Source organism: Leptodactylus fuscus, chromosome 2 (assembly GCF_031893055.1).
Source record: "Leptodactylus fuscus isolate aLepFus1 chromosome 2, aLepFus1.hap2, whole genome shotgun sequence".
In the NCBI taxonomy this organism is placed as follows: Eukaryota; Metazoa; Chordata; class Amphibia; order Anura; family Leptodactylidae; genus Leptodactylus; species Leptodactylus fuscus.
The window spans coordinates 190595210-191651328 of NC_134266.1; the positions used below are offsets into that span (position 1 = coordinate 190595210).

General features: G+C 41.6%; 4 protein-coding genes and 1 non-coding gene across 15 annotated transcripts; all 5 read right to left on the reverse strand.

Moving 5' to 3' along the window:
• Positions 1 to 37824: 37824 nt before the first annotated feature.
• On the reverse strand, positions 37825 to 60399 carry RAP2A (RAP2A, member of RAS oncogene family). Its single transcript, XM_075265301.1, has 2 exons — positions 59884 to 60399; positions 37825 to 39847 (listed from the first exon to the last, which is right to left on the reverse strand). The coding sequence occupies exons 1-2, from the start codon at positions 60195 to 60197 to the stop codon at positions 39610 to 39612; spliced, it is 552 nt and encodes a 183-aa protein (XP_075121402.1). The 5' UTR covers positions 60198 to 60399; the 3' UTR covers positions 37825 to 39609.
• Positions 60400 to 114861: 54462 nt separating this feature from the next.
• MBNL2 (muscleblind like splicing regulator 2) lies at positions 114862 to 250887 on the reverse strand. 11 transcript variants are annotated; one of them, XM_075265350.1, is made up of 10 exons: positions 250744 to 250887; positions 182127 to 182407; positions 181686 to 182013; positions 153135 to 153299; positions 145961 to 146161; positions 145174 to 145437; positions 136001 to 136054; positions 135216 to 135369; positions 128133 to 128168; positions 114862 to 119127 (listed from the first exon to the last, which is right to left on the reverse strand). In XM_075265350.1, the coding sequence occupies exons 3-10, from the start codon at positions 181857 to 181859 to the stop codon at positions 119000 to 119002; spliced, it is 1176 nt and encodes a 391-aa protein (XP_075121451.1). In that variant the 5' UTR covers positions 181860 to 182013; positions 182127 to 182407; positions 250744 to 250887; the 3' UTR covers positions 114862 to 118999. The 11 variants fall into 11 exon arrangements, with proteins under 11 accessions (XP_075121451.1, XP_075121452.1, XP_075121457.1 ...); XM_075265351.1 differs by adding an exon at positions 126993 to 127087 and having other exon boundaries at positions 181686 to 182407; XM_075265356.1 differs by lacking the exon at positions 136001 to 136054 and adding an exon at positions 126993 to 127087 and having other exon boundaries at positions 181686 to 182407.
• Positions 250888 to 335778: 84891 nt separating this feature from the next.
• On the reverse strand, positions 335779 to 339347 carry OXGR1 (oxoglutarate receptor 1). Its single transcript, XM_075265363.1, has 2 exons — positions 339300 to 339347; positions 335779 to 336838 (listed from the first exon to the last, which is right to left on the reverse strand). The coding sequence occupies exon 2, from the start codon at positions 336835 to 336837 to the stop codon at positions 335779 to 335781; it is 1059 nt and encodes a 352-aa protein (XP_075121464.1). The 5' UTR covers position 336838; positions 339300 to 339347.
• Positions 339348 to 421362: 82015 nt separating this feature from the next.
• Positions 421363 to 944151, reverse strand: HS6ST3 (heparan sulfate 6-O-sulfotransferase 3). The gene is made up of 2 exons (XM_075265347.1): positions 943254 to 944151; positions 421363 to 422568 (listed from the first exon to the last, which is right to left on the reverse strand). The coding sequence occupies exons 1-2, from the start codon at positions 943811 to 943813 to the stop codon at positions 421860 to 421862; spliced, it is 1269 nt and encodes a 422-aa protein (XP_075121448.1). The 5' UTR covers positions 943814 to 944151; the 3' UTR covers positions 421363 to 421859.
• LOC142196368 (U6 spliceosomal RNA) lies at positions 617239 to 617340 on the reverse strand. Its single transcript, XR_012715207.1, has one exon. It is a non-coding gene; the product is annotated as a U6 spliceosomal RNA (small nuclear RNA).
• Positions 944152 to 1056119: the final 111968 nt, after the last annotated feature.

Below are 1056119 nucleotides of genomic sequence, written 5' to 3' on the forward strand. Positions count from 1 at the left end.
GCATAGACAGCCCACTCTCAAATGATCTGAAAACAAAGATTGTTCAACATAGTTGTTCAGGGGAAGGATACAAAAAGTTGTCTCAGAGATTTAACCTGTCCATTTCCACTGTGAGGAACATAGTGAGGAAATGGAAGACCACAGGGACAGTTCTTGTTAAGCCCAGAAGTGGCAGGCCAAGAAAAATATCAGAAAGGCAGAGAAGAATGGTGAGAACAGTCAAGGACAATCCACAGACCACCTCCAAAGAGCTGCAGCATCATCTTGCTGCAGATGGTGTCACTGTGCATCGGTCAACAATACAGCGCACTTTGCACAAGGAGAAGCTGTATGGGAGAGTGATGAGAAAGAAGCCGTTTCTGCAAGCACGCCACAAACAGAGTCGCCTGAGGTATGCAAAAGCACATTTGGACAAGCCAGCTTCATTTTGGAAGAAGGTCCTGTGGACTGATGAAACAAAGATTGAGTCGTTTGGTCATACAAAAAGGTGTTATGTATGGCGTCCAAAAAATAACAGCATTCCAAGAAAAACACTTGCTACCCACTGCAAAATTTGGTGGAGGTTCCATCATGCTTTGGGGCTTTGTGGCCAATGCCGGCACCGGGAATCTTGTTAAAGTTGAGGGTCGCATGGATTCCACTCAGTATCAGCAGATTCTTGAGAATAATGTTCAAGAATCAGTGACAAAGTTGAAGTTACTCCGGGGATGGATATTTCAGCATGACAATGATCCAAAACACCGCTCCAATTGACTCAGGCATTCATGCAGAGGAACAATTACAATGTTCTGGAATGGCCATCCCAGTCCCCAGACCTGAATATCATTGAACATCTGTGGGATGATTTGAAGCGGGCTGTCCATGCTCGGTGACCATCAAACTTAACTGAACTTGAATTGTTTCGAAAGAGGAATGGTCCAAAATCCCTTCATCCAGGATCCAGGAACTGATTAAAAGCTACAGGAAGCGACTAGAGGCTGTTATCTTTGCAAAAGGAGGATCTACTAAATATTAATGCCACTTTTCTGTTGAGGTGCCCATACTTTTGCACCAGTCAAATTTTGGTTTAATGCATATTGCACATTTTCTGTTAGTACAATAAACCTCATTTCAATCCAGAAATATTACTGTGTCCATCAGTTATTAGATATATCAAACTGAAATGGCTGCTGCAAACACCAAAATATTTAGAACTAAAAATGATTAAGATTAATAGGGGTGCCCAAATTTTTTCATAGGACTGTATATCCTAAAATACAGGGGAGGGGCAGTGGGGAAGTTGACAGGCTGCAGGGATAGGAGCATAAACAGATCCTCCTCCTAACTATGGACGAATCCTCTGACCCTAATTAGGCCACTTATTGACAACACAACCTAGTTGCTGTCCAGTGTCCAGACTGTGGATGGTATCAAAAAATGGCACCAAACACCTGTACCACACACACAAAACAAGGTTTCCATTTTGCCTGTCCTGTAGAACAAAATATATTGATCGGTTCTTCAGTGCTACGTGATAGTGATTATGTGTCAATTATTCCATTGTATTTTAGTACACAGTTTGCTGTGCAGTCTTAAAAAAAAAAAGAAAAAAATATATTTATATTGTAGCTGTATGTGGTGTGCGGAACATATTTTTAGTACATTTGTGAATGACAGCCAAATATTCTTTGGCTTTTGTTTCAACCTTTTTTTCAGAGGACAAGCTCTTGCCGATGTTGATAGCTGTGGTATACAGTATATAGCCATTTACTAAAATCAAAAAAGTTCATTTTATTTATTATATTAATGTACACTCAGCCCCCCATCATGACAGAAAAAAACAGAAATGTAGATATTTTTACAAATTTATTAAAAAATAAAAACTGAAATATCACAATGTCATAAGTATTCAGCCCCTTTGCTGTGACACTCATATATAACTCACATGGTGTCCATTTCCTTCTGATCCTCCTTGAGATGGTTCTACTTCTTCTTCATTGGAGTCCATCTGTGTTTAATTAAACTGATTGGACTTGATTAGGAAAGGCACACACCTGTCTATATACAGTAAGACCTCATAGCTCACAGTGCATGTCAGAGCAAATGAGAATCATGAGGTCAAAGGAACTTTCCAAGGAGCTCAGAGACAGAACTGTGGCAAGGCAAAGATCTGGCCAAGGTTACAAAAGAATTTCTGTAGCACTCAAGATCCCTAAGAGCACAGTGGTCTCCATAATCCTTAAATGGAAGAAGTTTGGGACAACCAGAACACTTACTAGATCTGGCCGTCTAGCCAAACTGAGCAATTGTGGGAGAAGAGTCTCGGTGAAAGAGGTAAAGAAAACCCAAAGATCATTGTGGCTGAACTCCAGAGATGCAGTAGGGCGATGGGTGAAAGCTCCACAAGGTCAACTTTCACTGCAGTCCTCCATCAGTCGGGGCTTTGTGGCAGAGTGGCCCGAAGGAAGCCTCTCCTCAGTGCAACACATATGAAAACCCGCATAGAGTTTGCCAAAAAAAACCACATGAAGGACTCCCAGATTATGAGAAATAAGATTCTCTGGTCTGATGATACGAAGATTGAACTTTTTCGTGTTAATTCTAAGCGGTATATGTGGAGAAAGCCAGGCACTGCTCATCACCTGTCCAATACAATTCCAACAGTGAGACATGGTGGTGGCAGCATCATGCTATGGCACAGGACGACTGGTTGCAATTGAAGGAAAGATGAATGCGGCCAAGTACAGAGATATCCTGAAAGAAAACCTCTTCTAGAGTGCTCTGAACCTAAGCCTGGGCCGAAGGTTCACCTTCCAACAAGACAATGACCCTAAGCACACAGCTAAAATAACAAAGGAGTGGCTTCAGAACAACCCTATGACCATTCTTGACTGGCCCAGCCAGAGCCCTGACCTCAACCCAATTGAGCATCTCTGGAGAGACCTGAAAATGGCTGTCCACCAACGTCCACCATCCATCCAGCCTGACAGAAGTGGAGAGGATCTAGCTCAAAAGGGTGCAAATACTGAGCAAAGGGTCTGAATACTTATGACCATGTGATATTTCAGATTTTCTTATTTAATAAATTTGCAAAAATATCTACATTTCTGTTATTTTTCTGTCAATATGGGGTGCTGAGTGTACATTAATGAGAAATAAAATAAACTTTTTTGATTTTAGCAACTGGTTGCAATGAAACAAAGAGTGAAAAATTTAAAAGATGTCTGAATACTTTCCGTCCACACTGTACAAGTATGGGAGAGGGGACTCTTCATACATGTTGGTCAGATTTGTGGAGGAGGGGGTTTTGCTACGTTGGAGATTCTTTATGGATTGTTATTGTTGGGGAAGGGGAAATATTTACAAATATATATTTTTGGCAGAGAAGCACTTGAGGACTTTTTGGCGCTGGACAACTTAATGTCGTCAATAAATAGGTAAAAGTTTCCAATTGTTCCCAATTTTTCCTTATAAAGTAATAAAGCATATGCTAGCATAGCTCAAATTCCTGTGCATGATTTCGGTGTTTTGTAGGCCAAAGGTATAAATAGGCTTTTAGCTTATGAAAGAGCATGAAACCATAGGTTCCATCTGTATTCATGTCCTGAGCACATGGATACAGTTGAAAGTAGTACTCTGCTATAGATCTAGGGCAACCGTCCAAAATTGAATAATCCAGCATCAAAATTCCTTCGATAAAACTTAGTTTTTATTTGTGAAAGAACATATCACGTTCCATAAAATTCAATGAGACTTGATCGATGGCAGAGTAGAAAAACAAAAAACGTCTGGCGACGCGTTTCGGGGCGTTAACGCTGCCCCTTCCTCATAGCAGAAAAACAAAAAACGTCTGGCGACGCGTTTCGGGGCGTTAACGCTGCCCCTTCCTTATAGCAGAAAAACAAAAAACGTCTGGCGACGCGTTTCGGGGCATTAACGCTGCCCCTTCCTCATAGCCTGACTATGAGGAAGGGGCAGCGTTAACACCCCGAAACGCGTCGCCAGACGTTTTTTGTTTTTCTACTCTGCCTTTGATCAAGTCTCATTGAATTTTATGGAACGTGATATGTAGAGATGAGCGAACAGTGTTCTATCGAACTCATGTTCGATCGGATATTAGGCTGTTCGGCATGTTCGAATCGAATCGAACACCGCGTGGTAAAGTGCGCCATTACTCGATTCCCCTCCCACCTTCCCTGGCGCCTTTTTTGCTCCAATAACAGCGCAGGGTAGGTGGGACAGGAACTACGACACCGGTGACGTTGAGAAAAGTAGGCAAAACCCATTGGCTGCCGAAAACATGTGACCTCTAATTTAAAAGAACAGCGCCGCCCAGGTTCGCGTCATTCTGAGCTTGCAATTCACCGAGGACGGAGGTTTCCGTCCAGCTAGCTAGGGCTTAGAGTCTGGGTAGGCAGGGACAGGCTAGGATAGGAAGGAGAAGACAACCAACAGCTCTTATAAGAGCTAAATTCCAGGGAGAAGCTTGTCAGTGTAACGTGGCACTGACGGGCTCAATCGCCGCAACCCAGCTTTCCCAGGATCCTGAATGGAATACACTGTCAGTGTATTCCCGTATACCCGATATATACCCCGATACCCGTTCCAACGGTGTGCCCCCCCACCTTCACCCCAGAAATACCCTGCAAGTCCCCTAGCAATAGAATTGGGGCTATATACACCCACAATTTTTACTACTGGTATACAGTGCCATTGTCTGACTGGGAATTCAAAGAATATATTGGGGTTATAAATACCCTCATTTCTTGCTACTGCCATATAGTGCCAGTGTCTGACTGGGAATTCAAAGACTATATTGGGGTTACGTGCACCCACAATTTTTACTACTGGTATACAGTGCCATTGTCTGACTGGGAATTCAAAGAATATATTGGGAATACAAATACCCTCATTTCTTGCTACTGCCATATAGTGCCAGTTTCTGACTGGTAATTCAAAGAATATATTGGGGTTACGTGCACCCACAATTTTTACTACTGGTATACAGTGCCATTGTCTGACTGGGAATTCAAAGAATATATTGGGAATACAAATACCCTCATTTCTTGCTACTGCCATATAGTGCCAGTGTCTGACTGGGAATTCAAAGAATATATTGTGGTTACGTGCACCCACAATTTTTACTACTGGTATACAGTGCCATTGTCTGACTGGGAATTCAAAGAATATATTGGGAATACAAATACCCTCATTTCTTGCTACTGCCATATAGTGCCAGTGTCTGACTGGGAATTCAAAGAATATATTGGGGTTACGTGCACCCACAATTTTTACTACTGGTATACAGTGCCATTGTCTGACTGGGAATTCAAAGAATATATTGGGGTTATAAATACCCTCATTTCTTGCTACTGCCATATAGTGCCAGTTTCTGACTGGTAATTCAAAGAATATATTGGGGTTACGTGCACCCACAATTTTTACTACTGGTATACAGTGCCATTGTCTGACTGGGAATTCAAAGAATATATTGGGAATACAAATACCCTCATTTCTTGCTACTGCCATATAGTGCCAGTGTCTGACTGGGAATTCAAAGAATATATTGGGGTTACGTGCACCCACAATTTTTACTACTGGTATACAGTGCCATTGTCTGACTGGGAATTCAAAGAATATATTGGGGTTATAAATACCCTCATTTCTTGCTACTGCCATATAGTGCCAGTTTCTGACTGGTAATTCAAAGAATATATTGTGGTTACGTGCACCCACAATTTTTACTACTGGTATACAGTGCCATTGTCTGACTGGGAATTCAAAGAATATATTGGGAATACAAATACCCTCATTTCTTGCTACTGCCATATAGTGCCAGTGTCTGACTGGGAATTCAAAGAATATATTGGGATTACGTGCACCCACAATTTTTACTACTGGTATACAGTGCCATTGTCTGACTGGGAATTCAAAGAATATATTGGGAATACAAATACCCTCATTTCTTGCTACTGCCATATAGTGCCAGTTTCTGACTGGTAATTCAAAGAATATATTGTGGTTACGTGCACCCACAATTTTTACTACTGGTATACAGTGCCATTGTCTGACTGGGAATTCAAAGAATATATTGAGAATACAAATACCCTCATTTCTTGCTACTGCCATATAGTGCCAGTGTCTGACTGGGAATTCAAAGAATATATTGGGGTTACGTGCACCCACAATTTTTACTACTGGTATACAGTGCCATTGTCTGACTGGGAATTCAAAGAATATATTGGGAATACAAATACCCTCATTTCTTGCTACTGCCATATAGTGCCAGTGTCTGACTGGGAATTCAAAGAATATATTGGGGTTACGTGCACCCACAATTTTTACTACTGGTATACAGTGCCATTGTCTGACTAGGAATTCAAAGAATATATTGGGGTTATAAATACCCTCATTTCTTGCTACTGCCATATAGTGCCAGTTTCTGACTGGTAATTCAAAGAATATATTGGGGTTACGTGCACCCACAATTTTTACTACTGGTATACAGTGCCATTGTCTGACTGGGAATTCAAAGAATATATTGGGAATACAAATACCCTCGTTTCTTGCTACTGCCATATAGTGCCAGTTTCTGACTGGTAATTCAAAGAATATATTGGGGTTACGTGCACCCACAATTTTTACTACTGGTATACAGTGCCATTGTCTGACTGGGAATTCAAAGAATATATTGGGAATACAAATACCCTCATTTCTTGCTACTGCCATATAGTGCCAGTTTCTGACTGGTAATTCAAAGAATATATTGTGGTTACGTGCACCCACAATTTTTACTACTGGTATACAGTGCCATTGTCTGACTGGGAATTCAAAGAATATATTGGGAATACAAATACCCTCATTTCTTGCTACTGCCATATAGTGCCAGTGTCTGACTGGGAATTCAAAGAATATATTGGGATTACGTGCACCCACAATTTTTACTACTGGTATACAGTGCCATTGTCTGACTGGGAATTCAAAGAATATATTGGGAATACAAATACCCTCATTTCTTGCTACTGCCATATAGTGCCAGTTTCTGACTGGTAATTCAAAGAATATATTGGGGTTACGTGCACCCACAATTTTTACTACTGGTATACAGTGCCATTGTCTGACTGGGAATTCAAAGAATATATTGGGAATACAAATACCCTCATTTCTTGCTACTGCCATATATTGCCAGTGTCTGACTGGGAATTCAAAGAATATATTGGGGTTACGTGCACCCACAATTTTTACTACTGGTATACAGTGCCAATTTCTAACTAGGAATTCAAAATGCGCAAGGCTCCCGGAAAGGGACGTGGACGAGGCCGTGGGCGAGGTCGGGGGAATGGTTCTGGGGAGCAAGGTAGCAGTGAAGCCACAGGGCGTCCCGTGCCTACTCCTGTGGGGCAGCAAGCATTGCGCCACTCCACAGTGCCAGGGTTGCTTGCCACATTAACTAAACTGCAGGGTACAAACCTTAGTAGGCCCGAGAACCAGGAACAGGTCTTGCAATGGCTGTCAGAGAACGCTTACAGCACATTGTCCAGCAGCCAGTCAGACTCTTGCCTCCTCTCCTCCTATTACCCAACAGTCTTGTCTTCCTTCCTCCCAAAATTCCGAAGCTTTACAGAACAATAACCCAAACTGTCCCTGCTCCCCAGAGCTGTTCTCCGCTCCTTTCATTGTCCCTCAACCTGCCTCTCCACGTCACGATTCCACGAACCTAACAGAGGAGCATCTGTGTCCAGATGCTCAAACACTAGAGTCTCCTCCATCTCCGTTCGATTTGGTGGTGGATGACCAGCAACCCACCCTCATCGACGATGATGTGACGCAGTTGCCGTCAGGGCATCCAGTTGACCGGCGCATTGTGCGGGAGGAGGAGATGAGACAGGAGTTGGAAGAGGAAGTGGTGGATGATGAGGACACTGACCCGACCTGGACAGGGGGGATGTCAAGCGGGGAAAGTAGTGTGGATGTTGAGGCAGGTGCAGCACCAAAAAGGGTAGCTAGAGGCAGAGGCAGAGGTCAGCAGCTTAGGCGAAGCCAGGCCACACCCGGAATCTCCCAAGATGTTCCAGTTCGTACCCAGCCCCGAAAAACTCCCACCTCGAGGGCACGTTTCTCGAAGGTGTGGAGTTTTTTCAAGGAATGCGCCGAGGACAGATATAGTGTTGTCTGCACAATTTGCCTCTCGAAATTGATTAGGGGCTCTGAGAAGAGCAACCTGTCCACCACTTCAATGCGCCGTCATTTGGAATCCAAGCACTGGAATCAGTGGCAGGCAGCAACGGCAGGACAAAGGCCGCCTGCCGTTCACGCCACTGCCACTGCCTCTGCCACTGCCTCTGCCTCTGCCACTGCCACTGCTGACTGTGCTGGCGATGCACTCCAGAGGACGAGCCAGGACACCACTTCATCTGCCTCCGCCACTTTGTTGACTTCTACCTCATCCTCCCCTGGTCCTGTCTTATCTCCTTCTCCTGCACCATCAAAGGCACCATCAGGCGTTTCTTTACAACAACCCACCATCTCTCAGACATTGGAGCAGCGGCAGAAATACACTGCTAACCACCCACACGCGCAAGCCTTGAACGCCAACATCGCTAAACTGCTGGCCCAGGAGATGTTGGCGTTCCGGCTTGTTGAAACTCCCGCCTTCCTGGACCTGATGGCAACTGCGGCACCTCGCTATGCCGTCCCTAGCCGTCACTACTTCTCCCGGTGTGCCGTCCCCGCCTTGCACCAGCACGTGTCACTCAACATCAGGCGGGCCCTTAGTTCCGCGCTTTGCACAAAGGTCCACTTGACCACCGACGCGTGGACAAGTGCATGCGGACAGGGACGCTACATTTCACTGACGGCACACTGGGTGAATGTAGTTGAGGCTGGGACTGCTTCCCAAACTGGCCCGGTGTACCTCGTCTCCCCGCCTAACATTCCTGGCAGGGACACGAGAAGAACACCCCCCTCCTCCTCCTCCTCTACCGCCTCCTCCTCCGCCACCGCCTCCTCCTCCGCCACCGCCTCCTCCTCCGCTGTTAGATTGACCCCAGCTACGAGTTGGAAACGTTGCAGCACTGGCGTTGGTAGACGTCAGCAGGCTGTGCTGAAGCTGATCAGCTTGGGGGACAGACAGCACACTGCCTCCGAGGTGAGGGATGCCCTCCTCGATGAGACGGCAATATGGTTTGAGCCGCTGCACCTGGGCCCAGGCATGGTCGTTTGTGATAACGGCCGGAACCTGGTAGCAGCTCTGGAGCTTGCCGGACTCCAACATGTTCCATGCCTGGCCCACGTCTTCAACCTAGTGGTGCAACGTTTCCTAAAGAGCTACCCCAATGTTCCAGAGCTACTGGTGAAAGTGCGGCGCATGTGCGCCCACTTTCGCAAGTCGACAGTAGCCGCTGCTAGCTTAAAATCTCTCCAGCAACGCCTGCATGTGCCACAACACCGGCTTTTGTGCGACGTCCCCACACGCTGGAACTCAACGTTTCAGATGTTGAATAGAGTGGTTGAGCAGCAGAGACCTTTGATGGAATACCAGCTACAAAACCCTAGGGTGCCACAAAGTCAGCTGCCTCAGTTTCACATCCATGAGTGGCCATGGATGAGAGACCTTTGTGACATCCTACGGGTCTTTGAGGAGTCCACAAGGAGGGTGAGCTCTGAGGATGCGATGGTGAGCCTTACAATCCCGCTCTTGTGTGTTCTGAGAGAATCCCTGATTGACATCAGGGATAACTCAGATCACACAGAGGAGTTAGGGATAGCATCCGATCCGTCACAGCTGGAGAGTAGGTCCACACATCTGTCCGCTTCACTGCGTTTAATGGAGGAGGAGGAGGAGGAGGAGGAGGAGGAGGAAGAAGAGTTGTCCGATGATGTGATGGTGATACAGGAGGCTTCCGGGCAACTTCGAATCGTCCCATTGTTGCAGCGCGGATGGGTAGACATGGAGGATGAGGAGGAAATGGAGATTGAACTTTCCGGTGGGGCCAGAGGAGTCATGCCAACTAACACTGTGGCAGACATGGCTGAGTTCATGTTGGGGTGCTTTACAACCGACAAGCGTATTGTCAAAATCATGGAGGACAACCAGTACTGGATCTTTGCTATCCTTGACCCCCGGTATAAAAACAACATCTCGTCTTTTATTCCGGTAGAGGGGAGGGCCAATCGCATCAATGCTTGCCACAGGCAATTGGTGCAGAATATGATGGAGATGTTTCCAGCATGTGACGTTGGCGGCAGGGAGGGCAGTTCCTCCAGTAGGCAACCAAGTTCTCACCGGTCCACACAAACGAGGGGCACACTGTCTAAGGTCTGGGACACCTTGATGGCACCCCCTCGCCAAAGTGCCGCCACGGAGGGTCCTAGTGTCACCAGGCGTGAGAAGTATAGGCGCATGTTGCGGGAATACCTTTCCGACCACAGCCCTGTCCTCTCCGACCCCTCTGCGCCCTACACGTATTGGGTGTCGAAGTTGGACCTGTGGCTTGAACTTGCCCTATATGCCTTGGAGGTGCTGTCCTGTCCTGCCGCCAGCGTCCTATCTGAGAGGGTGTTCAGTGCAGCCGGTGGCATCATCACTGACAAGCGCACCCGTCTGTCAGCTGAGAGTGCCGACCGGCTCACTTTGATAAAAATGAACCACCACTGGGTAGAGCCGTCATTTTTGTGCCCACCTGTGTAAAGCACCCCAACATGAAACTCCATGTCTGTACTCAACCTCTCCAATTCCTCCGCATCCTCATACTCATCCACCATAAGCGTTGCACAATTCTGCTAATACTAGGCTCCCTCCACCCTGATTTCCCCCAACTCTGCTGGTTAGAGGCTCCCTCCACCCTGATTTCCACCAACTCTGCTGGTTAGAGGCTCCCTCCACCCTGATTTCCACCAACTCTGCTGGTTAGAGGCTCCCTCCACCATGAATTTGCCCAAACTGGGCTGTTTAGAGGCTCCCTCCACCATGAATTGGTCCAAACTGGGGTTTTTAGAGGCTCCCTCCACCATGAATTGGTCCAAACTGGGCTGTTTAGCGGCTCCCTCCACCATTAATTGGTCCAAACTTGGCTGTTTAGAGGCTCCCTCCACCATTAATTGGTCCAAACTGGGCTGGTTAGAGGCTCCCTCCACCATGAATTTGCCCAAACTGGGCTGTTTAGAGGCTCCCTCCACCATGAATTTGCCCAAACTGGGCTGGTTAGAGGCTCCCTCCACCATGAATTGGTCCAAACTGGGGTTTTTAGAGGCTCCCTCCACCATGAATTGGTCCAAACTTGGCTGTTTAGAGGCTCCCTCCACCATTAATTGGTCCAAACTGGGCTGGTTAGAGGCTCCCTCCACCATGAATTGGTCCAAACTGGGTTTTTTAGAGGCTCCCTCCACCATGAATTGGTCCAAACTGGGGTTTTTAGAGGCTCCCTCCACCATGAATTGGTCCAAACTGGGCTGTTTAGCGGCTCCCTCCACCATTAATTGGTCCAAACTGGGCTGGTTAGAGGCTCCCTCCACCATGAATGTGCCCAAACTGGGCTGTTTAGAGGCTCCCTCCACCATGAATTTGCCCAAACTGGGCTGGTTAGAGGCTCCCTCCACCATGAATTGGTCCAAACTGGGGTTTTTAGAGGCTCCCTCCACCATGAATTGGTCCAAACTTGGCTGTTTAGAGGCTCCCTCCACCATTAATTGGTCCAAACTGGGCTGGTTAGAGGCTCCCTCCACCATGAATCGGTCCAAACTGGGTTTTTTAGAGGCTCCCTCCACCATGAATTGGTCCAAACTGGGGTTTTTAGAGGCTCCCTCCACCATGAATTGGTCCAAACTGGGCTGTTTAGCGGCTCCCTCCACCATTAATTGGTCCAAACTGGGCTGGTTAGAGGCTCCCTCCACCATGAATGTGCCCAAACTGGGCTGTTTAGAGGCTCCCTCCACCATGAATTTGCCCAAACTGGGCTGGTTAGAGGCTCCCTCCACCATGAATTGGTCCAAACTGGGGTTTTTAGAGGCTCCCTCCACCATGAATTGGTCCAAACTTGGCTGTTTAGAGGCTCCCTCCACCATTAATTGGTCCAAACTGGGCTGGTTAGAGGCTCCCTCCACCATGAATTTGCCCAAACTGGGCTGGTTAGAGGCTCCCTCCACCATGAATTGGTCCAAACTGGGGTTTTTAGAGGCTCCCTCCACCATGAATTGGTCCAAACTTGGCTGTTTAGAGGCTCCCTCCACCATTAATTGGTCCAAACTGGGCTGTTTAGAGGCTCCCTCCACCATTAATTGGTCCAAACTGGGCTGGTTAGAGGCTCCCTCCACCATGAATTTGCCCAAACTGGGCTGTTTAGAGGCTCCCTCCACCATGAATTGGTCCAAACTGGGCTGGTTAGAGGCTCCCTCCACCATGAATTTCCCAAAACTTGGCTGTTTAGAGGCTCCCTCCACCATGAATTGGTCCAAACTGGGCTGGTTAGAGGCTCCCTCCACCATGAATTTGCCCAAACTGGGCTGTTTAGAGGCTCCCTCCACCATGAATTGGTCCAAACTGGGTTTTTTAGAGGCTCCCTCCACCATGAATTGGTCCAAACTGGGCTGTTTAGAGGCTCCCTCCACCATGAATTTGCCCAAACTGGGCTGGTTAGAGGCTCCCTCCACCATGAATTTGCCCAAACTGGGCTGGTTAGAGGCTCCCTCCACCATGAATTGGTCCAAACTGGGTTTTTTAGAGGCTCCCTCCACCATGAATTTGCCCAAACTGGGCTGGTTAGAGGCTCCCTCCACCATGAATTGGTCCAAACTGGGCTGTTTAGAGGCTCCCTCCACCATGAATTTGCCCAAACTGGGCTGGTTAGAGGCTCCCTCCACCATGAATTGGTCCAAACTGGGGTTTTTAGAGGCTCCCTCCACCATGAATTGGTCCAAACTTGGCTGTTTAGAGGCTCCCTCCACCATTAATTGGTCCAAACTGGGCTGGTTAGAGGCTCCCTCCACCATGAATCGGTCCAAACTGGGTTTTTTAGAGGCTCCCTCCACCATGAATTGGTCCAAACTGGGGTTTTTAGAGGCTCCCTCCACCATGAATTGGTCCAAACTGGGCTGTTTAGCGGCTCCCTCCACCATTAATTGGTCCAAACTGGGCTGGTTAGAGGCTCCCTCCACCATGAATGTGCCCAAACTGGGCTGTTTAGAGGCTCCCTCCACCATGAATTTGCCCAAACTGGGCTGGTTAGAGGCTCCCTCCACCATGAATTGGTCCAAACTGGGGTTTTTAGAGGCTCCCTCCACCATGAATTGGTCCAAACTTGGCTGTTTAGAGGCTCCCTCCACCATTAATTGGTCCAAACTGGGCTGGTTAGAGGCTCCCTCCACCATGAATTTGCCCAAACTGGGCTGGTTAGAGGCTCCCTCCACCATGAATTGGTCCAAACTGGGGTTTTTAGAGGCTCCCTCCACCATGAATTGGTCCAAACTTGGCTGTTTAGAGGCTCCCTCCACCATTAATTGGTCCAAACTGGGCTGGTTAGAGGCTCCCTCCACCATGAATTGGTCCAAACTGGGTTTTTTAGAGGCTCCCTCCACCATGAATTTGCCCAAACTGGGCTGTTTAGAGGCTCCCTCCACCATGAATTGGTCCAAACTGGGCTGGTTAGAGGCTCCCTCCACCATGAATTTCCCAAAACTTGGCTGTTTAGAGGCTCCCTCCACCATGAATTGGTCCAAACTGGGCTGGTTAGAGGCTCCCTCCACCATGAATTTGCCCAAACTGGGCTGTTTAGAGGCTCCCTCCACCATGAATTGGTCCAAACTGGGTTTTTTAGAGGCTCCCTCCACCATGAATTGGTCCAAACTGGGCTGGTTAGAGGCTCTCTCCACCATGAATTTGCCCAAACTGGGCTGGTTAGAGGCTCCCTCCACCATGAATTGGTCCAAACTGGGCTGGTTAGAGGCTCCCTCCACCATGAATTTGCCCAAACTGGGCTGTTTAGAGGCTCCCTCCACCATGAATTGGTCCAAACTGGGTTTTTTAGAGGCTCCCTCCACCATGAATTGGTCCAAACTGGGCTGTTTAGAGGCTCCCTCCACCATGAATTTGCCCAAACTGGGCTGGTTAGAGGCTCCCTCCACCATTAATTGGTCCAAACTGGGCTGGTTAGAGGCTCCCTCCACCATGAATTTGCCCAAACTGGGCTGTTTAGAGGCTCCCTCCACCATGAATTTGCCCAAACTGGGCTGTTTAGAGGCTCCCTCCACCATGAATTTGCCCAAACTGGACTGGTTAGAGGCTCCCTCCACCATGAATTGGTCCAAACTGGGTTTTTTAGAGGCTCCCTCCACCATGAATTTGCCCAAACTGGGCTGGTTAGAGGCTCCCTCCACCATGAATTGGTCCAAACTGGGTTTTTTAGAGGCTCCCTCCACCATGAATTTGCCCAAACTGGGCTGGTTAGAGGCTCCCTCCACCATGAATTGGTCCAAACTGGGTTTTTTAGAGGCTCCCTCCACCATGAATTTGCCCACACTGGGCTGGTTAGAGGCTCCCTCCACCATGAATTGGTCCAAACTGGGGTTTTTAGAGGCTCCCTCCACCATGAATTTGCCCAAACTCTGCTGGTTAGAGGCTCAATCCACCCTGATTTTCAAAACAAATGTTGGTGCCAACCTCAACTTACTACAAGGGCCAAATTCACTGCTGGTGACAAGCTCTCCTCACTGCAAGTGCCAAATACACGTTTCAAGGTGTTTTCCTACTGTCAGAGAGGTGGTATCGAGTGTGTAAAGTGTGTAGTTGTTAGGCTGTGATGTTGGGGTAATAGAGGGTCTTTGGTGTGTTAGATGCCCCCAGACATGCTTCCCCTGCTGTCCCAGTGTCATTCCAGAGGTGTTGGCATCATTTCCTGGGGTGTCATAGTGGACTTGGTGACCCTCCAGACACGGATTTGGGTTTCCCCCTTAACGAGTATCTGTTCCCCATAGACTATAATGGGGTTCGAAACCCGTTCGAACACACGAACATTGAGCGGCTGTTCGAATCGAATTTCGAACCTCGAACATTTTAGTGTTCGCTCATCTCTAGTGATATGTTCTTTCACAAATAGAAGCTAAGTTTTATTGAAGGAATTTTGATGCTGGATTATTCAATTTTGGACGGTTGCATTTTGTACCTCGGGCTGAGAGGCTGAATTTCCGTGCATCTTCCTGACTTTTACCAAAGGCATCCTATTGAGGTTATTCACCCTTAACACCATCGGATACAATTACTGAGGGACACGTGAGTGAGCTGACAATTTTTCATTCAAGTTTAACATAGATCTAGGGCACCAGGCTAAATATCAAGTATCCCACACCCCTACGGGACCCGTTCAGAATTTTACCTTGGGCCTAGTATTTCTAATTATGCCCCTGTATAAGAGGAATAATTGCTAATATGTTCAATTTGACTTCAACTAAATGACTTCAGCATAAAACTCTTTAGCTAGTTCAGCTTTAACAATCCAGTCCAGAAGTAGATGAAACCTTTGTGTGGCAAATCAATGAGACATTTAATTATATTTAAAGGAGTTGTCCAGGAAAAAAATAATATGTTTTAAATAGGCCGGGGGAAGTGGAAAAAATAAAATAAATCCTAGGCACCTTTCCCTGAAGCTCCAGTGCATCCCAGCGCGGTTAAGTCCTGCCGTTCATTGTTGTCTTCCGGCGGAAGTCCCTGATGCACATGACCACTGAGACAAATCAGCGGCCTCAGCGAAGGGCATGTGACGTCACTATCTGTGACTCCCCAGGGTCTCTTCCTGAGTCTGCTGCTTGGGATCCAAAATGTCAAAGCCGGTGAGCAATTTCACTTTGAGAAGACAGCCCAGCAGAAGGACCGTGCTGAGAGGACACCGAAGCAGCGGAGACAGGTGAGTTCACAGACCTATTTTTTTTAAAAAAAAAAAAAATATTTTGCCCACACAAGTTCTTTAAGGAATGCTTTAAGAAAATGAAAAACAAAATGGTTATTCATGTTGCTGCCACCAGATGGTGCATTTGGTACACGGGTGTACAGGTTGTTACTGTGCTTCACATCTTTGCTGTATGTCCCTATGTGATTGTGTCTGATTTCTAAGATATTATTTATTTATATAAATACCCATCATACATATAAACACTAGTAACAATGTATGTTTTATAGAATTACATAGAAGTAGGTTTGTATATGAGTGATAGAAGAGGGATGCAGATCTAAAATGGAAATGTTTCTTCTAGGCTGAGAGTCCTGATGCAAAGGCTCCTTCCAGGTGTGAAGGCTCTTTTTAATACGAGAACATTGGCTCCTCATAGAGCCTTTAAAGGGATTCTACCATTAAAAACTTTTTTTTTGTAGATAAGACGTCGGAATAGCTTTTTGAAAGGCTATTCGTCTCATACCTTTAGATGTGATCTCCGCCGCACCGTTCATTAGAAATACTGGTATGCAAATTAGTTCTCTCGCAGCGATGGGGGGCCCCCACTGCTGCTCGAAAACAGGCTCCAGTGACCAGTAGAGCCGACTGCGCATGTGCGCAATTTCGGCGTCGGAACTATGGCCACGGGCATACGCAGTCGGCTCTACTAGCCAACTGCACAGGCGTCGGAGGTGATGCCGAAGAAAGACGAAGAAAGAAGGGGAGGATCCAGCAGAAGATAGAGGTGTCGCTGGGGCGTGTTTTCGAGCAGCAGTGGGGACGTCCCCATCGCATTTCCAGCAAGCACAGGTCCTGCAAGCTTTCCCCGCTCTTATTGCAGTTACAACAGTTTGTCTGTGATAAGATCGGGGGTAGCAGGGGTAGCTGTCACCGGGCCCCTAATGTCCCGGGCCCTGTGGCAGCTGCCTCTGCTGCTATGGTGGTAGTTACTCCACTGGTGCTGAGGGAGGTACACATTAAAGACAATCTGTCAGTAAGGGTGTAATGGTTGTGGTTACATGGGATGTGGCTGGTCCTGGAGGTGAAGGAGGCCTTACAGTATAGAGCACCTTACATCTTCACTGGTATCCTGACTGTCCACTGATCCACAACCCATTGTTGTGCTTGTGAATTAAACTTCAGCCACTATACAGCAAATCAGCCTTTGAGATCTAGGGTATAACCCTCCTGCTGGATCATGGAAGTGATGGGCCTCTCCTCCCATAACAGGCCTTTAGATTCAGACTGGTACAAAGGTACACATTGGTACAAAAGTGGCACAAAATGACCTGTTTTGGAAAATAAAACCTCATTTGTTACTCTCAATGCTCCAAAAGAGTAATGGTTATCTTATGCACTTTATTTGAGATATATGTTATCTATATACATGCTAATAAATATATGCTACTTGGACTGTATTCTACAGGCCTGAGAGAAGTAAACAGTTGATGTAGACAGTGTATGAGGCGTGCTTGTTCAAGATGCATATATTACTATGCTAAATACACAGAGATATAACTGCTGACGTATTTGGCAGCCTCTTTAATTTGCCATCTGTAGGGACTAAACCTGCAGTTCACAGGTAAATGTACACAGGGCCGCCATCAGGAATTTTGGGGCCCCATACAGCCTAAGTGTCTGCCCCCCCCCCCCCGCCGCCATTTTAAAACTACTTTAATTTGCGACATACCCATTCTGTATTACATTTCCCTTTATTTAGCAGCATTACAAGGCTTAATCAGATTCTATTTGCAGGTATAATCTGCTACGTGTGACCGCGCCTATAGTGAGCCAACACCATTTATAAGAGCTCTCGTAATAAATCCTCAGGGCTTTTTCACATTGCGTTTTTGGCCTCCCTTGCCGGGATACGTTGGTAACCAGTCAGAATCAGCTGTCAACTTATCCCTGCATGAAGAACTGGCCATTAAAAAAAGGGGGGGCCTGCAGTTCTCCGTTCAGGGATAAGTGGGGAGCTGATTGTGACTGGTTACCAACGTATCCCGGCAAGGGAGGCCAAAAACGCAATGTGAACACTCCTTTATATTGAAAGTCCCACCCCCAAACAGGTTGCTATGCTAGTAACATAGCAGCCTACATCATTATTAATACAAAGCACATATAGCTTTGGAGCTATTGTGTGCTTTGTAGTTCTCCAGCTAAAAACTTATATATTATATATTATTGCCCCAGACGTTCCCTCTCCGCAGTGCCGCACACCCGATGTCCCAACAATCCCCCCCCCCCTTCTAACATCTTTCCACTGCCCCCTGTACCCATACCTCCCAACTTTTGAAGAACCAAAGTTCGGCAAATTTAGCCCCACCCACTGTTATGTTGACTCCACCCATTCTCATTAATTTTTCATGTGCCCGCACACTGTATAATCCTCCTACAGTCACCCGTACATTATATGTCCCCCCTCTATCTCTCCCCCAGCTTCATATACACCCTTCATCTGCACCCAGTTTCATGTCTCCCACCCAATCTCTGCCCCCAGATTCATGTCCGCCCATCCATTTCTGCCACCAGTTTCATGTCCCCCCCTCTATCTCTGCCCCCAGTTTCATGTCCCCTCCATCTCTGTCCTGTTTCATGTCCCCCATCTCTACCCCCAGATTCATGCCCTCCATCTCTGCCCCCAGATTCATGTCCCCTCCATCTCTGCCCCCATATTCATGTCCCCTCCATCTCTGCCCCCATATTCATGTCCCCTCCATCTCTGCCCCCATATTCATGTCCCCTCCATCTCTGCCCCCAGATTCATGTCCCCCATCTCTACCCCCAGATTCATGCCCTCCATCTCTGCCCCCAGATTCATGTCCCCTCCATCTCTGCCCCCATATTCATGTCCCCTCCATCTCTGCCCCCATATTCATGTCCCCTCCATCTCTGCCCCCATATTCATGTCCCTCCATCTCTGCCCCCATTGTCATGCCGTCCTCTCCATCTCTGCCCCCATATTCATGTCCCCTCCATCTCTGCCCCCATATTCATGTCCCCTCCATCTCTGCCCCCATATTCATGTCCCCTCCATCTCTGCCCCCATTGTCATGCCGTCCTCTCCATCTCTGCCCCCATTGTCATGCCGTCCTCTCTCTGCCCCCAGTTTCACGTTCCACATTACACTGACTGACTTACCTTCTCCTTCGTTCCCTCGCAGCTCTCTGCGCGCCTGTCTCTCACTGGCGCACAGTTATAGACGCGATGTGACGTCATCACATCGCGTCTACAAGCCAGTAGCGGAGGCAGCGAAGCGAGGAGCTGACACAGGTCAGCTCCTCGCTTCAGCCGCATATGTGAGAGCGAGAGAGGCGCACAGCGGCGAAGCAAGGAGCTGACCTGTGTCAGCTCCTCGCTTCGCCGCCGGCTACTGGCTTGTAGACGCGATGGCTGAAGCGAGGAGATGACCTGTGTCAGCTCCTTGCTTCGCTGCTACCGCCGGCTACTGGCTTTTAGACGCGATGTGATCACATCGCGTCTACAAGCTAGTAGCAGCGGCGGCAGCGAAGCGAGGAGCTGACACAGGTCAGCTCCTCGCTTCAGCCGCATATGTGTCAGCGAGAGAGGCACGCAGCGGTGAAGCGAGGAGCTGACACAGCTCCTTGCTTCAGCCGCGTATGTCTTCAACTCAGATCTGCGTCCTCTGGATGCAGATCTGAGTTGAAATAGGACATACACAATGACTGCTACGGGCGCCAGGGAGCCGGCACACGGTGGCGGGCCAAAACCGGGCCCCCCCCATTTTTCAATTTGGCCGGGCCCCTGACGCCAGTACCAGTAGTACTGCCCTATCGGCGGCCCTGAATGTACACATGATATGCCACACCTCTGCCGCTCAAGCCCACATTTAATCCTGCCCAATCCCACCCTGTTCCTTTGTATCTCCAGTGTAATGCCTCTTTAGTTACCCACACAGTATAATGTCCCCACGGTGGTCATCACACAGTATAATGTACCACATAATATAATGTGGCCCTAATGTCTCCATGCAGTAGAACGTCCCCTTTGAGGCCTCCGCACAGTAGAACACCCCTCTTATGGCCTGTATATTATAATGCAAAAAATATATATATATATTTACCTTGGCCCACTCCTGCTGGGATCCACTTTGGTCTCTGGTGCGAAAAGCATTGGAGCAGCAGCCATGATGTATTGACAAAACATGAAAAGTAGGACTATTCTGTGGAATCTGGGACAGTTGTGATTTATACATCAGTGTACAGGGGAGGGGCATAATATTTTTGGGTACAGTGCACAGGGGAGGGAGGAGGGGTGCACTGGTCCAACGATATTTGGCTTGGGTGAACAAGCTTGCTATTGTAATAGTGTACCCCTTCTTTCTTTGGAAATTTCCTATATTCTTTTTTCCCCTTTGCCAAATGCCTGGGTCCAGTTTGACAAGCCCCATGTTCTTTAGATTGTCAGCACAACAAAATGAAGAAATCTTCTAACAGAAATGTAATGTCTACAACAGTATCATCCTTGGTAATAAAAAAGGGACTTGTTCTTTGTGTGATTGGAATTTTTTTTGACACTACTGTGCAGTTCATAAATATTATTATAATCATTACTTTTATATTAGGAGATATAGGCTATACTACATGATCATTTTAAATACTTCCTACTCTTTGCCACCAGAGGGAGCAAGCCTTGAAAATGTGTTTCAGGAAATCAACCTGTAACATGGTTGTTGTTTGTGACATCACAGTTCATCTCCTCTGTGGCTGAGTGCCCAAGCAGAGGGCATGTGTTAGTGAATCACATTGTGCCAGGGGCGTAGCTTGAGGGGGTGCAGAGGGTGCAGTGGCACTGGGGCTGAAGAGCCTTAGGGGGTCCATACAGCGCTCACTCTGACACATGTTTACGTGTCAGAATGAGCGGAGCGTTACTCCGTGTGAAAGCAGCCTAACAATGCTGAGCAGAATCTAGCTCCTAAATCTCCTATACCCTGGGTATTTGCTGTGCAGAGTCACATGCACAAATGCTTTCATATACATACCTCCCAACTTGGCAAATTTAGCTCCACAGACTTCTAAATTGACTCCAACCATTCCCATCTGTTTCTCTTTGTGCTCCCCACACTGTATAATGCTCCTACAGTCACCCTAATATTATATGCCCCCACATTATAATGTTCTCCTCAAATTGACCCGATAGTATAAAGTCTCACCCACAGTTTATTGTCCCCTTCCAGCTGCCTTGGTTTAAACTGAGGGCAACTAGAGGGGGGCATTAAACTGGGGCAGCTGGAGAGGGACATTAAATTGTTGGGTTAGCTGGTAGGGGGCATTATACTGGGGCAACTGGAGGGAGGACATTAAACTGGGGGCAACTAGAGGGGGACATTAATGTCCCCTCCATCTGCCCCCACAATTTAATGTCCCTCTTCATCTGCCCCCGCAGTTTAATGTTCCTCTTTATGTGCTAAAGTTTAACATAAAAAAAGCAATGATACTCACCTATCCTCACTCCCCTGATACTCTGTCTGCAGACTCTTGTCCTCGACTGTTCAGGGAGCGGCAGGTGCGGTGTGAGTAACGTCAACATATCCAATCTTCTGTAAAACATTTTCATTTTGTCAGGTTCTTGTACTGTATCCTTAACAACAGACTCCACAATTAATGCATAAGCCTATTGTAGTCTGTTGCCAAGGAGAAATCAATATATTCATATATTTCAGACAAGAAATTTCAGCAAGACTAAACCTATACTTTAGACTAGGACCTGTCTATATTTAGCCCCAAAACTGATTTTAAGAGGACCTTTCATTACTTTACCAACTCCAGCTATTTGACAGAATCCATGCTTCTGATTTTGGCATGCTTAGATTTTTTTTTCTCGCTTCCATAGTGTAGTACAGTTAGCACTTAATATTTCCAGTAGTCTTTCCACTGTCAGGTGAACAGCCCCAGACTTTCTTCTCCAGGCCAGGATTACCCACCTGACAGTAAAAAGCCTAATTAGGATATTGGGTGCTAAAACTAACAGAAATAATTGATGGGGAATGGTGGGGTCTGTAGAAGAAAATCCAACTTCTGCCGAATCAGTGTAGTGGCACCAATTGAAAGATGCAAACAACTGAAGTTGGTGGAGATGGTGATAAGTTATCTTTTATTGAAAAACTGACCACAATTTTTGTCTCTATTTTTGTCCCTAATTTGCTGTCATGATAGACCCAGTTATTTCAGAATCCTCATAATCAATCCCAGAAAATTATTGTAATTACACGGTTTTTTTTATACACATGTTTATTACCCTTGTGTGTATTGGAACAATACAAAAAAAACCTGAGATTAAAAGGCAAATTGGACATAATTTCACACAAAACTCCAAAATGGGCCGGACAAAATTGTGGGTAAATGACTTTGTTTCAAGCTTGTCATACTCCTTCAAGCTCACCTGTAGCAAGTAACAGGTGTGGGCAATATAAAAATCACACTTGAAATCAGATAAAAAGAAGAAAAGTTGACTGAATCTTTGCATTGTGTGTCTGTGTGTGTCACACTAAGCATGGAGAACAGAAAGAGGAGAAGAGAACTGTCTAAGGATTCAAGAACCAAAGTTCTAGAAAAACATCAGCAATCTTAAGGATACAAGTCCATCTTCTTAATGTTCCTTTGTCCACAGTGCGCAACATAATCAAGAACTCACCACACTGTAGCTAATCTCACTGGACGTGGACGAAAGAGAAAAATTGATGAAAGGTTGTAACGCAGGATAGTCTGGATGGTGGATAAGCAACTCCAATCAAGTTGCAAAGAAATTCAAATTGTCCTGCAGGCTCAGGGTGCATCAGTGTCAGCACAAACTATCTGTCTACATTTGAATTAAATGAAATGCTATGGCAGGAGACCCAGGAATACATCACTGCTGACCCAGAGACATAAAAAAATTGGACTGCAGTTTGTCAAAATGTACGTGAATAAACCAAAATCCTTCTGGAAAAATATCTTGTGGACAGATGAGACCAAGAAAAGGCTTTTTGGTAAAGCACATCTTTCTACTGTTTACCAAAAATGGAATGAGGCCTATACATAAAAGAACACAATAACCAACAGTCAAAGATATTTTGGGATTGTCTTGCTGCCTCCTGCATTTGGTGCCTTGACTGTGTGTAATGGAGCTTTGACATCATGAAATTTGAAGATTACCAAAGGATTTTGGTTCGCAATGTAGGGCCTATTGTTAGAAAGATGGGTTTGCATCCTAGGTCATTGGTCTTCCAGCAGAACAATGACCCCAAACATACTGTACTTCAAAAAGCATCCAGAAATGGATGAAAACAAACCCCTGGAGAGTTCTGAAGTGTCCAGCATTGATCCAGGCCAGTGTTTTTTGTGCAGTCACTCTCTCCCAGACTTATGTTTTTACACGTCTTCTTGAAATAAAGGACTGATTTTATGAAAAATGTTTGGGTGAGTGCCCCCTGTTCATAATATTTCTCTGTATTGACACAATATGAAATTATCGCACTCACCCAAAAATCCCTCCATAGAGTTGTGCCTCCCTACCCCTCTTCCCTGGTAACTTGTCTACCACCCTAACTGTCTTCTACGTTCTGCTAATGACTTTAGACTTGTATCCTCTGTTATCTGAACATCCCACTCCCACTCTGTTTCTTGAGCTGCATTGGTGCTCTGGAACACTTTACCCTGAACAATCAGATTAACCCCCAACTATAGCAGCTTCAAAATTGCCCTAAAACGACATTTTTTAGGCAGGCTTATCACATGACCTGATCACATGACCCTTCCACACACTACACTGACATTTCTTATCCTAAGCTATCCTTCCTACTCTATTCCTCAAAACCTGACCCCTTCCATCTAGACTTTACTCTTTTCATGTACCCTCTGATTTGTTAAGATCTATATAAATAAAGTTATTGTTATTATAACTGGTTGCCATCTATATCAGTATCAGTTTTTCCATTTTTTCCCATTTTTTCCATGATATGCAAGAATAAACATGGCATGTATCTAATTCATAATACACATAAATGCTATTTTTGGGGATTCCATTAAGAGATTGACCTACTTTAGAGGTCCAATAGAATTATAGATAAACATGCATGTTCTGTTTGTATACTGTTTTCAAATTACATGGATTGGGTCTATATATCAAAGAAAACCTTTCATCACTTGGGGCACATGCGGTTTTATATACCGCTAGAAAGCCAACAGTGCACTGAATTCAGCGTACTGTCGGCTTTCTCAATCTGTGCCCCAGGTGAAGAGCTATTGGTGTCGGTACTGTAGCTCTACACCGTCAGAAGGGCGTTCCTGACAGTCAGTCAGGAACGTCCCCCAGTACTTGTCTATGGACGAGCACTATCAGGAAGGGAGGGGGGTGTTCCTCCCCGCTTTCACAGTACAGTGCTATAGGCGCTGCTGTGAGGAAGGATGTTCCTGACTGTTTGTCAGGTATGCCCTTCTGACGGTGAAGAGCTACGGTACCGATACCGAAGGCTCTTCACTGGAGGCACAGATCGTGAAAGCCGACAGTACGCTGAATTCAGCGCACTGTTGGCTTTCTAGCGGTATATAAAACCGCATGTGCCCCAAGTGATGAAAGGTCCTCTTTAAGAACCATGTATCATTTGGAATGGTGAGAATTTACTGTTCTACGGTTTCTTTTTTTGGCAAATTAACTCTTTATGACATACCAGTTCATAGTAGTTTTATAAATATAAAGTGTGACCTAGTTTATCCTCTAGGATCTTGCAAGCTGTAAAATATTTTGTTGAAGCCAAGTCCTTCTTTGTATTGTTGTGATAGATCTGTGATAGCTTTCAAGAAGAATCTCTGGAAAAGAACTTTAATCTCCATGGTGATTCATAGACATTCAAGAAATTCAATGGATGGATTCAATGTATTTCTACTAAATAATACCGTGCTTGTATGTGATTATGGGAAGGTGGTGCATTCGATGAAACAATGGAGAATAATTGAATAGTGCATTCAGCCTTATTACCTGCATTCAGTCACCACTTCTTTCATTGTGTCAGGGATTATATTCTAAAGAGATAATATTATATATTATACGTCTGCTGAAAAAATAATTCACCAAATTCACAGACAATTTACTTACATTTATCTTATACGAAAAAAAAATGATGGCCCGTTTGCGTGGGAGCCAGATATGGAGCAGTTTATCAGGGATTAAATAGATCTTTTTATGCATTACATCAGAACCCCCTTGACTTTTTTGCGTGAGAAAAACGAAGGGTTGAAAAACCTCTCAAAGATATAAAAAAGGGGGTTGCGTAGCAACTGAAAGCGTATATCTATGATTTAGTTGTCATGCTTTGTTCCTAAAGTTCCACACTGTGAAAATATAGATGTGAAACCCTTTTATTGATGCATTTTGTATTATATATCACCAAATGTATGGAAAATGTTTGAGAGCTCAAAACACTTGCACAGTTGTAGCCGCTGCAAAGAGAAATACCATTTTGCTTCTATTTTACATGATGTGTTCGGTACATTTTCAGTGCTGGCCTCTTTTTATTACTTGTATTCCTGCTCTAAGATGTCAGGAAGGTTATTATTAGGCAATGAAATAAATATCTACCAAACTTTATTATCCAAATACTTTTCCAATATGTTGTTTTATTTATGTATATATAAATGTTTCTTCATGTATTTTATAAATTATTATTATTATATGATCATGGGGTGCTGTAAAATATAAGACAAATGTTAATAGTGAATGACTTTAAAAAAAAAAAAAATTATATACAGTACAGACTAAAAGTTTGGACACACCTTCTCATTCAAAGTGTTTTCTGTATTTCCATGACTATGAAAATTGTAGATTCACACTGAAGGCATCAAAACTATGAATTAACACATGTGGAATTATATACTTAACAAAAAAGTGTGAAACAACTGAAAATATGGCATTGTCTTGGTGAGCTTCAAGAGGTAGTCACCTGAAATGGTCTTCCAACAGTCTTGAAGGAGTTCCCAGAGATGCTTAGCACTTGTTGGCCCTTTTGCCTTCACTCTGCGGTCCAGCTCACCCCCAAACCATCTCGATTGGGTTCAGATCTGGTGACTGAAGGCCAGGTCATTTGGCGTAGCACCCCATCACTCTCCTTCTTGGTCAAATAGCCCTTACACAGCCTGGAGATGTGTTTGGGGTCATTGCCGTGTTGAAAAAAAAATGATGGTCCAACTAAACGCAAACCGGGTGGAATAGCATGCCGCTGCAAGATGCTGTGGTAGCCATGCTGGTTCAGTATGTCTTCAATTTTGAATAAATCGTCAATTTTGAATAAATGTCCATTCCTTGTGTTCTTTAGCCCAAACAAGTCGCTTCTGCTTGTTGCCTGTCCTTAGCAGTGGTTTTCTAGCAGCTATTTTACCATGAAGGCCTGCTGCACAAAGTCTCCTCTTAACAGTTGTTTAAGAGATGTGTCTGCTGCTAGAACTCTGTGTGGCATTGACCTGGTCTCTAATCTGAGCAGCTGTTAACCTGTAATTTCTGAGGCTGGTGGCTTGTATAAACTCATCCTCTGCAGCAGAGGTGACTCTTGGTCTTCCTTTCCTGGGGCGGTCCTCATGTGAGCCAGTTTCTTTGTAGCACTTGATGGTTTTTGCAACTGCACTTGGGGACACTTTCAAAGGTTTCCCGATTTTTCGGACTGACCGACCTTCATTTCTTAAAGTAATGATGGCCACTTCTTGTTCTTTTCTTAGCTGTTTTTTTCTTGCCATAATACAAATTCTAACAGTCTATTCAGTAGGACTATCAGCTGTGTATCCACCTGACTTCTGCACAACACAACTGATGGTCCCAACCCCATTTATAAGGCAAGAAATCCCACTTATTAAACCTGACAGGGCACACCTGTGAAGTGAAAACCATTTCCGGTGACTACCTCTTGAAGCTCATTAAGAGAATGCCAAGAGTGTGCAAAGCAGGAATCAAAGCAAAAGGTGGCTACTTTGAAGAACCTAGCATATAAGACATATTTTCAGTTGTTTCACACTTTTTTGTTAAGTATATAATTCCACATGTGTCAGTTCATAGTTTTGATGCCTTCAGTGTGAATCTACAATTTTCATAGTCATGAAAATACAGAAAACTCTTTGAATGAGAAGATGTGTCCAATCTTTTGGTCTGTACTGTAGATCTATTTTGTATCAAACTCTACTCACATTAGAATGACATGTATTACAATAGGGTGGAACAAAATCTAGTAACCATAACAACTAGAAATTCTAGAGTTCACTGACTGACCCTCATTCATTGAAGATAGGTGCTTCCATGCAGAGCCAAACACATGAAGCTGTATGCAGTTACTAGTTATCTTCCACATCTCTGTAGGAAGAGAAGTCTGTAGTTAGAGACCACTGTTGTCTGCAGTCAGTGACGTAACTAGGAATGGTAGAGCTCCAAGGTGAACATTTGACATGCCCCCCCCCCCAAAGCGCAATGCTGCACCCAATATTATGCCTCATAGTGGCCCCTGCACCCAGTATTATGCCCCATAGTGGCCCCTGCACCCAGTATTATGCCCCATAGTGGCCCCTGCACACTGTATTATGCCCCATAGTGGCCCCTACACACAGCATCATGCCCCATAGTGGCCCCTGCACACAGTATTATGCCCCATAGTGGCCCCTACACCCAGTATTATGCCCCATAGTGGCCCCTGCACCCAGTATTATGCCCCATAGTGGCCCCTGCCCACTGTATTATGCCCCATAGTGGCCCCTGCACACTGTATTATGCCCCATAGTGGCCCCTACACACAGCATCATGCCCCATAGTGGCCCCTGCACACAGTATTATGCCCCATAGTGGCCCCTGCACACAGTATTATGCCCCATAGTGGCCCCTGCACATACAGCATTATACCCCATAGTGCCCCCTGCACACAGTATTATGCCCCATAGTGGCCCCTGCACACTGTATTATGCCCCATAGTGGCCCCTGCACACTGTATTATGCCCCATAGTGGCCCCTGCACACTGTATTATGCCCCATAGTGGCCCCTGCACACGCAGTATTATGCCCCATAATGGCCCCTGCACACAGTCTTATACCCCATAGTGGCCTGTTCATCTATGAATACTGCTGTGCACACAAAATTTATTTTGTGGCTTGTGTTTGTGGCTTTTGTTTGTGGCTATTTTGAAGGCTTGCACACAGGCTTGTCACTTTGTTTTTTGTTAGGGAAATCAAGTGTGGTTTATCTGTATTAATATGTTACAATGTAGATATGATTTCTTAATTAAGGTGTGAATTTGTGCAAGATTTATTATGCACTTGTTAATTTTTAGTAAATTAAGTGCATAGAAATACACCTCAGAAACAAGTGATGCAGAGCTACAAAGGGGCAAAAAGAAGCAAATAACAAATTCCTCCTACTTCCTATATACCAAAAGATTTGTGATGACATGCCTTTTCCATACCCCACACCCAAGATTATGACATAAATATATGTCAAATGCTAGGAAGGGGTTAAAAAAGCACTTCTGTACACAACTAAGATGTCACGTGGCTCTTCTAATTACATGTAGGGAAAGTGGCAGTGGATAGTTTCTTAGCAAAGTAACTTTCCTATGTACATATTCATTGTGCACAGAAGTGCCTAGTAAAAAGGACTAGAGATGAGCGAACAGTGTTCTATCGAACACATGTTCGATCGGATATCAGGGTGTTCGCCATGTTCGAATCGAATCGAACACCGCGTGGTAAAGTGCGCCAAAATTCGATTCCCCTCCCACCTTCCCTGGCGCCTTTTTTGCACCAATAACAGCGCAGGGGAGGTGGGACAGGAACTACGACACCGGGGGCATTGAAAAAAATTGGAAAAAGTCATTGGCTGCCGAAATCAGGTGACCTCCATTTTAGACGAATAGTGGATTTCAAATCCGGGTCATATGAGAATGTGAACTTTGTGACTATGAGACAGGGATAGCTGTACAGGCAGGGATAGCTAGGGATAACCTTTATTTAGGGGGGAATGTTATTAAAAATAACTTTTTGGGGCTCTATCGGGTGTGTAATTATGATTTTTGTGAGATAAACTTTTTCCCATAGGGATGCATTGGCCAGCGCTGATTGGCCGAATTCCGTACTCTGGCCAATCAGTGCTGGCCAATGCATTCTATTAGCTTGATGAAGCAGAGTGTGCACAAGGGTTCAAGCGCACCCTCGGCTCTGATGTAGCAGAGCCGAGGCTGCACAAGGGTTCAAGCGCACCCTCGGCTCTGATGTAGGACCCTTGTGCACCCTCGGCTCTGCTACATCAGAGCCGAGGGTGCGCTTGAACCCTTGTGCACACTCTGCTTCATCAAGCTAATAGAATGCATTGGCCAGCGCTGATTGGCCAATGCATTCTATTAGCCCGATGAAGTAGAGCTGAATGTGTGTGCTAAGCACACACATTCAGCTCTACTTCATCGGGCTAATAGAATGCATTGGCCAGCGCTGATTGGCCAGAGTACGGAATTCGGCCAATCAGCGCTGGCTCTGCTGGAGGAGGCGGAGTCTAAGATCGCTCCACACCAGTCTCCATTCAGGTCCGACCTTAGACTCCGCCTCCTCCAGCAGAGCCAGCGCTGATTGGCCGAATTCCGTACTCTGGCCAATCAGCACTGGCTAATGCATTGTATTGGCGTGATGAAGCAGTGCTGAATGTGTGTGCTTAGCACACACATTCAGCTCTACTTCATTGGGCTAATAGAATGCATTGGCCAATCAGCGCTGGCCAATGCATTCTATTAGCGTGAACTGAGTTTGCACAGGGGTTCTAGTGCACCCTCGGCTCTGCTACATCAGATTGCTACATCTGATGTAGCAGTGCCGAGTGTGCATCAGATGTGTAGTTGAGCAAAACTGACTCAGCACTGCTAAGTCTCTGCATTCGCATAGGAATGCATTGGCCAGCCTTCGGCCAATCAGCGCTGGCTCTGCCGGAGGAGGCGGAGTCTAAGGTCGGACCTGAATGGAGACTGGTGTGGAGCGATCTTAGACTCCGCCTCCTCCAGCAGAGCCAGCGCTGATTGGTCGAGTTCCGTACTCTGGCCAATCAGCACTGGCCAATGCATTTCTATGGGGAAAAGTTAGCTTGCGAAAATCGCAAACTGACAGGGATTTCCATGAAATAAAGTGACTTTTATGCCCCCAGACATGCTTCCCCTGCTGTCCCAGTGTCATTCCAGGGTGTTGGTATCATTTCCTGGGGTGTCATAGTGGACTTGGTGACCCTCCAGACACGAATTTGGGTTTCCCCCTTAACGAGTTTATGTTCCCCATAGACTATAATGGGGTTCGAAACCCATTCGAACACTCGAACAGTGAGCGGCTGTTCGAATCGAATTTCGAACCTCGAACATTTTAGTGTTCGCTCATCTCTAAAAAGGACATTTCACCAGCTGTAACAACTCCAGGTCTTTGCATCTATTAAATGGACACTGCTCCTCTGATTTCTTTAGCCCCACCATTCCTGAGCAACTGGTGCTCTTAGTTTAGGTGTTTGATGTGCTCATTAGGCTCTCTACTGGCAGGAGGGTGATCCTGGGCCAAAGCAAACAAGGGGGTATATACAGACCTCTGAGACTGTTCATCTCGAATTGAAGTGAATAGGAGCACTGACCACCACCAATCTCACCAACATGCAGCCTGGCTGTGCTCCGGTCAAGTGTGGAACAAGAGAGAAAGGTCCTGCAGTCTTCTCTTTGTGGGAAAATCCCTTTAAATTAAAAGGCAGCAGTGGGACTGTATGAAGTCAGATAAATGACACGTTGGAGAAATATGAAAGGACTATGGACTTGTTACTCTAGGCAGCGGTAAGCACACCACTGCTGCTGAGGGGGTTTTATTTTCCTCTTTTATTCTTGAAACTCTTTTACTTTAAATGTCAATAGAATATACATTATTTCTACAACTACTGCACTTCTGTACCCGGCCTTTTGTTTGTTTTTTTGGAAGGGGGTCAAAACTAGGAGCAGACCCTGAGTCCTTAGAAAGCGGTTATATAGATTGTCTTTATCTGAGGGGTTGGGCCTACCTGGCCTCTAATTAATGTTGTTCTCATTAATTCCATGTGCTGGTTATTATTTATCGTACATTCCTACTAAATTCTGAAAGCTATAATAAAGGATTAATATCTGTATATTTGGAATATTAGAATCGTTCTACTTGCTGTATTGAAGTAAAATACTATATGGACTAAGCACTAATTATTCCCTAATTAATAATCTCATTTCTGCTCTCGAGCCACTGAATCCCTAATAGTAATACAGCTTAGGTAATAGGGAAAGGTATATGCAGAAGCAATAAATATAGGCTTATACATTATCAATTGCCATTTTCCCAGATTTTCTATATTTGAGAAACTGAAAAGCAGGCAGAGAACTGTAAGAGATTTCTAATGCTTGTTCCTGTGTGTGGGTGTATAGCTGCTTCTCCCATTGACAGATTGCACAGCTTTTACAGATATTCCAGCCAAGTTTCCAATTTGTAATAATTAATTTGGGGATACATTTATAATTAGCACCTTCTTTTCTGAAGACGTCTTTTCATATGATATATATATTGTCTTCTGTTAACACTTTAGGAAAATCTTCCTGGTCAAACGTTGCAGAGGCGCTTTGGATTTCCCACTGATGTCCATTCCCCAATATAAGGAATAACGGTGAACAGCGGCAATAATGAGGAGTGGATGATATGAGTCAGACTTCCATAATGATGCAGTGTTTCCTAGCAACAAAGTGGACCACTTCAGGTTTTATGTTTAAAACATTCTGACATATGATGGATTGAAATAGTTTCTTTGCTTTCTCTCACCATATAATCATGTTCTTTCTAATTAGAACCCATTTGTCATAATGTTCTGCTGCTCAGCGCCTCTATGCTATAATATTCTATAATGGTACAATTTATTCCATTTTTTCTCACCGCGTCATCACATTCCTATTAAAGTGAAATAACAAATGTCAGGTCTTTGGAGATTATTATTTTATCAATCTGTCGATATGGACTCAATAAAGAAATGGGCTCTGCTCATCACAGTTAGAAAGATTACCGCCATGCGATGCAGACATAGATATATGCAGAGGCGTATCCTCCATGAAACAATGGCCTCAGACAGCATAATAATGGCATAAACCGCTGTATAATAAGCTGCCACCTGTTGTATTATTGCAATAATTGACCATCTACGCTCCTGTCTGGCCTCTGCTGACACCTCTAGGCAATACTGCACTTACATCATGATGCTGAAGAACGTCAGAGCATTACGTCCAACGTCCTGATGTTCTTCGGCATCTGGTACAACGCGCCACACTGGAGGTAGCAGCGAATACAGCCCAGTCAGGAGCATGGATGGGAGAGTAAATTATTGGCGCAACCTATTGAAATAATACAATAGGGAGTGGCCTAACATATCAGAACGAAGGGGGTTATATCATGTGGGTGGGGGGTGAAGGGAAGGGGGTAACAGGCAGCAAAGTGTCTAGGTTCATCCCTGGATATATGATCTGTAGAACAGCTATAGTTCACATTTCCTATCACAATCTATCACAATAGAGATTACCAGTATTTAAATTGCCCAAATTGTAAAATTTAGGCCTTATCCTAGGGCCACCCCTAAATTGTCCATTGACTGCCCAGGCAAATGTTAAAATCTTAAAGGGATTCTACCATCAAAATCAATTTTTTTTCTCGTTGACATGTAGGAATAGCCTTAGGAAAGGCTATTCTGTGGCCACAAGAAAAGTGGCCGCTTACACAGTAAGTAAGCGGCCATTTTCTTGTGGCCTGTGGGCATGCGCAGTCGGCTCTGCCCTAGGCCCAAAGCGTAGAAGTTTGGCCGCCCGCACCGGAAGAAGACACGTGAAGAGGCCGTTCCTGAAGAAGATGGAGGCGGCGCTGCAGAGTTCTCTCACAGCATTGGGGACGCCTCCAGTGCTGTTTGAGCGCTGGGGCCCACCCCCAGTGCTGCGAGAGAACTCATTTGCATACCAACAAAAAACAGGATTTATACCGAACAGCAGTGCGGAGAAGACATCTAAAGGTAGGAGAAGAATAGCCTTTCTTAAGGCTATTCCTACGTGTCAATGAGAAAAAATTAGATTTTAATGGTAGAATCCCTTTAAATACGAATACTATAAGACACAATCTTGTTCAGCTGCATTCACACAGGGTTTTTTGGTCAGGAAACTGACACAAATTCCTCCTTCTAAAAACGCCTCACCATAGGACTGTATGGTGAGGCGTTTTTTTGGAGGAGGAATTTGACTCAGTTTCCTGACCAAAGAACTCTGTGTGAATGCTAGGGCTGATATTTTACTCACTCAATTCTATTCATGTAAAGGCTGGCCTTCAAGGTGACTCTCTGAAGCCAAACTTGACAAGAGCAGGAAACGGTGAGTTAAAGGGGGTTTTCTGGGCAAAAAAATGTTTTTTTTAAATGTCTGTTAGTGCTACTAATGGATTAATAAATGCACTCAAATACATTGACATATTTTGAGTGATTTTTGGGTGTCTCTGGGAGCTCCTTGTATCTCCTGAATTTGTTTACAAGGTTCAGCTTCCTGCTATGTGACCTTGCACACTAACCCCTCTCATCTTACTCCCACCTCGTTCCTCCCTCCCTCCCATACGCCTCTCCCCGTCTCTCTAGCTATTCTGCCCTTCCCTACCTACTCAGCTCAACCCTATTATATACTTACCTTCCACGCTTCTTCCTGTGGGATGGCCCTCCATCTCTACTTATTCTGCAGGCATGCCCTCTTCTCCAGTGCTGCTCTGTTTTCTGCAGCGATAATCCACCTTTACTGTGCAAGCGTGGAAACTGCGCAGTAGAAGTGGATTATTGGCAGCAGTGCGCAGAGCAGCGGTTGGAGAAGAGGGCGCGCCTTCTGAATCCATAAAGAGGAGCCATCCCGCATGAAGAAGCGTGCAAAGAAAGTATTATGGGGTGGAGTAGTAGTGACAATCCGTTTCCGGAAACGGGGATACGGATCACCACCAAATAATCAGCAAATGTCCCTGGGCGGTCATATGGGTAACTATACATTTTTTATTAATTGTTATTTAGAAAGTAGGAGGGGGAGGGTGTTTAGATTAGTGTATTTCCAATTATCCTGGACCACTTCTTTAAATATTGGCCACTATCTGCAGGAATAAGCAATAGTTATTGGGGATTTAAAAACAAAACCCAAAACAAAACAGGAAGGCTGTTAATTGATTCATTGCCTCATTCTGTGCAATGTCAAACTCCTATCTTGAAGCATAGCAGTGTTAAAAGAGCTACCAGAGAGATTTGGATGCATTGCCGGCGCTTACATACCTGTGTTCTTCCATGATTTCATTTCTATAGCACCTGCTCATCTCAGATTTCTCGGCAGCCTCAGGTTTACCCCTGAAACTTTGTGAATCTTTTTAATTTTGCAGAAGACGTTGATCATGGCACACTGGCTCTCCACATCTTTGAATACCTGAGACTAACTTTTAACTTCCCGGGTCATGTACATTACCAATAACTCCAAATTTGGGAGCTTTGCACGATACATGTTCAGTACCCTAACCTACCTTGAACACATATCTTGAACACAACACAGGGTCTGATCTTCACTATTTAACAGATTCTAATTGCCCTCCTCTCCTCACCATTCATACATGGCAAAATGGGAGGCCTGAGTGGGTAGAGAACTTCCTATGACAGTGTGGTCCCATTTAATCCTTAAGTACTATCATGGTGTCTATCATGATATGTGTATGATAGTGGTGTATGATAGACACCATCATAGTACTTAAGGGTTAAGGAACAGAACCTCTAAAAACTCCATCTGCACTCAATCCATTTCTCCAGACTGCTCCTTCATCAGTTAACATGTTGCAGTTGTCTCATAGGCATCACAGGAGACAAGTGTAAATCACTCTCATAACAAGAATTACACTGAGGTATTCAACATTCATCAGAAGGAATACTATACAGAACCACCTCGACAAATTTTAAGCTATTTTGGAACTCTGAGACCTGAACTCAAACACAAATAGGATTTCCAGACCCATTGCCGCTCTTCCAACTTATACATAAGGGTGCATTCACACTAAGTATATGCTGAGCTGATTCTGAACGTAAAATATGTTCAGAATCAGCGCATACAAAGCAGATCCCATTCATTTCAATGGGAGCCGGCATACGAGCGCTCCCCCATTGAAATGAATGGGCTGCTTTTTACCTTATTGGTTTCAATGTGATACGCTCGTTTGCCGGCTCCCATTCAAATGAATGGGATCTGCTTTGTATGCACTGATTCTGAACGTGTTTTACGTTCAGAATCAGCTCAGCGTATACTTAGTGTGAATGCACCCTACGTTTTTGGGTTTTTTTCCCGCTCCAAACCTGTGTAACGCAAGATACATTTACTGTGCATATTATTTGATCTGCATTATTATAGATTTCTCGCAACCATAATATATACTTGCCCATAGTAAAGGCAATGTCTGTATCTACTGAGCTACTTCATAGTGTCCTGTCCATCAGTCAAAACCCGCCCACCAGCTTGTTGAAAAATACAGGAAGTGAAAAGAAGACAGTCAGCTGGCAAAACTTGTGAGGGCCAGTGCACACAGTTTTTTGGCACTGATTTTGATGGTAAATACGCCTCAAGAACTCTATTGAGAGACTTTTTTTTGGAGGCTGATTTTGAGGTGGATTCAGCTCCAAAAAACTCCGTGTGCACTGACCCTGACAGAGTGCGATGAGAAAACCCCTTATGTTATGAAGTTCTCCATCACTTTTTCACTTTGAGATATATATTTTAATAAAAAATAGCTCCTTTGTTCACAGTGTAACAGCTGTAGTTATTTGTATGCCTTTTCCTCTACCCTCCTTTCTACATAGACTAATATGTTAAAAATAATTGTAATAAATAATACCCTATACATGGAGGAAACTATTCTTAACACCTTCCCACCTTTTGCATCCCCCCCCCCATCTCGCAAACCCCATAACTTTATTTATCCGTTCACTTAGAAGTATGGGGGCTTAATCTTTGCAGGACAAGTTATACTTTGTACCTGTATCATTCATTATTCTATATGTTGTACTAGGAAGCTGGAAAGAAAAAAACAAAAATCAGAATGTGGTGGAATTGGAGAAAAATGCATTTTGGTGACCTTCTTACAGGATTCATTTTTATGGCATTCATTGTGCAGCCAAAATGACATGTCACCTGTATTCAGTGGGTCGGTATATTACCAGGATGCCATTTTTTTGGCATTATAGCTTTATTTACATCTTAACCCCTTTAAAAAAAAAAAAAAATCCTGAAGTTTTTAGTTGATCACTATCATTCAAATTTTTATGATGCAAACCAGCAAATAAACGAGTCCTCTACATTTTCCACTCTCAAAATCTGCTGTTTCACACGGCAAAAAACACTGAGGCCGGAGGGAAAAATACATTTTACAGTACCTGCAAAGTGGATGGGATTAGTCACATTGTAGGAAAAAAAAAAAAAATCTTCAGTGGAAAAGCTGCAATTTAAAAAACAAACAAAAAAAACCACTTGCATTATAGAAAATCGCAACTGGCCAATTATATCTGTAGAAATTCTGACAATGTCCACAGAGGATAACTGAAAAATGTACCGTATTTTTCGGACTATAAGACGCACCGGAACATAAGACGCACTAGATTAGACTAAGGTTTTAGAGGAGGAAAATAGGGAAAAAAAAAATTAAGGAAAAAAAATTGGTGAAATATTTAATAACCTAATAATATAATATTTCACCAATGTAAATAGAACCGGGGGCTTTCGGACACAGGGATACCAAATGTGTATGTGTTTCACAGTAATGTTTTTGTTTTATATGTATTCTAGGGATATGGGGGTGATTTGAACATATCTATCTAATCTATCTATCTATCTATCCTCATCCATGGATGGAAAGAGACACCCTGCAGTGAAGCTATGCAAGAAGAGAAAAAGGGGCGGGCCAGACGGGTGAAGGAGGTGTGGTTTTCTAAGCAAACTTGAAAACACGCCTCTTTCACCCATCTGGCTCGTCCCTCCTTCACTGCCTCTCAGATCTGGCTCTTGCAATGAAGCCACACAGGCAGGGAAGTAGGGGCGGGCCAGACGGGTGAAGGAGGCGTGGTTTCGAGCTTGCCGAGAAAACCAAGCCTCCTCCTCCCGTTTGGCCCGCCCCTCCTTCCCTGTCTGTGTGGCTTCATTGCAAGAGCCAGATCTGAGAGGCAGTGAAGGAGGGGCGGGCCAGACGGGAGAAGGAGGCGTGGTTTTCTCGGCAAGCTTGAAACCACGCTTCCTTCACTTGTCTGGCTCGCCCCTACTTCCCTGCCTCTCATATCTCGCTCCTGCAAACACGCGACACAGACAGGGAAGGAGGGGCAGAGCAGGCAGGCACCGTGCTGCTCTCCGTGCTGCTCCTCATAGACAGGACACAGACGCTGCACACGCTGCATTCGGACTATAAGACGCACACACATTTTCCTCCCATATTGGGAGGAAAAAAAGTGCGTCTTATAGTCCGAAAAATACGGTATTTTTTTGGCTGCGTCCATCTACATGGGGCCATAGCCTTTTAAGTTCATAGTTTTTTGTGGGGGACCGTGAGGCACAACTCCCATTAACTTGAATAGGAGTCACGCAGAGTGGGAAGAAGGGTTTTGCAAGGTGGAATCTACCTGAAGATAGGTCATGTCTGGTCATGACTCTTGCTGAAATGAACAGAGTTGGGAAGTTTTTCTGCATCGTGTATCCTTAGCCCGAAAACAATTTCTTTGCCACTGTAGTTCCTACAGCTTCATTTAGCCCAAGTACTGCCCATATCCCAAGTGACATATTGGACGCAGGTTAGCGCACTAAAGCTCCGAGTAGTAAAATATACACCGCAAAGATTTTGATGTTTTGCAATAACATATTAGTATTTATTTTTATGTTTGTCAAACTTTGAAAATAAAAAATATAATTAAATGGAACGAAAACAAAACTAAGTTAAATATAGTTTATTTCTTGCCAGTTGTTGAAAAATGTGTGCTGCAAAAACCAGTAACAACTGCTCCTCAAATGAGTTTATGGAAAGCATTTCGATCACTTGTAGAGAGATTTACCAAATGAAAGCATCTTACAGGCAAACTAGGATATTAAAAATGCACAACCGCATTTCAAGGTGCATGGCAATCTTGAAGATTTTGTTTCCTAGGCCAGAATTAAAAAATAAAAAATGCATCTTTGAAGAAAAAAACCCGAAACCTTCATGGAGTAGTGTTCCTGCGACTACAAAGTAGTGCTTCAAAAGGACATATTTATGGGAGTGTCAACCATGTGTGCAAAATACAATGTTTGACAGTAATTTCTTTACTTGGAACAAAATACAATGACTGTAGCTTTGATAACAGTGCATTCGCTTCATTTCACTCCACTGAACTAAAGTAAAGGGTTAAATGAGGAATTTGATTGGGCGTGGTTGAGGCGGAGCAGAAACGTGAAATATGGAAGAAAACGTCTTGCACATAAGGTAAACGCAACATGACTAAATGTGCTAAATTTTGTTACACCCCGATGTCCTCATTCAAAAGCAGCTAATAAAAAAAAAAAAAAAAAAAAAAATCTGTGTAAGTGACATAACACATTCTATTCTGAGCCACAAAGAAGCACTTGTCTGGGATAGTTCAGTGTACACATCTTACACTGTGGAGCAAATACAATGAACCTCAGCTCAAATACAATAATTGTAAACCAGCATACAAATGTACGGCACATTCACACGGCTTCTCACTTGCTCAAAAGAAACGAAAACTAGTCTACCGATATTAGAAGATGCAAGGTTTGAGCAGAGTATGGCTGCTTCTTTTTTTCCATGACCATATGCAATATTGATTTTCTGACGTCAAATTGGAAATCCGTTAAATTTTTTGTTTCTGACAAGATTAAGCAGGTAATTTGCATTTGTGTGCAGTCGCCCATGCAAATAATAAATACTCAAGTCCAATCCAAATGAAACGTCGCAACTTCAGCACCTTGTCACATCAACATTCACTTCACAATAGCCTGTCAGCATCAAGTTAAAAAAAAAAAAAATTCCTTATATTCACTTTCAGTCAAATTGTTACGCTAGACAGAAACAAGCCAACAACATAGTAAAAACCATGTCAGAGTACTAAGGTCCGTAATCACTGGGAAGCATACCGAAAATAAATCATTGCTCCCTCAACTGGATGCAACATGGCTTAATTTCCCAAAACAAGACTATCCCATCTCCAAAGTCTTCATCTTCTTTATCCAGTTGCTTCCTCGTCCATTTAGTAGATGGGGGGTTTCAGAGTGGTTTTCAAAAAACACAATGGGATGTCAAGTCAGCTTTGAAAGTGTAGGTGCCCTTTGCTGTCCAGTTCAGGAAGAATACCTGCAGTGGTCGAGGTCGCTGCTTCATGTAGGGTCTTCTTATCGGAGGAGTCTTTCTGCAATCTAGGTCTTTATTTAATGTGGCCGAACAAGAGTGCCATGTCAGCTGTACAAACCAATGCCACAGATTACTTCTCAAGTAAAATTTAGACTACAGATCAAGATAGGTTAATCAGATAGTAAGGTTTCAGATGCAGTCCTCTCGCAATGCTTTTCTTTGGGTAAACACGTGAGAAAAAAAAAATTAAAACTTTTTTTTTTTAAACCTTTGCAGCTAAAATAGTCATGTCTACCTAAATTACATAAAACCGCTATTGTATATTGCACGCAGAACAGCAAGGGTCATCCTTATCAGGCTGGGCTGCATAGTTCATTTGCCTCACGATTTCTGCAAAGAGCTCATCCACCATCGTTTTACTTTTCGCTGATGTTTCCATGAAAGGACATCCCCAGTCTTCAGCCAAGGCACGTCCTTCGTTGGAGGATACCTCACGTTCACTTTCTAGGTCAACTTTGTTGCCAACCAAGATTACTGGCACCTTCTCGTATCTGTAGGGAAAGAGCAATGAAAAAATATATTTTAGAGGAAGTTTGTGGCCAGCATGGGTGAAGATACTAATGCTACAAACCAAGTACAGGAGTCTTTTTTAACTAAATACACATAGGAATAGCCTTAAGGCTATTCTTCTCTTACCTTTATTACTCTGAGCCGTACCACCGTTCCTGAAGAATTTCATCTATCTTCCATATGTAAATGAGGTTTTAGAAAGCACTGGGGGTGTCCCCAGTGCTGCTTGAAAACTCTCCAGTGACACCTGTTTTCTCCACCTCTTCTCTTGCGCTCCCATCGGGTTTTCATCCAAAAGCACCGACTATTAGAGATGAGCGAGTACTGTTCAGATCAGCCGATCCGAACAGCACGCTCTCATAGAAATGAATGGACGTAGACGGCACGCGGGGGTTAAGCGGCCGGCCGCCGTCAAAGCGGAAGTACCAGGTGCATCCATTCATTTCTATGGAGCGTGCTGTTCAGATCGGCTGATCCGAACAGTACTCGCTCATCTCTACCGACTATGCATGTCTGCTACCCATTTTCCTGTGGCCTCTCCCATTCGGTCACAGGAAAACGGCTAGCCAGACATGCACAGTCAGCGCTTTTGGATGAAAACCCGATGGGAGCGCGAGAGAAGAGGCGAAGAAGAAGACAGAGGCGTCGCTGGAAAGTTTTCAAACGGCACAGAAAATGCCCCCAGCGCTGCGAGTAAACATTTACATAAGGAAGAAAGTTGATATTTCTCAGGAACGGCGGTGCGGATCAAAATAATAAAGGTAAGAGAAGAATAGCCTTATGGCTGTTCCTACGTGTATTTAGTTAAAAAGGGTATTCTAACGATAGAATCGCTTTAAATGACTTTTTTAATTTTTTTTTTTTATGTAGATTGTAAGCCCCATATAGGGATCACAATGTACATTTTTTTTTTTTTCCCTATCAGTATGTCTTTGAAGAATGGGAGGAAATCCACACAAACACGGGGAGAACATACAAACTCCTTGCAGATGTTGTTCCTGGCAGGATTCAACCCAGGACTCCAGCGCTGCAAGGCTGCAGTGCAAACCACTGAGCCACTGTGTTGCCCTGCTTTAAAGGATTTTTACTGCTTCTGATAGACCATGGATGTCAGCTATCTATGAAAGAGTTGGAGCAGAAATGGGGGGTTGGACTATGAGGAAAAACTGGTGTTTGGCCTACAGAATTAAAAAAAGAAAAATACAACTTTTGTCTTTAAAAAGCTGGATATTAAATCCCCATATCCCAGCTAAGTTGTGAAGGACACCATCTCTCTGCTTTCACTTCTCCCTCCCCATAAAATTATATTATACAGTGGCAGGAGGCAGCAGATTGTCAAGAAAACAGGCCATTTTCTTTAATACAGTATACTACAAAGTTCATCTTCACTTGCATTATTCAATAAATGGAAAAAAAAAAAAAAAAAAGTTTTACCCACTAAAACACTTACCGTATATACTCGAGTGTAAGCAGACTCGAGTATAAGCAGACCCGAATATAAGCCGACCCCCCTAATTTTACCACAAAAAAACTGGGAAAACTTATTGACTCGAATATAAGCCGAGGGGGGGGGGGGGGGGAATGCAGCAGCTGCTGGAAAATTTAAAAAATTAAAATGGCCGAGTTCTTGGGTGCAGTAGATACTGGGGAAGGGGAGGGGGTGTTTTGGTTGTCTGTCTGCCCCTTCCCTGAGGACTGGGTTTTTTACCCCCAGTTGGAATTCAGCCTGGCTGAATATAGTGTATCTGCAGTGCTCCTATTAACCCCTTCCCGACGGAACAGGAGCACTGCAGATCCCCTATATTCAGTAGACCGGGCACTTTCAGACACAGGGATATCTAATGTGTATGTGTGTCACAGTCATTTTCTACTTTGAGGGCAGGTTCACACTAGCGCCCAATCTCCGTTATGCATAACGGTTTCGCCATGGGCAGCAGAAGACGTTCACCAACAGACACTGAATGTCGGTTTCTGTCCTCTCCCGACAGAAAATGGAAACCTGCATAACTGAGATCAGGTGCTGGTGTGAACCCGCCTTTATATGAATTATAGGGAAAGGAGTGATTTAGAACTTTTATTTATTTTATTTTTTATTATATATATTTTTTTAAAACTTTTTTTTTTTTTTTACAATTTTTTTAGCCCCCCTTGGGGGATTTGAACCTGCAGTCATTTGATTGCAAGTCCCATAGACGGCAATACAAGTGTATTGCTGTCTATGGGAGATTCTCTACATTACTATTACGGTTGATCATAGACCAGCCGTAATAGTAATATAGCGATGACAGGCCTGGGAGCCTTCATTAGGCTCCCGGCTGTCGTCGGAACAGGTCGGCTACTGCGAGCTCGCTGCGCAGGAGCCGGCCTGCATCTTTAAAAGTATGGGGCAGGCCTAAGGGGGGAGGACATCTCCGGAGGGGGGAGGACATCTCCGGAGGGCACCTCCGCTGTAACGCTTACAGCGGAGATTCCAAAGCTTATGCCTACAATCAGAGATCGCAGGCATAAGCTTCAGCATCTCTGCTGTAAGCATTACAGCGGAGGTGCCGGTTTCTATGGCGACCGCTCTGCAGAGCGGCGCCATTACATTTACAGACCCGGCATCCAGACGGGGCGGGTGCCGGGGCCCAAAGCGTCGCCGCGCTCCTGCTAACATTAAGAGCTGCAGAAGTACTTACGGTACAGGCCAGGAAGCAGCCACACGCCGGGTGCGGGCCTGAGCTTACGTGGCCACGTCACCCGGCGTGTGATGGAGTGGTGGTGGTGAGGGGGGGGGGGGGGGGGTTAGGGTCTGCTATCCTGGCCTGCTAGCAGAAAATTACCATAATGACCCGAATATAAGCTGAGGAGCACTTTTTCAGCACAAAAACTGTGCTGAAAACCTCGGCTTATACTCGAGTATATACGGTAGTTATAAACTCTGCTTTGCCCATTGCTAACACTCAGCATATAAACAATAAGGACTAACAAACCCCTACAACTTCCATTAGCTCAGTTATCTAATGATCCGCTGCGTTGTCAATAGGGTTATGCCACCAAGAACAGAGGATAATAGTTCATTGGTGGGGACTCAGTGGTTAGTATTGGGGTCTTCTCCCTCCGTTGTGTGTTCAGCCTGACTGTAGCCAGGCTGAATGTAGGCATGTCACTTGGTGGACGGCGCTCCCATTCACTTCAATGGTAACGCCAGAAATGGCCAAGTTTTGTACAGCATCCTTACATCACCGTATTGTGACACCTGTAGCTTTTTTATATTTGCATACTTTTGAATGTGGATATAGCAAACATGTTTTTAATTACTGTATTTTTTTCTGAAGAAAACAGATTTGAATTTTTTATCATCTAATGTTACATCTCAATAGAAATCTCCCAGCTGCCATAGCAAAGGAATGGTTCTTGAAGAGGAGGAAAAAAAAACCACAAAAAAACCCTGCAAGACTGTTAGGTCCCTTCTGGGTAAAACAGCAAGACCTTGTGGCTACCAGATGGAAAGCAAAGGCCCGGCAGCCATAGCGGCCACTCAGCTCCTGAGCGACCACCATACTTAAATACCCGACCATCCACCGTACTATTACAGCGGATATCGGGAAGGGGTTTGAGAGGACATTTCTCCACTTTCAACAAGTCCAGTTCTTTACATAATTTAATAGCTGCTGCTCCTCTGATTTTCGCAGTTGGAATTCTCTGTAGCCATCACAGTTCCCAAGCAATCGGGCACAAAAACTGAAAGTGGTTTCAGGCAGGAGCGGAGAAGGAGTGCAATTCTGAGCTCTGACACTGGCTGCCTCTGAAGTTCTGAATCACACCCCCCCCCCGCCCTTCTAACATTGCAGAGCTTAAATAGCACAAAAGGCACCAAAACCAACTGCACTTATTGCTTGGTAATGGTGGGGGCTGGAGAAAAAATTAAAACTGTGCTGGAATCAGTGGAGTGGCATCTAATCAAAGATGCTGTTAGAATCATATCTTCTATCTTGTATTTGTCATCCATCTTTCTCTAGCAAAGATATGTAGTCTTGTCTCAAAAGTAATTGGTTAGACTAATTAACATGGAGATGCTATGGGCTACCAGGAAATGGAATGCTAATGAATCCTTATCTAGCTGATTGACTTCAGAGTTGCACCATTGTGTCAAGAGTGTGTAACACAGGATGTTCTATAGAAACACTGGAAGTTAGATCCAAGAAGTGACACAAAGGTCTTTGATGTGTAATTATCTTCTGAGCCTTGAGATACAGTGACTGTAGGGGGGTAGTTTCCTGTTGAAGGGTAATTAGTCAGCACTCCACAGCCAAGTACTAAAATGTTATAAGTCCAACCTGCATTTGTCTGTATAAATATTGCCTCTTCTGTAACAATAAATCAGAACTCACTTGATACACTATCAGTTGCGTGTGTGTGTGCGTGTGGCTTCTCCAGGCCCAATGGGTGGTAGCCCATCTAGGCCTGTTAATTATTAATTTGGAGCTCTGCAACATACTCTTACGAGGACAATTTAATGTCCCCAACAATGCAAAGAACTGTAATTGGTGGGGGTGGTGAAAGGTCCTCCTTTCCCCCTTTCAGACATCTGCCATACTACAGTTGTAGTACACTAACGTACAAATGTGTACAGACTTCTCAGTTATAGGGCTGCCAAGGACAATATTACAACCTGTTTTATAATAAAAAGGAATTAATATAGAAAAGTATATTACAAACAATGGTTAAATGGTTTTTGCCTGTTATATCTACGTGCTGTGACCCCCCCTCCTCATGTCCTCCAACTACATTCGGCTGTATTATTAACATCACTTCACACAGAGAACTAAATGATCCTGCAGTGTGTCTGTGTTTCTTTCTTTTTAGTTGCTATGATTCCTAGGATTTCTCTATCTGCCATGAGCTTGTATGCGTTTTTCTCTCTTGTTATATCCTACTGTACCATCTATGAAACTGTATCACTGAAATTTCCCCATTGTGGGACTATTAAAGGATTATCTTATCTTATCTCTTATCTAAACATCTAAACCCAACCGCCCCCCCCCCCCCCGACACAGTAGCAAAGAAAAAGTTACTTTAAAAGGGGTAGTCCAGGATAAATGTGTATTTTAAACATAATGACCCCCATGCCCCCCCCCCCCCAACTTTCTATATTTCTAGAAATGTGTCTTTTGCTGTAATACATGTAGGTCATGTGGCCTAAATAGGTTTACATTTTCTGCCTTTCCGCTGATGTTGCAGGGTCTCAGGCTAATCTATAGCCACATCATCAGGAGAAAGTACCCACCCCACAGCTCCATTATACTCATGTTTCTCTTGTGTATATCCAGCCCCCAGGATGGCATCACTGGTAGTCCACCTCTTAATTGTGAGTGCCAGCTGCCCACGCACGTTCAATACAATGGGTGACCGACCAACACGTCAGAAAGAGGAGGTGCCAGCGATGTGGACATCGGATTTGGAGTTGCTAGGAAGAAAAGGTAAGTGTAATGCAGCTGGGCGGGGGCTTCAAAGAGGTGGTTCTGGCCAGCACACATCACGAAGAGGAGGCGCCAGCAGAGTGGGCTGTAGAGAATTCTGCTGTCATTGTATAATTTGCGCAATCCATATTACACCATGCAGGGGCCACAGCAGAGCATAACACACCATGTGGAGAATAATACCGTGGGCCATGTCTGCACACAGGGCTGGTGAGCCCTAAGCTCTTCAGCCCGACACTGTATAAAAGAGAGAGTTGTCAAAATATTCATGTTTACGTACGTGTGTATATATTTACCAAATTAAAAAAACAAAACAAAAAACAAACAAAGCATCAAGTAGGAATTGTTGTCCCGAATCTTTCTCTGTGTGACTGTATTTATTATATATGGAAACTAGCAGGAGGACCCAGCTTCGCACGGGTATATTTCATTTTTTGTTTGTGTAGTGGCCCCAAAAGAATTGCCCAGTTTTGCACTGGTGTATTTTATATATCATTTGTGTGGGTGTCCATAGGCGTCATGTGATCGTGTGTATCTAGTTTGGATAGCAGTGAAAAACCCTGCGATCGGTTGTTATGGATACCTGGAGTAAAGCTGTGTGTATGTGACCTTGTGTAACAGTTTAATCTACAGTGCCCTTCCCCTGTAAAGCTGACATACAGCAATGAAGAAAAATGGCTAGGTTGCTATGGAAACCTGGAGTAAAGATGTGATGTGTGGTGACGTGGGTATCTAATCCTCCGGTGTGTGGTACTGTGTGCTGATGCTTGTATCTAATCCTCCAGCATGTAGTACTGTGTAGAGGTGAATATCTAATCCTCCGGCTTGTGAAACTGTGTGCAGATGCACATATCTAATCCTGCGGCGTGTGGAACTGTGTGCTGACCTGTGTATCTAATCCTCATATGCGTGCATCTCAGTTTGGACATCAGTGTTGGATTGTGTATGTGGAGTGACCATGTGTGTGGCAGATGGAATATGAGTGAAAGGGTAGAGAGATGATTACAATATTACAGCCAAAGGAAAAGGTTACCGAGTTAAGAGAGGACTAGGAGTCTAAAGATGGCTGCTGAGGGTGTAGTGTGCAGGCTAGCTAGGGAAACAAGGATGAAGAGTATAAGAGGGAGATTCAGCTCTGAGTGTAGCACAAGGAATTTTGGGAATTGTAGGAAAGGCACATAACAGATAGATGCAGATGTAAACAAATGCAGAGGATGCCAGAAGTCACTCAAAACACTGCTAAAGGTACAGTGTTGGCCAAAAGTATTGGCACCCCTGCAATTCTGTCAGATAATACTCATTTTCTTCCAGAAAATGATTGCAATCACAAATTCCTTGGTATTATCTTCATTTAATTTGCCTTCAATGGAAAACCACAAAAAGAATTGTCAAAAAGCCAAATTGGATATAATTCCACACCAAACATAAAAAAAGAGGGTGGACAAAAGTATTGGCACTGTTTGAAAAATCATGTGATGCTTCTCTAATTTGTGTAATTAACAGCACCTGTTACTTACCTGAGGCACCTAACAGGTGGTGGCAATAACAAAACCACACTTGCAGCCAGTTGAAATGGATTAAAGTTGACTCAACCTCTGTCCTGTGTCCTTGTGTGTACCACATTGAGCATGGAGAAAACAAAAAAGACCAAAGAACTGTCTGAGGACTTGAGAAGCAAAATTGTGAGGAAGCATGAGCAATCTCAAGACTACAAGTCCATCTCCAAAGACCTGAATGTTCCTGTGTCTACCGTGCGCAGTGTCATCAAGAGTTTAAAGCCCATGGCACTGTGGATAACCTCCCTAGATGTGGACGGAAAAGAAAAATTGACGAGAGATTTCAACGCAAGATTGTGCGGATGGTGGATAAAGAACCTCGACTAACATCCAAACAAGTTCAAGCTGCCCTGCAGTCCGAGGGTACAACAGTGTCAACCCGTACTATCCGTTGGCATCTGAATGAAAAGGGACTGTATGGTAGGATACCCAGGAAGCTGGAGTTTGCCAAAACTTACCTGAGAAAGCCAAAAACGTTTTGGAAGAATGTTCTCTGGTCAGATGAGACTAAAGTAGAGCTTTTTGGGAAAAGGCATCAACAGAGTTTACAGGGGGGGGGGGGGGGAGAGGCCTTCAAAGAAAAGAACACTGACCCTACAGTCAAACATGGTGGAGGTTCCCTGATGTTTTGGGGTTGCTTTGCTGCCTCTGGCACTGGACTGCTTGACCGTGTGCATGGCATTATGAAGTCTGAAGACTACCGACAAATTTTGCAGCATAATGTAGGGCCCAGTGTGAGAAAGCTGGGTCTCCCTCAGAGGTCATGGGTCTTCCAGCAGGACAATGACCCAAAACACACTTCAAAAAGCACTAGAAAATGGTTTGAGAGAAAGCACTGGAGACTTCTAAAGTGGCCAGCAATGAGTCCAGACCTGAATCCCATAGAACACCTGTGGAGAGATCTCTTGATGGCAGTTTGGAGAAGGCCCCCTTCACATCTCAGGGACCTGGAGCAGTTTGCCAAAGAAGAATGGTCTAAAATTCCAGCAGAGCATTGTAAGAAACTCATTGATGGTTACCGGAAGCGGTTGTTCGCAGTTATTTTGTCTAAAGGTTGTGCTACCAAGTATTAGACTGAGGGTGCCAATACTTTTGTCCGGCCCATTTTTGGAGTTGTGTGTAAAATGATCAATGATTTGACTTTTTTTTTTTTTTTTCATTCTCTTTTGTGTTTTTTCATTGCAAGAAAAATAAATGAAGATATTAATACCAAAGAGTTTGTGCTTGCAATCATTTCCAAAATGGCGCCCGCCGCGTGCTCCACCTACAGGGATCCAACCAACGCTGCTCCCCTGACCGCTGTGCCTCCAGGTGATTTGTCTCACTCCCTGCCCAAATTCCCTGGCCTCCAGCCCGCCTCTGCAGCAGCATGACTCCTCTCCTTCCTGCTCACCTCCGGCTCTCCATACTCCAGGTACTGGCCGCATGTTTCAGGGGACAGTCTCCCCCTCTGCCTCCATTACAGCCCTGGAAGAGGACTGGCCCTCCCTCCCTGCCTCTCCCTTGTCTGTTCAGACCCACAGGGCCCCTGGATCCATGGTGCCTCTTCACCAATGCCAGGGGGCTCCCCCTATGGGACTGTCAAACTGCTCAGACTTTCCCCTCACTGTGGGCTGCCACTGGGTCTCCCCCCTTCCTGCATCTTCTTCTGGACCCTCTATTGCTCCTCCTGAAACCTCTGCTGGATATCCTGGTGCATAGCATCGCTTACTCTTGGGGCTTCCCGTTTCGCCTGCAAGTTCGGAGGGAGGGTCATCTCTTTGCATCATCCGGATGAAGTCCCGGCCTTCATGTTGGCCCTTGGCCTCCAACCAGTGGACAATCCTAACTGGCCCACTTCTGGTGGCATCCCTGCTACTGTTTTGCCCATTGGTCGAGAAGCTCCGCCTATCTGATCTGTATATCTGGCCCTGAGCCTTCCTCACGTGCTGCTGTTATGGACTTTTCCGCTGATTGCCTTACTATTTTTTTTTTTTCTGTTTCCCCGGTTGGCTGTTTGTGCCTTGTATAGATTGTTGCCTGTATTTGCTTGGCACGGGGCCCTCGGGGGGGGGATCTGCACTGCCCTTGTTCGGCTTCTCAACCGCCGGGGTCCTCGTGTCAAGTAGTGACGCGTGTGTTTAGGTGCGTTCGTCACCTCTCCCCATCATTTCTAGGGAGGATATTCCCTCCCACACTTAGTGGTACCTGTCTGTGTTCCTTGTTCTCCCCTGTTCTTGTCCTCCCCTTTCTTCGTCTCCTCTCTCCTTTTCCTGTTGCTCCCTTGTGTTTCTCTTCTGTGTACCCTCCTTGTAGTTCGTTTCCATAAATTTTATCCTGCGGTCCCCGACCTCTGTTAGCGCTATGGAACCACAGAAGGCTCATTCTTTCATGTTTGGTGGGAATGTGGTGCGATCCAACCCTTCTGGTCCTCAGTGTTCGCTCTCTATGAGGTCTCTGGCAGCTCCCTCACCCCATCCCGCCAGTTGGCTCTCCTTTCCATCATACCAGGTAAATTGTCAAAGGTGATCTTCTGCGTCACTTTCGCACGGCCGCCAGGACTGTCATCCCCCGCCATTGCGCAGCCCCACACCTCCCTCTCTTGTGGAATGGCTTCAAGAGCTTCTCCTTATCCGTAGAATGGAGAGCCTCATTGTGAGGGATTCCCCAAAGTTTTTTTTTTTTTTTTTTTAAATGTAGATTGTGAGCCCCACATAGAGCTCACAATGTACATTTTTCCCTATCAGTATGTCTTTTTGGAATATGGGATGGAAATCCATGCAAACACGGGGAGAACATACAAACTCCTTGCAGATGGTTTTTTTGCCCTTGGTGGGATTTGAACACCAGGACCCAGCGCTGCAAGGCTGCAGTGCTAACCACTGAGCCACCGTGTGGCCCCTGGATTCTCCAAAGTTTGACGCTCTCTTGCAGCCGTGGGTGGTGTTCCAGGAGACCTCGGAATCCCCTCCCCTTCTGATCCTTGGACAGACCAGGACAATGGACAAGCCCGCACTTATGTGAAAGCAGTGCAATTGTGACTTGAATAACAATCAGCCAAAATTTTATTAGTAATCAATGCATAAGTCAAGATTGTGCTAAAGGATTCACTTTCTTGTAAGTATGCTTAAGGGGCTCTATCATTGGGAAAAGTAATTTTCAACTAATGACATCCTTGCATAGCCCTTAGAAATGCTATTCCACACCTACCTTTAGTATGCAAATTGCCTCAGTGGTTTCCGAATAAGTCAGTTTTTATTCATATGCTAATTAGACTGGGTGCATGATGCATTGTGCACCCTCTTTGCTATGGTTTCCTATGCACAGGCTGCTGCTGACTTCCTGCTTGCACACACACACAGGAGATAATAGCAGAGAGGAGGCTGCTGGAAACTTCCTGTGCTGGCTGGAAGCTAATTAGCATATGAATAAAAACAGGCTCATTCAAAAATGACAGACAATTTACATACAAAAGGCAAGTGTGGAATAGCATTTCTAAAGGCTATGCAAGGGTGTGATTAGTTAAAAATGACTTTTCCCAGTGATAGAGCCCCTTTAAGAGTTTGCTGAAATGGAAGTGCAAAATATGTAGTTTGCTCATGTATGTGTGTAAACATATCAATACATAAGAGGCTATGAATGTGTGCAAGTAAATCTGAAAAGCCACAACATAAGGGGTTATTCACATAACCGTGTCATCTGTTATACATAGTTCATACTTCTGTCACTGTTCCCGACGTCATCTCGGATATGTAAATGAAACTCATTGCATCATATTGAGCTCCCAAATGGCCATACCAAAGAGACATAAGCGTTGGTTCAGTACAGTACTGCTAGAGCTGTACAATAGCTCACTTCATCATAACTCACACAGCCACAAGTCAGTCTAGGAAATACAGACATGGTGGTGTGAACAGCCTCTAAGAGGTCTGCTGAATCCAAGAGGACGCATATCAGATGCTGCAAATTGTGCAGCTCATTGCAATCACATTGATCAAGATCAACAGCAATGCTGCTTCTAGATTAGGTATTCATTCATGTATTCATTACCAGAGTAAAAAAAATAATTTTTAGTGTGTATATAGAAATTTAAACTGTGCTGCACATAGATGATATCAGAATATGTGAACCATGTAATCATTGGATATTTTGGGATTACAATATTGGGGGGGGGGGGGGAATCAGGTGTATAATGCCCTTTGCACTGAGGGCACAATAATGCATTGTAGGGAACCACTCAGATAGATGCTCGGTAGCAGTGCAGGAAACAGGGACACAGACTGGGTTGCACACAAGTTCAGGCTTTATTCACTTGCAGTGCATTCACTGCCTTTACAAAGGCCCAAAAACAAAACCCTTCTTGGCTGAGAACTAACTAAACATAAAACTTTTCCCTGACTATACAGGAGCCTGGCTATCAGATTCCCGCCTTGGCAACAACAACGGGTGGCACAGTACCTGCTTTGTAGGTTTGGTATGGAGTGGTCAGCTCTATCAGTGTGGTGCCACACCCCTAATTCTAACACACAGACTACTATCAGGCCTTGACTACCCAGCTGACCTCCCTGTTGTGGGTTTTTACCATACACCCTTTAGCTGCCTGGATGGAACATACCTGTCCTCCCACACCACACCCTTCACTCTCTCACAGCATATACAGAATCTACTCCCTCATCCCCTCACCCCCCCTTCACACCCAAATTGCACATAAAGTAAATATAATGACTTGCACAATCACACTGCACAGGTCCTATTCTGGAGAAAAATGATGTATTTTCTTTAAATAAGTGATTTAGGTTCTTCGTGCACCAGAGGCATTACTGTTCCAGCACCACAGTTACACTACTGAAAACTTGAATATGTGCAGTACTCTACTGGGGGCCACAGTAGAGGAGACGGACCATGTACAGTGCCAGGAGATGACCATTTGAATGTTTGCCCAGTGGCAGCACACAGGCACTGTATACAGGTCTATACACTCAGTAGACCCAGAGGCTGCAGCAGCTGGTCAGTGGAGGTGCTGTACTGCCAACAATATCAACTCTTGGATAACACCTTTAACATCTGTTTGGGTTTCTCTTTATGGTCAATCTACCAATTGCAAATGGACATCAGAATAGACTTACTTGATGTCAGAATCCTGAGATGCATCGGTAGTAAACATTTCATAAGCCAGAAAGTGAACAGAGGAAAAATCTGTACAGGCGACAGGCCACAATTTCATATAAAATGAAAGGCGCTTTCTTACCATCAATAAAGCTTGTCATTATGGATGACATGTCATTATGGTCTGATCAACAAAGGCTAGCGGCAGGGCAATGGCCACAAATTTACAGGCAATTATATTACTAAGTAGTTTTCTCCTACTTGTGAGACTTCAGTGTTCTTCAATAGCAGCAAAAAGCCATTTCATCTACAGAAACTGCTAAGTGGTGCAATGACTTATTGTTCTACTGATAGAATAATACATTACCACAACCAGCAGAATTGTGAATGCAGCTCTGAACCATAATACTGGCTTTAACCAAGGACTACAGAATTCTTAGTTAAAAAAATTTACTTACCGTATATACTCAAGTATTCAAGTATAAGCCGACCCCCCTAATTTTACCACAAAAACTCGAGTATAAGCTGAGAGGGGGAAATGCAGCAGCTACTGGTAATTTTTCAAAAATTAAAATGGTCGGAGTTTTTGGGTGCAGTAGTTGCTGGGAAAGGGGAGGGGGTGTTTTGGTTGTCTGTCTGCCCCTTCCCTGAGTTTGAGGACTGGGTTTTTTTTCGATCAACTTGGAATTCAGCCTGGCTGAATATAGGGTATCTGCAGTGCTCCTATTAACCCCTTCCCGACAGAATAGGAGCACTGCAGATACCCTATATTCAGTAGACTGGGCATTTTCAGACACATGGTTACCTAATGTGTTTGTGTTTCACAGTCATTTTCTACTTTTGTGTCTATTCTAGAGAAAGGAGGGATTTACAACTATTTTTATTAAAGCTTCTTTTTTTCACTATATTATGGGAGATTCTATACATTTCTATTGCGGCTGGTCATAGACCACCCTCACCCCACCCAAAAAAAAAAATATATTTTTTTTTTTGTTTGACTCAAGTATAAACAGAGGGGGGCTTTTCCAGCACAAAAACTGTGCTTAAAAATTTGGCTTATACTCTAGAATATACGGTAAATGGCCACTAACTTTTCAAATCTTTGCATAAACTACTAGTACAAGCACTAAGCAAAAAAAACCCAAAAAACAACACTTCACTTATCAGCATACATCTGACCACAGCCAACATGTATGTAGATAAGACACAGAATCCAACCAGTAATTTTACAGCTTCTCTAGTCCTCTCTCTGTGCAATGAACCCTGCCTAGAAGTCAATAGGGTTTTCTCCAAACTATAGTGTCTACAGCCCAAGGTCCATCAACAACACAAAAAAAGGAAATCAAACAATATTTTAGTCTTAGGCCTGGTTCACATCTGGGAGTCCGCTTGGGTTCCCACAAATGGAAACCTAGACGCATAGAAAAGTGGTTATCTGGGGAAAACACGCAGACCCCATAGACTATAATGGGGTCCATTCCCCCAATGGAATCCCGTACACAGATGTGAACCAGAACTTACTAGCAAGAGTTGGAGATGCAAGATTTTGGATTTTTTTAAAAAATGGGTAGCATGGAAAATTAAAAGCATTGCAATAAATTCTTAAAGAGAACCTTTCATCAGATCGGGCACATGCAGTTTTATATACTGCTGGAAAGCTGATAATGCGCTGAATTCAGCGCAGTCGGCTTTCCCGATCTGTGCCCGGTGTAAAGCGCTATCGGTCCCGGTACCGTAGCGCTTTACAGTCAGAAGGGCGTTTCTGACACTTAGCCAGGGACGCCCTTCTGCCCAGCAGCGCCTATCGCGCTGTACAGTGTGAGCGGGGAGGAACGCCCCCTCCCTCTGTTCACACAGCTCGTCCATAGACGAGTATTATCAGGAGCAGGAGGAGGGAGTTCCTCCCCGCTCCACAGCACAGCACGATAGGCGCTGCTGGGCAGAAGGGCGTCCCTGGCTAAGTGTCAGAAACGCCCTTCTGACTGTAAAGCCCTATGGTACCGGGACCGATAGCGCTTTACACCGGGCACAGATCGGGAAAGCCGACAGTGCGCTGAAATCAGCGCACTGTCAGCTTTCCAGCAGTATATAAACTGCATGTGCCCGATCTGATGAAAGGTCCTCTTTAAGATACATATGTTTAAAACTAGGTTCACATATGAGAATCTACCGCAGATTACGTCTAAAATCAATAGAGAGAAAAAGCCCTGCAAAGAGGACTTCTCTCCACCAGTTTCAGTATAAAAAAAGGTAGAAACACAGCAGACCCCATTATAGTCTATGGAGTTTGAGCGAACCCACATTTTAAGCAGAAAAGCTCTACATCTTTCGGATTCCAAAGTGGGCACGAACACTAGTGTGAACCTAGCGTAATATTAAAAACAATAATACCCCAAGTGTCATCTCATCGTGACACTTTCCCTTTAGCTTGACTCTTAAGGAGTTAAGTTACCCTTGCAACAATCTTCACCTTGTCTTTTTTCAATGGTTTTCTAAACACACGTCCATCTTTATGAACTGCGAGATGAACGTGTGTTTATGCATTCTGTTGCTCCAGGTTGGCAGGATCCCAGGTGCCAAGGAACGAAAGATCTAGATGTAGGGAATTCAAGACTCAAAGTGTAAACCGTCCTATGCACTGGGGAACCAAACACTGAAATTAAAGGCAGTGTCACTTGTCCCAGGAACAGACAACCGTATTAGAGAGCACATCACAGTGATATGCATATTTTTATTACCTATATCACTTTTGTAGATTTGAAGAAAAGCACAACTAAAGTCTTATGCAAATGAGGCAGTTGATGCACTGTGGGCGGGCCTTCAGCCCTAGGGGCACTGCTCTGGCTACTTAGGTAGGATAGATGAAATTACAGAACTGGGGAGGGGATCCACTCTTACTGCAAGGGGAGGCACATGCAGGAGGTGGTAGGGGTCTGACTGTCAAGAGTAGTGAACTCTTCAAAATTGTTTTTCTCCAAATTTTGACTACCCCACCATATTTTTCTGTACGCCATATGAGGTCTTAATGTTTGCAGAAAAAAATTATACTTTGCAATGGTGCCAGTTAATATTGTGTACAATTTACTGGGAAGTTGGGGGGGGCAAAATCAGAATGGGGTACACTTGGAGAAAAACTGCATTTGAGTTACTTTCTTATGGGCTTTGTTTTCATGACATTTACATTGAAGCCAAAATGGCTGGTCACTTGCATTTCATGTATTGGTAATATTCCAGGGATAACAAATTTATATTAGGTTTTATTTATGTATTAACCCCTTAAAAAAACAAATCCAAAACTCGCCATATTTAAATACCAGACATGCGGCATAATACTACAGCGGATGTCAGGAAAGGGTTAAAGATGACCTGCCACCAAATACAAAATACTCTGTGCCATACGACATTTCATTGCTAGTGTGCCCCTAAACTATTTTCTGTTATTGCATTGATTCTCCAAGTGGGCGGGAACCTTTTTAGTATAGCAGAGCTAGTTTACACACAAGATTCCAGAGGCCATAACTTTTGAATAGGTAGACCGATCTAAAGAAAAGAAATAAATGCCAATTTATTCAGGGGGGGGCAGCGGCAACCACATGGATGTATGGTATTTAGCATCTTCTACTTGGTGACAGCTCCTGTATGAAGCACAAACCAGCCACTTAGACTGAAATGTATCTATGAAGTTCCACTCCTAGATAGGTGTCAGACTGACTCACTTAAAAATTTATCTCCAATTAACTATTTTTTCCCCGGGAAAATTAGTCTTTCCATTGCAGAGATGTTAATAGATTTCTCAGTATGTAAATGAGCAATCTGGAGTACCACATGAGGACTTCCCCGAACGGACTACCAAATGCATTTGCAAGCGCTGTGCAATAAAAACACATGGACCCCGTAGACTATAATAGGGTCCGTGTGCTTGCTGCGCAATCTCGGCACTGAACATGCGAAGAGGAAAGTAGATTGTGAACTACTTTCCTGTCTGCATGTTGCCTGCGGAGATCTCGCAGCAAGCACATGGACCCCATTATTGTCTACGGGGTCCGTGTGCTTTTACTGCACAGCGTTTGCAAATGCGTTTGGTAGTCCGTTCGGGGTGTCCCCATGCAGTCTCCCCCGAACAGAATACAAACGCAGATGTGAATGAGGGGTTACCCTGTAGTGAAACGCAAAATGTGTGTATAACAGCCTCATTCATCATGCCAGAAGAGGGACTGCTAGTATAATAGTTATATAAGTGCTGGGAGGCAGTGACCACTAGCAGCATAGATAACTATAATGATAGGAGTCCCTCTCCTGGCATGATGTTCAGGACTATAAATCCACCAAACACAAGGACCAAATTTCACAGGTGAAACCGTCATGTGAAGCCAAGGTTACACAGAAAGAGATTTGTGGCTGGTCTGTCAATTGGAAGGTTACCCTTGCAGTCATATGACCAGCTAGGGGGTCTGTTCAGAGCTGAATAAAATGAACGATGCACCCAATAACGGAGTGCATCATTCAGTGTACATTAGTATGCCCTGTGCTACAAGGCTGAGACATAATACATTTACCTGGTGTGGGATAGATCAATTCCCCTATAAAAGAGGCTTTTCTTGTATGTAAATACAGTCTAAGCACATAAAGAAGAGCAACTTTATAATATATGATTCATTCATTCATTCCTCTTCACTGTCAAGATCTGAATAACATTAGTAAATATGGGTTTAAATCTAGATCTTAATACCAAAGACCCCAATACGTCACAGCTGAGAATATGCTACAACTGTACCTCAGTCTAAGGTCTGAGTAGGTAGGAGACAAATAGCCTTTCTAAAGGCTATTCCGATGTGTTACCTAGAAAAAAAAAGTTTTTTAATGGTAGAATCCCTTTAAAGGGAGTGTCAGCACAAAACAAATCTAAACTAATCACAGTACCTCATAGGACTAGCAGCACAGTTTACAATGGTGGAGTTTTTATTCAGCACCACTGCTTCATCTGTTTATCCATATACATTGCTTTTCATCAATGGGCTTTTCAATCTGCTGTTCAGCTCCATCCACTAACTGTAGTGTGAATGTCTAATGATATTACCCTGAACCCCAACATGAAGGGCGCTTCAGATGGGGCAGGTGAAGCCAGCTTACTTCGCTTTTTATGAGAAGGGAAAAGGAATTTGCCATATAGAAAAGCTTTTTTTTGTTTTTTATGTTTGTAGACCAGGAGTTTCCGGACATAGGGAAGTATAATCAGTTTACTTATCTTTCTTTCAAATCTAAGGAAGGGGGAGATTATTTGAATTTTTAGTTTTTTTTAAATTGTTCTTTATTTTTTAAAACTTTTTACAATTGTTTTTCCACTATTTTACGAGCTTAAACCTGCAATCGTTTGATTGCAAGTCCCATAGACTACAATACAATAGTATTGCAGTCTACGAGATTTTCACTACATTACTATTGAGGCTGGTCATAGGAATAAACTATTGAGGCTGGTTTATTTATTTTTTAAAATGTAGATTGTGAGCCCCATATAGGGCTCACAATGTACATTTTTCCTATCAGTATGTCTTTGGAGTATGGCAGGAAATACACGCAAATACGGGGAGAAGATACAAACTCCTTGCAGATGTTGTCCTTGGCAGGATTTGAACCCAGGACTCCAGCACTACAAGGCTGCAGTGCCAACCACTGAGCCACCGTGTTGCCCCACTATTGAGGCTGGTTTATGACAGGCCTGGTAGCCTCTAGTAGGCTACCAGGTGCCATAGGAATAGAAAGGCTCCAGCAACCTAAGGCTGGGTTCACAGGTTTTTTGGACCGGATTTTGACACGTAACCTGCCTCAAAAAAATGCCTCTAATTGACTTCAATGGGAGCTGTTCACTTCCTTTTTCAGTGAGCGGTTTCTTCCGCTCATGGAAATAAGAAGCAACCTGCCCTTTCTTGCTGTGGCAGAATACACCGATACCTCCCTCCCAAACAGGCCCATTCATTTCGGCCTAATCCAGAGCACAATGCAGTGACTGGATGCCGATGTAGTCGCGGCAAGCTTTTTCTTGGACCGGACTCTGAGGCGGCCTCCACGTCAAAATCCGGTCCATAAATCTGTGTGAACCCATCCTTCATGTGTGGGAACCATCCTGCAACATGAAAGATACAGGGGTAGTGGGTTTGTATGATAGGTAGCAATGCTGCGATTAGAGTGGACCTGCAGGCATTAGATCCGGGTCTCCACTGTACACTACAGCAGAGACCTGGTAGTTATACCAGCCACTCTGCAGAAGAGCAGACACCACCTTTAAAGGCCCAACATCCACCATAATAGTACAGCAGATTTGGGAAGGGGGTAATAAAGCTATGGAGTTTGTCATGGAGTTAAAACCAATTTTTTTTCTGGAGCAAGAAAAAAAGTTATAACCTCAACTTTAAAATAAGTTTATTAAAAATATCCATTTATAACTATTAATTTTTAATATCTTCTAAGTTAGATAAATAGATTTGTTGCTTATTTACTTTCATAGGAATCCATCACTAGCTGGTTCATGAATTAGAAGAGCTTTACCGCTTCTATCTGACCAGGGCTGTCAACCATTTATGAAGGAGTCCGAGTCTCCTACTGACTCCACAGTCCTGCCGGTTAGTAATGGGCATCCTATAAACTTTGCTCAATCCACACACACACACACACACACACACACACACACACACGAAAAACCACGTCAGTGGGTTCAGATTTTCTGCATGTAAACTCTGTTCATGCGCATATATCCCTATACATGCCTTCTAGGTAGTCACAAAGTCAGTCACTCTACAAGTTTTCAGGAGCCTCAATGCGAGTCTTGTAGACTGCCAAAGAGAGACTGTCTGTCCAATGAGCATGCATGTATTGGCAAGCCCAACTGCTAGTCACATGACTGGACAGAAGACCCAAACAGATTCTATGTGAGCAAAGTAAGAGTACTACAGGACGCCCATTAATAAGAAGTGGAGTCTCTAGTAGCTGCTGACGTATTTATCCTTTAGAGGTGTAGTACGAGGTCTGTCCCGTTCAGGTGCTGGACCTTCCATTCTCCATCTGCAAACTGACCGGTAAATTATGAGGAACAGAAACCAATTGAAAGTTTCTGACCCTGCAGATGCACCCGGTTGGGGACATTATAAAGGACAGTATACTATACTTACCCACTGAGATCCTGGAGTTGTTTGGGTCTAGAAGGCTCGTATTGGTGGACACGACAATCACATAGATTAGGCACAACAGTGATCAAAGGGGCATCAAAACAGGTTAAGAGTAAGATGTCAGAAGACTACATGGCTGTGCCATCACATTTATATAGCACCAACATATTCCACAGCGCATTCCAGACATTGCCATCGCTCCCTGTCACCAGCAGAGCTCACAATCTAAATTTCTTATCAGTATGTACATGGAGGGAGCAACGCAACATACAAAATCTGAAAGAGAACGTACAAACTCTATAAGGATGTTGCCCTTGGTCAGATTTGATCCTAAAGCTGCAAGGCAACAGAGCTAACCACTAAGACCCTGTCCCCATCAGACATCCCCTGTCATGTACAGGAGACCCTTCTAATGTCAACACAGTCCTGCACCATAAACAGCAACAAAGAGCTGTGTAACCTAGAAGGGTGACCCCCACTTCCCTGCCTGCTGTAAGATTACCATGTGATGACAGGCCAGCAGATAACAGGTAGCTTCATGTGGAGGTGCTGAGGACACCGTGCCAGGATCTAGCAGACTGCAGCAGGACAAGGCAACAAAGCCTAGATCCAGAGGCCGCTGCTGTACAGCCCTGCATCTGTGGTGACAGGAGGCCCAGAGCCCACACAATAGTGCACCAACTGCAGAGCCCCCCAATACCACGCCCTGCACAATGACTGGGGACCCCTCTAGCCCTCCCCCGCCATCGCCCACCTTTTGACGCGGATGATCTGGTCTCTCATGGGCTTGATGTCCTGGAAGCTCTGCTGGTTAACCAGGCTGTAGACCAGGATGAAGCCCTGGCCGTTCTTGATGTACAGATCCCGCATAGATGCGAACTGCTCGGTACCGGCCGTGTCCAGGATCTCCAGCACGGAGGGGGACGAGTCCACCTCGATCTCCTTACGATAGAAGTCCTCAATAGTCGGGTCGTACTTCTCGATGAAAGTCCCGGTGACGAATTGCACGGTCAGAGCCGACTTGCCGACCCCGCCGCTCCCCAGGACCACCACCTTGTACTCGCGCATCGTCCCCCTCCGCTCCCCGGCGGCATGCACCGCTCCTCACACCACGCCGCTTCTCCGCCTCCTCCTCCGTCGTCGCCGCCGCCCCTCTGCAGCGGCTTCCCGAGGCATGGGAAAGAGGCCGGGCTGCTTGGCCCGGTACCCGGAGACCTGCCCCCCTCCGCCTCCTGCGCCCACTGAGCGCTGCTTATCCGCTAGCCGCCCCCGGCGTATCGCGCCGGCCTCGCACCACCCCCTCCTCCTCCTCTCTGGGCTCTCAAGCCTCGCCCCCGGAGCGTCACCTCACACCTGCCATGACTATTGGCTCCTAGGTCTATTTCCATAGCAACTGTCTATCCTCCCGAACACGGGGCGGGGCCAAGTGGCAGGACCAATCACCTCCTCCTCCTCACTGGATGATGCGTAGGGAACAAGCGGCATCCACAGCCACAGCCAATCGCTGCGTCCAGTCACTGACCATTCACCGCCAGCTCCGCCCCCTGACGACACAGCGCCGCACAGACAGGAGGAAGATGCTGTATACTGATGGGGTCACGTTATGTGCAGCAGGGCTGTAGTAGAGTGATAGGGACAGGGTGTAATGTGGCCGTGCTGTCAGAGGGGGCAGCATGACAGCAGGCACCTATATACATGACATAACGCCTATAGATGGCATACCTATAAAGCACTGTTCACATCTAGTTTTGCTGTTGGTGCCTTTGTAAATCTTTTGTTTTCGCAGTAGTCTCCATCGCTCTACTATATAGATGAAGAAAGGACACTATAGCACACAGTAATATTCATCCTTGTTTGGAGCACACCAACATATTCTGTTACACTTCATGCAGTGATCTCTGTTGTGTCTTTTACACTAGGTTCCTCCTTAGGGGCAATTGGGAGGAAACTGGCGTGCGATCTGGCACGTGTACGGTGTGTCAGAGTTTGTGCACTCAAAAAGATCCCATTGATTTCAATGAGGATTACGATCGTATACGCCGCGTAATTTTGAGGCCGCAAAATTACGTGCGCAAAATTACGCGGCGTATATGTTCGTAACTCCTATTGAAATCAATGGGATCTTTTTGAGCGCGCAAACTGCTGACATGCCGTATACGTGCCAGATAGCGCGCCAGTTTACTGCGTGTGAATTTCCCCTTAGACTATAATGGGGTTCTCTGGGTTTCGATGAAGGCAAAAATTGCGATGAGAAAAGCGCTGCTTACACGACTTTTCTCTCCGCGTTTTTTAAGCGGCTTCAGGGGCAGAAACTCCAAACGGATTTCATGCGCTGGTGTGAACTCAGCCTTACAATGACTGACATGTTACAATGCTGTATATGAAGCATCCCAGAGTGCTACTGCTTTTATTGTCTCTTTTGTCTCTGTCATATTGATATGTCCTGTGTTCTCTGTTCTGTGTACCATTAATTGTTATGTGGATATTCCATTGTTTCCCCCTGTAGTTTCCCCATGTGTTTCAAACCCTAAGGGCTAGTTCACACAGGGCAAGAGGGGGCGGATTTTGTCGGGGAATCCACCTCAAAATCCGCCCACTCACAATAGAGATCTATGTAGACCGTTAGCGATCTTTTTTCCGCTAGTGGTTTGTTCCTGATCGCGGAAAAAAAGAAGCAAGTTGCCCTTTCTTGAGGCAAACTCTGCGGCGGAAAACGCTTTGGACTAGGCCCATTCATTCAGGCCTACTCCGGAGCGGGAAGCCGCGACTGTTGGAAACCGCAACAGTCGTGGCTAGCCGCGGCAGGTGCATTTTGGTCCTGATTCTGATGCGCTTCCTGTATGAAAATCAAGACTAAGATACGTGGTCACTAGCCCGTGTGAACTTCACCTAAGGCTTGGTACAGCCCTGGCCTATCCCAGGCCACTGGGCAGGGTCTGAGGAGACTTTTGTCTCATGGACAACTGTTGAAATTCAATCTTGTGCAAGTCCAGTTCTGGACAGTGTGTAAGTAGGTTACAGAGGAGTCAGTGTAAGCCAACACTGAAATTGAGCTTAGCGGCTTTCCATTTAGCTACTAGGAGGAACCTATAGCTGAAGTCTCATCTAGAGACAGCCCTGAGTGAGGGAGTTCAGCTGTCAAGAGTATGGACTTTGTGCCAGGAGGAGCAGTGGAGTACCTCGATTGGCTCGGCACATTATCCATGGAACCAGATCCCTGTCAGAACTACCTTGCACTACTACAGCTCCCAGTATTTACTGCTGGGAGAGGCAGATGAGAGCAGTTGGAGTGGAGATTATCCTTAGAGCTTTAGCTTCTCTGGGCACCCTCCTAAAAGCCAATGCTGGGTAGTTGGACACTGGAGAACTATCACCCCCATATGGAAGCTACTTGTTACCTGTTCAGTTGCTGAGTAAAGCATTGCCATTTCAACTGCACATCTGGTTGCCTGAGTCGTTCCTGCTTTACCATGAGGGCCCTTATGACTTCCATCACACCAACTCCAAATGGAAGCACCCCGGGGGTAATATACTACCACCACCATCAGGTAGTGCAATAGGACCCCCCTAGGTTCTTTGTTGGGGAGTGTGATTGAGTGTGTTCAGCCTAGCTGGTGGCACGTCAGCCACTAGTACTCCCATTCTACAGTTCCCTCCATCTGGGTTGTGGCATATACCTCCGATAGAAGGAGATGTGAACAGATTATTGCAGATGTTGTGGTTTATTTTGAGCCAAAGCTAGAAACTAGAACATGCTAAAAAGAATGAACAATGTAATTAATTGCTACTAAGATTAATTAATATAAATATTAAGTATAATGCTTTGGAGACATGAAATGAAGAGGTAATACATATAGTTTATAGTGGAATGAACACATATACAGATATATAGTAAATACCGTCTGCTTTGTAGATGTGGAAAGAACGTGTTATATGTGTAATACATAGTGAAATAAAGACATAGTCCACATATAAAAGCATGCTGTAAATTCCCTGGACTTCCTCGGTGTGGAATAAACAGGTTATATATATATAGTTTATGGTGAAATCAATACATATAACCCATAAACGGGCATATAGTAAATTCCCGGTACTTCATAGACGTAGAATTAACAGGTTATATATGTAGGTAATAGTGAAATCAACAGATATACCAATATACAGACAAGTAGTAAATTCCCTGTGCTTCATAGACGTGGAATTAACAGGTTATATGTATAGAAAATACTGGAATCAACACATATTCCACATATAGGCATGAAGTAAATTCCCTGTGCTTGGTAGTTGTAAAATGAATAGGTTACATATTCCTCATATACAGGCATGTAGTACATTTCCTGTGCTTCATAGATGTGGAATGAACAGGTTATATATACAGTGGAATAAACACATATTCCATATACAAAGGCAAGTAGAAAATTCTCTGTACTTTTTAGATTAGAAATTGAAAGGCTGTATGTGTAGGTAATAGTGGAATGAACACATTTTCCTAATAAGCAGGCATCTAGTAAATTCCTCTGTGGTTCATAGAAGTGGAATGAACAGTTTATATGTGTACTTAACAGAGGAAACAACACATATTCCACATACAGGGGTGAGATGCAACCACTTCTCCTGGTTCTGCCAATAAGGTTGCTAAAATTACAACTGGATTGCAGAACCAGAGTGAAAAGGAACTCCAAACTGGTTCTTTAGATGGTAGAGCTGGAAGCCATGGGCATACTGCCCTACCACTTTTTTGACTTGTAGGCTGCTGGCCACATTAGGCCTGTGGTTTAGAAGCTGCAGGGATCAAGAGATAAGTATGTTAGTGTACTTACCTGTCTTCTCCCCGACCCCTCCCATTCCGCCCCTCTCCGGGTGCACATGATGTCATAGTAGTGTGCCAGAACAGGGGAATGTAGCCGGGAAGAGGCACATTATCATGTAAGGGGACATTATATTATATGGGGGCCACTATATAGACACATTGTCCTATATGGGGACCACTATATGAGGACATTACTGTTTGGTGGAACATTGTATGAGGGACAGTATACTCTGTCGGGGGGACCACTATTTGGGGGACAATATATTGTATTGGGGGCACTATATGTTGGGATAGTATACTCTCTGGGGGCCACTAAATGGGGACATTACTGCATGGGGGCCACTATATGGCTCAGTGTACTCTATGAGTGCCACTATATGTAGTCAGTATAGTGTATGGGGCCACTATATGCAGGATGCATGTTCTGCTGTTCTGCTGTTCTCTATGTTCTGTTTCACAATCAGCGCCAGCGCCAGATTCCTCCCTGATTCTGACCTCCCATTGTTTTCAAAGGCAGGCAGTGGTTGAAGTATGATGCTGAAAACGTAAGTGCCCATGCTTGATCTTGCTGCTGATTCCATGGCCGATTAAGTCACAGAGTCCACAGCACAAGACACCCCGCTAAATGGGCTCATTCATCTGAGCCTAATCAATAAGGGAAAGTTGCAGTGGAAAGCCAAAATGAAGAGGAATCTGAAGCAGTGGTCATCAAATTCCTATTCATTTTCCGCTGTATGAACCCAACATTAAAGGGGTTATCCACCTTACAAATATTGATGAACCATCTTTATGATTACATTTGCCGGAGTCTGACATCCATAACCACTGCAGTTCAGTTGCATTGCTCAGTCAATGAACAATGTGAGGCAGTTGGTTTAGGTACTGCAGCATTGCACATTGTACAGCAAGAGATCAGCTCAGCTTCTGATATGTTAACGTTACTAGTAGCTACAATGTCTCTGAAGAGCTGATCAGCAGGGCTTCTGGCTGCCGTACCACTGCAGATATAATATTGTTGGCCTATCATAAGCATAGATTTCAATATTATAAAGATGGATAACCCATATAATATATATGGAGGCATAATTTAGGTTAGGGGACTGGGAACACTCTGGGTGAAAGGAAGCAATGTAGGGGCATGGCTTTGTGTTACAGGGGGCATGGCCTGAAAACAACTGCGGCATGCCGAATCCCGCTCTTCCCTACCACCACATGTAGCCTGTTTTTGAATCATACTCCTGTCCACATATACAGTCATGTAGTGAATTCCCTGTGCTTTGTAGATGTAGAATGATCAGGTTATATATGTTGATAGTACTAGAATTAACATATATTCCACATATAGAGAGACATGTAGTAAATTACTTGTGCTTCAGTATGTAGTTTACAGAGGAATAATCACCAATTCCATATATACAGACAGATAATAAATTCCCTGTATTTCATAGATGAGATTGGAATTTTCTACATGTCTTTATTAGAGATGAGCGAACAGCAGTGGCGGATCCAGGGTTTGCGGGGCCCTGGGCCCTGGGCAATTGACTTTGGCGGGGCCCTAGCAGCAGCAAATTAGGCCCCGTCCACTTTTATGTTGACTCCGCCCATTCTCATTTATTTTTCATGTGATTCCACACAGTATAATCCTCCTACAGTCACCCGTAAATTATATGTCCCCCCTCCATCTCTCCCCATTTTCATATACACCCTTCATCTACCCCTAGTTTCATGTCCCCCCCTCTATCTCTGTCCCCAGTTTCATGCCATTCTCCCCCTTTATCTGCCCACAGTTTCATGTCCCCCCCCCCCGTCTCTGCCCCAGTGTCATGCTGTTCTCCCCCCTTCATCTGCCCCAGTGTCATGCTGTTCTCCCCCCTTCATCTGCCCCAGTGTCATACTGTTCTCTCCCCCTCCATCTGCCCCAGCGTCATACTGTTCTCACACACACTCACCTTCCCTCGTTCCCTCGCAGCTCTCTCCCTCATACACATATTGTAGGCGCGATGTGACGTCATCACATCACGACTACAAATGCCGGAGCTCAGCGTTAAAACAGGAGCTGAGCTGTGACAGCTCCTGCTTTAAACGCCTATGTATTCAGCTCATCGGCGTCCGTAGGAGGGGACATGCTGACCCAGGGCGGGCTCCAAGTTTTTATGGGCCCTTGGGCGACAGAGCCTCAGTGGGCCCCCTTGTAAAGGAGGCGGGGGGAGTCGAGACACTGTGCGTCGCAGATGAAGCGAGTGACATCATGCAGGAGTGTGGCGTCACTAACGCCATACCTCCCAATTTTTAAATTTTTTTTTTCTCATTCATTTATCATGTGCTCCCACACAGTATAATCCTCCTACAGTCACCCGTAAATTATATGCCCGGGGCCCCGGGCGGTTGCCCGGCTCGCCCGGCCCTGGATCCGCCCCTGGCGAACAGCGTTCGATCGAATTGATATTCGATCGAATATCAGGCCGTTCGAGGTGTTCGATTCCAATCGAACACCAGGTGGCAAACTCACTAAAAATTTGATTCCCCTCCCACCTTCCCTGGTGCATTTTTTGCACCAATAACAGCACAGGGGAGGTGGGACAGGAAATACGACAACGTAGGCAGTGAAAAAAAATCGGAAAAAGGAATTGGCGAACGGAAACAGATAACCTCCAATTTAGACAAATGGTGGATTTACCATTCGACTAATTTGGGACTGTGAACTATATGAATGTGAGACGGGGCAGATCTACAGGCAGGGTTAGCTAGGGATAACCTTTATTTAGGGGGGAATGTCACTCACCCAGCTCTTTGGGGCTCTATCTTGTCGGGATCCTGTCAGCTTGTGATATGCGCGAGCTGACGTTTTCCCATAGGAATGCATTGACCAGCGTTGATTGGCCGAATGCCCGTACACTGGCCAATCAACGCTGGTCAATGCATTTCTATAGCGAGATGTAGCAGAGCCGTGCGATCGGTGCCTGAACTTCCGGCGCAGGCTCGTAACTTCTAGGCGTTAGGCCTTGAGCAGAGCAGACTGTGCAGGCGCACAGGCCACAGGAAAATGGCCGCTTGCACAGTATTGTTAGCATGAACTTGGTTCCAGGTCTTGGCAAATGTGAAGCTTGGGAAGAGCAGTTGCAAACCTCTCTAGAAAATCCTTTTTTTCCAGCATATGATTCATATCTTCTTAGGGCTAGTTCACACGGGGCTAGTGACCGCGCATTTTGGTCCTGATTTTGATGCGGGAAGCAGCGTCAGATAGAACCGTCCAACAGTCGCGGCTTCCCGCTCCGGAGTAGGCCCAAATGAATGGGCCTAGTCCGGAGGGTGCTGTCGCGAGGCAGACAACGCGGCTGAATCAGCAGCAGAAACCGCCTGAAGAAAGGGAAGCTCGCTTCTTTTTTCCATGACCGGGAACAAACTGCTCACGGAAAAAAAAGGACGCTATCGGCCTACATAGACCTCTGTTGTAAGGGGGCGGATTTTGAGGTGGATTCGGCGTCAAAATCCACTCCCTCTTGCCCCGTGTGACCGAGCCCTTAAAGATCCATTGGATTGCAAAATTGACACATTTCTTAAGAAAGCTTATATATCCCAAAGGCAGCCAAAGCCGTTCCTGTGTCCAAGGCTTTGAGACTATGGTTAAGTCAGTTAAGAAGAGACATTCAAGATGGTGTTTCAAGAGGTAATAGAGCAACTTTATTTACTGAAACTTGCTCTAGACATTTGTAGACATTTCTTCTTCTTTTTTTAATCTTTAGCTGTTTATTGATTCTTTCTTTCTTAAAAGAACAAACAGAAGAGCCAAAATGGTATGGCAGAGATACATACAGGCAATGCAGTGAGACCAAGAAATTGCACAACAAATTGTGTGATGCATTTTCTCCTTTAACCCCCTCCCGACATCCACCATACTAGTACAGCAGATGTCGGGTGTTTAAGTATGGCGGCCGCCATAGCCACCAGGTGTCTACTGCTTTATACAGTAGACACCTAGCACTAATGTCTGCAATCGGTGCCTGAACTGATCGCAGGCATTAATCCTTCTGGCACTTCGGTCAAAGCTGACCCAGGTGCCATTTTACAGGCAGCGTGTGGTGTCGCCAATTTGCTGGTGATTGCCGGCACCCAGAGAATGCTCCAGGGCCGGCGTCATGTTGACATGACAGCTGGGAGCCTTGTGAAGGTTCCCAGGCCTGTCTATACTTTATTTCTATTGCAGACTACTCTACTCTCATTTCTGTTTTCTTTTCTTTCTCTTTGTACAAAGTGCTCTCAGCTGCTTAGCCCAGCAGAGGATAGAACAGTGTCTTGATCAGTGCTTCTGTTTTATCTGCATGTAAATCCAGGGATAACTGTGCATTTTCCAACAAGAACAGAGTAGCTGCTGAAAACCAAGATGTGGAGAGGAGACAGAAGGACAGGTGAAATCCTGAGATGGGAAAACCCTTTTAGGTAAATGGTTTTGGCAGCTAAAATCATAGTATAATAGGTGCTACTGTAGTCCATGTGCTGTCATCCTACTGCAGTAATTCTAATGGTAATACTATTACTGTTGTTATTACTACCAGTATGCTGGGCTTAAAGAGGTTATTCCACAGCAAATAATTTATCATTTATCTGCAGGTTGGGAGTACAACTACTGAGACTCCTTCCAATCACTAGAATAGGGGGCACAAGGGGAAGCTAAATGGATTGGTGGTTGCGTGGGTGCAGTGGCATAACTACTGGCTGCCACAGGTAGGCCATTACCGACAAATGTTACTCCAGCCAGTAACGGGCCCTATTTACTTACTGATCCTGGCAGGACCCGGGATCAGTAAGTGATGCCACAGCCCCACAAACACTATCATTATACTCGGGGGTCTTTTCATTCCCTCAATTATAATGATTGGAGGCCCGGGAGAGGTAAGAGAACATAAAAAACAGTGTTATTACCTCTCCGGGTTTCAGACAGGCATTGGGCCTATTTTTGTGGCGTCCCTGACATCACATGACCGGGGCCTGCATCCCAGGTCATGTGACATCCGAGACATCATTGAAGATGGCTGACACCAAACAGGGATAGGTAAGTAACAGTGTTTTTTATGTTGGCATCCCCCCTCAGTCTCCGATTATTATACTCTGGAGTCTGAAAAGACCCCAAAGTATAATAATTGTTCATAGGTGTCACTAGTGGGGCATAATACTGTGTGCAGGGGCCACTATGGGGCATAATACTGTGTGCAGGGGCTACTATGGGGAAATAATACTGTGTGCAGGGGCCACTATGGGGCATAATACTGTGTGGAGGGGCCACTATGGGAGATAATACTGTGTGGAGGGGCCACTATGGGAGATAATACTGTGTGCAGGGGCCACTGTGGGACAGGCTCTTCGGCGGGTGTCGGGGGGGGAGGGGGTCATGCCATTCCTAGTTATGCCACTTCATGGGTGTCCTGTTGCTTTAAGTCTACAGAGCTGAAGGAGATAGCTGAATGCAGGTTTTTATAGAAGGAGCACATACCCCCTGACAACCACTAGGCATACTTTCTGCTTTGACAGGAGCAGTCAGTCTGTGACCAGTTCTACCCAGAAAGAGGGAACTGGATGCTGTCAAGTGAAGTGAAGTGCCCCGCTACCAAATGCTTTTGTTCCAGCCCTTCTTGGCAGAAAATAATGTAGCATTTCTCTCTTTCTCTTCCTTTCCTGTTTACCTGTTATCAGTATTCCATTAGCACACAATTCAGTACATTGGAATTACATGCTGTAGTTAAACCTGACAGCTATGTCTTAATCCTATATTAAAAATAACATGGTTATTTTTATACATAAAATGCATAATAAATGTACCCATATTTAACGACATCTGCCATGTTACTGCCCATTCTCTAAATTTATTCATGTCCATCTGTAGGACATCTTGTGCAGAATGTGTAATATTACATATTATGTTGTCATTTCAAACACATAGAAAGTACTATTAACTCTAAGTTGTGCCGTTTTCTAAACCTTGATCGTGAGTCCACCTTAAGTATAAATCACCCGTGTTCTGGAAATTGCCTTTTAGTCATTATTTTACAAATGCAGCAAAACAATTTGTACTTTCCAGACCAATGGACTTAAAAATGTACAACAAGGTTTTGTCAGATGCTAATCACATGTCCGAATGGGGTTCTATTCTTTTTTTTTATATATATGTAGAGCTCTGGTTATAACTTTGCAATTATTTCTATTGTGCATCGTTTTCCTTCTGAATAGTCCTGTGTTTTTTTTTTCCAGGGACCTGTATATATGTGTTTTCACAATTTTATCCAGTCTACACAATGGGCTGCCAAGTTACAGTAACCTCAGTTTACACTGATAGACACGACAATAACAGTGTTTTGGTACAAAATTGCAGAAACTTTGTAATGTTTATTTTATTACTATTTAAAGTTGCTAATTTGCCAGAAAATAAGGTTTTAGAATAGGTTTCCTATTCTGTTATTGACATGTAATATTTATAGTATGTGGCAATGGATTTTACTGGCATGAGTTGTGTGTTTTTATTTGAGAGGTGGTTTTTTTTTAACTTAAAGGGGTATTCCCATCTCAAGGAACCTATCTAAACTGCTAAGTTATGTAAATTCAAGAGTTTTCCTAAAAATATTGTTTTGGAAATTTTGTCAAGGCATCCAGTCTGGTATCTCTCCTTATCTAGCAATATAGGACGGATGATGTGACTGACTGCTCTCTGGAGTGGGGATGGCTGAGTTCTCGGGATCAAGTTTGCTCTCAGAGCTGTTATCTCCTGCTCTTGGCTCCCAAACAAACAGGTCAACTACTTGTAGTTTGTTGATAGAGGCTCAGACAATGTTTGCTTGCAAACACAAAGGTAACATTGAGTTTACTGCAAGTTTGTTTTCTGCCCTTGCAGGATGTATGTTCATATATATTCTGTGCAAATTACTTGATCTGCATTATTATATATTTCTAGTATTCAAAATAAATAATATTTCAGTAAAAGGCAATGTCGATTTCTATTGAGGTACTTCATATGTCATTTGTCTTCACTGAAACGTCCTGTCCATCAAACAGTCAAATGAAGCCTGCTCACCAGCTTGTTGAAGAATACAGGAAGTGAAAAGAAGAAAGAGCAGGCAAACTGGGTGTTCAGTTTCATACAAACAATGTAATTGTTTGTGTAATGAAAAGTTAGATAATATACTTTTTACATCAAGTCCTCATGATTTTCTGGATTTCTGTTTGCTCTTATTCATTATGCCTACTTCCACTGGATAAAAATCAGTCCATGGTCATGTGATATACAGTCTATGGTCATGTGATGGACACACAGGTGCACAGATCATTATAGTCACAGCACGGTAATCAGACATTCACCTGGTAATGAACTGTGCACCTGTGTGTCCATCACATGACCACAGACTGTATATCACATGACCATGAACTGTACATCACATGACCCATAGAGTGATTTTTATCCATTGGACGAAAGCAGAATGAATGACAGAAAGCAGAGATCTAGAAAACAATGAGGCATTAATATAGAAAGAATATTGAAAAATTGTGGAACTTTTCATTATACAAGGATGCATACATTTTTCTCAAACTGGACAACCCCCTTAAGTTCACATATATGACCTGGTTCTACTGGTTTGAGTTCCAATGCTCTGGAGAGTATCGAATGCTCCTGGGCTCTGGACCTCCCTCCTAGACCTGTGAGATGTACTCTGCTCGTGGATGTCTGCAATTAGGTGCATCACTGCTCCCACTGTTTTGTTGCCTTCTGCGCCCCGATATCGGACTTGTGGCCCTCCGGGTGTGGAGCCCCGTAGATGGTTTGTCTTTTGTCTTTACCCTATCCACTCCCCTCCCCCCATGTTCCTTCCCTGTCCCCCCCTTTTTTTTCTTCTATCTCTTTCACTCTCCTTTCTTCCTGGTGCACCTCCTTCTTTTTTCTTGCCTACTCTCCCTTTCTTCTCCTTCCTCTCTGCCCCTCTGCACCTACCATGACTGGATCTCTCCGGGTTCCCCGGTGGTCCGGTGTTGTTGCTGTCTTTGCTTTTATTGGTATGTTCTGCTTGTACTTGCGTTTTTTGGGGTTTTTTTTGCATTTCTTTGTGTTTTTATTGGTCTGTTTCAGGCCTGTTGTATCAAAAAAAATTGAGATTGCACGTATCACATTGAAAGCAATAGGTAAAAAAGCCTCCCATTGATTTCAATGGGGAGTGTGCGTATGCACCCATAGAAATCAATGGGATCTGTTTTAACGCTACTCATTCTAAACGAGTTTACGTTCAGAATGAGCGGAGCATTTACTCCGTGTGAAGGCTCCCTAACTGATTTGCTGCGATTTTCAAAAACGCAACAGTTTTTGACATGTCTGCTGCGATTATTTTTCTGCAGTGTGTGGATGGGATTAGTCACAATCCCATCCATGTTGCAGGTATTGTAAAACTCAGCATTTATTTGGCAAATTCAGAGTGTTTACGCTACATGGGACCCCGGCCTTAAACACTCTTGCCATGCTCGCAGTTATGTTATACCTAACCACAGGCAAGGTATAATTGAACAGTGGTAAATGTAAACTATGCTGCAATACAAAAGCAGTACAGTATATTGTTTGAATGAACGAACAATCTTAATGTTCAAACCCCGAAAGGAGACTAAAAATGTATGAAAAAAAACCTTTAAAAATATTTAAAGGAATAAAAATTAAAAACATCCGCTTTTAAAAAGAAACTAATTGGTATCGGAAAACATATTGTAGTGAATGCTGTAACACAAAATTAATCACAATGCTAGAATCACACAGACTACCACCAAAATATTTCGATTGCATAGCCAACAGTGTAAATACAAAAACCATTCAATCTTAAGCCAGGTTCACATCTGCGTTAAAGTTTCCATTTGGGATGTCTGCTTGGGGACCCCCTGAATAGAAACCTATCCACATAAAAAAAGTGGTTAGCTAAGGAAACCCACAGACCCCATAGATTATAATGGGGTCAGTGTGGTTTCCGCAAGAAAAACGTGGAGAGAAAAGTACTGCTTTCAGGATTTTTCTCTCCGCATGTTTCATGTGGAAACCACATGAATCCCATTATAATCTATGGGGTCCGCAGCTTTCCCAGGTAACCGCTTTTTTATGCATATGCATTTCCATTTGGAGGGTCCCTAAGCAGATTCCCCGAAAGGAAACCCGAATGTAGATGTGAACCGGGCCTTACAAGTCCTTTTCTTACAGTTTTGTAATACGTTATACTGAAAATTCTACAACTTGTTCCACAAAAACAATTCCTCATCCAGTTATTACTAGGTTCACACTTGCATATATCTTTCAGCTCTTCTAGTAAGTTGGATGGACACTCCCAAAGCCCAAGGAACCCCATTGACTATCATGGATTTCTGCCAGTTGAATTTCCTTTTTAGGCCAGGGCCTTACGTAGCATAAATGCCGCAATTTGGTTGTGGCAGAAACTCTGCAGAAAAACACGCGGCATTTTACAGTTACTGCAAGGTGGATGGGATTCTAGGGAATCCTATCCACACATGGCAGAAAAATACGAGCAGCGAACAAGCTGAAATTTTGAAAACCGTTGCTATTTTGGAAATCAAAGCATGTCAATTATACCTACTGAAACACGGACAGTTTCCCTATAGGTATAATGGAAGCAGAACGTCTGTAGAGAAAACCCTTGCGGACTTTCTGTGAAAAGCACTGTGGGAAAAACAGTGATGCCCTGCCGATGAGGGTACTTTTTTGCTGCGTCCTGCTACATGGGGCCTTAGGTAGTTCTACAGTGTGTCACCTTCTCTGTTGTATGTTTGAGGAATCTCTTGGTGTCTAGAGGAAAATCCAATGGCATTACTGTCCATATCGTATGGACAGCATCATGTACATGAAGAATATTCTACATAGATTGATAAATAGATATACACTGTATGGAAAAAAGTATTGGGGCATACTGGTTAATCATTGAATCATTGATTCAACCGGTTGAATTATGCTTTTTGTATAAAGTAACATGTATGTGATTTCTAGTGTTGAGGTTAGGTAGGTCTAAATCATTGAATGATTGAGGCTAAGGCCCCACGTTGCGGAAACTAAGCTTTTTTTGTTGCAGATTTTGTTTGCAGATTTTGCAAATCAGACCTGATAGTCTATGAGGTCACTAGTGCAAAAACCAACTGCAGATCGTGCCTCCCTGATTATGTGCTATGAATAAGTTTAAAGGGCACTTGACCGAATATTAGAGTTGCTGCCTAGATACATAGCAGCTGATTCCTCTCTCCGGTAAAGATATTCTATTAGTCTCTACGCGTTTCGTTTCTCTCACTCATCAGGAGACTAAGCTGTACCCTGCCTATCGGGTTCTAACACCTAGATATCGGTGTGCGGTCAAAACCGCAGTTCGCGGGACTCTTGTGGTGGGTGCTGCTACTTTCATAAGGTCTGACCATATGAAAGCAACTCTAATATTTGGTCAAGTGCCCTTTAAACTTATTCATAGCATATAATCAGGGAGGCACGATCTGCAGTTGGTTTTTGCACTAGTGACCTCATAGACTATCAGGTCTGATTTGCCTGAATAGGTGTTTACTGGCTGCTTACAAATTGTAGCGGCTTGTATTTACCCCAGAGCACCAAATTTGATTGCTCACTATTTATTTCAACCAACATATGAGTGAGCAGTCATATTATACTTCTGGGGTCTTTTTTGGAAGGTGCTCACTTTCCTAGGGATTGCACAAGTCTTTTATTCATTTTAATGTATATTAATAAAGGTTACATTTTATCAAAAAAAATTTTTGGGGGGACACCCTTCTCAGTTAGTACTAAAATCAGTCACCCTCGATCCTCAAGAGCATACATTTAATTAATTAGTTAATTAATTAATTAAATATTGTGTTTCCACTTATAGATTAGAAACTGTTGAACTCTGCACCATAATAAATATACCACCTGGTCCTTCTTGGCCTAAACAAGCCAGAAATGACTTCTTATTATAAAATTTTTGCTTTTAAAAATGCAAAGCCAAAGCAAATTATATTGTACAGTTTCTATATGAATGTAGGAAGTCGATGAGCAAAATAAGATAAGATAATCCTTTAATAGTCCCACCGTGGGGAAATTCCAGTGTGTTACAGCAGCATAGTAACACAGATACCGGATAATAAACAGTAATATATTACGAAAGTGGACACATATAAGCTGAGAAAAAAAAAAAAATACTAGGAATCCATAGCAGCTAAGGAAGAAAAGAAAGAAGGAAGACTTCAGGATTATTTAGTTCTCTTTGAGGAGTGATCTTCGCTTGGTCTGATGTACATTATACAGCCTGGTTGCGGTTGGAAGGAAGGACTTGCGATAGCGCTCCTTCTCACACTTGGGGTGAAGCAGACGGTCACTCACAGTGCTGCCATGTACCGTCAAGGACTCATACATGGGGTGGGATTTATTCTCCCACATGGAGCTCACCACAGACAGTATCCTTCTGTCACCCACCACTTGTACTGGGTCCAGGGGGCTCCCCAGGACAGAGCTGGCCCTTCTAACCAGCCTGTCAAGTTTATTTCTGTCCCTGGTTGATATACTGCTCCCCCAGCAGGCTACAGCGAAAAAGATGGCTGAAGCAAGCACAGAGATGAAAAAGGCCCTAAGAAGTGGCCCCTGGACTCCAAAGGCCCTCAGCCTCCTGAGCAGGTAGAGTCTGCTGTGGCCCTTTCTGTGCAGCGCCTCCAGGTGATCAGCCCAGTCCAGTTTGTTATTGAGGAGCACGCCCAGGTACTTATAGGTCTTGACTATCTCAATGCATGTCCCTTTTTTAAAATTCAAAAAAGGGGAACAATAGAGGAATCCCATAGACACCTTGATAGTATTTATGTAAGAAAGCCTGACGATAGTATCTAAGAGTTAACATGCTACTCAGTTATAAACCACAATTATAAAACACAAGCAGTTCTTCAGCTGCTAAAAGCTTCATATAAACCCAACCTTACAGAGAAATAAAGCACTACTGGTCCAGGGACTGGATGCAGCTAAAAAAACCCATAATATAGCAGGCATGATAATAAGTTATGTATGCATCACAAAAGGCATAAGAGTAATGCATATTGAAAGTAACAGCAATGACAATAATGAATTACCTTCTGCTGAAACTATGAAGTGTAATGAAGAATAAAAACAAGGAGTCCCACATGATATGGAGGAAAGAAGGAGGGAGTAGAAGAAGGGAGAGGGACACCATGTCACCACAGCTTCAGGCCCAGGATTTTGCACAAGCACATGGTCTATCTTATCAAAGCTGCGAAATCTGTGCCTCTCATAAACTCCTACCAGGGTATCATAACTGTGTGGGTGACAGAGCCTCAGTGGCCCACTTTTGGAACAACTCATGCACACTGCAGTAAAAAAAAACCAATCGAAATTGGGTGTTTTTTGCTGAGGGAAACCTACTGGAGTGGACAGTCCACTCCATACAAATAGCTACAACCTATTAGGACATCGGAAAGTAAAGAGGAATTTGAAGCGAACATCTGCCTCGGATTCTACTTTATTTTCTGTCCCTGGCTCACTGTGCGGGGTGTCAGTATTCTGGTGCTGCTTCCCACTACTGATTAGGCCCAAACGAATGAGTCTAACACCAAATAGTGCCCCCCAAACAGTATAATATACTCTGCAGTGGCCTCCACACAGTATTATATGCTCCAGAGTGGCCCCCACACAGTATTATATGCTCCATATAATCTATCTATCTATCTACTATCTATCTATCTATCTATCTATCTATCTATCTATCTATCTTCTATCCTATCTATCTATCTATCTATCTATCTATCTATCTATCTATCATCTATCTATCTATCTATCTATCTATCTATCTATCTATCTCCTATCTGTCTGTCTATCTATCTATCTATCTATCTATCTATCTATCTATCTATCTGTATTTGCTTCTATACATGTCTACCATTGTTTAGGCCCGGTTCACATCTGCATTCAGGCTTCCGTTCGTGGAGTCTGTTTGGGACCCCCCAAACAGAAACCTATACGCATTAGAAACTGGTTACTTTCAGGGTCTCCAATTATTATACTCTGGGGTCTGAAAAGACCCCATAGTATAATAATTGTTCATGGGTGTTCATTATGGGGCATAATGGTGTATGCAGGAGCCACTATGGGGCATAATAGAGCGCGCAGGAATGCGGCGGAGGTCGGTCGGTCGGTCGAGGTCTATGTTCTGTGGGATATGTTTAAGCAAGAATAAAATAGGTAAACTGGAGGGAATTTGGGTGCCCAAGTAGGTGATATTCTGAGCCTATCATGAAGGCCCTGCATGAAGGCCATTTCCACATCCAACAGAAAAGAATTCAAGCCTTCCATTTTCATGAGATACATTTTAAAAATAGTGAGATCTCTAAATCTCTCAAATTCAAGGAAAACTGCAGGCAAAGATGAATGTGGAGACTTAACATATAGATCGAGCTCCTAGCTGTGCAAGTGAGGCATGGAGGAATCACCAAAGCACCCTATCAAATACCTTCTTGGCATTCACTGCCAAGGCACATTAGCACACCCTTATTTTGAGTGTGGAAAACAAGCGAGATAGTCAGCAGGAATAATATTGTCTAATTTAGTCGGCAGGATTTTTGAGTTTAGTGAAATATTCACAGTTAATGAGACAGATGGGTTGAAAAATTGCTACAGACTGTCGCATCTTTGTTTGCCTTGGGAAGAACCACGTGAGCCTCTAAAGACTGCCTAGTGAATGTTCAAGATGGAAAAATACTGTTAAAAGTCCTAGGCAGCAAGATGGCAAGTAGCAGTTTTTTTTTTAAATAGCCGGCTGTACATCCTTCAGGATCTGGGCTCTGTTCCCCTTTGGGGCCGGTCATCAGTAAATGACTTGTCCAGTTCATCCCTACTTGTCCTGGTGAGAACCAGCAAGGCAGTCTCCCGAACATAAGTGGAAATGTGGCTATCCAAGTCAGAATATGATAAATCTGCATAATGTCCCCATGGAGCAAAGGTCATGGGCTATACAATTCTACAGCCTTGGGGTGTATGAGCTATACCAGGGCACGTCTGCATTTAAAGGAGTGCTCATATAACTGTGACAACGCTCCATATGTCAGCAGGACGTGTGAAATCACCTCCTAGAGTTGGTCACCAACAGCGTGGCAGCCGTGGCTTCAGGTAAGTGCAGCTAATACCCTGGGATCAGAAGTTTATTCATGCATGCTATCTAGTGTACCCAAGCATTCTGCTAGCTGAATTTTGGCGGCTTGCTCTTTCTTAATCTACAAACCTTGTTGGATAAGAATACCACAGACCACACATTTTAAAGCTTCCTACAGAAGATGGGGAGAAGTGCGTTCCGAGTCATATACTGTCAGAATTTCAGTTATAGCTATTTCAATATCCCCTCTGCTTGCCACATCATTTAAAAGTCTCCTGTTAAGTTGATAAATCCACCCCCTAGGCTCCAACCCCAAAAAGTCCAACCCCAAGAGTACGGTATACATTCTATAGTGGTACTGATCCAAGCCTCAGGATGGAATGTAAGGGCTATGTTGGTTACAAGAGATAGCCTGTAATGAATTGTGTGGCCACAGCCTCTAACCATGCAGTCTGCGTTACAGACATTTGTGAAAGAATGTGTCATTCTGAGAGCTCACTGAATTATAGCATGATACTGTAATAGGATGCCATCATTGCAACAAGGTCTGTGGAGTATAGTGCATAAAAGCAGACAATACTTTACTGATTCAATGTTTGAGTGTAAAACGTCTCTGGCATTGACATCAGTGTACTGGGAGCCTCATTGAATGGGGTTTCCATAGTCAAACAGCTGCATTGTAACCTTATATCACCAAGCACACAATACAAACTGGTGTAACACACTTAAAGCATACCTCCCAACTTTCAAAGGACTCAAAGAGGGACAGAATGTGCAGCGTACGTAGCACAAAATTAGCTCCATCCTATGTCTCCCTATTCCCATCCATTTCTCTTTATGCCTCACACAGTATAATGCTCCTACAGTCACCCTAACATTATATGCCCCCACATTATAATGTTCCCCTCCAATTGGCCCCACAGTATAAAATTCCTCTCCTGGTGCACCCACAGTTTAGTATCCCCCTCCAGTTACCCTCAGTTTAATGTCCTCCTCCTGCTGCCCCACAGTTTAAGGTCTTTCTCCAGTAGCCCCCAGTTGAATGTCCAGTTGTTCCCAGTTTAATATTCCATCCAGTCATTACAATAGTTTAATGTCCCTCTCCAGTTACCCTCAGTTTAATGTCCTTATCCAGCTGCCCCCAGTTTAATGTCCTCGCCACAGTCTCTGCTCCAATGGGCTTCAGGGAGCTGCAGGCACAATGTGAGTGGGGCAGGAACCAGAATCCATCATCTCACCAAGAATATTCAAGTGTCATCACCATGTTACAGAGCACATTACAGTGATAAGCTTGATACTATTGTTATGTGTCACTTTTGTACATTTGGAAAAAACAACTTTGTATTCTTATGCAAATGACACGGTTGGTGCACTGGGGGTGGAGCTTCATCTCCCTGGAGCACTGCTATTGCAACTCAAACCATGTGATGAAAGTTGATCCTCCTACTGCTGTGACATCTGAAGAGTGCACCAAAAGCCTCATTTGCAGACATTTTTCAAAGTTATTTTTCTCCAAATCTAAACAAGTGATCTAAATAAGAAGAGTAAGCTAGGCAATGAAGGACCCAAACGACAGAGATCCGACCGTCAAAACAGCGGTAACTCGCAGACATCGGCAGACAGACAGATGTCTGCCAAATCTATACTCCATGCAGGACTTTTCACTCCGCCACTTTCTGGTGCTTTCTGCGGAGGATTCTCCAATGGCACAGATGGGAATTTAGCTGTATGTTGTTTATCTCTCAGATCAATCACACGGGCCATTAAAACAATGGTTGTTTATATGAATCTATTAATATCTATGTGGCTGTGTGCTGGTTATTAATACAAAGCCTAGCAAATATCCGTTGCAACCTGTTGTGTAATTGAACACTTTCAGGAACCGAGCAAGCAGTGCTGTTCTACACTGTTTCTGTAACTCCCATAGAGGAGAGTGTGAGAGGCAGAAACAATGTAGTACCGCTGAGCTATGCTGTTTCTTTAATTTCATAGATATGGAAACAGTGTTGCTAGAAGCTGTTTCTGCTCCCATCTTTTTGTATTGGTGTTACCAAACAGTATAGAACAGCACTGCTCAGCTGTTCCCATAGGTCTCATCCTAGGGGCCGGGACTTGAGGGTAGTTATTTCCATCTTGGCAGTGAATTGCGAAGGTGGGTTTAACCCTTTAAGGTTAATATTGCAGCCAAAATATCAAAATCAATAATGTTAAGTACCTTCCCTTAAAAGTACCATCAGTGCCATGGCCACAGGGTCCATTCACATGGAGGAAAATGGCGCTTTATTTAGTGCTGGATTTCTCTAGTGGAAAAAAAAAACTAGCAGAACCCACTGAAATCAATGGGAGGCTTTTTTTTCAGGGTGAAAATTAAGCGCCAAATAAAGCGCCATTTTCCTCCATGTGAATGGACCCTTACATAGGTTAAAGCTTATTTGTATTAATTCCAATGACCTATTTGAAGTGTTGAGCTAAACACCAGTCTGCAGTCTACTCGCCAGCCATCTTATTTCCATTGGTAGTTTATGACTGATGGGTTACAAGAGCCTTGCGCACTTCTCTCTGAAAGAATTGTCCCAAGAAGCACTTGGCACTGATTTGCTTATTACTATAGCATTCAAGGTACCTATTGAATCTGTGTGATGTGCACTATAAGGCTGTGCGGTTTGTTTAGTATGGCTCATTCTGCTGACTCACTTTAATAAGAGATTTGTTGCTAGCTAGAATCTAGCTGTGGATCTTATGGGGGGAATTTATTAAGATAGATATTCTGTACACCAGTCTTAATCAGGTCCCTGGGTGGCGGTAACTATGCCTTAATTATTAAGAGGGTTGGCTTTCTTAATAATTCAAGAACACTCCTATGCACCTGAGCATAAATCTTTGCCAGTCAGGAACTGGCATAGATTTCTGGTATGACTTATGTCAACTCTCAGGCGTGAGTTATTGTAAATTTGTTGGGTCATATTCCATAAAAAGTAGCGAGATGGGTACAGAAGTAACAAAGTTATGTATCCTTGGCAGAAGAAGGTGCAATGTACCAAAGATGTGTCCCATTTGCACCCAACTATGTCAGAAAATCTGGTTTAGATAAGTTAGTAAATTTCCCCCTATTTGTCTAAATATGCTAAGATGCACTTCTCTGATGGAAATAAATATAAAAGAACCCTACTGATACATATACACTGCAATATCCAAGACAAATCTGTAAAGAAAATAAACACATATTTCTATAAGTTATAAAAACAATAAACAAACATCGGTTGCTTTGCTCACAGTCAACACAAAACCCAGTTAACAATTATATACATACATTCACCACTAGGTGGCAGACTGAAAACAAACCGTGACAATTATATGTGTAATAATGAAATGTAGGATCAGAATTTCTCTCTCCCCCTCCCCCAATGGAGCTCTCTTGTAATCTGTGAGACATGAAATTGCCTTGAAAGTGTGAATATAAGATTCTTAAAAAGTGTGAATATTTTTCAGTTGCGCAACATCTTTTTTCTGTTCCTTCTGTCACAAATCGTGTTAGACAGCATTGACACAACCGCGCCAGATATGAATCACAATTAAAGCTCAGGTTGTGATAAATGCTGAACACAAGTATATATGGCCATTTTTTCTGCTCAGTTAAATAAACACAGACACATCTAGAACTGAGATAAACTGAGAGCTTGAGCTTCCCCCTAAGGATTACTGTTATTGTCAGGGTATAGAGAAGACGGACCTGTGGTGAATAGCTAACCTATGTGAGGTTAGCCCCTTTAAGTGATTCATGACACTGACCCTTGTGTGTGTACGTGAAATAGGAGAATAGATTGTGAAGGACAGATGTGGGCGATTATATTCTGCGTACAGCACTGCAGATGACAATGAGCAGCCATAATATTAAAGGGATTCTATCATTAGAATCCTTTTTTTCAGTACTACCTCGTCAGAATAGCTTTGAGAAAGACCATTTTTCCCCTACTTTTAGAATTCTTCTCTGCGCTGCTGTTCCGGTGAAATTCCCAGTTTTCTCTGTATGCAAATGAGTCTCCAGACAGCACAGGTAATGGTCCCCCTGTGCTCAAATAGCACAGGGGGCTCCCCCTGTGATATCTGAACACTATCCAGCAATGCCCTTCTTCTACTACAGCCATGCGTGTCCTCTTGCTTCTATTTCCGGTAAGACTACATTCACTTGTGTAACGGCCACAAGAAAATGGACAACTGTGCCGAATGCTCATGTCCGTCAGCCATTTTCCTGTGGCCTCTCCCATTCAGCCACAGGAAAATGGCTGACAGACAAGCGTAGTCGGCACTTTTGGATGAAGACACGATCGAAGCGTGAGAGAAGAGGCGGTCTGGAGAAGAAGAAGAATATATAATATATATGTCGGGTTTTGCTGTCCACTTGAAAAATCGGACATCTTTGTGAACGGACAGTTAAGGACACCCACGGACAGTAAAAGAACGCACCCGATGTCCATTTAAATCAATGCAAAATGTAAAGTAAGTAATGTAAGATTTTGCGCAGGTATTAAAATCGGACACTAGCTGTCGGACACCAACGGTAGTGTGAACCCTCCTTTAGGTGGGAGGGTGGATGGTAATTGGTACACATAAGTAATCAGTTCAGAAGGCCCTTATCAGTTCAAAGAGTGGCCTTTATGGATGCTTTGATTAGTGATGGGGCTTGTTCCTGTAGAAGGACATAAACCTATGTGACAGATTCAAGCCCCCTTGGAGTGTGTCAAAGTCATCAACTTATATTCATAAACTTTTCTGTCTTACTTGGATTTGTAGTTTCCCCTTAAAACCAAAATTTTCATGTCATTGATGATATTACGATCTTGATTGCAAAAGTGTTTTGGCACGGGGTGGTGTGAATTCATCCGCATTCTAAGTTTCTGACCAGCTTCGCCTACATACAGGCTCCCCGTGGGACATTTGATGCATAATATTAAATATACCACATTAGCTGTGGTGCAGGTGTAGGTAGCTGGGATCTTGTAGTCCATGTGTTTAAACTATGCCTGAGGAAGGAATCTGAGATATATATAAGCTTGCAATCTGACATCATTTTTAGTTAGCCATTAAAAAAGGTATCAACTACTGAAGACTCTCAATTTTTTATACTACACAGACACTCAGACAGTAGGCCAGAGAGAAAACAGACAAAGCAAAGGTTACAGGACTAAACAGACAGTAGAACTACAGGTCACAAGAGTGTCTGATCACAAGCAAATAACCAGCATTGGACTGGTGCCAGAACTCAGCTTAAAGGGGCTCTATCAGCAAAATCATGCTGATAGAGCCCCACATATGCGTGAATAGCCTTTAAAAAGGCTATTCAGGCACCACTAAAGTTATATTAAACTATCCCCTAGTTTTAAAATAATACCCTAAAAAAGAATGTGATCAACTTACCCATCGTGCACAATGGGCGCATGCGCAGTAGCCGTAGTAGAAGCAGCATGCTACTGCGCATGCGCCCAGGCCATTTTTTTTCTAGCAGTGTCAGTTCGCAAGCGCCGGAGGAAGACGGGACCCGAGAACATCGCAGGAAGAGGAGGCGTGGATGAAGAAGACGGCGGACCCTGAATGCCCGCCCACCGTGCACGATAGGTAAGTTGATCACATTCTTTTTTAGGGTATTAGTTTAATATAACTTTAGCGGTGCCTGAATAGTCTTTGTAAAGGCTATTCACGCATATGTGGGGCTCTATCAGCATGATTTTGCTAATAGAGCCCCTTTAAATAGCACAACAGAGGGTGGGGCAGAATCTCAGGGAAAACCCCTCTCAAAAAACACAGTTCAGACATAGGGAAATTAACCCTTGCCAGCCCTGACCAGCCCCCTAACACTATGTTATTTGGCAGGAAGATGTTAGCAGCAGATCTTTTAAAGGGGTTTTCCATTTTCCATTTCATAAACTAGAGGATGCAGATCAGTCCGGACGCTCAGACTTCCACTGATCAGAACTGAAAGGAGTGGTAATTTCAACAGAGGTGCAGGAGATACAATATTTAGCACTACATAGACAAGTGAGGAACAATTTTTACCTTATGCCATGTAAATTGGATATTGTAAAATAGACCCTCTACAAGCAACATATCCTTTTGCCTGTGATGTACTGTAATGTAGTTTCTGTAGATTCTCAGAATTATAGATAAATTGTTTCTCAAGAGTGACTTGTTGAAGAAGGAAACGATGATGGAGGCGTACATTGTAGGATTAAGTGCCGGAGGAATACGCTACATGAAATAGTAAATGGAATTTGAGTGACTGATAGGATGTATGAGTTATATGCCTGTGTATTGGAGGAATGTGGCCTATACAATAATAAGGAATGTATGGCTGGAGGTTATCCATGAGGCCAGATACTTCCTACTGTTAAATGTAGAGATTATCAGATTATATATAATTAGGTGTATTTGTTCATTAACCCTTTCCCAACATCCGCTGTACTATTACAGCAAATGTCGGGTCTTTAACTCTTTCCGGAATGCCTGTTTCTGTATCTTTCTTAGGGTAAGTTCACACAATGTAATGTTGAGCGTGATCTGGCACATATACACGTGCCGGCAGATGACACGCTCAAAATGCACCCATTGATTTCAATGAGAGTTAGGAGCGTATATGCCGCGTTATTTTGTGTCCGTGATTTTGCGGCTGCAAAATCACGGGCGCAAAATAACACCGCATATACACTCCTAACTCCCATTGAAATCAATGGGATCTTTTACAGTGCGCAAACTCTGATATGCCGTATACGTGCCAGATCATGCTCAACGTTACATCGTGTGAACTTACCCTTATATTGTCCACTCTTATCCCTGCAAGGATGAGTTAACTTCATCTTTTACAATTGGTTAAACTGCTACAGTGTAATATCTTATCACATAAGACAACAATAAGGAATAAACACATTCTTGCAGCAATAAGTAGCTGTACAAAATCATGTAATGTGGGGGGGAAGGGTCAGCTGTTACTATGGCCAGACATCTTATCGGGAAGGCAGGGATGGTTTATTGCTGTCCCTGCCTTTGCAATTGCTGATCGTTGAGCATATACAGCTACGGGAGCTGCCATGATGCAGAAACATTAAAAAAATTACTGGCGTCAGAATTTGGCGACTCCAAGAAAACATTTTTTTAAAGTTTGGATTTTTTTTGCAAAGTGTTAAAAAATAAATAAAACTATATAAATTTGGTATTGTCATAATCATGGTGACCCACAGAACATAGTTGACATGTCATTTTAGCTGCACATAAAAACAAGATAAAAAAATAAAAAACGCATCGAGACATTGGCAAATGTATTTTTTCTCTAATTGCACCCCATTCTGAATTTTTTTCCAGTTTCCCAGTACATCATATGGAATATTAAATAGTACCATGACAAAATACAATTTATCCTGCAAAAGTTAAGCTCTCCTACTAATCCATGAACTGAAAAAAATAAAAAAGTTATGCCTTTTGGAAAGCAGGGAGTTAAAAACAAAAATCAAAAAACTAAAAATGACTGTGGCGGAGAGGGGTTAAGGCTAAGGCCCCACGTTGCCAAAACACAGCTTTTTTTGTTGCAGATTTTGCTGCGGTTTTTTGAGCCAAAGCCAGGAGTAGATTGGTCAATAAATAGAAGTAGAAGAGCTTCCTACATACAGTATTTCCCATTCCTTTTGTAGCCATTCTTGGCTCTGGCTCAAAAAACGCAATAAAACCTGCAACAAAAAAAGCTGCGTTTCAGCAACGTGGGGCCTTAGCCTAAAGAGGATCTGTCACCACTCCTGACTTATCTGTTTTACTAAATACTTGAATTCATGAAATAATAATTCTGGATTATATTTTCTTTGAACTCTTACATCGTCCAATCAGCGCTGATGATGACAAACTATAGAGACACACGACTGCCTCAAGAAGAACGGTAACAATCAGTTGTCAATTTATTCACAGATTTCTTAAGGGGATTAAGGGGGTGTTCACACTACTGTTGGTGACTGTCAGCAGTGTCCGTAGCTATTGTCCATTACAAGATTTTGGCAATGGACGATAGCTGAATCATCAATAATCCGTTAAAATTTCCATTCATTTCAATAGGATTTTATTTTGTGTCCTTTTGCGTCCGTTTACAAACAATCTGTCAAAAGTCCGTTTTTTTCCAGCAGACAAAAAATCCTACATGCAGGACTTTTGTGTCCATTAGAAAAAATGAATGGCAAGTGTCCATTATTATTTTTAACACTGAAGGAAGCCTATGGGCAATGGACTTATAACGGACAGTAAGGCGCGGGGGGGGGGGGGGTTTCACATCTGCACTCATTGTCCAGTTTGTGCAATCCGGCCAGTTTACGTCTTCTGCCCCGCGAAACTGAACAGGAAACGGAAAACCGGCAGTCAGTTTTCAAACCCATTCACTTTCTGCCTGTCCGCGGGTAAACCATTTTTTTTAGCCAGACACAAATTCGGACATGCAGGACTTTGTGTCCAGTTAAAAAAAAAAAAACAGTCTCCCCGCAGACAGACAGAAGACGCTCACGGGTGGTCACCTTTGAAAACCCATTCAAGTGAATGGGTTTGAAAGCTGAGTGCTGGGTTTCCTGTCCAGTTTCACGGGCAGAAGACAGACACTGTCCAGATTGCACAAACTGGACAACGAGCACAGGTGTGAACCCCCTCTAACTCATAGCCATCAGTTACTGTCCGTTATTTTGTGACCATTTTTTTCTGACACTAACTAACTAACTAACTAACCATTAACTGACACTAATGATGCTAGTGTTTTTTTTCTTTAAATTGATCCATTAAATGGATCAGTTAAAGGAACAGACACGTTAACATCAGTTAGTGTCCGTTAATGTCTGTTATAATAGGTGTCCTTTTTTTTTTAATTAGTTTTTTTTTAACGGCACCTTCATAGCAGAATTTAACAGTAGTGTGAACCATGCTTTACGGAGGAACAGCACAAAATAGAGATATGGGAAAGATGACCCAGTATAATTATTACATAGAGAATACAAGTATTTACTAAAAGAGATATGTCAGCAGAGGTGACAAGTCCTCTTTAAATGCTCTGTGCTCTGCTTTAACTTAATGAGCTCTTGTACATGTGCATACATGTGCATACATGTACATGTGCTGTGATTTTAATTATCATTGTGCTATATGTTATATAGCATTTACTGGTTATATCCTATTAGCACACTATAGCAAAATGCTAGCTTACATAGCTTAAGGGGGTGTTCACACATAGGAATTTGACACTGAATTTGTGAAACAGAACCAGCGATCTATAGATTGCTTGTCTCAGAGGCTATATACTTATTGTGGCCTGCCACAGTTGATCTATAGTTAAGATAGTCATGGGAGCTTTCACAAGGCTTCAGGCAGTTATGAGCAAAAGATCAAAAGAAGTGAAATGAGTGGTGGGGAGAATAACTCCCATCCCATATATGAGTCAGTGACAGCACTAGGCAGTACTGTCAGTGACCAACTGCTTCACCCCAATTGTGAGAAGGAGCGCTATCAGAGGTCCTTCCTCCCAAATGCGGTTAGGCTCTATATTCAACATCAGGCAAAATGGAGATCACTCTGCACAGAGAACTAAAAGATCCTGAAGTCTTCTTTTTCTCTAGCTAGGCGAGAAGAGGAGCAAGAACAGGGGGACGGGACCAGCGGCAGCGCTTCTGTGCAGGTAAGTGTTATGCCCGGTTCACATATGCTGATGTGTTCCGTTCGTAAGAGTCCGCATGAGGACCCCTACGGACGGAACACAAGTGCAACTGGAGGCGCTGTGCAGTTCAAGCACACGGACCCCATTATATTCTATGGGGCCCATGCCAGCGCCGCACCTCCCATGAGGCGACCTTAAGCGACCGCTTCAGGCGGCACTATGCCAGGGCCTCGGGGAGGATGGCATTTTTGCTGACCTAAGCCAGTCCAGGACAAGCTGTCCTGGACTGGCTTAGGGTCACTGTCATTGAGTCTGCTAAAGACGCTCGCTCCGCGAGGCCCCAGCCCCCTCTGTGAGGCCCCGTCCCTTCCGCTCGGCCTTGCCCCCTCCGCTCCGCCCCCTCAGTTGCACTTGTGTTCCATCCGTAGGGGTCCTCATGCGGACTCTTACGAACGGAACACATCAGCATATGTGAACCAAGCCTTGCGCTACTAGAGATGTTAGCTAGTCTCCCATTAGAATGAATGGATGCAGTCGGCGTGCAGCGGGTTAAGCGGCCGGACGTCGGCACAGGCTGTGTGCCGGCTGCATCCATTCATTCCTATGGGACCTAGCTAACATTGTTAGCTTTTCCCACAATGCTTGGCCAGTAGCAAAGCATTGTGGGAAATAACCTCCGACCTCGATCCCGCCTAAAAAGATCGGGATCGGAATTCCTATTGCGATTGTGAAAGTTACTCGATCACTGATCGGAATCCGATCTTTTCCGATCCTGATCGCTCAACCCTAGTCAAGAGTTCATTCCAGTTATTCAATAGGTTTCCTATGACTCCCAAACATCTTGAAATCTGTCCATTCTGCTTCTGTGTTCCATCAATAAATAGTCATATCTGTAGTTACAATGGTGGTAAAGGTTAGCATAGCCATGTGTTCCCTTTTTGTGAACATTACCTTGTACATACTTTAATCAGCTTTTACATGCCAAACTCAATTAAGAATATCTGACACGCTTCAGGATTGACTGGTCAATTAGCTAACCTCTGAGCATATGGCTGCGAGATCAGTGTAATCTTTTACATTTGTAATATGCAGAATTCTGCTGGTTGACAGAAGGTGGAAACAACAATTAGTGGGCCAGCATATCCTATAGCGGCTGCGCTGCCTCTGCTGCTAATTAGTATGCGCAGAGCTCTTTGCAGTATAGGATCATTGCCAGTGTTCTTAGCTATTATCTCATCTTGCTTCATTGACACAAAAACACCAGACGTTAACTTATTGACTAAAGGGTAATGCCCTCTGCCATCCTATTTGTCTTAAAGCTTAAGACAGAATTCATGGAGTTCATGAAAAATGAGAACTTTAGAAATGAACAGTTTCACTTTACATTTGTTATTGTACAGCGCTGCGCAATATGTTGGCGCTATATAAATAAAATGTATTATTATTACTACATGCACCTTTTGTGTTTGTGTTTTGGCTTTTGCAGGCAGCAGCTAGATCTAACATTATAGCGTTTGCCTTAAATTGGCACCATATAACAAAAAATCTCATAACTTTAGGGCATACTGTGTTATTTTTTTTTTTATTATTATTCACAGCATGCCCTGTTTACGACAGAAACCCCAGGGTGGACAGCGTTGGCAGTGTGAACCTAGCCTTAGAGCTACAGGTGGACAACATAGAATAAAACAGCAAGTTATAGAAAACAGTCACTAAGAACCTAATACATACTTCAAGTTCTATTCATCACTACTTTTATCTAGTGACTTAACTGTTTTATTTATGGTCTATATATATATATATATATATATATATATATATATATTCTAATGTAAGCACTGCAGATGAAATCTTATGAGCAGTTATGCAGCTCTGAACATTGGCTCTAGTCTAGATGGCAGTGTTGTAATGCTGACACGGAAAGATCTCATAATAAGCTGTGAAAATTTCAACATTCTGCAGTGGACCTGCTCTATTTTTGGTATTGCAGCACTGGAGACATTTTCAGCTTGACAGATTTACACTGAGATGTTATTATATTCTGATCTATTTTGGATTAGAGAACAGATATTAAATATTCTACTCTTAGGGCGCTGCCATGCACTGTACTGGGTGTACTATAGTTGCAGCCAGAACCCAGGCTGTTCATGCTTTTTACTTATAAGCACAGATTCATTTCAGCAGGATATCATTACTGGCTGGGAGCTTGTACTGTTACTGCATGGCCAGCAATGATACACCAATGAGATACACCAATGAAATATTCTTCAGGTAGGCCATTAGTATTTTCAACCCAGAAAACCCATTTAACTGAAGTCAGGGTCGGATTAAGATCTTTAGAGACCCTAAACACTTATAGGACTGTATAAGATTTAGGCTGCCCCATACATATGCCATTTACAACATAAACATCAACAACAACAAAAAATATATATATAATTATTATTTTTAAATAAACCAAAATTTAGCATAAGATGGATAATAATGTTCATATCTGTGACTTTCCAGTCTTTTTTAAATTGTTGCGTGCAATAACACATCCTTCACAATGTTTCCTAGATAACAGAAGCCATCACAGGAAAATTATTGTTCCCTATCACTAGGTTCACTCTAGCATACAGGTTTCCATTCTTCGGGTCTACTTGGGGATCTGAAAAATGAAAACCCTATCTGCTTAAGGGTCCATTCACAGAGTTTTTTGGCACTGATTTTGACGCTAGCAGAAAAAGGAACCCATTGAAGTAAATGGGAGGCTTTATTTCCATGTGGTTTCTGATGCGGATTCAACTTCAAAAAATTCTGTGTGAATGGACCCGAAAAAGCAGTTAACCACGGAATTCAGCCGACCCCATAGGGTAAGTTCACATAGGGTTTTTCGGTCCGGAACCTGAGGTGGAGGCTGCCTCAGGTTCCAGACCAATATACGGGTAGCTGCGACTGGATGCCGATGCAATGCACCGGCATCCAGTCGTGCACTCCGCTCCAGATTATTTCCAAATGAATGGGCCTAGTCGAGAGGGAGTGTCTTCAGGCGGATGTCGCGAGGCGAATCCGCCTGGGAGAATGAGCATCTCGCTTCTTTTCCAGGAGCAAACGGCTCCTGGAAAAAAGATCTGACCGGCTCCCATTGATTTCAATGGGAGCTGTCTTTTTGGTCAGGATTTTGAGGCGGATACGGCCTTAAAATCCTGACCAAAAATCCCTGTGTGAATTTACCCATAGACTATAATCCAACCCTGAGACAAAAGACTACAAACAAAGTCACCTGCTGATTGGTTATTTTACTCATAGATGGATCTTATCTTAAGATATCTCATCAATATTTTTAGCCTGGAAACCTCCTTTAAAAGGTGGTGGCTGTGCTGTGACCACTAGGGAAATTTAGTTGCAACAAACCTATGTTTCTCCTTTTAATCGCAACAAGGTTTTCCAACTCTTTGCACTGAACACATAAGGAATCTCCTCTTATTTACAGGACTCCCCAAGCTCCTGCCCCAATGGTCTCAACAACACTTTTGGTCTTTCCCTGATGATCACATTGACCTTTCTTTTACCCTTTGATCACAGTACGTGCTATGGAATTGCCACTGAAGCAATTCCCTTACACTGCAAAAACTGTCAGATAACAGAGAGCAGTAGAACAAACTACTTATATCTCACACTGCCCTGTCTGATAGAGTCTAAAGTTACCCTTATCTATACTGGCACCAGCCACACAAATACCGGCTGAGCCAGTGATTACCGATATTTGCCATTTCTCCAGTCAATAGTCAATAAGTGTTTTTTTGTCAACCTTTAAGTCAAGCTAAGAGGTAAATTAAAGGAGGGAAAGAAATAGAGCAGGTAGATTAGGGTCCATTCACACGGAGGAAAATGGAGATGAATTTGGTGTGGAATTTCAGTGCTGAAAAAAGCCTCCCATTGACTTCAATGGGTTCCTTGTTCTGCTAGCAAAAAAACCCCTCTCATTGAAGTCAATGGGAGACTTTTTTTCTGCGCTGAAATTCCACACCAAATTCCTCACCATTTTCCTCCGTGTGAATGGACCCTTAGATGAGAACTGATGTACCTGGAATAGTTTTTGGAGGATGCAAAAACTAAATCCAGTTCTAAAAAGTGAGTTTATACTTTTGGTGTGGAAGATGCGAACACATTGTTCATTGTGCCAGATCACCTGTATGGAAATAGTGTGACTCTCAGTAATGTGTACATACTGTGAGCCATGCTACATATTCACTGTCTTTGTGTCAGCACTAAACATGACCTGTGCTATCTCAGTGCAGATGATCTGGGGGGTCCTGGGAGAAGATCCCCTGCATTAATCTGATGTGTATGGTCATTTTTAGCACAGAGTTGTGTAATATAGTAAATGTCTTGTAGCCTGCACCATCAGCGGCCAGGCCTGGCTTTACCCTTTGAGGAGAGAAACCTCTTAAAGTTTTATTTGCACAAAACATCCTATAACCTGTTATCCACTCAGAATAGACACTTTGTAGCACCAATGTTACCAAACAAAGAGACATATAACATGCCAGAACTCATGAAAGCAAGTTGTAGGCCAATACATTGAAATAACCTTATCATATGATCAGCTAATGTTGCCATATACAGTAGGTGCTGTTTTTGGTCCCTTTTGGTTAGTCTGTGTATGGCTAGCACCATGTGGCTTGTATCTCCTGCAGAATTTCCATAATGGACATCCCACAGTGTACCTGCCTACTGTAGAAACTAGATAGTGACAATACAAAAATGTAAGTGGAGAGATTATAAACCAGATTATTAGATTAAAAATCAAATGTGGTCTTCAGTAGAACAGGACTCACCTACATGTGCTACAGAGAATTAGATCCTCAGTGTATTAAGCTTAGTGAAAACATTTATTGCCAACCATCTCACATATTTACACAGCTATATACTGAGATATATTCAGTGGGTGTTGATAGAAAAAAATATGTCATATAAAAGAACTGCTGTTCTAATATTATTTTATGTAGACTACACACATGTTATTCATCACTTACTATCAGTGGCGTAACTACCGTGGTAGCAGTGGTAGCGGCTGCCACAGGGCCCGGGACATTAGGGGGCCCGATGACAGCCTCTACCACTGCGTTTTGGGTTTTTTTTAATAGGCCATAACGGGCCCTATTACTTACCGATCCTGGCTGGGCCAGGATCGTAAGTTTTTTATGCTTTTCTCCCCCTGGGTCTCCAATTATTATACTCTGGGGTGTGAAAAGACCCCAGAGTATAATAATTGTTTATGGGTGTCCAGAGTGGAGCATAATACTGTGTGCATAAGCCACTATGGGCTACAATACTGTGTGCAGGGGCGACTAAGGGATATAATACTGTGTGCAGGAGCCACTATGGGACATAATACTGTGTGCAGGGGCCACTAAGGGACATAATACTGTGTACAGGGGCGACTAAGGGACATAATACTGTGTGCAGGGGTCACTAAGGGACATAATACTGTGTGCAGGGGCCACTAAGGGACATAATACTGTGTGCAGGGGCCACTAAGGGACATAATACTGTGTGCAGGGGTCACTAAGGGACATAATACTGTGTGCAGGGGCCACTAAGGGACATAATACTGTGTGTAGGGGCCACTAAGGGACATAATACTGTATGCAGGGGCTACTGAGGGACATAATACTGTGTGCAGGGGCCACTAAGGGACATAATAGAGCGCGCAGGAATGCGGAGGAGGAGGTCGGTCGAGGTCTTCGGCGTTGGTGTTGGTTGGGGGAGGGGGGCATGTCAAAAGTCCGCCACAGGGCCCCGCCATTCCTAGTTACGCCACTGCTTACTATATAATAAAATATCTTATTATTTTATCAATTTATATTTTGGCCTGAGCAGAGAACACATTTGTATATTGATTCATTTCAAGTTTACTATCCTTGTGTCCGACCCTTACTATAGTTTTAAACAATCTTATAACTTTCTTGGTCCTTTATCCTTTGTTAATGTCATAGTTTTCTGTTCCTTATGTTGTATATTTAGCGTATTTAAAGTGATATACCGTAAAATACATTCTAAACTTTGGATTCTATGGATTGTTTCTTTACAGTACATGAAAGTACATATTGAAAAATTTATTACATCTGGTTTTACATCTATTATGCTAGAGTGCTAGAGGTCCGTGCGGATCGATCTCTACAGTGTGTACTTTATTATCCTCACATATATCCTTGTGAAATTTCTTTTTCTAAGCACTAAAGATAAACCTAAATCCTTTCTGGATTTCCAGGTTGCCTTCTCCTACATTTCTTATATTTGACGTATCTCCGTTGATAGATCATAGTATGTGTATAGGGAATATTTAACGTCATGTAAGGTAATAGTATATGTTTTGGCTTGAAATGTCGGGCCATTACAGCAAACATTTCAGGCACTTCAATGCAGCAGAGTCTGTTCTGATATTCCAACCCATCCCTTAAACCATTAAGTCATTAATTATAAGAAGGATTTCTGCTTTTCTTGTTAGATGTGAGGAAAAAGAGTCTTCCTTGTAATAATGTTATAAAGATCAGAGCTAGATGAGAGGAAGCGTGAAGAGTGGCTTTTAACGTCATGCATATTGCAGTTAAATAGCACTCTACATCTAATAGTTTTAAAGGGTGAGCATCATCTAATAAAAATACATTGTTGTGTACATGAAATAATAATGTGTCTAAGTGTCATGTGTGAGACAGAAAGGGTTACATTTAGGGGTTTTATTCTTGCACCTGCTATATAATAGTGCACTGTGAAATACTGTATAACACATTACTAGAGATGAGCGAACACTAAAATGTTCGAGGTTCGAAATTCGATTCGAACAGCCGCTCAATGTTCGTGTGTTCGAATGGGTTTCGAACCCCATTATAGTCTATGGGGAACAGATACTCGTTAAGGGGGAAACCCAAATCCGTGTCTGGAGGGTCACCAAGTCCACTATGACACCCCAGGAAATGATGCCAACACCTCTGGAATGACACTGGGACAGCAGGGGAAGCATGTCTGGGGGCATCTAACACACCAAAGACCCTCTATTACCCCAACATCACAGCCTAACAACTACACACTTTACACACTCAATACCACATCTCTGACAGTAGGAAAACACCTTGAAACATGTGTATTTGGCACTTGCAGTGAGGAGAGCTTGTCACCAGCAGTGAATTTGGCCCTTGTAGTAAGTTGAGGTTGGCACCAACATTTGTTTTGAAAATCAGGGTGGATTGAGCCTCTAACCAGCAGAGTTTGGGCAAATTCATGGTGGAGGGAGCCTCTAAACACCCCAGTTTGGGCAAATTCATGGTGGAGGGAGCCTCTAAAAACCCCAGTTTGGACCAATTCATGGTGGAGGGAGCCTCTAACCAGCCCAGTGTGGGCAAATTCATGGTGGAGGGAGCCTCTAAAAAACCCAGTTTGGACCAATTCATGGTGGAGGGAGCCTCTAAACACCCCAGTTTGGGCAAATTCATGGTGGAGGGAGCCTCTAAAAAACCCAGTTTGGACCAATTCATGGTGGAGGGAGCCTCTAACCAGCCCAGTTTGGGCAAATTCATGGTGGAGGGAGCCTCTAAAAAACCCAGTTTGGACCAATTCATGGTGGAGGGAGCCTCTAACCAGCCCAGTTTGGGCAAATTCATGGTGGAGGGAGCCTCTAAAAAACCCAGTTTGGACCAATTCATGGTGGAGGGAGCCTCTAACCAGCCCAGTTTGGGCAAATTCATGGTGGAGGGAGCCTCTAACCAGCCCAGTTTGGACCAATTAATGGTGGAGGGAGCCTCTAACCAGCCCAGTTTGGACCAATTAATGGTGGAGGGAGCCTCTAACCACCCCAGTTTGGACCAATTCATGGTGGAGGGAGCCTCTAAACAGCCAAGTTTGGACCAATTCATGGTGGAGGGAGCCTCTAAAAACCCCAGTTTGGACCAATTCATGGTGGAGGGAGCCTCTAACCAGCCCAGTTTGGGCAAATTCATGGTGGAGGGAGCCTCTAAACAGCCCAGTTTGGGCAAATTCATAGTGGAGGGAGCCTCTAACCAGCCCAGTTTGGACCAATTAATGGTGGAGGGAGCCGCTAAACAGCCCAGTTTGGACCAATTCATGGTGGAGGGAGCCTCTAAAAACCCCAGTTTGGACCAATTCATGGTGGAGGGAGCCTCTAAAAAACCCAGTTTGGACCAATTCATGGTGGAGGGAGCCTCTAACCAGCCCAGTTTGGACCAATTAATGGTGGAGGGAGCCTCTAAACAGCCAAGTTTGGACCAATTCATGGTGGAGGGAGCCTCTAAAAACCCCAGTTTGGACCAATTCATGGTGGAGGGAGCCTCTAACCAGCCCAGTTTGGGCAAATTCATGGTGGAGGGAGCCTCTAAACAGCCCAGTTTGGGCAAATTCATGGTGGAGGGAGCCTCTAAACAGCCCAGTTTGGGCAAATTCATGGTGGAGGGAGCCTCTAAAAACCCCAGTTTGGACCAATTCATGGTGGAGGGAGCCTCTAAAAACCCCAGTTTGGACCAATTCATGGTGGAGGGAGCCTCTAAAAAACCCAGTTTGGACCAATTCATGGTGGAGGGAGCCTCTAAACAGCCCAGTTTGGGCAAATTCATGGTGGAGGGAGCCTCTAAAAACCCCAGTTTGGACCAATTCATGGTGGAGGGAGCCTCTAAAAACCCCAGTTTGGACCAATTCATGGTGGAGGGAGCCTCTAAAAACCCCAGTTTGGACCAATTCATGGTGGAGGGAGCCTCTAAAAAACCCAGTTTGGACCAATTCATGGTGGAGGGAGCCTCTAACCAGCCCAGTTTGGACCAATTCATGGTGAAGGGAGCCTCTAAAAACCCCAGTTTGGACCAATTCATGGTGGAGGGAGCCTCTAAACAGCCCAGTTTGGACCAATTCATGGTGGAGGGAGCCTCTAAAAACCCCAATTTGGACCAATTCATGGTGGAGGGAGCCTCTAACCAGCCCAGTTTGGACCAATTCATGGTGGAGGGAGCCTCTAACCAGCCCAGTTTGGGCAAATTCATGGTGGAGGGAGCCTCTAAAAACCCCAATTTGGACCAATTCATGGTGGAGGGAGCCTCTAAACAGCCCAGTTTTGGCAAATTCATGGTGGAGGGAGCCTCTAAAAACCCCAGTTTGGACCAATTCATGGTGGAGGGAGCCTCTAACCAGCCCAGTTTGGGCAAATTCATGGTGGAGGGAGCCTCTAACCAGCAGAGTTGTGGGAAAGCAGGGTGGAGGGAGCCTCTAACCAGCAGAGTTGGTGGAAATCAGGGTGGAGGGAGCCTCTAACCAGCAGAGTTGGGGGAAATCATGTTGGAGGGAGCCTAGTATTAGCAGAATTGTGCAACGCTTATGGTGGATGAGTATGAGGATGCGGAGGAATTGGAGAGGTTGAGTACAGACATGGAGTTTCATGTTGGGGTGCTTTACACAGGTGGGCACAAAAATGAAGGCTCTATCCAGTGGTGGTTCATTTTTATCAAAGTGAGCCGGTCGGCACTCTCAGCTGACAGACGGGTGCGCTTGTCAGTGATGATGCCACCGGCTGCACTGAACACCGGCAGGACAGGACAGCACCTCCAAGGCATATAGGGCAAGTTCAAGCCACAGGTCCAACTTCGACACCCAATACGTGTAGGGCGCAGAGGGGTCGGAGAGGACAGGGCTGTGGTCGGAAAGGTATTCCCGCAACATGCGCCTATACTTCTCACGCCTGGTGACACTAGGACCCTCCGTGGCGGCACTTTGGCGAGGGGGTGCCATCAAGGTGTCCCAGACCTTAGACAGTGTGCCCCTCGTTTGTGTGGACCGGTGAGAACTTGGTTGCCTACTGGAGGAACTGCCCTCCCTGCCGCCAACGTCACATGCTGGAAACATCTCCATCATATTCTGCACCAATTGCCTGTGGCAAGCATTGATGCGATTGGCCCTCCCCTCTACCGGAATAAAAGACGAGATGTTGTTTTTATACCGGGGGTCAAGGATAGCAAAGATCCAGTACTGGTTGTCCTCCATGATTTTGACAATACGCTTGTCGGTTGTAAAGCACCCCAACATGAACTCAGCCATGTCTGCCACAGTGTTAGTTGGCATGACTCCTCTGGCCCCACCGGAAAGTTCAATCTCCATTTCCTCCTCATCCTCCATGTCTACCCATCCGCGCTGCAACAATGGGACGATTCGAAGTTGCCCGGAAGCCTCCTGTATCACCATCACATCATCGGACAACTCTTCTTCCTCCTCCTCCTCCTCCTCCATTAAACGCAGTGAAGCGGACAGATGTGTGGACCTACTCTCCAGCTGTGACGGATCGGATGCTATCCCTAACTCCTCTGTGTGATCTGAGTTATCCCTGATGTCAATCAGGGATTCTCTCAGAACACACAAGAGCGGGATTGTAAGGCTCACCATCGCATCCTCAGAGCTCACCCTCCTTGTGGACTCCTCAAAGACCCGTAGGATGTCACAAAGGTCTCTCATCCATGGCCACTCATGGATGTGAAACTGAGGCAGCTGACTTTGTGGCACCCTAGGGTTTTGTAGCTGGTATTCCATCAAAGGTCTCTGCTGCTCAACCACTCTATTCAACATCTGAAACGTTGAGTTCCAGCGTGTGGGGACGTCGCACAAAAGCCGGTGTTGTGGCACATGCAGGCGTTGCTGGAGAGATTTTAAGCTAGCTACTGTCGACTTGCGAAAGTGGGCGCACATGCGCCGCACTTTCACCAGTAGCTCTGGAACATTGGGGTAGCTGTTTAGGAAACGTTGCACCACTAGGTTGAAGACGTGGGCCAGGCATGGAACATGTTGGAGTCCGGCAAGCTCCAGAGCTGCTACCAGGTTCCGGCCGTTATCACAAACGACCATGCCTGGGCCCAGGTGCAGCGGCTCAAACCATATTGCCGTCTCATCGAGGAGGGCATCCCTCACCTCGGAGGCAGTGTGCTGTCTGTCCCCCAAGCTGATCAGCTTCAGCACAGCCTGCTGACGTCTACCAACGCCAGTGCTGCAACGTTTCCAACTCGTAGCTGGGGTCAATCTAACAGCGGAGGAGGAGGCGGTGGCGGAGGAGGAGGCGGTGGCGGAGGAGGAGGCGGTAGAGGAGGAGGAGGAGGGGGTGTTCTTCTCGTGTCCCTGCCAGGAATGTTAGGCGGGGAGACGAGGTACACCGGGCCAGTTTGGGAAGCAGTCCCAGCCTCAACTACATTCACCCAGTGTGCCGTCAGTGAAATGTAGCGTCCCTGTCCGCATGCACTTGTCCACGCGTCGGTGGTCAAGTGGACCTTTGTGCAAAGCGCGGAACTAAGGGCCCGCTTGATGTTGAGTGACACATGCTGGTGCAAGGCGGGGACGGCACACCGGGAGAAGTAGTGACGGCTAGGGACGGCATAGCGAGGTGCCGCAGTTGCCATCAGGTCCAGGAAGGCGGGAGTTTCAACAAGCCGGAACGCCAACATCTCCTGGGCCAGCAGTTTAGCGATGTTGGCGTTCAAGGCTTGCGCGTGTGGGTGGTTAGCAGTGTATTTCTGCCGCCGCTCCAATGTCTGAGAGATGGTGGGTTGTTGTAAAGAAACGCATGATGGTGCCTTTGATGGTGCAGGAGAAGGAGATAAGACAGGACCAGGGGAGGATGAGGTAGAAGTCAACAAAGTGGCGGAGGCAGATGAAGTGGTGTCCTGGCTCGTCCTCTGGAGTGCATAGCCAGCACAGTCAGCAGTGGCAGTGGCAGAGGCAGAGGCAGTGGCAGAGGCAGTGGCAGTGGCGTGAACGGCAGGCGACCTTTGTCCTGCCGTTGCTGCCTGCCACTGATTCCAGTGCTTGGATTCCAAATGACGGCGCATTGAAGTGGTGGACAGGTTGCTCTTCTCAGAGCCCCTAATCAATTTCGAGAGGCAAATTGTGCAGACAACACTATATCTGTCCTCGGCGCATTCCTTGAAAAAACTCCACACCTTCGAGAAACGTGCCCTCGAGGTGGGAGTTTTTCGGGGCTGGGTACGAACTGGAACATCTTGGGAGATTCCGGGTGTGGCCTGGCTTCGCCTAAGCTGCTGACCTCTGCCTCTGCCTCTAGCTACCCTTTTTGGTGCTGCACCTGCCTCAACATCCACACTACTTTCCCCGCTTGACATCCCCCCTGTCCAGGTCGGGTCAGTGTCCTCATCATCCACCACTTCCTCTTCCAACTCCTGTCTCATCTCCTCCTCCCGCACAATGCGCCGGTCAACTGGATGCCCTGACGGCAACTGCGTCACATCATCGTCGATGAGGGTGGGTTGCTGGTCATCCACCACCAAATCGAACGGAGATGGAGGAGACTCTAGTGTTTGAGCATCTGGACACAGATGCTCCTCTGTTAGGTTCGTGGAATCGTGACGTGGAGAGGCAGGTTGAGGGACAATGAAAGGAGCGGAGAACAGCTCTGGGGAGCAGGGACAGTTTGGGTTATTGTTCTGTAAAGCTTCGGAATTTTGGGAGGAAGGAAGACAAGACTGTTGGGTAATAGGAGGAGAGGAGGCAGAGTCTGACTGGCTGCTGGACAATGTGCTGTAAGCGTTCTCTGACAGCCATTGCAAGACCTGTTCCTGGTTCTCGGGCCTACTAAGGTTTGTACCCTGCAGTTTAGTTAATGTGGCAAGCAACCCTGGCACTGTGGAGTGGCGCAATGCTTGCTGCCCCACAGGAGTAGGCACGGGACGCCCTGTGGCTTCACTGCTACCTTGCTCCCCAGAACCATTCCCCCGACCTCGCCCACGGCCTCGTCCACGTCCCTTTCCGGGAGCCTTGCGCATTTTGAATTCCTAGTTAGAAATTGGCACTGTATACCAGTAGTAAAAATTGTGGGTGCACGTAACCCCAATATATTCTTTGAATTACCAGTCAGAAACTGGCACTATATGGCAGTAGCAAGAAATGAGGGTATTTGTATTCCCAATATATTCTTTGAATTCCCAGTCAGACAATGGCACTGTATACCAGTAGTAAAAATTGTGGGTGCACGTAACCCCAATATATTCTTTGAATTCCCAGTCAGACACTGGCACTATATGGCAGTAGCAAGAAATGAGGGTATTTGTATTCCCAATATATTCTTTGAATTCCCAGTCAGACAATGGCACTGTATACCAGTAGTAAAAATTGTGGGTGCACGTAACCCCAATATATTCTTTGAATTACCAGTCAGAAACTGGCACTATATGGCAGTAGCAAGAAATGAGGGCATTTGTATTCCCAATATATTCTTTGAATTCCCAGTCAGACAATGGCACTGTATACCAGTAGTAAAAATTGTGGGTGCACGTAACCCCAATATATTCTTTGAATTACCAGTCAGAAACTGGCACTATATGGCAGTAGCAAGAAATGAGGGTATTTGTATTCCCAATATATTCTTTGAATTCCCAGTCAGACAATGGCACTGTATACCAGTAGTAAAAATTGTGGGTGCACGTAACCCCAATATATTCTTTGAATTCCCAGTCAGACACTGGCACTATATGGCAGTAGCAAGAAATGAGGGTATTTGTATTCCCAATATATTCTTTGAATTCCCAGTCAGACAATGGCACTGTATACCAGTAGTAAAAATTGTGGGTGCACGTAACCACAATATATTCTTTGAATTACCAGTCAGAAACTGGCACTATATGGCAGTAGCAAGAAATGAGGGTATTTATAACCCCAATATATTCTTTGAATTCCCAGTCAGACAATGGCACTGTATACCAGTAGTAAAAATTGTGGGTGCACGTAACCCCAATATATTCTTTGAATTCCCAGTCAGACACTGGCACTATATGGCAGTAGCAAGAAATGAGGGTATTTGTATTCCCAATATATTCTTTGAATTCCCAGTCAGACAATGGCACTGTATACCAGTAGTAAAAATTGTGGGTGCACGTAACCCCAATATATTCTTTGAATTACCAGTCAGAAACTGGCACTATATGGCAGTAGCAAGAAATGAGGGTATTTGTATTCCCAATATATTCTTTGAATTCCCAGTCAGACAATGGCACTGTATACCAGTAGTAAAAATTGTGGGTGCACGTAACCACAATATATTCTTTGAATTACCAGTCAGAAACTGGCACTATATGGCAGTAGCAAGAAATGAGGGTATTTATAACCCCAATATATTCTTTGAATTCCCAGTCAGACAATGGCACTGTATACCAGTAGTAAAAATTGTGGGTGCACGTAACCCCAATATATTCTTTGAATTCCCAGTCAGACACTGGCACTATATGGCAGTAGCAAGAAATGAGGGTATTTGTATTCCCAATATATTCTTTGAATTCCCAGTCAGACAATGGCACTGTATACCAGTAGTAAAAATTGTGGGTGCACGTAACCCCAATATATTCTTTGAATTACCAGTCAGAAACTGGCACTATATGGCAGTAGCAAGAAATGAGGGTATTTGTATTCCCAATATATTCTTTGAATTCCCAGTCAGACAATGGCACTGTATACCAGTAGTAAAAATTGTGGGTGCACGTAACCCCAATATATTCTTTGAATTCCCAGTCAGACACTGGCACTATATGGCAGTAGCAAGAAATGAGGGTATTTGTATTCCCAATATATTCTTTGAATTCCCAGTCAGACAATGGCACTGTATACCAGTAGTAAAAATTGTGGGTGCACGTAACCCCAATATATTCTTTGAATTCCCAGTCAGACACTGGCACTATATGGCAGTAGCAAGAAATGAGGGTATTTGTATTCCCAATATATTCTTTGAATTCCCAGTCAGACAATGGCACTGTATACCAGTAGTAAAAATTGTGGGTGCACGTAACCCCAATATATTCTTTGAATTCCCAGTCAGACACTGGCACTATATGGCAGTAGCAAGAAATGAGGGTATTTGTATTCCCAATATATTCTTTGAATTCCCAGTCAGACAATGGCACTGTATACCAGTAGTAAAAATTGTGGGTGCACGTAACCCCAATATATTCTTTGAATTCCCAGTCAGACACTGGCACTATATGGCAGTAGCAAGAAATGAGGGTATTTGTATTCCCAATATATTCTTTGAATTCCCAGTCAGACAATGGCACTGTATACCAGTAGTAAAAATTGTGGGTGCACGTAACCCCAATATATTCTTTGAATTACCAGTCAGAAACTGGCACTATATGGCAGTAGCAAGAAATGAGGGTATTTGTATTCCCAATATATTCTTTGAATTCCCAGTCAGACACTGGCACTATATGGCAGTAGCAAGAAATGAGGGTATTTGTATTCCCAATATATTCTTTGAATTCCCAGTCAGACAATGGCACTGTATACCAGTAGTAAAAATTGTGGGTGCACGTAACCCCAATATATTCTTTGAATTCCCAGTCACACACTGGCACTATATGACAGTAGCAAGAAATGAGGGTATTTATAACCCCAATATATTCTTTGAATTCCCAGTCAGACAATGGCACTGTATACCAGTAGTAAAAATTGTGGGTGCACGTAACCCCAATATATTCTTTGAATTCCCAGTCAGACACTGGCACTATATAGCAGTAGCAAGAAATGAGGGTATTTGTATTCCCAATATATTCTTTGAATTCCCAGTCAGACAATGGCACTGTATACCAGTAGTAAAAATTGTGGGTGCACGTAACCACAATATATTCTTTGAATTACCAGTCAGAAACTGGCACTATATGGCAGTAGCAAGAAATGAGGGTATTTATAACCCCAATATATTCTTTGAATTCCCAGTCAGACAATGGCACTGTATACCAGTAGTAAAAATTGTGGGTGTATATAGCCCCAATTCTATTGCTAGGGGACTTGCAGGGTATTTCTGGGGTGAAGGTGGGGGGGCACACCGTTGGAACGGGTATCGGGGTATATATCGAGTATACGGGAATACACTGACAGTGTATTCCATTCAGGATCCTGGGAAAGCTGGGTTGCGGCGATTGAGCCCGTCAGTGCCACGTTACACTGACAAGCTTCTCCCTGGAATTTAGCTCTTACAAGAGCTGTTGTGGTTGTCTTCTCCTTCCTATCCTAGCCTGTCCCTGCCTACCCAGAATCTAAGCCCTAGCTAGCTCGACGGAAACCTCCGTCCTCGGTGAATTGCAAGCTCAGAATGACGCGAACCTGGGCGGCGCTGTTCTTTTAAATTAGAGGTCACATGTTTTCGGCAGCCAATGGGTTTTGCCTACTTTTCTCAACGTCACCGGTGTCGTAGTTCCTGTCCCACCTACCCTGCGCTGTTATTGGAGCAAAAAAGGCGCCAGGGAAGGTGGGAGGGGAATCGAGTAATGGCGCACTTTACCACGCGGTGTTCGATTCGATTCGAACATGCCGAACAGCCTAATATCCGATCGAACATGAGTTCGATAGAACACTGTTCGCTCATCTCTACACATTACCCAATGTAATATTTGAAAGATCAGCCTAGTTGTAAAATGTGTGCAACCTCAATGACCATATTTACCCTAAGCACCTTTCACTGCTTCCACCAACTCCAACTCTTTGCATTTAATTGGCTCCACCTCACTGATTGTGGAGAAGTTGGATTTTTTTCTCTTCATCTCCAGCCCAGGACCACCCACCTGACTTTAAAAAATCTGATTAGCATATTTGGTACCCCGACCCTGATTAGCATATTTGGTACCGCAACCCTGATTAGCATATTTGGTATCACGACTAACAGCATTTATTACTGGCGAGTAATGGCGAGTCATGCAGGAATCAGAGGAACGGTACCTATTGTATGATGCAAAGAGTTGGAGTTGGTGGAGATGGTGAGGACCTCTTTAAGGCTCTGTATAAATCATAGATATCAGTCCGTGTCCACTCACGTTACATATCATTAAAGGGGCTCTATCATTAGATTTTGGCCATTTTAGATAATCATATGCCTGAATAGCCTTTACAAAGGCTATTCAGGTGCTGCTAATCGTTTTAGAAAAGACCCCCTCATTTTTTATGATTTACCGGTAAAACGGATATGGTAATGAGTCCCTCAGTGCACCCTGTGAGTTCTGTGCCCTATCCCCCTGCGTCATACCTTCCTCACGCCCACCTCTGTTGCTTGTATTCTAAGTCCTCCTCCTCCTCCCTGCGAGTAACCGTCTCCAGTGTCTGTTCACGTTTTCTACATCTGTACGAAAGAGTGACATACGTCATCCATATTCCCCTATGAAAATTTTTAAAATAACATATACAAAATAATGGTATACATTATGCATAGTGGCCAAGTGGATGCCAAAGTGACACTCTTTTTGCATCCATTAGGTGTATGGTAGTCTATAGACCTTCTACTCTGAATGTGCAGTCTGTATGGTGAACAAAGCTTGTGGTGTGAACAAAGCCTAATAATTCAACTGCATTTTTTAGGTAATGGCAGGAATATCACACATAGAGAAACATGTAACTTCAACCATGTGTCTGCTCATCTTAAAATGTATCTCTAGGTGTCATAGGGTAGACAGAAGTGGAATACACCTATCTCATGCATTCGGGAGCAGTTGCCATGCTGGAGTCTCCTTCCAGACAAACAGAATCCAGGGGAAACACAAGGGATTCCTCCCCGGCAACCCAGAAGAAGCCAGCAGGCGACACTTGAGGTTGGCTGCAAACTACCACATTTTCCACTAAGAATTTTAGGCTAAGGCCCCACATAGCAAGCCACAGTCAAAAAACACTGCGGAAAAAACTGCGGCGGGAAACACACTGAGTTTTTTTTTCACAGTGTTTTTCACAGAAACTCCACAGAGTTTTCCTCTGCGGATTTTCTGCCACTATTATACCTATAAAGAAAACGCCAGGGTTTCCGTAGGTATAATTGACATGTGGCGATTTACAACAAGTCATAGCTCCTGTAGGGAAGGCAGGGGTGGTTTCTACGGTCTGGCACTTATTACAAATCTAATGATTTCTTTATTATGTTCAGGTTATCAGCTAGGGTTCCTACAGTCCCATGTTCCTGCATTTATTTCATAGTCGTATCCATAGCCAAACAATCAAGACAAAAGATTGTCACTACTAACATGATTAGATAAAATCTTTAAAACTTAGCAAAATTTTTAATTACTTGTATTCACAAAAATGTTCAATGTAAAGTTATGTGCAAATGTAACCCAACCCCATTAAGGCCGGGGCCCCATGTTGCTAAAACATTAGCATTTTCTGTATAAGCATTATAGAAGCAGAAAGTCTGCAGAGGAAAACTCTGATATCTGACACCCCCACTGATCAGCTGTTGGCTAGGCAACTAATATGTATAGAACGAAGCAGGAAGCTGATAGCGCCATTCCCTGTGTAGTGGGTGACCTGAGTTAGTGCAGTATAGCTTCCATTCAAGTGATTGGAGTTAATCTGCCATAACCTGGCCTTGTTACTGCACAGAGATAGGGGCTTTCTCTTTCTTGCTCAATTCTCTGCATATTAGCTGCTGTAAAAAATATGCAAATCTATTCTCCAGGATGTAATTAGGAGAACAGTGCACTCTGTACGCCGCCCTCTAGAGGGCAGCCTCCTTAACATCATGCATGACTCAGTTATAAAGTCTAATATCATGATGCGAATTTAATTGCCAAATTAGTATTTCTATCCCAAAAGGAACAAATTCCCAGCTATGGACAGCGCTGTTTCGGCCTATTGGGCCTCCTCAGCATAGCGTAGGGATACTGATTTGGCAGAGTGAGAGACTATAGACCAGGGTCACCGCATCATGATATTAGACTTTTTAACTGAGTCATGCATGATGTTAAGGATGTTGCCCTCCAGAGGGTGGTGTACAGAGTGCACTGTTCTCCTAATTACATCCTGGAGAATAGATTTGCATATTTTTTACCCAGAATCCCTAGCGGAGCAGAAATGACTTGTAAGTCTCCGTACTGCCTATGTAGGCACACACTCTCCCTGTGTACGATTAACCCCTGACCCTATTAGCTGCTGAGAACTGCTGATTCATGAGTCTGCAAATTGATGTACCATTTGTGACAGGCTATTCTCTGCTGTGACTCCTATTTCCTCATAGGTTATCTTGTGAGTAGGGCTCTCACTTCTATTGTTTAATAAGTTGATTTATTTATTACTCTGTAATGTTCGGTTTTCTCTGTATATGAACCCTACAATTTGGGAAGTTCTGTGGAATCCTTTAGCGCTATACTCATATTATTACTATAGAGCTCACGATAACTACCATGAAACGTCTGATACTGCTGCACATATTCTCTTTTTTTTTTCACATGTGGTTTATAATTCCTAATTGCTGAGGGGCCTAATACAACTTGTAACGCCGGCATTACGAGCACATCCATTGAAGTGAATGGGAAGTGTTCGGGAGCCGTCCGCAGCGCTCGCATGTACGGCTGTGAATGAGTATTTTTACAAGCGCAGAGTAACTCCGTGTGCATGCAGCCTTATTTTGTAAAAAGACTGTGTAGACTTTGAAGTTTACTGTTAAAATCTATTTTTTGTCTAATTCAGTGTTTTAATTTAAGTGATGCTTTTAAAAAAATGGTGTTTCCTATATGTTTCTGTATTATATACATATGCTATATGTGTAGTGATGTTTTATTGCGTAGTAACACTGTTGAGTTCTATAGCATATTAAATCTATTATTCTAACAGTTTAGGCCTGGATCACATCTGCGCATATGTTTCCATTTGGGGAGTCCACTTGGGGATCCCTCAAATGGACCTAATCCGCATAACAAAAGCGGTTGCCTTACAAAACTGGTGGACCTCATAGACTATAATGAGGTCCGTGTGGTTTCCGCCTGAAAGATGCAGAGAAAATTGCTGTTTGTAGATCTTTTATCTCCACATTTTTATCTGGAGAGGGGAATGGAATGGCCTGAATGCAGATGTGAACCGAGCCTTATGGAAGCTCACAAATGTTACGTGATCCTTTAGTCATTACTTAACAACATATATGTGATGAATTATTATTATCAGAGATGAGTGAATAGTATTCGATCGAGTAGGTATTCGATAGAATACTATGGTATTCGAAATACTTGTACTCGTTCGAATACTGCTCCCTATTCGCAGTAAAGGTTCGATTCAGAACCAGCGTTGATTGGCTGAATGCTGTACACTGTATAGCATTCGGCCAATCAACGCTGGTCAATGCATTCCTTTGAGAAAAAGTCAGCTCCTACATAACCGCAAGCTGCCAGCTCTCTCAACTAGCAAAGACAAGCCTGCTGCAGAACCAGCGTTGATTTGGCAAATGCTATACAGTGTATAGCATTTGGCCAATCAATGCTGGTTCTGCAGGACGAGTAAGGGCCGGTTCACATTAGCGCTTGCCTCCCGTCTGGAAGGAGTCCACAGGAGGACCCCCACCCGAATGGAATATCAGCGCAACTACAAGCGCTGTGCAGTTAAAGCACACGGACCCCATAGACTATAATGGGGTCCGTGTGCTTGCCATGCACTGCCCTCACGAATCATTCGTGTGGGCAGTCCGCTGCAAGCACACGGACCTGTTATAGTCTAAGGAGTCCGTGTGCTTTAACTGCACAGCGCTCCTCCTAAACACTCTCCTCCTGCTACTTGTGGACTTGGAGACTCTCCTTTAGTCGAATAGTGGTTCCCTTATGGGATTCGATATTTGATCGAGTAGTCGAATATTGAGGCTCTATTCGAAACGAATATCGAATCTTTCACTACTCGCTCATCTCTAGTTATTATGGGTTATGTGACTAGTTATGCTTTTTTGTTCATTGTTGTAGTTGGGAGCTCAGTCCAATGTGTGTACATCTGGCTGAGTTTGAGTGAGGCTTCTAAGTCAATTCCAATTCATAATCCATAGTTCAAAATGCAGGTGAACTTTTAAGCAGGATGTTGGGGTTCTTTTATTCCTTTGTAGCCTAGTGTGATCGATGAGTGTGGATGTAGAGCAGACCTGGGCAAAGCCCGGCCCCCGGACCACATCCGGCCCTCTGACTGATTCAGTCCGGCCCGCACAGCTTGACTAGTGGGGCGTGTCTAGGGAGGCGTGTCTAGGGGGCGTGTCTTAGTGCCGGCAGGAAGATGGAGAAATGTGGAGTGTGTCATAAGGTATTGAGAGATGTAAGGTGAGATGCAGGGTGGAGAGTGTGTATGTGTGTCTATATGTGTCTGTCTGTCTGTATGTGTGTCTATATGTGTCTGTCGGTCTGTATGTGTGTCTATATGTCTGTCTGTCTGTGTGTCTATATGTGTCTGTATGTGTGTCTATATGTGTCTGTCTGTATGTGTGTCTATGTGTCTGTCTGTGTGTCTATATGTGTGTCTACATGTGTCAGTTTGTCTGTATGTGTGTCTATATGTGTCAGTCTGTCTGTGTGTCTATATGTGTCTGTCTGTGTGTCTATATGTGTCTGTCTGTCTATATGTGTCTGTCTGTGTGTCTATATGTGTCTGTCTGTGTGTCTATATGTGTCTGTATGTCTATATGTGTCTGTGTGTCTATATGTGTCTGTCTGTGTGTCTATATGTGTCTGTCTGTCTATATGTCTGTCTGTCTATGTGTCTGTCTGTGTGTCTATATGTGTCTGTCTATATGTGTCTGTCTGTGTGTCTATATGTGTCTGTATGTGTGTCTATATGTGTCTGTCTGTATGTGTGTGTGTGTCTATATGTGTGTGTCTGTCTGTCTATATCTGTCTGTACGGCTGTGTGTGTCTCAGTAACCTAGGGGCAGAGATGGAAGGGGAATGTTATACTAGGGCAGAGATGGCAGATGGAGGGGGGGCATGAAACTGGGGGAGAGATGGAGGGGGGACATGAAATGGGACAAATAAAGGGGGATATGAAACTGAGGGAGAAATGGAGGGGGGACACGAAACTGGGGTAGATGAAGAGGGCACTTAAAATGGGGGACATTAAACTGGGGACAACTGGAGGGGGCATTAAACCGTGGAGGAAGCTGTAGGGGGACCCATCTGCCTCTAGTTGCCCCCAGTTTAATGTCACCCTCCAGCTACCCCTACGGTTTAATGTTTTCTTCCAGCTTCCCAATTTTAATGTCCCCCTCTAGTTGCCCCCAGTTTCATGTCCCACTCCAGCTGTCAATTTATTGCCCCCCTCCAACTACCCCCACTGTTTCATGTCCCCTCCAGTTTCTGCTGGTTTATACTGGGGCACCAGGAGAGGGACTTAATACTGTGGGACTTTTGGAGGAGAACGTTATAATGTGGGGGCATGTAATGTACGGGTGACTGTAGGATTATACTTTGTGGGGGCACATGGAAAGATGATTGGGAATGGGCGGAGTCAACATAGAAGTGGGTGGAGCAAAATTTGCCGTGGCACGGCCCTCTAGCATACTTTCAATTTCTTATGCGGCCCCATGGGAAAATTAATTGCCCACCCCTGATGTAGAGTCTCCCTCTAAAGGTCACATCCAGAGGCACACATGTTGGTGTGGTGAGTGGGTGTGCAGAACTCCAACAATACTCATTTGCACAAATCCCAGTCTCTAATTTTTTCATACAACCAGTTACCAGCTTTACTATTTCTGTACTTATTTCCTTTTTATTAAAGAGGGCTTGTACACATATTTCATACTATGGTCATGTTCATGTTGGTAAGAAAAGTATGATGATAACTTCCTGCAGTCTTCCACATGAAATATAAGGGAAACCTCTCAACTTATAAAGATGTATATGTCGTCTCCTGCCTGCAGCATGGAGTAAGGAACACTCACCCATATTTTAGGCAAGTATATGAGCCTCCAGAATGAAGGAAAATACGCTAGTCCTATGTATAACTGGAAATCTACTAGTGAAATGTGTGTGTCAGATGCTGAATTATACTGGCTACAAACAACTGTCGCAATTACACACTTAGCACTACACTGCGCTGAAGAGATCCAACAGATCGAAACAGCACTGTCTATAGCTGGGATTCTGTTCCTTTTGGAATAGAAATAATAGTTTGGCAATAATCCCTGCATTATGTTATTAGGCTTATTAAACGAGTCATGCATGATGTTAAGGGGGCTGCCCCTAGAGGGCAGAAAACAGAGGCACTGTTCTCCTAATTACATCCTGGAGAACAGATTTGCATATTTTTCCCACACTTACGCTAGGTTCACACCTGCGTTCTACTCTCCGTTCTGTGCTTTCCGTCTTCTGCATGCCAGAAGACGGAAAGCACAGACCGGGTCCGACCGTGAGCGGCGGTGAGCGTTTTATGCTCTCTGCTGCGAAACCGGATTTTTAAAATCCGGACACAGAGTACTGCATGTCCGACTCTGTGTCCGGATTAAGAAACCCGGTTTCGCGGCGGAGAGCGCAAAACGCTCACCGCTGCTCACGGTCGGACAGCTTTCTCACCCATTCCAATGAATGGGTGAGAAAGACTCCTGCAGGTTTCCGTATCCTGCTCTGTTTTATGCAGGAAACGGAGACTGCAGTACGGAGAGCACAACGCAGATGTGAACGAGCCCTTAGCATGTGTATGAACTGATGGATTCAAGACACCTCAAGGTTTTAGGTTTAGAGGGAATTGGTCGCCAGGTTTATTCTCAGGGTAGTATAAGGTAGTGACAGGGTACTTTATTCCAGTGCTGTCACTTGCAGTCGTTTCCAGAAAATCACTGTTTAGCAGCTGAGTGGGTGTCCTCAATGTTCATAAGCTGCTGTCTGTCACCACTTGCAGACTGACAGCTTTCTTCCAATGCAGAGTTTTAGGAGAAAACTGTCAATTACCACTGAGGAGAAGGCTGCTTCTCTGCATAGTGATCCTGTGTTCACTGCAAAACTAAGGCAGCCAAAAGAAATAGGTTTTATACTCCTGTATGTCAGAAAAGGACCTGAGTAAGGACTTATCGCCAGTAAGCAAGATATTATAGCCAAATCTTTCAGTTGGGCAACTGAGAAGGGACTATACAGTCATCTAATAGGCAGGAAAGAAAACCACAGCAGCTCAAAGCAAGACACACAAGCAGTTTTACACTACTGTTTTGTAATGAGCATTAAGCTGATCTGTGAGAGGACATGCTCTTTTATTTCTGTTTAAAACAACAGATAAAGTGGATGTTTTTAGCATTACAGTGAATGGAGAGGGTGCTCCACTTGCATCAGTCGGCAATGTAAACCTAGCCTACAAGGGACCTGCCATTTTCATTTTAACATAGCTATCTATGATGACACATAAAAATGGAATACATCAATCAGGCAGTTTTAAGGCCCAATGAGATGTTGGAAAATGAATTAAGGCGCTCTTTGGGTCCATTCACACGGAGGAATTTGGCGCTGATTCAGCACTGAAAAAAAGACTCCCATTGTGGGGGCCACACAGTGGCTCAGTGGTTAGCATTGCAGCACTGGAGTCCTGGTGTTCAAATCCCGCCAAGGGCAAAAAACCATCTGCAAGGAGCTTGTATGTTCTCCCTGTGTTTGCATGGATTTCCATCCTATATTCCAAAGACACACTGATAGGGAAAAATGTACATTGTGAGCTCTGTGTGGGGCTCACAATCTACATTTAAAAAAAAAAAAAGACTCCCATTGACTTCAATGGGTCCGTTTTCCGCGCGGAATCCATTGAAATCAATGGGAGGCTTTTTTTCATTCCGCGCCAGAATCAATGCCAAATTCCTTCATGTGAATGGACTCTTTCACTTCAGATTCCTCTTCAGCTTTCACTCACAGATCAGCTCTAGATGAATGGGACTGACCAACTGACTGTTCCACGCTGTGGGTTCTGTGGCTGATCAGCTGTGGAATCTACAGCAACATTGAGCAGGATGCTTACTTTTCATTGCCCATCTTCGATCTCTGCCTTCCATTGAAAACAATATTAGGCAGGTAGAATCCGGTGCTGATTTTGAAACAGAATTCCCCTGAAAATCAGTGCTAATTTTTTACGTGTGAACATACTCTTAATTTTGATTGTTGTGATCCTCTGACGGAGTGACAAAAAGAATTTTGTCACGGCCTCTTTAAAGAGGTTTTGCAGTAAAAAAAATGTTTGATTTTTTTAAAAGGTCTGTTAATGTTATTAATGGGTTAAAAGTGCACCCATATACTTTTAGCAGTGTTTTGAGTGATTTCTAGGTGTCTGTGGTATCTTCTGCATTAGTTTACATGTGTAGCTTCCTACCATGTAACTTCCTGTGTACCTGTCACGTTACTTCCCTGTCACTGCCCCCCCCCCCACTGTGTTACACCCCTCTTCTTGTCTCCTTAGCTAAACTACACTAAGCTATCTCATCCTAGCTATGCTAAGCTAGCTATCCTGCTAGGATAGCCCCCTCCTCCCCCAGTCCCATAGCATCTTACTTACCTAGCTTCCAATGTGGGAGTCGGCTCCTCTTCATCGTGTGCAGCCTGGAGACGCTGCGCACAGACTGAAAGTAACTTTGAGACATGCACTGTAGAGATGGATTGCCATCTCTACTTCGCAAATCTTGCACTCACCTCCAGACTGCACACGTGCTGGAAGAGAAGAAAAGAATAGGTCCCATTCTGGACACAGGAAGACACATAAGTAGAGATGAGCGAGTACTGTTTGGATCAGCCGATCCGAATACCACGCTCCATAGAAATGAATGGATGCACCTGGTACTTTCGCTTTGACAGCAACCGGCCGCTTAACGTGCCGGCTACGTCCATTCATTTCTATGTGAGCGTGCTGTTCGGATCGGCTGATCCGAACAGTACTTGCTCATCTCTACACGTAAGTATTGATGGGGGGGAGTACTGGTGACGTTCGGTTTTGGTAGCCCTGAAATGGAACATCATCGGGTTATCAGAAAGCGTCCCTGGGGTGGTCACATGACTACCCCAGGGATATAGGTAATTATATATTTATTTTAATTGATGTATAATAGAAGTTAGGTGGGGGAGGGAGTTTAGTTTATAGGTAGAATTTAATTTTATCCCGGACAACCCCTTTAAGCTCAGGGTTTATTGCTCAAACAATTTGCATGCTGCAGAAGTGGTTTCCAAAATAAATTCAATGTCACTATCCAATCAGAGTACATGGCAACCTCCAGTAGTCCTCCAATGCACATCAACAGTGGGGAAAAAAACACTAAATAGTCCTAAACTTTGCTAGTTTCTCACAGAGGCTTATGTTGAATAATAAATCTGGTTTACACTGTGGCTCTAACTTTACATCACCAATTTGTTTGCTTAATGTACTCGAAACAATGTGCATTTGGAGGCTTTTTGGTGCTCAATGTCACATCTTAAGCTGTCTCCACCACATTTCTCCTAAATTATCCCCCTTGTCATATCACCTATATAAATTACCTACAGTGATTAATAAGATTTCTTGCGCTACTTTCTCTATCCCCTTTCCCTTAAAGACTGTTAACCTTTGGGTGCAGGGTCCTCTGTCCCACAGTACTAGTTGGTCACTATGTTAGTATTGTAGCGATCCTGTGTATTCTGTATATAAACCCTCAAATGTACAGCACCATGGAATTAATGGTGCTCTAAAAATAATTAGTAATAATTTTCAATACTGTCTACCCACTGTTTAGCTACAGATGATAATTGGAGAAATTGGAAAGGTCCAGGAGGTGAAAGGCCCTTGTCTTTGTTCCAGGAGCTTTTTTGGAGATGAGCAAACAGGTTTATGTTCAGAACACCTTTAGGCCAGGGCTTCATGTTGTGGAAACTCCGCAGCAAAAAACACCGCAATTCTGGCTAATCCCATTCACACATTGCTTTAAAAAAAATTGCAGTGGAATCTGCAGTGATTTTTTTTTTGCACAATGTGTGGATGGGATTAGCCAGAATCTCATTCACTTTGCTGGTACTGTAAAACGCAGTGTTGTTTTCTGCTGTGTTCCCGCAACAGGAAAAACCCTGTGTTTCTGTAAAGTGGGACCTTAGCCTAAACCTAATTCTTTGACTACAGGGGTTTCTATGTTTGTTGACAAGAAAAGCATTAAAACAGTGATCTAGAATAAAATAAGAATTTATTATGTCTTTATACGTACCCATTTTTTTTCCGGGTGAAAAAACCTATAATATTAGAAGATCATAAGCCTAAGAATCTAATGGTACTGTTTTTTTTTTTTGTTTTTTTTTACAGTTTTCTAGACTGAATAGTGCAAATGTCAGATATTTCACTACAATATGATTGTAATCTTCATGCTGGAAAAATATGAACGAGAATAACTCCTGCACCAAAATAATTTATTAAACTTTGCAATATTTTACATCCCCATACAAAGAGAAGACCTTGAAGTAGGACAGTGCAGATGCAAAATGTTGTCTTTTCTTCTTAACTTGCGCATGTAGCAACCTCATAATGGAGCATCAGTAACTGGGGATTTTGGTGCTGGTCTTGGTTTTCACGTCTTATAAAACAGAAATGCTTTGTCTTCAACAATCCTTAAACATTTTGCCTTTAGATGTTTTTGCAGTGGTGTAAACAACTTAAAGAGCATCCGTGCTATATAGAGACACCAGAGCGAGCCAATATAATAGGCATTACTATTGCTTAGAAATGTTATATATTTATCTTCCTTATTGACTAGATTATAATTAGATGGCAGTCGGTTTCTACGCTGGGAAATGCTTTATGGTTGTTGTATAAGGCATTCAAAATATAGCTGTTTTTGGCCAGAAATAACGCCGCTCTTGTCCTTAGGTGTCTGGTATTGTAACTCAGACATGTTCAAGTGAATCTGGCAGAGCTGCAATACCACGAACAGCCAATGAACAAGAGGGTCATTGTTTTTGGTTGAATGTAGCCATGTTTTTGTAATCTCATACAACCCCTTTAAAGAGGCCTGTGGTGTCCTCTAACCCCCTTGAATATTAGATATTGTTACAGTTTATTGTCAGTAAGGGTGGGTCCACACCAGCACCCGATCTCCGTTTTGAGGTTTCCGTCTTCTGCCGACAGGAGACGGAAACCAAGCATTCAGTGTCCGCCGGTGAGCTCCCGTGAGCGTCTTCTGCTCTCCGCGGCGAAACCGTTTTTTTTAAAAACCGGACACAAAGTCCTGCATGTCCGACTTTGTGTCCAGTTAAAAAAAAAAAAAAAAAACACTTTGCAAAACCATTCAAATGAATGGGTTTGAAAATTGCCTGCTGATTTCTGTCTCCTGTCCAGTTTCTCGGGCAGAAAACGGAAACCTCAAAACGGAAATCGGGTGCTGGTGTGAACACGTCCTTACCAATATAATTGACAATGATGCTGTGGAGATCTCCCACTTGACAGTGCAGTTGTATTGGTAGCCGAAAATTAACTGTAGTGAAAACCAAAGGAAAAATAAAAACACTGGGGGTTAGAGGACATGATAGATTTTCCTTAAACAAGATTGTGATAACTGTACAAGAAGTGTTTTGTAATTTGTTTTCATCACATATTTACCTTCATCTTAAATGTTGCTATGGTATTAAAAGTAGTGGCAGATAGAATTCGGTTTTTAGATCTGTTATGGCACATTTTTATTGCATTTTCTTGTGCACCTCAAATATTCCCTTATGAGGGGATATATATATGGTCTAGTGCAAAGAAAGTCATCTATAGCAACCATGAAGCTGTTACTCCTTAAAGAGCTCCAGAACAATGCTAACTAAGATCCAATTGGCCAGACAAGCACAGCTTCTAGGAATCTAAAGAGAACCATCATGTTTGTCCTACAACTTCTTAGGGCTGATCACACTCAAATCTTTTAATCTTTACATTTTAAGTGCATTTTGGGCATTGGTTATTCAATCTGTACACCACTGAGAAAATCTAAGGAAAAAGCACATCTCTCCAGAAACATTAGATTTTCCTTAACTTTACCGTAGATTGGACAACAGTACCGTCCATAAAAGATGCTAGTGTGAGCATACCCTATTGCTGCTATCCACCGAGCTTGCTGTACTGTAACACAAGCATTACATATCTTATGCTTTGTTTAAGAGGCTACTTTAATTGTTGGACATTACAAAAACAAAAATACAAAAACACAAATAAGTCATTGAAAAGTAAATTTTCTTTAAAAAATAATAAAATATAGGTATAAGTAAAAATTTAAACACAGGCCAGCCATTTTACATCCTTACAATTTTAGACCTTACTTGTAAATTGGATGAATAAGACGCTGTAACCTAAAGGGGGTCGGTGAAGAAATTATTTTGTGTGAAAAGTTTATATTCTCAAAATGACAACTGTAAATATTTAAGTAGAACTCGATACAATTAATGTGATTTCCATCACCAGTGAATTGATTTGATACACGAGCAAGCTATAGTTCTCAATAATGGGACTATTATGAATCGTAAGATATTGGTATAGTATATTACACTTCCTCTAAAATGGTACTTCCTGTATTTTTATAAATGTGACAGGCTGTATTTGGTTAAATGGTTAAAATGCCAAGAAAAAAAACATAATGGCTGGTCACTGATCCAGAAACTAACAATAATAATAATAAAAATAATAATAATAATTATAACAAAAAATATCAGTATAGATTAGAGCTTGAATAGATCACCTTTGCCCTTGAAGACACAGTGATATAAGCAATATTAAAATACTCTCTTTCAAGTGGATTTCGATTTAGTTCTGCTGTGTAATCGGACCTGCTTCTTTAATATAAGAGCAGAAATCAAACATTGTACATATATTACAAAATAAAAAATAAAATAAAAATAAAGGCAGAATCTTCCTGATTACCAATGATAGAATTACAGCGCCTTCTTTTTTTTAAAAAAGGCTGCCCACATCAAAAAATAGCTTACATTCAACTCTTGAAATTTTTCTTAAAATACTGCAATCACTAATATTGTCTTTTTTTTTTTTTTTTTTTTACAAGAGAGAAAAATAACATATTTCTAACACTTAAGTATACTATTCAGGTATAACAGCTGTTCTGTTTTCATAACCATAATTCAGCAACAACATACTTTGTGTGACAAATGTGCAACACAGAAACATGAAGTATTTGGTACAATAGTGCTTGAAATAAACTTTAACTAAATTACATATTAATTGTACAGACATTACCATGTAAATCAACAGCCTACTGTAAAAGTAAACATCAAAAATCTGCTTTATCCATAGTTTGTTTTTTTTTTGTCTTCAATATTTCTCATATAAGCAACAACTCTTCATAACTCTTCAGACATAAAATATGCTTTAAACACAATATTATTTAATCTTGTGCTGTAATCCTGTTACAACTCTCTAAATCCAATTATAAAAAATGTATAACACTATAGACCCTGCAGTCGGCTATTTTTCTAAGACTTTTCCCCACTGCCTGCTGTCGTCGCGTGATTCAGCATTGAAGGCCTGTAATGCATTGCTCTGCAGTGTTTTGCAGGCCCCTCGAGCACTGAACAGGGTTGAAATAAAACTCTTTACTACATTTAAAAAAATGTAATATGTTCTATAGATTAGAGTCACCTTTATGTTATGACTGACTGATATATATATTTATATATATTTATATATATATACTTTTGTACATTCGATTATCTAAGAAAACTCCTCCTCCGATGCCTTGTCAACCTGTATTAACCTGGTACCCAACCTGCTATATGTTTTAACCTTGCACTTGTTGGTAACTGGGAGGTTGGCAGCCGTTGTATACTTTTTGCGTTTGTCGTACTGTGGTGAAATTTAGGCACTTCTGCAAAGTCTTGGTTAAAAAACATTATACTCTTACAATTAAAATAAAGGTATTCAAGACTTTCTTGTGTATGACAGTCATACTGTGCAAATGATCACTTTTTTTGTCCTTTTTGCTTTTTTTTTTTTTTTAAATTCACATCTATTCCAACACAAGAGTGTTTTTGTTTCTCTTTTATATACTGGGTGTGAGGCCGGTGTCTATGCTTTTAATTTGTGCTTTAAAATAAGCCTTTGTTTCCGCATTTGAGAGAGTGCTTTATCTTCTTGGTCTTCTCTACAAAGGGGAAGTTCATAAATCTCTAGAATAATGGCTAAAATAATCTCTAATGTATTACTCATATTCACAATCTAATATTTGTATATTAGCCATCGGAACACAAAAATATTGGTAAATTTTCAATGTTTCGCAACATTTACAATATACAATAAGATGAGGGGGCTTGACCCTTGGTTCTGGATGTGATAGGAGATAAGACAGTATTATCATCAAGTGGGAGCCAGGTATACAAAATATTAAAAAGTAAACTTTACCCACTAACATTACAGCTGGTATCAGGTAGTTAACTATTTTATGTTGGAATATATTACGCATACCATATATATTATCAATTTAGAATATAGCAGCACTAGCTTTCTAAGAGTTTGTACTTTGTCCATAAAGAGAACAAGATCCTTGTGTTTAGCATGCAGTTTGTGGCAACTCTATAGAGGAGGAGACTGGATAGTATGTACAATATGAATGTTTTGCTATCTTCTGTGAATCTTCTTGATGCTCCACCCCGCTCTTGGTTATTATTTCAGTATGATCTGGTAAAAGGAAGATATGATGAAAGTTAGTTCTTAAATCGTGATTTTGTCCTAAAAAAATAAATCAGTTCTCTAATCTTCCAAAGAGATAAGTTAGTAAAATTTCATGTTCATAGAATAATTTCACCTTAATTCAGAAGATTCATTTCTAGTAGCAGTACACTTACTTTTAAGGAAGAAAAGACAAGGTCACATACAATGGAAATTTCAGCTTTGTATGCTATATAGCTTTCTGGGGACATTTAACCAGCCTTTAAGACAGTGACAAGAAATATTTGCTAATGTGAACACATTTTTATGACCATGCCAAAGGTTCCACCAAAAACTGATGTTGGTCACAAGATTTCTCATGCTGCTGGTGAACTTCTTTAATACGGTTTGTCAACACTATGGTAATTGATGATTCAGACAATGGAGGTTCTTTAGAATATATTATGATGCTAATAAATGGAAAACATGAACATTCCCAGTCACATCTTAAAGCCAAACTGACTGTATAACATGAGAATAAATACACACTTTTATACAGCTTAGTAGTAGTCACATAGAGGCTATGTCAGAAGTATCACCTGCCATTTTGTCAGGCGCAATGACGCCATAATGGAAACCAAATGGACTCTATTACAGTCAATGGACTCATACGGGTGCCTTTAGTGTCCATCATATGATGGATCTGTCAGTGTTGTTTCCGTTCCACCAGAACAATGGATTAAGCATTGGAGAGATGAATTTAATAATGTAACGCATAACAATATCAATGCATACATACTTATATATTCAAAACATATTACTAATATATTGCATAACCTTGTCAATAATATTCATAGCAAGGCAAAGCAAAATAAAATTACTGGGCTGTTTAGAGGTAAATGCAAGCTAGAATTTTTTGATAAACCCTATCCATTCTCAGATGGTGTTTGCTATTTTGAGGTGTCAGTAAATATAATTATTTGGGGACATTGTGAATAAATTGCAGAGGAATAGAATGACATTTAGCCTGAGAGCTCTCAAATATGATTGAAAGGGGTTGTCCTTAATAACTAGACTCATTAACAAAGAACAAATACAATTCTGCACCCAAATAGAAATAGCAGTTTCCTGCAAAACTCAGCACGCAGTGATATCTCAGACAGATATGTAAAAGATTACAGTTGTGGTCTGCTTAGGCCCTGGGTCTTCCCACAAGTGGGTGTAAGAATGCTTTCCCCATTGCCATATAAAAAGACTCGCAGAGACCACTTTTGGGTAGTTTACCTCTTAGGGAGCGTTCACACTACCGTCGGTGTCCGACAGCTAGTGTCCGCTGCTAATGTCCGTGAAAAATCTTGCGCAGACATTAGCAGCAGACACTAGCTGTGTCCGTGACATTTTGCATTGATTTAAATGGACATTGGGTGCGTTCTTTTACTGTCCATGGGTGTCCTTAAGTGTCTGTTCCCAAAGATGTCCAACTTTTCAAGTGGACAGCAAAAACCTACATGTCGGACAGTAAAAGAACGCACCCAATGTCCATTTAAATCAAAGCAAAATGTCACGGACACAGCTAGTGTCCGATGCTAATGTCCGCACAAGATTTTTCATGGACATTAGCAACAAACACTAGCTGTCGGACACCAACGGTAATGTGAACGCCCCCTAAGTGAGAGATCACTGACTGCCAGCCTCTAAGATGCCCTCAAGGACATTTTGCCTAGCAGACAAGTTCAAAGGAGAATGGTCTTTCTGACAAACTAACTGCTTGCCATTTGGCTTTTCTAATCTAGCTGTTGGGGGGGGGGGGGGGCCTTCTCAGAAATGTGCCAAATTGAAACACTTTCTTGGCCTGTCCAGTCACCAGATTCATGCTGGCTTCACATAGATAAAAGTCATCCAAACCTAGTAATTTTCACTGGCTCGGCCAATTAATATATAGAGTCTCCCCAGAGTCAGATGTCGGGGGGGGGATATAACTTAGGCATTTTGGATTTCAAAATTATAGTTCCTTTGTTCTTGCAAGACATAAGAGCCGTCTAGCAGTGGCTTGTTTCCTACTTCACACTGAAAAAAGCATGCATGCTCCGATATGTGTGTATTGGAGTTAGGAGGAATATATGTTGGCTGAATAAATGCACAGTTGACAGCTATGTGAAGTATATGACCAGCTTTGGCTATTAGCACATGCAAATGACAATTGTTCAGTCATGGTAAAGCTACTGCTCTAGCTTTTGTACACAACACTTTCAGTCTACGTGTGCTGAAATTCATAAAGTACAATGACATGGATAAACAGTAAATAAGGGTCTTGCCTGGCAAATCACTCAGATGGAGAGGCCTTTTTCATGTGGTTATACAGCACTGTGCAAAGTTTTAGGCGTGTAAAAATGGCGTTATACAGACCAGATAATAAACTGGGAACTATCACAGTGAGTGTCCAACAATATATCAATAAAAGATAACTTCTAATAATATGCCATAGAAACATATATTCCACCCCAGTCAAAAGATAATGAAACACAACAAAAAAGATCACTTAGTTGTAGCAATAACCCTTCAGTATGGAACCAAATATTGTCCGAGACCCCATGACACAAAGCAGCCACACCACCGCAAGGTAAGGCGTAAAACAAATAAAATTAATCAAACACAAAGTAATATAACAAAAACCCCAAACACATATCATTTATCCCAAATAATAATTGCTAATTGATATGGGTGCGGGGTGTCATTTTATCACTTTGTGTTGTTTTTTGGTTTGACTTTATGGTAGTAGGCCTGCTTAGTGTACTGGGGGGGGGGTGTTTTTATTACCCTCTAACTGGGGTGGAATATATGTTTTCATAGCATATCATTATATTTTATTGATATATTGCTGGCCGCCAACTGTGTTAGGTGTGGGAAAATGCTGTAAAGTAAGAAGGCTTTCAAGAATAGAAGTGTTAAAAGTAAATTTTTGTCAATGATCAATATAAAATAAAAGATATCTAAATCAAATCAATATTTAGTGTAACCACACTTTGGACAGGAGCCAATAAAGTGATGATGTGTCCCCACATCCATCATCTGAACATCACTAAGTCTGTCTGGGATTACAGGTAGAGACAGAAGTATTTGAGCCACAGAAGATCTGGGATTCTACAAGAACAACTTCCCTGCTGAATTCCTTCAAAAACTGTGTGTTCCTACAATAGCTGATGCTGTTTCCAAGACAAAGAGTGGTCACAGCAAACACTTATGTCATTTAGATTTCTTTTGTTCATTCACTTAACTGTGCTATGTGACAAAAATTAGCTATTAACACTTCTAGAACTATACGCCTTTTACTTTGCAGCAATGTTTCCACTCCTTATAAAACATTTGCACAGTACTATATATAAAGAAGATGGCAGTCATATAGCAATGCTTACTATTATTCATACACCCATGAAGTGCAATGGGAGATTACAGTGTCTTACAAAGCGAACACAACCATAGACATCCTGTCTTCATTCAGCACATGGGAAACAATACATAATCAAATTTGTTGAGAAATGAGACTCTTGTAATGATATTTTTCTCACTTAGTAGAGAATGCAAGCACAGAAATAAAACTGCAGAATGCGTTTAAGACTAAGGGGATTGAAAGCACATATAAAGCAGAGGCTTGTTAGCAAGTATTGTAAATGAATTATGTTTTCATTGAGATATGTAGGAGACATTTAAGTTATAATTATAAAGTATAGTCTTTGTAGATAACTATACGGTACAGACATCAATATGGGTTTACAATAGAAATAGAATGTAAATACTTAGCATTGCTTAAAGAGGACCTTTCACCTCCTGGGGCACAAGCGCCTTTCCCGTACTGTGCCCCGTTGAAGAGCTATCGGTGCTATCGTAGCTCTTCAGTGTCAGAAGGGTGTTTCTGTTTTTCCTCACAGTAGCGTCTATTGCGCTGTACTGTGAGAGCGGTGAGGAACGCCGCCCTCCCCTCCATAGACGAGTACTGGGGGGTGCCTTCCTCACCACTTAGCATCATCGCTGGGCGGTAAGGAACGTCCCCTCTCACAGTACAGCGCTATAGAAGCTACTGTGAGAAAGGGCGTTCCTGACTGACTGTCAGAAACGCCCTTTTGACGGGTGAGATCTACAGTAACAGCACCGATAGCTCTTCAGCGGTGGCACAGATCCTGAAAGCCGATAGTGCGCTGAATTTAGTGCAGTGTCGGCTTTATAGAGGTGTATTACACCGCATGTGCCCCAGGATGTGAAAGGTCCTCTTTAATATCTCCATCTACCTGCATTGACGTTAGAACTCCAATCTGTTACTTACAAGTTGACTACTCTATACCATTCTTCTTATTATTATTGGACGTATGGTGACTGAACAGTGTGTTATTTCTGAGACTGTTTGGCATGTCCTAACATCTAGGGTTGTAGGATATATTACACCATGTCATGCCAGAGGTAAAAGTCAAATTCTACCCGGCTTCTTGTTGGATCTTAGGCCTACTAAACTCACATGTTCCTCCAGCCATTTGCTGGTTGTATCTATATGGAGTATGATCTGCTAGAGTGCACTGTAGGACACTACAGCACAAAATAACATGATTGAACTATATAAAAAAAACTGACTACACCTAAGAAAACAATAAACCTTTTTTTTTTTTTTTAAATGTTGACATGTGTGAGTATGAAGGAATGACATGACTACTGCCAAGCCGCTTTTTCCTTATATTTTTTAATATAGTGCCAATCCAATTTTCACCTGATCTGTCTTGACTGTCAGTATAGTTGTGAGTTAGCACATCCCTTGCAATCTGCTTACATCTGTCACCATCTTAAAGAAGACCTTTCACCACCTCCATCAAGTACAATTCTTTACATCAATTCACAGTCACAGCTCCACAAATTCCATTACAGGTGAGCGTTGTCCGGAGGGAGCAGGCAAGGGGTGTGATTGTGAACTTTGACAATGGCTACCTCTGACCGGAGCTCTGAATCACCATGCCTTTCCTGCTCTTGCCAGACACTGTCCACCCAACAGGCACCAAAACTAACTGCACTTATTGCTCAAGCACAGTGGGGGCTAAAGAAAATATGTATTTGGAATCAGCATTAACAGATGCTAACAACTGAAGTTGATGAAAGTGGTGAAGGATCCTCTTCAGGTTGTGGCCCCACGTAGTGTAAATGCATCGTTTTACAGTCCCAGCAAAGTGGATGGGATTCTAGAGAATCCTATCCACACATTGCAGAAAAATACCCGCAGCGGAAATGCTACGATTTCCAAAACCTTAGCATTTTTGGAAATCACAGAATGTCAATTCTATCTATGGGAAATGCTGGAGGTTTCTCTATAGGTATAATTAAAGCAGGAAGTCTGCAGATTTCCTGTAAAATATGCCGCAGCAAAAACCGCAGTGCACTTCTGACATAGTTTTTTCCGCCGCACTTTTTTGCTGCGGCCCACTAGGTGAGGCCTTAGACTTAAGTCAGAAAGACAACTAAGTTGATGTCAGAATAAGTTTTAGAAGTCTTAGCAGCAACACCTTTTTCTCTATCCTTTACTAGCACATTTACCATATTCACAAACAGAGAAGAGTCAAAAATTAAAGGAGTATTCCCACCTCAAGGATCCTATCTTTACTGCTAGCTCATGGAAATTCAACACTTTTCCTAGATACATTGCTTTAGCTTTCTGTTTATACACTGTTTCTTTGGTGCTTGTCCTGTGATAACAGGTCAGAGGGATGATTCACTGCCCTGGTGGTGATGGTGGTGGTGGGGGGTTTGAATTCTCTCACTAACAACTTCAGCTAATTGCAATTTGCTAGTAAAGGCTCAGATAGTCTCTGTTATCTCACTATGTAAATACAAAGATAACACTGAGTCCTTTCTCTCCTGCAGCATGTAAGTTTGTTTTTGTCTCCAACCCTGTGTAATGTAATATACCTTTACTGTGCATATTATTTCATCTGCTTTTATATTAGACTGTATCTTTATTGTTTTCTTAGCACGTAGGGAGTTAAGGTCTGTGGTGTAATGCCTCATTTTCCGGCACATCAATAAAGTGTGCAATCTACTAGGGACTTAAACTTATAGACATCATATATTTTTGACTATGAAGCATATCCTGAAAGGTTACTGAGTGGATCACTGGAGGTACACTTTAGGTACACTTTGACAGCCCATTCACATGATTGTGTTTTCTATGAGAAACACAATGCATGTGATGTCCACATTTTACAGTTCAACTGTGGCTTGTATAAACTCAACTCAGAGTATCATATAGTATAGTAATATCATAAGCTGTGAGTTCCTGAACTACTTTAGGTCTATGACACCACACTCGAAGTATTATTTGAATACGGGACAGCAGACAGAACACACAGCACTATAAATCACTATAGTGCTGTAAGTTTAGTTCAGAATAGTTGATCCAGAAATGTGGCCATCACATGGAGTGAATTCCTTGGACAAACACAGATATTTGAATGGGCCCTAAGTTCTAGAAAATTGTTTCGGAGGCATGGTGCTAAAGTATGTAATCTACTTGCCTACTATATTTTACATGGTCATTGTGGCCAAGAGGTAAGTGTGAAATGTCATTAAACTAAACTTGCAGTAATTGCTTCAAAGTTAGTCTCACACCAGACCCCAGAATATCAAACCAACACGGCCAATAGGTTGTTTTCCCCTTTGAAATTGGTGCCTCAGTTGCCAAGATATCACTGTTTTTGTCAATGTTCAAATGAGCTATTTGGAGCAATGAAGGTGTTGGTGCTTACTTCTTTGGAGTAATAGCAACACATTCATTGCTCCAAAGAGTTTGTTTGCTCAGCAATGATCTCTCAGCAATGAAGGCACCAAATCACAGGGGGAATACATATGATGGGTTCTAGTGACAGACCTTTAACTTTAAAAATTAATAACCTTGGGCAGAAACCTGCATCTGTATTCTTTCTGGAAACAAATATGCATCGTGGGGAGGTAAATCTATAACTAACTGCTTTAGATGACAACTATTCTAAAAGGTAAACAGTGAAAGGTGAGTACAGTGTATTTTGTGTTATATTAAGGTATATATTCCATTAGATGCATAGGACCAGAACCTATGCTGCCTGATTTAGTAAAGACCTTATGGATAATTGTTAAGTTTTATTAAATCACGTATAATGTATTGAATAATGTATAATGAATTTAGGGGAGTATTATAGTTTCGGTGTTAACACAACATTTAATCTGTAGTAGCCTGAGGACTAGAAAGTACAGGAATGATATTTAACTCAAATAATATAGGAACTGAGATAGCGATGTAGAAATCAGAAAAATACCCTTGTCGTGGCCCTGCAATAACATTTGACGTAGAAGAAAAAACAACTGCCCTGCTAGGTAGCAAATGCATAGAAGTATTGGCTCTTAGTGGTTTGTCTATCTCTGTGCCAATGCAACATATACGTCTAATCCTGGAACTAGCTTCATTACTACTGTATGTCTTATCTCGTCCCATAGGCATGTCATAGTAAATAGTGTGATGCTGAGGTTTATTACTGCTTTTTGGATTAAAATAGAAAATTACTGTATAATACTGTAGAGGACACTTTGCTTAACATATAGAGGGTGCAGCTTCAGACGGATTATAATGCCCCCTTATTCAGACTGTCAATAATTGCGAAACATTCAAGGAAACATAAAACAGAAAGACCAATACTTGCAAAAAATGTTAACTCTGAATAAGTGCAAACTGCTCATGAACACATTTGTAAAAAAGAAAAAAAAAAATTTAACAAAATAAAAATTTGATGGGTAGACATTTATAAAAAAAATTCTTCAAAGAATTTTTTTTAACATATTAGCACTCATTTAGAGTTTGGGATTTGTGAAAGAAAGCTTTAAAAGGAGCAAACCTGATTGGCTGTGGCTGTTGCGGCGAAGGGGACACTTGTTGCAGGAGTTGTTGCTGCAGAGACAGTGGCGGACGTAGCGCTGTGCATCATGGGTACTTTCAGGAGGGGAACCATGGAAGCAATGAACAGGAGGGTGTAGCATTATGGTAATAGAAGTGGTTTGGCATGGTGAATATCACATAGCAGCAAGCCATCATGGGTTAAACCAGCAGATGGCATGCAATCACAATGCAAAGCAAGGAAGCGTGGGAGAGAAATAAAAAAGGGAAAATAAGCTTATTACAGGTACAATTAAAGGAAGTTTGTAAAAAATATATTATCAGTGATTCCCAGAAAAAGAAGATTAAAGTTGCAGGCAGCTTAAAATTCTATATGCTGTCTAGATTAATCTCGCTTTAGAAAATAATATCCAATGAACAGTATATATTGTGTGTGCAGCTTTCTTGTTATTTGTCTAGAATGATTGCATTAGATAAAAGCTTTTGGTCTCCAGTAATAATGATGCAGCTTTAATCTATACCATAGAAACACTTCCCCCATACAGAAGACAATGTAAAATGGTAGTGCATCAATGGGACTTGACGTATGCTATATGATACACAATTGTAGATAAGTCCATACAATGACTGCACAGCATTGTCTTTTCCTGGGTTTGAGCGATTACAAGCTTGGAAATAATAGGTGATCTATTAAATCCACTCGGCCCCGAACTGTGATTGTGCTGCCTGCATGTGAACACATTATATACTGTTAGCTATCATACGTATCTTTCTGGGAAACTCTGATGAAATATTCTAAACATAGCAAAAAGGAGAAAAAAAGCACAACACTATGACACGTTAAGACACAGGTGATACTACTTACACTTCAATATTCAATATACTCAACAAACATCATAAAAGAAAATAAAAAAGCACAGTTTTTTTCTTCTCAACACAATATGCGAGAGGTAAAAGTATAAAGCCACAAAGCAATAGAAGACATATGACATATTATAGGTGATTATTACAGACTCAATATTCTAAGCATTGAGTACTATAGTGACATATAAAATAGCTGCATATATTCTAGAACATTTTAGAAAACACTGATAACCACAGAAGGAAAACTTGAGTAGCAAAAAAGTAGATAGAAACCTACCAATACTGGTAGCTGGTGTCATGCACAAAACTGACCCTGCACGGCATGCAACGAGAGGTGGAAAAATGAATAAAGGGAAAGAAACAGGTTAGGAACACAGAGTTAACATTTGGAGTGAAATTCAGGCACAGCTTTAGATCAGTAGCAGTTAGTGCAAACATCATTGACCGAGGCCATTCATGGGTTCACACCTTGCCTCATGTCACGCTTCCTGCCACAGTGATATTATCAGGAGCAACAGCACAATTCTAAGTCTCTCTACAGCCTTGAAAACATCCCTTTATATTGCAGATTTTTTTTTTCCAACTATTCCCATGACTACATAAAAATTACATTTTGTTTTTCTTTATCACAATAGCCTAGTGTTGTCTGTGCAATGTATGAAAATATATCTGCAAATATATAATGCATCAAGTAAGGCCTGGTTCACATCTGCGTTTGACATTTGGCAGTCTGCTTGGCGATCCCCCAAACGGAATGCCGAGCGCATTAAAAAGCGGTGAGCAATGAAAGCACATGGACCCCATAGACTATAATGGGGTCCGTGTGTTATCTGCATTAATCATGCAGAGAGAAAAGTAGTTCTTGAAGTACTTTTGTCTCCGCTTGACTCGTGCAGATACTGCGCAGAAAACACACGGACCCCATTATAGTCTATAGGGTCCTTGTGCTTTCATTGCTCACCACTTTTTAATGCATTCGGTATTCCGTTCAGGGTATCCCCAAGTGGACTCCCCGAATGGAATACCGAATGCAAATGTGAACCAGGCCTAAGGCTCTGTTCACACTGCTGTCCCCACTATTTGCAATCGAATTCAGTTGGCCACAATTCAGGTGGTGGCCAAAATACGGTAAAATCATTGAAGCAACAGGATACTTGTTGTCTTTTATCGGGATCTGTTATATAAAGATTATAATCCATCAGTGTTTGATTCTTTGGACCACAGAAACCATGATGTCAGAGTAAACAGAGCCTTAGGCTCTGTTCCCACGGAGTAACGCGCTGGGCATTCAGACACGTATACAAGTGTCAGAGTGTGAGCGCTTAAAACAGATCCCTTTCACTTCAATGTGTGCCGGCTTACAGGGGCTACACATTGAAATCAACGGGAGGCTTTTTAACCCACTGATTTTAATGTGTAGTGCGCGTGAGCCGGCACACATTGAAGTGAATGGGATCTGTTTTGAGCACTCACACTCTGCATGTGTATACGTTTCTGAGTGCGTGGCGCATTACTCGGTGGGAACGGAGCCTTAAACTAAAATAACCTCCTGCTAACACATGGATGATGCTACAACTGGACAAAAACCAATTATGGTTTATTTTATGCATTTTTATTAAAGCAGCCATATTACTTGATAAGGTGTAATGGGGTAGTGTGTTACAAATATCTTTGACTATAAAATATGTTTCACGTCCTATTCTTGCAGAAAAAGTACAATTGCTCATTACATCAAGACACAGGCCAGTTATCTCTATTTATCAGTATAGATATGTGAACTCGGCAGTAAGTACATGAACTAGTCTACAAGCATAAGGCTGCATTCACACAGAGTAACGCCAGGCGTCATTTGTGTGTAATTTGTGTGCCTTTTACGGCCGTCATAAAACGTTTACATAGAGTTCTATAGGAAAAGACAGCCGTCATTTACGGCCGTCATTTACGGCCGTCATTGTAATGACGGCCGTAAATGACGGGCCGTCTTTTCCTATAGAACTCTATGTAAACGATTTATGACGGCCGTAAAAGGCACACAAATTACACACAAATGACGCCTGGCGTTACTCTGTGTGAATGCAGCCTAAGGCTATATTCACACAATCGTGATTAAAATCCCCCGTGAAAATCAGATTAATCGGTCTGTTTTTCATGAATGACTTGCATTTGAGTGGGACTCGTTTTTGTGGTTCCCCCTATTCAGTGATCCATGAAAATGGGCAAAAATATGACATATCCCATACTTTATCAGACCGTTACATGGTCCATCCAACAAAATGTACGTGTGAACAGTCCCATAGGTTCTTTTGTTTTGAAATCGGCTGTATGAAGATAGCGACTTGGGCTGAGGCCAAATGTTGCAGAAGTGTGTTTTGTTGAAGATTTTACTGCATTTTTGGGGCCAAATCCATGGCTGGCTTTACAATGGGTGGAAAATATAAAGGAAGTTCTTATACTTCTCCCTTCTGTGAAACACAATCCTGGTTTTGGTTAAAATAAAAATCACAGCAAAATCTGCAACCACAAATGTAATTTTTCTGCAACGTGTAAACTCAGCCCTATGCTCCTGGTGTTTGTGTGGCTTATATCCTATAAGTATGTACTTATAGGATACTGCAAGGATTAAACTGATGAATGGCCTCAAGTGAAGGGCAGCACATAGAAAATTCACCACGTTCACAGAGGAGCTGCTAAGACATTCTTTAAATAAACAGCTGCAAGGGAACAAATTCCAGCGAGCTAAAACACCATGGCATAGCAAATCAGTCCCAGAACAGAGAACTGCTGCATGGAGGTTATGTGTAATAAGGAAGTTCCTATAGCCTAGGAAGATAAGAACTAGGTTTGGTTTTACTGGCCGGTTTATTGGTTTGGAAGGGTGCAGATTTTTCAAGAGGATTTGATAAAATAAAGTTCATTATTAAGAAAGATGAGAATAAAGTAGTTTACCAACCAGAAAAATAACAAAATGTCAGATTCTATATAATGAAGATCTGCATTTCCAAACCAAGTAGAGGAAACAGAAGACAGATAGCTTCAAGTGAAAGGAAAATAATTCTTCATATCAGATGTTTTCCCTTTGACCCATCTAACTATAAAATGGTTCTATACAAGTTTCAGACTTAGGGCTCAAACACATGGCAAACCATATACATGTTGTGTATATAGCAGTATCCTTATGGGTCTGTATTACAGAACTGTCGGTACTCTGAGAGCTGCCATATGGAGACTTGATGACGCCCCCACCACCACTAGGAGCATATAACTCAATACCTCCACAGTATGGCATTCTATGGAACATGCCATTACTTTTTTTCTCATAGATACCGGTACTTCATGAGTCAATGAAAAAAAAACTGTTACACATGGGAGGCTGACAAAGTACAGTATGGGTCCATATAATGGGATAAATCTGTACCGCACAGATCTGTAATATGTCCATGTGCATGAGCCCTTTGTGTAAGGTTATATTCTAATTGTGTCCATGCAAAAACATCATAGCATGCAACATGCAAATGTCATATAAAACTTCCTAGTCACACTGCGACTTGTCAATGCAGCTTCCTGCCATAAAGTAACACAATGGCCCAGATTTACTAATAGACAATGCAAACTTAGACAACCAGTCTGAATGTTTAGCATGTCAATTTTTTTTTCTTTTCATATAAATTGTAGTTGTTGTGTATAGTTGAAGTCACCATACTAAATCTGGACCAATGTGTGTATAAAAATCCTAATCTTGGCATGTTTCGCTGGTATAAGTATCATTAGAATGCAGAAAAGAAAAAACCTCAACAGATATATGGAGGGAAAAAGTATGTATATAATGGACTTGACCACACAACTCTTTTAAAAATGAAAATGTACTTTATTGTTGGTTTTAATTTAATATAATGTAGTATACTTTATCCTTCATCTCATTATTTTCAATATACTGTGTTCAATTTTTTTTTACAACAAAGTATATTTTATTAGGTTTGTCTATTTACGAGAGCCTTATCATCAGTGTGCCCAACCTGGATTCTGAATATTATACGTGTGCTATATTCTATACTAAGGGCTAGTTCACACGGGGGCAAGGCGGCGGATTTTGACAGCGGATTTCGCCTCAAAATCCGCCTCCATACAATGGTGGTCTATGGAGACCACTAGCGAGCTGCCTTTTCTTCAGGCGGATTCCGCGGCTCGCCGAGCCGTGGCTTCCGCCTGGCGGCAGCAACCTCTGGGGTCGGCCCATTCATTTGAGCCGACTCTGGAGGGGGAATCCGCGATTGCGACGGTCATGGCAGTTGGGTTTTGACCCGAGTGTGACGCGGCTCCAAAATCCGCCCCCCCCCCCCATGTGAACGAGCCCTTAGGAAGAAGCTACCATAACATCCACCATAGCTCGCCCTGTGCTCCAATAATTCTTCTGTACAAGTAAAACCTTCTCCATACAGTTCTAATGTGCCCAAAGTTTAGACCCCATGACCCAGATTAGCTGTGATTGAGTAAATTAGATGACTATAGAGTTTTATGGTGCTCTAAGATTAGTTCACTCAAACTATGGAACTTGGATAGTGAACAGTAAGCAGTCTATTTTATTACAGTGGTAGCATACAAGCAGGAACTCCATGCATTTCCACAATTTCCATCCAGTGAGCATTTGTCAAATGTATGAATTACTTAGGAATCACAATACACATGCTTGTTTTCCTTTAGTGTCTAAAATGTAATATCAGTTTCATAGTGAAATGCAAATAGGCCCTTCTTAAACCATGCTCACTGACTACAAAACAAGAATATATATATAGTATACTGCAGATGTATGCATCTGTATGCCTACAGAGTTCCATCCACTTACCATTGGCTTCCATTGTATAAGGGATATATATATACGAGTAGATATATGAATATATTATGTATTTAGCAGCCCATGTCCACCCTTGAACTCCATTCTGTTTTATTTTTAACTCATATAGGTGTATAGGTGAAAGGTTCTGTGCTTAAAGGGAGTCCATTAGCAGGAAACTTGATGCCAAAGCAGTCACAGTGAATTGTAGGGAACAGTATGCTGAGCACCATTATACTATAATATAGTCCAGTAGATTCATCATTTCCCATTTTTAGAAATATACAATTGGGAATCAGGTTCAATGGGATGTGCCAGAGCCTCCAAGAACTCCAGCCAGGAAATAGGACATGCATGTGTAAGGAATTCAGCAGGCAGCTTTATAGCTGTAGAACATGAAGAGCTCGAGGCTCTAGCACTTATATCTAAAAACTACTTGCATCTACTACTATCTACTGGTATGATGCTGCTCAGTATAATGTTCTCTGTAATGCACTTTATTTAAAGCAGAACTAAACATTGGGACAACTTTCGATTTTCTGTCAGTATTTTTGTCATAAAAAATTGTAATACGTTACTAACACACTGAGTCTCCTTTCTGTGAAATCCTGCATTCTCACTCTTCCCTTGCTTCTGTATTGAGATCTGTTTCTGCCTCTCACTGAATATTACTGTGCGTGCTATACGGAACTACGGAGCTTTGTAACATGTAGGGAAAATAAGGGAAGGGGAGGGTCACTTCAGTACGTGATATCTCGGACATTATAAAATGTACAAACTTACTTTTGGAGTCATATGAAAGAGGAGTTTTATCTATCAGCCAAGACTGGAATTTTTATATCATATATTATACAGATGCATATAAATATCCTAATCCTGACTGTGTTTTCAACCAGCGATATCCCAGGAAATATGAAAAATGTCACATGAAAGAAATGAGTCTTCTATTTCATGTGGCACCAAAAGCAAGTTTGTATGTTTTAGAATATCTGAGATATAACTGACTGAAGTGACCCTCCTCTCATTTTTACTATGTTACACGCACTGTACTGTACTCCAAACCCATACACCATACGCAGTATTGAAACAGCTCTCAATACAGAAACAAGGCAAAGAGTGACAAAATGCAGGATTTCACACAAAGGAACCAACATTTTTTTTTAAATAAAGTATATTACAAAATGTATTTATGACACAAATACTGCCAGAAAATGATAAATTGTCAAAGTTTAGTTACACATTAAATTTCCTTTGGACAAACTGCCTTTAACTACATTTTAGCAAATCCTTTTAGTGGTTGGACTTTATTTTTCTCATCATACACATTAGATAGCTGACATACACATTAGGCTGGTTATACACATTTAGGTTGGTCATATACTTTATATGACTGTTGTCTGACTATATCTTCTGACACCCCCACACATGCATGCTTGGCCTGGCCAAGACACATGCTCTCAATAGGAAGAGAGAAGAAAGATGCTGCTAGACACTCTGAGAGCAGCTTATTCCCCTGAGAACAGAAGGAGCGGGCAGTTATCCGCTATCTAAACCTTATATTCTACCAGCAGCTGTTAAGAGGGCCCATACAGATGAGCCGACTAAAATTGGTTGACATTTATGTAGTGTATAGCCAGTTTAAAATTCAGTTCCAACGAGTATTAAGACATATTGATAAATGGCGCATATTAGAAACTGTTGTGGTGTTAAAAGGTGGACATTTATTTTAGGATCTAGGTTATTCTGCTGTATCATGTTGTACTTGATAGCATAGGCATTACTTGACGTATACAGTGAATGTAGTTGGGGTTCATAGAGTAAACAGAGTCTAAGGCCACTTTCACATGGTCAGTATTTGGTCAGTATTTTGTACCAGTATTTGACAACCAGTGTCAGGAATGAAACCTACAGAGAGAAAGTGTAGTGGAAACTAGTGGAACTACTTCTGGTTTCAGTTTCGGGTGGCAGTATTTTGATGCAAAATACTGACCAAATATTATTGTGTGAAAGTAGCCCAAGACATGGAAAATAATTGAATGCAGCTGAGCTGGAGGATTCTTATTGCTTTCTTTAGCATTATAAAATTCTATAGCTAAGAGCTGGTTTTAGTTTGTGATTAACATAAGATAAGATAGATAGATAGATAGATAGATAGATAGATAGATAGATAGATAGACAGACAGATAGGAAAAGCCAAAGGTGTAGACAGGCTTTGAAATACAGCTGTTATCTGCACACGGTGGAACAATTTTCCAGTCACTAGAAACTAGTAAGATCATTGAGGCCTGCTACGCAATAGCCTTATGCCTCAGCGATTTCCCGGAGTGAGATGACAGACTGCATTATTATTAAGGTAGTGGTTTGACTATGCACAATTTCTATAAGATATACTTAGACTACATCGTAGAAGTATGCCTTTCCAAACAGAGTACTATATAAACATCAAAAGAAACACATTTGCTCATGGTTCATTTGCATCCTATACATTTCCTTAGACTGTATTTTCAGTACTGCAAAGACTATGAAACATACCTGCTGGAAAGAATGCCGCAGGCTGCTGCAACTGTGCACTGGCAAGGGCCTGTTGGTAGTGCAAGACACTAGGATTAAAAAGTGCGCTGGCACCATTGCTTTTTTCTAGAGCTGGTCTCTTTGGTAAAGGGTGAAGGACGCCGGGTGGAAAAGCCTGTTAACAAAGAATTAGATGACACTTGTAGAGGTCAGAACGTCTATGCAAACCTGGAAACACACATAAACAACAAATTTGGTATTGTGATAAAATTTGAAGTAAAGAAAAATTTAACTAAAATAAAGATGCCTTGCCATGCACCTTAACCCAAACTGAGGCAATGCAGAATGAGTGAGATTTGGTTATTGGTAGCAAAAGCATGGTTACCATAACATTAAGCCTGTAGTCACAAGACTACAGAAATGACATCATTTACACGAGCATTATAGCATCTGTGCAGATACGATTCTATTCTTCATTTCAGACAAAATATACTACAAGATAAGATTTACTACATTACATATAAATTTGCAATTTCCACTATTGTAATGAATGACATAGAGCATAGGTTCAGCTTTATCTTGTATACAAGTACTTCAAAATGAAGCCATGTTAGCAGTGTAACAGCAATCTTTATTTGTAACGTATGAAAAAAAAATGAAGATGGCTAATTACAACTTTGGTCATTTCCATACATTAGCTATATGCATTGGTTGTCTCAGATGATGTTAAAAAAAAGCAATAAAAAATATTAGTTGCTTCATTGAAAAAAGCTACATGCAAAGCAAAAGGTGAAAGGTCAAAGTACCAGATCTACAGTTGCTTCGAGAGGTCGCTTCATTGCTTTGGCAGTCGACTGCGTCTTTTAATAACAGGCAGCGAGCACATGATGGCAGTGGGCCAATGGGATTCAAGCGAATTAACATACAGGTAAACAGCAAGCAGAGGTGCATCATGGGAACGGCATTGCATTGTGGATAGGTGAGAAGGAAAAAAATATTCTGAATGCAATATACAACATATAAAACACTAGGCATGCACAACAACAAAAATGTTTCTTTAAAGAAATGAATATTACACCTTGAATTAGTACTAAAGCAAAATGCATCTACTGTACCTTAGTTAAAGCAGATAAGAGAGTAAAATACAGACGTTTCAGGTAAATCAAATTAATATAGCATCAGACTCCATTTAGCATTTGCAAATTAAAAGATCAATTCATAGCAAGATTAAATAGCTTCCACCATGGCAGACAAGAAGTTAGTTGCTTTTTTTTTAATATGTGCTGCCACCTGGACCGATCATTGTCATTGTATTTTACTACTCTTAAAAGTATATTGATGCCTAGTAACTTTAAAGCAAATGAAATAATAGATTATTTTTTGTGATCATTTTAAGTTCTTGTATTGCAAGATCCGTTTAACCATTGTCTATTTCAGAGATAATAATCACAGCTAATATATCATCTCACACACATATGGGATAGAAATAGAGAATCCAGCTACCTTAATGGCTGACTTATCAAAATCTTCAGGCTGCACATTAACAGTAATAATGATAATATCCTGTTAAATGCCTTGACAATGATATTGGGGTAAGACTGCAAATGTAAATAAAATATATTAAAATGAATCATAAGCCTGGGTTGCATATCCAAGTGCTTGCTGGTGCAAAAAAAAAAAAAGAGAGGCATAAAAACAATGGTGCAAATTTTGGGTTATGTATATGCTTCTAGAAAGATAGACTATTTTACATTCACTTTATCTTTTTAATCTTACCTTTTATTCTCATTCAAGGGGCCATCTAACCACAGATAACCCCTGTGAGGCTAAAACCCCACATTGCGAAAACCCAGTTTTCTGCCTCTGGGGAAATGTTGTGGAAAAAACACTGTGTTTTAGAGCACCTAGAAAGTGAATGAGGTTCTTGCTAATCCCTTCCAAAACGCCTGTGTTTGTTGAAAATCGCAGCATGTCAATTATACCAGTTATTATATGCCTTATAGGTTTAATAAGGGAAAAAAATCTGCAGAGAAAATCTCAGCAAAAATGCAATGGAAAATGCTGCGGATAAAAAAAAAACGTGATGCATTTCTGTTGCATTTTTTCCAACATGGAGTCTTAGCCTAAGGACACGGCATTTTACAGTCACAGCAAAGCGGATGGGATCCTACTGAAACCCATCCCCACTTTGCATTAAAATACGAACAGTGGACGCGCAGCGATTTACAAAACCATTGCGATTTTGGAAATCGCAGCATGTCAATTATTCCTACGGAAATACTGATGGTTCCCATATAGGTATAATTGAAGCAGAAAGTCCGCAGAAGAAAACTCTGAACTTTCTGTCAAAAGTGCTGCTGGAAAAACGCAAATTGTTGCTGTTGTGGTTTTTCCCACAGTGCTTTTTTGCTGCAGTACGCCACGCGGGGCCTTAACCTAAAATGTTTTTCACAATGGATATTTATCACCCATCTACAGCATAAATGATAAATGTCTGATGGCTGGGGCCCCACCACTGGGAATACCACGAATAAAAACAATGGTGGCTTCAAGACTCCTGTTTATCTTCACTGCACAACTGCAATGAGCAGAATTTTGTATGCAGCAGTGGTATAGTGTACAGTGTCTTGTTACAGGGGACTTGGGGCTCCATTCTACTGAGTAGAGGGGTAACCTTAGTGCTCAGACATTTATTATTTATCCTGTGAATATGTGATAAATGTCAATTATGGAAAAGTCCATTTATTATGCTAACTGCAGGGATTGATTTTGCTGAAGGAAACTGCAGTCAGTGATACATTTAGTAATACATGCTTTGTAAGCAGCTTCGCTTTCTTTCTTATGGGAAAAGAGGGTTCTGGAGAGGTCCCTAATAAAGCACAAGAGCAGGCGTTCTCCTGCTGTGTTACCCTCTTATGACAACTGCTAAACAAATACCAAAGCATAAAATAATTCTAGGAAAATACAATGTGCTGCTCAATAATTGGTATAGACCCGAATCTAAGAGCAAAGAGCTTGAGGAATGGGAATTTGAAAAAATATGTTTAAAAACAGGCCAGAGTGGACCAGTGGACCAGGCTTAAACTACAAATAAGAGATCTATGAACTAAAACAATATACTAGAATGAATGAACCCCTTTGTATCACTGTTAAGTCTGTAGCCCAGAGACTTTTATAAGTAGCAACTAAAAACTGCTTGTTAAGATACAGAAATATTGTAGCAACAGTGAGGCACACAACAGTAGTTCTGCTCATAACAGAAAGCAAAAAAATGACATAAAATGCCATAAAGTATGAGAAATACAGAGCAAAAACCAGGGTAGTCATCTATATTGTCTTCCTAAGAGAACGGTCTACAGTAAAAGAAAGTTATCACAATGTACTTCACATTGCAAATCTGGGCACACACTTCGCAGAATGGTAAATATCAGTCAATATCATTTTTGACAGTGTTCCAAATCAGTTTTGTGGACAGATATCGGAATCTGTCAACATCTACAATGCCATATTTTTGAGAAGATAGTGAACCTTACAAAAATAGCACCATGTGTGTCATAGCTTTACTCATTCAATTAAAAAAACGTAAGAACCTGTATCATTATGAATGTGCGCTATATTCTGTATTTTATTACATTACTGGGTAAAACAATGAGCTTTTCAGCAGATGTACAGTTATGGCACGGCTCCTCTATCAGGATGGAGACTTTCACTGTCTACAAGCGCGTCACTGTTGCTATAGCATTTACATTCAAGGTCTTTACAGACAATAAAGAACATGAGATTCAGAACTAAGCATTACATAGAAAGACAATAAATAACAAGGCAAAACTTATTTCATATCCTAGAATTTAATTTTATACAACAAACGGCAGAACATTAGGAGATCTTATCATGCTTTGGAAAAGGACCCTTCGCCACTTCCACCAACTCAACCTCTGCATCCTTCAGTAGCTGCTGCTCCACTGATTCTGATACAGTTGGATATTTCCTCTAGTGCCCATCATTCCTGATCACCCAATCATGTCTGTCAGTTTCAGCACCCAATATGCTAATAAAGATTTTGACTGTCAGGTGGGTGGTCCTAAGCTGGAGCACCATGTGGGGCTGCCCACTTGACAGTAGATATCCTAATTAGCCTATTGGGTGCTGAACGTAACACTGATTAGGTAGGGACTATAGAAAAAACATATCAAAAAAATTCAACAAAATGTCATTGCCACAATCATTGAAGTTGAACCTATTGAAGGATGTAAAAAGTTAGGATTGGTAAAAGTGGGTGGTCAAAGGTCCTCTTTAAGTAGTATCTTATGCTTATGTTTGGAGGAATCTGCAGAAGTGGCAATGGATTTATAGGGGTTGTCCATGATTTGAAACAACTTGTAGGGTGGCTGTAAAAAAAAAAAAAAAAAAAAAAGGCAAAGACCAATCAGTATCCTAAGTGGTCGTCGGAGAGAGGGACTGGTGACGTCACTCACATACGTCACCACCTTATTACCAACATCCACTGGGCTACTGGTTAGCCTCACTGTCACAAAAGCCCCCTGGCTGTAACAGAAGGGGACTAGGAATGGACAAGGACAGGTAAATATGTCTTTTTTCATCTTTTACAACCACCCTGACCACCCCACAGATTGCTCCAAACTCTGGACCACTCCCTAATCAAAAACTAAGAATAACCTGAACTATGTTGTACTGTAATGTCTGACCAAATATATAATATAACTGTGCAATTAATCAAATGAATTTGATTAATTCACCATTTCAAAGAATTGTGATACTGATTTTCATCAGAATCGTGAAATCGATGCTAACCCTGCACCAAAGTCTTTAATATATTCCCTGCAGGCTTTCTCCTTCCACTCACTATGATCAACAGTTTCTGACTATAGTCAATAGTTCAGTGGAAGGAAGCCTGTATGAAATATATCTCACCCCCCATGAGCTCAATTAACTTTTTAAATATTTTTAAGCAAATATTTAAGAATTCCCCATAAGCTTGAATAAAATTTAGACATTATTTTACTCTAGGTTCACACTTGCATCCGGGCTTCTGTTCTTCGGGTCCGCTTGGGGTTACCCGCGGACCCCATAGACTATCATGGGGTCTGCCGGGTTTCCGAATCAAGCGGATTTGAGGACGGAATCCCTGGACAGAATTCAAGTGCCGGTGTGAATCCAACCTTAGAATAAAATCCCCCAGCCCTAATATGTATACATCTACAGTATATTTCTGTGTATTATGCAGTCTCATGAATAAAGTGTATTGTATAATTAGCAGAGGACAACTTGTATCATCATCATCACTACAATACTAACACTACATCTGCTCAGCAGGAGAGGTAAGTAACAGTTCCAGTTCTACATCTATTAAATCACCAGGTCCAACTGAATCCATGCTCACCAGATAAGAAAGTAAAGCCTTGTTTCCCTAATATGGATTCCATTTATAATCCACCTCTTCCAGTTTTGTCTAATTTTGTTGCCTTCAATACATGACTGTTTTTTTTTGTTTTTTTTTATTAAGGATATGCACTTAACATGGTTGGACAAATAAAAGATTCTGTTTACTTCATACTATTGGTTTACCTATATTATGCCATATGTTTGCATGCTACCTCATAGGCTCCCATGATAAAATGAACCTCTCATATTGATATACTGTACAGTATACGCTGCCCTATCTGTGCCCTCTACTGCATAGTCCTATATGGTTTGGAGCTGAATTTTTTAGTTAAAAGAATAGTAAATCCTGACAGGACGCCTAGGAGAGACAGTGAGGGCCCTGACTTCACAGATCTCAGACAGGATGGCATATATCACCTGACATATGCAATGTATTGTACATTTATTCACTGAAGGGAATCTTAAAAGTGTAGTCATCTATGCTTTTCACTAAAGCACAAAAAGTATACTGTCACATAGCAGCCAAACACCTACCAATATGACAGTAAAACCTGAATTTCCCCATAAATATAATGGGGTCGATTAGGCTTATTTGTTGTGTACATTGCTTTGAAGGACTGAATAGAGCTACATACATTACTACTGTATTCTTCCCTGTAAATCTGACAGAATTTATTAAAGAGCCTGCACAAAGCCTTACAGATACATAATAAAGCATGCCACTGGACTATAATAGCACCCATTTCAATCTATATATATCCAACATTGTACATATGTAAATAGGGACGTGTTGATAAGACTAGACCAAATACATTTCCCAATAAGCCTCCTAACAGCAAGGCTTGTTCCTTTTTAGGATTTGGAGTTCATTGCTCTATTTTCTTTAATTCTTGTGGGCTTAAAATGTTCCATGTTATCCAGAAAAGAAATGTTTTCTTTAGCATGACTCAGAAACTGGCAACCGCATGAGTGGAACAGCTTTACTCCTTCATTGCTATAAGGACATGTGGTGTACTTTAGAGATCAAATCCTTTTCAAGTGTAGGAAAAAAAATAATATGGATGTGCATGAAAACAAGATTATAACACTGACTGCTGTACACCTACAGAAAAAGGGCATTCACTAGAGAAATTATCCCACCAGGTCCTGGATTACAGTAACGGTAATCTTAATACTTTATGCACCATTTAGGATTAATTGACATATGGTAATGACATAAGGATCTTAGTTTTATGCTCTTAGTTTAGGCTATTGTGTATTTACATTTTTTACTGTTCACATACAAGTAATGTGTTACTTTCCTAAACTCTCCTAATGTCCTAAATTCTCTCTTTTTACAAACATTGCTATATTAAACTAACAGTAATAGAAAGTCCACAAGCCGTAGATTTCCCTTTTCTATCTCTCTTTTGCTTGTTATCCAGAAGGGGCAAGTATGACATATTTGGACTGGCAATAATCCAGAAGAGCCTCTAAGTAATTGAAATGTAAGAAATAATGTAAGAAAATGTAAAAAGCAGCGCAGTGCTAAATGTCCACATCAGGAATGGAAGAGTTAAACTTTGCATTAACTGAGATCACAATGGTCTGTATTCATCTCCCGCACAACAATTTGTGCGGTGAATATGAGTGACAGCTTTGTGCTTATTACTTACGTACAGTAGTACTTGTTGGACTAGAATGCCGCTATTATTCACACGTGTGATTCGATATGACAAGTCGCACTTATATGTACAATCCATTGTTAGCCATTGTCTATCACTACTAACATGGACAATGGGCTTTTGTATACTAACTAAAGATATTACAATATAAGATACAATAGATCCACTGAAGTATAAGGCAGCCAATGAAGGGCTGAGAACTGAACTAACTGTTTTAATCTTGCATTGAAAAGCCAAGGTTAAGATAATTCTTACAATTAGCAATACAATTTATTGATTTATTCGCTTACCTATATAGTGCTTTACATATATATATATATATATATATATATATATATATATATGGAACCTCTGGCTTATAATGTGCATTCACAAACAAGTGTCCTGATTTACATGACTGGATGAAAAGACGTGGCCATGGACAAAGGTGGAAGATCCCCATTATAGTGTTACAGAGATATAAAAGAATTGAGCAGTCCTTTATGTTCAGTGCAGAGACAAGCATCTAGCAGAGTCTTATCTTTCATGAGAACAAAGGACAAGGCATGTTGAAATCCATCCTAGAGCCATCACCCCCACCCCGGCGTCTGCGGGAGAGTCAGGTGGCTCCCACACACATTAGTTGGATGAATGCTCTGAAATTAGCAGGTTTGGTGACTTATCAAATGTTAGCAGAAACTTTAAAACTTTTGAGAGACATCTTCACTGACTTTTAGAAGTTGTTTATAGGATGATACATCACTAGGGTAAGCCAGGCCAATAAAACTGAGGTTTTTTTTTATATAGGTAGAATAGCAATAGGGGCAATGACTTAGACATTCAGGCATCAGGAGTCTTTCTGCTGTGGGATGTTTAATATGTCCATATGTAGTGCAGGGGTCACTCACTCCAGCTACTGTGAAACGACAGCTCCCAGCATGCTCCATTCACTTCTATGAGGGCTCTAAAAAGAGCAGAGCAAGTAGACGTGCTGGGCCGAAGGTTGGCTACCACTAATGTAGTGAGTTATTAATCCAACTGTTAAGACCCTTTTACATGGGTGTTTAATAATGCCTTAGCGTAACACTTCCTAAAACACTTATGGCATATCCGCCTCTGATATATGGAGGTTACCCCCAAACATGCGGTTCACCCCTAGTCCTCGTAACAGCCAAACCAAGACTGTCAGAAAACAGCAAGTTCTCTTCCATAGAAATATATAGGAGTTACGGAAACAGCTAGATCAGAGAGCCAGCTGTTTCTGTCATACTCAAATCTGTCCACGAGCAGGAACAGGTATGGGGGTAAGCCATGAAAAAGAGTCTGGGATAGGTACAGATCCAGAGGTCTCCGACATCCCTCAGACATATCCTTTGGATAAGCTATATATGTCTTTTGTGGGTAAATTTGTTGACTTGGCTGATAAAGGGGCCTTTGTGCTCCAAAACCTCATATAATACTTTTGTGTTTTTTGTTTACACAAATGTATTTAATATCATATACTTTGTACTATAAGATTCCTATGTCATTATTAGTACAATATGCTTAGAATGTCTTTTAGTTACATTTGTAGTGTGGACAAGGAGAAATGCAGTTGTTTGTACAATTTATACAAGAATGAGAAATAGACATTAAGAGAGTATAACAATATGGGGAACATAACATAAAAAAGATCCTATGTTTGGTTAACAGAAAAAAAACTTGCTCTTCATTTTACCCATGGACATAGGATCTACTCATTTCAGGAGACCATATAAAAGGAAAAACGTAGCTAAAGCCTTTTTTGGACCTTTCACACAGTGATGTCACTGTTGCGCAGGCCATATTGGGACTGGCAGAGAGAGAAGAGGTGGATATAATATCTGACATAAACATTTTTGATTTTTGTAGTATTAAAGAGGAGCTTTCACGACCTTTAACAACTTCATCTGTTAATAGATACTGCTTCACTGATTCCGGCGCAGTTGGAATTTTTTTCCTCGTCCACTCCATTCCTGAGCAATCAATGACGTTAGCTTTTATGTCTGTTATACCTTTTACTTATCTCTACTGGGTGGTCTCAGGAAGGAACAGGCAAGGGGGCACGATCCCAAATTCCCTGACACTGTCCAATTGGTGATGGAAACTGTTGGAGTACAGAATCACGCCCCTTTGTCTGCTCTGACCCTAGCCTAACTCCATTTCAGCATCAAAACTAACAGCACAGATTGCTTAAGAATAATGTGGACAGAATGAGTGGAGAGGCATGTACTGTATCAACTGCAATGCAATGTATCCGAACGTATGTGGTATAATAAAATTTAACTTTTATTCCAATTAAAGATAAAAAGTCATATATCGACTTAGAAGATCAGCATAAAAAAGCTACGCGTTTCGGGACCATGTCCCTTCCTCATGCCATGGTGAAGGAACATGGTCCCGAAACGCGTAGCTTTTTTATGCTGATCTTCTAAGTCGATATATGACTTTTTATCTTTAATTGGAATAAAAGTTAAATTTTATTATACAACATACATTTGGATACATTGCATCGCAGTTGAAGCTGGATTTTATCTATTATATATCTACAATTGTGCCTTGGAATCCTAAAGGTTTCCGTGCTTCCTGGATTCAATACTTACACAAGTGTATACGGTGAGCTGGACTTTTTTTTTTTTTTGTCATGTACTCTATTAAGGTTGTAAAAAGCTGGACTTGGTGGAGGTGGAGAAAGATCCACTAAAAGCTGAAATAAGATTACCGTACCTTTTCTGCTGAGCAATGTATGTCTTTTTTGTGAATGTATATTTAACTTTGTGAACAGAACAATCTAATTTTGACCCTACAATACTAGCATGTATGATACAAAAGCCTACCGTTGCACATACTGTATTAAGTGGCTTGCTTCATACATAAGCATACTGAAGATGGGTGAGTACTTTCATTGCACTTACCATTACGGTTGCAGCTGCAGCAGCTGCTTGTGCTGCTACTGCAGCCTGGTTGGCTTGATGTTGTGCAGCTTTGATTTTGGCCTGCAAATGTGCAGGAGGGTGAAAATATTTGCATTTCTCCCTCATGCAGCGACCCTTAATGTAATCCATACAAACGGTTACAGTGTTATCATTTGTATCAATCATGGTGCTGTCTGCTGGGTGCGCAAAACGGCAATCAGTCTCTCCCCGTGCACAGTTTCCTCTCTGAAACTCCCTGCATACCTACATAAGACATACAAGGATACATCAATGACGGGATGCACATTTTATATAGCTGCAATAATGCATACAATGCTAGTACAACACTGAAATCCAGTCTGACATGACTTGGACACATAGCAAATTCATGGTTCGCAACAGCAGTGAAGAAAGCAATAAAAAACAATTGTAAGCTGTGTGCAGATCATTTCGCCTGTGACCCTGGACCTCAAATGTAACCAAAGGGTTATCATCAAGGCCTTCACTAAGCTACCACCTAGAAAGCAAGTATGAATTTGCTATGCAAGCATGATGTTCAATGCAACTCAGAATTTAAAAAAAAGCAAAAAAAAACCCAAACAACTACACAAGAATACAGTTTTTATCTATACCACTGTTCTGTGGAAGTAACAATGACAATCACACCTACAGGGCATCTAAACTAAATATTTTGGCAACAAGAAATGACAGTATTTAGAAAAGCCTATTGACTCATTTGTGCAGACTTGATTTACTCATGAATATTTCAGGGTTATGATAACTGTACCTCCAATTTATCTGTCCTGAGAAGTTTCTGAGTAGCAGTAGAACCGGCAACTGATACAGGTGGACTTCCGGGAACAATGACAGGTGTAGAGGGCAGTATTTCAGTCGGGACTAATCCAACACCTGGTGTCACCGGAGTAAGATATGGAGCAAAACTAATAGCTGTATTAGTTCCTAATGCTGGACCTACAGGAAAAGTGGGCTGGAAAAAAAATACATTTGAAATTGAATGAAATCATAAAAACTAGTTCATTCTGTTAAATAGACATTATTTGTGCCATACATTCACATTATGGATACAGGGACATAAATGGATCCAATGGATTGTGTTTACTATATACATATATGTATAGGGCTTATTCTTTGCGTGACAAGTTGTACTTTAATGTTGTACCATTTTAGGGCTAGTTCACACAGGGCCAAAGGGGCAGATTTTGACAGCAGAATCCACGTCATAATCCGCCCCTTTACAATGGTGGTCTATGGAGACAACTGCCGATAGCGGAAAAAAAGAAGCGAGCTGCCCTTTCTTCAGAAGGATTCTGTGACTTGCTGAGCCGCGGCTTCCGCCTGGCAGCCGCAACCTCTGGCGTCAGTCCATTCATTTGAGCCGACTCTGGGGTGGGGGAAGCTGCAACCGCGACATTGTGGCAGGCGGGTTTTGAACATATTTTGACTTGGCTCCTGGAGTCAAAATCTGGTCAAAATCCGCCCCACTGCCCCCCCCTCCCCCGTGTGAACGAGCCCTTAGAGTGCATGTGTAAAAAAACACAATTCTATTATTTTTTTACATTTTGTTTCTACAGCATTCTGCATTAAAAATGACAGGGCAACTTTGTCTGGCCGGTCATTACGATTATGGCTATACCATATTTATATTGCTACTATTATATTTTACCATGTTCACTAGTAAGACGTCATTTTCTGAAAATGATTGCTTTTTCTGGAATCTTTGTATTCTGATGCCTATAATTTTTTTTTTTTTTTACTGTTGACAGAGATATGTCAGGGCTCATTATTTGTAAGTCTTTTTAGTCTTAGTTTTTATTTGTATCAACTTTGGGTAAGTATGACTCTTTGATAACTTTATATTACAATTTTTGCGGGTAAGTGAGGTGACCAGAATACACATACAGTCCTATGAAAAAGTTTGGGCACCCCTATTAATCTTAATCATTTTTAGTTCTAAATATTTTGGTATTTGCAACAGCCATTTCAGTTTGATATATCTAGTAACTGATGGACACAGTAATATTTCAGGATTGAAATGAGGTTTATTGTACTAACAGAAAATGTGCAATATGCATTAAACCAAAATTTGACCGGTGCAAAAGTATGGGCACCTCAACAGAAAAGTGACATTAATATTTAGTAGATCCTCCTTTTGCAAAGATAACAGCCTCTAGTCGCTTCCTGTAGCTTTTAATCAGTTCCTGGATCCTGGATAAAGGTATTTTGGACAAACAATTCAAGTTCAGTTAAGTTAGATGGTCGCCGAGCATGGACTGCCCGCTTCAAATCATCCCACAGATGTTCAATGATATTCAGGTCTGGGGACTGGGATGGCCATTCCAGAACATTGTAATTGTTCCTCTGCATGAATGCCTGAGGATTTGGAGCGGTGTTTTGGATCATTGTCTTGCTGAAATATCCATCCCCGGCGTAACTTCAACTTCGTCACTGATTCTTGAACATTATTCTCAAGAATCTGCTGATACTGAGTGGAATCCATGCGACTCTCAACTTTAACAAGATTCCCGATGCCGGCATTGGCCACACAGCCCCAAAGCATGATGGAACCTCCACCAAATTTTACAGTGGGTAGCATGTGTTTTTCTTGGAATGCTGTTTCTTTTTGGACGCCATGCATAACGCCTTTTTTTATAACCAAACAACTCAATTTTTGTTTCCAAAATGAAGCTGCCTTGTCCAAATGTGCTTTTTCATACCTCAGGCAACTCTATTTGTGGCGTACGTGCAGAAACGGCTTCTTTCTCATCACTCTCCCATACAGCTTCTATTTGTGCAAAGTGCGCTGTATAGTTGACCGATGCACAGTGACACCATCTGCAGCAAGATGATGCTGCAGCTCTTTGGAGGTGGTCTGTGGATTGTCCTTGACTGTTCTCACCATTCTTCTTCTCTGCCTTTCTGATATTTTTCTTGGCCTGCCACTTCTGGGCTTAACAAGAACTGTCCCTGTGGTCTTCCATTTCCTTACTATGTTCCTCACAGTGGAAACTGACAGGTTAAATCTCTGAGACAGCTTTTTGTATCCTTCCCCTGAACAACTATGTTGAACAATCTTTGTTTTCAGATCATTTGAGAGCGGGCTGTCCATGTTCGGCGACCATCAAACTTAACTGAACTTGAATTGTTTTGTAGAAAGAAATGGTCCAAAATACCTTCATCCAGGATCCAGGAACTGATTAAAAGCTACAGGAAGCGACTAGAGGCTGTTATCTTTGCAAAAGGAGGATGTACTAAATATTAATGTCACTTTTCTGTTGAGGTGCCCATATTTTTGCACCGGTCAAATTTTGGTTTAATGCATATTGCGCATTTTCTGTTAGTACAATAAACCTCATTTCAATCCTGAAATATTACTGTGTCCATCAGTTATTAGATATATCAAACTGAAATGGCTGTTGCAAACACCAAAATATTTAGAACTAAAAATGATTAAGATTAATAGGGGTGCCCAAACTTTTTCATAGGACTGTATTTGTGAATGTCCGCTGCGGGCGAATCACAGCGTTTACGTCCCGTGGGGCCCCGGCCTTAGATTAGTAAATTGGTTGCATCCATGTAGTTGTCCATGCATGAAAAAATGCTTCCTTGTCCCTCCACAGCTGCTAATGCTGGTCCCAGACATGAGATATCTATTACAAAAAATATTTACGGCTAAGGTCCCACATAGCGATCACATTTCTTTCCTCAGCTCTTTTCATTGTGATCTAGTGGAGTTTTCCTCTGCAGACTTTCTGCACCTATTATAATAGATGGACATATACAAAAAACGCAGCTTTTCCACTGCAGATTTTTTTCCTGCAATGTGTGGATGACATTAACCAGAATCCCATCCATTTTGCTGGTATTTTCACGACATGTGGCCCGGACCTAAGGCTAAAGCTCCAACGGACGGAACCGCCGCGCTAAAGTGCTGCGGGAACAACCGCTGTGTGAACACATTGTGGTTCTTCCCGCAGCGCATTGAAACAAAATTTCACGGAGTTTCCTCCGTGGACTTTCTGTTACAATTATATCTATGGGAAAGCCGCTGGCGTCTCTGTAGATATAATTGACATGCTGCGATTTTCAAAACCGCGACAGTTTTGGAAATCGCAGCATGTCTGCACTGCGTTTTTTTTCCGCAAAGTGGGTATGGGATTTGCATGAATCCCATCCACTTTGCAAGTACTTTACAACGCCGCGAATTTCCCATGGCGTTTCCACCGCGGTTAAATTGCGGCGTTTTCGGCCCGTGGGGCCCCGGCTTTTAGTCTTGTTTGGTTGCCAGTAGATATGACCATGAATACGAGAACTTTCTATGCTCTGCCACTTGTCAGAAATCCAGCAATGATTTCTTTATTGTGATCAGGCTATCTTCTCATGCAGGAAGAAAGAAGCAGGCAAACACAGTGCATTGCATGAGAAGATTTTCTGGCCTCAATAAGAAAATCATCGATGAGTTTCTGACAGATCAAGACACAAAGCTGTTACTAGCAAGATTGTTAAAGAAAATCTTTAAAACTTTGCAAAATTTTAAATGATTTATATCTATAAAAATGTTTAACTACGGTACTTAAAGGGGTTGTCCGGAATAAATGGAAATCCCTACACTAATATAACCCCCCCAACTTTCTAAATAACATAATTAATTTAAAAAAATGGATATTTCCACATTTACAAAAATGGAACGTCAGTACTACTCCCCCCCATCCACTCCACATACTTACCTTCCAAGTTTCTTCCTGTAGGATAGCTCCATCTTCTTTTCTCACTGCCGGCTCTTGTCCCAGCACTGCTCTGCTGCCGATAATCCACTTCTACTGCACAGCTCCCATGCCTCGCCTGTGCAGTAGAGGTGGATCGTCACAACATTCCACCGCAGTGATGTGACAAGAGCGCGTGCCAGCAGTCAGAATAGAAAGATGGACCATCATGCAGGAAGAAGCCTGGAAGGAAGGAAGACAGGTAAGTTGGCTGAGTAGGTAGGGAAGGGCTAGTAGTGGGTGGGATAGCTAGAGAGACAGGGAGGGGGTGTATGGGAGGGAGAGAGGAAGGAGAAGTGAAGTGAGAGGGAGCTAGTGTGGAAGTTACATAGCATGAGGCTAAACCACATAAACAAATGCAAAAGATACCAGGAGCTCCCAGAAACACCCACAAATCACTCAAAACACTGCAAAAGGTATATGGGTGCATTTGTTAACGCATTCATTGTACTAACAGACCGTTTTTTCTTTTTTTAAAAAGTTTATTTTTGCCCTGAAAACCCCTTTAAGGGCCAACAATACCTAAATATACGTCCCACACTAAAAGGATTTAAACCATTGCATGGCGTTTTCCACCAGAGCTTCATAGCAACTGGGTCTTTGCTGTTTTATACAGCAGAGACCTGACAGCAGTAGCCAGGATTAGAGAGAACTGTAATCATGGACAATTAATGGATCTGAAGAAAAAGTGCATTTGTGCGACTTTCTTACGGGCTTCGTTTTTACAGTGTTGACTCTGCAGCCAAAATGACATGTCACCTATATTCTATGTTTTGGTACCATCCCGGAGATACAAAATTTATATGTTTTTATTTACATTGTAACTCTTTAACAAAAATCTAAAACATTGCAAAAAAAACCCCTTTTTTTCTAAAAGTCACCATATTCTGACACCTGTAACTTTTTTTTATATTTCCCTGTACTGGCATGCATAGGGCATTTTTTTGAGAGGCCAGTTGTACTTTTTACATAAACCATTTTGGGGAATGTCTATCTGTTTGATCACTTTTTATTCAAATTTTTATCAGAGGCGAAACAGTGAAAAATTGTCGGTTTAACTCTTTTGATTATTTTTCCCTGCTACAGCGTTTACTGAACAGGAAAAAACATTTTTATAGAGCGGTCATTTTTGGACACCTAATGCGTATGTGTTTCACAGTAATATTTTACTTTTATATGTATTCTAGGGAAAGGGGGTGATTTGAACTTTCTACAACTTTTTTTTTAATTACTATTTTATTATCCCCCCCCCAAGGAGCTCATTTGATTGCAAGTCCCACAGACTGCAATACAACTGCAATACACCATGCACAGTTCTATACAGAGAACTATAAAAAAAAAATTACTGGTGTCACAATATGACAATGCACATTTTTGTTTAAAGTTATTAAAACAATATACATTTTTATTTAAAAAATTATATAATTTTGGTATTGCTGTGATGGCAGTGACCTGAAGAATATATACAATGTGTTATTTTCATTGCACAGTGCACACCATTAAAACAAAACCAAAAGGAAAATTGGTCATCTGCGTTTCTTCCCCCAAATTTACCAAACTGTGAATTTTTTCAGCTTCTCATGGCGTTGTACAGAATAGTACCCTTAGAAAGTGAAAATTTTCCTGCAAAAAATAAGCCATTGTACAACTCTGTGAATGCAAAATAAAAAAATTATGGCTTTTAGACGAAAGGAAGTAAAAGACAAAAATACAAAACTGAGAGAGTTCATGGCCCTGAACCGGTTAACTTTGAAATGTTTACCAATATAAATATGATTATGTTCATAGGAAAACCCCTTAGCTAACAGGCCAACTGTGATCATGGGTTTTAGAATGGAATTGGCTTGTGAAGTTTATTCTGCAAATGTTAGAAATTGGGCTGACTGACCAGGTCTTATAAAAGAAGAATACAGTGTACTATTACATCTGCTACTGTTTGTCTGTGCATGGCTGGTTTTTGCTAGGACTCACCTGCAGGTTTCTCTGAAGTTTTAGCATGTGAATAAGAGTTATTTAGCTTTCATCTACTATTCTGCTTCTGTACTGTGGCCCTGGCTTTAAGAAGAAAAGTTCTGAAAAATAAACACTACTAGGGTTACACTCCATAAAGTTCTCTGTCTATTTCAGGATGAATGGTTTGCCTGGTCACTAAGTGAGGGTGGCTACATTTTACGTATGGAATTACTTTATATGAACTATCTGCTTAGGTTTCTTTACATTGTAATATTAGTTTTATTTTTTTAGTCTGATTTCTTCTTTAACTGATGGTGATATATTGTGCCCCAGTTGCAGGAGGAATGCAGCCTCCTAACCGGGATTGCAAAGCTGATCTGGGTCCTCTAGGACCCTGCAGCTTCTACAGCTCCCAGGCCTCTGGTGGATCATATGATCGCCAGGCTGGAGTGGAGCCGCATAATGGCGGCATGCATAGCTGTGTACATATACCATCCCTGCCTTCTCTAGTGGAGCTCCAGTTGAAGTAACATCCAGCTCCCCGGTTCTGCAGCTGCTTAACACTGCAAGTATGTACAGTTATGTATACATGTTCATGTACAGTTAGTTAAGAGTGGACTGCCTGGATGTATATGGGTGGTCCGGAACCAGTTAAAGAGGTTGTCCGGTTTCAGAAAAATATTAAGAGAAAAATTTTATTGTTTATATAATGAAAAGATCTACAATTTTCCAAGATACTTTTTGTGTCAATTCCTCATGGCTGTGTCGAGCTCTTCTTTACAGCTGGAGCTGCTGCAGACAATGCAGGTATTTTTAATATACAAACAGTAACATTTGTCTCTCAATATTTGTCTGAAACTGGACAACACCAAAAACAAAAAAGATAAAAAAAGGGACCTAAAACTTAACCTTTAATAAATAAGAGAGGATAAAATGTGGTAAATGTGTGAATAAAAACTATACACATATGCGACCAAAGTAGTGATGGATATAACTGAACAGGAAAGTACCCTTGTCTAATAGAGAAGGTGCAGTGGCTATGGTAAAAACCGAGCCTGTACCACACCTCCTGGAAACAAGTACAGAGAACCATTCACAGAACGTCCCCTCCATGTCAGAATGCTGGTAATATGTCATTATAGGACCAGTCATCATGGTGAACCCTGAGGAAAACAAATCAGGGCAAACGTTAACACACATGAGCGGGTACAGTGGAAGTGTACTTACCATTGGCTGCAGCTGTGTACCCGGGAACATGAACTGCATTTGCTGGGCAAGCATAGCCGCAGCTGTTTTCTGCTGAATAAGATTGTTCCTGCCATTAATTTCTAGCTGGGTTTTTAGGTGTGTAGGTGGATGAAGATATTTGCAGTTCTCCCTTGAGCAACGTCCCTGTAAAATGTAAAAATATTAGATTTAGTAATTTTTTTTAAAAGGCTGATAGTCATTATTATGGCATATGGGAAAGTAGGTTTACAAAGCGGTTATCACCTGTGAAATATATGTGCTACATTTTGTTATCAGTATTTTACACATAAAACAATAAATGTACAATGTATAGTCATTAGCTGTCTGTTGTAAGCCAATGTACTGATGTGGCTATGTTTACATTTGCTCTAGAGTCTATGTTTCAGTTTGAAAACGACAGATACACAATGGACCCCATTATAGTCAATGGGATCCACTGGACTCTGTGTGTTACCTGTGTCTGATGGACCAGAACAACAGAGTGATAACGCCAGTGTGAACCTAGTGTAAAGCATCTCATCTGAGGGTATACAAACAGGATAAATTAAAACGACTGAGACACAATTGTAACTTAAAGTGCCTGTGTCTTAATGAAAAAGCTTTACCAGGGCCCCCACCAAGCATGGTCCATTCAAAAAACTGGTGTCCTCCAATATGACAGGGGAACTTCATATGCCATGGCCGCTCTAATTTAGAGCTGAACTAATTTAGAGGGGTTGTCCAGTTTCAGAAAATAAATTATATTGATTGGAAATTGAAAAGTTCTTCAAGTTTACAATATGCTTTGCATCAATTCCTCATGGGTTTTTACATCTCTGCTTGCTGCATTCTTTGTTTCCTTCCAGTGGGTAACAATCAGTCCGTGGTCATGTGATACAGTCCTATGAAAAAGTTTGGGCACCCCTATTAATCTTAATCATTTTTAGTTCTAAATATTTTGGTGTTTGCAACAGCCATTTCAGTTTGATATATCTAATAACTGATGGACACAGTAATATTTCAGGATTGAAATGAGGTTTATTGTACTAACAGAAAATGCGCAATATGCATTAAACCAAAATTTGACCGGTGCAAAAATATGGGCACCCTTATCATTTTATTGATTTGAATACTCCTAACTACTTTTTACTGACTTACTGAAGCACAAAATTGGTTTTGTAACCTCAGTGAGCTTTGAACTTCATAGCCAGGTGTATCCAATCATGAGAAAAGGTATTTAAGGTGGCCAATTGCAAGTTGTTCTACTATTTGAATCTCCTCTGAAGAGTGGCATCATGGGCTACTCAAAACAACTCTCAAATGATCTGAAAACAAAGATTGTTCAACATAGTTGTTCAGCGGAAGGATACAAAAAGCTGTCTCAGAGATTTAACCTGTCAGTTTCCACTGTGAGGAACATAGTAAGGAAATGGAAGACCACAGGGACAGTTCTTGTTAAGCCCAGAAGTGGCAGGCCAAGAAAAATATCAGAAAGGCAGAGAAGAAGAATGGTGAGAACAGTCAAGGACAATCCACAGACCACCTCCAAAGAGCTGCAGCATCATCTTGCTGCAGATGGTGTCACTGTGCATCGGTCAACTATACAGCGCACTTTGCACAAATAGAAGCTGTATGGGAGAGTGATGAGAAAGAAGCCGTTTCTGCACGTACGCCACAAATAGAGTTGCCTGAGGTATGAAAAAGCACATTTGGACAAGGCAGCTTCATTTTGGAAACAAAAATTGAGTTGTTTGGTTATAAAAAAAAGGCGTTATGCATGGCGTCCAAAAAGAAACAGCATTCCAAGAAAAACACATGCTACCCACTGTAAAATTTGGTGGAGGTTCCATCATGCTTTGGGGCTGTGTGGCCAATGCCGGCATCGGGAATCTTGTTAAAGTTGAGGGTCGCATGGATTCCACTCAGTATCAGCAGATTCTTGAGAATAATGTTCAAGAATCAGTGACGAAGTTGAAGTTACGCCGGGGATGGATATTTCAGCAAGACAATGATCCAAAACACTGCTCCAAATCCTCAGGCATTCATGCAGAGGAACAATTACAATGTTCTGGAATGGTCATCCCAGTCCCCAGACCTGAATATCATTGAACATCTGTGGGATGATTTGAAGCGGGCTGTCCATGCTCGGCGACCATCTAACTTAACTGAACTTGAATTGTTTGTCCAAAATACCTTTATCCAGGATCCAGGAACTGATTAAAAGCTACAGGAAGCGACTAGAGGCTGTTATCTTTGCAAAAGGAGGATGTACTAAATATTAATGTCACTTTTCTGTTGAGGTGCCCATACTTTTGCACCAGTCAAATTTTGGTTTAATGCATATTGCGCATTTTCTGTTAGTACAATAAACCTCATTTCAATCCTGAAATATTACTGTGTCCATCAGTTATTAGATATATCAAACTGAAATGGCTGCTGCAAACACCAAAATATTTAGAACTAAAAATTATTAAGATTAATAGGGGTGCCCAAACTTTTTCATAGGACTGTATATACAGTCCATGGTCAAGTGATATATACAGTCCATGGTCATGTGATATATACAGTCCATGGTCAAGTGATATATACAGTCCATGGTCAAGTGATATATACAGTCCATGGTCATGTGAAATATACAGTCCATGGTCATGTGATATACAGTCCATGGTCATGTGATATACAGTCCGTGGTCATGTGATATATACAGTCCATGGTCAAGTGATATATACAGTCCATGGTGATGTGATATATAAAGTCCATGGTCATGTGATATACAGTCCATGGTCATGTGATATACAGTCCATGGTCATGTGATGGATACATAGGTGCACAGCTTGTTACCAGGCTTGTTACCTGTACTGTGACTGTAATGAGCTTTGCACCTATGTATCCATCACATAACCATGGGCTGATTGTTATCCACTAGAAGTAAACTATAAATAACATTTATTTGCTGGAATGGGACAACTCCTTTAAGGTCTTTGCAAGTTAGTAGTACTAAACAAAGGAAGGAACGTTACAGATTCTCTCAGACGTCACAGAGAAACATCTCTGTGTCTAATGTACTGCTTAATTTCATCTACGGGTGATCAGTTTTTTGTAGCGCTAAACTCTCAGTTCTATGCCTCATATAACAAAGTATCCTCCATTTGATTCATTTTGATGTTTGACATGATGGTACACAGAAACAAATAGGTGGGTTACTGAATGAATATTCTTGCTGTCTCTTTGATTTTCTTTGACAGTAAGTGAGGAGAACAGTTCATGGTGGTGCCATCTCAAGCATCTTTTTCATGCAGGTTCTCCAACACTTTTCCATGTGGCTTTTTGATGAAAGGCTTTGTCTATATGCCAAAATGAGGTGCTGAACAACACAACATCCTGACAGATGGCAGTGTCGGCTTTATTTCAGTATATTAACAGATCTAATGTATCAGATAGCTAAGCTTCTCATGGGCAGTCTGTTCTGCTTTATCCTTCTGAGCAAATATCTTCTGAGTCAGCTTTATGTCTGATCTGGCTGTAAGGAGAAGATGAAGAACTCTCATATTTCTCTTAAAGAATGATATACTGATTTACAGACAATAACCAGTGTAATTATAAGTCTGTGTGTCAATTAGAAATTACCTTAATGCCAAAGAGCAATAAGCATGGCTATAAATGTAGTAAATACCATATAGGGTGTGCTATAAAACTGCAGACAGTGTAAGATGGTTTTCAGTTCCAACAACTAGTACTAATAAGGACATGTATCTGTGTAGCCAAGAACTTCATTGCTTAAAATGGTTGCCAGTGCTCTATCCTCCCAAACACTGAATCACTGACTAACATGAGGATGTTTTATAACCTGATAATACAAGATGAGGAATCAGACTTCTTATTCTGTATGGCTCATCTACTGCCACTTCATAAGAAGTGAAATACAATAGTCATACGGAAACTTGCAGCACCACAGCATCTGTTTATGTTGATGTATGTAGGATGCTATAAGGGTGCAGAGAATATTCATTATATATGGAAGAAAACACATTTAGACATCAATACAGGACAGGGCTGTATACTAATAGGGTGATCACAACTATGGAAAGGCAGATACAAACGACTACTATAGCTATTCACTATGTCTAATTGATGGTTATGTATAATTTCAACCTATATAACACTGTAACTAAGTTGGTGCTGGAGTGTAGCAAAAAAAATGGATTGGCAAGGCTTTGCACAAGCCCTTAAAGTATAACTCCCATATTATTATCTTTTTTGCTATTGTGTTGGGGGTTGTATGGTGAATATTTTGTAATATACCTTATTTTATTTTTTTTTTATAGAAAACAGACTGTAACATTCTCCAGTGAAACCCTCTAACTGAGGGAAATCCGTACAGATTTGTATTGCCAATATGTACAGAACATACTTTCCCGTGCCTAGTTACAGCATTCCTAATGGGAACTTTACAACCTTTTTTATGCATTAAAAGGAAGTCAGATAGGTTAAGTATGCTACAAAAAATTTCACCACCCCCAACACAATACCAAACCGCCCCCCCAAAAAAACAACTTTATACTTTAAATGGGTCTTCTTCGCGTCTTCTTCTGGCGGTGGTTTCAAACTTTTAGGCCTCGGGCCTAGGGCAAAGTCGACTGCCCAGACGGCTGCCCAAGGCCTAGAAGTTTGAAGCCACTGCCGGGAGAAGACGCGAAGAAGACCCGTTCCTGAAAAAGATGGAGGCGGCACTGGAGAGACGCCCCCAGTGCTGTTTGAGCGCTGTGGCCCGCCCCCAGTGCTGCGAGAGAGCTCATTTGCATACCGATGAAAACCGCATTATATACTGAACAGCAGCGCGGAGAAGTCATCTAAAGGTGGAGAAGAATGGCCTTTCTTAAAGGGGTATTCCCATGTACATAATCATATCTATATTTGTAGATAATTAAAAGTTAAACATTTTTGCAAATATACGTAATTAAAAATTCTGCAAAGTTTTAAAGATTTTCTCTAGTTTTCTTAGTGGTGACAGTCTGCTGTCTTGATCGGTTGCTAATGGATACGACCACTAATGCAGAAACTTTCTATGTTCTGGGACTTGTCAGGAATCCAGCCATGATTTTCTTATCAGGCACGGACACTACATGTATCAGAAGATATCCCGGCCACAATAAGGAAATCATGGCTGATTTTCTGACTTTAGAAAGTTCCCACATTCATGGTCATATCCACTGGCAACCGATCAAGACAACAGACTGTGACCACAAGATATTTAGAGAAAATCTTTAAAACTCTGCAAAATGCTTCATCACTTATATTTGCAAAAATATTTAACTTTTAATTATCTACAAATTGAAAATTAATTATGTACATGGGAATACCCCTTTAAGGCTATTCCTACATGGTAGGCAGAAAAAATTGAGTTTTAATGATAGGATCCCTTTAAGAACGATGCTGACTACTGTGCAGTCTTGCTCTGGGTCCTGAAGGAAGCCAAAAAAACCCTGGCCCATTTATAGACAAAAGGTGGTCTGTTCCAATAGGATATGGAAGTAATAGTGGGAAAACCTCTGCTCGAAAGAGGATTGGTGAGATCAATACATGGACACCCACTGATTTCAGGGTAGATATTGTAAGGTTACTCATCAAGTAGTTTCCCCAGCAATCACAGCCGATCATAGAAGAATGCAATCTGAGACTTACCTGGGGAAAAGCTTAACAAAAATGAGCATGTATGTACAACGGGTATAACCCTAATAACTTTATTTATGGGAAAACCCGCCAGAATTATATAGCTATATAATTAGCTTGTTTTAGAAATATGATTCACATTCTCCAGGCTCCAGACTTTAAGAACACAGATGATAGAGGGATTAAGAAATGACCTTAGATCTGTGAATGCTATTTTTGTTCCTGCCAGTCCTTAAATCATTACATTCTAGAATGGCTGACCTCTAGGTTATTTAAATTTGCAACTCGCATATACAGAGTGTTCAAAACGTAAGGAAAGAAACTGACAAAATCCAAGTACTGATTCTGAAAAATGTGTGGAAATAAAATCATACTATTAAGCACATGTATGCTTAGAGACCTCGTAAGGCGACATACACATGACCATGTGCGAGGTCCACGGTGAATGCTTCCGCACTCTATTCACTGCCTTCAGTGAGCCAGGGCTGCAAAACAGACAGGAATAGGACCTCTCCTAAATGTTTTCTCAGGCTCACAGCCACACACCCAGGCGTGTGATAATACATGGCCATAGACACAAATGGATTGAATGTGCTAGCCATGAAAAAAACACAGCTATAACACTGACAATAAATAACACATAATACAGGTGTTGCCTTATATTGTAGAGAGAGGCCTTTGGGCCCGCTCAGGCTCCGAGGTCCAGTAGTGATCAATACCTCTGTGTCCCCTATAGTTATGTCCTTGTGTATGTTATGTATGTAGTATGAATTCTCTAAAATAAAATGTACAATATACAACAAAACCTCTTTAAGGCTGAAGACCCAGGTAGCGAAATGCATCTAAAAAGTCTGTGGAATAAAACACAGCGAAAACACATTGTGGTTTCTTTTTTTCAACAGTGTTTTTCATAGATTTTTTTTGCTGCATTTTACTCAGAAATGTTTATTTTTATGACGTCATCATATTCTGCAGGGCTTTAAAAACATTATCAGTCGCTCTTTCATATAGGGCTCACTATTTCATTTCCCGATCAGAAACCAGAATAGCCAGAAGAAACCCAAACAAACACAGCGATAACTTGAAAACTCTATGTAGATGTTATACTTGGCAGGATTGATACCTAGAACTTTTGGTGGTAACCACAGAGCCACCGTGCTTTTATTTCTTAATATATAGAGAAAATATTTGCAATTCAGCAGCTAAAATTAACATGCAGTTATGTTAATCACTAGAGATGAGCGAACAGTGTTCTATCGAACACATGTTTGATCGGATATCAGGGTGTTCGCCATGTTCGAATCGAATCGAACACCGCGTGGTAAAGTGCGCCAAAATTCGATTCCCCTCCCACCTTCCCTGGCGCCTTTTTTGCACCAATAACAGCGCAGGGGAGGTGGGACAGGAACTACGACACCGGGGGCATTGAAAAAAATTGGAAAAAGTCATTGGCTGCCGAAATCAGGTGACCTCCATTTTAGACGAATAGTGGATTTCAAATCCGGGTCATATGAGAATGTGAACTTTGTGACTATGAGACAGGGATAGCTGTACAGGCAGGGATAGCTAGGGATAACCTTTATTTAGGGGGGAATGTTATTAAAAATAACTTTTTGGGGCTCTATCGGGTGTGTAATTGTGATTTTTGTGAGATAAACTTTTTCCCATAGGGATGCATTGGCCAGCGCTGATTGGCCGAATTCCGTACTCTGGCCAATCAGTGCTGGCCAATGCATTCTATTAGCTTGATGAAGCAGAGTGTGCACAAGGGTTCAAGCGCACCCTCGGCTCTGATGTAGGAGAGCCGAGGGTGCACTTGAACCCTTGTGCACACTCTGCTTCATCAAGCTAATAGAATGCATTGGCCAGCGCTGATTGGCCAGCGCTAAGCACACACATTCAGCTCTACTTCATCGGGCTAATAGAATGCATTGGCCAGCGCTGATTGGCCAGAGTACGGAATTCGGCCAATCAGCGCTGGCTCTGCTGGAGGAGGCGGAGTCTAAGATCGCTCCACACCAGTCTCCATTCAGGTCCGACCTTAGACTCCGCCTCCTCCAGCAGAGCCATCGCTGATTGGCCGAATTCCGTACTCTGGCCAATCAGCACTGGCTAATGCATTGTATTGGCGTGATGAAGCAGTGCTGAATGTGTGTGCTTAGCACACACATTCAGCTCTACTTCATCGGGCTAATAGAATGCATTGGCCAATCAGCGCTGGCCAATGCATTCTATTAGCGTGAACTGAGTTTGCACAGGGGTTCTAGTGCACCCTCGGCTCTGCTACATCAGATTGCTACATCTGATGTAGCAGTGCCGAGTGTGCATCAGATGTGTAGTTGAGCAAAACTGACTCAGCACTGCTAAGTCTCTGCATTCGCATAGGAATGCATTGGCCAGCCTTCGGCCAATCAGCGCTGGCTCTGCCGGAGGAGGCGGAGTCTAAGGTCGGACCTGAATGGAGACTGACATAGAATACAAAGGATCATCCAGCAACGAGATAAGAAAGTCCAATATAAGTCTTCTTTATTTCTTGTTATCGCAATGTAAATAAAACAGCACGCAATGCACAGGAAAAGCCTGCGTCAGACAGACGCGTTTCAGATAACAATCCTTCCTCAGTGTCTGAATGGAGACTGGTGTGGAGCGATCTTAGACTCCGCCTCCTCCAGCAGAGCCAGCGCTGATTGGTCGAGTTCCGTACTCTGGCCAATCAGCACTGGCCAATGCATTTCTATGGGGAAAAGTTAGCTTGCGAAAATCGCAAACTGACAGGGATTTCCATGAAATAAAGTGACTTTTATGCCCCCAGACATGCTTCCCCTGCTGTCCCAGTGTCATTCCAGGGTGTTGGTATCATTTCCTGGGGTGTCATAGTGGACTTGGTGACCCTCCAGACACGAATTTGGGTTTCCCCCTTAACGAGTTTATGTTCCCCATAGACTATAATGGGGTTCGAAACCCATTCGAACACTCGAACAGTGAGCGGCTGTTTGAATCGAATTTCGAACCTCGAACATTTTAGTGTTCGCTCATCTCTATTAATCACGTGTGAATGAGATTTTTGATCTTTGTGTTTTTGCTCTTAATAGAAGCCCTTACATGTCACTATTATTGAGGTGAGAAGCATTTTGGACCCAATAGATTCCCTTTAATAATTCAGATTTTTCCTTAGAGACCATGCCTACTTTTATTCCTCAAATTAGACTAGTAAAAAAGCTATTTTTATTGTATATTTGTTACAGTGACGTAAACTGCTTAACAATTATTTTTTTGTTTTGCACAGGTATAGACAACATATTTAACAGAATAGCCCTAAGTACATGTGGTTCTATTTAATGATTTTTCACACAATAGAGCATAGATTGTACTTCTGAGACACCTTAGAACTGAATATTAAAGCAGTGGTGGGGATTGTTTTGTGGTCTTCAGGACCCAGAAACTTTTGTCAGTAGACAACAAACAAGAACACAAACATGAACAGAAACTGACTGAAAAGGTTAGGTGCCACTATCATATTTTAAGGCCCAATAACTACCTCGTTTTTGCAATCTGTTCAGCTTTGCTGACAAAGAGACTATATAACCCCCATATGCACTCTTCTTAACAAAGGCAATGTCAGCCAAAGGCAGGTAGTATTAAAGGGGTTTTCCGGGCAGAAAATCTTTTTTTTATAAAGATCTGTTAGTGCTACTGATGGGTTAATAAGTACACCCATATACTTTTAGCAGGGTTTGGAGTCATTTCTAGGTGTCTCTAGCAACTGCTGCATCCTCTTGTGTTTGTTTACATGGTGTTAGTTTCCTGCTGTGCAGCTACCTGTGTAAGTTGCTGCACTAACTCCCTCTCACTCAGCCCACTCCGTTACAAAACCCTTTCTCTTACTAGCCTAATCCCTCCCACCCTGCCTGTGTCACTACACCTAGCCCCTCCCACCCTTACTCTTTTGCTAAGCCTAGACCCTCCCAGTAACTGACAAGCGATTCCACCCATTACTAGCCCCTCCCACTCTCCCCATTTCCTATTCAATCTATTCCGCCCACTGCAGAAGACAGGAAACGGGTGAGGCGCCGTTCTTCAGACACAAGAAGGCTTGATAAGTATTGCAGGGGATAGGTAAGGGGGAAGAGTAATGGTGACGTTCCAATGTCCCCAGATTATCAGAAAGTGTCCCTGGAGTGGTCACATGACCACCTCAGGGATATGGGTAATTGTACATTTTTTTAATTGATATAAATTAGAAATTAGGTGTGTGGGGGGGTGAGTTTAGGAGTTAATTATGAGTTTATCCTGGACAACCCTTTAAAGGCAGGGTATCTGATGCACCTGGTCTAGGGTGTCTTTTGTCCTAGGTTTGTTCATAACCAAATATAAAAATGTTATGCAGCAGGAGCTCGGGACCCTTCAGCTACCTGCCACACCATTCACCTTGTAGGCTAATTTTAGAAAGAAACATGATCTCAATCCCCATTCTATAATTAAATCATAATCATGATAGTAAGAACAGTCTTGCCCCCATCTTATCTCCTTCAAGGAAACTGTCACATTTCAAGTCTCGCATCTCAATGGACTGCTGAGACCACCACATCCTAATATTAAATTTTATCACTTGCTGTTTACGACCTCTTTAAACTGTGTAGGGTTATCACAAATGTCAAAGACAGATGGTGTTCCTAGCACAGTGAATGTGAAGATTCACTGAACATGTTGCTTTGTGCAAGACAAGTATCATGAGTTTGAAACTAGATACATACATAAATCTATGTATGATTGTAATGTGTAGTGCCCTATTATTGTAAGAATTATTACACATATGTATTGCAATAAAAAAAACATACGGTACAGACCAATATGTACTGCTGGTTGCTATTAGCTGCTTCTGCTTGTAGCCGCAGTTTCATTCCATGTTAGGCTGCTTTCACTCAGTTATATGTTGGAGTTTTTATAATTTTTTTTAATATATGGAATAGCACAGAAGGCAGTGTTAATCTATACAGTGACCTCAAGTAAATGAAATTTATATATGATATATATATATATATACAGTCCTATGAAAAAGTTTGGGCACCCCTATTAATCTTAATCATTTTTAGTTCTAAATATTTTGGTATTTGCAACAGCCATTTCAGTTTGATATATCTAATAACTGATGGACACAGTAATATTTCAGGATTGAAATGAGGTTTATTGTACTAACAGAAAATGTGCAATATGCATTAAACCAAAATTTGACCGGTGCAAAAGTATGGGCACCTCAACAGAAAAGTGACATTAATATTTAGTAGATCCTCCTTTTGCAAAGATAACAGCCTCTAGTCGCTTCCTGTAGCTTTTAATCAGTTCCTGGATCCTGGATAAAGGTATTTTGGACAAACAATTCAAGTTCAGTTAAGTTAGATGGTCGCCGAGCATGGACAGCCCGCTTCAAATCATCCCACAGATGTTCAATGATATTCAGGTCTGGGGACTGGGATGGCCATTCCAGAACATTGTAATTGTTCCTCTGCATGAATGCCTGAGGATTTGGAGCGGTGTTTTGGATCATTGTCTTGCTGAAATATCCATCCCCGGTGTAACTTCAACTTCGTCACTGATTCTTGAACATTATTCTCAAGAATCTGCTGATACTGAGTGGAATCCATGCGACCCTCAACTTTAACAAGATTCCCGATGCCGGCATTGGCCACACAGCCCCAAAGCATGATGGAACCTCCACCAAATTTTACAGTGGGTAGCAAGTGTTTTTCTTGGAATGCTGTTTCTTTTTGGACGCCATGCATAACGCCTTTTTTTATAACCAAACAACTCAATCTTTGTTTCCAAAATGAAGTTGGCTTCTCCAAATGTGCTTTTGCATACCTCAGGCAACTCTATTTGTGGCGTACGTGCAGAAACGGCTTCTTTCTCATCACTCTCCCATACAGCTTCTCCTTGTGCAAAGTGCGCTGTATTGCTGACTGATGCACAGTGACACCATCTGCAGCAAGATGATGCTGCAGCTCTTTGGAGGTGGTCTGTGGATTGTCCTTGACTGTTCTCACCATTCTTCTTCTCTGCCTGTCTGATATTTTTCTTGGCCTGCCACTTCTGGGCTTAACAAGAACTGTCCCTGTGGTCTTCCATTTCCTTACTATGTTCCTCACAGTGGAAACTGACAGGTTAAATCTCTGAGACAACGTTTTGTATCCTTCCCCTGAACAACTATGTTGAACAATCTTTGTTTTCAGATCATTTGAGAGCGGGCTGTCCATGTTCGGCGACCATCAAACTTAACTGAACTTGAATTGTTTTGTAGAAAGAAATGGTCCAAAATACCTTCATCCAGGATCCAGGAACTGATTAAAAGCTACAGGAAGCAACTAGAGGCTGTTACTTTTGCAAAAGGAGGATGTACTAAATATTAATGTCACTTTTCTGTTGAGGTGCCCATATTTTTGCACCGGTCAAATTTTGGTTTAATGCATATTGCACATTTTCTGTTAGTACAATAAACCTCATTTCAATCCTGAAATATTACTGTGTCCATCAGTTATTAGATATATCAAACTGAAATGGCTGTTGCAAACACCAAAATATTTAGAACTAAAAATGATTAAGATTAATAGGGGTGCCCAAACTTTTTTCATAGGACTGTATATATATCTCCCCCTTTTTTTTTTAACAACATTTTGTTATGGCAAATTCTTCTTCAGGAATTGTAGCCAGATGACAAACCGAGACACCATGTCTTTTGCATTTACTTGCAGGGCCGATTAGAAGAGGATGATTTAGTTGGTCGGCTGATGTTCATTTCACCTTTAACCTCAGAGGGAAGAACAATTGGCACAGTGTTAGAATTTGGGGCTAAACAAATCCTGTGTTTTTACTGAGCACATGAGGGATTCGCCCAAAGTAAATGTATTCTGTTCAATGAGCAGTTGCAAGGTCTATGATCCCTTCTTTTTTGGTGAGGATCCTGTTATTGGCCACTCCTGTCTACAGATGTTATTGCAATGTCACAGATAAAGGGTAATCTGCCAAATGTAGCAATGGTGTATCTCCACACTTCCATTCTGATATTCACTGATAGTGAAACTGTACCAGAACTCCAAATCAGCTGGATTGTATACAAATCATCAATGGCAGTCTGGCCTCCACGACCGCCAGACCTAACCCCTGCAACTTTTTGGGGGCTACATCAACACTAATTACAAAATCTGAACAATGTGAGGCAAGGCACCACTGAAACAGTGGAGTCAATATCCATAGAAATGATGGCACGCTTCTGGACAGAACTGGATTACCACCTAGAGAACTGCTGTGCCACCAATGGAAATCACACTGAACATTTGTAGTATAGAGATAAAACTTGAATCAATAGTATTAATAGTATAATAGCGCCATTCTTTATGAATCACCCTTTTCTGTTATACAATGCGAAATCAAGGAGTTGACTTTACAGTTCAGACCTACCATATTGTTAGGTATAGCGTACCAAGGAAAACTAAGACAAGTCACATCTGTAGTCAAATATAATATTTCAAGAAACACCTATGATTAGTAAATGTGTTTCCAATGATACCGTAGAAAGCTGAGTCATATCTGGAGCTCAGTATAAAATGCTAAATAACTTCTGAAGCTAAATATACTAAAAGACATGTGATATTTCAAGTGATAAACACACCTGTACTGGCTGACACCTGTATTATTCCATTCCATCTCCTTATGGAAAAGTGTGAATACTTTCAATAACTGGTTGTTACCATTCCCTTTGTCAATATAGTGGGCAGTGTTAAATTGTGTAGGGCCCTCCCCTACGAGTCACAGCAGAGACTGTTACCATTTAGCTGTTACTTTCAAAGCTACTATGCTGGAATCTGAAGAGGACCACCCACCTGTGAGTAGGGAGATTAAGTAGTATATCAGGCACCAAAAATAACAGCACTGATTGCTCTGGAATGGTGAGGGCTAGAGAAAAGATTCCAACATACAGCCTATTAACAAAGCTAAGACCTGGAGTTGGTGGAGGTGATGAAATGTCCTCTTTAACCCTTCCACTACTCTAGTTTACTAGGGATTCAGTCATTAAATCTTTCACTAAGACCCAAAGGATGTTACTATAATCCTTTACACTAGCACTGCACTATACTGGGTTGTACCAAATAATACTTTCTTCTCAGCAGACCATCAAGTAGGTAAAATTTTGTCTTGTCAGGAGGATGTAAATTCTATTAACTGCCCTGATTATTTTCTGGATATTATAGTATAGCAATATTAATCTCGAACCTTATTGTATAAAATGTGTAGAAATCATGATACTATTTAAAGGGCTCTATCATTGGGAAAAGTCATTTTTAACTAAGCACATACATGCATAGCCTTTAGAAAGGCTATTCCACACCTACCTTTTGCATGTAAATTGCCTCAGTGGTTTTTGAATGAGCCCGCTTTTATTCATATGCTAATTAGCTTCCAGCCAACACAGGAAGTTCCCAGCAGCACTGCTCTCTGCTATTATCGCCTATCTGTGTGTGCAAACAGGAAGCAGGAAGTCATCAGCAGCAGGCTGTGCTGTATACATACATAGGAAAGAATAGGCAGAGGGTGCACAATGAGACTTTGGGGTGCACCAAGAGGCTAATTAGCATATGAATAAAAAAGGGCTCATTCAAAAAATCACTGAGGCAATTTACATACAAAAGGTATGTGTGGAATAGACTTTACAATGATAGAGCCCCTTTAATAGACTCAAACTGATCTGCTCATAGTCAGGTTACTGAGCAAAAGTGGTGTTGTTGACCTATAAAGATGTGAACATATTGATAACGGAGTCTCAATTCTATATTAAATGTCACCTGCTTAACCCAGGAAGAAGTGCAGATCCGTCTTATAGAGACTAAAATAGACTAAAATCACTGGGTCCTGATGGTATTCACCCCCAGGTTCTACAAGAATTAATCACAGTGATCTAAACTGTATCTAATATTTCAGGATTATCTAGAAACAGGGTATATTCCACAAGACTGGCTAATAACATAGTTACCAAAAAACCTCAAGTTCAAATAACCCTTCTTTCCCTGCAATACATGTAAAACTAGAAATGAATTAACAAATACACATTAGGTATCCCTGTGTTCAAAAATGGCCGGTCTACAAACTGATTAAAATATTTTTTCTGTGCGGTTAAAGCTGTAGCAGGGAAACATGGATTCAAAAGTACCGAACCGCTGCTTTTTCTCTGTTTCGCCACTGATAAAATGTAAATAAAAAGTGATCAAAGCAATACACATTCCCCAAAAAGGTATAACTAAAAAGTACACCTGGCCTAACAAAAAAGACGCCCAATGTATCCCCATACATGGAAATCTAAAAAAGTTACCTGTCAGAATATGGTGACTATTTTTTTTTTTTTGCAAAGTTTTAGATTTTTGTTAGGGGTTAAAATGTAAATAAAACTATATAAATTTGGTATCCCTGGAATCGTACCGAAATAGAATACAAGTGACTTGTCAATTTGGCTGCAGAATGAATGCCGGTAAGAAAGTCGCACTTTTTATACCAGTTCCATCCCATTCTGAATTTTTTTTCCAGTTTCCCAGTATATGGTACAGAATAATAAATGATACCATTATGAAGAGAAATTTGTCCCGCAAACATTAAGCCCTCACATGGCTCTGTGAACTGAAAGTAAAAAAGTTATGGGGTTTGGAATGAGGGGAGTCAAAAACAAAAATAAAAAAAATGCCTCTGGCAGGAAAGGGTTGATGACCTGGTAGAGGGTTTACTGAGCAGGAAGGGGGTCCATATTTGCAGATAATACTAAACTCTTCAAGGTAATGACAACTGGGAAGGAAAGCTCTCACAAACTAGGTAAATAGTAAGGGCCTATTCTCAAGTCTCAGCAGTTCAGTGGCCTGAATCTATGGGTGAAGACACCAAATGCGGCATCTGTAGTCGTCCATGCCACAAGTGTCTCCCATTACACTGGTCAATGTTTATTGAATATTACTGTTTCTCCTGGTACAAGCAATGAACACCACATCTTAAATAGGAGCACCACATTGTATATCTTCACCCCACAGGTTGCGTTCTGCTGTAATTCACCAGTGACCTCAAAAGATTCTACTTAAAGTACCGTATATACTCGAGTATAAGCCGAATTTTTCAGCCCAGTTTTTGTGCTGAAAAAGTCCCCCTCGGCTTATACTCGAGTCAGCAAAAAAAAAAAAAAAAAATTATTTTTTATTTTTTTTTTTTTTTTTAGGAGGAGGGAGTCTATGACCAGCCACAATATTAATGTATAGAATCTCCCATAAAATAGTGCAAAAGAAAAAAAAAAAATTTTTTTTAAAAACATAAAAGTTCTAAAACACTCCTTTTCCTAGAATACATACAAAAGTAGAAAATGACTGTGAGACACATACACATTAGGTCTCCCTGTGTCTGAAAGTGCCCGGTCTACTGAATATAGAGGATCTGCAGTGCTTCTGTTCCGTCGGGAAGGGGTTAATAGAAGCACTGCAGATCCCCTATATTCAGCCAGACTGAAGTGGGGGGAAGAAAAAACCCAGTCCTCAAGCTCAGGGAAGGGGCAGACAGACAACCAAAACACCCCTCCCCTTTCCCAGCAACTACTGCACCCAAAAACTCTGACCATTTTAATTTTTGAAATTTTCCAGTAGCTGCTGCATTTCCCCACCTAGGCTTATACTCGAGTCAATAAGTTTTCCCAGTTTTTTGTGGTAAAATTAGGGGGGGTCGGCTTATACTCGAGTATATACGGTAAACCCATCACCATGACATAGATAGTGGTAGCAAAATTCTCCTTGACACCAGCAAAACCTGACAAACAAAACCATTTCTCAAATTCAGTCAAATCTGTAGATGTAAAAAAATTTACATACTAAGCAAAAAAAAAAAAAAATAGATTTGCAATGTCTAAGCTTCCCAAATGTGTCTACAATGTACAGTAGAACAGTATAGAAAAGGATTATACAGTATATTAAGTGCAGTCAAGATAAAATGGCTAAGAGGACACAGATTGAAGCGTGTCCCTTTGTGCTTCATGGACTTAAAGGTTAATAACTCATTAGAGAGCGCAGTCTCATTCTTAAAACCTATTAATAAACTCCTCAGCTTATTAAACACATTCTGCATGCGCTCTCAGCTGGCATGCTTAAAAATAGGATAAACCAGCTAACTTCTTAAGAAACTTATCCTGCTAGAGAAGACAATAGGAAAGCTGTTAACATGGCTCAAAACCTTCAGCTCTGATGCAGGATTTATCCAAACACATTGAAAGGATTTAAAAGACAGGGATATACTAGACCAGACCCCAAAGGACCTACCCTCTAAATTATGTTAACGTGCCTCCAAATCTATTATCACACGCGGTGCTATTAAAAGGATAGCATGAGCACTGTGTGCGTACTCTCTAGGAACAAGGAAACTACCCCTAGGGGTTCATATACCATAAGTTCAGAGAGAATTTGGTTTAGGATCCCCCTCCAGTGTGATACTGTTCCCTTTGTCATCCACAATATAATGCCCCTAATACCCACAAACAATATAATGTCCCCACATACAATAATGTCCCATTAATGTTCCTCCCACACAGGATACTGCTCCATTAGTGTCCTTCATGCAGTAGAACACTACCTTGTGCACCACCCAGGTTAATTTACCCTTATGACTATCCATAAAGTATAATGGCTCCTCCATATTATATTGGCCCCCTTAGTGCACCACACACAGTATAATGGCTCCCTCAGTGTCCTTACATACAATATAATGTCCTGGAAGGAAATGGTGAGATGAAATCATTACTCACAGCTCTCTGTTCTTAAGTGATATCAGCACTAAAGAAGAGGAAGTGGTACGAATGTAATGTATCTCCGAAAATGTAGGTCTTTGGAGGTCCCTGGTATGCAGTGGTCAGAACCTACTAAAAGTGCTCCAAGGACGGGCAACCAGTGGTAAGGTTAAGGGTGAAAAGGGTTCAGTGAGGTGTGTGGGGAGTGAGGACTATGCCAGTCAGGTCTGATCCCGCAGAAGAGCCACTGTACAACAAATGGCCATAAAACTTCAGGTTGGATAGGAAAGGGAGGTGTCGGCATTCTGCATATGGAGCTACATAGTAAATAGTATTAGAGTTAGTTCACACGTAAATAATGTTTGGCTTATTTTGGCACCGGAAAAAAAAGCTTCCTAATTAGGAAGCTTTTTTTGGACTTGGCCAAGCTTTTTTTGGAGCTTTTTTTTTTTGTTGTAAAAACAGCTTTAAAAAAAAAAGCCAGGCTGTTTTCCCCTCCTGTAAAGTGAATGGGCTGAAAAAAAACGTGCCGCGCGTTTTGCAAAAAAGCGTGTCGCTTATTTTTGCAAAAAAAGTGCGGAAAAAAAACGCAGGGTTTTCACTTCCCATTCACTTCTATTGCTTTCTGCAGGTGGAAAATGCCTGAAGAAAGGTCATGTCGCTTCTTTTTTTTCTGCTAAAAGAAAAAAAAAAGCTAGCAGTCTACATAGACCACTATTGTAAAGGGGCTGATTTTGAAACGAAATCCGCTGTCAAAATCAGCCTCTTTGCCCCCGTGTGAACTAGCCCTTAGGCTGAGGTCACATGTTGCAGACAAATTGCATTTTTGTTGAAGATCCTGCTGTAGTTTTTTCAGCCAAAAGCAAGAGTGGAAATACAAAGGAAGCTTTTACATTTTTTCACTCTCTTCTGCTAAATCCACTTCTGTGTTTCATGTAAGAAACTGAAGCAAAATCTGCAACAAAAAGCTCAGCCTTACCGCAACAGCCTAAGGTGGCCCCAGCCTTATGGCCCCTTTACACGGAGTAAACGCGTGTGTATTTTGGCAAAATACACGTGTACAAATCAGACTCCCATTGAATTCAATGGCATTTTTGTTTACACGTGTAAAAAAACACGTCAAAGTACACATCAAAATACACGTCAAAATACACGTGTAAAATGTCATTGAATTCAATGGGAGTCTTATTTTTACACGTGTATTTTTACACGTGTATTTTGCCAAAATACACGCGCGTTTACTCTGTGTGAAGGGGCCCTTAGGTGGTTTTATTGTTATGGCAGCTTGGCATAGGTTGTGAGTAAACAGATTTGAGGTTCATCGTCACATAAACAGAATTTGGCAACTTGGCTTTCTCAGGAAGCTGCTTGTAAACTTAGTAAGTTAGAAATACTCTAAATATTCATAACATGCCAAATATGAATTAATTTGTCTTGGGACACGAGCCAATAATTATTTTAATCATTTTTTTTTATTATTTGTAGGATATTTTTCTCAAGTAGCAAACTGATGGTCAGTCCGGCGTCAGTATCCAGATCTATGTGGCGTAATTTGCCTTTCAATTAAAAGATAAAATGTAATTTTGATCTACTCTGTCTGTACCTGAGGTGATAATCCTGGGACTGTGACCTCTCCATCTGCTGAAGAGGAAATGAGGAAACTGTACCACACAAAGTACCAGGCTTACCAGCATGACGGCCCAGCAAGAACTATCTAACAACAAGCAACTTCATGTTTCCACCAAAGAAAGGAAAACATTTGTTACGATTGTACAATAAACCCCCCCAAAAAACCTGATGGTATTATAGTATGTGCACATTGGTCACATGCAGCAGCGCATAGATTATGTTCACATCAGAGCCCAGAGTCCATATAGTACGCAGTCTGTATGAACTCACAGATAAAAAAATCCTGAAAACCCAACTTTCGCTGAGAAAATAATAGATACTATTATTAATCCATTCTGGACATACAACAGACTGAACTAATAGATTAATTGATGCAGATGTGAACTTACTCTAAGGGCTAATTCACACGGCAGAAAAGTTTTCCGCCGTGTGTTTTTTTGGCGCGGCTAGCCGTTGCGGCATCCCACTCCTGATTAGGCTTGAATGAATGGCCTAAACAGGAGTTTGTCTCGAGCCACGGACGCTGTGACTCAGCTGTGGAATCCGTGGCAAGATAGGGCATGTTGCTTCTTTTTTCTGCTACTAGCTAGCGGGGAAAGAAATGAACGTCTCCCATTGAAGTCAATGGGAGCTTTTTTGCAGGCAGATTTCGAGGAGGATTCCGCGTCAAAATCCGCCTGCAAAAAATGTGTGAACATACCCTAATGCTTTTTTCATAGTACGGCTTTGGTTTATAACCAAAACTTCAAGACTTTGCCAATTCTGTCACATGATGCACACCAGAGGCTCCTGACAGACCATAGTGATTTTATAATGGGGTCCCTGAGCTTTACTGAGGTGTCCATTATTTTCATAAGAAAAACAGTGACACACGTAGCACTATATTTCCTCTCAATGTCGACATGGGCAGCAAAGGCTCCAGATGAAACTTCTGGTGTAGTTGCGAAGAAAGCCCCATCACTTCTATCAGACAAAGCCTGGAAATAAATTTTACTGCAGATTCACAAATATCAAAAGCCTTTGCTCAGGCAAATGGAAAGAAGTAGAAATAGCCCTGTAGTTGGAATATACTGTAGTTACCCAAAACTAGTGTTGCTGTATCATAAACATATCTGAACACAAACTACTATAGACTAAAGTTGGGCCAAATTGCCATTTTGTCTTCCAAAAATCTGAATAACTAAAAGGGGATCTAAAAGTAACTCACTGCCAAAACTGATATCAATCAAACCTTTATGTCACCCAAAACCCCCTCCCACAAAAAATGACATCTTACAGAGCTCATGAGATAGAAACACAAACAGGCATTTGTTTCCATTAAAGTTAGTTGAAATGTTTTTCTACGTATTAAAACATTATAAAAAATAAAAATTTGGTATCGTGTGATGATACTAACCAACAGAATATAGGAAATGTGTAGTTTAAGTATTGCTAAATACCTAATCTGAAAATGTCTAGGTTATTAAACTATAACATATTAGTCTCATACACTGAACGCCATAGCAGGGAAAAAATCAAAATGTTCGAATCGCGCATTTTTTAAATGAACTAAATTAAATAATGCACTTATAGTAATGCTTTGTCTGTATAAATAATGTCATCTTGTCATAATGTCATGTTATTTACACATTACTCTACCTTCTCAAGAATAAGGGGGTGTTCACACTACCGTTGGTGACCGTCAGCCGTGTCCGTAGCTATTGTCTATTACAAGATTTTAGCAACGGACACTAGCTGAACTGTCAGAAATCTGTTAAAATTTCCATTCATTTCAATGTGATTTTATCTTGTGTCTGTTTACAACCAAGTCCATTTTTTCCAGCGGCCAAAAAAATCCTACGTACAGGACTGTTTTGTCCATTAGAAAGAAACAGACGACAAGTATCAATTATTTTTTTAACATTGAAGTCTATGGGCAACGGACTTATAACAGACAGTAACTGATCAGTTACTGTCCTTTATGATAGGTGTTTTTTTTTTTTGGTTTTTTTTAATGGACACCTTCATAACGGAATCCAACGGTAGTGTGAACCTTTCATAATAAGAAAAGTATTTTTACTGTGCTAAAAAAAATGTGCGACGTCTGTTCTCACAGACATTAATAAAGAAAGTGACTTCAGATAGCCAGTGAAGAGGCTGCAGGATCCGAACAGTTCACATAGTATGGCTCTGTAACAGGACGGTGACTGATAAATAGGGAAGGAGACACTTAGTAAGAAGAACCCATACACTACTATGTATCCTATGTCCATCATTAAGGGGTTAAAAGATACAATTTTAAAGTGGTAATGGCATAATAAGTCACTTCGCTATGTTGTCTCACAGTAAAAATGCCATACAGAGCCTAAATAAAGCCGTAAAACTAATATGGATTTTACTTAAAGAGATGCCCAGCATCATTGCTAAACAAAGGCCTCTTGGAAGGTCGGGCATGAGGCTAAAGGGAGCAGCCATTATTGGGTTGTTTCACTGGAATCCTGTCTTAAGACGGGCTTGCACATTCCAGTGAGCGCCCTCTATTGGTTTGCAACAATGAGGCAGCAACTGTCGTCCTAATTACATCATGGAAGGCAGATTTGCATATTCTTCCCATAATGGCAATAAGTGAACAGCTTTTTTCACTGAGGATAGAGCAGAAGCTGTACTTTATTCTACTGGGCACACATGACTAAGGGCTCGTTCACATCTGTGCCCGGAACTCCGTTCTGCAGGTTTCCTGCCGGCATCTTTCAATCCAATTCATTTGAATGGGTTTGAAAAGTTTCCGGTTGTGAGCGCCGGTGAGCATTTTATGCTCTCCGCGGCAAAACCTTTTTTTTTTTCTGGACAAAGAGTCGGACATGCAGGACTCTGTGTCTGGTTTTAAAAAACCGGTTTCGCCGCGGAGAGCATAAAACGCTCACCAGCGCTCACGGCCGGATTTGGCATGACAGGTTTGGCATGACCTGATAGCGGAGTCCAGACGCTGGTGTGAACCCAGCATAACCAATATTCACTAGTATGACATGCACAAACCTATACATTTTGAATACCAAGAGGTCCTATTACAAGCAGATAATTGCAATTATTTCTGTTAGAAAACAGTTTTTTAATGACAATAAGTTACAAAGTTACTCTTAAATGTATGATATGCAGTGAAACAAATGACAGACATTTTACATTTCCATACCATGGGGTGTACTTTATTAATATATATAGCATCCTGCTGTGACATATCCTTTAAGTAGTCTGTATTTTAAAGTTGATAATCTCTTTAAATGAAGTGGGGTACATTTTCAAGGTGTTAACTAGGGAGCAGTCAATTACAGGTTAATTATTCTATGAGCGGCAGCTATTTTAGTCTGTTGTAAGTGTGTCATTGTACTAATTATTTCTCTTTGCACTTAACAGGAATTACATGCTCCTAATTAAAATCTAGAAGCATACTTTTCAGTCATTTTTTTCTTGCGATATTCTGTTTCTTTACAGGATTTTGAGTATAGCATAACATTTACCTCCATACATAATTAGACCCTTAAAATCATGTCACATTTAGAGGCACTGTACTGTTCGCCATGAAAATTGAATCAATGGTACAGAGTATCTTTTATAAAAGATTATGATTCCAAATAATACAATAAATATATAAAATGTCAACATATGTAGTACTGGAAATGCGTAGGCCAGAATTGAGAAAACTGCCTAACAGCCTAAGTATTGGCTCATATAAAGCCACCATAGCACTATTAGCATTATTTATATTAGAGTATCTTGCCTAGTACTGTAGAACACTTTTGTTTTCATTCTACAAGGGCTTGCTCTTGGTGGAACAACGGTTCCTTTGATTACTCTCCCTTCTCACAGACATTGCCTCCATTTATACCTGCCTGCAAGCCCTTCCAGCCCAAGGTATAAGGTAGTGTGGATAATACTCAGTATTTTCCCATACAACAAGGATCATCTGCTGCCCAGCATGTGAAACATAATCTCTACTGAGACAAGAAGAGAAAGCGAGAACCAGGGAACAGTGGAGATGACTAGTTTACAGAGGTATCTACACAACATTGAATATATTGCATCTCTATATTATTGGCTAATGTGGCAATTCTGACCAATATTTCTCAAGTAATTAAAATGTCCTATTCTTTTGCATTTTGTAGCCTCATTACAGTCTCAGAATTGTATTTGTTAGTATATGTGACATAAAAAGCTAAGGGAACATATGACATTTAAAAAGTTCTCTTAGGTAGAGAAAGCTGCACATGGATGTTATTTGTAGTAGGAACAGAATGAAATGTTTCTTTTAGCTTCAGTCTGTGGTTTGTATTGACATCTCCTGAATCCAGCGTTGTTTTTATGTGAACTCTCATTGCTTAGGTCCGGGATCCTAAAATGATCTGTGACATATCTTGCGAAAACAATTTTAGTCACATGTTCTTCAAAATCCTTTTTGCAGAAACACCCCTATACTTCCCATTGTGTCCTAAATGGTCACACACCTGCAGAAAATATTTGTAATATTGTCTTTTAAAGTATATGTTTGCAAAAAGCAGCAATGTGGTATGGGCTAAACCATGTAATTGGTCGGAGCACTCATCTTCGCAGTACACAGACATTATTCTAATTACTATATTTATCCCATCTATCAGTCCAGTGACACCCGTTACACATGAAAGCTACAGTACACACTGGCATAGACAGGGCCCTTATTCTTTTAGAAACTGACATATGTATACTCAGAATTTCTAATAGTATAGAAGGCTCTCGTGGCCCAGAATACACATGTAACTAAGGTGAGAATTTGTGAACCCTGTAGAATTATCATTATTGCTCTTGTTAATTATTCTGACGGGAAAGTTATTGAACGGTGTAAATTCAGATAAATGGAGTTTGATGAATCCAACATCCCACATCATTTTTCATGTTTTTATTAAACGCAATGACCCAGAAAATGTCTTTGTTAGAACAAGTAAGAACTATTATTATCATGTGAAAAGAATGGTCATTTGGATGTTTCAGTAATAAAATGCTACAGAATGGAGCCTGTTCCCAATTTTACATTTGATAATATGCTAGAACTGTACAATCCTTACTTGCATGTTCTATAGAATTTCTGAATATGTCAAAATAATGCACACAGGGGGAGCAGTATTAGCGGATTGTACAGTTCTGCCACCAAATCTTACAGTCCCCTAAAATACTGGTAGCTCAGGATTTATGCTGGCAATAAACATAAGATAAAATTCACAGGACAGTTTAGAAAAAAATGGCAAATGATTGGCCAAATCTGTCTTATTGTGCCATATACTTGTATTTTTACCTAGCCCATAGCTGAAAATTTAGAATGTCACAAATCAGTCTTCTGTCGGCCATCGCAAACAACACGGACAGGTGTCAACCAAAATTGGCCATTTCCGCTAAGGTTTATGTCATGTGCATGGCCAGCTTAACAAGCAGTGCGCGCCAGTAGCTGATCCTCTCTGCTTACATGGTTGCCCTATGTGCAGTTGCATACACACATGCAGCCGTTGCTACCACAATAAGGTCATGTATTGTCTAACTAAACAGGAGTCGACACCAGTCAACGGGCTTGAAGGAAGTCTATCACTACCCTGTTTCCCCAAAAATAAGACCCCCCCCTTCACCTCCTGGACCACCTACAACCGGCAGTCATGCCAGCGCTCCGCTAAGGAAGTGCCGGCATGACTGCCGATTGTTCCCCGCTCCAGCCGCTGCATAAGACATCCCCCGAAAATAAGACAGGTCATATATTTCGGAAGATAATTTAATATAAGAAAAGAGAGATTTTTTGCCATGAGGAAGGGACCTTCTCGGTTCCGAAACGCGTAGCAGTTACATCTATGCACTGACAATATGAACAGACGGTTCCTGTATGGGAGTTTTTTATGAATCTGAATAAAAGGTGATTTTATCCTTCGTCCGACTTTGTGCTGGATTCTTCTGTGATTGCGAATTTAATATAAGACACTGTCTTATTTTTTGGGGAAAAATGGTATGCACTATGTGAAACATGGGACTGGAATTGCAAGGGGGCTTATGGCAGGCACATTGCATCAGACAGGTACTGACGAGGGGGATGTGCTCAGCAGCACTTAGTTAGCACACTGGTGACACTTTTGTCATAAAACCGACTGTACATCCATGTAGGCTTATTTGTGTGTGTGGCAGAGAATATCAACCTTCTGCTCCCCTGAGTTATTCTGCGCAGGCTGGGTTTACATGCGCAGCTTTTCTGATGAATTTTCCAATTTTACAATCCACAGTCCATTCATTATTCTGAGTAGATATTTTCCAAGACCATGTAAATGGAGTATAACATAACTCAATTACATGCAAGGTCAGCAGATTCTGTATTAAATACCAAGAGAATCCTAAACATGTGAACTTGGGCTTTATACGCAACTACTGCATCAACATATTCTAAGAGAAGTATACTACCTATATATACCTAGGCCCTGAGGATCAGGCATCATGTACTTTACACCACCCATAGCCTTACGATTCTTGTCTCACCCCACGTGTGCCCCAAAACTAGTCCTGACAGAAAAGGCGTCACAAATACATGAAAAGTGAGAAGCAGTAATGTAAAAACACAAGATGAACATAGAATTTTCCATAATCCTCTAACAACTTCATTGATAATGTATTCATTTCAACATTACCTTTGATAAGCAATTCCACCAAGGATAATGCACATCGCTGGGCATGGCGCACACTATTATTTAGCTGTGGATGCAGTTTCAATCACATTCCATCTTCTCTACTAAGCCACAGATTACATTTCCTATAGTGAAATGTCTGTCAAATAAATCCATCAGGCGTTGTGCCAGAAAGGGCTAGAAGCTCTTATGGTACCATTTGCCTAAATCTGACCGAGTGATGTCACCTGTCAAAGCATTCACAACATCCAATAACTATTCTGTTTGTGCTGCATGTGTCCTGGACCAGTGTTCTACATATCATATCATCATGGGCCACAAAAGCAGGGATAAGTTAGGCTGCAATGTCTTCTTAAAGGATAGCATTCACCAGAAGTGTGAGAATGGGAATCCAAGCCAAGCCTTTGATTATCAGGTATCATCCGCTTGCTGATGGTTTACCTAACCCTACAGTAATGACTCTACTTTCATAATCATTGAAAATGTCATGGCATGATAATATGCATGCAGACAAGTATGTATACATGATCACACCTTCTTATGTTACCAGAAGTGGTCAAAGTACTTAGACAGCTGCTTCTATTCTAGGAAAGCCAATACAAACAGCACTGTATTTCTAACAATGTAGATAAACACAACCAAAGCAAATAATCATATGTTACATATTGTAGGTATTTTTATCTCCATTTGTATATATATATATGGAGAGTGATAAATATAACCAGTGAACCACCAGTCTTCACTGCCATACAGCTGATCTTCAGAAGCAGGATATAGTCAGGCATGATTCTATGGGAATAGGGGCTCGTATAGGTACATCTGTGCCCGTACCCCGTTCTGCAGGTTTCCATTTCCTGCACAAAACAGGGGCAAGAGACGGAAACCTGCCAGCATGTTTCAAGCCCTTTTATTTGAATGGGTTTGAAAAGTCTCCAGCCGCGTGCGCCGCTGAGCGTTTTATGCTCTTTGCGGCGAAACCGTTTTTTTTAAATCGGACACAGAGTCGGACATGCAGTACTCTGTGTCCGATTTTAAAAAAAACACTTTCGCCATGGAGCGCATAAAACGCTCACCGGCACTCACTTCCGGACTCGGCATGACAGGTTTTCGTCTTCTACATGCAGAAGACGGAAACCTGAAAACGGAGATCGAACGCTGGTACTCATTCTGTACTCATTCCAGCGTAAGGATAAGGCACCGCAAAAAAAACCCTACAGAAAAAATTCTGCCAATTCTGTGACTTTTTTCCTCCCAGATGCTTCATATCCCATTTTTCACATCCACTTAGCATATCTGTTTAAAAAACTGATCTATTGTTGTCCTGTTCTGCATGTTTTTATAACATTGTTGTCTATGTAAACAGATGACCATCCGTTCGTGTCCATTTTTTGCATCCCTTAAATCAGATGTGCTAAGCGGATGTAGTAAACGTACGTGATCTGAATAGAGTCTGAGAATGCTTGTTCCCAACTACAGCTGGCTAGTCTTCCACCATTAAACATTTACTGGCTGATCAAATCTTTTTTATGCAAGCAAGGGATTTCGGCAGGGTTTCCCTGCTGACAAATGCATAGCTGTACAGCTATGAGCAATCATATTAATACATGCAGTTTGCATTAACCCATATCATAGCCCCTTTATATGAACGGAAATACAGCTTGTTGCTGTAAGTCAGCACTCAGCTGTGCAGGAGCTCTGCCTGTGCAAATCGACTCTTATGCACCTTTTATGCAGTGGGACAACTTGTTTTTCCAATGTCAGACTATGCATAATGCCTAAGTTTACAGATGTACATTCCCTGAATGCATATCACCAGAAAAGGCTCAGCAAAGACATTGAACAAGTGAAGGATGCTGAAAACCGATAAAAGCCTACAGAGTTGTGACTGGAGCTCTAGACTGTCATGATAATGATAACTAGTAGTAGATTAGTTATCGACGATACTAGCAATGTATTTGCAAACTTTTCTTTCATGTATATGAAATCTGTGTTATCTCAAAAATTGTGTTTAAAGCAAACATATACTTTAACGTACCTCAACTCAGAAATGCAGGTTATTGGCGAAGATTATTACATAATCTCTTATCTATGTTCAATTCCATCGCTCAATCTAATTTCCCGTATAATAAGCAGGATATTGGTATCAGACTAATGATAAAACCTTGTAAAGCGGCTTCTACATTTTCCAAAGTTGCCTTCATTCTGCATCTCAGCTCCATCTTCATGAAACTCATTCATTCTTATGCAACTTTGCATGGATAAGGCCCGACGTTGCAGAAACACAACATTTTTTTGAGCCAAAGTCAGGATTGGCTTGAAAAGGAATAAAAAATATAAAGGAAGCTACATGTTTCTCTTATGTTAAATCCACTTCTGACTTTGGCTCAGAAAAACACAGCAAAATCTGCAGCAAAATAAATGCTGCATTTCCACAACGTCGACCCTTAGCCTAAAAGAGTTCACTGAAAAGTTTTTCTCCTGCCATGCTTTGCTCTCTACTCTACATAACCGCCCCTAACAGCAGCCAGCTCCACCCTCACAGATGAATGAGGAAAGATGTCATTAGGGGAGGGGGTGCTGCAGCTATTTAGAGTAGAAAGCGAAGCCCCAACTGGAGAAGAAATGCCCCTATAGCTCTTTTCAGCAGAAAGAAATGCAGAATAAGAAAGGTATTTTAGGAGCGTGTGGAAGCCGCCTTATAATTTACTATCATTATTTTGTTAGCTATTTTCCCTTTAAACATGAACATTTATGGCAATATAGTTGCGAACATTTCTCTATACACAATAATTCATTCCTTACCTTTAGGGAGTCAAAGCAGGCAATAACACGTCCATTTTCAACCTGACAACTTTTGGGGGGATGTGCAAATTTGCATTCCTCATCAGATCTAGAACATGTCCCCCTCTGGAACTGCCTGCACACTTCAAGGGTCAGCCATTTAGTGTCTCTTACAGGAGCTACATTCAAAGCCATGCTGGAGAAATAGAAAGGAAGTTGAAGTCTGTCTTGTGACGGTCAAGCTTAAGTTAGTTGGAGCCTATAGCCTTCCTCCGCAAGCTTCAGTAAAGTAAAAATATAATTGCTTCAGATGGACTGGACTGCTGAATGGAGTCCAAAACGCACAAAGCTGCATGAGAAAAGCCAATGAATCAGCATTGAGTCACACTACTTAAACCAGTTTGGCTAAAGAGACAACATACTCTGAGATGTCTACAGATGGAAATAGCAGGGTGGGCTTACTGCTTAGCTGATAGCTGCTTTCCATAAAGTCCTTCCAGTCTAAGGGTGGTCCTGTAAGGAATATAAGTCCTGTCTGAGTCACTCTTCACTGTTCCTCTCTGCTGTAGATATTCAGTCCATTTCTCGATGAGTCCTTGGCAACAACACAGTAGACATACAAGGTAACTTCAGATAAACTTCAGGGCAGGCTCTTGGGTGTTTGGCATTTAATGTGAGTCCGCTGTTGCACTCACGGGCAGAAGTGACTTTGGAAAAAGGCACTTTCCAAATAAGCAGTAAACCTAAAAGACAAACAGCACGTATACAAGATTAGCAACAACAAAAAGGCGGGATAAACTAAAACTTAGATGAAAGAGTAACCGCACCTATCCTATGAGGAACTGTCACATAAACCAACTGCATAATACAAGCCTCTGTTCTGATTATAAAAAAAAAACCACGCCAGTCTTCCCGGAGAAGATCTGCATGACAGCAGAATAACCAATGGCAGCGCATATTGCTGTAATATTCTAGGCATCCATCCAGCACATGGGAGTGACTCAGAAATGGATGAATGTTACAGACACAATAATTAGACAAGCCACTTCCAAAACAATTCACTCTAATGTGCTTAGCCTCCTAACCAATTTATTAAGACTCCCATTTCCAATTAATAGCAGATTTTAGTCCAAGAGATTATATTTTCTGTACATAAGAAGCGCTCTGCTTGCCAATATTTCTGGACTTACGTTAGCCACCGTGAAGTTGTCAAGGCGGAAAAGATTATTTTGACCATATTGCCTATAAGGAGCCCGGTATCTAGAAATGATGGATAATAACATATGTTTTACTTCCTGACATTTACCTATCCTTAAACGCCTACAAAGTCACACTGAGGAACTCTTAATAGCATTCATAGGCAGATAACAAAAACTATAAGAAATCTTTCCGATTTTGAGTTATTGCAGATAAGACTGAAGACATTTTTCTCCACACCATAGACATCGTACTAAACAATCCTATCGACGTATTCTGTAGATGGCTCCTCCATCCACATATGTGTCTCCAGGCTAGTTATTTATTTTGTTTACTTATATAGCTCTAACATATTCTGCAGCGTCTTACAGATATTGTCCCATATAGGGCTCACAGTCTAAATTCCCTATCAGTATGTTTTTGGTGTCTAGGAGGAAACTGGAGTACCCAATGACAAATATAATGTATTACAAAATATCTGATTTTCTGGAATGATATGGAAACTTTCACCACCAACTCCAAGTCATTGCATTCTTTAATAATAGTCTCCCCTCCACCATAAACTGTTATTTCCTGGGGCCCAACGCAGTGAATCCTATCCACACCTTGCAGATAAATACACGCAACAGATACGCTGCAATTTCCAAAACCATCGCCATTTTGGAAATCACAGTGTGTCAATTATACCCATGTAAACACATAGAATGGAACGTATAATGGAAGCAGAAAGTCTACAGAGCAAACCATACTGCATTGCTGCCACGACTTTTCCCACAGCAGCTTTTCCCTTGGTCTTTTGATGAGGACCGCTATGTGGGGCCTTAGCCTTTAAAAGCAACTAAAATAATAGTGCAGAAAATGAAGTACTAAAGTTAAAAACATATTTAAGAGGGAGGCGAAATCCCTTTTCTTACTTTACTATCATGGTACTGCTACTCTATGAAAGGGCTGGATAAATCCCAGGATCCAGTTCTCTAATATCACAAGAAAATATTTTTCTGTCATTGAGAGTTTAGCTTCTAGATGCAATGACCATGACTTGATCCCCAGGGTCTGAGGTTTTGCCTTTGATGTTTTTATGGATTTGCTCTACCTGGAATAATATAGCTTGTTTCACATTTGTCAGGACAAGAGGTTGCTGAAACTATTGTAGAAGTTATGAATGCTCCATACCCAGCATTTCTGAGTTAAGACCCCCCCTTTCCCAAGTTCCTGTCTGAACCTGACATGGGCTAAATAGCACCCAAGAGTTTACTCATATTATGGCAGTAGCCCTGGTTGACCACAGATCTGATGACAATAGTACCATAGGGAGCTGGTTTGCTACTGTAACACAGCTGCAAAGATCACAATGCAAAGGCTGAAATGTGCAGCAAACACCACAATGACATCCACATACAACGCAGCCAATTTCATCACAGATTTGTAGCAAAATGTTTGTACTTCTGTAAACTGCTCTATACATATTCAGTGGATAGACTGTCTTTTCCAGGCTATGTGTGGTATTGCATCTCAGTGCCATTCACATCATTGGCGAAGAGCTACAATACCATAAACAACTTGTAGACAGGTGTGGCTCTGTTTGTGGAAGAAAGCAGCCATATTGTTCTATTCCGGGACAACCCTCCCTTTCAGAGAAAAATACATGTTTACTGAAAATTGTCAGACTCATCGTAGGAAACTGTTACAAAACAGCTGAAGTTTATAAAACAGATGACAACATAAGCCGGATGAAAAAACTGCAGCATTGTATCCACTAGACCTTCTACCTTATATAAAAAGCCACAGTTACCTTGAAAGACTCCACGAAGAAGTAGAATAAGAAGAAAGAGGGGAAGCAGTTGGTATTAGTTGTGATTTGTGTTTATGAAGTGTGAGAGCGCGGTTTACGCCAGCTTTCTAGCTTTCTATGACTACCATGAGTTCTAGCCTCCCTGCAGCTCAGGCACCTAGCCATACATGGAGAACTTTTTAGCAGAGTCCAAGTAAACAAGTTAAAGCCTAAAACAAGACATGTAACGTTTGGGCCAATTTTGAATAAAAAATATTATCTAAGGTGAAATGCTGTGAGTGTGACATGAATTGCCCTTTCGTGTAGAGTTTGCAAAGTTTTTCTTTTTAAATAAGGGGGTGTTCTCACTTGTGCTCGGTGTCTGGTGTGTGCATTCCACCAGGTTTCCGTCCTGCATGTCTGACTTTGTGTCTGGCTAAAAAACCTTTTTCCCCGTGGACAGGCAGCAGGCGCACAAGGGTGGTCACTAGAGATGAGCGAACACTGTTCGGATCAGCCGTTTCGAACAGCACGCTCCCATAGAGCCGGCGGCCGGTCGCTTAACCCCCCGCGTGCCGGCTACGTCCATTCATTTCTATGGGAGCATGCTGTTCGGAATGGGTGTTCGCTCATCTCTAGTGGTCACCTTTACAAATCCACTCAAGTGAAAGTGAATGGGCTTTAAAGCTGACCACCTGGTTCCCGGAATCCGCGTCAAAATCCTGCTAAAAAAACGCCTCCCATTGAAATCAATGGGAGCTGGTCATTTCCAGCAGGAACAAACCGCTTGCGGAAAATAGAAGCGCGCTGCCATTTCTTCAGGCGGATTCCAATGTCCGCCTCGCGACGCCACCCTCCGGACTACGCCCATTCATTTGGGCCTAATCCAGAGCGGAAAGCAGCGACAGAATGTGCACACGTGGAACACCTGTGTGAACTAGCCCTAATTCTGTGGGAAAATACTTACAATAACTTGTAACTTATAAGAAATGTTAGGGTCCATTCACACGGAGTAACGTGCCGCGTGACCTGGCACGTATACGGCGTGTAAGATTTTGAGCGCCGTAAAAGCTCCCATTGATTTCAATGGGAGCCTGGATCGTATACACCACGTTATTTTGCAAAATCATGGCCGCAAAATAACGCAGCGTATACGATCCAGGCTCCCACTGAAATCAATGGAAGCTTTTACGGCGCTCAAAATCTCACACGTCGTATACGTGCCAGGTCACGCGGCACGTTACTCTGTGTGAATGGACCCTAAGAATAGTTTTATTTCATAAAGCTCACTGTCAAAAGAGAAATGTACCCATATGTAGACATAGGGCGCCACTTATTTTCCCATGTATTATGTGTATTATGCGTAAACACACAATTTTTAAGAAGACATGACATATACATGATATATACTGTTTTCTGCTTCATTTGTGGCCACTCAGTCCCCTGGGCCTCTGCTAATAATACTTTGGGGTCTGAAGGGACCCCAGAGTAAAATAGCATTTCCAGTTTGGAAACGCAACACGTTTTCAACAAATTTTTGTTGCTTTTTTCTTTGCAGCTTTTCTTCGCTTATTAAATCTATAGAAGAAACGCAAGTGTTTTCCACAGATAAAATTGTCATGCTGCGTTTTTCAATGACAAATGCATTTCTGAAAATGTAGATTTTCTGTAGCCTTTTTTTCCCTGCAATATGTGGATGGGAATAGCCAGAATCTCATCCAATTTCTGGCTTTGTAAAACACAGGGTTTTTAATGCTGTGTTTCCGCAATGTGTGGCCCTTAGGCCTTGTTCACATCTGTGTTGGTATTCTGTTCGGGGGAGTCCGCATGAGGAATACCAAACACAAGTGCAAGCGGTGTGCCAGTGAAAGCACACGGACCCCATAGACTATAATGGGGTCCGTGTGCTTGCCGCCAGATCTCCGCAGGGATCATGCGGACAAGAAAATAGTTCACAATCTACTTTCTTGTCTGCATGATTCAGGCGGGCAGCACGTGGCAAGCACACGGACCCCATTATAGTCTATGGGGTCCGTGTGCTTTTACTGCACACTGCTTGCAGTTGCGTTCGGTATTCCGTTCGGGGAATCCTCATCTGGACTCCTCCGGACGGAATACCAAGGCTGATGTGAACGAGGCTTTAATGGAGATTTTGATTTAGGTCAGAATTGCCCAGCACTAATCCATACTGAAATGCACAATAAAAGCAAATGGCCAATTCACTCTAGACAAAAATCTGTCCTTCATTATATAATACAATATAATATACACAAGGAAAAGACAATGAGGACAAGGGGAATGGAATACTGTAGATCTTTTGTTTCTATTCTTTCTCTATTAAACAGTATTTTAAAATGCCAAGATAAAAAAAGGTGCGGCCCTTTACTAAATACTTGCTGACAACATGACACATCATAGCAGCAATATATGCCTCTGGTAATACACACCTAGGACTGAGTTGTTTCCCACAAAGCAACTCCCTTAGACTTCATACACATGAAGCCTGTAGAGGCACACAGAATGCCTACAATGCCACATTATGGACATGAAGTCGGTCTATGTGCCGCCATATGTTAGGGCAAAATACCTCCAATAAGGCATTGGACAGCATTGGACACTGCCGTGTGAAGGGGCCCTTAGGCTACATGAACTATATTCTTGTGCCAGGCCCTCAGAGAGAATGGCACGGGTAGAGAAACTACCACTAAAATAATTTCTAAGCCATTTGTTGTAGGGGTTGTCAGTGGCATAGTGAGCATGACTGTTTTAGGGTCAGAGTACAATTTTGCTACTAAGAAAATCAGCTTTTAATTTGTATGAAAATGAGATGTTCTGAGGTGCGGCTGTGTCTGCCAGGGCAACTGTTTATGCCTCTGGTGGCCACCAGGACCCCTTCCCCCAACAAAGGTTGACAGATGTACATGTACAGTGATCACAGCTGAAAACGGGTGCACCAGCAGACCATTCACTGGATCCTGTGGCCCCATTTTTTCCTGCCACAAAACGATGGCTAGTGACAAAAAGTGAGCAAATGGTTGTGGCTTCCACAGTCACCAGACCTAAGGCCATATAGCACACTGGCACATTCATTTCTGTTGGGGCCACAAAACTCAGGACAGGTCTTAATCCTGTCTGGTTTCGCAGCTGTGCTTCTGCAGCCCCCATTCATTGATGACATCCGTGTGCCACCCATGCACCAGCTGTGTCATTCAATGACAGCGGCCCGCTCATGGTCGTGTGCCTTTAGCCTAATGGTGTGTGACTTTTCTCTTTGGAGTTACCTGAAGAGTAGGGTTTATAAGACTAATCCTTAGACACTGCCCATACTAAAACAGCAAACTGAAATTCATGTCCGGAATATCAAATGTGTGAAGAAGATGCTTCTGATCATGAATAAGACTTTATACCACTTTAAACCACTTCCAGCATCTTCTGCATCAGGTAAAGAGGACTTTTCACCACCTCCACCAGTTCTTAATTGTGCAGCTGGAATTTTTTTGTCTAGCCCCCACTACACTCTTTGTCTGCTCCTGCCTGACACCACCCTCCTGACAGTACATAACCTAAATAGTATATGAGGCATCAAAACTAACAGTACCTATTACTCACACATGGTGGGGGTTACAGAAAAAAATGCCAACTTTTCCAGAACCAATGGAGTGGTAGCTATTAAATTATGTAAACAAGTGGACTTGGCAGAGGTGGTGAAAGGTCCCAAGAGAACCTTTCATCACCCTCAACGAGTCTTACACAGAAATGTTTTGCAGGCAAATTCTGAAGAGGAAAAATACGCCTCTCAATTCTACCATTCATTTCAAAGGGACTCAGGGGCCGATTATTTTCCTCTAGATGATTTTTCAGCTAGAGGAATAAAGAACAGCTATAACCTATCTTCAGTCATATTCTGCCTTGTAAACCTCACCGAAATGAATGGGAGGCAGAAAAAACCCAAAACACTAGCTACACTACATTTTTCTGCCTCCCATTCGTCTCAATGGGTTTTGCAAGATGAAATATGACTGAAGATAGATCATGAATTCTTTTTTTTCCCACAAGGTTAAAAAATCATCTAGAAGAAAATATGTGCCAGACTCCCATTGAAATGCCATGAAAAGAGATCCACAAGTGGCACCCACAACAATGATGTTCAGCAAAACTTGTAGATCATTTTAGGCTCTACATCAGTGCAACAGATGACTGTTTCAATGGCATTCAGGTTCCAACACCTTGACTGCCATCCTTGTTTATAGAGCACAATTTTAGTAAGTATTTATCACATAATATCCTTACACTATGTAGTCTAGTGAAGCATACATAGAAAAGATACAAGAGCTTGAGGTAGAAGTCTAGCAGATTGAAGTAAGACGATTACTTCACTGCTAAAGCAGCAAATCTGCCATGGTGCTAAATGCTACCTAGTGCATGCATCTATACCTAGCAAACGTGTGTCTCCCAAAATGCATTAGCCCTGAAAGATGCAGCTCGTGGCCTCCAATTGATCCGTCAGTGTCTGACTGGCTATATGTAATATAAAGTTAGAAAAAGAATCAAATCAAATAATAATAATGATAACGAGAGAAAATCAAGGTATAATTTTTGGCATAACAAGTCATATCATAATAATCCTGAGCAACCACTATCCACACTCACACAATTGTTGTAGTCAAAGTAAGACATTGAAAGCCTGCCAGTGCCTCTCAGTCCAACATACAATGGGGTAGATTTAGTAATCCTTTCTAATTTTTAGACAGTGTAAATGTGCCAAATTTATCCCAGTGACTGATGCGGGACAATAAATCAGATGTATCTTTGAACTGTCTGAGCTAACTTTATACCACCTATTAGTTGGATTATACACATCAGAACTTTGACACAGACTGTCGCATTTTAACTCAAGCCCTGTTTCTAGACCCTTTTCCCCTAAGCCACTTTTGTCGATTGAGGAAAAAAAGTCTACAACACATAATAAATCTGGTGCCCAGCATATAGGTATTTTTTGGTACAAATGAAGCCCGAATTATGGTACTTTTAGCTTAATAAATATGCCCCACTGTATTCCGCCATTCACTTACAATAAGGCATTCAGTCCTCTTCTACATCACAGACCCCATAACGGAGCAATACTGTCACATGTATTGTGTGCAGTATATCACACTGTATTTCACCCAAGAAGCAGGGAATTACGTTCTCTAGTGGAGAATAGAGTCCAGGCCTATAAATAAACTGGCAAAACAGTTCTACGGCCAAATTCCTAAGCTGACACTGCTCTACATATCAGACTCAAAACACATTGGCCCACAATTTAGATGCGCCTTGAAAGTGGACAAAAATTCACGTCTACAAGCTAATTTTGGTGCACTTCTTAATCCCTGCCCCTGGCTTGCTACTATTTTAGATATTGCTGCCCGACTTACTAGAACTCATACTAAAAAACTTGCATGAGATTTGTCAACCCATACTATCCGTCGGCATCTGAATGAAAAGGAATGTATGGTAGGATCAGTCCAAAAATGTATAAATGTTTCAGCTCACCGTATGTATCCTTTGTAAACGTCTCCTGGAGAGGCTCGGCTCACAGGTGAACTTGGACCCGTAGATAAGGCACTCTATGTAAGGTAAAAGACGCCAGCTGCATCCAGGATGTAAGTAAACAATGGCCACGGTGATATTAAAACTCAACTTTTATTCACAAAGTGAAGTTAATATCACCGTGGCCATCGTTTACTTACATCCTGGATGCAGCTGGCGTCTTTTACCTTACATAGAGTGTATGGTAGGATACCCAGGAAGACTCCACTTCTTACCCAGAGACATAAAAAAGCCAGGCTGGAGTTTGCCAAAACTTACCTGAGAAAGCCAAAAACGTTTTGGAAGAATGTTCTCTGGTCAGATGAGACAAAAGTAGAGCTTTTTGGGAAAAGGCATCAACATAGAGTTTACAGGGGAAAAAAAGAGGCCTTCAAAGAAAAGAACACTGTCCCTACAGTCAAACATGGCGGAGGTTCCCTGATGTTTTGGGGTTGCTTTGCTGCCTCTGGCACTGGACTGCTTGACCGTGTGCATGGCATTATGAAGTCTGAAGACTACCAACAAATTTTACAGCATAATGTAGGGCCCAGTGTGAGAACGCTGGGTCTCCCTCAGAGGTCATGGGTCTTCCAGCAGGACAATGATCCAAAACACACTTCAAAAAGCACTAGAAAATGGTTTGAGAGAAAGCACTGGAGACTTCTAAAGTGGCCAGCAATGAGTCCAGCCCTGAATCCCATAGAACACCTGTGGAGAGATCTCACAATGGCAGTTTGGAGAAGGCCCCCTTCACATCTCAGGGACCTGGAGCAGTTTGGCAAAGAAGAATGGTCTAAAATTCCAGCAGAGCATTGTAAGAAACTCATTGATGGTTACCGGAAGCGATTGTTCGCAGTTATTGTGTCTAAAGGTTGTGGTACACAGTATTAGGCTGAGGGTGCCAATACTTTTGTCCGGCCCATTGTTGGAATTTTGTGTAAAATGATCAATGATTTGACTTTTTTTTCATCTCTTTTGTGTTTTTTCATTGCAAGCAAAATAAATGAAGATATTAATGCCAAAGAGTTTGTGCTTGCAATCATTTTCTGGAAGAAAGAGAGTATTATCTGACAGAATTGCAGGGGTGCCAATACTTTTGGCCAACACTGTAACACTTCCACAGAGACCAAAAGGGCACATTTCAGGTGAATGATTATGTTTGATAAATCCTGTGTCAGTGAAAGGCTCGAGATAAAAATGCATGAAAATGCAGTCCTATCTGCAGCATGTTATAGAGCAGGAGGAGCTGAGTAGGTTCAGGTATAGTTTTGGGGTGAAATATTGACCATAACTTGTAATGTATTTATCATAAAGAGGTTGTCCAGGATAAAAGATACTTCTACACTAAGCTAAACACCCTCCACCCACCTAACCTCTAACTTACTCAATTTAAAATATATATATATATATATATATATATATATATATATATATATATATATATATATATATTCCTAGATAACCAAGGTGGTCATGTGACCGCCTCAGGCACATTTTCAGATTTTATGGTAATATTCCTTGGCCCCGTTTCCACAGCCTGGCACTCAGGCTCTATTGCGCAGGCACCAGCAGATGTGTAGAGGAGGAGCCGGACCCGCAGAAGGAAGTGATATCATGTGCCCAGAAGATCCGGACAGGTAAGCATGATGGGGTGGGGGTTGATTAGTTAGTTAGTTAGGGCTAGTAGTGGGCGGGCTAGCCTGGGACACAGGGAATGGATGTGACGTAATGAGAGGAGGAGGGAGTGTGAGTCAGCTCTGAGTGAGGAGCAATGCATCATGGTAGCTGTATGATAAAAGAAAAGGAAGCTACACCAAGTATACAAATGCAGAGGATGCCAGGAGTTCCAAGAGAAACACAGCTATTTGGGTGCACTTATTAACCCATTATTAATGCATTAATAGCACTACACACCTTTTTAAAAAATAAATAAATAATAATAATAAGAAAAAATTATTTATTTATATAAATTTTGCCTGGAAAACGCTTTAATCTCTGTCCATTGCATTGCATTTTCAGTGTCACAGGTTCACTGTGCATATTCACTAAAGATGGGTCATGCACATCCATGGGGTACACATATCTCATGTTGCAAATCCCTAGAGTTTGCTGATTAGTAAAGGGCTGAGAATATCTTATCTCAGAATAATAGGGGTCCTTGTTCACCATTCATTGAATATGTGAACAAGTAGTCATTTCAATGTGCCAGTCAAGTAGTGCAAAATATATCAATAGACTTTGTACCAACGCAAGTGCAGGCCCCCAACTTAATTCCACCCACGTCCTTGTTATGTGATTATTATCATATACTACCATCAAGTATACATGTTCATTTGTCTACAGTTTATTACGCCATTTAAGTAACGGAGACAGTACTAAGACTAGCTTCAGGCTTTACTTACAGCATTTGACGTTTCCACATGTCAGATGTGAATGACTGCAGTGAGTTTGTACAATACTAGACTAAGGTTAATCTAGGGAATCAGGAGTAAAACAGATGGAGGTCAACTGATCAATGTATCACTATATGTATACAGTACCACCAAAAGATATGTAGTAATAATAATAACAACAATCAGAATGATCAACACCATAATAAGACATCCATCCATAAGCCCAGCACAAGTAAGATTTCATCTTCTTCACAACACTGAGAGGACTTCATCCTTTATTTCAGGAATCGATTTTAGGATTATTGCTCCTATATCAGACTACTGGAATCTGACTGTGTTTCACTACATGTATGAAATAAAAAATATAAAGGCGTACAAAATCACCTAAAATAAAACATGTGGGCCCCTTCACACGGAGTAAACGCGCGTGTATTTTGGCAAAATACACATGTAAAAAATACACGTGTAAAAATAAGACTCCCATTGACTTCAATGGCATTTTTTTTACACGTGTAAAAAAAACACGTCAAAATACACTTCAAAATACACGTCAGAATACACATCAAAATACATGTGTAAAATCACATTAAAGTCAATGGGAGTCTTATTTTTACACACGTATTTTTTACACATGTATTTTGCCAAAATACATGTGCGTTTACTCCGTGTGAAGGCGTAAGCAAAAGTGAAGTCTGTAAGTGGCTTGATAGTAAGTTCTTTAGTCAAGCACATTTGAGCTTTGTAATTTATAGACTTACGGCTTAAAGACGGCCTTTCACTACCTCTGCTAAGTTCAGCTCTTTTACATCATTTAATAGGCAATGTTTCACTGATTCGACTGCAGTTGAAATTTTTTCTGTAGCCCACAACATTCCTAAACAATTATTTCTGCAATTTTTGGTAATTGATATGCTATTTAGGCTCTAGGGTGGTGTCTAGGGCTCTCTAACCCTGTCCATCTCTAACTGGATCTCAGAATCACGCCCCCTTGTCTGTTTCTGCTTAACAGGTACAAAACGCTCACAGGCGCTCACTTTTCAAACCCATTCACTTGAAGATGGAAACCCAGCAGGATTGCCTAAACCGGGCACAGGTGCAGGCGTGAACCCGCCCTGATACTAATTTTTAGTGGATTATGATAACCTGCATAAGACCACCTTATCCACAAACACTGCAATGTGAGTAAACCAACCCAAAGGTTATTGAAAGAGGGTTAAAAGAATAAAAAGGCCCAAGATCAGGAACTGTTGGCGGTTTAGTGTATAACCCAACAGGAGGCAGTAAGATACTAGTGAGTCACTACTATAGTGGGGTGACCATCAGAATGTCACTTATGTTAGAAGGTGCACTACATTTCCAAACTCCACACAAATTCCCCTGTATTGGTACAGGCTTTTCCCAGGCACAAATATCGTACTCCTTGTTATAATGCCTTTCTTTAGGGTTTCCAATAAAATTGTGCATTCTCCCTCTGTCACACTGAAAGTGTCATAATAGGTGGGCCTGCGTCTAAGGAAAAGAGGCAGCCGTGGTCATGTCCTGTCAGCAGTGACCTGACTGGTGGCTTAATGGAAGAAAGGACAGGATAGTACAATTATTTGCTGTAGCTAAATCTAAAAAAAATTGCAGTTTGAGATTAACAGTGCACATGTATCAGAAAAAAGTGCTCTGGCTATGCCATGTGGTGATGGATCATATCTGGTAAAGTGGCCGCTGCAGGAGAAATGTGGAACAACATGATGTCTATGCGTATAAGGGACTCCAGAGGGCAAGCAACACTAATCTAGGACTAAACGAAGAGGGTTCTTTACTAAGGCATATAGAAAGTACTCGTCCTTAGGGACATCCTCTTTAGGACTGACACATTCACCTACAACCATCACACCCCGAAAATAAGACAACACAACCAGATTTACCTGAGCATAGACGGTAGACTAACTTTCTGGCACTGGCAAAACAGAGGTTCTGTGGCTTAAAAAAAGTAAGAACCTTTTTCAGGCTAAAATGAAGGATATTCTGTAAATCACTGGTGACTACAGTAATGTCACAGACAAGCACATGGACCAATGGAACTAAAGGTGGGCCATGGTATATAACGCCACATACTGTATCTCAGAGACTGGGACCAAGTTATTGTAGTAGAAAGGAACATGCAACACCACAGAATATCTCAACAACTATATATATATATATATATATATATATATATATATATATATATATATATACATATCCTTGTAATATGGTTTTATAAACCAATATAAAAAGCTATGGATGTTTCATAACCATAAAAGCAAGTAAAGTACTTGTTATTTGGAATAAATCAAATTATGATAAATGGTGTGAGAAATGCCAATAAAATAAAGCGTATACAGAAAGTAAAGAAGTCTATAAGTAGCATGTTCATGAATATTTGACAGCTTATTAGTAATTTGCTGAAAGCCTTTTATGGCACTGCATACTTTTCTTAAATTGCGGCCATACCAATTAAGACATCCACACTGCAGAGGTGCTGCAGTCAACTGCTCCCACCACTGTAAAGTGGCTCTTCATCACTGCAGTTAAGAACACACACATACACACACATATATAGATATACCGTATATATATATATATATATATATATATATATATATATACACACACACACATAGCGACAGAGAGAACAGAATATACAATTATCTGTCTTCATGAATCGCATCGTACAAAGTCACATACAATACAAGAGCGATACATCTCAGCACGGTTTTTCTAGCTTTGCAGTACAAAGTGAGTTCCATTTTTTTCAGAAGAGGTCTCTGCACTGTCCAGTACCAGCCATGGCTGCACTTGAGGCCTAGCCTGCCTGGCAGGGCTAGAGGAAGGGCAGTTCTTGTCTACTGCTCTTTATATGCCCTTTGCTACAGATACGCCAATTTCAAATAAATATTTCTTATCTTATTCTATGATTGAAATAAAGCTAGAAAGTTGATAAGGAGCTAAAATCAATAGCGTGGCTTTTCGGGGAGAGAAAAATCTGATGCCATTAATTTATTCTGCTGGCTGTGTGTTCTCATTAATATTGCATGAGCATGGCATAATTGAAGTAGGCGTTATTATCATAGCAAATCCAATATACACTTACAACCTATGGACTCTAAACACTCCAAATCAATGTAAGCAAGCTGGATTATGCAACCCCTTTACACTTTCATCTGAACCGGAGGGAAAATGAAGGCTCTCTGAAACAGACATGCACTTAGCATAAGGTGTCAGCTTGAGCTGTCAAAGCCTACCAAGTAGCGTCCCTTACAGCAAAAAATAAATCTGCAGGATGACATGTACCATGAAATGGTGTGCTAGCCATAGGTCACGCTTATTTACTGCTCCTGACTTGTGCATGCAACATACAGTATGCAGCAGACTGCAGCAAACTCTTATTACATTGAGGAGCAGTAAGAAATCCTCTTACCTTCCACAGCACTTGTTATTCCTTTACACTGTCCGTCCGCCCCTCTCTGAAACGTAGCAGCATCCTTCTCCCTACGCTAAGGAATTATTTGCAGCAGATACTGTCTTGCCCCTGTCTTGTTGGCACCCTCACAGATGCTTTGCCCTTCCAGGGGTTTCCCATCAGATGATGAAGCAGAGAGAGATGGCTTGTACAGTGTCGCTGGAAATCTGCAGCCCTTCCTTTCTATCCCTCCCAGTCTACAGGAACCAATAAGAGGCAAGTTCCTCATCCCTGGTTTCTGTGCACTGGCTCATGGATCCTGATTGACACTGCAATACAGCAGAACTAGTGTGCAAAAACAACAGTGCATCCATACTGATGAAAATGGAATTTCCTTTCCAGAATCTCAGCGTCACCCACATCAGGATCTGATGAAGGCATCTGCATCACTCTACTGCAGGGGTAAGCATAAGCAACCTTCAGCAGTCCAGCTGCTGCTGAAATACAACTCCCAGAAACCTCAGCGGCTGCTTGAAGGTGATAGGAACTGTAACTCAGCAACAGCTGCAGTGAAAAGCTTTCCTATCCTGCTGAGTAAACAGCAGTGCTTTCTGCACCACAACCAATATCACCAACATTTCACCATTCCTGCTGCAGTGACACTGCAGTCTATCTGCTTCATTCACCATCATACATTTCCTGCATTAACCCTTCCTATACATTGCTGCAATTCACAGCTATGTCGTACAGCCATTTTATCACATATCATTTTATCAAAATTCATTGCAAAACCTCCTAGGAAAACACTTTGTATACAGTCAAGTGGTCTGCTAATATAGTAACTATAGATAATACACATCACCATTTAATAACTTTGCTAAGTAATACTAACCTTTGCCCTGCACTGTAACGGTAAGTTCCCTACAGAGTAGACCTGGACTGGAAAAACACTGGAAGCCACAAATGTCTACCTTACAGTGATCAATGTAGTAATAACTAACCAACTGTTAGCTGCTTAAATGAGCAAAACCAGAAAGCAATGTAGCAACACCAGCCTAAGAAAGACAATAGCTTAAGTGACTATCACACTTTGTCATGTTAGTCCGTTGTTCTGATCTGTTATAGAATCAAAACTATGAGATGAACAATTAATAAAATAACAGATTCAGACACATCACCCCGTTTACATCTGTCACCATTCACTCTAATGTTAAAACAAACCAAACCCTTTCAACAGACCTGTTAAGGCACCCTTTTAGGAGCAGATTGCACCACTGTTACAATGGCTCCCACCATGTATTACATGGCTGTCCATGCACCTAAGTAGCCGGCATGTAGGAGAAATGACTTGCTAGTTGTGGCTTCTACATCAGCTCCATTCTGAAAAGGGCTAACTTTGATGAGGAAACCGCTTCAATTAAATTATTTCACTGTAATTGTCTTATTCAATTACCCCTCACTCATCTATATTAATTTGTAACACTTAGTCTACAGGTGTTATAACGTATCCATATGATAAGTGTTCACATTATCTCCAATGATATAACTTTTCATAAAAGAATAGTACAAGGAAATATAAGAAATGTTGTAATATAGCCTTACTAAAGAAATATGCTTCTTATCAGGCTGAGTTCCTTTTTACATAAAAGTCTATGAAGAGGGGAGGGACAGGCTCCTAGAAAAGTCACACAAATAACTACAGCTGCTACGCACTGCTACTTTGTCAGAAAAGAGGAGCTCTTCTGACTAACTTTCAAGATAAGACCTTACCATGCCACAAAACGAGGCAATAAACCTGCCGCTAGCAGCCACCTCCTTCCCCTTCATAGACTTCTGTATGTGAAATGAGTGAAGGAGGAGTGCAGCCTAATAAATGGAGAAGGAAACAGATTTCTTTAAGATATATTAATACATTTTTATATTCAGATTCACTATTCATTTATTAGAAGTTGTTTGATAATTGGAGGTACACTTTAAAAGTTCTAAAGCACCCCAAAAGTTTAAATTGATCTGCCTGTCCAGGGCAGTACATTCCTCTACCCTGTGTGTTAATAGGACAAGTGGTACACAAAAACATTCTGGTTATTGCCTAATGTTCCCTATAGAACACTTGAAGTATTCATAAGAACACGTCCCTGTTCTCCCGCCCTCCTTACACTTGAGCGATAGCAGTACCTAGCCGGAAAGGTGAGGTCATAGCCTTCTACACAGCGACTGGCTGTCACATTCACCTGCCACACCAAGCTGATGAATGTCATGTGAATGCACATGCAAACACAACAGGAGTAGAAGGGATTCAAGACAGTCAGAATGTGTCAAGTATATATATATTGAAAAGTTTGTTATATTTAAGTTTGAAGCCCAGATTTCAAGACATTAAATTGTAAAGAAAAAAATTAAACGAGTAGTAGTTCATTACAATACAATACCTTATTGGTGATACCAGGCACATAAAGATTGCTGCCCTGTACAATGCAGCATTACTGTAAGTCCCATTCCTAAGCAGTAGTGACAGGCGCTTATTTTCTGCTTTGTGTTGCCCTACAACAATGACAGCTCATTAAACTGGCTGTACAGCAAAAGCGAACCACTCTTAGACTATGTGCAAAATGTCCCTGGCTCTTTCCCCTGTACACTTCCATTAAAAAAGACTCTAATGCCAAGCCACTGATCCGCTTCTTCCAAAACACAGGAGAAACACAGACTAGAAACATAAGAGTAGAGATGGCAGAAACTGACCATGGATCTCTTCCAGAGCGCTTTTTTATTATTTTATGGGTGTTTTAAGTGATGTCCTTTTCCATAGAATAGACTTATGTCTACGCAGGCATGCTTGACAGAGTTGTCCCATTACAATCCGGGTCTTACTTTTATAAATGGCTAGTCAACCCTCTAGTTGAGAACAAGATGAACATGGAAATAGCCTAACATGGCTCATCTGGCTGTTTTGTTGCATTGAATGTCTCTCTTGATTTCTCCTGTTCTAGTTTTAGGTTTTGCTCTTTTCCAAATGTCCTCCGCTCATCGTTCATTTGTCCCTCACAGATAAAGTGATTTACTTCTGTGCTTTAGTACATGGGGGCCACAATAATGGCACAGGAGTAGCTAGCGATTTTGTATATAGTTATAAAACCTTTTCAAAAGTTTAAAGGGAATGTTCAGTTTCAGCAAATAAAGGTTATGAAAAGTTATATGATTGATTCTTTCTGTATCAATTTCTCACAGTTGTCTAGATCTCTGCTTAATTTCATTCATTGTTTACTGTCAGTGGATAAAATCAGTCCATGATCAGATGATATAGACACACATAGCAGTAAACAATAGCATTTGTTTGTGAAACTGGACAACCCCTTTAAGTCATGTTGCTTATTCTCTTCTTTCCTCCAAACTGTACATAATGTGGCAAATTTACTAATCCAGATTAAACAATTCTAAAAAGTGCCAAATTTATCAGAGTGGTTTGTTTTGGAAGATAAACCTTGCACATCTTTAGACTGTCTAGTCTAAGATTATACCACCTAGCAGCTGCTGCATCTAAAGTCACATCCCTTTCCTGATAAGCCATGCAGCTTTAAAGAGGACCTTTCGTGGATTTGGGCACATGCGGTATTATGTACTGCTGGAAAGCCGACAGTGCACTGAATTCAGCGCACTGTCGGCTTTCCCAATCTGTGCCCCGGGTGAAGAGCCCCGTAGCTCTTTACCGTCAGAAGGGCGTTTCTGACACTCCATTAGGAACATACTTCTGCACAGCAGCGCCTATAGCACTGTACAGTGCAATTGGGGAGGAACGCCCCCTGCCTCTGCTGACAGTACTCGTTCATAGACGAGCAATATCGGGAGAGGAGGGGGCGTTCCTCCTCGCTCACACAGCACAGTGCTATAGGCGCTGCTGTGCAGAAGGACGTTCCTGACAGAGCGTCAGAAACGCCCTTCTGACGATGAAGAGCTACAGTACTGGCACCGATAGCTCTTCACCCGGGGCACAGATCGGGAAAGCCGACAGTGCGCTGAATTCAGTGCACTGTCGGCTTTCCAGCAGTATATAACACCGCATGTGCCCAAAACTATGACAGGTCCTCTTTAAGGCAAGCAACACTTCTTTGTTGTCTAAAACAATCAGTAAATGTGGTGTACGGTATTGTTTTGGCACAAACCGTGAATCTCCTCTGTTACGTACTTCAAGTTTTTTTTACTCCTGCTGTGCTAAAGAACTACAGTAGCAGTGCAAATTATTGGTTTCAGCCATATACATTCTTTTTAGATGTTGATTTTGTTGTATTATTATTATTATGCCTACTTGTATAGCACCATGATATTCTGCAGAACTTTACAGACATTGTCAGTCACTGTCCCTATATAGGGCTCACAACATACATTACCTATCAGTATATCTATGGAGAGTGGGAGGAAACCGGAGTACCTGGAGAAAACCCATGTATACACAGGGAGAATATGTTGTCCTTAGCAGGATTCAAACCAAGGACTCCAGTGCTGCAAGGCTACAATGTTAAGCACTGAGCCATTGTGCTGCCCTGTTGTAAGTATATGTATATATATCTATATAGTTGCAGTATTTATCTATTTTAGTCATAACGTGCCAGTCTAGGATGACATAGTCATAGGTTATAACAATCACTGCAACTACCACAAAGCAATTTCCAAGGGATTACAAAGCAACTTTTGTCAGATTTATTATGCAGTAGCATGTAAGGTTCACTTCTGTTTGCGGCCTACATAGCAGACTCAGAGGAAGAATAGCGCTGTGGATGCCACAATGGAACCCATTGCAAGTCAATGAGATCTGTCAGATATCAGTGGAATCCCTGATGGACATGTGAACAGAACAAAATGTCATTATTTTTTATAGAGAGTTATCACCATTTTAGTAGTAGCATTTTCAAACAGTTTCTAGGAGATGCTTTGACCTGTACTGTTAGCCAAATGATATTTTTTGTAGTTCAGCCCCAGGCTTAGCCAAGTACAGAATTTAAGAGGCCTGTTCACTACCTTTACCAACATACAGTAGGTTGTTCCACTGACAGGGACATTTCTAATTAGGCTTTATACTGACAGATGGGCGGGTCCAGACTATTTGTTCGAGCCCAGGACCACCAACCGCTTTTTAATGAGTATAGGTTTCCATCCAGGGGGGATTCCCAAGCAGACCCCCCGAACAGAAACCTGAACACAGATGTGAATGGGGCCTCAGTTTTACTGAACTTAAAGTCCGTCTTCACTTCTGCAACCAACTTTTTACTGCTCCAAAGCAGAAAGAGTGAAAATTCAAGCTATTTTGCATATTATAGAGTAAATCAAAATGTTGTGTTTATAGTTCCCATAGTAACAGGAAACAAACGTGTCATTATAATGCTTTCCATCAGTCCCATAATTCTTTCTAGCAGACATGTGGTAGGTGAGCAGATGGTAGGGAGTATGAGTGCAGGATCAGGCTATACAATTATTGTTGGCAGTTACCATGGAAATGTAGAGACAAAACAGTAAGATAAGTTGTTTCTGGAATAATATAAAATGCCTGTGAAGGTGTACATAGCAATAAAATAATACAAACTCCACTGAGACCTTCCTACCCAACTCCCACTCTCCGGTATCCACCAGTTTAGGTTTAAAAGTCCCCATCTCAAAGTCCTGTAACAGGCTCTGGAGAGGTGAGACAGTGTGGGTTAGGTGCTGGGAAGGAGACGGGAGCTTCTTAAAAATGGTGGTTCTTCATTATCTGAGAACACAGGAAGCTGTGTATCTGAAGATATTGGACAGAGGTTCCAGATGCTAAACCCCCTCCCTTCCAGTGTTTTCATTTATGGTCATACCGTGTCTTACTTTAGGAATAGGGCATCTCGGAAGCTGAGGGACACAGGGGAGATGCATGGATACAAGGCCCAAAACCAGACTAGTCATACACACTTTAGTCTATAGTATACAATACAGATATTGGCCATATAGGATTTCAATGACAAAGGATGAAAGACCTTTCTGAGAAAAGTCCTTTACAGAAAAGCGTTCATGGACTTCCAATGATCGGATGGAGATTTAAGCACAGCCGACTTCTTTCCCGACCATTGCAGTGTGTCATCTCTCAACTAAAATGAAGAATTGTTTTGGATCAAACTGTCCATTTTGACTAACTTTAGATTAATGTGTGTGGCCACCCCTAAATAACAACTTAGCTTTCTACAGGAGTTGTATTATGGCTACATACAATACACCTCCTTACAGACCTGAAATACAGTCATGTGAATGAGGCCTAATAAACTCTGCAGCTTAATACCCAGGTTCTGTAGGATATAGTATAAGTATTATCAATTTACTCTTTATATTATTAGTTTAATTAAGTTGTTCATAAAGGATTCAGGAGAAACAATGGATGATTTTACTCCAAATGACCCATATGGTAAATGATCCCAGGGACCGCAGTTCTATTGACATACTACTTCTACCACTCTCTAAGCTGCAGACATTTTGGATCACACATAGATCCTTCTCTGCCCCACTAGTGCTTTTTGTGTAAACAGTTATCTCCTGGACCAAAAGGAAGCAACCCACATGTGAATAAGAAGCTCTGCTGTGTATACTGCATGTCACTCGGAATATGTCATTCTTTTCAATAAAAGAACACCTGCTGAACATCTATTAAATATACAAGCGGTCAGCAGAGGCCAGAAGAACATGACATCACTGTAAAATGTAATTCTAGTTATATTAGATAACTCTATACTAGTTGGCTCTCAACTCTTGGAGGTACTTTGAGAGGTGCTAATGTCTGCCTTTGAAAGGAATTGGATTGCCTAAGTGTCTCATCTGGAAAATATCTTACAAGAAAGATAGTTGTAGCTTAAAAGCATTACAGATGGCTCAAACAATCCTATCAAGTAAATACATCATACGTCTACCCTTTTTAAGGTGTTCTGTTGACATTTATCTTACATTAGCCCACAGCACCTTGTAGCTAAGACATGGTAGTTCCCTAGTGGCTTCACATAACCCTTATTTAATGATACTTCACAAAGACAAATAATGCACTCGAGGTAGAGGCAAATACTACTGCACTGGTATGAAGGAAAATGTGTATTTCCTACTTTACATTTGATCCCATATGAACAGCAGATTTAGCATAAAGTGTTTTAGAACGTGTTATTGTCAGAATTGTTCTACTCATCTGGTAACATGGGAAGTTGCAAGGGATTTGAGATTTAACACTTTTTACAATATTCTACAGAATGATATTTGCAGACTCTCAAACAGTTATTGGGGTCTTCAATGCAGCTCTTAGGCCCGGTTCACATCTGCATTCGGGCCACTGCATTCCCCTCTCCACATGAAAAATGTGGAGAGAAAAGTCCTGCAAGCAGCACTTTTCTCTCCGTATTTTTCGTGCGCAAACTGAGTGGAAGCATAACATAAATGAGCACACATGTATCCATGTAAACAGGCACACACACATAGATATATACCCACACATTTCATATGTTTTAGGAATGGAAAAGATGCTATATTGCTTCTGTAGCAGATAAAAAGATGGCAGCGTCTCTGCTCCGTGACAGGGAAAAACAGATAGCACTCCTCCTGTCTGGGCATTAACCTGAAGAAAGGAATATTCTTGGTGACACTACTTTCTCCTCATTGTTTCTATGTTCATCTATATATAACTCTGTTTCTTGCATTTCTTGTGTTTTGAATCATGTTAAAAAAAATGAATACAATAACATATACTATACACTAAAAAGAACTATCAGACTTCACAGAGAATTATCTGTTCCTTTTACGGTTTTACCGCTTTTCACTTAGAAAACAATGTTCTCATCTCCTGTTATGTGAGTAGAAATTGTTCAGACGTGAGGTGCTGTTTATTTCATACAGTTCAAGGAAGAATAGAAACATCTTTTCCTGAGATACAAACACATACACAAGACAGGTTTGACATTAATAACGTTCCATCTTGAACGTAATCGAGGCACATTACACGTAATGGAGTACCATGGTATACACACAACGCTGCAAAACCACAGGTAGATCCCATATAAATAATAAATCTATCATAAATCATCTAAAAGTAGACCGGACTATGAGACATCTTCTGGCCATTAGAGGATATGTTTTCATAGATGTATCCAATGGCCACGTAAAAGTACTCAATGCATGTAAACTTATGAAGGGTATCAAACTACTTTGAAATAGAACATGTCTATAGTCAGGGGGCATTCATTTACAGAATCTCCAGAAATCCTGCATAGCTACCCTCTGCCATGGCAGACCAGCTAAAAGTCATTGACTGCAGTGTTTGTCAATCCCACTTTTTGACTGGTCTGCCACCATGCCCCATATGAGGCTATGGAGTACTAAATTTACAAATTCCCATCATCTGTATCTGGCTCAGGCATAACACAGCTATACTCTATGCAAACCCAGTTACGACACGCCAGCTTTTTTTTGTTTGTTTAAGCTATGCAAGGTAATCATGAATGTAGATTTAAAACCTGTTATTGCTGATGCTATCACCCATATCTAGCACCTGTACACATGTATTAAGTATTAGTTCTGGAAAGCACAGAATAGCTAACACTAAAATGGACATTTCAGGACCTTAGACTGTGAGGATGATGTCACCACTGGTCCTGCAAACAGCTACTGGTAACACTGGGATGGTAATAGAGCCATAGTAACCTGACTGTGAGATAGTGGGGGCTCTGGGGAGCAGATTATGTGAGAGGCACAAGTTACATGGTAGCCTCAAATAGTATAGTAAGCTGTTTTTGTCAATGTGCAAATAAACTCTCTGGAGCAATAACTGCATTGCCATTTACCTCTTTGGCGCAAAGGCAACACCCTTGTTAAATATACTGTCTCAAAAAATCAATTGAAATCTATAGAAAAAGTTAAGTTATCACTCTATGCCACAATGTACTAAACTTTGTTACATCTATATGTGGTTCTCTCCACTGTACTTCATGGGGCATATGAAACACTTCAGTGTTTTGTGACTCATATTTTTCCCTTTCTCCATAGTGCCAAATGTGAGGTAACCCTGTTCTCTGGATAAGTAGTAGTTCCAGAAATGACCCCCCCACTTTTCAGACATTTATGGTATATACTAAGGTATATATTTAGGATGTGTCACTTGGAATAATGTCCTATGTACAGATAATTCATCCACTACAAACAGCGTGGACAGACTTGGGAAAGTCTACTTTTACGATGCTTCTATTAAAAGGATTATCTTATCTTATCTTTTCACATTAACCCAGTAGGAAAGGCAGATCATCTCAAATTTATTGTTACTGGTGTTTAACCTCTTCCAACTTTAGTTTAGGCAATAACATTTAACTCTTAAAAAGAATTATGCCAAAAATAATAGTGATAGAGGATAAACAGCTGATCTGTGGGGGTATGACTGCTGAGGCTCCCACTGTATTACACCTTCTGTTCATTCATCCTGAATGTAACCACTAGCTGAATGTAGGCATGCCTGTACTGGATGGGACGCATCGGTGTTCACATTCATTTCAATGGGCGCAGCCATCAGTTACAAATCAAACTTTACATTTTATTGTAATGGCAATTGATATTATACAATCCAACAATGTGGCCCTTGTACCTCAAAATGTTGTGCAGCCCTAGTTTAAGACATGAGGATGAACTTGGATTCCTTGGATAACTATCTCACTATAGAGTGCTTGAAACTTGGTTCAGCTAACCTGACAGCCTCTTTAAGGTTATAAAGACTACTTTGATACAATTTACTGAGTAACTGTTAAAGTTATTGCGAAATTGTGTTGCCTTTATTCTGCAAATAAGCAGGATTATTCAATTTTTTTTTAATTTTTTTTTTTTTTTTTTTGGGGGGGGGGAGGGGGTAAGGCGACCAAAAGTGGTGATATGGCATTTGGCTATTGACTGCAGCATGTGAGGGCTAAGCTGTGTAACACAATCAGGACGGGCTATGTATGATGCTGAATCATCCATACGCCACATTTTCCCTTCCAACTTCTACCATACATATACAATGTGAATGTTGGGAGGGGATTAATATTAGTATTTCTTATTTACATTATTATACAATAATCTGGATAAATGATTGGAAATATATTTAATTAAGTTAAAAACTCTGTAATTCATATTATACTCCCCTTACAATAGTAAACACTCATTCACTTTACTGGCTTCTTAATATCCTCTTGTAACCCTTTCCATCAGACTTTCCATCTTTTGTGTGTAAATTACGTGAATGGGTATGGGAGGCTTAAAGAACTCCTGTAAATAGCTATGGTTGCTATTTTACTTGGAATATAGTACTTGAGAATGTGCCACAAAAAATCCAGCAATTTCAAATTTTCACTGCCAGGTTTCCATGCCAGAATTGTACAAAAGAAGCTCTAGCATTTAGGATGTGTCCCTGGGAATAATGTCCTATGTACAAATTCATCCACTACAAACACTGTGGACAGACTTGGAAAAGTTTACCTTTATGATGCTTCTTACACTTTTTTTCACATTAATCCAGTAGGAAAGATGGATCATCTTAAAAGTATTATTGAAATGTACTGGTGTCTAAGTTCTTCCAACTTTAGTTTAGGCAATAACATTTAACTCTTAAATGGCTTATGCCACAAAGAATATTTATAGAGGATAAATAGCTGTTCTGTGGCAGCTTGACAGCTGAGGCTCCCACCAATCCTGTGTATTATTCCCATTGTTCATTCAGCCTGACTCAAATTGCTAGCTGAATGTAGTCGTGCCTGTACTGTATGGGAGGTATCTGTGTTCACATTACCTTTAATGGGTGCACTGAAGATAACTGGACTACAGCACTTGGCTATCGCTGGTGCTCCCCCTGAAATGAATGAGAACACACATACATCCAGTACAGCACAACACAACTACAGTCATCCGGTGGGTGCAGTCAGGCTCAATGTGCAACTATGGTTATACACCCCCATCAGGATCGATCAGATCCCCCCAGATCAGCTATGGGATAAATATTCTTCATCTACAAGTCTTTTACATCCACTGCAATCTACATCCTCGGAGGGGTTTAGCAAAGTTGTCTAAACTCTAGGATTAGGTAAAGAAGCCTGCTTTGTCGCTAAAAACAGCGGCACTCCTGCCCATTATTTGTGTTTCATATTTCAGCTCAGCTTCAATTACACAAAAGAGAGAAGCTCCAAACATCTAACAAAAATCTTTTTTTTGAGCACTACAGTTTTGCAAGACTGCCTCCATTTATACTGGCATAGGGAAAGGGGTTCAATCTGTGCTATAATATTGCTTGGAATAGCAACGGGAAGGTTAAATAGTCATGACTGGAGTCACAAGGCCAGATAAGCAGCAAATTACTTAGATAAAGGGGTACTAAGCTTTACTAAGCTAAAACCTCCAAAAAACTAGCCCACATACTGTATATCACTTTTATTATGTGTCTTAGAAACGTTTTTCTTACCGGGAAAAGGATAAGGATTATCGACAAAAGGTCCAGTCCATGATAGCTTTGGTACACTATCACACTGAGTAAGTTACCTCAAAGTCGTCAGTCCTAATAATTTATTATCCCTTCCAAAATCAGAATGGGGCAAGAACAGATTGAGTTTGGGGGATGAATAGTGTAAACATTAGATACATTTAATCTAATACATCCAAGTACCTCAGGTTATATAATACATCTAAAGCATAAGCTGCATATCTAAAAGTTTACATCACCTATTGGTTGGCCTTGTTTGTGGCAAAATTTTATACAAAAATTTTGGTACAATTTTGTGCCAAAATGTAGCCTTTCCAATCATGTCCCCGATTCATCTAAGCTATACTCCTTTCAAACTAGTTGGTAAAAAGGTCTAAAACTAAATAAAACATTCTGCGCCTGAAATGTGCCAATCTTGGTGAATTTTACATCATTACTGTAAATATTACCTGTAGCAAATGTAGAAACAAAATAACTATTTCCTAAAGCTGACAACATCAACAAGCTGCATAAAAGACAAATGCATAACTTCTTTCAGATTAATGTTGTGGTCACAAGGAGGTGACGTGTTTGATTTATAAGGGATATGTAGAACTGCTGGAAATATGATACAAGTCATGAAAACATCATGAAAGCAAACCCGAAACAATGTATATGATGGATCAGTAAAGGCTGTGAAGCCTAATATAGATGATACGCAGCTTATCCTGATAAATGACATGTATACACAGAAATATTATGGTAACTTCAAGAGATATGCCACTAGCACATGTAATGAGATTTCACTACAAGTTCATAGTAAACATACGAAACAGATTTGGGGAATTATATTACTATTTGCGGGACAGTATCACTCTGGGTTCACACCAGCGCCCGGACTCCGTTATCAGGTTTCCGTCTTCTGCATGCGAGAGACGGAAACCTGTCATGCCGAGTCCGGCCGTGTGCGTGTTTTATGCTCTCTGCGGCGAAACTGTTTTTTTTTTTAAACCGGACACATACTGCATGTCCGATTCTGTGTCCGGTTTTAAAAAAATGGTTTCGCCACGGAGAGCATAAAACGCTCACTGCCACTCACGGCTGGACACTTTTCAAACCCATTCAAATGAACGGGTTTGGAAAGATGCCTGCAGGTTTCCGTCTCTTGCTCTATTTTCTGCAGGAAACGGGAACCTGCAGAACGGAGACCGGGCGCAGATGTGAACGAGCCCTTAGTGGTGTGAGCACCCCCCCACATCATACCTTTATTCACACCCCTCCATTGCTTATGCTGGATATTCTTCCAGCCAGATCGCGCTGCTGCATTTGAATTCTCGGGCATGCGCAGTTCTGCTTCGTACAGAGCGGTACTGCGCATGTTCGAGCGCCATTTTGGTGTAGATCTCTATAGAACTAAGCATACTGAGCAGTATACTTAGTTCTATAGAGAGCTACACTAAAATGGCGCTCGGACATGCGCAGTACTGCTCTGAACGGAGCTCGGACATGCGCAGTACTGCTCTGAACGGAGCGGAACTGCGCATGCCCGAGAGTTCAAATGAAGCAGCGTGATCTGGCCAGAACATCATCCATGGAGGAGGGCAGACAGAGCACAAGCAATGGAGGGGCATGAATAAAGGTATGATGGGGGGGGGGGGTGCTCGGAGACCCTGGGGAACACCCAGGGATGCTTGGTGGGCTCATTTACATAAAGTAATTAACCAGAATTACAATGGAGCGGCGGGGAGAATAAAGAAGGTAGTAGTACAATAGCCTTATCCAGGCATGTCTTTATCTCAAAACCACTGACACCAATGATAGAATCCCTGTAAAAACTTGTAAAAGTGCTAAAAATGCAGAATACAAGTTAAATAATAGCTGGGCATAGTGCTATACCTAATTTTGATACAAATCAGCATATCCTGCAACGCCATCTGAACACTTAGGTACACTTTACGATAGAACATTGTGTATAAAATAGTGCAAATGTATGACCGTTCACACCATAAGACTTCATATTCTCTCTATGGGACAGATCAAGATGTGCCACATGTATTTATTATTATGGCACATGAAATTTCAGTCTTATTAAATTCTGTCCAAAGTATATTAAAAATTGGCAGAACATTTCATTATATAACAATTTAATTGTGTAAAATCAAAAAGCGCTTTAGTCTGACTAATTCTAATCATTTGTAAAGAAAATTAAAGTATCCAATATACACAATTGTTCTCAGCGCTTCCTTTTTTCAGTCTTCATTTTATTACAGATGTGTTTTTTCCGTATCTCCCATAAATCTTACAGCTTTAATAAAGAGGTTATGGCAAAAGAGGACCCTGGGGGTAACACGTTTGAAAGAGTGACAAGTACCATAGCAGTTCCTGTCATTTTTTGACTAGTGTCCTATACCAAAGCATGTGGAGCATAAGGTACCCCCACCCCCACCATTCAGCTGCTGTACTGCAGCTGACTAGAAAACAAGCACAGTCAGCAATCACTTTCACCATGTCTGTCTGCCTGGCTGTCACTGCAGTCTGTCACACAGGGCCATTCTATACACTGCTATTACCTTGATGACATTAGAGAATCTGTCTGTAAGCACTGCTTACGGGTAGTATACTCAGCAGGGGAAACATACCATATGTGCATGCTGTGTAACTACAGAGGATTCCAGCAAGTAAGGGGTCCCTCTCCCCTCCCATAAAAATAGCAGCCCCCCACTGTTTATTAGATTGCAGGTAAGGGAATGAATTTATACATTTTACATCTGACAATTATTGGTAGATTGTTATGGAGACATGGACTCTATTTTTGGAGAGCAAGGAGCCTGTATTCATAATTCCTCACAGTTTCCCTCTGCTGTTTATGTCCATCCCTGGGTCGATGTATTATTCACTACAATATAACAGTTTTAACTATTAAAGGGGTTACCTGGGGAATAATAAAGGTTACTAGTGCATTCCCTGCACTTAAGTTTTATTATTGATATATAACCAGGATCCCAATGAGCCCTGAATTTTACCTTTGCAGAGGGCGGCTGGGGAGGCCAGAACTCTTGCTCCTCTGTCTCTTTGGCTCCTGGTCACATGACTAGTTCCATTCTACTCAATAGACCTGCAGCCCAAGTAGAGGGGAGTTATTGACATAGTCATAGTGTCTGCTGGGGAGCCAGTGCTCATATTGCTGGCACCTCGCTACTCTCTACAAAGGTGGCTATATATTAGTAATAAAGCATACCTAGTGCAGGGAATGCACTGATAACCATTATTATCCCCTGATAATACCCATATAAGCTGTCACATGATGACATAATATCAATAACTGTAATATAAACTTTACTTACTGTGCAAGTAGTATTGTAATCTCTATAGATGCAGCAAATATGCCCTGAACTTAAAGCTCTGACAACAGGCTTCTGTCTGGTGTGAGCAGGTCACATTTCATCCTCCATGACCTTGTGACCATAAACATAGTTGGAAGTAAAAATATCACATCCTGTCACAAGAATGGCCAATATTACAGGACCAAGTCAGCTTCACCTCTACTGATTACTCTTGTATCAGCCATCACTTCCTATTTCTCATGCATAGAAGAACAGGAATCATGCAACTTGTCTTGGAATTTCAGGACAATATTATGTGTAAATAACAGGCGAGATAATAGATCTGAAACATTCTACAGACATTATTATAACAGCTGACCATACATCTATGATAGTTGTCAGCTGGATGCCAATTTGGTTGACAGTTTGTCCTTCCACTCTTCCATACACATACAGGGGCTTGGGTAATGAACTGAACCAGACAGCCGGACTCCTCAAGCATGTCACTGAAATAAGCAGAAGAGGAAGTGTACATGTGTCAAACCATGGTATAGATACTGGGACCACAAGTAGTTAAACTGGGATCTTTCTCAGGTGAAGTATATAAGTAAATTCACTTATATACCATTACCATAAAGTACATATAACATTATGTCTCGGGACAACCCCTTTAAATGTGATTTATTGTGAGTCTGAGAATTTCTGCTGAAGGGCAACTTTTGAGCTCATAAAAGTTTTGACAACAAGTAAAACACTAAATATATAAAAGTAAAGTATGACCAGAGCGCCTACGGTGCTAGTGTATAACAAACACTACTTATAACAAACAGCCTTGCCAGTCACCTTAAGAGACCTCGCACTTGATCATTCTGCTATCTATTTTAAGATGCTGCCATCAGAGGCCACGTATGTAACCTTTGTGCAGGCCATACTGTTCTTATCAATCATATAAACATTATATGATGAGGATCATACTGTGTAAATCCAGAAATTGTCATCAAATGCATACAATTACTGTTTACAGCCTTTTATCATGTAGAATAGGACATCTACCAGGAAATATATATGCAGTATATAAAATGTGCTCTCATATATGAAAAAGTTCCTCAATTTCTAGTCCAGAATGAACATTCAAAAACCAATAAACCAAACTCCCATCTAGAACACGAAGAAGAGTAAGGGAGCCTTCACACGGAGTTTACACTCCGCTCATTCTGAACGTAAACTCGTTCAGAATGAGCGGCGTTAAAACAGATCCCATTAATTTCTATGGGTGCCGGCATACGCGCGTATCACATTGAAAGCAATAGGTAAAAAAGCCTCCCATTGATTTCAATGGGTAGCGCGCATATTCCGGCACCCATAGAAATCAATGGGATCTGTTTTTACGTTGCTCACTCTGAACAAGTTTACGTTCAGAATGAGCGGAGCGCAAACTCAGTGTGAAGGCTCCCTTAGGCTGTCAATAAATGCTGCGGAATAATCATGGCAGACCCGTATTGCATTTTTTTCCGCAGCTTTTTTCATAGAAAGTCCGCAAAGTTTTCCTCTGCGGACTCTCTTTCTCTATTAGGGCCCCTTCACACAGAGTTTGCGCTCGGTGTATTCTGTACATTTTACATGTGTAATAATACACATGTAAAATGTAGTTAGCCATTGAGTTCAATGGCATGTTCGTATAATGCGCGTCTTTTTGCGCGGGGCCCTTATAACCTATGCCGAAAACACCTTTTACAAAAAGTGAAAGGTTTGAAAATTGCAGCATTTCCGCTACAGATTTTTTTTTTTCTGCAGGGTGTGGATGTGAATATCCAGAACCCCATCCACTTTGCAGGTACAGTAATGCACAGTGTTTGTTGCTGCGGCATGTCCACCGCGGCCAAAACACTGCATATTCGTAACATGGGGCCCTAGCCTAACACACACTGAGCACTTTACCAAATAAGGCCCATCACATGTGCTCTCTACATATTCTAAGATGAGGCCTTCCTTGCCGTGACCCGCTCAGAAAGAAGCGGTGGTCTCATGGTAGACAGGAGTGGCTTTACAGGAAAAAAGGCGCTCCCCTTGACACTGTGCAATGGACTCCATTGTTCACTATTTTACTATGTCTCTGGGTATGTAATTTTTGATATATGATGTTGCTGTATAACTGGCCAGTTGTCTATCTGGCTGGCTGCTATGTTCCCTGGGTGGAGTGTTATATACTTGGTCTCAGAGACTCTCTAGTATATACCTATGACTAGGAGCTGCACTGCGCTTTGCTGAGTGGGTTATTGATCTGTCTGCTCACTATGTTTAGTGAGTTATTTTTGTATGTCTCCCTGTGATTTTTTAACTATTTGGTTATCAATAAATATTTGTCATACTTTTTATATATATTTTTACATTTGTCTCATGTTTCCTTTGGTTGTTTATTCTATAGTGGGACTTAGTTTGGTATTTGGCAGGGTACGTGTTTTGGTTTTTGTTTACAGGAAAAGGGATCTGGCTTAAATGCAACAATATATGCCAAAATTTTGATCAAAACTTTGGCCATCTAATGGCTGGTATAAACTTAAGACAGTCTAATATTCACCAAATTTATATTCCAGCTTGAGCCATGTTTCAGACTACCTGCCTAACTTAGTAAATGTCGGTCACTGTGTTCTAAGAGATGAGCTGTTATTGTCCACATTAACATAGAAAATATTGCGAAAAGTTCAGGGGAATGCCTTACTAGTATAAGGGATTTGTAGAAAGTAATATACACCCCTTAAAGAAGCACTCCACATTTTTGACCCAATTATTTCTATATTGGTGATTCAGTGGTGTGCTATGTGAAAAAAAAAATTACAGTTCAAATGCTTTTGTAGAAGTCAGGTCCAGCAATGCCCCATATGATCTCAGTTCTGTCCTGCTGATTCACACTGCATTTCCAATGAACTGACGGTCAGGCCTCTCAATGCATTCCTTCAAAAGCTTCTATCTGACATACATGAGAATGGAATGGGCTGCCAGATCGGAGATCACATGGGGCAATGCCAAACCCAATATCATCCGAAAAAATATCAAGCAGGACTCTTATTTTTCCAGAATGCAACAGGCAACAAAGTCAGGGCAGTATCTGCTGCTGATTTTGGGGGGATCTGCGTGAACAGAACTTACAAATTTTGCATTGAAGTCCAGGAGCTCAAAGTCATACCTTAGGGCCTAGTTTTGTCTGACTCTGGGAACAGTCATGATATCCCTATACACATTAGACTGACTTAATTTAACACTACTATAGGGAGATGAAGAAAAGAGGATTATTCAGATTATTATGAGAAACAATCTAAAAATATTTTGGATCCTCAGGCAAAAATTGTGAAAAAACTCCAATCTCTGTCCATGGGTGAATGGAAAGCGTGATATGTAAATGAAGTAAATGAATTAGTGGGGATCACAGGGTATGTAATCCCATGGGAGTGAGCTGTTCTCATCAGGTATTTACACTGTGCAGTTACTTGAGCTGTCTGACCACAATGTATATAAGGTTTCATCAGCCCTCCCAGGAGTTGATTCAGCAGGATTATTCTGGGGTCTGGAGTGGAGATGTAGCCAAGGACAACAGACGTACCATTCCTGGACTGTCACTGCTAGACATGGATACTTTACAGTATATCTTTATCTTCCTGTCTGGTCTGTCATCTTAAATGGAGGACTACTGCAAACTGTAAATACACGCAGGCTAAACAAATAATTTGCACTTAAGATTTCAATGAACTATTAAATTAAATAAGATATATATATATATATATATATATATATATATATATATATATGTGTGTATGTGTGTGTGTGTGTGTGTGTGTGTGTGCGTGTGTGCGTGTGCTTATATAGAGATTCACTGTGTGCAGCTGCTAGTCCTGCAGTTTTAGAGACAATCTGAACCAGTCACCTAGTTACCTTTTATTAATACTTTACAACATAGGAGCACGGGTTTGAGATCTCTTGAGATTTTATAAATGAAACAGCTGCAGTGTCCCACTATTATTTTCCAAACCACTCTCACACATAATGGTATGGCACACTCTGAGTATTCAGTGTATATTAGGAAATTGTTCATAATGTATTTTGTTCTAGAGCATACAGACAATGGAGGAAAGAGGCCTCCACTTGAGATCACCCTGTATGAACCAAAGCAGACGGCCATCCATGGCCAGAATCACACATGCAGTTTTTGTGACAATTTATTTGATGAGTCGAACCAAGAAATGAATACACAAGGCAGAAGATGTGTTATCTTATATTCACTGTTTTTTTCACAACCGTTACAAGGTTGCATTCATTATAGTGTCTATGGGTGTGGACTATTCACATGACTATTGTAACAAACCATCAAAATATAGGCCGTGCTTTAATCTTGTCCATTTTCACGAATTCCCCCCTATACATTGCAGTGTATGAGGGATCCATGAAAACAGGCACCACATGGGTGCAAAACTGCCGTAAATAACGTTTTCACCCATGGTTGTCTGCATATAGGCTTGGCTTACTCTTTACATTATCCTTTTTCTTCTTGGATTCAGTTGACTTTGACTAAAAAGAACAGAAAAAACCCCCCCAAAAAACACCAACTACATGTGTGATTCCAGCCTAGCATGGATAGCCTTTATCCACATGTCCACCTTATTTATAATGTAAACCAGAACACAATACCAGATCCATATGATGGACACCAGTGATACCCTATGGACCTCAGTGATAAATTCTGGGATCCAATGGGTTTTGCTAAGGGGTCCATTGTATTGCTGGAAAAAATAGTGCAGTATGCCGACTTAAATCAGAGACAGGCTCCAAATAGAGCATCTGATGCCAATGTGAAAACAATGTTAGGGTCCATCCAGGGGAATTTGGTATGGACTTTCAGTGCTGAAAAAAAAAAGCTCCCATTCACTTCAATGGGTTTCTTTTTCTGTGAATGGACCCTAAGGGTGCATTCACACTACTGATACGCTGACTGATTCTGAATGTTAAAACACGGTCAGAATCAGCGTGTATAAAGCAGATCCCATTCATTTCAATGGGAGCCGGCATACGAGCGCTCCCCATTGAAATGAATGGGCTGCTTTTTTCTCTACGAGCGCTCCCATTGAAGTGAATGGGAAGCGCTCGCGTGTACGGCTCGGACTGAGCCAAGCGCCGGGCCCCTTCACACGGCGAGCCGTACACGCGAGCGCTTCCCATTCACTTCAATGGGAGTGCTCGTAGAGAAAAAAGCAGCCCATTCATTTCAATGGGGAGCGCTTGTATGCCGGCTCCCATTGAAATGAATGGCATCTGCTTTATATGCCGCTGATTCTGAACGTGTTTTACGTTCAGAATAAGCTGGCGATTACGTAGTGTGAATGCACCCTAAGGGTGCATGCACACTACGTAACGCCGGGCGTGTATGAGAGCCGTACACGCCGGCGTTACAGCAGACTGCCGAACACTTCCCATTCACTTCAATGGGAGCGCTCGTAACAGCGGCGTTTACGAGCGCTCCCATTGAAGTGAATGGGAAGTGTTCGGCAGCCCTGCTGTAACGCCGGCGTGTACGGCTCTCATACACGCCCTGCGTTACGTAGTGTGCATGCACCCTAATACTGCATTCTCCCTGCCATTTGATGTAAGTATTAAAAACCTGACCACCAGGGCGGCTCTCTGATTTCTATACTTTTAATATCGCTCCAAAAGTACTCATTTTAAGTCATTGACAATTGCAATGATCGTTGTAAGAATCAAGCTATGGTAACACAATATATTACGTGTTATGGGGTTAATGGCAGCATAAGTAATATTCATTCATTCAGTCATAGATTTTATGTTGATAACTAGACTGATGATCAATGAAAATAACATAGATTGTCAATAAATGTACCTACATACAGTAACATAAAGCCAGGATAGCAGTGGTATTATCAATGGCATTTACCTAGTGGTATTTAACTAATTTCTAGCTGTATTAACATCAGATTTTGCTCAGACCTCAAATGCATCATGTTAGCGGTTCCTATGACAACCCCAATCACTACTGATTCTCCCAGCAAGCTAAGCACAGGTTGGCACAAATGTTCTGCATAATGGCCTTGAAAGCAATATTCATCTTATTTGGAGCATGTTAACTGTCTTTTAGCCTCCTATAATGGAAAACAGCTGGGGCCTGCAATATAAAAAGCTCGGGTTCTGTTTCTTGACAACACAGAATTTATCGGTTGGGTCTGGTCACAGCGCTGTCAGTTACGGGCTGAGGTTTTGGTTTCTATATATAGAGCCAGAGCCACCATATCATGTTTTCCACACTCAAAATAATAGCATTTTCTTCTGCCCTATCCTGCAGCAGATTTCATTACCTGGCGAGGCAGACAATGTAATTTCGTCCTTTCCCTAACAGACAACTAACTCAAACATGGCCACAGTGAGGAAAGGTCACCAATAAATCAGTTCACAATAAGCCTCGGCTACATTAAATATGCTGCATCTGCACAGCCGCAATAGTAATATGGAGTCCTTTTGTAGGGATGCAACCTTAAAGGGGCTGTCTAATGGACATCCCCTTTCAGAATGCAACCATTCAGCTGACAGCCTTGTGTCCTGCTCCGGGCACCCGGCAAACACCTAATTTTGCCAGAGAAAGTCTGAACAACGCTCCCCTCCAGCATGTCACATGTGCCAGCCAGAACAGAGGATGCTTGTATGGAGCAGTGCTGACTGACCGCTCTTGGTGATGTCCATAGACTCGAATACTATGTGTGGACTATAAGGGCTAGTTCAAACGGGGCAAGAGGGGGCAGATTTTGGCGCGGAATTCACCTCAGGGCTCATTCACATCTGCATCCCGGGTCTCTGTTATGCAGGTTTCCTGCCCGACACTGGTCAGGAGACGGAAACCTGCAGTCATTTTTCAAACCCATTCATTTGACTGGGTTTGAAAACTGTCCGGCCGTGAGCGCCTGTGAGGGTTTTCCGCTCTCCGCAGTGAAACCATTTTTTTTTTAACCGGACACAAAGACAAACATGCAGGACTTTGTGTCCTGATGAAAAAAAAATGGTTTCGCCGTGGAGAGCACTAAACGATCACCGGCACTCACGGCCGGACACAGTCTGACAGGTTTCTGTTTTCTGTCTGCAGAAGATGGAAACCTGAAAGCGGAAATCAAGCGCTGGTGCGAACCCAGCGTTAAAATCCACCCCCTCCCAATAGAGGTCTATGTAGACCGCTAGCGATCTTTTTTCCACAAGTGGTTTGTTCCCGCTCGTGGAAAAAAGATGTGAGCTGCCCTTTCTTGAGGCGGACCCCGCGGCGGAAATCGCCGCAGCGCATCCGCGTCAAGACAATCCCTCTGGACTAGGCCAATTCATTTGGGCCTACTCCGGAGCTGGAAGCCGCGACAGGTGCATTTTGGTCCTGATTCTGAGGCACTTCCCGTGTCAAAATCAGGACCAAAATATGCAGTCACTAGCCCTGTGTGAACTAGCCCTAAGGATTGTCTCACTAAAATATCACCTTATGAAGCAGATGTCATCCTGCTGAGTAGCTCTGCCTTCTCTCACCTCCAGCAATTCGCTATTATCACAGGGGGAAGCCATGTATGTCATTACTCCTAGAGTGAAATGTGGCTTTACACGTCAGGTCAGTAGTGTCTGCGCTAGTACACTATGTTCAAGGTCAGGAAGGTGAAGTCGGACTTGCGTGTTACAATTTTGCAAAGAATGGGCACACAGTCCGAGTATTATTTGATGAAATCAGAGGCCATTATTCTTACACTGAGAACAGACTCTAGTTTCCTTACAGCTTTCAGCAGAGTTTGTCTTCTCTGGCTACACACATTTTAGCAAATTACTATCTATTACAATGATAGTGATTCTCAACAATTGAAAACATTTGCGCTCACAACTTTCTAACATGACATAAGTAAAATACACGTTGTGATTTATGGAATAATCACGTCATTGATAAATAGCTACTGTAATTATTAAAATGGCAGCTCAACTGCATAAAATCTCCTTTCTATTTGTATAAAGCTACAAGGCCACTAGGGATATATCATTATCTGATAAATCTGTAGCAAACAAAGGTGAAAACATTCATCGTGCTCGCTGTTCTTAAAGCATGATGTTCCATTTTTCTGTGGACATATTGTCACCTCTTGAAATTAGGTCACCCATGTATTCAACACAATATTAATGAGCTTTGATAAATCATCTTAGTAAAAGCCTGCCGTCCTTTAACTGTTGCTCAATACCAAAGAAAGCAGATGTCAGCTGACTATACCATAGACAGTTTTAGCGCAAAAAACAGAATAACAAACACCACAAATGACTGTTACGTCAGGAAAATGTGTTAGCTACAGCGGCATGTGCGATTGTTTCAATGTGATTGTGACTTATGTGAATCTATGTTGCTACATTATTGACATGTTAGTAAAATACTAATAGCACATTTATTAATATTGTCTGAAAACATGACAACATAAACCCAGAGGGGGCATGATAGATCTGCCGCATCTTGATAACCAGATACAGTTTCATCTCATTTGTGCCACCTCATGTTTGGCTGACTTTATGCCAGTATTTTCAGCAATGGCATAATAACTAGACCTCTATGAGCTCCCTGTTCATTGTACCTAAAAATGATGTCCATCTTTGACTTTGCAGGTCAGTTGTGCAAGACAACATGTTTTAAAGTTATATTATGCATCTAAATGAATATACTGTCATGTACAGCCCAGACCAGCAACCACAACTCCTCCATGGCTTGCAGAATACAGTCAGCCAGCTTGCATACTTCACTATAGTACATCCCTCCTGTACTTTCAGACGTGCGCTACATACATTGAGATGTTTCTTTTCTTTGCAACACACAAGCATACATACACTTACTGTACACTATATACATATGCTACACAAAGACTTTTTGCAACTACAGTACTGAGAAAGCGTTTTAGGCAGTGGAAAAGTGCTGCAAAGTAAGAATGCTTTCAGAAATAAAAGGATTAATAGATTTTTTTTGTCATTTAACATCATGAAGTGAAAAAAGGAAATCCTAATCATATCAGTGAGCATCCTTTAGAAAGGAGTAGTAAGCCACATGTATAGCGAGGCGTATCCTGTACTAGTTAGAGCTCGGACGAGCAGGAGTTTTGTTTTGCCTTTTTACCTGACGTTAAGACTGTATTTTGTTTTGGTTATTTTGTACCTGAAGTGAAGGTTTATTTATTTTGTTAATTTTTAAACAAACCTCTTTGCACTAGACATTGTGTCCCTATCTCCAACTGGTTGGGTCCGCTCCATTGCTGCTACCGAGCTACCTACCCCGCACTGTGCGATGCACGTTACACAGGTCTGTAATGGTGATCCAAAAAAATGTGAAGAAGCCTCAACTGCAATATCGTCATAAGACGCGCTGGCTCAAGTTTGCAAAAAAGTACAAAAAGTGGACAGTAGAAGATTGGGCCTGGATGCCTTTCTCGAACAGAACATTAGGGGTCATGGGTTCTAGATTTTAAGGACACATTGATCCAGGGTTTTATACAGACTGCCAGATTGGAGTCGGAAAGGAATTTTTTTCCCCTGAAATGGTGCAATTGGCATGAGCCTCATAGGGTTTTTTGCCCTCTCTGGATCAACACTGAAGGATTACAGGTTGGACTTGATGAACTGATATCTTCCTCCAACCTCATCTACTGTGTAACTATTGTGGGTAAAGCTGAGGAAAAAACTGTATTCATACCCAAGTGAATCAATCTTAATGAGGGAATGTGTAGAAGAGACCTAGGATCAGGTTTCGGTCAAGACATGCTTGAATCTGATTGAGAGCATGTCCAGAAGCCTACAGACAGTGTTGATATCCAGAAGCGAATTTACAAAATAATACAAATTTTAATTTAGATTTTTAGCAGCAAAAGAGTAAAAATGCAGTTTTATGACAAGAATCTCCATAACTAATCATATGCTAAATAATTGCAAGTCAAATTTATGTATAAGATAGCCAAGATGATTTTCTATAAAATGATGGTAGTCTCACGTTTGAAGCTGTAGTGGATGGTGAGATATGGAGCCTGAAAGTCAAAAGTTCAAAACATTGTTACCCTTTTGCTCATCAGTGTAGTATGGCGGTATACAAACTATAGGATGCCTGCATATTGACTGCAGAGATATTCTTTCCTAGAAGTAATTCTACAATTTTTTTTTACCATTTACACAATTTCTGGCAAAAAAACGATCTATATTCAGTAGGACCTCATACCATAGCAACCCATACTATATCAGAGCTCTAGAAGTACACTGTACAGTATTAAATATCCAGAGAAATCAAAAGTTGTACAGACGTGTAGTCATAAAACATTGAAATATACGGTAAATCTCAACAGAATGGAAACCCGTAGAAATTTCCCAGTCATTGTCAACAGTTTATTGTTCTTAGACGTCACCATCTCCTGAGTAATCTGACAGTATATGGTTATCGTCACACCATGTGATGTCACCACCTTTGAACCTGACCTTGATAGAAGCGATATACAGTTAAGAGAAAACTAGTAATCTGTAGAGATGAGCGAACACTAAAATGTTCGAGGTTCGAAATTCGATTCGAACAGCCGCTCACTGTTCGAGTGTTCGAATGGGTTTCGAACCCCATTATAGTCTATGGGGAACATAAACTCGTTAAGGGGGAAACCCAAATTCGTGTCTGGAGGGTCACCAAGTCCACTATGACACCCCAGGAAATGATACCAACACCCTGGAATGACACTGGGACAGCAGGGGAAGCATGTCTGGGGGCATAAAAGTCACTTTATTTCATGGAAATCCCTGTCAGTTTGCGATTTTCGCAAGCTAACTTTTCCCCATAGAAATGCATTGGCCAGTGCTGATTGGCCAGAGTACGGAACTCGACCAATCAGCGCTGGCTCTGCTGGAGGAGGCGGAGTCTAAGATAGCTCCACACCAGTCTCCATTCAGGTCCGACCTTAGACTCCGCCTCCTCCGGCAGAGCCAGCGCTGATTGGCCGAAGGCTGGCCAATGCATTCCTATGCGAATGCAGACTTAGCAGTGCTGAGTCAGTTTTGCTCAACTACACATCTGATGCACACTCGGCACTGCTACATCAGATGTAGCAATCTGATGTAGCAGAGCCGAGGGTGCACTAGAACCCCTGTGCAAACTCAGTTCACGCTAATAGAATGCATTGGCCAGCGCTGATTGGCCAATGCATTCTATTAGCCCGATGAAGTAGAGCTGAATGTGTGTGCTAAGCACACACATTCAGCACTGCTTCATCAAGCCAATACAATGCATTAGCCAGTGCTGATTGGCCAGAGTACGGAATTCGGCCAATCAGCGCTGGCTCTGCTGGAGGAGGCGGAGTCTAAGATCGCTCCACACCAGTCTCCATTCAGGTCCGACCTTAGACTCCGCCTCCTCCGGCAGAGCCAGCGCTGATTGGCCGAAGGCTGGCCAATGCATTCCTATGCGAATGCAGACTTAGCAGTGCTGAGTCAGTTTTGCTCAACTACACATCTGATGCACACTCGGCACTGCTACATCAGATGTAGCAATCTGATGTAGCAGAGCCGAGGGTGCACTAGAACCCCTGTGCAAACTCAGTTCACGCTAATAGAATGCATTGGCCAGCGCTGATTGGCCAATGCATTCTATTAGCCCGATGAAGTAGAGCTGAATGTGTGTGCTAAGCACACACATTCAGCACTGCTTCATCAAGCCAATACAATGCATTAGCCAGTGCTGATTGGCCAGAGTACGGAACTCGACCAATCAGCGCTGGCTCTGCTGGAGGAGGCGGAGTCTAAGATAGCTCCACACCAGTCTCCATTCAGGTCCGACCTTAGACTCCGCCTCCTCCGGCAGAGCCAGCGCTGATTGGCCGAAGGCTGGCCAATGCATTCCTATGCGAATGCAGACTTAGCAGTGCTGAGTCAGTTTTGCTCAACTACACATCTGATGCACACTCGGCACTGCTACATCAGATGTAGCAATCTGATGTAGCAGAGCCGAGGGTGCACTAGAACCCCTGTGCAAACTCAGTTCACGCTAATAGAATGCATTGGCCAGCGCTGATTGGCCAATGCATTCTATTAGCCCGATGAAGTAGAGCTGAATGTGTGTGCTAAGCACACACATTCAGCACTGCTTCATCAAGCCAATACAATGCATTAGCCAGTGCTGATTGGCCAGAGTACGGAATTCGGCCAATCAGCGCTGGCTCTGCTGGAGGAGGCGGAGTCTAAGATCGCTCCACACCAGTCTCCATTCAGGTCCGACCTTAGACTCCGCCTCCTCCGGCAGAGCCAGCGCTGATTGGCCGAAGGCTGGCCAATGCATTCCTATGCGAATGCAGACTTAGCAGTGCTGAGTCAGTTTTGCTCAACTACACATCTGATGCACACTCGGCACTGCTACATCAGATGTAGCAATCTGATGTAGCAGAGCCGAGGGTGCACTAGAACCCCTGTGCAAACTCAGTTCACGCTAATAGAATGCATTGGCCAGCGCTGATTGGCCAATGCATTCTATTAGCCCGATGAAGTAGAGCTGAATGTGTGTGCTAAGCACACACATTCAGCACTGCTTCATCAAGCCAATACAATGCATTAGCCAGTGCTGATTGGCCAGAGTACGGAATTCGGCCAATCAGCGCTGGCTCTGCTGGAGGAGGCGGAGTCTAAGGTCGGACCTGAATGGAGACTGGTGTGGAGCGATCTTAGACTCCGCCTCCTCCAGCAGAGCCAGCGCTGATTGGCCGAATTCCGTACTCTGGCCAATCAGCACTGGCTAATGCATTGTATTGGCGTGATGAAGCAATGCTGAATGTGTGTGCTTAGCACACACATTCAGCTCTACTTCATCGGGCTAATAGAATGCATTGGCCAGCGCTGATTGGCCGAATTCCGTACTCTGGCCAATCAGTGCTGGCCAATGCATTCTATTAGCTTGATGAAGCAGAGTGTGCACAAGGGTTCAAGCGCACCCTCGGCTCTGATGTAGCAGAGCCGAGGCTGCACAAGGGTTCAAGCGCACCCTCGGCTCTGATGTAGGAGAGCCGAGGGTGCACTTGAACCCTTGTGCAGCCTCGGCTCTGCTACATCAGAGCCGAGGGTGCGCTTGAACCCTTGTGCACACTCTGCTTCATCAAGCTAATAGAATGCATTGGCCAGCGCTGATTGGCCAATGTATTCTATTAGCCTGATGAAGTAGAGCTGAATGTGTGTGCTAAGCACACACATTCAGCTCTACTTCATCGGGCTAATAGAATGCATTGGCCAGCGCTGATTGGCCAGAGTACGGAACTCGACCAATCAGCGCTGGCTCTGCTGGAGGAGGCGGAGTCTAAGATCGCTCCACACCAGTCTCCATTCAGGTCCGACCTTAGACTCCGCCTCCTCCAGCAGAGCCAGCGCTGATTGGCCGAATTCCGTACTCTGGCCAATCAGCACTGGCTAATGCATTGTATTGGCGTGATGAAGCAGTGCTGAATGTGTGTGCTTAGCACACACATTCAGCTCTACTTCATCGGGCTAATAGAATGCATTGGCCAATCAGCGCTGGCCAATGCATTCTATTAGCGTGAACTGAGTTTGCACAGGGGTTCTAGTGCACCCTCGGCTCTGCTACATCAGATTGCTACATCTGATGTAGCAGTGCCGAGTGTGCATCAGATGTGTAGTTGAGCAAAACTGACTCAGCACTGCTAAGTCTCTGCATTCGCATAGGAATGCATTGGCCAGCCTTCGGCCAATCAGCGCTGGCTCTGCCGGAGGAGGCGGAGTCTAAGGTCGGACCTGAATGGAGACTGGTGTGGAGCGATCTTAGACTCCGCCTCCTCCAGCAGAGCCAGCGCTGATTGGTCGAGTTCCGTACTCTGGCCAATCAGCGCTGGCCAATGCATTCTATTAGCCCGATGAAGTAGAGCTGAATGTGTGTGCTTAGCACACACATTCAGCTCTACTTCATCAGGCTAATAGAATACATTGGCCAATCAGCTCTGGCCAATGCATTCTATTAGCTTGATGAAGCAGAGTGTGCACAAGGGTTCAAGCGCACCCTCGGCTCTGATGTAGCAGAGCTGAGGGTGCACAAGGGTTCAAGTGCACCCTCGGCTCTCCTACATCACAGCCGAGGGTGCGCTTGAACCCTTGTGCAGCCTCGGCTCTGCTACATCAGAGCCGAGGGTGCGCTTGAACCCTTGTGCACACTCTGCTTCATCAAGCTAATAGAATGCATTGGCCAGCACTGATTGGCCAGAGTACGGAATTCGGCCAATCAGCGCTGGCCAATGCATCCCTATGGGAAAAAGTTTATCTCACAAAAATCACAATTACACACCCGATAGAGCCCCAAAAAGTTATTTTTAATAACATTCCCCCCTAAATAAAGGTTATCCCTAGCTATCCCTGCCTGTACAGCTATCCCTGTCTCATAGTCACAAAGTTCACATTCTCATATGACCCGGATTTGAAATCCACTATTCGTCTAAAATGGAGGTCACCTGATTTCGGCAGCCAATGACTTTTTCCAATTTTTTTCAATGCCCCCAGTGTCGTAGTTCCTGTCCCACCTCCCCTGCGCTGTTATTGGTGCAAAAAAGGCGCCAGGGAAGGTGGGAGGGGAATCGAATTTTGGCGCACTTTACCACGTGGTGTTCGATTCGATTCGAACATGGCGAACACCCTGATATCCGATCGAACATGTGTTCGATAGAACACTGTTCGCTCATCTCTAGTAATCTGTATCAAAAAGTACAGTGAATATTAATTTTTCAGGTACACTTTACCACATTCCTGATTTAGATCCCCATCGCTATTCCAGTAATAAGAAATTGTTGCAAACAGTTCCAAGTCTCTTGCATTATACATTCAATAAGCTATTAGGACAGTACTGGAAGTAGCATCACGATGTTTGAGGTATTGATTCTGAGGACATAAAACTCTGCATAGATATCTCTTCTCTTTTTTGTCATTTATCTTTATTAAGTGTCTAGATAGAGCTTTCAGTTCTTGTTCATGCTTTGGTGGATAGCTTGTAAAGCAGAAAATAGGTGATCTTGATGCCAGATACCTATCCCTTTATCATCATAACACCTAGGCATGACATCTTCCCATCTAAAAAAATATGTTCAATTTTAGTAAATATATTTGTTGGAAAAGTAATAAGCATCCGCTGATTTATATATAACAGACACAATGCAAGCTGAGTAGGTCATACATGCTCACTCTGCGGTCAGTCTGCTTCATATTGTTATCTATGACTTGGATTCTGGCGTGTACTGGCACTATTTTGGCATACATTCACACATGTATCTCAATATATGTAGTATCACATGGATTGGCTTTATTTCAGATTGAGTACTAAGCAGGAAACATAGGTCCACTGCAAAATATCTATTTGTCTATCTATCTATCTATCTATCTATCTATCTATCTATCTATCAATCATCTATCTATCTATCTATCTATCTATCATCATCTATCTACGAGAGGAAGAAGAGCAGTGCATGAATGTGGTACTGAGGGCAGGGGGACAATATTACATGAGATTAAAGGGGAAAGATCAGTTGACGCACACTGCAGGGGGGTTGTAACAACATTATAGGATAGAGGAAGGAAGAGAGAAATGATGGGGTTGCAAGAACATATCAACATAATGAATGTTGGGACATGTAGTCCGTAGAGGCCCAAACTGAGTTTTGGGAATGTCCAATATTTGGAAGTGTGTTAGTTTCTGTAATTGGGAGAGCGTGGAGTATAAAGCATAGATTTGTTGGAAATTGTACATATTTTAGGGTTTATGGTTTTTATTTTTTTCGGTTGGTTCTCGAATCCCACTAATAATACCCCTCTGACATGTCTGTTTATTAAATGCTGGCATTCAGCATTAAATAATTATTCCTTCTAGAAAGTTATGATTAAGTTGACAACTGGGTGTTACCATTCCAGTTGTCTAAGGGATATGTTGCTACACAGTATGGCACTGCCAGCACAGAGAAGACTCACCCAGTAGGGACACTACCTCCTAACTGGTAACACTCAGCTGTCAGTATACTCATATAATCAAAAGGAGAATAAAAGAGAAAAAGCACAATGCAGAAATATAAGAAAAGACATGCCAGAATTGTTATGGAGAATGCAAGTATTTACTGAAACACACATGTCAAGAGATTTGACAGGTCCTTGTTTAAGGCTATGGGTACATTGGTGTATACAATACTGGGCAAATATTTTAGGCATGCGTGTAAAAAATGCTGCAAAGTAAGAATGTTTTCAAAACTAGAAGTATTACTGTTATATTTTTGCTGATTTATAAAATTAAGTGAATGAACAAAACAGAAATGTAAATCATATCAATATTTGATGTGACCATCTTTTGGAGGAAGAGTCCAGGAAGTGATGATATGGATCGCACAGAAACCTGATCTCATCATCATTAAAGAGGTTGTCCCATAACAAGGATCCTATCTATACTGCTAGTTTATGTGGATTTAAGACTTTTTCTAAATACATTGCTTTATCAAAACTGCTTTGTCTGGCCGCTATCTTTATTGTTTACATGTGTTTCTATGACCACAGGCCCCGGGCTTATCTGCTCAGTCCCCAAGTGATGTAGCTGCCTGCTCTCAGGGAGGGGAGGGAGGAGCTGAGTGCTGGAAGCAGCTCTAAGCCGTGTATGTCTCTTCCACAGGCAAGCAATGGAGCTCCTCAGATAGGGAAGGGGGGAGGTGAGAGCTCCAGGATTTCTGAGCTCTTTATCTCCTGCTCTTCAACTTATCAGTCGGTTTAATTGAATTTGGCTGATAAGGGCTGAGATAGAGAGTCCGGTACCTCTGTATGTATTACAAACTGACTCAAATCCAGCTCTGCTACATCAGCATCTACATCAGCTTCATACTGTGGTAATTCATGTACAACCAATCCCTAATTACTGACAGCAAACATAGCAGATAGCAGAGCAAGTGAAACCCCGCCCACCAATGTGCCAAGAAAACCAGGAAGTGAAGAGAACACACACAGCCTGCAGGCTGCTGAACAAGCGTGATGGGAATACCCCTTTAAGTTTATGTGGGATTTCATGAAGAGACAGAAGGATCTGAACAAGCCTACATCTACACAAGATATGCGATTAGTTCTGCAAGATGTTTTCAACAACCTCTGGTCAAGTTTCTCCAAAATCTGTGGGTAAGTGTGCGTAGAAGAATAGTTGCTGTTTTAAAAACAAAATATTGTAATATATATGTTAGAAGTGTTAATAAGTGTTTGAGGTAGGCTAGGTTCACACCTACACTTGGTCTCTGCCTGGAGATTCCATTCCCCATTCTGCTTGAAAAATGCAGAGAGAAAAGCGCTGTAAGCAGTGATTTTCTTTCTGCATTTTTCACCCTTTTCGGGCGGAAATCCAGCAAACCCCATTATAGTCTATGAGACGCACAGGTTTCTAAAGGTAACCGCTTTTTTAAGTATGAAAAGACGGTAAAAAAATTCCGCTCTTACTGGCCAAGGACCTAGGAGACGTCCAGATATAAAATTTAACTTTTATTCATAACGTATAAAACAGTTACAAAAAGTAACCATGGAGTTAATAGAGTAGAAAAGTGCTACGCGTTTCGGTACACAAGTACCTTCGTCATGGCATGGCATGCCATGACGAAGGTACTTGTGTACCGAAACGCGTAGCACTTTTCTACTCTATTAACTCCATGGTTACTTTTTGTAACTGTTTTATACGTTATGAATAAAAGTTAAATTTTATATCTGGACGTCTCCTGGGTCCTTGGCCAGTAAGAGCGGAATTTTTTTACCGTCTTTTCATATCGTTCCAACCTACCTGAGTCCGTTTGGTATTCCTGCTCCTGGATTAAAGGCTTCATTGTTATTTATATGGTGAGCTGAAAAACATACTTTTTTGTATATTTCTGCTTTTTTAAGTAGATTAGGTTTCAGTTCAGCGGAAACCCCGAACAGAAATCCGAACACACGGGTGAACCTAGCGTTACAATCTCTCTCTTTTTCAAAGTATTTTTACTTTGCAACATTCCAAACCAACCTAAAACCTTTGCACAATACGATACATTAGGAGTTTTCTTTAAGGTATACTTTGGCAGAACACAGCAGACATGTAAATTTAGCCTTTACATCCACATTATTGTTCTCTAATTGTGTACTACTGCTTGGGAAACAGACTTATAAGTTTTAACCCTAATAGCACATGTGGTCATTATGTGAAATGTGTGAAATATGCAAAGGAACTATGCTGTACAATATAAATAAACACCCCACATGGCCCTGACAGCTAATATATGTTTTCCTTGTATGACAGGTGAAGGGTGCACTGTAGGAGGACTTGGGCCAAACAGCTGACAAAGCCATGAAAGATTTCAAAGCAGATAATGGGCTTCCAATCACAAGAATATTAAGGATGTGTCTCTGTTATAGGAAACATGTAGCTAAAATGGCATGCTTGGCTAATAAAGCAAATTCTGGATGAATGCCAATATGCCCCAGGGTATTCAGAGGTTAAAGTGTATATTACAGTTTACCAAGGCGTAAACAGATGCATCATCTTTATTCTGTCCCCTGATAATGTGTGTATGCCACAGAGCACTCAGAAGGATCATAACAACACAGCACACTTGATGGCAGACAGGTTTTTAATTGCATGAAGTATGAATGTCTATCATCGGGAATCAGGGGATTTGTCTGCTCTGTACATGCCTCTTGTAATGCCTGGAACAACAGCTCTTTGCGGCTTCTTGGAGAAGTAAACAAGGAACTTGTAGAACTGATGTGAGGCACTTAGTAACAAAATATGACACTAGATTATCTACTCCCATTTCTTCCACTATTTGGAGGGTGATTATATGTCCATTTTGTACTAAATCTAGAAATGACTGGATTATATTATTGATGTGCGGAAATAGTAAACGTGATATTGATAGAGCTATAAATGTGGATCACATCTCTGTATCAAGACCAGGGCCCAAATTTCTCCATTCACTTGTAACGGACTTTCAAAAATAGTTAAGAAGGAAGCCTTTGCTATTTTCATAATCCCATACAAGTGAATAGAATTCAGTTGTGGCCACAAATGTGGTCTGAGGCAGATGCTAGTATTTAAGGCATATTCTATGGAAACAGTCATAAATGCATCCTAGAGTGTCCCAACCATATACCTAGAAACATAGGCCTGTCACCACGGCTAACATCTTGGTTTATAATTATAAACAATTGTTTCTGCCATGAAATAACAATTCTGACACAGATTTTCTTAGAACTCTGCTTTGTGCTGTTCCTCTGTTATTCCTCCTACAAATTTATGAATAAATTATCCTAGAGTGTGATGCACCCCTGCACTGCCGGACAATGTCAGCACTGGTTGGACTATGTCAGCGGGTGCAGGAACACACCCAACTGGTAATACAAAGTTTCTAAGGGTGAGTTCACAAAGGGTTTTTTGGTCAGGATTTTGAGGTAACCAGTCAGGTCTTTTTTTCCGGGAGCTGTTTGTTCCAGCTCCCGGAAAAAACAAAGTACATGCTCATTGTTCAGGCCGATTCGCGAAGACACTCCCTCCTCCCGTCTAGGCCCATTGGGCCTAATCCGGAGCAGAGTGCGTGACTGGATGTCGATGCACTGCACTGGCATTCAGTCACGGCTACCCATTTTTTGGTCCGGAACCTGAGGCAGCCTCCACCTCAGGTCTCGGACCAAAAAACCCCATCTGAACTTACCCTTAGAGAGAAAACCATTGGAAAAGCAAATCACACATTTCTTCAAAATATACTCATGAAGAAAATATGAATTTACTTAGACATATCAGAAGAACTGCCAGGTCCTTTAAATAACTTATATATTAATAAAGATAAAATTATTGACGGTAATTGTTTTTCACAATAAAATCACATACAAATAAAATAGTGATGTAGAATGCATATGGGGAATGCTTCCCTTGGCCTAAATTTACATGTTACTTCATTCTTCTTCATGTACTTGATAATCATATCTGTACCTGGTTTGTTTTACGAGGACATGGCTATGGATCACGTCTCATGTACTGTAGGTATAACTCTCCCCCTAACCTGACTCCAGCGTATTTCCTGTGTATATGGGGTGCTAGAATTTGTGGGTGAAATCAGGTAAGTTGTGTCTAAATGGCTACGAATAAGTTACCTGCTCCTTACCAGCTTCAGCTATATTATCTCCCATATTAGTCACTGCACCATTCCATCACTTCTAGAAGAAAGGAGCAATGAATTTCTGATTATTTCTGATCTCATACAATCCTGAAATTTAGAGATTATAATTGGCTGTAAATGACACAGCGGTCCAGATAAGACACTGCTATGCGTAACGATTAATAATTTGTGATATCTTAAGTGTATTCTGTATGTGGACAAAACCAGGCATTTGTAATTCTGTTTATACACAAATGATTCAGAGATTATTTATAACTAGCTTTTACCCGCGACTTCGTCCGCGGAACCTTGACTGTCTGCGTGACGCACCTGGCTGGGAGCGCAGGCTTGTTCCTTTTTGTTGTGTCCGCAGGGGGGCCTTCATACCTCCGAGGGTCCATGGACCCTCTGTGCGAACCTTGCGGCCCCCTTAAACTGTTTACCTCCTCTCCTTACTGGCGCCCGCCACCCCCCTTTCTCCCTACCCGCTTCCCCTTGTGGTCACTCCTTCCAGCTACCCCGTGCCCCTTTGCGACCCAGGAACGTGGCGACTTCCCCCCCTAACAGCATGCCCCCTTCTTCCGTGTTACCTACTCCGGGCCCTGTTACCTACCCCGTGCGGCCCACTGGAACTGTTTACCTCCTCTCCTTCCTGGCAGCCGCCACCCCCCGTTCTCCCTACCCGCTTCACCTTGTGGTCACTCCTTCCACCTACCCCGTGGCCCTTTGGCACTCCAGGAAGGTGCCCCCTTCCACCCCTAGTACCTGTGACGTGGTCCGCGGCAGGGTTCCTGGTTTGCGCGACACAGCGTCAGCGCAGGCCTAGCTGTGTCTGTTACAATTTGCATTATTGTAAATGGGACATCTTGTAGTGTCCTTTACTGTTAGTGTCTGTCCTTAATTGTCCGTTTACAAAGATTTGTGATTTTTCAAGGTGTCCTTGGCGTGGAGGGCCTGAGGAGGGTTGTTAAGGCAGTGTCCTTGCCGTGGAGGGCTTGTGGAGGTGGGTGAAGGCTCCCAGCAGCGTCGGGGAGTGTGTCGGCCTGCAGAGGCAGTGAAGTGTTAGAACAATACTGCGGAGCTGTGAGGAGAGAAGTGCGTAGCCGCTGGCGGAATGGCGACTTACCAGTCTCCTTGCCCTGGAGGGCCTGTGGAAGGGCGGGTAGGCAGTGTCCTGGGGCCGAAGGGGTGGTGGAGACTCGGGAAGGCCATGTGTTAGCCGTGGAGGGCTGGGGAGGTGCGGGAAGGCTCCCACCAGCGTTGAGGAGTGTGTCGGCCTGCAGAGGATTTTGTGTGTACAGTGTCCACAAAATGGTGGCGTGCAGAAAGACGTTGTATAGAGGGGGAAGATGTGCATGCGCGTAGCAAGAGCAAGTAGTGGGTGGAGTCGGGGAGCGTAAGATGGCTGATCCAGAGCGTTGAAGAGGTTTCCCCCTGGACGGAGATGAAGGTGAGGGTGTAAGTGGGCAAGTGTATTGACATGTTGTAGTGTGGGGTTAGGGGCTAGGCTTGAGAGGCCAATAGGGAGTGTGTGGCTTGTGTGAGTGGTCAAAAATGTGTGGGATTGTAGAGCTCATGCTGTGAGTTTGGGGTTTGGGGGTGTCCTGGGCAAAATGTATATGCGTGAGTGGAACGAAAAGTAGCCTATCGTTCAATCCTGCCTAGGAACTATGTTTTGTGAAAATTTCACGCAAATCGGTGAAGGCATTTTTGCGTGATTGAGGAACAAACATCCAAACACACAAACATCCAAACACACATACTTTCACCTTTATAATATTATTAAGATGACGGCTTTATTACATGTGGCCACAGTTATTCCATATGATCTGACAACTTTTTTTGCACACTGCCCTTCATCCTATCACATTCTTTGAATCTACATTCTGCAGATGAGATGTCAGTGTATCTTTTATGAGTCAGCTGGTAGCATTGCAATAAAAGACATCTGATTTATTAACTCTATTTTTATCTTTCATCACATCCCTCAAGCCATGTGGTCTCTTTTTCTTGAGTAGTAGGTAAGGTTTTTTATTATTATCTGTAGCAACATACAGAACCAACATTACACATGACATAGCAGAATCAGCTTTACTAAACAACACAGCCATATAGGACACTTCACAATTGGTGCCTTTTATATTCGGATATGATGTTCCAATGCGGAGAAATTGTACATTTTAGTAATAGCCAAATTAGCCCCAAGTGTTCCATGGGGTGTTTTTTTCACACTGAAGTGCCCAGGCTTTCATGTTGGGCCTTGCCATTTGCTGTATGCCTCATGTAAAAGCTCCTTGCCTTCTTGAACCCTTCCTCCCAGCCCTCAGTCCTGTCTCAAATACATTGAATACAGCATTTCCTAATTCTGCTGCATGAACTGTAAAGTTCTTATGTACACTGGTATTCACAGGCAACTCAACAGAGCATGTGTCAGGATATTACTGCATATTATCAAAAATATTACTAAATATTGCAAAAAAAATTGTCTGAATTGAAGCACTGCATCTGAGTCTAAGAAAGTCCAGTTATGTCTATGTGAAGTGCCCTATATGGATGTGTATAGTTTATGACTGATCCCTGCTAACACACTGCCTTTAATGCACTAAAGTAGAATGATCCTGTGCTCAAAACTGTCTAATCTAAACTATGAATCCATGTCATGTATACAAAAGGTGAATGTCAAATAAATATTCATGTATATGACATATAGATCCAAGCTGGAAAATGCAGGGGATATCCACAAGGACTTATGTCACCAACAGGTTAACCTGAAGCACATGCTGTAAAACTGCACCTTGATTTTTTTTTTACATTGCTTTGGGGTTTCATTTTAATTTATCTTTCAAAGTAATAATATTCACACAGTAATCACAAGTCTTCAATGGTTTCCCATATACAGGGTAACCCTAGATTCACATGAGTTTCACTCATTAAATTTGGTCCTTGTGTTCTCCGGATTTACCAACCTGAACTTCAGGCCGGGAGTGAGACAACTAGAACGATATTTATCTATGATACTAGGAGTCCTTGCCCCCTAGAGACATACTGTCTTGTACTGTAATCGGTAGGAGTCAGGGACTCCTGGCACAATATATGATGCTAGGAGTCCCACTCCCGGTATACTGTTCAGGTCGGTAAGTTCAGCGGACAAACAGAATCTAGGGTAACTTAGACAAGCACCTAACAAGAAGACACAGCAAGATACTGTATACTCCAACAGAGATGATCGGACGATTTTTTCTATAAAATCTCATATTATTTTTTTGTGCCTATTGGCAATTCACAGTTTTTAATCAGATTCAGTGATCTGGCACAGGGAGAAGTAGTGAGATATATATGATACAGGCGTCTTCATTAGAGATGAGCGAGTAGTACTCGATCGAGTAGGTATTCGATCGAATATTACGGTATTCGAAATACTCGTACTCGATCGAGTACCACTCGCTATTCGAATGTAAAAGTTCGTTGCAGAACCAGCATTGATTCTCCGAATGCTATACATTCTGCCAATCAACGCTGGTTCTTCTCCTACCTTTAGAAGTCTTCTCCGTGCAGCGTCCCCGTGGTGTCTTCCGGCTCTTCATTCATTCTGCCAGGCATCGGGCCTGGGCAGAGCCGACTGTGCATGTCAGCTTGTAGTGCAGGCATGCGCAATCGGCTCTGCCCAGGCCCGATGCCTGGCAGAGTGAATTCAGAGCCGGAAGACACCGCGGGGACACTGCACGGAGAAGACTTCTCGGAGGATCCAGCCCGACCCTCACTCGTGGACTTGGTAAGTATAATTTGATCGAACGTTGCCTACCCCTGAAACGAGCATTTTCCCCCCCATAGACTATAATAGGGTTCAATATTCGATTCGAGTAGTCGAATATTGAGGGGCTACTCGAAACGAATATCGAACCTCGAACATTTTACTGTTCGCTCATCTCTAGTCTTCATCCTACCCACTGAGTGCAGTGAAAAAACTAGTGATTTTATGATTCTAGTGAAAATCTGAATTATTTTTTTGAAATGGCGAATTAAAGGGGTTTCCCGGACACAAATTCTTTTATCAAAAAAGGTCTGTTAGTGCTATTAATGGGTTAATAAGTACACCCATATACCTTTAGCAGGGTTTTGAGTGATTTCTCTGCTTCTCTGGGAGCCCCTGACATCTTCTGCATTTGTCTCCCTAGCTAGCCTGGCCACTACTAGTCCTTCCCAAGTAACTAACTCAGCCCACCCCACCCCATAATACTTACCTGTCTTCCTGTCTGCTCCTGACTTATCTTGGAGCACTGCAAGTCTCCCACACTGCCTAGAGCCGAGACCTACATGACTTCCGGAAGTGACGTCACAGCTCAGCTCTAGACCAGAAGCAAGAGAAGATAGTAAGTATTGTGTGCCAGGCACTATTGCGTGTGTGTTGGGGGCTGGCACATAGAAGAATAAGAGAAGGAGGCCTTCCTTGGGTGACGCGTCATTCCGGTTCTAGAGGAAACGGTAAGTATAATGGGCTGGGGGAGGGGGTCCAGGCCTTTACAGCGACGTAACGGGTCAGGATACGGATTATACCAATGAACCGTTATATCAACATGACCTACATATATTACTGAAAGACTGTAGAATATGGGTAAAAAAGATATATTAGAAAGTTGGCAGAGGGAATGGGGGACTTACCCATGAATTGTCTATCCTGGACAAGCCCTTTAATTGAGTAATTTGATTAACTGCACAGCTCTACTCTTAGCTGAGAGCTATCTTTCCGGATCACCCCCATGCACATTTGGTTTGGTCACACATGCATATGCAATAAATGGGAACAGGTGAGAAATGACTTCCAGACTCCTCTCGCGGAAAACAGTATCTTGAAGCTCTACAACAAGTGCCTCTACATGTTTACCCCAGACTAATATTCCTGAGATCAACAGGAGGGTAAGTATAAACAAGAGGACTGAACAAAAATCTCAAAATGCTGTAAAAACCGCAATTCCCAAAACCCCGATGGTGGGTCGCAGTACTCAGGTGGCAGCAGAAGCTTCTCACATGTAGAGGGACTGAGGGACTTGTACAGCTTCATGATGTTCTTCTATTCAATATGGGAGCATATAAGATTGTGAGCATCACCTTTACAGCGCACTTGATGGGATCCAAGAGCAACTAATGGGTATCCCTGTGGGTATCAACTTATCACCAGGCTGTAGGGACATAGTGGAATATAGTAGTCCAGCAGGTACATATTGCTAGAAGGACTGGATTGCATATCACTCATATCCCTACGCAGTTATTCCTGATTATTGTATACTTTTGTTATATTGAGGTCACACATCGTTGAACAGAATATCTGATTCTGGGAAAGCTGAGTGAGAACGGGTATAACCAGGTCTTTTTAGACTGTGTTCACACACTCAGAGGTGTACTCCACCCCAGCATATACCTTTAATATGATTATATAATCAGTTTTGCATCTACCATTTATAATAAAAGTTATGTTTTAGTCACTCCTTCTGTGAATTTACAATGACAATATATAAATAATGTAGGATAGTTTTTTGATCTTTTAAACACTTGTTTTTTTTGTTTCATGTCATGGTGCCCCTCTCTGATACTAGTTAATGAGTCAAGGTTATCTTTCCCTATTATTTCACATGCTCCACATTCTACATTATGATATTAAAGATAACGAGAATATGTATTGAGATATGGGACTGTTCCCTCCTGCACCATTCCCTGGTGAGCTCATTACTTAACCACAATAGATCACCATGAAGCACAGGCAGAAGTACCAGAGCAGTAAATGCACAATAATAACAAGATATTGTACATCTCGGCCTGTTTATCTCACTTCCATTGTCAGGGTGTAACCTAGCTCTGCATTGTAACATCCCAATTAAAACACAAGTCTTTTCCTTATTGTTTGAAATATTTAGAACACTTCATAGTATTTCTGTAAAAACAACATATCTACTAAGGATTTACTAAGCAAACACTGTATTTTACAGGTCCTTAAAGGGAACCTGTTAGGTGAGTTTTACACACTAAACATCTAGTGTCCTAAATATGCCTATAGTGAAGGCCCTTTTATACTGGCCAACTCAGCAGGCAATAATCCAAAACAAACTCACACATTGTGCGTCTCCAAAAATGTTGCTTTTGTGGATAGCACATTGCCCTGCTTACATGGGAGATGTGCTGACAATATCTAAAACAATTTACGTTGCAGAACAGATGCGATCACCCGATCACTGAGCATCTGCTGTTTTGTCAAGTGATCTTTTCGACATTTTGGCGGGTCAATTATCGGAAACAATGGTCTCTATTAACGATTGTACTCATTATTTGGCCCAATAGGATCTTTGGCTTGACCATGAATGCACTAAATACTGAGTGTATGTGTCTCTCATTGAGTGGCTTGTCTCTCGTTTTGTTTTAAGGGGGCCTTAAACACCCTGAGGCACCAACATGGGTTGTCGGGCTTGAAGTCTGCTGAATGAGCTGACAGGGAATTTTGGGACCACCAATCCATAAGGACATGGTATAAAGTCACAGCCTCACAGCTCAACATAGATTCTTTTGTCCAGATGCTATTCAAAGGGGAGTTTCAGTAAATGTTCAACCCCTAGTCAAAAGTGCTTACTTACCTGTCTGTTTGGCTGGGGATCCTGCGGAGAGTTTCCATTTGGTTGGGTTCCGGGTCTTTCTCACCTTTGGCCTGAACACAACCACAACAACCAATCAGTGGCTGATCAGCAATGTTGTGTACAGATGGAGCATGAGCGCTCACTCAGTGTCTGCACAGACAAGCAGTAGACAAAGACCAGGGACCTGAATGGAGACTTCTGTTGGAGCCCTGGCCAAACAGACTTGTGAGTATATAGTTTTGATGCATCCCAAGGAGTTGAAGAAAATTAACTGGAACACACTTTAAAGTCTGAGGAAAACACATTTAAAAACTCTTTGCATTCTATTGCACTGTACTAGTTGTTCCTAGATTCAACTTTCAAAACCAGACTTTGTGTGCAGAAGGAACATTTCAATTGCATTCTGAGGTAGATATCAGTGTAGTGATTGGTACAGATTCCTTTCTCTAAGGCTTTTCTTGAGCTGCACCAACTCTTTGGAATGCACTTCCCTAGGTAATAAGGTTAATTCACAACATCCACAGGAAGTAACATCTAATTCTGCACTTCTTGGAGGTCTGGACAAAAAAAATCGAGCGTGTAGGCTGTGACTTTGTATTTGAACTTTAAAGGTACATTTAGGATCTCCAATAACCTTTACCAGTTCCACTATTTTTAGCTGTAGAAGTTCCTTTTTTATTTTATATCTTGAGCATAAGAATGTTCTGGTGGTTTGCTATCCCATTTAAGGTTCTCTTGAATACTCTCTCCATGCCCTATACTATTTTGGGGAAAATATGAAGCCTCACAGAGCCCTTTTCTATCATGCACTTTAACCTTTACATTTAAAATGGATGCGCTGTGACATTTGTACTTATATTACCACATTGAAAACAATAATTCACAATGCAAGGTCATCTTTGATTTAAGGATAATGTGTAAGAATGTTTTGTATTATTTCTCTAATTATAATATGGACAAGGCAATTACTTTTTTAATACGTGTATCTCATTACGAGCTAATGGCCAGTGTCCATTGAAACAACTGTTGATGCCGATCATACTCATTTGATCCCATAGCAGTAAATAGAGAGAGCCATGCATTCACAGTCAACTCTCTTCCCACTGCGGACCCTAGATGGAGGATCAGGGGACCTATGTACTCAAGACTAATTGAGATGCTGTAGATATGACATAAATATCCCAGATGGAAGCAACTTAATCCACAATGTGACCACATAACGTAGAGGCAGATGTGTGGTTTTATTCTTTTAAATGTAGCTTAAAAAAATCACTTAGAGACAGGCAATAATGTTATGAAAGCTGTGAAAATTCACAGTACACAATAGAAAGATTGATGCAGAACTGTCACAGATTTTATACTGGACTCAGGAGCTTCATGTTACACCTCTGAGCCCATAAATACTGTGACATGCACCAACTAGAGATGAGCAAATAGTATTCTAAACTATAGTTTCGAATACCTCGTTCCATAGGAATGAATGTAAGTGGCTGGCGTTTAAACCCTTGCTGTTTGGCCGCTTCCTTTCATTCCTATGGGAGTGAGGTAATTGAAACTATGTTTCGAATACTATTCGAATCAACTCTAGCACCAGCCATTTAACATTCTGGTGTGTTCCCCAAACATAACCTAACTGGATTTGTCAGCTCTCCCAAATGGGAGATCTTTTGGCACACCATACATATGGCTACCTAAGCCAAACAAGCATCTTTCAGCCATTTTTAGAATAACGGACAGATTTACTAATATTGTCTAAATTTTAGGTTAAGGCCCCACTTAGCAAGTTGTAGCTAAAAAGCGCTACAAGAAAAACTGCAGAGGAAATACACTGCGGTTTTTCTGGCTATACTTTTCATAGAAAGTCCACAGAGTTTTCTTCTGCTTCAATTATACCTATATGGAAAATGCCGGCGCTTCCATAGGTATAATTGATATGTCGCGTTTTACAAAAACAGCTTTTGAAATCGCAACATGTCCGTTGTGGATATTTGCTGCAATGTATGGGTGGGATTAGCTAGAAATCCATCTACTATGCAGGGACTTAAAACACTGCGATTTTTGATACAGTGTTTCTCCTGGGGTAAAATGGCGTAGATTACACTAAGTGGGACCCCCGGCCTTAGACTGTGTAAACTTAGACTAGACATTCTTAAACTTTAACTGTTATTTGATAAATATGGTGTAGTTTAGGATGTCTAGTATTAGTATTATTATAGTAAGTTTATACCACCTATCTGTTGGCTAGTTTGAGAAAGAATTATCTAATTTTTCTGCCAAGTCACACCCACCTGTACAGCATGTTTAACTCAAACTAGATTGTGCCAACACATAACAGAATTATCTCACAAATACAATCATTGACAAAAAACAAAACAAAGAAGGCGTTAGTGGAATTGAATGAAACTTTATGTGTTAGTATAATGATGATATAGGTGATTACAGTATAACAGTAAAAGGATACGTTTATTGGGAAAAACTATACAATTGAAAGGAGACTCCAGTACCCTGTTGGGTTACCTCTATCCTGGATACAGGATGGACATATAGGCGGTTAATTATGGTCATGGAGACACATTTGCCTACAAATGTTTCAACAAGGCCTGTAGATCCTACAACATTAAGGATCCTTGCTAAAACTGGCATTCCAGCCGGTCCCATAAATGTTCCATTGGCAATAAATCTGAGCCAAGCATGCATGTGTATGGGGGAGTTAGAGAAGACAGCGGTCATCCAACAGCCATCTTATTATTTTTTCTTTACATATATAAACATGTATCCTCATATGATCAAAGCTCACAAATTTAGGGAGAAATCTTTTATCTTGAAAAGAGTGTTTGACAGTCAGTCTATTCGGTCACCGCTGAAGTCCCCAGTGTTCACCATGAAATGAAGGAATAAAATCAATTACAAATCCAGACGGAGGGTAATTTAAGAAGAGACATAAGTACACATGTTATACAATTATGCAGCAACTTTAATGTACAGAATGACAACATCACTGAGATCAAAGCTGTTGTAAATGGAGGAAACACAGAGAGCAATTTGCTGTGACACTTTCAGAAGCAGCTAAACAGCAGCGATTATTGACTATATCCAGCTTGTCACACCACATACAGGTTTGCTTTTTCATAAAATCCATACATCCTAGTCTTTAGGCTTTTAACTGTAGAGATAAATTTATTTATCAATTTCTGCAAGACATTCATCAAGTTCAGAAAATAAAGTGAAAAGGAAAGGCTGGAGCGTGAAATCTAAGGGGAAGTCAAATATCTTGACAAGGTAGAAAGTCTGTTCAGCCTTGGAAAAATTAGGTACCAGCCCTCTGTATTCACCTGTATTGGAAATCCCGCTAACCTGAATTTCTCAGACCTGAAACTATCCTGTAACAATTGAGCACTATACAGTCTATACATCAGATATTGTCCCAAGGTATAAGGTTAACATTTCCATAGACTTCCATGATGTCTGCCAAAGAATCTTTTATGGCGATATTCGTCAGCTGTCTCTAACATTGTGTCCTCTCTACACATTCTATACGTACACGTTCTTTCATAAACCCATGGAGAAATGTATCAATCTGCCTCTGCCAGAGGATTTTCTGCCTCTGTCATACTTACGGAAACACTGGCGTTTTCCATATAGTTATAACTGACATACCGCGATTTACGTTTTTGAAATCACAGCATTTCTGTTGTGGGTGTTTTTCTGCAATGTGTGAACGGTATTAGCCATAATCCCATCCACTTTGCAGGTAATGTAAAATGCTGCATTTTCGCATTATGGGGCCCCAGCATTAGGAAGTATTTTGGACCCGATAGACTCCCCTTCTGAAAATTGTACTGTCCAGACTACCCCTTTAAATGGGCTCTATCATTGGGAAAAGTCATTTTTAACTAATTGCATCCTTGCATAGCCTTTAGAAAGGCTATTCCACACCTACCTTTATGTAAATTGCCTCAGTGGTTTCTGAATAAGTCCGTTTTTATTCATATGCTAATTAGACTGGTGCACGATGCATCGTGCACCCCCTTTGCTATTCTTTCCTAAGGGTGTATACAGAACAGGCTGCTGCTGATGATGATGATGACTCAGCTTCCTGTTTGCACACACACATACAAAATAATAGTAGAGAGGAGGCTACTGGGAACTTCCTGTGCTGGTTGGAAGCTCATTAGCATATAAATAAAAACGGACTTATTCAGAAACCACTGAGGCAATCTACATACTAAAGGTAAGTGTGGAATAGCCTTTATAAAGGCTATGCAAAGATGTGATTAGTTAAAAATCACTTTTTCCAATGATTGAGTCCCTTTAACAAGAGAGTAAGGGTCCATTCACACGGAAGAAAATGGCGCTTCATTTGGCGCTGAATTTACCACGCTGAAAAAAAAGCCTCCAATTGATTTCAATGGGTGCCGCTAGCTTTATTTTTAGTGGAACCCATTGAAATCAATGGGAGCCTTTTTTTTCAGCGCTGAAATTCCTCACCAAATTCCTCATCATTTTCTTCCAAGTGAATGGACCCAAGTGTTCTCATTTGGTATAGTATAGTATAACTTCATAGCACAGTTATTCCAGCATAGAAAGAAGTCAAAGCAGCATCTCTATATCATACATGTACACATAAGCATAGGATTGTTCTAGAAATCACAGTGGAACCTACATGGTTAAAAAGTATAAGGGTAGTTTTACACATGTTTTGTTTTACAAAATTTAGCCTTTTTTTGCAGCAAAAACTGCCTCACCCAGATGTAAATTGCAATATATCTTAGATCTGGAATTTTTTCACATTTTCTTCTTTATAGGAAGAAACGCCTAAAAAAACATGTCAAAATGTGTAACCAAAGAATGTTTCGAAAAACAGTCAAACTAATGTATGAAGCAAGACTAATGGAAAGATTCGCACCAAATCGCCCCTATCCTGGCTTTACGTTACAAATACTTAATGGGACAGATTTACTAATTCAGCGGCTCCACGTTGAGGAAAAGCTGCATGTTTTGTTGTAGATTTTGCTGCGTTGTTTTCAGCCAAAGCCAGGATTGAGCAGAAGACAAAAGTATAAATACTTTCTATATATTCCCAATTCCTTTTGAAGCCACTCTTGTCTTTGGCTCAGAAATAAAACAAAAAAACCCCAAAAAACAAAGGAACATGTGCAACAAAAAAGCAGCTTTTCTGCAACATGGGATCTTAGCCGAACAGTTAAAGCACGTGCACATAACCATGTGTATTGTTAGTGTGATAGCCCCATTTTCCATGGCTAGCACACTGACCCTTGCATTTCTATGGTCCCATACACATTACCGTGTATATTCATGGTTCCGTGTATGTAGCCGTGAGCCCAGGACAAAACTCAGGACAGGTCCTATTCCTGTTTTGTGACTCTTGCTCATTGACATCAGTGAAGGAGGCACAGACGACACATGGGTATCATGCAATGTGCTGTACGTGCCGTTTAAAGAGGACCTTTCATGGGTTTGGGCACAGACAGTTCTATACACTGCGGGAAAGCCGACAGTGCGCTGAATTCAGCGCACTGTCAGCTTTCCTGATCTGTGTCCCGGGTAAAGAACTATCGGTCCCGGTACCATAGTTCTTCACAGTCAGAAGGGTGTTCCTGACCGTCTGTACAGCGTTCCTGACATCCTTCTGTACAGCAGTGCCTATAGCGCTGTGCCGGGACCGATAGCGCTTTACCCGGAGCACAGATTGTGAAAGCCTACAGTGCTCTGAATTCAGCGTACTGTCGGCTTTCCAGCAGTATATAGAACTGCCTGTGCCCAAACCCATGAAAGGTCCTCTTTAATCATGACCCAGCGCCCAACAGTCATTTGCTTGTAGCCTCAGCGAGTGTAGGCCTGGACTAGACAGTCAAAAAATGTGGCAGACTAATCACAGTGGTTGACGCTGGATGATGAAATTGGAGCTTCTTTGGACTGTCTGGACTACGTTTATACCACCTACAATTGCATCACTACAATTCTGGTTCTAGAACACAATTTAGACAGCCCTCCTTTCCATTCACTCATTGGTCCTACTCAACCTCATCCACCATGCACCCCGTGCTGCACCTTCATCTCCTCTCCTCTTCAAACCCTTTTCCTACTAGCCGTATGTAAAACACATAATACATGTTATTAACATATTCTGGTGCTTCTAGAGTTGCTTTGTGTAAAAGAGACCTTATCCTACATCCTAATGTCTAAGAGTGTCTTATAACAGTGGTCAATTGTCTGAGCAGATTTATGATGTAAAGGTAATTTATTATATAAGGGTGTAATGAAACTTCTAAAATCCTTCTCTGACTGCTGCTCTCACCCAACTTGCATCAGCAATATGCTGAGCTGGCAGAACCAGAATTATCAGCCGACCGGACGTAATTTGGAGTGAGCACCCTGAGTGACACAAACAGAAGCACAGCACCAAAACAATCCAGCTGAGAAACTATGCTAGTTCAACATATACTGGATATAAAATAGAAAAAACAGCCAGACATTGTACCTAACGCAAATGTATTGTGAAAAGTTTATATTACACCCACCTGCTTGGTGAAAGGAAGTTACAGCACTGCAACTGGATATGTCAGAGCCTGAATGCCAAAAGTATTAAACGTCACATATTTGTGCAAATGCCAGCAATGCTTGAAACGTAGAACTGGGAATTGGTCCCTGAGCTATTAGTTTTTCTGCAGAGCTAAAAAAATAACCTTATTTAGTAAATGCAGAATAATCATAGAGGCCATTTGAGACTGAGACTGGGAGAATATGAATGCCTATATGTTTATAGCGAAGAGTGCGTAACCCGGTATTTATTATACATTTTAACAGTGTGGACAGTAGCAAACTATTACCAGCTAGGGAATGGAGACGTTTTACCCTGATAAAATGACAGAACCTGACGCACCCTACTGTGAATCTGTGGGGTCTGTCCAATGCTGTCGGCGTCCATTTAGTCTATCACAACTTGAATACTATATTTCTGCTCCTATAACAGGTCAGTCAGAAAAAAGTCAGGATACAGATGTGAACTCAAGCTAACATACTGAGAGGAAGATGAAGATGGTGCAGCAATAAAAATGTTGATATTATCTAGTTCACTTTAATATATCTTACACATTTTTTTTTTTTTTTTTATAAAGGATCCATGCTGTTCGCTAGGTATATAAAATATTCACAAACAAGGCTTGAGTCTTTTTCAGGAATGCAAACTGTGACCCTAGAAGCAGCAGGGCATAACTTACAAATGGCTGCAAGCCAACTTTTCCCAAACCAGCTCCATGCTTTTCTGCTTTTGCATACTTTAGCAAACCATCTTGTCTAACAAACTTGACAACAGATCCCTAACAACTAGTCAGTCTCAAAATGATCAGAAGTGAAAGTTAACACTTAAAGGGTTAAGAACACATTCTCTAGCATAAAGGTTTTGGGTTCCCCCAACTGGATACTCCTATGAGCCAGGGCAGAGATCTTGGAATATAGATGGATAGCTATGCTGGACTGTTACTATAAAACACTATATTTATCCTTCCTGGTTGGTAATGCTTTCTCTACCATCACGTTAGAGGCAAGACGTCATCAGATGTTCGGGCTGCACTGCTACTTATTCTAGTTTCAAACAGCAAGTATAGGCCTGGCAATTGGTGACTGAATTAACCCTCACAGTATGTTCATGTCTCCCATGTCAAAATCTTTTCCAAAACCCAGTCCAATGGAACCCCTGGCAGAAGTCCAAGGATGGGTTTTAGGTTTCTGGTGCGGATTTGCATGTGTGAATGGCCTAATATAATGGGAATGTGCCAATGGTCAGCGGAGATTCTGCCAGAGACACCAAAGAAGGCAGCAGCAGCAAGGTGCTTCTTTTCTCAGTGTGGTGGAAAGCGTCTGTCAATGCCCCTTACTGACTTCAATGATAAGCAGAATAGCCAGTTTTTGAAGAGGATTTTGAAGTGGAAAACCACTTTAAAATTATCTACAGAAGTTGCTGTGTGAACATACCCTTAGGTTCACATGGAGTTTTTGGTCAGTGTTTTGAGGCCGTATCCGCCTCAAATCAATGGGAGCTGCTCAGGTCTTTTTTCCAGGAGCCGTTTCTTCCGGCTCCCGGAAAAAAGAAACAAGATGTTCATTCTTCATTCCAAATCGCCTCGCGATTCGGCTTGAAGAAACTCCCTCCTCCAGACTAGGCCCATTCATTGGGCCTAATCCGAAACGGAGTGCGCGGCTGGATGCTGGTGCAGTGCACTGGATTTAAGTTGTAGCTACCTGGTTTTTGGATCGGAACCTGAGGCGGCCCCCACCTCAGGTTCCGATCCAAAAAAAACCCATGTGTATTTACTCTTAGGGTGCTATCACACATATCAGGAACTGCATCAGATTCCTTATGCCTGGTTCACATCTGCATTTGGTAATCCGTTCGGGGAGTCTGCATGAGAACCCCCTGAACGAACTACCAAATGCAATGGCAAGCGGTGTGCAATGAAAGCGGACATGAAAGTAGATCACAAAATACTTTTCTGTTCGCATGTTCCATGTGGAGAGCACAGGGACCACATTATAGTCTATAGGGTCCGTATGCTTTTACTGCACACCGCTTGCCAATGCGTTTGATATTCCGTTTGGGGGGTCCCCATGCAGACTCGCAGAACGGATTACCAAACGCAGATGTGAACTAACCCTTATGCAGATTTAAAGCCAGCAGAAGCTGTGGCTCATAAAGGGAGAAAAAGTATAAGGGAGCCTTCACACGGAGTTTACGCTTGCTCATTCTGAACGTAAACTCTTTCTGAGTGAGCGGCGTGAAAAACAAATCCCATTGACTTCAATGGGTGCCGGCATACGCGCGCTACCCATTGAAATCAATGGGAGGCTTTTTTACCTATTACTTTCAATGTGATACACGCGTATGCCGGGAACCCATTGAAGTCAATGGGATCTATTTTTTATGCCGCTCACTCTGAACGAGTTTACGTTCAGAATGAGCAAGCGTAAACTCCGTGTGAAGGATCCCTAAGGGTCTACCCTAAAGGAGTAAACGCGCACTCATTTTGGCAAAATACACATGTAAAGAATACACGTGTGAAAATAAGGGCCCGTTCACACGGAGTAAATGCTCGCTCATTTTGGAAAAATACACGTGTAAAAAATACATTTGTAAAAACAAGACTCCCATTGACTTTAATGTATTTTGATGTGTAATTTGACGTGGTTTTTTTTTTTACACGTGTCAATGAAGTCAATGGAAGTCTTATACTTTACACTTGTATTTTGCGAAAATACAAGCGCGTTTAATCCGTGTGAACGAGCCCTAAGACTCCCATTGATTTCAATGAGATTTTTTACACGTGTAAAAAATGCGCCAAAAAACATGTTCCTTTATGGGGGTTTTTTACACGTGTAAAAAAATTTCATTGCAGTCAATGGGAGTGTTATTTTAACACGAGTATTTTTTACATGTGTATTTTGCCAAAATAAGCACGCGATTACTCCATGTGAATGGACCCTAAGGTTGAGACCCCACATTGTGGAAACGCAGCTTTTTTTTGTTGCAGAATTTGCTGAGTTTTTTTGAGCCAAAGCCAAGAATGGCTACAAAAGGAATGGGAAATGTATAGGAAGTAGTTATTATTATTATTATTATTATTGTTTATTTATAAGTAGTTTTATAAGTAGTTATACCTCTACCTTCTGTTCAATCCGCTCCTGACTTTGACTCAAAAAAACAATGCAAAATCTGCAACAAAAAAAGTTGCGTTTCCACAACGTGGAGCCTTAAGATAAACTGCTATTCCTTCTATTCCTTCTCTTTTTTTAATCAGTTCCTGTTTCCTGATGCAGTACTTTATATGTGTAATAGGATCCTGAGGCTAAGGTCCTATGTAGCAAGTCACAACGAAAAAGTACTGTGTAAAAAAGCAGCAAAAACGCACCATGTGTTCCTCCACTGTTTTTCACAGTAAGACTTTCTGTCCCTATTAAACTTATATGGAAACCACCAGTGTTGCCGTAGGTGTAATTGACATGCTGTGATTTAGAAATTGCAGCATTTCCACTGTGGATTTTTTTCTGCAATGTGTGGATGGGATTAGCCAGAATCCCATCCACTTTGTAGGTACTGTAAAACGCCATGGGCAAATCATAGCGTTTGTACTATGTGGGGCCCCGGCCTCAAGGTTTGTTCCGATGTAGTGGCAGCCACTTGTAAACACCGCTATGGACAGGTTTATTCCACATGCTGCTGCTCCTAATTTTGAATTGGCTCTTAGGCTGGGGCCCCACGTTGAAAAAAATGCAGTGTTTTGCATTTTACATTATCTGCAAAGTAGATGGGATTCTGGCTAATCCCATCCACACATTGCAGAAAAAATCAGTAGCGAAAATGCTGCCATTTCAAAAATGCTTGTGTTTTTGTAAATTACAACATGTCAATGCGTTTCCGCTGCGGTCTTTTCCGCGGCGTTTTTTTGGCTCTGGTCTTAAAGGGGTTTTTAGGAATTGGGCAAATCACAGAGGAAGCTATATATAAAAACATACTCTCTTGCGCCGACTGATCATGAACCTCTATCTATTCAGTCTTGAGCCATCCCCTCGTCACCAGAATTTCTGTACCAAAAAAGACCTCGGAGACCAAACAGTGGCTTAGCAATCACTGAAAAGAAACCATTGACGTCTGTGAGTGACGATTGGTCTCAGCAGTCAAGTAGGCGCAAGACTGTGCAATGAGGACACGCCACAAGATCGAGCAAACAGGGCCACGTGAGCATGATTTTTTTTTTAATGGTACACCTCCACTGACCTCCTCTGAGATTTAGCAAATTCCTTGACAACCCCTTTAAGTAAGCTTTGCCCTATGAACAATCTATTTTAATTGGACATGTTGTGTACATTGGACATTATGGTACATAGAAAGGGAGTGTCCAAAGATCACGGATTTAAGGGAAGAAAATAACAAAACAACTAGGACAGACATAACCATTCCAATTCCTTATCTCTTACTACATTAAATAGTGTTAAATGCACAACAGAAAGTCTTGCATGCAGCCTCTTCACTTTTGCTTCCAACCTTCATTCATTCTTATTTGTATGCACATTGTACTGAATGCAGCATGATGTATGTGCAGAATGTAACACGCTATGTGCAAATGTGACTTCTCAACTAATCTTACCATCTGTACTGTGCCATATGAGCATCACGATTCTTCATCACTTTGTTAAAATGTTCCCTTTATACACAGGAGCCATATGAAGTCTCTGGCTGAGCTTACCATGTATTATATAAGCTTAACAATGTATGATAAAAATTAATATAGAAATAAAAATCCTACAACACAGAAAATACTAACGTTCATCTCTCAGCACAACACAGAACATGTCTCGGCCCCAGGGTTGCTGGCCTTAGCATATCTAAACCAAAGGGTTAAATATACATTGCTGGAATATTCATGTTCTCAACTACCTGTAGTGACATGTACATAATCTCCAAATATCATTTTATGCTGGAAGATCAAATATGAAGAGAATGAGTCATGAATGTCACAGATACATAAAACGTGGAAATGTCACCGTATGGCCACTTTACAGCCATGTGTCAGAAAACCAATGTGGGATGACAGTGTTTACTTGGGTGACTTTACTACTGTGCAACAAACTGGCCAGCATGGACATCTGACTGACAGCAGTGCAAGATATACACACATATATATAGTGTGTGCGCATATACACATATATAAGGATATATATATATATATATATATATATATATATATATATATATACAGTATAACAAATAGAACCAGATTATAAAATAATATATGAGACCATCTTACCGTCATAGCACAAGTACATAACAATCACTTGTAAGAGTACGCAACTATCATTAAGAAAATACTAAAATAAAATGCTGCAGTCATATAAGACTTCTATTACTCCCTATGGGGCAAAGAAATCACATGCAACCTTACGACTATTATATGTTCTCTGCAGAGAATAGCAGACATCAAAAGTGGCCATGGCTTTGTATCGCATGTAATTCTGGGTTATTGAATCCTTCATAACTATTATAATAACTTTTAATTGGTTTTAATAGATAAACAAGGTATACCAGTAAACATCCATGTCATGGTACATTAGCAGAAGCAAAGGTTAATACATGAAGTAGATTTATACATTATATACATCTATTATATTCTTTTTCAGTCCTCCGTCTTCTCCTTGATATAGATTATCAGATGCAATATTTTAATAAATAAATATTTGTCCTAATATAATCTTTCAATATATTATAATATACAATCTTTCCAGACAGTGGTACATTTATCAACAGTATCTTAAGGATATGGCGCCATGCTAGTCAGTAGTATACTTGTGAGGCCACTGCTTGTATAGCCATGTGTCACTGATGGATAAATCTGTCATACATGTGACATAAGAGGTGCACTACATATACAGAAATCTGCTGATACATGTAATATATATATGTAATATCATCTATTTAAGAATGTATTTCATTGTGATCTATACTTGTATGTTGTTTGTGCCGGATACTTGTCAAGGGCAGGATAACGTGACTAGACTGCCCAGAGGTTGTGGTGAGACAATATACAGCTGTGTCACAAGCGTCGTGTGTGACATATTCCTCAGACTTATACACATGTCACGGCCACCACAAGAAGTGAATTGTATAAAATGTATGACATCATATGTACAGACCATGGTAAAACATAAAGAACTGCCATGTACAAGAGACTTGTGGCACACAATATGGCATCCCCTCTACTTGCCTTATATTCTGTATCCAGACAACTGCATGATATAATAAGGATACATAAAAGTATACAGCACATACTATACGTGCACACATAACATACGAGAAGTGCAGGCTCCTATCCTGACCAGCAGTTACTATATCCACTCCAGTGACAGGATGGGCCCCCTCCCCCAGCACCCTGTCTGAGGAAGCAGTAACACCCAGCCAGCGAGCCTGCCGGCAGAGCACCGGGACAGGGAGCGGCTGACACATGGAAATCCCTGCTTCATACAGCAAGTCCAGGCCTGGCACACAGCGCCCCGCTCAGCAGTGCCACATCTCCTCACAAGCAGGGGCACCTGAGGCCTGGGCCCCCACCTAACCTGCCTCTTACCTTCTGGTGGATGTCTGCAGGGTGACAGCTCGGAGGGGACAGGGACAAGCCGAGGAGTGCAGCCTATGGATGTGCTGAGAGTGAGGAAGAAGGCGGATCTGGCCGTGCTGCTGTGTGTCACTGAGCCAGCACAGGGGGAGGAGAGCGGGAGGGACCAGGAAACTTGTCAACTTTCCTCCTCACTCCAGCCTGGCGAGTGACGACCTCAGCTTGTGCCATAGGCAGTGCTGCAAAACATGTCACCGGGCTGCTGCATTGCTGTCAGCTTGTACAGGTGCAGTGAGGTGTACAGTGCAGGAATACATGGAAGTGTCTGCAGGACTGTTCTGGAGAGATCTTTTATCAGGCCCACTATACAGTAAGGACTTTACAAACAAGTCCCCAACTTAGCTATAAGACTACATTCACACGAGTCAGGTGCAGAACAGCCATTAAAAATGGACATTGGCATCGGAGGGGCGCCCACTTTCACGGATCCCTCATATATTGGAGTGTAATGAGGGATTCATGAAAACAGACACAAATAGAACGTTTTTATGATGGTTCTTTTTGATGGTCATGTGAATACCACTGTCCAAATGCATTGAATGTAAAGCAGCCGTGTGAAGAACATTCTGTTACACCAATATACAGTATACAGTACAATATACGGTTGTACGAATAGTCTCAGAAACAGCTGATGACACACAGTAAACTGATATTTACACTAGGTTCACATGAGCGTTCAGATTTCCCGTGCTCAGGTCTGCATGGGGACCCAAATGACGGAGACCCTGTCCACTTAAAAAGTGGTTACATGCGGAAATCCGCGGACCCCATAGACTATGAAGGACTTTTCTCTCCACCGATCTCTCCTACAAAGACTCCAACACAAGTGTGAACCCAGCATTAGCAGCAAAACATGCAGTTAAAGGGATTCTATCATTAAAATCACATATTTTGTCGATCACACGTAGGAATAGCCTTAAGAAAAGCTATTCTTCTCCTACCTTTAGATGTCTTCTCTGCGCTGCCGTTCAGTAGAAATCCCAGTTTTCGTCTGTATGCAAATTAGTTCTCTCGCAGCACTGGGGGTGGGCCCCAGCACTCAAACAGCACTGGGGGCGTCCCCAATGCTGCGAGAGAAATCTCCAGCGCCGCCTCCATCTTCTTCAGAAACGGCCTCTCTGAGCGTCTTCTTCAGGAGCTGGGTTAAAACTTCAGAGGCCTCGGGCAGAGCTGACTTCACATGCCCACAGGCCACAAGCTATGTAAGCGGCCATTTTCTTGTGGCCTGGGGACTCCCTGAGTGCTGTTTGAGTCCTGTGGCCTGCCCATAGTGCTGTGGGAGAACTCATTTGCATGCAGACAAAAAACGGGATTTATATCGAACGGCGGCTCAGAGAAGACATCTAAAGGTAGGAGAAGAATAACCTTTCTTAAGAAAGGCTATTCTTCTCCTACCTTTAGATGTCTTCTCTGCGCTGCCGTTCAGTAGAAATCCCAGTTTTCGTCTGTATGCAAATTAGTTCTCTCGCAGCACTGGGGGTGGGCCCCAGCACTCAAACAGCACTGGGGGCGTCCCCAATGCTGCGAGAGAAATCTCCAGCGCCGCCTCCATCTTCTTCAGGAACGGCCTCTCTGAGCGTCTTCTTCAGGAGCTGGGTTAAAACTTCAGAGGCCTCGGGCAGAGCCGACTTCACATGCCCACAGGCCACAAGCTATGTAAGCGGCCATTTTCTTGTGGCCTGTGGGCATGCGCAGTCAGCTCTGCACGAGGCCTGAGGCCTAGAAGTTTGAACCCAGCTCCGGAAGAAGACGCGCAAAGAGGCCATTCCTGAAGAAGATGGAGGCGGCGCTGGAGAGTTCTCTCGCAGCATTGGGGACTCCCTGAGTGCTGTTTGAGTCCTGTGGCCTGCCCATAGTGCTGTGGGAGAACTCATTTGCATGCAGACAAAAAACGGGATTTATATCGAACGGCGGCTCAGAGAAGACATCTAAAGGTAGGAGAAGAATAACCTTTCTTAAGGCTTTTCCTACGTGTGATCGACAAAAAATGTTGAGGGGGGAGTGTAGACGTCGGCACAGGTGCCTGCAACATCGCTACGCTCCTGCCCTGCATGAAGCCAGCAGCGGCAGGAGCGATGCTGCTATTCCGGAGGGGAGGGGGGGCGGAGGAGCGGAATAGCAGCATCGCTCCTGCCCGCTGCTGGCTTCATGCAGGGCAGGAGCGTAACGATGTTGCAGGCACCTGTGCTGGCGTCTACACTCCCCGGCATCTGCCTCACAGTGGATGCCGGGTCTGTATTACATTGTGAAGGCTGTACGTCTGATGCCTAACTGCATCAGGAGCGCACACGCAGGGCCAGCGGCATAGAAGCGACGACTTCTCGCCGCTGGCTTTGCATTTGTAACCCTGCCCACCAATGACGCAACAAGGCCGGAAGAAAGAAGAATTTACAGCAGCGAAGACTGGCGAGTATGCGACGTGGGAATACCCCTTTAAGAAAGGCTATTTATCCCCTACCTTTAGATGTCTTCTAAGTGGTTGATGGGCTCAAAAATGTCATAACATTTTTACTACAATATCAATATGGCTAAAATATCACTAAGCCTATATTATACATACTACTTATATAGATATAGCACCCACAATTCACACCTACTGTATATGAGATGGTTATTACATTAGCGGACAAGCCTTACATACATTTACAGACGTCTGTAGGTATTGACTTACCAATACAGCACACATTGCATATAGAAATACCTATTACTTAGGTGGACACTATATGCAGATAATTACACAGAATATACACATACTATAAATATAATATTATATATATATATATATATATATATATATATATATATATATATAAAAAAACAAAATCACATTTCCTGGCTACAAGGCCAACAGAGAAGCCAAGATACATAAACCTTTCTATGATTTTCAACAGTTTCTATGGCAGTCTCTCCGACAGAGATTCCAGCACTGATGTGAACATAGCCTAACAGCGCCTGTTTTGGTCATCACAATAAGCACATTGATATATGTATCTTGATGGCTAATGTTGGGTTCACACCAGCGCCCGATCTCCGTTTCCAAGTTTCTTTCTTCTGTCGACAGAAGACGGAAACCTGTCAGACCGTGTCCGGCCGTGAGCGCCTGTGAGCGTTTTGTGCTCTCTGCAGCGAAACCGTTTTTTCTTAACCGGACACAAAGTCCTGCATGTCCGACTTTGTGTCCAGTTAAATAAAACTGGTTTCGCTGCAGAGAGCACAAAATGCTCACGGCCGGAAACTTTCCAAATCCATTCAAATGAATGGGTTTGAAAAATGACTGCAGGGTTCTGTCTCCTGTCCAGTTTCAGGCAGGAAATGGAAACCTACAAAACGGAGACCAGGGTGCAGATGTGAACGAGCCCTAAGTATGATACATTATTTTGTGCCTATTGGTTGTATATATTGTATCACATATGTATAAGGGTAGTGTTGTGACCATACCATGCACGCAACTTACTCGTACCATAGATAGATAGATAGATAGATAGATAGATAGATAGATAGATAGATAGATAGATAGATAGATAGACACATAGCTTTCGTAATCCACCTGCAAAGTCATACTCCAGAAAGTAATTTCCCGCCCTCTACAGAAATCATTGGCAGCAGTGTCAGAAGCATAGCAGAGCCACCCCTACCAACATACTATGGATATACACTTTGGCCATTTGAGTTTAGCATTAAGAATTAGGTCCCATCTAGCAGACCGCAGCCGAAAAATGCTGCAGGAAAACATCAGCAGAAACGCATCGCCGTTTTTCCCGCAGTACTTTTCACAAAAAGGAAATCTGTGGACTTTCAGCTTCAATTATACCTGTAGGGAAACTGCTGGTGTTTCTGAAGGTGTAACATATTTTTCTGCAATGTGTGGATGGAATTCGCTAGATAAACGTAAAGCGTAGTACGTTGCGGTTTAGGCCACGTGGGGAGCCACTATTGGATTCTGGACCTGCAATAGCAGTGGGGTGATATAATATATCCCCGTTCTATTGTTTATTCAGTGTGTTGATATGATTACTTTCATACTGAAAGCATTTTAATTTTATTGATTTTGCAAAAAAATTGTAAATCTCATGATTTTTTTTATGTCACCACAAACCAAAACTCATACAGTTTTTATTTTACCATTGATATAGCCATATTAGGGCTTGTGTTTTTTAAGGGCCAAGCTATAAGCTTGCCTCATTTGGTGGGCGGGTTTTCACATGCAACCTGCCATTTAGCTCCGCCCCCAAATTCGCGTGTAGCTTCGCCCACCCATATTGGACTATGAAGTACAGGCAGCAGCAACTCCATTCTGTGTTACATACAGAGACTGCCTGTCTCTGCCATAATGAACACAAATGAGTTAGCTAGCCTGATAACTGGGAGAACAGAAGAAATGAAAGCAGCTCCTCTCCCATATCTGCTAATAGGAAGCTAGGTCACATGGTGTAGACACAGGAATAGCTAGAAACACAGGCTCGCTCCTGTGCACTTAGCCCCTCCTCCCTCCCCCCTGAGAGCAGGCAGATATATCACTTGACTCATGAGCAGATAAGTCAGGGCTGTGTCAACAATGAATTGAATAAAGTAATATAGTGGACAAACAAAGCAGTTTTGCTGAGGCAATGTATTTAGGAAAAGTCTTACATCCACATTAACAAGCAGTAAAGATAGGATCCTTGTGATGGGACAACCCCTTTAAGTTTAACCCAAATGTATCAGACCACAAATCCATTGGCATGCATGAAAGCTGTTCTTACCTGCAAATTCTAGAGGAAGAGGATTTCTTAAGTAATGCAAGAGCAAAAACAAACAGAGTTTCCTGGTGCCGCTGCCAATCATCTGTTACTATGAGTTGCACATGACAGGAAGCAGCAGCCTAGCTGTTCCCTGCCTTGATGTCTTCTTCTACTAAGTGACAGCTCTGCCAGAATTGGGTTTATACTCCAACATTCCCTTGTCAATCCATGTCCTATTATGTGACTTGCTTCTCACCAGTACAAAAATCAGTGAGGAGTCAGAGAGGTGAGGAGATTATGGTATTGGCCATGCGAAAATGACTCCTTAGTACATAAGGCAAGCTACAAAGGCAAACCACCAGGGTAAAATACATATAGAAACATACATTTTAATTCAGGTTTTGCTATGAATAGGGAAATGGGCTGTTAACTGGTGTTTCTTAGTATTTAAACATGCAAAACAACTTTCCTTGCCCCAATAGTAATTACAATGTAAGACACTGTCCAGTCCATGACAACATTTAACTGAAAGTACACTCATTGACAAAAAAAGTAAAGAGTTGTTTGAGCCAAATGTGTAAACATAATGATGATATATGTAAGTGATTACAATAAGAGTGAAAGGATAAGTTTATTGTGGAAAACTACAATTGAAAAGAGGTTCTAACACCAGACGGGGCTCTCTCTAGCCGGGATACAAGATGACATGAGGTTGGGTATGGAGGCATACACGTTCCCTCTAGCATCCTGTGGCATGTTTTCCAACAGATCTTACTCGAACCATTGTCACATTCCAGACGGAACCTGGATTTGTCACCAAAGATGATACACTTCCAGTCCATACCAGCCCCGGTTTCATGGGGACAGGACATAAATGGCAGAATACATAATAAGCACCGTGACACCAAATCTCCTACTGCTGAGCACCTGGATTTGGTCCAGGCAGAAATAGGGGTGTGTAATGAAGGTGCTGTCTGTGTCTGGATGGTGGACAAAGCAATGGTGGGAACTGTTCCTGCTTATCAGTGGATCAAATGATCACTCTTTCTGTACCATTTGGAGTCTATTTGCCATGTGTGTGTGCCCTCACATATCCACTGCTCCCAATACCTCCTAATAGCTAGGTCAGAATGGCCTAGATAGCAGGCAATTTGTTGAAATGACCATCTTGCTACTCTTCCAATGGTGCACTTCCTCTCAAAGTCTGTTGGCGGGGCAAAATATCTTTTAGTGCATCATAGAGTCATGTCTAGCAGTCTAGCATGTCTAGCAGTTGAAAATCTCTCATCAAGAGGTACACTACCCAAAAGTAGCCTCTGACAACAGCGTAGCTATAGGGGGTGTAGAGACATCAATCACTCCTGTGCACTGGACCTGAGTCGGCCCAAAGGCCACTCAGCAATATAAAAAGACATCAATATTATCGATAGCAATAGTAAGTGGGAACCCCGCTACAAATTTTGAAGTGGGGCCCAGGTGCACATACCCTATTTAGCGGCCTAAGAAAATGACTAGAGGACATCACAGGTATTGACAACCCATGTGCTTCACTGAGGTAAGATGATTGGTCTCAAAGGTCACGTGCAGCGGGAACTTCCACCGGAAGAAAGCATCGGAGGAGCCGAACTGGACCACGCTTATTTTATTCTTTTCTATTTCTAGTTTTGCTTTTATGTCATTGTTTTTACTTCATTTTTGTAACCCCGCTCCAATGTCAACCTCCACTGTCCGCACCTTATGGCCAAAATCCTCGAAGCATGTAACCACTGAGACCAATCACTGGCATTAACGGCCTAAGAAAATGAACAGGTGATGTATTTCCTGTGAATCAATCAGTGGCCTCAGTGGTCACGTGTGGATTATGAGGGATCAAATAAAGAATAACAAACCTCTTACTAAGGAGTATAGCGGGAGATCTGACCAAGGAGGCAACTTATACCCTAATAGGCACCATTAAAGGAGTATGACTACGGAAGACATCTTAGTGTAAACAGTCACACAATACAGGTAGTTCCAATACAGTAATTCCTTTATATGATATTGTTTAAGACAGAATTGCTAGAAAAACATATCCTATTATTTTACTAAGTAGCTTCTCTTTACATTTTGAATAAATGGCACATATGTCTCAGACTATTAAATATTCCTGAATTGCATTCAAAGTTATGACTGTGTGCAGCTGGCAGCAGCATTGCTGGCACCTGGCATCCATGCACAAGCTCTGGACATCTGTCCCTCTGCCCTGAATCCCGAAGTGTACATCACTTTCCACAAGAGTTGATATACTTGACCCAATGCCATAGAGTCTCTGCCCTACCATTTTTCCTCTTCAGCCTGCGCTATTTTGTGTACAGTGACTGCAATTTTTATTGTGTGTGGGTACTGTAATGGATTGGGGTAGTCAGGGGACAATATTTTTTATGAGGTCTCTAAGTCACATTTATTACAATAGTGGGAACTATTACTATGTAGGGGTAATTATAATTCTGACACCAATATTTCTGAAGCACCGTATTTGTGGGATCTGTGCCACACAGCAGGCATCGTAATAGCGGCAACTGGTTTCCAACAGCAAGATGGAAAGTTTGTGCAGTTTGGGCAAAGGAAGAGATGGTGCTTGAAAAGCAAGGAGCCAATATTATCTGTGTTTCAAATGTTGTTGATGCATGTTGTTACTGGAGGAAGGCATAATCGAGGTCTGAGCCAGATGGAAAATAATGGGACAAGTGAAAGATTATGATCAATGGATCTTACTTTACTCTAGTCACTTATACAGTCTGCAGAGTGTCTGCATGGAACTGATATCTACCATTATATGATCACAGTATGCATGTAATATTGGTCTTTGTATAGTTTTATTGAGTAATAGCATGGTAATAAAAATCAGTCACTGTGTGGTGGTAGTCCTGGATAACCCTGGATAAGTCACTAGTAGTCACAGTAGTGGTGATGGTGTGGCAGTAGTATTGGGCTCTAGTATAGTGCAATTATTGGTAATATTCATCTTCATATAGTGTGTTTTGCTCAGTAACATTAGTAGTATTATTCCATAACTACGTAGCTATAATGTCACAGCAGGTCATTGTAAGTCAGTTTTTTTTTGGCCTTGAATAGTGGTATAGTGGTATTGTTGGGGGAACACCCCTGGGAGCACATGGTGTCGGTTCCAAATTAAAAACAAAATGGTTGCCCGTACGGGGAGAACACAAAGCCATACATAGCCAGATGTATATCTAAGTGCTCTAAAGTTTATTACATGTTACTTAGCTTTTATAGAGGAATAATGGCTGTATGCTAATTTAAGCATAACAAACTACATCACATAGAAATATGAATTATCATTGGTCAGAGTACAAATGATAAATACGTGCATAAGCAATACATGAGTTAAGACATGGTTGTCCGTGTCATCCATTTTAGTTCTAATCATGCTAGCACAGTGCTCCAAGATGGACGGCATGTCCTTGATACTTAGAACTAGTTCAGACTATTCTCATATCTGATGGACATTCTGTGTCTCGTTACGAGACATCAGAAGCTAAGTAATAGTTATGAGAAACTCAGAAACATTCCAACCTTTTTCCTAAGTATGATAAGAAAGCACAATTGTAAGTTTCTCATAGTAGCGTGAGACATCTGTGAGAGCAATATGGCATATACAGTAAGCAGACAAGATGGTGGAATGCTAGTCTCTCTCTTTACACAGATATTTGTCCCCTCACAGTATTTTTTATCTATATTGGTATTTGCATACTGTGTTTTATTCAGTAATAATATGTAATTGCAGTATGTGGGTTAAGATGTTATTTGATAACTAAATACATATATACATTTTGTGGTGGGAGGCTTTTGCCCCTGATCTTTTAAGACCCTATAGCAATGCCACAGTTAGCTGGCATAGCTTCAGCTGTCTGTATAGTCGAGTAGTTTCAACTGCTGTTTATTCAGTCACCCATACATAAGTTCTGCTTGTTCAGGAATTTTACGTAACTTTTAGATGCTTTAACTTTATGAAACAAGAAGCCCATACAATGACTGTCTTTTGATATAAATGTTCTATGGTGTCCTGGAATTATTTTTTTTTGTCTTATCCCCCCCTTCGATGTCTGCCAAACTTTTATTCGTATTTCTCTGCTGGCATTCTATTCACTCTATATACAATATGATATTCTTTCTGTGGCCATTAAAGTCAATAACTCTCTCATGCTGTGATATCTCTCTCCTAATCTACTTTTATTTGAATTTTTCACAATATGCATCATCACAATCTGTATGTTATCGGAATGCATATCAGAAGAAAAACTGGAAATTTTATGAAGGAGGTTGCCTGTAAGTTTAACTGCAGATGATGATATAATGATATAATATTGAGCAAAAAAAACAAAACATAAACAAATGAATAAAACCCACCCTTCCCCAACCATAGCCATATATTCATGTGACCACAGTGGTTAGTGGTGAGCAGCGATTGGTTTCAGTCATGTGGGTGTACAACACATCCTTGCTCAAAGAGAGTAAACAAAGTCTAGCTGGGACCACTGAAACATTGCAGCTAGAGTGGATTTGTTTTTTAATTTTATTACAGTATGTTCTATACCTACTATTGTTTAAAATCTTGGACAAAACCTTTAACTGCATGGTAATCCATGAGCGAGGATATTCGATGCATTGAGGCTGTGCAATCGTTGCCTCAATTCTTGTGCAAAGAGTAACACGAGCCTGGCTGACACACATAGTTGGGTTCCTTCTGCAACTGCAGGGAATGGATATGCCAATCAGAGTATAATAAGCATGGAAGAAAGAACGTCACACTTGGAGTGCTGGGAAATTTCATATAGTTTTATTCAAGCAGTGATGATAGAAGTAGAGTTAAACGTTTTTCGGTATAAATACCTTCTTCAGACTCAGTAATACACCTATATACACGTGGTTAGTATGAACAAACGTGTGTTGCCAATAATCATTATTGGCACCACACGTGTATTACACCAGATTAGGGCACAGTTCTCATTAGCAGCTTGTTACATTATACAGTCCTATAGTCCTAAAGTTTGGGCACCCCTATTAATCTTAATCATTTTTAGTTCTAAATATTTTGGTGTTTATAACAGCCATTTCAGTTTGATATATCTAATAACTGATGGACACAGTAATATTTCAGGATTGAAATGAGGTTTATTGTACTAACAGAAAATGTGCAATATGCATTAAACCAAAATTTGACCGGTGCAAAAGTATGGGCACCTCAACAGAAAAGTGACATTAATATTTAGTAGATCCTCCTTTTGCAAAGATAACAGCCTCTAGTCGCTTCCTGTAGCTTTTAATCAGTTCCTGGATCCTGGATAAAGGTATTTTGGACAAACAATTCAAGTTCAGTTAAGTTAGATGGTCGCCGGGCATGGACAGCCCGCTTCAAATCATCCCACAGATGTTCAATGATATTCAGGTCTGGGGACTGGGATGGCCATTCCAGAACATTGTAATTGTTCCTCTGCATGAATGCCTGAGGATTTGGAGCGGTGTTTTGGATCATTGTCTTGCTGAAATATCCATCCCCGGCGTAACTTCAACTTCGTCACTGATTCTTGAACATTATTCTCAAGAATCTGCTGATACTGAGTGGAATCCATGCGACTCTCAACTTTAACAAGATTCCCGATGCCGGCATTGGCCACACAGCCCCAAAGCATGATGGAACCTCCACCAAATTTTACAGTGGGTAGCATGTGTTTTTCTTGGAATGCTGTTTCTTTTTGGACGCCATGCATAACGCCTTTTTTTATAACCAAACAACTCAATTTTTGTTTCCAAAATGAAGCTGCCTTGTCCAAATGTGCTTTTTCATACCTCAGGCAACTCTATTTGTGGCGTACGTGCAGAAACGGCTTCTTTCTCATCACTCTCCCATACAGCTTCTATTTGTGCAAAGTGCACTGTATAGTTGACCGATGCACAGTGACACCATCTGCAGCAAGATGATGCTGCAGCTCTTTGGAGGTGGTCTGTGGATTGTCCTTGACTGTTCTCACCATTCTTCTTCTCTGCCTTTCTGATATTTTTCTTGGCCTGCCACTTCTGGGCTTAACAAGAACTGTCCCTGTGGTCTTCCATTTCCTTACTATGTTCCTCACAGTGGAAACTGACAGGTTAAATCTCTGAGACAACTTTTTGTATCCTTCCCCTGAACAACTATGTTGAACAATCTTTGTTTTCAGATCATTTGAGAGTTGTTTTGAGTAGCCCATGATGCCACTCTTCAGAGGAGATTCAAATAGGAGATCAACTTGCAATTGGCCACCTTAAATACCTTTTCTTATGATTGGATACATCTGGCTATGAAGTTCAAAGCTCACTGAGGTTACAAAACCAATTTTGTGCTTCAGTAAGTCAGTAAAAAGTAGTTAGGGGAATTCAAATCAATAAAATGATAAGGGTGCCCATACTTTTGCACCGGTCAAATTTTGGTTTAATGCATATTGCGCATTTTCTGTTAGTACAATAAACCTCATTTCAATCCTGAAATATTACTGTGTCCATCAGTTATTAGATATATCAAACTGAAATGGCTGTTGCAAACACCAAAATATTTAGAACAAAAAATGATTAAGATTAATAGGGGTGCCCAAACTTTTTCATAGGACTGTACATACTTACCATGTGATACCACCAAAACTTTAGCCATCCATGTAAGTTTACAATGAGATTGACCATTGGTTGTTCATTGCCCGCCGTTCATGCTGATTCTTACCGCTTTACATGGAGATATCCCTCTTATGTCTATTGCTTCACACATCAAGGTATACTTTGACTTTCATTTCATTTTCTCTTTGATCCCAATTTTTGTGGAGCACATATTTTTTATTGAGCACCAGTTTAAACCTTAACCTTAAACAGATATGTTTCTGTGTATTCCTGTTTTGTTCTCCCTTTTTTCTTTTTTCTTTTGTTGTTTATGCTTATCCTTTATGAAGACCATGTATATGACATATAATTTGTTTGGAAGTTCTCCAATTATGTCCCTTTATTAAGTTTGGCTTTTCTTTATTATATTTTTGCTTGTTTTGTGCACTTCATGGATTATTGATTTTATTTATTTTTTGTTGATGTAGAGTCTGAAGAAAGAACGTCACACTTGGAGTGCTGGGAAATTTCATATATTTTTATTTAAGCAGTGATGATAGAAGTAGAGTTAAAGATTTTTTGGTAGAAATACCTTCTTCAAAGTATATTAAGGGTTGGGACCCTACGTCTATACAACAAGAATCTCCGACTGCATCCCTCTATACCAGAGTATAATAAGCAGTGGCCCAGGGTAGGTAAGAAAAAACAACAAACACTTATGCTCACCTTCCCTCACTTCTTCTTGGCATTTATTACTGAGGTCTATGATTGAACACCAGCAGTCACATGGGGTGTACTGACCCTGTGTTATGACATCAGTGCGCCCCATGTGACCTCTACGGCCCAATTACAGACTTCAACAGTGACTCCTTGGGGTGTCTGATGCCAAAAGCAGCCAAAAGAGGCCTGAAAATTGCTAGAAAATTGCCCAGGAGATATGAATACAAATATTTGTTATTTTTACTCACCTATCCTGGGTCTGCCACTGTAGGCTGTGTAGTATTTTTATACTGATACAGCTGCTGATCTTTACCAGGCAACATATTGGGACTGTAGTTCAGAACTGAACAGCCTATTGTGATCCCCAGAAGTCTTCACATGACCCGGGGAATATCTAGGAAAGCCAGAGTCCTATAGCAAGCATCCACACAGTGTAATGCCCCTTTTGCTGGCTCCCATATGGTATAATTTCCCCTTTACTGATCCCCCACATTGTATATTGCCCCTTTATTGGCCCCCATACAACATATTGCCTCCTTTATTGGCCCCCATACAGTATAGTATGCCCATTGCAGGCCCACATACAGTATACTGTACCCATTACAGGCCCACATACAGTATGTTGTACCCATTACAGGCCCGTATGTAAGGAGAGGCGCCGCGGCCATGAGCAGGAGCTAGGATCAGTAAGTAAATAGGGCCCATGACCTGCTGAAGTTACTCGATGATTTTCGATGATTTCAGTGGCATGGGCCTACACAACATCTAAATGCAATGAAGAATTTCTGGTATACCTATGATGAAGTAAGATGAAAGGACGTGTCAATAGTCATAGAGGTTCACAAAAAAGTCACCTGTACAAACAGCACATTGAGGCAGTTAAGATCAACACCTCTTATCTTCATAAGAGAAATATTAAAGGTCAATATCTCCATCTGAAGAGCAAATGTATAACAGTGACATGTCTACTCACACAGGCTGAAGACCTAAGAAGGCATTTCAATTTTAGGGGTTACCCAGAGGAAGTTGTTACACACACCTTCAAAACAGCGATTACCTGCAAAAGGAGTGATCTGTTTCATCCAAAATCAAACTTGAAGTCAGGGAAATGCTTGAGGGTGATTAGAGATTACAATGATGTCATCAATTGAATGGTATAATCTGTATGGAAAATATCTGCGTCTGAGGAAAACCAAAAAACAAATTCAAACAATGTATACTCAATCATATAAATTATATTCTAGATAATAGGGATATGCCAATCTCGAGGGACATCCATTACAACTACAGAATTCTAGGGAATATGACTAATACTACCTAATCCACAATAGGGGATATGAGAAAACTCTCCTACAGAGAGTAAATGAATATTTAGAATGCAATCTGTCACCTCTCAAGATCTTAAAGGAGTTATCCTCTAAGATAAATAGCTGATCGGTGTGGGTCTGACCACTGAGACCCCCACAGCTCCTGAGAATGGAGGTGTTGTACCCCCAAAGAATATTTGAAATATTTATCCTCTATCTATGAGATTGGAAATTAATCCTTAGAAATCCTAATAAATCCTTAGAACAGGGGTGTATTTCCCTTGTTGTAAATTCAACCTGGATGGGAGACATTTTCACCCCAATTCACTTCATTGTGAGTGCTGGTGATAAAGTACAGCATTCGACTTTATCCTGTACTCACTGAAATGAATGGGAACGCAGGTGCGTCCCCTCCAGTAAGGACCACACCTACATTTAGCTGGCAACTATAGTCAAGCTAAATTCACAATGGGGGTAAAACACCCTTGTTCTCAGGATAGGGGATAAATATTCTTTGTGGCATAACATATTTAATCAAATATTGAGTCTACTGTATAGTCTTGGTAGAACTGTAATTATTGTTTGTTAGTTCATCCACCCACAGAAAGTATTAGTCATAGAACCTTTACATGTAAACTTGACGAAATCAGAACAAAATTAAATCTAATTATACCCTTTTGTTCCATATAACATACACCTAAACATTGTATTCAGAGATCCATATAACACATCTAAATATTGTATCCAAATAAGAGATCCATATAACATACACCTAAATATTGTATTCAAGCATGATAGTCGTATAACGTAAGTGAGACAATGAATGGATGTGTGTACTCTTTGCAGCTATGCTAAAAAAGAAAAAAAAAAAAAAAAAAAAAAAAAAAGAGCTACAGAAGAGATGTGTAAAGGTCTCCGAAAAAAACCCTTTGATTATTGAAGACAAAAGGCTAAGTGGGTATTTTCACTTTTAAGTAGTCCAATAGCTAATAACAAGATGTCAATGTAATAGCTCTAGCTGTGCTCACCTATTGGGGAAGGACATGTCAATCCAGCATGGAGTGATCTATCAGAAACTGCTACACAAGCAATCAAGGGCAGAATTAAAGTAGCGCTCTAGCAAAAACACAGTTGATGAGCCCTGATCTCATGATGAAATGCGTAGGTAAAGGTATTTGTAGGGATTAGTTCCTGAGATACTGGGGCCACCCTTCTTGGGACAGGTGCTTAGCTAATATATAACTGCATAATTGTGAGGGGTAGCATCTAGGATGACAAAAAAAAAGGCAAAAAGGAAACCGAGCGGCTGACTATAGTGTAAATCTGTGATGTGGTATGCAAAAATACACAATAAATAACTGAAGGAAAGCCTGTTTAGCCCCTCACCTGAAGTAGTTGTGAGTTAGTCACAACAACACAGATAGCGTAGACTGGTGAGAGGTGGCAGCAACCAATGTAAACACCTTGTCTCGGACGTCATATACCAGGAGATCCAAAAGAAAAGAAAACCAGTTGCGATCACAGGAAGAGTAAGTATGACAAATCCAAAAGACACGTAGATGGAAAACCACATCTCTTTAGTGGATAACAACAAGGCACAACGCGTTCCGAGGATTAACCTCCCTTTTATCAAGTGCAAGAAAATAACCACCAGCTTGGGTGATTCGTGGAGACTAACGTTCTCTGCGACTCACCTAGGCTAGTGGTAATTTTAAAATTTTCCGTAGATTTAATTGACATGCCGTGGTTTACAAAAACACAAGTGTTTTTTTTTATAACGCAGCATTTCCACTGCAGATTTTTTTCTGCAATGTGTGGATGGGATTACTCAGAATTCCATCCCATTTGCAGGTAATGTAAAAAACAGCATTTTTTTGCCACAGCATTTCTGCCACGGCCAAAATACTGTGGGGCCCCGGCCCTAAACCGTTTTGTTTTACAATCTTAGGCATTCATGTCTTACCATAATTGAGAATGATCATTCCTATGAATGTTTGCTGTAAATGATTTACCTGATTTTGGGGCCATCTTAATTCAAGGCATTGAAGTTGATATGTACTAGCTACTCTTTACTTTAAACAAGAGAAGGTGGAGTAGATAACACTACAGTTCATAGGAGAATAATCAATGTACAGTTCAACATGTGAACAGTCCCCTGTAGATGTACTCTAGTCTAGGCCAAGACTTGTCCTCTAGCACAATTTAGGCTGACCTCTTTTGACCTGTATACCTCTTTTCAGAGAGTGTTAGTGCAGGGAGCTATTATTATTGTGCTATGATCTTTGTCAGGTAATTACTGTAGAAGAACTGAGGTGTGAAGAAAGCAACTAGAGCGCGTATAGTAAATGAAAGAATGACTTATATTGTTGTATTGTAAGTACAGAATTTCCATAAATTCACAATTTACTCATTTATATTTACTTATCTTATGTACAAATATCCAAGTAAAAATGCCATCCAGAGATTTCCCCTAATGAAGGAATAACTAAAATACCCCTATACATTTTGACAATCCCTTACCCCTACATCAATATACTTACCTGCCTAGTTCCCTGATGTATTTATAGTAAAGTGAGAGTAATAATGAGTGGCTAATGTCACACATCCTTCCCTCCTCCGATTTTTGAACATCCTCTCAATATCAGACTACAGTCAAATGGGGTGAATTTATCAACCCATCTACTCCAGTTTTTTTTTAATACATACATGGGTGTCAATGTGGAACATCTTGGAAGCATGGCCCTTTCTTGATACGTCACATTTCCCGCTCTGGGCCTTGCTTGCTGCTTTCTGTGAATGTGGGCGGAATGGGATGAGTCAGAGTGGAGAAGCCTATGCCCTACAGATTTTTTATAACTGATGCCAAATATTCTGGTTCCTGGCTGGCACAGGTTTCCATTCTGGTGTCACAGCCTCTATATAATTTAGGTGTGTCTCAAGCCATTCAGCGGCTTTATTAAGACATGCAAGTTTTAATAATTTCTCCCCAATATATATATACTAGTAGAATACCCGCGGCTTCGTTCACGGAAATATGTTAAATTATTGGTTATGCTTAAGTAAAATTTTCAGTGTCGCACTAAGGCCGGGTTCACACGGAGTTACGTGCCGCGAGATTTGGCACGTAGACGCCGCGTGACCCTTTGCGTGCCGTACACGCTCCCATTCATTTCAATGGGAGCGGGGAGCGTATGCGCCGCGCTAGTTTGCGGCCGTGAATAAATGCACGGCCGCAAACTAGCGCGGCGCATACGCTCCCCGCTCCCATTGAAATGAATGGGAGCGTGTACGGCACGCAAAGGGTCACGCGGCGTCTACGTGCCAAATCTCGCGGCACGTAACTCCGTGTGAACCCGGCCTAAAATTGACATTTTGAGAGCGCTACAGTAAATCTTTTTTTCCCACTTTAAATTTTTATTATTTTGGCATTTTACTAATTTGTTGTAACATTGATGTGAACTTTTTTTTTCATTTCAACATTTTTATTGATTTTATATATTCAATACATTATGTAGTATAAACTATTACAACTATTTTTTTTAAACTATTTTTTTATCAAAAATTAAAATGCATGCCCCTTACACAAACATATAAAACATTTACACCAGGGGTGTAGCTACTGTGGTAGAAGCAGTAGCGGCTGTCACAGGGCCCGGGACATTAGGGGGCCCGGCGACTGCTTCTACCGCTGCAGTTTCTTTTTTTTTTATAGGCTGTTACTGGCTGGAGTTACTCCAGACGGTAACGGGCCCTATTTACCTACCGATCCTGGCAGCGGTCACTATGCGGTATAAAACTGTGTGCAGTGGCCACTATGGGGTATAATAGTGTGCGCAGGAATGTTGGCGGGTCGGTCAGGGTCTTCAGCGTGAGGGGGGGCCATGTCAAAAGTTCGCCACGGGGCCCTGCCATTCCTAGTTATGCCAAATTTTTTGGGAAAAGAAGGGTGCGTCTTATAGTCTGAAGGTGGCGCCTGGCATCCGCTGTAATAGAGAAGCGGAAGCCGGCAAGTGATAGACGCCATTACAGGTGCCGGGGCCTGAGACATCGCTGCGCTCCTCTGTCCTGCATGAAACCAGCAGCGGCAGGGGCGATGCTATTCCGCTCCTCCGTCCCCCCGCCGCTGGCTTCATGCAGGGCAGAGGATCGTAGCGATGTCTCAGGCCCCAGCGTCTATCCCTCCCCGGCATCCGCCTCTCTAGTACAGCGGATGCCGGGTCAGTATCCGTGGCCCCTTCTCCCCCGGGGCCGGTCCCCACCGGCCCCGTACCTGTAAAGTTGCAGGCCGGCTCCTGCGCGGCGATATTGCAGGAGCCGACCTGTTCGGGTGACAGCCGGGAGCCTAATGAGGCTCCCGGGTCTGTCACTGCTATATATTAGTATTGCAGCTGGGTCTATGACCAGCCGTAATACTAATAGACAGAATTTCCCATAAACGGCAATACAGTTGTATTGCCGTCTATGGGACTTGCGATCAAGTGACCGCAGGCTCAAGCCCCCGGGGGGGAATAAAATAGTAAAAAAAAAAACCTTTAAAAATATGAAATAAATAAAAGTTCTAAATCACCTCCTGTTTTTTTTTCAATACAAGGTGATCTAAGCAATCGATATCCCCCAAAATGGTATAACTAAAAAGTACAGCTGGCCCCGCAAAAAAAACGCTCTATGCATCCCCGTACAGCTGCAGGGTCACCTGTCAATGTGGCCTTGCAGCTGTTGCAAAACTACAACTCCCATATATTAAATATTTTACCAGTTTTTGCTTCAAATTTTTTTTTCCCTATTTTCCTCCTCTAAAACCTAAGTGCGTCTTATAGTCCAGTGCGTCTTATAGTCCGAAAAATACGGTAGTTCACGGACAAAAGAGTAAAATTGATTTACAGTTACACAACTACAGTATCTATTGTAGGGCTTCAGTGATGAAATCTCCCTGTATAGTAAGCAATAATGACAATCTTACTACGAAGTATTTTTCGCCTGATCAATATTGCTGCTCAGTAAGGCTGCTTGCACACCACTGTAACACTACAGTCTCCGGATTGTGGATTCTACATCTCCATATAATTCTATGGAGCCTGCAAAATTCACAGCTTTGTGCACAAAGAAGTCTATGGACCCGCAAAATCCATGACCTGGAGGCCTGTGAAAAATACACAGACATATTTTGTCAGTGTATGCATGCGTGTACATGTGTTTGATCCATGTGTATGTACGCGTGTGTGTATGCATGTGTGTATGGTCCGTGTATATGTATACGTGTGTGTGTGCACGTGCGTGTGATCCATGTGTATGTATGTGGGTGTGCATGCATGTGTGTATGGTCCATGTATATGTATACGTGTGTGTGTGCACGTGCGTGTGATCCATGTGTATGTATGTGGGTGTGCATGCATGTGTGTATGGTCCATGTATATGTATGCGTATGTATGTGTGTGTGTGATCCATGTGTATACATGCGGGGTTGCATGCACATGTGTAGTCCGTGTATATGTGTGTGCACGTGCGCACGTGTATGTATGTGTTTGCATGTGTGTGATCCATGTGTATGTATACGTGTTTGGTCAGTGTATATGTATGCGTGTGTGTGTGTGCGTGTCTGATCCATGTGTATGTATGTGGGTGTGCATGCACGTGTGTAGTTCATGTATATGTGTGTGTGCAAGCTTGTGATCCATGTGTATGTATGCGGGTGTGCATGGACGTGTGCAGTCTGTGTATATGTGTGTGTGCATGTGCGCGTGTATGTGTGTGTGTGCATGCGTGTGATCCATGTGTATGTATGCGTGTGTGCATGCATATGTGTGGTCCGTGTGTATGTATGCCTGTATGTGCACGTGTGGTCCATGTGTTTTTGCATGCACAGAGCAAGTGGCCATGCGTGCGATAGTTGTCAGTGTGTGTAGTGTGCATCCATCTGAGTGTCTTTGCGTGCGTTTGTAGTCCATGCGTGTGTGTGTGTGTGTGTGTGTGTGTGGTATTTGTGGGGTGATGCTTGTGTTGTGTGTGTCTAGTGTGGTCTGGTGTTTGTGTTGTGTGTTGTGGCATTTGTGTGATGTTGTGCTTGTGGGTTGGTGTATGTGTGATGTCTGTGTGATGTTTATATGGTGTTTGTGAAATGTTTGTGTGTTGGTGCGGCCCCTTTAGCTGCGACTCTTTGGCGCCGTCGCTATAATCCGTCCCTGTCAGTCAGAACTGTTGTTTTCCCCTCAGCACTTTCGCTTTCACTTTTCCCCATTATATGTATATGGTTAAATTTAGGGGCCCAATCTCATGACGGGGGACGCTAGCGAGATGTAACATGCACAGTATTCTGCTCCTGTGGGTGGAGAGGGGGCGTTCCAAATTTCAGCCAAATTGGGCAAGAACTGTGGATTTGTATAGAGCAGACTACTACAGAATTTGAGTTTTATATATATAGATTTTTACAATTTAGAACAAAAACAATGCATTTGCAACAATAAAATAATCCTATAATAATCCTAAATTTCCAATTACTGAATTGTATTGTGATTGCTAAGTTACACCTCTTTGTACTGTACTGTATATAGTATTTGCTGTGCAAAAGCATGTGCCATATATCTTAGAGATTGATACATTTCCTAAAAATATATTGTTTATTCAAATTATTTTTAACATTCAATTTTTTATATTTTAAAAATCAAAATAGCAATAAATACTGTATATGCATTTAATGAAAATCACTGTTAAATTTCACATACATATGTCAATTGTTGAAAGCAATGGTTGCCACCTAGCAACTGTTAGTGGGTAGCTGTAAGGCTCAGGAACTAAACAATGCAGCCATAAAACATTCCAGTGAAGCAGTGGTACACCCACACATCCTTCACTGTGCAACAACATCTCAGATGTGACCAGTGAGACAGAAAGAAATGAGGTCTGTAGTCACCGAAAATATACTCTTATAAACAGCCTGCACTTCATGAATCAATTTATACATGCGCAAATGATTTTAATAGGATGCCCTTAGTCTAGACTGCCAAATATTTTGTAATGTACAGGAATGAATAGAAAATGTCTTTGTTCAAAATCTCAGAGAAGAAAACAGTTCTCGAAATGAAAACATGTTATGCCAGTATACAAACTTGGCATGTCAACCAAGAAGGGTCAACATTTACCAAACTAAGCTGCAAAGGAGGAATTGTGCCAATAGTCCACTGGACTCCAATGTTATGACAGGATGATGGAAGATACATTATGGTGGGTTATGAAGTTCAAAATGTGTTATGTGAAAGGCCTATGGTATAACATGGCCTTTACAATAAGAACATACTGAACAGCAGTAATGATATAATTTGTGTGTTTTAGAGTCATGGCAGTGGAAAACCTCTGTGTGACACTGCATGAAGTCAGAGGTTTCTGGACAGTAGAGGGTCTATATAACTCTACGACTGTTTTGTTCTTGTGCAAAACCATAGCATGGGTTCTTGGATAACACAAAAACAGGTATTGTAAGACTAGGAAGGTGGTGAGTTTTTTTTAGTATGGTACATCATATTTTACTAAAGACATTAATTTTATGGGAAATACTGTATATCATCTGAAAAAGCATTGTCTTTGTAGCTTCATTGAAAAATCCAATTAGAAGGAGTAGGAAAGAGTCTTAGGATAGACAGTTGGCACTGTAGAACTCCTTGCTACCTACCTTGGTTGCCAGTGAATAGTGAGTAGTTGTGGGCTCGGGAAAAAAGTCTAGAAAGAATTTCTCCTTCATCAACTTCACTGTCAAGATCATTGAGATGCTTGGGTCTTCATCTGTTTCCTCCAGTAACCCTGTTGTCAGACTCATTTAGATACTTGGGTCTCCAGCTAATTCTCCATTTCAGCTAAGGGAGTAATTGGGTGTGAAGTAGTAGACAAGAAGTACTAGCTGGGGTGTTACAATTAGCGGTCTAAGGTGCTTTAGTGGGGTCTTAGGGTGCAGCATAGTTCTCTAGAATAACATGTGGAATGTTATGATCCTCAAAAAGTGGCAGGAAGCAATAGTGGCAATCCATACAAACTTGATAAACTACTTTGTTTTTGTTTGATTTTTTAATCTACATGGCTTGGTAGGTAACTGCAATTTCTAAGCCATAGGACTTGTTAGGGAACCACAACTGTAATCCACAGGGCTTAATAGGTAACAACAATTGTAATTCTCATTGTTTAGTAGATACCACCTGACATAATACAGTTCTTACATAGGGACACTGCACCTAATGGGACATGGCTCTAGTAGCTAAATAATTCTTTTAAAATAATGCAGCATGTTATACAAAATAAATACAAAAAGTACTGATCTGACGCTACCGATTCGGCACTGCCTGGTTCTTTGCCAGTCTCTACTTCTTCCTGTACTATGAGTAAATGTTCCAGTTCTGCTGTACCTCAGAAAGTAGAGACTGTAGGGCCTGGGCAGCATCAAAGCTGGAGCAGCTAGAGCTTGGTGAGGTAAGTATGCTTTTTTACTATTGTAGAGCTGTTTAAAATGTAATTTCTGGGCAGCCCGTTTAAAACACTTGCTGAAAATATGGTCTACTCTTGATCTATTGCTCAGCTTTCAAAGCTTCTTTATTAGAATGACATAAAAAGTAGACTGTAGGAGTGGAAATAATATTTTCCTCTTATTATATTATAGTCATTATTTCTTCTTCATTATATTACACAATTGCACTTAATTTTTTTTTTTCGAAAAAAGTTGTCTTTTTTATGACTCATGGTTTGTCCACAGTACAAAGGCAGTAGAGTTGACAATAGGATTACAGAACACTTACATCATACTTATACAAAGTGTTTTGTTCTCTATATAGTAAAGTCATTTTCCCCAATCTCAAATATGATCAAAAATATCTTTGAATTGTGTCTTGTATAAATTACAGATTTATTGTGGAGTGAGTCTACTGGCAAAATAAATTGCTATCCAAGATAGACAGTAAAGAAGCAGGATTAGGGTTATTATTAACACTTGACCTTTATATGTAAAACTGATGTCACTGATCAAGGTCACATTTATACTTGCATATTTTACTCAGTAAATGCATCAGCATTTGTAAATATGCAAGTGTAAATACACAAAGGCACTTATTTTCCCGACAATACAATTCAAGGGCACCATTTGATTCTGCTTATAAGGAATTATCACCGGATTTGGTTCCTGAAAGTTCTAGAACACTGACTGTACAATGATCTGCAACATACAATTCAAGGGCACCATTTGATTCTGCTTATAAGGAATTATCACCGGATTTGGTTCCTGAAAGTTCTAGAACACTGACTGCACAATGATCTGCAACAATAAAAGCAACATAAGCATTTATAGGTCCCCTTCACACGGAGTATATGCTGGCTGATTTAGAACGTGTAAACATTCCGAATCAGCAGCATTTAAAACAGGTCCCATCGCTTTCTATGGCAGCCGGCATATGTGCTGTGGACCTGTTTTAAACGCTGCTGATTCGGAACGTTTACACGTTCAAAATCAGCCAGTGTATCCTCCGTGTGAAGGGGCCCTAAGTGCATCATTCAACACAGAACAAGTACATAACAACACACAGTATAATACAGCTAGTAAACTCTGCTATGCCAAGCTTTTGGCACACTAATTTGGCTAACACTGTGTTCTTGCCACACCAACAGGTACAATCAAGACAGGGTTTTAACCCTTCAATGAACAACAACCCAACTTTTGTTTGGAAGTAACAACCGCTCACCCACTAAGAGTTAGATCATGCAAACAGAGTGCTAGAGCACATGGTCCATATAAAGAGCATATTCTCTGTTGGATCACTCATTGCAAATACTAAACTATGTCAGGAAGTACAGCAAAAACACCATAATATTTTTGAGAGCTTCTTGAAGTGGCTTTCCATGATTAAGTAGCTGCACATACTGTATGCCTAAGATTACCCTGTGCAATGCCGAGTGTTAGCTAAGACGTAGAAAAGATGCTGCCACTGAAATCTAGCAGATTGTTGAATGAATCTGGGTTTGGCCAATGCCTGAAGAACACTATCTCTTGGAATGAATAATTTGTAATCTACGTAGCATCCAATACTATAAAAACACAAAGCGAAAAAACCTTTTAAAGCATTAGTGTAGGTGAAATTGCCATGGCTATTCCAGATGATGTATAATAAATGATGCTGTGGATGCACTTTAGACCAATTGACGCAGCCACGTTGATAACGCCAGTGACAGACACACATTTATTTGGTCATAACAAGAATTTATCTTGATGTTCATAGCATCAGCAGCTGCACATTTCCTTACAGTTCTATGGTATTCATGTGGTGTCAGGATACGGAGTTGCCGCGGTCTCCTTGCTGCGCGGCGTCTCCCTGGAAGACATGTTAGAAGTTCTATTGGGTGTGCTTAGGTCATTAAGGGTTAATCTTTTCCTTGCGTTCAGTCTCCATGTCATTAGCCATCAGGTGTGTTTTTCTGCTGCTATTTAATCTCCACCCAGGCATGGATCCTTGCCAGCCATTCACTTTGTGTTTCCTGGTCCCCCTGCTCAGTCTGATTCCCTGTCTGTTTGTATTCCATATGTTTCTTGGTTTTTAGACCCGGCTTGTATTTTTGACTATCCCTTGTCTTTTGATTTGGTACCTTTTATTATATCTCCTGGCTTGACCTCTTGCTCGTCTGACCTCGCCTTCTCTTCTGTGTCTTGCTGGGACTTGTGGTCCTCCCTGGTTCCATGCTGTTTAGTCTTTTGTTTTGCATTGCATTTACACTGTGCTTTCTGTTTAGGTGTGACCCCGTGACTCCAGTCCCTAGGACTTTCAGGGCCTCCTCTCCCCTTATCCTAGCCGCCAGATAGAAGGTTAGGAGCCGTGGTAGGCGCACTTCAATTAGGAGGTGCATTGGTCTGCCTCATCTCAGATATTACAGCATACTTATAGCTGCAGGGTCTGCGACCCCTTTTGTCATTAGTTGCACAGTGTTGCTTTCCCAGCTGTGTCACTTTGCACTGCCTGACCCTGACTCCAATCCTTACATGTGGTTTACATATACAGGAAAGTCATGCTCAGTTTTTAAGAAGAAACAATAATGTAGAATATTTTGGACAAGGGGTCTGTAAACTTTTTATTTATAAGAAAAGTAACCTTTACTCATGAAATTAAAAAGTCACTTTGTTATAAACACTTTTGCTATTTTGTACCATTTTGCAGTTCTATGAATGCAGCAATGACATAGCATATACAGTGTTTTCAATGTAAATGCTAATACTATGCACAGGCAGACTCAGAGTGGTCCACAGATGAACATGTGAATTTCCCAGTGGGCTCACCCTGGCACTATTCTTCCTACAGAAATTGTACACTATATCAACAAAGCTATGAATCAGTATGACATAAAGAAAACTAAAGATTGAGAGTCTTCAGTAGTTGATACCTTTTTAATGGCTAACAAAAAAGATGACAGATTGCAAGCTTTCGAGACTACTAGATCTCTTCATCAGACATGGTATGACAATTTCTGAAGGCATGGCATATTTATACACAAAAAGGGGCACAGGAATAAAGTGTTCGGTGCGACAGGTGATGGAAAAATAACACACAAATAAATAGATAAGCTAAAAAACAAATGATCAGTTCAAAGGATGTAATAGAAACCACCCATTTTATTTTATATACTCCATATACTGTACATTGAGTGACTGAAATGACATCTAGGTGCAGACTCATCTTCTCAATCACACTTCAGGAACCCTTGCTGTTGCCTGAGTTCTGCTGGTGTGTGTGCACATATCCCAAGCTCACAGAACTAAATGGACCCTAGTTCAAGCCAAGTAGTAGACTACTGTAATGGGCCCCAGAACAGAAACAATCAGAGGGAACGGCTAGCCAGCAAACTACCACTGAAAGACAATGTATGTTAGAAATTTGCAAACAAGTGTCAGGGAATATTTGCATGTAGCTTTAGACCGGGCCCACATATTGAATTTTACTAGTGGGACCCATAGCCATGAGAGACATGCATAAATGTTTGTCTAAAAATGATTTCCTTTACGTATGTATTATTATATACATATAAAATATGTTATAGAGTTTATTTATATTTTACAGGATCAGTTGGAAGTATAAATGCATGTACGGTATATATCACTCTTAATTCTTAAACTAGCCACAGAAAATGGAAACGGATCCTTTACTCATGATTCAGAGCCCCAGACTCCAGTATGCAATATACAAAAAATATTATGAATTTACTGATTTTCTACATACGTTTAGAATCCCTATTATAATACATTTGCTTAGTGCAATTAACAAGTATTGATATATTCTATTTGCTCAAGGATATATCGAGTCAGTAGCAGTTTGATTATTTCAGCTAGAGGGAAAAAAAGACATATGGCCTATCTTCAGGCAGATTCCATTTTGAAAACTAGGGGGCAGAAAAAACGAGATACATTTTTATTCCCACGTTTTTTGATGCATTTGCAAAAGCCGCAAGCAATTTTTTAAAGGAATTTTTCAGTTTGCAATAAACTCTGTGTGAACATACTCTAAAAAAAAGGCTTTATGGTAACCAACCAGCAAAGCTTCCAAATTGAAATACAGATCCTATTGGTTGCTACATTTTGCTAGCACTGTGCAGTATTTATACAGGAGGTCCTACTGATGCATTTTGTAGTTGGTATCCTTGTTGCTATTCCTTTAAGATTAGTTACTCATCAGTTACTCATTTACACCATGTCACTAAATGTTTTAAAGTCTTATATTTATAGACGACTACATACTAATAAAGAATAGTTTTGCCCTGGAAAAGACATTATTCTATGAGTCAGTAATTGTAGATAATTGTCTGAGTAGGTCTATGTGAAATAAACCTATTCAGATGCTATTTGACTGAAAGCTAAGAACAAAGGTACAAAAGAGTGTTCATGGCATGAATAGGGCTCAGCGCATTACTCTTTGTTTATGGATTACCATATGCTAGCTTTAATTACAGAAAATTTTGCTACTTTATTGTGGAATTTCATAAGTTGTTATTTTAAAACAATACGTGGTTAAAAATTGTTGCATTATTTTCCATTGTACATATTAAAAAAAATATTCTTGACTACATTCACATTATACAGTTTTTTTAGGTTTTTTTTAATAATTTTTATTGGCATGCACATTTTTATGCCTCTGAATTCTTTGCACCTAATTTACTAAAAATGCACAATCTTGCCATAAATTTTGCACAAAAATTTATAATAGAGCTTGTGATTACAGTGCTGTTAAGTACGTTATTTTTTATGCTATCTATGTCCTGGACTGCAGTACATGGGACATTTCATAAATACAGTGAAAATGTTACTCCAGACAAACAAGCCTTGTATAAAAACCTTCAAAAAAAAAAGGTGCAAACACACGATAAATACCATGCACATCACGTCAAACGTAAAAAAGGGCAGGATTAGAAGAAAATAGGCTCAATTGGCTTGATAAATGCCCCCACTGAGTTTTAAAACTGACATTAAATAACTAGAAATATAATTTGCCTGTTGATATTTTACAAAATTGTTATTGATAGATAGCACTTCCATCTAAATGTCATATATAAAAATCAGAATAGCAATTTAACATGAGAGTAATGAGAACAAACCACACGACACCTATATAGGACATGGCAGCACAATAGCTTTTTGGTTGAAACATATACATTTTATGATCGGTTTCTCAGAATCATCACAACTTTCTTTGAGGAAAGCAGTGTAGGCAAATTATAAGCCAATAAGTCAATATAGAAAACAGAAACTAAGGTCAACAATGGTCAAAAAAGTTAGTGCTGAAGAATAGAAGTGTGATGGTAACTTTGTATAATACGGTTTTCTTCTACAGCAGTAGCGTAATTAGGAATGGTGGGGCCCCGTAGCAGACCCCAGAGTATAATAATTGGAGATCCAGAGGGATACAAACATAACAAACTACTAACTTAGTATGGATCCGCAACACTGAGGTAAGTATAAAATCTTGTTTATTCCATCAAATTAAAACAGGTCGAAGGGACCTCCAGACAAAACATAAATCCATTAAAAAGTGCAACAAAAGGAAGAAAAAGTGAGAAAAAACATAGCTCAGAGCTATGACTAAGGGGCATTAAAAAACCCCGAAACGCGTCAGACTCGCGGCATTATGTTTTTTCTCACTTTTTCTTCCTTTTGTTGCACTTTTTAATGGATTTATGTTTTGTCTGGAGGTCCCTTCGACCTGTTTTAATTTGATGGAATAAACAAGATTTTATACCTTCCTCAGTGTTGCGGATCCATACTAAGTTCGTATTGTTGCATCAACACAGCTCCGTGGAATCGGGAGAACGGGTCGTGCACCTGGGTAATGCTTCTGAGACTAAAAGAAACATTCATCTGAATGGTGAGCTTACTTCTCATATTTATATTTTGTTCATAACAAACTACTGTTACTTACCTATCTCCCGACTCTCCTGCATTCTCCGTCGCTGTCGGCCATCTTTCGGGACGTCATGTGACCGGGGCCCTGCGTCGCATATGATGGTCATATGATGTCACGCAAGTAGGCCGAAGACTGCCTGGAGCCTGGAGAGGTAAGTAACAGTTTTTTATGTTATCTTACCTCTCCCGTGCCTCCGATCGTTATGCTAGGGGGTCCGAAAAGACCCCCGCGTATAATAGTGCTTGTGGGGCCCGCGGCACACAGCATGCTTATGTAGTCCTGCTAGTGTCCGAGCATACTGCGCATGTGCTTTCTGTAAGTTCTGCCCTACACCTAGAAGAGAAGAAGCGGTTTAAAGTGGCTGGGGGAGGTGATAGACCCCCTTTAAAATATAATTTCCCATAATAAATATTGTTTATATGATATCTTTTACAAGCACATCTGAATGACACAAAATAGACCATCTATTTAATATCTACCACTAGAAAAATCAACATTCAGGGTAAGTATAATGCAGTATAAACTATACCCTTCATATCCACCAGTGAAACAGTGTGCACTTAGTGTATATTAGGAGTAAATGTGATGTATAATGTAATGCACCGTTATTAAAAGCACCAGTACAAACACTTTAGTCTGGCATGACCCAAATGTTCCCACCAGCTGCACTGTCTCACTGGGATCATTGTAATGGGTACTGAAGTAGTGTGCCTTCAGTACACCTTAAGTGCAGAGGAGAGAAATATTACAATATACTCAGTATAAACAACACCAGGGCAGTCTGTTATATCATGCACCACTCAATGCTTCCAATGCTGCATTGTCTCAGTGTGACAATCCTTCCTACTAATATTATAGATGTGAAAGTTTGTGTGTTTGGATGTTTTCTTTAGTCAGTCATGCAAAAATGACTGAATGGATTTGAATAAAAATTTGCCACAGAGATAGTTTGTAACCTGGATAAACACGTAGGCTACTTTTTATCCAGGTAAATGACATGGCTTCACAACTGTTATGAATTTATGATCATATACTATATTAAATAGCTCTTGGCAGCAGGCTGATAAAGCCAGATCTGTTATCTCTCTATGTAAACACACAGATAACCCTCAGTCCATTGTGTACCTGCTTTTGTATATTATCTGATCTGCTCCAGGCAGTGCTGACACACTGGATGGGAAAACACCTTTAATCCAAATTGGCAGTTTGCTACTTTTAAACATGCCAGGAAAAAGAAAATCTAATTTGTCGCAAAATTCTAAAACAACTATGAAGCTATGACAACAACAGCTATGAAGGTAGCCAGAAGTCAACAGAGTTCTCCTCAAGCGGAGCTGAGGGGGATCATCGACACCAACAAAACAGTCTTTGGGAGCCTTCACATGATGTAACGCTGCGCTCATTCTGATCGTAAAAACACGTTCAGAATGAGCGCGTAAAAAGCTGCTCCCATTGACTTGAATGGGAGCCAGCATACATGAAATCAATGGGAGGCTTTTTTCCCTATGCTTTCAATGTATTACGCGCATTACATCGTGTGAAGGCTCCCTTTATATGGTGTCCCAGCGAGCTGCTGAGATGCCAGAACAATCACAGGTATGGCGTGAGGAACAAGTTCAGCAGTAGGACAACTTGATAGCTGCTGAAACACCGGAACAAACAAACCATCGACGGCAGCAATTTGCTGAATATAAGCTGATCATCGATGCCAACAACATGCAAAGTCACGGGCAGAGGCTAGTAACTTATATAACAAACTGTCCCTACCTATTGATCCTTTCCCTACATGTTTCCTCATCAAGATTTATCAAGGTACTGTCACACAGTAGAATTTGGCATTGAATTGACTATAAATCAGCACCAAATTCTGCCTGAAACCAGCCTCCATTGATTTCAATGTGAAGCAGACCCTGACTTTTTCCTGTTGTTAATTTTTTCAGCTAGCGGAAAAAAAATCAGCATCATGTTTGTTCTTCAGGTGGGAGGCAGAAATTTCTGCATGGCGGGTGCGGGAATGAGGCAGAATTTGATCAAGAAGAAAAATTCTGCTTTAAATTCCACCATGTGAACATTACCTTAGGAGACCGCATATTGGGTGGGTTATACAAAACAGTTATGATACCATTGTGTTAACTGCCATAACGTTAATGTTCCCTGTACATCTTTTATGGCAGCCATATGGGCAATATGGGACATGCTCCATTCCTAAGTGCAACAAATTTAGAGCTAGGCAAGACAATTGAAGTTGGAGTTTGTCGAGGGGATCTAATCCAGAAGAAAGAAAGAAACACACACACACAGTGTGAGAAATGTACCCGTTCCACAAGATTAGCTCACATTTTGTTCTATACTGATGGATGAGGCTACCAATTTTGATGGGTCTTACATGGCAGATTGTTCTTCTAGAGAAGTAGGTAAAGGGGAATGGAGGTATTGAAACATGGGGTATTTGGACCTGCAAAATTGTATTCCAAGCTGACTACAGAAGACATAGGCATAGGGTCTACATTAGCCAAATCTTGAGAACAGGAGCCCCAATGGGCTGCACTACTGTACACTGCTATATTGCAAAGGACAATGGATTATTCTGAATAAACCTGCAAGAATAGTGAGTCAAAAGACAGGAGCCAATTACATTATTACGGATGACACAAAGAGTGAGTTTTGTTATGTAAAAGGAGGCAACGGCAATGTATAGTGTGTTAATATATAATTATGAGAAGCACTGTATTTTTAATATATAGGTTGCTAAACCATTGCATACAGATTTTATTGTCATTTCATTTAAAGCTTAGTTTCCATGGAAATGGCATTTTACATTGACAGAAATTGCTATCAAGAAAACTACAGAGAAGTCTGTATCTGCTTTTAGTAAATTATCAATCCTTTAGAAAGACTGTGGGTTGTTATAATAAAGACAAGGTATTATTCAATGTATGTAAACATTTTCCATTGCCTACATTATTTTATTATTGTATCCATCACAATTTCCTAATACACTTCTATTATCAGTTTTGCCCCTTTTATGAGTAGTAGTTAGGAGAATCTCATTCTGGGTCATACAGAAGCTTGAAGTGAAGATTTGCAAATTCTTGATTTTGAAATAAAGAAAAAAGATAGGAAAAAACATCCAGGGCAAAAAACTCTAGCCTCATAAGAAATCTACAACTATTTTTGTATGTGATGTCCTACTATTGCACAAATAATGTCTACATAATAACATACAGCTCCTAGAAAGATAGTACATATGGCTTCAAAATGTCACCGAGTACCTAGATACAATGTTGTATAGTTCCAGTATACAATAGTGCATGCACTGAACCCATATATACTAGATGAAGTGGCTATATAAACTGTACATATAGTACCCATAGGAAATAGTGCATACAATATCCCATTAGTGTCTATAATAGGGCTCTGAACCACACATTGTCCCAGTAGTCCTATGTAGTAGTCTCAAAAAGTACCTTTAACCTAAGGTTAATTCACATTGTGTTTGCAGTATACCTTTAATGGATGCCTCTGTATACCTCCACTATATACCCTATAGTGCAGTTTCCAACATAAATAACGTACAACTACTCTTAAAATATAACCTTTATTCAACCCAGTAAAAATCGTCAGGATAGACTTGATCAACATGCGTAAATATGTCAAAAGTAGTAAAAAAGTGGACAATAGGAAACAATGGCTGGTCCAAAATATCCTAGGACTCCACAGATACAAAAATGTAACCACCTCCACATGTACCTGATAATTACCCCCCTTTCTCTTAGTACATGTGGCCAGAGTAGTGTGATAATAACCACTGTATTAGGGTGTCAGAATTTGATGTACCATATTTTTCGGACTATAAGACACACTTTTTTTCCCCCAAATTTGGGGGGAAAAGAAGGGTGCGTCTTATTGTCTGAATGTGGCGCCTGGCACCCGCTGTAATAGAGAGGCGGATGCCGGCAAGGGATAGATGCAGGTGCCGGGGCCTGAGACATCGCTACGCTCCTCTGCCCTGCATGAAGCCAGCAGGGGCGATGCTATTCCGCTCCTCCGTCCCCCCGCCGCTGGCTTCATGCAGGGCAGAGGAGCGTAGCGATGTCTCAGGCCCCGGCACCTGTGATGGCGTCTATCCCTCGCCGGCATCCGCCTCTCTAGTACAGCAGATGCCAGGTCTGTAGTCTGTATTGGCGGCCCCTTCTCCCCCGGGGCCGGTCCCCAACGGCCCCATACCTGTGAAGTTGCAGGCCGGCTCCTGCGCGGCGATATCGCAGGAGCCGACCTATTCGGGTGACAGCCGGGAGCCTAATGAGGCTCCCAGGCCTGTCACGGCTATATTAGTATTGCGGCTGGGTCTATGACCAGCCGTAATACTAATATACAGAATGTCCCATAGACAGCAATACAGTTGTATTGCCGTCTATGGGACTTGCAATCAAGTGACCGCAGGTTCAAGCCCCCGGGGGGGGAATAAAATAGTAAAAAAAAAAAAAAAGCTTTAAAAATATATAATAAAAATATGAAATAAAAGTTCTAAATCACTCCTTTCCCTAGAATATATATAACAGTAGAAAAAACACTCTACATCCCCGTACAGCTGCAGGGTCACCTGTCAATGTGGCCTTGCAGCTGTTGCAAAACTACAACTCCCATATATTAAATATTTTACCATTTTTGCTTCAATTTTTTTTTCCCTATTTTCCTCCTCTAAAACCTAGGTGCGTCTTATAGTCCGAAAAATACGGTACCTCTTGATATTCCAATGAAGGCATCAGAATCTGTCAAAGTCATTAGTGATATCTCCCATATATCAATGATAGATACACAGTCCAGTCACATTAATGTGACCACCTGTCAAAATCCAGAATAACCATCTTTGGCAGAGCGGACTGCTGTGAGACGTGCAGGAAGAGAAGGGATGTTGTGATGATGTTCACTGGGATGTTGAGCCATGCCAACTCCAGTGCCAAGGCCAGCTGCGCTAGTTTACGTGGTTGAGCATCCATGGCACGAACAACCCGATCGAGGTGGACCCACAGATTCACGATTGGGTTCAAGTCTGTGGAAGTTGCTGGCCAAGGGAGTATGGTAAATTCATCCTGGTGCTCCTCGAACCACGCATGTACACTGAGAGATTTATGACATGTCGCATTGTCCTGCTGGTAGATGCCATCATCCTGAGGAAAAACAATTCGCATGTAGGGGTGAACATGGTCCGCAAGGATAGATGCATACTTGTGTTGATCCATCGAGCCTTCCACAATGATGAGTGCACCCAGATGGCTGATCACACGTTCCTTCTGCGATTGGTCATTTAAACGTTGACGTCAAAAGTAGGCGTGGCCACATTAATATGATTGGACTGTGTATATCCGCCAGTAATTTGAACAAGACGTAAGCACAACGTACACCCCAAATATATCCAACCTATCCACTTAAGTGGAGTGTGGTGGTGGTTACATTTTTGTATCTGAGGGGTCCTAGGATATTTCTGACCATTTTACCCCAGATATTCATCATTGGCCAGCCATTATTTCCTATTGCTCACTTTTTTTTTTACTATTCTTTGGCATATTTGCACATGTTGATCAAGTCTATACCGAGAATTTTTACTGCATTGAATAAAGGTTATATTTTAATAGTAATTGAGCATTATGTATGTTTAATAGTGCACTGCTAACACTTGTCTAATCTTACTATAGTGCAGTTTATACATTATTATCTGGAATGCCTCTGTGTGAAATAGCAAACTCGACTGTGCTATTCAATACAAGAGAGAAAATAGTAAATCAACGTATACTAGCCAAACAGCCAATAGGACACTATGAGTAAATGGGGACCTATAGATAAATTTTACAGAAACTTGCCATGACCATATGGCAAGGGATTGCTGAAAATACAATGTGAATATGGCCTTCCTGTAATTGCTGTGGGCTACATCAAGTCTATGAATAGAATGGCCTTGCAGATGTAGTCCTACTTGATCATCTTATTTCACTGGCTTCTCTCAAGATATAACTACAAAACTAAAGGAGTATTTCAATCTCATAAAGTGAAGGAATTCACCAAGCTAATTTGAAATTTATTTTATAACTATTTGCAAAGTTACTTATTTTATGTAATTGTAAAAGTGCAAATAAGTAAAATTAGTGGTGAGAAGGGAGAAACGTCTGCTTTATAACAGATACTCCCATAGATCCAAGTCATATAGCAGAAGTACTACATTTCATGAGCATATATAATTACTTTACAAAATAATATAGAAGGTCTAGGTTTACACAAACTGTAAATATTATAAAGGGGTATCAAGTGTCACAAAATCAAACCCATAGTCTAGCACCCTCTATGGGGATCATGAATTTAGGTCATTATGAATATCAAGAAGAAATAAATCTACATTTATCTCCATAATATGGTTGCCACTAACCTATTTCATTTAACAAAAACATATTTTTATGTAATATAAATACAGAAAAAATAACATATCCTTGTAGTTCTGAACACTTTTGTGCATGAAAGGATTAGTTATTGTTAGAAATAAAGTGCTATGAAATCAAATGGACACCGAGCTTTAAACAGTTCCAACCACTTGTTTATAGTTACATGAAACCAGACAAGGAGCTTCCCAAACAGCGAATGTACTTCTGACAACACTGTATCAACACTGTAGCTGAGCACTGTATATACAGGAAAGAAGAAAATGGGGTGAAAGTAGATCACTGCCAAAGTACTGCAAACAGACAAATGCAAGGAATGAAATGTCATCCCATCACAGCAACAGGGATTTATAATAAGTGACCTGTGGATTACTTCTAGCAGTCTTAATGTATTTTGATAAGGTAGTGGTACACTAAGTTCTGCCAACTCATGTGTGTTGGTGCAGAAATTACACTGCAGGATTTTTATTGCCTGGCTCTAACTTTAGTATATAACAAATCAGCATATCTCATACTGTCATGCTCCTGGCTTACAGTTTAGCTTCAAAATATTCTAACATACTGTAGATTAAGACATTATTAAACTTCATAGATTGTAAGCCCTTGCAGGCAGGGCTCTCTATCCCACTGTTCCAGCCAGTCATTGTTAGTATTATATCTGTTTGTATATTTTGTGTGCTATATGTAAACCCTCAAATATAAAGCACAATGGAATTAATAGTAATATATAAATAAACAATAATAATAATAATAATCTAGAATGTGCCCCTGGGAAACACTACCACTACCACCTGGTGCCCTACATGTTGCCTCCTCAACAGTTCAGCAGCCCAGGAGAAGAGTTGGGGGAACTGGTGGAGTCTTTAGCAACCATGACCATTGTCAGTACTACTACACTCAGCCTCCTGGTCTCTCCCGATGGATTACTGCACATAGACACATAAGTTAAAAAATAAAATTCTGTTTATCAGCTGTTACTACTAAAGGGAGCTGTAAGGGTCCATTCACATGGAGGGAAATGGTGAGGAATTTGGTGTGGAATTTCAGCGTAGAAAAAAAGCCTCCTATTGACTTCAATGGGTTCCTTTTTTTGGTTAGCAGAAAAAGGAACCCATTGAAGTCAATGGGAGGCTTTTTTCAGTACTGAAATTCCACACCAAATTGCTCATCATTTTCCTCAGTGTGAATGGACCCTAACAAGGCGTACCAAAAGTATAGTTTCCATTAGCAACATCCAATGTGTCACTTTATAGGTGACATCAGTATTTGGTACTAAGTCAGCAGACAGGAATTGTAGTCAGAAAGGCAAAGGCGAGATGCACACAGGCATGCCAGAGTTAGACCTGCTAGTGTTCTGTCAACATCCATGGACAAACAGTAGATAAGGACAGCTAGCATTTATGACATAACTTGCCCAAATGGGAAAACCTCTTGCCAATGAGATTTTTTCTGTTGACACCTTGAAGACACTGCAAAACATAGAAAAAAAATGTGTCCTACATTTTCCCACATTGACACTAGATATTCAGAATTACATAGTGTCCATTAAGATTAAAGGGGTATTTCGACGTCGCATACTCACCAGTCTTCACTGCTGTAAAATCTTCTTTCTTCCTGGTTTCTTGCGCCATTTGGTGGGCGGGGTTTCACATGCAACCTGTGATTTAGCTCTGCCCCCAAATTAGTGTGTAGCTCCGCCCACCGCATAGCGTGATCCTATGGGGCGGCTGAAGGGCCTGTGATGTCATCAAAAGTCCTCAAACAACACTATATGCACAATATTGGACTATGAAGTACAGGCAGGAGCAACTCCATTCTGTGTTATATACAGACACTGCCTGTCTCTGCCATAATAAACACAATTTAATTAGCTAGCCTGATAACTGGGAGAACAGAAGAAATGAGAGCAGCTGCTCGCCCCTATCTGATAGCAGGAAGCTAGGTCACATGGTGTAGACACAGGAATAGCTAGAAACACAGGCTGGCTCCCGTGCACTTAGCCCCTCCTCCCTCCCCCCTGAGAGCAGCAGATACATCACTTGACTTTTGAGCAGATAAGTCAAGGGCTGTGTCAACAATGAATTGAATAAAGTAAGATAGTGGACAAACAAAGCAGTTTTGCTGAAGCAGTGTATTTAGGAAAAGTCTTACATCCACATTAACAAGCAGTATAGATAGGATCCTTGTGATGGGACAACCCCTTTAATGTCTTCCAAATTATGCAGAGCATGTGCACATGTCCCCTGGGAGAAATGTCTCTCTTCTGTAGTCTGTATAGTAAGGTGCTAATCAGAAATAACAATCTATAGCTATAATCATATAAAGCAAATGAAGTAAAACATTTAGGCTAAGGCCCCACGTTGCAGAAACACAGCATTTTTTGTTGCAGATTTTGCTGTTTTGTTTTTTTTTTTTCAGCCAAAGCCAGAAGTGGATTGAGCGGAAGGGAGAAGTATAAGAACTTCCTATATAGTTCTCATTCCTTTTATAGCCACTCTTGGCTTTGGGTCAAAAAATCGACGCAAAATCTGCAACAAGAAAAAAGTGGGGCCTTAGTCTTAAAGGGTTATTTCAGCATGTCGATGAGAAACTTGCAGGGTCAAGAAGTTCATAGCAACAAAGCAATACTAATACTACATTCTAAGGTAATTCTTACCTTATTACACTATCACTAGAGATGAGCGAGTACTGTTCGAAACGGTAGTTTCGAATAGCACGCACCCATAGCAATGAATGGAGCCGACCAGCAGGCATACGGGATCGGCATCCTGCCGCTTAACCCCCTGCGTGCTGCATCCATTCATTCCTATGGGTGCGTGCTATTCGAAACTGCCGTTTCAAATAGTACTCGCTCATCTCTAACTATCACACTGTTGCTACCTGTGTGCTATTTTTTGCTGCGGTTTTGGAAATCACGGAATGTCAATTATGCCTGAGTAGTTGACTTATAGGGAAACTACCGGCATTTCTGTAGATATAATTGACATGCTACAATTTCCAAAACTGACACATTTTTTGACGGACTGCGTGTCCGTTGTGCATATTTTTTTGCAAGGTGTGTATGGGATTCACTAGAATCCCATCCACCCTGCAGTGACTGTAAAATGCTGCGATTTTTCCTGGGTTTTACGTAGCTTTTTTTCCCATGGGTTTTACAACATGTAGGGCCTTACTTTCTAAAAATTTAGGTGATTTATAACTAAGAAGAGAGGTGTGCATACTAAATAGATCCATTCAACCACTGAGATTTAGTAAAGTTCAACATCCACATTATTATTCCTGACTGCAGCTCATTCATTCCGGCCACCTATTAATTCTGCAGCCCCACTCTGACCATCTCACTCAATACAGCTACCTCTTTATTCTGCTGCCACACTCTGACCATTTCGCTCACTCCAGTTTTCGCTGTTTTTCTTCCACCTTACTCACCCTTCTCACTCACTCACGCTGCTTGTTTATTCTGCAGCCCCACATCTGACCATCCCACTCACTCCAGTCTTCTCAGTAATTTCTTCAGCCACACTTCAGCCACTTTTCTTCAGCCCATTCCTCACACTCCACCACTTGTTAATTCTGCAGCCCCACTCTAAGCGTCTCACTTACACTATTCTTCTCTGTTTTTCACTGGCACAATTGCCCTTCTCTCTCACTCCGGTTGCTTATTTATTCTGCAGCCCCACTCTGACCATCTCACTCACTCCAGTCTTCTCTGTTTTTCACCAGCACAATTGCCCTTCTCTCTCACTACAACTGCTTGTTTACTCTTTGGCCCAATTCTGACCCCCTCACTCCAGCTGCCTGTTTATAAAGCAAGTTATATATGCCCCTAGGAAAAGCCCAATGATATCCCTTTCTCATACCAGTTAGAGCACTGTTCCCACTGGGTGAGTCGTGTAGTCCATCTTCATTCAGGAAGCATGCTCATGTACTCTCTTTCTATCCTATAAGCATGAAAGTGGCAACCTATCAGAGCGAGCATTAGCAGTGCAGGAATAATTTCTGCTTGTAGTTAGGCTACATGCACACGGCCAAGTGTGCAGGTTAAGGTAGTGCCCGATTTATAGTGGATTGCACTTGGTTGACTTCATGATTTTAATGATTGGTTTTGATCCATTGCGCTCCAATATCAAAGAACGGAATGGAGCATCAGACCCCCATCAGAAGAACCTTGGTCTCCACGCTCAGTCGTGTGCATGAGGTCTAGGGACGCACACAGAGCAGGTGCACCTGGGAAATGTAGTTTCCCCTAGAGAAGCAGTCACGTGACCACTGTACCCTGAAAATGTAATGGAGCTAAAAGGGTGCAGATCTTAGAAGATAGCACATAGGAGGTGGTTTAAAGGGGTTTTCCCATCTCAAGGATCCTATCTATACTGGTAGCTTTATTCCCCCCATTGTTTACACTACATTGCTATAACTACAAACCTATAGAACAAGTGACATCACTTACTCACTGCTCTTGCCAGCTGGGCAAGCCGTTCAGATAATTGCAGCTATTTGATAAATCCGAGTCTGTTATCTCTCTAATTAAACACAAAGATAACACTTTGTTTGTTCTGTACAAGAATCTGCAGATTATCTGACCTGCAGAAGTGTTCTGTGTCCTGTTCAGCAGGAGGGAGGAGGAGGGAGAGAAATACAGGAAGTAAGAAGCAGACACTGCATACAGCCTGCCTGAAAGGCTGACATGGGTTACCCCCTTTAACGGAAGTTTTGTAAGGCTTCAATGTCCCAATTTTACCAATTAAAATTTTGGTAATCATGACCATTAGATCAATTATGGGAACTGGGGTTGGCATTTGATGCTCATCATATATTCACATGGTTTTCTGATGTATCACCTCTACACATTACGGAGGTAAAAAAAAAAAAACACACAAAAACTGTGTACAATTGTGCCACACAAAAATGCTACTACATACATGGCCACCCTACAAGACTTACTCTGGGCTTTGCAGTTTCTCAGTGTTTAACCCCTTCCCGACATGCGCCGTAATAGTACGGCGCATGTCGGGTCTGTAACTATGGCGACCGCCCGGGAGCCGGGCAGCCGCCATAGCCGCCGGGTGTCTACTGCTTTAAGCAGTAGACAGCCGGCTCTAATGCCTCCGATCGGTCCCCGGCATTAACCCCTCCGGCGCCGCTGTCAAAGGCGCCGGAGGCGCCATTTTCCCGGCGGCGCATGGGCGCCGCCATCTTGGCCGGGATCGCCGGCTCCTGGAGCATGCTCCAGGGCTGACGTCCCGTTGCCATGACAGCCGGGAGCCTTGTACAGGCTTGTCTGCAAATCCTTTCTTTTGCAGGCTGGTCTATGCAGCCTGCAAAAGAAAGGATGCTTTTTTGCAATGCATTGCAATGCATTAGCATTGTAATGCATTGCATTAGTGATCAGACCCCCTGGGGTTCAACACCCCTAGGGGGTCTAATAAATGCAAAAAAAAAATAAAAAAAAAAGTTAAAAAAAATATAAAAAAATATAAAAAGAATTAAAAGTTCAAATCACCCCCCTTTCCCTAGAACACATATAAAAGTAGTTAAAAACTGTGAAACATATACATGTTAGGTATCCCCGCGTCCGAAATCGCCCGCTCTACAAATCTATAAAAATATTTTTCCTGTTCGGTAAACGCTGTAGCGGGAAAAATAGTCGAAAGTGCCAAACTGCCGTTTTTTCACTGTTTTGATATCCCTGGAACCGTACCGAAACACAGAATACAGAGGACATGTCATTTTGGCTGCACAGTGAACACCGTAAAACCAAAGCCCGTAAGAAAGTCGAAGAAATGCATTTTTTCTTCAAATCCACCCCATTCTGATTTTTTTTCCTGCTTCCCAGTACATTATATAGAATAATTAATGGTAGCATCATGAAGAAAAATTTGTCCCGCAAAAATTAAGACCTCATATGGCTCTGGGAGCGGAGAAATAAAAAAGTTATGGAGGGGAGTCAAAAATGAAAAACGAAAATCAAAAAATGCCATCGGCGGGAAGGGGTTAAATGCATTTCCCATTGGCTGAATGCTATTTAGATATTTTACTTACTTATACAGCAGCAAAATATTCCACAGCGCTTTACAGATATTGTCACTCACTGTCCCAAGTAAGGCTAAAGGTCTAATTCCCTATCAGTCTGCCTTTAAAAAATTGATATTTTTGGGACCTTTTTAATTAATCTGTTTGTGAATTTTGCCTGTTTTATGTTCTATGGGATGAATATTCCAAGGTTTTAATCACATCTCTTTTCCTACAACAGGGGTCAGTAACCTCTGGCACCTGTGCTGTGGTCAGCGTCAGGTATATCTGTATGGCACTGGGCTCGCTGAGCTATGCTGCTCTAAGGGAGAAGGTAGTAACAGGGAAATAGGAGTTATCCTATTCATAGGGTATCATTTTTTTATACCTTGAAGCAAGTATATAAGTATAATGTGGCAGCAGGCAGGACAGGTGTGTATTTATGTATGTATTTATTCAACATAAAAATTGGGCTGTGTAAAGGACATTCCCCAGTGTATGTAAACCCCTCTAACTTCTCTGTTCATCTGAAAGTCAATCCTATCACCAAGAAAGGATCACATTGAAATAGAAGTTTTGCCAACTAATGTATTGGTTGGTTACTGATATGGTTTGTGTTTTATGACTTTTATGTATTTGGTCAATATCCATACAATTATTGTATGGTACACAGACTAATTTGCCATTGATTTTTTATTTTTAAATCGGCACTCCATAAATGAAAGGTGCCGACCTCTGGTCTAGAAGAAGAGATTAATTTAAAAAGGCCATAGTAAATGCTATTTGCTATGCTCTTCCTTGGAACAATTCTCAAGACCATGAGTGTTAGGACAGTGTGTAATCTGCGGCCAAGGGGAGGGGTCACAGCCCGCTCCTCTGTTGTTGTGTTTTGCCAGCTGTCACCCTTTCCTACTTGATGGCAGCCCTGCTCAGCAGGGGTTAACTTCCTTGCAGCAGCTGGGTGTGGTTGGTTGTCTGATTGACAAGGGTGTCAGCCAATGTGCGTCCTGGCGTGGGCAGCTGGGCTGGTTGGTTGGGACCGCCCTTTCCCTATTTAATGAGGCTGGTGGAACAGCCCCCTGCCCTAGCCTCATTCCAGATCCTCTTTTCAGTATTGTTGTGTGCATGGTTCCAGTGATGTTGCTTTGTAGTTGGCCTTAGTTAGAATCACACCTTAGCCTTGTTTCAGATTGCACTGGTAACACACACTGTGAATTGGTCACTGTCTAGCTCAGAGGTTCTGACTAGACTGTTATTTCTTTAGCGGCTGCTCTGAGCTGCAGAGGCTGTCTCTGTGAGTCTAACGGAGACACCCATATGGTGGAGTAGCCTGGTAGTGATGCAAACTGTCAGGCTTCATTCACACCAGTGTAGCTCTGCAGCTCAGAGCCCAGTTGTGCTCCGCAGATTATTATTTATTGTTTTTTTTAGTTAACTTGCAGACCATAACAATAAGAAAAGCCACTCCTGTGTTTGTTTACATGGAGCACATGCATAGGCGAGATAGTCATATTTGGCGTTCAGTCTATGTAAATTGGCATGAGTAGGGCTTTGTTTTTAAAGCTAAATTCTTATGCCAGTGGTGAAATCCAAGTCTATATTTTATGCAAGAGCACTTAGTAATTTATTTATACATCTATAAGCTAGTGTACCTTATAATGCAGAAATCTGTAGTCACTGGTGCCGGCTGTAAACCTTGCCAAATTATGCAGTGATACTTGGTTTCTGCTGGGTAATACGCATCTAACAGAGCTGGCATACAGTAAATCTATTCTAAAATACCTGTAAGTGATAATTAGAATGATGAGCCAAGCTAGCTGCCTGCCATTCCATAATAAACATAAGAAAAACAAAAAAAATACAAAATGGTTTTTACTATTACCTTTAAAAAAGACTTTTCAGTGTTTTTCCTATTCACTTACTACAATGATAAAGGTTACTCATGACTCAGACTTGGCTTTTCATATACTATTAGGCATTATTGTTTCTCAATGCTTTCTGCTTTATGTGTCCACGCACTAATCCTTAAACTTAAATGTGTGTTATTCTAATAAGGCTGTTGCCATAGCAAATATTCAAGCTATTCTACAAGGTGATAATTAATCTGTTTATTAAAGGTTTATGGCCAAATGTGAATCAAGGGCTTGTATTTTGGAAAACATGCAATGTAGTCTTTCAGTTGTGGGGATTTTTCTGTAATTTAGAGTTATGAAACTTAAAATTAGATATGAAAATCACATTATTTTATGGAAACAGTACATTATATGTTAACTTCTGACTTTATAGTACAATGTAAAATGTATTGGTTAATACAATGATATATACAGTGTAGAAAGCTGTTTACATTGAAGAAAACTTACATTGTTGATCGTGTATTTTGTACTCTAGCATAGATTAGGAGTGATTCTTTCAATCCTTCTGCAGGTCCCTGACATATTCAGATACACAGCTTTATAATAGGTGAGTATACACTGTCTACCAATAAATATTTGGACATCCAGGCAAATGAAGATACTTCATGTACTTCACGCCTTCCACCGTTAAATAGGAAACAGCATTGTCATTAGTCACATGCAAGGTGCCACGAAGTGCAGAGTCGTCCGATTTTGAGAAAGGGGTAATTGTGGGGTGCCAAAGAAATAGTCGATCCTTAAGGGACATAGCAAGCGAACTGAATTACCTAAAATCGACAGTGGCCTATGTGATTACGAACCGGAAGGTGAACGGTGATGGTTGGAATGTGCTCCGAGTCGGCAGACCCCCGAAACTGGGAGATAGAGACGAGTGCTGGCCAGAGAAACCGCACCCAACCGATGGCTCACATACACCAGGAGTTTCACCAGGCATCCAGGAGTATTGTGTCGCTCAATACCATCCATAAGGAAGCATCTGCTGGGCTCTACCAACTATTGGATATGAATAAATGTTGTTTTCTATTCTATCACAGGTGTTCAAATACTTATTGGTAGACAGTGTATAGCGACGCATTCTACAGTGTGAATATGCATGTTTGTCATTTTTCTTATGAAGACACTCCATACCCATATGTCTAATTATGGCATATGTCATGTCTCTTTGCTAATCATTCCTCCAGGGTACCATTAACATCTCCATCTCCTTTTTTATGTCAGGGAGCGATGGGGCTGTGAGTCGATCATGTTACTACTACTTCATTTATATGATATTTTATGCTTTCAAAAATGTATAACTTTATTGGAAAAGATAGATTACAGAGGGGGTGTCAATAGAAAGGTCATTACATAATCCAGCATATGATGGGGCCAATGGAAAATGGGGAAAAAAAAATCTGATAGATTTTTTTAAATTGAAGCTACATTCAGATGACTGAGGTGCAAAATGGCTGTGTAAAACAGACCACAAGGGCATTGGTTTTCACAGAACACCATTCATTTCAGTTTGTGGAAGGATCTGTGAAAATGGACAAAACAATGGTCATTTGACTAGCCCCATTTACTGACATTGAATTTAATGCTGCAATGTGACATCTGGTAACGGACATCACATGAGTGAATGTGGCGTAAGGCTGGGTTTGCACAACACTATTTTACTGAAGAACTGCGTCCAGTTTAGAATTGCAGTAATGAGCAGCACATGCATGTTACGTACTGTGTGTTTCACCTGTAGGATGACTGCCATTAAATTGAAACACTCTGGTTTACTAGACATGTGTTACTCTTTACTATAATTAAAAACTGCATGCAGTTCTTTAGTAAAAAATTACTGTGTAAACATAGCCTCAAGGCCTGTTACTTACGCACTACTGGTCTCAGCAAGGACCCTCTCTGGATGTGTTTTGTCTGTTATGACTACTGTAGGATGCAGAATCATTATAGCTGGTCTAGCAGAAACTCTACAACTCTGCTGTGCAGAACATTAATATACTGGTCTAAAAACCAGATAATAACAGGGGCATACAGTAGCTATATCTGGTGCAGAGATACTAGTTGTCTATGGACCAGTTGTCTATGCCTGAGGATTCCTCAAGTTCTCTTTACCACATAGGACGACACTAGTAATAGGGTATGTTCAAATGAATGAAGTTGCTGCGGATTTGGGGGCAGATTCCTTCAATTGATCCTGCTCAATATTGCCATGTATTCTGCAGGTGATTGAGCCGTATGTTCTGTGACTTGAGACTCCCTTCAGATTAGCCCTAATCTGCAGCATAAAGCTGGGGTCCTACGGGTCAGAAACGCCACAGGAAAAATCGCAGCGTTTTAAAGTACTTGTAAAGTGGATGGAATTCATGTGAAACCCATGCCCATTTTGTGGTAAAAACCGCAGCGTGGACACGCTACGGCTTCCAAAACCGGCGCTGTTTTAGAAATCACAGCATGTCAATTATATCTACGGAAACCCTGGCGGCTTTACCATAGATATAATGGTAACAGAAAGTTTGCAGAGGAAAACTCCATGAACTTGCTGTTCAAAGCGCTGCAGGAAGAACCACGATGCGTTCCTGCCGCGGTTGTTCCCACAGCACTTTAGGGCGGCATTTCTGGCCCGTGGGGCCTCAGGGTTGGTTCACATCTGCGTATGTATTCCGTCCGGTTAGAGTCCGCATGGAGACCCCCCGGACAGAATACAATAGCAATTGCAAGCGCTGTTCTGTAAAAGCACACGGACCCCATAGGCTATAATGGGGTCCGTGTGCTTACTGCGCACTGCCCGCAGGAATCATTCGTGTGGGCAGTGCGCGGCAAGCACACGAACCCCATTATAGTCTTTGGGTTCTGTGTGCTTTAACTGCACATCGCTTGCATTCCTCATTCCCCATGTTTGCCGAACAGAGCGTACTGCGCAGGCATCCGACGTCAAGCCAAAGAAGGAAGGGGAGGATGCAGAAGAAGACAGAGGCGGCGCTGGAGTCGGTTTTCGAGCAGCAATGGGGAGGCCCCCATCGCATCTCCTGCACTGGGGGACGCCCCCATCGCTGCGAGAGAACTAATTAGCATACCGGTACAAACCGGTATTTCGAATGAACGGCGTGGCGGAGAGCACTTCCAAAGGTAGGAGATGAATAGCCTTTCTAAAGGCTATTCCGACGTGTTACCTAGAAAAAAAAGTTTTTTAATGGTAGAATCCCTTTAAATAAATCAGCCATAACTTGCTATTTGTTCAACAAGATTATATGTATATGTTTTGTGTATTCGTTGACCTTTTATTACCAAAACGTGAGTTTATGGGTTTCTCCAATGTGATGACAGTGTTTGTCTTTTATTATGCTGCTATTCCTAGCAGACGGCAGGCTAGAGAGGAGAGCTTGGTGCTGTTTCCAGGAGACACAATTAATGTTAATGTACTGTATACATATTCATTGGTTGCTGAACTGCAAACAACTCATTTTCTCATCAGACGTGGCTTCCAGGTGTAGTCCATAAACACATCTCCCTGTCTCATTTTCTGAATAGGTTATCACAACACTTTTCTGCTTGGCATGGCTCTAACAATGTACTAAGTGAAAACTATAAAACATACATATGACATGTGATTAGCATGAGGCTTGGAATAAACCTCTGAAATATTCATCCTCACATTGACCATTCAGGGATGTGTTTGGAGCCCCTGTCTGCAATTCTGTCACTTCTGATGAGAATAGCGCAGCATCTGCACTACTTTTACTTCAAAGTGAAGGAAACCTCAAAGGGACTTCATAAGCAAAAAAAGTCCCTTTGGAAGCTATTTACATCTGTAATATTTGCGATTCAGTGGAGTTGTGGCTATTCATTCATTCATTCATTATAAACAGAAGTCACATTGCAGATGTGAGAAGAGCCTAAAAGTACATTTTAAAGTGAAAAATTTTCTTTCCACTCATATAAGCAGGGGCACACCTCTAATGAGGAGGAGTGAGGCGGCCACCTCAGGCGGCACTATCGGAGGGTGGCATTTTTACTATTTACAGGCCGTTCAGAAAACAAAGATGAGTAATCCTGTCCTGCTCTAGCTTAGACCTCTGCATTTTGGCCCAGGCAATGATGCTAAGATGTCACCACACCTCCTGCGCTGAGACGCAGATGTCTTAAGTGGAAGGAAGAATAGGCGGCAGCAGCTCCACCAAGGGATCGCAGGTAGGTGATGATAACTTTTTTTTTTTTTTAATAGGCCATTACCTGCTGGGAAAGGTATTCTAATGCACTCACAGACTAGGTCTCCAGTTCCTTTTGATGCAGAGGGGTCTGGCCCAATGAACACCCGACGACATATCTCAAAAAGGTACCTTCACTTTGGCAAAACCAAATCTGGCTCACTGACACACTGCATCTAGCATGGGGTCATACCACAGGATGTGTCCAGGTAACACACAAAGGCGCTACCAACATTTCACCTCCACATGATGCACCTGCAGAGTGAACAGCAATATACACTTTGTATGATCAACAGTATACAGTACAAATGAGCATGACATCAAATAGTCACTATTACTCAGGTGACGCTAATCTGTCTTGGGTAGGGACTCTGCATAAAGCCATCTTTAGTCACCTACCTAAGGTTAATTAACTAAGAACATTATCCTTCACCTCTTTATAGGTCGTAACATCAAATTAACTTTGATATCTCTGATGGAATAGAGTACCTGTGGCTGTCTATATAACAATTGACTTTCTTTGACTTTTGCCGATTTATGGGGAAATAGTGAAAATTAAAGTTAATAGGACAGATTCAGTGTCCTAGGGTCCATTCACACGGAGGAAAATGGCGCTGAATTTGGTGCTGAATTTCAGCGTTTAAAAAAAGCCTCCCATTGACTTCAATGGGTTCCTTTTTCTGAAACTGTGCTAGCAGAAAAAGGAACCAATTGAAGTCAACGGGAGGCCAACTGAAGTCAATGGGAGGCCTTTTTTTACAGTGCTGAAATTCGGCACCAAATTCAACGCCATTTTCCTCCATGTGACTGGACCCTAATAGTTAGACAGTATAGGCTTAGATTAGACAGTCCTAAAATGCACCAGATTTATCACAGTAACTGATGCTGGTTGATAAATCTTGCACACTTTTAGACTGTCTGGTATTTAACACCTATTAGAGGGCTTAGTTTTAGACAAAATAAATGCATCAAAATTTGGGTCCACTTAACAATTCCCACCTCTTTTTTCAGACAAAGCCTCCAAAAGTGTCTAAAGCATTTAATAAATGTGGTATATGGTATGTATGCCAGTCTTTTGCCACAACTTGCACCATAATTCCTGGACATTTTTATTAGTTAAGCTGCTACACTGTTTTTACGGAAAAAAGCCTCATATGACTTTTTCCTGCAGTTTGCAGAAGTCTTGTGACTATTACTCTTTGTACAAGAATTTACTCTTCAGTGCTGGAAAATTTTGATTTTAATCAGCTTATTTTCTATACATATACAGTATGTTTTCCTTTACATAACAACCATGTACCTGCTGTATGTGTAGATTGCTTGTTTGTTTACAAATGATAACCATTAGTCATACGCGCTTGAAATAACCAAGAGCACGTTTCCTTGGAGAGCATCTTGCAGATTGTTATGCTACTTGCTTATGTAATAAAACTTATCAGGGGAATAAATGGAATAATCATTCAAATTCAACAAAACAGGATTATTAACTTTGTAAAAAAAGCAATATGACTCCAAGCATAGTGAGAGAAAACATTACTGGAAAGCGTCATCTTGTTTATGCCAATTTATCTTTGACATCTTGCACTTCCACTAAGATAAGACTAGAATCCTTGCTTTATTCAACTGTTGTAAAGTTTAAAGAAAAAAGATATCTTTCAACCATATTAGCCAGGCGATATGAAATATGTAAACCGAGAGTCTTGACTTGTTGATACCTTTTAATGGCTAAATGAAAAGCCGAGGACAATTGTAAAGATTTCCAGATGTCAAGGTCTCTTGATCAGGAATAGAATAATCCACATCTGAAGAGTCCCATATCTATACACAATAGGAATAGTGTGGTATAAGAGACAAGTGATACAAAGCAGTGCGATCAATATAAGAGGATGAGTAAACAGCTAAAGCAGTAAATATTGGAACAGTTCATAGATAATGTGTGTGAATGGTTTATTATCCTCTAATAGAGATCTGGTTCATAGTTAAGGGCACGTTCCTTAAGTGATGTAGAATGATATACAGTATATCCATGCGACTTAAGTGTGTCAAAGGTTGTTTTGAGTTTAGATTTCCAGACTCTACTGTTTCTCTGAGACTTGAAGTTAACTTTATGGTTTTTGAACTTTATTTATACATGGTCCATTGACAAATTAGAAACATCAGTTTGCAATCAAAGGTTATGTAGACATGAGGGTAGAAGATAATAACAGCAGTCCAACAAGTTAAAGATAACTATGACAACATGGTATAGAACAATTGAGGTATATGACCTCTAATAATATTAACCGAAGAGTACGTTTTCATATTTGGAACATTTTATTCATTTTCACATTTAGAATGTACGAGAGAAAAGCAAAACAAAAAAAATGTCCATGAGAAGTAGAAAATCCAAGAAGAAAAGTTGTGAAAACCCAATCCAGTTTGTTGGTGAGTAATTTAATAGTGTGGGGTTAATTTAAAATCCATCCATATGTAACATCGTCTTCCATGCCACCACAGATACTATGAGTAAGGCTGAAGCACTACATTGCAGAAACACAGTATCTTATGTTGCAGATTTTGCTGCGTTTTTTTAAACCAAGCCTAGGAGTAGATTAAGCAGAGGGTAGAAGTATAGGAACATTGTATATACTTCCCACAAAGCACAACAAAATCTACAACAAAAAAGCTGGGTTTCAGCAATGTGGGGCCACAGCCTAAAAAGAGACTTTTGCTCTTTGGGCATATTGTTGATGTCAGTTTGTATAAAGTTACTTTTTAAAGGGGCTCTATCAGCAAAATTATGCTAATAGAGCCCCACATATGTGTGAATAGCCAAAGAGCAAAAGTCTCTTTTTAGGCTGTGGCCCCACATTGCGGAAACCCAGCTTTTTTGTTGTAGATTTTATTGTGCTTTGTGGGAAGTATATACAATGTTCCTATACTTCTACTCTCTGCTTAATCCACTCCTAGGCTTGCCTCTCTTCCCTCCGAAGCGCTACTGTGCAGGCTCACTCGCGAACTGCCATTAAGTAAAATGGCAAGTCAGCCTGCGCAGTAGCACTTCGGAGGGAAGCGGTACTACGCAGGTGCGGGATTTAAAGAGAAGAAGCCGGAAGACACGGAACCAGAGGGCGTTACTCCAAGAAGACAGAAGAGGCAGGCGTGCCCAAAGATGATGTTGCATCGTTTATCCCCGCCCATGGTGCACGACAGGTAAGTTTTGCATATATGTTTTAATACTTTTATTTAAAAACGGGACCGGGATTTAATGTAACATTTATGGTGCCTGAATAGCCTTTTTAAAGGCTATTCACGCATATGTGGGGCTCTATTAGCATAATTTTGCTGATAGAGCCCCTTTAATACCAATATTTTCATGTTACTCATATTGTGGTCAGAGCTCCAAAAATGTTTTGCCCCAGATAGATCTGTCCTGTGTCTGATCTGTGTCTTAGCAGCACGGTTGGTAGTTATAATTATGTAGCCCATATTTGGTGTGGTGCAGGTTAAGGTACGTGTGATTTTTTTAAATCCTGATTTGAATCACATCAGAAAAATGTATCTTGTCAGTAGCCTTTATTTATTGGCACTTTTTATATTTTTTCTGGTTTTAGGTAAACTCTCCGGTTGTTGGAGGGGGCAGTGATCTCCTAATGATGATGATCTTCAAATTAGAGGATTTCCTACAGCACATGAGTTGGGGGTCTGGAAATACATATTTTAAAAATTCCATGTTTTTTTTGTAATGGTGAATGTAAAGTCTGTAGAGTCTGTCTGTTTAGCATCTTATGGTGTGGGATGTAGATGATAACCAGAGACACTTGATTGTTTTCCAGTTTTAATTTGTACTGTATAGCTCACATCTTGGTATTCTTGTAACACTGAATATAGGTAAAAATAGTGGAGTACCGTATTAGCCAGAAAAAAAATCATGCAATATATGATACTTTTGTGTTAAAAAGGTAAAAGTATTCTAGGTATGATAACTTTATTGGCTAACTAAAATTACAAAATTCTGAATGGGAAGGAATTAGAGAAACAATGCATTTGCACCACTTTCTTCAGGATTTGTTTTAACAGCATTCACTGTGCAGCCGAAATGACATGTTCCTTCTATTCTTTGTGTTGGCACAATGACAGAGATAAAACATTTTGGCCGTGGCCCCACGGCCTGGAAACCCTGCGATATGCCCACGGCAGAAACGCCGCCGTAAAAATCGCAAGGTTTTACAGTAATTACAAAATGGATGGGACTCTTGCGAATTCCATACTCACTTTACTGTAAAAACCACAGCTGCAATTTCCAATACTGACACGGTTTTGGTAATCGCAGCATGTCAATTATATCTACGAAAATGCTGGCGGTATCCCCATTGATATAATTGTAACAGAAAGTCTGCGGAGGAAAACTCTGAACTTTCTGTTTAAAGTGCTGCGGGAAGAACCGCAATGCGTTCCTGCCGTGGTTTTCCCACAGCACTTTATAGCGGTGGGACATCCCATGGGGCCTTAGCTTTATGTAGGTTTTATCACATTTTAATACCTTTACACAGTGTTTTAACTACCGCCGTAGCAGCAGAGGCAGCTGCCACAGGGTTTGGGACAATAGGGGCCCGGCGACAGACGCTACTGCTGCGTTTTTTTTTTCTTAATAGGCCGTTACCAGCTGTAGTAACTCCAGCCGGTAACAGGCCCTATTTACTTACCGATCCTGGTAGGGCCGGGATCGGTAAGTGACACCGCGGGCCCCAGAGACACTATCATTATACTCGGGGGTCTTTTCACACCCCCAAGTATAATGATCAGAGGCCCAGGAGAGGTAAGAAACATAAAAAACAGTGTTACTTACCTCTCCAGGCTCCGGGCAGGCTTCAGGCCTAGTCGTCTGACGTCTCATGACCCCGGCCTGCGTCCCGGGTCATGTGACGTCTGACGTCATTGAAGAAGGACTACAGCGGAGGCCGACAGTGGAGGATTGCAGCAGAGCCAGGAGATAGGTGAGTAACAGTGTTTTTTTTATGTTTTTCTCCCCCTGGGTCTCCAATTATTATACTCTGGGGTCTGAAAAGGGTCCACTATGGGGTATAATTCTGTGTGTAGGGGCCACTATGGGGCATAATAGATCGCGCAGGAATGCGTAGGAGGGGGTTGGTCGAGGTCTTCAGTGTCGGTCGGGGGGGGCCATGTCAAAAATTTGACATGGGGCCCCGCCATTCCGAGTGATGCCACTGCCTTTACAAAATCAAAACTTTCAAAAAAGCAAAAAAAAATAAAAATATTTGCCATATTTTTACATCCATAACTTTTTATGTTTCCATTTACAGAGCTATATAAGGCATTTATTAATAGTCACAAAATGCAGTTTTTATTCAAACTCTTATTGTCTGATATTTTAATTTCTTTGTCACATTGGAATGTCAAATATTGTCTGCTCATGTACCCTCTGACTTGTAAAGTGCTGCTGAATTTGTTGGCATTATATAAAAAAGTTACTATTTGCCATGGACAAGCCTCAATACAGACATAGTGATGGCAGGTCTGATAGCCTTCTTAAGGCTCATGGCTGTCATGGAAACAGGAAGGCTCCCACAGTCTTGACTTGGAGCTATTTAAGTAACAAAAAATGTAGGGGCACTACGGGAGAGGAAATTTGGGGGGACATGTGGCCACATAAAGAGGGTTAATGCCTGCAATTGTAGACTGGCGGATATGGCTTGTGCTCTGCTTCTGAGCAGGCATCATATTTAAATGCCCATCATCCACTGTACTATTATAACGGATGACAAAAAGGGGTTAATGATGATTTCTTTTTTGCCTTTTAAAGATTGTATGTTGGATAACTGTCTCTTGTCTATGTCCAAGATGGTGGATTTAACGACATGTCTGAAGAACTTTATAAATTTCCAATATATCCAACTGGGCATTGCGTCCAATTGGAGGTGTCCAGTCTGACCTCTTCTTTGTCACCCAATTCCCACTCCATCTGTGCAGGTGGTTCTTTCTCCTCTGTATCACAACAATAATCTTCAGGCATAGTCTCCTGAATTAATCTTTCACATTAATCCAAACTTTGTTTTTTGTCCATGACTTTTGAAAGACAAAATGAGAATCTTCTAGAGAACATACCAAGTTCTACGTTGTTGGGTTCGTAAGCAGAGAGATTGGTAACGCATTTGGATATTTTTATTTCTGAATGTAAGTCAGGGTCAGGGTCTGGCATTGTGTAATATTAAATCCTGCAGTAAGTCCCAGTCTGAGAAATTTATTTTCTTTTTTTGAAGAATAAATATATCTACAACTTGTCGTAACATTATAGTGGCTTCTCTTTGTTTGTTTCACAATGTTTCCATCTAAATTTGACCTTTACTCTTGATGCTGTACGTTACATTCCAGTATTACATTCAGTTACTCTTTTAGTGAAATACACTTTCTGGATACAGTCATCAAAATACAGAGACAAAACTGAGACATCAGTGTACCAGAATGCAGGTGCCTGCCTGAAGCAGGGATCACACTAGCGTAGGCTATCCATTGTTGTGGTTTATTGAAGGACCAGAACAACGGGTGTACCACTGAAATAGCGGCTACATACAGATCCCAGCACATTGCCGTAAAAGCCTGACATGTGAACAATCTCTTAGACACATAAAATCTCCATTGTTTACAGTTAAGCTATCAGAACCCCAGAATAACAAAATGTGAGCTATTACAATACAAAACAAAGCTGCTGGGCCTGTGATTGGGCCTCAGTGGTCATGTGGGGCCGACAACATCATGTCATCATTGTCATTATGTCTTAATGGTGATTCCCAGGGCATGAAAATGCCTGAAGAGGACGCTGGGTGACTGCAGACGCCTAGAGAAAGTGAGTTTAACTGGGATCTGGAGGGCCCAGTCATCTCCAATTAACTGCCGGCTCCCTATCACTTCAGGTCTGGTCACTGTTGCACCCCCTGCGACTGTGAACATTATGCAATTGCTACATAAATGTGTGTACCAAGCGTCTTTACTGGGGGGTCTTTATGTAGATGAGACGGGGCAAACTCACGTTATCAAACAATATAAGAGAAGAGGACTGATCTACCTGTGCTAAAACATGTTCGTACTTCTGACTAAAACGTGACAGACATGAAAATATTTGTACTAAAAGGTCATTTCAAATTTCAGAGACATAGGAGGGTCTGAGAGTATAAACTCATCTCACCCTTCAAACAGGGTCGAATGTGTCTCGGATTAATTTTATTCTACATCAGTCAAGGAATGAAACCTCAGTAGAGATGAGCGAACAGTAAAATATTCGATATTCAATATTCGTTTCGAATAGCCCCTCAATATTCGACTATTCAAACGAATATCGAACCCCATTATAGTCTATGGGGAAAAAATGCTCGTTTCAAGGGATCCCACTCTTTGACTCAGGAGAGTCACCAAGTCCACTATCACACCCCAGGAAATGACGCCAACACCCTGGAATGCAACTGGGACAGCAGGGGAAGCATGCCTGGGGGCATCTAACATGCCCAAGTCACTGTATTACGTCGGGATCCCTGTCAGCTTGCGATATGCGCGAGCTGACTTTTTCCCATAGGAATGCATTGACCAGCGTTGATTGGCCGAATGCCATACAGAGTACAGCATTCGACCAATCAACGCTGCTTCTGCCGGAGGTTCATCTGTGAGATGTAGCAGAGCTGAGTGTGCGCTGAACCCTGCTGCACATTCAGCTATGCTGCATCAGAGATGCGCTGAACCCTGCTGCACACTCAGCTCTGCTGAAGAGATGTAGCAGAGCTGAGTGTGCACTGAACCCTGCTGCACACTCAGCTCTACTGCATCTCAGCAGAGCTGAGTGTGCAGCAGGGTTCAGCGCATCTCTGATGCAGCAAAGCTGAGTGTGCAGCAGGGTTCAGCACATCTCTGATGCAGCAGAGCTGAGTGTGCAGCAGGGTTCAGCAGTTCTCCGATGTAGCAGCGGTTCTCCGGTGTAGCAGTGCTGCCTGTGCACTCAGCTTGGCTGCATCTCCGGAGTAGCCGAGCTGAGCGCACGGCCAGCTCTGCTTCATCTCCGATGTAGCAGTGCTGGCCGTGCGCTCAGCTCGGCTGCATCTCCGGAGTAGCCAAGCTGAGCGCACAGCCAGCACAGCTACATCTCAGCATAGGAATGCATTGACCAGCGTTGATTGGCCAAATGTCATACAGAGTACAGCATTCAGCCAATCAACGCTGCTTCTGCCGGAGGAGGCGGAGTCTAAGATTGGTCCACAGCAGTCTCCATTCTGTTCTGATTTTAGACTCCGCCTCCTCACAGATGAGCCTCTGGCAGAACCAGCATTGATTGGCTGAATGCTGTACTCTGTATGGCATTCGTCCAATCAAAGCTGGTCAATGCATTCCTATGGAAAAAAGTCAGCTCGTGCACATCGCAAGCTGACAGGGATCCCAACCAGATAGAGCCCCAAAGAGCTGGGTGAGTAACATTCCCACCTAAATAAAGGTAATTCCTAGCTAACCCTGCCAGTATATCTATCCCTGTCTCACAGTCACATCTTTCACAGCCTCAAATTAACCGAATATTAAATCCACCATTCGTATAAATTGGAGGTCACCTGATTCAGCCAGCCAATTAATTTTTCCAATTTTTTTTCCAATGCCTCCGTTGTCGTAGTTCCTGTCCCACCTCCCCTGCGCAGTTATTGGTGCAAAAAAAGGGCCAAGGAAGGTGGGAGGGGATATGAATTTTTAGTGCGCTTGCCTCGTGGTATTCGATTGGAATAGAATACCTCGAACGGTCTGATATTCGATCAAATATCTATTCGATCGAACAGTGTTCACTCATCCCTAACCCTCAGACCTGGGGAAGGCATCACAACTATGGACCAGATCTCAATGAGAGGACAATAAAGTCTCCCACTCCTTATCTAGGGACTGCTGAAATATTTACTGTTTACTTCTCGCCTTGTTTTGATAGTTCTGCCTTATATCACTTGTCTCATTAAGATACACCAAATTACCTTTGAATAATGGCCCATCCCCATACTTTTCTTGAACAGAGGCACTCTGTATTTGGTAACCGCATCTGCACCATGGCATTGATAGGAATAAAACTCACATTTCATAAAAATCTATCATTGGTAAAGTTCAAGCTATTGTGTATCTCCAATACCAAATTCAATTCTAATAGTTCACATTATTTTATTGATATAAAAGGCAATGCCACCAAACCTTAATCCCATTTTCTCTCTATACACAATAAAAAGGAGCAAGAAAAGCTGAAAATTACAGTTTCAGGGCATGAAATGGATATAGACTTACATATATCCAACTGTTCTATTCTCTGAAGACAGAATAATCCACAGTCTTGATTACTGTTTGCAACAGCAACTTTAGGTGCTCAGTATATTCTTTTCTGCCTATCTTTTCCCATAGATGTATATGTTAAAGAACAATGCTGTCACTTACAACCTATTATTTTTACATTTTATACAACAACAGGACATGCAGCGGTTACTGGCTTGGCTCTTGATTATATAGTATATAGTGTACAGAGTGTCCCTGTCCTGATATCAAAATGGTACCTTGCTTGCTAAGTCTCTGCTGATGCAATGGTATAATTCAGTCTGAACAGTCAATACCTTTTGATATTCTCCTTGCAATTCCATATTTAAAAAATGTATTGATGAATCTTTCTTGTATTTTACTTCCTCATAGCTACAAATATCTGGTCATGACAATGGCTTTAATAACAGTTATCACTTAAATTAATGGAATAAAACAAAATGTACAAATCCCTCTGCTTTCACATGGATGCAAGACAGTCACATTTTAGCATCCTACTATAGACACAACAGCCAGTCTTCCTGCAGTTCAGTGGGACATCTGCATTGGCAATACAATGTAGTTTGTACTACTGAAATGTTTAAAGGGGTTTTCTGGAGATTTTTTTTTTTTTTTTAAAAAAAGGTCTGTTAGTGCTATTAATGGGAATAAAGTGCACCCATATACTTTTAGAAGTGTTTTGAGTGATTTCTAGGTGTCTGTGGTATTGTAAGGGAATTGCTAAGACATCAATTCCCAGAACTGTTAAACCCTGGGAGGGGCACAAGAGACAGTGAGCCCTAAGCTGAAGCCCCCCGCTTTCCCTTCCTATTGCCAGGCCCTATCCTAGGTAATAGGCGACAACCACGAGGACAATCCCTCCCTGAATATGTGAAACACAAAACGCAGACAAGACGAACAACAACAAAGGGAGGTCAGCTAGCCAGGGTTCGGTAACAGGAGAGCGATGCAGTGCCAAATCGGAGTCAAGAGAATAATCAATGAGAAAAGCCAAAGGTCAGGTATAATAGTATAAGCAAACAGGGACAGTAAGAGCAGGTATGCGCACGGCAATAACAAGCACTGGTGTGAATGGGAGCCAAGGCTATATAGGGAGGAAGAACCCGCCCATGGAGTTCACAGAAAGGCAGCTGTCAATCACAGGGCAAGGCCAGATTAACCACTTAATGGACAGAGGCAATCTTGGCAGAAGACGGGTGTGGTGCAAATCCAATTAAGGACTAGAGCCGTGTTCACACAGTGCAACTAAAAACTTTAAGCAGATTCTCAAACTGCACACGCCTCCTGCGCCGCAGCATGCGAGCAGAGGGTGGTGCAGTGACCCGAACAGGCAGAGATGTTACAGGTATTTTCTGATTTTTTTACCCGGTGTTAACTTCCTACTATGTAACTTCCTGTGTACTTGCCATGCTACCTCCCTGTCACTGCTCTCCCCCTCCTGTCTCACTGCTTTACAACCCCTCCCCTGTCTCCCTAGCTAAGCTATACTAAGCCATCCTGCCTACTACTAGGCTCCCCTGCTTCCCTGTCTCCTTAGCTAAGCTACACAAAGCTATCCTGCCCACTGCTAGCCATTCTCAAGTAACTAAACCACCCCTCTACACCGCATCATACTTACCTGGCTCCTCCTTTCCTCTTCACTGTGTGCAGGCTGGAGATGCTGCGCACAGATCGGAAGTACCTGTGAGGCCTGTGCAATAGAGATAGATTTCCATCTCTAATGCACATGTCTTGCAGTCACCTCCAGACTGCACTGGCACTTCAAGAGAGGAGGAGAGGAGGAGTCATCCCAGGGATACAGGAAGACATGTAAGTATTGATAAGGTTTGGGGGGAGGGAAGTACTGGTGAAGTTCCATTTCGGAAGCGGTGAAACGGAATGTCATAGGATTATCAGAAGGTGTCCCTGAGGGCATTCATATGACCATCCCAGGTATATTGGTAATTATATATATATATATATATATATATATATATATATATATATTTTTAAATACAACTAAATTAGAAGTTAGGTGAGGGCAGGGGGTTTAGTTTAGGGGAAGAATTTGAGTTTATTTCCTCCCCCCTCTTTAAAGGGGTTGTCCCATGAAAAGCATCCTATCTATACTGAAAGTTTGTGTGGATTTAAGACATTTCCTAAATAAATTGCTTTATCAAAACTGCTTTGTTTGGCCGCTATCTTAATTTATTTACTTAATTGTTGACACTGTATTTCTATGGCCACTGGGCTTATCTGCTCAGTTCCCAAGTGACGTAGTTGCCTGCACTCAGGGGGGAGGGAGGGGCTGAGTGCTGGGAGCAGCTCTGAGCTGCATATATCTGACAAGCAACAGAGATCCTCAGATAGGGGAAGGGGGAGGTGAGAACTCCGGGATTACTGTGCTGTCTATCTTCAGCTTTTCCACTTATCAGCCGGTTTAATTGAATTTGGCTGCTAAGGGCTGAGATAAGGAGTCCTTTACCTCTGTGTGTAATGCAATCTGACTCAAATCCAGCTCTGCTACATCAGCTTCTACTTCAGCTTCATACTGTGGTAATGCATTTACAACCAATCCCTCATTACTAACTGCAAACATAACAGATAGCAGAGCAAGTGAAACCCCACCCACCAATGTCCAGAAAAATCCAGGAAGTGAAGAGAGCACAGAGCCTGCAGGCTGCAGAACAAGAGTTATGGGAATACCCATTTAACCCCTTAAGGACCAGGCCATTTTTTGGTTTCGCATTTTCGTTTTTCCCTCCTCACATTTCAAGAGCCATAACTTTTTCATTTTTCAGTTTACAGAGTCACATGATGGCTTATTGTTTGCGGGACAAATTGTACTTTGTAATGGCACCATTCAGTATGCTGTACAATATACTGGGAAGCTGTAAAAAAATTCAGAATGAGGTGCAATTGGAGAAAAAATGCACTTGCGCCATTTTCTTATGGGTTTAATTTTTACAGCGTTCACTGTTTGGTACAAATGACATGTTACCTGTGTTCTACGTGTCAGTACGAACGCGGTGATACCAAATTTATATAGTATTTGAAATGTTTTGATACTTTTAAAAAAATGATAAACTTTGCAAAATAGAAAAAAAAATTTGTGTCATCATGTTCTAACACCTGTAACTTTTTCATATTTCCATGTATGGAGCTGGTTGTGGTGTCTTTTTATGCGGGACAAGATGACGTTTCTATTGATACCATTTGGGGAAAGATCTGATGGTTTGATCACTTTTTATTCAATTTTTTATAGGAGGCAAAGTGTTGAAAAAACGCTTTTTTGGCTGTTTTTATTTTTTTTGCCGCTACGCCGTTCGCAGTACGGGATAAATGTTTTAATATTCTAATAGTTCGGGTATTTTGGAGCGCGGGGATACCTAATATGTTTATGTTTAATGTTCTTTATTTACTTTTATAGCTAATCTAGGGAAAGGGGGGTGATTTGAACTTTTATATTTTTTTAATTTTTTTAATACTTTTAAAAACTTTTTTTTTTCTTCTGTTACATTTATGATCAGACCCCTTAGGTACCTTGAAACCTAGGGGGTCTGATCGCTCATACTATTCACTGCAATACTACAGTATTGCAGTGAATAGGAAAATCGCAGCACTTCTATTAGACGATGCCTCGGCCATCGTCTAATAGATCTAGTGCAGAGACAAGCCTGGAAGCCTTCAATAGGCTTTCAGCTGTCATAGCAACCGATCACCGCCCTCATGTGACGTTCAGGAGGGCGGCGATCGGCGAAACATGGCGGCGCCCATGCCGCCGGCACCGTTTACACACTGCGGTCACGTTTGGTTAAAGGGTTAACAGCAGCGATCGGCTCGGGCACCGACCGCTACTGTTAGTGGCAGGTCCTGGCTGTATGATACAGGCGGCATCTGCCCTGTATGGAGCGAGCTCAGCGTGTGAGCTCGCTCCATACATCCCCATGCGACCCATGACGTACAGTTACGTCAAGGGTCGCTAAGGGGTTAAGAGCTGTTTCATTTTGTCTAAAAATCTTACTGCAATTCATTGCTAATCTACAATTGCCCTTAAAAATCACAATAATTTAAATAACTACAGTACAATAACCTAACAATGTCCTAGTAGAGAGTAGTGAATCCTTCAATAAATATTTCAGAGTTAATGATGGTAATATTTAGAGATGAGCGAACACTAAAATGTTCGAGGTTCGAAATTTGATTCGAACAGCCGCTCACTGTTCGAGTGTTCGAACGGGTTTCGAACCCCATTATAGTCTATAGGGAACATATACTCGTTAAGGGGGAAACCCAAATCCATGTCTGGAGGGTCACCAAGTCCACTATGACACCCCAGGAAATGATGCCAACACCTCAGATGTAGCAGAGCCGAGTGTGCATCAGATGTAGCAGAGCCGAGTGTGCATCAGATGTAGCAGAGCCGAGTGTGCATCAGATGTGTAGTTGAGCAAAACTGACTCAGCACTGCTAAGTCTCTGCATTCGCATAGGAATGCATTGGCCAGCCTTCGGCCAATCAGCGCTGGCTCTGCCGGAGGAGGCGGAGTCTAAGGTCGGACCTGAATGGAGACTGGTGTGGAGCGATCTTAGACTCCGCCTCCTCCAGCAGAGCCAGCGCTGATTGGTCGAGTTCCGTACTCTGGCCAATCAGCGCTGTCCAATGCATTCCTATTGGAAAAAGTTTATGTCACAAAAATCACAATTACACACCCGATAGAGCCCCAAAAAGTTATTTTTAATAACATTCCTACCTAAATAAAGGTTATCCCTAGCTATCCCTGCCTGTACAGCTATCCCTGTCTCTTAGTCACAAAGTTCACATTCTCATATGACCCGGATTTGAAATCCACTATTCGTCTAAAATGGAGGTCACCTGATTTCGGCAGCCAATGACTTTTTCCGATTTTTTTCGATGCCTCCGGTGTCGTAGTTCCTGTCCCACCTCCCCTGCGCTGTTATTGGTGCAAAAAAAGCGCCAGGGAAGGTGGGAGGGGAATCTAATTTTTTTAGAGTTTGCCACGTGATGTTCGATTCGAATCGAACACATCGAACAGCCTGATATCCGATCGAACATGTGTTCGATAGAACACTGTTCGCTCATCTCTAGTAATATTCTTTTAAAAGCTGTTTCTTATGTAAAATAAGGAGATGGAGTGTCTTTGTTTCAGTGACTAGGAACGGTGTACAGATTTGCTCAGATGCAAAGAAATCTACCTCTATCCATATGTAAATAAGGTATGAACTGAATAATACTTTATTGTTCTATCTATGGGACTGAGCTAAAGAACAATATAACATGAACAAGAATCACTGATGTCTTTACTGTTTTGTTCAGGTGTCTTACTGTCATCTTGCGTAAATACTCCTAATAACAGTGGTAGATCTAACACAAAACCACTGAAAAACCAGTAATATACATTCACGATTGTTAGGGAGGCTGAACCTGTTTCATTATGTTGCAGAAATATTAATGCCTGTGTGACACAGTGATGGGGAAAGTCATGGAGGATCGTTATATTTCCCCTAGATGTCTCTTATATGTGTTTTGGGCTCTAAAGTTTATGGCGTCTGGAGTGGAAATTCCAGACTATTCATTAATGGTTTTTTTTTTCAAAAAGCTAAAAAGGGTCTTCAGTTGGATTAGGGACAGTTGTTGGGTCTCCAATCCCTAGTCCATGTGTGCTAGTGGGGCCATAAGCACCTGTACCATAATCATGACACAGTGGGGCAAATATATTAAGACTTAATAAACCGGACTTAATAAATGGCCTGGATGGCGCTACATCCTCTTCATAATTTTGTCAGAGGTCTCATTCTAACTCATGGCAGGAAACTGGCATGAGTTTTAGTAAATCAGCTGAGGCCTGGTTCACATCTGCATTGGTAATCCGTTTGTGGAGTCCGCATGGGAACCCCCCTGGAACGGACTACAGAAGGCATTGGTAAGCGATGTGCAGTGAAAGCACATGGACCCCATAGACTATAATGGGGTCTGTGTGCTTTCCATACGGTCTCCACATGGAACATGCGGACAGAAAATTAGTTCAGCATGTGGCCAGAAGATGAGGAAACTCACCAAGATAGGATAAGTTGCTTCTGTTTTTTCTCATCATTGTGAAAATGGGACTTAAATGAGGGAGTTTTTTTTTTTTTTTTAAATGTCCAAAATCTGTCTAAGGCTAAGGCCGCATATAACAGTCCACAGCAAAAAAAAGCACTTTTCACAGAAAGTCCACAGCATTTCCATAGATATAATTTGCTGCGATTTCCAAAACCGTTCTTGTTTTGGAAATTGTTGCATGTCAATTATACCTATGGAAACGCCAGTGGTTTCCCTATAGATATAATGGAAACAGAAGGAAATCTTGCAGTGTGACCTCTGTGCATACTTTTCTGTAAAATGCTGCAGTTTCTGCTGTGGCGTTTCCACTACGTGACTCCCATCTACACATTGCAGAAAAATATGCGCAGTGTAAATGCTACAACTGTTATGGTTTTGGAAATTGCAGCATGTCAATCATATAAATGCCGCTACGTTTTTTTCCCGCAGCACTTTTTTTTTGCTTTGGCCGGCTATGTGGGGCCTTAAAACAATCAAGAAAATTTGTGCTCAAAACCTGTAGACATTTTATATAGTGCAGTAATACATTGTAGACAGTACACAGGATTCTGTCCATTCCAGGAGGGAAGTTTTTGGTTCCAATTGGGTAATTTTACACACAACATTTTTGTTAAACACTAAATATCATGAATTTGTTAGAGCCAATGCCAGAAGTGGATGCAACAAGAAACAGTAATGCAAGTTCTTGCACTATGTGGCATTTTTCTAACATAAACAGCCTGAATGCTTTTTTTTCCTATTGAAAACTTTGGTGATTTTATTATCTTGATTGAGAAGCTACTATTCAGCTTGTACTGCAGATGCTGGTTCAGGTTATTATAAGCCCACACCCTGAGTGCATGTTAATGGATGCAATTCATTCAGTTAAAAATGGATTTTGCTACTGTCTACAGGAATCATTGTCCATTTATAAAGCAATTATTAAAAAAGCAAATATCAATTTGACTTCACACAATAATCCATATTCAGTATATTGTTTTTGTCTGGAAATCCTCTTGTAATCGAACATTTGGCAAGCGAGCAGTCAATTAAACAAAATGAATAAAAAGATGCTCATAAATTATTGGATCCAGAATGTCTAACCCTCTCTGACAATTTTATATGATGCAGCAATTTCTAGCCTCTGAATAAGAGGAGTTGCTGTTTTGGTGTTTTTTTTTAAACTTTATTTATCCATCGAAACATTACAGTAAAATTATATATTAATTTTTTTATTATTTCCAGAAACGGGGAATCGGATCGTCATCGGATAATCAGCAAATGTGGTAAATAAACATTTTTAATAAATTATTTTATTTAGAAAGTAGGAGGGGAAGGTGTTTACATTAGTGTGGGAATTTAATGTTATCCCGGACAACCCCTTCAACTGTTGTTCTTGATTGTGTATGTAAGAAACCAAACAGCCCATTGCATAGAGAAATTAACCATTTTATTTTCCTTAAATGGGCTTCCTGGGCAAAAATGAATGATGACCTGTACTAAGGTGATGCTCCAGTGCAACCAATGGCCATATACCTTTCCCAGTATCAACTTTTATAAGGAAAGGTTCACATGGCCATCAAGCAGGGACAACTTCTCTTGAGAAATAATGGCAGCTAGATATTCTCCATTGAGATTGTGCACTGCAATCAGTTAGCAAAGCTCAGTGGATTTCCCTAAGTGACAGCTAGTGCACCGCCAGTAACTTGACTAAGGGTGCATTCACACGGAGTAAACGTGGCGTTAACGCGACTGCAAACATGCACCGTCAAAATCGCGGCGCAAACGTCCCATTACTCCGTCCATTTACTCCGTGTGAATGCACCCTAAGTGGGAGTTAAAGTTGCAGACCAGCCTGTTGACTGGGTGCAGTTTGCACTGAGATGGAGGAGAAGCAGAAGTAGCCTACAATAGAAATGACGTTTTTTTTTTTTGTTATGCATTGCATCAGTGATCAGACTGAAAAAAAATATTTAAAAAATTAAAAGTTCAAATCACCCACCTTTCCTAAAAACACATATAAAAGTGCTTAAATACTGTGAAACACATACATATTAGGTATCTCTGTGTCTGAAAACACCCACTCTTAAATCTATAAAAATATTTTTCACTGTAGCGGGGAAAAAAAAAATCAAAAGTGCCAAACCGCTGTTTGTTTGTTTTTTACTGTTTTGCCTCTGATAAAAATTTGAATAAAAAGTGATCAAAGCAAAGCAATAACTCAAAATTGTATAACTAAAAAGTACACCCGGTCCTGCAAAAAAAAAAAAAAAAAAAAAAAGACGCCCTATACAACCCTGTACACGGAAGTATAAAAAAGTTACAGCTGTCAGAATATGACGACTTTAACCCCTTCCCGCCGATGGCATTTTTTGATTTTCGTTTTTGACTCCCCTCCTTCTAAACCCCATAACTTTTTTATTTCTCTGCTCCCAGAGCCATATGAGGTCTTAATTTTTGCGGGACAAATTTTTCTTCATGATGCCATCATTAATTATTCTATATAATGTACTGGGAAGCAGGAAAAAAATTCAGAATGGGGTGGATTTGAATAAAAAATGCATTTCTGCGACTTTCTTACGGGCTTTGGTTTTACGGCGTTCACTATGCAGCCAAAATGACAGGTCCCCTGTATTCTGTGTTTCGGTACGGTTCCAGGGATACCAAATTTATATGGTTTTATTTACATTTTGACCCCTTAAAAAAAATCCAAAACTGTGTTAAGAATTTTTTATCTAAAAGTCGCCATATTCCGACGGCCGTAACTTTTTTATACGTAAGTGTACGGAGATGCATACGGCGTCTTTTTTTGCGGGGCCGGGTGTACTTTTTAGTTCTACCATTTTCGGGAAATGTTATTGCTTTGATCACTTTTTATTCAAATTTTTATCAGAATCAAAACAGTGAAAAAACGTCGGTTTGGCAGTTTTAACTATTATTCCTGCTACAGCGTTTTCCGAACAGGAAAAATATTTTTATAGGTTTGTAGAGTGGGCGATTTCGGACGCGGGGATACCTAACATGTATATGTTTCACAGTTTTTAACTACTTTTATATGTGTTCTAGGGAAAGGGGGGTGATTTGAACTTTTAATACTTTTTATATTTTTATTTTATTTCTTTTTTACTTTTTTTTTTTAATTTTTTTTTCTGCATTTATTAGACCCACTAGGGGTGTTGAACCCCAGGGGGTCTGATCACTAATGCAATGCATTACAATGCTAATGCATTGCAATGCATTGCAAAAAATCATTCTTTCTTTTGCAGGCTGCATAGACCAGCCTGCAAAAGAGAGAATTTGCAGACAAGCCTGGGAGCCTTGTAAAGGCTCCCGGCTGTCATGGCAACGTGACGTCGGCCCTGGAGCATGCTCCAGGAGCCGGCGATCACAGGCAGAATGGCGGCGCCCATGTGCCGCCGGGAAAATGGTGCCTCCGGCACCTCTGACCGTGGAGCCGGAGGGGTTAATGCCTCCAATCGGTCCGGGGACCGATCAGAGGCATTAGAGCCGATTGTCTACAGTTTTGGATTTTTGATAAGGGGTTAAAATGTAAATAAAACCATATAAATTTGTTATCCTCGGAATCGTACCGAAACATAGAATACAGGTGACATGTCATTTTGGCTGCACATGAACGCCTTAAAAATGAAGCCCGTAAAACAGTCAGGACCTCACTCAATCCTCACCTCACAGTCCACACTCAAGTGGCAGGGAAAGGGAGCAGGGCAGCTGTGAACAGTCAGTGAGATCTCTCTCCCCAAACTCCTGACCCTGGGGGCTATAATCACTTATTCAGATTCCAGTGCCAACACAAACACTTTACACCTTTTTACAGACTGTAGCAGGTACTGAAAGATTTATCATTGTCACATGATACAGGCTTGCAGACTCGTGTCTTGCCATTAAAACTGTCTGCGTGGTCAAAGTGGAAAAGCGTATGTAACAGTCAGCCCCTGACAGTCGAGTGGGCCCCTTCAGGAGCATGGGCTGTATTTTGGGTGAACATATGCAAAAAACCTGCTTAAATAATGAAGGTTTTTTTTGTTTTTTGTTTTTTTTAGATTAGTGGAGGCTGCACTACTGTGTATATATGGCCCGCTATGTGAGCCTTCGCTTAAAATAATTTTTTTGTGATTAGAGAAAAATAGACTGTATATTGGATGAACAACAAAAAACGCTTATGCATAACAGAGGGGTTTTTTCAGATTTGTGCTGGCGGAATCAGCCACAAATCAGTTGTTGCTGTACTACTTAGTAGAATCAAATGTATTTCATCAATTGATGGCAGCGCTCAGTCCCCATAGAGAATACCAAATCATCATTATTTCCCTATGAAATTTCGCTCTGATTGATGGATATGTGGAGAAAGGTGTGTGCCATCCTCAATATCTTGAGAAGCAATTAAGAGCAGGCTGTTGGGAGTACAGCTGGAGCCTCCGCAATATTGTGTGGAGGAATCCAGTCTTCTCCTCTCTGCGCTCCCGAGTCCCCTGTTTCCAGGTCGCGGAAGGCGATGTGTGCTGTGTGTCTGGCGTTTTCCGACCAGTGACACTCCTGCTTGGCAGTGCCACCAAGTCCATCCGCACCATCTGGGGCTCTGGTGAACACTAGAGATGAGCGAACAGTGTTCTATCGAACACATGTTCGATCGGATATCAGGGTGTTCGCCATGTTCGAATCGAATCGAACACCACGTGGTAAAGTGCGCCAAAATTCGATTCCCCTCCCACCTTCCCTGGCGCCTTTTTTGCACCAATAACAGCGCAGGGGAGGTGGGACAGGAACTACGACACTGGGGGCATTGAAAAAAATTGGAAAAAGTCATTGGCTGCCGAAATCAGGTGACCTCCATTTTAGACGAATAGTGGATTTCAAATCCGGGTCATATGAGAATGTGAACTTTGTGACTATGAGACAGGGATAGCTGTACAGGCAGGGATAGCTAGGGATAACCTTTATTTAGGGGGGAATGTTATTAAAAATAACTTTTTGGGGCTCTATCGGGTGTGTAATTGTGATTTTTGTGAGATAAACTTTTTCCCATAGGGATGCATTGGCCAGCGCTGATTGGCCGAATTCCGTACTCTGGCCAATCAGTGCTGGCCAATGCATTCTATTAGCTTGATGAAGCAGAGTGTGCACAAGGGTTCAAGCGCACCCTCGGCTCTGATGTAGCAGAGCCGAGGCTGCACAAGGGTTCAAGCGCACCCTCGGCTCTGATGTAGGAGAGCCGAGGGTGCACTTGAACCCTTGTGCACCCTCAGCTCTGCTACATCAGAGCCGAGGGTGCGCTTGAACCCTTGTGCACACTCTGCTTCATCAAGCTAATAGAATGCATTGGCCAGCGCTGATTGGCCAATGTATTCTATTAGCCTGATGAAGTAGAGCTGAATGTGTGTGCTAAGCACACACATTCAGCTCTACTTCATCGGGCTAATAGAATGCATTGGCCAGCGCTGATTGGCCAGAGTACGGAACTCGACCAATCAGCGCTGGCTCTGCTGGAGGAGGCGGAGTCTAAGATCGCTCCACACCAGTCTCCATTCAGGTCCGACCTTAGACTCCGCCTCCTCCGGCAGAGCCAGCGCTGATTGGCCGAATTCCGTACTCTGGCCAATCAGCACTGGCTAATGCATTGTATTGGCTTGATGAAGCAGTGCTGAATGTGTGTGCTTAGCACACACATTCAGCTCTACTTCATCGGGCTAATAGAATGCATTGGCCAGCGCTGATTGGCCGAATTCCGTACTCTGGCCAATCAGCACTGGCTAATGCATTGTATTGGCTTGATGAAGCAGTGCTGAATGTGTGTGCTTAGCACACACATTCAGCTCTACTTCATCGGGCTAATAGAATGCATTGGCCAATCAGCGCTGGCCAATGCATTCTATTAGCGTGAACTGAGTTTGCACAGGGGTTCTAGTGCACCCTCGGCTCTGCTACATCAGATTGCTACATCTGATGTAGCAGTGCCGAGTGTGCATCAGATGTGTAGTTGAGCAAAACTGACTCAGCACTGCTAAGTCTGCATTCGCATAGGAATGCATTGGCCAGCCTTCGGCCAATCAGCGCTGGCTCTGCCGGAGGAGGCGGAGTCTAAGGTCGGACCTGAATGGAGACTGGTGTGGAGCGATCTTAGACTCCGCCTCCTCCAGCAGAGCCAGCGCTGATTGGCCGAATTCCGTACTCTGGCCAATCAGCACTGGCTAATGCATTGTATTGGCTTGATGAAGCAGTGCTGAATGTGTGTGCTTAGCACACACATTCAGCTCTACTTCATCGGGCTAATAGAATGCATTGGCCAATCAGCGCTGGCCAATGCATTCTATTAGCGTGAACTGAGTTTGCACAGGGGTTCTAGTGCACCCTCGGCTCTGCTACATCAGATTGCTACATCTGATGTAGCAGTGCCGAGTGTGCATCAGATGTGTAGTTGAGCAAAACTGACTCAGCACTGCTAAGTCTGCATTCGCATAGGAATGCATTGGCCAGCCTTCGGCCAATCAGCGCTGGCTCTGCCGGAGGAGGCGGAGTCTAAGGTCGGACCTGAATGGAGACTGGTGTGGAGCTATCTTAGACTCCGCCTCCTCCAGCAGAGCCAGCGCTGATTGGTCGAGTTCCGTACTCTGGCCAATCAGCACTGGCCAATGCATTTCTATGGGGAAAAGTTAGCTTGCGAAAATCGCAAACTGACAGGGATTTCCATGAAATAAAGTGACTTTTATGCCCCCAGACATGCTTCCCCTGCCGTCCCAGTGTCATTCCAGGGTGTTGGTATCATTTCCTGGGGTGTCATAGTGGACTTGGTGACCCTCCAGACACGAATTTGGGTTTCCCCCTTAACGAGTTTATGTTCCCCATAGACTATAATGGGGTTCGAAACCCATTCGAACACTCGAACAGTGAGCGGCTGTTCGAATCGAATTTCGAACCTCGAACATTTTAGTGTTCGCTCATCTCTAGTGAACACCACTGTGGGGTTGGATTTGGTTCTGTCTAGGGGGTGCTGGACACTCAGTGCCATATCTACCATTTTGAATCAGTGTGTCTAGTGCTGATTCTCTCTACTGGCTCACAACGGCAGTCACATCTCCTGGCCCTGTACCCGCCCACACTCTCCTAAGCCACAAAAAGCCCTGCCTTATCCCAGCATCAGTAACACTAGCCTAGGGAGGCGGAATGACAGAGGAGAAAACAGAGAAAAACGGCTGGGAACTCCAAGAAGTGGCAGCGGTTCTGTGCAGGTAACCGGACAGCAGGGGGGACTAAGTAGTCGGTGGGTTTTTTAATGACTACAAAGCATGGAGTCCAAAAATTGAAGCCTTCAATTTTTGGACTCTACGCTGTGTAGTGAATAGGATCGTTTTTAAAATTCGATTTTCGATCATTAAAAAATCCCATTGACTTACATTAGGATTGGAATTGGATTCGGGATCAGGTTTGGACGGAAAATGATCAGAAATCAAATTTTAAAAACCATCCTGAAATCTCAAGATCGGCTCAACCCTAGCAGCAGCAGTACAGATTTGCCCTTACTTCTATAATCCAATCTGTATTGATTTCTAGCGGTAATCTGCCTGCCTTTGTAATTGCTTTACTTCAACTAATTTCTACTAGTCCTCTAACTATTGTTTGAATTCCTATTGTTATTTCAGAACTGTGCTCTGTATGATGCAGTGAGATGAATTGTAGATGAGATGAATTTGCATGTCCATTATTACAGCAACTAAAGGCTGATTATGTTTGTAAAACCTTTTATAGTCCATATCGCATCAGCACTGTAAGGTACACCTAACACTATCTATTTGTTGAGAGCCCATTTTTGTTAGTCTGAGATGAATCACCATTTGCTCGCATTAAATAAAAACTGAACAATTTGGAATATTCGGCAACAACCCTGCTGTGACAAAGCTGTTTGCCCATCTCTTTTCAAAACCACTGACAGACTCCCTATAAGATTGCTAAACTACCAAATGAATGGGTTTGAAAAATGCCTGCAGGTTTCCGCCTCCTGCCCAGTTTTGGGCAGGAAACGGAAACTTGTATGAACGGAGAGAGGGCGCAGATGTGAACGAGCCCTAACTTTTATATGCTGAGGTCAAACGAAAAGCATGGCTCCAATATGTTGTTTTAATTGCTGCGTTATAAAAAAAAGGAACACTTGAGAAGAAAAAATAGCAGGAGGCCTTGTGTCCTTGACAATTTTTTTTTTTACATTTTTTTTGTGACACGTATTGTTCCTATCATACTGTACCCAAGGTTTCTATTAAGATGGCTACTACACAACATACCCTGTTTCCCCGAAAATAAGACATGTTCTTATAATTAATTAGCTAACGAAATATATGACCTTTCTTATTTTCGGGGGATGTTTTATGCTGCGGCTGGAGCGGGGAACAATCGGCAAACGAAGCGGGGAACAATTAGCGGAGTTCTGGCATGACTGCCGGTTGTATGTGATCCAGAAGGTGAAGGGGGGGTGTCTTATTTTTGGGGAAACAGGGTAGCAATGTTGATGTTGAATCAGAAGTAACTTAAAGGGATTGTCCCATCTCAAGGATCTTATCTATACTGTTAACTTAAGTAAATTGAAGACGTTTCCTAAACATATTTCTTTAGAAACTCTGCTTAGTTTGCCTGTAATGTGACCTTATTGCTCCCATTGTTTACACTGCTATGCTATAACCACGGACCTGTGAGATAGGACAATTGACGTAACTTACTCAGTGTTGGTAGGACAATATGTTCAGATAATTGCACTTTGCTGATAAAGCCGAGTCTGTTATCTCTCTATGTAAACACACAGACAAAACGGAGTCTGTTCTGTACAAGAATCTGCATATTATCTGATCTGCTTAAGTATTCTGTGTCCCAATCAGAAGGAGGGGGAGGGAGGAGAAATACAGGAAGTGAGAAGCAGACACTGCAGGCAGCCTGGCTGAAAGACTGAGATGGGAGAACCCCTTTAAGAAAGGTGTTTGAACAAGCAGCAATATTTCACCATAGTTTAAATTTTTTGAAAATATTTCTAAGATTTTAGGCCAAGTAAATTGGAATATAATCCATATTCAGGGTTGTGTAGAGGGCTTGCCCGCAGCTAGTAGGAAGGAGCTCTGGGACTGTCTGAACACATATTTTATTTAATTGGTGGATAGAGAATAAGAGTATTGTATAAAATATGGAAGATTCTATACAATAACTACATAGAAAAATCTTTCTAATTTTTAAATGTAATAGTTTATATTTCTATGCCCTGGGAATACTGAAATACAGTCTAATATAATGATAAATAAGCCATCAAAAATGTATAATGTTAATTCTCACAATAGTATGGAGATTTCTAACATATGGCTTCAGTAAAGCTTAGCACTGCTGCATGGATACTGTCAAAGACATCTTTTTAACACATCATTCAATCATTTATTTTTTTATTTTTTTATGGTAGTTACCTTGGCAACCTGAAGACAGATATTCCCATAGTAACAACTGTGTTGGCAACAATACATACAAGAAAGTGCTATGAACAATTCTCAAATATTAGAGGTTCTGCGGAGGGCTCAAGGCACTGAAAAGAGAATGACAAATGATTCATTTAATAAGAAATAGATAAATCTTTATGGATCCCACATGCTGGTGGCAAAACTTGACTTTACTATTATTTAGTGTTTAATTGATTCCTTCCAGCATCGCTTTTATGTTAATTAATACAATGCATTGCTGGTATTTTGGGGAAGCTTTATTTGTGTATTTTTCATGCTTGCCAGATTATTTTAATAATAATTTAGCATTTTCATTGTCTGGTATGTATACTGTTTCTAACCCATCTTAAAGCATGCCCCCCATCTGTCCTTGATTCAGTGCAACAGCCCCGGATTCCAGATGCTGCCCCTGTTGGTGGGAGGTATGTCCGTCCCCCAGTGTCTTCGGGCCTATAGGTATGATGTAGTGACGTCCCTTACATTACACCTGTTGCTCCCTGGAGGCTCTAGATGCAGAGACAGGAGAGATCAACAGGTGAAAGGGGAAAAGTGAGAGTTATTTTTTTGATCCATTATACTTTGTGAATCTGGAGAGGACTAAATATGCTGTGCGGGCACTAGGAGGGGAGTATATGTATTGTGGGGGTTACTGGAGAGGGACTTTAATCTGTGTAGGGCTGCCAGAGAGGGACATCATAATGTGGGTCATACAGTGTCATGGCCGCCATTGGGGCGTTATACTGTGTTGGAGCCCAAAAACACATTGGTGGGGATGGGTTGAGCCAAAGTTGAAGTGGGTGGAGCTGGTGGTGGGTCTTATTTTATATATATATATATATATATATATATATATATATATATATATGGCGTACCTCACATTTGGTCCCTCTTTCAGTCCTTGGGAGGTGTGCTCCAAGAATTTAACACTGATGGCCTGATACAATCTGACTAATCATCACAATGAAATGCTGTGCTTGCAGCTTCCTTTCAGTGAGTGGGACAAGTTTCAGTATCAGACACAACCAAAATTAGTGATAATCCACTGTGTCTACATTGTGCCGATTAACAGAGCTCCACCTTAGGATAAACCAAAGTACCAGAATAAGGAAATGTCCAGTCTTGAGCATTTGTTTCCTCTGTTTATATAGTATTAATAGTCATTGCACAATCAATGAGGTTTTGGAGTTAGGAGTAGAGATGAGCGAGTAGTATTCGATTGAATACCTCCCCACCATAGGTTTCCGTGTAAGCGGCTGAACACCAAGGGGTTAAACGCATTGAATATTCGATGCGCTTAACCTCTTGGTGTTCGGCCGCTTACAAGGAAACCTATGGTGGGGAGGTATTCAATCAAATAATACTCGCTAATCTCTAGTTAGGAGGCATCGATTTGCTATGTGTCAGTGGAAAAACACATAAAATAGTTTGTTCATCGAGGCCTAAATGGTTAAACAATTGGACACTAGGGACTTTGTTTTGCCTTCCTCTGGATTAGTGCTACAGAGTAAACCTGAATGTGTTACTTTGTATGTAACAAGTAGAAGGTCTTAACACATTTGTATCTAAGTTGCATAAACATTAAATTATGCTTTATTTTATTCCGCTGTGAGAACCAGTTTGATGCTGCAGAGGTGGCTTTAGTGCTTTTGGAAGAAGAATCCACTAGATACACTATTCTGCCTAATTCAGGCCTGACAGGGCACAGTGCAACATCAAATGCTAGTGTTTTGTAAAGGCTGCAGCATAACACAATGTATCAGTTTTTCTGTAATGTTATTTTATTATAAAGAATCTCATGCCTCCAGAACTGGCATACCTATTTGAGAAAGGGTTACTCTGTTGTCTGCTGTCTTTGTATACTGAAGTTTAAAGGAGGCCTTACACATCAATATTTATAAAAATGGACAATGTTAAAGGGATTACCACATCTCAAGGATCCTACCTATACTGGTAGGTTATGTAAATTGAAGACTTTTCCTAAATAGACACACAAGAATCAATAGTTTTCAGCTCACCATGTAGATTCAAATAAAATCCTCAGTCCTAGGAGACAGGAAAAACTGTGTGGATTCAAACCAATAGTAGATGCAAAACTTCAGTAAAATTCTGCTCCGACAAGGAAAGGATCCAGATTGACTTCAAGATGTATAAATAAAATGTAACTTCTATTGTTGTCCAGAAGAGATAAAAAGCTACATTGTAACTATAAAAGTTAGTTGAATCATGATAGTGCTACGCGTTTCGTTAAAAACATGTACCTTCCTCAAATATATCGCTTTAGAAATGCTGCTTTGTTTGACTTCTATATGAACTTATTCCTCCTATTTTTTACACAGCGTTGCTATAACCATGGACCTATAGGACAAGTGACGTCACTCACTGCTCTTACTGGCTGGACAATCGTTCAGCAAATTGCAGTTTTCTGATAAAGCCAAGTCTGTTATCTCTCTATGTCAACACACAGATAACACTGAGTCCTTCTCTAGAAGCATCTGCATATTGTCTGATCTGCATAAGGCTGGTCTTACACGGCCGTAATGTAAGTCCGCATATGGTCCGCAATTGAGGGTTTTCAATTGCAGACCATTTGCGGACACATTATATTCAATGTGGCCTCTTACACCACCATATATTTTATCCGTGGTGTAGCCAGGCTGAAACCGTGGTCTGCAATTTATAGAACATGTCCATAATGGCCGTGAATTGCGGCACTGCATGGACTCGCCCATAGAACTCTATGGGCAAGTGCAGCAGGACACGGATGTCTGTGGAGTCTATGTTGCCGATCAGCAACTAGTGTTGCTGATCAGCAACTTGCGAACTGTACATTCAATACGGTCGTGTAAGACCAGCCTAAGTGTTGTGAGACTTCTCTGGCCCATTTAGCAAGGGTGGAGGGGGAGGAGAAATAAAGGAAGTGAGAAGAAGAGACTGCATGCAGCCTGTTGAAACACTGAGATGGGAAAACATTTTTTAAGCAAAATGATTGCTCAGAGTTTGCTGACCCATTATAGGCTGATGTAGTCCAAAAAATGTCAGAAATGTTTAAAGGTTTTGGCCACTAGCTGCTTGCATTCTTAGAAAGATCACTTATTCTGTGGTCTGTGGTCAATGGACCAGCTTGAATGACTAGTAACAGTCAATATACACTACAATGTATACGGCTGCCATGGTGTAATGATCATTCACCAGATGATCAATGGTTGTTCAGCCATCAACCTACTAATCTATCTAAAATGTACTATCACTTTAAAAATTCCCTGTTTCAACCTGAGCCATGTTCCTGTGACTATTTATCTTACTGGCTTTGCCCGATCTGCATTCCAGATTAATTGTTTAATAGTTTATCCTTAGGATAAGCTATTAATATTTAATCAGTGGTGGTCCAGGTACCTTCTTTTAAAGATCAGGTTACATGCTTCCCATAATAGGAACTAGGGTGAGATAGAATACTCACTAGAGTCTGTAACAGCCTCTTTGTTTCAGTCTGCTTTTCTGATTCTCTGTCTTTGCTTTTCCCCCACCATTCTCCTCCATAGTCTTCTATGGGCAACTTGTAACATGGTACCAGGGAAGCCAGAGTGATTGAACGATTAGGAAAGCAGGAGGAGGAAGGAGCCTGATAAGTGGAAAAGCGTATTATTCTCTAATACATGTATGGCAAAGCACAGAGGTCTCTTCGCTTGTACTATTGATTTTTGCAAAGTTGTTTAGAACTGGATGTACATTCCGAAGGTGAACAATTCAATTTTTATTTGAAATATGTTTTTCCTAGAAAATCCTCTTTAGGTCAGTTTTATATAATATATACAGAAACCAACCATGCTTGCCATGTTACACTGTGCTATAAACAGCTGAACCAGCTACTTCCATGTCCACCATGTTCATTGCATAGTGAATAAACAATACAGAAATGAGTGTTACTACAGCATATATACATAAACTTATTATGTGACATCTTGAATGTATTAAGACATCTTGTACAGATTGTTTGTTGTCTGTCTTTGTTTGTACATTACTTTCAAATAATCTCTTTTATCCCATGCCCTTTGTTAAATAATAATGTGGGTTAGATTAAGAAACCCTAGCAACAACCAAATAAAATTAATTTGCAAGTCAGTGTGAATACATTACAGCCAGAATGTCAATGCAATGTCGATTTACTCGGAATGTCAACCATCTGCATACGAATAACAAGCATATAGTTCTAGCTAATGATGGTTTGGCAAATTTGTTGTACATTTGTAGTCCATATTAGATATTTTCTAGGGGACAAATACCACTCTGCTAGGACTTTTGTTTCCTCTTACAGGCCCCAAATTCATTTTTCACACTGATGACCTATCAGTCTATTGACATCATGTTATAGAGCAGGAAGATATCAATAGATTGCTGTATTTTGTGGGGAAAGATTCAGTATAACTTGTAACTTATTGATCTATTAATGCCAATATGACAATATCCATTATGATTGTGGGTACTTTATAATGGATACACCATAGCAGTCTCATACATATAGCAAAGCTTTTGTTGCAGCTTTTGGAATCATTGAACTATAACCCTGGCAGTTTAACCCCTTAGATGCTATGGTCTATAGTGACTGGTGAATTTAAGTGGTTTGACAGACAGAAGAGGATCCTCCTGTCAGCCCCTTGGCCCCCCTCAGCAAATGCAGGTTAATGAGAGCCTGTGATGGAAGGTCTAACCCTGGCTGCCAGGTCTGCCATCTATGGAAAATATCAGACCCGACCAGACGCAGGATCTAATAGGCTTCTTGTCAGTGTGAAAATGATTATCATATAATGTAAGAATTCACATGGTCAGACACCCTAGTGAGACTAAAAAAAATGTTTAAAAAGATTTAATAAAATGTCAAAAAATGTAAAAAATGTAAGTAATTGCAATTTTCCCCTTATAAAATTACTTAGCTTACTTTCATATGACAGTGGGTGAAAACGGCTGTGAAAGAGTCCATTTTCCATTGTAATAAAAATAGAGCACAACCTATATTTGGATGGTGACAATGGACGTTACGTTACATTACAATGGACCGTCATAATATCGCTCATGTGCATAGCCCTCATTCACATAAAGTTAAATTAATTCGGCCATTTGGCGACTGTTGGAAAAACAGCAGTCACATGATCAATTTTGGTCAAGCATGGCTGCTGTAGTAAGGTGAGCAATTGTGAATGCGGAGACCCTGCCCCAAAACTTCTGCACCCTTGGGCAGTACCATAGACCATAGTACAAATCAAATAGTGTACTGTACACGTAGTATGACAAGAAATGGTGACAGCAAAGTAAGGAAAAGTTTTTTGTGTTGGAATTTGCAATTAACTTTTCTATTTTGAAAGCACTTTCACTGCCTTAAAATTTTACATGGTTCTGTATGTGACTTATGAATCTATATTTTCAACATAGGGCAAGATATTGAAGAACTTATCTACAATGATTGCAACTAGTTAGGTTGGGATGCTTTAACCATAGGGAAATCAGTGTAACGGGCCCTATGGTAGAAGGAACCATCTTGGGACAGTGGCCCATCCACCATTTAGAGTACTGTCCCGCTGCTATGGGCAGTGAGTCTTGGCTACCCTGGTATGTCACGACTGCAACTCAGCTGCAACCACTGGATGTAGAGGAGTTAAATATAGTGATGAAGCAGGGAGCCATCCATTCCCTGCTTCACCATTCGGCTGCTGTCTCTATTTCTGGTGTTTTGGAAGCAGTAGTTGCAATGTAATAACGTCACTTAAATTATGCTTGTTGCTCCCTGATGCCTCCAGGAACAGAAATAGATGAGAATAGGGAAAGGTTAGTTTTTTTCCCCCTTTCCTTTGTTTGATATATATAAATATATATTGTGGGGGAAACTTAGTGGGGGGCGCCATGCAGGTTGAAGCATGAAACTGTGGGGACAACCAGGGGGGTGATATGAAATTGTGGGGGCATTGTACTTTTAGGCCCAAGTGTGGAACTGAATGGCCTAAGGCCCACCAGAGAAATTTGTTCTGGGAATCCACCTAACAGTTTTCTGCTAATGGCCTACACCATGCATGCAATGGAATCTTACATATATGCTGACTGGCATTACTGAGTATTCTCCCAGTATTGCTATCTCCTATAGTAATGTATGGCTCCATGTTGGTTTGGTGCTGTATGGAAAATGACACGGCCATGGGGCACTACATACATGCATGATTTTAGTAAGGGAGTTGCGATGCCGACATAGTAAACCGCTATACCTGAAACACTGGTATTTTGAGCCTCCCCCCTCCTAGTGGCCCCACATGATACATAGTACACTGCTGTGCCCCCCCCCCCAGTATTAAATTCTCCTCTGAGGCCCCATAGTGGCCCTACATGGTATATAATGTTCTATGCAGTATAATATACTCCACAGAGCCCCAACACAGTATAATGCTCCACAGTGGCTCCACACAGTATAATATGCTCCCCAGAGTTCCCGTACAGTACAATGCTCCACAATGGCCCTACACAGTATAATATGCTCCCCAGTGGCCTCCATTCAGTATAATATGTTCCCCAGAGCCTCCACCATTGTATAATGCTCCCTAGCAGGCCCAGACAATATAATATGCCCCCAATATAATTCTCCATAGTGGTTCCACAGAGTACAATATGCTCCCTAGAGCCCACCACAGTATAATGCTCCACAGTGGCTCCACACAGTATAATATGCTCCCTAGAGTTCCCGTACAGTACAATGCTCCACAATGGCCCTACACAGTATAATATGCTCCCCAGTGGCCTCCATTCAGTATAATATGTTCCCCAGAGCCTCCACCATTGTATAATGCTCCCTAGCAGGCCCAGACAATATAATATGCCCCCAATATAATTCTCCATAGTGGTTCCACAGAGTGCAATATGCTCCCTAGAGCCCACCACAGTATAATGCTCCACAGTGGCATCCTTGTGTTGCTCGTTTGTCTCATACATCACCACTGAGACTTGTGATTAGGCCTCAGTGGTCAAGTGGAGCATGCTAACATTATGATGCCAGCACACCACACCACCACCACCATAGCGTCAGCGGCGATGTGTGGAACATAACATGTCAGCCACAGACCAGAAGATTACTCCAGACTGCCGGTCCCCCAGGTGATATACCCCCAGTATAAATGTTTGTTATTATTAAATTCCTCTCTTGGGCAGGTTTCTATTGGAAAGGCTAAAGGAAAGGGGCTCGGCACGTCAAGCTAGCCCACTAGAGGATCTTACGGTGGGCCAGTCTGATACTGTGTAGGCCCACTAGGAGGAGGACTTTATACTGTGGTTGCAACTGGAGGGTGACATTATAATATAATATAATGTATGATAGTCTACTAAACTGTATGAGGATCACTAAGGGGCATTATACCATGTGGATGCTACTGAGTAGACCCACTCTCGAAACCTTTGTACTAGGTGCACCAATGTGTTAAAACTGCCCTGGACATAGGAGTTAATATTTTGTGACAATCACAACTGGGCAAAACTCTCCTGAGACTTGTATTGTACTACCACCTAGTGCTAAAATTGAGAAGTACTTCAGTAAGGTAGTTGCAAATTTTAACAAGTATTACTAGAGAGGGAAAATGTGAAAGAAAAAAACATTTAAGATAAAGGAAATATAAAGAAAACATAGCTAAAGGAGAGTCTGATAATCATAAATGCATATCTTATTGAGTTTAACACGAATGCTTATCATCAAACACATTCGGCAGGTTTCAACTCCCTTAAATACTTAGGATGATATAAATAAATTACAAGCTTCTTATTTTGAGACCTGTAAAATAAATTTTCTGACCAAACTGTTATGTGAGATGCAGTAATTTGTTACAGCCCCTATGGTCACCACACTTATTTCATGGATATTAAATCATTCTTATTATGGTTAGTGCAATCCAAGATAAATATCATATCTAAAGCAACAGTGACATCTAGGGTTTAATAATGAGTAAGGCAAATATCAACAAAATAAATCTAGAAACATGTGGTACAAATGGATAATAGTCATCATTTGGGAGTTTTTAAATATAACATGAATGCATTAAATAATATATATTTATTAGAGATGAGCGAGTACTGTTCGGATCAGCCGATCCGAACAGCATGCTCCATAGAAATGAATGGAAGCACCTGGTACTTCCGCTTTGACGGCGGCCGGCCGCTTAACCCCCCGCGTGCCGGCTACGTCCATTCATTTCTATGCGAGCGTGCTGTTCGGATTGGCTGATCCGAACAGTACTCGCTCATCTCTAATATTTATATACTTAATTTAAAGGGGTTGGCCACTTTCAGACCAATATTGAGAGACAAATGTTATGGTTTATGGTCATCACATGACCATGGACCGTAAATCACATGACCATGGTCAGACTTTTATCTCCTAGAAGTAACAGAATGAGTGACAGCAAGCCGAAATCTAGAAAACTGTGAAGAATTGATACAGAAAGTATATTGGAAAATTGTATATCTTTTTATTATACAAACCATAACATTTGTCTCTCAATATTGGTGTGAAAGTGGCCAACCCCTTTAATTTAAATACTATCAATGCAAAATCTGTAACAGGTTTCTCAGCTATGATGTCTCATTTATAGGTCTGGTCTCAGCATAGGAAGAGACACCTTAGAGTACCTGGGTCTCGGTGTGACCTAACCCTCTGCACCCCCTCAGGTTACACGCCTTTTTGTAGCTGTACTTACAGCCATCAAACTTCTACCAGCACAGGGGGTGAAAGGAGGTTAATAAATACAGATTTATCAGGTTTTTCTATAGGACTTGCGGAAACAGCAAATGCACCCCAAAGCCTCTCTACATTGGAAGCAGACATGAGTATTTTATGAGGCAAATGGTAGCTCGGAGTTCTGCTGAAGAGTTGCATTGAGGCATAGGAGCTTCAAGTTATGACTTTTGCTATTAGAGAGATTCTCAGATCAACTCACCCTCACAGATAGATAGGATTAAGTCTCTAGATCAACCAGTGGTTTCCCCTTCTCAGTCGATGCCTGTGTTGCTGACATATAGCCATTTTTTGTCACCACGCCAATGAGTGTGTTGGAGCAATGAAAACATATATTCACATGGAGAAAACATTGTTTCATTTAGGTGACCTCTATATTAAGGGCTGTGTTGATACGCTGGGTTCTGAAAACAGACTTCCTTTAAGGTATAATTGCGGCCTTCTGCAAATCAAATAAATCGAACTGTGGCTCCAATTTTATATTTGTCGTGTGTAATGTCAATATATTTTGTGGAAGTTGAGAATAAAACAAGCTAGAAGTAATTCATGGTTAATATTGAAGTAACTTATCACTTGTGCCCTTTCACTTAGCTATTCACAAATCTTCCACCTACTTGGTACACCTTATGTCAAATCCCAAGACAGTACTATTATTTTACTACTATGGATTACAAAAAACACAAACACTTGATCTAACTGGAAAGTCATATTTATTTTACATAACTGAATTCTCAACACTGTGCACAAGTTATGACATAGATACTTGTGAATTGGTAATTGAGTAGATGTTCTTTCATTGACCTTCACAGCAACAATGCTGATATCATGCTCATATTAAACCATAGTGAATCTTTTAGCCAAAAAAATGGAATACCTTTAAAGATGGCTTAAACGAGGGGACTCAAACTCGGCTGGACAATTGGGCTGCCCACAGAAAAAATTTGAAGTTGAAGAGCTACATTCCTTACAAATTCTATACAATGCAAATTTATTGTTAAATAAACCGAGCACTGATAAAAAACCTCCAACCATGTGCAGTTTAACGTCACCAAGCAGTGTCTCTGCACAGTTTAACATCCCCCAGCAGTGGCCCCATTCAGTTTAATGTCCCCCCAGTAGTAGTCCTGTACAGTTTAATGTCCCCAGTAGTAGTCCTGTACAGTTTAATGTCCCCCAGTAGTGGCCCCACACATTTTAATGCCCCCCAGCAATGGTTTTGTCCAGTTTAATGTCCCTCGGCAGTGGCTCCACACAGTTTAATGTCTCCTAGCAGTGGCCCTATATTTTACAATGCCCTCCCATCAGTGACCCCACACATTTTAATGCCCCCAGCAGTGACGCCACATAGTTTAATGTCCCTCCAGAGTGGCCCCATTCATTTTAATGTCCACCCAGAGAGGGACCACAATTCTTAATGTTCCTCCAGAGAGGCCCACACATTTTAATGTCCCCCTTAGCAGTGAGCCCAGTCATGTTCTCTTCCAGGCACACATATGTCACAGAAGTGTGCCCAGAGCAGGTAAAGTGATCGGGAGTTGGATATATAGTAATAAAAGGGGTTTCCATGTGTTATGTAATGCTGTTTTTCAAGTTACTATGTGTTTTTTTTTTTTTTTTTTTTTTTTACCATTTTCAAAATGCTTGACAGTGCATCAAAATAATATTTTTGAGGGTGAGGACACATGTAGCAGCTTTGACATGGCACCTGCTGGGCTTTCCTGCATGCTGCCTCTGCCTTCTATTACACTATTGAGTACTATGTGCCCACAGATATAAAACTATGAAAGGGTAACTGAGTTTTCATGAAAAATTTAAATATGTGCAAAGTTTTGCCTGTCAGTCTGTTTTATTACTGTAAGAGCTTTCATAATGTAGTCCTACAAGTTTTTCTGCTGCTAATATCCCCATAATGGCTGCAGCACATTTTGTATTTGTCTGAGGCTGTAGCCATGTACAATAAAGAGCAGCCTGCCCCTTCCCCTATCCATTACTGCTACTCCTAATTTCTTCATAGGTAATTCTTCCAGAACTAACTGTACAAAAGCAAACAAAAATACCAGGAGATCCAGAAACACTGGGCTGTAAATATAGGGCAAATACATGGCAAAAAAACTAAAACACAGAAAAAAAAATCTATGAGCACAGTCAGTAAACATGCTTGCTATTTGTGAATAATATCTGTAATAACACAATGAGCCAGAAGTAGATACAAGTACAAAAGTAGACTTTTCATATATTGTAAGTTATGTGATTTTCAGAATCTTCAGTCCTTTGCACAGAGCAACAGCTTACAGATGTGTGTGTATACTGTAAGGGGAATCAACTCCTCCACTCCTATCACCTTGAAGAAAGAAAAGAATTGCCCCATCCATACGCTGTAATTTTGTCTTGCTTATCTAATGTATCTATTGATATACTTCCTTGGAAACAAAGGGGTGACCTGCAAATTAGCTAGAAGGGACACCTAAAGACAGATACTTTAGGGTGCATTTTCAGGCAGAAAGCAGCCATGTTTTTAATTAAGTGCATTACATTTTGGTCAAGAATCACATGCTCTATGAAATGAGAGTAAGTTGTCTGAAAAGATAGTGACCATTTAACCAATGCAATGTAATGAAAACATCCAAAAATATAATACAGCATATTCAAATAAGATAGTCACACATTTGAATGACATCAGTTTAGGATGAATGACCTAAGATTCTTGACTTTTTTTTTACATGACTTTATTATCCATCATTGTCTCTTTTATCAATAAAGGACTTCCAATGGCAACAAACTTAAATATCTAACCTTGCTACCTGACTTGTTCTTTAGAGTAGAGTAGAATTGTTTACAACCAATGGAAAATTCAGTCATGCCTCTATGGCCTTTTTCACACAGCTGTATTTCTAAGCCAAAACCAAGAAAGGAACATCAAAATGAACAGTATAATGTAAGTGCTTACTCCTCTAATTTGGACCCAATTCTGGTTTTGGCATACAGATACTGATCTATGTAAAGTTCACAGCACAGCACTAGGTGGCCATACCTATAAGATAGACATCTCATGGCAGGGCACTGCAAAATCATGTCAATCTGAAAAGCTGGTGATCTCATGGCATATGAAGCTGGACATGTCAAGTCGAGAGGAAAGGTAAGGCAGAACATATTTGTATGCACATTATTGCACTTTGATTTGTGGTAATTTTCTAACACACAAATACAGTGAAACTCTCCAGAAAGCAACCTATCTTTTATTGAGAAGACCACCTCATTATCCAGACCACATTTTCTGTGACAGATTTTCCATATTAGCCATCTTCTTTGAGAAGACTACCTTCCTCAAAGACCACCTTTTACTGCAATGTTGGGTCTTCTCAAAGAGGGTTCACTGTATTTGTAATATGTTATAAGATGTGGTGAAGTACAGTGTTTACCCAGCAGCAAGTCTGTTTTATGGATAGACCATTGGCATGAGTAAATTATAACAGTACAGTACGTTGCACCATATAATTAACATTCGGAACAGAATATATGTCAGAGGCTACAACACATGACCTGTAATTATAGTTTATCATTCAGACCATGTTTTGTATACAGTATTTACTTACATCTTCCTTCAAGTATAAACATAGTAACATAATATTAAATGAACTGTGAATATTCATCCTATGACAAATTTCAAGGATAATTATATAACTGTCTGCTTGATCAGGATTTATCTGGATTGTTTCTTCTGCTCAGATGATACTGACGAAACTTATCAAACAGGGTTTTTTTGAATTATGATAAGCCCTATAAAAAAAAAGAGGACATCTGCTTCTAGAGACGGGTCACATTTTGATTTGTCCGACCCTGCTAAAAGTCATCCATTCATTAACAGCAGAATGTAAGAAATTAAATATGGAATCTATATAACAGATTATTCACTAGGAAAGGAGATTCACTTAAAGGGGCTCTATCAGCAAAATTATGCTGTATGAGCCCCGCATATGCGTGAATAGCCTTTAAAAGGATAGTCAGGCACCGCTAATGTTATTTCAACCCTCCCCCCCGTTTTAAAATAAAACCATAAAATCATATATGTAAATTATACTTATCGTGCACGCTGGGTGGTGATGCACGGTCTGACGTCATCTTCTGGCACATCTTCCTCTTCTTTCTTCTTTCAGTGACACCCTCCGGTCCTGACTCTTCTCCGGCTTCATTGTCCTCTTCTTCCGGCAGGATTGGTTCAAATCCGGCACGTGCGCAGTATTGCTTGCCTCAAGGACGCGAGCGTACTGCCATTGAAAAAACTGGCGCTGGAGCGTGCGCAGTAGCTCTGGAGGGAGTGCTACTGCTCACGCGCCGGATTTGAACCAATTCCGCCAGAAGAAGAGGACGATGAAGCCGTGGAAGAGCCAGGACTGGAGGCCGTCGCTGACAGAAGAGGAAGGCATGCCAGAAGATGACGTTGAAAGTGAATCACTGACCAGCGTGCACGATAAGTATAATTTACATAAATGTTTTTATGGTTTTATTTTAAAATGGGGGGGGGGGGGTTTGAAATAACATTAGCGGTGCCTGAATAGCCTTTGTAAAGGCTATTCACGCCTATGTGGGGCTCATACAGCATAATATTGCTGATAGAACCCCTTTAAAGTTTACATTTATACCAGGTCTAATGGTGTAATATATATATATATATATATATATATATATATATATATATATATATATATGTATATATATATATATATATATATATAGTTAATAATTAAATTCAAAAGTTTGACCCTAATTTTATAGAATGCTTAACGTAATTAGAAGTGTACAGATGGTGAGTCATATTTCACCTTAACGAGGTTGTCCAGGCAAAAATTTTGCTTCCCGCATCAGAATCAGGACAAAAATATGCTGTCCCGTGCCCCGTGTGAACGAGGCCCATCACAACAGTACATGGAACTATACTGTACTCATTGAATTTCTATGTAAAGCAAATTGGACAATTGAAATGTAATGTGATGCAGAAAATCATGGCATATAATATCTATTGTTTTTTATTTATGGTTGTTGTTTATAAGGATTAGATCTATAAACTGACTGAATGGCCTGCTGGAAGTTTCCCCCCACAGCAACGTAAAGTAACAAATTGCCAAATGTGTTGAGCGAAGCAATGGGTCTAGAAGCTATGTATGTGGCATGGATATGTTTTTCATATAAACAACCTACTTGATACAGCCGAGTTTCAATACGAATAGCTCTAAAAATGTGTAAGGGTAAAAAACAAGCATAAAATACTACTAACAGAATGACAACAAGGCGGCGAGCCTTTTTCTTTTGAACATCATTGGTATATGGTCCATTTGCCAGGCTGCAGTTGATGCAGGTATAGGAAAGAGTCACTACTAATAAAGGTATTGCAAATCCAAAGGAAGTGAGGACTGCATTATACCAACGTACATTATATATATCTAAAGATACTGCAAAGTCCATGCAAGCTACAGTATCTTGAATGTCTCTCATGAAGACTACCATTGGAAGGACCTCAATTAAGGCAATTATCCATACAGCAGCACAAGCTATAACTGCCCATCTTCTTTTGTGGATGGAGTGAAATTTCATGGGGTGAACAATGACAAAGTAGCGGAAGATACTGAAGCAGGTGAGGAAGAGAATGCTGCCATAAAGGTTGAAATGAAAAGCAACTCGGATGAGCTTGCACATAAAGTCTCCAAGAGTCCACTTCTCCTGATTAGCATAATTGTAAACCAAGAATGGAAGACTGCTGAGGTGCAGGAGATCTGTGATGGCCAAGTTTAGCAAGATAATGATACTGGTTCTCCATGGTCTCATCTTCATAACATACACAGAAATTGCGATAATGTTTCCTGGAAATCCAACTATAAAGATAATGCTGTACATTGTAGGAAGAAAGTATATTTTTATCAGTTTGTCTACTGATGGGTTTGTACAATTTGTTGATGCTTGTGTAGTGAAGGGCATTAAGGTTGTATTGAAGATATAGTCAGATTCATTGTTCATTGCCATCTCAGTGTATTCCGATTCATTAGTCATTAGCATTCTCAGGTATTCAGTCTCGTTAATGTCGTTCAATGCCATTCTGTTGTGAAAAACAAGTATAATGAGCAGAGTATGTATGATATATATAATTATATACATTTTTGTATGTTCACCTTTCTATCTATCTATGAAATGGAAAAAAATGGCAGCACTCCAACAATTAGAAAAAGTGTGGGTTAATTCCAAGCAGAGCGACGTTTTGGTTCTTATCAGAAACTTTTTCACATGATAGGGTGTGGGTCGGCAATGACAGAGTTCACATAGAGGGCTTCAAACTCCAAGGGTACTTTTATTCAAATGCTTCAGCACAAAAAACTCATTGAAGACTCGCCCCTTCAAGGAACAGCCTACAACCTCTAATAGCACTGCCGCTACCACATCACCATCTGAACAGCTTCTACCCTCACCTACTGTCTCTATCCCTCTTCCTTGATAGATTGTAAGACATTTCGGGCAGGGTCCTCTATCCCACTGTTCCAGTTGATCAGTTAGTTACTGTAGTATTGTACATGTGATGTGTATTTTATATAAAACTGTCAAATGTAAAGCACCATGGAATTAGTAATAATAATAATAATAATAATAATAATAATAATAATAATAATAATAATAATAATAAAAATTACAAGGCTGCAAGGCTTAAGTTTTCAAAGTGGAAATGTTTGGCCATAATGCACAGAACCACATATGTGAAAACCAAACATAGCATGTTAAAACAAACCCATGATACTGACTGTCAAGCACAGTGGTGGAGGGGGAATGATTTGGACTTGTTTTGCAGCCACAAGGCTGGGGAACCATTGGGCATTACTGAGCGTATTCCAAAGTATTCTAGAGTCAAATGTGAGACCATTCATCTAACAGTTTAAGCTTTACTGAAACTGAGTCATGCAACAGGACAATGACCCAAGTACAACCAGAACAATCTACAACAAGGAACTGCAATGACCTAGTCAAAGTCCAGACCTCAATCCAATTGAAATACCCCTAGGGGGTTTAATAAATGCAAAAAAAAAGTAAAAAAATATATAAAAATAAAAAAGTATTAAAAATGCAAATCATCCCCCTTTCCCTAAAACACATATAAAAGTACTTAAATACTGTGAAATACATACACATTAGGTATCCCTGTGTCCGAAAACGCCCGCTCTACAAATCTATAAAAATATTTTTCCCGTACAGTAAACGCCATAGCAGGAAAAAAAGTCAAAAGTGCCAAATCGCTGTTTTTTTCACTGTTTTGCCTCTGATAAAAATTGGAATAAAAAGTGATCAAAGAATAGCATTTCCCGAAAATGTTATAACTAAAAAGTACACCCGGCCCCACAAAAAATACACCCTATAAATCCCCATACACAGAACTATAAAAAAAAGTTATGGGTGTCAGAATATGGCAAAATTTATGACACAGTTTTGGATTATTGTTGAGGGGTTATAGTGTAAATAAAACCATATAAATTTGGTATCCTCAGAATTGTACCGAAACATAGAATGTAGGTGACATTTCATTTTGGCTGTACAGTGAATGCCGTGAAAACAAAGCCCATAAAAAAGTTTCACAAATGCACTTTTTCTTCAAACCCACCCCATTCTGATTTTTTTTTTCTAGCTTCCCAGTACATTATACAGAATAATTAATGGTAGCATCATGAAGAAAAATTTGTCCTGAAAACAATAAGACATCATATGGCTCTGAGAATGGAAGAAAAAAAAAGTTATGAGGTTTGGAAGGAGGGGAGTCAAAAATGAAAAACGAAAATCGAAAAATGTCCGCAGTGGGAAGGGGTTAAGAGAACTATGTATAAACGAATGCCCTCAAATGGGCTGAAGCAATGTAGCAGAGAAGAGGGGGCCAAAATTCATCCAGATTGATGTGAGAGATCGATGAAGTCAAACAGAAAACTATTTCTTCAATTTATCACTGTCAAAGGCAGCTCTACAAATAAATTCTTAGGATGTATTTAGTTTATTACATTTGGCTTTTCCATTTGTATTTTTTTCCGTAGTCTATTTTTTAAAATTGCAGTCAAAAGTAGGCATTTTGATATGCAGCTGTATATATATTGATGTATACTCTGCGTCCAGCAGGACTGTTTCACATGGTCCTGCCAAATATAAATATCAATTGTGATGAGTGAATCTAGTCTAACAATCGCTTTTATGGTTCATAGTGGGTAGAAAAAAGTTATTTTCGTCATAATGGACAGAATGTTAATATTGAATATATCAGTGCTTCAGGTTTACCCAGATCTTCCCTTTTTATTTACTATTATAATGTATTAGACAATTTTTTATTCATCACCTGTGTTTTGAGGAATAGTTTAACCCCATGTACATATTTTTTTTTTCAACCAGACAAATATGCAAAGTTTTCTAAGAGTGACAATGATCTGCAATGTGTGGATGTCTGCTATACATACAATATAACTGAATATAACTGAATATAACTGTATAAAGATATTTCCCCTTATATGAAAGATTACTATAAATGAGTACAATACCTGTCTGGAAGTGATGTCCTGATGGTTATTCTCACCCGCACATTAGGGCTATTTATCCAGTAGAAAAGTCTTGGTGGTCATTTCACTGTAATAAAGCAAATAATCACACAGAATAGAAGTAATGTATGTGCTACAAAGTCGCAACGCTCACTGCTCCATATGAAAGAACTGCTTTGGAAACTTTACTCCACCCTTTTGCAGAAATGATGTTGACATGTAAATCATGAGAGCGTAATCATTATTATGGGAATTGGATCTGTTATTACAATTCTGCAATGTGCTGCTCAGGGTTATTCTAAGAAACATGTGCCAAGAATTTATCAGTATAGCAGTGAGACTGTTCTATAAAAAAGTTCAGAGTAATAATCAATGAAGATTTATGTGATAGCATAACATAGAGAATTTCTGAAAGACACCCCAGAAGCCATCAGCAAAGGGGGACATGACTTTGGGAGGGGGAACCAATAACTCTTAGTTTCTTTTTTGTGCAGTAGTAGTGTGGATATATATAGGCTGGTTCAGCTTTAACCTTTTCCCTGTCAAGGACGTAGCTCTACATCCTCAAAGGGTGGTACTTTTGTAGCCGAGGACGTATCTGTGGTGTGGAGGGGTGACCATCGGAGGTATGGCCCCCTGGTATGGAGGGATGACCATCGGAGATATGGACTCCTGGTTTGGAAGGGTACCGATCAAAGTTATGGCCCTCTGGTGTGGAGGGGTAACCATCAGAGGTTTGTCCCCCCCTGGTGTGTAGGGATAACCCTTGGAGGTTTGGCTCCCTGGTGTGGAGGGGTAACCATTGGAGGTATAGCCCCCTGGCGTGGAGGGGTAATCTTCAGAGGTATGGACCACCTGTTTCTGGCTATCAGTTTTCACATGCCTGTACTATAAATTGAGCCTGCCAAGCTGGCAGTGGCTGGAGAGAGAGAAAAATTATTTTTTTTTTAAAAAAGGGCATGTTTTTGATAAAAAAAATCTATAGCTTCAAGGACCATTTCTGTTGACTTGTAATTTTTCTTAGTGAAGATATATGACCACTTTATATTGACCAACTCATATTTTTCTTAAGGTTGTCAATAGTGTGATACCGCCATAGCTACAGTATAGTGTCTGTCGCAGCCAGCTAGCGAATGGAGCCCAGCACTGCTTAATGTCATAGCCCCATGCTCTGAGTGCAGGAGCTATATAGTCCTGTAACTCCCTAGAGGAACGAACAGCATCAGAATGGTGTTTGCCCATGTCCAGCAAAAGAGGGAATTTTCAGCCTCAAATTTCAATCTGGGTGTCCTTGGGTCGGTGCGCATGGCTAAGGGTAAAGGTCATCAAGCGCTCTGAATTTATTGAGAAGTGACAGGAGAGGATCTCTCACTGTCTTCAGAGACTGCTGTGAATCAAGCAGATCACTGGCTTATTCTCATCATTTAATGGCTTGTTTTCCTGTTCATGTGGTGGGGACCCATCGAACAACAATGGCGAGTTATTTCTCTACAGTAAGTGCTCTTTGATTGCTGTAGTACCTGGAGAAGCTGACGCACATAAAGTACTTTTCTTTACCCTTCTTTATACTATCAGGGTCTGGGGTTGCATAGACACACAAGCCCAGTTTCTTTTAGTCCAAAACAAAGGAAAAGTTTGTCACTCAAAAAGGTAGTGCAGCAACAAAAGGAAACAATACAAAAATAAATCCCTGCCCGGCTAGGCTCTAACTAAACATAGAATAGGTTACCTCACCTAGAATAACAGAAATCCAAAAGCCAGTTGACTCACTCAGGACACAGCTCCAAAAATATGACCTCTATGTCAGCTCTCCAGGCAAACTCTGCCCAAGGTCTGCTGCTGGAGTTGCCTTCTTAAGCCTCCTAGATGAGGAGACTCTCAACAGCTGAGTTGATGCCGGATCATCCCCACTACCAAACCTACCTATCCTTCCTAAAAATCCAGCCCAGTACTGAGCATTTACCAAAATGCTCAGTAGGCCAAAGTTGTCTGCTGAGAACAAACATTCCTGGAGTTTTCTCATCTAACCCACCTGAGTAGTCTGGGTGAGATGTACACCCCCTCCATTACCTGACCAGCCATTGGTTTACAATACTTTCTATGTCTTTCCTGGCAGTATAAGTGGGGATAGGGTTGCCAATAGGGTTGAGCAATCGTGTTCGGAAAAGATCGGATCCCGATTGGCGATCGAGAAAATTTCACGATCGCGATCGGAATTACGAACACGATCTTTTTAGGTGGGATCGATATCGGTACTATTTCCCACAATGCTTTGCTTAGCCTTCACAATGAGTATACGCTCCGCTCATTCTGAGCAGAGTGTATACTCAGTGTGAAGGCTCTGCTGCGGTTCCATAGGAATGAATGGAAGCAGCCGGCACACATCCTTAACCCCCTGCGCGCCAGCTGTTTCCATTCATTCTAATGGGAGACTAAACTAACATCTCTAGTAGCTACTTACCTCCAGAGATGGCTTGTCTGCAGTGCCTGGTGTTCTTCTTCGCCTCACTGCCGCTCCACGCTGCTCTTCTCGCCTCGCTGCCGCCGCCTCCCAAGTTAGTGTTTAAAGAGCTAGGAAAGTGGGGCTTGTGGCTTAGGAGTGTGTGGGCGCACACTCTCCTAACCCGGCACACTCTCCTAACCTGGGAGGCAGGGAGCAGCGAGGTGAGAAGAGCAGCATGGAGCGGCAGCGAGGCAAAGAAGAACACCGGAGCAGCCATCTCTGCAGGTAAGTGGACACAAGGGGGGACTAAGTAGCCATAGGATTAAAAAAAAATCCTCTGGCTACTTAGTGATTCACTACACAGCGTGGATTCTAACAATTAAAGCGTTCAATTGTTAGATTCCATGCTGTATAGTGAATAGGATTGCTTTTAAAATCCGATCTCCGATTAATAAAAAAATCCCATTGACTTGCATTGGGATCGGAATTGGGATCGAGATCGGGTTCGAATAAAAAATGATTGGAAATCGGATTTTAAAATCGATCCTGAAAAGTCAAGATCGGCTCAACCCTAGTTGCCAATGAATGTAAATGTTTTTAGTGGCAGAGGTATTCCTTGAAGAGGCGTTATCTCATACATAGTATATAAATCTATATCATGTGTATACAGTTACCACCATAAGTGGGACCCCACACCACATAAGTGGGAAGTGTATACTTCTATGCATACATGGTTGGCAATTACTTGTTTGCTGTAGGCAGTATCCTCCATGTATACTGGTTTACGGTATTTTCAGTATTATAGTCTATTTCTCTTTTCTAGTTTCTAAGAACAGCCATATCACTTTAGTTGCATTTTTAGCAACATTCATAGCTTATTTGATCTGGCTTAACAATTTTCTTTATCCATCACAGTGGCTAAGGTATATAGTAGAGAAGATGGTACAGGGCTTGTAGTATAACACATTTCCAGAGGCTAGTGCATTCCTAATCAGTTTGGTGGTGGTCAGGTCCATTTAAGGTGTCAAATGGCCATATCTGTGGTGGTTGAGGAGTCAGGTTGAAGTTACAGGCAAGTTAGCAATTTGTATGTTGCACCAAGCTACTGAGGGTATTCTGTTGGAGACAACCAAGGGAAATCCCTTTGTTATAGTGTACTCTGCTTGTGGTGATTGGATGAGAGGTCAGCAGTAGTTATCTACACTAGCAGCTAAGGGTTAGTGTGGAAGTAGTGTAAGGCAACCAAAGCCACAACTTTATCCGGAGGTGGATTAGTTGTGCCAAAAAGTACTGCGCTGAATCCAACTTGTAGAAAATCACACTTTATTAGAAACACATTGACAACTTAACACACTGCAGTGCACCGGCATCCAGTCGTGCTCTCTGCTCTGGATTAGGCCCAATGAATGGGCCTAGTTGGAAGGAGGGAGTGTCTTCAGGCGGATTCACAAGGTGAAGTGGCCTGAAGAATGAGCATTGTCCGTTCTTTTTTCTGTCAGCCGGAACAAACGGCTCCTGGAAAAAAGACCTGACCGGCTCCCACTGATTTCAATGGGAGCAGTCTTTTTGGTCAGGATTGTGAGGCGAATACGACCTCAAGATTCTGACCAAAAAACCCAGTGTGCACTCAGCCTTTGTGGGAGCAGAATGCTGCATCCACATGGTGTTGATATTGAAAGAAGCCATTGTTTTATTTTGTTGTAATTCTGACAATAGTATGAGATGAGAAATTTGTGGAACACTGTGCTTGCCAGTTGAAAAGTGATAAAAATTGACTTTATAAAAAAGCCACTAAAAATGCACCCTTTATGGATGCAAATGTGACACCAAAATGGTGTTGTATTAAAAGAAGCAACAGCACAAGTTTTTTGATGTGGGAATTGTTTTTTGTATAGTTTTGTATTTTTTTCAGTGCCAACACTGTGGGTCCAACAGTGTACAATAGTAGAATGAGGAGTCCACAAGACATGTCTAGCTGCAGTAGTGATAGCTGTGGCAACATAAGTGGCAGTACAGTATGGATTAATGTGATGGCTAATGCCTCAAGAGATGATTTGGGAGTAGCGGCAGCATCAGCAGTACAGTAAGTGGAACATGATACAGGGAGACTGAATCCGCCTCAAAATCAGCCTCTAAAAAAAGCCTCCCAATAGAGTTCTGTTGGGAGGTTTTTTTGGAGGCTGATTTTAAGGTGCATTCAGCGTCAAAATCGGCGCCAAAAACTGCATGCGCACTGACCCTCACTATAGGACAGAGTATTCCCCAGGAATACTTTGTTCAAGCTAGAATACTTTGTCCAAGTTTTGTTTTACTTTATCTTATCTCCTGATAGTTGTAGCTGACTGAAGAAGTTGTAGAGAGTTCTACTCTGATCAGCATGTGGATGACAGGTGTTTGTAAAAACCAGGCTGTCCTTATCACAAGGGGAGTTAAAAGGATTTTTAGGGTAAGTTCACACGGGGTTTTCGAAAATTGAGGCGGCCAAAAACCAGGTAGCCGCTACTAAAAGCTAATGCACTGCACCAGCATCCAGCCGTGCACTCTGCTCCGGATTAGGCCCAATGAATGGGCCTAGTCCGGAGGAGGGAGTGTCTTCAGGCCGAATCGCGAGGCGACTCGCCCTGAATAATGAGCACCTCGCTTATTTTTTCTGGGAGCCGGAAGAAACGGCTCCCGGAAAAAAGATTGTAGCGGCTCCCATTGATTTCAATGGGAGCCGTCTTTTTGGTCAGGGTTTTGAAGTGATTATGGCCTCAAAACCCTGACCAAAAAACTCAGTGTGAACTTAGCCTAAGAGATTTGTTAATTGATGACTGATGACCCGACGTACGTTTCACCCCTGCTTCGTCAGGGGGCTACCAAGCAGGGGCAAAACGTACATCTAGGCTCAGAGTGCAGGTTGCAGCTGGTGGGCAAAGTTCTATATTCATGCATTACATTCCTTGCCCTATCTAAGCTGGTTCATGTGTAACACTTGCATGTGTGGTCAACAATAATGGAACGTCACACAGTAGGATGCGCCAAAAAATTCTCAGTGTTTTATTCAATACTCAAGTAGAGTGTAAGGATCCAGTTCTGTTTTTACGTTTCACCTGTCTGTGGGCAAGTCTGCCTCGTTGTAAGATGGCCGCTATAGCTTCGGTGGCCATCTTGCCTGCTCTTGAGGCTATATTAATGAATGCACCTGTGTCCCTCCCTGCTTGAGTATCAGTCAGATCTTTGTCTCGTCTGCCTCTAGCTCTCCGCCTCTATTGTGAAGAGTCCTGTGGTTCTCTTGTTCCAGAGTTCTGCCATTTCCTACCATACCTGCATCTAGATACCTGTCTTCCTCCCGGCTGTTGCTCTTCAGCTTATCCCCTCAGCTGCACATGAGCTCCCCTGATTGATTCAGTCTCTCATCAGGAAAACCTCTAGTGCTACACAACCTGCCTTTTACTACCGGCCGAACGCTACCCAGCTGTGCTGCAACTGACTGTAAGTTCGTCTCTTCTTTGCTGTAACTATTGTCTGCTGTGCATTTCCCCTATCAGCCATAGGTGTCCACAGAGCATCCACACATAGTGTAACAGGATACTCAAGCCCACAAGATGGAGGCCGCTGAGTCTGGGGACTTGGAGACCCGTATTAAGAGAATACAGCAATACACAACTTCTTTGTATACAGAGTTGCAGTCGCTAAAGTCCAAGATAAATTCTCTAGAGTTACAAGCTAACAAAAATGTGCAGGATCTTGGCAAAGCGATGCAGGACTTGCATACACGGACAACCGCGGTTGAGGCTTTGAAGTCAGCTCCCCCCGTAGTACTGAGCCCCCCAAAATTGCCACCATTTAGGTTTGGTGGAGACCGCGACAAGTACCGTGGCTTTGTAAACCAGTGTAAACTCTATTTTGATGCACATATCGGTCAATTTCCAAATGATCGCGCCAAGGTACTCTGCATCATCATGCTTCTGACACACAAGGCTCTAGCATGGGCAAACCCGCTAATTGAGACCGCTGATCCTTGTCTAGATAGTCTGACTCAGTTCCTTGATGGCATGGCCCTGATGTTTGATGATCCTAATCGTCGCGCCACTGCAGAGACCAACTTACTGGCGCTTCGACAGGGCCGACGTACGGTCACAGAGTATGCCATGGAATTTAAGAAATGGGCAGTGGACACGACTTGGAAATCTGAGGCGCAACTACCGTTGTTCAGGAGAGGATTATCCAGCGCCATTAAGGACGAACTGGCCCGTTCTGAGGCTCCCTCCAAGTTTGAAGAGTATGTACACCATTGCATACGGATTGATATCCGCTTATCCGAACGAAGACAAGAGAGATGGGCAGCGATGAATCGCAGGGACAGCCCACCAGCATTTTCTCCTGCATTTCCCAAGGAACCTTCTAATAGGCCCCCACAGGAGACTGAGCCAATGCAACTAGATGTTGTACAGAGGTCTGAGAGTAATGCTCGTAGGGAACGCCGGCTGCGTGACGGTCTATGTCTCTATTGTGGGGAGTCCGGTCATTTTCTCATAAATTGCCCGAATCGACCTCGCAGGACTGTCGCAGCCGTGGCCGAAGGAGATTTGTCTGACTGTGAATCAGAAGCCTCAGAAGCGTCACAGCCTTTGAATGCAGTTATTCAGACCCTGTCGTCGGTGGCTTCACACCTGGAGAAGAGGAAGAAGGAGACCCATTGCCTCCTGCCAATTCAGATTTGGACCAACACTCGTTGGATTTCCACCTCAGCAATGGTGGATTCCGGAGCTAGTGGCAACTTCATGGATCTGGCCTTTGCTAAAGAACATGGTATCGCAACCCAACATAGGGCCTCACCCGTGCTTATGGAGACTGTGGATGGTTCCCCCCTGGTATCGGGGCCAATAGATCAGGAAACCAGACCCCTAAGGGTATCCATGCCGCCTGATCATCAGGAAGAACTATCCTTCATGCTTATCTCCTCTCCTCATTTTCCAGTAATCCTAGGCCTCCCATGGTTGAAAAAGCAGAACCCAGCTATCAACTGGGAAACTAGAGAGTTACGCTTCCCTGCAAAGAAGAAGTCAGCCATTTGCCCGGTCACATCTGTTCCTGACAATCCTTCTAACCTTTTTTCATCAGTCTATTCTGACTTCTTGGGCGTGAGTGACAAGAAGAATGCAGATAAACTTCCACCACACCGGCCATATGACTGTCCAATTGAGCTTTTGCCCGGTGCAGCAATTCCGTTTGGCCACATCTATCCTCTAGCCGGGCCGGAGTTAAAGGCCCTCAAGGACTACGTTGATGAAAACCTGGCAAAGGGGTTTATTCGTCCTTCCTCATCTCCAGCAGGTGCTCCAATCTTTTTTGTGAAAAAGAAGGACGGGTCCCTCAGACCCTGCATAGATTATCGGGAACTCAACAAAATCACTGTTAAAAACCGTTATCCACTTCCTCTAATCCCCGAACTTCTGGAACGAGTTCGCCATGCCAAGATTTTTTCCAAATTAGATCTTCGAGGAGCATACAACTTACTGCGGATTAGAAAAGGAGACGAGTGGAAAACTGCCTTTCGGTGTCGGTACGGACACTTTGAATATCTGGTCATGCCGTTTGGTCTATGCAATGCCCCAGCTGCTTTCCAACATTTGGTTAATGACATCTTCTGGGATCTCTTGGATCAGTTCATGGTGGTGTATTTGGACGATATCCTTATTTTTTCCAGCTCTCTACAAGAACATGAGGAACATGTGAAGATTGTTCTGGACCGCCTACGAGTAAACCAACTTTACATTAAACTCGAAAAATGCGAGTTCCACAAGACTGAGATCCAGTTTTTGGGCTATGTAATCTCACAACAAGGATTGTATATGGATATCAGTAAGATCCAAGCAATCATGGATTGGCCAGTCCCGAAGAATACCCGAGAGGTACAACGTTTCATAGGCTTTGCCAACTTTTACCGGCGCTTTATTAAGCACTTCTCAGAGATTGTCAGTCCCATTACCCAACTTACCAAGAAGGGGACAGTGTTCCGTTGGACACCCCAAGCCCAGGAGGCATTTACTCGCCTTAAGTCAAGGTTCACATCCGCCCCAGTATTAATACATCCTGATCCGGAGTTGGCATTTATAATAGAGGTAGACGCTTCAGACAGTGCCGTGGGAGCTGTCTTATCTCAGAGAACAGGAGAGAAGGGTCTCTTGCACCCTTGTGCATACTTCTCCCGAAAGTTATCTTCTGCTGAGAGGAATTACGATGTCGGAAACAAGGAACTGTTGGCGATCATCTCCGCGTTCAAAGAATGGAGGCATCATTTGCAGGGGGCTTCTCAGCAGATTGTCGTACTCACCGATCACCGTAATTTGGAGTTTGTCCGATCCGCAAGATGTCTTTCTCCCCGACAGGTTCGCTGGAGCCTATTTCTAAACCAATTTAATTTTATCATCTCCTATCGACCGGGCTCCCGTAATGGCAAGGCTGACGCCCTTTCCTGGATGTTCTCTACCGAATCGGATTCGGCTCCCTCATTTGAGACTATAGTACCCGACGCCAATGTGGTGGGAGTGATACAGAATGAAGACTTAATTAACGCCTTTAAGGAAGCCTATGTCACGGATCCTCTCTTGTCCCAGCCGGCTAATGACGTTCATCTGACCTTTAAAAATGGAGTATGGTTCCAAGGCCAATGCCTCTACGTGCCTAAGTCTGCCAAACTAAGAGTACTAAGACTGAAGCATGACTCCAAGGTGGCAGGTCATAAAGGGGTGCAGAAGACTCAAGAGTTCCTCTCACGATTCTTCTGGTGGCCGGGGTATCAGAGGGATGTTAAAGACTATGTCCGTTCTTGTGTCATCTGTGCCAGATGTAAGACACCTCGGTCTGCTCCGACTGGATTGCTACAACCTCTGCCAGTGCCTTCTCGTCCATGGGGATCCATATCTATGGACTTTATTGTCGAATTACCTATCTCTAAGGGTATGAATACCATTCTAGTTGTGGTTGATCGATTAACGAAGGCTGCCCACTTTATACCTTACCCCAGACTACCAACTGCTAAAGACACTGTGGAATTAATTATTCAAAATGTCTTTCGGCTGCACGGGGTCCCCGACGAAGTCATTTCAGATCGAGGAGCGCAATTCATGGCGAGATTCTGGCAAGGATTTTGTTCAGCATTAGACATTAAAGTCCGCTTGTCCTCTGCCTACCATCCGCAGTCAAACGGCCAGACCGAGAGGACCAATCAGACTTTGGAACAGTACCTGCGTTGTTTCATCAGTCATTTGCAGGATGATTGGCTGGATCTCCTTCCTCTGGCAGAATTCTCCTATAACAATTCCCAGAGTGCTTCTACAAAGGTGTCACCCTTCTATGCCAATCTGGGGTTCCACCCCAAAGTTTTTCCCAGGCTGCCAAGTGATGTCACCATACCGGCAGTTACGGAACGTGTGGCAATCATTCAGCAAAACTTGGAAGTGTTGAAGGAAACCTTGACTGCAGCTCAGGAGAGATATAAGAGATCAGCGGATCAGTCCCGCAGACCAGAACCCATATTCAAAGTTGGAGACTTAGTCTGGCTTTCTACAAAAAATTTAAAACTGAGAGTACCCTCCCCGAAGCTGGGGCAAAGATTTGTAGGACCATTTAAGATAAGTGCCATCATCAGTGCAGTGGCCGTTAGATTAAAGCTCCCCAACACCATGAAAATCCATCCAGTATTCCATGTTTCCCTATTGAAGGCTGCTATTCCTAATCCGTTCCCGGGACGCGCTGCCCAACCACCCGATTCAGTATTGATTGATGGTGAGGAACAATTTTTGGTGGAAGAGATTCTGGATTCTAGAATCCATAGGAACCAATTACAGTATCTGGTCAAGTGGGAAGGGTACCCGCCTGAAGAAAATTCTTGGGAACCTGTTGATAATATAAATGCTCCCCGTCTGGTGTCCAGGTTCCACCGAAGACATCCCGGTAAGCCTGCCCATAGGGTGTCCAGAGGCCACTCCTAAGGTGGGGGTAGTGTAAGGATCCAGTTCTGTTTTTACGTTTCACCTGTCTGTGGGCAAGTCTGCCTCGTTGTAAGATGGCCGCTATAGCTTCGGTGGCCATCTTGCCTGCTCTTGAGGCTATATTAATGAATGCACCTGTGTCCCTCCCTGCTTGAGTATCAGTCAGATCTTTGTCTCGTCTGCCTCTAGCTCTCCGCCTCTATTGTGAAGAGTCCTGTGGTTCTCTTGTTCCAGAGTTCTGCCATTTCCTACCATACCTGCATCTAGATACCTGTCTTCCTCCCGGCTGTTGCTCTTCAGCTTATCCCCTCAGCTGCACATGAGCTCCCCCTGATTGATTCAGTCTCTCATCAGGAAAACCTCTAGTGCTACACAACCTGCCTTTTACTACCGGCCGAACGCTACCCAGCTGTGCTGCAACTGACTGTAAGTTCGTCTCTTCTTTGCTGTAACTATTGTCTGCTGTGCATTTCCCCTATCAGCCATAGGTGTCCACAGAGCATCCACACATAGTGTAACATAGAGTTAAAGTGGTGAAACGTTTTTCGGTACAGTGAAGTACCTTCATCAGACTCTACATACAAAAAAAGAAGAAAAAAATCCATACAGTGAAGTGCACAGTAATTTACACAATAAATACAAAATATACAGGAAATATATATAAAAATAGGCCTAGTTGTATGGAGGCCGGAAGTACGATAGTGGATTCCCACAAGCACAGTTCCAATGATAGTAGAAGCATGAAGATGATCAGAGAACTCATATGACAGGTTTTGAGATGAATACAATAAACTTTTTAAAAGATGGTGTCGTTGTCTAGATCTTGTATAAGATGTAAGTCAGGAAATCTGATGTTAAGTTGAGGTATAAATGCAGAAACATGAGAGACATGAAATACAAAAATACCAAGTGAATCATATAGATAGTACCTTTGTATAGCTGTAGCACAATGTATACCGTATAATAAAATGCGATAGTGTAGCCACTGGATTCTGTTGATAAATATACAGTATCAGTAAAGCATAAAAGAAACAAACTGCTAATCATGCCAAGTTTTTTTACATGCCAGTGGTATACCAATATCGATAATGCCTCTTAATGGGTGAAAAAATGGGCTCTCAGGTATATAGAGTGTTAAATCCATACACATGTGTATAGTGATATACAGTTCGTTGTATAGGGGACAGCCATCCTAATTAGCAATAGTCAGCGTAACATATAGTATGATATACCGCTCGTTGTCTAGGGGACAGCCATCCTTATCAGCAGTAGTCAGCATAACATACAGTATAACATACAGCTCGTTGTCTAGTGGACAGCCATCCTTATTAGCAATAGTCAGCATAATATACAACATAATATACAGATCGTTGTCTAGGGGACAGCCATCCTTTATAGCAATAATCAGCATTGTATATAGCTCGTTATCTAGGGGACTTACCTCCGCACGTATGCCTCGCAGGGTCCGCTGGAGTTAATCAAATTGGTGGTCAGTGGTGAAGACGCGGCACCAGGGGAAAAGCTGTAGCGCTGTTGAAAAGGGCGCGTACAGCAAGTGCCGGCATTGAGGTATAAATTGGCCGTGCGGCCAATCGGAGGAGACCCGCGGCGCACGCGTAGTGGGGTTGAATGACGTGGCCGCAAGGTCAAGAAGTCGCGCATGCCCATAATGTAGATGTATGGGGCTGTGTATGCCGTCTTAATGGCGCATGCGCGGAGCTCCGTAATTTAAAAAAATAGTAAATATAAAAAATATAAAAAAATGAAAAAATGAAAAATGAAGTAAAAAATGAAAAAACAAATATAAAAATAAAAAAATAATGCCACTAGGACCAGAATATGCCAATGAAAAAAACCAAAAAGGATACTTTGAGGTAGCGGACCCTGGAGGGTGGATTCCGGCGGGGTGTTAACGGGCCTGTATAAATAGAACAAGAACAATATGATACAATGAACGAAAGTATTGTGGTATAGACAGTATATGATTACAGTTCAAATAAACGCATTGAGGTCATAGTCACGGTTGAGGCCCCGGGGTTCTAGTGTCTGCAACCTGTGAATCCAGAAGGCTTCCCTTCTTTTGAGTATAGAAATGCGGTTGCCACCCCTTCTTGGGACCTCAATATGCTCCAACACCTGAAATCGTAACTGTGAAATATTATGTTTCATGGCATCAAAATGAGCTGGGATTGGAAGTAGTAGGTTTTTACACCTAATATTGGACTTATGTTGTTTGATGCGGTCTCGCACACGTTGGGTGGTCTCCCCAACGTATGCGAGACCGCACGGACATTTTATTAAGTAAATGACAAAGTTGGAGTCACAGGTGAAGAAATCCTTCACCGGGATTGTCTGGCCATTCTGTGGATGGTATATCCTATCTCCCTTGAGTACATTAGAACACTGGTGACAATGGAGACATGGGAACGTGCCTCTCCTAGGTGTGCTGAGGAATGTCTGTCTTGGAATTATGATATCTGAGCCTATGTCCGCCCTAATGAGTCTGTCTCTGAGGTTACATGGGCGTTTGAAACATGGTAGGAACGGCTGTGCAAATTCATTGATGTTCGGATAAGCCCGACCGAGTAATGACCAGTGTCTCCTGATTATATTGTGTACTTTATAAGAAAATGGGTGAAATTTGTGAATAAATGGAATCCTATTGCTAACTTGGCTGGGAGACTTATTTCTGGTAGGGGCTCTTGTTTCCTGTAGTGTTTTGTCGAGAAGTTTAGTGGGATAACCCCGTTGGGTAAATTTGTTCAACATTTCACAGTATCGTGTGTCCCTGACCAGGGGATCATCTACGATACGTTTCACCCTTAGTAACTGTGACTTGGGGAGGGCTCGTTTTATGGCTGGTGGGTGGCAGCTGGAATAATGGAGGAGGCTGTTACGATCCGTTGTTTTAACATAGATGTCAGATTGTAGGGTACCATTATTACAAAGAGTGACCTGCGTGTCAAGATAATTGATTGTCTTGGTGTCAAAGTTAACCGTGAACTGAAGTTCCGGCCAGACGCTATTCAGATACTGTGTAAACTCATGTAGTGTGGATGATGGTCCAGTCCAGATACAAAATATATCATCGATATATCTTTTCCACACCAGAGAAAAGTCTCTGAAGTGGCTGTGGTTATATATGAACCTCTCTTCGAAATATGCCATGTACGCGTTAGCGTACGGTGGGGCCATATTTGACCCCATAGCTGTACCCCGGCCCTGTACATAGTATTTGTCCTGGAACATGAAGAAGTTTTCTTCAAGGATGATGTGTAATAAATCAAGTACTAATTCAGTGATACCATGATCAACATTGGCTGTTTCGAGTAGCTTTCTAGTGGCTGTAATACCTTTAGAATGTTCAATGGACGTGTACAGGCTCACTACGTCCCAAGTTACAAGGAGACTATTGTGTGGTAGGTTGGAAAGACTGTGTGTCAGTTCAAGAAAAGCTGATGTGTCAAGAAGGAATGATCTAGTGTCCTTGATATGGGGTGTCAGAATCTTTTCAATAAAGATAGCCAATGGTGAGAAAATGGAATCTGTGGAGGCCACAATGGGGCGTCCAGGAGGATTGTGTAATCTTTTGTGAATCTTAGGTAATGCGTAAATAACCGGAGTGATGGGGTCAGTTTTATTGAGAAAAGTATGGGTATATGTATCAATATTATTCCTGTGAAGATGTTTGTCAAGTATGGATACAATTCTCTCCCTAATCTTAGGGGTGGGGTTATGGGGTATCGGGATATAGACATCCCTGTCACTGAGTTGTCTGTTGATTTCATCAATGTAATCTGTGCGATCCATTATCACTAGGGCACCCCCTTTATCTGCTGGTTTAATAATGATAGACTTATCATCTAACAAGGTGTTAAGGGCTTGTTTCTCACTTAAGGAGAGATTGGTGGAACAGGTGAGCTTATTGGTTTCAACCTCGACCCTAAAAGATTCGATATCCTTTTTAATGAGGGATATTACAGTCTCCACCGGAGGAGAATTTTTAGGTGGCATAAAGGAGCTTTTTTTGCTAAGTCCCAGCTGTTTGCAGCTGATCTTACTGGTAATCTGCTCAGTAGATATGAAGGAAGGATTTTTTGAAAAATGTACCTTAAGTCGTAGAGACCTATAAAGCCTCTGGAGGTCGAGGTCAAGCTCAAATAAATCGAATTTATAGGTAGGACAGAACGATAGACCCCTCTGTAGGAGGTCAAGTTGTGCTGTTGTCAGAATTTTGGAAGAAATATTAATGACAAGTGACTCTGTGCCTACCTGGGATCTTGTCGCCATAGGAATTGGGGGGGCCGTAGTCGTATGTTGTCGACCTCTCCTCCGTGGTAGTCCCCTTAATGACTGATTCATGGGGTGAGTAGAACGATCACTCCCTATACTCGAGTCAGATGAGTCAGGAGAGGTGAACCTACGTCTTTGACCTTGTTTTGTTTGTGGATAGCCTTCCTTCCACTTGTACACTCGGTCGTTTTGGTAGTCCTCTTGATCGCGTAGAAATTTTTTGCGCTTCTGTGTTTGTAGGTCCTTGCGATATTGCAATAATGTATTTTCTGTTTTTTCTTTCAAAGTGGTGAATTTTGCCTCTGAGGTAGAGGCACGTAGTTGGGATTCCGTGCTCTCAATCTGTGTACGTAATGAGGCAATATTCTTTTGAAGGAAAGTGACAGTTAACGTCATGATGTCAAACGAACATTTATTTAAGATTAATTCAAATTGGCTGCAGAATTCTTTGTCATCTTTAAAGATGGTGGGAACCACGGACATTCTGAGTCCACGTGGGATCCGTAAATTTTTGACATATTCCGCCAGCGTTACACAATGGAGTTCCATACTTATGAGCTTTTTTCGGTCCTTCTCATAATTGCGAGTTTTGGTTTCCATCGGTGCTGTGTTGAGGAAATCACGATCGTAGGTCACGCCAGCCAGTATTCCGGCGGTTTCCTCCTGGTTATAGGAAAAAACCAAGCTTTCCATGGCCTGTAGACCTCCTTTGCAATGGGTAATGCAATGGTAAGAGGGTTGCAGTAGGAGATGCGGTTTGGTGTGAGCGTAGGGTCCCAACCCTGTTTGTCATCAATAATGGAACGTCACACAGTAGGATGTGCCAAAAAATTCTCAGTGTTTTATTCAATACTCAAGTAGAGTTAAAGTGGTGAAACGTTTTTCGGTACAGTGAAGTACCTTCATCAGACTCTACATACAAAAAAAGAAGAAAAAAATCCATACAGTGAAGTGCACAGTAATTTACACAATAAATACAAAATATACAGGAAATATATACAAAAATAGGCCTAGTTGTATGGAGGCCGGAAGTACGATAGTACTTATTTGAACTGTAATCATATACTGTCTATACCACAATACTTTCGTTCATTGTATCATATTGTTCTTGTTCTATTTATACAGGCCCGTTAACACCCCGCCGGAATACACCCTCCAGGGTCCGCTACCTCAAAGTATCCCTTTTGGTTTTTTTCATTGGCATATTCTGGTCCTAGTGGCATTATTTTTTTATTTTTATATTTGTTTTTTCATTTTTTACTTCATTTTTCATTTTTTCATATTTTTTATATTTACTATTTTTTTAATCTTTATTATTTATTTCTTATTTTTTCACTCTTTTCTATTTTCACTTTCTATCCTTTTGCTTATTTTTGTTTATTTCTTCTTTATTCTTCCTTTTTCTTCCTTGATTGTTATCAGTGTTCATTTCTTCTCCATTCTATTTAGACTCTATTATCCCTAATTAGTTTTAGTTTACCTTCTTCCTCTTTCTGTCCCATTTTTGAACAGTTGGGCACAATCGTAGGTCTGCTATTTCATTTATCCACTCACCACTAGGAGATGCAACTCATTCACTTGTTTATATAGCTCCTCCGAAGCCTAAACACATCTGTTCCTTTGCCATTACGGAGCTCCGCGCATGCGCCATTAAGACGGCATACACAGCCCCATACATCTACATTATGGGCATGCGCGACTTCTTGACCTTGCGGCCACGTCATTCAACCCCACTACGCGTGCGCCGCGGGTCTCCTCCGATTGGCCGCACGGCCAATTTATACCTCAATGCCGGCACTTGCTGTACGCGCCCTTTTCAACAGCGCTACAGCTTTTCCCCTGGTGCCGCGTCTTCACCACTGACCACCAATTTGATTAACTCCAGCGGACCCTGCGAGGCATACGTGCGGAGGTAAGTCCCCTAGATAACGAGCTATATACAATGCTGATTATTGCTATAAAGGATGGCTGTCCCCTAGACAACGAGCTGTATATTATGTTGTATATTATGCTGACTATTGCTAATAAGGATGGCTGTCCACTAGACAACGAGCTGTATGTTATACTGTATGTTATGCTGACTACTGCTGATAAGGATGGCTGTCCCCTAGACAACGAGCGGTATATCATACTATATGTTACGCTGACTATTGCTAATTAGGATGGCTGTCCCCTATACAACGAACTGTATATCACTATACACATGTGTATGGATTTAACACTCTATATACCTGAGAGCCCATTTTTTCACCCATTAAGAGGCATTATCGATATTGGTATACCACTGGCATGTAAAAAAACTTGGCATGATTAGCAGTTTGTTTCTTTTATGCTTTACTGATACTGTATATTTATCAATAGAATCCAGTGGCTACACTATCGCATTTTATTATACGGTATACATTGTGCTACAGCTATACAAAGGTACTATCTATATGATTCACTTGGTATTTTTGTATTTCATGTCTCTCATGTTTCTGCATTTATACCTCAACTTAACATCAGATTTCCTGACTTACATCTTATACAAGATCTAGACAACGACACCATCTTTTAAAAAGTTTATTGTATTCATCTCAAAACCTGTCATATGAGTTCTCTGATCATCTTCATGCTTCTACTATCATTGGAACTGTGCTTGTGGGAATTCACTATCGTACTTCATACAACTAGGCCTATTTTTGTATATATTTCCTGTATATTTTGTATTTATTGTGTAAATTACTGTGCACTTCACTGTATGGATTTTTTTCTTCTTTTTTTGTATGTAGAGTCTGATGAAGGTACTTCACTGTACCGAAAAACGTTTCACCACTTTAACTCTACTTGAGTATTGAATAAAACACTGAGAATTTTTTGGCACATCCTACTGTGTGACGTTCCATTATTGATGACAAACAGGGTTGGGACCCTACGCTCACACCAAACCGCATCTCCTACTGCAACCCTCTTACCACTTGCATGTGTGGGTAACTTCACATTTATTCTGTTACCTTATATGCTCTAACTATACAATGGTGATGTGGGTATGATTTTTGCAATGTCACAAATATTTTTCAATTAGATGCCCTGGTTTTGTGATAATGTAGGCAATAGGGGCCTCTTTATATTTATATATACAGAATACAGGGCCTTTCTATACATATTATATTGTATACATATTAATTGTGGCTTTTTTAATCCCCTACACCACTATTGAGACGTCTCTCAGCAGATTATACACCAGCTGAAGCTGCTCATTCCAATGCGACCTCCACTCTTGTTGTTTGACATTGTTGCTTTTAAGTGTTTGTGTTTTCCTGATACCATCATGTTTAATATTAAAAACTGTAACGAATTATTTAGATTTAATACTGATTATTTTTATGTTATTCATACATTGATACTTAGTTGGAGCTTTGAGTTTGTGTTGGGTATCTATGTGTTTTATCTAGTATTGAGATTGCTTTGGGTTTACGGTTATTGGGAAGTTTACATGATGCAATGGTTTGTTGTACTGTAGATTACAGTTAAGGATTGAAGGCCAAATCATTGGACCCTCGCCAGTCTAACAATTTAGTAGTTTAGGGAAATGTGTTTTGTTCTGACAATATAATATTTGCATATTGTATTATAACATATCAACAGAATACTTTGCAATTATTTGTGTGAACTAAAACAAGAAATAAAGCAAACCTGCAAATAATTTTCGAACTATTACAGTTTTGTGTATACACCTACTATGCAGACTGTTGTATCTCTGTGTGTAGTCAGATCTTGTGTTTATGTTACTGCTTCTTGCTAACAAACTCCTGAGCACTGTAAAGGCATCTCTAGTGTAATGTAGGTAACATTCAGCATGTTATATGTCTTGGGAGTCATTTCAGCTATATTTGTAGTGTCCCACTTGGAGCACTACAAAAAAGTTACCATTTGCTATGTGCCTTAAATCAACATGTTTTGCAGTGTTATATATGCTATGTGCAATCTATGATTTCAATGGACTAAACCACTGCAGGAATGGTACTTAGTGATTGTATGACCCGGATGGAGGGAATTCATGGAAGGGGAGGAAACAATGAGTTTTTTTTTTTTTTTCTCTGCATTAGGAGGAAGAAGTAGGAGTTTGAAGAGAGGCAGAGCCAGAAGCCAAGCTAAACTGATAGAAGTCCAGCTAGAACAGTCTCATATCACTCACTGTGGGCCGGCTTACGCACGCTACGCATTGAAATCAATGGGTTAAAAAGCCTCCCATTGATTTCAATATGTAGCGCCCATAAGCCAGCACACATTGAAGTGCATGGGATTTGTTTTGAAAGCTCACACTCTAACATGTGTATACGTGTCTGAATGTGCGGCGCGTTACTCCATGGAAACTGAGCTTTATCTCTACATGACCATCATGGGAACTCCAATCTCAATCAGGCTCGGGGAGGCTTACAAAATCTAGGACGTGCCCAGGAGGAAAAAAGTACCATCAACATCAGGTACCATTCAGTCGCCCTCAGCACTGCAACAGCCTAGAAGAGTTGGAGAATTTTATAAGTCACCATGGCTGTTGCACATTCTACTATGCTAAGGCTCTTGGCCTCTCCCAATGGGTTGCTGCACATTTTATTAGAGAAATTAAGTCAGACAGCCATGTCAGTGGTAGAAAAGAAATCAAGGATAGACACAGGTGCCCAGCACATTGAGAAAAGAAAGGGAAGACAGAGGGCATTTCCATAAAACACCTCTATTGAGTTCAGAATCTGAGGTAAACTGACTTTAACAATGGTAGCCATTTGCTTTATGATCCAACTAATTTTTATTTCATTTCAGAAACTATGTCAAATATAGATGTTAAATATTAAAAACTAGTGCTGCAAATGCTATTGTTCCTGTGTACATTAGTTAGTATTTGTATGTTATTAGTCCACTAGATAACTGTAAAGCAGTGGTTGGTGACTTTCTGACTATAGTAAGTAGGTGACCATAATACAAGGATTTAATTGTAGCTTTTCTTTTCCAACTGTTTACATGTAAAGAGAATAGCTATTACAACATCGTACAACAACTCAGAGATATACACAGTTATACATGTAAAGAACACTATGTAATACGTGTTCTTTCCATATTCTATGACTCATATCAATAAGGTTTTGCTGATACAATTTTTAAAGCTTGCTGCAAGTTTTTGATATAGCAACATGATTTACTTGTCTGTTTTTAATGACTTAGTGTGGAGATCTTCCATAGAAGCAGGTCTACACTACTGCTAAGCTCCATTTTTAAGTCAATGTTTTCATGTAAAGTAGGGGAGGGAGTCAAACGGGAGTAGCAATATAACTGGACTTTATACAATTTTTGAAGTTTTCAATTTATTCACATATTTGGCTGAATAATGAATTTGCTGTAAATGCTTCTTCAAAATGCAAAGTGTGATGGCGATGATATCCAGATTACAATGGCAATCAGGTGGTGCTAGAACCTATAGTTCCCTCTCAAAACTGTGTACTTGCCATGTGGCAAGTACCTGTAACATCTCTGCCTGTTCAGGCCTCTGCGCCACCCTCTGCTTGTGTGCTGCGGCGCAGGAGGCGTTTGCAGTTTGATAATCTGCTTAAAGTTTTTAGTTGCACTGTGTGAACACGGCTCTAGTGTTGTAATTGGATTTGCACCACACCCGTCTTCTGCCCTTGTTCCCTCTGTCCATTCAGTGATTGACAGCTTTCCTTCCTATCAGGTTCAGGGCGGGTTCTTCCTCCCCTATTTAGTCTTGGCTCACAGTCACACTGGTGCCAGTTATTTCCCTAGCTTTCTGGTTTTTCTTGCTGTTATATTACTTGTACTCTAATCCTTGACCTCTGGCTTCCCTACTGACTATTCTTTGGACTCCGTTTTTGCACTGCATCTCTCTCCTGTTACCGAACCCTGGCTAGCTGACCTCCCTTTGTTGTTGTTCGTCTTGTCTGCGTTTTGTGTTTCACGTATTCAGGGAGGGACTGTCTTCGTGGTTGTCGCCTATTACCTAGAATAGGGTCTGGCAATAGGAAGGGAAAGCGGGGGGCTTCAGCTTAGGGCTCACTGTCCCTTGTGCCCCTCCCTCCAGGGTTCACCAGCAGCTTCTGGGGAATTATCGTCTGCCATTCCATAACAGTACCCTTCAGGGCTCGTTCACATCTGCGCCTAGTCTCCGTTCTGCAGGTTTCCGTTTCCTGCACAAAACAGAGGCAGGAGACGGAAACCTGCAGGACTGTTTCAAACCCATTCACTTGAATTCAATGTGTTACGCACGCTAAACGGAACCCATTGAAGTCAATGGGATTCTGTTTTGCAGCACTGGCTCTGACACGAGTTTACGTGTCAGAATCAGCACCGCGTTACATCGTGAGAATGGACCCGTAATGTAGGGTCCTGTATACAGTATATGAGTGGGATTGGCGATGACAGATTTCACAGGCTCAAGTAATTAAAAAACAGTTGATTTCTCAGCCAACATCATACTGGTATCTATGTTTGGCAGTCAATTGTAGTCCACACCAAAATAATATATATATATATATATATATATATATATATATATATATATATATATATGAGCGTTAGTGTTGGAGGAGAGGGCAATACCGTAGTCAAGAGCAAGCCAGTGGTCAATGCACAAGTGTTTGCAGTGTTTGCAGCAGAGAAGGACAGAGCAGCTACTGTAGATTACAGACAGAGCTCTATAGTCTCGCAAGGCTGGGTTTATATAGGAAGTTCAATAAGAGAACAGGGTGGAGCAAACCAGAGAGGCACGAACTAAAACTAGAGGTCCCAGGAACCAGGCTTCAGATCAGCACAGGAGCTGTTCAGGAGGCTGAATAGCTCAGTTGGAAGAGCTGCAGCCTGGGATACTGAAGTCCCTGGGTTCAAGTCCTGACATTGGGATTCTATTTTTTCAGTTCTCCAAGCAGACCCAAAGAACGGAAACCCAAGCACAGATGTGAACCTAGCCTCAGCAGAACGTTACATATCCTAGGTGTTTTAGGTTACACGGGAGAATCAGGATGTGCAATCTCCAAGCACTGAGCCCTACTAATTTATTCCATAGGTATTGAGCCAAACAGCTACATCTGGGTTCACCTCAGGGGAAATACTGTAGATGTACTGAGTGAGGAAACGAATGGCACGTCCAACTACCATCTTACATGTCATTCCATAAAATATTCAGCACATACAACACTGTAAAGAAAGAGTGCCTCAGCAGCTATGCTCTGCTGAAACAACACAGCTTTCTGGATTATTTGACCTCACATAGCTGAGTATCCTGGGAGAGATATCTATACAATCCCTCCAGTGCTTTACCTTACATAGAGTTATAGTACACTGTATGAGTAAATGGAAGCACTAAACATTTTGTGCCACTGTTATGTGAAGAAAGAAAAAGTAAAAATGCTTGTGTTTTGGCCAATTCAGTTTGTGCTGATTTCTTTAAAGGAGAACTTTTGACCACCATGTTATAAATCAGTGCAAACTATGCTGAGAGCAGGTTTCATAGAATGCAATGATCAGAAATAGATTTAAAAAGGTCACAAGGAGCATTCTTAGTAAGAAAGCTGGCAAGTCTGTTATAGACAAGTCTTTCAAAAAGTATGGAAATAAAGGGTAAGTTAAAGATAGTTCACTAGTTAGCAGAAGAGGTGGGAACAGGGAAGGACTTTTAAGAATCAAAGTAATTGGTACATGTCCTAGGGAAGAGCAAAAATTCCAGAAGATAGGGAAAGGTTGAGTATGTTAGTAAGATGCGGGATAAGAATGGAACAGGTCTCATTTACTAGATAAGAGGGGGTTGAATCAAGAGGGCAGGCTGTCAGATGGGAAGAGAAAAGCTGATCTTGTGCTACCTCCTCTACCGCTTGCCCAAAACAGAAAGCATATCGTGTATATGGAAGTGGGTAAGGACTGCAGGTAGAGTGTCTGTGCTTTTCTTGACTGCGTGGTAAGTCTGGATAGGTAGGAATGTTGGAGGATGATGAAATATAGGCCTAACAGTAGTGTAACTACCACGGTAGCAGTGGTAGCAGCTGCCACAGGGCCCGACACCCTAGGGAGCCTGGGCCCCCTCACTAGTTAATATGGCAAAAAAGAAATAAACAATAAATTTTACTTTTTGAGGCACAAGGCCATCCAAGATGTTGGATTCCAGGCGGTGGAGAGTCTCAACGTGCCTCCTGACAATGGGGGAGGGGCAGAGACATCGTGCAGGAAGAAGATAGTGTCGGGGGATGGAGTGAGCAGCGTTGAGTGAGTGCAGACCAGTGAGTTTAACCTATGTGTGCAGGGCAGGCTGTCAGCACACAGTACTGTGCTGGCAGCTGCCTGCTGCCTGGGGATGAAGAGGTTATTACAGTACGTAATACTGTGCTAAAGGGGCCACTATGGGGCATAATACTGTGTGCAGGGGCCACTATAGGGTATAATACTGTATACAGGAGCCACTATAGGGCATAATACTGTGCTACAGGGGCCACTATAAAGTATAATACTGTGTACAGGGGCCACTATGGGGCATAATAGTGCCTGCAGGAATGCAGTGGGAAAAGGGGCAGTTGGTCGGGGTCTTTGGAGGGGGGGCCCATGTCAAAGGTTCACCTTGGGGCCCCGCCATTCCTAGTTACACCACTGAGGCCTAAATATTGTTGTGAGCAGTTGTTTGGACTCCTTAGAGATTATGACGTTAGTAAATACAATAATGTTTTTGGACTAGAATTGTTTTATCCTTTAATGACAAGCAATGGCAAGCACTTAAAATATCAAAATGATCTGTTACCTTCAAGACATTTCTAGATCCCAAAACATATACTAAAATTAAAGATATCTGCTCGGATAATGATCTGACCTTTCCATTTTGAAAAGTTCAATCTATGAACCAGTGGGAGTTACAGTCTAACTGCCAAAGATAGCAAGTTCTTGTGAGACTTGTCTTTATAGTAATTCTTTAGAGGAACATAACAAAAGATGGGAAGATGAAAAGCTGTCACAGTATATTAATGTATGTTTTTGCTTAATTAATCTAGTAACTAATTAAATTTAATAAAGGAATTACAGGCTGTGACACCATAGAAAGTGTTACAATAAAATGATTTGCTTGTTTGAAAGCAATAACATTTCACCAGTAAATACTGATAATGGCCGAATATAAAAAGCTATTCTTGTTCTCTACAGTACAGCACTGTTTTGAGGTGTTTTTACACACTTTATTGTACTAAAAAAATCAGATTATTAAATTACTGTACATATAGACAAAACAAACAGCAGCTTTGAAATACAATATATTGGTAATAATTTGATTGTCTAGTAGGCTACATAGCATCCATTCTAGAATTCATGGCATCTATCAACAATGATCAGACTCTTCATTGTACTCATACCTGTGATCAGGAGTTGATTTTATTTCTGGACATTTAACTCACCGGATATTATATTTACAATCATGTTAAATAGCAAGCTAATTGTAGGTAACTCGATTTTGTGTGTCTCTAGGTAGTTGTGACAAAGTGGTGTAAGTACCGCCGTAGCAGCAGAGGCGGCTGCCACAGGGCCCGGGACATTAGGGGCCCGGTGACACACGCTACCGCTGCTATGATTATACTCGGGGGTCTTTTCGAACCCCCGAATATAATGATTGGCGGCCCGGGAGAGGTAAGAAACATAAAAAACACTGTTACTTACCTCTCCATGATCCGGGCAGGCTTTGGCCTAGTCATCTGACGTCTCATGACCCCGGCCTGCGTCCCGGGTCATGTGACGTCTGATGCCATTGAAGATGGACTACTTCGGAGGCCGAAAGCGTAGGAGCCGGGAGATAGGTGAGTAACAGAATTTTTTAAAATGTTTTTTCTCCCCCTGGGTCTCCGATTATTATACTCTGGAAAAGACCCCAGAGTATAATAATTGATTATGGGTGTCCACAGTGGGACATAATACTGTGTGCAGGGGCCACTATGGGGGAATAATACTGTGTGGAGGGGCCACTATGGGGGATAATATTGTGTGCAGAGGCCACTATGGGGGATAATACTGTGTGCAGGGGCCACTATGGGGGATAATACTGTGTGGAGGGGCCACTATGGGGGATAATATTGTGTGCAGAGGCCACTATGGGGGATAATACTGTGTGGAGGGTTCACTGAGGGACATAATAGTGTGTGCAGGGGCAACTAAGGGACATAATACTGTGTACAGGGGCCACTATGGGGTATAATACTGTGTGCGGGGGCCACTATGGAGCATAATATAGCGCTCAGGAATGCGTAGGAGGGGGTCAGTCGAGGTCGTCGGTGTCGGGGGGGGGCATGTCAAAAGTTCGCCACAGGGCCCCACCATTCCTAGTTACGCCACTGTTGTGACCTGCAACATGTAATACATAATTTACCTGTGGGTGAATACCTTATATCAAAGTGCTGCTGCAGAGGCCAACAAGAACACTTATAGAATGATAGCTAAGGGGGCGTTCACACTACCATTGATGTCCGACAGCAGTATCCGTAGCTACTGTCCGTTAAAGATTTTTGCAACGGACACTAGCTGTGTCCGTTACAATTTCCATTCATTTCAATGGGATTTTATCTGTTGTCCTTTAGTGTCCTTTAGTGTCCGTTTGTGTTCTTAAGTGTCCGTTTACAACCATGTCCGTTTTTTCAAGCGGACACAAAAATCCACGTTCTGTGTGGACACCAACAGTAGTGTGAACCCTACCTAAGGGTTATATACAGAACACATTGAACTGTGATGGAAAATTTGCAGACACTAAAAGTACAATGGATTGCCTGTTTGCACAATGTAGAAGTATTACTTTTGGCAAACAAAATGTTTTTCTCCACTCATTATATTGACACATTATATCACAGATTTTTTTAATAGCCTATCCATGGATTAGACTATAAGCATCTGATCATTGGGGGCCAACAACTGGCTGTTTGGGGCTGCATTTGTTCCTAGTACTATAAAGTGCACAGAGCTGAAAGCAGATGGCTCTGTATACTGCATGGTGGCCTAATGGCGTTACTTCAGTTCAGCACCCATTGACTATAGAGAGTATGGAGCCATCTTCTTCTGACTCCATACACTGTATAGCACAGAGATTCGATAGAGCCCCCATGTACTGATTTGTGCAGGGGCTCACTATCCAGCCCCCACCGATAAGATATTTATGGTCTATCCTGCACCAGGTATAATGTGCAGCAAGTGTGGATCACTATGTCACCAAACCATTTTAATTTTAAGCTACTCCATAATATATGGTCTGCAGTGTCTCACTGTCTGAAGAGGTTTCCTGGTTTTCATTTTTAACCCCTCTGTAAATAGGGATCTGGTCTTTGAGCATGCAGAACATATGCATAATGTAATCTATGCAGAAGTAAGGCGGGGGTGGGTGGGAGGGTCTTTGGCACAGGGTCAAGCAGAGATCTAGATGGGCAGAAAAGCAGCAGAACAGTAGAACTCAAGGAAGGCCACAAGATACCTTTGGAGGCTTAGGTCAGAAAACACAGCAATAAAGAAACACTAGCAGGAGAATAAATGGGAACAGACAGAAAGGTGACAGGTTCTTACAGGGCAGTGCTCTCTACATATGAGGACTGGAGCACAGTGCTCACAATCAGAAAAGCGGGACAGTAGGTAGGGATTAGGGAAGTGCAGCCAGGACTCCGCTTTATAGTGTATCTATACTCCAAAGGCACCTGGTTGTCTACAAAGGATTCCTTTAAATGTGGCAAACATAATTGTGTACTTTAACTGAATTCTTTCTAATGGAATATATAATTTAATCCTGTTCATGGTTTATTAATCCTTATATGAGAAGAGCCCAGGAAGCTCCTGTGAAATGGCCGGAGCAATGAAGTCATAGTATTCATATTGATTCAATATTCATGCACAATAGGTTATATGTAGAGTGGAGAATGTATAATAGCTCTAATGAAGCTAAGTTTCCTATAAACTCAGAGCATTTTACAAGCATGGCTTTCTTGTCATATTTAAAAGAGACCTTTCATATTATGGTAACAAAGAAAAAGCATTTCTATAAATGGTTGTCTACATGGGATATGTGATTTACTCATCTAGTCTACTAAAAGCTTCATTTTCGCTTTAAAGGGACCTGTCACATGAAAACACTATCAATCTGTAGACATCATTTTATAAAGCAGAAGGCTCTGAGCTGTTTTACATATAGTGAAATGGAAAATTATTCAATATAAGGGTGCATTCACACTGAGTAAACGCTAGCTTATTCTGAACGTAAAACACGTTCAGAATAAGCGGCGTCTAAAGCAGCTCCATTCATTTCTATGGGAGCGGGGATACGAGCGCTCCCCATAGAAATGAATGTGCTGCTTCTTTCACTCCGTGCAGTCCCATTGAAGTGAATGGGGAGTGCCGGCGTGTACGCTCCGGCATGAGCAGAGCTTGCCGTATACGCCGGCACTCCCCATTCACTTCAATGGGACTGCACGGAGTGAAAGAAGCAGCCCATTCATTTCTATGGGGAGCGCTCGTATCCCCGCTCCCATAGAAATGAATGGAGCTGCTTTAGACGCCGCTTATTCTGAACGTGTTTTACGTTCAGAATAAGCTAGCGTTTACTCAGTGTGAATGCACCCTAACCTGCCATTTATTCCCTGTTACCATGAAATCAATTTGGTGGTCCTTTAAGTGATTGACAGCTTCCCCTTTAGGACTGCACATACTGTTAACCACTGATAGGACCGCCTCCTTATCAGCATAAATAGAGCAGAAAGTTAAAAGAATAAATGACAAGTTATATTGAATCGTTTTCCAAAAAATTATATATCAATCCTCTCACCTCCCGCTGCTCTACAACATGCTGTCTGTATTTTGAACGGTATTTTTCATGGTACAGGTTCCCTATAACCCTTTCACTGCCAAGAATCTCTGGAAATTTTGCCCCTCCAGTAGCCAGAGCAATTTTCACAGTTTTGAGACGGACAAATCAAACCTAAATTGCAACATTAAAAAATCATCCAACCCCCCCATACCTATATATTTTCTTAAATTAGACACCTGCAGCATTGTTTCAATGCCACTTGGTACTGTATACGAACAGGCACCTTCATGCAATTTTGAAATTATAGTGAATGTTTTATAAAAGAAAAATGCAAATAAATGTATATTAGTTGCTAAAAGTGGAAACCAAACAATAAATTATATGCACCAAATCTCCTAAAAACAAGAATTCAACATGTGCAGAGTTCATTCATATCACTATGGCCTACACCCGCATGCACGTGTCTTCAGAAAATCACTAAAACTGGAAGGAACAAAAATCTACTTTAAAGCTGGAAATGTTAAAAAAAGTATCATCCTATAAAATGTAGGGATTATACACCGTAAAAAGCAAGTGAACCCCTGAACCCTATATATTTTTTGAAAGTAGACAACCTGAAGATTACAAATGTCTTAATGGGTCATCAATAGCCACATCCACCTTCATGCAGCTTTGTGACGAACAAAAATAATTTTTTGAAAAAAATGCACTAAAACACATATTTGCACCTAAAACTCATGTTCAATCTCAGATTCATATACAAAATACATTTAAAATAATAGCTTATGGTGTAGACAAAGTGTATATATATATATATATATATATATATATATATATATATATATATACTATATGTATATGTATACTATATGTATCGCAAACATCAACTATAACAAGAGCTCAGACTCCCAAAAACATGAATACAGAAGACAAGCAGGATTTTGCTATTATTCACTAATATGTTAAAAAACTATACTGCACCTACCAAACTGTGACTGTGACACCAAAATCTAACTTTTTTGAGATTGCATAGCATACCGTATATAAAAACACAACTTAATATTTCATATACACAAGCACCTTCATGCAACTTTGCAGGAAACAGAGATTACAAGCAAAAATTGCACACAAATTCAAATTTGTCACTAAAGTACTATCCAAAAAACTGCAATATGTGAAGATTTCATACATACCACACATGTGTATAGTTACAGGTCCAGGTGTTAAAGAAATGCCAAAATCGCAGAAATGCATGCAAATTAAATAGGACTTTACATAAAAATGTCATTTTCCATCCCCCTATAAAAATTTTAGCAAATTATACATTCAGCTATATCATATAGTGATAATCATCATTACTATTATTTTAGCATGTAACGGACATTGCTATTTTACTGTAGAAATATCAGGTATGGACAGCACAGGGATTTGGTGAAATGTAATCTTTATTCATGACTTTGTGTATGTGATATGTAAGTGTTTGGTGCGACTTACTTTTGTCACTGCGACCTGGACAATGGTAAATGTCTGGGTGACAGCACCAAAAAACTTCCTGGTTATGTTCAGAGGGTATTACATTAAAATACCCCTCAGTAGTGAAGCGTTAACATATTTTGTCAAAGTGACAGGTACCACGCCCCCTTGTTGAAACCCCGCCCCTTAGCTGCCAAAACACTTCTCGTCAATATGCCCCAACACACCCTTTCCGCCCCCTTTCCTTTGTGTTGTTACAGGTCCCCTGCCCTCCTACAACCTATATGCATAAAAAAATCGGTTACCTAAGGAAATCATAGACTATAATGGGGTCCGTGTGGTTTCTGCACAAAACATGTGGAGAGAAAAGTGCTGCTTGCATTGAGTAAAGTTAATATGGTGAACAGTGGAAAATATAAAATAGAATATCAATGGTAGATTTGCTGTTCCTGCACATTCCACTCCCTGCAAAGTGCTAATAACAGTCAATCAGTATATCTCATCCTGCAATACACAAGCCCCAATACAGCAATATGGATGGGGAATTATACAAGGCCTTAATAATAAAACAGTGTTGGCACTTAAAGAGTTAAATCCTCAGCTGTTTATGTCACCATGGTAACTGCAGCCACTTACAGCCAATAGGATTGCGGGATCTGAGTTTGAAAAATCAGTTGCCTGGTGTCAGTTCCTCCACCTCGGTGATGGAGATGGAGGTGAGCGCTCAGCGAGGTGGTAACTCTGGGGGGGAAGGGGGGCGACTTTGGTAAGAGAGCGGGGTCTAATCCTAATACTGAAGACCCTCTCATATATTACCCATATTATACATAATAGCTGGGGGGTGGGGGGTGGAGGATGGGGGGTTCACATGAGCTTCATCGTACATTTTCTGCTCATTTATCTAACAAGTACAACACATTTCTGTAATATTTCTTCCTCTGGCTGGTGGAATCAGTTTCCTCTGATCAGTTAGTTTTGTGTTGTTATAGGGCAGGCAGAACAGCGCAGTCAGCTCTGCTATTCCACATAGTTAAGAGAGCTCGACCCATAGGCTCAACAGAGATCAACAACTTGGCTGCTATATACCTGTAGTCAGTATATAGACAGCATGATTATTTTTACTTTATAGGAAATTTCAAGCTGCAATGTAAACTGCAGTATATATTAGTACAATAGTGATCTCTAGGTGATATATCCACCTGATGCATTGGAGACATCCACCAGAGGTTTATGGCAGCAATATTACCAGATGCCTCAAATGTAATGTGAACAGAGTTTAAAGGGGTTGTCCCATCACAAGGATCCTATCTATACTGCTTATTAATGTGAATGTAAGACTTTTCCTAAATACATTGCTTCAGCAAAACTGCTTTGTTTGGCCACTATCTCACTTTATTCATTTTTTTGTGGCCACAGCCCTGACCTAGCTGCTCCTGAGTCAAGTGATGTGTCTGCCTGCTCTCAGGGGGAGGGAGGAGGGGCTAAGTGCACGGGAGTGAGCCTGGAGGAGGGGGGGGTAGTTTACCCTTTGGGGGAAGGGGCCGTCAATGCAGGGTTAGACGCCAGCACAAGTGAAGTCAGCAACATCTCTATGCTTCTGCCCTGCATGAAGCCAGCAGCGGCAGAAGCGATGCTGCTATTCCGGGGAGGCGGGCGGAGGAGCGGAATAACAGCATCGCTTCTGCCGCTGCTGGCTTCATGCAGGGCAGAAGCATAGCGATGTTGCTGGCTTCACTTGTGCCGGTGTCTAACTCCCCGGCATCCGCTGTAATAGGCGGATGCTGGGGACTGTTAGACGCCGGCACAAGCACATCGCTATGCTTCTGCCCTGCATGAAGACAGCAGCGGCAGAAGCGATGCTGTTCCGCTCCAGGGTCACATATGCAAAGCCAAGCGGCGAGATGCCGCCGGCCCTGCGTGCAAGCTCATACACCAGTCTAACCTTCACAATGCGAATACAGACCCGCAGGGTGTCGGGTCTGTATTTGCATTGTGAAGGGTAGACTGGTGTATAAGCGCGCATGCAGGGCCGGCGGCATCTCGCCACTTGGCTTTGCATATGTGACCCCGCCCACCAATGATGAAACAAAGCCGGAAGACAGAAGATTTTAGAGGAACGAAGACTGGTAAGTATGCGACGTGGGAGTACCCCTTTAAGGCTATGCTCACACTACCATTGTCAATGTTTTTTGCTGCCATCCATCCGTCTGTGTCCTTTTCCACTGACTCCAATGTAAACACAATGATGGTCGCTGTCTTCTGTCATATTTCTTTACTTTTGCCATGGAGTATGCACAACTTTACTGCCATCAGAAAACTGAAAAACAGAAGAAAGCTTCCATTATGTTTATACATTGGGGTGAATATAGACAGACAGGAGGGTCCATTTACATCTGTCAATTAATGTCTGTTGTTCTCATTCTGTGATGGGATTAATTACTAATAACCTTGCTTATACTTGTAGCTCTACATCCCCCCTTCCACCATCACCCTGTCCGGTTCTCCATTTTAGCATAAATGTTGTTGGTGTCTAACTGTCTAACTTACATGGTCTTATCATTTTTTATTTTTTTTTTACAAAGGACAAAATAGAATGAAAATGGTGGTACCTCGTATGTAATGTCTATATGGGAGATCTTCATATCCATGTATACATATATGTAATGTGCATATCTTCATTGAAGGAAACTATATTAGTCATGTCTGTGAGGGGGTGTTCACACTACTGTTGGTGTCCGCTCAGCAGGGTCTGTGGCTATTGTCTGTACAAGATTTTAGCAACGGACACTTGCTGCTCCATTTGCAATTTCCATTCATTTCAATGGGATTTTATCTTGTAGCCTTTAGTGTCCGTTTGTGTCCTTAGGTGTACAACCATGTCCATTTTTTTAAGAGGACAAAAAAATCCTAAATTCAGGACTTTTCTGTCCATTTAAAAAAACGGACAGCAAGTGTTCGTTATTTTTTTTAACATTGAGGTCTATGAGCAACGGACATATAATGGACAGTAATTGATAACTATCAGTTACTGTCCGTTTGTGACCGTTATAATAGGTGTCCGTTTTTTTTTAATAATAGGAAGGCAGTGGCAACTATCAGTAGCAGTCGCCACAGTATTATTTAATCCTCTATTTTGACACAGTGATGTCACACTACAAGGATAATATTCACACCGTTAGTGTTAGAGCAGTGTTAAAACAAAAGAATCCAAAACATAGTGGACCTAAGCAGCTTCCATAGCCCTGTTCTTTGGCGTTCAATTCACATGGGCCAGTGTAATTCCTCTGTTGTGCCACTAATGATCTGTTTTTCACTGTATGCAGCAGCAGAGGTGATGTGATCGGGGCTGGGTGAAGGAGGTGGTAGGCACTGCCTGGCAATTCATTTGAATTGATGGACAGCTCCTACTAAGATTTCTGACATGTTGCTAGCATGAGCCAAGATTGCTGTATCTCAGATGTAACAGATTTACTGATCACAGTTGGATTGCTCTACCGCCTGCGATGTTGTATTGTAGCAACAGGCAATTAACTTGGATTGTCAGTTAATCGGATTGTCTTGAATTTTCACCTGAAATGCTGCGCAGCACCTGCCTCCTCCATCCCCACCAGCCCCCTATGCTGCTGTCTACAATGAAAAATCATTGGTGGCACAGTGGAGGAAGACGCTGCCTGCCATTTCTTCTGCTAAGAGTTGTGGTGTTGTGGGAATATTCCAGACTTGCTCTTACGGACTGTTCCATCTGTGTATAACCATATTTATGTATATATGTATTTAGACATATCTGTGAGCAGCAACTGATGTAACAGGTGTCTCTTTTCCCTATGTGTACTGTTGCTATAAATATATGCAATGTTCCAAATACATATATATATATATATATATATATATATATATATATATTTATGTAGTTAGATATGTCTGTATATAGTTTAACTTCTATAGCTTGTTTTGTTTTAAAACAGTTTTTATTGAGTATTTGCAGTGAATAACAAGCGGTCAAATGCAATTTTACGTGACAAACACATTACTTACTTTTTCTTTTTGTACAACAGGGTATAAGTTACACTAAAACAGGGTGACTGCCATCAGGAGTCCGGCGGGGAGGATAAAAAAGGAGGGAGAATGGTGGGAGAGGGAGAGGAGCAGAGAGTGTAAGGTAGCGAATGTAGATGGGGAGTGGCGAGGAGAGTAATGGGAGGAGAAGGGGGTGGGAACCAGGTGGGAGCAGGGAGAAGGAACAGTAGCAGGGGTATAGTATAGAGGGGGCAGTAAGGAAAAACAATAATGCAGCCTGAAGGTAGATACCTACGATTAGTACTAGTGTGGAGGGAATGTAAAGTCCATGGGTCAAATGTGAAGTTTGCTTGCTGAAGGCTATTGGAAAATTCAGTAGGATATTGAAATATATGGAGTTTGGGTATTCAACTATGTGAGTGTTCACAGGGTCCACTTTTTCAAAAAGATCAATTTTGCCATGGGATTCCAAGCTCCTCCATCCATAATATATCACTAATCTTAGAGACCCACTTGGAGAAGGAGGGAAGGGAGGAACTCTTCCAATGAGAAGGAATCAGGAGCTTGGCTGTAGTAGGTGGGTAGTGCAATCATTTTTCTGAGTTTATAGTGTTCATGGGGAAGCCATAACGGAATATGTTCAGGTGAGGAAGGGATTTGCTTGGAGCAAATTAGATTAGTGGTGTAGCATTTTGTCTCAGAAGGGTCAGATCATAGGGCATCGCCACCAGATGTATAAGAGACTACCTGCTGCTTTTTGACATCACCAGCAGTTATCTGGGATAGAGAAGTCAATGCTATGTAACCCATACAAGAGTTTTATACCACTATATGAGCAATTTGAAAGAGTTTTCCTGTGTCCAGGCACAGCGAGAGAAACTGTTAATTGGCCAGGATCCTTCTACGATCGCTAGTGGAAAAGGATAATTCTCAGGTTTAGGGTTGGCAAGTATTTATAGAGTTTGAAGCAAACTCCCTTTAGTTGTGGGTAGGTCCCTGCCAAGAATTCTAGCCAAGACAACAACTTCTTGGTCAAATGTTGTGACAGGTAGCATTCTCATGTGGTTGTGAAATCTGACTGCTGCATGAAATTTCTCAGGATCGGGCATGTTTTTTTGTAGTAACTAGGAAGTCATGGGTGGGGAGTCCCTAATGAGAAAACTTGGACAGAGACTGTTGCCATAATCTATTCCAGAAAGTAGGTTATACAAATTTCTTAGGGTTAATCATATAGGGGAGTAGGTCCAAAGGCAGGGTAGGTCATGATGTAGAAAGAAAGAAGTATGTTTTCTGGAGAGTGTGTCTGGTCGTGGTTATACCACGGAGGAGTTAGTAGTAGGGGTGGGAGTTAGGATACCTCAGAGTCATAGTTTGTCTGATAAGGAAATGAGGGAAGTTTTGAGTTGTATAGCTAGATTGTCACTGGAAAATTGTGTTAAGAGGATCCAGCACTCCAATTCATGGGTGTGTTAATAGGTGAGTAGGTCTGGGAGACCAACTACTCCATTAGTAGGTGGTCATAGAAGCTTGGTGTATTTGATCCTGTTGGTTTCTGTTGTAACAGGAAAGTAGTGAACATACACCTCTCCTTGTCAAAGAAAGATCTAGGAAGTCACACTGGGAGTGTGTATAAAAGTAGTAGGTATAAAAGCTTGGGGAGAATGTATGTTATAAGGTTAGTCAATTGTTTCTGGATGTCTTGGAGCAAGGGGTAATAATTGTATAAAAATAGGTTTGCTGGGTCTCGAGGAATATGGATGCCTAAATACTTGATGTCCATCTTGGGCGAATGGTAAGAGAAGTTTTGTTTAAAATAAGACATTGTGGATTCCTTCTCAGTGATGATCAAGATTTTTCAATTAAGTTGATTATGAAATTTGAGGCAAACCTGAAGGATGAGAATAGGTTATTGAGAAGGGATATCAAGTGTGTTTAGTTGGTTATAAGAACCAGTTATCTGTTTTGTGAGTGAAATCTCCCACTGTGATACCAGGTATCATCTGGTCCTATCTAATTTTCTGAATTAGGGTTTCCATGACCACAATAAATATAGTAGGAGAGAGGGCATCCCTGTCTTGTCCATTGCTGCTCTAAAAAGGGCAGGAAAGGGTGCACTTCACTCTGATCTGTGCTGGGGTTGCAGTATAGCGTTGTATAGCTTCAATGACGGCATCAGGAATTCTGAAATCTTTTCATTGTAGCAGAGAGAAAGGACCAGTTGACCTTGTCAAAGGCCTTCTCAGCATCAGTGCTTAATAGGGGAAGGAAGATCTTCGCTGATTTTGCTCAATCACTCTGGCTACCTCCATGTATTGTCCATTTCCTGACTATTGAATATAAATCTAGCTTGTTCTTTTGCTATAAGTGAGGGAGTAGGGGAAATAAAAGGGAAGGTCTATCGATAGGCCATGTTCTGTTGATGGAGTCATGGTTTAAGCTTTTTTCATTTTTGTAGAGTCATTGGAGACAAAAACTTGTGCAGTTTATTTCTCTTTATACAATATGTATAGTAGTAAATCTGTTCTAAATAAAGGGGAGGTCTTCTTAAAATGGTAAAATATCAGTATTTTATCTACAGTCCTAGCAGAGTTAAACCCAACCTCTGCAATTGGTTAAACCGCTGTAGAATGATCTTATCACAGAAGACAAGAAAAAACAATGTTTTTCCAATGAATTTTCATTGTTTTTTATTGTCTTCTATACGATATTACACTGCAGCAATTTAACAAATTGCAGAAGTTTGAGTTAACTCTACTACATCTGTATATGTACAGATATATATGTATAGATCTAGTCATGTATGTAAGTACTGTCCACTTGTGTAATACATTAGGTATACTCTATAGAGTATTTGTAATGTGAGTGAATGATATGTATAAATATATAGATATATATTTTTAGACATTTCTGTAAAGCCAAGTTTACGTCTGTACTGGATGTGCCCCAATGACAATGGGATTTTTTGGGCTTCGTCATTTTAAATATCAGTCAGTTCCATTGTTTTGCTCTTATACAGAACAACAGAAGCCAGGACTGATGTGAACATCCAGAATGAAAGTTGATTCCAGCCAAGTTTCGTGGAAAAATTGAAAAATTTCTTCTTTATTGATTAAAATACCATAATAAAGATGACAGCACACATCTCAAAGGAGCATGGGCGTCAGACTGACGCGTTTCGGATTAATACCTTTGTCAAAGACTTTGACAAAGGTATTAATCCGAAACGCGTCAGTCTGACGCCCATGCTCCTTTGAGATGTGTGCTGTCATCTTTATTATGGTATTTTAATCAATAAAGAAGAAATTTTTCAATTTTTCCACGAAACTTGGCTGGAATCAACTTTCATTCTGGATTTCTTCATCAAGCTCCGGGCCGAGGGAGTGTATTCCGAGCTGAGCTTCTGAATTGGGTGGAGAAAACTATTTGTTGGAGACTGATTTGATGCTGCGATTTGGCTGAGTATAAATCCTGTTCTTTCCCCATTTCCTCCATGCATACTGATGTGAACATAGCCAGTATACACAAAGGAATAATCTCTAAATAGCATATATAAGACATGTAAATAGATTTGAAATAGCGTTTAGATGTAGACATGTCAGTAAGTCCACCTTTGTATTAGGTATATATACACACACACACATATAGAGGTAGCATTTAATTCAGTGGCATGTGACGTGTTAAATGTTTGCTACATGTACATACCTGTATACATTTAAGGGTTGTCCACTTGTGTAATAGATATCTCCTTATACAATATTTGTAAGGTGTGAATGTCATTTGTAAATATGTATATATATTTGAGCAGAGGTTCCCAGTCTAAGCTATGTATATGCCCTCAAAACAATATATGGACTGGACTTGTACAGATCAGACAATCTTTTAAGGTATTTCTCCTTAGTATTAGTATTACAGTAAAACTTCTGCTCTGAGCCTTGTGTTGCTGCTCTTATAGATAATGTATATTAATTATATTATTCACAGTGATGTTATATAATATGTCATCATATTTTACATGACATTTTTGATCCCAGCGCCCACTTATTGGCCTTATTACGATGGGTCCCTACAGTAACACTTCACATATAGGAGAGGAGATCTCTATGAACTTGATCTCTGGGGTCTTGTCTGTAGCAGGGGTATAACACATAAAGTCTTAGTGTAGGGACCCATCTGAATGAGGTCGCCGTGACGTGGCAGATGGGCTCGCACAATTTATCAAATTGTGCGCTAAGAACCTCATATTCATAACAGTGATAGGCAGTGCTATATGAAAATGTAGACAAGGAAATACTATCTAAAGCTCTGCATCAGAAGTATAAACTCACTTGTTATAATTGGGTCTAGTCTCCTCTAAAATCTATTCTGGGTAGTCCTCATTTAATGTACCTGGTATTTTACTTTTCCTCCTATAGTTTACCTCTTAGCGTGATAAAATGAATATACTAGTAAGAAACATTTATCCACTAGTTAGATGGCAGGTTTTAGACTGGTTGGGGTAAACCCAATCTTATCACCCATGGTTTAGATGTTGGATAAAGCCATTTATTACATTCTTGAGATGAGTTAGCCCTTTGATTGTATAATGTAGTATTTTGATCTTATTAACTCTGTTTCACTTTATCTATCGTGTATATTATTATGTAATGTAACTCATATGCGCTACAACGCTTTGCTGAATAAACTTTTTAAAACTTTGCATTTTTTGTCTGTGCTTAATCTGTATACAGCCATTAGCTTATAAGTTGCTAGGTGGGGTTTTAGCATCTACCATAATAATGCAATGCATAGGTATCTCATAAGACATGTCCCAGCATGTGTCTACTTGCCTGGAGCTATGCAGGCGCATGCTCCTAATAAGTGATATGCGAGACGTATCATGTTCATTCTAATCGCAACACCACACCTACTTATGCACCACCCTTACACCCTGATGTAATATAGCACCACACCTAACTATACACCCCTTACACCATAATGTAATAAAGTCAACGGCTCCTGATGTTGCTAAAAAGGAGAAGGTTAGTATATTTTACAATTAGCGACGTATAATAGAATGTAATGCTGGTTTTGCTTTGGAGTAGGCAATTAAACATGATTATATGACATGATCAAACTGACATTGTATTCCAGAGACAGCCACATTCTTGAGGACATCACATTCTTTAACCTTTGCAATGTGCGCACAGAGTGGAATGTGGCGGGGGTGTTTGAGAGGGGTCATTTCCAGACATGCCTGTGTAGGGTGGGTGGGGGCTGGAGAGGGGGTTGGTGGGTTGGAGGAGGGTGGGGACCTGTCACAACACAAAGGAAAGGGGGCGGAACAGGGCGTGTTGGGGCGTATTGACGAAAAGTGTTTTGGCAGCTAAGGGGCGGGTTTCAACAAGGGGGTGTGGTACCTGTCACTTTTTTTTTTTTGGTAGAGTTGGAAGGGACCTCAATGGCCATCGGGTCCAACCCCCTGCGAGTGCAGGTTTTCTTAAATCATCCCAGCTATATGTTTATCCAGATTCCGCTTGAAGATTTCCATTGATGGAGCGCCCACCACCTCCCGTGGCAGCCTATTCCACTCTCTCACTACCCTCACTGTCAGAAAGTTTTTCCTAATGTCTAATCTGTATCTCTTTCCCTTTAGTTTCATCCCATTGCTTCTTGTACTTCCTTGTGCTAATGAGAATAGGGTAGATCCCTCTGCACTGTGACAAAAAGTGTTGACGCTTCACTACTCCCCTCTACTAAGACTCAGGAGGGAATTACATTATATCTGTATGTGACAAGCAGAAAGTTCAGTATGCTCTCTGATTGACAGGAGAGGTAGTAAAATGGACAGAAGAGCCCCTGATACCCCTCTCCTGGGGTCACATACAGGTTATGCACAGAGATGACAAGGATTCATCACCTCTGTGCAGGCTGCAGGGCTCCTCCTCCCCCCTCCCCTTCTACTACAGTTCACTTGATGCTTCCTAAGATAAAAGGGGGGGGGCACTTTAGAGTCCTGTATTTCAGGACTGGATGGACCTATCATAATGATGTTATGGAGCAAATTGTTGCTAAAAATGCTGTCGAGAATTGAGCTCTTCAATGAGATCTCAATTCCAAATAGCATTTTCAACAGTGAATCGCTCTGTAACTATAAGTGCTATCATGAAGTTCTTAGTATTATTTTAAAGATGAGATTCTCATCTTTAAAATGCATCTTAAACCATTACGTTAGCTGCATCCAGTCCTGAGATATCAGCATTAGTAGTAAGGACGTAGTAGCTACATCCTTTGCTACAGACGTGCTGCCCTGGGAGGACATAGAGCTACATCCTTGGCAAGGAAAAGGTTAAAGAAAAATGTGTTTGATCAGTGAAAATGTGTAATGACATTTCTTTGTACCAATTTTTGCTTACAAAACACTAGAAAAGCAGTATATGAACACAGAACAAAACAGAGAATACAAGAAGTGCAGGATAAAGTAACACAAGGCTTGTATTCTGTAACTATAATCCCATTTGTCAGCCTCTTAGATGTTAATCAATAGTGACCACCAGCTAAGTGCCATTGTTCTTCCTCCTGTGCCATGTGATTGTGGGGTGATAATTTAGCAGGCACAACTGTTACAAAAGGTTTACCATCTTTGTACACCTAAGCACTGTGTAGCTATAACTGACATAACACAGAAGTATTATAGGTTATTATATAAGCACTCAAACTTATGGTTAAAAATTGACATGATAGAGCCCCATCTGTACTATAAAAAAAAAAAATATTTGTCCAAAGTCTATAAAAAAATACCTAATAAAGTCTTAAGGAAATGGTCTCCATCACATATTCTGTCAAATTTCACATTGCAAAATAGCACTCCAATGGACTCCGTTATAAGTCATCCAAATGTGAACATAACCCAGTGGAGGTAAAGTAAGAACTTTATATTTTTCAAACCGTGTATCACAAATTGTGACTAGACTGAGTTGGGCAAGTTTATAATGTGATATTTATTCAGTGAATTTTTCATTGCTTTCACGTTGATTAAAACTTTGATTGTTATTAGAGATGAGCGAACACTAAAATGTTCGAGGTTCAAAATTCGATTCGAACAGCCGCTCACTGTTCGAGTGTTCGAATGGGTTTCGAACCCCATTATAGTCTATGGGGAACATAAACTCGTTAAGGGGGAAACCCAAATTCGTGTCTGGAGGGTCACCAAGTCCACTATGACACCCCAGGAAATGATACCAACACCCTGGAATGACACTGGGACAGCAGGGGAAGCATGTCTGGGGGCATAAAAGTCACTTTATTTCATGGAAATCCCTGTCAGTTTGCGATTTTCGCAAGCTAACTTTTCCCCATAGAAATGCATTGGCCAGTGCTGATTGGCCAGAGTACGGAACTCGACCAATCAGCGCTGGCTCTGCTGGAGGAGGCGGAGTCTAAGATCGCTCCACACCAGTCTCCATTCAGGTCCGACCTTAGACTCCGCCTCCTCCGGCAGAGCCAGCGCTGATTGGCCGAAGGCTGGCCAATGCATTCCTATGCGAATGCAGAAACTTAGCAGTGCTGAGTCAGTTTTGCTCAACTACACATCTGATGCACACTCGGCACTGCTACATCAGATGTAGCAATCTGATGTAGCAGAGCCGAGGGTGCACTAGAACCCCTGTGCAAACTCAGTTCACGCTAATAGAATGCATTGGCCAGCGCTGATTGGCCAATGCATTCTATTAGCCCGATGAAGTAGAGCTGAATGTGTGTGCTAAGCACACACATTCAGCTCTACTTCATCGGGCTAATAGAATGCATTGGCCAGCGCTGATTGGCCAGAGTACGGAACTCGACCAATCAGCGCTGGCTCTGCTGGAGGAGGCGGAGTCTAAGGTCGGACCTGAATGGAGACTGGTGTGGAGCGATCTTAGACTCCGCCTCCTCCAGCAGAGCCAGCGCTGATTGGTCGAGTTCCGTACTCTGGCCAATCAGCGCTGGCCAATGCATTCTATTAGCCCGATGAAGTAGAGCTGAATGTGTGTGCTTAGCACACACATTCAGCTCTACTTCATTGGGCTAATAGAATGCATTGGACAATCAGCGCTGGCCAATGCATTCTATTAGCGTGAACTGAGTTTGCACAGATTGCTACATCAGATTGCTACATCTGATGTAGCAGTGCTGAGTGTGCATCAGATGTGTAGTTGAGCAGAACTGGCTCAGCACTGCTAAGTCTCTGCATTCGCATAGGAATAGTTGAGCTAAACACACACATTCAGCACTGCTTCATCACGCCAATAGAATGCATTGGCCAGCACTGATTGGCCAGAGTACGGAATTCGGCCAATCAGCGCTGGCCAATGCATCCCTATGGGAAAAAGTTTATCTCACAAAAATCACAATTACACACCCGATAGAGCCCCAAAAAGTTATTTTTAATAACATTCCCCCCTAAATAAAGGTTATCCCTAGCTATCCCTGCCTGTACAGCTATCCCTGTCTCATAGTCACAAAGTTCACATTCTCATATGACCTGGATTTGAAATCCACTATTCGTCTAAAATGGAGGTCACCTGATTTCGGCAGCCAATGACTTTTTCCAATTTTTTTCAATGCCCCCGGTGTCGTAGTTCCTGTCCCACCTCCCCTGCGCTGTTATTGGTGCAAAAAAGGCGCCAGGGAAGGTGGGAGGGGAATCGAATTTTGGCGCACTTTACCACGCGGTGTTCGATTCGATTCGAACATGGCGAACACCCTGATATCCGATCGAACATGTGTTCGATAGAACACTGTTCGCTCATCTCTAATTGTTATAGAAACTTTCAGGATCACAACTATATTATAGTTCAGTTATGCTAGACGTTGCTACAGTCCCTTCTCTATTTTGTTGTTACATGGATGAATGCAGCATTGTTTTGGTAAGAAGGTTAACATGATGTTTAATCTTTATATTTATACATAATACATATAATAGAAAAATATGATGTGCAACTCAAGCAGATACAGAGGTTACTTTATGCATCCCGCCACACAGGGCCGCCATCAGGAATTTTGGGGCCCCATACAGCCTAAGTGTCTGGGCCCCCCCCACCATTTTAAGACTACTTCATTTTGCAACATTAAACCAGTGATTTTCAACCTTTTTTGAGCCGCGGCACACTTTTTACACTTCAAAAATCCCGGGGCACACCACCAACCAAAATGGCACAAAATGACACTAAAACAGTACATATTATACATATAGTTAATAATATAGATTCTAAATGGTTGAATCTTTGGTTGAAATAAACTGCAGCAAAATCTGCAACAAAAACGCTGCGTTTATGCAACGTGGGGCCTCAGCCTTACGCCTCCTGCATACAAGTGGCACGCATGTGGTTTTCACTGATATAAACATTAAAAATTAATTGACAGGGCCACAAATGCAGACAGATATAGGGTATATATAGGACAGATACAGGGTACGTATAGGACAGATATAGGTGATGTATAGGACAGATATAGGTGATGTATAGGACAGATATAGGACCTGCTCTATAATTTTCAGCTCTTCAATTTGGCCCAGATACACAGCCACAAAAAGAATGGCTGTATATATGGGTCCTTAGAAATGTATAGGTCTGTACTCTTATCCACAGTTGTGTATAAAAAGTTTGGTCATGTATATTACAGGTTACAGGTTTGTGTGCTTTACATAAGGGATACTGATATGTGAGACATATGGAGGTAATAATTAAGTAAATATCTTCATTATATAGTACCCCCATATGTCACACATGTTATTAACTCTTATGTGAGCCACAGGGGTTAATATGAGGGACATGATGGGGTTAATTGCTATTAATGTGAGGCACATGGAGTTACTAAAACTAAATTAATAACCCCAAATGCCTGACATTAATAAGAATAGTTACTAGAGATGAGCGAACAGTGTTCTATCGAACACATGTTCGATCGGATATCAGGGTGTTCGCCATGTTCGAATCGAATCGAACACCACGTGGTAAAGTGCGCCAAAATTCGATTCCCCTCCCACCTTCCCTGGCGCCTTTTTTGCACCAATAACAGCGCAGGGGAGGTGGGACAGGAACTACGACACCGGGGGCATTGAAAAAAATTGGAAAAAGTCATTGGCTGCCGAAATCAGGTGACCTCCATTTTAGACGAATAGTGGATTTCAAATCCGGGTCATATGAGAATGTGAACTTTGTGACTATGAGACAGGGATAGCTGTACAGGCAGGGATAGCTAGGGATAACCTTTATTTAGGGGGGAATGTTATTAAAAATAACTTTTTGGGGCTCTATCGGGTGTGTAATTGTGATTTTTGTGAGATAAACTTTTTCCCATAGGGATGCATTGGCCAGCGCTGATTGGCCGAATTCCGTACTCTGGCCAATCAGTGCTGGCCAATGCATTCTATTAGCTTGATGAAGCAGAGTGTGCACAAGGGTTCAAGCGCACCCTCGGCTCTGATGTAGCAGAGCCGAGGCTGCACAAGGGTTCAAGCGCACCCTCGGCTCTGATGTAGGAGAGCCGAGGGTGCACTTGAACCCTTGTGCACCCTCAGCTCTGCTACATCAGAGCCGAGGGTGCGCTTGAACCCTTGTGCACACTCTGCTTCATCAAGCTAATAGAATGCATTGGCCAGCGCTGATTGGCCAATGTATTCTATTAGCCTGATGAAGTAGAGCTGAATGTGTGTGCTAAGCACACACATTCAGCTCTACTTCATCGGGCTAATAGAATGCATTGGCCAGCGCTGATTGGCCAGAGTACGGAACTCGACCAATCAGCGCTGGCTCTGCTGGAGGAGGCGGAGTCTAAGATAGCTCCACACCAGTCTCCATTCAGGTCCGACCTTAGACTCCGCCTCCTCCGGCAGAGCCAGCGCTGATTGGCCGAAGGCTGGCCAATGCATTCCTATGCGAATGCAGACTTAGCAGTGCTGAGTCAGTTTTGCTCAACTACACATCTGATGCACACTCGGCACTGCTACATCAGATGTAGCAATCTGATGTAGCAGAGCCGAGGGTGCACTAGAACCCCTGTGCAAACTCAGTTCACGCTAATAGAATGCATTGGCCAGCGCTGATTGGCCAATGCATTCTATTAGCCTGATGAAGTAGAGCTGAATGTGTGTGCTAAGCACACACATTCAGAACTGCTTCATCACGCCAATACAATGCATTAGCCAGTGCTGATTGGCCAGAGTACGGAATTCGGCCAATCAGCGCTGGCTCTGCTGGAGGAGGCGGAGTCTAAGATCGCTCCACACCAGTCTCCATTCAGGTCCGACCTTAGACTCCGCCTCCTCCGGCAGAGCCAGCGCTGATTGGCCGAAGGCTGGCCAATGCATTCCTATGCGAATGCAGACTTAGCAGTGCTGAGTCAGTTTTGCTCAACTACACATCTGATGCACACTCGGCACTGCTACATCAGATGTAGCAATCTGATGTAGCAGAGCCGAGGGTGCACTAGAACCCCTGTGCAAACTCAGTTCACGCTAATAGAATGCATTGGCCAGCGCTGATTGGCCAATGCATTCTATTAGCCCGATGAATAGAGCTGAATGTGTGTGCTAAGCACACACATTCAGCACTGCTTCATCACGCCAATACAATGCATTAGCCAGTGCTGATTGGCCAGAGTACGGAATTCGGCCAATCAGCGCTGGCTCTGCTGGAGGAGGCAGAGTCTAAGATCGCTCCACACCAGTCTCCATTCAGGTCCGACCTTAGACTCCGCCTCCTCCGGCAGAGCCAGCGCTGATTGGCCGAAGGCTGGCCAATGCATTCCTATGCGAATGCAGACTTAGCAGTGCTGAGTCAGTTTTGCTCAACTACACATCTGATGCACACTCGGCACTGCTACATCAGATGTAGCAATCTGATGTAGCAGAGCCGAGGGTGCACTAGAACCCCTGTGCAAACTCAGTTCACGCTAATAGAATGCATTGGCCAGCGCTGATTGGCCAATGCATTCTATTAGCCCGATGAAGTAGAGCTGAATGTGTGTGCTAAGCACACACATTCAGCACTGCTTCATCACGCCAATACAATGCATTAGCCAGTGCTGATTGGCCAGAGTACGGAATTCGGCCAATCAGCGCTGGCTCTGCTGGAGGAGGCGGAGTCTAAGGTCGGACCTGAATGGAGACTGGTGTGGAGCGATCTTAGACTCCGCCTCCTCCAGCAGAGCCAGCGCTGATTGGCCGAATTCCGTACTCTGGCCAATCAGCGCTGGCCAATGCATTCTATTAGCTTGATGAAGCAGAGTGTGCACAAGGGTTCAAGCGCACCCTCGGCTCTGATGTAGCAGAGCTGAGGCTGCACAAGGGTTCAAGCGCACCCTCGGCTCTGATGTAGGAGAGCCGAGGGTGCACTTGAACCCTTGTGCACCCTCAGCTCTGCTACATCAGAGCCGAGGGTGCGCTTGAACCCTTGTGCACACTCTGCTTCATCAAGCTAATAGAATGCATTGGCCAGCGCTGATTGGCCAATGTATTCTATTAGCCTGATGAAGTAGAGCTGAATGTGTGTGCTAAGCACACACATTCAGCTCTACTTCATCGGGCTAATAGAATGCATTGGCCAGCGCTGATTGGCCAGAGTACGGAACTCGACCAATCAGCGCTGGCTCTGCTGGAGGAGGCGGAGTCTAAGATCGCTCCACACCAGTCTCCATTCAGGTCCGACCTTAGACTCCGCCTCCTCCAGCAGAGCCAGCGCTGATTGGCCGAATTCCGTACTCTGGCCAATCAGCACTGGCTAATGCATTGTATTGGCGTGATGAAGCAGTGCTGAATGTGTGTGCTTAGCACACACATTCAGCTCTACTTCATCGGGCTAATAGAATGCATTGGCCAATCAGCGCTGGCCAATGCATTCTATTAGCGTGAACTGAGTTTGCACAGGGGTTCTAGTGCACCCTCGGCTCTGCTACATCAGATTGCTACATCTGATGTAGCAGTGCCGAGTGTGCATCAGATGTGTAGTTGAGCAAAACTGACTCAGCACTGCTAAGTCTGCATTCGCATAGGAATGCATTGGCCAGCCTTCGGCCAATCAGCGCTGGCTCTGCCGGAGGAGGCGGAGTCTAAGGTCGGACCTGAATGGAGACTGGTGTGGAGCGATCTTAGACTCCGCCTCCTCCAGCAGAGCCAGCGCTGATTGGCCGAATTCCGTACTCTGGCCAATCAGCACTGGCTAATGCATTGTATTGGCGTGATGAAGCAGTGCTGAATGTGTGTGCTTAGCACACACATTCAGCTCTACTTCATCGGGCTAATAGAATGCATTGGCCAATCAGCGCTGGCCAATGCATTCTATTAGCGTGAACTGAGTTTGCACAGGGGTTCTAGTGCACCCTCGGCTCTGCTACATCAGATTGCTACATCTGATGTAGCAGTGCCGAGTGTGCATCAGATGTGTAGTTGAGCAAAACTGACTCAGCACTGCTAAGTCTGCATTCGCATAGGAATGCATTGGCCAGCCTTCGGCCAATCAGCGCTGGCTCTGCCGGAGGAGGCGGAGTCTAAGGTCGGACCTGAATGGAGACTGGTGTGGAGCTATCTTAGACTCCGCCTCCTCCAGCAGAGCCAGCGCTGATTGGTCGAGTTCCGTACTCTGGCCAATCAGCACTGGCCAATGCATTTCTATGGGGAAAAGTTAGCTTGCGAAAATCGCAAACTGACAGGGATTTCCATGAAATAAAGTGACTTTTATGCCCCCAGACATGCTTCCCCTGCTGTCCCAGTGTCATTCCAGGGTGTTGGTATCATTTCCTGGGGTGTCATAGTGGACTTGGTGACCCTCCAGACACGAATTTGGGTTTCCCCCTTAACGAGTTTATGTTCCCCATAGACTATAATGGGGTTCGAAACCCATTCGAACACTCGAACAGTGAGCGGCTGTTCGAATCGAATTTCGAACCTCGAACATTTTAGTGTTCGCTCATCTCTAATAGTTACTAACCTGGTGTTTTCTTTTACTTTCACTTTGTTCAGCTTCCTCTCCTCCTCTCCTATTCAGGGCTGCAGACGGCAGGAGCTCCTCACGTGTAGCAGCAGGTCCCTTATCCTGTGCAGTGAGAGGCTCATCTCGATTGGTGGGCAGGGAGAGAAGGGGGCGTGTCCTACACCTGAGCTGTAGCATAGCAGTGAAGGGACGCTCCGTCTACATTTACAAGTACACGGGGACTGGCTGCTGTGCCTGCAATGTACAGTAGGTCTCCCGTGCCAATCTTGGCACGCGTTTGGGGAACTTTCCCCGCGGCACACCCGGCACACTGACCTGGGCAGTGGGCACTGCAGGGGGCCCGATCGAAATGTCAGGACCCCGATCGGTCCCCGTCCCCCAATCCAGCCCTTGGACTGCTGGCGCCAGGGGCCGGGCCCCCCCAATTTTTCAATTTGGCCGGGCCCCTGACGCCAGTAGCGGTAGTACTGCCCTATCGGCGGCCCTGCCGCCACATGGCTAAGGCTCCATGTAGAGTCCTGCAGTAAAAAAGCACTGTGGAAAAAACTCCAGTAGCAACGGATCGTGGTTTTTCCCACAGCGCTTTTCACAAAAACCTCCTTGGACTTTCTGCTTCCATTACACCTATAGAGAAATCTGCAACAGTTTTGGAAATCGCAGCGTCTCCGTGGCACAAATTGTTCCGTAAAGTCGAGATGGGATTCATTAGAATCCCATCCACTTTACTGTGACTGTAAAACACTGCGTTTCCTTTATGTGGTGTTTCTGATGTGGGCAAACTTGGAGTTTATGCGAAGTGGGGCCCAACCTTTAAGTGATTTAAAACTTTTTTTCTGACTAATCTCATCCACACATCATATATATATATATATATATATATATATATATATATATATATATATATATATATTCTGTTGTGGAAAAACTGTTTTCAAAATGCTGTAGTTTTTGAAATTCGCAGCATGTCAATTATTACAGTGGAAACACTGGTGTTTTCTGTATAGGTATAATGGGGCAGAAAGTCTGCAGAGGAAAACTCTATGAAAATGCATGGAAAAAAAGAGAAATGAAAAAAAGACTTAAAATAATTTGCTTCTAGATATTTGAATAACTTCTGTCTCCAGTATGTTTGACAAGAATAAATAAATAATAAAGTTCTATGCCGTCGTGCTTTGTGGCTTTCTTACTATTTTTGAAGTTTTTTTTCTTAAATGTACCATGCTGTGGGTTGGAGCAGTGGGTTCTACTGTATATTAGATACCATTATATACCATATTAGATCATGACAAGCAGCATGTATTTTCTTTTTTAACGTTATAGGTGAAACTGCTTTTGCTCTGAAAGATTTCCTTCAACATGTCTTATCATTAGCCTTGTCATTGGTTCTATAACTGGAAGGCTAGTCTTGATTTAGTAAGGATCTTTTTTGCCACCTATAGTATTAATCCTCTAGCCGTCACATTAAAATTGCAAATAACTCTGGTTCATTATGTGCATTGAAAACATTTTGTGATCCATCATATTTCAGTCTCATAACAGTAACATTTTATCTTTCTCTGCATTCCCGCTTTCATTGCTTTTTACATCTTATTTCGATATAGCTTTGAATGAGACATTGTATTTGTGGGTACATAAGACTTTCATTTTGCACCATTTTGCAGTACATATAATATTTTTATCGACTTGATTTTTTGTGGAGGGTGTCTATGTGAATTTTATCAATATTTTTAGCATTTTGTTTTTAAGATGTTCACTCTGAATCAAAAAATGACATGGCAGTTTTGTCCAGCAGGTCATTACATTATGGCAATATCATATATATATATATATATATATATATATATATATATATATATATACATATATATATATATATATATATATATATATATATATATATATATATTGCTTTTATCAAGTTTTATCGCTTTTACGAATACAACTGCACTTTTTGAAAATGAATGATTTTCCTGGAGTCACCGTACTTTGACATTAATACCTTTTTTACTGTTTTGTTGACTGAGATAAGTCAGGGGTCTTTATCTATGGGGGAAGTTTCTATTTTTTATTGGTACCAATTTTTGGTATGTATCATTTTTTGATTATTTTTTTTGTTGCTGTAGTTTTGGGGAAGCGAGGAGACCAAAATACATTAATATCCACATTGCAGTATTTTTTTTTTTATTTTTGTATGCATTCAATGTACTGCATAAATAAAACAATTTTTGCATAGTGCAGACTTATAGACTGTCTACCAATAAATATTTGGACACCTTTGGACACCTTTATTCATATTCCAGTTGGTAGAGCCCAGCAGATACTTTCTTACGGATGGTATTGAGTGACACAATACTCCCCGATGGCTGATGAAACTCCGGGTGTATGTGAGCCATCGGTTGGGTGCGGTTTCTCTGGCCAGCACTCGTCGGTCTCTATATCCCATTTTTGGGGGTCTGCCGACTCGGGGCACATGCCGACAATCACTGTTCACCTTCCACTTCGTAATCACATAGGCCATTGTCGATTTTGGGTAATTCAGTTTGCTTGCTATGTCCCTTAAGGCTCGACCATTTCTGTGGTACCCCACAATTACCACTTTCTCGAAACAACTCTGCACTTCATGGCATCTTGCATGGGCTATTCTTCTTTGCATATATTATATATTTTATGATGCAGCTTCAGAACTTCTGTATACAATACACATCAGCAAATTTAGATAAAATTAAATGGAACAGCTGGATCCAGGCTTCTGAACTCCTTTATTAGATCAGGTGAAATCAGGCATAACCAGAGACAAACAAACAGCAGTGATGGGTCATTTCGCACTTACACTCTTCTACCAGCAGGAAGCCTGGATTGGAGTGCTGCTGTTCCATTTCTTTCTCTCTGGATATTGGACTGTTTGATTTCAATGTGTCCCCATACTATCTTCTACAGCATCAGCGATGTCAACTAAGTACTCCACTATTTGCCATTTATATTTAGAGTAGCTTAGACGCAGTGTGTAGTGCCCGCGATTCATTTTTCTTTTTATTGCACATCAGAAAATAATGGCATACCTCCCAACCATCCCCAATTTAGCAGGACAGTTTGGGATTCTGGCTCCTGTCCTGTTGTCCTGGTTAGCAAGAGGTATGTCTCAGTTTCAGCTCATCTGTGCCTGGAGTTGAATACAAGAATGATGAAGCAGGGAGCTTCCCACTCCCTTCTTCAAAATTTGGCTCAGGAAGTAGGAGGTGCAATGTGGTTATGTCACTTACATCACCTACAGCTCTCGGAAGCCATCAGAGTCAGAGACAGCAGACAGAACAGCAAGGAAATGGGGAAAGGGGAGTATTTGGGTTTTTTTTTTTGTTATGTGTGTTTAGTACCAGGAGAGGGAAATAATATTGTGGGAGCAACTGCAGGGGGATTTTAAACTGCGAGGGCAGCTAGAGGGGGACATTAAACTAGGGGCAACCACAGGGGACAATAAACTGGAAGCAACTGCAGGGGGACATTATACTGTGGGGATACCTGGAGGGGGACATTAAATTGGAATAGCTGGAGTGGAGATATTACAATAGGTGATTAGTTGGAGAGGGACGCTAAACTGTGAGGGTAATTGGGGAGGCACATTAAACTATGGGAGCAACTAGAGGGGTCATTAAACTTATATTGTGAACAAACCAGTAGAGAGACATTATAATGTGGGGGAATATCATGATAGGGTGACTGTAGGTCCTTATACAATGCAGAGATACAAAGAGAAATGGACAGGAATGGTCAGAGTCAAAGTGGAAGTTGAGGGGGGGGGGGGGGGCAACTCCGCTGCATTCTCTCTCCCAGTCTTTGAAATTGCTGCATTTGCACTGTGGATATTTTTTTGTAGATGAGATAAGCCAGAATCCAATCCACTTCGCAGGTTGCCCCACCCATTGCCAACATTTAACTGGCTACATACTGTATATTATGTAACTTTCCCTATTTTGTATACAGTCAGTAGAACTAATGTTCCATACAGCCCATAATAACATACTGGATAATAGTTTTCACCTGTTAAACAAGAGCAGGACCAGTTTAAACCATACATCTTATTGCCTGATATGGGCTATATCACATCTATGGCGGCTTGAACTGGACTATTACAGAATAAAAAAAAACAAACAACAAAATAAGAAAAAAATCATAACATTTAGTGAAAATGATAGTTGGCTAATTGTAGGTTTTGTTTGGTTTCATTTGAATGACAATACATTTGCCTGAAGGCACCCATGAATAAGTGAAACCTGTTTTGTAGGTTTTTATAAATCAGAGTCTACATTTACAAAGGATTGGCGTTTCCAATCGCTGGCTAGAATAAAGAATATTTAGTAACTAAACTACTGACTCCTACAGTATAAAGGCCCCCACACATGCAGATATCACATACAATACATAAAATGAACCTTACAGTGGTTGTCCGGGATAAAAACTAATCCTTTCAATAATCTAAACACCCTTCCCCACCTACTTTCTAAATTACATAATTTATCAAAAATGTATATTTCCCCATATACCTGGGGTGGTCATGTGACTGCTCTAGGGACATTTTCTGGTTATCAGGTGATGATCTGTTTCCCCATATCCAGAAACAGAACATCACTACTACTCCCTCCTCCATCCACTCCATTATACTTACCTCTCTCTTCCTCCTGCGGGACGGCTCCTTTCTCTTTACTGACTGCCAGAGCTCACAATATTCCCAGCATTGCGGGAATATGCATGTTCTGCAGCTGAAAATACACCTCTACTGCGCAGGTGTGCAAGCAATGCAGTTTGGGTGGGCTGAGTTAGTTGGGAAGGGCTAGTAGTGGGATAGCTGGAGAGATAGGGAAGGGGTGTATGGGGGGTGAGGTGAGAGGGAGCTAATGTGAAAGCTACATAGCAGAAAGCTGAACCATGTAAACAAATGAAGAATATGCCAGGAGCTCCCAGAGACACCCAGAAATCACTGAAATCACTGCTAAAGGTAATTAGGTGCATTTATTAACCCATTAATAGCACTAACAGAACTTTAAAAAAAAAGATCATAAAACCCTTGATAATTTCATGTTGTAATAGGTTTGACCTTGCAGGCTGGGTTCACATGTATAACATTTTACTCTTCTTTTCTTCATCCACTCCTAGTTTTGGTTTGAAAACTGCATGTAACAATATGAATGAGGAAACCCTTAAAGAGAACCTTTCACAATCTCCAACAGGTTCAGCTTTTTACATCACTTAATAGCTGCTGCTACTGATTCTGGCACAGTTACATTTTTTCTCTAGCCCTCTCCATTCCTAAGCAATCAATACTGTGAATTTTGGTGTCTGATATGCTGATTAGGCTCTGTATTCAAGAAGTCCATGTGAGGCAAGGGGTGTAATTCTGATCTCTGACACTGACTGCCTCTGTTTGGAGCTCTGAGTCGCCCCCCCCCCCCCCCCCCCTTCCCTTACTGACAATTCCCTTTAGACATTACAGAGTTGAAATAACACATCAGGCACCAAAAATAACTGCACTAGTTGATTAGGAGCAGTCAAGGTTACAGAGTAATTTCCAACTGGAATCATCACCTATTAACAAATGCTAAGAACTTGAATTGGCAGCATGGAGACAAATTTTTTTTTGTTTGCAAATAGACTTAGTATGGTCTTAATAAAGATTAAGGCTAACAAATGGCTTGCTGATTATGGAACAGCTCAGACCATTCTTGGTTCAGGTCATAGGTTGTACACAGTATAGCACCCACTTGTTTAGATTTTTTATAGTAGTGGTATCTTTTGGCTGTATGGTGGCTGGTTTCTACCTTTTTTGGGTATGCCTTCCACAGGTATTGTTGACCTGTTTCACCCATACTATCTTAGGGTCACTAAACTCATTCAAATCTTGATGACTAGTTTGCACTGTTACTGATGTACTCTTATCCACCATCTAGACTATCCTGTGTTGCAACATTTCATCAATTTTTCTTTTCTGTCCACATCCAGGGAGATTAGCTATAGTGCTATGGGTTGTAAACTTCTTGATTATGTTGAGCACTATGGACAAAGGAACATCAAGATTTCTCGAGATGGAATTGTAACCTTGAGATTGTTGATTGTTATTTTTCCACAATTTTGGTTCTCCAATCCTCAGACAGATCTCTACTCTTCTCTCTGTTCTCCATGCTTAGTGTGGCACACACAGACACACTGTACAGATTGAGTCAACTTTTCTCATTTTTATCTGATTTCAGATGTGATTTTTAAATTGCCCACACCTGTTACTTGCCACAGGTGAGTCTGAATGAGCATGACATCCTGGAAAAAAAGTTATTTACCCACAATTTTGAAAAGGTGCCAACAATTTTGTCTGGCCCATTTTTGGAGTTTTGTGATGTTATGCCCAATTTGTAATTTTTTCTCAGTTTTTTTGTGTTGTTCCAATACACATAAAGGGAATAAATGTGTATAAAAAAAATCTGTAATTTTCTGGGAGAAATACCTCATTTTCTGGAAAAATTTCAGGCATGTGTTGGCTGGAGAAATTAGCTTTGAACTGAGATTTGAAGAGGAGGGCAGACGGAGGAGGAAGAGTATCCAGAGGAGGAGGACAGACAGAGCACAAGCAGTGGAGGGCGGTATTAAAGGTATGACGATGGGGGGTGTTCAGAAGCCTTGGGGATCAGCCAGGGTGCTCTGTGGGGCTCATTAGAATGAAGAAATAAAGCAGTTTAAAAAGAAATGGCAGGGGCAACAGAGAAAGTAAAGGTAGTAGTAGAATAGCCTTTTAAAGGCTATTCAGACATGTGCTTAGCTCAAAAGCACTTTTTCCAATTATAGTCCCTTTATGCTGAATTAGAACTCTGCATCAAAACAGTACTTTTTACCCCCCCCCCATCCCTTATCTATACAAGGTTAGATGTAGAAAACAAAGTTAAATAAGGTGTTCCTAAAATGGTGGTTAAGCTGATGATATAGTGCTTCTAGTAGAAACTCATATACATAGTCTGAGCAATTGCTCTCCATTAAAGTTTCTGTAAACTTGCAACCGGCTACCATGGGATGCATTGTACTAAATACACTTATTTATACACAGGTGATGACTATTTTATATAGAACAGCCACGGCAATAAACTTACATTGTGTAAAATAGTTCATGTAAAATTAATGAGTCTGGCTTAAGCGGCAAATAAGGAGTAATTGTTTGTTTTCTATTTTTTTTATATATGTAAATAAAGCAGCAACATTTCCCTATAGTCAATAAAATGCTTAGCAGAAAGCTACCTATTTAATCACAGTGTAAGCAGTGCAATATGAAAATGTAATTAGATAAAGGTTACACTTACTGCATTGCTAATATTGTGGGGAAACTTTCGTGGCTATATTAGTGTTTCAAATGATTGAATTATTAATCATAAACTTCACATTGCAGACATACTGCAAATTAGTCATACTTTGTTCAGCGAGTTGTGTGCGTAGCATAGTAAGTTGTGCCTCAATACATTCCCATACAAAATAACAGGATGATAAAGCGCATTTATTTTACTAATACTTTATCACATTATAAGGAAGTTTTCCTTAAAAGTCAGATGTTAACCCTTTCAAGACTACTTTGTTTTGGGTCTTGATGTCCAAAGCAAATTGTCGTGATTTTGAATGCTGTACTGAACAATGGCTAAAATGACACTACTTTTTCTATATGTGGGGTGATACGTTTTTTCATTTTTTTTTTAAATATTCTACCCTGAAATATTTTAGTTACGCTGGGTTCACACTAGCGTTCGGGTCTCCGTTCTGTGGTTTCCGTCTTCTGCATGCAGAAGACGGAAACCTGTCAGACCGGGTCCGGCGGTAAGCGTTTTATGCTCTCCGCCGTGAAACTGTTTTTTTTAAACTGGACACAGAGTACTGCATGTCCGACTCTGTGTCCGTTTAAAAAAAAAAAACAGTTTTGCCGCGGAGAGCATAAAACGCTCACGGCGCTCACGGCCGGACATCTTTCAAACCCATTCAAATGAATGGGTATGAAAGAGTCCTGCAGGTTTCCGTCTCCTCCCTCTGTTTTGTGCAGGAAACGGAAACCTGCAGAACGGAGACCGGGCGCAGATGTGAACGAGCCCTTAGTTCAATGAATAATATTTACCCCCAAAATTAGGCATAAGGTGTATATACCATAAGAGTCATGGTTGTGCTATATCAAATAAGTAGCCCATTGATGGTAAATTCACATCTGCCATTATTTTAGTTCATTCTTCTGTTCCATTGCTGAAACAGAACATCAGACTACACAAAGTCAAAATGCATCTATTGATGGACATCAATGGATAAATAAGGAACCCCATTGTCTATTTTGGGGTCCATTGGGCATCCATTGTTTTATTACTAATTTTGTTGCACTAAAAGGTTATGCTAGCAGTACTTATTTTTATCTGTGATATTAGATTTACTCTGTGCCATTAGTTTCGAACAGAGTCTTCCAATGCAGATGTGAATATAGTCTAAACTCTCATGGGGAGATTATGGGCAGTGTGGACCTGAACAGAGAACTCCCGACACACAACCCCAGGAACATATGCAAAAACAAGGCATCATATACTGGACCAGTGGTGGCTGCTGTTACATTTGTGTTTTCTAAAGAGCTCCATGATATTTTCAATACAAGAATAATAAAAACTGAATAAAAACTTAAAGTACAACAGAAAATATAATAAACATTATGGGCACTATAAGGCTGTGTTCACATGGAGGAATTTGTCGTGGATTTGGGGACAGATTTTGACTCCAATTCTGGAGAAAATTCCTCCTGGAATTGTTTTCAATGGTAGGCAAAGATCACATCAGGACATGGAAAAAAAATAAGCGTCCTGTTCAGTCTGATTCAGCCGTGGGTTCTGCAGCTCAAGACTCCGACCTGATTAGGCCCATTCATCCGGGTCTAATCAGGAGTGGGATGCCGCAATGGAATGTAGATACACTGCATCGGCATCCCATCGCAGGTAGACCATGGCAAAAATGCTATGGCGGAAAATGAAGAGAAACTCCTCTTCATTTTCCGCGGTTTGAACATACCCTTAGAACGCCTTGGTCTATGCTTCTTACTTTTGTGATGTAGAAGATTTTGTCAGCTTGAGAATTATATCTTGCTGTATTTTAACACTTTTTGCTAATTAGTTTTATCAGTCAAACAGAAAACTATTGTGTGCTTGCTCATGTGTAAATGCGGGTTGTGCTAACATCTAAATGGAAAATATAGAAACTGCAACTATGGTAACTTCATGTGAATTAGTGTCAAAATAAGTCAAAACAAAAACAATTATGAAATAAAATAAAAAGTGATAAGAAGCAGTTTTGAGCTTTGTCTATTTCTGTGCCCCCTTGAAAAAAACGTTCTCTTAACAACTAGTTAGGTGTCTTTAGTGGGATAAAGTGGTAACACACTAAACTTAATGCAACCTGTATTTGTGAGGTGCTAGACGTAACATCTCAAGGATCATATTCAGAGTTGTAGCTGAAACTCTGTTTGCCAGATACAGGTACACTTTGTTCCTCATTGCTTACAGATGTTGCCTGGTTACAGTTCTTATGGTTTGATGCAAGGCCACAATAAAAACAATAGCAAGCAATTGGCTGATAACTGCGAGCGGTAGAAACAATTACATACAGCTATCAGCACACCTCTGCGAGCCAAGACAGACCCCCAGACGACTTCACCAGAGCTCGTTGCAAGACATGATGGACTTTCCTGAATCTGAATATCTAAATTGTCACTAAAATAAATGCACTGTAAATGCAAAACGTAAAGTAAAAGCACTGCCGCAGAAACCAACACAAGGACCAATAAAACTGAAATAGTGGTGTGGACAGAAGAAAACTTGTACATCAGGGTAAAAGCCATGAGAGACGAATAAGCAGAGACAGGAGACAGAAGTAAAATCAGAGAAACTAGGCAACAGTCAAAAACCCAGCCGAGTGCTCCATGACATGCAATGGAAGCCAAACTAGCAGTAGCAAACTAATAGTCAGCACATGTCTTTGGAAGGTGCGGTCTTATATATGTCTCTTCAGCTGCTAAATGGACCAAGAGAAGAAGCCTCTGAAACTGCAAAAGCTTCCTAGGTTGGCATGGTAATATAAAGGTGCTGAAAGCTGTATAGAGAATCCTGGCAGCAGTCCTGTTCAAAAGTCAGGATGATGACTTCTGGCAATCTACATTCTCCTTTCACTTTCTCTGCATATGGTTTGCACTGATAAGAGTAAGATAAATTTCTGTATATGTAAGTGTTGAAGATTGTGCAGCTTTTTTTTCTTTTTAACCAAACCTAATAGTGGCTATAAAAGAAATGTCAAATATCTAGGAAGCTCTTATGTTTCTTCCTTTTGCTCAATCCACTCCAGGTTTTGGCTAAAAAAAATGCAGCAAAATCTACAACAAAAAAGGGCAGCTTTTCTGCAATGTAGGGCCTTAGTCTTCAATGCATTGTCCTAGAATCAACAAGATATCACTAAGATATCAACAAGATATGTGATAAAAATAATATTGGGAGTCTCATCTCTAGGACTCCCTACTGATTGGTTTTGTGCCCCCTTTTAAATAGCAGTCAAGCTGGCTAAAAGCTGGTCCATTCAAATCTATGAGACGGAGCAAGATAGCTCATCTATATTCATGGAGCAGCAGCAGGCATGATCAACCACTACTCCATACAAATGGAACGCATGGGGATCCAAATTCTTATTGGTAGGGTTGCCAATGGTGGGACTCAGTTTAAGTTTTTGGTTCTAAATTTTTTTTAGAGCACAACAACAGGTAAAGACTGGTGATACCCAATACAATACACCATATTTCCTAGCAGGTGTTTGCCAAGCTTTGAATATGGTGCACAGTATGCTACACTACTCTACCACACAACCTTCTGAAATACTCAGTACTATATATTATCTCCAAATGTCAATGACCATTATACGTTTTATACATTTCTTAAATAACGTTTAAAGGGGTGTCCAGGTTTTGGACAGGTGAGCATAATTCTTTTATATTTTACACCACCTCTGACCTCTTCTTTGGTTTGTCCAGTTTCTGGCCATTTTTTGCTATGTCCGACTAAAAATCTTGGCTCTCTTTTCAGTAGTTGTGTGTTTCTCTTCTCTAGTTTAACATGTTGAGTGTTTAGAACCTGTTACTAGTTGGATGGAATAACATTGTCTCTATATGGTTCATGTGCTGAATCTAGTGGTATAGCACTTTATTAAATTGTATAGAGGTCATTCTTACGGCATAAAAGTGTCTGTGTGTTTCAACTGTTCTTGTTTAAATAATTTTGCGCACTTTACTTTGAGTGTATTTACTGTTCTGATGCATAAAGGCCAGCAGAGGGCAGCAATGTTCAACTTGTGTTCTGTGTTATACAGGGACTTGTAAGCCTAAGAATAATAGTAACTGCATTAGGGAGGGATGCCTGACTCAGAACTTGGACTGAATCAAGATGATGGGAATACATTATATATGAAGAATTAATATTGAGGGATTTTAAAAAATGGATTTCCTTTTAAAAAATATACTAAAGTTACTGGTCACCAGTATTTTTTCCTTTTAAAAATGGATTGAACAGAGAATTTCTCTATGTTGTGTTTATACATGGGTTAAAAGCAGTGGCGTAACTACCACCATAGCAGCAGAGGCAGCTGCCACAGGGCCCGGGACATTAGGGGCTCGGTGACAGCTGCTACCGCTGCTATCATTATTCTCGGAGGTCTTTTCGGACCCCCGAGTATAATGATCGGGGCCCCCTGTTGGTGGAATACTTTCCACCAACAGGGGGCCCCGAAGCTGCAGCAACGGCTGAAACACAGGAGCTGCAGGTCTGGCTCCTCTCAGAGCTTCCGGACGCTCCCCCTCTCTCCCCCCTCCCTTTCTCTGCCTGTCCTCTGCCCACCAATGAGAGGGCTGAGGAGAGCCCAGGAGGCGGGGCTTATCCCTGCCGAGCTGCACACAAGAGAAGAAGAAGCTGCTCCAGGAAAATGAAACTAAAGAAAGAAAACAGGTACATACTAGGGTTACTATACTTATTAATGTCAGGCATTTGGGGTGATTACTTTTGTTTTAGTAACTCCATGTGCCTCATATTAATAGCAGTTAACTCTATCATGTCCCTCACATTAACCCCTGTGTGCCTCACCATAAGGGTTACTGATATGTGAGACATATGGGGGTAATAATAATGAAGATACTTTATTATTACCTCCATGTCTCTCACATATCAGTAACTCTTATGTGAGGTACACAAGGGTTAATGTGAGGGACATGATGGGGTTAACTTCTTTAATAAGAGGCACATGGAGTTACTAAATTGTAATGCACATGACCAGATTTTTTTATCCACAGTTGTCCTGGTATAGCGATCAGCGGGTGACGTGACAGTATTTAGTCCTGTAGGGGCCACTATGGGACATAATACTGTGTGCAGTGGCCACTATGTGGCATAATACTGTATACAGGGGCCACTATGGGGCATAATACTGTGTGCAGGGGCCACTATGGGGGATAATACTGTGTGCAGTGGCCACTATGGGGCATAATACTGTGTGCAGGGGCCACTATGGGACATAATACTGTGTGCAGGGGCCACTATGGGGCATAATACTGTGTGCAGGGGCCACTATGGGGCATAATACTGTGTGCAGGGGCCACTATGGGGCATAATACTGTGTGCAGGGGCCACTATGGGGCATAATACTGTGTGTAGGGGCCACACTACTTGGTTCACACATCAGTATGCCATCCGTCCATCTGAATTCAGTTTGAGACTTTAAAACGGACTGATGCATATACAGATGATTGTATACTGACACCCCCTAGAGGACAGATAAGGGGATTAAAAGTAATAAATTGTAAACAGAGTAGAGATAAGGACATTTATTATATGTCCACGTTACTTACCTCTCCGGGATCCGATATCAATCTGAGAATGCTGCGCCCACAGGCGCCGCCCACAAGAAGTGGGTAGTAGATCTTTTGACTTGGTCATTTTATAAGTAGATTGCATGCTGAAAAAGTGTGAGCTCCCCTGGTGTAGATAATATAAATACTGGGAGGGACTACAGTCTTCCCAAGACTAAAGAATGTCTCAGATGTATATGCAGTAAAAACTAAAAAAATTGTGCTAGCTGGAGATTTTTACAAACATTTTGGAGGCCTATCCACAGGTCTTCTGTTGCTCAAATCTTTCAGTCTCTTCGTGTAATCCAAGACAGATTCAATGATATTGAAATCAGGGCTTTGTTAGGGCCATATCATCCATTACAGGATTGTTCCTTTGTCTGTATGTTTGGAGTCAGAATAAATTTGGAGTTAATCTGACACCTCTATGATGGTATTACATAATGGATACGTGCCTTTATTTCTCAGCAAAAGTTAAAAAAAATAGTTCAGCTCTGTACTGCAGTGTCTGCAGGCAATAGTAAAGCATGGTGGAGGTTCCCTGCAAGTTTGGGACTTCATTTTAGAACATGGAGTTGGGTATTTTGTCCACAATGTGGAGAAATATAGGTTGATAGTTATGTATCTGGCAATACCATCAGGGGGCGTCTTATTAGATCCAAATCTATTCTGCAGCAAGATAACAACCCCAAACATACAACCAATGTCATTAAAAAGAATCCCAGATGTCAACACTGAGTCTGTCTGGGATTACATGAAGTGACAGAAGGATTTGAGCAAGTCTATAGCCACAGATCTGTGGATAATTTTCAAAAATCTTTGGAGCAACCTCCCTGACAAGTTTTTTCAAAAACTGTGTGCAAGTATACCTAGAAGAATTGATGCTGTTTTGAAGACAGAGGATGGTCACACCAAATATTTATTTGATTTAGATTTCTCTTTTTTCTTTTCACTCTGCATTTTTCTGACAAAATAAATTATTGGCACTTCTATTTTAGAAAGTATTCTTATTTTTCAGCATTATTTCTACACCTGCCTAAATCTTTTTGCACAGTAATATACATATATATATATATATATATATATATATATAATATATGAACCCTATGAGGGATTAATATCAATTACTTTTATTTTACAGGGAAAATTCAATTTAAGGGCATTGTATCAAATTATGATCTCTTATTAATAAGATAAGGGATAACTGCATGATCAGTTGGGGGTCTGAGCACTGGAACCCCCAGCAATCCCAAGAACAAGGGTCCAATTCTCCAGTCCTGATGGAGTGGGAGGCCTAGCATGTGCCCTGACAATTCATTCATTCTCTATATCCAGTACTCTCTTAGAGGCCAAATAGAGCATCATGATGTTAGCTCAGCCTGCCGCGCCATGAGGAGGAGAGAACCGGAGCCTTATTCTTGGGATCAGGGAAAACTGAAAAATATGAGAAGACTATTAGAGATGAGCGAACAGTGTTCTATCGAACTCATGTTCGATCGGATATTAGGCTGTTCGGCATGTTCGAATCGAATCGAACACCGCGTGGTAAAGTGCGCCATTACTCGATTCCCCTCCCACCTTCCCTGGCGCCTTTTTTGCTCCAATAACAGCGCAGGGTAGGTGGGACAGGAACTACGACACCGGTGACGTTGAGAAAAGTAGGCAAAACCCATTGGCTGCCGAAAACATGTGACCTCTAATTTAAAAGAACAGCGCCGCCCAGGTTCACGTCATTCTGAGCTTGCAATTCACCGAGGACGGAGGTTTCCGTCCAGCTAGCTAGGGCTTAGATTCTGGGTAGGCAGGGACAGGCTAGGATAGGAAGGAGAAGACAACCACAACAGCTCTTGTAAGAGCTAAATTCCAGGGAGAAGCTTGTCAGTGTAACGTGGCACTGACGGGCTCAATCGCCGCAACCCAGCTTTCCCAGGATCCTGAATGGAATACACTGTCAGTGTATTCCCGTATACCCGATATATACCCCGATACCCGTTCCAACGGTGTGCCCCCCCACCTTCACCCCAGAAATACCCTGCAAGTCCCCTAGCAATAGAATTGGGGCTATATACACCCACAATTTTTACTACTGGTATACAGTGCCATTGTCTGACTGGGAATTCAAAGAATATATTGGGAATACAAATACCCTCATTTCTTGCTACTGCCATATAGTGCCAGTGTCTGACTGGGAATTCAAAGAATATATTGGGGTTACGTGCACCCACAATTTTTACTACTGGTATACAGTGCCATTGTCTGACTGGGAATTCAAAGAATATATTGGGAATACAAATACCCTCATTTCTTGCTACTGCCATATAGTGCCAGTTTCTGACTGGTAATTCAAAGAATATATTGGGGTTACGTGCACCCACAATTTTTACTACTGGTATACAGTGCCATTGTCTGACTGGGAATTCAAAGAATATATTGGGAATACAAATACCCTCATTTCTTGCTACTGCCATATAGTGCCAGTGTCTGACTGGGAATTCAAAGAATATATTGGGGTTACGTGCACCCACAATTTTTACTACTGGTATACAGTGCCATTGTCTGACTGGGAATTCAAAGAATATATTGGGAATACAAATACCCTCATTTCTTGCTACTGCCATATAGTGCCAGTGTCTGACTGGGAATTCAAAGAATATATTGGGGTTACGTGCACCCACAATTTTTACTACTGGTATACAGTGCCATTGTCTGACTGGGAATTCAAAGAATATATTGGGAATACAAATACCCTCATTTCTTGCTACTGCCATATAGTGCCAGTGTCTGACTGGGAATTCAAAGAATATATTGGGGTTACGTGCACCCACAATTTTTACTACTGGTATACAGTGCCATTGTCTGACTGGGAATTCAAAGAATATATTGGGAATACAAATACCCTCATTTCTTGCTACTGCCATATAGTGCCAGTGTCTGACTGGGAATTCAAAGAATATATTGGGGTTACGTGCACCCACAATTTTTACTACTGGTATACAGTGCCATTGTCTGACTGGGAATTCAAAGAATATATTGGGGTTATAAATACCCTCATTTCTTGCTACTGCCATATAGTGCCAGTGTCTGACTGGTAATTCAAAGAATATATTGGGGTTACGTGCACCCACAATTTTTACTACTGGTATACAGTGCCATTGTCTGACTGGGAATTCAAAGAATATATTGGGAATACAAATACCCTCATTTCTTGCTACTGCCATATAGTGCCAGTGTCTGACTGGGAATTCAAAGAATATATTGGGGTTACGTGCACCCACAATTTTTACTACTGGTATACAGTGCCATTGTCTGACTGGGAATTCAAAGAATATATTGGGAATACAAATACCCTCATTTCTTGCTACTGCCATATAGTGCCAGTTTCTGACTGGTAATTCAAAGAATATATTGGGGTTACGTGCACCCACAATTTTTACTACTGGTATACAGTGCCATTGTCTGACTGGGAATTCAAAGAGTATATTGGGAATACAAATACCCTCATTTCTTGCTACTGCCATATAGTGCCAGTGTCTGACTGGGAATTCAAAGAATATATTGGGGTTACGTGCACCCACAATTTTTACTACTGGTATACAGTGCCATTGTCTGACTGGGAATTCAAAGAATATATTGGGAATACAAATACCCTCATTTCTTGCTACTGCCATATAGTGCCAGTGTCTGACTGGGAATTCAAAGAATATATTGGGGTTACGTGCACCCACAATTTTTACTACTGGTATACAGTGCCATTGTCTGACTGGGAATTCAAAGAATATATTGGGAATACAAATACCCTCATTTCTTGCTACTGCCATATAGTGCCAGTGTCTGACTGGGAATTCAAAGAATATATTGGGGTTACGTGCACCCACAATTTTTACTACTGGTATACAGTGCCATTGTCTGACTGGGAATTCAAAGAATATATTGGGAATACAAATACCCTCATTTCTTGCTACTGCCATATAGTGCCAGTGTCTGACTGGGAATTCAAAGAATATATTGGGGTTACGTGCACCCACAATTTTTACTACTGGTATACAGTGCCATTGTCTGACTGGGAATTCAAAGAATATATTGGGAATACAAATACCCTCATTTCTTGCTACTGCCATATAGTGCCAGTGTCTGACTGGGAATTCAAAGAATATATTGGGGTTACGTGCACCCACAATTTTTACTACTGGTATACAGTGCCATTGTCTGACTGGGAATTCAAAGAATATATTGGGAATACAAATACCCTCATTTCTTGCTACTGCCATATAGTGCCAGTGTCTGACTGGTAATTCAAAGAATATATTGGGGTTACGTGCACCCACAATTTTTACTACTGGTATACAGTGCCATTGTCTGACTGGGAATTCAAAGAATATATTGGGAATACAAATACCCTCATTTCTTGCTACTGCCATATAGTGCCAGTGTCTGACTGGGAATTCAAAGAATATATTGGGGTTACGTGCACCCACAATTTTTACTACTGGTATACAGTGCCATTGTCTGACTGGGAATTCAAAGAATATATTGGGAATACAAATACCCTCATTTCTTGCTACTGCCATATAGTGCCAGTTTCTGACTGGTAATTCAAAGAATATATTGGGGTTACGTGCACCCACAATTTTTACTACTGGTATACAGTGCCATTGTCTGACTGGGAATTCAAAGAGTATATTGGGAATACAAATACCCTCATTTCTTGCTACTGCCATATAGTGCCAGTGTCTGACTGGGAATTCAAAGAATATATTGGGGTTACGTGCACCCACAATTTTTACTACTGGTATACAGTGCCATTGTCTGACTGGGAATTCAAAGAATATATTGGGGTTATAAATACCCTCATTTCTTGCTACTGCCATATAGTGCCAGTTTCTGACTGGTAATTCAAAGAATATATTGGGGTTACGTGCACCCACAATTTTTACTACTGGTATACAGTGCCATTGTCTGACTGGGAATTCAAAGAATATATTGGGAATACAAATACCCTCATTTCTTGCTACTGCCATATAGTGCCAGTGTCTGACTGGGAATTCAAAGAATATATTGGGGTTACGTGCACCCACAATTTTTACTACTGGTATACAGTGCCATTGTCTGACTGGGAATTCAAAGAATATATTGGGAATACAAATACCCTCATTTCTTGCTACTGCCAGTGTCTGACTGGGAATTCAAAGAATATATTGGGGTTACGTGCACCCACAATTTTTACTACTGGTATACAGTGCCATTGTCTGACTGGGAATTCAAAGAATATATTGGGAATACAAATACCCTCATTTCTTGCTACTGCCATATAGTGCCAGTGTCTGACTGGGAATTCAAAGAATATATTGGGGTTACGTGCACCCACAATTTTTACTACTGGTATACAGTGCCATTGTCTGACTGGGAATTCAAAGAATATATTGGGAATACAAATACCCTCATTTCTTGCTACTGCCATATAGTGCCAGTGTCTGACTGGGAATTCAAAGAATATATTGGGGTTACGTGCACCCACAATTTTTACTACTGGTATACAGTGCCATTGTCTGACTGGGAATTCAAAGAATATATTGGGAATACAAATACCCTCATTTCTTGCTACTGCCATATAGTGCCAGTGTCTGACTGGTAATTCAAAGAATATATTGGGGTTACGTGCACCCACAATTTTTACTACTGGTATACAGTGCCATTGTCTGACTGGGAATTCAAAGAATATATTGGGAATACAAATACCCTCATTTCTTGCTACTGCCATATAGTGCCAGTGTCTGACTGGGAATTCAAAGAATATATTGGGGTTACGTGCACCCACAATTTTTACTACTGGTATACAGTGCCATTGTCTGACTGGGAATTCAAAGAATATATTGGGAATACAAATACCCTCATTTCTTGCTACTGCCATATAGTGCCAGTTTCTGACTGGTAATTCAAAGAATATATTGGGGTTACGTGCACCCACAATTTTTACTACTGGTATACAGTGCCATTGTCTGACTGGGAATTCAAAGAGTATATTGGGAATACAAATACCCTCATTTCTTGCTACTGCCATATAGTGCCAGTGTCTGACTGGGAATTCAAAGAATATATTGGGGTTACGTGCACCCACAATTTTTACTACTGGTATACAGTGCCATTGTCTGACTGGGAATTCAAAGAATATATTGGGAATACAAATACCCTCATTTCTTGCTACTGCCATATAGTGCCAGTGTCTGACTGGGAATTCAAAGAATATATTGGGGTTACGTGCACCCACAATTTTTACTACTGGTATACAGTGCCATTGTCTGACTGGGAATTCAAAGAATATATTGGGAATACAAATACCCTCATTTCTTGCTACTGCCATATAGTGCCAGTGTCTGACTGGGAATTCAAAGAATATATTGGGGTTACGTGCACCCACAATTTTTACTACTGGTATACAGTGCCATTGTCTGACTGGGAATTCAAAGAATATATTGGGAATACAAATACCCTCATTTCTTGCTACTGCCATATAGTGCCAGTGTCTGACTGGGAATTCAAAGAATATATTGGGGTTACGTGCACCCACAATTTTTACTACTGGTATACAGTGCCATTGTCTGACTGGGAATTCAAAGAATATATTGGGAATACAAATACCCTCATTTCTTGCTACTGCCATATAGTGCCAGTGTCTGACTGGGAATTCAAAGAATATATTGGGGTTACGTGCACCCACAATTTTTACTACTGGTATACAGTGCCATTGTCTGACTGGGAATTCAAAGAATATATTGGGAATACAAATACCCTCATTTCTTGCTACTGCCATATAGTGCCAGTGTCTGACTGGTAATTCAAAGAATATATTGGGGTTACGTGCACCCACAATTTTTACTACTGGTATACAGTGCCATTGTCTGACTGGGAATTCAAAGAATATATTGGGAATACAAATACCCTCATTTCTTGCTACTGCCATATAGTGCCAGTGTCTGACTGGGAATTCAAAGAATATATTGGGGTTACGTGCACCCACAATTTTTACTACTGGTATACAGTGCCATTGTCTGACTGGGAATTCAAAGAATATATTGGGAATACAAATACCCTCATTTCTTGCTACTGCCATATAGTGCCAGTTTCTGACTGGTAATTCAAAGAATATATTGGGGTTACGTGCACCCACAATTTTTACTACTGGTATACAGTGCCATTGTCTGACTGGGAATTCAAAGAGTATATTGGGAATACAAATACCCTCATTTCTTGCTACTGCCATATAGTGCCAGTGTCTGACTGGGAATTCAAAGAATATATTGGGGTTACGTGCACCCACAATTTTTACTACTGGTATACAGTGCCATTGTCTGACTGGGAATTCAAAGAATATATTGGGGTTATAAATACCCTCATTTCTTGCTACTGCCATATAGTGCCAGTTTCTGACTGGTAATTCAAAGAATATATTGGGGTTACGTGCACCCACAATTTTTACTACTGGTATACAGTGCCATTGTCTGACTGGGAATTCAAAGAATATATTGGGAATACAAATACCCTCATTTCTTGCTACTGCCATATAGTGCCAGTGTCTGACTGGGAATTCAAAGAATATATTGGGGTTACGTGCACCCACAATTTTTACTACTGGTATACAGTGCCATTGTCTGACTGGGAATTCAAAGAATATATTGGGAATACAAATACCCTCATTTCTTGCTACTGCCATATAGTGCCAGTTTCTGACTGGTAATTCAAAGAATATATTGTGGTTACGTGCACCCACAATTTTTACTACTGGTATACAGTGCCATTGTCTGACTGGGAATTCAAAGAATATATTGGGAATACAAATACCCTCATTTCTTGCTACTGCCATATAGTGCCAGTGTCTGACTGGGAATTCAAAGAATATATTGGGAATACAAATACCCTCATTTCTTGCTACTGCCATATAGTGCCAGTTTCTGACTGGTAATTCAAAGAATATATTGGGGTTACGTGCACCCACAATTTTTACTACTGGTATACAGTGCCAATTTCTAACTAGGAATTCAAAATGCGCAAGGCTCCCGGAAAGGGACGTGGACGAGGCCGTGGGCGAGGTCGGGGGAATGGTTCTGGGGAGCAAGGTAGCAGTGAAGCCACAGGGCGTCCCGTGCCTACTCCTGTGGGGCAGCAAGCATTGCGCCACTCCACAGTGCCAGGGTTGCTTGCCACATTAACTAAACTGCAGGGTACAAACCTTAGTAGGCCCGAGAACCAGGAACAGGTCTTGCAATGGCTGTCAGAGAACGCTTACAGCACATTGTCCAGCAGCCAGTCAGACTCTGCCTCCTCTCCTCCTATTACCCAACAGTCTTGTCTTCCTTCCTCCCAAAATTCCGAAGCTTTACAGAACAATAACCCAAACTGTCCCTGCTCCCCAGAGCTGTTCTCCGCTCCTTTCATTGTCCCTCAACCTGCCTCTCCACGTCACGATTCCACGAACCTAACAGAGGAGCATCTGTGTCCAGATGCTCAAACACTAGAGTCTCCTCCATCTCCATTCGATTTGGTGGTGGATGACCAGCAACCCACCCTCATCGACGATGATGTGACGCAGTTGCCGTCAGGGCATCCAGTTGACCGGCGCATTGTGCGGGAGGAGGAGATGAGACAGGAGTTGGAAGAGGAAGTGGTGGATGATGAGGACACTGACCCGACCTGGACAGGGGGGATGTCAAGCGGGGAAAGTAGTGTGGATGTTGAGGCAGGTGCAGCACCAAAAAGGGTAGCTAGAGGCAGAGGCAGAGGTCAGCAGCTTAGGCGAAGCCAGGCCACACCCGGAATCTCCCAAGATGTTCCAGTTCGTACCCAGCCCCGAAAAACTCCCACCTCGAGGGCACGTTTCTCGAAGGTGTGGAGTTTTTTCAAGGAATGCGCCGAGGACAGATATAGTGTTGTCTGCACAATTTGCCTCTCGAAATTGATTAGGGGCTCTGAGAAGAGCAACCTGTCCACCACTTCAATGCGCCGTCATTTGGAATCCAAGCACTGGAATCAGTGGCAGGCAGCAACGGCAGGACAAAGGCCGCCTGCCGTTCACGCCACTGCCACTGCCTCTGCCACTGCCTCTGCCACTGCCTCTGCCACTGCTGACTGTGCTGGCGATGCACTCCAGAGGACGAGCCAGGACACCACTTCATCTGCCTCCGCCACTTTGTTGACTTCTACCTCATCCTCCCCTGGTCCTGTCTTATCTCCTTCTCCTGCACCATCAAAGGCACCATCAGGCGTTTCTTTACAACAACCCACCATCTCTCAGACATTGGAGCGGCGGCAGAAATACACTGCTAACCACCCACACGCGCAAGCCTTGAACGCCAACATCGCTAAACTGCTGGCCCAGGAGATGTTGGCGTTCCGGCTTGTTGAAACTCCCGCCTTCCTGGACCTGATGGCAACTGCGGCACCTCGCTATGCCGTCCCTAGCCGTCACTACTTCTCCCGGTGTGCCGTCCCCGCCTTGCACCAGCACGTGTCACTCAACATCAGGCGGGCCCTTAGTTCCGCGCTTTGCACAAAGGTCCACTTGACCACCGACGCGTGGACAAGTGCATGCGGACAGGGACGCTACATTTCACTGACGGCACACTGGGTGAATGTAGTTGAGGCTGGGACTGCTTCCCAAACTGGCCCGGTGTACCTCGTCTCCCCGCCTAACATTCCTGGCAGGGACACGAGAAGAACACCCCCCTCCTCCTCCTCCTCTACCGCCTCCTCCTCCGCCACCGCCTCCTCCTCCGCCACCGCCTCCTCCTCCGCTGTTAGATTGACCCCAGCTACGAGTTGGAAACGTTGCAGCACTGGCGTTGGTAGACGTCAGCAGGCTGTGCTGAAGCTGATCAGCTTGGGGGACAGACAGCACACTGCCTCCGAGGTGAGGGATGCCCTCCTCGATGAGACGGCAATATGGTTTGAGCCGCTGCACCTGGGCCCAGGCATGGTCGTTTGTGATAACGGCCGGAACCTGGTAGCAGCTCTGGAGCTTGCCGGACTCCAACATGTTCCATGCCTGGCCCACGTCTTCAACCTAGTGGTGCAACGTTTCCTAAAGAGCTACCCCAATGTTCCAGAGCTACTGGTGAAAGTGCGGCGCATGTGCGCCCACTTTCGCAAGTCGACAGTAGCCGCTGCTAGCTTAAAATCTCTCCAGCAATGCCTGCATGTGCCACAACACCGGCTTTTGTGCGACGTCCCCACACGCTGGAACTCAACTTTTCAGATGTTGAATAGAGTGGTTGAGCAGCAGAGACCTTTGATGGAATACCAGCTACAAAACCCTAGGGTGCCACAAAGTCAGCTGCCTCAGTTTCACATCCATGAGTGGCCATGGATGAGAGACCTTTGTGACATCCTACGGGTCTTTGAGGAGTCCACAAGGAGGGTGAGCTCTGAGGATGCGATGGTGAGCCTTACAATCCCGCTCTTGTGTGTTCTGAGAGAATCCCTGATTGACATCAGGGATAACTCAGATCACACAGAGGAGTTAGGGATAGCATCCGATCCGTCACAGCTGGAGAGTAGGTCCACACATCTGTCCGCTTCACTGCGTTTAATGGAGGAGGAGGAGGAGGAGGAGGAGGAAGAAGAGTTGTCCGATGATGTGATGGTGATACAGGAGGCTTCCGGGCAACTTCGAATCGTCCCATTGTTGCAGCGCGGATGGGTAGACATGGAGGATGAGGAGGAAATGGAGATTGAACTTTCCGGTGGGGCCAGAGGAGTCATGCCAACTAACACTGTGGCAGACATGGCTGAGTTCATGTTGGGGTGCTTTACAACCGACAAGCGTATTGTCAAAATCATGGAGGACAATCAGTACTGGATCTTTGCTATCCTTGACCCCCGGTATAAAAACAACATCTCGTCTTTTATTCCGGTAGAGGGGAGGGCCAATCGCATCAATGCTTGCCACAGGCAATTGGTGCAGAATATGATGGAGATGTTTCCAGCATGTGACGTTGGCGGCAGGGAGGGCAGTTCCTCCAGTAGGCAACCAAGTTCTCACCGGTCCACACAAACGAGGGGCACACTGTCTAAGGTCTGGGACACCTTGATGGCACCCCCTCGCCAAAGTGCCGCCACGGAGGGTCCTAGTGTCACCAGGCGTGAGAAGTATAGGCGCATGTTGCGGGAATACCTTTCCGACCACAGCCCTGTCCTCTCCGACCCCTCTGCGCCCTACACGTATTGGGTGTCGAAGTTGGACCTGTGGCTTGAACTTGCCCTATATGCCTTGGAGGTGCTGTCCTGTCCTGCCGCCAGCGTCCTATCTGAGAGGGTGTTCAGTGCAGCCGGTGGCATCATCACTGACAAGCGCACCCGTCTGTCAGCTGAGAGTGCCGACCGGCTCACTTTGATAAAAATGAACCACCACTGGGTAGAGCCGTCATTTTTGTGCCCACCTGTGTAAAGCACCCCAACATGAAACTCCATGTCTGTACTCAACCTCTCCAATTCCTCCGCATCCTCATACTCATCCACCATAAGCGTTGCACAATTCTGCTAATACTAGGCTCCCTCCACCCTGATTTCCCCCAACTCTGCTGGTTAGAGGCTCCCTCCACCCTGATTTCCACCAACTCTGCTGGTTAGAGGCTCCCTCCACCATGAATTGGTCCAAACTGGGCTGTTTAGCGGCTTCCTCCACCATGAATTGGTCCAAACTGGGGTTTTTAGAGGCTCCCTCCACCATGAATTGGTCCAAACTGGGGTTTTTAGAGGCTCCCTCCACCATGAATTGGTCCAAACTGGGGGTTTTTAGAGGCTCCCTCCACCATGAATTTGCCCAAACTGGGCTGTTTAGAGGCTCCCTCCACCATGAATTGGTCCAAACTGGGCTGGTTAGAGGCTCCCTCCACCATGAATTGGTCCAAACTGGGTTTTTTAGAGGCTCCCTCCACCATGAATTGGTCCAAACTTGGCTGTTTAGAGGCTCCCTCCACCATTAATTGGTCCAAACTGGGCTGGTTAGAGGCTCTCTCCACCATGAATTGGTCCAAACTGGGTTTTTTAGAGGCTCCCTCCACCATGAATTTGCCCAAACTGGGCTGGTTAGAGGCTCCCTCCACCATGAATTGGTCCAAACTGGGGTTTTTAGAGGCTCCCTCCACCATGAATTGGTCCAAACTTGGCTGTTTAGAGGCTCCCTCCACCATTAATTGGTCCAAACTGGGCTGGTTAGAGGCTCCCTCCACCATGAATTGGTCCAAACTGGGTTTTTTAGAGGCTCCCTCCACCATGAATTTGCCCAAACTGGGCTGTTTAGAGGCTCCCTCCACCATGAATTGGTCCAAACTGGGCTGTTTAGAGGCTCCCTCCACCATGAATTTGCCCAAACTGGGCTGTTTAGAGGCTCCCTCCACCATGAATTGGTCCAAACTGGGCTGTTTAGAGGCTCCCTCCACCATTAATTGGTCCAAACTGGGCTGGTTAGAGGCTCCCTCCACCATTAATTGGTCCAAACTGGGCTGGTTAGAGGCTCCCTCCACCATTAATTGGTCCAAACTGGGCTGGTTAGAGGCTCCCTCCACCATGAATTTGCCCAAACTGGGCTGTTTAGAGGCTCCCTCCACCATGAATTGGTCCAAACTGGGTTTTTTAGAGGCTCCCTCCACCATGAATTGGTCCAAACTGGGCTGTTTAGAGGCTCCCTCCACCATGAATTGGTCCAAACTGGGGTTTTTAGAGGCTCCCTCCACCATGAATTGGTCCAAACTTGGCTGTTTAGAGGCTCCCTCCACCATTAATTGGTCCAAACTGGGCTGGTTAGAGGCTCCCTCCACCATGAATTGGTCCAAACTGGGTTTTTTAGAGGCTCCCTCCACCATGAATTTGCCCAAACTGGGCTGTTTAGAGGCTCCCTCCACCATGAATTGGTCCAAACTGGGCTGTTTAGAGGCTCCCTCCACCATGAATTTGCCCAAACTGGGCTGTTTAGAGGCTCCCTCCACCATGAATTGGTCCAAACTGGGGTGGTTAGAGGCTCCCTCCACCATTAATTGGTCCAAACTGGGCTGGTTAGAGGCTCCCTCCACCATTAATTGGTCCAAACTGGGCTGGTTAGAGGCTCCCTCCACCATTAATTGGTCCAAACTGGGCTGGTTAGAGGCTCCCTCCACCATGAATTTGCCCAAACTGGGCTGTTTAGAGGCTCCCTCCACCATGAATTGTTCCAAACTGGGTTTTTTAGAGGCTCCCTCCACCATGAATTGGTCCAAACTGGGCTGTTTAGAGGCTCCCTCCACCATGAATTTGCCCAAACTGGGCTGTTTAGCGGCTCCCTCCACCATTAATTGGTCCAAACTGGGCTGGTTAGAGGCTCCCTCCACCATGAATTTGCCCAAACTGGGCTGTTTAGAGGCTCCCTCCACCATGAATTGGTCCAAACTGGGGTTTTTAGAGGCTCCCTCCACCATGAATTGGTCCAAACTTGGCTGTTTAGAGGCTCCCTCCACCATGAATTGGTCCAAACTGGGGTTTTTAGAGGCTCCCTCCACCATGAATTGGTCCAAACTTGGCTGTTTAGAGGCTCCCTCCACCATTAATTGGTCCAAACTGGGCTGGTTAGAGGCTCCCTCCACCATGAATTGGTCCAAACTGGGTTTTTTAGAGGCTCCCTCCACCATGAATTTGCCCAAACTGGGCTGTTTAGAGGCTCCCTCCACCATGAATTGGTCCAAACTGGGCTGTTTAGAGGCTCCCTCCACCATGAATTTGCCCAAACTGGGCTGTTTAGAGGCTCCCTCCACCATGAATTGGTCCAAACTGGGGTGGTTAGAGGCTCCCTCCACCATTAATTGGTCCAAACTGGGCTGGTTAGAGGCTCCCTCCACCATTAATTGGTCCAAACTGGGCTGGTTAGAGGCTCCCTCCACCATTAATTGGTCCAAACTGGGCTGGTTAGAGGCTCCCTCCACCATGAATTTGCCCAAACTGGGCTGTTTAGAGGCTCCCTCCACCATGAATTGTTCCAAACTGGGTTTTTTAGAGGCTCCCTCCACCATGAATTGGTCCAAACTGGGCTGTTTAGAGGCTCCCTCCACCATGAATTTGCCCAAACTGGGCTGTTTAGCGGCTCCCTCCACCATTAATTGGTCCAAACTGGGCTGGTTAGAGGCTCCCTCCACCATGAATTTGCCCAAACTGGGCTGTTTAGAGGCTCCCTCCACCATGAATTGGTCCAAACTGGGGTTTTTAGAGGCTCCCTCCACCATGAATTGGTCCAAACTTGGCTGTTTAGAGGCTCCCTCCACCATGAATTGGTCCAAACTGGGGTGGTTAGAGGCTCCCTCCACCATTAATTGGTCCAAACTGGGCTGGTTAGAGGCTCCCTCCACCATTAATTGGTCCAAACTGGGCTGGTTAGAGGCTCCCTCCACCATGAATTGGTCCAAACTGGGGTTTTTAGAGGCTCCCTCCACCATGAATTGGTCCAAACTTGGCTGTTTAGAGGCTCCCTCCACCATGAATTGGTCCAAACTGGGCTGTTTAGCGGCTCCCTCCACCATTAATTGGTCCAAACTGGGCTGGTTAGAGGCTCCCTCCACCATGAATTTGCCCAAACTGGGCTGGTTAGAGGCTCCCTCCACCATGAATTGGTCCAAACTGGGGTTTTTAGAGGCTCCCTCCACCATGAATTGGTCCAAACTTGGCTGTTTAGAGGCTCCCTCCACCATTAATTGGTCCAAACTGGGCTGGTTAGAGGCTCCCTCCACCATGAATTGGTCCAAACTGGGTTTTTTAGAGGCTCCCTCCACCATGAATTTGCCCAAACTGGGCTGTTTAGAGGCTCCCTCCACCATGAATTGGTCCAAACTGGGCTGGTTAGAGGCTCCCTCCACCATGAATTTCCCAAAACTTGGCTGTTTAGAGGCTCCCTCCACCATTAATTGGTCCAAACTGGGATGGTTAGAGGCTCCCTCCACCATGAATTTGCCCAAACTGGGCTGTTTAGAGGCTCCCTCCACCATGAATTGGTCCAAACTGGGTTTTTTAGAGGCTCCCTCCACCATGAATTGGTCCAAACTGGGCTGTTTAGAGGCTCCCTCCACCATGAATTTGCCCAAACTGGGCTGTTTAGCGGCTCCCTCCACCATTAATTGGTCCAAACTGGGCTGGTTAGAGGCTCCCTCCACCATGAATTTGCCCAAACTGGGCTGTTTAGAGGCTCCCTCCACCATGAATTTGCCCAAACTGGGCTGGTTAGAGGCTCCCTCCACCATGAATTGGTCCAAACTGGGGTTTTTAGAGGCTCCCTCCACCATGAATTGGTCCAAACTTGGCTGTTTAGAGGCTCCCTCCACCATGAATTGGTCCAAACTGGGGTGGTTAGAGGCTCCCTCCACCATTAATTGGTCCAAACTGGGCTGGTTAGAGGCTCCCTCCACCATTAATTGGTCCAAACTGGGCTGGTTAGAGGCTCCCTCCACCATTAATTGGTCCAAACTGGGCTGGTTAGAGGCTCCCTCCACCATTAATTGGTCCAAACTGGGCTGGTTAGAGGCTCCCTCCACCATGAATTTGCCCAAACTGGGCTGGTTAGAGGCTCCCTCCACCATGAATTTGCCCAAACTGGGCTGGTTAGAGGCTCCCTCCACCATGAATTGGTCCAAACTGGGTTTTTTAGAGGCTCCCTCCACCATGAATTTGCCCACACTGGGCTGGTTAGAGGCTCCCTCCACCATGAATTGGTCCAAACTGGGGTTTTTAGAGGCTCCCTCCACCATGAATTTGCCCAAACTGGGGTGTTTAGAGGCTCCCTCCACCATGAACTTGCCCAAACTCTGCTGGTTAGAGGCTCAATCCACCCTGATTTTCAAAACAAATGTTGGTGCCAACCTCAACTTACTACAAGGGCCAAATTCACTGCTGGTGACAAGCTCTCCTCACTGCAAGTGCCAAATACACATGTTTCAAGGTGTTTTCCTACTGTCAGAGAGGTGGTATTGAGTGTGTAAAGTGTGTAGTTGTTAGGCTGTGATGTTGGGGTAATAGAGGGTCTTTGGTGTGTTAGATGCCCCCAGACATGCTTCCCCTGCTGTCCCAGTGTCATTCCAGAGGTGTTGGCATCATTTCCTGGGGTGTCATAGTGGACTTGGTGACCCTCCAGACACGGATTTGGGTTTCCCCCTTAACGAGTATCTGTTCCCCATAGACTATAATGGGGTTCGAAACCCATTCGAACACACGAACATTGAGCGGCTGTTCGAATCGAATTTCGAACCTCGAACATTTTAGTGTTCGCTCATCTCTAAAGACTATGTGTCTTTGAGACGGGGAGAAGTACGCTGCCTAACACAGCGGAGACAAGCTTGGAGTGGTTTTACTGCCATTATGGGGAATCTGAGGAATGGTTATATCACAGGCTTTATAGATCAGGCCCTAATGAGCCACAGGGCAGACATGGCATTCCTGGATTGAAGGAAAGAATGAAAAGCCTGGTACATATATCATCAAGCGCACCCCACATGCACAGTAAACTCTCATGTAAGAGCTTTACTTCCATTTTACGTGGAAGCTGTAAATTGCAGTGTTACATAGGTAACATAGGTTTACCTCTATTCTTGTATCTCCTGAGTCCTTGCCTGTAGATACTATCAGGGGCACGCCAGATTCTGCCTGACTGAGGAAGACCATTAGGAAGTACCCCAAGGGAAGATTGCCATCCTGCAGGCCCCCTCTGCTCTGCACCAGCCCAAGAGTTGGTGGTTATTACTAGTCAATGTGACAACTCCTATTCCAGGCACTACTACTCCCAGCCACTGGAAATCCTCCAAGGGGTTTCTGCATAATGATCTGGTACTTGCTACTGAACGGTTTCTGCCTTAAACTTATCATTATGTGCTCCAGTGATGTCGGTACAGATGCGACGCTCACCAACTTAACAGATGATTATGTATTTCCCGTCATCTTTAGAAACACATCATGTAGCCCGGCTTCAGGGCAATCCAACGTGGTTGTCAAAGCTAATTAACAAGTGACAAACAATATTCTGGTGTCAGACCTATCTCGACTCACTGAGAGATAGGCTTTGTATAGTCTATATGCTAGTCAATGATGATTAGGCCTTTTACTACATTTCTAAATAAACCAATATTGCTTGTTTTTACATCCCAGTGACAGCCAAAACATGTTAATTGACTTGGCACATTGCTGTATTTCATGTCACTGACAGAGTGACATTAAAGTAATGGCCCAGAGAATCTCTTACAGCTACAAATTAAAAAGCTTTTTACATTTGGGTGGTGGGTTATGAAGCAGAAGTCTAATTGCTTGATGAGTTTATCTGATTTATTCTATTTAGTCTCCAGAAATGTGAGTGGTGAACACGCTGAATTCCATTAAAACAACCAGTTATATATGTGTTCAGTATTTCTAGCTGCACAAACATTCATAGGAATGTATATAGGAGTGATATCAAGAACCAATGTTTCCAATGTCATTATCACAAGTGAGATTGGGCACAATAGGCTGCCCTTAGGCTTAGTTCACACAGAGTTTTTCAGATCGGAACCTGAGGCCGAGGCTTCCTCAGGTTTCCGATCCATAAAACGTGTTGCGCAATGAATGGGCCTAGTCCGGAAGAGGGTGTGTCTTCAGGCCGAATCGTGAGGCGACTCGGCCTGAAGAATGAACACCTCGCTTCTTTTTTCCGGGAGCCGGAAGAAACGGCTCCCGGAAAAAGCTCCTGCGCGGCTCCCATTGATTTCTATGGGAGCCGTCTTTTTGGTCAGGGTTTTGAGGTGGATACGGCCTCAAAATCCTGACCAAAAAACTCCATGTGAACTAAGCCTTAGGGGACATTCACACGGAGTAACGTCGGGCGTGTATTACAGATTGCCGAACACTTCCCATTCACTTCAATGGGAGCGCTCATAACAGCGGCGTTTACGAGCGCTCCCATTGTAGTGAATGGGAAGTGTTCGGAAGTCTGCCATAACGCCGGCGTGTACGGCTGTGATACACGCCCGGCGTTACTCCGTGTGAATGCCCCCTTACAGAGTATTAACAAGAGCAAATGCAGAATTCTAACATATAGCAAGCATTAATTCATCTTGTACTAAAATGTCCATAGCTTTCCAATCACTTAACCCTTTAAGGATGCAGGGTAGTTTGTATGTTAAGTTGTACTTTCATTTGCATTGATTTTGGGTAACATACAATGTTTTGAGCTTTTATTAACTTTTAGAGGGGTACGTGTGAAAAAAACCCATGAGTCTATTAAAATTTTTTTGCTTTTTGTGTTCACTCTTCATTAAAAATGACATTATGATTAAGTGATACCATATTTATATTGCTTATAGCTTGTTTTACCCTCTTACAAATAAAACATCAGTGGTTTTCCTGTGGCCACTGTATTCTGACACCTAGAACTTATTTACTATTTTGTTGACGTAGGTAGGTAAGGGTTCTTTATTTACAGGGAAATTGTAACTTTTATTGGTACTAATGTTTGGTATGTATTGCTTTTGGATCACTTTTTAATGCTATTTTTTAGGGAAAGCAAGGTGACTTTTTAATGCTATTTTTGGTGGTGCAGCACATGGGGATACCTAAAATGCTTAATTATTATGTCTATATTATGTGTTTTTTTAAAATTAAAAGTGAGTTTTTAACATATTATTTGTTTGTTTCATATATTTTATATCAGAATGAGATGGCAGCCCCTTGGGGTAACCTCTGAGTGACTGTAACAAGCTGTGGGAAAGGTATGGACAGCCTCCTCACAGGATTCGGCCAAAGGAAAACAGCGCTCGCCAGTACGTGATGATAATTACTCCTTTACTTCTGGCCCACTGTGGAATGAAATTTGTCCACTTGAGAAAGGGCTTTTTAGCCAGAAACGCATTGTGTGTGTTAATAAAGGAGTAATTATCATTCTATACCGGCGGTGTTTTCCTTTGGCCGAATCCTGCGAGGAGGCTGTCCATACCTTTCCTGCATCTACAGCTGCTACCTGTGTGACCCCTACTATCAGGGAATTACAAGCTTCCAGAGTGTTGTGCCATTGCACAACCCCACCAGGTGAGGGGGCATTTGTCCCATCTATGTCTGGCCCATTGTCATATTTAATACATGAGGATCCGCTCGGTGTGGCTCTCTTTTTTGTAACAAGCTGTGCACCTGCGTGTTCATCACATGACCATGGTCTGATTTTTAACCACTGAAAGTAAATAGAATGAATGACAGCAAACAATGGTCTAGAAAACCATGAGGAAATCACACAGCAAATGTCAGGATTCTCTATCTGGCTTCTGCACCTTTGTTGTTACAATGCCATGTTGTGAAGCTTTTGCACTTTCAGAGGCTTCCTGGCTTGGTCCAGTTAGCAGCTCAGGAGGCCTATATAAGACTACGCCCTTCTGAGACATGTACCATCTAATACTTAGTTTGCTACAGCTAGTTTGGCTTTCATTGTGTGTTTACCTGTATGACTTTTGTTCTGATTCTGCTGTGATGTTCCCGGCTGGATTTTTGACTACTGGCTAGTTTCTCAGGTGTTGTTTTTATCTTTTGTCTCTGCTAATTTGTTCTATCCTGGTTTTGACCCTGCTATATGACTTCTCTTCTGCATCCACGTCAATTTATACTGTACTGGACTTTGCATTGGTTTCTGCAGCAGTGAGTTTCTTATTTGTACATTTATCTCTTTGGTGACAATTCAGATCCCCAGATCCAGCAAAGTCTAAGTCTCTTTCTGGCGAGCTCTGATGAAGATGTCTGGGGGTCTGTCTTGGTTCGCAGAAGTGTGCTAATTGTAGATAGCTGTCTCTAATGCTCGCAGTTATCAGCCAATTTCTGCTATTGCTTCTACTGTGGCGTTGCATCTAACCATAACAGCAAGTATTCGGCAAAATTGTACAGCTTTTCATTACATAAGCAATAACATTTATTTGCTGAAACTGGGCGACCCCTTTAAGCAAGCTGCACTGTGTAAAATCTAAACAATGTCTCCAATTCAGTCGTAAGAGGATATCTCTTTGTAAGTCAATGAAAGGCTTATTAACCAAGTATAGGTAATTCCTTTACTAAAAGGATATTCCCACGTCGTACATTTATGGCATATCCATACGATTTGCTATAAATGTCCAATAGAAGAAAGTTCCATTTCTGAGACCTGTACCTATTGCATCTCAAGCACAGACTTTTTCTTTCTTTTCTCTTTTCCCTTTTCCTTCCTCTCTTTTATGGAAGTTATGAGAATAGCCATACAAGCAAGATTGGTTACTCTTGGGATTTTTATAGAAGTTAATGGAGAGAACCATATATGTGCAGCCAGCAACAGTGAGATGGGGGTTAGGTGACCCCCATTCACAAGATGCAAATCCCCTTTTGAGGAAAAATTCTGAAAATTTTCAATAATTTAGTTACAATTGAGCATTTGTGACCATGGGTCATAGGAGTTCCATGTTTACTTCATTAATTGTGGAGTTACTTGCTTTCATCTGTATGACAGATCCCCTATTATCCTGTGATTCTGGTTTCAAAGAGGGATCTACAGTACAGGAGAGAAATTTCATCTTCTGGACCATCAGAGATTTAATTGATTCTGACACAAGGGTTATCTGAAGTGGTTATACAGATGTAGCAATCTTTATCATGACATATATATTACATATAACAATTCATTAAACCTTAAATTGACAGGCTGTGCCTGTTACATGGCTTCCAGGTACCAACTGCATTACAAAATAAGGATCTGGTGCAAGCTACATGCATCAGAAGATACTCTGGCTCTTGCAGTTCAACCCCTCTAATGCCATTACCAATAGCAATCAATTTAGGGGGTGAGATTGCCCCCCTTTTCAAACTTTCTGTTCCCCAGAGATGAAATTGAAGGATCCAAGGGGTTGCTTTCCCTGTAACACACACCAGGAATTAGAAATAGCAAAGCAGACCTCTATCTGGTACAAATAAGCTGTGGCCAGGAACACAGGCAGCTCCATTATAACCTGCTGCAGAGTTTCAAAGGCTTAACTTTTTCAGCTCCAAAGTGCACAGCTTAGAGGCGACAATGATACGTTTCCAAACTTAAGTTCAAGAATAGAGATGAGCGAGTAGTGTTCGATCGAGTAGGTGTTCGATCGAATACTACGGTATTCGAAATACTCGTACTCGATCGAACACTACTAGCTGTTCGAAGTTTAAGGTTCGATGCAGAACCAGCGTTGATTGGCAGAATGCTATACATTCTGCCAATCAACGCTGGTTCTTCTCTTACCTTTAGAAGTCTTCTCCGTGCAGCGTCCCCGCGGCATCCTCCGGCTGGAATTAACTCTGCCTAGGCATCCGGCCTAGGCAGAGCTGACTACGCATGCACGGGCATGCCCTCGCGTGCGCAGTCGGCTCTGCTCAGGCGTTGGGCCGGGCAGAGCTGACCGCGCATGCGCAGTCGGCTCTGCCTAGGCCCCGATGCCTAGGCAGAGTGAATTCCAATGCCGCGCCGGGAGAAGTCTTCAAGGAGAATCCAGCCCGACCGTCACTCGTGGACTTGGTAAGTATAATTTTATTGAATTTTGCATACACCTGAAACGAGCATTTTCCCCCATAGACTATAATGGGGTTCGAAATCCGTTCAAACAGTCGAACAGTGTGCAGCTGTTCGAATCGGATTTCGAACCTCGGACATTTTAGTGTTCGCTCATGTCTATTCAAGAACAAACTACTGATTGTAATAATGTTTTCTTTTGGTGAGCATCATGTTTTAGGTAGCTTGTGGATGGTATCCTGTGGTTAGGTGATCAGTATAAAATGGCTGAAGGGTTAGAAAACCCCTTTAAGGCTAAAGCCCCATGTTGCAGAAATGCAGCTTTTTTTGTTGCAGATTTTGCTGCGGTTTTTTGAGCCAAAGCCAGAAGTAGATTGAGCAGAAGGGAGAAGTCTAAGAGCTTCCTATATATTTCCCATTCCTTTTCTAGACATTCTTGGTTTTGGCTCAAAAAACCACAACAAATTCTGCAACAAAAAAAGCTGTGTTTCCATAACCGGGGCCTCAGCCTTAAGAAATCTAACTAATGTTTAAATACATCTGCCATGGTAAGGAAAACCTGTGTGCAATCTAAATATCAGTGCAACTGTGAATATTATTACTGTTATTAGGTGAAGCAACACATTTTATATGGCAAATGGCTATTAATAGACTAAATCATAAGTACTGTAAATATTTTTATTATCCATATACTTTCTTTTAATGAAACACAACATCAGTTTTCATCTTATCACACCACCTAAAAATAGTCTGAATTGTATACATTGAAAAATGTAGAGAATTTCATCTACTGCAAAGAAAGGAAACAAGCAAACAATTGGAAAGCGCACAGAAGTCCATTTGACATTTCCACAACTCTACCTGTGTGTTTTACGTTGACATTTCATGTCTGAAAAACTGTAATGGAAGATGACAACAAGACCATGTCACAAAATTAAGATATTGTAGAAGTCCAAAGAATAATCCTTATATTGAATGGTGACATCCCATAGAACAAATAAACTGACAATAAGTGCAACTCATTCGAGAAACGGCTGTAAAAGTCTTCCACCACTTCCTGTCGTAATAAATGTTTTTACGTGATTAGATTTTTTTCCTTTTTAAAAGTTCAAATTGAAAAGATTTTAAAAATTGTTGTTAACAAATACATGTCATTTTGGCTATTGTTAATATTTGAAATAAAAAGTTGGGAATGTCACCATCTTGCCACCTGACTATTATAGTCTTCAGTAGTGGCAATGTCTGTTGGTCTTTCCTCCTTGTGAGATGGGTGGGCTTTATGTTCCCTTAGAAGCCTCCTTTCCTCCTTTCTCTTCTCTCTTTTCCTCTGATGCTCTTGTTGTCGGGTATACTGGAAGCGTTGTAAAAAAAGGTCCTTAGCATATTCATATAACTGCATGTCTAAGTAATTAAGTTCTTTAATACGTTCACGTGACCATTCATCAATGTCCACATTTGAGGCCCTGGTAGTGTTAAATTGAGTGAACGGAGAAATAAATTTTAGATTGAATGTTCTCTCAAACAGATATTGTGTTTTTCTCTGAAACTCAGTCAAGCCATAAAAAGCCATGTTTTTAAGGTTATTCTTGGCACTCTGTAGAAGAATTTCATTCCTTTCACTTTCATTCATGAAAGTCAAGTTGTAACACCCAACCAGACTAAGGTCAGCGAGCATCCGGACTTGGCGGTTGTTAGCCAGGTTATAGCTGCAGTCCATGAATTCCTGTAAGGTGACTCCAGACCAGTCGTCTCCAAGATAACACGTAGGCAATTCATCTGGTGTTGGACTACGTCCATCACAGACATGGAGTGAAGCTTTCCAAGTTGCTCCTCTCTGGACATGTTTCCATTCACTCAAGTAGCGAGATACAGGATCCCTCAGCATTGTTATGTAATAGAAGTTCCTAAAAGAGACATATAAATAAATTAATAAAACGTATACATATTACACAAACAGGTGATTATACGCTACATAGCATATTACAGTACTTCAGTCGATGGAAATATTTATTCCGCAAGAAGGTAATATTTTTAAACTAGTGAAAAAAAGTTGACTACAAATTTATAAAAATGTAATTACCACGCTATGATTTTAATAAGTCCATCTGTTTCACTTACGTATGTTGGCATATACAACTACAGTTATTATGGAACTGTTTTAACTATATTTTAGTATATCAAACAATTTAGCAAATGTTCTGAATAATTTTAGCAAACCTGTTGAAAACAACTTTTTTTTTTACTAATATGTACCTTGTAAGTGAAAAATATAAAATGTATTGCTGAATTATTAAAAGTAATGAAGTTTCTGGAAATAATGAAATTATCATTGATCCTTCTTGCATAGCTAATTATATAATTCAGTTTTAACCTGTACAGCTATAACTATAAATTTATATAACTATAATATTCGTATTATGCAATATAAGCATTGTAACTAAACTTGGCCATGTACATTAGATTTTTGTTAGCCAAAATGGCCAATATCAGCGATGAATATATCTATAAATGTCAATTAATGAGATTCACACGCTGTGGAAAAAAACTGCTGCAGAAAAGGTGCATTTTGAAAAACGCAGCATGTCAATTTTAGGAGGTGTTCACATTTGCGTCTGTGTTTTCCACCTCCGGGTCTCCATCCTATTCCCCAGACAAACTGCATTTAAAACCCATTCACTTGAATAGGTTTTAAAAGCAAACCACATTGTCCTTATGCGGCCTCTCTGTGGGGAAACTGGTTTGTTTGGCCGGACACAAAGTCCTGCATGTCCGACTTTGTGTCTGGCCAAAAAAATCGGACAAAAACTGTGTGAATGAAGTGTTAGTGTGTATGTATGACCATTTCTCCTTTAACTTATATGGGACTGACAGAGCTCTGTACTCGCTCAGTCCCATTTATGTGACTGTGGTAGGAGTCATGCATGTGTACAATCCATCCCTGCAGGAGACTCATGGTCCCCCCTTCTCATGATTGATGTGCGTCTTAGGTATAGGACACCAGTTATAAATGTATTTTAAGATCAATTGGTTACCTAACATTATATATGTATAATATTCCTTCAAATCATTCTAGCCATTATTATTACTAGAAGTACAATAGTATTAGCCCCACATACACTTCATTTATATTGTTATATATACACATATATACATGCCTAGTGACTAAATGGTTGAATTATTTCTTAAAGACAATTTCAGAAGAATTTATCATATGATTTTGTTATTAAAGAAAGAGTTCAAGAAAATATTTGTAGAAGTTGTTTCTAAATGTAAGTGTAAAACATATCATTCAATTTTTTTTGCATTGGTTTATGTTTCTATTTAAGTAACCGTTGCAGAATTGTAAAAGGAACTTTGACTTTCTCCTTAAGTTGTCTAGTCACAGACAACCAGGAACCTAACCAGCGACTCCGGTACATGACTGCTCGCTGAGCTGCAAATAAGGTGTTAAATGCACAGACAAATTGGTTGCTATTGACAAGAAGGACACTTTTTCTTTGTGTATTAATACATGATGCTAGTAGTGTCTTCCCGGGGGACAATAAATATGTAAAGAATTGCTTTGCATTATGCATTTATATGTGACCCTATAAAACTGGTTTTATAACCTGCCAGCACTAGTCTGTTATAGGTTCATTTCAATTTCTGGATGCTATAGCTGATACCTTTTGGGAATAGTTTTATGTTATATATATTGTAATTTTCTGCCAAAAAGTCACATGGGAAAAGAAGAACTGAATGATCCTAGCTGATGTTAGTTGGTTAATATACAGACGGCCATTATAAGAGGCATAGTGGTGCAAACAGGAAGATATTGGTCATTTAATAAGTAAGTGAATAATTGAAATGCAGCTAAATGCATCTGTAGAATGAAGCACATAAAGCATAAGTCTCTCTGGTTCTGGATTTAATCATATACAAGCTTCAGCTAACTCTTCCCTGCACTTTCACTCCCACTAGATTAATATTATAGTAATGATTATGCCGGCCATATCGTCTTGACATTTTCAATGCAAAACAGTCCTTGCGAGAACTAACCTACAGTCATTTGCTGGTTGTTTAAAGGACCTGGCTAAATTCTGCCTGGAATCTCGACTGTTTCTACCAGTTCATCTAGAAATAATAGATAGCCAAATTAGTTATACAAGGCTGTGGCAGAAATACAAAAAATAAGAAGATAAGAGAAACAATGAAAAGTAATGCAAGAAAGTAAGAAAATAGGAAATAAAAAACCTGAGATGTGGTTTTAAGGTGAGTAATTTGCTACATGCACATGGCAGTATGACTAACCTAACAATAAAAATAGATTAAACTCATACATCAAACAACTGTAGTAGCAAACATGTGGATGTAAAACTAGACGAGAGGCAGTGCATTAAAACCTAGGGAATTAAATTAATTAATCATAGAATAACAGTGAATAATTAAACCCTGTTAAATAAACGATGTATTATAAAATCTGCATGATTGGTAGTTTTTGGGTTGTTTTGTACAAGCTAAAAGTAGAAAGGTCAGTGTTTATAGACCATCCATAACATATACCTGTATATCTAAGAAAAAAGTTCACTTGATCTATACTTTTGTGCTAATACCCAAACAAATATTTGTCTCAAGGTATAATACAAGTAAAACAACAACATACTTTTTATATCATACAGTAGAACCATAATGTACAATAGTAATTTCGTGAATGACAATTGTAACTTGCCGAGCTCTCTCCATACCTGGTGGATCCCAGTTGTATAATACAGCCAGGACTCGTAGCTAACTGCTGCAATCAGTGCCAACACAGCTGTTAACACTTTAGATGCCGTGGTCAAATGCCATGAGCACCGCCATCTTTAAAAGATCTCATTGTATCGTCATTGGAGGTCATCGATCGGTTGCCTTGACAACTGAGACAGAGTCAGCGTGTAATAGAAGGCAAAGTATTTTACTATTCACAGCAATATATTAGTATTGCCATGAATAGTATGTATGATCAGACCTCCTAGGGTTCAAGGTCTGAAAATAAAAGTAAAATAAAAAATAAAAAAGTGTTTAAAAGTATTTAAAAAAACTTCAAATCCCCTCCTTTCCTTAGATAACATATAAAATTAAATAAACAATAATAAACATAAACAATTAGGTGTCCCCATGCTCCAAAATATCTGAACTATTAAAATCTAAAAATATTTATCCCATACTTTAAACCAGGGGTGGGCAATTAATTTTCCCATGGGGCCGCATAACAAATTGAAACTATGCTAGAGGGCCGTGCCACGGCAAATTTAGCTCCACCCACTTCTATGTTGACTCCACCCATTCCCAATCATCTTTCCATGTGCCCCCACAAAGTATAATCCTCCTACAGTCACCCGTAAATTATATGCCCCCACATTATAATTTTCCCTTCCAACTGCCCCACAGTATTAGGTCCCTCTCCTGGTGCCCCAGTATAAACTGGTGGAAACTAGAGGGGACATGAAACTGGAGCAGCTGGAGGGGGACATTAAACAGTGGGGGTAGTTGGAGGGGGGCAATAAATTGACAGCTGGAGCGGGACATGAATCTGGGGGCAACTAGAGGGGGACATTAAAATCGGGAAGCAGACATTAAACCGTAGGGGTAGCTGGAGGGTGACATTAAACTGGGGGCAACTAGAGGCAGACAGGTCCCCCTACAGCTTCCTCCATGGTTTAATGTCCCCCCAGTTTAAGTGCCCTCTTCATCTACCCCCCGTTTCATGTCCCCCCTCCATTTCTCCTTCAGTTTCATATCCCCCTTTATTTTCCCCATTTCATGCCCCCCCTCCATCTCTCCCCCAGTTTCATGTCCCTCCTCCATCTGCCATCTCTGCCCTAGTATAACATTCCCCTTCCATCTCTGCCACTAGGTTGCTGAGACACACACATACAGATAGACAGACATATATAGACACACACACACATATATAGACAGACACATAGACAGACAGACAGACATAGACAGACACACATATAGACACACACACATATAGACACACACACATATAGACACACACACATATAGACAGACACACATATAGACACACACACACACACACACACTCTCTCTCTCTCCACCCTGCAGCTCACCTTACATCTCTCAGTACTTTATGACACGCTCCACATCTCCATCTTTGGCCGGCACTAAGACACGCTCCCTAGACACGCCCCCCCAGACACGCCTTCCTAGTCAAAGCTGTGCGGGCCCCACTGAATCAGTCAGAGGGCCGGATATGGCCCGGGGGCTGGACTTTGCTTTAAACGGTATAAGCGCGGAAAAATAATCAAAATGGCCAAATGGCGATTTTTTTTTCAACACTTTGCCTCCTATAAAAAATGGAACAAAAAGAGATTAAACTATCAGAACTTCCCCAAAATGGTATCAATAAAAATGCCATCTTGTCCCGCTTAAAAAGACACTGCACCCAACTCAATACACATAAATCTAGAATAGTTACAGGTGGCTGAACATGGAGACATACATTTGTTTTTCTATTTTGCAAAATTTAGAATTTTGAGGTATCACGTCATTACAAATACTATATAACTTTTGTAGTAGTTCTCTTAAGCACAGTTGTAGATCTGTATGAAGAATGGACTCTGGAAAATGATAGTTACTTTTTATTTCTTTACATCATTTCCCGCGTATTGGCAAATGTTATAGGAGTTGGAGAATCCCTTTAAAGACGACCTTTCATGTCCTCTGGGCACATATGTTGTGATACACCGCTAGAAAGCCGACAATGCGCTGAATTCAGCGCACTGTCGGCTTTCCCTTTCTGCGCCCCCGCTGACGAGCTATCACTGACGTTACCGTAGCTCTTCAGTGTCAGAAGGGCGTTTCTGCCGGTCAGGAAGGCCCGTCCTCACATTAGCATCTATTGCGCTGTACTGTGAGAGGGCGTTCCTTACTGCCCAGTGATGACGCTGAGTGGTGAGGAATGAATACTGGGAAGCGTTCCTCACCACTCAGCGTCATCATATGTACATATGTGGAACGCCTCTGAGTCAATACTCTTTCAATGAACTGAAGTAGCCTAATTTTGTCAGCAAAGTAAAACATGTTGGTTCAATTGAAATTTGGACAGCTGAGTATTTTGGGCACAACAGATCATGAGTAGCGTTTATCATCCTAGAAATCCTGACATACTATATTTGTCTGTTCTCAGATCTGTAATTTCTATGTTTGTACATGGAGCATCAATTCTGAGAAATACATAATTACATAAGTACACAACCACTGTTTTTGCCAGTCATATGCCAAGTTTTTACAGTCAGAAGGTATTTACACCATATTTTAAGTATGTAATGAAATGTTCAATAAAATCAGCAACTACTTATGCTATCAACAGGGAATTTTCCTGCACAGTAGATGGAAATGCTTTATCATACATAACAATATAATATTATGTATAATTCATATACGCATCAAACTAGCAATGTGGTTATATGCATGGAATATTTCTCTATAGATGGTGATACATTTTATCGCACTATGTGTACTAATGAACCAACAAACTATATTTACCTTCTCCTGTGCTTTTTGCCTGTGCTGATGAATGTTGTTAATTCTCCCTCTCTAGCACAACCACAGCAATCTGAGATGGCATTAAGTTGAGAAATTCCTTGGCACATTTCATTGCACTATAATGCTTTTGTTTGTGTGAACATACAGTACTCTCCAAGGAAAGGCAATCAAATTAGACTCTTATAACTTGTAATGGGGAAGCAAAGGAACAAGTTATGTCCAATTGCTAATCACCATCATTTCGGTACAAATGTCTGCTTGGTAAAAATAATTAGCCCCCTACCATGTGCAGATGTGTACTCCGCACTCACGCAAGAATATTCCTGAAACATTTTAATAAAAAATAATCCAATTACAAAGCTGTGTTTTTCAATTAAAACACTTGTTTATAAGGTGTTAATTGCTTTTGAAATATTATATTTTATTAAAATCCTGCTTCAATATGTTACATCCCCAGTGCAACATTCTCTATTTACCTCTGTTTTGTCAGGAGTTATGTTCTTCAAGCTTTTCAGTCTGCTAAAGTACAAAATATTTTTATTTAAAATATTTTGTATTAACATTTTTTTTATTTTTTATACTTTGATTTTATATTATGAAAGTAGAACATAAATTTCACCTAAACAACTGCCAAAGATTGTTGTATGTAGAGGATCTGTATTGCGTCTCTGGTTTCAACGCATTACACATTTCGATAGCATTCCAAGAGGGGTGATTGTAGTTTTAATCAGCATTTAAATGGTCAAATTGCAGATATTATTAGCACCGATTGCTGAGACGTACCTGTACTTATTTCAGTTTCAAATAGAAAATATAGGTGTGCGCCCTATAAGGGCATCATAATGGTCCGAACAATTCTGTGAATTCCACAGAATGAGTACAGCACAAGTGAGATCCTGCTGCAAAAGTGACTCTATGCAATGAAGCGGGATAAGAGCCATAATCTAGTGACTGAACAAAGTTCACAGGTGTATTGGTTGATGGAAATGAAAGTCCATTTGTCTGATAGTGCAGCATTGCATAACGTTTTATAGGCTAGCAGTATTTAATCTCCATAGACAAACTTTCAATAACTGCAGGAATCGTCATGATAAACAGTTTATTTGACACTATACTTTCCGGAATGGTGCTTTCCTAATAATACAGTTCTTATCCAGTAATTGGAACATCCTGTGGGGAGGTATAAGATTAAAAAAAGCATACTCACCTGTCCCTGGTGCTCTGTTGTCTGCTATCAGTGTTGGTTCAGTCGAGTGCTGGCACCTTGTTGTCGGAAGTCTTGAGCTCATCATGACTGCTAAAGCTAATCAGTTCCTGGAGAGGGACAGTGACGTCACACACAGTCATCTCCAATGCCTTTTCAGCAACCACTGAGTCCACTGATTGGTTTCAGTGGTCATGTGGGGGGCAAGCATCCAAGAAACTAGGTCCTGACACAAGCCTGAGTGGACTTCTGCTAGAGAACAGGGGATAGGTAAGTATGCTGGTCTCCACATGGGTTGCTCCAATTCTATTTAAATTTCCAATGAAATTTCTACAGACCTGGTAGTGTCATTATTGTGAAATATATAGTGAACAAGCAAAATAACTCTTTATTGGAAACTTTCCAGTTTAAACAACTATGTAATATAACATGCAATGAGCTGCCTGTATGGGTGTTAAACACACTGTACTTAGGTCTTGAAGATGTTAAAAAGCTGTAACTTTAAAATAAAGAATTATTCTTTGTCATTTATCTTGAAAGATGCCAAGACTTCCTACCCAAATGCACAGTGCCAAAAGTAAAATATGGTGTAGGAAGAATTATGGCTTTCACAGTTGGGTTGCGATCATGAGTGGCAGTAAAGGGATGCTACTGTACTTCCATCAGTCTATTAGACATTAGTTTCTGAAGCATTGGAATAGATAAGAGCTCTTTTGTGAAATCCTTCTCTTGTTCCATGCCCCTTAACACCATTGAACAGTTGTTCGTTTAATTGCCTACAATGAGCCAGGTCTTGTTGGTCAATGCTTCAGACTCAGCTCACTAGTTCTGGTAGTTTTGTGTTTCCATTGTTCGGAGTCCCTGCAGGCAAAAACTAAAAAGCCTTCTCAAAAAGAGATAATTCAAAATGAATATCCATTATTTTCCAATGTAATAATGGAAATGCATTTCCAAAATACTCTGATGCATGTGATATGAGAGTTACATACTTTCGACCAAATAATATATTCTGCAATTACAATATTTGAATTTTTTTTCTTTTTTTAAAAAAAAAACTCCAAAAGATTTTAATAAGAAGAGACAGTGAATATGAGAAAAACCTCAAAAAAATGTTAAACTTGTATGGCTGTGACATATTGGGTTTTTACAACAGAAAACAGCTGTGTGTGACAGAATAGTGCTCTTTTATTTATCACCTGGTATCAAGAGCTAAACACTTGGGGAAGCATAGAGAGGCTATATGAAGATTAATGATCCACCAAAGAATACCATTCTAAGATGCATCCATCTTACACCAATCAATAACAGTCTTAAAATGATCTCTCTGTGAAACACTATTCTTGTAGGCATAGCTGCCAGGCCTCCCTCTACCACGTGTCATCTTTTTACTCAATAAATCATTTCATGGGCAACAGTGGCTGATATCCCAGGAAGGACAAGTACCAGCTTATAGCAGAGCCTATAACAAAGCAGACCCAAGTGCCTTGTTGCACTGTATGGTGTCAAACTGAAGCCAACAGCCCTATGCAAATGTCAAAATATCTACGGTATCTATCTATCTATCTATCTATCTATCTATCTATCTATCTATCTATCTATCTTCTATCTAATCTATCTATCTGTCTGTCTATCTACTACCTATCGGTTATCTATCCATCTATTTAGCCTGAGCATTAAGGTGTTCAGTTTGTTAGACCAAGTGCATGATCTTTCCAAAAACAAGGTAAATATACTGTATTTAAATTACAAAGAACATATTGGTTGCTATTACCCCCAGTACACATTGTCTTCCCTACTGCCAAACTTACATGGCTTTAGGAAGCAAATGTATAGCTATTGAATGTAAACCTTGCAACTAAATCATTCAGCTATGTCAGACATTAACAACTATGAGTTTTCATGAATTGGTATCCCCACCATAGACTAAATTGTAGGGCTACAGTATTCGTAGGAGTGCCATGACCACAAAATTGTTGTCCACCCATACGTTTTTGCATTTGCCAATTGAAAGGAGAACTATAGCCGCATTCAGTGTATGCGCCTGGAGTTTATCCAGTGCGTATGTGGATTGTAGCTTGTAGAGATGAGTGAGTACTGTTCGGATCAGCCGATCCAAACAGCACGCACCATAGAAATGAATGGATGCACCTGGTACTTCCGCTTTGACGCCGGCCGGCCGCTTAACCCCCCGCGTGCCGACTACGTCCATTCATTTCTATGCGAGCGTGCTGTTCGGATCGGTTGATCCAAACAGTACTCGCTCATCTCTAGTAGCTTGCAAATACTATGGGAACAGAGCATTACTGAGGGCTTCATCCCTCATCCCTTATTCACACATCCAAGATTTAGGAGGTGTGCTGTTTATTGAAAGCACATTGTCCTATTGATTTTAAATAGTTGTGTGAATGCGTCCATGACTGATAATCCGTGATTCTGTTTTGTTTTTTTGTAAAGGACATCACATACAAAACTGTGACCTCATATACATATCTGTTTTTATTTAACACATCCAAACAGACTAAACTCTCACATTCAAATGTATGTGTCTGTGAAAAAAATGGGCCACAAATGAATGGCATCTATCTGTCCTCCATTTCATTTTTCAGAAATCAAAAATATTAATAGCGTGTGTATGAACCCTAAGACTTTCTCATTCTCTCCCACCTCTTTACTCCTCCTCCACCCCTCATGCATTTACTAAGAGACCCCCACCACCATTATCAATATGCTTACTATAGGCCCACTTTCACACATTATGCACATGTGGTGAGGGAAGAGGTCCCTCCATAAAGTAAGTGGTGGGGGAGGAAAGCCGTTAGTATATTTATGAATGGTGACATATGGGGATCCTTAGTATATTTTTGAATGATGGGGGAGGGAAGCCCTTAATATATTTGAGTGGTGGGGAGGTGGGCCATTGGTATAGTCATGAGTGGTAAGGGTAAAGGGGGCCTTGGTATATTTATGAATGAAGGAGAGGGTGCATCAGTCTCATGCGTCTACTGATAGTGGAGAAGTGTATATACTCGAGTATAAGCCGACTTTTTCAGCACATTTTTCATGCTGAAAACGCTCTCCTCGGCTTATACACTAGTCAGTGTTCACGGAGCACAGAAAACTGGAAGGACCTGGAAGGGGGAGGTCCTTTAGTGCTACTGCTCTGTGATTGGCTTGTCATGAGGTCACGTGACTGTGATATCAACAAAGGTCCTGTAGCCACTGGTATGTAACATCTGCAGATAAGGTTGAGTCTAAATCCTAGTAGCTCCGCCCACACCAGAGTCCGATTACATGGCCATGACGTCATCAGAGGTCCTTTAGCACACTAGGATTTAGCATCTACCCTGCAGATTAGTGGCCAGGATTCATTGTGTCTTATGGAAGATGTCTGTTGTATGGAGGAGAGGAAGCTACAGTAAAGTGACACACACAGGGACCTTCCTTTAGTTACTCTGCCTATTAATGTAAGGCATTTGGGGTTATTAATTTAGTTTCAGTAACTCCATGTGCCTCACATTAATAGCAGTTAACCCCATCATGTCCCTCATATTAACCCCTGTGTGCCCCATATAAGGGTTACTAATATGTTAGACACATGAGGGTAGTAATGAAGGACCTTAATTATGAAGATACCTAATTATTACCTCCATATGTCCCACATATCAGCAACTCTTATGTGAGGCACACAGGGGGTTAATGTGAGGGACATGATGGGGTTAACTGCTATTACTATGATCCCCGTGGAGTTACTAAACTGCAATGCACATGACAAGACTTTTTTTCTGCAATGGTGGATTCCCCCCCCCCTCGGCTTATACTCGAGCCAATAAGTTTTCCCATTTTTTGTGGTAAAATTAGGGGTCTCGGCATATATTCGGGTCGGTTTTATAGTCGAGTATATACGGTACTCTATAAACTATATAACAATATTAGAGTACAGGTAAAATAATTAAATAGAGTTAATTCAGCAGTTTCGTTTGGCATTGGATAAGCCCTGGTAATTTAGTAAGAAATGAACAGGGTTATAACATGTTCAGAAGAGATTACCCATTCTGGTTTCTACAGTTTGGTACTCTACCATTTTGTGTGATCTTGATACATAAAAATCGTTAGATTAAGACAGACCATGTTCCTCTAGCAGGCAATTTTCCCCACTCCTCATACTTTAGTCTCAATGAAACAGTATTGTACTTATACGGATTGCGACAGTTTAATTTGGTGAAATATTGAACGGAGTCCAACAGTGATGCAAGAAAGTGAATGAGTGGTGAAAGATTACATGTGTTCAAGATGATGCGGAATTATATGTTGTGCATATGCCAACAAATAAGATGTCAAGCTACTTTCCACCTTCAATGAACCCACTTTACAGATTCTGTCTTTATAAAGCACTCAATACTTCAATGACATTGTTCTTTTACGTCGAAAGTATTTAGCTGTAAAGAAAAAAATATTCAATAACAAAAGTTGTTTATCCTGTAATATTTTAATATGCACTTTTAATATCCACATAGTATAATGCCTCATAGCGACCCCTTCACACAGTATTATGTCCCACAGTGGACCCTCCACACAGTATTATGTCCACATTGGCCCCTCCACACAGTATTATGTCCCATAGTGGCTCCTGCAGACAGTATTATGTCCACAGTGGCCCCTCCACACAGTACTGTGTCCCACAGTGGCCCCTCCACACAGTATTATGTCCACAGTGGCCCCTCCACACAGTATTATGTCCCACAGTGGCTCCTACACGTGGTATTATGTCCTAGAGTGACCCCTGCACAAGGTATTATGTCCTAGAGTGGACAATGCACACAGTATTATGACCTACAGTGGCTCCTGCATACGGTATTATGTCATAGAGTGACCTCTGCACATGGTATTATGTCCTAGAGTGACCTCTGCAGATGGTATTATGACCCACAGTGGTCCCTATACACAGTATTATGCCCCCAAGAGCTATTATTATACTCTGGGGTCTTTTCAGGCTCCAGAATATAATGATCGGAGATCGATCATAAATAATAGTACCCCTCCTTATAAATAATATTTTCTCTGTATAAATAAAGGGAAACAATTATTTATGATGGGGGGGCTATTAGTTATAAATGGGGGCTTATATTTAAAAGGGAGAACTATAAGGTAGTACTATTATTTATAAAGAGTGGGCTATTACTGATAAGGGGGGCTATTATTTACAACAGGGAACTACTTAGAAGGGAGAACTATTAATAATAAGGGGGGCTATAATTTATAAGGAGGGACAATTCCTGATAAAGGGAACTATTTATAAGCATGGACCCTTATTTATAAAGGGGGCATTATTATTTATAAGCAAGGATTATTATTTACAAGCAGGGATGATTATTAATTAGGGTACATTATCATGTATAACAAGGAATCTTATTCCCCCTTTTAAATAATAGTCCCTGCTTATAAATAATAACCACCTTATAATTATTATTGATAACGGTGCAGTTACCTGTGAACAGGACATATTATCTAAAAGGTAGATTACTTCTTATAATTGCAGGGGCCTGGCCACTTATATTGTATGGGGCCAGTAAGAATCAATTATACATTGTGGGGCCATTTTAATTTGGGTGGGTCAGGTACGTTTAAGAGGTGGAGATGGGGGGCTGTTTGCACTGGGCCCACCAATCTTTTAAAATGGCCCTGACTAGTGCTGTTGAGTATGATGGTTGCTGGAGTAACTGAGCAAGAGAGGCATGTTTTATAACGTTCCAGATCCAAGTCACATCATCAGCCTGTAAAAGAGAGGTGTGTGCGAAATGGCCAGTTGCTGTTTGCTCTGGAACCAGTTATTCCCCTTACGTCCAACAGCTGCACAAAACATGGGGTATTCCTGCCCCTGTGTGCTGTCAGGACAGGTGGAACTTTTAATTAATCAACCTTCCCCTTTAAGAGGTCAGGGAACCCCCCCCCCCCACTGTATTAGTTATAAAGTAAAGTAAGACATTCCGAAAAAATATTCTGAACATATAGCAATAGAGCTTAAGGGATGGTAGCTTGTGCTGCTGTTTGGACTAAGGGAAAACAGATTATCTACATAATCCTCCATTCCCCTTAAGTTCAACAGCAGCACAACATATGGGGATGTATCAAGTAACCCCGTTAGGGAAGTACCTCTAAGTTTAGCTAAATGTAGGAATAGTTCCCGCCAATCTTTTTCTTTTGTTTACTGTACTATTAAAACCATGCAAGTTCCATATGGTATCATGTGGCATATTTGCCCACAGTTGTTTCAGCTTGACCTGTGGATCCAGAACCTCTCAAAGATTTCTCAAGTTGACATCTTGTAAGTGATTGAATAGCAATAAGCCTGGTAATGGGTTGAGCTAAAGAAGTGTTGGAATCTGGTGGAGACATTCCTGGGAAATCATTACTGTGTGGGCCAGCATTATCCTGCTGAAAAAATGCCATTTGGAAGCCCTGTCACGAGAGACAACACAAGTGGCCATATGATGCACATATTTCCCGGGGGATTAGTGTCCCTAGTATCAGTATTTATGTTGGCTCCCCAGAACATTAATCCAGCAGTTGTCACTCCACAACAAAGGCAGGATTGAAGAGCTTACCATAAGGACTTTATACACAAATCTAACCTTTGTCAGATCCCAAACAGAACCCAGATTCGTTACTAAAGATGATACATCATAAGTCCATAGCAGTGCAGATTTCTCGTTCATGACATCACCCCAAAAAAGGCAATGGTGGATGGATGTCAATTAGAGATGAGCGAACACTAAAATGTTTGAGGTTCGAAATCCGATTCGAACAGCCTCTCACTGTTCGACTGTTCGAACGGGTTACAAACCCCATTATAGTCTATGGGGGGAAATGCTCGTTTCAGGGGTATGCACCATTCGATCAAATTCTACTTACCAAGTCCATGAGTGAAGGTCGGGCTGGATTCTTCTCTCTGCGCAGCGTCCCCACGTCCTCTTCCGGCCTTGAATTCACTCTGCTAGGCATCAGGCCTAGGCAGAGCCAACTGCGCATGCCCACGCGGACATGCGCAGTCGGCTCTGCCCAGGCCCAATGCCTAAGCAGAGTGAATGCAGAGCTGGAAGAGGACGCGGGGACGCTGCGCAGGGAGAAGACTTCTAAAGGTAAGAGAAGAACCAGCGTTGATTGGCAATGTATAGCATTCTGCCAATCAACGCTGGTTCTGCATCGAATCTTAACTTCGAATAGCTAGTAGTAATTGATCAAGTACAAGTATTTCGAATACCGTAGTATTCGATCGAACACCTACTCACTCATCTCTAATGTCAATGTGTAATGGCCGTTATGAGGCCAAATTTACTTCTACTATGTGTCTGTGTGAAATGAAGGTGCACCTTGTGTCTAGATGGTGGACAAGGAAACTGGGAGCTGCTCATGCTTGTTGGTGGCTCAAACATTCTCTTCTACTGATGTTCTGCTCAGACTGTACAGAGACTGTACATGATGTGTTGTGCCCTCATGTAAGCCCTGCTCCTAACAGCTAGGTCAGGGTAATTCTCCTCATAGTCTGCCAGCTGGGTTATAGAGGCACGTCTAGCAGTCAATGATCATGCACTTAGTGGTACAATATGCAATAGTAGCCTCTGAGAGCCTCTTTCTTGGGCGGCGGGGCAATACTTTGTTCAGACCTATTCCTGTAATAATTTACATATCTGCCTGAAATGTAACTGCATGCCAAGTTTTTGCACAGGGTAAGAAATACTACACAATTTCATTGTTTCCCTGCACAGCAGTTCAGAGTAAATATGACAGCCCAGTCTATTCTGGGTGATTTAGAAACTGAGAAATAAGATTCATAAGAGCTAATACAGTTACTGATTATTCTTTTTCCAAGACAATGCAGGTATCATTCTGTGTGTCTATTTTCATAGGCTCGATCTATAATGAAAATGCCAGCCATTGCACTTCTTGTCTCACTAGTTATCTTAATGGGTGAATCAGGGCAGCTAGTGCTCCACTTAACCAAATTGCTTCTTTAGTGAGTTGTGGCTAGACAAGCCCTCCGACACTTGCAGGATTCAATTCCAGAAATTTTACTTGAGGTTACCACAGTCACAAAATGTTACACATCAAGTTCAATGTACTAAGTCACTACAGTTGTGGTAAACTGTTCCCATTGACGGCCTCAGAATCACGAAGTTGGCATAGATGTCAACTACAGACTTCTTCACACACAGGGTTGTACAACTAACTTTACATGGACTTGACTACTCAGATCTATCATTACATCCAATCTACTGTCTTCCAGAATGAGATTGATTCCAAAGATACCAATTGGACAATGACTCAACTAACTGGAAGATGTGGCAACTCTGCTATTTACATTGAGTTGTTCCACCCCAGTGTGAAAGAAAGTGTTCCATGGAAAGCATAATATACCGTATTTTCTGGACTATAAGGCGCACATAAAATCCTACGATTTCCTCAGAAATTGTAAGTGCGCCTTATAGTCCGGTGCGCCTTATATATGGAAGCGGCGGCACACGAGGAGTTAAACGGCGGCCGCCGGCAAAGTCTGCCTGCCGACTTCCATGCATTGCAATGGGAGCGCGCTATTCAAATAGTATTCGTTCATCTCTAACTTCAATTGTAACTTCTTACAATTGAAGTTAGAGATGCGCGAATACTATTTGAATAGCGTGCTCCCATTGCAATTTATGGAAGCAACCGCCGCCGGCAAAGTCTGCCTGCCGCTTCAAACGATTCTACCATTAAAATAAGTTCTTTCCTCTGACCACGTCGGAATAGCCTTAAAGGCTATTCGTCTCCTACCTAGCTGCGTCCTCCCCTTCTGTGTCGTCTTCTATGGGCCTCATGGATGACGCATGCGCAGTCGGCTCTGGCTGCGAGAGCCTGTTAGAGCCGACTGCGCATGCGTCATCCATGAGGCCCAAAGAAAACAACACAGAAGGGGCGGATGCAGCTCAGGAAGAAGGCGGCGCTGGCTAAAGGTAGGAGACGAATAGCCTTTAAGGCTATTCCGACGTGGTTAAGAGGACAGAACTTTTTAATGGTAGAATCCCTTTAACTCCTCATGTGCTGAGCGCTTCCATTCATTTCAATGGAAGCGTGCCATTGAAATGAATAGAAGCGGCTGGCACGTGGGGGGTTAAGCGGCCACCGGCAAAATCGGCGTGCCGCCGCTTTCCATCACATATAAGGCGCACCGGACAGCGCTGCGCCTTATAGTTCGGTGCGCCTTATAGTCCAGTGCGCCTTATATATGGACCTAGGCAGGACTATAAGGCGCTCATGGGCAATGCGCCTTATAGTCCGGTGCGCCTTATAGTCCGCAAAATACGGTATGCAACCTCCACCATTGAACCCCTTTACCTAGCGATTGGGCACTTATCCTCTCTCCAGTGGGTAGGGTATATCTGTTGAAATGTTGCACAACCCATTTCATAAAAACAAGTACCTGTGTGGAGTGCTGCTAAAACATAAAGCATGTGGTTATATTATCCAGCATAGTGGTGGCTCAGTTAACACTGGTTAAGACTGTTGCATTGCAGTGCTAGGTTCCTAGGTTCAAAACCAGCCAAGAAAAACACTTGGAGTTTTTGGAGTTTGTATGTTTGTCCTGTGTTTGCTTTGGTTTCCTCCACACTACAAAGACATACTGATTGAGAATTGTAATTGTGAGCCTAATTGGGATAGTGAGTGATGACAATGTATGTAAAGTGCTGCTGAATATACTGGTGCTATATATAATCAAAAGAAATACAGTCATGTAGTCCATTATCGCCATTCACATTGCTATATGCTCTGTAAACAGAGAACATTTCTCCTAGTGGTGCCATGAATCAGAGATCTGAGAGTAGGAACACCTAGATGAATGTCTTAAGTGACTGGGCTCCATCTAGTTGACAGATGCTCTTTAACTCAAGAACGTTCTTAAACTACTTTTTCTTTACAACAACTTAGGCAGACAGTTTTACATAATGTAATATTTCAAGTAATGTTTCTGCTGTATATCATAACAGGAACCATATCCTTATAATTATCTCAATCTTCAGCTCCCATGGCAGTAGGAAAAAAAATAAAAGTTAAAAAAAGAAAGCAATAAAAAAATATTTCACTGACCTCCAATCTTCTCCATCAAATTAATTCAAGACTAGAGATGATATAAAACAGTTTATCCCAGCTGACAGCTTCCAAATAACTTGATGGTTTTTAATTACTGGGATAATTAACCTCTGCAATATTGTTGCTTTGTTTTACATCTAAAATATCTAACATTACAAGCACCGGAACATCTACTGAAGGGAACAGAAAATGTAAGTTACTCATAAACTACCTACTGAACATGAACTACACCGTATATACTGGGATTAGTTAACAGTAGAGATGAGCGTGTAGTGAAATATTCGATATTCATTTCGAGTAGTCCCTCGATATTCGACTATTCGACCGAATATTGAATCCCATTATAGTCAATGGGGAAAAAAATGCTCATTTCAGGGGAAACCACAATTCGACTAATGAGAGTCACTAAGTCCACAATGACTCCCCAGGAAATGATGCCAACACCTCTGGAATGCAACAGGTACAGCAGGGGAAGCATGTCTGGGTGCATATAACAAGCCCAAGTGCCAGGATTACCCTACTATCACAGCCTATCAACTATTTTTTGAGGGAAGTCCTCAGTAGTTGATACTTTTTTTAATGGCTAACTTAAAAATTTTTTTGATGACATATCGAGCTTTCGAGACTCTATAGAGGTCCCTTCATCAGGATGGTATAACACAATTTCTGGAGTTAGGCATATATATATACACAGAGATGGAGTGTTAGATGCAAAATAGATGGAAAACAGAACATGTAAATAAAAAGTTTTAAAAAAACATGTATATCAGTTCACAGGAAAGTTCTCTGGGTTTATAGCTTCTTTTGATCAGTGACGTGGTGTCTAGTGGTTATAAAAGGTCATAAAACCCTGTGCCTGATTTAACCCCTTTTGGAGAGTGTTGAAGGTCAGGCACACCTGCTTGACATTGTGGCACTGCTTTCTGCCCCTCTCCAGTAGCTAATTGGATCCGCATTCGAGCTACTGCGGCCTGGATCCCCAGCTGGATTTCCATGTCCACATCCTCATCCCCTTGTGCTAATGACGAGGGGCACTTCTGGCTGCCCCTCTCCAGTAGCCAGACTGTGGACTGGATCCCCAGCTGGATTTCCACGTCCCCGCCCCTGTCCCTTGATGCTACCTGACGCATCTTTGGCAGGTTCAGTGTATGTACACTGTTCCTGCAGTGTAGCTCTGAAAAGAGCTGTTGATTGTTGATAGAGATTGTAGGAAACATAGTGCCAAAGATGGAGAGATATTTAGAGATAGTAATTTATTTATAGCATTGAAGGTTGCTAGCCATAAAAGGATTAAGGATTGGGCAGTCCCACCAGGCATGAAGGTATGTTACTTTACATCCTCTCCAACATTTATCTTAAGAAGAGGGATTTATTTTTGCAATTTTTGCAGGGGTTACATGCCATCTTCAAAATATTTTCTGGACTTAGTCTGTATGGTGCATTCCTTTTGGGGACAGTTTTGGTCCAAGTGAGAGCTTTGTGAAGGTCATCTTTAGGTCCAGTTCCCACTGTAGCATATACTTTGATTTACTTTTGTTAAGTCTGTTTAGTAGTTATTTATAGAATATAGCTACTAGAGATGAGCGAACAGTGTTCTATCGAACACATGTTCGATCGGATATCAGGGTGTTCGCCATGTTCGAATCGAATCGAACACCGCGTGGTAAAGTGCGCCAAAATTCGATTCCCCTCCCACCTTCCCTGGCGCCTTTTTTGCACCAATAACAGCGCAGGGGAGGTGGGACAGGAACTACGACACCGGGGGCATTGAAAAAAATTGGAAAAAGTCATTGGCTGCCGAAATCAGGTGACCTCCAATTTAGACGAATAGTGGATTTCAAATCCGGGTCATATGAGAATGTGAACTTTGTGACTATGAGACAGGGATAGCTGTACAGGCAGGGATAGCTAGGGATAACCTTTATTTAGGGGGGAATGTTATTAAAAATAACTTTTTGGGGCTCTATCGGGTGTGTAATTGTGATTTTTGTGAGATAAACTTTTTCCCATAGGGATGCATTGGCCAGCGCTGATTGGCCGAATTCCGTACTCTGGCCAATCAGTGCTGGCCAATGCATTCTATTAGCTTGATGAAGCAGAGTGTGCACAAGGGTTCAAGCGCACCCTCGGCTCTGATGTAGCAGAGCCGAGGCTGCACAAGGGTTCAAGCGCACCCTCGGCTCTGATGTAGGAGAGCCGAGGGTGCACTTGAACCCTTGTGCACCCTCAGCTCTGCTACATCAGAGCCGAGGGTGCGCTTGAACCCTTGTGCACACTCTGCTTCATCAAGCTAATAGAATGCATTGGCCAGCGCTGATTGGCCAATGTATTCTATTAGCCTGATGAAGTAGAGCTGAATGTGTGTGCTAAGCACACACATTCAGCTCTACTTCATCGGGCTAATAGAATGCATTGGCCAGCGCTGATTGGCCAGAGTACGGAACTCGACCAATCAGCGCTGGCTCTGCTGGAGGAGGCGGAGTCTAAGATAGCTCCACACCAGTCTCCATTCAGGTCCGACCTTAGACTCCGCCTCCTCCGGCAGAGCCAGCGCTGATTGGCCGAAGGCTGGCCAATGCATTCCTATGCGAATGCAGACTTAGCAGTGCTGAGTCAGTTTTGCTCAACTACACATCTGATGCACACTCGGCACTGCTACATCAGATGTAGCAATCTGATGTAGCAGAGCCGAGGGTGCACTAGAACCCCTGTGCAAACTCAGTTCACGCTAATAGAATGCATTGGCCAGCGCTGATTGGCCAATGCATTCTATTAGCCCGATGAAGTAGAGCTGAATGTGTGTGCTAAGCACACACATTCAGCACTGCTTCATCACGCCAATACAATGCATTAGCCAGTGCTGATTGGCCAGAGTACGGAATTCGGCCAATCAGCGCTGGCTCTGCTGGAGGAGGCGGAGTCTAAGATCGCTCCACACCAGTCTCCATTCAGGTCCGACCTTAGACTCCGCCTCCTCCGGCAGAGCCAGCGCTGATTGGCCGAAGGCTGGCCAATGCATTCCTATGCGAATGCAGACTTAGCAGTGCTGAGTCAGTTTTGCTCAACTACACATCTGATGCACACTCGGCACTGCTACATCAGATGTAGCAATCTGATGTAGCAGAGCCGAGGGTGCACTAGAACCCCTGTGCAAACTCAGTTCACGCTAATAGAATGCATTGGCCAGCGCTGATTGGCCAATGCATTCTATTAGCCCGATGAAGTAGAGCTGAATGTGTGTGCTAAGCACACACATTCAGCACTGCTTCATCACGCCAATACAATGCATTAGCCAGTGCTGATTGGCCAGAGTACGGAATTCGGCCAATCAGCGCTGGCTCTGCTGGAGGAGGCGGAGTCTAAGGTCGGACCTGAATGGAGACTGGTGTGGAGCGATCTTAGACTCCGCCTCCTCCAGCAGAGCCAGCGCTGATTGGCCGAATTCCGTACTCTGGCCAATCAGCGCTGGCCAATGCATTCTATTAGCTTGATGAAGCAGAGTGTGCACAAGGGTTGAGAATATGAGAATGTGAACTTTGTGACTATGAGACAGGGATAGCTGTACAGGCAGGGATAGCTAGGGATAACCTTTATTTAGGGGGGAATGTTATTAAAAATAACTTTTTGGGGCTCTATCGGGTGTGTAATTGTGATTTTTGTGAGATAAACTTTTTCCCATAGGGATGCATTGGCCAGCGCTGATTGGCCGAATTCCGTACTCTGGCCAATCAGTGCTGGCCAATGCATTCTATTAGCTTGATGAAGCAGAGTGTGCACAAGGGTTCAAGCGCACCCTCGGCTCTGATGTAGGAGAGCCGAGGGTGCACAAGGGTTCAAGCGCACCCTCGGCTCTGATGTAGGAGAGCCGAGGGTGCACTTGAACCCTTGTGCACCCTCGGCTCTGCTACATCAGAGCCGAGGGTGCGCTTGAACCCTTGTGCACACTCTGCTTCATCAAGCTAATAGAATGCATTGGCCAGCGCTGATTGGCCAATGCATTCTATTAGCCCGATGAAGTAGAGCTGAATGTGTGTGCTAAGCACACACATTCAGCTCTACTTCATCGGGCTAATAGAATGCATTGGCCAGCGCTGATTGGCCAGAGTACGGAATTCGGCCAATCAGCGCTGGCTCTGCTGGAGGAGGCGGAGTCTAAGATCGCTCCACACCAGTCTCCATTCAGGTCCGACCTTAGACTCCGCCTCCTCCAGCAGAGCCAGCGCTGATTGGCCGAATTCCGTACTCTGGCCAATCAGCACTGGCTAATGCATTGTATTGGCGTGATGAAGCAGTGCTGAATGTGTGTGCTTAGCACACACATTCAGCTCTACTTCATCGGGCTAATAGAATGCATTGGCCAGCGCTGATTGGCCAGAGTACGGAATTCGGCCAATCAGCGCTGGCTCTGCTGGAGGAGGCGGAGTCTAAGGTCGGACCTGAATGGAGACTGGTGTGGAGCGATCTTAGACTCCGCCTCCTCCAGCAGAGCCAGCGCTGATTGGCCGAATTCCGTACTCTGGCCAATCAGCACTGGCTAATGCATTGTATTGGCGTGATGAAGCAGTGCTGAATGTGTGTGCTTAGCACACACATTCAGCTCTACTTCATCGGGCTAATAGAATGCATTGGCCAGCGCTGATTGGCCAGAGTACGGAATTCGGCCAATCAGCGCTGGCTCTGCTGGAGGAGGCGGAGTCTAAGATCGCTCCACACCAGTCTCCATTCAGGTCCGACCTTAGACTCCGCCTCCTCCAGCAGAGCCAGCGCTGATTGGCCGAATTCCGTACTCTGGCCAATCAGCACTGGCTAATGCATTGTATTGGCGTGATGAAGCAGTGCTGAATGTGTGTGCTTAGCACACACATTCAGCTCTACTTCATCGGGCTAATAGAATGCATTGGCCAATCAGCGCTGGCCAATGCATTCTATTAGCGTGAACTGAGTTTGCACAGGGGTTCTAGTGCACCCTCGGCTCTGCTACATCAGATTGCTACATCTGATGTAGCAGTGCCGAGTGTGCATCAGATGTGTAGTTGAGCAAAACTGACTCAGCACTGCTAAGTCTCTGCATTCGCATAGGAATGCATTGGCCAGCCTTCGGCCAATCAGCGCTGGCTCTGCCGGAGGAGGCGGAGTCTAAGGTCGGACCTGAATGGAGACTGGTGTGGAGCGATCTTAGACTCCGCCTCCTCCAGCAGAGCCAGCGCTGATTGGTCGAGTTCCGTACTCTGGCCAATCAGCACTGGCCAATGCATTTCTATGGGGAAAAGTTAGCTTGCGAAAATCGCAAACTGACAGGGATTTCCATGAAATAAAGTGACTTTTATGCCCCCAGACATGCTTCCCCTGCTGTCCCAGTGTCATTCCAGGGTGTTGGTATCATTTCCTGGGGTGTCATAGTGGACTTGGTGACCCTCCAGACACGAATTTGGGTTTCCCCCTTAACGAGTTTATGTTCCCCATAGACTATAATGGGGTTCGAAACCCATTCGAACACTCGAACAGTGAGCGGCTGTTCGAATCGAATTTCGAACCTCGAACATTTTAGTGTTCGCTCATCTCTACTAATGATAACTATGAGATTATACATTAGCATATCAATGTCGACATCTATTAATAGTAAGTAATGTAATTAATAAGTGTTTCAATATAAGGTCATTATATATAAAATATAAAGTGCTAAAAAGTTATTTTCTTTTGGGAACTTTTAGCAAAGATATTAGAATATCAATGTTGACATGTGTTTCTATTGAGATTTGACGTTAATTAATAAATTTGATATTAGTTTATGAAATCACGTAGAGAAAGTTATTCCAGTTGAAAGTAAATAAACTTGTTAATAGCAAATATTTTCTTATATATTGTTATTTAATGGCAAGTTGAAACTACAGATAGTAGATGTTTGCACAATCATGTAACGTGATGTTCTTATATTAAGTGCTTTATGTATTTTTTTAATAAAAGAACTGAAGTGGAAAATACTATGACAACTTTTGTAAAACAGCTGAAATGCTTTAGAGGAAATTATTGGCAATCAAGTACTCAATCATTTTAGAAGAACCCAGTCACAGTTTATGTTTTAAAATGGTTCTGTCAAGAAAACAATCCCCTGGTTTCTACTTAAAAAGATACCTGTTAAAGCAAATGTTAAAATGTTTCAGTTCATTAAATAACATTTAAAATGTCCCAATACTGGAAATAGTTGAAATAGTGATTATTTATCATTAGGTTTTCTTAATTTTCCAAGTACATGTAACATAGCTTTATATGCAGAATGGAATGTATGCTGTATACTGTACATGGGTATATTTTCAAATGTATTTTAAAGTATCACGTTGAACTCCACAAGTTGGTAAGATCCATGGCAAATTCAATGGCAGGATCCACTGCAAATACAACAGGAGAATCCCCTGCAAATTCAATGGGAGGATCCACTGCAAATTCAATAGGAGGATCCACGACAAATTCAAAATGGCTCTCTCACCTCATGTTGACCCTAGTTATATCAAATATTCCTAGACCCCTTTCCTGCAAGAGGTTGCCCTGAAAGTACTGTAGGTCTAGTACCAGTACAGAAAATGTTTTTCTGCTGAGTTGCCCCTTCTATAGTTAGGCTGAGTTCATATGGAGTTTTTTGGACCAGATTTTGACGAAGAATTTGCCTCTAAAAAAATGCCTCAGATTGACTTCAATGGTAGCCATTCACTTCTTTTTTCTGCTAGTGTTTTTTTCCCGCTCACAGAAAAAAGAAGCAAACTCTCCTATCTTAACGCGGATTCCGTGGCTGAATCCGCCGTGGCATCCGTAGTGCAAGACTCCCTCCTGACTAGGCCCATTCATTTGGGCCTAATCCAGAATGGAATGCTGGCATTCAGTCGCAGCTAGTCGTGGGAGGCGTTTTTTGGAGAGTGGATTCTGAGGCGGCTTCCCATGTCAAGATCTGGGCCAAAAAAACGTGTGAACTCAGCCTCATATTGCAATGTTGCTATATACATTTAGGATCACTTATTTTAATTACTAATCTGAGAGTTTGGATGGAGTTTCGTTTACTGGAATAAGTAGAAGGTGCTCAATTTAATCTGCTCTTAGATTCTGAAGTATAGTAAACGTGTAGTATTCTTATTCTGCTTCACTAAGGCTCCATGCACATGAATTTCTGTAAAGACATGGGTGACACACAGATATCTACCATGTGCCATTGGTACCATTTATCACAGACCCAGAACATGTACATGTTTGCTTGAATGTAGCCTTAGAGTATATGATTTTTTATTGTCTGCCATAATGTAGATACATTGGAGCTGCAGTCTGGCCATGGTCTCTGTCTTTACAGAAATGCTCGCTCACAATATATTTCTCTCTTCTCTTTTACACTGAAAATTCTGTTCGTTTTTCATAATACCAATGTTCCTGTGATTACAGAGCTTACGGCAAGTAAATTCCCTCTAAGGACACACTAACTTGGAATTGACTAACACTTTACTTGTCTACTAGAGATGAGCGAACACTAAAATGTTCGAGGTTCGAAATTCGATTCGAACAGCCGCTCACTGTTCGAGTGTTCGAATGGGTTTCGAACCCCATTATAGTCTATGGGGAACATAAACTCGTTAAGGGGGAAACCCAAATTCGTGTCTGGAGGGTCACCAAGTCCACTATGACACCCCAGGAAATGATACCAACACCCTGGAATGACACTGGGACAGCAGGGGAAGCATGTCTGGGGGCATAAAAGTCACTTTATTTCATGGAAATCCCTGTCAGTTTGCGATTTTCGCAAGCTAACTTTTCCCCATAGAAATGCATTGGCCAGTGCTGATTGGCCAGAGTACGGAACTCGACCAATCAGCGCTGGCTCTGCTGGAGGAGGCGGAGTCTAAGATCGCTCCACACCAGTCTCCATTCAGGTCCGACCTTAGACTCCGCCTCCTCCGGCAGAGCCAGCGCTGATTGGCCGAAGGCTGGCCAATGCATTCCTATGCGAATGCAGAGACTTAGCAGTGCTGAGTCAGTTTTGCTCAACTACACATCTGATGCACACTCGGCACTGCTACATCAGATGTAGCAATCTGATGTACAGAGCCGAGGGTGCACTAGAACCCCTGTGCAAACTCAGTTCACGCTAATAGAATGCATAGGCCAGCGCTGATTGGCCAATGCATTCTATTAGCCCGATGAAGTAGAGCTGAATGTGTGTGCTAAGCACACACATTCAGCACTGCTTCATCACGCCAATACAATGCATTAGCCAGTGCTGATTGGCCAGAGTACGGAATTCGGCCAATCAGCGCTGGCTCTGCTGGAGGAGGCGGAGTCTAAGGTCGGACCTGAATGGAGACTGGTGTGGAGCGATCTTAGACTCCGCCTCCTCCAGCAGAGCCAGCGCTGATTGGCCGAATTCCGTACTCTGGCCAATCAGCGCTGGCCAATGCATTCTATTAGCCCGATGAAGTAGAGCTGAATGTGTGTGCTAAGCACACACATTCAGCACTGCTTCATCACGCCAATACAATGCATTAGCCAGTGCTGATTGGCCAGAGTACGGAATTCGGCCAATCAGCGCTGGCTCTGCTGGAGGAGGCGGAGTCTAAGGTCGGACCTGAATGGAGACTGGTGTGGAGCGATCTTAGACTCCGCCTCCTCCAGCAGAGCCAGCGCTGATTGGCCGAATTCCGTACTCTGGCCAATCAGCGCTGGCCAATGCATTCTATTAGCCCGATGAAGTAGAGCTGAATGTGTGTGCTTAGCACACACATTCAGCTCTACTTCATCGGGCTAATAGAATGCATTGGCCAATCAGCGCTGGCCAATGCATTCTATTAGCTTGATGAAGCAGAGTGTGCACAAGGGTTCAAGCGCACCCTCGGCTCTGATGTAGCAGAGCCGAGGGTGCACAAGGGTTCAAGTGCACCCTCGGCTCTCCTACATCACAGCCGAGGGTGCGCTTGAACCCTTGTGCAGCCTCGGCTCTGCTACATCAGAGCCGAGGGTGCGCTTGAACCCTTGTGCACACTCTGCTTCATCAAGCTAATAGAGTGCATTGGCCAGCGCTGATTGGCCAGAGTACGGAATTCGGCCAATCAGCGCTGGCCAATGCATCCCTATGGGAAAAAGTTTATCTCACAAAAATCACAATTACACACCCGATAGAGCCCCAAAAAGTTATTTTTAATAACATTCCCCCCTAAATAAAGGTTATCCCTAGCTATCCCTGACTGTACAGCTATCCCTGTCTCATAGTCACAAAGTTCACATTCTCATATGACCCGGATTTGAAATCCACTATTCGTCTAAAATGGAGGTCACCTGATTTCGGCAGCCAATGACTTTTTCCAATTTTTTTCAATGCCCCCGGTGTCGTAGTTCCTGTCCCACCTCCCCTGCGCTGTTATTGGTGCAAAAAAGGCGCCAGGGAAGGTGGGAGGGGAATCGAATTTTGGCGCACTTTACCACGCGGTGTTCGATTCGATTCGAACATGGCGAACACCCTGATATCCGATCGAACATGTGTTCGATAGAACACTGTTCGCTCATCTCTATTGTCTACTATCTTTTTCAACTGTAATAAACATACTCTTAGAGTATCCGTACATTAGATGTCTATATGCTGAACTTAACAATTTTGTCCACATAGGCAAACCATGTATAGGTCAGTCAAGTTCTGTTTTAATATGACTCATTATTTTCTTTTTAGGTACAAAATCAATAGGCAGAGTTGTATGGCAATGGCTTTCTTCCTATTTAGAACAATGCATTCTCGGCTTATCCATGTGTGCTTGTGTATGAAGGGATTCAAGGTAAAAAATGTAAGCTACAGACAGCTACCTTATGTCTATGGATAACCTTACACATGTTTATTAAGCATCAATTGGACAAGCGTGCCTTTAAATAGTAGTATATGGACCAACCATAACTGATACATTTTGCTGGATTTGCCTGAGTTTACCTGTGTTTTCAACCAGTATTAAGAATGGTTTATATATCAAATTATTTTGGTTCTCCTACTGTAATTTACTTAGAAAATAAGCATATGTTGCCTAAGGCTGAAATCTAATATGAACCAAAGGTAGAATTTTTGTTTTATGTTTGCAGTTGTGTAGTTTATACAAATAAGTGAACAGTAGAAAGCTATTGGAGCACATTTTATTACAATATTGAATCTCTGAATATTCAAGTGTTCAACCACAATTCTATCTCTTTGAAATGACCTTCTCAAAAGTTATACAGTTAAAATCTATTGCTGCCATATTGACTTTACGCTTCCCTAGAGGAAAGAAAAGTAGAACATTCATAATCATGCCAGGCTTTTGTTACATTGACTGAAAAAAATGCCAAGAGTATATGCAGAAAGCTTGTGAAGTAAAAAGAAGTGTACAACACTTAAAAACAGCTCTTCAGTTGAACCTATTAAATTCATATCAGGAGTAAATCAATAGTTCTTGCATGCAATAGGAGAAAAATAAAATTCACTTGCAGACTGTGAATCTGGGAAAGAATTATTATATCAAGCTGCTGTAATCAGATTTTAAGGAATATTAATGTTAAGTCAAACTGGGTACAATTCAAAGGTTTGACTCACCGAAGATCAATAAAACAGTAGGTAATAACAAATTCATATGCAGAATTTTTGTTTGACTGGGTTCTAGAGATGATGAAGAAGTCTGAAATAATTCAGGGGCAGTGTTTTATGCTATTAGTTGCCATTAAAATGGAAATTGGTTTAGTAATAGACTGTGCACATTTTACATACAATAGGCTTTCTTATGCTATCCTGTTATATAGAAAAGCTTGGCAGGCCACGTTTTGATGAAATGGGATTCCAAAAGTGGAGTTGGCCACCGACTAAAGAGTTTAGTCTGTAGGCAATTTTTTTTCCTCCTATCGGTATGTCTTTGGACTGTGCAAGGAAACCCACACAAACACAAGGAGAACATACAAACTCCTTGCAGATGTTGTCCTTGGCAGGATTCCAGCACTGCAAGGCTAACCACTGAGCCACCGTGCCGCCCTGTAGGCAATTATACTTGATATGATGATGGATTTCTTTTCAATGCAAATCGGTTTTATCATGTGTAAACTGTAAGAAGAATTTTCAACCTTTGCAATGTGCTTTGTTAGCTATGAACAACTGGAATTTTTACCGAGTACTCACATGGTCTGAATAGGATTATGCAGGCTGGTTGACTCTAATTATTTATATATATAGCAATGTCAACCCACCCAGTAGTAACTTCTTTCTCTTTAGTGTCTATACACCATCAATAACTGTAGGCTGTTATTTGTTCTGATCCCTCTATACTCAAGCATGCTTTGTGCAAAGGATTTCTGACTCTCTAATCCATATTATAATGGTGACAGGGGAATAAGCGATTGTGAGAAATATCTAGCAGCACATTATCTGATCTTCTGTGGGGAACAAAGGGTTGTTCACGTGATAATCAGACAGGACCATTGCTCTTTTTTCCCTGACATTGCAGTCAGGGGCAAGTGTGACACCCTAAAAAAACATGATAGAGTCATACAATCCAGCCAAAATTAGAGGGTTTGGTCAGTGGCATAACTAGAAGCTTTTGGGTCCTGGTACAAAAGCCCAGTTTGGGGCCCCCACAGCAATTTTCTTCCCTATTGTGCTACCACCTCCTCCTCAAAATCCGTCATTGACTATACTCTGACCAGTTGATCCATTTGGAATGAAAAAGTTAATTTTCTCTTTTCAGACAGTGGAAGGTGTAAATCTTCTCACTCCCAGTTCGCCAGAGGACAGGGGTAATACATTTTCAATGCACAAACTGCCAGTGATCAGGAGGATATAAAGAGGTGATCAAAGAAGTTTAATCAGCCTTTGTGTGGTGAGGGTGACATGTATCCAGAGGTATATGAGACCACTGGGAATCTTACGTTATGTCAGTGTTTATGGGCTCCTTAAAGCTCCAGAACCCAGGTGCGATTGCATCCTCTGCACCCCCTCAAGTGACGCCCCTGGGTTTGGTTCGTCTTTCTATATTGCGTATAGGAATCTTAAAGATAACCATTTATTTCAATAACAACGGACGCTAACAATTTTTTTTTTTTTTTGCGAGGTTTAAATATAATATTAACCCCTGAAGCACCTGTACTCAAGAATCTCTGAACAGTTGGCTGCAATATACTTCATCACTACATATTTTACTGGTAATGATGATTAGTACCATGGACAAATTGTAATCTGACACAGTGGGAATCCTCTACCACTGCCTGATAATAAAGTACCCTTGTTTTATGTTTGATCCTTCTTAAATTGTAGATGACATTTAAATATGTAGTCTTAGTTTATATTGATATATAACATTAGAGCTTTCTCTGTACTGTAAATGCAGTAGAACAGAAATCACTCAAGGGAAATAATTGTTGAACATTTCAGGAAAGATTTAAATTAAATCCACATGTAAAATTGTGAATTGTACTTACATTGTGTCACCCATATATTATGTAGCCAGGCAAGCGCTTGAAAAGACATTATTAAGTAAGAAAAACTACTAAGTAAATCCAACCAGGTGTTATTAACTTGACGTAAATATATACAAGCCAAAACTTACATTTCCAGCACATTGCGATATAAATAACTTTACCAGAAGAATTAATAGATATGTGAAAGACATTGAAATAGGAAAGGAAATTACTATACTTATGTTCAAGCCTACAATGTTCTTTCTTTAAATATTCTTTGATATTACTATAATTATTGCTGTATTTTCTTCTGCTTTACTAATATGCGGCAGGAATGAAAACATGTCTTCGAAACAGGGTCTAATTTGAATTAGAAATACATAAAATTATTTGTATTTAATAATAATACAAAAAAATACCAATGATTAATCAGTCATTAGTCATTAATAAAAGTTGCAATATACTTTAACAATGAATTTTTGCCTAAATACACTTTATTTTATTTTTTTTTTAATGTAGATTGTAAGCCCCATATAGGGATCACAATGTACATTTTTTTTCCTATCAGTATATCTTTGTAGAATGGGAGGAAATCCATGCAAACACAGGGAGAACATACAAACAAGATTTGAACTCCAGAATTCCAGCGCTGCAAGGCTGCAGTGCTAACCACTGAGCCACCGTGTCGCCCCTTGCCTAAATACACTTTCTGTCCCTTCTCTATTACCAGCTGAAATTGTTATACTACTTGGAGTATGGAGTGGCGCTCTTAGAAAAGATGGGGCTGGTGGGGCACTTGACGCAGTTATGCTTAGGGCCTTATAAAACCTAGAGCAGTGGCTCTGGTGTGATATGACATATCACAAAATTATGTTGAAATTGTTTCCTAAGAAATTGGAGTGACCAAATTTCTGCTACAAGAGTGGACACATCTTTATTTCACAATATCAAATTTTGATTGCTTTCTTGAATACCTTGCAAGTACTAGAAAGACTAGAAGATAGCAAGTATTGAATGTCAGAGGTATAAAGGATATACCACATATGCTGCTTCTGGTTTTCAGAGCCAGATCCAGGTCTGTTCCTATTCAAGTTATACAAGCTGTCCCCAGAGCTGTCTTCCCCGACTGCTATATAGTGGTGGCACCAGGGTGCTACAGCTCTACTACAGTCATGGCCAAAAGTTTTGAGAATGACACAAATATTATATTTTCACATGATCTGCTGCCCTCTGGTTTTTATGTGTGTTTGTCAGATGTTTTTATCACATACAGAAATATAATTGCAATCATATTATGAGTAACAAAAGCTTATATTGACAGTTAGAATGAGTTAATGCAGCAAGTCAATATTTGCAGTGTTGACCCTTCTTCTTCAGGACCTCTGCAATTCTCCCTGGCATGCTCTCAATCAACTTCTGGACCAAATCCTGACTGATGGCAGTCCATTCTTGCACAATCAATGCTTGCATTTTGTCAGAATTTGTAGGTTTTTGTTTGTCCACCCGTCTCTTGATGATTGACCACAAGTTCTCAATGGGATTAAGATCTGGGGAGTTTCCAGGCCATGGACCCGAAATCTCTCTGTTTTGTTCCCTGAGCCATTTAGTTATCACCTTTGCTTTATGGCAAGGTGCTCCATCATGCTGGAAAAGGCACTGTTGATCGCCAAACTGCTCTTGGACGGTTGGAAGAAGTTGATCTTGGAGAACATTCTGGTACCATTCTTTATTCATGGCTGTGTTTTTAGGCAAGACTGTGAGAGAGCCGATTCCCTTGGCTGAGAAGCAACCCCACACATGAATGGTTTCAGGATGCTTTACAGTTGGCATGAGACAAGACTGGTGGTAGCGCTCACCTCGTCTTCTCCGAATAAGCTGTTTTCCAGATGTTCCAAACAATCAAAAAGGGGATTCATCAGAGAAAATGACTTTACACCAGTCCTCAGCAGTCCACTCCCTGTACCTTTTGCAGAATATCAGTCTGTCCCTGATGTTTTTTTTGGAGAGAAGTGGCTTCTTTGCTACCCTCCTTGAGACCAGGCCTTGCTCCAAGAGTCTCCGCCTCACAGTGCGTGCAGATGCACTCACACCTGCCTGCTGCCATTCCTGAGCAAGCTCTGCACTGCTGGTAGCCCGATCCCGCAGCTGAAACACTTTTAAGATATGATCCTGGCGCTTGCTGGTCTTTCTTGGGTGCCCTGGAGCCTTTTTGCCAACAATGGAACCTCTCTCCTTGAAGTTCTTGATGATGCGATAGATTGTTGACTGAGGTGCAATCTTTCTAGCTGCAATACTCTTCCCTGTTAGGCTATTTTTGTGCAGTGCAATGATGACTACACGTGTTTCTTTAGAGATAGCCATGGTTAACAGAAGAGAAACAATGATGCCAAGCACCAGCCTCCTTTTAAAGTGTCCAATGGTGTCATTCTTACTTAATCATGACAGATTGATCTCCAGCCCTGTCCTCATCAACACCCACACCTGTGTTAATGGAGAAATCACTGAAATGATGTTAACTGGTCCTTTTAAGGCAGGGCTGCAATGATGTTGAAATGTGTTTTGGGGGATAAAGTTCATTTTCTAGGCAAATATTGACTTTGCAAGTAATTGCTGTTAAGCGGATCACTCTTTATAACATTCTGGAGTATATGCAAATTGCCATTAGAACAACTGAAGCAGTAGACTTTGTAAAAATTAATATTTGTATCATTCTCAAAACTTTTGGCCATGACTGTACTATTACTTAAGTAGGAACATAGCGGCTTCCTGATCCACCCAGTGATATAGCAGAGAGGAATTCTCATAGTTGTAAAATCAGATAAACATCTTTACTAGAGATGAGCGAGTAGTATTTGATCGAGTAGGTATTCAAACGAATACTATGGTATTCGGAATACTCATACTCTATCGAATACTACTCCTATTCGCAGTAAAGATTTGATTCAGAACCAGCATTGATTGGCCGAATGCTATACAATGTACAGCATTCGGACAATCAACGCTGGTTCTGCTGGAGGCTCGTCTGTGACGAGGTGGAGTCTAAGATCGGACCACAGCAGTCTTCATTGTGATTCATGAGGGCAGTGCGCGGCAAGCACACAGAGCCCATTATATGCTATGGAGTCTGTGTGCTTAACTGTCCAGCACTTGCAGTTGTGCTGATATTCCGTTCGGGGAGTCCTCCTGCGGACTCCTTCCGGATGGAAGGCAAGCGCTAATGTGAACGGGCCCATAGTCTATGGGGTCCGTGCGCTTTAACTGCAGTTCGCTCCTCCTAAACACTCTTCTCCTGCTATTCGTGGCGGCCTCCAGAGACACCGGGTGTCTACTATTTTATACCTTATCCCAATAGGCCATTCCTCCATTATCACTTAAATTGCTCACATTGATATCAATCATATGAAACAGACACCTTTTGGTCGGTCAGTCTCAGTGTCTGTTACTCTACACTGCTCCTCCACTATCCAATCAGCACATAAAGAGCAAGCGCATCACCCGTCATATGCCACAAGCGTTATGGCCACTGTACATCTCACAACAGCCACTCCAACAATACCTCCAGCCCACCAGTGCCAGCTATATGCATATATGAGTCTCCAATATCCAGGCACACACAGCATGAAACAGGAGGGTACTACCACATTAGAATGGATAATGTCAATATGGTAATAGGTATCGCTAATTGATATGAAGGACTACAAAATTGCAGCTCACAATCAACATACATAGATATTGCCATGATACATATACTCCAAAATGTCTTATTGAGATCGGAGGCTACCATTTTTTAAATAATAAATACATAATAAGAAAGAACAGTCCATTCAAAATAAAGTTATAACTATAAAGAGAAATAAGATAGGAAAAAATAAGTTGGGTAGGGAGTAGAGATGAGCGAACACTAAAATGTCCGAGGTTAGAAATCCGATTCGAACAGCCGCACACTGTTTGGCTGTTCGAACGGATTTTGAACCCCATCATAGTCTATGGGGGGAAATGCTCATTTCAGGGGTACGCAAAATTCGATAACATTATACTTACCAAGTCCACGAGTGATGGTCGGGCTGGATTCCCCTTGAAGTCTTCTCCTGGCGCAGCGCCCCCGTGGTGTCTTCCGGCTGGAATTCACTCTGCCTAGGCATCGGGGCCTAGGCAGAGCCGACTGCACATGCACCGTCGGCTCTGCCCGGCCCGGCACCTGAGTAGAGCTGACTGCGCATGCGAGGGCAGAGTGAATTCCAGCAGGAAGACGCTGCGCGGACGCTGCACGGAGAAGACTTCTAAAGGTAAGAGAAGAACCAGCATTGATTGGCAGAAAGTATAGCATTCTGCCAATCAACGCTGGTTCTGCATCGAACCTTAAACTTCGAACAGCTAGTAGTGTTCGATCGAGTACGAGTATCTCGAATACCGTAGTATTCGATCGAACACCTACTCGATCGAACACTACTCGCTCATCTCTAGTAGGGAGGCATACCTAGTTACTGTACACAATAAAACAGTGATAACCTGAAGAAAGGCATCATCCAAAGTATTAAATAGCATTTAATGTCAGCAAAATTCTGCAGTGTTAAAACACTAGATAAACCCTTTATAATAGAGAGTCAGTGCAAGTATCATAAGGAAAATGGAGCACACAAAATTGAATAGCTCTTTGAGGTCCAAAGGGTTAATTGATATCATATGGTAAATTCAATCCACTTCATTATATTGGAAACTCCTTTCCCTACTGCCTTCCCTTAGTGATATGTGCACCGCCGCCATGTTTAAACACCCGTAATATTGCGGCAGATGTTCGGAAGGGGTTAAATAGCCAAGGAGGATTTATTATCAAAATGTCCTTATCACTATGCAGCTAGGTCCCTCGCATCTAGATATCTTAGCAGGCTATATGTATCCCCTGATGAACCGTTTGAAATAAAGGGAGAAATAAGTTGTGACTTTGTATGTGACCTATGGATTCCCTGTACATTAAACTATGAGAAGATGCAGGACTTCCAGGACTTTACTTTTCACCAATAGATTTGCTATACATTATGTTATAAGAAGATACATGGACTCCCTGATCTGTACCCAAGGCGACTAAGATGCTAGGGTGACACCAGGGATAGGGCTTCTTGGAGACTGTTTATTTTCATCTTAAAGGGTCTGGACTCTGGGTATTAGCAAATGACTCTTTAGCACATCTGAAATGTAAGTAGGTCTGGAGCCCATTTCATTTATTTTTTTCAGTAGGATGTATTATCACTACATAGTAAACTAGCAGGACCCGGCTTTGCACGGCTATATTTCAATTTTTGTTTGTGTAGTGGCCGTATAAGAATTGCCCAGTCTTGCACTTGTGTATTTTGTATGTCGTTTGTGTGTGTGTCTCTGCCTGTGACTTCGTCTGCGTGTTGTTGGCGTCGATGGTTTGCCTTCTCCGACGTTTCGGCAGCTCTTAAGATTTCCGGCTGCTGAACTTGTTCCTCAAGCCAAGCCTGTGATTGTTCCGGAATGTCAGCAGCTCGCTGGGATGTCATATAATGAGTGTGTTGCTGGTGTTGATGATCTGCCTGCTCTCAAGCTGGTCTGCAGCTGAACTCATTCCTTGCACCGTGCTGTGATTGTTCCAGCAGCACAGCAGCTGGCTGGGACTCCATATAATGAGTGTGTTGTTGGCATGGATGATCCGCCTGCTCCGGCTTTTCGGCAGCTGTTAAGCTGGCGTGTCACTGAGCTAATTCCTCACGCTGTGCCTGTGATTGTTCCGGCATCTCATCATCTCGCTGGGACACCATATGATGAGCGTGTTATTGGCGCCATTGATCCCCGTCAGTTCCACTTGAGGAGAGCTCTGTGACTTCTGGCTACCTTCATAGCTGTCGTTTTAGAATTTTGCAACAAATTTGATTTTTCTTTTGTTTAATATTAGCAAACTGCCAATTTGGATTAAAGGTGTTTTCCTATCCAGTGTGTCAGCCTGGAGCAGATCAGATAATCTGCAAATGTGTGTACACAAACCACTGAGGGTTAGCTGTGTGTTTAGACAAACAGATAACAGCCCTGGCTTTCTCAGAAGCTGAGATAAGAGCAGTGTAATATAGCATATGAACATAAATTCATAATAGTCGTGAAGGTATGTCATTTACTGGCATAAAAAGTAGCCTATGTGTTAATCGAGGTTACATTCCATTATGTGCCAAATTTCATTAAAATCCGTTCAGCCGTTTTTGTGTGATTGAATAACAAACATCCAAACTTTCACATTTATAATATTAGTAGGATTGTATTCTGGCCTTAGGGTTATTCTTACTTTAGCAGTGATGGACTTTATTATAGGCCTCAGCATTAACATCTTCAGAAACAGCACATGACCTACTGTTCTCGGCAGTGAAGTGCCGCTTGTGAAGAGGTCACTGAGGCCTGAAATTGGTCACCTGGCACAAACATAGCATCAAAGAGATGAGTCATTTATTTTACCGAAATCCATCAGCAGCATGATGAAATATATAAAAGCACCTTGTGTCAGTACCTAGGAGGGCTGTCAGCACAGTTTACAACTATGTATATCTTATTCAGCTCCGCTGCTCCATTCTTCCTTTTATTCCTATGCAAATGAGCAGAAAAAAGCTTTAAGGGCATTGTTTTCCATCAATGGGCTTTACTATCTGCTGTTATGCTTTGCCCACTAACTGTACTTTGCATATCTGATGATGACACACTGTCCCCATCTGAAGCCAGCTTCCTTCACTTCCGGGTGCAGTGTGACATCATCAGACATGCACAGGGCTGATCTGCAGTTAGCAGCAGCAGATAGTAAATCCCTTTGATGGAAAGCAATGCCCCTAAAGACCATTGACAGAAAGCAACATCCCTAAAACCATTTTCTGCTCATTTGCATAGGAATAAAAGGACAATTTTTACAAGAATGGTGTTGTGGTCCTGATGTGCTGACTGTCCTACAAGGTGCAGTGATTAGTTCATATCTCAATTTTGACTCCCTTTAATGAAAGCTGGAACACCCCTTTAAATACTTAAAATCAAACTGACGGACTTTTACATTGGGTCTTATTGAGAGTAGGAAAATCCACACTCTACAGTACGGGAATATTTCTAGAAATCTTTTGTCCGTTACTGCCACAAACAATGCGCTAGAGATATTTAAAATTATACCAAATAAATAATTCAGTTTACTTTGTTATTAGTCGCTCAGTTTTACCAGCAGCTTGGAAGGGAAAAGTCTGGCATTTGCATTCTAGGCTTGCAATACCATATAATATTCTTAAAGCACAGCTATGGTTCTCTAGGCTCCTTCAAAGAAGTATGTAAACAACGCATTTTGCTACCGTGAAATATATTCCACATCAACCTTGCACAAGTCTAAGCAGAGTTATTATTTTTCACTTGACAAACTCCCTAAGTCATAGAAATTCCGTAATTGGGACCTGGACAGTCAACAGCGTTATCTGCACAATGCATGGTATAAATCAAAATATAACACTAACTTTACCGAGACACAGAGAACCTGGAAGGCTGAGGATTATTAGGAGCAACCAGAAGTATTAAACATTACAATGGAACAATGCACATTTTTCCTAAAGCTACTCTTCCATTTTAATTTTAAGTTCACTTGCCTTAAATGTGTCCTGTCAGCTGAGACCTTTACTTCACTTATTCCAAATGAAAGAGGCATCGCTTTATATTAGATTTTATTCATTTCACGCTGTTTCTGAGCTATTTTGAAATATGAAACCAAGCGTCAAAATCTAAGAAGGAATTTAAGTCTACCAATATGTAGCCTCTACAACATTTCCAGCCCCTAAGCGATCTGTGAATGGTAAAATGTTAGTAATAAAAATATGTATAGTGGGAACACAAAATGTGCAAACTTATATGATAATACGCTAAGCATAAGACCTCTGCCTGCTGGACAAGTAAAACTAATGTGGATATACACTCCATGGGCAAAATTATTGGGGCACCCACTTTTTACACCCATTAGGGACTTTTGGCATCCCAGTTGGTCCCCCTTTGACATTATAACAGTTTTCAGTCTTCTGTCAAGCTTTCCATAAGAGTTTGGAATGTAAGAGTTTGGCCCATTCATCCAGAAAAGCATTTGTGAGGTCAGCAATGATCTTAGATGATTCTGCGAAATCTCCATTGTAGTTTATTCCAAGGGCGTTTCATGGTATTGCGGTCATGGATCTGTGTGAGCCAGTCAAATTCTACATCACACTCCTCCAACTATATCTTTATGGATCTTGATTTGTAAGCATAGTCTTGCTGGAACACAAAGCGGCCTTCTCCAAATATGTCCCACAAAGTTGAAAGCCTATAATTAGGTCTTAAATGAAATTTTCATACCAATGACCTATTCATAGGATACGTCATCAATATGTGATCTACGGGGGTCTGTTTCCCCGGAGGCTGCTGATAGCTGGTGCAGTGGACGGGGAACGTGTGCAGGCTACTCCTATTCAAGTAATAGTAGGGGTCTTGCAATTCCCTTGAATCACCGCTAAAGCAGCGGATGGGACTGCTTCCTCACTCTCTGCAGTCTGCATATACTCCCTGTCATCTGCAACAGCTTTGATGACCAGGAGGTTGTCAGAACAGGTGATCTATGTAGGGACCCATGGATCACATACTGATGATCTATTCTGCAGGTAGGATATCAGTCTGAAAAATGCATTTGAGCCAGAAAGTCTCTTTAAGATTTCCCTGCACTGGAACTATGGGACCTAAAGCGCTGCAGGAAAAACCATTGCGGTTCTTCTCGCAGCGCTTTAAAAAGAAAGATTGCAGAGTTTACCTCCAAAGACTTTTTGTTACAATTATACTTATGGGGAAACCGCTGATGTTTCCAAAGGTATAATCAACATGCTGTGATTTCAAAAACCGCGCTGGTTTTGGAAATCGTGGCATGTCCGCACTGCAGTTTTTACTGCAAAGTGGGCATGGGATCCGCCAGAATCCCATCCACTTGGTTTGTACTGTAAAATGCAGCGATTTTTCCCACGTCATTCCTGTCACAGGGAAATCGCTGAGTTTCCGGTCCATAGGGCCACGACCTTACTGAGGTTTCTCCTCAGCAATCTGACTCACACTGAACTCAACCAAGTCTCTTCTGGATTCCAGTTTTCATGGGACAGACTACCTGTCTGTCTCCAAATGGTCTACAGTTCACCTGCTTCCTACAGGTCACCAACAACACTCTCCTGCTGTGTGTTCTCTCTCTGGAGTTGGGCCCATGTATGAGGTCTTTTTCAACCCTCTTTTTGGGTTGCTCTCCATCGCCCTCTAGGTTCACAGCATCGCAACAGAAAGCAAGCTTTATTTACAGAGCTTTAGATTGGCAGATTGATGTTACTATGCCTATACCTATACCTGGAGAATTTTTTTTTTTTTTTATTGCTAATGTACAGGAAATACTTATTTCAAGAATAAAGATTAAGAAGATCATTCATCTAAAGGAAGAAATTTATACACAGGAGGTAAATGGGTACTTATCTGCAAGTGATAATGACAATTCTCGCATTAGATGTAAATTTCAATAATGGCACATTCAGTAAATGTATACTTTTTAAGAGTATGTAATTAGATGATTGAAGTTATGTCCCACGGGAGCTAAATCTGGGAACCTAATATTCTATAAAACAATGATGGTTCATAAAATAAATGACTTTATGCAGTTTTTTTTACTTAGAAAATTCTTGCTTTATTTAAAGGTATTTTCTAAGCAAAAAAAAATAACTGATGACCTATTCTAAAGCTAGGTCACTAATATCAGATCTGTGGGGCTCTGACATCCAGCACCACCATCAAATAGCTGTTCTCAGTAGCTCATACACAGGGAATGGAACAGGAAGCAGATAGCTCTGTTTTCTGTGTAGTGGCCAGACTTAGTACTGCAGACCAGTTTCTATTCAAGATACAGTATATGCTAATAAAAGCTGGTCTAATAGCATGAACTAATAAACTGTCAGAAAATGACAGACAGTATAATACATTGCACTTCATAGGTAATGCAATACATGATTAAAACAATCAGAAGATTGCAAGTTAAAGTTCTCTTTCGGGACAAAATAGTGTTAAATAAATTAAAGTTTTAAAAACAAACAAAAATGCAAGTCAATGGGAAGCGGAAAATCCGCATGACGTTTTTTTGAGGATTTTGTCAAAAGTGCCTCAAAAAACGCCTCAGGAAACACCTCCCATTGACTTGCACTGCATTTTTCAGGCGGAAAACGCCTGAAGAACGGACATGTCACTTCTTTTTTTCCGCTAGCAGAAAATCTGCTAGTGGAAAAAAACAAACAAACAAGTTATATAGGACTGTATGGTGAGGCTTTTTTTTGGAGGAGGATTTTGAGGCGGATTCCTGACCAAATTTCTGACCAAAAAATTCTGTGTGAACACAGCCTTAGCTTGTTTTGGATGGGAGATCAGACAGTGGAAGGGGAACGCATCTACGACTGGGTTCACACTGAGTTTTTTGGCGAGGATTTTGAAGAGGAAAAAATCCACTTCAGGAATTAGGAAATTTTTTCAGGAGTGTTTTTTGAGGCGTTTTTAGTTTTTTTGTTTTTTTTTTCCTCATGCACAGTGTATTGACCTTGAAAAAACCGCTAGTGTTTTTTTGAAGCAGATTTTGCAAAAACCGCATCAAAAACCGCTAGCGGTTTTTACGCCTCCCATTGACTCTCATTGGTTTTTTCAGGCAGATCCGTCTGAATAATGTTCATGTTGATTCTTTTTTCCGCTAGCGGAAAAAAAACGCTAGCGGATTACATAGGACTCTATTGTGAGAGTCAGTGCACACAGAGTTTTTGGTGCTGATTTTGACATTGAATCCTCCTCAAAATCAGCCTCCAAAATAGCCTCCTAATAGAACTCTATTGGGAGGCTTTTTTGGAGGCTGATTTTGAGGCAGATTCAGTGTCAAAATCAGTACTAAAAAAACTCTGTGTCCACTAATCATGAAGTTTTTAGAAGCAGATTTTGACATGGATTCCGCATCAAAATCCTGCCCAAAAACTCTGTGTGAACTCAGCCTAAGCAGGGCAGATTACATAAGTTGTAGATAGGGAGGAAACCCACAAAACAGCATGAAGTGGAGGGGTCCATAAGGCCGGGTTCACACGTGAGTTTTTTCAACCGGAATTTGACGCGGAGGCTGTCTCAGATTCCAGTCCAAAAAAACGACTACCTGCAGTGCAGTGCACCAGCATCCAGTCACAGCATTCTGCTCCAGATTAGGTCCTAATGAATGGACCTAGTCGGGAGGGAGGTGTCGTGAGGCGGATGTCCGCGGCTGAATCAGCCGAGGAATCCGCCTGAAGAAAGGGCAGGTCACTTCTTTTTTCCGTGAGCGGGAACAAACCACTCGCGGAAAAAGGAAATGACCGGCTCCCATTGATTTCAAAGGATGCGCATTTCGCATCATAATCCGTACCAAAAACCTCACGTGTGAACCTGGCCTAACATGGAACATGGACTATGTATGTCTGTAGAGAGGAAGGAATAACTGTGAGAAACTGCAGGGGGAGTTATCCTGCACTCCTTAGTTTTAGCATCTATTAGGACAAGCAAGAAGTAGCAACCTACAGAGAGTTTCTATCCAGCATCCAGAATGTAAGAAACATCTAAATTTAGTGCAACTTTTTTTTTATTAACTCAATATAATTGTAAATGTACAGTATAAAAAGAAAAATATATTTTTTTTCTGTGTCAAGTGTGTCCATCACCTTCAACATAAATACAGTTCTTTGCATGAAAGTGTATTTTTTTACTCTCTCCTATTTTACATGAGCTCTTTCCAGGCAATTTATATTTTTCATAGTAAATTGATAGTAACACTGCCTGCACTGTGCAATTTATGCTCTAAATACAATGTATCACCTGGCATAACCATGGGTTGGTATAGAATTTCAGGCAGTCTGGAGTTTGATGATTTATAATTAATATGTGTATATGGTAATTATATAGTAGTAATGTACAAAGTAGGGAATGGAATAGTTATAACTACTAATGACGATCAGTAGAGCTGATGTGTGATACCAAACACAGCTGCTATACAAATAATAATATAATAATAAATTTTATTTATATAGCGCCAACATATTCCGCAGCGCTGTACAATTTGTAGGGTTCAGAAACAGACAGATACAAAACAAAGAACGTCATTTCACACAATGGGACTGAGGGCCCTGCTCACAAGAGCTTACAATCTATGAGGTAGAGAGGATGACACAAGAGGTAGGAGGGGCGGCATTGCTTATACAGTGTTCAGACAATTTTGTAATAGAGGTTGCAACCATTACACAAACAAAGCTTTATGGGGCGTCACTAGTAGTGTCCTTTAACATGTGGATAGAGCATGGACAAATATTTTAGGCTGAAAAGGCATCAAGAAGGGTTTGCATTAGGAATTGTGATAGGCCTGTCTGAAAAAATGCGTCTTTAGTTTGCGTTTGAAACTGTAGAAATTGGGAGTTAATCTGATTGTCTGGGGTAGAGCATTCCAGAGAAGTGGTGCAACTCGGGAGAAGTCTTGTATACGAGCGTGGGAGGTTCTGATAATAGAGGATGTAAGTGTTAGGTCATTGAGTGAGCGGAGAACACGGGTTGGGCGGTAGACAGAGATGAGGGAGGAAATGTAGGGAGGTGCGGCATTATGGAGAGCCTTGTGGATGAGGGTGATAACTTTATATTTTATTCTATATTGAATAGGCAGCCAATGTAGCGACTGGCACAGACCAGAGGCATCGCTGTAGCGTCTAGCCTGGTAGATGAGCCTGGCCGCTGCATTCAGAATAGATTGTAGAGGGGAGAGTTTAGTGAGGGGAAGACCGATTAGTAAGGAGTTACAGTAGTCAAGGCGAGAATGAATCAGAGAGACAATAAGTGTCTTTAGTGTATCTCTGGTAAGGAAAGGACGTATTCTGGAGATATTTTTGAGGTGGAGGTGACATGAACGTGCGAGTGATTCAATATGAGGGGTGAAAGAAAGGTCTGCGTCAAACATGACCCCGAGGCAGTGGGCCTGCTGCCTAGGAGTTATAGTAAGGCCTGAGACTGCAATGGATATATCAGGGACAGATCTGTTAGATGGTGGAAACAGTAGTAGTTCAGTCTTAGAGAGATTTAGTTTCAGATAGAGCGAGGACATGATATTAGAGACAGCAGAAAGACAGTCACTGGTGTTCTGTATGAGTACAGGGGTGATGTCACGGGAAGATGTGTATAATTGGGTGTCGTCAGCATAAAGATGGTACCTGAAGCCAAATCTGGCGATGGTTTGTCCAATGGGGGCTGTGTAGAGAGAAAAGAGCAGGGGGCCTAGGACCGAGCCCTGAGGAACCCCAACAGCAAGGGAAAGAGGGGAGGAAACAGAGCCCGCAAATGATACGCTGAAAGTGCGGTCTGAGAGATAAGAGGAGAACCAGGAGAGCGCAGTGTCATTGAGGCCGACTGAGCGGAGCATAGTGAGGAGGAGATGATGGTCAACAGTGTCAAAATCTGCAGAGAGGTCCAGAAGAATAAGAAGAGAGAAATCGCCATTGGATTTAGCCATCAGGAGATCATTGGAGACTTTTGTGAGAGCCGTTTCAGTAGAGTGAAGAGCGCGGAAACCAGATTGTAAGGGGTCAAGAAGAGAGTTAGCAGAGAGATAGCGGATTAAACGAGAATAGACCAGGCGTTCCAAGAGTGTAGAGATGAAGGGGAGGTTAGAGACGGGTCGATAGTTATCAGCACAGGACGGGTCCAAGGAGGGTTTTTTCAATAGCGGAGTTATAACAGCATGCTTGAAGGAGGATGGGAAGATTCCAGAAGAGAGAGAGAGGTTAAATATTTTAGTAAGGTGAGTGGTGACAGCAGGCGACAGAGATTGGAGAAGATGTGAGGGGAAGGGGTCACTACTGCAGGTTATAGGGCGAGATGAAGAAAGTAGCTGGGAGACTTCCTCTTCTGTAACAGGTTCAAAAGATGAGAATAGACAGTCTGAGGTGCAATTGGTGAGGGGATCATTGCTATGGTAGGTGGTGGGATCAATGCCACCTGGGGCTTGGGCAGTAATTTCCTGACGGATCTTATCAATTTTAGCATGGAAATACGTGGCCAGGTCATCAGCACTAAGGTCTGTGAATGGCGTCTGTACCTTGGGTGTGAGTAAAGAGTGAAAGGTTTCAAAAAGCCTTTTAGGGTTGCTGGAGAGAGAAGAGATGAGGGCGGTGAAATAGTCTTGTTTGGCTAGGTGAAGGGCAGAACTATATGTTTTAAGCATGAACTTGAAGTGGAGGAAATCTGCAGGTGAGCGTGATTTTCTCCAGAGACGTTCGGCACACCTAGAGCAGCGCTGAAGAAATCGTGTCTGTGGCGTGTGCCAGGGCTGCTGCCTCCTACGTGGGACGTTACGAGTGGAGGGGGGAGCAACCTCATCCAATGCATTTTTAAGGGTTTCATTAAAGTGACTGGTGGCCAGATTTGGACAGGAGATTGAGGAGATGGGGGACAGAGAGGACTGTAGAGTATCTGAGAGGTGCTTGGTGTCAATAGCACGCAAATTCCTATATGTGTGATGGGTAGGGGTATCTTGTGAAGGGGAGAGGGCACTGATGGTGAGAGACAGAAGGTTATGATCAGAGAGTGGCAGAGAAGAGTTAGAAAATGTATAAACTGTGAGGAGTCGATGGAAGACAAGATCAATCGTGTTTCCATCTACATGTGTGGCAGAAGAAGAACATTGTGAGAGACCAAGAGAAGTGGTTAATGAGAGAAACTGTGAGGCAGCTGGGGAGTGAGGGGTGTCAATAGGGATGTTAAAGTCACCCATGATGAGGGTAGGAATGTCACTGGATAAGAAGTGGGGAAGCCAAGAGGCAAAGTGGTCCAAAAATTGGTAGGGTGAGCCAGGTGGATGGTAGATCACAGCTACACGTAAGGAGAGTGGGCGGAAAAGTCTGATAGCATGGACTTCAAATGAGGAGAATGTGAGTGAGGGGACCGGAGGAATGGACTGAAAAATGCACTATGGTGACAGGAGTAAGCCTACCCCACCACCCTGCCTGTTGTCAGGCCTAGAGGTATGTGAGAATTGTAGGCCACCATGAGACAGAGCAGCAGGGGAGGCCGTATCTGACTGCTGGATCCAAGTCTCAGTAAGGCCGAGCAGGCCAAGGGATTTGCTAAGGAATAAGTCATTAATGTATTCTAGTTTGTTACACACTGAGCGGGCGTTCCAGAGAGAGCAGCTAAAAGAGACAGGGGAGGAGTGAGGGGAAGGAACACGGTAAATATTGAGGAGGTTTGTAGGCCTTCTATGTGTGCAGGAAGAAGAGTTAGTGAAGGAAGGAGGGCCGGGGTTAGGAGAGATGTCCCCAGCAGCTAGGAGGAGTAAAATGGACAGAGACAGAAGGTGGTTCAGGGATTTATGTGGGCGCTTCTGTTTGGTGTCACTGCTAAAAGAAATAAAGGGATGATTACAGAGTGTGAAAAGTGTGTGAGAGCTGTACATGGGAGAAGGAAGAAGAGAGGGACTGATATAGATGGAGTGTACTGGTGGTAGAGGTGGAGGAGAGGTCTGCAGGAAGACAATGGCTAAGATAGTAAGAGACAGTGCAGCTATAGCATACCATGTGGTAAAACTTGTTGTTTTAGGTTGAAATTTACCTGGTGGTCTGCCATGGTTAGCCTGTTTCGTGCCCTGTTTAAGTGCCATGTATAAGTGCACTTTGGTTAATCTGCACTTCGGTTAAGATGCAATTTGGTTAAGATGCATGCTGCAAATGAAATGCCCCTGCATGAAATGCTGTCCCATAAGCTACATCTACTTATATAGGAAGGCAGAGCTTCAGAACTAACACTAATTTAAGTTGTTAACTAATTAATCTACAAACTGTGACACATGAGGAGACTAGCAGTGTGGATCTAAGTAACACTTGGTCAGGATCAGCCATAAAATCAGTGAGCATCAAAAGAAATGACACTAGTACAGATAAGAACACATGGAAATGCAAATATACATCCTGGATGAAATGCTAGAATATAGTTCAGTGATCGAGCAAGGGTAGGTGAAATAGATGATCATATACCATTCAGTATTACAGCAGATGTATGAAGGTAGACAGCAAGCAAATGTGCCGAACTGTTCTTGGATAGCACCGGAGAGGCTGCAGCGATAAGGAAAGATCATCAATTAGTAAGTCTAGTTCTAGCGAATCCCATCCACACATTGCGGATAAACATGCGGTTTTGGAAATCACAGCATGTCAGTTAAACCTATAGGTTTAATGGAAACTTAAAGTTGACAGAGGAAACCTATGCAGACTTCCTGTCCAAAATGCTGCTGCAAAAAATGTGATATGTATTGTAAGCCGATGGCTGGTCAGGTAATGGAGGGGGTGTACATCTCACCCAGACTACTAAGGTGGGTGAGATGAGAAAACTCCAGGTTTGTTCTCAGCAGACAACTTTCATCTGCTGAGCATTTTGGTAAATGTTCAGTATTGGGCTGGATCTTTAGAAATGGCAGGTAGGTTGGTAGTGGTACCTGTCATTCCACCCCCCTCCAGTTCACACTTTGGGGATATTCTGGCAGCGACTCAGCTGCGGAGAGCCTGCTCATCAAGGGAGCTTAAGAAGCCAGCTCCAGCCGCAGACTTTGGGGCAGAGCTAGGCTGGAGAGCTGACAGAGAGGTCATATTTTTGGAGCTGTCCTGAGTGATTCAACTGGCTTTTGGATTTCTGTTATCAAACAACAAAATTATTGGAGTCGCTATATTCTGACACCCATAACCTTACATTTCTGTAACACCCATAACTTTATATTTCCTTCTTGACCAGTGACTCTCGCAGCTTTACTCCCCCCCCCCAAAAAAAAAAAAAAAAAAATGTTGCCAGGGGCGTAGCTATTGGGGGTGTAGAAGTGGAAATCTCTTTTGGGACCTAGACTCTCAGGAAGACCAAAACCTATCTACAACATAAGGAGATACCAGTATTATAGCACATTCATGAGCACCCTGCCACATATTTTGCATTGGGGCCCAGGAGCTTCAAATTACACCTCTGTATGTTACATGTGGATTATTGGTACACAGATGCTTCATTTTACATTTATCAACGTGACCCTCATTTGTCATGTGAGTGCCTAGATGCTAAGTCTGTCCAACTCAGCTTGTAACCTATGTATATACTGTATAGACTACACTGTACTACATAGCTTGGTCTCATCTGCAACAATAGAGACAGTGCTATTAATCCCCTCTTCCTCTTCTATATCATTAATAACTAAGTTGAATAATAGCAAATTCTATACTGAACCTTGGAATATATAACCAGATAATAAATAACCACATCATAGTTAGTACAGCATTTCATATTACATTTAGTGCATTTTCTATCAGTCTTATAAGTCCTTCCATTCCCCTACTAGTAATATGGATTATGTGCTTTTACAGAAAAATGGACTACTCCTGGTAACACCGCCTCCTTTTTCTCTCCATTTTTTGTCTGATGCTACCAATGTTGCCTATTGTAAAGAAGCACACCATCAGAAAAAAGTCATAACTTGATTGAATCAAACATAACAAGGCTTGTTTTATACATAAAACAAGTTGCGTTCTTTAGTGCCACTATTTTTGGAATGCATATTTGAATACTTAACTTTTATTAACTCTTTCTGGAGAAGATGGGAAAACTCAGGGGTTAGCACTGGTGCCTTACAGGGCAGGAGTAATGATCGAACCCTACTAAGGAATCTGCACTTGCTCCATGCACTTGGTAGTGGGGGCTCCCTTGGAACAGCAGGAAAGCCCTTCATTTGCTGTCCTGCTGTTCTGGACAGTTTGTTTGGGTGTCCTGGGAGCAAGAGGCGTGATCTGGTGACACCAATTATATTGTGCCTATTGCTCCCTGAAGACTTTGGGAGCAGTGACAGGAGAGCGGTGAAAGGCAAATATTAAGGATTTTTTAGTTTGTTTAATATATAGACTTTTTAATGGTAAAAAAGGTGTGCTGGCTTCTTAGGAGCCGGGGGGGGGGGGGGGGGGGAGAGACAGGATAAAGTGTTGTGCATGCAGGAGTTTTTTCTGTTTGATGAGCCACTGAGGGGCATTATATTGTATGGGGTCACTGGGGAGTTATTGTGTTATTGTAGTGTGTGTGTGGTCCATTAAGGGGCATTATACTATGCGTTGGACCATTGAGGGGGCATTATAATTTGTGCAGGTCAGGTATTTCTAAGTGTTGGTTATGGGGGGATATTTAAAGAGGACCTTTCATGGATTTGGGCAAATGCGGTGTTATACACAGCTGGAAAGCCGACAGTTCACTGAATTCAGCGCACTGTCGACTTTCCCGATTTGTGCCCCGGGTGAAGAGCTATCGGTGCCGGTACCGTAGCTCTTCACAGTCAGAAAGGCATTTCTGACACTCTGTCAGGAACGTCCTTCTGCACAGCAGCGCCTATCACACTGTACTGTGTGAGCGGGGAGGAACGCCCCCTCCCCTCCTGATAATACTTGTCTATGGACGAGCACTGTGAGCAGAGGGAGGGAGTGTTCCTCCCCACTCACACAGTACAGTGCTATAGGCGCTGCTGTGCAGAAGGACGTTCCTGACCGAGTGTCAGAAACCCTCTTCTCACTTTGAAGAGCCACGGTACCGGCACCGATAACTTTTCACCTGGGGCACAGATCGGGAAAGCTGAATTCAGTGCACTGTCGGCTTTCCAGCGGTGTATAACACCGCATCTGCCCAAATCCATGAAAGGTCCTCTTTAAGAAACTTTGCACTGGAGCCACCAATGTGTTAAAATGGCCCTATCTTCATGGAGTTTGTATGTTCTTCCCGTGTTTATGTGGATTTCCTCCCATACTCCAAAAATATACTGATAGGGAATTTAGATTATGCTGCCTACTTGGAACAGTGAGTAATAACAATAAAGTGATATTATATAAGTAAAAAAATGATGATAATAATATTAATAACTGCCACTTCATAACAGTTTTTCTGTATTCTTCCTGGATCATCTTCTTTAGGCATCAGCACTAAATCATTATTGCTTTAATGAACCATGTGAGGGTAAAAATGATGACATCCTGCAAATGAAAGTGATAAAATTGTGTGGAAAGTGTATTTTCATGTTCTCCATGATTTATGGTAAAAATTTCAACAAAAATATACAGTAATTACATTATGATTAATATTAGAAACCATACATTATATTTAATGTAATAAAATATATATATTTTTTTTTTCAATTATACTTTCGCAATCTTAATTGATCGTTTCTACCAGGCGACCAGCTTTGTCTCTGTTATACAGCACTCATACAAAATTATACTAAAATATAATATTGTAATAATGTAAAAAGAAATCTAATGCTATATCTTTTCTATATTTGTCTGTCGTTTACAAGCTGTAATTTAGCAGATTTTTAGAATATGGTTTTTAGGAAGTGATTAAGTAAATATTATTACCAATCCTAAAACACGTTATTGTGCTCCGCGCACTATATTTTATCCTCGATTAAATCCTATAGGCATTATCAAGTAAACTAAGACTTATTCCTCTACTTAGGTTTTTAATTGTCGGAGGACCTGGCACATGTATTCCTTTGTAGTGAATTAGTAATAGCTCTAGTGACAGGCTCCCTAGGACACTGAGTAATATTTGATTAGCCTGCAGCCAAAGCAAGTAGAGCTTATCTTCATTCTGCAGGTATTCCTCCACAATTGTTCGGCTAGAAGGGATGCAACATCTGCCAAGATAAACTTGTTTGTTTTTGTACTAAAGAAAACAGTAGCAGCCATTACTCTTTGGACAAGATTTTGCATTCTATGCACAGCACAAGCAATCAGTTAAATAGAAATCTATATGTACACTGCAGCACATAATACCTTCTCAGCAGCTGCAAACACCACAAAGCTGTACAGAATACCTAGCCAAAAGCCCCAAACACCATAGTGCAGCACATAATACCTTCCCAGCTGCTGCAAATACCACAGAGCTGTACAGAATACCTACCCAAAAGCGCCAAACACCATAGTGCAACACATAAAACCTTCCCAGCTGCTGCAAATACCACAGAGCTGTACAGAATACCTACCCAAAAGCGCCAAACACCATAGTGCAACACATAAAACCTTCCCAGCTGCTGCAAATACCAGAGCTGCACAGAATACCTAGCCAAAAGCCCCAAACACCATAGTGCAACACATAATACCTTCCCAGCAGCTACAAACACCACAGAGCTGTACAGAATACCTACCCAATAGCCCCAAACACCATAGTGCAGCACATAATACCTTCCCAGCTGCTGCAAATACCACAGAGCTGTACAGAATACCTACCCAAAAGCGCCAAACACCATAGTGCAACACATAAAACCTTCCCAACTGCTGCAAATACCAGAGCTGCACAGAATACCTACCCAAAAGCCCCAAACACCATAGTGCAGCACATAATACCTTCCCAGCTGCTGCAAATACCAGAGCTGCACAGAATACCTACCCAAAAGCCCCAAACACCATAGTGCAGCACATAATACCTTCCCAGCTGCTGCAAATACCACAGAGCTGTACAGAATACCTAGCCAAAAGCCCCAAACACCATAGTGCAACACATAAAACCTTCCCAGCTGCTGCAAATACCACAGAGCTGTACAGAATACCTACCCAAAAGCGCCAAACACCATAGTGCAACACATAAAACCTTCCCAGCTGCTGCAAATACCAGAGCTGCACAGAATACCTAGCCAAAAGCCCCAAACACCATAGTGCAACACATAATACCTTCCCAGCAGCTACAAACACCACAGAGCTGTACAGAATACCTACCCAATAGCCCCAAACACCATAGTGCAGCACATAATACCTTCCCAGCTGCTGCAAATACCACAGAGCTGTACAGAATACCTACCCAAAAGCGCCAAACACCATAGTGCAACACATAAAACCTTCCCAACTGCTGCAAATACCAGAGCTGCACAGAATACCTACCCAAAAGCCCCAAACACCATAGTGCAGCACATAATACCTTCCCAGCTGCTGCAAATACCAGAGCTGCACAGAATACCTACCCAAAAGCCCCAAACACCATAGTGCAGCACATAATACCTTCCCAGCTGCTGCAAATACCACAGAGCTGTACAGAATACCTAGCCAAAAGCCCCAAACACCATAGTGCAACACATAATACCTTCCCAGCAGCTACAAACACCACAGAGCTGTACAGAATACCTACCCAATAGCCCCAAACACCATAGTGCAGCACATAATACCTTCCCAGCTGCTGCAAATACCACAGAGCTGTACAGAATACCTACCCAAAAGCGCCAAACACCATAGTGCAACACATAAAACCTTCCCAGCTGCTGCAAATACCAGAGCTGCACAGAATACCTAGCCAAAAGCCCCAAACACCATAGTGCAACACATAATACCTTCCCAGCAGCTACAAACACCACAGAGCTGTACAGAATACCTACCCAATAGCCCCAAACACCATAGTGCAGCACATAATACCTTCCCAGCTGCTGCAAATACCACAGAGCTGTACAGAATACCTACCCAAAAGCGCCAAACACCATAGTGCAACACATAAAACCTTCCCAACTGCTGCAAATACCAGAGCTGCACAGAATACCTACCCAAAAGCCCCAAACACCATAGTGCAGCACATAATACCTTCCCAGCTGCTGCAAATACCAGAGCTGCACAGAATACCTACCCAAAAGCCCCAAACACCATAGTGCAGCACATAATACCTTCCCAGCTGCTGCAAATACCACAGAGCTGTACAGAATACCTACCCAAAAGCGCCAAACACCATAGTGCAACACATAAAACCTTCCCAACTGCTGCAAATACCAGAGCTGCACAGAATACCTATCCAAAAGCCACAAACACCATAGTGCAGCACATAAAACCTTCCCAGCTGCTGCAAATACCAGAGCTGCACAGAATACCTACCCAAAAGCCCCAAACACCATAGTGCAGCACATAATACCTTCCCAGCTGCTGCAAATACCACAGAGCTGTACAGAATACCTACCCAAAAGCCCCAAACACCATAGTGCAACACATAAAACCTTCCCAACTGCTGCAAATACCAGAGCTACACAGAATACCTACCCAAAAGCCCCAAACACTATAGTGCAACACATAAAACCTTCCCAACTGCTGCAAATACCAGAGCTGCACAGAATACCTACCCAAAAGCCCCAAACACCATAGTGCAACACATAAAACCTTCCCAACTGCTGCAAATACCAGAGCTGCACAGAATACCTACCCAAAAGCCACAAACACCATAGTGCAGCACATAATACCTTCCCAGCTGCTGCAAACACCACAGAGCTGTACAGAATACCTACCCAAAAGCCCCAAACACCATAGTGCAGCACATAATACCTTCCCAGAAGCTGTAAATACCACAGAGCTGTACAGAATACCTACCCAAAAGCCCCAAACACCATAGTGCAGCACATAAAACCTTCCCAACTGCTGCAAATACCAGAGCTGCACAGAATACCTACCCAAAAGCCCCAAACACCATAGTGCAACACATAAAACCTTCCCAGCTGCTGCAAATACCAGAGCTGCACAAAATACCTACCCAAAAGCCCCAAACACCATAGTGGAGCACATAATACCTTCCCAGCAGCTGCAAACACCACAGAGCTGTACAGAATACATACCCCAAATCCCCAAACACCATAGTGCAGCACATAATACCTTCCCAGAAGCTGTAAATACCACAGAGCTTTACAAAATACCTACCCAAAAGCCCCAAACACCATAGTGCAGCACATAATACCTTCCTAGAAGCTGCAAATACAACAGAGCTGCACAGAATACCTACCCAAAAGCCCCAAACACCATAGTGCAGCACATAATACCTTCCCAGAAGCTGTAAATACCACAGAGCTGTACAGAATACCTACCCAAAAGCCCCAAACACCATAGTGCAGCACATAAAACCTTCCCAGCTGCTGCAAATACCAGAGCTGCACAGAATACCTACCCAAAAGCCCCAAACACCATAGTGCAGCACATAAAACCTTCCCAGCTGCTGCAAATACCAGAGCTACACAGAATACCTACCCAAAAGCCCCAAACACTATAGTGCAACACATAAAACCTTCCCAACTGCTGCAAATACCAGAGCTGCACAGAATACCTACCCAAAAGCCACAAACACCATAGTGCAGCACATAATACCTTCCCAGCTGCTGCAAACACCACAGAGCTGTACAGAATACCTACCCAAAAGCCCCAAACACCATAGTGCAGCACATAATACCTTCCCAGAAGCTGTAAATACCAGAGCTGTACAGAATACCTACCCAAAAGCCCCAAACACCATAGTGCAGCACATAAAACCTTCCCAACTGCTGCAAATACCAGAGCTGCACAGAATACCTACCCAAAAGCCCCAAACACCATAGTGCAACACATAAAACCTTCCCAGCTGCTGCAAATACCAGAGCTGCACAAAATACCTACCCAAAAGCCCCAAACACCATAGTGGAGCACATAATACCTTCCCAGCAGCTGCAAACACCACAGAGCTGTACAGAATACATACCCCAAATCCCCAAACACCATAGTGCAGCACATAATACCTTCCCAGAAGCTGTAAATACCACAGAGCTTTACAAAATACCTACCCAAAAGCCCCAAACACCATAGTACAGCACATAATACCTTCCTAGAAGCTGCAAATACAACAGAGCTGCACAGAATACCTACCCAAAAGCCCCAAACACCATAGTGCAGCACATAATACCTTCCCAGAAGCTGTAAATACCACAGAGCTGTACAGAATACCTACCCAAAAGCCCCAAACACCATAGTGCAGCACATAAAACCTTCCCAACTGCTGCAAATACCAGAGCTGCATAGAATACGTACCCAAAAGCCCCAAACACCATAGTGCAGCACATAACACCTTCCTAGCTGCTGCAAATACCACAGAGCTGTTCAGAATACCTACCCAAAAGCGCCAAACACCATAGTGCAACACATAAAACCTTCCCAACTGCTGCAAATACCAGAGCTGCACAGAATACCTACCCAAAAGCCCCAAACACCATAGTGCAGCACATAAAACCTTCCCAGCTGCTGCAAATACCAGAGCTGCACAGAATACCTACCCAAAAGCCACACACACCATAGTGCAGCACATAAAACCTTCCCAGCTGCTGCAAATACCAGAGCTGCACAGAATACCTACCCAAAAGCCCCAAACACCATAGTGCAGCACATAATACCTTCCCAGAAGCTGTAAATACCACAGAGCTGTACAGAATACCTACCCAAAAGCCCCAAACACCATAGTGCAGCACATAATACCTTCCCAGAAACTGTAAATACCACAGAGCTGTACAAAATACCTACCCAAAAGCCCCAAACACCATCGTGCAGCACATAATACCTTCCTAGAAGCTGCAAATACCACAGAGCTGCACAGAATACCTACCCAAAAGCCCCAAACACCATAGTGCAGCACATAATACCTTCCCAGCTGCTGCAAACATCACAGAGCTGCACAGAATACCTACCCAAAAGCCCCAAACACCATAGTGCAACACATAAAACCTTCCCAGCTGCTGCAAATACCAGAGCTGCACAAAATACCTACCCAAAAGCCACAAACACCATAGTGGAGCACATAATACCTTCCCAGCAGCTGCAAACACCACAGAGCTGTACAGAATACATACCCCAAATCCCCAAACACCATAGTGCAGCACATAATACCTTCCCAGAAGCTGTAAATACCACAGAGCTGTACAAAATACCTACCCAAAAGCCCCAAACACCATAGTGCAGCACATAATACCTTCCTAGAAGCTGCAAATACAACAGAGCTGCACAGAATACCTACCCAAAAGCCCCAAACACCATAGTGCAGCACATAACACCTTCCTAGCTGCTGCAAATACCACAGAGCTGTTCAGAATACCTACCCAAAAGCGCCAAACACCATAGTGCAACACATAAAACCTTCCCAACTGCTGCAAATACCAGAGCTGCACAGAATACCTACCCAAAAGCCCCAAACACCATAGTGCAGCACATGAAACCTTCCCAGCTGCTGCAAATACCAGAGCTGCACAGAATACCTACCCAAAAGCCACACACACCATAGTGCAGCACATAAAACCTTCCCAGCTGCTGCAAATACCAGAGCTGCACAGAATACCTACCCAAAAGCCCCAAACACCATAGTGCAGCACATAATACCTTCCCAGAAACTGTAAATACCACAGAGCTGTACAAAATACCTACCCAAAAGCCCCAAACACCATAGTGCAGCACATAATACCTTCCTAGAAGCTGCAAATACCACAGAGCTGCACAGAATACCTACCCAAAAGCCCCAAACACCATAGTGCAGCACATAATACCTTCCCAGCTGCTGCAAACATCACAGAGCTGCACAGAATACCTACCCAAAAGCCCCAAACACCATAGTGCAACACATAAAACCTTCCCAGCTGCTGCAAATACCAGAGCTGCACAAAATACCTACCCAAAAGCCACAAACACCATAGTGGAGCACATAATACCTTCCCAGCAGCTGCAAACACCACAGAGCTGTACAGAATACATACCCCAAATCCCCAAACACCATAGTGCAGCACATAATACCTTCCCAGAAGCTGTAAATACCACAGAGCTGTACAAAATACCTACCCAAAAGCCCCAAACACCATAGTGCAGCACATAATACCTTCCTAGAAGCTGCAAATACAACAGAGCTGCACAGAATACCTACCCAAAAGCCCCAAACACCATAGTGCAGCACATAAAATCTTCCTAGCAGCTGCAAACACCACAGAGCTGCACAGAATACCTACCCAAAAGCCCCAAATACCATAGTGCAGCACATAACACCTTTGCAGAAGCAGAAACCAAGTATCACAAGGCAGTGCACATAATGCCCGCTATGCAGCACCAAATACCACATCCCACCCCTCCTCCACTAGTAGCAGCAGTTAACTTCTTCTCACACCTCCACCACTGGTAAAAGGAAAATGTTTGTTTTGGTACCGTGTTAGCCAGTGGTTATAAAATATAAAAAACAAAAAAAAACTTTGCAAGTCTTCAGTAGGTGATACCTTTTTTAATGGCTAACTCATAATGATGACAGAATATGACGTTTCGAAGCTTTCCTCTGAGCTTCTTCTTCAGATATAACTAAAAAACACTCTGTAGAGGCTGCATATTTATAACTGGACACAGGGCTAGAATTACAGGAGGGAGGGGGGGAAGAGGCTAGTTACTATATACTTATAACAACAAACAATCAATTGCCAGATCCCCCAGTTCTTATCTTAATGGCTGTCTTAATGATGTGTATAAAAAGACATAAACCCACGTGAGATGTTCATCCCATTGTCCAACGTCTGGAATAGGGTCATGGCCTTGTACTCATAAATCAGTCGCTGTTTCCTTGATTTAAAGTTCCCTTTTAAGATCAAGATTTTCATGTCATTGATGATGCTGTGGTGTTCCTGGCAAAAATGATTTGGCACGGGAAGATCAGTTCTCTGTTGTTTGATTGTATGGCGATGTGAATTAATTCTCATTCTGAGTTTCTGACCAGTCTCTCCAACATACAGATTTTCAGTGGAACATTTGGTGCAAATGATCAAATACACCACATTAGGTGTGTTACAGGTGAACGTACCTGGGATTTTATATTCCCTGTTAGAGTTTGGTATCTCTATCTTGTCAGTGGTCAGTATGTGGGGGCAGGTTTTGCACCTCTTCTGTCCACATGGGAATGTTCCTTTGTTAGTTGGAGGTGACAGAGAGCTGCTAATAATCATATTCCTAAGGTTTGGTGGCTGTCTGTAGCATAGGAGAGGGGGGTCAGAAAATATGGATTTTAGACGGTTGTCTTTTTGCAGTAGTGGATGTAATTTGCGTGTGATTCCTCTCAGCATCTCCAGGTGGGGGTTGTATGTGACAACCAGGGGTACCCGAGTGTTCTCCTGTTTGGTATTGTATTTTAATAACTCCGATCTTGGTATCCTGGTGGCTCTGGTGATTTGGTTATCAACTGTTCTTGGATGGTAACCCTGCCTCAAGAATGTGTTTTTGAGGCCCCCAAGGTGTTCGTCCCTATCTGCAGGGTTTGAACATATGCGATGGTATCTGATGGCCTGGCTGTATACAATGGAGTTCTTTATGTGTTTAGGATGAAAACTATCCCATCTTAGGTACGTAGGGCGGTCAATTGGTTTCCGATACAGCGATGTCTCAATTTTGTTGTCCTGTATCTTGATGACTGCATCCAGGAAGTTTATTTCGGAGAAGGAGTGATTGAGCGTCAGGTTGATGGTGGGATGGAACTGGTTGAACTGTTCATGGAAGGTTTTCAGCTGTTCCTCAGACCCGGTCCAAATGATTAGGATATCATCAATGAAGCGATAGTAGGCCCGAGGCCTAATGGTGCAGGTGGAGAGGAAGTCACTCTCCAGCTTGGCCATGAAGAGATTAGCGTACTGTGGCGCCATTTTGCTCCCCATTGCGGTGCCGGTCCGTCGTAAATAGATGCAGTCACCAAAGGAGAAGTAATTGTGAGTGAGGATGAATTTTGACAGTTTCACCACCGATTCAGCGTTCATACCTCGCTTTTCCAGGAAAAACTGGCAGGCATTTATACCGTCCTGGTGTGGGATGTTGGAGTACAGGGATTCTACATCCATGGTGGCCAGGATGGTTCCATCTGGAAGGGGACCTATAGTGGATAGTTTGTTTAATAGGTCTGTAGTATCCTGTAGGTAGCTGGCTGTATCCTTCACTAGGGGTTTCAGAGTGCCCTCCACCCATCCAGAGATTTGTTCAGTGAGAGTCCCAACACATGAGATGATCGGTCTCCCTGGGTTCCCAGGTTTGTGCAGTTTTGGAAGCATATAAAAAGTCCCTGTCCTAGGGCTTGCTGGTATGAGGCTGCTTAGGCTTATTGCTCCATCAGATAGGCCGTTAGTATTGTAGTAATGTTATCCTGGAGCTCTCCTCGATATTGTTCCATTTTGTTTTAATCTCCATTTGGATTTTACTCTTGATGCTGTAGAAGTGATCTATCTATCTGATGGATAGTTATTCAGTTATTCTAGTTATTCAAGTTAATTACCATTATGATAACCCTTTCATTCTGAATTATATGAAAATGAATCTAATTGGATAAATAAGGCGTAAAATCACATAAGACACAGGGGAATAAAGTATGAGAAATCCTGAGTCTGTACAACTAGATAAGACTGTAAAGTACAGCTGCCCAAAGACACACAAAAGCAATGCAATATTCTACATACTACAAGACATACAGTATATTTATATATAGAAATCACTATCCAAGCCAAAAACTTTATCCAGTTCACACATTATGGTATTATGGTAACAGGGCAGTGAGATGGGCAGTATTATGTGAAAATAGGATTAGAATAATCATAATTCTCTCTCTCTATGTACGCTGTTTCCCCGAAAATAAGACATCCCCCAAAAGTAAGGCATGGGGGGAGGTTTTGTTAAATTGCCTAATATAAGGCACCCCCCGAAAATAAGACATCCCCAAAAACACTGCAGCCGGCAGAACACTGTGCATGATGTGCACAGGTATGCCGACTGCTGCTTCTGCTGTGATACCACTGTTCCTGCTGCTGTAAGATGAGCTGGGAAAGCATCGTATGCTGCGGGGACTCCACTCTCCCAGCTCATCCCACAGCAGCCGGAACAGTGGTATCACAGCAGAGGAGGCAGCCAGCTTTCCTGTGCACACGGAGCACAGCGTTCAGCCGGCTGCAATGCCCACTAAGTGAGGCTCTCCGGCAGAACCACCGGAAGCCTCACTAATCTCTGCTAAGCCCCGCCAACCACTTCCACCACCGTGACCAACAGCAGCACCAGCGCTGTTATGAAGATGGGGAAGGTAACTAGCATACCTCCCCCCCCCCCACCACCTCTTGCATCACCTACAACCAATTGTCCCCCGCTCCAGCCGCTCCATAAGCCATCCCCCGAAAATAAGACAGGTCATATATTTTGGAAGAGAATTTAATAAAGACACTGTCTTATTTTCGGGGAAACAGGGTATATATAGTGGTATAATAAAATAGTGCTATACATAATTCATCTTCCTTTAAAAAAATGTTTTTGTCACCAGTGTGTGTGAATGTGGCCTAAGGCTGTATTCCACCACAGTCTCCCTATAGGAAACCAGTCACTCCTGCTGTGTATCAGGAACACCATTTTAAAGTTAATATCGAACTAGGTTGCCGAAAAAATCCCCAAAAAACAATGCAATTTTATAAAATATAAATATATTATTAAATGTATCACATTAATAACTATCACTTTTACTTATGTTGCATTATAGCTGCTATTACAGCTCAGAGCTGCATTCATAATTCTCCAGTTTCTTATTGGAAACAGTCAACAATCTTATTTATCTGAAATTTAATTCCGTTTAAAGTCAGTCTTATATTCATTATGCTTAGAATACACATGTAGCAGTCACCAATCCATCATTAGGATAACTAGTATTCATTTTATAATTAAGTATAAGATAATACAATGTATAAGTTACTTATCTTTTTTATAAAGATTCCTTTTATGTGTAAACTGGGTTTCTGAAGATGGATATATAAAGTATGCTGTGATCATATTCTATATTTCACTCCATGTATGGTTTCTTTTTAAAGAAGATGTCTGTGGTTTAGTTATGGTTTATTCCATGCTCTCCCTGTGCTATCTGCAGAATCTAGCACTGTCTGAAGAATAAGAAGGGTTGGGTATGACATGAATCCCTTAATGATTGATAATATGCTGTGTTATGATGAAATACCTTATTCTAGGGTGCCATGTATTAACAGCACCCAGGTATAATGGCTCCATAAGTAATCCTGAACCTCAGTGGAAGGCTAAAATGGTATATTAATGTTTCTGGACTTCTGATTTCTCTAAACTCTGCTCTCATATGAGTTCTGTGCATGCAATGAAGGCATCAACACTAGCAAAATACATGATTGCCGCGTGACAGGTCACTTGTTACAGCTCTTTCTGCTGCTATGGGAGCTCTGGTAGTAGTGAAACCTTTTGAGAGATACATCATAAAAATAGAAATACATGAAAGTAGGAAAATTATCAAATAAAAATAATATTAAACACAAATGTGAATGTAACCAATCACATATGAATTTAAATGAGAAACAAAGGGCTCAAAGTTCAGGGAGAGCTGAGGAGTAGGAGAGTCAATGGCTTCTGATCCCCAAAACCCACTAAGGCTAGTTGTACATGGGAAGGCAATTTCATTTACCTGTCAGTATATTTATGGCATGTGGGAAGAAACTCACATAAACATGGGAAGAATATACAAACTCCATGCAGATGTTGCCATTGATGGGATTCAGACTCAGGACCCCAGCGCTGTAAATGCTAACCACTAGGAATATTTTGAACAAAAAAATACTTTTATTTACACAATAAAAGGCCAAATATTGTTTAAAATAGCAATTGCTAAAAAACACAGGAACAAAAACAATTTAACCATATGACCTGTACGCGTAAAAAAATTTAAAAAAATTGTACAGGTCATTAAGGCTTGAAATTGCATGTGTATTAAAGAGTTAATGATATGTGATGATCTTTTTAACCGGTAAACACACTTTGTACCATCTAATATCATTGACAACCTTTCTGATTTGACTAAAGTTCTTCATGTCCAATATGCCTATTATGTAACAATGCTACAATGTGCTGCAATAATGTGCGTCATATTTGAGAAACTCCAGCATATTGCAATTGAGGGAATTTAGTAGATGTACATTTTTGACAGACAGTCATTTTTTGTGCCAGATACGTCCCACTTCCCTCTTCATGTACCCCACTCGCCCAAGGCAGGATGGAACGGAGAAACCTCTGCCTGACAAATTTACTACACGTCTTATCATAAAACTGTTCTAGATTGGTGTAGATTTCTATTGCTTTGCAAGGGAGTGAAATATTAAAAGGCCGGGGTCTCTCCTGCACAATTCTATGTACATTAGCTGCTATTCTCCCTTTTATTCTCCCCCCTTGGAGAATGAGCATTAATTTACATATAAGGTCTTTTAGCATTAGGTAGTCTTTGAGAAAACTACCCACTTACCTAGACCAGATTTCCTATGAAAGATGTTTAATTCTACCAAATATTGTGAGATGACAACTCCTCCCAGGAGAACTTCTTAAATGCAGTTTGGGATGTTGGGTCTTAGAGGTTTCACTGTATTAGAAAGCTATTACTGGGGTATCGTGGTAGTTTTCTTACTGGGCAAAGGAGTCTGCTTTGGTATAGCTATCGGGGAGGTAGAAGTTCTGACTAGACCACCAATACTGGGGCCAATATAACCTTTCTGAACAATGATGATACATTAATTGCAGAGTGCTCTCATTATACTATACAGAGACATCTAACTATACAACTGAATCTCAGACTTTTATTGTATCGTACTTATAGATCCTATATTGTTTGATGTAATCACACATGACAGAATGTTAAGCCATCTGTGGTTAGGTGGAAGGCCTAAGTATAGCGATTACACCAAGCTCCAAGCTATGCTTCTGGTGGTATGTAGGCTGCAACTCAGTAAGTAATATGTTACTGTAGACAGAGAAATGATGATTAGAAGTCTGAAGAAAATGTTACATACAAAAATAGTAATGAATAAGGAAAATAAAATGCAAGAATATAGTAGAATAAAGCAAGTCAATGAAATAAATGAAAATAACATGTGGAATGGTTTACCGAGACATTAAAAAGTTTTTTGTTTTTTTTAAAAAATAAAAAATAATTTTAAGTGGCAAGTGTTGAAAAAAAGTTGCAATATATTTGTTATATATATGTACATGTATATATTATGTAGTATGTATATACTAGCAGGAGGTCGGGTATATTTAATTTTTGTGTGTGTAGTGGCCCTATAAGAATTGTCCAGAGTAGCACTGGTGTATTTTGTATATCGTTTGTGTGTGTGTGTCCATAATTGTCATGTGATCATGTGTATCTCACTTTGGATATCAGTGAAAAACCTGCAATCAGTTGTTATGGATACCTGAAGTACAGCTGTGTGAAGGTGACCTTGTGTAACAGTGTTATCCACAGCGCCTTGCCCCTTTAAGTCTGACACACAGCAGTGAAGAAAAATGGCTGGGTTGCTATGGAAACCTGTAGTAAAACTCTAATGTGTGGTACTCTGTTCAGATGTGCGTATCTAATCCTCCGCCATGTGGTATTGTGTTCAGTGGTGCATATCTAATCATCCGGCGTGTGGTACTGTGTGCAAACGCGCATATCTAATCCTTCGGCATGTGGTAATATGTGCAAATGAGCGTATCTAATCCTCCGGCATGTGGTACTTTGTGCAGAGGCACATATTTATTCCTCCAGCTTGTGGTGTTGTGTGCTGAGATGCATATCTAATCATCCGACATGTGGTACTGTGTGCAGACACGTGTATCTAAACCTCCGACAAGTGTAACTGTGCGCAGACACGCATATCTAATCCTCCTTCGTGAGGAACTGTGTACAGACATGTGTATCTAATCTTCTGGCATGTGGAACTGTGTAAAGACGCACGTATATAATTCTCTGGTGTGTGGTACTGTGTGCTGAGGCGTGTATCTAATTCTCCATTGTGTGGAACTGTGTTCAGATGTGCGTATCTAATCCTCTGGCGTGTAGAACTATGTGCAGACGTGCGTAGCTAATCCTCTGACGTGTGGTAATATGTGCAGATGTACGTATCTAATCCTCCGGCATGTGGAACTGTGTGCAGACGCATGTATCTAATCCTCCAGCATGTGATACTACTGTATGTGCAGATGTACATATTTAATCCTCTTGCATGTGGAACTGTGTGCAAACATGTATATCTAATCCTTTGGCATGTGGAACAGGGTGCAGACGTACATATTTAATCCTCTGGCATGTGGAACTGGGTGCAGAGGCGTGTATCTAATCCTCTGGCGTGTGATACTGTGTGCTGACCTGTGTATCTAATCCTCTGATGTGTGTATCTCAGTTTGGATATCAGTGTTGGATTGTGTATGTGGACTGACCATGTTTATGGCAGTTGGAATATGAGTGAAAGACTTGCAGGTTTGTATTGGCTAATGGGGGGGTCATTGTTTTGGGAATGCTGTATCTCAGCAATGGTACGTCTGAGCAAGTTGAGGCCTCATGTAAAACCTTCCTGGACACCTGAAGTATCTGTGTGCCAAATTTGGTGAAGATCAGTTTAGTCGTGTGGTCGCACATAAAGAACAGACAGACAGACAAGACAGAAACCCATTTTTATGTGCCAAGAGCTGTACGGCTCAGTCACCTTACACTGTAATTGTAGCAGCATATCTAGGTCTATGGGTAGGCCATGAACAGAGCATTGACTATAGATATGGGTAATACATCATCAATAAGACATTAGGTATAAAGGTATCTCACACTAAAATCTAAAGCAAACAGGTATAAACTAAATAGTAATACAACTTTTGTTGTAACTGACATCTAAGTAACCAAGGTTGTCTCAAGGCTTTTGACCTTTGCAATTCCCTGACAGAAATTCATCAGTGTTCTCTTTGTGTAGTCCCAGCCTTAGGGGTGGTTCACACAGAGTAAACTGGCATGTATTTTGGTGTGTAATTTTACACGTGTAAAATAAGACTCGCATTGACTTCAATTACATTTTTTTACACGTGTAAAATTACATGCCAAAATACATGCCAGTTTACTCCGTGTGAACTACCCCTTACAGTTATTTGTTTACGCTGGGTTCACACCAGAGCCTGAACTCCGTTTTCAGGTTTCCGTCTTCTGCATGCAGAAGACGGAAACCTGTCATGCCGAGTCCGGCCGTGAGCGCTGGTGAGCGTATTATGCTCTCCACGGCGAAACAGTTTTTTTTAAAACTGGACACAGAGTACTGCATGACAACATAAAACGCTCACCAGTGCACACGGCCGGAGACTTTTCAAGCCCATTCAAATGAATGGGATTGAAACATGCCGGCAGGTTCCCATCTTATGCGGGAAACGGAAGCCTGCAGAACAGAGTATGGGCACAGATGTGAACGAGCCCCAAGAGTATATTTGCACCCTGTTCAATGTAGATGTTTGGGAAAAGTTAACATTCCTTGCAGTATTTGAACATTATATGTTTTAGTTTTTTTTATTGAACAGATTAGGCTAAATTAGAACTCCCTGGTGATAAACTGATCCACATGGGATAATAGGGGTTGGAAGTTGCTGTGTAGCTATGTTGTTGACTTTTTCTCTGCATTGGCAGGCTGCACCACCAGGAAATTCATGGTTTGGAGTCACAGTGCTGTTAGCTGACTGTAAAAATATTGTACATTTATATATCTTGTTGAGATACTGGTTGCAACTGCAATTGTCCGATAAAAAACATCCTTATACTGAATAGAATGAAGAAATTGAATGGGCATGTACCTATAAGTGCATCTCTGGGGGTTATACATATGGTAGTCTATTTGCCATGATTTAAAATTATTTAAAATTATTTCAGGTTAATAGGTTTATCCATAAGTTTATCCCAAAGTCATTCTGGTTACACAAATGGTGAAATAATACAGATTTTTAGCTTCTAAATTAGTATCTGGAGATTGCTTTAGGTCTCAGAAGTTACCCAGAATAAACTTAGCAAATATGAGAGTGCTTCTTTTCCTCTAGCGTGAACTAAGTTTGGATATTTCATCTGCATAGAAGAAAGGGCATAGCTTTACCAGAACAGAAAATACGCTGTGCTGTAAACAAAAAGCAGAAGGCCATTCCGGAGAAACTTTTCTCTTACTATCTCTACTTTTTACATAAAGAGAATATGCCACCGAGTACAAAATCCTAAATAACATTCCTCATTTGAGTGCTGCTGTGCTCCTGAACAGTTAGATTTTTTTTTTTAAACTCATCCACCTATTTAAAGGGATTCTATCATTAGAATCCCTATTTGAAGTAATATCACAATGGAATAACCTTAAGAAAGGGTATTCTTCACCAATCTTTAGAATTCTGCTGCCTGCCGCCGTTCCGTTTATATCCTGGTTTTCTCTGTATACAAATAAGTCTCTAGATAGCACAGGTTGCGTCCCCCCTGTGCTCAAAAAGCATCGGGAATGTCCCCTGTGTTGCCTGAAGATTCTCTAGCGATGCCTCCATCCTCTTAAGCTGCTCCACCATGTCATCGCCAAGCCAAGCCTGCTTTCAGAATGGAAATCCTGCAGTGTTTTCAGACATAGGGATAGCTACTGTGTAGGTGTTTCAAATCAAATCAAATCAAATCAAATAGGCTTTATTGGCACGTCCGAATGGATATTTGGCATTGCCAAAGCTAGTAAAGTGGGGGGGGGGATTGGAGTCGAGGGTGAGAGTATGGGGTAAGGGGGTGGGGGGGTGGCTGATTTGGGGTATAACAGTCCATGGAGTCTCAACTTCCTCTTAGTTGGTGACCACTATATGGGGAGGTGGGGTGGGGTGGGGCAGGAGGTTTGGGGTATAACAGTTCGTAGAGTCTCACTTTCCTCTTAGTTGGTGACCGCTATATGGGGAGGTGGGGTGGGGTGGGGCAGGTGGTTTGGGGTATAACAGTCCGTGGAGTCTCATCTTCCTCTTATTTGGTGACAGCTGGACACGTATTGGGCAGCGATCTCCACAGTGGTCTCTTCTTCTCCCAGTAGGATGCAGAGTTTCCTCTTCTCAGATATGAAGTCTGGGATGTGGGCAGAGAGTCTTTGGTAGTAGACGGCCCTCACATACTGTTTCACAGTATTTAAGTGCTTTTATATGTGTTCTAGGGAAAGAAGGGTGATTTGAACTTTTATTAATATATATATATATATATATATATATATATATATATATATATAAATATATTTATATTTATTTAACTTTTTTATTTTTTTATTTGTGCAAATATTAGACCCCCTAGGAGTCTTGAACCCCAGGGAGTCTGATCATTAATACAATGCATTACAATGCTAATGTATTGCAATATATTACAAAAAAAACGGCTCATCTATTGGAGGCTACATAGAGTAGCCTACAATAGAATCCATTGAATGACAGGCCCAGGTAGACTTCACAAGAATCTGCTCCATCATGGCAATGGGATCCCGGACCCAGAGCGTGCACCTGTGTTGATCACATGACCATAGACTGTTCATCACATGATCATGGATTGATTTTTATCCACTGGAAGTAAGCAGAATGAATGACAACAAGCAGAGGTTTAGAAAACTGCGAGGAATTGATACATGAAGTATATTGGAAAATTGTACAACTTTTTATTATAAAAACAATAACATTTGTCTCTCTATATTGGTCTGAAAGTGGACAATTCCTTTAAATAGAATGTAATGTCTCTTATAATGAGAGGCCATAAAAATGAGGCTTGCTTACAAATATACTGTATGCATGGCCAGTATGAAGAATTAGTATATAATAACTAGCACATCATTTAGGCATCTATATAGGAAGAGGTTATTTACAGCTGGAGCAGTGATAGCTAAGAGTTAGTAATGACAAATACAATATCGACATTGAAAAACGGGCTAGATGGTTATCTAATAATAAATAATATGGAGGGTTATATTTAATCTTACAATAAATTATAGATAAAATATTTTTACAGACGAGGTTGATCCAGGGATTTATTTTCCCCTTAATATGGTGTAATTGATTCCTGTCTTACAGGGTTTTTTCCTTCCTCTGGATCAATGCTATAGGGACACAGGTTGAACTTGATGGACCTGTATCTTTATTAACCATGTCACTATGTATCTTTCTTGATTTTTTTTTCAGAAAACATGTCCAATTTCTCCTAACATGTTTTAAGCAATAATTTTGTAGTTGACTGTGTTTATCAATGCAGTTGGATCTATGCATGAGACTGCTGATATAAATGTTGCAGTGACATGTCCATTCATTATATCATTGCAAACATCTTCTTTGCTTGTTGGAACATCCACTCGTGTTAATAAAAGAGAATTCCTCTGGTATTTCAATAATGTCATTTATCACTGACACTTCCAAGCTATCATGAAATGCTCATCTGCGCAGATGATAAAAATGTGCTACTTACCAAAAATAGATGATGGCCTTTTATTATTGTTTATTTTCACCTTTTTTTGTCATCTCACTTCTCCTGGGCTGACACTTATTATACCTTGAGGTCTCAAGAGATACAAGAGTATAACAGTGTTTTATGGGTGATGAACCTCAAAAGTGTTGTGTTCAGGCAAACCCAAAAGTTTTGGAAATATTGGGTCAAATCTGGTTCTAAACAAATTGGTTCTCTCAACTCTAGTACTTACATAAGTCAGTATTTAGTACTTATGTGTAAACTCATCAGGACCCTCACAATGCATCTGCTGGTCATTTGTGGTGATGGAGTGGAGTTAGACCCTATGCCTGGATTCCACCATCATACATATGCTTGCTATAATCTTGCCTTGTTGCACAATTAATCACTTTTTACTCTCCATTCATTGGAGTATGTCTTTGGTGATGCATTATTGGTTCAATATTCAGTGTCTATATATATTTTCCATTAGGACTGAAATCTTGGTTGTATGTCTGATCATGGGTGATGTCTCAGATGCGGATACTGAGAACAAAGGTCACTGTACAAGGATTGTTTATGGGCCCCTCAACCAAGTGGTGTAATTAAAGTCTAGTGGGCCCCAGTGTAAACTTTGTCGATGGCCCCCTACCCTCTCCCTACAACATATTCTTGATAATGATGGTTATGGGGTTTATGGGTGATGCAGAAGTATCTCAGATACTTGAAAGTGATACAACTTTAGTACCCACAACTGCAGTTACCAAGAATACAGTGAGTGAGAAGCGCAGCATCCACTAGTCTAAAAGAGCTAAGAGAACACTGGGGGTCTAGCACCCAGGGTCCCTGTTGATCAACTCTTTGAAGATACTGTGGGATGCATATCAGCTTTCTCTAAACCAAAAATCTCTGAGAACATGAAATACATATAAAACAATGGACCAAAGATTCCAGTACTTGTTAAAAAATATCCACGCTTACCAGAGGTATTCTTGTAGACAATGCTTTATTAAGCCACACTTGTCAAAATGCGTTTCGGGAATAGTACATCCCTTCATCAGGTGTACAGTAGGCAAGGAGAAACATCACAAAATAAATCATGCCCCTATATGGGGGATCTAAGTCACAACCCCTCCCACTAGGGTATTTGTGCACCATTCCACCATACCACATTGTGTATACACTGGTAGAATCCCTTTAAAAACATACAATTCCTACATCTAATAGTGATCACTCTTGACCCACAATAAATCAAATTGACATGGTATCTAAATAGCTATAGATTATAAAAGCTTCAATTCTTCTCATCCTCTTGGCATTTGCATATGCAAATCACACATATCTGAAACTTGTTCACACCCAGAATCTGGCAGATATCGCTTTCTTTAAGTATGATATGATGTCATTCTATGAAGTTAAACAGCTGGCTGGCTAAAACGAAAGCGCGCACATGCGCACATCACTCTTCTCATACTGGCAGCTGTTTGTTGAAGACACGTGGTATGTGTTAACCCTCGCGCATGCGTACATACTTAGTGGCCATCTTTACACAGGGCATATAATTATATTGGAAGCAAACTGCACCCATACCTATTCTGCTTCTGGCAGCGATATAACTAATAAAGGGCTGAAAGAAAAAGTTTTGGCCTTTGGAAGGTGGGGCATCAAAAACCGATATCAAATATCGGCTTATACTCGGTTTGTTTTTGTTTTTATTTTTTTGGGGGGGTCTATGACCAGCCGCAATAGTAATGTATAGAATCTCCCATAAAATAGTGAAAAAAAAAGCTTTAAAGAAATATAATAAAAAATATAGTAAATAAAAGTTGTAAATCCCTCCTTTCCCTAGAATACATATAAAAGTAGAAAATGACTGTGAAACACATACACATTAGGTATCCCTGTGTCTGAAAGTGCCCGATCTACTGAATATAGGGGATCTGCAGTGCTCCTGTTCCGTTGGGAGGGGGTTAATAGGAGCACTGCAGATACCCTATATTCAGCCAGGCTGAATTCCAAGTGGGGGAAAATAAACTCAGTCCTCAAGCTCAGGGAAGGGGCAGACAGACAACCAAAACACCCCTCCCCTTCCCCAGCATCCAACAACTACTGCACCCAAAAACTCCGACCATTTTAATTTTTGAAATTTTCCAGTAGCTGCTGCATTTCCCCCGGAGTCTTATACTCGAGTCAATAAGTTTTACCAGTTTTTTTTGTGGGAAAATTAGGGTTATATCAGCTTATATTCTGGTCAGTTTATACTAGAGTATATATGGTAGTTATGTTCATGGGAAAAACTCTTTAAGTATTAAGCACAAACTACAGTATTTTTAAATTTTTACTTTCTGCAAGTCCACTTTGATGCCTGTAAATAGAAATGATACAAATTCTGGTGCTCAGAACATAGAGAAGTAAATATATACAGGGATCACAAGATTTTATATAACCTGAACTAAAGCATATACTGTAAAGTAAAAAACAAACAAACATTAAAGTAGAAGGCAAGGGTTTCTAAGTCCAGGACCATAAATACAGGCTTTATACAAACTCTTTGAAAAACTGTCTCATTAAAAATCCCTAAGTGATTATTTCTTATAGTCTATGATAAAAGTGATGCTAAATTTTATGTTTGCCAGTATATACTTACATATGCAAAAAGTACTAGAATACTACATGTTGATAAGTAAGGTGTCACATAAAAGACTTTTTTGGGTTAATTATATTAATGACCGATCCTCAGGATAGGTCATCAATATCAGATTGTTGAGTCTGACACTCAGCACCCCTTCTGCTGAGAACAGCTGATCAGTAAAGGTTCCAGGTAAAGGACGCTCACGGATATGAGGATAGGTTATCAATATGTACAATCTAGAAAACTTCTGTATCTGATATGAACAAGCAATATAAGTCTTCAGATACCTATAAGCCTATGACCAAGGAAGAGTTACCTTTATACTATCGAAATCTCATTCTAACTGTGCAGATATTGATAAAAGAACCAGAAACACCCTAAGAGACTTATGTAGGGACATGGATCTGTCAGATTTCAAACACAAGGTTTTCTTTTAACATCCAAGAAATTGTTTCTGTATTTTCATCAAAGGTCTGTTATTCATATAATGTAAACCAAGTTTGAATATGATTTTATAGACATCTGCGTTTTTACTTTTAGCTTTTAATCTGTGATGGTTACTTTGATTTATAATAGTTTTTATCGGATTGTTAAAAGAAGATCATTTAGCTTTGTCTGACCAAGACCAAGAGATGAATGAAACAGAATGATTTTTGTTAACTTTTTACCTTCCTATTGCAAACCGTGAACTACTTTTTTCTCTGAAAAGATTTTTGGACATCAAAACACATCCCTGAATGTGTATGGAAAAATCTTTTGAAGGTCATCTTAACAGTAAGGAACACAAACACAGCAGGAATACTAATCTCATTATCAATAATCTTTTGCTATACCGCATTTCAGTAACAGAACCCAATTACTATTTGCTGGGTAAATAACTCACTTTGTACAATGTTTTTTTTCTTACTTTGGCGGGTTAAATAATGCTAAAAAGTAGATGGTTTTCTGGTTAAATTCAAAAGTGAAAACCTGATGTTCTAAATAATTGCAGAAGTTACTTGTACATTCAGTAGAATAATACAAGCAGATATCAAAAAGTGTTGCAAAGAACAATATCATCCATGCTTAGTCTACTAACAACATTGATCTGATGTAGAGATCAGTATAAAACATTAGCTAATACCAAAAGCAAGGGTAAAAAGAAATATGAAACTTAATACAAGTTTAATACAATCAAGTAAAAAAGCAGATGACTTCAAGGCCAAACCAGGTAAAATCTTGTGCTGTACCAATTATGCTGCTGTCACCCCAATAACACAAGCGGTCTATTGTGGTGTTATATATGTCAAGCAGTAGAGAATAGGCAGTATTAAAGGGGCTCTATCACTAGGAAAAGTCATTTTTAACTAATCACACCTTTGCATAGCCCTTAGAAAGTCTATTTCACACCTACCTTTTGTATGTAGATTGCCTCAGTGGTTTCTGAATAAGTCCGTTTATATTCATATGCTAATTAGACTAGTGCACGATAGATGGTGCACACCTCTCCCTGCTGTTTTCTATGGGAGGCTGCTGCTGGGGCTGCTGATGACTCAGCTTCCTGTTTGCTTCTCACACATAGAAGATAATGGGAGAGAGGAGGCTGCTGGGAACTTCCTGAGCTGGCTGGATGCTCATTAGCATATGAATAAAAACGGACTTATTCAGACACCACTGAAGCAATCTACATACAAAAGGTAAGTGTGGAATAGACTTTCTAAAGCCTATGCAAGTATGTGATTAGATAAAAATGACTTTTCCCAGTGATAGAGCCCCTTTAATGCATTTATATACATCTCATTGATACAATAGTATTGAATTATGAAACAGTCTTAACTAATTAGATGTTGGCCAGAACAAGAGATGCTCATAGTCAGTTTCCTATGTGTGTTACCTCCAAAAATATTAGTTACCCTAGAAGTTACATAGAACTATAGTCTTCCATATGGATCACTACTAGAGTACTGATTTCATATGGTGCTGTATATGTGCCTCCATCTTATGCCTTAATTCAAGTAAAGCTACTGTACTTTTTGCACCATTTGTCACTTTCCCCCTTGTTCTCAATCCTGTACCAACATCAACAACACTCGAACCACTCTCAGGCTCAGGGAGGCTTACTACAGAGAGTGCCCCTTGGATACTAGTGCTAGAATCCTAAACACTTTAGAACCTAACATCACTCATTGCACCAGTGTCTGTGATATACCATAGGACTAGTGGAGTCAACTACAGTCACCGTGAGCCCAGCCATAACAGACTACGTCTCCCAACCTTCTAATAGCCTAGGAATGAAAGAAAACCTAATGTCGGCTACTCCCACTTTCCTATTTGACATTCCAATGTTTCTCAACCAAGGTTCCTAGGAACCCTGGGGTTCTTTTCACCCTAGATACAGGATTTCCAAGAACAAGACCTGTCACTTTTAAAGTAGGGAAGACAAACTGATTGACCTCACCCTTATAATCAATATAATATACCTACATAACTACTTGAAACTCAGTGGTTGATATTCTCTAAAAGGGTTGTCCCATCATTAAACATTATACCATATTTACCTGTTAGATCAGGCAAAAAAAGTAATACTTCAGTTGAAATCTTTAAAAAATTATCCTGTGCCTATTGTAGTTATATTCCTGCTGTGGTGCCCCAATAGTGTTCTTGCTTTCTAAGAATGTCTGCCTAATGTTGAGCAGAACACACTTCTAGTGCATTATTGCTTATTGACTGGCCTTATTGTAGTGTTTAACTATATGACAGCTATATCTAGAAACATGAGCTTGAATACTACTACTACTACTACTACTACTACTACTACTACTACCAATAATAATAATAATATTATTATTTTACCTAGATCAGACAATAGAGATGTTTAACACATGTGCCTGTAAAAGTATACTGTTTATTTAAAAAATCCAACTATACAAAACCAGATTTTTAATGTAAATTTTTAAGTTGCAGAACTTACATTATGGGCCCAACTAAACGGCCCAACTAAACGGCCCAACTAAACCTATAAATATACTCGAGTATGAGCCCCCCTCGGCTTATACTCGAGTCAGGAAAAAAATTTAATAAAATAAATAAAATAAAAGTTGTAAATCCCTCCTTTCCCTAGAATACATGCAAAAGTAGAAAATGACTGTGAAGCACATACACATTAGGTATCCCTGTGTCTGACAGTGCCTGGTCTACTGAATATAGGGGATCTGCAGTGCTCCTCTTCCATCGGAAGCATTGCAGATACCCTATATTCAGCCAGTCTGAATTACAAGTGGGGGAAAAAAACCCAGACCTCAAGCTCAGGGAAGGGGCAAACAGACAACCAAAACACGCCCTCCCCTTCCCCAGCACCCAGCATCTACTGCACTCAAAAATTCCGACCATTTTAACTTTTGAAATTTCCGAGTAGCTGCTGCATCCCCCCCCCCCCCCGGCTTATACTCGAGTCAATAAGTTTTCCCAGTTTTTTGTGGTAAAATTAGGGGCCTCGGCTTATATTCGAGTCGGCTTATACTCGAGTATATACGGTTTGTATTTTCCATTTTTTAAGTGGCTGCAGATGTTGCATTTTGTCTGTTCCTAAAATAATATAAATTGTAGTGTAAAAACTTAGATTATTTAGCGCTAACAGCAAGAACTGGTGATTTAAATGACAGGCCAAGAACTGGTCTACAGTAGATTGTAATTAAAACAGTAATTTTTAATTAAGTGGGTTTATGATACAGATGTCACTAGTGTGAAGTCTGTTAAGTCAGGAATCCTGCCAATGGTTCCTGGTCACTTACCATAAATTACAATGCAATCTTAATATAAGAAATCATTTCATTTCATTATAATCCAGTTTCACCAGTTTGTGACTAAATGTGTCAAAGTTAAACTCAAGTTTCAGACAGAAGAGGGCACCTAGTTATGACAGCTAGGTGGTAAATATCACGGAGTATTCACTGAACCTTTTTAATTAAATTAGATTTTCTTCTATAATTGACATTTCAAGATATTTAAAAGATTGAATTAATTTTATGTGAAATGACACATACACATATTTTAGCCCTCAGCAATACTTTGACATTTATAGGGAATTTTAAATTAACCCTGTGAAAGGAAAAAAGTTTCCAGAAAAAAAAAATGTTTGGTTAAGAAGTATGTTACATCTATGTTATGGCTGCTATATGAATCGAAATCTGTAACGTAATCCTGGATACATTATCTGACAAATACCACTGGCATCTGCCACACCCTATTGTCTGTTGGGTGCGTTTGTTTTCTTTATGGACATACTCTCTGCATGCATTGCTGCCTTTGCAGTCAAATCTGATGGCATTTATGACGTAGGCTTACACTCAACTGTGAACACACTCTATATTCTTTACAATATGCAGTATGCTATTTTGATACTCAAAAAATGCACTTTTACTTGTCTTTGAATGATTTTTATTATACAGTGCTATGATCCTATCTGAAAGGGTTTAAAGCATTTGATGGATACATATAGCAGACCTTGTATTCAGTTTGTTTAGCTGGTGTAAGGGGGAGCAGGAAGTAATTCTGCCAATGATTCACTGAAATTGTAACTGTTTTCCATATTCTTTATTCACAGAATAGACATCAAATAACTGTTCAGAAGGGCGACTGAGAAATGTGAGTTTTAAGTAGCTGCCTTAACTTATTACTCAAATTATTCCATCATATGAACTAAATGACATCTATAAAGCTAATATTACAATACCTTAAATATTTTTTTGCAAATGTTAGATTTCTTTCACATAAAGAGATATTAACATGCATCAATATGCAATGGATAAGAATTTAAAGGGGTATTCCCATAACTCTGGTTCTGCAGCCTGCAGGGCTCTGTGCTCGCATCACTTCCTGGATTTCTCGGCACATTGGTGGGCAGGGTTTCACTTGCTCTGCTATCTGCTATGTTTGCAGTCAGTAATGAGGGAGTGGTTGTAAATGCATTACCATAGTATAAAGCTGATGTGGAAACTGATGTAGCAGAGCTGGATTTGAGTCAGTTTGCATTACATACAGAGGTAACGGACTCCCTATCTCAGCCCTTATCAGCCAAATTCAATTAAACTGGCTGATAAGTGGAAAAGCTGAAGATAGACAATACAGTAATCCAGGAGCTCTCATCTCCCCTATCTGAGGAGCTCTGTTGCTTGTCAGTCCCTCCCTCCCCCCCAGAGCAGGCAGCTACTTCAGTTGGAAAATAAGCAGATCAGCCCAGTGGCCATAGAAACGCAGTGTCAACAATGAAGTGAATAAATTAAGATAGCGGCCAAACAAAGCAGTTTTGATAAAACAATGTATTTAGGAAAAGTCTTAAATCCACATAAACTAGCAGTATAGATAGGATGCTTTTCATGGGACAACCCCTTTAATTCAAGTAACATATTATGCAATCTAGAGGAGCATAGATAAGGACTACATGATGGACCATCAGCCCCTGCAATAGATATAACTGAGAACAGGACAATGTACAAGAAAACATGAAGACTGCAGAGTAAAAACGGCTGTAAAGTTTAACCAGAGACCTTTTGGAATAAAGTACAATGCACTTGCAGGCTTATTGCATATCCATAAAAAGTTGATTATCTTTGCACTGCTTAAAGGGTTTTTTCCATCTCAGTGTCTCAGCCGTCTGGCTGCAATCTTTTCATCTCACTCCCTGTATGTCTCCTCCCCCCCTCCCTCTTGCTAAGTAGGCCAGAGAAGTCTCACAACACTTATACAGATCAGATAGTATGCAAATGCTTTTACAGAATGGGCTCAGTGTTATCTGTGTGTTTACATAGAGAGATAACAGAGTCGGCTTTATTAGCAAACTGCAATTAGCTGAAGCCGGCAAGAGCGGTCTGTGAGTGATTCCACTTGTCCTATAGGTCTGTGGTTATAGTAACGCTGTGTAAACAATGGAAGGAATAAATTCACATATCGGGCAAATGAAGCACAATTTCTAAACCAATATATTTAGAAAAAGGCTTCAATTTACATAGGCTACCAGTATAGATAGGATCCTTGAGATGGGACAACCCCTTTAACTGATTGGTGGCTATAAAGCTACCATATGTTTCTACTCCTAATGAAGACTCCTACATGGGAGGCATTCTGGAGCTGACAGACTCCCTTTAGATGTCCCTTTTTCCAATTATTAATACTTCCTTCATGTTTATTAGGAATCTAAATGACATAAACATTTTCACTTATTGTGAATTACATGTTCAACAAGTTTCACAGAATGGGAATGTATAGCAAAATGTACAGTAGTCATAGCCTGGTCCTCTAAATGTCAGTGTGTTCGATTTCTGTAACCTACAGGTTAACAGGCAACACAACTGCTGCTGTAGGTAATTGGGCTGTGTAGAAGAAGTCCCAAAGCCAACACCACCCTGATGACTTTCCCTTTTATTTGGCCTCTGCACTCTATTTCTAATGTTAATACTGAGAGGCCTCTGCTTCTTATTCTTGTTGCTAGAAAACATACATTGAAACAAAATCCCTGTAACATGAATTGAAATAGCAGCACAGTTCACTAACCGTTGGTGAGTCCTTCACACATGCATGCATTCCTATTGACGTGAATGAAATCATTGGTTATCTAAATTTACAATTTTATAATTTTAACAGGAGTCATCTAGAGAAGATGTTTAGTCTTGGCTTTTAATATGGCCAATTTGACATTATATGGGTCAATGAATATTATCATTGGCAAATAAAACTTTAGTTCTACAAAAAGAAGTTAATATTAAGATTCTAAAAATTTGTGTAATCTCTTAAAAGACTCTAAATGGGTATTGATCATGGCAAAGGAGTGGATCGAACTTGAAGAGTGCAGAGCTAATAAATGTCTTTAAGTATTCAGTCATCATTTGGTGCTTGATAAAATGTCTAAATTCCTCAGTTTCTATGGCTATGTTATTCAAAACTGGTATTTCTTTCCAATTCACAGCTCTATCTCTCCTTACAAACACAGTCACTGGCTTGCTTCCAGTTTACACCAGTTCTGACACTCCCTGCTTCTATGTGTTCCCTTCTTGGTAGCACCTGGTCCAGTGCATATGGCATTATGAGTACACCTGTAAGCTCTCTGGTAGGGTTGAACGATCGGGATCGGAAAAGATTGGATTCCGATCGGCGATCGAGTAAATTTCACGATCGAGATCGGAATTCCGACCCGATCTTTCCCAGCGCGATCGAGATCGGGGGTTATCTCAAGATCGGCTCAACCTGAAAAGTGACTTTTCCCATAAAAAAGCATTGACTAGGGTTGAGGATCGGGATCGGAAAAGATCAGATTCCGATCGGCGATCGGCTGGAAAATGATCGGAAATCGGATTTTAAAATCGATCTTGAAATCTCAAGATCGTCTCAACCCTACTCTCTGGTCAATCTTCAAGGGTTCTGTACTTCACTATGTTTGGATTGTTATTTATTGATCTATGCTTGTTTATTGACCAGGCTTCTGATCCTGATTCTGTGCTGCAGCACATCGGCTTGTCTATGACCATATTTATCTTTGCCCTGTTCCTGTCTATCTCCCTGCTTATACCCTCTGGGGCCTCATACCAGAGTCCATCTGGTCCTTGTTCAGCAGCCACCTATCCCAGTATTCTTCTAGTAGTGGTAAAGCAGCTTCCGGTTGCACCCAGCTCAAGAACTGTACCCTACGAAAGAAGCCTGTAGAAAACTGCTAAAACTTTAGAATATATAGATGTTTAGGTAGATTTAATTTTTTTTACCTTACAGCTCACTGAGCTAACTCATTATTGCCAGTATGGTCTGATATTAGTAATTTGTTAAAGTGTTTACATCATGCAGTTATATGTCATCCATCTACTGGTTTATTTGAAAGAGACAATAGACAGCTGGATGGCACTCTATCCATGTAATGGTAGTGATAATGGAGGACAATCCTATCCTACTAATATTTTAATGTGAACGTTTGTGTGTTTGGATGTTTGTGTGTTTGGATGTTTGTTCCTCAATCATGCAAAAACGGCTGAACGTATTTGAATGAAATTTGGCACATAGCTAGTTTGTAACCTCAATTAACACATAGGCTACTTTTTATCCTGAAGAAGCATAGCACACGGGAGTCTAAATATCATCAAATCCAGAGTAACCGACTCTCATAAATCAGCCCAATCATAAAAGGCATATCTCAATTCAAAAAATAGCAAATAGAAACAAATAGGATTTAAAAAAAACAAACAAATTGAGATACTCAACATACACGTACTTTATAAAAATTCAATATATCTTTTATTAATGAAGCATTACATGTCTAAAAATACACATAACATATAACACACAGAAAACTATTATTCAAAACAGTACAAAAATGGGGCAACCCACTGAGGCAATAAACTGTGCTTATCAACCACCAGTACAGACATATACAGAGAAAGAGCAGCACTGGAAATATAGTGGTTTTTATATGTATACATATGTGAATGTCCCAAATCCTTCCAATCACATATTAAAGCATATCAAAAATAAAATGGGACACAATCTCCACTGAAAGCCAGAGAAAATACCCTGTCCTATAGAATGTATGCAATGATAACAGGGAGATAAACACAATACAATGCTGCTCAATGCAAGTAAATACTATATGAGAAACATTCTCCAACTAAAAGTCTGTCCAAAAAACAGTGTATCTAGGGGAGGAAATGACATCTCTTACCCATAGTAGGTGATGCACAGGAGCCCGCAGTATGGGTCTGACCCACCCAACGTACGTTTCGGCACGTATCACCAGGTGGGTGATGGCAAAGGAAGGATAGTGAAGGAAGTGGTGATGGCGGATTCACTGAACAAGTTCAAAGTGGGCCTGGATGCCTTTCTTGAAGAGAAAATATAATGGATTATGGTCTCTAGATTTTAAGGACACGTTGATCCAGGGTTTTATACTGACTGCCAGATTTGGAGTCGGGAAGGAATTTTTCCCCCTGAAATAGGGCAATTGGCATGAGCCTCATGGGGTTTTTGCCTTCCCCTGGATCAACACTGTAGGGGATTGTAGGGTTATAGGTTGGACTTGATGGACTCATGTCTTTATCCAACCTCATCTACTATGTAACTATATGTAACTATGCTTTAATATGTGATTGGAAGGATTTGGAAAGGATTTAGGACATTCACATATACAGTATATACATATAAAAACCACTATATTTCCAGTGCTGCTCTTTCTCTGTATATGTCTGTTCTGGTGGTTGATAAGCACAGTTTATTGCCTCAGTGGGTTGCCCCATTTTTGTACTGTTTTGAATAATAGTTTTCTTTGTGTTATATGTTATGTGTATTTTTAGACATGTAATGCTTCATTAATAAAAGATATATTGAATTTTTATAAAGTACGTGTATGTTGAGTATCTAAATTTGTTTTTTTTTTGTTTTTTTAAATCCTATTTGTTTCTATTTACTTTTTATCCTGGTAAATGACATGGCTTCATGACTGTTATGAATTTATGTTCACATACTATATTAAACTGCTCTTGGCAGCACTTTATCTCAGGTTCTGATAAAGACAGGGGCTGTTATCTCTATGTGTAAACACACAGCTAACCCTCAGTGGATTGTGTACATGCATTTGCATATTATCTGATCTGTTCCAGGCAGTGCTGACACACTGACATTGGAAAACACCTTTAATCCAAATTGATAGTTTGCCAATTTTAAACAGGCCTGAAAAAATAAAATCTAATTTATCACAAACAATGAGAACTATGAAGGTAGCCAGAAGTCAACAGAGTTCTACTCAAGCGGAGCTGAGGGGGATCATCGATGCCAACAACACACTCATTATATGGCTTCCCAGTGAGCTGCTGAGATGCCAGAACAATCCTGGGCACAGCGCGAGGCACAAGTTCAGTGGCAGGCCAGCTTGAGAGCTGCTGAAACGCCGGAGCATGTGGATCATCAACACCAACAACACTCTCATTATATGGTGTCCCAGTGAGCTGCTGAGATGCCGGAATAATCACAGGCATGATGTGAGGAACAAGTTCAGCAGCAGGACAGCTTGAGAGCTGCTATAATGCTGGAGCAGGCAAATCATCGACGGCAGCAATTTGCTGAATATAGGCGGATCATCGACGCCAACAACACGCAGACGAAGTCGCGGGCAGAGGCTAGTGTACAACATATTTATTACATATACATAAATATTTCATTTTCTGGCTTATATAGAAAAAACATTATCAATTGCTTATAAAGATGTTGCTATATAAGCCAAATCATGAAATATTGATGTATCTGCAAATGAATATGCCTTATTAGCATTTGAAATTCACTGGGCACAACATAACAGAAGTCATGCTTTTAGACCTCAAGATTCACTTTAAGCCAGTGGATTCCAAAAACTACATTGCCTTTAAATGTCGCCATCATAAGAATTGTTAGTTGAATATTCTTTTTGGTCAGATGTAGAGGATAAAAAGGAATTGCAAAGTCAGTTTTAATTCACAGTCAACTGTTCTCTGTGATGGATTTTTAGCAAAGTGCTGTCTGACCCCAACTATACAATCCTCTTGTATCTTGTATCAAAGATGCACTGTACATATAGTACTCAACATTCTGAGATTCGGAAAATTATACAGTATTATCATTAATTTAAAGAAATCTCAGATTAATATTTTGGAGCTGGAAACACTCAAGAGCATCCTAACCCCTAAGCGTCCTAAAAATGCAATCAGATAGAAGTGTAAGTGAATATATTATGTATATTATGTAATTATCAGTGACTTAATGCCATGTGATGACATGTGGAACAATATATGTGGCATAGTTATTGAAATGTCCAAGTTCCTTGAGATATTTAGGACGTGCCATCAATCATTTTCAAATTAATCAGCATATGTTCAATATGATTAACAAATATGAGAAGCACAGTGTCTGTAGAACAACATAATGCCAATCCTCATTACAATGTGCAATATTCATTGCAAAGGTAATACTGGAAGTGTTTTATGGTCTTTTGTCCGTGGTTGTATAATTTTATAAGTAGAGATTTTTCTGGTGCGGTGGTGATGTTATCATACTGTGACTGACCAGTGTGCTGCTTGAGTCAGTTTTTACACTCCACATGGCATGTAAGTTGTATGCTGTGAAAATGAAGGGAAACCTATATACCAGAAATATTTTTACTGGAATTTTTTAAAAATGTTTTATGATGATTTTTATACACTGTTAATTAAACTTTTTAGTGCGTACTAGGGTATTGTATCTTTTCATTGATATCATTCTCTTCTACTTAGCATATGAACTTCAGTGCTTTATATCACCAGGAGGTGTGGTTTCAACATCCATGTGTAAATGGCATAGACTGCTTTAGTATTGGAGTGACATGCAAGTCCGGAAGAGGATAAATGTTTAGGTGTCATAGTTTCCCACATATCAAAGTTAGTCTAGACCTTGAGGTGTACTATGTATCACTATTAGAGATGAGCGAGTAGTGTTCGATCGAGTAGGTGTTCGATCAAATACTACGGTATTCGAAATACTCGTACTCGATCGAACACTACTAGCTGTTTGAAGTTTAAGGTTCGATGCAGAACCAGCGTTGATTGGCAGAATGCTATACATTCTGCCAATCAATGCTGGTTCTTCTCTTACCTTTAGAAGTCTTCTCCATGCAGCGTCCCCACAGCGTCTTCCAGCTGGAATTCACCCTGCATCCGGCCTAGGCAGAGCCGACTGCGCATGCGCAGTCGGCTCTGCTCAGGCGTCGGGCCGGGCAGAGCCGACCGCGCATGCGCAGTCGGCTCTGACTAGGCCCCAATGCCTAGGCAGAGTGAATTCCAGCCGGAAGAAGCTGCGGGGGCGCTGCGCCGGGAGAAGACTTCAAGGAGAATCCAGCCTGACCGTCACTCGTGGACTTGGTAAGTATAATTTTATCGAATTTTGCCTACCCCTGAAACAAGCATTTCCCCCCATAGACTATAATGGGGTTTGAAATCCGTTCGAACAGTCGAACAGTGTGCTGCTGTTCAAATCGGATTTCGAACCTCGGACATTTTAGTGTTCGCTCATCTCTATTCACTATTGCTTCTAATGTATGCATATGGCAGATTATCCTGAAATGTAACTGTCCTTTTTAATTTTTACAAACATCACATGCGCTAAATCTTCCAGTGCAATAGATTTCTGAAAACAGAGGCCATTAGGCAGACTGAAGAGTTGTGCCTCAAGCCTGCATAGAAGCCATTACTTTACATGCCCACTGATCACTAAGTACAGTTTTTCCCTAGTAGCAACTTGCCACTGTATGGATAGGCACAGAAATTCCAGGGACCATTTTGTAGCAAAAGACAAAATATTTTTACATTGAAAATATCTTAAAACACCTTACATGTTTATTGAAAAGAGGTCCACTTTAATTCATGCTGGATATGTTATGAAAGGTACACTTTAATTCACGCTGAATATGTTATATCTCATCAAACAATAAAACTATTGAATATAACACCTGTAAGTACAGGGTAATGTTAGCACTTCTGAGGCATATGTCATTATTACTGAATTACAAAGCAATCCAACAAAACTTATCCCAATGAATACTTTGCTGATATTCTCTCATGAATAAGATCGTGCCTTTCAATTATGTGAAACATCTATTTTATTAAACTTTCTGCATTGAAAATGGAAGTTTAGTTTTGTTTCTTTGAAGTGTGTCTGGAGGCTTTCTGATTCAATTGTATATATTATTTAGAAAATAAGACTTTCATTCATTGTCTTTCAACAGAGAATCAATAGTGGGCACACTTCTGGCACAAAGTAACAACTTCATATTTAGGTTCTGCCTGTAATACATTACTGTATGGAAATATGTAATATAGGATTTATTAATGTTCTCAACATGTACTTTTCTATGCGAATATATTTTGAATATAAACAGGTAGTTTGTAATAGAGGCTAAATTTTGATATCGCTATAATGATATCAATATGATTATCTCATTTTAGGTTCTAATAATGTTCATGCCACTTTGGAAAAGTGGCATGAACTTGTAAAGGAAGTGTGATGTAATCCCAAAGAATCCACCAAAATAAACAGCTAAAGACATTGCTGATCTACTCAGTTCCAACCACCTTTCCTCTTACACTGGGTTCACATCAGCGTCTGGTCACCGTTCTCAGGTTTTCATCTTCTGCAAGCAGAGGATGGAAACCTGTCAGACCATGTCCGGCCATGAGCGCCGGTGAGCATTTTGTGCTCTCCGCGGCGAAACAGTTTTTTTTAAAAACCAGACAGAAAGTAGGACATGCAGGACTTTGTGTCTGGTTTATAAAAAATGGTTTTGCTGCGGAAAGCACTAAACGCTCACCAGCGCTCACGGCCGGACACTTTCCAAATCTATTCATTTGAATGGGTTTGAAAAAGCCCTTCAGGTTTCCATTTCCTGCCCAGTTTCGGGCAGGAAACGGAAACCTGCATAACGGAGACCCCGAGCGCAGATGTGAATGAGCCCTTAGCCTTTTCACATCTAGCTGTTATACAAACATGTATTGAAAAATCTAATATTTCAAGTTTTGCTTAAAGGGGTTGGCCATTTTCAGACCAATAAAAATATATACAGTTTTCTAATATACTTTCTCTATCAATTTCTCCTGGTTTTCTAGATCTCATTCATTTTGTTACTTCTAGTGGATAAAAACTCTGACCATGATCATGTGATTTACAGTCCATGGCCATGTGATTTACAGTCCATGATCATGTGATGTACAGTCCATGGTCATGTGATGTACAGTCCATGGTCATGTGATTTACAGTACATGGTCATGTGATGAGCACACAAGTGCACAGCTTGTTACCAGTCAGATGTCTGATTACTGTGCTGTGACTATAACAAGCTGTGCACCTGTGTGTTCATCACATGGCTTTTGCACATTGGCATCCATTGTATCCTTCTACCGATATTTAAATGCAGTCTCATATTGTTGTAGATATGATATAGGAGGGGGGCACCTCTAAGCGAATTACCTCCTTCATTAATCAAAAGCTAGACCCATCAGAGAATTGTAAGAAGGGATAATGGGTGTAGGACCCCTTTCTGATAAGCAGAGGAGTGATATCCTGGATCTAATTCTGATATTGCCACTTAGAGAAGTAAAGAGGCTTCAGATGCTCCACAGAGCCTACAAAACACCAACTATGTTGCATAAATGGGGCTCAGGTCGAACTCTAATTGCCCAAGGAAGACAGACATCCACCTGTTGGTTATGCTTTGGGAATGCATTTTAAGTAATCCTGGCCTTACATAAGGTGTCCTGTATTCACCATGAGAGCACAGAGAGCTCAGATGATGCTGGAGGTGAAAGGGAAAGTATCAGGAGAGCTCTCCAGACATCTTTCTTATCCGCAGTCTCCAGTTTCCAGATGCAGGATCTGTGCATTCTTGGTCATGACAATGATGTCATGACTGATCCATTACTACTACTAGCCTCAGAATCGAAGGACTGGTATTATCAGTGAAGTTTCTACTTTGCCATGGCAGGTTGTCCACTGACTCACTGGACAACAGGGAATACACCCAGTATTTCAGATTTCCTTTCCAGGTCTGATAAATGTTGCCGTCAAGTTCATGCCAGCTATGTTAACATATATGGTTGAATGTGTGTTCTAATCTGATGGGTGGATGGTGGAATGTATTGTTTCCATACTGAAATCTTGTACTTCACTCCAATATTCCAGAAAGCAAAATTAAAAGATGATAATCTGGCTATTTTTTGTAATGTCTTTAAAGGTTAAAGTTCTGTAATTCATTTCAGTGACATTCACAAAGGCATTGACTTGCAAGCTAAAAGGTCATATTTCAGTAGTGTAAATCGGATAGCGAGCATTTAATGAAAGGTTCTTACCACTGATGTTACCCTGATATATATTACTCTTTGTCTCTTATTAACTACATTGTTATTTTAACTTTTAGTCAATGCACTGTAACCATAAGAGTAAAGGTGACATATGCACAATGGCAGCCAAAATAAAAGGAAAGAAAAAGATCGGGTGTGATTTGGGGCAGATGGGTTAAGCATATTAGGATAGCAAAACATGTAGGTTTAATATCATAGAGCTATGGAGAACTGCATAGATAGTAAGAAGAATATATAGAAGTAGTCAAACTAGAGAACTTCATTAGATATTTCAGAACAAATTCAATATGTATCTCTAAAAACATACAGTAAGTAGCAAATACTGTTTGGTTGGTGATCCATAACTTACATTAGTGCCTAGTAGGAATCTGCTGACATACGATGACTAGGTCAGAAGTCAGACTACTGTAGATATGAGAGAATGAATTCTGTATAAAACAATAGGCTAGGTACTGCTAAGAAAGATCTTTTCTGCAATTTATTTTCATTTTGTGAATGTATGGATGGAAATACATTGGCTTCTGCATAATAAAAGACAGATCTTTAATTTAGGAATAATAGATTTAGTATTAGGGTGCATTCACACTGAGTAAACGCTAGCTTATTCTGAACGTAAAACACGTTCAGAATAAGCGGCGTCTAAAGCAGCTCCATTCATTTCTATGGGAGCCGGCATACGAGCGCTCCCCATAGAAATGAATGGGATGCTTCTTTCACTATGAGCAGTCCCATTGAAGTGAATGGGAAGTGCCGGCGTATATGGCAAGCTCTGCTCATGCCGGAGCGTACACGCCGGCACTCCCCATTCACTTCTATGGGACTGCTCGGAGTGAAAGAAGCAGCCCATTCATTTCAATGGGGAGCGCTCGTATGCCGGCTCCCATAGAAATGAATGGAGCTGCTTTAGACGCCGCTTATTCTGAACGTGTTTTACGTTCAGAATAAGCTAGCGTTTACTCAGTGTGAATGCACCCTTAGATTGCGAAGTTGCAGATACTTTCAGATCAGTAACACAGTTATTTTTACAATATACGCTGGATCACTGAATTTAATGTCCTAACATAAATGTAAATTGTATTAGTATGGTTATTTGTATTTCTAGTTATAAAATTTGCTAATGTAATGTTGATGTCTGTACAGCAAAGTTCATAAACATAAGCAATAATATGATGTGGCTGCCAGGCAGATTTACCTTTCTTTTATACTATACTGTAGTGTTGTTTGCTGATACCCATTATTCTAATTTCCTATACACATTTTTATATTGTATGTACTATCTTGTATTATTTAATTTGATCAGTAAAAACACAAGTTGCAAAACAAAACAAAGCTAGTAAGGTAAGGCCTGGTTCACATCTGCGTTCGGTATTTCGTCCTGGGAGTCCGTTTGGGGACCCCTGAATGGAATACCGAACACCTTAAAAACCGGTGAGCAATGAAAACACATTGGCCCCATAGACTATAATGGGTTCCGTGTGTTTTCCACGTGAATCATGCGGAGAGAAAAGTACTTCAAGCATTACTTTTCTCTCCACATGATTCGTGCAGACACCACGCCAAAAACACACAGAACCCATTATAGTCTATGGGGTCTGTGTGCTTTCATTACTCACTGCTTTTTAATGTATTTGGGATCCCATTCAGGGGGTCCTCAAGTGGACTTCCCGAGCGGAATACCAAACTCAGATGTGAACCAGGCCTAAGACTCCCTGTACATTGCTTCCATTGTTAGCTGAGCCAGTATGAAGAGTCTTCACAAATCCTGGTGGATCAAGTAGACTTTTAATTGGATTCATCATATTTCTATTGAGTTTCCAACCATGCCAATCTTGCTGTCAGAAACATTGGAACCACAACAGAACAGAAAATCGAACTAATGTATATATATATATATATATATATATATATATATATATATATATATATATATATATTCTAGTTACATGCCTATTTTATAGTTTGAAGACACAGGCAACCAAGAAGACTGCCATTTGTGTTTTTTCTTGTTGTCACATTACATTTACAAAATTTGTGTGAATCAAGATTTATTAAGACTGTTGCATCACTGACATAAAAAGGCTTTTTTAGTTAGACCTGCTTATATTATTTGAGATATGTAGTTTAATTGGAACATTAAGTCGGATAATGATCTATTTTTTCTTCTGTTCCCTAGTGCTATTCTTCAGGGCTAGGTTGTTAGTATGATATACACAAAATCTATCATTTACTAAAGCACTTACTGCAGTGCTAAGCTTGTTCAGCAGCTTCTTGAAATGGAGTTTGGCTTTGGAGCCGATTAAAAAGTTTATGTTAAAGAACTGCTAAATTGGCAATTTAATGATATAATGTAACTATTACAATTGCTTACTTTAACACTGACAGCTACTGTATTTATCCTGGATGTTTCTACAGTATTGAAGACATAAGCATTTGTGATCTGCTGATAGACAATATGATACATGTGCTCAAAATAATATCTAAAATGCAAAAGTATAATATTTTCTGATGTGTTATTTGTAAATGTAAGTATATTGCAACAATGGGGTTTATAAGCTGCCCTGAGCATAGAGGCACTGACATTAAACAAATACCTATATAGGTTTACAGTGATGTCCATGCATATGTAGCTATAGCCCAACTCAGGAAGATGTTGTTAAAAACAATGAATACTGATAGATAAATAAAAGAAATTGCAGAGTTTAATGTAGGCAGGCCACTTTCACGTATTAATATTTGGGCCATAGTTTTGCATCAAGTTTTGTAAGTAAATAAAAACCTGGAGTGAGTCCAAAACCTAGAAGATGTGCAAATCTGTGCATTATAGCAGGGTACAGACACCTATTGTAGCCATGACACAGTTGTGGCAGGGCTGAAATGCAGCTGTGATGTGGCTGCAAAAAGGGTGGCCATTCCAGTAGCCACAATATTCCATATTCCATTCATTACAAACTGATTGTTTATTGAGTGTTCCAAGTTAATAGCAGTATGGCTCTGCAGGTTATTATGCAGATATTAACTAGAGATGTCAATCACTTTGTAATTAGTTCATGGATTATTGTGATTTCGGCTGTGATTTTTTCTTTTGGGTTATTTTTGTATTGTCTGAACACTGACCTATTCCCTCACCTTGGTAATTGATTTTCAACCACACCCATCTCCTTCACTTTTGTATTCCTCTGCCCCTCTAATAGTTAATATTAGCCTTAACTGTGTGATTGACAGCCTATCTTCCTATCAGATCTGGGGTGGGTTCTTCCTTCCTATTTATTATTGTCTCACATTCACATTGGTGCTTGCTATTGCCTTGTGTGTGCTGGCTGTTACTCTTGCTGTTTTGTTACCTGTATTCTTATTCTTGACCTATGGCTTTACCTTTGACTATTCTCTTGGATTACGATTGTGTACTGCATTGCTTGACTGTTACCGAACCCTTGGCTAGCTGACCTTCCTTTGTTGTTGTTTGTCTTGTCTGAGTTCTGTGTCACACATATACCTAGGAAGGGCTTGTCACTTAGGGCCTGTCACTTAGGACTTGATAGGCAAGCAGGAAGGGACAGGGGAGGGGTTCAGCTTAGGGCTCATTGTCTTGTTGTGCCCCTTCCCCCAGGGTTCAATACTATGCTACTGGGTAATTGTTCCTCTAGCAATTCCTTTACACGGGCATGGAGGTTCAGTTTATATCTGCAATGCTGCTGTGTCATGACCACATTGTGACACATGGTTGTGCCCATATACTCCTGGCTTGGTTTGCAACTACTAGTGAGATACAGAGGTAGACATGTTTATCTAGAATCTGTTAATTTGCTGGCAAAAGACAGTAATTGTTATTCACTTACCTGTTAGGAAAAAAACATTGTGAAGAATCAATCTCTACAATGACCTAAGATAAGTCTCTACACTCCAATGCAATTTCATTTTGGTATATTTCACTTACATATTACACATTATTAGTAGAGATGAGCGAACAGTGTTCTATCGAACTCATGTTCGATCGGATATTAGGCTGTTCGGCATGTTCGAATCGAATCGAACACCGCGTGGTAAAGTGCGCCATTACTCGATTCCCCTCCCACCTTCCCTGGCGCCTTTTTTGCTCCAATAACAGCGCAGGGTAGGTGGGACAGGAACTACGACACCGGTGACGTTGAGAAAAGTAGGCAAAACCCATTGGCTGCCGAAAACATGTGACCTCTAATTTAAAAGAACAGCGCCGCCCAGGTTCGCGTCATTCTGAGCTTGCAATTCACCGAGGACGGAGGTTTCCGTCCAGCTAGCTAGGGCTTAGATTCTGGGTAGGCAGGGACAGGCTAGGATAGGAAGGAGAAGACAACCAACAGCTCTTGTAAGAGCTAAATTCCAGGGAGAAGCTTGTCAGTGTAACGTGGCACTGACGGGCTCAATCGCCGCAACCCAGCTTTCCCAGGATCCTGAATGGAATACACTGTCAGTGTATTCCCGTATACCCGATATATACCCCGATACCCGTTCCAACGGTGTGCCCCCCCACCTTCACCCCAGAAATACCCTGCAAGTCCCCTAGCAATAGAATTGGGGCTATATACACCCACAATTTTTACTACTGGTATACAGTGCCATTGTCTGACTGGGAATTCAAAGAATATATTGGGAATACAAATACCCTCATTTCTTGCTACTGCCATATAGTGCCAGTGTCTGACTGGTAATTCAAAGAATATATTGGGGTTACGTGCACCCACAATTTTTACTACTGGTATACAGTGCCATTGTCTGACTGGGAATTCAAAGAATATATTGGGAATACAAATACCCTCATTTCTTGCTACTGCCATATAGTGCCAGTGTCTGACTGGGAATTCAAAGAATATATTGGGGTTACGTGCACCCACAATTTTTACTACTGGTATACAGTGCCATTGTCTGACTGGGAATTCAAAGAATATATTGGGGTTATAAATACCCTCATTTCTTGCTACTGCCATATAGTGCCAGTTTCTGACTGGTAATTCAAAGAATATATTGGGGTTACGTGCACCCACAATTTTTACTACTGGTATACAGTGCCATTGTCTGACTGGGAATTCAAAGAGTATATTGGGAATACAAATACCCTCATTTCTTGCTACTGCCATATAGTGCCAGTGTCTGACTGGGAATTCAAAGAATATATTGGGGTTACGTGCACCCACAATTTTTACTACTGGTATACAGTGCCATTGTCTGACTGGGAATTCAAAGAATATATTGGGAATACAAATACCCTCATTTCTTGCTACTGCCATATAGTGCCAGTTTCTGACTGGTAATTCAAAGAATATATTGGGGTTACGTGCACCCACAATTATTACTACTGGTATACAGTGCCATTGTCTGACTGGGAATTCAAAGAATATATTGGGAATACAAATACCCTCATTTCTTGCTACTGCCATATAGTGCCAGTGTCTGACTGGGAATTCAAAGAATATATTGGGGTTACGTGCACCCACAATTTTTACTACTGGTATACAGTGCCATTGTCTGACTGGGAATTCAAAGAATATATTGGGAATACAAATACCCTCATTTCTTGCTACTGCCATATAGTGCCAGTGTCTGACTGGGAATTCAAAGAATATATTGGGAATACAAATACCCTCATTTCTTGCTACTGCCATATAGTGCCAGTTTCTGACTGGTAATTCAAAGAATATATTGGGGTTACGTGCACCCACAATTTTTACTACTGGTATACAGTGCCATTGTCTGACTGGGAATTCAAAGAATATATTGGGGTTATAAATACCCTCATTTCTTGCTACTGCCATATAGTGCCAGTTTCTGACTGGTAATTCAAAGAATATATTGGGGTTACGTGCACCCACAATTTTTACTACTGGTATACAGTGCCATTGTCTGACTGGGAATTCAAAGAGTATATTGGGAATACAAATACCCTCATTTCTTGCTACTGCCATATAGTGCCAGTGTCTGACTGGGAATTCAAAGAATATATTGGGGTTACGTGCACCCACAATTTTTACTACTGGTATACAGTGCCATTGTCTGACTGGAAATTCAAAGAATATATTGGGAATACAAATACCCTCATTTCTTGCTACTGCCATATAGTGCCAGTTTCTGACTGGTAATTCAAAGAATATATTGGGGTTACGTGCACCCACAATTTTTACTACTGGTATACAGAGCCATTGTCTGACTGGGAATTCAAAGAATATATTGGGGTTATAAATACCCTCATTTCTTGCTACTGCCATATAGTGCCAGTTTCTGACTGGTAATTCAAAGAATATATTGGGGTTACGTGCACCCACAATTTTTACTACTGGTATACAGTGCCATTGTCTGACTGGGAATTCAAAGAGTATATTGGGAATACAAATACCCTCATTTCTTGCTACTGCCATATAGTGCCAGTGTCTGACTGGGAATTCAAAGAATATATTGGGGTTACGTGCACCCACAATTTTTACTACTGGTATACAGTGCCATTGTCTGACTGGGAATTCAAAGAATATATTGGGGTTATAAATACCCTCATTTCTTGCTACTGCCATATAGTGCCAGTGTCTGACTGGGAATTCAAAGAATATATTGGGGTTACGTGCACCCACAATTTTTACTACTGGTATACAGTGCCATTGTCTGACTGGGAATTCAAAGAATATATTGGGAATACAAATACCCTCATTTCTTGCTACTGCCATATAGTGCCAGTGTCTGACTGGGAATTCAAAGAATATATTGGGGTTACGTGCACCCACAATTTTTACTACTGGTATACAGTGCCATTGTCTGACTGGGAATTCAAAGAATATATTGGGAATACAAATACCCTCATTTCTTGCTACTGCCATATAGTGCCAGTGTCTGACTGGGAATTCAAAGAATATATTGGGAATACAAATACCCTCATTTCTTGCTACTGCCATATAGTGCCAGTTTCTGACTGGTAATTCAAAGAATATATTGGGGTTACGTGCACCCACAATTTTTACTACTGGTATACAGTGCCATTGTCTGACTGGGAATTCAAAGAATATATTGGGAATACAAATACCCTCATTTCTTGCTACTGCCATATAGTGCCAGTGTCTGACTGGTAATTCAAAGAATATATTGGGGTTACGTGCACCCACAATTTTTACTACTGGTATACAGTGCCATTGTCTGACTGGGAATTCAAAGAATATATTGGGAATACAAATACCCTCATTTCTTGCTACTGCCATATAGTGCCAGTTTCTGACTGGTAATTCAAAGAATATATTGGGGTTACGTGCACTCACAATTTTTACTACTGGTATACAGTGCCATTGTCTGACTGGGAATTCAAAGAATATATTGGGAATACAAATACCCTCATTTCTTGCTACTGCCATATAGTGCCAGTTTCTGACTGGTAATTCAAAGAATATATTGGGGTTACGTGCACCCACAATTTTTACTACTGGTATACAGTGCCATTGTCTGACTGGGAATTCAAAGAATATATTGGGGTTATAAATACCCTCATTTCTTGCTACTGCCATATAGTGCTAGTTTCTGACTGGTAATTCAAAGAATATATTGGGGTTACGTGCACCCACAATTTTTACTACTGGTATACAGTGCCATTGTCTGACTGGGAATTCAAAGAGTATATTGGGAATACAAATACCCTCATTTCTTGCTACTGCCATATAGTGCCAGTGTCTGACTGGGAATTCAAAGAATATATTGGGGTTACGTGCACCCACAATTTTTACTACTGGTATACAGTGCCATTGTCTGACTGGGAATTCAAAGAATATATTGGGGTTATAAATACCCTCATTTCTTGCTACTGCCATATAGTGCCAGTTTCTGACTGGGAATTCAAAGAATATATTGGGGTTATAAATACCCTCATTTCTTGCTACTGCCATATAGTGCCAGTTTCTGACTGGTAATTCAAAGAATATATTGGGGTTACGTGCACCCACAATTTTTACTACTGGTATACAGTGCCATTGTCTGACTGGGAATTCAAAGAGTATATTGGGAATACAAAGACCCTCATTTCTTGCTACTGCCATATAGTGCCAGTGTCTGACTGGGAATTCAAAGAATATATTGGGGTTACGTGCACCCACAATTTTTACTACTGGTATACAGTGCCATTGTCTGACTGGGAATTCAAAGAATATATTGGGGTTATAAATACCCTCATTTCTTGCTACTGCCATATAGTGCCAGTTTCTGACTGGTAATTCAAAGAATATATTGTGGTTACGTGCACCCACAATTTTTACTACTGGTATACAGTGCCATTGTCTGACTGGGAATTCAAAGAATATATTGGGGTTATAAATACCCTCATTTCTTGCTACTGCCATATAGTGCCAGTGTCTGACTGGTAATTCAAAGAATATATTGGGGTTACGTGCACCCACAATTTTTACTACTGGTATACAGTGCCATTGTCTGACTGGGAATTCAAAGAATATATTGGGAATACAAATACCCTCATTTCTTGCTACTGCCATATAGTGCCAGTGTCTGACTGGGAATTCAAAGAATATATTGGGGTTACGTGCACCCACAATTTTTACTACTGGTATACAGTGCCAATTTCTAACTAGGAATTCAAAATGCGCAAGGCTCCCGGAAAGGGACGTGGACGAGGCCGTGGGCGAGGTCGGGGGAATGGTTCTGGGGAGCAAGGTAGCAGTGAAGCCACAGGGCGTCCCGTGCCTACTCCTGTGGGGCAGCAAGCATTGCGCCACTCCACAGTGCCAGGGTTGCTTGCCACATTAACTAAACTGCAGGGTACAAACCTTAGTAGGCCCGAGAACCAGGAACAGGTCTTGCAATGGCTGTCAGAGAACGCTTACAGCACATTGTCCAGCAGCCAGTCAGACTCTGCCTCCTCTCCTCCTATTACCCAACAGTCTTGTCTTCCTTCCTCCCAAAATTCCGAAGCTTTACAGAACAATAACCCAAACTGTCCCTGCTCCCCAGAGCTGTTCTCCGCTCCTTTCATTGTCCCTCAACCTGCCTCTCCACGTCACGATTCCACGAACCTAACAGAGGAGCATCTGTGTCCAGATGCTCAAACACTAGAGTCTCCTCCATCTCCGTTCGATTTGGTGGTGGATGACCAGCAACCCACCCTCATCGACGATGATGTGACGCAGTTGCCGTCAGGGCATCCAGTTGACCGGCGCATTGTGCGGGAGGAGGAGATGAGACAGGAGTTGGAAGAGGAAGTGGTGGATGATGAGGACACTGACCCGACCTGGACAGGGGGGATGTCAAGCGGGGAAAGTAGTGTGGATGTTGAGGCAGGTGCAGCACCAAAAAGGGTAGCTAGAGGCAGAGGCAGAGGTCAGCAGCTTAGGCGAAGCCAGGCCACACCCGGAATCTCCCAAGATGTTCCAGTTCGTACCCAGCCCCGAAAAACTCCCACCTCGAGGGCACGTTTCTCGAAGGTGTGGAGTTTTTTCAAGGAATGCGCCGAGGACAGATATAGTGTTGTCTGCACAATTTGCCTCTCGAAATTGATTAGGGGCTCTGAGAAGAGCAACCTGTCCACCACTTCAATGCGCCGTCATTTGGAATCCAAGCACTGGAATCAGTGGCAGGCAGCAACGGCAGGACAAAGGCCGCCTGCCGTTCACGCCACTGCCACTGCCTCTGCCACTGCCTCTGCCTCTGCCACTGCCACTGCTGACTGTGCTGGCGATGCACTCCAGAGGACGAGCCAGGACACCACTTCATCTGCCTCCGCCACTTTGTTGACTTCTACCTCATCCTCCCCTGGTCCTGTCTTATCTCCTTCTCCTGCACCATCAAAGGCACCATCAGGCGTTTCTTTACAACAACCCACCATCTCTCAGACATTGGAGCGGCGGCAGAAATACACTGCTAACCACCCACACGCGCAAGCCTTGAACGCCAACATCGCTAAACTGCTGGCCCAGGAGATGTTGGCGTTCCGGCTTGTTGAAACTCCCGCCTTCCTGGACCTGATGGCAACTGCGGCACCTCGCTATGCCGTCCCTAGCCGTCACTACTTCTCCCGGTGTGCCGTCCCCGCCTTGCACCAGCACGTGTCACTCAACATCAGGCGGGCCCTTAGTTCCGCGCTTTGCACAAAGGTCCACTTGACCACCGACGTGTGGACAAGTGCATGCGGACAGGGACGCTACATTTCACTGACGGCACACTGGGTGAATGTAGTTGAGGCTGGGACTGCTTCCCAAACTGGCCCGGTGTACCTCGTCTCCCCGCCTAACATTCCTGGCAGGGACACGAGAAGAACACCCCCCTCCTCCTCCTCCTCTACCGCCTCCTCCTCCGCCACCGCCTCCTCCTCCGCCACCGCCTCCTCCTCCGCTGTTAGATTGACCCCAGCTACGAGTTGGAAACGTTGCAGCACTGGCGTTGGTAGACGTCAGCAGGCTGTGCTGAAGCTGATCAGCTTGGGGGACAGACAGCACACTGCCTCCGAGGTGAGGGATGCCCTCCTCGATGAGACGGCAATATGGTTTGAGCCGCTGCACCTGGGCCCAGGCATGGTCGTTTGTGATAACGGCCGGAACCTGGTAGCAGCTCTGGAGCTTGCCGGACTCCAACATGTTCCATGCCTGGCCCACGTCTTCAACCTAGTGGTGCAACGTTTCCTAAAGAGCTACCCCAATGTTCCAGAGCTACTGGTGAAAGTGCGGCGCATGTGCGCCCACTTTCGCAAGTCGACAGTAGCCGCTGCTAGCTTAAAATCTCTCCAGCAACGCCTGCATGTGCCACAACACCGGCTTTTGTGCGACGTCCCCACACGCTGGAACTCAACGTTTCAGATGTTGAATAGAGTGGTTGAGCAGCAGAGACCTTTGATGGAATACCAGCTACAAAACCCTAGGGTGCCACAAAGTCAGCTGCCTCAGTTTCACATCCATGAGTGGCCATGGATGAGAGACCTTTGTGACATCCTACGGGTCTTTGAGGAGTCCACAAGGAGGGTGAGCTCTGAGGATGCGATGGTGAGCCTTACAATCCCACTCTTGTGTGTTCTGAGAGAATCCCTGATTGACATCAGGGATAACTCAGATCACACAGAGGAGTTAGGGATAGCATCCGATCCGTCACAGCTGGAGAGTAGGTCCACACATCTGTCCGCTTCACTGCGTTTAATGGAGGAGGAGGAGGAGGAGGAGGAGGAAGAAGAGTTGTCCGATGATGTGATGGTGATACAGGAGGCTTCCGGGCAACTTCGAATCGTCCCATTGTTGCAGCGCGGATGGGTAGACATGGAGGATGAGGAGGAAATGGAGATTGAACTTTCCGGTGGGGCCAGAGGAGTCATGCCAACTAACACTGTGGCAGACATGGCTGAGTTCATGTTGGGGTGCTTTACAACCGACAAGCGTATTGTCAAAATCATGGAGGACAACCAGTACTGGATCTTTGCTATCCTTGACCCCCGGTATAAAAACAACATCTCGTCTTTTATTCCGGTAGAGGGGAGGGCCAATCGCATCAATGCTTGCCACAGGCAATTGGTGCAGAATATGATGGAGATGTTTCCAGCATGTGACGTTGGCGGCAGGGAGGGCAGTTCCTCCAGTAGGCAACCAAGTTCTCACCGGTCCACACAAACGAGGGGCACACTGTCTAAGGTCTGGGACACCTTGATGGCACCCCCTCGCCAAAGTGCCGCCACGGAGGGTCCTAGTGTCACCAGGCGTGAGAAGTATAGGCGCATGTTGCGGGAATACCTTTCCGACCACAGCCCTGTCCTCTCCGACCCCTCTGCGCCCTACACGTATTGGGTGTCGAAGTTGGACCTGTGGCTTGAACTTGCCCTATATGCCTTGGAGGTGCTGTCCTGTCCTGCCGCCAGCGTCCTATCTGAGAGGGTGTTCAGTGCAGCCGGTGGCATCATCACTGACAAGCGCACCCGTCTGTCAGCTGAGAGTGCCGACCGGCTCACTTTGATAAAAATGAACCACCACTGGATAGAGCCTTCATTTTTGTGCCCACCTGTGTAAAGCACCCCAACATGAAACTCCATGTCTGTACTCAACCTCTCCAATTCCTCCGCATCCTCATACTCATCCACCATAAGCGTTGCACAATTCTGCTAATACTAGGCTCCCTCCAACATGATTTCCCCCAACTCTGCTGGTTAGAGGCTCCCTCCACCCTGATTTCCACCAACTCTGCTGGTTAGAGGCTCCCTCCACCCTGCTTTCCCACAACTCTGCTGGTTAGAGGCTCCCTCCACCATGAATTTGCCCAAACTGGGCTGTTTAGAGGCTCCCTCCACCATGAATTGGTCCAAACTGGGTTTTTTAGAGGCTCCCTCCACCATGAATTGGTCCAAACTGGGCTGTTTAGAGGCTCCCTCCACCATGAATTTGCCCAAACTGGGCTGTTTAGCGGCTCCCTCCACCATTAATTGGTCCAAACTGGGCTGGTTAGAGGCTCCCTCCACCATGAATTTGCCCAAACTGGGCTGTTTAGAGGCTCCCTCCACCATGAATTTGCCCAAACTGGGCTGGTTAGAGGCTCCCTCCACCATGAATTGGTCCAAACTGGGTTTTTTAGAGGCTCCCTCCACCATGAATTTGCCCAAACTGGGCTGTTTAGAGGCTCCCTCCACCATGAATTGGTCCAAACTGGGCTGTTTAGCGGCTCCCTCCACCATTAATTGGTCCAAACTGGGCTGGTTAGAGGCTCCCTCCACCATGAATTTGCCCAAACTGGGCTGTTTAGAGGCTCCCTCCACCATGAATTTGCCCAAACTGGGCTGGTTAGAGGCTCCCTCCACCATGAATTGGTCCAAACTGGGGTTTTTAGAGGCTCCCTCCACCATGAATTGGTCCAAACTGGGCTGTTTAGCGGCTCCCTCCACCATTAATTGGTCCAAACTGGGCTGGTTAGAGGCTCCCTCCACCATGAATTTGCCCAAACTGGGCTGTTTAGAGGCTCCCTCCACCATGAATTTGCCCAAACTGGGCTGGTTAGAGGCTCCCTCCACCATGAATTGGTCCAAACTGGGGTTTTTAGAGGCTCCCTCCACCATGAATTGGTCCAAACTTGGCTGTTTAGAGGCTCCCTCCACCATTAATTGGTCCAAACTGGGCTGGTTAGAGGCTCCCTCCACCATGAATTGGTCCAAACTGGGTTTTTTAGAGGCTCCCTCCACCATGAATTTGCCCAAACTGGGCTGTTTAGAGGCTCCCTCCACCATGAATTGGTCCAAACTGGGCTGGTTAGAGGCTCCCTCCACCATGAATTTCCCAAAACTTGGCTGTTTAGAGGCTCCCTCCACCATTAATTGGTCCAAACTGGGCTGGTTAGAGGCTCCCTCCACCATGAATTTGCCCAAACTGGGCTGTTTAGAGGCTCCCTCCACCATGAATTTGCCCAAACTGGGCTGTTTAGAGGCTCCCTCCACCATGAATTGGTCCAAACTGGGTTTTTTAGAGGCTCCCTCCACCATGAATTGGTCCAAACTGGGCTGTTTAGAGGCTCCCTCCACCATGAATTTGCCCAAACTGGGCTGTTTAGCGGCTCCCTCCACCATTAATTGGTCCAAACTGGGCTGGTTAGAGGCTCCCTCCACCATGAATTTGCCCAAACTGGGCTGTTTAGAGGCTCCCTCCACCATGAATTTGCCCAAACTGGGCTGGTTAGAGGCTCCCTCCACCATGAATTGGTCCAAACTGGGGTTTTTAGAGGCTCCCTCCACCATGAATTGGTCCAAACTTGGCTGTTTAGAGGCTCCCTCCACCATGAATTGGTCCAAACTGGGGTGGTTAGAGGCTCCCTCCACCATTAATTGGTCCAAACTGGGCTGGTTAGAGGCTCCCTCCACCATTAATTGGTCCAAACTGGGCTGGTTAGAGGCTCCCTCCACCATTAATTGGTCCAAACTGGGCTGGTTAGAGGCTCCCTCCACCATTAATTGGTCCAAACTGGGCTGGTTAGAGGCTCCCTCCACCATGAATTTGCCCAAACTGGGCTGTTTAGAGGCTCCCTCCACCATGAATTGGTCCAAACTGGGTTTTTTAGAGGCTCCCTCCACCATGAATTGGTCCAAACTGGGCTGTTTAGAGGCTCCCTCCACCATGAACTTGCCCAAACTGGGCTGTTTAGCGGCTCCCTCCACCATTAATTGGTCCAAACTGGGCTGGTTAGAGGCTCCCTCCACCATGAATTTGCCCAAACTGGGCTGTTTAGAGGCTCCCTCCACCATGAATTTGCCCAAACTGGGCTGGTTAGAGGCTCCCTCCACCATGAATTGGTCCAAACTGGGGTTTTTAGAGGCTCCCTCCACCATGAATTGGTCCAAACTTGGCTGTTTAGAGGCTCCCTCCACCATGAATTGGTCCAAACTGGGGTGGTTAGAGGCTCCCTCCACCATTAATTGGTCCAAACTGGGCTGGTTAGAGGCTCCCTCCACCATTAATTGGTCCAAACTGGGCTGGTTAGAGGCTCCCTCCACCATTAATTGGTCCAAACTGGGCTGGTTAGAGGCTCCCTCCACCATTAATTGGTCCAAACTGGGCTGGTTAGAGGCTCCCTCCACCATGAATTTGCCCAAACTGGGCTGGTTAGAGGCTCCCTCCACCATGAATTGGTCCAAACTGGGGTTTTTAGAGGCTCCCTCCACCATGAATTTGCCCAAACTGGGGTGTTTAGAGGCTCCCTCCACCATGAATTTGCCCAAACTCTGCTGGTTAGAGGCTCAATCCACCCTGATTTTCAAAACAAATGTTGGTGCCAACCTCAACTTACTACAAGGGCCAAATTCACTGCTGGTGACAAGCTCTCCTCACTGCAAGTGCCAAATACACATGTTTCAAGGTGTTTTCCTACTGTCAGAGAGGTGGTATTGAGTGTGTAAAGTGTGTAGTTGTTAGGCTGTGATGTTGGGGTAATAGAGGGTCTTTGGTGTGTTAGATGCCCCCAGACATGCTTCCCCTGCTGTCCCAGTGTCATTCCAGAGGTGTTGGCATCATTTCCTGGGGTGTCATAGTGGACTTGGTGACCCTCCAGACACGGATTTGGGTTTCCCCCTTAACGAGTATCTGTTCCCCATAGACTATAATGGGGTTCGAAACCCGTTCGAACACACGAACATTGAGCGGCTGTTCGAATCGAATTTCGAACCTCGAACATTTTAGTGTTCGCTCATCTCTAATTATTAGGAAACAAAGATAAGTTTGGAGAACATGATAATGAAGTCTTTACACTGGAAATCTCCTTATAGGAACTCTTCAGTACAAAGACTGCTTTCATATTCACAGATCGATTTTTTTTTTCATTTGCTTATGGATATGGTCACATGTAAATGCGTTTTCCAGGACTTATATATTGATGATCTATTTATTATCTGGCACCCAGGACATCCGCTCATTAACTCACAAGCCTTTTCTTTTACCTGTTCCATTGAGGTTATGTTCCTCAATCACATTGTACAACATCAGCTCAGTCCTAGCCAAGTGAATGAGGCTGAACTGCAATAGCACACATAGCCCTTACAATATACACAGTGCTATGCTTGTGCTTGAGTGAAAAGGCTGCAGCTGAATGCACTGTACATTAGGACCTAAGATTATAGGATTTATAGATCTAAACTGTATTCTGAGCACCATTGGGACAGGAATTCAACAGTCTTCAAAATGGGCTCATGCTGGCAGTTTTATACAGGGACATACTAAACTCAGTCTCTATGAGTTGCAACAACGTAATCTCTTTTGTTACAGTGCACAGTCTTTGTATTATGGCTGTCAAATCTGCCACCAGTACACTAGGTGACCTGTTCTACTGACCTGATCTTTTCCTTGGTGCTCAGACCACTTACAGTATCTTGTCTGCTCCTTCATTAACTTTCTATTACTTATGACCTGAGCACCTATGTCCCACAGCTCTGGACACGTTAAGTTTGACGTGACTTCATTAGTACTTCTATTCTTCTCCTGTCCCTTCATTCTTTCCCTGGCTTGTGCCAGTACTTTTACTTTTTCACATGTGTCTCTGAGAGAATATGGACCTAAGATACGTATCTCTGAAGGAAAAAAAAATACAGACCCAAATTAGATTCATTCCCCTTACCAGAATCCCAGACCCTTCACACACAGACACAGCTTACACATACACACAGGACTGACATACGGATCTCTGCCTACGGATCTGAATGGATATAGTCTTATAACCTTATCTTTCAAACTGTCTAAGCATTATTACATTACATAAAATTGCATATTTGCTGCATTTTTGCCTGAATATGTGGGTAGTGGGCAGTAATGCTTATGACAAGAGATGAACGAATTGTTCAAAAATTTGATTCGGCCAATTCGCTGAAGTATCCGTAACTATTTTATTTGATCCGAATTAATAATTTGCAGTGACTCACATTTACCCCTTCCCAACATCCGTCAAATTAGTACAGCGGTGCCGGGAGGGACTTCCCACAAACCATGGCAGAAGCATGTGTGCGCACCCTACTGACACTATGCTCTAACATGTAATGGCTGACACTATGCTCTAACACTGCTGGTCGGAGCCGCGCTCCAATCACGGGTGTTAACCTCTGGGATCCTGTGGTCAAATATGTCCGTGGAATCTCAGGGGGTTTATTATATATTGGGGTCCCGATTGCCACCCCCCCCCCCCCCGAAGTTTTCACTACTCCTATTCGGTAGTGTCTGACCAGTGACCCCAGGTCTGCCTCATCGCTGTCTCTCTGCATACCTGGTTGATCCTGCCTTGAATGGAGACTGTCAGTCTATGCATCTGCACAGGCTGACAGCCTTCTGTACACTGCAATACGCATGTATTGCAGCATATACCTATTGAAGCAGCAATCAGAATATCACTGCTTCAATCACCTATGGGGAAAAAAGAATTAAAAAAAAAAAAAAAAAAAAAGTAAAAAAAAAAAAAAGGCAAGACTTTCCCCCCACTTCCCACAGAGGTGGTGTGATTATTATACTCTGGTGTCTCCTCAGACAGGATATAGGATATATAAATATTTAATACACCGCAGTTTTTAGATATCACCTATATTATATAACTGTCCGAGATATACACTCCTAAAAATAAAGGGTTTTTGGATATTTACATAAATGAGGAAACTACAGAGTGAGCACTGTTTACATTTGACGTTTTTTACTGCGATGGAGCATGCGCTTATTCAGCTGTATTCTGAGGTCTGTGTCGCCTTTTAGGCTATCTATAAATTGAGCGCTGCCTTGCCGTGGTTGCGCGATCATTGAATATCCCACGCATGCGCTCTTCTGTTAAATCCGGCCATTCTATTCTGACGTGTCAGCATTTTGTTATGCTGTGGGGCGGTTCTAGGTTTTAGAGGGCCGGGCGTCACTCTGTTGCAGTCGCGAGATCTATATGGATCTCGCACATGCGCAGAGACATATTCTTCGGCCATCTTGTTTTGATGCCATGACGGCTCTATGATAGAATTGATCCCGGATCATGGTGATAACTATTTTTCAAACCTGTGGTGAGTCATTTAATGATTATTAGGGTTTTTAAGACCAACAATCTCATACCTTCAGTGTCCCTGACGAAGCTCACTGGTAGGTGGGTGAAACGCGCGTCGGGCGTTTTCTTGCTGGTAAGGACATGTGTGGATATTAGCCATTGTTATTTTTTATATAGATATTCTACTGAGGTGGGTTCCATTTAAGGTTTGTATTCTATATGGGCATGTTGGAAATGATTTTTCCTCTTGAAATAATGATGTTACCTATGATATGTGAACCTTACCTTATTTATGTTAGCTATGTATAAATTGTGGCTGTCCACCATCCTTACACCAGTTTCTGGTCTCCGGTATTAATTATTACATCTCCCCCCAAAAATATATATATGTGAATTATGTTTTTCTGTTTAAATTTTTAGTGAATACTCAATAAAATATTTTTTGATATTTAATATAATTTGTTTGTGTGGTAGTTTTGTTTGAGTAATATTGAAAATATTTTTCGGACTATAAGACGCACCTAGGTTTTAGAGGAGGAAAATAGGGGAAAAAAATTTTGAAGCAAAAACTGGTAAAATATTTAATATATGGGAGTTGTAGTTTTGCAACAGCTGCAAGGCCACATTGACAGGTGACCCTGCAGCTGTACGGGGATGCATAGAGCGTTTTTTTTGCGGGGCCAGCTGTACTTTTTAGTTATACCATTTTGGGGGATATCTATTGCTTAGATCACCTTGTATTGAAAAAAAAACAGGAGGTGATTTAGAACTTTTATTTATTTCATATTTTTACAGCTTTTTTTTTTTTTTTTTACTATTTTATTCCCCCCCGGGGGCTTGAACCTGCGGTCACTTGATCGCAAGTCCCATAGACGGCAATACAAGTGTATTGCCGTCTATGGGACATTCTGTGTATTAGTATTACGGCTGGTCATAGACCCAGCCGCAATACTAATATAGCAGTGACAGACCGGGGAGCCTCATTAGGCTCCCAGCTGTCACCCGAACAGGTTGGCTCCTGTGATATCGCCGCGCAGGAGCCGGCCTGCAACTTCACAGGTACGGGGCCAGTGGGGACCGGCCCCGGGGGAGAAGGGGCCACGGATACTGACCCGGCATCCGCTGTACTAGAGAGGTGGATGCCGGGGAGGGATAGACGCCGGGGCCTGAGACATCGCTACGATCCTCTGCCCTGCATGAAGCCAGCGGCGGGGGCACGGAGGAGCAGAATAGCATCACTCCTCCCGCTGCTGGCTTCATGCAGGGCAGAGGAGCGCAGCGATGTCTCAGGCCCCGGCGTCTATCACTTGCCGGCTTCCGCCTCTCTATTACAGCGGATGCCAGGCGCCACATTCAGACTATAAGACGCACCCTTCTTTTCCCCCCAAAGTGCGTCTTATAGTCCGAAAAATATGGTATCTCCACACATTTTTTTGGTAATTTGTTCTTCTGTTAGTGCTGTAACCCCAGAGTATAGTAATCAGAGGCCCAGGGGAAGTGATTAAAAATAACAAACACGGAGGGGCGTGGCTAGCCGGCTAGGAGTGCGGACGTGTTCGCTGGAGCTCCCGGTGATCCTGTCCGAATCTCCTCGGCATCCCTACCTACCTTACCTGCCTTGGGTCAGTGGCACTTTGTGGTCTTCCCCAGACCCCAGGAGACTGTTTACCTGGACCATTTCCCCTCCCTGAGACCTCCGGCGGACTCCTTGCGGCCTGCGGCCTACTCACCGCTCCGAAGCGCGCCGCCATCTTGGTGTCCGGGCCTTCTCCATCCTCGTGCTGTGCGGCGGTCGGGTCCCGTCCTCCTTCCTCCGGATCCTCCCTGGTGGTGAGTGGAGCCCGTCCAGCTGTGGGGCACTGGTCAGCTGTGCTTCTCCGGTCCTCCTGCGCTAGTGGAAGCCGACGTGTAGCCTGTGGCCTATAGCCGGAAGTGAGACGGCGGCCATTTTATGTGGACCCTGTGGTGTTTCTCCTACCCTGGACTGCTTTAATTGCTGCACTGCCTGCTCCCACCTGCTGTGGACTTCCTGTACACCTGTGTTGAGGACATACTGTGATCTCCCCCTGCTCCTTGCACCACTGCCTGCCATTGCTTTCTCTGGCCCTGGAATTATAAGTAAGTGACTGTTTGCTGCTACTGATTGGGGAGTCCAGGAGAGTGCTGAGCCCCTACACCACCATCAGGGGGGGCTCCTCTCCTCTCCCCTAGGCTGGACTTTGTGTATCACCTGGCTTATACCCTGCCTTTTTGGTTGAGCCCTTTGTGAGTGCTGAGCCCCTACTCCAACATCAGGGGGGCTCCTCACACTGGGCTCCCATGGAACTGCATTTGCCTGTGAGTCTCCTCTGCATGCCACTTCTTTAAACATGCTTGATTAAACCACCTACAGTGTCACCTCTGGCGGCTCTCAGCTGATTGTTGGGCTTCCTGCTGCTCGACCCCCACGTTCTTTCTGGATCTTGCTGCTGTGTGATCTGCGGCGCTGCTCTGCAAATTTTGTACCGGTCACATCACTTTGCTCTTCTATCCTGATATCCTCAGTTGCGTATCTGACCTTTCCTGCTGTTGCTATTATGCCTCGAAAGAAACCATCCTCTTCCAAAACCCTCAGGAAGCTTTCTGACTTTTTCTCAAGCACCGTTTCGCACTCTTTGCCTTCCTCGCCGTCAGGCTCCCGCTCCCCAGCGAAGTCACCTCCACGGTCTGAATTGATGGACTCTTTGCCTGTGGAGGGTTCCCCTGCAGCTGAGCGTCCCCCCGTACTGGCCGATGGTGGTAAGAGAAGTTTTGCTGTGTCCCCTCAGAGTTCTCCTTCTGGTAAAGAGCCGGTGTGTAAACGAGTCGCTGAGGTCCTACCGGCCTCTGGTGTTCTCTCTGATTTTGCTCACTCAGATATCTCTGACTTCCCAGCTTCCTCAGACCCTGTAACGTGTGATACTTTGAAAGGGATGCTCGTTCTCCTGCAGGCGGGGATTAACAAGACTGTCTCCTCTGCGGTGGGCAAATTGCGACAGGATATCGATGCTTTGGGAGAGCGGACTGACCATCTTGAAAATAAGATGGAAGAATTTTCATCTGCTCACAATGAATTGGTTGACGCCCATAACACCCTTGAGGCGGAGGTCAGATGGCTCAAAATTAAGGCTGCTGACGCTGAGGACCGGTCTAGGTGCAATAACATTAAGATTCGTGGTGTCCCTGAGGATGTGGCATCGGAGGACTTGGTGGCCTTTGTTCAACGTCTCTTTAAGAAAATTCTACCACAGCTTACTGATCTGGATCTCACTCTGGATCGAACTCATCGTATTCCAAAAGCGAACTCTGCTCCTGTAGATGTCCCAAGAGATGTTCTAACGAGGGTCCATTTCTATCAAGTTAAGGATTCGATTCTTGCGGAAGCCAGGAAATGTGGTACTTTACCAGCTCCGTTTGCATCCATTTCCTTGTTCCCCGATTTATCCGCAGCTACTATGCAGGCCAGGCGTGAACTGGCTCCCATTACCAAGATCCTCAGAGACCGGGGCATACGGTATCGTTGGGGCTTTCCTACCAAGCTGCTGATTCCCCGCAATGGGGTTTTCCATTCCGTCCCTGATGTGGAGGCGGGCATGTCCCTGCTCTGTAAATGGAAGCTTTCCCCTGCTGACTCTCATTCATCTGCTCCTGAATCCTCAGTGCGGCCCTCCCATCTCACTAAAGAATGGACTGTGGTGGGTGGTCGTAAGTGAACTCTTTCTCCACTTCGGCGGACTGACTCGCCTTGCCCAACGTTGATTTGTCTATATTGTTTGATTTAGGTGACCTGTGTGCCTTCCTAATACTCACTCTCACTGAGTGTTACTGACCTGTTTCCCCCCTCAGCTGTTTACTTTTGGTTATTCGGTGTTTTTTGACACTATGCCATTTTGTTTGCATTCTTTGTTCTTATCTCATACCTGGAATGTTGTATGCCTAGTATGCCTGTTCTTACATATTTTCTGCATCCTTGTTATTTTGTGTGTAGCCACCTGGGTCTTCCGCCAATTTTCTTTAGTTTGTTACTATGATACTCCGTATATCTTCACTTAATGTTAGGGGTCTGAATAGCCCCTGTAAAAGGAGTTCTGTCTGGAGGGAGGCCCGTCGCCTTCGCTGTGACGTGCTTTTTCTCCAGGAGACTCACTTCTGTGCTGATAAAAGCCCTAAGTTCTCTAACCCTTCTTTTCCTCATATATATCAAGCTTCTTGCAATGCTAAGCGTAAGGGTGTTCTTATTGCTGTGCGGGACTCTGTAGCTTTTTCCCTTGACTCCACTTTAGTTGATCCCGGGGGTAGGTTTTTGGGGCTTAATTGCCATATTAATAATGTTAAATACACTTTGGTAACTGTCTATCTCCCGAATCGTTCCCAGGCGCATTATTGGAAATCTGTGCTCTCCAAGATCCGAACTTTTGCTACTGGTATGTTGATTATTGGTGGGGATTTTAACTGCCTAGTAGATAACTCTCTGGACTCTTCCAACCCCAAGAGACGTTCCCCTATATTATCCTCTTCTTTGATTGACCAGGGCCTTTATGACGTCTGGCGTTGTCAACATGGCGGGGAGCGAGATTATAGTTATTTCTCTTCTTCATCCTCTTCCTATTCCCGTATTGATTTTTTCCTTACTGATAAAATTGGGCTGATGCAGGCGGAATCTACTGATATTGGGCTGATCACTTGGACTGATCATGCTCCGGTGTCTCTCTCCTTACATGAGAAATTCTCCACTGCTATGCCTACCCAATGGCGCCTGAATGAGTATATCTTAGATCATCCCTCCTATGGTGAGCACCTTCGTGAAGCCCTGAGGGAATATTTTTCCCTCAATTCCCCCTCCGTGTCAGACCCTCATGTGCTCTGGAATGCCCATAAGGCATATATGCGGATAGACAAAAAACAGCACCGAGCTGCACATAGTGAAGTACCGTATAATACGGAGGTTAATATGACAAGAATGCTCCTCACCTTGAAAGGTTGTGATCACAACCTTTTTAGCAGTATATAGACCACTTGGGGAGGGGAGGTCTTGTACCCCTGGAGGAGAGCCAGCAGAATCCACGTCACCCTAGGGGTAGGTAATGGCGAAAATGGACCGGACAAACCGAGGATCACCGCGCTCAATCCGTTGTTCTCTTGAAAACTCACTTTATTTAGGAAAAGTACACACAACGCGTTTCGGGCTAACCGCCATTTTTCAAGTGTATAGACTTATGACTAGTGTCGAGCTGGATATCCGCACCGCCATGAGGGTCCTCGGCCTAATGTCATCCTCGGCCAGAGCAGTCCCTTGGGCTTTATGGCATTTGCGTCCCCTGCAGATGGAAGTGTTGACAACCTGGAACAGGTCTCCACGGGGACTGCACAAGAAGATCTGCCTTTCTCCCGCTACCCGTCTTTCCCTCAGATGGTGGATACACCTGAAAGACGGAAGGTCCACGGTCCCAACATTGTGGACCCTGTTGACAACGGATGCATCCCAGTGGGGATGGGGAGCCCATTGCCAGGACAGGACTGTACAAGGACGATGGAGATGTCCGGAGCTGGGATCTTCCAATCTCAAGGAACTCAGAGCTGTGTACTTGGCCCTAGTGCACTTTGCCCCGGAGTTGAGAGGCAAGTCTGTCAAGTTCAGGTCAGACAACATGACGGTGGTTGTTTACATAAACAAACAAGGGGGCACCAGGTCACCAACCTTACTGAGAGAGACGAATCTTATATTTGCCTGGGCAGAGAAGAACCTAGCCCAGTTATCCGCTGTTCACATAAAGGGCTCCCTGAACATAGTAGCGGATCATCTGAGTCGGGGTATTACCGTATCAGGAGAATGGTCTCTCAATCCAGACGTTTTTCAACAGATCGTCCAGAGATGGGGTCTCCCGGAGGTCGATCTAATGGCTACCCGACTCAATGCCAAGGTAGGGACCTTCTGCTCCCTATACCAGGAGGACGATCCCTTGGCAGTGGATGCCCTGTCCATCCCATGGAGGTTCAGGCTGTTTTACATATTCCCTCCAATTCCAATCATACCGAAGGTATTGATCAAAATAAGACAGGACCAAGCCTCGGGAATAGCCATAATCCCGTTCTGGCCAAAAAGGGCTTGGTTTGCTCAGCTCATACTAATGAGTCAGGGCATATATTGGAGGCTTCCCCCTCTCCCAGATCTGGTAACCCAAGGAGAGCTGAGATGCCAGGATCTGAGGAGACTCAACCTGACAGCCTGGAGGTTGACCAGTCCCTATTGAGGAATAGAGGACTGTCACAAGCCGTCTTGAAGACCCTATCCAGCGCCAGAGCGGATTCGACTAACAGGAATTACCGTCGAATTAGTAACATCTTTAATGCCTGGTGTCTGCAGCATCAAGTGGACTCCACTGGTCCCCCGACTGAGGCGATCCTGGACTTCCTTCAAGACGGACTAGACAGAGGTCTGGCTGCGGCCACACTCAAAGTACATGTAGCGGCCCTGTCCGCCTATCTGGGGAGGCGTTTGTCTCAGGATCCTTTAGTGAGCACCTTTATTAAAGGGGCAACTAGGCTGAGACCGGTGGTGAACACCCCTGTCCACCAATGGGACCTGATTCCGGTCCTGAACGCTCTTTGCGACCAACCATTCGAACCCCTGGAAGAAGTCTCACTTAAGTTACTAACTGGCAAAATGGCTCTACTATTGGCAGTTACAACTGCCAAAAGAGTTAGTGAGCTACAAGCCTTGTCTGCCGAGGAGCCATATACTATATTTTTTCCGGACCATGTGCAGCTTAGGTTCCTCCCAGGATTTCGTCCCAAGATTCCATCTGCTGCAAATAGGAACCAAACTATTTCTCTTCCAGCATTTTTTCCCTTCCCCTCTTCATCTGAAGAGGAAAGATGGCACAGGCTGGATGTTATCAGATGTCTGCAAATTTATCTGCAGCGTACTCGCCCTTTTAGGCAGGCCGAAAACCTGTTAATTAGTTATACGGGGAAGAATAAAGGCGCCAAGGCCGCCAAGGCCACGATATCCCGCTGGGTCTCCGATACCATAAAAGTCGCCTATACCGCCCAAGGGCGTCCGGTCCCATCTTTTCTTCATGCCCACTCGACCAGGGCAGTGTCCACCTCTCAGGCCGAGAGGAGTGCGTTGTCCTTGGATCAGATTTGTGCAGCTGCCTCCTGGGCATCTGAGTCCACGTTCATTCGGCATTACCGCCTGAGGGACCGGGTGTCCGATTCCTCTGCCTTTGCCCAAACTATTTTGAGCTCTGTCATGGAGTAATCCCGCCCATCTTTGGGCCTACTTGCTATATCCCCACATTGTGCCGCTGGTACGGACGACAGGGAACAAGTGATTATGAAGATAATCTTGTTTCCCTTAGTCCTAACAGCGGCACAAGATTTCCCACCCTGGGAATCATATCTTATGTATAAAACTGTGTATAAATATGGAGGTACTTTTGTATTGACACGCAGAGGGGAGGTTCTTGTGCCCTCTTATAGGGCCAGCCACGCTTTTGATTGGCTAATTAAAAATCCGCCTGTCCTACCAGCACACAGGGGCAGAAATACCCCACATTGTGCCGCTGTTAGGACTAAGGGAAACAAGATTATCTTCATAATCACTTGTTCTACTGCTTGGACCCATGCCGATTCTTCTTATGTTTGTAATTGCTTTTTTATTATATTGTAAAAGTTTTCTTCTTTTCAATAAAAATCATATTTAAAATAAAAATAACAAACACTTATTCTCACCTTACCTCATCTCTTCTGGGTATCCAGCAGTCTGCAACATTCTCCTCACTCCTCTTATTCCTTGTGACTGAGGTCCAGCTCCCCAGATATCACTGCTGGGGAGCAGTCACTTGGGAGTGTGATGATGTCATTAAACCGGCCTGATCAACGTGACCGCTGGGGCCAAATCACAGGCCCCAGCAGTGAAACTTGGGGAGCAGGATCTCAATCACTGGCCAGAAGATCTCCAGAGTGGATGCTGAGCCCAGGACAGGTGAGTATCACAATTTTTTTTATTTTTAATCTCCGCGGGGGGTGCCGACGGGGACATATAGAATAGCGGAACCCAATGCATGCATGACCCAGTCATGTTTGACCACGGAATCCAAGGGGTTAAAACCTCCATCAAAGCTGTGCGATTTGATACCACTAAGTGTGAGTAAATCCGGATTTGATGCGAATCAAATATTTCCTGAAATTCGGATTGAATTCCACTTTGGCAGTTTCGATTCGCTCATCTCTACTTATGACATATGTATACAGGAGTGTAGGGCTAGTAGTTTAAGTGTTACCCCACTGCAGTCCCAGGAGAGTACAACCTGTATGCTCACAGGATAAAAATGACTCTCTAATCCACCAAGTAGTAAAGATCTGTGATATCGCACTCTTATTGGGTACTATTACACTTATGCAGAGTTTGGATTCCATTGGATTCCATTAAATACAACATTATGGTAGTACATTGTCTATAGGGACACTCTGCTCCTTTATACACGTTCCATAGACATGGTTTGTCTGGATACTTTAAACCTTATATTTAACTGATATACTTACATATTAAGAATACAGAAAATGCCTGAAAAGCATTGTGGGTTAAATGATACAAATGAAATAAATAGAACTGTATAGCTAACACATGTTTTAAAGAGAAAATCCAGGGAACAAAAGATGAAAAAGGTGACACAGATGCAAAGTAAGATCTTTTCACAATTTGATTTGTCAGAAAATCTTTTACAACAGGTAAAAAAAACAAAAAAAAAAATCATTTTTCCACAACATTGACCAACCTGCTTCAGATCTGTTTGTCCTTCAGGTGCTATTTACTGCCAACACTGCCTGAGCAGTAACATTCAATCCAGCAACACGGATTGTGCTGTTCTTTTTATGTTCTACTTTCATCTTCCCTTGGTGGCTAAATATACTGCTAACTGCACCTCTGGAATAGCAGGTAACGCAGCAGAGCTGGCAGCCGTCTATTTCAGCATAGTCGCTTTTTGTTCTGCGTGTTACTGAAAAATGTTGCTAGATCTGTACAACCTAGTGAATAGTAAGATCATTCCAAGCAGATGCAGTTTTTTTCAGACAGTGTTTGACATGTTTATTCTGATGATTTTTTATCAAAATAATGCAATAAATGCAGTGATGAATGTAATAAAAACTATACCCACACAACTACTTACGTGTCAGATGAGCCAAAGTGTCAAAAGCAGTATAAATGGTAGAAATCAGAGGGCAATAATAATGCTGACTTACATGGAAGGGTAGAAGCAGGGTACACTCTAGAGTGGAGAGAGGATGCTCTGCATTTATTACATTACTAGCTTTTACCCGCGACTTCGTCTGCGGTGATTTGAGAATTGGGCGGACACAGACGTGTGAAACTGTAAAAGTGCTTTAAAAAGTTTGGTGAGATAGCAAATGTGATGTGTTATATTGTGTATGTAGTGATACAGACAATGTGATGTGTTATATGGTGTATGTAGTGATACAGACAATGTGATGTGTTATATTGTGTATGTAGTGATACAGACAATGTGATGTGTTATATTGTGATGTGAGTGAGTAGAGTGAGGGCCACTCCTGAGGTGACAGTAAGAAGTGTGCAGGCAGGTTGAGGCAGGAAATGCCAGGCAGTGTGTGTGAGTCTATAGCTGGGGCTAGGAGTCCTGCTTTTGTGAGTCTCCTGCTAGGAAGCCATGTTGTTTAGTGGCACCAAAAGTAGCCTGTGACTCAATCCTAAGGGAAAACTGTTTGTGGAAAATTGCACGCAAATCCGTCCAGGCATTTTAGCGTGATTGAGGAACAAACATCCAAACTCACAAACATCCAAACATCCAAACACACAAACTTTCACACTTATAATATTAGTAGGATTCTGGTATCTTTGTGGAGGGGGGTATATCTTTGTGGTTTATCACCAATCCTTTGTGTATATTACTTTTATATTGTAATTATGTTCTAATAAAGATAATTTCCATTTCTAATACAGTTGTGTGCTTCCATAATACGGTTCTGTAAAATGCTGCGTTTTCGCAACACCCAAGCCTAAAGGTGTTTACAACATTAAAATGCTGGAAAATAGGATGGTGAAAAAGGATTTGGGTTCACCAAATATCTATTTCACTTAAGCATACGAACTCAAACTTTTTTTTTCACTTGGCAATATTTTAGCCAGTATTGCATTAGCAGTGGGAATTGATTAAATCCGGATCTTTAGCCCTTTTCTTCCTAATCTCTTCCCAGACATGTGTTCCTTCTATCTATATAGCTGCAGCGAAGACCGTGAGCTCACACTGAAGTTTTAATTACATTTTTATGCCTTTTTGCAGAGATCTAGAAGAAATTTTTGGGATCATATAACTAATTTTTGTACTTTTGATTTTGTTCTTGAAAAGGGATATTGATAGAGATGAGCGAACACTAAAATGTTCGAGGTTCGAAATTCGATTCGAACAGCCGCTCACTGTTCGAGTGTTCGAATGGGTTTCGAACCCCATTATAGTCTATGGGGAACATAAACTCGTTAAGGGGGAAACCCAAATTCGTGTCTGGAGGGTCACCAAGTCCACTATGACACCCCAGGAAATGATACCAACACCCTGGAATGACACTGGGACAGCAGGGGAAGCATGTCTGGGGGCATAAAAGTCACTTTATTTCATGGAAATCCCTGTCAGTTTGCGATTTTCGCAAGCTAACTTTTCCCCATAGAAATGCATTGGCCAGTGCTGATTGGCCAGAGTACGGAACTCGACCAATCAGCGCTGGCTCTGCTGGAGGAGGCGGAGTCTAAGATCGCTCCACACCAGTCTCCATTCAGGTCCGACCTTAGACTCCGCCTCCTCCGGCAGAGCCAGCGCTGATTGGCCGAAGGCTGGCCAATGCATTCCTATGCGAATGCAGACTTAGCAGTGCTGAGTCAGTTTTGCTCAACTACACATCTGATGCACACTCGGCACTGCTACATCAGATGTAGCAATCTGATGTAGCAGAGCCGAGGGTGCACTAGAACCCCTGTGCAAACTCAGTTCACGCTAATAGAATGCATTGGCCAGCGCTGATTGGCCAATGCATTCTATTAGCCCGATGAAGTAGAGCTGAATGTGTGTGCTAAGCACACACATTCAGCACTGCTTCATCAAGCCAATACAATGCATTAGCCAGTGCTGATTGGCCAGAGTACGGAATTCGGCCAATCAGCGCTGGCCAATGCATTCTATTAGCCCGATGAAGTAGAGCTGAATGTGTGTGCTAAGCACACACATTCAGCACTGCTTCATCAAGCCAATACAATGCATTAGCCAGTGCTGATTGGCCAGAGTACGGAATTCGGCCAATCAGCGCTGGCTCTGCTGGAGGAGGCGGAGTCTAAGATCGCTCCACACCAGTCTCCATTCAGGTCCGACCTTAGACTCCGCCTCCTCCGGCAGAGCCAGCGCTGATTGGCCGAAGGCTGGCCAATGCATTCCTATGCGAATGCAGACTTAGCAGTGCTGAGTCAGTTTTGCTCAACTACACATCTGATGCACACTCGGCACTGCTACATCAGATGTAGCAATCTGATGTAGCAGAGCCGAGGGTGCACTAGAACCCCTGTGCAAACTCAGTTCACGCTAATAGAATGCATTGGCCAGCGCTGATTGGCCAATGCATTCTATTAGCCCGATGAAGTAGAGCTGAATGTGTGTGCTAAGCACACACATTCAGCACTGCTTCATCAAGCCAATACAATGCATTAGCCAGTGCTGATTGGCCAGAGTACGGAACTCGACCAATCAGCGCTGGCCAATGCATTCTATTAGCCCGATGAAGTAGAGCTGAATGTGTGTGCTAAGCACACACATTCAGCACTGCTTCATCAAGCCAATACAATGCATTAGCCAGTGCTGATTGGCCAGAGTACGGAATTCGGCCAATCAGCGCTGGCTCTGCTGGAGGAGGCGGAGTCTAAGATCGCTCCACACCAGTCTCCATTCAGGTCCGACCTTAGACTCCGCCTCCTCCGGCAGAGCCAGCGCTGATTGGCCGAAGGCTGGCCAATGCATTCCTATGCGAATGCAGACTTAGCAGTGCTGAGTCAGTTTTGCGCAACTACACATCTGATGCACACTCGGCACTGCTACATCAGATGTAGCAATCTGATGTAGCAGAGCCGAGGGTGCACTAGAACCCCTGTGCAAACTCAGTTCACGCTAATAGAATGCATTGGCCAGCGCTGATTGGCCAATGCATTCTATTAGCCCGATGAAGTAGAGCTGAATGTGTGTGCTAAGCACACACATTCAGCACTGCTTCATCAAGCCAATACAATGCATTAGCCAGTGCTGATTGGCCAGAGTACGGAATTCGGCCAATCAGCGCTGGCCAATGCATTCTATTAGCTTGATGAAGCAGAGTGTGCACAAGGGTTCAAGCGCACCCTCGGCTCTGATGTAGCAGAGCTGAGGGTGCACAAGGGTTCAAGTGCACCCTCGGCTCTCCTACATCAGAGCCGAGGGTGCGCTTGAACCCTTGTGCAGCCTCGGCTCTGCTACATCAGAGCCGAGGGTGCGCTTGAACCCTTGTGCACACTCTGCTTCATCAAGCTAATAGAATGCATTGGCCAGCGCTGATTGGCCGAATTCCGTACTCTGGCCAATCAGCACTGGCTAATGCATTGTATTGGCTTGATGAAGCAGTGCTGAATGTGTGTGCTTAGCACACACATTCAGCTCTACTTCATCGGGCTAATAGTGGATTTCAAATCCGGGTCATATGAGAATGTGAACTTTGTGACTATGAGACAGGGATAGCTGTACAGGCAGGGATAGCTAGGGATAACCTTTATTTAGGGGGGAATGTTATTAAAAATAACTTTTTGGGGCTCTATCGGGTGTGTAATTGTGATTTTTGTGAGATAAACTTTTTCCCATAGGGATGCATTGGCCAGCGCTGATTGGCCGAATTCCGTACTCTGGCCAATCAGTGCTGGCCAATGCATTCTATTAGCTTGATGAAGCAGAGTGTGCACAAGGGTTCAAGCGCACCCTCGGCTCTGATGTAGCAGAGCCGAGGCTGCACAAGGGTTCAAGCGCACCCTCGGCTCTGATGTAGGAGAGCCGAGGGTGCACTTGAACCCTTGTGCACCCTCAGCTCTGCTACATCAGAGCCGAGGGTGCGCTTGAACCCTTGTGCACACTCTGCTTCATCAAGCTAATAGAATGCATTGGCCAGCGCTGATTGGCCAATGTATTCTATTAGCCTGATGAAGTAGAGCTGAATGTGTGTGCTAAGCACACACATTCAGCTCTACTTCATCGGGCTAATAGAATGCATTGGCCAGCGCTGATTGGCCAGAGTACGGAACTCGACCAATCAGCGCTGGCTCTGCTGGAGGAGGCGGAGTCTAAGATCGCTCCACACCAGTCTCCATTCAGGTCCGACCTTAGACTCCGCCTCCTCCGGCAGAGCCAGCGCTGATTGGCCGAAGGCTGGCCAATGCATTCCTATGCGAATGCAGAGACTTAGCAGTGCTGAGTCAGTTTTGCTCAACTACACATCTGATGCACACTCGGCACTGCTACATCAGATGTAGCAATCTGATGTAGCAGAGCCGAGGGTGCACTAGAACCCCTGTGCAAACTCAGTTCACGCTAATAGAATGCATTGGCCAGCGCTGATTGGCCAATGCATTCTATTAGCCCGATGAAGTAGAGCTGAATGTGTGTGCTAAGCACACACATTCAGCACTGCTTCATCACGCCAATACAATGCATTAGCCAGTGCTGATTGGCCAGAGTACGGAATTCGGCCAATCAGCGCTGGCTCTGCTGGAGGAGGCGGAGTCTAAGGTCGGACCTGAATGGAGACTGGTGTGGAGCGATCTTAGACTCCGCCTCCTCCAGCAGAGCCAGCGCTGATTGGTCGAGTTCCGTACTCTGGCCAATCAGCGCTGGCCAATGCATTCTATTAGCCCGATGAAGTAGAGCTGAATGTGTGTGCTTAGCACACACATTCAGCTCTACTTCATCAGGCTAATAGAATACATTGGCCAATCAGCGCTGGCCAATGCATTCTATTAGCTTGATGAAGCAGAGTGTGCACAAGGGTTCAAGCGCACCCTCGGCTCTGATGTAGCAGAGCTGAGGGTGCACAAGGGTTCAAGTGCACCCTCGGCTCTCCTACATCAGAGCCGAGGGTGCGCTTGAACCCTTGTGCAGCCTCGGCTCTGCTACATCAGAGCCGAGGGTGCGCTTGAACCCTTGTGCACACTCTGCTTCATCAAGCTAATAGAATGCATTGGCCAGCACTGATTGGCCAGAGTACGGAATTCGGCCAATCAGCGCTGGCCAATGCATCCCTATGGGAAAAAGTTTATCTCACAAAAATCACAATTACACACCCGATAGAGCCCCAAAAAGTTATTTTTAATAACATTCCCCCCTAAATAAAGGTTATCCCTAGCTATCCCTGCCTGTACAGCTATCCCTGTCTCATAGTCACAAAGTTCACATTCTCATATGACCCGGATTTGAAATCCACTATTCGTCTAAAATGGAGGTCACCTGATTTCGGCAGCCAATGACTTTTTCCAATTTTTTTCAATGCCCCCAGTGTCGTAGTTCCTGTCCCACCTCCCCTGCGCTGTTATTGGTGCAAAAAAGGCGCCAGGGAAGGTGGGAGGGGAATCGAATTTTGGCGCACTTTACCACGTGGTGTTCGATTCGATTCGAACATGGCGCACACCCTGATATCCGATCGAACATGTGTTCGATAGAACACTGTTCGCTCATCTCTAGATATTGACAGTTTCTACTTATTTTAACTTTGCAACATATAATTCTCTAATAACAGAAATCTAAATGACATAAGTAGGCTAAATGCAATCCGGGTCAGACCTGGAACACCTTTACAAACCCATTCAAGTGAAAGCTGACTGACGGGTTTCCGCCCCCTGTCCAGTTTCACGGTGCAGAAGAAGGAAACCGGCCGGATTGGCTAAACCAGAGACTGAGTGCAGATGTGAACCCTCCCTTACTTGCATATTGCAACATATGGTAGACACAGTTTTTGCAGAGGTCCCAGTTAACAATATAATGCTAGAGCCTGCCTATGACAATATTGATAAATCTGCATTAATATTCATGAGACAACAGGCGGTAATTTTATTTTGATTTTGGATAAAGTATGTGCCAGGATATAACCTGCTAATACTGTGCTTTGTTGGATGTGTTTGGCTGTTCCGGTTGCTTATTGACTTGTACAATTGGTATTTGATCTGTGTTAGCCATTGCTCATTACTAGAGATGAGCGAACACTAAAATGTTCGAGGTTCGAAATTCGATTCGAACAGCCGCTCACTGTTCGAGTGTTCGAATGGGTTTCGAACCCCATTATAGTCTATGGGGAACATAAACTCGTTAAGGGGGAAACCCAAATTCGTGTCTGGAGGGTCACCAAGTCCACTATGACACCCCAGGAAATGATACCAACACCCTGGAATGACACTGGGACAGCAGGGGAAGCATGTCTGGGGGCATAAAAGTCACTTTATTTCATGGAAATCCCTGTCAGTTTGCGATTTTCGCAAGCTAACTTTTCCCCATAGAAATGCATTGGCCAGTGCTGATTGGCCAGAGTACGGAACTCGACCAATCAGCGCTGGCTCTGCTGGAGGAGGCGGAGTCTAAGATCGCTCCACACCAGTCTCCATTCAGGTCCGACCTTAGACTCCGCCTCCTCCGGCAGAGCCAGCGCTGATTGGCCGAAGGCTGGCCAATGCATTCCTATGCGAATGCAGACTTAGCAGTGCTGAGTCAGTTTTGCTCAACTACACATCTGATGCACACTCGGCACTGCTACATCAGATGTAGCAATCTGATGTAGCAGAGCCGAGGGTGCACTAGAACCCCTGTGCAAACTCAGTTCACGCTAATAGAATGCATTGGCCAGCGCTGATTGGCCAATGCATTCTATTAGCCCGATGAAGTAGAGCTGAATGTGTGTGCTAAGCACACACATTCAGCACTGCTTCATCACGCCAATACAATGCATTAGCCAGTGCTGATTGGCCAGAGTACGGAATTCGGCCAATCAGCGCTGGCCAATGCATTCTATTAGCCCGATGAAGTAGAGCTGAATGTGTGTGCTAAGCACACACATTCAGCACTGCTTCATCAAGCCAATACAATGCATTAGCCAGTGCTGATTGGCCAGAGTACGGAATTCGGCCAATCAGCGCTGGCTCTGCTGGAGGAGGCGGAGTCTAAGATCGCTCCACACCAGTCTCCATTCAGGTCCGACCTTAGACTCCGCCTCCTCCGGCAGAGCCAGCGCTGATTGGCCGAAGGCTGGCCAATGCATTCCTATGCGAATGCAGACTTAGCAGTGCTGAGTCAGTTTTGCTCAACTACACATCTGATGCACACTCGGCACTGCTACATCAGATGTAGCAATCTGATGTAGCAGAGCCGAGGGTGCACTAGAACCCCTGTGCAAACTCAGTTCACGCTAATAGAATGCATTGGCCAGCGCTGATTGGCCAATGCATTCTATTAGCCCGATGAAGTAGAGCTGAATGTGTGTGCTAAGCACACACATTCAGCACTGCTTCATCACGCCAATACAATGCATTAGCCAGTGCTGATTGGCCAGAGTACGGAATTCGGCCAATCAGCGCTGGCCAATGCATTCTATTAGCCCGATGAAGTAGAGCTGAATGTGTGTGCTAAGCACACACATTCAGCACTGCTTCATCACGCCAATACAATGCATTAGCCAGTGCTGATTGGCCAGAGTACGGAATTCGGCCAATCAGCGCTGGCTCTGCTGGAGGAGGCGGAGTCTAAGATCGCTCCACACCAGTCTCCATTCAGGTCCGACCTTAGACTCCGCCTCCTCCGGCAGAGCCAGCGCTGATTGGCCGAAGGCTGGCCAATGCATTCCTATGCGAATGCAGACTTAGCAGTGCTGAGTCAGTTTTGCTCAACTACACATCTGATGCACACTCGGCACTGCTACATCAGATGTAGCAATCTGATGTAGCAGAGCCGAGGGTGCACTAGAACCCCTGTGCAAACTCAGTTCACGCTAATAGAATGCATTGGCCAGCGCTGATTGGCCAATGCATTCTATTAGCCCGATGAAGTAGAGCTGAATGTGTGTGCTAAGCACACTCATTCAGCACTGCTTCATCACGCCAATACAATGCATTAGCCAGTGCTGATTGGCCAGAGTACGGAATTCGGCCAATCAGCGCTGGCTCTGCTGGAGGAGGCGGAGTCTAAGGTCGGACCTGAATGGAGACTGGTGTGGAGCGATCTTAGACTCCGCCTCCTCCAGCAGAGCCAGCGCTGATTGGCCGAATTCCGTACTCTGGCCAATCAGCACTGGCTAATGCATTGTATTGGCGTGATGAAGCAGTGCTGAATGTGTGTGCTTAGCACACACATTCAGCTCTACTTCATCGGGCTAATAGAATGCATTGGCCAGCGCTGATTGGCCGAATTCCGTACTCTGGCCAATCAGCACTGGCTAATGCATTGTATTGGCGTGATGAAGCAGTGCTGAATGTGTGTGCTTAGCACACACATTCAGCTCTACTTCATCGGGCTAATAGAATGCATTGGCCAGCGCTGATTGGCCGAATTCCGTACTCTGGCCAATCAGTGCTGGCCAATGCATTCTATTAGCTTGATGAAGCAGAGTGTGCACAAGGGTTCAAGCGCACCCTCGGCTCTGATGTAGCAGAGCCGAGGCTGCACAAGGGTTCAAGCGCACCCTCGGCTCTGATGTAGGAGAGCCGAGGGTGCACTTGAACCCTTGTGCACCCTCAGCTCTGCTACATCAGAGCCGAGGGTGCGCTTGAACCCTTGTGCACACTCTGCTTCATCAAGCTAATAGAATGCATTGGCCAGCGCTGATTGGCCAATGTATTCTATTAGCCTGATGAAGTAGAGCTGAATGTGTGTGCTAAGCACACACATTCAGCTCTACTTCATCGGGCTAATAGAATGCATTGGCCAGCGCTGATTGGCCAGAGTACGGAACTCGACCAATCAGCGCTGGCTCTGCTGGAGGAGGCGGAGTCTAAGATCGCTCCACACCAGTCTCCATTCAGGTCCGACCTTAGACTCCGCCTCCTCCAGCAGAGCCAGCGCTGATTGGCCGAATTCCGTACTCTGGCCAATCAGCACTGGCTAATGCATTGTATTGGCGTGATGAAGCAGTGCTGAATGTGTGAGCTTAGCACACACATTCAGCTCTACTTCATCGGGCTAATAGAATGCATTGGCCAATCAGCGCTGGCCAATGCATTCTATTAGCGTGAACTGAGTTTGCACAGGGGTTCTAGTGCACCCTCGGCTCTGCTACATCAGATTGCTACATCTGATGTAGCAGTGCCGAGTGTGCATCAGATGTGTAGTTGAGCAAAACTGACTCAGCACTGCTAAGTCTCTGCATTCGCATAGGAATGCATTGGCCAGCCTTCGGCCAATCAGCGCTGGCTCTGCCGGAGGAGGCGGAGTCTAAGGTCGGACCTGAATGGAGACTGGTGTGGAGCGATCTTAGACTCCGCCTCCTCCAGCAGAGCCAGCGCTGATTGGTCGAGTTCCGTACTCTGGCCAATCAGCGCTGGCCAATGCATTCTATTAGCCCGATGAAGTAGAGCTGAATGTGTGTGCTTAGCACACACATTCAGCTCTACTTCATCAGGCTAATAGAATACATTGGCCAATCAGCGCTGGCCAATGCATTCTATTAGCTTGATGAAGCAGAGTGTGCACAAGGGTTCAAGCGCACCCTCGGCTCTGATGTAGCAGAGCTGAGGGTGCACAAGGGTTCAAGTGCACCCTCGGCTCTCCTACATCAGAGCCGAGGGTGCGCTTGAACCCTTGTGCAGCCTCGGCTCTGCTACATCAGAGCCGAGGGTGCGCTTGAACCCTTGTGCACACTCTGCTTCATCAAGCTAATAGAATGCATTGGCCAGCACTGATTGGCCAGAGTACGGAATGCGGCCAATCAGCGCTGGCCAATGCATCCCTATGGGAAAAAGTTTATCTCACAAAAATCACAATTACACACCCGATAGAGCCCCAAAAAGTTATTTTTAATAACATTCCCCCCTAAATAAAGGTTATCCCTAGCTATCCCTGCCTGTACAGCTATCCCTGTCTCATAGTCACAAAGTTCACATTCTCATATGACCCGGATTTGAAATCCACTATTCGTCTAAAATGGAGGTCACCTGATTTCGGCAGCCAATGACTTTTTCCAATTTTTTTCAATGCCCCCAGTGTCGTAGTTCCTGTCCCACCTCCCCTGCGCTGTTATTGGTGCAAAAAAGGCGCCAGGGAAGGTGGGAGGGGAATCGAATTTTGGCGCACTTTACCACGTGGTGTTCGATTCGATTCGAACATGGCGAACACCCTGATATCCGATCGAACATGTGTTCGATAGAACACTGTTCGCTCATCTCTACTCATTACCCAACATAATCCTTCTAAGAATATCTAGATCAAGCATAACTTTCTAAGTGATTCTATCATTACAACTAGCAGCTCCATCTTTTGTAGTGGGCTGAGAATGGCTTCGCTACATATGGCACCTGGATAACGGTGACAGAAATGGCTAATTTATCTGTCAGAAACTTTTAAACTAATCAAATGGAGAATAACATGAATCCCCTTTGTATTAAAACTTTTGAAGCTCCTGCCAGAAACTCACAAACCATTCAAAGCAGATAAGAGATTAGAGAGGAGTTGAGAAAAAAAAATCTGTAATCTTCTGAACATGGAAAGACTATTTCTCATCCATGCAATATCTGCTTCTTAAAAGGAAGAGAGGAAAAAAGTATCTTTTCAAATCTCATGGAAAAATAACTTGTCTCATCCACAATTTAGCTACTGACAAATTTCATATTACTTCACAAGCAATATGTGCAGATAATAACATTTCCCCGAGAAGATAAATCTAATCAAGGTAAGGCTATGTTCTTTTGTCATGAAACTTTAGAAGGACAAACAGTAAGCTGAAGATCCAAGACATGTCCAGCAATATCCCTATCAGAGATCTTCTACTAGTGTCAAATATATCTGGAGATTTTTCCATCAAATTCACTATATATACTACAGAAAAAACTAGGTATTTCTTTGTATAAGATGAGAGGCATGGGGAAATACAGTATGGTTTCATAGACTTCTGTAGATGCCATATTACTACTTTGTATATTAGCCTATTATGGCTGTAGATAACCCCTGCTAGGTTATATTAAATCATTGTGATGTAAAAAAGGATGAGTTTCTTTTGCTTTTTCATTTCATTTTTTTTTCTTTAATTACTAAATCCTGCAATTTCTACTCTAGCCACTAAGCCTAATAATAGACTGGTGTTTGACAATTTAGTCAGGTTTTTCTTTGCATCAATTACCTTCATTCATATCACAGAATATAGAATTACAATATAATACACCATCTCTATAGATAACACCACTGACCCATCATCGCATTCACTCCCGAAAGGGAATGTCACAGCTTATCTACTCTCCCTCTCTGCTATGTCTGGCAAACTTCCATGACCCCCAGGAACTGGTCTTTTGCTGCATGTCACTACCAGTACACTACCAGATCATATACTAGTGTATTCTGCCCGTAAAGAAGAATACAACTGAAGTTTAGGTTGAGAAAATCCTCCAATAGATCATTTTGAGTCTGTTAGGGCCAGTTCACACAGATTCTTCAAGAATCCGTGATTGCAGCAGGACGTGGATAAAAGAAGCAACCCGTCATGGCTAGTCTATGCAAAAATGCCAGCAGCGGAAAATGAAGAAGAATTTCCTCTTCATTTTACTCCGTGTGAACAGACCTTGAGGGTGAGTTCACACTGAGTTTTATTTAACGCCTCCCATTCATTACAATTGGAGTCACTAGCAGTTTTTTTTCTCTCTTGCTAAAAAAGTGATATAACCCCTCTTCAGCTGGATTCTGCCTCGTAAAACCCATTGAAATCAATGAGAAGCAGAAAAAAAGTAACGCTGTGCTGGAGTAAAAAAAAAAAAAAAAAAAAACGAAGAAAGGAACACATCAAACTGCATCCAAAATTGGATTGTGAAAAAAAATTGTACCAAAAGCCACTTCTTAATCCCCGAAGCAGGTTTTTTTCAGTGTGAACATACTCTTAGGCTAAGGCCCCACAGGATGTCCCGCAGCAGAAAAACGCTAAGGAAAACTGCATCGACAATGCATTATACAGCGCTTTAGAAAGAAATTTCACAGAGTAGAACCTCCGCAGGCTTTCTGTTACAATTATACCTATGGAGAAAGCGCCGGCGTTTCTGTAGATATAATTAACATACTACAATTTCCAAAACCGTGCCAGTTTTGGAAATCTTATCCACTTTTCCCTCACTGTAAAGCGCCGTGATTTTTCCCACTGCGTTTCCGTCCCAAAGGCCTCCCATTGATTTCAATGGGTAGCGCACGTATGCCGGCTCCCATACAAGTCAATGGGAGCTGCTTTTTACGCGCTCATTCTGAACGTGTTTTTATGTTCAGAATGAGCACAGCGTAACTCCGTGTGAAGGCTCCCTTAGAAAGGGAGTGTTGAACCTGAACTTGGCAATAACCCTGCATCTACTATGAGATAATGGAAGAACCTATTGTTAAATCCTGGGTTGGTGCTGCAACTTTGCTGCATCATACTATACATTGGACAATTGGGGAAAACTGCAGCTTGAACACAATTTTACACAAACTTTCTTCCAGTCCAGTTTGCATTTAAGACTCATTGTCGCTTTTACTATCCTATCCAACTTCACCCATTGCTGAGATATATTTATATCGGTCGAAGTGTGCATAACAACTCTTTTAAAGGAATGAATGAATTATTGTCATCATGTCTGCCATTAGAGTACCCCTTTAAGGTCTGCAATTATCTCGTGTGTGACATTACCAGATGAAATCTAATTTGAACTATTTCCTTATTAAACCAAGTAACAACATAAATCTCTAATCAAAAATGAGGTCGGTGTCAATGGCCATAGAAGATTATGGAAAAGATCAACAGCTACATGGATTAGAAGGCGTTGTTGACTGAGCTTTGTGTAAAGAAAAATGAACTGTTAAATAGAGAGGAAGGGTTCATAAAACAAAGCAGCCGGCATCCTGGGGAATCCAATGAGTAGCTGCAGGGGGGCACGAGATGGGTAAACATTGGCAGTAATAAGGAGCATGGCTGGAACACAAGCAATACACAAATTCCTAAACAAGCCAGATGGTGTGTTGAAATTATAGCTACCACACTGCTGTGTTCAGTCAATGGTGTAAAATACGTTAAGTACCACTATAAAGGAATTAGATAAAATGCTATGGAGATCCTGTATATCCTTACAAATCAGCTGTATCTAAATGGAGTTCAAGACCTCTCATCTGTTCCCGTTTTATTATATTTATACAAAGCGATGCTCATAATTAATATCATGTTGTGCATTTCCATCTATTTTTTATTTTTATTTTTTAGAAACAGGTATTTAAATGCTTTGGCTGAATATAAATCTTAATATACTAAAAGCATAAACACTTTTATTATGATTTTATTTTTTTCTATTAATGCAGCCTTTTTAAGGTAACAGGTTCTCATTGTGCAAATAAACTCTCCTCCAGAAAGAAGAAACTAGTACCGCATAAACATAGATACTGTATAAAGCCAATATCGGCCCCATTCTACTTCCCAGGACCATTGGCTAGATGTAAAACTCCCTAAATGTTTCTCCACAAGTAGAAGTGATGCCGTAAAAGAGCTGCATACATTTAGATTTCGCACTGCAGTTGTGCTGATCAGGGGGCAGTTTTGACATTAAAAAATACATTGTGCCTAGGATTACTGACTGATGATCAGCCAAAAAAAATTAGTGTTTTCATCTGTGAGTCTAAATCATCCAGTCTGACCCATCTGTTTTTGGCAATCTGCTGTCAGTTGCTCTATGGCATCTACATGGCAGATTGCTGGCTATTCAACATCTGAAATTTTGTCAAATTAAAATCTAGGGTATATTGGCAGCTTAAGGCATCTCTTCCAGCTAAGCAGAACACTACGATATCCTGATGAGAAAAAAAACTGTATTACAGCTCTGTCTACAGATAGGCATCTCTATGCTGGGTCAGACATTGACGTATAGAGTAACTATCCATAGGTGGCACTAGAGAGTCAGTTTTCTTCCATTTGCTAATAGAGATAATGCCAATTGTGCAATTTTAACACATTGCTCTAGGTTCACACCTGCGCCCGCTTCTGTTTTTACCAAGTGAAACAAAAAACCGGAAACCCAATCCACTTAACCCCTTCCCGACATGCGCCATAATAGTATGGCGCATGTCGGGTCTGTAACTAGCCGCCGGGTGTCTACTACTTTAAGCAGTAGACAACCGGCTCTAATGCCTCCGATCGGTCCCCGGACCGATCGGAGGCATTAACCCCTCCGGCGCCGTGGTCAAAGGCGCCGGAGGCGCCATTTTCCCAGCGGCACATGGGCGCCGCCATTTTGCCCGGGATCGACGGCTCCTGGAGCATGCTCCAGGGCCGACATCATGTTGCCATGACAGCTGGGAGCCTGTACAAGGCTCCCAGGCTTGTCTGCAAATTGTCTCTTTTGCAGGCTGGTCTATGCAGCCTGCAAAAGAGAGGATGATTTTTTGCAATGCATTAGCATTGTAATGCATTGCATTAGTGATCAGACCCCCTGGGGTTCAACACCCCTAGGGGGTATAATAAATGCAAAAAAAATTTTTAAAAAAAGTAAAAAAAAATATAATATAAAAAGTATTAAAAGTTCAAATCACCCCCCTTTCCCTAGAACACATAGAAAAGTAGTTTAAAACTGTGAAACATATACATGTTAGGTATCCCCGCGTCCGAAATCGCCCGCTCTACAAATCTAATAAAATATTTTTCCTGTTCAGTAAACGCCGTAGTGGGAAAAATAGTCAAAAGTGCCAAACTGCCGTTTTTTCACTGTTTTGATTCTGATAAAAATTTGAATAAAAAGTGATCAAAGCAATAACATTTCCCAAAAATGGTAGAACTAAAAAGTACACCCGGCCCCGCAAAAAAAGACGCCCTATGCATCCCCGTACACTTACGTATAAAAAAGTTACGGCCGTCGGAATATGGCGACTTTTAGAAAAAAATTTTTTTAACACAGTTTTGGATTTTTTAAGGGGTAAAAATGTAAATAAAACCATATAAATTTGGTATCCCTGGAACCGTACCGAAACACAGAATATAGGGGACATGTCATTTTGGCTGCACAGTGAACGCCGTAAAACCAAAGCCCGTAAGAAAGTCGCAGAAATGCATTTTTTCTTCAAATCCACCCCATTCTGAATTTTTTTCCTGCTTCCAAGTACATTATATAGAACAATTAATGGTGGCATCATGAAGAAAAATTTGTCCTGCAAAAATTAAGACCTCATATGGCTCTGGGAGCGGAGAAATAAAAAAGTTATGGGGTTTAGAAGGAGGGGAGTCAAAAACAAAAAACGAAAATCAAAAAATGCCATCGGCGGGAAGGGGTTAAAAAGCGGTTACTCAATTATAATGATTATAATTAATGGGGTCCACCAGGTTTCCACCTGTAGAATGCGGAGAGAAAAGTCCCGCTTTTCAAGTGGATTCCCCAAATATAGATCAAGTGCTGCTGTGAATCCAGCCTTAGTCAGTGTCAGATATATAGTATGAAAGTAATCCATTATTAGGACATTGTTTTTTCTATGGTTACTCTCAAAGCCTGGTTTAAGCAAATATGGCCAATTTAATATTTATATAATGAAAAGATATACAATTTTCCAATATACTTTCTGTATGAGTTCGTCTTGATATTTAAGATCTCTGCGTACAGTCATGCAATTGGAAATGTCATTGTTTACCTAATTCTTGGGGGTAAAAATCTGTTTATGGTCATGTGATGATCGACAGCTGCACAGCTTATTACAATAGAACATCCACTGAATAATACAATAGATTTTTGGGGCAACATGGTGACTCAGTGGTTAGAACTGCATCCTTGCAGTGCTGGAGTCCTGGGTGTGAATCCGGCCAAGGACAACATCTGCATGTTCTCCCCATGTTTGCGTGGATTTTGTCCCATTCTACAAAGACATACTGATGTACATTGTGAGCCCTATATGGAGCTCACAATCTACATAAAAAAAACAACAATTTTCATCCTCTGAAAATAGAATGAAGGCTCTTAAGGAAATTGCATCCAGCTGAGAACTTGGAAACCACGAGAGATTGATACAGTGTTTTAAAGTATATTGGAAAATTGTACAACCTTATGTATAAAATAACATTCATTAGCTGAAAGTGGAATACCCCTTTAATGACCAGCGTGACCTTAAAATGTACGCTAGAAAGTACAGATACTGTGGAAGTCCAAGCTGATCTTGCTTGGACTTGACCCTATAAGCATAGTGAGCAACATTTCACACTTTCATTGCTGCTTTCTCAAAGACTGGATGCCTTTTACATCTTGAGTAAGTTTAGCTGTGATTATTAGGCATGCATTTCAGTTTGAGCTTGGCATAGTTTCTTGAATGGGAAGCATGCCATGGCCTATAGGTATATTATTTCTGTGTCAGTTCATTACAGACTTCAGAATTCACAGCTAATTGTTTCCTACACCTCGTTCCCATAAAAAAGAAGTGGTTGGAGAGAAGTAATTGGTCATTGTTTCTGATTGTTTCAGCTAGACCTTTCTGTGAAGAAACTGCCATGTCATTAAAGGTCTGGAAATAGCCATAAATTCTAAGTCAGGGAAGAAATGCAACAAAGGAAATTAAGAGCGTAGCTATTGTGCCGTCATAGCAGGGTGGTACAGATGATATAATGTCTTTGCTTTATTGGCTTCCCCAAACTAACACTTCTGTCATTACTTAGAGGGCGCTGCACTATCCCACCCATTCTGTGAATGAAGACCGTTCTCAAGTGTATTGTATTGCAGTCATTCTATTTTCACTTGACAGCCAGAAGGTAATGTGTAGTAACATGCTGTATTATTCTAGTTAGTAAAGCTGTCAATAACATGGACCATTTTTACGTTGAAGGGATTATTTCTCTAAGGCTGCATTCACACGGAGTAACGTGCCGCGTGACCTGGCACGTATGCGCCGTGTGAGATTTTGAGCGCCGTATACACCGCTGTATACACTGCCGTATACACGCCGTCTCGTATACGCCACATTATTTTGTGGCCGTGATTTTGCGGCCGCAAAATAACGCGGTGTATACGATCCAGGCTCCCATTGAAATCAATGGGAGCGTATACGGCGCTCAAAATCTCACACGGCGTATATGTGCCAGGTCACGCGGCACGTTACTCCGTGTGAATACACCCTAATGACTTTTATCCCCATCCACAGAACAGGGGATACATTTCTGGACCAATGAACTACTCCATGTCAATAGAAGAGTGATGAACATTCTTTCTCAAACCCTATATACTTCTATAGGACTGCCAGAGATTGCAGTGGGCAAGCACGTGCACCACGACCCCGCTCTGATGGAATACCTGGATGCACTTACATAAATGTCATTAGAGGGAAAGCTCTTTATAGGGAGAGATATATAGCAGTTTATAAGAAATCTATCAGATCATAATAAAAATCTATTGAATCCAAAATGGATCTTCTAAAAATGAAACCCATCAAAATAAGTTCTAACTTGTGTTTAGCAGCATAATGAGAGGTTTTGTCAGGTTTCCATCACTTTTAATAGCAAGACTAGTGAAGTCTGTAACAATATTCATTCTGTCAAAACGGGAAACTTTTAACAAAGTCACTCACAGATCTAACACAGTGCTATGACTTACGCTATAAACAGAAGAAATAATGCAAATGTGGATTTAAAGAGCACCTTTCACCGTGTCTACTAACTCCAGCTCTTTGTACCTTTCAATAGACACTGCGCCACTGATTCAGACGCACACAGTATGCTAATTAGGGTCTCTACTGTCAGGTAGGTGGTCCTCAGCTGGAGCAGACTGACAAGAACCACCCAGCTGACAGTACAGAGCGTAATAGTTTACCTCAGAAGAATAATACACTATGCTACATAAAAATGGAATCAATCAGTATACAGAAAATGTAACACTCAAATAGCCATGTGTAGCACATGTGCAGGACAAATTGATTGAAAAATCATATATACCCCAGAATAGGATCATAAGAATAAACCAAAGAAAACAACAACAAAAAAACCCCTTTATACTCACCTTCCCTCACCTCTTTTGAGTCTCCTTATGACATCCAGTCTTTTCTGGTAACGTTATCGGCCGGGGTCACCTTTGATTAGGCCACAGCGGTCACATAGGAATGTTGAGCAGCATGACATCATGTTGCTTGGCATGCCCATGTGACTGTTGAGGCCCAATCACAGGCAGTAACTCCAAGTGCATGATGTCACTGAGGAAAGCAAGAGGGAGTGCTGGAGCAATGATGAAGCCCAAAAGAGGTGAGGGAAGGTGAATATAAATGTTTTGTATATATTTCACCTTCACTGGGCCTCCACCTATTATACTCTGGGGCCTGAAGACTTGCCACAGTATAATAATTTCACTTCTGATTCTATCCAAACTTGTTTGACCCAAAACAACATGAAGCTTGGGGGATTCGCCAATTTCTAGTACAGAGTTGTACTTGGTGCACAGTGAAGGGGATGTGGTGCTCAGTAATTAATGTTTGAGTCTCAGGTAACCCCTTTAGGCTAAAGCCACAAATTATGGAAAAGCTGTGTCTTTTGTTGCAGATTTTGCTACATTTTTTGAGCGACATCTGAAGTAAAGTGACTTCAATAGGAATGAGCAATCTAAAGAAAGCCAATGATGCTTTTTCTTGTCTGTCAAATGCATCACTGGCTTTAGCTCAACAGAATGCAGCAAAATCTGCAACAAAATCCATAGTTTTTCAGAAAAGTGTGGTCTCAGTCTTTGGCTGAGCCCCGCTTTGTGGAAACAGCATTTTTACCTGCTGCAGAAACACAGCAGAAGAAGTGATTTTTGAATGAACCCGTTTTTATTCATATGCTAATTAGCTTCCAGCCAGCACAGGAAGTTCCCAGCAGCACTTCTCTCTACTATTATCTCCTATCTGTGTGTACAAACAGGAAGCAGGAAGTCAGCAGCAGCCTGTGCTGTACACATACATACATAGGAAAGAATAGCAGAGGGTGCACGATGCGACTTCCGGGGTGCACCAAGAGGCTAATTAGCATATGAATAAAAGCAGGCTAATTCAAAAACCACTGAGGCAATTTACATACAAAAGGTATGTGTGGAATAGCCTTTCTAAAGGCTATGCAAGTATGTACTTAGTCAAAACAGAGTTTTCCCAATGATAGAGCCCCTTTAAAATTGTGACAATCTACAGTATATTATTTTAAAATCATATTGGAGCATTCTGTTAACTTTCTGCTATTTTTTCTTACCAGATACAGGTTTAACCCTTTAATAGATTTTACCAATATTTTCATAAACTTAAGAAATGGATTTTAAACACTGTACCCAACCTGCTAGGTACAGAATTTCATCACATCTCTCATAATAGTGTTGAGAAGGATCTATATATATACCTTTTATCAGACACTGGGCTACTCTTCCCCTGTAATTTTCATTTAATAAGAAGAATCAATTAGATTATTTTCTGCACAAAGAGCAAATTAGTGTCCTTTTCTAATGTGATTTGACATGTTCTCCTCTGTTGTGCTTGGCACCTATAAATAGCGATGTGCATACTGTATGTCAGAGTCTTACTCAGGAGCGGCACTTCATTCAATAAGGATTTGAAGTTTATAAAATGAATAAGACCTGCAAATACTTAGCTCCATACATTGATAAATAATACAGTAGTATATGCAGTTATAGATACGTTTAGATACATTTAAATATATTAATACCGTGTATTGAAGGGAGTCTGTTAGCACAAAATTGAGCTACAAACTAATCAGGGCACCTTCTTTACAATAATGTATATCGTATTTAGGACCACTGCTCTATTCTTGCATAAATCTTCCTTTTATCCCTATGCATATGAGCAGTGTTCTCCAGTGCGCTTTCGCAGAGTTTTCCTCTGCAGACTTTCTGCCCATATTATACCTATATGGAAAATGCCAGTGTTTCTGTAGATATAATGGACTTGAGTGATTTTCAAAAACACAAGTATTTTTTGAAAAGCAGCTTTTCTTCTGCAGATTTTTTTCTGCAATGTGTGGATGGGATTAGCCAGAATCCCATCCACTTTGCAGTTAATGTAAAACACTGCATTTTTGGCAACGTGATTCTTCAGACTTAAGCTTTACTGTATTTTACACCACTTTCTTGTGTAAACTATAGTAAAACTGTTGGACTATGAAGGCCACACACCTCCTGTAAATCCCCATCCCCTTCATACCCCAGGGTGTCTGGTTGAAATACAACTGACCTCTGCACCTTTGCCACCTGTCTGTACCCTACCATTTGGCAGTCAGATACCTGATACTTTGCATCCGTTGCTGCAACCAATATCTCAGGATGACCTCAGGAGGTAGCAACCAGTCTCCTGCACCAAACCCAATAACCATAACACTTGCCTTCAGAATTCTTTAGGTTAAAGGTATACCTATATGTTACCTGATGTTACTTTTCAGATGCTATCACTAATCCCAAAAATATTTTGTTGCGTTACCCTATGATGTGTTATTGTCTCACCTACTGTGGGATGAATTCTGACAGTGTTGGCACTGACTGGACAGTTTTAGGGTATGAATCAATCATATTGTGGTTTTTAATCCAATTTTTGCTAAGTTGCTTTAAAACTGCGGATCCATCAGCATTAAACACTTTGGTAAAAGGTTTGATTTTCCAAAGCTTGATTTTACCTTGCTGTGTAAATACACCCTTAGGCCTTACACCCTTCTGTTCAAAGCACTGTGGGACAAAATGTGTTCCCGCCGCGCTATAGCACTGTGAATTGTCCCGTGGGCCCTTAGCCTTAAGGTAAAGCCACACAGGGCAGGTTCACTGCAGAAAACTCATCCCCTACACTGTCACTGCCATTGCAGAAGCTTAACCAATGCCCATTTCACAGCTAATAATCTGCTGCATGAATTTCCTATGTGTGTATAGATACACCTCATTGACAAGTAACACCCAACTGTCAATTTGTTCAAACCTTTCTAGGAGAAAATTGAAGAAAAGTACAACACAGCGTCCTCCATATCCTCCAGAATTATTGACCATTAACGACCATTTCCATCACTTTTTCTAATATGCATTTGAGAATCCATTTAACAGATGCAAAAATGGATGATGAAAATGAATCATAATGGTGCATGTGTTTACATTCAGTCAGTAGGATGCTTTTTCATGCTGGCGCTATGATATGTTTGATATGTTTTTATCATCCATTTTAACATTGCTGATCTTTTATCGGATACAAAATGGAACTGGGAAAAAAAACTGAATGAAAAGTTGTTTGTTTGTTTGTTTTTACCAATTGGCCCTATGTAATTGGGTGTCCATCTGGCTATATCAACCGTTAAATGGATTCCATAAATGGATGTGAAAAACAGACACATTAGAATCAATTACATGTCCTTTATAACATGTGACGTATAACAACATTTGGCTTCTCAAAAGTGACTGTGTATGTTAAGATACATGGAGAAAAATTGCTAAACTTACTTGGTCCTGACTTAGGATAAAACAATGCACCCCTTGTTAATAATTTTAGGTTGTTCAGAGCTTTAGGTTATGGCCAGAGATGAGCGAACACTAAAATGTCCGAGGTTCGAAATCCGATTCGAACAGCTGCACACTGTACGACTGTTCGAACAGATTTCGAACCCCATTATAGTCTATGGGGGGAAATGCTCGTTTCAGGGGTACGCAAAATTCGATAAAATTATACTTACCAAGTCCACAAGTAACGGTCGGGCTGGATTCTCCTTGAAGTCTCCCGGCGCAGCATCCCTGCGTCTTCTTCCGGCTGGAATTCACGACGCCTGAGCAGAGCCGACTGTGCATGTGAGGGCATGCCCGCGCATGCACAGTCGGCTCTGCCTAGGCCAGATGCCTAGGCAGATTGAATTCCAGCCAGAAGACGCCGCGGGGACGCTGCACGGAGAAGACTTCTAAAGGTAAGAGAAGAACCAGCGTTGATTGGCAGAATGTATAGCATTCTGCCAATCAACGCTGGTTCTGCATCGAACCTTAAACTTCGAACAGCTAGTAGTGTTCGATCGAGTACGAGTATTTCGAATACCGCGGTATTCGATCGAACACCTACAGAAAAAAACACAGCAAAAATACATTGCATTGATTTTTATTTGCTGCATTTTTCTTGCTTTTATCCTTCCCGTATTAAATCTATTGGGAAAAACTTGTGATCACAAAGCTAAAATTAATGTATTTTTCCGTAGCTCTTTTTTACGGAGTGTATAGATGAGATTAAGCCGAGTTTCTCACTGTGGGGCCTTAATCTGAAACAGCTTCTAAACATTAGTGATTCAATATATGGACTGTCCAATGTACAATATTATATAGTGTAAAACATAGAAAGGTAAAAGCTGGTAAATATTTAGCAGTTTGTAATAACATAAGTGTTCTGTGTAACACAGATGCTTCTGCATATAAAGCATTACTCACATTGCCAGACTCTATGCCAGGTAAATGCTGGCACACAGACAAACACGATGCACATTGAACCATTTCAGACCAATAATAGTCATGTACCAAGTGGTGTACTAATCTTCAGCCAACAATCTGTCTTCAAACCCTTGTGTTTTAGAAAGTTCTCTGAAAGTTGATCTAGCCGTAGAAAGTACTGTACTTTAATACTGCCTAATATAAGTCTGACAAGATCTCAGATACTTATGTACATAAAGTCTTTTATCTGTTTCTGAATTGCCATGGTGATTTCGTTAATACTAGGACTGAAATAATTTCCTATCAGTTTGCAGAAGCTCAGAAGGGTAAAAGTAATACACAGCATTTCATAGACTGCTGACTATTCTGAGACCTTGTCAGTATTCTCCTTATTAATGCTTTATTAACTAATAAGAAAAGAAACACATGCATTTTATACTATGGTCATTGCAACATTAGAGATTTTAGAGGTGAAGCATATTTGTCAAGTTATTTTTTATAACACAATCTACAAATCTCATTATTTTCTCTATGTCCTAGAAATTGTATCCATGGAAATGACCGTTAATGTGCGCTCTCTCTAATCCAATCCAATCTAGTTCTTGGATTTTATTTTCAGGATTAGTGAAAGTGATGGTGCGGAGAGATGCCCTAGCTTATTATTGGTACATAAAAGATGTGAAATTTGATGAGTCCTCGTATGTCCAATGTTAAATATCTCCCAGAAAATACTACCTACCAGATATGTAACTTATACGGCTACTGTTAACTTTATTGTAAGAAGATTTTTCTTATAAAAGTGTACATGGAATTGAACTCCCTGCAAACTCATTAGACATTCCTTGTTGACTAGCTCAAATTGACACCATTTTTCAAAACTTTTCCTCAGTTAGTACTTTGGGGTGTTTTTTTTGTTAACGACCTTTACTGATACATTATATATAATAATAATAAAACATTTTTTTTTATATATATTTGGAAAAGGAAAAACTCAAGTCATAGTAGCTCCAATGATATTGAGCTTCCATATAAAAACATGACGCCAGGATGATCAGTTGATTATTTTCTTTTTAAATCTTTTTTATATTACTAATTTCAAGTTTACACTTTTCATGATCAAGAACTATTGTATAGCGCGTACTTGTCCATTCCTTTTGGTATCTGAGAAGGCAAAATTGGGCCTGTGACGTTATTCTTGCCATAACAAAATATTAGTGTAAGGGAATTGCTAGGACAGCAATTCTCCAGTAACTGTTTGAATCCTGGGACGAGACACAAGAGACAGTGAGCCCTAAGCTGAAGCCCCCCAACTGTCCCTTCCTATTGCCAGGCCCTATCCTACGTAATAGGCGGCAACCACGAAGACAGTCCCTTCCTGTATAGGTGAGACACAAAACACAGACAAGACGGACAACAACAAAGAGAGGTCAGCTAGCCAAGGGTCAGTAACAGTCGAGCAGTAGGGAAAGCCAAAGGTCAAGGATTAGAATGCAAGCAAAATAGGGACAGTAAGGAGCAAGTATGCAAGGCAATAGCAAGAACTGGTGTGAATGAGAGCCAAGGTTAAATAGGGAGGAAGAACCCACCCATGGAGTTGACAGGAAGGCAGCTGTCAATCACAGGGCAAGGCCAGATTAACCATTAGAGGAGCAGGGACAAACAAGGGCAGAAGACGGGTGTGGTGCACATACAATCTCAGAACTAGAGCCGTGTTCACACAGTGCGACCAAAAACTTTAAGCCATGAACCAAACTGCACACAGTTCCTGCGCCACAGCACGCGAGCAGAGGGTGGCGCAGAGACCCGAACAGGCAGAGATGTTACAATTAGATTCCCAATGGAAACCTTAGATAGATCCCCTTAAAGTCAAGGTTTGTTACTGTTAGAAGACATCACTGCGCTCATGGCCATCACATTATTCATGGGTACATCAATAAAAAATCACAACCCTATCACCCCCATTATTAAAACATTAGCGCAATGGCTGTTGGGTGGACAGACATTCAGCTTATTGTCCCTACTTGTACTAATTGAAAAAACTTATAGAACATTGCTTTTTTCAACCATAAAGTGTTGTCCTTGTGCCTCAAGGGTGCCATGTTCTCATCCTACCCCCCCTCTTCCCCGTTCCTGCAGTTGACTGGCACTTGGAACAGAAGAATTACTGTGCTGGTAGAAGTAATTTAGGTAATGAATCCCCTTATTTGCTATCCCATGTACTTCCCAACCAGTTCTACACATTAATGCAGTTTTGTAAATTAAATTTACAAAAAGACATTCACAATGTAAGCAAATGAATAAATGAGATAGACAACATAAACACAAAAATAAGATACAAGTCCCATCTTGTAAAGGTCATATTCACTTATCCTGGTTATTACTATGGGAATCAGAGCTAGGAATGTGAAAGCTGTCACATGTGGTTTTGTCAGCAATGGTACATTCAGACTGTGACACACATCATTATGTTCTATATTAAGTCTGAGTAGGATAAGCAGAGTCTCGTGCAGTTTCTATACATTTCGATCTCAGGATGGAAACCCAGGCCATATCATAGCAATTCTTCCTGACATCACTTGTTATAAGGAGTAAATGAAGTCTGACATATTGCTGCAAGATAACTCAAATTACATACACAATTTGTTTTAATGTCTAACACATGTACTCTACAATGTCTACCAGCAGCTCAAATTAATTTTTCATTGTCTCTTCACTGATAGATTCACGTTCACAACCCTCCATGTCAAGTACTAAAATGTCATATTATTGAAATGAAGAAGAAACAAATACATCAAAGCTTTTGTTTTTATCTCCAGTTCTGTATACTAATGTAATCTGAATAATTTTTTATTTTGGCAATGCATTTGTCAATCACAGCTTAAAATATATTGTGAGGCTTGACATCAACAGCAAGCTAGATTATTTAATATATTCCAAAAGAAATATAATATTTAACAATTGCAAAAGTTGTCAGAAGTATGACTATAAAAGATATGTCTGGAGAAGTGACGGCTGGGTCATTCTATTTATATACCGGGAAATGTATGTTAAATCATATGATCAATAGAGATGAGCGAGTAGTACTCGATCGAGTAGGTATTTGATCGAATACTACGGTATTCGAAATACTCATACTCGATCGAGTACCACTCGCTGCTCGAATGTAAAAGTTCGATGTAGAACCAGCATTGATTGGCCGAATGCTATACAGTCGGCCAATCAATGCTGGTTCTTCTCCTACCTTTAGAAGTCTTCTCCGTGCAGCTTCCCCACTGCGTCTTCCAGCTCTTCATTCACTCTGCCAGGCATCGGGCCTGGGCAGAGCCGACTGCGCATGTCCACTTGTAGTGCGGGTATGCGCAGTCGGCTCTGCCAAGGCCCGATGCCTGGCAGAGTGAATGAAGAGCCGGAAGATGCCGCGGGGACGCTGCACGGAGAAGACTTCTCGGAGGATCCAGCCCGACCCTCACTCGTGGACTTGGTAAGTATAATTTGATCAAACGTTGCCTACCCCTGAAACGAGCATTTTCCCCCCCATAGACTATAATAGGGTTCGATATTCGAGTAGTCAAATATTGAGGGGCTACTTGAAACGAATATCAAACCTCGAACATTTTACTGTTCGCTCATCTCTAATGATCAACTGTTTCATGGGCAATGAGCTGTGGCAGAAATGGTTTTTCAGATCAAACAACTTTTCTAACTAAATGAAATCTATATCTACATTTGCACTAACTGGTAAAACCCATTTGGGAGCCTTGTAGTATACTTGAATCTATACAAGCTGTTGGGTAAGGTGTGGCATTCACCTGATGTCACATATGGAAAGGACATGTATTCTATTATTATAATGTCCTCATTATTATAGAACAGGCTGTAGCCTATAGAGGTGCCAAGCTCATAAATTTCAGTTTACCATCTGACCATTTCCTCACATGGATTCCATGACATGAAACCTCTGTACTTTTCTCCCAGGTTCCTGTCATATATGTTCCAAAGTCACCTGGGAAAGCTTGCAGTAAGAAAGTTGTGTTCCTTGCTGGAGGATTTTACCAAAACCCTGGTAAAAAGGTCTGACTGCTGGAGTAGGGAGAATTGGGTGCCCCTACTCCATTCAGCCACTTCAGGTTTTGTGATGAGTGGGGTTAATTCAGTGTTTCCTAAATTTTGGGTGTATTTAAGACCAGACAGCACACTGGGTATATGGCTTTCTGCTCCTGGGAAATCACTTGTGAGTTAAAACTGATGTATATTGTGTTTAGGGAGCTATGCAGTAGGCCCAGCTCTCTCTAGTTACGTTCCTATGTTGTATGAAATGGACAGATGTCTAGGATTTAATTTTACATTGTTATTGTTTTAATTTGCTTGATGAGCACTAATAATACTGGTTGCTGCCAGTTGCACCACTCTTGGCTGGACTGGACTTTCATTACTGTGTCAAAAGTACTCATCTATCTGAGGAGATGACGATCCCTGAGCTAATCTTGTTATAATATACAGTATATGCACATATATCCTATTAATATTATAAAGGTGAAAGTTTGTGAGTCTGGATGTTTGTGTGTTTGGATGTTTGGATGTTTGTTCCTCAATCACAGCCAAACGGGTGAATGTATTTTGTTGAAATTTCACACACACACACACACACACACACACACACACACACACACACACACACACACACACATTGCCCAGGAAAAGGTAATAGGCTACTTTAAATGTGGGTCACTCACCCCAAATCACCACCATCACCCTCCAAAGAACCCTCCGGCATGGCTGTAGCAGCTGACATTCCGCCAGCGCTGGTCTGTTCACGCACCTCCTATTGATGCATGGCTGGGTGTGGGTGGGCTATGGAGCCAGAGCTGTGGCACCATATGTTGGGGGCTGCATTTGAGTGTACCGATTGAGCAGGGACACAGTGAGGAAGATGTCGGCAGCACACATGGTCCCAGCGCCGCACCTACACACTTCGCGGATGGCTAAAGAGGAGGCTGCTGCACCCGACACATCCCCTTAACAGGTCAGTGCAGCGGGTTGATTAATTATGTTATTTAGAAAGTAGGAGGGTGCTTAGATTAGCGTAGGGATTTCCATTTATCCCGGACAAACCCTTTAAGCACTTTATCAACATATAATAAACTGATAATCTGAACCATAAGAAATCACTCTTTAAATGAGCTATTAGTTTGTAGCTAGTCTCACATAGGCTATAGGCAAGTATTGTATGTTGATCTAAGCTTTTAGAGTGTATCATTCATATTCTGTTGTATTAAACTGAAACAACACATATTAACCAAGCTAACCCCGATACCTAGTTATGGATACAATAGTTCATGACTTTATAGATTATAGAGCATGGAAAGTTCTTTGGTTGGGAGTTTTCTAGAAGAGCAGTGCATCAAAGGTTCACCTAGAGGAACACTACAGAAAAGTCGACTGAACTAGGAAGATTAAGTTTAAATAAATTTAATGTTATTTTCAAGAATGCCTGGAGGACTGAAATCTAATGAATTGTGAATTAGTGTGCATGTTTTCCTCTACAAATAGACTTAGAATGTTTGTATTTTCTCAAAATGTCATGTATTTTCCAGTTCTTTTATAAACATTCAGAAACTTACAGAATTTCTGGTAATCTTGTTGCTTCATAATGTAATCTAACATACATTGATTTCTAGGTCATTTTTAATTACTTAATGTGTTTCCATCAGTCACGTAGACATTGAACAGATCAGCACTGGTTCATTACTCCAAGAAGGAGAAGGAATCTTTGTGGGGTCCTCGGTGATCAAAGATTTATCGCCTGTCCCCTAGATAAGTTGGTTACATGTTCACTGTGAAAAACAGTATATACTACAGCTACATATATACAATATTTATTATTACTTTTATATCTTTGTTATAATATATTCTGAATACTCATATAAATAATATGTTCTATATATTGCTTTTTTACATGCAAAACTTGTAATATGCAAATTATATTCATATTTTTCAAGTTGCAAATCATTTTTTCGGGCTCAGCTAGCAGGTTGAGAGCAGATTCCTACTTTATAAACAATGAACTGATAAGACAAGCTGCCTTTCAAATGGTTTCCTACTCATACAGAACAACCTAGAATTAGCTTGGGAGCCAAAACTTTTCAATTTTGCTATGGTAATGTTTGTGTTTCAGGTGAAAATTCATGCAAAATCCTACTTCAGCCACTTACAAATAATAAGCACTTTCAAGATAATGAATAAAGGACGTTCAAGCAGGGCGACATCCCTTCATTAAAAAATGTACAATATAATTATCATAATTACATATCATGATGGACACAAAATAATAAAACTAAGTTTGATATGTATGTATTTTTACTTGCCTGAATATCACAGCCATAGAGATACTGTAGGGCAAGTTTGATAAATCATCATTAATCATAATTTAGCAGAATTCAGATGTCCATTGTCTTCAATGGCTGAAATACAGTCCCTTAATAGAAAATAAGTAACTTACAATTAAGTGAACCCATAAATTAATTTCTCACTTATTCTCTCTACAATTTATTTATCATGCATCGCCCATGAACCCATACCAGAAATGAATTCAGAGACATGTAGAAGTACATTAGGGATGCATAGAAGTCTATGGGTGGTGCAGGATGGCTCTGTGCAACTCAGTGTTTATATGGAACTTTAACGGCTTATTTGTATGCAATCTTAATCGAAGAAAGATAGTAACTTTTTTTTATTCTTAAGTACATAAAATGGTTACATTTTTCTTCTGGCCCAAGATTGTATTAAAAGAAGTTCATTCAGTAGCTAAAATTGAGTTTTAGGCGTAGAAACAGATGGAAACAATTAAACTTGAAAAACTAAGTAGGGCTGAACAGAATATTGCGCTTAACTTCTGCTTCTAATTCAAATTTTGAAGTCTTGATTTAACCACTTACAGGAAAAAACTATTTTATGCTACGGTAAGGTGGTCCAGATGCACAACTTAAAGATAAATCCCCATCCCAACTATGTTAAATGACTGTAGTGAGAGTGCAGTGTAGTGTGCCACAACTTGGTGTAGTATGGTTCATTTGTCATGTTGTTTCATGTGCTATGTAAAGTTCTGCTCCCATGCTCTCTGTGTGTGATTTCTCCTTGAGGACAGCTTGGAAGAAGGAATGCTGGCAAGAGTAGAGAATGGTTAGAAGTGTAATTCACGAGGAAGAGTTTTGCCCTATTCAAGAGGGAGGCTGCTTCTTGTCACATCAACACCACCTGGCTCAGTGAACTGGACAACTTAGGACTCTCATAATACTTTGTCCACAGCAGGAGTGGCTTCAAGTGCGGCCTGCAAACTCACATACTAGATCTAATTGCAACTATCAACTGCAAACTTTTATCTGCTATCTGTTACCACCGAAATATTGTGCTGCTTATATAACCATCATCTACCTCAGTAAAGAGTACTTCAGTGAACAGTGCCTGGGTCCTTCATCAACAATGGGTGGATTCAGGTTTCCTACAGGGGTCAGTACCTGGGAGGCAAGTCAAGGGGAGAAGGTCAGGTACAGTGGCATGTTGGCTTTGGAAGAGGATGGTGTCACCACAGAGGTCCATACACTGCATACACTGTAGCTGGGGCATAACTACCAGGGTAGCAGCAGTAGCAGCTGCCACAGGACCCTGGACAATAGGGGGTCTGGCAGTAACTGTTATCACTGCAGATTATTTTTTTAATAGGCCGTTACCTGCTGCAGTAACTCCAGCAGATAACAGGCCCTATTTACTTACTGATCCTGGCTCCTACTCACGGCCGCCGTTGTTGCCCTTCTGCGGAGGCAGCCATGAGCAGAAGTCAGGATCGGTAAGTGAGGCCATGGGCCTGCAAACCCCACAAACACTGTTATCATATGGATAGATCATCAGCATTCAACTTTGCAGAATTTGACCATAATACAGATATCATAATATAGTAATCAGCAAAAAAAAAAACTAAATATGACGTGATGCTAAAAGATGAATATTTATTTGAAATATTACACCCAACTGCATGTACATAGTATTTACTATTAATTATCCATATATTGGCTGATGGGCTTGTCATTGGCTTGTACTTTTAACCGGGGTTTTGGGATGTGTAATGTAATATAATGGTCGCTCTATATAAAGACCTTATCTGGTTATTTTCTAGATTACTAGAGTTTCTCAGCTGTTTGATAATTTAATACAATTTTATATCCTGGGGCCTGGTTTACCCTGTTGTTGCTGTTTAATGACATTATTTGTTGACTAGGCATATAGTTATGTTTTCATACTATCTGATCTTTATGTTCCAGAAAAAAATTCTACTGAACAAATCCAATAATGACAGTAAAGCTAATAAACTGTACATGTAACTAGAATAAGTACATCTTCAATAACAGAAAAAAGTCACAATTAGAGTCTTTTGTAATTCATGGCGCTGCTGCGCTGGAAATATAACAACATTATTGTCTACAGAAGAATAATCCATCTATGAAAGTTTGAATGTATTGAGGTATTTAATAGAGAAAATACATTTCTGCCTCCACCGCTGCTAGCATTGATCTCTTTAATAGTTTTCCTCCGAGAGTTTAAAGTGAACTAAATTTACTTGAAGTAAATTTAAAAGCGTATAAAACAATACTGTCTTTTTCCTTGATTCATAAACACCCTTTTCACCAAATATTTCAGCATCTGCTGGTTTCAGTGTATTTTTCATTACAAAGATCTTTAGGCTTATTTATTTGGAGAACGTTTTATATAAAATTACCTTCCAATAAAAAAATAGCAATACCCCTTTATTATAGGAAAGGACTTTACTCATGCAAACTGAAATCATATATAAAATGCATCACAAAGTTTAGAATCTGGAAAGACTCCTTTCCTTTGAGATTTTTCTGACAATGTTTTGTTCTGCAAAAATACCCACGCCCTTTAAATGTACAACTGTAGGTAGGTATAGTGTTTGCCTTTCAATATGTTAAGTAGCCATGAAAGCTCCTGGCAGGGCTGGTGTCAGAGCGGTACAGGTATGTCTGCAATTCTTTTTTTTCAATGTAGATAGTGAGCCCCATATAGGGATCACAATGTACTTTTTTTCCCTATCAGTATGTCTTTTTTAGGATGGGAGGAAATGCACGCAAACACAAGGAGAACATACAAACTGCTTGCAGATGTTGTTCTTGGCGGTATTCGAACCCAGCACTGCAAGGCTGCAGTTGTAACCACTGAGCCACCGTGTTGCCCCTGTCTGCAATTCTATACTAGTTGTCTTTCGCCATTGCAAGGGACTCGCACAGATACTTGTACATTTCATGATCAGATATCAGGCAATCATATGCAAACATGATTCCCATTAATTTCACATACTGCACACAGAGGAGAAGAACTCTTGCTCACCTATCTCTTTGTAGTACACCCTCATATTTTGCAGAAACATGGAGGATATTATTCAGCAGTACTGAGCAGTATTGCTGTGAATCAAGTATTGGGTTAGAATGCAGACATATACTGTCATCTCTGTGTGTCTCTCTTACTCTGCAGGTATTCCCTCTTCATCATCTTTCTCTCATAAACATCTATGATTTTGTTGTTTATAGATTGTATTAATGAATTAGGAGTGAATGGTTAGTGAGAGAGGTAGGGGAGGAGGAGATGAATAAGATAAGTAGGAAAAGATGCATTTTTTCTGTAATAAAATATATTACTTAACCATAGTGAATAGCATTCTAGAACAGAAACTGTAAAGATGTTGGCACTCCTCTGCTGTTATATCCACATTTTATTGCATCATATGAGGCAGGATACAGAGCTTTGACCTATGGACATTTTGTATCACTGTACGCTTTGTCAAGGCTATATGTACTGGAGGGACTGATGACACAGAGCACTGAAGTTCTGTTTGAAGTGTTCAGATATCAAGGGTCAATTCAGAGGTGCATGTCATTTTTATAAAGTTCTCTAAAGTCCATTGTTTTATATTTTACAGATATATCACTAAGTTTCTTATCTTTGTTTAAAGTACTGGAAAGAAATTACTCTCGGGAAACAAATAGTTACTCTTTAAATTGACTTTCACTCTATTTCCGATGGTTTAAAGTGATACAATAAAATATGCTGTGTGACATATTAGTAAGCAAACAGTCTAATTTAGTGCAATTTCCAAAGTTGTGGCTTTCAACCATTAAAAAGAAACGCATCAAAAACCTCACCATGTCAACGAGTCCTGTAACTTTCCATTATATGCATAATTATAATTACATATTACATTTTATTACATATCTTGGTAGATCTACCACTACATAAACAGCTTATAGTATAGAGAGAGTTATGCAAATGAGGTCTCTCGCAGCACTGGGGGCGGGCCTCAGCACTCAAACAGCACTGGAGGCATCCCCAATTCTGCGAGAGAACTCTCCAGCACCGCCTCCATCTTCTTCAGGAACAGGTCTTCTTCGCGTCTTCTTCCGGGGCTTGGCTTGAAACTTCTAGGCCTTGGGCCTAGGGCAAAGCCGACTGTGCATGCCCACTGACCACAAGAAAATGGCCACTTACACAGTATCAGCTATCCGAAGTGGCACTCCCCTTTGGTAAAGGCTTCAGCTCTACATATTACATTAAGTACCGGTGTAGGGTATAGAATCTTCCTAGCACTGCTGAGTTAGAGCATTGCTAGTGGGAACTTTACAACCTGTTTTCTAATCAAAGAAAGTTAGATAGGTTAACCAATTCTTGACATTGTTTCTGTAATAGTATGGAATATGATGAGTATTTAAATACTGTATGTTGTTCACTCAGGAGCTAGTACCATTACAAAATATAATTTGCCCCACCAAAATTAAGCCCTCATACAACTCCGTTAGAACAAATAGAAGTTACATTTTAAGATCAGCATGTTAGCTTATTGTATTCACTTTACTATGCAGATTACTCTCTCTCTCTCTCTCTCTCTCTCTCTCTCTCTCTCTCTCTCTCTGGAGCATGGCTTACTGAGTTAACTATTGCAGTGCACATTTTTAGCAACTGACACTAGCCTTTATATGAGATGATTGACATATAACATATATGAATCTGTTTTTCTACTCCATTAATCACCAATTGTTCTTTTTGTTTATGTCCTCTGATTGCCTGATTTGGTTGGCTGACACATGGTTTACTGGACACCCCTGTGCATAGCGGCTGAAGAGGAATGCCAGATATAGTGGTGACAAAGTGTGATGCTGCCTTCCCACAGGTGACACCTGATATCATGGCGGCTATGAGTTTGTCACATAATACACTAATTAATTTTATTATGGGCTGCTTGCACGGGGAGGGTGATGGATGAGTCTGAATAGAGGGGATTGAGGCATATAAATACACCTGTGGATTCAGGTTATGGTGCAATGCCATGAATAAGGACTGGCACACTGAAATATATAATGTAAGAAACCCCTCAGGCCCCCCCCCCCCCCTCACCTCCTGGCCCCTTTGGTCATTTGTATTGTCTGGAATTGTATGCACATTTATTCAATAAAGCTGGATCGTGGTTTTAAGTCCTGGAAGATTTGTTGTTTGTTTACTGTGGTGACTGCCCCAGTGTGACTCTGTACGCTCCAAAGGATTCTTTGCCAGGTCTGGTGAGCTGGATTACTCATTTTTCTCTTTCTTTTGTATTTGTTCCACAAGTAAAAATACATGTAAAGAAATTTTTTTGTAAGAGTCTAAAATAGTACAGTAATGCAGAAAATCCTAAATTGTTGTCCTAAATATGTTACTATACATTTATATTTTAATAAGAGAACAACATGACTCTTACCTGTTAGGTGGTGTTTGGAAGCAAAGTAGCCCCATACGTGATGTGAAGGAACACAGCAATGGAAAACATGTAAAAAAAAGAAAATTATATATTAAAATAATGTTAAAAGGTACTGTCATCTTGTAACATTATATAGATTAGTATTAAGATATGGTATAATGTAATGTATAATTGAAATAAGGATATGTAACGAACCATGCCTGGAACTATTCAGCAGCACATTATCTAACTATGTTTGGGTTTTAAAGGTTTCTAATCCTTTAGATAATGCTTTCTCCAGCTGGCATGTCCCATGGTTTCGATTCCCTCTCCTAATGAAGTTTGATTTTTATATCTAATTAATTACTTAATGATTTCAGGCTAGGAGAGCTGTATGTATAGTCTACATTCCTGTAGGCTCACAGCAGCATGTAAACCAATTATGAATTATCTTACATACTGTAACAGTTTTCCTTCATCATTTCAATATTATTTTCTAACTTCTGTAGATTTAGGGACTGAATCTGTATAATACAAGACTAGACAAAGAGAATGTACATACAGTATATACCACTGAACCACCAGTGAACAGGGGCAAAAATGGAATAAATCTACAGTAACTATCTGTTTTCACAATTTTGGAATGCTGTCCATTTGTATTTCTATCTATCTATCATCTATCTATCTATCTATCTATCTATCTATCTATCTTTCTATTCAACCATGCACCCATCCATCCATCCATCCATTCAATGGAAACAATTAGCAACAAACTATTTTCCAGTAATACATCCATTCACAATATCCATACCAGATTTTTTTAGCTAATTTGGCTATAGGCAAAAATGTTCCATAAATGTGATTTGATTATTTAGTCTGGATAGGAAAATGATCTGAGATTAATGGGCACATGCTATAAGAGAAAAGAAAGATCCAGGGAGTTAGGTCGCTGCCATAAATATTGGTCAAGACAAGTAAACATATACAAGGAGGGGGGGGGGGTCATTAGAGATAGCTGCCCCAAGTGCTATCTCATGTATATGGTTCATCAGCTTTCTTTTTAGTCACCCCTGAAATGTTAGGAATTGGACGGCATACATTTCTTATCAGGCTATCATTTGCCAAAATATTGGCAAATTTACTTACTATCTTTATTCCTGCTCACTGCTGCCTCCGCTTCCTCTTCTGCCCTCCAAGGGGCCCTGGGCATCCCATATCACATCACTTGGGATGCCTGGAGGGACGAAGGGGAAGCGAAGGAGGAAGTGATCAGGAGCAAGGATTGGTAAGTAAGGCTACTGCAAGAGTATTTGTTGGGCAGACCCCCAACAAATACTTCTATTTTTTATATTCTGGGGTCCAGAGTATAATGATCGGAAGCCCAGGGATGGTGAGAAGATATAAAAACAAGTGTTAATCACCTCTCCTGAGATCTGGTACTCTCCCCTGTCTTCAGGCCTCTCTACTGACGTCACAGATGTCAGATGTTCAGGCCGGCATCCTGACACTTATGACATCATTAAATAGGGCCGAAAACAGCTAGAAGTCCCACCGGAGTGCAGGAGAAATTAGTACCACTGGTTTTTGTGTTATTCACCTTCCCTGGACCTCCAATCATTATACTCTGGGGAATGAAAAGACTTCAAAGCATAATAATAGTTCATGGATGATATACTCCCAAAATTTTAAGTTCTGCTGAACACGATTTTTTTTTGTAATATTTGCAACAAATGCCATTGAGGTAATGATGAAACATAATATTGTGTGTAGGGGCCAGTATGAGGCACAACACTGTGGAGGGGCCACTGTAGCACATTATACTGTATGAAGGCTGCTATGGATCATTATACTTTGTGCAGGGGCCACTAGGGGACATTATACTATGTGCAGGGGCTGCTATGGGACATTATACTGTGTGTAAATGGGGGTGTTATACTAAATGGAAGCCAGGAAAGGGACACTATGTCGTGGGGGAAGGGGAACCCAGTCAAAAGTTTTCTACGGGTCTAAGTCTTTGCTAGTTACAAACCCTGATTTACAAAATATTGTCAAAGACTCATTTGTTAAATCCCTTGTCACTCCAGCATTGCCGCTCCAGTGGTCTTCCCTAGGCAGTGTTTACTGGTCTGCAGAATTGACATGCCATACAGTACACATGCGTGACCACTAAAGCTATGGGCATAGAGGTGATGCTATCATTTCTAGCATGTGACAGCTGAGGTGAAGGAGTGGCTGAAGCAGTCACATGTTGACCTACAGCATGACATAACATTGCTGTAATATGGATTTAAGAGACCTATGAGTAACGAAAGGCCCGGTCCTTTACAGGCAGAGGACTGTACAAGTGAGTATAGAATGTTTTTTTATTTTATTTTTTTACCTTTCTCTTCAAATTCCAGCAACACAAAGTTATTACCAAAATTACTTCCAACTCTTTTATGTAGGCACATAACAACAGATATACAATTAGATATAAGGTCAGTATATATGTATGCATACATATAAATCAATAAATAAATTTGAGATGAAGCTACCAGAATCTACAGTTTGACAGATAGCTGTAAAAATAGCATATGCATCCATGACTTCTCCATTTAATGTCCTGGCATTGATCAAAATGAAGGATTCAACTAAGGCAATGATGGAGAAAACTAATTTCATGGTGAAATAATTCTAAAATGTACTGTGGGTACATTGGCACAGCTATTTTAAGAGAATCTGAATTGCAAGGCATTTATGTGAATTGAAGACTGTGTTCTGGACGTCTATGACTGTTGAAGGGAAACTGTAGTATTTCCTCTATTATTCTAAGGCAAGATCCCTGTTCTAAGGCACCATAGCAGAAACGTGTAGATTAACAGTGGAATGCTGGGAAACTCCAGAAGGCCAAAGATGGATTATGTGCAATCAAGCAGAGTAATCTGTATGCCACACATCTCAATGGTTAGTATGGAATTAAGCAGGGATGTGACTCCAGAAGTGTGTACTGTATATGGCTCAAACTGATAAAGGTGGCATAGTAAATACCCCAACCAACCAGAACGGAACAACCAAACAGCTCTACATGCAGAGTCATATATGTGATGAAACTATATGAATACCATAGTAAATACAATTTCAAGTCACTACTATAGTATTCAGAACAGATGTGTAGTGTTAGTGAACCGGAATTTATTAACACCAATTTTCATATTTTCCCCATTTTTGAAGCTGCATGCTGCTTATTTTCTAGTATTAGATTATAATCAGAAGAAAAAAGAAACGTGCACTTTCCCACTTGAAGAGTTTTTCTTTAAAAACGTATTTCTTTATTTGAAAGTGAAGAAATACAACAATCCAGGAGGGAGGAATGACATGCAAGGCGTGGGCAACAGCCGTTTTGCGCCAGCACAGGCACTTTCTCAAGCCAAGTATGTGTCAAAGAATGAGCAAACTTACACAGGTAGATATAATCCCAGAATAACAAGGGTTAAAACATTAACACCTGGGTGAATGCTACATATCACAACAAAGACACTTCTGAACCTAAGAGCTTCTTAGTGAAAATAAAGCAAGCAAATCGTCTTCTCTCATATTTTTTTCAGACTAAATAAAGAAATATTAAATCAATTAGCCTAACTGTGTCTTTATTTTACTATTTAATACATTTCACATTGAAAAAACCATAGTAAAAGGTTTTAAAGCATTTGAGAGAGACGAAAAGGGCAAAAGCCCAATTGTGCATGCACGCACATTGACGGACCAGAAGGAAAACCGGGGAGATCTACTTCAACCAATCAGAACATTGCCGACGCTTGCTTAAACAAACAGAAGAAAAAAGAGGGGTGAACTGAAAAAAGAGCACGTGTTGTAATTGAACCAATCATTGGCCTTGCTATGATTGGTTCCCAGAGGGATACAAACAACAAACTACTGTTACTTACCTATTTCGTATGTAATCTTATGTTGGTCAAGCTATGACAATGTTAGGTTAGGCCGGGTTGCTGGGAACTCACTTCTTCCCTCATTTGACCTACTGCGTGCGTCCCACCCTGACATACCCCTGTCTTGGTTGGAATATCATCAGCAAATCGGTTTCCTCCATAAATTTGCCATGCTACTGTTTCTTTCCTCTAGCATCATCACTGAACTGGAGAGCGCTCTCCTGCACTCGGACACCTCCAGCTCCTGGTATACTTGCTCCTGGGAGGATGACCTTCCCAGTATACAACTTTCTGCTGCCAAGTGGGATAGGTCTTTTTTGATTGCTCATAAGTTACCAATGCCCTGAAGTGCTCAGAAAAAGAATTTTGAGATATTGTCTTTTTGTTATTATTGTCCAGACCTCTCCCATAGATTCTACCCTGGTGTCTCTGATACTATTGGTGCTGTGGATCTGCAAATGGGGACCTTTTAACATTTCTTGTGGAACTGCGGGACGATCAAACCTTTCTGGGATTTGGTATTCAACCTACATACCAAGGTCAGTGGATGCTCACTAGCGCTATCCCTCAAATATTTCTCCTTCCAGTAATCCCTGGAAACATTTCTAAAATTAAGGTTGATCTCCTGTGCCACTTCCTTACGGCCACCAGATCAGTCATTCCCAGACATTGGTGTAGCACAATGTCTCCCACACTTACGGAATTGCTCCAGGAGTTTGTACGCATATGGAGAATGGAGACCCTGATGGCAGAAGACTCTGCTAATTCAGAGTCTAATGCAGAGTTCTCCAATTTTTTCACTTGCAGATCCACATCACCAAGAAACTTCTTCCATGATTCCCCTCTGAATTACAATTGACATGTTGACATGTTCTCTCTTCTCTCCCTCTGTCGCTTCCCTTCCCTTTCTGTAATGTCCTAGTGCTTTTATGTCTTCCCTCTTCCTCATACCTACTGTTACATCTTTTCTTGTTTCCCCACTGTGGCTATAGACTTAAGCCGCTCCCACATGCTTGTGTCTGCGGGTGCTCACTTAGGGCCCCTTCACACGGAGGATACTCTGACTGATTTGGAACGTGTAAATGTCAAAAGTTCACCACAGGGCCCCGCCATTCCTAGTTATGCCACTGCCCAGAGTGCTATATTTACATAAATCCTCCATAGCCTTCTCAAGCAAGGGGTAATTGAGGGAGAAAAAGTGAAAGGGGTCTGAGGTATCTGGATCCCCAAGTACTTTATTGAGGTAGGTTGCCATTTCAATGGGAATTGGACTCCAAAGTGAGTTGCCTTGACTAGAGGCAAAGTAGTTTTAAGGGCTTCACTGTTGGAGAAAGTAACCTTAAAGTTGTGCCGGTGACCGAAAAGTCAGAATTCATTTAGACCTGCCATAAACCAGACACATGGCTGAATAATGTAAAGGCGCAAGTCGTCAGCATACAGAGCTGCCTTAACCTGCCTGTGTTCCAGCTGAAGAATGTGTACACTAGGGCAGTTTTTCAAGGCAACCAACAAGTGCTACATCACAAGAGCATACTGGAGAGATGAGGGAGGACAACCCTGCTGCACCAGGAAGGGTCCTAAGTGAATTCTATTGGCAGAGGCTTACAACCTCCAATAACACTATCACCACACCACCATCTGAACTGTATCCCCCTCTCCTTCTGTCTCTACCCCCTTCCCTCATAGATTGTAAGCCCTCACGGGCAGGGCCCTCTACCCCCACCGTGCCAGTCAGTCACTGTTAGTATTATATCTACTTGTATATTTTGTGTATTCTATGTAAACCCCCAAATGTAAAGCACCATGGAATTAATGGTGCTATATAATTAAACAATAATAATAATAGTAATAAAAGAGGTGTCATCATATAGAGACAGGAATCTCCCAGAAAAGAACGTACCATCCTGGACCAGTGAAGCCCATAGGAAGCTCCAGTACACGCAGTGAATTCTTTTTCAGCATTGACAGACAAATGTGACATAGGAGAGCCAAATTTCCACTCTGATGAGATCTCCAGGAGAAACTTGAAAACTCTTAATGAAGCCAACCTGGTTGACATGGACAAGACTCAACATGAAGGGGGCAGCTGGTTGGTCAGAAATTTAGAGAACAATTTGCCATCTACATTGATCAGGGAGATGGGTAAATAGCTGGAGCAGATAGTCGAGTTCTTACTAAGTTTCAGAATGATGGTGGCTAGGACCAAGAGGAACTGGCATGAAAAGGGTTTGTTGCTGAGGTGTGAATCTGTCAGGGCTAGTGGATTTTCTCAATGGGAAAGACTGAATAATCATGGATAGCTCCTCATCAGTAAAGGGCTCACCAGGGAAGCTTTTTCAGAATTGGAAATCCACATTGATCAGGGAGCTGGGTCTATAGCTGGAGCAGATAGTCGAATCCTTACTAGGTTTCAGAATGATGGTGGCTAGGACCAAGAGGAACTGGCATGAAAAGGGTTTGTTGCTGAGGTGTGAATCTGTCAGGGCCAGTGGATTTTCTCAATGGGAAAGACTGAATAATCATGGATAGCTCCTCGTCAGTAAAGGGCTCATCCAGGGAAGCTTTTTCAGAATCGGAAATAGTGAGGGCCGTTTCAGAGAGACAATCCCGGATCTTATCCTGCAGGGTCCCCTGGGCTAAGGTCAGCATATTGACTCTATGTTATACAGATCCTGATAGTAAGTGCAGAAAGCCTCCATATTGTCCACAGGATTCTGTACATCTTGGCCAACACTTATTCGCAGGCTGGGAATATAGGTAAAATTATAATGGGGGTGATAGTGACAGGCTAGGGAGTGACTACATTTGTTGGCAAATTCATAGCAGTGTTTCCAGGTCCCATCTTTGGTGTGGACATATATTCTGTCCAAGTATGCCCTGAGCTCCTCTCTAACATTGAGGAGCTCATTCAACATTGACTGGGCCTGGGTTTGCTTGTGGGATGTTTCAAGGGAATTCCATCAGGTAAACTCTAGGTGGAAATATTCAGAAAGGCTCCACCTTTATAATTTCATTTGCTGATTTCCTGTTGCATCTGATCCTCAAGACAGAGGTTATGCTCCCTAGATAATGGGTTTCTGCAAGTCCCAAACAGTCATAAAACTTTGTACAATCAATCTGCTCTAAATACACCCTGAATATTTGAGATGTTGTGTTTCCCAGCATCTTCAATACCCTGTAGATAAGATTGATTTGTTTCAGTGGGGTGCTGCTGCACTAGCCGAATGGCACCCTGATGTTCTATTAAGGGCACTGTTCAAAAGGGTATGCCATGTGCTAATTATAGTGACATCGGATATGTTAGACCTTGTGGTCATGGCTAACTTTTTTTTTTAACACAAAAGAGATATGGTAATGATAAAGCAGATGACTGGGGTGGTAGGTTCTATATTAGTAAATTACAAAGTCTTTCAAACTTAAGTTTCAGACATTTCGTGGGTTCTAAGTCAAGCACAATAATAAGCAATCTATACATGCCCTTTATATAATTGTTACTGAGTATAATATGTTCTCTATTGTGAAAAATGCAGTGGAATATGCAGTAACTCTTTTTATGCCTTTCGATTCTCTAGCACCTTACTTATGACAATGTTTTCAAAGACCAACACCGAGACTGAGGGGGTGTGAAACATTTTTGTTAGATTTCAAAGCCTGCTATTTATATTTTGAAATTCTTTGCGTGTCTTCATATGGTGCAGCAAGTCCTCACACTGAGGTCTTTCAAGGTGAAATAGAACACAATTTAAGCATTAGAAAAATCTTTTTAGAGATACCAGGTGTTTATGTGCTGGCATAAGCTCCAAGCACTGGTCTGAATCCAAAGCCAGGTAATTTGATAAAGTGAATATTGCTGGCTTGGGCATACTTTTTGGAACTTTATGGTCACATGGTAACAGTAGGATTAAACTTCTTGAGTTAGCTCAGTGATTCAGAATTAGGGATGAAAGCATAATGTAATACAGGAAAACGCTAACAAAGCAGAGTCAATTAAATTGTTGTCCAGTGTTCATCTACATACTTTTTGATCAAAGCCTCTGGGAATGTGATAACTGAACTAGTATTGGCGTTCTTTAAAAGACACACAAGAGGAACAAAAGTAGCCCTCCTGGCAAGCAGCAATTTCCTGCTTTAATTTCTTTTCCAAGAATTTCTGATGTCAAAATGCCAGCATGGTGCATGTTCAGCAGGGTTATCCATGATTAAATGCTGATCACTTTTCACATTTCGCCCATAAGCTGCCGCTACTAATTAACTTGTTGCATATATCACTATTATGGGTCATTATGCAAGTTCTCAAAGGTCATAATATACGGAATTTGTATCTAAAAAGGATAACCTCAGTTTGGATTTCATACACCTGTAGATTATTATAACATGGTAAGCATAGAATATTTATTTACAGGTAATGTTTACCATAATGCCATAGTGACATTTCAAAAGTTTTGATTTATAGGGGTACTAAGACCCCCATCAATCACTAAAACAAAGAATTAGTAGCATTCAGTGGAGTGCTTTGACCCTTCAGCTCTCTTGGCAGAAAGTCAACCAGTGCACCAGACCCTTTCGGACACTGTACAGCTTTGAGTCAAAGAGACACTTACATTTTTTGGATTCTTAATTATTTGTTGATTAATTGGCTAATTTTAATACTATTTCGGATATCTAACTACAAGACATCCATTTCCCTTTACAGATTTCTAAAGTTTAAGTAACAATCCAGTAATGTTTAATAAGTCACTATTCCCCCAATTTAATTATTTCTTCCTATTATAAAAATTCATGTGATCATTCTCTATAGTTGGGTCATATGATATCATGGTGGAATTACATTTCCTTTTATTCTTCCCAGGGTCACCATCTCAGCCAGCTGAACTTTCTGTATGGTGAATTGCATTTCATTTAAGCTGTCCACAAAAGGGTGACAGAAACTCTTAACACAGTTACTGCAAATGAAAAGACAGACTTCTGTCATGCAGATCTACTAAAGAAGATGACAGTTCAAGAACCTAGAATATATACTAGTAGTCTTTTATCTTATTTAATTACACTGGAGAGAAGAGGTGGTATTGGTTCTTGGTATCCATGTGATGCTGTGCTGAGTCATCATGGTATTGATAGAAAAGCACAGAGAAAGATAGTCATGGATATAAGTGTTGGCACCCCTGATTTTTTTCCAGAAAAAGGAAGTATTTCTCCCAGAAAATTATTACAATTAGACATGTTTTGTTACACATTTGCCTATTTCCACATTTGGACATTATTTCACAAAAAACTCCAGAAATAGCGTGGACAATATTGTTGGCACCTTTTTCAAAACTGTGGGTAAATAGCAGTTTCAAGCATGTGATACTCGTTGAAACTTACCTGTGGCAATTAACAGGTGTGGGCAATATATAAAAAAAAAATCACATCTGAAACCAGATAAAAAGGAGAGAAGTTAACTCAGTCTTTGCATTGAATGTCTGTGAGTTCCACACCTAGCATGGAGAACTGAAAGAGGAGAAGAGATCTGTCTGAGGACTTGAAAACCAAAATTGTGGAAAGATATTAACAACAATCTCAAGGTTACAAGTCCATCTCCAGAGATCTTGATGTTCCTTTGTCCATGGTCAGTAATTTTGTCCAGCCCATATTTAGAGTTTTGCAAGAAATTATATAATTTTTGGATTTTTTTCTCAGTTGTTGTTTTTGTTTCTTTGTGTAACTCCAATACATACAAAGGAAATAAAGATTCATATAGAAAAATGTGTAATTGCAATAATTTTCTGAGAGAAATACTTCATTTTCTGGAAAAATTTCGCTTATGGCCATGACTGTAAAATAATAGCTGTGTTGATCAGACAGAAGACTGAACTGCAGGCTATGAGTGCACTATATATAAAATAAGTCCAGAGAAAGACAGATAATAAGATGAGGGGTGCAGTTATTAATTTTTTTTTTTTTTTTTTTGCTGAATCATTTTAAAAGTCCATGCAACAGATCTAGTTGGAACTTAGGAGTTTACATATAGATGTTTACGTTTGATGGAAACTTTATAAATCCAAATACACTAGTAGAAACCCATTTAATAAACTTATAACCTAGCAATATCTAGAAATATCTTCTGATTCAGGTGTTGCATTGTAGTTCCAATATGTAAGCAGTCTTGCTGGTTTTGCTGGAAAAATCTAATATCTGATATGTGGTTGAGGGCAAAGCACGTCTGTACTATGAATACTCTTTCTGCATGATACACAGCAGAGGTAGTATTTTATGTTCAGACACTCAGACACTCATGTTGTGAATGACAATACTGCTCAATAGTCATAGTCCAGTGCAATCTTCAGCTGAGAGTTAGAAGATGATGATGTGAACTGTGAAAAACTTCTACAAAAACTTTGAGGGCATGTATACTGCCACATCTCCTCGCTGTTCACTTTTCAGAGTATGTTCAGAGGCAGAACCAACAGCCAAACATCCTCTCAGTGGCAACAGTTCCTGCTCAAGCTCCCTACATAGCAGGACTTTAAAACTCTGCTGGATGAGGTTAAGCTAACTTATCAAAGAGAAAATGCAATAGTCAGAGTGGACCTTTGCCAGCTCTCTGAAAGGGTGGACTATATTGAAACTGTACATGATGACACCAGATGATATATCTCTTACTCGCAAGAGGGGGAAGCTTCTCATGTAGTTGCCCTTCAAACTACAACCCACCATCTTGAAGATCTAGATAGCAGGACCGATGCCACAAAATTAGGGTGCAGGGCCTACCCAAGGCCATCCTTCAGCCTGTCAATTTCCAAATCTCCGTCTGTTCTCCACTATGAGGTTTAATCTTCTATATTAGATAAAATAAGTCCACAATAACTTGCCTGCAGCTTCCACCTGACTCCTCAAACACAAAATCAAAGCTGTGACAATCTATACATGCACTATATGATATGTAACACTTTATTACATTCAACTGACTCCATTTATGATAGTTTTTTACATTTTACAAATATTCATTCATTCATTCCCACACTTATTTCCAATGCCAACTAATCATTTCAATACTAAATGTTCAGGCAAATGCAATGAAATATGGACTAAATATGGCAACCCCCCCACTGACTCATGAAGAGTCATCCTACACCATTCAGGAGAAGGAATAACCCAGTGTAGGAAACCTTTAGGGAACCCTGGCTGAAGGGTTGGGCTTAGAAGGATAATGCCAACAGTAACTCATCAAAACAATGTTAGCATTGTATATGGGGCCAGATATATAGTTATATAATTGCATTATCAAGCAAAGAATAGATACAATGATTCTTACATTATACAGGTAAATGTGAAATAAGCAATTGTAAAATAGTTATTAAAACAGGGCGGGCGGGGGGAAATGTTTCCTAGAGTCCTTGTGGTAAGAGAAAGAGGAGGAGATGAATAAGACAGGAAGTTACATCTATTCCTAAACTCCTCCTTCCCTACAGGAGCACTAAGCACTATATACTCCTAAATACTGTAAATATATACACATATACTCCTAAAGCTGCACCAGGTTATATATTGTAAATCTATGCAACTGCTGCACATAGATAAAACTGCAGAAGTTTTTGTTCCCCCCTTCCAAGGTCACATCACCCTTTATTAATGACTCACATGGAATCATGGTCAGGTATTGTATATCACAGGTCACAGGAGTCACATGTCAGGTATTGTGTTATTATTCTTGTCTGTGTCTAGCTCTATAATCTTGGTGAAACCACTACATCTACATCTATCCTCATAGATTGTAAGCTCTCATGAGAAGGCTCATAATTCCTACTGTTTGATACATTCGATCTTTGTCACATTGTAATGTCTAATATTGTCTATTCATGTACCCTCTTGTAAATTGCTGTGGGATATGTGGGCGATATATAAATAAAATTCTTACTATTATTACCTGAAAGAAATTTAGTATAAATGTAGGTAGACAGAATTTGTTGTTTGCTTCAATGACACCCATGCCAAGCATCAGGCTGACATCAGTTTTCCATCTTTACTATAAAATGGCAGCTTGTTATTGTTTTATTAAAGAGCCCCTGACCAAGTTCCAAGGAAAATCCAAAGTCATTACAGTACCATAAACTCTAAATAAAATACCAAATTTAAGAGTTCCCAAATAATTGCATCAAGACATTTTATTCCCATATCTATAGGAGATCGACCATGTAGATGGCAGCATATTGTTGGGGCATGTGCATTATCTGCTCTCACCTGGACAGAACATTGTATATTGCTAAGGTTATAGATGGTGTGAAGGACAAGTAACTATGGAAATTGTAAGAAGCCATGGAGATAAGTGTTGCATATATAGCAACTCCAGTAATGAGAGCCATGATGCCAATAGTACAGAATGCGATCAATGTTGGCAGTCTGTATACAAAGCCTAGCAGATCAGCAGGAGCACTGTTGGAAAATAAGAGACGAGTACCCTGAATTTTTTTTTTTAGACCATTTGCTGCTGTTTTATTTTTTTAAAACCTGGATAAGTACTGTCATTTTGACAATGACTTTGAAGATCTGGCAAAGCAATGTTTATGACACAACAGACACTGTTTTAGTGTCTAGCGTACTATATGTTGAATATCCCTTTGAGCTCGTATAGTAAGTGGTAGAAATTGATCCCACTTGTCCCCGGTAATATATAAAATGATTAACGCAACATAATCCATTCTTGCGTAGCAATTTCTCAAAAACGCTCTGGTGGGGTACTATTCTATTTTGCTTGTGGTTAACGAAAGATTTACATATTCGACGTAATTAGATATATATTGCAACTTATAAAAATGATGAATCACCATTTTTTTAGCCAGACTATTTCCCCTTTGAAATCATTATAATCCGATAATGACAATTTTATTGCTAAATGAATACAGACACCTTTATGTGCCATGAAAGAAGACTCATATTGATTAAATTATGTTAAGCTCCAACTTATCTCCCTATTGGTGAGTATTCTGCTGGCTCAGAGTATCTTTTAAGAGGAAAAGAAGTGCTTAGAATCAATACTGTCCTACCCAATTGTTCCTCGCCGTTATCAAGGACACTTGTGTAATTAAGAAGCTATTCTATTAAAATGTCTTTGGTTCCAGAGGGAATAATCTTCAGAGTCTCCAAAGAAATCATCTCTCTAATTTCCCAGCTTTATATTGTAGCGCTGTGTATAAAATGAGTCCAGCACCTGCAATACAACATCTAAGCAGCTTTACGTTTTATGATGACTACTAAATTCAGGTGTGAGGATATGTATTATATACAGTTACTAAATACATTTTTCAGTTACAACAAAAATCAATTTGCACAAAAGAATTTACAAATCTTATACCCATATTCAAAGTATGGAAAACTAGAAATCTATTTTTTCTCTTATTGATATATAGTCTAAGGGCTGACTATACAGGAAAAGAGAGGTCCCCTTAGGCTCCAGTAACATAGCATATATACGTTATAATAATTAGGATTTCCATAACGCAACCTTGGGGTTTTCCTTACAAACAACATTGAGAGAGATTTATTATTATTTTACATCAGCTTTATGGCGTTAAACAGTCGCAAACCTCTTTTTATACTCCAGTTGTGATGGACATTGTCGAAACAGGTATGCTTGGTGTGTTGAGGGTGTACTGGCAGCAGGGCCATTTCTACAGGGAATATGAAGAAATGCTAGTACTCATAAATCTCCTCTATTTAGTTTTTTTTTTTTTTTTGCATGATTAACTTCAACTAGTTTAATAGCAATTTTTTTTTACTTTTAGTTCTGCATCTGATGATCAAACACTTGTCCAACCCTTATCAATCCCCCAATATCAGTTGAGAAACTTCCATACACATTTGACTGTTGTCTGAACCCATCAATTTCATGGTTGTCCTGAGTTAAAAATGGGCACTTTGTCAGACACAGATACACACTGGGTACACTGAACAGCTCATTTGTATCCAGATTAAAATGTTGATTTTTCTCAACTGCAAGACTGTACAAAAGTGTGCACAAAAAAGGTATCAATACTATGCCACTAACAGCCCTTACTACAACATAGATACAGTTTATAAGTCAATGTGATGGTTATTCCCATCTCAGCCTCCATGGGTTCAGAGTTGGTCGGACTTCTGGAAGCTGCTAAAAGCAGCTAGATATGCTATTTCTGTAATTTCCATGGAGGTAAGTGAGTTTTGTATTCCATCTCTAACATGTTTGGCTGAGATGGGAGTACCCCTATATATGTTTTTTGGGGGAAGGGGGGTTTAGATCAGGTAACCTTCCACATTCCTTCCCAATTAATCTACTTAAAGAGCATGAGGAGAGTCACTTTAAGATGAACACCACATTTATCAGCATCTATTGTAATCAGCATCACTTCAAAATTGAATGTATTAATGTAATATTTCTAGTAGATTAATATTTGGTTAATTAATATTTGACTTCACAATATGAATACCATTTGACTTTTTTTGTCCTGCGGATAATAGTTTCATACACTAATTCATGTGAATTTGTACAGAATGTTAGATACATGAAATCTAATTATTGAATGACAAAGGTATCTTTCTCAGTGTATCAGTTCAATTTTTGCCAACCCTTATACATGGATTTCTAAAAAATGAAATTTTTGTAAAATTCACGAATCAAAACAGGCATTCAGAAACTACAGATAAAGGATTCCTTCACTCTAAATGTCTGCCAGTCCTGATGATTTTGGGATTCCAGCAGGATTGGTCAATTGTCTAATGGACCTCTCAACCCTACTCTAATGTTGATGTTAAGGCAAAGAAGTGCAGGGCATATTAATTTCAACATGCTGGACCCTTTATTCTTTGGTGAGACAAACCACCAGATCTTTATGCTAAATTTCATATTGCAATTTCATATAGTCTAACTATAAGACAATTACAAATGTACAGTAGGTTTAACTTTTATGGGATACATCCAAAAATAAAATGGTCTTTATCACAACGATGAAAGAGGTGAAAATTTAACATGTACAACCTATCAGCAATAGTCTACCTCATAAATAAATATGACACCACAAATTATTTTATGCAAAAAAATATTTATTTATTTAAGTTTTTATTAGTTACAAAGAAAAAAGTCCATTAAAAATTCTTTAAAAACAAAAGGAAAAATAGAGGCAAGGTCACAGTGCCCTGCATGCAAAACATCCAATGTGTATACATGTCAATCAATATCTCAGGATGAATATATAAGTAGTCAAGCCAATATATACATGAAAACATATGTAAACACATAATTATATATCCCCCTCCATTATACATCTATAGGGAAAGTCATGGAATCAAAACCACATCCAAATGCAAAAATATAGTAAATATTCAATAGACGTTAACAAACATCTTTCCAATAACATTATATTACCTATGGTCAAGGTACCAAGACCGCTCCCCAGTATTAAATGGAGTAGACTATACAACAAAATAATATCCTGCTACATAAAGATATACAGCTCACAAATAGAGACACCGAGACCTCCACCAGCAGCCCCTACGCATGTTTTGCCCCCGCTTCGTCAGTCCCGGCACCAAAATTGGGGTATGTTCACCTGGTGGAATTTGGCACTGATTATGAGGTGGATTCCGCCCTAAATGTGCCTCCCATTGTTTTTAATTAGAAGCAGAGATAGAAGCATGATTTTATTTTATTGCAGATGCCAGAACCTGCAGCGTGAGACCCTCACCTGATGAGCCCCATTAGTGAGGCAAATCAGCGAGTAAAAGAGTGATGGAAAACCAGAGCACTGAAAAGTGGAGAGGATTTTGAGGCGGAAGTCCAATTCTAATTTCTGTTCACTTTCCCTCATATGAATATACCCTTAATAGCCGTAGCGGATCAGAGCATTGTATCATTGCACACCTGTAAAATTCTTTCAGAGAAATTTATTAATAGCGGCATTTCATACAACAGTTTTAATAAATGCAAATATGAATTACAGTAACCCTAATGGGCTGAGGTATCCCTGTCCAGGCCTTCTCTGCCTATTTTTTTTAACCTCTATAGCAAGCACTCTGAACATCATGCCCGACTTCCCAGAAGTCTTCACTGCATAATGCGAGGTTATAACCAAATCAATTTCTCAGCTATGGACGGCACCGTTTCTGTCTGGTTGGACTTCATCAGTGCAGCCTAGAGAGAATTGATTTGGTTTAAGTGAGAGGCTGAGAGACCAGATTATGGGGAAGTCCAACCAGACAGAAACGGTGCCGTCCGTAGCAGAGAAATTGATTTGGTTATAACCTCGCATTATGCAGTGAAGACTTCTGGGAAGTCGGGCATGATGTTCAGGGTGCTTGCTATAGAGGGCAGCATAACCGAGGCACTGTCTCCCTGTTTACATCTTGGGAGACAGATTTGCATATTCTTCCCATGTTCCCTTGCAGTGGAGCAACTATGGCTTTATAAGTCTCCACACACCTGAGAAGGTGGTCTCTCCCTAAGGATAGACGTTATCCCCATAATCTATTTGTTTTTAACACAGCGGAGAATGGGAGGGGGAGATGATAAAGAGAATTCAGGTTTGAAGGAATTAATCATTTTTATTGTCTTCTAAGGTTTGATACTCTGGTAAAATTTCCTGCTGCAGACCTTAATATGTATTATTTGGATATACAAATAATATTAAGGTCTACATGTGTCCTGAAGCTAAGCTGACAGACCACGTGCGGACCCTCCTTTGGCCTGCACAAGAAACATTTATTTTCTGGTTATTCCTACAGCTATGACATTGAATGTGAAAAACTGTTGAACGTTCTTCCTTTTATTTGATGCATGGAAGAAATAGTTAAATGATTTTCACTTTTGTTCAATCTTATGTTATTTTGAAGTTCACTGAACCCATTGTGACCTGCAGTGTGCTGTAGATAATAGGACTGAATGTGTATTCTCTGCATTACTATGACACATAGCTCGGGAAATGTCTGTAATTAATGTTCAATGAACCCTGACACATGTCATTTTAGCCCTTTTCAAAAATGTTATTTTGGCAACCTGTCCCATGCCATCTTAGATTCGCACTATAATGAAAAAGTATGCCTAAAGCCATAGAAAATGTTATCCCTCATGACTTCATTGTACATATAAAACACAGAATAAAATGCAACATTATTTAAAGCAATACTGAGAAATAAAAAGATATCTTGCATGAACATAGTTTTGCTTGAGTTACTTTGATATATTACATTAATATTTTACAATTATAGTGACCTCCAGAATAAAGATATTTTTATTTTGTTTCTTAACTTACATTTTTAGTTTTCATGTAATTTTAACCCCTTCCCGCCGATGGCACTTTTTGACCAAGCTCGAGTTTTCAAAACTGACATGTCACTTTATGTGGCAATAACTTTGGAACGCTTTAACTTACCAAAGTGATGTTGAGATTTTGTTTTTTTTGTAACACATTGTATTTCATGTTAGTGGTAAATTTTGGTTGATATGTTTTGTGTTTAATTATGAAAAAATAGGAAATTTGGTGGACATTTTGAAAAATATGCATTTTATAAAGTTTGAAATGATGTGCATTGCATACAGATAGTCAGACCGCCAAAATTATATCATAAATCTCATGTCCCAGATCTCTACTTTATGTCGGCATCAAACTTTAGTCGCCCTTTTATTTTTTACGGTCATTAAAAGATTTACAAGTGAAACAAAAATATTCAAAATTTTCAAGAAATTTCTAAAACTCATTTATTAAGGGACTAATCCAGTTATGAAGGGGTTTTGAAAGACCCTTGTATTAAACCCCCCCATAAATCACCCCATTTTCAAAACTGCACTCCTTAAATCAGCCAAAACAACATATATCAAGTATTTTAACCCTATAAGTGCTTAACAGGAATTAAAAGAAAATGGAGGTGAAATTTTCAAATTTGATTTTATTTTACTAATATTTTCGTTTAGCCCTAGAATTTGCACATTCACAAGGGGTTAAAGGAGAAAATGCATCCCACAATTTGTTATGCAAGTTCTCTGGACTACCATAGTACCCCACTTGTGGGTGTAAACTAATATATGGACGCACAGCGAGACGCAGAATGGAAGGCGCGCCAAAGAGCTTTTAGAGGGCAGATCTGGCTGTGATCAGTTTCAGGAACCATGTTGCATTTACAAAGCCCTTGAGGTGTCTAAACAGTGGAAACCTCTAGAAAGTGACCCCGTTTTTGTGTGAGTGGGTAGAAAGTATCTGATGTAATAGTAGGTCAGTTTGCCTTAAGACATCGGACATACTATTATGTCAGATGTCTCCAAGGGGTTAAGTAAATATATTTTCATATATAGAACCTACCATGTATTCATTTGGTTGATCTGAACTTTTTCCTCCTCTCTAAGGGCCCCTTCAAACGGAGTAAACACGTGTGTATTTTGGCAAAATACACGTGTAAAAAATACATGTGTAAAATAAGACTCCCATTGACTGCAATGACATTTTTTTACACGTGTAAAAAAACATGTCAAAATACACGTCAAAATACACATCAAAATATACATCAAAATACACGTGTAAAATGTCATTGAAGTCAATGGGAGTCTTATATTTACACGTGTATTTTTACACGTGTATTTTGCCAAAATACGCGCGTTTACTCCGTGTGAAGGGGCCCTAATAATGTTTATGTCTAAAAGTTGGATAGTATATTCAAGATGCAGTCACACCAGGGGGGGGAAATAACACTTTCTTCCAAGGGTGTAGCTAAAGTCTTATGGGTACAGGTGCTAAAGCTCTGTGCAACTGTGGCCATCTCTGCAGCTTCTCTTAATGACTTTCAGCTCTGACCCATCCATTCATTTTAGCAGCTTTTACATTTCCCATTTTCTCCACTATCCAGAGCCATACAGCCATGAACACTTGCTGGTGAACACAAACTTTCCATTCTCCTGGTCCTCTGTTACATAATGCCCCTATTGATAATAATCATGCCATCTAGTGCTACAGAATCCCCTCACAAATGCCCTCCTTGACTGTATGCTGAGCGCCTTCTACCTTTGGCATTAAAAGTTTTGTTTCGCTCTTTCTGACAGAGAATAAATCATAATAAATAAATCTTCTTTCTCTTCCCATTCTAGTGCACTGTGGAAAATAGGCAATAAATTTACGACACACAAACTGTCAGCCGTCAAGGGGGAAGTTTAGCTCTATGGGGACTTGTGCACCTCCATGGCTTAAGAGCCAGTCACAGCTGTGACTAATATGACCCGTATCATTACAACTGTACTTTCTTCACTAGAGGTCATGCCTTTCATCATAGCGGACACAATCTTGTTGGATTTGGATACAACAGACTTCACTTATTATCAACAATTACTCCTGCATTGTAGACTCATTAGTTATCCATTTAATGGATAAATGGCATGTATATTTTTTTGATCCAAAATATATAATTGTATACTTATCAACACTGAACTCATCTGCCATTTTCCTACATATTTGGGCATCAGGTCCAGGTCCAGATCATTTGTCATCTACATGTACCAAAATGAATTCACTATTAAGTCACTGCAGCAAAACTTCAGTATGGCCCCTTGGTGTATAAAGAAGAATGCTTTCTTAGGCTTCACCTTCTCAATTGTCAAGGTCATTATTGCTTCGCTGAGACTAGCCAGTTGTCTACTAGACTGAAAATTGTTTTAGAATCGCTTGTACCTGCATACACTGCTCAGTACTCCCATCTCTTAATTTAACAACTTACACAAGGGAAAGTTTTCTTAATCAAAATAATATTCATTCTGAGCATAATAAAGTCTAATGGTTTATATAATGACTTACAGCACAAAGCGCAACTTACTGTAGGCTACCTGTTGTCGGCACAGCCTAAAGTTAGGATAGCAAAATAACATTATTATAGTGACAAAGCCATATAGAGAGTGAATAAAGAAATCGACTTGCTCACATACCATTTACTACATCTAAACTTAGTAGTATAGAATTTTGTGCAAGAACATATTTTCCACATAAACTTCATTCGCCTGCTATTACTTGTACAAACACAATATGTTTTTTTTTAGAAACATGTTATTGCTCTACCTTTTTGTGTTTATTTCATATTACAGCATGCACAGTATTATCCAGATCTCTAATTCTACGCAGTGAGGACTGGATCTGCAGATTTATGAATAATGCATCAGTATGATTCATTATCAGCTTCCTTTTATATTTATTGGGGAAATGTTAAACAAAAATGGTTTGTGGTTGGGGAAAAAACAGATAACATTCACATTCGTTCAAGATTTGCCTTGGATTATTGCAACAGCTACTTTCTTAGGCCTGGAACAAGCCTACAATGACTATGTTATTCTCGTAGTTTGCAAAGTACAGTAGTATAGTGGTCCTTTAGTGGGAAAGGCAAGACAGATAGGAGGAAACTGTAGCACCTGACAAGCACAAAGAGAAATTACATACTCCTTGGAGATGGGACTCCAGTAGTGCAAGGCGACAGTGTTAATTATTGAACCACCATGCCCACTGTCTCAGAATCATTACAAGTATGGACTGGGTTGACTTGGAAAAGGATAGTCCGTTAAGAATAGTAAGTCCCACTTAAGAATAATTGATGAATGTTGAACTTAGCCGGCCTTGTTAAATTACTACCCAACTTTAAGGCTATTACAATGTAATAAAAAACAAAGCAGCTCAAAATGATGTAATATCAAATTCATAATACATACAATAATAGATCAGTTATTTGTTTTTATTGTGTTTTGCTTTAGACTTATTTCACCGAAGCATTCCCATATATCTGTTTTACACTCATAGGAAATCTAAACCTGTCAGTGGTACTTGGCAGTTTGTATAAATGAGGCAGAAGAAATTGTAGAAGAACTCCTAGTAACCGATACATATAATGCAGCAATAGGTCTTTTCTTGTATTGCCTGTGACATCTCTTGTCTTTACCAAGCTGATGTATGAATGCTTGCTCTTGATTTAAATCTGCATCTTGATCTTCCAGTTCCAGTTCTAGCTCCTTCACTACAGAAATTACTGTATCCATCTGCTTAATTTGTTGAACTCTTGTTCTTCAGAGTTTCTCATCAAGATGGTTATCTGCGACTATGGTATAAAGCTAAATGGCTCCAGCCAAGGGTGTAACAATTCACTGTAAAACAGGACTAATGTTTTAACAACCTCTTTTCTAAGTTGGAAAGCTTTTCTGAGAAGTAGTAGCTGTTATTAGGGAAGATATATTAATATGTTTAGCTTATACCACATTTGGATTAGAATTCCTTATATATTTGGCTTGACCATTGTAGTGGTTTATAAATGTTTTGTTACATATTAGTCTGCTAGGATGTATTGATTAAGAAATGTAGTTAACTTTAAAGTCTAAAAGTCATTTATGGCAACCAATTTCCCAACATGGCAACCAATTTCATTGAACTATTCTTAGGTTGGCCATGTACTTCAAATAGCTGTTGATCAAACAAGCCAAAAGTTATTCCTTCAGATTAGAGATGAGCAAGTAGTACTCGATCGAGTAGGTATTTGATCAAATACTACGGTATTCGAAATACTCGTACTCGATCGAGTACCACTCACTATTCGAATGGAAAAGTTCGATGCAGAACCAGCATTAATTGGCCGAATGCTATGCAGTCGGCCAATCAACGCTGGTTCTTCTCCTACCTTTAGAAGTCTTCTCCGTGCAGCTTCCCCGCGGTGTCTTCCGGCTCTGAATTCACTCTGCCAGGCTTCGGGCCTGGGCAGAGCCGACTGTGCATGTCAACTTGTAGTGCAGGCATGCGCAGTCGGCTCTGCCCAGGCCCGATGCCTGGCAGAGTGAATGAAGAGCCGGAAGATGCCGCGGGGACGCTACAAGGAGAAGACTGCTCGGAGGATCCAGCCCGACCCTCACTCGTGGACTTGGTAAGTATAATTTGATCGAACGTTGCCTACCCCTGAAACGAGCATTTTCCCCCCATAGACTATAATAGGGTTCGATATTCGAATTGAATATCGAACCTCGAACATTTTACTGTTCGCTCATCTCTACTTCAGATCTCTCCTTAAAAATGCACACTCAGTATGACGGGGTTTGCAGGTGTTCCAAATAGGAAGGGGGAAGAAGCAATTGCAAGACACCTCTGAGAAAATTTCTACAAAATTTGTAGAAATATAGATTGTTGGTAAGTTATCCGCTCTTGTGTCCAGGGAAAGTGATACAGTTTCTCGCAGAAACCAGTCAGATGCAATCTCTTACTTTTTCAAATGCCCTTTGAAAAAATAAAAGTGAGCAGATAGTTTACAATATTTTTCCTTTATACCAAATCTAATAAATCTCCTTCTTACCTTTGTAGAAACTTGATTATTTCCAGTTACACCCAAAAAAATATTTTTATTTTATTAACATTATTTCCATTTTAATTACAATATTCCATAAATAATCAAGTGTTTTGTGATATAACCTCAACATCAATGACAAATCTGTCAGTGAAGGGTGAAAACACATGAATTTGGCGACCCAAAATAACATATTTCAAGCCCGCAGCACATTAGTCCAGTTTTGTCTTTTTTAGATGAATGCAACAGATTGAATGACTTTGAGAAGCTGTCAATGCAAATATAGCATTGAATTAAATTAGGAATATGTTCAGTGAAAAAGAACGCTGTGTTGTTTTAGTCTATGTGTCTATAATATTTCTGTAGATGGTAGTACATGCTATGGAATATTATTCCCGTAATGTTGTGAATTGTTACATCATACAATGGCATGTATAATTGAATTAAAATCCTGTGATCTTGCATTATATATTGCCCTTTATACTACATATCTAATCTTCACAGACATGTTCTGCTAAATTTTAATAATTAGATGTAAATATTCTTCAAAGTGTTTTCTCTGCTTATAATGTTCACACTTTGGTAGGATATGAAACCAGATTCTAAAAAATGAGCTATTACTGCTGTATGTTAGGATTCTCCTAAAAATAAACTGATCACAGAGTGTCTTGCTGCAGGGGATCCCAGTTTCATATCTGTGTTTTTACAGGATGTTGTCCATGTATTCAGAGAGTTAAAAATAATGCAGCTAGTACAAGAGGATGTGTAGTCTATACAACATAAATATGCTTACTAGACATCTCTTACAGTGAATACTTATTATGCCAAGTTCTGATGAATTATGAAAAATATCTTGGGTGAGATTGAAAGAAACTGCCATGTTCTTCAATCTGAGCTATCATAGGGAAAAGCTTATGAGCATTGGGTGATAAAGTTGTCTGGGCAACTGTATTGTATGACACCTCACGTGTATCATGCATGGGTTCTATGAACTGTGGGGAAGTTAACTTGGTAGAAGCAATGGTGCGGACAGGGACATAAAATGTGCAAAAAACTGATTTATATAGAAAAAACAGGAAAATAAATAAACCTTGACTTCAGGCACAAAATAAACAACACAAAATACAGTCTGAGCTTTGGGCTTAAACAAAATTTAAAAAACCTGCTCGTCTGAGGAACTAACTATTCAGAACTGATAACCTAATTATACGTGTGGCTTAATTCCAGCCACCTGAACAAAATAGGAGCAATATAGTGTCACCGGACTCAGGGTTACAGGACAGAACCATACACCTCCTTTCACCTCATGGATCTGCACTGGAATGCAGTATCTGCAGCCTTTTCTGGCCCAGTAGTGAGCCCAGGATCTACACCTTGGCTGAGGCCTACTCCAGATCTGCCCTGGACCACACATACTGTATGTCAGAAACCTATGTACAAAATTCAACAGCTATCATACGTTTGTCTTAACAACTATATTGTTCAGGATACAGACGTGTATCTCCATGTCTGATGTCAGATTGAGCAGTAAAAGTTCAGTGGAAGTATAATTTAAATAAAATAAAGGAGAAATTAGAAACATGAGTTTTAGCACAAGAAAAATTAAACATGCAAACATGAAAAAAAAAACAGTCTCAAAAGCTCATTTATTAAGATTAGGGTATCATAAGCCAGTCTTAAATCAAAGTTTCCTTAAGTGTATTGGGAAGCATCATTTATTAAAAGGAGCACAACTTTTCATAAATTCAGCACATTTAAAGTCAGAAAATGAAATCAACACCAAAGGATAGACCAGAGCTAAGCCAAAGAACATAACTGGAAATTTCAGAAACTACCAGAACAGTAGTATACCAAGGGAATAAGCAGCACCTTCTTTATCATATGATATACACTGAAATATATTCACTCACATTAGTCTATGCCACAGTAGATATCACAATTTCTCCAAACAGCATACAATATAATACACATCATTTCCTTAGACACAGCACTCTATCCTAAATTGTTGTGTCTATTTTGCATGTAATACATCCCTTTTCAATTAAAATGGACAATTACGAAGAAGTAGCAAATATCTCAATGCTAATATCAAGAGAAATGCTGCATGAGCCTCATCTCAAGGTTAAAGGGGTTGGCCACTATATAGGTAAAAGTCTGCAATGTGTAGCACAAACATAAATAATAAACTTACTCATAGACATTCATTAGCATTTTTGCTTCTGTCTCTTTATTTTTAAAGCCACGCCCCCACTAACATGGCTCTGCCGGCTCCCTGACATGCCTGCCTTGACCACTGTGCGCGTGACATGGAGGGACATGTGACACAGTCTGACCATGTCACGTGACTGTGTGCGCGCCTGCGCTGCTCTTATGATATGTGTTAACCCCTGAGATGCCGGCAGGGGTTTCCTTATATTATGGGCATCTCAGGGGGGTTCTCTATGTATCCATGTGTCCCTACACGTACCTGGTCGATCCTGCCAGGAATGGAGGCTGCCAGCCCATGTGTGTGCACGGGCTGACAGCCTCCTATACACTGCAATACATGTGTATTGCAGCGTATACCGCTGTGTCCTGTCCCTGTCCGGTCTCTGCGAAGCAAAAGAAGAGCAGCGCTGTCTGGGCTGCCCCTCCTTCCCTCCTGTGTGGCTTTATTGCCGGAGTGAGATATGAGAGGCAGGGAAGGAGGGGCGGGCCAGATGGGTGAAGGAGGCGTGGTTTCAAGCATGCCGCGAAAACCACGCCTCCTTCCCTCCTCTGTCCCGCCCCTCCATCACTGCCTCTCAGATCTAGCTCCTGCAATGAAGCCACACAGGCAGGGAAAGAGGGGCGGGCGAGATGGGTGAAGGAGGTGTGTTTTCAAGTTTGCTTACAAAACCACGCCTCCTTCACCCGTCTGGCCCGCCCCTTTTTCTCTTCTTGCATAGCTTCACTCAGTGAGATCTGAAATTAGAGTTGACCACATTTGAGTCGTGAGATCTGAAATTAGAGTTGGCCACATTTGAGTCTACAGTATTTCTTCTGGGATACACCACATTAGTTTAGACCCTGAATGCCATATATATATATATATATATATATATATATATATATATATATATATATATATATATATATATATATATATATATATATATATATACACACACACACACATGCATGTTCAAATCACCCCCATGTCCCTAGATTACATATAAAACAAAAACATTACTGTTGAAACACATACACATTTGGTATCCCTGTGTCCAAACCCCCCACCCCCCACCCCCGGTTCTATTTACATTGGTGAAATATTATATTATTATGTTATTAAATTTTTTACAAATTTTTTTGCTTCAAATTTTTTTTCCCTATTTTCCTCCTCTAAAACCTTAGTGCGTCTTATGGTCCAGTGCGTCTTATAGTCTGAAAAATACGTATTGAAGCAGTGATCAAAAGATCACTGCTTCAAACCCCCATGGGGACAGAAAATTAAAAAAAAACAAAAAACTTAAAAATAAAAAAATATGTTAAAAAAAAAAATAAAAGTCCCAAAAATCCAATTTTCCCATATAAAATGTTTTATTATGAAAAATAAAGATATTTTTTTTAAAATACATATTTGGTATCACCACGTCCCTAAAAACCCCAACAATAAAAATAAAACATTATTTAACCTGCACGCTAAACGACATTAAAAAAAAAACGTAGAAAAAACACATAAAATAATGATTATTCACCACCTAATCAGGTTATAATTGTCAGATGAAAACGAAAATGCCCTTCAACAGCTCTTTTTTTAAACAGAAAAATAAAAATGTTATGCCTTTCAGAAGATGGCGATGCAAAAATAATAGATTTTTTCCCTGAATTGAATTTGATTCTGTACAATTAGCAGCGAATGGAAAAAGAATATAAATGAGGTATCGCCGTAATTGTACCAACCCGCAGAATAAAGGTCACATGTTACTTATGTTGTATGCAGCACGGGAAAAAAATTAAATGCTAAAACGCAATGTCAGAAATTAAAAATTTAGAAAATAAGTTACAGGCACCACAAAATGGTGGCATTGAAAAGTACACCTCATATCGCAAACATATATGGCGACATTGCCAGGAAACAAACAAAAATTTAGCTTATACAATGTGAAGACAAAAAACCCAAAAATCGCCTAATCATTAGAACACAACTGGCTGCGTCAGGAAGGGAACGTATAAGCTGTGCAAGTGAATATCAGCGGACAACCCAGATTTACAGTTTATGAGAGAGAACACGCAAGTGCTCCCCACCCCCCATCAGTGTTATAGCTAGTGGGAAATTGGGTTCAATGTCTTGTCACAGTAAGGACACATGCATTTTTATGGGCCCAGGCACACAATCGCATTTTTTGCAGCTGTGTGTCCTTGCAATCTACATGCATGTGCTATAATTGTCTGCATTTACAGCACTGACGCTCCTATTCATTCGGGCCTAATCAGGATGCTGCGACGGAATGCCAGTGCTGCACCTTTTCCGCCATGTGAACATACCCTTAGGGTTCTCCGTGGGCCTCTGTGTTTTTTTTTTTGTTTGTTTGTTTTTGTAATAGGCCATCACCTGCTGGAGTAACCCAGCAGGTAACTGGCCCTATTTACTTTCCGATACCCGTTCCTCTTCACAGCCACCTCTACTTCCTCTTGTTCCCTCCAAGGGGCCCTGTGAGCTTCATATCATGTGCTGACAGCAACATGATATGGGACACACAGGGCCCCCGAAGGGAACAAGGGGAAGTAGAGGCGGGCAGAAGTAGGAGTGGGGATCAGTGAGTAAGGTCATGAGCCCACAGCATGAGAATATGTTTGGAAACCCCATGAGATGCATTTTATAAGATTTGCCTGGTGGTTCTGTTTGGACCAAAGACGTTCAAACTGAAACTTCTATTATTATGCTCGTAAATATAATGATCCCTCTGGAATCCTGTATGTCTTCAGAACTCTTTAATAATTTTACGTGGGTCAGGCCGACGTCAAAATGCATAATTATACCGGCATAACCATCGTCTGCTGGAATCCAGGAGAGGTAAGTAGCACTGTTTTATATTTTTGTCACATTCCCTGGGCCTCCAATTATTATACTCTGGGGTCTGAAAAGTTCATGGGTGGTGTACTCCAAATATCTGACATTATACTGTGTGGAAGCGCCACTATGGCCATTATATTGTGTGCAGAGGCCACTATGGAACATTATGCTGTATGGGGAGGCCATAACGGAACATTTTACTGTCTACAGTGTTCACTATGGAACATCATACTGTGTGGAGGGACTGCTATGGAACATTATACCATGTTGAGGGGCCGCTATGGTACATTAAACTGTGTGGAAGGGCCACTTTATGACGGTATACTGTGTGGAGGGGCCGCTATGACATTATACTATCTGGAGTTTGGCCATGGGAGAGGGGGGGTTGGGTTGGCCATGGGAGAGGGGGGGGTTGGGTGGGCTGCGGGGGGGGGGGAGGGGCACTGGTTGCGGAAGCAAACGCAAGGAGACTTAGTGGAGGGGGCGTTGGGGAGTGCCACACAGGGTGGATTGGGCGGGGGGCCCTTGGGGGAAGAGGGGCTGGTGGGTGCCTTGAGAGGGGGGGGGCATGGGCCCGCGGGAGGAAGGTGCGGGGGCCACGGGAGGGGGGTTGGGACGCGGGCAGGGAGTCCAGGGATCCGTGAGATAGGGGTGGAGCCGCTGAGGGAAATGGCGCCTGTGAAGGGGGTGCCCCAGGATGAGAGGTTGGGGGCCAGAGGCACGCGACAGTAGGAAGCAGGGCCATAGGCGCGGGGACAGGAAGGGGCAGATGCGCGGGTGACAGGGGGGAAGGCAGGAGCAGGTGGTAGATATGCTGCGCGGCCCGACGAGGGCCAAGGGAGGTGAGGGTGCACAGCGGATTGTAACCAACACAACTTGGCTAAATAGAAGTGGCTCAGCACCAACGCCAACCCGCAGACGAAGTTGCAGGCAGATGCTAGTACAGCTATATATATATTATTCTGTATACATTACACAGTATATGTTTGAATGTAAACATATAGCTTCAGATGGGTAATAAACATTATCTAGTGTTTAGATTGGAGGCATCTGACCATTTTCAGTGTTTCTGTCACTGTCTGTGGAGGAGCTGAAGTGAATAAAGCTGTGTGATAACGTCCTATGTGTGGAAAGATGCAGAGCTGTCATGTGACCTCAGCTCCACCAATGGAATGCAGGCAGGAGCTTTACTTTCAGTTTGTTGATTGTCCCGCCCACACAAGCTGGCTGAGCTTACACCGCAAAATCTAATTTTAATGAGGAACAGGTAAGATAAAAATCATTTTTATAGCACATTTGTCCTATAACCATCTTTCTGAATTGTCTGGGGCACTTTGATTTTTCCAGCTTAAGGGTGGCCAACCCCTTTAACTATCCTTATAGATCAACACAAATTCTATAAGTTAGAGACATTTTTGTGAAAAGTGAAATAACTTATATGCATCTATCCGTTGGCATAGGCTGAATCTTGAAACGATAGTGACAAAGGAAAATGACACTTAAAGTAAGGAAAACATAAGTCTTGATTCCCACAGTTCCCAGATCAGAAACTGTGAGGCAATAATTCTTACAACAGTGTCACAGTGCCAGGCCGGGAAGTAAGTGGGGTAAACAGAGGATAAAGTATAAGGCTTTTGGACTGACAGTCCGCATATTGAACACAAACACTTTGGATTTCTGTCTGAGTGGATTGCAATCTTTTCTAAAATAATGCACTATCCAGGATATCCTAATCCCATGATACATTGCATTTTACAACCAGATTGTATGTATATAACAATACACAATATTGCCTGTTTAATCCTAACTAGATCTAGTATATTGATGAAAATTGTATTATTTGGATGCATTTTCTACATTTTCATTCTGCGAGTTAAATAATTTGCGTAGGCACAATGGATTATTCTAATTAGTAGGACAATGATATTATGGAGTAGCGGGATGTGTGTATCTTCTGCGGCTGCTGGAATGTTCTGCAACCTTGAGAAACCAGGCATTTTAATGCCAATTCCAACCATGGCTAGAGGAAGTCTGAATGACAGCATCATTTATCTTCAACAACAGGGGAGATAGTTTGTTCAATCCATCTAGCTTTCCCAGGAGTATCCATCCACACTTTCATTAGAGAACTTGATGTATTTTCTTTTCTGAAATTCTGATTTTCCAAGTTTCTTCAACATTTGTGCTCTTAGTTTGTGAGATTGGCAAAATTAGTTTAAAGTCAAAAAAGGAAACATACACAAAAGTAAGGTATATAGCATATAGGGAAATGTTCACGAACAATGGCCCACATTTATTAGGACTGATGTTCTTTAAGCCAGTCTTAAATAAAGTTTGTTGAAGTAAATTTGGCCAAATTTATTACATTCCATGACTGGTAAATATGGCACCTTTTAGTCCCTTCCAAAGTCAGAATATGATATTGATATAGACTTGTGATATAGATTTGTGCCATCTTCATAATAGAAAACTAATAACTATGTAAGAAAGATGGCAACTACGCTACCTTGTGATAGACTCTGCCCAACTGTCTCTCAACTCTTCAGGACTAGCAGAGAAGTCACAATTTTTTGCACAAATATGGCATACCTCACGATTTATGACTTTTTAGCACCAAAATAATGGTATAAAGCTATTGATAGGTTTTTCAGTCTTCATCTCTACCTCTTTAACTATTACTTGATAATAACAATAAATTTACAAGAGGATGAACAAAATTTACTTCCTAAAGTGCATAAGGAGATGGATGCTCTGAGAGGAGGACCTATAGTCTCGGGCATAGAAAATGTAACTCAGGCCACCAGCACATATGTAGACATTATTTTTTGACCTTTTGTGCTGGCCCTTCCTTCCTATGTCCAGATCATCATGGACATTCTTAGACATCTTGAGGAATTCTCTCTTTCCCCAATATAATGGCAACATTAATCATAGAGACAATCACATCTGGGAAGTACATGGGGGAAACCCTAGAGACATCTCCATCCAAGGGATAGAAGTCATTAGACTCAGAAATCGGAACTGCATATCTCTCTGGCGGAGTCAGATGTGAAAAGAGTTTTACGCTACTCTCATGGCTTTTCTTTGTGTATTCGTACGATGGAAAATCATTTTAAATGAAGCCGGACTGGTTTCTTCACAAACACCTGTCGCCCACGGATGTTTGCTGGCATTGTAATTCGCACTCTAGAACGTACTTGCATATTTTGTGGACATGTCCTATTATTCAACCTTTTTGGTCAGAAATCCAGGATCGCATGAGGAAGATTCTTTCACCATCAGTGATCTTTTTGGCCTTGCCTACAGCTACCTTTAATCCCTCCAGAGATCAATTGACAACTCATCTCCTCACAGCTGCTAAGCTATTGATACCAAGATTTTGGCTTCAAAGATCAGCCCCACCAGTGTCTATGTGGTGGTCGAAGGATTGGAAAATTGCAAGGTTCGAGGAGCTTCTTAGCTGGTCGAACAGATGGCATGGTCGTTTCCAAAAAATGTGTTGCTTTTTAAGCTGTTTACACTGTATCTCTATAGGACTCTATGGTGGTGATGGTTAATCAATTATATTCACACACCATATGAGTATTCTAGGAGTCACAGAGCTATATGTGGATGCCAAGAATATAAAGCATCATAATTTAGGTATATACCTGGGACTCTATATTTTTATGCATACCAATAAAAATGTGTTTTTTATCCTTTTTTATACTTAGATTATGTTCATATATCCTTTCTGAATTACAGTACAACCTTCTTCTAGTTTAGGACATGTATGGTACAGATTCTCTTTTTTTCCCTGGATATTTTGGAATGATGCTGATTTTCCTAATTTTTGCATGACTATCTATCTATCTATCTATCTATCTATCTATCTATCTTTCCTTCTACTATCTATCTATCTATCTATCTATCTATCTATCATCTATCTATCTATCTATCTATCTATCTATCTTTCTACTATCTATCTATTATCTATCTATCTGTCCATCTTTTCTTCTATCGATCTATCTATCTATCTATCTATCTATCTTTCCTTCATCTATCTATCTATCTATCTATCTATCTATCTATCTATCTATCTAGCCATCCATTTACCTATCTATTATAAATTAGATAAGGGCAGCACTGTGTTGCAGAGGCAAATCAGTTCCAGTCCACATGAGGTCAGTTATGGGTCGTGACCAGAATCCAGAAATGAAGAGAAGAAGCAGCATTTCAATAACTGCACTGATAAGTATCCACCTGTATTCCTCTATAGTACATAACTATGTTTGTATACGTTTAATCCATGTGAGAATGACCCAGTTTTGGGGACATAACATAAGGTCCTATAGGTAAATGTGCAACTAATTAAATGACTTTTAAATAGTTTTCCTTTAAGCCGCGGATAAGCAGGTTGTGCAAAATGTCAACAATGTAACAGGTTATTTCATAATAAATCAATTACTAGACCCGCAGAAGTGCAAAAGCATAAATATCAAGTCATTCTTCATTTAAATTCCAAGCAAAGTATTAGCTGAAAAACTCAATTACTCATCGAGTCTGCCCATTTAATAATCCATCAACTAAAGGGATTAGCGTGCCTTATGTTTATGGAATTATGGGGCAGCTCTGTCACAGTCTGAATCAAAGAACTATTAGAGAACACGTTCTTAGCATGTATTAACATTTCTGAGCTGCCATCGGATAATATATCACCTAGACTTTGGGAAAAAAGTCACGTTGTGAGAAAGTTATGGGCTGTAAAGTACGACACAACTAATTACCGGTAACGCCACTATGTTGACCCGGCATTGGATTTTTAAAGAAATGAATTAATGATGATTCTGTAATAACAGCTTTTCTTTTGATATAATGGACATTATTATAAGTAGAACTTGTCAAAATATCTAATGGCATACTCCAAAACAGGTAATACTACAAATGGCCTGGAGGTAGAAATGTAATTTCCGATTTTCCATTTAAAAGGTATATTATTCATGCACAAAGAAACAATACATCTCATTTTAACTATACATAGTGTGCATGCTTTATTACATGTAGTCAGTCTGAGGCACAAATAATGATGCCAGTAGATTATTACCATCTCGGACTCAGTAGATTTCATTATCATACTATAGTATTCTATATCAAGAAGAAAGGCTCATTAATATTATCAAACGTATCTTAAAGCGACAGTCCAAGCAAACTCTCATAATAAAAAAGTAGCTACCAGGGTCTTATAGGGGATTCTAATTCTTCAATTCTGGTGATATTAAAGATAGCTCTTAGTGTTAGCGGTGTTATGTGCAGAATGAATTGCTGTACCAGGAACAGCCGGATGTTTACAAGGTGAAGCTCTGTCAATGGCTGCAGACTATGTAATGTCAGATAAGGGGAATTCATTTTGGCATTTGTCAAGCAGCAATTTTGTTAAACCCATTCTCATATATCCTATCACAGAATTTCTGGTAATAGAGGGGGACTTCTGTTCAACCCCTTCCCGCATTTTTTTTTCTCCCCACCTTCCAAACCCCATTTTTATTTTTTTTTTCTGTTAACAGAGCCATATGAGGACTTAAAGTTTTAGGGACAAATTATATTTGATACCATTTACTGAGAAGCTGGAAAAAAAAGGGGTGGAATTGAAGAAAAACTACATTTGTGTGAATTTCTTATGGGCTTTGTTATGCGGCATTTATTGTACAGCCAAAATGACATGTTAACTATATTCTATGGGTTGGTATGATTTTGGAGATACTCAATTTATATAGTTTCTTTTTTACAGTTGAAAAAAAATCAAAAATTTCTTGCCATATTCTAACACCCAGAACTTTTGTATGTTTTCATGTACTGGGATGCATAAGGCGTACCTTTGTATTATTGTTCACCCTACATCTACTCTAACATCTTCCGTATAGGTATGATAGAGGCAGAAAGTCATCAAGGCAAAACTGTGTGGACTTTCTGGGAAAAACACTACAGAAAAAAATGTGATTGATATGGCTTGCTATATGGGGCCTCAGCCTAAGCGTAGATAAGCATACACCCAACATCACTGTACACTTTCCGATCAATACAAGCTATCTATCTATCTATCTATCTATCTATCTATCTATCTATCTATCTACCTATCTAATCTAATTTTCTGAACAAATGTATACACATATTTAAATGGCTGTAAAAAAAAGGAAAGAAAGAAAGAAAGAAAGAAAGAAAGAAAGAAAGAAAGAAAGAAAGAAAGAAAGAAAGAGTTATTATGGTCCTATACTGATATATATTTTCCGTATAAGTCATTTTTCTCCTTTCAATCGAATTAAGAATAACTGTGTGATATAAAACCAATATTAATTGCATTCATTTGAGAACATTCCACATTGCATTCTGATTTTCCTTTACCCTTTTCATCTTATTAAAAAGTGTAACAGATAAAGTTGGTTGGCTATAGAAACTTACAGAAAGTGGCTTAAATTAAAAAAGTCAGTGTTTCTGTTCCATATAGTAACAAATAAGGTCATGGTATAATTAGGAGTCCTACTACATGTGCATTGCAATGTAATGTCTACAGTAGACAATTTATATCATGCACAGTAAAATACATAGAAAAGTATAATATTACATTCTATAGTCTAAAAGTAGTTTTATCATAGGAATGTTGGTTCTAAGAATAAGGAGTGCAGAAAATAATTACACATCCAAAGTAGTAAATGAAGTATTTGCTCTTATTGACTTACTTACACTTTGGCATTGATCAAAGTTAATTAGAAATTGGTTGCCTTGGGTAACAGCATATGTTAATATAAAGTAACCACAGCACATATATACATGTCTAGGACATGCCAATTTCTCTAGGAATTGCCTCTATTATTGTTAATATATTAAGACAGTAACCCTCTGCTGGAAATAGTGCAATAGCGCATGGTAAGCTAGAACCTTGCAGCAGTTTGTATAATAAGGGTATATAGGTTAAATACATTGATGCAACACAACCAGTCATAGAGTCAGATACACCATTGGTGCAGCCTGTACAACTGCAATAGGTCACTTTTACCCCAGGTTTCAGACATGAGGGGCTCATGGAAGAATGCTGCTAATTAGAAACACAGTATAATAAAATATGAGGTCAGCAGCACACAGGTAGGAAACAGTAGTAACAAAACATACAGCAAGTCACATGCCATTGCTACTGTTTGTAGTAAGTTACCTAGTTAGATATAATAAACAGCCATAGCCAACAGTTAATAGGATGTTACATAGGGTACAGGATATTATGTACAAGTGCATATACCTGTAGCAGATGTGTTATCACTCATGTCTTAATGCCTCAAGCATGTATTGAGGCTGAGGAGAGGTCCAATGGTGGGGATTTCTTTGCATAATCTGTGATTTAGTGAAAAAAAGATTGTTGCTAAAAATTACTGCCTATTGTGATTAATGTGAATTTAAAGCATACATTCAATATTCTTAAATAATCAGTATAGGAAAAAAAATAAGGTTTTCAATTTTATTTAAAAATTATATATGTGTGTGTGTGTGTGTTTGTGTGTTTCTCACCCTATGTATTAGGTTGCCCCTCTGCTAGTTACTTCACTCAGCCTTTTATTACTAATAGCAACCATTTACAGATCCATGCTCCCATACATAATCCTATGGAGAGGGGAGGGGCAGTGGAAAGTTGCTAATTTACCATTAATTAAGTGACTCATTGTCTCATTCTGTACTGTAGTAGAGAATTGTACGGGCAGTAGAGGGTTGCTACCCTCTATTTATGTGATACATTGGCTTATTCTGTACAGTAGTAGAGTATTGTTTTGCAGTATATGGTTGTATCCTGAGAAGGGACTATTAGGCTCTATGGAGAGGGGAGGGGCAGTAGAAGGTTGCTGCCCTCCATTTATGTGATACATTGTCTTATTCTCAGGGCTGCACCTCTAATGAGGCGATGTCAAGCGCCCGCTTCGGGCGGCGGTCCGGGGGATGGGGGGGCAGCAGCCCGGGCGTTTGTTTTTGTTCCCCTCACAACCAGCGCATGGAGAGCTGCCGCTCTCCTTGCGCTGGTTCAGACATCTACGTATCAGCGTAGGCGGCGTCATCACGCCACCTACACTGATACATAGACGTCCTGTGAGAGAAGAGGATGCGGCAGCGGGAGCAACAGCGCACGGTCGGTTGGTCGGTAAGTATAATAACTCTTTTTTTGGTTTATAATAGGCCGCTGCCTGCTGGAGTATCTACCAGCAGGCAGCGGCCTATTTACCAACACGGACCTGCTCACTGCCGCCCCCGCTTCCCCTTGTACTTTAGGCCGCCGCGGGCGGTAGTGAATAGGCCTGGGCCAGGCTGCGATCCCACTGCCGCTATTATTATATTCGGGGGTCTTTTCAGACCCCCGAGTATATTAATCGGAGAACCCGGGGAGGTGAGAGAACATAATAAACACTGATACTCACCTCTCTGGGATCCGGTGTTAATCCAAGCAGGCTTCGGAGCTATATGGTAATGTGTCAGACATCACGTGGTCTGGGATACTACCATATAGGCCCAAAGCCTGTGCTAGTAGTAATAGCCTGTTACTGCTAGCACAGGCTTTGGGCCTGTATGGTAACATGCTGTTACTGCTACCACAGGCTTTGGGCCTATATGTTACTGCTAGCACAGGCTTTGGGCCTATATGTTAAGGAGCAGTAAGAGGTTGCTGCCCAATAATTAAGTGATTCATTGCCTCACTCTATATAGTAGTAGAGCATTGTCTTGCAGAATATGGTAGAGTCAAAAGAGCTCTCATTCACAGTGTAGCAGAGTGTTTTTTTCCAGTAATGTACTCCTCCATTCTCCCCCCCTTTTCCTTCTATGTATGAAGTAATTCAGTCAGATAAGTGGAGAACAAAACATACTTCTTCAATAAGAACTTTATCACAGTTTCTCGTATTCACCTGTGTTTTTCGTTTCTACAATATCATTTTATACCTTGAGATCTACTTTCAGGTTTGCTACAAATATTTTGCACATGTAAGTTGTCGGTTACATGTGCCAATCTGTTATTTGGTTTGTACTTTTGCAGGAATTGGCTTAGATTTTAGTGCAAAGTAAAAGAAATTCTGTTGCATAAGAAGTCTAATGTGTTCTTGCCTATGCATTGATGCCCCCCTGTGATATTGTATGCAACACTTCACACAATACGGAACGACTGTGCTGGGGCTTGATGCAAATGGCTTGATGTGCGGTACTCTTATGGATTTTCCAGGTATTTAAAACTAAGTCACTGTTTCCAGTCGGATCTGCCTGACATTCACATGACATTATCTCTCACATATTAATTTCCCATTAAATAATATAGCAAAATCTAAACGACAGTAGGACAGGATAATTGAAAATGATTGGGCTTGAATGCAGTTATGATTGTGACCACAATACATACATTTATTGTTTTTCATAAATAAGCCCAAAGATGTACAAAGTGAATAGAAATGTATCATCTTTATTGATTTACTTGTGTCGTTTTTATGTATTCGTCATTAAAGATGTCAGCTCCTCTCCATCTGTTATAGTGACTAAAGATAAATTGTCCTACACAACGGGATTAAAATCTTCCTTTTATGTACCATATGGTTTTCATAGTATAACTGATCATTGCGGAAGTGAAATATTAACATTAAGATATTGCAATGACAAATTAAGATGAAGCTGGAATGATAACTTTGAGCTGAATCTATATACTATTTACTGTGAACATATTTGTATATGAATATTTGCCTTAAGTTTACAGAGCATTTTTCTTGTATTTTTTCTGCTTTGCGCAGACATGGATACATTTCTATATAAATACAGTATATATAGTTACTAGAGATGAGCGAACAGTAAAATGTTCGATATTCGATATTCGTTTAGAGTAATCCCTCAATATTCGACTACTCGAATCGAATATCGAACCCTATTATAGTCTATGGGGGGAAAATGCTCGTTTCAGGGGTAGGCAACAGTCGATCAAATTATACTTACCAAGTCCACGAGTGAGGGTCGGGCTGGATCCTCCGAGAAGTCTTCTCCGTGCAGCGTCCCCGCGACATCTTCCAGCTCTGAATTCACTCTGCCAGGCATCAGGCCTGGGCAGAGCCAACTGCGCATGTCCGCACTACAAGCGGGCATGCGCAGTCGGCTCTGCCCAGGCCTGAAGCCTGGCAGAGTGAATGAAGAGCCGGAAGACGCCGCGGGGAAGCTGCACGGAGAAGACTTCTAAAGGTAGGAGAAGAACCAACTGTATAGCATTCGGCCAATCAATGCTGGCTCTGCATCGAACTTTTATATTCGAATAGTGAGTGGTACTCGATCGAGTACGAGTATTTCGAATACCGTAGTATTCGATCGAATACCTACTCGATCGAATACTACTCGCTCATCTCTAATAGTTACATTGTACATGTATGTACAAATATACCAGGCATAGTAAGAAGTTCTGTTTTCATATAAGGTTGAGTCACAACTCTACAGTACAGAGTATTATTCTTCTGTGAGTATTGACCACATTATACATACAGCAATAGAGACTAAAAGATGGTAATACATGAGTAGACAAAATCAGTATTTATTACCTAAATAGGCCTAAATTAATATGCTGAATAATTTATCATTATATCATGTCTTCATAGTGGATAAAGTGCAACTTTTCTGGTGTAAAACTTCTAACTTCCTGCATACACATACCGTTATATAGAAACACTCTATTGGTCTTCATAGCGCCTGCCTTGCCAAAATTCTAACTTAATTTATGATTAGTTGTACACTTCATTGTAAATTAGGCACATTCTCCATGTTGTCTAAATCAACAGTATGGATAAAGTGAGATTTTTTTGTTATAGAACTTCTAATTCCCTACATACACATATAGTTAAAGCATTCAGTATTATTTAACAAGACCGCTGTTTTCCATGCCAGTCTTAGTAATCCCTGCCCTGCTGAAATGTACATCTCCATACTGGTAGGGAATGTAGATTGTAAGCCCTATATGGGGCAGTGATTGACATCGTCTTTAAAGTGCTGTGGAATATGATGGCGCTATACAAGTAAAGTAAATAACTCATATGCCTTGTCATAAATTAGGATCATCTTCTGGGGTCCATGTGCATAAACGGAAATCAACTCCAGAAACTGTAGAAACACCTTTACAAGGTACTGTGATTAGGAATATACAGTAACTAAATTACTGCTGACAATTTCCCTTTAAAATCAGCACCATAAAAACAATAGTTTTTAGTCTTGAGTCACCACTAGAAAGGGCTTAGGAACTCAAGTACCTGACATCCACCATATTATTATCCTTGGGAATGGATTAAGACTCTACACACTGCAAGGTGGCTGGCAAAGTAAACATCTCCATTAGAAGACATAGAACCCCTTCGGACACACTTCTATGACCTGTAACCTTGCCAGAACAGTACCCTGCTTCGCAATAGGGGCAAACCCCCCAAAACAGCTACCTTTGTTTTGGAAGAGATATTCAGGTTTGGTTTTTACCCCAGTCACTAAATTCCTTAGAAAACCAGGCATTGATCTATATCAACCTTCCAGAAGGTGGTTCTTTCTCTTTATCATCCAGAAGAATGTATTTGCATATCCCTATACTTATATCATGTATAGCAGGTCAGTAGCACAATACTATTTACCTACTTATAAAACCTGCCTATTGAGTTGTTATTTAGCACATCAGTAGCTTTATCTTTTCACTGTCCAAATTTTCTTGAAGGAGTATTATAAATATCTTTTCAGATTCATTTTGATATTCTCACATCTCCCACAGCATTCTGTCAGATTTTATTTCTGACTTATTTTTGACAAACTAATCAGAAAATTCTATATGACATGAAATTCTAAAATTAACAGCATAAAAATATTCAGCAGATACTTAATACTGAATCCATGCATATCACTGGTTTTCTATATTAGCACCTATATTGCACTTTGCTGTATTTTTTAGACACATAAACATTCTACTATATTATGTTATTCTAAAGTGTCTCCTGTTCAATTTTCTAGTAATATCCTAAATTCACTATTTTACTTTTTTCATGAAGGGAGTCAATAACACTATGGCCTTGGAGCAATGGAGTTCTAGGATGGAATCCAACCAAGGGCAACATCTGCAAGGAGTTTGCATGTTTTCCCCATGTTTGTGTGAGTTTTACTCCAAAGATATACTGTTAGGGAATTAAGATTATGAGTGTTGTGGAATATGATGGTATATAGGTAAGCAAAATAAATAAATGCAGCCATAGCTTCTGCTATAGGATCTAGAGTCTGGGGAGACTCATTCAGGAACAGTGAACTTATTACATCAAAACTGTTTGAGACAGAAAAATTGATCATGCTATGTACATAAGATAAGATAATCATTTAATAGTCCCACCATGGGGAAATTCAGTGTGTTTCAGCAGCATGGGTAATACAGTAATATATCACAAGAAAAGAACACATACAAGCTTAGAATAGCAGATAGAAAAGTTACTAGGAGTCATAGCAACTAAAAAGAAAAGAAAGACTCAGGATCATTTAGTTCTCTGTGCAGAGTGATCTCTGCTTAGCCTTAATGTTGATTATACAGCCTGACTGTGGTTTGGAGGAAGGATCTCCGATAGCGCTCCTTCTCACACTTGGGGTGAAGCAGTCGGTCACTGACAGTATTGCCAAGTGCTGTCACGTCTCATACATGGGGATTGGAGTTATTCTCCAGCATGGAACTCACCACGGACAGTATCCTTCTGTCACCAAACACCTGTACTGGGTCCAGGGGGCTCCCCAGGACAGATCTGGCCCTTCTAATCAACCTTTCAAGTCTGTTTCTATCCCTGGCTGTATGCTACTCCCCGAGCAGGTCACTCCGAAGAGGACGGCTGATGCTACCACAGAGTACATTAGTTGGGTTTGCCTTTTTTGAGGAAGATCCCACATTCCACTCTATGATTCATCCTTTGATTAGAGCTCAGGCAAAAGTAATTTTCTTGTTATTTGCAGGACTACAGCTACATTTATTGCCCATAAACTGGGGGCTCATTACAGACATTTTTATGGGGACCTTTGGATTGCAGTTTTTCTTAAACTTCCTACATGTTAACAAAAATATAGAACACAGTAGAGTTTCACATGCCTGTGCCTTTGTAGACTGCAGACAGGGCTTGTTTTGTGTCCATAGAGAAACAGAGGTGTGCATAGGTGCTGTAGAGACAAATTGGTTGGGCATTTTTCAATCAAGAATATTTGCATAGTTTTATTTTTTTTAGATTACTTTGACGCAACAAAATTTTTTGCAAAAGTGGCCATGACCATTAAATATTTCAAACCCCTTACCATTATTCATATTTTATTCTCTTCCATCCACTTTAGATTACAGGTATTTAGTTTCTACCTACACATTTTTTTCCTCCTGCCAAAATCTACAATGCTTTATAAAGATATGCATAGACATACAGGCAGGAAATTACTTTCATACCATTTGTAAAGTAAATTGGGAATGATTTGCTTCTCTGCAAAAAAGAAAAATAAATTACAAGTTTTAAAAAGGAACATTGAAACTACAGCAAAAATGGATCTTTCTAGAAGTAAACTATGTGTATCCTAACCATCACAGACTCTCAGTTTACGCTTTGAATGTCAAAGAAATTATTATAGTATATAATAGTATTATATATATCAGTATGTCTTTTGGTGTGTGGGAGGAAATTCGAACCTACACGGGGAGAACATACAGAAATAGATTCAAACCTGAGCCACCATATTGCCCTTCTTATGGGCAGTTGTGTATAGGCAGAACCCTGACTAGGAAAGTGTATGGTGCTACACAAGGCTCCATATAACGCAATACAGTCAAGGTTCATGTTTGCCATTCTCCGCAGAAGCAATGTTTATGGGGGAGCATATCTTGCTAAACCAGGTTTCCAAGAAGCACATTAAATTTTCCTCTGTCAATTTTATATGCAATCCAACAACAAAATAACCAGTTTGCCTCTATATATAATTGATGGGATATGGAGATATAATGCCTCATGTTCACACAAGCATAGTACAGATTTTTGCATGAAGCCAATGTAACTAAACTAAACCAAAGAAAGACACTACTGTATTTGCAGGGGCTGCTTGCAAATGAGAGCTTAGAACTAAGAGGGAGCAAGTTGAATTTTGAATGTATTTCTGGATCTGAATGGCCTATAAATCATAATGCTACTTATAATAAAGGCAACATTATCAAAGATAATCAACAAGGTTTAGACTTGTTTAGATTATGGATGCAAAAAGACACTTTTCATTAAAGATGAACCTACAGGGTAAGTGAGAGGCTGAGTTTACACCAGTGTTGGCTCTCCATATGGGGATTCCATTCCCCTCTTCCCTCTCCACATTTTTTGCCCTTTTTGGGCGTTAACTGAGCGGAAACCACATGGACCCCTTTATAGTCTATGGGGTCGTGTGTTTCCACGGGTATCCACTTTTTTCAGCAGATTAAGTTTTCATTTGGGGGATCCCCAAGCGAACCCCCATATGGAAACCCGACAGCAGATGTGGACCTAGCCTAAAATGTAAATACCTTAATAAAAGTTAGAATATAAGTACAGTACAATGACATACAATTACTATGCATGTTAATCACTCAATAGAGTTATGCATATAAATTACTAGCACAAAAAAATGTGGTACAAAAAAATTATTTAATAAAAATTCAAAATATGACTGAAGTAAAAAAAAAATGGACATTCACTATTATTCAGTTTATCTAATTCAATATTGTTTCCAATCATAATTATTAGTTAAATGGCTAGGAAAGAAACAAGAGTGGAAGTAATATCCATATAATTAGAACTGAAGCCAGTTTTATAGCCATTAAACATGTAATGTTATAGTGTATTTTTTAATTAAGTGAACAAGACACCCACAGCTCTAAAAGAGTGTTATATCATTTGGAGATTACCGAACTTGCAGCTTAGAAATCTATAACCCTGTCTGCAATAAACATATGTTCCAGCTATTTTTGCCTATGTTGTTCACAAATGAGAAAGAGAAAACTGAGAAATACAACAGATTTTGCTTTTCGTGGTAATGACAAGTTGTAACGCTCTACAAAGGACCTTTGACCTCAATTAAATGATGGCAAGCTGGATATATTAACATCAACTCAAATGTGTTTTTTAATTCTTACTCTGAAAATAGTCCAGTAGTCTCCCCTTTACGTCTTTATATGGCTTCTTGGTGACAATCCATAGGCAATAATGTATATTTATTGCCCTTTTCTTTTTCAAATGTGGGGTGAAAAGTGATGGCTTGTATTGGTAATTTTGCATAATCTTGAACACATCTTTTAAATATTGGATTCTGTATACTGAGCCCCATAAATTACCAAAAGTTTAATAACACAAAGTGATTTGCTATATGTTCTTTGCTGTTAGAAACAGTAATTGTAGCATGTAATTAGAGATGAGTGAGTAGTGTTCGATCGAGTAGGTGTTCGATCGAATACTACGGTATTCAAAATACTCGTACTCGATCGAACACTACTAGCTGTTCGAAGTTTAAGGTTCGATGCAGAACCAGCGTTGATTGGCAGAATGCTATACTTTCTGCCAATCAATGCTGGTTCTTCTCTTACCTTTAGAAGTCTTCTCCGTGCAGCATCCCCGCGGCATCTTCCGGTTGGAATTCACTCTGCCTAGGCATCTGGCCTAGGCAGAGCTGACTGCGCATGCGCGGGCATGCCCCCGCATGGGCAGTCGGCTCTGCTCAGGCGTCGGGCCGGGCAGAGCCGACCGGGCATGCGCAGTCGGCTCTGCCTAGGCCCCGATGCCTAGGCAGAGTGAATTCCAGCCGGAAGATGCCGCGGGGGCGCTGCGCTGGGAGAAGACTTCAAGAAGAATCCAGCCCAACCGTCACTCATGGACTTGGTAAGTATGATGTTATCGAATTTTGCGTACCCCTGAAACGAGCATTTCCCCCCATAAACTATAATGGGGTTTGAAATCCGTTTGAACAGTCGAACAGTGTGCGGCTGTTCGAATCGGATTTCGAACCTCGGACATTTTAGTGTTCGCTCATCTCTACATGTAATGATTAGCACTATGTGTAGTTGCAGGTAAATGACCGTACTGAATAAACTACTAAGTGTCTATTTACTGTCTGGGTCTAGTAACTTACTTATGTAAACGGTAGTGAAAGGGTCAAACATTTAGGTAAATTGAAGCAGAAATATGGGAAATCTGTCCAGTTAAGTTTATTGATTTTTTTTAGCACCATAAATATGTGACACCCACAGTTTTAAGAAGAATATTTCGCCATACATACATACATACATAATTAATCTTCATTTAATTCTTTTTCCATTTTTAGGATCAAAAGACATGGTAAAATTGAACACAAAATAAAGGCAAATAAGAAGCAAAAAAATGCGAATTGAAGTACTGTATGTAAGAATAGCCCCCTAAATGAGTAGGTGTCAATGGTGATTGCAGTGGTATAAGTTATAAAAGTGTATGCCTTTGTTTTATAGGCATAAATATGTATTTGCTAAATACATATTCCTATGATTTTTTACTTATTTATTTTGAATTAAAATTTGACATGGAATAGTGAACAGTAAAATGACATATGTTTTGCTTGGGGCAAAATGCAAAGCAGCACATTAATGTACATTCATATTAATCAACATTAAATGACCTCTAGGTTCTCGCTCCTCCAGAATCTATGCAGAACAGCTAAATGCAGGACATATGAGACCTTATTGCTTAATAACAATGTATCCTATTTATCATGATCATATCACAATAGGAAGGGTTCATTTTATATTCTCATGTAAAGTAACTTTATTCTAAATAGTAAATGAGTATTTCTGTATAGAAACCACTAAGATGTGAATTTTTTTAGGCAGATGCTTTACAACATGTCGATGTGTAAATGTATGCAGCTTGTGTACTACAATATGTTTTTAATTACTTTTTGCAATTCTCCATATTTTCATTGCATACTGTCTATAAACTATGAAGTTTGATTATTTTTAGGTATATTTTATTCCTGCATATACATATCTTGTTGCTACAGATGTGTCTACCATTAATCTCTAACTTATTTGGCTATGTACAGCTAAGCTAAAAAGTAAGGAAGGACATATACACCATGTTCCAAATTATTATGTAAGTTATATTTTACTGTGATTTTCCTAAATGTTCCATGAAAATTGCAGTCAGTATATTGTTCAAATCTTCAACTGATATAGTATAAAACAAATTTTATTGGACAAACCTCCCAATGATAACAATTTTTTGCTCAAATTTAAAAATCCAAATCCATTGTTCTAAATTATTCTGCACAACAAAGTTTCTAAACATTTTAAAGGGTGTAAACAACTGAAAATGGTCATTTATTGAATTTGCAGCATTAAAGGCGTTGGCCACTTTTAGACCAATATTGAGAGACAAATGTTATGATTTGAATAATAAAAAGTTGTACAATTTTCCAATATACATTCTCTATCAATTCATCACAGTTTTCTAGATCTCTGCTTGTTGTCATTCATTCTGTTATTTCTAGAGGATAAAAATCTGACCATGGTCATGTGATTTATGGTCCATGGTCATGTGATGAGCACACAGGTGAACAGCTGATTACCAAGCAGATGTCTGATTATTGAGCTGTGACTATAGCGAGCAGCACCTGTGTGCTCATCACATGACCATGGACTGTAAATCACATGACCATGGACTGTAAATCACATGACCATGGTCAGGCTTTTATCCACTAGAAGTAACAGAATGAATGACACAAGCAGAGATCTAGAAAACTATGAGGAATTGATACAGAAAGTATATTGCAAAATTGTACAACGTTTTCTTACACAAACCATAACATTTTTTCTCAATATTTTTCTGAAAGTGGCCAACCCCTTTAAGGTCACATTTACTGAAACCAAACACTATTTTAGTCAAGAACATTTTAACAAGTTACATGTTAACATATGACATCTTCTTTGATATCACCTTCTAAATACTTTCATCCATTGAACCTGTGAGTTTTTGGATAGTTTCTGCTTGAATTTATCTGCATGATGTCAGAATGGCCTCCCATAGCTGTTGTTTTGATGTAAACTGCCTTTAGCCATCATAGATCTTATTCCTGATGATTCACCAAGAGTTCTCATTAGGGCTGAGCTCAGGGGATGATGGTGACCACTCCATGAGTTTCTCTCCTTTTATGCCTGTAGCAGCCAATGACTCACAGTTATTATGCGCTCTATGAGATGGTGCATTGTCATGCATGAAGATGATTTTGTTTTGAAAGGCACGGTTCTTCTTCTTGTACCATGGAAGTAAGTGGTTATTCGAACTACTTTGCAGAGGTTGTTTTTACACCTTCAGAGACCCTAAAAGGGCCTACCACTCCCCTCCCCATAAGTCCAGCCTACAACATGACTCCTCCACCTCTCTCCTGATGTTAGAGCCTTGTTAGGACATGGTGGCCATCCACCAAACATCCAGAAATTCATCCATCTGGACCTTCCAGAGTTGCATGACACTAATCAGTAAACAAGACTGTTTCAATATTAGTCATCATGTATGCTTGGGGCCACTGCAATTGTTTTTGCTTGTGAGCACTGTTTAAGGGTAGCCGAATAGGTTTATGCACAACTGCAAGTTTCTGGAGGATTCTACACCTTGAGGTTTGTGGGACTCCTGGGGAACCATCAGCTTCAAATGCTTGTTTGCTGCTTTGTAATGGTATTCAATCAAATGCTCTCTTAATGCAATGAATTTGTCTGGAAGAAACCTTCCTCATTATGCCTTTATCTGCACAAACCCATCTGTGCTCTTAACCTGTAACAAATCTTCTTACAGGTCTTCATACCTTGCCTTAGGCATTGTACTTTTTTAAACTATTTGAGTGCTCATATTTCTTTTCCATATTCCAGATCAAAAATTAGAGGGAAAGGTGTCTACCATTACCTCTCACCTCTTTTGGGTTATTATTGTGAAATTCCAGACAAACAGGCTTTTTATAATATTTACAGCTGAAATAAAATGTCAATGACGTACAATAACGTACAACTTTCCTGCCTACTCCTAAATTTCTGATGAAGCCAATAAATGTTTAAATGGGGTGTATGAAGAATTGAAGTTACCCCTTACAAATAGGATAGGGGATAACATTCTGATTGTTGGGGTCTGATTGCTAGCACCCAACTGATCCTGGAAACGGGAGTCCTATTATTCTATTCCTATGCCAGGTTCTCCTTATAGTTAATTGCTCTGATCTCATCAGCAGAACACTGTATAATCAGCTAATAGTTGGGGGGATTAGTCTAGTAAAGAGATACCTAAGATCAGACGTCTCCTTTAAGTAATATAATTTTATCGTGAACATGCTACAAAGTGCCTGCACAATTTTGAGCTAAGATTGTATAGTTTAATGTCTCTTCCAACTTTATTTTTGTCGCATTTTCCTAGCAATAAAAGTCTCATACAGTTGTCTATTTACAAGCATCATTTTTTAAGAAAAAGAATTCCATACATATTTATATATTTGATAAACGTGAATATTTATCTCTTTTGAAAAGACATTTTAGTTGACTTGACTAAAATGGCACAACAGGGATTCATGCTGGGAACATATAAAGCAATATTCTGCTGTTACGATTATTACAGCGGATGTTGATTTAGCTTTTAGTGTTAATCTACTTCTGACAACACTCGCAGAGACTGAATGACTTACCTTCAATGTGCATAATAATTGTTATAAAATTCAAGATTCAGGCATTGACTGTGAACACTTCAGTGAATTGTTATCAACAGGGGTCATTTTGTAACATTTTACAAAGCAGTTTTTTCATGGCTTTGCTTCAGAAAACCTTAAAATGGTACAGTGTGTTTTGTGGTCTGTGGAACTCTCTACTGTTTTCATTTCAAAGGCCTCTATGTACCTGCCACACAAATAGTAGTCCCCCACAGTCTACAGTAAGGCATTCAAAACTTGACATATGCTAGATGTCAAATGAAATATAGATTGGATATAAAAATGTAATGTTATTATATGAAAGCTGAACAATAAATTCTATCCATCATTCCACTGTAGTTTGGGCTTACTTACCTAGGCTAAAATTTACATTTTTTTTTGCCTTATACCTTTCAAGGCTGATGGCAAGTCTGTTTTTAAGCTAACAACTATATTCAGAGAGTTTACTGGAGGTAATGGTACCTCACTATAGAAACACCATCTTGAAAATTATTTCCCTAATATCCTATATCCCCAGATAAGATTGCTAATGTTGTTCAGCAAAAAAACCCACACAAAGAAGTACAAACCATAGGCTCTATGTGTAGTTTTTAAAGGTAATCTGTCACCAGGACACTCATCTTCAGACCAGCCATAGTACACTATAGGGGATATTATGATGAGCACCATATTACCCTTAGATAGCCCAATAGATGCAGCATTTTATTGAAAAAGCTATTTTTGGAAATATACAAATGAGGCTCACACGTAATGTGAGTGTGCAAAGTCTCAAACTTAAAGCTCTAGCACATCCTATTGCATTGAACCTTTATTAGAATTGCTCAAAAATAATTCCAAATAACAGCAGCAAGAGAAAGGGAAGACAGAGGTAGGGAGCCTAAAACCTAGGCCCTCTCTGTTGCAACTGGACGACAAACCCAACTCTAGATAAGCAATACCCAGAACAGAACAAGCCAATGGTCAAAGCAGAGAGACAAAACAGTACCAAATCACAATGCAAAAGAGTAGTCAAAAAGCCAAAAAGCAGAGTAAATACAATACAGGGCAAGGGAAGCCAGCAACCATGTGTGGGCTGATGGCCAGTTTAAGGAAGTCCAGAACCCGCCCCAGGCTTGATTGGCAGATACGAGGTCAATCACAAGCACACAAAAGTTCTCTAACAGTGCCAAACAGAATGACAAGAGTCCAGGAGCAGGTAACCATGAGCGGACATGTCTCCTGCACCATATAAATGAGGCCAGAGGATGGTGCAGGAGTTTGGACGGGCGAGCACGTAACAGCCTTAATTGCATGTTCCAAAGAAAAGCATTTTAAAGGAAATGACACATCACACAGATTTGTGAACAACTCCAAAGTTTAAGCCAATGCATAATACCATACATAAGGATGCATGTGACACACACGTGTCCTACAGTCTATAGCGCTTTAGATGTGTAAGTCTTGTACTTTCACAACAGCCTATTAAGTAACGTTTGGACTCAAAAATTGGAAATATATCACGCATAAACTATTATTTAATAATAAAACAGAAAAATAAATGTTAATCTTGAATGCAGTCAATGATTACTATATATACGTAACACGTGTATAGAAATTCATAACTCATGAGTATCATGGCACATAGTCATCATATGGCATCATAGCCATTCTTCAGTATTTATACTTTTCACAAAATTAACAAGTTGATAAATATGGAAGTTGGACCGCCCTTTACTCTTTATTTTCAGAAAACTCATATACAGCATTAAGTAAGAGGCAATACAATTATCCTCAGAATATGTTCCACTTCACAGGTTGTGGTTAGTTTATGGTACAAAGCTAATCATTTTTGTGACAATTAAGCACCAAATGAAGCATTTGGTAATGTTAATATGAGGAGCTATGGAGATGAAATCAATTAATTTAATGCTAACAAATGTGACTAGTCCAACTAATGAAGAAATATGTGCTGTCAGTAAATAATACATTACTTTAAGACTGTAAGAAGAAAATAGTAAATGTAAACATTGCAAGTTATAGAAAATGTGAAAACTATATGAAACTGGCTATGCTAGTAATAAGAAAACTGATAAAATTAAGGGTTAGATTTACCATTGTGGTTCCACTCCATGCCAGACACTGTACTAGTTAGCCATCCACCAAAGAATACAAATTATACTTATTACTCTTACCCACTAAGGTTTCCACACTGCTGCACCCACCTGCAGTTTTCTCATCTTGATCCATCAGCCTATCAATCATCAGTTCCATAGGAAGGTGCGCTCAAAACATATCTTGATATGAGGGTGTATCACATTCCCAAATATACCTTATCTTCCTACACAATTCCTCAGCCCCTGATGTCTTCATCTAACACCCCTTCTTAGATGGATATAATTGACAAACAGCCATAAGGGACTCATTTTTCTGAGATGTGGCATTGAGAATAGTATTCACTATGTAACTTATATAAATAGTGACTGATAGAGTGTACATGTTGCACAGGAAAAAAATAAAAACCTTGCTTTCACAGTAATAGTGGGTATTAAAGGCCCTGAGTCCTCCAGAAAGTAATTGTTCTTCCCTATAATGAAGCATTGATGAAAACCAAATGCAAAAAACAATGCTTTGTAAAATAGAATAATATGATATTTTTACATAATTTGAACCTAAATTATCAATATCAGAGACATATATCAGTTACCAGCCTACAAGTGAAGCCTGCAGTATCATAATATACTAAAAATATATAAAAGAAATAAATAGAAAGTAATTAAAAAACTACCCTAGTAACTTTGGGCACAATAACCATTGCTCCAGGGAATAACATAAAACAATTTATGCTGTCCATATTCCTTGCGCAGGGGCCATGCTAATCTTCTCTCTATCGTTCCAATTTTAGTATATGTGCTGCCGATGCTGTCCATATTGTGGGAAAGTTAGCTCGGTAGAAGCAGTGGTGCAGACCCAAACAGTCAAGACAGGGACTCAAAATGTGCAGCAAACTGGTTTATTTAGGAAAAAACAGGAAAATAAATAAACCTTGACTTCAGGCACAAAATGAACAAAATCCAGCCTTAACGTCAGGCAAAAACAAAATAAAAACCTGCTTGCCTGAGCAACTAACTATACAGAACAGATAACCTAACTATACATGTGGCTTACTTCCAGCCATACAAACAAAACAGGCACAATATAGTTTCATTGGACTCAGGGTTACAGGACAGAACCATACAGCTCCTTTCACCTCATGGAACTGCACTAGAATGCAGGAGCTGAAGCCTTTTATGGGTCAGTAATGAGCTCAGGATCCACACCTGGACTGAGGCCTACTCCAAATCTGCCCTGGACCACACATATGTCAGAAACCTATATAGCAACAACATATCCCACAGAGTAACACACATTGTCATCTCTCACTGTCCCTAGTCGGGATCACAATATAAATTACATATCTGTATGTCTTTTTCGAGTTTAGGAGGAAAACAGATTACCTGGTGGAAACCCATGTAAACACAGGAAAGCATATGTGCCACATGCAGTGACGGTAAATAACAGGAAATACAAAGCTTTTGAAATTAAAATCTTAGCAACATGTATTTACACCATGCACTTTGTTTTTATATGGAGTTTCCCTTTAAGCATTTTAATAGATAACAATGTGGGGGCATCTGAGAGCACTTCAAAGTATATGGTATCATGAGTGACATCATACAGTAGCTAAGATAAACTTTTCTGCTGGGCAAAATGTGCGATTATGTATACCAACAGTTGATACATGGTGCAGTATTAGAGATTATTTTCCTTTCAAGGAATTGTCCATGAAAATGAAAGTGTTAAGCAAATACTGAAGTCTTAAGTATCTACCATGGTCCAATTCATAAATACCAGGAGCAGATGACCACCTTGTGGCACAGCATAGTACTAAATCTGCCACATATATTATGGGGAAGTAGCTCGGTAGAAGCAGTGTTGTGGACCCAAACATTTAAGATAGGGACACAAAACATGCAACAAACTGGTTTATTTAGAAATAAAACAGGAAAAGAAATAAACCTTGACTTCAGGCACAAAAAACAAAAAACAAAATAAAAACCTGCTCTTCTAAGCAACTAACTAGACAGTAGGTTAACCTAACTATACGTGTGGCTTACTTCCTTCCTCATGAACAAAACAGGTGCAATATAGTGTCACCGGACTCAGGGTTACAGGACAGAACCACACACCCCCTTTCACCTTATGGACCTGCACTGCAATGCCAGAGCTGCAGCCTTTTCTGGCCCAGTAATGAGCTGAGGATCTACACCTGTGCTGAGGCCTACTCCAGATCTGCCCTGGACCACACATATGTCAGAAACCTGGGGCTGATATATCTGGACTACAGTACTCTGCCTGTCACTTTCACATAATATACATAGAAATATATGTATAGTTGGCTTTAAATGTAAAATTTAGGCATGGAATAGATTCTTCATTAGGTTGTAATACTTGGATATTTTAAGCAAAAAGTGTGGTAAAAGATAAAAACGATAATTTTCATAAACACTAAAAATCATAAACATATAATCCTTATCTAAATTAGACCTAAGTATATATTCCATCAAATGACTGATGCAGCTAAATAGATAGGCTGAATGGTTGCCATGTAATGCTCTGCCATTGCTGCCTGGGGAGATGATTTATGTAAACATATAAACAGGACACATGATATGTTTCCACTTAAATTTATTTAATTTATCTTCTCAATTTTAACTTATATATAGAAGAATAGTCTGAGTGTAATTTATCATTGTACCTCTATTCTGCATGTAATAACACAAAACATAAGCTCTTGTTCAGACTAATTACAGCCATTACGTGGGTAGTTGTGCTACTTGTGACACAGTGATAAGATTTCTATATTGTCACTTACCTGATCTTAGTGTTCAGCAATCCGCCGGGCTGAACTGTAATTAATGTCACTTGCAATAGTATCACTTGTGTCCTGTGCAGCTTGTTTTTATTTTTAACACAAAACAGATTGTTGGTCCGATTTTAGAAATAAAATAGGAACCAGAGTGTGATATTATTTCACTTTTGCTAAGAAATAGAAAAGATAAAACAAAATATATATTTCGGTTCTTAAGGTAATATAATATTGTTGGAACTAAAATGAATATTACTTTCAAAATTGTATAGAACTAACAATTGTCTACAAAATACATATTTATCATGACATAAGCTTTATAAAAATGAGAGAGGTTAAATGAGTATCTACTTCAATCTAGAAAATAAATGAATATGTAACATACAAAAGTTGTGTTATTTATGTCCTTGACACATAGATAAACACAAAAACATCCAGTAAGGCTCTGTTCACATGTACATTATGGCTTTTGTTTTTAATAACAGCCTTAATGCAATGCCTGATCCATAATACAATAGATCCAAACAGTACCTGACCCTGCTGACTTTTTGAAATGGTTTAGCCTTGAGCTTATTTCTTGTCACTTGTTGCAATATAATATGTAATATGTGGTTACTATGAGGGAAATCTACTGCATTGTACAGTTCGTAAGAACTTAGTCACAGTAAATGATTACTTTTTATATAAGTACTAGCAATATTTGTTTGTGAGGAAACTTGGTGATACTCAACACTGCCAAAATTACAGCATCAACAGGGGTTCCCATACATTGATGTAGAATGAGGTGTATGGATGAAGACCAAGCAGGGTATAGCAAATCCTAAGAGAGATGGAATAATAGAAATTCGGTGATAGCAGGAAGAAAAAAAAGGTACTGTATCCATAAAAAGGATAATTTTACAATATGACAGAAAATAAAAATATATATATTTTATTTATTTGCTGAGCTTAAGTAAAGCAGTTTAGCAGTATCCTCACATAGTGAGAGGTAACAATGTATCTTAAAAGGAAATGAATGAAATTCCAAACTTTGCATTAATAGTAAAGCAATTCAAGGTTGAGCAGGTGTAACATATAGAAACTCTGAGGACCAACTCCTTGCACTAGGCCTAAGCCTGACTCCTTACACTAAGCTCCAAATCTATGAAGCAGCATATAGTATTTTAGTAAATATAGCACTTATTTGGATATTTTCATCCAAGTTTACATTGTCTAAACGTTAGACAGAACTGAAATTGTTTTTCAGTTTGTCACCAATTTCAAGATATTTTTTGCAGTTAGTAAACAAGAACTTAGAAGTAGCAACACTGCACATACCGAGAACCTCTTACACCTAAGAAATGGATACAGTTGGATCCAGTCTAGGCAATGCTTTGTGAAATAAACAGCCTGGATTCCAGGCTGATATATTGTAGCTAACTACAATATCAGATATATTTGTGTTATTAGTCTAAGGAAAAGCATTCCCCCCTCCTCCAGTCACTGAAGCTCAATATGATACAGTAGCTTTTAAAAAGAACAATATTACTTTTTATTGTATTTTGTCACCATAAAAGGAAGTATTATTCTCTGTCTGTTCAGTTCTCTGTGCCACCTTCCACTTACAGTCCTATGAAAAAGTTTGGGCACCCCTATTAATCTTAATCATTTTTAGTTGTAAATATTTTGGTGTTTGCAGCAGCCATGTCAGTTTGATATATCTAATAACTGATGGACACAGTAATATTTCAGGATTGAAATGAGGTTTATTGTACTAACAGAAAATGTGCAATATGCATTAAACCAAAATTTGACCGGTGCAAAAGTATGGGCACCCTTATCATTTTATTGATTTGAATACTCCTAACTACTTTTTACTGACTTACTGAAGCACAAAATTGGTTTTGTAACCTCAGTGAGCTTTGAACTTCATAGCCAGGTGTATCCAATCATGAGAAAAGGTATTTAAGGTGGCCAATTGCAAGTTGTTCTACTATTTGAATCTCCTCTGAAGAGTGGCATCATGGGCTACTCAAAACAACTCTCAAATGATCTGAAAACAAAGATTATTCAACATAGTTGTTCAGGGGAAGGATACAAAACGTTGTCTCAGAGATTTAACCTGTCAGTTTCCACTGTGAGGAACATAGTAAGGAAATGGAAGACCACAGGGACAGTTCTTGTTAAGCCCAGAAGTGGCAGGCCAAGAAAAATATCAGAAAGGCAGAGAAGAAGAATGGTGAGAACAGTCAAGGACAATCCACAGACCACCTCCAAAGAGCTGCAGCATCATCTTGCTGCAGATGGTGTCACTGTGCATCGGTCAACTATACAGCGCACTTTGCACAAATAGAAGCTGTATGGGAGAGTGATGAGAAAGAAGCCGTTTCTGCACGTACGCCACAAATAGAGTTGCCTGAGGTATGAAAAAGCACATTTGGACAAGGCAGCTTCATTTTGGAAACAAAAATTGAGTTGTTTGGTTATAAAAAAAGGCGTTATGCATGGCGTCCAAAAAGAAACAGCATTCCAAGAAAAACACATGCTACCCACTGTAAAATTTGGTGGAGGTTCCATCATGCTTTGGGGCTGTGTGGCCAATGCCGGCATCGGGAATCTTGTTAAAGTTGAGGGTCGCATGGATTCCACTCAGTATCAGCAGATTCTTGAGAATAATGTTCAAGAATCAGTGACGAAGTTGAAGTTACGCCGGGGATGGATATTTCAGCAAGACAATGATCCAAAACACCGCTCCAAATCCTCAGGCATTCATGCAGAGGAACAATTACAATGTTCTGGAATGGCCATCCCAGTCCCCAGACCTGAATATCATTGAACATCTGTGGGATGATTTGAAGTGGGCTGTCCATGCTCGGCGACCATCTAACTTAACTGAACTTGAATTGTTTGTCCAAAATACCTTTATCCAGGATCCAGGAACTGATTAAAAGCTACAGGAAGCGACTAGAGGCTGTTATCTTTGCAAAAGGAGGATGTACTAAATATTAATGTCACTTTTCTGTTGAGGTGCCCATACTTTTGCACCGGTCAAATTTTGGTTTAATGCATATTGCGCATTTTCTGTTAGTACAATAAACCTCATTTCAATCCTGAAATATTACTGTGTCCATCAGTTATTAGATATATCAAACTGAAATGGCTGTTGCAAATACCAAAATATTTAGAACTAAAAATGATTAAGATTAATAGGGGTGCCCAAACTTTTTCATAGGACTGTACATACTACGGCGCAGAAGGCTTCTTCAGTTTGATTACTTGCTTAGGCCGGGGTCCCACGGATCGGAAATGCTGTGATTTTCCCGCAGCGGAGAAGCTGTGGAAAAAATCGCGGCGTTGTACAGTGCATGCAAAGTGGATGGGATTCATGCGAATCCCATCCCCACTTTGTGGAAAAGATTGCAGCGCGGACACGCTGCGATTTGCAAAGCCGTTGTGGCTTTGCAAATCACAGCATATCAATTATATCTATGGAAATGCCGGCGGCTTTCCTGTAGATATAATGTTAAGAGAAGGTTCGCAGAGGAAAACTCTCTGAACTTTCTCTTAAAAGCGTGGCAGAAAGAACCGCAATGCGTTCACGCAGCGGTTCTTCCCGCAGCGCTTTAGTGCTGCGGATATGGCCTGTGGGGCCTTAGCCTTTGTGTTTTTGTTGCTCTGTCTGAACACTGTCATATTTCCTCTCCTCTGTAATTGAATTTCTACCACACCCAACTCCTGCACCTTGTTTACCTCTGTTCATCAAATAGTTAATCTTAGCCTCTCTACCAGTCAAGTCTGGAGCAAGTCCTGGACTTCCTATATACAGGTCATCCCCTCACACAGGTTTGCTGGCTATTTTGACTCTGTCTTGTTTTTGTTTGTTTGTTTTTTTATTTGAAAGCTTATTGAGTTTTATTATTTACAAAGAAATACAATAAGAAATCCAGGGGGGTGTAACAGGTATTGAAGTGACTTTCAAACCAACCAATAGCTAAATAGAGAGAAAACAGCACGCGATGGAGACATCAAAGTACAACAGGAGTTCAAATGGTATTCTTGCAACAAATACAATATGGCATAAAAGATACGGTGACAACAGACTTAGAAATCATGGATCAGCTTCTAGTGGTGATCAACTGAATAAGTGTGCCAAAAATACAGGGCCTTACCATAAGGCAAGGATCGAATGGTCGAGATAAGTGGCCAGCAATCACATATCCTGTGGGGGAAGGGTTGGGTGGAGGGGGGAGGGAGGAGATATGGTCAGGGAAGCGTATGGGGTGAGAGGGGAGGAGGAGAGGGGGATGGCAGGTTAATAACAGAGGGTGACAGAAGGGGAGAGGTGTAGGAAGACAAGTAAGAAGGGGGATAAAAAATGAAGGCGAAAGAGGTAGAGTGGAAGAACAGAGAAAGTAAGAGGACAAAGGCTTAAGGGAAAGGAGAAGAAAGGGTTCCCTTAAATAGAGATTATGTTTCTAAGTCGCCCTGTCTTGTGACTTAGTCCTTGCTAGCTTCCTACTTCTCTCACTATTGTATTACTGACCTCTGTCCTTCAACTTCCCTTGTGACTACTCTTTTGGCTTATGATTTTGTACTGCTTTAGCTGTCTGGCTTTGACTCTTGGCTTGCTGACTCCTCTTCTGTGTTGTTTTGTCTTGTCTTGGTCTGTGTACACTTGTTGAGAGAAACGATAATCACCAAGTTGCTCCTGTTACTAGGATAGTGTGGCAAGCAGGTAGGGACAGGGGCTCGGTCAAGTTTAGGGCTCAAATGTTTATCTTTTCCTTCTTCCATTGTTCCAGCAGCAGCACTAGGGAATTACCTAACATCCAATTCCTGTACAATTATTTGTCTCATATGTCAGATATGGCATTATTATCAGCTTAGACATATGTCCTGTGGGGAATCGCTGAGGTAGATGCTTGTAGCAGTGCAGGAAACAGGGACACAGACACTGGATTGCACACAGGTTCAGGCTTTATTCACATGTAACACATGCACTGCTTTTGCAAAGCCACAGGATAAACAAAACAAAAACCTTCTTGGCTGAGAGACTAACTTAAACGTAAGGAAACTTTTCCCTGACTATACAGGAGACTGGCTACCAGTCTCCCACCTTGGCAATAACAACGGGTGGCACAGTACCTGCTTTGTCTGGACAGTTCAACTCTGTCAGTGTGGTGCCACCCTGCTAGTCTTCACACTCAGACTGTTATTAGGGCCTGATTAGTCAGATGACCTCCCTGGTGTGAGTTTTTACCAAACACCCTTTAGCTGCCTGGCTGGGACATACCTGTCTTCCCAGACCACACCCTTCACTCTCTCACAGTCCACATTTTCTAAGACTTCTGCGCCTAGAAATGCCAGGTTTACTATAGTACATACTAGATAACTGATGTGAGTTATACCACAAAACTATATCAATTCCTGACTGGCATAGATGTGAGATCAGGAACACTTACATGTACAATAATTACTAAGCGGATAGAGTCACTTATTAATCCTGGCACATCTTGACCCTGTCAGGGAATTAATTAAGACTGATGGAAGAATCACTAATCTTAATAAATTTCCCCTATAGAGTTAAATGATTGTAGAAAGAAAATTAAGTTGTTGATTTGAAAACAAACAATAGATATATGTATGATGTCTTTCATGAAAAGTTACTATTCCAAAAAAATTGATTGTGTCTTTTGTGCACTGCAAGTAATGTGTTAGGATACTATCTCTACAGCAAATATCAGAAATTGCTGGAATTGACTGACAACAGAGAGCATTAGAAGAAGCTGTTTAAATCTCACCCAGCACTCAAACTTCTTCACTAGCACCAGACGTAAAGCCAGATGGACTTGTGTTGAATTTGGAGTCAAAATCATGAACAAATCTATCATAAGCTATATTTTCCGGGAATACCATGCGACACTGTGATCAATAGATCATCTGGAGAGAACTTTGGCATTTGGAAGTTAAGATAATTGAATAAAATGATACATTTTGCTGAAACAATCTGCAGCTACCCAAATGACAGACTTACCTTCAAAAGATGGCAGATCAGTAATGAAACCCATCAAGGGATAAGTCCATGATCTTAGCAGGACCGACAATGAAAGATGTTTACCCACAATGCTGACCCGAGGGATCTTGGTCTGGACACAAATATCACAGGCGGAAACATACACTGTGATATCATGAGACACTGCTGGCTACCAGTAAAAACAGAAAACTAGTCTTTTAGTACCAGAAATTCCTGGAAGACCACTCAAAACTCATTTATGTAATTTGTTCGCCAATCTAGGTCTAAATTGGTGAGGTACAAATAATTTACCAACCGCGGCATTTTGAGGTTCTAATTGCTGATTCTCCTTGATCTCAGAAGCGAGTTCAGAAGAAAGGGCAGAAATAACATTGCCATCTAGGAGGATTGGATGAGGCTCAGGATAAGGAGGTTGAGAGGAGCAAAAATTTGGAGGGATGGCATCAGCCTTAGCATTTTTAGACCCGGGTCTGTATGTTACTACAAAATTAAATTTGGAAAAAATAATGCCACCTTTCTGGGAGTAAGTATTTTGGCGGATTCTAAAAAGGTGAGATTGTTTTTGTCTGTGAGAACATTAATTTTGTGTCTACCTCCCTCCAAATAATGCCATTCTTCAAATGCCCATTTAATCGTTCACAATTTTATCATTATTATTCTCAGAAGGTAAGAATTTTCCAGAGAAGGCACAAGGATGCAAGGTATCTGAGGTATCTACAGCAAAAACAAAGGAAAATGAAAGGTCAGATTGAACCAAGACTGGAGCTTCCATAAAACTACATTTAAGAGACTTAAAGGGCGAGATAGCATCTGAACTCCATAGAATTATGCCAGTTCCCTTTTTAGTGAGGTCAGTTAGAGGCTTTGCTATGGAAGAAATGTTATGAATGAATTTCCTATGGTAATTAGCAAAACCAAAAAATCTTTGCAAGGCTTTAAGAGAGATACAATCGACAATAGCCTGGACCTTCACTGGCTCCATGTGGATCACAGAAGAAGACAGAGTATCTCTGTTATACTGGACCGATCCTCACCAAATTCAGCACACAGGTACATTAGGTGTCTGGGGAGGTTTTAGACTGGGTCTCAGTTCTTTAGGATGTACCATTCCTAAGATACAGTATTCCCCAAAAATGACCTGCATTAGCCAATAGAAGCCTGCAAATCTTTCACTTATGTTTCAACTGCCATACACACAGTCACATGTCACTATCAGCCAATAGAAGCTCGCAGGCACTTTGTCTACACATTCACACAGCTTTCCTCCAGGTTTCCATAACAACCCAGCCATTTTTCTTCACTGCTGTAGGTCAGGTTTAAAAGGGCAGGGTGCTGTGGATGACACTGTTACACATAGTCACATATACATAGTTTTACTCCAGGTTTCCATAACAACCCAGCCATCTTTCATCATTACTGTAGGTCGGCTTTCAAGGGGCAGGGCACTGTGGATGACACTGTTACACAAGGTCACACACACACAGATTTACTCCAGGTTTCCATAACAACTGATCGCAGCCTTTTCACTGATATCCAAACTGAGATAAACATGATCACATCACGCTTATGGACCAATGGTACTTGGCAGGTTCTTCTGTCTTCACATACACACAGCTTTACACCAGGTTTCCATGGCCCCACAAAAAAGACTTTTATAAAAAAAAAAAACATTTTTGCAAAGTTTTAGATTTTTGTTAAGGAGTTAAAATGTTATCCCCTGAATCATACTAAATATAGAATACAGGTGACATGTCAGTTTGGTTGCAGAGTGTAAAAACTAAGCCAGTAAGAAAGTCACACAAATGCATTTTTTCTCCAATTCCACCCCATTCTGACTTTTTCCCAGATCCCCATAATAAATGGGGTCATCATAAAAAGCAATTTGTCCAAACAGTAAGCCCTCATATGGCTCAGCAAACGGAAAATTAAAAAAGTTTTGGATTTAGAAGTCAGAAAGTCAAATACAAAAATCAAAAATTGAACAATTCCCCCTGTGGGAAAGGGTTAAATAACAGTAATCATCATACATATTGTCGTAGTTGTCATTAAGGGAATTCAGTCACAAGAACCCAGCATATCAACCAGCCCCAAACATAAGTTAAGGTCACCTGAAAATCGGTGTGTCCATTGTTGAGGTGTTACTGTTTTTGTCAATATGCAAATTAGCTCTGTGGAGCAGTAAAGGTGTTGCTGTTACTCCAAATAGGAAAATGGCAAGACCCTTGTTGTTTCAAAGAGACCATTTGCATATTGAAAAAACAGCAATAATTTGGCAACAGACACAACAATTCACAAGGAGAAAACACCATTTGCTTAGTGCAGAGGATGCAGTCACACCTGGGCTCAGTCGCACTAGGGCCTTAGGGGACCCATAGACACTGGCATCACTATTTAGGTCACAGTGGTCGAGGCAACGGCCAGACCCACAAGCCATAGGTTACCCTCCCCAAACTAATGCTGATTAAACTTCTTTCATCTCTTTTCAATAACTTAATCAATAATACATAATATATGAATAATATTGCCGTGTGAACTCTAATGTGTCATGAGTGAATGCGATAACAATTCGGAAACATTTTAATTGAGATCTAAAATTTAGATAAATAATACAATTCACAGAAGGCAATAAATATCATCCTAATATGCAAAAATATTACTTCTTGAATAAATCAAATTTATTGTAGCGTTGGAACTAATGAAAAACTCTTCCTAAACCTAATCTAACAAGTTGCAGTGCTTGAGTAGCTAATAACAGTTCATATCATCATATCTTTAAAAAAGCAGAAATTCCTGCAACTCGCCAAGTGTCGTCTTCCTGACAGAACTGCCAACATAGTGATAGGAGAATGATGCTATTTATAGGATTGACAGGTTTTTTTTTATCTAGCAGCTTACAATTTTACTCATATTTAGCATCTCAGTATTTCAGGCAGATTCCTATTTAATTTACATTAAATGATATACTTATAAGAATAATCTCACCTCCCATAAGTGAAATGCCACATTTAAAGGCATAGCACAAATTCTTCACCCTATAGGTCAATAGATTTTACCTTTTAAACACTCTGTTATTTTCTGTAGAATATTAGCAGTGTTATATTGCCCTATTTGGAAATAATTATAGAATTTACCAGTTGTAAAATCATTGAATTATGTCAATAATGAAATTTATTATTACGGAATGCAGGGCTATCTCCAGGTTTTCACAGGCACTTAGTTTAGGGTTAAGGTTAGTTATGGTAAAAAGCCCAATCTGTTACATCTAGGGAGTGCTGCAATTCATAAAGAACATCATATATCCTTTTTCTGAGTGGACAAAGAAAGTTTTAGATTTTTTCAGTGAATTTTGGTGTATGTTCAACCTAGCATTTGAGTCTCAGTACAAGAATCCTTCTCCCATTCCGCTTAAAATCGGCAGACCCCAACATAGCCTTTGGGGTTTGTCGATTTCCACAGGTAACCCCTTTTCAAGTGCATAGGGTTTGCTTGTTTTTGGTTCCACAAGTGGCCCTAAAGGATGGAAGTCTGAACGCTAATGTGAATCTAGCATTAGGGTACAATGTCATTCTATCAGAAGAACAAACTGTAACAAAGTATGAACCTATTCCTTACACATACAGAGCTGTAATGACTAAATGTATATATCAATAATATTATCATACCTATACAACATTAATTGTAGTCTCAATATATGTTTTATCAAATTCTTACACAAAAAAAATAAATCACAAATTAAAGCTCCATTCACATCTGCATCATGGGTGTTGTTATAAATGGAAGCCATGACATAGTGTTGGCTTCATCCCATGGCTGACACCTCCTTTACCCAACAGATCCCATTGACTTACAATGTGGTCTGTTGAGTTTTATCATTTTATGCTATTATTCTGGACATTTGTTATAATAATTCCTCATTAAAATTTTCATTGCTATCTAACCTTTATGTGTGGTCACTCACTTACCAACTGTAACCAAAGCACTATATATCACTTGGAGAAACCAGGGGAGGGGAAACTTTAGGGTGTTGCAGACGCATGACAACACGTTTACCACGTTTTTTGTTTGTTTTTTAATAAAACTGATATTTTCACTTCTCAGCTGAGCATTGGCCCCCCTTGAACTCAATGGGTCCCGGCATCCCAGTGGGTTTGCCAAGTACTGACACTGACCCTGATGGAATAGCAAACATTTGTCTATTTTTGGAGAAAATGTTTTATTCTGGAAGATTATGAAGATAATCTGTTTTCCCTTAGCCCAAACAGCAGCACAAGATGGGGGGGGGGTATTCCTGCCCCTGTGTGCTGTTAGGACAGGTGGAACTTTTAATTAGCTAACAGTTTTTCCCCCTATAAGAGGCCAGAGCGACCTCCTCCCCCCTGTGTTAGTCAAAAAGTATAAAAGGCAATATAACAATACAAACATTACCATAAACAATGGGAGGGAGCCTTGTGCTGCTGTTTGGGCTAAGGGAAAACAGATTATCTTCATAATCTTCCATTCCCCCTACGCCAAACAGCAGCACAAGATGGGGATCTAGCAAGTAAAATCCCAACTAGGGTGGGAGATCTTGGCAAGCAGATGCCAAGACAGAATGTCCGAAGGCTGTGGCCTCTGAGCTGCGCCAGTCCAATCTGCAGTGTCTGGCGAACATCAGATGAAACCTCCAGGAAGCAGCAGAACATATCTGCTCTAAGGAGAGCGAGCGTCTCTCTGACCGGGAAGTTGGTCCAATTCCGGTACTGGTAGGTCTTGAGCGCGAAGAGAGCAAGCGATGGCCTCCCTGATCCATCTTGACAGGGTGGCTTTAGAGGCTTTAACACCTTTGTTATGGCCGTAGGTATTGATGAGCAGGTTCTTGGAAAGGAAGCTGTACAATCCAAATATATGCGCAGATATATGCGACCCTAGGACAAAATCCCTGGATGAACCCAAGTTGAACCCTATCAGGGAAAAAGGTAATGAATGGCTCCGAGGCAGCCAAAGCTTGTAATTCTCCAACCCTTTTGGAAGAGGTAATTGCCAACAAGAAGGTTACCTTGTAGGCGAGATATCTCCAGTCCACTTTTGTTAAGAGTTCAAAGGGGGGAGAACAAAGCCCCTGAAGAACCGCAGCCAAGTCCCATTGCGGGACAGGGGGCTGCATCTGAGGGCGGAGCCTAGAGGCCCCTTTAAGGAATTACTTTAATAGAGGATCTTGTTATAACCAGGTCCCTAGAAGAGCGGAAAGTGCTGAAACATGAACCTTCAGGGTAGCTGGAGTTAGCCCCTTATCCAGGTCACTCTGTAGGAACTCCAAGACCGATTCGATAGCAGAGTTATTAAGCTGCCTATCCGAGATCCTTTGGTAACTCCTGTTAGTTGAATCCGCTCTTGAATGGGCCAACGTTCTTAGAACGGCCTGGGATAATCGTCTATCTCCGTATACGATGCGGTCAACCTCCAGGCCATGAGGTTGAACCTGTCCAGGTCCTGGCAGAGCTGTCAGTTCAGAATTACCAGGTTTTGGACTTGTGGAAGCCTCCAGTAGGTCCCTTGACTCATTAGGATGAGGTGGGTAACCCATGCCCTTTTTTTTTGGCCAGAACGGCATGATCACTATTGCCGAAGTCTGGTCCTGCCTGAGTTTCGCCAATACCTTCGGAATCATCAGAATAGGAGGAAAAACGTATGCCAGTTTGAACCTCCAAGGTATTGACAGGGCATCTACCGCCAAAGGATTGTCTTCCCGGTAGAGGGAGCAAAACCTCGTCACTTTGGCGTTGTACTGGGTGGCCATCAGGTCCACCTCGGGGAGACCCCACATCTCAGTGAGATGATGAAAGATGTCCGGATTTTAGGGACCATTCGCCTGTCGTCACCAGGCCTCTGCTTAGCTGATCCGCAAGGATGTTCAGCCCACCTCGAATATGAACCGCTGATAGTTGTGAAAGATTCCTCTCCACCAGGAGAATATTAGATTTGTCACCTGCAGAAGCGAGGGGGATCTGGTTCCCTCCTTGTTTGCTGATATATCGGACTACTGTTAAGTTGTCTGTTCTCACTCTCACAGCTTTGCAGGTGGGGTGCAAACATTAGAAGCACACGGTGCACCGCAGTGAGCTCTCGCCAGTTGGACAAATGAGCCTTCTCTAAGCTGGTTCCAGGTCCCACGTACCGGGGTCTCCCCCAGAAGCACTCCCCATCTTGTGAGGGAGGCATCTGTGGTCAACAGGGTCCAGGATGTCTGGACCGTGGATTTCCCATCTCTGAGCTGGGACCACCAAGCCAGTGATCGATGGGTTCTGATGGATAACTGGATAGGCCTCTGTAGCCCCGAAGGACTGTGGTTCCCGACTCTCAGGATCTCGCACTGTAAGGGGCGCATGTGCCATAGGGCCCACAGAACTGCCTTGATGGCTGCGGACATGAGACCTAGGACCTTCATGGCGGTCCTGATAGTAACCTTCCGGGTTGTGGATAGGTGATGAGCCGCTTGACCAATCTTCTCCTTCCAAGGAGGAGGCAGGGAGATCATCATGCTGAGAGAATCAAAGATAAACCCCAGAAATTGAATCGGGGTAGATGGAACCACTACCGACTTCTGCCAGTTTATTAGCCAGCCCAGCTCATTTAGGAAATCCACAGTGGATTCCAACTGTGTAGCAAGCACCTCCTTTGACCGGGCTTTTAGGAGCCATTCGTCTAGTTATGGGACAATAAGATCCCTTGGAGGCGCAGAGCGGCTACGACCGGGGCCACTACCTTTGTGAAGGTGTGGGGGGCCAAGGATTTGCCGAATGGGAGAGCTGTCTAGATAAAGTTGCTTGATGCCCTGAAGAGGGAGGGTCCTTACGTATTTGTTTGGCTTGAACAAGTTGAAGGACCGATGGATCTTGGATAAGCCGTGATCAGGCGGACATATGATGAGACCAAATAGCCTACCCAGCCGATCTAGATGTGCTCTCCTCAGAGAGGGAGGCATAGGTAGTCAACAGGGTCTGGCGTTAGCCGGATCGTGGACACTCTCCACCAGAGAGGGATGCATCAGTGGTCAACAGGGTCCAGATAAATTGGACCGTGGACTCTACATTCAATTTCATGTTCCTCCTACGGAACGCTTATCTGGATGTGCTCTCCACCAGAGAGGGAGACATAGGTAGTCAACAGGGTCCGGCCTTAGCTGGATCGTGGACACTCTCCACCAGAGAGGGATGCATCAGTGGTCAACAGGGTCCAGATAAATTGGACCGTGGACTCTACATTCAATTTCATGTTCCTCCTATGGAACGGTTATCTGGATGTGCTCTCCACCAGAGAGGGAGACATAGGTAGTCGACAGGTTCCGGCCTTAGCTGGACCGTGGACACTCTCCACCAGAGAGGGATGCATCAGTGGTCAACAGGGTCCAGATAAATTGGACCGTGGACTCTACATTCAATTTCATGTTCCTCCTATGGAACGCTTATCTGGATGTGCTCTCCACCAGAGAGGGAGACATAGGTAGTCAACAGGGTCCGGCCTTAGCTGGACCGTGGACACTCTCCACCAGAGAGGGATGCATCAGTGGTCAACAGGGTCCAGATAAATTGGACCATGAACTCTTCATCCAATTCCACTTTATTCCTTTGGAACTTTTCTCTAGATTCGCCCCACTAGTGAGAGAGAGGCGTTTTTAGTCAACAGGGTCCAGCGCTAGCTGGACCATGGACATCCCATCCTTAAGATGGAACCCCACCTGGATGAAAGACAAATTTTGAGGAATAACTAAATTGGCTTGACCCAGACTGCTGAGTTTTTTGTCAGCTGGATGACACAGCCTCCTCCATCCAATTCCTCATTGCCCGTATGGGAATCTCCTGTAGATGCGCTCTCTACCGGAGAGGGCTGTCTCTGTGGTCAACAGGGTCCAGACTATCTGGACATGGACATCCAGCCCTTAAAATGAAGCCCCTGCAGGCCCCACGGGTTGTGATTCCAGGCCTCAGACTTACCTTCTGCAGGCCGCATGCGCTATATGGCCCAAGGGACTGCAACTGCAGACCCTGACATAAGATCCAGTAACCTTTGGCAGTTAGGATGGAAACCCGCTGTATCACCTATAAATAATGCACTGCTGATATGATCTTTTCCCACCTAGAGGAGGGAGATTTTCAAGCAGACAGAGTCCAGCATGAAGTTTAGAGACTTTCTCCATGTGAATGGACCATGAGAACCACAAGTACCTTATTAACTTTTTTTTTTTTTTTTTTTTTTTATATCACGAATGCAAAGTGCAACTGGGATTGAACCCAGGATACTGTGGATTCAGGCATACAAGTCTGTAACCCTACAGATTGAGCCACTAGGGCTTCTATTTCTAAGTAAGACCTCTTATGAAAACTGGGAGAGGGAACCTTACCAGAAATCTCATGTACTCCTTCACCCAGGAGATGACAACAATAAATGAAGGGCTCCTAGCTGGAGGACCCCGTACTGACAGCAGTGCAGACATGCATAACCTTACAACAAATTGCCTTAGAGCATCCACCATCATGTGAGCAATAAGCAAATATGCACCTAATAAGTAATGACAGTACATAGGTATCTGAACCCTTCTTTTAGGTTCACAGCATATAGTCCCCGCTTAGGAATTAAATGCACATTGAAAAACCGCAAGAAATACAAAAAAAAAAAATTGGTTGGATCTTACCATAATGGCGGTGAATCGACTTCGATATTGTGAAGCTGACAGAGTGCCCATAGCAATAGAAATTAGTGCTTTTAGTCTGTGCAGTGAACACAGAGGGAAAGCTGAAAGAGGACACGGCTTACCTTACTGCAGGGCAGTAAATGAACTGCAGCTGAAAAAAAGTCAGTAACCTGCACAAGGCAGGTAAGACAAAAGACTGCAGTATAAACCTAGATCTTTCACTCAGAAAGAAGGGAAAGAGAAGAAAGGATCTAAGACACCTTATTCTAAACCATAGAGGAGGCCACAGCCTCCTCCACCTGTCCAGTCGCACAGGACAGAAAAAAACACAGGGGGGAGGAGGTCGCTCTGGCCTCTTATAGGGGGAAAAACTGTTAACTAATTAAAAGTTCCACCTGTCCTAACAGCACACAGGGGCAGGAATACCCCCCCCCCATCTTGTGCTGCTGTTTGGCGTAGGGGGAACTTGTTGTCCCAAGACTTGTGTAAAGTTTACAGCTTATTTAATTTATTAAGATAGATGATAGGTGTTTTTATCAGTAGTGGTCCAACTTCTAAAACCCTCACCGATCAAGAGAACACTAGTCTCTTGTATGCCTATATGAATGGAATGGTATGGACTGGTGAGACACTCAAACACTATCCGCTGGATAAGTGATAAGTTGTAAACTTGCCACAACCCCATTAACGTGGAATATGTCATCACCATAACAATAAGTTTATACTTTCAAGGTGTTTTTACTCATTTACGGTTTTGAAAGTCAAATACAAAAGTGGAAAAAAAAGGCATAATTTCGGAAAACAAAATAGTTGCATGCGGTATACCAATAAACTATATATCAATCTAACTCTAAACTTAGGGTGCATTCGCACGGAGTAACGTGCCACGTGACCTGGCACATATACGCCGTGTGAGATTTTGCGGGCCGTGTGAGATTTTGCAGGCCGTGTTAACGATCCACGCTCCCATTGAAATCAATGGGAGCATATACGGCCCACAAAATCTCACACGGCGTATACGTGCTAGTTCACGCGGCACATTATTCCGTGCGAATGGGCCCTTAGGTTACAATCACATATGCTGTTTCTGAGTCAAACACAAGAATGGATAGAAAAAGAAAGAAAAGTATAAAGGAAAGACGGCCACTTCTTTCCCTTTATACTTCTGTATGATATTTAAAAATTATGCCAAAAACCGTTACAAAAACTGCATGTGTCATTCCAGGAAGAAAAGTTGCATTGTTTTTCATAATACAGTTTTAGACATACATATGTAAGATCCAACAATATTCTTTCATAAAGCCACTCTATTGTAGATTTTATACTGAGCCATACAGGAGGTTGAAATTTCTATGAATCTATGTAGAAAAAATTGTGGCATGCTATATATACTGTAATACAGGGTTAGGCACAGAGATATGGATGATTTGAAATAACAGTTACACACTCATTTTTCAACAAAACTCAAATTTTATTTTTTCAACGTGTATTTGGATGTTGCCATTACAAAAATCAAAGAAAAACAAATGAAAGTGAGTTTCGTCACTCATAATCAAAACAATATCGTCAGTCATGTTTTTCAACATTGTTTCTGCAAATCTGAATCGTCTTCCGTAGTCGCTTTGCTGCAACTGTTGGACAACCATCAGCTTATAGGAATGAAAATGCAGGTCCAAGTGTAAAATCCGGCAAACTGATCGGTCCAACATGCGAAGAGCACAAGCATGCCGTACAGCCGAACATCAAGGGCTGGCTTCAACTGCTTGACGCACCCTTTCAATGTTTTCCATACCGTTCAGTCACCTTCTCATGCAGTTCCGGGTCTCAAAGAACCTGTTGGTTGAAAGTTATTCACCCACTTCATTATCGTGTCAAACTTCGGAACACGACCATGACGGCCAACGTTGAAATGATTCTGGAAATGTCTCTGTGTTTGAATGACAGAACAGTCCATTTCAATAAAGGTGTACACAAACACACGATGCTCTATCGACCACGTCTCCATTGTTACTAAAATGGCAGCTCCTGACGAGCAGATACCCCACTCTTTATCCGCTGAGGTTATCCCCACCTTGCGTGGCACCCAGTTCAAATCATCCATATCTCCCTACCTAACCCTGTACTATAGTAGTATAATTTGGCAATATAGCACAATGCACAACCACAAAGAGCCATAGGAATCTCTCATATCTTCATACAGTAATATTGTGAGGTTTAATGCTATTTGTTCTTCTCCATTGTTTTTTTAGTGGTGGTGGTGGAGAAGCTGTAAGAATACACAGATAAAGTAACTGATGTTACCATAGTATAATCTGAATGTTATCAAAATATTGATCAGATCTGCTACTTAGCATACGCAAAAGCTAATTAATTAAAAATAATAATATACATGGATCTTCACATTTTCAATATGAGAGCTAAAAATATTAATCTTCCCTAAAATGTTTCTTATTAAGATATACTAACACATTAAGTTGCTCTGCCACTTTTTATGTTTCTTGCAATGTCTCCCTAAAGATTTTCTTTCTTTTCAAAATGTTGCTATTCAATTCTGCATCTGATCTTCTTTAGAACTCGTGTGATATGCACAGATCAGCAAATCTCCACTTGCCTTCTCCTGTGCTGAGCCCTTTCAAGCAGAATATATGCAGGAGTCTTATAAGACAGTCAATGAAATGAATATTGGTGCAGCATCATCAATTTAGTCAACACAGTGAAGAACAATATGTCCAAGAATGTAAAGCAGAACATGCTGACTAAAAATAAAAGTAAATCCAAAATTCGAACAACTTTGTAATATTTTGAATTTGATCACATGTAGGGTTGAGCCGATCTTGTGGTTTCAGGATCGATTTTAAAATCTGATTTCCAATCATTTTCCATTCAAACCCAATCTCAATCCCAATTCCGATCCTAATGTAAGTCAATGGGATTTTTTTAATGATCAAAGATCGGATTTTAAAAATGATCCTGTTCACTACACAGCGTGGAATCCAAAAATTGAAGCCTCCACACTGTATATTAATTAAAAAATCCGCCGGCTACTTAGTCCCCCCCACTTTCCTGCACAGAACTGCTGCCGCCTCCTCTCCTGATGTGTACGGCGCTCCCCGGAGCTCTGGGCCATTGCTCTCTCCTCTCTCGCTCTTTGCACACTGGCAGAGCATTGTGTGCGCCCCCGCCTCTCAGGCTAGTGTGACTGATGCTGGGAGAAGAGTAGGTGGGTACAGGGCGGGGAGACGTGAGTGCATCACTCACGTCTCCCCTCCTTGTGTCTGCCCACACTCTCCTAAGCCACAAAAAGCCCTGCCTACTCCCAGCAGTAATACTAGCCTAGGGAGGTGGGGGCACACACAGCACTCTGTCGGCAAGCAAAGAGAGAGAGGAGATGAGAGAACAACAGCCTGGAGCTCCGGGTAGCAGCAGCAGTTCTGTGCAGGTAAGTTGGTTGAACATTCAGGATCAGAATTCTGTTCCTGATCTTTTTTAGGCGTGATCGGAACCCGATCGCAATCGTGAAATTTACTCGATCGCCGATTGGTATCCGATCTTTTCCGATCCCGATCGCTCAACGCTAATCACATGGCTTCTAGTAACTTCCTGCTTAGACTCTGTTGTACAGTATCCTTCATGTTGATCAGTCTTCACATAAACATTGAGGGTTGTATACTGAATAAGACTGGATTAACTGTAACACTCCAGTTGTTCACCTGTTGCTGTGATCTGTCAGAGGGTGAGAACAATAGACATGATATAAACAATTACAACTGCAATACTATATATTTGTAAGTGTCATCAGTGACTGTGATGTTAGAAAAAAATTGAGAGGTCCTTCTGTCTGTTTTACACTGCAATAAGATTAAGGGGCGTGAAGTGTTTCCATGGCTCCAGTCGGTCCTCGGCCTTCTAACTACCTATGTGCAATAAGGGAATAAGTAAGTTATCAACAACCCTTTTGTAAAAGGCTCTGTGATGACAGAAAGGGGTCTGTGCAATGTAAAGGGACTCAAAATAACATGTAAAGAGATTAATGTTTCAGAGATGCCCCCATCTTCAATGTTTCTTCTTTGTTATCACAAAATTTGGGAAAGCTAGGTCTTCCCAATTGTGGGATTATTAGCCCCAAAAGCATAATAATATTTTATTCTTGAATACATCATAAACACTAGATAAACACATACAGTACATCAACAATACAATTCACTAGCAAGTATATACAAGTAGGAGCTCCATTACAGCTTATGTCTAATGTCATGAATAAACAACTTTTTTTTTTTTCTTTCAAAAACTGCCTCAAAAGCCTCCAATTTTTATTCTGCCTCCCATTCATTTTAATCGAAGTGTCAGGTGGAATGCAACCAAAGATATGGCAGAATGCTTTTTTCTCTGCTAGGTGAAAAAATCTGCTACCGCAATTCTGTGCTACTGCCACCGACTGAAATAAATGGAAGGGAGATTTCAGGAATTTTTGAAGCAGATTTAAGATATAATAATAAGGTTAGCGTGTTCTCTGTTGAGATGAATGAGAGAGGACACTCAAGGAGAGGAGAAATGCCTGCAAATAAGGGAAAGATGTGGAGCAACCCAAGAAATTAAGATATGGCAGGAAGCTGTGCTTTGAGACGTTATGAGGGGAAAGGTAGATAGTGAACAGCAAAATTACTCTGAATACACATAGTAGCATGAATGCTATAGGTAAATCCATTTATTTCAAGATTTATCAAAATAACAAGTACGCTTTAAAGCTAAGGTCCCACAGGAAAATCCGCAGCAGGAACGCATTGAGGTTCTTCCTACCGCACTTTAAACAGAAAGTTCACTGAGTTTTCCTCCAATGTCTATCCGTTACCATTATATCTACGGAGAAGCCGCCAGCGTTTCCGTAGATATAATTGACATTCTGGGATTTCCAAAAATGCTCCAGTTTTGAAAACCGTAGTGTGTCCGCGCTGCGGTTTTAAGTACAAAGTGGGCATGGAACTCACACCTATCCCATCCACTTTGCAGTTACTCTAAAACATTGCGATTTTTCCTGCAACGTTTCCACCACGGGCAAATCACAGCGTTTCTGGCCCGTGGGGACCTGGCATCAAGTTGTACTTGAAAGAAGCTGAACGATTGATTGCCATAAGGATGGAAATAACATATAGTACACACCAGATGTTAAACGTGATTTTACTATACCATGTGCTTTTTTTTTTATGTCTGTAGCCACATAAAAAGCAAAATCATAACAAATAACCTCTTGTGATCCATTTTGTATTATTTCTGTTTTTTGTCCCAACCAGATTTTTTTTTTTTTTTTTTATTAAGGACCACTGTTAATGTGAAGGAGAGATAGTGGCTTGCAGTGGGAATAAGTCATGAGTTATAAAAGATGGCTTTTTGGAAGCTATCTGAAATCATTGAAGTGCTGTAAATCTGACAAGAAGCTAAAACATTTTTATTCAAAAAATAACATAAATCTGAAATTTCAAACACATTAGAGAAAAAAAAATGTGATTCTATCATTCTAAAAAGCAATAAGATGACATATTGAACAAGCGGAACAGCTAATCATGTCATTGAAGCAGCAGAGAAGAATGTTCTTTTCTAAGAAGAGTGCATACATTTTAATATTTGAACACATGGATGAGAAAGCAAATCAATTCTAGATCATTCTCATGCTGCAAAATGCCAGATTTTAATGCAAAATGTTTCTTGGCACTGGTGTAATAAAAGTATTTAGAAATATTGTAACATACAAATCAGACTGTTTGTAATATAGGCAAATCGTGATACTGCATCTTTATGCGAGAGTGTGCGCAACGTAAAAGAGGAAATACCATAAGGTAAATGTACAAGAGCACTCAAATGCGTCTCCCACTAAAACTCTGTGAGCATGAAGATGTAGGAGGTTTTCATACACTGCAGTAAAATGGGAATTCTTTAGATTTGAATGCTGGAAGGTATTGAATCAGAATGAACAGCATTTGCTTGCGTATAAGTTCACTAACCACTTTAGCCATAATAAATTAGATTTCGGTTAAAGAAAAGCAAATACATTTATTTATGCTTTACCTTCTATTTGCAGCTCCCCTTTTCCAAGGGATCAATTCCACTGCAAAAAGATTGTCAAGAATGTCCATCGGTGGAGGAATACTTTCACTTATCCACAAAGTAATCTCATCTCTATCTTCATTTTGTTACTTAGAGTTTGTAAATTCCCTTCACTTTCTATGCGAGTCCACAGGTGTTATACCAGTTTTCTGGTGCATAAAAATCACAGATTTCAGTGTAGACCACATTTCTGCTAAATACGTTAGACAGTTTTGCTAAAATGAAAAGGATAGAAGTACTTAAATGAGTAATATGCCCCTTGGCTGTTAGAATCCATACACTGCTCACTTTGTAGTCTGAACTGTGCTGAACAGAAATAAAGGGACACTGAGCTCAGCTTTGTGTCCACCACTCAGTAAAAATCCCCTAAAGGTAAAGGGAATTTTATTATGTGGAGGCACAAAAAGGTTTTTGTTTTTTTTTGTTTTTTTTTACTATTCGGGAGTACAAAGGGAGTTATTAATAAAAAAAAAAAAAAAAACATGCAATGAAAATGACTAAGTTTGTACCTCATAATAAGAAAATAATGCCCCCTTAGTAAGATAATACGTTCTTCCAATAGCAAAATATTTTATAAAAATAACCTTATACTCACCTTAACCTGGTTCCACAACTGAGGCCTTTTCTGGTGTGTGAATTCAGCATCTCAGCATCCCAATGCCTACATCTGTGTACTAAAGTCCTATGAGCAATCTGGTCTAAATAAGGGGGCGTTCACACTTGCGCCCGTGTCTGCCCACCCGGTCTCCGTCCTATTCCCCAGAGAAACTGGATAGGGTACGGCTTCCCATCGGTCAGTTTTAAAACCCCATTCATTTGAATGGGCTTTAAAAGCAAACCGCTGGTGTCCATGTGCAGCCTCTCCACGGGGAAACCGTTTTTGGGCGGACACAAAGTCGGACACGCAGGACTTTTGTCTAGAAAAAAAAAATGGTTCCCCATGTAGAGGCTGTAGAGGCGGTTTGCTTTTAAAACCCATTCAAATGAATGGGTTTTAAAACTGACTGCTGGGAAGCCGTACCCTATGCAGTTTATCTGGGGAATAGGGCGGAGACCCAGCGGGAGGATACGGGTGCAAGTGTGAACATCTCCTAACAGCATGTCAAAGAGTTTTGCCACAGGTTTCACCTGTATCTGTATTTAGAGGACATAGACACATTTGAAAGTGCTGCTCCACCAGGTCAAAGGTCCAGTGCAATGGTACCCCAAGTGGTCTTCTCCAAGGATGAGAGCTATGGGCAATTGTCCAGTTTAACCCTCTTTTCCCACCATATGCATGCAAAGTAGTTAAAATGATGTCCAACTCATTCTTGTTGATAGACTATTCTCATAATAGGTCAGTTATAAGATATCAGTATGGCTTGCCCAATAATACCCAAGAATCTGCTGTTTCAGGGGTCCATTTTGCTTGTGCAAATGCTGCAACATCTTCACTGTTTATGTCACACATTGTCCGTTTCATAGTCACAAAAGCTTTTATTATATCACAGGTGACAGACCCCTATTGATCTCTTGTTGTTGACTGATACATCATCAATAAAAAACAAATTGGACAACCCCTTTAAAATGTGAATCTTCAAGTGTAGCAATAGAGGGAGATTTATTGTATAAAAGTTCAAAGTTATTCACTTTGCACTTGTCAAAATTATTCTACTTACATTGAGAAAATCAGAAACTTTAATGGACCTGGGAATTCTAAAAGAAACCCATAGTGCAGCAAGTTATAAAGAGGCTAATAAGATTTTGGGTTTCATTACTCCATATGCCACGAGTCATTAATCAGGTTCTTTTTCTTATATGATGCATGGACCTGGGCACCAGTCCACTCATCAGAACTGAAAAGGATAACGGAGATATATGCAAGGTCATTGCAGGGATAATGAACCTTCAAACTAGAAACTATGCAAATAGCACTTATCAATGATATGCTAAAGAAATATGAGTTATCACGTATATATTACTTTTCAACAAAACAGCAACTAATTTCAGCATGCAAATGCAAGTAACGTCATCTACAGATTGCCATTAAATCAGGTTGTGTCATTTGTGCTATTCATGCAAAAAAGTAGCATGATTCTAGAATACAAGAGGAAGTGTACCTATGAAATAAGCACAGTTTGCCTTCGTGTGAGCAGTAAATATTTTCAGTATCAGATTTTTCTAGACACCTCAGAAGTTACTAGAAAAAGCATCTATTCCTAGGTGCAGATCCACCTGGTCTAGTGTGATAAGAAACACTCCTTTTCAATCTAGTGTCTATATAATGCATGAGTGTTAAACATAGGGCAATTAGGAAATATGGTTAGATCCCTAGAGTAACATAGTAATACGGGGACTAGGTTTGACTGAATCCATATGAAGACTGTCCGCTATATTAGAACACGTCTACTTTACAGCCATTCACCCTTTAGTCACATAACATGTTCCATGTTAGATCCTGACCCATTATACCATTTGCCCCATTAAGATGGAATTCATCAAGAGTGGTATATTTTGTAGCTGTTGTGATAATTTCATGAATAATAAAGATTGATATGCAGCTACTTAGTTACTCTGTTTCTTTAAAACACTCAGGCCATTATTTAAACAAGACACCAATGAGGGGTTCCATAGAGATAAAAATATAACCTGTCTATCCCTATTCAAGTAGTAACGAGTAGGGCTGGAAGGTTCAAAGGATATAGTATCTGTGGCTACAATTATATTGGCCTATTTTGATACACTTCCCCACCCACTCAAAACAAAACTGCTGTATCCTTTTCAAAGCTGCAGAGCATTCCTTAGCTAGCAGGGTTTACAATCTCTTAATCACCCCCTATTGTGCTTGGACCTGCTCTGCCTATATTTGGATATATCTAGTCTCTCTACGCATTTCCCCCGGCTAGTTCCCTACACCGGGTTCATCAGGAGAGTAAAGTAGCGTCAGGATATGACATTCGCGGCCCCCCACGATGATTGCGGTAAAAACCACAGTTCTCGGTGCCCTGATGGTGGACGCCGATACTTGTGTTGAAGACAGTGAGCGCTTCAAAGAAGAGGTATATATATGCATTCCACGCCCCTACCGGCAACCAATCCACGAGTAGTCCATCGGAGGCTCGGCGGTAGGACCACGCCCCCGGATTTTGATTGGATGACCACTCGGGAATGCAGACAGCGAGATTGTGTTCCTCGGCTGCGTCTGTACTCATCAAAAACCGCATCTTCTGTCCATGAATCGACAGGTAAGTATATGCATGTCAGGCTGATCTCCATAGAGCCAAGATCAAAAACGGATTGGGTAAAGGTTCAAGAAAGTACTCAGTGTAACAATATACGTGTCATAGTATTATGGACTCAGGGAATATACCCCCAGATATATTTTTTGGAGGATATCAAATAGATCTCTTATTATATATCTGATAACAATATATAATCTTCATTAAAGTCACCTTACATATAGGTGGACCAAAAATGTGCGTAGATATCAAAAAAACGCATGTAAAACGCACAAAGACCGCATCAGTCTGAATAAGGTCATATATCTGAAATGCTTTTTAATACATACATATTGTCCACCCGTATTATCAGAGACAATAACACTATTGTCAAGTGCATGTCTACTATTATATATGTCATTAAATCTTATTTGTTCAACATACCTAAGAAACCAAAAATTGTAGCCTCTGACACGATGTTATACTCAACTATTTATATAATTGAAAAACCCCCACCCACAATTCCATTTGGCTCTATGTTTATTCCCGAACCAATTATAGTAGGTGCTGGCATAACGCAAAGAATGTTAGATGAATGATGCAAAATATATTGCATCATTCAATCCCATTGGTTTAACAGTCTTTAGATGGTATGTCCATCTGGCTTCATGCTGAAGTAGAGTCTGGTCCAAATCCCCACCTCTGATGCCTAATTTTACATGTTCAATGCCCTGAAAGGATATACTCTTGGGGTCACCTCCATGTTTGTCCCAAACATGTCTGCTTATGGGCTGATCCTCTCCCCTATTAATATTCCCTATGTGTTCGAGAATTCTTTTCTTAAATTCTCTAGTTGTTTTGCCCACATAGCTCATAGGGCAGGTACATGTTGCAACATAGACTATCCCGGAGGTCTTACAATTGATGAAGTCTCGGTTTTGGAAGACTCGACCAGTCACCACACTTGCAAAGGAACTGCTTTTGTTAATGAAGGGACATGCTTTGCATTGTCCACATTTAAATGTCCCCTGAGGGATTTTTCTCTCAAGCCAGTTAGTATCTCTTTCTTTCTCCCTCAGGGGACATTTAAATGTGGACAATGCAAAGCATGTCCCTTCATTAACAAAAGCAGTTCCTTTGCAAGTGTGGTGACTGGTCGAGTCTTCCAAAACCGAGACTTCATCAATTGTAAGACCTCCGGGATAGTCTATGTTGCAACATGTACCTGCCCTATGAGCTATGTGGGCAAAACAACTAGAGAATTTAAGAAAAGAATTCTCGAACACATAGGGAATATTAATAGGGGAGAGGATCAGCCCATAAGCAGACATGTTTGGGACAAACATGGAGGTGACCCTAAGAGTATATCCTTTCAGGGCATTGAACATGTAAAATTAGGCATCAGAGGTGGGGATTTGGACCAGACTCTACTTCAGCATGAAGCCAGATGGACATACCATCTAAAGACTGTTAAACCAATGGGATTGAATGATGCAATATCTTTTGCATCATTCATCTAACATTCTTTGCGTTATGCCAGCACCTACTATAATTGGTTCGGGAATAAACATAGAGCCAAATGGAATTGTGGGTGGGGGTTTTTCAATGATATAAATAGTTGAGTATAACATCGTGTCAGAGGCTACAATTTTTGGCTTCTTAGGTATGTTGAACAAATAAGATTTAATGACATATATAATAGTAGACATGCACTTGACAATAGTGTTATTGTCTCTGATAATACGGGTGGACAATATGTATGTATTAAAAAGCATTTCAGATATATGACCTTATTCAGACTGATGCGGTCTTTGTGCGTTTTACATGCGTTTTTTTGATATCTACGCACATTTTTGGTCCACCTATATGTAAGGTGACTTTAATGAAGATTATATATTGTTATCAGATATATAATAAGAGATCTATTTGATATCCTCCAAAAAATATATCTGGGGGTATATTCCCTGAGTCCATAATACTATGACACGTATATTGTTACACTGAGTACTTTCTTGAACCTTTACCCAATCCGTTTTTGATCTTGGCTCTATGGAGATCAGCCTGACATGCATATACTTACCTGTCGATTCATGGACAGAAGATGCGGTTTTTGATGAGTACAGACGCAGCCGAGGAACACAATCTCGCTGTCTGCATTCCCGAGTGGTCATCCAATCAAAATCCGGGGGCGTGGTCCTACCGCCGAGCCTCCGATGGACTACTCGTGGATTGGTTGCCGGTAGGGGCGTGGAATGCATATATATACCTCTTCTTTGAAGCGCTCGCTGTCTTCAACACAAGTATCGGCGTCCACCATCAGGGCGCCGAGAACTGTGGTTTTTACCGCAATCATCGTGGGGGGCCGCGAATGTCATATCCTGACGCTAATTTACTCTCCTGATGAACCCGGTGTAGGGAACTAGCCAGGGGAAACGCGTAGAGAGACTAGATATATCCAAATATAGGCAGAGCAGGTCCAAGCACAATAGGGGGTGATTAAGAGATTGTAAACCCTGCTAGCTAAGGAATGCTCTGCAGCTTTGAAAAGGATACAGCAGTTTTGTTTTGAGTGGGTGGGGAAGTGTATCAAAATAGGCCAATATAATTGTAGCCACAGATACTATATCCTTTGAACCTTCCAGCCCTACTCGTTACTACTTGAATAGGGATAGACAGGTTATATTTTTTATCTCTATGGAACCCCTCATTGGTGTCTTGTTTAAATAATGGCCTGAGTGTTTTAAAGAAACAGAGTAACTAAGTAGCTGCATATCAATCTTTATTATTCATGAAATTATCACAACAGCTACAAAATATACCACTCTTGATGAATTCCATCTTAATGGGGCAAATGGTATAATGGGTCAGGATTAGAGATGAGCGAACACTAAAATGTTCGAGGTTCGAAATTCGATTCGAACAGCCGCTCACTGTTCGAGTGTTCGAATGGGTTTCGAACCCCATTATAGTCTATGGGGAACATAAACTCGTTAAGGGGGAAACCCAAATTCGTGTCTGGAGGGTCACCAAGTCCACTATGACACCCCAGGAAATGATACCAACACCCTGGAATGACACTGGGACAGCAGGGGAAGCATGTCTGGGGGCATAAAAGTCACTTTATTTCATGGAAATCCCTGTCAGTTTGCGATTTTCGCAAGCTAACTTTTCCCCATAGAAATGCATTGGCCAGTGCTGATTGGCCAGAGTACGGAACTCGACCAATCAGCGCTGGCTCTGCTGGAGGAGGCGGAGTCTAAGATAGCTCCACACCAGTCTCCATTCAGGTCCGACCTTAGACTCCGCCTCCTCCGGCAGAGCCAGCGCTGATTGGCCGAAGGCTGGCCAATGCATTCCTATGCGAATGCAGACTTAGCAGTGCTGAGTCAGTTTTGCTCAACTACACATCTGATGCACACTCGGCACTGCTACATCAGATGTAGCAATCTGATGTAGCAGAGCCGAGGGTGCACTAGAACCCCTGTGCAAACTCAGTTCACGCTAATAGAATGCATTGGCCAGCGCTGATTGGCCAATGCATTCTATTAGCCCGATGAAGTAGAGCTGAATGTGTGTGCTAAGCACACACATTCAGCACTGCTTCATCAAGCCAATACAATGCATTAGCCAGTGCTGATTGGCCAGAGTACGGAATTCGGCCAATCAGCGCTGGCTCTGCTGGAGGAGGCGGAGTCTAAGATCGCTCCACACCAGTCTCCATTCAGGTCCGACCTTAGACTCCGCCTCCTCCGGCAGAGCCAGCGCTGATTGGCCGAAGGCTGGCCAATGCATTCCTATGCGAATGCAGACTTAGCAGTGCTGAGTCAGTTTTGCTCAACTACACATCTGATGCACACTCGGCACTGCTACATCAGATGTAGCAATCTGATGTAGCAGAGCCGAGGGTGCACTAGAACCCCTGTGCAAACTCAGTTCACGCTAATAGAATGCATTGGCCAGCGCTGATTGGCCAATGCATTCTATTAGCCCGATGAAGTAGAGCTGAATGTGTGTGCTAAGCACACACATTCAGCACTGCTTCATCAAGCCAATACAATGCATTAGCCAGTGCTGATTGGCCAGAGTACGGAATTCGGCCAATCAGCGCTGGCCAATGCATTCTATTAGCCCGATGAAGTAGAGCTGAATGTGTGTGCTAAGCACACACATTCAGCACTGCTTCATCAAGCCAATACAATGCATTAGCCAGTGCTGATTGGCCAGAGTACGGAATTCGGCCAATCAGCGCTGGCTCTGCTGGAGGAGGCGGAGTCTAAGATCGCTCCACACCAGTCTCCATTCAGGTCCGACCTTAGACTCCGCCTCCTCCGGCAGAGCCAGCGCTGATTGGCCGAAGGCTGGCCAATGCATTCCTATGCGAATGCAGACTTAGCAGTGCTGAGTCAGTTTTGCTCAACTACACATCTGATGCACACTCGGCACTGCTACATCAGATGTAGCAATCTGATGTAGCAGAGCCGAGGGTGCACTAGAACCCCTGTGCAAACTCAGTTCACGCTAATAGAATGCATTGGCCAGCGCTGATTGGCCAATGCATTCTATTAGCCCGATGAAGTAGAGCTGAATGTGTGTGCTAAGCACACACATTCAGCACTGCTTCATCAAGCCAATACAATGCATTAGCCAGTGCTGATTGGCCAGAGTACGGAATTCGGCCAATCAGCGCTGGCTCTGCTGGAGGAGGCGGAGTCTAAGGTCGGACCTGAATGGAGACTGGTGTGGAGCGATCTTAGACTCCGCCTCCTCCAGCAGAGCCAGCGCTGATTGGCCGAATTCCGTACTCTGGCCAATCAGCACTGGCTAATGCATTGTATTGGCGTGATGAAGCAGTGCTGAATGTGTGTGCTTAGCACACACATTCAGCTCTACTTCATCGGGCTAATAGAATGCATTGGCCAGCGCTGATTGGCCGAATTCCGTACTCTGGCCAATCAGTGCTGGCCAATGCATTCTATTAGCTTGATGAAGCAGAGTGTGCACAAGGGTTCAAGCGCACCCTCGGCTCTGATGTAGCAGAGCCGAGGCTGCACAAGGGTTCAAGCGCACCCTCGGCTCTGATGTAGCAGAGCCGAGGCTGCACAAGGGTTCAAGCGCACCCTCGGCTCTGATGTAGGAGAGCCGAGGGTGCACTTGAACCCTTGTGCAGCCTCGGCTCTGCTACATCAGAGCCGAGGGTGCGCTTGAACCCTTGTGCACACTCTGCTTCATCAAGCTAATAGAATGCATTGGCCAGCGCTGATTGGCCAATGTATTCTATTAGCCTGATGAAGTAGAGCTGAATTTGTGTGCTAAGCACACACATTCAGCTCTACTTCATCGGGCTAATAGAATGCATTGGCCAGCGCTGATTGGCCAGAGTACGGAACTCGACCAATCAGCGCTGGCTCTGCTGGAGGAGGCGGAGTCTAAGATCGCTCCACACCAGTCTCCATTCAGGTCCGACCTTAGACTCCGCCTCCTCCAGCAGAGCCAGCGCTGATTGGCCGAATTCCGTACTCTGGCCAATCAGCACTGGCTAATGCATTGTATTGGCGTGATGAAGCAGTGCTGAATGTGTGTGCTTAGCACACACATTCAGCTCTACTTCATCGGGCTAATAGAATGCATTGGCCAATCAGCGCTGGCCAATGCATTCTATTAGCGTGAACTGAGTTTGCACAGGGGTTCTAGTGCACCCTCGGCTCTGCTACATCAGATTGCTACATCTGATGTAGCAGTGCCGAGTGTGCATCAGATGTGTAGTTGAGCAAAACTGACTCAGCACTGCTAAGTCTCTGCATTCGCATAGGAATGCATTGGCCAGCCTTCGGCCAATCAGCGCTGGCTCTGCCGGAGGAGGCGGAGTCTAAGGTCGGACCTGAATGGAGACTGGTGTGGAGCGATCTTAGACTCCGCCTCCTCCAGCAGAGCCAGCGCTGATTGGTCGAGTTCCGTACTCTGGCCAATCAGCGCTGGCCAATGCATTCTATTAGCCCGATGAAGTAGAGCTGAATGTGTGTGCTTAGCACACACATTCAGCTCTACTTCATCAGGCTAATAGAATACATTGGCCAATCAGCGCTGGCCAATGCATTCTATTAGCTTGATGAAGCAGAGTGTGCACAAGGGTTCAAGCGCACCCTCGGCTCTGATGTAGCAGAGCTGAGGGTGCACAAGGGTTCAAGTGCACCCTCGGCTCTCCTACATCAGAGCCGAGGGTGCGCTTGAACCCTTGTGCAGCCTCGGCTCTGCTACATCAGAGCCGAGGGTGCGCTTGAACCCTTGTGCACACTCTGCTTCATCAAGCTAATAGAATGCATTGGCCAGCACTGATTGGCCAGAGTACGGAATTCGGCCAATCAGCGCTGGCCAATGCATCCCTATGGGAAAAAGTTTATCTCACAAAAAGCACAATTACACACCCGATAGAGCCCCAAAAAGTTATTTTTAATAACATTCCCCCCTAAATAAAGGTTATCCCTAGCTATCCCTGCCTGTACAGCTATCCCTGTCTCATAGTCACAAAGTTCACATTCTCATATGACCCGGATTTGAAATCCACTATTCGTCTAAAATGGAGGTCACCTGATTTCGGCAGCCAATGACTTTTTCCAATTTTTTTCAATGCCCCCAGTGTCGTAGTTCCTGTCCCACCTCCCCTGCGCTGTTATTGGTGCAAAAAAGGCGCCAGGGAAGGTGGGAGGGGAATCGAATTTTGGCGCACTTTACCACGTGGTGTTCGATTCGATTCGAACATGGCGAACACCCTGATATCCGATCGAACATGTGTTCGATAGAACACTGTTCGCTCATCTCTAGTCAGGATCTAACATGGAACATGTTATGTGACTAAAGGGTGAATGGCTGTAAAGTAGACGTGTTCTAATATAGCGGACAGTCTTCATATGGATTCAGTCAAACCTAGTCCCCGTATTACTATGTTACTCTAGGGATCTAACCATATTTCCTAATTGCCCTATGTTTAACACTCATGCATTATATAGACACTAGATTGAAAAGGAGTGTTTCTTATCACACTAGACCAGGTGGATCTGCACCTAGGAATAGATGCTTTTTCTAGTAACTTCTGAGGTGTCTAGAAAAATCTGATACTGAAAATACTAGACTGAATAAACCTCAGAGTTATAGGTTATTGTGTTATATATATGTGGTTTTAATTATAACTAATAAAAGTTGAGTTTTAACTATTATTTTTGCCTACTTTGAAGTGTAGTGTGAGCAGTAAAGACAGAACTCAACTTCTTTTCTCCTCTTAGAACAGTCTAATGTCAAAATAATATTTTTATACCTTTGAGATAGAAAAAATAAGTGAATACTCTATGTATAGAATTGTAAAAGTGGCATGCCATGCTGGCTGTCTTCCAAATCAAATGTGTGATAAGTTAACAGTCAGTCTTATTCTTCAAAGTAAAATCACTACAGTAATTGCTGACAGAATTCCAGCACTTCATTGAAGTAGGTAAACTTGTATTGTGTATCTGTTACCAGCAATGTATGAAATCCAGCATTCTATACAAAGCCTAGGCATTGTATATAATGCCTATTACTAGCCGGTAGAGATGAGCGAACAGTGTTCTATCGAACTCATGTTCGATCGGATATTAGGCTGTTCGGCATGTTCGAATCGAATCGAACACCGCGTGGTAAAGTGCGCCATTACTCGATTCCCCTCCCACCTTCCCTGGCGCCTTTTTTGCTCCAATAACAGCGCAGGGTAGGTGGGACAGGAACTACGACACCGGTGACGTTGAAAAAAGTAGGCAAAACCCATTGGCTGCCGAAAACATGTGACCTCTAATTTAAAAGAACAGCGCCGCCCAGGTTCGCGTCATTCTGAGCTTGCAATTCACCGAGGACGGAGGTTTCCGTCCAGCTAGCTAGGGCTTAGATTCTGGGTAGGCAGGGACAGGCTAGGATAGGAAGGAGAAGACAACCAACAGCTCTTATAAGAGCTAAATTCCAGGGAGAAGCTTGTCAGTGTAACGTGGCACTGACGGGCTCAATCGCCGCAACCCAGCTTTCCCAGGATCCTGAATGGAATACACTGTCAGTGTATTCCCGTATACCCGATATATACCCCGATACCCGTTCCAACGGTGTGCCCCCCCACCTTCACCCCAGAAATACCCTGCAAGTCCCCTAGCAATAGAATTGGGGCTATATACACCCACAATTTTTACTACTGGCATACAGTGCCATTGTCTGACTGGGAATTCAAAGAATATATTGGGAATACAAATACCCTCATTTCTTGCTACTGCCATATAGTGCCAGTGTCTGACTGGGAATTCAAAGAATATATTGGGGTTACGTGCACCCACAATTTTTACTACTGGTATACAGTGCCATTGTCTGACTGGGAATTCAAAGAATATATTGGGAATACAAATACCCTCATTTCTTGCTACTGCCATATAGTGTGTAAAAAAGAACGTTCACAGCCCTGTGGTTTTTCTCGTGGTCTTGGTGCGACAAAATATTCTTTTCTGTGCTACTACCAGTGCACGGATAACCATGGAATCCTGCCGGTGCAGGTACCAATACAAATTTCAAGAAAAAATCCAAAAGTAATCCAGCAACCAGTTTTGCATTAGATTAAAACATTATGTTTTATTAGTCCATTTAAAAAAAGGGAGTAATTCCTTTGCTTTGACAGTAAACCAGTGACAATAATTATGAAAAAATGACACAGCACTTACATGAAAAAACGTGTTCGGATTACATAGGACAATAGACACACGATGCTTAACCGCCTACGCGTTTCAGGGTCCAAGCCCCTTCCTCATGGCGAAGTGGAGACTGAGTGTGAGAAGGAGATGATTTATACCTTCCCTAACTGAGTGTTAATTAGCTGTAATTGGACACAGGCGTATTCTGGCCCAAACCCACACTCAGTCCATATCTAAACATGAATGCATGTACATACATTTAACCCACACACAAGACATACAAAATATAAACCATACACAGATATAAATTATAAAATACCAAAAATGTGTTGAAATTAAAAACATGTTCTATTGATCTCATATACCAGTCTCATTTATTTGTCCTAAACAGTTATTTCCATTATGTATCCCTCAATTTAATTATGCTCACTAAATTCTATTCTCGGAGTTTTATTTTTCCCGTAATCTACTAGTGTACGAATTATCTGGTCTTTAACCTTATACCCTACCTGTTACGGAGTTAGTACGCATATTTTCTACTCACATTCTCCATTCCTTCACTCCTAATGCATTAGTACGTACTGCGTGAATCACATGTTGTCCGGTCACATGATTCTTGTTACCACAGTAACTACTCATGTCATGTGATATCACATATGAGAACTTATATCAAGTAATATCATTTTGTACGTACTATGGATAGAAGGAATATTTCTACTGGACCGGAATGGCTAAACCTATGTTTCCTACTGGTAAGTATTACCTTTCACTCAGCTAAAAGGCTATTGTGAAGTTTTACTGAGATGATTTTGTACGGAGAAAATTAGTGTTCATGTCAATCTGTATATTACTAAATGATGTTACTCATTAACCAAATGAATATCCGAATATAGAAACAAAATATTTGCCCTATTGCGGACTATATCTAGCTCCACTCCGTGCTACTTGATATTTTTATTATAGATACTTCGTACTTAGTTTACCCTTGTATGCTTTTTAATAGAGCCGAGACCAAAGTCAATAAAAATATGACAAATCCGTTCTGTAATTTAAACCCATCGGGAATCTTGTACCTAATTCTAGAATCCAATAAAATTCTCTCTTTCTTAACTTTCTCTGCCAATCACCTCCTCTGGGAGGTTTCTCCACTTGCTCTATTGCCCAGAATTGAAATGTTTGCAAGGATCCCTGATGTTCTTGGGAGAAATGTTTAGATGCACCTGATACATTAGTCAAAGTAGCTTTAGAGATGTCAGATATATGCTCGGCTATTCTGATCTTAATCTTTCTAGTTGTGCATCCTACATAATATTTGTCACATGTGCTACACCAGATTATATATACCACATGGTCCGATTTGCAGTTCAAAAAACTTGGTATTACATATTTTTTATGGGAATTTTTGTTAAAGAAAACATTGATTTTTCTTGCATATTTACATGTCTGGCACCTCACTCCTCCACATTTATGGAAACCTTTATAATCCAGCCATGTTTCCCTGGTATTAGTTGATAATTTTGGAAGATTACTGGGTGAAAGAATATCCGACAAAGATTTACCTTTTCTAGATATAAATCTGCATCCTTTATGTAGGACTTCTGTAAGTATTTCATCTTGTTGGAGTATAGGCAAATATTTGCGCACTATACTTGTTATCTGTTTGAAGTTGTTATTATAATTAGTGCAAAAATATGTGCCTTCAAATTTCTCCCTATTATTTTGTCTGCTATCTTGTAGCAAAGATGTTCTATCCTTATTGTTGATGTTATTCTTGGCTCTACTTAGGGACCACATTGGATATCCTCTTTTCTTGAGTCTATTTATTGTATTGCTTGCTTCCTCCTGAAACTTGCTGTCACTTGAACATGAACGTTTCACCCTAACCATCTCCCCCATAGGAATTGCCTTTTTTGTGTGGAAGGGATGGTTACTGGCAGCATGCAAAACAGTGTTACCATCATTAGGTTTTCTATAAAGACTAGTCTCAACTCCTCCTTTTTCCGAATCTCCCACAAGGCTTATATCCAAATAATTCACAACTTTCGGATGTATATTGTGTGTGAATTTGAGATTCAAATGATTATTATTAATATACTGTACAAACGCTGGTACGGCCGCCACATCCCCCGACCAAACCAATAGGAGGTCATCTATGTAGCGGCCGTACCAGCCCACGTCAGACAAAAAAGGATTTGAATCTGTATAGATGTACACCTCCTCCCACCAGGCCATATAGATGTTGGCCAATGATGGGGAAAAGCGGGCCCCCATCGGGGCTCCGCAAGTTTGCAAAAAGAAGCTATCATCAAAACAGAAATAGTTGTGTGTTAGCAAATATTGCGTTACACTGATAATATACTCACACAACTCCTCTGTATAGTCAGAATATTTGTAGAGATGATGAGATAGAGCTGTGATAGCCAGACCATGTGGTATGCTGGAATATAAACTACACACGTCACATGTTACCCAAACATAGTTATCTCGCCACTCAAAATTTTCAAATTGTTTAAGAACACTTTTAGAATCTCTTAAAAATCCTGGTACTCTGGTTGCCAATGGTTGGAGTAGCTCGTCCAGCCATGAACAGATATTTTCATTAAGGGAGTTAACCCCTGATATGATTGGACGAAGGGGTGGAGGTATGATTCCTTTATGGACCTTCGGCACCCCATAAAACACAGGTATAATAGGATTTTCTGGTATTAAATATTTACTATGTTTTTCCATTATTATACCTGTGTTAACTCCTTCCTCCACCAGTTTAATAAGTTTAATTTTAAATGTTTTAGTTGGATCCGCATGTAGTGCCCTATATGTTGTGGTATCATGCAATATTTTCAAAACCTCTACAACATAATCTTCCCTATTTAGAACCACCACTTTTCCACCTTTGTCCGCCATTCGAATTATAATGGCTTTGTTATTAGCTAGTTGTTTTAAAGCTACGCGTTCCCTAGGAGGAAGGTTATCCTTAAACCGTATCTGTGTTTGTTCCTCGTGTAAAAGTTTCAGATCCCTTTCAACTAAATGTTGAAAGGAGTCCAAACTTGGCACTCTAGATTTGATGGGGTAAAAATACGGATTTTTAGCCGCTATGTCTGTAGTATGCACTTGCCGTATATGTTCTCTATCTTCAAGTAGTTGTAGATTAATTAAACCCATTTGTTCATTGAACATCATATCACCATATTCATTTTCTCTCTTGAGAATTTTGGATGTTTCATTCAAAATACCATCATCCTTTTCATCACTATCAAAAAAATGGCGTTTAATGGTTAAAGATCGCACGAATTTATTAACGTCCAATAAAGTATCTGTAAGGTTAAATGTCTGAGCTGGTACAAAATTGAGTCCTTTGTCCAGGAGTTTTATCATATCCTTAGTGAGAGTATAAGAAGACAGGTTAAGTACAGATGTATCTTCACTTTCCGTATTAATTTCGGGATCTCCTAATATTTGTTGTACTTCCTCATTTTTTATTAGTATTCTTTCGTTCTGCGAGTGTAATATCTCGGTTTTTTTGTTGTTGTTTTTATGCTTTCTTCCTGCTCTGTGTTTCCTTTTCTTGTTGCATAATTTTTGTCGTTTTTTGGAGGATATTGTATATTCTTGTCGTCCAAAAAATCCGATCCTGAGGAACTGAATGACACTCTCCTAGAAGTGGAGGAATTGTTAGTAGAATTTCCCGAATTGTTGAATCTTCTACGTTTTTTTAAAATAGATTTAGGGGTAGATGTAGTGTTTTTCCAGTTATAAACTTGGTTAGACTCATAGTCAGCCTTGTCTCGGTTAAATTTCCTCTGTTTTGTATTAGTGATATTTTCTTCCATTTGTTGTATTTTGCTTTTTAACTTAGCATAATTTTCTGTATACTCTGTGGTATTTTCATATTTGGTCAAATCCATTTTAATTTTCTTGAGTTCCTCTTTGTAATTACCCAATTTAACTTCTTCTTCTTCCACAATGAGTGCCATTAAATCTAGCGAACATTTGGATAAAATTTGCTCCCACTTCGTGCAAAAATTTTCATTGAAGATCGTGGTGGGAAACTTTTTAATGCGCAGTCCTCTAGGGATCATAGATTTATCTATATACTTTTTCAAGGTATTAAAGTCCCACCACGTTCTGACCTCAGCTGCCCAGGTATTGTTTAGTTTGCGTAATAATTCTTTACAATCACCATTATGACTGTCTGTAGTGACCACATGGTCAAACATGTCATCTAGTTTTTTTGTTCTCATATCATCTGAAAAGTGGGAATCCATTTTTAACTTTTTCGGACTAAATATATATCCTTGATGTGCTGGCGAGTTTTCGTAATCCGATATATATATAGGAAAAGAAAAATAAATTCCTTCAATTCCCTTAGTGCTGGTCAACTGGTTTTCTTGTAGCACTTGGACCACTGTGTTACTCTTATTTTTATATAGTCCTGTTATAATTCTGTTGTACACGAGCACTTCACCACCTATGGGCGCGTGGACAGAGCCGGAAAAGTCAATGTGTAAAAAAGAACGTTCACAGCCCTGTGGTTTTTCTCGTGGTCTTGGTGCGACAAAATATTCTTTTCTGTGCTACTACCAGTGCACGGATAACCATGGAATCCTGCCGGTGCAGGTACCAATACAAATTTCAAGAAAAAATCCAAAAGTAATCCAGCAACCAGTTTTGCATTAGATTAAAACATTATGTTTTATTAGTCCATTTAAAAAAAGGGAGTAATTCCTTTGCTTTGACAGTAAACCAGTGACAATAATTATGAAAAAATGACACAGCACTTACATGAAAAAACGTGTTCGGATTACATAGGACAATAGACACACGATGCAAAACATCCAAAATTCTCAAGAGAGAAAATGAATATGGTGATATGATGTTCAATGAACAAATGGGTTTAATTAATCTACAACTACTTGAAGATAGAGAACATATACGGCAAGTGCATACTACAGACATAGCGGCTAAAAATCCGTATTTTTACCCCATCAAATCTAGAGTGCCAAGTTTGGACTCCTTTCAACATTTAGTTGAAAGGGATCTGAAACTTTTACACGAGGAACAAACACAGATACGGTTTAAGGATAACCTTCCTCCTAGGGAACGCGTAGCTTTAAAACAACTAGCTAATAACAAAGCCATTATAATTCGAATGGCGGACAAAGGTGGAAAAGTGGTGGTTCTAAATAGGGAAGATTATGTTGTAGAGGTTTTGAAAATATTGCATGATACCACAACATATAGGGCACTACATGCGGATCCAACTAAAACATTTAAAATTAAACTTATTAAACTGGTGGAGGAAGGAGTTAACACAGGTATAATAATGGAAAAACATAGTAAATATTTAATACCAGAAAATCCTATTATACCTGTGTTTTATGGGGTGCCGAAGGTCCATAAAGGAATCATACCTCCACCCCTTCGTCCAATCATATCAGGGGTTAACTCCCTTAATGAAAATATCTGTTCATGGCTGGACGAGCTACTCCAACCATTGGCAACCAGAGTACCAGGATTTTTAAGAGATTCTAAAAGTGTTCTTAAACAATTTGAAAATTTTGAGTGGCGAGATAACTATGTTTGGGTAACATGTGACGTGTGTAGTTTATATTCCAGCATACCACATGGTCTGGCTATCACAGCTCTATCTCATCATCTCTACAAATATTCTGACTATACAGAGGAGTTGTGTGAGTATATTATCAGTGTAACGCAATATTTGCTAACACACAACTATTTCTGTTTTGATGATAGCTTCTTTTTGCAAACTTGCGGAGCCCCGATGGGGGCCCGCTTTTCCCCATCATTGGCCAACATCTATATGGCCTGGTGGGAGGAGGTGTACATCTATACAGATTCAAATCCTTTTTTGTCTGACGTGGGCTGGTACGGCCGCTACATAGATGACCTCCTATTGGTTTGGTCGGGGGATGTGGCGGCCGTACCAGCGTTTGTACAGTATATTAATAATAATCATTTGAATCTCAAATTCACACACAATATACATCCGAAAGTTGTGAATTATTTGGATATAAGCCTTGTGGGAGATTCGGAAAAAGGAGGAGTTGAGACTAGTCTTTATAGAAAACCTAATGATGGTAACACTGTTTTGCATGCTGCCAGTAACCATCCCTTCCACACAAAAAAGGCAATTCCTATGGGGGAGATGGTTAGGGTGAAACGTTCATGTTCAAGTGACAGCAAGTTTCAGGAGGAAGCAAGCAATACAATAAATAGACTCAAGAAAAGAGGATATCCAATGTGGTCCCTAAGTAGAGCCAAGAATAACATCAACAATAAGGATAGAACATCTTTGCTACAAGATAGCAGACAAAATAATAGGGAGAAATTTGAAGGCACATATTTTTGCACTAATTATAATAACAACTTCAAACAGATAACAAGTATAGTGCGCAAATATTTGCCTATACTCCAACAAGATGAAATACTTACAGAAGTCCTACATAAAGGATGCAGATTTATATCTAGAAAAGGTAAATCTTTGTCGGATATTCTTTCACCCAGTAATCTTCCAAAATTATCAACTAATACCAGGGAAACATGGCTGGATTATAAAGGTTTCCATAAATGTGGAGGAGTGAGGTGCCAGACATGTAAATATGCAAGAAAAATCAATGTTTTCTTTAACAAAAATTCCCATAAAAAATATGTAATACCAAGTTTTTTGAACTGCAAATCGGACCATGTGGTATATATAATCTGGTGTAGCACATGTGACAAATATTATGTAGGATGCACAACTAGAAAGATTAAGATCAGAATAGCCGAGCATATATCTGACATCTCTAAAGCTACTTTGACTAATGTATCAGGTGCATCTAAACATTTCTCCCAAGAACATCAGGGATCCTTGCAAACATTTCAATTCTGGGCAATAGAGCAAGTGGAGAAACCTCCCAGAGGAGGTGATTGGCAGAGAAAGTTAAGAAAGAGAGAATTTTATTGGATTCTAGAATTAGGTACAAGATTCCCGATGGGTTTAAATTACAGAACGGATTTGTCATATTTTTATTGACTTTGGTCTCGGCTCTATTAAAAAGCATACAAGGGTAAACTAAGTACGAAGTATCTATAATAAAAATATCAAGTAGCACGGAGTGGAGCTAGATATAGTCCGCAATAGGGCAAATATTTTGTTTCTATATTCGGATATTCATTTGGTTAATGAGTAACATCATTTAGTAATATACAGATTGACATGAACACTAATTTTCTCCGTACAAAATCATCTCAGTAAAACTTCACGATAGCCTTTTAGCTGAGTGAAAGGTAATACTTACCAGTAGGAAACATAGGTTTAGCCATTCCGGTCCAGTAGAAATATTCCTTCTATCCATAGTACGTACAAAATGATATTACTTGATATAAGTTCTCATATGTGATATCACATGACATGAGTAGTTACTGTGGTAACAAGAATCATGTGACCGGACAACATGTGATTCACGCAGTACGTACTAATGCATTAGGAGTGAAGGAATGGAGAATGTGAGTAGAAAATATGCGTACTAACTCCGTAACAGGTAGGGTATAAGGTTAAAGAACAGATAATTCGTACACTAGTAGATTACGGGAAAAATAAAACTCCGAGAATAGAATTTAGTGAGCATAATTAAATTGAGGGATACATAATGGAAATAACTGTTTAGGACAAATAAATGAGACTGGTATATGAGATCAATAGAACATGTTTTTAATTTCAACACATTTTTGGTATTTTATAATTTATATCTGTGTATGGTTTATATTTTGTATGTCTTGTGTGTGGATTAAATGTATGTACATGCATTCATGTTTAGATATGGACTGAGTGTGGGTTTGGGCCAGAATACGCCTGTGTCCAATTACAGCTAATTAACACTCAGTTAGGGAAGGTATAAATCATCTCCTTCTCACACTCAGTCTCCACTTCGCCATGAGGAAGGGGCTTGGACCCTGAAACGCGTAGGCGGTTAAGCATCGTGTGTCTATTGTCCTATGTAATCCGAACACGTTTTTTCATGTAAGTGCTGTGTCATTTTTTCATAATTATTGTCACTGGTTTACTGTCAAAGCAAAGGAATTACTCCCTTTTTTTAAATGGACTAATAAAACATAATGTTTTAATCTAATGCAAAACTGGTTGCTGGATTACTTTTGGATTTTTTCTTGAAACTGCCATATAGTGCCAGTGTCTGACTGGGAATTCAAAGAATATATTGGGGTTACGTGCACCCACAATTTTTACTACTGGTATACAGTGCCATTGTCTGACTGGGAATTCAAAGAATATATTGGGAATACAAATACCCTCATTTCTTGCTACTGTCATATAGTGCCAGTGTCTGACTGGGAATTCAAAGAATATATTGGGGTTACGTGCACCCACAATTTTTACTACTGGTATACAGTGCCATTGTCTGACTGGGAATTCAAAGAATATATTGGGAATACAAATACCCTCATTTCTTGCTACTGCCATATAGTGCCAGTGTCTGACTGGGAATTCAAAGAATATATTGGGGTTACGTGCACCCACAATTTTTACTACTGGTATACAGTGCCATTGTCAGACTGGGAATTCAAAGAATATATTGGGAATACAAATACCCTCATTTCTTGCTACTGCCATATAGTGCCAGTGTCTGACTGGGAATTCAAAGAATATATTGGGGTTACGTGCACCCACAATTTTTACTACTGGTATACAGTGCCATTGTCTGACTGGGAATTCAAAGAATATATTGGGGTTATAAATACCCTCATTTCTTGCTACTGCCATATAGTGCCAGTTTCTGACTGGTAATTCAAAGAATATATTGGGGTTACGTGCACCCACAATTTTTACTACTGGTATACAGTGCCATTGTCTGACTGGGAATTCAAAGAATATATTGGGAATACAAATACCCTCATTTCTTGCTACTGCCATATAGTGCCAGTGTCTGACTGGGAATTCAAAGAATATATTGGGAATACAAATACCCTCATTTCTTGCTACTGCCATATAGTGCCAGTTTCTGACTGGTAATTCAAAGAATATATTGGGGTTACGTGCACCCACAATTTTTACTACTGGTATACAGTGCCATTGTCTGACTGGGAATTCAAAGAATATATTGGGGTTATAAATACCCTCATTTCTTGCTACTGCCATATAGTGCCAGTGTCTGACTGGGAATTCAAAGAATATATTGGGGTTACGTGCACCCACAATTTTTACTACTGGTATACAGTGCCATTGTCTGACTGGGAATTCAAAGAATATATTGGGAATACAAATACCCTCATTTCTTGCTACTCCCATATAGTGCCAGTGTCTGACTGGGAATTCAAAGAATATATTGGGGTTACGTGCACCCACAATTTTTACTACTGGTATACAGTGCCATTGTCTGACTGGGAATTCAAAGAATATATTGGGAATACAAATACCCTCATTTCTTGCTACTGCCATATAGTGCCAGTGTCTGACTGGGAATTCAAAGAATATATTGGGGTTACGTGCACCCACAATTTTTACTACTGGTATACAGTGCCATTGTCTGACTGGGAATTCAAAGAATATATTGGGAATACAAATACCCTCATTTCTTGCTACTGCCATATAGTGCCAGTGTCTGACTGGGAATTCAAAGAATATATTGGGGTTACGTGCACCCACAATTTTTACTACTGGTATACAGTGCCATTGTCTGACTGGGAATTCAAAGAATATATTGGGAATACAAATACCCTCATTTCTTGCTACTGCCATATAGTGCCAGTGTCTGACTGGGAATTCAAAGAATATATTGGGGTTACGTGCACCCACAATTTTTACTACTGGTATACAGTGCCATTGTCAGACTGGGAATTCAAAGAATATATTGGGAATACAAATACCCTCATTTCTTGCTACTGCCATATAGTGCCAGTGTCTGACTGGGAATTCAAAGAATATATTGGGGTTACGTGCACCCACAATTTTTACTACTGGTATACAGTGCCATTGTCTGACTGGGAATTCAAAGAATATATTGGGGTTATAAATACCCTCATTTCTTGCTACTGCCATATAGTGCCAGTTTCTGACTGGTAATTCAAAGAATATATTGGGGTTACGTGCACCCACAATTTTTACTACTGGTATACAGTGCCATTGTCTGACTGGGAATTCAAAGAATATATTGGGAATACAAATACCCTCATTTCTTGCTACTGCCATATAGTGCCAGTGTCTGACTGGGAATTCAAAGAATATATTGGGAATACAAATACCCTCATTTCTTGCTACTGCCATATAGTGCCAGTTTCTGACTGGTAATTCAAAGAATATATTGGGGTTACGTGCACCCACAATTTTTACTACTGGTATACAGTGCCATTGTCTGACTGGGAATTCAAAGAATATATTGGGGTTATAAATACCCTCATTTCTTGCTACTGCCATATAGTGCCAGTGTCTGACTGGGAATTCAAAGAATATATTGGGGTTACGTGCACCCACAATTTTTACTACTGGTATACAGTGCCATTGTCTGACTGGGAATTCAAAGAATATATTGGGAATACAAATACCCTCATTTCTTGCTACTGCCATATAGTGCCAGTGTCTGACTGGGAATTCAAAGAATATATTGGGGTTACGTGCACCCACAATTTTTACTACTGGTATACAGTGCCATTGTCTGACTGGGAATTCAAAGAATATATTGGGAATACAAATACCCTCATTTCTTTCTACTGCCATATAGTGCCAGTGTCTGACTGGGAATTCAAAGAATATATTGGGAATACAAATACCCTCATTTCTTGCTACTGCCATATAGTGCCAGTTTCTGACTGGTAATTCAAAGAATATATTGGGGTTACGTGCACCCACAATTTTTACTACTGGTATACAGTGCCATTGTCTGACTGGGAATTCAAAGAATATATTGGGGTTATAAATACCCTCATTTCTTGCTACTGCCATATAGTGCCAGTGTCTGACTGGGAATTCAAAGAATATATTGGGGTTACGTGCACCCACAATTTTTACTACTGGTATACAGTGCCATTGTCTGACTGGGAATTCAAAGAATATATTGGGAATACAAATACCCTCATTTCTTGCTACTGCCATATAGTGCCAGTGTCTGACTGGGAATTCAAAGAATATATTGGGGTTACGTGCACCCACAATTTTTACTACTGGTATACAGTGCCATTGTCTGACTGGGAATTCAAAGAATATATTGGGAATACAAATACCCTCATTTCTTGCTACTGCCATATAGTGCCAGTGTCTGACTGGGAATTCAAAGAATATATTGGGGTTACGTGCACCCACAATTTTTACTACTGGTATACAGTGCCATTGTCTGACTGGGAATTCAAAGAATATATTGGGAATACAAATACCCTCATTTCTTGCTACTGCCATATAGTGCCAGTGTCTGACTGGGAATTCAAAGAATATATTGGGGTTACGTGCACCCACAATTTTTACTACTGGTATACAGTGCCATTGTCTGACTGGGAATTCAAAGAATATATTGGGGTCATAAATACCCTCATTTCTTGCTACTGCCATATAGTGCCAGTTTCTGACTGGTAATTCAAAGAATATATTGGGGTTACGTGCACCCACAATTTTTACTACTGGTATACAGTGCCATTGTCTGACTGGGAATTCAAAGAATATATTGGGAATACAAATACCCTCATTTCTTGCTACTGCCATATAGTGCCAGTGTCTGACTGGGAATTCAAAGAATATATTGGGAATACAAATACCCTCATTTCTTGCTACTGCCATATAGTGCCAGTTTCTGACTGGTAATTCAAAGAATATATTGGGGTTACGTGCACCCACAATTTTTACTACTGGTATACAGTGCCATTGTCTGACTGGGAATTCAAAGAATATATTGGGGTTATAAATACCCTCATTTCTTGCTACTGCCATATAGTGCCAGTGTCTGACTGGGAATTCAAAGAATATATTGGGGTTACGTGCACCCACAATTTTTACTACTGGTATACAGTGCCATTGTCTGACTGGGAATTCAAAGAATATATTGGGAATACAAATACCCTCATTTCTTGCTACTGCCATATAGTGCCAGTGTCTGACTGGGAATTCAAAGAATATATTGGGGTTACGTGCACCCACAATTTTTACTACTGGTATACAGTGCCATTGTCTGACTGGGAATTCAAAGAATATATTGGGAATACAAATACCCTCATTTCTTGCTACTGCCATATAGTGCCAGTGTCTGACTGGGAATTCAAAGAATATATTGGGAATACAAATACCCTCATTTCTTGCTACTGCCATATAGTGCCAGTTTCTGACTGGTAATTCAAAGAATATATTGGGGTTACGTGCACCCACAATTTTTACTACTGGTATACAGTGCCATTGTCTGACTGGGAATTCAAAGAATATATTGGGGTTATAAATACCCTCATTTCTTGCTACTGCCATATAGTGCCAGTGTCTGACTGGGAATTCAAAGAATATATTGGGGTTACGTGCACCCACAATTTTTACTACTGGTATACAGTGCCATTGTCTGACTGGGAATTCAAAGAATATATTGGGAATACAAATACCCTCATTTCTTGCTACTGCCATATAGTGCCAGTGTCTGACTGGGAATTCAAAGAATATATTGGGGTTACGTGCACCCACAATTTTTACTACTGGTATACAGTGCCATTGTCTGACTGGGAATTCAAAGAATATATTGGGAATACAAATACCCTCATTTCTTGCTACTGCCATATAGTGCCAGTGTCTGACTGGGAATTCAAAGAATATATTGGGGTTACGTGCACCCACAATTTTTACTACTGGTATACAGTGCCATTGTCTGACTGGGAATTCAAAGAATATATTGGGAATACAAATACCCTCATTTCTTGCTACTGCCATATAGTGCCAGTGTCTGACTGGGAATTCAAAGAATATATTGGGGTTACGTGCACCCACAATTTTTACTACTGGTATACAGTGCCATTGTCTGACTGGGAATTCAAAGAATATATTGGGGTTATAAATACCCTCATTTCTTGCTACTGCCATATAGTGCCAGTGTCTGACTGGGAATTCAAAGAATATATTGGGGTTACGTGCACCCACAATTTTTACTACTGGTATACAGTGCCATTGTCTGACTGGGAATTCAAAGAATATATTGGGGTTATAAATACCCTCATTTCTTGCTACTGCCATATAGTGCCAGTGTCTGACTGGGAATTCAAAGAATATATTGGGGTTACGTGCACCCACAATTTTTACTACTGGTATACAGTGCCATTGTCTGACTGGGAATTCAAAGAATATATTGGGAATACAAATACCCTCATTTCTTGCTACTGCCATATAGTGCCAGTGTCTGACTGGGAATTCAAAGAATATATTGGGGTTACGTGCACCCACAATTTTTACTACTGGTATACAGTGCCATTGTCTGACTGGGAATTCAAAGAATATATTGGGAATACAAATACCCTCATTTCTTGCTACTGCCATATAGTGCCAGTGTCTGACTGGGAATTCAAAGAATATATTGGGGTTACGTGCACCCACAATTTTTACTACTGGTATACAGTGCCATTGTCTGACTGGGAATTCAAAGAATATATTGGGAATACAAATACCCTCATTTCTTGCTACTGCCATATAGTGGCAGTGTCTGACTGGGAATTCAAAGAATATATTGGGGTTACGTGCACCCACAATTTTTACTACTGGTATACAGTGCCATTGTCTGACTGGGAATTCAAAGAATATATTGGGAATACAAATACCCTCATTTCTTGCTACTGCCATATAGTGCCAGTGTCTGACTGGGAATTCAAAGAATATATTGGGGTTACGTGCACCCACAATTTTTACTACTGGTATACAGTGCCAATTTCTAACTAGGAATTCAAAATGCGCAAGGCTACCGGAAAGGGACGTGGACGAGGCCGTGGGCGAGGTCGGGGGAATGGTTCTGAGGAGCAAGGTAGCAGTGAAGCCACAGGGCGTCCCGTGCCTACTCCTGTGGGGCAGCAAGCATTGCGCCACTCCACAGTGCCAGGGTTGCTTGCCACATTAACTAAACTGCAGGGTACAAACCTTAGTAGGCCCGAGAACCAGGAACAGGTCTTGCAATGGCTGTCAGAGAACGCTTACAGCACATTGTCCAGCAGCCAGTCAGACTCTGCCTCCTCTCCTCCTATTACCCAACAGTCTTGTCTTCCTTCCTCCCAAAATTCCGAAGCTTTACAGAACAATAACCCAAACTGTCCCTGCTCCCCAGAGCTGTTCTCCGCTCCTTTCATTGTCCCTCAACCTGCCTCTCCACGTCACGATTCCACGAACCTAACAGAGGAGCATCTGTGTCCAGATGCTCAAACACTAGAGTCTCCTCCATCTCCGTTCGATTTGGTGGTGGATGACCAGCAACCCACCCTCATCGACGATGATGTGACGCAGTTGCCGTCAGGGCATCCAGTTGACCGGCGCATTGTGCGGGAGGAGGAGATGAGACAGGAGTTGGAAGAGGAAGTGGTGGATGATGAGGACACTGACCCGACCTGGACAGGGGGGATGTCAAGCGGGGAAAGTAGTGTGGATGTTGAGGCAGGTGCAGCACCAAAAAGGGTAGCTAGAGGCAGAGGCAGAGGTCAGCAGCTTAGGCGAAGCCAGGCCACACCCGGAATCTCCCAAGATGTTCCAGTTCGTACCCAGCCCCGAAAAACTCCCACCTCGAGGGCACGTTTCTCGAAGGTGTGGAGTTTTTTCAAGGAATGCGCCGAGGACAGATATAGTGTTGTCTGCACAATTTGCCTCTCGAAATTGATTAGGGGCTCTGAGAAGAGCAACCTGTCCACCACTTCAATGCGCCGTCATTTGGAATCCAAGCACTGGAATCAGTGGCAGGCAGCAACGGCAGGACAAAGGCCGCCTGCCGTTCACGCCACTGCCACTGCCTCTGCCACTGCCTCTGCCTCTGCCACTGCCACTGCTGACTGTGCTGGCGATGCACTCCAGAGGACAAGCCAGGACACCACTTCATCTGCCTCCGCCACTTTGTTGACTTCTACCTCATCCTCCCCTGGTCCTGTCTTATCTCCTTCTCCTGCACCATCAAAGGCACCATCAGGCGTTTCTTTACAACAACCCACCATCTCTCAGACATTGGAGCGGCGGCAGAAATACACTGCTAACCACCCACACGCGCAAGCCTTGAACGCCAACATCGCTAAACTGCTGGCCCAGGAGATGTTGGCGTTCCGGCTTGTTGAAACTCCCGCCTTCCTGGACCTGATGGCAACTGCGGCACCTCGCTATGCCGTCCCTAGCCGTCACTACTTCTCCCGGTGTGCCGTCCCCGCCTTGCACCAGCACGTGTCACTCAACATCAGGCGGGCCCTTAGTTCTGCGCTTTGCACAAAGGTCCACTTGACCACCGACGCGTGGACAAGTGCATGCGGACAGGGACGCTACATTTCACTGACGGCACACTGGGTGAATGTAGTTGAGGCTGGGACTGCTTCCCAGACTGGCCCGGTGTACCTCGTCTCCCCGCCTAACATTCCTGGCAGGGACACGAGAAGAACACCCCCCTCCTCCTCCTCCTCTACCGCCTCCTCCTCCGCCACCGCCTCCTCCTCCGCCACCGCCTCCTCCTCCGCTGTTAGATTGACCCCAGCTACGAGTTGGAAACGTTGCAGCACTGGCGTTGGTAGACGTCAGCAGGCTGTGCTGAAGCTGATCAGCTTGGGGGACAGACAGCACACTGCCTCCGAGGTGAGGGATGCCCTCCTCGATGAGACGGCAATATGGTTTGAGCCGCTGCACCTGGGCCCAGGCATGGTCGTTTGTGATAACGGCCGGAACCTGGTAGCAGCTCTGGAGCTTGCCGGACTCCAACATGTTCCATGCCTGGCCCACGTCTTCAACCTAGTGGTGCAACGTTTCCTAAAGAGCTACCCCAATGTTCCAGAGCTACTGGTGAAAGTGCGGCGCATGTGCGCCCACTTTCGCAAGTCGACAGTAGCCGCTGCTAGCTTAAAATCTCTCCAGCAACGCCTGCATGTGCCACAACACCGGCTTTTGTGCGACGTCCCCACACGCTGGAACTCAACGTTTCAGATGTTGAATAGAGTGGTTGAGCAGCAGAGACCTTTGATGGAATACCAGCTACAAAACCCTAGGGTGCCACAAAGTCAGCTGCCTCAGTTTCACATCCATGAGTGGCCATGGATGAGAGACCTTTGTGACATCCTACGGGTCTTTGAGGAGTCCACAAGGAGGGTGAGCTCTGAGGATGCGATGGTGAGCCTTACAATCCCGCTCTTGTGTGTTCTGAGAGAATCCCTGATTGACATCAGGGATAACTCAGATCACACAGAGGAGTTAGGGATAGCATCCGATCCGTCACAGCTGGAGAGTAGGTCCACACATCTGTCCGCTTCACTGCGTTTAATGGAGGAGGAGGAGGAGGAGGAGGAGGAAGAAGAGTTGTCCGATGATGTGATGGTGATACAGGAGGCTTCCGGGCAACTTCGAATCGTCCCATTGTTGCAGCGCGGATGGGTAGACATGGAGGATGAGGAGGAAATGGAGATTGAACTTTCCGGTGGGGCCAGAGGAGTCATGCCAACTAACACTGTGGCAGACATGGCTGAGTTCATGTTGGGGTGCTTTACAACCGACAAGCGTATTGTCAAAATCATGGAGGACAACCAGTACTGGATCTTTGCTATCCTTGACCCCCGGTATAAAAACAACATCTCGTCTTTTATTCCGGTAGAGGGGAGGGCCAATCGCATCAATGCTTGCCACAGGCAATTGGTGCAGAATATGATGGAGATGTTTCCAGCATGTGACGTTGGCGGCAGGGAGGGCAGTTCCTCCAGTAGGCAACCAAGTTCTCACCGGTCCACACAAACGAGGGGCACACTGTCTAAGGTCTGGGACACCTTGATGGCACCCCCTCGCCAAAGTGCCGCCACGGAGGGTCCTAGTGTCACCAGGCGTGAGAAGTATAGGCGCATGTTGCGGGAATACCTTTCCGACCACAGCCCTGTCCTCTCCGACCCCTCTGCGCCCTACACGTATTGGGTGTCGAAGTTGGACCTGTGGCTTGAACTTGCCCTATATGCCTTGGAGGTGCTGTCCTGTCCTGCCGCCAGCGTCCTATCCGAGAGGGTGTTCAGTGCAGCCGGTGGCATCATCACTGACAAGCGCACCCGTCTGTCAGCTGAGAGTGCCGACCGGCTCACTTTGATAAAAATGAACCACCACTGGATAGAGCCTTCATTTTTGTGCCCACCTGTGTAAAGCACCCCAACATGAAACTCCATGTCTGTACTCAACCTCTCCAATTCCTCCGCATCCGCATACTCATCCACCATAAGCGTTGCACAATTCTGCTAATACTAGGCTCCCTCCAACATGATTTCCCCCAACTCTGCTGGTTAGAGGCTCCCTCCACCCTGATTTCCACCAACTCTGCTGGTTAGAGGCTCCCTCCACCCTGCTTTCCCACAACTCTGCTGGTTAGAGGCTCCCTCCACCATGAATTTGCCCAAACTGGGCTGTTTAGAGGCTCCCTCCACCATGAATTGGTCCAAACTGGGGTTTTTAGAGGCTCCCTCCACCATGAATTGGTCCAAACTTGGCTGTTTAGAGGCTCCCTCCACCATGAATTGGTCCAAACTGGGGTGGTTAGAGGCTCCCTCCACCATTAATTGGTCCAAACTGGGCTGGTTAGAGGCTCCCTCCACCATTAATTGGTCCAAACTGGGCTGGTTAGAGGCTCCCTCCACCATGAATTGGTCCAAACTGGGCTGTTTAGAGGCTCCCTCCACCATGAATTTGCCCAAACTGGGCTGGTTAGAGGCTCCCTCCACCATGAATTGGTCCAAACTGGGGTTTTTAGAGGCTCCCTCCACCATGAATTGGTCCAAACTTGGCTGTTTAGAGGCTCCCTCCACCATTAATTGGTCCAAACTGGGCTGGTTAGAGGCTCCCTCCACCATGAATTGGTCCAAACTGGGTTTTTTAGAGGCTCCCTCCACCATGAATTTGCCCAAACTGGGCTGTTTAGAGTCTCCCTCCACCATGAATTGGTCCAAACTGGGCTGGTTAGAGGCTCCCTCCACCATGAATTTCCCAAAACTTGGCTGTTTAGAGGCTCCCTCCACCATTAATTGGTCCAAACTGGGCTGGTTAGAGGCTCCCTCCACCATGAATTGGTCCAAACTGGGGTTTTTAGAGGCTCCCTCCACCATGAATTGGTCCAAACTTGGCTGTTTAGAGGCTCCCTCCACCATGAATTGGTCCAAACTGGGGTGGTTAGAGGCTCCCTCCACCATGAATTGGTCCAAACTTGGCTGTTTAGAGGCTCCCTCCACCATGAATTGGTCCAAACTGGGCTGGTTAGAGGCTCCCTCCACCATTAATTGGTCCAAACTGGGCTGGTTAGAGGCTCCCTCCACCATTAATTGGTCCAAACTGGGCTGGTTAGAGGCTCCCTCCACCATTAATTGGTCCAAACTGGGCTGGTTAGAGGCTCCCTCCACCATGAATTGGTCCAAACTGGGCTGTTTAGAGGCTCCCTCCACCATGAATTTGCCCAAACTGGGCTGGTTAGAGGCTCCCTCCACCATGAATTGGTCCAAACTGGGGTTTTTAGAGGCTCCCTCCACCATGAATTGGTCCAAACTTGGCTGTTTAGAGGCTCCCTCCACCATGAATTGGTCCAAACTGGGGTGGTTAGAGGCTCCCTCCACCATTAATTGGTCCAAACTGGGCTGGTTAGAGGCTCCCTCCACCATTAATTGGTCCAAACTGGGCTGGTTAGAGGCTCCCTCCACCATGAATTGGTCCAAACTGGGCTGTTTAGAGGCTCCCTCCACCATGAATTTGCCCAAACTGGGCTGGTTAGAGGCTCCCTCCACCATGAATTGGTCCAAACTGGGGTTTTTAGAGGCTCCCTCCACCATGAATTGGTCCAAACTTGGCTGTTTAGAGGCTCCCTCCACCATGAATTGGTCCAAACTGGGGTGGTTAGAGTCTCCCTCCACCATTAATTGGTCCAAACTGGGCTGGTTAGAGGCTCCCTCCACCATTAATTGGTCCAAACTGGGCTGGTTAGAGGCTCCCTCCACCATTAATTGGTCCAAACTGGGCTGGTTAGAGGCTCCCTCCACCATTAATTGGTCCAAACTGGGGTGGTTAGAGGCTCCCTCCACCATTAATTGGTCCAAACTGGGCTGGTTAGAGGCTCCCTCCACCATGAATTGGTCCAAACTGGGCTGTTTAGAGGCTCCCTCCACCATGAATTTGCCCAAACTGGGCTGGTTAGAGGCTCCCTCCACCATTAATTGGTCCAAACTGGGCTGGTTAGAGGCTCCCTCCACCATTAATTGGTCCAAACTGGGCTGGTTAGAGGCTCCCTCCACCATTAATTGGTCCAAACTGGGCTGGTTAGAGGCTCCCTCCACCATTAATTGGTCCAAACTGGGCTGGTTAGAGGCTCCCTCCACCATGAATTGGTCCAAACTGGGCTGTTTAGAGGCTCCCTCCACCATGAATTTGCCCAAACTGGGCTAGTTAGAGGCTCCCTCCACCATGAATTGGTCCAAACTGGGGTTTTTAGAGGCTCCCTCCACCATGAATTGGTCCAAACTTGGCTGTTTAGAGGCTCCCTCCACCATGAATTGGTCCAAACTGGGGTGGTTAGAGGCTCCCTCCACCATTAATTGGTCCAAACTGGGCTGGTTAGAGGCTCCCTCCACCATTAATTGGTCCAAACTGGGCTGGTTAGAGGCTCCCTCCACCATGAATTTGCCCAAACTGGGCTGGTTAGAGGCTCCCTCCACCATGAATTGGTCCAAACTGGGTTTTTTAGAGGCTCCCTCCACCATGAATTTGCCCAAACTGGGCTGGTTAGAGGCTCCCTCCACCATGAATTGGTCCAAACTGGGGTTTTTAGAGGCTCCCTCCACCATGAATTTGCCCAAACTGGGGTGTTTAGAGGCTCCCTCCACCATGAATTTGCCCAAACTCTGCTGGTTAGAGGCTCAATCCACCCTGATTTTCAAAACAAATGTTGGTGCCAACCTCAACTTACTACAAGGGCCAAATTCACTGCTGGTGACAAGCTCTCCTCACTGCAAGTGCCAAATACACGTTTCAAGGTGTTTTCCTACTGTCAGAGAGGTGGTATTGAGTGTGTAAAGTGTGTAGTTGTTAGGCTGTGATGTTGGGGTAATAGAGGGTCTTTGGTGTGTTAGATGCCCCCAGACATGCTTCCCCTGCTGTCCCAGTGTCATTCCAGAGGTGTTGGCATCATTTCCTGGGGTGTCATAGTGGACTTGGTGACCCTCCAGACACGGATTTGGGTTTCCCCCTTAACGAGTATCTGTTCCCCATAGACTATAATGGGGTTCGAAACCCGTTCGAACACACGAACATTGAGCGGCTGTTCGAATCGAATTTCGAACCTCGAACATTTTAGTGTTCGCTCATCTCTACTAGCCGGCAATGTATGAAATGATTTGTCATTTCACACATTACCTAGGCATTCTATACAATGCCGAACGAAAAGTTGGCACACTATGAAATGATAGGCGACCTTCGCTCTCGCTTCGCTTCTAGCATGAAGCCGCTGCTACTTCCGCGCACGTGCGATACAAACGACTGTCTCTCTCTGCCGTTGCCTCAGGCTTACACTTCGTTCAGCAGTATCTCCGATGATCTCTCTCACACACTTTGCTTTGCTTCTAGCATGATACCCGACGGTCTTCTCTGCTTTGCCGTTGCCGCAGGCATTTGAAATTCCACTTAATTCGGTTTTGTTCGTAATGAAAATATGGGAGGGGAGGGGGAGAAAGAGCAAGCTGGAGGGTCAGAGAAGGACATGAAACAACGATTCCATGAGGAACTGTCCAAAATTCAAGGGAATGCTGCCAAATATTTGCTTAAGCCAAACTACTTACCAGAAGTTAATCAATGATGTCTAAAAAGCCAAAATGACTACTAAGAAGGAACCCAGGGACTATTGGTTGCTGAATCGCTATGATGTGATGATTGTAGGAAACAAAAGTAAACTCATTTATCCTGTTAAAGAAGGCATCAGTACTATCCAGTATTACGTCACGGACTGTTTTCACTACATTTCATGCCACTTCACAGAGCAGCTCGTTGGGGGGGGGGGGGTTCATACTTTGTCTAAATAGCATTTGGCATTCTATAGAGTGCCTAGGTATTCTATACAATGCCTAGGCAACGTATGTAACGATTCTCCCATTTCATACATTGCCTAAAAACGTTGAGCATTCTATAGAATACCTGCTCTTCATACATTGCCTGTAACATATCCAGCTATAAAAGAAGTGGCTGATGTACTGTTATACAGTAGTTAGGGAACCTTGGGACGGGACACAAGAGATAGTGAGCCCTAAGCTGAAGCCCCCAACTGACCCTTCCTATTGCCAGGCCCTATCCTATGTAATAATCGGCAACCACGAAGACGTTCCCTTCATGTATACGTGAAACTCAAAACGGAGACAAGACGAACAACAACAAATAGAGGTCAGCTAGCCAAGGGTCAGTAACAGTTGAGCGATGCAGTGCCAAATCGGAGTCCAAAGAGTAGTCAGTGAGGAAAGCCAAAGGTCAAGGATAAGAATGCAAGCAAAAACAGGGACAGTAAGGAGCAAGTATGCACACGGCAATAGCAATCACTGGTGTGAATGAGAGTCAAGACTAAATAGGGGAGGAAGAACCCGCCCCTGGAGTTGACAGGAAGGCAGGCTGTCAATCACACGAGTTAACACTTCAAGAACAGAGGCAAACAAGCGCAGAAGACGGGTGTGGTGCAAATACAATCTCAAAACTAGAGCTGTGTACACACAGTGCGACCAAAAACTTTAAGCCAAGAACCAAACTGCACACGCCTCCTGCGCCACAGCCTGCGAGCAGAGGGTGGCGCAGAGACCCGAACAGGCAGAGATGTTACATGTACATACTAAGGGCACAATACACATCGATGTAAATCCATTTGACCAGCCATCAGCTTATATATATATATATATATATATATATATATATATATATATATGTAAGCTGATGGCTGGTCAGGTAATGGAGAGGGTGTACATCTCACCCACACTACTCAGGTGGGTGAGATGAGAAAACTCCAGGAATGTTTGTTCCCAGCACACAACTTTCGTCTGCTGAGCATTTTGGTAAATGCTCAGTACTGGGCTGGATTTTTAGGAATAACAGGTAGGTTGGTAGTGGGACCTGTCATTCCACCGCCCTCCAGTCCACACTTTGGAGATGTTCCGGCAGTGACTCAGCTAGAGAGATTCTCCTCGTCAAGGAGGCTTAAGAAGTCAGCTCCAGCAGCAACACTTTGGCAGAGCTTGCCTGGAGAGCAAACAGAGAGGTCATATTTTTGGAGCTGTGTCCTGAATGATTCTACTGGCTTTTGGATTTCTGTTTTTCTAGGTGAGGTAACCTATTCTATGTTTAGTTAGAGCCTAGCCAGGCAGGTATTTATTTTTGTATTGTTTCCTTTTGTTGCTGCACTACCTTTTTGAGTGAAAATAAACTCTACCTTTGTTTTGGACTAAAGAAACTGGACTTGTGTGTCTATGCCCCCCCCCCACCCCCACAAGCAACCCCAGACCCTGACAATATATATATATTCGTTTATTCAGAACAGATTTAACAAAGCTGCTTGAAAAAAAAAAAACTATCTGATGCCCATAACAGCCAATCATAACGCAGCTTTAATTTCTGCAGAGCAGAATACAAAATGTGCTGTAATTGGTTGCTATGTGTAAGAGAGATGTGTAACTTCTTTCAGACAGTTTTAGGAATGTTTCCTATTATGTGATATCTCCAGTAAAAGAATTCTCTTAACAGCGATAAAGTGGCTTAAACTCTCCATGGTGTCCGTTTCCTACAGAATTACAGACCTCAGTAATGTGATTTCCTCACAAGGATCTATGACACCTTAGAAGACCACTTTGACCAGATTTCTCCTTTATATATTAATTTTCATCAGTTGAAATATTTTGTAAAGTGTTAACTATCTGAAACCAACCAAGATCAAACCTTGGCCTTTATCTCTAGTACAATGACTTATAGAGCCAAATTCAAGTTGCATTCAAAATGTTTTGCTCCATTAGCAAAATTCAGCTTTTTTGATTTATATTGCATATTAACTTACTTGTATACAGAAAAAGCTCCCATTAAAAAAGTAATTATAATATAGTTAAGGAGATTAATGCAGTAAGAAGGAATAATGTGGTTAATGAAAATTATTGCATATTATAGCTACTGTTGTATGTCAAAGTCATTGTTAACCATCAATGATACAGAAAATCATTATTCTCATTCCCTCATTTGCAAGTAATATTAGGGATAATTGGAATATATCTTAGAGGAGGTTTTTTTTAATGTTATGCATTTCTTAGAAAGTCTCATTTCCATTTCTGAAAGCCCAATGGCAAACATCCTATACGTATACTGTAAAGATGGAGACCCAGTAACACCCACTGCTGAATAAGATGGAAGGACGGAAAGAAGATGAGTAGATACTTATAATGTAGGTCACTGATGAAACCTACAGTACATGTTACATTATAGGCGGATGAAATATGAATATAATATTTGCACATAAGTATAGTACATAATGCTGCTTTAAGTAATATTAATAATCCTTTAAATAATATCAATAACTAATGTATAGTAACAACTCATTAGATGCCTTTTGTTTTGTGATGAGATCTTCAATGACCTGGTCGTATTGTACTTTGATATATACCTTTGTACATACATGGAAAGTCATTTATTATGTCCAGAACTAACCAAGCATGTGGCAAAACAGCACATCAATCATACTTGTATGGCTTATAGGACAAGATCAAGGTCAGCTTCTGAAACGCAGAAGATAGTACATTTACTGATCTCTCATGTCATAGAGACACAATGCTAAAGTTAGATTAAAAATGTCTTTATAGTTATTTGTACCCAGCTAAAACCTTACATCTTTAACCCCGTATCTTTGTGAAAAAATAGGTACTGAAATATTACAACTTTATAACTTCAGATAAGGCTAATCGTACTATAGTGTCTGAAGGGGCTTCTGTAAAATGTGAAGAATATGGCTGCTTTTACCCAGAAACACCAACACCCATTGCCTGTGTCATGTCTGACATTGTTCTATTTACTTAAGCTGCGATACGTCATATAAAACAAAGCAGCCATGTTTTTCTAAAATTATTCAATCTCTTTAACAGAATATTTATGGCCTTATAACAATGAAGATACTTCTGGAAAAATTAGATGCTGATGTCCCTTTTCCGGGGATGGAAGGTGCCATGTGTAAGATATGCTGTAAAACCCAAAGTATGTGGACAAGAAGCATTTTTCTAATAATAGCAAAAAAAAATAAAAAACATTAAGAGGCAGCACTGCAGGACAATACGGATGTAACCGTACTAGAGTCATTGCAATTTAATTATAAAAAAACACTAATAAAATGTTGAAAATCAGAACAAGGCTAGAACAAAAATTATCCAACGCAAGAGCTGATCCCTACAATAGTTTCTGAGTCTACTGCTGCTTATCTTTTTCACAGGTGCAGGTGCATTCCTATAACAAAGATTCCTTAGATCCATAATCCGTTTGGGGGGTGTCCACATGGAGACCCCCGCGAACGGACTACCAAACGCATTGGCAAGCGGCGTGCAGTGAAAGCACACGAACCCCATATACTTTAATGTGGTCCGTGTGCAATTCCGCACGGTCTCTGCATGGAACATGCGGACAGAAAAGTAGTTCACAATCTACTTTCCTGTTTGCATGACTCGTGCAGAGAACATGCGAAAAGCACCCGGACACCATTATAGTCTATGGGGTCCATGTGCTTTCACTGCACACCGCTTACAAATGCATTCGGTAGTCCATTTGGGGGTCCCCATCTGGACTCCCTCGAATGGATTACCGACACAGATGTGAACGAGGCCTTAAGCTGCTACTGCAGCACTAAATGTGGACTTTGCTCAGCAAGTAGAATGAAGCTCATGACAGGTGCATCCTCTGACTTGAGCTGTGTGCATGAGCCCCCTCCTAAATAATCAAACTTGGTCAAATACTTCAATTTTTTTGGTATTTTATGCAGCAAATAGTTGTGTTTGTTTAGTTATTTCTCTTATTACAGCGGCTCAGTACACACAAAATCATATCCTACAACATTTACACAGTATAATGCTTAATGATTTCTTTCTTATCCACACTGAAGGGCATATTCCTAGTATATTTAGCTAGGGAAATTATCCGTGTTTAGGATGGAAATGCAGCTGCAGTTTTATAGCTATTTTTAATTCTTTTCCAACTCATAAAAATATTATGTAGAAACATTTAAAAACAATTAAACATGACCTACATTATATGTAAGTATCGACAATTTTAAATACATTGAAATAACTATGTACAAAGTTTGTTGATTTTTTTTTCTTTTCCTTTAGAAACACTTCCCAATCATCTATTATATTTCTTAAAATTCTCCAAATGTTTTATTAATTGTAAAATAAAATATCTAGATTTCCAATAGAAAATGGATATATATGCAAATACCATGCAAAGTACCCTTGATCCCCCACCCCAGCAGACCATATACATATAGAACCTCCTAGTTAAGTAAAATAAAATAGAAATAAATAATATCAATAGTCAACCATCCATGTGAAAAAAGTCATTCCATGGTTCCAGTAGTTTCCATTTATGTCATTTCTTAAGTGATACATGATGTCACTTGATATAATAGATTTTGGAATGCTGTTTCTCAAGTGTCTAATATTTACATCTTGTTTACATTTCTTTAATATAACCATTTTTGGTGCAAGCAGTATACTGTATTTGCCACAATGAGGCGTTGGTTATATATAGGCCTCACATGCCTACACTGAATTGCCAATGGGATCAAGCCTGAGGAACTTCAACTTTTTGAACAAAACGTTACATGAAACAAATCCCCGATCCTACATATTAACACCAAAATGACATGTCATGGTGTTGTGATACATATAACTACTTTACTTTGTTCATCTCTGGAAATTAAGAAATAAGCAAAACCTTCTTACTTGCACTTAAACTTTATTGTGCATGCAGGGATCTTTACACACATTGGATTTGGTCAGAGGACCCTATCACTAACACCACTATCTTCCTTATAGAGTATGCGGAACCAGAAAAATACACTATCTAGCTGTGTCATTTTCTCTAATTGAAGAAAACATATTTTGCCATAAATATGTTTTTCCTAGTTCTCCTGCAATATGCAACTTTGTAACTTAATCCGTAACTACTTATTACGTAAGTAATAACGTATTTTACTTTTGTGCACATAATAGTTGAATTTTTATAATATCCCTGCATTGATTAATCCCAACATTTTATCAAACTGCCCCCTACACTGTTCAGTTCCCATTTACCAAATAGTCTTTACAGAAACCCAGTAATGATTATGTTTTTGAGGACAGGTTATCAGGAAGGAAGAAGTACATGCATGAGAAGACAACCCCCCGGCCACAATTAGGCTGGGTTTTGTACCATAGAAAGTTATTCCATTCAAGGTCATATACATTAGAAACCAAACAAGACCAGAGACTGACATCACTAAGGTGTTTATAGAAATTCTTTAAAACAATGCAAATTTTTATTTACTTTTAATCTATAAAAATGTCTAACTTTTAACTGTCTACTAGAGATGAGCGAACACTGTTCGGATCAGCCGATCCGAACAGCACGCTCCCATAGAAATGAATGGAAGCACCTGTGATGCCGGCCACCGGCAAAGTCAGCGTCACAGGTGCTTCCATTCATTTCTCTGGGAGCGTGCTGTTCGGATCGGCTGATCCGAACAGTGTTCGCTCATCTCTACTGTCTACACATTTATATAGGATTATATAAATGTGCCGTAACATTAAGATGAACCGGAATTTTTTTTTACTATTTCGCATCCCATAAAAATTTGGATAAAAAGTGATCAAAGTAATAGACATTCCCCAAATTGATATAAATAAAAAGTAGTTCTTGTCTACTGCTGCAAAGGAAATCTTTTGCGGCAAAGCACATGGAAATATAAAAAGTTACAGGCGTGAAAATATTGTAATTACATAAATTTGGTACTGCCGCAATCACATGGACCAATAGAATACAGGTGACATAGCTGCCTAAGCAGGGTAAAAACAAAGCCTGTAAGAAACATGTAAAGGCAGTTTTCTCCAATTCCACCCCAATTTTTTTTCAGCTAGCTAGTACACCGTACTTTTCGTCTTTGTACTGCTCTGCTTCCAATTTTTTATTTAGTAGGTTGTACTGAACACTAAATGATACCACTATGATGTACAATTTATGGTGCATAAAATAAGATCTTGTACGGCTCTGGCAATGGAAAATTTAAAAAATTATGACTTTTACAAGAGAGGTAGTCAAAAACGAAAATAGAAAATAAGGTGATATCCTTAATGGGTAGTTGAATGCAATATAAAGAATTTGCGGGAGCAAAATAATTTTGCTAAACATCACGTTTCAGTGCTTTACAGTGGTATTTTGTAATATTTGGATCTAAATTGCTGTTTTTTTTTTCTTTAATGGTATAACATTTAATCAAATTATTCTAAAATGATTAGACCACGATATTTAAAGTGAGTCCCAGAAATCAATTTTTTTCAAGAACACCTATATATTATATCATGCCCATGTACTGGACTTCATCCAGTTCCTCCATACACCTGAAAAGTATCCAAACCTCTCAATGATCTGTGCAACCTCCACTGAACTTACAAGTTCACACAAGAACTCCCATGTCACACAAACAATGGTTTTAGAAGCTTACAGGGATAATATATATTTTTTTAATTTAGATTGTGAGCCCCATATAGGGATCACAATGTAATTTTTTTATTTTTTGCCTATCAGTATGTCTTTGTAGAATGGAAGGAAATCCACGCAAGCACGGGCAGAACATACAAACTCCTTGCAGATGTTGTTCCTGTCGGGATTTGAACACAGGACTCCAGTGCAGCAAGACAGCAGTGCTAAGCACTGCGCCATCATGTTGCCCCATTCCAGGGATAATATTGAACCATCTCCTGCCTACCTTTAATCAGTTAACTAGCCCCTCCATAAATGAATAATAATATTATATTAATTTCAGATTTCCTTTCTGAAAATTAGACCCTACGCTTATTTATGGTTGCCTAACATCTCTCAAATTCGAAAGTTTTGTCCTCCAAGGTTTTACTCTATGATTATATTTTATCTTCAGTTCATGTTACTTTTACTTTCAAAGCCTTCACTTTTCCTTTTCTATATTCTATAATCTAGCAATGTTTTACAAAGAATTTAAAAGAAGTTTAGGCAAGTTTCCCCAAGCTAGCCTCTAGTGGAATAATGTTTCACTATTGTATCATTCTGTCTTGCCTCTAAAATGGGAATGTACAGTTTCTATAGTCCTAAACTCTAAATATCATAAGCATAATTACTTCGTTATACTAACCTATAAAGTAATTTACCTCTACATACTATACGGTTTTGCGTAGGCAACTATTTTCTAACATTACCAATTTAAGTTTATGTCTCCTATCTCCTGTGCTTACTTACTTGGACTATGCCTCTGAGAAATGAGGAAATCAATTTTAGCAGCATACAGTATTACGCTTAAAAGATGTATTCTCTTGGAAGGCATCTTAGAATTATGCAGACTTTATGTTAGAAATCACCCGCCTCTCCAGAGGGTCATTGACTTACAGCATACTATACCTCTGTAAATTAGTATAGATAGTTCAAGAGCCTTTGTGCTGAGCACTGCTAAACAAGGAAAACTTATGGAAGCTGTTTATGGATCCAAAACTCCATGACCTTGATTGAAATATTTACTTTGTGTCTATTATTAGATTGTAATATTTCTTACAGATATTCTTCTATTAACATATATAGTGCTAATAGACACAAAATATAATGCTAATACAGTGTTAGTTATGCTCTGCCTTAAAGAACAGGGTTCACTCTATATGTCACTGTTTATGTGACCATATAAGCATACAAGTGCTTTGATTTCTGCACATAGATGAAATGTTACCCAAAAGTGAAATTATTATAGGTTTATAGTACTTTACTACACTCTATGTACATGATGATAATTTGTGAAGGGTGCAGAATTGTCTGCAAGCCTCTAATTGTACCAATATACTTATATATTTAGTTGGGGTGCAGCGAGATCCTGGACACAGGAAAGGTTCTGATGCTTTTCATGGTGATGATCCTACAATAAATTCCCCTACTTTCATTCACTAAAGTTGATCATTATAATTATTGGATGAACAATAAGAAAGCACTATACCTTCTTTTCTTTCCACTCTCGGTAAATCCTGAAATCTGACTGCATCTGAAGATAGAGCCGGTCAGACTGACACTATGATAGAAAAACTCCTGTGCATTAGATAAAGTTCAGCCATGATATGTCTACAGTACAGATGGTTTGATGTAAATAGAAGAACATATAGTTAACGAACCAGTGATCCAATAGTCATTTTCCAAAATGTAATTCTCCATCTCCACATCTGATATTATACATACAGTACATTGGTTTGTAGCATAATCATTAAAATTGCACTTTGTTAAAGTCTAGCTTTTTGTGTATCCTATTTGTTATCATGTGAACATTAAAGAGATTCTACAATTAAAACTTTTTTTTGTGGCTAAGACGTCGGAATAGCCTTTAGAAAGGCTATTCGTCTATACTGTTCAAGCGGCCATTTTCCCGTGACCTGTGCGCCTGCGCAGTCTACTCTGCTAGAAGTTATGAGCCTGCACCGGAAGACATTGAAGATGACACGGTGGAAGAAGAAGGAGGCGGCACTTGGAGACACTTCTCTGACGCCCTCATAGCTGTTTGAGCGCTGGGGCCCACCCCCATCGCTGAGGGAGAACTCATTTGCATACCAGTAAAAAACGGTATTTCTAAGGAATGGAGCGGAGGAGACCACATCTAAAGGCTATTCCAATGTCTTATCCATAAAAAAAAAATATTTTAATGGTAGAATCCCTTTAAGGCTTAGTTCACACGCAATTCCGCGTGTGTATATTCCATCGCAGTGCAGTGCACAGCATCCCGTAACGGCTTTCCACTCCAGATTGGGCTCAAATGAATGGGACTAGTCTGGAGCATGCTGACGATGATTCCGCCTGAAGAAAGGGCAGCTCGTTTCTTTTTTCCACTAGCGGCAAGAAGCTGCTAGTGGTAAAAAGAACACTAGCGGTCTACATAGACCACCATTGTGAGGGGGCGGATTATGACGTGGATTCCGCACCAAAATACACCCCGTGTGAACGGGACCTAAAGGGAAATTCCACCAAAATCTTGGAGTTCCAGCTTTCTCAAATTAATGATTGGCAAATAGAATGAATGCTGTTATGCTTTGATAATTGCCACCTTTACTATATATCTGCAATATTATTCATGTTTACCTTTCAGTAGTTTTGGAAAGCTGAGTAACAACCAATGGAAATATATTCTGAATACCAGACCTCACTATTGCCCCACTACTATATGTATATATTTTAAATAATATGGCATACCATTCCAAATTTACTTTTCAGTTTCCCAAGAAAACTGTGTAGCATACACAGTAATTCTATAATCATAACTTACTAAGTAATGCAGTAATATAGATTTATGATACTATCATGACAAAGCTTGCAAGGTTGCAGGTTTTTGGGAAAGCTGGGTAACATAACATTACAGCTGTGATAGGGATTACTTAATAGTATAGTTATGTAAATAAATACCACTAATTTTTTCAGGGTCCTGGAAAAGCTGGGTGACATACTAGGATAATGCTGTGAAAGGGACTGCTGAATACTGAATATAGTATTATAATATAATATAAATCTCCCTAACTACTCCAAAATTATGCCAGAGCTTGCAGATTTGCTTGTCAGGAACTCAGGAATGCTCTGTAACATACCAAGTATGAGAAAGCTGTAATAGAGAATACTGAATACTATATTTATGTAAATCAATCTCATTCTTTTCGACATAATTGTGCCATACCTTGCTAGATACCTTTCATGCTCCCAGGAAAGCTGGGTAACAAACCAGATAATGTTGTAATAGAGATTGATGATTACTAAATATACCTAAATAAGTCCCCTTCCTAGCTGAATAATTTTTCAATAACTTGCCAGAAATTCCTTTAAGAGTAACATGCCATTGTAAAGTGTAATAGAAAACATTCCATCAAAATCTACCTAAATATACATCCCTACTTACTCAGTAATATTGTTATTATATGTCAGATTTGCCTTTCAGGACCCAGAAAAATCTTGGTAATATATAAAGTAATGCTGTAATAGTGGCTAATAAGATAAGATAAGATAATCCTTTAATAGTCCCACAATGGGGAAGTTTCAGTGATACAGTTTCATAGATGGTACAGTAGTATATAACAAGACAGGAAAAACACATACAAGCTCATGGCAGATAGAGAAATCCTAGGAATCAAAGCAACTAAAAAGAAAGAAACAAAGACACACTGCAGGATCATTTAGTTCTCTGTGCGGAGTGATGTTGATAATACAGCCGAATGTGGTTGGAGGACATGAGGAGGGGGGGGGGGGGGGTCACAGCATGTAGATATAACAAGCAGAAATGTTTTTGCAGAGGTGGGGGACATATGCAGCCATCATGATAACATTTGGTAGTTCCTTTGGTAGGTGGTGAGGTCTTCTGCTCACAGCTGATAGTTCGGTATCTTGCATCAGCGCTATTGTCCATTAACCACACAAAAAAAAAAAATGCCCCAAATATCCTTCATCACAAAGCCCTCCTCCTCTTCCTTTCTTCTTACCACTGTGTTCTACTGCCCAGAGAGGTCTGAAGCTATCCAGGTAGACAGGGTGCTGTAATGAGTACTAAATACACCTAAATATTCCTCCTTGCTCTGTAATCAGTACCTAACTTTACAGATGTACCTTTCAGGGTCCCAGGAAGGCTGCTTAGAATACTAGTTAATGCTGTAATATAGACTGCTAAATCTAAATCTATAGATTATCTCAGCCTGTAGTGTATTTTGCTAGTTATTGTACTGTGGAATTTTTACAATAAAATGTTCAAAACAATTCTGTTTATGTTTCTTTTTTGCCATATTGCTTCATATGATCTATTGTAAAATAAAGTATTGTTCACATATTTCCATGGTTTCACTGAAAATATTGCAGAAAATCCATTGAAGTAAGGATATTGTATTTTTGTATTAGTTCTTTCTTTTCATATATTTTAATAAAATAGATAATTCTACAGCATAATATTGGAAGCAATACAATAAGTACAAATAAATAAATGCAGGGAATGTTTATTGCATGTGGAATTTCATTATCCCTTGTGGTTTAAAAATACCAGATGTTCTAGGGAGAAATAAGATAAATCTAGAATTCTTCTCTTCTAGTGGCACATGAGGGTCCACTTTGAGCAAAATCTTTACCATCCAGCTGGGTAAACACAAATGAGTTCACAGTAACATGTAGCAAGAGAGTTAGAAGATCGACTAGTCATGCATGAAATTGATTTTTTAATAACAAGTATCTGTTGCCTTCTATAAGGCACGCACCTAATTCTAAAAATGGGTAACAATAAAAGCAAATCATTAACTGTTCTTGGTAAATGAAGCACAGCAGAATATGAAGTAAATCTGCTGCAATATTGACCCTAAAGTTTATTCAATGTCTAAGTAATTTACGTATAGGATCAGTTCATTAGATTGCATATTTTTGCTGCGTAATATTGGCTTATTATATGTTTAATACTATAAATGTTAACATTTTATTTTGCGTAATATTGTGTTGGTATTCTTCTCAACTAAATTAGGAGCAATAAATTCTATCAATTATGGATTCTATACCCTGCCATGGTTTTTGTAAAAATAACTATTTCCAAAGCTCTTCAAAGTGAACCTGTAAACTCGATTTAATCCCTCTTAAACACCAACAGTACCTCATAGTGCATCTTATTTGTGGCCTTATAAAGCCTGAACAATTTCTACATCATATGAAAATGAACTTTTATTCCATATTCAAATTCGGGGTTTCAAGTTAAGCGGTAGAGCTATTGGGACAAGTCAAAGAGGTAAAGTCAAGCTCTCTATGCCCAACATGGCCCATATGCTGTGATTTTAGTTAGAATTAATTATGTCACTCACAGCATGGGTTATGTGTTGAGACACGGAGCGCTTGACTTATTCCTCCACCTTCTCGATTTAAAACATCAAATTTGAATATGGAATAAAAGTTGATATTCAGCAGTTGTTGGACACAAGGGAACCGTTGGACAACACATGAGATGCATTGTGAGGTAATTATAGTATTTTGGGGAGTAAATTAAGCTGACAGCTCTCTCCATTAAATTCTACTAACATTACAAAAATAGACTGCAAGGTCTATTTGGCTATTCCTGAAATTCTCATAACCTTGAATGTAGAGAATTCTCATAATGGTATCACCATCACCTATGAGACATTTTGGGTCCACCTCAGATTAAACGTTGCTTATATTTTGAAACACAGTAATGCAGATTTTAATCTACTATTATCTTTAATGAAAGTTGTCAATTTGTACAACAAGGTTACAGGTTATTATTAGTACAAGCTAATATATTTATATTTAACTACATTGTCTACAGCTGGTGGGCTCAGCAGTGCAGTAGGATGAAAGCATATGATACGTGTATGATACTTAATGAAATGGTGCAAGATACTTTGTACAGTATATCGGACCTGTTCATTGAATGGCAAGTTGAATATAAAGAGAGGGAGAATATATATATATATATATATATATATATATATATATATATATATATATATAATCTTTCTGCCTTGATCAGTAGCCTCTTGCATAGTTGTGCATAGAGAAAATGTCTTCTGGTCCACGCAAAGACCATGTATGAATTAACCAGTCAGACTGCCAACCACATGACACTCAACGAGGTGAAGCAGTGGAATGAAAAAGTAGACCCACATGTTCACAGTTGTCTCCATTGAAACATATCAATATCACAATAAACAGGAAAGTTTACTTGGCTCTTTTTATAGCTACTGTACACCTGAATGGAGAGTCACATACATTCTACCAGTAGTATTACATCTACCTATCACACATATGTAGCATATCATCTGATGAAATTGTACTTAGAATTTGAAACAGAGTAATTGTTACATTGTTGCCTGTGTGGGCCTCTGCGCCAGCGCCGCACCTGAGGCAAGGTGAGGCAATAGCCTCAGGCGGCGTTATGTCGGGGGGCAGCATTTTGAGTAACGTAAGCCAGTCCAGGACAGGGCACTGTAAAAAAAAAACAAGATGCATGCGATTTGTCCTGGGCTGGCTTAGTGTTAGCTTTTGATGCATTTTCCTTCACTTTCTCCCCCTATTAATTATATGTGTAAATGCTCGTGATTGCGCAGCTAGAATTAGCCTGCCATAGTTTAAGCGCATGCATCTTACAATTTGCAGCATCTTCCACATGTTTTTTTCCTGCAATGTGAGGATGCGGTAAATTGATTACATTTCATTCAGTTTTCTGGTTCTGTAAAACACTTTTTTTCTGCAGTAGACAAAAACACTGTGTTTCTGCAATGTAGGGTTCTGCCTAAAAAAAAATAAATTAAAAAAAGTTACTTTTTTTGCTGCAGATTTTTCTGTGGATTTCTGAGCTAAAGCCAGGAGTGGATTAAGCAGGAGGTAGAAGTATAAGAGATTCCTATATATTTCCCATTTCTATTGTCGCCCCTAAAAAAAAAAAAAAAAAACTGCAGCAAAATCTGCAACAAAAAAAGCTGCATTTGCGCAATGTGGAGCCTCAGCCTAAAGCGAACCTTTCATGTCCTCAGAGATTGGTGGTATTATATACCACTAGAAAGACAGTGCACTGAATTGCACTGCTCCTATTAACCACTTCCTGACATCCGCCGTACTAGTATGGCGGATGTTGGGAAGTGGTTAATAGTACTGTGGATGCCGGGTGTCAAACTATGGACAATCAAAAGACGACACCCCCTCCCCCTTCAGTATTCAGTCCGGAGGGGGGGGGCGTCTTTTGATCAGACGCCTCAGGCAGCAGAGAGGCTAGGTTCACCACTGCTCTGCGGCATTCTCTGGTCGAACGCTTTGGCGCAGGAGGTATGTTCAGTTTTGATCCTATTCACTTGTTGTAGCACAGCTGAGGATTCGCTGCTGTGTGTGAGTCCAGCCAGTACTTTACTTCCTTTGATTACTATAGAGTTAAGTTAGTAGCTTGAATAGATTGACATTCCTCCTGGTCAATCAAGTCTAGGGTGAACTCCTTCATATACTTTTCCAGCCCACTCCCTTATGCTTGCTATTGCCTTGTGTGCTGGCTATATACTATTTACTACTACCTATATTCATATTTCTGACTTTGTCTTTTTCCTTTGACTACACTTTTGGATTCTGACACTACCTAGCTGCTTGATTGGTTTCGAGTTCTTGGCTAGCTGACCACCCATTTCTTGTTTGTCTTGTCAGTGTTCTGTGTTATCACTCACATCATAGGAAGAGACTGTCGCCCAGTTGTCCTCTATCGCTTAGGGTAGTTGAGGCAATAGGCAGAGACAAGGATCAGGTTCAGGATTAGCACTCACTGTCTTGTCGTTCCCTTCCTCCCAGGTTTCACCAGTAGCTACTGGGGAAATGCTCATCTAACAATTCCCTAACAGTAATGTTGACTGAAATATTCCACATACCATTAACCATGAAGAGGTTTTCAGGGATTAGGGTATTGATGACCTATACTTAGGATAGGTCATCAATATCAAATTGGCAGGGATCCAACACCCCTACTGGAGTAGTTGCTGCATTTGGGTGCCACATTTACTTTACAGGCCAGTGATGTCACGTTCGTTGACCTGGTTGAAGCTCAGACTGCATCAAGTGAATAGGACATCACATCAGCTATACATTGTGAGGAGGCTATAGGTCTCATACAAATTCTGCATTCTCTTCTAACAGCAGATCTGTGGGGTTGATAAGAGATAACCTCATTTTCAAAGGAAATTTTGGAAATTGTACAATAAGGTTAAAGGTTGCTGGGTTGAAAACTTACCAACTTACTAATACACTGCCTAGGACTGATAAAGTAGATTGGGTCAGAAAATGAATTCTGAATAGGTTTTAGGACATTCCTGGTATTTACCTAATGCATGCTTTGTGAAACCATTGACATTACAATTTCATGTATGCTGGCTGAGTAAATATATACCTGAAGATGAAGCTTTAAACATGACAGAGACAATGTCACTGCCTAAGAACAGAACGATTTCTAAGATGATATGTCAGTAATGCAAGACTGAATCCCAAACATATTTACATCTCTTGTTACCATGCTGGGCCAGGTTTACATTTTCCTCTATTCCTCTTTTTAGCTGGAGGCGACTGGATTGTAAATCCATTCATTTACCCTAATGATGTACTTTCCTTAAGAAAACCCTATAAATCATCTTACTGATACTGTATAACATTGACAGAGATAGCCGGATTTTTAACAATTCGCTGTATTTTACAATCAGAATATAAGAGAAAATGTATATCAAATCTCAAACCTTGTTTTATAGGTTCTGAACAAGAGTTTTATTAATGACACAAAGGATATTATTTCTATACACTGAGCAACATAAATCTGGCTGGGACTATGAAAGACCAAACACTATCCTTGTATATCCTTACTGAAGCCATACATTATAGATTCATAGGATTGTCTGAGAGGTAGTGAAATAAAAAGAAAGCATTCCGAATTTGGTTTATACTTTTAACATAGTCACTGGTGTATATATAGTACTGTGCAAAACATTTAGGCAGGAAAATGCGGCAAAGTGAGGCTTCATGCTCCTGAACATATGCTATGTGAGTGTGCCAGCCACACTAACCTATTATTTCCTATGGCCCCAATGTGTTATCCCAAGTCCATGTAGCGGGCTTTAAACTCAGTGCCAAAGCTCAGGACAGGTCCTTTTTTTGTACCATTTTGCAGCACAGGCTCACTGTTATAAAAAAAAAAAAAAACACACCAACAAATGGTGAAATGCCAGGTGTATGTTAGAATCCAAAACATAGAAAAACACCAGGCCTAGATATATACCAAATATGTCCCTTGACAAAGCCCTGGTCGGGCGAAACGCGCGTCGGGTCGGAGCACGTCTGGTATGAGGGTATAGCCTATACCTATATGAACTGTACATCTGTGACACATTTCGCTACTCACTTATGCAGAGTTGGTCGGTGGGGTCTTATTTGATCTGATGTACTCTGCATATGTATTTATACATTACTCACTATGACTTTACCCTTATGTTTGTATGTTGAACATACACAGTGTACAATGCTCTAGCTACCTCATGGTGCATATATATACCTCTATATACCTCTATATCCCTTCCTTATCGTGCTCTTTGGGTTTTTATCTGTTCCCCTATTTAAATTTAATGTTATTGTACTTGTCTATTATATGTAATTTTATTGACTAAAAGCTAATATACTGTATTTGGTATATATCTAGGCCTGGTGTTTTTCTATGTTTTGGATTCTAGCACAGGCTCACTGTAATAAATAAATAGGTCTGTGGATTGGCTTCTGGTAGCATGTGGATATTATCCATGTACCCTCCATGTCATTTTACCCCTTTCCTGCAGATGTATATGTTTATGTGATATTTAGGCTAAGAATGATTTAAAACAGTAAGAGAAATCAAATCAATATTTGGTGTGATTATCCTTTGCTTTCCAAACAAGTAAAAAGTAGCATAGGGTTACAAATAGTCTAAACATATTTATGTATTTCTAGGCTGCAATGACCCTTACTCATAGCATAGCATTACTCATTAATTTTATCGTTGGATGCTGAAAAGTTTTAGATCTTTTTTTGGATATTCCTGCATAATACAATATGGGAGTAAAAGAACTTGATTGTCTGGGTGAGTTAAAAGAGACTGTAAGATGTTATATGGATAGTCCTAAGGATCTTTTTATGCACTGCTAAAAGTTAATAGGGTTTAGGAATAGGGCAATAGGAGTGCTGTGTAAACGCAGTTTGTCTATAGCAGGGGTCAGCAACCTTCAGCTCTCCATCTGTTCTAAAACTACAGCTCCCAGCATGCATACTTGCTCTATTGTTCTTGGAACTCCCACGGAAGTGAATGGAGCATATTGGGAGTTGTAGTTTCACAGCAGCTGGAGTGCTGAATGTAACTGACCCCTGGTCTATAGTGTTCCATCATACCAAGTATTCTAAGATAGCATGACACTAGTTGCAGTGGTTCAACTAATCTATTAAAGAAACTAAGGACAAAAATACTGCATTATATTTTCATACAGTATATTTTTAACAATTTTGTGGCCATAAGTCAGCTTTTAATGTTCATTTTGTATTAATTTTCAGCTGTCAGTAAAAAAATAAAAGATGAAGTTCATTTTCTTTCAACCAACCCATTCATCTCTTTTTAAAGTCAGTGAAACTGATACATTTCCTAATATAATATTATATCAATAACAAATACATTGTTTTATCTCCCTGATATCAGTTTATATGACTTTAATAATATGTATTAATATTAGTATATTGTATGTTAAGCTTAACCCCTTCCCATCATTCGTAATAGTATAGTGGATGTTGTTTATTTAAAAATGGCGACTGCTCAGGAGGTGAGCGACCACCATAGCCGCTGATTCTCTGCTTTATTATACAATACAGATCTGGTGCTAATGCCTGAGATCAGTGCCTGCAGTAATCGTGGGCATTATGGCCACTGGAACCTTGGTCAAAGTTGACCACTTTTTTTGCTCAAAATCACTGGTACCCAGAACAAGATCCAGGGCCAGCATTCCATTGCCATAACAGCTGAGAGCCATCAATGTCTGCACCAAAATGGTATTATATATCATGTGAATACTATGTGTAAATATTTGAGAGAGGTCTAGATTTTTCAGCATCATGAGATCACATGCAGTAGGTAGAATACATGGTTAGATACCAGTCAATCTCTCAGCATACTATTTTTGTTTTGTTTTTTTCAGACGTTCCTTAGATACTTACTTTATTGAGTATTTGAAGTAGGACCAAAGCACAAGCTAGAAGGGCTTCAGCATAAAATTTTGTATATGCTTTCAGATCACAGTATTTTGCAGAAAAGCACAGTGGGCTGTTTTATGTATTCAATTCAACAGCCTTAGTATATATCGGACTTTGTAAGACAATACAAAGAGCAGAACTATTTCCCCTTAGAAATCAATAATTCATTTTCATACCTCAGTATACATCCTATGAAGCAGATCTTTTGTAGTGAGTATCTCCTGGAGCCTAAATCAATTACCATAGATGTTTTATCAAAATCTGAGTTCAATTGTCATTAGTCAGGGAAAGTTCTCCTGTTCTTAATATTAAACTGCATAATATGATTTCTAAAGTATTATTCAATGCCCTATATTATCCAAAGCACTAAATAGGTGGGTACATTGACACAACAACCTGTGTGGTGTACATTATGTCTGGTGACAGATACATAAGACTACATGCAAACAACAGTGATTACAACACACATTGAAGTCGGATGACACTGTCTGTTTTCCATCAGTGTCATATAGTTTTCAACATTTTGCATCAATATTTAGCCGTCAGTAAAAAACACTGATTTTATTTTTTTTTCACCAAACCCACGCATCTGCTTCTAATGTCAGAGAAACTTCTAAAAAAGGGGCACACAAGACCCCACAAGCTTGTATTGGATTACTCAAGCCATACAAACTGATGACAAGAGGATACATCCTAATTATTAATTGACTTTATTCACTGTTAATTTTAAAAACAGATGTGTATGTACTGCAGTATATGTACAACAGTATATGTGTATATACTATAGTATATACTCCTATGTACACTGGAGTGTAAGCATCTCCCAACATGAGCTCCTGACTTTCATCAAAGTAAACCTTGTAATTGAGCTACCTGCAAGACGAAAACCAGGAAATATCGGCTCCATGGAAGACATAACTAAGCGAGACTAAAAACATCCCAAGAGAAAAATGAAATAAGAACAGAAAAAGGATTTTAAAATACAAGAGAAGATTCCTACAGACCTCAGACTGGCTGAATGCAACAGGAACATCACATCTGACCCCGGGATCCCACATCACAGAAGGTAGGGCCATCACTTGGCTAATCCCATAAGCAAGTAGATTATCCCTCAGAAATAAGGAAATCGGGGACACCCTCAGATTTTGGGAACCTGGGAGATTATAATATGGAATTCTTAGATGAACCTAGTATGAGCTCTAAAACAGAACCTAGGACAAGGTCCCAGCACAGCAGGGGGTCAGGCATCCCAGAAGGTGTGAAAGAAGCAATGCAGCCAACAGAGGACATTGACTGTTATGCTAAGAGCACTGTCTCTGTACACAGTGGGGGGCAGGCCACTCTACAGATTACATACCCTGATAACATGAGTGCCAATGAAAAGAAAAATGCAAAGAAAGATCTCCTCAAAGCCCATGCTGAGACCCTGTTTGCTGATTACACATCAAACCAAAGAATGACTAACCTCATTATGCACACCGATTTTATAAGAGCCTGGCAGCATGCAATATGTGACTGCTACAAGAGTACAACAACAGAAGAGGCAGATACAGGCAAAATAACAATCAGAATAAAAAACCCACAAGGGGCCAGCGAAGTGATTCTCACAACAACCATTTTTAATAATGGGACTTTAATGATTCAAGGAAGAGAAGATAGGCTTCACCAATATATAGAAAAATTCCCAGAAATCAAGAATCAGGCACAACTAAAAAGGGGCACAGACACAGGATCACCCACTGACTCAGGTGAATTACCCGTGACATCCCCCAACACTGCCAGTACACAAGCCAGCAAGCCCTCCCCCGACTCCTCACACCTCTCAGTAGAGTCCCTCACAGAGATTGTATCCCGGCTGGAGAGAGATTTTACTATCTATAAACACAATTATAACAGAAACTGTAATGTCAACGAACTGTCCAGCACAAATGGCGACACAAAAGCCATCCACAAACTTATCCAGGAAAACACAAATCTGAGAAAAGAGATAGCAGCCTGCCAGCAAGAGAATGTCAAGCTGTGGGATAAAATGACGCAGTGCCTACAAGAAATCACAGAACTAAAGGAAGAGTTATCAGGCCTGAAACTACAGACACAAGAGATAAGATCTAAGGAAGAGGGGGAGGAAAACACAACAGACTCTGATCAAGGTATCAATAAGCCAGAAATGCCTCACACATCACAAGAAAGCCCAGAACTGCCCATCACCCCAGACATAGAGCCAGAGAGAACCCAAACAACGAGAACCTCAAACCCAGATATAGTCCTGATCATAGACTCCAATGGCAAGTACATTAATACAAGAAAGCTCTTCCCACGGCAAAGAGTCAAGAAAATCCACAGCCTAACCATTGAAAAAGCCAATACCGTCATTTGCAAGCCTTTCTTCACTACCCCGAAACACATTGTCATACACACAGGCACAGAAGATCTCACTGACCAGCCCCAACAGACAGCGGGCCAACTGGTCCAACTAGCAGAGAAAGCAAAGCAACAGTTCCCAGACAGTAGTATCATCCTGTCATCTCTGCTCCCACGAGAAGACATCTCTGAAGCTACCATCATGGGGATCAACAAAGAGCTGGCGACCAGAATCAGACAAACATCAGGCATCACCCTGGCACAACACCCCTCCATAGATAAGCGTCACCTATATGATGACAAACACCTCAATAAACATGGCGTCAGCCTCCTAGCGAAGGAATTCAAAGACTTAGTGCTCAACAGAGCCCCCGGGCCTAGACAACAAACAAGAAAAAGAACCATGGAAATAATACCCGACAACCGCCAATATCCAAGACAGAACCCCCCAAAGATGCCACCTATCAAGAAAAAGCCAACCAGAGCAACCCAGAGCACCAACATAGAGACAATAAAGAGAATAGAGCATGCGGTTACTACAATGGCCACAACAGCAATGCACATAAACCAATACCTGGCCACACTGCAACCAACCAAGAACCCAGCCCGTCCTCTGCAGGACAGCTCATTACAAGGTTTACACACTGAAGATGAAATCACTAACTATCAGTAGTTGGAACATACAAGGGCTGAACGCCTCAGCCTTTGGATCTAAATCAAAAGATCCAGACTTCATAGACAGACTAAAAAACATAGACATTCAAATCCTCCTAGAGACATGGACCCGGGCAGATGACGAGTCCCTAACACCCATGGGCTACAAGGAATTCTCAGTGCCCGCCCAGAAAAATAAGACCACCAAACATGGCCGCCACTCAGGAGGCATACTAATATGGTACAAGGAGGAGCTCAAAGAACACGTAAAAGCTACCAAACGTGGAACTAATCACATATGGATAAAAATAAGCAGCTCCATCCTCAGCGGCCAGCAGGACATCTATCTCTGTGCAGTATATATGCCCCCACCAGGGTCCCCCTACCACGACCCCGACACTTACGAGGTCCTACAAAGGGAAGCTGTCCACTTCCAACCCAAAGGCAGAGTACTAATATGCGGAGACCTGAATGCAAGGACAGGCACAGAGTTAGACTACCTGCCTCCTGACGACAACCCACATACGCACGGTAGTGAGATCCACCACCCAGAACCCACACAGACAAGAAGAAACAGCCAAGACAGAATTGTCAACAAGAGTGGGAGACAACTGCTGAACATGTGCCGAAGCCTAGGACTGTACATAATAAACGGACGTACCACAGGCGATCCCAGAGGACGCTTCACACTAAACTCTCAAGTGGGCAACAGCGTGGTGGACTATGCCATTACAGACGCAGACCTGTCAGACATTGAAGACTTCACAATCGCACCTGACTCCCATCTATCAGACCACAACCAGATCCTACTATACATGAGAACCAGGAACAAAACACCCATACATGAGCCCCAACAGTCCGGCCTCTACAACCTACCAAGACATTTCAAATGGGCCAACCACCAGGCCATAGAATATAGCAACGCAACCAACCGACCCGAAATCAAGACACTGCTCACAAACTTCCATACAAACAACTATCAGCCAGACCAACAGGGAGTCACCAGAGTTGTGAAGGATCTCAAGTACATCCTACAGACCACAGCAGAACTAGCAGGCCTGAAACGAACCAAACCCATAAGACAAACCAACAAACAGTCCCACAAATGGTTCGACAGCGACTGCAAAGCACTACGCCATACCCTAAGAACAGCCTCCAACCAAAAACACAGGGACCCCAACAACAAGGAGGTGAGGGAAGCCTACAGCAATCTATGCAAGCAATACAAGGGCACCCTCAGAGAGAAGAAACAGAGATACCTCTCCCACAAAATTGAGCAACTAGAGGACTCCCTCCAGGACAGCTCATTCTGGGAGACCTGGCACCACATGGGCACAAAGCCCAAGAAAAACTCTCTCCACATCCAAAATGGCAATATCTGGCTCAACTACTTCAGAGGTCTCTACAAAAACATCCCAGAAGAAGAACTAACTCCAGAACAGCAACAGATAATCACCAAACTGAGGGACATGGAGAAAGTCATCAAAGACTTCCAGAACCCTCTGGACTCGCCAATCACCATAAAAGATATACAGGAAAGAATTGCCGTGCTGAAAGGCAAAAAGGCCAGTGGCCCTGACGGCATCCTACCAGAGATGATCAAATACAGCCCTCCAGCAATACACGCGGCACTGGCAAAGCTATTCACCCTCGTGCTCAATGCTGGACACTTCCCCGAAGACTGGAACAAAGGGCTCATAACCCCCATCTACAAGAATGGGGACCAATACGACCCCAACAACTACAGAGGGATCTGCGTCAGCAGCACGCTAGGGAAACTGTTCAACAGCATCATCAATAACAGAATCCTCACCTTCCTCACACAACACGGGGTCCTCAGCAAGAGCCAAGCAGGGTTCATGCCAAACCACCGCACCACAGACCATATCTACACCCTGCACAGCCTCATCAAGACGCACGTCCACAACACCAGAAGAGGCAAGATATTCGCCTGCTTCGTGGACTTTAAGAAGGCGTTTGATTCAGTATGGCACCCAGGCCTACTTCTAAAACTCCTAGAGAGTGGAATAGGAGGAAGAACGTACGACGTCATCAAGAGCTCCTACACCGGAAACCAGTGCAGTGTGAAGGTGAATGGGAAAAGGACAGCATACTTCCAACAGGCCCGAGGGGTCAGACAAGGCTGTAGCCTGAGCCCAACGCTCTTCAACATCTATATCAATGAACTGGCTACAGCCCTGGAGGCCTCACCAACCCCAGGCCTCACCCTGAACAATCGAGAGGTGAAGTTCCTGCTATACGCCGATGACCTCCTACTCCTGGCCCCCACCGAGAAAGACCTCCAAGAAAGCCTGTCAGTGCTGGAAAAATTCAGCACCACATGGGCCCTACCCATCAACCAGAAGAAGACCAAAATCATGGTATTCCAGAAGAAGGGCCACAATAAAGCCTCCACCACCTCATAATTCACACTGAACGGCTCCACACTGGAGAAAACCAACAGCTACACCTACCTGGGGCTGGAGCTCAGCCAATCAGGAAGCTTCAAAGCAGCAATAGAAACCCTGAAAGCAAAAGCCTGCAGAACCTTCTACGCCATCAGAAGACAACTGTACCACCTCAAACCACCGGTGAGGGTCTGGATGAAGATATTTGACGCTGTCATCTCCCCGATCCTTCTCTATGGCAGTGAGGTTTGGGGCCCAGCCACCTACCCAGACCAGTCAAGGTGGGATTCCAGCCCAACAGAGAACTTCCACCTGGAGTTCTGCAAATACCTGCTCCATGTCCATCGCAACACCACCAACATAGCCTGCAGGGCAGAGCTAGGCAGACTCCCCCTATGGCTCACCATACAGAAGAGGGCGCTAGCTTTCCAGGCACACATCCAGGTGAGCAAGTCCGACTCCTACCACCACCAAGCCTGGCTAAGCCACCTGAGCAAACCAGACATTCACCAACCAAACAGCAGCCAACAACCAAACCAAAAACACCAACAGATGATAACCAAGGCCGAAATAAAGGCGACCACAGAGGCAAATAGAGAGCGGTACATTGAAGAATGGAGAAACGAAATAAATAACTCCAAGAAACTCACCGTGTACCAATCCCTACAAAGGGACTACACCATGGCCACCTACCTGGAGAGAATACGCCACCCCAAGCACAGACAGACCCTGAGCCGATACAGACTGAGCGCCCACAACCTAGAGATAGAGACGGGGCGATACAGACAGACGTACAAGCCACGGGAGAAGAGATTGTGCCAGCACTGTGACCAGGGGGCCCTAGAAGACGAGACCCACTTCCTGCTACACTGCACCAAATACTCAGCTATGAGGGCCGCCTACTACCAAAGACTCTCTGCCCACATGCCAGACTTCATATCTGCAGACGAGAAGAGGAAACTCTACATCCTACTGGGAGAAGAAGAGGCCACTGTGGAGATCGCTGCCCAATACGTGTCCAGCTGTCACCAAATAAGAGGAAGATGAGACTCCACGGACTGTTATATTTATCCCAAAACACCCGCCCCACCCACCCCCACCCCCACCTCCCCATATAGCAGCCACCAACGAAGAGGAAGATGAGACTCCATGGACTGTTATATTTATCCCAAAACACCCGCCCCACCCACCCCCACCCCCACCTCCCCATATAGCAGTCACCAACGAAGAGGAAGATGAGACTCCATGGACTGTTATAACCAAACCCCCCCCCATACCCACCACCCACCCAACCCAACTCCCCCCCCCACCCACCCACTTTACTAGCTTTGGCAATGCCAAATACCTATTCGGACGTGCCAATAAAGCATTTTTTGATTTGATTTGATTTGATTTGATGTATATTGACTACAGTACATGTGTATGTACTATAGTATATGTATATTGACTACAGTACATATGTATGTACTACAGTATATGTATATTTACTACAGTATATGTGTATGTACTACAGTATATGTATATTTACTACAGTATATGTGTATGTACTACAGTATATGTATATTGACTACAGTATATGTGTATGTACTACAGTATATGTATATTTACTACAGTATATGTGTATGTACTATAGTATTATATGTGTATGTACTATAATATATGTACTACAGTATAGGTGCGTGTACTACAGTCATGAAAGGAAGGTAGATCGGCATCTCGCTAAGCATTTTTTAGATTTTTTTCTTGTGCTTTTCATTTCTTTTTCATCACTTTTTTCTGTTTGTATTTCTTTTATTGTTTGACAAATTGATTAAAAGTTAAATTTTAAACGTATTCAGAGAGATGCCAATCTACCCTTCTTTCATGTTTGTATTACATGCTTCCCAAGTCCAGAAGCCAGCTTGTGCACCCTGAAGACATATACATCAATGGTGAGCTTCAGAACTACCCTTTCTTTTTGCATTGTATGTACTACAGTATATATATATTGACTACAGTACATGTGTATGTACTACAGTATATGTATATTGACTACAGTACATGTGTATGTACTACAGTATATGTATATTGACTACAGTATATGTATATATACTACAGTATGTGTGTATGTACTATAGTATATGTGTATGGGTGAATAGGTTTGGAATCTGACAGCCGGGTTTCCGTCCCCTGTCCATTTTCTCAGGGTGCAAATGTAAACCTGCCCTCAGCTGTTTTTTAGTGGCATTTTGGAACATGTACATCTTATTGTATTTTTTGAATACTTTTGATAGACAAGTGCTAAGAGTATTGGACAAAAAGGGCCATAGCTTAAAATACACCACATTGTGTGAAATGATTTTAGGTAAGTCCCCCCATAGGTGGCATAAAGCTAGACAATGCCCAAAAGACATGCCAAATATTTGCTGAAACATGAACCACTGAGAGATATTTACTAGAGATGAGCGAACAGTGTTCTATCGAACTCATGTTCGATCGGATATTAGGCTGTTCGGCATGTTCGAATCGAATCGAACACCGCGTGGTAAAGTGCGCCATTACTCGATTCCCCTCCCACCTTCCCTGGCGCCTTTTTTGCTCCAATAACAGCGCAGGGTAGGTGGGACAGGAACTACGACACCGGTGACGTTGAGAAAAGTAGGCAAAACCCATTGGCTGCCGAAAACATGTGACCTCTAATTTAAAAGAACAGCGCCGCCCAGGTTCGCGTCATTCTGAGCTTGCAATTCACCGAGGACGGAGGTTTCCGTCCAGCTAGCTAGGGCTTAGATTCTGGGTAGGCAGGGACAGGCTAGGATAGGAAGGAGAAGACAACCAACAGCTCTTATAAGAGCTAAATTCCAGGGAGAAGCTTGTCAGTGTAACGTGGCACTGACGGGCTCAATCGCCGCAACCCAGCTTTCCCAGGATCCTGAATGGAATACACTGTCAGTGTATTCCCGTATACCCGATATATACCCCCGATACCCGTTCCAACGGTGTGCCCCCCCACCTTCACCCCAGAAATACCCTGCAAGTCCCCTAGCAATAGAATTGGGGCTATATACACCCACTATTTTTGCTACTGCCATATAGTGCCATTGTCTCACTGGGAATTCAAAGAATATATTGGGCTTACATATAACTTCAATTCCAGGGAGAAGCTTGTCAGTGTAACGTGGCACTGACGGGCTCAATCGCCGCAACCCAGCTTTCCCAGGATCCTGAATGGAACACACTGACAGTGTATTCCCGTATACCCCATATATACACCCCAAATCCCCGTTCCAACGGTGTGCCCCCCCACCTTCACCTCAGAAATACCCTGCAAGTCCCCTAGCAATAGAATTGGGGCTATATACACCCACAATTTTTGCTACTGGTATATAGTGCCATTGTCTGACTGGGAATTCAAAGAATATATTGGGGTTACGTGCACCCACAATTTTTACTACTGGTATACAGTGCCATTGTCTGACTGGGAATTCAAAGAATATATTGGGGTTACGTGCACCCACAATTTTTACTACTGGTATACAGTGCCATTGTCTGACTGGGAATTCAAAGAATATATTGGGGTTATAAATACCCTCATTTCTTGCTACTGGTATATAGTGCCATTGTCTGACTGGGAATTCAAAGAATATATTGGGGTTATGTGCACCCACAATTTTTACTACTGGTATACAGTGCCAGTTTCTGACTGGGAATTCAAAGAATATATTGGGGTTACAAATACCCTCATTTCTTGCTACTGCCATATAGTGCCAGTTTCTGACTGGTAATTCAAAGAATATATTGGGGTTACGTGCACCCACAATTTTTACTACTGGTATACAGTGCCAGTTTCTGACTGGGAATTCAAAGAATATATTGGGGTTACAAATACCCTCATTTCTTGCTACTGCCATATAGTGCCAGTTTCTGACTGGTAATTCAAAGAATATATTGGGGTTACGTGCACCCACAATTTTTACTACTGGTATACAGTGCCATTGTCTGACTGGGAATTCAAAGAATATATTGGGGTTATAAATACCCTCATTTCTTGCTACTGGTATATAGTGCCATTGTCTGACTGGGAATTCAAAGAATATATTGGGGTTACGTGCACCCACAATTTTTACTACTGGTATACAGTGCCAGTTTCTGACTGGGAATTCAAAGAATATATTGGGGTTACGTGCACCCACAATTTTTACTACTGGTATATAGTGCCATTGTCCGACTGGGAATTCAAAGAATATATTGGGGTTACGTGCACCCACAATTTTTACTACTGCTATACAGTGCCAGTTTCTGACTGGGAATTCAAAGAATATATTGGGGTTACAAATACCCTCATTTCTTGCTACTGCCATATAGTGCCAGTTTCTGACTGGTAATTCAAAGAATATATTGGGGTTACGTGCACCCACAATTTTTACTACTGGTATACAGTGCCAGTTTCTGACTGGGAATTCAAAGAATATATTGGGGTTACAAATACCCTCATTTCTTGCTACTGCCATATAGTGCCAGTTTCTGACTGGTAATTCAAAGAATATATTGGGGTTACGTGCACCCACAATTTTTACTACTGGTATACAGTGCCATTGTCTGACTGGGAATTCAAAGAATATATTGGGGTTATAAATACCCTCATTTCTTGCTACTGCCATATAGTGCCAGTTTCTGACTGGGAATTCAAAGAATATATTGGGGTTACGTGCACCCACAATTTTTACTACTGGTATACAGTGCCATTGTCTGACTGGGAATTCAAAGAATATATTGGGGTTATAAATACCCTCATTTCTTGCTACTGGTATATAGTGCCATTGTCTGACTGGGAATTCAAAGAATATATTGGGGTTACGTGCACCCACAATTTTTACTACTGGTATACAGTGCCATTGTCTGACTGGGAATTCAAAGAATATATTGGGGTTATAAATACCCTCATTTCTTGCTACTGGTATATAGTGCCATTGTCTGACTGGGAATTCAAAGAATATATTGGGGTTACGTGCACCCACAATTTTTACTACTGGTATACAGTGCCATTGTCTGACTGGGAATTCAAAGAATATATTGGGGTTATAAATACCCTCATTTCTTGCTACTGGTATATAGTGCCATTGTCTGACTGGGAATTCAAAGAATATATTGGGGTTACGTGCACCCACAATTTTTACTACTGGTATACAGTGCCATTGTCTGACTGGGAATTCAAAGAATATATTGGGGTTATAAATACCCTCATTTCTTGCTACTGGTATATAGTGCCATTGTCTGACTGGGAATTCAAAGAATATATTGGGGTTACGTGCACCCACAATTTTTACTACTGGTATATAGTGCCATTGCCTGACTGGGAATTCAAAGAATATATTGGGGTTACGTGCACCCACAATTTTTACTACTGGTATACAGTGCCAGTTTCTGACTGGGAATTCAAAGAATATATTGGGGTTACAAATACCCTCATTTCTTGCTACTGCCATATAGTGCCAGTTTCTGACTGGTAATTCAAAGAATATATTGGGGTTACGTGCACCCACAATTTTTACTACTGGTATACAGTGCCATTGTCTGACTGGGAATTCAAAGAATATATTGGCGTTATAAATACCCTCATTTCTTGCTACTGGTATATAGTGCCATTGTCTGACTGGGAATTCAAAGAATATATTGGGGTTACGTGCACCCACAATTTTTACTACTGGTATACAGTGCCAGTTTCTGACTGGGAATTCAAAGAATATATTGGGGTTACAAATACCCTCATTTCTTGCTACTGCCATATAGTGCCAGTTTCTGACTGGTAATTCAAAGAATATATTGGGGTTACGTGCACCCACAATTTTTACTACTGGTATATAGTGCCATTGTCTGACTGGGAATTCAAAGAATATATTGGGGTTACGTGCACCCACAATTTTTGCTACTGGTATATAGTGCCAATTTCTAACTGGGAATTCAAAATGCGCAAGGCTCCCGGAAAGGGACGTGGACGAGGCCGTGGGCGAGGTCGGGGGAATGGTTCTGGGGAGCAAGGTAGCAGTGAAGCCACAGGGCGTCCCGTGCCTACTCCTGTGGGGCAGCAAGCATTGCGCCACTCCACAGTGCCAGGGTTGCTTGCCACATTAACTAAACTGCAGGGTACAAACCTTAGTAGGCCCGAGAACCAGGAACAGGTCTTGCAATGGCTGTCAGAGAACGCTTACAGCACATTGTCCAGCAGCCAGTCAGACTCTGCCTCCTCTCCTCCTATTACCCAACAGTCTTGTCCTCCTTCCTCCCAAAATTCCCAAGCTTCACAGAACAATAACCCCAACTGTCCCTGCTCCCCAGAGCTGTTCTCCGCTCCTTTCATTGTCCCTCAACCTGCCTCTCCACGTCACGATTCCACGAACCTAACAGAGGAGCATCTGTGTACAGATGCTCAAACACTAGAGTCTCCTCCATCTCTGTTCGATTTGGTGGTGGATGACCAGCAACCCACCCTCATCGACGATGATGTGACGCAGTTGCCGTCAGGGCATCCAGTTGACCGGCGCATTGTGCGGGAGGAGGAGATGAGACAGGAGTTGGAAGAGGAAGTGGTGGATGATGAGGACACTGACCCGACCTGGACAGGGGGGATGTCAAGCGGGGAAAGTAGTGTGGATGTTGAGGCAAGTGCAGCACCAAAAAGGGTAGCTAGAGGCAGAGGCAGAGGTCAGCAGCTTAGGCGAAGCCAGGCCACACCCGGAATCTCCCAAGATGTTCCAGTTCGTACCCAGCCCCGAAAAACTCCCACCTCGAGGGCACCTTTCTCGAAGGTGTGGAGTTTTTTCAAGGAATGCGCCGAGGACAGATATAGTGTTGTCTGCACAATTTGCCTCTCGAAATTGATTAGGGGCTCTGAGAAGAGCAACCTGTCCACCACTTCAATGCGCCGTCATTTGGAATCCAAGCACTGGAATCAGTGGCAGGCAGCAACGGCAGGACAAAGGCCGCCTGCCGTTCACACCACTGCCACTGCCTCTGCCACTGCCTCTGCCTCTGCCACTGCTGACTGTGCTGGCGATGCAGTCCAGAGGACGAGCCAGGACACCACTTCATCTGCCTCCGCCACTTTGTTGACTTCTCCCTCATCCTCCCCTGTTCCTGTCTTATCTCCTTCTCCTGCACCATCAAAGGCACCATCAGGCGCTTCTTTACAACAACCCACCATCTCTCAGACATTGGAGCGGCGGCAGAAATACACTGCTAACCACCCACACGCGCAAGCCTTGAACGCCAACATCGCTAAACTGCTGGCCCAGGAGATGTTGGCGTTCCGGCTTGTTGAAACTCCCGCCTTCCTGGACCTGATGGCAACTGCGGCACCTCCCTAGCCGTCACTACTTCTCCCGGTGTGCCGTCCCCGCCTTGCACCAGCACCTGTCACTCAACATCAGGCGGGCCCTTAGTTCCGCGCTTTGCACAAAGGTCCACTTGACCACCGACGCGTGGACAAGTGCATGCGGACAGGGACGCTACATTTCACTGACGGCACACTGGGTGAATGTAGTTGAGGCTGGGACTGCTTCCCAAACTGGCCCGGTGTACCTCGTCTCCCCGCCTAACATTCCTGGCAGGGACACGAGAAGAACACCCCCCTCCTCCTCCTCCTCTACCGCCTCCTCCTCCGCCACCACCTCCTCCTCCGCCACCGCCTCCTCCTCCGCTGTTAGATTGACCCCAGCTACGAGTTGGAAACGTTGCAGCACTGGCGTTGGTAGACGTCAGCAGGCTGTGCTGAAGCTGATCAGCTTGGGGGACAGACAGCACACTGCCTCCGAGGTGAGGGATGCCCTCCTCGATGAGACGGCAATATGGTTTGAGCCGCTGCACCTGGGCCCAGGCATGGTCGTTTGTGATAACGGCCGGAACCTGGTAGCAGCTCTGGAGCTTGCCGGACTCCAACATGTTCCATGCCTGGCCCACGTCTTCAACCTAGTGGTGCAACGTTTCCTAAAGAGCTACCCCAATGTTCCAGAGCTACTGGTGAAAGTGCGGCGCATGTGCGCCCACTTTCGCAAGTCGACAGTAGCCGCTGCTAGCTTAAAATCTCTCCAGCAACGCCTGCATGTGCCACAACACCGGCTTTTGTGCGACGTCCCCACACGCTGGAACTCAACGTTTCAGATGTTGAATAGAGTGGTTGAGCAGCAGAGACCTTTGATGGAATACCAGCTACAAAACCCTAGGGTGCCACTAAGTCAGCTGCCTCAGTTTCACATGCATGAGTGGCCATGGATGAGAGACCTTTGTGACATCCTACGGGTCTTTGAGGAGTCCACAAGGAGGGTGAGCTCTGAGGATGCGATGGTGAGCCTTACAATCCCGCTCTTGTGTGTTCTGAGAGAATCCCTGATTGACATCAGGGATAACTCAGATCACACAGAGGAGTTAGGGATAGCATCCGATCCGTTACAGCTGGAGAGTAGGTCCACACATCTGTCCGCTTCACTGCGTTTAATGGAGGAGGAGGAGGAGGAGGAGGAGGAGGAGGAGGAGGAAGAAGAGTTGTCCGATGATGTGATGGTGATACAGGAGGCTTCCGGGCAACTTCGAATCGTCCCATTGTTGCAGCGCGGATGGGTAGACATGGAGGATGAGGAGGAAATGGAGATTGAACTTTCCGGTGGGGCCAGAGGAGTCATGCCAACTAACACTGTGGCAGACATGGCTGAGTTCATGTTGGGGTGCTTTACAACCGACAAGCGTATTGTCAAAATCATGGAGGACAACCAGTACTGGATCTTTGCTATCCTTGACCCCCGGTATAAAAACAACATCTCGTCTTTTATTCCGGTAGAGGGGAGGGCCAATCGCATCAATGCTTGCCACAGGCAATTGGTGCAGAATATGATGGAGATGTTTCCAGCATGTGACGTTGGCGGCAGGGAGGGCAGTTCCTCCAGTAGGCAACCAAGTTCTCACCGGTCCACACAAACGAGGGGCACACTGTCTAAGGTCTGGGACACCTTGATGGCACCCCCTCGCCAAAGTGCCGCCACGGAGGGTCCTAGTGTCACCAGGCGTGAGAAGTATAGGCGCATGTTGCGGGAATACCTTTCCGACCACAGCCCTGTCCTCTCCGACCCCTCTGCGCCCTACACGTATTGGGTGTCGAAGTTGGACCTGTGGCTTGAACTTGCCCTATATGCCTTGGAGGTGCTGTCCTGTCCTGCCGCCAGCGTCCTATCCGAGAGGGTGTTCAGTGCAGCCGGTGGCATCATCACTGACAAGCGCACCCGTCTGTCAGCTGAGAGTGCCGATCGGCTCACTTTGATAAAAATGAACCACCACTGGATAGAGCCTTCATTTTTGGGCCCACCTGTGTAAAGCACCCCAACATGAAACTCCATGTTTGTACTCAACCTCTCCAATTCCTCCGCATCCTCATACTCATCCACCATAAGCGTTGCACAATTCTGCTAATACTAGGCTCCCTCCACCCTGATTTCCCCCAACTCTGCTGGTTAGAGGCTCCCTCCACCCTGCTTTCCCACAACTCTGCTGGTTAGAGGCTCCCTCCACCCTGATTTCCACCAACTCTGCTGGTTAGAGGCTCCCTCCACCATGAATTGGTCCAAACTGGGCTGTTTAGTGGCTCCCTCCACCATGAATTGGTCCAAACTGGGGTTTTTAGAGGCTCCCTCCACCATGAATTGGTCCAAACTGGGCTGTTTAGAGGCTCCCTCCACCATGAATTGGTCCAAACTGGGGTTTTTAGAGGCTCTCTCCACCATGAATTGGTCCAAACTGGGCTGTTTAGAGGCTCCCTCCACCATGAATTGGTCCAAACTGGGGTTTTTAGAGGCTCCCTCCACCATGAATTTGCCCAAACTGGCCTGTTTAGAGGCTCCCTCCACCATGAATTGGTCCAAACTGGGGTTTTTAGAGGCTCTCTCCACCATGAATTGGTCCAAACTGGGCTGTTTAGAGGCTCCCTCCATCATGAATTGGTCCAAACTGGGGTTTTTAGAGGCTCCCTCCACCATGAATTGGTCCAAACTGGGCTGTTTAGAGGCTCCCTCCACCATGAATTGGTCCAAACTGGGGGTTTTAGAGGCTCCCTCCACCATGAATTGGTCCAAACTGGGCTGTTTAGAGGCTCCCTCCACCATGAATTTGCCCAAACTGGGGTTTTTAGAGGCTCCCTCCACCATGAATTGGTCCAAACTGGGGTTTTTAGAGGCTCCCTCCACCATGAATTGGTCCAAACTGGGGTTTTTAGAGGCTCCCTCCACCATGAATTGGTCCAAACTGGGCTGTTTAGAGGCTCCCTCCACCATGAATTGGTCCAAACTGGGGTTTTTAGAGGCTCCCTCCACCATGAATTGGTCCAAACTGGGCTGTTTAGAGGCTCCCTCCACCATGAATTTGCCCAAACTGGGCTGTTTAGAGGCTCCCTCCATCATGAATTGGTCCAAACTGGGGTTTTTAGAGGCTCCCTCCACCATGAATTGGTCCAAACTGGGGTTTTTAGAGGCTCCCTCCACCATGAATTGGTCCAAACTGGGGTTTTTAGAGGCTCCCTCCACCATGAATTTGCCCAAACTGGGCTGTTTAGAGGCTCCCTCCACCATGAATTTGCCCAAACTGGGCTGTTTAGAGGCTCCCTCCACCATGAATTGGTCCAAACTGGGGTTTTTAGAGGCTCCCTCCACCATGAATTTGCCCAAACTGAGCTGTTTAGAGGCTCCCTCCACCATGAATTGGTCCAAACTGGGGGTTTTTAGAGGCTCCCTCCACCATGAATTTGCCCAAACTGGGCTGTTTAGAGGCTCCCTCCACCATGAATTGGTCCAAACTGGGGTTTTTAGAGGCTCCCTCCACCATGAATTGGTCCAAACTGGGCTGTTTAGAGGCTCCCTCCACCATGAATTTGCCCAAACTGGGCTGTTTAGAGGCTCCCTCCATCATGAATTGGTCCAAACTGGGGTTTTTAGAGGCTCCCTCCACCATGAATTGGTCCAAACTGGGGTTTTTAGAGGCTCCCTCCACCATGAATTGGTCCAAACTGGGGTTTTTAGAGGCTCCCTCCACCATGAATTTGCCCAAACTGGGCTGTTTAGAGACTCCCTCCACCATGAATTTGCCCAAACTGGGGTTTTTAGAGGCTCCCTCCACCATGAATTGGTCCAAACTGGGGTTTTTAGAGGCTCCCTCCACCATGAATTGGTCCAAACTGGGGTATTTAGAGGCTCCCTCCACCATGAATTTGCCCAAACTGAGCTGTTTAGAGGCTCCCTCCACCATGAATTGGTCCAAACTGGGGGTTTTTAGAGGCTCCCTCCACCATGAATTTGCCCAAACTGGGCTGTTTAGAGGCTCCCTCCACCATGAATTGGTCCAAACTGGGGTTTTTAGAGGCTCCCTCCACCATGAATTGGTCCAAACTGTGCTGGTTAGAGGCTCCCTCCACCATGAATTTGCCCAAACTGGGCTGTTTAGAGGCTCCCTCCACCATGAATTGGTCCAAACGGGGGTTTTTAGAGGCTCCCTCCACCATGAATTTGCCCAAACTGGGCTGGTTAGAGGCTCCCTCCACCATGAATTTGCCCAAACTGGGCTGTTTAGAGGCTCCCTCCACCATGAATTGGTCCAAACTGGGCTGTTTAGACGCTCCCTCCACCATGAATTGGTCCAAACTGGGTTTTTTAGAGGCTCCCTCCACCATGAATTGGTCCAAACTGGGGTTTTTAGAGGCTCCCTCCACCATGAATTGGTCCAAACTGGGCTGTTTAGAGGCTCCCTCCACCATGAATTGGTCCAAACTGGGGTTTTTAGAGGCTCCCTCCACCATGAATTGGTCCAAACTGGGCTGTTTAGAGGCTCCCTCCACCATGAATTTGCCCAAACTGGGCTGTTTAGAGGCTCCCTCCACCATGAATTGGTCCAAACTGGGGTTTTTAGAGGCTCCCTCCACCATGAATTGGTCCAAACTGGGGGTTTTTAGAGGCTCCCTCCACCATGAATTTGCCCAAACTGGGCTGTTTAGAGGCTCCCTCCACCATGAATTGGTCCAAACTGGGGTTTTTAGAGGCTCCCTCCACCATGAATTTGCCCAAACTGAGCTGTTTAGAGGCTCCCTCCACCATGAATTGGTCCAAACTGGGGTTTTTAGAGGCTCCCTCCACCATGAATTGGTCCAAACTGGGGTTTTTTAGAGGCTCCCTCCACCATGAATTTGCCCAAACTGGGCTGTTTAGAGGCTCCCTCCACCATGAATTTGCCCAAACTGGGGTTTTTAGAGGCTCCCTCCACCATGAATTGGTCCAAACTGGGGTTTTTTAGAGGCTCCCTCCACCATGAATTTGCCCAAACTGGGCTGTTTAGAGGCTCCCTCCACCATGAATTGGTCCAAACGGGGGTTTTTAGAGGCTCCCTCCACCATGAATTTGCCCAAACTGGGCTGGTTAGAGGCTCCCTCCACCATGAATTTGCCCAAACTGGGCTGTTTAGAGGCTCCCTCCACCATGAATTGGTCCAAACTGGGCTGTTTAGAGGCTCCCTCCACCATGAATTGGTCCAAACTGGGTTTTTTAGAGGCTCCCTCCACCATGAATTGGTCCAAACTGGGGTTTTTAGAGGCTCCCTCCACCATGAATTGGTCCAAACTGGGGTTTTTAGAGGCTCCCTCCACCATGAATTTGCCCAAACTCTGCTGGTTAGAGGCTCAATCCACCCTGATTTTCAAAACAAATGTTGGTGCCAACCTCAACTTTCTACAAGGGCCAAATTCACTGCTGGTGACAAGCTCTCCTCACTGCAAGTGCCAAATACACATGTTTCAAGGTGTTTTCCTACTGTCAGAGAGGTGGTATTGAGTGTGTAAAGTGTGTAGTTGTTAGGCTGTGATGTTGGGGTAATAGAGGGTCTTTGGTGTGTTAGATGCCCCCAGACATGCTTCCCCTGCTGTCCCAGTGTCATTCCAGAGGTGTTGGCATCATTTCCTGGGTTGTCTTAGTGGACTTGGTGACCCTCCAGACACGGATTTGGGTTTCCCCCTTAACGAGTATCTGTTCCCCATAGACTATAATGGGGTTCGAAACCCGTTCGAACACACGAACATTGAGCGGCTGTTCGAATCGAATTTCGAACCTCGAACATTTTAGTGTTCGCTCATCTCTAATATTTACATTTAATGTATATAACAAAGTTTCAGAATATTTTATTACATATTTGAGTACAGAAAGCCTAAAAACCCATAATGACAAGGGCAAAAATTAGGTAAATATTTGCTTTATCACAAAATAGTCAATAACTCTTGTTTTTCCTCAGTGACTACAGATAAACTGACCACAATGGAAAAAAACAAGGATTTGATCTGGTTATGAATGCTTCCCATGTATCTGACCTGAATTTCACTCCTACAGCTCATCAATAGCTGTCAGATTTTGTACATAATGTCCTAATGAGATACGGTTAATATTTCCTGCCTTCTGGTATGTGGGGTTTTCTCACTGCAAATAATTGGCTTTGTAAAGGGTTGTTTCCATGATCCACCATTGAACTTTCTAATTAATAAAATAGGATGTTAACATTCTGTGTTATTGAGGCAGACAATGTTAATGAGAATTGGATTGGTATATGCCTATAACAGAACAATGGGGTGAAGTGTGCATTGTGTGCTGGCATAGGATCTCTCTCCAGCAACAGACTGTAGCATGTGTCAAACTAATAGCTGGTCTATTCTGGTATCTATTCTACCTATCCACTGAGAACAATGCGGTGCATTTATAGGAATGTCAATCTGCAAACACATCTCTAAGATCAAGAATAGCATAATATGTATTTTACTAGGTCTAAGGCTCTAGTCATACAACCGATGTTCAAAAAAGATGTGAAAAAGAGACATTTCTCATGGACATTTTGCATCCGTGGGACACCCGTTTTCACAAATCCCTCTTAGAATTGAATCTATTGAGAGATGCCTGAAAATGGGCAAAAATAGAACTTATCCATTAAAATATTGGACGTGTGAATAACCCAATACCCATTAATTTATTTTAATGCAGCCATTAGATGTCACCTGGCCATGAATATCATTTGTCTGAATAGAGGCTAAGCCATTATACAGTGAGCTGTAGACCATTCTCTTCTTAGCTCATGATACTTCTCCTGTTTTCACTCTATGCATATGGCTTATTATGGCTCTATTCCGGAGCTTATGGCAGTATTTCATCACATCCATGACACTAAATACATGTCCCATGTACAAAGCAATAATATCACCAAAGTCCAATTCCACATGGTGGCAGCCATATGTTTCTAAAACCATTTCCACATGCATTGGGGTAGGGATTTTTTAGTAGATTGTTTATTGGTCATGCAATTTTACCAGTAATATTCAAAGTTTTATTCGTTTCTGAAAGCCATGCCCCCATTAACATCATTGGTAATAAACATGTGAGTTTGGGGGTAACGTCATAAACACATTGAAATGAATGGCTATTTATGTATGGGATGTGTGGACATACTTGGGTGTGGCTTTGGCCATATGTGGAAACCACAACATCGGGTTATAGTCATTCTCCCAAGTAAGTTAGAGGTTTGTGTCAATAACAGCTATACAGTAAATCTATGAAAAGTTGAAACATGTTGACGTCTACTGGCTTTTTGGATTTCTGTTATTCTAGGTGAGGTAACCTATTCTATGTTTAGTTAGAGCATAGCCGGGCAGGTATTTATTTTTGTATTGTTTCCTTTTGTTGCTGCACTATCTTTTTGAGTGAAGATAAAACTCTACCTTTGTTTTGCACTAAAAGAAACTGGACTTGTGTGTCTATGCTTATATTACTTTTAATGTTTCGTTTTTTGGTTAAATTGGTTGTTCAGGGTCTAAAATTTGGTCCCCACTGGTCTCTTCTCATGTGCCTTAGAGTTGATGTGCCACACAAATGTGCATCGTTGCTGAGTCCATTCATTTGCTGCAGTGATCCTTTACATGCGTGGCATTTCATTGCTGCAGGGCAGTAAGTACAGGGAGATGGGAACCACCAGAATAACTTCACTAGAGTGGCAGGGGATCAAACAAGCGGGTTATGTCATCAGGTCTGAATTGCCCAATGGCATACCTCATCACAGAGGCGCTAATACCTTGAGCATTGTCTCGATTTCTTTGCCAAAGTTCTTTGACCGATTCTAATAAGCCCTGTTGAGTTTCGAGACAAATTAGAGCATATTAACCCAATGGGTAGTACCACCCCTTGTCTAAAACCCTCTAATTAACATTAAGTGTATGGTCGCACTGTGGAATTTCACATTCTGCCCTCATTGAAAGCAATGAGGAGCAAAAATTTAAGAAATTAAGTGTTATGCTTGATTTTGCCACAGATTCTGGGGCTGAATCAGCTGCCGAGTCTGCAGTGAGAGTCACTTTGAGAGTTAGTCCTATTCAGAGGGTGCAGTTGAAGCAGAAAGTTGGAGGAATGGAAATGGAGGAGAAATTTTAGGCAGAAGCCTTCCTCAAATTCCTCTTCCATTTCTGCTCTCTGAGCAAATCCAACCGGCAGACTGTAGTAAAGTCAGCTCCTGTAACACAGGTAACTGCTTGTGAAAATGGGACAGGAGGAAAGACCAAGGGGATGGTGGCTGGTTGTGATCACTTGACACAAGGTTGGAAGGAGCTCAGATCCCTTCAGGTTCAGCTTCAGAAAATTGTCGAAGGAAGTAAATTAAATTCCTAACACAATGTCTTTAAATTCGTGACAACCCATTTTAACATTCTGTAAAACAAAGATCAAGCAATGCACTTCTAAAACTACAAAAAAAAAATCTGCCCTACTGTACATTTGTAGGCTTTGCTAGTTTTGTGCAGTCATTAAGGTTTATCATAAAAACCTAAAAAATAAATAAATAAGCTTTTCCATTTAAACACTGGAGATATAATTTCTAGGCTTCCCAAATTTTTCACATGTAATGGATTTAATAGAAAAGTGTACTCCAGAAGTTCAAATAAGAAGACATATTTTATAAGACATATTTTGTGTGAGTAATTATTCTGGTATTATTATTTTCTGTATATAGCTCCTTCAAGGTGAAGAAAATTATCAGTGAAATATATAATGAAAATAAAAGTATTGCTAAAAAGCATGTTGAAACATGGATTCAGCTGCATATCATGACCGTCAGTGTGCCAAGAGACCATAAAAATGTCCTTAATGAGCCCTCTAGGGTCCTCTAGACAAGAGGATAAAATTAATTCTGCTGAAACACCAGTTGGCGCAATATAGAATACAATTTATTCTAAAGAAAGAACTCCCATAGAAATATATACCTTTGTACAAACCTCTATTACAAGGTGAACACACATTTAACAAGTTCTGCATAAAATACATTCTTTAACAAAGACAAATTTGGACATTTTTGAAATCTAATGTAAAATCATGTTGTTCTTTGCTGCTATTGCCGTGTTCCTCTGAGGCAGTGTGCAGATCAAAGTTCACCATGAAGAGTTTTAACGAAATTAACATAAATGCAAAGTGCTTGAGGCTGCCTCCTGACTCTCCATTTGTCAAAACTGTAGGCATACTACAGGGCTTCTAAGATATCTGGATCCCTGCCTGTAGGGTGTAAAACAGATCAATTACTAGACTTTGCAAATAAGGTGAAAGCACATTTTTCTATTGGTGGTCACTAGAGATGAGCGAACAGTGTTCTATCGAACTCATGTTCGATCGGATATTAGGCTGTTCGGCATGTTCGAATCGAATCGAACACCGCGTGGTAAAGTGCGCCATTACTCGATTCCCCTCCCACCTTCCCTGGCGCCTTTTTTGCTCCAATAACAGCGCAGGGTAGGTGGGACAGGAACTACGACACCGGTGACGTTGAAAAAAGTAGGCAAAACCCATTGGCTGCCGAAAACATGTGACCTCTAATTTAAAAGAACAGCGCCGCCCAGCTTCGCGTCATTCTGAGCTTGCAATTCACCGGGGACGGAGGTTTCCGTCCAGCTAGCTAGGGCTTAGATTCTGGGTAGGCAGGGACAGGCTAGGATAGCAAGGAGAAGACAACCAACAGCTCTTGTAAGAGCTAAATTCCAGGGAGAAGCTTGTCAGTGTAACGTGGCACTGACGGGCTCAATCGCCGCAACCCAGCTTTCCCAGGATCCTGAATGGAATACACTGTCAGTGTATTCCCGTATACCCGATATATACCCCGATACCCGTTCCAACGGTGTGCCCCCCCACCTTCACCCCAGAAATACCCTGCAAGTCCCCTAGCAATAGAATTGGGGCTATATACACCCACAATTTTTACTACTGGTATACAGTGCCATTGTCTGACTGGGAATTCAAAGAATATATTGGGAATACAAATACCCTCATTTCTTGCTACTGCCATATAGTGCCAGTGTCTGACTGGTAATTCAAAGAATATATTGGGGTTACGTGCACCCACAATTTTTACTACTGGTATACAGTGCCATTGTCTGACTGGGAATTCAAAGAGTATATTGGGAATACAAATACCCTCATTTCTTGATACTGCCATATAGTGCCAGTTTCTGACTGGTAATTCAAAGAATATATTGGGGTTACGTGCACCCACAATTTTTACTACTGGTATACAGTGCCATTGTCTGACTGGGAATTCAAAGAGTATATTGGGAATACAAATACCCTCATTTCTTGCTACTGCCATATAGTGCCAGTTTCTGACTGGTAATTCAAAGAATATATTGGGGTTACGTGCACCCACAATTTTTACTACTGGTATACAATGCCATTGTCTGACTGGGAATTCAAAGAGTATATTGGGAATACAAATACCCTCATTTCTTGCTACTGCCATATAGTGCCAGTTTCTGACTGGTAATTCAAAGAATATATTGGGGTTACGTGCACCCACAATTTTTACTACTGGTATACAGTGCCATTGTCTGACTGGGAATTCAAAGAGTATATTGGGAATACAAATACCCTCATTTCTTGCTACTGCCATATAGTGCCAGTTTCTGACTGGTAATTCAAAGAATATATTGGGGTTACGTGCACCCACAATTTTTACTACTGGTATACAGTGCCATTGTCTGACTGGGAATTCAAAGAGTATATTGGGAATACAAATACCCTCATTTCTTGCTACTGCCATATAGTGCCAGTTTCTGACTGGGAATTCAAAGAATATATTGGGGTTACGTGCACCCACAATTTTTACTACTGGTATACAGTGCCATTGTCTGACTGGGAATTCAAAGAATATATTGGGGTTATAAATACCCTCATTTCTTGCTACTGCCATATAGTGCCAGTTTCTGACTGGGAATTCAAAGAATATATTGGGGTTACGTGCACCCACAATTTTTACTACTGGTATACAGTGCCATTGTCTGACTGGGAATTCAAAGAGTATATTGGGAATACAAATACCCTCATTTCTTGCTACTGCCATATAGTGCCAGTTTCTGACTGGGAATTCAAAGAATATATTGGGGTTACGTGCACCCACAATTTTTACTACTGGTATACAGTGCCATTGTCTGACTGGGAATTCAAAGAATATATTGGGGTTATAAATACCCTCATTTCTTGCTACTGCCATATAGTGCCAGTTTCTGACTGGTAATTCAAAGAATATATTGGGGTTACGTGCACCCACAATTTTTACTACTGGTATACAGTGCCATTGTCTGACTGGGAATTCAAAGAGTATATTGGGAATACAAATACCCTCATTTCTTGCTACTGCCATATAGTGCCAGTTTCTGACTGGTAATTCAAAGAATATATTGGGGTTACGTGCACCCACAATTTTTACTACTGGTATACAGTGCCATTGTCTGACTGGGAATTCAAAGAGTATATTGGGAATACAAATACCCTCATTTCTTGCTACTGCCATATAGTGCCAGTTTCTGACTGGTAATTCAAAGAATATATTGGGGTTACGTGCACCCACAATTTTTACTACTGGTATACAGTGCCATTGTCTGACTGGGAATTCAAAGAGTATATTGGGAATACAAATACCCTCATTTCTTGCTACTGCCATATAGTGCCAGTTTCTGACTGGTAATTCAAAGAATATATTGGGGTTACGTGCACCCACAATTTTTACTACTGGTATACAGTGCCATTGTCTGACTGGGAATTCAAAGAGTATATTGGGAATACAAATACCCTCATTTCTTGCTACTGCCATATAGTGCCAGTTTCTGACTGGGAATTCAAAGAATATATTGGGGTTACGTGCACCCACAATTTTTACTACTGGTATACAGTGCCATTGTCTGACTGGGAATTCAAAGAATATATTGGGGTTATAAATACCCTCATTTCTTGCTACTGCCATATAGTGCCAGTTTCTGACTGGGAATTCAAAGAATATATTGGGGTTACGTGCACCCACAATTTTTACTACTGGTATACAGTGCCATTGTCTGACTGGGAATTCAAAGAGTATATTGGGAATACAAATACCCTCATTTCTTGCTACTGCCATATAGTGCCAGTTTCTGACTGGTAATTCAAAGAATATATTGGGGTTACGTGCACCCATAATTTTTACTACTGGTATACAGTGCCATTGTCTGACTGGGAATTCAAAGAATATATTGGGGTTATAAATACCCTCATTTCTTGCTACTGCCATATAGTGCCAGTTTCTGACTGGTAATTCAAAGAATATATTGGGGTTACGTGCACCCACAATTTTTACTACTGGTATACAGTGCCATTGTCTGACTGGGAATTCAAAGAGTATATTGGGAATACAAATACCCTCATTTCTTGCTACTGCCATATAGTGCCAGTTTCTGACTGGGAATTCAAAGAATATATTGGGGTTACGTGCACCCACAATTTTTACTACTGGTATACAGTGCCATTGTCTGACTGGGAATTCAAAGAGTATATTGGGAATACAAATACCCTCATTTCTTGCTACTGCCATATAGTGCCAGTGTCTGACTGGTAATTCAAAGAATATATTGGGGTTACGTGCACCCACAATTTTTACTACTGGTATACAGTGCCATTGTCTGACTGGGAATTCAAAGAGTATATTGGGAATACAAATACCCTCATTTCTTGCTACTGCCATATAGTGCCAGTTTCTGACTGGTAATTCAAAGAATATATTGGGGTTACGTGCACCCACAATTTTTACTACTGGTATACAGTGCCATTGTCTGACTGGGAATTCAAAGAGTATATTGGGAATACAAATACCCTCATTTCTTGCTACTGCCATATAGTGCCAGTTTCTGACTGGTAATTCAAAGAATATATTGGGGTTACGTGCACCCACAATTTTTACTACTGGTATACAGTGCCATTGTCTGACTGGGAATTCAAAGAGTATATTGGGAATACAAATACCCTCATTTCTTGCTACTGCCATATAGTGCCAGTTTCTGACTGGTAATTCAAAGAATATATTGGGGTTACGTGCACCCACAATTTTTACTACTGGTATACAGTGCCATTGTCTGACTGGGAATTCAAAGAGTATATTGGGAATACAAATACCCTCATTTCTTGCTACTGCCATATAGTGCCAGTTTCTGACTGGTAATTCAAAGAATATATTGGGGTTACGTGCACCCACAATTTTTACTACTGGTATACAGTGCCATTGTCTGACTGGGAATTCAAAGAGTATATTGGGAATACAAATACCCTCATTTCTTGCTACTGCCATATAGTGCCAGTTTCTGACTGGGAATTCAAAGAATTTATTGGGGTTACGTGCACCCACAATTTTTACTACTGGTATACAGTGCCATTGTCTGACTGGGAATTCAAAGAGTATATTGGGAATACAAATACCCTCATTTCTTGCTACTGCCATATAGTGCCAGTTTCTGACTGGGAATTCAAAGAATATATTGGGGTTACGTGCACCCACAATTTTTACTACTGGTATACAGTGCCATTGTCTGACTGGGAATTCAAAGAGTATATTGGGAATACAAATACCCTCATTTCTTGCTACTGCCATATAGTGCCAGTTTCTGACTGGGAATTCAAAGAATATATTGGGGTTACGTGCACCCCCAATTTTTACTACTGGTATACAGTGCCATTGTCTGACTGGGAATTCAAAGAATATATTGGGGTTATAAATACCCTCATTTCTTGCTACTGCCATATAGTGCCAGTTTCTGACTGGTAATTCAAAGAATATATTGGGGTTACGTGCACCCACAATTTTTACTACTGGTATACAGTGCCATTGTCTGACTGGGAATTCAAAGAGTATATTGGGAATACAAATACCCTCATTTCTTGCTACTGCCATATAGTGCCAGTTTCTGACTGGTAATTCAAAGAATATATTGGGGTTACGTGCACCCACAATTTTTACTACTGGTATACAGTGCCATTGTCTGACTGGGAATTCAAAGAGTATATTGGGAATACAAATACCCTCATTTCTTGCTACTGCCATATAGTGCCAGTTTCTGACTGGTAATTCAAAGAATATATTGGGGTTACGTGCACCCACAATTTTTACTACTGGTATACAGTGCCATTGTCTGACTGGGAATTCAAAGAGTATATTGGGAATACAAATACCCTCATTTCTTGCTACTGCCATATAGTGCCAGTTTCTGACTGGTAATTCAAAGAATATATTGGGGTTACGTGCACCCACAATTTTTACTACTGGTATACAGTGCCATTGTCTGACTGGGAATTCAAAGAGTATATTGGGAATACAAATACCCTCATTTCTTGCTACTGCCATATAGTGCCAGTTTCTGACTGGTAATTCAAAGAATATATTGGGGTTACGTGCACCCACAATTTTTACTACTGGTATACAGTGCCATTGTCTGACTGGGAATTCAAAGAGTATATTGGGAATACAAATACCCTCATTTCTTGCTACTGCCATATAGTGCCAGTTTCTGACTGGGAATTCAAAGAATATATTGGGGTTACGTGCACCCACAATTTTTACTACTGGTATACAGTGCCATTGTCTGACTGGGAATTCAAAGAATATATTGGGGTTATAAATACCCTCATTTCTTGCTACTGCCATATAGCGCCAGTTTCTGACTGGGAATTCAAAGAATATATTGGGGTTACGTGCACCCACAATTTTTACTACTGGTATACAGTGCCATTGTCTGACTGGGAATTCAAAGAGTATATTGGGAATACAAATACCCTCATTTCTTGCTACTGCCATATAGTGCCAGTTTCTGACTGGGAATTCAAAGAATATATTGGGGTTACGTGCACCCACAATTTTTACTACTGGTATACAGTGCCATTGTCTGACTGGGAATTCAAAGAGTATATTGGGAATACAAATACCCTCATTTCTTGCTACTGCCATATAGTGCCAGTTTCTGACTGGTAATTCAAAGAATATATTGGGGTTACGTGCACCCACAATTTTTACTACTGGTATACAGTGCCATTGTCTGACTGGGAATTCAAAGAATATATTGGGGTTATAAATACCCTCATTTCTTGCTACTGCCATATAGTGCCAGTTTCTGACTGGTAATTCAAAGAATATATTGGGGTTACGTGCACCCACAATTTTTACTACTGGTATACAGTGCCATTGTCTGACTGGGAATTCAAAGAATATATTGGGGTTATAAATACCCTCATTTCTTGCTACTGCCATATAGTGCCAGTTTCTGACTGGTAATTCAAAGAATATATTGGGGTTACGTGCACCCACAATTTTTACTACTGGTATACAGTGCCATTGTCTGACTGGGAATTCAAAGAGTATATTGGGAATACAAATACCCTCATTTCTTGCTACTGCCATATAGTGCCAGTTTCTGACTGGTAATTCAAAGAATATATTGGGGTTACGTGCACCCACAATTTTTACTACTGGTATACAGTGCCATTGTCTGACTGGGAATTCAAAGAGTATATTGGGAATACAAATACCCTCATTTCTTGCTACTGCCATATAGTGCCAGTTTCTGACTGGGAATTCAAAGAATATATTGGGGTTACGTGCACCCACAATTTTTACTACTGGTATACACTGCCATTGTCTGACTGGGAATTCAAAGAATATATTGGGAATACAAATACCCTCATTTCTTGCTACTGCCATATAGTGCCAGTGTCTGACTGGTAATTCAAAGAATATATTGGGGTTACGTGCACCCACAATTTTTACTACTGGTATACAGTGCCAATTTCTAACTAGGAATTCAAAATGCGCAAGGCTCCCGGAAAGGGACGTGGACGAGGCCGTGGGCGAGGTCGGGGGAATGGTTCTGGGGAGCAAGGTAGCAGTGAAGCCACAGGGCGTCCCGTGCCTACTCCTGTGGGGCAGCAAGCATTGCGCCACTCCACAGTGCCAGGGTTGCTTGCCACATTAACTAAACTGCAGGGTACAAACCTTAGTAGGCCCGAGAACCAGGAACAGGTCTTGCAATGGCTGTCAGAGAACGCTTACAGCACATTGTCCAGCAGCCAGTCAGACTCTGCCTCCTCTCCTCCTATTACCCAACAGTCTTGTCTTCCTTCCTCCCAAAATTCCGAAGCTTTACAGAACAATAACCCAAACTGTCCCTGCTCCCCAGAGCTGTTCTCCGCTCCTTTCATTGTCCCTCAACCTGCCTCTCCACGTCACGATTCCACGAACCTAACAGAGGAGCATCTGTGTCCAGATGCTCAAACACTAGAGTCTCCTCCATCTCCGTTCGATTTGGTGGTGGATGACCAGCAACCCACCCTCATCGACGATGATGTGACGCAGTTGCCGTCAGGGCATCCAGTTGACCGGCGCATTGTGCGGGAGGAGGAGATGAGACAGGAGTTGGAAGAGGAAGTGGTGGATGATGAGGACACTGACCCGACCTGGACAGGGGGGATGTCAAGCGGGGAAAGTAGTGTGGATGTTGAGGCAGGTGCAGCACCAAAAAGGGTAGCTAGAGGCAGAGGCAGAGGTCAGCAGCTTAGGCGAAGCCAGGCCACACCCGGAATCTCCCAAGATGTTCCAGTTCGTACCCAGCCCCGAAAAACTCCCACCTCGAGGGCACCTTTCTCGAAGGTGTGGAGTTTTTTCAAGGAATGCGCCGAGGACAGATATAGTGTTGTCTGCACAATTTGCCTCTCGAAATTGATTAGGGGCTCTGAGAAGAGCAACCTGTCCACCACTTCAATGCGCCGTCATTTGGAATCCAAGCACTGGAATCAGTGGCAGGCAGCAACGGCAGGACAAAGGCCGCCTGCCGTTCACGCCACTGCCACTGCCTCTGCCTCTGCCTCTGCCACTGCCACTGCTGACTGTGCTGGCGATGCACTCCAGAGGACGAGCCAGGACACCACTTCATCTGCCTCCGCCACTTTGTTGACTTCTACCTCATCCTCCCCTGGTCCTGTCTTATCTCCTTCTCCTGCACCATCAAAGGCACCATCAGGCGTTTCTTTACAACAACCCACCATCTCTCAGACATTGGAGCGGCGGCAGAAATACACTGCTAACCACCCACACGCGCAAGCCTTGAACGCCAACATCGCTAAACTGCTGGCCCAGGAGATGTTGGCGTTCCGGCTTGTTGAAACTCCCGCCTTCCTGGACCTGATGGCAACTGCGGCACCTCGCTATGCCGTCCCTAGCCGTCACTACTTCTCCCGGTGTGCCGTCCCCGCCTTGCACCAGCACGTGTCACTCAACATCAGGCAGGCCCTTAGTTCCGCGCTTTGCACAAAGGTCCACTTGACCACCGACGCGTGGACAAGTGCATGCGGACAGGGACGCTACATTTCACTGACGGCACACTGGGTGAATGTAGTTGAGGCTGGGACTGCTTCCCAAACTGGCCCGGTGTACCTCGTCTCCCCGCCTAACATTCCTGGCAGGGACACGAGAAGAACACCCCCCTCCTCCTCCTCCTCTACCGCCTCCTCCTCCGCCACCGCCTCCTCCTCCGCCACCGCCTCCTCCTCCGCTGTTAGATTGACCCCAGCTACGAGTTGGAAACGTTGCAGCACTGGCGTTGGTAGACGTCAGCAGGCTGTGCTGAAGCTGATCAGCTTGGGGGACAGACAGCACACTGCCTCCGAGGTGAGGGATGCCCTCCTCGATGAGACGGCAATATGGTTTGAGCCGCTGCACCTGGGCCCAGGCATGGTCGTTTGTGATAACGGCCGGAACCTGGTAGCAGCTCTGGAGCTTGCCGGACTCCAACATGTTCCATGCCTGGCCCACGTCTTCAACCTAGTGGTGCAACGTTTCCTAAAGAGCTACCCCAATGTTCCAGAGCTACTGGTGAAAGTGCGGCGCATGTGCGCCCACTTTCGCAAGTCGACAGTAGCCGCTGCTAGCTTAAAATCTCTCCAGCAACGCCTGCATGTGCCACAACACCGGCTTTTGTGCGACGTCCCCACACGCTGGAACTCAACGTTTCAGATGTTGAATAGAGTGGTTGAGCAGCAGAGACCTTTGATGGAATACCAGCTACAAAACCCTAGGGTGCCACAAAGTCAGCTGCCTCAGTTTCACATCCATGAGTGGCCATGGATGAGAGACCTTTGTGACATCCTACGGGTCTTTGAGGAGTCCACAAGGAGGGTGAGCTCTGAGGATGCGATGGTGAGCCTTACAATCCCGCTCTTGTGTGTTCTGAGAGAATCCCTGATTGACATCAGGGATAACTCAGATCACACAGAGGAGTTAGGGATAGCATCCGATCCGTCACAGCTGGAGAGTAGGTCCACACATCTGTCCGCTTCACTGCGTTTAATGGAGGAGGAGGAGGAGGAGGAGGAGGAAGAAGAGTTGTCCGATGATGTGATGGTGATACAGGAGGCTTCCGGGCAACTTCGAATCGTCCCATTGTTGCAGCGCGGATGGGTAGACATGGAGGATGAGGAGGAAATGGAGATTGAACTTTCCGGTGGGGCCAGAGGAGTCATGCCAACTAACACTGTGGCAGACATGGCTGAGTTCATGTTGGGGTGCTTTACAACCGACAAGCGTATTGTCAAAATCATGGAGGACAACCAGTACTGGATCTTTGCTATCCTTGACCCCCGGTATAAAAACAACATCTCGTCTTTTATTCCGGTAGAGGGGAGGGCCAATCGCATCAATGCTTGCCACAGGCAATTGGTGCAGAATATGATGGAGATGTTTCCAGCATGTGACGTTGGCGGCAGGGAGGGCAGTTCCTCCAGTAGGCAACCAAGTTCTCACCGGTCCACACAAACGAGGGGCACACTGTCTAAGGTCTGGGACACCTTGATGGCACCCCCTCGCCAAAGTGCCGCCACGGAGGGTCCTAGTGTCACCAGGCGTGAGAAGTATAGGCGCATGTTGCGGGAATACCTTTCCGACCACAGCCCTGTCCTCTCCGACCCCTCTGCGCCCTACACGTATTGGGTGTCGAAGTTGGACCTGTGGCTTGAACTTGCCCTATATGCCTTGGAGGTGCTGTCCTGTCCTGCCGCCAGCGTCCTATCTGAGAGGGTGTTCAGTGCAGCCGGTGGCATCATCACTGACAAGCGCACCCGTCTGTCAGCTGAGAGTGCCGACCGGCTCACTTTGATAAAAATGAACCACCACTGGATAGAGCCTTCATTTTTGTGCCCACCTGTGTAAAGCACCCCAACATGAAACTCCATGTCTGTACTCAACCTCTCCAATTCCTCCGCATCCTCATACTCATCCACCATAAGCGTTGCACAATTCTGCTAATACTAGGCTCCCTCCAACATGATTTCCCCCAACTCTGCTGGTTAGAGGCTCCCTCCACCCTGATTTCCACCAACTCTGCTGGTTAGAGGCTCCCTCCACCCTGCTTTCCCACAACTCTGCTGGTTAGAGGCTCCTTCCACCATGAATTTGCCCAAACTGGGCTGTTTAGAGGCTCCCTCCACCATGAATTGGTCCAAACTGGGTTTTTTAGAGGCTCCCTCCACCATGAATTGGTCCAAACTGGGCTGGTTAGAGGCTCCCTCCACCATGAATTGGTCCAAACTGGGCTGGTTAGAGGCTCCCTCCACCATGAATTGGTCCAAACTGGGGTGGTTAGAGGCTCCCTCCACCATTAATTGGTCCAAACTGGGCAGGTTAGAGGCTCCCTCCACCATTAATTGGTCCAAACTGGGCTGGTTAGAGGCTCCCTCCACAATTAATTGGTCCAAACTGGGCTAATTAGAGGCTCCCTCCACCATGAATTGGTCCAAACTGGGTTTTTTAGAGGCTCCCTCCACCATGAATTTGCCCAAACTGGGCTGTTTAGAGGCTCCCTCCACCATGAATTGGTCCAAACTGGGCTGGTTAGAGGCTCCCTCCACCATGAATTGGTCCAAACTGGGCTGGTTAGAGGCTCCCTCCACCATGAATTGGTCCAAACTGGGCTGGTTAGAGGCTCCCTCCACCATGAATTTGCCCAAACTGGGCTGTTTAGAGGCTCCCTCCACCATGAATTTGCCCAAACTGGGCTGGTTAGAGGCTCCCTCCACCATGAATTGGTCCAAACGGGTTTTTAGAGGCTCCCTTCACCATGAATTGGTCCAAACGTGGCTGTTTAGAGGCTCCCTCCACCATGAATTTGCCCAAACTGGGCTGGTTAGAGGCTCCCTCCACCATGAATTGGTCCAAACTGGGCTGGTTAGAGGCTCCCTCCACCATGAATTTGCCCAAATTGGGCTGTTTAGAGGCTCCCTCCACCATGAATTTGCCCAAACTGGGCTGGTTAGAGGCTCCCTCCACCATGAATTGGTCCAAACGGGTTTTTAGAGGCTCCCTTCACCATGAATTGGTCCAAACTTGGCTGTTTAGAGGCTCCCTCCACCATGAATTGGTCCAAACTGGGGTGGTTAGAGGCTCCCTCCACCATGAATTTGCCCAAACTGGGCTGTTTAAAGGCTCCCTCCACCATGAATTGGTCCAAACTGGGTTTTTTAGAGGCTCCCTCCACCATGAATTGGCCCAAACTGGGCTGGTTAGAGGCTCCCTCCACCATGAATTGGTCCAAACTGGGCTGGTTAGAGGCTCCCTCCACCATGAATTGGTCCAAACTGGGCTGGTTAGAGGCTCCCTCCACCATGAATTGGTCCAAACTGGGCTGGTTAGAGGCTCCCTCCACCATGAATTTCCCAAAACTTGGCTGTTTAGAGGCTCCCTCCACCATTAATTGGTCCAAACTGGGCTGGTTAGAGGCTCCCTCCACCATGAATTTGCCCAAACTGGGCTGTTTAGAGGCTCCCTCCACCATGAATTTGCCCAAACTGGGCTGGTTAGAGGCTCCCTCCACCATGAATTGGTCCAAACTGGGGTTTTTAGAGGCTCCCTCCACCATGAATTGGTCCAAACTGGGGTGGTTAGAGGCTCCCTCCACCATTAATTGGTCCAAACTGGGCTGGTTAGAGGCTCCCTCCACAATTAATTGGTCCAAACTGGGCTAATTAGAGGCTCCCTCCACCATGAATTGGTCCAAACTGGGTTTTTTAGAGGCTCCCTCCACCATGAATTTGCCCAAACTGGGCTGTTTAGAGGCTCCCTCCACCATGAATTGGTCCAAACTGGGCTGGTTAGAGGCTCCCTCCACCATGAATTTCCCAAAACTTGGCTGTTTAGAGGCTCCCTCCACCATTAATTGGTCCAAACTGGGCTGGTTAGAGGCTCCCTCCACCATTAATTGGTCCAAACTGGGCTGGTTAGAGGCTCCCTCCACCATGAATTTCCCAAAACTTGGCTGTTTAGAGGCTCCCTCCACCATTAATTGGTCCAAACTGGGCTGGTTAGAGGCTCCCTCCACCATGAATTTGCCCAAACTGGGCTGTTTAGAGGCTCCCTCCACCATGAATTGGTCCAAACTGGGCTGGTTAGAGGCTCCCTCCACCATGAATTGGTCCAAACTGGGCTGGTTAGAGGCTCCCTCCACCATGAATTTCCCAAAACTTGGCTGTTTAGAGGCTCCCTCCACCATTAATTGGTCCAAACTGGGCTGGTTAGAGGCTCCCTCCACCATGAATTTGCCCAAACTGGGCTGTTTAGAGGCTCCCTCCACCATGAATTTGCCCAAACTGGGCTGGTTAGAGGCTCCCTCCACCATGAATTGGTCCAAACTGGGGTTTTTAGAGGCTCCCTCCACCATGAATTGGTCCAAACTTGGCTGTTTAGAGGCTCCCTCCACCATGAATTGGTCCAAACTGGGGTGGTTAGAGGCTCCCTCCACCATTAATTGGTCCAAACTGGGCTGGTTAGAGGCTCCCTCCACCATGAATTTCCCAAAACTTGGCTGTTTAGAGGCTCCCTCCACTATTAATTGGTCCAAACTGGGCTGGTTAGAGGCTCCCTCCACCATGAATTTGCCCAAACTGGGCTGTTTAGAGGCTCCCTCCACCATGAATTTGCCCAAACTGGGCTGGTTAGAGGCTCCCTCCACCATGAATTGGTCCAAACTGGGCTGGTTAGAGGCTCCCTCCACCATGAATTTGCCCAAACTGGGCTGTTTAGAGGCTCCCTCCACCATGAATTTGCCCAAACTGGGCTGGTTAGAGGCTCCCTCCACCATGAATTGGTCCAAACGGGTTTTTAGAGGCTCCCTTCACCATGAATTGGTCCAAACTTGGCTGTTTAGAGGCTCCCTCCACCATGAATTGGTCCAAACTGGGGTGGTTAGAGGCTCCCTCCACCATGAATTTGCCCAAACTGGGCTGTTTAGAGGCTCCCTCCACCATGAATTGGTCCAAACTGGGTTTTTTAGAGGCTCCCTCCACCATGAATTGGTCCAAACTGGGCTGGTTAGAGGCTCCCTCCACCATGAATTGGTCCAAACTGGGGTGGTTAGAGGCTCCCTCCACCATTAATTGGTCCAAACTGGGCTGGTTAGAGGCTCCCTCCACCATTAATTGGTCCAAACTGGGCTGGTTAGAGGCTCCCTCCACCATGAATTTGCCCAAACTGGGCTGGTTAGAGGCTCCCTCCACCATGAATTGGTCCAAACTGGGGTTTTTAGAGGCTCCCTCCACCATGAATTGGTCCAAACGGGTTTTTAGAGGCTCCCTTCACCATGAATTGGTCCAAACTTGGCTGTTTAGAGGCTCCCTCCACCATGAATTGGTCCAAACTGGGGTGGTTAGAGGCTCCCTCCACCATGAATTTGCCCAAACTGGGCTGTTTAGAGGCTCCCTCCACCATGAATTGGTCCAAACTGGGTTTTTTAGAGGCTCCCTCCACCATGAATTGGTCCAAACTGGGCTGGTTAGAGGCTCCCTCCACCATGAATTGGTCCAAACTGGGGTGGTTAGAGGCTCCCTCCACCATTAATTGGTCCAAACTGGGCTGGTTAGAGGCTCCCTCCACCATTAATTGGTCCAAACTGGGCTGGTTAGAGGCTCCCTCCACCATGAATTTGCCCAAACTGGGCTGGTTAGAGGCTCCCTCCACCATGAATTGGTCCAAACTGGGGTTTTTAGAGGCTCCCTCCACCATGAATTGGTCCAAACTGGGGTTTTTAGAGTCTCCCTCCACCATGAATTGGTCCAAACTGGGGTTTTTAGAGGCTCCCTCCACCATGAATTTGCCCAAACTCTGCTGGTTAGAGGCTCAATCCACCCTGATTTTCAAAACAAATGTTGGTGCCAACCTCAACTTACTACAAGGGCCAAATTCACTGCTGGTGACAAGCTCTCCTCACTGCAAGTGCCAAATACACATGTTTCAAGGTGTTTTCCTACTGTCAGAGAGGTGGTATTGAGTGTGTAAAGTGTGTAGTTGTTAGGCTGTGATGTTGGGGTAATAGAGGGTCTTTGGTGTGTTAGATGCCCCCAGACATGCTTCCCCTGCTGTCCCAGTGTCATTCCAGAGGTGTTGGCATCATTTCCTGGGGTGTCATAGTGGACTTGGTGACCCTCCAGACACGGATTTGGGTTTCCCCCTTAACGAGTATCTGTTCCCCATAGACTATAATGGGGTTCGAAACCCGTTCGAACACACGAACATTGAGCGGCTGTTCGAATCGAATTTCGAACCTCGAACATTTTAGTGTTCGCTCATCTCTAGTGGTCACTGTCAATCAGTGGTTATTTTTTGCTCTTGGGTAGTATTTATTTTGTTAATTTACAGATAGAAAGTTTTATGTCATATACTGTATGTACTATAAATCTACACATCTGCCTTTCTATTCAGGCATGGGTCATATGTGGACTTTATCTGACTACCCATGAACCTGCTGAATATATATCTGAGTGATTGACTTCCCATGAGTACTGTACTTTGGTTTTGCGTCTTGTGTTTCTTTGGTTTATGTCATCTCCCTGCTGTAGTATATATGATTTTATGGCAATTCATATTTGTATTTATGAATAAATTTGTACATTTTTCTATAATTTTGGTTATTTTTTCTTTCTGGCTCTTTTTCTTTTTCTCAGTAGTTTTTTTATATCTTAAAGTTCCTTAATTACTAGTTTTATATTTTTTTAGTCTCAACTTTCTAAATATAAGACAAATGCAAACTTTGGAGGAGATTCACTAAGGCATATGATGAAGAACGTTCACCTAATTTGCCCTCCCAAAAACTTACTTTGTGCCATTTCTATTATATGTTCTAGACACCTCACTTGTCAGGAAGGTAAGACTTACGCTAAGTTCACACTAGAGTTCAGAAACCTAATCCACTTAAAAAGCGGTTACCCACGGAATCCCAAAACCCCATAAACTAGAATGGGGTCTGCCTGGTTTCCACCCAAAAAAATGCGGAGAGAAAAGTCTTGCTTGTAAGAATCTTCTCTCCACATTTTTCAAGAGAAATGGGGGACAGAACCCTCACCCGAGACCAATCGCCAGTGTGCACCTAGCCTTAGTGGAAAAAGCTCCAAAGATACTAAATATATCACCCAGCATAAGCCATTTTAATAAATTTAGATTGTCAGGTCTATATTTATACTGTTTAACCATATGACCATCAAATCTTCTCCAATGTTTTAAAATGAAGGCTGCTAATATTCAACATGATATATGCTGAATTTGGATCTGACATTGATGTGGCTTCCATTCCATCTGTGGCTAATAAACAAGCAAACCCACAGAGAAAAGCTAAAGGGTTTACACCACGTGTTCCGTAGCGCTGAAATTTGAATAAGATTTCTAAGTGAGAGACTGCCTCAAATTCCTTTCCTAATTCTGCCAAATAATTCTGTGAATTTCACCTAAAGTTCCAATATGAGTTTCATCTACAGTGATGCACATATTACAAAAGTGTCAAATTTTTTCTAATATTAAAGTACAGAACACTTTTGGAGAACTTTTTCAGCAAAAATCATCAAATTGGCTGTGTGATATATTCTTCACACATCTTAAAACATTTCGCTGTATACTCTATGAACTCTGTGTTGCATTGGATTTTTTCTGCCGTCTGTCATAATCTGATGTGTATGGGCTAGACTGACAGACCTTAAATCAATGGGAGCCAGTCAGTTCTTTTTTCTGGGAGCCAGTTCCGGCTCCCGGAAAAAAAAGGGAGATGCTCATTCTTCAGGCCGTTTCACCTCGCGATTCGGCCTGAAGACATTCCCTCCTCTTGACTAGGCCCATTCATTGAGCCTAATCTAGAGCGGAGTGTGTGACTGGATGCCAGTGCAGTACACCGGCATTCAGTCGCGGCTACCCATTTTTTGGTCTGGAACCTGAGGCGGCCTCCGCCTCAGGTTCTGGACCAAAAAGCCCCATGTGGACTTACCCTAAAACACCCACAAAGTGTCCGTCATTACCATTTTCAGCACTTCATTAGCATTGAACAACTTTCATCTCTTAGCTTTTTAAGTGTTTTGAGTAGTCAAATACTAGTTGGATGATTCATGGTGGGTCATGTGTTTGGCTGTATGAACAATCAGTGTAAGCTGATGGCTGATCAGGTAATGGAGGGGGTGTACATCTCACCCAGACTACTCAGGTGGGTGAGATGAGAAAACCCCAGGAATGTTTGTTCTCAGCAGACAACTTTTGTCTGCTGAGCATTTTGGTAAATACTCAGTACTGGGTTGGACAGGTAGGATTGGTAGTGGGACCTGTCATTCTATCCCCCTCCAGTCCACACTTTGGGGATGTTTGGCAGCTGCAGAGAGTCTCCTCATCAAGGAGGCTTAAGAAGTCAGCTCCAGCAGCAACACTTTGGCAGACCTTGGCTGGAGAGCCAACAGAGAGGTCATATTTTTGGAGCTGTGTCCGGAGTGATTCTACTGGCTTTTGGATTCCTGTTACTCTAGGTGAGGTAACCTATTCTATGTTTAGTTAGAGCCTAGCCGGGCAGGGATTTATTTTTGTATTGTTTCCTTTTGTTGCTGCACTACCTTTTTGAGTGAAAATAAACTCTACCTTTGTTTTGGACTAAAGAAACTGGACTTGTGTGTCTATTCCACCCCACCTAGCAACCCCAGACCCTGACATCATCCACAGTTTCTTTTAGTTAAGCGATGACAATCTAAAGTCCAATGTGAATGAACAGCTTTAAAATTGGTGTTATAAATTATAAACTGTGCAAGGTAAAAAAAAATAAATAAAAATAAAAAATATATATATATATATATATATATATATATATATATATATATATATCCTATTAATATTATAAATGTGAAAGTTTGTGAGTTTGGATGTTTGTGGGTTTGTGTGTTCGGATGTTTGTTAGTCAATCACGCAAAACCCGCTCGACCGATTTGGCTGAAATTTTCCACAAACATAGTTAATACACCCCATTGCGCAATAGGCTACTTTTCGTCACAATAGCGCACATACGTTTTTCCCAGGACCCCCACAAACCCCAAACTCACATCACCATCTCTGCAATCTCACACACTTTGGACCATAGCAAGCCACAAAATTCATATTGCCCTCTGCAGCCTCGCCCCTAACCCCACACAATCTCATATACAGTGCTTACAAGTAGTATTCAACCCCCTGGAGATTTAGCAGGTTTACACATTCAGAATTAACTTGGCATTGTGACATTTGGACTGTAGATCAGCCTGGAAGTGTGAAATGCACTGCAGCAAAAAAGAATGTTATTTATTTGTTTATTTTTAAAAAAAAATTGTGAAAAGTTTATTCAGAGGGTCATTTATTATTCAACCCCTCAAACCACCAGAATTCTGTTTGGTTCCCCTAAAGTATTAAGAAGTAGTTCAGGCACAAAGAACAATGATCTTCACATGTTTGGATTAAGTATCTCTTTTTCCAGCCTTTTCTGACTATTTAAGACCCTCCCCAAACTTGTGAACAGCACTCATACATGGTCAACATGGGAAAGACAAAGGAGCATTCCAAGGCCATCAGAGACAAGATCGTGGATGGTCACAAGGCTGGCAAGGGGTACAAAACCCTTTCCAAGGAGTTGGGCCTACCTGTCTCCACTGTTGGGAGCATCATCCGGAAGTGGAAGGCTTATGGAACTACTGTTAGCCTTCCACGGCCTGGACAGCCTTTGAAAGTTTCCTCCCGTGCCGAGGCCAGGCTTGTCCGAAGAGTCAAGGCTAACCCAAGGACAACAAGGAAGGAGCTCCGGGAAGATCTCATGGCAGTGGGGACATTGGTTTCAGTCAATACCATAAGTAACATACTCCACCGCAATGGTCTCCGTTCCAGACGAGCCCGTAAGGTACCTTTACTTTCAAAGCGTCATGTCAAGGCTCGTCTACAGTTTGCTCATGATCACTTGGAGGACTCTGAGACAGACTGGTTCAAGGTTCTCTGGTCTGATGAGACCAAGATCGAGATCTTTGGTGCCAACCACACACGTGACGTTTGGAGACTGGATGGCACTGCATACGACCCCAAGAATACCATCCCTACAGTCAAGCATGGTGGTGGCAGCATCATGCTGTGGGGCTGCTTCTCAGCCAAGGGGCCTGGCCATCTGGTCCGCATCCATGAGAAGATGGATAGCACGGCCTACCTGGAGATTTTGGCCAAGAACCTCCGCTCCTCCATCAAGGATCTTAAGATGGGTCGTCATTTCATCTTCCAACAAGACAACGACCCAAAGCACACAGCCAAGAAAACCAAGGCCTGGTTCAAGAGGGAAAAAATCAAGGTGTTGCAGTGGCCTAGTCAGTCTCCTGACCTTAACCCAATTGAAAACTTGTGGAAGGAGCTCAAGATTAAAGTCCACATGAGAAACCCAAAGAACCTAGATAACTTAGAGAAGATCTGCATGGAGGAGTGGGCCAAGATAACTCCAGAGACCTGTGCCGGCCTGATCAGGTCTTATAAAAGACGATTATTAGCTGTAATTGCAAACAAGGGTTATTCCACAAAATATTAAACCTAGGGGTTGAATAATAATTGACCCACACTTTTATGTTTAAAATTTCTTAAAATTTAACTGAGCAACATAACTTTTTGGTTTGTAAGATTTATGCATCTGGTAATAAATCCTGCTCTTGTTTGAAGTTTGAAGGCTCTAACTTATTTGCATCTTATCAAACCTACTAAATCTGCAGGGGGTTGAATACTACTTGTAGGCACTGTACATATACTTTACCACTTTGTCCCTCACCTTAACAATACTCCAGGAGGCTCTCTTTAACGCTCCGGAGCAGCCATGTTTGCCAACCCCCACCGCACTGACAATCCGTGACACCGCCCACCCATGTCAATACCCCTAGGCGGTCTAATAAATGCAAAAAAAAAAAAGTTTAAAAAAGTAAAAAAAATATTAAAAACAAAAAAAAAAGGATTAAAAATTCAAATCACCCCCCCTTTCCCTAGAACACATATAAAAGTAGTTAAAAACTGTGAAACACATACATGTTAGGTATCCCCGCGTCCGAAATCGCCCGCTCTACAAAGCTATACAAATATTTTTCCAGTTCGGTAAACGCCGTAGCGGGAAAAATGGTCAAAAGTGCCAAACCGCCGTTTTTTCACTGTTTTGATTCTGATAAAAATTTGAATAAAAAGTGATCAAAGCAATAACATTTCCCGAAAATGGTAGAACTAAAAAGTACACCCAACCCCGCAAAAAAAGATGCCATATACATCCCCGTACATGCACGTATAAAAAAGTTACGGCTGTCGGAATATGGCGACTTTTCCAAAAAAAATTTTTTAACAGTTTTGGAATTGTTTTTAAGGGGTCAAAATGTAACTAAAACCATATAAATTTGGTATCCCCGGAATCGTAACGAAACACAGAATACAGGGGACATGTCATTTTGGTTGCACAGTGAACGCCGTAAAACCAAAGCCCGTAAGAAAGTCACAGAACTGCATTTTTTCTTGAAATCCACGCCAGTTTGAATTTTTTCCCTGCTTCCCAGTACATTATATAGAATAATTAATGGTGGCATCATGAAGAAAAATTTGTCCCGCAAAAATTAAGACCTCATATGGCTCTGGGAGCGGAGAAATAAAAAAGTTATGGGGTTTAGAAGGAGGGGAGTCAAAAACGAAAATCAAAAAATGCCATCGCGGGAAAGGGTTAACTTCAAATACCTCTGTCCCAAAGTCACTATGTAAAGTTTCTCACAACACTACAAACTTACATTTCATATCCCATACCTTATACACACTACGAAAACTCTACCCACGCCTGTATATACCCACTTCTACAATCACCGCAGACGAAGTCGCGGGTACCAGCTAGTATATATACATATATATATATATATATATATATATATATATATATACAACAATTTACTGTATGACACATATTGAAATATTCACCTAAAGGCTATTTTGCATAGGCCATGGCAAAGTTAATGTATATCGCCCTGGAAGTAATTCTGTTGAGATTTTGCAGTGGAAAAGAACACATTTGTAATATTTTCCCAAAAATGTTTTATAGCTGTGGACCAGAGCATTTAGCTGTCACCTAAAAGTTACATAGTGCTTAGCTTCTGCACACAGGCCGGTTCTGTGCATACTGTACATCAAATGCCAAGAAACACTATGAAGCAAAATCAAATATATTCCATCTGTCCACAGTGGAACTTCACACTAGGGTAACAAAAAGATAGAGTCATTTGATGGAATATCTCTAAAACTTTTATATAAAAAAAATTGTGCAGTACAACTATAAAAATATTCATGTCTATATGAAAAAATATTCGATCAGGAAGTAAAACCAGGAATGTAAGGCTAAAACCTCAAATTTCGAAAAAAAAAAAAAAAAAAACGGTGTGTTTACAGTAGCTGTAAAGTGAATGTGATTCTGGCTAATCTCATCAACACATTTCAGAAAAAAATTCAATGCACAAAAGCTGCGTTTTCAAAAACGCCCACATTTTTGAAAATCGCAACATGTCAATTATACCAGTGGAATGCTGGAGTTTTGCCTATAGGTTTAATAAGGTAAGAAAATCTGCAGAGAAAAACTCAACTAAGACGCAATGAAAAATACTGCAGAAAAAAAGTGATGCATTTCTGCTGTGGTTTTTCCGGCAGCACGTTTTATTTCATTATATCATATTTCATTTCGCTAGGTGGGGCCTTAGCCTTAAGGCTGTTTAGGAAGTCACTTAAGAATAACACTTCTGAATTGAGTGTGAATTGTACAAGTGATATGGTCCAAATTATAATAAAAAAATAATATTAAAAATATATTATTATTATTATTATTATTATTATTATTATTATTATTATTGTTATTATTATTTTTTAATATTCATGTGAGCATCACTCTCCTTAGCTTGCAGATGGGTGCACTTATCCCACCGATGGCTGACCGGAACCCACTAATTTAAATAGAAGCTTGTTTTAAAGGATGGACAGCAATCCAGGTAATTGAGCTTTCTTGTTAGATTTATTTTATTCCATGTTAGACCAATATATCATATACAGGGTGTTGATATTGTAAGAGCAAAGAGCCGAGAACAACATTTCAGGCTGCAAGAGCCCTTCCTCAGGCATTAGAATCTGAATAAGAAGACATGATGGCTCCCGCATATCTAGCACAAATATATTTCTTGTGGGGCCAAGAGAACTGATCCTGGGAAGGAACCCAAGGATGGGGGAGATGTATGTCTTCCCTTAGCAAGCTCTGGACATCATGCCTGAATAATTCCAAACATCTCCTTTTCTAATTGAGGACCCACTAACAATCAGCTGTTTCCTATAGCTCTGTCAGCTGAAACGCCCACTAAAGATAAAATGGCGCATATTGAAACAAGCAGGGGTCCACGCAATACATTATTATAATGAGTTGGCACTCTAGAGGACTCTCATGCCGGGAACCTCGTGTATAAAGTCTATAAGCCCTAAGGACATCTAATTAGGAACAATGCCGTTTAAGTCTTTTTAATACACATTTATTATTACAGATCAGTAGTAGATTAATACTATTTAGTAGCTCTAACTCAGGTTTTGACTATCGCTCTTTTTTCACTAAATATATAGAACCAAAAAAATTGTTGAACTAGGACAGAACAAAATAATTTATAGATAGAGTTGCATTATGTTTTGTTGTGTGATGTAGCATTAAAACGGATCCATCAAAGTGTATTCTAATCCAATTTTACAATATACCCATGCTGTGTGTTTTATATTTTATATTAATATTTTACAGTGTTTTATTTGATGGCTAGTACAAATTATATCACAAGTCTGAAGAATGTAACAACTGCACAAAACTCTGGTGGTGGAAACTTTTTTTTTAATCATTCTTTTATGAAACTCTTGCCACATTGATCATTTTATCTAGAAAAGAAGAAATATCAATATAAAATAGATGTGTATCATCTGTCTTAATTTGTATACAATGGCGTGAATGTCTCCACTATCTTTAGAGATCCACTTTCAATAAAACAATTACTGTAGATTTGAAGCAGTAAATTAAAGCATTCCTGTAATCATTCCAAGTAAATTGCTTTTGCTAGCAATTATATCCCTCTCTTTCACTTGTAAGATAACTAGTAAGCCATCCCTACAACTTTCTTTATTTTTCAGTCTTCACTTTACTATGTGTGATAAAGATTTGATTTGCAAACTCATTAAGATTTCTATACTAGTTTTATAGCTTTTCTGTAATGTTTCTAAAACTTCAAGCAATGGAGATTAATGTACTGCTCTATATACAGCTGACGTGTAATCACTATATCAAAGGTGCTAACAAATACGCTTATCTATATTGTACCACTGTAAGAATATGGCAACGAGACCAGAATCATTAGTAGGCACAAGACCAGTCTGTATTTCACATCATGAAAAAAAGTAGTATTCGGGGTGTCCAGCAAACATAATCATAGACCCACAATCACCCACAAGGGTGCCCTTGTGGGCTCTGTTGGGCAGGTATATATTGGTAAACCTTTTTTAGCTGTATAAAATAGCATAGTCTACTGTTGTATTCTATACCAATACAACCAATAGTTGCTGTATGTAAAAGGTTTCTTTTTTTAACATTGAAAGCTATGAATTACATATGTTCTCTGTATGTATACAGTGGTATACAGGGGCGTAACTTGAGGGGGTGAAGAGGGCACAGTAGCACCAGGGCCCAGGAGTCTTAGGGGATCCATAAGCACTGGCATCAGTATTGAGATTGCAGCTTCCATCTGGTCCATAAGCCAAGGAGACACACAGATTACCCTAACCCAGTGGTTCTTAACCTTGTTTGAGGTACCGAACCCACCAGTTTCATAAACAGTTTACATGCTGTCTTCTAAAGGCAATGGGGCAGATAAACTAATAAATATGCACAAGAATTCTCATTTGCATATTCTTCCCATGATTTTAAAGGAAGCTCCCCCTAGTGGGCTGCATGACTGAGGCACTGTCTCCTTATATTAACATCATGGGAGACAGATTTGCATATTCTTCCCATGATCCCTCACAGTAGAGCGCAAACGCCATAATAAGACTCCACACACCTATATGGTGGTCTCTCCCTAAGGAGTGACAATATCCCCTTAACCTGGTCTAGAAGCCTCTCACCTTTGCCAAGTCAGTCTTCTCTGTGCCAGGCTGAAGAGATCCAAACAGATCGAAACAGCTGTCCGTGGTTAAGAGACTGACTTGGTAAAATCCCACATCATTGCAGCATGATGTTAAAGGGGGCTCCCCCTAGTGCACTGCGTGACTGAGGCACTGTCTCCCTATATTAACATCATGGGAGACAGATTTGCATATGCTTCCAAAGAATTCTCATGTAATTTGCACCAAAAAATCTGATGTTTATGCTTTACACCTAATTTTCTATGTATTTTAGACAGTTTTGTGTATCTCGTACAAGATGTGTTGTCATGAATTGTTGAAAAAGGGGATATGATTTAATATGCGAAACACTGAGCCAAACATTTTGCCATAATATCGGAAGTTATAAAACAATTTTAGTCACTGTTGGAAATTTCAGTCACTGTTGGAAACTAATTCAATTAATAAGTGGTGTAACGTTAGATTAGACAGTCTAAGGCGCCACATTTTGGAATGTAGCTAAAATCGTAGCAGAACTGCATCACATTTTTTTCTTCAGCATTTTTCATTGAATTTTTGTTACTTACTTTACTAAATCTATAGGAAAAATGAAACTTTTTTTTTCCTGCAATTTGTGGATGGGAATAGCTAGAATCTCATTCACTTGGCTGGTATTGTAAAACACAGCATATTGTTTCTGTTCCGTTTCTGAAGTAGCCAAAAAAGTAATCTCTAGACGATTTCTGCCTATGATTCATGTAGCTGCAATAACTACCTTTCACTTTATTCACCATCTTAAATAGGTGCCCCTTCACCGATTCCAGCACAGCTGCAATTTCTTCTTTAGCCGCCATCATTACTAAGTAATTGGTGCTGTTAGTTATATCACCCAATATGGCAATGAGCCACTTTATTGTCAGGTGGGTGGTCCTGGTCTGGAGCAGATAACTTTGGACCACCCACCTAATAGTATAGAGCTGAATTAGTATATTAGGTGCTGAAACTAACAGCACCAATCACACAGGAACTCTGGGGGCTAGAGAAAAAATCCTAACCGTACAGTAATAAGTAGAGTGGCACATAATGAAAAATGTTGTATACTGAGAGATGTTTAAAGTTTATGTTTAAATGCATTTAGCAGCTCAGGTAAGTACTTTTTATATATCTTTACATACTTTATATGCCCATACAGTATGCCTAGTTGCCCAATTATAACCTATTAACTGCATGGTACAGTCTCTTTAAAGGTGGGTTATATTAACCGATGGACTATAAGCCCTCGGTCAAATCTGCGTTGGTATGGGGGACTCTCCCAGGGAGAGTCCACACGGAGACCCCCCCCCCAACCGGACTAAAAACTCAATTGCAAGTGCTGTGCTGTAAAATCACACAGACCCCATAGACTATAATGGGGTCCATGTGCTTGCCGCGCACTGCCTGCACGAATCATGCAGACAGGAAAGTAGATGGTGAACTATTCTCCTGTCCACACAATGCCTGCAGAGATCTGGCGGTAAGCACACAGACCCCTTTATAATCTATGGGGTTTGTGTACTTTTACTGCACCAGCGTTTGCACTTGCGTTTGGTATTCCATTCAGGGGCGCCCCGTGTGGACTCCCCCAGGCGGAATCCAAACACAGATGTGAACGAACCCTTACTTCCTTGCTGTGTCTAGCAGCTGTAAACTTGAATGGACCGGACTTTCTTGTTATGATAGTGTTTCTTTCTGTATTGCCAATTGTAATTACATTGTCCTATAGGTGATAGTACTATCTAAAACTTACATAAAACTAAATAGCACTAGTATAATATCACTGATAAACAAGACCACAATGCACACTGGTTACAAAATATAGAAAAATAATAGCAAACAGTACAGACTTCTTTGTAAGACACCGAATTGCTGGATACCAGCACAACATGTTTCTCAGTCCCTTCTAATCTGAGTTATACTTGGGATTCTACACTAGAGAAAACATTATATATAATAAAATCTTACTGCAGATTTACTTACTTTCTAAAGACACATAATGTTCAGTACTACCAGTATTCTGGAAGTATGAATATTATCTCCGGCTTTAGTAAGATTGAATAAATATGACATATTAGAGCTTTGTCACGTCCACACCATGTCCCTTGTCCTGCTTTTACATGTCTTTGAGTACTAGCACCTCTAGAGCTTTACATATTTAATCATTCATTCCACTACATGATTTGGTAACTGGGAAAGTTCTCTTTTTATTTTATTTATTTGTACTGTATTGTTAGTGGCCAGAGCTAAATGCGACCATCAATATTTAAAGTGCAAGATAAAGTGAGAAGTCTGGACTTGGAGGTACGGTATAACTATATCAGTATTTACTAGGGAATCAAGGTTTTCATTTTAACGTTAGCAAGCAGCACTTACAAAATATCCAGCAATTGTTTTCTCATTGCTATTTTATCTGGAAAATACAACTTAACATTTTTGGATAAGGCTTTCATGTCAAAATGACTTGTTACAGACCCACAAATACTGTATACACTGTATATATGTGCAAATAATGAATTTCTGCCATTTATAAGTTCCAAAAATGTTAGGACGCTAAGTAAAATGTAAAGAAAAAAAACAATGCAATGATTTGGATATTACATATAACCATATTTCATTCACAAAAGAACATAGAAAACATATCAGAAGGTGAAAGTAAAACTGCGTAAAAAAGGATTGATTTAGAAATTGGTAGCAACAAACATCTAAAAAAAAAGGTACACAATAGAAAACATTGGGCAAATGTACAACAAAAAATCTGGCTAAGTTAGAATTCATCATTTTCTACTGGCTGGGAGACCGTAACACTATAAGTTGGGAGACCATAAATATTTAGGCCAGGGCCCCACGTGGCATAGGCACCACAGCTTGCCTACGGTGGAAATGCCATGAAAAAAATGCGGCATTTTAAAGTCACAGAAAAGTGCATGGGATTCTATCGATTTTGTGGGAAAATATGTGCAGCGGACATGCTGTGATTTCCTGCAGCATTGCACAAACCATAGCAGCAGGTCAAATATACCTATGGAAACATTTCCCTATAGGAAATCTCTATGAACTTTCTGTGAAAAGTGCTGCATGAAAAACCACAATGTGTTACCAATGCAATTTTTCCTGCACCGTTTTTTTTCTGTGGGATGTCACATGGGGCCTTAGCCTTAAAGGGAGTTTGTTATCAGAATCCAGCATTACAACCTGGGTTGGCCAAGAAAATAGATAGGTTAGGCTCACCTAAATCAAACTTTTCCCCTTGCAAATCTCTGTTGCTGAGAATTTTTTCTATTAATATGCAAATTAACTCTCTATAACAAGGGTATTACCATTGCTGTAATGTCCTCATTTCTCCAAACAACTCATTAACATATTGACAAAAACGTAAATATCTTGACCACAGTCACATATTCATAAGGCAGGTGACCCTGACAGGCTCACTTTAAGGTCTTTCTGATGGCTTCCACTTGAAATTTCTCAAAAGTTGCCAAGAAGTGGAGTTTTTCTAGAAATAAAATGGGCAGCAAAAAAAACATGAAACTTGTGTTTGATTTTCAGTATGACTATATATATATATATATATATATATATATATATATATATATATATATATGTTTTCACACTAGATGAGAAATTGCTGTATATAGCAGACTTGTGTGTCATGATGGACCTTGTGAGAAGTAATAATAATTGGCCAAACTTTTTGCATACATTTGAACAGATATTAACATATTCTTTTACAACAATTAAAATAGTTCATTGCTAAGACATACATAGCAGGTCAGAACAAAACTTATTTAAGGGATTATATGAGCATATAAGAATAAACATCTTGGTCCCGCTTTGCACCAAAAGTTCAGATTTGTGCAATGCTGCAGGAAGCTGCAAAGCCAAGTGAGGCAGAGGAGACAGAAAAACAAGACTTACGATTCCTCAAAGCGCTGTGAAAAGACTGGGGACTAGATGTATCATACAAAAGTTTGCTTATATGATGCAGTGAATACACCGCAGGTAGATTTTATACCCCACATGACCCTGTAATCTTATCATATTTAAGAACATTTGTTATATAAGTAACCATATAGCAAGCTGATCCACATCACAGCCTATATCCCAGTTCTGCTTCCAGTCGCTGGCAAGGATTTTGCATTCTTTATGTTGATTCATTTTAAGCATTGTATTTCGCTGTTTTCTCCTTCACTGTGACTTTGTTGTTTTCATGCTTAACTTTACGTAACTGACAATTCATTTATCATTTCAGACGCTGGGAGCTAACAATGGCTTATTCTAATAGCAAGAGTGAGAATATGTGACTACACAATTTTTCATGGAGTTTTATTTTTGTTCTGTTTTATGACACATGAATATAATATATTAAAAGCGCTACATATATAGCAAAAAGGCAGATGTGGCCTCTTATATGTATGAGATTTGAAATGATGAAAAAAGGAAAATATCAGAATACTTTCCCTGCAGATATTGTTTTTGCAGGAAAACCTCTATGTGCAGCAATATAATAAAGTTGAATTACATGTGAGGTTCAGGAACTTCTCAGAATTAGTCTAAGGTTCTTTAGTGGCTTAACCACCTGAAAAATAGTACCATCTGCATATCCGGGTATACAGTTAGGGCCAGAAATATTTGGACAGTGACACAAGTTTTGTTATTTTAGCTGTTTACTAAAACATGTTCAGAAATACAATTATATATATAATATGGGCTGAAAGTGCACACTCCCAGCTGCAATATGAGAGTTTCCACATCCAAATCGGAGAAAGGGTTTAGGAATCATAACTCTGTAATGCATAGCCTCCTCTTTTTCAAGGGACCAAAAGTAATTGGACAATGGACTCTAAGGGCTGCAATTAACTCTGTAGGCGTCTCCCTCGTAAACCTGTAATCAATGAAGTAGTTAAAAGGTCTGGGGTTGATTCCAGGTGTGTGGTTTTGCATTTGGAAGCTGTTGCTGTGACCAGACAATATGCAGTCAAAGGAACTCTCAATTGAGGTGAAGCAGAACATCCTGAGGCTGAAAAAAAAGAAAAATCCATCAGAGAGATAGCAGACATGCTTGGAGTAGCAAAATCAACAGTCGGGTACATTCTAAGAAAAAAGGAATTGACTGGTGAGCTTGGGAACTCAAAAAGGCCTGAGCGTCCACGGATGACAACAGTGGTGGATGATCGCCGCATACTTTCTTTGCTCAAGAAGAACCCGTTCACAGCATCAACTGAAGTCCAGAACACTCTCAGTGAAGTAGGTGTATCTGTCTCTAAGTCAACAGTAAAGAGAAGACTCCATGAAAGTAAATACAAAGGGTTCACATCTAGATGCAAACCATTCATCAATTCCAAAAATAGACAGGCCAGAGTTAAATTTGCTGAAAAACACCTCAAGAAGCCAGCTCAGTTCTGGAAAAGTATTCTATGGACAGATGAGACAAAGATCAACCTGTACCAGAATGATGGGAAGAAAAAAGTTTGGAGAAGAAAGGGAACGGCACATGATCCAAGGCACACCACATCCTCTGTAAAACATGTTGGAGGCAACGTGATGGCATGGGCATGCATGGCTTTCAATGGCACTGGGTCACTTGTGTTTATTGATGACATAACAGCAGACAAGAGTAGCCGGATGAATTCTGAAGTGTACCGGGATATACTTTCAGCCCAGATTCAGCCAAATGCTACCAAGTTGATCGGACGGCGCTTCATAGTACAGATGGACAATGACCCCAAGCATACAGCCAAAGCTACCCAGGAGTTCATGAGTGCAAAAAAGTGGAACATTCTGCAATGGCCAAGTCAATCACCAGATCTTAACCCAATTGAGCATGCATTTCACTTGCTCAAATCCAGACTTAAGGCGGAAAGACCCACAAACAAGCAAGACCTGAAGGCTGCGGCTGTAAAGGCCTGGCAAAGCATTAAGAAGGATGAAACCCAGTGTTTGGTGATGTCCATGGGTTCCAGACTTAAGGCAGTGATTGCCTCCAAAGGATTCACAACAAAATATTGAAAAAAAAAAATATTTTGTTTGGGTTATGTTTATTTGTCCAATTACTTTTGAGCTCCTAAAATGTGGAGTGTTTGTAAAGAAATGTGTACAATTCCTACATTTTCTATCAGATATTTTTGTTCAACCCTTCAAATTAAACGTTACAATCTGCACTTGAATTCTGTTGTAGAGGTTTCATTTCAAAACCAATGTGGTGGCATGCAGAGCCCAACTCGCAAAAATTGTGTCACTGTCCAAATATTTCTGGCCCTAACTGTATGTTTCTGCATATCTGGGGATGAACATGCTAACACCTCTGTGCCTGTCTATGTATAAATGAACGTGCGGATACAACGGTATGTATTACTGTGTATGAGTATGTACAGTATGTATCACTGCATCAAATAATATACGTGACTGTGTATCTCAGTAGACTCATCCGTGAACTAGACATGTGAAATGTATAGAAGGATAGTAGTTGTAAATTCTGAGTTCCTAGTATATTATTAAGAAAATTATTTTTATACAATGTTTAACCCTATCCTGCCTCCCCCTGTAGATATACAAAATATGGCACACAGCACAATTCTGCCAACCACAGCTGGAATGCTTGTGAGATCAGTGGATAGATGGCTGTGATTGATAGCAGACACCCTTTCTCTGCTCAATGCCAGGATGTAAAAATATCAGATCCCTACTGTTTAGATGACATGATTAATAGAGTTAAGCATAGACTTGATAACTGGATTCTCTTTTTTCACCCTATTGTTATTTTGGTCACCAGGGTTGACAAATTGACAGGCAGAGTGCTGGAGTCATGATATATATCTCCTAGATTCCTGACCTATGTGTGGTCCAGGGTGGGTCTTGAGTAGGCCTCAGCCCCAGGTGTAGGTCCTGGGCTCGTTACTGACCCATAAAAAACTGAAGAGCCTGCATTTCAGGGTGGATCCTGGGAGTGAATGGAAGTGCCTGGGTCTGTCCTGGAGAGCTTAGCTTTGGTGAAACCAAACTGGGAATTGATGGAGGTATAGATAAAGATTAATACTTCATTAAGTGACTGTTAAACATGTATTGGGAACTCTCAACACTATTACAACAATTGTTGAGGCCAGTTATATATAGCCAACCGGAAAGCAGATTGGGATTTCACATATCGTCTTATGCTTGGTTCACACATCAGTATGCCATCCATCCATTTGAATTCAGTTTGAGACTTTAAAACGGACTGATGCACATACTGATTGTATACTGACACCTTTTTATGCTGATAGCAAACGCTGACCGTCCCCTAGAGGACAGATAGGGGGATTAAAAGTAGAAAATGGTAAACAGAGTAGAGATAAGGACATATAATAAATGTCCTTATCTCTACTCTGTTTACAATTTTCTGCCATCAATTATATCCACAGAAATACCAGTGATTTACCTATAGGTATAATGGAAGCAGAAAATGCTAAATGCTATGTGGGGCCTTAGCCTAAAAGCTGCACAAGTGTGTGTGTGCGCTGGAGAAACACCACATCAAGGGACCAAGCCTGGACTTAAAGTACCACAGAGCCAAGAGGATGACAAACTTAGACTGAACGCCATCGTCAGGTGAGAAGCGCTGAACTTTAAATTGTTTGTTTTGTGCCTGAGAACTAAGAACATTTTATTTTACTGTTGATTTTCCTGTTGAAGTAAGTTGCTTTAGGGCTAGTTTACATGGGGCATGAGATGGCGTATTTTGGTCCTGATTTTGACTCAAGAAGCCGTGTCAGAATAGGATTAAAATGCGCCTGCCGCGACTGTCACAGCCTCTGACAGTCGCAGCTTCCCGCTCCGGAGAAGGCCCAAATGAATGGGCCTAGTCTGGAGCGTGCCGCCGCGAGGCGGACGCCACGGCTGAATCAGCCGCGGAATCCGCCTGAAGAAAGGGCAGCTTGCTTCTTTTTTTCCACGAGCGGTATGTAAAGAGATAAAAAAGGAAGCTAGCATTCTGCATAGACCTCTATTCTGACGTGGATCCAGCGCCAAAATCCGCCCCCTCTTGCCCTGTGTGAACAAGCCCTTAAGTTTTGGTTTGTAACCGTGCACAATAAACGTGGACTGTTGAACCTCTACATCTGCCACTGTTGTTTGGTGACATGATTAATAGAGGGATTTACATTGGATAGAGAGGTTCAAAAAAATTTGCACAAGTGTCAGCCATGACAAAGGAGCTGGACACTTGTCGATATCCACAACTGATGACAACATTGAGTATGTGTGTGATTTAGTGCTTTTGGATAGATGTGTGATTGGATTATCTGAAAGAAGCCCTACAATGGCAAAGATTCATGTCTGAAGAAATAAAGAAATTTGTGGGGTTCACAGCTCATTCTAAAACACTTTTTAACTTGGGAATAACAAAGCTTTTTGGCAGAAAGAGAAAGTGTGTTGAAAAGCAGGGAGCTTATCTTTAAAAATGACATATTTTCTTTTCTGTAAGTTCTACTTTCAAAGTGCAGATCGCTTTTGACTCAACCTTGTATGTTTTAAATCGTTACCTTGGTTTAATATAGGGACCTTGTTATTGAAAGTTTGACATTTATAATGGCTATGATGGAGCCTGTCAGGTATATAATAGGCTTTTGAGAAGGAACCTGCAGATAACACTAAAATTGGTGACAAAAGTACTGTTACGTCCTCAGCCGCTCGTACTACTGCACCGTTCTCTGGCTGCATTGTATGGCGCCGGAGACGTGCATGCTCATGACTACCTGCTCCAGGACTTGTCATTCTGTGTTGGCACTGTTAGGGTTAACTTTTGTGTGCTTGTGATTGACAGCTTATCTGCCAATAAAGCCTGGGGTGGGTTCTGGACTTCCTTAAACTGACCATCAATCCACACATTGTCCTTGCTGTTATATTGTATCTACTGACCTCTACTTTTTAGCTCTTGACTACTCTTTTGGATTGTGATTTGGTACTGTTTTGTCTCTCTGGCTTGACCCTTGGCTTGCTGACTCCTCTTCTTTGTTGTTTTGTCTTGTTCTGTTCTTTGTATCACTTGCTTGTATGAAAGGACTGTTGCTCAGTTGTCCTCGACTGTCTAGGGTAGTTGAAGCAAGTAGGTAGGGACAGGGGCTGGGTCGACTTTAGGAATCACTGTTTCTGTCATTCCCTCCTCCCAGATTTCAGCAGCAGCTATTGAGGAATTTCTCAACAGGCAACTCCCCAACACATTGTGTTTGATATATTATGTCTTGAACGACGATTTTTTTTAGCATACAAGGCAAGAAAAGGTCACAAATTTTTTTGCACATAATTGTTTCTTGTGCAAATTGTTGACTTTTCAATTTTCACCCTTCTTGACACTTTTGAAAGAGAGTTGGGGAGGTGGGGAAGCTTCTTAATTTAATTAAGCTTCTTAATCTGCCCCATTATTGTACTTTATCTTTGTAAAATTAGATAGCATACATTGGAATTGCATGCATTGCATACCTTTAGGTCATTTAAGGTGAAGAACAGGTGGTCCCGGTTATTGTTGTATTTCATAGAAGAAATATTTTTGACATTTGACTTTTATCATTGTCACTTCATCCTTTATTTCTTCTTATTATAGAGAGTTGAAGCAGATAAAACCAATAACTGTGTATGAAGTTAGATGCCTTAATAAATATTCTCAAGAATAAACATTGTGTTAATGTCAGTTCTATCTGTTCTGCCGCAACTTTATGGACACAGTATGAATGTTTAATATCTGGTTATAAAATACTTGGCAAAATCATATATTGTATCTGCTCTAGATATAACTTTTTATTTTCGAATAGTTCATTTTAATGCAGCTTGTAACCTCTGTTGCAGAACTATTTTCACAATTGCAATCACATTTTATTGATACTTCAGCTGCATGCCGTTCCCTCCGCAGACCTGCAGTACACTGTGTTATATTTGGTATAGTATTTCTGTATCATATAAAATGAACAGAGGCATTACTAGGTGTTTATTCCTGAAAACACCTATAATTGCTTAAAATAATTCATAATAAGATATATCAATGTGCTGGTGAATTTGAAGAGGATAGAAATACAGTATTCAGGTAAAGACTATTGCAAGTTGGAGATTACACCCAATGGAACTGGTCTGTAAAAGGCAAACGTGGTCTTTTTTGTACCATGGTGTTTTGCACAGTACCTAGCCATTCAATCTCTAGGCATGACGCCAGAAATGAAAAGTGCTGCTACAAGTATGCTATGAGATACATGCCACAAAATCTCTAGCATTCTTCCATTTTTAGGCTGGTGCTCCATGTTGCGAAAATGCTGCATTTTGGCCGTTACGTGAAACGCCACGTTTTACAGTACCTGTAAAGTACAGCGCATGTGTGCAATTTTAATCGCGCTGTACATGACTAGCTGCTCTGGAAGCAGTGAAGAACTGTAGGAGGAGGGATCATGTGTAAAGAAGGGGTGGTGAGAACCAAGGAAGACTGATGACACTGCGGTGCTCAAGGAACAGCGAGAAGGCTTCCGGTGCTCCATGTAGGGTAATTGCCATATCAAAAAAGCGGGCTAATTCAAAAACGGCTGCAATGATTAATGAATAAAATGTATACCTGGAATAGCCTTTCTAAAGGCTATGCAAAGATATGCTTAGTTAAAAATTAGAGATGAGCGAACAGTAAAATATTCGATATTCGATATTCGTTTCGAGTAGCCGCTCAATATTCGACTACTCGAATCAAATATCGAATCCTATTATAGTCTATGGGGGGAAAATGCTCGTTTCAGGGGTAGGCAACATTCGATCAAATTACACTTACTAAGTCCACGAGTGAGGGTCGGGCTGGATCCTCCGAGAAGTCTTCTCCGTGCAGCGTCCCCGCGGCATCTTCTGGCTCTGAATTCACTCTGCCAGGCATCGGGCCTGGGCAGAGCCGACTGTGCATGCCTGCACTACAAGAAAATGGCCCGATGCCTAGCAGAGTAAATCCAGAGCCGGAAGACGCAGCGGGGAAGCTGCACGGAGAAGACTTCTAAAGGTACGAGAAGAACCAGCGTTGATTGGCCAACTGTATAGCATTCGGCCAATCAATGCTGGTTCTGCATCAAACTTTTCCATTCGAATAGCGAGTGGTGCTCGATCGAATACGAGTATTTCGAATACCGTAATATTCGATCAAATACCTACTCGATCGAATACTACTCGCTCATCTCTATTAAAAATCACTATAGCCAATGATAGACTCCCTTTAAAATTTCTTGCAATGGTGGAAGGAGCACAAATTTGGTAATCTGTCATATCATTCTACCTCAAATCGAACTGTGGTAAATTGTCAGAAAAATGTTAAAACTGTAAAAATACTGTAATGGAAAAACCTATAAAACAGCAAAAATCTAATCCCTAATGAGCTAATATAATATACATAATACATAATATATACATAATATATAATTCATATAATGAAACAATGACATTAGCCTTGGAAGTGTTCATATAATATCCCGCAGGGCAGGGGGAATTTCAATTTCTCATGCTTCTCTTGCAGATCTGTCAGCAGCCACAGTCTATTTTACGAGAGCTTGTAGTCCATTTATCTAGTCTACTGCACCAACTACAATGAACACATACAGATCATCGCATATAGATATATACCAGGAAGATAAAGATTAGCAGGAAGATATAGATTTATTTAATAAAGCACAATCATAAAACTTTCCACAACCTAAACCTGCACATTTATTTAATTGATGTTCAATTCAAGGATATGAAAAACATAAGTATGTAGAAAAAAAACTTCATTATTTTCTATCACAAGAAATAAGAGACATGTTTATAATTCAATGAATCATCTCTATTGCTGGATCTCTGCAGGATACGGGGAGATGTTCTGAGCAGAATTTTAGAAGGGATTGTTTCTACCACCGAGTGTTCTAAAAACAATGCAGCTGTTTTCTTCAGTAGCCAATCTGCATAATCATTACCTGACCGCAGTCATCTTCTAATCAGATGACTAAGCTAAAGACACAGCGCACATTACTGTCTGCTGCATCTGTTCACATCTAATAGCATATATGTGCCAATTCCAAATCTCAATAAGTTTCCATCCTCAAATCTCTACTTAATTAGTAAAATTTATCAAAACAGCACCTGCTTTATATGACTAGAACCAGATGTTTACTGTTGTCATGTAGGATCTCATTATTCTTTTACCTATTTTTAGACATTGACTGAAAAAAATCTGTTCTTGAACTAAACTTTATTATCGCTATTTATTAACATAATGTTATAGTAAAAACATAAATACTGTATATATTAAATATGCTCCATATGCTGAGTCTTATGTTACTGTTTTTGCTTAAAGATACTTTTCCTGAGTTCTATTTGGTGAGGAATTAATTCTAATTCTCCACATTCTAATCTTACATTATAAAGCAGAAATAAACATTAGTGACTATATAGTAAGGCCTAGTTCACATGGGCACGGAATAGCGTATTTTGTTCCTGATTTTGACGCGGGAAGTCGCCTGCTGTGACTGTCAGTCGTGGCTTCCCGCTCCAGAGTAGGCCCAAAATGAATGGTCCTAGTCCGGAGGGTGCTGCCACGAGGCGGATGCCTCTGCTCAATGTGCAGCGGAATCCGCCTGAAGAAAGGGCAGCTTGCTTCTTTTTTCCGGAAAAAAGATCGCTAGCCGTCTCCATAGACAACCATTGTGAGGGGACAGATTATGATGTGGAGTCGGCGCCAAATTCCGCCCCCTCTGTCCCAGTGTGAACGAGCCCTGAAGAGGTAACCGCTTTTGGGTTAATATATATAAAATGCTTAAAGAAGACCTTTCATGTCCTAATGCACATGTGGTTTTATACACCGCTAGAAAGCCGACAGTGCGCTGAATTCAGCGTTTCCATTATGTAACCTGAGACTGGAGATATCGCTGCTGTTAATTTCAGTACCAATATCCCCCCACTGTCAAAAGAGCATACCTTGCAGCTCAGCATCATCAATAGGCTGTGAGGAATGTCCAGCCCCTGGCAGTACTCATCCATAGCCCTGTACTGTCAGAGGGGGCATTCCTTACCGCCCAGCAATGACACTGAACTGTGAGGAATGCCCTGCTGAGAGTGGGTAGATATCAGTGACGAAAACAGCTCCCACTTGGCCATTTTCACCATTGTTCATGTGAATGTAGGCCAAGTAGGTTAGTTACCCATTGTGAATACTTTCGTGCACTGCCTTCCACTGTTCTGAGATAGATTTTCCGCCCTCTGAACACTTCTGCTATTATGAAATATTTTCCACAAAAAATTTAAAATTGAGAATCGCATGTATCAGAGCAAAAATTTAACTGTCTGTGTCTTTAAGCATATAAGGGTGTGGCCTACTTTGGTATTTTTTTCATTTTTGAATGAAGCTCAGCGCACACTCAGCTCTGTTACATCTCAGGTGTAGCAGAGCTCAGTGCACATTCAGTTCTGCTACATCTCTGGTGTAGCAGAGCTCAGTGCACAGCCAGCTCTACTACATCTCAGGTGTAGCAGAGCTGTGTGCTTAACACTGCTACATCTGAGATCTGACCACAATGGAGACTGCTGTGGACCAATCTTAGACTCCGACTCCTCCGGCAGAACCAGCGTTGATTGGCCGAATGCTGTACTCTGTATGGCATTCGGCCAATCAACACTGGTCAATGCATTCCTATGGGAAAAAGTCAGCTCCCACATATCGCAAGCTAACAGGGATCCCGATGAGACAGTGGTGTAATACAGGTACTAGGGCATGTTAGATGCCCCCAGGCATGCTTCCCCTGCTGTCCCAGTTGCATTCCAGGGTGTTGGCATCATTTCCTGGGGTGTCATAGTGGACTTGGTGACTCTCCTGAGTCGAAGTGTGGCTTCCCCTGAAATGAAGCTTTTTTCACCATAGACTATAATGGGGTTTGATATTCATTTGAATAGTCGAATATTGAGGGGCTATTCGAAACTAATCTCGAATATTTCACTGTTCGCTCATCTCTAGTCTATTCTCCCCCAAAGCAGTCATTTCTAAACAAATTTTGGCCATGGAAGAGATATGTGACCTGGTGAAGGGGGATATCCCTGTGCCAAAGAGAATATATTACTAACTCTTTTAATTCTTATTTATTTTAAATTTTGTGTTTAGCAACATGTGGCATAAATAATAGAGAAAATGTTCGAGATTCGAGATTTCGAGGGCTGCCGCTAGCGGAGAAAAGAAGCGACCTGCCCTATCTTCAGGCGGAAGCCGTGCGGGCTCAGCCCGCAGCTTCCGCCCCCGGCAGCATCCTCCTATGTCGGCTCATTCATTTGAGCCGACAGCGGTGGGGAAAACCGCGACCGCGATGGTCGCGGCAGGCGGGTTTTGACAAGATAGAGACGCGGCTCACCGCGTCTCTCTCGGTGTCAAAACCAATGCTGGCAGTTCACGTGTGAACTGACCCTTAGCCTTATGCTGGATTTACATTCACATTGTTGTATAGGTGTCAACACGAACCATCACATGTGGAGACGTCTTCTGTTATATAATTGGGAGCCTTCTGATTTTTACCTTCAAATGACAAAATGGAAATTTTAATGAAATTCCATGACAAATGTACTTGTTCTATTGTGTCTATTGTGTCTATTGTGTCTATTGTTCTAATGCTTTTTAGTTCATAAGTGTAGCAGACTATGCTTTCCAATACAATTTTATAAAACTGTGCCAATGCACACCAACCAGAAGTGTGTCACAAAGATATTCATTAAGCATACATAGGGTCCATAATAGTCTATCGGTACAGTATATTCAATATTTTTGGAAACCATAACAGCTGTACAGTATTTAATTTGCCTAGGTTTTATTTCTCAAGTAGTAATGATAAATGGTAATAGTAAAAAAGGACACCTAATATAAAGCAACATATTATGTATTATGTACTATGTATATGCATTGTACACTGCAATTTTGATTGTGATATTATTTAACCATAGACTTAGGGAATGTTAGGAATTCCTCTTCATTTTCCACTGCAGACTAACCACGACAGGATGCCTGATGCAGTGCGTCGGTATTCCGTTGCGGCATCCCATTGCTGATTAGGCCCAGATGAGTGGGCCTAGTCAGCAGGGAGTCTCGAGCCGCGGACTCTGTGGCTAAATCAACTGCGGTGTCTGTGGCAAGATCGAGCAGGACGCTTCTTTTTTCTGCGTCTTGCGGCGATCTCTGCCTCCCGTTGAAAACAGGAAATAGGTGGATTCTGGGAGAAATCTACCTGGAATTCAGGGGTGAAATTTGCCTCCAAATCCACGGCAAATTCCTCCATGTGAACACAGCCTTAGTTTTCTGTTCATTTATAAATACTATCTTAATATTAGCTTTATATAATCATGTTCATTTATTAAGGTAATTACAATATGTGATGTTACAATTATGAGACATTAATGAAGGGGACTGCGAATATGACCAAAAATGTGTATCTTGGGCTATATTGGTTAAATTAAAAGTGTTAAAAAATGGAAACAGGCAATAAGGAGGGCCCTGACTATCAAGTCTGAGAAAATAATGAAGTAGAATTTGTTAGAATGTAGTCATTTTGTCTAAATGATGAACAGTGCACATATGAAAGTGACAGTCTGCTCAGATTTTCTACTGTTTTAAGTGTTTTTTTTCTCTTATTTTTTCATTAAGTGGTGATACAATGGGGTTATATAACGTCATTAAATGTGAATATTTATGAACATTTTTGAAAAAAAGTAAAAAAGTTCCAATGTATTCGCATTTTGCACTTAGGCGACATTTAAGAGGCTGCTGTATGTAATTATTTGTAGTCACCATCTCTAAAAAAGAACTATTCTTTTCTTTCCACTTCACAAGGTTGTTTGAGTATAGCAACTGGTGAAGAGGCGTTTGCTGAATCATGTAGTAAAGCACTTAATAATCTCCACAAATAAAGAGGAATAGGATTTTTTTTTTCTAGCTAGGAAAAACTGTCTCATGCTGAAAATGTAAATTGACATTTTGTTAAATTGGATAAGATAATTTTACACTTAGATTTATAGATATATAATATTAACTAAAATGTAAAGTCATTATGATGTAAAATATATCATCAGCATTTTAGAAGGCCACATAGAAGTTCTCCGATTGATTGATATTAGTAGACGAAGACATTAAAAAGCATTTACACTAAAATAGACAAAAATACTGAATTTATAGGTCCTTCAGTTCTCCTCCAAAGACACTTTAAAAGAATTCTTTTAGCAGTTGCAACTAAAACTAACTGAAGAAAAAGTTCATGAAATTATGGAAAGTTATTTACAGGTTTTGTAACAGTAATGGAAAGTAAGTTGAGAATTATTTAGAATGATACATATGCTCATATTATGGCATTTACATGAGGATTTCAACATATTCTCTGCACGAAAATCTCCAGAATCTCTTCTTTAATTGAAATTAAAATATCACACTTTACATGAATTAGAATTTTTGGGAAGTAATGTTGATGTAGAGATTTAGTCTAATTGCCATATTTGGAGTTGAGAAGGATTTTTTTTTTTACTCTGCTGCGGCAATTGGTGTTTGTCTCATAGAGTTTTTTTTTCCCTTCCTCTTGAACACTTGGTAAATTTATAGTATGCACTTGATGTACTTGTGTCTGTATTCCACGTTATCAACTATGTTACTACAAGTTCATCTCAAAAAATTAGAATATCATAAAAATGTTAGGTTTTTTTAGCAATTCAATTGAAAAAGTGAAACACATATATTATATTGAGTCATTACAAACAAAGTGAACTATTTCAAGTGTTTATGTTTGTTAATGTTGATGATTATGGCTTACAGCCAAGGAAAACCCAAAATTCATTATCTTAATTAGAATAATTAACCCAAACTAGCTGCAAAGGCTTCCTAAGCATTTTAAAAGGCCCCTTAGTCTGGTTCAGTAGGTGAAGACTTATAACTTGACAGATGTCCAGAAGGCAGTCACTGACACACTACACAAGGAGGGTAAGCCACAAAAGGTCATTGCTAAAGAAGCTGACTGTTCACAGATTGTTGTATAAAAGCATATTCATGGAAAGTTGAGTGAAAGGAAAAAGTGTGGTAGAAAAAGGTGGACAAGCAGCCGGGATAACTGCAGCCTTAATAGAATTGTTAAGATAAGGCCATTCAAAAATTGGGAGACATTCACAAGGAGTGGACTGATGCTGGAGTCAGTACTTCAAGAGCCACCACACACAGACATATCTAGGACATGGGCTACAAGTGTCACATGCCATGTGTCAAGCCACTCATTACCAATAGACAATGCCAAAAGCGTCTTACCTGGCCCAAAGAGAGAAAAAACTGGAATGTTGCCCAATGATCAAAGGTGTTTTTAGATTAAGTAAATTTTGCATTACATTTGGAAATCAAGGTCCCAGAGTCTGGAGGAAGAGTGGAGAGGCTGCTGCACACAATCCAAGCTGCTTGAGGTCTAGTGTGAAGTTTCCATAATCAGTGATGGTTTGGGGAGCCATGTCGTCTGCTGGTGTAGGTCTACTGTGTTTTATCAAGACCAAAGTCAGCACAGCCGTCTACCAGAAAATTCTAGAGTACTTCATGCTTTCCTCTGCCTACAATCTTTTTGGAGATGAAATTTTTATTTTCCAAAAGGACTTGGTACCTGTCCGCACTGCCAAAAGTACCAAGAACTGGTTTAATAACCACAGTATCACTGTGCTTGCTTGGCCAGCAAACTCCCCTCACTTTAACCTTGTGAAGAGGAAGATGAGACACCAAACCCAACAATGCAGAAGAGCTGAAGGCTTCTATCATACAGCCTGGGCTTCCATAATACCTCTGCAGTGCCACAGACTGATCAGTCCATGCCACATTGCCACATTGATGCAGTCATTCATGGAAAAGGAGCCTCCTCCAAATATTGAGTGCATTTATTGTACATGGCTCCCGGAAAAAAGACCTGACCGGCTCCCATTGATTTCAATGGGAGCCATATTTTTGTTCAGGAATTTGAGGCATCAAAATCCTGACCAAAATACCCTGTGTGAACTAAACCTTAGGCCGGGTTCACACGATGTCTTTTGGCATGTAATGTGGTACGTAGACACCGAGGGAGCTTTTGCGGGCCGTATATGCTCCCATTGTTTTCAATGGGAGCTGGTACCGTATACGCGGCTCTATTTTGCGGCCGCCGCAAAATTACGGCCGCAAAATAGCGCCGCATATATGGTACCAGCTCCCATTGAAAACAATGGGAGCGTATACGGCCCGCAAAAGCTCCCGCGGCGTCTACATACCACATTATGTGCCAAAAGACATTGTGTGAACCCGGCCTTAGATGTCATGCTGGAAGTAGCAGATGGGGTTGATGAGTACAGTTTCTTCTTAAATAGTTAAACTATTCTAAGTATTAAAAAAAAATATCAACTGGGCAACTCTTTTCATGCAATATACACCCATTGTATGTTTCCAATAGACACAGAAAATACTTAATTTAAAGAATATTTGAACCCAAGTCATTAATATAAAAGATAGAAGATGAGTGAAATGTATTTCTTTAATGAAAATGACAGTTCCACCGCTAGTCTACATGGGTGATAAGAAATTTCAAGTTTCTAAGCGTGCCTGAGAATGGGTCCATATTTATAGATGTTTATTAATAATTCCATAAAAAACATAAATATGGGATAGTCCCCAGATAAAACCATGGGTGAACCATGTGTTGGGGTACAATACTCCTCTTGTGGTCTGTATATTATACATTAATGTGATTGTTAATGAGCATTTTCTTAGCTCTTACTATGAATTTGTGTAAATCGAGGGGCAGATCTTTATGGAGATTATACATATACACACAACTACCACATAACTACCCAAGAGTAGGTATTTACTTGACATCATTTTATCTCTATCTTATATTTATATATTTTATAAAGACATACATTTTTTATATTTATTCTGTGTATTGTGTTATTCTAGGATTTAATGTATATTACAGGATTTAATGTATATTACACCAGAAAACCGGTGTGATAAGCTGATATTTTGATCGATTTGATAAGAATGGGTCTGTATGGGTAACATATAGAAAACATTTTTGATAATACCTAGTTGATAGAAACGTGGAGCATAATGTAAACACAAATGATGTAGCTTGTATGTCATAGGCTGTACTCATTCATAAAGAACAGAATAGAGCAAGGCTTAAAATTTTGCATGGATCAGCTCTATGCTATAAGATTACTTCACATATACCTTCTATTCTAAGCTTGAAAAGAACAAATAGATGCTCCGGAGTGAACACCAGCATTTAAATATCTGGAAATGGAAAGAATCAGACATTGTCATATTATTACTATTATTCCTGTAGGGTTTTGTCCTGCAGCACCTTCAGCTGTTTCCTACTGCCGCTTGTAGCCAGACTCTTTATTCACATAAAAGGCAGGACAATTCCGTACAATGCCATCTTGTACTGTTATGAATTCCTATATAACATGCTTGGAACTATTAAGTCATTTTGGTGATGTTTTCTAAACTCTCACACACATAACAGGAACTGCTAGAGATTACAGCTTAGCGGAGTGTGATCTGACTGCCAATTATGCTCCTCAAGGTTTTGCTCAGTACATCCTGAACATGGACTATTTTAATGTACTGTAGTTATATTCAGTTACTAAGCTGAATGACTAAAATCCTGAATTTACTGAAATTTAAAGGAAAACTAGAATACAGCTTTTTGTGGATCGACATAAGACCTATTATATTGTAAAAATGTAGCTTGGTAGATTATGTAAAATTAAAAAATAATACCGCTTTTCTATTTTATACAACAAAAAATGTGCATCTCCAACTTTGTTTTTCCTTATTATAAATGTTATCTCTAGAAGCGGCAGAAATGTAATCCATGTTTTACTTTATGCTCATCTAGAAATTTTGGGAAGAGTAGAAGTACAGGAATCCCACACCAGGTAAACGTAACCCAGAGAAAACACAAGGAACTCCTACCAGCTATCAACTCTTTCTACTGTTCTTTTATCTCCACACCCCTCCCGATATTAGTAAGTCAGAAAGAAAGACACAAAAATTTTAGGCAGGCAATGGGAAACTAAGTTGTAAAGTAAGAATGCTTTCAAAAATAGAAAGTCAATTACCAAACTGCAAAGCAAATGAACAAGCAACCAAAATCACAGCAATAGCCTTCAAAAACAGCATCAATTCTTCGATGTACATTTTAAGGCTGGGCCCCATGTGGTCCAAACAGTTTCACAGTCACTGCAAGTTGCAATGGATTCTAGCAAATCCCATCCACATCTTGCGAAAAATAAACACTGTAAATACATTGCGATTTCCAAAACTGGTGCGGTTATGGAAAACACAGCATATCAATTATACCTACGGAAACAATGGCAGTTTCTTTATAGGTATCATTGGAACTGAAATTCTGTAAAGGAAACCTCTGCAGACTTTCTATGAAAAGTGCTGCGGGAAAAAGTGCAATATGTTGCCGCCACAGGTTTTTCCTGTGGTGCTCTTATGCTGCGGCCCACTACATGGGGCCTTAGCCTAACACAGTTTTTGAAAAAACTTGGCAAGGAGGTTGATCCAAACTTCTTGGAGAACTAATCCCTGAGGCTTATTTAGATCTTTTATTATCTTCATGTATTCCTAGACACAAATGATGATGATGATGGTGGTGAGAACCGAGCACTGTGCGGGCAATGTCATCACTTCCAGGACGCTTCCTCCAAACTCTTCACACAAAATATTGATTTGATTTAGATTTCTCTTTTGTATGCAGTGTCTGTTTCTCATTTCCTGTATTTCTCATCCCTCCCCCTCCCTCCTGCTGAGGGGACAAACAACACTTCTGCAGATCAAATAATATGCAGATTCTTGTACAGAACAGACTCAGTGTCATCTGTGTGTTTACATAGAGAGAGAACAGACCAGGCTTTATCTGCAATGTATTGTCCTGCCAGCACTGAGTAAGTGACATCACTTGTCCTATCTCCCAGGTCCGTGGTTATAGCAACGTAGTATAAACAATGGGAGGAATAAGGTCACATAGCAGGAGAACAAAGCAGAATTTCTAAAGCAATATATTTAGAAAAAGACTCGAATTTACATAAGTTACCAGTATAGATAGGATCCTTGAGATGGGACAACCTCTTTAAAAGTCCATATAGAACAGGTGCTGAACTCACGTTTCACTTGCTGTTGCTTACATCTTCTATGGCAATTGATGTTGTGGTTAAAAGTGTCTGCAACATCTGAGCAGTTACTCAGAGGAAATAATAATGACAGAGAATCATCTGAGCCAACTAAAACAGTCATCAACTAAAACAAATTTGACTGCTTTGAAACCTTTGGTCAATAGCGGGATAAAAGATTTTTCAATTTAATGAATGATATATTGTCCAAAATCAACTGTCCTTAAAAGAACATTTCTGGAAAGATTGTTATTTACCAAGTGTCATTTAACATGTACGGACAACTTGATCAACTGTAGCAAACATTAATTCGACTCTTTCATCCTTGAAACTCTGTTTGAGTGTGAGCCAGAATTACCAGCTTGAACAGTATGCTGGGAGACAGCATAAGGGGGCGTTCACACCTGCGCCCCTGTCCGCCCGCCATGTTTCTGTCCTAGTTCCCAGAGAAACTGCAAATAGGACGGATTGCCAGCGGTCAGTTAAAAAAGTCATTCATTTGAATAGATTTTTAAAGCAAACTGCCAGTGCACCATCGGCAAGCCGTACCATATGCAGTTTCCCTGGGGATTAGGATGACGACACGGCAGACGGACAGGGATTCAAGTATTCAACGCTGCATTAGCATTATAGTTATCTATGATTCCAGGAGTCCCTCCAAGCCTCCCAGTGACATACAGTTCTGTAGGGATTACAGAGAGGAACAGTATGTTGCTGGGAGGCAGGGCTAACAATAATGCTAGAGGTCTCTTTCCTGGCATACTGTTTAGGCTGCTAGATCCAGCTCACACACGGACCAAGTTTCACGGATAATACTCAGGTTATTTATTTATCATGCTTACTTGTATAGCGTCATAATATTCCAATGCACTTTACAGACATTGTCAGTCACTATCCCATATAGGCTCACAACCTACATTTGCTATCAGTATGTCTCTGGAGTGTGGGAGCAAACCAGAGTACCCAGAGAAAACCCACACAAGCATGGGGAGCACATAGAGACTCTTTACAGATGTTATATTTGGCAGGATGTTTGTGAATCCTCTAACAGTTCTATTTAATGGGTATCACAACTTTTACATTTATAACAAATGATCTTCTATGTTTGTAGTTGTCTTGTAATTATGAAGTCTTCATTTAGTTCTGATTCTTACAATCATTCAGATACTTTGATTAATAATCTTTTAGGCTCCCACGTAGCTGGGCACGGCAAAACAGTGCTATGGGAAAAACTACGACAGCAACACATTGCGGTTTTTCTCACAGCGCTTTTCACAGAAAACTTTCTACATCTATTATACCTATAGGGAAACCGCCAGCTTTTCTGTAGGCATAATTAACATGCTGCGATTTCCAAATCCTCAAAGGTTTTGGAAATCATAGCGTATCCGCTGCGCATATTTTGCACAATGTATGGATGCGATTCACTACAATCCCATCCACTTTTCAGGGACTGTAAAATGCTGTGATTTGTTCCATGGCGTTTACAACATGTGGGGCCCTAGCCTGAATGCACTGACTTTAGAAGGCAAGGTCTAAATGCAGTTTGGTCATTGCCATAAATCAGGTGTTGCAGCCATCAAGTGACTACTGTGACACGTGAGGAGTTCTGATCCAAAACAATAGTGTCAGCTCCTTAAATTTCAGAATGCAAAATGAAAGGCTGTCCACAGTGCTATATAGAGGATATTAAGGTACAGTATATAGTTTTATTGCATATTTTGTAACCTAAAACAAGGAACACTTTATCTGCTTGACCAAGCTTTGCTCCAGTTGATGAACAAGGTCTGCTTTTCTAATGCATTACATAATTACAAAATTACACATTTTTAATATAATGCGGTCCTTGTGTCTATGAATTCATGAATCTATTATTCATGATTGACTATGAGAGAACAATGAACAGTAATGTTAACAAGATTGTAAAAACAAAACAAAATGTCTAACAAAAAATTAAAATTAAAATTTTGGGGTTTTAATAGATATCCAGGTCAATTGAAGGTTAATCACAAATTAACTTCCTTAGGGCAGTTGCAGACAACCGTGCTGCAACCGGTCTGTGGTGAATTAAAAGCACGGGCTGCACATGGGGAATACGGAGATGTCCCCATGTACCGCCTGTGCACGAGCCATGCTTCTGCGACTCCTTTCATTAAATGAATAGTAGCCATGGAAGCACGGGCTGCAAAATAGCACAGGGATAGGACCTGTTCTATATTTTGTGGCCCAGATTGTCAGCCCACACATGGGCCCCTTGAAATTCATGGTCATGTGTATGGGCCTATAGAAAAATACATGTATAGCACACTGACCCGCATCATGGTCGTCTGTAAGGGGACTTACCAAAAATGTAGTTGAAGGTGACAAAACTATTTCAATGTAAGGCTGGGTTCACATGGGGTATTTTGGACTGGATTTGACACAAAGGCCGCCTCAGATTCCAGTCCAAAAAATGGGTAGCCGCGATTAGGCCCAAATGAATGGGCCTAGTTCGGAGGGAGTGTCTTCAGGCAGATGTCCGCGGCTGATCCAGCTGCGGCATCCCCTTTAAGAATGAGCATGTTGCCTCTTTTTTCCGGGAGCCGAAACAAACCGATCCCAGAAAAAAGAACTGCTTCCATTGATTTTAATGGGAGCGGGTTTTTTTGGTCAGGGTTTTGAGGCAGAGTCCGTCTCAAAATCCTAACCAAAATCCCCCGTGTGAACTCAGCCTAAGAGGTGAAACCTGTGCACAGAGAAAACAGTCTGTGTATAGTGGTGCTAACTCTTCTGTGTGCTGAGACAGGCGGCTCCTGTATTCAGGGTCTGATCACAGTGCAATCATAGTGTGAAAACAATGTAGCATGGATCAGAGTGCTTCTTAATGTATTGCATATGCAGGTGATTTATCTATTTACTAGGTGGGCAGTTTTTATTCCTACAACCCCATTAAATAGATCAGCATGCATACATTACATGGGAACATTACAAGTCACTGATTTGCCATAATACAGTATGTATATTATTTTGTCGGATTTTAGCTTGTAATAGTGAATATACTGTATGAACATGAGCAGTGAATGTGACCTTTTCTTGCCTGTGGGGCATGTTGCCTGTCTGGTAGTAGCTGAAAAAGGCTTCTTTTTTTAAAGAAAGTAAAGATAAAGGTGTTATGTTGTCAAGGGTTATGATCTGCACAGTACATCATTCACAAGACAATGCCTTTCTGATGACATTGCTCAACTAGAAGGCAAGCTTCACACTGGGTGGACAAAACATCAGAAGATCAGTGTAAAGGCTCCTTTACACACATCCTATTAGAGCTTCAAACTATTGGGAAAAACATTTTCAAGCTTTTCATAGTGTTTTTCGAGTATTTTTATGACTTTTTTTATTCTGTAACATTAAAAAATGTTTTTGTTTCACATTGGTTAAGTGCTATGGAGAAGTCTTTGGAAAAAGTAAAAAAAAACTTCTGCTAAACAATACAAGACACTGCATATGAATCTAATCTAAGAAAGTAGTACAGGGCTAAAGCCCCACATAGCGGGAAAAAACACGGAAGAAACACATTGCAGTTTTTCCCACTGCGCTTATCACAGAAAATCCGTAGAGGTTTCTTCTTTCTGCTTTAATTATACTTATAGGGAAACCGCCGGCATCTTCATAGGTGTAATTGACATGCTATAATTTCCAAAACCGCAATGGTTTTGGAGATTACAGGGTTTCTGTTGTGCAAAATATTTCTGCAATGTGTGGATGTGATTCCTTTCACTTTGCTGGCACTGTTTTTGCCAAGCCACGGCATTTATGCCAGTAATCATCCCCAGTTATGCACAAAACACTATCAGGAAAATTTATGAAGTCTGGTGTTTCCTACACCAGTCTTTGGCTATAGCCCCATGATGCGGAACAACAGTGTTTATCGCTGCTGTGGAAATGCAACTGAAAAAATGCTGCGTTTTATAGTATTGACAAAGTAAATGTGATATTATTAATCTTAGCCCTACGTTGCAAAAAAAAAAAAAAAGTACATAATACATCTTGTCCATGCAGCAAAATTTTTAGAAAAGGGTCAGAATTAGAAGAAAATCTGCACATTTTTCTGTGTGAAATCAAATCAACCAGGAATTGGCATAGATAGAAACGATATTTTTTTCAGGTTCTGGACTAAATTATAGAAAATTTGAAGGATCACTGGAGAACATGCACCCTCTGCTAAGTTCTGGCCAGAATGTACGTTTCTTCAGAAAAGTGGTGTGTGGTGCAAAAAGACGTAAAGTTGCAATATCATCCAAATACTAAAGACAAGCAAAATCATGGGTTCACTTTTCTGCTTCTGACAAAGATTATGAACTTTGCAAAATTTTCCACAATATTCTTCTTGTAAAGCCAACCAGTTAAAGAGTCCAACCAATAGGACCCCCACTGATCATGAGATTGAGGTCTTGTACTCCTCCCCATTTGACTGGGGAAAAGGTTGAGCCTCACCCTTGTATGCTATGGGACTGCCAGCAATAGTTAAATAGTTTTCTGGGCAAAAAATGTTTGTTTGTTTTTTTAGTATCTATTAGTGCTATTAATGAGTTAATAAATGAATAAATGTACCTATATACCTTTTAGTGTGTTTTGAGTGATTTCTGGGTGTCTCTGGGGGCCCCTAGTGTCTCCTGCTTTTGTTTACATCCTTCTGCTTCCTGCCATGTAACTTCCTCATAAACCCCCCTCTCTGTCTCTCTAGCTATCCTGTCTTTCCCTATCTACTCAGCCCAACCCCTGACCTATATTACATACTTACCCTCCACGCTTCTTCCTGTGAGATGGCCTCTTCTTCTGCTGTGTGTTTTGAATGATTTCTGGGTGTCTCTGGGGGCCCCTAGTGTCTCCTGCTTTTGTTTACTTCTTTCTGCTTCCTGCTATGCAACTTCCTCCCATACACCCCCTCTCCCTGTCTCTCTAGCTATCCTGTCTTTCCCTATCTACTCACCCCAACCCCTGACCTATATTACATACTTACTCTCCACACTTCTTGTGAGATGGCCTCTTCTCCTCCTGTACTGTGTGCGCTCTTTTTCTCCAGCGATGAATCACCTCTACTGTGCATGCGTGGATGAGCAGTAGAGGTGATTTACTGGCAGCAGTGCACATACACTGCTTGGAGAAGAGGAGAAGAGTGCACACCCTGCCAGTACAGAGGGAGGAGCCATCTAGCTGGAAGAAGCCATGGATGGTAATTATGAGTGGAGTGGATGGGGGAGTATTAGTGACGATCCGTTTCAGAAATGCGGAAACGGATCGTCACCGGATAATCAGAAAATGTCCCTGGGGCAGTTACATGACCGCCCCAGGGATATGAGTAATAAATATACATTTTTTATTAATAATGTTATTTAGAAAGTAGGAGGGGGAGGGTGTTTAGATTACTGTAGTGATTTATAATTATCCCAGACAACCCCTTTAAGCACTGTACATGGTGTCTCTTCAGTATAATAGAACAGTTAGTCCATATAATATACTGACAGGCAGCGATATGTCAGGGCTGCTCATACATCATTTTTCTTCCTGAACTGAAGAAAGGGTTTTGCTTGGCAAGAACTATTGATAGCTTATAATCTGACAGTAAGAAAGCACCTGATGTGCCAAGATTTCAGATATCTACATCAGATAATAAGACTTTATTCACATGACAGTGTCATTTCGCATGGACTTCAGGGCTGTTTTTGACAGCTATTTTACATTCGCTTTATACCCATAGACTTGTATTGAGTCTGTTTGGCCAATTGAAAAAGAGTCCATCAAAAAAACAGACATGTGAATAGACACATTCATTATCATAAAAATGCCTAATACAAAAGAGGCCATCATGTTGTGGGAATAAGGCCTGATGGTTCTATAAGGGTTTATTCAGATGATGCAGTCAGTTGGACCTTTAGTTAATGCAATTACTGCAAACTGCATCAAAATGTTCCAGTTTTGCTAAACTTTCACATAAAATGCAGCCTTTGTTGCACTTTTGTGGCAGCTGTGACAAAATATGAAACGATAGCACACAGCTGATACAGCTTTTAGTTTACTTTCAATTTTTTGCATGAATTTCACAAACGTAATCCTCAATACTTCACTTTAGACATATCAGTGTGCAGTCTAGTTCCATTGTACTTGGAGTAGCAAATTATTTATTATTATATTATTATTTCATTTTTAAAGGAGTTGTCCATTGAGTTTAGATTAACTTACCTGGGATGACTCTCAATGATGGACATTGGGTCAGGGTGCCGAGTCAAAAAGGCCGGCCCCCATGGCACAGGTGAGATCAGGGGTGAAGAGATGGGTGGAGCAACAAGGTCAGTGCCCCCAGGTCTATCATCAAGAGTCAGTAAGTAAAACTCCCTGGACAAACCCTTTAAAGCACTATTAATCCCATGTTGGTAAATGACAGCTATGACACCACCCATCATGAGCTAGTAGTAGTTATCGCACAATGTATAGCCCGTACAGACACTGTATTCCTCTAATAGTGGAAAGATCAACTTGACTTGGTTGAGCGATCGGGATCGGAAAAGATCGGATTCCGATCAGTGATTGAGTAAATTTCACGATTGCTATCAGAATTCCGATCCCAATCTTTTCCGGGGGGATCGAGTTCAGAGGTTATTTCCCACAATGCTTGGCTACTGGCCAATCATTGTAGGAAAAGCTAACATTAGGGTTGAGCGATTGGGATTGAAAAAGATCAGATTCTGATCGGCAATCGAACAAATTTCACAATCGCAATTGAAATCAACTGGAAAATGATTGAAAATTGGATTTTAAAAACGATCCTGAACTCTCAACATCGGCTCAACCCTACTTGACAGTGAATATTGACAGTATCCAGTTCCCATTTTAGCACTGCCACTAAGCATCACATGTGTTTCAATAATGTTAATAACCATTGCGCTCATGTTTATCTCCTATTAATTCATCATTTTTATAAATCTGTACAAGTTGTCATTAAGAAATTATATCAGTAAAAATATATTAGCATTAAAATATGTATGTGCTTGACATAATGAAGCTTATGGCAAAACTAGTGCTGTGTCGGAAATTTCAGAAGAAGAAATCCAGCTATTGATGATATTAATAGAAGAGCTAAAATAGCAGTAATTCTAGTTCTACATAATTATCCATGTAATATTCACCAAGAGTAAATCTGAGTAAATACATTTGTTGTGATTGTTCTGCTGTTGCTTTAGTAACCCTGATGTCTGTCACCGCAATTACTAGCTGTTGAGATTTAATAATGAGCTACCATTTAGCAGAGCAAATGCTCATGAATTTAAGAGCCTTAGATATGTTTGTTCCCAGGCCAATTAGCAAATATTATTTCAGAGGAAAGTATGATCTAGGAAACCAATGTAATGCTTATTGTTGCTTTTACGCAGCTTATTATCACTTGGTACTGACCTGTTTGGAAGAGAACAAGAATAGTTTTTAAGTGAAATTCTGTTTTTTAAGAGCTGGTGCTACCATAGACAAGTCTATAGACAAACCAACTTAGTTGTTCTGCCTTCGTCCTTGGTTAACCTTCTCGTGTTGCCTTCTCAAGTTGACGGGGTGATTCTTTAAGAACAGCGTTTTGTTTTTTGTTTTTTTAATTAATTGTTATTTATTTGAACGACAAGACATTTCTGGTATGCAGACAAAAGGAAAGTATAAAGACTAGTTATAACAAAAACTTGTACACATAGAAACAGAGGACAATCAGGGCACAGGTTGTGCAGACAAATACAGTCATGGCCATAAGTGTTGTCACCCTTGAAATTAAGTATTTCTCCCAGTTACACACGTTTTGTTATACATATTTTTATTTCCTTTGTGTGTATTGGAAGAACACTAAAAAAAACAGAAAAAAAGACAGAAATTTCACACAAAAATCCAAAGATAGGCTGGACAAAATTACTGCCACCCTTACATTAATATTTGGCCCCACACCCTATGGAAAAAAAACTGAAATCAATTAACTCCTTCAACAAGCTTCTTACACCTCTCAACTGGAATTTTGGACCACTCTTCTTTTGCAAACTGCTCCAGGTCTCTCATATTTGAAGGTTGACTTCTCTTCTTCCAACAGCAATTTTAAGATCTCTCCACAGGTGTTCAATGGGATTTAGATCTGGACTCATTGCTGGCCACTTCAGTACTCTCCAGTGCTTTATTTCCATCCATTTCTGGGTGCTTTTTGAAGTACTTTTGGTGTCGTAGTCCTGCTGAAAGGACCCATGACCCAGGACACAAACGCAGCTTTCTGCCACTGGGCCCTACCATGAGACCCAAAATCCTTTGGAAATCTTCAGATTTCATGATGCCTTGCACACAGTCAAGGCAACCAGTGCCAGAGGCAGCAAAGCAACCTCAAAACATCTTTGAACCTCAATCATATTTGACTGTTAGTACTGTGCTCTTTTTTTTGCAGGCCTCATTCCATTTTCAGTAAACAGTAGAATGATGTGCTTTATCAAAAAGCTGTATCTTGGTCTCATCTGTCCACGAGATTTTCTCTCAGGAGGATGTTAGCTTACTAGCATATATTTTGGCAAACTGCAGTCTAGCTTTTGTATGTCTCTGTGTCAGCAGTGAGGTCTTCTTGAGTCTCCTGCCATAGTGTTTCATTTAATTCAAATGTTGACGGATAGTTCATGCTGACAGTGATGCACCCTGAGTCTGCAGGACATCTTGAATTTCTTTGGAACTTGTGATTGCTTATCCGCCATTTGGACTATTCTGCGTAGCAATCCTTAATCAATTTTTCTCTTCCATCCATGTACAGGGAGGTTAACTACAGTGCCATGGTTGTAATGGTGGAAGAGGATGAGGAAAAAGTGCATTCATGGTCTAGAGCTAGAGCCAAATTGGCCATTTTTCATTCACCTTGTTTGGCTTCCTGAAGATTTCTATTCCTATGACCTTTGAGAGACTATCCAAAGTAGGCCTGATCGTTATGATTTACCAGCTTCTATCTTGTCCAGAAGGGGCTCCTTCCCCTATCCACAAATATATGACCAGATGGGAGGAAGCCCTGGGACACCCAATTTCTCCAGCTCAATGGCAGATTATTTGGTCGTGCGCATCTAAGTCATAACCTGTGTGACATTCAGGAAGATGTCATACAAGCTGTTCATGCATTGGTACCATACTCCTGCCTTCTTGTACTCCATGAATATCACAAATCCATTCAGTTTGTTTGAAATGTCTCTGCTTTGGGCACACTCTGTCATATTTTCTGGGTCTACCCCTTAAAAGGAGTTTTTGGAGGGAGGATTACGCGTGTCACTGATAACCTACTTATACAGGAAATTTCTCTAGATCCTATAACATAATAACTTAATTTGCCTCCAAGACACGTTTTGCACCTTTATACAGCAGCCAAAACCTAATTTATGTTAAGTTGGAAATCTGTTACCCCTCCCTCCGATACTGATTTCCTAGCCCGGGTCAAGGATGTCTACAACCTCGAATGCTTGATGGCCTCCTTGAACAATACAGTACCTGCCTTTGATTCAATTTGGTTCCCATGGGACAATTATTGCAAACTGCAGGGTCTCTGACTTCTCTGCTCCCCCCACCTCATCCTACCTGATGCCTACTCTTCCTTTCTTTCCCCTGTGTAGGTGTCTTTATTCTACTTACCTTGTTCGTCATTCATTGATACTTCACCATCACTCTATGCACTGAACTTAACTGTGAAATACACTGTTCTCCTTTTGCTTGTTATTTAAAAAAAAAATTCAATAAGTTGAAAAAAAGGGCTTTCTCCTCATTCCCTAAACTTAAGCTGTTTCCAGAATTTGTCACCTATACTACCAATCACTTAGAGGTGCCTACTTGGAATTGCTGAAGTCAAAGACTCCTGAACACCCTACTTCTTGGCTAGAAAAACTCCACCTGTATCTTCTTACCTTTATCCTTACTTTACGCTAGCTTATTACAAGAGCAAGGGAAATCCTTCCCATCCTTCCTGAGAGCTTGGGAATCGGAATTGCAGATTTCATGATGACATTATTGACATGCTCAAGTGATTTTTTTCGCCCCTCCAGATGTGTTCACCTCTAGGAATTACAAATTGACCACTAGGTGGTACAAAACCCCATGCCTGCTCCACAAATATTCCTATATTCCTCTGAAAATCCCCCTCCCCACATTCCCTGGTATCTACCTATATGTTGGGAATGCAACTTTTGGCCTATATTCCCTAAAGCCTTCTGTAAATGTCTGTGGCTTCAACTACCCACAACAGCTAAAGCCCTTATCCCCACCTCTATTGGACTTCAGACACATCAGCTTCAATTCTTCACATATTACACAAGATCTCCCAAGTAGCCTCATCTGGAAGAGCTCTCTCAGAACTCAGGAACATCCGAAATACAAAACCACCTGGCGCCTTAGCATACGTTCCAAAAATTTAAGCAACTAGAGTCACTTCTGGACAGACACTAGCTCATAGCCTGCATCCTCCTCCCTTTCATTACTGCCTCGCCCTACTGTAGCGCTCTAGATCCTGACGCCCAATGAGGAGACCTCTCAAGGCATTTTCTTATTGCTACTGTTTGACTTGCCATTATTGGTTTGGCTTCTGCTTCCAGTTTATCCATCTGTTCATACTGAAACTTCTTTTAATGCAATATATTGTATGTCTTTCTCTGTGTATAAAACCAATAAAAAGATATTTGGAAAGAAAAATCAGAAAGCATGAGAAAGTTCAAAGAAAGGCAGCCAAATAAAGAAGAGGAATAGATGAGTTCTGTAATGAAGAAAGATTGTCATATTGAATGATCTTTCTACAAATATACTGTATACATGCCCCTATAAAATTTGAAGTCATATCGCCATACATTTTCTACATTTGCTATTACTGAGGATGAGCCATCAGGAAATCCTGAATGAAGGAATAAAATACTGTCTCATTTCGCGGAAAACAAGAGCCGACTCATACCACCATATATTGTCGACTGTTCCAAAATAAGGTGGGCTGTCATTGTGAGCTTCCACACTCTGAGCTCATTATTCTGCAGATACTAGAGGCTTGACAGTTTTGTATGTGACTTGTCTAGGTGCAGTTTTAGAACCGCCTGACTTACTGTCACTGCCATATTCACTGGAGACATGGTTTCATTAAATATCTGTTCTTAATTAGGAGTTCTCTGAAGTACACAGGACACGAGCAAAATAACAGATAGCAAAGACACATTATGTAACATATCTTGATATTGTGTTTCTATAAAGTATCAACTATGGGTTGCTCTGCATACTCAGGAAGAATGTAAATAGCATTACAGTACCTCCATTTGATATATGTGATACAATGGGGTCATTCATTAGTGCAGTTATGTCATATAGAATAGTTCACTGAATAAAAAAGTACACAACCTACTTCAAATATGAAGATTCCAACCACTTTATGCAACACAAAGCATCTGTGTTAGAGGGAAACTGATGTACTAAGTGTTCCCCATTGCTCTTCTCTATTGCAGAGTGAAGGTAAAGAATGTCAGGTAAGGGTCGGATGCAATGCCCAACAGGGAAGGGCTGTTTTGGGATTACAGCACACACTATAGTACTTTGTTAGACAGTGTTTACATCTGCAAAGTGTCTTCCATTCATAATGGATGCCAAAAGTCAGTTGTTGGATCCATAATACAATGCAAACCAATGGTGCCAATATATTACTTTGACTTATAATTCTCTTATCCATCATTTTGATATCAAGAATATGGTTGCATGCTGCTCTGAATGGAGCCTCTGATGGCAGTGTTAAGAAAACCTTAAAATAGCATCCCATTCAGTCCCCATCCCAGGCCTTATAGATTACCTCCCATGTGTAGTATATAATAGATATAGTATTATAGCATTTGTAGGAAAGTTTTTATGCAATTTGTTGACTTTTGGTCCCATTTTTATAAATATTTGCAGTTCAAATGGAAGACCTTCATTGCATCTGGTTACAAAGGATACTTGGATGGTCTGAAAAATTAGCTGGGTCTATTGGTAGATTATTCAACTTTCACACATGCATATTTGTATGTGTGTATTTTTTTTTTATGGATCCACTTTCAGCAGTATAACTTCAGGATTGTGTCTATATTACAAATTTACAACACTTCAGAAAATGTTGACTCCAATCAGTATACTGATAACATAGAGATGTTTTAATATTTTAATAAAAACTCTCCATAGAGTCACTCACGTCCTCCCACCACTGCATTTTGTACCTGGCAGACTCACTTTACATTACATGTGCTATGTTATAAAATGTAGACCTTATTATTTTGAGGCTGTTAAATCTGTTTGCAGAAGTGGGAGAGCTCATGCCATTTAGGCTAAGGCCCCACATAGTGGGCTTCAACAAAAAAGCGCTGCCAGAAAAACTTCAGTGGCAAGGCATCGTGGTTTTTCCCACAGCGCTTTTCACAGAACGTCCGCAGAGGATCCCCGCCTGCATTTCCGTAGGTATAATTGTCATGCTGCAATTTCAAAAACTGCAACAGTTTTGGAAAACACAGCATGTCCACTGCATGTTATTTGAGTGGATGGGATTCACTAATTCCAAGCACAAGCAATCCTGCCCAAAATGGCAGCACCCATGCATCACCAGAAAAATGACTGAGGCGCCAGGGGCCTTAATGCCCACGAATAGTGCTGGAACTGGTTGCAGGCATTAGTGCTGGGTCAATGCTGTATAATACAGTACAGACCCGGCGACATATTTAAATACAAAACATCCACCATACTATTATGATGAATGTTGGGAAGGGGTTAAGTAATGATAGTGTGAAAACACCATTACTGTAACACCTATGCAACCTATAAAACTGCATTGGAATCCATGAGGCATGGGTTTATTTACACTGCATTAAGGTTGCTGCTATCACTGAATGCCCCTTGAATCCTGTCACACAAGGTTTAGTGTTTAGTAAAGTTACTGTACTGTACCTACTTATACTGTATTTTTAAGGCACCTGCTTGTAGTGTTGTATTATGTTATTATGGATTAGAGCTCTTCAAAGCCTTCTATCTTGTAGAACTTGGTATAAAGCAAGTAATGCAGTTAGATCCATTTTGCCTGCTAGTCAAAAACCTAAATATCACACAGATTGTGCCTGTAATTATTCTGTCACCATTAATTACTTGAAAACAAATCCCAAATGAAAGAAAAACAGCAGTGTACAGCATTTTAATAGTATGTCTACCAATGGACTGTGATGGCAAAACTAGCATTAGGATGTCTTTTTACAGGTATTTAATTAAGTCCTGAAATGATATTGCACAGATTTGTGCTATTATATGTGCCGTCCTCTGGGAAATAAATGCTATAAACTTGAATAAGTTTATTATATATAGAGGGCGTATGGCTTGTTGTACTGCATAATAAAGGGCTTTATACATAATGAAGTCAAGAAACTTAAAACTGGTTTATTGTCTAGAGATGGATGAGCCTCTGCAAGAAAATAATACTCTTCACATGGGTTCAAAATTTATATAAGATTTCAGGATGTTTTCCTGTCTCCTTCATACCATTGGTAATAATACCATAATTAATGGTAGACCATGTTGCTCCTATAAGACCCTTAGGGCTAGTTCACATGGGGGCAATGATTTTGACCACAGATTTCGCCTCAAAATCTGCCTCCATACAATAGTGGTCTATGGAGACTGCTAGTGTTCGTTCTTCTGCTAGCAGTTTTTTGCTGCTAGCAGAAAAAAGAAGCGACATGACCTTTCTTCAGGCGGATTCTGCCTGAGGAAAGCAATAGAAGTGAATGGGAAGCAGAAAACGAATTGCTTTTTTTTTGTAAAAAAAAAAAGTGTCACGTTTTTTTTACAGTCCATTCCCTTTAGGGGAGGGGAAAACTGCCTGGCATTTTCTGAAGCAGTTTTTACCAAAAATGTCTCCAGAAAACGCTCCAAAAAATTGGTCAAGGTCCTAAATAGGAAGCGTTTTTTTCCGGACCAAATTAAGCCGCATGTAATTTATGTGTGAACTAGCACTTAAAGAGATGGAGCCAACACTGGTTGGTGTTATCTTTTTTGCTACTTGGTGACAGGACTTTTTCCAGGAGAACTACATTACTAGCAAGCAAGAGCATGTGGAATTAGCCAATAGGTAATGGAAAGGGAAAAAAGTAAAACTATAATAGATTGCCTAATAGAATACTTTGAAATTACTCTTGTTTAAAGTAGCCTTTAAAACTTGGGGTAAGCTAACCACTAATATATAGCAACATTTCTGCTCAGGACAGAGGGAAGAATTGTGAAACATTGTGTCCATAATTTCCATAACCAAACTGATAATTTCTAAATCCCACCTCACCACCAGAGCACTTTTCCCTGATCCAATTTCACCTCATCCCCAACCTCTAAGCCACCATTCAGTGGTGCCAGTGGTACCTTTTCTTCTCCCTTCAATCCATACATCCAATATCTTACTTCCTGCCACCTCTAAAACTGCTAGTCTATGCCCTCATAATCTCCTACTTAGACAACTGTAACACCCTTCTCAATGGCCTCCCAGCACACACTCTTGCCCTCCCTTCAGTCCATCCTAACCTCTGCTGCTTGTTTAATTCACCTCTCCCCAATGTTTTTTTTATCAGCCTCTCTCCTCTGTCAATCATTTCATTGCCCAGTGAATAGAGTTAAAACGTTAACACTGACATGCAAACCTGTCCCCTCTATACCTCTGTGACCTAATCTCTGGCTATCTACCCACACGGAATCTCTGATCCTCTGAAGACTTCCTACTCTGCTTTGATCTTATCCAGTCCTCACAGAACTGCCAAGACTTCTCCATTGCATCCCCCATACTCTGGAACTCACTGACAAGACACATACGACTGACCCCCACAATGACCAGCTTCAAGAGGACCCTAAAGACTCAACTCTTCAGGTAGGCCTACAACCTCCAATAATACTGCCACCACACCACCATGCAAACAGCTTCTACTCCCAGCTACAATCTGATTTTCTAATGCCATTTTGCACAAAATTCATGTGAATCCAGGCTAAATCTGTCTTGTCTTAAGTGTTGCTCAAGATAAAGTGTGATGTATATGTAATTTGTGTGTGCATTGCTGAGTGCATCTCAGCGTAAACTTTTATTATACACTTTATATCAAGTGACAGCAGCATTATATCTTATACAGCAATAAAATCAAGTGACTTGATATTCAGGGACTTTAAAAAAAAAAGACATTTGTGTATACTCGTATACAATATTTTATCTTGACCGTGCTTTTTACTTGTATTTTGTATTTGTTTTTGTGTAATGGCTCAATTAGGTTAAATTTTCTACATGATTAACAATTTGGTCTAATGTACATCTTGTGCTCTGCTGTGCAAGATTTAAGCCCATTGCACAGTTCAAAGGCTATATCCAGGATCCAAATGAGCAAATTGCAAGAATAAGATTCATTGATAACTTGGAAAGAGTTATCTGCTCATAAACTTGCTTGGGTAAGTGCAGAGGGAGATGCTAGCATGGAGGTTCAGGAACAGGAGGCAGCTTGCAGAGTGACAGAAAGCAGTAGAGTAGAGGGAATGAGTTCTAGGGGGGGTTAGTCCTGAGCTGGCACACCCCAACAAGTTTGCTAAATTGGCGGATGATGGGGATGTTAGTATAGGGGCCACATTGTTACAGTGAGATACTGACAACCAAGGGCATGTGTTCTCCAGTAAGAAGGGGCATAGGAGTGCCGGGAAGGGCAGACAGGTGCTGGTAGTGGGATATTCAATTGTTAGGGGCAGAGGAGGATTATCAAAGACCCTGAGTTATTCATAAGCTCTCCTTCCCCCTATTCCTGCCTAAGAGAATAATGTCCCATAGTGGCTCTCCACACAGTATAATGTCCCATAGTAGAATTCTCTTGTTATGCCCGATCTTTGCAGTCTCAGCCTGTTAGGTTCAGGCATGGAGTGTCTGAACGGCATTTGGTGCATGAATCATATAACGTGCTGCAGGGGAATGTTCACACTGGGCATGCTATTTCTGCAGTAGCACTCATGCATGGATCACGTGATGAGTTGCATTGTGGGTCAGTGCCTTACTGTGTCTTTGCCTCTGAAAGGGTTAAGTCCTCTGCAGTGCTGAGAACTAATTACAGGCTGTGGGCAGTTCTGAGTGCTGCTTCCTATCCCCTCCTGCTCTTTACTATTTAAATCCACTGTGCATGCTGTCAGATGCCGGTCTTAAACTTCACTTTCCTGTGTTCCAGAAATGGTCTGTCTGCCTGAAACTGCTTATTCATCTGAGTCTGAGTCCTGACCCATTCAGCATTCCTTGCTGCCTTTTCATACTATTGAACATTTTGATCCAAGCATAGTTGTTCCGGGTGCAGTGAACCCTACCCTTTTTACTGTTTGCAGGTTTGGACTTTTTGTAGGGTTTTTGGTGTGTGATAAGTTCTGTTTATCCTATCCCTTTGCATTGTTTTAGTTTTGCTGTGTTTCACATTTATTGTCTCCTCTATACTTTGTGTTCCCTCTCTTTCAACGTTAGTCCAGTCGGACATCTGTAGGGGGCTTTTTCTGTATCTTACCTCTCCTTCATAAATGTGAAACAAGTCAGGTTTTCTGTTTCACTTGTAGGTGAGTTATTTCTCCGACTGTGTTCACACCCACTCAGGTTAGTTATTTGGGCCCACAGCTACTTCTAATGTGCAAGGTAGGGATTAGGAGTATCACACACTAGGTATTCCAAATGGCTCATTACTCTTGTTTTTGTTTTTGTTCTTGTTTTGGGGTTTTCCTTAAACTTGACTGACAGGTCATCAGTCAGGGGCCAGTCCATGGTCAGAGATCCCCAGACCATAACACCTCCATGCAGTATAATATGCCATAGTGGCTCCTCCACACAGTATAATGTCCTACAGCGGCCCCTCCACACAGTATATTGTGCCATAATGGCAAATCCATAAGGTTGACCAAATGGGTTCTTATTACAAATTATCCAAATATAATGGATGAAGTATAAAATGTAATAATAAGACAAGTAATATGAAGCCACAAAATATGAAGAAGTTATTATTATGGGAAATTTCAACTACTTTAAAATAAATTAGGTGGCAGAAACCTGCAGGTCCAAGAATGGTATCAGGTTTTTGACAGTAATAAAAACAATCACCTTTCACAACTATTGCAGGACTCAGAGGACAGGCATTTTTATACATAATTTTGACAATCGGACCTGACAGAGTGTCAAAAATGGAGGTCAAGGGGCATCTAGGTAATAGAAACTGCAACATAATACATTTTTTGTACACTTCAATGTTTGTTGAAGGGGTACAAAGTTTTCAGTAAGGAGAACAATGAGTTATAAAAAATCATTTTAAGTATGAAAACAAGAGAGTTATGATGCAGAAATGTAAAAAATCATAACGAAACTAATACACTGGGTAAAAAAAATAACAGAAGAAAATATTAAAGCAGAGGGAATAATAGCTAGCAAAAGTAAAACTAATCCAAAATAATTTTTCCAAAAACTGACAATGTTGTGAACTACCTCAAAAATAATATGGATGAAATGGTGGAGGATGATTAGAGAAAGGCAAATCCAATAAATGTCTTCTTCTCTAATGTATTTGCACAGGGAAATCGATTGACCAATGAGATGATTAGGAGTAATATAAATTCTCCATCAATTGTTAACTATTTACACCAGGAGGAAGTGTGATGTTACATTTAGAATACTAAATAGACAAATCACCAGGTCCAAATGGCATACTGAACTGAGTTTGGAGGGAATTATACACGGTGATAGACAGACCCTTATATCTCATATTTAAATATTTAGTAATGACTGGGTCTGTTCCACAAGATTGACGCATTGCAAATGTGGTGCCAATATTCAAAAATGGATTTCAAAGGGACCATGGAAACTATAGGCCAGTATGTTTAAGCTCTGTTGTAGGAAAGTTATTTGAAGTGTTTCTAAGAGATGCTATCTCGGGGTTTCACATTTTTCCCTTGAATTTTTGCCATGTTCTTGAATTTATGGCAACAAATTTACATAGGCATGGTATGCAAGTTTCTTTTTAGAGCATTGTAAAATATTTCAATATAAAAAATGAGAATTTTTAAGACTTCTTTTAAAAATTATTCTATGAATTGATTTCAATGATCTTTGGGTTTTCTGCAATATGGCACGTCACTACAGGATTTTCTCCTCTACGTTCTAGGCCTATGTTAACATGTCACTAAAAGCAAAGGGGTATGTACATTTATGTCCCTTTGTTTAGAAGGATGTGTCTAATTTCCAATTTAATCTAATCTAATTTCCACAAAGAAGTTGAACTCCATGTAGACTCTATAGTCTGAGATCATGATCATGTATGCATGATTTTATTATTTTTTTATTCTTTTTTCATCTTTCCTTTTATCAAATCCAAAACACAAAACATATACAACAAATGCAATTACCAACCCCTTAACAGCCCCCCCCCCCCTTTTAAGGAGTGACTGGAAAAAAAAGAAAAATAAATCAAGGTTTCGATTTACTTGAAAATGAATTACAGGCAGATACACCCACATAATAAGATTTTTTATATAACAGAACTCTATATAGATCTTAACCAAGTCTTAAAGCAGAAATTATTAGGTGATAATTTTTTAAGTATTTCCAACTGGGCCATCAGTAATACTTGGAAAATCAACTGTAACTGTAATTATTATAGTGATCAGTAATCATAGAAGAGTATACTAGCAAAATTAAGGTTATAGAACAATCAGCAAATAATGGAAATATTAATTCAATGCACTTTAATACCGCTATCCAATATAATGGTAACCTGTGATATCTCCATACTAGAAGAATCAAATAAAATTCCAGGTCTTCAGATTTAAGATGGATATCACCATAAATTGTAAACAAAGTGACAAGTATTGAGTGACAAAATCTCTAAATTAAAGGGGCTCTATCAGTAGGAAAAGTCATTTTTAACTAATCACACCTTTGCATAGCCTTTAGAAAGTCTATTCCACACCTACCTTTAGTATATAGATTGTCTCAGTGGTTTCTGAATAAGTCCGTTTTTATTCATATGCTAATTAGACTGGTGCACGATAGATGGTTGCACACCTCTCCTATTGTTTTCTATGGGAGACTGCTGCTGCTGCTGATGATGACTCAGCTTCCTGTTTGCTTCACACACATAGAAGATAATAGGACAGAGGAGGCTGCTGGGAACTTCCTGAGCTGGCTGGAAGCTCATTAGCATATTAATAAAAACGGACTTATTCAGAGACCACTGAGGCAATCTACATACTAAAGGTAAGTGTGGAATAGACTTTCTAAAGCCTATGCAAGCATGTGATTAGATAAAAATGACTTTTCCCAGTGATAGAGCCCCTTTAAATAAAACCCCACTTCCCTTACCTATTTGTTAAAGGGATTCTATCATTAGAATCCCATTTTTAACTAAGCCCACGCCAGAATAGCCTTAAGAAAGGCTATTCTTCCCCTACTTTTAGAATTCTTCTTCTTAACTTTCATACTGTATTTAATAGATTCCATAGGTGAAAATTGCAGCATGTCAATTAGACCTGCAGAAACGCTGTCGTTTTCTGTATAGGTATAATATGGGCAAAAACTCAACAGAGGAAAACTCTGTGAAAATGCAATGAAAAAGCACTTGTTTGGGGCCTTAGCTTAACTCCTCAATAGTTAACAGGGCCTCCAAACACTCTTTTTTTAATAGTAGATGTCAAAACATTTTCTCCACTTCCCCCTTCCAGAAAAACCTTTCATCCTGCATAAAAGCAGTTTGACTTTATTGTAAAAATCAATATATTGCATTTGAAGATTGAGACAGTTATTTTTATTTAAATCAGATGGGTCAGTTCTATAAAGTAGCTCAGCAGACAGCTTTAGGGTATGTTCACACTGTGGAATTTGCATTCCACATGTGAACACCTCTGCGCGGCTAGCCGTGACGGGATTCCAGTGAGGTGCACCAGCATCCAGTCGCGGCATTCTGCTCCGGATTAGGTCTGAAGAATGGGCCTAATTGGGAGGGAGCCTCGCGCCGCAGAAGCAGCCACGGAATCCGTGGCAAGATAGGGCAGCTCGCTTCTTTTTTCCACTACTAGCTATGGGAAGTAAGTGGGGACACCCTTTATGTCTGGAGGAGAGAAAGTTTCACCAGAAACATAGAAGGGGATTCTTCACAATAAGAACAGCGAGACTATGGAACTCTCTGCCCCAGGAAGTGGTGATAGTTGATTCATTAAACAAGTTCAAAGAGGGCCTGGATGCCTTTCTTAAAGAGAACAATATAACAGGTTATGGACTCTAGATTTTAAAGACACGTTGATCCAGGGTTTTTATACTGACTGCCAGATTGGAGTCGGGAAGGAATTTTTTCCCCTGAAATGAGGCAGTTGGCATGAGCCTCATGGGGGTTTTTTGCCTTCCCCTGGATCAACACTGTAGGGGATTGTAGGGTTATAGGTTGGACTTAATGGAATGATGTCTTCATTCAACCTCATCTACTATGTAACCATGGAGCGATTTTTTTGCATCAAAATCCACTCCAAAAAACTCCATATGAACATACCCTTAAGGGTTCTTTCTACTTGTACTTTACTTTTGTTTTTAGCACTATTATACTTAAGCTTTATACCTTTAAAATAGGCTTTAAAAGTCTCCCACATCACTGAGGCGAAGGTCGAGCTGCCATTAAACAAAAAGAATCCATCCTATCAGATAAAACATCCCTCACAATACAACCATTTGTAAAATTCCACAGTCTTTGCTTACCAGATAATAATTCTACAGCTAGTGGTGAAAGATCAGACAATCCTCTTGACCAATATTGATCTTTTTAATCACACACAACATGGGTTCATTAACCACTATTAAATCTGTATGTGAGAGTGTGTCTGAGGTTTTAGAATAACAAGAAAATTGTCACTTGTCTGGATGTTTTAAACACAGGCATCAAACCAGCCCATCATCACCTGAAGAAATGTATTATTATTCCTAACTACCTCTGACGCCATTCCTCTTTGGGAGCAATATTAAAATCTATTATAATCTGAGCTGGACAATGATTCTTATTTAAAAAGGACAATTTTTTTTTACATATTTTAACTAGAGATGAGCGAACAGTGTTCTATCGAACTCATGTTCGATCGGATATTAGGCTGTTCGGCATGTTCGAATCGACCGCGTGGTAAAGTGCGCCATTACTCGATTCCCCTCCCACCTTCCCTGGCGCCTTTTTTGCTCCAATAACAGCGCAGGGTAGGTGGGACAGGAACTACGACACCGGTGACGTTGAGAAAAGTAGGCAAAACCCATTGGCTGCCGAAAACATGTGACCTCTAATTTAAAAGAACAGCGCCGCCCAGGTTCGCGTCATTCTGAGCTTGCAATTCACCGAGGACGGAGGTTTCCGTCCAGCTAGCTAGGGCTTAGATTCTGGGTAGGCAGGGACAGGCTAGGATAGGAAGGAGAAGACAACCAACAGCTCTTATAAGAGCTAAATTCCAGGGAGAAGCTTGTCAGTGTAACGTGGCACTGACGGGCTCAATCGCCGCAACCCAGCTTTCCCAGGATCCTGAATGGAATACACTGTCAGTGTATTCCCGTATACCCGATATATACCCCGATACCCGTTCCAACGGTGTGCCCCCCCACCTTCACCCCAGAAATACCCTGCAAGTCCCCTAGCAATAGAATTGGGGCTATATACACCCACAATTTTTACTACTGGTATACAGTGCCATTGTCTGACTGGGAATTCAAAGAATATATTGGGAATACAAATACCCTCATTTCTTGCTACTGCCATATAGTGCCAGTTTCTGACTGGTAATTCAAAGAATATATTGGGGATACGTGCACCCACAATTTTTACTACTGGTATACAGTGCCATTGTCTGACTGGGAATTCAAAGAATATATTGGGGTTATAAATACCCTCATTTCTTGCTACTGCCATATAGTGCCAGTTTCTGACTGGTAATTCAAAGAATATATTGGGGTTACGTGCACCCACAATTTTTACTACTGGTATACAGTGCCATTGTCTGACTGGGAATTCAAAGAATATATTGGGGTTATAAATACCCTCATTTCTTGCTACTGCCATATAGTGCCATTGTCTGACTGGGAATTCAAAGAATATATTGGGGTTACGTGCACCCACAATTATTACTACTGGTATACAGTGCCATTGTCTGACTGGGAATTCAAAGAGTATATTGGGAATACAAATACCCTCATTTCTTGCTACTGCCATATAGTGCCAGTGTCTGACTGGTAATTCAAAGAATATATTGGGGTTACGTGCACCCACAATTTTTACTACTGGTATACAGTGCCATTGTCTGACTGGGAATTCAAAGAGTATATTGGGAATACAAATACCCTCATTTCTTGCTACTGCCATATAGTGCCAGTTTCTGACTGGTAATTCAAAGAATATATTGGGGTTACGTGCACCCACAATTTTTACTACTGGTATACAGTGCCATTGTCTGACTGGGAATTCAAAGAATATATTGGGGTTATAAATACCCTCATTTCTTGCTACTGCCATATAGTGCCAGTTTCTGACTGGTAATTCAAAGAATATATTGGGGTTACGTGCACCCACAATTTTTACTACTGGTATACAGTGCCATTGTCTGACTGGGAATTCAAAGAGTATATTGGGAATACAAATACCCTCATTTCTTGCTACTGCCATATAGTGCCAGTTTCTGACTGGGAATTCAAAGAATATATTGGGGTTACGTGCACCCACAATTTTTACTACTGGTATACAGTGCCATTGTCTGACTGGGAATTCAAAGAATATATTGGGGTTATAAATACCCTCATTTCTTGCTACTGCCATATAGTGCCAGTTTCTGACTGGTAATTCAAAGAATATATTGGGGTTACGTGCACCCACAATTTTTACTACTGGTATACAGTGCCATTGTCTGACTGGGAATTCAAAGAATATATTGGGGTTATAAATACCCTCATTTCTTGCTACTGCCATATAGTGCCAGTTTCTGACTGGTAATTCAAAGAATATATTGGGGTTACGTGCACCCACAATTTTTACTACTGGTATACAGTGCCATTGTCTGACTGGGAATTCAAAGAATATATTGGGGTTATAAATACCCTCATTTCTTGCTACTGCCATATAGTGCCATTGTCTGACTGGGAATTCAAAGAATATATTGGGGTTACGTGCACCCACAATTTTTACTACTGGTATACAGTGCCATTGTCTGACTGGGAATTCAAAGAGTATATTGGGAATACAAATACCCTCATTTCTTGCTACTGCCATATAGTGCCAGTGTCTGACTGGTAATTCAAAGAATATATTGGGGTTACGTGCACCCACAATTTTTACTACTGGTATACAGTGCCATTGTCTGACTGGGAATTCAAAGAGTATATTGGGAATACAAATACCCTCATTTCTTGCTACTGCCATATAGTGCCAGTTTCTGACTGGTAATTCAAAGAATATATTGGGGTTACGTGCACCCACAATTTTTACTACTGGTATACAGTGCCATTGTCTGACTGGGAATTCAAAGAATATATTGGGGTTATAAATACCCTCATTTCTTGCTACTGCCATATAGTGCCAGTTTCTGACTGGTAATTCAAAGAATATATTGGGGTTACGTGCACCCACAATTTTTACTACTGGTATACAGTGCCATTGTCTGACTGGGAATTCAAAGAGTATATTGGGAATACAAATACCCTCATTTCTTGCTACTGCCATATAGTGCCAGTTTCTGACTGGGAATTCAAAGAATATATTGGGGTTACGTGCACCCACAATTTTTACTACTGGTATACAGTGCCATTGTCTGACTGGGAATTCAAAGAATATATTGGGGTTATAAATACCCTCATTTCTTGCTACTGCCATATAGTGCCAGTGTCTGACTGGGAATTGAAAGAATATATTGGGGTTACGTGCACCCACAATTTTTACTACTGGTATACAGTGCCATTGTCTGACTGGGAATTCAAAGAATATATTGGGGTTATAAATACCCTCATTTCTTGCTACTGCCATATAGTGCCAGTTTCTGACTGGTAATTCAAAGAATATATTGGGGTTACGTGCACCCACAATTTTTACTACTGGTATACAGTGCCATTGTCTGACTGGGAATTCAAAGAATATATTGGGGTTATAAATACCCTCATTTCTTGCTACTGCCATATAGTGCCAGTTTCTGACTGGTAATTCAAAGAATATATTGGGGTTACGTGCACCCACAATTTTTACTACTGGTATACAGTGCCATTGTCTGACTGGGAATTCAAAGAGTATATTGGGAATACAAATACCCTCATTTCTTGCTACTGCCATATAGTGCCAGTTTCTGACTGGGAATTCAAAGAATATATTGGGGTTACGTGCACCCACAATTTTTACTACTGGTATACAGTGCCATTGTCTGACTGGGAATTCAAAGAGTATATTGGGAATACAAATACCCTCATTTCTTGCTACTGCCATATAGTGCCAGTTTCTGACTGGGAATTCAAAGAATATATTGGGGTTACGTGCACCCACAATTTTTACTACTGGTATACAGTGCCATTGTCTGACTGGGAATTCAAAGAGTATATTGGGAATACAAATACCCTCATTTCTTGCTACTGCCATATAGTGCCAGTGTCTGACTGGGAATTCAAAGAATATATTGGGGTTACGTGCACCCACAATTTTTACTACTGGTATACAGTGCCAATTTCTAACTAGGAATTCAAAATGCGCAAGGCTCCCGGAAAGGGACGTGGACGAGGCCGTGGGCGAGGTCGGGGGAATGGTTCTGGGGAGCAAGGTAGCAGTGAAGCCACAGGGCGTCCCGTGCCTACTCCTGTGGGGCAGCAAGCATTGCGCCACTCCACAGTGCCAGGGTTGCTTGCCACATTAACTAAACTGCAGGGTACAAACCTTAGTAGGCCCGAGAACCAGGAACAAGTCTTGCAATGGCTGTCAGAGAACGCTTACAGCACATTGTCCAGCAGCCAGTCAGACTCTGCCTCCTCTCCTCCTATTACCCAACAGTCTTGTCTTCCTTCCTCCCAAAATTCCGAAGCTTTACAGAACAATAACCCAAACTGTCCCTGCTCCCCAGAGCTGTTCTCCGCTCCTTTCATTGTCCCTCAACCTGCCTCTCCACGTCACGATTCCACGAACCTAACAGAGGAGCATCTGTGTCCAGATGCTCAAACACTAGAGTCTCCTCCATCTCCGTTCGATTTGGTGGTGGATGACCAGCAACCCACCCTCATCGACGATGATGTGACGCAGTTGCCGTCAGGGCATCCAGTTGACCGGCGCATTGTGCGGGAGGAGGAGATGAGACAGGAGTTGGAAGAGGAAGTGGTGGATGATGAGGACACTGACCCGACCTGGACAGGGGGGATGTCAAGCGGGGAAAGTAGTGTGGATGTTGAGGCAGGTGCAGCACCAAAAAGGGTAGCTAGAGGCAGAGGCAGAGGTCAGCAGCTTAGGCGAAGCCAGGCCACACCCGGAATCTCCCAAGATGTTCCAGTTCGTACCCAGCCCCGAAAAACTCCCACCTCGAGGGCACGTTTCTCGAAGGTGTGGAGTTTTTTCAAGGAATGCGCCGAGGACAGATATAGTGTTGTCTGCACAATTTGCCTCTCGAAATTGATTAGGGGCTCTGAGAAGAGCAACCTGTCCACCACTTCAATGCGCCGTCATTTGGAATCCAAGCACTGGAATCAGTGGCAGGCAGCAACGTCAGGACAAAGGCCGCCTGCCGTTCACGCCACTGCCACTGCCTCTGCCACTGCCTCTGCCACTGCCACTGCTGACTGTGCTGGCGATGCACTCCAGAGGACGAGCCAGGACACCACTTCATCTGCCTCCGCCACTTTGTTGACTTCTACCTCATCCTCCCCTGGTCCTGTCTTATCTCCTTCTCCTGCACCATCAAAGGCACCATCAGGCGTTTCTTTACAACAACCCACCATCTCTCAGACATTGGAGCGGCGGCAGAAATACACTGCTAACCACCCACACGCGCAAGCCTTGAACGCCAACATCGCTAAACTGCTGGCCCAGGAGATGTTGGCGTTCCGGCTTGTTGAAACTCCCGCCTTCCTGGACCTGATGGCAACTGCGGCACCTCGCTATGCCGTCCCTAGCCGTCACTACTTCTCCCGGTGTGCCGTCCCCGCCTTGCACCAGCACGTGTCACTCAACATCAGGCGGGCCCTTAGTTCCGCGCTTTGCACAAAGGTCCACTTGACCACCGACGCGTGGACAAGTGCATGCGGACAGGGACGCTACATTTCACTGACGGCACACTGGGTGAATGTAGTTGAGGCTGGGACTGCTTCCCAAACTGGCCCGGTGTACCTCGTCTCCCCGCCTAACATTCCTGGCAGGGACACGAGAAGAACACCCCCCTCCTCCTCCTCCTCTACCGCCTCCTCCTCCGCCACCGCCTCCTCCTCCGCCACCGCCTCCTCCTCCGCTGTTAGATTGACCCCAGCTACGAGTTGGAAACGTTGCAGCACTGGCGTTGGTAGACGTCAGCAGGCTGTGCTGAAGCTGATCAGCTTGGGGGACAGACAGCACACTGCCTCCGAGGTGAGGGATGCCCTCCTCGATGAGACGGCAATATGGTTTGAGCCGCTGCACCTGGGCCCAGGCATGGTCGTTTGTGATAACGGCCGGAACCTGGTAGCAGCTCTGGAGCTTGCCGGACTCCAACATGTTCCATGCCTGGCCCACGTCTTCAACCTAGTGGTGCAACGTTTCCTAAAGAGCTACCCCAATGTTCCAGAGCTACTGGTGAAAGTGCGGCGCATGTGCGCCCACTTTCGCAAGTCGACAGTAGCCGCTGCTAGCTTAAAATCTCTCCAGCAACGCCTGCATGTGCCACAACACCGGCTTTTGTGCGACGTCCCCACACGCTGGAACTCAACGTTTCAGATGTTGAATAGAGTGGTTGAGCAGCAGAGACCTTTGATGGAATACCAGCTACAAAACCCTAGGGTGCCACAAAGTCAGCTGCCTCAGTTTCACATCCATGAGTGGCCATGGATGAGAGACCTTTGTGACATCCTACGGGTCTTTGAGGAGTCCACAAGGAGGGTGAGCTCTGAGGATGCGATGGTGAGCCTTACAATCCCGCTCTTGTGTGTTCTGAGAGAATCCCTGATTGACATCAGGGATAACTCAGATCACACAGAGGAGTTAGGGATAGCATCCGATCCGTCACAGCTGGAGAGTAGGTCCACACATCTGTCCGCTTCACTGCGTTTAATGGAGGAGGAGGAGGAGGAGGAGGAGGAAGAAGAGTTGTCCGATGATGTGATGGTGATACAGGAGGCTTCCGGGCAACTTCGAATCGTCCCATTGTTGCAGCGCGGATGGGTAGACATGGAGGATGAGGAGGAAATGGAGATTGAACTTTCCGGTGGGGCCAGAGGAGTCATGCCAACTAACACTGTGGCAGACATGGCTGAGTTCATGTTGGGGTGCTTTACAACCGACAAGCGTATTGTCAAAATCATGGAGGACAACCAGTACTGGATCTTTGCTATCCTTGACCCCCGGTATAAAAACAACATCTCGTCTTTTATTCCGGTAGAGGGGAGGGCCAATCGCATCAATGCTTGCCACAGGCAATTGGTGCAGAATATGATGGAGATGTTTCCAGCATGTGACGTTGGCGGCAGGGAGGGCAGTTCCTCCAGTAGGCAACCAAGTTCTCACCGGTCCACACAAACGAGGGGCACACTGTCTAAGGTCTGGGACACCTTGATGGCACCCCCTCGCCAAAGTGCTGCCACGGAGGGTCCTAGTGTCACCAGGCGTGAGAAGTATAGGCGCATGTTGCGGGAATACCTTTCCGACCACAGCCCTGTCCTCTCCGACCCCTCTGCGCCCTACACGTATTGGGTGTCGAAGTTGGACCTGTGGCTTGAACTTGCCCTATATGCCTTGGAGGTGCTGTCCTGTCCTGCCGCCAGCGTCCTATCTGAGAGGGTGTTCAGTGCAGCCGGTGGCATCATCACTGACAAGCGCACCCGTCTGTCAGCTGAGAGTGCCGACCGGCTCACTTTGATAAAAATGAACCACCACTGGGTAGAGCCGTCATTTTTGTGCCCACCTGTGTAAAGCACCCCAACATGAAACTCCATGTCTGTACTCAACCTCTCCAATTCCTCCGCATCCTCATACTCATCCACCATAAGCGTTGCACAATTCTGCTAATACTAGGCTCCCTCCACCCTGATTTCCCCCAACTCTGCTGGTTAGAGGCTCCCTCCACCCTGATTTCCACCAACTCTGCTGGTTAGAGGCTCCCTCCACCATGAATTTGCCCAAACTGGGCTGTTTAGAGGCTCCCTTCACCATGAATTTGCCCAAACTGGGCTGTTTAGAGGCTCCCTCCACCATGAATTGGTCCAAACTGGGTTTTTTAGAGGCTCCCTCCACCATGAATTGGTCCAAACTGGGCTGGTTAGAGGCTCCCTCCACCATGAATTTGCCCAAACTGGGCTGTTTAGAGGCTCCCTCCACCATGAATTGGTCCAAACTGGGCTGGTTAGAGGCTCCCTCCACCATTAATTGGTCCAAACTGGGCTGGTTAGAGGCTCCCTCCACCATTAATTGGTCCAAACTGGGCTGGTTAGAGGCTCCCTCCACCATGAATTGGTCCAAACTGGGTTTTTTAGAGGCTCCCTCCACCATGAATTGGTCCAAACTTGGCTGTTTAGAGGCTCCCTCCACCATGAATTGGTCCAAACTGGGCTGGTTAGAGGCTCCCTCCACCATTAATTGGTCCAAACTGGGCTGGTTAGAGGCTCCCTCCACCATGAATTTGCCCAAACTGGGCTGTTTAGAGGCTCCCTCCACCATGAATTTGCCCAAACTGGGCTGTTTAGAGGCTCCCTCCACCATGAATTGGTCCAAACTGGGTTTTTTAGAGGCTCCCTCCACCATGAATTGGTCCAAACTGGGCTGGTTAGAGGCTCCCTCCACCATTAATTGGTCCAAACTGGGGTGGTTAGAGGCTCCCTCCACCATTAATTGGTCCAAACTGGGCTGGTTAGAGGCTCCCTCCACCATTAATTGGTCCAAACTGGGCTGGTTAGAGGCTCCCTCCACCATTAATTGGTCCAAACTGGGCTGTTTAGAGGCTCCCTCCACCATTAATTGGTCCAAACTGGGCTGGTTAGAGGCTCCCTCCACCATGAATTTGCCCAAACTGGGCTGTTTAGAGGCTCCCTCCACCATGAATTGGTCCAAACTGGGTTTTTTAGAGGCTCCCTCCACCATGAATTTGCCCAAACTGGGCTGGTTAGAGGCTCCCTCCACCATGAATTGGTCCAAGCTGGGTTTTTTAGAGGCTCCCTCCACCATGAATTTGCCCAAACTAGGCTGGTTAGAGGCTCCCTCCACCATGAATTGGTCCAAACTGGGTTTTTTAGAGGCTCCCTCCACCATGAATTTGCCCAAACTGGGCTGGTTAGAGGCTCCCTCCACCATGAATTGGTCCAAACTGGGCTGGTTAGAGGCTCCCTCCACCATGAATTTGCCCAAACTGGGCTGTTTAGAGGCTCCCTCCACCATTAATTGGTCCAAACTGGACTGGTTAGAGGCTTCCTCCACCATGAATTTGCCCAAACTGGGCTGTTTAGAGGCTCCCTCCACCATGAATTGGTCCAAACTGGGTTTTTTAGAGGCTCCCTCCACCATGATTTTGCCCAAACTGGGCTGTTTAGAGGCTCCCTCCACCATGAATTGGTCCAAACTGGGCTGGTTAGAGGCTCCCTCCACCATGAATTGTTCCAAACTGGGCTGGTTAGAGGCTCCCTCCACCATTAATTGGTCCAAACTGGGCTGGTTAGAGGCTCCCTCCACCATGAATTGGTCCAAACTGGGTTTTTTAGAGGCTCCCTCCACCATGAATTTGCCCAAACTGGGCTGTTTAGAGGCTCCCTCCACCATTAATTGGTCCAAACTGGGCTGGTTAGAGGCTCCCTCCACCATGAATTTGCCCAAACTGGGCTGTTTAGAGGCTCCCTCCACCATGAATTGGTCCAAACTGGGTTTTTTAGAGGCTCCCTCCACCATGAATTTGCCCAAACTGGGCTGGTTAGAGGCTCCCTCCACCATGAATTGGTCCAAGCTGGGTTTTTTAGAGGCTCCCTCCACCATGAATTTGCCCAAACTGGGCTGGTTAGAGGCTCCCTCCACCATGAATTGGTCCAAACTGGGTTTTTTAGAGGCTCCCTCCACCATGAATTTGCCCAAACTGGGCTGGTTAGAGGCTCCCTCCACCATGAATTGGTCCAAACTGGGCTGGTTAGAGGCTCCCTCCACCATGAATTGGTCCAAACTGGGCTGGTTAGAGGCTCCCTCCACCATGAATTTGCCCAAACTGGGCTGTTTAGAGGCTCCCTCCACCATTAATTGGTCCAAACTGGGCTGGTTAGAGGCTCCCTCCACCATGAATTTGCCCAAACTGGGCTGTTTAGAGGCTCCCTCCACCATGAATTGGTCCAAACTGGGTTTTTTAGAGGCTCCCTCCACCATGAATTGGTCCAAACTTGGCTGTTTAGAGGCTCCCTCCACCATGAATTGGTCCAAACTGGGCTGGTTAGAGGCTCCCTCCACCATTAATTGGTCCAAACTGGGCTGGTTAGAGGCTCCCTCCACCATTAATTGGTCCAAACTGGGCTGTTTAGAGGCTCCCTCCACCATGAATTTGCCCAAACTGGGCTGTTTAGAGGCTCCCTCCACCATGAATTGGTCCAAACTGGGTTTTTTAGAGGCTCCCTCCACCATGAATTGGTCCAAACTGGGCTGGTTAGAGGCTCCCTCCACCATTAATTGGTCCAAACTGGGGTGGTTAGAGGCTCCCTCCACCATTAATTGGTCCAAACTGGGCTGGTTAGAGGCTCCCTCCACCATTAATTGGTCCAAACTGGGCTGGTTAGAGGCTCCCTCCACCATTAATTGGTCCAAACTGGGCTGTTTAGAGGCTCCCTCCACCATTAATTGGTCCAAACTGGGCTGGTTAGAGGCTCCCTCCACCATGAATTTGCCCAAACTGGGCTGTTTAGAGGCTCCCTCCACCATGAATTGGTCCAAACTGGGTTTTTTAGAGGCTCCCTCCACCATGAATTTGCCCAAACTGGGCTGGTTAGAGGCTCCCTCCACCATGAATTGGTCCAAGCTGGGTTTTTTAGAGGCTCCCTCCACCATGAATTTGCCCAAACTGGGCTGGTTAGAGGCTCCCTCCACCATGAATTGGTCCAAACTGGGTTTTTTAGAGGCTCCCTCCACCATGAATTTGCCCAAACTGGGCTGGTTAGAGGCTCCCTCCACCATGAATTGGTCCAAACTGGGCTGGTTAGAGGCTCCCTCCACCATGAATTTGCCCAAACTGGGCTGTTTAGAGGCTCCCTCCACCATTAATTGGTCCAAACTGGGCTGGTTAGAGGCTCCCTCCACCATGAATTTGCCCAAACTGGGCTGTTTAGAGGCTCCCTCCACCATGAATTGGTCCAAACTGGGTTTTTTAGAGGCTCCCTCCACCATGAATTGGTCCAAACTGGGCTGGTTAGAGGCTCCCTCCACCATGAATTTCCCAAAACTTGGCTGTTTAGAGGCTCCCTCCACCATGAATTGGTCCAAACTGGGCTGGTTAGAGGCTCCCTCCACCATGAATTTCCCAAAACTTGGCTGTTTAGAGGCTCCCTCCACCATGAATTGGTCCAAACTGGGCTGGTTAGAGGCTCCCTCCACCATTAATTGGTCCAAACTGGGCTGGTTAGAGGCTCCCTCCACCATGAATTTGCCCAAACTGGGCTGTTTAGAGGCTCCCTCCACCATGAATTTGCCCAAACTGGGCTGTTTAGAGGCTCCCTCCACCATGAATTGGTCCAAACTGGGTTTTTTAGAGGCTCCCTCCACCATGAATTGGTCCAAACTGGGCTGGTTAGAGGCTCCCTCCACCATTAATTGGTCCAAACTGGGGTGGTTAGAGGCTCCCTCCACCATTAATTGGTCCAAACTGGGCTGGTTAGAGGCTCCCTCCACCATTAATTGGTCCAAACTGGGCTGGTTAGAGGCTCCCTCCACCATTAATTGGTCCAAACTGGGCTGTTTAGAGGCTCCCTCCACCATTAATTGGTCCAAACTGGGCTGGTTAGAGGCTCCCTCCACCATGAATTTGCCCAAACTGGGCTGTTTAGAGGCTCCCTCCACCATGAATTGGTCCAAACTGGGTTTTTTAGAGGCTCCCTCCACCATGAATTTGCCCAAACTGGGCTGGTTAGAGGCTCCCTCCACCATGAATTGGTCCAAGCTGGGTTTTTTAGAGGCTCCCTCCACCATGAATTTGCCCAAACTGGGCTGGTTAGAGGCTCCCTCCACCATGAATTGGTCCAAACTGGGTTTTTTAGAGGCTCCCTCCACCATGAATTTGCCCAAACTGGGCTGGTTAGAGGCTCCCTCCACCATGAATTGGTCCAAACTGGGCTGGTTAGAGGCTCCCTCCACCATGAATTTGCCCAAACTGGGCTGTTTAGAGGCTCCCTCCACCATTAATTGGTCCAAACTGGGCTGGTTAGAGGCTCCCTCCACCATGAATTTGCCCAAACTGGGCTGTTTAGAGGCTCCCTCCACCATGAATTGGTCCAAACTGGGTTTTTTAGAGGCTCCCTCCACCATGAATTGGTCCAAACTGGGCTGGTTAGAGGCTCCCTCCACCATGAATTTCCCAAAACTTGGCTGTTTAGAGGCTCCCTCCACCATGAATTGGTCCAAACTGGGCTGGTTAGAGGCTCCCTCCACCATGAATTTCCCAAAACTTGGCTGTTTAGAGGCTCCCTCCACCATGAATTGGTCCAAACTGGGCTGGTTAGAGGCTCCCTCCACCATTAATTGGTCCAAACTGGGCTGGTTAGAGGCTCCCTCCACCATGAATTGGTCCAAACTGGGTTTTTTAGAGGCTCCCTCCACCATGAATTTGCCCAAACTGGGCTGTTTAGAGGCTCCCTCCACCATGAATTGGTCCAAACTGGGCTGGTTAGAGGCTCCCTCCACCATTAATTGGTCCAAACTGGGCTGGTTAGAGGCTCCCTCCACCATTAATTGGTCCAAACTGGGCTGGTTAGAGGCTCCCTCCACCATGAATTTGCCCAAACTGGGCTGGTTAGAGGCTCCCTCCACCATGAATTGGTCCAAACTGGGTTTTTTAGAGGCTCCCTCCACCATGAATTTGCCCAAACTGGGCTGGTTAGAGGCTCCCTCCACCATGAATTGGTCCAAACTGGGGTTTTTAGAGGCTCCCTCCACCATGAATTTGCCCAAACTGGGGTGTTTAGAGGCTCCCTCCACCATGAATTTGCCCAAACTCTGCTGGTTAGAGGCTCAATCCACCCTGATTTTCAAAACAAATGTTGGTGCCAACCTCAACTTACTACAAGGGCCAAATTCACTGCTGGTGACAAGCTCTCCTCACTGCAAGTGCCAAATACACATGTTTCAAGGTGTTTTCCTACTGTCAGAGAGGTGGTATTGAGTGTGTAAAGTGTGTAGTTGTTAGGCTGTGATGTTGGGGTAATAGAGGGTCTTTGGTGTGTTAGATGCCCCCAGACATGCTTCCCCTGCTGTCCCAGTGTCATTCCAGAGGTGTTGGCATCATTTCCTGGGGTGTCATAGTGGACTTGGTGACCCTCCAGACACGGATTTGGGTTTCCCCCTTAACGAGTATCTGTTCCCCATAGACTATAATGGGGTTCGAAACCCGTTCGAACACACGAACATTGAGCGGCTGTTCGAATCGAATTTCGAACCTCGAACATTTTAGTGTTCGCTCATCTCTAATTTTAACTGAAAAAGGCGAAGAGTGGTAAACTGTGTAATAAACGCAAACAAACTTTCAAATCTACCAGAAATAGCAATAATTGTAAGAACAGAGCACTCTTCTTGAATTGCTCTCATCTTAGCCAGTATTGTAAACCTGCCCTCATGAATCTGTTTTTAAGCTTAGAAAATTCAATGTTTTTTTGTTCTATCCATTATAAGAGAGATCTTAGGAAGTTCCTGCTTTCTTTAAAAAACAAAACAAAAAAAAACAACTGAGTACTTTGGTCAAAATGTCTCTCTCTGGCACCCCTGGGAATCTGGTTCGGTGAGCTCTCTCACTGGAAAGATACTAGATAAGGAGCGATTTCCAAATTTATGTTTGTTAATAATGTCCTTATTAGAATGTTTCAACATTGCTAGATCTTTATTTTTGGGGGGACCACATCTTCCAGATCTGAGGTCCTCCCCTCAACCAGATGCACTCATTCCTTAGTTTTAGACAAATTATCACTTATCACCATAATGTCAATTCTTAGTCCTCCTATTTGTGGTGACAATCTAGACAATTTCCTCTATTTTCTTTAAGATAGATAACATTTTTACCAATGTATCTGCCTTATTTGGCTCACAATCGGTAACTATCCAAATTAACAGTATTAATAATCTCTTTATATCTGAAATAATTTACAGCAGCATCTCGAGCTTCTTTTTTCGTAGAAATGTTTTACCCACCATAGATGAACTTAGTGGGCAGCACATGGTTTAGTAGAGCCCCCCAACTTGACTTGTTTGCTGATATGTCCTCCATATACATTTTTGCTTACATTATGAAAAAGAACGTCACTTGGCAGGGTGGAGCAGCATTACCACCATGACCTGAGGAGCAATGGCAAACAACTCAATAAGGCAAAGAATGTCATAAAACCAAAGCCCAAAAATCAAGGCAACAGCTCAGCTCAAGGACTAGCAAGGAGATTGTCAGAGACATCTGCCAACAGTCAACATGGAGAAGATATGATACAGCTTAGAGAACATCTAATATGGAGAAAGAAGCCATGCCAGAAAAAAGCCAGAGAGAATGGAGGAAACCAGAGAAAGCCAGGGGACGAAGGAATAAGGGAGATATGCAGAGCACCATGACCATCTGATCACCAAGAACATACCACCACACACCACATGTTCAGGGCAGCAGACAGCACAGTGGGACACCAAGACATGGAGGCATCTTTTAATCAAATTCCAAACAAGGTGGTCTCAGGCAGGGACGAAGCAGTGGGACAAGGAAGCAGTGGATGGAGCCACATAAAGCATGATCAGCCTGCCCCACAATATCACCGCATGATGTTACTGAAGACCATATTCTAATAAACACATCAGAACAGATCTCCAAGCATAAAGCCTGGAGTACATCCATTCATTCATCTAAGTCCTGCCGAGGTTTTCTTTTCCAATGACTGTGAATATTCATTTGTTATCAGAAACCATTTTGTGAGGAAAAAACTGTACTTGAAAAATGTTGAGCCGTTTGTGTTCAATCGATGGATATTATGCTATGAAGCACATTTAAGCAAGATTCGGTTACAGTGTTTTCTACTGTTGCCATATGTCCAATGCTGCATATCCAATATATATTACATCTCTACAGTATATACCAAAATCAATCCAAAAGACTTTTACTTCATAAGCTTAGCATTGTGAAGCTAATCCAACTTCAGATATAAGTAATGTTATCAGGTGTATGGGCTTTAAAGCAACATAGCTTCATATACAATAAATCAGTATCACATAAAGCAACTTTTTTAGCTTTCATTGAACATGTTCGTTCATTCATTACAGGTTTACTGTAAAGAGATGTACACGAGACTTCAGCACTAGAATCTGGAAACGGCGTAGTGCTAATGTTCACTGCAGTACTGGGCTCATGAACATACAATTAGAGATGAGCGAACACTAAAATGTTCGAGGTTCGAAATTCGATTCGAACAGCCGCTCACTGTTCGAGTGTTCGAATGGGTTTCGAACCCCCATCTATTAGCCCGATGAAGTAGAGCTGAATGTGTGTGCTAAGCACACACATTCAGCACTGCTTCATCACGCCAATACAATGCATTAGCCAGTGCTGATTGGCCAGAGTACGGAATTCGGCCAATCAGCGCTGGCTCTGCTGGAGGAGGCGGAGTCTAAGGTCGGACCTGAATGGAGACTGGTGTGGAGCGATCTTAGACTCCGCCTCCTCCAGCAGAGCCAGCGCTGATTGGCCGAATTCCGTACTCTGGCCAATCAGCACTGGCTAATGCATTGTATTGGCGTGATGAAGCAGTGCTGAATGTGTGTGCTTAGCACACACATTCAGCTCTACTTCATCAGGCTAATAGAATGCATTGGCCAGCGCTGATTGGCCAGAGTACGGAATTCGGCCAATCAGCGCTGGCTCTGCTGGAGGAGGCGGAGTCTAAGATCGCTCCACACCAGTCTCCATTCAGGTCCGACCTTAGACTCCGCCTCCTCCAGCAGAGCCAGCGCTGATTGGCCAGAGTACGGAATTCGGCCAATCAGCACTGGCTAATGCATTGTATTGGCGTGATGAAGCAGTGCTGAATGTGTGTGCTTAGCACACACATTCAGCTCTACTTCATCGGGCTAATAGAATGCATTGGCCAGCGCTGATTGGCCGAATTCCGTACTCTGGCCAATCAGCACTGGCTAATGCATTGTATTGGCGTGATGAAGCAGTGCTGAATGTGTGTGCTTAGCACACACATTCAGCTCTACTTCATCGGGCTAATAGAATGCATTGGCCAATCAGCGCTGGCCAATGCATTCTATTAGCGTGAACTGAGTTTGCACAGGGGTTCTAGTGCACCCTCGGCTCTGCTACATCAGATTGCTACATCTGATGTAGCAGTGCCGAGTGTGCATCAGATGTGTAGTTGAGCAAAACTGACTCAGCACTGCTAAGTCTCTGCATTCGCATAGGAATGCATTGGCCAGCCTTCGGCCAATCAGCGCTGGCTCTACCGGAGGAGGCGGAGTCTAAGGTCGGACCTGAATGGAGACTGGTGTGGAGCGATCTTAGACTCCGCCTCCTCCAGCAGAGCCAGCGCTGATTGGTCGAGTTCCGTACTCTGGCCAATCAGCGCTGGCCAATGCATTCTATTAGCCCGATGAAGTAGAGCTGAATGTGTGTGCTTAGCACACACATTCAGCTCTACTTCATCAGGCTAATAGAATACATTGGCCAATCAGCGCTGGCCAATGCATTCTATTAGCTTGATGAAGCAGAGTGTGCACAAGGGTTCAAGCGCACCCTCGGCTCTGATGTAGCAGAGCTGAGGGTGCACAAGGGTTCAAGTGCACCCTCGGCTCTCCTACATCAGAGCCGAGGGTGCGCTTGAACCCTTGTGCACACTCTGCTTCATCAAGCTAATAGAATGCATTGGCCAGCACTGATTGGCCAGAGTACGGAATTCGGCCAATCAGCGCTGGCCAATGCATCCCTATGGGAAAAAGTTTATCTCACAAAAATCACAATTACACACCCGATAGAGCCCCAAAAAGTTATTTTTAATAACATTCCCCCCTAAATAAAGGTTATCCCTAGCTATCCCTGCCTGTACAGCTATCCCTGTCTCATAGTCACAAAGTTCACATTCTCATATGACCCGGATTTGAAATCCACTATTCGTCTAAAATGGAGGTCACCTGATTTCGGCAGCCAATGACTTTTTCCAATTTTTTTCAATGCCCCCGGTGTCGTAGTTCCTGTCCCACCTCCCCTGCGCTGTTATTGGTGCAAAAAAGGCGCCAGGGAAGGTGGGAGGGGAATCGAATTTTGGCGCACTTTACCACGCGGTGTTCGATTCGATTCGAACATGGCGAACACCCTGATATCCGATCGAACATGTGTTCGATAGAACACTGTTCGCTCATCTCTACATACAATCCATCAGTGAGGCCCCTTATTTATGCTCAACATATGTCATGCAATGAAGCAGACCAGGATTTATATACTGTAGTATATGGAATAAAATACTACAATTACTTCCATATGCAAACTGAGGCCACACAATATAACATTATGGGCCCACTTAATTGTATGGGAGCAATATCATGGATCAATACCACGCAAATACACAGAGCAGTAATATGAACAAGACCATATTTTGTATTCCTTTAGATAAGAAAAGTGACTTTCTTTATTTTGTTCACACATTTATCTATATGAATAACTATTTATTACTAAATTCTAATGGTTCTATAGTGACAACATATTCCACAGAGCTGTACAGAGATTTTTGATCACATCAGTTCCTGTCCCCAGTGAGGATCAAGATTTAAGTTCCTTATTAAAGACATGTACAGTATGCTAAGTGGTAGATGGGGTAGACTGCTATGAACCATGAACTGCATCTGCTTTACAACATACTGAACTGCATCTGAACTGGCCTACAGCTGTTTTGGTGAAATCAACTGGGATTGGCCGTCATGACCGTCATGTTCAGCTGTGTTATGCACTAGTTAATGTTGTATGTATTGTATGCTGCTAATCTAGTTAACAGCAGCTAATAACGCTGGTTTTTCTTTGTGAGATTGCTGTGGATCAAACCCCTGATGAGTCTTTATCAGTAAAGATGAAACGCTTAGGGTCAGCAATGATAAGTTATGTGGTGTGTCAACTCCCGCTGAGTGTCTGAATAGGGACCTAGCCATCAGAACCTCCCCTCTCTGTTGGCGTGGCGTTAGGCCAGTAACCTCAGAGGGGTGGGGGAGTTTTCTGCCGAGCTTAAAGGGGCTCTATCAGCAAAATCCTGCAGATAGAGCCCCACATATGCGTGCATAGCCTTTAAAAAGGCTATTCAGGCACCGTAAATGTTAAATTAAACTATCCCCCCGTTTTAAAATAATAACTTAAAAAAGAATGTTCTCTACTTACGGAACGTACACCCTGGGCGGGCAGTCAGGGTGCGCCGTCTTCTTCTTCCCCGCCTCTTCTTCCTCTGACGTCTTTGGGTCCCGTCCTCCTCCGGCGCTTGCTCGCGGACACTGATAAAAAAAAAAATAGCCCGGGCGCATGCGCAGTAGCGCGCGGCCTCTACTACGGCTACTGCGCATGCGCCCGGGCTATTTTTTTTTATCAGTGTCCGCGAGCAAGCGCCGGAGGAGGACGGGACCCGGAGACGTCAGAGGAAGAAGAGGCGGGGAAGAAGATGAAGACACACCCTGACTGCCCGCCCAGGGTGCACGTTCCGTAAGTAGAGCACATTCTTTTTTAAGTTATTATTTGAAAACGGGGGGGGTAGTTTAATTTAACATTTACGGTGCCTGAATAGCCTTTTTAAAGGCTATGCACGCATATGTGGGGCTCTATCTGCAGGATTTTGCTGATAGAGCCCCTTTAAGCAAATAAGGTCCTTTTTCTTGACATACGTGGAAGGTTTGTGCACCAGCTTTTGGAAAGGGAGGTAGGATATGTGACCTAGGGTCAGTACGAGTACAATATAGCCCCCTCTCCTTGCTCTAATTTCTCACCTGAGTAATTAGTATTAGCTTTGGTGTTTTTTGTTTTACACTATTTGGGTCGTTTTAACAAAAGAAAAATAAAAGTTATATTTTAGAATTATTCCTATGGGTGGATAGGTCAATCCCTCTTCTGTGAAATACTTTTGACGAAAAGTGGTTTAACAGTGAATGATAGCATGAAACATATATGTGTACCTTCCCTTCTAAGATGGTAATACCCCTGTAACAAAGTAATGTTGCTGTTGCCGCTCCTTTTTGAGAATGGTGGTGGGTTCTATTATTATATACATAACATTTTAATGAAGGGCACGATGGACATCTGCTCAAAAATGTAAAATCAAAAGCAAACCAAGAAAATAATAAACCATATTAATCCTTCTAATGGACACATTTCAATCAAAAATCACATTAGACTGTTAAAGGCTGAAATAGATAATATAGATTGTGGGCAAAAATATGTTATACAATTATTAAGAAATTTGGCAGTGATTTTTACATAATCAAAGGATAAATTTCTCCAATGTATTGACTAATGAGACAACTCCATGGAGATTTGCTATGTGGGAGTTCAGCTGCAAATAAAGCCAGTTACACCTCGTGATTCTTCCAGCATATGCACCTCACTTGTTATAAAGAGAGCACTGCTTCACTGTGACAAAGCACCTGCTGTTTTATTGGCAGAAATTGTATAATGAATATATCATCCTGAATGTTCTCTTTTTCCTGACATTCTAAAAAAGAAATATGCCAAGACAATTGCTACATAGCAGATAAGGTTATATGTGCTGTGTAGACAGTGGGTGTTCAGTGTTCATTCACCCACATCAGCCCACTATTGGTAACAACAGTTCTTAAGATTCGATTGGGGCAGAGGCAGAAGTATCATCAATCTATTTGTAGATCAGTTTCATCCAAGTGAATGAGGTTAGGCTGCAATACCATGCAATGCACAACACTGGTAAGGCCATAAGTGTGAAAAAGCTGCAATTTTAGCTGCCGATTTTGCAAAGTTTTTTTTTTTTTTTAAACCAATGTCAATAGTGGATTTAGCAAAATGGAACAGTATAATAGTACTAGTGCTTTCTCTATGTATCCCATTACTTTAGAAGCCACTTTTGATAGCAGTAAAACCTCCAACAATAAATGCAACCTTCTTGCAATATGTGGCCTCAGATGGAGGCTATGGCCTCACATAGCGAGATACAGGGAAAAAAATGCTGTGGAAAAAAAATTTGGCAGAAATGCATTGCTTTTTCTTCCTGCAGCAATTTTCATTGCATTTTCGCAGGGTTTTCCTCTGCTGACTTTCTGCCACTATAGTGCATATACAGAAAAGGCCCGCATTTCCTGAGATATAATTGACACTTCATTGTACAGAAATGCAGCTTCCCTGCTGCGGATATTTTTCTGCAATGTGCGGATGGGATTAGACAGAATAAACTACTATATAGCGCAGCGTTTTCTTATCATGGGGCCCCATCATACCTAACCATAGGAGGCCCTGTCTAAAGTTCTCCATACATTCTAAAGGTTATACACACAAACTATATGCCTGATGGACCAACAGCAAGAAGTCAGCGAAGCTTATATATAATAGCTAAGCCCCCTGCTAGAGAAGACTACGGACATCGCATTAGACTGAAGCTATATATACAACAGTTAGAGATGAGCGAGTAGTACTCGTTCGAGTAGGTATTCGATCGAATACTACGGTATTTGAAATACTCGTACTCGATCGAGTACCACTCGCTGTTCGAATGTAAAAGTTCGATGTAGAACCAGCATTGATTGGCCGAATGCTATACAGTTGGTCAATCAACACTGGTTCTTCTCCTACCTTTAGAAGTCTTCTCCGTGCAGCGTCCCCGCGGCGTCTTCCGGCTCTTCATTCATTCTGCCAGGCATCGGGCCTGGGCAGAGCCGACTGTGCATGTCCGCTTCTAGTGGGGACGCTGCAAGGGGAAGACTGCACAGAGGATCTAGCCCGACCCTCACTCGTGGGCTTGGTAAGTATAATTTGATCGAACGTTGCCTACCCCTGAAATGAGCATTTTCCCCCCATAGACTAATATAGGGTTCGATATTCGATTCGAGTAGTCGAATATTGAGGGGCTACTCGAAAGGAATATCGAACCTCGGACATTTTACTGTTCGCTCATCTCTAACAACAGTGAATAATGATTTTTTTTTCACATGACCATTATTAGAGATGAGCGAGTACTGTTCGGATAAGCCGATCCGAACAGCACGCTCCATAGAAATGAATAGATGCACCTGGTACTTCCGCTTTGACGGCGGCCGGCCGCTTAACCTCCCGCGTGCCGGCTACGTTCATTCATTTCTATGCGAGCATGCTGTTCGGATCGGCTGATCCAAACAGTACTCACTCATCTTTAACCATTATATTACTATCAAAATATAGGTCATGTTCCATATTTGTCCTTTTTTTTTTTTTAAATGGACCCCTCCAGACACTCAAATGTTCAGGGGATCTCTGAAAACGGTTGTCCCTGGGGAGCAGGGTGGCGGCGAAAAATGGATGTTTTTCACCGCCATTTTGCACCTCTGTTGTATGAATGTAGCCTTAGGGGAACCTATCATGCCTGCTTTAGCCATAAATGGTCTAACCCTGCAACTTAGAGGCACAAAATTTCATTTTTCAGTAAAAAATGCAGAAACAACGTGTAACTGCTATTATCTGGGTTGGATATATCCCAAGTATAATCCCAGAATATAAATACCTTTGTGCAACAAAACATTTATCAACTTTTTCTCACTAGGACACTGCAGTCAGCTTTGGTATGAACAATGTTTTACTAATATGGATGATAAAGGTCTGAGCTTATTATTGGCTAAAAAGTTCCATTTTCTGGATATTTACATCAAGGATCACCATGAATTTAACAGTTTAAGTAACTATTACAATTGACATGCAGGTGTTGTATTATGTCCTAGATGACAATGATTACCACAGCAGGCTCTCCACAATAATACATACTATTCAATTACACCTGCTGTTAGTCAATAGAATCCCTTTCCAATGGAAATCGTATATACAGCTTTTACTGAATACTCTGTAAACTTCCTACTCCCTGTCTGCACATTTATCTATACACATGCTTCCAGTTTGCAGATAGAAATCCTCCTGGGGAAACCTGCTGCAAACAGCAATCACTGGTGGAATATTAAAGTAAGATGTCCCAATTACCATGTGCATACAAGTCTACTAGACTAAGGAGTCTAAGAAGCTATAGCCAATTGTTTCTGCTCAATTTTACCTGTAACATACTCCACTTACAATTTTCAACTGCTCAAGCAGTTCTTTGTATGACATTTGAAAGAGCTGTTTTCATCTGAGAAATGTAGGGAATGCCAACAAGATAGATGTAAGTCTCATGTCTATGACCCACACCTGTCTCTAGAACAGGGGACTCCCATCCCCCCCCCCTCCAACATTATCTTACCTGATGTTGCAGACATTGTGAACAGACAGTTGGCCACATATGCACAACTTTGTCCACTTATAAGGGAGTTCCTGGTTTTGCTACATCTAAACACATCTCTGGTTATCTTTTGTCAATTTCACTTACTCCTGGTTTCATCTTGGCTTGTTTATAACTCCCTCAGGGTTGCCATATGGGCTCCCATAGGGTTACTGGTTTGGCATTTATTTTCTAGTACTAAGCTTTGACAAGGCAACCTGGGTCGCAAGGGGCAAAACCCAAACTACCTTGTACCAGATCTTGTGAATACATCAGGGTTGGCTTAGACTCTGCAAACCAAAATGGTATTGGATTATAGGTAACTGCTTACTTATCAATGGTGGACCTTATTTGTTTCCTGTGTCACATTAGGGAATTGCTCAAAGTAGCATTTCAATACAGATGAGGGAATTGCTTGTTTAGCAATCCCATGACAGTTAGGAACTCCTATGACATTGGGGTCCCTTGTTGTGGCTTAACCATGGTGGAAATGCCATGGCAAAAACTGCAGCGTTTTACAGTCCCTGCAAAAAGAATCCCATCCACACATTGCAGAAAAATACACACAACGGAAATACTGGGTTTTCCGAAACCATCGTAATTCCATGTGTCAATTATACCCTATAGGTATAACTGAAGAAAGTCCACAGAGAAAATGTCTGCAGACTTTCTGTGAAAATCACTGCGTTTCTGTCAAGGTTTTCTTCGCAGAGAAACTGACTTGAATAAATTCATGCATTGAAATCCTAAGTGAACAATTTCTTTAAACGTAAAGGGATGTATCCAATAAGAAAAAAATGTCTGCTTGCCTTATACAAAATACCACTTGGCTATAGTTGCTTTTTGATATTGCAGTTCACCCTATTCTGCTGAATATGGCTGTGCTCCAATACTAAATACAAAATTGTTTCTTAAAAAAAAAGGAGTGCTTATTGTTTTCCTCCAACCCCTTTAACGCAAATACAGGTAGTCCTCGACACAACACCCCTTTAACTACACACAAATAAAGACATCCTGCCACTATAACTAAACACAAGAAAAGCTGGATAATGCATCTATTAAATGTTAAGTATTTACTAATGCTAAGGTTGGTTTTGAACCCTTTGTAATTCTGTCAGCTCACATCACATTACTTATGATTAACTATTGCCTGCTGAGAACTTTCCTTTAATACTGTTGACATGTGTTACAAACAAGGTTAAGAATACAAAGTAATGTATTTTACATGAAAACACACTGCATCATATGTTTCAGCCGCCGCATAGTGAATATAACAATACATGTTGCCATCTGCTAATGTAACAAGGCAATGAGGGAGGCATATGCTGACAATTCTGCTTTTTCTGTAGATAAAACGACAGTAGGGGAAACTTTTATTGTAACAACATCCCGTTTTCATGCTTATGCAACTTGCAGAAGCCTGCATCAATAAAAGAATCTGCCTTAAAGGTTTTTCTCAGGATTGTGATATTGATAAATTTTTACTCCCCCTAGGGCATATGCTGCATGCAAATTACTATCCAGATGTATAACTTACATACACTGGTGTAACTATAGGGGTTACAGGGCCAGAAAAGACTGACAGTTTGTGCATTTTATCTTTAGTATCTTTGACCTTTGGTGAGCTGGAGTAAATGTATGATACATAGTCTACCACTGTCAGAAAGGAAAAGAAAATGTATCCTTTCATGGTGAAAAATAACAGTTGGTCAGCAGGATATAGTCAAGGATGGATTCTCTGGGGAAGGCTGTGACACAAGCAGGAAAAGGCACTGGCAGTGGATCGGGATTTTGTGTGCACGGACAGGTGAACAAGTCTTCATGGTGAACTGCACCCAGGTAAAGGAAAAGGAAATGTATGGTTAGGACACAAGTGATGGCTGTGAGGAAAACTTGTGTAGGGGGCCCAAGCTGAACTTTTGCACCAGGGCCAGCAAACCTTTCATCACACCCGCTTACATAGGAGAAGATACATTTACCTACATTGAATCCCAATTTTCAGGTCTAAGCCAGGTTTTACTTTCATGAACATCTTTAATAAACTGCCTTGTACTACACACTGTAAATTGGAGTCATCTTCAAAAATAGAAACTATTAATCCCTTGCTGTATATAATTAATAGATTAAGTTCTGAACCCCGGGGAACACCACTTATAAGTAGGGACCATTGTAAGAATCTTTGACCACATCTCTTTGGACATGATCCTTCAACTAGTTTTCAATTTAAATACAAATTATTCTTTCTAAGTAAACAGACATTAATATGCAAAGTAAGCGTCTGTAAGGGACAGTGTCAAACGCTTTTTCAAAGTCCAAACACACTACATCACAGCTGTCCCTTTGTCTAGACTTCTACTCCCCTCTTCATAAAAACAAATCATATAACTCTGACATCTTTTGTCCTTATGATCATGTGATCCATCACTTATAATTAGAGATGAGCGAACACTAAAATGTCCGAGGTTCGAAATCCGATTCGAACAGCCGCACACTGTTCGGCTGTTCGAACGGATTTCGAACCCCATTATAGTCTATGGGGGGAAATGCTCGTTTCAGGGGTAGGCAAAATTCAATACAATTATACTTACCAAGTCCACGAGTGACGGTCGGGCTGGATTCCCCTTGAAGTCTTCTCCCGGCGCAGCGCCTCCGCGGCGTCTTCCGGCTGGAATTCACTCTGCCTAGGCATCGGGGCCTAGGCAGAGCCGACTGCGCATGCGTGGTCGGCTCTGCCTGGCCCGACGCCTGAGCAGAGCCGACTGCGCATGCGAGGGCATGCCCGCACATGCACAGTCGGCTCTGCCTAGGCCGGATGCCTAGGCAGAGTGAATTCCACCCGGAAGAGGACACAGCGCGGAGAAGACTTCGGAAAGGTAAGAGAAGAACCAGCGTTGATTGGCAGAATGTATAGCATTCTGCCAATCAACGCTGGTTCTGCATCGAACCTTAAACTTCGAATAGCTAGTAGTGTTCGATCGAGTACGAGTATTTTGAATACCGTAGTATTCGATTGAACACCTACTCGATCGAACACTACTCGCTCATCTCTACTTATAATATTGTTTAGTCTCTCAGCATTCTGACTTATTATAATGCACAATCTACACCATATAGTTAAATAACAAATTCAGCTCCTCTACATCTCTTAAGTAAGTAAATAATCCATTTTATGATTTTTCAGAATTTAATTTCCTGTATCTTTGCTGAATTTGGGCTCCATGGCTAGTCTTGTTGAACATGGTAAATTTAAATAATCTCTACTCATAAGGAAATGGAGAGGAAATTAATCTCTGGTAAATGTCAGATTGCTCAATATATATTTTACATTAAAAGAGGATATACACTTTGCGTTAAGGCGGATGATGTTACCTACAATAGAACAAATAAGGAAATTCTGCTTTTCATGTGACCATAGAAAGTGGTAAAAAAATGATTTACAGCGGCAGGTATAGATTATTTGCATTCTGTTCACATTGCTTGTATTTCATATCTCAACCAGCTCCAGCTATGCTTTCAATAGCTGAAGATAACTTGTAAGTTGTGAAAATGTTGCCTTCAGTAAAAGCAAATATATTTCATTATAAATCAGAAGCCTATCTGTATGTACCAAAACTGAGTTACTGTTAAGAAACGCAGTAAAAGGTTCTGGATTCATCTACAAGGAGTAAAACATATTTCTGCTTAGCAAGATTAGTATTACCCTGAAAGATTAAAAAGCAGATGACATCGTCACTAGTACATGTGCTCGCCATGTTATAATAAGTCTATCTGCAGGATTGTTGGGTGGAGACCATGACTTACAAGAGTCAGGGTTAGCCTATGGGTTTGCCATTTGTGGAGACCCATGCAAAAGATAACTTAACCCTTGAGGTTTTAAACTTTTTCTGAATTTTATGGTAAATATGTGTTATTTAGATGTTATATAGTACTGTTATTAAATCATGTTATATATGGAGCTGTTATTTGTGGCACTGCACTGTAAGACATTGGCAAAAAAATAATACATCAAGATAGAAATGTCTGAGGGGAATTTGTAAATGTTTGTAGGTGTGATACTTCCCCCACTGTTCTATAAAAAGATGTTCAAGAGCTACTTCTGGGTAGTGTACTTCTTGGAAAGAGATCACTGACTGCTACACACGCCAATCTGAGAGAAATGGCAGTTTCAATAAATTGCCCTCCAACTAGGTCTAGCAGCTGGAAGGTGTTGGGAGCAGAGGTTATGTGAGAGCATGTGTACACACTGAACAGTCTCTGGAAGGTCAAGACAGACTGTCAGTAGAGAGGATTGTTTGATCTGCCCATAAGTAGCTGCCGCAATTTCCTTGTCCACCATCATGGCACAGGTGGTACCTTTATTACCCAACCCGCTCTGTGTCAGGTCCACTAAGCAGAAGGAACTTGGGTGTCACAGCAACCATCATGTATCCTGTCATTTACAGTCAGGCATTTTTGCCTCCATTTTCAGTCAAACCTGTATATATGTATGCCTCCATGTTAAAGAGGACCTTTCATGAATTTGGGCACAGGCAGTTCTATATACTGCCCGAAAGCCGACAGAGCGCTGAATTCAGCGCACTGTCGGCTTTCCCGATCTGTGCCCCGCGTGAAGAGCTATTGGTGCTGGTACCGTAGCTCTTCACAGTCAGAAGGATATTCCTGACAGTCTGCCAGGTACAGCCTTCTTCACAGCAGCGCCTATAGCGCTGTACAGTGTGAGCGAGGAGGAACGCCCCCTCCCTCTGCTCATAGTGCTCGTCCATAGACAAGTATTATCAGGAGGGAGGGGGCGTTCCTCCACGCTCACACTATACAGTGCGATAGGCACTGCTGTACAGAAGGATGTTCCTGACATTGGAGGTAGTTGTGAGCAGGAGCCGGAATAGGTAAGTAAGGTTGCAGGCCCGCGAACCCCACAAACACTATCATTATACTCGGGGGGTCTTTTCGGACCCCTGAGTATAATGACTGGAGACCCAGAGGAGGTGAGGGAACATAAAAAACCCTATTAGTTACTTCTCCTGGCTCTGGAAGTTGTCAAAAGTTTGCCAAAGAGCCCCGCCATTCCTAGTTACACCACTGATCAATGCAATATAATATTGTAACATGCTAGCAAAATATTTGACAGGCTGGATGTCTCAACATGACCACTGGCTACCATATTTAACAACATTTACTTTGGTAAAATTGGGAAATTCTCAACCTAGGTAGAGCCATCTACTTCTTAGGAAGCATTTTCAGAAGCTCTGATAATCATATTTCCAGTAGAAAAATTCAGCACAATCCCTGCAAATTCAGGACTGTTGACAGGTATGGAAGGCCACATATATAGATACATATAGGATAGACATCTTATAAAGAATATCATTTAATCGGTTAATTCTGAACCGCATATCTCTACATGTTCAGCCAAGAGAAAAGTTGCAGAGCATCAATACCAGACTCAATTCATGGACAATGTGGTGTTACTTATTCAACCCTTTGAAGACTCCTTATAAAAATGCTAAGATTTAGAACAACTGTGAAGCTGCCTATACTTATTTTTATTATATATCTGCAATTATGTGTGGCACTTTATTATATACAAATCCCAATATATAACTTAAGATTCAATACTTATTAATTTAATATGCTGCCTAGTGATGTCTTATATAATAAGTATTGCCTGTGTTATAGATATTCCGCCTGTGGGGTTACATTACTGGTCACTAGAATTTCTATCTTACCATTGCACCTGCAAGGCATCGGTGGTGGTGGTGGGGGGGGTTCTTTTCATTTCAGATCCCTTTTCTGTTACAGAAAATGAGCAAATGAAAAGAAAAGGCTGCAAGAAAGTATCAAAGACCAAAGGCTTCTCATGTGCCTGTCTATAACGGACAAAAAAAACTGAAAAAGAAAGGCACAAATTTAGTGACTTTAAACTGATGCATTAATAATGTCATTTACATTTATTATAAGTCATCCTGATCAAAACATTTATTTAGAGTTCTCGTTGTCAGTGACAGTATTTCCTCACATGTACTGTATGACTTTGTTGCTATTACCTTTCACTGTACTGCTGAGATTACTTTCCCTAATTAATCAATTCTGACATCTGCAAATTAAGGGTGGCTAAAGTCATCTATTGTCATTTGGCATCTACCTGAAATGAAAGTCATTTATATTGAGCAGTATTAATAAGACCAAATCCCAATTGCATGTATTAATTCCTATATTAGCCTATAAGCTTATGCACAAAGCAACCCCATGCATGAAACCAACACGTCTTTACTACTAAATAGCATGGAGTCTACTTGCTGCTGTATGTGCTCCAATGGAGTATGCAACTACCTTCTTTATGATGGATTTGTGCAGAATCTGACAGAAGAAACTTCTTTATGCTTCTGCATGAAATTGCAAGAGCAGCCTCATCTACATCTATGGCATTCTTATTATAGCTACTTACAGAAAGGATCTGCAATACGGCCATATGAATAAATTCTTAAAGTTCATTCAGTCTCTTACAGTATGAGATCATCAAAAGTATTCAATCTTGACTCTAGGTTCACACTAGCATTGCCTCTCTGCTGTTCTGCTCCATTGGAGGACCAGAAAAATAGAGAGGCGGGTCGCTAAAATAGTGGTAACACATGCAGTCTGACAGATTTCACTAACTATAATGGGGTATGTAGGGTGTCCATCATTTTAAAACTGAAATTGGCGGTTGAAAAAGTCCTTCGTGCAGAACTGTTCTCTTCCACCGATTTTCAGGTGGACTCTGCAATGGAGTCTCTAACGGCGCAGATGTGAACATCGCCTTAGCCAAGTCAGATATAGACATCTACACTTATAAATCCTATACTTCATCAAAATAGCAGATAACAACTTAAGACTTATGTTAAAATCCTTTATTGCTGTGACTAGTAGCGTAGTGAGAAGTTGTTATATGCAGAACATGTGTGAAAAAGTCTGTTCATATTCTCAAGTCGACAAGAGTGAATTAAACTTAGGCTGAATAAAGTCAGTTTCAGACATTTAAGGCCTTTGGAAAATGTGAATGGTTATTTCAGCAAACATTACCCTTTAGTCTTCTTTATTGCATTCCCAATTTAATTGTTAATACATATATAATTTTATTGATAAACTGCATTTTAGTAAACAGATTAATTAATATTTTTCATAATAGTCAATGCAATTCAATTCCAAACAACGATCCAGCCTGTTATCTGATATCCAATTACGATTAACATAAATCCAATTATTATTATTATTTATTATTTTTATTATTATTTATTTATATAGCACCATTAATTCCATGGTGCTTTACATTTGGGGGTTACATACAGTACACAGAATATACAGGTAGATATAATACTAACAGTGACTGACTGGCACAGTGGGGTAGAGGGCCCTGCCCGTGAGGGCTTACAATCTACAATCTACTTACAATTAAGTATTGTTGAGCTAAAACATCAATGGTCTGTGTTCCAGCACCACCACCGATCTTCAGAATGACAGTGAATGAAGCCAAGCTGCAGTACAAGGCAAAGTTACAACAGTATCAATGAGCTGCTGTGTTCAGATTAGTATGCTGAAATACCATGATGCCTTTGTATTGCTAGTTGGAAGGGATCTGGTGCCGTGTTTGGTCTGCTGGTTGGCCGAAGATCAAATTTCCACCTATCAAAAGTTGAAGCTAACTTTAATGCAACAAAATAAATGTCCACTAGGGGCTTGAACTAAAATAAAGATTGGCAGCCTGGTCCCTTTCAATGCTGTGTAAATATCAGAAATAGTACTAAAATTTTCCATAGAAGAGCATATGTGATGTGAAACATGCTGAATAGAGATGAGTGAGTAGTGAAATATTCGATTTTCGATATTCGTTTCAAGTAGACCCTCAATATTCGACTACTCAACCAAATATTGAAGTCCATTATAGTCTATGGGGAAAAAAATGCTCATTTCAGGGGAAACCACAATTCAACTAAGGAGAGTCATCAAGTCCACTATGACACCTCAACAAATGATGCCAAAACCTCTGGAATGCAACTGGGACAGCAGGGGAAGCATGCCTGGGTACATCTAATATGTCCAAGTCCCAGTATTACCCCACTATCACAGCCTATCAACTAGACACTTTCTAAACTCAATAGAACCTCTATGAAAGTGGAAAAATACTTGGAAACCTTCTTTCCTCTACATTAGCATGGACAGAAACACAAATTTAAACCTAAAGAAACATTAGCAAGCACCCTTTAAATCACGTTGCCCATGACAACCACAGATGGCATAAGCAATGGAAAATCCAACAGCTCCCACCTTTAACTGTCATTGTTTATGTGTGTGTGATGTGGTGAGACCTCCAAAAATTACTTTTCTGTCCCTTGAGGTGAGCCCTTCCAAATTAAGTTAGAGGTCCTTCAGCTGAGCCATACATAAATTTACTTTTCAGGCCCTTGGGTAGAGCCCTCCCAAACTTAGCTTCAGGCCCTTGGGGTGAGTTGGGCCTTTAACCAGAAGAGTATTAGGCCCTTGAAGTCAATTGAGCCTTGTACCAGCAGATTATTAGGCCCTTAAAGTGAGTTGAGCCTTGTACTAGCAGAGTATTAGGCCCTTAAAGTGAGTTGAGCCTTGTACCAGCAGAGTTTTTGGCCCTTGGGGTGAATTGAGCCTTTTACCAGCATTGTTTTTGGCCCTTGAGGTGAGTTGAGCCTTTAACCAGCAGTGTTTTTGGCCCTTTCGGTGAATTGAGCCTTGTAGCAGCAGTGTTTTTGGCCTTTGAAGTGAATGGAGCCTTTAACCATCAGTGTTTTTGGCCCTTTCGGTGAATTGAGCCTTTTACCAGCAGTGTTTTTGGCCCTTGAGGTGAGTTGAGCCTTTAACAAGCAGTGTTTTTGGCCCTTTGGGTGAATTGAGCCTTGTAGCAGCAGTGTTTTTGGCTCTTGGGGTGAGTTGAGCCTTTAACCAGCAGTGGGTTTTTTTTTAGTTCTTGGCCCTTGGGGATGAGTTGAGCCTTTAACCAGCAGAGTTTTAGTTTTTGGTCCTTGGGGTGAGCCCTAAAAAATTATTTTTCAGGCCCTTGGGGTAAGCCTTAATGGGCTGATTTTAATTGGTTTTCAACGGTGATGGTGTTGGAGGAGGAGGAGGATGAGGAACTTGTGAGCTGGCACAGAAACATGGAACTGTGTCTCGTCATTAGCACTGAGGACAGGGCATGCTGGTTGCAGGTCCACAACCACTACATCGCAAGGAGAGGCAAACTCTTGTGTTACTACATGCCTGGAGGTAGTGGCTGACTGGCTGGTGCAAATGCCACTCGAAGCAATATCCACTATCCACTGTAACACCAATTCCTCGTGCTTGGGCCTTGCCAGCGTGGTACCCTGCACCCTGCTTGGCGTTGTGAATGAGAGCACTGCTGGCTGCCCCTCTCTAGTAGCCATTGGATCTGCAGTAGCTCGACTGTGACCTGGACCCCCAGCTGGATTTCAACATCCCCACCCTCGTCCCTTTGTGCTACCCTGATACATTTTCAGATGTGTACAGGTGATACAGCTTTCTTCTCACCTCTATGGGACAGTTAGAATGTATACCAGTGGTAGGGAATTTGAGTCCTAAAAAGGGCTTTTGTGAAATTTTGGCAGGTTGAATGTATATACTGGAGGTGTATATGCACTCTTCCTGCAGAGTAGCTCTGAAAAGAGCTATTGGTTTTCAGTTTTCCTGCCTAGCAGAAGCTAAAATCGCTAACTGACTCTCACAACGATGTCTCTCCTTATCTCACCAAACCGCATCTGACACGAATATGGCTGACACTACTCTTATAAATCCGAGGTCACCTGATTTAGCCAGCCAATGCCTTTTTCTTATTTTTTTCGATGCCTACGTTTTCCTGCTTCCTGTCCCACCTCCCTTGCACAGTTATTGGTGCAAAAAAAAAGCGCCAAGGGAGGTGGGAGAGGATACAAATTTTTACTGCGTTTACTGTGTGGTATTCGATCAGAATCGAATATGTTGAATACCGTAATAGTCAATCGAATACCTACTTGATCGAACGGTATTCGCTCATCTCTAATACTGACATCAATTTCAGTTTTATGATTACATTTTTTATAACAACAAGCAACAACTTGTACAGATAAATAATAGGCAATAATTATTTTTTATAAATACACAAAATATTAATACTGAATAAAAATGGACTTAAATATTTTACTGTACAGTATATATTCATTGTAAAAGGTCAGCATTTCAAAAAAGTATGCCCTATGGTATATTATACATTATTATGGCACTGGCAGTTTGATCCCAAAATCATCAAAACACCATGGAAATCTAGTACAAATATACAGTAAGAAAAAAAAAAGTCCATGCAGTTTCCTTAACATACAATACTGAAAAATTATATAGAAATACTTAAAAGAATTGGTAATTCTCTTTTCCCTAAGGAGAAAAAAGGTTGACAGCAAGGAGAATGGCATATGAGCATGTATGAAAGCAAGTGTAGAATGTTTATTAGTAGAAGTAAGAGTGTTAACAGCATTGACTGACTATAAGAAAGACACAGATTCAGTGTGGGAATTTTCCTTGAGTGTCTTATTCTTTTGTTCCTTTCTCTGGAGGATCCAGGTAAGGTTACCTCCTCAGAAATCAGCTAGTACAGAGATTTAGCTATAAAGCAGAGTTTCCACACTTAGAAATATGGTGTTCGCAATCTGAATGTTTTCTTGGCGTTGTGAGCAATATGGAAGATAAAATGCTGCTTAAGACAGAATTTACTTAAAGTATTACCACAATTATATAAACTATTTTCACCCACAAGAAAAAAACATCACCCAGCAAATCTGCAAACGTGACCACTATCACACCGGAGTATTGCGATCAGTATTTGGCATCAATGTTAGTAAGCACAAAGCTAAGAAAGTATATAGTTAGGAAGAAATTATAGCGTATACTTAAAGGAATAATTTCTAGGTTTATATTTGTTTTGTATTTTGTATCCACTAGTTTGGCTTACTACGGGTATGATCACATGGTAGCGTCAACACAAAGCCACCTTTGTGATCGAGAATGGAGTGCCCCTGTCTGCTCCCACTGTAATACATTAGCTCATCACAAAGTGATTGTTTATTGAGTGCTCCTAGTGAATAGTCCATGTCTGTGAAGGAATCTAAAAACTAATAGGAACTCTCAATAAACTATTGAATTAATGAATTACAGCAATGGCAGGCAGGGACCACTTCTTGGCAAAACTGTTTGATAGTATGCTTACACTAATGCAAATTACCAACCAAATATTGGCTTGTAAAAGTGGCCTAGAACATTAGTTTGTTAGATTACATCAGTAAATAAACCATATGATATGCCACAGAATTTTATGAGAAATATGGTGTCATAAATAATAATTGTGTGAGAAAGGGTATATAGATAAACCATGCACCATAAAAACACTACTCTACACTTGCCAACCTCAGTAGTAAAGCAGTTGTTCAAAAATGTGATATAATATATGATATATATAAACAATATATAACAGAGAGACTGTGGTACTAGGGCCAAAGTCCAAAATAGTGGGAATTTAAACATAATGTTTATTAAAATTACCTAAAAAGGTTGTACTAACACCTAATAGGTGCAACAACATCACAAAGGTAAACAGTTTTTATCCAGGTATAGAAAATGTATGTATAAGTGTCCAACTCTATAATGGAAACACATAAAAGGGAATTCATTTCTCTCTGGCAATTTTTACAGATAGCACTGCAAAGTGATTAACAATGCACTACATGATAAACAAATCATCAAATATTCAATTACAAACATTGATGCTTTATCTCCAAACAGGGACACATTGGGTATAAAGAACACCCTGAGTAAATCCATGTGCCTTGCACCAGGTCCCTGTGTTGCCTTGCATTAGTTAAAACACTTTGCATAAGTTTTAACTAGAGTAGTGATTCCCAAACTTTATGAAAGGGGGACCCCCATCGAATGAGATGTTTGTTCTGGACCATCCACTAGCATACTTAGATCCATTTGAAAAAAGTTAGATATATTCGACTTCTATTATGCTTTCCTGATACATACTACTTCTGTGCCGCTAATTCTTCCTACACACACACACACACACACACACACACACAGAACCCTGCTACCTCCATGTTCTCTTCCAAACACAGCTCTGCTCCCTGCACATTTCCTATATACACAGCTCTGCTACCTCCACATTTCCTACACACACAGCCCTGCTACCTCCACATTCCCTATACACACAGCTCTGGCTACCTCCACATTCCCTATACACACAGCTCTGCTACCTCCATATTTCCTATACACACAGCCCTGCTTCCACCACATTCCTTATACGCACAGCACTGGCTACCTTCACATTTCCTATACACACAGCTCTGCTCCCTCCACATTTACTATACGCACAGCTCTGCTACCTCCACATTTCCTATACACACAGCTCTGCTACTTCCACATTTCCTATACACACAGCTCTGGCTACCTCCACATTCCCTATACACACAGCTCTGCTACCTCCATATTTACTATACACATAGCCCTGCTACCTCCACATTCCTTATACACACAGCTCTGGCTACCTCCACATTTCCTATACACACAACTCTGCTCCATTCACATTTGCTATACGCACAGCCCTGCTACCTCCACATTTCCTATACACACAGCCCTGCTACCTCCACATTTGCTATACGCACAGCTCTGCTACCTCCAAATTTCCTCTACACACAGCTCTGCTACCTCCAAATTCCCTATACACACAGACCTGTTGCCTCCACGTTCCCTGTACACACAGCTCTGCTGTCTTCCATCTAGCTAGACCCATTGAACAATTCCAAGACATAAATGCAGCTGAGAATTTTCTAATTCAGGATTCGCAAACTTAAAGACAAGAGTGAGTTTCATTAAGTTGCGACATTCATTGTATTCATTAACTCAAACCTGGCATTGCTATGGGGTGTTCAGATGGCATTGTGTTGCCTAAACATGCTACTAAATGAGCCAAATCTGTTGTGTTTACCATTAACACCACACAGTCTTTAAGTGTTTCCAGATGGATTGCTATGAAGAGTAGCAGTTACAATTCAACACCTGACAGGTCTAAAACCTTTCCAGCAATTAAAGACAAACTTATAATATATAAGATTCCCAAATTCATATATTTAAAAACTAACAAATAATCTACGATGTACCTCTATCCAAAAAGATTGATGTTCTTAATGTAAATGGAGTAGATACCGACCACTAACCTCAGTGAGCGAGCTACAGGTGGCTTATTTATCTTAGTGGGAAATGGCTTTAGGAAAAATATATTTGCTTGACTGTTTTTCTACTAAATGTCCAAAGTCATTTTACGGAATCCAAACCCTATTAGAAGAAGATAGGTAATTAAACGCATATTGATTTTTGGACACAAAAAACAATTATTTTCATCCATTGCATTTAATTTGCAGGTCTAGCGTAATGTCTTCAGGAAAACAACAATTATTTCTTAAAATGCAGTAAGGACAAGATAGTTCTTATGTAAATCTGAAGTAGGTCTGCCTGACTGATTGAAGACAAACCAAAAATATATTATTATCTAAGTTCAGTAACAAAACAACAATATGAGACTTATGTAAATGATAGAACAAGCAATATAACCTGATTGCAGTCATTTCCTGAGTGATATTCCATTCTGATACAAGTCATCTGCTTCTGTCTGTGTTAGTAAGTGTCAAAGCTTGTATCATAGAAGTTCATGATTCTACCAGGCTCTATGGAGTGACTTATGTATGGAGATATTCTCCCCTAAATGTAATCTATGGGAAATACATATGTACATATGAAGCCCCATGAAACATACAAGATTGTTTTATATGAATTTAACAGAAATAAAACATAATCTGTATTCCAAATCAGGTTAGTTGAAGATCACTTGAATGGGAGCGAAGAAGCAGTTCAGTCATTAGGCAGAGAACAGTGGAGTCTGCTTCCTGTCCCAGCTAGTCAGTGGGGGCGCCAGGTGTCAGACTCTGACTGGCCTGTCCTTAGGATGAATAAGCAATACTCTTAGCCCAAAAAAACCCCAAAACATTATAGAAAAATGTCAACACTTCCAATCTTAGTCTAGTTTCCTAAAAAAATAAATAAATAAATAAAAAACATATAGAATTTACAGAAGGGTCTAGAAGAGTAACAGGTAGAGCTGCTTCATCTATGAATCCATAAGAATTTAAAGAATATGGTTCCTAATCATGGACTAAATTGAAAAGAGGGCAAACAGATAAAAGGTGCACCGAGCAAACGGGTAGGTATAGAGGAAACTACCAATTTCAAAAGTTCCCTGTATATGAGAGTCTCCTTCACAAGACATCGGACGTAAGGATAGCAGCAGGGCCCTTCAAAATCCCAGTAGGGATTAAATAGATACAGGAACCAATCAACCAAATGGGTACTCTGCCAATTAAATAAGGCATTGTGCTCATTTTGACTTGGAAAATCACGCCAAACTTTTATTGGAAACATACCATTACACACCAATGGTGTTTTTGCAATAAAAGTTTTGCATTATTTTCAAAGTCAGAATGAGCACAGGGCTTTATTTATGGTCCCCGCCCCAAATTGATGGAGTACCCATTTGGTTGATTTGGTTCCTAAATTGAAAGGACATCTGACTATAGTCTGCAGATAAGTAGAAATAGACCATAATGAATACAATCTGAGGGCTTATGTTACATTAGAAAAGGGGAATTTTGGTGGAGGACTTAGATTTTCACTACACCAGAATTTTATCTTGGTCTCTAGATATCTAGACATCACACTGAGGATGTAGCACCCAGGAGTTAGCAACATCTTAAAACATCTATGCAACAAATTAAAGTTAACTCTTAAATGAAGCTAAGCGAAAACTCTAAGACATAGAGCTACCAGTTCTGGTTATATTAAAGTAAAATATCAATCAGTTGTCTCAGTGCTTATGACTAGTGCATGGCACAAGGTCTATGAGGGTCCTCTGAGTTACTGTGGATATACCTGTGGGTTAAAATGGCTAGCAGAGACTGGGGTTTGTGTGCTCTTCACCATGAAATCCTGCAAGGAAAATTGCTTTACCAGAGTGGCATCCATTAGTAATGTCTGGTGTGGATATTAGCAGTAAGATCTAGACAGGCAGAATTCTTGAAACACAAGGTCAGGGCAGACATCAAACAGAAACACAGCAAAAACAAATTTCTCCGATGATAAAATATAACTTTTAATCAGAAAACATCATAAAATGACAAAAAATTTGATGTCAATCACAAAATAAAGAAAAAAAAAAAAGTAAACCCCCTTTTTTTGCTATATCAAACAGAAACACATGATCAGGAATAAGCGAGTCAAAACCAGGAAAAAAAAAACCAGAAGAAATACCTTTGTACTAAAGGAAACCCCAAGGAACATATTGCTTAGACGCTGCAAGTCTTTCATGACATTGTGAGCTGCAGCAGTAAGGAATTAGCATAGGGTTGCATAGCCACAGAGAATGAACCAAGAACTGATAGCAAAGGTAGAGCTGAGTCATATTGAAAAGGAGCAGTTCGGGACTTTTAGTGAAGACTTGAAATAAATGTCAACCTGTCAGCGGGACAGACCTGAGCTGTATTGATACACATGGAGGGTAGTGACAGTGCATAGTCTTATGATCTTATGTCTATGATTCACAATATCTGGGAGAAGTCCTGAAAAATTCTAAATACCGTATATACTCGAGTATAAGCCGAATTTTTCAGCACAGTTTTTGTACTGAAAAAGCCCCCCTCGGCTTATACTCGAGTCAGCAAAAAAAAAAAAAAATATTTTTATTATTTAATTTTTTTTAGGAGGGGGGTTTATGACCAGCTGCAATATCAATGTATAGAATCTCCCATAAAATAGTGGGGAAAAAAAAGAAGCTTTAAAAAAATAAAAGTTTTAAATCACTCCTAGAATACATACAAAAGTAGAAAATGACTGTGAAACACATACACATTAGGTATCCCTGTGTCTGAAAGTGCCCAGTCTACTGAATATAGGGTATCTGCAGTGCTCCTCTTCCGTTGGAAAGGGGTTAATAGGAGCACTGCAGATACCCTATATTCAGCCAGACTGAATTCCAAGTGGGGGGAAAAAAAAACAGTCCTCCAGCTCTGCGAAGGGGCAGACAGACAGACAACCAAAACACCCCCTCCCCTCCCCCAGCACCCAGCATCTACTGCACCCAAAAACTCCGACCATTTTAATTTTTGAAATTTTCCAGTAGCTGCTGCATTTTCCCCCTAGGCTTATACTCGAGTCAATAAGTTTTCCCAGTTTTTTGTGGTAAAATTAGGGGCCTCGGCTTATACTCGAGTATATACGGTAGGTGTTGCGAGTACAAGGATCAGCTGCCTCGGTGCTTACTTACTCCAGAACTGAGAAGTGGTGACCACCTCTAGAAGTGGCACAGATTGCTAGGAAGTTGGCTAACTACTTTAGGACCAGGCTATTTTCGCTGGTTCGGGACTGGACATATTATCAGGTTTTTTGTACATACGGTTTTAGAGTTATAACATTTTTTTCTTTGAGTTCAAATAATGTTTGCATTTTTTTCTATGACAAATAGGGTTATATTTTGATGTTGTTTTTATTTTTCCATGTTATTTCTTTATTTTAATATCTGAGAAAATGTAAAAGTGACCATCTAAAAGCACATATGTCATGTTGAAAATAGCTGACATATTGGTATAAAGAATAGAATTTTTAAATAATTTTTTCCAGTATAGCTTGTCATTTGTCCATTTATTTGTACAACATCCCAGCCCCAGAATAACATATACTGTAGTGCAGCACAAAATACCTTTCCAAAGGAACAAAATACCAGATTGAATGACAACATCATTCCCCAGCAGTGCCAAACAAATACCAAAGTGCATCAAATGAGGTAGGTGTGAGGGAGTGCCAAAATGGTCTCAGTAGAAGGGTCCCACTCCTTAACCATTAAGTTGAAAAGATGATCCTACTGACTCATTGATGCTTGAACAAAGTGATTTTATTCAACATGTGGTAACAGTAAATGTTTTCGGCTTAACTCAAGACTTCATCAGTCTCAGGTTTGGAATATGTCAAAGTAAGGTACAGGGATATATTGGCGAGTATATGCGATCTAGGTAGTCTGGTTATGGTTACTTGTTTGAATTGATAGTCGTAAAGTATAGCTGTATTTTCTGTGTGCAGACTACTTAAACTATTGATAACCCTGTAGGTTTCTTTTCTAGGTTAAGTAAGTAGATCCTGGTATAGGAATTCCCCTGCAGTGGGTGTGCCTCTATGAGATTGCTCTGATAAGGTTGGTGGATCATATAGATGGAATTTGGAACTGAGGATGACTCCATGTGCCCTTATAAAGCTGTGACCATATGCAGGGGGCCAGTCACTCTCAGGTCCGGGGGAGATAGCCTTATCTCCGGGGTGTCTGACATCCTGGTGAACGTTATGGTGGCGCACAATACCAAAGTGCAGCACAAAATATATTCCCAGAAGAACCAAATACTGCAGTCAAGCAACAGTGGCAGAAGTCTTGTCCCCTTTGCCCACCTCTCTTCTACTGGCAGAAACTTTTCACCTCTTCTTACTACACTGACAGCAATATTTCCCTCTTCTTGTACCTCCTCACTGACACAAGCATTGCTCCTTCCGTCCCGTATTGATAGCAGTATGCCCCCCCCCCCCAACTTCCCCTTCACCTATTGGCGCATTCTCCCCTTTCCCAGTCTTCCCAGGTAGACAGGAAAACATGAGATGATGGAGGTGAGAGATAGTATAAGGAAAGCTCTTCAACCTACTACCCTACTTTGAGGTGGTGGCAGGCCCACTGAATGGCTATGCCACCAGGAATTTGCCTGGTAAGCAGGATTTATACAATTCTGTTATTTACTTTCTATGTCTGGTTAGTATTGGCAAACTGCAGCCATGTTACTAAAGTATACAATTGCCCAATCTTTTATTTCTAATTTTTCAAAGTTGTATATATCTAATTTAGCTCCAAAAGATTGTAATTACTTTGCCTGGGAATTTTCTGACTGATGCTGTTTCTACCCAAATATATCCGGATCCATCAAAGCATTCCAATAGTGACCAACCCGTTTATTTTTGCATTTTTTAGTCATTGCATAACATGTTCCTTAACTTATTTTGCAGAACTATGACATTACATTACAGAGTTCAGATATCGCATTGATTAACTCTTATTTATATACTCTTTCTGGAAGAGAATGGAAAAGAAAGCAATTGTACCATTGTAATGTTATGCTATAAATGTTGTAACATTCACTATGCAGATTATATAATCTCTGGGTCAATTTCACTACATAAATACGAAATATGTCTATTCTTTCAAAGATTTACTATTTTGCAAAGTAAAACTCCGTTTTCGAACAAACTTTTTTTGCATCACCATTTTCCAAAGACTTGGATTTTTCTGCGAACAGCGTGGGAAGACGTCCTGTTTTAATCAATGCCATTTTGGGAGACATAACATACTTTGATTGCTTTTCATAATTTTTTTTGGTGAACAACAAAAAAGTCGCAATTCTGAACATGTTGTTGGAGATTTCGTGTCTGCTTAATAAGTGTATTATGTTTCAATTTTTAGATTTTTGATGTTTTATTTTCATTTATTTATTTTTTTGGAAACGTGTTTAATTATTTTTTACACTATTTTATACTGTCAATAGGGGACTTGAATTTAGGATTTCTGATCAGTTAAACAATACATTACATGGCTGAATCAGTGCAATGTATTATCCTGTCAATGCTCAAACGAGAGACAGAGCATCGGGTTGTGTATTTGGCAATGTCTGACCCCCTTCTGGTCTTCATTAGGCCTCCAGCTTCCATGTACTGGCACTAGCACCACTGGAATCAATCTGTACATGTAAATGTCTTCTTACTTTTAATGAAGAACACTTTGTTTATGTAAGAAGTGAAGTTACTTTATGATTTATACTTGGAAGTTTTATTGGTGGTTCACAGTGAATTGTAAAAATAAGAATTGTGCTAGACTCCTTTTTTCAGAAAGCACTACATTGTGGAAGCTCAGAGTCGCACATCAAACAATCGTATACTGCTATGACTCATGTTAAAATAGCAGTAGGAACCAAAACTACTATCTGGTAGTATATCTGGTAAGTATATCAATGGAAAAAAATATAAAACAACTAATTCAATGCTAAGACTGTAAAAAAAAAGAAGTTGCAAAGTCACTCAACTTTTTAGTTACTTAAAAGATAGAAATTTGCTTTAGGATGGGGCACAACATTGCGTAAACACTGCTTTTTTGTTTGCTGAATTTTATTTTAGCCAAACCCAGGAGTGGATATAAAGGAATGGAAAATATAATGGGAACACTAATACTTCTCCCTTCTGTTCAATCCATACATGGCTTTGGCTCAAAAAACCACATCAAAATTTGCAATAAAATAAAAGCTGCTTTTACACAACATGGGGCCTCAGCCTCAAAGGGGGTTGTAGCCTGCAGATTTTCTGGTGCTTTTTACAGCAAAAAATGCTATGGCCACGTTACATATTGTTCAATAGGGAAATAAGAAATGTCTTATATACGCAGTTTTTCTTTGGCAATGTTTAATCAATACCTGTAATTTTTCTTCCTTTGTTTCCATTTTTCTTGAACACAGCTTGCTGGGCTTGCTTCTCTAAGTGGCTGCAGTCTACATGGAGTTATAAAGCAGAGCTGGTTGTATTGAGTGGGATTAGGTGGAAGGTTTGAGTGATTGTATTTTGCATATAGCAAGTTTATTTTCTGTGTGCAGATTGTGTTCTACTATTGACACAACTTAAACCCCCCTTTTTTCCACTTTGCTTGAGGAGAGGAGTTATTGTACCCAGATGCTTGGTGTGGAATTTCAGTGCTGAAAAAAAAGCCTCCCATTGACTTCAATGGGTTCCTTTTTCGGGTGGCAGAAGGTTTTTTTTTCAGCGCTGAATCTGAGACGGATTCCACACCGAATTCAGCGCCATTTTCCTCCGTGTGAATGCATCCTTTGGGTAGAGGCTACAGATCTACATTGAGTCTGTGATGTAGATCTGATAGAGACTTCATTGAGGTTATACCACTAGACATTACCAGATAGCTCAACTCCTGTATAAGAAACATGGAAGAAGTTCAAATGAAGGTTTAGAACTCTTGATAGATGTAATACAGGCTGAAAAAAAGATGATAATTTTCCAGACTAAGAGGAGACCATGAATAAAGCATAACTTACAGAATCTGGATGATGTCACAGACAAGAGGGTGGAGCAAAGAGTGAGTAAGGGAGAAAAGATTGGACAAATTACAACAGAAGCCCAAGTAAAACAATAATAAGCAGGAAAGCAGTGAATGTATGACCCGAGGTGGGACATGACAACATAAAAAAAGCCAAGAAATGGAAGAAAACACTAAGCAATTCAGGTGTTTTAATGGCCTTTTTATAAAGAGGACATTTCACCACCTCAACCAATCCTAGTTCTTAGTTTCTATTAATGTGCAGTTGTAATTTTTTTCTAGCCCCCACTATTCCCAAGCAATAAGTACAGTTAGTTTTGTGACCAGATGTACTATTTAAGCTTTGCAATGTCAGAAGAGCATTATCCAATCAGAGGGAATCAATGTCATAGCTCAGAATCACACCCTATCAGAATCACATCGACAAAGCCTAAATAACATATCAGGCACCAAAACTATCAGCATTAATTGTATGGGAATGGTGGGGGCTAAAGAAAAATCCAACTGTGCTGGAATCAGTAGAACAGCACGTATCAAATTATGTAATGATCTGGACTTGTAGGTGGTGAAGGGTTCTCTTTAAAGGATACATTTTTGGGTGACCTATGCCTGACACTGATATTTTAGAAAACTCTAGACAGGCAATGCATGTTCTATAATTTGGAATACTTTTATGTTTCAGCGCTTGCAAAGGCAAATACTGTATCTCTGCAAGCCAAAACCTAATAAAAAAAAACCCTGAACGTCTGATACTGCTCATCATCCAATTTCTAGTTTTTATATAAGTTTTAAATCACATCTTGTACAGTACAGAATTATAGTTATTTTTAGTACAAACACTGGACATTTGTTGAGATCTTCCAAATAAAGATATCAGCTTTTCTATATACTTAAATGCTTATATGCTTTCCTGCAGTCCCGAAAAAAGTCATCTGTACGTGTTTGATTAATGTGCAATTTTCTTCAGTGCTACACCAAATAAAACTTGTATAGAAGAGAAATAGATCCATGTCAATATATAGAAGTGGCTATTCCTCGGAGGCCTTGTTGTTATCAGTGTTGCAGTGCTACAAGCTGTCTGGGATTATAAACACGACAACAAACCACAGTCACTCCTGGTAATTAATATTTAATAGAATTCATCCTGTAGGAACTCAGCAGATCCAATGTGTTGATTAAAAAGAAATTGGAAATACCATCCTGTCAAGTTAATTTAGCATTTTCAGATTAGCTGCTTCAGTGCCATTAACCATTGAGCGGAGGTACATGAGAGCAATAAACATTATAGACCTATAGCAATGTAAACATGCAGAAAATGGAAGCTTTCAAAGAGGATGATGGGTTTAAAAAGATGCTATATATCTCATTTGAGTCATTGGCTAGTTTTGCATGAGCATATATTTTGTGCCGAATGTCCAGATCCAGCTAAGAGTCTAGCGACTTGAACTGACAGCATCATAGCGATCTATAATGCTGTCAATTTGGGTTATTAGATTCATGGTTAGAAGCACAAAATATTTCCAAAGTGGCTATTATGTAACCAAATGCATCTTTTTCTGTAAGAATAATGCAGTCATGTACTTTAACAGTTGAGTCAATAGCCTATATATCAGCTATGAGGTTATTTCTCCAAAATCAGTACCTGGGTTATAGACAAATTGGCGTAATTGGTGTAATTTTTTTCCTTTTTTCCATTGGCTTCAATTAAAAAAATGTATAATTATGAAGAAACTAATCATGGTAGTATTTGCAAAGTTACTAACCTTCTTAGCCTCTGTTCACATGTTAGTGATTTCTGTTGTGAAAATTAAAATCATAGATCAAGTACATCACAAACACCAACATTGCCCAATGGATCTCATTACAATGGATATCTGCCAGTGGGCAGGATTACTGCCCAAGACCACAAGGGATCCTTACATTAATCCCTTCACTGCTCTTTGCCACCACTGAAATAAACTTGTCATTACTCTAGACTACTAGTTATGCTGACATGAATCCATTCACTGCCTAAGAACATGAAGTATAATGACAATGACTCGTTCAGTGCCCTAGACAATCAGGTATACTGGCATTAACTTATTCACTGACCTAGGCTAAAAGGTATACTGACATTAAGGCTGAAGACCCACATTGCAAAAATGCCATGTTTTATAGTATCTGCAAAGTGGATGAGATTCCGGCTAATCCCTTCCATACATTGCAGAAAAAAATCCACAGTGCAAAGCCTGCAATTTCAAAAATAACTGCATTTGTGAAAATCACAGCAAGTCAATTATACCTGTGAAAACGCTGGCACTTTCTGTATAGATATAATAGAGGCTGAAAGTCCGCAGAGCAAAACTCTGAGAAAATGCAATGGAAAATGCTACAGAAAAAAAACACATTGTGTTTCCAGTGCATTTTTTACCTGCAGCGTTTTTTTTCTCTCTTTTTTTTTTGTGCATTCTGCTACATGGGGCTTTAGCTTAAAGGAGTTTTCCAAGATAAACGGATAACCCAGTAGTGGTCAGAGGGGAGTAAAGTAAAAAAAGAATCGATACTCATTTACACCCATTCCTCCATTCAGGAGGTGTGTGCGGGTGCCGGGTCAGGAGTAAATCCTTTATGTAGTCTCCTAATTAAAAACACCCTAATGGAAGAAGTGCTGGATCCAAGGCAATGCAAAAAAATGAGGCAGACAGAAAAATAAACATAGACCGCACTAGTGAACATAACTTCATGTTTAAGAATTTGCTGGGATGCATAAATAAATGTGTACTATTGTCTATTGTGATGTGTGGGCTATGTCGCTTTTCACAAAAAAACGTGGTATCTGACAAATGAGTTGGTTGACCCTTTTGTTGACTGATCGGCAGTACAAGTAGCCCAGTAATTATGAAGGTGGGCATACACATTAGATTTTACATTGCCAATGCCACTGATTTCAGACCGGAGAAGGCAGGCCAGTGTGGGGATACTGTCTCCAAAGGCCTTATGATTAGAGATGAGCGAGTAGTATTCGTTCGAATATCGAATCCTATTATAGTCTATAGGAAAAAACGGGAATGTTATTCCGATTTCCATGGAAACCAAAGTTCGACACCTTGGATCCTCCAAGTTCTGGAAGTAGCAGGATAAGGAGCATTTAGGAGGTTTTTGCATTGAATTCAATGGATTTTTCCCGCGTTGTGTTCGACCGATACAAGTATTCGATCGAATAGTCGTATTTGATCGAATACTACTCGCTCATCTCTACTTATGATGGTGCAAACAAAGGTGAGAGAAATTCGCCCAAGGATCATGAAAAGAGAAAATGAATAGGTGGAAAAAATGAATAAGTCCTAGTGTCTCAGGTTGGTATGAATGTAGTACTGTACAAAAGGGTTAGGAAAGAGCTTAGAAAGGGACCACAATTTTATCTTTGCGTCCCGTCCCCTTTATCTCTATTTTCCTGAATGGAACCTTTAGTATTAACTGGATTTAAAAATCTATATATGGATGTTGATCTATCAACAAAAACGCATACTTCCAAACAAAATGTAAATGTATCCACCAAGAGGATAGTTGGCAACTTTAGATCCTGAAAGTAATAAAATGACAGCTGGGTTGTTCCCATAAGTCTGCTGCTGGATGTATGTAAACTAAATTACATAGAGCTCCAAGTCTTGCTATGGATCTTTATAGCTCTTCTAATTAAATTAATGAGGAAAGGTCATTAATGAAGAAAGGCCAAGGTCATTGTGGAGAATAGGAGAAAGCTTTAGTGAGTTAATCGATTTTAGGTAAAATAGTCTCAAAGAATCCTTATATTAGGCCCAAGAAAATCCTGTAGTTTTTGGTCATTAAATATTTCTTTAGACTTTTGTCAAAATGATCTTGTAGATTCATAAACTGGAACACTGAAGCAGAAAGTAAGTACCACTTTCCTTTACAGTACAACAACCAGATGTCAAATCCCCTGAAAGTGTGTGTTTTGGGGGTGGGGGGAAGGGGAAGAGAAATGTCCACTCTGGATAATTCACCAGTTAAAAATGTTGTTTTTTAAGCAGAAAATACCAATATCCTTATAATATAAACGTAATCTAATTTTGTACATTATATCACATTTGGTGGCCTAAAACAATCTGAACTGATATGAGTGCAATAGATATATGAGCGCTAAATAAGAATCAGTAAAGTCCTTGTCTGTTTTTGGCAATTTATTACAGTCTACATATTCATGAAGGCGCCAATGTCGCTGGAAGTCACAGGGTGCTTGCTATAGAGGGCAGCATAACAGAGGCACTGTCTCCCTATTTACATATTGGGAGACAGATTTGCATATTCTTCCCATGGAAGTCACAGGTAATAGTGAATTTGGAAGTGTGCAGGACTACCATAAAGCAGCATCATTGTCCACAAAAACAAAAACTAGTTTGTGAGTGATTGCAGGTTAATAGAACACCTATACAACAGCTACTTCCCATCTACTGTGTTATACTTTGTGGGTTTTCTCAGTCAGGTACTGGAAATATTCCACATTCTTATGTACAGAATCTTCTTCATCCTTTCCCTGTCAGCTTGTTCTAGTCACCAATACTTCTAAGACATTTGTAGTGATCCACTAGGATACTAGTGAGAAAAAGATGATTAATCTATTGTTTTTCATGAGGTTTTTTTTTTTTATTTCCGGCTAGGACACTAGCCTATATACTAATGTATGAAATGTCTTGGCAATTGTTGCTGTAACATATTACAAGACTAGACCATTGCTAGCTGGAGCGAACGTGATAGATTCACTAATTCTTAATATTATTTTCTATAACATTCTCTCACTATAGTATATACTCAGTACAGTATAAGTTCCCCTCTCTCTTAGCTCTTGGTCAGTCAGGCCTGTAACTTGTGTGTACAGGGTTTATGAGGAGAATTTTAACCTGGGCATCACAGCAATGGACTGGGCCTTTGAGCTTAGTGTCAGGTTTTGCAACTTCCATTCTGCTTTTGGACCTACACCTTGTAGACAGAGTATCCTGTAGGCATGGATTAGATTGATACAAACCTTTTGTACAGGGAACAAGATGTGCTCACCTGCAGAGGAAAATTTCCAGAGCCTCTGCTACAGCTCAGAAAGTCCTTATAAATGTGGGCTTCCATTCTGGAAGGTTAGATACAAGATGGTGTCCTTTCTGGAAGTTGTTGCACTTTGAAAGTCAAAAATTGTGAGTAATCAATTGTTCAACGTTCCAGCATCCTGTCTCATTACTGCACCACACTATCAAGTGTACCTCAGCTTCCATCAGCCAGGAGACAGGGAGTCCCCTGGAACAGACCCAGCCACGGTGAACACCTAGACAGAGGAGTTTCTACCAACGCTCCTCCCTGGGTTGCTACACATACAGGGACATCATTTTGATGGTATGGAGGATTTCTTGGTCTGAATGCAGCAATTTTCCAGTGAAGTGAGGCAGCTTCACATGAACCCAAAGAAAAGCCAAAAATTGAGGCATGACTTAGATGTACCCCTATTAATAAGTCTGTTTTCATACATTCACTAAGCCACCCCCCTATTTTTAAATGAAAGTGTGGCACAGCATGTGCAACTCAATTCTGGTTCAATCAGTAAATTTTCCCCATTGTGCATAATATGTGTAACCAGCTGCTTCAACTAGAAAAAAGGATTCAATAAAAAAAAATTTAATGTAGACACAAGAACGTAGCCTTAATAATCTTTTGTCCGAATCATTGGAAATGCCCTGTAACATGGCTGTACTTTGCTTTATTGCATAACTTTGCACAGTAATTGAATTATGAGCACTGAAACCAGTAATATCTAATAAAACACCATCTCTACATGATGTCATTGAAGGTTCCCTCTGAAATATTTCTATACTACAACAAATTCCAATATTTATATCATAGTGAATACAGCACAGAAAACTGTAAATAATGCATAACCGATTAACATACTATATAGATGTAACTCATTATTACAATTTATAGATTGAACAAGGCCTTTTTATTACAATAATGTAGAAATAATGACAGATACATCATTTTGCTACATATCTCACTGTTACAAAGAAAAACCTTTGGTGCGCCACATTGCAGAAGCTTTCTTGGTAGTCCAATTATAAACACATTAGATGTTCATTAAGGTGCATTAGCCAAAAGATGCTATACTGTTACATTTATAGGAAGTGGCATTGCTTTAAAGCAGCTAATATAACCTATTAAAAGGTATTATAGGAAACAATTTAGGCGGCTGGTAACAGAGAAGCCAGGAAACACTTGTTAGTAATTACTGACATTAGAATTGGATATAGATATACAGGCAACCGCTGGCTGGACTTTTCAGGAGATCTTAATTACATTAATGGATATGTCTTTAATATACTCGATAACTAGACTATAAAATAGAGTCTTTAATTAGGATTAGGACTGTATTCATAAGTACATTATCAGTTTCATATTATTACTTAGAAAATCCGCGAGTAATCACCCAAGCAGTTTTTTTATACAGATTTTTTTAGCCAAATTCGTAGCAAATGTGAACATTTCTTTATACTGTGTCTTCTTTTTTGATACAAAACTGTAAATACAGTCCTCAACACTAAAATTACCACAAGTAGAAAAAGTGTTGGAATGATGAAAATTACCAGCTCCATAATAATATTAATGGTTTGCAAATGATACAAAATGCAAACAATACATTAAAAACATCTCAATTTATTTAAGGTTGAGTATAAGAGCCACCTATAGAAATATACACTCTTACATGTGTTCATTTGCTACCAATGAGGTTAATATTGGTCATCTGAGGAACGTTATGCCATTCTGAATTCATTTGGGCATGCAAATCATCTAGATGTTGGCCTCATAGATGTGCACAATAGGAGACAAGTCTGAAGTCGGTGCAGCCATGGCAGTCAATAGGGCACAGTGGCTGCTCACAGTAGCACAAACAACATATGGTCTGGTGTTGTCTGTTGTCTCCTGGGACACTTTGTAGAAATGGCAATACCACTGGTTCAACACTCAAGTTAATGTCATACCAGGCTGTTAAGGTGCCTGAAGCGAAGACTAAAGGGGTCCAGCTACAGTACATTATGTCATCCCACACCAGAATCCCAGGAGTAGGACCAGTTTGACATTCACTCGTGAAGATTCTCTTGAAATGTCTTCAAGAGCAGTGGTGTGAGGTCAGTGGAACACCTGTAGTTAGACGTCTATCACGTGGCCCAGTGTTGTGCACATGCTTTCTGATGGCTTATTTATACTTTCTTATACTTATTTGCCACCCTAGGCTTAGGATGTGACATCCAGTTTCACTTTCAGTATCAGATGAACCGTTCGTTCATAGGTTTGTTCTCCAAACCACTGGAATACTCAATGTTGACCAGTGTTGACACTAGGTCTAGCAGTCTGCATCTCGCAAGCATCCCATACCAGTTGATCTGCTTTTATAGGTTTCATCTGGCTAAAAAACTTAGCCTTCAGTCTGGAATGTCACAGCCAGTGAATAGTTTCACTTTAAGAAAATGCTGGAGCAGAAGGACCAGACTGCACTAGGAGGACTCCAAAGCATCAGGGACAGGTATGTTTTTTTTCATCTCCCTAGCAAATTTAAAATATAAAATATGTGCCTGGACAACATCTTTAAAGGAGTTGGCCACTTTCAGATCAATATTGACAAATGTACAATAAAAAGATATACAATTTTCCAATATACTTTCTGTATCAATTCCTCACGGTTTTCTAGATCTCTGCTTACTGTCATTCATTCTGTTACTTCTAGAGGATAACACTGACCATGGTCATGTGATTTACGGTCCATGGTCATGTGATGAGTACACAGGTGCACAGCTGATTACCAGGCAGATGTCTGATTATTGTGCTGTGACTATAACGAGCGGCACCTGTGTGCTCATCACATGACCATGGACCGTAAATCACATGACCATGGTCAGAGTTTTATCCTCTAGAAGTAACAGAATGAATGACAGCAAGCCGCAATCTTGAAAACTGTGAGGAATTGATACAGAAAGTATATTGGGAAATTGTATATCTTTTTATTGTACATTTGTTTGTCAATATTGGTCTGAAAGTGGCCAACCCCTTTAAGGTGCAGATTCTGCCTTAACACTAGACCAACAGGGCTTTCTGGTAGTATTCATAGAGAAAGTAAGAGAAGTAGAGAGGACAAGAGTTAGCACAGTGTTAATTGGTTCCAGGCTTATACTGATGAAAACCATCACTTAGTTCATCCTCACATCTATTGTGGAACTGCCATTAAGAACTGTACGTCCACATTACATTGGAAACTATACTTGTTGCTGTTCTATCACCTCCAGTAAAGTCTCGACCTTGCTATCAATGTCTCTAAGTATATTCCAGCACTCTCCTTCAAGGGCTCTCATGGCTACTCCCTGGCTCAAAGAGATTGAAAGCTACCTAGGAAGTTCCCAGGGGAAGACTACCACCATCATCAGGTACCCTGCAGGCGCCAAGTCAGGAGGTGGGCTGGAGGAGAGGACTGAGTCTAATGGTCACCATTGACAACAGCTACTTCTAACATCCTCCAGATTCCCTGCAGTGAATTGCTGCATCCACCCATAATCATAGCCAGAATACACCAGTGAGATAAGTCTGTTAGCTGTTGGTTAGAGTGTGTTATCTGCAGAAACATGAAGGTACAGTCATTTCCCTTTGAAGTTGTCATTAACTATAAATATAAAAAATCACAATGTACACGTTAATGGTAAATAAACCCAGGCAAACATACAGAAGAACCCCTACAGAATCAGCAGATAAGTGGAATAGAAACATAAAGATACAAAGAACACAAAACCACACAGCAACTATCCCTATGTGTCTTCCAGTTTCTATGGGATACTCTATATTTCTGCAAAGCAGGAAATCCTTTCAGTTTTTTAGCCCACAACACCAATCATCCAGGAAAGTACATTACGCATTTTTGACTTCCCAGTAAATACAATCTTTAGTCTACAATAAATAACCTTGTGTGTCACATAAACTAAATTATTACTTTTTGCAGTGAGAATTTAGTGAAATAAAACACGCTTATTTATCCTCAGTATTCATTAAACAGTATATGAAAAGATTATACAAAACAATTAAAGCACTATAGACTAGGATCAATAGCTGCAAAATATAAAAATGTACCTCGTTGTAATAAATGTTAATTATTTTGCAGCATTCTTAGTACTGGGAGTTACTGGTGGTTCACTACTATACTGCGTCACACGTCCATGGTTAAAAATTGGATTCCGACAATAAAAAGTACCGGTATCCTCTGTTCCCTTACGTTCTACCAGCAGCACAATATGGGTATTTCTGCCCGTGTGCCAGTAGGACAGTCAGAATTTTTAATTAGCATAATTAATTGCAGGACAACACCCCTATAAGAGAGCAAAAGAGACCTCTCCCTTGTTTTTTTTTTTTGTGTCCTTCTCTTCCTTTCCGGACTGGAGCTGTGACGTCACTTCTAGAAGTTACGTCACACCCAGTTCCACAAAGAAACGCCCCTTGCTATGCCGACATGGAAGGATGGGGAAATGCCAGCTTGCACAATCATTATGTGCATGGGCTATAGCCAGCAGTCTAATCCAGGAAACAGGGAGGAAATTTGTGTGAGAGGAGAACTTAGGCATCATAGAACTTGTAGGAAACAAACCACAGGAAGGCAGGGATGTAAACAAATGTAGATACATAGTATAGCAGGACATTGCACATTAGTTCCTAAGATAACTGCATAGGCAGTCAAGAGGCCATGGTCTGTCCTCCTAGCTGCCATGGCAAGCCCTTGGAAACACACATGGGTTGATCGCCATATCCAGGTGGTTAATCTGCCAGAATTGAAGTAGCAGAGTGCAGCAAGTAATGCCGCAGGAACAGCTTCTGTGCCATAAAATTACAGCGCTGAGCATTAACTATACAATCAGTGCTACATAATGGTACTGCGCAGAGCAGGATGGGGTTAATGAATAACTGAAAGCAACCTGAAATGAGTGGGAAGATCAGAAGGAATGTCAGAAAATAAAGTAGTTTAGGCTTGGAACAAACTTCTCCCACATGAGGCTGGGGGATCTACAGTAGGTGAATTTAATTATTTCAACAGTTACAAAGTCCACAGCCAGCTCTAGGCAATTAAATAAGAACATATCATCGGAGTGCACGGACACAGCTGAGGACGATATATGAAGCAAACAAAAAGGATTTTGTCCAGCACAGCGAAGAGATCAAAATTATTTAAAACACAACTTTTAATCAAAAATCCATAAAAACATTCATATGGATACATAGTGCAAAATTGATTATAAATAATCCATGAACATGCAAAAACAAAAATGGAGACAAGACCTTACATAGATAGCTGAAACCCGCTGACGTATTTCAGGGCTGCTGCCCCTTAGTCATAGTGATAGTGTATAAGAAAAGACCGCGGGTTTAAATACCCTCCCAGGCAGTTCTTAAGTAGAATGTTTTAGTTACACCTCGTCTCAATCTATACGTGTCATATGACATGAATCAAAACATAAAATACAAAACAATACAAAACAAGAATATAATATGTGCATACATACATACAACATAACATAAATACATGGAATATATCGCTATATTTATCCGATAATGAAATATATGAAAAAAAACAAACAAAGGCAGTGGTTGAAAAGATGACAATCACGGAGTAACAACTCACCGAACAACTTGTATACCCTATACACTATAATATACAAACTGTAAATACTCAGGTATTCTCCTCAAATAGATGTAAACAAAAGGAATCCAAATAGTAGAGTATCCGAAGATACAGTACCACATGATAATGGCCATGTGACTCTAAATCACGTGACCAAACCTATCGTATATCTTAAAGCGATTCCATTCTCGCAAGCATCCAATGCAACATCTGAAAAATATCATATATATAGGTGTTCAAACACTCCCTTGAAAGAGTAAGGATAAATTCAAGAAATATGGAGTGTTCAAAAATACAACATCACTAGATGATGGTCACATGTCCCCAGATCACATGACTGGAATATTCGGTCACATGACCGGGTCTGTATGAACGAATCCATTATAAGGAGCATCTAAGGTAACCAAGAGGATAACATCATGTGATATAAGTCACGTGATGTAAATCATATAAACAAATCCAAAGACTGAATATACAAGATCCTACTACTGTGAAGGTAAATAAACCGGATACGCAAGATCCTGCTACTATGGAGGTAAGTAAACATCCCATTTTAATCCAGTTATACAATAATAGGATTGAATATACAATCGAATACTGTATATGAATGGATGGACTTTAACCTTATATTAATATGAAAAGTGACTCCAACTATTTCCAAACATATCGTCATAAATCCAAATATATATATATATATATATATATATATATATATATATATATATATATATATATATTTTTTTTTTTTTTTCTTAATAAAAATAAACCAGGTCAGTCTTGAAATTGAAACCTGGATATTGAGTAGCTAGTTCGAAAATCCAGAAGGCCTCGACTTTCAGGAGCTTCCACCTCCAATCACCACCCCTAGCGATATGTTCCATGTATTTATGTTATATTGTATGTATGTATGTATGCACATATTATATTCTTGTTTTGTGTTGTTTTGTATTTTATGTTTTAATTCATGTCATATGACACATATAGATTGAGACCAGGTGGTCTTATGGATTTTTGATTAAAAGTTATGTTTTAAATCATTTTGATCTCTTCGCTGTGCTGGACAAAATTCCTTCTGCTTGCTTCTGAATTTAAATATGCCTGGGTTAAACTCATACCTTTCCAAAGATAAAATGGTAATAATATAAGGGTAGACTTGATGGACCATGTGCTCTTTTTCTGGTGTCAATTTTCTAGGCTTCTATGTTTCTAAGAATGATAGTACTTTAATCGGTCAAGATAAAAAAGCTTCTTTTTTGGTTCATATGTGCAACTCTTTTTCTAAGCTTTAAAAGACCTGGTGCTGCTTTTCTTCTCTTTACTATTATTATTACTTATTGTAAATGGAGCATGGAGAGATGTTTCAGACAAAGTCCCATTTCAAGTTTGCGCAATGAAAACTGGCTTAGATACTACATAAAGCATAGAGATATATCAAGATGAATTACAGAATACATTTAGAGGGATAAGTTGTCTATTCTGATTAAACCTAAAAATCTTACCTGACACTTGGGTCCAGACGAAATAATGAGATACTGACAATGGATTACATGAAATTCTCTGCATTAAATTCTCTGAATATGTATATTTTTTATGCTACAAATCGTTCAGTTTTCTGCATGTGTTTATACATGATGCACTCATGGCTTGGGCGGTTGTATATACTCTTCTGCAACTGAAATGAATTGAGCCATCACTACTTTGAGTATACAGTAATTTAATATTTGCGTTACAAAGGTGCTGTCCAATAAAAAAAAAACAAAAACACTTAGTTTTACTGAATTCATACCAGTTCTGGACTATAATGGACAAAGAAGTAACATCCTGGACCCCAATGAAAAATTTATACCAGACCCCCAATTATATGGCATTGTTCAGAGTACTGGCAACATTATATGGGTGAGAGACACTTTATGGACCCCTAAAACATCTGGGCCTGAGTGCGACGCCCATGATAATGGAGAAGAACAATTGAAGTGCTAGATATTTAAATTGACAGATACCAATGGAGCCCAGTGAGCCCAAAAGATTCTATTGTCTATATTCACGTCAGTTTTGCTGGACTGCATTCAGGACTTTTTTGTCCTCAATTTTTGATAGATTCTGTGATGAAGATTCCTGAGCTTCCAAAGCAGATATGAACCTATCCTTAAGCAAAGTTTGCACAATATAATATTATAAGGGCTCTCACTATGCTGTAGAATATGTTGAAGCTACATAAATAAAAATGATTAGTATTATTACTATATTGGGTTGCAGAAAAGCCTTCTGATCTGTTACTAGATGAATGTAGTCTTATGCTGGGTTCACACCTGCCCCTGGGATGCCATTCTTTGGGCCTGCTTACCATCCTTCTATATTATATTTGATGTGGTGTTTTAACATTTCCAGAGTAATGGCTACATTTTAGATTTATCCATTTCTACATCTTTACAATGAGAAGTTGACAAGAAACTCTGCTGGAGTACTTTCTTTTACTATTCATTCTTTACAGCAAATATGATTGGAATCTTAAGGAGCTCTGTAAACATAACACTTTAACTCTGTAAACACCATTATTCCTTTATTGCATGCGCTAACCTTGAAGTAAACTTTAAGAAGGTAACACTATTTTCAATACTTTTATCCACTCATCGGAATACGTATATAGACGTACTGTACGTTGTGCTTTGCTTTATGACAACTTGACATATGACTCATTGATTTTTTAATGAATTGAGTTTGGTTTCTACATATATTTTATATTTAACATACAAGTGATTCACGCTTTTAGTCTAATATCATATATCTAACACAATGCAGTCATTTATGTCATTTAATCCTTCATTGTCTGCCTTTATTATTACCTTATTTCTGACTTCATTACCTTCTGTTTTAGTATCATCAACTATAATTTATTCAGGACTAGAAAGTAAAATTTTTGTGTATGAATTATGTAATTGATCAGTTTCCACTTATCATGTTACTAACCTCTAACTAGACCACAAAAAAATGAATTTTCCAGCATGAGTGTATGTCATGTAAACAGCGGCATGTGATATTATCTATCGTATGTGAGATATAATACAATTACAGCACTGTACAGCGCGATAGGCACTGCTTTAAAGAAGGACGTACCTGACTGACTGTCAGGAATGCCCTTCTGACTGTAAAGAGCTACGGTAGCGGGACCGAAAGCTCTTTAACCGGGGCACAGATCGGGAAAGCCGACAGTGCGCTGAATTCAGCGCACTGTCGGTTTTCCAGCAGTATATAGAACTGCCTGTCCCCAAAACCATGAAAGATCCTCTTTAAGGCTAAGGCCCCCACATTGAGGAAACGCAGCTTTTTTTGTTGTAGATTTTGCTGCGGTTTTTTGAGCCAAAGACAAGAATGACTACAAAAGGAATGGGGAAATATATAGGAAGTTCTCATATTTTTATCTTCTGCTCAATCCACTTCTGGCTTTGGTTCAAAAAACCACAACAAAATCTGCAACAAAAAAAGCTGTGTTTCCGCAATGTGGAGCTTCAGCCTTAGGCTAAGGACCCACGTTGCAGAAACACAGCTTTTTTTGTTACAGATTCTGCTGTGCTGTGTTTTTTTTAGCCAAAGCCAGGAGTGGATTTAGAAAAGTAGAAGTATAAGAGCTTCCTATATATTTCCCATTCCTTTTGTGGCCATTCTTGGCTTTGGCTTAAAAAACCGCAACAAAATCTGCAAATAAAAAAGCTGTGTTTCCGCAAAATGGGGCCTTAGCCTAACACAGAGAATTAACTTGAGAAACACTGGATTCTGCAATTGTATACCCTCACTTGAGTAATGCCATTTCTTAGAGAGAAGCAGTAGAAAGATAGGAGGAGAAAATCAAAATAGCCAAATAGCATTTTTTTAACATTTTGCCTTCTATAAAAAAAAATATGAATAAAAAGTGATCAAATCATTAGATCTTTCTACAAATGGTATCAATCATCTTGTCCCGCATAAAAAGACATCTTACCCAGCTTCATACATATAAATATGAAAAAGTTACAGGTAACACAATATGACAACACAAAATTTTTTTTCAAAGTTTTTCATTTTTTAAAAGATATCAAAACATTACAAATACTATATAACTTTGGTATCACTGTGATTATACTGACCCACAGAATACAGATAATGTATAATTTTTACCACACGGTGAACGCCGTAAACATTAAACCCATATGAAATAGGCACAAAGGCACCTCATTCTGAAATAGGCACCTCATTCTGATTTTTTTTTCCAGTTCCCCAGTACATTGTACAGAATACTGAATAGTGCCATTACAACTTACAATTTGTTTCACAAACAATAAGCCATCATGTAAGTCTGTGAATTGAAAAAATTAAAAAGTTAGGGCTCCTGAAATGTGAGGAAGGAGAAAAAAAAAATGTAAAAACGAAAAGTAGGAAAGTGGACATGGTTAGCTTATAGAGATGAGCGAACAGTAAAATGTTCAAGATTCGATATTCATTTCGAGTAGCCCCTCAATATTCGACTACTCGAATCGAATATCGAACCCTTTTATAGTCTATGGGGGGAAAATGCTTGTTTCAGGGGTAAGCAACATTCGATCAAATTATACTTACCATGTCCACGAGTGAGGGTCAGGCTGGATCCTCCGAGAAGTCTTCTCCGTGCAGCGTCCCCGTGGCATCTTCCGGCTCTGAATTCACTCTGCCAGGCATCAGGCCTGGGCAGAGCCGACTGCGCATGCCCACACTACAAGTGGACATGCGCAGTTGGCTCTGCCCAGGCCCGATGCCTGGCAGAGGGAATTCAGAGCTGGAAGACGCTGCGGGGAAGCTGTACAGAGAAGTCTTCTAAAGGTAGGAGAAGAAACAGCGTTGATTGGCCGACTGTATAGCATTCGGCCAATCAATGCTGGTTCTACATCGAACTTTTCCATTCGAATAGCGAGTGGTACTCGAACGAGTACGAGTATTTCGAATACCGTAGTATTCGATCGAATACCTACTCGATCGAATACTACTCGCTCATCTCTATTAGCCTGTCAAACAATATCTATCAGATGGAGTTTATCTGGGAAATGGGCTTATAATGTGACACCATACGCCAAAAATGTACCAAACTTTTGACACATTTCTTATGAGAAGCTAAGGCAAATAATAAGTGGTGTAAAGTCTAACAACATTACATTAGACACCTTACAAAAGTCTAGTCTATGCTTACACTCTATGATACTTATACATAATCTGTTTATCTGGCCTACAGTGCAAAGACTTGTCTGAGTCGCGGGTAGCCGCTTTACAGAAATTAGGTGGGAACTGGGAATCAGAGAAAGGTTAAATGCCAGGCAACTAAACTCAGTATTTTGTGATTATTGCCTTTTTTATTTTGTGTGTATCCTTATAGGCTTTAAGGCTCATTCACACGTGAGCAAAGGGGAGGTTTTTGACAGCGGATTTCGCGGCGTCAAAAACCTCCCCTTTACAATGGTGGTCTATGCAGACCGCCAGGCTTCTTTTCTCCGCTAGCGGCGGGCTGCTGCTAGCAGAGAAAAGAAGCGACATGTCCTTTCTTCAGGCCCAGCGGCAGCACCCTCCTATGTCAGCTCATTCATTTGAGCCGACAGCGGAGGGGAAAGCCGCGACCGCGATGGTCGCAGCAGGCGGGTTTTGACCAGAGAGAGACGCGGCTCGCCGCGTCTCTCTCGGTGTCAAAACCCGCGTGGGCAGTTCACGTGTGAACTAGCCCTTAAAGCTGCTGTTTGTGATTGTTCACACCATAGAATGTAAGCCACCTCACAGTTTAGATCCTTCCATAGTAGCTTTGTATTTTGATAGATGGACACTTTAAAGCTTGTATTGGAACACATAACAAGCTGTGACGTTAATGAGAAGATCATCAACACTAACATGTCTACATCAGCTATTGATAGAACATACAGTATCATATTATTCCAGCCATTATATTTTGCAATAACTTCCCTGCAAATGAAAGTTCATTTGTTTAAAAACAAATAAGAATGACAAGTTGGAGGCCGTCTGACACTTTCCTTCCTCCAGTGATGTAGCTTGTATATATTATAATGAGATGTAACTCGCGTTAATTACCTTAAACTTCCATTGACATTTTCCAAATGGATAGTGGCTGCTTAATGATGAAAACAGAAAGGTTTCCGCTGTCATCATAGAGAAAGAGCCTCAAATAGGTGATATTTATCGAACATCAGTATGTCTAGCTAATGGCGATAATCCGAGCATAAGCCCTCCTTTATTTAAATACACTTATGCATAATTACACCATGTGCAGGAACTGAACGACCCGGTGACACACACACCTTAGCAAAATGCCGGAACGTAATCAAATAAGTGTGATCTAGGTAATTTCCTCTCTCACAATTTCTCATCAGAACATAATTTAATTTGTGACCTTCATTATAGAAGACTAGCGTAATGCTTTATCTTACTTCTCTCAGCAGAGTTCCAGATGACTAGGCAGCAATAAAAGCAGGGGAGTAACTTAGCAGCACACAACTTGTAACATCATTAGTTCAAGAGACTGAACAATTGGTAAGGACTATTACTCCACTCAATTGTTTGAGGTTTGGCCATAATGTTCCTCATACAAGTGAAATCTCAATTATACCTTTCATTGTTGAGCTTTGATCGACAGAAAATTATAGCAAATATAAAGAAAAATTATTATAACTATAACAAACTGAAAATAATGGTTTATACAGTAGCTATAGGAAAATATTTCCAAGTGGATGCACATTCCTAGTTTAAGATAATAACCAAACTGAAAAGATGAATAATTCATACTAAACAACATCTGTCACAAGATGCAATCTTTTATTGCAAGCCATTCATAATAGACTCAAGTAAAGAGAATCTATTGTACTGATCTGAGACAACATTCCATAGACACTTGCCAACTGTATAGCCAGTATAAGCCCTCTTGCATAACAATCATTTGTCCCATAACTTACCCTTAGTTCACATATGTGTTTGGTAATCCGTTTGGGGAGTCCACATGGGGAACACCCAAACGGACTACAAACGCACTGGCAAGCGGTGTGCAGTGGAAGCACATGGACCCCATAGACTATAATGGGGTCCGTGTGCTTTCTGCGTGCTGCCCGCACAAATCATGCGTACATGAAAGTAGATCACTAAGTACTTTTCTTTCTGCATGTTCCGTGCGGACACCGTACGGAGAGCACATGGACCCCATTATAGTCTATGGGGTCCGTGTGCTTTCACTAAACACACCACTTGCCAGTGCATTTGGCATTCCCAACGTAGATGTGAACGAGGCCTTAGAGATGGCATTAAAGCTGAGGCCCCACATGCAGAAACAGCTTTTTTATTGCAGAGTTTTTGTCGGTTTTCTGAGCCAAAGTCAAGCGTGGCTTCAAAAAGAATGGAAAATATATAGGAAGTGCCTACAGTTCATTCCACTTCTGGCTTTGGCTCAAAAAAATGCTACATAAAAGCTGTGTTTCTGTCATGTGGAGCCTAAGGCTAAGGCCTCACATAGTGGACTGCAGCTAAGAAGCACTGCGGGAAAAACCGTTGCGGAAAAACATCACAATTTTTCCCACAGTGCTTTTCACAGAAAGTATATAGAGGATTTCTCTGTGGACTTTCTGCTTCAATTATACCTATAGGGAAACCACCACTATTTTCCATAATTGACATGCTGCGATTTCTAAAACTGCAAAGGTTTTGGAAATCGCAGCATTTCCACTATGCATATTTTTCTGCAATTTATGGATAGGCTTTTTCACAGGATAGTACATCATTATGTGACCTGTGAGGGTCCCAGAACTGCACTGCATACAGATCAGCTGTTCTAGCAGCCCCTACACGTCAGCAGCTTTTATCCCCTTTAGGGTCCATTCACACAGAGGAAAATGGTGAGGAATTTGATGTGGAATTTCAGCCCTGAAAAAAAAGCCTCCCATTGACTTCAATGGGTTCCTTTTTCTGCTAGCCCATTGAAGTCAATGAGAGGCTTTTTTTTCAGCGCTGAAATTTCACACCAAATTCCTCACCATTTTCCTCCGTGTGAATGGACCCATATGGGAATAAGAGCATCTTCTGAATGTTTTCAAATACAAGGCGTCTCATGATCCTATAGGTACTTGTACATAGAGGATTTTTTTTCTATTACAAAATGTATTTTTAGTTGGTATTTTTGGTCCTTGCTGCAAAAACAATAAGATGTTTGCTGCGGATAGATTTTACAAGAGGCTTATATTGTTCAAGAGATTATTATGAAATGTCCTGTAGGCAGTGCATTTCGTTGGCTTTCTTGACCCAGGATGGAGTTTGAGTAAAGCAGCACCAGGGAGTGTCTATGGCCTCTACCTTCCGCACACAGTTTAAGTATAAATATATAAATAGAATTCATTTTATTACTTGGAATTATTCCACCAGTTATTTCCATATTGCGTACTAAAGAGACCAAATACAGAAATCACATTCTGATCTAAAATTCATTCTTTATACCGAGTCCTTTATATATTTTAATAGGCATATAAGAGAAATAGTAGCAGCCAATCACTTCATACCAAGGTGCATTTCATTTAGCATCATAACCTCAGTAGGAACCAATATTTCACTAGTAGAAAAAACAAACATTGGAACATATAGTAGACACATAAAATATCACACATTTCTGTAACAAGCAGTATATATTTGTAAGTAATTCTGCAATATTAGCAATTTTCAGAATGAGTCTCATAAATATTTATGGAAGCCATATGTATTCATAAGAATCCTTGTAAAGCAGATGTCTTGTAATCTCATTGCACACAATCTATATGTAGTCATAATAATCCTATGTTGTGTGTCAAAATGTCTTTCTTGTTTCCTGCTGATTCTTATCATTCCCATTAACCTAATCTACAGGGAATGAGGAAGTTTGCTCCAATTAATCACCATTATGTGCCTGTATACCTACAGTATACTTGGTAGAAGTGAATTTATTAAACCACACACAACAAATACGCAAGTACACACCAATACTTTACTTTCCACTAGCACTAATTTTACTTTCTTAAAATGGCAGCCAGCTCAGTAGATGTTTTTAGCTGATAAATATATTGGTTACCCATAATTAAAGGTGTTATGCCACAAAGTATATTTATTCTCTATCCACAGGATATAGGATATATAGCTGGTCAGTTGCAGGAAAATGGTATAACTAACAACAGTGTTACCTCTCCTGGGCTCGGATGCAGGTCTTTGGGCCCCCTGAATGATGTCAGAGACTGCATGGTTCAGCCATTATGATGTCATTATGCTTGAGGCTGGACAAGATAAAACTCCCATGGCAAACTGGACATGCCCTTTCCACTATTCTAGCCTATTGGCCCCCGCATTTGATAAGGTTACAGTTATCTGCAGGAATACAGGAGTACTCTAGGTATGACTGTACCTGATAATTCAGCCAGTGGGTGTCCGTTGTATGCTGCGAGTCTTGGGCTGGCACAGGGAGATATAAACAATTCAGGTACATAAAGCTCTAGATACGATGCTGGCTTCCTATGCTTCTGCTTTTGCTCCTGCTACTTGGAGCTTATGGCAATGGCAGAGAAGGTGGATTGCTGACTGAGGTAGACTGGGAGCAAGCAGATGCCACCTGGGAACATATGCGACATGTATTTGCAGTCTCCCTAAAAGCTGGGTCAAGCTGGGTATACAGCCTATCCCGATAATATGCCACATTTGCTTCCCTTTGGCAACAGTCATGTCTTCCATTTATGCTTCCTCTGTTTGCAAAAATGCTAACTGTTCTCATCCAAATCATCAAAAAGAAGAGGAAGACTGCTCTGACTATGAGAAATATCTTTCTCAGCAGGTACCACATCACTACTGAATAATGTTCTGATATATAGCTTTTTATACTTAATATGTATTTATTTATTTTGTACTGTTTATTGCTTAATATATGCACTTGAAAAGGGGGTATTTACTCAGAAACGTGTCTTTTAACAATAAATAAACCTTTACATCCAACTTATTGTGACCACGGACCATTTCTTCAAAGAGTGCGAATTGTGCACCAATATCCCTGGGTGGTTTCAACCAGCTCCAATACACATCACTACTAGAGATCTGTGTCAATGATAAAGATGAAGGAAACATGGATGACAGTCAAGAAAGGAATTGAAATTATACCTGTATGTTGAAACATTAAAGGAGGAACATTCAGAAGCCTGACTCAAGATAACATCACTCTTGGGTGTAATATTCTCTATTGATGGAGATGAGCAAGCAATATAAAAAAAAGACTTAAGGAAGTACAACAATCCTGTGTCTGTTCTACTGCACACTGATTGGAAACAATTCTAACACAGAGTGTATGCCTGTTTTTGGTTTTATGCAAGACAAAGTTAAAGAAAAATAGCAAATAACTTAAAAGGTTAGGGGGGGGGGGGTTACGTTACAACGGCAGTTTGTATTGGTTAATTTAAAACAAACTTTAAAAAAAACAGATTATTCAGAAGCTGAGGTTATGGCATTGTTCTGTCATTACAACACCAATTTGTATGTACTGTATAATGGTTAGCAAAAAAAAATGTAACAAATGGAGATTTTTCAGATCAGCTCAGTATTTTGCCATTGCAAAGGTTCTTTGTATGTACAGTAGTTAACAAAAAAAAATTGTTCAAAAAACCCTTAACAAACCATTTATTATTAACAGGGCTGACTACTGACCTACTGTCAGTAAAAAATGTAAACCACTCTATGGACAGTCATAGATCAAACTACTCTATTGCAAGAAAGACAGAACGACATTAGACTATTTATAATTAAAGGGTTAACCGTTCAGTATCTGTGGAATTCTGTGCACTCAATTTAACAAAACATGTGCAGATATTCTCACTCACTCCACTCCTATGATTTATCTATCTGCCCGTAATTGATTAAATCTTACTAAACTGTATTCTAATTCTTCTCCTCCTATTACTCTTTAGTTCTATTGCAACTGTTGCAGTTGTTTTCCAGTAGAAAATGGAGCAATTTCTTTAGATCTTTAAGAGATGAATAACACATCAGTCTCCTTGCTTGAGCATCACAAAATGGCTCTTCTCCTTGCAAATAGAATTATATTCTGTCTTTGACATAAGCTATGTAACCTCTCCACCTATCTCTCACTCACCACCTACCACTCAGTATTAACTGAGAGGTTGTCAAGTGATATCAGGTGATGCTAGAATGTCACACATCTCATCAGTATTTTCACTTCCTTTGACATATTTTATCCGCCATTTTAATTTGTTTGAGACGAATAACAAGGAATTAAGTTTGGTTAAAAAACAAACAAGTTGGGAAATTCGGGTTGAAACCAACTGGTAACAAATCAGACTCATGTGAAATCTAAAGACTTTCCAGTGGAGCTTTTGAAAACCTTGATATAGGATTTATTAATACAATCACAGTGCTTTCGCTGATTGGTTCACATAACAAACATGAAATTAAGAACAAGGCAGTTGACTAAGGTAATAGTTTTATGAATACAGTTTTCATAAAATTACTCATTCTTAACAAAATCTGAATACATTAATACATGGCTTTGGTGTATGATCCACAGCTACATGCTGCTTTTTGGAAGGTCAGAAAAAATAAATAGCTTTATCTCAACAGGAGACCCAGTTCTTATCTGTCTTTACATTTTCCATTATTTATAAAGGAAAGGATTCTGCAGTGATTTTCTTCCTACCTGTTATTTATTTTGTATCATTTGCAAAAACAGGGAATAATAGAATAATGGAATTCTTAACATGGCTAAAATCATAGATGCACATTAATCTTCTTACTAAAAATCAAGAATATATCCCACAGAGAAGAGAAGGAAAATCTTTCCCTTCTAATCTGTCATCCATCCATCAATCTATCCATCCCTTCGCTAAAAAAGGAAACCTTGGAAGGAATATATGAAGACTGGCATATAGTATGCCAGTCCTAATCATTGGCATAAAATGAGCAAAAATTGTTAAGAAGCATATTCTTAATAACTTTGTTGCATCACAGGATGATTTTGTGTGCCAGAATCTAAATTTATATATCATATGAAATACGAAACATAAAGAGATTTCAGCTGTCTTTTAGACCAATTTCTTGTCTTAAATTATAATAAATTTGTCAGACTGTGGTGTCCCTACCTAAAAAGTGCTGTGAGTAATGGAAAAATGGAAAACGCATCATTTTTGGTAATCCTAGATAAACTTCAAGCCATACTTAAATAGTCACTAACTCAACTTTATTTAAAGATGTGCTATTTATTGCTTGAATACCTCTCTAAAGCTTCTACGCCTAGATGTTTCCCTTCTTGCTAATTGCTGCTGAATCCCTGTTCTTAGGGAAATTCAGACTTAAGAAACCAGCAGGCTCAAAATGGGTACACAGAGAGGAGGGGGGAGAGCAGATCTGTCTTTCCAGCCTCTACATGTCTACACACAGATCTGCTGCGTTTTGTTCCCAGTCTTTACTCTGCACAGATACGAGTCTGCTCCAGCAGTTCTACAGAAATCAGTGTATACAGAGTCTACGTACTTTTGATTAGCTACTTGTCTTATTGCAGCTTTCCTGATTGTGTTCAGATTTCTCTTTCAGTATTAGGGATCTTGTTAGCTGCATCATGCCCTATATTCGTAGTCCAGTGTCCCTGGATCTCCTATATTATCAACTTTTGTTTTTTTTCAGCTATTTGTTTGTGTTTTACAGTTACTCCTTGTAGAATTTGTGGTAAGGAAAATACTAGTAGTAATAATGAATGGAAGGCAGACTGCTCTGTATTGTACAAATCTTCCCTGAAGCAGAAATGCAAAATGTGCTGCAGTCATAGATGAGCTATTATCAGCAGAAAATCTGATAGGACACCATGTATAAAGGCTTACACAAACAGAGCGCTAATTCTCCAACAAGCCCCTGCACATATTTCTAATTTTGATGACAACTCAGGTACCCTTTAAATGTATAAAATAAAAATCAATCAGTAAGTCGAAGATCCTGGACCCTAAATGTAAAATCAGTAGAAAAACCTCTATTTTTAAATACAATTCACAATTCTGGTATCCCCTTATGGGGCAGAGAAAACACTGGGCCACTATATACATCGCAGCACCTGAACCTTGTCGTGAATTTCTGTCCACCTAAAAGTGCAGACCATGCTATCACTGCAGGAATAATTACTACTGTTCTATTCACTTCAATGGGTGACGTACAGTGCTCAGCTATCTTCAGTGCTCTCATTGAAGTAAATGGGAGCACCAATCACCACCAGCCCTGCTCATATTCAGCCTGGCTGTTCTCAAGTTGAATGTGGAGCATCAGAAAAGTCCTTTAAGAAGTGTATTTTCCTTTGATTTTTATACAAGTTAATATAAATTGACTGATTTTAACAGAATTTGTTCATACATGATAGAAAAAAATGACAAATTATTGTATTGGATATTTTAAAAATTAATAGATATAATATGACTTAGAAATCGCTAAGATCTTCAGTATATTGTTCTAAAGTTGAATATAAAGTGTATATGGAAGCATTTAAGAGGATACTTCTCCATCTCCAATTCTTCACATTCTTTAATAGGCACCAATTCACTGACTCTGCCACTGTTGTAATTTTTTGCTCTAGGCTCCACTATTCCTGAGCAATCATTGCTATTAGTTTCAGCTCCCAATATGCTAACTAGTTTGCCTACTGTGAGATGGGCAGGTTCAGGCTGTCTGCGCCAGCAGAGGACCACCCACATCACAATATTTAGCATATTGGGTGCTGAACCTAATATTAATTGCTCAAGAGTTAGAGAAAAAAATTACAACTATACTGAAATCAATGAAAGGGAGTTTACTGAAGGAAGCAAAGAGTTGTAGGTAGTGAAAGGTCTTCTTTAAAAAATTGATACACAGTATCATAAAGTAAGGAACATAATTAACAAGAGTTGGCCATGTAAATATTCCCATTACCATTTGTACTTTAAAGTGAGTGATAATGTCACATTCCCAGTAGAGATTAAAGATTTCACTATGTTATCCACTGGTAATGCCAATCTTAAAGGGAGTCTGTCAGCAGAAAAATCATTGTCAATTCAGTTTTATTCTTATGTATATTAGCTGAAAGGGCTTTAGGGGAATCATCTCTCCTGCCAGGCCTTTTTCCTCTGCTCCAGGTAACTTCCCCTTACTACAGACAAAGTATGACAAAGAAGAAGATGTAATTCAAGAACTACGGTAGGGGGCAGAGTTAGGCGGCATTTAGGGATGATTACAGCAGAGAGTGAAGCCCTGATGGGAGAGGACAAAAGCATTGTGATCTAATTTGCATAAGAACAAAACACAGATTTTCATGACAATAGAGTTGCAATATGGAATAATAAAGAAATCTTTGGAAAGTGTTAAAGCTGCTACAAGGTACTGTCAATTAGTCTGATTTTAGACTGATTTTACTGCCAACATATTCCATTTTGGTAGGCAGTAGAGATGAGCGAACAGTAAAATATTCTATATTCGTCTTGAATAGCCCCTCAATATTCGACTATTCGAACGAATATCGAACCCCATTATGGTCTATGGGGAAAAAATGCTCGTTTCAGGGGATCCCACTTTTCGACTCAGGAGAGTCACCAAGTCCACTATTACACCCCAGGAAATTATGCCAACACACTGGAATGCAACTGGGACAACAGGGGAAGCATGTCTGGGGGCATCTAACAAGCCCAAGTCACTGTATTATGTTGGGATCCTTGTCAGCTTGCGGAGTCTAAAATCGGACTAGAATGGAGACTGCTGTGGGCCGATCTTGGCGCATGGCCAGCACTGCTACATCTCGACATTGCATTGACCAACGTTGATTGGGCGAATGCCATACAGAGTACAGCATTCGGCCAATCAACGCTGGTTCTACCGGAGGAGGCGGAGTCTAAGATCGGTCCACAGCAGTCTCCATTATGGTCCGATCTTAGACTCCGCCTCCTCACAGACGAGCCTCTGGCAGAACCAGCATTGATTGGCCAAATGCTGTACTCTGTATGGCATTTGGCCAATCAACGCTGGTCAATGCATTCCTATGGGAAAAAGTCAGCTCGCACATATCGCAAGCTGACAGGGATCCCGACCAGATAGAGCCCCAAAGAGCTGGGTGAGTAACATTCCCACCTAAATAAAGGTAATCCCTAGCTAACCGTGCCTGTATATCTATCCCTGTCTCACAGTCACATAGTTCACAGTCTCAAATTAACCGAATGTTAAATCCACCATTCGTATAAATTGGATGTCACCTGATTTAACCAGTCAATTACTTTTTCCGATTTTTTTCTCGATGCCTCCGTTGTCGTAGTTCCAGTCCCACCTCCCCTGTGCAGTTATTGGTGCAAAAAAAGCACCAGGAAAGGTGGGAGGGGGATACAAAATTTTAGTGCGCTTGCCTCGTGGTATTCGATTGGAATCGAATACCTTGAACGGCCTGATATTCGATCGAATATCTATTCGATCGAACAGTGTTCGCTCATCTCTAGTAGGCAGCAATACTTCTTACTTCCAATACTTACAGTGTTTTTTGGCATCTATAATATTGATGGTCTAACCCTAGAAATTGCCATCAATATCAAATCAGTTTGAAGTCAGTTCATGGTACCACATCTGACTAAAAGGGCCTTAGAGCTGTAGCCTATTTATTGACTATCGTGCACTGCTCCATACATATTGTATGGAGTTCTTTGCATAGTATTGGAGTTTAGTGCCATTTATAGTACCTGAATGTGACTTGCTGCATTGAGCACAGTGTAAAATATATAAAACTGTGCTTGACACACAATTAAAGGGATATGGTTCTGATCAGCAGAACCTAGAGATTCAATTCTAATGGTCAATTATGAACATGAGCCATCAACAATATAGTCCCAGAAAATGTAACTGATAGGGTTGAGCGATCGGGATCGGAAAAGATGGGATTCCGATTGGCGATTGAGTAAATTTCACAATCGCGATCGGAATTCTGACCTGATCTTTTCCAGCGGGATCAAGGTTGGAGATTATTTCAAGATCGGCTCAACCACTAAGTGACTTTTCCCATAGAGAAGCATTGACTAGGGTTGAGGATCGGGATCGGATCCCGATCGGTGATCGAGCAAATTTCACGATCGTGATCAGGATCGGCTGGAAAATGATCGGAAATCGAATTTTGAAATCGATCCTGAAATCTGAAGATTGTCTCAACCCTAGTAACTGAGTAAAAACTCTTTTTTATATGGAGTTTTCAGTTACAGAAAAAGTAATAATTGCATTTGAAATTATATAATCTTGATTATAATTTAGAAAGTTCTCATTAGAATTTATGAATTCGATAGACAATTAAATAGACAGACAGATGATAGATAGATAGATAGATAGATAGATATGGTATATTTATATCCCCAGTTCATTTGTACATGCCTTGCCTTCACTGTAACATTTATGTAAAGTGTTGTGAAGTTAATGTTCTGTTCACAACATTTTCTGTCTAGTGATCTCTATTCTAGGGCAATGCCAGACCCTGTCAAAATGGTGCACAAGCTGCTATCCCAGCTGTCATCTTCCTCCGTCTCTCTTCAATTTACACGTTCAGCATTAGGTGGCTGAAGAATCGAGCTTCACTCTTAATTACTCTAAGTGAAGCCTACAGTTTTCTGTGTATCATTGTTCTTCTTATTATTGGCATCAGTGATTGCTCAATCTTTTCTTGCCATACAAAGCCCATACAAATTACAGTTCAAGGCAAGATTTATTGCAAGTCATGAGCAATACAAAATTTCTATAAATACATTAGTGATTTCTGGATCATTATATAACAATACATTAGTACTCCAAAATAAGAAAATGAATACCAAATACAACGCAATGGCGGAATAACATTGAATATGAGCTAGATAACAGGCCACTGTGCCACAGCCCAGATGGATGAAAATATTGAAAAATAATCTGGTGCCCGTATGAAGAGCCTCGGGGGGGACTTGAGTGGATCAGTTGCAGCTCCTGCCCAGACACCCACCTGATAGGTGGTGAATTTATGCACAGAGAACATAAAAAGAAAAACCTGGATAATCGGTGGAGCGCCACTGATGAAGAGATCGGGTATAAACAGGGATGTACAGTCCTATGAAAAAGTTTGGGCACCCCTATTAATCTTAATCATTTTTAGTTCTAAATATTTTGGTGTTTGCAACAGCCATTTCAGTTTGATATATCTAATAACTGATGGACACAGTAATATTTCAGGATTGAAATGAGGTTTATTGTACTAACAGAAAATGCGCAATATGCATTAAACCAAAATTTGACCGGTGCAAAAATATGGGCACCTCAACAGAAAAGTGACATTAATATTTAGTACATCCTCCTTTTGCAAAGATAACAGCCTCTAGTCGCTTCCTGTAGCTTTTAATCAGTTCCTGGATCCTGGATGAAGGTATTTTGGACCATTTCTTTCTACAAAACAATTCAAGTTCAGTTAAGTTTGATGGTCGCCGAACATGGACAGCCCGCTCTCAAATGATCTGAAAACAAAGATTGTTCAACATAGTTGTTCAGGGGAAGGATACAAAACGTCTCAGAGATTTAACCTGTCAGTTTCCACTGTGAGGAACATAGTAAGGAAATGGAAGACCACAGGGACAGTTCTTGTTAAGCCCAGAAGTGGCAGGCCAAGAAAAATATCAGAAAGGCAGAGAAGAAGAATGGTGAGAACAGTCAAGGACAATCCACAGACCACCTCCAAAGAGCTGCAGCATCATCTTGCTGCAGATGGTGTCACTGTGCATCGGTCAACTATACAGCGCACTTTGCACAAATAGAAGCTGTATGGGAGAGTGATGAGAAAGAAGCCGTTTCTGCACGTATGCCACAAATAGAGTTGCCTGAGGTATGAAAAAGCACATTTGGACAAGGCAGCTTCATTTTGGAAACAAAAAATTGAGTTGTTTGGTTATAAAAAAAAAGGCGTTATGCATGGCGTCCAAAAAGAAACAGCATTCCAAGAAAAACACATGCTACCCACTGTAAAATTTGGTGGAGGTTCCATCATGCTTTGGGGCTGTGTGGCCAATGCCGGCATCGGGAATCTTGTTAAAGTTGAGAGTCCACTCAGTATCAGCAGATTCTTGAGAATAATGTTCAAGAATCAGTGACGAAGTTGAAGTTACGCCGGGGATGGATATTTCAGCAAGACAATGATCCAAAACACCGCTCCAAATCCTCAGGCATTCATGCAGAGGAACAATTACAATGTTCTGGAATGGCCATCCCAGTCCCCAGACCTGAATATCATTGAACATCTGTGGGATGATTTGAAGCGGGCTGTCCATGCTCGGCGACCATCTAACTTAACTGAACTTGAATTGTTTGTCCAAAATACCTTTATCCAGGATCCAGGAACTGATTAAAAGCTACAGGAAGCTACTAGAGGCTGTTATCTTTGCAAAAGGAGGCTCTACTAAATATTAATGTCACTTTTCTGTTGAGGTGCCCATACTTTTGCACCGGTCAAATTTTGGTTTAATGCATATTGCGCATTTTCTGTTAGTACAATAAACCTCATTTCAATCCTGAAATATTACTGTGTCCATCAGTTATTAGATATATCAAACTGAAATGGCTGTTGCAAATACCAAAATATTTAGAACTAAAAATGATTAAGATTAATAGGGGTGCCCAAACTTTTTCATAGGACTGTATTTAAAAAAAAATGTATTGGTTCCAATGGACAGAAGATGGCTATGCGTTTAGACACCGATCTGGTGTCTTCCTCAGGCCAATGCAAAGTACACTGTCAGAACGTGGGAACCAACCCCACCAACAGCCCAGATGGCGTGAACCAGAGGATGGGAGTAGAAGTGGCATTAACAGTGCCCTCAACAAATTTCCCTATCTCTGACACCAGACACTGATGAGGGGGGCCTGTGTTCTACCGGATGGAGGTGGATGTAGTTCCCCTGGCTCCTTCCAGTTGCAGAGGGGTTCTCTCTTACCCTGAGCCAGTGTGATAGTGTACTAAAGGGTCCTGATGTTAAAGCAGGAACGACTCAAGAGGGTGTAGTGAAACAGGATAAACTTTACTTGGCAACTGTAAACTGTAACCTTGCAGCTTCCTGATGGGTTAGTAGTATATGTAAGGTTGAAGAATCCAGCATCCACATAAATAAAAAATCACAATACTTTATTGGGTCCAAATTTTAAAACACATAACAGTCCATTAGACCAGAGGTGATCCCCACCCCAACACACCGAGATACAAAAGATGACGTCGACTGACGCGTTTCAGCACGTACGTGCCTTAGTCATAGTCCGAACGTCTACTACACCCACCCATGTTAAATAATACCCACCACAGGTGAACTAAATGCCACTAATTACACAGACGTAACATGAGTAAAATATCAAAACATAGTTAAAACAAGGAGGATCCTATATCTGAGAAAAATACCCTACAAATAATAACAAGCATATAAATCATGCGACCAATGTGATGTAATATAAAATGATCACAATACCATTATCCCACACTATGAATAAAACAAAAATCGTCTCACCATGGGGAATCGGGAATGCATATTATGAATGACAAAATACACATGCATGGCTAATTCCCAAAAAGAAACTTTATGCCCTCATACATCGGAACCAAGATAGAACACAGATGGTAGCGGTATACAAATTGTTTATTATACAAATTGAGTAAATCCCCTACCTAGAAGTGTACACTGTAACTCTCTATACACATGAAAGGAAAGAAGGTAAGATTCACTTACTCCCTGGTGGATCCGTGAGATGTAAGATCCCACCCTGAAACAAACGAAGCCCCCACATACGATTCCTACATATGTCTTACACAGGAAACTGTCAGGAACTGCGCAACCTCTCTGCCCTTACCAAATATGGTCGACTAGAAATCAAAGAACGGAATCGCGCATGCGCTCCAATATTATCAACAAACTTCCTTGCGCATGCGTCAAAACCTAAGTTAAGGAACAAAATCAGCTGCAAGAACGAACCGCAAACATAACACACAGAAGACCAGGTAAGTATGTATCTCAAAATCCAAAAAGCTCAAAATCCCAATGGGAAGGAAATGTAATATTGGGATGAAAATAGAAGGCAAAAACTCAATATATATCAGCTAAATCATTTCTTTTATTGAGGCCAAATGGTTGCCTAGTACTCAATTTCAAAATCCATCTGGCCTCAGCTATTCTAAGTAAGTGTTCCCTATCTCCCCCTCGTATCGGCTTGGAGATATGCTCAATAGCTTTGAAGGAAAACAATGTCAAATCACCTCCATGCTCCTGCAAAAAATGCTGTGATATACCTGTTGATTTATATGTAATTTTACCGTTGATACTATGGATATGTTCTGAAATCCTAACCTTAATAGGCCTGATGGTACTGCCTACATAATCTTTATCACATTTGGTGCATGTGATAACATATATAACATAGGTGGTACAGCAATTCATAAATGTCCTGATTGTAAACGTATTCTTCCTATTAGAATTGCAAAAATTTGTACTTTTATTCGCATATCTACAGACACCACAACAGCGCTGTCCGCACTTGAAGAAGCCCGTGAGGTTTAACCACGTGGTGTCACCCCGAGAGGGCTCTCCAATAAAAAGACTCAGAGACGATACATTTCCTAGACTTTTTCCACGTTTAGCAACAAAGTTGCAACCAGGTTTTAACAGGATATTGAGAATTGGATCCTGGTTAAGGATGGACAGATTCCTTTTGATGATATTGGTGATCTCTTTGTAGTTATTGTTAAACCTAGTAGAAAAATAAATATTTGATTTTGCTTCAATCCCAGTATTATTGTTTCTGTTATTGCTACATTGTATCAACAAATTTTTTCTATCTTCTTTTGATACTATGACCTCCGCCCTATCCAATGTCCATCGGGGATAACCCTGCTCCATAAATCTACTTCTGGATTCCCTTAGGCAATTTTGATACTCCTCCAGTTTCGTGCAAGATCTTTTTATTCTGGTAAATTCTCAAACAGGAAGGGATCTGATTGTGTGTTTGGGATGCTGACTAGTGGCATCCCCAGACTTGGTATTGAGAGATTTCCAAATGTGATAAGGGTTTAAGTGCCATTTACTCCACTCCAACAACTATCTCAGGAACTTAGCCACAGTCAGTAAGTAGTCCTGGGGGCTGTAATCAAGGTAGGCTTTTTTTTGGCCCTGGTTACCTTTTAAGGCAGTTCCCAGATAATACCTCTTAGCAGGCAGAGCTCCTTCCACCACTAACTTCTAACAATGAGATCCCGATGATTCCCTGGAGACAAGTCTCCCAGAACCCACCCAGCGGCCTGTCATTGGCTAGGGCTATACTAAGTATGATGGGACCAGACAGTGGGGGAACCAAACGGGGAAAAAGCTGCAAACAATAACATTCATGTAACATATACACAAGACATACAAAACACACCTAGAAGCACAGCGACAAAAATAATAGAAGCAGGAGCACTTTGGGATGCTGTTACTCCTGCTTACACATATAGTTTTATGGTCACATGGCAACTTTATTTCTATCCCCTTTTGGCAACCACTTTTACATTAGAGAGTTATTTCTGCCAAGATCAGGATAACTAGGATAACTAGGACAGGACTTACAGGAACTGCTAAGTAGTGCTGTTCTACACTGTTCCCGTAGCGTGTTCCAGAATTTTTACATCATTATGATAGATCAATATCAGAGAACAGCAACCTCCTGTACAGATACAGTATATTTACATTTAATTGATGTTGAATATGGTTAAGGGCTCATTCACACGGGACAAGAGGGGGCAGATTTTCACTCCGAATCCACCTCAAAATCCGCCCCCTCACAATAGAGGTCTATGTAGACCGCTAGTGTCCTTTTTTCTGTGAGCGGTTTGTTCCCTCCCTCTCATGGAAAAAAGAAGTGAGCTGCCCTTTCTTCAGGTGGTTTCTGAGTCTGATTCAGCCACGGTGTTCGCCTCACGACAGCACCCTCTGGACTAGGCCCATTCATCCGAGCAGAAAACCGCGACAGTAGCGGCAGGTGCATTTTGGTTCTATTCTGACACAGCTTCCCACATCAAAATCAGGACCAAAATACACGGTCCCTAGCCCCGTGTGAACAGGACCTTAAAATTTCAGTTTACCTTGAAATAATTTCAATACAGTATCATGACATTATAACAAAAGGCTACAATTTATATCCTCTCTCACTGATTGGTCAGTGGTCACTCATAGATAGAAACAGATTAGTTTGCATATCAATTTGTGATAGCTTGTCATAAAGCCATATTGTGTTTAGAAAAGATACTTAACTTGTGACACACATATGGGTATATTCAGCCAAGAGGATGACTAAGAAAGGACACATTTGTCTGTAGGTCACGTGACCTTTCTGCAGCTCAATTCATGTGAATAGGACTGCTTTGCTTTGGTATAGTGCTAATCGTGAGTGGACCAAATACTAGATCCCCACAACTTTGATATTGAAAACCAATACCAAAAATAGTTCATCAATATGAAAGTTCTGAAATATCACTTTTTACTAGCTGGGTCTAGTCATTACTTTCAGTAACTGTAACTTTTAAGTCAATGCTTGATCTTGTACAGAACCTAATTCTAAAAAGCATGTTCTAAATATCGATGAAACAGCAGTGCCAGGCTAGTATAAAATGCCATCAATTTTATTGAAAGTTGTATCACTCGGGACATGGTTTCATTAAATTGTAAAATGAAGTTAAATTGATTTTTTTTAAGTAAAAATGATACAACATCCAGTTTTAATTAAATCATTCACTCGCTATACTCATTTCCTAACTTATTGATTATTTAATGTTCTGCATTGTTGGTATTGTCTAATGTAGTTATGGGGCTACTAACAGTTTTTAATGCTGTCAGATAGACAGGACAACCAGTGATTGTTTTCAGATTATCCTGAAAGTAAGTGCTAAATGAGGAGGTTACAAGTTATGTCATCATCTTGTAGTGTAAACATGGCTGTTTATTAGAAGATCTAGTCATTTTTGGTGGGATTCTTGGGCATAACTCAAGTGGTCCCTAACTTGTCAGACAACTTAGTCTCATTTAATAGAGCATGTGATTCTGGCTAAACATTTAATGCATTTCAATTAAAAATTTTGCTAAAATCCTCTCTAAAGTTCCTGCTACTAGGTTTTTCCCTTCTAGCTAATTTGCAGTTCATTCCCTGTTACTGGGAAAGTCTGTCCATAGATACATTAGATAAGCAAGACATCTTCACAGTGAGTGGAAGAAGGAAGGCCTGGTCTTTCCACATAACAAATGCAGATGAGGGGGGCTAATCATCCTCACAGTCTCCTCACATGTCTGCAAAGTGCTAAAACTGAACATTCTGCAGCATCTCACAGTTTACATAAGAACAATCTATGTTCTTGAATCTACTGGAACCTTGTGTGATTACACTTTCCTGTGTCAGTGATTTTATAGGCTGCATCATGCCTGCATGTATTCACAGTCCCTTGTTTCTGAATCTCCTATATTATGCTCACTTAGGCTTTTCTGAGCTAATTCTTTTGCATTTGTACAGTTACTCCTGCCTTAATTACATCTGAATACAGCAGTATTAATAGTGATAGATAGGAGAGGGGTGCAGACTGCTCCTGTACATGCCCCCGCCTCATAGACAAATGTAAAAAGTGGTGTAGCAATAATGTGATTATTAGCAGCAGAAAAACTGATAGGACACCATGTCCAAAAACTTATACAGTCACAGGCTGCCCCAAAGCACTCGGCAGATATTTTAACTTTTCATGACAAGTTATGTACCCTTTATAATATTGGTTAAACCAGAAGGATTATGGGAAATTCACCAAGGAATCACCAAGAAGGACCACGCTTCACCTGGCAGTAATGAACTTCTTTATTAATGTCACAACACAACAAACAAGGTGAGAGTTTAATCTACTACACATAACTTCATTGTTTTCCCTAAGATATTACACTATATGCAGCTCGGTGCTGGTTTCCCTTCAGTTTATAATATTGGTGTACTCCTTTTACTGAAACTTGGATACCAGGGCCCGATATCTCTTCTACATCTCTGGATAGATATGCTAGAATACAAATTCTAAAGAAAAGGCCATTAAGTCACAGATCTATGCTTTCTGCTGCTGCAGTGGCCTGTGGACATTAGAATTTACATTTTTATGTGTCTGTAAGTGAATGTTTGGTTAACACTGAACATTTATGTTTTCACTTCTGTTCTATATTTAAGAAAGGGAATTTCAAGCTTTTTCAAACGTAATTACTATATTTACACATATTTTAACACATTTAGCAAACACTGAACGTATTAAATGCACCATGACACCAAACCTTGCCTTCCATTTTTCAATGGTATTTTCAATTGCTTTTGTTGTGTTATGTACAGTATAACCATATACATTCCACACATCTGTTACCTGATGTAAGGGTTTATCAGCAAGGCCTAGCTGTTAAGTGGCTAAATTAAAAAAAAAAAAAAGGTTTCAATTTATCTTATCGCTTTCATAGGTATACGTGAAAGTAGGTCATTTTGGAATCAGCAATGTGATATGTAATGTGTTAGAATGGATTACGAATTTGTGAAATGTAAACTACTGCTTCAAAAAAAATTTTTTTTTGTATTAATACATTTCTATCATAATGCGTTTTAGGTATTTGTCCTTAACCACTTTAGTACCGGGCCAATTTGTGGTCCAGGCCCAGACACATTTTAGTTTTGTTTTTTTTTTGTATGTGCTTTTTTGAGGGCTGTAACAATTTTATCATATGGATTAGTCAACTAATTTCTGCTTCTTTTTTTTTTCAGGGACACGTAGGGCTTTATTTTTATGTTGTTTTTATTTTTGGATGTATTTGAATTTTTTTTTATAGCCGGGAAAATATAAACAAAATAGGAGGGAAATTGTGTCCATTTTTCTTTAATAACACAAAGTGCTACTGAAAACTTTATAAAATAGTTTTTTCCTCTCTGTTACAGTAATTTTTATTTTGTATGGTGTTATCAGGGGTGGGGCTATAACCTTTAACCGCGTTTTATTGACGTATTATTTTATTTCTTTTTTAAATTATTTTATCTGCATTTTTTTAAGTTCTCTAATAATTTTTTTTTTTTTTTTTTTTTTGTACATTGTGTCCCCATAAGGTCATAATAGACCTTTGGGGACATTTGATCACTTTTTTTTGTTGTACTGAAGGCTGATTTTCCCTTCAACTGGGGCTGGTACATTTAGCCCCAGTTGCAGGAGGAATACAGCCTCCTGCATAATGTTCTTAGACTTATAGAGATAATCTGGGTCTTGTAGGACCCAGCAGCTCTTAGATGAAGCTGATATCAGCAGAGCACATGACCACCAGGTCATGGCGGCGTGTATAGCCGTGTATACAGTGCTAAGTGAGCGCTGTATATGCAGTGATGAAGAAGACAGAGAAGGTAATAAACCTTCCCTGCTTTCTCTCTGGGAGCTCCAGCTGAAGTTACAGCCGGCTCCCGGTTTCAGCAGCTGCACGATCTCGTGCAGCTGCTGTGTTCTGTTTGGACATACCGGTACATCCTTTCAGAACAAGGCAGCAACCTTCCGGACATAAAACCCAATGGCTGGTCCAGAAGTGGTTAAATAAGAGACTAGCAAAAAATGAAATCCATTGAAGTCAATGGGAGGCTTTTTTTCCAGCGCTGAATCTAAAGCAGATTCCACACCAAATTCAGCACCATTTTCTAACATGTGAATGCACCCTAAGTGAATCTAAACAGATTTTCTGTGAGTGGATAAATTTCCACAACTTTAGTCAAAAGTGGGATGTTTGTGAAATAAAAATAAATCACAATTTTTGTTGTTTCGAACTTTTTCCCAGCCTATACTCACAGAATGCTCTGCTTTCTTTCATATGTCAGCATTGATGACACGTAAAAGTATAAAGCGATGTTGCTTACAGTAGATACGTGGTGTATACCCTATTCAGAAACAGTGGCTGTTGCGCCCATATACTGTACATAAGTGCTTATGTGCAATATGAAGAAAATGAGGAAGTCTGGATAATGTGCACACTCTCCAGTGTTGCTAGAAGAAATTCTTTTTCTCCATTTATAAATCATATCCCCCAGATTGTTTTCTAGTTCTTGAAATGATTAGTTAATATGCAATTCTTTAAATTGACTTTATACATATTTAATAATCTACTGTATAATAAAATATCACATTTAAAATATCTTTTTCCAATCTGAAAGGATATCTTTTACTCTATGCTGTTCTTAAAGTGTAACCTAAAGCTGGTCATACACGTTATAGCAAAATCAGCACAGCAATTTCAGTAGACGTGACCATAATCTAAAGTGTATAGGATGGTCCTCACTTTTTCCATATGGCAGATGTTGGGATAAAGAAAGATTAATCTTTTGGGTTTTGGCATGTCTGATCCTTTTGTTCATAAGAGAGATAAGGCTTCATTCAAGGTGTCTGGTAGGGGCATACTTCCATCTCCATTTACAACCTATACACACCCAGACAAGTCAATCGTGTGTGACTACATAGAGGTCAGGAGATACAGCAGTAATCCAAATGAGAATTGGTTGAAAAACTAAATGTATCTAAGTGTATGGCCAACATAAGATGCAAAACCCCTTATTCAAATGATGTCTCATGAGAGAAGTGAAAGAGATAAATAAATACAATTCTATTTTTACTTATAAAGCGTATTCATTATGTAATACAGACATTGAGAGAGCAGTGTAACATCATTCTTCAGAGAGCAAGCTGTTATTTACTGTACACAATGTATTTACCAGCTATTTGTTACATTACATAGTTTTGTATATCCCTCTTATGGATAAAATGACTGCAATAGATTTGATAAAAGGCCGCCCACTCTAATTCCAGCCTTGTAAAGCTTTCCTACTGTAGTTTAATTGGTGCCATCTTTATTTAACAACTGCATTAACATATGTTGATATAAAACAAGCCATTAATTTAGACCATCATCTGGAGCATGTATGAATACAATATGTATGATAACAAGAAGACAAGCCAGTTCTGCTTTCTTGTGAATTCCTGGTAGATTGTTCTGTATGTTTATTGAAGGAATTTTATTATAGTTAAAATGGACGTCAGCTATATGTTATACACATTGAGATAAGGAGCTTTTGAAATGGAGATATTCCCTCTTTAAATGGCATCTTTTACAAAGGACAATAGTACTTTAGTCTCAAAAAGGCTCAAAAACTTTAAAGTAGCAACTCTTATTACAAAATTTAAAAAAAATATGGCAGATTTTGACTTTTGGATTTTAATAAAGGTTGTGGAGATGTGATAAGTGTTATTTTGCCAGAATCCACTATTGTTTCCAATATTCTGGACCATCATATTAAGATAAAGTTCTATCTCAGTGACCTGAGATCATAATAATGGAGTTGTTGGGTTTAGTAAAAAAAAAAAAAAAAAAAAAAAAAGGTCTTATTTAATCTCTTCTGAATCAGTGATACTCTTGTCTAAGTTTTGTAGGGCTGAGAAATACCGGATACAATTTATGGATAAAAGCGCTGCTGATCATGGAAATGAGAAGGTTTTCTTGTCCAGGACGACCCCTTTAATAATGTCAAAACAATTTGAAAAAGTAAAAAGTTTGTTGGAGTTAATTGTTCCCAATTTATTAATTGTCCTAAAGTCTGAAACTTAAATCTATATCTGCACCATAAATTTGAGGCCACATTTGTACCATTTTAGGGCTAGTTCACATGGAGTTAACATGCGCGCATTCTGGCACGTATACATGTGTCAGAATGCGAGCGCTCAAAACAGATCACATTCATTTCAATGTGTCGTTACGGGCGTATAACGCGCATAATTTTGTGATCTGTTTTGAGCGCTCACATTCTGACACATGTATTCGTGCCAGAATGCACGCGCGTTAACTCTGTGTGAACTAGCCCTTATAGTGTTACTATCCACCACACCCATTTCCCATATACCACACCTAAATTTCACATTCCTTTCCAATTCTGCGAAGTATTTGAACAAACTCAAAATTTTTCTCATGTCATGGTTTAAGACCAATTTTGGCATAGTTTACACCAAAAAACCGTCACACATACATTGTTAAATATAGACTAATATTTAACAAATTAAAGCATCACACTTATACTGTCCCACATGCTCCTGCCCATAAATAAGCACTGAAAGCATACCGTTATGTGAATATTAGCCTGCTGCTATCCAGGTATCAGGATCTGATGAAGGAGTGTGTTCTCCTGAACGTTTCAAAATATCCCAAAACGCGTTATCTTCTCAATAAAGCTTGGATTAAGGGGCCACACGGTGGCTCAGTGGTTAGCACTGCAGCCTTGCAGCGCTGGAGTCCTGGTGTTCAAATCCTGCCATGGGCAAAAAACCATCAGCAAGGAGTTTGTATGTTCTCCCCGTGTTTGCATGGATTTCCATCCCATATTCCAAAAAAGACATACTGATAGGGAAAAATGTACATTGTGAGCTCTATGTGGGGCTCACAATCTACATTTAAAAATAAATAAATAAAGCTTGGATTATATTCACTCTCCGAAGTGTTTTGGTTGATTTCAACAAAGAGGAGCACACTGTACCTGAGTTTTTAAGAACTATATGTTCCAGTCCTAATACCATTTGCCATACGGTCAGTCAGTTTGACGACCCATCACCCAGGATGGATGCGGTCCTCTTTTAAGGCACCTAATACACATATCCTACTCTGTAATACGGTGAAGGTTCCCATGGTCTAGAGGAGAATCAGGGGATCTTCTACCTACTTACATAATTCACACACCTAAGGAGCGCTTTTTCTCCGCTTTTTTTCCTCTACAATATATATGTCTGTGCTGTATAGAATTGTAAATGTTATATGTGAAATGTGGATTGCCATGTATCACTTACATTTATACAGTGAACTGATAATAAAAGTTGTAATATATGTAGTATCTGGTGGTCTAATAGTAGTCTAATACATTCATATTTCAGGGAACATTTACCTCCATTTCTTTCATCATACTTACAGTAGTTATAGAAACCATTGAGACATATGTTAATACAAGTAAACAAGTTGCGACTTGCATTTATTATATAATTGTATGTAAAAGTCACTTACATCTGTGTGGGTGTAGGCACCATTTATGGAAAGGTTTAAAATGTAAGTGAATACAAGTGAAAATAAAAGTTGTATTTTTACATAAATTTATACTCTTTACCAAGAACAAGTTCACTAGCAGAATGCAAGAAATTACAATCTATCAAGTCAGAACAAACCAAGACCGTAGGTCAGAAATTCTAAGAAAGTCAACAAGAGACACAATATTCATAAAAGTTACATAAAATAATAAAATTGTAGATATAGTTAGATAGTTTATAGAGATGAGCGATTAATATTCGATCGAATACCTCCCTTTGCATAGTTGTTGGTGTACTCGGTTGAATACCACACGGTAAACGCGGAAAGTATTCGATTCCCATCAAACCTTCCCTGGTGCCTTTTTTTTTTTAACACCAATACCTATGGAGGGGAGGTATTCAATCGAATATACTCGCTCATCTCTACTAGTTTATAATTGCAGGATTCTTGAATATTAAAGGGAATTTGTCAGCAAAAACTAAGCCCCCAAACAGTAACCAAATAATTAAATAGAGCTGTGCATATATTCTGAACGTCTGGTCGGCATACATGCCAGGTATATTCTAATAGACACACTTTGTTTGGGGAGAGAAGTGACACATCCACAAGGACAATGTCCTTACCAGACCTAGATGGACAGTGCTGAGAGGAGCGAGGTGGGATTAGTCCTGGGGATCCAAAGCTTTGCAACACCCTGGAATTAACCCTATTGCACTTCCAATTTCTTTTGTATACAAGTAAAGAACACATTTTCTACAGTATGATGCAATATTTTGGAAAGTAAAGGTACTCTAGGACTGTGTGCACACAGAACTATTTAACTATATGATTGAATAGAGGAGGGTTTTAACATTTGCACAGAACACCGTACTGGATTTGACAATGAGGAAAATTTTCCTTTAATTGGTTACTGTTTTGTCTCAAATTAGAACATAGGCCAAAGCAGAAGTTACAAAGTGATACATTTCATAGTTTTTAGCTATAACACAATAATATGCAAAACAAATGAAAGACAAGTTGAGTATATCATTAGCATAAATGAGATGGCACTGAAATAGGAATGTACCTACTTGTAAATTCATTCTATCACCAGCCACCACTAGGACCAGTGCCTACCATCAAGGCAGTGGGAACTGTGGTTGTTACTAGATTTTGTCTTCTGTTTTTACTATGTAGGGATTATTGGTTAAAACCCACAGAACAAAGTGATCTATGCTGCGGATTGAAAGCTATAGGAGACTTACTGTACATAGGAAATGTAATGCCCAAGCGCAATGTGAGTTTAGCCTAATTCACATACTGTATTTTTCAGTCACTTGGTGATATTTTTGACCCACTTACCAAACCCATTTGTATGACCCCCTCCTTCGTACAGTGCTTTTTGTAGTTCTTTGAGACCTGCAGTGTGTTTTAGCGAAATGTTATTCACTATACACCACAGTGGTATATGCAGCAACACACATGCAACGGCTTATCTGGGCTAAGTGTGTCTTAAGGTTTAGAATGCAGAAAAAAATACCAAAGTGCCAAATTCCATTTAAAATTAAGTGTTTCAAATTTCTACATTCATAAAAAAAATACTGTCAACCCCGTCTGCTGCAGGCATTTTTAATTTTTTTTATTTTCGGTTTTGATTACCCGCCTTCCAAATCTCATAACTTTTTTATTTTTCCATTCACAGAGCCATAAGAGGGCATAACATTTGACAAATTGTACTTCATAATGGTATCATTTAATATTCCGTACAAGGTAATGGAAGCTGATAAAGAAAAATTCAGAATGGTGTGGAATTGGAGAAAAACTGTGTTTGTGCTACTTTCTTTTGGTTTCCATTTTAACGGTGTGCACTGGGAAGCTAAAATGACATGTCACCTGTATTCTGTTGCTCATTATGATTCCCATACTAATTTTATGTAATGCTAATCATTATCAATATTCTCTCACCAGTTATATGATTTAGAGTGCTCTTAGATGGTACATACCAGCCATACCCATCATGCTGTAATTGTCAGGACGCATCAGTACTTTCCACTTGAAGAAATAACAGGTACAGGTGCAGCTCAGCAATTAGCAGGAATGGTATGCGTGTACTAATTGCTGGGCTGCACCTGCACTTGCTATTGCTTAACCACTTCAGTACCGGACCAATTTGTGGTTCAGGACCAGACACATTTTCAGGTTTTTTGTATGTGTAGTTTTGAGGGCCATAACATTTTTATCATTTGGGTTCTACAACTAATTTATGCGTCTTTTTTTTCGGTGACATATAGGGCTTTACTTTTCTGTTGTTTTTATTTTTGCATGTGTTTTAATTTTTTTTATATCCAGGAAAATATAAACAAAATAACAGGTAAAACGTGTCAGTTTTCAATTTTATTTTTTTATTTAAAAGGGATCCATTAAAACTTATTTTTTTCTCACTACCACGTAGGAATAGCCTTAAGAAAGGCTATTCTTCTCCTACCTTTAGAAGTCTTCTCTGCGCCACCATTCAGTTAAAATCCCAGTTTTCGTTGGTATGTAAATGAGTTCTCTCGCAGCACTGAGGGCGGTCCCCAGCACTCAAACAGCACTGGGGGCCTCCCCAATGCTGCAAGAGAACTCTCCAGCGCCGCCTCTATCTTCTTCAGGAACAGGTCTTCATCTGGCAGTGACTTCAAATTTCTAGGCCTCAGGCAGCTGACTGTGCATGCCTGCCGGCCACAAGGAAATGACTGCTTAGAAGTTTGAAGCCACCGCCGGAAGAAGACTCAAAGAAGAGCTGTTCCTGAAGCAGATGAAGGTGGCGCTGGAGAGTTCTCTCACAGCATTGGAGATGCCCCCAGTGCTGTTTGAGTGCTGAGGACTACCCCCAGTGCTGCGAGAGAACTCATTTACATACCGACGAAAACTGGGATTTTAACCGAACGGCGGCGCGGAGAAGACATCTAAAGGTAGGAGAAGAATAGCCTTTCTTAAGGCTATTCCTACATGATAGTGAGAAAAAAATTAAGTTTTAATGATAGGATCTAGAGATGAGCGAGTACTATTCGAAACGGCCTTTTCGAATAGCACACACCCATAGGAATGAATGGACACCCATAGGAATGAATGGAAGCGGCTGCGTCCATTCATTCCTATGGGTGTGTGCTATTCGAAGCGGAGTTTCGAATAGTACTCGATCATCTCTAATAGGATCCCTTTAATAGCACAAAGTGCTACTAAAAAAAAAGCTTTATAAGTTGCATTATTTCGTGCAGCTGCTGAAAACTGCTTGGATGCACCTGTACGTCCTTGCAGAACAAGGTAACCACTCTCTAGATGTATATACCCAATGAGCAGTCTGGAAGTGGTTAAAATGAAAGACTACAGGGGCATCTCGGCAATTAAAGAGTTTTCTAGGATTAGAATACATACAGTACAAGTAGCTGTTTTCTTTTATAAAGGGTTCCAGAGTGTAAAGTATAATAAAAAGATATGCACCTCTTCCAAGATTTGGACCCACTTCTGGCTTTATTCATTCTTTACCTCCTTTAATAGGCACTCCTCCACTGGTTCTGACACAATAGGAATATTTTCTCTAGCCCCCACCATTCCCAGGCAATCATTGCAATTAGTTTTGGTGAGAACCATCTCTATTCAATGTCTGTGTTAGTCATAAATATAAGATTAAAATTAGATATTTCTGTAATAAAAGTTGCCTGCACAACTTTAATAGCTGGGCTGAAAACCTACTTGGAAACAGTTATTTTCCACAACTTCGTACTTGGCAAACATTTCCACAGGAATGAGGAGACTAAGCTGCTGCCAGGCACCATCTCTTGGATTTGACAGTAATCTGCAGAAACTTGTGTATAGCCAGTTATGCAAACGCTGATGCAAAATGATGACCAGAATACATGTGTGCATATGAGGCCTAATCGGGTGACACATGTATTGAGAGCCTTTCCATTTGTAGAGTATTATTTTCATTAGTGTTCTTATAAGAGACGACTTACTTAAACGTTAAGTGTTATACAAATAAGACTATTAAATCGTTACGTTTAAATTGTTGGCAAACACTCCAATGATGTGATGTGTAGCTATATCTCCACGTAATGAAGTGAACTGGAATACATCTAATTAAATTAAATTAAAGCTGTTTAATTACTGCTAAGAAGTTTTCTATGTTTATCATGAATACATTACTACCCTTAACCTGGTATGAAGCTATTTTACACAAAGAACATAAAGCTTCCAAATTGTAACAATGTTTTATTCCAAGGTTCCATCAATTAAAGAATATAGTATTCAATTACAATATAGTGCTCATAAAGTAGATTGTTCTAAAGTGACTTAATCAGTGGTTTTATATCATCACTTTAATCCAGCACCTGTACAGTAAAGTAATAGACCATAACCTGAATGTAATAAACAAACATCTGGGTTCAAATCAACCAACCTTACTGAGAATCTGGAGTAAATATGGTGGTGAAACATATGTTTAGATGCGGGGTAACTTATACTGCCCAGTTTTGTGTCCATCAAAACGTTACTTAAGTAGTTTTCACCAGCAGTCCATTACTCTTTCTTTTGTGACATTGACCTAAGTAATTGTAAGTACTACATAAGGATATACAGTAGAATGGTATAATCTTCTCTCCTTACCTGTCTGTTTTAGTAAACACAGTAGTTGTATTCCCCATGAGATAACAAATATGGATAATGTATAGGGGGCCAACAAAGAAGGCATTTACTGTATGAGTCGCTTTTCCTCAACTGTTGTTTTTTGCAATGTGTGGATGGGATTAGCCAGAATCTCATTCACTTTGCTGGAATTGGCAGGGTTCACATTACCATTGAATTCTGTTATGAAGGTGTCCGTTAAAAAAACAAAAAAAAAAACGGACACCCATCATAAGAGACTTTAACGGACACTAACTGATGTTAATGTGTCTGGTTTTTAGCGGATTCATTTTTTTTTTGTTTGGTTTTCTTTCCATTTAATGGATCAATTGAAGAAACACTAGTATCAGTTAGTGTCCATTTTTTTTATACTGTCTATTGTTTTTTGTTCTGTTTCCACTTTCTGAATATGCACAGAAAACAACGGACACAAAATATTGGACAGTAACTGGCTATCCATTGCCATTGCCCGTAGATTTCAATGTTAAAAAATAACGGACACTTGCCATCCATCAAGAATCCGTTTTTTCAATGGACACAAAAGTCCACTCCTGCATGTAGGATATATTGTCCGCTGGAAAAAATGGACATCCGGCGGATTGTGTGTAAAGGGACACAAATGAACACAAAATAAAATCCCACTGAAATGAATGGCAATTTTAACAGATTACTGACAGTTCAGCTAGTGTCCCTTGCTAAAATCTTGTAACAGGCAATAACTTCGGAAACTGCTGACGGTCACCAACGGTAGTGTATAATGTATATTGTATAATGGATGTTGTGGATTATTTGAGTCTACTGCCTTTCATTGTATCCATGTGCATTTGCAATTTTTTTTCCCAATGTAATAAATGTATTGTGGTAGATAAAGTGGTGTTAAAATCACTAGGGTGTTACCTTTAATATCTTTTCCATTTATCACACATGTTAGGTACAGTATGTCTTTCTGTATATACATTTTTACAATAACTAAATCAGAATGCAATCTTTAACATTTCCAGCATGCAGCCTGACACCGTTCCTAGTCTAAAAAGTATCATGCAGAGAGATGTTCACGAGTATATCAAGCCAATGAACAGAGAGAAAGGAGTGCATAGAACAGGACATTCTTGTCAGCAAGCATAGATAACAATAAGCCATAGCTGCTACTGAAAGGAACACAGTTATTGCAAAAGTTTTGTGACTGCAGAAACTCTACTTTTCAGACTGAAAGTGCAGAATGGTCACAGCCTGTATAATACCAGAAAGCCAAACTACGGTTTTATGCAGCACCTTCACAGTTAAAAGTTAGAGAAAATGGTTGAGTAAAGTATTTGGAAGTATTCTGCTTTATCCTAGACAATATGATATTTTTTACTACATTTCCTTTACTGCTAAAGCTAATTTCATAATTTTGATGGTTTCCTGTTACAAAAGAAGCAAATTTTCTAGTGGAAAATACTGCATTATTGTAATAACATAATAGGGTAGCTAACACGTCACAATTTCCATCATGGATTCCACGTTGTGTCTTTTTGAGTACATCTGTATTAAATCTGAGACATATGGAGTTACATTGTAGGCCCATAAATTGCTTTGAGTACTGTATTACGTTTCCAAAAGCCACAGAACTTAAAGGGATCCTATCATTAAAATCGAATATTTTGTCCCTAACACGTAGGAATAGCCTTAAGGGCCAGTTCACATGGCGTATACACGTGTCAGATTTTGCACGCTCAAAAAAGATCCCATTGATTTCAATGTGGGTTACGATCGTATAACGCGCATAATTTTGCGCCCGTAACTTTGCGGCCCTAAGAAAGGCTATTTGTCTCCTACCTTTTGATGTCTTCTCCATGCTGCCGTTCCGTAGAAATCCTGGTTTTCACCGGTATGCAAATGAGTTCTCTTGCAGCACTGGGGGTGAACCCCAGCGATCAAACAGCCGCCATCTTCTTCAGGAATGCGTCTTCTTCCGGTGGTGGCTTCAGACTTCTGGGCCTCAGGCAGCCAACTGAACATGCCTGCCAGCCATAAGAAAATGGCCACTTACAATACTGTGTAAGCGGCCCTTTTCTTGTGGCCGGTGGGCACAGTTGGCTTTGCCCTAAGCTTGAGGCCTAGAAGCTTGAAGCCAACCCCCAGAAGAAGACGCATTCCTGAAGAGAGATGGAGGCGGCGCTGGGGAGTTGTCTCGCAGCATTGGGGACACCCCAGTGCTGCGAGAGAACTCATTTGCATACCGGCAAAAAGTAGGATTTCTACGGAACGGCGGCGTGGAGAAGACATCTAAAGGTAGGAGATGTATAGCCTTTCTTAAGGCTATTCCTACATGTTAGGGACAAATAATTAGGTGGAATTTCATCCATAGTATTGAGTACATGGTGTATCACATGATCCTTCTCAGCCAATCAGCAGACCTATAGGGTGTATATTTGATAACACTATTTAAAGCTGGGGCCTGCATCGGGAGCCTCCAGAGATGAGTTCAGGGCTCAGCTTTGGCAAATTAAAGTATAAAAATCTATGCAACAGTGAGATGTACAGAGCTGAGTTCACTGGATTTGTGGCTACATAAGAACATGATCCTGGTTTAAAGGTTAACGTTCCATTTAAGCCTTTAAAATTAATGAGTCCATTCTATTTACTCAAAGCCCTAATAGGAGATTTCAAGTTGTTTTTTAAGAGACGCCTCTTTAAAGTAATGTAGAAATTTGGCAAATGCAGTGTAAGATATCTGAGATAACTGAGGAACTACAGTTGATCTTCAGTAACTAAAAAGTGTCACATCTTACAGTAAATGTCACTTCCATTTGTTATCTGTTGCTAATGGAAGGTGAACAGTAATTGACAGAAGTGTAAATTGTATATAGCAAATCTCACAGAAACTAGAAAAAAATGATAACTGTAATTTGGAGTCCTTACAGATTTTATTTGTAGTGCAAAAAGCGCCATGATGAAAAAGTAAATGTCTTCACGGAGCTTCAAAGAACTGCTTAACCACACAACTAAATACTAAGAGTACATTTACTATTCTATTATACACAACATCTCCCTGAGAAAACGTCTCGGCATGACGCCTGTGTGCTTATCAATGTTTATAGTGTTTAACCAGCTTCCAATCCATATAGAGAATCCTATTCAGTCCTCCAACTCTTTGCAAGAAAGAATCTCAAGCCAAGCCAGCATCTTTATTACCAATGAATTATGAATTGCGTGTTTTTGACTTACATCCAACATATTGGAATAGCATGTAATGATGCACCATTTACAGCTGATATAACGGGTTTTATTATCTTTTTTTCCCTACAAAGCCTAGTCACAGCCATTATACAGTATGTCTACACTCTTATTTATTATTCGGATGGTATAGACTAATGTCAGTGCTCAGTTGCAGTGTTCAGTAGTGCTGGCTGTATGATAACAATAAAATTTACATTTTCAGAATGGAAATTATTAAGTAACCGATCAATAATTTTTAATCTTATAAAAGAAAAATCTGGAAAATGTCATTTATTTTCACATATCCCACTAAAATCTGCAGAAAAAAGGCAAGAGCTATATTTCTGTATTCTTTAAAGGGCGTCTGTCAGTACAAAAATTGAGATATAAACTAATCACAGTACATTTTAAGGTTGTCAGCATAGTTTACAATGATGTATTTTTTTTATTCAAGACTGCTGGTGAATTCTTGTAAAAATTGTCATTTTATCCCTTCGCAAATGTGCAGAAAAGAACTTTAGGGGCATTGCTTTTCAACAATGGGCTTCACTATCTGCTGCTACTAACTGCTGCTCAGCTCCAACCACGCTAGTGACTTACATTTTTCTTCTCTACCTTTGCCTTGGTGCAGTGCGTCATCATCTGATGGTACTGGTAGTGTGATTAGTTTGTATCTCCATTTTGTGCAGACAGACTCCCTTTAAGATTTGAAAAATATATATATTTTCTGTACAGTACATATATACAAATGTATCACATTCTGCAAATGTAACATTTACAGCAGGAAGAGATAAAATATATTAAATCCCATAAAAAGAAATGTTACATCCAATTAGTTTTCAAGAAATCTGCTTTGCTCCTATTAATTGTGGACATAACTAAAGCCGTAGTGACCATAGTAGCGACTGTGGGCCCCAGGAGGATCCCACTCAGGTGCAGGAATACTTATTTTCTCTTTTTAATGAGGGAAACACAATGGTGACTCATCAGTGGCCAGTGGCATACTCGTGAACTCAGGGGCCCCAGGCAAAATTATCACTGGAAGTTATCTCCAATAAAAAAAATTAGGCTTTGTTTACAGCACTTCCTCCTATTTGAAGATAAATAAACCCCACACAACATAACATTCCCATTACTGTTCCACATACAGTGTGGAGCCCCCTGGACCCAGTACAGGTGGTGGGTGACAGAAGGATACTGTCTGTGGTGAGCTCCATGCAGGAGAACAAATCCCACCCCATGTATGAGACCTTGATGGCACTTGGCAGCACTGTAAGTGACCGTCTGCTTCACCCCAAGTGTGAGAAGGAGCGCTATCGCAGGTCCTTCCTCCCAACCGCGGTCAGGCTACATAATCTACATCAGGCCAAGCGAAGATCACTCCGCACAAAGAACTAAATGTTTCTGAAGTCCTCCTTCTTTCTTTCTTCTTTTCCTTAGCCATTATGGACTCCTAGTATATCTTCTCTTCTCAGTATATGTGTGTCTACTTCCGTAATATATTACTGTGTATTATCCTGTATCTGTATTACTATGCTGCTGTAACATACAGTCCCACTGTGGGACTATTAAACGATTATCTCTTATCTTATTGCTCCCCACAGTATATAATTCCATATACTGGCCTCCATACAGTATATGGTATTTGCCTTGATATTAAAGGGATCCAAAAGAGTGATGTTACACTGTCTAACATGATAAACTGTTTTAAATAGTCCAAAATATCCAAATATGTGCCTGGTATCTCAAGTATATCCTGTCAGGTTCTGAGATACCAGGCACAAGCCACTTGGAGTTTTCTGCTTTGCTGTGATTTATTTTATTATTCCGTTGTTTTGCTTACTTATATAGCGCCATCATATTTCACAGCACTTTACAGATGATGTCAATCATTGTCCCATATAGGGCTCACAAACAACATTCCCTGTCTGTGATATTTTGATATTAAAAGGAGTCTGTCACCAGAACCCAACACATCAACCTAGCCTCTTCGGTAGATAGGTTAGAATCAACTGTAACAAACAATGTTTTCTCCATGAATTGGTGCCCCCATTGCCGAGGGCTTGCCATTACCATACCCTTTTGGAGCATTCATAACACCCACATTACTCCAAAGTGCTTATTTGCATATTGGCACAAAAAAGTGATATTTTGAAAACAGAAGCACCAAAAAGAGCAAAACGTCTTTTAATTTAGGTGACTCTATCCAATCTATCATCCAGTTGGGTTGATATGGTGGGCTGTGTGAAAGATTTCCTTTAAGTGACATATCAGATATAACCTTGTCTCAGCCCTTGCAGATCTTAAACACTCTGCATTGAACTGTACTGCGATATGTAGTAGGTATTGTGAATAAAAAAAATAAAAAAAACATTTTAATCACTTTTTAGCCCTATCATGCATTAGCTAGTGACAGTAAACACTGTAGTGAAAAAAACAGACCATTGCTCAGATTTTTCAGTTTCTATCTGTAAGCCAGCCCTAAAATTTAGAAAGCTGTCGGTCTACAGTTATCTCTCTCAACTGCCCCATACACATGTATACATAGTTAGGCCAAGTAGCACATGTATTGGGAAAGAGAAGAAAGTAGGTTCTACACTCTTCGTGTCAGACCTTACAGTATCTCCCTGAGAACAAAAGGCTCTTCATTTCTGATGACATCTGCTATTAGAGAAGAGGAAAGAGATACCCATGCATTAGATCATCCATACAGTAGATTGTACATTAGATAATCTGTTCACAATTGGCTGGTTAGGCCACTACACATCTAATGTGTATATGTGTATATCTGGCCAAACACAGAAGATAGTTGTTGGCCAAACTATGTTTCAGCGGAAAGTTATCTCGCCCAACACTTCCATACACTTGCACCTTTGGCTTGTCCAAGCAGTGTATAAGTGATTGGGGAGACAGCTCATACTTCAAGAACACAAGGATTGTATATTTGAAAAACAACTAACCAATCCTAACCCACCGACCCCCACCCAACATCTACCATCAGAGAGATTCAGGAGACCACCCAGATATATTCTATGGTTAACCAAATCTGTTGCAATCAGTAGGTTCGGTCTATACACATCGTGTATGGGCTGCTTATGGCGTGCCTTAGATTGTCTGAATCCCAAAATCTTACTTGTTTCCATTAGGATATTTGTAGGACCACACGTGGACTGTTTTACCATAGTTTGTGGGTTAAATACAATAAACCTGATAGCTGAAATGTGTATTCCTCTGACATGATTAATGTGTTTATCCTCCTAGAGGATCATTAAATGATATACGCTTCACTTCTTTATTGCCTGTAAATGTACTTTAACAGAATGTAGATTTTTCTCACAGCTCACTTTATTTTAAGTGACAACATCATTTCAGATAAACTTTTTACATTTCCATGGTAACAATAATTCAGCCTACTTGTCATTAATATATATAACTGGCATATATGATAGAAAAGGTTCAACCTGCCTTGCTTTTTGGAGTTTGTTCTAATACAGATAATGCAGAATGCTGCAAAGAATCTGTAGGGAGGTATTTGTAGTCATTGGTAGAAGATATGGTACAGCCAGTCCTTTAGTGATTTAACAACAAAATATAATACCCATGACACTTGCATTAAGACCATGGGCAGAAAGTCTTATTATTTTTTATCTTATAAAGATCATTACCACTGCATTAATGTTACCTGTTGGCATATTAGTATATGCATAGGCATACCTTTTTTTCTGCTATATCAAATATTCAAAAAATTTATGTTATTCAATATACATACACCCAGTAAAAAACATACACTAGTAAACATTTTTTTTTTTTACAATGGATTCTATATAGCGCCATATGATGCATATTGGCCCAGGTATATGCCATGGAATACTACTGATGTATACATTACCTCCATCAGAAGGATGAGACATAATGTAAAGAGAACCTAAGGGGTGAACTAATAAGTCTACCTGAATGGTTCACTCTTTGTAATTTTGGGACAAGGCCACACATGCAGTGATCATAGCAGGTTAATTGTTGGCAAAAGTGCTGGTGGCTAATCTACTATGATCTACAGTAGTGTAGTGGATGAGATTTAAAAATGACCTTTCATCACCTCCAACAAGTTAAGTTTTTTACATTATTTAATTAACACTGCTCCTCACACAGTTGGAATTATTTCTCCAGCAATCACCATTCCTGAACAATCAGTGCTGTTAGTTTTGGTGCCTGATGTGTTATTTAGATTCTGTACCATCAGGAAGTAGATACATAGATGCAATGTGGATCTGTGTTTAAAGTGAATATCCCTGTTTACACATGATTTTCTACTACTAATTAACTAAACAGCTCAGTTGATCATATCGCAAAAAAAATCTAATTTTCTCAGCCTTAAAAGGGTTATCCAGCTTTCTAAAGTTGATGTCCCATCTATAGGACACACTAGGATATAATCTTCCCCAATCATATTAAACTGTCAACACTGGGTTATAGAGCATATTACAGTAATAACATTTGTTATGTATGTCACTTATGTAGATTTGGAGAAAAACATCTTGGAAATTATATGTAAATGAGACAGTGGGTTGTCAGGCTGTCACTGCTCTTGCTGCTCAAGTATAATGGGTGATATCAAAGCAGTGGGAGGATCAACTCTCACTGCTTAGGTTGAAAAAAAACAAAAAACTTGAAAGTCTTCAGTAGTTGATACCTTTTTTAATGGCTAACTCATAATGATGACAGATTATAACGTTTCGAAGCTCCCAGCTTCTTCTTCAGTTATATCTGAAATGTATTAATGGCAGCTGAATAAACTTGTGAGCGGTGATAGACTCCCTTTATGTCTGTGGGACTGTACTCAAGTCTATAAGACAATTGTTGCAGTACCCATGAAAGCTGCTATTAAAAGTATAACAAGTGAGCACTGTAGCTTCCTTACTCCAGCACATGAAATAGTTGATCAGCAGGGTCCTCATGATCTGACCCCTGCTGATTGATGTCCTAGAGTTCTCCAAATGTCTTGTTTCCATTGCATATAAAGATAAGTATTAGAGATGAGCGAACACTAAAATGTTCGAGGTTCGAAATTCGATTCGAACAGCCGCTCACTGTTCGAGTGTTCGAACGGGTTTCGAACCCCATTATAGTCTATGGGGAACATATACTCGTTAAGGGGGAAACCCAAATCCGTGTCTGGAGGGTCACCAAGTCCACTATGACACCCCAGGAAATGATACCAACACCCTGGAATGACACTGGGACAGCAGGGGAAGCATGTCTGGGGGCATAAAAGTCACTTTATTTCATGGAAATCCCTGTCAGTTTGCGATTTTCGCAAGCTAACTTTTCCCCATAGAAATGCATTGGCCAGTGCTGATTGGCCAGAGTACGGAACTCGACCAATCAGCGGTGGCTCTGCTGGAGGAGGCGGAGTCTAAGATCGCTCCACACCAGTCTCCATTCAGGTCCGACCTTAGACTCCGCCTCCTCCGGCAGAGCCAGCGCTGATTGGCCGAAGGCTGGCCAATGCATTCCTATGCGAATGCAGAGACTTAGCAGTGCTGAGCCAGTTCTGCTCAACTACACATCTGATGCACACTCGGCACTGCTACATCAGATGTAGCAATCTGATGTAGCAGAGCCGAGGGTGCACTAGAACCCCTGTGCAAACTCTGTTCACGCTAATAGAATGCATTGGCCAGCGCTGATTGGCCAGAGTACGGAACTCGACCAATCAGCGCTGGCTCTGCTGGAGGAGGCGGAGTCTAAGATCGCTCCACACCAGTCTCCATTCTGGTCCGACCTTAGACTCCGCCTCCTCCGGCAGAGCCAGCGCTGATTGGCCGAAGGCTGGCCAATGCATTCCTATGCGAATGCAGAGACTTAGCAGTGCTGAGCCAGTTCTGCTCAACTACACATCTGATGCACACTCGGCACTGCTACATCAGATGTAGCAATCTGATGTAGCAGAGCCGAGGGTGCACTAGAACCCCTGTGCAAACTCTGTTCACGCTAATAGAATGCATTGGCCAGCGCTGATTGGCCAGAGTACGGAACTCGACCAATCAGCGCTGGCTCTGCTGGAGGAGGCGGAGTCTAAGATCGCTCCACACCAGTCTCCATTCTGGTCCGACCTTAGACTCCGCCTCCTCCAGCAGAGCCAGCGCTGATTGGCCGAATTCCGTACTCTGGCCAATCAGTGCTGGCCAATGCATTCTATTGGCGTGATGAAGCAGTGCTGAATGTGTGTGTTTAGCTCAACTACACCGGTGGAGTAGTTGAGCTAAGCACACAGATTCAGCTCTGCTTCAATCAGCGCTGGCCAATGCATTCTATTAGCTTGATGAAGCAGAGTGTGCACAAGGGTTCAAGCGCACCCTCGGCTCTGATGTAGCAGAGCCGAGGGTGCACTTGAACCCTTGTGCACCCTCGGCTCTGCTACATCAGAGCCGAGGGTGCGCTTGAACCCTTGTGCAGCCTCGGCTCTGCTACATCAGAGCCGAGGGTGCGCTTGAACCCTTGTGCACACTCTGCTTCATCAAGCTAATAGAATGCATTGGCCAGCGCTGATTGAAGCAGAGCTGAATCTGTGTGCTTAGCTCAACTACTCCACCGGTGTAGTTGAGCTAAACACACACATTCAGCACTGCTTCATCACGCCAATAGAATGCATTGGCCAGCACTGATTGGCCAGAGTACGGAATTCGGCCAATCAGCGCTGGCTCTGCTGGAGGAGGCGGAGTCTAAGGTCGGACCAGAATGGAGACTGGTGTGGAGCGATCTTAGACTCCGCCTCCTCCAGCAGAGCCAGCGCTGATTGGCCAAAGTACGGAATTCGGCCAATCAGCGCTGGCCAATGCATCCCTATGGGAAAAAGTTTATCTCACAAAAATCACAATTACACACCCGATAGAGCCCCAAAAAGTTATTTTTAATAACATTCCCCCCTAAATAAAGGTTATCCCTAGCTATCCCTGCCTGTACAGCTATCCCTGTCTCATAGTCACAAAGTTCACATTCTCATATGACCCGGATTTGAAATTCACTATTCGTCTAAAATGGAGGTCACCTGATTTCGGCAGCCAATGACTTTTTCCAATTTTTTTCAATACCCCCGGTGTCGTAGTTTCTGTCCCACCTCCCCTGCGCTGTTATTAGTGCAAAAAAGGCGCCAGGGAAGGTGGGAGGGGAATCTAATTTTGGCGCACTTTACCACGCGGTGTTCGATTCGAACATGGCGAACACCCTGATATCCGATCGAACATGTGTTCGATAGAACACTGTTCGCTCATCTCTAATAAGTATAAAATTAAATCCAAACATAAAAAGTTGCAACTGCAATATATTAGCACCTGGCAAATTACTGCTAATATACTGTAATATGCCAACTGTGTATATATATACGTATATATATACATGATCATGAGTAGAGATGAGCGAACACTAAAATGTTCGAGGTTCGAAATTCGATTCGAACAGCCGCTCACTGTTCGAGTGTTCGAATGGGTTTCGAACCCCATTATAGTCTATGGGGAACATAAACTCGTTAAGGGGGAAACCCAAATTCGTGTCTGGAGGGTCACCAAGTCCACTATGACACCCCAGGAAATGATACCAACACCCTGGAATGACACTGGGACAGCAGGGGAAGCATGTCTGGGGGCATAAAAGTCACTTTATTTCATGGAAATCCCTGTCAGTTTGCGATTTTCGCAAGCTAACTTTTCCCCATAGAAATGCATTGGCCAGTGCTGATTGGCCAGAGTACGGAACTCGACCAATCAGCGCTGGCTCTGCTGGAGGAGGCGGAGTCTAAGATAGCTCCACACCAGTCTCCATTCAGGTCCGACCTTAGACTCCGCCTCCTCCGGCAGAGCCAGCGCTGATTGGCCGAAGGCTGGCCAATGCATTCCTATGCGAATGCAGACTTAGCAGTGCTGAGTCAGTTTTGCTCAACTACACATCTGATGCACACTCGGCACTGCTACATCAGATGTAGCAATCTGATGTAGCAGAGCCGAGGGTGCACTAGAACCCCTGTGCAAACTCAGTTCACGCTAATAGAATGCATTGGCCAGCGCTGATTGGCCAATGCATTCTATTAGCCCGATGAAGTAGAGCTGAATGTGTGTGCTAAGCACACACATTCAGCACTGCTTCATCAAGCCAATACAATGCATTAGCCAGTGCTGATTGGCCAGAGTACGGAATTCGGCCAATCAGCGCTGGCCAATGCATTCTATTAGCCCGATGAAGTAGAGCTGAATGTGTGTGCTAAGCACACACATTCAGCACTGCTTCATCAAGCCAATACAATGCATTAGCCAGTGCTGATTGGCCAGAGTACGGAATTCGGCCAATCAGCGCTGGCTCTGCTGGAGGAGGCGGAGTCTAAGATCGCTCCACACCAGTCTCCATTCAGGTCCGACCTTAGACTCCGCCTCCTCCGGCAGAGCCAGCGCTGATTGGCCGAAGGCTGGCCAATGCATTCCTATGCGAATGCAGACTTAGCAGTGCTGAGTCAGTTTTGCTCAACTACACATCTGATGCACACTCGGCACTGCTACATCAGATGTAGCAATCTGATGTAGCAGAGACGAGGGTGCACTAGAACCCCTGTGCAAACTCAGTTCACGCTAATAGAATGCATTGGCCAGCGCTGATTGGCCAATGCATTCTATTAGCCCGATGAAGTAGAGCTGAATGTGTGTGCTAAGCACACACATTCAGCACTGCTTCATCAAGCCAATACAATGCATTAGCCAGTGCTGATTGGCCAGAGTACGGAACTCGACCAATCAGCGCTGGCTCTGCTGGAGGAGGCGGAGTCTAAGATAGCTCCACACCAGTCTCCATTCAGGTCCGACCTTAGACTCCGCCTCCTCCGGCAGAGCCAGCGCTGATTGGCCGAAGGCTGGCCAATGCATTCCTATGCGAATGCAGACTTAGCAGTGCTGAGTCAGTTTTGCTCAACTACACATCTGATGCACACTCGGCACTGCTACATCAGATGTAGCAATCTGATGTAGCAGAGCCGAGGGTGCACTAGAACCCCTGTGCAAACTCAGTTCACGCTAATAGAATGCATTGGCCAGCGCTGATTGGCCAATGCATTCTATTAGCCCGATGAAGTAGAGCTGAATGTGTGTGCTAAGCACACACATTCAGCACTGCTTCATCAAGCCAATACAATGCATTAGCCAGTGCTGATTGGCCAGAGTACGGAATTCGGCCAATCAGCGCTGGCCAATGCATTCTATTAGCCCGATGAAGTAGAGCTGAATGTGTGTGCTAAGCACACACATTCAGCACTGCTTCATCAAGCCAATACAATGCATTAGCCAGTGCTGATTGGCCAGAGTACGGAATTCGGCCAATCAGCGCTGGCTCTGCCGGAGGAGGCGGAGTCTAAGGTCGGACCTGAATGGAGACTGGTGTGGAGCGATCTTAGACTCCGCCTCCTCCAGCAGAGCCAGCGCTGATTGGTCGAGTTCCGTACTCTGGCCAATCAGCGCTGGCCAATGCATTCTATTAGCCCGATGAAGTAGAGCTGAATGTGTGTGCTAAGCACACACATTCAGCACTGCTTCATCAAGCCAATACAATGCATTAGCCAGTGCTGATTGGCCAGAGTACGGAATTCGGCCAATCAGCGCTGGCTCTGCCGGAGGAGGCGGAGTCTAAGGTCGGACCTGAATGGAGACTGGTGTGGAGCGATCTTAGACTCCGCCTCCTCCAGCAGAGCCAGCGCTGATTGGTCGAGTTCCGTACTCTGGCCAATCAGCGCTGGCCAATGCATTCTATTAGCCCGATGAAGTAGAGCTGAATGTGTGTGCTTAGCACACACATTCAGCTCTACTTCATCAGGCTAATAGAATACATTGGCCAATCAGCGCTGGCCAATGCATTCTATTAGCTTGATGAAGCAGAGTGTGCACAAGGGTTCAAGCGCACCCTCGGCTCTGATGTAGCAGAGCTGAGGGTGCACAAGGGTTCAAGTGCACCCTCGGCTCTCCTACATCAGAGCCGAGGGTGCGCTTGAACCCTTGTGCAGCCTCGGCTCTGCTACATCAGAGCCGAGGGTGCGCTTGAACCCTTGTGCACACTCTGCTTCATCAAGCTAATAGAATGCATTGGCCAGCACTGATTGGCCAGAGTACGGAATTCGGCCAATCAGCGCTGGCCAATGCATCCCTATGGGAAAAAGTTTATCTCACAAAAATCACAATTACACACCCGATAGAGCCCCAAAAAGTTATTTTTAATAACATTCCCCCCTAAATAAAGGTTATCCCTAGCTATCCCTGCCTGTACAGCTATCCCTGTCTCATAGTCACAAAGTTCACATTCTCATATGACCCGGATTTGAAATCCACTATTCGTCTAAAATGGAGGTCACCTGATTTCGGCAGCCAATGACTTTTTCCAATTTTTTTCAATGCCCCCAGTGTCGTAGTTCCTGTCCCACCTCCCCTGCGCTGTTATTGGTGCAAAAAAGGCGCCAGGGAAGGTGGGAGGGGAATCGAATTTTGGCGCACTTTACCACGTGGTGTTCGATTCGATTCGAACATGGCGAACACCCTGATATCCGATCGAACATGTGTTCGATAGAACACTGTTCGCTCATCTCTAATCATGAGGTTCTTGGTTAATATTTTGATCAAATCGCCTCTTTAATTTCACCATTGCATTATGCACTTACACTTAAAGTTCATATTGTTTGTTAGTGCAGACTATTTTTGTGTGTTTTGTGCAGTTTATGATTAAATGGAGCAGAATTAAATTTATTTTAAAATGTGTCCTATATCATTTTTATGCAATGGCACAATTATTTATCAAACAGGATGGTCATTTACCATCCACATGTTTGTTATTCCGAGCATTATGTATACCACCAGGCACACAGAAGGATTCTTTAATTATAGTTTTGTAATCTTTCTGGATATAAATGCCACTGACTCTTTCTCAGGCCATCTGCTATGACAGAATACTGGGAACTTCATAATGGCGGTCAGGTAGCACCGGAGTGACATGCCAGCACCTCAATCAGCAGCAGGATTATCCTGGGGAATTAAGGTTAGGCGACCTCATTAAGCCATCATCTGCTTAACACACTGTATACATCTTCCAAAAAAGAAAAAAATGAACTCCTACCTAAAAAAAACCCACAATAACACGAAGATTTAAGTCATTTATAATAACGCTTAGTTTTGTCAGAATTGTAATTATAAATGATATCCAAATCTAATATATTTCACTTTGTTGGCTTTCAGATGAGATAATACAGAAGTAACAGAAAAGAAATGACTAACATCTGCTAAAAACTTGAAGATATTGTCAAGTCGTCTAAAACAAAAAAATAATGGTAGATAGGTATAAATCAGCTTCTAGTAGGAACTGTTTGTACAACTGGATACCTGTAAAATCATTCAGTTGTTAATAACATGTATTTGATATAACACTTGGAAAATCTAAATATCATGCGAGCTTATCATTTCCAATAAAGATGGCTTTCTACAAAGAAGAATCCCAGCAAAAGTGGAAAAGCACACTACAAATAACCTAGATATAAAACAAAGGTATAAAATACACAATCTGTAGTTTTAGTCAAACTTTTAAAGCAATCTTAGCAATAAAAGGGGTAAATGTACAAAGCAAATAATGAGAATCATAAAGGAATGCATAAATATAATAAAATAGAATGAATACAAATAACACAAGGAGATGGTAATTAAAGTCAGATTTTATAATAACATACTGATCATGCAAACAAATAAAGAGAATAACTGGCAAAAATATCAACCACAGAATTATCGCACCCACATAATTAGCATATAAACCATAAATCCCATACAGCAATGTCATTACCTCTTCACACAGGAAACTATGCCGGGTTTACTAATCTGAACTATTTTAGGCATCTAAGCATACATATACACAATATTATAACTCAAGATTTTAAAGTATAAGTTTTGTTAAAAAAAAAAATGGATAAATCACCAACTTTCCCTAGGCTAGATTCCCATCTACCTTGTTATTTCTGTTCTCCGTCATAGGAGCAGACCAACAAAAATAATGGCTTTGATAGATCAGTCCTATAATGGATCAGACATAAATGTAGCCTAATAGATCCCAGCAACTATAACAAAGTCTATTGGGCTTCTGTCCGGTGTCTGTCATTTTTCCACCCTAGTTAGCTGTGCTATTGTTAGGGAATTGTTAGCCAGATGATAATTCCCCAGAAACTGCTGGCGTACCCTGGAGGAAGGGGCACAAGGGGCAGAGAGCCCTAAGCTGGAGCCCCCAACTGTCCTTTCCTATTGCCAGGCCCTATCCTACGTAATAGGTGGCAACCACAAAGACGTTCCCTTCCTGTATAAGTGATACACAAAACGCAGACAAGACGGACAACAACAAAGGGAGGTCAGCTAGCCAGGGTGCGGTAACAGTCGAGCGATGCAGTGCCAAATCAGAGTCCAAAAGAATAGTCAGTAGGGAAAGCCAGAGGTCAAGGATTACAATACAAATAACTAAACAGCAAGGGAAGCCAGCAAGAACAAGGCAATAACAGGCACCATTGTGAATGTGAGCAAAGACTAAATAGGGGAGGAAGAACCCGCCCTGAACCTGACAGGCAGGTAGGCTGTCAATCACAGGCAAGACAAAATTTAACCACTGAATGGACAGAGGCAACAAGGGCTGAAGACGGGTGTGGTGCAAATACAATCACAGAACTAGAGCAGTGTTCACACAGTGCAACTAAAAACTTTAAGCAAATTATCAACCTGCACACACCTCCTGCACCGCAGCACGCGAGCAGAGGGTGGCGCAGAGACCCGAACAGGCAGAAATGTTACAGCTATTCTGTTCAGCTTTTGGAGCTTGCTATTGCAAGTGTGAATGAAGACTGAGGTAACTATATTGTAAATGTATATTATATAAAATGCATCCAGAAATTTTGCTTGGTCTTTATTTAAGCAAGACTTATTTTGATATCTTTGCTTTATTTTTGAGTAGTTCCCTTCCTCGTAGTATGTTTGTCCATACCTTGGTATTGTTCCTGCTGCCCACAAATTTCATACTAATATCCAGAGCTGCTTCTTTTAATCTATGGGACTGATGGATTGCTTTATATATTCGCAGGTACAACAAATTCAGTCATACAGAATTATAAAAAATAAAACTTTGTGTATTATTTGTGTATAGTGTATTACCTTAATATAGTACTCAATATTTCATAATGCCTGGCGCCAAAACTACCATATTGGTTTTGTGACTTCAGTCTGATTCCTGACTGCATTTTTGAGACCATTCTTGATTTTCTTTAATTCAGTGTATGACGTTGGGATTCCTATGACTCTGCTTCTCTGTTGCCTCCCCCTGAACCTTGGACCAGACTTGACCAAATTTTTTCCTGAATATCTAGTGCTTAATATTTCTGGCCTTTAGGTCTCCTGGCACATACACTGGACTAGTCCTAGAGGTAGTGTTCTGGTGGTCCCCTGCAGCAAAGACCAGATTCCTGTATAGGGGTTAAAGGGTGACAACAAGGGGACCACTTAGACAATGCTATCTGAAGTAGCCCAAAGTCATTCTGACTAGATGGCACAGTAGGTCCGCGATCCACTGTCTGTTTTACTTGCATTAACTGTACAGGAAAAAACATATATGACAAAGCTATGGAAAGATTGCCTTTTTGGATTGCATTACCATTTTAGAGGCCAAACACACAGCATTGTAAATTATATTATGTAGTACAGTGCTAAGAATATTGTAGACATAGTACATAACCCTTACTGACTATTTGTCATGAGATTCACTTATCACATATTATAAACTGCTTGTATTGGCATACAGAAAGTAGCTACAAAATTAAACATTCACCCTTTATCATGGGGCACATAGGGCGTGCGTCCCAAATCCCATGCTCTATGCTTCATAAGGCATGAACATTCACCTGACTATTTTCATTGTAATATTATGTACAACAATAAGAGAGAGTTAATGTACGAGTAATATTTGCTGAGCTGGGACCTTTAACTGAAGCATCGCACATCATAAAGTTGAAAAGTGTATACTGCAGCTAGTATATAGTCGCTCCCATGTGCTGGTAAGGCGATGATTCAGTGGCACATTAGTGCAGTCTTATCACTTTGCTTCCAATATACTTTGTAGATGTTTATCTCACTGGTAGAAGACTAAAATAAATCAGTTTGCTGAAACTGCATGCCGCTTTATCAGAACATTTATAGGGTGGATCATATGGTACTTAAAGGTTCATATTGACAGAGCAAATCTTTAGGTTATACATAATACCTCTGGCATGAGAAGTCAGTGCTATGAATGCTGACAGTGGGAGCGCTGCTAACCCATCAATAACTATTATGAATTCTGCTGATGCTACTGTCCATTTCCAGTTAGCTGTATATACACCATTTCTACTTGATTATATTTCTAATTTCTCCACACAGTTCTTAAAGGATTTGGTAAGAATTACAAAAAGTGTCTTTTGCCCACCCCACCCCCATCCAATTCTTATCCGAGACTGTGTCCGGGTTTGTTGCTCAAACTTAGTTACAGTCTTTGCCCATCCCAGTGCCATTGCCTGTAGTGAGATAAAACATATCATGATGTATATGTCATTATTAGAGATGAGCGAACAGTGTTCTATCGAACTCATGTTCGATCGGATATTAGGCTGTTCGGCATGTTCGAATCGAATCGAACACCGCGTGGTAAAGTGCGCCATTACTCGATTCCCCTCCCACCTTCCCTGGCGCCTTTTTTGCTCCAATAACGGCGCAGGGTAGGTGGGACAGGAACTACGACACCGGTGACGTTGAAAAAAGTAGGCAAAACCCATTGGCTGCCGAAAACATGTGACCTCTAATTTAAAAGAACAGCGCCGCCCAGGTTCGCGTCATTCTGAGCTTGCAATTCACCGAGGACGGAGGTTTCCGTCCAGCTAGCTAGGGCTTAGATTCTGGGTAGGCAGGGACAGGCTAGGATAGGAAGGAGAAGACAACCAACAGCTCTTGTAAGAGCTAAATTCCAGGGAGAAGCTTGTCAGTGTAACGTGGCACTGACGGGCTCAATCGCCGCAACCCAGCTTTCCCAGGATCCTGAATGGAATACACTGTCAGTGTATTCCCGTATACCCGATATATACCCCGATACCCGTTCCAACGGTGTGCCCCCCCACCTTCACCCCAGAAATACCCTGCAAGTCCCCTAGCAATAGAATTGGGGCTATATACACCCACAATTTTTACTACTGGTATACAGTGCCATTGTCTGACTGGGAATTCAAAGAATATATTGGGAATACAAATACCCTCATTTCTTGCTACTGCCATATAGTGCCAGTTTCTGACTGGTAATTCAAAGAATATATTGGGGTTACGTGCACCCACAATTTTTACTACTGGTATACAGTGCCATTGTCTGACTGGGAATTCAAAGAATATATTGGGAATACAAATACCCTCATTTCTTGCTACTGCCATATAGTGCCAGTGTCTGACTGGGAATTCAAAGAATATATTGGGGTTACGTGCACCCACAATTTTTACTACTGGTATACAGTGCCATTGTCTGACTGGGAATTCAAAGAATATATTGGGAATACAAATACCCTCATTTCTTGCTACTGCCATATAGTGCCAGTGTCTGACTGGGTATTCAAAGAATATATTGGGGTTACGTGCACCCACAATTTTTACTACTGGTATACAGTGCCATTGTCTGACTGGGAATTCAAAGAATATATTGGGAATACAAATACCCTCATTTCTTGCTACTGCCATATAGTGCCAGTGTCTGACTGGTAATTCAAAGAATATATTGGGGTTACGTGCACCCACAATTTTTACTACTGGTATACAGTGCCATTGTCTGACTGGGAATTCAAAGAATATATTGGGAATACAAATACCCTCATTTCTTGCTACTGCCATATAGTGCCAGTGTCTGACTGGGAATTCAAAGAATATATTGGGGTTACGTGCACCCACAATTTTTACTACTGGTATACAGTGCCATTGTCTGACTGGGAATTCAAAGAATATATTGGGGTTATAAATACCCTCATTTCTTGCTACTGCCATATAGTGCCAGTTTCTGACTGGTAATTCAAAGAATATATTGGGGTTACGTGCACCCACAATTTTTACTACTGGTATACAGTGCCATTGTCTGACTGGGAATTCAAAGAGTATATTGGGAATACAAATACCCTCATTTCTTGCTACTGCCATATAGTGCCAGTGTCTGACTGGGAATTCAAAGAATATATTGGGGTTACGTGCACCCACAATTTTTACTACTGGTATACAGTGCCATTGTCTGACTGGGAATTCAAAGAGTATATTGGGAATACAAATACCCTCATTTCTTGCTACTGCCATATAGTGCCAGTTTCTGACTGGGAATTCAAAGAATATATTGGGGTTACGTGCACCCACAATTTTTACTACTGGTATACAGTGCCATTGTCTGACTGGGAATTCAAAGAATATATTGGGGTTATAAATACCCTCATTTCTTGCTACTGCCATATAGTGCCAGTTTCTGACTGGTAATTCAAAGAATATATTGGGGTTACGTGCACCCACAATTTTTACTACTGGTATACAGTGCCATTGTCTGACTGGGAATTCAAAGAATATATTGGGGTTATAAATACCCTCATTTCTTGCTACTGCCATATAGTGCCAGTTTCTGACTGGTAATTCAAAGAATATATTGGGGTTACGTGCACCCACAATTTTTACTACTGGTATACAGTGCCATTGTCTGACTGGGAATTCAAAGAATATATTGGGAATACAAATACCCTCATTTCTTGCTACTGCCATATAGTGCCAGTGTCTGACTGGGAATTCAAAGAATATATTGGGGTTACGTGCACCCACAATTTTTACTACTGGTATACAGTGCCATTGTCTGACTGGGAATTCAAAGAATATATTGGGAATACAAATACCCTCATTTCTTGCTACTGCCATATAGTGCCAGTGTCTGACTGGGAATTCAAAGAATATATTGGGGTTACGTGCACCCACAATTTTTACTACTGGTATACAGTGCCATTGTCTGACTGGGAATTCAAAGAGTATATTGGGAATACAAATACCCTCATTTCTTGCTACTGCCATATAGTGCCAGTTTCTGACTGGTAATTCAAAGAATATATTGGGGTTACGTGCACCCACAATTTTTACTACTGGTATACAGTGCCATTGTCTGACTGGGAATGTAAAGAGTATATTGGGAATACAAATACCCTCATTTCTTGCTACTGCCATATAGTGCCAGTTTCTGACTGGGAATTCAAAGAATATATTGGGGTTACGTGCACCCACAATTTTTACTACTGGTATACAGTGCCATTGTCTGACTGGGAATTCAAAGAATATATTGGGGTTATAAATACCCTCATTTCTTGCTACTGCCATATAGTGCCAGTTTCTGACTGGTAATTCAAAGAATATATTGGGGTTACGTGCACCCACAATTTTTACTACTGGTATACAGTGCCATTGTCTGACTGGGAATTCAAAGAATATATTGGGGTTATAAATACCCTCATTTCTTGCTACTGCCATATAGTGCCAGTTTCTGACTGGTAATTCAAAGAATATATTGGGGTTACGTGCACCCACAATTTTTACTACTGGTATACAGTGCCATTGTCTGACTGGGAATTCAAAGAATATATTGGGGTTATAAATACCCTCATTTCTTGCTACTGCCATATAGTGCCATTTTCTGACTGGTAATTCAAAGAATATATTGGGGTTACGTGCACCCACAATTTTTACTACTGGTATACAGTGCCATTGTCTGACTGGGAATTCAAAGAATATATTGGGAATACAAATACCCTCATTTCTTGCTACTGCCATATAGTGCCAGTGTCTGACTGGGAATTCAAAGAATATATTGGGGTTACGTGCACCCACAATTTTTACTACTGGTATACAGTGCCATTGTCTGACTGGGAATTCAAAGAGTATATTGGGAATACAAATACCCTCATTTCTTGCTACTGCCATATAGTGCCAGTTTCTGACTGGTAATTCAAAGAATATATTGGGGTTACGTGCACCCACAATTTTTACTACTGGTATACAGTGCCATTGTCTGACTGGGAATTCAAAGAGTATATTGGGAATACAAATACCCTCATTTCTTGCTACTGCCATATAGTGCCAGTTTCTGACTGGTAATTCAAAGAATATATTGGGGTTACGTGCACCCACAATTTTTACTACTGGTATACAGTGCCATTGTCTGACTGGGAATTCAAAGAGTATATTGGGAATACAAATACCCTCATTTCTTGCTACTGCCATATAGTGCCAGTTTCTGACTGGTAATTCAAAGAATATATTGGGGTTACGTGCACCCACAATTTTTACTACTGGTATACAGTGCCATTGTCTGACTGGGAATTCAAAGAGTATATTGGGAATACAAATACCCTCATTTCTTGCTACTGCCATATAGTGCCAGTTTCTGACTGGTAATTCAAAGAATATATTGGGGTTACGTGCACCCACAATTTTTACTACTGGTATACAGTGCCATTGTCTGACTGGGAATTCAAAGAATATATTGGGGTTATAAATACCCTCATTTCTTGCTACTGCCATATAGTGCCAGTTTCTGACTGGTAATTCAAAGAATATATTGGGGTTACGTGCACCCACAATTTTTACTACTGGTATACAGTGCCATTGTCTGACTGGGAATTCAAAGAGTATATTGGGAATACAAATACCCTCATTTCTTGCTACTGCCATATAGTGCCAGTTTCTGACTGGTAATTCAAAGAATATATTGGGGTTACGTGCACCCACAATTTTTACTACTGGTATACAGTGCCATTGTCTGACTGGGAATTCAAAGAATATATTGGGGTTATAAATACCCTCATTTCTTGCTACTGCCATATAGTGCCAGTTTCTGACTGGTAATTCAAAGAATATATTGGGGTTACGTGCACCCACAATTTTTACTACTGGTATACAGTGCCATTGTCTGACTGGGAATTCAAAGAGTATATTGGGAATACAAATACCCTCATTTCTTGCTACTGCCATATAGTGCCAGTGTCTGACTGGGAATTCAAAGAATATATTGGGGTTACGTGCACCCACAATTTTTACTACTGGTATACAGTGCCAATTTCTAACTAGGAATTCAAAATGCGCAAGGCTCCCGGAAAGGGACGTGGACGAGGCTGTGGGCGAGGTCGGGGGAATGGTTCTGGGGAGCAAGGTAGCAGTGAAGCCACAGGGCGTCCCGTGCCTACTCCTGTGGGGCAGCAAGCATTGCGCCACTCCACAGTGCCAGGGTTGCTTGCCACATTAACTAAACTGCAGGGTACAAACCTTAGTAGGCCCGAGAACCAGGAACAGGTCTTGCAATGGCTGTCAGAGAACGCTTACAGCACATTGTCCAGCAGCCAGTCAGACTCTGCCTCCTCTCCTCCTATTACCCAACAGTCTTGTCTTCCTTCCTCCCAAAATTCCGAAGCTTTACAGAACAATAACCCAAACTGTCCCTGCTCCCCAGAGCTGTTCTCCGCTCCTTTCATTGTCCCTCAACCTGCCTCTCCACGTCACGATTCCACGAACCTAACAGAGGAGCATCTGTGTCCAGATGCTCAAACACTAGAGTCTCCTCCATCTCCGTTCGATTTGGTGGTGGATGACCAGCAACCCACCCTCATCGACGATGATGTGACGCAGTTGCCGTCAGGGCATCCAGTTGACCGGCGCATTGTGCGGGAGGAGGAGATGAGACAGGAGTTGGAAGAGGAAGTGGTGGATGATGAGGACACTGACCCGACCTGGACAGGGGGGATGTCAAGCGGGGAAAGTAGTGTGGATGTTGAGGCAGGTGCAGCACCAAAAAGGGTAGCTAGAGGCAGAGGCAGAGGTCAGCAGCTTAGGCGAAGCCAGGCCACACCCGGAATCTCCCAAGATGTTCCAGTTCGTACCCAGCCCCGAAAAACTCCCACCTCGAGGGCACGTTTCTCGAAGGTGTGGAGTTTTTTCAAGGAATGCGCCGAGGACAGATATAGTGTTGTCTGCACAATTTGCCTCTCGAAATTGATTAGGGGCTCTGAGAAGAGCAACCTGTCCACCACTTCAATGCGCCGTCATTTGGAATCCAAGCACTGGAATCAGTGGCAGGCAGCAACGGCAGGACAAAGGCCGCCTGCCGTTCACGCCACTGCCACTGCCTCTGCCACTGCCTCTGCCTCTGCCACTGCCACTGCTGACTGTGCTGGCGATGCACTCCAGAGGACGAGCCAGGACACCACTTCATCTGCCTCCGCCACTTTGTTGACTTCTACCTCATCCTCCCCTGGTCCTGTCTTATCTCCTTCTCCTGCACCATCAAAGGCACCATCAGGCGTTTCTTTACAACAACCCACCATCTCTCAGACATTGGAGCGGCGGCAGAAATACACTGCTAACCACCCACACGCGCAAGCCTTGAACGCCAACATCGCTAAACTGCTGGCCCAGGAGATGTTGGCGTTCCGGCTTGTTGAAACTCCCGCCTTCCTGGACCTGATGGCAACTGCGGCACCTCGCTATGCCGTCCCTAGCCGTCACTACTTCTCCCGGTGTGCCGTCCCCGCCTTGCACCAGCACGTGTCACTCAACATCAGGCGGGCCCTTAGTTCCGCGCTTTGCACAAAGGTCCACTTGACCACCGACGCGTGGACAAGTGCATGCGGACAGGGACGCTACATTTCACTGACGGCACACTGGGTGAATGTAGTTGAGGCTGGGACTGCTTCCCAAACTGGCCCGGTGTACCTCGTCTCCCCGCCTAACATTCCTGGCAGGGACACGAGAAGAACACCCCCCTCCTCCTCCTCCTCTACCGCCTCCTCCTCCGCCACCGCCTCCTCCTCCGCCACCGCCTCCTCCTCCGCTGTTAGATTGACCCCAGCTACGAGTTGGAAACGTTGCAGCACTGGCGTTGGTAGACGTCAGCAGGCTGTGCTGAAGCTGATCAGCTTGGGGGACAGACAGCACACTGCCTCCGAGGTGAGGGATGCCCTCCTCGATGAGACGGCAATATGGTTTGAGCCGCTGCACCTGGGCCCAGGCATGGTCGTTTGTGATAACGGCCGGAACCTGGTAGCAGCTCTGGAGCTTGCCGGACTCCAACATGTTCCATGCCTGGCCCACGTCTTCAACCTAGTGGTGCAACGTTTCCTAAAGAGCTACCCCAATGTTCCAGAGCTACTGGTGAAAGTGCGGCGCATGTGCGCCCACTTTCGCAAGTCGACAGTAGCCGCTGCTAGCTTAAAATCTCTCCAGCAACGCCTGCATGTGCCACAACACCGGCTTTTGTGCGACGTCCCCACACGCTGGAACTCAACGTTTCAGATGTTGAATAGAGTGGTTGAGCAGCAGAGACCTTTGATGGAATACCAGCTACAAAACCCTAGGGTGCCACAAAGTCAGCTGCCTCAGTTTCACATCCATGAGTGGCCATGGATGAGAGACCTTTGTGACATCCTACGGGTCTTTGAGGAGTCCACAAGGAGGGTGAGCTCTGAGGATGCGATGGTGAGCCTTACAATCCCGCTCTTGTGTGTTCTGAGAGAATCCCTGATTGACATCAGGGATAACTCAGATCACACAGAGGAGTTAGGGATAGCATCCGATCCGTCACAGCTGGAGAGTAGGTCCACACATCTGTCCGCTTCACTGCGTTTAATGGAGGAGGAGGAGGAGGAGGAGGAGGAAGAAGAGTTGTCCGATGATGTGATGGTGATACAGGAGGCTTCCGGGCAACTTCGAATCGTCCCATTGTTGCAGCGCGGATGGGTAGACATGGAGGATGAGGAGGAAATGGAGATTGAACTTTCCGGTGGGGCCAGAGGAGTCATGCCAACTAACACTGTGGCAGACATGGCTGAGTTCATGTTGGGGTGCTTTACAACCGACAAGCGTATTGTCAAAATCATGGAGGACAACCAGTACTGGATCTTTGCTATCCTTGACCCCCGGTATAAAAACAACATCTCGTCTTTTATTCCGGTAGAGGGGAGGGCCAATCGCATCAATGCTTGCCACAGGCAATTGGTGCAGAATATGATGGAGATGTTTCCAGCATGTGACGTTGGCGGCAGGGAGGGCAGTTCCTCCAGTAGGCAACCAAGTTCTCACCGGTCCACACAAACGAGGGGCACACTGTCTAAGGTCTGGGACACCTTGATGGCACCCCCTCGCCAAAGTGCCGCCACGGAGGGTCCTAGTGTCACCAGGCGTGAGAAGTATAGGCGCATGTTGCGGGAATACCTTTCCGACCACAGCCCTGTCCTCTCCGACCCCTCTGCGCCCTACACGTATTGGGTGTCGAAGTTGGACCTGTGGCTTGAACTTGCCCTATATGCCTTGGAGGTGCTGTCCTGTCCTGCCGCCAGCGTCCTATCTGAGAGGGTGTTCAGTGCAGCCGGTGGCATCATCACTGACAAGCGCACCCGTCTGTCAGCTGAGAGTGCCGACCGGCTCACTTTGATAAAAATGAACCACCACTGGGTAGAGCCGTCATTTTTGTGCCCACCTGTGTAAAGCACCCCAACATGAAACTCCATGTCTGTACTCAACCTCTCCAATTCCTCCGCATCCTCATACTCATCCACCATAAGCGTTGCACAATTCTGCTAATACTAGGCTCCCTCCAACATGATTTCCCCCAACTCTGCTGGTTAGAGGCTCCCTCCACCCTGATTTCCACCAACTCTGCTGGTTAGAGGCTCCCTCCACCCTGCTTTCCCACAACTCTGCTGGTTAGAGGCTCCTTCCACCATGAATTTGCCCAAACTGGGCTGTTTAGAGGCTCCCTCCACCATGAATTGGTCCAAACTGGGCTGTTTAGAGGCTCCCTCCACCATGAATTTGCCCAAACTGGGCTGTTTAGAGGCTCCCTCCACCATGAATTGGTCCAAACTGGGTTTTTTAGAGGCTCCCTCCACCATTAATTGGTCCAAACTGGGCTGGTTAGAGGCTCCCTCCACCATGAATTTGCCCAAACTGGGCTGTTTAGAGGCTCCCTCCACCATGAATTTGCCCAAACTGGGCTGGTTAGAGGCTCCCTCCACCATGAATTGGTCCAAACGGGTTTTTAGAGGCTCCCTTCACCATGAATTGGTCCAAACTTGGCTGTTTAGAGGCTCCCTCCACCATTAATTGGTCCAAACTGGGCTGGTTAGAGGCTCCCTCCACCATTAATTGGTCCAAACTGGGCTGGTTAGAGGCTCCCTCCACCATTAATTGGTCCAAACTGGGTTTTTTAGAGGCTCCCTCCACCATGAATTGGTCCAAACTGGGCTGGTTAGAGGCTCCCTCCACCATGAATTGGTCCAAACTGGGGTGGTTAGAGGTTCCCTCCACCATTAATTGGTCCAAACTGGGCTGGTTAGAGGCTCCCTCCACCATGAATTGGTCCAAACGGGTTTTTAGAGGCTCCCTTCACCATGAATTGGTCCAAACTTGGCTGTTTAGAGGCTCCCTCCACCATGAATTGGTCCAAACTTGGCTGTTTAGAGGCTCCCTCCACCATGAATTGGTCCAAACTGGGTTTTTTAGAGGCTCCCTCCACCATGAATTTGCCCAAACTGGGCTGTTTAGAGGCTCCCTCCACCATGAATTTGCCCAAACTGGGCTGGTTAGAGGCTCCCTCCACCATGAATTGGTCCAAACTGGGGTTTTTAGAGGCTCCCTCCACCATGAATTGGTCCAAACTTGGCTGTTTAGAGGCTCCCTCCACCATGAATTGGTCCAAACTGGGGTGGTTAGAGGCTCCCTCCACCATTAATTGGTCCAAACTGGGCTGGTTAGAGGCTCCCTCCACCATTAATTGGTCCAAACTGGGCTGGTTAGAGGCTCCCTCCACCATGAATTTGCCCAAACTGGGCTGGTTAGAGGCTCCCTCCACCATGAATTGGTCCAAACTGGGGTGGTTAGAGGCTCCCTCCACCATTAATTGGTCCAAACTGGGCTGGTTAGAGGCTCCCTCCACCATGAATTTGCCCAAACTGGGCTGTTTAGAGGCTCCCTCCACCATGAATTTGCCCAAACTGGGCTGGTTAGAGGCTCCCTCCACCATGAATTGGTCCAAACTGGGGTTTTTAGAGGCTCCCTCCACCATGAATTGGTCCAAACTTGGCTGTTTAGAGGCTCCCTCCACCATGAATTGGTCCAAACGGGTTTTTAGAGGCTCCCTTCACCATGAATTGGTCCAAACTTGGCTGTTTAGAGGCTCCCTCCACCATGAATTGGTCCAAACTTGGCTGTTTAGAGGCTCCCTCCACCATGAATTGGTCCAAACTGGGTTTTTTAGAGGCTCCCTCCACCATGAATTTGCCCAAACTGGGCTGTTTAGAGGCTCCCTCCACCATGAATTTGCCCAAACTGGGCTGGTTAGAGGCTCCCTCCACCATGAATTGGTCCAAACTGGGGTTTTTAGAGGCTCCCTCCACCATGAATTGGTCCAAACTTGGCTGTTTAGAGGCTCCCTCCACCATGAATTGGTCCAAACTGGGGTGGTTAGAGGCTCCCTCCACCATTAATTGGTCCAAACTGGGCTGGTTAGAGGCTCCCTCCACCATTAATTGGTCCAAACTGGGGTTTTTAGAGGCTCCCTCCACCATGAATTGGTCCAAACTTGGCTGTTTAGAGGCTCCCTCCACCATGAATTGGTCCAAACTGGGGTGGTTAGAGGCTCCCTCCACCATTAATTGGTCCAAACTGGGCTGGTTAGAGGCTCCCTCCACCATTAATTGGTCCAAACTGGGCTGGTTAGAGGCTCCCTCCACCATGAATTTGCCCAAACTGGGCTGTTTAGAGGCTCCCTCCACCATGAATTTGCCCAAACTGGGCTGTTTAGAGGCTCCCTCCACCATGAATTGGTCCAAACTGGGTTTTTTAGAGGCTCCCTCCACCATGAATTGGTCCAAACTGGGCTGGTTAGAGGCTCCCTCCACCATGAATTGGTCCAAACTGGGGTGGTTAGAGGCTCCCTCCACCATTAATTGGTCCAAACTGGGCTGGTTAGAGGCTCCCTCCACCATTAATTGGTCCAAACTGGGCTGGTTAGAGGCTCCCTCCACCATGAATTTGCCCAAACTGGGCTGTTTAGAGGCTCCCTCCACCATGAATTTGCCCAAACTGGGCTGGTTAGAGGCTCCCTCCACCATGAATTGGTCCAAACTGGGGTTTTTAGAGGCTCCCTCCACCATGAATTGGTCCAAACTTGGCTGTTTAGAGGCTCCCTCCACCATGAATTGGTCCAAACTGGGGTGGTTAGAGGCTCCCTCCACCATTAATTGGTCCAAACTGGGCTGGTTAGAGGCTCCCTCCACCATTAATTGGTCCAAACTGGGCTGGTTAGAGGCTCCCTCCACCATGAATTTGCCCAAACTGGGCTGGTTAGAGGCTCCCTCCACCATGAATTGGTCCAAACTGGGGTGGTTAGAGGCTCCCTCCACCATTAATTGGTCCAAACTGGGCTGGTTAGAGGCTCCCTCCACCATTAATTGGTCCAAACTGGGCTGGTTAGAGGCTCCCTCCACCATTAATTGGTCCAAACTGGGCTGGTTAGAGGCTCCCTCCACCATGAATTTGCCCAAACTGGGCTGTTTAGAGGCTCCCTCCACCATGAATTTGCCCAAACTGGGCTGGTTAGAGGCTCCCTCCACCATGAATTGGTCCAAACGGGTTTTTAGAGGCTCCCTTCACCATGAATTGGTCCAAACTTGGCTGTTTAGAGGCTCCCTCCACCATGAATTGGTCCAAACTTGGCTGTTTAGAGGCTCCCTCCACCATGAATTGGTCCAAACTGGGTTTTTTAGAGGCTCCCTCCACCATGAATTTGCCCAAACTGGGCTGTTTGAGGCTCCCTCCACCATGAATTTGCCCAAACTGGGCTGGTTAGAGGCTCCCTCCACCATGAATTGGTCCAAACTGGGGTTTTTAGAGGCTCCCTCCACCATGAATTGGTCCAAACTTGGCTGTTTAGAGGCTCCCTCCACCATGAATTGGTCCAAACTGGGGTGGTTAGAGGCTCCCTCCACCATTAATTGGTCCAAACTGGGCTGGTTAGAGGCTCCCTCCACCATTAATTGGTCCAAACTGGGCTGGTTAGAGGCTCCCTCCACCATGAATTTGCCCAAACTGGGCTGTTTAGAGGCTCCCTCCACCATGAATTTGCCCAAACTGGGCTGTTTAGAGGCTCCCTCCACCATGAATTGGTCCAAACTGGGTTTTTTAGAGGCTCCCTCCACCATGAATTGGTCCAAACTGGGCTGGTTAGAGGCTCCCTCCACCATGAATTGGTCCAAACTGGGGTGGTTAGAGGCTCCCTCCACCATTAATTGGTCCAAACTGGGCTGGTTAGAGGCTCCCTCCACCATTAATTGGTCCAAACTGGGCTGGTTAGAGGCTCCCTCCACCATTAATTGGTCCAAACTGGGCTGGTTAGAGGCTCCCTCCACCATGAATTTGCCCAAACTGGGCTGTTTAGAGGCTCCCTCCACCATGAATTTGCCCAAACTGGGCTGGTTAGAGGCTCCCTCCACCATGAATTGGTCCAAACTGGGGTTTTTAGAGGCTCCCTCCACCATGAATTGGTCCAAACTTGGCTGTTTAGAGGCTCCCTCCACCATTAATTGGTCCAAACTGGGCTGGTTAGAGGCTCCCTCCACCATGAATTGGTCCAAACTGGGTTTTTTAGAGGCTCCCTCCACCATGAATTTGCCCAAACTGGGCTGTTTAGAGGCTCCCTCCACCATGAATTGGTCCAAACTGGGGTGGTTAGAGGCTCCCTCCACCATTAATTGGTCCAAACTGGGCTGGTTAGAGGCTCCCTCCACCATTAATTGGTCCAAACTGGGCTGGTTAGAGGCTCCCTCCACCATGAATTTGCCCAAACTGGGCTGGTTAGAGGCTCCCTCCACCATGAATTGGTCCAAACTGGGTTTTTTAGAGGCTCCCTCCACCATGAATTTGCCCAAACTGGGCTGGTTAGAGGCTCCCTCCACCATGAATTGGTCCAAACTGGGGTTTTTAGAGGCTCCCTCCACCATGAATTTGCCCAAACTCTGCTGGTTAGAGGCTCAATCCACCCTGATTTTCAAAACAAATGTTGGTGCCAACCTCAACTTACTACAAGGGCCAAATTCACTGCTGGTGACAAGCTCTCCTCACTGCAAGTGCCAAATACACATGTTTCAAGGTGTTTTCCTACTGTCAGAGAGGTGGTATTGAGTGTGTAAAGTGTGTAGTTGTTAGGCTGTGATGTTGGGGTAATAGAGGGTCTTTGGTGTGTTAGATGCCCCCAGACATGCTTCCCCTGCTGTCCCAGTGTCATTCCAGAGGTGTTGGCATCATTTCCTGGGGTGTCATAGTGGACTTGGTGACCCTCCAGACACGGATTTGGGTTTCCCCCTTAACGAGTATCTGTTCCCCATAGACTATAATGGGGTTCGAAACCCGTTCGAACACACGAACATTGAGCGGCTGTTCGAATCGAATTTCGAACCTCGAACATTTTAGTGTTCGCTCATCTCTAGTCATTATAGAAATGAAAATATGATAGTGGATAGGTCTGACGAGATATCACATGGGCCTCTGGTTGTCATTGACTTATCACTAAGCAAAAAAAAAAAAAAAAAAGTTAAAGATTCCTGAAACAATTTCTCAGAAAGGATACCTATATCATTAAAAGAATCATATGTAAAAACAATATTCACATTAGGTTTTTTTTCACAGTTTTGCAATCCCTAAAAATTGACTTGCGTGATTTCAGCCTTACTGTATATCTTAGTTGTTTAAAGGATTTGCCCCACATCCACAAATTATCACATATCTACAGGGTAAAAGTAAATTGGTTCCTTAAAAAGCAGGTTTTGGAAAGTTTATTGAAATATGAGAAATTGCTGCTAAATTTATAAGCCTTCTAATGTTCTAAAAAAATAAGTGTGCAAAAAATGATGGCAATATAAAATAAACAGACATACAGTATGTTAAACGTTGATCACTACCTATTCTGTGTGGTGACATATCATCACTTCCAGAACTCCTCCTTCTAAGGGTGGTCACACCAATTATTGATCTGATTTAGGTTTCTCTTTTCTTAATTCATTTAATATTGTTAAGTGAGAAAAATAAACTATTGACACTTCTATTTCTGAAAGCATTCTTACTTTGCAGCATTTTTTCCATACCTGACTAAAACATTTGCATTGTACTATGCACCAAGTTTCCAGGGTTCCTGAATACATACTGTACCCTGGGTGTTGAAAAGGGATGAGGATTAATTGTATACAAACTCAGTTATAGGTTTCACCCACTTTAATAGAAATTCTATAGTAAACCTTCATATGTAGTAGCAAAGTTTTTCTTTAGGAAGTGTGGCAATATAGCACTGTTCTTGTAAAAACGCTGGGTAGCAGGCCCATAGCCTCACATTGAGGAACACTGGATGTCTAGTTAGGAGTCAGACATCTGAGGGTTTATCTTTGTACTATGATATACATTGCGTTTGCGCAGAGAAGAATGAAGCTTGTTGCAGCCAGTTATGAACTGAGTCTACTGTGTAGGAGTAAGAATTTCCATGCCAAGAGATGGTGATCCAGAGATCTAGCATGATGAGTTGTCACAGTAGTTTAGAAGGTAGTAGCACTTCAGCTATATAAATCCATATAGTTAGTAGCTAGGAGTCAGCACATAACTAACTGAATAGCCATAAACTAGAACTGAGGCTGAAGAGCTTTGCGCCATCTGTCTAGACTAATGTTTCAGATTATGTGATATTTGCATTGAAAATTTCCCCTGCAGCTCTCTTCCCCTTATCTATTTATTCCTCAGACATAAATGTCATACCACAAAGAGGTTCTTCTAAACAATCAATATTGTTCATCTTAATTGCTTTATTGTCAAGTTCAAAGGCCTCTTTAATCTATCAATCTCCTTCCATGAAAAGACTAATTACATTATTAAACAAGGTGTCAGAGATTGAAGCACTTTATACTGTATATCAGGCAAAGAAAAGGCATTTTTCATTTTAGGTTTGATTCCCTGTCCCATAAATAATAATGTGATCGCCTTCATTTATGAGGATTTCCAGTTAAACAAAGCATAGCATACCCAGCAGAACATCATTTAGGAATATAAATTATTTGTCACTCAATAGCTTATAAACAGTTTTCTTTCACGCTTTTCAGAATTTTGGATGACAAAGCATAGTAGGACGATATATATTTTATTATGGCATTTCCTAATAGGTGTTTTGAGAATGCATTCAGTCTCATTGATCCCTGTCCATTGAAGCATTCAGCCTTATGCAACTACTAAAGATATAGAAGTTCTCTTTAGTAATTTAAGTGACAATGAGAATGAAAAAAGTTGAGAAAAAAAAATAGAAGTACCAAGAACCAAAGGAAACACTATGTAACCATACATGAGAGTAGATGATTGAGTTAGGGAGGTGAGAAAGGACACCAGAGGACCACACTGTTGTTCCATGAGAGACAATGAGTAATTTAGTCGTTGACTAGATGTAGGACAAGAAATGGAAGCTGGTCATGCAGGGCAGGTAAAAGTCAAATGACTGTATCGGTAGAGTCCAGTGCACATGCGCGCCACTCCGGTCGGGCGCGCAATTGTCTCTGGCCCCATTCACACACTATAAGTGGCAGCAGCATCCTCCGGGCAGACAAGCATCCTGCCAGACGTGGATCTGTGATTTATGCACTTGAGAAAGGGTTTTTTACAACCCAAAACGCGTTGTACTGTACCTTCTTCTGAATAAAAAGCTGACTCTACCGATACAGTCATTTGACTTTTACCTGCCCTGCATGACCAGCAAGCGTGGATCCTTGCTTCCATTTCTTGTCCTGCTCAATCCCCGGTTCTCCAGTGTTTGCTGGCGGAACCACTGCCACTCTCACCAGAAGTATTCACTTCACTATTGCATTCCAGGGCGTTGTGACTCCATCACAACCCGATCAGGTGAGAGGCCTTTTGGTCATTCTGCATGTTTTCAAATTGTGTCCTTCTTCTAGTGTATACTACACTTAGTGCGCTCGGTGTCTCTCCTTCTTTTTTGCGTTGACTAGATGTAGACCATGAACCAAGTATAAATTGCCATATATCATATGACTGTACTGTGCCTCTGAACAATTTGGCTTTTTTTTTTGTAAATCCATCCATCCAGTCAATAGACAAGGCCCCTGAAAGCTTATACGTAAGCTAGCTCTAATTATCCAAGAATTTGGTAACCTTTAGTATTTCATTGAGAATGTAAAGGTTACCACTCCCTTAGACAATCAGAACTAATTAACATATAAGCTTCCAGAGACCGAATTTTTTGACCAGGTGGATGGATTAAAAATAAATAAAAGCCTAAATTGTTCAAGAGCACAGCGAGAATCAAATGAAGTATGGCATTTAGCACTTTATACTTGTTGACAGGTGCTCTAAACAATCCAAGAATTTAGATATATAGCCATTATGACGGTGGAGTGGCACACATAATCACTGAGGACCAATCATAGACCTCATTGATCTCATTCATGACATCTCTGAGACTAGAAGAGGCTCAAAGACCCATGCCAGAGCCCAGGGGAGGCGAGTAACACTATTTGTTATGTTAATCACCTCCCCATGGTCTTTGCTCATTATACTCTGGGGTATGAAGAGACCCCAGAGTATAATACTAGTTTAGTTTTGAATGTGTTCACTTTGACTCTCATGAGGTGTGCCCTTCAAATATTTTCAGGAACTCAGTCATGTTGTAGTGATTGAAATATGCTCTTAACAATGTGCACATCTGATCCACCTTTTATAGTAATTGTGATGATATCCTTTTTGGGCTGTTCTACTGTGGATGAGAAAGTAAGAGCCAATGGTTTAGTCCAGCCAGTGATAATACTTTTACGTTACTTTGCTGATGCTCTGAGGAAGGGAAAAGTGAGTTGTGCTTTACTTTTTGAGGTTTACTTTTCATATTAGATCTTAGAGTTTAGACCCTGTTGTGCCATAAGAGACACAGGGCAATCCTGGGTAAAGAGAGGCAGAGGAGACTGGCAACTTATTATTCTATTTGGGCAAAAAGCTTCTACATTAACCACTTGCATTGGTTCCAGTAAACTTCAAACTGTTTCACCTGCAATCCTGTTTCATGAGTCATTGTCACCATTCACCATTAGGGACCTTTCCAAATTCCATTTGGCTGAGGAAGGCTACTAAGAAAGTGCCCTGGGGGAAAGACTACAACCAATAACTGGTACTCTAAAGGCCCCCTCAGCTCGGCACCAGCCCTAGAGGTGATCTGAAGTCAGTGGTTAGGTCTATAAGCCACAATTGACAACTATCATCCACCACCACTACTACTACCACTACCACCACTAACACTACTACCACTACTACCACTACTACTACCACTACCACTACCACTACTACTACTAGTACTACCACTACCACTTTCACAACCACTACTACTACTACTACTACTACTACCACCACCACTACCACTACTACTACTACTACTACCACCACTACTACTACTACGATCCCCATCCTTAGGCTCCCTCCAGTGAGTTGCTGCACTGCATATGGGGTTGTTACCATCAAGTAGCATCTGTAACTATGATAACCATGAATATTAAATCACACAAAGCCAATAACAACCCAATGATATATCTTTCAAGGTTCTTCAGTGTTTGTAAGGGGCAAATCTCTTCAAGTAACTGAAGAGCAAGCAATTTTTCACATTCACTACACTGCATGTATTATTATAGCTGTAAAGACAGTAAGCTCCCGCCTTGTTTTGTGCTGTTATGAGTTGCATTATGTCAGCATTAGCTGCTTCGCTGTAGCCGTATATCAGTGATGAGCAGTGACACAAGTGACCTTTACATTTCCCTTTAGTTTGCCCAGTTTATTCTGTTATATAAACCAAAGGCCACAGTGCATAGCAAACAAGCAGCACCACTTTACAGTAATCAATATTCATGAAAGGGATAGCTTGTGAAACCATTTATGAAAGGAAAAAAACCTATCCATCTTGTCTTTTGGTTTTGCTCCAGTTACAGCGTATCAGCAGGAAAATAACTCTGAAATGAATAATGATTTGGTGCATGCAGAAAAGCGCAAGATAGATGTTAGAAAGAGGTAAATGAAAGAGGTAAATGAGGGTTGTGCTAAGGTCATGAAGAAATCTCCATATGATTAAAGAGTTTGTTTGTTATTCGTTCTGCCAACAATACCAAATTATACTACAAATTATTTTACACCTCTTTAACGTGTTTTAAGATTTATTCAACATGCGTCTCAATGTTGTGTCGCTACATTACTACTGAATCATTCATTAAAACTAATGGGTTCCTAGGGCTATTTTATCTAGTCAACTAAAATGCCATTAACTTGAAATCTGTCACTTTGGAACTCTGGCATTTGGCACCTGACAAGTACAATGTCAATGCCAATTCAGTAGTTAACTGGTCACTGGCCTAATATTGTCAATGCAAAAGCCGAAAATGGCAGAAATGGTGAAAACCTGTTTGCAATGTGCTAGGGGTAACTTGTGGGATACCTTTTTGGTTAATTATATGAATTTAGTCCAGACTAAGTTCTAGACAACCACCAATTCATCATCCACCAGCAAGCGGGAGATTCTGTTAATTTTTTTTCAACAGTCTATTGTTATAGGGAATGGTCTACATAACAGAGTCAGACTGTTATATCTAACATGATTCAGACTACATAGTCAACTACGACCACAAGGGGTAGTTCAGAATACACAGACAATGTACTGTTATAGAGGATTGTACAGACTACACAGCCAGAATGATGATCAAGAGGATGATCCGGACTATAGAGGGCGGTCAAGGCTACACACCCAGACTGCTCTATAGCCTATCATAGAGATGAGATACAGTAGCTGCTCATTGGATATCTTGGCCAACAAACCCTATATACATGAAAGTCTGGCAGTGGCTTATTATTCTATGAACGAAAGGATTCAAAATTAAAATCCACTATTTTTTATGTCTGCCACCAAGGTGTAAAGAGACCGCAGAGCAGAGCCTCTGGTCATATCAGCTAACCTGCTGATATAGATAAGGGCAGCCTGTGCTCAACACTCAGACTCTTCCAGGATTTGTTGTTTATCAAGCATTTTACTGAAATTTGTTCCAGTTTAAATTATTTCAATGACAGCATCAGAATCACAAAGCCTAGGAGGTGACTATGGCATTACTATTCATATAGGGAATGCAAACCCCACACAGACTTTGCTTCTCAGTTCGATTACCATGTGTCGCACCGATAGTTTCCAGGATGGGGTTCCAAAGCTCTGAAACAGACACGGTTTTGGCTTCGACTGAACTGTTTCCTGAACCAAATCCAAATCCCACTCCTGAGATACACAGGGAAACTCTGATTATATATATACATATACAGTGGGGCAAAAAAGTATTTAGTCAGTCACCAATAGTGTAAGTTCCACCACTTAAAAAGATGAGAGGCGTCTGTAATTTACATCATAGGTAGACCTCAACTATGAGAGACAAAATGAGAAAACAAATCCAGAAAATCACATTGTCTGATTTTGTAAGAATTTATTTGCAAATTATGGTGGAAAATAAGTATTTGGTCACCTACAAACAATCAAGATTTCTGGCTCTCACAGACCTGTAACTTCTTCTTTAAGAGTCTCCTCTTTCCTCCACTCATTACCTGTAGTAATGGCACCTGTTTAAACTTGTTATCAGTATAAAAAGACACATGTGCATACCCTCAAACAGTCAGACTCAAAACTCCACTATGGTGAAGACCAAAGAGCTGTCAAAGGACACCAGAAACAAAATTGTAGCCCTGCACCAGGCTGGGAAGACTGAATCTGCAATAGGCAACCAGCTTGGATTGAAGAAATCAACTGTGGGAGCAATAATTAGAAAATGGAAGACATACAAGACCACTGATAATCTCCCTTGATCTGGGGCTCCACGCAAAATCTCACCCCCGTGGGGTCAAAATGATGACAAGAACGGTGAGCAAAAATCCCAGAACAAAGCGGGGGGACCTAGTGAATGAACTGCAGAGAGCTGGGACCAATGTAACAAAGCCTACCATCAGTAACACACTACGCCGCCAGGGACTCAGATCCTGCAGTGCCAGACGTGTCCCACTGCTTAAGCCAGTACATGTCCGGGCCCGTCTGAAGTTTGCTAGAGAGCATTTGGATGATCCAGAAGAGTATTGGGAGAATGTCCTATGGTCTGATGAAACCAAACTGGAACTGTTTGGTAGAAACACCACTTTACGTGTTTGGAGGAAAAAGAATACTGAGTTGCATTCATCAAACACCATACCTACTGTAAAGCATGGCGGTGGAAACATCATGCTTTGGGGCTGTTTCTCTGCAAACGGGCCAGGATGACTGATCCGGGTACATGAAAGAATGAATGGGGCCATGTATTGTGAGATTTTGAGTGCAAACCTCCTTCCATCAGCAAGGGCATTGAAGATGAAATGTGGCTGGGTCTTTCAACATGACAATGATCCAAAGCACACCGCCAGGGCAACTAAGGAGTGGCTTTGTAAGAAGCATTTCAAGGTCCTGGAGTGGCCTAGCCAGTCTCCAGATCTCAACCCTATAGAAAACCTTTGGAGGGAGTTGAAAGTCCATGTTACCAAGCGACAGCCCCAAAACATCACTGCTCTAGAGGAGATCTGCATGGAGGAATGGGCCAACATATCAACAACAGTGTGTGCCAACCTTGTGAAGACTTACAGAAAACGTTTGATCTCTGTCATTGCCAACAAAGGATATATAACAAAGTATTGAGATGAAATTTTGTTACTGACCAAATACTTATTTTCCACCATAATTTGCAAATAAATTCTTACAAAATCAGACAATGTGATTTTCTGGATTTGTTTTCTCATTTTGTCTCTCATAGTTGAGGTCTACCTATGATGTAAATTACAGACGCCTCTCATCTTTTTAAGTGGTGGAACTTGCACTATTGGTGACTGACTAAATACTTTTTTGCCCCACTGTATATACTGTATATATTCTTCCCATCCCATTTCAGAGAATGGCATACCATAACATGTGTAGGCTGTAACACAGGCAGTGAGCAAAACAGAAATGACTGCATAATCTATAGGCATCTCAATGTTCCACCTATGGGGGAAACCACCTCACTGCTTCCCTTCCAGAACACGTTAGAATAAGAAGTGGTGCAAATGCTATTTAAAGTGAGAGTCGCACAATATGATAAATTACAATGCGAGTCATCAGAAAGAGCGAACAATATACTAACAATCACTTTATTATAACATATGCAAGCAATAACTGGCACAAGACTGTCTAGAGTTCTCCCCTTAAGGCACATTTGTGGACCCCCCCCCCCCCCATGCACAATAGATGGTAAGTCGAACCCATTGAAACTGTGTACAGAAATGATGGAAACTGTGCTATTTTCAGAGATCAAATATTACATTCAATCTTATAACATCATATTAGATGATCAAATGCATAGCAAACACAACTATAACCATAATAAACAACACATAAATAGTACATTTAACATTATTTTTCCTGCTAATTTAATCTTTTTGTTGCCCTCTGTGCAAGGTAAACAGTACTAATAGAAGATGAAAAGTATCACATAGAATGGAAAAAAGCACAAAAAATATAATCCTACAAAATATACATGCGAAACAATATGAGATTATTTTCATTCATTTTTGGTGCTACTAATTGTACCAAAATATAAAAAATGCCATATGTACAAAATGTACTGGTAATAAAAAACAAAAGAGTACAAAAAGGCAGGCAGGTTATTGTATTTATTTTGGGCTGAATGAATAAACCACTATCCAGACTCCCACAGTTATCCTAACATCCTCCTCTTACCTTGTCTTAAAATAGATATAGTAATAGACTTGATAGCAGTACAAGCCGTATTCCCATCAAAGTAATACTATATAACTGTGAAATTGCCGGTTAAGAATGCTATGATAACACTGTTGTCTGTGACAACAATATGGATGTAGAAAGAAGAGAAGAAATGCCATATAACATGCCTTATGCACTAAAACCTTTGTCTGTTTGTATAAAAATATATGATTTGTACAATATATCTTGTTAAAGAAAAAATATAGTTTTCATTTATAAGAGATCTGTTCAGAAACTCTGCACTCACTAAAAATGTCAACTCTGTGTGAGTGTGGGACAGTCTGCATTGGAAATAACAGTCTTTTCTGTATAAGATCCCTGCATCTATAGGTGCAAGGGTGAGGGACAAATAGGCTAGCAGTTTTCTTAACTCAGGTCACAATATCAAATCTACTGCTAGTTCATTCGTAAGGGGCACAAAGTTGTAAACTGATGGACAAAGTGACACATTACTGAAGGTGGCTGAACATCAGGCTATCTGTGTCTACACATTCTGAAGCTGACTCATAAAGATGACTTTGCAGTCAGGAATACTATAAGTCTAAATCAGTGTTGGACTGAGGTGCATAGGACACACCAGTAATTTTTATTCTAGATACTCACTGTACAGCTACATACATATGTAGGGGCCACAGCAGGCTCTACAGGCTTAGGAGGCTGAGGGCCTATTGAGTCCAGGGTGTACTTCTTAGAGCTTGTAGTGGCATCAGCCATCTTCTTTGGTGTGGCCTGCTGGCAGAGTAGCATGCCAGCCAAGGATAGGGACAGACTTGATAGGCTGGTTAGAAGGGCCAGTTCTGTCCTGGGGAGCCCCCTGGTCCCAATACAGGTGGTGGGTGACAGAAGGATATTGTTCATGGTGAGCTGGAGAATAACTCCCATCCCATGTATGAGACTGTGATAGCACTGGGCAGTACTGTCAGTGACCGACTGCTTTACCCCAAGTGTGAGAAGGATCACTATTGGAAGTCTTTCATCCCCGCTGTAGTTAGGCTGTACAACCAACACCAAGCTAAGCGGAGATTACTCAATACAGAGAACTGAAAGCTCCTTAAGTTGTGATATCCCTTCTTTACCTTTATCTTTTTATCTGTACTTACTGTCGATGGAGCTTCAAACATTTTCTGTCCTGTGGATCTAGTCAATAGCCTGTTGACTGGCTCTTGCCTTGAACTAAGGACGTATATATGAATAGATTGGTTGTTATGCTGTTGCTGTACACTGCCTATCCCTATGTAGTGCAGTGAGTGTAATGTGTTGAGCACTACTTATACAGGGGCTGGAGGACTAGAGGGCCCATCAACAACAAATCTCCTGCAAAAGCCCCAAGTGTTACAATAGAACTGAGATAAATGACTGCAGTTTGCACTACTGCCGCATGTAAAGTCTAGACAGAGGCCATCACTAGAAAACAAGCATTAGTACTTTTGTGCTTACTGTAGTTGCAGTTCTATTATCATTGCCACTACACCAAAGAGGTCACTATCATGCTTTTATCTTTACAAGTTTATTAAGCAACTGACAGTTACAGAAAGATATATCACAGCTCAGCAGAGTTTTCCATCTGACCATAGTGATCACTTTACCTAACTCCTGTCTCTAAAGATTTATTGAAGTCTCAATTCCATTGTTATTAATATTGAAGAAAGCATTTCATTCCTAGCAGCCAAAGACTAGCAAGAAGAGAGAATGGAAAATAACCTTCCACTAAACTGTGTTACTGGACAAATAGAAAGCATTTTCTATGCCATTATATATGATTAATATTCTATGTGATCAGAAGAAGCCAAGAGGGGAAACTTGTATCTTGTTGGATCAGCAGTCTTCTATATACTGATGAATATATTTGTTATTTCCTTTTCCATTCAGTAAATGACTACATTTTCTATATACTGTATAGTATTACATTATATTACTTGGTTTAGGATTTCCATCACTCCACGGTGGATATCATCATTTTCACTTTGAGTATCAGTTCTACATGAATTTCAGAATTTTTGCTTATTTTTTTGTGACATTGCTACTTTCATCTCCTATGAATTTGTAACCTTTTTGAGATAATTGATTATCCTGAGAATCAATGATATCATTGTTATTCTGAAACATCCATTCAGTTGTATACTCCTCTACACAATGGGGGAATAGGCATAGATGGTGTTAGTGTGGTGCATCTTTGGCTCACAACTCGTTTGTGCACCACATCCATTGTGCCATGCCTTGCTCACACGATTTGTGAATGGGACAGAGAGCAGGGAAAGGCAAAGAGGGAATGCCTCAACCCAACATTGTTATTATAAATCAGGCATGCATCATACCTGTCGGAGCATTTATTAAGATTGGTGTAGGAAATGCCAGTCTTAATCCATTCTTTTCAATATCTCTTAGTACATTGCATTTCAAAGGGGTAGTCCAGTTATGGAAATGTATCTGGTATCCACAGGAAAGGGGATAAGTGTCGAATTCCTGGGAGCCTGATCGTCAGGTCCCCCAGTGATCATGAGGACAGGGGAACAAAGTCACCCTAAGGTTTCCTTATGAATTGTGCACCAGTACACTTGAATGACCATCCATTCACTTGCATGAGGCTGTGAGTAGTGCTGTGGCCGATTGGATCACAATCCAATCCAATCGGCCCCCAGTGATTGGGCACTATCGCCAGTCTTGTGGATAGGGGATAAATTTCATAGCAGGACAACCCCTTTAAGATTATATAATCAATAACTTTTCAACATCATAAGAAGTTAATTATTTCATTACTGTTTCACTTCATTAAAAATGTCTTGTAGTTCAAATACCATGTGAGAAGATTGGTGTCCTTCATTAAATGAAATGCCCTAGTGGTGGCGCTGCAGGTCAATTGAAATGTTGCCATCAGCTTCCTATACATTGCAGAGCATACTATTATACATATGTCTAATGAAACAGATAATAACTTGATGCGACTTCTAAACTATTGTTTAATATTTGCCATTGGGTAATCAGTAAGCATACAGGTTGTATTTTTTAACAATACGTTCATAGCACGGTTTGTGATTTTTACGTATATCTTCAGTTTGTTTTTTTCTCTGCCATTTAGAAAAGAAATCATTTGAAAGCTACCAAAAATCTTTTTATAAAATCCTATTATGGTGTACTGTATTCAGTCTCTGTGTGTTCTGCCAGAATATCCTTATTCAGATGAAAGGAAATAATTTTCAATGACATAAATATTTACAACATATCTGCTGCATGTGAATACACTCTTAGGGTAAGGCGGGTAAGATCATGGCATAAATGCATTACGTTTTTTCCTGTAATGAGTCTTTCTACGTCCATTATACCTATATGGAAACTGCCTTCCTTTGCATCCTGAATTTTTTTTTCAATTTCTCTGTTCCTGTAACTCAGATAAGTTGTTCAAATTCTTTGAAGGGTTAAAGGGGCACAAAATAAAAAAAATATATTTTATTAAATAATCTTTCATATAGAGAAAAGTAAAATTGCTTGGATTATAATCATTTATGGATCATAAAACAAGCAATCCTGCCATGCATTCAACAGGGAATGACTCATTCACTAGAGGTGGTCCCATAATTAAATTGAATGTACAGATCAACTCACACAGAAGATTTGATAACAAGCAGGAAAGCTGTCAATTTACAAGATTGTAATTGAGGACGGAAAAACAACACTTACTGCTGGCAGATTCTGTATTTTGTATTGTCGCTATTAAAGACATAGATATAGATGCTCTAGATATGGCAAAAACTGACAAGATTTTCCTGTTCTAACATTGTATTCTATTTTGTATTAGCTCAATCATCAGGTTTATTTATCTAACATATGACAAAGTGTCATTTTATTATTCAAGTGAACCAGCACAATGGTGGAGATTTGCTAAACAGAATCACCAGAATTCTGCCTTAAAGGGGTTGTTCCATCACAAGGATCCTATCTATACTGCTAGTTTATGTGGATTTAAGACTTTTCCTAAATGCATTGCTTTATCAAAACCGCTTTGTTTGGCCGCTATCTTAATATCTTAATTTATTCACTTCATTGTTTACACATCGTTTCTATGGCCCTTGGGATTATCTGCTCATTTATCAAGTGATGTAGCTGCCTGCTCTCAGAGGGGGAGAAAGGGGCTGGGAGCAGCTCTGAGCTGTTTGTGTCTTTTAAGTAGTACAGTGAACATTTAAATTAGACAGTCTTATAATGTGACAGATTTATCAAGTAGCTTTAGACACTTGAAAAATATGGAGCAGTTTAAGACTGTGTAGTCTAGGTTTGTGCTAATTTTTAGGCTGGGGCCCATGTAGCATAAACTCAGTGATTTTGCCACAGTCCCTGCTGTGGATGGGATTCTGGTTAATCCTACCACACATTGCAGAAAATAATCCACAGTGGAAATGCTGCGATTTGAAAAGCGCAAGTGTTTTTGGCAATCACAGCATGTATTGTACCTACAGAAACTCTGGCGGTTTCCATATAGACATAATGGAAACAGAAAGTCTTTCCTTTCTGTGAAAAGTGCTGCAGGAAAAACCGCAATGTGTTTCTGCTGCAGTTTTTTCCTCCACGCTTTTTGGCTGTTTGGACCTTAGCCTTAGACAGTATTAGCAAATCTGCCCACTACTTTTGCAAATATATCACAGTATATCAAAGCAATATAGAGGATTCTTTCTTCATTCCAAGGACCATCTTAGCTAGAAAAAAGGGTAAGAACTTTAGTGGTTAGTAAAATTTGTAGTTCACAGAACACATCCACCATATTTAACCAGGTAGATAAGTAGAGTTATAATATATCTATAAATATGGCATTAGAGACTATAAAATTACTCATTGATGGCTAATTCATGGCCTTCTTAATCATAAAAGAATCAGGTTCATACTTATATGAGAGTACAGACTGATCAAATGTAAACCTTGCTTATGCATTTCAAACTATGTCCTACAAGTAAGGATAAAAGTATATACATTGGTGGGAGATATGCCAGAGAGACTATAGCCACATAATTCAAGAGCAATGCGGAAGGTATTGTGCACCAGAATTGAAACCTACGCTAATCTGAAACTGATTTAGGAATATCTGTCAGATCAAGAAGTACCCACTCAAAATTGCCTTCATCCACTCTACTCCACAGTGAGGCCAACATGTGATATACAGTCATGGTCATAAGTGTTGGCACCCCTGAAATTTTGCCAGAAAATGAAGTATTTCTCCAAGAAAATTATGGCAATTACACGTTTTGTTATACACATGTTTATTTCCTTTGTATGTATTGAAACAACACAAAAAAAAAACTGAAGAAAAAAAAGTCAGAAATTATATAATTTCACGCTAAACTACAAAATTACTGGCAGGTGGAAGTTGTAAAAAGCTAATTGATGATTATAGGAAGCAATTTATTTCAGTTATTTTTCCAAAGGGAGTGCAACCAAATATTAAGTTGAGGGAGCGAGTAATTTTTTCTGGCTTATTTTTGGAGTTTTGCGTGAAATTATATAATTTCTGGCTTTTTTTCCTCAGTTTTTGTGTTTTTTTCAAATACACACAAAGGAAATAAACATGTACATAACAAAATATGTGCAATTGCAATAATTTTCTGCTAGAAATACATCATTGTCTGGAAAAAAATTTCAGGGGTGCCATAACTGTACATGCAATAAAAGTCAAGAATTAACTACCCACACAGATTCTTGCTGCTGAGATCCACCTACCTACTGAGACTCACCTACAGATGACCTTGTTGCAAACGGCCCACGTTTTTTGAACTTTTAGTGCTTTGGACTCATCCGTGCACAGAGCCATGCATACTTACTTTGTTGTTTATACTTCATTCTAATGCAAGTAACTACTCAAGTATCTACAATTGGCATTAGTTATATAAAAGATTATAAGTGACATTGCCCATTACCTAAGGCCACCATGGCTTTAATTTAGTAAAAACTTTCATTCCAAGTGAAATAGCTTTCATAATACCTAAGATGAAATGTGATCAATAGAAATTTGTTCACATTTTATTTTTGGTGTTCTGTACTTCTGGAGAATACATAAAAAAATTATCCTAAATACCCGTAACTATATTTCATACATTATTGTATATATGGTAAAATTTGTAAGTATTACTGAAATGTTAAGAACTTTATGAGAAGAAACAATGGACAACACGTATCCATCAATCAGTTGAAGCCACATCGAGCTTCCTGAACATGTCCTTTCATATTTTCATCATTAAGGTGAAAGGTAGTAATTACAGAATCATAAATTTGGAGCAAAAATATACAATGATGTAGTTATTTTTGAAGACTTTAATACTGTACTGGAACATCTGAGATGTAAGCTGCTCTCAAAAAAAAGTTAGCAAAATTCTGTAGAGAAAAAAATGGCAAGCTTCCACGAGGCAGAGATTTTTATATTTATATAATATGCCTTAAGCATGATCAGTACTTGAGCTCTAAACTGAAACAATTGCTGGAGCTAAAATATGGCTGATGGATTTTCTTCATTCTAAAGGCAGTCTACACTATATGTTACCTAGATAAAAAAATTTCCAAAAAGTCTAACAAACGTATCCAACATTTTTTTATTATTTCAAATCAGTTAAGAAATACTTTAGACTGACAAACTATTTATTTGTTTTGTACATTTATTCACTACGGTGAAATTACTTTGGTAAAGCGGAATTAGACAAGACAATTAGATGGAAAGGCCAGAATTTTCTTCACTAGTCAGGCCGGTTGCAGATGACAGTGTTGCAAACGGCCCACCGTGAATTAAGTGCGAGTGGCACATAGGGGGCATGGGAATGTTCCCCGTGTACTGTCTGTGCACTGGCCATGCTTCCATGGCTCCTTTCATTAAATGAATAGGAGCCACAAAAGCAAGGGCCACAAAATAGGACAGGAAATAGGACCTGTTCTATATTTTGCAGCCCGAAGTGTCGGTCTACACACGGGGCCGTGAAATTCATGGTCATGAATAGGGGCCAATAGAAAATAATGGGTCAGTGTACTCTCTGTGAAATACACAGATAGCACACTGACCACAACCACGGTCATCTGCAAGGGGCCTATGAAACATGGGTGCTGATTTATGCAATCTGAAACCTCCCCAATTGGATCGGATACCTTAATACCTAATAATTAGAGATGAGTGAACACTAAAGTGTCCGAGGTTCGAAATCCGATTCGAACAGCCGCACACTGTTCGACTGTTCGAACGGATTTCGAACCCCATTATAGTCTATGGGGGTAAATGCTGGTTTCAGGGGTAGGCAACATTCGATAAAATCATACTTACCAAGTCCACGAGTGACGGTCGGGCTGGATTCTGCTTGAAGTCTTCTCCCGGCGCAGGGTCCCCGCGTCCTCTTCAGGGTGGAATTCACTCTGCCTAGGCATCCGGCCTAGGCAGAGCCGACTGCGCATGCGTGTGTGGCTCTGCCCAGGCCCGACGCCTGAGCAGAGCTGACTGTGCATGCGCGTGTATGCGCGTGCATGGCCGCACATGTGCAGTCGGCTCTGCCTAGGCCGGATGCCTAGGCAGAGTGAATTCCAGCCGGAAGACGCCGCGGGAACGCTGCACGGAGAAGACTTCTAAAGGTAAGAGAAGAACCAGCGTTGATTGGCAGAATGTATAGCATTCTGCCAATCAACGCTGGTTCTGCATCGAACCTTAAACTTCGAACAGCTAGTAGTGTTCAATCAATTACGAGTATTTCGAATACCGTAGTATTCGATCGAACACCTACTCGATCGAACACTACTCGCTCATCTCTACTAATAATGTCTTTTGGCTCACTGTTTATATATGCAGAATAATATTTATTGTGCATTTCTGAATGACCATGTATATCTTCCCCTCAAATTCCCCTAACCCCTTTTTTTTTCTTGTTTCTCCTGTGTCGTTTTCTTTTTTTTTTTGCTGAAAGTGTTTTTAGATATATCTGAAGAAGAAGCCAGAGGAGGCTTTGAAACGTCATATTCTGTCATCATTATGAGTTAGCCATTAAAAAAGGTATCACCTACTGAAGACTTGCAAGTTTTTTGTTTTTTTATATATTTTTTAAGTTATACTTCTACACTTTTACCCCAATACATCCCCACTGCATGATGCAGATTTTAAACTTTATTACATTTCTTTGACACTAAAGTATATCCTTTTTTCTCCTAACAAAATGTTTCACCATGGCAAACTAAACAGAATTGATATCATAGAAACCACAATGACCCATAATATAGAGATAAAGGATTATTCCAATTTCAGACAAATAGAAATAGCTGACTGCAAGTCCTGACCACCAGAGTGGGATTATGGAAATACTCGAGCAGCACTGCTTTATACTGTTTTTCTGTAACTCCCATAGAGCTGAATAGAAGATACCAAAACAGCTTAGCACAGCCGAGATACACTATTTCTGTAGCTCCACAGTTATGAAAACAGTGATAGGGTGGGTTCACACCTACGCCCAGTCTCCGCTTTCGGGTTTTCGTCTTATGTCTTCTGCCGAAAGAAACTGGACAGGAAGGGGCCACACGGTGGCTCAGTGGTTAGCACTGCAGCCTTGCAGCGCTGGAGTCCTGGTGTTCAAATCCCGCCAAGGGCAAAAAACCATCTGCAAGGAGTTTGTATGTTCTCCCCGTGTTTGCGTGGCTTTCCATCCCATATTCCAAAGACATACTGATAGGGAAAAATGTACATTGTGAGCTCTATGTGGGGCTCACAATCTACATAAAAAAAAAAAGAAACTGGACAGGAGACGGAAACCCGGCAGTCAGTTTTCAAACCCATTCACTTGAATGGGTTTGCAAAGTGACCGCCCATGAGCATCTTGTGCCTCTCCATGGCGAAACCGTTTTTTTTAACCAGACACAAAGTCAGATATGCAGGACTTTGTGTCTGGTTAAAAGAAAAACTGTTTCGCCATGGAGAGGCACAAGACACTCATGGGCGGTCATTTTGCAAACTGACCGCTGAGTTTCCGTCTCCTGTCCAGTCTCTCTCGGCAGAAGATGTAAACTCGAAAGCGGAGACGGGGAGCAGGTGTGAATATGTCCTAACTAAATGTACAACACTTTTTCTGTTCCTTCAATTGAATTCTGCAATTTAGCCATGTTCAATTGTTTCCATAAGTCTTAGTGTGATGTCAGAACTTGCGGCCAGGTATTCTCATTTTTGCCTTGACTGGCCAAATTTGGAATAACCCTTAAATATATTATTTATCACACATGCTTAAATGCTACTATGATTAATCATGGCTATGTGACCAATGGACCACATCCTGAGAAAAATAAATCTAACCCTGGTCAGAATAAATACATTTTAAAAATGGTGACACAAGGTAAAAAAAAAAAAAAAGTATCCTTTAGGCTAAGACCCTAGGTCATTAGTTTGTGATCTGTAGGGGATTCCACACCTGGACCCTGCACAGATCAGATATTAAGGCAGTCTCCGGATGTTGGAAGTGGCTAGTGGATACAAAGTACATGCAATATTTCTTCTATTACTAGCTGCTTTTGGCACCCTGGTGTCAGACTCTGACTGATCACATACTGATGACCTATCCTGTGTGTATAGAAACATCATTTGGTATAATGGATAGGTACTTTAATTTAAAAAAAAAAAAAAATAGCCGTAATGCATAGACTTTCAGAAGTGCTTAACATTGCCTCCTTATTATCTCTTCTTTTCTTGTTTTTCTTTTACATTCATTTTTATATTCTATATATTAGAGAACGAAGGATACAAAAAGACATTGTTCAAAACCCAATCAAGTTTAAAACACCTGCACTTTCCTTCTGAAAGACAAGTAGATGCGTTCATAGAATCAAATTGCAGTACAGAGTTGAACAATTGTTAAAATTCTAAGATAAAGTATAATTTAAGTGTCATGAAAGAATGGTTAATTGCTCTTTCGTTGCAATAAGTATAACATGAATGAGGTACACCATGAAAAAAAATAATAAAATGGTTATAAAAAGAAACCAAAAAAAGGAAGCAGGATTCCAGAGTCTCATGGATAATCATCAGACGGGCAACCTGGGAGAATTATAGACAAGCAATGAAACTATTTTATTTTTACATTTTACTCCAGTGAATATGCAAGTATATGGTATTATTCTCAATAATAGTAAGGATTTGTTCAGAAGCAGTTTAATTGCTATTTTTGAGGCCTTTATGTAATTGAGGTGTTTTAGGATTTCACACAAAGAATTCTTTTGAAAAATACCACTACAATTTTTTATAACATTTTGATCCAGCAAGAAGGGGAAGTATTCAGTACAAATATCTTCTGGCTATAGCCCAAAACAACAGAATTAAAAACTTTATGTGAAAAAGTATATGAAATCACCATTATGCATTCCAAATTTCCCTTCATTTTATATACAATGTCTGAATTGGAAAGAATGGATACATATTAGGGTTGAGCCGATCCTGACTTTTCAGGATCGATTTTAAAATCCGATTTCCAATCATTTTTCATTTGAACCCGATCTCGATCCCAATTCCGATCCCAATGCAAGTCAATGGGATTTTTTTATTAATCGGAGATTGGATTTTAAAAGCAATCCTATTCACTATACAGCATGGAATCTAATAATTGAACGCTTTAATTGTTAGAATCCAGGCTGTGTAGTGAATCACTAAATAGCCAGAGGATTTTTTTTTTTAATCCTCAGTCTACTTAGTCCCCTCTGGTGTCCACTTACCTCCAGAGATGGCTGCTCTGCTGCTCCGGTGTTCTTCTCGCTGCCACTCCACGCTGCAGTCTTCTTTGCCTCGCTGCTCCCTGCCTCACAGGTTAGGAGAGTGTGGGCGGGTTAGGAGAGTGTGGGCAGGTACTGAGAGGGGAGACGTCACGTCTCCCTGCCCTGTACCCGTCCACACTCTCCTAAGCCACAAGCCCCACCTTCCTAGCTCTTTAAACACTAACCTGGGAGGCGGGGCAGTGAGGCAAAGAAGACTGCAGCGTGGAGCAGCAGCGAGAAGAACACCGGAGCAGCGGAGCAGCCATCTCTGGAGGTAAGTAGCTAAGAGACATGTTAGTTTAGTCTCCCTTTAGAATGAATGGAGGCAGCCGGCACGCAGGGGGTTAAGGCTGTGTGCCGGCTGCTTCCATTCATTCCTATGGAACCGCAGCGGAGCCTTCACACTGAGTATACACTATATACTCAGTGTGAAGGCTAAGGGGAAATAGTGGGGAAATAATCCTCAATCTCGATCCCACCTAAATAGATCGTGTTCGGAATTCCGATCGCAATCGTGAAATTTTCTCAACCCTAATACATATGCTAAAATTTGGACTGTATATGTATATGAAATGCTGACTAATAAATATAGCCTTAGGTATTTTTTATTGCTTATTTTGCTGTATTTTTTTAGCTAAATTAAGGAGTGTATATAACAGAAGGGAGATGTCTAAGAGCTTCCTTGATGTTTTCAATTCGTTTTCAAGCCACTCCTCACTTTGGCTCAAAAAAACCGCAGCAAAATCTGCAACAAAAAATGCTGCGTTTCTGCAACGTGTGGCCTCAGCCTTAGTCTGTCATCTCCTGAGCAAAAACAAACGCAATAGACATCCACATTTTAAGAGTAATGCATGAGTAAACTTATTTCTCCATAGCATATCTATATGTTTACTCTAGAGGGAGATTCTTACAAAGCACATAAAGGAAGAGCTGTCTTCATCAACCCCATAGATTTTGAATGGAGTGGCAGCATGCTTGCTCAATATTGGCTCCATTCAAACTCCTTAGAATTTTTTCACAAGAACATACTTTTGATCCACACTTGCATATCAACAATAGCGGATCAGAGTACGATCCCTTCCATTTCTATGGGTCTATACACATAGCCGTAGTTTTTTTGCAGCTGTGTGCTCGGGCCACAAAATATGGAGCTAGCCCTATACATGTCCATTTTTGCGGCTCTGTCCATTGAATTCAAAGTATGGGTCAGTGATGGCACACAGATACCAATCCATGAGTCACCAGTGTACTTTTTATTGACCAGGACACCGCACATGGTCATGTGCTTGAGGCCTTACAAAACAATCCGGGACACCGGTTCTTGTGATTAGTGGGGGTTCCAGCAATATGACCACCAGTACATTTATCATCTATACTGTGTATTCTTCTAGTAATACCTTTAATTCTGTTATATGCTGCTCAATTCTATTGAGCTTAAATTTACTGATGTACAGTAGTTTATACGGCATTCATAGGCAATGCTTGTTATCAATTTAATTCATGATTGCCTTAGAATTGAACAAGTGCATACGTTTTATCTTCACAAAGAAAGCTATATACTAATCGCTATTTCTGCAATCACACCTAGTACAGAAACAAAATGAAGACGCAGCATTTGACAGTAGAGAGCAGGTGTTTAACCATAGTATAGGACATTCTTAAAGAATGTGCCTCCATTATCACTTTAATTAATTGCCATTGATATACCGTCTCAAGACAATGATTAATCACACTAGTAGAGTACCAACAAACACTTTATTCTACAAAAGAATAGCTAAGGGGAAAAATCTCCATTAATTGAGAGTATATGAAGTGCTAAACAATTCTAAATCACATGACTAAAACAAGAGAAACCAAAGCACAACCAAGTCAGTAATGGACATTTGGTAGTTTTCACTTATGTATTACAGTATGATTACAATATGTCCTATTCTGCTTTCATTACAATGATGAAGACAGTCACTGTCCATATGTCCTATTACGTCATATGAACATAATAGAGGGGAGTCACCCACACAACCTGCAGAGTTCTCAAGCTGTCTTAAATCACATACATAGCTATTCATCTGAAATTACAGATATGTCAAGGCAGGCCCTTGACATATAACGATAAGACTAAGACTGTCACAGAAACTGCGGAATATCAGCAGAGAGAAAAGTCATGTACAGAGGATTTTTCTCTCTGCTGCTTTCAGTTTGAAAATGGCGGTCAATCGGCAGATCTCATTACAGTCAATGGGGTGTGCCATTATCCATACGTAACTGCTGTTTTAGTTCAGGTCCCCTGGCAGATCTGAACAATGAAAAGGAAAACACTGGTGTGAAGCTAGAATAAATTTTGTGTGATATCTATGGCTATCAAACACATAAAGCAAGGCCGATTTAATGGTATCAACAGTGCACTTGCACCGGGACCTATGGTAGCAGAGGGCCCCCTTGGGACAGCGGGACAGTCCTGCATTTGCTGTCGCACTATTCCAGGCTGCGATGAAGCTGGGAGCTGTCCGCTCCCTACTTCCACCATTCATCCCTTCTCTTACTCAGGAGCTGCAGGAGTGATGTGATAACATTTACATTGTGCCTGCAGCTCCCTGAAGACCCTGGACCAGAACATCAGTAGAGCGAGGAGAGGTGAGTATTAATGTTTTGTTTTTAATTATGTTTGGTAGGCAACCTTAAGAGAACATTAAAGTGTCAGGGCAACTGGAGAAGGACATTATACTGTGGGTGCACTTAGAGGAGGACATTATACTGTGGGGACAGATTGACAGAGACATTATGTTGTCTGGGCAGATGGACAGTAACATTATAGTATCCCGCTACAGCCATCCCCACAGTTTACTGTGTGTGTACTTGGGGGGGGGACACTATGTTGTGGGAGCAGCTGGAGGGGGCTTTATGCTGTGGGGTTAGCTGACAAGAGACATTATACTGTATAGGGCTACTAGGGAGGCTTTATAATGTGTTAGGGCCACTATGTAGGCATTATCATTTGTGCAAGTCAGGTATTTCTAAGTGGTGGCGATGGGGGGGCACTCCTTTGCACTGTGCCCACCAATGTGTTACAACAGCCCTGACATTAATAAAGGATAATATACAGGTTACTATCAATGAAGATACTTTAAATAATAGCCTTCAAGGTTTCCCCAATTGTAGGTCATGATAACATTTTTTTTTTTTTACTTGATTACCTCTTGTAACCCCTTTTAAAGGCTCTTAATATGGAAACACATTGGGGGGATTTCTTGAGACAGGTATTTTATACACTAGTCTTAATATGAAGGGTGCTGGACCATCCAATTTATAATGAGATGCTTTATTCTGATGCATTTGAGATATGTTTGCTGTCTGTGTGCCAGCACCTCTCAAACTGTGTGGCATGCGATATCTGCCCATACAGCTGATTATTGCAGCAGGATTTAGCAGTCTGGCAATCTCTTCCCTGACATTCACTTTCATATGCTTTAGGCTACATAAGGCTATGGCTTTTGTGGGAGCAGAGCAGCTGTGCAGGAGTCATGAAGACACAATGACTCATCCTGCACCTCTGATCACTACAGTTCAGGCAAAAGGCCAGAAGCAGAGGAGTATTACTAACTTATTTGAAACCTTATAGGGGCACTATTACTAATAAATGTCTGACTGCAGGAGGATTACTACTGGGGCACTATTACCAATGGGGAGGCCTCATTGAAGGAGCATTATTACTATTGGAGGCACTATTACCAATGTGGGGGTCACATCGGAGGAGCTTCAATACCTCTGGTGCACTATTACCAAAAGTCAGACTGGGAAAATATTTTCACTATTGTGGGGGCGCAAGGAGAATTAATATTCCAGGATAGAAAACATTTTGGTTAGAATGTTGCCAAATATCAGGTCAAGTCACAAGCAAATTACAGTGAAATTATATTGAGCCCAGTATATTATATATATATTTTTTGTGCAAATTTAAGTTACAAAAAGTAATGCAAAGAACTCTAGAAGACATAGATAATGCAATATTACCATACAAGCTTAGTGGCACTGCACTATAACGCCTGTCTTTTGCCATTCTGCCACCCCATGTTCTTATGCTTTCTAGCCATTGAAAACATTTAAACTGACCATCAAATGGACAGTCATTGAGGCACTGAAGCAATATAGTTATACAGTATCATGTCTTCTGTTCTCTTATATTGTTACATTGTACCACTGACAATAGTATATAATCGTCTATCACAGATCTTCCCAAAGAGCTGCCAGGACTTTAAAAAAATCTGTATAAAATGACTATTTTCTATATTTCATTATATTTGATCCAATATTAAACAGAGGAAATGATTCCCTACAACATGTTGATTATCTGTCTGAAAAAGTAATGCGCTAAAATAACATATGCATGCTTTTTATTCAAGCGTAATATCACAGAGCTTTCATGTGAGGCAAAGCTGGCCAGCCAATAAAGAAACTACAAAAGCACAAGATCATAGCTACATTTATTTGAAAAGCAATAAAAGTGATAAAGGTCCCTGTGAGCTGTAAATGTCAAGCAAGATATTCTCTGATAAAACATTGCTTTTCCAGCTCCTCAAATATGCCGGGTTTGATTTGCTGTTTATATTTTGCATAGGGCATACATAAATATGATTTAGACACAAAGGGATTTAGAATGAGGTTAACATTAAAGCTCAGTAGAAAGTACTCAAATAACATATGGAAGGAACGACGGTATAGACCAATTTATAGCTTCCAAGCACAACTGAAGCTGTGTCTGACTGTGTCTAGCCTCACACAAATTTGGTTTATTAAATTCACATCACACCCTTCATCAACTCCACCTCTATTTACCATTCAATATGTGCCTCTCCACTAACTCTACCCTTTACCATTGCTCAGCAACAGGTCTTTCTGTCAGGCAGGTGGTCTTGCATTAGAGCATACATACTGGCCCTGCCCAGCTGACACTATAGAGCCTAATTAGCATATTGGGTGTAAAAGTAACAGAAATTATTGCTTAGGGATAAAATAAATTTCAAACTGCACTGGAATCAATGGAATGCCCCAATCACACTGGATACGATTCATGATATTAACAAATGGTTGCCAGTAGCGAAAATACCAGGACCCAACAGCTATATAGGGGAATTTTATAGTTTTTTGCTATGGTTTTCCAGGTGACACCGGTGATCACTTGTCTGTTTAATAACATATTTAAGGACAGGAGACTCTTTCAACAGGCGAATGTGCCACATATAAAACTGATATCGAACGAGAGTTGAGATCCTATATATCCAGGATTATTTTGCCCCTTAATGCTTATCAACCAGGACCTTAAAGTCTTATTGAAATTAATGGCAAACAGGTTGTAGGGTGTCTAAGAAACGATTTGATAAGGGACGATCTGCATTCACCAATATTCGATGAGCCTTATTGGTGATGGATCTGGCGAGGGAGATTGTTAAAAACCGAACAATTTGGAATAATTGGGTTGGATCCAGATTGTTGCAAAACGATTTTTCCATCTCTACAGAAATGGATAATTTCGGGGGCCAACACACTGCACTGCTGTATTCCTGAGTTCAAATCCTGCCAAGAACAACATCTGCAAGGAGTTTCTATGTTCTCCCCGTGTTTGCATGGATTTCCTCCCATTCTACAAAGAAATACTGATGGGAAGAAAAATGCACATGTGATCCCTATATGGGGATCACAATTAGGGTTGAGTGATCGGGATCGGAAAATATCAGATCCCGATCGGCGATCGAGTAAATTGCACAATCATGATCGGGTTCCGATCCTGCCTAAAAAAGATTGGGAACGGAATTCTGATACCGAACGCTCAACTTGCCTGCACAGATCTGCTGCTGCTTCCCATTCTTCTCACTCCTCTTTCACCTTCAGGGAGCCTAGCGCACCCCTGCCTCCAAGGCTATTGTTAGAGATGCTGGGAGGAGGCGGGGCTTGTGGCTTAGGAACATGTGATGCACTCACGTCTCCCGCCCACACTCTCCTAAGCCACAACAAGCCCCACCTACTCCCAGCATCTCTAACACTAGCCTGGGAGGCGGGGGCGCGCACGGCGCTCTGAAGGCATGTGAAGGAGAGAGAAGAGGAGCGAGAAGAACGGGGAGCGGCAGGGATTCTGTGCAGGTAAGTGGGGGAGGACTAAGTAGCCAGGGGATTTTTTTTCAATCACTACACAGCGTGGAGTCCAAAAATTGAAGCGTTCAATTTTTGGACTCCATGCTGTGTAGTGAATAGGATTGTTTTTAAAATCCGATCTTCAATCATTAAAAAAAATCCCATTGAATTGCATTAGGATCGGAATTGGGATCGGAATTGGGTTTGAATAGAAAATGATCGGAAATCGGATTTTAAAAACGATCTTGAAATCTCAAGATCGGCTCAACCCTACTCACTATCTACATTTTAAAAAAAATGGATAATTTTGGAAAGGCCAGCAGTAACTGCACCCAAAATTCATACAGTACTTTAGAGAGTTTAGTATAAAAAAAAAACCCTGACAATTAACATAACAATATTTTATCACTAATACTTAGTTATAATTAATATTACTGAATAGTACATGGTGTCAAATTTTGTTATATGTTTTATTATAATACATATTTGCATATGTATTATATTTTATATTAACATTTTCAAAGAAACATTATAAAGGTTAATGCATATTACAGGGCTGATACTAAATCTTTAGTCTTCATTTAATAAATGAAAAAGTATTAAAGTGCAAAGTGCCGTACCTTATCTTACAGTACATTTAATCTATCCACAAGTCATTACAAACACTAGACTGGGTCTACTAATGGCCATTAAGTCAGGGTAATGGAACATAACGTTAGTTGACCTACTCAATAAGCAAATTACATTTTATAATATCGTCTCATTACAATGCAGGTAATATCCCATGTTATGCTAGGTGAACTTTGTATCCCACAATGTGATATCAAATGGCTGATTTCATGGCGATACCTTTAGTCTCTTTACATTTAACTTTCCATCTCAAATAATAAAAAAAAAACCTGTACAGTTTAATTTAACATCAATTCAAAATAATGTACATAACATTACATATTACTGTTATAGAATTTTTTCTGAGTACGTATTACATCTCTTGTATTTGTCAATCATTCATTCATTCAGAACATAGTGATGTGTTCTGCCATTATTTATTTCATGGTGAAGATGAGTTTTATTGTAACATAGACTATAGGAATTTATTTGGTCTTGGATTGTCATGTATGTTTGAAAACACAAGTATCCAGTATATGCTGTTATTCTCAATAATAATGTACTTAATAAGAGGCCCTTGATCTGGATATATATATATGTACAGTGACACCATACATATTTACAATATATATATATATATATATATATATATATATATATATATATATCAGATAATGTTTCCTGTACTCTACACATATAAATTCAATGAAGCATGTCCGTACAGAGTGAGAGGGATGGTACCGATAAGACTCTCTTGCTGCAGGGGATCTTCTGGGTGATCAGGTGAATAGTTAACCCCATGAGAGTTAATATGCCTGACAATGACAGCTACTTTCTGTCCATGGAATTAAAAGCTGGTGAAGTCTGAAAACAGCTATGCTTGCAAGAGAAAGACTTCAAAAAGTTTCTGCATATATAATTCAGGAGCAGAGATGAACAGATACGTTGGGCAAATTTTCCATTGCACAGCCATATCTCTCTCCCTTCTATAAGACAAGAAATGCAGACAAATGGATTTCAGCCCCCACAGTCTTATAAAAGAGAAAAACAGGATTGTAATCATTTCAGTTTTAGGTTAAGGCCCCATACAGCAAGCCACAGTAAAAAGAAAAAAAAAAAAAAAAACACTTTTGCCTAGGTCTATTATACTGTATTTAGTCCTTATTATGTCTAGATGAAAAACGCCACAGTTTCTATAGGTATAATTGAAATGCTGCTATTTTCAAAACTGCTGCACTTTTGTAACATGGGGCCCTGGTCTCAAATGGTAAATTCATTGGTCCACATTTACTACTAGACCTTGTAAGCTATTATAATACGGGCAATCCGAATATGTATCAAATTTATAACAGGGGCTCAGGTTGTATAATTCATTTGGCACATTGATTTCTTATCTAAACAGTTACACAACCTATTGGTTAGCCTAATTTGTACCAAACGTTTGTAAACTTGTAAAAAAAAATTATATAAAAATGTAGGTGTGTTTCTGATGAAAAATTTAGTATTTTAAACCACACCTATTTTCGGAAAAGTTAGACCTGGACCCCACGGGTCGTAAATGCCACGATTTGCCCCCAGCAGAAACGTTGTAGGAAACATTTCGGTGTTTTGCAGTACAGGCAAAGTGAATGGGATTCAAATGAATCCCATGCCCACTTTGCAGCAAAAATCGCCATGCGGAAACGCCGCATTTGGAAAATGTGGTGCAGTTTTGTAAATCGCAGCACAACAATTATCTCCACAGAAACGCCGATGGTTCCCCATAGATATAATTGTTACAGAAAGTCTGCGGAGGAAAACTCCTCGAACTTTCTGTTTAAAGCTCTGCAGGAAGAACCGCAATGTGTTGCCACCGCAGTTTTTCCTGGTAGCTATTTTTGGCTGCGGGTCGGCCCGTGGGGCCTTAGCCTTACACTCCCTTTTCACTAAGCTATGCTTCCTTACTGAGCTAATTGGTATAAAAAATTACCAAGTTATATGTGACATTTCAGAAATGCAGCAAATTTTGGCAATTTTTTTTTCCACATTCTGGCCCAACATTGCGGAAACTCAGCTTTTTTTGTTGCACATTGTGCTGCGTTTTTTTGAGCCAAGGCCAAGAATGGCTTCAAAACAAATGGGAAATATATAGGAAGTTCATATATTTCTACCTTCTGCTCAATCCAATCCTGGTTTTGGCTCAAAAAACTGCAGCAAAATCTGCAACAAAAAAAGCTGCGTTTCCGCAACGTGGTGCCTCAGCCTCTAGGTGCAAACACATTAGTAAATTTGCATGAGCATGTTTTATGTGTTTCTACAATATGTTATCCCTCATTTTCTATATGAATATCACGTGTCCCTGCAACATAAACTGAATCAACTTTAGTCATCCTTTAATCTGAACAATGTGAACAAGTTAAAAAAATCATATAGAAAATATGACCGCTTCATATTGAATATTTTAACGAAACCAATGTGACCAATAAGACTCAAATCCTGCAAAATCACATCAATGAAAAATAATCGGAGACAATCTATGCTTGTAGATGAGCAGCACCAGGTGTCAGTACTCCAGCATCTACAGTAAGAGATCTACAATCACTGTCTAATTTATTATATACAGCACAACATTCTCTAGTTTATCCATCAAAATATTTCTTTTTTTAAGATGTTTGACAATCGTACAGTTTGTACAAGTGCTGACATGATAGACAATAAAAAACACATCAAGACGTCTTGTGTACACAGGGATTTTATGAAGCAGCCCTGGGATGTTTTGATACAAATAAACTACAGTATGAGCTACTTCCACTTCAACAGAAAAATGCAACATAAAACATATTAGATGGCTCCAAACCAACTTGTACTAATACAGTCCATTAATAAATACCAATTTTCACACCACTCTATTGCCAGTGTTGTAGTCTTGCCAGTTGGCAGTGCCCATAGCAGTCATCTATAATGAATTTTTATACAGAACACCATACTTCTTGAGTTCTGTTGCTAAGAAATTGAAGATCTCACTTGTACAATAAGATACACAGGTGCAAGCAGATGTCTTAGGCTAAGGCCCCATGGTGTGGAAATGCAATCGAACTAAACACAGTATTATACAGACACACCAAAATGAATGAGATTTCTATTAATCTTTTATAAAATACTGAATTTCACCATTACAGAACTTGTCTGCTCTACGGGCCAGTGTTGAAGCTGTATAGTGAGGGGCTGTATAAGCCCTCCTGTCACTCCACTCACTAAAAAGGTTAAACTGTGTACTGTGCCTGGCACTACAACAACCTTACACATTACTTCTGTGCTGAATAAGAAGCATCCATTAGAAAATGCAGCCATAACAATGAAGAAACCCTCCTCGCCCTCTGACACTGCCATTAGATAGCAGAAGAGAATAGGGAGGGAGCAATGCAGCAGGACACTTCACAATTATAATATGAAGCACATAGGGTAGAGGGAAGGGAAAACACAACCCAATGTAACAACTCTTAAAGTCCAGTAAAAAAGAACAAGAAAGAGGAAACTCATGACCCTTTGGAAGAAGAAACTGCCCGGACCTCCAAAAAAAACTTCCTCTGACCTAGGAAGTCGTCCTTGTGGGGAAACATTATATAGAAGAAGGAGAATCCAGCATTTTTCTTCTGAATAAAAACTCTCTTTATTAAGTGAACATGTTAAAAATATAAATCCATCGGGGTGATTAGATCAAGATGATATTGCACATAGTAGTTGTTACAAAGACTGACGCGTTTCGAACTATACGTATAGTTCGAAACGCGTCAGTATTTGTAACAACTACTAGTTACTTCACAATTATGCTGGGGGTCGCCAGAGATCCACGTGGCGTAAACATTTTACAGTCAGTGCACAGTGTATGGGGATTCTAGTGAATCCATCCACTTATTGACGGAAAATATGTGCAGTAGACACTCTGCGATTTCCAAAACCGTTGCGTTGGTAATTGTAGCATGTCAATTAAACCTATGAAAACGCTTGCAGTTTCCCTATAGCTATAATGGAAGCAGGAAGTCGCAGAGGTTTCCTTTACTTTACTTTCTGTGAAAAGCTCTGCAGTTTTTTGCTGCGGCCTGCTACGTGGGGACGAAGACTGAGGTACGCCATGACTTGCTCGGCTTTGTCACTCTCTCCCTGTTCTCCTAATTCCCTTCATCCTCTCTCAAGATCAATGCTAGAGGGCAAATTGGGGTGGGGGGGGGGGGGTAGATGCTGCTTCTGCCGGAGGTAATAGTGTGTGTGTGGGGGGTCAATGCTGCTGCCAGAGGGGGAGGGGGAGGAAGAGCATTAAATGCCATTGTCAGTAAGGGAGGGGGGGAAAGAGAATTGAATGCTGCTGCCAATGGGGAAAAGAGTGAGAAGAGGGATTAAATAATACTGCCAGTGGGGGAGCGGTGGAAAGGGGTTGATGTCGCAGTTGGTGCTGCTGTACTGGCATATATTTATGGTTCACAATTGAAAGGTATGATGTGTATTACACATTGTGTAACACTGCAATATTTGTATGGAAGTTTGGGGGAGATATTTTGTGCAGCATTGTGGTTTTTGGCTTTTTTGGACAGTTATTTTGCACAACGCTGTACTTCTGGTAGTTCTATGGAGGTCGCTATTCTATTGTATTTGCTTAGGCCTAATGCTGAGGTACTTGGTCCTGTCAGGAGTGTCATGGCAGTATGAGCACTGCATGGTAGTATTTGATAGACACTGCTAGGAGCATTGCATGGTGAAGCCTGGATTTTGCTGGTTAGCGTCTTAAAGAATCTTTTCATTTAGTAGGCTATATTCTTTTTTCAGACATACTAATGTTCCTATGTATTCTAAACACCTACCTGATGGAACATTGCCCAGCTCCCTAATAACTCAGCTCAGCATTTGCCAAAGCTTACAGGGAACATTGCTCATGTCTGTTTTAGAAATACTTATACTACATATTCAACAAAAGTTCCCAATAATAGTTCACACAGAGAGTGGTGCCATTCAATTGTCAGCTTATTCCTACATTTCCAGGAATCACAAAGGATAAGAACGACAGAGTTATAACAACTAGTCCACTGGAAAAATAGCTGTGATCTCTAAAGTGAAAGAGCCTAAACAAGTAAATACTATGTCATCTTTTTAAGTTAGACCATAACCCACACTCAACATGTATCACCTATCAGGTAGGTTCAGGACTAGCTGGGAACTAACTGAGAAAGAGCCTTCCTGTCACCTGTGATACCAGAACCAAATGCAGTTATACCTGTGTTCTGTACAGTGCCCCCCCCCCCCTCCTAAAGGTATATTCACATTCATTCCTGTAACTATTCTTTATACATCTGAATGTGAATGCTTCTGAAGGATTGTGCATAGATTTCTGCAAACCCCATTCAGATATATGGAACAGTCAATGAATGACTTCTTATGATATCGAACAAGACACTCTTTAAAGACATGTTTTTAGAATTGAAGTAAAATGCTACTACCCTGTTTCCCCGAAAATAAGACATCCCCAAAAGTAAGGCATGGGGGAGGTTTTGTTAAATTGCCTAATATAAGGCACCCCTTGAAAATAAGACATCCCCAAAAACACTGCAGCCGGCAGAACACTGTGCACGATGTTCCGTGTGCACAGGTATGCCGGCTGCTGCCTTTGCTGTGATACCACTGTTCCTGCCGCTGTAAGATGAGCTGGGAAAGCATCGTATGCTGCGGGGAGTCCACTCTCCCAGCTCATCCCACAGCAGCCGGAACAGTGGTATCACAGCAGAGGAGGCAGCCAGCTTTCCTGTGCACACGGAGCACAGCGTTCAGCCGGCTGCAATGCCCACTAAGTGAGACTCTCCGGCACAACCGCCGGAAGCCTCGCTAATCTCTGCTAAGCCCCGCCAACCACTTCCACCACCATGACTAACAGCAGCACCAGCGCTGCTATGAAGATGGGGAAGGTAACTAGCATACCTCCCCCACCACCACCACCTCTTGCACCACCTACAACCGGCAGTCATGCCGGCACTCCGTTAAGGAAGCACCGGCATGACTGCTGATTGTCCCCTGCTCCAGCCGCTCCATAAGACATCCCCCGAAAATAAGACAGGTCATATATTTCAGAAGAGAATTTAATATCAGACACTGTCTTATTTTCAGGGAAACAGGGTACTGTAATCATAGTTGTTAACATGGGTAATGTGCTGTACTGTGGAATAAATGTTTCTTTTGCCTATATAGTGCAGCATAAGTTATTATTTCAAGAATAATATGGACACTTGTGTATATGTCTTTGGCATACCTGGTTTAGTCAATGTGATATATGGGTATACACCATCTTGGTTCTCTCTTTTCCTCTACTGTGGCCAGTACTGAATTAAGAATATGGCAAATGGTGCCCTTGCACTGAGCCATATAGCACAGGAGGACCTATCAGCCGTCCTGGATCTAGAAGGATAATCTTGTCAAACTGTTCCAGAAAACAAGTTCCAATTCAGCTGAAATTGCATTCTTAGAATACAATGGCAGGCAGGAAGCTTTCAGATCCCATCTTACCATTCAGGCTATAACTATTGCTATCTGTAGCAGTAAAATGAGTGCCCAGTCAGACAAGGCACTAGAACCGGAACATGCTGATAGCACCATGGTAATGTTGTTAGGTAAGTATAACATTTTTTGTGGCACGACCTGTGAGGGGATCATAAGGAAGCATTATACTGTGTGGGGAAACTAAGGGGCATCATACTACTGTATATGGAGGCATTATACCACTTAGGGGCAAGTAAGGGGACATTATATTGTATGTGGGCACCAAGGGACTGATTGAGAGAGGGGGATTAGGGGTATGGCTTAACACAAAAAAATTAGCTGTGATTAGCTATGCCACCACAGTCATACCACTTTGTGTCCTTGGGGGGTGTTCCACTTATGAAATCTTTGTGTATGGACCACTAATGTGTTAAAGCAGCCATGTATGGGTACACAGATTTCCTTAATTGAAAATGAAATTGCCTTTGTTTTTATTGTATATTCAATGTCAATTACATTGAGAGTTGTGGCACAAGGATACAGAGACAAAGCGTTGTAGAAAAAACAACTCTTGAATATTAATTTTAAATGATTGTGTGAAATTATGCAATATATTTTAATTACAGTATTAAAAAGGTACAAGGTTACAAAAGATACTGGATACAAGGATACAGAAGCAAAGGGCTATAGGAGAAAAAAAAACTCTCAAACCGTGATTTTTAATTATTGTATGATATACAGTATAACACATATTTTAAGTTCAATATTAAAAAGGTACAAGGATACAAGGATGCAGAGACAACGGTCTACAGGAAAAAAGAACTCTACAATAGTAATTTTTTATTATTGTATGATATTATAAAAGATTTTAAGGGCAATAATAAATACATATAAAGATATAAAAGATGTAGGATACAAGGACACAGAGGCAAAGTGCTACAGAATAAAAAACTCTACAACAGTAATATTTAATTATTGTATGTTACTATACAGCCTATTTTAAGTGTAATATTAAAAATGTACAAAGATATAGAAGATACAAGATACAAGGTTGCAGACAAAGCTCTACAGAAAAAATCTCTATAAGGCCGGGGCCCCACGTTGTGTATACTAAGGCTAAGGCCCCACGTAGCAGCTAAAAAGTGCTACAGAAAAGACCACAACGGATATACATCGCAGTTTCTTTCCATAGCACCTTGCACAAAAAAGTCCACAGAGTTTTCCTGTAGGACCTTCTGTCCTTATTATAGCTATCTGCCAGAATTTACTTTAGTATAATTGACATGCTGAAATATAGAAAAAATTGATAGTCAGAATCCCACCCACTTTGCATGTGCTGTAAAAGCCTGCATTTTTTCCCGCAATGTGTAGGCCCAGCCTAATAGTAATTATTATTTACGGTGTGATGTTATACAACATATTGTAAGCTCAATATTAAAAAGTTTAACCGCCTTATTTTAGATGGGAATCCCAACGAAAAGCAGATTAGTGATAGGACCCCCTAGGGATAAACCATAGTCTATGGGGGAAGCAGGCACCAGTTGAATATTACTACAGTGCTATCATAGGGTATATAAGTCACAGATGACAGTAGCTGCCTCCTTTATTACACGTGTGCTGAACATGTACTGTGCGGGCATAGTACAAGAGGCAGCCTAGCCATCAGCCAACCTATGGGTATCCACTGCATTTGCACTGAAACTCTACAGTTGTTGGAGGCAACCACCACTTTGGAACCCCATGGACTAAGTACTATGTACATCACCAACAGGGGCACAGAGGGAAGCCTTAAGCTGACTATATATGCATATCATACATGCACAGTTCATATAGAGAGGTCACAAGATTAAATAATACACTTCTCTGATTTACATAAAACCATTTCAACTGGAATTATGCCTCAAAAATATCTAAATGCTCTGTTATGTTATGATGTTGGTAAGGCAACCCCGGGTGTATTGCTTTATTCTGAAAATGCTCACCTAAATTGTCCAGAGCTGGACAGAGAAGTCATTTTTAGTGTGCTGATTTTCTAAAATACCAAGTACTGGTAAGAAGAAGCAGTTTCTAGAGCATTAATTCTTACACAGGCTGCCCTATGTATGTACAGGAATTACTCTTCCACCAATATATAATAGGATATGGATGATGGGCCATGTGACCAGTGATGCAACTGCCATGGCCTCTGCAAACAGATTATTAGTGGACGTGTCAGGTGTTGAACCTAGAAATTTGCTACCGATGGGCTATACCAATGGTTCCCAAACTTTGAGGAAACTATTAGCATTTTTTGTTTGGGCCTCCCCATATATCGTAATTAGCTCCATTTGAAAAATAAGTGTCTATAACACTATCTTCTACCATCCTCCTGTATCCTTCCTATATTCTCCTGTCTCCTTTATCTTTTGTCTCAGCTGCCTATGTTAGTATAGCTATAGCAGTTTACACAGTAATTATCATGTTCACCATAATAGAATAGAATAGGATAGAATAGAATAGAATAGAATACAGATTCAGTTTCCAATACAGTTGTCACCTTCATGGTGACTTGACATCTGTCCAGGATGAAGTAAAGGAATGAGAAATCTGTCATGTGAATAGCAAGAGCAAATGTATATTGCCCCTTACCAGCAGGAAGGTAGATCAGGACCTGTCTTGGCCAGTACCAAGTCAGCCAGGAGGGTGGTACTTGAGCTCATCGGCTCATGACCTACAGGTGAGGGTACTGTGAATTCTTGTTCTGAGGTTCCAACTTGGCAGTTGAGGGAGGTCACCCTGTCCATCTGAGTGACCTCTGATGGACAGGGTGACCTCCCTCAACTGCCAGGGACACAGCACTGCACAAACCTCTGGGGTCCTTACCCAAACTTTGTTAAAAAAAAAAAAAAGAAAGGTCTATACTAAAGATAGGAAAATCTCAACTGGAAATATGCAACCATCAAGTCAGTAGTTATAGAAACAGCAAAATATGTAATTCCCATAACTCTTTTAGAGGCAAACAGGAGTTGCAGAAACAGTATTGCACAGTACTTAACGCGGTTCCCATAACTTCGGGAGATATGGAACAACATAGCTCATTGTGAGACGCTGTTTCTACATCTCAATGGGGGTAATAGAAACAGTGTAGAATAGCCATAACTCCCAACCATCATGAACAGTTGAGATGAGAATGACCCTTTAAGGATCATAATATGATGCCTAACAGCCATTAAATTTATAACACAAAGAGTGTGAGCTATAATGCTTTTACTACCATGAAGTATAGCACAACATACTTGACAAATCACAGCTAACCTATAGCTCGCCATTTATTTCAACAGTCTGGACAAGCTGGAAGTTGTAGCTTAAAAGTAGTTTAACAAGGGACACAAATAGGTCCCAAAATGTGAACAAAGTGCAACATTTAGGGTGTCCGTACAGCTTGTCAGTGGTCATCACACGTGAATTATGTTAATCATCTTCATGCACTTGTACATGCAACTTAAACCATAGCAAAACCAGGTGCAGCTTGGCAAGTAGGCCTTATGTACACGCATAGTTAGTAGGCAACTACCTTTCCCTGTTTATACTGTATCATGATGCTCATATAAGCACAGCCAGTATATCAAAATGCCCCCATCAAAACTAAGGCAATTTGTTCCATTCTTTCTAAAAGTTTCTTAAGATGAAACTTTACGGCAGTGTTTCTTTTATTATAGATGCTATAAGTTGCATTCATTGTTCAAAAATAAGAAACAAATTGTATCATTAGCAGAACAAATAAAGTATAGCAGTGAAGCAGCTATATGTGAAGACAGCTAATGGAGCATCAAATCATCTGCGCTACAGCAATTACAGTATAGAATAGGTGGCTTGATTACTTTCCAAATCACATATTTTACTACAGCCAAAAGAAGAAGATGGTTATTAAGTCTATCAGGGAAAATCTCAAGATATTATTCTGAGATGTCAGTCAATTGTGAATTAGGCTCCAGACTTACACTAGGCTCACATAAGTGTTGCCTCTCTGTAGGTCAGGACCATCGGAGGACCCAAACAACGGAGAGGCCAATAAAACAGTGGTATCACACAGAGTCTGTTTGATTGACTATTATGGGGTCTGTTGGGTGTCTGTTGTGTTTAAACTGAAACCTGCGGAGGAAAAAGCCTCTTTGCAGGACTTTTTTCTTCACCGATTTTCATCAGACACTGCGACAGAGTATCCAATGGAGAGTCAGAAACAGATGTGAATATAGCTTTACTGGTTTCTTACTATTTAAAGGTGCAATACAATTGTTGAACCTAAAAAAGAGAAGTACATGGTGTGCACTTCGAAAAACCTAAAATGCAATGCAATGAAATGAATGCAGTGTAATACTTTTTGTGGTAATATACACCTGCCATGAAATGCTGTATACAGTGAAAAGGTGTCCAACTGCCTACAGCAGGAATACTCAATTGGCGGATTGGAGTGCAGATATTGGCTGTTTGAACTGTTCCATCCAGGACCTTTTGTTATGGCAGCAGTCAGAAGGAACATTCATCTCCCAGTCACTGTCCCCTATACCCTGATATCTTAAGGCAGCAGTAGGGATCAGTAATCATCCTTGGCCCCTATTTATGTGCAGGTAGCAGAAATGGTTGCTGATCCCTACTACTGTTCTAAGGTATCAGGATTTTGGGAACAGCAGCCAAGAGATTAATCTTTTTCCAAGGGTCAATGGGGGTACTAAGTGGAATACACTGTGTGGGACACACAGGAGTATTATTCTGTGTGAGGGGCACCAATGGGTAATTATACTGCATGGGGAGGGAGAACACAGGTAGTTCTGTATAATATTGTGTGCACCATTTTCATAAATTTGGCAAAACTGTCTCTTCTTGCTACCTGATACATGAAGTTTATTTTGTTAACTAATACAGACTGGCATAAACATTAAAGGGATATTCCCATCTGGGACATTTATGGTTCATCCATGGGATAGGCCCCAAATGTCTGATAGATACAGACCCCCACCTCTTAGACCCACACCTATCTTGGGAACTGTGGTCTCTGCAAACATATTTTGCAGCCACAGTGAGAGCAGAGGTAATCATTTCGAGATGAGCGAACATTATTCAAATAGCATGCTCCCATAGAAATGAATGGTATACAAAGCTCTTTCACTTCACTGCTTTGGGAGAGTGGAGATTAGTCAATCACATGCAGGTCCCATCTCTTGGATACTAATGGAATCCTGTGGATATGCAATAAATGTCCCAGAGGGAAATACCCCACTGGTATATAAAAATATAGTACAGTATATTTGACAACATATTTAAAGTTAATGTATCACATTTTTAGAATTAATTTACTGAAACCAGATGGTGAAACATATTGCCTTTTTCTAAACTGCTTTTACTTTGTTATTGTAGATATGTTTTTCTATTTTCTGTATACGAATATGGGAGCTGCCATCTTGCCACACTGTTAACAGCATTTAGTGATATCATTTACAGCATAGTCATGGCCATAGGCTGCAATAATCTGCAAACAAATCATTCACATCTATGGGAGAATTCTCTAGGCAAGCCTTTTGGAGGGAGGAGGAGGAGTTAAACTATGTTATTGTCTATTGTCAGTAGTGGATGCAATGATGATTCAGTGGTGTTGTCTATTGAGATGCTATCTTCTTCTGTAATCCTGTCTGTCTTGTCTTTGATGTAAGTAAAGCGACTGATGCAAAGAAAATCCCTACAGACTTCACAAGCCTATTATTAAGGTTAGTGGCCAGTGTGAAAATTGCAGTAACCGCATCAAAAATTATTTATAAATATGTTTAACATAAAAACTTGTTTTAAAATAGGTTGTTTTCTGGTTACACATTCCTTCTGAAAGATTTTCTTGGACTAAAACATTAATGAATGAGTCTTGGGATAAAAAATTCCATGACCTGAGCTATAGAATAGAAGAGGTGGTCTAGTCCCTTTAAGGCTAGATCACACGGGGGCAAAGAGGCGTATTTTGATGGCGGATTTCGCCTCAAAATCCGCCTCATTACAATAGTGGTCTATGTAGACTGCTAGCTTTTTTTTTCTGCTAGCAGTTTTTCGCCGCTAGCAGAAAAAAGAAGCGACATGACCTTTCTTCAGGTGTTTTCCCCCTGAAGAAAGCAATAGAAGTGAATGGGAGGCGGAAAATGCACATTTTTTTCGGCCCATTCACTTTACGGGAGGAAAAAAACGCCTAGCGTTTTTTGAAGCGGTTCTAAAAAAAAAAAACCGCTCAAAAAAAAAAGCTCCAAAGGGCGTGTTAAGGTTCAAAAAATGCTTCCTATTTAGAAAACTTTTTTTCAGGACCAAAATAAGCCACACATAATTTACGTTTGAACTAGCCCTTAGAGTCCATACACACGGAGGAAAATGGTGCTTTATTTGCCTCTGAATTTTCACCACTGAAAAAAAAAGCCTCCCATTTACTTCAATAGGTGCCACTAGCTTTTTTTTCCACTAGCGGAATTTTTCAGCAGATAATTCCGCTAGTGGGGGAAAAAAAAAGCTAGCAGAACCCATTGAAATCAATGGGAGGCTTTTTTTCAGCGCTGAAAGTTTAGCGCCAAATAAAGCACTGTTTTCCTCCATGTGAATGGACCCTTAGTTTTATCCAGGTAGAGTAGCTATGTCTGACACTGTCTCTCAGACCCATTCAGGTGAATAGTGATCAGGTCTATGAATCAGTTTCCCATCAATAATCCATTGCTATGTAAAGAATAGCAAGTTTATGTTTCAGTCCTGAAAGTTCTTTATAATACACATTATGTTATTGCTAGAAAATTCGGCTTAGAGCTGTACTTTGCTCTGACTGCTCTATATTGAATATTTCATGCTATATTTTATTGCAATCTTAATTCAAAACAAGAATATAAAAATAAATGATATTAGAGCCTCCATCGCAGATTTTCTTTATATTTCCTGGAAAAAAAATTGCATAGTATGCAGCACTACCATAACAAAAGCCAATACGCCCATAAGTCAAAGGGGTCCATCAAGTACGATTTTCTGCTCCTATGACAAAGCAAAAAAAAAAAAAAATGGAATGACAATATAGATACAAAAACAGTCTAAATATCGATATTATTCCAATGTGATAGAAAACACAACATGTTTTAGGTTTCAATTTACAGTGCATATATATTTACTTTTAATATATTATAATATAATCTGCTATTAAGAACTTGACCATTAATTTTATTAGATACATCTACCTAATAATAAGTTATGTTCTCGTATGCCATTATAATAGCACAGTTATATGGAGGCTGGCCAAGACTGATTCCAAAACTTTGTCAGTTGCCTGGCAATGGATTGCTATGTAAATGAGCTCATTCCATTGCTCTCCCTAATGTCACATTATCAGTTGCCTATTTTGAGACATTGATAATTGAACGGTAACTCAATCTCAATAAAACCCGAAGATCTCAGAGGTGTCACTGTCCCTGACAAATTCATGGTGAAAGACGGCATGAGCTCAGGCATTCAAATAAGAACTCATGGCACACTTTACAATTCAGCCACAGAAAGCTAATTTTTTCATGTTAACAATTTATTCTCAATACAACGCTTCTGAAATCTTGGTGTTACAATTCATTGGACAGTCAATCACACTAAGGGAAATTAGTTTTTGATGCATTTTTGAACCTGGCAAAATCCTTTTCAAAAAGCTCTAGCAGTTTTTGCAAAAAATGTATCAAAAACTGTGTAAAAAAAAATGCTTTTTACGCCTTCCATTGATTTCAATGGTTTTTCAAAGCAGAAAGATAGGGCATGTCACTTTTTTTTTCTCTACTGCTACTTGACTCCCACTGAAATAAACTGGCGGTGTTTTTTGAGGCAGATTCCACCTCAAAATCCTCTTGCAAATACTCTGTGTGAACTTACCCCAATAGTAAGGTGCACCTAACAAATTAGCTACTATTACTGATGTCAGTGATGACAGACTGGTAATGACCACAGGTAAAACTGCAATATTATTAGCAATATGGTACAGTCCCATAACAAGCTATTAGAAAAATGTATGCACCATACATGGATGTTTTTTAGCACCATGTGGCCACCATAAAATGAGAAGTGACATCACAGAACCCTGACAACTATTAATGTGTGAGGGGGTACTGAACCTACAGGGAAGACAGATGAGACGCATAAGATATGTTCTTCGTAACTCAGATTTCTTTCCAGTAAGTAACAATACAGGAGAATATAACTTTAGTCAAGTAAATGGCTGCAGTGAAACCTAGGGAGTTCGATCACTGTGTTTGTTACCACCAAATCCATTTGTGTCTGCACAGCTGTTCTATCGGACTCAGTACTCGAAGACAGCTAGTGTGGTACAATACTGCTGACTTTCCATAATATAATAGTAATAACAGCCCAAAATAGGTATTACAGTACTTGAAGGAATCCATTGCTGTGGATCACTCTGCAAGCAGCGTCCCAACTCAGTATAACACTTACAGCTATAAGCAAATCACTATAAACCACTGTCACCTTGATAGGGTAATACGTTGTAGCCCTCCACAGAGCACAGAGTCTAGTCATGTGCTGGTATGCTCTCTAGGGTGAGTCCAAGAACCGCAGGAACAGAAGCATTATCAAGAGTCTATGGTTCAGCAGAATCCACCATGGTGCACTTTTTCTTAGCTGCCACTACATGTCCTCATTGGCTCAGGTCATGGGTTACTGAATCACTTGTACCAAGTAGAGCTGCTCATACTTTTCAGTTCTTTGCCCTCAGCTGTCTGCACCTGCTCCTCTCCTTCTATCCCATAAACTACAGCCTATATGCAAAAGGTAAAACACAACCACATGATACACTGGGGGTGTTGTTGATAGTCGTAGAAATGTTAATGATCCTCTAGGAGTGTTTCTCAACTCACCTATGTCATGAACCCCCATGAAGATAGATCACAGTAAACTACCCCTAATACAATACAATATGCTGCAACAATTAAATACAAGTCCCATGGGTTGAGGACCATGGCTCTAACAGAGAGGGTTCCTCAACAGTAATCCCCATTAAAATAATTTAACATAATACATAACAATAGGGTGTTGTACAAGCTAGACATTTACCTAATTGTAAAAACTACTCATATGCCCAACAAGTTAACCGCTGTAGTCTATGGCTACTTCTGATTCAGTGTCTACGTACAGTATATAGGTGAGTAATACACATAACTGGTAGCATATGGCACATTTATATTGAATGTATTTAAGGCAATAAAAAGCAGCCATTTCTATTTTTATTTGACAGTTCTTTTTAACCTTCACTTCAGCATGAATTCTAGAGGAAGTTTTACTAAATGCTAATGGACTCCTAAGCAGAATTACATGTCAGTGATCATAACAAACTACTGATTCTATGTAAAATGAAAACAATTTGCAGTTTTCATGCAGATGATGACAGATAGAGATTCAGTAAACAATGCAATGTGAAACTGAGCCCAGACTGCCTGGCTTCATTGTTACTGAGAGTAATATAGAAAAGACTGCATAATTCCTGTATATAGTTATGGTATATGATAAAATATATTCTACTATTCTGGTGTGGGCAATCAGATCAGAAAATGTTCAGATGGGCAGATATGTCCGAGGCCACACAAATACTATTATAGATTCCAAGTCTCTTCAAGACTAGACAACAAGATTTTCCACATTATTTTAGATTGCCTTTGCCCAGTATTGCAGCCTATTAACTCACATTCATTCACAAAATGCAGGGCTTAAAGCAATTACTGTGAAGCAGCTACCAAAATGTCCAGCTGGTTCAAAGTGTTGCACAACACTTTGGGACAACTCCGTAAAAGTCAATTAGATTGACACAATAGCACAATGGTTGGGTGGATTTCCATTTAAGTGGCAAGGTGCATGGAATAAAAGTCACATTTTGCAACTCAAGTCAAACTTTCTTACCTGGAGAGCCACATTCTGCATAGGAAGATAGTCGTGAGTCATATGTTATACAACAAGAATACAGAGCCATATAATTAATATAAAACAGGAAAAAAATACTGTCTAAGTATATTAAAACTGTGTGTAGTCCAGCGCACCAATTGGGTCTCTGCTAGATACCGAGTGGAACAGTGCCAAGGCATTCGACACCTAGCAAGTATCGAGCACGTACTAATAATTTGTAGGGTCTCACCTGATGTTAGATTGGGTTCTGGATATCTTTTTCTTTTGTGGCTACTTTACATAATACAGTCAGAGGTGTAATATTAATATAGCTTTTTCTATAGTCTGTGTTGTTGTACGGTTTTTAAGCTAAGCTCTTCTGTTAGTCCAGCTTTCTGTCCTGTTCTTGTAATACTCCCTTTGCAAACATGATAGGTTATGAAGGACTGTGTGAGGTGAACAGCTATTAAAACGCACAATGAGTGTAACACTTTCATAGCGACTCGCACAATTCCTGGACATGTGGGAAAATATTGCAGACAATGCATGTTTTAAAAGATTGGTCGCAACATATACCCCATCATCAGCTGCTAATTCTAGCGGGGAGCAACATGCACTCAGGACAGATGGATAAGCTAACACAGGGGGATTAGCTTCAAAGAGATTCACAAACAACAGAGAACTTATAATAAATCTATACTATACTAATGTTTTATGACTCCTCGCCAATATATTTATACCATGTTTATGTACATACTATGTCACAAAATGGTGTTGAATTTGTAATGAAGAATGAAAATGGTTGTTTGGAGCCTCACTCTTCAGGCAACCATTTCCTTTCACGTAGATTATCTGAAAGGTAATATATCTGAAAGGTCACAAGGCCATGTCCTCACTGCTGCTGATGGACAAGGGCTCAGATACTGTGAAAAGACTGAAGACCAAGGTCACATGTCCCCTGGGTGGCATTATGACATCACAGCCACATCAGCTCTGTGGATATTCTCCCTGATCTTCTTTGCTATCTACACTGGTCCAATAAGGGCCTATTCAGGAATGTTATCATACACTGGCGGCACGACCCAGTGCGAATGATATAGGATGGTTGACATATTCTCAAGTGAAGAATTTTCATAATAGATTCTAGGATTGCATGCCAGTTCTCAGTCAGTGCTAACTCTCTGAAAATGTGTGACATAGCATGAATAGTCGTAAATAGTAAGCCTGTATTTCTTCTTTATTACTTATTTAGTCATAGACATTTATTGGTCTGGTATTGCTACTTAGCCCATTTACAAATCTAGATGCGATGGAATTTCAGACATAGCCTGATATTGCTTCAACGCAATAAAAAAAAATGCTTTTTATAATCCCCAACAATTTTTTAAACATAGAATATGCTATAATAATGTCTAATACTAGATCCAGGAATAGGAGATGGACAAATATTTGTTGTGATTTTTTTATTGTGAACCGAAGGCTTGCTTTAAGACCTGTTAGATTAGGCAATTATGTAGTCAATGTCTCCACCAGGTTCATGACTAGTTACACTATTTCCTCCCATGGGGTCCCATCTTATTCTCTGAAGTGCTGTAGATGTAGGAGCTAGCATGGTGGAAACATGTAACATGTTTACAGATTCAAGGAACCGGAATGGGTTAGAGTCTGCAGCCAATGGACTAATTTATAGTAGGAAAATAAACTTATTTGGCACCAGACCTATTTAAAAGAAGCAGGTAAGTGAGTGTAGGAGTTTGAGAGTGTGTATTTGCAATGTCTTAAGTGTGACTTGAAAGTAGGCATTTTAGTGATTATTGCTTTCATGTGAAAGCAACCTAATATATACTGTATTTATCAATATTCAATCTATAAGTTGTGCTTGGGAAATATTGTGGGTTACATCTTTAAAATTATTACATGTACGGTACCTTTCCTTACCTCGCTTATACTTCACACATCTCTTATGGTTGAGACAGAACCTTTTAAAAAAAATGCAATTAACAAAATCCATAAGTATCTGTCTTAAGTTCACAAATTAATGTATCATATAATGAAGGATACCAAAAACAAGAAAATACATTTTCTGCAGACATTGATATTTCTCAGTAGCCCTAGCTCTTGCTGCTGTCTACAAGGCCACACTCCAAACTACCAAGGTCCTGTACATACTGTATGGGCTTGACAGAAGTTTTAAATGGTAATCCCCATCTCAGCCACTCATATCTGAGATAGAAATATATTGTGGAATAGTCCCAACCAGCAGGACGGGTATTTGCTTGGCTTTTTCCGTGACTCTCACAGAAGGGAATGTGAGCTACACTGTTTCTGTAACCATTGCTCAGTTCTCTGAGGATTACGATAAAGTGAAGCACAGCTTACTTTGCTGTTTCCATAACTTACAGCCTCTCTATCCAAACAGGATATGGACAGCAGGCCTATTATTGAGACAGGTGTGGGTCACAGAGATGGAACCTGCACTTATCAGACTCTTTGGCATATCATGACACTATACTAAACAATGGTATACCATAGGTATATCACGTGTACCTTACAACTCTAGGATAATAAATCAGACTAACTAGGCTATTTGTCTCTTACCTTTAGACGTGGTCTCCGCTTCGCCGTTCCTTAGAAATACCGGTTTTTACCGGTATGCAAATGAGTTCTCTCGCAGTGATGGGGGCGGGCCCCAGCGCTCAAATAGCGATGGGGCCACCCCCACCACCGTTAGAGAAATGTCTCCAGTGCCACCTCCTTCTTTGTCCACAGCATCATCTTCAATGTCTTCTTCCGGCGCAGGCTTGGAACTTCTAGCAGAGCAGACTGCGCAGGCGCACAGGCCACAGGAAAATGGCCGCTAACAATAATGTGCAAGCGGCCATTTTCCTGTGACCTGTGCTCCTGCGCAGTCTGCTCTGCCCAAGGCCCGAGGCCTAGAAGTTACGAGCCTGCGCCAGAAGAAGACATTGCAGATGACGCTGCGGACGAAGAAGGAGGCAGCGCTTGGAGACACTTCTCTGGCAGCGGTGGGGATGCCCCCATCACTGTTTGAGCGCTGGGGCCCGCCCCCATTGCTGCAAGAGAACTCATTTGCATACCGGTAAAAAACGGTATTTCTAAGGAAAGGCGCGGCGGAGATCACATCTAAAGGTAAGAGATGAATAGCCTTTCTAAAGGCTATTCTGACGTCTTATCCACAAAAAAAAAAGGTTTTAATGGTAGAATCCCTTTAAGGAATGTAACTATAAGGTTTGCATAGGTAGCAGTTGCATCTGGGATTCCATGTCTTAGTGAGACCCAAAGGCTCATCTGCCACAATACCGTAAGATTCGATCTCAATAATAAACAGAACATGATAGGTAGGGATCTTTTTTTCTAATTTTGCATTGGGAATTATGCATATAACACAGACAAACCAAGGTTAAGGATGCATAAAACATTGCAATGATTTAGAGAAAAATATGTCATGAAAAATGATTTATGTAGTTAATCTGGAAAAGGAGAACAGAAATCTACATTAAACATAGAAAAAAAGTGTAGATCTCCTCATTTCAACTATGCATAAAGTGTCAAGTTTTTGGATATGCACTGCATAAACTGTATATACTGCCAGCATATAGGTATAGTAATAGTATTAAACTAATTATAGGCGTATAAAAAAAACCACAATCCCACAGAACTATGGAAATAGTGTCTAAATTTTATAAACAGACAAAACATGGTTTTACTTAAAAATGAATCTAGGAAGTAGGATATTTAATCTTTCACTTTAGCATTGAAAAGAAGAATCATCTAATACTGAAGATTCTGTGTGCAAAGAATAAACCATAGTGAGTACAGTGGAGGAAGGAAGACCCTGCATGTGAAAGCTGCTTCACTGCCCCAGTCATCATCACTATTGTGCTGAGTGCACACGCCAGGGAGAGGCAGGCGATCCTGAACCAAAGACTCTGCAGCCAAACGCAGCTTCACAGCCCACAGTCATCATCATTATTATGCTTATAGCGGGAAAGACAGCAGATTCTGTAACTGAATGAAAGACTCGGAAAGCTAAATTACAGCCCACAGTCATCACCGTTAACGAGCAAGTACAGCGAATGCAGGAGAAGGCCAGGAGTTCCTATAACTACACAATGCTGCACAGTCCTTGATCATCTGTATGGTCACACAGAGATACAAACACAGAAACTGCATCCCACGTGTACCAGGATCCCCCCATAGATGGGCAGAAATACACCTAAAAACTAACACGTACAGACACTAAGAAGGATATTTAGCCTTGAAATATGGTCCAGACAGTGAGTATACAATTTCACTAACACTCTTAGCAAAACAGAACTCATGGATGTATACAAATGTTAAATATTTTAGATATTCATTGAATATTGATGATACCTCATTATACTGTATTTTATACTGCTTACAACTGATTGATTATAATGGGTTATGATTTATTAAACTCCATTTTATATAAATATTTATACTCTGTAGTTCTTGTGACGCAAACTGTATATGTGATCTAGATACCAATAAAATAAAGTGTCCCAAGACAATTGTTATGTGTATGATTAAATGCAATCTGCATAGAAGATACTATTAGGTAAGGAAGGTATCCATGCTATGAACTGTATTCTGCGTTCATTCCTTCCCTGCCTCTGCTCCACTGAATGCAGTGCAGTACATTAACTAGAGCTGGCAGGCGAGCAGCGCTACTGTCCATGGTGCTGAAATCTATATCACCACTACAAAGTGCTGTCCAGGCTACGCACATGAAGGAGGCACAGTATGCAACAACAGTTTACATGTCCTCACATTGTGAACAGCCACATGTAATCTATAGACTAGCATATAAACTAATCTGCATTACAATGTGTACTATAGATATATGCCTTATGTGCCTATGGCAAAGGAATAAAGTAGAGCACTTGGTCAAGACTTAGACATCAGTAAGGGACAATGGACTGACCTGTGATTCTTCTGGCTGTCTTTTTTCTCCATGATAGCCGGTACACAGTTGGTGAGCTCAGTCCAGTCTGCATGCAATCCGCAACTCCAGCCTGTAGAGAAGCGAGAGAATAACCAGGTCTCCTTTCTGCCAGGACGGTGACAGGTACACTTCTTCTGGCCTGGCTTGCAATCACAAGGTTGTTCCAGATGGATATTCCTTACTAAGTGCCTCCCAAAAGTAGTGCCTCCTGTTTTCTGTATATGCAGGAACACAATCACATCGTCTCCTTTGATGTTAAAATCCACAAACCTGTAGAGGTCTTTGGCCATAAATTTGAAGGTCGGCTGGAATTTCTGAGGGATGTTGTCCTCAGGAACTTCACTCTCATCATCCTCTCCCTGCCACTGAGCCTCTGCCATGGCAGGAAGCTCTGAGGACTGGGCTGCCCCTCTCAAAGAGTCTCCTGCCCGAAAATGCCATGAGTTGGTCCCAGTGGGGCATATATACTGGTAGACAATCATTACAAAGAGTACAGCAAGTACCGGGGCCAAGATCAACTTGTTGGCTCTTTCATCCATGATTCCAGGAAGGTTTTTCTCATGAATAACCAAGGATGACTGCACCTTTATTCTGTGGGATAATATCAAGTAACATAAGTAAGCTTGTCTTTAGATTCCAGTGTTGTAACTTGCTGCTTCACAGTGCCCATCTCTAGGGGAAATGTCCTACGACAACCTTATCTCAAGGAGAGAGCAGTCACTGCATTATACAATAAGTTCAATGCGGTAAGGAAGTTACAAGTGTGAGGAGGACACGTGAAGGAGCCAGGTGTCACACAGCATTCTTAGCTGTCTTCTTACATTGCCTGCACACAGGAAACCCTCGCCGTCTGCTTCACAGAATGCTAGAATTTCTAACACACACAAAGCCAATAGCAAACTGATGTCTCAGTTCTCATACCCAATCACAGACTTCTGCTGGGAATAAACCAGACGGCATCTTCAACCAATAGAAAATGTAAACAGGGACTAGATAGACTCCTACAATGCAGACGCCAATGAGAAATGCACTGATGGCTAATGGAGCCCAATCAGTCAGGGGTGGGCAAGGTCTGTAAGAAACCAATGCAAGCAGGAGCTGGATGTGGAATAATCACCTTTCTCATCCACGTTCAGTTACTGCAGCACTGAGCATCTGCAGCATCTTGGAATGTGCATTGTACTAAGAGAACAAGAAAAAAAAAAACTTTACAGATCCTTATAGGAAGGCTAAACCAAAACTGTTCAGCTTAATAAAAATATTAGAAAAAGGATTAATAACAAGAATACATATAAGAAAATAACACATAAGTAAATCAGTGCATGGATAATGTATATAGTATTATAAGCCATATATTCAGCATATAATACAACATGCCTAAATTTCAGCTTATGCTGTCTTATATACTGCAAATACTGCTTGTAATAATGAGCACGGAAACAACGTTGAGGTCAATATTCAATGATTATTATGCCTCTAGAAAGGATCAGAAGCTAAGACATTTCTCTGGACTTGCTGTAAGTAATTCCATTAATGAACATTACACCCAACCTCTATCGCGGCTGCATCCAGAGAACAATAGAATTAATTCTGTAACAAATGGACATTGTCGTCATTTTACAGTTACTGAGAACAGGACCAATTCTCAGTTACTAAGCAGATTATATCGAGCTGTAAGGAAACAACGGCAATGGGAAATAATTATCTGCACGATTATAAGAGAATAGCCGGTGACTTAGTTTGCAGCACTGCCTCTACTGTGCTGTATCCTGTATGTAATTATACATATTTGGATGCTCTAAATATCACAGGTCTCTGGGGGGGCTGTATTTATCGCTGCTTCTCTAGTCTACACAAAGACAGATTTGTCACACATTGAAAGGAACTGCGTTAAATTTCATTGAATTAGGCTGGCAAATTAGAAATCTGTGCCAAGTGAAAACATGAAGTGATTTAAAGTCACTCCAGAGACCTTCAGTACTTGTCTCTATTACTTGGTGCTGGGGTTCTGTTAGGTCTTGTTTTTCTTTTTCTGTGGTATGAGATAGCTCAGATGAAACTATATAGTTGTCCGAATAACAAAAGAAGATGCAGCCCAAACCTCGATAAGGAGGAGATGTGCTTACTCACTCCTTATACACAGCTCAAGTGAACCTTAAAATATAACTTTTAGAGATGAGCGAACACTAAAATGTTCGAGGTTCGAAATTCGATTCGAACAGCCGCTCACTGTTCGAGTGTTCGAATGGGTTTCGAACCCCATTATAGTCTATGGGGAACATAAACTCGTTAAGGGGGAAACCCAAATTCGTGTCTGGAGGGTCACCAAGTCCACTATGACACCCCAGGAAATGATACCAACACCCTGGAATGACACTGGGACAGCAGGGGAAGCATGTCTGGGGGCATAAAAGTCACTTTATTTCATGGAAATCCCTGTCAGTTTGCGATTTTCGCAAGCTAACTTTTCCCCATAGAAATGCATTGGCCAGTGCTGATTGGCCAGAGTACGGAACTCGACCAATCAGCGCTGGCTCTGCTGGAGGAGGCGGAGTCTAAGATAGCTCCACACCAGTCTCCATTCAGGTCCGACCTTAGACTCCGCCTCCTCCGGCAGAGCCAGCGCTGATTGGCCGAAGGCTGGCCAATGCATTCCTATGCGAATGCAGACTTAGCAGTGCTGAGTCAGTTTTGCTCAACTACACATCTGATGCACACTCGGCACTGCTACATCAGATGTAGCAATCTGATGTAGCAGAGCCGAGGGTGCACTAGAACCCCTGTGCAAACTCAGTTCACGCTAATAGAATGCATTGGCCAGCGCTGATTGGCCAATGCATTCTATTAGCCCGATGAAGTAGAGCTGAATGTGTGTGCTAAGCACACACATTCAGCACTGCTTCATCAAGCCAATACAATGCATTAGCCAGTGCTGATTGGCCAGAGTACGGAATTCGGCCAATCAGCGCTGGCTCTGCTGGAGGAGGCGGAGTCTAAGATCGCTCCACACCAGTCTCCATTCAGGTCCGACCTTAGACTCCGCCTCCTCCGGCAGAGCCAGCGCTGATTGGCCGAAGGCTGGCCAATGCATTCCTATGCGAATGCAGACTTAGCAGTGCTGAGTCAGTTTTGCTCAACTACACATCTGATGCACACTCGGCACTGCTACATCAGATGTAGCAATCTGATGTAGCAGAGCCGAGGGTGCACTAGAACCCCTGTGCAAACTCAGTTCACACTAATAGAATGCATTGGCCAGCGCTGATTGGCCAATGCATTCTATTAGCCCGATGAAGTAGAGCTGAATGTGTGTGCTAAGCACACACATTCAGCACTGCTTCATCAAGCCAATACAATGCATTAGCCAGTGCTGATTGGCCAGAGTACGGAATTCGGCCAATCAGCGCTGGCTCTGCTGGAGGAGGCGGAGTCTAAGGTCGGACCTGAATGGAGACTGGTGTGGAGCGATCTTAGACTCCGCCTCCTCCAGCAGAGCCAGCGCTGATTGGCCGAATTCCGTACTCTGGCCAATCAGCACTGGCTAATGCATTGTATTGGCGTGATGAAGCAGTGCTGAATGTGTGTGCTTAGCACACACATTCAGCTCTACTTCATCGGGCTAATAGAATGCATTGGCCAGCGCTGATTGGCCGAATTCCGTACTCTGGCCAATCAGTGCTGGCCAATGCATTCTATTAGCTTGATGAAGCAGAGTGTGCACAAGGGTTCAAGCGCACCCTCGGCTCTGATGTAGCAGAGCCGAGGCTGCACAAGGGTTCAAGCGCACCCTCGGCTCTGATGTAGGAGAGCCGAGGGTGCACTTGAACCCTTGTGCAGCCTCGGCTCTGCTACATCAGAGCCGAGGGTGCGCTTGAACCCTTGTGCACACTCTGCTTCATCAAGCTAATAGAATGCATTGGCCAGCGCTGATTGGCCAATGTATTCTATTAGCCTGATGAAGTAGAGCTGAATGTGTGTGCTAAGCACACACATTCAGCTCTACTTCATCGGGCTAATAGAATGCATTGGCCAGCGCTGATTGGCCAGAGTACGGAACTCGACCAATCAGCGCTGGCTCTGCTGGAGGAGGCGGAGTCTAAGATCGCTCCACACCAGTCTCCATTCAGGTCCGACCTTAGACTCCGCCTCCTCCAGCAGAGCCAGCGCTGATTGGCCGAATTCCGTACTCTGGCCAATCAGCACTGGCTAATGCATTGTATTGGCTTGATGAAGCAGTGCTGAATGTGTGTGCTTAGCACACACATTCAGCTCTACTTCATCGGGCTAATAGAATGCATTGGCCAATCAGCGCTGGCCAATGCATTCTATTAGTGTGAACTGAGTTTGCACAGGGGTTCTAGTGCACCCTCGGCTCTGCTACATCAGATTGCTACATCTGATGTAGCAGTGCCGAGTGTGCATCAGATGTGTAGTTGAGCAAAACTGACTCAGCACTGCTAAGTCTCTGCATTCGCATAGGAATGCATTGGCCAGCCTTCGGCCAATCAGCGCTGGCTCTGCCGGAGGAGGCGGAGTCTAAGGTCGGACCTGAATGGAGACTGGTGTGGAGCGATCTTAGACTCCGCCTCCTCCAGCAGAGCCAGCGCTGATTGGTCGAGTTCCGTACTCTGGCCAATCAGCGCTGGCCAATGCATTCTATTAGCCCGATGAAGTAGAGCTGAATGTGTGTGCTTAGCACACACATTCAGCTCTACTTCATCAGGCTAATAGAATACATTGGCCAATCAGCGCTGGCCAATGCATTCTATTAGCTTGATGAAGCAGAGTGTGCACAAGGGTTCAAGCGCACCCTCGGCTCTGATGTAGCAGAGCTGAGGGTGCACAAGGGTTCAAGTGCACCCTCGGCTCTCCTACATCAGAGCCGAGGGTGCGCTTGAACCCTTGTGCAGCCTCGGCTCTGCTACATCAGAGCCGAGGGTGCGCTTGAACCCTTGTGCACACTCTGCTTCATCAAGCTAATAGAATGCATTGGCCAGCGCTGATTGGCCAGAGTACGGAATTCGGCCAATCAGCGCTGGCCAATGCATCCCTATGGGAAAAAGTTTATCTCACAAAAATCACAATTACACACCCGATAGAGCCCCAAAAAGTTATTTTTAATAACATTCCCCCCTAAATAAAGGTTATCCCTAGCTATCCCTGCCTGTACAGCTATCCCTGTCTCACAGTCACAAAGTTCACATTCTCATATGACCCGGATTTGAAATCCACTATTCGTCTAAAATGGAGGTCACCTGATTTCGGCAGCCAATGACTTTTTCCAATTTTTTTCAATGCCCCCAGTGTCGTAGTTCCTGTCCCACCTCCCCTGCGCTGTTATTGGTGCAAAAAAGGCGCCAGGGAAGGTCGGAGGGGAATCGAATTTTGGCGCACTTTACCACGTGGTGTTCGATTCGATTCGAACATGGCGAACACCCTGATATCCGATCGAACATGTGTTCGATAGAACACTGTTCGCTCATCTCTAATAACTTTTATTAAAACAAATGCATAAAAACCATGGTTTTCCTTAACCAAATGTGTGCACCCAAATACTGATAAAAAAAAAAACATCTGAGTACTGTCTCAACCCAATAAAATAAAGAACTGAGTGCTTACTGTTACTTTCCACTTACACTCAATGATCATGCCCGGTCACACCCTCTTATGACCTCACGTATACGCATCATATTCAGAGTGGTCATATCAGGGTTCTATCAGGGCACACAGGACCATGAAGCAAGTATGGTAACCTGGTGTCCAGTTGTATTCAGTGGTTTACAGAGGTTCAATCCCTAGGCAGGACGCCTGCTAAACTGGTCTTACAATTAATGAGTCACTAGTTACCCTGGTACCCCCCCAACAATTGTTTGTGTACTTACAAGCGCCTTGCCTTATAACATCCTTGTCCTGTACCTACACATGTCAGCTTACATAATGCATTTACCACCAGCTTAAAAGGATTGTTTGAGACCCAGGTATAATGGCCAGGATAGGTCATTAGTATCAGATCAGTTGTAGTCCAAAACCCAGACCCCACACTCATCAGCTGATTCAGTTGCCGGAAGCCATATATATCTATGTTATAAAGCTGGAGGCAGCTTTGCTCCTATTCAGTTGAATGCATATATCATCAGAAGAGAAAAAAAAATAGAAAGAAGAACAGCCTAGCCCTGCTGGTGTCACGTCGGGGAGCTGCAATTCTGCTCTCATTCACTTGAACAGGAGTGGAGCTGCTTCCAGACATATACCTTGTATATACCTTGTATGTGGCTTCCAGCAGCAGAGACGAATGTGGATAGGTCATCAGTGTCTATTAGGGTTGGTTCACACTAGCACTTGTATTCCATCCGCAAGGAGTCCGCATGGAGACCCCCCCGGATGGAATGCAATCGCAATTGTAAGCGATGTGCTTGCAAAGCATATGGAGCCCATAGACTATAATGGTCTCCGTGTGCTTGCCGCGCACTGCCCGCACAATTCATTCATGCAAGCACATGGAGCCCATTATAGTCTATGGGCTCCGTGTGCTTAACTGCACAGCGCTTGCATTAGCGTTGGTATTCCGTTCGGGGGGGTCTCCATGCGGACTCCTTGCGGACAGAATACAAGCGCTAGTGTGAACCAACCCTTAGCCTGGATCTTAGACAACCCCTTTAACCCCTTCCCACCACAGAATTTAAAAATAATAAATGTAAAACTTGTTTTATTGAATTATAAATGTGCAAATTATCCTACTAGTATGTGAAAGTTTGTGTGTTTGGATGTTTGTTCCTCAATCACGCTAAAACGGCTGGACGGATTTCCCTAAAATTTTCCAGAAACATTGTTATTCCTTGCGATTGAAATCTAGGCTACTTTTCGTCCCGCTAAACAACATGGCTCCTTAGCAGGACAGTCCCAAAAGTAGGACTCCTAGCCCCACACACACACTTCCTTGCATTTCCGGCCCCAAAATACCTCCACACTCCATAATAATAATAATAATAATAATAATACATTTTATTTATATAGTACCAACATATTCCGCAGCACTGTACAATTTATAGGGTTCAGATACAGACATACATAACAAAGAACGTCATTTCACACAATGGGACTGAAGGCCCTGCTCAAAAGAGCTTACAATCTATGAGGTAGAGGGGGTGACACAAGAGGTAGCAGGGGCGCCTCTACGGTAGCCCTAACCCCACTCCATCACATTTACATGTATTTCCACACCTTACACACTCACATAACCCCAAAAACAAAGGTCCCGCTCTGCCACCGCCATCTTCTCTTATCAGCCGCGCGCCACCGCTTGGCCACTCACAGCAACTGCACTTCACTGATTCACTGATGATGCCACACACACCTGACCTAAAAATACTATTAGATTACACTATCTCCCGTGTAGTATTACATAACACTATCTCCCATGTAGTATTAGATAACACTATCTCCCGTGTAGTATTAGATAACGCTATCTCCCCTGTACTATTAGATACCACTATCTCCCGTGTAGTATTAGATACCACTATCTCCCGTGTAGTATTAGATACCACTATCTCCCGTGTAGTATTAGATACCACTATCTCCCGTGTAGTATTAGATACCACTATCTCCCGTGTAGTATTAGATACCACTATCTCCCGTGTAGTATTAGATACCACTATCTCCCGTGTAGTATTAGATACCACTATCTCCCGTGTAGTATTAGATACCACTATCTCCCGTGTAGTATTAGATAACGCTATCTCCCCTGTACTATTAGATAACGCTATCTCCCCTGTAGTATTAGATAACACTATCTCCCGTGTAGTATTAGATAACGCTATCTCCCCTGTAGTATTAGATAACACTATCTCCCGTGTAGTATTAGATACCACTATCTCCCGTATAGTATTAGATAACACTATCTCCCCTGTACTATTAGATAACACTATCTCCCCTGTAGTATTAGATAACACTATCTCCCGTGTAGTATTAGATAACGCTATCTCCCCTGTAGTATTAGATAACACTATCTCCCGTGTAGTATTAGATACCACTATCTCCCGTATAGTATTAGATAACACTATCTCCCCTGTACTATTAGATAACACTATCTCCCGTGTAGTATTAGATAACACTATCTCCCGTGTAGTATTACATAACACTATCTCCCGTGTAGTATTAGATAACACTATCTCCCGTGTAGTATTAGATAACACTATCTCCCGTGTAGTATTAGATAACACTATCTCCCGTGTAGTATTAGATAACACTATCTCCCGTGTAGTATTAGATAACGCTATCTCCCGTGTAGTATTAGATAACGCTATCTCCCCTGTACTATTAGATAACACTATCTCCCATGTAGTATTAGATAACACTATCTCCCATGTAGTATTAGATAACACTATCTCCCATGTAGTATTAGATAACACTATCTCCCGTGTAGTATTAGATAACACTATCTCCCATGTAGTATTAGATAACACTATCTTCCCTGTACTATTAGATAACACTATCTCCCGTGTAGTATTAGATAACACTATCTCCCGTGTAGTATTACATAACACTATCTCCCGTGTAGTATTACATAACACTATCTCCCGTGTAGTATTAGATAACACTATCTCCCATGTAGTATTAGATAACACTATCTCCCGTGTAGTATTAGATAACACTATCTCCCGTGTAGTATTAGATAACACTATCTCCCGTGTAGTATTAGATACCACTATCTCCCGTGTAGTATTAGATAACACTATCTCCCCTGTACTATTAGATACCACTATATCCCGTGTAGTATTAGATACCACTATCTCCCGTGTAGTATTAGATACCACTATCTCCCGTGTAGTATTAGATACCACTATCTCCCGTGTAGTATTAGATAACACTATCTCCCGTGTAGTATTAGATAACGCTATCTCCCCTGTACTATTAGATAACACTATCTCCCATGTAGTATTAGATAACACTATCTCCCATGTAGTATTAGATAACACTATCTCCCATGTAGTATTAGATAACACTATCTCCCATGTAGTATTAGATAACACTATCTCCCGTGTAGTATTAGATAACACTATCTCCCCTGTAGTATTAGATAACACTATCTCCCCTGTACTATTAGATAACACTATCTCCCGTGTAGTATTAGATAACACTATCTCCCGTGTAGTATTACATAACACTATCTCCCGTGTAGTATTAGATAACACTATCTCCCATGTAGTATTAGATAACACTATCTCCCGTGTAGTATTAGATAACACTATCTCCCGTGTAGTATTACATAACACTATCTCCCGTGTAGTATTAGATAACACTATCTCCCATGTAGTATTAGATAACACTATCTCCCGTGTAGTATTAGATAACACTATCTCCCGTGTAGTATTAGATAACACTATCTCCCGTGTAGTATTAGATAACGCTATCTCCCCTGTACTATTAGATAACACTATCTCCCATGTAGTATTAGATAACACTATCTCCCATGTAGTATTAGATAACACTATCTCCCATGTAGTATTAGATAACACTATCTCCCGTGTAGTATTAGATAACACTATCTCCCGTGTAGTATTAGATAACACTATCTCCCGTGTAGTATTAGATAACACTATCTCCCGTGTAGTATTAGATAACACTATCTCCCGTGTAGTATTAGATACCACTATCTCCCGTGTAGTATTAGATACCACTATCTCCCGTGAAGTATTAGATACCACTATCTCCCGTGTAGTATTAGATACCACTATCTCCCGTGTAGTATTAGATAACACTATCTCCCATGTAGTATTAGATAACACTATCTCCCATGTAGTATTAGATAACACTATCTCCCATGTAGTATTAGATAACACTATCTCCCGTGTAGTATTAGATAACACTATCTCCCATGTAGTATTAGATAACACTATCTCCCCTGTACTATTAGATAACACTATCTCCCGTGTAGTATTAGATAACACTATCTCCCGTGTAGTATTACATAACACTATCTCCCGTGTAGTATTACATAACACTATCTCCCGTGTAGTATTAGATAACACTATCTCCCATGTAGTATTAGATAACACTATCTCCCGTGTAGTATTAGATAACACTATCTACCGTGTAGTATTAGATAACACTATCTCCCGTGTAGTATTAGATACCACTATCTCCCGTGTAGTATTACATAACACTATTTCCAGTGTACTATTAGATAACACTATCTCCCGTGTAGTATTAGATACCACTATCTCCCGTGTAGTATTAGATAACACTATCTCCCGTGTAGTATTAGATAACACTATCTCCCGTGTAGTATTAGATAACACTATCTCCCATGTAGTATTAGATAACACTATCTCCCGTGTAGTATTAGATAACACTATCTCCCATGTAGTATTAGATAACACTATCTCCCCTGTACTATTAGATAACACTATCTCCCGTGTAGTATTAGATAACACTATCTCCCGTGTAGTATTACATAACACTATCTCCCGTGTAGTATTACATAACACTATCTCCCGTGTAGTATTAGATAACACTATCTCCCATGTAGTATTAGATAACACTATCTCCCGTGTAGTATTAGATAACACTATCTACCGTGTAGTATTAGATAACACTATCTCCCGTGTAGTATTAGATAACACTATCTCCCGTGTAGTATTACATAACACTATTTCCAGTGTACTATTAGATAACACTATCTCCCGTGTAGTATTAGATACCACTATCTCCCGTGTAGTATTAGATAACACTATCTCCCGTGTAGTATTAGATAACACTATCTCCCGTGTAGTATTAGATAACACTATCTCCCGTCAGCTAATTCTTTTTAATCCATAGGTCACTTTTTTATTGAAGAATGTAATACAACCAACTTACATGTCTTGGCAGAAAATAACAAATCCTACAATGTGGTATATAGAAGTATATTAACTTGAAAATCCATGCTCACGAATACAGTATGTACATTTCAAGTTTACCATCTACCACCTGACCTAAAAAAAAAATATATATATATCCAAAAATACAAACATTTCTATAGCAAGATTTCTCAAATGCTCTGACAGTTTCACACGTCTGTCTCCACCCAATTCTCCAAACACCACAGACGAAGTCGCGGGTAAAAGCTAGTAAGTATATATAACTAAACAGCACTATACCATTTGTATATAAGGCATATCAGGCACATACAGCAGTACATAGTATTACAGGAATGGAAATACTAGTAAAAAAAAATGATAATAGCAATAATATCAGGCATAAATAAGAATATAATATCATCTGTGGTACACAGTTCACATAGGGGGGCAGGGACTTGTCACTGATGGGAGTGTCTGGTGTGCTTTGCACCACAGACCCCACACTTTTTCAAATTTTGGAAGGCATAGTCTATTTTTATATACTATCCTTTTATATAGCAATGTTTTATTGATTAGAGATCTCCGTTGTGACAGTGAGGAAGGTCTATCTGCCATCTACTGCATCACAACCGTCTTCCTTGCCAGGAAAAGTGTTTCTCTAAGAAATATTCTGGTGTAGTTGGGCCATATGTCCTCAACAGGTAAACCTCTGGGGTGTCAGGGATGAGCATGTACAATAGGTCTGATAAAATAGGAAATCACTTCACTCCAAAAAGATCTCACTACAGTAATAAGTTAACTAAGTCAGCTCACCATTACCTATATCTATGACACTCAGTGTGGGAGGATCTTGCCCAAGTGGGTGAGCCTTAGATAGCTGTGGTGGATAATATATATTTGAATGAGTTTATTTGCCAAAGGAGACACATGTAAATGAGATTCTAAGGCCTCAGACCAGTCCTCTGCTGTAAAAGAGGGAATAAGCTCTTTCCATCGGTCCTCTACTGCCAAATGCTGGGTATCCACCCTGGCACACAGCAGATGTGTGTAGAGACCAGGGATCATTCCCCCGAGGATTCTATATCCTCAGGAAACCAAATAGAGAGGACTTAGATATGGGGGGATGACTTATGGGGAACTGTGTATTTACCACATGCCACAGTTACAAGTATCTATAAAAGCAGGACTGTGGAAACTCCAACTTATCTTTGAGTTATTGAAATGAAAGGAGGACATTGCTTACAAAAATATCTGATTGTGACACTACACCCCTATTCTTTCAAAAACTTTCAAAAATGATACAGTCTCTTATTATAATAGAGTACTACTAACCAGATGCCTAGTAGTGGACACAACACTAATTATATAAATATTTGGATGCTTTATAGGAAGACAAGATTTATTAACATACAATATAGCACTCTAATAGCACTTATAAATCCTCACATCAGTTAATCGATACATTAAATATTAGTATATGTATATACCTGCCACTATAACGACTCCAAGGTCTCCAAGATCCAAACAAAGTGTTGAAGTGTTTTTTTTAACTGGTTTTTGTATTTTATATATATATTCTTTATTGGTTTATTTATCGAAAATTCAATGTTATATTTTTGTATTTGATTGTGGTTCATTCTATGACTGCACTTAATTTGTTTACGTTTGAACTATTAGGAACCGGGTCAAGAGGTTGCTACATCTGAGGGTGTAAAAGAGAATAGTGAGGATGATCTACTTGTCATTGAAATGGCAGACCCTGATCCCTGTCTGTTGCCATGAGCAGATATAATAGTTCACAGTGGAAAAAGGAAAAACACTTAGCATAAAAGAGAATAGGGATTCGTGATGTTATTTTGTTTTCTAGCAATCCATGACCTGCTTGAGCAGTGTTAAATATGCCAAAACCTTGGCATGTATCACATGGACATCCAGCTTTTGGTCTCATGTTCTAAAGACGAAGTGGATGAACTGTTCTACTTATTATCTTTTAATATTATATTTTTTATTTTTTTTTTAATAGATTTGAAGGAGCAGAACAATAAGTTTCGGGTTATGCCTCTGACTGTACAGAAACAGCATTCATCTTATTCCTTTAAGTATAACAAGTAATGTTAAGTTGTCTCTGTTCTCCGATATTACTAGCGCTGACAGCTTTGTCCAAGTGCTAATGAAAGAGATTGAGAGGTTTTACACTGAACGGATCAATTGAAGGGTGAATTTAACTTCAGAAAAGATACAAGCCACTATTGGTCTGGAGAAGGAGATTACCTTTATCATCATGTCCTCTGATAAAGGGGATAATTTGGTGACCCTAAACCATGAACAACATCAAGGGATGTGACAGAGATATTCTGTGATGATGTTATAGTCTAGATCCGTGGTGGCGAACCTATGGCACGGGTGCCAGAGGTGGCACTCAGAGCCCTCTCTTTGGGCACCCATCTGTGGAACAGATTATACTGTGTGGGGGCCACTGTGGAGCTGATTGTACTGTGTGGGGATCACTGTATAGCAGTTTAGACTGCGTGAGGGTCACAGTGGAGCAGAAAGCTCTATAAAGCCCCATTTGTATGACCATATTTTGCAGGTTCATAATTGTTTGCAATTGTGGATCCGCACATTATTAAGGTTAAATTCCCATGTAGGGACTCACTTTATCACTTTGTGATAAATTAGTGGGTTTTGGATTGCAGTTTGGGAACTCGGTCTCTAAAAGGTTCACCATCACTGGTCTAGATCATGGTTCTACTAAGTATTATATGAAATAGATATCTGATATTGTTAAAGGGGATTGACACAAATAATTCCTTTTTCTTAAAATCACATTCTATGGGTTACCAAAAATTCATAAAGATCTATCCTCCTTTAAAGTGTCAACTAGAGATGAGCGAACAGTGTTCTATCGAACACATGTTCGATCGGATATCAGGGTGTTCGCCATGTTCGAATCGAACACCGCGTGGTAAAGTGCGCCAAAATTCGATTCCCCTCCCACCTTCCCTGGCGCCTTTTTTGCACCAATAACAGCGCAGGGGAGGTGGGACAGGAACTACGACACCGGGGGCATTGAAAAAAATTGGAAAAAGTCATTGGCTGCCGAAATCAGGTGACCTCCATTTTAGACGAATAGTGGATTTCAAATCCGGGTCATATGAGAATGTGAACTTTGTGACTATGAGACAGGGATAGCTGTACAGGCAGGGATAGCTAGGGATAACCTTTATTTAGGGGGGAATGTTATTAAAAATAACTTTTTGGGGCTCTATCGGGTGTGTAATTGTGATTTTTGTGAGATAAACTTTTTCCCATAGGGATGCATTGGCCAGCGCTGATTGGCCGAATTCCGTACTCTGGCCAATCAGTGCTGGCCAATGCATTCTATTAGCTTGATGAAGCAGAGTGTGCACAAGGGTTCAAGCGCACCCTCGGCTCTGATGTAGCAGAGCCGAGGCTGCACAAGGGTTCAAGCGCACCCTCGGCTCTGATGTAGGAGAGCCGAGGGTGCACTTGAACCCTTGTGCACTTGAACCCTTGTGCACCCTCGGCTCTGCTACATCAGAGCCGAGGGTCTGCTTGAACCCTTTTGCACACTCTGCTTCATCAAGCTAATAGAATGCATTGGCCAGCGCTGATTGGCCAATGCATTCTATTAGCCCGATGAAGTAGAGCTGAATGTGTGTGCTAAGCACACACATTCAGCTCTACTTCATCGGGCTAATAGAATGCATTGGCCAGCGCTGATTGGCCAGAGTACGGAACTCGACCAATCAGCGCTGGCTCTGCTGGAGGAGGCGGAGTCTAAGATCGCTCCACACCAGTCTCCATTCAGGTCCGACCTTAGACTCCGCCTCCTCCAGCAGAGCCAGCGCTGATTGGCCAAATTCCGTACTCTGGCCAATCAGCACTGGCTAATGCATTGTATTGGCGTGATGAAGCAGTGCTGAATGTGTGTGCTTAGCACACACATTCAGCGCTACTTCATCGGGCTAATAGAATGCATTGGCCAATCAGCGCTGGCCAATGCATTCTATTAGCGTGAACTGAGTTTGCACAGGGGTTCTAGTGCACCCTCGGCTCTGCTACATCAGATTGCTACATCTGATGTAGCAGTGCCGAGTGTGCATCAGATGTGTAGTTGAGCAAAACTGACTCAGCACTGCTAAGTCTCTGCATTCGCATAGGAATGCATTGGCCAGCCTTCGGCCAATCAGCACTGGCTCTGCCGGAGGAGGCGGAGTCTAAGGTCGGACCTGAATGGAGACTGGTGTGGAGCGATCTTAGACTCCGCCTCCTCCGGCAGAGCCAGCACTGATTGGTCGAGTTCCGTACTCTGGCCAATCAGCACTGGCCAATGCATTTCTATGGGGAAAAGTTAGCTTGCGAAAATCGCAAACTGACAGGGATTTCCATGAAATAAAGTGACTTTTATGCCCCCAGACATGCTTCCCCTGCTGTCCCAGTGTCATTCCAGGGTGTTGGTATCATTTCCTGGGGTGTCATAGTGGACTTGGTGACCCTCCAGACACGAATTTGGGTTTCCCCCTTAACGAGTTTATGTTCCCCATAGACTATAATGGGGTTCGAAACCCATTCGAACACTCGAACAGTGAGCGGCTGTTCGAATCGAATTTCGAACCTCGAACATTTTAGTGTTCGCTCATCTCTAGTGTCAACCAATAGATTTGGGGGTTAATTAAATCACCCAGAATATAAGTATTTATATTACTAAGATATTGAGGGAATTTGTTGTGGCTTTACCATCCTATGTAAGAGACAGCATGGATGTATTATGGAAACTAGATCATGTAGTGGTAGATGACAATGTTTTCTTTGCAAGTTTTAATGTTGAATCTTTATACAACAGTCCATATATAATATCATGGCATTGATACATAGATGGTTTAAGTCTTAAATGACTTTAGTCTTGGATTTACATTTGAGAAAAATGAAAATTTGTTTCTAGATTTTAAGTTGTGGAAAAATAAGCATGGCAGGATCTTTAACCCTCTCTTCTGTAAACCTACTTCCACTAATAGTCTCCTACATTGGGGTAGCCATCATCCGCATTACTTAAAGTGTGGGGCTCCCAAAGGTCAATATTTAAGAATTTGTAGAAATTGAATTTGCACAATGAATCCATAATAATCAAGGGGCCTTGGAAACAGGTTTTATCAAGGAAATATCCCAAGTCAGTCCTCCAGTCCAAGTCATGCCCCACTACATAATAGGAGTAGTCTTTTAGTACCAAAAACCTCCACTGTTGATGAACAGAAATTACTGTGTTAGATGGATTATAGGATCCTATGATGACATGGCAGTAGATATATTTCAGATTTAGGAGAAACATTAGGATATTCTCCTTGCTGACAATGATCTAGGTAAAGTCTTGCCAGAAAAACAGCCATTAGGTTTAGAAAGGGACAGAATTTACAGGAACAATTGGTACAAAGTCACTATGTGAGACCATTTAGTAGAATGAGGTTGACAACTGCTAACTGACTGTGGGTAATTATACAGTAAATGTAGTGGTTGTGTTCTTTGGGCAATCTTTTTTTTTTCAACACAACTTTTGTAATTGCTGCAGTAAGGGCTTATGTATCTTAGCCAGTGTTCCTGTTATATTAAGCCCAGTTAAAAACGGAAACCCATACACATTAAAAAGCGGTTAGCTAAGAAAACACACGGACCCCATAGACTATAATGGGGTCCGTGTGGTTTCTGCTCGGTGTCTGCACGAATCATGCGGAGAGTACCGCAAGCATCACTTTTCTCTCTGCATGATTCGTGCATGATTATAGTCTATGGGGTCCAAGTGGTTTATTAGCTAACTGCTATTTTAAAGCGTATAAATTTCCGTTTGGGGGGTTCCTAAGCAGACTTCCCGAACAGAATACCGAACGCAGATGTGAATCGGGCCTTAGAGCTCTATACTGTTGATGAATAATGTATATGTGTGTCACTGTGAGCATTTAAGTATGAACACTATGGTTTGAGGTGTTAAGTAGAGATGAGCGAACACTAAAATGTTCGGGGTTCGAAATCCGATTCCAACAGCCGCACACTGTTCTACTGTTCGAACAGGTTTCGAACCCCCTTTATAGTCTATGGGGGGGAAATGCTCGTTTCAGGGGTACGCAACATTCGATCAAATTCTACTTACCAAGTCCATGAGTGAGGGTCGGGCTGTATTCTTCCCCCTGCGCAGCGTCCCCGCGTCCTCTTCCGGCCTTGAATTCACTCTGTTGGGCATCGGGCCTGGGCAGAGTGAATTCAGAGCCGGAAGACGCCGCGGGGAAGCTGCACAGGGAGAAGACTTCTAAAGGTAAGAGAAGAACCAGCGTTGATTGGCAATGTATAGCATTCTGCCAATCAACGCTGGTTCTGCATCGAATCTTAACTTCGAACAGCTAGTAGTGTTCGATCGAGTACGAGTATTTCGAATTCCGTAGTATTCGATCGAATACCTACTCGATTGAGTACTACTCGCTCATCTCTAGTGTTAAGCAGAGCCAAATGTGGAACAGTGCTTTTTTATATGTGCACTGTGAGAAGGTGACAGGCAAAGTGCTGGAGTCACAGGATATCTCCCCCAGACCAGATCTTGAATGAGCTGCAGCCCAGGTGTGGGTACTGGGTTAGAAAGAGGGCTGCAGTTCCTATAGTCCCGGGCAGAACCTGGGAGAAGAGGTAGTGCCTTGATCTATCCTCACACACTGAGAGCCTGGTGAGAGACCCTGTGTTATTTTTGATTTGGTCATGGGACTGGTAGTAAGCCACACGTACAGGTAGTAATTTCTGTTTAGTTAGTCGCTTACCAAGCATTTAGTTAGAGCAGGTTTTGTTTTCCTTTTTTACCTGAAGTTAAGGCTGTATTTTATTTTTGTTTTTCCTGTGCCTGACATAAGGTTTGTTTATTTAGCTGTTTTTTAAATAAGCCAGTTTTGCTGCATTTTATGTCCCTGTCTTAACTGTTTGAGTCTGCACCACTGCTTCCAGAAAGCTAACCTCTCCACAGCACCTTATTTTTTTTTTTACATTATGTGCTCCTTGATGTGCCCCATGTTATTATTATATCTTTGGGACAAAAGATTAGCTTACTAGTTTTCAAGGACCACTGGAGTGCACTTGTTCTGAGCATGTTCAGAGTGAGATATATCATTGGTATTCTATCACTAAAAGAAGCTTTCCATGTTTCCTAGCAATACACACACACACATTATAATATATATATATATTATGAATCTCTGGTCAGCTGCTATTCCTTTACGGTAACCTTGCTAAACTGAAAAGCTTCTGTAGTGTCAGAAGTTTTCTGGGCTTATCCAATTAGCTGCTGAGGAAGTATATATAGACCCCATTACTCCTGCATCAGGTACCTGCTAATTTAGTTTGTCCTCTAGTTGGGCTCTGAACCCTTCTCAGGTCTGGATATCTTTATACTGACCTATTGACCCTTGCTCTGATATTGGAAATCCACTTGTCTCCTATCTCTCAACACAGTATAGGAAATAAACTAGTTCTACTGCTCTCTGTTATCAGCCAGATCGTGATATTTGCTCCAGTGACTCTGGCATAACATATATACACATACATCTAAATAAGTAAATTCTCTATATATATTGTCAGGGTCTGGGCTTGCTAGGTGGGGTGGCATAGACACACAAGTCTATGCCATAGACACACAAGTCCAGTTTCTTTTAGTCCAAAACAAAGATAGATTTTATTTTCACTCAAAAAGGTAGTACAGCAACAAAAGGAAACAATACGAAAATAAACACCTGCTCGGCTAGGCTCTAACTAAACATAGAATAGGTTACCTCACCTAGAATAACAGAAATCCAAAAAGCCAGTAGAATCATTCAGGACACAGCTCCAAAAATATGACCTCTCTGTCAGCTCTCCAGCCAAGCTCTGCCAAAGTGTTGCTGCTGGAGTTGCCTTCTTAAGCTTCCTGGACGAGGATACTCTCTGCAGCTGAGTCGCTGCCGGGACATCCCCAAAGTGTGGACTGGAGGGGGGTGTAATGACAGGTCCCACTTCCAATCCTACTCATCATTCCTGAGCATTTACCAAAATGCTCAGCAGACGAAAGTTGTCTGCTGAGAACAAACAATCCTGGAGTTTTTTCATCTCACCCACCTGAGTAGTCTGGGTGAGATGTACACCCCCTCCATTACCTCCAGCCATCGGCTTACAATATATATATATATATATATATATATATATATATATATATATATATATATATATATAGCGAGAAGCTGGAGTGACAGTATATCTCCTCCAGGTTTCCCCCAGGGCAGATCCTGGGAGCAAGAGGAAGTGCCTGGGTCTCTCCTGACACTGTGAGATGGTATTGTGCTATTTTTGTTGATTTGTGTGGGTGGTAGTAAGCCCCATGTACAGTTAGTATTTATTTATTTAGTTAGCGCTCAGATGAGCAGGATTTTGTTTCACTCCTTTTGCCTGAAGTTAAGGCTTTATTTTATTTTGCTCCTTTTGTGCCTGAAGTGAAGGTTTATTTTTTAAAAATATTTCCTCCTAAATGAACCTTTTTTGCTACAGTTTTGTGTCCCCGTCTCTGACTGGTTGGGTACGCACCATTGCTGCTACTGAGCTACCCTCCCCCATACATATATATATATATATATATATATATATATATATATAGTGAGAAAGTGGCAGGCAGACTGTTGGAGTCCTGTTATATAAGCCCCAGATTTCTGACTTATGTGTCGTCCAGGGCAGGTCTGGAAAAGTCCTCAGCTACAGCTGTGGGTGCTAGGCTCATTACTGGGTCATAAAAGACTGAAAAGCCTGCACTTCAGGGAAAATCTTGGGAATGACAGGAGGTGTCTGGGTCTGTCCTGATACTCTGAGTCCAATGAGACTGTATTGTGCTTATTTGTATGTTTGTGTGGCTGTTAGTAAGCCACACGTATGGTTAGCTTATCACTGTTTAGTTAGTAGCTTGGACCAGCAGGATTTTGTTTCTTACTGTCTTTTCTGAAATTAAAGGGATCCTATCTTCTAAACACATTTTTCTCCCTAACATGTCGGAATAGCCTTAAGAAAGGCTATTCGTTTCCTATCTTTCCTTGTTTTCTCCGCGCCACCTGCAATCCTGTTTTTTCTCGATATGTAAATGAGCTCTCTTGCAGCACTGGGGGCGTTCCCAATGCTGCCAGAGAGCTCTCCAGCACCGCCTCCATCTTCTTCTGCTACGAGGTCTTCACCGCATCTTCTTCCGGTGGTGTCTTCTAACTTCTAGGCCTCGGGCAAGTCAACTACACATGCCCGCCGGCCACGAGAAAATGGCCACTTATAATACTGTGGTAGCGGCCCTTTAAAGCATTATTATAGGTATTTTATTTTGCTCATTTTTTTGTGCCTGATGTAAAGGTTTATTTATATTGCTGTTTTTTGGGGTTTTTTTTGTTTTTTTTATAAACCAGTTTGTGTCCCTGACTATGACTGGGTGGGTCCACACCACTGCTTCTACCGAGCTACCTTCCCCTCAATATATATCACGCAGAGACTGCTACTGCATATGCCCTAATGGTCAGCATCACATGGGGTTTTTTTGTGAGGTTCAGGCTAACAAATGCAATAAGAGTGAGACTGGTTATCTTGAAGTTTGAAATCCCCAAATGCATGATGTGTGGGGAACGGGAGACAAAGAGTTACATATCAATGCATGTATTGAGGGACATAGCTTGCTGCTTCCTAGCTGAGGGTGTGGTTTTGTGCCTAAGTCAGGTCTTCCTCTCTCCTTTATAAGGATCTATGTATAGGTCATCAATTAAAATGTTTTTTAAAAAAAGTAAAATATTACCATATATATTTTATACAAACCAAATAGAGCCTTTTTTTTCTCTTTTTCAGCATGCCAATTGATTACTTATCTGTTGCTCTGATCCACCTGAAGATTAGAACAATGGATGGTCTGCAGAGTGAGGTATCCAAACAGAATGTTTCATTTGTATCCATTATCATTGATTTAACTTTAACACTGAAGTCAATGATGGAAACTCTTCCATCTGGTAACCAGCACTTGTAGACTGGTGATTTAGTGACTGACAATTTACTGTAGGTCCTTACATATTTTTTCAGATTACTTAAGAATTGAAGACAATACTTATGGTAAATATAATTTACAGAAATATAACATAAAGAAGAAAGATTTGTTTTATGAACAGTACAGAAATAACATAATGTACAGCACATAAAGGAAGGTCTCTTCGCAGGCATTTGAGAGACAATAGACTTTTTAAAATTGTCATTTTGATAAGAAGTTTAAAAAGCTATTTCTTGAGTAAAAGAGAAAGATATTTAACAAGTTCTTTATCAAGAGTCTTTTTGTCAAATGACTCATCAAGTGAGGGGTAAAGATCAGAAAAGTACAGTGAATGAGTCAAACACAAAATGCCAAAGCATGATTTCTGTTGGTACTTCTTGTTCTTGGTGTAAAGCATCAATTTACAGCTTCAGGAATGATTTTATGTGGCAGAAACTACAAGTTCCATGGAATGATCTTGAGAACAAGGGCAAGTATATAACATCACATAATGTCTGATAAAGAACTATCACCCAAATTGAAATTTGCACTTGGGTGGAATCAAATATAACTGAACTTTGAATGGTATTTTATTAAAGCATCACAATTTCTTAAAGAAAAAAATAAGTACAAACAGTACTGTAGAGTTTTAGGCAAGCGTCGAGAAATCTAAATCAGATCAATATTTGGTGTGATTCCCTCTTCAAAACAGCCTGAGCTCTCCTAGGCACAGCTGCGCACAGTTGCAGTAGGAACTCGACAGGAAACTTATTCCAGACACACACACACATATATATATATATATATATATATATATATATATTACATACTAGTGGGGAGAGGTATTGAAAAGCTCTAGAACGTTAAAGTTATCATCCTTTCCTAAATACAATTTTGATTGTTTTTATTTTTTAGCTAAATAACTTAGAAATTCTGTAAAACACCAGAAGGCAAATACTGCACCTATTCAGTTCAATAATAATACAGTATAATGTAAAGTTCCCTCCATCTTTTGTCATATCTGCAGCCAGCCAAATGTTTATCTTGTAAATCAGTAGAAAATAGTTCTAGGTTCTCCCCTCGGCCTGCAGGACCTTGGCTCCACATGCAACCTGAGCACAGCCAGGCTGAATGTGAGTGGTTCAATCAGGGCACCAAAGATAGCTGAAGTGTAGTACTTTGGTATCTCTAGGGTTCCCATTGAAGTAAGTATGAGCACTGACCAGTAGGCACAGTTTCAACACCAGATGGGAACCATCTGCCATCTCCAGTTCCTTCACGTTGGACTATTCTCCATCACCAACTTCAGAAGGACAAGCCATTGGTTCTACTTCTCCTCCCTCAATTCATGGTTGTAAGGTTCAGCGCACGTTGATTGGCACTATTGCACATGCTGGAGCATCAGTTTCAGCAGCAGTATATGATTACTTTAAACCACAGACACAATGATCACTTTTGGAAGATAAGGAAAATGTTTGTTCTCGTTCCTTCAGAAATGGTTTTTAATTTACTTGAGAAAGGAGCCTAGACGTTCCGAAATGTTGTAATCTGTCATCATTATTAGTTAGCCATTAAAAAGGTATCAACTACTGAAGACTATCAAGTTTTTTGTTTTTTTATATTTTGGAAGGTAGTCCAGCTTTTTTAGTTGGCAAGATAGGCGGTAGGTGGCAAGATAGGCAGTAGGTACATCAATGGTGTGCCCCAATTTTTTCTTGAAATGATGTTAATTGTCACTCAGTACACAACTTGGTTGGAAGGTGAAGCTCACATCGAGTGGCACTGCAGCTCATACTGGAGCATAAGTTTAAGCAGCAGTATATGGTGAACAATTACTGCATGCAGCAAACCACAGACACAATGCGCTGGACAAGGATAATCAGCAGAACAAGAAGATCAGTTGCTGGCATGCTGCTACTTCAGTCATGATGATTATGATGATGAGTTTTGGAAGATAGTCTAGTTTTTTCAGCTATCGGTTTGCCCCAGGATCATCCATGTTCTTTTCTGCCTCCCAAGTGGTGTTCTCAGGGCTATAGAATCCTTTCTACTTCAGAATATGTTCTAGCTTTTTCAGCTGGCTGGCCAGGCCTGCTATTAGCGCACCTCTGATTTTTCTCGTGCCAGCAAACCATGTAGATGAAATGGCAAGGGGACAGTAGTACATAATATTGTTATATATCACATCATCTGCAGTCAATATTACAATCATAAAGCACTACATAAGGGTAAAATCTGATTTATATGCATAGAAGGTTATTGCCTAAGTTTAAAGAGCCAAAAACCCCTGTAAGAGCTACCAAGAGTTAACTATAACCATGCTGCATGGTGATGTGCCATTGTAAAAACACAACAATGTCCACCTTACCAGAACATCACAAGACACCGTCCGACGTACGTTTCGACTGCGCTACCAGGCTTCATCCAGGGACCTAAAACTACAAAACCTGCTGCATTACCACACATGTTGCCAGTGCCATAGCTACTTACTACCCCTGGCACCACTCAGACAGATTTGTCCTGTGGCCTGGTCCATCATATCATGCTCTACCGCACTACCACACGGCACCACAGCTACCACAACCACTGCCACCACTCCGCCAGACATGTCCTCTATAGATGTACTGTATATAGACACCGCACAAGACATATAAGATATATAGACATAGCATACATCAGCACACAAAAGTCTTCTCCGGTTTATACTGTATTGTCTTTGATCATTGATTAAAATCTGCCTCTTTGATACTAAATAAACTGGTTCACATTGCTTCATTTTTACCAGGAATCAAAATTGTAATCATGACCATTTAGCCAATTAGTTCTGCAGAGTTAAGGGAAAGATGTATCATACTATGTCTAATCACATTACCCAAATAATTCATCATTTAGCTGTCTGTTTGCTGCAGAAACACAATACCTCAGCTTTTTAATTATACCAACATTGTGTTCAGCAATTCCCTCCTAACACCATCACATCAGCATTAATAACACCCTTATTTTAGTATTTTATAGACACACTTGCTTTGCAATAATTTTTGTACATAATGAAAATGTGTTTTCTAGAGCCAGAAGTGATCCAGAGGAAAGTCCTTTCTTTATACTCCTGATTCCTTTTAGGGCCACATGTAGCGGGCCGCAGCAAAAATTGCTGCAAGAAAAAACGCAGCAGCTACACGCTATACCTATAGCATTTCCATAGGTAATTGACATGGTAAGATTTCCAAAACTGCAACAGTTTTGGAAATTGCAGTGTGTCCGCTGTGCATATTTTCCACAATGTGTGTATGGGATTTTCTAGAATCACATCCAATTTGCAATGACTGTAAAACTCTGTGGTTTTTTCCAAAGTGTTTCCACAGTGACCCTTGTGTGTTATGCCTGCGCCACAACTGCCTCATATTGATACATGGAGTATTCCATGACCTTGTCATTTGCAATGGCATCGGCAATTGGCATTGGCTATAGTGCAGTGATGGCTAATCTTTTAAGTTTGGTGTGTCAAAATTCGTAAAAAAAAAAAAACATTGCTTGACTCAGGTGCTGTGTCACATCTCGAAATATCATAGTTACATAGTTACATAGTAGATGAGGTTGGATAAAGACATGAGTCCATCAAGTCCAACCTATAACCCTACAATCCCCTACAGTGTTGATCCAGGGGAAGGCAAAAAACCCCATGAGGCTCATGCCAATTGCCCTATTTCAGGGGAAAAAATTCCTTCCCGACTCCAAATCTAGCAGTCAGTATAAAACCCTGGATCAACGTGTCCTTAAAATCTAGAGACCATAACCCATTATATTTTTCTCTTCAAGAAAGGCATCCAGGCCCACTTTGAACTTGTTCAGTGAATCCGCCATCACCACTTCCTGAGGCAGAGAGTTCCAGAGCCTCATTATTCTTACTGTGAAGAATCCCCTTCTATGTTTCTGGTGAAACCTTCTCTCCTCCAGACGTAGAGGATGTCCTCTTGTCACTGTCACTGGCCTAGGAGTAAAAATATCCTTAGAAAGTTCTTTGTATTGTCCCTTCATGTATTTGTACGTTGTTATTAGATCTCCCCGTAGACATTTTTTCTCTAAACTGAATAACCCCAAGTTTGTTAATCTATCGTTGTACTCCAGTCCACCCATTCTCCTAATCATTTTGGTTGCCCGTCTTTGCACTTTTTCAAGTTCACTTATGTCTTTCTTGTATATCGGGGCCCAAAATTGCGCACAATATTCTAAGTGTGGCCGTACCAGTGATTTGTATAGAGGCATAACTATGTCCTTGTCATGAGAATCTAGACCTCTTTTGATGCATCCCATAACTTTATTTGACTTGGCAGCAGCTGCCTGGCACTGGTCATTAAAGGTAAGCTTGCTGTCCACCAAAATCCCTAAGTCTTTTTCATTGACAGTCTTACACAGTAATTTACTATTTAGTACATAGTCATACATTTTATTACGTCGCCCAAAGTGCATTACTTTACATTTGTCAACATTATACTTCATTTGCCAAGTCTCCGCCCATGCTTCCAGTTTCCTTAGATCCCCTTGTAATATTCTACTATCCTCCTCATTATTGATTACCCTACAAAGTTTAGTATCATCTGCAAATATAGACACCCTGCTTTGTAAACCCTCTACCAGGTCATTAATAAAGATATTAAACAAGAGAGGACCTAATACTGACCCTTGTTGCACCCCACTGGTGACTGTGGCCCAGTCTGAATATTTACCATTAACAAGTACCCTCTGTTTCCTATCAGTGAGCCAGTTGCTAACCCAAATGCATATTTTTTCCCCCAGTCCCAACATTCTCATTTTGCATACCAACCGTTTATGTGGAACAGTATCAAAAGCCTTTGAAAAGTCCAGGTACACCACGTCTACTGCATTACCCATGTCCAGTCTTGAACTTACCTCCTCATAGAAGCTGATCAGATTAGTCTGACAGGACCGACTCCTCATAAACCCATGCTGATTTGGTGTTATAAGATTATTTACATTGAGATACTCCAAGATAGCATATCTTAGAAAGCCCTCAAATATCTTTCCCACCACAGAAGTTAAACTTACTGGCCTATAGTTTCCAGGTTCCCTTTTACACCCCTTTTTGAAAATTGGCACCACATTTGCTATTCGCCAATCCTGTGGAACAGACCCAGTCATTACTGAATCCTTAAATATTAGATACAAGGGTCTATCTATGACCATGCTTAATTCCCTCAGAACTCGGGGGTGTATACCATCTGGACCAGGCGATTTCTCTATTTTAGTGTTTTGCAGGCGGCGCTGCACTTCTTCCTGGGTTAAGCAGATGACATTTAATTGAGAGTTTACATTACCCCTAATCATGTTGTTGGCCAATGGATTTTCTTGTGTAAACACTGTAGAGAAGAAGGCATTTAATACTTGTGCTTTTTCCTCATCCTCCTCCACCATTACACCCAGATTATTTTTGAGAGTGCCCACATTGTCAGTTTTTATTCTCTTATTATGTATGTAATTGAAGAATAATTTTGGATTACTTTTACTTTCCTTGGCAATTTTTCTCTCAGCCTCACTCTTCGCCTTCTTTATTTGTTTTTTGCACAATTTATTTTTCTCCTTATAGTTTTTTTAATGCTGTGTCGCTACTTTCTTGTTTTAGTACTTTAAATGCTTCCTTTTTATCCCTCATTGCATTCTGTACTGTTATAGTTAGCCATATTGGTTTTCTATGATTTCTGGCCCGCTTATTCCCATAGGGTATGTGTTTTCTAGTGCTCTTATTTAGTATATTTTTGAAGATGTCCCATTTAGTTTGTGTTCCCGTCACGTTGAGGACATTGTCCCAGTTTATGCTGCTAAGCTCCTCTCTCAGCTGGTTAAAATTTGCCTTCCTGAAGTTTAGTGTTTTTGTACCCCCTCTAATGAACATCTTCTTAATGTGTACAAGAAAACTTATTATGTTATGGTCACTATTACCCAGATGTCCCGCAACCTCCACTTTTGATAATGTGTCAGGTTCATTTGTTAAAATTAGGTCTAAAAGTGCCTCGCCTCTTGTTGGGTCCTGCACTAATTGCGATAGGTAATTGTCTTTTATTACTGACAAGAACCTGTTCCCTTTGTTGGATCTGCAGGTTTCTGCCTCCCAGTTGATATCAGGGTAGTTGAAATCCCCCATAATAATGACTTTATTATGCTTTGCGGCCTCATCTATTTGTTTTAGTAGTATATTTTCATCTTCTTCCGTTATATTTGGAGATTTATAACAAACCCCTATCAGTATTTTATTATTATTTGTTCCTCCCGTAATCTCCACCCATAATGACTCCACATAATCATTTTCCTCCCAGATGTCCTCACGCAGGACTGGCTTAAGGCCGGTTTTTACGTATAAGCAAACCCCTCCCCCTTTCTTATTTGTACGCTCCTTTCTAAACATACTGTACCCTTGTATATTTATAGCCCAGTCATAGCTAGAGTCCAGCCATGTCTCACTTACCCCCACCATGTCATAATTGTCTTCCAACATCATCACTTCTAGTTCCTCCATCTTGTTAGTAAGACTTCGGGCATTTGTATACATACATTTCATAGATTTATCTTCCCTACTCTTCCACTGCCTACTGACTGCTCTAACCCGACCCCCTGCTCCACCCCCAGTTACAGTATCTAGCCCTCTTTCCATTTCTACACTATCTTGCCCTCTACATCTGTTACCCTCCCCCCCAGTACCTAGTTTAAACACTCCTCCAACCGTCTAGCCATCTTCTCCCCCAGCACAGCTGCACCCTCCCCATTGAGATGCAGCCCGTCCCTAGCATAGAACCTGTAGCCCACAGCAAAGTTGGCCCAGTTCTCCAGGAACCCAAACCCCTCCTTCCTACACCAACTCTTGAGCCACTTGTTTACCTCCCTAATCTCCCGCAGCCTTTCCTTTTAATTTTGTGTTATTTGTAGCCGTAGTAAAAAAAAATTTACATTTTTCATATATGTATTTGTATTATATGTACTTTTGGCTCATCATATGGCATATGACCCCCTTTTTCTGACCCTCAGATGGTACATGACCCCCTTTTTTAAGCCCGCCCTTATGCAATATATGATCCCCCTTTTTTCCGCCCACAGTATATGAACCCTATGTTATAGTTCCCGACAATATGACCCCTTTTTTGCCCCCACACAGCATCTGACTTCTTTTTATGGCCCCCACACACTGTCACCCATTTTTATGGACCCTACACAGTAAAAGCTTATAATTTTTACTCACCTGTCCATGCTTCAGTCCTAGCCGATCTCTGCTGCCACCTAGAGATTGTACTGTAGCTGATGTTGAAGAACGCGGGGACGCTGTATGCAGCATTCTGGCATTCGTCAACATTATGATGTATGTGTAGCGCCGCCTAGAGGAGGCAGCAGTGGGCTGCCAGGACAGGAGCGTGGACAGATGGGTCAGAATTGTCGGCACTAGCTTATTGTAATAACACAATAAGTAGCTGCCAAGGTGTTTCATCCAACATGTCTAAGCATGTCACTTTTGATACACGTGTCATAGGTTCGCCATAACTGCTATAGGGGATGATGATACAGGGAAAATACTCAGTATTGTACAACGCTGGTTTTCAGGTAGTCAGTATGATGTACGCTATTCCCAGGAAGCTGTTGGTTGGGCCCCCAAAACAAGTTAATCTGGAGGGCTCCGGAGGGACCTAGGATCCAACACTGCATGTAGAAGATCCAATTGACTGGACAGCAAATTTTGTTATTTGCCTCAAAAGCTATCGCTGATTTTTAATTTCTGGCTAACAAGTCCCTGATTATCCTGACTATATAATAAGTATGTAAAAAGAATAGGGACATAAGTAGGGGCGTAGCAATACTATTGCTACCAGACCCTGGAGCCTAAGGGAAACAAAGGGCTCTGAACACAAGAAGACACCAGTCTTAGGGTACATTCACACTGAGTAAACGCTAGCTTATTCTGAACGTAAAACACGTTCAGAATAAGCGGCGTCTAAAGCAGCTCCATTCATTTCTATGGGAGCGGGGATACGAGCGCTCCCCATAGAAATGAATGGGCTGCTTCTTTCACTCCGTGCAGTCCCATTGAAGTGAATGGGGAGTGCCGGCGTATACGGCAAGCTCTGCTCATGCCGGAGCGTACACGCCGGCACTCCCCATTCACTTCAATGGGACTGCACGGAGTGAAAGAAGCAGCCCATTCATTTCTATGGGGAGCGCTCGTATCCCCGCTCCCATAGAAATGAATGGAGCTGCTTTAGACGCCGCTTATTCTGAACGTGTTTTACGTTCAGAATAAGCTAGCGTTTACTCAGTGTGAATGCACCCTTATAGATAGCAGATTTAGAAATGGGGCTGAGATGTTCAGGTTACAACTGGACATACAATAGGGTGGCTACTTAACCCTTTCCTGACTTCCTGTTTTATACAGCAGACACCATGTGCTAATACAAGCGGTCAGTGCCCACATCGATCGCGGGCATTAACCCCTCTGGCACCTCAGTCAAAGCTTACTGAGGCGCCATTTTACTGGGATGCGCCTGGGCGCCACCATTTTTCCGGTGAGCGCCGGCACCCAGAGCAAGCTCCGGGGCCTGCGTCCCATTCCTATGACAGCCAGAAGCCTTGTGAAGGATCTCCGGCCTGTCATTCTAATAATCACTATTGCAGGCTACTCTATGTAGCCTGCAATAGAACTTCTTTTTTTTTTTTTACAATGCATTGTAATGCTTTGCATTAGTGATCAGCCCCCTGGGGTTCAAGATCCCTAGGGGGTCTAATAAATGAAAAACAAAAAATAAAAAAGTTAAAATATAAAAAAAAAAAAAAAAAGTATTAAATTCAAATCACTCCCCTTTCCCTAGAACACATATAAAAGTACTTAAATACTGTGAACCACATATACATTAGGTATACTTGTGCTCAAAAATGCCCGGTCTAAAAAATTTTTAAATATTTTTCCCATACGGTAAACACTATAGTGGGAAAGAAGTCAAAAGTGCCAAACTGCCATTTTTACACTGTTTTGCCTCTGCTAAAAAATTTAATAAAAAGTGATCAAAGCAATAGCAATTACTCAAAATGTTATAACTGAAAAGTACACCCGGCCCCACAAAAAAAGACGCCCCATGCATTTCTGTACACGGAAGTATAAAAAAGTTACGGGTGTCAGAATATGGTGACTTTTAGAGAGAAAACATTTTTGGCACAGTTTTGGATCTTTGTTAAATTCAACACTTTATGTACAGTTTGATTGCTGAAGATTATAAATGGTGGTTCATTTTACTACATTCTTAGGACCACTTAAAACACAATGCAATACAACATGAATTGTAGAGCTACTTTAAATACATCCCATGCCTGCAATGAGCTTGTAATACTCTATACTGTATTTCACTTGCCATTACATCCTTAAATCTGAACATTTTCTATTAAACATGTAGACAAAAGGCAGTAGTATTCAAACATGTATAGTCTGATTTGTAGCAGCAATATCTGCATGTTAACACTCTCAGAAGTATATTTTCTGCTCTGAAAAAGACTTCCCAATTACAGATCCATATCATAATTGACTCACATCACATAATGACTACAAAATCCATAATATGCTTCAGAAACCAACATAATAGGCTTCCAAAAAATTTAGTATAGTATATTGAGTGTTTGCAGGCAAATCTGATTATCCAACCATTGTAAATGTGTGGAAAGATATTCTGTGAAATATATACCATGTTTCTACAAAAATAAGACCTACCCTGAAAATAAGCCCTAGAATGATTTTTCAGGATTTTTGCAGTATGTTTGAAATATAAGTTACAGCAGAACAGATACAGTAGACCCTTCATCAAGGAAAGCAGACACCTCCAAAAGAATTGCACCCCCAAGAGCATTGCACATTGACTTTAACAGAGCTATCTGCACAAGATGGCACTAGTGAGAGAGTTTTCCATAACAATAAGAGATGACTACCAGCAGGGCCAGCGTCAGTACACGGCATAGTGGGGCAAGTGCTGGGGCCCCCAGAGCCTCTGGGGGCCCCCCAGCACTTGCCTGGCATGACACTGGGGCAGATGAAGGTGGGGAGAATGGCATGACACTAGGGCAGATGAAGGGGGGGAACGCATGACACTGGGGCAGATGAAGGGGGGAACGGCATGACACTGGGGCAGATGAAGGGGGGAGAATGGCATGACACTGGGGCAGATGAAGGGGGAAAGAACGGCATGACACTGGGGCAGATGAAGGGGGTAGAACGGCACGTTACTGGGGCAGATGAATGGGGGAGAGAATGGCATGACACTGGGGCGAGACATGAATCTGGGGGCAGAGATGGGGGACATGAATCTGGGGGAAGAGATGGGAGGGGACATGAAACTGTGGGCAGAGTTGGGGGGACATGAAAATGGGGGCAGAGATGGATGGGGGACATGAAACTGGGGGCAGATAAAGGGGTTATATGAAACTGGGAGAGATGGAGGGAGGAATATAATTTACAGGTGACTGTAGGAAGATTATACTGTGTGGGGAGCATGAAAAATGAATGAGAATGGGGGGTGTCAACATAAAAGTGGGTGGAGCTAAGTTTTCCGCATATTTTATCCCTCTTTCAGGTCTTCAAAAATTGAGAGGTATGCTCACTCATCGCTCCGGAGCATCTTCACCAGCCGGCTACGTAGGTTACACCACGCTCCTCCGTGACGACATGATGTCACTCAATTCATCCGGCCACAGCGGCGTGCAGTGTCCCGACTTCCGCCTCCTACAAGCAAGAAGGACAGGACCAGGCTCACTGCTGGTGAGTATTCTTCAGGGGGGAGAGAGGGGAAGAGGGGGAGAGGGGGGAAGAGGGGGAGAGAGGCAGGGGACCCACTGATTTGCTCCACAAGGGGGCCCACTGAGGCTCTGTCACCCAAGGGCCCATAAAAACCTGGAGCCGGCCCTGACTACTAGTAATGCAGGTTTCTCACATACAGATCGGATAGTCCCTCTGGCATGTCTACATTGTGGCTGCTTCCAGTCACCAGGGGGAGCCAACTGCTACACTTGGCAGCAGTGGAATGCTGTTGCAATGGCAATGGGTCTGAAACAGGAGTGACACATATCTGTGTGTGAGAGACAATCCACCAACTCTAAATTGTTGTGGGTGTAAGTGGGTCTGGTGAGTGGATTGTTGGTCATGGAAAAAAATAAGACATCCCCTAAAAATAAGCCCTAATCCATCTTTTGGAGCAAAAAATAATATAAGACCCTGTCTTATATTAGGAGAAACACTGCATAGATAGATAGATAGATAGATAGATAGATAGATAGATAGATAGATAGATAGATAGATAGATAGATAGATAGATTTTTACATGCCTTGCAGTGGGTCTCCTGCATGTTGGTGTTTCCGGGTACCATTGATGGTAGGAGTGAAAGAGACACACGAGACACAGTGGCAGTAGAACACGTAATGCTCACAGAACAGTTTTCTAAGTTAAATCTTCCATTCACAAGCAATGTGGAAATACAGTTTCATAGTTAGTACAGCTAAAAAAAAAAGATGGCATGTCTGAAGGACTGAATTCCAAGTGAGAAGGGCATTGTTTCATAAAGAACAATGCTATTTTTCTGTAGAAAGGCATGCAAGCTGTTTTTGAAGCTGTGACTGATGTGACCAGTTTCTGGGGTAGGCTATTCCACAGATTCACAGTCCTTACAGTGAAGAATCCTTGTCATCTCTGGAAATTAAACCTTTTTTTCTCCCAACTGGGGGAGTGCCCCCTTGTTTCTTATGAGGATTTTACAGAAGTTTCTCTCCCTATTTTATGCATGGGCAATTTATATATTTATAAAGGATTTTCATATGTATCCTCAATGCTCCTTATTAATGTTATGGTCATTTGTTGTACCTTTTTAATCTATAGCATGTCCTTTTTATGAACTGGTGCCCAGAACTGAACTACGTATTCCAGATGGGGCAGCACCGATGAATAATGTAATGATGATGAGTTCACTTACACCAAGCAGTACCACCTCTTATGGACACGCTACAAACATGAACAGAAATGATGCCTGCTCTTGACTACCTCCTGTAGTGCTCTGTCCCTTTCCCTTTTCATATTAATTCTTGGATAACCCCTGGATAAAGAATGGAAACCAGTAAACTAACAGTGGCCATGGGGGACATTGCATATGTAATATCTATCTATCTATCTATCTATTGGTATATAAATACATTCACTCACCAAAAGAGATTCTACAGTTCATATGAAATGTTTCCTCTGACAGTATTGAATAGCTGTTAGTAAAGCAATATTACTGTGTCCAGAAAATGTCTGAAAAACAAGCTCACGATTGAAACCTAATATCTGTTTCATCTGTGTGTACAAATTGACTCTTCTTGATTTATCCATTGTGGCTTTTTTACTCAGATGCTTTTAGATGTTCCCTGCATTAATCACTCTGCATATATCTTACTGAAGTTAGCCATGATAATCTTTAAAAACATCTAAAATTCTAAATTATTTTCTTCCAAAAAGCCACAACTGTTTTAATTTTCAATGGCTGATTTCAATTGAAATTGTAGTTGATAAGTAACATATAAGTTATACACTAGGTTTGCACCTAATATGAGACTCTGTCCCCCATTCCACAGAAACCGGTTAGAAACCTGGTGGACCTCATTATACTCTATGGGGTTTGTGGGTTTTCGAAGGTAATCTTTTTTTTTTTTTCTTTAAGTGGATAGGGTTTCTGTTTTTCAGGTCCCGAAGCAGACCCAAAAGATGGAAGCCCGAACACTAGAGTGAACCTAGTGTTAATTGTAGAATATATAAATCACTATGACATGAATGTGCTTTTATCTACAATAACACTTTTGGTGCCTATGGTCCAGGTTTGGTTTGGTTACATGTACAGTAGCTACAGAACTTCCCTCTGACTTCTGAAACAACCCTGGGAGCACCTCTGTGAAAAACAGCAAGTAGTAGTAAATTTGTTATAACTGTGATTGTGAAATTGTGACTAGGTGACTGTAATATTTTGAACACAGTGACATGTTATTTATACACAGTACTCAGGCATATGGCACTTTATCATGATATAATCACTGTAGTCATCTAGTACATGCGGCCATGCACTAGTACCGATGGGGATTGGGGCAAACGTATGCACCTAATACTTACGGATCATCCATTTTTAACAAATAATGACTATATGGAGTAGAATGGTTAAGCACTACTTCATTCTTACTGTAGAAAAATGTCAGATGTATTTACCCCACTATAGATGACCTAGCCGTGATATAATATTTTCTGGGCCACATTAGACTTGTATTTTAGATCAATCCTCTATAGCAGACCTAATTATTATTACACTATTGCTGGGTGCGTTTACTATTTGGACTATAGCCCTTTTATAAATGTGTACTTGATAGGTCTGGCAGTAAGGTTTATAACTATTATTATTATTAATAATAATAATAATAATAATAATAATACATTTTATTTATATAGTGCCAACATATTCCGCAGCACTGTACAATTTGTAGGGTTCAAATACAGACAGAAAGATACATTACAAAGAAAGTCATTTCACACAATGGGACTGAGGGCCCTGCTCACAAGAGCTTACAATCTATGAGGTAGAGGGGGTGACACAAGAGGTAGCAGGGGCGGCATTGCTTATGCAGAGGTCAGACACTTTTGTAATAGAGGTAACTCATTACATAAACATAAGACTTTATGAGCCGTCACCAGTCGTGTCCTTTAACATGTGGATGGAGCTTGGACCTATAAAGTTAGCATGAGATGACATCATATCATGTGGGGAAATGTGGGAGCGGAGACAGAGGAGGGTTAAAGGGGCTCTATCAGTAAAATCATTAGACTGCTTGATACTTATACAATAGCATAATATCAGGTGACCTTGCTAAGATATACTAGTGCAGGGTCAGATTAAGACTTACAGTGATGTTTAGCACCTGTTTTCTGGATATGGGACTATAGAACATTTATTTTAGTCAATGTTTATATTGGTGATGTATTATATGCCAGGTCAAGAATGTTCTATTGCTTAAGCCTCATTTTTAGACTACAGATTAGTGCGTGTTCTTGTTACATCTTAATAGTTACTAATAAAGTGTTGTTTTTAGGGTCCCATTGCTAGGAAGTGACTCTCCTTTATCTAGGTTATAGTCATCAAGAAAGTTAAATGTACTATATATGATAGAAGAAAGGTCATGTAAAGTTAGAGGTGAACAAGTGATTATGAAGATAATCTTGTTTCCCTTAGTCCTAACAGCGGCACAATGTGGGGTATTTCTGCCCCTGTGTGCTGGTAGGACAGGCGGATTTTTAATTAGCCAATCAAAATGCGTGGCTGGCCCTATAAGAGGGCACAAGAACCTCCCCTCTGCGTGTTGATACAAAAGTACCTCCATATTTATACACAATTTTATACATAAGATATGATTCCCAGGGTGGGAAATCTTGTGCCGCTGTTAGGACTAAGGGAAACAAGATTATCTTCATAATCACTTGTTCCCTGTCGTCCGTACCAGCGGCACAATGTGGGGATATAGCAAGTAGGCCCCAAGATGGGCGGGATTATTCCATGACCGAGCTTAAAATGGTCTGGGCAAAGGCAGAGGAATCTGCCACCCGGTCCTTCAGGCGGTAATGCCGAATGAAGGTGGACTCAGATGCCCAGGAAGCAGCTGCACATATTTGATCTAAAGACAACGCAGACCTCTCTGCCCGAGAGGTGGACACTGCGCTGGTTGAGTGGGCATGAAGAAAAGATGGGGCCGGCAGCCCTTGGGCGGTGTAGGCGACCTTTATAGTCTCGGAAACCCAGCGGGATATCGTAGCCTTAGCGGCTTTGGCGCCCTTATTTTTCCCTGTATAGCTGATTAACAGGTTTTCGGCCTGCCTAAAAGGGCGAGTGCGCTGCAGGTAAATTTGCAGGCATCTGACTACATCCAGCTTGTGCCATCTTTCCTCTTCAGGTGAAGAGGGGGAAGGACAAAATACTGAAAGGGAAATTGTTTGGTTCCTATTTGCAGCGGATGGAATCTTGGGACGAAACCCTGGGAGGAACCTAAGCTGCACATGGTCCGAAAAGAAAATAGTATATGGCTCTTCAGCAGATAAGGCCTGTAGTTCACTAACTCTTTTGGCAGTCGTAACTGCCAATAGCAGTGCCATTTTGCCGGTCAGTAACTTAAGGGAGATTTCCTCCAGGGGTTCGAATGGTTGGTCACAAAGAGCGTTCAGGACCGGAATAAGGTCCCATTGGTGGACAGGGGTGTTCACCACCGGTCTCAGCCTAGTTGCTCCTTTAATAAAGGTGCTCACTAAAGGATCCTGAGACAAACGCCTCCCCATATAGGCGGACAGGGACGCTACGTGTACTTTGAGTGTGGCCGCAGCAAGACCTCTGTCTAGTCCGTCTTGAAGGAAGTCCAGGATCGCCTCCGTCGGGGGATCAGTGGAGTCCACTTGATGCTGCAGACACCAGGCATTAAAGATGTTACCAATTCGACGGTAATTCCTGTTAGTCGAATCCGCTTTGGCACTGGATAGGGTCTTCAAGACGGCTTGTGACAGTCCTCTATTCCTCAATAGGGACTGGTCAACCTCCAGGCTGTCAGGTTGAGTCTCCTCAGATCCTGGCATCTCAGCTCTCCTTGGGTTACCAGGTCTGGGAGAGGGGGAAGCCTCCAATATATGCCCTGACTCATTTGTATGAGCTGAGCAAACCAAGCCCTTTTTGGCCAGAACGGGATTATCTATTCCCGAGGCTTGGTCCTGTCTTATTTTGATCAATACCTTCGGTATGATTGGAATTGGAGGGAATATGTAAAACAGCCTGAACCTCCATGGGATGGACAGGGCATCCACTGCCAAGGGATTGTCCTCCTGGTATAGAGAGCAGAAGGTCCCTACCTTGGCATTGAGTCTGGTAGCCATAAGATCGACCTCCGGGAGACCCCATCTCTGGACGATCTGTTGGAATACGTCTGGATTGAGAGACCATTCTCCTGATACGGTAATACCCCGACTCAGATGATCCGCTACTATGTTCAGGGAGCCCTTTATGTGAACAGCGGATAACTGGACCAGATTCTTCTCTGCCCAGGTGAATATGAGATTCGTCTCTCTCAGTAAGGTTGGTGACCTGGTGCCCCCTTGCTTGTTTATGTAGACTACCACCGTCATGTTGTCTGACCTGATCTTGACAGACTTGCCTTTCAATTCCGGGGCAAAGTGTACTAGGGCCAGGTACACAGCTCTGAGTTCCTTGAGATTGGAAGACCCCAGCTCCGGACATCTCCATCGTCCTTGTACAGTCTTGTCCTGGCAATGGGCTCCCCATCCCCATCTCCCATCCTGGCAATGGGCTCCCCATCCCCACTGGGATGCATCTGTTGTCAACAGGGTCCACAATGTCGGGACCGTGGACCTTCCGTCTTTCAGGTGTATCCACCATCTGAGGGAAAGACGGGTAGCGGGAGAAAGGCAGATCTTCTTGTGCAGTCCCCGTGGAGACCTGTTCCAGGTTCTCAACACTTCCATCTGCAGGGGACGCAAATGCCATAAAGCCCAAGGGACTGCTCTGGCCGAGGATGACATTAGGCCGAGGACTCTCATGGCGGTGCGGATAGTTACCCGCCGGGTGTGCAATAGAAAACGTGCACTGGCCTGGATCCTTTCCCTCCTTGGGCTGGAGAGGAAGATCTGCATCGCTTCTGAATCCACTATGAACCCGAGGAATTTCCTCCATGTGGATGGAACGATTTCGGACTTCTCCCAGTTGATGATCCATCCTAACTCTTGTAGGAAGCTGATGGCAAGGTTGAGCTGCTGGAGGAGAGCAGCAGGAGCAGTAGCAGTAGCCAGTCGTCTAGGTAAGGAACGATGAAGAGACCCTGCAGTCTGAGGGCCGCGGCGACCGGAGCGATCACCTTGGTAAATACCAGGGGGGCGGATGTGATGCCGAACGGCAGAGCTGTAAATTGAAAGTGCTCCCTGTGGCCAGCCATAGAAACGGCAATCCTGAGGAATTTTCTGTGGGAACGAGCAATAGGGACATGAAGGTAGGCGTCCTTCAGGTCGAGGGTAACCATCACGTCTCCTGGCTGGAGAAAAGCAGTCACGGAATCCACGGTTTCCATACGAAATGACCTCTTCCTGATAAAGCGATTGAGGTACCTCAGGTCTATTATCATTCTCCAGCCCCCGGTGACTTTGGGGACCAGAAAGACGGGGGAGTAAACTCCCCGACCGAGGTCTGAGGCTGGGACCTTCTCTAGGGCGCCTTTGATAACATACTCGGCAACCGAGGCCTCTAGACTGGCCTGTTGAAAAGGTGGAAGGGTTCTGGTGGCAACAAACCGATCTGGAGGTGGAAGGTGAAAATCGATAAGATACCCGTGCTGTATAATTTTTAACACCCATGGATCTTGAATATGGGTGACCCATGCTCTGAAGAAAGCAGACAGACGTCCTCCCACAGGAAGGGGGGCCACAGGGAGCTGCCCCGCGTCAAAACTCCGGCTTCCTCTTGGCGTCTTCCCTGGAAGAGCCTCGTCCAGTTCCCCTAGGACGATATCTGGGACGCCTTTGCTGAGCCGGGCGTCTATAATTAGAGGCAGAACCCCTGCCTCTAGAGGGGGCACGTCTGCCCCTGGATGCTTGAGGTAAGGACTTCCCCTTACCTTCTGCTAATCCCTCCATGATGGTATCTAAGCCTTGGCCAAACACTCTTCCTGGCTCAAAGGGGAGAGCGCAGAGAGCAGCTTTGGATGCGAAGTCTGCCCGCCAAGGCTTTAGCCACAGGGGTCTACGGGCCGCAGTAGACAATGCCATCGATTTGGCTGAAATTTTTAACTGATGGCGGGAAGACTCTGCCAAAAAATCTGCAGCCCTATGAATATTCTTCATGGAAGCCAAGATGTCATCCCTGTCCACGCCGGAATCAATATCCCGCTCCAAGGTGGCTAGGCGGTTACGTAGAAAATCGCCCACAGTGGTAGAGGCTATGGCTACAGAAGCCTGGGCAGAGGAAGCAGAGTAAACCTTCTTCAATGTGGCGTCAGCCCTACGATCCAGAGGATCCTGAAGATTTGATCCATCTTCAAGGGGCACCAAGGTTCTACGAGACAACTTCGCCACGGCTAGATCCACCTTCGGGGGAGGCCCCCAGGAATCCCATTGAGCCGAATCCATAGGGAACAAGGTCTTAAAGATCCTGGACAGTGAATGTCCCTTTTCTGGCTGCTTCCACTGCTGCCCCATGAGGTCGGTCAGCGTGGCATCCGCATGGAAGGCAATATGTCCCCCAGAGGCAGACGTGGAGGCTTCCCCGTCAACATCTCGGCCCACTGTAGACCGGATGGACTTCAGCAGCCTGCCTGTTTGTTCATAGTGGAACACAGGTCTGCTGGAAACTACTGAGTCGTCCTCGGAGGAATCATCCTCTGCCACCCGTAGATGTTCCAGGGGAGGGAGGGACGAGGAACGATGCTCAGTGCATGGTCTTTTGGTGAGCTGAGACAAGGTAGACTGTATGCCTTTAAGGGAATCATCCTGCAAAAAATAAAAGGAGAGTACAAGCAAGGGAATTATTTTTACCCGAGCGATGCCCAAACTCACCATCTCCTTGACCCAGGCCATCATATCTCTAGGAGAGGGCTCCTCAGGTGGAGGGCCTCTGCAACCGCGACAACAGGCCCATTCGTAGCCTAAAAATAATAGGCGGGTTATAGGACCGGTAGTACCCCGAAGGGGATAACCCTTTAAGCCGCTACCTACCATCAGGGAGCGGCGTGTCGCAGTCAAAACAGGAAAGATGCTTCCTTTTAGCGGTAGTTTTCCTCCTATAATCCCCCGGGGGGGTAGTAGAGGATGACATATCCTAGAGAGAGACAACAGACCATGCAACCTTGTCACCAAGACATCCTACCAAATATAAAAGGGTAGATCTTACCAGGTCCAGAGACCGGACAGCAAGGTGACAAAACCAAGGTTAGAAGCGCAAAACTGGAGCTTTCGGGGTTAAGCAACCACAATGCACAGCCTTCAGTGCACTTAGGAACCGAAGGTATCAAATAACTGGCCGGCCAGACTTTTAACCCCGCCGGCCGGAAATGGGAGGAGCTACATCTCCCAAAGTTTAACCCCAAGTTAAATCCCAAAGGGGTTTGGCAAGAAAAGAGTCCCCCTCCTTAGCAAGCCCCAACAAGGGGCACCTACCTCCACCTCCTGAGGCCAATTCCTGGCCCGAATACGCTGCCAGAGCGCTGCCGGGGCCTGCATGTGTCAGCGCCAGCACTTGTAATGGCGCCGCTAGACTTCCGGCTTCCAACCGGAAGTGTGCACCCAGCCAGCACGGACGCAGCAACACAATGCCGGGAACTTAGCAGCTAAGTGTCAGCGGAGCAGCCGGAGGACGGGGATGCGGCGTGAGACGAACCTCGCAGGTTCGCAAGCAGGCTGACAGGTAAGCCTAGAGGAGGGGAGGAGGGAGAGTAGGGTAAAAAAGCCAACACAGGCTAATAACACCATTTCCTTAAACAGGGTCAGAGGATAGACTCTAATCAAGAAGGGCCCTGAAGGGAAAAACTAAGAACTGAGCTCAAAAGGGTAAGTGACCCTATAGAGCCCAATAAGAGGACACAAGTCCTCCCACCTGTCCTCTGTCCACACAGGACAGAAAAAAACACGCAGAGGGGAGGTTCTTGTGCCCTCTTATAGGGCCAGCCACGCATTTTGATTGGCTAATTAAAAATCCGCCTGTCCTACCAGCACACAGGGGCAGAAATACCCCACATTGTGCCGCTGGTACGGACGACAGGGAAATAAAGTTTAGACAAAAGCCAATGTCTTCCCACAACTTCTTCATGGCAGCAGTTTGTGAGATATCTCTGGTTATCAGAAGGTTTCTCCACTGTTTAAAAAGAGAACAATATACTGCATTAATGCAGTGGTTATTGATCAATAAGTGCTGTATCTACTGTATGACAGATGTATGGGCTGCCCCTATACACATCAAATTACTGCCAGAATATCTAATGTTCATTGCCAGCTGCAGCCCAGCAGTTCAGACTCCATTCCAACGTCATTACCTATAAACTGAAAACTGTAGACAGCTGAATCCCATTTTTATTTCCTTTACTATGTCTCGCAGATATGGAAAATTATGTACATGAAGACAAAGGACAGGCAAAAACTACAGAGGCTTCCTTTGTAAAAACAGAACATGAACCACTTGTAATGCAGTATCTTATCAAAGGCTCCCCCATATGCTTCTCTAATGATCCACTAGCAATTTTAGCCATGCAATTCATTAACTCATAAGACCAATGGTATGTTCGCCCCTGTGATCACAAGTGTCTTATCTTATCCCATTGATGCAATTAAGTGAACATAGTATCAAAGCTCGGTTCTCAGCAAAACACAACATAGCAGCTCAATATATTATCTAGGACAAACATCACAATTCCAATGTTACTGTCTTAAAGAGTTTTAGAATAGGTGATTTTCCTGTCTAGACAAAGACATAAAGTTAATGTGCGCCATCCTGGTGCCTTTATTCACAGGAAAATTTGTATACGAGCTTGTTACATTTCATTTCCTTCAGCCACCATCCCAGCGTCTTTTGTTTGCTGCTGTTTGCTTTCATGAATTATTGTTATTACCGGGTACTGTCTTCCTGTTGTATTTATTTGTTTTTGTTCTTAATTGTTCTAGCACTTTGGACATCTTCTAAGATGTAGTATCTTATTTTCCAGCCTCTGTGATGAAATACTGCAATGTGAACAGAACGTACATAATACATTATTATGCATGTGTTTACTGTGCAACTTCCTTTGTTACTTAGCATGTGACATAAGACACTGCTGCAATGAAACAGCATTACCTGCTTTACCTTCTGCAAACTACCATCTGCTGTAAGTTCATTAAAATGTCCCTTACTGTTCAGGAACAGAAATCATTTGTACCGAGTACATTGTACGCTGACTACTGTATGCTTATTGACGCCATAAAATATATATTATTTTCATTTTTTTGAAGATTTGACACATGTTAACTGTCATACAAAATTGGAATCTTTATTTTTCTAGTATGTGTTACACATTGCTCTGTGACACTTAGTGATATCTAGTGATGTTGAGCAAAGGCGCAGTAAGACATACACAATGCTCAAATACAGCATCAGTGTTGTTATTTTCTCTTATATTACTATACATATTAAGAGTGACAGCATAAAATAGTCTAGGTATAAGAGATGAATGGCACAGCATATCATTTGTACATGCCAGGACATTACAACCAGTAGAGACCAGTAGAGGTCTAACCTCCAGGAGACCATCAACTGGGAGAGCGAAGGGACAACGGACCTTTCCGCAGTTCCTACTGCACAATAGTAGTTTACTGCAATATAGCTCCATTGATATAAAATGAGACTACATTTTCAGGAACTGTACTTGTTTACTCATCTCAAGACTATGATCTAAGTTCATGGTACACAAAATATATGTTTCACTTCAATTCAGGGTTGATATCTTGCTTAACTTCTTTATAACTAAGTCTGTAAATCTGGCCAAATACGTTTGTTACTTTAAGCAGGTTGTTGAGGATTATAAAAACATGGCTAATTTCTTCCAAATAGAGCACCATTTATGGCCCTTGGTTGTTTCAATTAAATGTAATAAAACTGAATGAGGCTGAGCTTCAATATCGCACACAATCTGCAGACAGGCATAGATGATACCTTAATATAGGTATTTATCAGGTGCCTCTATCAAGGGTAAGCAATAGATCAGAAAGGTACATACTAAGCATGTCCAATTGAAAGGAAATTGTTTTCATACCCAGTATACTTGGTGCACGTTTTTCCCCTTTGCAGTCTATGTATAGTTTGTAGAGATGAGCGAACACCAAAATGTTCGAGGTTCGAAATCCGATTCGAACAGTCGCTTACTGTTCGACTGTTCGAACGGGTTTCGAACCCCATTATAGTCTATGGGGAACATATACTCGTTAAGGGGGAAACCCAAATCCGTCTCTGGAGGGTCACCAAGTCCACTATGACACCCCAGGAAATGATGCCAGCACCCTGGAATGACACTGGGACAGCAGGGGAAGCATGTCTGGGAGCATATAAATCACTTTATTACATGGAAATCCCTGTCAGCTTGCGATTGTCGCAAGCTAACTTTTTCCAATAGGAATGCATTGGCCAGTGCTGATTGGCCGAATTCCGTACTCTGGCCAATCAGCGCTGGCCAATGCATTCTATTGGCGTGATGAAGCAGTGCTGAATGTGTGTGCTTAGCTCAACTACGCCGGTGGAGTAGTTGAGCTAAGTACACAGATTCAGCTCTGCTTCAATCAGCGCTGGCCAATGCATTCTATTAGCAGAGCCAGCGCTGATTGGCAGAATTCTGTACTCTGTGGCCAATCAGCGCTGGCCAATGCATTCCTATGGGAAAAAGTTTATCTCACAAAAATCACAATTACACACCCGATAGAGCCCCAAAAAGTTATTTTTAATAACATTCCCCCCTAAATAAAGGTTATCCCTAGCTATCCCTGCCTGTACAGCTATCCCTGTCTCATAGTCACAAAGTTCACATTCTCATATGACCCGGATTTGAAATCCACTATTCGTCTAAAATGGAGGTCACCTGATTTCGGCAGCCAATGACTTTTTCCGATTTTTTTCAATGCCCCCGTTGTCGTAGTTCCTGTCGAGTTTTGGCGCACTTTACCACGCGGTGTTCGATTTGATTCGAACATGGCGAACACCCTGATATCCGATTGAACATGTGTTCGATAGAACACTGTTCGCTCATCTCTAATAGTTTGCAGTTTGTAGTATCTACAGTTTGCAGTTCTTCCTGAGCTGCAGAATGGAGAATAGCTGTCATACACTGCACACAGTAAGTTGTAGACAATATAAGAGCCAGCCCCAGTTTGTGTGGGATCTTAAAAGACTGAGTCTCAGTGGGTCCCTTTGTTGTACAATTCATGCAACCATAATGGGGTTCCTCTACAAGCTGCTGCACCAAAAACACCTGAAATTGGGTGGTTTGGCTATGGCACACCTGCTAGGCCTGTAGTTTTTCCATAGCTCCCAATCTTTGCATTCCAAAGGTTGAAAGCCTTGGATGAGTTCCTACCTTGTACAGCCCATCTATCAAAGTTAATGGAACCACAATTACTCCTGTCCCACGGGTCTATTGCCTTGGGATAACCTTGGACTCTGACCTACCTTCAAATCACACATCTAAACCCTCAACACCTCCTACCGCCTCCACCAACTCAAGAACATCCATCACTTCCCTCTTCATAGACTTCTATAGATATGTGTAATCTGAGTCATGTTACCTGCAGATCATTTCAAGATGGACATTGCAGTAATCTGTAGAGTGAAAGTAAGTTTACCAGAGAAACCAGTGCAGGGAAACAGTAGAAAGAAGCCTTTTTCTTTCATAAGACAGCTTTCAAAAGTTTCTTATAATTGTCTGAGCTACTGAGTTTTGCTAAGTTTGTTGAAAATTTAGTGACCATTTAAGCTGCCTAAAGCATTATCACTATGTTGTACATTACAGTGATGGTTCTTAACAGCAGGCTTTCAGTGCAGTAAATGTATGGTTGGCATTAATAATAGACTTAATACAGGGTTCAGTCACACAGTTACCGGTGCTATTGGTAAGCACTTTCTTTTACTACAGGGGAAAGTATTTATTGGGTAATGCAGGCTCCTGTCACACATAAACTGTTACTTTTTGACAAGCACCAATATTTACCAACAAATGCTTTCTTTTGTAGTGAAGGAAAGAATTAGGCCATACACAATAATCAAAGGACCTAATAGTAGAAGCAGGGTCAGTATTAGACAAAGTGGAGCTCTGGGCAAGTTTACAAGTGGGGCCCTAAATTCTTCGATATACCTAGTGGCGGAGCTACCGCCATAGCAGCTGATATGGGGCCTGTGACTATAGGGGGCCTGGTGGGCCCCTGCTGCTTTTGTTTTTTTAACTAGGCCATTAACTGCTAAAATTTTTCCAGCAGGTAATGGGTCCTATTTACTTACTGGTCCCCACTCCTGTTCATGTCTTCCCCCACTTCACCTTCAGCACCCCTGGGGGCCCTGTGCATTATACATCAGGTTGCTGACAGTGAATAACATCAGGACTTTGCTGACAAGGACTTGATATGGAATGCACAATGCACAGGGATTGGTAAGTACTTCCACAATATTTGGTATTTGTTGGGTGAACCTTGCAACATCCATCTTGCAACGTTTGTATGGCAGTTTTGCTCGGACAAACTGCTATTATTATACTCTGGGGTCTTTTCTGTTCCCAGAGTATAATGTTCAGATGCTCGTGGAGGTGAAAAAAAAACAAAACAATCTTACTTATTTCTCCTGTGCTCTAACATAAATTCTTGCTGTCTTTGGCCCTCTCCAATTATGTAACATGGGTCACACAGGCATCATTGACACACAATGACGCTGAAGTAACCCACGTCTGTGACGTAATTGAAGAGGGTCGAAGACAGCAGGAAATAGCACTGGAGCATAGAAGGTAAGATCTTTTTCTTTTTCTACTTTCCCTGGGCCTGTGAACATTATACTCTGGGTTCTGAAGAGACCTCAGAGTATAATAATAGTTCATGGGTCATGATCCTCAAAAGTTTTCAACTCTACCAAACCCAAAATGTTTGTAATATTTGCACCAAACATCATAGTGGACATTATACTGTGTGAAGGGGCCACTATGGGACATTATACTGTGTGAAGGGGCTGCCATGGTTCATTAAGTAGTGTGAAAGGGTTTCTATAGGACATTATACCTTGTGATGGGAACACTATGGGTCATTATATATATATATATATATATATATATATATATATATATAATCAGTGAATTATGTAAGTGGGTATATAGATGAGACATTTGAAAAAAGGATATGAAAAGCATATGCCCAACCAAAGCAGAATCAAGTTATGTAGACCCCCATAAGTTGCAGCCATGCATAACTAAGGCTAAGTTCATATCTGTGCCAGAGTCTCTATAAACCGTTGAAAATCAGCACACTTTCAGCTTTGACGGTTAGCGCCCGGGTGATGGAGATATCGGTGCCGATAGTTTCAACACCGATATCCATTCACTGTCAGAAGGGCAGGCCTTACTGCTCAGCATCATCACTAGGTGGTAAGGAACGCCTCCTCTGGTAGTAGAATGCTATGGAAAAGTATTGTTGGGGGGGCGTTCCTTACTGCCCTCCTCTGTAGTAAGCCCCACCCTTCCGACAGTGGAGAGATATCAGTGCTGAAACTAATGGCACTGATATCTCCAGCACCTGGCTGCACACATCTGGAAAGCAGTGCGCTGAACAGACGTGAAAGGTTCTCTTTCAGTTTTGAAACAGCATATGCCATTCTATTTAAGGGTGCATTCACACTGAGTAAACGCTAGCTTATTCTGAACGTAAAACACATTCAGAATAAGCGGCGTCTAAAGCAGCTCCATTCATTTCTATGGGAGCGGGGATACGAGCGCTCCCCATAGAAATGAATGGGCTGCTTCTTTCACTCCGTGCAGTCCCATTGAAGTGAATGGGAAGTGCCGGCGTGTACGCTCCGGCATGAGCAGAGCTTGCCGTATACGCCGGCACTCCCCATTCACTTCAATGGGACTGCACGGAGTGAAAGAAGCAGCCCATTCATTTCTATGGGGAGCGCTTGTATCCCCGCTCCCATAGAAATGAATGGAGCTGCTTTAGACGCCGCTTATTCTGAACGTGTTTTACGTTCAGAATAAGCTAGCGTTTACTCAGTGTGAATGCACCCTAATGGGGTCCGCTGGTGTTTCTATGCAACTTCTAAAACAATGGCCCAGCTGCCCCGGTGGACCCGAATGGCAGAGAGGCCAGAGCCTAAGAGTTTTTAATTAACTTTAAAATTACAGTTTTTATTTACATATATAGCAAGAATCATAGCAAATATAGTGCTGGTCATCCTGACAAATGAAATGCAAAACTGCAGTAAATATTGACAGTAGAGCAAAGCAAAATTATATGAAATTCTGGTTCAAGTTTTGGATACCATAGGGAATCTGTATTACTACACATGCACACACACGACAGAACATGTGTACACACACACAGATGCATACATACGCACCCAATGACACACACAGAACATGTATACACACCACATGTACACAAACACAGAGGACATAGCACATACCTGGAGACGAGTCAAGGATTGATTACACTGGGCTGCAGCACCCTAATGTAATGGATCATCCCCTACAGTGCAATACTGCAGGAGAGGGAGGGAGCTGTTGGCCTGCGCACACACCTAGCAAGTGGGGGGCGGGAGAAAGGTAATCAGCATGCAATAGCCCTATGGGCCCCCTCAAGACCTTGGGGCCCCAGCACATAAGTTGCAGGGGCCCTGGAGGATTGTCCAGTTTGGCTCCCCCCCCCAACCCCCCATCAAAGTAGTAGAGTGAAAATTACAATTGAATTTACAAGAACACAATGAAGGTGTACAAAAATTCATGTAGTAAACATTAGCCACAGCTTTCCCTTTTATGTCACAAGGGTATATATCTTCATGATGCCAGCCACTTTCCCTCCGTGCCTCCATATTGCTAGAAACAATATGCCCCATTTTTTCCCCACTTCATTATGGCCAGCCACTTTAATTCACTCCTCATTAATGCTAGCCACAATTTGCCTCCCTTTTTATTATCAGAGTTTACCATTACAGTGGGAGAAAGTATCTCCGTCACAAGCATGTCCCACACTATAAGCTTTTATCCTCTGGCTGTTAGTGTAATCCCCTGGAAACAGCCACAGCACAATAGGAAGAGAAACCTATCAAACACTAACTGGTTATGTCTGTGAGCTTGGAAGCTGCATTAACCAGTGCTTTCCTCTGTAGTAACTAGTTGGTTACTGAAGCGCACCTATTGCACACAAGACTGCACTAACCACAGCTCATCGCACAGTCAACCAGCTGTGTTTCCATCCAGCACAATAGTGGCCACAACCAGCAGCAGTGTAGGGCAGGGGTTGTGAAACCTTGCATTAGATTGCTATTAGAGCCAACCAAGATTGGCAGGATTGTGGCCATTCATGGCCAGAATAAAACTAGGAATAAGTCATCCAGATGGGAGGATGGGCGCCTTCCGTCATGAAAACCTCTTGTAAACCATATACAGTACAGTGCCTACAAGTAGTATTCAACCCTCTGCAGATTTAGCAGGTTTGATAAGATGCAAATAAGTTAGAGCCTTCAAACTTCAAACAAGAGCAGGATTTATTAACAGATGCATAAATCTTACAAACCAAAAAGTTATGTTGCTCAGTTAAATTTTAAACATAAAAGTGTGGGTCAATTATTATTCAACCCCTAGGTTTAATATTTTGTGGAATAACCCTTGTTTGCAATTACAGCTAATAATCGTCTTTTATAAGACCTGATCAGGCCGGCACAGGTCTCTGGAGTTATCTTGGCCCACTCCTCCATGCAGATCTTCTCTAAGTTATCTAGGTTCTTTGGGTGTCTCATGTGGACTTTAATCTTGAGCTCCTTCCACAAGTTTTCAATTGGGTTAAGGTCAGGAGACTGACTAGGCCACTGCAACACCTTGATTTTTTCCCTCTTGAACCAGGCCTTGGTTTTCTTGGCTGTGTGCTTTGGGTCGTTGTCTTGTTGGAACATGAAATGACGACCCATCTTAAGATCCTTGATGGAGGAGCGGAGGTTCTTGGCCAAAATCTCCAGGTAGGCCATGCTATCCATCTTCCCATGGATGCGGACCACATGGCCAGGCCCCTTGGCTGAGAAGCAGCCCCACAGCATGATGCTGCCACCACCATGCTTGACTGTAGGGATGGTATTCTTGGGGTCGTATGCAGTGCCATCCAGTCTCCAAACGTCACGTGTGTGGTTGGCACCAAAGATCTCGATCTTGGTCTCATCAGACCAGAGAACCTTGAACCAGTCTGTCTCAGAGTTCTCCAAGTGATCATGAGCAAACTGTAGACGAGCCTTGACATGACGCTTTGAAAGTAAAGGTACCTTACGGGCTCGTCTGGAACGGAGACCATTGCGGTGGAGTACGTTACTTATGGTATTGACTGAAACCAATGTCCCCACTGCCATGAGATCTTCCCGGAGCTCCTTCCTTGTTGTCCTTGGGTTAGCCTTGACTCTTCGGACAAGTCTGGCCTCGGCACGGGAGGAAACTTTCAAAGGCTGTCCAGGCCGTGGAAGGCTAACAGTAGTTCCATAAGCCTTCCACTTCCGGATGATGCTCCCAACAGTGGAGACAGGTAGGCCCAACTCCTTGGAAAGGGTTTTGTACCTCTTGCCAGCCTTGTGACCCTCCACGATCTTGTCTCTGATGGCCTTGGAATGCTCCTTTGTCTTTCCCATGTTGACCATGTATGAGTGCTGTTCACAAGTTTGGGGAGGGTCTGAAATAGTCAGAAAAGGCTGGAAAAAGAGATAACTAATCCAAACATGTGAAGCTCATTGTTCTTTGTGTCTGAACTACTTCTTAATACTTTAGGGGAACCAAACAGAATTCTGGTGGTTTGAGGGGTTGAATAATAAATGACCCTCTGAATAAACTTTTCACAATTTAAAAAAAAATTAAACAAAGAAATAACATTCTTTTTTGCTGCAGTGCATTTCACACTTCCAGGCTGATCTACAGTCCAAATGTCACAATGCCAAGTTACTTCCGAATGTGTAAACCTGCTAAATCTGCAGGGGGTTGAATACTACTTGTAGGCACTGTATGTGCTGTTGTAGCGGCTGTATGTGACATACTGAACATACCTTTTTTTTTATATCTTATTAATATTGCTGCCCAGAAAGTCAACATTCAATCTATGTGTAAATGTAACTTTGCTGGATCATTGATTTTTGCCTGTGGTCGCCACACATCAAAACCTGACAATCTTTATGTTAGGGGGTGGCGCTTAGCAGTAACCACAGGTAAGGTAGTCTGGTGCTTATTTGCATAGAAAGATTTTCCCAGCAAAAAGACAGCACTTTGAAATAAAACAGTAAGTTCACTTTGTCACTAACAGTCCCTACAGCAGTAGGCAAGACATTTTGGTCATGGCAGCCTCCCTGTAAGCTCTGTGTTACAGTGTTAAGTTTTTGGTGGTGATGAACAAGAAACAAAATTCAGTCACCCAGTTCATTAAATAGGACATGATAATAACATAATTCTTATTTATATGACAACAACATATTCTGCAGCACTACAAATTATAGGGATCACGTTTAGACAAAATCAGACATTGCAGAGTAACAAGTCAATCAAAATATCAAACAAAAGAAGTGAAGGCCCTGCTCACAAGAGCTTACAATCTATGAGGAAACAAAGGTGACACAAGAGGAAGAAATGATTGATCATACCGTGGTCCAGCCATCTTTTATGAAGCAAGGTAGTACAAGTACAGCTGCTTGAACCAGCCACCAGCTGGTATCTGTGTGTACAGATACAAAGTTCATTTAACCCCCTTCCCAAAATCTGTCATACATCTACTGTGAATATTGGGACTTCTCAAGAGATGCATTGGTGGTCGCCTCAGTTACATACTCAAGCTCCATTGTGTATCACCATCCTCAACAACAAGATCAACTGTCGGTCCCTATCGGCAGCGCCGCATTTCCTATGAGGCGACCTTAATATAGCTTGCTTCAAGTAGTGACTGGGAGCGCACAAGAGAAACCTTTCCAGGACCCTGAAAAAGCAAATCTGGCATGGCCGCCACACTATTTAGTACACATACATAAAATAACTGTAAGGATTTGAGTCAGGGTCAGGCAGTGCAAAGTGACACAGCTGGGAAAGCAACACTGTGCAACTAATGACAAAAGGGGTCGTAGGCCCTGCAGCTATAACTATGCTGTAATATCTGAGATGAGGCAGACCAATGCACTTCCTAATTGAAGTGCGCCTACCACGGCTCCTAACCTTCTATCCGGCGGCTAGGATAAGGGGAGAGGAGGCCCTGAAAGTCCTAGGGACTGGAGTTACGGGGTCACACCTAAACATAAAGCACAGTGTAAATGCAATGCAAAACAAAAGACTAAACAGCATGGAACCAGGGAGGACCACAAGTCCCAGCAAGACACAGAAGAGAAGGCGAGGTCAGACGAGCAAGAGGTCAAGCCAGGAGATATAATAAAAGGTACCAAATCAAAAGACGAGGGATAGTCAAAAATACAAGCCGGGTCTAAAAACCAAGAAACATATGGAATACAAACAGACAGGGAATCAGACTGAGCAGGGGGACCAGGAAACACAAAGTGAATGGCTGGCAAGGATCCATGCCTGGGTGGGGATTAAATAGCAGCAGAAAAACACACCTGATGGCTAATGACATGGAGACTGAAGGCAAGGAAAAGATTAACCCTTAATGACCTAAGCACACCCAATAGAACTCCGAACACGTCTCCCAGGGAGACGCCGCGCAGCAAGGAGACCGCGGCGACTCCGTATCCTGACAATAACGGCATCAATTGTATAATTGTATCTGAAAAATAGATTTCTGTTTTTATAATGAAATGAAAATATATATATATATGGATATTAAGCAGCGGTAACCTATTAACTGAGTGATCTAAAAAATTGTTCAAAAGTTCTCTTTGGTCATGTGTATGGATGGACCAGACCATTATATAGAAATAACTATAATGTACAACTCCTGTAGCTTCTTTCAGGACCTTGTTATTTTGCTATTTCATTGTACTTATTGTCATTGTGTGCAACAAAAACTTTCTAAGCAGTAAAATGATCACAGGTAGGTTGCCACAGTAACTGATAGGCCGTCATTCACTCTAGATGACAGTTGTCACAGAGCTCACGCACTATATTTGCTTTATAACCATTTTCTGATGCTTTACCTGTCCTGACTAGTCTTTTATTCAGTTACATACAGTTAATACTATGACTCACCTATACCCTATGTTTAGTTTGTAGAAATACGCAAGCACGCGTTCACAAAATCCTTGTGAAAAAGTCTTAAAAATCTGCATGAAAGATGTCACACACTACTAAGCACCCTGGAGATCTAAGAGGACTCATGGCATAGAGATAAGAATGGAATAGGTGCACAGCTCGATACCAGGCTGATGTCTGATTACGGTGCTGTGACTATAACAAGTTATATAGGACTGTATATGACATGACCTTGGACCGTATATCACATGACCATGGACTGTATATCACATGACCATGGACTGTATATCACATGACCATGGACTGATTTTTACCCTCTGGAAGTAAGCAGAATATATAACAGAGACCTAGACAACCATGAGGAATTGATACTGAAAGTATATTCCATATAGTACATTTTGGGTGGTCACACTTTCATCAGGCATAGATTGAAGTCTCCAAAAACATGCATATTTATCTAGAATGGTTCCTCGGGTGTGTTTCCAGAAGATGGTGGCTCAAAGACCTGAGCAATGAAGAGGTCCATTGCACATACTTCAGATCTACTATTGCTTTACATATTGATATCCATGCACACATCATGCATTAATGTGTTATGCCAGATATGTATGACAAACATTCATGTAATTAGAAGCTTCATAATTCTGAAAAATGACCAGTTCCAACTACAATTTCTATGTATTTGATTAAGCATAACATTATAATGTTTTCATTCCCGGTCTTTCATCTGTTTTGACATCTGGACATAGAGCGCTCCATGAAACTAATAACATTTTATGTGTCCTACTCTTCAAAGTATAACAAGCCAGCAGTTTGCAATTTATCTTTTGGACTATAGTGTGGTTCTAGCAGATGTCCAAGTAATGGAAGATATTAACACATACAGAAAAAAAATTCATTTGCACGGTTGTGTTGATTTTCGCCATGTAAAAATCTTTCTGGTCACAGATATTAAGCATCATGGGTAGGTTTAATTTATAGCCACAGTTTGACATTTGTATACAAGTTATATAATTATACATTAATACATATTTAGAATGAAAATTAACATTAGTAGTAAGAATTAATAAAAGTGTTTTTTTCTAGCCCCAAATCGATTTTTCATAATGGAGACCTATTCGCAGGATAGATCATGAGTATGTGAACTGTGGGGGTCTGACACCTGACCTCACACAGATCACCTGTCGCCACAGCCTCGGAGTTCTGGAAACTACCAGCTGATCTAGTAATAGGAGCACGGCCGAAAATAAATATTCATAAGTTCTTCTCATTACTAAACACAGATGATGAACAAGAGAATCACAGCACAAGTTATCAGTAAAATAAAAAAAAAAAAAAAATTCTCATTTAGGCAATATATTTTAATTTAAAATGATTAGTAGAGAAACATACAAAAGCAACATTTCAAACTGTGATTGACAACTACAATCCTAATGGTTGGGGAAACAAGGGACTTTATTCATCCCATAACATTACTTTGATTAATTTACTATTATTTAGAGGCATGATTCTGATTTTCAGTAGAATTGTGAAACTGGTGTTAACCCTGCCCCAGAGTCTGAAACATTCCATGCAGATTTTCTCCTTCAGCTACAAACTATGATCAACAGTTTCTTCAATCCCTGTCCCTACTTAAAGAGTGCCCGAGTTTTCATCACAATTTGAAATATCTGCATGGTCTTGCTGGACAATCTGTTCTCTAACTGTAAAAGCCTTCATATGAGATGTCCTATAAATCCACTTATTATTAGTACTACTGATTTCTCAGCATGTAATTCTGCCAGGAATAACTATAAAATAGCAAAATAATAGCTGAGAAAACATCAAGTGAACATACTGTAATACAGAAGATCCAGGGACACTAGACTCCACATCCAGGTTATGAAGCAGTTAAAAGATCCCAGACGCAGAAAAAAAGAGATCTGGGCACACTCAGGAAAGTGTCTACTAACATGTCATTAGAACTAACACATAAAGCTAGGCAAAACAGACTTTCCCTAGTATCAAGGAATGAACAGCAAATTAGCACAGAGGGAGATACCTAGTGGCAGTAACTGCAGAGAGTTTTTAACATTTTTAACCACTTCAGTACCCGGCCAATTTGAGGTCCACGACCAGACACATTTTAGGTTTATTTTGTATGTGCGGTTTTGAGGGCTGTAACATTTTTCCCGTATGTCTCAGTCAACTAATTGTTGCGTCTTTTTTTCGGGGACACATAGGGCTTTATTTTTATGTTGTTTTTATTTTTGAATGTGTTTTAATTTTTTTTATATCTGGGAAAATATAAACAAAATAGGAGGGAAATTGTGTCTGGTTTTCAATTTTTTTTTTAAATTTAATAACACAAAGTGTCACTGAAAAACTTTATAATATAGTTTTTCCTCTCCGTTACGGTAATTTTTATTTTGTATGGTGTAGTTGGGGGTGGGGCTATAACCTTTAATAACGGCGTTTTATTAGCGTATTATTTATTTATTTTTTATTATTTTATTTACATTTTTTTAAAACTTTTTTATTATATTTTTATTTTATTTTTTTTTAAGATTGCGTCCCCATAAGGTGATAAGAGACCTTTGGGGACATCTGATCACTTATTTTTTTGTACTGGAGGCTGATTTCTCCTATAACTGGGGCTGCTACATTTAACCTCAGATACAGGAGGAATCCAGCCTCCTGCACGCTGTATACACAGTATGCAGAGCTGATCTGGATCCTGTAGGACCCAGCAGCTCTGGTAAGACTCTGCTCCCGGTGGATCACGTATCCGTCGGGTCAGAGGGCAGCTGATTTATGGCTGCGTCCATAGCCGTGTATACAGCGCTCATTGAGCGCTGTATATACAGCGATCGAGAAGGCAGGGGAGGTAATAAATCTGCCCTGTCTTCTCTCTAGGAGCTCCGGCTGAAGTTACAGCCGGCTCCTAGTGAAAGCAGCTACACGGTCTCCGTGCAGCTGCTGTGTTCTGGTGGACGTACAGGTACGTCCTGGCAGAACTAGACAACCACTTCCCGGACGTATATAGTCTATGGGCGGTCCGGAAGTGGTTAAAAAGTGCACTACATTTTGTTCTAGAATCACATGCTCTATCAAACTAAAGTGTCTGAAAAGTTAGAGACCATTTAAAATATATCATGGTGATTTTTTTTTTTTTACTACCAAGTCATCTCATTATCATTACTATAACATTAATTTTGTAAGCGAAGGTATAGTCAGAGAAAACATTTTATTATTTCAAATACTTTTTTTTGTATTTCAAAGTAATTTTTCTAATTTTTCATTTCACTATAGTAAAATAAGTAATTCTTAAATATTGCAGTTTCTTAATTCGCTTTTTTTGCAGCAACTCAGGTAAGATGGCGAATCTATAGCAATGCACAGAAGAGAGAATAAAAATGGTAAAATCAGAAAATAAAAACATACTAGAAAAAAACAAATATGCAGCAGTATCTGATTTTGCTTAGGATATAAAATTCTAAGTGATAAATTAAATTTTAGTTTATTTTGAAGACCTGGTTACCAGTACAAAATACTTTATGGATGGATTGCACTGGACAGAGAATGTATTTGGATAAATGTTCAATTATATGTTCCTACAGTAGTTTACGTTTTACTCAGTTTACTCAAGTAGGCAAGAAAGTAAAATAATCTGTATTTTTAAAATAAATATGATAAATGTAAAATATTTTTACTGCTGGGGAATATCTATAAAATGCTACTACCCCTGTGTAACCCCTAATACCATTCATGTCTCAAAGGAGTATGGAGTAGGTGCCCGATATAGTTCTATTATTTGGTTCATATATATTTACTGCTTTACAAAGTATCTTTGAGCCATCTAAAATCAGTTTGACTTCCATTCTGTAAGAGTAATGTTGATCTAGTAATAAAGTACAATTATCAATATGCTGAATCTGAATTTTTGTGTGTCTAGATGATACTTATTTTTCACACACAGTGGCACAGATCTTCTTATAGCTAAACAGTGTAAACTTAGACAGGCAGTCTTAATCTACACCAGATTTATCACGGTGACTCATGCTGACTGATAAATCTGATACTTCATAATAAATCTAGAGCAGGTTTAGACTGTCTAGTCTGTTTATGCCACCTTCAAGTTGGTTTACTTTGAAGTAAAGTTTTTCAACTCAATTGGGGCGCATGCTTGACACATTGTGGCCCATTTAAGCCATACCCCCTTCTTATGATCCACACAGACATGTCTAGCAAGTCGAAAAATTTTAGCCCAAAGCAGATAGGCCACACTGCGCCAAGGATGCACTAATTTTACTCCAGTGTCCGTTATAATGAATCCAGGCAAGTATGAATATCTTAATAAAATAAGGTTTAAGCAAACTTCACAAAATCTCCAGTGTATTTTTTTCTGAAGATGATACACGTCTTTTGTTCAGTTTAGAGGAACTACAACCACTCATATTTATTCATAAGAACTAAAAGATAATGCCATTATTGTTATGTACTAATCTTTGTTTCTTCCATTGTGGTCTATAACTGATATTTTCTTGCATTTGCAGATTCTTTAGATGCTGATCCTTATGAGTACAAGTTTTTTTAATACAATATCAAAGCAGTTTTAAGTTTGTTCAGTAAGCGGTTGCTACGGTTGCATCTGGGCTGCAATTACACCATGGTTACTCTTTCTATTTAGCACACAGTAGCATTCCAATAAGCTTATTCTTTTAGATAATGTTCCATATTCAGTGCCAGTGTACACTTAGCCCATCAAAAGCTGGCACAGTATGCTACATGTCAACACAAGTAATGCAAGACACTAATCTCAGCTGGAGCGCTACATTTTTTAAAGATGGATATTGCTTTTCTTTTTATTCAAGACATAATGCACTGAAAGATCAGATTTACCCGGTTATGTTTTATTGAAATTTACCACATGTGCTTCCATCTACCAGATTTATTATTATTGGAATATATTTGGTATAAGGAAAAAGTTTGTTCTCGTACCGTGTTAGCCAGTGGTTATGAAATATAAAAAAACTTGCAAGTCTTCAGTGGGTGATACCTTTTTTAATGGCTAACTCATAATGATTAAACAAAAAACGCAGAACCAAAGAGAGTCGCATAAAAATTACAAAAATATATTTATTAAATATTCCAAAAAATAAAAAACATGCAAGACAATGGAGGACAACAGAGGAGGATCCACCTAGATGTTTGGCGGACAAATACCGCAACCCTCCCACTAGTGGCCAACTGGAAGTAACCCCTGAATATATAAAATATACATGTAGACCCAAAAGGTACAGATGAAAATATGAAAATACATGTACACTGTCTTCCAAAAAATAATAATGTTCAAATGGCAGCATACATGCATAGTACAATGTAGTGGCTGGTCCAAATAATAAACAATAATTACCTAGGCATCACACAAATACCAAAAAAATCAGGCATTTGCAGCACAAAATTGGATATTTTCAATAGGAAAACCAACCACAATCAATATTAATACATACCAAGTGACATGCTGACAGTGTAACACTACACAGGGGAGGACTCCCAGGGTGCCACTCGTGGGACAAAGAGAAAATGCTGATGTGCGTTTCACCTTAACGTGGCTTCATCAAAAATTTCTGCCACGAATAATATCACCGATGACATGAAAATTTTGATTTTAAGAGGGAATTTTAAATCAAGAAAAAAGCGATTGATTTATGAATACAAGTGCATGACCTTATTTAAAGAGGACCTTTCACCATATCTGGGCACAGGCAGTGTTATATACTGCCAGAAAGCTGACAGTGCGCTGAATTCAGCGCACTGTCGGCTTTCCCGATCCGTGCCCGGTGTAATGCGCTATCGGTCCCGGTACCGTAGCACTTTACAGTCAGAAGGGCGTTTCTGACCATTAGCCAGAGACGTCCTTCTGCCTCGCGGCGCCAATCGCGCTGTACTGTGGAGCGGGGAGGAACTCCCCCCTCCCGCTCCTGATAATGCTCGTCTACGGACAAGCTGTGTGAGCAGAGGGAGGGGGCGTTCCTCCCCGCTCCACAGCACAGCGCGATTGGCGCCGCGAGGCAGAAGGACGTCTCTGGCTAATGGTCAGAAATGCCCTTCTGACCATAGAAGAGCTACGGTACCGGGCCGTAAGCTCTTCACACCGGGCACAGATCGGGAAAGCAGACAGTGCGCTGAATTCAGCGCACTGTCAGCTTTCTGGCAGTATATAGAACTGCCTGTGCCCGGACATGGTGAAAGGTCCTCTTTAAGACTCTGGATAAAGGAATGAATACATCACGTGGGTTCATGTCATTTTGTACAAATCACTGAACTAAGACAGAAATAAAGATAAAGAACCTGGGAACTGAGAATTGATTATTTGTTTTTATATGTACTGCATATAGTAATAAGCCTCTTCCCCCTCCCTCCCTCCTGTAATCCTATCCCTATGTGTCCAGTTGTGCATAAATATGCAGCCTACAGAAAGTGGTTTTAGATATTTTTGAAGAAGCCCAGAGTAAACTTCGAAATGTCATATTCTGTCATCATTGAGTTAGCCATTAAAAAAGGTTTCACCCACTGAAGACTTGCAAGTTTTTTGGTTTTTTTATATGGAATATATTTGGAATATTAGGTTATTCTAGTGTATCATACTATTCTTCCAAATGGAAAACACCATAACACCTTAATCAGTAGCATATAGGGTTGAGCCGATCAGATTTTAAAAACAATCCTATTCACTACACAGCATTGAAACCAAAAATTGTTTCAATTTTTGGACTCCACGCTGTGTAGTGATTAAAAAAAATCCCCCAGTTACTTAACCCCCTGGTGTCCGCTTACCTGCACAGATCTTCTGCCGCTGCTGCTGCCACTCCCCGTTCTTCTCGGTCCGGTCCTCTCTCATTGACATGCCTTCAGAGCGCCGTGCGCACCCCAACCTCCCTAGGCTAGTGTTAGAGATAATGGGAGTAGGGGGGCTACATCTCAGATGTAGCAGAGCTGAGCATACGGTAAAACAGGGATGAAGCAGAAGAGTGGCAGGCTGCGGTAAATCCATAGGACTGAATGGACGCAGCCGGCACGCAGGGGGTTAAGCGGCCGGACACCGGCAAAGTCGGCGTGCCAGCCGCTTCTATTCATTCCTATGGGTGCATGCTATTCAAAACGGGAGTTTCGAATAGTATTCGCTCATCTGATACTATAGATTTTCCCACAATGATTGGCCAGTAACCAAGTATAGTGGGAAATAACCTCCAACCTCGACCACGATCATGAAATTTACTTGATCGCCGATCGGAATCCGAACATTTCCAATCCCGATCGCTCAACCCTAGTAGCATATCATATCTATATAACACAGAGAACATTTCCATTGACCAGTCTTTAAATTAGATTTGTATAACTCTCACATAGTGATATCAGAGGCTGATGATGATCCAGGAGTGGGTTGCATAGATACTATGTAACTCTGCTTTCAGATACAGGTTGTAGATCGCTTTGTAGGAAGTTAATTCTTCTGTACCATCTACTTTGATTGACATGTACCGAAGTAAGACCTTTGTGAAGCAATTCTTCAGCAGTTTGTGTTATACAGTAACTATATGTTTCCCAGCCAGGTGTGTAACTAGGAAAGACTGCGCCCCATAGCAAACTTTTGACATGGGCCTCCTTTACTGCCCCCCACACAGTATACTACCTCTTACAGCAGTAAGTGCCCTATTTACAGGCCCCCATATTGCAAATGCTAATGACTTTAGGCCACCACCTGTCCCAGGCACCTGCGGAGTTTGTCCAATTCCTGGATGTCCCCTATAAGAATAATGTCCCATGCAATGCAGCTTCATTTTCATGAAAATCTGAATTTTATTCTTATACAAATTAGCTGAAACGGGGATTTAGGTCATGTCTTCTCCTGCCGATGTTGGTTATCTAGAGCAAAGAGTGAAGCCCAGTAGGAAAAAAAAAATGCCTTAAAATCCTTTTCAGTGAATTTGTGTAATAATAAAATGCTGATTTTCATGAAAATGAAGCTGCATCGCAGAATTAGAAAGGCATCTTTGGAAAGCAAATAAAGTGCCCCATTAGTCTGATACTGCTTTTCCTGCTAATAGTCCAGTCTCCCTTTAATACATATACAATATCCACCAAACAAATGCTGAACATGTTAATGAGCATTTATTTCACATTAGGGACATCTCTTTTCCTGCTGGGGCTTCACTCTTTGCTCTAGATAACCAGCCCTGGCAGGAGAAGACACATCCTAAAGCCCTTTTCAGCTAATTTGCATAAAGATAAAATCCTGATTTGCATGAAAATGGAGCTGTGATACAGAATAAGAAAGGCATTTTTGGAAAGTGAAGAAGCCACCTTACAAGGCACAGTCATTAGTTTGATACTGATTCCCTTTAATGTGTCAGAAGTAGCCTCAAAGTTTAATGAACTGTATGAATCCACTCAATCTGCAAGTAACGCAGCAGGGGTGGAGCCACTGTGTCACCTAACTGGTTCAGCTTTGGGCTATCCCTGAGGGTGCCCCATTGTCTAAGTGACCTCCTGTTTTTCAACCTTTAACTGGACTGGTCTGCAGCAGAACACTAGGTTGCTTCTTCTAAGACTAGTTACTGCTGCCCCAGATAGATCAAAAAGAGATACTGGTGTGTAGCACTAAGGGATGAGGCAGGAGATTAGCCAGGAATGGGCTACAACTCATTCACAAATGAGGTTTAGGTCAGGCAGCACAGGTTGAAACGTGAGAAACAAACAGGGATCTGACATGACTACTCAGCTAAGTATGGATCAAGCAGCAGGAACAGAGTCAGCAAGTCGGGGTCAAATACAGATAGTCAAAAACACGAGTAGTCTAGGGATACATAGTGATTTTGTTCACAACCCTCGCCACACGAATAAAGATCTCCAGGCCACCCTGTGACTACTTCACTAATGTTAAAGAATTAATCCATTATGCTATGCCAAGGGTGCCACCACCGTGATAACAAGTCAAGCAATGCTCATGCTACCCTTGTGGTTGCAATGTGACTCTATTCACTAACATGAGTGAAAGAATCACAAGGTTAGCTGATGATCTTTGATCCTGCTCTGGGAATCATGACCATAGTTGCTGTGTAGTCCTAGCCGTAGGGCTCCTTAAAGGACCAGTATACCCCACAAGCAAAGATTGGAACACAATTTCCATAGCCAGGATGAACACTGTGGCAGGTAGAGAGAAGATGGTGGTAAGCACTGCCACATAGCAGAACACTGTGGCTCTCTGTTTTTATATGGTTGCAGAACTTTTTGGTGTTGACTGATATTCTTAGAATTTATTGTAAGTTCATAGATAATCTTACATTCACATTCTTAGAAACCAAAAGTATTTAAAACCAATTTTTCCTTGCATATTTCCTTTCCTGCAATATTTACTTAGTATTCAGAAAGATCCTCTAATATTGAAGGTTGCGTTTCTACTGCCAGTGCATACATGTGTTCTATACACAAAAATATAAGGTAAATTATTAATTGTTTAGTAATACAATATTTGTTGTATAGTTAGAACTTGAGTCTTGTGTGACCTTATTGTCAATGTAGAACGCAGAAGGTCTTCGAATGCAGTTGTATAGTTTGTGTTATTACTTGTAATGATCTGAACCGTTCTGGCAGACTCATGCCTGGAGCTTTTTAGCAGATCAAGTACAACATGTATTCTTTGTGTTTCTCTCATATATATTTTAACCAACAGTAATGTATTCTGCAGCTGAGGTGGCAGTAGTCTAAAGCCGTAACAACAATTCTACTAATGAGGTCTCAAATAAAATAGCAGAATAAAGAAAATAATCCTGTTGAGCTCTATCATATAGAATTTATTATTTCTCATACATATTTTATTAACTAACATAAAACATTTGTAGCATCAGTGTCACTTATGGCTATTACTGAAGACAGACAGGAGTTGTTCAGCGCAAACATTGCATATCACTAGGATATACTATTAATGTCCCATTGGTGGAGATCCAATGCTGTGTCTTTTGTCTACCATCACGACAAAGTGGTTAGTGTATTAGGAAAGCACTGGGCCACTTCACTTCTTGTTGCCACAGCACTTTCCTATTGCTTTTGACACTTCATTTTAGTAATCAAGAGGTTTACAGTCGTGAGACCCCATGACTGGGCATCAGTAGGTTTCACAACTCTATACATATCTACAGCTTAAACACTTGCTCATTCGTGCTCAGCAGCCCAGGGGCTAGCAGTATGAAGATGTCACAGGCAGGAGTGGGCCCAAGATGGTGGCCTCACTGGTCACAGTGGTGGCTTTTAGCACAAAATTCCCTTACTAGCTTCAGGCCACCACCGTGGTGAGGAGGTCGCATTGGTAATGTTGGTGGGTCCCCAGGGCAGTCCTTACTACTGATCTCCTCTGTGATGATTATTCAAGGTGCATATATATATATATGATATTAGATGCAAATAGATAAAAATTAGAAATAGATAATAAATTAGAAGCAAAGGAGGCTGGAGGGCAGTACAAATAGTCACAGCTTGCAGTTGTTTACTTGGCAGAAATTTAGTTAGAGAGCAACAATTCACTTATTGCAGCAAGCTCCTCGTGTTTGGCACCTAACCGAGAGAAGTGGCTATCCTCTTAAAGGGAACCTTTAAGAACACCTATCAGCTCGATCTGGAAGACTAAATCAGCCACAGGCCCTTATAAACTAGGGGTTTAGTGTTCCAAATCGCCCTTTTTTAAATACTGTACATCCGTGACCACACTTTTTAAAAATAAACCTTTATACTTATCTAGAGATGGGTCTCATTGGACTCATCTCTGTTCCCGGCGTTGTTCTTCAGTGAAATTGAGGATGTACACTAGCATACCTCCCAACCGTCCCGATTTCCGCGGGACAGTCACGATTTGGGTGACATGTCCCGCGGTCCCGGTTGGAGGGAGGTATGTCCCGATTTCAACTCAGATCTGCGTCCAGAGGACGCAGATCTGAGTTGAACACATATGCGGCTGAAGCAAGGTGCTGACACAGGTCAGCTCCTCGCTTCGCCGCTGCCCGCCTCTCTCCATGACACACGTGGCTGAAGCTGCTCGTGTGCTCGCTTCGCCGCTGCGTCTCTCTCTCGCTGACACATGCGGCTGAAGCGAGGAGCTGACCTGTGTCAGCTCCTCGCTTCGCTGCTGCCGCCGGCTCCTGGCTTGTAGACGCGATGTACAAGCCAGGAGCCGGCGGCAGCGGCGAAGCGAGGAGCTGACACAGGTCAGCTCCTCGCTTCAGCCGCATGTGTCAGCGAGAGAGAGACGCAGCGGCGAAGCGAGCACGCGAGCAGCTTCAGCCGCATGTGTCAGGGAGAGAGGCGGGCAGAGACCGGCGAGGGAGCGGAGGAGAAGGTAAGTTTAATGTGGAGATGGAACGTGAATCTGGGGGCAGATGAAGGAGAGGACGGCATGACACTGGGGGCAGAGATGGAGAGGACATGAATCTGGGGGCAGAGATGTGGGGACATGAATCTGGGGGCAAAGATGGAGGGACAGGAATCTGGGGGCAGAGATGTGGGACATGAATCTGGGGGCAGAGACGGGGGACATGAATCTGGGGGCAGAGATGGAGGGACAGGAATCTGGGGGCAGAGATGGGGGACATGAATCTGGGGGCAGAGATGGAGGGACAGGAATCTGGGGGCAGAGATGTGGGACATGAATCTGGGGGCAGAGATGTGGGGACATGAATCTGGGGCAGAGATGGAGGGACATGAATCTGGGGGCAGAGATGGAGGGACATGAATTTGGGGGCAGAGATGGAGAGGACATGAATCTGGGGGCAGAGTTGGAAGGACATGAATCTGCGGGCAGAGATGGAGGGGGGACATGAAACTGGGGGAGAGATAGAGGGGGGACATATAATTTCTGGGTGACTGTAGGAGGATTATACTGTGTGCGGGCACATGAAAAATTAACGAGTGGGCGGAGTCAACACAAAAGTGGGCGGGGCTAAATTTGCAGCGGCACGCTACGCGCGCCGCACATTTTGTCCCTCTTTCGGTTCTTCAAAAGTTGGGAGGTATGCACTAGGCAGGTACAGGGTATGCCTATTAAAGATGAAGTGTACTCCTCTGGCTTCAATGGAGAACTATAATAATAGTAATTTAATTTATATATCACCAACATATCCAGCAGTGCTTTACAAATCAGAGGGGACAGGAACAGTCAATATTTGATATTCCAATGTGACAAAAAAAATTAACATATAAAACAATTGGAGTGAGCGTCCTGCTTGTGAGAGCTTACAATCTGCGCCAGTGCAAGGAGCTGTTATCTAACTGTGAAGAATTGGAAGTTAGTCATGGCTAAAGACCAGGGGTTCCTAGCAACCACTAAGTTCCTTGCACCTTCTAAGAAACCCAGAGCATAGCCACCCCTGCTTGCACAGCAACAAAGAAATGGAAAATTAACTCTTACAGACCCAGCTTAAAGCTGGAAAGTGAAAAAAGCCATTTGCAAACAATATTAAAATATTGTAGAACATAATGTGTAAAACACATTATGCATACATGGTACAGCAAAAATCCTAAGCAGTGGCTCTTCTGGGAGACATTACATATGTTTCTCTTCTTTTTGTTTGGCAAGTATTTTACCTGGTAGAGTAACAGCTTGGTCTCCAAAGCTGATGTTTCATTCGAATGAACCACTTCGACACAACTTTGAAATTATAAAAATGACTGTACTGGTCACCTATCAGCATATGTACATGAGACACCACCATGTTCACTCATCCCTCTCTCCAAGTAAGTCAGTTTTCTATAAGGTACACTACATTACTGTCATAGTCACTCATTTGCGTTTTTGTGTCTGCTTTCAGCAGATGAGTAAAGACACTGCTACACAAACACGAACACCCACATGTATCTTAGGGGCTAGTAATTGTTTTTCATGACATTACTGCTAATTCGATAGGACATCTAGCATGTTGCATATTTTCTGACATGTACTACAAGTTGGACAATAACATGCCCTACAGATAGCAATAACTGGCAAAAGAGAAACTGATACATTACTATATTGATTTTTAAAGAAAGTCTTCATTGTGTCTAAAAATGGAAGGAATTATTGTATTACTGTCATACACAAACATTAACATTTTATGGCTATAACAGCTCATTGTAACTGCTGTGTGTTATATTTGTTGACTAATTTATTTTTGTATATTGCATGGGCCAAATGAATAATAGCTTTTTAATGGACTGCAATGTTAATTTATGCAATCTGAAGACATAAGTTGTGTGGTATGGAAAGATGTTTTATGCTACTTGCAGCATAATTTGGCAATACCAGATATTTGATTGAGACTACATTTTATTACCTGTCGGTATAGTATCTGGGTTCACCCCCAGAGGTTTTGAATTACAATTTTATCTACATATTTAACAAGATATTTACAGGATATCCCAAATATGTCTGATAGTTGCAGGTCTCACCTCTGGGACTCACCCCTATTGTATTTTGAAAACATACAGCATAATTTTGGCAATATTAGATATTTGATTGAGACTACATTTTATTACCTGTCGGTGCAGTACCTAGGTTCACCCCCAGAGGTTTTGAATTACAATTTTTTTTCTATGTATTTAACAAGGTGTTTTCAGGATATCCAAAATATGTCTGATAGTTGCAGGTCTCACCTTTGGGACTCACCCCCTACTGTATTTCGAGAACATGGGGTTCCCCACCCTTTAGGCAACAGTATGAATAGGGAAGTGGCAACACATCTATGGCTCTCGCCATCCAATTTTGTGCGATATCTGAGAAAGCATGTCTGTTTGGCTATTATCAGAACTTCAACAGAAAGTAATGGAGAGAGCCGCACATGTGCAGCCACCTTTCCATTCACGGCTGTCAGTAGACAGGGTCAGGGACCCCAGTTTCCAAGATGTGTGAGTCCTTGAGATATATCATAAATGTCCCAAATAGAAATTGTCAATTAGTCATATTTCACGTTTCACGTAAGATTGCTGAATATCACATTATCTAAATTGTTCATTATATGTTCATAGGTTTATTATATCAATTGGTAGATTCTGGCATCTTTTCTCCTTGCGGGCCTTGACTGTTGATGATCTTATGGGAATAGGCAATTTCATTTCTACTTACGTCAACAATAAGGACACTTGTTTTACTTACTAAATCTTACTAAAGCTTGATATCTTGAAATACAGAAGCAAGTGATATTTAAAGGGATGTTCCAGGCTGGGGGCAATTTTTGATACTGTTGCTCAGGAAAAGTCATCAATATCAGATTTTTGACACTTGGATCCAGCACTGAACAGCTTCTCCAGCACTACACTGAAACGTATAATAACACGGAGCCAGGAGATAGGCCATCAGGAGATAGGCCATCAGCCTGGAAAACCCCTGTAATGTAGTTTCTATTAGTCAAATAAAGAGTTTAGTTACAAATATGGAGGTAAATGTTATATCATTGTTGCTACAGTATGTATGATCTAAACGTATGAAAACTTGAAAAATAACCTCTTGTTATTTTATACTTTGAAATGCTTTTGTATTCCAAGCCAGCATGAAGTACATTCTTTATAAACTACTAAGAATGAAAAAGAATGGTGTTTTAGCTGGGTTTCTGTATGAACAGACAGCAATAATCTCCGCAGGTACACTTTTTCAGAAGAAATATGAGAGAAATCCAGGTGTCTTTAATGTTGAAACAACTTTATTAAGACAATAAACTTTTGAAAGTGTGGCCGTGGGCTAAAAAAGACTAAATCTTAGCAAAAAAAACCTCTGATCTGTCTTTGAAATATGAAGGTCTGTAGTAAAAGAAGCCAATATATCAATATAAACACAAGACATCGCTACTCGCTTTAGAACTTGGATTGCTTTTGAAATGTTAAAACAATGCTACGAGCATAACTATAATGACTATCGTCAATCTGTTCTAAAGGGTTATACCTGCTATAGCAAACAATGGCCTATGACTAGATGGAATGAAGAGCAATAGCCATCACCAAACGAGTGTTGAGGAGACAACTCACTCAAGTATACGGCCTACTTAAGGACTGAAGCGCCATCTCAATAGAAGTCTTTGGACACACTTCAAGCACCGGTTTCATCATGACAAGATCTAATTACCATTTATGAATATGTAGCAATTTGGGGAATTCAGATAACTGAAGTTGGAGGCGGTCATAAAATAGTCCCCTTAAATATTTTTGAGGTGAAAATGTAAAATGATGTTGAACTGTCACGATAGGAATAGTAAGTAATATCAGATTTGTATAGAAGAAATCTCAAGTGAATTGATACAATCTTTTTATGTAAATTGTTCTGTTTCCTGAAGGATTTCCATTAGCCACTGGGTAGTCAATAGAGTAGTTAACAGCCCAAGTATTTTTTTAGTAGAAACCCCAATTAGAGAAGCCACTGTACTTGAAAATGCCATATAACACTTGTCAACCTTAGTATGTTTCAGTTACTGTAGACAAATGTATTGCCATCATAACAAGTTATCACTTATCCGCTATAGCCTAGGGGAGCGAGCAGCGGTCGAGCAGGGTCTCTGTCATTCCATTTAATGCCTATAGTACTGACAAAGATATAGCTCTTCTCATCACTCCCACAGCGATGGAATGGAGCTATGGCAGACATGCTCGGCTACCACTCCATTCAACTCCACCAGGAGGAACTAGATACAATATCTCTATTCCATTGATCTTTTGGGTTCCATTGGTTGGACTCTCACAAGTATAGCAGTTATCAACTGTCAAATGGATAGAAAAGTTGTTATTGCTGGAATACCCTTTAAGTAGTTGCAAGTTTCCAATTGGCAATGCATTAAACACAAACAAAAACTACATTTCTACAAGATGGGTAGTATAATATATTAGGTAAGTTCATATATGCATTCAATTTCCATCCTGACATGTATGGATCTATTAAATGACAGATACCAATGGATCTCACGGGACCCTTTTGATTATTACATAGTCTGTTGACTGTCCTTAGGCTACCCATCATTTTGTAGGATTGAAGTTCTGTATGTGGGATGTTTTCATCCACATTTTTTTACAGACTCTGTGATGGAGCCTCCAGTGCAGATATGAATACAGCCCAATTATGTAATTGTGAATTCAAAGACCAGAAGGGTCCAGATTATGAACATGGAACATATGACTAAATCTAGCTATCCTATAAAAAATATTCTGTACTCTGGTATTGTGGGGGCTACAGCACGCAAACCTCCTACTTCTATCATTTCTTATAACTAGAATTACATTCTAACAATGTTTTCTAACTTTTTCAATTTCTGCATGTGACAATGAGGACTAGAGGTTCTGTTACTTTGTCGCTCTGAAACATCATTCAAAAGCTGTACATTTTAAAAGGCAATTATACAGCCAATGTTAATTTATGTAATATTCTTTTTAGTCAAAGCAAAACTATGAAATTGAATGTTGAAAAAGCATAATAACCCACAGTGCAATTATTTTACTTTACTTGTAAATTGCACATTACTTATGGTACATAAACATATGCTTTCCAATTCCAGAATGACATTTTATGAACAATTTAAACTTGTGTAGAGACACACAAAAATAAATAACAATTACAGATGGTTATATGTAACTGTTGTTGGAGTCAGGGAATTATTTTAGTGTTCTGGAAAAGAAAAATGAAGTAAATAAGTTTACAGATCACTAGATTTTAATATCATGTTTCCCACTGCATTTCATTATGCTGCAAATGCACAATAGTCCCAATATCATTTACAGATGTAAGTGAGTTTGCCAGATGCATCAGAGCATTAGAAGTAAGTTTGTCATGTGACAACTCTCATCATGATTAGCTGACTGTAGCTGTATACAACAGTATAGGAAAGCCAACGACTGTTATAAAGGGGATATCAAAGACCTACAATTAATTAATTACCTATCCTTAGGATGAGTCATTAATATGTGACTAGTGGGGGTCCAAAACTCAGGACCTCTACTGATCAGCTGTTCTCTGCACAGTGTACTGTCTGGATGTAGATGGCTCCAAACACTGTACAATGCCCTGACAGTCCTATTGCAGTTCAGTTCCCATTCAAGTAAATGGAACCCCAGCAATCTTATACTAACCTGAGTCGTTATATGTAGATCTTGGATCCCCATTTAACTGAGGATATTAACAAAATTAATTAACAATACAGTCTTGAGATTTAAACAATGAATTTCCTTGTGCTAAAAGATATTAAAATATCTGAAATATTTTGTAACCAATAAGCCTTTAAAGTGGCTAACCCCTTTAATACACAATTCCATTAATGTTAAGTACACACCATGTTTTCAGTCATACAGTTGACAGATACATTTTCTAATGACAGTATCCTGTAGGGCGGCCTCTACACTTTCCAAAGATGCCTTTCTTATCCTGCATTGCAGCTCCATTTTCATGAAAATCAACATTTTATTCTTATGCAAATTTGATGAAAAGGACTTTATGTGAGTTTCCTCTCCTGCCAGAGCTTCACTCTGTGCTCTAAATAATCCCACCCTACCACCCGACTCCTCCCCCAATCAGTTGTGTAGAGGTAGCAAAACCCAGATTGGTGCCACTTCTGCTCCACAGGCCAGTGACATCACACTTATTTGGTTACATGCCCTGTTTGCACCTCCTACTCAATTGAATGTGTGTTACGTTCGTGTCTGAGTCCAGACCCAGATTCCGGATTGCAGGTTGCACCACTAAGGAAACAGGGGAGGGAGACTATCTCTGGCACTACGGTGGCTAGCTAGGCCCTGCCTACAGGTGTTGTTCAGCTGTCCCCAAGCTAGTCTCGGCCCCGACAACTCCTGGCTCTCTAGCACGAAGACCTAGGCAGACAGATAGGGCAAGAGCTATAGGAGAGCTAGGGACTGGGGTTTCTAAAGTGGTGACCCCTACAGAAATCCAGGTGCAGCTGCAGACAGACAAACGGGCTGGGAGGTGCTGGACAATGGACACGCAGCACAACACAAAACAAAACAAGAAAATGAGGAGAGGGACAGTGGAGAGGTGAGGAAAGGGTAAACACAGGACTGGGGAAAAGACTGGAACCCATAACCTCTCAAACCACAAAAAAGTGCCAGGCAAACAGAGCAGAAGGATAGGGTGGAGATGAAGTGTGAGGGAACAAACCAGATTCACACAACAGGCAACTCTCACACCACTTCCTAATCAGTTGGACCTTTCACCAAAAACAATCCTCCTCCTAGAGCCAAGAATCCTAAGGTGTAAACCACGAAAACCGGCAACATGTGGGGCCAGCCCTCTTCCTTAAAAAGGCCCCAGAATCCTCCCATAGGATGATGGCAATATTAAACACCTGAGGTTCGATTCCTGGAACCTCAAGTATGCTAAGAGGATTGACCCCAATGCCAAACCAGATGGTCCAGTGGCAAAGCAACCACCAGCAGAAAACAGAGCCCGGATCAAATCCCCAACCGAAACAAAACACACAAACAACCAGGTCATGACAATGTGATTGTGCTGCAACATCAAGCACAGTCACTATACTATATAAAGTCATTTGCTTGGTAAATAGTTACATAGTCACAGCACTTAGGCTAGATTCACTTCTGCATCTGAGTCTCCATAGGAGATTTTGCCGCAGAGGACATTTCTCTCCTTCGATTGGAGTATAGAAATGGTGGAAACCCAACAGACCCTGTTAAAGTCCATGGGGTCGTGGATGTCTGCGCGTAACCACTGGTTTAGTGGATGGCTTCCCGACAGATTTGAAAAATGGAGAGCCCCTCGCAAATGTGAACCTAACCTGATCTGAATTCTGAAGCCTCTTTATCTGATCAGTGGAGGTGCTGGGTATCTGATATGAAAGACATATCATAAGAATCAGTCATTAGTATAATAGCCTTGGAAAACCCCTTTAAAGAAAACCTATCACAGTGAAAATTTAGTGTAATCTGCAGGCGGTAGTTTATACCAGATTGATATATAGGTTTATGAGAAAGGATTTAGTTCAATTCATTTATTTGTTTTTTTCAAAACTGCTCATTTTGAGATCATTATGCCCTGTTAACATCTGCTTTTGTATTCCGTCCGGGGAGAGTCCGCATGGAGGCCCCCCTGAACAAACGCAATTGCAAGCGCTGTGCTGTAAAAACACATGGACCCCATAGACTATAATGGGGTCCGTGTACTTGCCATGCACTGCCTGCACGAATCATGCGGACAGGAAAGTAGATGGTGAACTACTTTCCTGTCCACACGTTCCCTGAGGAGATCTGCCAATAAGCACATAGACCCCATTATAGTCTAAATTAGAATACAAAGGATCATCCAGCAACGAGATAAGAAAGTCCAATATAAGTCTTCTTTATTTCTTGTTATCGCAATGTAAATAAAACAGCACGCAATGCACAGGAAAAGCCTGCGTCAGACATGTCTGACGCAGGCTTTTCCTGTGCATTGCGTGCTGTTTTATTTACATTGCGATAACAAGAAATAAAGAAGACTTATATTGGACTTTCTTATCTCGTTGCTGGATGATCCTTTGTATTCTATTTTGGTTATTTCACTCCATGCCGAGGGAGCTCCTCATCCGGGCAAGGTGTCGCAAGAATTTAAAAGCCAAATGGAGATAAAAAGAAAAATCTAAGATGGACTACTGCAGGAGGGCTGAGTATAATTCCTTTTCCCCCTTTTTTCTATCTATCCCATTATAGTCTATGCTCCCCTAGTCTAAACTCCCCTGGACGAAATCCAAACGCTGATGTGAACGAGGGCTTAGTCATATGGGAAGATGCTACTTATTTATTGACAGCTATCTCTGTATGCACACTCACACAAGGAATGATTTAACCCTTTTAGGACTGGGGCACTTTTCTCTTTTGTGTTTAAAAATTTTTTTTCCCATCCTTTTTTTTTATAAGAAGCAGAAAAAAAAAATCACAATAGAACGCAACTGGAAAACAAATCTGTTACACCACGGTCTTACTGGTTTTGCTTTTGGAGTGCTCACTGTGCATTAAAAATTACATGCTTTTATAGTGGTGTTGTCTAACTTTTATCTCTTTTTATGTTTTAATACCTTTTTAAAAATGTAAAACTTTATAATATAATTAAATAAATGGATTTATATTTTAATAGTGTGGGCCTTTTCATAGATATGGTAGAGTTAGGAAGCACCATACACAATAGATAGTTGATGACCTGCTATAATTGTCAGTGTTGACTGGCTTTTCTTTGATATAAAGGGCACCTTTACTTTTCAGCTCCTGCTATGAACCCTTTCTAACACTAGAATAAAGTGGCAATGGTGCTAGGAAAGACACGGGCTACTTAAGCTTTGTTTGGCTGCTTTTTCTCAATTATAAGGCTCCCTTCACACAGAGTAACGCACCACTCATTCTGACACATAAAAGAGAATCCCATTGACTTCAATGGGTTCGGTCTTACGCGCGCTACCTATTGAACTCAATGGAAGGCTTTTTTTACATATTGCTTTCAATGTGATATGCGCGTATCACATTGAAAGCAATAGGTAAAAAAGCCTCCCATTGAGTTCAATAGGTAGCGAGCGTAAGCCGGCACCCATTGAAGTCAATGGGATCTATTTTGAAGTGCCTCACTCTGACACATGTTTACGTGTCAGAATGAGCGGCGCATTACCCTGTGGGAACGGAGCCTAAAGGAGACCTTTACTTTTCGGCTCCTGAGTCTTCTGTTATGAACCCTTCCTAACACTAGAATAAAGTGGCAATGGTGCTAGAAACGATATGTGCCACATCTGGTTCCCTACTACTGTCTTTGCATTATCTTGTGTGTCTGATAATTTTGCAAGGACATACAAGTACATCTTTGCAGAGATAAACAGCTGCTACATAGATGTACATAGTGAACGAGTATATGGCAAAAGATTTAAGTCCATGCCTAGTGCTCATGGTCACTTACCTGTTTTATGCATTTGTTGGCATCTGTATGAGAAAGATGATAAAAAAAAAACACATTTGTCATTAAAGATAATAATCAGTAATAAAATAATCTGTAAATGTACTGTGGTTTTTACATAAATGTATATAGTGGCAATATTTTATAGCAAAGTCTATTTTTCTGTTTCATACCTTTTAGTACTGTATGATAACTGCTAGAATTTGATTACACAGCCGGTAGACCCTAACCATTTTCTTCTTGACTCCTATTAGTCCTTTATGTGAAGACTATAAATTGTGTCAGATAAAAGGGTCAGGAAGGACTGTTAGCGTAATTCAAATAGGTCCGTGTATAATAATTCTATTCCCAGCCAATATTCTAAGTCATTTTCTAAACTGCACAGGTTTCTTCAAAATAAATTCCTACCCACTATTAAATTTGTGAATTAATGCTGACTATTAGAGTCATGCAGTAGTGTTAAAATATGGGTCAAATACAGAACAAGATTTATTACTTCCCAGCATGAGCATTTTTCTTCACTTTATCCAGCAGATTATGTGTTAATAATTTACATGTACACATGTGGATTGGTTAAGATAGAGTCCTTTACCCAGGGTCCAAAAAGTTTTTTCACTGGTATGAATACAAAATCTAACTTTCAGGGGCCACACGGTGGCTCAGTGGTTAGCACTGCAGCCTTGCAGCACTGGAGTCCTGGTGTTCAAATCCCGCCAAGGGCAAAAAACCATCTGCAATGAGTTTGTATGTTCTCCCCGTGTTTGCATGGATTTCCATCCCATATTCCAAAAAAAGACATACTGATAGGGAAAAAATGTACATTGTGAGCTCTATGTGGGGCTCACAATCTACATTAAAAAAAAAATCTTTCTTATATATGTATATACAACATATATCTTTGTCTATCCTTGTAAAATTATATGTATCCTTTAGTAATTATAATGATATATGAAATTACAGTGGGGCAAAAAAGTATTTAGTCAGTCACCAATAGTGCAAGTTCCACCACTTAAAAAGATGAGAGGCGTCTGTAATTTACATCATAGGTAGACCTCAACTATGAGAGACAAAATGAGAAAACAAATCCTGAAAATCACATTGTCTTATTTTGTAAGAATTTATTTGCAAATTATGGTGGAAAATAAGTATTTGGTCACCTACAAACAATCAAGATTTCTGGCTCTCACAGACCTGTAACAACTTCTTTAAGAGTCTCCTCTTTCCTCCACTCATTACCTGTAGTAATGGCACCAAACTCCACTATGGTGAAGACCAAAGAGCTGTCAAAGGACACCAGAAACAAAATTGTAGCCCTGCACCAGGCTGGGAAGACTGAATCTGCAATAGGCAACCAGCTTGGATTGAAGAAATCAACTGTGGGAGCAATAATTAGAAAATGGAAGACATACAAGACCACTGTAATCTCCCTCGATCTGGGGCTCCACGCAAAATCTCACCCCATGGGGTCAAAATAACAAGAACGGTGAGCAAAAATCCCAGAACCACGCGGGGGGACCTAGTGAATGAACTGCAGAGAGCTGGGATCAATGTAACAAAGCCTACCATCAGTAACACACTACGCCGCCAGGGACTCAGATCCTGCAGTGCCAGACGTGTCCCACTGCTTAAGCCAGTACATGTCCGGGCCCGTCTGAAGTTTGCTAGAGAGCATTTGGATGATCCAGAAGAGTATTGGGAGAATGTCCTATGGTCTGATGAAACCAAACTGGAACTGTTTGGTAGAAACACAACTTTTCGTGTTTAGAGGAAAAAGAATACGGAGTTGCATCCATCAAACACCATACCTACTGTAAAGCATGGGGGTGGAAACATCATGCTTTGGGGCTGTTTCTCTGCAAAGGGGCCAGGACGACTGATCCGGGTACATGAAAGAATGAATGGGGCCATGTATCGTGGGATTTTGAGTGCAAACCTCCTTCCATCAGCAAGGGCATTGAAGATGAAACGTGGCTGGGTCTTTCAACATGACAGTGATCCAAAGCACACCACCAGGGCAATGAAGGAGTGGCTTTGTAAGAAACATTTCAAGGTCCTGGAGTGGCCTAGCCAGTCTCCAGATCTCAACCCTATAGAAAACCTTTGGAGGGAGTTGAAAGTCCGTGTTGCCAAGCGACAGCCCCAAAACATCACTGCTCTAGAGGAGATCTGCATGGAGGAATGGGCCAACATGCCAACAACAGTGTGTGCCAACCTTGTGAAGACTTACAGAAAACGTTTGACCTCTGTCATTGCCAACAAAGGATATATAACAAAGTATTTGTAGTAATTTTGTTACTGACCAAATACTTATTTTCCACCATAATTTGCAAATAAATTCTTACAAAATCAGACAATGTGATTTTCAGGATTTGTTTTCTCATTTTGTCTCTCATAGTTGAGGTCTACCTATGATGTAAATTACAGACGCCTCTCATCTTTTTAAGTGGTGGAACTTGCACTATTGGTGACTGACTAAATACTTTTTTTTTTTCAACATTAAATTTTTATTAAAGATTTTTCCAAGGGTTAAACAAAAGGGAAGGGGAGGGAGGAAAGGGAGGGAAAAGTCGGGGAAACAATGGGAAGGAAAAGGGGAAAAAGTATATAGGTGAACAGGGAAAAGGAACAGGGAGAGGGGGAGGCGGACTCTGACGCAGCAGAGTTACAATGAACAATGCAATACAGTTAATCAGGTAACTGAAGAAGTGAGGATAACAAAAGCCATAACAAATTGTAATAGCAAAACAGAAAAAGCAGTGATCTTCAATATTAGAGCACTAGGTAAAACTATACGAGAACCAGAAAAGCAGATAGCAGGAAAAAAATGTATAAAGTAGGTAGGCTCACAAGGGTGAGGAGGGAAAAAGGGAACGAAAATCTGAGGAGTAATAGAACATGTTCCACAGTAGCCAAGTCTGGCGGTGAAGACGGTCATCATGGCGAAGCATCGCCAGCATATCCTCCATGGTACGGATATGGAGGAACTCCTTTAGCCAGGAAAGGAGTGTGGGGGGGGACTGGGACTTCCACAGCCTCGGGATGACTGAACGAGCAGCTACCAACATAAACCCCAATAACTTGCGAATGGGTTTTCGAAATTTTCGAGGGAAAAGGGAAAGAAGAAGAGGGGCAGGATCATCGTCCAAAACAACACCCGTCACTTGACGAATAACCCCTCGTACGCCATCCCAATAAGGGCGAAGAAGGGGACACCCCCACCAGATGTGAGCCATCGTGCCACGGTCGTTGAGACATCTCCAACACCTATCTGAGGTGGTCGGAAAGATGGTGTGGAGCAGAGTCGGAACCCTGTACCACCTAGAGAGGATCTTATAGTTGGTCTCCTGAGCCTTACAGGAGATAGAGAATTTATGACACATCTCGATGGCCGATGACCACACACCCGGCGAGAATGCCACCCCCAGCTCCCTCTCCCACCCCCTGACAAAGGGTGGTAAGCCATCCTCCGGACTCTCCAACAGGGAGTTGTATAGCAGAGAGACCGTGTGTTCCGGCCGAGAAGCAGAGAGACAGAGGCGCTCCAAGGGCAGAAGTGGCCTATGAACATCTTGTGAACGCTTCAAGGAGAAGTAAAAATGGGACAGTTGGGAGCAGTGCCAATGGGCAGCCATTGAATCCGGTCTGGAGTCTAAAGCCAACAAGTCTGAGCGGGGGAGGAGAGCGGAGGCAGAAGTAACATGCGTGAGCCGAAGGAGAGGGTGGGTAGGGGGGCGACCCAAAAAAGAAGAACTAAACGCAGCTGGAAAATCGGGGTTGCCCGAGATCGGAGTCAGAGGGCCATCATTCTGGAAAAGCAACTGCATACCACTATAAATTCGACACACCCCCATAGTTTGACTCGCAACAAACGGAAGCAGATATGGTTTGCAATCCGTCCAATATTTCTCATGGAGCCAAGGGAGCGCCGTGAGCGGTATAGGGCTCAGAGACTCCTCCAAGGCAACCCAGAGCTTAGAGCAAGATGAGTGATGCCAATCAAGAATACGCGAGGCGACCGCTGCGAGGTAATACTTCAAGCAGTCAGGCACTGCCAGGCCTCCCTTCTTCTTAGACCAGGATAAAGTACTCCGAGCAATGCGAGGGGGTTTAGAAGACCAGATAAACTTACAAAAAGCCTGTTTGACCGTCGCGAAAAAGGACGCCGGAAGTATACAGGGGACCGTTTGAAAGAGATACAATAGACGGGGGAGAACGTTCATTTTCAGTATGTTGATGCGCCCCAACCAGGAAAGGCCCTTAGCGTCCCAACGATCAAGATCAGTTCGCAGCATGCGTAGAAGGGGAAGAAAGTTTAGTGAGTAGGTGTCTGGAAGGAAACTAGGGAGCTGAACTCCCAAATATCGTATCGACTTGTGAGACCATTGGAAGGGGAAAGAGGCGCGCAGAGAGCTGAGATCCGCCGCAGGCAAGGAAACATTAAGCGCAGAGCTTTTAGAGAGATTTATTTTATAATTGCTATAAGAACTGTAAAGTTCAAGCTCTTTGAGAATAGAAGGAAGAGACGTAAGGGGCTGTGTGACAAAGAGGAGGAGATCATCAGCAAATGCAGAAACCTTTAAGTGTAAGCCTCCTGCCCTCAGGCCATTAATGTCAGGGTTCTTCCTAAGCGCCACCAAAAGATGTTCCATGACCAGGGCATATAATAAGGGGGACAGGGGGCAGCCCTGACGCGTCCCATTATGGATAACAAAAGGAGAGGAGAGAGAGCCATTAACTCTAACCCGAGCCACAGGGAAATTATAAAGAGCTCGAATGCGGGTGAGTATAGATGGGCCAAGTCCTAGTTGAAGAAGCGTGGCCTCTAAGAATCTCCAGTCCACCCTGTCGAAGGCCTTCTCCACATCCAGGGATAAAAGTAACATAGGCGTACTTGAACGCTGAGCATGACGGATGGCGGAGAAGGCCTTCAAGGTATTATCACGAGCCTCCCTACAGGGGACAAAACCTACCTGATCTGGGTGAATAAGATCCCCCATGTGCGGGCTGAGTCGGTTGGCTATCAGTTTGGCATATAATTTTGCATCGGTATTAAGAAGGGAGATGGGTCTATAGCTGGAACAGAGGGTATGATCCTTACCCTCCTTAGGTAAAACGGTAATGTGCGCTTGGAGAAAGGAGGAGGGGAAGGGCGTATCAGAAGAGACTGAGTTGAAAGCGCGCAAAAGGGGCAGGAGCAGCTCAGCTGTAAGAACCTTATAAAACCGAGCCGTGTAGCCGTCAGGGCCGGGGCTCTTACCTCCCGGGAGAGCCGAGATACCCGCCTCCAATTCCTGCGCCGTAAACGGGGCCTCAAGCAGAGCCGCGTCATCACGTGACAGGGACGGAGTAGTTGCCGCCACATATTGCGCTAAAGTAGGAGTGGAAGGCGAAGAAGAGGGAGAAGAGCCGGGAAGAGGGAGATGATAGAGGGAGCTATAATAGTCCGAGAAAGCAGAGGCAATGTCAGATGTAATATGCGTGATGGCGCCCGACGGTTTCTTAACGGCCAAAACGTGGGAGGCAGCACGGCGATCACGTACAGCTCTCGCAAGAAGGCGCCCCGCCTTGTTTCCCCACTCATAAAAAGAACGTTGTCCCAATTGACGCAATCTCTGCTGCCTGTGCTCGAGCAAAGCTTTTATTTCCTGACGCGTGGTCGTTACAGCGGCCAACGTCGACTGCTGAAGAGATCGCTTGTGCTGGGTCTCCAAGGATGCCAAATCAGACAAGAGCGAGCAAAGTCTAAGACCTGCCTCCCTCTTCAGGCGAGCCCCGTGTTTCATCAGGACCCCACGAAGCACACACTTCAGGGCCTCCCATTGGATGGGGGGAGAGGTGATATCGTGCGCATGATCCTGAAGAAAGTGAGAGGTGGAGAGTTTCAGATCAGCTAAGCATTGAACATCAAGAAGCAGAGATTCGTTCAGTCTCCAGGTATTAGAACGAGGGCACGAGGACGGGGGGCGAAAAGAGCAAGAAACAGGAGTATGGTCAGAGAGGAAAGTCAAGTCGATTGCGGAAGCAGTCACCAACGAGAGGAGATCATGAGAGAGGAAAACATAATCAATCCTACTATACGAGTTATGCGGGGGAGAGAAAAAGGAATAGTGCCTGTCCAGAGGATGGAAGATGCGCCAGACGTCACACAAAAGCATAGAATTCAAAAATCTTCTAACCCTATTAATGGCTCCGTACGAAAGCTGGGACCTGCCCGAGGAAGTATCCAATAAGGGGTTGAGGGCAAGATTAAAGTCCCCACACACAATCAAATGACCCTTAGCGAAGTCTTGGAGGGCTGCTAGCGTAGACAAGAGAAAAGGGACCTGATCAGTATTAGGGGCATATATATTAGCAATAGTGTACATCACCCCAGAAATTTCACAGATCAAAAATAAGTACCTGGCATTTACATCAGACAAAGAATCTAAGACTTTGATCGGTAAATTCTTATGAACGAAGACAGCTACACCCTTGACCTTACCTTGTTGGCTACTACTGTGGAACCAAAGCGGAAAGTACCGATTCTTGATCACCGGAACACGTTCAGATAAAAAATGTGTCTCCTGGAGGCACAGAATCTGCACTTTGCGCTTATGGGCATCATACAGAATTTGCGAGCGTTTCTCCGGAACATTAAGACCTTTAACATTAAAGGACGACACAGAGATGTCCGCCATCCTAAGGGGAAGAGGGGGGGGGGGGGAGAACGAGAGACAGACCAACAGAGTAAAGCAACTAGAAAAGTTCAAGAAGAACAACAAATAAAACAAGAGGGGAGGGAGATGAACAAAAAGAAAAGGAAGAGGGCTTTGGGGTTGCCCTCAAAGGGAACTAAATGGGCCGGAGCACAGGTCTCCAACAGGCCCCGCTCTGCAGGGACCAAACTATGTGGGGACGAAGAGGACAAGACGCAAGCCAAGGAATGGTAGAAAGAAAGCAAGCAAATGGAGAAGAGAGATATAGACGAAGGAAAGACAAGAATCAGAAAAGAAAAGGAAAAAAAACAGAACAATCCAGAGCAGAAGTACTCCGGCTCCGACACATGAAATTTGCAACAGAGCTTATACGACAATAAACACGGTGCAATAACATTACTAGAGACCTGAAAAAACAAGAACATGGGCAAAAACAGTCACATCAGAATCGCAACATAACTGCAGAACAACTAGGGAACAAAAATGCAAAAGAGTCCTGTCAGAGAGGAGGAAGACCGCAAGCATAGGTCACGGAGGCAACAATCGTGTTGAAGTGGACCATCGTCCGCGCTGAGAGGTCTGGGAGCGTGGTGGATCCAATGGGCGATGATCAGCCGCATCCCATTGCAAGCGAGGAGGACCAGTGTGATTAGGATCAGCCAAAAGTGAAGACCAGTCCGGCAACTGTAGAGGCGGAAGATGCAGGATACGAAGGAAGGTCGACAGATCAGCCGGGTGAGCCAGAGAAAGGATACGGTCCCGATGGCGAACCTGGAGAGCGAACGGGAAGCCCCAGCAGTACGGTATCTTACGTTCCTGTAGGATAGATAGAAGAGGCTTCAAGGCAGAGCGTTGACGAAGGGTAAATCTAGAAAGATCCGGGAAAATAGACAAATCGTGGCCTTCAAAGGGCACAGTGCGGCTGTTGCGGACCTTCTGCATAATCTCCTCCTTGACAGCATAGAAGTGGATCCTGCATATCACATCTCGGGGTTTAGAGTCATCAGAGCTGCGAGGGCGTAGCGCCCGATGAGCATGGTCCATTTCAATGTGAGAGTCAAGCGGGCGCCCAAGAAGAGAATTAAATAATCCAGTGAGCGTAGCGGCCAGGTCAGCAGGCTGAACAGACTCAGGGAGGCCGCGTATACGTATATTATTGCGGCGATTACGATTTTCAATGTCATCCATATGAGAGATTAAGTTGCGCAATTGGGAAGAATGAGCATCAGAGTCCTGTTGCAGACTATCAATAGAGGAGGCAGCTGTAGATTTAAAGTCCTCTAGGGCCTGTACCCGCTGCTGCAGGTCCGAAATGTCAGATTTCACAACACGCAGATCATGGCGCCAAGCGCGCTTAAGGTCAGAAGCAAGACTGTCCATGTCCCTCCTACTTAGGGCTAGAAGAGCCTGCAGCTCAGGGTGTTTCTGTAAAGTAAGAGCGGCTTCATCAGGAGGGGGGGATGTGAGACAAAAGAGGGGGCATCCGCCCGCAAGGCCGCAGTGGTAGGAGCAGGGCGGGAGGGCCTCTTACATGTTTCACGGGGCCAAAAATCTTCATCAGAGGAAGCATCCTCAGAGGGTGACTGAGGGCTCTGTTGAGCAGGATGTGGGGTGTGGAGGAAGGATTTTTTGTGTGGGGGGCTAGCACCCCAGTCCGCAGTGTCCAGAGGGCCAGCATGTGGGGGGGTAACCTGCCTCAATTGAGGGGGGGTATGCAGGAGAGACCCAGGGGTGCCTGCAGCCACCTCACCCTGAGCGGGTAATGGAGACATTGCTAGGGATGCAGCTCCCTGCTGGGAGACAGTTGGGGAAATGGCCACGTCCAGGGCTGCACTCCCCTTAGATGAAGAGGCATGATGCTGCTGTACCTGGAGGAGTCCCGACGTGACAGCCGAGGGATCCGGGCGTGCAGGAGCCGACAGCCGTGGGTCCGGAGCGAGGAGGGAGCCGCCGCCATGTTCCAGGCCTTGGCGCGCAGGGAGGGAGGAGGAGGAAGAAGATGGCGACCCGCCAGCACTACAGGCCGCAGAGTCCAGGGTCCCGCGCCGCTCGCCGCGGGGGGCGAAGAAGTCCGGGATGGAGCTCTCCGTATGCACGGAGGTAAGTGGAGTCTCCCGATGCCTCTGGGAGCGAGTTTTGCCCATTTTTGCCTAAGTTACACCGCGAAGTGTCGGAGCCTGAAGCGGAGCTCGGATCACAGGCGTCCGCTCGCGTGCATGCCTAGCCACGCCCGACTAAATACTTTTTTGCCCCACTGTACATAAATTGCCCTCAGTTAGCACACATTGGCAGGTACATGTCTTTTCAAAGACACGTTTTTTAGCAATAACAATATCTCTCTCTTTCATAACAGTGTCATTAGGTGGTGTCACAATAGTACCATCGAATCATTCAGGCCACACAGTGATCTGTTCCATCAAATGTATCCACAGCTCAGCAGACACCTCTCAGTTTCATTGGTGCTCTCTTGCATGTGAAGACAATAGGCTGGTTGGCAGCAGGGTAACAAAGTTTCTGGGCCAGAATGCAAAATATGTAATGGGAACCCCCACTTGCTACATATAATACTGGTGTTTTTTGAACCCTCACGAACTCCAATGTCCAGTAGCAATGGCTACCTCTGCACAACCTTTAACTACACCCATGCTGGCTGGTCACAGATGACTATTAGTAAGAGTGACTTACCTGTCCACATATGACTCAGTCTAACACTATTCACAAGCAGTCTCGGGTACTTTTGGACAGAAGGGACTTGGTCCAATTAGACAAAATGAATCAGACATGGCCTCCACCAGTCTTCATAGTGTCAGGGCCACAGTTAAAGTACATTTGGACAGTATTTCACATGCACTACCAGTTTCTAGCAGTACAGAGACAGGTTTATCTCCAATGTGGGTTCTGCATCCTTCTTGGTTTCCAAGGTAAAGCTATGTTCACACTACCATTATTAATGTTCTGTTTCCAAAGATGTTCCGTTTCTCAGCTTTTGAGAAACTTGTGCATTTCACACACGTCGCAATGACTTTTGCTGGCTTTTGCATTGGGAAACAAAAAAAAAAAAAAAAAACTGTAAAGCATCTGCCTTCAAAACTTTTTATATCAGGAAAAGGACATAAAAAGATATCTAAAGATTTCAAGATGCAAAAATAAAAACCCACAAGCAACTTAGAACTATAGAAATCCAGGCTTCTCTGAAACAAAATGGTGCAGCTGTTTCAGCATGCACAATAAGGAGATATTTTAACAAAAAACAGACTGCATGGTTAAGTTACCAGCAAAGACACTACTACACTATTGTAGCTACTTACACTTGGAGGAGCCTAAAAATTTATGTATCAAAATACAGTAATTGGGATTGACTAGACTAAACTGGAACTTTACAGTTTGGGAACATTCAGAGTAGATAGTGCTGGACGCTGCACTGAAAAAAGACCACCCCATGGCACTTCTGATTGCAGAATATGGTGAATCGAAACTAATTTTAATTGGTCACTATTTTACACCTCCCTTGGCCGCCCCACGGGTTGCTCCAAATCCTGAACAATCCCTTTAATTTGCTTCAGTCTTTACTTATCTAGTGTTGCCAGAAATGTTGAGGACTTCAACCAGACTCCCTTTAAATGCAATACTTTCTGTTAGGAAGAAACTAATTTAATTCTGTAGAATGGGCAAACAATGAACAGAAAATGATGAAGAAACAATGAAAGTGCAAAAAATTGCCGGCTAAACTTAAATCACAGACACCAACTAAGTGGCCGGAGTCTTAATGGAAGTTTGGCCACAGTAAATAGCTCTTTTCAGGTAACCCCTGAACTTTGGAAACTAAAATTACTTTTTCAGCACATTCCTTATTTTTTTCAATTTGTAGGTGAACTTTTCTACGAGCTCTCAGTCTGAATTATGTCTCCTAAAGACTGATTACCTGATTGATATACTTTCACTGAAAACTGAGATATCTGGATCCTATTTGAAGTGTTCTCACGTAAACTAGAAATAGCATTGGTTGGTCTATGGTAGCAAACAGTGGATCACACAGTGTAGTAAATGTAGTCACCAATACAGATCACATATCATGCATCACTGTGATTACCTGCATTGCGTTAATGGTGGCCATTGTGGCTGTTGAAATCTAAATTTAAATGAAAATACTCCCTGAAACATTACTCTGAAACACATTTAATTCTGAAAATTAACCCTTTCCCTCTGAGCGCTGTACTATTACTATTATAGGTAATGTTCAGCACAGGGGTTATACATGCTACTTGACTTTCAGATTCCTTTTTGTATTATACAGCTGTAAACCAGCGACTGGCAGAATATACTCTGACTCTGGCAGCTTATTCTTTCAAATGTTGTGATCAATAGCAATCACAGTATATGGGTGGTTAAGGGGTGAGATTGTGAGGGTCTGAGGAGCACCATGGTAACCGCAAGAACATTCAAAGGCCTGCCAGGTCGCCTTGCCCTATTACACTTGGGGAAACTATGTACGATGTACTGCAATACAGAAGTATAGTAGTATACTGTACAGGGGATCAAGTGACCGCAGGGTTACATCCCCTTGTGGGACAGTAAAAAAAAAATAAATAAATAAAGAACTAAAGAACTAAAGTAAAAATATTATTTTAACATTATAAATAAATAAATATTATATGTTGTAAGTAAATAAAAGAAACTTTCAAAAAATCTCTCCCATTTTAAAAATAACATCAGAAAAAAAATCTAAATCAATATATTAGGTGTATATATATATATATATATATATATATATATATATACAGTCCTATGAAAAAGTTTGGGCACCCCTATTAATCTTAATCATTTTTAGTTCTAAATATTTTGGTGTTTGCAACAGCCATTTCAGTTTGATATATCTAATAACTGATGGACACAGTAATATTTCTGAAATGAAATGAGGTTTATATGCATTAAACCAAAATTTGACCGGTGCAAAAATATGGGCACCTCAACAGAAAAGTGACATTAATATTTAGTACATCCTCCTTTTGCAAAGATAACAGCCTCTAGTCGCTTCCTGTAGCTTTTAATCAGTTCCTGGATCCTGGATGAAGGGATTTTGGACCATTTCTTTCTACAAAACAATTCAAGTTCAGTTAAGTTTGATGGTCGCCGAACATGGACAGCCCGCTCTCAAATGATCTGAAAACAAAGATTGTTCAACATAGTTGTTCAGGGGAAGGATACAAAACGTTGTCTCAGAGATTTAACCTGTCAGTTTCCACTGTGAGGAACATAGTAAGGAAATGGAAGACCACAGGGACAGTTCTTGTTAAGCCCAGAAGTGGCAGGCCAAGAAAAATATCAGAAAGGCAGAGAAGAAGAATGGTGAGAACAGTCAAGGACAATCCACAGACCACCTCCAAAGAGCTGCAGCATCATCTTGCTGCAGATGGTGTCACTGTGCATCGGTAACAATACAGCGCACTTTGCACAAGGAGAAGCTGTCAGGGAGAGTGATGAGAAAGAAGCCGTTTCTGCACGTACGCCACAAATAGAGTTGCCTGAGATATGAAAAAGCACATTTGGACAAGGCAGCTTCATTTTGGAAACAAAAATTGAGTTGTTTGGTTATAAAAAAAAGACGTTATGCATGGCGTCCAAAAAGAAACAGCATTCCAAGAAAAACACTTGCTACCCACTGTAAAATTTGGTGGAGGTTCCATCATGCTTTGGGGCTGTGTGGCCAATGCCGGCACCGGGAATCTTGTTAAAGTTGAGGGTCGCATGGATTCCACTCAGTATCAGCAGATTCTTGAGAATAATGTTCAAGAATCAGTGACGAAGTTGAAGTTACTCCGGGGATGGATATTTCAGCAAGACAATGATCCAAAACACCGCTCCAAATCCTCAGGCATTCATGCAGAGGAACAAGTACAATGTTCTGGAATGGCCATCCCAGTCCCCAGACCTGAATATCATTGAACATCTGTGGGATGATTTGAAGCGGGCTGTCCATGCTCGGCAACCATCTAACTTAACTGAACTTGAATTGTTTGTCCAAAATACCTTTATCCAGGATCCAGGAACTGATTAAAAGCTACAGGAAGCGACTAGAGGATGTTATCTTTGCAAAAGGAGGATCTACTAAATATTAATGTCACTTTTCTGTTGAGGTGCCCATACTTTTGCACCGGTCAAATTTTGGTTTAATGCATATTGCACATTTTCTGTTAGTACAATAAACCTCATTTCAATCCTGAAATATTACTGTGTCCATCAGTTATTAGATATATCAAACTGAAATGGCTGTTGCAAATACCAAAATATTTAGAACTAAAAATGATTAAGATTAATAGGGGTGCCCAAACTTTTTCATAGGACTGTGTATATATATATATATATATATATATATATATATATATATATATATATATGCACACATGTATATATACACATGTATATATACACAGTACAGCAGCACAGACCAAAAGTTTGGACACACCTTCTCATTCAAAGAGTTTTCTGTATTTCCATGACTGTGAAAATTGTAGATTCACACTGAAGGCATCAAAACTATGAATTATCACATGTGGAATTATATACGTAACAAAAAAGTGTAAAACAACTGAAAATATGTCTTATATTCTAGGTTCTTCAAAGTAGCCACCTTTTGCTTTGATTGCTGCTTTGCACACTCTTGGCATCTCTGGGAACTCCTTCAAGACTGTTGGAAGACCATTTCCGGTGACTACTTCTTGAAGCTCATCAAGAGAATGCCAAGAGTGTGCAAAGCAGTAGTCAAAGCAAAAGGTGGCTACTTTGAAGAACCTAGAATATAAGACATATTTTCAGTTGTTTCACACTTTTTTGTTAAGTATATAATTCCACATGTGTTAATTCATAGTTTTGATGCCTTCAGTGTGAATCTACAATTTTCACAGCCATGGAAATACAGAAAACTCTTTGAATGAGAAGGAGTGTCCAAACTTTTGGTCTGTACTGTATATATAGGTATATACGGTAATTGCCATTACAAAAAAAAAAATTTTGCAATGCACAGCTTTATGAAATAAAACAATAAAAAATTATTAAAAAGTTCATGATGATCATAAAAGATGGTACCAATAAAACCTACAACTTGTCCCCCAAAAAAGAGCACTCGCATAGGTCTGTCAACAAAAAAGTAAAAAAAAAGTTGAACGTCAGAATGCATTGTTTAATTTAGAACAAAATGATGTTTAATTTCAGTAAAAGCAGTGAAACCTGCATAAACCAATACAAATATAATATCCCTGTCACTCAGTTTTACTGCAGAGTCAATCCCATAAAAACAAAACACAATGAATGTCAGAATTGTATGTTTTTTCACTCAGTCCCTAAAAACATTAATAAAGCTGAACAAAAGATTGTATCTATTCCAACATGGTGCCAACCAAAAGTCCAAGTCATTGCTCAAAGAATAAGTTCTCATATTTAAATGTCAACCGAAAAATAAATAAGTTACAAATTTTGGAATGTGGAGATGGAAAATATGAAAAAGTCGCTGACCCTTAATGCCCAAACTACCCTGAATTAGTAAAATGCTAAAAAGGTTTTAAAAAGGGATGTAGATTGGAACATGGGAACTGTATCTTATAGTGCAGTCAGTACAGAAATAATAAAATCTATCGTTACCAGATGTGTTATGTTAAATTAGTATGATAAAATGAAAGAAAACTAAGTTCCACTGAATCTAGCGTGAGTCAACCTTTGTCTGTTTTTGGCCATGTGTAATTTTAACCTAGCATTTCTTATTGTTTACATTGGTACTAAATCCATTAAAAGAATTAAGACATTGATGTACAATAGAAGGCGAGTCTGACCATCACAATCTCTCTGTGATAAGGACTGATATGATTACAGCACAGAAAATGACTATGAAATTGCCATGAGAAAGGAAAAAAATCAGAGCGTTAGAAAACTCAATTTATATGTATTGTTCTACAGTATTTTAGAATATTTATTGGGATTCAATAACGGCTACAAATCTGACATGTTTGAATATGGCCCTAATGGGGGGTGACAGCATAGAAACAACTATAAAAATTTGGAAAGTTTTCACTTTTTCAATGCTCAATATGTTTTGCTTGATTTTGGCATTTTAAAAATAATGTTATCATGTTTTAGACTAGGACTATAAATTGATTTTGGCTATAATTTCCCGTTGAGGATGTTATACCGCAACTTACTAATGTAAGTTTAGTCGCATTGTGACCCCAAAAGTGCATTGCACAAATTCTTTGCCATGTTGTGGCACCATCGAGGTAGCAGTATAATTCCATGCATGTGAAGTGATTGTTGACAGACATCACAGCCAAAATCACTGTGTAACCTGACCTTAAGCCTTATCCACACATATCACGTACATATGGCGTTTGCATTTTTCACAAGTGTTATACATACACATTCATGTCAACGTGTTTATTCAGACATCAGTGTCTTTTTATGGACTATAGGACTGCCACAAAAATAACAGAAACACACAATATTTTTTATGGCTGCTGATCATGAGGTGCATCACTCCAACGAAAGTCTATGGGTCCATAAAAAGAACAGATAACATCCATGTGTCATTCATTTTTTACATATCCAGAGACATACAATGTATTTAAAATTATACTAAAACAAGTTGATCTGATTTTCACAGACTCATAGACAAGAAAAGCAGATGAACCCCAGACAACACACCATCCGGAAATGAACAGTAGCCATGTGGGGTGCTGCCCATGATGTGGACATGTGAATGAGACAGAGTTATTTTCTCAGATACAACGAGACTCTGTTCATGTCTGTATTCTGTTAATAACAGAAACCTCAATGTTATCAATGTTGTGTCTGAAGCCGGCCCTACGCCTTGTTTGAGTGTATAACAATCACCATTCATTAGGAGTGGTTAAGGAATTAGTAGTAGTAATTAATTAAGTGGAGGCAACGAGAGAGCATCAAATATGTGAATTCAGCTCTCCTGCAGAGAACTACAGCGAAGTGAAGGTGCCCCAACTTTAGAGACCCACACATTCTGCAGCCCCACTACCAATGGGGCAGTAGACCAAAACAGGCTATCCGCTCAGATACTGCTTAGTATATAACACTTGGGTTCTGGTATTTCAAGCATAACTAAGCTTGAGCAACTTTTGAGTTTTTGGCAGCTCTTGTCGTTAATAATTGTAATATGCTTGCATAAGTTTGGCTCCTTTCAGTGAAATCCTGCATTTTTCTATTATTTCCTTGCTTCCCATTAGACAGTTGTATCTTGATTCTCACTTTGATGATGTATGGTGTGTAACAAAGATAAAATGAGCGTGGGGAGGGCCAATTCCAACAGTTATAGATCAGACATTTTAAAATGTAGAAACATGTTTCTGGTGTCTTCTATGTAGCTACATATAAATATCCCAATCCAGACTGCATTTTTAACCAGTGATATATCTGGAAATAACTATGTCTCTCCTCTTTCATACTACACCAGGCACAAGTTTTTAAGTTTTATAATGCCCAAGACTTAACTGTTTTAAGTGACCCTCCCCACCCCCATTTTCTCTCCATAACCACACAAGCCTGTACACTTGTACACATTGAGAAGCAGGGTATAGCTCTCAAGAAAGAAATAATGAAACGCAGAATTTCACAGAAAGGAGCCAAAATTTGTTAATAAAGTATATTACAAATTTATAGCTGACACAATATTGCCAGAAAATCCAAACTTGTTTGAAGGTTTAGCGACACTTCAAGGACTGTTTCTCAGCAAGGCTCTACATTATGATGCCAAAGTTGTGGATAGTAGAGGATAATGGAACTACATGGCTACACTGACACCCCTGATAAGGACTTTGTTAAACTTTTTTTTGCCAGGGAAGAAACTACTGCAAATGCTCTGGCAATAAACATTTCTAGAAACCCTGCCATGTTTTTAATAAAACACAGTAAAACAGAAAGAGTGGTGCAAGCATGACCGCTGTTGGACTGAGCCAATACAATCCTGGGACATTGGCTGTCTTTCTACTAGCCCCCTTGAGGCAAGGCACAGCTAGTCTAACCTTTTCATTATGGTTAGGGGACTGCCCTTTATTCAGCTCCCTAATGTATTCTTTACATTACTCCATAGTTAGATCTATAGTTTAACATATCCAACAGAACATAGACTATATACATTGTATTTGTAACAATTCAGAGACTCTTCACATAATCTAAGCACAAGGATTACACTTATTGTTTTCTATCTAATGCATATTTTAGTCATAAGACAAATGCATGTCCTACAAGCTTTTATAACTTATGCATTATTAATATCATTCTTTTTAATCTCAAAGTTCTTTCTTACAACCATTATTATCCTGTCACTATGGGCAGAACTATACAGTTTTTGTCCCTGGAGTAAAGAGAAGCTACTACATTACCATTGTTTTAATAATCATTATAGGCCTGCTGTGCTTATTGGACTGAACACGCTACAGGCTTGACTAAACATCAACAGAAACTTCATGCAGACAAAAAATTCTACAGCAGACAATCCTTAACTTTTTTTTAATAAATAATAGTCTTTATTTAGCACCAGTATGTTACAGTTCAGGAAATAAGACAAAAAGGTGTTAAAATAAATGAACAATGAAACAAAAAGAGAGAGGTCCTTTCCCATAGAAGCTTACAATATAAATAGAACTGAAGGGGCACAATAGATACATTGTGCTAATATCATCAAAGGGACTTCCCATTGTGTCCATGGGGTATAACCTCTGATCTAACCGTCTGTAGATATAAAGTGCAGGATAATGTGAAAAAGATAGCTATTCAAGACAGGAGATATTTGTAATTAGAGATGGCCAAGCCTCTAAAAAAAATTTTTGGTTCAAGTTCTGGTGGTTCCTGAGGCAGACATGTGCAATTAGCACAGGGGCCTTGAAGCAGAAGGGGTCCTGCCAATTATACTTCATTACATATTTTATATATAGGGCTTCTGTGAATGTAACTGGCTTCTGTAGGACCTGGGCACTAATAGCAGTAACCTATGGCATAGTAGCAAGTGACAGGAAAGAGTAAAATGTTTCCTGTTACAGTATAGATTATGGGGATAACGTCTATCCTTAGGGAGAGACCACCTTCTCAGGTGTGTGGAGACTTATACAGCCATAGTTGCTCCACTGCAAGGGAGCATGGGAAGAATATGCAAATCTGTCTCCCAAGATGTAAACAGGGAGACAGTGCCTCTGTTATGCTGCCCTCTATAGCAAGCACCCTGAACATCATGCCCGACTTCCCAGAAGTCTTCACTGCATAATGCGAAGTTATAACCAAATCAATTTCTTAGCTACGGACGGAACCGTTTCTGTCTCTTTGGACTTCATCAGGCATGATGTGCAGGGTGCTTGCTATAGAGGGCAGCATAACAGAGGCACTGTCTCCCTGTTTACACCTTCCTCCCCACTCACACGGTACAGCCCTGTAGGCACTGCTGTGAAGAAGGATGTTCCTGACAGACTGTCAGGAATGCCCTTCTGACTGTGAAGAGCTACAGTACCAGTACCAATAACTCTTCACCCAAGGCACAGATCGTGAAGGCCGACAGTGCGCTGAATTCAGTGCACTGTTGGCTTTCCAGCAGTATATAAAACTGCCTGTGCCCAAACCCATGAAAGGTCCTCTTTAAGCACATCGAATATTCACTGTGCTTTAACCCCTTGATGTTAGGCCGCTTACACGCATTCCTATGGGAGCGAGGTAGTCGATCAAATAATACTCACTCATCTCTATTAGGCATTATTTTTGCAGCTTTTTTTTTATAATCATGGCAGTAGATGCAATGACAATTACTGAATTTCAAAGAAAAAATTAGCTGAAAAAGCTACAATGTCTTATGAAATGAGAAGGATTCTATGACCATGAGAAGAGCACTTGAGAGCCAGAAAAGAACTTGGATGATCTTATCAGTTATCCCTGCATATGAACACATGTGACACCATGGAGTGACAATTTCCACAATTTCAAGAAACATTTGTGGCACACCATCAGTTATTTGTAATACCTCTAGGTGTTTGGGGATATGTAGATTGATTAAAAAAAAAAAAAAAAATAGGACATGCTTTGGGGACAACACGGTGGCTCAGTGGTTAGCACTTCAGCCTTGCAGCGCTGGAGTCCTTGGTTTGAATCCTGCTAGAAACAACAACTGCAAGGAGTTTGTGTGTTCTCCCCATGTTTGGATGGATTTCCTCCCATTCTACAAAGACATACTGAAAAGAAAAAAAATGTACATTGTGATCCCTATATGGGGCTCACAATCTACATAAAAAAAATAAATAGGACATGCTTCATAATCTACAGACCTCTTCTATGATTCAGGCACATGTGATAAAACTACAGTAGTGTGCATAAGGCCTAAAACACTGCATTAGTCAGATTGCTTTTTTTAGGCCATGCTTTCTATGTATTGCTTAACAAAATAAAATAAAAAAAAAAATTTCTAACTGCCACACACTGCATCAGTGTTTTTGCTGTTGAAACAGCAGTTTGTACAGTATGTATTGGTTAACAAAAAAGAAAAACTCTTAAAGGGGTTATCCGGGATAAAAACTAATCCCTACACTAATCTAAACACTTTCCCCCTGCCTGCTTTGTAAATAACATAATTTATCAAAAATGTGTATTCACCCATATCCCTGGAGTGGTCATGTGACCACCCCACAGACATTTGCTAATTATCCGGTGATGATCCGTTTCCCTGTTTCCGGAAACGGAACATCGCAAGTACTCCCCCATCAACTCCATCATACTTACCTCTCTTCCTTCCAGGCTTATTCCTGCAGTACAGTCCAGTGGTTTTTTTTTTTTGTGGTTTTGTTGGTGTGCGCTATAGTCCCAGCATTGCTCTGTGCTCTGCAGCCAATAATCCACCTCTACTGTACAGTTCCCATGTCTGCGCAGTAGAGGTGGATCATCGTCTGCAGAGCACAGAGCAGCGCTGGGACAATAGCGCACACCAACAGAATCAAAAAAGAAGGATGGGCCATCCTGCAGGAGGAAGACTGGAAAGAAGAGAGGTAAGTATATAATGGTGTCGGGGGTTGGGCTGAGTAGGTAGGGAATGGCTAGTAGTGGGCGAGATAGCTAGTCAGACATGGAGGGGGTGTATGGGAGGGAGAGAGAGAGGAGGTAGGGAGAGAGGAATGAGGGAATGAGGTGAGATGTAGCTAATATGGAAGTTACATAGCAGGAAGCTGAACCATATAAAAAAAATTCAGAAGTTACCAGGAGCTCCCAGAAATCACTCAAAACATTGATAAAGGTATATGCGTGCATATATTAGCCCATCAATACCACTAACAGACCTTTTTTTAAAACAAGAAACAAAAAACATTTTTGCCCCTTTAACAAACTGCGATTTGTCTGACTAATACAGGCTGTGCAAGTGTTTTTGGCATTACAACAGCTGTTTGTATATATTGGTTGATAAAAATAAAAAAAACCTTAATAAACTGAAATATTTCTATCACAGGCTGTATCAGTGTTTTTGCCATTAGAACGGCACTTTATAGGTATTTAATGGAAAATATTGCCCAAAAAAAATCTTTACATTTTTCATTAACAGGATTGACTTTGTCAGTAAAAGCAATATAAGACAATCTGGACAGTAACAGATCAATTTGACACTGTATTACAAAAAAAACCAAAAACCTGCTGTATTGCAAAAAAAAAAAAGACTTAACAAAATGAGATTATTGGCAGAAATGAAAGGGTTTACCATCCTGTGTCTATGGAATACTGCAAACTGCAACAGTGAGACTCACAGAACAGTACAGAAATTCTTCCTTCCCCACAACTATGATTTCTCTCACTATCTGCCTGTGATAGAAAATCTAATTAATATTAAAACTTCTCTCCGCTTCACCTATTATTCTGTAGTTCTATTGTACTTCCATTTTTGTTTTCCAGAAGAAAATTGAGCTATTGCTTTGGATCATGTAGTGATGATGATAGAAAACAAATGCCTCTCAGCTTAAACACATCCCTGAATGGCTCTTCCTCTGATAAAACCCTAAACTCTGCACATGACGTCAGCACTGTAAGGTCTCCACCTGCTACACATTGTTGGCTGAGATGATGTTAAATGATGCCAGAACCACAAGCTAATAAAGCTAATATATGTATATAAATGTGTATATATATATATATATATATATATATATATATATATATATATATATATATATATATATATTAACTTTATTAGCTTAATTGTGGGATGTTATTATAAACACCAAATGCCAGTTTGAAACAATATAGACATAGGAGCATTTTATTTTTAACAATTTTGTTTGAAAAATTTCTATTTCAACTTAATCTGAGGAAATGAATATTCAATTGTGGGAGGTCAACTTTGTTATCAGTACTGAGGTTCACCACCAGAACCTCAGGAAATGTGGTTTTCACTGTAACCTGCACCCTAGAATCTTTCTATATCGCTCTTGATGACCTCCACATAGGGAGAAATGCATAGAGCCAATTTGTGAGCCTATTTGTAGCAATCTGCAGACTATATCTGTACCCAGCTAGGAAGGGCTGCCTTCACAGGGGTGTGGGGTCTAAGCTGAATAGGGCTTGCTAGACACACCAGCGCTGAGCATCAGCTAACTTAGTGCTAGTATTGGCATTGAAGTCTAGATAAGTCAGTGAGACCTACACTAGAATTAACCCTGCCAGCAACTGGGCAGACTTCTTGCATGAGTGAGGGTGATATATAGAGCCTTAGTGGCAATTCATCTGTAGATTATATATGTACCCAGCTAGGAATGCCTGCCTTCACAGGGGTGTGGGGTCTAAGAGGAATAGAACTTACTAGACACACCAGTGCTGAACATCAGCTGACCTAGTGCTGGCACTTGCTTTGAAGTCTAGATAAGTCATTGAGACCTACACTAGAATTAAAGGGGTATTCCCACCTCACATACTCATCAGTCTTTACTGCTGTAAAATCTTCTTTCTTCCTGGTTTCTTGCATTATTTGGTGGGCGGGGTTTCACATGCAACCTGTCGTTTAGCTCCACTCCCAAATTTGCATGTAGCTCCGCCCACCCATATTGGACTATGAAGTAGAGGCAGCAGCAACTCCATTCTGTGTTACATACAGACACTGCCTGTCTCTGCCATAATGAACACAAATGAGTTCGCTAGCCTGATAACTGGGAGAACAGAAGAAATGAAAGCAGCTCCTCTCCCCTATCTGTTAACAGGAAGCTAGGTCACGTGGTGTAGACACAGGAATAGCTAGATACACAGGCTCGCTCCCGTGCACTTAGCCCCTCCTCCCTCCCCCCTGAGAGAAGCAGATACATCACTTGACTCATGAACAGCTAAGTCAGGGCTGTGGCCACAAAGAAATGAATAAAGTAAGATAGTCGACAAACAAAGCAGCTTTACTGAAGCAATGTATTTAGGAAAAGTCTTACATCCACATTAACAAGCAGTATAGATAGGATCCTTGTGATGGGACAACCCCTTTAACCCTGTTAGTAACTAGGCAGACACAGAGAGAGAGAGAGAGAGAGAGAGAGAGAGAGAGAGAGAGAGAGGTATACATGTAACACACAGGTGCAGATAGAGCTATTTCTATCTAACTTGCGCCTGCACTTGTACGTAAACCTCTCTATCTATGGAACAACACTGAGTATAGTACCTTGATCCTATTGGGACATATACTCACCCATATTTTTAAATAGTGTTGTTTGAACAATTTAGTTGTGGCAAATGGACGACTTGTGTTAACAAGCTGACAGTCCTGATGTTAAGATATTTATTAAAAATTATGTTTTATTATGAATATATCACTTCCCTGGGACCAATACTATGATTAAGTTTTGATCAGGGGGTTCCCCGTGACCATCTGTGACGTCAATTGTGGGACAACATTTAATAATTTCTGGAATGGGTAAATTCCATTAGCTGTTTTCAGCAGAGCGCTGTCACAATATGGAATCTAGTGACCTTATGATCTATAACTGCATGGCTTTACTTTATATACTCTGCTTTACACCACTGCTCTGCAGGCAGTATGAATGTACTACTGAAAGTGACAAATCATCAAAGAGGCTGTCATAAACTGTGTGTGTATTCTGATTTTGCTGCCTGCAGATCAGCAGCAAGTACTCGGTCCTGCAGGTTAATTATATGCAATGTCTCCTTTGCTAGTTACAGTACAGTGAGCAAAGATAATGAAAGTGGTGAAGAAAACTGCAGCAATGGTTTTTAGAAATTTGATACAAAGATTAAGCTTTATTTACATAATGCCATGTATTTATTTTATCCAACACCGGATTGATTCCTAAAAACAGAAAAAGAAAGAAGGGAAAACTTTGTACAAAAACTATATACATTAATGTCTGCATACACTTTATATTTCCACTAAAATCCATTATTAGATTACTACAGAGCAATGGTTGCCAAAATGTCTAAAAGCGGAACCCATTTTGAATGAGACTTGCATATGGGACCCCCTTTCTCCCCTTTTATTGTATTTAATCCCATTAGTAATAGGGTCAGATATATTCATCCTCTGTTATGTTTTGCAGCTGTATACTATCTTTGTGCTGTTTCTTCTTCTATCACACATGCCTGGTACACCAACATCTCTGCTATCTCCATGTAACCTGTTGGTAGAAGCAAGGTAAGGGTTCATTTTGTAGTTTCTCCATAATTGGAGTTACAACAGTTACAATAGAACTACAGAATCCTGGTCCATCGAGACCCACTTCCTGCTACACTGCACCAAATACTCAGCTGTGAGGAACGTCTACTACCAAAGACTCTCTGCCCACATCCCAGACTTCACATCTGCAGACGAGAAGAGGAAACTCTACATCCTACTGGGAGAAGAAGAGGCCACTGTGGAGATCGCTGCCCAATACTTGTCCAGCTGTCACCAAACAAGAGGAAGATGAGACTCTATGGACTGTTATACCCCAAACCACCTGCCCCACCCCACCCCACCTCCCCATATAGCGGTCACCAACTAAGAGGAAGTTGAGACTCCATGGACTGTTATACCCCAAATCAGCCCCTCCCCCCGCCCCGCCCCACCCATACTCTCCCCCTCGACTCCAACTCCCCCCCACACACACATTTTACTAGCTTTGGCAATGCCAAATATCCATTCGGACGTGCCAATAAAGCCTATTTGATTTGATAATTTGATGCCATACTGCCACTCAGGTTGCCACAACTACCACCACTACCATTACTTAGCTAGATATGTTCTTCAGCCTGGTCTATCATATTATTCTATACCGTACTGCCTGCCACTCGTTACCAGTGTCACAGCTACCACCACTCAGCTAGACATGTCCTGCAGCCTGGTCCATCACATTCTACTATATCACACTGCTGATGAAACAGTGTTGGCATTAAAAAAAAAACACAATTATATTAAAAAGGTTCTGAAGTCAAGAAAACCTGTGCCATTGCATATTTCAATGCCAACATAATTTTGATTTAACATCTGCTCCCATGAAGGGATAATTTTCAATAGCTTTTGTTTTGGAGAGCCACTGCTTTCTCCACATCACTTTTCAACTAGTCACATAGCCACAAACATTTTTTGTAAAAAAAAAGACTGGCACAAGTCACCAACAAAAGGCTCATTTTCATTGTTTTTTGCAATATAACTGCCATGTAGACTCATTATTATATCAAACTATTGCTTTTTGGAATATAACTGCCATATGTGCCATATGTGCTGGATTCCCGCTATATCAGCTCCAGATTCCTGACTTATGTGTGGTCCAGTGCAGGTTTGAAATAGGTTTCAGCCCCTTGTGTGGGTCTTAAGGCTGGATACTGGCCTATAAAAGGTTGTCAAGCCTGCATTTCAGGGCAGATCCAGGAAGTGAGGAGGTGGCTGGGTCTGTCCTGTCACCCTTAGTCAGTGAGACCAAATTGTGCTCATTTTTTATGTGGTAGTAAGCCACAGGTATAGTTAGGTTATTACCTCAGTTTAGTTAGTTGCCCAGACAAGTAGGAATTTGTTTTATTTTTGCCTTAAGTTAATGCTGTATTTTGTTTTTGCTCATTTGTGCCTGAAGTCAAGGTTTATTTATTTTCCTTCTTTTCTAAATAAACCTGTTTGCTGCATGTTTGTGTCCCTGTCTTGACTGTTTTGGTCCGCACCACTGCTTCTACCGAGCTACCTTCCCCACACTAGATAGAGTCATAGGAGCCATGACAGTGTCATACACTATGTTTTAAGCTCTCATCCTCCTCCTCTGTCTATGCAGTTGAACTGGGTTTAGTGGGTAGTGGTTCCTAATCTTGACCTCAGTCTTGTTTCCGACCTTAAATTCTTGATTACTCTTGTTTACTCTTGTAATGCAGCATATGTTTTACAGCTCCCTTAATGTAATTTTAGTCTCTTAGAGGCACAATTAGGATACATTTTAAGCATTTTCACAACTCTTGCCTTTGTATGAACAATTCATACTATAGATAATATAAAAATATATAATATTTTTCTCATATTTATCATCCGTTTGTTCGGTATCCTATAAATAAACAGTTCACCAGACAGTACAAAAAAAATCACTGTATCAATAAGGCAGTGAGCGGCTGCAAGCTTAACTTAACTCGACCATCAGCACGAACATAAATATTGATTACAATCACTTTTTGGAATTTGTATCTAAATGAGATGCAGAAAATGCTACATAACTTTTGCTATCACTGCAGCTTTAGAACACTTTGGAATCATGCCTTGAAATAGATAAAAGCTTAGTCGAATTAGTTTCTAAAGTACACATACTTAAAATAAATCAGTTGAAATACTGTAAATTATCTATCAATGCAATGTAAAACTAACAGGAACAAGTACTGCTATTGGCTACACTTGAAAATAACAATTTTCATATATATCGCACTAACATATTCCACAGCAGTTTACAAGTCATAGGGTTATGTACAAAAAAGTCAGATGTTCATGGTAACAAATTAATCAACATACTAAACAATAGGATTGAAGAGAGTATAATTTTGCACATGGAAGACCAATTAGTATGACATTACAATAATCAATATGAGAAATATGAGAATGAAACAAGGCAACAGTAAGGGCTCGTTCACACGGGGGGCGGTGGGGCGGATTTTGATTATATTTTGACTCGGGGAGCCAAGTCAAAATATGGTCAAAACCCGCCTGCCACGATGTCGTGGTCGCGGCTTCCCCCACCCCGGAGTCGGCTCAAAAGAAAGGGCAGCTCGCTTCTTTTTTTTCCACTATCTCCGGCTCCGCTGCAGTCCTTGGTCAGGGAGGGTCACAGAAGTAGGTCCGAACCTGCCCGGAGAGGTAAGTAAGTATATTTTTATGTTACCTTACCTCCCCTGGTCCTCCAATCATTATACTCGGGGGTCTGAAAAGACCCCTGAGTATAATAATGATGTTTGTGGGGCTTGTGGCGTCACTTACCGATCCCGGCCACTGCCAGGATCGGTAAGTAAATAGGGCCTGTTACCGGCTGGAATAACTCCAGTCGGTAACGGCCTATTAAGAAAAGAAAAAAAACGCAGCGGCTGTCTCCGGGTCCCTAATGTCCCAGGCTCTGTGGCAGCCGCTACCTCTGCTGTTACACCACTGCTGTCAATGGTTTTTTTATTTGGACACTTTGATTAAACCAAAACTCAATTGTAGAACTAATGTAGTGTATAACTTCATTGGGTTTTAGTGTCTAGCAAGACATATAAAGGCCAAAGTTTCCTGTATCATTTTGATGCAACAAAAAGTAGACATAGTGTATATAACTTCACAGGTTTTTTTTGTTTATGGCAAGGAAAGAAGCAGGATATATTTTACTGGATCACTTTGATACAACCAAAACTCTATTGCAGAGGTAGTGAATATAACTTCACTGGCATATTTGTTGTTTGGCAAGTTTAAAAAAACACACCAAATTTACTGTACCAGTTTAATGAAAAACTTGATTACAATGACAGTATATATAACTTCACTGGGTTTGGTTAAGTGAAAGAAATTAAGTAGTTTAACATGACTGTATTGAACATCCTTCATTTTGTATTATTAAAGGGAATCTATATTATACAACAGGTATGTGTGGAATAGCCTTTCTAAAGGTTATGCATGTAATATGTTTAGTTAAAAATGAGTTTTTCCAATGATAGAGTCCCTTTAACTATCTATACTACATCTATCAATAACCTTTAATACTGTTTATGTATATAACTTGATCTGTAAAAAAGTGCAGAACAAGAATTTCTTAAAAAGCACTAAGTAACTTAGAAGTTAGATTCCTCAACTACTCGTAACCAGTGGCTTCACCTTCAGGGCAAGGTGATCTACACTTTAGTTGGACACTGGTGTGGCAACCCAGGCAAATACTACGAATCAGGCAGGTCTTGCCTAAGATCCAGCGAAGGAATGCCACTGATCACTGCAGGGCCTTCTGTCTCGTAAGAGAGTTGAAAGTCATTGAGGCCCTTCACTTTTTGGATAGGGTTTGTGATAGACAACATCCTAGTACACTATTTTTGTGGCATGTTCTTTTTAGTTGCAGTTGCATGGAAAATTTGGGCTTCACAAAATACACCTGTCCCCAAATGGGTCTCATTTGCTTTTGGAGTAAAATATGCTTTTGAGAATATCTTTTTAATAAGATACTGATTTATAGAATAGCTACAGTCCTATGAAAAAGTTTGGGCACCCCTATTAATCTTAATCATTTTTTGTTCTAAATATTTTGGTGTTTGCAACAGCCATTTCAGTTTGATATATCTAATAACTGATGGACACAGTAATATTTCAGGATTGAAATGAGGTTTATTGTACTAACAGAAAATGTGCAATATGCATTAAACCAAAATTTGACCGCTGCAAAAGTATGGGCACCCTTATCATTTTATTGATTTGAATTCCCCTAACTACTTTTTACTGACTTACTGAAGCACAAAATTGGTTTTGTAACCTCAGTGAGCTTTGAACTTCATAGCCAGATGTATCCAATCATAAGAAAAGGTATTTAAGGTGGCCAATTGCAAGTTGATCTCCTATTTGAATCTCCTCTGAAGAGTGGCATCATGGGCTACTCAAAACAACTCTCAAATGATCTGAAAACAAAGATTGTTCAACATAGTTGTTCAGGGGAAGGATACAAAAAGTTGTCTCAGAGATTTAACCTGTCAGTTTCCACTGTGAGGAACATAGTAAGGAAATGGAAGACCACAGGGACAGTTCTTGTTAAGCCCAGAAGTGGCAGGCCAAGAAAAATATCAGAAAGACAGAGAAGAAGAATGGTGAGAACAGTCAAGGACAATCCACAGACCACCTCCAAAGAGCTGCAGCATCATCTTGCTGCAGATGGTGTCACTGTGCATCGGTCAACTATACAGCGCACTTTGCACAAATAGAAGCTGTATGGGAGAGTGATGAGAAAGAAGCCGTTTCTGCATGTACACCACAAATAGAGTTGCCTGAGGTATGAAAAAGCACATTTGGACAAGGCAGCTTCATTTTGGAAACAAAAATTGAGTTGTTTGGTTATAAAAAAAAGGCGTTATGCATGGCGTCCAAAAAGAAACAGCATTCCAAGAAAAACACATGCTACCCACTGTAAAATTTGGTGGAGGTTCCATCATGCTTTGGGGCTGTGTAGCCAATGCCGGCATCGGGAATCTTGTTAAAGTTGAGAGTCGCATGGATTCCACTCAGTATCAGCAGATTCTTGAGAATAATGTTCAAGAATCAGTGACGAAGTTGAAGTTACGCCGGGGATGGATATTTCAGCAAGACAATGATCCAAAACACCGCTCCAAATCCTCAGGCATTCATGCAGAGGAACAATTACAATGTTCTGGAATGGCCATCCCAGTCCCCAGACCTGAATATCATTGAACATCTGTGGGATGATTTGAAGCGGGCTGTCCATGCTCGGCAACCATCTAACTTAACTGAACTTGAATTGTTTGTCCAAAATACCTTTATCCAGGATCCAGGAACTGATTAAAAGCTACAGGAAGCGACTAGAGGCTGTTATCTTTGCAAAAGGAGGATGTACTAAATATTAATGTCACTTTTCTGTTGAGGTGCCCATATTTTTGCACCGGTCAAATTTTGGTTTAATGCATATTGCGCATTTTCTGTTAGTACAATAAACCTCATTTCAATCCTGAAATATTACTGTGTCCATCAGTTATTAGATATATCAAACTGAAATGGCTGTTGCAAACACCAAAATATTTAGAACTAAAAATGATTAAGATTAATAGGGGTGCCCAAACTTTTTCATAGGACTGTATCTTCAAGAGGTGGAAACAAAAAAAAAAACAGTTTTCTTCGTCCTGGTGGAGAGGTGATCTGCATATGCAGGCATGTTTTCATGTAAAGTAGTACATGTATTTGTAACATACCCCTTTATCGCAATTAAAAGGGTTTTCAGGACTTTTAAGTTTTTCAATATTGATTATCTATGGTTAGTATCAATATCAGATAGGTCTAAATGCATTCATCTGGCAGAACTATGCAGCGGACAGGGTTGGACGCAGGCAGCTTAGTCCAGTGTATAGTGGCTGTACCAGGTTATTGCAGAGATTACCTCCCATTCAATGAAGGTTGTTGCAAGCACATTAGAGCTTCTGAATGGTGAAAAGTATTCTATATTATCAGGAAATAAAGAACAGAAAAATAATTGACCAAGCTTAAACACATCCAAACAACTCTAGCGATGTGGTGAAAAGGTTATGAAATTCTGAATTGTTTCGACATCCATTATTCATGTCAATAACTTTACCATCTCAGCAGTATTATGATTTGCTTGATGCTTCTGAACATAAATATTTAGTGTAGCCACAAAATATATATCTTTTGCAGCTTCCAGCATATTCCGCCTAGAATAGCCATTTCATTTTTCTCTTAATCAGCGATGCATACAATAGAAGATGGCAGTGTTTAATACATTAATAACCAAAATATAAGCTTATGTCAAGAGAAAGAATAGTAATGCAGTTACTGATTCGACTCATGATCACCTACAAGCAACATACCATGAAAGCCAAGGCTACTGAAATCATTACATTTCAGTAGTATTATCAATTGATTTTTGGAAAACTGCTAGGACCTAACATGTGTTTATATTTTTTTATATTGTTCATAGCAGCTCCTAAATGTGTCTTAAAAGGATTCCATCATTAAAATCACATATTTTCTCGATCACAGGTAGGAATAGCCTTAAGAAAGGCTATTCTTCTCCTACCTTTAGATGCCTTCTCTGCGCTGCTGTTCGTAGAAATCTCGGTTTTCGTCTGTATTCAAATTAGTTCTCTCGCAGTATTGGGGGCAGGTCCCAGCGCTCAAACAGCACTGGTGGCATCCCCAATGCTGCGAGAGAAATCTCCAGCGACGCCTCCATCTTCTTCTGGAGCCGGGTTCAAACTTTTACACATTGGGACTCGGGCAGAGCTGACTGCACATGCGCGGCCATTTTTTTGTGGCCGCTTACCCCAGCTTACTGTGTAAGCGGCCACAAGAAAATGGCCGCTTACACCAGACGGGCATGCACTGTCAGCTCTGCCCCAGACCCGACGGCAGAGCTGACTGCGCATACATAGAAGTTTGAACCCAGCTCTGGAAGAAGATGCGCAGAGAGGCTGTTCCTGAAGAAGATGAAGGCGGTGCTGGAGATTTCTCTCACAGCATTGGGGACTTCACCAACCCAGTGCTGTTTGAGCGCTGGGGACCGCCCCCAGTGCTGCGAGAGAACTTATTTGCATACAGACAAAAACCGGGATTTCTACTGAACAGCGGCGAGGAGAAGACATCTAAAGGTAGGAGAAAAATAGCCTCTCTTAAGGCTATTCCTATGTGTGATCGAGAAAAAAATGTGATTTTAATGGTAGAATCCCTTTTAACCCCTTCCCGCCGATGGAATTTTTTGATTTTCGTTTTTCGTTTTTGACTCCCCTCCTTCTAAACCCCATAACTTTTTTATTTCTCTGCTCCCAGAGCCATATGAAGTCTTAATTTTTGCGGGACAAATTTTTCTTCATGATGCTACCATTAATTATTCTATATAATGTACTGGAAAGCAGGAAAAAAATTCAGAATGGGGTGGATTTGAAGAAAAAATGCATTTCTGCGACTTTCTTACGGGCTTTGGTTTTACGGCGTTCACTGTGCAGCCAAAATGACATGTCCCCTATATTCTGTGTTTCGGTACGGTTCCAGGGATACCAAATTTATATGGTTTTATTTACATTTTGACCCATAAAAAAAATTCCAAAACTGTGTTAAAAAATTTTTTTTTTCTAAAAGTCGCCATATTCCGACGGCCGTAACTTTTTTATACGTGCGTGTACGGGGATGTATAGGGCGTCTTTTTTTGCGGGGCCGGGTGTACTTTTTAGTTCTACCATTTTCGGGAAATGTTACTGCTTTGATCACTTTTTATTAAAATTTTTATCAGAATCAAAACAGTGAAAAAACGGCAGTTTGGCACTTTCGACTATTTTACCCGCTACGGCGTTTACCGAACAGGAAAAATATTTTTATAGATTTGTAGAGCGGGCGATTTTGGACACGGGGATACCTAACATGTATATGTTTCACAGTTTTTAACTACTTTTATATGTGTTCTAGGGAAAGGGGGGTGATTTGTACTTTTAATTCTTTTTATATTTTTTTATATTTTTTTTTACTTTTTTTTTTATTTTTTTTTTGCATTTATTAGACCCCCTAGGGGTGTTGAACCCCAGGGGGTCTGATCACTAATGCAATGCATTACAATGCTAATGCATTGCAAAAAAGCATCCTTTCTTTTGCAGGCTGCATAGACCAGCCTGCAAAAGAGAGGATTTGCAGACAAGCCTGGGAGCCTGTACAAGGCTCCCGGCTGTCATGGCAACGGGACGTCAGCCCTGGAGCATGCTCCAGGAGCCGGTGATCCCGGCCAAAATGGCGGCGCCCATGCGCCGCCGGAAAAATGGCGCCTCCGGCGCCTTTGACCGCGGCGCCGGAGGGGTTAATGCCTCCGATCGGTCTGGGGACCGATCGGAGGCATTAGAGCCAGTTGTCTACTGCTTAAAGCAGTAGACACCCGGCGGCTATGGCGGCCGCCCGGCTCCCGGGCGGTCGCCATAGTTACAGACCCGACATGCGCCGTACTATTACGGCGCATGTCGGGAAGGGGTTAAAGAACTTCTTTATTATCCAAACTATATTTAAAGGGTTATTTCAGTCAGAGCAAGCTACCTTCCATTCATTCATTTCAATGGTACTGTCGGAGATCGCTGAGTGCTGTGTTTTGGCCATTTCTGGCAGTAACATTGAAATGAGTGGAGCGATGTGCACTGTTCATCTTTCTGCTCCTTTCAAAACTAGGGTGCAAAGGTCAAGTGACCCCTTATTGTTTGGATAAGGGGCATTTTACTTTGACTGATAACCCCTTAGTTATTACACACATTTTAGTATGTAGACTAAATATTTCATTCAAACACCATATTCCATGACATACTAACCCCTTCCTGCCACAGGCATTTTTTTATTTTTGTTTTTGACTCTGCACCATCCAAATGTCATAAAATTTTTATTATCTGTTCATAGAGCAGTCTGAGGGCTTAAAGGGATTCTACCACTAAAGCACATTTTTTTCTAGTTACCACGTCGGAATAGCCTTTAAAAAGGCTATTCGTCTCTTACCTGTGGAAGTGCTCTCCGCCGCGCCGTTCGTTCAAAATACCGGTTTGTACCGGTATGCTAATTAGTTCTCTCGCAGCGATGGGGGCGTCCCCATCGCAGGAGCAGCGATGGGGGCGTCCCCATTGCAGCTCGAAAACCGACCGCAGCGCCGCCTCTCTGGTCTTCGGTGTCCTCCCCTTGCTTCTTCAGCGTACTGTCGGACGCCTGCGCAGTATGCTCAGATTGCCGAACGTACTGCGCATGCGCGAAATTGCGGTCCCAGCCATAGTGCGGGCACCGCACTTTCGCGCATGCGCAGTACATTTGGCAATCTTCGCCGAACAGAGAGCATACTGCGCAGGCGTCCGACAGACGCTGAAGAGGCAAGGGGAGGACACCGAAGACCAGAGAGGCGGCGCTGCGGTCGGTTTTCGAGCTGCAATGGGGACGCCCCCATCGCTGCGAGAGAACTAATTAGCATACCGGTACAAACCGGTATTTTGAACGAACGGCGCGGCGGAGAGCACTTCCACAGGTAAGAGACGAATAGCCTTTTTAAAGGCTATTCCGACGTGGTAACTAAAAAAAAATGTGTTTTAGTGGTAGAATCCCTTTAATTTTTGCGAGACCAATTGCACTTCCTAGTGGTATCATTTACTATTTTGTACAAAGCTAGAAAAAAATTCAGAATCGGGTGGAATTAGAGAAAAACTGCGTTTGTGAAAACTTCTTATGAGCTTTGTTTTTCCAACGATCGCTGTGCAGCCAAAGTGACATGTCACTTGTATTCTATGGATCAGTACAATTACAGTGATACCAAATTTATATAGTTTTTATGTTTTAACAAAAAAAAATTAGTTTGAAAAAAATGACGGGGTTAAAAATTCCATGGAGGCGCCATATTCTGACACCCATAAATTTTTTTTTTTAGATTTTCACAGAGATGTACAGAGATGCATAAGGCATCTTTCTTTGTGGGACCAGATGTAGTTTTTATTTATAACAATTTGGGGAATTTGTATTGCTTTGATTATTTTTTAATCCAAATTTTTATGGGAGGTGAAAAAAAACTGTGATCTGTCATCTCTTGATTTTTTTTTTCCTGCGATGTTGGTTACTGTATGGGAAAAATAATTTTATAAGTTTGAAGATTGGGTGTATTTGGAAACAGTGATACGTACAGAGGACCTTTCATGGATTTGGGCACATGTGGTATTATATACCGCTGGAAAGCTAACAGTGCGCTGAATTCAGTGCGCTGTCGGCTTTCCCAATCTTTGCCCCAGGTGAAGAGCTATCGGTGCTGGTACCGTAGCTCTTTACAGTCAGAAGGGTGTCCTTCTGCACAGCAGCGCCTATAGCGCTGTTCTGTGTGAGCGGGGAGGAAGAAGAAATGGCTCCCTGAAAAAAACTCCTGAGTGGCTCCCATTGATTTCAATGGGAGCCGTCTTTTTGGTCAGGATTTTGAGGTGGATACGGCCTCAAAATCCTGATCAAAAAACTCAGACATTAATCAGCAGCTCAGTGCGAGTGGCTTGTAGACATACCCACTCCATTTTTCAGCCTGGTGGCCAGCCAAGCCAACACTGTATGTCGAACAAAAAAAAATTGTGACATTAACCACATTTATGTAATATATGAGTAAATATCGCTTAGTCTTGTTATCTTTTGGGTTGTTATTTGTCTGTAGTTTTGAGAACATTGGTGTCTCGCCTACTGTAAAATGGCAAGTGGTGCTACATGTGTGGATGTGTACAGATATGGGTCACTTCACTCCTGTGTCGCTGAGTGGGGTAGATGAGTTTTGAAGAGGAGTCCCCCTTTATGGTTATATTCGCGTGTGTGTGGTGAGTAGCGTGTACAGATTCCTAACAGAATTGGATAGCATCCAGTGAGATACTTTTTTTTAAAATTAAAGCTACTAGTAGAATACCCGCGGTTTCGCTCACGTACAATATGTTAAATTGTTGGTTATGCTAAAGTAAAATTTTCAGTGTCATACTGAAATTGACATTTTCAGAGTACTACAGTAAATCTTTTTTTTTTCCACTATAAATTTTTATTAGTTTGGCGTTTTCCCAATTTGTCGTAAAATTGATGTGAACAACAACTTTTTCTTTAATTTCAACATTTTTATTGATTTTACATACTCAACATATATTATGTAGTATAAACTATTACAGCTATTTTTTTTTAACTATTTTGTTTATCAAAAATTAAAATTTCTGCCCCTTACACAAACATATAAAACCTTTACACCCAATTAACAACATAGTGCAACCCTTCCCCCTCCCTCCAGTGTAATGTATAAGTAGTTCACGGACCAAAGAGTAAAATTGGTTTCCAGTTACACAACTATCTATTTTGGTGCTTTTTGGTAAACAATGTTTCTGGTTTTACGTTCACGTGCATACCTGTATATGAAAAGATTTTTGGGATTACCCACTGAAGAGCAAGCAACGTACAACTGTCCATGTGAAAAACGCGGTCTCTCCAAATTAATGCCGGCTACTTTAAGTGATTGGCCTTGTGCTTTGTTTAGGATAAGTTCACACGGAGATTTTTTGGACCGGAACCTGAAGTGGTCCAAAATACGGGTACCTGTGACTGGATGCCGTTGCAGTGCATCGGGATCCATTCGCGCACTCCACTCCGGATTAGGCCCAAATGAATGAGCCTAGTTGGGAGGGAGTGTCTTCAGGCGGATGCCGCAAGGTGAAATGGCCTGAAGAATGAACATCTCGCTTCTTTTTCCAGGAGCTGGAACAAATCGGGAACCGTCTTTTTGGTCAGGATTTTGAGGCGGATACGGCCTAAAAATCCTGACCAAAAAACCCTGTGTGAACTTATCCATAGGCCGGGGCCCCACGGACAGGAAATGTCGCAGATTACCCGCGTAGCATTTTACAGTATTTGCAAAGTGGATGGGATTCATGCAAATCCCATCCCCACTTTGCGGAAAAAAATCACAACGCGGACATACTGCGATTTCCAAAACCGTTGCGGTTTTGAAAATCACAGCATGTTAATTATATCTACGGAAACACCGGTGGCTTCCCTGTAGATATAATTGTAACAGAAAGTCCACAGAGGAAAACTCCATGAACTTTCTGTTCTAAGTGCTGCGGGAAAAATCGCGATGCATTCACGCCACAGTTGTTCCCAAGGCACTTTAGTGCTGCGTTTCCAGCCCGTGCTTTAAAGTCATAGCAAATGCAAGACAGATTGGGAACTGCAGATGCTTAAAATTGAAGGGCATGTCGCTTGGAAGCAACACCTGACACTGATAAGAGATATAATAAGAGGAATAGTAAATACAGAGCAGCCCTCACACAGTATTAGGGTCTATTCATACGGAGGAAAATGACGCTGTATTTGGCGCTAAATTTTCAGAGCTGAAAAAAGCCTCCCATTGATTACAATGGGTTTGGCTAGCTTTTTTTTCCACACGCGTAATTTTCCGCTAGCTGTAAATTCAGCGCCAAATACAGCGCCATTTTCCTTTTTTGGCACTGATTTTGACACTGAATCTGCGTCAGAATCCATGTGGAGAAAACGCCTCCCCATAGAGTTCTATGGGTTCCACTCGCTTTATTTTTTCACTTGCGGGAAAAAAAAAAAAGCTTCCTTCAGGCGGATTCCGACTGCAAAAACCAACGCAGTCAATGGGTGGCGTAAAATCCATGTTGGGGATTTGGGCGCAGAATTGGCAAAAACCGCACGGAAATAAATGCTAGCCTTTTTTTTCAGGGTCCATGCATTGTGCTGAAGGAAAAAAAACAAAAACAAAAAAAGACTCAAAAAATGCTCCAAAAACCACTTCAAAAAAACATTTCTTAATTCCTGAAGCAAATTTTTTCCTCGCCAAAAAGCTCCGTTCTAGCAGAAAAAAAACACCATTGAAGTCAATGGGAAGCTTTTTTTTCAGCGCTGAAATTCCACACTAGATTCCTCATCATTTTCCTCCGTGTGAATGGACCCTTACTATGACCTGAAGGAGCTGACATCTCGGTAATGAAAACCGCCTCACAGGTAGATTTGTGTAGTTGCCCACAGCAACCAATCAGAGTTCAGCTTTCACTTTACCTCAGCAGTTTCAGTGATGAAAGCTCCTGTATAGTCAGCAATAATGACAATCTTACTATCAGGCAGATTTCACCTGACCAATATTTCTTCTCAGTAAGGCTGCTTGCACACTACAGGACTTTTCACGGGTCTCTGGGCCGTGTATTCTGCAACTCCATAGGCTTTTATGAAGCTGCAAAATTCACAGCTTTGGGCACAAAGAAGTCTATGGAACTGCAAAATCCATCACCTGGAGGCCAGTGAAGAATACTATAGTGTGCAAGCAGCCACTAAGGATGTTTTGTCAGTGCGTGCGTGTGAAAGTGTTGTGTGTCTGTGTGTGCACGTGTGTGGTCCGCGTGTGTGTCTGTGCATGCATGTGATCCATGGGTATGTATGTGTGTGTGTATGCACGTGTGTGGTCCATGTATATTTATGCGTGTATGATCAATGTGTTTGTGCATGTGCAGCGCACGTGTCTATGTGTGCTCTGTTTGTCCGTGTGTATAGTGTGCATCCATCCGAGTGTGTTTGTGTGCATGCGTGTGTGTGTTTGTGTGGTGTGCATGTGGTATTTGTGGGGTGGTGTTGGTGTTGTGTGTGTCTAGAGTGCTCTGGTGTTTGTGTGGTGTGTTGTGGCATTTGTGTGGTGTTGTGCTAGTGGGTTGGTGTACTGTATGTGTGATGTTCATATGGCGTTTTTGAAATGTTTTTGTGTGCAGTTTTCTGCTCCTGTGGGTGCAGAGGGGCCAAGCCAAATTTCACCCAAATCGGGCGAGAACTGTGGATTTGTATAGAGCAGACTACTACAGAATTTGAGTTTTATAGATAGATAGATAGATAGATAGATAGATTATTACTAGAGATGAGCGAACAGTGTTCTATCGAACACATGTTCGATCGGATATCAGGGTGTTCGCCATGTTCGAATCGAATCGAACACCACGTGGTAAAGTGCGCCAAAATTCGATTCCCCTCCCACCTTCCCTGGCGCCTTTTTTGCACCAATAACAGCGCAGGGGAGGTGGGACAGGAACTACGACACTGGGGGCATTGAAAAAAATTGGAAAAAGTCATTGGCTGCCGAAATCAGGTGACCTCCATTTTAGACGAATAGTGGATTTCAAATCCGGGTCATATGAGAATGTGAACTTTGTGACTATGAGACAGGGATAGCTGTACAGGCAGGGATAGCTAGGGATAACCTTTATTTAGGGGGGAATGTTATTAAAAATAACTTTTTGGGGCTCTATCGGGTGTGTAATTGTGATTTTTGTGAGATAAACTTTTTCCCATAGGGATGCATTGGCCAGCGCTGATTGGCCGAATTCCGTACTCTGGCCAATCAGTGCTGGCCAATGCATTCTATTAGCTTGATGAAGCAGAGTGTGCACAAGGGTTCAAGCGCACCCTCGGCTCTGATGTAGCAGAGCCGAGGCTGCACAAGGGTTCAAGCGCACCCTCGGCTCTGATGTAGGAGAGCCGAGGGTGCACTTGAACCCTTGTGCACCCTCAGCTCTGCTACATCAGAGCCGAGGGTGCGCTTGAACCCTTGTGCACACTCTGCTTCATCAAGCTAATAGAATGCATTGGCCAGCGCTGATTGGCCAATGTATTCTATTAGCCTGATGAAGTAGAGCTGAATGTGTGTGCTAAGCACACACATTCAGCTCTACTTCATCGGGCTAATAGAATGCATTGGCCAGCGCTGATTGGCCAGAGTACGGAACTCGACCAATCAGCGCTGGCTCTGCTGGAGGAGGCGGAGTCTAAGATCGCTCCACACCAGTCTCCATTCAGGTCCGACCTTAGACTCCGCCTCCTCCGGCAGAGCCAGCGCTGATTGGCCGAAGGCTGGCCAATGCATTCCTATGCGAATGCAGAGACTTAGCAGTGCTGAGTCAGTTTTGCTCAACTACACATCTGATGCACACTCGGCACTGCTACATCAGATGTAGCAATCTGATGTAGCAGAGCCGAGGGTGCACTAGAACCCCTGTGCAAACTCAGTTCACGCTAATAGAATGCATTGGCCAGCGCTGATTGGCCAATGCATTCTATTAGCCCGATGAAGTAGAGCTGAATGTGTGTGCTAAGCACACACATTCAGCACTGCTTCATCACGCCAATACAATGCATTAGCCAGTGCTGATTGGCCAGAGTACGGAATTCGGCCAATCAGCGCTGGCTCTGCTGGAGGAGGCGGAGTCTAAGATCGCTCCACACCAGTCTCCATTCAGGTCCGACCTTAGACTCCGCCTCCTCCGGCAGAGCCAGCGCTGATTGGCCGAATTCCGTACTCTGGCCAATCAGCACTGGCTAATGCATTGTATTGGCTTGATGAAGCAGTGCTGAATGTGTGTGCTTAGCACACACATTCAGCTCTACTTCATCGGGCTAATAGAATGCATTGGCCAGCGCTGATTGGCCGAATTCCGTACTCTGGCCAATCAGCACTGGCTAATGCATTGTATTGGCTTGATGAAGCAGTGCTGAATGTGTGTGCTTAGCACACACATTCAGCTCTACTTCATCGGGCTAATAGAATGCATTGGCCAATCAGCGCTGGCCAATGCATTCTATTAGCGTGAACTGAGTTTGCACAGGGGTTCTAGTGCACCCTCGGCTCTGCTACATCAGATTGCTACATCTGATGTAGCAGTGCCGAGTGTGCATCAGATGTGTAGTTGAGCAAAACTGACTCAGCACTGCTAAGTCTGCATTCGCATAGGAATGCATTGGCCAGCCTTCGGCCAATCAGCGCTGGCTCTGCCGGAGGAGGCGGAGTCTAAGGTCGGACCTGAATGGAGACTGGTGTGGAGCGATCTTAGACTCCGCCTCCTCCAGCAGAGCCAGCGCTGATTGGCCGAATTCCGTACTCTGGCCAATCAGCACTGGCTAATGCATTGTATTGGCTTGATGAAGCAGTGCTGAATGTGTGTGCTTAGCACACACATTCAGCTCTACTTCATCGGGCTAATAGAATGCATTGGCCAGCGCTGATTGGCCGAATTCCGTACTCTGGCCAATCAGCACTGGCTAATGCATTGTATTGGCTTGATGAAGCAGTGCTGAATGTGTGTGCTTAGCACACACATTCAGCTCTACTTCATCGGGCTAATAGAATGCATTGGCCAATCAGCGCTGGCCAATGCATTCTATTAGCGTGAACTGAGTTTGCACAGGGGTTCTAGTGCACCCTCGGCTCTGCTACATCAGATTGCTACATCTGATGTAGCAGTGCCGAGTGTGCATCAGATGTGTAGTTGAGCAAAACTGACTCAGCACTGCTAAGTCTGCATTCGCATAGGAATGCATTGGCCAGCCTTCGGCCAATCAGCGCTGGCTCTGCCGGAGGAGGCGGAGTCTAAGGTCGGACCTGAATGGAGACTGGTGTGGAGCTATCTTAGACTCCGCCTCCTCCAGCAGAGCCAGCGCTGATTGGTCGAGTTCCGTACTCTGGCCAATCAGCACTGGCCAATGCATTTCTATGGGGAAAAGTTAGCTTGCGAAAATCGCAAACTGACAGGGATTTCCATGAAATAAAGTGACTTTTATGCCCCCAGACATGCTTCCCCTGCTGTCCCAGTGTCATTCCAGGGTGTTGGTATCATTTCCT

Excerpts from the sequence above, each read along its gene's own strand:
- HS6ST3 (XM_075265347.1), bottom strand. The coding sequence starts at position 943,813 with ATGGATGAAAGAGCCAACAAGTTGATCTTGGCCCCGGTACTTGCTGTA. Across the intron at positions 422,569-943,253 it reads GACAGCCAGAAGAATCACAG|GAACTTCTATTACATAACAA; the intron begins GTCAGTCCATTG and ends TGTCTCTTTTAG.
- RAP2A (XM_075265301.1), bottom strand. The coding sequence starts at position 60,197 with ATGCGCGAGTACAAGGTGGTGGTCCTGGGGAGCGGCGGGGTCGGCAAG. Across the intron at positions 39,848-59,883 it reads CAGATCATCCGCGTCAAAAG|ATACGAGAAGGTGCCAGTAA; the intron begins GTGGGCGATGGC and ends CTTTCCCTACAG.
- OXGR1 (XM_075265363.1), bottom strand. The coding sequence starts at position 336,837 with ATGGCATTGAACGACATTAACGAGACTGAATACCTGAGAATGCTAATG.
- MBNL2 (XM_075265350.1), bottom strand. The coding sequence starts at position 181,859 with ATGGCTTTGAATGTAGCTCCTGTAAGAGACACTAAATGGCTGACCCTT. Across the intron at positions 146,162-153,134 it reads GTACACAGCTGCAGCCAATG|CCCACTTTTCCTGTAGGTCC; the intron begins GTAAGTACACTT and ends TTTTTTTTCCAG. Across the intron at positions 119,128-128,132 it reads GACACCAGCTACCAGTATTG|ATCATACTGAAATAATAACC; the intron begins GTAGGTTTCTAT and ends TCCTTTTACCAG.